Source organism: Bombus huntii, chromosome 14, assembly GCF_024542735.1.
Source record: "Bombus huntii isolate Logan2020A chromosome 14, iyBomHunt1.1, whole genome shotgun sequence".
NCBI lineage: Eukaryota > Metazoa > Arthropoda > Insecta > Hymenoptera > Apidae > Bombus > Bombus huntii.
Genome location: NC_066251.1, coordinates 7,788,457 through 8,628,478, shown reverse-complemented (window position 1 = coordinate 8,628,478; position 840,022 = coordinate 7,788,457). Strand labels below are relative to the sequence as shown.

General features: G+C 37.2%; 20 protein-coding genes and 4 long non-coding RNA genes across 52 annotated transcripts; 15 read left to right on the top strand and 9 right to left on the bottom strand.

The window, feature by feature from the left end:
• Window positions 1-45,168: 45,168 nt before the first annotated feature.
• Window positions 45,169-207,599, bottom strand: LOC126873302 (uncharacterized). Its single transcript, XM_050634028.1, has 7 exons — window positions 207,327-207,599; window positions 198,642-199,151; window positions 146,838-146,952; window positions 90,211-90,335; window positions 48,494-48,735; window positions 48,173-48,305; window positions 45,169-48,078 (listed from the first exon to the last, which is right to left on the bottom strand). Exons 2-7 carry the CDS (start codon window positions 198,877-198,879, stop codon window positions 47,303-47,305), a joined length of 1,629 nt encoding a protein of 542 aa, XP_050489985.1. The 5' UTR covers window positions 198,880-199,151; window positions 207,327-207,599; the 3' UTR covers window positions 45,169-47,302.
• A 25,763-nt stretch (window positions 207,600-233,362) lies between these two features.
• Window positions 233,363-479,260, top strand: LOC126873313 (uncharacterized). The gene is made up of 5 exons (XR_007692365.1): window positions 233,363-233,430; window positions 233,763-233,844; window positions 234,033-234,168; window positions 403,561-403,639; window positions 479,127-479,260. It is a non-coding gene; the product is annotated as an uncharacterized LOC126873313 (long non-coding RNA).
• LOC126873299 (uncharacterized) lies at window positions 251,271-414,747 on the bottom strand. Its single transcript, XM_050634021.1, has 14 exons — window positions 414,482-414,747; window positions 397,988-398,208; window positions 346,548-346,623; window positions 308,714-308,806; window positions 275,739-275,800; window positions 264,972-265,043; window positions 264,691-264,894; window positions 264,273-264,464; window positions 263,833-264,067; window positions 262,457-262,660; window positions 261,849-261,951; window positions 260,517-260,766; window positions 259,604-259,782; window positions 251,271-258,453 (listed from the first exon to the last, which is right to left on the bottom strand). Exons 2-14 carry the CDS (start codon window positions 398,030-398,032, stop codon window positions 256,257-256,259), a joined length of 3,912 nt encoding a protein of 1,303 aa, XP_050489978.1. The 5' UTR covers window positions 398,033-398,208; window positions 414,482-414,747; the 3' UTR covers window positions 251,271-256,256.
• Window positions 414,854-425,870, top strand: LOC126873314 (uncharacterized). The gene is made up of 3 exons (XR_007692366.1): window positions 414,854-414,968; window positions 416,510-416,799; window positions 418,052-425,870. It is a non-coding gene; the product is annotated as an uncharacterized LOC126873314 (long non-coding RNA).
• On the bottom strand, window positions 436,821-732,409 carry LOC126873298 (inactive rhomboid protein 1). Of its 4 annotated transcripts, none has more exons than XM_050634017.1 (17): window positions 730,861-732,409; window positions 729,914-730,215; window positions 702,669-702,905; window positions 612,831-615,701; window positions 479,069-479,404; window positions 477,950-478,136; window positions 476,116-476,205; window positions 455,019-455,329; window positions 454,467-454,553; window positions 454,061-454,240; window positions 448,922-449,105; window positions 448,408-448,644; window positions 448,260-448,286; window positions 447,712-447,902; window positions 447,206-447,502; window positions 446,951-447,104; window positions 436,821-445,149 (listed from the first exon to the last, which is right to left on the bottom strand). In XM_050634017.1, exons 4-17 carry the CDS (start codon window positions 615,668-615,670, stop codon window positions 444,718-444,720), a joined length of 5,553 nt encoding a protein of 1,850 aa, XP_050489974.1. In that variant the 5' UTR covers window positions 615,671-615,701; window positions 702,669-702,905; window positions 729,914-730,215; window positions 730,861-732,409; the 3' UTR covers window positions 436,821-444,717. The 4 variants fall into 4 exon arrangements, with proteins under 4 accessions (XP_050489974.1, XP_050489975.1, XP_050489976.1 ...); XM_050634018.1 differs by having other exon boundaries at window positions 447,206-447,499; XM_050634019.1 differs by having other exon boundaries at window positions 454,061-454,222.
• Window positions 507,712-510,166, bottom strand: LOC126873312 (uncharacterized). 2 transcript variants are annotated; one of them, XR_007692364.1, is made up of 6 exons: window positions 509,192-509,295; window positions 508,429-508,510; window positions 508,162-508,366; window positions 508,018-508,099; window positions 507,874-507,955; window positions 507,712-507,811 (listed from the first exon to the last, which is right to left on the bottom strand). It is a non-coding gene; the product is annotated as an uncharacterized LOC126873312 (long non-coding RNA). The 2 variants fall into 2 exon arrangements; XR_007692363.1 differs by lacking the exons at window positions 507,712-507,811; window positions 509,192-509,295 and adding an exon at window positions 510,075-510,166 and having other exon boundaries at window positions 507,821-507,955.
• A 446-nt stretch (window positions 732,410-732,855) lies between the features above and the next one.
• LOC126873418 (DPY30 domain-containing protein 1-like) lies at window positions 732,856-733,514 on the bottom strand. Its single transcript, XM_050634257.1, has 2 exons — window positions 733,251-733,514; window positions 732,856-732,960 (listed from the first exon to the last, which is right to left on the bottom strand). The coding sequence occupies exons 1-2, from the start codon at window positions 733,512-733,514 to the stop codon at window positions 732,856-732,858; spliced, it is 369 nt and encodes a 122-aa protein (XP_050490214.1).
• Window positions 733,515-734,155: 641 nt separating this feature from the next.
• On the top strand, window positions 734,156-738,126 carry LOC126873306 (facilitated trehalose transporter Tret1-like). Its single transcript, XM_050634036.1, has 5 exons — window positions 734,156-735,151; window positions 735,416-735,595; window positions 736,180-736,376; window positions 736,631-736,937; window positions 737,325-738,126. The coding sequence occupies exons 1-5, from the start codon at window positions 735,076-735,078 to the stop codon at window positions 737,948-737,950; spliced, it is 1,386 nt and encodes a 461-aa protein (XP_050489993.1). The 5' UTR covers window positions 734,156-735,075; the 3' UTR covers window positions 737,951-738,126.
• Window positions 738,127-738,319: 193 nt separating this feature from the next.
• Window positions 738,320-739,714, top strand: LOC126873310 (uncharacterized). Its single transcript, XM_050634048.1, has 3 exons — window positions 738,320-738,891; window positions 738,972-739,278; window positions 739,444-739,714. The coding sequence occupies exons 1-3, from the start codon at window positions 738,675-738,677 to the stop codon at window positions 739,706-739,708; spliced, it is 789 nt and encodes a 262-aa protein (XP_050490005.1). The 5' UTR covers window positions 738,320-738,674; the 3' UTR covers window positions 739,709-739,714.
• A 96-nt stretch (window positions 739,715-739,810) lies between these two features.
• LOC126873311 (putative odorant receptor 92a) lies at window positions 739,811-741,707 on the top strand. Its single transcript, XM_050634049.1, has 2 exons — window positions 739,811-740,198; window positions 740,346-741,707. Exons 1-2 carry the CDS (start codon window positions 739,815-739,817, stop codon window positions 740,400-740,402), a joined length of 441 nt encoding a protein of 146 aa, XP_050490006.1. The 5' UTR covers window positions 739,811-739,814; the 3' UTR covers window positions 740,403-741,707.
• On the top strand, window positions 741,258-745,007 carry LOC126873416 (putative odorant receptor 92a). The gene is made up of 5 exons (XM_050634256.1): window positions 741,258-741,477; window positions 741,574-741,880; window positions 742,066-742,326; window positions 742,411-742,831; window positions 742,957-745,007. Exons 1-5 carry the CDS (start codon window positions 741,258-741,260, stop codon window positions 743,011-743,013), a joined length of 1,266 nt encoding a protein of 421 aa, XP_050490213.1. The 3' UTR covers window positions 743,014-745,007.
• A 1,949-nt stretch (window positions 745,008-746,956) lies between these two features.
• LOC126873308 (putative 3-methyladenine DNA glycosylase) lies at window positions 746,957-750,073 on the top strand. 6 transcript variants are annotated; one of them, XM_050634042.1, is made up of 6 exons: window positions 746,957-747,115; window positions 747,871-748,028; window positions 748,208-748,358; window positions 748,428-748,637; window positions 748,730-748,939; window positions 749,016-749,607. In XM_050634042.1, the coding sequence occupies exons 2-6, from the start codon at window positions 747,936-747,938 to the stop codon at window positions 749,408-749,410; spliced, it is 1,059 nt and encodes a 352-aa protein (XP_050489999.1). In that variant the 5' UTR covers window positions 746,957-747,115; window positions 747,871-747,935; the 3' UTR covers window positions 749,411-749,607. The 6 variants fall into 6 exon arrangements, with proteins under 6 accessions (XP_050489999.1, XP_050490000.1, XP_050489998.1 ...); XM_050634043.1 differs by lacking the exon at window positions 746,957-747,115 and adding an exon at window positions 747,130-747,242; XM_050634041.1 differs by lacking the exon at window positions 746,957-747,115 and adding an exon at window positions 747,426-747,540 and having other exon boundaries at window positions 749,471-750,073.
• On the bottom strand, window positions 749,873-755,520 carry LOC126873300 (vacuolar protein sorting-associated protein 18 homolog). Of its 4 annotated transcripts, none has more exons than XM_050634024.1 (19): window positions 755,360-755,520; window positions 754,881-754,993; window positions 754,583-754,766; window positions 754,355-754,518; window positions 754,053-754,229; window positions 753,898-753,945; window positions 753,465-753,654; window positions 753,286-753,407; window positions 752,950-753,165; window positions 752,746-752,862; window positions 752,453-752,677; window positions 752,200-752,382; window positions 751,808-752,125; window positions 751,600-751,735; window positions 751,300-751,521; window positions 751,084-751,235; window positions 750,728-750,825; window positions 750,339-750,650; window positions 749,873-750,248 (listed from the first exon to the last, which is right to left on the bottom strand). In XM_050634024.1, the coding sequence occupies exons 2-19, from the start codon at window positions 754,959-754,961 to the stop codon at window positions 750,185-750,187; spliced, it is 3,009 nt and encodes a 1,002-aa protein (XP_050489981.1). In that variant the 5' UTR covers window positions 754,962-754,993; window positions 755,360-755,520; the 3' UTR covers window positions 749,873-750,184. The 4 variants fall into 4 exon arrangements, with proteins under 4 accessions (XP_050489981.1, XP_050489982.1, XP_050489979.1 ...); XM_050634025.1 differs by lacking the exon at window positions 755,360-755,520 and adding an exon at window positions 755,095-755,353; XM_050634022.1 differs by lacking the exon at window positions 755,360-755,520 and adding an exon at window positions 755,130-755,353.
• Window positions 755,521-755,804: 284 nt separating this feature from the next.
• Window positions 755,805-759,700, top strand: LOC126873303 (DNA-directed RNA polymerase III subunit RPC5). 3 transcript variants are annotated; one of them, XM_050634030.1, is made up of 9 exons: window positions 755,805-756,000; window positions 756,338-756,594; window positions 756,675-756,868; window positions 756,952-757,124; window positions 757,200-757,398; window positions 757,471-757,673; window positions 757,750-757,913; window positions 757,994-758,198; window positions 759,355-759,700. In XM_050634030.1, exons 1-9 carry the CDS (start codon window positions 755,950-755,952, stop codon window positions 759,361-759,363), a joined length of 1,455 nt encoding a protein of 484 aa, XP_050489987.1. In that variant the 5' UTR covers window positions 755,805-755,949; the 3' UTR covers window positions 759,364-759,700. The 3 variants fall into 3 exon arrangements, with proteins under 3 accessions (XP_050489987.1, XP_050489988.1, XP_050489986.1); XM_050634031.1 differs by having other exon boundaries at window positions 759,343-759,700; XM_050634029.1 differs by lacking the exon at window positions 759,355-759,700 and having other exon boundaries at window positions 757,994-759,227.
• Window positions 759,701-760,089: 389 nt separating this feature from the next.
• On the top strand, window positions 760,090-769,621 carry LOC126873309 (uncharacterized). The gene is made up of 6 exons (XM_050634047.1): window positions 760,090-763,093; window positions 766,366-766,594; window positions 767,264-767,368; window positions 767,834-768,025; window positions 768,500-768,736; window positions 768,813-769,621. The coding sequence occupies exons 1-6, from the start codon at window positions 762,939-762,941 to the stop codon at window positions 769,023-769,025; spliced, it is 1,131 nt and encodes a 376-aa protein (XP_050490004.1). The 5' UTR covers window positions 760,090-762,938; the 3' UTR covers window positions 769,026-769,621.
• Window positions 769,622-770,933: 1,312 nt separating this feature from the next.
• Window positions 770,934-775,864, top strand: LOC126873326 (luc7-like protein 3). Of its 5 annotated transcripts, none has more exons than XM_050634074.1 (8): window positions 770,934-771,503; window positions 771,608-771,856; window positions 771,937-772,143; window positions 772,217-772,378; window positions 772,463-772,644; window positions 772,724-772,812; window positions 772,873-772,959; window positions 775,057-775,864. In XM_050634074.1, exons 1-7 carry the CDS (start codon window positions 771,399-771,401, stop codon window positions 772,944-772,946), a joined length of 1,068 nt encoding a protein of 355 aa, XP_050490031.1. In that variant the 5' UTR covers window positions 770,934-771,398; the 3' UTR covers window positions 772,947-772,959; window positions 775,057-775,864. The 5 variants fall into 5 exon arrangements, 4 of the variants coding, with proteins under 4 accessions (XP_050490031.1, XP_050490030.1, XP_050490029.1 ...); XM_050634073.1 differs by having other exon boundaries at window positions 773,029-775,864; XM_050634072.1 differs by having other exon boundaries at window positions 770,935-771,503; window positions 772,873-772,983.
• LOC126873329 (40S ribosomal protein S9) lies at window positions 774,979-781,538 on the top strand. The gene is made up of 6 exons (XM_050634079.1): window positions 774,979-775,127; window positions 777,754-777,883; window positions 779,743-779,882; window positions 780,170-780,408; window positions 780,599-780,785; window positions 781,311-781,538. Exons 4-6 carry the CDS (start codon window positions 780,186-780,188, stop codon window positions 781,480-781,482), a joined length of 582 nt encoding a protein of 193 aa, XP_050490036.1. The 5' UTR covers window positions 774,979-775,127; window positions 777,754-777,883; window positions 779,743-779,882; window positions 780,170-780,185; the 3' UTR covers window positions 781,483-781,538.
• On the bottom strand, window positions 775,518-779,299 carry LOC126873327 (mitochondrial glycine transporter-like). The gene is made up of 7 exons (XM_050634076.1): window positions 778,473-779,299; window positions 777,008-777,126; window positions 776,845-776,929; window positions 776,597-776,776; window positions 776,246-776,417; window positions 775,910-776,169; window positions 775,518-775,833 (listed from the first exon to the last, which is right to left on the bottom strand). The coding sequence occupies exons 1-7, from the start codon at window positions 778,524-778,526 to the stop codon at window positions 775,807-775,809; spliced, it is 897 nt and encodes a 298-aa protein (XP_050490033.1). The 5' UTR covers window positions 778,527-779,299; the 3' UTR covers window positions 775,518-775,806.
• Window positions 781,539-781,978: 440 nt separating the features above from the next.
• LOC126873323 (zinc transporter foi-like) lies at window positions 781,979-791,296 on the top strand. Of its 4 annotated transcripts, none has more exons than XM_050634063.1 (12): window positions 781,979-783,994; window positions 784,079-784,800; window positions 785,642-785,706; window positions 785,820-786,057; window positions 786,139-786,308; window positions 786,397-786,585; window positions 786,694-786,820; window positions 786,925-787,194; window positions 787,266-787,442; window positions 787,534-787,721; window positions 787,787-787,966; window positions 788,106-791,296. In XM_050634063.1, exons 2-11 carry the CDS (start codon window positions 784,089-784,091, stop codon window positions 787,931-787,933), a joined length of 2,283 nt encoding a protein of 760 aa, XP_050490020.1. In that variant the 5' UTR covers window positions 781,979-783,994; window positions 784,079-784,088; the 3' UTR covers window positions 787,934-787,966; window positions 788,106-791,296. The 4 variants fall into 4 exon arrangements, with proteins under 4 accessions (XP_050490020.1, XP_050490019.1, XP_050490018.1 ...); XM_050634062.1 differs by having other exon boundaries at window positions 781,980-782,431; window positions 782,658-783,994; window positions 787,787-791,296; XM_050634061.1 differs by having other exon boundaries at window positions 781,980-782,431; window positions 787,787-791,296.
• Window positions 790,620-795,176, bottom strand: LOC126873324 (KAT8 regulatory NSL complex subunit 2). Of its 4 annotated transcripts, none has more exons than XM_050634066.1 (8): window positions 795,034-795,176; window positions 794,273-794,524; window positions 794,001-794,182; window positions 793,742-793,910; window positions 793,233-793,548; window positions 793,021-793,143; window positions 792,797-792,937; window positions 790,620-792,717 (listed from the first exon to the last, which is right to left on the bottom strand). In XM_050634066.1, the coding sequence occupies exons 2-8, from the start codon at window positions 794,515-794,517 to the stop codon at window positions 792,469-792,471; spliced, it is 1,425 nt and encodes a 474-aa protein (XP_050490023.1). In that variant the 5' UTR covers window positions 794,518-794,524; window positions 795,034-795,176; the 3' UTR covers window positions 790,620-792,468. The 4 variants fall into 4 exon arrangements, with proteins under 4 accessions (XP_050490023.1, XP_050490021.1, XP_050490024.1 ...); XM_050634064.1 differs by having other exon boundaries at window positions 795,021-795,169; XM_050634067.1 differs by having other exon boundaries at window positions 793,233-793,533; window positions 795,021-795,169.
• A 1,404-nt stretch (window positions 795,177-796,580) lies between these two features.
• LOC126873322 (cyclin-T-like) lies at window positions 796,581-815,847 on the top strand. Of its 2 annotated transcripts, XM_050634059.1 has the most exons (8): window positions 796,581-796,734; window positions 798,736-798,946; window positions 799,031-799,154; window positions 799,340-799,385; window positions 800,787-800,877; window positions 800,964-801,161; window positions 801,291-804,221; window positions 811,739-815,847. In XM_050634059.1, exons 1-8 carry the CDS (start codon window positions 796,589-796,591, stop codon window positions 811,808-811,810), a joined length of 3,819 nt encoding a protein of 1,272 aa, XP_050490016.1. In that variant the 5' UTR covers window positions 796,581-796,588; the 3' UTR covers window positions 811,811-815,847. The 2 variants fall into 2 exon arrangements, with proteins under 2 accessions (XP_050490016.1, XP_050490015.1); XM_050634058.1 differs by having other exon boundaries at window positions 801,291-815,847.
• LOC126873330 (uncharacterized) lies at window positions 811,533-822,889 on the bottom strand. Of its 2 annotated transcripts, XR_007692378.1 has the most exons (3): window positions 820,552-822,889; window positions 815,631-816,858; window positions 811,533-815,592 (listed from the first exon to the last, which is right to left on the bottom strand). It is a non-coding gene; the product is annotated as an uncharacterized LOC126873330 (long non-coding RNA). The 2 variants fall into 2 exon arrangements; XR_007692377.1 differs by having other exon boundaries at window positions 811,533-816,858.
• Window positions 822,890-823,853: 964 nt separating this feature from the next.
• LOC126873325 (sulfide:quinone oxidoreductase, mitochondrial) lies at window positions 823,854-826,467 on the top strand. Of its 2 annotated transcripts, none has more exons than XM_050634069.1 (9): window positions 823,854-824,086; window positions 824,328-824,433; window positions 824,528-824,630; window positions 824,743-824,967; window positions 825,042-825,242; window positions 825,308-825,517; window positions 825,599-825,785; window positions 825,848-826,094; window positions 826,178-826,467. In XM_050634069.1, exons 2-9 carry the CDS (start codon window positions 824,330-824,332, stop codon window positions 826,251-826,253), a joined length of 1,353 nt encoding a protein of 450 aa, XP_050490026.1. In that variant the 5' UTR covers window positions 823,854-824,086; window positions 824,328-824,329; the 3' UTR covers window positions 826,254-826,467. The 2 variants fall into 2 exon arrangements, with proteins under 2 accessions (XP_050490026.1, XP_050490027.1); XM_050634070.1 differs by lacking the exon at window positions 823,854-824,086 and adding an exon at window positions 824,108-824,264.
• Window positions 826,468-826,563: 96 nt separating this feature from the next.
• On the top strand, window positions 826,564-828,164 carry LOC126873328 (coatomer subunit zeta-1). Of its 2 annotated transcripts, XM_050634077.1 has the most exons (6): window positions 826,618-826,729; window positions 826,815-826,924; window positions 827,155-827,400; window positions 827,480-827,613; window positions 827,683-827,773; window positions 828,006-828,164. In XM_050634077.1, exons 2-6 carry the CDS (start codon window positions 826,838-826,840, stop codon window positions 828,051-828,053), a joined length of 606 nt encoding a protein of 201 aa, XP_050490034.1. In that variant the 5' UTR covers window positions 826,618-826,729; window positions 826,815-826,837; the 3' UTR covers window positions 828,054-828,164. The 2 variants fall into 2 exon arrangements, with proteins under 2 accessions (XP_050490035.1, XP_050490034.1); XM_050634078.1 differs by lacking the exon at window positions 826,815-826,924 and having other exon boundaries at window positions 826,564-826,729.
• The last annotated feature ends 11,858 nt before the right edge of the window (window positions 828,165-840,022 follow it).

The window sequence follows — 840,022 nt, the reverse complement described above, 5'->3', positions numbered from 1 at the left end:
TGATAGTTTCTAATTATTCTATAGTCCTTAAACAGAAATACGTAAATATATTTCTGTTAAGGAAATTCGAGGATTTGGAAATACAAATAATTGACTATATTTCACACACAACAGCTATACATCTATATTACACTCTGAAGAACGTCTTGCACGCACGCTTGTCGCCAACCGACTATCCAGAATCTTCTAACGGCAGTCTTTTGTCTCAACTAAGACCTGGACGCCCTCTGACCCTTACACACACACTCTCATGTACAATGTAAATGTATCACTTCCCTAACAATTTCATTTAGGAAATTACTGAGAATTACACTCTTTGTTCCATCAGCATTATGCTGGGAAAGTTAACAACACCTTTCTCGTAATTCCTTTTTTACTTTTTATTTTGGAGATACATATACATTAAGTAATTTTTTAGGGTGTTTGAAGAATAGATTTTGAAAAGAATATATTATCGTAGTGGAAGATAATGTTGTAGTATTATTAAGCATTATTCTCGTAATATTTTTAATTGCGTATAGCCTAAAGAAAATGACAAAAAAATTAAATCGAAATTGAAGAATAAAGTTTCTGCTGAATATCCTTAAAATGTCCATTAACAATACAACGATGTAATCTTCGCCTGCATAGTTCTCTTCAAAACTTAACTCTTCAAAATTTCTATAATCATCAAAATAGGAAATAATTCTCATATTAATTCTATTCTAGTTATATTCTACACACACGCAATCAATCAACTATTTTAATCAATAAATCATTTAGCTTTTTCTAATCTAATCAAATCTCTTTCAAACATCGTCACGCGCACCAACATCTATTTTCATCGGGTTAAAAGGCACTTCATAAATGCACAGGCTTCTCTCTATCCGCTGAAACTCTCGTAAAGCCATAATAATCGTAGCGATGATAATAATAATAATCCACACGTGACGTACAAGTGCCTCATTGTCTGACTCCTACGTTTCCATTCTACTTCCGCTATTTATTTGTCATTTCAATGAAAGAATGTCTCGCGGGGATAAAATTGCCACGGCTCGAGCGCGGAATCAAGGGAAGTTATAATTTATTCGCGATCAGAGTACGGTTCACTGTCTTCGTCGAGATGATAACGTTTCAAAAAGAGAGAATCGGCTTTTCTTTCTCTTCCTTGTTGTGCATTGTGCGGCGTCGATGAAACAAGCTTACCCTTGATATCTCCGCCGTTTGATGATGATAATAGTATCATTGTAATTCATGAAATCCCTGACAAACAAAGTTGATAGGCGGCGAACGCGAAACAATTAGCGAAATGATTGTTCCTAGCGTGGAGTTGATTGGCAGAAGTCTGTGACGTGATCGTGCAACTTTCAGAGGAAGTTACACTCATGTTGGCTCTACAGAATAATTAGTGGAGGATTATGAGTTAGAGAATGGAAGTTGACCACGCTGGTGATTGTGTCGTGAAACTTTCGATTAACCTGTGTGGGACGATACGTGGTTTGGATCACTGCAATTCGTCCAGATGTGGTTTCAGTAATACGTAATTAGGGAAAATAGCGTTGCTTCGTTAACAGAGAATTCTATGGTTTTGGTAAATTTTGGTAGATTTGCGAATTCGACTGAAATTCGATTGAAAATTAAGAAATAAATGGACGTAACGATGGATCGTGTGAAATGTATAACATATATATAACATAGTAAATATATAACACTAATATAAATACACGATCTTACTATGTCTAATTTGAATTATTTTTAGTAGCATCGGAAAAAGTGGAAACGAGGGAAAATTCTTAGCGATCTGAAATGGGGTAACTTAAACACGAACAGTGCTAAATAATAAATGTAACGAGTAAGAATAATTATATGTAATTTAACTAAATATTATCAAAATGTGAGCATGGTGGCATAAAATTTAGAATGGAAATTAACGCAAGTACTTTAGAATAGCTCCTAATCCAGAAATATCAAGATCGTCAATTTTTCACGCAGCTCGATTGTAAAGAAAAGTTCGCGATATTTTCTCTGCCTGGCGATAAATCATGAAAGTATGAAGGTAGGAAAATAAAACGGGGCGGTTTAAACGCGATACGTAGCGAGTTTCGTGGAAGCGTGGACACTTGTTGAAGGCAGGATTCATTCTTCGTTAAAATTGCAGGCGAAAGAGTGGTAGAATAATAATGATATAGTCTTGACTCACGCGCTGTCGTCGTCGCGTGGCGAACAATGACTGGCATATAAATCATAGACGAGGTCCGCGATTGCGTGTGTTGTTATTATCGTTCGCGAACAATTTGTATACAACGGTGTGGTGCACCGTTCGCTGGAAAAATCTCCTCGTTGAAGGCTCGCTTCGTACCGTGAGAATTAATAGGGGCTCATTAATTTTACTCGCGCAAGGGTGAAGTCATAGACAGCGAGAAAATGTTCCGAGTACTCGTCTCAGTTGCTAAATTCAAAGTAAGAAAGGCGAAGGGTTGAAAAATCGGACTGGAATTAATTTTTTGGTCAGGTGTATTGATTATATCTCAGAGGCAGAGTAATTTGTTAGTTGACGCTGAAACCGAAACAAGGTTCAATTTATCATGCTAGAGATTTAATTTTCAGGTTCGATTTTGGAAGCGATAGGATTTAATATAATATTAAAGCATAGAGATATTCGTCGGACCTTCTTCGTAATGTATTTTTATCATATTCGTCTTAGTGTTATATCTAAACCGTCACGATGTGATAAATAACAAGAATTTATGTAAGATTTTGTTATTTATTTTGCACATATTTATATAAATCTCCATGTTTTGATTTCTTTTTTTATCCAAAAGTACAGTGTTCTATTCTTTTCCTATTTTCACTGCTTTCTATACCATAACAAATACTTTTTCTTTTGATTCGAAATTCTGAGAAAAAGCGCTTGTTTTATCACTAAGTTAGAATCTTTCCACTCTCCGCGAAAAGTTTTTCAAAGTAAGGAGGCAGAAATCAAGAGTCTTGTGATCTTTCCTTAGTTCCGGACGCTTGTACCTTGCCTTCTCAGTAACTATCTTTTATTCATTAAGTCTGTTCCTATTAACGTAGTGTACGAGCATAGTCATTTAGAACTGTTCTCTTCCATGTACCGACCGTGTAATTACAAGTATGTTTCGGTTTGATATTATTAATTTATGCGTGTTATCTTACATGAAGGCGTACGCAACGTATACGTACACTTCCAATCATTGTTGCGTATACTAGGTTAGATATCTACCCATTTTCAATTAAACCGTTTCATATTCAGTCCTTTGCCTAATTGTATGAGAATGGGCCAAAATAAAGAAAAATATATTACTTCACTGAATTACTTTATTATATAAGTAAATCTATAAAATTATATTAAAAGAGTGGAGTTAGTATGGCTTTCTTCCACGATTAAAAAAAACATAAATTTAGAATACATGTTCTTAAAATTTGTTTAAATAAATTACTCAAAAAGACTCATGTTCACTAATGTCTTCATAAATTAAAAAAAACTATAGAATATCTTTAAGATATTTATTAGAGCCAGAGCTTAAGTCCCACTGAATAAAATATGCAGATGTATTTCTAAGAATTGAAGTAAACTTTAAAATGAACGAACAGTCGGAAAACACTGGTTGAAATTATAATAGAATGCATAAAGCAAAAAGTGTAGGTTGGCTGGGTGCCTTGGCTCTCGTTGATTAAGCGATGCACACGCTTCTATTGCTTTCTTTTCATAAATATTCACCGATTCAAGGTTTCTCGAGCACGCGTAATTTCACGTGGCGTTTCAGTGAAGTTCCAGCTGGCACTTCACTCAGAAGCCAGCAATTTCAGTATTTAATGGGACGTTCAAGCGCGATTTCTTAATTAGCCCCCGTGCACAGTACCTTTTAGGTTGATATTCCGAAAGAAACAAAAGAGAAAGACGAAAAAGGGGGCTCCTTCGGCGTTAAAGAGATAACTCCTCTCGGTAATTACTTAGGAATATCATAAATATGGATAGTCTTTAATGGTCGTAGATCGTGGAATACGAAACACTTAGGAATTGTTGCAACTTGTAACGCATACCTAAAAGGGCCATCGTGTTAACTAATTACTAGTTAATCGTACACTGAATATCTTTTCTTTCTGCGTTCTGCCAGGTTATTGTCTACGGTTACGAATATAATTAACCATTCTTTCGAACCCTGTACTGCGGACGTTCTCAAATTTCACGTCTCTCTGAGTTCTGTATGGGACGTTAAACAGAACAGACTGCTGACTTGGTTCGTGGCATGCAAAGTGATTATCATTTCCTGAATTAAGCGATATTATCCGCGAGAGTGGCGTTTGTGGATGCTTTTAAAACAAGGTTTAAATCGGCGGAGGAGGAGTTCTAAGAAATTAAACGACGAATCGCGTTAAAATGTCATTGAATAAAAAAAAATAGAATTATTATTTCCACAAAAATAGTAATCGAAAGATTTGGAAAACTTATAGACTTCTAATGCCAGACATGTTTCCATATCTTGATTAATTACACTACACTGTCTAGTTAAATAATCACGAAGTACCAATTACAACTCTGAATCTTTGTATCGAGAGTATTACAGTATCTAATATATCTAACCTAATTCCATGTACTCTAAGAATTTAGCCCATCATTCATCAAACATGGCTAATCCACGAGCCATACATTTATGAATAAATATTCTTCGTACACAGGTATTCAACTCTTACTATCTTTTCACCGATCTAACATAAATCGTGCACAACATGAAATCTCATTCAACACAAGGAATTATTTAAGAAATGTCGGTGAAGATATATCTACTTTCTTTAAGCGTACTCGTCGAACACCTTTGGCAAAAATAAAACGATTCGTTAAAGAAAACACGAAACTATTCGATTTGATTGTCTAGAGAAGCAAATTAAAAGTCACCAATCGTATCAAAGTTATATTCAAACTAATCGACGTATTAGGTTAAAAAGAACAATTAGTAGATCAAAAAGCGAAACGAGTCGTGGCTTTTCGGAAGCAAGAGCAGAACGACTGCGGTTAATAATACCGATATGGTTTATGCTATTGAAATAATGACGAGGCGAGCGGCGCGATCCGATCGACAATGAAGGCGTCTTTCCTAACGAAGCGATCGAGGATCCCATAAATCCTCGGATTATTAATACCTGGCAGTCTCGGTGCGTGAATCCGGCAGGTGGTTGGCTGGCCTCTAATCGTGATCCAGGAATAATTTACACTCGTACCGCTCGGAAGCCATCGGAATCCTTAACGACTATTGCCTTGCTTTCGTGCAGTTTCCTTCGACGAGATGAGAGAACACCAGGTGACGGAGAGTGGCCAACGATACCACAGTACCGTCGATACATCGATACAATCTGTGATTTTTAATTAGAATGGCTCAATATTACGTGGTGCTCTCGATCAGACGAGATATCGCCGCTTTTTGGTCGAATACATCTTTTCGAAGATCGTTAGACTGGTGAAAGGATAGCAAGGTAGTTGAGGACCGATGATCGATAACTTAAGATGGGATGAGGAGCTACAGTTTCGTCCTTTATATGTACATGTATTTATGTGAGGTCTAGAGAATTGCGCGAGCTGTTTCGTCTTATAAAATATTGCAAGCTTCGATTAGGAATGTTAAATTAATTATATTTTTCATCCAAAGTTTCAAAACTCTTCAGCGTTTTTTTAATGATAAAGAAACTTCGATAAATCTTTCTGAATTACATTTTACTCTGATACTCTTACATATAGTCGTACATACTCGTATATCTACTAAGAAACTCCAACTTCAGAGATACTCCACTCCATAAATTCTTCTTAAGCAAACCATACAAACAACACCCTTCGAAAACAACATCCTTCTCCAAGATTTAGCGGTACTAGATCGCACTATTTAAATATCCAATAAAATATTACTGACACCTCTTTTACATTCATCTTAAAAATATAGAAAAAGAAAAACAAGAAGTGCCAAGGAAACAGACAGAAAGCAACAACTCTATTAATTCCACGATCGCTTAAAATATAGAAACCGATCGATCTCACGTATTCAGCTTTCGAACGTCCAATTGCTTGGACTCTGTCAGACACACCGGTGTTGCAGCCAGATTAATGAGTCTGATTAGTCACAATCAACAAGCACTTCCGCCTGTGCGGAACATTATAAATACTCCGATACATTTCGTCGTCCAAAATATAGAGAGGCCGATGTTTAAGCACCGGCCAAACAGAGAAACCGATAATCTGATTCTCCCCGGTCAGGAACGACGACGTTATAATTCAATCTTCGCGACAGTCTAATCCTCGTTCGGGCTCGTTCCGCCGCGCGATTCCAGACGCGAGATCGTTGATTCTAAATGACGATGAAAAAGAGAGGGAAGGAAGAAAGGATCGACCACACCGAATCTTCTATCGAGGTTCTTACGTTCAGCCTTCTCTTTCCTCGTTATCTCGCGTGGTAACCGCGAGCGGAATGGCCGAAGCTGAAAAGAACACGGATGAACGTTCGCGGACAAGGTGTAAGTCGATCGAGTTCGATCCAATAGATCAGGCGGCAGATTCCTTGCCAGTTATTACAAGAGGTCAAAGGTCGATCGCTCGCATAAACCATTTAGCCTCGATCGACTATCGATACCGATATTTCCCAGAGGTATCGGCTATCTCTTTGCTCGATCTTCCTCCGACAAGGCCCAGCTTTCTTTTCCCTCTCCCCTGTTTTAACGTCCCTTCGTTGTTTCCTGTCCCTTTCTCCTGTGAGCTCGAAAGAACGACCCCACCCACGACACAGACCAGATTAAATGCCTGGGCCTGGCCTTCTTCTTTTCTCTGGTTACGATGCCTGCTTCGACTGTGCTTTTAGTATCGATGCTTGTCGTAATGATGCGGTGGTCGTGGCAATTTGGAATTAATTGGCGGAGATGCTGGTGTGGGTTTTATAGGGTGGCCCTGAAAGAGGCTCGTTCGCGGGATCAAAGTTCGTGCGAGGATTCGAGTATCATGGAAGCATTGCATGAGTCATTCACAACCCCATAAATAGAAATATAAAGAAAGACGATGATTACAAACATTATTTTTTCCAATTTGTTATTATTTGTGCTGCGTGTTTGTGATAAACTTTACGAATGATAAGTTATTTCTTTTTTAACATGAATATTAATTACGCGCTTGGCTAATGAAATTTAAACCTTCATGAAACCTGAAGTTGATCGGAGACTCGTATAAGGATGAGATGTGAATCGGAGATATCGTAACAATTTTTATTAGCCGCTTACAATAAAATTAATGAACACGGAAGATAAAGGAATCGCCTGACAGTTAGGAATTCAAACAGAGGATCGTGCACTACATTCGATGATGAAGATGAAAGCTATATCAGACTCGAATGCAATTTGGGAAAACAATCGCACGTTTAGTACGATAAAATCAGGAGTAGCCTTAACGCAGTCGCGAAACTGCACACGCGAAAGATATCCAGCGATATGATCATCTCATGTACATACACTCGTACGATCGAGAATCGATTTGGCAGAAAAGTGAATTCAAACGAGCCGCCTGTGGGGTCCCGATTTCCTTCGTTCCCTGAATCGCTGATCTATATACGTATACACATGAACAAGGTAAAGAAAGAAGAAGAAGAAAGACAGAGAAAGAAAAGAGAATCGACGTCGAAGAGTTCCGTCCGCTGGCACGGATATCTGGCATCTTGGCCGAAAGTTTCCTAATAAAATTTGTTCCCGCCAGTTAAGCCCGTTGCCAAAAGCGCCTATTAATTTTTTATCTGGGATCTTCGCTTCCACCGGGTCCAGGATATCTCGTAGCGTCGTTGTAGCTTTTCAATATGGTTGACGGTGGCCATAAAACGTCGCGGTCCAGGTTGGCTCGGGATGACGACGCTTCTCCCTTTTTTCTTCTCTTTCCTTCTACATTCTGCATGTATACATGCGTAAATCGATACACAAGCCGTGTATCGAGTGAGTGGAGGGAAGCGTTTGCTTGAGAAACCTTGTATTAAATCGTTGTTCGCGCAACGCCAGATAAGTTCTCATTGTGTTTCGATTTTCGACCCCAATCGTAGTTCCACGAACCCTCGAGTCGAGGATCCTGTCCGTCTGTTGGCTGTTGTCTGGGCCAATTTCATCCGACACCTGCTAATTCTTAAGTGTTTCGCTTTCGTGGAATAGCTACCGGTCGAAGGATCGCGCTAATGGCTCGAGAACTAAATGATGTGCTTCCGCTGATACGTTGAGCATCACGGATTGTTAATAATCCTCGGCAGGAAGTATGAGTTTGGTGATATTTCGGGGAACAGAGCTCGTGGTAAGGTAAAGGGTGATAGCAAGATTTCTTGGTAGAAATGGCTTCTATGGTTGGTAAAAATTTGTTTCGTGGAATTGAAGAGAAATGTAGGAAAGAAAATACTAGTAAATGAGCTTGAATTCATGCGTGAACTTATGAACCGGGCTTAATTGATTGTTAGTCATATATTTTATACAGATGCACCTTTCCACAATAGTTAGCCTAACAGACTGTTTTAATTTCACTAGTATTTGTGTGTAAGTCAATCAAATGCAAGGAATACATTTCATCGCTTTAAAATTTTGTAATAAAATCTGAGAATTGCTTCACCTTCTTTAATTTAAATGTTGCAATAATATAATCAAGTTGCTGACAATCCTTATTTCAAGTAGCCTTCTTGCTCATGTCAGTTCACGAACCGAATATGATAAATTTGAAAGGAATAAATTGCAGTTAATTTCGAAGAATTTATTTATGACGCAGTTTGAATGATATTTAATATGACCGGGCTGAAAAGCAGATGCAGGAAAACCGGCCAGTGTCAATGGATGCAACCAAATATCTGGTTTACCCACACAGGTCATCGACGTCGGTCGATGAATTAATTTTTCTGCGAAAACCGATACTTGTTTGCCGGTTCTTGTACCAATCGACGATACGGATCTGTTGCTGATAGTCACGCACATCTTGTTTTGGGTACGACAGCAACTAATTTATTTTTTCGAGCCCGTTTCGAAGGCAACGCGGCTCGTGACGAAGTCGGCAATAACTTAAAAGATTTAGAGACCTAAATGAACAACGATGGATCGATTCTTATTTCTATTCTCAAAATGAACGTTTAAAGAGAAGATTCGTATCTTGCACGCCTAATTCACAATATCGATACTTACAAACCATAATCGAATGCGAGTGTAATTAGAACCTATTGGTCGAAAACTTTTATTACCAAATACCCCGCACAAATCTATGACGTAAAAAATAAAACATTGCCATTGGCAAGGCAATTGGGTAAATTTCTACTTGTTGATTGAAGTGACATCTAATTCATTAAACAAAAGCGATTGATTTGAATAAAGTGGGCAACTCACACACGTGTGATAGAAAAGGAAGGGAAGATTGGAGAATCGTTCAAAGGGTAGAGGAACCAGCTCGCGGGTTCTTCTGGGCTCCGATTCTTTCTCTCTCGGTCAACGTTCTTAAACAATCGGCTCTGTTCGCGGCAATATCGTCGATAAGTATCTCAAGACGGCTCTCTCGGAGCCATGAGCTACGATCTACGTAGTGGTATGTGGTACTTTGATGGCGGCCAGCCAGAAGTAAATCTAAGGTTTACGAGGCAGTACCGCCTCTTACTAGCACCTCCTCGAGCACTCCCCAAAGTTTCCATGGGGTGTAGTATGTATCTGCGCGCGAGAGAGAAAGAAAGAAACGAAAGAAAGGAAGAAAGGTGAGTTGCACTCGTTGCACGGCCGCTCATAATTCTCATAATAAATCGCCTGGAACAACTGACGCCCGCTCCATATACAAAAGGAATCACCGACCTTAGAGGAGGATCGAGGCAAAACGGATCGACCAACAATAGATCGCCGTTGATCGCGAAACAATCGTTGTTGAGAAACGTTGTAATAACTCGCCTCCTCGTCGCTTTGAATCAACCGCAGAAACCAGCCCTCGATCCAAAGCTTCATTAATTTCTTCGATTATACGCTTGATAGTCGATGGCTCGAGCTACGCCATGCCGCTCGTCAAGGGTGAAAGACTGAATTTGCTTTTCTCTAGACGATTGCCTCAATTGATTCCTACATTGCGTTTAGCTGGTTTATTGTTTTAATCCTTGCCTATTATAGTTGACTGGAAATATTGTTGCGTATTCGAATCTTCCTGAAGTCTCATCGGCTATAAAGTATGGGCTACAAATTTTTTATTGCCACGACGTTAGCCCTTAATCGGTTGATACTAAATCACACCACAGAACGACAATTTTTCACTGAAAAAAATTCGCTTTCGAAAAGGACAGCCCGAAAGAGTGGTTTTATTGCGTACGAAATTCGGGAAAGAATTTAATCAGTCGACCGGTTTTTTCAAATTTTCGAGGTATCGTGATAAATTGCTCGCATTAAGGGGAGAAGAGTGGACTTGTCGGGATCTCAATGTAGGTCGCGAATGTTTCCCTCAAATTATACCCCAATATTTCTGCTCGATACACATTGTAACACCCTTCTCCGGCGATCTTTTTTAACCTAAAGCCAGCTCCCATAAAGCGAGCACGGCGAACTGCGAGGAGGACCGTGTATAGTGGTGAAGCGCGTGGTCATAGGGTTCGATAATATAGTTATTACCGACAGGGGCCCCCTCTGGCCAGAAGAAAGCGACGAACCCCGCATTAAAAACCAATTTTTGGTCCCGAAAAAAGCTGCGCCGTTGCTCGTAATAACAGGCCTGGTAATCTATAGTAGGTTTTCTGTCCCGGCCTGAGGACCGACCCGCCAGGTCCACCTTCCTTCCCCCCTTCAACCTACAACGCAACCCCCTTTTTCTCCCTCCCATCTTTTCGTCCTCGTTCATCTTCGAGAAGTCTGGCTCTTGGGATAATCGAACAAATTGGAGCTCCAGCCTCCGCCAGGACGACTTTTTTTCAATTAAAAAGGGCCTCGATGCGTCCAACAGCTGTCGGCTGTGTTCCATCCTGTGTATATCTCTCTCCCTCTTTCGTTTTCGTGAGAAATTGGACCTCGTTGAATTTTTCTCCTACCACCGGAGTATACAATGTTTTGCGAAGGTTAGCTTACTTCCGTCGTGCTCGGAGACGGAGCATTTTTTCAGAAGTTTCTCGATTACGCCCGGATATGCTCGCCGTTTGGATGCAATAAGAGAGGATAATTCGGTTTTGGTAAGTGGTTCGATGTATTAATTTCGTGTATCACGTTTCGTAGATATCTGATTCTATAATGATGAAATTTTTGGAGATTTGTATAAGTCTATTTAAATTTAGAAGAGTTTTGATAAAAAGCATTTTTTCTTTTCTTTGGAAAGAGATTATAGAGTCTATTATTTGGGAAGAGGGAAGGTATATTTCGTCTATTTATTTTTTCCCCCTTTTTTTTTGGTGAATAGAGTTGTAACATCTGCGCCTTCCTCTGACGTTTTGACGAATTCGCCACCGCGTGCTACTAAATCAAAAACTAGTCGGAACCGCCAAAAGGAAGATAGGTTTAATAGATTTCGGCCAATTATCTTGCACAGGTACCCCGTTAGCTGTTTCTATTAGCCGTATTATTATAAGTATTTCATGGAAAGATGGCCAATTACGTTCGGCTTCACTGTAAGAGATAGTGCCAGCCCCTTTGTTAAAGTAGCTACCAAATATCTTCTAATTTTCGTTGAAAATCAGAGTCATTCGTTCAAATTAACAGAAATACAGAACTAATGAGCTGCTATGCTGTTAATTTCGTCCCAAATGTTTTTCAAAAATTATTCGCTTATACAAGAGAGATTAGGTAAGTTTTATTCGTAAGTAGAATATGACTGCGTTGGTCGGACATCTATTATTGCAATAGCTACTTTCAATCTGTCAAATTGCGAAGGTAGGCGCGTTATTTATGAACAAATTACACGCGAAAGATAAACTATTATGTCCGTCTAATCGTATCACATTTGTATTGATCAAAGATAATTTTCAATCTATTCTTTGCTTATAAGTTGTATCAAACTGCATATCGTAACTATACACATAATGAGATAGAATTAAACTAAAATGACAAAAATGTAAATTACGTTGATGTAATTCTCAATAAAATTCTCGCACATCTACTAGATTGATTGAAGTGCCTGAATATTTAGGAGCAAACGATGGATATTTATGCAAAACGTATGCAATGTTTTTTGAGACATAACTGAAGAAATGGAATCCAATTAGTGATTTTATTCAGTAAATACCATAATGACTACTCTATCCGTAATATTCGTATATATTTTTGCATGTTATATGAGGTCTACAATTTTATATATGCAAATTCGTATCTTTCTAAACGCGACCGAAGAAATGAAACTCAAACATAAATATATTTCATCTAATAGACATTGCGACAAATGCTCTTACTAGCAATATTTTATATATATTTGCATATTATGCGTATTCCACAATCTTTTCTCTCACATAAATTCCTATTTATAAATGCCAATAAATATATACATATATCTATTCCTAGAATATCCAATTAAACGACATAAGAAACTAGGAGTGACAAGAAAGATTGGGGATCGACCGATCGTTCGATCGAGTCGCGGAAGGAGCGGCGCGGGTCGCAAATAAAACGCATACATAGAGATGGTTGCGTCATTGGTTGTGTCGGAGCAGGACGCGGTCGATCGGCCACCAGTAAATTTCTATTAACGGCGCGGCGTTCGAAACAATTGGCCATTAAATCGAACGGTCCCGCGGCAGATAATAACTGGCAATAATCGGGCCGTGGCCACCGGTTAGCGTTGTGGACGCTGCTGGGACCCCTCGGCTCACAGTTTGCCATAGCGAAACAAGCCGAGCATCGGTAATGAGAGGCCAATTAGAACACCCCGCCGATGGAATTATCCCCCGACGCTTCGAAATTCAAACTGGTTGCCGTGAGCGTTCCTCCTAATGCCCTCGAGACACGCGAGACAGCCAAGGAAGATAGACAGAGAGAAAACCGCAAAGCCTAGGAAGGTAACGGACTTCTTTTCTTCAGTCTCTTTTCTTCGCTGCGTTCCACCAAAGATCGCATAGCTGATGTTTATATGGGAAGAAAGTGGTGGTTCGTTTGATAAGTGAAATCGTTTAGTTGTGTATTGTTGGAAAAATCCAGTTGTCTGAACCTTTTGTGGACAAGGAGTTAATATAACAAGAATTCATGAAGTGAACGTTCACTGGTTCTTTACATTAACCACGATTTTCTGTTCAAATGATAGGAGAAGATAAGGTGTCGTGATGTGTGAATTTAATCGACAACTGTTTATTTAATCAGGTTACGACTAAAATTTCGTTGCAATGAGTGGCATTTAAAGAAGTAGAATTCTACTCTGGTTGAAGGTTTACAAGAAGAAATATCCTTTTCATTCAATCATATCGTTTTCAAAGTGATCCGGCAAAATATCAATAGGAGTGTGTATTCACATATGAAGACAACATGAGAAGAACATAATATCCAAGTCCATGATTGTTGATTTTCTAACTTTTATGCCACTTAGTGGGCAAATAATGTGCTTTAATAGGAAATAGTTGAAGAAGAGTCTGAATCGATTAGTCAAAGCAAAATTTACATGCCTGTATTATAAGTTTTCAATTTGATTGGTCAGTTTGGGCGAATGTATAATGGAAGTGGCGATTTTGAGAAGAAGTATTAGCCACGTTTATTTCACTCGGCTGGAAGACTAAATTGTTCAAGCAGGTGTGTTGATGTCTGAAATTAGACGATCGTTTTGAGCAAATTGCCCAGGATATTACCGCGTCGTCGGGTTGATATCTCTTTTCGTAGAAGAAATACAGAAGTTGGAATAATTATCTACCATAGTTCTTCATTAGGGAATTACTCGTTCGGTATAGTAATCACGTTTAGGTTTAATAATCACGATGATGTGTCTAATAATCGAGTCCAGATAAAATCCTATTTTCTTAACCTCAGTTAAATATTCTAACTACCTAACTTGATTAAAGATTCATATCTAAAACTATTAAATATTTATGGAAAAATGATTAAAATACCGATTAAAACGATTAATGCGGTAGTTCCATTACTGAAAACTATAATTTACGGCATGGAACTATAAAACATTAATTAAAAATCCTGAAGTTTTGAAAAGAGACATTTGCGTAAAATTTTATATTTTTAGTATATTAACAAAGAATAGGTAATATAAATTCCATCACCAATAAACGTGATGAATCACCCAATATATTCTTAACAAATAAATCTCGTTCTCTCAAAAATGGAATCACCACGAGTTTAGAATGTTACACATATAGAAATACGCATGTAGAATGTTCCCTTTTAAATAAGTCAATTTTCACGAAAACAGGAGCAAAAAGGCATCGAGCTTCTGGTTATGAAAATTACGGTAGAAAATTCACGGTGAAACGATAGTATCGCACGAAGAGGCCAAAGTCCATATATCTGTCAAACGATAGAAGCAACGAAGTCGATATTGTTCAATGATACAGAGACAGGATCGGTAGCGTGAAGAAGGAGATACCGAAGGCCGTCGGTAAAGGAAAAGAGAGGCCAGTTAACTGCGGTTCGCTCAATTTACAGCCGTGTATAATTAACCGGGGCATGAAAAACGGCCAGCCACGTGCTATCTCGCGCGTTGGGATACCGGAGATTTATAGTTATTAATTTTATAATAGACTCATCAAGTGGCGTTTGTGTGACGTTGTCGCTATCGCTCTTGACTCGGCGAATGCGTTCAATGAAAACGTAACGAATCTGCAATTCTCTTCGGTTACTCCTCAAAATGCTCCTTCAAGAGTTTTAATTCCTACCACGTCCTTTTTTGTGGCACATATACTTATTTTGTTGCAACAAAGTTATCCTTTTTTATCTTGTAGAGGGCAATCTTTATCTTAGTAATTTACAATTAATAGTTCAAATAACTAAGTCGGTTGAAAAACTAAAAGTATACAAACTAGGCTTAGTGTGTTATACTTAATAATTTCTAATATTTCGAATATTTTCAAATATATTTCCTTTTTTACTTCTCTATCGGATTAAATAAGAATAATATATTAAATATGGAAAATGATAAGTTCAAAAATGAAGTTTAAACGAAGGACGTGGAAGGAAATGCTAATTAATTTGTAGTTTACGGCATCTATACTTCACGTGCGTGCGTAATATATCAGTGTAAGTTATAACAGGTGAGGATGAATGTCATCGTAAAAACAGATTTTGCTAATATTTCGAGTAGGAATAATTTTTTTATTACATTCCTCCGCGTGTATATTCATGAAATCATTTTCCTCCGGAAAGCCGCGGATTTTACGTGGGGCAATAATTGAGGATACACGTTAAATTTATAATGTATGCGTTAAATTACAAAGTTAAGTGGCTTTTATAAATTTTGTTGCTTCTGATTGGTTCGGATGGCCGATGGTACCGGGACTCGTGTAAGCGGAAATTTAAATCGATCGACGGCCGATTCTCGATTCCATTAAAACACAGTTAAGTCATTCCCCGTATTAATTGATCAAATTTTCCAGATAGACTACTTGAAAAACGCGATTAATACCGACAATTTGTATTCATAACTCAGCAACGATGTTTGATCTTCGTTTCTCCCAAGCATCTTAATAACTTGCGTTCAACAACATGCACGAGGATAATTTGTTAATAATTTTCATTAAAAGGATAACAGCAGTGGAATATAAATGAGAGGAGTACGTTTGAGAAGTATATTTGTTTTTTATTAGGATTAAGCCGTTTTACTCGTTGACGTCTGCAATATATTTTTATGCTAACCTTATTTCCGTTTCAATGAATTTTAGAATATATTTTGTGTTAACAATTATAATTGGTTTGCTAGAATTCATATTCGAAAGAAGGACAAGCAATTAAGGTTAAAAAATGATCATGTTCAATGTTTCTTAATCAAGAATCTTTATTACCAAAAGCTTCATTGCTTTTATTATTTTCCTCTTGGAACAAAACATCTTCAAAAATATAAATTTTAAGTTCAATCATCGATTTGACGTTTGTCTTGTTATCTTTGTGCATCGTTTATTGATGAAGTTTTGTAGGCGTGTCTATCACGTAACCATTGTTCCATCTTGAATTCCCAATAACTGAAACTACCGCCTGTCTTTTATAAATCCAGCGAAATTTCACCACAGTAATCAGTCATCGATCATCTGTCTTTCGTAAAAGTATACAACGTCTTTCAAATTATACATATATATATATTTAATAATGTGTCAAAAGCATAAAGTCTCCTTTAGAAAATTACTTTCAGAAATAATGCACAGCTATTGTATTCTAATTAACCACACTTCGAAATAATGATTTGATGGTTTTCAAATCGAAATTAATATATGTGGTTGAAAATTTTCATACGTTTAATTTGTCCACGCTTTTTTTATGTTATTATATAGCGATAGTTCGCAGTGCTTAGTAGAAACGTGATTATATAGCGATTCTTTGTAATCACGTTTCTACTAAGCACTGCGAACTTGGCGAAATTAATAATCAAAGCATCTAGTTGTTAATTGCTACTATAATTAGCGTTTAATGGCGGATTTATAACGAGAGCCATAATTTGATCCATGTTGGTCTCAATTAATTGAAAATGTAATTCGTAATTTAATATGAAATTAATTGCGAAAGTAATTACATCGTCTACATCTATTGAACGTCGCCAACGTATAAACGTAATAATTTCTATCAAATAGAAATTGATGATTTAATATTTTTTTTTTACTAAAGTTAATTTCCATTAAATTAATTTCCAAGAAGCAAACGTGTCAACTAGATAAATAAGAACATAGTTTCCTTCTCCTACCATAAATTTCATAAATAGACAATTATCTCCCAAGTATCTTAATTCGATTGTTACTTTTAATGAATAAACATCAGATCATTAATGTAAGAGACGATCATCTCTGCATTTTGAGAGGGAAAAAAATATTATTTTTACATTTTTCTCGTTGTCTAGAGATCCAAAAAATGGTATGATACTTACATATGTATGTGTTATGACATTATGAGAAAAACTCATTTGTTATGCGCTATACCATCTTTTACCTCAATTAAAGGATTTTTTAATAAAATTCATAAAACAATATGTTTATGTTTATTCATCATAGGTACTGTTAATTATATGTGTGAGTTGAGTAAATACACATTTAATGACAACGGGGAGATTATACCTTCTTGGTGAACGATTGGATGTCTGACAAGGAGTTTGAATAGCAGCTAATTAACGATATAAGAAAGTGGCACCAAATTAGAATTTCACAAAGAGATTGGACAAATATTACTTGAAAGAAGGACAAAGGATTAGAAGAAAGGATCATTGTGATATTATTCAGCAGTTTCTCACTCAAATCAAGGAGAAGATGCAAGACTTTCAGAAATGAATTAGTACATATTACGCGCGTTCTATTGAATAAGTATTATGCACATATGTGGAAGCCTTAAGATATATTACTAGCATTATACTATTGTATTAAATAAGAATTTAGAGAATAAATTAGAATTTATATCAATAATTTGTAACGATTACTTTATAAGGACATTGTGGGACTAGCGGTATTAGTTATATAAATTAATTATAAGGTATATTGTAAAATTTAGGTTTAAAAAAATCATACTTCTTATAACATTAGATGATAGCTAAGAAAATAAGTAGTAAGCTAGATTACAAATTATTGCAATATTTCAACACTTGTGTAACTTGATCATTATTAATTAAACTTAATCAACTGCCTAATCATTTAAGGAGCTGTACAGATCTCCTAAAATGACAAATCCCGATCCTTCAATGAGAAGTATCGAACTATGAGAAGTAAAAAACTTTAATACAAAGTTTCAAAGCGAGAATCTCGAAAAAACTAACTAAACTAAAAACTAAAAAACTAAATTAGTTTTAAGTTCGAAGAATTCGTGAAAAATCGTCGTCTCGTTTCCCAGAATTTTGACGATTCCTGGAAGATAACGTCATTTCCAAGAATTGCAAGCTTTTGTATCAGGAAATACTGATAACATAGGAAGTGGCACGAGTTCACCAATTTTCGGGTTCTCATCAAGATTTTCCCTTTGTTTACGAAAGTCCGTTTGTTTGTTTGGATTTCAATGCTATGTATACTTTCAATTTGTTTATTTATATTTGGTTTTATTTGTTTATATGAAAAATGTAAACACATGTTTGTTTATGACAAGTTTTGAAATTCTATGAATCGAAACTACCATGTCATGCTTCAAGTTTGTCAAATAAAAGGGAAAAGGTTCGCAGGATTCATCTTTCATCCTACTCTTCAAATTTAATCCCTATTGAAGGGGAATTATGAGCTTCTACTTGATAAAGGATACAATCCCTTAGAAGTCACTTGTTCCTTCATCTTCAAGGATATTATATCATTCTAGAAGTATCGCGTCTTTTTTCTTATTATGTGCAGAGGTAGAATTATTTATTGTAATTAATCAATGATGTATTAAAGTTACTACTAGCTTCCTGCCAAGCCTTTTTTAAATTAAGGCTAGGTTAAGTTAAGTTAAAATAGCATGGAAACATGCGTTGTTTTGGATTCAATTGGATTATAAAATATGCAAGTGCCTAATAATATCTATAGTACATAACCCATCGCTTCTAACAGTTCTTAAATTTATGTATATATATCATATATCACAGTAATTTTTATCTGTAAAAAAATATAAAACGATAAATTTATGTCCCTGAATCAATGATTAATATCGATATCCTACGCGAAAGTTAATAAGAAAGAATAAGGTTGCGATTAGTGCGGCAACGTCTAAAATATTCGCAATCTTCGTTCTTATTTGGTTGTTGATTCGATCAGAAGAGAAAAGTGTGGCAGCCAAATGGTACACATAATCGTTTCACTGGTTACTGAGGTAATGAAATCTTGTCTAACCTTTTAATGAAATCAGTGATCGCGGCAATACGTAATCAGACGTAATAATACGGCTGAAAACAAGCTACGTGTTCGTATTATGCATAAATGGACAACACTCTGCTTACACGATTACAAAACATCCCATTAAATTTATTACGTATGTCTGCGTATGTCTGCGAGACATGACTAAAGCGATCTTATTAAGTCATTGATTGCCTTAATAAGATTCTGGTTAAGTCCGCGTAACCGTAGTAAAAATGAGTGATTGACAAAACAACCAAGTATTATACAATCATCCGTACTCTTCTGATTGCCACAAGAGAAAGTATGTAAATTTCTGAGCTCACATTTATTTTTCTGATTAAAAATATTACTGTTGTCATTCTGGGATTCTGAGTTCATAGTTATATTTATGGTTAATAGTTATATAGAATAGGATTTTCGATGGAAATAAAGAAATTGAACAAAAGTGAAGAGATTTTATATTACAGATTTGAGAGATTCTATATTATACCATAATGTTACTTCTAATATTCTAATATATGTATATTACGATCAAACTGCGAAATTTGTGCATTTATGAAAGATTTTAAAAGCGCAAAAATGCATAGAATGTACATAACATGATAAAATACATATAGTACGTTTATTATAGTATTTAAAAACTGAAACGAACCACTGCCTAAGTCTTGCTTCTTTCAATTGCATTTAAAGAAATACGAATTTACATAAATATTGACAATCTAATTAGAATATTCTGTTATATAGTTAACAGTCAAAAAAGATATCGTGGCCACAAAAAAGTTAGAAAAGAAATTAGGAATTGATGCAGAGTAGTGATAAGTAGATATACTTTCGCGGTGGTTTTATTGATAGTAAAATATATTTACCATGAATCTAGTAACTGTAAACCAACCATCTTATGTAGGTAATAGGTCAATTTATAACGTGACGATAATTATCTGACGCGACGCTTCAGTTTCAGCGGTATCGACTGTGACTAATGGGAAGTCGATGAACTATCACACTCGTAATGAATGCAATGGAATCTACTGTAAACATAAATTATTTTACAAAGACGAACGAACTATAATTCATCGATACTTTTTATTTTGAGGGCAAATGCATCCTAGGCAAAGCGGTTTTCACTCAAGTCGGTAATCATCAAGCAATTACTCGTCAGTTATGTTTCACACAAATCACGGTTAGGCTGGCGACAACAGCGACTTCTCCTTAATAAACATGAATCCTTCATAAATTGTTAGGAATAATTAGACTCACTATCGTATATGTAAATAACGATGAAGAAAACGTGGCAGAATATATATTTTCCAAGTTATTGTCGAAATTATTTGAGCGAAGATAATTTTTGCAATTCTTTAAATATATAATAACATGTCAATAAGTTGTCTTAATTGAAATTAAACTTAGCTAAAGTTTATAACGTTTAAAAAAGACGTCTATATTTTTTCGGCTCCTTGATATATTAAAGTTTATCGGATAATTTCCTAATGAATATTACAAAATTTCATTAATCCCATGAATATTAACTATTTTGTTTTATCTCAAGATAAATTATTTCCATTATTGACCGAGGATGATGCCAGTTTCTAATAATAAATTCTCACTAAAGAATTCTAAAATAAAATCCACCTTGCAACATCACTTCTTCTTGAGGATATTATCTTTGGGCTATCTATCTTAATATTTAACCCTTGAAAGGGTTAAACAGTTGTCCAACCTACTTTCCATCACTTTCGATCGTTCTCAAGGCAAAATCGATTCGAAGGGACCAAAAGCTTGCAACATGGACCTAACGAGTGGCCAGGCTCGGCCAAGACAAATGATAAGGGCGAGTTCGATCGAATTTATCAAAGAAATAATAAAGAGGAGTATCCTTGGCGCTGACCATTCCGGACAAGCACACGGAAAAGGTGTGAACTGTTTAAGCCGAGGTGTCGGCTCGTCAGCAGTCAGGAAGGTGTTGGGCCACGATCATTTATTATCCCGAGATTGAATTTCTCCTCGGCTCGACCAGCGCCTCGGTTTAATTAAAATATCGTTATGGGTAGGCGTGGATTCGTGCCGCCGTAGAACGTTTCTGCCTCGTCTGCCTCTCTTTTCGAAAGCCGTCCGCGGTTAAACGAGCAACACACTGAGAAACCAAGGAACAGGAGACGATGGAAAGCACGGGGCTTCCGTTCCCTATCGTTCAGTTTCGGAGAAAATCGGAACACGGCTGAAATATCGATCTCGGCTTCGGAGATTAGGAAAGTAGAAATCGAGGCTGTTACGTTTTCTAAGTTGTCAGCTGATAACTTCTATTACGAAATATTTATTTAAAGTCCGAATTTCACAATGTCAGTATTAAATTTTGTCCTATCGTCTGTTATTATCAAAGTTATTATCACGTCAAAGAAAAAGAAATTTATTATAAAGGACGTGTATTAAATGACAAGAAGATTTATAAGTAATGCAAATTTAGAACCTCGTTATTCATTGTGATTAATAATGAATTTATAAGAGCAGATTTTATAAAAATTGTTTTAGGAGGACGAAAAAATGTCTTTCATTTAGTGTGGTGGATATTTTAGTTCGTTTACTAATTTTTGTTACTGGTTGTATGTTCTTTTAAGAAGTATGAAGTAGTACTATTAATATTTTCTTCCACTTTGTTTCGCTGTACTATACCTGATCTATTGAATCTTTTGAATAATAATATGTCTTTATGTCAGAGAAAAGGAGAAAAAAATCGTAAAGGTAAAAATCTTACCGTATCAAGGATTCTAAATGAATCTTACTAAATTTAAAGTAGTCTTAAAATTCTTTTCTGCAATAAATAACTTGCATAGAATTACGAAAATTTAAAAACCATTTATCATAAGGGATATTGACATCCACAGAAATCTTTAAAATATTCTTAGAATCTGTTCAAGATAAAATATTCGACTTGTATAACAGCATTCCCTCTAATAACCTCTATTTAGAGCAATTACTTTCACGTTGGAATCGAGAGCATTTTCTTACGATATAATATGATTCTATATCGTAGGTGGTCGATTTCGTGGAACACCGCGCACGAATCGTGTCGTGATCGTTCCCAGAAGGATTCGTAATTAAACGAAGAGATCGCATTCCGATACACGGGGCCGTTTCTCTTGGTGCACATACAATCAGCATAAGCAATCGTCTGCGTGCGAATTCGGACTGAGAATATCGGTGCGTCTGTCCGGAGAAAAATATTGTTATAAGGCGAGCATCCCTCGTAAATATCGTACCGTTAAACTTATCCCAGCAGTTCAAGGGGGAGGAGGGCTGTTTCATCCCCTTAAATTTAAGACTAGCTATGCGCAAAGGAGCACGTCTCTCTTAAATTTTCACGTCGAGTAAAATATTTTGAAGGAAGTGACGTGGAATCGGAAGAAGATAATATCTTGATTGGTGATAAATTTTATTCAAACGTTGGTACTCTGGCATTTATTGTATCTTTTCGTTATTTTTCACTTATCTCGTGAAACTTATGACTCGAATTGAAAATTCCAAATTTCAGAAAATGTTATTACCTTCTATGATTAGAATTCGAGAGAGCATTCAAATAAATAAGAAAGCCAGAAAATATTCGGAACGTTTCAAGTTCTTTCGATTACGAGGAATTTATACACACGGTTATTACGCCGAACGAATTAATATAATAAGAAAGGCGTTTCTTCTAGATCGATAGAAACTCTTCGGAGTTTTCTCGAAAGTACACACATTTCAACAAATCACCCCCAAAAACGCCCACCACACTGCTATCCCAATTATCCCAGTGCTACAAGAAATCTAAAAATCTTCGAAATCCTTAAAACCCCTCTAAATCTCTCAGCTACCATATCAACCGGCAAAATCAATCCTTTCACCAAAAATTAGGACCTGCACAGATCCACCACACCCACCGAGCTGTTCGTCTGTGATACCAGGTCCACGGAGCCATTAAGTCCAGACCAACGAGGGCGAAAGATCGAAGCTGGTTACCGGGACTTATATAAAATGCTCGGTGGTCAGAAATCTGGAGCATCATCTATTCCCGGAGCGGATTCCCATTAAAGGGAAGCAGGGCTCTGGATTCGGGTCGGCGCGTTTGTCGAAAAGTATTTCGCGCCTACCTCGGCACGGCTGGTCCCGCGCTGCGGGTTTAATTAAAAATTAATCGGCGCAAATTAATTTAAATGCAAAAAGTGGGGCCCCGTCGGTGGTTGGAGCCCGAGGGGGTGGAGCAGCGTTCGGTTGGGAGGCGGGGCCACTGAGTTAGGCGATCGTTACGGTGCACGGCCGGCGATAATCGAAAAGCTCCGGCGATCCGAAACAAAAGAGTTGAAGATCGCGGGGCCTCGATGGGTGCCCTCAGTGTGGTGGGGAGTGAAACGGGGCCCGGTGCGTTCGAGGATAGCCGGCACAGCCTCCTCTTGGAAACTGGTTCAGAACACCAGAGATCGTTAATACCTCGTTATCGCTTGGGTCAGGGATCGAGGTATATCGATCACTTTTCGATCAGCAGACTCGATAATGCGGATCGACTCGCTTCGAAATACCGTGTCGATTATCTGTCAACCCATCGTTTAACGGAATTACAAAATCCAAGAGACAGTGGTAGCTACATCTTTTATTAAGGGGCAAGGTGGGAGCCTGGCTATTTGTCGGTGTTCCACTGAATGATGGGATCAATTGTTTCTTGTTTGGGGGAGTGGACGGATTGCTGGAAGATTGGTGGGTAAACAGCAGGTAGATTTTCGTGGCTCGCCCGTTTCTTCTGACTCCAGAGGTGATAGTTAATTTAGTTTTCTATTTGTGGATGTAAGATGAGATTTTTTAGTTGGCTGAGCCGACACAGTTTAAATCAGAACACTGAATAGACTGGGATAGACCGTGAATTGTTTATGCAATTTTATATTTTTGTGAACATGACTGAAGAAATACATTCTACTTGGAAATTTCTTTCATTTACTAAATGTTATAATAAGCGATACTGTTTGAATATTTTATATCCTTAAATTTCTCAAAAATGTACAAACATCTGCAGTCTAGTCAAGAACATTTACAAACGAGACTAAAGCTCTAGAATTATAAAAGAAGATTGCATAAACTGGTAATCAGTCCTGCTATATCCATGGTATGTTACACTACTTAAATTTGTCGAGTGAAATATCTGTATCTTTGTTGATCTTCTATCTCTGTTGTGCTCTATATCTACTTTTTTCTTTTATCGGTCTAAGAGCACAGTTCTACCCAATTGCATAAAATATTCTGTATAGGTATGTTATATCAAATAGAAAGCACAAAAATTTCATTAATAACTGTGAAGCCATTCAGAGACACTTTAAAATACACGAACCGAATTCTGGGCATTCATTTACGACACCTTCCTGCTTGCTGTTGGAAGAAATGCAACGCAATCGATCGCAGCAAACGGTCGATCAGGTGCAAAGGATCGCTCTGAACTACGTGCTACTGGTGCACGCAATTTATCACGTAGTTATTAAACATTATACACATCCTGAATCGAAGATCTATCTCGGAGAAAGGGAGAGAGAAAAGCACATAAAATACAATCCTAAGCGGTCGGAATTAACTTAATCACACGTCGACTGGAACACGGGCAATCATGGGATCGGAAACGAGAACAACTTCATCGAAGTTGGCTGGTGCGCCTTCGGTAAATACGAGGCCGTTTCTGTCTCGCTCTTTCGCGATCGTTCCTCTCCACGATATTGAATCTTAATCCGTTCTGGAAACGATGCAAATCGGCCGTGGATCATGATCGACGCGAGATCTTGTCAGATTAAATTCCAGGGGGATAACGAGAGCCTAATTACGAGGACGACTTCCGACAGGCTGTAGTTTGGACCCGTTCCCCGCAGCCGGCTCTTGTAATTTCCGCTCGATAATTTTACGATGCCACGTTTATCACGGAGTCATCAAAGTTAACGCGACGACCGATAGCAGAGGTGGATTTCACAGACCAGACCTGAAAGCCATAGTAATCAACTCTTGAGATGCGAGAGATGGCCGAGGCAGAGGAAACTTAGAGAGCCCGTCTTCGCGCAATCGTAAATCTCGCGTATGATTCCAGCTCGCAGATAAAAACCATCGTGCGTTGTTATTAATTCGACGAAAATATTGCAACGATGCGACATGTAACGGTCTTTCGGCTGTTAAAGAGCGAGATGTGATTGATGGTGGATAGACTTGTTGGTTATGTTGTGTGCACTCTGAGAAAATTATGGTTTTTAGAAGAAGTTTGGTAAGAAAGACGAATAGAGGGATAAGGGGAGGTAGCTTTTATAGGAGCGTGGTGGAATTTAGAAACTCCGAGGTATTCTTCGGAAGTTGATAAAACGAACGTGGATGAAACGTTATTCGTGTAAGAAAATTGCGAGAATATCGACTAGATAAATTCTTTATATATTTAATAGAACTTGCTCATAATCGGAGTACTATCAAGATTGCAGTTGAAAATTATAGGGGAAGACGATAATGCGGTAAGTTATATTTTTCGAGAGAATGATTATAAAATTCAGCGCGTTATTGTACACGTTATCGAAACTGTCTTTATTTTCTGGAGCTGAACGTATATTGTTCCACTATCTTCATTATTTTAAGGATATTGTCTAACGTAATATTAAAATATTTAAGGTATTAAAATGTTTCCTGTTTTAAACGATTCTTTAGTTTTTATGAAACTTCGTCAACTTATTAGCTAGTTTTAAGATGTTCGTATCTTTCGACCTAGCAATTTATTTTCATTTTCAACTATGTCGGACTAGAATATCATTCTTCAGTAACAGAATGACATTAAAAACAGAAACTTGATAAGAATGTACTTACCACGTTTTCTCCTGTGACCTTCAATTCGAAAACAAAGCTTCCCCCGAAAAGTATCAATTACTCGACGAAAGAAACTTCCTAGACCGGTCCGAATTCGAGATTCCATCGCATAAATTTACTTCTAAATCAATCTGCGGGACTATTAAAACACAAGCAGCGAAACAGGGGCTCCGGAAATGTTCTGCTATCCCGTTGGATTCGTGGTTCGCGAAGATGGAGAAGAAGAAGACGAAGAAAAAGAGGAAGAAGAAGATGAAGAAGAAGCAGAAGAAGAAACAGAAAAAGAAGAAGAAGAAGAAGAGGGTCTAAGACGAGAAAGGACACGGGAGGCGTGGTTGTTGGATGATTTAACATCGAGGGTCCGTGTCTCTATTCGGCTGAACCGCAAAAGAAGAAGGCGATGCCACAGCAACAGCAACAACAGAGGGCTAAACAACGGTCCTCGCTCGCGCGCGTTTTCGGGGCGGCAGCTTTACAGCCGTTTAGTGTTTTACGGCCGTTTTATGAACGCCGTACTCTCCTTGCTTCTATCGTGCGAGAAGAGGAAGAGAAGAACAGCTCGCTCTCTCTAACTTTTAGACACCTCGCGCACCTTTTACCAGACGATATCCGGGAATCATGCATATCAGACAATATACCTCTGTACAAGCTCTGTTCTGCAATTCTTTCGACACGCAAAAAACGACTCGGGCGGACGAAACTCACTTCATAGCTTTTATAATTTTCAGCTGGAACTCGCGGTATTGTTCCGTAAAGAGTGAAAGTAAGGTGGGTTAGAAATGCTTCCAAGTGGATTCTGATCCGATTGATTATTTCTCGGGTTATGTTAGACTTAGATACGATTGTCCTTCAAGTATTTTAAGTTAGATAAAGAATAATTTAGATTAGAAAAATTTGTAATAGATTTAGGTGGATTTAGCGATTGAACCTCTCGGAAACTAAGCCGATTACTCCACTTTTTGTTAACTCCTTAATCCATAATTAAGCGTACTCATCATCCACAGCGGAGACTTTCAAAAAATTTAATGACCATTCAAAGTATGTTAATACTCGCCTCTCAAAATGATCAAAGCTTCATCAATAACGTAGCGGAGAATTCATCTGAAAAAATTCCATTCAACTTTACGTCAAATTTAGAATAATTAATCTCGAAGAAACACGAAAAAGTCCATCATAAGGCAGCAAGTTCTTCCGCAGCAACTCGAAGATCCGCGGCGTGCGCGCGAGTCCGTTGCTTTCCAAGCTTCACCCAAGGAATTTAGAGACTAGTCTCCGGGCCGACAACCAATCATCCCGACAAGGGCGAGAGGGAGGCGAAGCAGACCAGGAACGTAATCTTACGTATCAATTAGCTTCACGGTCCGAGGGGCTTACCCCCCGCGGGCCTTTGACCGTGCGCCGCTTCGTCTTTCGAGGTGTGAGAACCGAGACACGGAGCGTACAGTCGTTTTACAACGTCTTCATCGTCCTCTATCCTCTGCTCTTTCTTTCACATTATCCATCCTCCTCTTCTTGGCAGCGTGGAACGGAGAACGCATCTGGACAGGTAAAAGAGAGCCCCTGGGTTCGCGTTGCATCGAAACCGATGGCCCAATACTTGACAAGTCATTCTCACCAGTGGGTGGAAGTTTTGGTAGCTAATGGCCTGGTGTAATTTAGCTCGTTGATTGGAATTCACTCGGCGTTTGTTCCTAGATCCCGTTCAACCGGTTGTTATTAGCGTTTCTGCGCAGCCAAGTTTCGGACAGTGTCCGTTAACGAGCATCATGGATATGTTTGGCCTTTCGACGATGAATTTAATGGGATTACTCTGGGGGTTGTGAGAAGTGTTGTTTCTTTGGGAATAGGATGATGTTTCATCCTCTTACTTGGCACGGGTTGTACGTGGACTATTACTTAGATTTGAAAGATAAAGAGTTAATGGATAGTTTCAATTAATTTCTGGACTAATTGCTTAGGCAAAATGTTACAATTCTAAGCAGTAATTGTTTTTCAGTATACGTCTGTTACTGATATGTGTTTGCTAAGATTGGAAGAAATCTTAATTTCTATCAAGAATTAGAAGATCAAATTTGAGAACTACTCCCACATTTAGGTGAATATTCAATATGTAATAATTGAAGAGAAGTAACTGAAGTTGGTGTACACTAAATGGCTAGAAGTAGTCGTAGAAATATATCCATCGTTAGACGGATTCTAAAGATTCTATTAGACAACGTGAAGACACAAACGGATAATCCTGGGATTCGATTTCGTGACTGAATAAGATGTTTGTCCGGTGGCTGACCACGGTGTTTCCGAGAGTGTTAACAAGTCCTGATCGTTTTCGCCGGGTCGAAAGGATGAGAGCTTTATGCGGCCGTGCGGACGCAGTGCCAGGTGTTGGCCGCATAATGTATTACTTAACACCCACCAAAAAGGACCCACGTGTAGCCACGGGGGGCCTAATCCATCCGGCTGAATCGTCTTCCAACTCGTATTCTTTCTTTCCTACTTTTTCTACCAAAAAGAAACTGCCCCAAAGAAGAAGAAGAAGAAGAAGAAGAATCATGGAACCAAATTCCAAACATTACGAAGCAACTTTATAAATTCAGCTAAGTTTATGGAACTTTTTAATAGAATTTTCTATGTTTATAGATTACATTAGAATGTTTTGTTATATTATATTATATTATAATCTTTGATTATTATTAAATTATATTATATTCTATGTTTATATATTAAATTATGAATGTTATTGCAAATTCAGATTTTTACCAATATGATTGAAAAAATGAAAAGTAAATGGAGATTTGTCTCGTTCTATAAATATTCTAACGATACTTATTTATAAGTACTTTATATCTTAACGATACCTTATTTCACTTCATATATTTTTATATTCTTGCGTACTATGTGAATTCAGAATTCATGCCTGGAAACTTGTCTAGTAGAAGGAATGCAGATCTGATTAATTTATAGTATAGTAGGACCACTTTCCGTGATGCAACCTTAAAAGTAGAGATACAACACGTACTCTGGTTATCGGCTATAACGAGCACATCTACAAACCCACAGATACATAAACATCTACTATGTGCATTCGATATCGGACTTTGATCGACAGGATGCAATACCGGTCAATCTAAACGCGTGATAAAAGGAATCTGGATCTGACGATGGAATTTGCATCGCGAGAATCGAACACCTGATGTAAATACGCCCCTTAGATTAGCTGTGCGTTTGCCGGAGCAAACCGACGACCCGTTTCACCGAAACCAGTAATTTCGAGACTTGGCAGACTCGGTGAGCCCAGTTGGACGCGTGTGACTAGGTATTATTCCGTGCCCGAAGCGGTACGTGCCACGTCCATTACTTTTTCGTGATACAACGTTCAATTTCCAAATGGAAATGGAACGAAGATTATCGAGTCCATTTCAATAAAACGTTCTACTTTGTTCATCGCTGTCAATTTCAACAGCAACTTCATGAGCAGAAAGGATTCTTTAAACCTCTGACCACGATTGATCGATTATTATTATATTGCGTCTCGATTCTTCGACGATGATGAAGCGTATGGTTGTATATTAATGAGATATCTTTCCTTTCTTTCCTATTCCATGAAAATTTTATAGATCCTGTTGCAATGTTCAGCCGTTTTAACGTGATTATCAAACTCATTTTTATTTTGAAAATATTTATTTGGAATAAAAACATGATGGACATTTCTATCGTATCATTACAGTGTATTATACATACAGCGAGGGATGGAAGTATTCGTACAGTTGGAGTGTAGAAATAAAAGTATCAATATCATTTTTATTATCCAATATATTCAAATATATATAATGGTTTATTACAATAGGCGTTTACATAAATAATGCAATTGCGTAATAGAACATACTTACAATATAAGAATCCATTTACTCATACGTGTTCACTGTTTTCCAACATTCGTTCATCCGACTATTCTTTCCTACTTAAGCGACATCGGTGAAGACCGACCACCCTTTTAATTTTCTGTCACCTACTCGTTGACTTCGACATTACGCAGTGTCAAATATATGTACTCACAACAGCATTTTTGCATAGATGGTCAACGTACCGAAGAACCACTACGATCAGTTAACCCCTACGCACATACGCACAAAGAATCCAGCTTATTCCGGGGCTACAAGGCTCGGTTAACGAATTCAGATGGGGCACGTTCACACCTCCGGCTGATTAGGCCGAGCATAATTTTCTGTGTCGAAGCCGCGGCCGTAGTCGGACAGGGCCGTAGGTCGTTGGATGCGGACCCCGTGAGCCCTCTCGCCTCTCTCGATCCACCTCTCGATCCCATATCCCCATAGGTAGGGGAATGGCTTTTGCCAGGCACAGAAGTGGGGGAAAGGGTGGAGCGGTGGGGACTGGATGGAAGGGGAGAATAGTGGCGTAGAAGGTGTCGGGCAATACTTTCCAGGTCGTCCGTCGCCGCTTGACGTCTTAATGCACGTCGAGAATAATCTCACCGCCAATTTATTACACTCTTTCTCATTTCTTCCCGGCCTCTCCCCTCCGTGTTGGACGTGCCAGGCTGCCACCCCTTCTTGGCCAGCCTCACGGCGCACCTACCGGACCCTTCTCTCCTTTTGTACCCTCGGCCACGAGTAGTAGAGCGGCTCGTTTCCTCCTTGTTTCGCCGATTGAACCGGCCGCCACTCGATCCCCGTCCCCTCGTTTGCCCTTTTTCTCGCTCCTCCAACGACCGTCCGCCGACCGTGGCCTACCCTTCTTCTCTCTACCCTTCCACTTTTTCTCTCTCACGCTCGTTTCTCTTGCGTTGCAGCCCGCGGCCAGCCTCGCACCTAATAGAATACGTAATTTGAATTTTTGAATTACGCCGCCGCGACCGAGACTCCGAGGGGGCGGACGACCCACAAAAATAGCGAACGCGCAGTGCTAAACCTCGACGACAGCACCGCGATGCCGCGCGATAAATTTATCAAGTTTACGGCGATTTTTTAGTTTTGCGTCTTTTGACTTTTTCTTGTTCTTCTTTTGTTTCTTCCCTTTGGCCTCTTTTTTTCGTTTTTGCAAAAGAGATAAAGAGGAACCCTCCCTGGTGTTGGAGGACGGAGCATCGGTTGAGTGGAATCCGGGGAAATCCGGCCACCGGGAATAATCGATGCAGAGGCATCGGTCGTGCTGCGGAGATTAATCGAGTTTCAATTTTGCCGGAACGAGGGATCTTGTTTTTCTTGGCAGGTTTTTTAGGTTGGTTACTCTGGGCGGGGTTGGGCTTGATCGGTGAAGAATTTGATTAATGCGATAAACAGGTTTTTTCGTAGTAATGGGAGTTGGCTACGTTTGTTATTGTCGATAGGTGGGTTTATAAAATTGGTAGAGATGTGGCTAGGTTGTTGTACGCGGAACGAGCGATTTTACAAACGTAGAAAGTGGATTTAGTGGACGAACATGCCCGTTAAATTGCGTTTATTACGCATCGATCTAATGCCTGGACCAGTCGAATACAATATCACCATTGGTTTGTCAATTGTTTTATTCTAAAATGGTTAAAATATATCGAATCCGACCGATAGTACGACGGACTATTTACGAAGTTCGGTATTTTTAATAAGACTAGAAATTTCATTTTAGACGCTGAAAGCTCTATGAAGAACTCAGCCATTTTATTTGGCAAAGTTGTTTCGCTTCTCATAATTTTAAACCGTCCGAGAGTATTTCTGCAATATTTCAGAAGAAATTAAAGGGCCATTAACTGTTCTAACACTTTCGAAAGAGGTGTCCAAATGTAGCTGAGAAAGTGTTCGATGTGTCAGTGATAATTACAATTCCGATAAATAATTTCAGTGAAGAGAATTTATATTTTCAGAGTATCGTCCGCTTCTAGCTGGCATAACTTGTATTAAACATGGGTCTAATTTACATAATTTCATCGTAAATCCTACTCCAAGTTCTGTGTCCGTTTTCGTAAGTTCTAATGCCGCTAACTTTTTCATTAATATTCTCGGCACAACGTGTTTTTGTGGAACTTTGCTCACGAAGTCGAATATCGATTTAAAGAAATTTTAATATGTTAGCTATCAGAAAACAGAATTATATTAACTGTAATTTGTACGATGAAATATTTCCTCGATAATCTATGATTTTACGATATTTCACTATTTTTGAAAATTAATTTCGTGCTACTGAAGAGTCTTAAACATTTCCCTGTTTCTCGGTAGAATAATAAATGTTCCCCTTTTGATTTACTGAGCTTGAAAAAACCAAGGGAAGACTAGGAAATTATATAAACATTTCTTAATATTCTTAAGATATTAATACTGAAGCTATGAAATTATATTTCCATTTTTCGATAATAAAATAAATATTTAAATCGACGAGGTGCTTAATGAAACTATGAAATTATATTTTCGTTTTCAAACAACAAGATGAATATCGAAATATTTATTAAAATCCACGGCATGTCTGTTGAAATTATGAAATTATATTTTCGTGCGAACGATAAAGTAAACACCAAAATATCTATTACAATCGACGGTGCGCCAGGTGAATTATTGTTTCCTAAAGAGCGGGCCAGGCAGAGGATGTAAGTCGGTCCAATTTCGCTCCACCTGGTTTCTCTAATGAAGCATGGAGAAAAAGATGAGCCAGGCCCGTTGATCCTGGGATGACGAAAATGCTCGTAAATCTCGCGCTCGTATAATAATTTAATAACGGATTCGTATAGGTATGCGAGACCGACACCTTATTTAGGCGACGGTTAAGCTCTGCGGCTGTCTTCTTACGTCCATAAATAATCATTCCCGGATTAAAAAGAAGCGGCACTCATGGAATCCGTGTATTAGCACCAAGCATCCGGAAATTTGGCTTTCGGCCGCTACTTTGAGGATTTTACGCGTAATAGACTCTTAATTTCGACTTGGCCGACCGATTGATACGCGATTTGGGAAGCGAAGTATGGCTTCCTCTCGAGTACCGCTTATGAAACTCGTCAGCCACCATTATGCTTTATTTTTTGTTGTTCGGATTTTCGATACGCAGTGGAACGTTCAAAAATTCTTTTGAGGACAGAGATAGTAAAATCAGAATTTTTTAATAATCCGATGCAAGAATCATGATGCAACGAAAACCATAAATCGTCACACAAACCTTTGATCTTTCCAAAACCCGAAACCAGCTCGCGAGGTAATTCTTAAAAAAAAAAAAAAGAAAACAGCACCTTTCAACAAGTATCCACTAAATCCCCCTGGTTCGGCGATTACCTTAACATTTTCATCACTTAAACGTTTTCCAAAAGTCGCCACTGGAACACTGTTGAAATTAACACGCAACCGATCAACCAGCGGCTACTAGTCTTCCAACAAAGTGGACATCTTTTCGGGGTTACAAGTATCATCCTCCTGAAAGACTCTCGAGTCTCATTGGAGTGGCGTGTCGGCTCATATAGGACGAGGCTATAAAAGAACCCAAACAAGAAAGGAACGCACCGCGCGCATGCAAAGAACGAAGCAAGATGGAGACTGCGAAGGATGAGAAACGAGATTAAGGGAAGAGAAAGACTCAGAAGGAGAAGAAGATAACGAAAGAGGACAAAGAGGAAGAAGGAAAGAAGGAAGAGGACGCGGCAGCTGTTGGCCAAATTAAGTGATCATCTCGTCATCATCAGTGAAGCCGCCACGAAAGGGGACCGAGGCTCGTAGGCCTCGCTACGAGTTCCACGTTGATGCCACGTTGCCGCCGCACTGCCGCCACGTTGCTGCTGAAGCGATACAGCCCCGTAAAATTAGCATCGGCGGATCGTAAAGGATGCCTGGAAGAGGAAAAAGATAACACGTACCAACCACGGATTGGACGTTGTCAGTAGGAGCAAGAGAAAGGCCTGAGAACACATGGATGATAGTCCCGTGGAAGGGAGAGGGCTGTATCGTGCAGACGAAGAGGAAGAAGAAGGAGAAGAAAAGGTAGGGAGGTTGGGTCAAGATGAGACTTTGGTAGATGCTCTTGAAAGACTTGATCCCGGAGCCGGACGAGAGATGTCCCTGGACGACGACGGATTTAATAAGCGCAACCGATAATCGGGGTATTTACGAGCAGGCCCCAGAAGTCCCTGACTCGAAATTAAATTATTGTCATAATATAGATGGCGGCCGTGAGACGAAGGAGGGGAGCCAGCCTGGCACTTTGTAGAGAACCGGCCTTCGTCCACCATGAACTGGGGGCTGTGTTTTCGTGGGTTAATGCGCAGGCTTTCGAGGCATGAGATTTTACATTGGATTTCTGGTTACGGGGAATTACGAAATTTTAGTATAGAAAGCATCGATATGCATCATGAGTATTATTAGCGAAATTTCGCATGTCACGGGTTGCAACATATCAGTGATAATAAATTACTTGTACGACAGTAATAAGTAAACTGCGGATATTCATGCAAATTCGTATTCTTCTAAATATAATTTACAAAATCGAACTTAGGTAGAAAAATGTTTTATCTATTAAATATCTTAAAGGGCAACTGTACTCTGAATATTTTATATGTTTTTCCATTCTATGCAATTTTGTATCTTCGAGTTCCCTATAAACGCATGAAAGTTCGCGCTCTAGTAATAAATCTGATAATGCACCAAATAAAGGTCTAAACATGAGATTGGATTTTTCAAACGTAAAGGTTAAAGATTTTTCACGTTTAATTTTTTGCGTACGAAAAATTGTGAAATTCTGATGTAGAAAGTATTAAGCGACCCTTTTACGCGATTAATATTATTAGCGATATTTGGTAAGTCGCGGATTATAAGTTACCGGTGCTCACAAATTCTTTGAAATGCCAGTAGTGAGTCTGATAAAACAAGAGAACTTCTGCAAGAGAATTCTTCAAATCGCGAACCGGCTATTCGATGTAAAATTGTTGATTCAAGTTTTTAAAAGATTAGTCGACGAGGCATAAAGCTTCGTTAGTAATCGGCGTCAGTTGAAAACAGTGTTATGTTTTTGCAGTTCGCGTACTGTTTGAACCATTGCGTTATCAATCACTGTGAATGATTAGTACTTGCGCTTGGATAGAGCTCGACTATTGAACCATGACCAGTTTCTGGATATTTATACACCTATCGTCAGCCCATTAATTATTGCGGTCGAGCAGGCCATCGCCAAAGTTGTATTTTAACGTAACTTGCAATAAATATCCTCCATGATAGGTGGGAATTCACTGAAGCGAACAGCGATTAGTTGACACTAAGTAATGTCCCGGCATTTCTTTGGAACACACTGCAGACAGTGCAAACTGGAGACTACGAATTAATCAGAAGACTCCAATATATTGCCAATACTCGCGAAAAATATAAAGGATCACGTATTAGCTATGATTAAAAGTTTAATCACATCTTGCTACCAGTTTTTAACATTTTCCATCTCTAGGGCAAGTTGATCTTGATTTGATTCGTAAATGTAACAGAAAATCGTAAACAAGCCTTGTAAAATACAGCCTCTGACCATGGGAATCAGGATTATTTTTTTATCAAGCAAAATTTACAGTGAAATTGGAAAATTTAGCCTTGTCCTAACTCTACGACCAGAGACTATGCATAAAACATCAGTTACAAGTATAGTCGATGAAAAATTGAGCATAAGCTTGCCTCTGGTCGATTTTCTTGCGCATAATATCCGTGAAACGTCGAAACGAGCGGGAACTGAGGCGGATGGAGCGTTTCCTCGCGCTTCAAAGCAGCGGTACGCAAAGTGCCATTTATCTGGTCGATCCGCAACGTTCAAGTACCGCAATTCCATTTACAGCGTATAACCCGACCCGTGCACCGGGATAAACCGTACAATTTATCCATCGTTTAGAAGGTCTTCTTTCGCCTCCTAGACCGCTCGCTGTCTTCGTTCGTCTCTCGTTCACTCTGTTCTCCCTATTCAGCGTTTATCCCACCCATAAGTCCTGCTATTACAACTGGCGTCGCTTTCCGCGAGATTCGAAAGAACCGAGCTTGAATTCCATCCAGGTAGATGAAGAAATCAAGCGTTAGATCGGACTCGCCTCCACTGGATTATAGTCATAAATATCGTTTATGCCTGGTAAAAGAGCCGCCGAACGAGGCGGTGACAAAACCGAACCGAATCTAATTGCCATTATTCGCGAAACGATTAATAGCAGTGTTTACTATAAGTCGGATACAAAATGAAAGGAAAGTGAAAGCGCCACTGAACCGTTTTGAGGATCGTTCACGGATTATCAATGAAAACGCGTATGTGGAATGCGTGCAAAGAGGAAACGAAGTTTGGGCAGCTTACAGTGGAGTAAAGTGAGTTTTAAGAAAGGTATTTGACGATATAGATTAAAAAAAGTTTGGAAAGGCGTAGTCGTTCCGGATATTCCGGATGTAAATTGAAATGGATATAAAGAGTTCTTTTTTCTCCACGATCACCGATAAACTAACTAGCCTGCGTGTACTTACTTTATCTGTACAATAGATATTCCTTTATACGAGGTCCTTCTATTTGAACGAAATTATATTTACTGTCTGGACAAATGAGCTCCTGTCAACTGAATCTACTTAGCTGTACATGAGCTATTATATACACAAAAGATTATAGGTAGTGGAGACAATCACTGAACTCCTACAGTATTCTATGAGCTTCGTATCTCTTAGCAGATTCGTATAAACAAAGTTCTATTATGTTATAGTAATAATATGTTGACAAACTATGATATGTGTTACGAAAATAATAATAAAATTGACTCTTCCAAAGCCCAGAACTAAAACCGACGGAATTAAATCACCAGAAAATTCAAAGGACTCACTATGCTCACGATTACAAATACACTGGCCTTGTAGTATGGATCGAGAGGGTGAAAGATCGGCTACGACGAGAACATGGAAGATGGACTCCGAAAAAATCTCACTCTTTGTCCTGCAAATGGAGACGTTTTCACGCCATTCTCTCGTCCGCCGGGCAATCTTTCCACCGAGGGAAGAGAGACCTTATTTTTTCTCCACCCTCGTGTCTTGAACCGGCTTTTGACCTCTGGTCTCGCGACGCTTCCAACCCTCGTCGGGAGTTACACACTTTCGACGAGTTTATCAGGCTCTCGCGAAAGCCTCCTGTCTATTCTCTGATTCTGATTCCTTCAGGAACAAATCCGCGAGAGCTGACCGCGTTTTCCGGGAATCGAAGGGACACCAAATCGAATTACGTGGATTTACGCCTCGTCCATGGGGACAGTAAGCATCCCTTAAGTCCTTGGCTTCTTTCGTTCGCGCTGAGAAATTTCGTTGACGACGAAGGGTGGTGATTTCGAGAGATAGGTATCTTTGGGATTTCTTGGGATTCGTGTGAAGGTTTCGGGCACGATTCATCTGGTACAAATCACCCGTGGGAGGCGATTTTACCTTTCTTTATTTCAAATTTAGAGTCAGAATTTTATTTTATCTTTTATTACGAGTTTGTAACATTTAATCTTCAATTTCGTTCCTCTGTAATCGTAAAAGTAACTTTGTAACCCCAAAGTTTCTACGTTGAAAGACCTAAAAAAATGAAACTATAGTTAGAGGTGAAATTATAAGTACTTTATTAATACGGTTATGTAAGGAAATAGGATTTAAATAAATATTATATTTCAGCTTACAATATTTCAATACCTTGATTATTACGCCCATACATATCGTCATATCCAGCGAAGAAAGAAACTGTCACGTCATAATCATAAGTAGTTTTGTACTTCCGAAGTTCTTACACTGAAATACCTGAGAAAAAGCAGAGCTAGAGTTAGAAGTGAAATTACAGGCACTTTATTAATACGGCTAAATAAGGCAGCCGGCTTTATATTGCAGCTTCTAGATATTCTAACAAGTAATTTATTTTCAATATTTCGTTTATTGCCACTTTGCTTTCAGAAAGATTTCGTATCCTCAAATTCAGCAGAGAATGAACTCGTTAAGTCATAATGATAAGTACTTTTCGTAGTTCCGAAGCCTCTACGTTGAAACACCTGAAAAATGAAGGTAGAGTTAGTATTGCAATTCTACTGTGTTATACTTTTAACGGAGATTTTAATTTCAACCTGAAAACAGTGGAACAGATGATTTACTTTCAATATTTCGTACATCACGTGCATTCTATACATGGTCGCACGTTTAAGTTTCCCACAAATGCGTGATCATTTGCAATTTAATAACCATGACGAAGTTCCGCGTTAAAATTACACACGTTAGAAAATATCACTCTTTGCGCCACTTTCTACAATTTCCAAGTCTACGTATAGCCACGATATCCAAGATTCCACGAGTCTACGTAAGAGACGCGAAATTTCAAAGGAAAATAAGGCGAGCGGTAGACGGAACGTACGATCATCGATAGATCAAAGTAAGCGTGGTGAGGTCGATTGCGGAGGACGCGATGTTCCAGAGCTCATGTATGGAGAACAAGTTGGAGAGATTGGCGGTGGCTGCAGTTGCTATGGCGACAGGACCGTCTAAATCCGCGAAGCACCCTTCCGCCGTGACTGGTCGAGGGGAGGGTGCTGGCACACAGGGGTGACAATGGGGGTGCTAAGCCTGGAGATTTGCAGGGACCACGCCGGTTGGTCGGTTCATTGTTTCAACGCCAGCTCAGTCGGGAAACGTATCACCAGGAGAGCCAAGCTCTCTCCTTCTCTCTTTCCTTCTCTAATTTTTCTTCGCTGTCCCTCTGCCTCCCTTGCTTGGCGCAGCTGAGAAAAAAGTCGTGAAACTTGGGCAGAGACGAACGAGCGACGGTCACGTTGAATATAAATCGCGTCGCTTCAGCTTCTGCTCCGTGGAAACCACTTTCAGCTGAGAAAAATGCCGTTGAATTAAATCGGCCGCTATTAATTTAATGGCCACTTCATTAGAGGCTGCGATAGGAGTATCGGTTTCTCGCGAGCTCGACTTTTTATTCGTTTCTTTCCCCTTTTTTTCTCTGTGTCGCCTCTTTCTTTTTTTTCTCCGTTTTCACTCTCTTCCGATACTTCTTTTTGCGCCGTTTTCCTTTTTCGTTCGTCGGGTATATACGTCTACTTACTTTGTTGCGTGCTCGCGTACGTACATGCACACATTTGCGCGGCGAGAGCGGCGAGAGTATCGATTAACCCGATCCTCCTCGAGCTTGGACTTCTCGTTCGTGATAATTAATGCGGTGATTATTGATTGTGATTTATGCGTACACGCTAACTTTCAATGTTGCCTGGTATGGTACGTGCTTGGCAAATTAATCCTTTTAATGCGATCTGATCCTTTTTTCTGATCCGTATGTAATTTCCTAAAGATTTGGTATCAAAGCAAGTTTCTCGCGAAGAATGTTGTATCACGATACGAACAATTCATCGCCTTTTCCTTGAAATATGACCTTCAAATACGTTACTTCCTTAAAATTGATTTTATTCCATTGTAATTTCTTAAGGGATGCTTCTCGAGGAAAACGTAATTTCACAACATAAAATTTATTTTACATCGATTCACGGAAGACTAGTTCGAAGCGGAGGACGGCATGGCGAAACGCGATTCCTTAATGATCGTGAATCGTCGCAAGAGGGTGGCTTGGTAAACGATTCGACGATAAGGGGCGGCGGTGGCGGGCAGAATACCACGATAGTGAAAACAAAACGAGAGAAGACGATAAAAATGTTTCATAGATAGAAAGAGCCCGCGGCTAGAGGCAAGTCGAGCAGTTCGTTCGGTGGAGATTGGCCCAAATGAAATTACCCCTGAAAGGCCGGCACAGACGATCTCCGGACAGAAATAAAAGCCGCGTGCTTTAACCTTTTAATACGTGCAGTTTCGTATGATAAAGATAAGCTTCTTCCGTGTATATTTACGATCGCCATTGATATAATTGCGATGGAGTTACGATCGAGGCCATTTTACGAACATGTAGCAACCGGTAAATTGATTTCCCGTGAAACTGGCGATTCTACTTCTATTTACTGCATAAAGTAATTCAAAGTCGGGAGAATCTGTTTCAAATCATTATTTTATTCATTATTATTAATGCAAAGTAGAACGTTTAGGGCTAGCAAGTAGACAAAGTTTTAATCTTGTATTTAGACAAAAATACCCCACAATTAATTAGATCCGAATTCCTTAAACGACTAAGGAATAGGATATGCTGCAACGCAAGTTAATCAAAAAGAAAAAGCAACAATTTTAAGAACAGCATTCTTACAAAAGATTTTCCATGCCCACAAGATCGCATTAAATCGTAATTAAAAAGTCACTATTAGAAGAAAATATCTGTCTACGAAGCTCACGAACCTCTACGTACAGCACTCGCAAACCATTCTCTCTCCAATTAAACGAATCCGCGATTCCTCCGGTTTTATCGAAAAAGAAAAAAAAAAAAGAAAAAAACAGTGTATCTCCCATTCACGAGACCCAATATAAACTCGTTTTCTGAACGGTTCCACCGGCCAGCCACGAACCATGCGCAAGAAGAGCCGAGAGAATTGCGTATCTTGGCAAAAAAAATTAGCCGTAAGATAGAAGAAGGGGTGAAAGAGGAAAGAAAGAGGGAAAATCGGAAGGCAGACAGCCTGCGGCCAAAATGGACCATGGTCCGCGTTAGCCAGGAGCCGCTGCCAAATGAAATTATCCCTCGAAAGCACCGACGATCTCGGGGGTTAATTTCACGAAGGGGATGTGTGTTTGTTACAGGCCAACGTCGTGGTATCACTGCTGCCTTGGGCTGACCATAATTTAATACCAGCCGCTAATACATCCCTACCAGCGTCGCTCGTCCCACCGTTAGATAAGAGTTTCACCCCCTCTTTCCTCTCTACCCTCATCAGCAAACGGGAAAAAGGGTGGAACTGCAGTGGCAGCCAGAATTTCGGGTGAAAAGATGCGAGCTGCTTTTTAGGGGGTGCGCTTTAGGTGACAAATGAAGCTTGCGAAATGAAGAGATTACTGTACAGCTGGATTTAAATGGTGGGCGAGGGTAGTTTGGAAAATAAGCTTTCTGAGGACTAGGTGGCACGTTTGGTCGCGAATTTAAGTAGCGTTATAATTTGACGAGTCTTGGCAGAAATTTTGAGTCGCGGATGGTCAGAATGGCTTGCATTAGGATTACGATTATATTTTTAAATCTACTATGTAAAATACGGAATATGAAAAAAAAACAAAGTACGTAATTTTAAATTAGCTAACAAACTTTTGTGTATTAATCGTACACAACTTGATGGTACAATTAAGAGTTGAACAGGATGTAATAAGTCTACCTTTTCGAACATTCTGTCTTCTGTTCGTCGATGTTCGTTAAAGGCTATTTAATAGCACTATTTTCTTTCGTAATCTTTATATAAATAACAATTTTTATTAATCGAAAACATTTTTAACACCAGTAACACCAGAGACTCTCTCTCGATATTCCTTTCAAGTATAATATTCTTACATACCGTGGCAGCTATCTTTTTCTAACGTTAGAACCAATATCAACTGGCGAAACAGAGAGCAAAAGTAAAAAATTGGTAGTTCCATCGAAAACCGTGTTCGTAGATTTTTCGTGGTGAGCGCGAGACTCCGCCAAGGATTTATCGTTTTAATTTCTGACGGGTCGGAAGCAAGAGAAGAAGAAACGAGGATATCTTGGGACCCTGGGGATCCTTGTGGCTCGCGCAGGACCAACTGGAAGCGAGGCAGCCTGAGGTACATTCATCACGAGTTATTAAACAAGCCAACAAAAGGCTTGGGTGACTGGAGGGCGCGCGAAAAAAAGCTGGAAGATAGAATCGGCTAACCAGTACGGTCCGCGATGATAGATGACCGCGAGGATTAAGGCATCCTTGCCGCTCGCTTCCTTCCTGCAGAATTTCTTACCGCTACGATAGCAAGAACGAGGAACAGAGACGATAAGAGTTGCCACACGGCTGCGAGATAACGCGAGGAAAAATTAGTAGAAAATAATTTGGCCGTCGCGTTAACGTTCCTTGATTAAGACGGCCGTCTCTTCCATTCTTTCAAAAGAAAAATAAATTAAAATGATGCGCGTACTTACTGAGATATACAATGAAAAAATCCAAAATTTAATAAATAATCTAGGTCGTTTTGTTGTATAGAAAAACTAACTATGAAATTAAGATTTTAAATAGTTTTGCGTATTTTTGTGAATTTGAGATATTATTTATGAAGGATATTAGTTTGCTTAATGCTTCTCATTCTTTTATACTTCTTTCATAATGAGTGCTATATCTCAACATGTGTGTACATATGTGATACAAGGAACTATTTATGTTTTATATAATATTGTGCAATGGGATAAAAATTGGTAAATATTGTGCATAATGGGATAAAAATGGAAGATTCTACCTATTGTGTTGTGTATAATTAAAAGGATGAAATAATAAAATGATAATTGCAGACGATGGAAATATATTTTGTTTGAACATTGATATTGCTCCTGGTTTATGTTTTTCACGTTCTCGTGCGTGGACATATTAGAAGGGAGAAAAATCGTTTTTAAAAGCGCACAGTAATATCTATATTGAAAACCAGATCATTATAAATTAGAAATTAATAGAGCAGATCGAGACAGGATTGCTTCCAGCTAATAGTTTCCTTCTTTATTGAAACTGAAATTACCCTGTTATTAATAATAATTAAGCTTGTTGCCTACACTGTAAGAGTAATTAAATTTACTGTTGCTAAATGATTCGCTAATTACTCCGTTAATCAATTTCGAATCAATCAGCACTTCGCTAAAATTTATGCGTCCCTTTTTCCGAAAAATGTTTCTAATACAACATTACATCCTGTAAAACACGATCTTCACTCTAGGGAATGCAATGAAGAGCTTTAAATCTTCTATAACCGCAATCGTTATTTATTCAAAAGAAATATTATCTCAAAAATCTTCTTAATCATCTCAGATTCTGTACATCCATCCTATCTGTGAATTTCACTCCCATCGTGTGTACAACATTAATTAGTAAACTCATAGTTTGCCCTCTAAAAAATATAAATCTGCGAACTTCAAATTTCCTATAATCGCAATTACGTTCCATCTAAACGATTCTATCATCCCCCAAATCTCGCACATATATCCACTTCAACCGTGAATTTTCACCATGTGTACAACATTAATCAGTAAGCTCACAGATTGCGTTTCAGAAGCTATACACCTAAAATCCACAAATTTTCTATAATCTAAGTAGAGAATTCTATCATTACCAAAATTCTCTGAGCCGTCTCAGATCTTCTATATGCACGTCAACCATGAATTTCCACCGTGAGCACGACGTTAATCAGTAAACTCACAGTGCCGTTTCGCGTTCCAGTGTCTGCTCCCGCGCGTAAACACGCTGCTCTTGGCTGATGGTTAACACGATTCCACGCGACACGTTGAAGAGGAGAGGATTCGTGTTGGCGAAAGTTGGCTTGCAACGTGGCTCGCTGACAGACCGTCATCCAGCCTCAACCACACTCCATTCTCGATCCGTTTTACACGGGCAAATCACCCCCTTGCCCTACGAGGCCAGCCCTTTCTACATCCTCCGATCCTCCGCAACAGCAGCCAGCGCCACCCTCTCGTACCTGTAACATCAATTAAAATTCCCGCGGTCGATGAGCCGCTGTTTCGTGCGATCGCCCGCCGTTTTTAATTGGATTAGAGCGAGACGGCTACACGCAGCATCGGGGTCGCGAGGGTGGGTCGAGCGTGTCGAGGGTAGCAGGTTTGTTGCAGGAACGGGGTTGCCTGGAATATTCGGACGTGGCAGGCGAAGGGGTAAGGGACGATTTGGGAAGGTGCAGGTAAATGACAGAGACAATCTACCCACGCGCACCGCCACCCTCCTCGCGTTCCATGGTATTCGTATATGGGGGAGGGGAGAATATCGATTTGCGCGGTTTTGTTAGAAAGGAAAAGCACGGGGAAATTGGAAGACTCGATGCTGTTTGGCTGATCGTTTTCTTTGAATTCAAAAGAACAGAAGGGGTGGAGAACGGTAGATTGTTTTGGAAACGTGTAGGAGGAGGCGAGAGGCGTGAATATCTTTGAACGTTTAACAATGCAATAAGTTTAATTGATTTGTTGTTGAAAGTAAAATAAAATTGCGACAGCTTGGTAAAAATGGAAAACGAAGTTTTAAGTTGTTTTACTGATTATCTTTGGGTTCGGAAGGATGAAAGGGACGTTGAGAAGTTTTCTTTCAAAAAATAACATTGGATTGTTTATCGCAGCTTGCTAATTATTTGAGGTGAAATAGAGATAAGAACAACGAACTCGATTAGCCGCGAACTTGCAATTACATAAATGCATACTGCTGTCAGTCGCGAGAACATGTCAACTAGAACGAGAAATGAACATTAAAAAAACGATTTGATCATCGGTCACGCAGGCCTCAATTTCATCCAACAGCGGTCGTAAATTACTCAATTGCCATCTACTTTTCTCGAAAGAAACGTGGTCGACCTCGGGCGACGTAAATCATATTTATCCAATACAAAACAGAAGAAACATGCTGAATCCATTAGTTATTCAATGTTTTCAAATCCCAGACCACTTAATATTCGTATATGGATTAATATACAAAATATTCCGTACTAAAGTAGCGGAGAGAAAAAAGAATGATATTTATTCATTATTTCCGTCAAATATAATTCTCATTCATAAAATTATGACTTTTTCTTTTTTTTTTAAATAGCTACGCTCAATTTAGAAATTTTCCATCCTCCATCACTACAGATTAACGACTTATTTCATTTTCTGCTATCACTTGAGCCTTCCTATATACGTATATTCGAGTTTTGAGTATCAGAACAGACGAATGCCTGGTCAGGATTGTTTGGATGTCGGTCGCCTTCCGCGAGCTACGCTCTCGGGAACGATTAACTATTTTCATGGGGTTTTTTCGGGGCGAACTTTCGGAGGACTGTCGGAATAAATCATCGGGAGAGCGTGCAAAGTGCCGGGGGCGGCTCGTGCATCGTATCTGCATTCGCGCCACGCGGCATTAATTATGTATTCAATAAATTTTAAACGCATCGAAATGAATTCAAATTGCAGATTAATATTAAACGGTGTTGGCTAATTGGCCGGGCAATTATGCGGCGTTAATTAAACATTAGGAGAGAAAGTCTCGCGACATAAGCACGGCCTCCGCCATCTATCGAGAAGCTCACCGACGATGCTTCGCACGGAAGTTTCTTGCGGACAGTGCCATCTGAAAGGGTGCCTCGATAATTGTGAACCAGAGATTCCAGACAACTTTTGGAATGTCTACTTTATCGTTGGACAGTCATCGTTTTTTACTACGTCAGTTTCGTCGGAATTCGTGGATTGTAATTTTTTATTTATTTGTTTGTTTGGAAGGGTAATTTGGAAAGCAGACGGTAGATTATGAGATTTGATGAGTTGGACGTGCAATTTTTTATAGAGATTTATAGTGACATGCGAAACACGAATGCGAATAGTATCAGTATGAGATACTAAAGAGTGTAATTGGGAAAATTTAATAGTTTCAGTTGATACATTTTTTCGTACAAATTTGTGTTTTATGTCACATAATTCTTATCGTTTAAAAAGGTATTGAAAACGCTAGGATTTAGTTCATAAACATTTTCATGATCGATAGTAAAATGGTAATCCGCTTGGTTAAAACGTTTGTGATGATTTTAGTACAGAGATAATTTGATATATAATATTCAACACGTATAACAAGTAGGAAAATATTGCAAACGATAATAAAATGATATAAAAGAGATACGGAAATCTAACAGCTTAGAGAAATGTACGAGTAGCAGGAAATACAATATTACGTATACATACACATTATAAATACACATACAGATAAAATTCATAGCTGTTGCTAGTCAAAAGATTTCCAAAGTGAAGTGACTGAATAATTCAACAATGCAGAAACGGTTTTTATTACGAATAATCTTGAATAAATCACAACGTCAAGATTACGTACAATTTTATTCGAATGGGTTGGGTAAGGAAAGAACGCGTTTAGAAAAAAAAAAACGTTTTATTACACTTACCTACGATCTGTATACGTGAATATACGCAAGTCACGACGTTACATACACAACAACGTACGATCCTGCTCGAGGGTGAAATTTTTAACGGGATCTTTGAGATGTTCAAAATATTCTCAACCCTTGCGTAGAGCACCCCGCGAGGAAATAGGAAGGAAGTTTAAATCACGATTTCGTGTCGGATTGGATTAAAAACATTTCTTCGTGTTCTTGATATGTCCAAGATTGGCGAACGCAATGAAAGACTTTGCCATAGATGAATAACGATCAAGGGAAACGATTATTTAAATAATAGACAGCTAAGCGAACGATGGTACATCGTATGATGTAGTAGTAAGAAAATGTTTTGTACTCTAATCCATTTATTCCTTTTTCCCCGTATAATAATATTTATTGTGCTTCATGTCGATGATCCGTTCCTATGGTAAAATCTTTTCCACGATTCGTCAAACGATCGTTTTCTCGAATTATCGCTCGTAACTCACGGCATTCCCTCTTTTCCCGAAAATAGCCAAGCGAGTTTACGCCCGATTGAGTATTCGTGACCATATCACGATCACCGAGTTATATGTTACAGCATATCGACTACATTAATATTCTTCTTCGACTTATAGCTCCATTCCATTGGTTATGCAGCTTGAGAACGCGATTACGTGATTAGTTGAGGATAAATTTAACGGCGAGTTGCGAGTTCCCATGTCTCTTGATCTACTTTCCATGCGAATCATGGTCGACACTATCGGTTGCTTCACTTATAAAACGATAACTGGAGGAAAGGTTTATGCACCGATGGAATTTGCGATAATAAATGCGTTGAAACTATCTCTCACTCCAGAGTAAAATTATTAAGCGGATCAAACGACTGGCAACCCTGTACCTCTGTCATTCCTCCTGCATCGACACGCAAAGTACGATCGACTAGATTTTATAGTGGCAAAGAGATCACGGCCCAAGTAGAAGGCATAAATTACCCAGTAAAATCGAGCCTATACATTAATCCTTTTAAAGATACGTTGCTTATGCCACTTAACGCTACGCTTAGTTTATGCACGCTACCACAAATCTTGTTTTCTCTTTATTTTATCGATTAACATGTCGGCTGTTATAATGACTATGTGACACGTCGCTTGAGTAGTTACGAAACGTTAGAAAAATTCGTTTCGAGTTATTCTTTCGCAGAAAAGGAGCTCAATGTCAACCTTATTATTGATATTATATATACAAGTTCTTTTCTCATTAGTCTGCATCTAATCTCTTAAGTAGTTTGCACCTTATTCACAAAAGAATCTTCAGCTTCCAGTTTATCATTCGACGACGAATCACAGGGAACTATACGATCAGCTGTGGATACTATTCACTCACATGATAACCATATTTTTGTCAATATCCACTTTATCAACTATAGATACGACCAAGATCTGTGCATATCCCTCGATAATACAGGTTTCTTTCACGAGAGTTGTCAAAGTAATTCCTCCGACGAAATAGGTTGCACGCCACTGATTCCTCTTCAGTTTGTAATATAGAGGCTTAAAGTGGCGTTTCCTCCTCTTGCAGTTACCTGGGCGTCGGAGGAGGTGGTGGTGGTCATACGGCGCTACCTGTGTAGAAACCTGTTTTACCAGCCATGCCAGGTCCTCGTTTCCTCTTCTCACACTCCATCGTGCTAAATGTATTTTGGGCGATCTGCGACTTTCTCTTCGGGTTCTGCAGCGTCATACTTCTCTGACTCGAATTCGAACTAGAACTAGTTCCTGGCTCGGATACCCTTAAAATCCCAGAATGTATCGTGCCAAAATTCTGATAAATATATTGGGACTGAATAGCCGAGACAGACGTGTTCTGATTTTTTAGAGTGATGGGCACTGTCTGCCCTGCTAAACTATTGTATCGCGTATCGTACCCGAACGGAGTGTCCAACAACGATTCGTTTTTCTCTCCATACCCACTGAGTCTGGAATCGAGGAGACCTTCCTTTTCGGTAAAGCCACTCAATCTCGAGTCCACCACGTTTTGTTCAGTGGTTTTAGGAGAAAATTCGGAATATCGTGGCTCTTGGCCAACAGAATGTTCTTTATTCTCTGTGAAAGCTATCATATTCTGTCGCGAATCAGACAGAATTCTAGAATCGATTAAACCTTCTTTATCGGCAAAACCGCTTAATCGTGAATCGATAACGCTAGCTTCTGACTTATCCCCGAAGGTATATCGGGGATCGCTACTTTTTGCATCCGGATACGCTGGTAAGACGTGAGATAGATCTGCCTTATCGACATAGCTGATAGCTTGCGGGTTCGAAGCACAGATATCCGGGGCTGTTTTGCATAACAGAGATGTTCCTTCCTCGGGAGCTCTCTGGGATGCTGAAAATGTGATAAATTATCAATTTTTATTAATAATTTGTCCATTAATTTACTTTAAGCTAGATAAAGTACGTAATAGAATAAGTAGAAGTACTTTTCGAGGGCTGCCCAAATCCTCGAGCCTGTGGAGGTCCAGGCGATTTCTGGTGAGCTCTGACTAAGTACTCTGAACTTAGTCCTCTCTGTTCCCGTAATTTTCTCTCAGCACCAGGTACCATGACTCTCACCTTGAAAAATCAAAATAATAATAAGGTCCAACCAGAATTCAAAATGTAATTAGTTACAACACTCGATATATCAGAATGTTTATTTATATTCAAATCGAAAACAATTCTTTCTTTTTTCAAACAATTTCTGTATCAACTATATTTTATCCTTGTATGATATCCATAAAAAGCGATTATTACGACCGTACCATTTCTTCCACTGTGGAGAAACGAGCCATATACCCGGACATAGTTAACACAGCGGCAACTTCCGCGAGAATCAAAGCCAGCCCTGACAACTGAAGGCACCAACCATACTGATACTGTGGCAGACCGTTGTCATCAGCTTGCATGGTGGATGTAGAGGGCAGACTGTACTTTCCCGGTAATTCCAATGATGCATCTGATAAAGCAGATGCTAGGACTATCAGGCCACCACCTAACGAGAGTCCTGGAACACAAATGAAATTATTACTTGGCTTACATCCTAATGTCTTGAATATTTATGGTTTTCCGGCGGAATCGGTTCGACATTCGTGATTTACCATCGAAACTATGCTCGGTGTACTGTTCACCGGAATCGAGCCAACTTGATAAACTCCGTTGGATAATATGTAAACTTTCGTAACAGCCAGATCTTTATCATGGTCTGGATGTTTTTGAATTCATTACCGCTCTGTGGAAGATTTGAAACTTCAATATTTATGAAGGGTTACTGTCTTCAAATGTTTTATACTTTCTATTTTCTACTATTCTTTCGCCAACCTAACAAACTTTCTACGATAGTTTCTGGAAATTTCACATTTCTAATCTTATATTCAAATTTTCTAAGATGTATTGTTTAACTATCGATGACTACAGTGTGTATTTTGTACCAGAGAAACGAAACTAAGAAGCGTGTAAAAAGAAATACAAATTTGTATCTATATATATATATTTATAAATAAATCTCTGAAAGCTCTAAAAATGTAGCGACGCAAGTTCTATGGAATGTATCAGAAATCTTCATTTTAACATAGATAGCCATAGCTAAAATATTAAGCCGAGAAAAGTAAGTAAGACGGAGTTTATTAATAACGCAGAAGGGGTTGTCGTGGATTAAGGCAGGTGAAAAGTTGAGAAACTGATCCAAGTTGCCGGCAGACCAAGTTCCTAGGCTTCAATCTTCCCTTTTATTATCGTTCGATCGCTCGTATCTCTTTAAGCCCGGCCAACAGCGTTATTGCATTCTCGTAAATACGCTAGCATTACAGTGGTAATGCGAGACGAATGGAGCCATTAAAATTGATCGTTCCATAAAGCTTGTCGCGTTTTCTGCGTCCTTAACTGTGCCTTTCGGCTGAATAAACGGCCCCACTAACAGTAATTGAGGTCTAACATTGCTCTGCACTCTTCCTGACCAACAATTAGATTCAACGTTTCAATGAAAAGAAAAACACAACAATCCGTGAAACCATTCGCTCCAAATACATAATCTTACTTTTTGAAGCTAAGTAATTGAATAAACGAATTCTAACAACGTGCTGACCTATTCTGTAAAAAAAGTTAAATTGATCGGTCGCAATTAAAAGAAGAAAATATTTTTCGTCGCGCACTCTTCGTTCGAAACGAAAATTTTCTCTTCGTCAAAAACGAGTACCCTTATCCTTCCGAAGCTCCCTCTGTCCTTCTTTGAACATATCAAAAAGGCCGTGTTGGCCGCGTTTACTTTTTATCTACAGCGTATCTTACCACGCGTAAAGCGCGCCGCATAAAAATTTGCATACGCGTAAAACGAACGAGGCAAGCTTGGTGCCATTTCCTCGACAGTCGATTCAATTCCAGTCGCACCCAGCCACCGTCAACGGGACATTGTTATGACGGGATAAGCCCTGCCGTTATTGCATTCTTAACGACAGATAGTCGGCCCGCGTCACGGCGACCTGGATTATCTCTGAAACGCGCGAGCTACGTTCTCTGAGTCTTCTTTTCAGATCGTTTTTGAGAGACTTCATCTGCTTGTCGTGTCCATTTTGCTTCTATTTCACGAGGATACGGTGTTGTTAAGTCATTCCATAAAAAAGTTCCCTCTTTATTTTATCTCCTTTAAGTTTGTTCTTGGAAACCTTATCATATATATGCTTATTACCTTTCTGTTTTACAGAGTTACAGACCTCCGATTTAATGCTACTAATATCGTTGAGGAAATTGTTCTACATTATTGTCAGAATTATTCCGTTGAACTAGATTATTTATTGTTCGTGAATATAGTTGGCGTGAAATATGCACCTTTTATTCAGAAATGTTAACCAAATACATATATATAGAGCACAGCAAAGTTATATTAACACCTAAATGGGAAACTGCACGTTATTTAGCAAATTGAATAACTTTAGCTAATATAAATCGTCATTTTCGACGGGGAAGGTAAACGCATCTCTGTGGAATATCTTCGATAATTCATTAACGTGATTTATATCTGCATTCAAAATATTACACAATTAATACGACTCATGTGTGATGTGACGTATGAAATTCAGGAGAATTCAAATGAACATGACAAAGTTCGAAAATCATCCGAGATTTCTTAAGATTCTCGGTCTTTTTGCTTCCTTGCTACAAAAGAGCAATAATCGGTGCACAAGGCAGTCATAGATTTCAAACTCGCTTGGAGATTAATTTCAATAATTGATTACTGCTTCAGCTTGTTAAATTGCAATGGGCATAAAAAGCATGCATATTTCATTTGCGCGTCTCAGTTGAACGCTGAAAATGTGTCTGGATGAATTTAAATTTCAATTAACGCTGCCATACGTTTTACAATCGGACGTACGTCGTTTTGGGGGCAAAGTTTATGCTCCGTTTCGATTCGGGGCACGTATCCGCGTCCTCTCTGAACATGAACACGCGGAACGCACGCACGCCTTGTCACAAAGGTGATTTAAAATTTGAAAATAGATAGCGATCGGAATCAGCTAATCCCATTGGTTATTTATTACCTTAAATCAATAACATCTACATTGAAATATGTATTCAGAGGGACAAACATCGAATTTGTAATTTATCTGGCAGTAAAGCTTACTTTTTCTAAATTTTTGCACTCTGAAATATACTATGAGTAATTTTAGCTGAGAAGGATTTCGCTTTTATAAAAGTTATTGAAATGTTAACGCTAACGAGAACTATCACACTCGTTAAAATGGATTCTTCGTTTTTAATCTCTAAGCTTTCTTTTTTATTATATTTTGTCTATTTATTTATTTTCATCGTTAAAAAAATTTTAAAGTAACAACACTAAACGCTGGAACTACCAAACCCGTCGAAATGATCGTTTTCAGATTATTTTTTACGATTACTACAAAGATGCTGATATTTTTGCCCAAATTAATATTGAATTTCATTTATATAGACAGATAATTCGATATTAATATATTTTAATTAATATCATTTGAATTACGCTTACTGATTTATATGTGGAATATCTAGATACATATTATACGTCGACAGTTCTAGTGTTAAATGAAAGAACCTTGCATTTCTTTATTTTTTAAAAGATTCTTAATTATTCGAAGGGAAGAATCTAGGTGAATAGGTTTTTTTCTAGATCATCCGAACGTAGCTGAATCGCCCCAGAGAATCCACACGTGATCCAGCATTTCACACGTATTTTACCCTGGCACGTACAAAAACCTGTTCCCCCGTATCGACGAATCGAATTTCTATACGCAGAGGGGTTTAATTAGCGCGCTGCTTGTCAGCCGCTACGTTCCCTCATTCACCGATTTCATTTGCAAGTATGCCAGGCTAGACGCTGTTTATCAATTAGCCCTAGTTAGCAGGCACGACCCAATTTCACGCGTCTTCAGAAACAAGCTCCGACAGATGTGAAATAATTATGCGAGGAAAGGCCGTGGTACAAGTTTAAGGTTCGTTAAGGGCTGTGAAAGGGATCTTTGTTGAATTTGGGTTAATCCTAATTTGCCTGACTAATTACACTTGGATTTGATTCCTTTAGATTTCCGAAATTGAATTTCTTGAAATAGCACCATAACATTTGCAACAGATAGTGGCTACGTCCAACAAAGTAATTCTGTCGTTTTGTCGATCAACTTTGTTAAAGGTATAAAGCTACACACACTTTATTCTCGTTATACGATATTCCTCTTATACGATGTGATTGATAACAATTCCAAAAGATGAAATCAATATTAGTAAAAATTTACATTTATCAGTCACGAACGAATACGCTTGACGTATTCATCCAGATTCCTCTGAAATTTCCTCGGGAAAAAAAGGAAGTTTGCAATTGTAATTGACACAGACAGATGACGAAGATTGTATCAGTATGGGAGTAGTATCGCGGAAATAAATCGGGGCTCGTGAATCATATCAGCAAACGAAAGTTCGCGGACAGTCGTCATCAGAACGTCGACGAGTTTGGAATATTCAATCGAGAGTCGTCTTCAATTTCCCCGTTGACTCGATTCCGCTACGCTTTGTTCCCGGACGACTCAACCCATTGCTCAATTAATTAGCAGTAATTGCAATTTAGTCGTGAAACGTTGGATTCGACGAAGTGAACTCGACGTTTCCATTGACGCAATATGAACGTGGCATTCGGACTCTGTTCAAAAGTAAACGTACAGGATCCTCGTGCTTATCAGAGTTAATCCTGGGCGAATGTTGAATGGAAATTAAGCAGAATTAGAGGTTACCCACTAATCCTTTGGACCTCCCGCTTTAGAAAATTTCGCAGAAGTCGTGTAAGCCTTAATTATATAATTTATCAACATGTATTATGTATTATGTATTTTGTAGAAATACCAAATTAGAGATGAGACTTTCAATGTACGAGTCTCAAATAAAATAGTCAAAGCTATACGTAATACATTTCGTGATTAAATGGTACTTCTCTCTCTCTCTCAATTTGCGATTGATTGAATCCTTAACTAATCCAACTGTAAGATTAGGTTCCAACGATTGGGACACTTTGTTATTCGAGAACTTTTTATTTTTCCTATAAATCTTAGGATTCTTACCTGTTTCCATTCAGAAACTTCTGCGATGGCATCCTCCGTTCAAATAATCTCAATCATTCGAAATACTCTTCCTTTATACTCCTGGATTCTAAACCAAGTACACATCATTCGCACGTCTATCGATCTGTTTCTAAACATTCTTCACTCGCTGAACAAAATTCCATCACTCTCACACTTCGAGGAAATTTAAGAATCGTGTTTCTTAGTAGATTCTCTTCCCTTGGTATACCAACCGTTTGCACGTTCCGTGAATTTCCGAAGGATAGAAATTTTAACCGATTTACAAGTCGCAGGATGGAATAATCGTGTGAAAATATTCTGCAGAGCCATCAAGTTTTGAACGGGTAACTGTACAATTCTGACAGTCAATGAACGTCAGTAAAAGCATGAACGACGCTCAATCGACAGACACGTCTGCTCTCGTTTATTGTCTATTATCTCCTGTGTCGTGGAATATCTTTTATCCTGCAAAGGAATTGGAGAACAAGTTGGTCTGACATATTTCCACAAACGTACGTATCTGCGTTTGATACTATTCATGAAGAAAATAAAAAGAAACATATTTTAATAATCTTTCATATGAATTTTATGCCGTACACGCAGGTATATCACATATTTTTAATAATATGTTATATTCTGGACGTTATCTGCTACTATATAAATATTTTTCACGAAGTGGTTCAACTGCAGCATTCAAGTTCAGCTGAGTATGATCATCCCAGGAAAGATTTATACATCATGGTTATCGTTATTGCCATCGGCTGGAAAATAAACAAAATACTTAACGCCGAGAGCGTTTCAGCGATGGCGAATCGCAGAGAATCGGGCGCAGTAGTAGCGGACTGCACGAGTCAGCCATAAGAATTCCGAAGACCAGCGCTCTGTTAGATACGAGCTCCGAATATAAGCTCTTCCTCTCTATCTGTAAGTTTGTAGATAACAGATAGAGAATATTAACCACTAAACATGCCTGTATTCACCAGAGAGTTTCCTCTGAAAATTTCGAAGAAAATAAGAAAAAGCGTAAGAGGAAACAATACAATGTGCCTAATATTATGAAGTAAAACTATGGTTTCCTTTATATAAATTGATGAATATGTCGACGAGAAGGATTCTGTCTAAGAACTATCTGAAGTTCTAGTAAAGACTATTGCGTAGTTATGCGATGGATTTTTGTGAGCGTGTTATTGAAAAGTTCGTTGGAGAAGTCGTAGAGAATGATTTCACTATTAGTAATGTCTCCGAAACTTGTTGCTGTCACAGAAGTTGCTCGAGTAACGAGCGACCATTTTTCCTTTGACTTTCCTTCTTTATTTTCTCTAGTGTTTGGCGTCTAAGAAACTTCCAGATAAGCTCGAAATTCATCGAGGTAAATGTAAGATATCGGTCGTACTCTTAGAAAGTTCAAATCGATTGAAATTAAGGAAAATGACGTGTAAAAATAGTAGTGATAATTATATCAATTTTTCTGTTATCACGCATTTTGCAGTTGTGGGTACGAGAAGTTATCGTAATTTGATCGTTTAATGCGTTATGTGACATATCGATTTCCAAAGGTTTCATCCAACGTAGGTTAATCCTGTCTAGGATCATTCAGCTGGTAACGAGCATTCAGTGAAAAATTTATCATTCTGCCAATACAGAAGTTTCGTGTTTCAATTTTTACAATGGCATTTTTTAAAACATCATTTATTTATCGTAAATTACAAAAACATTAGATCGTTCTTGTTCGACGTTAATTTTGCAATAGCTTCTATTTCAATACAAAAATTACTATTTTATTCATTTCGCCCATAGAGATTATATATACTATCCTAAAATTAATCTATTCCGAAGTTTTTTAATTTTCTGCATCCACGGTATTAAAGTAACATTTTCAAACACTTTAGCCTTTGTACAATGCAAATACTCTCTTTATGAATACATTTTTGATGCGAAGTGACGACAGAGCCAGAGATAATCTTGTAAGACGCTGGCTGGAACAGGGAAACAGGAACAGAAATTTCCTTCTAAGACAAAATGCAGCTGCTGGCACCTCCTGTCTACCTTCTCGTATCCACTCCAGGTGGAACGTAACATGCATGTACCTTGTGTTCACCAGCGTGAAGCATCGCCGGTCCCTGGAAAGTAGCTTGCATCAAAGTTGACAAACTTGATTCACGGAACTTGAGGAAAAGCTTCAACAGTCTCTGCTTCAGCTCGCGTAATTTAAACTAGTCAAACTGTGTTCTTGCTAATTTAAAAGATAATATAGATTAAACCGGAATTCGGTAGGAAGTAATCACGTACTTTCATGTTTGATCAAAGAAAGAAACTCCCCACGTGTTTTTAAAGAGTACAGTTTTAAAAATGTATACGCGGCTATATTATAGACTGTGTATTAAAATTAATGGAAATCTTTTTTTATTTTTATAATCCGCGAATGGTAGGAAATGTACCATGCCAATATATGTAAATACCATTATTTTCCTATTGCAGATCTTTTCTTCCATTTTTTGAACCGCTATAGCCAAAGTCACATTAATTAAGAGTCTTTTGGTTTTTTTTATTTCGGATAAAGAGTACGCTAGGAAGAAGAAAGATATAAGAAACATATGGTTCGAACAAATTATAGAGCTACGTATAGAAGAGTTGTCGTAACAGACAACCAATTCGAGAGCACTTACAAGAGAAACAAACGTAGTTAGATATTACTTTAGAAGGAGAACTCGGTCTCTTGAGTCATTTCTTCTCAAACACCGCCGCTGTCGCGCAATAGAACAGGGAAATAAGATTCGAGAGGTAAGAAATCCTCTAAGGACTTGCGAACTTTTGATTACGTCGGATCTTGTTTCCACAAGATCAAATGATTTTCTTGAAAACGTCATTAAAAATACTGCTCCCTCTGTATCCAATTTTCCAGTATCTAAACCTCGTATCATATCAGACAACTGTTCTGGAATAATCAAATTCGCGAAAATAATTAAGCTAAATTTGTTACTCTAAAAATGTTTATCAAAGACTACGATTAATTTCTCTAAAAATATTATTGCAATTTTTAATAATTTTCTCAGTCGTACTAAAGTATGCCATGATATTATACATTACGTTTAATAATAAATGTAACTGCAACATTAAGAATATTTCTCTTTATTCGATTAGAGTAAATTCGTCTCGTAAGAGTCTTCAAAAAAGAAATTATACCAGAAAATTCAGCATTTCCTGTCGCTATTTCCGTCTCCGATCAAAGAAAGTTTACTAAAAACACACATAGCACTTGTCAAGAATTTCAGCATCCAACCGGAATCCTCGACGAGCTCCCCAACTGCACATGTTGAAAAAGATCGGCTCTGCAAAAATTCCCCTCTGACAATCGTTCACGTGTAGGGAAATGTAGAAAACGACGGGGTTTAATCCGTGGAGATTATAAGAGTCACTTCGGCAACGATTTTGTAGATCCCGAGGGAATCGCGAATTTCTTGGACGGCCAGGAGTATTTCGGCCAACTATTCACTCCGTTGAGTATTCCAGCACGGTTCCAGCGCATAAATTTCAAGCGTGCCTGCGATGCTTTATGCCGGCAGGATTAAATAACTTGACCCAGTCGTAACATATCACGCCTAGGAAGCATCTCACCTGCCCCCTTCCAATTGTCGTTCTCGCACATTCTTTTCTAACATGGTTCACCCTTTTCCCACGTTCCTCCACTATAAAACCCTTTCTTAAAACTTGTGTTTGACTTCAGTATGCATAAATGTGCGTTAAAAATGTTTAATATAGTTATTTAAATGTAGCACGATTTGGATGTTGATTGGACGAATGTACATTAGGTTTTATAGTCGTTAAAATAGTCTTAAAAGTAGAATAAAATACGTAATCGTTAGATACCCTTGGCAACAATTTTCTGCCATAAAATTCATCGTCAAACTGAAAGCATGTGTGGCAGTTCTCTCTGAATAACTTTCTCTTCTCAATCCTCAGTAAACACGCGTTTTCTTTTCCTCATAAAATTTTCCTTCACTGTTTGTAACAAACTGTAATCGATTACAATTTCTTCTTGCTCTATACCAAATTTCTAACATCAGTCCAGGCGATGACTGATCAATCCCTCCTACCAAATTATGATCAGTTGCAATTCATTCTTTCTGTATATCAAACCTCAAACATCAACCCGGAAAAAATTTTTAAATTATTTACGAACACGATTTTCGTTTGCAAAAGCCCCGTAACCAGCGAAATATTTAAGTTGTACCCTAACCAGTTCTGAATAACTTCTATCACTGAACCTTTAACGAACACACTTTTCCTCTTCTCAAGCTGCCTTCTGGACCTTCTCCTTTCATCTATCCGTCTAGAAACCCATCCAAAAGGATCCCCAAACCTGTTCTCAGTTGGCTTCCTTTCACCAGCCACTCTTTGCTCATGAGGGGGTGAGTCTGGTAAAGTCTCGCGTGGCATTTCTCCGAGATGCAGCGAGTCTAAAACACGGGGACTTTCTCCATTGTAGTTGTAGTCAATGTTCCGCTGGTCGTCGTCGTGATCGTCGTGGAAATTGGATCGACCATTCGATATCGCGGCCGGTATTCTCGAAATTCAAGCGGGCTTGCTTGCTACGCAACGGCCGCTCCTCTCCGCTGCTCGTATTAATATTAAATTCCGGTTGCTGGTGGCTGAGCCACGGGTAGATGGCTCCGGCATGGCCGTGCCTCTGGATGCCGACTCGCAGACAAGAATTATATGAGCGAATGCCTCGCGTCCCTCCTGTCCGACGCACGATGGATCGCGGCTAGTTTTCACGAAAACGCTCGCCAGGGAAATGAATTCGGTTTCGCCTGGTTTGGGTGTTAATTTGCTGCACGCGGACTAGTCGGAAAATTGGCGTGGGAAACGTGGAAGTGTTGGCTGAGATTTGTTTTGTTCTATTTTTGTTTGTTTTTTTTTTTTTGTTTGGTTTCTAATCGATTTTAAGCGTAATTCGCTGCGTGAAAATATCACGTGGCAAGGTGTTTTTTGTTTTCACCGTTCCGTAATGAAAGAGATTATATGGATGTATAATAAAGGGTTTTCATAAGTATCTGAGCATTGCTTCTGCAGTAGATTATAGATTATAGGCACGAAAATATTGAGAGAAGCTCGTATTATGATATTTACTTGACTGATTACTTTAAATATTATTTTACATATGATTTGTAACGTGAAAATATTTTACAATATGCAATAACGTATTGTAAAGATTTTATAAGGAACGAGAACAGCGAAATTCAATGTTCAGAGCATCAAAATTTCATACGCACTAACCTAATATCATCCTTTTATGTAGTGAGATCTAATCATTCAAATTTTCTCGAAGAAAATTCGTGTAACGATTCAAGATCAGCTATCATTGGGAAGAAACGAGCGACGTTGCTTAAGAGTCGACGATAATTCGTGATCAAGCGATTCATCCTCTTCCGCGGATGGACCGCGTATTTGTCATGATTAACACGCGTCATAAAACGAGCCAGCTTCACCGTAGAACAATGCCGTGCGAATTAATGAGGACACGAGAACGAAGGCTGTCATTCACTGACGCGGAACTATGATCTCCGATTGGCAAGGGAGAACTCGGTTGCGACATGTTTGTTCAATGGGATCCCCCCCCCCTCCGAACACGGCTCATTTCACGGATCCCATTGATAATCGAATACTTAACACGCGATGAATTACGATTGTCATTCTGGCGAAATTATAATACGTATAGAGAATGTGAAAAGTATACAAAGTTTCAGGTGTTCATTTTGTATAATCTGACATGAAGAATTTTCTAGCAGAATGTCGATTAGAAAAACTATGTCGATAGTATGTCAAAATAAAATGTCTAAATGTTCATGAATTCCCTTTTTGTAAGAATCTAGGTCTTTCCTCTTCAACGGCTGACTGTTCTTGCGAGTCAAGGGGTGTAACGTTGAGTGTGTCGTCAAGAAGTACGAAGAAGTACATTTGACGTTATAATAACGACGTCGTTAGGCGAAACTTTCCTCTCTTACGTGGCTTCACTGCGGTTCAAGTAGTCAGTTTTTCGCCAAGCATTCGCGATATCAATAACCTCATGATCTCTATTTTTCCTTTCGTGACTGCCGCCACGGAAAACAATTCTTAATTCCAATTAAAACTTCAAAGATAGAAAATACTACACTGTAAATCCCGTAATAAATATAACGGCAGAAACTTTCTAAAAATATAAAAATTCTCAAATAACGTGCCAATAAATTGTTCCTAGGAATAAATCTTCGTTCCCTACAAAACATTTACGAACTGCTTCACAACAAGTAGCCAACAATTCTCGAGTCATAAATACCCTATCAAAAATCCTTTCGTGTCAAGAGAGAAGTGATATCTTCAACAAGAAGAAATTACGATATTAACTAGGGAACGGAACGATATTGAAAAAAAGAAAAAGTCGGAAATGCAATTCACTCTGTAGAGGTTGCTATCTCGAAGGGAGCATATCGCACGGAACGAAAGAAATCGATTGGTCACCCGTGAAAGCTCGCAGGAGGCAACATGATTTATCCGACACCTCGAGCGTGTCCCAATTTATCAGAGGCTCGCAGGAATTAATTCGAGATAGGATCACGGTATCGACGGGTAGATTTGTATGACGGCCGGATGGCCAGTGCATTGCCACGTTACTCGGCGCAATTTGTATTCAGGCGGTGGCCAACGCTGACGATAGTAGTAATGGCAATGGAGCCCACGGCTTCCTCAAGATAACGTCCCAATCCCTCGGCTGTCGTTTTACCGCTACGATTAGCGCAATCTGGATGTCGCATCGAAGCTTTTTATTCCTCTACAGCTCCTTGATCTAATAAGAGATTCTTCCTCTCGCAAATCGAATATCTTCTAGGGAATCGGTATAACGCGCGAAATAACGCGATGGATAAAGAGTATTATAAGAAGTTATCCGTTGGGTATCTTTTTCCTGACTTATTCGTTTCTACGACGCTATTATAATTAGAAGACTTTCAAATTGAAATTCGGTAATTGAGAATCGAAAACATTTTCATATTTTACTACTAAATCTATTTTACAATTTTAATTAACATGGTTTAATTAACATTTAATTATGGTTCCGATCTTCGCGCTACATGCTAACGAGAAGTGTTCATATAATACCTGTCTTAATATTGTGAAATTTTACGTATGCGTTTAATATGAATTATTATGAAGTACTTTCACGTAATTTCAGGGTTTTCAGCTCACGTGCCCTATTCAAGTACATACGTATGTGTTGACTCGTGCGTACGTCACACGTAATGAACATGTTTAGTGCATCGTGTGTTTACGATCGATGGAGAACTATGTGCTTTCAGTTTCTTGGAATTGACTAGAACTTGAAGCTAGTGATCTTCAAATATACGTGGAATAAGAATAATGTTCGAATAGAAATTTCGAATTACGCTGGTCATACGCTGATAGAATTAATAAGAACAGGGAACAACAGGGTGATTGGATTTGCGTTAATCGCGGCCGCAATTGGAAGCCGAATTGGGAATTAAAGTTAAAGTGGGAATCGTCTAGGGGTGGGGGTGGTTGAAACGTCTGGAATCGGCGGTGTTCTGGTAACCGGAGAAGTGGAACAGCGAGAATTGTTTCCGATCCAGTTAAGAGTGCATCTCTGATTTATGAAAATTATACCAGGGCCGGTTGTGCTCAAGTTTCCGAATTAATATGTAACTGCGCTAATGAAGTGCAAATTTAATGTGCCTGCGGGACAAACAGCTACGTGCTCTCTAATTAACGCTAATAATTAACGCCGAAGAATTATCGCGTGAATTCGCTTGACGCGAAACAAAATTTTCTCGTGGAACTGTGCTGGAAATTGGAGAAACCGTGACGGGTTTGCGATTGATTGGGTTTATAGAGATTCAATTGCCTATACCTTATTTGCTTAAGAAATAATTCTTCGCGTATGAGTTCACGTTTATTTCTTACTTTAGCAAAATTTTCTAACCGAGATTGCAGATACAAAGGCAAATAGCGAATCTCCATCCTTTAATTTTTTAGATAAGAAGAATATCCCTTTTACTGAAAAGTAAATTTTTCTTTTATTTGATACTCCTAATTAAAAGCACGACACTCATGAATTAATTTTATCTCCGTAGCAGATTCAAATCTATTCACGTATCAACCTCCACTTTGTTTCTTATCTTTTCTTCGTGCATTTTTTTAAATCGCCAGCTTAATTCTCTTTATTACATCGTGTCAATCCAACCACGTGTTTGTATTTTGCCGAGAATTACTTTTTCTCCTCTTAAACTGTTGTTACATTTGGCAAAACTAGATTAAAGAATAATTAACCAATTTGGTGTAGTCACGATACCAGCTGCTGACTACTTTCCCCGATGATATGGAATTAAAAATAACATTTTGTAACTATGTTGGTAACATCGTCCAGAGTAGGTGTTACTTTAATTAACAGAAGTGAATTGTAAATGAAATTGCTTGAAAGTTTGTATAACACGATTCATTTGGTATATCTACAGTAGAAACAAAACCAATTCGTCGTATTTATATTTTGCGAACAAAATTATGAAAAATGAAAAGAGGCTTGTAAAATTTTTGAATATCTAGGTACATCAGAAGCTTCTACATTACATTTGCTTAAAATTTCGGCAGAAGGAGGTCGTAGATTTGTCAAATATTTTAAATTTTGCTCACTGCCGAAAGAAATTAGAATGTAACTATATGGTAATTCCAATGGAAATTCAGAAATTATTCGAAAGGTGAGGCGGAATATATTCTTTTGTTCTGTAGGAATTTAGTTGGTTCAGGTTACATGCAAAATTCGCTGTTGAATTTCTCAGCAAAGTGTTCAACGTCTTTCTCCTGTTTTTCTTATTTTTACCGCTGTAGAGAGATCGGTCTTCTGTTTTTATCTCTCTTTTCGTAGCTACATATTCTCTGCTCTTTTATTCTTTTTAACGGGAAGTTGTTTGCGCGTCAGGCTGAGAAATTAATTCGAATCTCTTTCTTTTGTTAGGTCACGCCACTGGGTGCAAGTTAACTTTCGTTCTGTCTTTAAATCGTGTTCTCAAGTAGTTCTTTCGTCGCCAGTCACAATCATAAACCAAGATTTTTCAAGAATAGCGTGCAGGAGAAATTTCTAGATTTCTGTCTTTTCTCCTCAGTTGAAACGTAAGTTATGTAAATTTAATGAGGGGACAGAGGAAGAATGGCACAAATAATAAAATTTCTGACTTTGAGTGTGAAGTTAAATTGAAATAGAAAACTCTAAAATAATATTAATTATGTTTAATTGGCCAAATATTTGGATATCCTTAAAAATTTATAACAGAATCTAAATGGATGTAGGAATAAATATGGAGCGATGGTTAATTTTCAAATGTCCAAGTTTTAATTAACGAAGAAGCCAACCACTTGTATTAACGTAAATTGAAAAGTTCTTACAAAATGATATCAAAGAAGCAATACGTATCGTAAAGTGCATAATTAACGAACGAGATAGGGCAAAAAAGAGGTGTCAAGAGTAGGTGGAAGGTGACAGTTGGAAAAGAGAAAAAATAGGGCAAAAGGAATGAGAAGCTTGAATGAAAATTAAAGAGCAAGAAAACGGGGTGGAGGGGTACGTGATGCGTGGGAAAGGGTGCTGAAACAAGAACAAACTTCTCGCTCGAGCGAATTCCGGCATTTTCATACAGCGTACAGCTAATGAATGTAGTTACTATCCGGAAAAGTAATTTTAATATGCCGTATCGATAATTTTCATCGCCGCCGGGCATCGTAAACTGCGCTAATAGTTTCCAGTTGTCGACCAGGCGGTAATAGATACATCCGGTTAATTAATTTTCATCTCGATTCCCCTCTAAACAATTCTCGATTTTATTTCCATGGATCGCGTGATCCCTGACCTATGAAAAATTATTTTTCACAATGCTAGAGAGTATATTAACCTCCACGGAATCTTTCGGTATAAAAAATATTTATTTGCGAAACATTTTGGTCTCATGAAAATTTATCTAGAACTTATCTTTTAATAATCAGATGATTAATGGTCAATATTAAAAGGGCGATTGCGAAATATTAAATCTGTTATTCTCTTGTTAAACTCAAATCTATAGAAAAACGTACAAAAAAAGAAAAAAAATGAAAGAGTGATCTAGAAAATTTCCTCACCGTTCTTCTCTGTGATTGATGAAACGAACAGAAAGATTCCATTTTCCCCGGCTTTCCGGTCTGTCAACCGGGTGCGTACCAAAATAAATCATAGTCGAGTATGTAGCAAATGTTTACAAAAGCCGGGTCGATTATAACCCGAGTCGAAGAGGGCGGGACATTCTGTACCTTCCAAAAAAAGCTTCCGAATCTAGCGTTGACACTTGAAACGAACCATAAGAAGAATAAAAAGGAAGAAAAAGAAAAAAACGGGCGAGAAAAATGGACGAAAGTGGACGAAATATTAATCGAATTCAAGTAGGGAAACTTTCGAAGCTATTCGGTATTATTTCATCCCCTCTCGATTTTACCCTCTCTTCCTCTTTCATCGTTTACGCGAACGAGGCAACGATCCGATTGAATACAGCCGGCGCCAGGTTTTTCAGGGACGTCACAATGAATCCTGTCAAACGAGTGAATCGCAAGCTTTATTTCGACCGCGTCAATATTTGACGAAGGTTTCGATATTTCATTACATTGGCCGTCCGCCCCACTGTTTTCACCGACGTTATTTCGTAAACGAAATATCCGGCCGCGGCTCTAGCTCGCGAGAAATCTCCCAGTGCGATTTGCTCTCCTTTTAACGCGACCGCACCTGTTCGAATTATCGATCATTTTATTCTATTTCCACCGGTGGAAATTGTGTAAATTTGAGGGAAATACTGGTTATACTCGCAACACCGGGCGGTTTATCGTGTTTAACTCTCCGCATCGCGTCCAAGTGTTTGTGCCCTCTATGCCTAACAATCGCTGAATAATATCGGCGAAAATATTTGTTTAATCCTGTGTAACGTTACTTTTCCGACGTTTTATACGGCGGAAATGATGTATTTCAGATATCATTTATTCTATGTTTACGGTTGAGAATATTACACATATATTATTTTCTTTGGAATAAGATCATAATATTTATGTAAAAATCATTTTACCCAATTTTTAAGTTTTCAATCATGATAACACGACATTCTGACATTTTGACTGTCGCTGGACGCTTTGCTATTTGTCGTCGGTCGTCGTCACGTTTCCATGACTTCAGTTTTTGTTTTAATTTAGCCGGCGTTTAAGCGCGAGACGAGCGTTTCCTGTATTTAATGGTGTTCTATTGAAGTGAAACGATCTACAAATGCACTAAAAAATTGCGGTAATTTGTGAGTTTAACGACCCAGTGAAAGAAAATGGTCAGCAAATGATTATAATCCCGATTTCTGTAACTATATAGGACAATCAGGACATAAATAAATAAATTCATGCAATGCATGAATGTAGAAAGTAAATTGAGATAATATCATAGAGATCCAATAATGATGATGGATTCAATGTAATTTTCTCAAAAAGTGTATGATAATTATACAATAACAGACTGAATGATAAGTGCCGGCTGTTGTGAGAAAGATCTACATCGAAATGTACGGTCACCGAGACGTTGATGAAAATGATTTAGAGACTTAAAAGTAGAAATCGAGTGATTGATATATTTATGAATATTTATACTTGGAGTTTGTCTTTCGTACCATCCTTTATAATTTGAAAAAAATCATTAAAACTCAATCTCAATATACAATAAAAATGATCGATATTTATTATACAGATATCAAGTTGTTATTAAATCGGAGACGTAAGAAATGAAAATAGTGGAAATACCAGAAGAAGCAGGAGTCACAAACAGCGTTTGTGCGAAACGATCGAGGCGCGAGCGATGTAACGATCGAGGCCAGGAATTTTTGGAAATTACTCAAAACGAGCTGAGCAATTTCAATTAAAATTCTGCGCGCGAACGCAATATTGGTTCCGGAGATCGTGATTATGAAAGTAATCGTGTCATGGAGACACGGTCGAAATTGCTGGAGGAGCACATTCGACGTAGCCACCGACCAATCGCGTTCGTTAAAGCCTGACGTTCATTAAACCACCATAGATGTTTGGTTAATTCGCAGCCGCACGTTTCCGCTGCAAATTACCCAATCCGACTGAATCCTGCGCACCGATTACATTTAATCCCCCTTCCTCGAATTTTCCGCAATTCATTATACACCGTTTTCAGAATCGTTGGTTTTGTCTGAGATAAATTTTGATTAAGGAGTTAAACAGTGTATATGTAGTGCGTAATATATGTAAATATGTATGAAAGCGTTGTATAAGCATGCAGAAGGTGATCTTATGCAAAATACAACGTAATTTAATATTTTGCTTCATATTATCGAGTCACGTCCGTGATTTAGCAAAGACGAGTTGAATGTGTAAGAAAATTTAGTTTTAATCCTAGTTCAAGCTTAATTTTCCCGTGAAAAATATTAAATATGAATAGCATATGATGTTTAAATATTTTCTATCCGACAAGGTACTAGAACAGTTAATTAAAAATGATGATAAAAATAAATTAGGAATAATCCTCTCCTGTTGACAACGTGTGCTTCGATATTAATAATGAAAAAACTTGAAATACAGCTAGTATGGCTGTTCTACATTGTTAATAACCTTACCAACGGAGTTATTAAGCACTCTTTTGCTTATATTTTCTACAAAATATTTTAAAAACTTTGGACGCAACCACTTCGTTTCTCTTTCTGAATAAACGTAAATAAAAATAGAGGAATTATCGTGAAAAGAAGCGACAATCGATTAAAAACGATAACCTTTCGTTATGGAAATTCTTTTTTAAAGTACTACAGGTGACGAAAACGTGGCTGGTATTCGCCACGTGACGGTCGGAACGAGTCGAACGAGGACCAAGGTCGACCAGAGATTCATGAGGCGAAACTAACGCCCTGGCGATGTTCAGTTTGCTGGAAATTCGTCTGCAAGACGAGCCACTCGATCGGAGCGGCCAAGAAATTCACGTGGAAGTTGGCAGTGTCGCAAAGGAGCCACTCTATCGAAGTTCGACCGCATCAGAGCAAGCTTCGTCACACTTGAACCCCGAAAAGTGCAGTAAACGTGTCCTGCGGCGATTCTCGCGCTTCTACGAAGGATACACTGGCCCCGAAGTTGGATCGATCGACGATCATCATTTGAAACTATGTTGAGAAGTTGACTAGGGTAAATAAAGACCGATTTCACCTCCGGATCGCTCAGTCAACAATGCTGCGTCCACTTTCATTGAAGAGAGACTGATCTTCGATGAACTCATTCTCCTTTCTATTTTGGCTAGTCATTTTACGATGATCCTTGATCTTATAAATAAACTTATAAATAAGATAGAGTGACTGCAGTGATTAGAGTGGGAAATGCGATGGTAGAGAATCAAGAAGAGGAAAAAGGGTAGCTAAAGGGAGGAAAAAGCTCTTATCCGAGGGATTAAAACTTAGAAAATTGAATTTAACAGCCAGTAGAAGGAGGTATAGCGATAATTTATGAATAAATAAGGATGTTTGTTTGGCAGACTTAAAAATTGTGGATTAAAGGATAGAACATAGGTTCTACAGTGACATCGATGACTGAAGAAGAGTAGAAAGTCGATTGGTAAAAGAATACGAAAGGAATAAACAGCGAAATTTAAGTAAAATGTCAAAAATTAGAAAAACGGATTTGACGATTAATAAAAAAAGGCGCAATAATTCTTTGTGAATAAATAAGAGAGTTTTGAGCAGAAGTAAATGTAGAGGAGACACAATGAAGAAACGCACTATTAGAGCGATAAAGGAATCAAATATCCTTCCACTTTGTTACAAACTTCAGAAGCAAATCTACTGTAGAAGCGTAAGAAAGGATCCTTTAAAGCCCATCTTCGTAACGAGGGCCGAAAGGGCCCTTCGAATGATTACGCGGCCATTAGAAAGTTCGGTGGCGAGCGAAACTAACGAAATGAAGACAGTCGAGCCCCGAAGGAACGGAGTAGTTTCTACGAAAACCGCGTGGAAGGAGGTCCGGTCCATCGCGATTCCCCGAGAAACTCGGGACAAAGGGGTAAAAGAGAAGGGCAGAGAAACGAGAGAGAAAAAGGGCAATACGAAGGTGGCCGCATTTGAATAAAGTTGAAAGACGTGGCGACGCTCCTCGGCCTGAGGCGTCTTATCTCTAGAGGAAGATCGGAGGGGGGTAGTTTATTCAAATTGAACGTGACAGAGGCAGAATGTCTGGAGCCACCGCGTGCCCGCGGCTTGTCAACTTTCCATTTTTATTTGCTTGACGTATTGAGTCGAGTGAACTTACCCTCCGCCCTACTGAATTTCCGGGAGTGGAAAACTTGGAAAGTGGAGAGAAGTTTTATTCTGTTGATAATGGCATAGAATTTTTTGAAATTGGCTATTGGATACCAGAGGGGAAAGAAGCATTGGTTTATTAACCCACTTGTTTATTAGAAATAAGTTTAGAAATTCGTGCGATTTCAACGATATAATCGGACTTGCGAATAAAAATTAATGGTTGGAAGAATCATTAGAATTTACAGAAAGGAGATTTGGTGTTCTTAATAGATTCTTTAAAGAAATCCAGTGAGTAACATCGATAAAAATATTTCCACAAAGTCTGTTATCGAACAAACCGGTACAAAGCTATTTTCACTTAAATGGGAACAATGTTAATTCAGTAACGTAAAATCTAATTTTAAACATTATAGCAAAGTTAAACAACGTAAAATAATTTCATAGCGAAGAGAGAGGCTTGCCTTTGTAATGATATTTTCAAAAATATTTGAGTACATTTAACGTGCGTCTTTTTACAATTTTTACATGGAAATTGTTAACAGCCGAGAGAGAAAGAGAGAGAAAGAGAGTGAGATCAGTTCCTTTTGGTTGCTTGTTAGTATTAATCTTTAAAGAAAACGAGGAATGTTATTTAATACAGGAAGTGATTTCCACCATGATGAGTAATCACAAGTTGACGCAACAAAACTTTGGATTTCCTTCAAGCGGTAATTTGACCTCATATTTCTCAATCTTCTTATTTCACTTGGTGGAAACTTCCTGCGAAAGTTTCACGATCTGTCCGTGGTCGGTGCAACGCAATATGGAGGAACGAAGACAGATAAATAGATCATTTATAAGACTGTCAGGATTGAAGCAGAAGCAGAAAGCGTTGACAAAAGGAGAAAATTGAAAAAACACGGAGCTTGTAGACGATTTTTCAGTGTTTTCAATTAATCACGGTAAATTAAACTTGCTACTCCTTCGATTACCATTGTCCACTTGGACTTCAGCATAGCTGCTGTTGCAAAAATATAAAATATATCATACACTTCGATCCTCGATTGATATCCTTGGGTCATAAATAACTATAGTAATTTCGTTGTTTAACTTTAGAACATTTAGTTTCAATTTTTCTATATTGATCACTAAATAAAACGTAGAATATAAAATAAAGTAAATACTTCACAACGTAATAATTTAATCCTTCTTCATTGCTATGATCATGTACCCAATGACAACAATTGAAGATTAAATATTTTAAAATAATTATTATAAAAAACATCCTTGTGCAATGTTAATAGAAGTTCAGATTCAATATCTATCACGTTATAAGAAAGTTCTTTATGCTACGTGCAGATATATAGAATTATATGTAAATAATTAATTTCTAATTTTATAATGTAATATTAAAAACTAAAAGAATAAATATTAACGGTAGCAACGGTGAAACAGAAGGTACTTTCTCGACTGGAAAGGGCAACAGGATTTGATTTAGGACAAAGGAAAAATCGTACCCGATGTCGAAGTCACGGTTGGATACAAGTGTCGAGATATTGTGATTTAGGGTTGCGGCCTCGGTTCGATCGAAGATGAGGGGTACTACTGAAACAGTATATTCAGGCAACTATGAAATAGTCGGGGGAGACTGTAGATATCCAGCACCTAGCGTGTTTGATATTCAAAGCCACCCCTCGATGTCGAGTAATACGCGTAAATTTTTCCATCCCTTGTCAGACATTTATAGATCTCGCGTGGTACAGGGTATTTTTTGCTCAGACGTTTAAGATGTACCTAAAGGTCTTCATGTACGTAAAAAGAGTTAAATGTATGAATGTAAAGGAAGCTAAATTACATCAGAATATGATTTTGTTACAATCCAAAAACATTATTTTATTTATTTAAAACTTTGACTTTTCAGTACTAAATTTCTCACATTTTTTTAGAAAAATTCATTCCTGTAAAAGGTTTAAAACTTTTAATTCTTGTATTGACTAACGAAAGAGGTCAATATTTTCTGACAATTTGTTTCGAACTTCACGAACTCAAATGTTTATACGTCTCTAATTAATTAAATGTTAAAAGTCTTCGTAGACAGCAAACCTTCTGCTCATAATTTACTTGCTATCAAATTTGCAACGAAGTTGCTCTGTAAATGCATCATTAGCAAAAGCCGCAATACCACAACAAAATTCTTCCAGTTTTGCTATAAAATCATATTTTTAATCTTTAAAGTTTTTACACCGATAATATTTTCCTCAATACGCAAATACATCGTTCATTTCTTGTGGACGATAAAAGAAATTGAAAAATACAAACTGCGTTCGTAGAAGTAATCGCGTTACTTATTACGCGAACAGTAATTTCGCTTGTTGTTGAGCAAGCAACCAAGAAACGCTGAATCTCCCTTACACCGGCCGACCTCTCTTGTTACTCGTGAAAACCGGAGTTTCGTGTTATTAGAGAAGTTCGTGCTCTTGAATATTTTACTAACACGGTGAAAAAATGTTTTCGTCCATTTCTGTTCGAACCTATGAAAGTGGGTAGTCCCTGGGCACGATGTAAAATATAACGCGCCTTAACAATGTAAAATATATGAAAGCTAATTGGCTACTGGCTAATATTTCTTTCATATTACGAAAACAAAATCAAGAACCGAAAGATAATTTTGAATGAAGCAAATTTAAATTCTTAATTGGCGAGTTGAATACAAAACACTCCTAAACGTTTTGTCCTTAAAAAAGTGCAGACAAAAAATGAAAGAAGGATGCAAAGGAGAATAAGAACGACTAGGGATGTGTCAAACATGGCGAATGGAAACAAAGAGATGTAGAATGTAACAGGACGAGACAAGTTGTTCAAGTTGGCAGAAGCGGCGACGTCGGTCTCGTTATTAGTTACTGCCACTCGGGGAACTCTTTTTGAAAGTGCGTCCCGGCACGTAGGAGTTGTGATTAACTCGGGAACTTTCGGTCTAATAACCTGCGACACAGGACTCACGATTTACGAGCGCGGTTGCGGTTTCGCGGTTGAAGCTTCCTAGAAAACTAATTCCGTTCGGCATAAATTCCATTGCGTTTCATCTGCAAGTTCGCTGAGGGTATCTTGGAACGGAAATTTCGGAAACTTGCCCGACAATTCCGCTTCGATGCACCCCTTAACCGGGAAAAATCATTCTCGTCCGGTTAATAATATCCGCTGGTCGAGAAATTCTGCTATTCGTCGATTTTCGAGCTTCCAACGTCAGAATTTTATTAGTTTCCACCAGCTTTTAACAGTGAAATCGGTTATAAGATGCTGAAAATGATATGGCATATATATAAAAAAAAATGTCTTAAAATGCTATTTTAAAATAAAAAGTTACAAGCAAATTACCTTAGAATAACATTTCAAAGATTTTGCCATTCCAAAAATTTAATGCTAGTAAGACTAATCGAATTATTCTGATTTTTTTAAGGGTCAATAAAAATTATTATATATTTAAATTCTAATACATGTTTTTTTTATTTCTTAAAGACACAAACAACATGAAACTTAAAAAATCAGTTTCCTAATATTGCTTCGTCCACTATACAGCGGAAATGAAGCGCAATTATTTCAATCTTCTTCCATTTCATCGAACGCTTCCAGACATATCGCGCAGACGGAAGGATGCACGTTTCGGACAAAGGAAATAAGAAAATGTCGCGGAGTTTTAAAAATGACAGGGACTCAAGCGATCGTGGTACCGGTAGATTTTTCGCGGTCTTTTATTCTTGATTCTCATCTAGAACATCACGTTCACGAAGACGCTGTCAAGCCCAATTCCTTTTCCGGCGTATCATCTTCCGCGCGTAAAAAAGATGTCGTCGGACGATCACGGCGACCGGACGTGGAAAATGGAACGCGTTCTGCTTCACGAAGGCAACATCCCCCGGGATCCTTTTTACCAAGAGCGTGAAAGTCTTGTCGGACAGTGCCTGCCAGGACGTTGTAGGACACAACTGATCGAGCAGCGCGGCGTGTCGATAAATCAAAATCATCGACACGAATGCCTAGAAAAAGATTGACCATCGTCGGTGACCATTTGTGGAAATAGTTTTGCAGCTCTGATGAAAGTCAAAGCATCGTGTTCATGCTCGATGCACGTTTCTAGCGTGTTAATTTAAACGGGATGGTGCGTAGGGAATGGATTTTAACTTTTCGGAATTTTTCTATTGAAATTTTTTCCTCCAAATTTTTAATGGGATTTAAAGATAGTTGTAATTGTATCGAAACAAAGAATACGAATTAATGAAAACTCGTAAAACTACAATAATAGTAATAGAGAAGGATTATATCTGATATAATCTTTATTAATAAAATAGCCAGAGATATTTTTGACTGTCCAGATATCATGTAATTGGTCTTCCTCAATCTACCATTATGAAATTTAATAAGTTACCTATTGTTTCATACAAAACATCGCACATTATATAGTTACTATAATTGCATAAATCGTATGCTCAATCATGTAAATCTTTGTTACACGAGTACAGATATCTCCGACCAATCTATAGTATTTTTAAAACATTCTCTTGAGCGTTTTCTATAGCAACGTTATATTGTAACTTTCCTTTACACTTTTATACTGTATCTCTGTTTCATTGCTTCTTATACATCTTATGTATGTCAATTCTTATCCTTTTTTTTCGTAAATGTATATCTCTTGCACCATTTTATTTCTTTTCTTTATTTTTTCTTTCCTTTTTTTATTTCTCCTTTATATTTCTTTTTCTATATTTTTATTATATCAAAAGGTTTATCCCACAAATAAATAAATAAATAAATGTTTCTATGCCTGACATTAATTATCCAACATTTACATATCCAATTACATATTACTATCACAATCGAATAGAATATTACTGAAAGCGTAGCAATCTTTATTTACATCGAAAATTTGACATGGCGAGCATTTCCGCGAATGATCATTCATAATACCTGGAATAAGCGATTTTCCGAATCGTTGGTGCCGAAACTGCAGGAAAATCTTTGTATACGCAAATTCATAATAATCCGGTGGGAATCGCCGACGCAGGTTGGCCAAATTAACCCGAAATCCGCGGCAGTGTTCGGTGCATTAAATAAATCCGAAAACAAAAGATCGGGTATTAGCGAAATTTTGGTAATTCCCGTGGAACAATGGCCGTCGCGTCGGTTGACAGAGAAGAGAGATCTCTATACTAAACATCGTCCTCAAATCGGGTATCGATTACGCCAGGAGTGTGGTTTTTCCATCAGATTTCCGGTGGACGCAGCATGAAAACTAGCGCGGACAACTGAAAAACCGTCGGTCGGTTTCTTTTGGCACTTTGTCAAGCAGCGCCTTCTGATGCGGGCTTCCCTAAAAAGTTATGGTTTAATATGCACGTCTTTATTAATCATTCGTGAGTAATAATAGCGATGAAGAACGAGTCCAAATACCTGCCACAGTAGAAAAAAAGGAATCCGGAGGGAAAGGGAGAAAGGTAAAAGAAGAGGGAAGATGTAAAAGGTTCTATACAGATTCCAGGACCAGCTTGGAAGACTAATAAAATGTTATTAAGCTCGAACGGTGGACTTTAATATTCGTCGGTGGCCCGTTAATTTATCGTTCAGCGAGCCGCTGATTTATTGTCGAGCGATTAGAATATTGGATTAGCGTATTAAAACGGCGAGGAGAAGGTAATGAACGCGACCTGAAGTTTTCGGAATCCCCCGGTAATTTAATCCTTGGTTAATTAAAAGGAATAAAATACGAGCATCCGGGCAGAAACGTTGCATTACGAGACGGATATTAATTTAGACAGGTTCGCCGTGATTACGGACTATAGCATCTTTGATCCGTGACGATTTCCACGATCGCTGTTTCGTGGCTGAGACGTGGGAGAAACTGGGATCTCTAATTGAATGCTTTTGGACGAATTCCGAGTAACACCTTCAATGAGTATAAGATACGATACGTATTAGTTAATTAAACGTAATATCTGTTTTTTCACATGCAGAGTCGAAAAATACCACGACTTTTGAAAACTCTGCTTGCCCTAAAAGGCTTCAATACCACAACCACCTCGAAATTGAAACCAATTTAATTATGTTAATTAAAATCTTCCTCACCGCGCGGCCAAACAAATGCGACCTCCATCCACGAAACGAACGTTTCGTTTCTTCTCGAAAAAGAAAAAGGGAAAAGAATGAAAGAGATCCACGTGACCATGAAAAACACCGGCAAGTTTAGTCGACCTTCGACGAGGAAATTGCTCAGATGGCGTAACTATGATCGTGATCAAGGTTGGGTACCTGGTGCGGCCGACCATCAGTTCAAGCCTGGAAAGTTCAAAGTCGTCTAGTGGCGACAAAACCGCGGGTGGCTTTTATTAAAATGTTGAATCCAGACGTTCTCCCTCTCTCTTACTGGTCGCTAGCCTCTCTCCTGACTTACGTACCACTCCCCGGTTACGAGGAGAAATCAATTTGGCCTCCCTAGACGCGATATTACCGCGTCACCCTTCTCACTTTCTCCCTTTCGCACCCTTGTTCAGGTGCTCGCTCTCCCCTCCCCCCCTTTTCTCAACGTTGAATTTCGATTTCGTTCGATCCATACTATGCGTCTATATATAATCTATACACATATAGAGGTACGTGTCGACTTGCACTGTGGATTATCGAGGAACGAAAGCGAAAAGGGAGGTCGACGGTAAGGAGAAGGTAGGAAACACGGGTGCAGGTCGAATCGTAAAAAGAGCGGAAAGAGACGTGGCGAGCAAATGGAAAGATATCGTGCTCGACGGTGTGGTGTGTGCTCGAGAATCGAGCTTGAAGCGGTAATCCAGCGCGATCCTTGCGTGGCCGGAGCCTTGCCACGGGAACACGCCCGCCCTTTATTCCCGCACCTCTCCTTCTCTGCCTATTTCTTGAGATGTATTCGTAAATTGACTTCCATTCTGCCGGGTTTTACACTTCACGCCGTATTGCGAGCCGATATCCCGCCGATGGGAATCGGCGAACCAAGACCCAGACAAGCTCCCTTTTCATACGCTGCCTAGGAACCACGCGAGCGCAGAGAAGATGGCTACAATGACTTTATCTCGCCAATTTTATTTTTCCACTTTAAATGGTTTTAATTGAACGGATATTTATTAAGTCGGGAAATAGCGAGCAATGATTTTGTGTTTGGTGTTTCGTTTTTGAAGAAATCCGAATAGGGAGGAATCATTTAGCGAAAGTAATCAACGTTCGTCGCTCCCCAAAGATAATGTACATATAACGATATTACCAAGTAAGTTTACCTGATAAGTAATATAAATCGATATGAAGTAAGCCAAAAGAACATACTCCAATTAGAATAGGCCACGTACAAACACTCAAATACCATGAAAATGTAATATCGACGTTCCAAGTCTTGCCGGCGATATGTCTTGCTAAGGCTACGTTCCACGAAATAACAACATTATGCGAGACTCGGTCGACAAATCTTATCGAACGCAAATTATTTCAATCTTCTGAAACCCACCCCCGTCTACACGCGAATTGCACCACCCTTAACGAGGCCGTTCAAGTAAGACGTAATTTCCGGCTGGGAACGCGTAACAACAAACGTAGAAGCAACAACTCGGAACCGTGCGTTGTGATTTACAACACTTGCCGTGGGATATTAATTCAAATTCACCGCACAGGATACTCGGCCCCCTGGAACTCAGCCTGCTGCAAGCGTGGGTCCTCGATATGCGGAAGTCTCGCGAGCGCCGTTGCATAACCGAACATTCTTTCCTCGAAATGAAAGGAGTTTCCTTTTTGTTGGCAGAGGGAGGAAGAGAGAAAAGATCAGGATGTGGATAGTACGAGATCGCTCAGTCGCGATGGAATTCTCAGACGGATTTTCCGTACGAATTTCTCCTTCTCTTGTCTCGTCGAGTTTCTCCCCCTTTCCTGTTATCCTCCTTCCGGCTAGTCCGGAGTCCGACGACTTCGGACGGAGATTTTTGAAAAACTGCCAAACGAGCGACGAATGGGGTGAAATGTCTTGCGGGTAGACTTGAAGGGTAAAAAAAGGGTAGAAAGAAGAAGATATTTTTAATCGTTTTGGAAGAGGAGAAGTTTGGCATGACGGAAAGAAGGAAGGGAAACTTTGGGCTTTCTCAAGAAGAGTTTTGCGAGACAGTTAGATATTAGACTTGAAATTTGTAGATTATGGGATATGTAAACTTAGCATTAACTGCTTTGGAATTTAATATATCGAAATTATTAATAGAATAAATTTCCGCTGACTTCTAAATTCTAAAGGGAAATTTATTGAAATAAAATCGAAATACTCAATCTCATTAGCCACTTAAACCCTGGCGGGTTCCTAGACGGGTTAAATCCCTGGCGAAGCGTAAAATTATCCAGAGATCGGTTATGAAACACAGGACTCGTCTAATCGTCACGGGCCTGGGTTCCCCTCGGGAACGGTACGGTACTCCTCTGGAAAAAATTCCACAATCTTGGTCTCGACGAGGACAGAAACCAAGGAAACGCATGGAGGACTAAAGAAACGTGAAACGAAAGCGGATGTCGCCCATCGCGGCCACCGCGACGCGAAGTGGAGGAAGGCGGGGGTTGAAATCGCTAAAAGGAATGCGCAGTCGAGCGAAAGAGGCTCGAGGGGGCGGTAAAAGGAAGATAAAATAATGTAGGAAGAGGTTTAAAAAGCCCAGGCCGAAACGACTGGAGAACTCGAGGGGCCACGTTTCCCTATTTTTTACTTCCTTCCATCGTTGCTTGCTTTGGCACGTTATCGATCGCCGTGAAAGGGGGTGGGGCGCCCAGGCACCGACGCCGGGAAGCGGTGACGATTCTGTTTCTTTCGCCGATTTACATTCGCTGCTTGAAAATCGCCGCTGATTCTACTGAATGCATTATGCATGGCGAAAGTTTTGTCTTCTGGTGAGCTGTCACGGCTCTGTCGAGGGATATTCTGTTGCTGAGACTTTGTTCAACTTTGGATGGTGTAGCATCGCTTGAAACATAGTACACGTGTTCTTTCGTTTCACTGGAAACAGCGTTTTTGAGAATCTCAACCGCGGGATGGTTTCTCGAGCGGTTGATGGACTATTAATATTGGATTATTTAAGAGATGTAATTGGTAGAAAAAGATACTTCGTAAATCGATCGAATGTGTTCGCAGCTATAGTTTCGATGACCTGGGTTTACTTGATGAACAGGTTCGTTGTCATTTAGCCTATCATCCCAATGTAATGTCACATGTGTTAACGCCACAGGAGATTGAGTAATACACGTCGTCGGCGATATAATCATTAGTTCGAAAAATGTCTGATAGTAAAATACAGCTCATATAATTAGTTATTAAATGAAATCGACGAAAACGTGAACAAATCTCAGGGAGGATTTTTATAAAATTTCAAAGTTTGCTCGAATTATTTCTTAATCTTGTACACTTAGTATGAGATTAAATATATTCTAGTACGCGACATCTTTTGTTAGTCAAAAGGTAATAAATGTCAATAAACGTTCGACGGTGTGCTAATGGAATGCATGCTTTGGTCGAAGCTTTAGCGTTTTCTTACTCGAACAGAGTCGAGGATCACGCGTCGTTTGCTCGTTCTTTCTTGCCTCTGGGAATCGGCAGCTGTTTGACTTGTTGGAAAAGCTTCGTCGAGTATTAGAGAGTGTTTAATCTGGAATTTACATCGCTTCCCGCCGAATGGTAAATTGTCGAAACGCTGGGAAAGCATATGTAAGCAGCAACTTGTTGCGCGTTGTTCATTTCGAATTTTGGTGGCTTCACTCGGGGTTTTTGTAAGTTTTCACAGCTTGCGTAGAAATCACATGAATATTCTACAAATAGTTCATGAAAATACAGGAGAATTTTCAGGACAAGTTTCCTTTATCAATAGTGATTCAGAGATACCACGTAACGTAAAATGAGAAGTACTCATTCTGAATAATGAATTTGTCTTTTTGAAAAATCTTTAGTAACTGTCAATTCTTCTAAAAGACACAAGGAACCATGTTATTTGATTCGTAAAACTTGCTTATACTCTGCATGCTCGTTTCGTTTGGAAATAAAATTTTATAATTTATAAGTGATTGAAACGTTCGCCATAGGTGATCCCGTAGGTGATCGACTTGTGTACGGTGATTCTTGATTGTTTATTAGTCGCATAAAAGAAAGATCTCACTCGTAGCCGTTGAGCCACTAGTATCGACCGCTCGAAGTCTTAAGTAGGGTTTGAAGGCGTTCTCGAGAGGCTGGTCTTTGGTTTATTAAGGCCGTCTTGGATCTCCAAGAGGTCGAAGCTCGCTTATTACCTTGGCCACCGCTTCTCCAGGATGTGTGAAACCGCAACACCGTTCTCAAGCCTTAATTGAAACATTGTCTGAAGCGTGCATGAAGATTCCACACGTCTTTGAAGATGGGACGGTTTATCGATTTTCCAAGCACTGCTTGTACTTACGCTAATAGTTTGTTAAGTTACTGAAATGTTAAGTTACTGTCATTAAAGACAATTTTATAATAATATTCACATTAATATCCTTCTGAATTTTTGTGAATATATTTACTAATTGTTCATAATAATTATGTCATTACTGAATATAGTTATTCAGAGTTTCAAACTTAATAAATAACCTGGAGTTACGTTAAAATAATCAAAATAATTGATACACTAATGTTAGAGGTTGCATCAATTTTCAGTTTCCATTAAACTATGCCGTTTAGAACTATCAATAAATCAAGGAACTTCGCAGAACATTAAACTGTTAATCATTATATGTATGTAACATTCTGTAACAATAACAAAGTTATTATATTATATCGCTAATGCTACTTTAGTAATTGCCCTCTGCATTATCCAAGCAAATCACTACAAATATTTATCATGCTATTAATGAAACAAATAGAATTATCACACAGCAGAGAAACAATTTAATTATCTTCCTCGTTTATAGAGATATTTCATAGTATTTTAATAAAATCTCTAGCTACATGCTATTACAAAAACGAAATTACTCTACTAGAAAATAACCAAATTTCCAATAAATGAACAATTAACGTAAATTGTCAGATTCTCGAACTTCTCAAACTTTATAAAATTAACAAGCTCGCACAATTCATACTGTATTTAATCCCGTATTCCACCTTCCCAACAACATAGTCAAATAAATTTCTGGCGACGCTCAAGCCATTTAAAACCGCATTAACCGGAATTCTTATCAATGCATTGGCCCCATTTACAATTCCATTACACCATTACCTCGGCTGTTGTCCCACCATCGATCCTATCCGAATGGCCCCGATTAATCTCGTTGCGAGGAAAGCGAACAGACCGTGCAATTGCGGAGGTCGGAATCGTTCTTTCCAACTGCTTCGGTAAAGCGTCGTTAAATCGTGTCCAGCGTAACAGGGGCGTGAGGTAGGGAACGAAAAAGCAGCGTGAATTTCTGACGAAACGAGGGGAGAACTCGTCAGAGGGTTTAGTGCCCGAAGCGGCGGACGAAAAGAAAAGCCGTCTCGTTAAGGTGACTGTTTCAACCCTTGAAAATTCTGCCAACGAAACAGGCGGAAGTGAAGGAGGGTCTGGACGTTGACGAGAAGAAGGAACACGCCGCGAGCTTCGACGCGTTCGTTCTCGCGCGAAACGCCCGCCGTATTTATTTTAAAGCAAACTCTGGCATTCGTTAATCGTCGCAGACAGGGTCTTCGACAACGGGAAAGTCTCTTTTAGCCGGTCGCAAAGTTTAATTAGGTTAATAAGGCGTTAATCAGGAGGAAAGTTCGGGTGCGATTCGAGAAGAGTGACAACAACGTTCCGCTTATACTTAACATTCATCCGGACATTCAGTCTTCTAAGGTGTGAAATATATAGTTATATTTAAACTGTAAAACCCTGTGTCAGATTCTATCTAAATGTCCCCATCATCGTAATCGAAGTAGGGGATCGGCTGATTCGTGGTGCCGATACTAATCGAAACGAGAATTTACGACTCTCGTTGACGAGTCGCACCGCAGACGCGTCTCTCCGCGAACACAGTTGAACAGATATCCTAAATTATGAGAACATCCTTTCGCACAATTTATGATGATTACAAAATAGGAGTTAAAATACCCCAAAAAGTTAAATTTTGAGATTCGCGAAAAGTAAAAGAATTGGATATTATTCGCTTAATATTCTGCTTTACGCGAATGATAGACATTTTAGTGTCGTTTAGTTAATCTCACGGAAGTCGTTAGAAATTTCTTATTTTTCCGTGCTCTGTACTTCCAGCGAGCTCGCGACTTTCATCGCGGTTTTTCGCTGTTTTAGCCGCTCACTCGTTTCTTGGTACATTAATTTCGCTCGTCAGAGATGCACGTTAATTTTTACGAACTTTCGAATAATAACATGCACACGAAAGTTTGGCAAGGTTGGTCTAATTAACGAGCAACTGACTTTTCGGCAATTTTCGGTACCTCAGCAATTCGTTTTTCCACGCAAAAATGTTGAAACATTTCCAGTTTTTAATAGAACTTTTGCTTTGGTGCACTTTTGCTGTGAAAAATAATAAAGCTTACCTGTTTATTATTGCTAATTGATACTAATTCTTAATTTTTATTTCTATGATCTAATTCCAATTATCTACAAGCAAAGAATAATTTTCAAAGGGAATAATAAAGAAATAGTGTGTTGTTAGAGCAGGAAAATTTCAGACCGGAACTGTTATTGTTCGTGAAGTCTGGTTAGTGTATGGAAGACCGTGCGCGTTATAACATTTGCATGGAATATTTAGGGAACCGTCGCGTCAGAATCAACGTTTCAGTGTTTTCATAAAGAGCAGCCGAGGGAAATTACAATCATACAATTTTTTCCTCGGACGAGTTTAATATGAAATGTTGCTGTAATATTTAGGAGAGCACGCACTAAACCGCAATAATTGATATTAGAGATTTACGTATACTTCGTGGACTAATATAATTCTCTAGATATCCGATATCTCTGCTATTTATCGTCAAAATCTGAAACAAGCTCGCGGTTCAGATTAATCAAATTTCAATCTCCATCACCAATTGTAATTTAATTATCATCTATTAACGTTCACAAAATCGACGTATCCGATTGACTGTTCGAATGTTAGAATAAAACGTAACTCGTCAACCCTTGAAATAGCAACAATATATAGTAGAAACGGCAAGTTATAATAATAAATAATAGAAAGAATTATCTATTAATTCTAAAGTCTATAAAATCATAGAAATTTGTAACTGAAGGATTTCAAAAATATCATGTTAAAAAGAAAAAATGTTTATATAATAACCTTCCTTCCTTTTCCATTTTTGATCGACGAAAACAATGGAAGAAACAATTTTTACATTATCAATGTCGCTATGGCAATGCTAGCGAAGAACAAAGGGATAATTCTCGTACTAGCCTCTCGAATATCGGGCAGACAAAGAACGCAGACAGGAAATAGCTTTTTTTCTCGATCGATCTCGAGGAAGGAAGTTTCGTTCTTTGCTTCGTGTAATAGTAAGTAACCGGTGGTTTTGCCGTTCTCGTTCTTTACAGTTCTCTCATGGTAAGCATAGCCGGTAATGCGCTTCTTGGTACATTAACCTCGACTTGCACACAAGTTCGAAGCAGGCACACGTACACGGGTGAACAATAAAGGGTTGCGTTTAACTCAGCCCTGTGGGTTTCAAGTTGAACCGCCACGGAAACGAAACATCTTCCTCGTCGATGCACGTGTTAATTGAAATTATTAGGCTTTTCGTGAACATGGAATTAATTTTAGATTTTACTTTTTGGTTTAAGAACTTGATCTCATGGAACTTTAAAACTCACATTTGAATAGTATTAAACTGCGAGACTTATTGTTGATTTAATAAAAGTAGATTGGTTGAATCTGCATGTAACTATAGTTATACAGTATGTTAGAAAAGAGAGCCTAAGATTTTTTGAAATTGTAATATTTTTTCGTGACTGTGTACTGTATACTTATATGTTGAAAGTGAATCATGGAAAAATTGTAAATAACAGTAAAACTGACGAAGTTGTACCAGTCATTCAAAAATAGTAATCCCAGAAAAACGGAAAATAAAAAGAACAAAAAGACATGCTATGTAACTAAATAAAAGCGAAGATAAAGGACGTCAAACCCGTAAAACTTTTCTGAACGATCAAAAGAGTGACAGGTATATTTCCAAGGGAATGGCCAACTCATCGATTTCCGTCAACATTTTCACGAGATTTAATGTTTAACAACGTTTACGTGGAATATTTGCTTTCACGGAGAATTCATGGCTTTCCTGGCTGCCTGTTCCCAACCTATAATTTCTCGTGTCGACTGACTAAGCATTTCCAGCCGACCATGGACATCCAACGTAGTCGACGAAGCGTTCTCGGACACTGCCAGACCACTTAACCGACTGTTCCGTTTCGTTCGCCGACAATCTGCTTCCGATTATCGTTAGAATCCTCGATCTCGTTGCATCCGATTTTCCGTTCGCGCCTTTCGCTTTCCATGTTTGTATAATTCGCTTCATTTCCTTGCCTTCGTTAAACGGTTCGTATCAAATCGGTCGAATTTGAGAATAATTTGAATATTCGTGTGATTTTCTTATACAAGCTTAAATTTGAGAAAATTTGCTGCCACGAAAGTTGCTGGACAGCTAACTTTAATATCTGCGAAAGATTTAAGATACCCTCTACTTTATTTGGACAACTTTTTAATGCATAAATTATTTTGGAAGAAATTTCCAAGGAAGAAACTCTAACAGTTCCACTACAAGAATCTTTGATTTGTAAAACTCATAAACCTTAAGAATCTAGGACGATGAAACTAGTTCATCATTAGGAAAATGCATTAAAAATGCAGAATACTTGTTTCGTGTTCCGTTCGTCTTATTCATTTATCACTCACCATCATCAATACTTGTAATTCTAAAGATTTGAGAAAGAATTCATATCTAAATTCAATCATCGACAAATTAAGAATTTTTCAAACTTCATCGCACTAGGGTTCAAAACACAGAGAATAAAGTTCAGTTGATAGACAGTTGCGGTTCTACGGTCGTTTGTGCGCGTTCACAGTGACAAAATAGCAGATAAAATGTGGCCAGCCGGCGCATTTCAGCCATCCCAGTAGAAAGGAAACAATTACAAGTATTCGCCAACAATTTATAATTCTGTAGCGCATAGCAGTTTCGTCGCCGTTCGCTCACAGGTGCTCGTAGGTACTTTTGAACGTTATTATTAAATCGTCGCAGATAATTTCCCCCGTTTATTCGTTATGGGATTTAGAGTTCTTCTATGAGTAGACTGGTTGACGAATTCGCGCCACCGAGAAACACGGCTGGGGATGAATATAATTCGCTTTTAATTCCTGACAGCGTGATCCGACTGATGGAATCACGAGACGAACGGGAAGCTTCCGTGTTGCTAGAGAAAGGGGTAAAGAATAGAGAAGGACAGAGAATATCATAATAGCGAGAGTGAGGAAAATTCGAAGGTGCTATGCTTGATAAGTGTATGATAAATTTGCTAGAGATATTATATGAGAATTATGAAAGGTTAATGGGAGTAATCAGTGACTGTAGTATGTTAATGAAAGTAATTTGAGAGATATTAGTAATGTCAATGAGGAAAGAATGGAAAAGAAAAAGCGAGAAAAATTTATGTACTGATAAGATGTAACAGTAATAGAGTAGATAGAATAGGTTAAATTTAAGGCATTAGAAAAATAACAAAAAATGTGGAGATATAACGAAAATAAGAAAACCTGAGTTAATGGCAGCGCTGTTCATTAATTTATTGCCCTTTCCATTTATTACGCCACGAGGTTTACTATAGGCCGTATTTCTAAGGTCCTGCAGTGTCGCAGACGGATCATCTGATCTGCCCGACGGAAAATATACAATGTATCGACGAGCGCATAATTATCACCAAGCAGCGGGTTCTAGAAACGTCGATTTCGGTCCGTTATTTTTTCCACACAAATAAGGCGGCATACGTGATTATAGGCGCGAACGGTGGCGTGACCCGAGCGTAGTGGGGGTCGACTCCCAGAGAAGACAAAGAAATGATCGAATGGTAATTAGTGCCTTCTGAAAAGTCGAACGCATACATCGAGAGATATAATAAAGTCGGGTCAAATCCTGTATAAACTAATTATAATTGTTGAACAATTTGTGGCGTGTTCGTTATATTATTTTTAAATATTGTCAAATATACAATTTTATGTTAACCCTGTTAATTCAGTGTTAAATTCATTGAACTACCTCTGTTATCTTAATCGAAACAGGGGAACGATTACTTCGCGGCGTCGATTAGTACAATCGTAGCGAGAACGGTCGTAACACCTTTAAAAGATTATTTACTTTATCAAGATTTATTTATGTTTCATGGAAATTTAAATATTTTGCAAGAGTGAAAATAATTTCTCGTTAAATGGTTCAACAAACGTCAATACAAATGACAAACGAAAATAAATAAATAAAGAGTCTGATTAAGTAGAATTCATTTTCATATATAAAATGTGATGTCGCAATTAATTTCAATTTTGCCTTTAATTTTGTACATGGACAATCAGTTAACGTTCCGTAACAAAAACTTAATTTACCATGAAAACTTCAGTACATTTTTCATATGCAATTATCTCATTGTGCCGTGCAATGGTAATAATTACACATCACCCAGAAAATAGCACATAATTGTTATATTCGTGGTAAACGCTGTTAAAATATTTCTCATTTTATTTTCCTATTTTCAGAGCTAATTATGCACCAGAGACGTTTTTCTTTTATGGAAATAATAATTTATCTTTCTTACATGAAATTACTAAAAGGATAAATCAATATTAAAGAATATGTCTCTACCAGTTTCCTGACTTTTATTATTTTTCTTCCAGTTTCTATTTTATTTCGTTTTCGACTCTTAACATCCTAAAATCATTGCTTTAAATTTCTTTTATTTCACTAACCTCCTGCCAATTTTTATTAAATCTCCACACCTTTCTTATAAATTTCTATTATCTCTCCATTACTTCATTTCGACTTTTATCCTTTTTATTATCTTCCCCTTTTCAATTTGTACATTTCCTATCCTTCATTCTAAGTTTCAATGGTTATATTTTAATTTTTGTCGTTAGATGTCTTTCTACCGACCTCTGACTTACTCTTTCACGACTTCCTTTGAGTTCCGTAATTTTCCTTTCTTCCCTTTGATTCCCATTATTATATTCTATCTCCTTTCTTCCTATTTCTGGCGTCATTTTGTTACTTCTCGCTCAACTTCTACCATTTTTCAACGAAATGAAGCGATGAAAGTAGAATTTATTCGCAAATGAAACGTTCCTTCGACGTTACGTTGTACGATTCTATTCCTCTCTTCTCGCGTCCAACTTCTTGATCGTTTAATTTTGTTTGTCTTTTACTGTAGACATAATCGTTTTGAAGTTTCAGGAGAAGAGTTCAAGGAACTTGGAACAAGTTCAAGCGGATTAAGAAAGAAAGCGGAAAAGACGTCTTATCGATAAGTATTAAGTAGTTATCGCGTAGTTCGAAGTCGTAGGTAACTCCGCGGTTCTTGCCACTCGTCATCGTTACCTTATCTTTTGCAGATTATCAAGTAATCGACAGTCATTTAGTTTCACTTGTTCTGTTCGTTAGAATAATTTCCACTTCGTTATATTTACTTACAATTATTTCCTCTTTACCTACCGCTAGCAACTCTATCAAGAATATGGAAATATGGAATTTAATCAATCTTTCAACTCCAAATTACAAAACGTTAGAAACGATAATTTTAGCGCGCCAATCTTTATTGCAAGGAGTAAATCTTTGTTAACAAAAGTATTAGAATGTATCGAGAGGAAGTTAAAGGAATTCCAGGAAAAGTTATACACGTTCTTAAGCAATAAAGGTAACGGAACTCGGTCGCTAAGACCGGCCAAATTGCGGGAAGCGGGCAACAAATAAATTCTTTGTTGGTGACACGGTTCACGCGATATATCGCGGCGCACAGAAACCGATTGCTTCGTGCTTCGTATTATTGAGGTCGAGAAAATCGAGCTCGTATTGCTTTCCAGCAACCGCTGCTCCCTTCCCTCCCCCTCTCTTTCACTCTTTCTCTGTTTCAGCTTCGCCTTTGATGTACGCGGAGAAGAACTTTTTCGGCACGGCAGAGCGTAAGGGAGTTTCGCGATATTGTATCGCTATCGATTCCGCCAATAAAACGTCACGTCTACTCGGCTACGCGCTCGGAACACGGACAAAAGCCACGTCGCTCCGGGTATCTGTTTTCATTTCGCAAAGTCAATCCCCAACTCGGACGAGATGGCGACCCAACACCTGTCTGTTCGATATTATCGCATTGCAAATTGCTTTTGGCAATTTATCGCTGTGCTTCGTAGGGTAGAGGGAGGATCGGAGTAATGGGAGGCATAAGAAAGTTAGACGGACAGAGGAGTAGGAGAAGAGAGTGCAAAAAAGATAGGTGGAATGGAAAGACTCGTAAGAACGGTAGAAATAGAAACATGTATAAATGCAGAAGAGGCGGAAAAATAAGAATGAATGTAAATTTAAAAGGAATATAGAGAGGGTAGTAGGTAGAGATAAATATAAATTTCAGGAAAGTAAAGGGGAGTAGAGAATTTGAAAAGGTTGGAGGAAAATGGAAAGAAGGCAAAGGACAGGAATAATAGAAAATAGAGAACAGTTAGTATAGTTTTCGAGGATAGGGAGAAAATAGACAGAATAGAAGTAGAGTAACTCAAGAATCAACGCGTTCAAGCTGTTCAAAATAAAATTCAAGTAATAAACCCAGGCCCGAGGCCTCTCAAAAAGATATGAATCACAACTCCATGCGCGAAATAAAAGACATCGATCAAGCGGAGAATTCCCAAGGATTTCAAAGAAATTTCTGATCCAGATTCCAGGAGCTGCCACAGAATTGCGCGCAGCCTCGAAAACCGAGAGACGAGATCGAGGCCCAGTAGTAAAGCTCGATATAAATCAGGCCGATCCTTCGCTTTCGAGTTTCGACCGCGGTCTAGTCTCTTTTTCTCTCCTCTATGATCCGGCTATCTCTCGTGTCCATCTTTTTCTTCCCTCTGCGATGGCCGACCTGTTCTCCGACACGTAATTACAAGTCTTCGTAGAAGAACTTCCAGCTTCCACCGCTTTTAGCCTCGAGCATGATTACCCGACGATCTACGAGGAAAGGAACGCACAAAATGAAAACGGAACCTTCGATAGCGAGCTATCGCGTCTTTGTAAACTGTCAGAGCTTTGTCTTCCACGAATAAGTGATAATAAAATAGGGAATGATACCACGATTACGATGTTAATCGTTATTTCGTTTGATACAGTGGTTAAACGAGGTTCGAAGTTTTCGTGAGACGAAAAAGAGTAATTCGTATTTTAATTGATTTTGTTGTTCGTGTCTAAGGAATGAACATGTTTAAGATAGAACTTATCACGCAGTTTAGAAAAACAAGTGTATGGATTGGATCGTGGCAGAAGAAATTTCTTTGATAAAAATTTCTAGATAGGGAAAATGTTTGATGTTTGTGACTTTTAAACGCTGTTAGAATTGATAAAATTTGTATTTGAAGAATGTTGAAAGGGCAGGAACTCATATATTCGCCTTCCCAAATGATTAATTTCTTTAATGGGAAAACCAAAGAACATGGAAACATCATCATACCGACAAGAATTAAACATTCACAGGTCGGGGAAAAGCGTTTTTCACACGAACATGGAATGCTTTTGCATTTCGATCAAAATTTCGTTGAGGACAAATAATGCAGGATTTCAGCGCAAAATTGATATACACGCACGTCTGTATACATATATTTCGCTGAATGTTCCTGGTATAAAATTGGCGAGCTTTTTCGCGTGCTTATATCTTCGAATTCACGACGCGAAACGTACCGGCTTTTCGCGAAATCCGGCTGGCGCGCGGCTTGAAAATAAGAGAAAGAACCGGCGGGAAAATGGAGGAAATGGATCCACTGGTGTGTTCTGCATGACTTCATCATCGCAGCCGTGTGTCTCCGTATGGTTGGAAACAAACGGAAAAATGTTTCGCCGCCGATACGCCACCGACAAATTCACACAGCCCTGACAACAATATAAGATCGTTCAATTTCTGACGTTTTCTGCTCTCGTCGACCTTTCAGCAACGTATTATTCTTTATTTCCAGCGTCTATACGCTGCTTTCAACATTTCTCTTCGATTTCGACCTATTAGCTCTTGTTTTATCGACTTCAGTCTGTTTCTTTTGAGGGAAAAAGTTTTATTCATGAATGGAGTGCATCGATATTGCAGTTTTTGCGCACAGACGGATATTTTATGGTAATTATAATTTATCTTTGATCTCTCAAATCAATTTTTAATCTATTCAAAATCTGTTTTTCGCTATTGTCGGTCATTGACGATGTAATAAACATGCAGAGATTTAAAGGCAGATTAAATTATAGAAACAAAGTAACGGAAGAAATTTAATTAAATTTTCTCTTGGACGAACTTTGTGATTTATTTGCAAGCATCTGTGCAATTAAATGAAATAATATAACTTAATCTGAATTTGTGAAAGACTCTTGTACGAACGATGCCTCGTATATCTTGCATAGTCTGAACATTTTCAGATTTTATATACATTTTAACAAATTGAACATAAAACAGCAACTATTCTGTCTGACAAACTCCAATTACTGATTATTGAAAGATCCAATATATTATTATTATTAGTATATAATAAATAATAATATTATGATATTCAACCCTTAAAAAGTAAAAAGCAATAAAAGACTGCTGATTTTCAGGTAGCAAGCGGAAGCGAAGCTTTTTCTTGAAAAAAGTCGGTAAACTGGTCGCTAATTACAGCCTGGCAGACGATTGTCGAATTATTTGATCGGAAGTCGAAGGCAGAGGGACGTCGCGTTTTATACTTTCGGTCGAGCGACGATCCCACCCGAGCGATTTTTAATCGAACTACTCCATCCTCTTCCAACTCATCCGCCGTGCATCCAGGAGCATTAGACTTTCCCAGGATATATACTTTTGCTCGATTTTCATTCGCCATTTCCGTTTTACGTTCACGCACTCGATTTTGCTCAAGTGGAAAACTCCCCCGATACAGGTTCATGACCCTCGTTGTTTTTTTATTACCTTCTTAATGATTAATTGTTTATTGCTGATCATGCGAGTGTAAAATTGTGAGTTAAAATTTTACCCATTTACGTGAATATCATAGATGATCGATGCTTGAATTTTTTTACTCTCAATCTTTCTTAATCGATACTTGAAAGTATAGAGAAAAGAAACATTGATAAAATTTGATAATTTATCGAAATATAGATTCCTTGCCAGTAGAAGATTATTACTTCGCAAATGGCAAGCTTGTACATTATCCTGTACATTTATCGTCCTTCCTTTTATTGGAGCTCCAGACACTTTTATGAATTCCATCACTCAAATAAACTCAATTTACATTTACTCATATAATCTCCCAAAAACCACAAAGGGAGACGACAGGATCCGAATAACCAAGTGATTCACTTTCGTCGCAAAAACCGTGCGAGCCCAGCCGGCATGTAAACGTTTTATTTAATAAAGCGATTTACCTCCGACGAAAACAGCGTCGAATATTAAGAAGCCACTGGCAGGAGTACAAACTTTCCCATGAGAACAAGGAAACAACGTTCGTGATCTATGAATTGTTCACGCGTGAAACTCATGTAGCCAGAGAGTTTAAAACAGCAAGGATCACATTGTTAGCTTTTCAACAGGGAACAGGGAGAAAGTGCGGTTGATACACCGCCAAGTAGTTCTCTGAGATCGTGAAGGAAAAAGAAAGGAAGAGCTTGTAGGAAAGACGGTAGAAGAGGAAAGGAGAGAAAGAGAAGCTACGAACTCCATACGTGACCAGCGAACAAACGACTCGTCAGTTCTCAAAAATCGCCCCCACTCTTTTTCCGCCTCTTTATCGTTTCTTTCCGGTCGCGGTGGTCGCTCTGAAAGCGTCCACCGTGTTAATCACCGCGTTTCCACGGCGGTCTTGTCTCCAACCGACGATTTTTTGCCGGATCATCGCTGATTAGAAGCGACTGCTGTACCACCGAGCACTTTTTATGAGACTTTATGGTCCTCGGCCATGCTGACATTCCTCTTTATAAACCTCGGATCGTGTTAAGTGTGAAATGTACTTTTTGGCTCAAACAGATTGCGCCGGCCTTTCGCCGCTTACTTTCTGATTTCGTGCGGTTCTAACTTGTTTCATTTAGGGTAAATTTTTCTGCCCTTTTTGAAACCTGATTATCGAATAGAGATAGAACTCTTAGTGAAGTTAAACGTGAAACGCACCTTTTCGATGGAGTAGTTTGCACGATTCTATCAAACAGATTGCTGTGTGTTCCTTAATTTCAAAAAATACTAACTTCCTCTTTATAGTAAATTTTATCGCTAGATTTTTTCGATTGCGGAAATTAAAAAATTTTCATTACTACTGATTTCTACATTCCATCTGGTATAGATTTGAAATAAAAATACATTATAAGGTATCCAGCAACTGACTAATTTTATTTTTCAACTACGATTTGACATGAATACTTACCACTAAGAAGAAATAATCCACAGGCAACCAGGGTTCTGTGATCTGAATAACAATGTCCAATTAAAGCTGAAATTGTGGCGGCCAGGACAAGAGCTACAGCAGCTACTTGAAACGGTGCTGAGATCCTAAAATAAATTCGAATAACGTTAGTCAATTACAGTTATCCAAAGTTATGAAAATAAATAAAATTACATTTAATTCACTTCTAGTATTAAACACCTGTGTGTGAGTGCCACTATTATATTTTTTCAATCGTTCGTTATTTTCAAGTTTTTCATTTAATAACTAGGGAATAAAACAATATTTTTCAAAAAAAAGAGCAGTAACCGATTTATTAAACTACTGCAAAAACTGCATTTCTCGTTCACGTGAATTTAATTTCCTGTTTCAGAGATAAAGTGTTTCAATCAAAATATTTGATCAAAAAACAATGTCAGGAATTATTGTGTAAAAAACAACATCACTGTTTTTTTACGATATTCCATGGGAAAACAAATTTCCACCAATGGCTGTACTCTTATGTAACGGACGATATTGATCTTTGAAGCAAAACACAGTAGAATTTTTACTTCAAGATCTGGTTACTGACTTCGAACAATTCCTCTTTAAATAGCCTGATGTACAATGGATATTGAAATGTCGTACAAAACAAGTAACTACGTACAATAGATGCCTTGGTGAACGTGTGATTGGTCGACAACGGCACATGTCGTTGAAACCTTGAACGGCTATTGTCAACGTGTTCACATATTTCACAAAGTTTGCGCCGGGAAGTGAAACCGGACATAGTTGTCGACGATTTATTTATTATAGACGATCGTGTAAGAATAACGAGAGCATTTCCATGTATCCAACTATGACCGATGAAAATTTTTGCGTAAAACGCGATAACAACCCTCGATCGTTGTACGAACGTCATTGATATAACGAAACGCTCGCAGTATTTTTCTTTCATTTTTTATTCAAATAGATTTGATGTTCATTCATTGATGATTACTTTTCTCTTTTCAATATAACGAAATTTAATTTCCAAATCTCTCACTGGGATGCCATTAAATAAATTAAATACGATTTAATTACAAACCATGAGTAATTTAAACATACATCATATAATTGAATAAGACAAATCTTTTTTCATATATATAGCAATGTTACTTTACATTCGAATATAATAATATTCACATAAATAAGTCAAAATACGAATTGAATACAAATTTTCTTAAATCGAAGAAAAAGATTATTGACATGCGTAACAAGTAATAAAGTAATAGTTCTACATTCATACTGAATTCGAGTTAGAATAATTGCGAACAGAAATTTTTTACAGAGTAAATATATTACTTTCGATTTAAATAAAAATGAAAACAAGCTCTTTATAATACTTTTTATGTGAGATCAACATCTCAATTGATTCCCAAGTTACAATATTTGAACACTGGCATTCAGAAAACATTTCTGTACCATACATGTACACAGACGATGTCCAATCGCTGTGACCTACATATATTTGTTTCAGGAACTCTATAAATCAAGTAGTAACTGTGAAAAAAACGCTGACTGAGCATCTGTCACTGACCAACGCACGCTGATGAAGCTTGGCGTAGGTCAGTGAGGATGTATGAGCGAGAAGTCCGAGCGTACGACAAGGACAAAAAGTAAATATTTAAAAAATTACACTTCTCTTCTAAATAATAATTTTTCAATAATGGAGATCCGGATCGATATGAAACAAAATGCATTTTAAAATGAATGACATTCTGCTTTTTATGACATCGAACCTATTTAGTCAAATTTATAAAAAGCGCACGTAGCTCTGAAATAGCAACCGTGCATGATTTGAATATTTTAGTAAATGTTATTCGTGTATTTTGTAGAATTTCTTTCGGATTTTATTGTGATATACGCAGGATTTCAGTTTAATATACATGATAATAAATGCAGTAAGCATTTTAAAAATGTAAATAATGGTAAAGTTGATCAGTTTTATAATTTTTTTAGTTAAGGAAGAGTAAAACTGATGAAAATTTTAATATATATGGTGATGAATTATTATCGTGTATTTAATATAACTGACGTATAAATGTAGATATTGGATATATAATTCAGAGAAATTGATTCATTTATGTACGGGACAAATTTATTATACTGGCTATAAATAAATAAAATATATCGGATACTGAAATTTCTTTGCGTCTTAAATCCTAATAAAAGGAATCTCATTTCATTTTATTGGGAGTCTATATCACTTTTTATAAAATATTACCGCATTAAAGCTTCTTTGCGTTTTTTTTTAAACGATCGAAAGTTACGATCGCTGCCGATATTAAAAGAAACTTATAAAACGTTTCCAATTACATAAAGTTCGTCTGTAAAACATTTTAGGACTCGAACAGTATAAATTTCCATCGAAATCCATACCTTAGCAACTAAATTTCTATTAAATGGGCTATTGAACCCACGCTAAATAATTTATAGTAAAGCGAAATGTGCGCGATATTCCACTATTACAATTTAAGTGAAATTACCAGATATATAATGCGCACAATACTATATCATTACTACAACATCTACTACGATAACTTCAATTTCTATCTATCAGGCACTTCTGCGCAATATCGTTAATATCAAATTTCTCTTGTCAACAGCTTTGTAGACCTTAACATGATTCTAGTCACCATTAAGGATTAAATATTACCCCTAAAGCGCCTCTCCCTCGAATTTAACATGTGACATTCAACAACTATGCGGACGATCGTCTTCGTGAACAAGACGTACGTCATTGGGGGATGAAAATTGATGTTATGCTCCACCGTCACAGCACTTCGGGACTCTGGAACTTCCCAAAGACGAAGACGAAGGAGGTTAATCAAGATTTGCAGTGAAGCTGTAATGCTTCACAACCCGAATATATACCCTAAATTTTGATCGATCCCCTGACCAACTTCTTTTGAATTCTACCTTCGTTGCCGTGTCGAGGAAATCGCTTCAATTTATTACTCTTTCACATAGCACGTACACGATGACACGTAGTCGCATGATTTTGTACACACTAAGTTGTTGCCTGCGGTTAATTGAGAAAAACTGATGGGAGATATATGTTTTCTTGGGCAAGTTTTAAATTCGTAAGGTGGTTATTGCAAAATATATCGTGGACTGACAAAAAGAAATTCTACTATTCATGCCTGACATATCTAAAAATTAAACTGCAAATTGACTAAAGATATTGGTTTTTATAAATTTTAAAGACTACGACATTTTCAATACGAATATTCTACAGATATTATAATCTTTTGAAGCCTATAGTTAATTAAATTTTTGCACATGAAATCGTCGGGAAATTACGAAAGCGCATTCCACTTTTCTATAGCGAATTAGCCGTTTAAAATGCGGCTTTAAAAAAAAGAAAAAATAAAAGGCAGAATGTTTTTCGCAATGAAAAAGGTCAATATTTATCAAGACGACTCACCAATCCCAGTGAAATTCGGTACAATTCTTTAAATGCGATCCTATTAAGTGACGAACGCTCAAGCGAGCATTAAAGACTGAAATCGCATTTGCATTATTAAGCGATCAATTCAACCCTACTCGAATCTGTACGCCATACACCTGGCGTTTTCTTTTCGCTGTCAATACCATCCCAATGGCTGTTTATGGACAGTGAACGAAAACGGATCAGGAAACGGCGATAAACTCCTCTTTCCAATTTTAAATTCTTAATTGGCTTACTTCATGTGCTCGTAACTCACTTTGTAATTCCTAACTTCATCCTCTCTTCATCTTCTCATCATGCATATTGCATACGAACTGTTCTATTTGAGATTCGATTATTTACCACAAGCACCTGCTGTTGTTCTTCCTCTGTGAAGTCGCATTGTATTATACAATAGATTATTAGGAATATATCATATGGTTTTTAATTGTTACATATATTTACACTCGTACGTCTTAATCGTTGAGCGGTCGAGGCAAGACTGAGGAATAAAAGGATTTTAACGACTCTCGGCGGTTATGGCGCAATACGTAACAATGACTCGTCTATGTCAACAATAAGTTGCGATTACACCAATTTTGTGTTTAACACGTCGAAATATTCTGTACTTAATATAATTAATATACTTAATAATTCTTAAGTAATATACTTAAGAATTGCATGGAAATATGTTACGAAAATTATATACATATTTGTTCCTCAAATTATAAATTTGCAATGCCCTATTTATATAATCTAAAATACAGGAATTAAATAATAGATGATTTTTCTTCGGGAACTCACGATATCCTTCATTCGGTTAAAGAAGAATTTCCAGGAACTTAATAAACGCATGAATTCACTCCGCACAGTTTAACCACGGTCAACTAAGCCTATTTGGGAAAAAAGCTCAACTTCACTCGCTTCTATAAATACTCGGCTCTACCAAATATCGCCAGGAGCACCTTCGAATTCTCTGCTAACCGTTGCTTTTTGAACAGAGTACCCTGCCAAAAACAGCAATACATGACAGATAAAATAAAGGTTCGAAAATTTCGTACAAATATACGATAGAAGCAATATCGATCAAAGATTTGTAAAGTATGTTCGTCGTTGATCGACGAAACGACGTTGAAAATTTATCACGGAAATTTTATAGCGAAAAATATAGTGACAGGCGCTCGTATGCGCTCTTCGATCTGGTTGAAATTTCCACGAAATTTTCCCCGCGAAACATCAGATCGTTTTGTCGCGGATGGTTGTCGTTTCAGATAAAATGGCTGCTGCAAAGGGGTGGCGGGGGGACAGTGTGTCACGGGGGACGGGGAATTTCGATACCACGGGTGTAATACACGTATTCGTAGCTATCGGGGTAAATGGAGCATGCTGGGTAACGGCGCGTCTCGCTCTAAGGGGTGCTGCTTGCTGGGATCCGCAATCAACCCTCCAGACGCTCGAGTTTTGAACCTACGGTCGTTTCAAACGGACCACGTCAATCACGATTTTCATGATTGCCGGAGACTCCACTGTTGTGCTCAAAATAGATTTTGAGAGATGGAGTGTCTGGAATTTGAAGAATTTGAAAGATTTGAAACATTCATAGTATTTACACAAATAAAAGAATTCTTACGTTGATATGTAATTATTCGGATAATCGTCAATCTGTTCGTCGTTTGAAAATTATTGGCTACATTATTGAGATAAGAAAGATTTTTTAAATTATTTGTAATTTGTAATGATTTAGAGAGAAAAGATAATGTAATGGTTAATGGTTAATTGTATCTCGAAACTTGTTGGCTAAATATCTCTCTATATATCTACTCATTAATTACGTATGTATTTTATACAGTCTAATAAATTTATTAAATAAATTACGCATACACGTTTTCCAGCAAATGCGAAACTCTTGTTGGTATTTATGTGGACAATATTACTTCCCGCTCAATCACGCGAGAACGTGATTACGCGTTAATCAAGCCCGTGTCTCATAAACGTCGTTTATAATGCCTCATTCTTCGTCATTCACAATAGCTGCCACAGATCTGTATAATGACATTGACGACGTGATAGCACATGCGTTTCATAGTCGGTGCGTTCATCGAAAAGCTTGCATTTATTCCACTTAATATGTAATTGCTGCTAATAATTGTCGGCATTCAGCTTCGAATCATCCTCTCATTAATCTTTTCACTTGTAATTTCCTTCATAATGTTTCAATATCAGAAAATTATTAATCTAATAAATCAGGTAAATCATATCCTATTGATGATATTAAAATGCTTGAGATCTCTTCTTGTATGTAGTCAATAAAGGATGAATCGCCGTTCGAACATTTCGAATTCGAAAACGACTCTTTTAATCTGCGGAGCGTGACGACGAACGTATCGCTGGAAATGTCTGGCGCAAGACTAAAAAGAAAGCCAGTGGCAGCTGGGTAATGGAGCGTTTCTTTAAGCGCTTGTACATACGTAGTATTTCCAACCACCTAAAAATCATCTCCCTACCGTACACCGTTCTACAAAATTCTGTGGCGTGTGTCGCGAACGTTATGAGAACTGCGTTAGCTGCGCGTAAACTTTATAAACGCGACGCTGTGCTGTGGACGTTTCTCATATTCCCCCGGTTGTTTGACGAAACGACCTTTTGTCAGCAACCTGTCGCGGAAGTATACTCACCCGTGCGCCTTTTATTCACAACTTTTTCAAAAAAATCGGACAGGGTAAAAGTGCGACTAGAAACGAGCTGGTTAAAGTTCTAGTAATTGGTCGACGTGCATAGTGGTAAGTTTGGACGTCGATTGCGCGAAATTTCGCGGAGCCACATGGGAATATTAAGCCGCAGAATTAATAACTAGTTTTTGCTACTTCTCAAAGGAGACAAAATCGTGGCCAGAGATAATAGGAAATTATATTTAAATGTTTAATCTGATTTTGTAGCAATAGAAAGTTGGGATGTGGCAAGGGAAAAGTTGGAACGTTCATTCAGTATTTTGTTATACGATGTTAATAATCTCAAATGGCAGCGAAATCAAAATATGCGTAAAAGAATATCTCTTTATAAAGCTCCTTCTAGAAGATTTTAAATTCAACTGGAAAACCCAAGAGACTTCTCTCTGTTCCAATTAAAGGGCAAGAAAAACATTCCAAATACCTCCGTATAAGATATTACAAGTTGATTAAAAAATACAGAAAGACGAAGCCATTAATATTCTTCATATACATTTTATCGATAAAGTACTTGTAAAACGAACCTACGTTTCAGGGTATTTTCTTCATAAACTCGGTATTGTGACGAACGAAAGTATGGTTTAAGAGATTCTCTTACACAGAAAATTTTCCAATATTCCACATCTTAATTCAATTACGTTCCCCGATATCGTCTCAGGTTGGAGAAATTGCGCCTGAAGAAATACCGCCAGGAATAATATCCACTCAGACGTAATTAATAAACAGTTTTTCCTGAAATCTCTTATTCGCTGTATTTCCCGATTCCCAGTTGGGTTGTCCCGGACAAGCATGAAAAACGATGTAAAACTTGATTAAAACTTGAGAACGGCGATCGATCAATGAAGGTTTTCATAAATTTACGCCTGTTAGGGAATTATTATTCGGTTTCGTTGTGATCATACGACATCAACTAACCCGTTCGCTAATTACTGTCCGGTTTTAATGTTGTATTATGTTTTAACTGCGACACACAGTCGATACGTAAAATCCAAAGAGAGAAGAGAGAAAGGATGACAGTATGTGCATGCATAAAGGTACACGTTTTAACGAACAACGCTACCGGCTGGCTTTTAATTAACAACGCGTGAAATGATCCCGTCTCGACGAGGTTATTACGTCGTCGTTTTTCACATCGCGCTCATTGTGAAGTTTGTTTCCGACTTATTACGATTGAAATGCTTTTCGCAGATTGGATGCGACTGATTTATGGTCGCCTTGGTGCATACATTGCTGTGAAATACTGAAATTAAATGGACGAATTAAATTCTTTCATTAGTATGATTAAAGAACAGGTATTCGATCTAAACTGAGGTAAGTTTCTGATAATTATTTTTGGTTTTTCAGTTGTACTCGTATATAAATATTAAGAAAGACGCGTAATAATTTTGGAAAATATATCGAGAAGTTTGCATTGTTTGAATATGTTTAATTCTTTTCCAATTAGGATATATTACCTTTAAAAAGAATTTTTATATAACATAAATGAAATAATGTTAATGTTGTAAATATAATTAAATTGAACGATAAAACGTTGATTTGAATAACGAGACAATATAATTATTCGAAACTCTTATTTGTGTTGGCCTAAATGAGAGAACTTACATGGTACTAAACGATTCAGTTGTTTATGTGCTATGCTGCTGAAATTATCTTACCAACGTAATTTCGTTACGCATGAAGTGATGCATTTTCCTACATACAATTCAAAACGTGCACACTAAACTATTGAATTCTTTAAGGACTATTTTTCACCACCCATTGTCTAGCACCCTACAATTTTTAAATGTTCCGCTAAAACCTCTCATTTTTCCACGAAGATAATTCATCAATCACCACAGCAGCAGGGAACGCTTCAAAAACACTCGAAGCCTTCGGTCGATATCTCTCTCCTGAAATTAGTTGGGCCAACGCGATCCAAACGCAGTATATATACCCTCTAACAAGCACCGACATCAGCGCACACGATTTTACAAAGGCAAAGCCATGCCACTCATCCCTCTAAAAAACCAGAGGAATCAAAAACGATGCTAGGTATCGAAGGAACTATTACATTATTCAACCACAGCGTCATTTTCACCCGCACGCTGCATAATGACGGATAATTGTCTGCTGACAAGTGGAACGAAGCATAGGCTTGGTTAAACAACGATTTGCATCACGCATCAAGGCCAAAGGGAGCAACGATGGATCAAAGTTAGCCAAGTAGTCGGAACAGGAGAATCAACAATTCGGTCAGTGTCCAGGACTGCGTGCTTGCTCTCGTTAATAACGGGCCGTTGTCACAGTAAATAACAATAAAACTCTATTAATGTGGTGGTACGACTAGTAACCAGGTCTGGCAGTCAGCCAGAAACATACCGGCACGGCTATTCACCCCATGGTGAGGCTAACCCGAGTTAGCCTCGAATCCAGCTGCTGTTGTTGCAACTAGTTCTCTCGCATACCTCACAGGCCGTATGTAATGCAGCATGGTTATATAGTATTACGCACTGGAATGGCCCAGCTCTGTTGGGAGTCGACCAGTAGCTAGATGCACAAGATGCTCGTGAAATTGTGGAAATCGATTTGAATGGCTTTTCCAAATCGAAGATCGTTCACAGTGTTAAGAGAGCTCCTTTCTCGCAATCAGTGAGCTCTTTGATAGCTGTGTCGCGATAAAGATGTTATGGCAGGGTGGGAAGTGGATCTTGAGACTAATTCTCGAGGTAAGTTCGCATTATGAGAGAGCTGTACTTGATGAAGATAATGTTCGTTCCTTGATATTAGACAATGGACTGGCTTTTGACGTTTGAAGAAATATTCCTGAGAAATATTAGTTGATAATATGCCTTCGTCGTTCAATTAGACATATTTTTAATTCACAGCAGTTTCGGTTGTTCGTCATCTACGATCCAATGATACGAGCTTGATGGTAATATTTTCAGTATTTTTTTCTTTTAGTACTTTTAAAGCAATGTTTCGATGCTAATTAGGCGTTATCTAAATAGTGGAACATCAAGATTTCCGTTTGAACGAAGAATTTCCATGCGTTTGAACGTAACCGAGTTTCATTCTAAATTCTACCAACTATCGCGATATATCGGTGCGAAATAGAAGCTTCATCATTTAATCGGATAATCGATATTTACGGAATAATAAATACGGTTTGATTACGAAATAATAAATACCACTTGAAGTAGTAATAATGAATCAGTTTTACAGACAGAGGCTCCGGTAACTACATACATATGTAATGTATTGATTACAAATTTATCAGTTTAAGAGTCGTTTACGAACAAGTGCTTTATTTATCGCGTTCCGATATCCTGTTATTTGTAAAACCATATAAATCTGCCATTATCTCGATATAGGATTTATTGTTTATTTGACTCTGTTGTGTGTTTTTTTTCTTTACGAAGTTGTTTCACAGTACAGAATTCAAAATTACCAACCAGTTTGTCTGACCACACTACGTTACTAATGCTTTCAGTGCATCAATCTGTCCTGCAATCAGTCGGATGCAACTGAGACTTGGCTTTGAGTTCAAAGAAACCAATATGCAAAATCAGGCGTATTAATTACCCTTGGCCTTCTGCGTTTAAGAATTCTGTTTGCTTTTGAAGATAGAGGTTGCTCCAGCTAGGAAACGAATTAATCTATGCTAGTTGGCGCGCCGTGTAATATTGAAGAAATTTCTCTTCCTTTATTCCCAAACAGATCTACTTTCTTCTAGAATATACTACCAAAAATTTGAACGAATCTGCCAAAAAAGAAATTCTATATTTTCCTCCGATCTCCCAAATGTCTTCTTATCTTCTTGTATAATATTTTCTGTACTAAAATTAAAAAAAAATAAATTTACCAATAAAATCTTTAATTTCATTAATAGACCTGACACGCCACCTGACATCAATCTTTGCGAATAAGAATCCTCATTAATTCCGCAATCTTCATTTCCATAAACTTTTATCAAATGTAAAGGCAACCACCGTGGAAAGTAATAATTTCCAGCGGGTTCAAATTTTTCCATCGTAAAAAGAACCGCAAAGAACGAGCGTCAGCTCGAGCCGCAAAAACACTGTAGCCCGAAGCAGCGAAGCGCAAAAGTCGGCGAAGAAACGAAGGAGGAAGGAGGAAAGACACAGAGCTGAGTAATCCGTCGTCGGACCAAACCCAAGTCCAACGGCTGCTCGAGCAGGCGTTTGTTTTCTCTCGATTGCTATCGGATCGAGGTGGAAACGGTATTTGTCGCCGGCACCACCCACCAGAAAAGAAACTTTTTCCCCTTTACGTCCGTTCTCACGAATTCTCTTGATCTTCAGCCTTCCGTTTCGATGGACTAAGATAAAAATCGAGAAAGAATAAAGAGCCGCGTCGTAACGGTAACCACAACTTGCTGTTTCGTTTCGCGAAATCGCATAAAACGTTCCTTCGTTGCGAAGTAACAGCGACCGCGATAAATTGCGAGCCGATGCAAGAAAAAGTAGATGTAGTGGGAAGGAAACCTGGATGGTCTAGCCTTAGTTTTATGTACAGATCGTAGAAGGTAACCGTCTGCGATTGTACTTTTATTTGATGGCTATTACAATTAGATTTTACTTGCTGGCTACTTTGAAGGGTCAATGTCGTTCAATAAAGAGGTTTATTTTTAAAGACATATGAAATTTTCGGCTTGAACAAGAAATTCGCATGTTCAGAATTTATAGATTCAGGATTTATGATTTTGAATTTATCGTTCAATGACAGTAAAAATAGAATTTCCTCTCGAAAAATGCGATTAGTCTTCTTAATTCGTCTATGGACAGTTATTTACGAAAATTTTGAGACATAGAAACCAAAGACGATCATGCTTATTAAATACAGGATCTTTGATACGTGTGGAAAATTAGAAAAATCTACTAATCAGATATCATCGTGTTCTACTTAATAAGATTTCGAAGTATGGAAAATTCAAATTCTTCGCAAACCGCCAGTTTGTCAAACGACCGTTTCTAATTTTTCAGAAGCAAGAGAAGGATCGAAGCCGCTTACGTATTTTACGATTTTCCTATATTGAATAAGACCAAAGTCAAAGGCTGCGTACAGAGGAAAATGAAAACTGCTGCGTTCGCTGGACAGCACTTGAAAAGATTTCCCTCCTCTTGTAAAAGGATAAACGTCGCTGAATGTGTGCATTCTTGAAACGCAGACTTTTGAGTGCACTATGCCATTGTTCGTACCAAAATAGGAGCACGTTTAAGTATAACGTATTTTAAGAAAAGCCTTGGTTTTTAAGCTGCTTAAAATTGAAGCTTTTCGTGCGCTGTTACTTCGTTCTTTTCACAACCGTGGAAAAAATGTCTGTATAAGGTTTAATGAAAATTTCTGCGACCCTGGATGTAATAAAACATTTTCCATTCATTGAATTCCCCATTTTTTTTAGTACGTTGTCCCTATATTAAAGTAGTATTATTCGAGTAAATATTCCGAACAGTAGAAAATCTTTGACAGCCATTCCATTATTAAATACACCTCACATCCTTCAATTTAACGTTTTACGGATAAAAATCTATCTTTAAAGTAACATTTTTATAAAAACTGATAAAATTACAAATAAATTACAAGAAAATATATTTCACTATCACGACATCAATATTTTTATCTTATGAAAAGAATCACTCGCCTACAAAAAAAAAAAAAAGAAAAAAGAAAAGTGAATAATATGATTTACCGTATTCTTTCTCTGTAACCTTCAATTATTATATTAATCTTCAAGAAACTGATCACTGATAATTTTCTCAATGAATCATAAGAACACTGGAGAACCCTTTCAAATAAACATAAAATACCTAAATCTCTTTCTCGTGAAGGATGTGCACGTTGTTCTCCGAGCGATAGCGAACATTCTTTCGCGTACGACGAAAGAACGGTGGGCCATTACGAGAATGTTGCGGTCGTTACGCGTGTTTCTCAATATTACATTATACATCAAGCGGCTTTTACACGATTCGACTTCTGAAACTGCGGGTAGTTTGGCGGGGGTTGAGGGCATCAGACACGAAGATCAATGGCTCAATCCTAGTCGGGGGCCGTGAAAGTGCTTGCATTTTTAAACTTCGAGTAATCCCGTTGCTGTTACGGTGGATGGGCTGCGGGGGCGGGCAAGCGAGCGGAAAGAAACAGGACGAGCAAGAAGACGAAGGGTAATTGATACAGCTTTGGTCATGAGATTAAATCGAGCGTAACGCGTGACCGGGCCGTTGAGTTTCCCTGGCGAATAGGAGGTCCTCCAGATTAATTTCCCGTTACCAAGGCGCTGGAATTTCTTTCGTCGAGAGGGAGGAAGACAAGATGAAAGGAACGACAGCAAACGGTTTCGCGCTTCTGTTTGAGGAGGACACGATAGAAATTGCGATCCTACCTACCGAAAGGTTTTGCCATCTTCGGTTGAAAAAATTCTGTCGTATACGAGGGGCATGATATTTCTAGTGGCTTTTGCTTGCTGATAAATAGGTTGTTTTGGTCTCGTATCGAACGCCAAAATATTGATTCTATCGAGATGAATGTGTACTTTCTAAATTGAACTTTTTACGGCTGAATAAAAAAAAAAATACTCCAAATGTTTGAAAAATTTGCGCTGTGCTTCGATCTGTTGTAAAATTTTCAATTTAGAGATTCACACGATGAGTTAGAGATGTATCGAAAATCCAGAATCGAAATAATCCGCGACACAAACAGGATAAAGAACATTTACGATCACAGTTGATTACATTTGGAACAACGCTCCGAGAGATCTATCTCTATCAAACATCGACAAAAATGTTCTTCGAATGTTCGACGTGTCTTCACATTCGACGATCCATTCTCGATTCGATAAAAAGCCATTTTATTAACGCGCCGCGGAATATGCGGAGGAAATGTTTGCAACGAGTCCCCAGGTACGTCGATGCAAATGGAAATTCGCCGTCTCTCCGGCAGCCTTCGAAATGTACCCTCATCATCGCGCGCCCCTTCGACCCGCGGCTTTATTTCACGGTGCGCTGCACACGCGCAGCTTTTTCTCGGCGAGTGCATTAATGGCCCTGGATGCAGGTTACACCAGCCACGTAAAGTACTCGTTCGTGCGCCGTTTCGAAGTGTTTATCGCCGGATTAGCAATTCTATTGCCGGCATCCTTCTCGTGTACGCGCGCGGAAAGAAGCTGGCCGTGCAACTTAATGGAAAAGCTTGTCTTTCGGCCCGGATAAGACGGAACTCCGACTTCGTGCCAAGCGATTCTATTCACCATGTTTTGTTCCTTTCTGCATCTTCGTTTTTTAGATCGAATATTTAGATCAGCTTGGATGGGGCAGTTTTTCGTCAAGTTTATATGAGATACGAGAGCCTTCGGATCTTTATTCGATCTGATTGCAAGATTATTTGAGAGTCAAATAGGAGATTTGTAATAAATAAAATTTAAAAGTGACCAAAAGGATTTTAATCAAAATGTATCCGTTGAGCTTATGCTAATTTTAAGCGTTCAGTTAATGAATTATGTACGGTAATGGTAGGAAAACATAATGCAGGGTTGCTGGAATTTAATTAAAATGAAAAACATTAGTTTGAAGGGCGGTTTTTTTAGGAAGGAAAATGCTTGAATTACAAAAGGATGAAGCATTTACATTTGATCCTTTTAATTTAATTTAAACTAGCAAATTTCACGTTTTTCTCTTTTCAAGTAACAGTGGAATTTTTTTGACAAAGGAATAAATTCTACTCCAAATTTAATTGAGAAAATAAAACTCCTCCTCTAGGCAGAACATTTGAAAAAGCTTTAAATAAGATAAAAACGTCGTGAAAGGGAATATTTATTCATCTTCAAACCAGGGAAATTTTCGACAAAATTTCTTTTTCAGCCTCTCCACCTCTTATGAAAATAAGAAAGAAAATTCCAATATGTACCGATAAACTTTAAATTCATAAATTTTTATCTCAACCAGAGATATAATTCTTCCATTTATTATACTGACATAAAAAATTTAAATTTATCATCAATATCGATTCCCACGGCTCGATAATAAAGATATTCTCGATAAACCATAAACCAAGAGTCTACTTGTCACCTCTCCTATAAAATATCTCTAGAAACAAGCTTGTGGGTTGGAAACCGATGGAAATGGCCATCAGGAAGGTTGGTGAAACTTCTTGAAGATAAGCTCGCCTCTCGTCTATCTATAATCTGAATGTACATAAAATTCAGTGCTTGTCGTTGCCAAGATCCTAGTCGACGTTGTCGGCCGGCAGCAATGCGCTTTATTACTACTAAACAAGCCGCACTAGGCAGTATATTACTAGTGGACGGGTCTGATATATTACTAGGCAGGTCTGCCAACCCACTGGCCAATATCCATACCGAGGTCCCATCGGCGGCTAGCTCGTTGCCCCTTCCTCGCCTCTCAAAGCGACGCCTTTCCTTCCAAGCCAAAACTATTAATTTTGGTTTCTCCTCCGTTCTGTTCAGCGGCTAATTTAATTTGCGGCCTGGTCGCCATGGATCTCTGGATTATATAGAATCTGTCGTCGCTTCAGCTTAATTTTCGATTACTTGAAAAAATATTTTCAGTTGCGAAGTGCTGAAATTGTTCATTCGCAAAGCTTTCGTTAATGAAAAGCGAAAGAGGTGAAGATTAGAAAATGCAATTTGAAAATGATACATTAAAGTGCATGATATAGCGGAGTATAAGTTTACACGTCTAAGGTGTTCGAGGGAAAGATTAATAAAAATCTGAGAAGATGAAGAAAACCTTCATTAGATTCCCAAGAACTATACCTTAGCCTTATTACAAAGGTAGAATGATACACGAGGATCCCAGTGCCATCAATCGATGTCGCTACATGATATCTTCAATTAGAACCTCCCTACATCGTGTAGATCGCTATATCTTCTGCTATGTAGGTTAGGTTACTAGGTATTAAATAGTTTATTCGTGTATAATCATGTTTACACAGGACAGAATTGCAAATTACGTAAAGTGGGATGGTTACGAGTAATAATTACAGAAGTAACTAACGGTGTAACTTGTGCATAACGATCAAAGTCGTAGCTAAGGATATTTTGTAACGTTTATTGACCATTAACTTCTATAAATCCATGCATCTAAACTTCATAATTTGTATTCAGTAATTCTTCATCTACGGAAATAAAATAGAGTTAAGCAAATAGAACTTTCCTTCGTTGAAATCATCGTGCAAAGAGTAGAATATCACTTGATATGGTCAGACAACATGTTGGATTCTTTCTATTCAAGACATAAAGTCTAAAATATTATTCGTTGAATGATACATAAAACTAAAAGCAGTTTCATAACTAGAATTTTTCATACTTTCGAAACGAAGCATCAAACCAGCAACATACGATTATTCGAGCAATGAATGCAACGTCCAGTTGAGCAAAGCACGAATTCGCAGGATACGAATTTATCTGAATTTTGTAATTGAAGGTCTTGAGGAGTTTTATTGAGAAAACGTCTTTTCATCCATTTACATTCTCAATTATTCCACGATGAGGAATTCTCGAGTGCACGGCGTCTTAATTACCGACAAGTGGGCACCGTATAATTTAAACGCTTCAAAATTAGACTACGTTCTCTGGCCTGCACCGCGGCGGGATTTTTTCTTGTTGCCTCGGTTTCCAAGCGATTCTACTCATTCTGGCCGCGCAACTGCAACAGAACTTTAGCTCCACGAAAAACACGTTTAAACGTTTTCAAAACGCGATGAATGCATTCGCACCAGTCCGCTTTACGAAATTAAGAAAACATTTGCCTGAAACGCTTCCTTAAAACGCTTTAGAAATTGGACAATGAGAATTTCACGCCAAAGATGAATATTTCAATGAAACAGTGATCATGTATCTTAGTACTGGAATGAAAACATTCTCAAAAAATGCAGTTAACTGTAAGATGTGATAATATAGATGAGAAAAAAATATTTAAAAACAAAGAAAAAAGAATAAAAATTTCTATCGTGCAAAATCCTATTATACCTTAAATTGCTTAAAGCAGATTAAAATCGACCTTTTCTTTGGAAATAAGGTATCGTGTAATACATAATTTGTGGTTTAACCGATAATTAATAACACTATCTCAATATTCCAAATATTGAATCGAATACATTCGACGCCAGCTTGGAACAAACGAAATGCTGGAATAATACAATGGATTCCACGAGCCACATATCGGTCTGACTACCACAACGAATTCTATTCTATTTATTTAAAATCATGAATTACCCAGTGGATATAGTCGGAGCTTGCCCGTTACAAACTGTTTTGCACTAATTACTCGCGGCTAATCCAGTTTATTCGGCCCGATTACAGGAGTCAGACGAAATTACCGCGGAAACTTTTATGCAACGCCACCGCATGATAAACGCGGTTCATTTTTCTCTCGAATAAATTGCATGTGATATCACGTGTCTCTGATGAACGAGTAACACATTGTTGCGCGGGTTCAAAGTTGAAATTCTGGCAGGTAGCGCGACGAAGAAATTTCATTTTTAATACGACTCTACACTCGCTCATTTGCATATACGAATTCTTTCCCCTCGGATCAGGATAATTTTTGGAACGAACGTATGTATACCGAATTTTATATTTAAAACGCATGAATTGTAGCTGAAATTTATATAATCAGAGTAATCTCTACTCTTTCTGAAAAAATGTAAAAATATTCCGGTAAAATGTATCGTCTAACGAACTGCACGAAATTATTTTTAATTGGAGTTTCTACATATACATATGTCAGAATTTTATACGGAGCAAATAAAAGTCAAACAACAATGTACATCCTATAAAAATTGTGTTTTTAATGGAAAATGTTTTATACCGCGTTAAATTAGAAAGGATAAACTCCGTCGTATTCATTTGAAGAGTAACCAGGCTTTATAAAAAGAGAGGAGTATAATACACCAAAGTTTGTCTAATTTAAAATTTATCCAACTAGGCGAAAGCTTGGAAAACTTGTTCGTTTTCAAAAAGCTTCAAACGAACTGTTATTTAGCATTCTATTCTTTCAGTATCAAAGCATGTTGCTAAATTAGAAAAGCTAAATTATAAAGGAAGATGCTTCTTTTTGGTACGATCTTTTCTTTTTTTAGTGAAATCTGATCCCCTGCTTTCGCCTAGACGACGTTGCATCTTCCAAATTTCATGGAATTTTTATCGTTGGCTCGTGACACGTAAAGCGAAATATAAGATACGCTCGCGAAGGTTCATGGAGAAGTTACGTTTTCTGCAACTGCTCGAACTCGCTTGTTATTCTGGTTTGTAGGTAATCTGAGCGCCGCCATGCATTTCCATTGGCTACTTGCTGCGAAACGTTCATCTTCCGCGAACCTACTGAAAATGCATGGAGCCCCGCACGAGCTTTATTTTCGATTAAACAGAACGTTGCTTCGGGATGCAACTTTTCACTGTGCACCATATCACGTTGCCGATACGCTTCAAAGTACATTTCACGGTGTACTGGAAACACCCTTTTTGTGAAAAAGATTGCTACTTTAATATTTATGACTTCGTTACTTCGATATTCCAGTTAATTAGAGAAAAATCAATAGAAGAAAATCTATAACAAAATAGTAATGCAAAAAAATAATTTACGATTTACAAAACTTGTAATATAGGTAACTGTACTAATATGATATAGATAATATGATATAGACAATTCATTAATATAGGTAATATTAATTGTAATGATATAATATGGATAAATTATATTGTGATATAAATAGTTCCGGATTTTTTTACTAAATACTATATTTAATTGATAAGATCATATTTTATTCTTTTTGAAACGTCTCTCTTTTCTCTACAAAATTCCATGAACATATAAGATACCGATTTTGAAAAATCCAATGGAATGTGTGTAGGACATAACATCTGACAGAGAATCTTTCTTTTTTGTAGATATATGATGTAACGTGTAGCAGAACTCAAAGCACCAAATCAAATGTTATTAATGATAAGTTTCGAATCTGTGATTTATTCCATGCCACTAATTCTTCCAGCAGAATCCATGATAAATCATAGGAATGTTATACCGCGGCTAAATTTATACGATTTATTCTGTCCTACGACTATTTCTAATATCTGGCAGGGAAATGAATTTACAAAGACAAATGTTCCAGCTGTGGCGAATTTGTGTGCCTGCAACGAATGCGGCTTTTTCACCCTGCAGCTTGCTGTCTCTATTTCGCGGACTGCAAAGCAGCCGCGTGTACCAATGACATGCTGGTGGATGATACTTAAACGCACGAACCTTGACATGCCTCAATTTTCTCGGAAAATGGAACTTTTGGAACGTTTATGGCATTTCGGACAGTTCGACGACAAACTATCCATGCGATAATAATAGTTACAACCTTCAGGGGAGGCCATTAGCGGCCGCAGAAAGGGGACATCAAATAATTTACGCATTTTGTTAAGAGCTAAAGCTGTCGTTAAAAAGTGGCGAAAAAGGGGGAAAGAGAGAAATAGGAACCGAGATGCTGCTCTTAAATTAAGTAATCAGTACCCTGCGGATGTTTATAAACTTGTGAGAAATTCAGATATGTAGACTATTTTCTGCAGGCTTTTGCGAGTCTACAGGACGTGCAAAATATTAAAAATTATACAGTATATGTGTATAGTTTGTAAATTATAAATCGTGAAGTAACGCTACTATTCAAAAAATTCTCGAATAGTTTTATTCATCGAATTATTTTTTTATAAAATATTCACCAATTCCATACGCTATAAAATCTCTAAAAATGGATATTTCCACTTTTTCTCTTTCATTATTTCACGTGAGTATTATTTCCGTTATAATTACATTTCTCTAAATATTATTTTCTCCCTTAAATTCATTAGTGGTAAATTAGTAAATTAACACCTTTAATGGCTCTTTACCTAAACTGTTAAGTGATACAAACGGCGCTTTAATAAATATCAAGTTGGTGGGAAAGTTCTGTGGCTTTTTATCGTAAAAAATGGACGAAACTTTGGTCAAACCGAGTTCGCATTAACGCTCCAGCCCATCAAGCCGGGAAAGGGAAAGTATTTTAATTATCCTCGCGGCTTTATGGCCGGATACATCAGATAGGAAGAAATTCAATGTTGTTGAAGTGTGCTTTTATAGAGGCAGGATTTTAACCCGGTCGCTGGCTTGTTTTAGACATACCGCCATTTCGAGTAATGTTAAAATTCGATGGAATGTTTCAGTTGCCTACGTGTTTTGCTGCTATTCTGCAACCGATTCTCCGAAAATTTCGAAAATATTCACGAATAAATGAACAATTCTTTAGTTCTTTCAATCTGTAATTCTATAATTTTTCTACATTATATGATTTCATATAATTCAAATAGAATGTCTGATACAATATAGATCAATTATATAATATTATATAATTTAGTATTTATATGAATATAAAATAATTGTTATGGTTTAGCAAAGTTTCTTCCGTTCAATTTCAATTTTTCTACGTATCGAGTTTATTTGGTATGTTAGTTTATTTTCCAGTAAAATGTTTATCCTACCCAAAGCAAACAAAAATCGATACACCTCGCAGAGTACACTCCATAGAAAAATAAGAGGCAATACCGGAACTTGTACAAATTCACTAGAGCACCGAAATGTACTCGAACAAGTTTCTCCGCGCGTCCTTTGTAAACATTACCGTGTCGACGTCCCTCGGCATACTAATTCATCTTTCTTGAATAACAATAGTTTTAGACTAAACCACTCGACTATCTATATACCCAACACAATAAATCAATTAGAATATCCGTCATATCTCTGGGCCTTTTTCATATACTATAAATAATTGCAAATCTTTATGCATTATGCTCGAATATTATTATACTGATATAAGAAACGTTTACCTATGTACATCCATAATTCTTACAAAATTACTTTCTTTACCCTGTTCACTATTTTCCAACGAAAGTATAAGAAAGCTGAGAATAAAAATGTTGATCGTGTAATTTAAGGAAAATTGAATAAAATGTTTTAGAAAGCTGCAATCGGATTACACGAAAATTTACGTTCGCAATTAACTCGAGGAACATGGAGGTTCGTTACGCGATACGAAATGTAATAAGTAATACGATTAAAATCAGTTTGTTCTATAACGGTTCTGATATCCTCTTTCGGCATCGACTAGAACGTGAGAACGAGTGAAAACGAGTGACAGGCAGATTTTCGAGCATCAAAGATTCACGTTAATGAGAGTCGGTCGCGTCGACGCAGGTAAAGTTGAGACGTGTCCATAAAATGCAATTATAATTTTCCCGTTAACGGACCGACTTGGGAAATCATTACTTCTTTGATTCATTATGGCGTCTATTGGAAATCCGGAATTTCATATTACGCGACATAATACAGAAGATCTGTGCGATACACTATAAATGTTTTAAATCTATTGGTAGATATACCCTTTTAGTACGGGATGTTTCTCATGCAGCATAAACAAATGTAATAGATTAGATCCTACAATTTCATGGAGATTACAACGATGTTGTAATAGTGGTCTAATAATGGTCTTTTTGAAGATCGTGGAAAATACTTCCGTAGCTCTGAGTCATATAATGGCATTCTCCAAATTATTCGTTACTCTAATATATCTTTTATATTTTTTGAGATAATAGTATACATATTGATTATTTTGTACAGACTTTTCGGTACACTACGTTAATGAAACTTTGGCTTATTATTTCACAGCTCGGTCTTTAACAGACTAACATCTTCTTCACCCCTGCCATCGTGAGGAAAATCGACGAAGCAGATTTCGTTACATTTTCTTACGCTAAACAGACCGCAGGGGAGCACGACGTTCCAAACTTAATAATGACGTTTCGCGGCGCAAGTTGGAGGCGAAAGCACAAGAGTTAATGAAAACACGGAGTTCCGGCCCCCGTTTTTCGCGGATTCCTCGTTAATTCCTACGTAAACCCTGACTTACTCCGTCCGGATTGCACCGGGACTCGTTGATCAACGAGCAAAAACGGCGAGCTGCAACGATTCGTGCAGAACCACCAGATCCTCTTTCGCTCTCTCTTCTCCCCTCACTCACTCACTCTCTCTCTCTCTCTCTCTCTCTCTCTCTCTCTCTCTTCGTGATCCTCGTAAACAAATAAAACCAGCCAGTGGCTTCAATGCCGTCAGACCGGTTCTCGTGGAGGGTGGAAAATGCTTTAATTTTCCGTTCGCGATTTCAGCGTCGGGCTACGTTTTCCATTCCCTCGCGTCATCAACGTGAGACCGCACAGCTCCATGTGTCGCTGAAAATTTCGCGCGTCGAGACTACGCCTGTATTCAAAAACCGACGCGTGAATTTCGGGGGAACATCTGTCTGGATGCCCTTTGCTCGTCGTTCCATTCACACGAGAAACGAGAGAAGAACGTTCTTCTGTCTGGGACACCTATAGGGGGAGAGAAAGAGAGAGAGAGAAAGTGAAAGAGAGAACCGTTTTGGTTGGCGAAACTGTGATAAAAAAGCGATAAGTCTGTAAATTGCATCGTAAATTGACGCTCCACTATTCCGTTAAAATTTCGAGTAGTTTCAATGATCGAGTTCGCTTTTTATTAGAAAAAAAGGAAAAAAGAGTAAAAAAGAGAAAAATTGTACGTATGTGCTTTGATTTAAATCGTTGGATTAACAGTTTGCCGTTAGCTCTTCGAGTCGATATAACATTCGTTTGATAACTTGCCGCTTGTAATTATCTTTCAAAGTGTGGGTGGTCGTGTAGCTTGTTATATGATACTGTAGAGTACCAGAGTTTTAGTTTTCGTTGCGCCAAAGTTTGTCATTATGAAATAATGTAATGGATGGGTAGAATATTGGAGAGCTATTTAGGAATATCATCTGGGGAATTATTGGTAATTATCTTTGAAAATATTAGTTGTGGAGTGTACCACTTTATAGAATACTGTAAATTGGTAAAAAGTTTTACTAATCGCTATAGCAGTTTTTACATTTTTTAAATGGAAAAATACCGAAATGTTTGACACGGAAGTATCCCGTGGTAGATCGACGATTTTTAATTTTGTAATCCGGATTCAGTAAGTATAAAATACTGATTAACAGAGCATGATGTAAAAAAACTAGATTTTTCAATTAAGGTTGATAGTAACCGAATCGGTACTCCAAAATTTGAGCTCGCTACAAGGACACTTTTTATTCTCCTTGAATTGTTCCCTGAATGTTCTGGGAGGTTTCATTTTCCGTTTCCAATTCTTTCTGTCGGCGGGTGATAAAATCTGACATCTCCGGCGAAAGCCTTGTCAACCTCGTGTCGTATTCGAGAAAGAAGATAGGGTTACTCAGATCCAAATTTGATATTCTATCGCACCCTTTTCCTATTATCCCCTTGGAACGTTTTCTTTCTATCTTCTCTTTCCTATTCTCCACCAGAAAATCCGAGAAATATTGCATTTATCACGTTTGACTTCTGTATTTCTATTTCTGTAGAAACGTACTATTCGTAAAATGTAAAGTAGTAAGACAACAAATTCACGAATGCACTTACGCTACAAAAATAATTTATAAGATAACGGGATCAGCTGTTTTCATATGTTTTAATTTCTATGTCTAAAAGTTTGCTTTCGTTAAAGTTCAATGCAAAATTTTTTCATAAAGTTCATTTTAAACTTCTGTATCGCTTTCAAGATAGACATTTGATTACCGACAAAGAATCACACAATTGGCGAAAAATATTTAAGCGTTGCCAATAATTCAAAACCATTGTGAGATATATGTTGCCAATGTTAGAAGATTGGTTCTTGAATAACACCAGACAGAATCGTAGCCTGTGACCAAAAATTTGAAAGAACCTTCGCTCGACACGGCTCGACATTAACCAAAGTCGACACTACACGAAATCGGAGCTGTAGTCTCTCGTGACATAACAACGAAAATGGTACCCCTTTTCTGAAATTCCATGCTAAGGGCAGAAGGAGTTACGATGTGAATGTTATAAGCTGATACTCTGCAAAAATATCCTGAAAGATGTATATAACTGTCCACCTTCCTGAAATAGATCCTTGTTCTTGGACTAATTATTTCCATTAATTCAATCCATCTTATTAACAAATTCATACACGAAATTCTACCAACTTATAATACTATTCATCTGATCAATTATCGCTTCCATTCTGAATTCGTTGCCTTGATTCTTATGCATTTAGAATTTCTAATGAAACGTTAAAATAATTCAATCTACTATACAATTCAAGCATTCGGTGGTTGAATGAAATTTTCAGCTCACGGAACAACCATCCTGCTAATGTAATTAATCGTTTACGAATCGATAACTTTGCTAACTAAGTCAATAACACGCAATTTGTCTTCATAATTTACCGGCCAGTAACAGGCGTATTTCATAATTCACTAGCTCTGATAGCAACGCCAATGATTAAGTTAATAGTAATTAGGTTGCCACAACAGTGTAGGCAAAAGCTTCCTAATAGTGATAATTGCATCTACACGAATTTAATCGATATAATATTCAGGATTATCAAGATATCGCATTGTAACTTCCTGTTGGGTTCTGCAAATTCATCGTAACGAGCGGTACAGCAGTTGCGTCTACCTTTCTGCATTCAGAACCAGCGTCTTAGCACAGCCGCTCTCGAAATGCACGAGTAAATTGCGCTCAGCAAGTTAAATGTTTCGGAATTCGCATTTATCATTTACGAAGAATGCGACGTTCTACTGCATCCATGAATCTAAATGTAACTATCCGAGGAGGAAACATTCGTCAAAGCTTCCAAATGGATGCTGCCTTTCACGTTAGTGCAGTAGAGAAATGTTATTAATATTTCTGCACTGATAGATGTAAAATAGCGAATTCATGCAAATATGTACGTAATTATTGCCAGTGCGAAACGCAGTATCTTGCAATAGTTTCCATAAGCGCAAATTAAGCTTATACCAGTAATAAAGTACAAATCCGGTAGCTTCAAACATTATTTGTTAATGTTAACGTCGAGTTTCCTAACTCTGTAGCCAAAAAGTAAATTGAATTAAAAAAGATCTGGAATGTGGATTAGTAAAAATTTTAGTTATTCTGCTATTTTTCAGAGAGAATCTAGGATTTGTACTTTTTCCTCGCTTTGAATATCCCTAATTGCTAATAAATTTCATTCTCATAATGGCACTGCAAAATTTCAATCTCTCCACTGAAAACCAGACAAAATTTTCATTTTGCCTCTTTAGAAATTCATTCAATTTCCCAGGAGAACGGAGTGGCAGAGAATTTTCGCGGCGGAATTTCATCAAGAACAACGCAAGAAAGGCGAAAACGAAGTTCGCCTATCCCCAAACTGCGAATTTCACAAACATTTCGCACGTGATATATAATGCTCGCATTGTTGCACCAATGTTACAGCAATGCTCGCTGAATACACTACCTCAAAAGGCAAACCACGGAAGCTGAAGATATCCTTTATCGACCGGAAGAAGTCAGAAGGCTTAGGCGTAAGAGCGTGTTAGTAACTATCCCGGCCCGCCATTGTGCCAGTCTCGAAAACCAGAGAAATTCGCTTGGACTAGCTTTTCCGTTTATGCTAAAGATGCAAACGTTGATCTTCGCGAACGAACGCGCCGTTTTCTCGTATTAATTCGTGCCAATTCGATTACAAAGTCCGTGGGAGTCTCGAGTTGCAAACGATCTGCACGTTTTCATTGGTAGAATCTTTAAATTATGAACGTTGCAATTTTTGTGACGATGAGAAGGAAAAACTCTCTGACAGTATAAGATTCCTAAAGAATGATTTACATTTCTTTATAAATCTCCAATAAATAAATTCTCTAACTAAACTTCATTTTTGCCACAACTATGCTCTCATACGTACTGTAATCTTGCTTTTCTATCTAGCTCGTAACAAATACGTTCTTTTAAATCAAATCTATTCAAACACCGAATCACAAAAATTTTCTCGGAGATCGTTCCTCACATATCGTGAGACATTAGTCACCAAAGTGACAACTCAATTATCAACCTACAGAACCGTTCGCTTCGAATCTCCAACAATCTCCCAAACGATCGTCGATGCAGTCCAACTAAGTCTGCAATTCTGCAACAAAGGACTCAGTCCTATCTAACGATAGTGTGCCATCAATGATCAGCATCGCCCATCCACGATCAAACACCATCGCGGTGAAAGGCATTCTGACTACCGACAGACAAGACCAGGGAACGCGGCAAAAGTCTGGGAACAGCTGTCCAGTTTGGCCAGACCTTTTCGCCATTCTTCCAGATAGCTATTCAGCTACATGTTAAATGGTGGCGGGGTGTACACCTGCGTCGTTCGAAGGGTAGGATGGCTCGTCATTTGTCGCGTTCCAGGCATCGTATCCTCTTTTCAGCAGGCTTGGGTAGGTTGGCAGTGCCTACAGCCATCTTTCCATCCCCGCAGGCCATTGTTGGCCAGCCTTCATTGTCTCCGCGGCGTTATCGTTCTCGGAGACTGGAGGCTCGCTGAGAGAGCTTGAAAACCGTGTCTCTGACCTAGTGGCGCGAGCACGCCGCGAGCTGGTTGCGCCAACGCGCGCGTTCATTCCTTTTCCTGGACGGTTCATTCAGCCGTGGAATGAATGGGGAAAGAAAGGTGCCACATTGCCGTTGGTCGAGAATAACGGAGATTGGACGAGGGACGACGTAGCCTGCAGTTCGAATGGGCCGTCGATTGAAAAAGCACAGAATGCCTTGCTGCTAATGGACGCAGTCAAGGCGATGGAAAGTGACGACAGTAATTTGCTGGACGCGACGACGCGACGTCTCCTGTAGACTAAGAACACCTACCTACCGATAAATGTACCGATGACCTCGGGACTCTTTCGAAAAATTCATGTTTTCAACCTTGTTTGAACGATCGATGGTTTGCTATATATATATGAATATAGCACTGTTGTAAAAAATATGACACGAATTTTAATAGAACTGTGCCATTATATAGCGATGGCAAAAATTCGCTGCATTAACGGCTCGTTCTTTCGTTATTAATCAAAGTACTATAATTTATCATAGAATTATAGTGTCAAAGAAGTATCAAATTTTTACGGCAATGTCAATTTTCTTTAACAACTTGATTTGCTTTTAAGAACTAGAAAGCGTTTTTTCATCCCTACAGATTTATGATTATGTTTTAGAAGCTTAATAAGAGCACCTACAAATCTGTAATATGTTGGCAAAACCTATTTATCGGTCGGAAACAATGATTGACAACATCGAAATTACATAATGTCAATGTAGCCGTGAAATGAAATATATAACTGTTACGTTCGATCAAACATGCATCAAGATAATAATCAATTATCATTATTTCGTACACGAAGGTAGGGAAAATCTTTAAGTTGTTTCGCCTTGGTTAAAATCATTAACTTTTAAGATAATTTTCTGAAAAATTAAGTTAAATTTTTTAAAAAGAAAAAGAAATTACTTAGAAACAGTCGCAAATGCATGGAACACAATCTGCGTTCGAGTTGCGACAACTGGAAGAATACGTACTACGAAAGAATTTTTACACACATTGCGTTGAAAATTTCATCGACAGTGCAATATTTCTGCTTGCGTAAGAAATGCATAACCATCGTAACTGTCGACTTTTCATTTCTCTGGATATCGTAAAACTTTTCCGGAAGACATTGAATACAAAGTGGAGTTCGCGATACGGATAAATCTAGAAGTTGCATGGTAAAAATATCGATAAAGAATTCCAATTCTTTCCAATATAAAATTTCCATATTTATATACAAAGAACCTACAAAATAACAATCTTAAAAATGTAAAAACTTAAAAAAGTCAATTGTATGAAAAACAAAGACTATACAGTGTGTCCGGTTTATGTCGAGCCGCTCAAATATCTCGAAGGTGAATGATACGAAAAAATGTTTCAAACAAAAATTGTATGAAATGGGGGGGGGGGATATATTATAGTCTTGCGTATTTAATCTTATATTATTATTATTATTATTATTATTATTATTATTATTAATATGTAATGTAAAATGAAGGTATCCGTTAAAAAATTTTAACATGTCCTTGACAATAGGTTTCAAGGTCACCGTAAGATAGAATACACAAGAATATATCCCTTTTGATATCGTGCAATTTTTGTCTTAAACGTCTTTTTATATCATTCATGTCTTTGAAAATAAATATCTAAAGTGGACACCCTGTATATACATAAATGTCGCAGATACTCGTGAAAAATATCGGTCAATTTCCTAATTAACGAACCAATGAATCTTTTACCAATTAATTATTTGCGGTTTGCGAAATCTTTTGGGAGACAACTCTGTGTCCGAAGGCAATAATCAAATAGACCGCAGTTGGAGGGTACATAATAATTCGCACGAAAATATACATGGCGCATCAGCCAGCTAACAATGAACTGTAGAGTTTGCAGTAGTTGCTAATTAAAGGTGCAGGCTGGGGACTGCAATATTCGACTGACTGCGGAATTATTGAATGGCTGGATTCTTCCAATGCCGCGATCATTTGCACCACCAACTAGATATTTTGGCTTTCGACACTGTAGCCTTGCTTACCTTCCAATCGATTTGCCATAACAAGCATAGCCTTTCATCTATCATATTTCTCTTATTTGTACTTGAAAACTATAGACCGGCAAACTAGAGAAAGCTGTACGTATTTACTGACTCGATTGCTTTCGATTTACAATTGGTAATATTGTTTTGAAATTCTTTGAACAGGGATCTATTCGAGTTATTTTCGTAACGTGGACGTCATTTTCACGATTTTTTGCGTCTCGATGCAGTCTTCTTATTTCGCCGTATCGATTTTCAATGACGCTTCGCGCCAACACCCCTGTTCACTCGGCTATAATTCGTTAGTTTGAAAATCGTCACGAGCTAGGCCAAATCGTTCCTGCCCGTAAACATTTGCGCTACCATAATCAATTTTCCTCTCAGCGTTGAGTGACAATTTGAGTGGAGTGCGCGCGTGCACTCGTTACACTGTAAACAATTTAACCGCGACTCATCTGAAATTTCGTCCCTACCAGTGAAATGTTCGGCGTCTCTTCTGCGGACAGCCGAAAATTCATCGTGGCGTACGTTGATTGTTCAGAAGACGCACGAAACGAGTGGAAACTGGATGCAAACACCGGTAAGGTCTGTTGTGAATAAGCACACACTTTATTGCATGCTAATAAAAAGAAAGAAAAGATAAGTGTAAATCCTTCGTCGTTAAGCTGTTTGTAAATCTTTTCCCGTTTGTAGATCTTTCTCTTAAATCTCTAAATAATTTGCATGTAGAAATGTGGATTATATCTTTAATTATCGTTGATATTGTGCTTTTATTTATTTTCCGTTATTACGTTATTTAAAACCGATGCATCTTTTGACGAAGTGAAAATATCGTAAAATAAAAATACCGAAATTATAACAGTCGATAATATGAAACAAAACTTAAAAAAATATGCTTCGTCAAAGTCGAATATTGAACATCTATAATTTCAGTTTTGGTTTATACATAGTACCATGAAATTTCAAACATCGAGGCAATATATACGCAGAGATTGGTCAGCCTCAAAGCCAGCGAAATAAACCGAATTTTCATGCAGGTAAACTGTTATACATGGTGAAATGATTACCCAAGTTTTGATTATGCAATACGGAATATCAAGCACATATACACAAGAAGTACGTTGAAAAGACAAATCAATATATAGATTGTAACGTGTAGGAGACGTAGAATAACGTAACATTATGAATTTCAAATTTTTTACGCTACTTCATTAATCCTCTTTATCAGCATCATTTACATATCATCTTAACATTTGGACATTCCGATAGAATTTTATCTCACACTCGTTAAATTTCCCAAGATTCGTCGTAGACTTCCTTCAAAAATAAAAGAAATCACATTTTACAGAAGCTTCAATATTTTCACTGTTCTAGGTTATCAAAGACCCTGAAAATTTCTGCAAGTTAAATTAAACATTTGACATTTTTCTATGGAAGTACACATCTTTTGCGAAGAAAATTGCAGGCTAAAATTTGGTTTAGAGAATGAAAAATACGGAGTAAATAGTGTACCAAAGATAAAATACAAAAATTCACCGTGCCATGAGTATAATAGTGAAGGTTATGCAACGTTGTCCGGCAACGACACCCCAAAACTTCGTGTCGTCGCAAAACGACATATCAGAAACGTACACGATGGACGGTGACACGTGCACAGTCCGGAAGTTCGCGGTCTGATTCAAAACGAGTTTTCAGCGTGGTTAGTGGTACAAATAAATGGCCAGGGTGTCAGAGGCGTGCCAGGAGAAGACTGAAAACAGATCGACGAAAGCGATCGATACCGCACTTTCATAGACGACAATACAGTCGTGAACTATGGAAATTATTTCTTGATTTTCACGACAATATTCTTTTCGTTACCGAAACGAGATTATTTTGATATATTAAGAATTGTTTAAAATTCGCTTAAAATCGTTTAAAACCGTCGACAGTCGCTCTTTTCATTTGACGAGGAGCATCGAGTGTTTTCTTGCGTTTCGGTTAATGAGAAGCAGCAATTTTTTTCCTCGTAGAATTTATTGGTCGCAGGATAATCCGATAGCGGCCAATTGCGGGGATATTTTGTCAGCGATTAGATGGCGATTCAGGACGGTAAATTTTTCCCTGGGACGCGGTGCTACCGATTAAAATGGAAATTTCGGCGGAGCTGCATTTGCATAAATAACGGAGAAGTGGCAAGCGAGCGCGTTGAATGAAACTGAGAACCGTTCGTCGGAATTTATGTTTTCAATTGTTTCCTTTTTTTACCATCGATCGCTATCGGTGCGCGATTTCAAAACGTATCGTTGCCTTGAAACGCGTACCACAATCATATTCCATTAATTCTTCCGCCATGGCGATGCTGGCCCGAAGTTTTCGTTGCTAGGTACCGGCAATTGTACGTTGAATTGCAAATACGATAACTTAATTGAATTTCGACGAAGCTGATCCGTCAGACAGGCGGGATTTTAAGCTCGCGGATTAGCTTTCTCGCTTCGTGTTATTTTAATGCACGAAAATAAAGGCCTCCGGCGGTTTCGGGTCAGCTACTTATGATCTCTCTACAATTTCCTTCGTTTGATCAGTTAATACGATTTTGCGAGAATCATGCACGGGATTTTGTATTCTCCGAATTTACTATCACGGACCGCTAGCAATCATCGCAAGATCGATAACAAGTTTTCGGATCGGTACGATCTTTAGTCACGAAAAGATACAAAGAAGAAAATTTCAGCAAAATATTCCTGCTAAAATTCTAGCAGCAGCTATTACGTCTACATGGAGAGTTTCGCCTCGAGCAAAGTTTTTCTTGTTCAACTTTATCTTATCACACGAGCTTTTTTTATTACGTTCTATTTTCGCGTTCAGAATTTTTCTACAATAGTTACCTTCGGGATTTGTTTTCAAGCGGAATTTTCATGCTTCTGAACATGATCGAAACTTCACCGTTCCTTACAGTACAGTACAATCGCTAATTAGATATCAATCACAAAAGCTTTTACAAGCTTTACACGAGATTCCCGTAGACGGGATTCTTTGTGCAAAGAGCGTGGAAAAATCGAGTTCGCTAGTTGAAAAACAAAAGAGAGCGAGCAACGAACAAACACGTCGGTTTCTATCGTTATCGTTAACGGATAATCCGATCCATGCTGATCTTAATTAAAATACTAGATGACCGAAGGGGGAGAAGCGGAGGCGAGGGGCATGGCCAAAATTCACAACCGTTGAAAATCGAACGCGACGCCGTTGGGGGGTGGTTCGTAAACGGGGTAGACTCGCGGCTAATTCGAGTCTACCCTTTAATTATGATTCTGCGGGCCACAGGCGCATCGCCAGGACCCAGCCTAATTAGATCAAACGCTCACGACAATTTCATTTGCTCGTGATTCGCCAATTAACGTGGTACGCTCGCGATCGTACTCTACGTGTTCGTGTCGACCAGTCAACCTACCTCTCCCCACCCTTTACCCTTCGATCTCCGGTCACCTTCGCGAGCCCTTTGAGATGACCGAGGATCGTTCATCTCGATTTTCCTGTCCCTTTCGGACTGCTGCTCGCATGGAAAATTGAGTGCTCGGTTTTGCGAGCATCGATAAGTGCCGGGAACCTGTTTGACGCAATTAGAGAGGGTTTGAAAGCTTTTCGGGACGACTGCCGGTGTTGATGCCAGAAAGATGGAAGCGAGGGTGCTTACCGAACGTGTTTGCCGTGATTAATTATTCAAATGGAGGTCGATTAAGGTGATAATTTGATGAAAAAGTTGGTCTCTTGTCGAATCGAAGGTAACAGAATTATAGACAGTTCTTTAAAAAGAGAAGAAAAATTAAATTGCAAGTAAAAGGTCTTTACATTTCGTAGCCTTCTACTGTGCCTAGTACTCAGTCATCTATTTATGTTATAATAAATGAAACAGAGAAGATTTAATGACGTAACTTAGTGTAAGCAAATTGTTACCTCAGAGTCAGACAAATTTCAATCATCGCAGCCGAAAAATTGAAGCAAAACAAAAGAACGCGGCGCAGTGTATATTCGAGATGCAAATAGAAGGGAAGATAGCGAAGTGAGCTTCGAAAAACCGTCGATTCAATTCGTCCGGCTTTCTATCCGCTGGTTCTGGTTTATTTAGCGGAACGTGCTTTTCTCTGGCGAAATTGAACGATAATCTTCGCCACAACCACCGGTAAAACAAAAAACACGACTCGCGACGGACGCACAGAACAAACAGCAGCCCGCACAAAAAGCTCAGTTACGTTGGACTTTTGATTGCTACCAGAATTCTCTTGGGTTCAGTTTTCCATTAGCTGTAAACCGCATTGTTCCATTGCCTGGATGCTTGTGTTAAACGCAATAGAAACTTAATGGTGCCCGCAGGTATTAAAATGCAATCCAGCCAATTGAAAGCCCCACTTTAGATCGATCCCCTGATTTAGTGCAGCGCAGGTCGTTCTGCTATCTCTGATCTGTCATTTAGTGTTATTTTGATTGGGCAATAGAAGGGTATTGCTAGCTAAGAGGAAACGCAATAACGAAATACGCTATCCACCAAAAATTTACGAACCCCTTGGTCCAATATTAATTCGAAATTGATTCCACAAACATATCGATATTAATTTTCTTTGTCTATATATACGGTGTCTTGGCTAAATGAGATCAGGGTAAATGAGATTAGGGTAAAGGTGGAAAGAACATTTTCTCAAGTTCATTTTTTTAGAAGATTTCAAATTCATTGGTATTTTCCTAACTGGACCTCTTTTTTGCACCAGTGGATGTTGTTGAGAATTGTGGATCTTTGAGGCCGAAATAATGTTATAGGAACACTAAATTTACACTGAGGATTAATAATAAAATAATAATGTATTTATTTCACGGACGATTCCTTATATATTCATCGATACACATTTGCACGCGTCTCAGCACTTTCTTCTATACCGGACTGTAAACCGACTCTTCGACGACCCTTAACCGACTGTGGAGTTTACATTCATCTGTTTTCGAGACGCTTCGGACACACATACTTCCACACACTGATATTCACATACAAGTATCTCTACTACGCACTTAACCTAGTCCAGCACAGAAAATTATACATATCTCAACACACCTCCTTAATTTTTTGTGCTGCATATTCAATTCCTTTTATAAGTCAATCAAACTATTCTTAAAAATAATCTAAAATTTTCAAATTTGTTCCTTTGGTGTAAAATATAGTTTACTATTTTCTATATTATATTACCTTGCTAATGACTCTATATAACTACTCTGATCCAATTTCATCTCACACTTCTTATTATCGTACTCAATATTTATTCCTAAGTAAGTCTTTACTTCACCTAAGTCCTTCATCGCAAATTGGTTTGACAATTTGTTTTTAATCTCATCGATTTTTCTTTTGTTTTTTCCACATATTAATAAGTCGTCTACGAATAGAATTAAATATATAACATCATCGCTCTCATACTTCATATACAGACAATAATCACTCTTACTACTTTGAAATCCTAATTTTTTCATATACTCGTCGAAACATTCATACCAGGCTCTTGAACTTTCACGCAATCCATATAACGCTTTTGATAATTTACATACTCTCCCGCTTTTATCGTCGTAACCTATAGGTTGTTTTACAAATACTTCCGATTTTATAGTTCCGTTTAGGAATGCTCTTTCTACATCCATTTGCATAATCGTTAAACCATGCTGACAACAATAAGATAGTAATAACTTCAACGTTTGCATTTTTGCCACTGGCGAGTACAAATCTTCCAGTACTTCCTTTTGTTGGAAGCCTCGAACAACTAATCGCGCTTTCTTACGATTATCAGATTTATTCGTATATATCCATTTCAAGTCTAATAACCCTTTTGTCTTTTGGTTTCTCTACTAACTGCCAGGTCTTATTTTTAATTAAACTATTCATTTCTCGATCCATTCTTTCCATGAAAGGCTGTCCTCTCCACTTAAAGCTTCTTCATAGGTTTGAGGACTGTCTGCGCTAACTACATTCACATAAATGAAATATGAGCTCGCTTGGCCATATCTTTGAGGTTTCTTTCTTTCCCGTTCTGACCTTCTCAAATTATTTTCTGTGTTCTCAAGTTTACTTTCTGGTTCGTTACTTAAATTTTTCTCCTCTTTTATTGTGACCTGCTCAACCTTTTCGTTTAAATCCTTTTCTGTTTCATCGTTTGATCCATCTTCTCCTTGAAATCCTACTAAATTATCATCATCACCTATAAATTCTACGTGTCTTGCAATTATAATTTTATTATTAACTAGGATCCTATATCCATTGTTTTCATAACCTACAAGTATCCCAGTATCTGCTTTTTTGTCCCATTTCGAATTTCTTTTAATTTCAGGTATTTATACGAAAACTCTACTTCCGTACAATCTTAAATTATTTATATTCGGTTTCCTTTTAAAAAATATTTCAAACGGTGTTTTATTTTCATACGTGTTCGTAATGGTTCTATTTTTTAATTGTGCTGTAGCTCTAATTATTTCCGGCCAATATTTAATATTCAGCTTTGAATCATATAATAAGCATCTAGCGGAATTCATAATTGTTCTATTGTAGCGCTCAGTTGTTCCATTTAATTCGTGAACATAAGGTGGGCATGGTTCTACGACAATTCCCTTTGCCCTAGTTAGATTGTACATGTTTTTGTTCATATATTCTTTTCCATTATCGCATCTTAATCTCTTTATCTTCTTATCAGTAAGATTTTCAACTTTGTTTATATAATCAAGAAAACAATTGTAAATTTCATCTTTTGATCTCAAAGTATAAATCAATGCACACTTACTGTAGTCATCTATAAATGTTAAGAAATATTTGGATCCATCAAACCCGGTATTTTTATGAGGTCCATTTAAATCAGTATGTACTAATTCTAAAATCTCCCGTGCTCTACTACGGTTGTTTTGGAAGGGTAAATTGTGCATTTTATTTTGGATACATGTACCACATTTTAATTTTACTTGTTCAAAATTTTCTGGCATTCCCTCAACTATTTTTTTCTTACACATTGTATCTAAATAATTAAAGTTTAAATGCCCTAATATCCTGTGAAATTTTTCTTTATTTGTCATTTTTCCCACAATTTTAGCGTGAGATTCCTGCCTTTCAATGTAACTACTTATTTTACATAAACCATTATCTTTGAATGCGATTCCTATCAACTTTCTGTATTTGTTATATATCTTTGAAATATTTCCTGCTGAGACTATCTTATTTTCATTCGTTACTCTCGCATAACTAATCAAGTTATTATTCATTTCTTTCACATAAAATACATTAGACATTATAGTTTTAATCCTCCTTTTGTTTACTTCAAAGTAAGTTAAAATTTTTCCGACTTTTGTTCCTTTTAGAATTCTACCGGCTTCTAACTTTACATTTATCGGGTTTTCCAAATTTTTGTATTCAAAGAAATAAGAGTCATCATTTACAATGTGATCTGAACATCTACTATCCAATATCCAATCTATTTTTCGCGTATCGCTAGTACATACCATAATTTCACTCTTACTATTTTCGCGCTCTACTCTCGTTAGGAAAGATTCAATTTTTTGGTCATCGTAGTCCTCGTTGTAGCGTTGTTGCCTGCCTCTGCTTCGTCCTCGTTGGCCAAATCTTCGTTGGCCAAATCCTCGTCCTCTTTGGCCGAAACCTCGTCCGCCGCGACCCCTATTCTGCTGCGGCTGATACGCACCTCCTTGCCGTTGCGCTCCTCCGTTGTTTCCGCCATTGTTTCCACCTCTGCACGTGTTTGTGCAATTTCTTGCCATGTGGCCATACTTTCCACAGCCATAGCACTTTATGTCCTTTTTTTCAACTGTGAATGCATTTGATCTTGTCCTATCACTTTCCTTCTTGCTACGCGTTTCCCACATTGTGATTTTATTTTTTAAGAATTCACATGTTTGATCACTTTCTTTCACTGAGTCGATTAAGTCCCCAATATAGCTCAATGATTCTGGTAGTGCTTTCAGCATGTAGTCAAGTTTTTCACGTTCACTTACGTTTGCACCAGCACTCTTTAATTCATTTATTGTTTTTTCAAATTCCGTGAAAAATGAATTTGATTCTTCAAAGTCATTCAGTCTCATCATGTCTAGTCTGCTTCTTATACAAACTTGCAATGCTGTTGATTTCCTCATATACATCTCATCAAATTTCTGCATTATTTTTAAAGCAGTGTCTTGATCACCAACAAATTCTAATTGCTCATTAGTTATACTGCTATAGATGTAGTTCATCGCCCATTGATTCTTTTCATCCCACTTATCTTGCTCTTCCTTGTCCATTTTCTCTCGTGTAGCCGGTTCATAACATTTTTTACACTTTAAATACATTAATATTCTCTTCTTCCACATTTTGTAATCACGTCCATCGAATATTTGAACCTTAATTTCGTCATCCCTTGGCATCTTGATTCGTTTTTTTTTATTTTCACCCTCTTTTTTCATTTTCAAAAATAATCCTCTTTATTATTCAGATTCCTTTTATTTGTTCTGGCAACAGCCCTTCTATCTCTTAGAAGTTATTTCCAATTTTTTATCTTTTCTAAATCGATTTTTATACATTCACTCCCGGTTACACGTGGTTCCTTAACATTGAATTTCAGCAACCACGCTCTGCTACCATGTTGAGAATTGTGGATCTTTGAGGCCGAAATAATGCTATAGGAACACTAAATTTACACTGAGGATTAATAATAAAATAATAATGTATTTATTTCACGGACGATTCCTTATATATTCATCGATACACATTTGCACGCATCTCAGCACTTTCTTCTATGCCCGACTGTAAACCGACTCTTCGACGACCCTTAACCGACTGTGGAATTTACATTCATCTGTTTTCGAAACGCTTCGGACACACATACTTCCACACACTGATATTCACATACAAGTATCTCTACTACGCACTTAACCTAGTCAAGCACAGAAAATTATACATATCTCAACAGATGTGACTTTTTATCCTCTACACAAAAGTATTAAGGAACTTATGTCGGAAAATGCATAATTTAGATGATTTTTCAATTTTAATTTTATCAAATGTAGCGTATGAAGCACAAGAGAAACAAATACGAGAGTATCATCGCGTCTTTCATTGTTTTTCGTACACAAAGTTTTGCGAAATTAAGGTTAAAATAAGCATTTCCCAACACACTTTTGTATATAGAATAAAAATTCGCATGCATTGATGTCAAAAAAGAAATAGAGTTTTATTTGAAAAAGACACCGACAATTGAAATCTTGTGAAAAAATTCTTTCCATCGTTGTACGAGTCCCTTAAAATAGCTCAACTTTATCCTGAGAAATTTTTCATACGATCGTAAATAAGGCAGATATTTAGATGATTTCATTTTTTAACCAAGATACTCTGTATATTTTTTAATCGAAGAATTTCCCAAAGAAATAGAATTCCAGGTTGAATGTTTTCTCAAATCCATGACTTCTATAAAATATATAGAAGATATAGATAGAATATATAGAATATATTAAAAGTACTTGTGAAAAAATTATAAAGAGACTTTATGCAAGCACACGAAGAAACATTATGTAAGAGGAAAGAAATTGTAAAATATAGAGGGAACTGCAAATACGATGTCGAAAAGGTTATTTTTGTACTGCATAAATTGGAAGAGGGGCTCGGGATATCAATTTTTGCACTGTTTCGCTTTATGGTAACACCGAACGTAAAATGTAACGTGATCATGAAGGAGATTATATTATACGATGTGTAATAAATAGTTGCGTTTTCATTCTCTATTATGGTTTGATGTTACATAACGAGGTTACATGTTTCGCGTTACCAAAGCCCGCTGCAAGTGAGTTGGTGGATTTAAGTTTCTCGGAAACTTTACCTGGAAGTTTCCTTTAATAATTATTTTCAGTCGTAGGCTGTTCGACGATATGAAACTTCGGTTCGAAAGTTTTCCTAATGGTTATGTTCGACTCTTGGCGTGTTTGAACTGAACGTCAGTTCGCGATTGCTTTTACTTCTCCCGTTGCTACGAAAATTTCCTGAAATTTTTTTTATATTCCTCCTTTTGCTCCTTCAACGCTTACTACAGCATTTCTTACCCGACTCGAATTTGTATAACATATCGAATCGGATAATAGTGTGCATTTTGGTGGCACAGCAATTATCATTGACTGCTGAAGTATATTTTCTTTTGCAAATGTTGTCAAACTATTAAATTAATTCTTAGATTCTCTTACATTGTTATTTTCGTTAATTGCAGATTCCTGAAAGTCGCAAAGTTGTAATATTTGAGACTCTTAAGTTACCTCTTTACTGAAAATTTCCTCGACAATGTGATATAATATCAACGTGGTCATATATCACGATGTATACCGCTGAAAAGAGGAAACACACGGTATCCAGCGATCTGATCCTCGTTCAGCGGAGTTCAGATATCGAGTAACTATACGTCTGTGGTATTGAGCCATCGTGGATTCGTGCTAAATGAGATAGAAAGTTAGACGAGCCTGCAGAAGTTAGGAAACTGTCTAGAAATTCAAGTTCAAAGGACTCTCTCACGATTATTACCGGGAGGAGCTTAGGTGAATCGATTCTAGATGTTCAATCTCTCTCTTTCTCTCTCTTATTATATTGCTTTATGGCTGTAGTAAATACGTCGATAACAAATAATTCGATACACGAACACTGTCTGAAGAATGCTATACAGCGAACATTATATCATAAAACTACTTTAATAGAAATATAACTTCGCGTATGAAGTACAATTGAACAAATATTATTTCTTTAGATACTGCATAATTCTCTGCGTATTATTTTATAAACTCGTCTAAAAAGAAATAAACCAAGAGTGTGAGGTTTAATCAACATTATTAAGTTTCCTGCAACTTCGATAAACACCTCTATCATCCCCACCCCTAGGCGATACGAGATTCGCCCTAATACCACCCTATCCTTCATCACAGTCTCCATTTCCATGTTATGTCTGCGCTAATTGAAACGAATCGTAAGCGAAAACTCCGATACAGCAACCACTCGGACGGAACTTGCCGAAAAAGCGAAAACGTGGAAAGTCGAGGAACGAATCATTTTATAACGCGGCAGAATGGACGGTGCAACGTCGACCATCGTCAACGCCATAATTAGTCTGGCCTATAGAACTCATCGGAACCTACACAAGTTCTCGATTACTCTCGGCTAACTAACAGCTTTTAACTTCGCTGTCTAAAACTCGCATCTGGAGAAATCGAGTAACAAACTTTGATGAAGCTGTGAAAGCACCGGGGAAACAGGCGGTTTCGCAGCTTGTATTCAACCAACTTTCTCTGGCAAGAAGTTGCTAGGATAACTCTTGGTTCTTGGTAACTTATGCCACTAACCGCTCTATACGAAGACCTTGATGTTTCAATTGTGGCTAGTTAATCTGGGCATTTAATGGACAATGACTTGTTCCCCTTCTATGATCGGTAGATTTGAAGAAACTGTTTTTGCTTTGATACAAAATAGTAAATTAATAAAGAAGAATTAATTTTAATTTAGATCACTCGTATCCCTCAAAAAGATTAGTTATTGAGGTTCTTAATTTTTGCGATGGTGTAATAGTATCGCAGACTAAAGACTTTTCAAGACGGTTTCAGTACAATAAATGTACCCTTAAGCATTATTATTTTAAGAGTACGAAAAGTTTGAGACGTTTTAAACGTTTTGAAGCATTGCAGGAATTAAATTGTAACTTTCTGTGGCGAGCTATTAAAGTATTAATTATTATTATCGTCCTCCATCGCATACTTTCGCAGCAGCATAATCATTTTACGCGGCATTAAGATCCTCTGGGACGTTCAGTGACTAAGTTTCGCTATCCTCGAAACTTTCGAGACATTCTTCCTTCGTTTTGGAGGACTTTAAACATATTTTAACACTTCGGATAACAGATAATTTTAAACAATTTTCAAGCTATTTAAATAACTTTTTTTCGCCAGTTGATGATTTAATAAATAGCATGGTAACGAAGGATCTCGTGTAGTAAAAAGAAGGAAAAAATACGAGAATGATGTAAAGATAAATAGTGAAAGATAAATACCTCTCAGATATTTATATAACAAGCGTCCGCCGATAAATTAAAATAAAAGGTAGCAAATTGGGTAGCGTTAACTTATACTACCTTCCTTCCTTTCTCTTTTTTTTTGAAATCCTTTCTGTACGCCTTTCACAGAAAATACGCTTCCCCGTAAAATCCACAAACTCTGCCGCCCCGTTTTACATAACAAATTTACCGCAGCTGTAACAGAACGCGTAGTACAAAAAAAAAGCTTCAATAAAACTTCTGTCGCAGCGTTAATGCAGCAAAGCTGCACCTCTGCGCCAGTACCATTTCCCAAATACTGTCACACGAAGATAAATATAATAAACGCTGTTACAGTTCCACTATAACGATTAAAAAGTTTTAGCAACGATATTTAATCGACAAAATTGCCATTGCAATACTTAGCTAGAACAAAGGGAAAGTACCCCGTCTACTTGCAATTTAATCGCTATTTCTTTGTAACCTGATACCATTATCGATGAAAAGTTTTATAGAAAGTACGTTATCAACTTTCACTTTTAAAGTGATAATTTCGAATGGAAAGTATTCAAAAGAACGTCCAAATTCTATAACAAAATCGAATCATTTCGTATGATAAATTTTTTGCAGCAAGAAACGCAGAGATTATTTCTCACTTTTGTCCAGAAATTGAACGGTGAAGGATTTTATGTATGGGACGTACCGATCTAAGAGCGTTGTCCCTTTTCGACTTCACGTCTTCATAATTTCCTGCTGTTGATGATTATATTATTGTTATAAATCACGTAAAAGTGAGGAAAATCAGGATGACGGGGTTGACAAGGGTGATTTTGGTAGGCACGCGAAAGGACTGCAAGAGATGAGGGCATGTTAAATCGTGTATCACTAATGTTGAATAAATGTAGTGTAAGCAGAACAAGAGCGACACAACGAACGTCAACTTGTCTCGATGGCTGGAATTACTTGGTTGCGAGATATCGTCATTAATCTTGATCAACCGATAGCCTGTACTGGTCTCTGTGCACCAGTTCGACATTGACAGAAAACTTTGTTCATAAATCTATGTCCCGTACTCCATCAAATATTTTTACTGTGCCTTTATTACAGCTACTCGATGAACGTATTTAAACGAAGAACGTGTCATTGTTAAAGAATAAGAGATCGAGAACATTGTGGAACATGTCTGATTTCCAATCAATAAGAATGAATGAAGAAATATTTTATTTAAAAATGAGTAATTGAGCAGTTTTTAAACAAGAGATATGTATGAGAAGAAGATTATAGAAAAATAGGAATTGTTGAAGCTGAGCGATTGATGATTAGGCTGCGAACGTTTATGTTTTTAAAAGAAATTCAATGATGTAAAAATATTTAAAAGATCCAAAGTACTAGTAATTTAATATTCGTTATGATATCTAGCGAGTAAAACAAATCTCAGCGTAGATTCCATTTCTCTAACTGTGTTCATAAAAATATAAAATTGTATAAACACCCGCAGTTTAATGATTATAATTAAATATAGTTTCGAATAGTTTATAGGAAGAATCATTTTCTAGTTTACTAGGTAAAGAGAAGGGGAAACGCACGAAGAGCAAATGTTCCTCGGTGGCTGTCTGACCGAAGTTGGAAGTTTCTACTTATACCCGCTGGAGGACTGTTTCAGCTAAAAACAAATACGTGTGGGGAATAGTGAAGTGCGAATAAGTTAATCTTCCTGTTAACTTTCCCTATTTATTACAACATTACAACATTTTGATGGAACAAGCTATTCGGTTTATGTTAACAATCTTGTTATAAACTTTTCAAACTTGTATTTCTTTGTGCATAATACTCTGATTACTTCAACACGTGAATAAACTGTTTCGTGTAGAAATGCGGTAAATGAGAATAGTTATGGTTATCACAGTTTTTGGCGTCTGTGATAACCTGGTGAATCGATAACTCGTCACGTGAGGCAATTACCGGGGAAACCTTTCGACACTCCACAGTTGTCAGCTGCAATTTCAACCCTGCCCTACGCTTCCCTATAGGTAGCTTTCTCTGGCTAGTGGTTGGATAAACTTTATCAAAGCCATGCACAACTCTGACATCACCTATTCGAACGTAACCTTTGATAGAAACGTCAACCAAATTCTAAACTGTTCTAAACGACATGCAACTTTTGAACGACCGTTGGAGAACTATCGATTTCTCGATCAGCCAAGGGAAAGGTAATATTACGAATATTTTCTTTGGATACTTGATAAAACAGGACAGAATTTCTTATTAAATTACTCAGATTTCATAAAGGTTAACATGGCCAAATTTTCTTGGTTAGAATATACAGGATTATCCACTTAATTCAGAATCCGTGCTCGCGAGAACATTGAAAATGACAACAGTGTAACACGTACCTCTACTACTACAATCAAATGTTGCGAGCTATCTAATACTGAGCTGTCGAATACTGCTGTTACATCTGTCGCTCAGAGACACGTTCGGTTTCTTATGAGTGTAACATAGAGAACTTCGTTTACGGACTAGTCAGACACTGCACTACGAGGGTTAAATTCACTTCTACCTTTTAAACTGATTATGGCTTAATATAACTTCTGTAAAGTGTCCTGTTGTCTTAAGATTCCAATTGCTTTCCATGTTCCTTATTCTTACATTCGATAGCAGAGCGATCCAAAATTTCGTAATAACGGTTAATTCGTAGAAAGCGAGCATTAACAAATTTTAAAAATAGAAATTATCGAACGAAATAGAAAAGGAGGCTCGATGTTTGTAAGAATACGAATAATTTCATTGTAATCCGTTAATAGCGGTGGCGATCAAATGCGATTTTAAATAAACAAAAATTACATTGTAATTATATTTTAAATAAGCATAATCCAAGATGTAAGTTATAAAAAAATGTGGGAAGAAATTCTGGCGCGTTTGTTTGCTTCGAAGCATAGGGACATGAAAATTCGTTGCACTCAGCGAAAATGTGTAACTCGTTTTCTCATTGATCGTCTTTTCCTTATTGTGACATCAAATGTGAAGTTCTTCGGTGACAATCACACCATTCTGTTTTCTCACCATTGTACTTCTAGCAACAGCTTAGAAATCGTTCGCAATATTTGATTGTAGTAGTAAGAGTATATGATACATTGTGCAGTTCTCAATGTTCTCGCAAGCGTGGGTTCCGTGTTAAGCGGATAACCCCGTATATTAATCCTTCAATGTACATGACACTTGTGAAACTTGTATCCACATAGGAGATAGCTATGAGAATCTGTTGTGCTAAGAAGAATTTCTAGCGAAGTAAACGACATGTTTAGTTCCCCAAATGTATCGGTGAAATGTTCGAAGTGCTTGTTCCCAGGATCATTTCGCAGTTCGTAAAATGCCGTAAACGACAGAAACGTTCGACTGGCAATTTATAGCAGTTCCAAGTGTTCTAAACGACAATCACATTAGTATACTGCGGTTGATTTTCCGACCTACTGGATTTCTGAGATCTGACAGTTAAACGAGATGTTCGAGTCCAGCTCGTGGCTAAGTTTTCAAGAAGGAAGTTCGTCAGATCTAATTGAACTCGAAAATCAAAGTTCGTTTAATGCTTCTACTTCGCTAAAATCTTTTCTTCGAATCCAAATGTTAAGTGAAGGAAAAATCCTCAGAGGGTTATAGAAGGATTATTGCAGAAAAATTCAATTTAAGTATAAAATTTCTTATACTTCGATAGAATTAGTATCTATATTACGCGGATTATAGCTTGTTAATTCTGAATAATTAAATCGTTCCAGTTTCACGAGAAAACCCAACACGTCTGTACAGTTCCGCTTATAGATGAACTGGCAATTAAGTAATAACCTTTCCAGTAAGTAGATTTCCACATTGAACCAATGAAAACAAAGAGCCACTGGAACCCTTCGTATATAATGAAGGAAAATGGCTAGAGAAGTAAGATCTGCATATGATAAAGACTGTATCGATTAACTAGATTATAACGCGTCGAATTTCCTCCATTACTTAACGTTGTTTCTGCTAAGTACCCGATCATCGAGTAAAATCCAATTTGATCGTTGAAAGAATCGATAAATTATTTATCTTCTCCCTCTTCTTGTTAGCTTTCTCGCGGAATAGTTTCCTTGAGAAGCTTTTCATTTTCAAATTCTTTAATACCTGAATTACAAGTTGAATCGTAAATTAAATTAATATAACATCGACAAAGGTTTCTTCCGAATACTAGTTCGTGACTAATTGTATAGACTTTGTTCAAATTGAAATATTGTTATCACAAATCAACCAAAGCGTCTGGACACTTGTGAATGTATTTTCGAACAATTCCTCGCTGAAGAGAGTGGAATAAGTTACTTGCAGAAAAGATACATGGAAAGCGGCTCTTGCCAAGGAGAAATTTGGTCCACGGGACGACATGGAACTCTGTAGGACTCTCCGCCCAATAACTGAGTTATCACCATGCTGCTGGACGATACACGAATAGGGCGGTTGCGCGTATACAGTCGGCTACACGTCATATGGTGGATCCCTTTGTATCAGCCCATTCAGGAGAACATCGGCAATACCAGCGTCGCGTACATTCTCTGAGCGTACAACGAGCTGGCTTGCGCGTAATTCGTGATGCCTCGGTGGTGTGCGTCAAAACGTGAGCCCTAACGATGCGGAACGTTGGAATAAACCATGTCTCTGCGTCTGGCAGTTCGTCCCCTCTTCCATTTCTCTCTCCTTTTGTTTTATCTGCTATTCCACCCTTCGAAACAACCACCGTCTCTCGCTACGTACCTTTTCGTTTCCTCGTACTTTTTCTTTCATTCCGTTGATAACTTTTATTCCATTCTGGAAATGTGAATAGTAGGATGACAGTGGAACAAAAGACATATTCAGCACGGTTTTTCCCTAACCCATAGATGCAGATGAATAATTTCTAATACAACGTCTGAAACATTTCGCTGCATTTGGTAAGAGCGCGTATTATACGCGTGGGAGTACGCGTGATTAAGAAACGAGAATCATGCGGAATTTCAGAGGAACAGAAAGTTTAGAGAATTGAGTCTTGAAAGCTACATATCCGAATCCTAGAGCCAGAATGTTTTAAATCATACTTTTCAAACTCCAGAGGAAAGCGAATTAAAGTTACGTAAACTTTATAACGAGACCTAATATCGTTACTACTATCAAGTATATTAAAAACTAAACGACTTCGACCGAAAAAATTTTAACCGTCGGGAAGGGTGGAAAACTTGAAAAGGAAAACATGTAAAATACCATGTTTTTAAAAAGTGGATTTCTGTGATCCAAACATATATTTTAGAATTAAATTGCTATTTCACTATTTCTGTTTTATATTAAATGAACAGAAAGCTTCTCCTGTTTGTCAAGAATCGGAATATTTTCTATGTTCTACTCCTAACTCCTTATAACTCAATTGCAGAAAAAGTCATTATCGACGGTTTCTCGTGGCCAAGAAGCGATCAGGTTGAGTTCCATTTTCCGTGGAATTGGGTTAAGCTGGAACGAGTAGTCGAGAATCGCTCTTCCCGAAACATGCCAATGGCCCAGTCGGAGACACGAGTGCTGTAGTTTGTTTCTACGGTTCTGTAGGATTTGTCGTTTTTCGTTTCGAGGAGTTTCAAGTTGACTGACGTTGGTCGAGAGATGGCAACCTCTTTTTATTACTCAAGTACCAACGAGACAAGTTAGGGACCCATGGAACTTCTTCTGGTAGAATTTCCTTGCTAGAAGTTGAAGATGTATTGCTAGCTTTAGCTTCTAGCTTTCGATAGATTCTCCTATTCTCTACTTTTTTTTTTTTAATTGAAACGTCACTGCTTCGATTGGAAATTATTGCTAGTCGGTGCGAAATCGTAATTATTTAAGGTGAATCGCGCTTGGAGGATAATAGAGAACGACAAAAGTTTTCCAATTTCCATTAAAGCTGCAGGTAAAATCTTCCAATGAGACATTTAAAGTATCGCAACAACCGAGATTCGTCGATGAACCAATTTCCTTCCTGAATGTTCTCTGGATGCAGAAAAGTTCGCGGCGATACTAACTGCTATACAATCTCACATCGATTTCTGCCTATAAGAAGAACCACTCTGATACGAAGAACTCGGAGGAAAAATGGTGCCGCGATTTTACACGGTGGATTTTTATTTGACCAAAACCGTAAATAAATATATGCATATCCGAAAACACACGTTTCTTTTCAAATGTCTAATGTGAAATAGTAATATTAACATATGCAGGTACCAAGCTTAAATTTTCCTCTGTCCACCACTCTGCCTTATTTCTAAAACGAAATAAAACTCGCTCTGAGCCCCTCATGTATTATTCCCGCACTCTTATTCTAGGAAATTTCGCAATAAAAAACTGTAAAAAGAGCAACGAAACATATTCCGTGCAAACAACATCTGTCAAGATATCGACAAAACGGTCATCATAACGTTTCAGTATACTCCAGGCATATATTGACGGATCAAACATCATCAAACATCGACGTGCCCAAAATCGCGGTTGGTACCGCGTGTTCGTAGCTTTATCGTCGTTCAATTTAGGGGGATGTTTACCATGGAGCGGTTGGCTCGATCAGTTGTCTTCTTGCAAATTGCAAATTGGGTTTTTGCAAATTTTATATCGAGAGCTACGCCACGAACGAATTACTGACTGGCCGCAAAGAAACGGGACAACGGAGAATATTCTGCCTGATCTAATTTCGAAGGAAGCCACTTAATTTAAATGTCTGTCCTGCCGTGCACCTCCACTGCTGTTTCTCCCTTGCCCTTTATCGTTCCTTCGAGGACGGAATTAATTGCTTCTTAAAGAACTGGAATTATGTTTTCAGGAGCCATGCCTTGCTCTTGTGAAATTGTCCCTTTCCCTCGACACCATCCCCTTTTGTTTTAGATGCGGAGAACACTGGCTTCCTATTTTGCGCAAAACGAACGTCAAATAAGCCTGCTGAAGCCCGTTCTCTGTGAAGAATAATTAGCTGTAAATAGCATCGCTATTAAATAAATGCGAGTGGTACTATTGACAAAACATCTGCTTCTTCATTCGGAACGGAATTATATAGAGGAGAAATAAAATTCGCCAGAAGAGATACGCTTATATTGTGGAAGTAAAAACAGCCTTTACGATTCGTGCAAGCCATTACGAAATATTACTTTCAATGTGATGTCCGTAAAATAGAATTTCGGTTAAACTTAGATACGTAAATTCAGAATTCGCGTGATAATAAATGACACAATGCACTATATGTAAAATAAAACTTTTCGAATTTCTATCTCGATTACTAGAAATTTGTGGCTTTGTATTTTATTACGATTAAAATCACCAATTACTAACTTGTTAATAACATCCTTTTCATTTTTACCTTCATCGCTTCGCGAAGACCATTTCGTCCATCTGGTCTTTGATTAAATTCCTTCACCTATTAGCGAGAATATCGTGGCCATTCATCAGTCGCGTTTTCCGCGATCATCGAGGGAGGAAAAGCAGCAAGGAAACAGTGGTTGAACGCTTCGAGGTTGAAATGTATTCCCTGTTGAAAGGGCGAAAGCTATTCGGAAAGAATCGAGGAAGGGATCAGAGACGCGCGAAAAGTGTGACTAAAAACGGGAGTTTCGCATGGGAATTGCAAATGCAATCACTGGAATAAAAATTGGCTGTCATCTGATGTGAAACGAAAAGGGGCAAGGTGGAGGCGAGCACGGGCATGAACAGAGTCGGTGGAAACAGTGGGAGAACTAGAAGGAGACAGAGGGGAAAAAATGTACGTAACCGTTAGATGAATTGGTCGGAAATCGATTTCGGCTAGCGTGACGCTTCGACTGGATTGCAAATACGAAATTGCATATGTGTATCGCGTGAACGAAGTTTATCGGATTCCTGCCCGACCAACATTTCATTCCTTTCGTAATTCACGTTGAGCGGATACTTTGAATGAAATCGGCGCGAAATTTATTCGAATAAGTGTTGCTTGAAATTATTTTGTCAGAGGAAGTCTTGCAAATTATAGAAGATTATGACAAGTAATTTACGAAATATAAATAATGGAACATTGAGTAATTAAGAAATAATGGAACATTGAGTGGAACTAAAAAGGGTAAGAAAAATACATGAATTTAGATATTTAAAAGTCTTCCCACAAATAATACGATGTTGTTCCTGCATTATTTAGAACAATAGTATCTAACCACACTAACCACAGATGGAAAGGGGTGAATGAGAACTTGGTGCGAATGTTTATAACGAGTGATTGAATTTTGAGTGTGGCATCTAGTTCGACCTAAATTCAGGGTGGACGTGATCGAATGTGTCCTGGGAATATCTGCGTAATTTGTCTGGAATGGGTGAAAGAGAGTATAAAATAGAGGAAGGGGGAATGTACGAGTGTTAGTAAGTGCTGTGTGGAAGGTACGTGCGTGAGTAGTCGAATAGAATCGAGGCCAAATTCTCTGACTGAAATACCCAAATTGTCTATTTTCTGTGATAAAGTGAAAGGGGATTTGTTATCACCGGGAGCTTGTAAAATTTGATCAGTAATATTAGTTTAACTATTCTATTATATATAATTTTAAAATTATTTTTTCAACCAATTTCAACAAACATTTTCCACGCATTCGCCTAACATCGAGATACACCTTTTGGGCTAGTGTCGAACCAAACAACCCTTTATTTAACTTGGAATCCTAGAATTCCCCGTGTGTGGTTACGTTTCTGGTATCCAGGCGAAACAAATGTAGAGGAAATGGATCGTAGAAACAGAACGATGGCCCGCAGGATTCGAAGCTAGCCGAAATCCGACGTCTGATAAATTGTTCTGGCGGAAGAGAGAGCTACGAGCACACTTACATCGTGGAGTCTTGCACGTGCGAGACACACGCGGCCGATTTTTTTCTCCCGTGCTCCACGCCGATGAATCTTCAGAGTTTCCTCGAAAACCGATAAGGTCCCGACTGCGCCAGCGAAAATGAGTACGTTAAAGCACCGGGCGTACCAGCCAGCCTCGCCCCGATAAATTTCGGGAAAATCTTATCTTCCGAGGCATGGACGATGCGGCGAACGAGCGACTTGTAAAATAGATGAACAGTGAGATCTCTCGCGTGTATGCTTACGTTCAATAAACTTCGGCGAACTTCGTCGAACCGAGAGATCCGTAATAAAGAATCGTTGAATCGAAAGAATCGTTGTTCGAAAGTTGTTAAGTGGAAATTTCACGGCGTATAGAACGCAAGACAACGGTATATAGCGTAAAAAGATGTTCCCACGTGAAAAGATTCGAGAAGATGGTTTTAAAACGGTACAAAATTCGAGAGGAATATTTGAAGAGGAATATCGTTATCGAGGATTAAACGTGATTGCGTGAAATCGATTACGAATTTGTTGACTGATTTACAACAAACTTTTACGAACGCTGTTTCGTCGTAAACGAAAAGAATTATATTTCGATAAACAGAAATAAATTCTACTTCGATAAATTAAATATGGTAATTGACAGACAATAAAATTACAATTACCAAAGCTCGATAGATTTACTCAAGCAACTAATCAAATAAATCGACGTAAGAGCTATATCGGAGCTAACTCTCCGTCGATTGTATATCCACTAGCCGTAAAGCCATAATTGCGTGTTAGACATTACGATCTCCTAACTTTACGATCGCACTTCAGTGGTTGTAAACGAATCGTTGTAAAATTTTTCAGCCTGGAAATATCGTTCCTGACGAAGTTTACAGCTGGAAGATCACACGCTTTCGAATGGTTGTCTTAAACGTCTGACTTACAGCGTCCTATTTTACTCACACTACAACGAGTTTGCGAGTTCAGTCGTAAACTATTTACAAACTTAAAACTCTAAGATATTACATACGTAAAAAAATTGATATCAGCGTTATTTAAAAAATTCCTAAATTAATTTCATTCGTCGTAGAATCAAATCACAAGTTTTCTGATGTTTCAATGCAGAATTGTCGTAATTCAGTTTGTTTAAGAATTGACTTCTCATCTCTGGTAAGAGGAGAAATATGCCGAAGAGTCTCATATTTTATGCGATCCAATCATTTTTCACAGGGTGATGCGAGTCAAGTGCATCGGTTTAAACGTTCTTGACTGTTTGCATTTTAATATCGTATCCGAAGAGATGCATCGCATCAGTGCAACAGGTGACACGATTCAAAATTGTCAACATTTCGTTTGACGATAAAATCGGATCGAGGTTCACACGTAACGCCTTCTGCTACAAGGATCTCAGACAATTTCTCAAACCCTTGCGCGACAATCAGTCGCGTTCCAACACTGACACGCGTTACCGTAATGCATTTGCATATCGCGCTGACGTACGAATAACGTTTCTTTCTGGTGCGAGGGATTCAAGAGGAACTGTGCTTTGTAGATATCGATACACGAACTTTACAACTGTTCTGAAATATCAAATCACGAAGCTTTCTTTGCAGAATCACGCTACTATTTTAAAGTTTACAGTGAAGTATGCGTTTGGAAAATGTGAGAAATATTCTAGCGAAGAATATTCAATTCAATACACGATGAGAAGATCAACAGAATTAAAACATTTAAATAAACATATAAAGTCATGGAACTACTACGGACCGTAAGATGAATACTTAAAGGAAAACAAAGAGACATTTTGTAAAACTTTGAAACGCGCGTACCTACTTATTTGTACATGTAGGTCGTGTAGAGTGGTTAAAAGGAGAGAGGAAAAACAGGGTGAAAGTGGGGAGTTCTGTGAAAGGGTAAATGAAACTGACTCTGAAATATATGCCTTCTCCATTACGAAAACGTATACTCTGACAAGGAACCTAGCTTTAACTTTTCAACGATTTGTAATCGTGTTAGAAGCATTTAAGGTCAAACGTTCATCTGTACGTTGTAGTCGGAAGACAAGAGGCCATTCTCATTCGATGTTTCTTTTCTTTTAATTGTTCTATATCCTTCTAAGATTTCGGAAATTTATTCAGTGGCAATGCGATCGAGATGGCGAAAAAGATGCTTTCCGGTCCTGTAACTTACATAAAATTAAATAAATAATACTTTAAAGATAAGTACGCGGTATACTTTCAGAACCGATTTTCTGAAGAGTGAAGTCTTCACGTTATTTTCTAGTTTCAACTCATTTTTTCGTGCAGATGAAATAAGTTCGAAAGATACGTGGTATAAAAAAAGTTGCTTCTATTTGTTCAAATAAATAAATGTCAAAAACACGATACATCCTAAATTCACATTGCACCATATTATACCTCGCGCAACTTTCACGGGAGGATTTATAAAAATTCGCGATGAAAATTTCCATCTCGACGTAATATTTTCAGTGGGGTTTTTGGTAAATTAAATATTTTTCTGCTGTAACATACAGGTCTTTCCCGTCTATGTGAAAGGATTTTCGGTGGGTGCAGGCCTGCGATGAATTATTGACGGGTCTGCGGTCGACTTCGTCTCGTTGGAAAAGTAATTTATAGCCCGACACAAACCCTTAGCGAGGCTTGTAATAACAAGCGCCGCGACGATCGAATATTCTTGTGTAAAATGTCATCGACAGTAGAAAAATATCACGAATCTCCGACAACAAATCGCAGCCGGTCAATTACGTGGGGGGGAAAAATCTTTGAGCGGGAGAAAGCGCGTGGAATAAGTGTCGGTTCAAGAAAGGAAAACGTCAGCGTGGAAATTTTCCTTCGCGTTTTTCAGATGTCTCCGAGCAAAGTGGAAATATATGAAATATGCGTACTTTACATTATTTATAAGATATTTAAAAAATGTGTCGAATAATATTTTTGACCAAAAATGTTAGAATCACGTATCTCATATTTTAATGAACAATTTGTATCTTAATAAAATTTGTGAAGAAAATTGTAAAAGAAAAAGCTCGGTCGGTCCTCTATAATATCCAATATGAAGATTATTCGATGCATTAAAAATAAAAAAAGAAACGACTATTGTTGCATTCTGCAGGGAAGAAAGATTATAACAGCGAACAGTAAAGGAATAATGATCGATCAGAATGCTATTCTTCTTATAAAAGACCCAAACACCGATAAAGTTTGTTAAAATATGGGAGGAAGCTCCAATGCGGGACGTAAACAGCCGCTATTACCTTTCCTCGATAATTGAGATCATATTCCATCGTAAGAATAGGAATTTAAAAAATAGAAAGAAATAACTAAGGATTTGTAAAGTTCATAGTCATTCAAGAATCGTTTTTCTACCTTTTTTTATAACAATCATTACTCAATTCCTATATATCCACTTTCATCATTCTCCAATAATATTCAACTTTTATCTATCGATATTAATTCTACAATTCTATCTTTCTTTTTTTCTCTCCTCTCCAGATAGCTGACACTCAATCAGAAGACTGTACCATTGATATCATCGACGAGCTACCATTCACCATGAATTCCAGATAGATTCAGGGAGCTTCTGCTCTGTTAAATCCGTTCAGATTTCCATCGAGCGGGCGCCACGTCCGAAAAGAAATATTCTCGGCAAGAAAAGTATCTTCAGTTTGGTCGAGGTAATATCCGGTGTTCCCTCGATCCAGAATTTCCGAAGTTGCAGGAAAAAAGGCGCAGCCTGGGCGCAAGGAGAACAAGTCACCTTGTTCCAGGGTTTCGTGCACAATAGCCGTTTCAGGGGCGAGACTATCCGAAGGTTGAAATAACGGCTACTGCGATTTCCAATCTCTGTAGCCGAAAATCGTGCTTGATCCCTGTGCGGGCAAAGAAGTGTAGAGCTCATAGAGCCTCGAAAACTTTTCGGCTTTCGAACGCGATAAGGGAAAAAAGGAGTCGGGGGTGACCCACTTGGATTACAGGCAAAATACGCCACAACGAAATCCTTTCATCCCTTAATACCGATTTCCCTCGCCGACTGACTGGCGTGTCGTCTCACCTTGACACGACAGAGTGAACCGGTAACACGAATCTAAGATTTGATTTTTGTGATGCGAAGCTCCCGGAAGAATAAGAATGTCGAAGTACGACCGACCCTGACTGGATACTTAATACACTTAGGATAAGCGTTAAAGTTATTAAAGTTAGTGCTTTTTCATAGCTTCGTTAGAAGTCTACCTTCGTAAGAAGTTTATCTGAAATTGGCGAATTCTCAATGATTTATGAATGGCAACGTTTGATGTTTGATGCAAAAGTCGATGGAACTTCCGCAGCTTTTCGTAGGATTTTGTTAGAATTATTAAAGTTCAAAAGCTGAAAACTTGGACATAATAATCCATCCAAAGAAGCTTGTGGTTTAATTAACGTACGGTTTAATTAGTAAAAATTCATTCGAAATTGAGATAATCTCTCATGAAAACTAATACGACGGATGATTAATCAACTATTTTTTCTACATGTGCATTTTCACAAATCTTCTATTTTCTCTCCAAGTAATATTGATAAATTTTCCAATTTAATCGACTACGCTCCCAAAGAATTTCTGAATTTTGGTATTTATTTGTTCAATAAGTCAAGCGATTAACTTCGACGCAGTTGATCGTTCTATCACCTCCGGCTGGAATAACGTTTAATTACCCATATCGTACATTGAATTATACACAATTATCTCCCATTGAATTATCAACTGCACAATTTATTAAACGATTAATGTTGATTAAATAAACAAGTAAAACAACGGTACGTGTCCTTGCGATCTTAAAAGTTATACCGTCGGTAAGCGGAACGTAACCGCTGTTTTGCTTGCTACTGCTTCTCTGGTTTTAACCTAACAAGAATAAACCTCCCTCGAGAGGATAAAGACACGGTGGTTCAGCTGCGCGGGCGAAGAAGTCGGAAAGTGAACAGGATGAAGCAACGAGAGGAAACGAGAGAGAAAAAGGAGATAGTGGTGCAGAAATGCAGCAGAGAAATAGATTATGGCCTGCGGGCGAGAGAGGAACTCCGTTATTCCTCGAGGAAAAGAGATTACAAGATGTATCATCGCTGAGGCTTGCCAAGACTTTATGGAGCTGTAACCGTTACGATGATCGGGTCGTTAATGCCATGTAATAGCATCGATCCGGATAAACTTAACTCGATCATTTGGAAGGACATCAAACATTGGTAAAATCAGATTCTCGTTTTTGAATACTTCTCTTCTCATTAATTAAAAAAAAATAAAAATAAAAAAAATGATAGCAAACTGTTTCAACTCTTAATTTCCAAGTATACAGAAATTAGACTTGTCCGATGATCTAATATAAATTGCAGCTGCAAAAAATTAAATTGCAAGAGGAAGTTAAGCTTGAAAAAAGGTCAACGTAGGATTTAGGGTAGATTACTAACTACACAACCTCTGTAAATGGGAACATATTTTATAAGAAGATTGTCCGTAGTCCTCTCTTTAAAAGAAAACTTAGAAATTCCAAATCCTCCTATTTCCTCGATGACTGACTACCATTTTTCTATCCACAATTACATTATCGAGAAACTTTCACATTCTACAAGCATCGGTCGCTGTCTGAAAATGAAAATTACTATTTGTTTCAGCTTCCACGAAAACTGAAACGCGTATATCTAATACTGTTTCGCAATTTTGTTTCGGCCAGCAGTGGTGCTTGACGTCCAACACGATCCGAGAAAATAGGATTTTCAGGAGGATTCCATTTTTGCTACGGGCGAACAACATAGAAGGACAATGTGCCGACGATTCAAAAAGCTGATTGTGTTTTCTGATAATGATTTACGATATGTAATATTCGGACTTCGTTCCGTTGGTTTTGCAACTCGGTTGGTCGAATGTTACCGAAATTGGTTCAACTGGTTCGCCCTGTTCCTTTCCCCGTGAATTTTTTTTACGGTGCCGTGTATCTTTTTAGTAACGTCTAAAGTAAATATCTACAGCAAATACTGGAGGTGGATTTTGGCAGACGCAATGGTAACACGGTCGATCCTTAAAAATCTAAATGAAAAAGCTGATACTCGAGAGATATTTATTTTCCTTTACGTAAAATGTACAACTGCGTTTTTCATATACACCGTATTTTTGATGAGATGATTTGTAGGTCTTTTTTTTACAAAAAAGTATCGATAGGATGGTAATGATGCTTAAAATATAGCGAGTATCGATTAAAAATTAAAGATATTTTATCTTTACGGAAACGGAGGATTCAACTTGACTTGAAAATTGAATTTTGAAATTTTTTGTTAAAAAAAGAGAGATTCGATGAAAAACAACTGCTCGCCTCAAACAAAAGGAATCTCAATTTCTGTTTCTCGATATATCCTAATTCAATTTTACCAAACCCAAGCTTATTCTATAGAGACGTACGAGTATTTTCCCAAACAATAAAAAAAAAGACCCTCGGCCGAAAAAATCCCCCGGTCTCCCGTCTTACCCTATCGATTCTACTTACACCTTCCCCAAATCTAAAAAGACATCAAAAGAAACGGTTCAATCGTTCACGGTTGCGATAGAACGCCCGAAAAAGACCTCGAGGCCATCTTCCACCCTCGCGTAAACCATTAACCCCCTCCTCCTCGACATCAGATCCATTCAGCGTCGCAAACAAAAGGCGAAGTAAAGTTGGCAGCTGGTTTCATTGCCAGCAGAGAGTGACTTTTAATAACCGACTGGCTTCGCGACTCGGTTAAGACTTACTTAAATAGCCGAAGAAGGGAAAAGAAGCGCGAAAGGAGGAAGACGCGACCCCTCGGAGGTTGTTGCCAGTGCGTATCGAGAGAGCTGGTTGCTAGCTGTGCAAGTGGAAACGAGAGGTTGCCGTGCTAGACAGAGACCCAGGAGCGAATCCTTTTGTTCTTGGCGGGCGTTTTGTTTGAGGATTACGAGCTTATGAAGTATTCGCGTTTATCTGCAGCAACTACACGACCAAGGGTAGAAACGAGCGACGACGAGGTTGCAGACGCAAACTAAAGCGAGACAACTAAAACCGGGGCTTGGATGTCTGTTAATCTGCGAGCGGTTCTGCTGATTTCGAATTAATTATCGCGTTAAACTGCTGTTCGCATTTAATTTCTATTCGTGCTGTTGCTAGCTCCGCCGTAAATAATCGTCCGGTACTCCGTTGATTTTTATCGCTTCCCCGCCGCTTTTTCTCTACGGTTCATCGCTCAAAATATTTCGGAAATTTCTAATTCTACGATGTAAGCGAATTTGTCAAGGCAAGAAATTTGGCGACGATGATTCAGTACTGATTGAGTCGTTGCGAACGCTATTAACGAAATCGACGAAGATTTTTTGGCGAATCGAATATCCTAATATATTTACATAGATATCGATCGTATGAATTTATTTAATCTGTTGTAAATAATTACATTGTAATAATTACGATTTCCTGCTTTACTTTTGTTGAAATAGAGAGTATTTGAAAAAGAGAAGTCTATGCTGATAAATGATAATTTATTGGCTCGATTGAACTCAAATACTTCAGCGTTGATTATATCAGCTTATTAAATACTAAATTAACGATACGCTTTGTAATTTGTCAGTAGCGTAAGTGAATATTCCGACATTCAAATTTCGAATTTAATACTTACACTTAGTTCCGCTACGCTCTCATTCATCTCGTAATTGCAATTTTTTCTATATTACTATCTCTGATTTATTGCGGCAAGAAGAAAGCACTATTATTAGAATTCTGATACATGTATATAAAATGTAGGATGATTGTTTTCCAATAAATTTCATCCGCAAACAATCTTCTCTTTCAAAAAACATTTTCCATCATGCGTGCTCCGACGACATCGTTACTATTTAAAGAGAGTGTATATATAAATCAATAAGAGCGAAAGGGTTGATTTAACGTCGATAAAAATGAAGCGTCGGCGTAAAAAGGTTTATAATAGGCCTGTTTATGATAACCTAATAACACATGCATGTCGCAGGTTAATCAACTCTTACCTCATTTTCGATACGACGGTAGGGGTGAACTCCAGTTGAGTGAATCCTAAATCCTGTGACAGTATATCCTCCAGGCTATTGTATTTTACATACGAACAGGGCGGTGTAGAAATAGCTGAAAGAATTATTCGGTTTTATTGAAAATCGATACACACAATCATTCATTTCAGGCTTTAAATTTAATTTTAAATTATCTACAATAAACATTCGAAGCGATATCGACGGAAGATAATTGAAATTTAATATTTGTCAGGATATAACTCAGTTCTATTGTACAACAATGGAAATTTCTTTCGATTTATTTCAAAATATTTTACATTTTGATCTTTTTCATCGCATTTTCCGCTGCAAACTTTCAATCTGGTTTTATCCGACGGGTTGCGACGATACGTTCAGAAACACGTAGCCTGTCTGCTAAGAAACCGGTGTTTATTTATTTATTTCTTCCGACATGCAATAATTTTTCCCGTACAGCTCGCGCCTCTGTTAATTTAATATTTAAATCATGCTCCGCGAAATTGAACATCGTGCCGTTTTGGACTTGTGCCGGCTATGCCAGGCTCACTTTGTTGGGCCATGGAACCGCGTGAAAGGCTGAAAGGGTGGCGCTCGAATAACGAGCCGACGGCGTTAAGGTCGAAAAATCAATAGGGTCGCGTACATTCCTCATAAATAAATATGAATATCGCGTATCCTAGCCCTGCGCGGACGAGTATCGAGCGTAAATTTATTATAACGACGGGTGCATGGCACCGCGTCGATCCTCGATTCGCCGTTAAACCGGAACCAGCGCGGATCGATTCGATTCTCGATAGCGGATCAATGCGGTACCGCGTTTGTATTTGCGTTTCGCGGGCTGCTGCGTTTTACGCTTTGATAAAAAGTGAAAGCAGCAACCGGGAAATTTAATTGGTGTTTTCGGAATTTAACGGTGATCGGCTGTTATAGAATTTTCTTTAATTCGGATATCGACGTCCTGTTGTTTTATCACGAGACATCGAAGGTAATCGTTCAAGCCGGTACGGTGTTTTATAACAAAATGTGTAATTCTATGGATTGAATGAGATAAAAGTCCCACGAGCATCAAGAAGACCGCGAACAGTACGATATTCACCTTGTAGAAATCTGAAATCCAGAAACAAGCGAGCGTATCAAAGGACGCGGAAAGAGAGGGAGGTTTCTTGCGCGAAGGCTCTTGTTCTTAAATTCCCGAAGGGAATAGGGATTCAAGCAACTGCAGCGCAAAGAGCTACTGACAAGGGAAGAAGATAGAATGCCGTATTGTAAAAGAAGCGATGAAGGCTTTCTTCGTCTATGATAAATTTTCATCAAGGCACAATACTTCTTCCTTTCTTGAATAGTAAAATTAAACAATTTTTTCGCTTTTAATATATCTCCTACAATACCTTTCCTTTTTTTGAAATGTCTCTAATCCAAAGAGTTACTAAGGCCAACGTCGTAAAGCGAGGTATAAATTTTCTCTTTATTAATGACATATACACAATACGCCTTCATCAAGGCGTAATCCTTTTTCCATTAATAATAAAAGAAGATTTTTGTTTCAAATTTGATTTGCTCTTTCCGATCCTTTACGTGACAAACAGAAAGGTAATGTCTCAGATTCCGATTCCAAAACGGTGTGCTGCTAAATCCAGTACTACATAGAAACTACGAACAGTGGAAACCACTTCTACTTCAACAAATACCGACTGAAACAACAAGAAGTACGAGAAGAACGAAAACTTAACGGAATAATGCAGCTACACTGTAGTTGGTAATTTCGCGTAGTGCTTAAGTTTCGCGTTGTTATTAAAGGATTAGTGTTACACATACATGTAATTCCAGAAAAGATGCTTATTATGACAGGGTAGAATAAATTCAGGATTCAGAAATGAATGTAAATTCCAACGGAGCGGAAGAAAGCCGCGAAGAGACAATAAGCAGCTGTATTTGCTTAAGCCGTCACACACGATAACGATGAAAAAAATATCAATCGACCAATCTGATTGAATGGCAATTCACTGATCGTTCCAATCACTGTAATGAAACCACAAGAGAGCGCGGACAGGTACAAAACATAACACCAATCTGCAAAAAGGTTGGTCCATAAATTCCCGGAAAAGTGAATTATAACAGGCTCTCGCAGCCGGCGAACATAAATCCATCTCTACCAAACCATTATCTCAAATTGTTCGCCGCTTTTAAAAAAATTCCCTCGACGGGAGCGACTCGGCGTGGAGGCGAGGAAAGACGGTAAAAGAAGGGGGGCCGGGCGAAGAAAACGCAAACTTCCGAATCCCATGGGCATAGGGGATGGGGTCACGATTGTTGGCGCGCGCGCGCGTACACTCGCCCTCAAATGGGGGTGCAACTTCTAGTCGGCGAGTTTCGAAGGCGCCTCGAGCACCTCTGAGCTCTGGAGTTTATACTTACTGCAGACAGCTCGCTTTACAGCGGGAAATAGCTTTCTCAACCCCCTCCCCCGGCCTCTGGTTACCAGGTTCCGGGCCAAGGGTTGAGAGAATTTGTCGTGTTTTAAGCCGAGCTGAGGAAAAAACCGAGAGCAATTCGCGGCCCCGTGACGTTCGACGACTTCGGAAGAAATGAGGAAACGTCAGGTACCCTAAGGAACTTGACTCGCGCCAAGCGCGAAAGAACCTCATCGATTTTACAATCTCCGCGCCTCCTGCTCTCCTCCCTTCACAGGCTATTACCTCTTCCACGTCCCCACCTGATAACTCCATGTCCCGAAATTTCCTCCACTCTTTCCTCCTGTCGTGTCCTCTTTTTCTACTCCTGTCTCTCCTTTCTATCTCACGCTTGTCCCGCCTTCTTCTTTTTCCAACCATCACCCATCCTCATCCTTCCTCTGTCGCTCTATCTACCTTGGACGCTTTTTTTCAGGCGGTATTATGTTCTGCTGATTCGCAGTTAATGAGGCGAGATCAGACCCATGAGGCTATCCTGTATAAATCGAGGGTGCTTGCAAATTATGAAAAAAAATTCCTCTCTCTTCATAGATGCATGGAAAATTCTGACAACAGAGGTACGTTTCGTAGCAAGAGATCGAAGCGAGCACCGTGATATTATCTTATGGCTTTCAAGATACATCTATCGTTTATATTTAATGATAGCAATGGGAAAAGTCATGTTTTTGAAAATTGAGTTCCCTTTGTTCCAATTACGTTTCAAGTTAACTGGCAAAAATACACGGTCGGTAATTAGTACTCTTCTAGAAATTATAACAATTTTCTTCTCATACGCTGGAAATATTACATTTCGAGGAAGAGAGTAGAGTTTCCCTCTTGAGTTTCACATTTATGCAGGCGCACGACGAAACGTTGATATTCATTTCCTGGTTCCGTTCCCATTAATCCCCGCATAAAAATGAAGTAGAATTGAAAACGCAACGCACGAGCGCATGGGTTTATTTTAAGTGAAATAAATTTCGTTAAGTAAATTAATATTTTCGCGTCGTGTGTAAAAACGCGCAAGTGACCGTCAAAATTATATTCCTGTATTTTGTGGGGACTGTGTGATGTAATAAAACTTTATACGTGGCCCGACGTTGAATAAACGACTATGAAAACTACACACATCTGACGCACGAGAGGCAATTTAAAATTGTTTGAGCTGTAAACGCGTCAGACATGCGGACGCCTATTTCGTGACAGGAAGTTAAGAATGTGGATAAGTTTCAGAAAACAATGTGAAATTCAATTCTATGCCGTTTGCCAAAGCCTCGTTGAAATTTGACAGACCATGGCTTCTTCTCTGTTGATTCAGAAATCCTACATCTGCTATATGTATGTTTGTACATGCACCTATCTATTTATTCGTCAATCTACGTACGCCGGTCTCTTTACGTGTTTACTCCTCGTTAATGTTTCACACTCACACTCGCTTACTTGGCTGTTCGAGCTTGTCTTTTAACTCGAATCCTTCGAAATCACCGTATCACTTGACAACGTGCTCGAATGAAATGTTAAAACGTAAAATTACGGAATATAGGTCCTGCCGTTATGCTTCTTATCTGAAGAAACGGTAACGGGCGACAGTGAATCGAGACGTCCCAACAAAAATTTCACCCCCTTTTCAACTAACTTCATTCATTACCGAGAAAGATTCTCCGAGAGCATTTCCACGTGAAAACATCAAGCCAGAAGACTTACCGCCTTTCAGAGCCAGGTGACGCGTTTTATTAATTACAAACTAAATCGCCAGCTCGTGGCTGCGTTAAACAAATCAACGAACTCGTACGAATTATTCTAATTTTTTATTATTTTCAAGCTTTTCCTAAGTTGAATCGAAAATCTGTTTCGCCAACTTTTCTAAAATCATTCGAACATCTCCTTTTCCTTATGATTTACGAGAATTCATTGAATCTGAACATTTCGCAGAACGTTCTGTGGAAGCACGTGCTTTTAAAGGGTTCCATTAATACTCGCACAAGTAACTGAAATGCACTTCATTTCTACAGAAGCTCCGCGCGATCGTGAATCATGTTAACAATTAATTGAATGCGTTGCACCCGCGAGACGTGGCCGTACATACCGGACGAGGTTTCCTCGCCAACATTTCGGCCGTGTAACGCGTCACACGTGTGTTACAGCGTGACGCCTGGACGAGGGTAGATTTTCATGAAGCTTTTGAAAATCCAAATTAGCTAGACCGGTGACAGGTGTGTCATCCGGCGTAATTTAAAACGTGGACCGTCCAGTTCCATGAAATAGCTGGTAATCCCATGAAACTGATAAATCTCGCAGGAATCCAACAAAGTTACATAATGAGAACAAAATGATACTTCGTACTAGCAGGCGATCCCAGATTTTTCCACAGTAATATAAATCTTCCTTGATTATATTCGTCGACGGACCATTTGCTTCGATAATCCACGAAACGCACTCTGTCTTTGATCAATTTTCCGTATCGAAAGCCGCAAAAAAGATTGCTCAGTACGATCGTCAATTCAAAACTTTCATCGTTCACAATCGATATTCGAAAGCATTGAAAAATGGACAGGTACGAAGGATTTTGAAGCAACAAATAACCAACGCGAACAGCCATATCGTGGTAGCAATGGTATCATCGAAGAGGGAAACGTCAAAATCCCGATATTCTCGATATCCAACATTAACCGGAAAGCGGCCTCTTTAAGCCAAGTTCCGGCGATCTGGCATCAAAGGGCCGACGGTTCTTTCAAGAGCAACGTTTGGAAAAGGCGCAACATACCACCGAAAAGGGTGGTGCACGAACGATCCCCTTGAAGGCCGATTCTAGCCAGCGCACAGCAGGCCAGCCAATTTTTGTGAGTGCACCTTGAAATAATCATAGCTTTTCAAGCTAAGTGGAGTCCCTGGTACATACGTAGAAACGTGGGTACAGGCGGCTGTAGCCGAGAAAGCGGCAGCCACCCCGTGTCGAGACACACGTATACTCGTCTCTCGATGTGCCAACCTCTACTGATACACGGACCTCCGCGACGATACGACCGTCTAAGATGGCTGTAAAGACGCGAGTATCTGGCAGATGCTGGTCGTGTGGATGCTATATAATATTCATGCAGCGATATTGCATCTTGAGTGGTGCCATTAGAGCGGAGCGTCAGCCATCGCGGTCTCGTGGCGGTTTGTTGTTCTCCTGGCGCCTTACTCGCTATTCAACCACACACACTCCTGACGACCGTCTCTTTCCTCTCCAACCCGTCGTCATCAGACTTCCTCCGGTCTTTGCTATTCGCCAGTTACGTAAAGGCGTCGCTGGAGTGAAACTTATTTCTTAAAGGACGAAGTTTCTCCTTGTTGCGCGTATTTTAGCCGAAAATGACACCTTCCGCAGCAATTTGTATGCTTAATCGTATGCTTTGATCGCTTAAACCGAGCAAAATTTCTTTCTTTCTATGCGAGAAACTTTATAGAAGCGATAAAAATTCATACACAGGAATCGGGGATGCATGATCACGCATAGAAATTTTGCAGCGGATGAAAAGAATCTGTGTTGAGCATGTAGAGACCTTCCCAGGTGTACTGTGACTGATAGAACGCATTAAAAAAGATTGTGAATGCGAACCTAAATCTTAAATCCTTCCTCTCGCATTAAAGTTTCGAATGGCATTAAATCCACGTGGCAGCAACAATATCGGAACTATTACTCAACGTTTCATTAAAGTTTCGTCGTTACGAAGCCGGGCATTAGCATGGTACGTGACAGAATGGTATCCGCAAGTTAATGACGAAAAATGGTTTCTTATTTTTCGCGTTGACAGGAAAAGGACGGTTCCAGGGATCAAAAGCGTTTCACCACGCAGTTCTTCAGGGATACCGAAGAGGACGTTAAGTATTCATCGGGCGTTTTCGCGTCTTCATGCCTTCTCGTCACTCTGCACGGCGTGTCTTCGAAAGTGGGATCGCTGAGTCTCTCCGCCCTCACCCTCCATAACCGCCATTATCGCTCGCTTCTCACCCTCGATTCTGCTCCTCACCCTTCGACTTAATGCCTCGTCCGTTCTCAGCGTTGCGTCGACTCGAAATTACTTATAAACGAGGCTCAAACATATTAATCCCGAATACTTTCTACGTACGTGTCGACAGAAATATTCTTATTATAAAATCTTTTCCGAAAATTCCCTATGCTCCTTCGTTTCTTACAAGGCTACGCTATACTCAAGATAAAAATGCAAATACCGAATACTATCAAACAACGAAATATTTTAGCTGTGAGTAATATATATTATATATTACAAAGGAATTGAATAAAACAATATTGAATGGAAACGAGAAAATCGTCTATGTTTTTTAGGAACATTTTTCAGGGAAATTCTAAAGCAAGTCGCAAAGGTCCCATTCGTTTTATTAGATTTACGACACGTCGACGTTTGTTTCATCACTGCTATTACAATTTTACCGGGGCGTGGTGAAACTTTTTCGCCTCGAGTTACCATGGATGGGTATCGCAGCAAATAATTTTGTTTCGCCCGATTGCAGGACCCTCTTAAATTGTCAAGGTCCATTTATAGTCCGGCAAGTACGTCGGATTGTAACAGATGCCGACATGCTAAGAGCTTTTCATTCTACCGCCTACTCTTTCGAGCTTTATAGGATTTCGTGGCTTTTTATGCCGCAGGTACAGCAAGGAAGAAAGGGACTGGAAAGCTTCTACAAGGAAATGGATTGCGGGGACGAAATCGTAAGCCTGCCAAGTAGCGTCAGAAAGAGGCTCGTCTGTCAAGTACAAATACTCTTCTACCTCGAGTAACGCGCTCTCTGGCGTCCGACGTTCTTCGAAATTCTGAGAACTCCAAATAAGAGTTTCGTTGAAGATCTACTGAAAATTGATTATATCTTGCAAGCAAGTGTTCTATGTTCATGATAATAGAAAAGGAAATTACAACTCGCGGTTCGTTCACGATTTAAATGTAGCTCTGAAAACGTTGCGAAACGTTTTGCATGGTTGGCAAATACATAGTACGTACTTAGCATTAACGAAGTAGCTTGATCATTAAGCGCGATGTATAATAAACGCAATTGCTTTCGAAGCATCGAGCCAAAATTGCCACCGACGAGAACAAATAGATTACTTTCAGGTAAAAGCAACGAAGCCCCACGAGGACTGGATTATTCGAAGCAGAGCGCGGTAAAAATAATCGTCGACGCAGCGAGAGAACGCTCACCGAGTTCAGTCATTCTCTTCCCCTGAAGCGGCAAGATGGCCGGCCAAAACAAAGAGCTGGGAATGACGTTGTTTACGAGGCTCGATTGTTTTAAAAAGAGACGAAGGTCGAGCATCGCTGCCGGTGTTCCCACGGGAGTAACGAAGAAGAACTGAAAGAACAGGAAGAGCCGCGGAAGAGCGAAAGAGCGAAAGAGAGGAGGGTTTGGGAAGCGCACAAAGAGGGCTGGAACTGCAACGAGCAGAGGGATAAAGAGGGACATCGAGGAGGGTGAGGATTTCTCTGTGACCTCATCGACTTGAAGACGCGGCAGTCGCAGAATAGACGGGAAGTGAAAGAAAGAAGAGGAGATAGAGAGGAAGAAAGAGAAGAGTCAAGAAGACTCGGAACGCTCGATTGTTTTATTGGGTCGGATTAAAAAGCATACTCGGGACCGATTGTTTGTAATTCTGATGAAAAAGCCTGGCGATAAAAGAATCGTTGCCCGAACACTGCACCTGCTGGAAACTTGCATCGAGTGTTCTCTATAGCGTGTCCGGGAATAAGGCGCGCGGATTTAAAGCCAATCTATCGGGACCTGCAGCTCTTCCGCTGGATTGAAAAGACGTGACGCTACCATCGAAGAAGAGATTTCTTGAAAAATTTCCAAAGCCTTAGTATGGACTGAACAATTGTTTAATTTTTCGATTTTATTTTACGATGACAAAGGTGTAAAATTTTGTATCTGATCATTAGCTACAGGTGTAATATTATTCCTCCATTGCCTGTCCATTCTCTTGATTGGTTTTACGTATTACATGTAATTACAATTTTAGATCACGTCTCTTTAACCTTCGATTCGAAAACAACGTCGAGGTCGACGCTCTGCGAAACATTTAGCGCTGCAGTAAAGGATCGTTCAGAATTATTATGCGCCAGGCTGCATTCATATACAATCCTTAATCACCTTTGTGCAGCACTTCTAACGTTATTCGTTCTAGACAGTGCGGTGACCATTAAGAAACGGACGTCGTATAATTTTCATGATGTAGAACAGTAATTCGAAAATACAAATTTTCCAAGGTTACTATCATTTCTAACTATGAACACTTGTCTCTAGTGAAAATCAAGGTCCACTTGATGTATGAGCTGCTATTAAGCAGATCATAATATATAGAAAATATTATTAAAAATTGATGGGATTCGTAAATCTGCAAAGTTTTGTCGAAACGGATACTTGACAACCTACACGATCCGCTTATCGACGAAAGTTCAGATGATTTAGCTACCGTTCTCAAGAGTAATGAAAAATTTTGCACTCAGGAAAATGAAAACAATACCGTTCGAGTGTGCTAAGCACTCGTTGCCTCGTACCTGGGAAATTATATCACACTGGGTAATTTACGGGAATGTTTAAATGCCCCCTATTAATCTGTAAGTTTCACGATTCGTTCGCAACAACCTTATGAATACAGGTGCAACCACTGTGTGGTGCAGCAGGTGAATTTTTATGCCGCATTTAAATGTCGTGGCTCACTACCGTCCCATTAATTTCCAGGATCGTTCCGCTTCGAGCCGCGTAAAAAAGAAACGGCAAAAAGACGCAACGTCGGAATTAAAAACGTTGAAATATCTGTTATGAAACTCGCAACGAAATGACACACGGTATACATTCGATGGATCAATTTGCTCGCTACAGAATTCGAATCTATCTGATCTGAGATCATCATATTTCATCTTATTACAGTTAGATATAAAAAATTGGAAAAATGTTTTGACAATTAATGTCTATTGATTAATATATCACTAGATTTTTTCTCTAATATCATACGTTTAACAAATTACAAAAAAGTTCTCGAAATACTCTAATATCACTCTTGGTGCACCGTTTTATCACCACAAATATCTTACATTGGTGAAACGAATTTCGTAATTATAACTATGAAAAATAAAGCAGTCCGACTGTTGAAGTTTCTTCGAAATTCGTAAAGTTATCTGAATTCGAGCAACTCCACTAATAAAACTCCAAACGAGAAACCATGAAAATACTCTACGATCAAACGCGTCCCTGAAACCTCGAAATGGATGCAAACTATTTACGAAGACGAGCAAGGGAGTGTCCGCGTGGACCATAAACTTGCAGTACATTTAACACGGGCGTCGACTAGTGAATTTGCAGATTCCTTCGAATGAAATCCGGTAGGTACGATTGCGTCCGATAACGACATTAAAATCGAGGCTCGGGCGCGAGGAGGCTATCCGCTGGCAGAGATTTCAGCAAAGCGTGAAATTTCCAGTAATTTCGCCCGGACAATGAATAATAATTCAGGAGTCATCCACTTGTCGAACAATTCAGGACGACCGTATGGCGCCAGCGTCCCGCTAATACATCGAGGCTTTTGATAAAAAGCACCGGCTCCCTCTCTCTACGTGTATTTGCAACGGCATACTATTCCGCAATCACGCACACGTGGAATTAAGCTCCCATTGAACGGCCAGTCATTATTCACTGTGCCACGACTCTGTTTCCGCTCGCCATTAAAGATAGAAAATTCACCGAACCTGGAACACACTTTTTTTCTGGCCTCGATGCACTTTCGAAACAAGAGTTATTCGCAAGCTGGCCGGCCAGAGCGAAACGCGACGATCGATCAGCCGGAAAGCATTAATTAAATCTTGTTAACTGGTCAATCGATGCAGTAACCTGAAATTACCGGTGTGTCTAAACCTGGTCATTACCTTGTACTCGTTTATCGGTCGATGATTTTAATTAGCAATGTTTCCTGTAAAATACTTCTAACTTGAACTCGTGCGAGTTTTTATTTTATTTATTTTATTTACGCTGTTGATCCTTATAATTAATCTAGTTCTCGCGTGTTATTTTCAGCACCGACCTTATATTGGAAATGCTAGCAAATGCTGACAAAGAAGGATTAAAATATCTTTGATAAAAAGGAATAATGACTTCGTGTCAATACCCTTATTATCAACGGTGTATTAATATAACTTGCCACGTCATGAACTGCTGACCCCCTTTACATACGACACCGTAATTATAGATAGCTGGAATTAAGCTTCCAGCGGTCATTATCCATCGTTCCTTACACTTACGTTCACATTCTTTAGTTTTACAAAGAATTCTAAAAATGGATATCGAAAAATTAACGTAGAATTTTCGTAAATCAATATTTTCTCCTATCTCTGTACCCTTTCAAAAATCCAAGGGATCGTCACACGAACCACCGATTTCGCTTCCTCTTTACAGAAAATTCAGACGAGCTACGCATGCAACTAGGTTAAAATATTATACTGAAAAACAAACTAACGCCTCAGAACGCGACATGATGAGTATGATGCCGCGTTTGAATTAAACCGCGAGCGCAGTTAGTCCGTGGTTTTTTTTAAGGGCAAGTTGTTGGCATCGAATAATTTATGACGGTGCAGGGAACGTCCTCCGATCTAAAAAGCTCTAACCGCCCGGTTTCTAATTCATCGACGTTTGTTCTCAAAAGGATGCGGTTGAATGCGTGCGCGATATCGATGCACTTTTTGATTCTATCCTTGACACAGGTGACCCGATTCAGGAAAGTCAATAATTCAATAACCGGACAGGGCCTGGCAAACAAGTAGTGGATCGATGTGTTTGTTCGTCATCCGCGTGATTGATGATGACCAACGTGGAACGGTGGAGACACCGAATCTGGTTGGTCACACGTGACAGACCGATAAATTTCAGTCTTTCGCTAATTCGATCTTTTCCCGAACAGTTCCACATGAAATTGGCTAACTTTTGACGCGTTGATCCGTCACGGATACATTCTCTGATTCTTTGACATTGCGGTGAAAGATTACGTTTCGTTTGTTTTTCTACTTCTTCCTTTTCTTTTCCTTTTTTTTTTTTTTTTTTTTTTCGAACGAAGGGGAGTAGAGTGGATCAATGATTCATTGTGACACGGGGTTGACATAATCTCTTGCTTGATTTAGGAATATGCGAGAATAAAAAGTTTGCATTAGAGTACTAGTTGTTATCGGAATTAAAAAATGTTAACGTCCGCCACAGTCTCACGGCAGTATTTGAACATTTACCACTGAAAACTTTTATGAGTAATGCGTCTCTGCGAAATATATGCTTACATTAAATATTTTATAGCTCCTCTCTACATTTTTAAATTTGTTTCAAACTTTGTTAACATGATCATTATCTCATTACATCGCATCTCGTTACAGCGGTCTTGAGATCCCGGAATGTTTCGTATACGACAAAGCACATATTTGTAAAATGCGTCTTCAAATGATTTTCATTCTTCGGTAATTCAATTTCTCAAATGCAATAAAATTTAAGAAGAAAATCCGGAGCATCCAGTGATAAATTCCTCATTCATAGTTCAACAAGGACTGTTCCGGAATTGGGTTAAGCGTCAACGAATATCGGAATTGCCACTTAATCGAAGTAGAACTGTCATCGGACTATAAATCCCTCATGGAACGTTCTATGGTATGTACGGCAGGAGTGGTCATCGGAGGACATTCAAGGATGTGATCCAATCAGAAACCACGCGTGTCCTGGGGCCACCGTGGACATCGGATTATGTCAGGTAGCATCTTGGTAACACTCGTAAAAGTCGTCGTTCAAGGTGGCAGTAAATTCAAACTACGCGTCTACCAGAGAAAGATTGCTGAATTGACTGAATCGGAAGGGAATCGGCTGGATTCAGCGATCGGAGACTAGAAGGGGATTACTCGCCTACTTTCGGACTGCCTCTAGCCTGACATTACGCGTTTGGTTAATCCGACGCTGACACTGATTCGTTTTGGATTAACTCTTCTTTAGACGATGTCAGAGTTCGGGCTGTCGTTCCTGCGTCAGCTTACATAACGTCGATTGGGATGGCATGTCAGTCACGTGCTCCGAATAAACCAATTTTAGTGTAACAGTAACTAAAAGATCAGTTGCAAAATGAGAACAAGAGGGTAAAGCATGTTGAAGATATTTCTTCGGAATTCTCAAAGTTCAACTAATTTGTTAACTGAAAATGAAAGCTTTTACATACATAGATATATGTCGGAGATGAAAGGACATCGGGGCCTCCCTTTTGGAATGTTGGAGAAAACCCCAATACCCTAGTCCAGACTTTTACTATAGCTACACTTAAGTAATAAAACTAAGAAATAGTTGTAATGTTCTAATCTGATTATGGGTGCTCAAAGTTTATGACGATGGGCTTGGGCTCGAAGTGACATAACGGGTCACTGAACGTAGCCACAGTCACGGGAGGGACGTGTACCCAACAGAGGTATGGAATAATTATATAGCTGTCCTTAAAAACGAAGATTGACCCGAGAGATGGGGAGAGGACTATATAAGGGCAGTTCCACTTGGACTGTGATTGAGTCTATCGAGAGCAGTACTATAATACTTGCACGTTGAGTGACACCAGGATCATGTATCACATCCCATTCGTCGTCCCGTTGGCCGTGAATTCGTTATCGAACCTGAGGCCACCGTCATTCGTCTCTAATCACCGCGGTTACTCGATAACTTTGTAATACTTACGATTGTGATAATAAACATTACCGCTATTGTATAACAACCATGGCTAATCCTAGCGAAAGTTCGTTAAACGCCCCTAACCCTATTCTTGACGTGAACCCGATATATATACATATAAATATATTCCTAGTATTGTTTGTGGGAGGATACACGATGAATGTTTGACAAGATATAAATTGTAAGTGGGATTATTGATTTTAAACGTACTGATAAAGCGCAAGCTTGGTGAAAACGGTCCATCATGTGAGATTGCGTAACATGGCTGGAATCTCCGAGATTCATTGGTAAATAAACCATGGACCGGAAGGTAAGTTCTCCGGTAATCATCAATTATATACGTCGGGGAGAAAAATCGATACTGTACCGTGGCCTACAGTACGCTGGACATCTAAAACCCTTCACTTACTCCATTTCGTACAGTATTCTGTTTCTCAAACATTATCTTTTATCGATACAAGTTGCAATATAAATCTAACATATTGTAAAAATACTAATTATCTACTTGTGCAAAGAAGATTCAGTTACTATGGACGTATCTACTCAAAGAAAATGAACTTATCTTTAAAACGATTATAACATGATGCTACCGTAATATTCAGGTTAGGAAGTCACATTTTTGCCACGAGAAAATGATGAAAAAGATTTCGTGAAACGCACGCAACACACTGCCAGAGCAATGATTTGTACCAGATTTTAATTTCGAATTGTACGTCTCCTAGGTGTAATCAATACGATTAACAAATAAAAGATTCTCACGAAAGGTGTTTCTAAAGGTAACAGGGAAAAAAATACGCGACGCTAATCTCTTGTACGATAGTATGTTAAATCGGCAAATATTCTGTTAACAAACGCGAGGCTCTTGAAGGGAAAGCGGATTAAAGTAAAACACACAAATACTGGAGGAATCAGGGAGTTACACGAGGATTGTACGAAGCGATGAGTCGTGAAGGTAACCGACCGGAAGCGTTGGATGAGCGCCAAAGATCGAACACGAGTGTCTCGGCTGGGTTGTTGATACCTCCTGATGCCCGACAAAGGGATTACAAGCGAGTTATCCGAAAAAAAGAAGCATGGGAACGATATTTGCAATTTATTCCCTGAAATTCGTGCCACAGTCTCCCGGCGATGCATACAGATGGTCGTTCGATCGCGGAATCGAATCCCGTGGATTTGCCAGATTTTATGCAGATTTAGCAGATAAATAGAGCGCCGACCGATCCCGCTCGATTGTTCATGCGTGTTACATGCAACTCCAATCCTTCATGCGTATCTGAATAATTAAAATGTTGCTGCAGCTATTACGAGAAATGTACTTCGCTATTATACAGACTGTGTAGAAAAGAGATGTGAGTTACTTCTTCTAAATATTTCCTTTTAGATATAGGGATAGTATAGATTAGCTTGCAAAAATATTTGGTAAGTCATTACGTACTTAATATAGAAAACTTTTATGTCCATATTTTATGTCTATAAAACAGTTTGAAATTTCATTAACTCCGTAATGAGACACGACTGTCATGATTTGGCATTGATGATCAAATTTAAAACCAATCTAAAAATATACAATATATTTGTAACAGGCATGCACATGTATTTGGATACTTTCGTGAACCTATGCATATGAAATTATGGACAACATTATACATTTGAGGGCAAAATGTCGTGAACTGTGTGCAGTTTCAGGCTCATCTGGATATACGACGAAAGGAATTTCTCTGGACTAATATTTGTCCCCCATCGATCGATCATCCGATGAAAGTCGTAACGCATTACGGGGTTTTGTCATCCGATTTTGGCCAAAATGAATTGACAGTCCCATATAGCTCTTGATGGATATCGCCATTAAGCTTCCGTAAAGAAAGAAGAAAAATAATACACATGAAACTGTGGCATTCTTTGATCCTTTCTATAGCGCAGCAGCATACATTGCTAACGATGCTTTGAAGAGAATGTCCCGCATATTTTAAAATACAAAGAGACTTCAGAGCCGTCTTTCACCCTGAAAGGATTTACGTTTTTATGGGGTCCGGCTTATTCAGTACGAATTTGTCCTGTTAATTTGCGGGACTAAAGGATATCCAGTGCAGTTCCTTCTTTAACAACAAGCATTTTTGACACACGAAATTACCGTTTCCCTATTTTCCATTCACGAGGCCATGTTACACAATTCAGAACCTCGAATGTCTTCGCGTCAAACGCTTGTCCATCGAAAAGCGAAATACCGTTAATCATACAATTAATTATACAGGTTTCTTCTAATATTTTCCACTATCTACGATTTCCAAAAAGATATTTTGCTCTCTTATGCAAAGGCTCTCGTGTAAATTCGTCGCATTCGAAATGTAAACATCGAAAGAGATGACGGATCAACACGGTGAATTCTAAATCGGCTGATCGGTGAATCCAGTATCAGAAAGTGACGCGAGGCGACGAGAGACGAGCGTGGAAACTTGCCGTCGAAGTTTCCAACGTTAGTCTAAACTACCGGAAACGGAAGGAGACGGCGACGACGCGGATAATGATCAGAAGGTTCATTAAGAGTAGATCGATGGATAGGCAAGCAGACATTAGCCACCGGGCACGGGATATTGCACTGAGAACACACCAGCATCCCTGGCTTCATCGATTTCCGGATTTGCCAACGATAACGACTCAAAGCTCACCGTCCGCCATTGCTTTCCGAGAGCCGCTCATAAATTCTTGCACAGGAGGATGGTTCGTTCATCGTCGAAGGACACACTCCAACACCAGTATTAAGACCTGTATCACAATGATCAAAGGATATCGCGGCTGAAGGAGGATGCGTGTACACACTGTGAACAACAGCCAGAGTCTCGTTATACTCGCCATTACGCATTATGAACCATATTTACGGAACAAAAGGCTGGCCAAGATAATTGGCTACGTCAAGTGTACGAGCAATAAAGTTGCAAAACCGGTGGCCGGTTCCCGTTGATGGCTGGATAAGCGAGACTTGTGCGGTATTCGCTGTATGGCGGATATTTAGATGGAAATGAAGTAACTTCCTATGGACACTGACTACGTTAGTTATGTTATTACGTTGTTACATACGATTTTTCACAGATGCTTGTATGATATTGATTTTACGTGATCCAGATACGCGGTCTGATAAGACTGTGATTTAATTGGAAGTTGCTGAATGGAACTCGAATGAATTAGCTATTCGAGTTGGATACTGGATGTTGAAGAGATGAGGATTTGCTGGCCGTAGCATCGTGGAATGGCTGCGGAAAATGGTTGCATGGTACGTGGAAGAGAAAAGTTATAAACGGACTACCGAAAAAGTGTCCAAATTACACAAAAGCTCCGGTGCACGTTCTATTTTTATATTGTCGTGGAAATAAAAAAGTCCTTTAACTGCCGGCGGAAAATACGGGCAGCAATCGTCAAAGGCGGATGCAACGAGCAAAAATATTCCCTTTCCCTGGTCTATCCATTATTTCGACACAGAATGTAGCTATCCATTAGTCTGAAAATGGATTTCATAAAATGCTTTTATGTCATCAACTCGGTGATATTAACAAAATGGACGTCTAGGCCCGGGCATAGCGTAATGGAGATTCGAATCTAACTGAACTAGTATTGCACTTTCTAAAATTCCTATAACTCTCGGCTTACGATCTGTGAGGCATATGATTTGTTTGAAAATGATCGAAAATTGAAGAAAAATATTCGACGAAGTTTGTACCAATCTGATGATTTACCAAACGATCCTATGATTTAAAAAAGCTGTGGAGTATTAATCGACGATACTAAACTGTCTACACATTCAATGCACATCTGAAAATCAAAGGACACATTCAAAGCAGACACGTCCCTTTCGCCGAAGGCACTAACACTGATGAGACTTGTTAATTGGACGAAAGGCATGACAAGATCCTTGCCAATGTCTTTGTGTTTGTGTTAAACTGGACCATCCTTTGAGCTAATGTTACCTTTCAACGGTGGTCAATAGGCCATTCTGATGCCTCTATATTCAAGGGCAAATGTTCATTTAAATAACTTCCTCAGACATTTAAATTCTTGTTAGACTATTTTAATCCTATCTGTCATCAAAAAAATAAAATTGTATATTTTCAAACTTTTAATTAACAAACGAGGTGTATTAAAATTATCAATTCGCGTACTCTCGAATATATCGATATATATAACGAATATATATAACGATGTCGATTCAGGATTTGACTCCAAAGGCACGAAGATGATAATGCAGTAAAGGCATCCTGATCAAAGGAAATCTTCTTAAAAGGGATAAAATCGACTCGTGGTTAGGGGAAATGCTATATCATAAAGGATTTAATCCGGTTAGACATTCCGTGTTAATGCTACTAATTTTGGCATTCGACTCGGAAATCTCGCTTAATGTAATCTCTGTACATATTAGCTACCAATCCCCTATTTTACCCCTCTCAGTCCTCAATCCTTGACTACGTACGTCAGAGTACAGCCCTTGGTAGATCTTACTTCAATTTTCCTATTGTAACTATTAATATTGTTAAAATAGTTAAACGATATCAAATATTACCATTTCTTTAATTTTATCTACGTTAAATTTATTTAAAACGAAATACCAAAGAATTTGTATCGCGGTCGAGTTATTTTCTATTTAAGAAATTGAAGTTCCGATAGTAATTCAAAAACGTGTACTGTTCCTAAACTCCTATTTTACGATTTTTATTTTTCCGTAAAATTTTACGTGACTCTACCACGAATTTAAAATTACATCGTTTTATATTCTAGATTTCGCAGCGCAAACTAAAATGCGAGGACAAAAGTTGCAAAAATATCGATCCCAGTAATTCAACTCGACTGTTGCCTTGTATGCATTTCCGGCTAAGCATACGCTTTGGGAGAAATTTGTGATTTCTCGTGTGAGCCACCAGCATGCTTCGTATAAATTACTTTGAAGCACCGGTAAAAAAGAAAGAAAAAGGAAGAAACTAAAATATTTCTAATCGCGTGGAAATGCTTGGCTACGCGGACCACGTATTCGTCGACCTGTAAAGTTCGATAAGACCAGGCAAGTGATAAAGTCGACCTTAAGGACAGTAGACTCGTACGGTGGTTTATAGCCTTGAACTTAAATCGCAGCCGCTGCACCTGCGCGCAAATTGTGTTCATCGAGAACGCATTTCCTCCAAAAGCTTCCTCAAAGTATTTCCTCAAAAACTTCTTATCGTTAATTAATATAGATAAAATCGTAAATACATGGGCAATACAGATTCTTAATACCAAGTCCTTTTCTTTTACACAAATTTTATACGAGATCATACTATTCCTTTCGTCCAGAAACTAATTATATTCTCTGACAAAATTGTTGTACGAAATAAGTTGCAATTTCGTGCAATTTCCAGCGCGCTGTCGTAACTCTTGGCATCAATATCTCTTCAGGAAAACGTGATAGGAGCACAGCGGGTGGAAAAATTTCGCTACTGTTCGGTTTACAACGAACGAGAAACGGTTCGACGATTAATAACTTCCAACAGGCAACGACCGGTGTCGCAACACCAGAAAATAAATCGATTAAGGGAAAAAAGAAAAATGTAGGAAAAGAGGGTGAGGCGGCAGGTTTCGAACCGGTGTATGTGTTTTATGGTCGATAACTGGTTTACTCGGCGCAGCTGGTCGCGTTGCATTTATCACGAAAATTCGGAACTTTTCGCTAACTTCTGCTGTTTTGCGGGTCCTGCGCTCGCAAGGTAGCCCTAGCTAGGCTATGAAATGCGGCCGCTGGTTTGTTGCTGCAAAATCAATATCACCAAGCCCATCCCTTCTTGATTCCCTCTTTCTCTCTATCACCTTCCTTGTTATTCACTCTACTCCGTGGCATGTCGCCTTGTCGCCGCTGTCTTCTACTTCTTTCCAGGACGCTCTTATCAAAATAGCGGGTATGCGCGATGCAATTAAACCCTAACGAGACCGTGCCATAGAAAATGAAAGAGGCCTTGAAATTAATGTAATAAGAAATGGGAAGCACCATCCATTTTCTTTATCCCCTTTTTGCAATTTTCTCTTTACTTCTTTCTCTTTTTTTTTATAATTCTATTTGGAGCATGCGTATTAGAGACTCGTTGATGTAAATTCTTGCGACTCGGGGTTAATCTCACTATAGCGGGATAGAAAAAATATGATGAACTTTTAATTACGTATATACCGTAAATTGAACTGAACGAAGAAACGCGATGTGTTACGGTAATGCCGTTAGGAGCGACTGTCTAGAAATGTACTTAAATTAATTATCAAGACGCAGGAATTTAATTTAATGGCGCATCTTCCTTGATTAAAATATTTGATAAAAGCAGCATTACCCGTGAGACTCGCATCTGAGTCCATGCAGGCGAATGCTCGTGCACTTCGTTTTCAGTTCCGTAAACGCAGTATTCATCTATACGGCGATTAAACCTATAATTAAACCGAAGCTTTGTAAAGAAACGTCAGCTACCTTCTGGGACAATTATACGTAACAAGGTGCATAGAAAGGAGATGTTGATTGTAACGTCCTGGTATATTCTTTTCCCTATTTTTATTTCTTCTCCTAGAACAATACAGACGAACTTAGATAGGGCACGTTGTTGAGAGTATATGTTATACTATCAATTACTTTTTTCCTACGTCCTCCTGTCCTCTACATTTTATTATACACGAAACAAATCATAGATACTCATCACTGCCGGTTTCCTCGGCGGTTCTGAATCCTTAAGAGCTTCATTTTTTATTCCCCTATCTGATTCTTTGCGCTATTCCTGCTGTCATTTATCAAGAGGAAAAAGTCAGCGAGAAGAAAATATCTTGTACGCGCTTTCGTATACAGGAAGAGCTTTTGATGTTTAAACGTTTGCATACTTGGCGTTCAATTTATTTCTTCAATCTATTTCCCTCTTGCATCCTCTCAAGCCCTTTTACTTTTTTCCCCAATGCCAATTTGTCTGCTTTCATTATTTATCACGATGCAAAACATTCTCGCATTGCATTTTCTTTTTTGTAGCTCGCACTAGTCAAATCCGCTACTTTATCGGCGATGGGACCCTCCTTCTGCGAGTTCGTGCTTCAAAGATTTCGTATTTTCATTATAACATCCAGTTTCATCAGATATAACATTCCCGTATATCTGTAGAAAATTACATTTCAAGATTTCCTCAACTAAAGATATTTGATTTTATGGTCTATCAAATCATCGACTTGACATTTCAATCTAAATTCGAAGCTACCGAAATCTGTTCCAGTTTGTGAATACGCGCAGCTGCCAGGAATTTCGAAAAGTTCCACGAAAAATTCCGGTTCCAGGCAATCCCAAGTCCAGTTTGCGTAAACAACGAGGCCAAGAATCCGTGAAATCGGCCAACCGTCCTGAAAAAGACGCCGATCTCGTCTGTAAACTTCGATGTGCAGCTCCAACCCGCAGACAAGTTCGGCAACTGTCGCGGAATATGGGTCCCGAAGTTTTCACGGTTTTCTACCATCTGTATTCGTCGATAAAGGAAAGAAAAAATTGAACGCAACCATCGGTTCTTCGTTGACAAGAAAACTGCATTAGTAGAAGTCCAACTGGCTGGTATCAGTCTCGGTAAAAAGTTTCGGTTAGACAAAGATTCTCGTGCACGAGAGAAACCGTCTTTGACCATAGCCGTACGGCCAATTCGACGTAGTTGTTCGTCATCCTCTTCATCTTGTCTTTCTTTTCTTTTTTTTTTTTTTCGTATGACCGGCTTGGTGCGCTTCCTATCCTTCGCCGACCGTGCACCCAATTGGATTTCACGGATAAAACGAATTACTAATAAACTTTCGACGGTCGAGTCTATCGGCCACTGGTCACTCGATCTATACGTCATTCGGATAAATCCGGTGCACGGCCGAAGGAAGATCGCGTTTCCGCTCTACACTTGGAATTCGTTTCTCTTTCCCTCCATTTTTCTGTTACACAGTCGCCCGGTTTCTCTTCCCAAAATACCATTGCGGGGCTATTCTTTATTCTCTGTCCATTTTCTTCTTTGATCTGTATTAAATCGAACTAGATATCGCAGGAATTCGATAGTCACTGATGATAACACTTTTAAATATCGTTGCATTGTCAATAAACTGGATTCGATGAAAAATGAATGGAAATTTTTCATTTTTTAATATTTCGTTGATGAAACTAGCTTAACACGAATAATTAAGAATTCGCTGTCCTGGTCTATCGAAAAGACAAACATAAAGTACCGATGCGAGAACTTGTATATAACTGACGAGGATGCGAACGTATTGAAAATATGATCCGTTTTTCGGTAGCCACAGAAGATCTTTTTACAGCTTCGTCGGAGTGGTTTTTTGCCTTGACTATGTTGGGCCGCTGATGCTTTTCCATTTCAGCGTTGGCCGGTTTTGGCAGCGAGTTCGTTAACCCGTTTACTGAAATCCCACGGAATGAGAGACGGTCGATCGGGATATTTTAAATGGAACTGGAAACGACAGTGGGATTAGCATCGGATCGTCGGAACTTTAGCAAAAAACTGCCGGCGAAGAAACTTCAACCGATATAATTAACGTTCATCGGGAAATCGAACAATTTTTTTCATAAAATTATAACAAGATAATCTAAAGCGATTGAAGCAGTTCGTAATGAAGCTGATAATCCTCCATGTCAATTGGAACTATAAAAGTACGTGAAACTGCGGATTTCATGTACAACGCGCAAACAACTCGTAACTTACAATTGTTGTGCAAACAAACATAATCCAGTTCAATGAAATATTTATTAAATAACGGCAAATCGAAATGGAAGCCTCGACGATAACCAATCTCGACTACTCGTATAATTTATCACGTATTTCACTTTTCACATGCGAGGAACGAATCGATCGGAGTCTGCCTTGAAAGGAGATGTCAGAGGGTACCAAACGATGTTCGATTATATCAAACGCCAGGCGCATCATTTCTCATAGTCACCAGCCAACCGATAAAGCTTCAAGAGAGGATGCAAGTGTAAAACAGGCGAACGGTTTCATTCTCGAGTCGAACAGCTTTTAGCGATTTTCACCGATCGATCCGGTATAAAGAAGCGCCGGCAATTTGCAAAACAAATTTAACAGCTGACAAAAGGTTCATTGTCAGTCACGCAGCGATACTCGAGTCTACTTATTCAGTCAGGATCACTTAACCCACTTCTTCCTTCAGCAGACATTACCTCTTAACCCCGTGCCCGGCATCTGGTGCCTCAAAGAAACTCACAAGCACGGAACGCATTGAATTGCAGAATCACGCGGTGGTTGCTACTCGACTTGATAAAATTTTGCAGCAAATTCCCACTCCTGCTGCCCGATTGAAATAACGCGTGTAGAGCACATCGTTAATTAGTTGTCCCGCAATTCCAACGCTTTATTATTCGTTTCACGAACGAGAGTCGCGAGTCGAACCGTCTCTAATAACGCGAGTCGCGTTTTCATTTACGTTGATACCTATTCATTCGCAGCTCGTGCGCTTTTTAATTATCGCGATCGAATTTAATTCGTTTGCACGGCCGTCGTTTAACCGTGCAACTGACGCTGCTAACGAGTCGATTAAAATGAGTTGCGTTTCTCCAGTTCGCAATGCGACCAAGGAAGCTTTTAATATTGAGTTTAAAGAATTGCGCGTGACGTTGTCAAAAAAAAAAAAAGGGAAGAGGGAACTCTTTATTTGATTTTCACTAGAACGGGAACTGCAGATCATTCAACATTGATCAATTAAACCTTACACGATCTAGGATTTAAGTGAACGCAATCTGCGGGAATGTAATTCATCAACGCTACCACATCTAAAGGATCCAGACAAGGAAAGCATCTAAGATGTAAGTGGAGCAACCGTGATCTCCAAAGGTATGTTCTTGGATAATTACTATCTCAGTGTGGCATGGAGATAGAAAGATTCATGAATTCTAATCAACTATTAAATCTATTAATAAAGAATATAATTCTAAAAACATATAATTCTGCTAAAAATGAAATGTCGAGTATTATTTTTCAAACCGATGTATCATCAAAGAAAAATAACAGATTACTAGAGAACTTCAGAAATAAAGTTAAACAACGTGAATATTTTTTACACTCGCGTTATTCGTCCCACTTGACTTCATTTCAAGCCAGAGAATTTCGTCCTAGCCAATAAGATACGATACCCCGCCGACCTCTGGCACATTTAAAATTAAGTTTGCAATCGTGCCATCGCAACTTCAAAGATTCTTTTGACTTTCTCAAAGATCCACTGGCTGACACGAAAGCATAACACGACGACTACCTGATCGAAATCTACCTCGATCCCGAGGGAGATTTTCTCGTTTCCTGTATCCCGGAACGCCTTACTCTTCGCTATTTGCTGAACTTTCCAACAGCGATGTAGAAGGCGAAAGTAAAATCGAATCGTTCCGATGCCAATCGACGGGGAAAAAATGTCACCAGTAAATGGAATAGAATAGCAGGACGAACGTGGTACGTGTTATATGTAAAAATGTAAAAATGTAAGAAACAAATATTCGCAAATAAAAAAACGTGTTAATCTATGTTGAATTAATTAACACGCCTTCCTGCATTTAAATTCCCCTCGATAACAATCTTTAGAACCAAGCCGTGATACATTTACAGTTTTTGATTTGATACATTTTACAGTTATGTTACTTTGCCATTTTTCTAATTTTATAACGAATACAGTGGTGAGTAAAAGAAAGTTTAAAATTCATACCTATATATAATAAGAATATCTAGCTACACATGTCAAAAATAATCATCCATATTATATTCATTTATAACGTAATCATCCTTGTCGATTACAACTCTTTCTTTCACAATTGTGGTGCCTTTTTTCTCTACTACTCCATTAACCTTTCTTCTGTTCTCCATTATATATGTACATATAATATCTTCCGACAGTTTAATAATAATCGCAATTACTGTTTGAAATAAGATTACAGGGAAGGCTGCAACAAATCCTTTGATCCTGAAACACGAGAAGAGGGATGCACATCTCCAAAATTTCTTTACACCATAACACTAAGCATTTCGTGTACACGATATTAATTTAAATCGAACAGTTTCAAGCACGTTTCCGTAGAGTGCCACGAAATAGTCAGCCACAACTTGCAGCTAACTTAACGAGTATAATACGAGTCAAAGTTCTCTCAAAACGGTCGCACCTGCAACACCGTCCTCCTATACGAGAGCACGGCATTTGAGCACGCTCCAACTCGGCTTCAACTTACCTTTAACTTGTCGGCAAAGTGCGTGATCTAAAGATAATTCTAAGCTGCACAAAGAAACCAGACTATTCACGTCTTACCCTTCTTTCTAAGCGCGCTCACTCTTTAACTCTTTAAGGCATACGATTTTAAAGGAAATAAAAACCCAAGATGCACAGAACGAGATGGGATGGGCGGGGTACATACAATCCCATTCGGCTTCAAAATTAGTATAAAACATCCAATAATACGTTTTTTTATTGTAAAATTATTTATTTACTCCTAATAAATTTTAAGAAAAGAAACAACATATACCGTTATGAAAAACAAAAATTCACTGCACCACACAATTCCCCAACCTTAATCACGACAGTGTCAACTACTTACGAATCTGTTTGGACTTGTACAAATTTTTATTTTTACTTATTTCACGCATTTACCGTTGGTTCATAGCATTGCCAACTGAATGAATAACTTTAAATAAAATATTAAACTGTATGGCTATGAGTAACTTCAATTTTTCCAGGTTGAAATATATCCTACTATGCATAAAAAACTAAGCAAAAGGTAGAACAGTTTTTAACCCATATAATCCAAAAGAGTTAAGACGCTGCCAGTTAAGGTGCCAGATTTCTCGCATCTTATAAACTTCTGGATAATTTCAGACTCGCGATACGATAAATTAATGGAACTTAATTTTTTTTTAATTATTTTCTAATCTTTTTTTAGGAAGAATTTTCTCAAAAGAGAAATCGTATTTATTTAAAGCCGTATGGTGTCCATTACAAATATATTTATAACTATTAAACGAAGCCTCAAAGCACGAATATTTCATTCATTTTGTGAAACTTTATATAAACTGAAATAATAAATCTGTTTTTTTGGCATGTACTTATTTCAAAATTGAATATACAATTACCAAGTTATATTTATTTTATATAACAAGAAAACTAAAATAGTTGGTCCACTTGACGATATTGCTCGATATCCGAAGAGGACAGTCTATTATATTTCAAGACCACATAACGAGAGAAAAAGAAATCTTGACAAACAAGGTTATACTCGAAATAACAAGAGAAATTGAAAAAGGTCCGGCTAATACTATTTGTAGTAGAGTTCCATATTACGAGGAAAGCAATGATTAAAATGACAATATATATAAAACTACAAACACAAGAATTTTTTTCTACACCTGCCAATCGCCAATAACATCTTAATCCGATTCGAAGAAGAAAACTAGTCAAGTGAGTAATTTTAATGAAATCAGTTCGAACTGTGGAATCAGAATAAAGAGTAACGACAGCAATTTCATAGAAACCTCTTAAATTTGAGTCAACATTCTTCCACGTGGAAGGATATACGTCTGTAAAGATACGTTTACGGCGAAGGCAGAGCGAAAGAAACGAAACGAAGGAATGAAAGAGTACAATCAGTACAGTTGGAAGAAGTTCTTGGAAATGTAACGTATCGATGTTGTGCAGAGAAACGATGAAAATGTTTACAGAGGTACTTCTCAATAGCGTGGCTCGCTGAATTTTATGGTAATGCATCGCAAAGAAACCTTTCGGCCAGATGAGTGAATACGAGTCTTGGCATTTTCTAGCATCGCCAGTTAATCCATGGCCTTCTCCATAAGTCTCGAAGGCTGGTCGACGCTCGATTTATCGTTGGCACAATACGTCGTTGTAGTTGCGAGCTCCGTGAGTGCTCGCATTCCTATAGGGGACTGAGAAGATCGATTGCCAAGGCGGACCAGTGAAATTTGTTGGCATAATTCAGCCTACGAGGCCTGCCTTCTCAGGCAAATGCACGAGATTTTGCGGATCGTGTGCTGTGATGCTGTGATTACGAAACTTCTCTATCATCACGATTAAACGCACTATTCAAATGGGAATTAGTATCACGTCAAAGTGATTGATCCATCGTTTGTCCAACTAAATCAATTGATTGCCAAAGTTGACATTGGATCTATCAATTTCTATATTTCCAACTGGTCGAATCGTGATGGATTTCAACTTCGCCAGGTCGGGCGAATGTTAGAAGCAAATCGTTAAATTTACGGATAGTATACGAATGTGTTTACGTGTTTTTCCTGACGACGTTTCTCGTTTTTCGATTTAACATAAAGGAGAAGAAGAGAAAAATTCAAGCACATACACTAAGTCTGTTTCACATTCACAGTCAAAGTCAGGAGAGATTTTCTCTTGTCCATACAGAAACCTCTCGAGTGAAAATAATCTATGAAAGAAATGCTAAGCGGTCTCGCATTTAGACATCATTCCACTACGACTAGCACCACCCCCGCCCACGCGGGAAGTTTTCTTCCGGTGAAAACGTCGATGTACGTAACTCTCGTGTCCATGCACGTAAGTTTCAAAGTGTCGTTACGAAAGAGGGACGAGCTGTCTCTCTAACGTCTATTTTTCACCTCCTTTGGTACACTTGTAAGCGCGAAAAGGGTACAGAAGTCGATGACCAATTTCTCGAAAACGTTCGAGAAAGAAACTTCGAAAACACCGTTTTCACTGTTCCACCACAATAAAAAGAGCAAAGAGAAAGAACAAAAAATCGACGTTCAACATCTGCTCGAAGTGATTGGAAAAGTGTAAAAGGGTAGAATAAGAGCGTAAAATGAAGTTGATTCCCCAAGTTTCCACGTATTTTCACTTTTTTTCTAATTTATACCAGAAACTCGAATACTCGGACACGAGTTGAATTTTCCACCGACGGGAAACGGTACGAACATGATTCTCCTTTCTCTACCTCTCTCGGTTTCTGCCTCGGTTATGATCTGTCTACGTTCCTCTCGATAGTTCTATCTTCTTTCCAACATTGTTCAGTGTCGGACGCTGTGTATCTAGTTGCTAAAGGGTTTCGAAGCTTCGATAACACCTCAATTTACGATGTATCCCCTTCCAGTTTCTACCTGGCCTTGCATTTTATCCCGTAGCGAGTTATTCGGCGCCTTTTATACTTCTCTTTCTTTCGGTTGTTACACCAGGAAGAACGTGTCTGCCAGAATCATCGAAAGCTTTCGAATGTTTTTTTGTCAGACATGCTTGTGTTGATTCATTGTGAACGGTCACTTTTAATGATTTTCACGGTACTTTAAGCTTACTAAAATTTTAACTTCGACTTTCGATATAATGTTACAAATCTTCTAGAAAAAGATAATGAAAATTGAAGTTCTTAGCAGAGTAGAATTATGCTTACAAAATTGCAAACGCCTTCTATCACTCAACCGTGATTCAGATTATATGAAACTTCGTTTAAGACTTTAAAAAACTCATTTAAATTATCAATTGCATAAAATGTCGGGAGAATACCAATCAAAGAATCAAAAACAAATTTAAAAGCGAAGAAGTTTGTTCAACTTCTCGAATCCATTTCCCACAAGACGCGTCTCGTAAATATTTTTTCAAGCCATTCATAATGCATCCTCATCTTCCTATGCGATAATATTTTGCGGCAACTATGCGAAACCGCGGTTCGAAGGCGAAATTTATTCATAACTCTGAAAACGTGTTTCGCCATGAAAACGTGTTTTCAAAGGAGGAACATTTCCAAACTCGGTCAGTGTACCGACAGAAAATGTTTTGTTCACCGGTGAAGTAATAAGCGCGTATTATACGAGGTGCATCGGAAACGCGTCGAATATGTCAACCGATTACAGTTCCAGCTCGTGTGTATTTATATTTGCGATGTGTGCCACTATCAATAGGCAATCACTGTCCGATGCGTCGGTGTCGTCCGACCGGAGACATCGTCTTACTACTAGATAGCAGCGACGTAGTTAGTAGTCCATCATCTATGATCTGGCATGACATATAGGTATTTAGCGAGGGTTAACCGCAGTTCTGTTTGCCTCTACTGTCTGCAGTACTCTGTCAGCTTTTACTTTGTGTACATTCCTGATTCCGTACTGGACATGGCTGACCTACAACCCGTGGACCGCATACAAACTTCCGGAATATGTAATGTAGATTCCATGCGATTTTCGTCGGTGAAAAACCCGGGCAACAGCCAGAGCACGAAACGAGGATCTACCGGGAAAATGGAAAAGTTTGTGTACTGAACGTTCCATGGTCAGAAAGAAAATGTGTATCCAGCTTCTTCCACGTTGGAGGACTCGTTAGTTTTATCCGACTGCTGTGTGGCGCCGACGCAATAATTCGTCGCTTTATTCGCAGAATTTGAAAAGTTCCATAAATAAGGTTCCGAAAATAGGGCAAAAGGAATAAAAGAAGAAAATTAGAAAGAAACGAGAAGGAAAAAGAAAGAGACAAAACTACTTTTCAAATATTACAACCGTGATGTCGCAGCTGCCACATACCTAAATCGTTAACGAAAATTCTCTATTTCGATTTCAAATTGTATCGTAGAAATTTAGAATAGCATCACTACAATCGATGCAGTACACGATAGTCGTAGGATAAAGACGTATTTTTACGAGACGTACTTTAACATAAACATCAATTGATCAAGATGTGCGATCACACCATGAATACTCGTTCTTTCCATTTGCTTCTTACATCTTTCACATTCTCGTCATGCGACGTGTGGAACTTTCACGGATTCACGCTCGTAAAGCTGAATTTGCCAGCAGGCAGGGATAAAAAGTGGCGCGCGAAAAGGCGAGAAGGTGAGCAAAGAAAAAGAACACGAATGAAAGTCGACTTGGTAGGGGAACAAAAGTTTCCCTCGTCCTTCTCGTAGCTATGAAAGTAGCGGTTAGAGTCTATGGCCAAGAAGGTAAAGGACGAACGAGTCGTCGAAGGAGGAACCGAGAAAATCCTAGCAACGGAGAAGGAGGGGAGAAAGTAGAAAATTTTCCTCTTAGATTCGCGGTGAGTAGCGATCCATGTCGGTAACATTAGGACAGCCAGGAACCAAGCTTTGGATAATCGGTCTTTTTCTCCTGCTGGAACATTTCCAGATCAGCGGTTCCAAGTTGGCAAACCAATGCACGAATATATTAATATTTGTCTTTTTTCTATTTTTTTTAAATATCCAGATACCATTTCAAATTCCTCCTAGAAACATTCCTTCAAGAAATATTTCCCTTGGCTTTCGAAGGAATTTAACTTCCTCGTCTTCGTGATAGTCGTGTGGAGACATACAGTGTTTCGGATTCTATAACAAAGTATTACCCTCGGTAACAGTTAATTAATCTTATTTACTCTATTGTAGCTTCATCGTGAAGCAGCAAATTTCGAGGACAAACGAAATACGATCGACAAAAATGCCCGACACGTACATACATCCGCATAACTAAAGACCTTTCAACGCAGAGCGGCGCTTAATTAAACGCTTGCTCCATTATACGCGTTTTCTGTACATCGCGACAGCCTATTAGTGCGTGAATTTCCGACAGCATACAAGTGTTGCATAGAATTAAGCAACGATTTAAATGAGTAACGAGAAATTCCAACGCACGATCCACGTAAGCTTAATTCCCAATTTTTTCTCCTGCATAAAAGAGCAAAAAAAAAAAAGAAGACGAAAACGGCCTGACTGACCGTTCGAACTTATTCCACTAACCAGAATTTCTCCGGCTACCGAATAAAGTCCAATTTACGGGAATAATCTCGGGAAAGAGGTAGATTACGGAAAGATCTCGCCATAGAGTCTTAACGGAATTCAAGAACGAGAAACTTTCCTCCAAAGTTTTGCGCGATCAATGTGAAATCACAATCGATTCTTTTTAAGTTGTAAGAAAATCGATCGATCGCCGAAGAGTCACATAGTGGATTCGTTACAAAACGCAAATAGCTCGGCACACACAGTGGCAAATCTAAGTTTGATGAAATTCAATTGTCTCGTTGAAATCCGTGGCGCAGGTGAACACAGACGTTCATCCAGCCGCGAATCAATCGGCGAACGTTTTCCGGCGAGCACGCGGCCCTGCGTAAGCCGTTCGTTCCAGCTTAATTGCTGTGAAACATAAATTCTTACCGTGGTCAGTTTCTGTTGCGGCGTTCTGCAGCCAAAGCCATATTAATTCGGATCAGTTATGGCGCTACGCTGGTTAAACGTGCATAGTCGCGTGCACCGTTTGCTAATAGCACGGATCCGGACGGGCTATTGTTATCGCCGCAAAAAACTACCCTCTCGTTGCGATTAAAAGGCTCGCTAAGTGGATTAAGAGCTGCCATCCTGACGAAACAAAAATACCTCGACACACATTCCATTACGATTATCATTCTTTGTACTTTCGAATCTTCATTTTTACCTATCGAAGAGTTTATGGTGAATTTACGAATATGGAACCACTTAATTTGAAGTACGATACAATCGCTTGTTCATTTGAAAGGATTGCATAGAATATACCTACGATTAATACTCAAATCATCGAACTCAGATTTTTGTTTGTGTAATTACTATTATAGTAGCACACAGATACTTATAAAATTATATTAGAACATTGCCATAGAAAACGTTTACGTCTTCATATCGTATGTGCTATATCAATTTTGAAATCTCATTAGCATAATAAGACACAAGAATCTTATAATATGATAAGACTATTATGATCATAGCGATCAAATTTGAAAGAAATCTGAAAATGTATCTGCAAATGTACAAATTTGTAAATGTACAATCTGGAAATATCAAAATTACAAGATGTTTAGTGCAAAGTAACTCGTTGCCTTTCCACAAGCTTTCCATTAAATTCGTATAAAACGTGTCTTTCGAAATAATTCATTGCTCTTCCATATTTGCTGTATTAAAAAATTCAAAGTAGACCGAATACTTCCTTTTTGATGTTTGTAACAAATTTACGTTACGCTGCTAGCGCGATTGAATAACTTCTATTAAAAATGCAATATAGCACAAATTCCCCGTAAGGCGGAACAGGATGCTTAAAAGTTTTTTATGAGCAATTTTAACGTTGCATAGTTATCATCGTCAAAGGTAAATGCACGTTATTAAACAGTTTCCATTATATGCATCTCGAAGATACTCTTTCAAAAGAAACATCGACCTGTTTTGCCACTCGCCGAGTAAAAATGTAAGAAGCGTGAAGTTTCAAAGTAGTTTCGTGGAACTGAAGTCCCTTATTACATACAAAGTGACTTTAGATGAACAGTAACAGGACTGATGGCGATTTTTCTTCGAGCAATTTATGAAAGTTTGTGATTCAAAATCTTCTTGTAACAAGATTTCTTGGTTCCATGGGAATTGTGAAATAATTTCACGAGAAGAACACGTGTCGATATGAATTTTATACGTTCGCCGCTTTAAAATATTATTAAACTTTACGATCATTAAGTTTAATTCAACTTTGAATCAAATATAAAATCTTTTAAACACTGCATCCGTATATTATTATTGAAAAACCAAATCATTAAACTTTGATGTATTTGTTGCTTCTAAATGTACGGATAATTTTAAGCTTCTTTCTGATAATCTGCCAACATAAAATTTCTCCTGGAACATATAAAATATGCAAAAATCATATGTGAAACGTTTAAAAATATGAACATCGTAATTTCCAACGTGACATTTTTAAAGAGTCTCCTATCGGATTCAGCGGAAGCGCGAAGCACTCAACATTTGGAAATTTGAAAAAAAGTCTCTCGAGTACCGTGTCTGGCGCTGAATATTTCCCCTCGGTGATATTTTTTCTCGTTAAAACGTTCCGACTAAATGTACATCATTTTAGTGTTCGCTTCCTTGGGAAACTTAAATTCACGTTAATCATTTAAGGATGTTAGAATATGAAGCAAGATTCAATTAATTCGACCATATTTCTTCAGAATGGCCGATCCAAAGTTCTTAATAATCACGCCGTTAATTACATCGAGTTTCATTCGGGACACTTAAACTTTCGCTACATTTTTATTTCGCGTTCAAATTTTAAATGAAATTTTAACAACCATTAAATAGATTTGACGACATCTCGTTGAATTTGAGAACATTATAAATATAGACGCGATTTATCGAGACACGGCGTCTTCTCTCGCTTTAAAATTCAACTCATAGAAAAGCCACTCCATCCGGCGACCATGTCACCATCTCTCTATCTCCACATCTACAACTTGGTTGGCTAAAGCTAACATGTACCCACCTGTTTCCCGTTTTCTCGAGTAACAGGAAATGTCTTTCGCGATGATATAACCGGGGCGCATTCCAGCCGCGTATCTCGAATCGAAGTCGGCCCGAGGCATCGGGTCTGCTTTTCAATGAGGTTAACTAACCGGAAATGACGCGTAGATAGACGCGTTGAATGCCACACGAATCAAATCGAGAAAGAGAGAAACGCGGCCGCTCCCTTCGATCTTTCGATCCGGCACGTGGCCAGACGGAAATGACGCAACGGCTGCTTTAATCGGATGTGAGAAGCCTTTCAGAAAGGACTCCGATACCTGTCAACGCTATTGACCCTTTTAACGCGGATCGCATGCTCCAGAGCTCGCAAATTGAGGAAATAGAACGAGAATTTCGCGTCGTCACGGCTGTCGATTCGAATTCAGGGCTCCGTGATTCAACTGGAAACGTTCTGCCTATTATCAAGGTACAAGTGATAACAAACGAGCGATAAACTCTTGTCGATGAGCGATCGAACAGAACTGGTGCACGAAGAATGTGTTAATTCTTACGTATTTTACCGTGTCGGGGTCAGGTCTTTCAGATCCCATCGTAAATCACGGCGTATTTGAAAGAATAATATTCTTTTAGTTTTAAAAATCTAGAATCTAGGAACAAAATACTTATTAATTAAAATTATTAATTAAATAATTAATAATAATAATTATTATTAATTAACATACTTATTAATTAAATATTATACAAAAGTAGTTCAGCAGTGAACTCTAGTTCTTATATACAGTACGATATATACATATGCGAAAATTATGATTTAATCATTTTATCAACATTCCCTGCACCGGCGACTCCTTTGGACAAGGTCCAAAGATTTCACATCTTCAACAAGAAAATCGGTAGAGAACATTGTATGTACGAGATCATGTAAATTAGGAAGAGGTGGAGCGTTGCCAAACCAAAGTGAAAAGCGAACCCATGCGACGAAGAAACAAATAGAGCAAACATTATGAGCACATAACTGCTGATTTCGGTTCATAATTCAATCTCTTCGAGCAAACGTAAAAAACGCGAGTCCTGTTAGGGATAATAATTGAGTTAGCGAAAGCTAACAAAATCTTTTTGCTTCGATCTCGTTAATTTTCTTCCGAACTTTTTCCCCTCGTCGAGTTAACCGTGTCTCGGATCTTGGATCGGCCACTGGTTTATAAAATCTTGCCACAAATTTCCAGGTCTGGCACCGATCTCCTTAATTGAAGTCGAAACTGCTACAAATCGACCCGCCCCTGGGGCAAATTAACGACAGACGTTACCTGTGACAAATCGTACAGATGACCAGCAAACCAACAAGAAACTCCAGAAATCAATTTTCCCGTTCGCCACGACGGAAACGTGAAAAATTATCGTGTGTCACACGGAACAGTTAAGGAGGAAGAAATAGAGGATGTAGACACGAGACTCTGTTTGCAACTCGAGCTACCAGAAGGTAAAACTAGCAGCATGGTGTCGCGTTAGCTACAAGTAGCGATGGGATCAACTAAGTACAAATTTGAATTCATCTGAAAAATTTTAAGTAAACAGAAATGCACGTACTTTTTTATCTTTCAAGATTGAAGTATTAAGTTTTACGAGATTCGATGTTTTCGAATGACAAAATAGTTACCAGTACTCGTTCGAAACTATCTCGTTTAACTCAAGTGCTTGTACAATAAATACAGAAAATTGAATACAAGTTTTTGTAAGTAACAATGAAAACGAAACTAAACTTTGGTATTGGAATTGACTCAATTTCATGAATATGATTCGAGCTTGATCCCATCACTAGCTATAAGGTGGTAAGAACGAGCAAGCGAAATTAATTGTCCTTGGTGGCGGTTCGTAGAGCGAAAGTTTTGCAGCCATACGTCATCTTAATTGGCTTAATGCCGACAAGTTACAGCGCTACACATAACCATGGTCATTGTGGCGTCTCTCTTCATTTCCTTCTTCCTCTCCGTTTCTCTATTTCCTCTCTGCTCGCGTCATAGTAGCCAAGATGTGACTGCTGGTCTCCACTGACCCACGTTGCTCTCTGTTGTTCCGTAAGCATCCCATGGGAAAATGGAATCATCTGGAAGTTTTCACGGCGACGTATACGTGCCGCATCGCCTCTGGCAATTTTTACGTCGTCGTCCACGCTCTCTACGAGCAACCTTCAGCACAACGAAAACGATCTCTTGTCGCGCGTATAAACGCTTGCTCCCTCGCCTGGCATTTGTACGAGTGTCAGAGGTAGAAACTCGAAGTCGGTCGAACCTGCACACGTGTCTCGTGAACATATTCTGTTTATGACCGCCCTTTTCCTCGGTAAAACTACCAGGATATAGGTCACTTTTAAGCATGCGCGTTTTATCTCGTACACGTTGCGACTTTATACACCACGAGTTATTAACATGTCACGCGTTGTTTCGAAATTTTTTTACATTTTCTCGTTAACTACTCTGGCCACTCTCTCGCACTGCTCGTTAAAGGGATGTATTTACGTACGAAATAAAATTTCTCAAGAATCTTTGTCCGGGATTCTTCTTTTGGAAATACAGCCGGTGTATCATCTACTATCTGTCTTAATATCTAGAACTTAAAGGACCATTAGAACATTCTGAATGAAAAGAAATTCTTACTTTTCTTACTTATCTTCTTTTATTTATCATTTTATTTATCGTTACTTCTCTTCGTTATTTATCGTATCCACTCCTTAATTCCAACGCCGCAAATAAGTAGATACGTATTGACATTACAGTTAATTACTATGATTTCCAAACTAACATTACAATTCCACGCTACCTTCTTCGCTACAATCATTAATGTCTTGTAAATTGATCCATAGCGTTGAGTAAGATTAGAGTCTCGACTAACCAAACATCTCTACTCCAATCTTTCCACACTCTATTTCGACAAGCAGTCGTATGTTTCACCGAAGCCTAATGAACATCTGCGAATCGTTTCCCTTACAAATATAATACAACCAGCGACACGTGTACGCGTGTGCGTGCCAACATGGCAGTCATCCACTGATAGGAGACGACTCTGTGAGTAAATTACATGGTTCCTTTGATCTTCATCCCACGAACTTCTGCTCAGACGACTTGGCCCAGACCGAAGCTTCAGATACCTTTTTCTATCCCTGCTCCCCTGTCCTCTTCTCCATCGGCTAGACTTTCGCGCGTCAAAGAGCAGCTCGACCTTCCCTTTTTCCGGAGGACGTGGATACCCATTACAAGAGGACAGAGGGTGGTTTTATTGATAGGCGTACTGTTAAAAAGAGCGAGACGACGAAAGAGAACTCCACTCTTTCGGTTAATTGTTGACTTTGAAAGGTCAATGTTACCTGCATATTTAACCCCAGCTCGTAAACATTAATCGATATTTCTCTAATACGAATGTTTGTGAAATTTATGTATTTAAGTTTGTCCAGGTTTCTTTCGGTTTTACAAATTTTTGCTAGATCTTTATCTTTATGATACAACGTTGCACATTAAACATATTTAAACCCAACTCGCAAATGTGAGTCGATGATATTTCTCTGATATGAACGTTTCTGAATTTTACAACTTTCTCTAGACATCTATAGATTTCACAAATTTTTATTTTCACGATACGATATTGTACGTTTTATCTTTGGTTAATGACTGGAGGGCATGCCATTTGGATAATAATCGACGATCAAAGATATTATTTGCAAGAAATGAAAGCTTTGTACGTAGGGAAATTATGAACGTTTGTGTTTTAGTGTTAAAGAAAGAAACTCGAATACAGATAAGTTAAAGTTGAAGAAAGAAAATTGAATGAGAGAATTATTGTCGGAATATAAAATAATAGAAAATTGTTCCGATTGATCTAAAATTTTAGAATGAAACAAAGGAAATATGGGAGTAAAAGTTGTTCAGTAATAGATTCACCAGCGGAAGAGATTGATCTTTAATAAACGAAAAAATGTATGTTCAACCGGCAGAAGACTGAATTTCAGTTTCTCTAAAATAGCGATCGATTGTGTTGGAAGAGAAAAATTGAAAAGCGTGAAAGCTAAAATATGAACATAAGTCTGCAAGAACTTAACCAACAATATTATATTGCATTTTTTATTAACGATGTATTCTTCTCGTTTCAACGTAATAATATAAAATTTATACAATAACCTAACAGCAATTACTTTTCGAATATATTGACAAAGCATTTTTTAGATATTTTATTACATTTTTTGTACACGAGTAAACTTTTACTCACACCAGCACCACAAAAAGTAAAATATTCAATGAAATATGAACAAATTTTAGAGTAAACATAGTATAAAAATAATGCTGTAATATAATAATCTTTTCTTTTTTTTGTAGATTATCGGTAGCAACATAAATCGACATACGGGAACCGGTATACTTGAGTGGCTGTTGAGGCAATAACTTTTACCCAAGAGAAATTCTCCTTCAGGAGAAGATATAAATCCCCGAAATATATTACGTTTTTCCCAACACTTCCCCTTACTTCCTTTTCATTATTAACTCTCAAAGCACGATTATAGATTTTTCAACCCAACAATCGACGAAGCTAAACGTTTTCTTCGTAACGTTGTTGGATATTATATGAAAATATTTTCTACAGAAATTTACAAATAAGGGGGGAAAAAGAGATACAGAAGATATTCGTGAAATGCAATGCATTTGTACAACTATTTTAACATAAGCATAATATTAATTATGCAACAACAATTCATGGAAATTTGCGTCGACGCGGTATTTCGTCGTTCCATTGTTTGCTATGTACACGATGCTGCTGATTATAATAGCAGATCTCGATTCTGAGAAATTAATTATGCATGCATCCAATCAGTAGTGTCATTATGGACTGTTGGCATGCTGAGAAATATGAAAAAGGTAAACTACTTGATCGATTAAAATGTACCGATGGCTAATTACGTTATTATCAAAATTAAACACAGTTGTAATATAAAACCAATTTTCTCAAGTCCTATATAAATATCAATTCCTCCATCAAACTATACACTTCATATTGCTCCTTAATTAATAAAAATATAATGGTGACTAGTTTTATTATTGTATCTAGTTGTATTATTGTATTGGGAAATTTATTATTGTATCGACGAATACTTAATTTCTATTTTGCAATATGTATGCACCAAGTTTACAAAAATTTCAAATCAGAAGTTACATACAGCTCTGAAAAGTAAGCTAGAAATTGCTAATTATTGAAGTCTTTTTAAAAATCTTCCTAGAAAATTCTAATGCACTGATTCGATATCATCTTGAGGCTAAAAAGAGACGTAGGATCAGATTATTGTTATCGAAACGCGGTTCTCGTCCAGAGGGACTTCGATGGAGAATTACGGTTGACGAGCTCATTATGGCGCTAACGAAGCCGGAAAATTAATTTATCGGCCGAGTGGAATCACGGATTGCGTTGTTTAATAGCCGCAGCGCGCAAGGGAAACTAGCAAGCCGGAAGCGTACCGCGACCGGAAGGTTGAAACTTGATTACCGCTTCGAGCAAAGATATCGTTTCTGATAACGAACCTGCTTTATCGCTTTCCAGTTGAATGCATCTGCAGATCGATGGAAAAAGGAATTTTGTTGGATGACACCAACTATCAGACTGCGATCTCGTTAAAAGGGAAATGAGAATGTTTTCTGGTTGCCCACTGAATTCGATTCCGTCCTTAGCGGTATTATTAGACAGAGTCGATTTTCATTTACATTAATCAATTTTTAATTTTTGGTTTCCCGTATTTTACACACTGATCGTAAAAATTGAAACACGATACTCGTTAAATAAAAAGTATTCGTCGAATGAAAAATATTTATTTTGTTTCAGAGCAATGCGACAGTTTCGAGAGAATTTAAGGTGAAAAAAAAGTAATAAAAGAAATGAATATAACTCATAAAATGGCTTGTGAACTAATACACTTACAATGACTTGTAAAATAATGAGAATATTAACGAAATTGCTTTGAAGTTATTTCTTCAGAGAAATGTACAATATCCACAGAATTTAATTCCGCCAAATTAATCGCAGGCAATTAGTTACGCTCTTTAATTGTTGAACTTTAGAAAAAATCAAATATTCGTTATTCTATTTAGAGACAAGAGAATTCCGTGAAAAATTACAAAATGAGATTTCTTCTGTCGTTAAATTTACTTTATCTCGTTCCACTTGACGTGACGCGCAAATCTGATAACTGATCCACACAAACGCTGCGTTTCGGTATGCAAAAGATGATAATATCTATTACAATACCCATGCACGATCATAAAACAACTTAAAGCTTAAAGTTCTCGAAACAACATAATTTCGGCCAAAAAAGACATCGATTTCTAGCTTCAAAACAAAGTTCTTTCCCACTCTACGATTCGTTCACGAATTTTTAAGTTGAAGGAATGGTACTAAGACAAAGTCCGAAAATTGGTAGAATGGCTAATGAAACTATTAATTCAAAGCGATGAATTGTATTTCGTTATTTCCCCAAGCGAATCGTTTTCTAACACAATGATCGATAAAAAGAAATTTGGCAACCTAGCATATTCTATGTATCGTAAAATATTGTTTAACGATGGATAAATACAAAAGTTCGTAACAGAGTTAACTCGGCTATCTCGAAAACTGCTGTTCGCAAAACTTAATTTTCAAAACATCGATTTTTTTACACCAATTTAAAAAGTAGCAAAGGGTCGATAGAGAAGGTTTCGGAAAAACAAGCCAGATCGTGTTTACGATACACGATACAGAGTTAGAGTAATTTTTCCAACAAGCGTTTCCTCTTTTTATCGCCAACGAAATAAACATCGTATCTCCGTGAAATAAAAGTCCATAATCTTCGTAACTGAGTATCGAGATTTCTGAAACGATTCGGCCAGGACTATAAAAGGAAAACGGTCCTTTTTCCGGAACCCTCTCAAAACAAATAACTGTCGAGAGTGCCGATGGGCGACTGTCGAACGGTCAAAGTGCAATAAACGCTCGAAACTTTGGCATTCGATAGGTTCGTACCCGCGAAACGATGCGAGCCGTTTCGACAAGAAACACGGTTGTGTTTGTGATCGTTCGCGTACACGTATGCGCACAGGCCCCCACATATTTCTGCGTATAACGAGGGTGGGTCGGAAAATCGAGCGATAAAGATTGAATTCCGATATCCGAGTCGCTTGATTGGCAAACGAAATATTGACGGATCCAACTAAAGATTCGCTTTAATGAAATTCCCGTCTTACCCCCTCCCCCAATTAACACCCTTTTCTTTGTAAACATCTGTAACTTAATTTAATTTTTAATTAAAATCTTCTAAAGGAATTACAAAATTCATGCACAACTAAAGCATAACTGTAATTTAGAAGCAATCCTCTTTTTAATAATGTTTGACATAAAAACGAGTAACCAGAGTTTAGTGGAACTGAACCGTAAATAAGGATTAAAGCACGACATTTACAGATGGTCCTAGCTCATAAGTTAAACAGTCATCCTATAAATTTAATCTCGTTTCAAGACTACCAAGTGCAGGGTTATCCTCGTTCAGGGATACATTAAAATAAACCGAACACAGTCAGCAAAGTACACGCTGCAAATGAATGTTTACCAACGGTCTGTACTACGACTAAAGCACACGTTTCGTGTCTATTCTGATGAATCTAATGTACGTATCTTGATGGCAGGACGACAAATTTTCTTTGTTCGATCTTTCACAAGTGTAAACGATCGAATAACCGAAAATAATGAGGAGATATTTCTAGACAATTTTAACGAGGCATTTTCGGGGCTGTTAACTACACGTTCATATAATTTTCATTTATCTGTATCATCGCGTAATCTCGCAGTCGTAACTTCCACTTCAATAAATCTAGCAAAATTATCTCGCAACTAGACAATCCTATTTATGAATGAATGAAAGCTTATGATTCTCGTGTGCAGTCTCTACGCGAACACTGATTCGACGTGCCAATATTTGAACGAAAAACGTATAGTTCCATCGAAATTTTGTGCCGACTATTTCAACTTCATAGATAGTCATATCGCGAATATCCGGACGTACGAACTGCATTCGCTTTTCAAACAGTAATCAGAAAGCGCTTACGGGAAATCTATAGCACGTCTAATCCTCCATCTTTTTCAACAAACTTGTATAATATAACCCAGTTCTAAGGTACACGACAACCAAATAAAATGTCTGCAAAATTTGTTCACGGTCGATTATAAAAAGGTTTCGCAAACAAAAGATAGGAGGAACATTTTTTTGCAAAAAGCTCACTGCCATTTCACGAACGTGTGTTTTTGAATCTAGCGTGGCTATCGATTTTTACATATCGCGCATTGTGTAAAGGATTTGAGACCGACAAAATACGAATTTTCTTTTTAAAACGCCAATTCTATACCGCGAATTACAGATATTTCTTGCAATATCATATCGACGAACGATATGAAAGAACAGAACTTTCCAAACAGCGAATTAATGAGAAAACTCCTAGTCCGCGATAATCGTGTTAACAATGAATGAGTAAGGTGATTTATGTCGATTGTATCTTTTAGCCAAAACTTGCGCGATTCCCACGTAATGCTTTACAACGGTTCGCACTTGGCCCCAACATTTTACATCCACTTCGAACTTCAAGTTTCACCGTTCCGTGAGAAAATCACCAGAAAGTCTTTCGTTCCCGACTAATGAAATTTGAAAATCAATATTGAAACTTCAATGAAATGAAGACGACATTCATATATTGTAATAAGAAGTATCGTATACGCTAACAATAATACAAGCGGCTTTCATTCAACTTCTATAATAGTACTCCCGTTTTAATTATCAATTAAAACCGTGATTCAGAAAACGATATAAAACGATATTATAATTTTCTAATGATATTTAGTATTTATAATTATGATATAAAGTATTTTCTAATGATTAACGAACGTATTTTTGAAATAAAGTAACCGGACCAACGTAGTGAAATTTTAATAGAGGAGCAGAAGCTGCTTGAAATCTACCCCAATGACGCCATTAGACTAAAAGCTCTCCGAAATTGTAAATCAAGTAAAAATAGATGGGATCAGGTGGTAAGTCGAAAAAAGTTTTCCCGTGTCGAGTGCTTGTCGATTCCACAATCTACGGCACTGAGAACCACACCGAACATCTGGTACATGGCACCGTCCCATCAGGTAGTCGATCCAAGTTTCTTGCTGCTTACCACACCCTCTCGCCGCCCTTTTGCTACCCTTATGCGCACGACATTCTTTCCCTTTTTATCCCGCTGTCTGTGGCAATGCCGCAAGAAAATCCAGCAGATTTTCTTAGATTTCTCGAAACCACGAACCGAAAGGACTGGAATTGCAACCACGTCGATCGTCAGGTGTCAAGTGTGTTAAGCACAATTAGGAATTATCCCCATTGACTATCGTTCGATCCAATTACCCTGATTTCACTCTTCCATTCCAACATATCGTGCCGTTTATTTAAATTTCACCGATTTTCTACGAAATTACTATACTTATAGAGCCGAAGCAAATGGCCAAAAGGGCTTGAATTGGATCTTTTATTGTGTAAAAATTAGTAATTGTAATTAGAGTAACTTTATTGATTTAATTGTTTCAAACGCTTTGGTTTCTAGTGGAGATTACCTGTCAGTGGCAAACGTAAACGTGTTGGAAATGAAATAAAGTTCTTCGCCGGAGCGGTCAAATAACGGTGTTTGTCCCCGTGAATATGTCAATATTAAAGTGTTTCAACGTTAACCGTGGAAAAGGGGACGCGCAGACGCACCTTCAGAAACAATATTTAATGAAACCGAAGAAAGCTTTTAAGATGGAGGTACCGGAAAGCTTTTAGTTGTATTACGACCAGAAAATTGCTTTAATCTATCCCAGTAGCACGTAATCCTATAAATGAAAAACACAATCAATGCTCGCAACGCAATTTCGTAAATTGTAGTTTCCCTTTTCATTTTAATTAACGACGTTTCAATCGATCATCTGACAATTCTGAAGCTAGCGTACATCGTTTCCTAAATTTATAATCGAATTCCCGAGGAACAAAAATAAAGAAACAAAATGTTGAATTAAATTAGTCTGCCCAAATATTCTCCATACATTCACGAAAAAAGGCAAAACAATTTAACGTATTTTGTTTCATGCATAAAATTCATTGGCATAAAAATGGCATGTTTTGTTTTACACATCGCAATAAAGAATTCAAAGCAACAACTAAAAAATTGGAAAGCAACGAAGATCAGACAGTCAAATTTTTGACGTCCACGTGTATCTGCAACGCAGCAGGGCGTAAACGCACACATGTAAACCTAAAGTCGCGATGAAATTGTGCATGCACACTTTTATTCAACATTTTATATGAAACAGGAAAACAGTCACATTTTTTACACTAAAGCTATGTTTGCCGCCTGAAATCTCGTTTTTTTTACCTTTCTCTCGATATTACCACACAGTTTTCAACAAAATACGGAAACTCGTAACTTTACAGAAGGCAGAATATTTTTCAAGTCGACATGATACCAAAAACTGAAAAATTTCCATAGATCTCCCTCTAAAATATTTCAATGTTCTCATAATTTTCGTAAAGCTTCTTTTCCAAACGCTTTCAAAGTTTATAATAACGTTATTGCAGATTTGAACTAAAATACATGATGACATATATTTCCACGTCGTCGTTAATTCAGATAGTGATGAATCTAATTCTGTTATATCTCGAAGCTCTCGAGAATTCTTTGATTGACACCCCGTAGCTTTACCGGTCGTACGTTGCCAGTAATTGAATAATCCCGACAACAGCAATCACGTAATTGCGTGACTAACAGCGACGGCAGCTTGCACTCGCACCAGCCACGATCAACATCAAATTTCATTGGGTGGCATTTAACGAGGCTTACCGGCAAGATTATTCAAATTTCCGTTTGTCCAGAGGAGTAACTACCGGGGAGCTTCGCCGCAAGCTCGAGTACAAATAAAAGAAAAGCCATGGCTGGTGAGACCGATAGGACGAAACAAGAGGGAACGGACTCTGATTAAATTGCTTTGGTGCAAGGCCGAGGGCGAGAAAGAGAATTTCGCGACAGAGAAACCGGTAGACGAAACGAGAGATCGAAATAACGAGAAACAACGAAAGGGAAAAGCAAAATAAAATAAAAACTGGGAAAAGAAAAAGAGGAACAATGGAGATGGGAAACAAGGGCGGAGGGAAGACTATTTTCTCGATTTAAGGAAAAGTTCAAGAGGGAATCGTTTCATTGGGGGAAAGCTTGGTGAATGGAGAAACAAAATTGTAAGCTAGCAAAGCTGAGGACTTTTCAGGAAGTTTAGCATCTGTAGACCAGTTTAATTTTGCGTGCAACAAGAAAACTTTGTTTAAGTTACCATCGTTCCTTTGCTAGATTACAAAGGAAGAAACTCGGCGAAACTTCACTGCTCGTTTCCTCCAACATTGTACGTTTTACTTTAAGCTTTCGTAAAATGATGCGATTCGTTAAAATAATTTTTATATCGAATTATCGTCGCGACGAGGTAAAAACAAACGCTCGTTAATATTTCGCGATTCAAAGCATCGTGAAGTCTTACACACTGTAAAATTTCCAGATTATTTCGGTCATAATTTACTGTCTGCAGTACTTATTATACGAAGGACCGGCGTGTTTTGCATTCTAAGAGAACAACGACTAAGTTTACATTTTAGTAAATGCGCGATCATATTTCGGATTTCAGAGGAAGTAGCTGACGAATTGCTTTTTTATTAGAATTTTCAGTTGAAATATCTGGATGAATAGTTTTGACGTAATTGTCATTTTTTTAAATACTCTCCCAATTTTATGGTGCTGAAAATTTCCACCAAAATTTATGATCAAATATATTATACTTCAACGTAATCGTCTTTAACGACGGACCGGTAATGTACAAACAAATTGCTAAACTATTATCCGGCTTGACAAATTTCACACAGCGAGAAGCTTAATCGATCAATGGGTTTTGTTTCAATCAAGTTAAATTGTAACAACAGGATAAAAATCAATGAGTATAAAGCAGATTAATGTCATTTCTTTGCTTAATTATTAACAATAAACCTAGTGGATCCACAGAGTAATCTGCTATGAAAAAAAGGATACCTAATCTTTAATCAGACATTGGCTAATTGTTTGCCAGTAATTATTTTAATTAAGTTCTAGTGAATATCAGATTACTCAAAACGAGCTGCAAACTAATTTAACAAACATAATGTGGGTCACATGTCAACCAAATACGTTACATAATATTACAATTTTACAGCAATTAATGCCAATTATTACCGTGTATTAAATATCGCATATTCACAAACATTATTATCATCATAACCTTACATTGCAATTACTACAGCAACTAATACAAATAAATTTGCATTCGTTAAAGCAAAAATTAATAAATGCATATTATTTCATTAATGAATGCAAAGTTTCCACATCAAAGAGAATAATAAATTTGATTTATCAAAGAGGAGAAATCAATAATTATCATCATGCTATATTACCTCACGAATTTTCATCCAACATAACAAACAAAAATTTGACGACTTAGAGAATGAACATCTGTGAAGAATTATCTTCGCGGTCAAATAGCTACCAACAAAGAAAGGAATCTCGGATTAAGGTAAAATTTTATCCGAATCTGCGAATTTCCAACTGCTCGGCGATTTAATTTAGAGTATTCAGAGCACTCGTTAGAAGTTAATACGACTCCGTTAGTCGCGTTTTGCCCGTTTATTTTCAATTTTCTTCCCTTAAGCTCCCTCCGCTATTTCTCTCTCTCTCTCTCTCTCTCTCTCTCTCTTCTCGCTCTCTGTCTCTTGGCTTCTTTCTCCAGTTGGCAACGAAAGCTTTCTTCCGCAACAGTTCTACCTCGTCCAGAAAGAGTCGTCTCGGATGGGCGCGTTTTCTCTCCTCCCCTCCCCCCAGAGAAAGCGGACAGCACTCCGCGAGCGGAATTTTAAACGAGTGGATCCAGGAAATTAGGAAGATTTGATCAGTCGGTGCTGGAATTACAAATAATCTCATTATTGTGGCGAGGGTGCACTCCGCGTTGAGACAGTTGCGATTTATATTGTCGAATTTCCTCCTTCTTATCCATCGCTAAAAACGCGTACACGTGGCCAGTAAACTGAAGAGAAAGAAGTCATTAGACGATATAAATTGGCGATCGACGATTCTCGAGCAATCCTTTCAAGAAGTCTTCTTTTTCTTAATTAAGAGAAAGATTTAATAGTAACGGGAAACTAACATTGGAGCAAACATTTTTTATGGAATAAACGAGAAGAATCACGTAAGTTTGATAATTGTGAAAAATGGTTTTGTACGCTGAGAAATAGAGGAATCTCTTAGGAGTATGTACTAATAAAATGATATATATCAACTGGAAGAAATTCAGGTTTCTGTAGCAACATTCTGCAAACATTCTACATGATTTTCTCTTGAGGAAAATTGTTGGTAACATTTTTGCATCAATAGCTTTAATTTTTGATTAGGTGTGAATGGAGTAATTGTACTTGTATGCAAACATTAATATACTGAATGAAACTCGGTGGTCTTTAGGGAACGGCATTGCACGCTCTTTGCCCATACCACCACTCTGAATGGATCTACTAAATAAATTAAGGCAACCTCCTTGGTTACTTGGATACCCTACATTGCGAACTTTCTCCAACGTGGATTTAAAATTGTTCGTGAATGAATCGCAAAACGGCTTTTAGTTTTAGGTAAAATTTCATAATTTAAGAAAGTATCAAAGATCCATTTGTTATTCTGCGAAAGCACGATCGAAGCAGCTTAAACTCGAAGGGAATTGTTGTTAAATTCCCATCTCTACTATCGTATCTAAATAATTAACAACTTCGTTAATATTTGTTTAAAACTTTAAACTCGAAGTAGGTAGTCACCGTCTCATTGAAATTTCTCTTTTCAACTCCTATTTATAATTTCTCAAATCTAGCAACGAGTCGATGAAACCATCAGCTTCAAATCAGAAATTCATAATGAACGTAACACCACTGTTTAGTTATTTATATTTATGTTTATCATTCATCAAATGTGTATTTCGATATTGGAGAAAAGTAAAGCTCGTTACGTTCCCGATAATTAATTACCTTTGATAAAACTGTGGAACGTCAACGATTTGTCTCCATTGAGAAGGCGACTTATCAGGTTGTACGGCTTACGATACGCGCCAAGAAGAAGAGTCAGCCGATGGAAGAAGAAGCGGCGGGCGAAAATGAAAATAAAAGACAAAAGGGTGAATTGCGACGACGGGCTAAAAGAAATACACACACCACTTTGTCGTCATCCTTTGGCTATCGAGCCATTCATCAATTGTTTTATAATATCGTTACGTCGTTTGTCAATGTTTTTGCTTCTGCTCCTTGAAAAATGAATTCGAAAGCCGTTTACGGTTCGACTCTGGAAACAGCTGCCGAGGAAACCACAGGTCTTTTCGCAACTAATCGTTAACCGTCCACATGGAAAATGGCCGGATTCCTTTTTCGACCGAGATTCTAAGCTCTACGTGCGATCGTGCTTCGGTGGCAAATTGAAAGAAATTTCTCCTGTTTCTTTATTGCGAGAGTAATAGGATTTCGTCGAGTATATGAAGAGTGTTTGGGAACTGATAAAAATTCGACTTACGAATACGTATCTGGTTTAGAGTGTCTGAACCATTTGCTTGAAATCATATGAATAAAATTGGACGGACGTATCTGAATGCCTTTCAAGGATGACTGTATCCAGTAGAGAAAGCAGAAAATTGTACGAAGGGAAAAAATACGTGTGCAAGCTTAAAAAATGAGATCTGCCGAAAATGATATATTTTAAGTAGCGTTTAACGCCTCGTGTTAAGCAATAAAACGAATAGCGAAACTCCAAATTCCCCGGGATATAACCGGAATGTGGTCACTGTATGATTCGCGCATTGATATACAGTTTAGTTACTTGTTCGTGACGTAATTTGATTACTTTAAAGACTACCATCATGTTAGTTAGCACGAAATTGCGGTAATCGGTCAATTAGCGTGGTTTAATCATTTGCAGATCTGCCAATCAGTACACCCTTGTACTCGATTGAGATCAATACGCGACATAGAATTGGGCTTAACGTTACAGTCAACATATAATGCTGATCATTAATGCGAATAGCACTATATAATCCTGTCAAAGCACTCTGTACCGTTCGATTTTAACAAGACATTATACCTTCCCATCGATACGTCGAAAATTCGCGAAACACGAATCCCTAATTTAAAAAGGTACGAAAATACAATATTAATTTTCCAAATAACATACGAATATCTATCAATATTAGCCACTAGCAATATTAAATTACATAATTACCGATCTGCCGACCATTAAATCACGTTAACCTGTATTTTCCCCTATCGTGTTCGCAATCATGTTGTCCTAGTTTCAACGAGTAGGAGATCAGTAGTAACAGTATGAGCATAGTCAGACGGAAAAGTGGTAATGTCTCGCAACGTAGCACCCGCTCGTCGCTATTTCGGAACGATGCCGAGCATTTTATTTAATGTCTATCATTAATCAACGATCCATTGGAAATCAGCGTGCTCGTCGCGATTCTTACGAGGATTCGTCGGCAGCGGAACGAAAACCGACCGATGACGAAGATAATAAGGACTCGTTAGCAACCCTGGTAGATTTTGCGGAAGACCGAGCTCGCTTCCCAGGCCAAATTCTACCAACTTTTTCCGGCCCGATTGCGCCCGCTTCCGCACGCTCTGCGAGATCAGCTTTTTAAAATGCCGGTAATTTCCATTTTTAACGAGCCAGGATGGAATCCCCAGGCGTTACGTCAGATTTATCTTCCCCGCTCTAACGGGTCTGATCGCATAAGGGAAATTAATCGTGTGAAACTGCAGGGAAAACCTCCGCTGGGCTTTTCTAAGGAAAGAAAAGGAAATGGACTTTTGTTGGCAAGTGAAGAAAACGACGTATCATCGACCACGAAGATAAACTCGAGAAGCCTCTTCTAAGTTGCGATATGTTACATTAACGTTCCTTTTAGAAATGACGAGACGATAATTTGAGAAGTAACGACGACCAGAATCATTATATAATATTATGTTATATCGTATTAACAAGAATTTGTCTTTAGTTAGAGATTTAGTTTAGGTCGATAAATCTTTTCTTTCCTCGTCTCTATTTCTAAATAGAGATCAATTTTCGTAATTCTCTAGAGATTGTCATTTGAAAACAACTAAATCGCTATATGGTTTCTTAAACATTCCTGGAAACTTTGCACACGAGTTTGATTTCCCGGTAGGTGGATTTCTCTTACGGTTGCTTCAAGAATCCCATCCGTGCTGGTATGTCAGATCGTGGAGACGAAGAAAAAAGAGAAAGACAACAATGCCGAACAGCACAAGACTCTGATCCCAGGGGGATACAGGAGGAAGAGCATCCGATGTCTCACTTGCAACTTGGGCTGACCCTCTCCGTGTGTTTTCCTTCCATTCATCGAAACTGGATCTCAGTTCTGAACATCGTCAAGAAAACAACGGGAGAGAGTGAAATACAGAACTTCGGTCTCCGAGTTGAAAGATTAACCCAAGTTTTGAGATCATTGTGAAAGACTGTGGCCATATGGACGAAAGAGATAAAACGTGGCTCGAAGTACTGTTCTTTTATAATTGAAAAGCAATGTCTTGATCATTCCATTCAGCTTCTAAAGGTATAAGAAAATAAGCCTGTCCTATCCGAAAAATCGAAGAATCGCACACACCCACTTACATCGTTAATCAGTAGATAGTAGCTAGGCTACAAAAAACTAAAACTACAAACTAAACTACAAAAAGGAACAGAAAACGTAGCGATAAACTGATGTGTAACGTCGGCACGCCCATACAAGGATACACGTACGACGTACATAGAGCGGATGGCAGGAAAAAAAATCTTGGACCACGGCAAGGAAAGTAAGAAAAAGGGAAGCAGACGAGGAAGACACGGGCGCCGAGAACGTAGGAGAGCCAAGAAAAGAAATAAAAGTGAAAAGCTCCTGGTCGAGCGAGCGAGACGAGACAGCAAGGGAAATAAAAAGAAATTGTCATCGTCCGGGTGGTTGCAACCACCCTTGTAACCGTGCCCCTTTCTCTCGAGCTTTCCTCGACCCCGCTTTACAGCCACTGTCATTTGTTTTTACGTTCGCTCGACGCCGTTCCTGAAAATCCTTCGCCTGTCGCAAACGCTATTCACCCCTCCTTGTCCTGCGAGATTTCGTCCTAGAGTTGAGAGACAACGTGGGCCCGCTCGTCGAGAAAAGTTCAAACGCGGTGGCAATCTCCGGGATCCCCTCTCTTTTCTTCTTACGGAGTAAGAAGAACGCGCAAAGCTGACAGAAAATTTCGAAGTCTCTAGATAAAGGTGTCCCACCCTCCCCTGCCGCCTCTTCTGTTGAAGTTGCCACGAGTGGGCACGCTTTCTCAGAAGCGCGGAACGCGCGCGAGAACTTTCAGCGATGTTTTCTATATTTGTCGGTGTTGAACTTACGAGGAAAGTTTTCGGATGAAATTCTGTTCAACTGCAAGATCAACCAAGGATCTCGGCCAGGATTAACTCAGCTGGGATATTGACTTTGTGAAAATGTCTGATAGACATCTGTAACGTTCAGACTTTCTAGGAAACTATTCCCCTAGATGATTTACCTGAGATCGTCATGTTTTTCCTCGAAACGTTCTTTAAAAAGTTTGACATTTCATTTTAGATTTCCTCGGTCGAGGATAGAATTTTTGGAAACCTTACAAAGTATTTCCTCGATCGAGGAAAGAATTTTTTGGAACGTTGAAAAGCCACAATGACATTGAAAAGATGTGTAATTCAGTTTTTTAAATTGGGCGACAATTTTATCGAAGAGCGAAAGGTTTTATAAAAGAATGAGGCTGATGGGAGATCTTGAAGATCTTTTGAATAGAGGTTTCCTGCTTGAACTTCGCGAAAAGTTTCATGAGAAAATAGAGAAAAAGGTTGAGGTTTGGCGAACGCTTGCCAGAAAGATAGAAGTTGAAGACAAAGGGTATCGCGTATTAATTCTGTCAGACTATTTAATTAGCAAGGCCTAAGTATGGAAGATAAGAGTTTAATGAATACAGATAGCCTTGTAATCCTAACAGTTTTCCTCTTCCACCTTATCTGCTTCTTCGTTCGTTGTTAAAAGAACAATGGGACGAAGTGAGAATCTCCCAGCAAGAATAAAATTGTTACTTGCTACCGAATTTCTCTCACCTCTTTTAGTTTTTAGCTATCCAGATTTTATCAAAAAGCTTCACTAAATAATACAGAATAATTTCATCACGTTGTCAAATATTACTTTCCAGAATATTATTTCTCTTGTAGTATCGTGGATAGATTGCCTAAGAAATATCGGGTGAACCATAAAGAATGTTGCGAGAAAGCCTAAGTGCCGACAGGCCAAAAAGGTCTGGAAACTTCAATGGGCCGAGCGGCCCATCAATGTGTCGTCAGTCCTTCAATCGAATAGTTACGCGGAAGAAGGCCTATGTGACCATGACCGTGGACAGTTACGGAACACGTACGTGGTGGGGTTATGAGAAGAGACAAAAGGATGCTTACAGGAGAAGGACGAATTAACAGGCAGTCGTTAACTGAGAGTCGAGTTGCGAGGAGTGGAGGGTTGAGTTGCCAACTTGTTATGAGTCGTTAATTGAGAGTCGAATTGTGAGGACTGGAGAGTTGAGTTGTCGAGTTGTTATGAGTTGTTAACTAAGAGTCGAGGTGTGAGGAGTGAAGAGTTGAGTTGCCGAGTTGTTATGAGTTGTAAACTATTAGTTGTGAGTTGTGAATTATCCATTTAGTTGTCTTAATTATAGCACATTACTGCAATTAGTTCACGTTAAATAACTATCGTTTCCTGTTTAATCCATTGTAAATAGATCCATCTATCAATAAACTTATCATATAGGATAGAAATCATTGGAAACCCTAATTTCTAATATTTCTGAATAGATAAATCCTATACCCTAATTCGAAAATTATATAATACATAATTCGAAAATTATGAAATCTAAGATCTCTGCTTCGTCGTATTTTCAAAGCTTACTTAACACGTTTGAAAATAGCAAGTTCTTATAGTTAAAACAAACATGTGTATCTGAAGAGGTTGCAAATATATTAGAGTCACTGATAGATGTTCTACCTACTCATGTTTCACTCGCGGTGTTAATACAAAAATTACTACTTTATATTATATTTCGCCATATCACTTATCAACTAGATCATAACAGAGCTCCAAATTAATCCTGCAAAAATTACATCGGTAAAAGGAAAAGCTACTCACTCAATGTTACGTTGGGAGGTGCCACGATCTTCGGACAGACCAAGAAGAGCCCCAAGTTGAATCGCACACTCACGACATTGGCAAAGTTACGTGGTTGAAAAGGACTATTCAATTTTTCCTCGGTGTGAAGCCAAGCAGGACCGACGAGCGCTGTGCTGAGAGCAGCGAGCGCCGCGATTCCACAAACCACGCCACATCTGGTCAATCTGATGCCACCAGGGCCACCCGAGCAGCACATCTTCGTCTATGGGATTCCGCACTCTCTTCAGGAAAACATTCTACATAATCTATGGAATCATCTCACCGATTTCAACCATCCTCTCCTTTCTTTTCGGCTAGAAACTTCTCGCGAACTTCGACACATTCTTATACGATTTGTTCTCAAGTTCAATACACTGTCTTTCTTCCTGCGTCACTTTTATACTTAAAGTTTCACGTATTCATCATAGTGTGCCCTTGAATATAAAACGACGCTCCTGGAATGGTGTCTTATTGTTTCCGTTAAGCATCCTAGAAAGAACAAAATGAAAAACAAAGTTAGTACTTCATTGAAATCATGACAAATAAATTTATATATACATTTATTTATATTTATATAGGTAAATATTTCTCAGTGATTTCTCCTTGCAAAATTTTTGATATTATAAAAAAATAATATTACATATTACATATCATGATTGTTAAAGAAGATGAATATGAATATGATAAAGGCTCTCGATTTTCACAGCGAGTCTAAACGTAGGATGTTTCAAGCCGGTGGCCATTTATCGCTCAGCTAACGATACTGTCGTTCTCGTTCGACGAAAGCGAATAATCCGACCACGATAAGCGAGTTATCGAGGTACCATCGAGTTTGACTTTATCGTACGCCTCTTGGGAACCGTTCTCGTGACCGTCGCGTGCCACCGCCGTTTAATTCGCAATGAGAATTCTCGCGGTTGGTGCTCAACACTGATTCCCACGTTGAAACGAAAGTTGTAGTCGCGAGCAAATAATTGATTGAGGAACGTTTGCAATCAAATTGAAAGTTTTCCCTGTCAAACGCTGTCAGCACGTCAACATCAAATAATTTTTTTCTTTCGTGCAAAGCAAACTAAAAAGCGTTGACGTTATTGCAACGGTATAGAGTTACTTGATACTCGTTTAACTTTGCTTTTTCATCCAAATCCCATCTGTGTGGATTAAATAAAAACAGTGGAAATAAAATGAAAAACAAAACGAAATACCTCTAAAATAAATATTTGTTATCATTTCCTAATATCTGATAGCGTTTCGTTTCGACCAATCACTCTTACAGAAAACGAAATGCAACGTAAAACTGATCGATGCTACAGTTCTGACGGGACGGCCGTTCATCGTTTTCGAAACTGGCATTCGGTTGAACAAAGAATAGCGCAGCCGGTTGTTTACCGGATCAGAAATGTCACTGAGCTAGTTTTATCGATGCTGGTGTCGGAACAGCGGATGTTCCGACACGGACGCGTACGGAATTCGTTGACTGTGAAACAGATCAGACTGACAACGGTCCGGATAGATGAAAAAGGGGGATGGAAAAAAACCACCGCGTGAATTTGTTTTAAATGGCGAGCAACGCTAACTACTGCGTCCAACCGCTTCATGAATGACAGACATATGCCTGGATTCCATTTGATCCTTAATATTCTCGAAGAAACCTGATCCAATCTAAATTTTTATTCCACTCGTTATGGATAAAATCTGGATTTATCCTGTTCACGGTTCAATTCCCTCTGGTACGAAGCTTGTTCAAAGCGAGAAAAGATAATGAAATTCTTGTTAGAATTGGGGATTTGTACGATAAATTAACACCGTTACTGATATTCCAGAGAATCAATTTTAATACTAGACGATTGTCGAATTTTTCACCTTTTGGTCCACTTTGTGCGGATATTATCATAAGATTCTAAGAATTTCTACTACTCCTCCTTTCACAAGTCCTTTATTTGATAAAATATATGAAATTAACGAACACGTCAATAAAATTGGTATCAGCAACTTTGCAACTATTGCAACTTTGTTTATATTTCGCCGATAATCATTATTTTATGTGTATTATTTTAGTAGATAACATACCAAGCGGGCCAATATTCCCGAACTTTCTCCAAACACGTCTTTCATTGAATGGCAAACATAAATTATACCATAAAACCATCTGTACCTCGACACGGTTGAAACAGCATCGAGGAATGCCGTTTCGATTTTAAGTAGAAGCGTTTGATACCTGTCGGCTCGTATTTTTCACACTTGGCGTAATTTTACGATACAATGAAACCGCAGCTTATAACCGGTGACCTGATGTTTAAGCGACGCGCATGCAGCGGAATAAAGCTTTTTCGAAACGGCACCGGGTGGCATCGTAAACGGGAATTTACTTCCGCGAGAATATTTCCGTCTTCGTAAATATAGCCCCGGCGACTTCCTGTCGTCGCGCAAATTTCCGTCGAGAAGTTTACACCGTTCGCTCGTTCTAAGCAGCTGTGCCACCAGCACTCATTGAAATCCACGGATTTTCGGAAGTTACGCCTCGCAAATTGCCCCGCTCTCTTTTCTAACCGTCGTCGTCCACATCCTCGCTGTCGATTCAACTTTTCGATCGCGTTAACCCACTTTCTCTTTTTTGTTTATAATTTCGGCGAACCTTCTGAAGAATTACGGAAGCTTCATTAGCAAGAGGCAACGTCGATTTATCGACGAGTATTTTAATGAGCTCCTTTTAAAGGGCAATTTTATTCCTCTAACTGGGTCACCAGGAAGGGAACGAAACGAAACGAAAGAGACAATGACAATGAAAGATTCCTTATTTCTTCGAAGCACTAACAGCCGGGGAAATATCAGAGATTCCAGATATTAAAGACTTAGAAGCAGAAAATGGTGATCCTATCGATCGAAAGATAACATAAAGCACATAAAATTACCGAGTCGTGGAGCAAAGAGATGGCTCGGTAAAAGGTGTCGTCACGCTCGTGCTCATTTTCCAATCGGACGTTTATTATTTTTGTCCCGATATAAAAATGAATATTTATGGTCCGTTATAAAAATAATTATCCGATAATAAGAATGAGTTTATGGAACATCATCGCAAAGTCGGTACTTCAACTCGAGAAATAAAAGCTTGGTAGAAAAATGGATAGTCGCGAGTATGATGATTTACTTTCCTTACGAACAATTAATTCATTTCACAGGCTAATGAAAATATAAAATATGGTATTGCCATTATTGTTTCGTTTTTTCTGGTTTTCTCGCTCATAGACGATATCGAGGAGTACTAACAAGAATCCAATTAAATCGAACACATATCGCAGACTTTGGAATATAAGAATCTTATTGCTCGTACTGTTCTCTATTATTCGGTTATTCCATACTCGTACACGAGAACGTGAAGTAATACGAAAAAAGAACTCAAGTTTCCTCTGAGGCCCGACCGAACCACCCACGATGTGGGAAATGTGGTGGCGATAATGGTATCCCTCCTAGCATCCACATACCGCGATCACTAGCTGGGAGGTAGGCAGCTTTTTCAACCACCGCGATAACGGCAATTGGAATTAATTTCTTCGAGAGCGGGCAAACGTTTTAATGGTTTCTCTGCATAACTAAAAAACCATTAACGGTCTGCACCTATCATTTTCCCCAGACCGCACTGTTCCATCCAAGAATGGCGCGTTTTTCAACTCTCTCCAAAACGATTTCTGCTTCTCGTCGAAATTCGCGGCTTCTTCCATTCTAGCTCGACAAATATTCAATTTTATCGTGTTACTTTCTCATTTACAATATACCTCTTGCTTCTACAATGAAAAAATTATATGTTGAATGCAATTTAAGACAAAGAAGATAGCTCAGCTCAGTGAAAGATTTCAACGATATATTATTTTGAAACAAATTCTTTGTTTTATGTTTGTTTTCTTCTCCTTTTCTATAGAAAGAAAGACAATGTATTTGCTTTAACGTTAATTAATTTAACACGTGTAAAAAATCTGTAGGTATAGATAAAGTAGTATTTTCATTAAAATGGTCATGTGATGAATATACTGTATACATTTGGCCCTGCTCAAAGGAAATAAAGTAACCTAAAAATCATGGTTAAAAGACGTAATTAAATCCTCACCATATTTCATGCAGCTTTCATCTCTTTCAGTCGAAATTCATTGGTAACTAGCGAGGGAGAAGTTTTCGTTCAAAAGCGTAAGACAGTTTTTCCAGGTCCCGGTGAAGAGCATTCCAAGAAAGCGAGAGAACATTAAAGAACGTTAGAACAACCGTCGGCATTCGCTCAGAAACCACTGTGGGATTTTTCAACTTTTCTCATCGGAACGTCGAACCTGTCGTGACAGCCGCAAACTTTTTCAACAAAAAAAAACCGATCAGAAAAAGGGAAACAAGGGTGTAAAAAGAAAGGAAGTCGAGGGGCCGCGTGTCACTCGTGAAAGGTGAACGAAGAAGGCGAGAGCAAGCTTGGCACTGATCTTTCCAGGCGTGAATCGTAGTGGGTTCGAACTTTTAATTACCTGATACTTAAGAAACGGTCTACGAAAAGAGAGAAGAAAACGAGAACGGCGGAGAAAAGGAAGAGGAAAGTTGGAATAAAAAGAAGCGAATAAAATGGCCCGCGAAACGTGCAAGCCTAGGAGCGGCTTGCGTTTGCGGAACAGACTTAAATAACCACTCGAAACTGCTTCCTAACAAGAACGAAAATCTTTCGAGTATCCTTCTCGGACGAGGCAGCAATTTGAACTTCGAACGCTGCAACGCTCAGTTTTTTCAATTAATTAAACCAAAAGTATTGAGAAGCCCCGGTCGATTCGTATAAATTGCAGCATGAGAAATGATCCTGTAATTGGAAACTATTTTTTACATCGGTCGTGGGGGAAAAAATATGAAAACTGTTGATTCGCAAAAAGCAAACACGTTATTGGAAAAATTCCAATACGAAGATGGGAAAGATGAATTGAAAGATATATTCTCCGAATGTTTCATTCTTTGTCGTATATGATTTTTCTTCTCGTTAGTTGAATTTTATAACATGCGCTCGATTTCGTCGACATGAAATTCTGATTTCACTGAAAAGATCGAACAAGCAGCTGCGGATATTATATTTCTTGCTGTATTGCTTTCAATCGCAAAATGATTTCTTCCTACGTTAGATTAATGCGAGAAAGCATTTCTTGTTATTTCTTCAAAATATCCTGAACAATTTTGTACGCCATGCAAGATTTTATCTGGTTTTGCTAGAACTGTAACTCGCAACTCTCGTGAGTAATGGAATGGCAATTCATTCTTGGACAAATTCAATAAGAGTCGGTGATCAATCATGGAGTAATGCTCATCGTGAAATCATTTGTATCGTTTTATCATTAAAGATAATCTATTACGAAGAATGTAATCCGCTTTACAATGCAAGATTAATCTTCCAGCGTGAACAAGAATAAGCTGACCGCGTAACTGGGCAATTATTCTTCTATACTCCTTTTGCATTATGCATAAAAAGAAACACGAATATCGAATGAAGTATTGCAACAATAATAAATATTTCTGACATTTCTACGAAATAATCTCTAAACTTTACAAACAAGAGATCATGGAAAGAAATTAATCATTTCAGACGCAAATGCTTCCAATCTATACTGTCCCCAAAATATATTACGTGTCGTTAATGCAACGCGTTGCCGATTCCAAAATTATCAAACAGAATGAAATAGAATTAAATTTAATGCACGCAATCAGATCAGGAAATTGCTTTCATTTCATAATATCAAGTTAAAACGATCGAACACGGCTTCTTTAAAATTCGCGATCAACGAACAAACGCGAATCTCGCGGTTGATTTTTCGTCACCCCTCTCCACGCGTCGACTCTGTATTTCCCAGTAGACGAGTCTCGGTATATTTAATTGAAAAACATGTAATTCGTAATTTCCCAGGAGAGACGTCCGCGCGACTCCTCTTGATCGTTAAGCTTCGCGACGAGAAATCCATAGAACAATTTCGGAATAACGTTGAGCGTTCTCCTCCTCGTTTCTCTGTTTCTTTTACATTCCTTCGCTCGTATAGATTCCAACTTAAATAAATTAACGCGCACCCGAGCCGCTTCTCTTTCCGTTTACTCGTACTTATTCCTGTTAAAACGTCGATCTTCATGCTAAGTTTACTTAGGATCGTCCGATTTAAATCTCCGACTCCAGCATTCATTAAATTGGTCGACTTAAAGGAGATGAATAAAACTTCTAATACAATGAAGTTATGATTTCTTTTGAGTCCTGGCACTTATCCGTTTTAATAGCACGAAATAACCGGAAAAGTTTTATGGATAAAGGTACGTAAGGACATTTTTCGAAATTTACGTAAAGAGGATCATGATTCGCCATGTATATTTTTCATTTAAAATGTAATTTTTATACTTTGAAATTTGTTATTTTGCAAGAAGAGCTAGGCAAATGAACATAGTGGAAACCGAATAACTTTGTTCTAACGACTCGGTGACATATGAAAAGAGATTTAAACGCGACCTAGTTTTCAAAAACTGCGGAGTTTCAACGTTTTTAACATTTTTTATAACCCATGGTAACAAAAACGTTCATTAGCACCATAAAACAAAGATTATAGCTGAAACTACCGTGTATTGACGTTTGTAAATTACACATGAAATGTTCAAACACGAATAGAAATGGGTGCGAACTAAAAAAACGTAGTTGTAAAAATTAAAAAACATTTTCGCAGAAGGTTTAAAAAAATTCAACAAAAGAATTCTCCTTTATTAAAAAAATGTTTGAAGGAAAACATTATCGTTCGATTTAACAAGACTTAAACAAAAATGTCTAAAATCTTAACATCCACTAAAGATATTTCTATACTAATCACATGAAATTTTGTTTGCGTTTACGTTTGTTGCATTGACTTAAATTTTCCAATAAATATAATCCTTAAATTTCATGACAATTAACGTGTATGATCGTTGGCATAACGTTTTCTCGTAAGATTTTTATACTAGCGTGTTATCATATATTTCAACGCTATCATTTATCCTCTTCGCCACCATACTGACAGGTTCACAGTAAATAGTAACAGCGTAGCTCAGTTTCCGGAAATAAAAGACGTAAACAATTTGCGGGGAAAATGCGGCGTGCCTCGGCTTGCGAATACACAAGGGAATATTGAGCCGTTTATTTCCCTGTCCTGTGAATCATCTACACGGAGATAATAATTCGCCGACCACGAATTACAATTTATCTGAAAATGTTCTTTCACAGTTACAAAATTGAAAGTCACGTCTAATTAACCCGTAATTATTCAGTTCTCTATTCCCTTACTTCCTTCTGCAAAATTTATTTAAAACAGCTTAGTTTTGGTACAACTGGTAATCTTTGTTTGAAAACTTTCATTATTTCTGTTCCTAGATTGCTGCTTAATTAAAAATTTAAATGTAAAAATTGTACAAACTATGTCATAATATATGTTAGAAGATACATTAATTGAGCTTAATTAATTTGACTACTTTCTAAGTTCAATTAATCAGAAGGTAATTAAATATCCATCAAATTCCATGAATGATTAATCTTATACAAAAGAGCCCTAAGACTCATTAATTACGAAAGTATTAATTTGAATAATCTGTATATGAATATGAATATTATTTAGTTAGAGATAATTCTTCAAAATAAAAGGAATTCCTTTATATATATGTATATTTACATTTAATGGTTGATAAAATGACGAGATCCTCGAAATGAACGAAATAATATGTTTTCAACATGTAAACAGAGTCCCGAATTTGTATTTCTTACAAAAAATTGTAAACACGCATGTTTACGAGATACGCGTTGCAACCTACTAAACCACGTTGTTATCAAAATTATACGCGATGGGAAAACCTTTTCTATGATGTGGTCTACATTAATTAATTAATCTCTCTTTAGCTTGCTACTTTTATTTAAAATCTACAATGGTAATAATTCATTTCATTATCTAATGAATAATCCGTAGACCGGAGTCGGACTTTCGAGAGAATACCATGGTACAGAATCGTACAGAAAATATCAGAATAATATATTCATAATCCCCTGCTACACACAAAGATAAAAGTATCACTCGTTACTGTATTTCTGGTATGCACAGTATCTTCTGTTCAACTACGTAGAAAGGGAGGAATATTGCGTTCCAGCGTTGTTAAATTAATGATTCAATCAAATCAACTCTCACGTTTCGATGCATATTGTAAAAGTTCCGAAATAAATATGAAAAAGAATTCAACTATTGATTCTTGTTAAATTCGCGAAATTATTGAATTATTTCTGGTTTACTTTGATTTTCAAATAAATGTTATGAACTCCGTTTTTCATTAGTACGAAATCAAATCTTTCATTAGCATGTTACAAGCTATGGATAAAAATATACTCCAAATTTCTTGTAATCGTTATAGTCATTATTTCATACACTCAAATACGTTAACCAATCACCGAGATTCTATTAATTCCAAAAGTTATTATAGAACACTGACACCAGTTTTATCATAACAATCGATCTTTCATTCGAGCGATACAATTTTTTAATATCAATAAACCCACATAAAATGCCATAGAATCCTATATTATCGACAGAGTCTGGCGTTAAAACGTCAAAAATCTTGCATGAAAACTACTTAATTCTAAGATATCCAATTATGTGTAAAACATACCTGTACTTGAAGTAAAGTCGCCAAAATCCAGATGTGCAACGTGTATGTAGAAGTTCCAGCATTCGATCACTATCCGTCAGGAATAGTCACGTTGAACGATGCATAAATGACGTGAGTGTCTGCATACTGGGTGGAGGTAGCCGGTAGCACATTTGGACACTGAACTGTCACGAGAATATAACACACAGCTGTAACAGAGGTTCGCGTTGCTCGAGAAACGTCGTATCAATCCGTTCGTACTCGACGGCGGCCGGAGGCGAACTGCCCTTCGTAACACGCGCGCCACCACCTAAAGCGTGCCAGCGATTCTATCCGAGTGATACAAGGACAGGCGAACTTGCACGAGCTTTTTGCAACGGGCTTTCTTCGGTATAAACGTGTGTGAAATCATATCACAGTATGCTTTCTCAGATTTACAACGTCTACGATTGATTAGTAAAGCTATCCTGGCAATTCTAGTTAACCGCTATTCAATTTCAATTCCATAATCTTAAATTAACAATGCGAATATTAAGACAATCAATATACAACAAGACAATATATATATATAATACAATAACAGACAATAACAATAAGTCGAAGTATGAAACATGACGCATAACAAGCTATTGGCATCATATTTAATTTTTCGAACGATTACCATTGATCACCTTTTCATAATCACTTTCTCGTGATCACGTACTCGTACAAAAAATTAAACACGATGCCAATGGCTTGTTACGTGTCATGTTTCATACTTTGATTTATGTTTCGAAAGAGAATATTCGAATGGACTTTCGATGAGGTGTGATAGTTTTAATATTTGTATGATGCGAGATGATATTATTCATTTGAGGTTATGAATTTGAAATTGTAATCTAATTGCGGTTTACTAGTATTTGAATTATCATGGGTGACTTGATATAGGAACTGAAGCATGTAAACGACGCCAAGAACATTCTACTTTTGCAATGATTACACACATGTCGAAAATTTGACACAAATGATATATGTAGACTTAAAATCTCCAAATACCTTAATTGTTTCCATCTCTGAAACCGAGTTGAGCAGTACTAACGATATCTGGCACTGTTAATTACGCTAATCACTTAAATAATGTACAAAAACTGCAGAACGCGACGTATGCTTGTGAATCTCAAATTGGCGGGAAGCGTAATGGCGGAAATCGAAGAATTCAATCTCAATCGACATTAATTCGGCGCACCACCGATAGATAGTGGTAGTATCGATCTAACATCCGCTAGTGCAGCCGCGAAATACGAACTAAATATTTTATATATTTATTAATAATTTACGAGCTATTGCGTTTAATATACTGCAAGAACTATTTCGTTACAATTAACAAATGAATTTCCGAGTATCCGGTGAAGGCATCAAACGTAAAATATATTAACGCTTAAATAATTTATTGACATATAACGAATTGAACAATGCCTAACAACGTACTAACAGGAACTTTAGTTTCCAAGCGATTAAACTTTCACGATGAAGTAATTAACTGCATATATTATATCTCGGTGTTATTAAAGTTGCAGAAATTCCTCGTACAGTTATGTAGCAGTCTATTGTTTTACACTGACTTGCTAACTATTACGAAATGATTATACTAGTATCGGAAAGCATCCTTAATAACATGCTTAGAGCATGCAATCTGAAACTACTCTTAATAAGATGTCTACCATCAAACACATATCATAATAATAATTACTATCTTGTTCTTTTGCATTTTTGCAAGCGATGTTTACGATATTCAATAAACTTAATTTCATTCTCTTCACACTTTTATATCATTCTTACGTAGGTATTTTTAATATTGTGCTTTTCTAAAAATTGAATTATCCAATTAGCAGAATATCCTATTCTTTTTTCTAGAAATGCCATATTATTTAAACTGTAATTTATATATGATACTTTCCGTAAAATTATATTAAAATTTATAAAAGAAAGGGAACAGAGTACACTTTAGAATTTCAAAATTCAATATCAAATTTTATATCTCATATCTGGAATACAGGTCATATCTGGAATACATAGTTAGCACACAAATTCGTACCTGTTTCCAATGAATTACTATTTTAGATTATGCTACATTAAAATCTATCCAATAGACGTTCAATGAAGTTTGGCAAGAAAGGGAATAATGAGAGAATTTATGTCGGGACCTATGAGCTCAAGCAATTCACTTTGCATTCTAGCGTACGGATGCAGTCTGCTGCACGAATTCGCAATACGCATACACGCCTCCGCGCGAAGCGTTGTATATAATTGTGTTATAATAGCTATCGCAGGTGTCGGCTCGTTAAATTGTTAATACATTGCTGCACGAGCCTCGCAGAAATTCCACCGATTAATGTTGTACCATCGTACAGATATTACCTTCCGTATGACACTTTCATTTTCGTAGCGACCGGAAACAACGTTGAGCGAATTCGAATAATGGACATTGCAATCTCATGGAAAATTAATCAATTAAACTACCAAATGAAATCGATACTTCCTGTTCCAATTGACAAGAGTGATCTTCTTTTATCAAATTCTGTCGTGACTATTCCGGGAATCGTATCGCACAAAAGTTTTAAATTGCAATAGTTGTTTATTACAGCATTAATCTTATTTAAAAAAATTATCGTGCTTTATTTAATAATTTTATTTAATATGAATGTTAATTCCTTTTTCATAATATATGAAATAGTAAAGATAGTAATTGCGAGATTCAGATCCGGTCAATAACATTACAGCCATTCTAACGCCAGACGTGAACGTCTAATGATAATTAATTGCCGAGAAATGTTGAGAATAATTAATCGTTGGGAAATAATTAATCGTACCGGATGATAAAATAAACATGATTCGACCGTAATTTATAATGTGCACGTGGTGGACGGCAAAATCCCCAATAAGCCCTGAAAAAATTTGCTTCTCCATAAAGTTATTAAGCACTCTTTTCCAGCAAACTGCTGCAGCATTAACGAAATTTGTGTACTCTCTAATTCTTAAATACTAAATTCTTAAATAAAGAATACTAATAAATAGTATCTTTAAGTCCTTAAATATTAAAGAAGTCAAATGAAAAATATTAAAAAACACACGTATAGTTGCAAAAATTTTATCTGACCAGAATATTTAAAGCCTACAAACTTCATAATCTACAATATTCGATACGGTTACCTCACATACATGTACCTTCAACACTTTTGATAACCTGTTCGATATTCCAGGCATAACTGCCGAAATTCAAGAAACGATACACGTAGCAGAAAAACGACAGCCGCGGGAGCGAAACTAACACCAGCGACAGAAATACCTGCCAGACGAAACTCGCTCCCTGTGCAAGACCGATCGATCAATCCTGAGGAAGCAATAGAGATTCGCGTCCCGCATTATCATTTTCCTCAACGTCGTGTGTAAAAACTCATTATAAAACGTGCACGCGCATAAAAATTTCTTGTGATTTATAGGAGCAACATATAGTGAGAAACTAGTTCAGGAATAAAGATATCAAAGGATAGCGAACGTTAAATAAAGTTACGTATTGTTATCGAATGAATATAACTTCGATAAGTTATGTACAATAAATTGTTTGCAAAATCAGCAGAGATTTGGAAGGCAAAAAGGAGTGAAGAAGAGTTGAATCATTTGGAGAATGAGGTTTTCAGAGGACACGATCTATCCTGAGGTCATATACCAGGGTCGAATGCCACGACAGATACGGATATAGCACTGCAGGTGAAGATATACGCGTCAGAGACATCCACGCTGGGATCAAGGAAACCGCTAAACTCCGATAACAGATCTCTCCTAGTATGTCTCTTAGGTCCGTTAGCTAAATTGCCTGTTAAGTAACATCATGGTAGTAACCATTAAAGACGAATGTTTAATTATGTTTTAATTAAGCATTACAAATTGGGAAACAAACTTTGTGATATTCCGATAATTTACGTAGCGTAGTCTATGTGATTAGGAACAAGTGATAAATTTGAAGTCTGATTATCATGGGTTTGAGTGAACTGAAATTTAAAAATGTATAAGTATTTTATGTAGTAAGTCATTGTATTGGCTGTTTACGTCTGCATGAATGTTGTGGATACCCTTTACAATTACTGCCCCTTACAATTTGTGTGTCGGTTTGATTTGGCTTGATTCGGTTTGATTTCGGTTCACCCTAATTCGATGTAGTTACCGGCGCAGCCAGCATAACGATTTGCGGTCGCCTACAATTTACCTTGGTGTTTGTCTTTTAAATTTTAGCTGCGGTTCACGAACAATTTAATTTTGTTAACATTGCGAAACCACAAAAAAAAAAAAAAAAAATATAGGACATGTGTCCTGTTCTTTCCGTGATCCATCACCGCTTGAAATTTGCGACACTGTAGTTCGTTTTAATAGAGATCAGATTTCAAGGAAGGACACATATTTGATGGAAATTGATAAAACCTAGTTCTTTGCTGCAAAATGAAATGTTCATGTTAATTTGACTCTAGTAAACGAAATAAATCTCATTTCTCAAGCCTTGTTAACTAACCCATCGTTTGAATAGTACGATCGGAATCAAATGGCTTGAAAATTATATACGAGGCGGGAATAACGTCGATGAACTGCTTTAATGTTCAAAGGAATTTAATAGATTTATGCTATTGGACAAAATCGATATTGGACCGTACGGAAACGTTTCCCTACGATACTAAAACTTGCTCAAATAATCTATTCAAGTATCCACATAACGTACCAAACATAATGTATCAAAATTCTCTCTGTACATCATTCCACGTAGTATATTCTTTTCGTTTAACGATCGTTTCTCCAGTGAGAATAAATATCCTTTGAAAGGAATCCTATTTACAAGCATGAAATATTTCGGTCGATACTTCGCCGAAAGAACATATCAGATCCAGCATCGGCTACGAAACAATTCGACAACGTCATGAATTTCAAAAAGTATAATTCTAAAGGGAGATAGATCCATCCCTCGAGATAACCATAAATCATAAGATAAGAAACACTCCCATCGAATATAATCACATTTAATGGACTTCTTCGAGAGATTGTGTCTGATCTCCATTGGGAACAGAATTCGAACTCAAAGAGGGCGGAAAGATGCGCGTGATGCCGACACGTGGCGTCGAACAGTCAAACAATGGCCACAGCAAATGACGTGTTAAGTGACCAAAGACAAAAGTATGGGTGCGGAAAATCAGGTTCCATTGTATGTTCCTTGTAAACTTCGCTCTTCATACCAAATAGGTCGAAGTACGACATGAATGAAGGGCAGAGAGAAGCAACAGAGGAGTGGCAGAGGGAGAGGATAGAGGAAACTCGAGAGCTGTTTCTAGCCCATCAATCATGGTATTTACGTGCGCAGGCTAACCTCCACGTGCTAGCCGGCACAATGCTGAAAGCTCGTCGAAAGGAAAGCCCTGAGTTTACCGAGAGAGCTTCAGAAACCCCATTCGCAAAGCTCGCTCTTTCTATAGCGTCGACTATTCTTCGCATAATAATATCTAACAAGTAACGGAGCTTCTGAAGTGTGAACGATATGAATTAACGCGAAAGAAAGTGAGGACCTGATCATATAGGAATATTTATATAAAGCAAGAAATTTTACGCTACAGCTATTAGTCTTCAATATCTATCATGATATATTATACAAGTATATTGAAGTGATATAATCAAAATAAATGTCAAGTACATGGCGCAAAAAAAATGAGTACCTTTATACCATAATATCATTTAATGATGATAAGTTTGCCAAAAGCCTCTGCATATATCTAATAAATGAAAGAACAAAGTTGTTATTACGTCAATAATTTTAGTAAACCTTCAATATTGCAGCTTTGTATCGTAATTTAATATCTGGACATTAAAAATTCTGGTAAATGAACCGTTTAGTATCGGTGTAATGCAGCATTCATAAATTATAGTATCGCAGCAATATTCAGATAAAATAAGATTTAAAAATGTAGGCATGTAGATATGTAGACGACACTGTATTTAGACGGTTACATGGTAGGGAATTTACATAAATGTATAATGCAATCTTTTATCTCGACGTTTGCTTAAATATTCGTCCTACTCTAATAAATATATGTAATATAAAGTGTCGTATATGTATTTTGAAAATAGAGTCGAAGTGTAATATTTTTGTATTCCACCAGCGATCTTCCTTCTTATCTCGAATTCCAGTACAGTCGTACTGGGTCCAGGTAACCCGCAGGTCTGCAATTTTCTTCCCAAACTGTTATCAGCTTCTCTAGAATCCCCTACTTCTCTGTCTTAACCTGCTTTCTTATTCATTCGTTTTATCTTATTACGCTTTCCCAGAAACGATTTCGATATAGTACAGTAATCTTTAGTTCTTTACGCTTGGGAATAGCATGGAAACAGCATGGAAATCTCTCTTCTGAGACGAGAGTGCAACAGGACGAAAAGTACAAGTACACGTTCGTAGATTCACACAAAGATACTTTGCCGTATATGAGTGCCCTCAGTTTTAAATATGCTACGAAATATTACATCCGAAAATTAACATAAACTCGTCGAAAGTTTCCTGAGCTATTTCCTGGCAACACGGGAGCTACACTACATTCGAAGGTCAAAGAATTTTAATAAATCGCAACACTGCTTCTTCTATCTAAAATATAAACGCTTGCCACAATTCTTGTTAATATTATTCAATTAACGATAGTATTTTCTTTTTTAAAATAAAACTCATTAATTCCACGAGGGAATGAAACGTCTCATAAATTCGCGGAAATTCACGGAGTAAAAAGTAAAAATGTTTATTCTCTAAAGTAGTAATCCCAACGACATTTCCATAGTGGAAAGCCGTTTTGCGTGCAGCTTGTGTGTCATCAGGATCTACGATGATATTATGATAAGGTAGCAAAACTCCACGGTCTGTGTAGATGCTTTTTAGTAGAGGACAAAAGCGTGTCCGACAGAGCGAGCGGAGCAGTAGCTAATTGCTCGCCGACTGCATTACAGGTGCATCAACTGTAAAACCAGGTACACGCAACTCGCACAGTACCCCAGTCTAATTGAGCAGACTGAGAGACTTCCAAGCAGACTGTCGCGACTGATGCACTTTTACAAAACATCCGTCCTCGTTTCAACGAAATAGAGCTTAACAAAAATTGTCGAGGGAACTGTCAGGAATAAATCCATGTATTTCAATATGCGCGCCCAATAAAGATGCGTTGGTACGAATACACTCGAGCAACAATTCGATGAATGAAATTGCTGGCGCCCGTGTGTCGAGAAAGTAATTCGTGGTAAAACGAGTCCTTTCAACTTAAAGCACGATCGAGTGTACGTGGTGATTCAGAATGCAAAATACACTGTTCTATGTCAGCTCCAAATTCTATGAAAGCTTTCACGATTTTCATGGTGAGTAGAAACTCTTGCAGATACCAGCGAAACGTGCTGAGAAATATTTATTCGTTGGTTATTCAATTAAAGAGATGTGGAAGTGAGAAGCGAACGTTCGTTTGTCTAATGTTCTTTCGTATTTTATTTTCCTACAGACTGTAAAAGTCTATGACGTAAACTTACCACTCCTATTGGATCTCTAATATCACCAGTCGGCGAACTATCGTGCAATACGTCACGTGAAGTGACATATGTGTTTAATGCATTAAAATTTTTTCTCTAGTTTTCCAATGATATCATAAATCGTATCCAAGTATATAAAACGACCCTCTCGATTTACCCCCTCCCCCGCGCTTCTGACCGTTTCTTTTTGAACCGAAGCCAGAACAAAATCTATCGCTGGAAAAGATCAAAGGTCAGCAATTGAGAGGCTGCACCTGTCGGTGACGACGCCTGTGATGCCATTACAGCGCGGAATTCTGCGTGGAAAGCGTCCAGACGCTCCTAAATAGGGAACTTTTATTCAAAGAGTGTCTCTGAACGTGAGATCAAATTAGTTCGAGGTGTCAGATAAAAATAAACTCCGTCTTTCTTCAGCTGCATCGCGAGAAAAGTAGGAAGGAAAGATGGAGGGCGGGGGGCGAGAAAAAAAGAAAGAAGAAGAAGAAGAAGAGAAAGGGAACATTCACGCTCTTTTCATCCCTTCTGCCAGCGTTCCTCCATTTTATTTCGCCGTGGCTGCATGGAAGAGCAAGGTTCGAACCAGGATGAGCAAAGAAAAGGAGCTCGAACGGGGTGAGGTCACAATGCGGATATAGCGAAGGAATTGCACGTGACGCGGAAATTCGTTTACACGGTGTCTGTACCTCTGCCCTCCTGTAATGCGTACTGATGTCCCGCGTTCCATTCTACTCCAATGACACGGATCCTGAAACTTTATTTCCTAAGTACTCTTAAGATACATTTTTATGAACGAACGCGAAGAATTGCGCGACAACATGTTGTCGCGAAGAAATTGTTCAGAACGGAGGGGGACAATTTCTTCGCTTCTAGCGGAAAACCGGAAACTGTGTCTCTTTTAGGTAACCAACTGTATTTTTTATTTGAAGTAAAGATTTTGACAATTTTTCGTGATCCGCGCCGTTCACGTTCAGGCCATATTTCACTTGCGTTGTAAGATTTAAAATCAGAGGAAGAATCAACGAATGTTTCTCGAATATTTCTTCAGACACAAAAGTCGCCGTATTCTTAACATTTCTGAACAATGTTCGATTCGAAGCATACTTTATCTTTCTTAGATCAAATTCCAGCAATTTTCTCAAGGCGACTTCCTTCGAATCCTCGGATAACGTGTTCTAAAATTGACGTTGGAAGGGCAATTTCGAAAATTACTCGTTGTGGTGTACAGGCAGACGCGAAAGGGGGCTGAATTGCCCCCTTCCATGCCTTTGGAGGGCTGAATTACCAACCCTACATCCTGTGAGTGACGTTATCACGGTGCATTTGGTGCATTTGATGCATCCGGTAGGTTCGTGCCTAGGTGTCTGTCTGTCCAGAACAGCCAAGTCACTGCATTCGATATTCCATATTGCGGAACGTTTCTGCTTACCAACAGGTACAACCTGCTCAGCTGTTATTTGCATTTACCTTTGCCCTAATAGCAAACAATGCATGCCTCTCAAATACGATGAATCTGCATATTACTCTACTATTCAACTACAAACTCCACTAAATCTTTTATTATGTATCGTCAGGAGAGATATTAGTTATGAAAATACAATTGCCAGTCTAACTTTAACACGATGATGATCAGCTATTTCATGTAAAAGCCAACGTGTGCCATCGGCTGCGTCCGTAATTAGATAAAGAATTGTAATGATTTTCAATAACGAATTAATTGTACAATTATACAATTCTTACGATTATGCAATTTCTTCCATTTCCATTAACTTTTTTAAGGTAAAAATCAGAAACTTTGTAATATAGCAGAAGCTTCGTTCAAAAGGAAGTACATTTTTCGATATGACTTACAATACTCTCATTCTCTGTCATTCTAATTAAGTATTCCGTACCCACTTAGCGCAACACTCGCGTCCGTGCACAAAGTTCGCCGGTCAATCGAAAGTTTCGTCGAAGTTAGCGGGGGAACTTAATTGAAGTAAATATTCCGTACACTGACGAAATACGTGCATGCACAACCACCATCCTTTCGAAGACGATCGCTTGTCTTGTATTTGTACACTTGGAAGATACAGGCTTGTTCCCGCGGTTTCTGCATTCTCCAGAATCCAACGACTAATTCCCTGCAGTCCTGCCCTCGAGTAGAAACGTGAGACACGGAGGTGTAGTATCATGGAGGTCGTGTGTCGTAATGGCGATAACCTTTATGGCTTCTGCACCAGAGATACCAACTATGTATGTCGCTACGTAGCTACGTCTCAAAACTGTATTCACTATAACACTGCGGATGTTACGTGATTTCATCCACTTTGTACGTTTCTGGGACGCGATTGTTCCAAGTATCAGATACTCTCATTGCTTGTGAACATCGACGTTTTCGCCACTTGTTTCGATCCTTCCTTTGTTAATAATATCTGATGCCTGCAATACGATATGTCGAAACCAGCGAACTTTCAGTTCAATGTACGTAGCTTTTGACAAGGGGTGGTATTATTCAAGAGTTTGTTAATTATCATTATATAAATTCTGAATTTATTTGGAACGGAAGCACGTGGTCTTTTGTGTCGTGAGAAATTATCGATGCAGCGTGTTGAATGTTACCTAGGAACAACGTGCCGCAGAAAATATTCATTGTATGCGGTGCTAAATCGACGAATAAATACATAAAAATCGACGCTGCATGTGTGGCACGTTACATAAAATAAAATCTCAGCTTGGGAACGTTGAGTTATATCCTGATAGGTATACGCTTCTTAAGATGATGTTTTTATTATATCCTACATGTGAATATATTACTTCCATAAATCTTTCACTGGACAGTTTTTCAAGTTAATGAAATTTTAAGTTGATTATTTTTTAAATTCTTGGATTCTATCTGCTTTTTTTTTCTTTTTCTTGGAGATGTAGAGAATCTGGGAACAAAGAGAATGTATATACATAATTTGGTGTAGTGAATCGATCGAATCTCAATTTAGATGGACCCGTCATACAAGACGAATATTTCGCTTCGTCGAGCAACCTCTCCAGCAATAGACATTTCAGATACGCGGAGATAAGAGCGGTTGGGTGTTAGGTTGCACTCCTGGGTTTGCATCATCCCTCAACCCTGACCCTGCATCCCTTGCCATACATACATCTCCGTAACCTTATGGTTAGCTACTCTATGCAGTGCAACAAATATTCACTACCATACTAAATTTTTCTGACACTGGATGGATAAAATATTTCCAATCTTCTATTTTAGCTTTGAAATCGCATTCGAATAAAATATAAAAATGACAAAAATGTACGATAGTCATGAAAAATATTATCCAAAATGTGACAAGTTTTAACGGCTGCAATAGAGAAACACAAATATTGTTACGCCGGGCGACTCTCTGCCTGGCCCAGGTCACACACCGCGGGCCAGACGGACACCAGATGTCCGCTCTTCCGTACCCTCAATAGCCTTAAGCACCCGTCATAAACCCGAGTCACTTGCCTGCTAAGGTCTTTCAGACCCAACAAATGTCTTTTCTAAATCAGTTTCCAAAGACTATTGTTTACTACGGCTTGACACGGGAAAGTTAGTTTTTCTCGCGTACGATGCTTCCTACTAGCAACTTTCTATCGAGGGCGGTTAAGACCCTTCCTAGTCCACCAACCTTCGTTTGTCCAATCCGAGGCAATGTATACTGCCCTCACTTCCTGACCTAAAATGGCATGAACAAATCCGATGATCCCGTGCGCTAGACACACCCATCACTAGCTTTCCTCCAACACAGCATCGTCACTCAACTTCTTCTTCTACATCGTTGGAAAAGTCAACTACTAAGTCTAACGCTAATGCCTATCGGGGCAGTCTAAGCATAACGCGAGAGTCGGTCTCGGTATTGTCGAGCATACATTTCCTCTCCTAAATATCTTATAGTGCTACGTCCACTAATACATTAAATCCAATTATAAGAGCCCTGCTCTAACGTACATATCTATCTTATCTTCGTGCGATAAGTGATTATCTATCTATCTATGCTCATCAGTGTAATCTAAGTGTTGGAAATATATAATTTATAATTCTGTGAATCACAGTGTTATACAAACTCAATCACCCCTATTATCTCAACAGAAATCAGGGGATCAATCAAGTCGTGGTGTCGATTGTTATAATCGTAACGGGAATTTACGACTCCCGTTGACGTCTCTCCTAGCGACTACGTCTCCCCGCGATTGGTCGAACAAACAAATATGGTCAGACATTCTAAGCGCGAAAGGCAATAGAAGGTTCTCTGAAATTAAATAATTATCCAAGATTTCATGTTGATTTTAATTGTACCAGAATGAAGGAAAGAAACGAACGCAGTAAGCGTTCTGCCAGCAAATAACCAAAGTTTCCGATTCAAAACTGTAACGAAGAAAGGATAAAGTTGGAAAAAGTTCCCCCTAACCACTATAATATTTGCATAATCGTACGTAACAATTATCATTCATCGGACTAGGGGAACTAGATCCAACTGAGTTTTTCCTATCCTCAATTTGCATATGCAAATTTACATATACACGACAAATCTTCAATGAGTTTCAAAGAATAGCTACCCGTTGAAGAATTCTAAATCCTCGACCTATTTAATGAAAATCTTAAACAGCATCGGCTGCTGTTCCTACCAACGAATTTTTCCTCAAATCGAGCAGTATTTTCGAAGAAATAAGGAAAAAAAGAAGACCCAAGAAGCAGACGAATAATGCAGGAGGGTGAAAGATATCGTTGATGGTGAAAGAGGGATGCTAGCGGCACAGATCGAGCAGCGGAGGCTGTAAAAAGTAGTAATTCGCGTGGGGTCCATAAAAATGTTTATCACCGTCAATAAAAAGACTCTCTGGTCCTGGCGGGTTTCTAGCTCTTTGCCGCTCCACCGGTACGATGCTTAACGTAAAGCTGAAAAGGAAGCCAAAAATGGACGGCGAAGGAGGCCAAGGGTGTAGCTTTAACCTTAACGACGAACCAACCGATAAAATCTACCGACCGCGGCTGTTTACTCGTTGTTTTTTGTTTTAGAAAGAATTATTAATCGCGAGACTGTGTTCTGTTCAGAAATTGTATCTGAATACCTGCATACTCAGGTTCAGGTTTACGAGCAGGAAATATTGGAGGAAACGTTGTGAAGGTACGCGATTGAATAAAAAAAATGACAAACGAGTTCTGGCAGTCGGGTGTTGCATGGAATCGTTTTCATTTAAAACATTCGCCATGGTTCCCTCGAAAGGTCCAACCAACACTCGACATCTCGTTGAGGTTCGGCCGGAAAGAGATGCCTTCGAGATGCATGTAAAATGAAAACAAAACATTTCTGATTGTGTAAAAATATTTTTTGAGTTATATGGTCGATAAGATTCCTTGGTGTTGTTTTAAATAATCACAAACAAATTAAACCTGTTTATAACTCGACGAGACTGAATTCAATGGTATATTAGATACAATAATTTTTATTTCGGGAAACATACAGAGTTTTAATTTTGAGATAACATTTCTTATTTCCAATTATTTATCTCTTGTCTCTAAATAAATTACACTTCGAACTACAACAGAATACAAATCGGAGATACAACATTGTAATACAGCTATGTCTCGTTGTGAGAAAGAAAACGTCATTCCAACGCTAATAAATAATGTCATTATCTTCACGATAGCTTGTGTTTTCGCGCAGTACGCTGCCTACTATACGAGTCGTGCAATAGCAATTTCGCCTTGTCTCTGCATAAACTTTTATAGAGGCATTGAAAGTCTCGGGTAGTAGACGTTGCAAACACTAGTGAAGTTAAGACACCATTGTCGAGCGAAGCTAGTTCAAATTACAGTGTACCGTGTTAGAGTTAAAATTTCTAGTAACAAATTCTCCACCAGTTATATAAGAATATTCAGTATCCAATAAGCGGTAGTGTCCTATCTCCTTTAATATATCCATTTTATCATCAGTCAATATTTTATTGCTATTGCGTCAGGAAGGTCGTCAAAATCTCTCTCAGGATTTACCGGAACGCTTGGCACGTGAGTGGAAAATAGAGCAGATGGTTGATACATGGGCAGGTTAATATAATACAAGGGATTTATCTGGCTTACCAAGCGCAAACGTTAATGAGAAAATAGATTTTGGTTTATTCCGGCTAATTGCAGCAAATTGTGACAGAGATTTAGCAATTAAGATAAATGAGACATAAGATATGTAAATTGATTTGTTTTATTATCGAAAAAACTGTCATTAATTTCTTACTAATTCAATAAAATTGTTAAAATTGTACACCATATAACGTACAATTTGTCTCTTGTCAATCTATTATAATTAGTTAGTAAATTATTATGCATTGTGGAAATCTCGTTCCAAAATTTGTTAAACTTTGTAAAAAACATATTCCATCGTAAAGGGCCTCCTATGTTACGAACACTTATTAAATAGCCAATAGCCAAACATTCTAGTTAGTTTCTAGTTTATCGCTCGTATTGAAACTCTGATGGTATTAAATTTCTAGCACAGAATTATTCCAAACATCCGTAAAGTTTTATCGAAGCCAGAATTTCGAACGTTTAGGAAACTCTCTTGTTGCAGCTGCTGCTCCTAATTTTCGGAACTACGATTTCTGCAACAACGAACTTCATGCAGCGTCGAACACCTGTTGAAAATTAAAATCAAATCCAAAATTCACCAATTTTAATCCTACTTTGCAGACACGAAAATCTGTGGAAAATACAGCACGAAGTAACTGGAACGCTCTTGTCTTGCAATTTGCTCGTGACTTTGGGAAAGAAATATAGAAATATATTTTAATACGACAGTAACGTTGAATTTATCGTATAAATTCGTCATATTACAAAGGTAATTCGAATACAGCTTTCGTTGTTCGATTATTATTATACAAAAGCGAATAAAGAGAATACAGGACAATATTATAACAATTGTTTTACTCCGTATGAAATGTTTTCTATAATTGCAACACAATTCGCAACGTAGTTTACAGAGTGTCTCTCGTTAATATAACACCGATGCGTAGTATTCTACAAACGCCCGAACTAACCACTCATCCAAAGCACATCTCATTAGTATACATGGGTTTCACGATGAACGTTTGCATTCAAGTAACAGTCGATACCCATTAGACGACTGGGCAATATTACAATAACTGGAACCAACGTGTAATTTAATAGTAATTAACGTTAGTGGATAGTGTATTGACATCGACGCAACGTCCGGAAGCATCAAAATATAATTCTCCGAAGATAGCGCTACTATGCGCACGTTAATTTTATCTTTGATGGACAAATTTAATTCTATATTTTTTATTTATTTCAAACTTCCGACGAAAACAGAAATATTTCATTGGATAGACCGCCCATCAATGACCATTCATAATTTCGAAGTTATTTATTAAAATATTATTTCCAGATTCATAATTCGCTGTAAAATTGCACGTTCGAACGTAACCCGAATATGATGAAATATTGATTACAAACATTTTACATATTCAATTTTTGACAAAACAAATTTTAATGCGAAACTAAATAAATGCGTTGATATAAATTCATGAATATTGCTGTTTCTATTAAAGCAAGCATCGACAAAACGGATACTCTCGTTGACAAGATTTGAAATTCTTTCACGTGACGAGCAGTGTCCTACAAGCGAGGCGGTGAATTTCCATCAGGAGAAGCGATAAGCATGGTAACTTTTATCTCAGTACACCTCCCCAGTCCATCCCCTTCCGTCTAGACGCAACCCTCGTATCCATGCGACTCGCTTTTTAACATAATTTCACGTTTCATTGTCTCCGGGAGTTCCAAGTTCCTACAGGGGACCTGTGAGAAGTCCTGAATTTTAATACGTTCGTATAGCGACTGCATCGCCTTTTCCAGTCGGGACTGGATAAATTTGCGTACAAATGCGAGCGCAATCTTCATACGCAAAAAGAAAGAAATTTCGCTGTACAGTTGCGCTCTTTGCGTCTTGCGAATCTGACGAATCTGGAAAATTGACAACGTCGCCGATACGTTTCATGATTCCATATCCCGCGAAGTGAAAATAAAATTAATATCAAACAGAAAGGAAATGAAATTAATATCTTGCATTATCTATTTCAAGCAATTATGATGAACCTAAGTAAAAGTAATTCATCTCTTATGCGAGACTTGTAAGTTACGTTATTCTTTAGCTTCATAAAGTTTCGGAACTTCTGCTTGTGCAGCAGTATGCTTGCATTAGTTTTCAATTGAGTGGAACATTTTCAATGTTCCCAGATCTCAGAATGACTAATGCCAAAAGCTGAAACCAACAGAAATGCATCGTAAACTGAAGCTGTTCGTGTTCCTGGTAGCTACACGAAGTTAAAGAGGTTCATCCTGATGTTCATTCGTTCCAACATTCGTAGTTTAACTTAAATGGCAACCAGAGACTTGCTGTGTTCGATATAATTTCATATTTCATTGTCTCCTGGGTTCCAAGTTACTGTACAAAGTTTGCGGAAAATCCTGAATTTTAATATACCCGTGTAGGAAGTTTCTATCGTCCTTTCTATTCTGCTCTTGCAGGTTTCTTGCTCGTTTCCCTGCGGCAAACTTATTTTCTGTTAACATTATTGCAACTATTAGTCACATCATCTGCACTCTTACTTGAGATACTCATAAACAGATTTACGATTCATATTCTTGTTCTGAGATTATAAAAATTTCCAATTTCAGTAAGTATTATTTCATGCAAAGGCTGGTATAACGAATAATTTACAATTTGCAACGTGACACGTTTGACTCTTATTCTAAGCATTTTTAAATGATCATTTCGCGAGACTGCAAACTCAGAGAATCAACAGAGTCGAGGATGAGAGGGTGAGAAAACAGCGAACTGAACGCCTCATTATTCCTAAAGCTTGACTTCCCGTAAGTCTGGTTGCGAGCTTTGCGGCACGTTCTACCCACAAACAACCCTTCTTGCCCGGGAGGCAGAAACTCCGCAATAATATCCACGAGGATCGATCACGATTCACGAAATATACCATCGGCAACGAGCAATACTCACTATAGCTAGTTGATCACATAATTCCTGAACTATTCGAAAAATAAAACGTACGATATATGGTTTCGTTCTCGATTTTCGAACGATTTATACTCTGATTTCTTAAATGTGTTGAGCACTAAAATCAATTTTCCCCTTTCAACGTCTCCATGTACATCTGAATCCTACGAGAATGGAAAACGATTGTTTCTGAGGTATTCTGATCTTTGCGGAACGAGATCATTCCTCGGCCAATTTATCGGCAATTTTTCTCGTGAATCGGAGAACAACGGTTTCCTAGCGAGAATCACGCTACCCTTGACAAGTTCGACGAACGACCAGCGGCCAGTCGTGGTAAAAGCCTGTGAATGAGGGGTCGAGAACAAACGAGCGCATTTTTCTGAGGGCTAAAACAAGAAAGAGAAGCCAATGGAGAGCCTTTATCACTCCGGGACGATTGCTCGTGTGTAAATACGTATTTCTTTTGTTTTCGGTCGGACCCTCATCAAATTTCCTGTCGCAGAGAAGCACCGGCTGCTTGACGGGGAACGACCTATTCCGAAAGGTTTGCTCGCGTTTCGACATGCGAGACCATTCGAAACTAACGTTACATGCAAAAATTTTATAATTAATGCACGCGTATATTCATTTAAGTTAGTTACAAGATAACTTCGAGCACTCGATCTATCATCGTTTATAAAATTTCTATCCTGGGAGTTGCTTATTGTGTAATTTCTTAAGAGGCAACATCAACCACAGGTTGATACATGGGTAATGGAAAGTAAGTTATTCATGGCTCTGAGCTAATAGTCACATAATGGATAACTTTGGTAGCTTTAAAGGCACCAGATGTATCCATAATCCCTCAGACACCGAGAGCTTCCATGGGTGCTGAAGTTATTAATAGTCTCAGAAGTCTCTAAGGATTCCACGAAAGTTGAGATATCGAATATTTCAGTATCCAAAGTATCTAGAGATTTGGTGGACACTATACAGCTAGAGGTCTACGAGATCCGTGACACTCTTCATGTATTAGGCATCTAGAATCTAGACAATAGAACCAAGGGTAGCTTGGGAATTGGACCAGGGACAGATCGAGAATTTGAAAGTAAGGAACTTTAAATGTTCTTCTATATAGCACAAGTCCAGCGTTCGTGAAAATTCCAAGAGTCAAGGATAATACAGGATAATACAATTCTTTTGGCAAAATGATACGATTTTTCTGCTAAAATTGCTAATTGCTGTAGGCTTTGCAGATAAATGTGTGTTGTCAAATATAAGCCAAAACTGCAAACTTCGGTTGCGTACGTGTGACTCCTCTTGGTAAACAGGAAGGAAACGAGATGCTTTACGATCGACTCTTTTGCCGGTGGCGGGCTTCCGGATTTCTTCCGCGAAATCTCTCCGCATTGCCTCTGCCTGAAGATTTAAAGCCTTTCAGAGGATGGAAAACACGCTGTTATGAAAAAAGTCGTTTTACTCCGATTGTAGAATGTAGCTGAGTAATACGGCACCAATAGGTATTGAAATATTTTATAGCACGAGTATCCATTGCTCGTGACGTCAGCAACCAGATCGATCGGCTATAAAAAAAAGTGGAGTTACGAATATTATATAACCAAGTGCTCCTTTTCATATTTCCTAAAAGGCAATAATATTTGATACGAAAAATATAGCTGAACAAATTCCCTAAATTCCCACTCTTCGAAACCTTTCAAAACACGGGATAGGGCATGTCTATATAGGTTTCACACAAATTCCATACATTTTAAAGATACAGCTAGAGCAATGAAATCTAAATAGAGGTTTGTTCACGCTTGAAATAGAAAAAAGAGAACTTAAAATTTTCCATAAATGCGTAAACATTCAATCATTAAAACAGACACTCACAAACTACACCTTAGTTTCCCTTCAACCTCAAATTGAATAGTAAATTGATGTGAAAGTCTTCTCTTCACTTTCAGGCCTTGCCAAAATCGAGTTCTACATGTTTAATAGCTATTGTAATTGATCTAAACAGAGAACGGAATTGCCTGTGGAAAATAATGGAAATGAGAGAAGGACGGACCCGAGTGATCCAAGTTTCCTTCGTTGAGATGCAAGGATAACAATTTGAAAGGGTTGGTCGATGCTCCAGGAGATCAGTTTGTCGTGTAGCAGTCTGAAAATCGATGTTCTATGTCTATGACATTACCGAAGCGACGCGATGATCGTTTCACAGAAATTCTAGTAAAATTTGTATAAAAACTTGGTACTAAAAATAAAGCAGTTCTTTTTCCGGTAGAAATTGTATCAAGAAATAACAAAAATTCTAAAATCGTTGAAAAAATTATCTCAGGATAGGACATTTTAATTATTTAATTCGTATTGAGAAGATATACAAGCATCTGAAATTTATAAGTCATAGCCAGCGCGCTATTTTCATGAAGCGGTTTTAAAATATTAAAATCAGCAATTTGGTATAAACGTTTTCGAGCGTAGTAGTTAGCGAAATTCTATTTTTAAAGTTTCAACCAGTTTAAAATTCAGTTTCATCTTCTGCCTCATTTTTTATTCAGTATAGTTGATTCAAATAGAAGAGGTAGCGAATAAATTTTCATGAAATTCGTTCACACGAATATTCGCAGGCATCCGTATTAACGTATACAAAATTATTAAATCTGGTGTATCAATGTAACTTAATTAATGCGAAACATGTAATTAGTTCAGTATCGGTATAGTATTGATTGAAAAACAAAACAACCTTTATATTTTCCCCTCCGACTGTAAATTTTAAACACTTTCAATGGCAAGAAATCCAAATTAGTCCTAAAACTAGAGTAGTCAAAATGTCCAATTTGTAATTTCTCATAGAACTTTGATAGAGTTATAACCGTAAATGTTGGAAAATCTGAATAATTCTTTCTAAAATATATAGATTGCTAGACAGATAAAAGTTTTGGCATAAGTTTGATACTTCCGTCATTGGAGATTTCAGTATCCAACTATTCACTATCCAACATCTACGCAAGAGCTCGGTGAATGGAACTCGAGGCTTCGTTGCTTTTTTTCGCCTTTATTTCTCGAGGATGTTTGTTTTTCTTATATTACACGACGCACGCGTATTGCCGGAATATTATATATTGTATATTACAGAACGCGCCAGAAGGAGAAATGCGAGTGTCAAAATCCACCAAATAAATCATAACAAAGTAGGTGGCTACTAAATTGCATTTCAGAGAAGTTTCTCGATTTGCAAGTGGACGAAACGCTAGTTCCAAAGGGTGTTGGCTTAAGGCTCAGTCAAGAGGAAATCGATCGCCTATAGAGTTCCCAGGATGGAGGACACCCTTAGGATCCTCGAGGTTAGCACCCAGCTCTGTAATAGCGCTTAACAATGAAATATCATTGTCTAAAACGCCCTGACTAGTCTCGACATCAGAAACGGGACTAAATGGATGTTAGACCCGTATTTGAACGATCTGCGTCCGACAATAATTTAACGTCTTTCTAGAAGCTCGTCGGCGATGTCTATATCGTGACGTCAGTGACACTACGATTTTGATAATCGTTCGAAAGAGAAGAGGGATAATTAATCGTTGTTTGGACTGGTTGTCGGAGGGAGATTAATGAATGGCGAGAGCTTGTTTCGGTGGAAATAAATGAATTTGTAGGTTGATCAAAGTTTCGAATGAAATGCTAAATTGACTGAAATTAAGAAGTGTAATTTCTTGCGGAAATGGAAATTTTCTTCAGATTTTATTACGAAAATGATGAATATTACAAGAATCATTTGTCTTTAATGCATCGAGGAAATCCTCTATTGGATGGAGCTAATTTTTTCATAAAAATCAGAGTTTTGTATATATACATACAACCTCTCTTTGTTCCTGTGTATCACAAATATTTGTAACACCTTACCAATCGATTGAGTCAATAGATACTTTACCAAGTAATTCTAAAATTGAATCGTGATCACGGCATATCTTGGCAGTCTGAAAGACGCTAGACAGTGCAAAGATCGATATACCTATATCCCATCAGGTTTCGAAAGGAATTCTGCGATCGTATCGAGGCTGAGTTGAGCACAGAGCTCCTTCGTAATAGTTGCAGGGGTCGAAACATTCCCAAAGGAGTCCTAACGCAGTATATTCATAGGAACGTATATCAGGCCCATACGTATGCCGACGCGCAAACGCGTATATACCTGGACAGCTGCAAACCGATGCATCCAGACACATAATCCGTAAGGATATCTCAAATGTACAATGTAGAGATGGTTTCTATGAAAGTTGATATAAATTCCGATCTATTTTTCCTTATTTTAGTATTGTTTTTCACCCCATGTATTCGAAAGGCGGGAATAAACGAAAGTGACATGGTTTTAATAAATTGGGAAGAAGAGAAATTTATACATTGGTGTGTACGTTAGAAAATTTTTGGAAGGAAGTAGCGAAAGGTGTAAACAGATGGATATATCAGATGGTTGTGTAAACAGGCAGTTGAGAAAAGAGTGCTGAACACATAAAGACACGAAGAAAGAAAAGCACAGGTGCATAAATTAGTACGTAGATCCGACTGAAGTGGATAAACGAATGAGAAATGAAATGGGTAGACTGCATCGCAACATATGTATATGTGAACCTATGACAAGGATAATGGATATAGAGCCTAGTACAGTTGAAGAATGTAGATAAATGAACGTAGTAAAAAGTTTAGATATAGAATGATGAAAAACAGTCTGTAATTTAGGTCAACTTTTAGAGGACACTTGCATAGGAGCTATTTATTGAGAAGTAGAGGATATCTTGGAACTGACGTAACTGTGTTACTGTTATTTTTGTACTATAATACACTGAAAAAAAAATAGATTTTTGTGATAGCGCAACAGTATAATTTTACGCATGCTGTAATATTTAAATTCATTCTTTTTTCCAGAACACCATATTTGCATCACGCGGTACAGGTAACCTCCAGAGAAGGTGGTATTCAGCCTATAGGTACGTCGTACATGGCTACTTGCATAATTCACCAGACGACACGTAAAAGATATCGAGCTTGGGTCTCAGGTTGGCCAGAAACGAGAGTTGCTCAAGAATCCTGGGCATTTTTATGGGGCTTCTTTTCCAGAGGGACTAAAGAGAATACACATGGGATGTGTACCTTGAAAGGATAAAAAAAGAAAAATGTAATAGATGCCGAAAACTTTTTTAGAGTTTTGTTTTTGACGTAGCTACTTCTTTTTCGATTATTACTTCTTACGTGTAGATCAATGATCGCTGTAAGTTTCATTAAAGTTTGATCAAATGCGTAGAACATTGATTTACAGGAATGAATTTTCATAACATGGAAATTGTACAACTTTTAGAAGAATTATATTTTCTTATGGCAAATGAAAATTACCTAAAAATAGCAAAATATCGAAATCGATACGATTCGACGGTTAAAAATCCACGACTGAACCTTTTAACAGGAAATTCTCACAATTTTTACAAAAACTTCCATGATTCTGGCCGATAGATAACAAGCCGGAAGCTACGTCTGCTCCTTACAGCGCTGTCTACAGCTCCCAGACAATTTTACGTATTCCACGAGATTTATTCAATAGACCAGGTACGCTCGATGTACCAGGTGAAAGCGTGAATATGAAAAGTAAGAGCAGGAAAAGAGACTGCTTTTAAATAAGGATAGGTAGCTTCCCTTATGGATATCCTTGGACCCCATTGTACTGGCCAGCTTTGACCACTGAAGACGGTTTCCATATTATTTTCTCGCGTCTCACCTTTCTCCATGGCTTTACCCCTGCGTCTGCAAACTTTCTGAAGTCATTTTCACGTTTGTTCGAACCTGCTTTGGATAAAGATAGAACTTTGTGCGAAAAGTTTCACTATAAAAATTTTCCATGTTGACCATCGTTAAAACGTTTATAACACACTTTAATTCAGTGAAAAAATAAACGAGAGCACTGTTATTAATAATTCGAGATATAATGCGTGAACGGATAGTCCATTTTTGTTAAGAAGATAAAGAAACAATATCTATTACGCAATGGATATAAATTTTTACGAGAATAAGAAATTATCGTTGCTATTAATTAATAACGCAGCTGCCGTTACAAAATCTTAACGTAACAAAATTCCAAATCGATGGATATTGTTCTAAAAAATTGATGGAAAAAAGAAGCTTCGCGAGTAATATCTTTACAAGTGTTGAAATCTTTATAAGGCCGCCTCCGGACATTCGAAATGGTTCTCCGATATCTGCTGTCAAGCGGGCGTGTGCGAACTCAAATTCATCCCCGGGGATTTTCGCCACTCCACCATGAAGTAATTTTCACGAGACTATTCTTCGGCCGCGGGTAAATTCGAAGACGATGTGCCGGCATTAAAAAAAAAGAACAGGAAAGCGGAAGAAAAAAGGAACATGCGAAAAGCAAGAGAGAAGTTCACCGGTGATTTAGGAGAGACGAGAACACGACTGACCTCTCACGTCGAAAGAAAAAGAATAGACGAATGAACGTCTTTCTTGTTCAAATGGCAGTGGCTGAATAGCAATAAAAGTCAGTGAGTCTGGATAATCGAGAAATTTAACCTCGCGATCAGATGTCGCGTCCCACTGCCTCTTTGATATAGTATCACTCGCATTTCGGGTGTTTCTGTTGTTTCGTAAATCGAGAAACAATCGACTGAATCGACCAGTTTTACTTTGCTGCTTTTACTTTTGTCTATGCTTGTATTTTCCATACCTTTTCCGATATAGTGTACGATGGCTATGTATATATTTCTGTTCCATTGCATCCGTTTCTAGAAAGTTGAGGCAGGAAGAGTAACAAGAATAACAGGTAGGATGGAAATGAAATTTTTCTCGAAATTCATCGGTACATTCATCTTATTTTATATGGATTCATATCACAATTTGTATTGTAAATATCTATTGTAAAGTCGATTAGACATATTTGCAGAGAACCATCTCTCTGACAAAATGTTTCATTAGAGCGTTAATAAAATATTAATTTAATAAGAGTAATAAAGATAATATTGAAAAATATTGATATTTTATGAAGATTATAACTCCACTCCATGTATTTGATACATATTAGCACGATAAATTTTTATTATAATATAAATCACGTTACCTTTGTAAAACAGTATTTTCCTGAAATTCGTTCTCATATTTTTACAAATGTTGAAAAAGATATAGAGGATACTAGATTGAACTTTCAGCGAAGCCCGTAAATCCATTTCATCACATTTTCTACGTTGATCGAAGGTTAATTGAGGTTGAATTTTTACTACAAAATGAAATCGATTTACATATCCACAAGAGAATTTCAACTATCTGATAGAATTCGTCTTCATATTTTTACAAACGCCAAGAGTGATAAAGAGCATTAAACAAACTTTTAATGAAACTCGTAAATCCAATCTCTTTTTCTACGATCGTCGGTTATAATTGTCGTTAAACTTTTATCGCGCACAAAACCGATAAATTTCTACGTAAAATCTTATAGATGGATATCGAGATTTATCAGTTTATCGGAATACGAATTTTTATGTAGTATTATATTCAATGGTATCTTTTCAATTTCGTCGTCCGTGGGGAGAAAAAGGAAACCTTTCGCGGTTTTGTCCGGGTGTAATTAGAGTGAACGCACTATTTCTTTGGTGAAATGTCACTGGCCAGGCGAATTAACACGCGAAACAGTTCCACGTATTCACCAATTTAACCGTGAAAGAGATTCAACGTGTAGGTGCGCGAAGCAAAACGTTATACACTGCCCTGGGAGCATTGTTGACGTATAATATCTTCCTTCCTAGGTCGTTCGTACTCACCCAAGGGAGTCCTGCATCCTGCAGGATAATAAATAATTTAGTCCAGGAAATGTTGCAAGTTATTACGGTCCGTACTGGCAACGTATCCACTTACTTGGCTGACAGAAAAAAAGGTCGTATCACATCAGATTTATTTAAGACGCGTCCCTTCTTCCATCTCGATCCATTTCTTTTCATCTTTTGCTTTTTCGTTCCCTCTACTTTCACGCTGGGAAGCATCCAAGGGAATTATGCTTTAAAGTTTTTCTATATTTCATATATTTCCTTGCGAGATCTTGGGTATATGTGGTTAGAAGTTAAGGTTTGTTAATATAGATTATATTTGGACAATAGGATACGTATATCATCTCGTAATCTTGATTTGCATAGATAAGCAAGAGGCTACTACAATCGTGGAGTTTGTGGTCTAAATGGATGTACTCCAAGAAACCGATTATTTCTAATACATGAACTCGATGGCGTTGTTTGGTAATGTAGTTTCTTTTGTTCAATGTTAAGATTTATCGTATACCATCGTATGTATTGTAATATATATTTTTATTATATATTTATATAATTATATGTATAAATCGTTTAAAAATTGAGATATAAAAATCACGGTGGAAATTCAATGATAATAAAATAAATCCGTCCCGAAGGATAAAATATAAGTTATGTAATGAAAAGCTCGTAAACCAGGCAAATATGAATCTCTGCCAGAGAAATAATTCAATTTTCAGAGGATATAAAAATTATTCTGTCGACGAAATGAAGGGAACGTGTAGGAATGTTCTGTCGAAGATTACTCGATGCAGGGGCATGTAATAGAGGCATCGCGACGCATTCTTGGCGAGGAAATTATCGCGATGCACGACAGATGCGTGTTGAAACATATCCTGCATCTGGTACAGAGGAATGCATGCAATAAATCATACGTGTTGCAACTAGGATTTTCACTTATCGTTAGAATGCAGTGATAATCTTCGTGCATTATATGGAGGATATTCCCACGAGGATGTTTACTTCCAAGCAAATTCATTTATATTGTTAGAAATAAGAATCGTGATTAGAATGTGTATTTTTATGCAAATTCATATTTTTAATAATATAATTAAAAAAGGTAGTCTCGGTAGAAAATCGTTTTACCTGTAAATATTATGGAAAGCACAATACTTTGAATATTTTATGTATTTTTTCATATTACATGTATTCTGTGCAATTATACTTTCAAATTCATATAAATGCTTATAACATACTTAATGAAATATAAATTAATTTTGTCTCCATAACATTCTTTTCAATGTCTAACATTCTTATCGATAGTTATTATAAATTAAATTATACAATGCGAATGATTAGATACACTGAAATAATCATATTTAACAATAATGTTAATAATAAAAGTAATACGTAACAATAATTTCTAACACAGCGTACACATATTAAAAATTAATTATAGCGAATAAGAATACATATTATATAATATATTTACATATTATTATATATTATATATAATAATATATTATATAAGAAAAAATGTTAATGAAATACATTAATTATATTAATATAATTAATGAAAACGAAAACAAACTAATTGCAAAGGGCAAGGGCAATAGTATTCGTGTTCGTTCGATTTGCTTCCCGCGGTTTCCCCACTACATTGCTTATTTCGTGACCGATTTGTGACGCAGTTTAGTGTCGAAAGTCGTACGGCGAGACGTGTTACTTTACTAGACGTGTGTAACCTATATATTATACGTATGTAATCTATATAATTCTTAAATATTCACTTTTGCTGTTATTCTGTTACCGTTCGTACACTGTTGTTAGCTTCGTTTGTTTAATATACGTTTCGTATTTCATAATTTAGTAATTGTTATAATCTGTGATGTTTTGTGGGCAATTTAATTTATTCGTATCTCTCGACTCGTTCATTTGGTTAATTACCGGTAGTTTACGCGTATTATGAGGTTACAAAACAAAATTTGAGCTGGGTTGCTGCTTCGTTTTAACATAATTGGTTCCGCATATATATTTATCTCGTAGTTTTGATTTCCTTTGGTTGGTTAATTGCGCGAATGTTTTAAAAGAACTCTACGCCGACGCCATGTTGGTTAACGAATTCTACGATGGCCTACCATGGATTTTCGATTTATTGCAATGAAAGCAATGGTATGTATACGTTTGTATCGTCTTTTTATTGAATAATTGATAATATTTAGTTATTATACCATTGATATATAGTCGATAATAATATACGTTCATATATATTGCTGTATGCAGTATATATGTAACGTTCTTAAAGATTTTGTAATTGCGTTATTTTTGCCTTAATTGTAATATTCTATGTTTTCTTCAAGATTGTTCACAACTCCTATTCTCTCTTCCTACACGGAGTCCGATTGATTGTTCACGATAACAATCTTCGTGGCATCGTCTTCAGTGATTTCTTCTGGCCTACTCCAGTATCGATGACAACGTTCTTCGCATATAATGGTGAGTCACGTCGTTTCTGTTCCTCCGATCACTCAATCATGTCATAGGATGAAAGGTCCAAATCGACACGGATGACTGGTTGTGTTACGTAGAATTGTTGGCGAACATAATGACCACGAGTCTTTATCATACTCGTGAGTGGTAACGTTCCTCTTTTTGTGTTTTAATTGTCAATTTAGGATAGTTCGTCGCGTTTTTTTTTTTCATTTGTAATATGATATCAACGATTAATATCAGTATAATATTGATCATAATATTACTAATTAGCATTGGTAAATAATTTAAATAACTATGATTGAGAATGTATTCACTACAGTTATTTATAGAATCAGATACAGTTATTTGTTCAAATTAAATATTCGTATGAATAAACAAGTATGAATAAATAACATATACATATTCAAATAATTAAGTAATGTTAGAATGCGTTTATTTGAATATTTCGACTTCATTGTTGTAAAAATTTTAATTATTACAGAGCAATAGTAATTACCGTAACGCTGTAATAATAATTAACTTTTCATCCTACTTTCTGCTTTATGAAATTCATATTTAGCATTTTCATATCTGGTATAATCTCAGTAGAATTTAAAATTTGAAATATGAAGGTATTAAAACTGAATGTTATTCGCCAGAACGAAATGTATCAGATTTCATATGCAAGAGATATGTCGCCATCAGCAGGTTTCAGAATCAACACAAATTTTCGATGTTGTTGTTTTCACAGCTTTGTTTTGATAAAGAAATCATCTAGGACTATTAATACAGTCAATTATTACATACACTGAGTTTTAGTCTGTCTTTCAATAAGCGTGCTCTTTCTCGGTAATTTATGAAGTTATTAAAGTAGAGTATCGAGCCATTTCTTGAAATAAAATCTGTAAGTACAAAATGGAAAAGCTTCAAAGTAAAAAAGTTTAGTCTATTTGATACAAGATATATAAGTATATTAATCATTTTTTTAATAAGTAATATTTTTTAAATTTTTGTTCATACACGAATTTCTGTCGGATTCATATTAAGACTTAGTGTTGCGATATTCTGTCATGGTTTCTAAAATTATTTTGTCAGTTAGTGTCACAATATACTAAGTATTCTTCCACTAGAATTGTGGAAGTATGTTGCTCTTTTTCAGATCATTTGAGATAGATAAAAGAGGTGCATAAAGAAGATTCTATGCCATTAGAATGACGAAGAGAAGGTTAGGAAGATGAAAGGTTGGAAAGAAAGGGGAAGAAAGGGAAGAAAAGTGTAGAGGAAGTAAGAAAGGTAGGAGTCGGAAGAGAAATAAAGGAAAGGTAAAGGACATACGTAATTAATTCAGTCCAATTATGTATTTCAGAAACTGTTACGACCGTTCGCGGAGAGACGCGGCCGCTAGGAGATCGCGTCAACGAGAGTTCCCGTTACGATTATGTTAATCGACGCCGCGAAATAGTCGTTCCCCTGTTTCGGTTAGGATAACAGAGGTGGTTTAATGAATGTAACACTGTATTAACAGGTTAACATAGTACAATATATTTTACAATAATATGATGAAGATGTTACAGAAATTTGACTCGACTTTGATCTCTAGATAAATTCGTTGGCTATTGGTCTGATATGTCGAAGTGTCGCGTTTGACTCGTCAGAAGGAACTGCCCGCCCTTCGATTATTTTCATCTTTTCTGGAAGGCGACCCCCACTACGTTCGGATCACGCCACATTCTTTTACGCGAGGTAAAATAACGGCCACGAGTCGACGTTTCTGGAGATCGCCCTGCTTAATGAACCGTGCGCTTGCCACTACAATGTTTGTTTGCCGGGCAGCCGCGACGATCCGTCTGCGACGTTGTAGGACCGCGAGCGACGGTTAGAAAATACAGCCCGTGGTAAGCCTCGTGGCGTAACAGAAACCATAGTAAGATGAATGAAAGAGTATTCGAATTTTGTATAATATTCTATACAATATCCTATTACTTTGTCGTGATTACGAATTTATACAAGTAAGTTTTGAAAATCATTCAATCTTTAATAGGTAGGTTAAATTACATTTATACATTTAGATGGAATTTTTTAAACTCAAGTTTAATTTACAGTTAGACATATGCTTTTGAGGTAAATTAGATTTATAATTAGGTTAATAGGAAAACACAATAGCGCTTAAATATGTATATATATCAGTATTTAAGAAAAATATATAATGGTTAATATATTTTACTTAAATGTATACATAATGTAGAATATAAATACACATACATGTATATATAATATTTATATAAATAAAGTAGGCGTAATTCTTTGTGGAATGCTTTTCACCTTTATTTTTTACATTATCAATTATTTTACTCTTTCATGGCAGTTAAAGTATACATTATTGATACATGTACCAAATAGCTTCATTTAGAATTACAAAGTTAGTATAAGATTTACTAATTGTATTGCTAAATTTAGTTCTCAGTGTTGGTCTTTTTCTTTAAGTTCCTTTTGTTGTTTGTTGTTTGTTTCTTTTTTGTACAATGATCAAAGCTTGAAGTTTTGTTACAAAGATAATTTATTTAAAAATTAATTAATTTTTGCCTAAAGAGACAGAGGCCATCTAGATGGAACGTGGTTAGGAAAGGACTTTGTTTTTCTACCGTAAATCGATAATGTTAGAAGTGACACTAAAATGATATTGGTTAGCGCTGGAATCTGTTGGGTAAAAAATGTATTGGATGATAGATGTGTTCACTAAATATCATGTATACCAAAAATCTTCTGTAGATATCTAAGGAAGTTATTCTTGTGAGGTATAAATAGGTAAGATTCTTCTAACCTACTATTGGTAATGATACTTTCTACATGACTCATATCTTGTTTTGTTGCATTTAAGCATTTCATTCAAGTTTTATCTTTTTTCAAAAAGGAACAGTTATTACAATTATTAATTTTTCTTATAGTTATGTTTTATTTATTTAGGAAATTTGTTTGACCATTAACAAATTACCCTCCTATGGAAATATCACTAAGTTCCATGTTCACAGTGTAAATCAATAAATTTCCTTATCGGTAAGACGTGTTTGAATGTACCATCAAAAATTTCCTTGGTTCACTGCTATTGCATTTTATCTACATATTTATGATAATAGTATAAAGCAAGTATAAAGCTAATTATTATTTTGTAATAAATAACGAAACTATGAAATATTACGTTTTATTCGTATTTCTTAATCTTCGCAACAATTTCCAATTCGTATCCAATTTTCTTTCTTCCAGAAAACTTTTATGCTCCGTGAACCTATTCTGAACAATTTCTAGAATTATCCAAAACTTCCATATCTACATACATTTTCTTATCGTAAATCTCACTTCATCTACCCTCAACTTTGCTTATTTCCTTTATATTGTATAATTTTTATTTGTACCCACATTGGTGATAGCTATGAAGCAAACTAATAAAAATTGAAGGTTCTTTCAAACATCGTTGTTAGTAGAATTACAGTTAAGAAAAGGTAAAGAACAGGAATTGAAAAAGATATAAGGCGATGTAAAGTAAGCTATATATCCTAACTAGTTTCTGAAAATCCTAATAAATATTTAAACTCAAGTATCTCGAAACCAGTAGATTCTCCAGCAAGTCTGGCATTTTACCGTGAATTTTAACCCTTGTTTTCTATCGATGGACTACACTTGCGTACACGTTCCCTTCACGTACGTTGGTCGGTAACACAGATAGCATTGTAATGTCCTATTTTAACCAACCACCGGCTGCTGGAGAATTCGAACGTTTCCGGAATAATCCACGATTCGGATGCCAAGCAATTCTTCGTCGAGTGTCTCTTTCGTCTTCTAACTTTCATTCGATTATCCTTGTCTTCGAGCACACGTGCATGTATATATTTTTTTGCTAGTGGGCACGTCCACGGAGCGCTCAAGCCGTGGAGCACATGGCTTGAAGAATCACGTTCCGCAATCGGGTGAAGGGTTGAAATTTTCAAGGAATGGGAATAAAAAGTGAAAGTCGCGATTTAGATGCAACCTCACGCGTGAGTCCATGCGAAGCCTGCTGATTATGGCGTTATATCGAGATAGGTTCTATAAAATTTTAAATCCATCGTAAAGGAAGATAGTTAGGCTGTTAGTATTTTAAGCAGAGAATGTTGGGATTAAAGATAATTCATTTAACATATCTATACAATTTATTCGTCCCTTTGTTTGTGCATTTAAAAATTGTAATTGATAATTCTTCTTGAAATACATCGATCCCCGAAAGTTATAAACTTTTGCTCCTAGTTGATTTTACGAGTACGTTATTTCAAGCAGTTATAATACCTCTGATTCATTCCACATAAATGTTACGATTCGCACAATGATTTAGATGTCGATTTCCGAAATCATTTGGCAAAGTATGGGTAAAGCACCATCATAAAAGCAAAGTTATTCGTTTCAAATGGAACAGAACATGCACACCCCGATTGCACAGCAGCCTTGCGACCATTCGTTCCTTTTAAAATAAACGCGAATGATGCAAACACTGTTGGATCCCTCTATTAATCGCCCATCAATGGCAAAAACTGCTGCCCCTTACGATCGCGTCAATGCACGCCTCAATTTACAATTAATCAATCTGCGGCGGCTAAACAACCCTCGATGCGTGACTTCAAAGACTGCTGACACCGTGCGCGATAAATCATCACCGGTTGCCGATTTCGGGTTCGAAAATGTTTTACGATCGAACAGATGCCGAAATATCGCTGTGGCATAATAACATGCCCCGCGTTTATTTGCTGCCGTCGAATAAACACACCGTCACAGATCCGTGATCGTTTTCACCATTGCCCCAACTTAATTGTCGGCATTACATTTATTCCAGTGAAAATATTTCACTGGTTTGGCATCGGTTCGTCGTGATTCGGGAATACCTATATATTTGGTAGTCACAGCGTATGTTTTCGTCACGCGGATCTGCGCGGCCATTAACCACCCCCGAACGCTCATCTAAATGCCGTCAGTTAACCCCCTCGTTTAACGATACTTACATTAACCGAACCGTGTTTATAACGCCGGACGTGCTGGAATGCCTGTGCCGTTTTTGACGTAGGGCACGTGCGCGTGATTAATTAACGCAGTTGCTTTAAATGACGAGTTTCGCCTTCGTTTCGAGCTGTGACATCCCGATGATCGATGGATGCTCTTTAAGCTCGAATCTTAAGGGCACTTTTAATTCTTATACGTTAGGTTTGTGAAGCTTCTCGCTAGATTTTTTTCTAAAAGAGTTTGAAACAGGTGTTGCGTCCTCGATGCTGATAAAATTCCCGTCAGCGTGCGGTAAGCTTGGCTAAGGTCGTAAATCATCTTTTAAATTGTCGAGTCTACCTTATCCTTTAGTGGAATACATCGTTTATCAATAGTATCTAAAGTGTATAAAATTTTTGAACTCGGTGTCAAAATCGTGGTTTCACGTGACTTTTGGAGTGAATAATAATATTAAAAATATCTGCTTCAAAATTGATATAGAAATCGACAAATTCTACATACGAACAAAGATTAATTTGATATTTATTTTAATTCCGACGCTATTTATATAGGAACATCTATATGCCGTTATCTGTTATTAATTTACTTATATGTATAATTGATTATCAAAAGTAATTAAATTCCGTAATCGAGGGATGTGAAATTCGGCGTACTGATGTGCAATTTTCGCAACACGTTAATCAGACAGTAAAAACAGAATAATTTGAGTGTATAAAGAAAGCTGTTATTAAATAAATTTGCAATACTTTAATACGTCTTTCTCTAAAATATTATATCAGGTAAAATACAGGATATTTCATTACGAAAATGGGATAACGAGCTCGCAAGGTCGAATATTATATATATACATATATTAAAGTAGATATTAACTATAAACTGTGAAGTATAGAATACGTCAATTAGTGCAATTAATTATTCGTAGTTCGAAACTTCCAGATAGCGGTGCAGTAGCTAGTGTAGTAGTAAATTAGCAGAAGTGAATAGCAATTCAATCTCTAAATTATAACTAAACGGAGTTAACTCGATTACATTTGTTAGTCAAGAGATAATTAGTTTCTGTTTGATGTATTAGCCTGTCAAATAGCCTACACGTAAATAAATAAGGAGGGAACGTTCAATAGCATATTAATCTGCATTCATATCGCGGTAACTTTACAAATCCACTCTTCATCAAACAATGATTATTTCACAATTGCCATTGTGTCGTTTAATACGAAATTATTCCAGGACCATTCAGTATCCAATTTCAGAATTAATTTTTATATTTCAATCATAATTCGATCCTTATTTAATCGATTTTCAGCTACAAGAAAAATATAACCAACAGCAAGACCTTGGAAATTTTAATACCTTTTCCTTATAGAATTCAAATTATAAATTGAATAAATAGGCAAAGTTTTGAGGTGGTAGGACGTGCAAGGTGCCAAAGAAATACTCGGCGTTTTATTTAATAGTGTGTTTATTAATTCGACTAATGACTTCGTTACAAGTCCCGACTCGCGATTCGTGGGGACGACAATTTATTCGATTCTTCGCTTACGACGCTCGTTTACGATTCTCTATCACGACTGATCTCTTAATCCCTTTCTTTTCTTTTTGTCACCTCTCGATATCCCCACTACGCACGCGTTCGTTGTACTTCTTCAGAGTATTTGGTGGAAGGACAGTAGGGATATCGATGGCTCATTAGGCCTGTAGGCACTTACGCTTTATCGCGGTTTTGCTTATGTTTCGTCGGTCTTTCGTAAACAGTCTGTCAACAGTGGCACGTACCGACGAACCGTTGGAAAAAGAGTTAATCTTTGCTGTCGAGTACCGCTACAGTTCCAAGCTTTTACAATAATTGATAACGTTAATTTCCTCGATGTCCAAAGAATGTTTAGTAAATGGACATCTCAACGAACGATCTTCGGGAAAGTTTCATCCTTCTTCTGCAATTTTTCTTTTCTTATTCTCTACTTCTAAGAAGATTCCACTATGGCTATGGTCAAAGGTAGTAGGAAGAAATAAGAACTCTGGGCGTTCAAGAATTATTTGATATTTATGTCATTATTTCTCATTCGCGTTTAGTCGTTTACTATCAGTGCATTGAATGCAAATTACGCGTCCTCGAGTAACACAGGTTGCCACTTACCTGTGGAAAATTAATCGAACTATTCGCAACTACATCGGTTTTCAATTAATTTTCCCGCGCTATCGGCGTCGATTGCTACAAAGGCGACAACCGGGACGGGATGCATGCATTTGACAGGATGTCGGCTAATCGCTTTCCTCAAATCTCGCCTTTAGTCTGCCACGCCACTCACCTGTCTCTTCCGCGATCCTGCGTGTTTCACGCGTGTACAAGCTTTCAGCCCCTTCTCTGGGACAAGAGGGTAACCCTGGCAGTCAAAACGCCCAGGGTAATAGGAATCCTAGTTAGACACTTTGATTTCCTATCAACACGTTAGTTTCGCGTACGCAACTGTGATATTTCCAATACGTTCTCTTACGTGATATTTCAAAAAAATATTTCCAATATTTCAAAGAGTTGCTCTGTGCAGTTTAGCGCTTGAAATTTAAAATTCTCTGAATTTTCTTCGCGCTAGTCACTCAGACTTATTTTTTCCTTTCCCATACAGAGATTTCTAATTGTTCTTTTTGCATTTGAAACAAATAAATGGAAATGAACGTTGCTCTTATACGCTTAACAGTCGAAGCAGTGCAAGTTTGTACAAAGGAGTGGAGGGCAAAAAGACGCAAGCATGCAAGGTAGAATTCGAAGAAACTGAGGTGTTGGTGGGATTCCACGGATGAAGGAAAAGGGACCGATTGTGCTGCTAGTAACAATTGATTAAACATGCTCCCAGTTCGAGCGAATTCAGCCCCGCCGATCGAATTTCCTATTCGACATCGAATGGAAAATAGCCCTCGCGGTGACGTTCACCTCTGGCACGCTGGTACAATCGTGTCTCAACGGATCTGGTTAGCTGGAATCGGATGGTCCAGATAGTCCGATCGCTACTGGAATTCGGACTACGGGGGTGAGCCAAAACGCACAGTCGAAATTCAATACCCTTAATGGAAGGGTCAGGTATCGTCGAGGGCGATTCCGGGGGTACGAAGTATGTATCCGCGAAAAGTATTTCCGCACAGATTGAATTAATTGAACTAATGAAGAGGAGTCTACTATCTGCCTCTATTCTACAAATGGGATACGAATTGTGCAAATGGATACTGACGACGCGAACCTTGCCTGTCGCGATTCGACTCCAGGATTTTCTGATTATCTGGATTTTCGTATTCGCGACTGAATGAAAATTTGAACGTATCCTATAGCGTTCGTTCAGGGACAAATTCAAATGAAATTGAAAAATGTAATCGGTACTTGGAAACTTCATTGGTATCAAACTTGATTCCAAAATTCTCGTGCTTTGACGATGATTCGAGGGCATTTTTGCGAATCGATGTGTCTTTAAATCCGAATTTATATTCAGAGTCTCAGGTAAGATCGTATTATCTTTAATGGTGGTAAATAGAATAGCCAGAGAAAGTCAGTTTCTTGATTATTTTTTCAAGTTTAAGCGCGAACATTTGTTAAACACGCTGGTAAATGTTTGAACATTATAAATTGTAAGTATATCTTTTGGAACGATCCACGTTTTCAGCGTCGTTGTGCCACTTAGTCACGAACTATATTACGCATTAGACGCTATTAGTTCTCGCGATTTTTCTTCAACAAGCAAGCTGTCGGTTGAAAAGAGAAACTCTCGAGGCAGAGCGAGTATTCTCGGTAGAGAACTCTAGAACCAGAGTGAGTTTCTCTTTTCAACCGATAGCTTGCTTGCTCACGCTTTGCCTAATTATCTCGCTCGAAGAGAGAATGTTTCGTTTTAGTGCGTTCACGTAGGCCGTGCTTCACGAATAGAGGCAGGCATTACGCGTCTGAGCTCCTTAAGTTGCAACGAGCATCCCTGTCATAAGTCGAGAGAAACGAGATTTTCGCGCGAAACCTGTCGGCTTGGAACGGTTTTAATTCTGTTTTACGCTTCCTAACGAGCACACTGTTAAACGACCATTGGATTATTTTAAGCCACACGAGAAATTTGATTCCTCTTACACGATCCTTCTTTAACGCCAGAAGGCGACAGATGAATTCCCTCAAGTTTCTGTCTGCTCTTGTTCGAGGAACGAAAGGATAAGTTAGGTTTCTTGAATAGTAATCCGAAACAGCTAACATTCGCAACATTTTCGTCACTGAAACCTCCCATTAACCTGGTAATTTCCCTCACAAAGCGAGGGAAATCTTGAGCGCGGAATGAAAAACGCACGAGGGAACCGAGCAGACAAAAATTTTAATTAAATTTCGAGGAAAACGCAGTTGTGAAAATTTCTCGTCCCGTGGTCCGGTTGGAATTTCATTATCATCTCGGTCTCCGAATTTATATCCTCCTGTTATGAAAAACAGCTCCCATACCAATATACAATTTTTTAATCCTAATGCACTAGTATTTTTGTGATTTTATGCTTTTTTCTTCGCGATTCGCACATTTTCATTCGAATATTGCCAGAATTATTATGAACGACACGCATACTCGAAATGCATTAAACGAGCCAATATTACGCGTTACGAAATGATACAAAATCGCGACGAACTTTTCGGTTTACGATGAATTCAATACTGCATCGATATCAAGTTTGTATCGATAATCGACGTTTCGAAACGAAATTACACCTGCAGCGTTTACATCAGGTTTCACATTTTAATTACAACTTTTTAATAAAACGTCTATGAACTTTTTATTGTACTATGTTTGCTCTTACGATCCCCTATAGAATATGCCAGCAGAGCTTTAACTGAAACTTGCGACAAAAATAAAATAAACCATAAACGCCGCGTTTTAACTCGACAACAATAGTTAATGATGAGCTTGTCACTAGCAGTGGAGGAATATTAACAGGTCTTTGGTGCTTCCTCGCGTTCTCGAATATTTCATCTAGGATTTCGCTATTACGCGGATAAAGGAGCAAAACGAGATTTAACGAAGGGTGTTGCCTCTCTTTTGCGACCATAATTAGCTACAGGGCATCCCTAGAAAAACTACTGGCCAGTAGCCCACTTAATATTTCACTGTATTAGCCGGCATCCGCAGATTACTCATGGGGCCTTTCATGGCAGTGTACGGAGAATGCCAGGTCTCGCCTCGAGAGTGGCAATCGTCGATAAAACGGAATTACCGGCGTTAATAATCGAGACAAACCCGCACGTTTACTCGCGGGACGCTACCGGTTGTCCAACTACGCGCGCTCCTAAATTATACACGAAACGATGCCACTTTAAATCCTCTGCAAAACTTCTCGGTGACAATTTCGTTCTGTCCGTTTGATCTCAAAACTAATCGGCTAAGAAGTTTCTCCGTAATTAAACAAGTGTTGTTCCGTTGAAGGTTCACTTGTATTTTTTTTTTTTTTTAATATCCGCATATTACCGTAATGCCTCAAGTTGTATCATTTTAAAAGTATCCTAAGTTAAACTTGCCTTTTTGCCTTTCCTCCATACACGTAAGTTGTTCCAGAAATTCATCAAATATGAATATGGCACGCGCCACAATATATGATTAAATTATCAGTGGATATATTTTTGTTAATTCTTCCCTAGGTTTCGTTCCTGTTAATCCTTCCTTTCTTCTTCCTATCTTTTTTCTTAAAATATACCTCTTAAAACCTCGTGAGAAAATAACGAACGTATCCTCACGAACTATATATCCACATACATTTACGAAAACGAAGCACTGATACTACGAGAAATATTAAAACCGATGAAACTTTAACACGATTATCCTCGAATGTCACAAAGATAACTTATCCTCCTACACATACATTTCCTAAGAGAACGATCCATTAGCGCGTAAATTGAACAATAGGACGTGATAAAGCCGCACAATTGAAAAAGAAATAGCATCCAGTGGGTACGCGGAATGCACGGAATCGTCACCGAGTTTAGTTTCCCAACTCCGAGGCCATTTCGCCAAGGAACTTGGCCTCGCAAAAACTTGAAAGAGAACCATTACTCGGTAATTATCAGGGATGGGTTCCGGCTCGTGCTGGGGATTATCATAAAAATGGCGGCGTATTATCGTGCCAGAGCGTTTCGTTCGTGTCGAGGAATTATTGCCACGGCCGCGATAAGCTTTAACGAGCCAGTGTGAAATTTTTATTTTCAATGATAGGGTGTGCGCGCGGATGTCGCGGTCCTCGTGACCGCGAAACGCGCAATATCTGCCGCCGCCGTCACGTTTCAGGGATTTATCAGCCGACGGTTGACAGGCAAAATAATGAAGTTGCCGCGGTGTGCGAAAGCTGGATACCCCCCGTTTGTCAGTTTTCTGGCCGTGGCGGAGAAGTGACCGTTTTCCCTGATCACTGGCTGTATCTGCATATTTAAATCGGCCGCGTATCGACGCCCGGTGCAATTCGCTTTTTCGAAAACGTCCATTACGCGACGTTACACGGCATCGACAGTATACGTGCATAAATTTTCTTCGAGGGACTAACCGGAGAGAGACGAGTCGCAATAGGGTGACTATGGATCGTTTTTGATTGTTTTGAATGACCGGCGCTTTTTGGAACAGACAGAGTTGATCCGGTCAAATGATGTTCCCTTGTTTACAAGTGAGCACGAAACGACAGCTGGCAAATTGTTTTTACAACTACCTCTCTGCTTTTCAACGAATTACCGCGCGCTTTGTAATTTTCGAAAGTTTATTAGGACGGAAAAATGTTGCGCGAAATTTGTCATTTTTCTCCATTCCGGGAAAATACCGGTGGACGTTATAACTGCGCGAGAATTATTTCACACATTGAATAACTCGTAAATAGTATTCGATGGCCGAACAGGTTCCCAGTTTCTGCCAAAGTGTAGATAATTTATAAAACAGTTCGATGAGCAGTGGCGTAATTAGTTGTGATGGCATGATAAACACGATTCAAATTTCGCCAACGTCGAAATATAATTTATAAGCACGTAACGCTATACTTTGTTCCGTGTGAATATTGTACGCGAAATTTAGCGGACACAATCCTGTTAGCATCAGGTGGCGAGATAGACAAACTTTTACTAAAAGTCGTTACTCGTTCGCGTGTTTAATCTTGTCGTGAATTTATCGAGGTTACGAAATTTTTCGACCGAGCGCTAAAGCATTCACTGTAAAATATGGAATGCAAAGAAACGTTCTTTTATATCTCTTCTCCTTCATTTTGGAAAATTCGTACATTTGTCAAATTTATTTTGTTTGCCATGTCTGCGCTAACATTAACATGGAATTATCCAGCCAGAATTCATCGCCGTGTAAATCAGACTGCAGAAAACATAAATTTAATTTTATAGACCGTGGCCGGAGCTAACACTCCTTTTATTAAATGTAGAGCAACTTCCGTGAAGCAAATTTTGTACTGCCACACACGGAGGTTGCAACGTTCTATTTCATTTGAAGGAAGTTTTTCACATTTGCCTCAACAACGGCTGCGCGATTCACGTACATTTTCAGCTAACGTTACACGTTCTGTTTGCATTAGTTACAGTCGCGTAAAGTGATTTCATTTCGAGGAAGTAGAGACTCTCTGAAGCAGATCGCACGAAAGGAAACGAAGGAAATCTGTAAACGAGCCAGTCTTCGCGCACGTGATTAATGTTCATCCGTTAACAAGTGCAAAGACATAAAAAAAAGCGTCGGGTGGGCTAAAAAGTGTGCTTACACGAAGATTATGCGAGTTACAGGAAGGGTTTTAGATTTATTGTATAGTGTGATCTCGTTGCGTTAACACGTTCGTTCCTGATTTTCACGATTCAATGTAATTTAAGGTACATATTTTATGTTCCGTGTTTTGTATTATGCTCGCAAATTAATCGTAAATTAAATCGTAAAATAAAGATGATAGTTAAATTTAGAATATATTGATTAATGAGCATCTCCGTATCTATTTTGTTATTAATCGGGTAATTTGGAATTTCAGAAAACATATTCTCTTGTATATTTCTCCAATGTTAGAAAAGGTTCAAATTATAAGAACATAGGTATTTTGAAGTATCTTTTAATTCAATTAGAATAGAAGATTTCGATGTAAAAGGTAATTCGTACAAGATCTATTTCTATGCAAATGTTTATTTCAAAATCTCATTCATGTTTATTTTTTACACTTGTATCAGCATTGCATGTACATCGTAAAACTACGTATCGATTCGGATCCTAGAATACAATGAACGGTGGTAAAGCTGTGCATTCAAAAAATAGTAGTAAATTGTAAGAAGTTTCATTGCTTTCGTATCTTCACGGTAACACGAAAGGGAACAAGTTTTACGACACGATATATCTAGAGTCGATACTCCGGAACACGTGTCACGGTATTTTCATTTTACCGGTAGCGTGTCGTAAAAAAGGATAAAGTTACAGGTAATCCTTTTCGCGATTGAATATAAAAAAAACATGTAGGATTTCCTTCTATTCTGTCGGTTGCTTCCTTGTTGCACGTATCACTTTTACGGTTTCTATATTACAAGCGGAAACTCCGTGAACCTTTTTTGTTTACAGATTCCAGACAACTTTCCGTAGCGCTGTTTGTTTAAGCGTGCGTTATCTCAGGACGCCACGTGTACATTTTGCAACCCCACTTGCGGCGAAAAAAGCGAAACTCCCGGTTCCTCACGCCTGTGTATACCACCTACCTGCCTAGACCAATAAAACGCATCTAGGGTAGCTTTTTTACGAGGCTTTGGAGGGCGACACATGCGTCGAGCAACGAGATTTTTCTTCCCCTTCGCGTGCCCATCCTATTCGTGTCCACCTTTTTAAGGGCATCGCGATAAATCGCAATATCGAATATGTTAGCGAGAATATCGTCTATGATGCAATTTTATATTTTTTCCCCCTTTTTTTACGCTCTTCGCAAGGGCCATTTTATATTGGCTTTTACTCGGAATTTTAGTGCGAATTTCGGCGCCCTTCTCCTTTTTTTTTTTTTTTTTTTTTTTAACAGAAGTTCCGTTTTTATGTCATTAATAGTAGATTATTGCGTGTAAAAATTTATTCCTCGTCTCCTTCGTATAGTGTTTTTTCTCGTTTCATTCGCCTCGTAGTGCAGGAATATTGGGAAAATGTACTTGGATAGCGTATGGATGGTAAGTAGGCATGAATGTTAGAAGAAGCCCGGACTCTTTTTAATCCATTCCGTCTCAGTCATTTTTTGAACGACAGGACGTGTTCCAGAATTTTAGTTGCAAAAAAAAAAAAAGAGGACGAACAGCGAAATTGGTTTTAGCTTCGACATATCCAGCCTTTCGGGTTAGCATATTCATAACTGACTCTGCCAGGTACATTGCCATTAAACACGCTATATATCAAAAGTTTGCGTTGCTGTCGAAACACTTTCCGAACGCGAGCACCATTTAGGCATTTGTATCAATCTGTGTTATTAATACATCTGTAATGATATACCGCTAAGACTGTTATATTCTTTCAATTGATCCTAAAGTTTCTTACGAATGACACTTTGCTTTTTCAATTCTTCGGAAGTTTCGTTTCGCTTTCAATCATTATATCTGTTAAAAATGAATTTGACGCTAAGATCACTTACAATCAAAGTAGAAAACTTGTACCGAAGGGATCGAGAAAGATACTCAATGATCCGTTTACTTTACAAAGATCATTCAAGTGGCCAGAATTGAAAAAATCGCTATAAAGCTTACCTTTCTCAAAATTGCCATTCGTCCGAATCGCGATAAACAATGGAGCCGACGTTAATCGGATTTCAATACCTCTGGTAATTGCCAGGCGAGTCCCCGCCTCCGATTTCTACGAAAATCAAATCTCTCACGGTATAACACAATTTTCATCGATCGATTCGCAGATCCGTGACTCTATTTTCTCTAACGATGCTTCCTCCGGAACGAGTCTTGTTTTGAAAAATCGGCGAGCTAATTAAATGCTCTGTAATAATGATAGGGATGTCTCGTCGACTACACTGGTCGCCACGTCGATCCGGAACACATCCACCGGTGGCCGTAAATAAAAGGGACAGGGCTATGCGAATGATAATTAACTACTTGACAAATACGCTCGGCTTTGGTGCATTCCATACGCCAAAAACCTGGATACAGAATTTGATGGTTCAAAGTAAAGCAAATAGCGGCGTGCAACAGCGGTAAGGCAATTCGACGTGTACCACACGTAATGAACACGTTATAGGCCTGCTGGATATCACGGTTACGAAACTGCGTCGATTAATACGACAGCGCTAATCACCGATTTTCACTCATCCGTCAATATCCGTGATTTTGTTGGTTCATTCTTGCCGTTTGGGTCTTTCGTTTTTAGTCACTCTTCACAGCGAAAGGGATCAAACGTCGTTACACGAGCGTACCTGTCGTTTACAGCGTGCAAAACTCGAGGGATTTAATCATGCTGCGAATTTTTGCTCATTTTCGCTCGTATCGTGTTAGTCCAGCGTCAAAAAATTTATGTCTGAGAAAAATGTTAAAACATCGCGAGTACGCTGGATCTTTCTTGTTTCGGGTAGTCTTAATTAAAAATTCAAAGGGCTCGTAGCAGGTGATTTTAATAGAAATTTCCGTCTTATAATAAAATATAATCCGTATAATATGATCATTCAGTTCATCGACAATTTGTTACGTTCCGATAATTAATCTCCCGTTCGTTCATTCGAATAATCGATTCGTTTCACCTTTCAGGAATACCGTGGAAAATACACGAAAGTTTTGATGGATCGACGAACAAAAAAGTTTCTCAGGTTGACACCTGTTTTTAGAAACTCAGGTGTATTCCATTTTACAACGTGGTTTGTAGTCTAGTACGACGGAGAAAATTTTTCCCGTGGTAGCTGGAATCAATCAGCCGATCGGTTGGCGGAGTACAATTTCGCGTATTTGCCTATTCCTCCAGGCGAAAGTGAAACAAATGTATTCCCCGTGTTTAATCATCTGGCCCGTTGTCTCCCTCTTCCCGACGTCAGCACCCATTGAGTTACCGGCTTAATCGTTACAATTCCCCGGAGGTCGAAAAAAAAAGTAAATTAGGCTACTTTTGCAGCCAGATTTACGCTTGATTCACCAGACTGAATGCAATGTTTGTGAATAGTTCGTGAAACGGTACACACGTGTTTAACCCTTTCGCTCTATGGAGAATTGTTTGCCAGCGAGTGACGGAAAATCGATAACCCTTATCTAGAAACAATCGTGCGGGAATGGGGAATTTGATATGAATGTGAGTAGCGAATGATCGTATGTTAGAGATGCTAGGTTGGACTAATTATTTCAGATTAGGATCCGAGAGAATGTTGACTGAATATTAACTGAATATTAACCTGTAAAACATATTATCTTTTAATTAGGTGCTTTTATGATCACGGAATTAAAAGTTGATAACGATATATCGTTGCCTATTGAGTCTGTATTGATGTACAGGTGGTCAAATACTTTCGTGAAGTTGGTGTTTTGTCTGTAAGTATTCATATACTTTCATAAGCCATCATATTTGTATATACATATGTATAGGAATTATTATGTCCAGGAGATTTTCTCTCCGATTTTTAGATATACATTTTCCTTTTTACTTTCGTGAAAATAAATTACGTCTAACAGTCTTAACTGTACGATATTGCGGTACAAAGATACCTACCTGCTGATCTCACCTATGAGATTATTGCGTCGAAACGATAAGCTTCCTTCTTCGTGATTGGAAAGCAGGATACGTTTCGTTGAACAATATTGCTGACGTGTCGCAAACTAACCACGTAAAATCGTTAAATGAAAAAGAATGTGCACCCCGATAAGGAAAATAGATCGCGAATTCATATCGTCGAATCAAATTTTTATTGTTAAAATAAAATCGTAATTCAAAGATACCTACCGTGCGAAACACTGATAAAAAATATGCACATATTAGTCGTTTTCCAAACGAATCGTTTGCAATCGCCATGAGTTACTCCTTGACATTAAAAAATGAATCGAATACGATAGTTTATTGAATACTAGGAATATTTTGTCGTGACACTCCAAAAATAATGTAAAATAGTGGCAGGGTTGCATTGAAATAAATAATCGTACACAATGGTTGCACAAAAAACGTTAATATAATAACAATAATATATATATATATATAACGTATATGCATGTATACATGGTTCTTATTAACAATTTCATCATTTTGTTTTCCCTAGACTACCCAAAAATGTCACCGAAGGTGACCAGTCGAACCCGTCTCGTTCCTCCGTTTGGAAATCATCCCTCGAACTCGTAGTTTTTTTCGCGAAACGAGCCGGCTTCGTGAAATTTCCCCTAACCATCCGGCACTTTCGCCGGTATATGCGTATTTATAATATATTAACATCTTCTTTCTCTTCTTGGACTCGCACGTTTATCGCATAGCTTATCTAACGCAATTACAAAAAAAGTTTCCCTAAACCTTTTATTCCTTCTTATATTCGTATCTCCATCGGAAACTATATAATTTACATCAGAGATCCCGAAATCGATGTAGGACACGCGCATCCCATCCTAGTGGAATCGCGAAAGGTTCTTCTAACAACGTTTTCTACGATTCAGGGAATAGTTATAGCCTTAGAATTTGATTATTATCGTTCAAAGTGCATTTCACCAGGTTCGATTAATTGATGATGGTGGGGAGAGAGAGACGGTGCAAACATTTAGATAAAACGGGCTGCGTTTCGAAGGACCAATCTCGAGATCCCTGTTCTAAGATTATTACGTCTTTTCTTCTCTCTGTCCACGCGACAGAGAGTGACAATATTTTGTCAAAGTGGAAGAACGATAATACGTATGCATGTCCGTGGATGTGTGATATAGTATGTACAATTACGTGTGACGAAAATCAGGGCACCTAGGAATGACCGTGTTCTATTCGTTATCACTTAAGTTTCCCATTGCTGGAATGTAGAAAGATTCGAAGTGTTCTTATAGGGGTTGATCGATGCTTTACGACTGTCGTATCTTGTTTGATGAACTCGAAAGCTTTTCGACTCCCTGGAAACTCTTCGGAAATGGGAAAACATCAGAATGCCTGGCAGTGTACGGCGATAAAATTCGCAGTAAAAGTTTTCTATCGATACGGGACGATCTTTCGATTTCTGCTCTCCACGACAATGGTGTCTTTTGGGTATCTCTATTTGCTAGATATTTTCGTGTCTTTTCCCTGTTTTCTCGTTTCAAAACGGTCCAAAATTATCGCGCGATCTACTCCGTTGCAATAATATAAAACGTATCGGCTCGAACGCAACTACGTATACTTATCACAAGTTTAACTTGCTAATTCAAAAACGAATATATTTACAGATTATTATATATCGGTGAATAAAGGTCAATACCTAAAGTTTAACCACAGAAAATATCGTGGGAAATCTATCAGAATAAAATTTCTAGAACTTTAAGAATCGAAATCATGCGTATATGTCTAAGTAGAAATACTTGTATAGTTTAATATAGATAGGCAGTTAGAATAGCTGTTTTACGTAAGTACAAACGAACGACGATATATCCTTTGAAGAAACAATTTCATATACACTCTGTTCAAAATAAACGAATAATAGTATTTACGACTGCAATAATGGCTAAATAACAGAGCTGCTTGCAAAATTCTACAACTACGAAACTCCAAGTGTCTTTTGAGCCTTTCAGCTTAAAAATTCGTACCTCACGTCGCCAAGTATATTTCCTCGGACAAACCTATCGTACTATATTAATCGAAGTAATCATACGTCATAATATCTGTCGGATAAATGTTTGTATCGGAATGGAACGACTGTATACGACGGTAAGCATCGTTGTTCTCGATGGTTGGGACTCGTGGAACAAACACGAGAGCCGAGAGAACGGAAATAAGAAAGGAAGGGTACAGAATGGGGCTCGGGACGCGGAAGCGGACGATGAGCTAACAAAAGTCGAAACTCGAAAGCACGCTTCCTCTTCTCAACGACACACGATCTCACGCACGCAACGGCAATAGGAAGAAGCAGAGCTTGTGCTCGGTTCTCTTTCGTCGGGGTTTATTTTCACAGGCAAGCAAGGTTGAAGAAGCGGCGACAGTCACCGCAGGAGAAAAAGCTTCGCGACGCGGAAGCGCGCGAGCCGCGATGGACAAGAGTCGAGGGCGTGAGAAGGAAAGGGGAATGGAGGAAAAAAAATGAGGAGTGAAATTTTACGAGCCTTAACCCGTGCGGGCATGAACGTAAAGCAGCTTTACGACGTCTAGAATGAAAGTTTCATTCCGTGACGGCGCGACGGAGTCGTCGAAGTAGAGGAAGCGGCATCGGGGATTAACTTGCCCGGAAACAAACTGCCGTTACTGGCGCGAGTGTATCGAGGGCCCGATAAAAATAACGAATAGTTGCGTACGAATCGATTTTCGACCGAGGTTGGGGAAGGACTGGTAACAAGCCGGGACGCGCGAAATACGGGTTGTAGGTAAAGAATATAGGACAGAAAAAATACACATAAGGAATGTAAATAACTTTTAAAACGCAACTACCTTACAAAAGTAATTAATATTTCTCGAAACGAATGGCGGAAATATTTGTTGAAGATAAAATACAGAAGATAAATGACGATCGTCTTACCTGGATGAAGTTGACATTTTTATGGTCCTTTTTAGTCGGAGGACTATTCTTCAATCCTCTATGATGCGTAAAAAATGCTCATATTTATGAAAGAATGCTCTTAAAGCTTGATATATAAAAAATTTATCGTTCTTGATCGCATAATGGTCCCTAATCATCCTATGATCATCAGTCCGTGTTATAAGCATTCGATAAATTGACAGATCGAATTGCAGTGAAAAATCTCTGAATGTATGTCACGAGCTGAAGAATTTTCAGAAAAAAGCTGACTGAACGAATTTCAATCGTACGAAGCGAAGGAATCGCTTCGTGAATTTATCTCTTCGCTCTTCGAAAGGATAGTCATAGAGGATTAAAGTCAGACGTGTTCGTTGGACGGACATCCACGCCGCGAAAAAAAGAATCTACGAAGCAGTCGCTTCAGAAGTTTTTTCATGAAAGGAACTGTTGTCCCTCGAACAGAGGGGCACCGCCTTTGTCGGTACATCTAACATCATACGAGGAAAGTAATCTAGATGAAGAGTTTATCTCATGACAACGCTGGCGCCGAGCGATCGTTCGTCTTCGTTTTGCGTAGTTTTACCGTTGCAAATATGTTTGTCCTGGAAGAATCGAATAATCAAAGGAAATTTTATCAGTCGCATTGTTCGCGCTGTTGTTCGATCGTTAAAAGTTTGATCGATAAAATGGTACAATATATAATCCAAACAGTTCTTGAATGAAAATTTAAGAATTTCTAGCAGAAGTAGGAAGTTAAATAAATTCTTTTTTAAGCTAGAAAGATCGAACTGTCTGGGACTTTGGAAGCGTACTGTGAAATCACTTTCACAACGCGCTTCCAAGCGATTGCTTCACAAATTTAACAGTGCTATTTTCGTTATTTTATACGGCAATCAGAAGGAGAAACTGTAGAAAACATTCGAAAAATCTGCAGATTGCTGGCGATAAACTTGTATCACGGTATTATGGAAAAACAAAGAGCAACGTACAGCGATATTGTCCATACATTGACACGATATTTCATGCGAAGCGCAAACACAAAACTAAATGTGAACATTCTTTGGTGTATCGCACGAACAACACACCTTTTAGCATACAAATTTCATCAATTGGTAACGGCGAGGTGCGATGAAAGAAGATACGAGGTGCACAAACGAATTCTTCGAGCTACGAAAAAATGAACGAAACACACACGTTGAAATATTTTTACGAAGATTCTTAAAATTGCGAGAAAAAGTTTGGATGCGTTGATATACGACCACACCAGACTGTGACATAACTTTTGTTAAAAATACGTAAAACAGCGGACGTAGTAAACATCTTTCACGATATATCAAAATGAAACACCGTGGGAATGAAATTGAATTCAATTGAATGTTGCAACAGCGTACCGCATGTCAAATCGTTTCAACGGGAACCAGAAACTAATTTACACGGGTAATGAACGAATACGTGGACATAAAGTTTCAAACTCGAATCGTCATGTTATTAATGCAGAAACTAGTTTACACAGTCATTTTTAAGCTCAGCGTGGCAACGGGCAATTATTTATGCGTTCGTTGGTCATTGACAGGAACGATTTATGGAAACTGACAGATTAATTCCGATCGTTCGAACGTATTATACATTTTTAAAACTTCTTTACTCGTGTTTCAGCTAAAGAATTACCAGAGCGTGAATGAACATATAGATTCTTTTAAAAATTCTTTGATTCTGGATTTGCTACTTATATTTTTTGTGAACTCGGCGTGAAACTTATCCGACATGTATATCAAATTATTTCGAGACTTTAATAATTTATGAGACTCTACAGGAATTTACAAGAGTAAAATATCATCGAATCATTGTAGTTTTCTGTAACGATGGATCCAACAAGAGTTACGATTGAAACATCATCCGTAACATTGTTTTCTCCATCGCGGTCACAGACTGCTTGTCAAACGCGTGTAAAATCGTTGGTCGCATTTCGATTTACTTTATGCGCTCGCTTAACGTCAACACGTTGATTTCATCATAAACAAGCGTCGACGAAAGCAGAATAAAACAGTATAACTATGTTTGCAAACATAAAAACAGGCTTCAACGTTTCAAGAAGCAATGGGAATAGCGCTACGTGGAAGACTTGCGAACGGTCATTCGTGGTGCAAATCGGGTATACGAGGGTGGAGATGATAATAAAATTGGAATGCGATGACAAACTTAAAAACGAGCGATCTTTTAAGGACGAAATTATTAAACGAATCGTATCTTAACTATCTCCTCCACAACTGGCTCGTCCAATTCGAAATCGGTTTCGTTTCTCTCGGGTCTTGAAATGGTGCAAAGACTTGATTCGTTTTCAGAACTTTGTTGAACGGTATAACGTTAATAAATTTTCAAACGTGATGAACTCTTTCATGGAGACCGCTAGGGACTCAAACAATGATACCGATTCGGAGGATCCGAACGAAGAAGAGAGTTTAATAGATTTATTGCTGTTTCTTCTTCTTCTTCTTGTTGACGGAGGCGTCCACTCCCCAAAGATCGTACCACGGTCCACAAGTATTTTTATCTCTTTCTCGATCGGAATCCCTACGGAGTTTAGTCCTGGGAAGAAGAGTCTTCTCCGCCACTGTTTGATCCTTTACTACGATGCAACTGTACGTGGACTCTTCGTCGGACGCCTCTGTTTCGCTGAAGTTCTGCGTCAATCCATCTTCGTCGTCCGTGTACTTTTTCCTCCTTTCGTTCCTCTTGGCCTCGTTATTTTCCTTCAATTCGGCCACGATCATGTTACGCTTAGCTTCCAGGCTACGTTTTCGCTCCTTCTCGATTATGGCTTTTCGCGAGACGTTCCCCATAAAGTAAGACCTCTCCTCTTGATGCATTCGATACTCGGACCTCTCGACAGTCTTTGGTCTTTCCGCCGGCGTAGGAAAATCTTCAAAGTAATCGGATTTTTCGGGCACGTGAATTCTTTCCGCAGGTTTTGGTTCTTCGTGCTGCGAATCGTTGGTAATGGTCACGTCGCTGTTCCTTTTTTCCAAACTTTGCCGAGAGTTGGGGCTGTCACTTGGATTCTGCTTGCTGGTGTCGTCTGAATTCGCGTCATCTTTCGCTTCTTTCTTAATCATTTTCGGAATATCGACCAATGATCTGTGCTGCCAGAGTGCCATACCCTCAAGAACGTCGGAATCTCTCCTGAACCTCCAGAAGGACTTTGTTCTCTTCACGAGTTTCGGACTCTTGGAGTCGACGTCGAAAGCTCTACCTGTCTGTATCAAGTGCCCAACAGCGGTCGTCTGTCTTGGGAGCAGCGGTTTGCGATTATCGTCCTTCAACGTGTTATTATTCGTATCGTTCTTCTCCAAGATTTGTTGCCCGTTCCTCTGGAACTTCTGAAGATTACTCTGACCAAGATTCTGATAGCCGTGCCTCTCGATCACCTTCGTCCTTTCCAGCTTCGTCTCAAAGTTCGACTCGTATCCGCGCTCTTTATCTACTGACACGTTTTCTCTGACGTATCTGGTCTCGCCATAGATCGCCTCCTCTTTGTCGGAAAATCTACGCTCTCGATAAAGGTTACGGGGGTCCGTTGGCCTCTCAGGAGCTTCTTCGGAAGGCGGTCTCGGTCTCTCGAAGCGGCGACTCGACGCCCGCTCGATATTCCTATTTCTATCGGGATTCTTCTCGAAAGTCCTTTCTCTTTCGTAAGTAGAGGTCTTCTGGGCCGCACTGGGCGACTTATCCAAGTATCGTTCCCTTTCTCGCTCGAACCTCTGCGGCCCGCGACTCCTATCGCAGTCGTTATACCTCTCGTACGGCGGTGGAGGTTGCTTCTCCTCTCTACGCTCTAAACTTCTATAATCGTTCCTTCGCTCTATAAACTTTGGTGGGCTATGCTCCCGAGCATACTTTTGCGCGGTTTGCTCTAGTTTCTGCGCGATATGTTCCACCTTCCTGCCAGTCTCCGGGATCGTGATAGTACTCTCGTCGTCGGTGCCCGAGGACGAGGCCGACGATGTCTTCTCGTTTTCGTATTTTGATTCTTCCTGAGCAACCGGATGATATCCGCGACGAGAGCTGCGCTCCTGACCATCAGTTCTGTCCCCGTAATACTTCTTACCGTCGTACTTCTGGTAATCGATCCTGCCAACGTAGGTATCGTCCTCCTCCTCCTCCAGTTCGATCTCGTCCTCCTCCGTCTCATCGTGTTCCTTCACTCTTTTCGATTCTCGACGATCCTGTTCCATTTGCTCGTTATTCCTTCTTGTGGACTTTCTCGATGGTTCTTCGTTGCTCATAACCTTGCTTTTGTGATTGGAATTACCGCGACCGCGATTATCGTACTCGTTTTTCTGCGATCTTTCTTGGCTCTTCTTTCCTGATTTTCTTGTCGGCCCATTCTCCATCGCACCACGGTCAGAGAAGTCCCTTCCATTTTTGCGCTCCTGAGTGTCGTAATGACGATTCTGGTACCTTGTCTCGCCGTTCTCGTTGCCTTGATTCGCGTTCGCCTCCGCCCAAATGTCCATCGCGGTTCTGTAAAGATGCCAACTCTTCTCGTCCCTAGGTATCGTCTTCCAGGAATCGTTTTCCCAGTCCTTGTTGTTGGGCTTGTCGTCCTTCTGGTGTTGCTTCACCGCTTCGGTTATTCTATCGGCACGCGGCTTTCTTCGTCGTTGTCTGCGTTTTCGTGCGGGCTCGGGATGAGTAAAAAAAAAAGAAGAGAAGGGAAGAGAGAAAGAGAGAAAGAGAGAAAGAGAGAAAGATAGAAAGAAAAAAGAAGAGATGATACAGAGAATAGAGAAGAAAGACGAAGAAGAAAGAAAAGAGAGCGGAATAGTGCAGCATATGGAGAAAGAACCAAGAGCCAAGTACGTGGGTAGGATTAGTTATGCGGTTGTTGAGCTGTGTGGTCGCGGATATTGCGATATGCGAGGATGGGGAATATGGCTGCTGGCATCGTAGGAGCCCGGAGAGGTGAATGAGCCACCACCACGCCGTATTTTATTTCCATCGACCACGATAACGCATGCGGAATCTACAAATCAGGAGAGAAAACAACATCGTGACTCTGAAAACAAGCCTACAGGTTCGGTATCGAATGGATATTGGGTGTGATCACGTCTTTTTATTACTTTCTTTCTTTTTCTTTTCTGGAGAAGAGGTGTAAAATGATGAACGATACAATTGCTGATAAGAAATCTACGTCTCCTTTTTGTCGATTTTTCAAGTTTTAGTCATCTTTTTTCCAATGTTACGCGAATCTTTTGAACTCGAAGTACAGATCTGCTTTTAAATCGTTCATTCCTTTCGCAATGGTACGCATCCGTATCTACGTATATAATAAAAATAGTAGGAATAACTAATGACGAAAAAATGAGAATTTATTTGTAAAGATCGTGAACGTAATTCAGGAGCAAAGGACTAGGCATATCTTTAGATGAGGAATATGTAAAACTGGGAAAGTCTATGAACTATATACGCATGCACGCAATATAATATACATGTATTATCGAATTTTTATGGAAATGTCGAGAGATGAATAAGAAATATTTAATGGAAGGGGGACGTTAGATTTCGTAAACAAAAGCTACGTTTCTACAATGTAATTCTATCTTTGTACATTTCGTTAGAGAAAAGATACCGGGAAGACCAAAATAATAAAATTGATATTAAAATGAGAGCGGGAATAAAATACAAAGCTCCGAAGTTGACGAATCACAGGCAGAAGCGTTTCTACAGGTTTGCCAAACAATCATTAACTACTTTCGACGAGATTCGATTAGAGTTTCCAAAGTATCTTCGATGAGATTTCGTGATGATCGCTTACCTCATAGCCTCGTCGTCGCTGTAGTCGATATCAGGCTGAGCCGGTGGCTCGTTTGAGAAACCGCTGTCGTTGCTGCTGTGAAGAGACGTGACGACTTGAGGAGGTGGCACGGGCGGAGCAGGTGGCTGTATCCTACGGCCACCAGCCAAAACAGTGGGCAAAGTGCCCGATGGACGGATCTAAAGAAGATCCGGCATGAAAGTTTATGAGATTTACATTTCGCCTTTTCGGTTAAACAAGGGAACATTCGTTCCCTCGAAAGGTACCCACATCTCAGAATGCATTTCGGCTTATTCCATCTCGGTTCGTATACTTTGTTCGCGAACTTTGCGATCTTTCTGTTTGAGAATCTTTAAATTCGTTACTATTTTACAAGTTCCCGGAGTTTGCAAATTTTATGGAACAAAGCGAGAATGAATTTGAAAATTCCTTTCAACTTCACCTCATCCGTCCCTCATTTCCCTAATTTAATTGTTTCTTTCATGTCAAATTGATACAAGAAAGTAAGAAGTCAATATAATGAAAAGATAAATGACTGGTGCTTGTAAACTTTTTTATTTATAACGAAAGAATCAAATTTTTGTACAATCAAAATTGCGCATTATCATTCACTTTTCTTTATAAGTGACTAACATTTCTTCAAGAGACGGATGAGCGTTAAAAAATATGTATACAGCTCTCTTTCGTATCCATAGAATCCAAAGATTCTAATGTTAAATATAGAATTACAAATCGAATTAGCAATAAAACGTATAATATGATAATAATATAATAATAATATAATAATAATGTAATAATTCTAATATTAAATATAGAATTACAAATCGAATTAGCAATAAAACGTATAATATGATAATAATATAATAATAATATAATAATAATGTAATAATATATAGTGGAATGAAATCCTCACCGGTTTTGTTTGACGTGCAGTAGGTGTCGCTAAATTGTGAGAACTGTTGCTATTCGGTACATTTGTAGGAGTGCCGGTACTGCTGTTATTGTTGTTACTGTTGTTGACGTTGTTGTTTCCTACTCCATGGAATCCACTCGACACTTCATCGATGCTCGGTGTCACTGGTGGTCGAGAGGGTGGTGGCTTACAGGGTGGAACTGCTTGCGGCTCCAATACGCGACCATTGTTTGTTCCATGACTCGGCGATCTTCACATATTATCGTACGTTTGATTTTAGTGATAATGCTAACGATTCCGGCTAAATCGGAATAATTGAAAATATCAGGAGGAAAAGCATGGTTTGTTAGAGAGCATATTCTATATACTATGAAATATTAATCATAATAAGATGTATTTCTCAACGAACTACGTATTTAACATGCAGGGCAAATCATACGTTTTGTCGTTGCGCGATCATTATTTATTACTGTTCAAAATTGTTACATCATTCCAATTATCTCCGATTGCACGACTCGTAACAATTTTCTAATTTTTGTTTGCTGTGAAAAGTTTGTGTGACTCTGTCAGTCAAAAATTGCATTTAGTCTTCCACTGCCCCATATTTTACAATCGTGTGTGTATACATGATTGTAAATATGAAACGTCAATGCATAAAATGTTATTCATTAAATTTTCACGGTTCTAGTTTCAACAAAACCGTAACACATGGCTCGGTAATTGTTGCTGAATTGTGTTTATTTTACTTTTAGAAATTGTGCTTGTTATTTTGATGGAACTTGTTTTGAAGTTATTAGCGATTTCCATTAAAATGTATGAAGAATCTACTGTGTGTATTTTACTGTAAATATTTCTCTAGATGTTTCTTTATGAACTTTCCCACTGAAATGAAAAATTCAAAGCTTCAACGGACGGAGTGTAAAAGAAGAGAAAAAAGACCGAGAAAAAATTCATCTTGTTATATGATTGGCTATTTAAGAGGATCGTTTAAAAGATTAAGGAGAAAATTAACATTTTTATATTGTGGAAATTTCTGGCAAACGATAGGGGCGATAAATCACATATAAAAGCTTTTGACAAAATTTCCACTGCCATATCGTAAATCGAGCATCGGAATAATGGGATTTAGGAGAGTAGATGCAACAATAACACCAAGACGAGTACGTTTAATGGGAATAGCTGCATCGATATCAGCCGTTGCCCGTTATCGTTCTAGATTAGCGTAATTGCGTTCGACCCGTGCAATTGTTAGCAACGAACATCGTAACAAGATCTGTTCAGATATCGTTCGGGCTACCAAAAGCACAGACTTTCCTGCCTCTGTTAACTTACCCTAGACTATCGTCGATAATAATTTCTGTGTATGCCAGTGGGAACCATCCGGAACTCTGTGTGCGGAGATTCTCCCCAAATTGCCAGCCTTTCTGACGATCTCCTAATAAGGTAGTTTCGTGAAATAGAAATAACCATTTATGCTCCTTATTTGCTAGAAAAAGGAGGGAATATCGTGGCCGATAAGGGGTCAGGATTTCAAAGCACTGATTTATCTTTGCTATCTCTTATACAATCGAGAAGGTTACGCAAAGAAATAATATCATTTTCGTATAAAACGGAAATCTTTGTTATCGAGCAATTTTTATCAAGGCTGCCTCTTATTTGCTTGGAAATTTTTCAGGCATAGACGAGAAAGATTATTTATTAAGATGAGATTAGAGTACTTCGCGTGTTTCTCTATTTTCTGAATCTCGTGGTTCGTATTCAAATGGCGTTTGATAATGGCGAGAGCATCGTTATTAGGATTTATTGTGTAAACGAATTCCAAACACATCCGACTAATCTGACGGGAAACTGTGTTGTGGTCAGACGGGGAATATAATTTCATGAGGAAACACGCGTATCTGGAAAGCGGCAATGTAAGCGTTCAGACATCCAGCACTCACCCATCAACGCAATGAGATCGCCCTCCAGGAAGCTCAGCTGATTTTCCCCGGAGCTCAAATAGGCGAAGAGAGCCCTCGCGAGGGGTGCATCTCCCCAGCCACCGGAGCTCACCCCTGTGCCACTACCACCCCCACCTCCACTGCCGCTGTTGCGTGATGCCGGAGGCGCCATGGACCTCGGCCTTGGTGGAGTTTCTGGAACCTCTGCGAAATTTTGAGGAGGGGAACGATTAACCCGGTTCATTTCTGTCGTAACTTGCACAAACCGTGAAGGGATTAGAACTCTGCACGCTTTCGAGTGGAAGGATTTTGGTCAATTAGTGTTTCGAACCTCTTCGCTTCTGTTTACGAGCACGCAGTTCACTACCATCAGGAAAAATTATCGAGATTAACCGCGAATATGAATTCGCTACTGGTCCACTTGGAACAGAATACACGAAATCGATAAAATTTCATATCGAGAGACGCGCTTCACGAGTTTGCCATGATTTTATTTTACCGCGTTCTCTTCTGGATAGAAGAATGGCGGTTGGCCAAAAACCATTACGTTCGAAATGAAATACTTATTTGAACGTTCTTATGATATTCTTGTCCTTTTTTCCTTTATCTCCCTCTCTCTCTCCGTCTCTTTCTATAACACAATCAATTTTGCTCTCGCATCATTGCCAACGAATTTATGCGGTTGGCTTACGCGCAAGAGCCTTGCTTTGGAAAACTTGTACGACACAGAAAACGAAAAGTTTTACTTTATTTAAGAACTTGTTCAGTTTAAGGGGATCGAATTATATCTTCAGATGTGTTCGAGAAATTAACGAATCGATTAAATCGTTAAATTAATGTAGAAAATATTCGACGAATTTTATTCGAAGATATTTTGCTTCTCGAGTCTCAAGATTTTTTCTCGTTCAACGATACATATATAGTAACAGGATTTTTTCCTCGAGAAGGATAATGGGGAAAGTCGGAAAATTCGCCAGCGTACGGAACGGTGGACAAATGGAATTCGATATTCGATACAGCGAACTGTCTCGACTCTCTCCAACTGTTTTGCGAGCACTTCTCCACCCGATCGTGTTGCACTCGTTTGTTATGTGTTCAACCCCGACTCGTTCGAAACGCACTCGACCATTGGCTTTGGCTAAAATAAAACGGACTGTGGTGCCGTGTTTTCGCATTCTCCATCACTACGTAACATCTACGCGTTAGCATCACTCTGAATACGTGATCCGAAAAAAATTTCGATTTTTCTTTAGCGTCTACATCTATGTCAGCATTTTTTATATTCATGAGTATTTAAATTTCGTTGTTGAAACTTTTCACCTTGTTTTCTCTTGAAAATCTCGGGTGAAAAATTCTGTAAAAAACAAGAGACTAACCTGGATCCAGAGATAATGTCGAAGCGTGCAGATTGGCCTCTGACCTTGCTCTAGACAGTACAGATGAAAGATGAGAAGTTGGACCTTGATAAGTGGCACTTGGCACATTTCCGGACGGCGGTCCAGGTCGAAGTTCCAAGCAAGAGCTATCCATGCTTCTGGTCTTTCTCAATTGCGAGCTCATGGTTAACTCCGAGCCGCCGTTTTCCTCGTCCTCGGGCCAAAATGAAACTTGCTACAGTTAAAAAAGATGTTACTATTATTAATCGACGAAGAGGGAAACTTGCTAATAATTACTAAAAATTAGAAATGCGTTAAAACAAATATAGCGGTCGTTGTACGATCTTTACAAATCTCTCGTATCTTCTAAAGATGCATTTTATACAATAAATTTCGAGAAAAGAATATGATAGCAGAGGAATATTCCAAGTATCACTCACTCTAAGCCTAGAAGCGAACATGTCTTCCACGGATTGTGGTAAATATTCCCTAGTAGCAGCTACCTCGCGCCACTTATCAACCGAGGGATGAAGAGCAGCTAACGCGACCTCGTGAAAACTCGCATAATGTTTCGCCAAGGAGCATTGTCGCTCGAGAACAAAGCCGTACCTTCTTCGTTCCTGAGTCATAGCCTGAAAAAGAGGAGAGCACTCGATACTTTCTCATGTCCGTCCATCATCCTTTTTTCTTCGTGTCTGATCCAATTGATCTATTTACATCAACGTCAAAACTGACACAAATTCATTCCCTTCAATTAATTATCGTCTGTCAATATCAGCGAACGGGAATTCTAAAAAAGTGTCTAGATGCTCTGTATCCCGGTTTTTTATTTTAAGACCTCGTCCATTGCATACTTACATTCTTCAAACTCTGTTCACAAAAGGCGTCTAGCTTAGACTTCTCTTCCTCTAGAATCTGCATATTCTTGAGCTCTTTGTCCATGGCCAGTCCACTCTTGCTCGCGCCCCTTGACTTCTTCCTCTGCTTCTTCATCGTTGCCGCCGCTTTGCTGTAAGTTTCGGACCTGGTTTTGTGCTGCTGCAGAAACTTCTTCTGTTCGCTCTGAATAAAAAGTATTATTGCATTATTCAGAAATCCGGCGGTCGCTTGATATCCTGACGCCGGTGGAGAACACTCACCTGGACGACCTTGGTGTCTTTCTCTAGGTTCGTCTCGAGGGGAACCAGTAGGTCGACGTAGAACGCTTTCAACTGAAAGCAAGCAAACGGCCGAGCTAGTAGAGTTCAAGAAAGTGGAAAATTTTAAAGCACGGAAGCCAGCAGAAGTGAATTCGAAACGAGCTTAGGTAATGAGGGACTTTTAACGTTTCCGTGCAAGTGCAAAGGAGCCACCCGTTTCTTTCGTCAGCGATGTTGCCGACAAGTTTACGAGCGGCTGCTTGACCCGTTTTTCAGCCGGTTTCGACGTTACGACGAACGCTATTAGCAGTTGAATACGATCTCGTAAAATTGTAGATAACCTTGATGCATTGTCACTTTTGCGGTTCTATCTTTATGGTTTAGGAACGTTTTAGAGACCCTTACACGTGATTTACCATCCTACGTTTTATACAGTTTTAAGTAAAATGTTATGGAATATTTAGAGGTTATGAACACGTTTACGAAGAGTGTGCAGTGGAAATGAAACAAGTTTTTAAACTGAAATTATATGTACTTAAAAATATCATATATATACTATGATACTAATAATCATATTATAATATGGTACTAATAATATATATATCATAATACTAACAATACTATATATATACTGAAATATCAGAAATTTAATTTACAAGTTAATATGATGATAATGAAGTAACAGGAGTTGTTTAGTTTTTATTGGTTATTAGTAACAAGGGTCGTATTATCTAAATTTCAGTCAATATTTAATAGCGTCGGTAAAGAATTTACTCGTCTGTAACTAGTATACCAAACTTCAGCAAATATAGAAGAATGTAAGTTGCCCGGAGCAAAAACCAAAATTGCACATATACGTTCCTGTGCGGTGGACAAGGCAATCTGTCGGGCACAACGAAATAAAAATCAGAAAATCCATCCGTTGGAACCCACGCCGAAACGAAAACTGCGGAGGTGGCAATAGTCATGGACGAGCAACGTGGACACGAGTCGGTTGGAATTTTTTTTTCTTTTTTTCCACGGCTTAATGGACATTGATTAGAGACAGCATTTCGATCAGAAATACATTTCCACGAATAAGCAACCTCCTATCGGTGGGCGATCGCTGTCCGTGAAAAGCGATCGTCGAAAGGGACGAGAAATGCGGGTTGAAGTGGCGCTGTTGATGTGTTGAAAAGATCTCGATGCAACCCCGACGTACTTTACGATCATTTCCCACCAAAGATCTATTGGCTTTGAGTAACGCGATTTTTTGTTTAATTTTGCACGCTCGTATATTCTACTTGGAAAGAGTCGAGAACATTTCTTCAAATTTACGTTCGATAAAATTAAAAACATTCTTCCAAAATTAAGAGCAACCTAGGGTCAAATCGAGTTCCAACTATTGCGCTCATCTGTGCATCGATAATATTATTTGAGGATTACAACGAGATCTATAAAAATAGGAAATATAATTCTAGCCACGTAGTAAGTAAGAGTATCGATTTGAAAAAAAATTTATACCGAATTGGAATTTATTTTTCTAAAAGAAATATATCTGCTCCCTTTCATGCAGGATCGACGTCCAAATAAATTTGTAAAATTCAGATTCGGGCGAAAGGTTTAACAGGGAAAGAATAGGGGAAAAAACTAGTAGAAAGATCAAGGGAGTATCGCCGGCGCGGCGTATAAAATATTGTAAAGCAACGTTATTTTTGCATTGCTTGTCAAACAAATCACACGGACTTTTTTCACGTGTTTCGTGACTCTCGAATCCGATGCAACTCTTCTTGAAGCGACGTAACACACGCACGATTGATTTTATTTAAGCGTTTGACAGTTTTACGTTCGGCTTTCTCGTCGCTACGTAGAAGTACGTAGAGTTATTTATTTGCCCGAGCTTTTCTTTTTTCCTCGCTTCACCCCCGTGTATTTTTAACTATCCGATCACAAGCAAATTTCTCGGAAAATTTTTACACTGAGATACGAGTTTTTCGGGCAATATGCTCCAAGCGAAATATTGTTCCCACGAACATGTTTTGATTTACAAAGTCTCGGATTTAATTAAGCCGTTTGGAAACGAGACTCAGCTGCGAAACAGTACAGTGCATTTTTAATGCCGCGTACGAAACTTTTACAGTTGACTTTACGATACATTTCTGGATTGCGTGTTGGGTTGCTTATTTCATTGTTTCGCCTCCCTTTCCACTGTTGTGTAGTATTTCTCTTTTGTTCTTTGCGATCGTGTGTCAGCACGTACCTCGTACGCAACAAAGGTAAAAATCGGAAGACCGTTGCGTGAATTTTCAATTATTTTCGATGGAACACGCTGCGGAAAAGATTCCTGCAACTAGCTTTCGCGGCTTTGAAAAACACGTAAAATATATTTATGTATAAAAATACACGATACCTGCAGCCATCTACGGCGAATAAAATTTACAATATCATCCAGACGAAGCGTACTTTCAAAAAACAAGATATTTTTTTACAAACAAATCTGTTAGAAACGATACAAATTTTCTCCAAAATAATAAATAAAAAATTCGGTTGCGTAAAACAAAAGCACACATGAAATTAAATCGCGTTTCAACTAATAAATTTACAGCATCCAGATTTTTAGAAAGCCACTCTTTAACAAAGAAAAACAGCTTTTGCATCAAACGCACGACTCTTTACGTTTTCCACTATTTCATACGAAGATTTTTTGAGTAAAGAAGGCCCGAGCCTCGATTTCTCTCTCATCCTTCTTTCTTCTTCTTTCTCGCGAAACGCGGGCCGGAGGATGTAACCGGGGAAGCGGGCTTTTCAAGACGGATGTGGAAATCCAGTATAAAAAGCCGGCGAAGTCACGGACCTTCCGAGTCGACGGAGAAGCTGGCGCAAACATCCCTGTCTCTTTCTCATTCTCTGATCCTCACCCTCTGTGTGCAAATTTGAACGGCTGGGAACTCGCGTCAGCGCCCTCTGCAGCGCGGTCTCTTCCCAACCTCCCACTCGACGTCTAGCTGGTTGAACCGGATGGTTCGCTTTCATCGAGCCGAATCCTGGGCACTTCCGGGTGCTATGCGTCAATGGAACGTCTAACGTTGCGGGAGTGCGAGTTTTACGTGGGCGTTTCAATATTCATTAGAGGGTTCCAGGGGAATTTTACCCCGCGTTTTCACCACCGCTTCTTTTTCGTTAGAGCAGACAAGATGATACGTTATAGCAGTCGCTTGCAAGCCCCGTTCAATTCTCGACTCGCAATCGGGAAAGCGGATTACGGAATGTGATCGGTTTTTAGTTTATTTTAAAGAAAACGGAACGTCTGAGTTTTAGGTGTGGGTAGATACGGAGAATAATTCGGTGCTTTATCGAGCAAAATTCAAATTTTATTCAAAGGTAACGCACCCTTTTGTCATGAGCTATATAAAATTTTGCTATGCAATTTATTTCTATCATGGCTGGGAGAATTTGCGAATTAGAGAACTAAAATTATGGCTGGAATTGTAATAGAAAACTAGAAGAACAAGGGAAGTAGAATTAACAAGAATTATAGGATAAACCTTCCACTTTAATTCCTGTAGCAAATCTAACATAATGCAGCTTGTATTATACGAACGAAACGGCTAACCGTGTAATGAGAAATTTCATACGCCTCCGTATTCACAAATGTATAACTATTCAAGAGATATTCAACAGAACGGAAGATTCATCGTGCTTTTTGTTCCAATTTTCATGCTGAAACGTCTATGGAAACTAAAATTAATAGCACAAGTTATTAGGAAGTTGGATTTTACTTCGATGATTTTACCGTAGAAAATTCGGATGAAAGGTAGCACTGCTTTGGAAGACTCAATGGGGAAGTTAAAACAGGTAAGAGTTGAAAAAGTAGTTGAAATTAAGAGTTGGTTGCATCTCTACGATAGCATCTTTACGGAAATGTATCCGTCATTCGATACTCGTGCGCGATATACAATTTATTTTATGTCGTTTCCATGTATGTTGAGGAAAGTTTTCAAGAGCGACGTCTCCGTCAACACTTTCGACTCGATTGCCATATCTTAGAACGCTCTTACCATTCGCGACAAAAAGGGAAAACAAGACTTGTCGATTGGCTTCTTTCCAGCTAGGGACATTCTTCGGCAACCAGAACGAACAAAAAGCTTGCCGTATCGTACCTTTTACTTGGCAAAAACTCGAGACCCGTTAATATATCGGCGCGGTCTTTGTTGCTGATTCATCGCTTCGAGAAGATCCTTCCGTTGGAAAAACGATTAACGAGATACCATGAAAATTCGTTCAAGTTACTCGACTATTCATGTTCAAGGAAAATCCTGTAACAGCGATCGTAGTAGCAGACTCTCGACAAAGGTGCGATGTTTATAATGAAGTCTCAGCTCGAGAACTTTTACTTTTCAACGTTCACAGACTCGCGAAACTTTCCAGCGTACGAAACAGCCTTGAAGAGTCTTTGAGATCTTTTAGAATCGTGATCATTAAATTCGTAACTTGTTGCTGTTGAATGGACCGGTCGCGCGCGATGCGCTTTTCATTTCGTGTTTCAATTACGTTATTTATCGAACCGAAACTGTACACCTTTTATTATCAACTTTGTTGTCAGTATGTATATTGTATAAGAATGTGATAAAATTATATAATCCGGGGCGTTATAAAAGCTATGAAATTATAATTAGGCGAAAGTTGTATTAAAACTTTTCACAATTCTCGAAGTCATCGCACGTTTATTCCGTGACAGGAAATTCTACGAACGTTAAAACGTGGAACTTATTGTTACCCCGTGTGTATTTCGTGTACTTTCAGAAAGTTTGCTCCCCTGACATGACGTAGCGACTCTTTAACCAGTCCAGTTGCGAAGATATATTTTTAATATTCAGCAAACAGGCATTGAGGAGTATTTTCAACTTCGATAATGGTTCGATTGAAAAATTTGCAAGGGGTCGCATTGAATAACCATCGTTGAACACCATAGAAGACCCTCTGAGTTGTGACCTTTCACCATAGCCCATTGGATTCTCCGCTAATCTGCGCGAAAGGGTCCATCGGCCCTTCCCCCTCTTTTGCAGACGATCGTTTCACCGGCACGCAATAGCTTCAAAAGGTTCAAAAGGTAATGCAGGCTGCTCGAATTTGAGCCAGACCACTCGAAGGATTCATCTTCGCTTGCTCCCTCTTTCGCCATTCCACGAAACTCTTTCTCTCACCCCTTTGCCAATCCACTTAAGAACGTAAGGCTGGATGATGTTTTCTTTCTCGTTATCCTGGCTTCTAGAATCGGAAACAGCAGCCTGAAAAGTTTTCGCGTTTGATGGATTGAAATTTTTAGGCTAGGTCATTAATCTTTCGATGCGCTCTTGGAGCTTTCGTTTGTTTCTTTCATTTATATCTTCCGCTTTCTACGTTCATAAGAAGACAATGGAAAAATTATGCCATTCACGTTGCATTTAGCCGTAACAGAATCCTTGGAATAATCCACTATCATTTCTGCTCGTTTCATGAGAAAACTATATCGACAAGCGAAGCTGAAAAAAACCTTTAGCGTAGACGGGTGAGAGTTTTCATCACGAGGCGACTTTTCCCTAGGGAAGTCGCTTGTCCGTCCTGACAGTAACTACATATCGAGTCGGGTTTCCGCGTTTTTTCTTCTTTTTTCTTTTTTTCCCCACGATGCTTCACCAGCGATCGCAGCTACGAATTACACGTCACGAGAACCATATCTCAAAAGTTTCTCTTTCGCTCCCCGGAGAAACAAACGGAGCCATTCGAGCCAGCAACGCGCGATCAATCGATGACGTGTACTCTTTTGTAACAATGAAGGCATACCAGACGAGGAGAAAAGGACAGAGAATTTTCATCCATTTTTCCCCCCTTTTTAGCTAGAGAATCGGAATCAATTCTGAATAGGAATCATAATAGAAATTCGTGAAATCCAAGAGTCTTTTGTTTGTCGTTAATTCATTTTTTTGTGTTAGAGATAGCGACAAAGCTGAAATTTATACGTAGGAAAATTTTTGATTCGTTCTGGATCTGATTTACAATCGAGTTTTGACATTACTTTGTTACATTTTTAATTAGGTTCTTTGGAACAATAAACTTCTCATTTGTTCTGATAATACGGTCTATTCGATGACAGCATCGGGTTTCTGTCAATTATTTTTCCATAAACCAAGAACGTTCTAGGTATTAATAGGTGAAAATAATAAGCTTTTAAATCCGAAACTTCATTTGTTCTTCCTTATTTCTCCGTCCCTTTTATGCTTTTGCGCCGTCAGATATTCGAGATATGTCATCCATGGAAATGTTTTACTGCATATTTAATTAAAGCCTGATATCAGTACAAAGCGTATACTATCATTTCGTTGAAAATTAATACACTTTGACTCGGATACCAAAACGAATATTAAATATCCTCAATACAGTTTTCCTTCTACGATATATGAAAGATTTTGTGATATGTTTCTAATAACGAAATTCCGTCGCGCGTATGTAACCAAAGAAATTATTTTCTTCCGATTTATCAATGATTGGTTAACCAATCGTGGATAAATATATAACCAATCGTCGAATGATAAGAGAAAAAGGTGAAGTCGCGGGGACGAGGAAATGATCTTTAAATTTTGCCAAAGACACTCGAGCGAAAAGTTATCGAGAGAGTACACAAAAGGATATTTCGCCGTAAAATATATAGAAGAATCTATCCTGGTAATAGCTAGAATATCTACCCATTCACGGCCTTGAAGATTGAAAGGCAATTTGACCTCCTTCCATTTTCTGTCATCCCTGTCCTCATTTTAGTCTTCGTTCATTCGGTCGTCGAACATCGTAGTCGATTTTCAGTCTCGGAGAAAAATGCGATAATGCCTCTGACACTTCCCAGGTATTACCCTTCCAAATTGAATTAGTCTCTTCGACCAAGAGGAAGAAATCGGCGTCGTTTATCTTGTTAAGAAGATGCCCGAGTGCACCGAGGAATGATATTGATGATAAGAGAAACCATAAACGTCGAAGGTTTACAGCCAACCGAACAAAATTCTATGCAATCCATATATTTCACATCGGAGTTGTTACACGGAATCAAACTTTCATATTCGAAACTTTTCTCGCGAGATTTTGGAGCAGTTAAATTAGCATAATACCGTCCGAATCGGTGGAAGAAAGGGCGTGATATGTATTACGAATGGATTTGTTCGTGAATATTGAAATAACAGTATATTTAAAACGTTTTTTGCACCGATTGCATTTTTCAAATGTTTTTTCCCTCGACAGATTATATTGCAACAATTTGCTGATTCGAAGCTATTTGACCGAGAAAAATGCAATAAAAAAGATATATTCAAGGTTCGATAAAATTTTGGGTTAAAAAATTCAATAATATCCGCGTAGTCTCATTGGGGGAGAAAAAAAAGATGGAAAGAAATTTCTATTAAAAATCGTTTCGGTTATTCGATCTGAGGAACGCTGCAACGGCCAGCTATTTCGAGATAAATAAATTCGAAGATAACTCGATGAGACTGGTTCCAATCCATAAAACACATGTATCTTGTATTTTATTTGATTCCGCGAAACGGAAGGTTGCGAATTTTATGGGTCGCATCGGTACTGAGATAACTCCGCGTCGACCGCAACTCTAATCTCGTTACTTTAAACGGTTTCTCAACGTTCGTCTTTAAACCCATAAAACTGATTCAACGGCCGGACCAAATTGTTCTTCCACTGTATATTTCCGCGCGATTAGGCTTGGCAACGGAGCTCGAAAGAGGTGCGAGACACCGGGGTGGAAGCTGCGCGAAAGGACATCCTCGCGAATGTTGCCAGACGAGGCTGAGGTCTGACGTAATCTGCGGGAATGGAAGTCGAGGGAGAAATGCCGCTGCGAAGAAAGCATGAAAACGAGGATGGAGAAATGCTGTGTGCGCGTTGGCCTGAGACAACGACCTTTCGTGCGTGAATGGCTTCGGATATGCGTTTCCTATAATATTGTAGTGCAGTGGCGTGGTAGAAACGGTCCCGAGGTCGAGGGCCCGCTGAGAATTCACGGAAAACGAAATACAGGCAGACGAGACATATGTACGGAACGCGGGATGAAAATATTAAGCGTGGGAAAGTACGCGTGAAATGTGCACGAACATCGAAAAATCGAACCTTGTCTACGAAAAAAAAGATTAGCTATCGGCGATCTGTGTTTTTTGAAATTGCAAAGAGATTTAACACTTTGATCCATTGCGCGTGTATTGCTGCAGTAGACAGGTTCGTCGGATGTTGCGTCGAAAAAATAATGAAATCGAAGGTAATTTTGAAAATCCCTCCCCTCCCTTCAAAGAAAGAATCGTGCAAAAAAAGGAAAGTGTACTGTAACAATTTTTAAAGCCCTTGTTAGGTTCTCTAATAATAAAGCAATCTAACATAGTCTCGCGAGATCCTTGTGCAATTTTTACTTTCGCGCATCCAACCAAAATTAGTTGAACGACCAAAGCTAACAAGACCATATCGACAAAACGTGACGGCTCTACCGAAAGTACTAAATCGAATTCGACGTAGAACCCGAGACGCGAAGTCTATTTTAAGTTGCTGGTCGAATTTATAGTTCGAAGCGTACAAGCTCGAATACATACTCATCCCCATATCGAAAGAGACAGAGTCGGGAAGTTTCTTTGAAAACGCGCAATATCTCCGCAATCCTTATCCGCTGAGAATCGACGATTATTCTACAAATCTCTTTTTCTCGCGAGAAGAAACAAGCACTGAATCATTCAATATCGGTCGGTCTCGATAACGCTGGCTCTTGGGTGCTATAAAGAACCGCGTCTGGAAACTAGTAAAGGAAACAATTACTTTCTGGCCAGCGGTAGCCGCAAGTTATGGACTACGGTCACGTAAGAAACAATTAGTTGCGATGAATTCTGGAACGTGGTGACTGTCTGTGCACGGAGTTGTGCGGTTTTCACGTCTGCGGATGGTCCGAACGAGTTGGGTGGGATGACGGCGGTCGCAATTCCGCGGAAATCTCTCGCGCAATAACGGCTTTTCGTTATTGCCGGAAACATTGTTCTTCGTTCGCTTCGAAAGGCGCGCTGCTGCAAACTGGGAGCTGCGAGGGATCAAAGGGGCTCAATCTTCGGAGACTTTAACGTTCGGTGGAAAACGATTCCAGCACCGGCTGCTACGGAGGATCGTTTATAATGGCCAGGGATCATTGTTGGGAATATTCTCCATAAAAGAGAACAGTATCGTGCGACGGGAATATATTTTGCCAGAAACGAGGAAAGGGGTTGCATGGATTTTAAACACCGCGACGAAGCGAGCAGTTTAGAAGGCGACAATCTTTATGGCGTATTGTCATTGAAATGAAAATGGGACTTTCTGATACCTCGACAATGGTGCTTCTGGAGGAGAATGCGAAATATAAAAATACAGGATAAGAGAAATGTGTTGAAGACTTATTACTGAGTTTGATGCATAGCATTCATCGAGAGGAGCAAGAGACGTCTAATCAACGTACATCCTTGTTCGTAAGCATTGAGACGCTTACAGAAAGTGAGGTAAATCGTAAGAATGATTAGACTTTTTGTACTTCAAAATGTTAGGCAAATTACCCTAAGATGTTTTCGTCTATTTCATGCAAAACTCTATCTGGAAGAGAGTTTAAACGAATTGTCACGTTTTACATGAAACCAGGAAGCGTCCAAAAACTATTTGTCGTCTTGACAATCTGCGCAAGTAAATAGCCTAAGATCTCTCGGTCGATCGTGGTCACACGTTCTATCCTTTTAAATATCACCGCGATCTAACCCCGGGAACTCCTCGGCAGATGTTTCCTCGTGGGATGCCATTTTGAAAACACAGCGGCCCGTATCACTGTCCGCGGGGCGAAATCGTAATAACATGTCGTTACGGCCGGAACGAATTTTCACCCTCAAAAGAGACGTCTGCAGGTGTGTAATCTCACCCCGGAGGCAGCCTAGGGTCGTGCAAGGATCAAAGAGATTTCCATGTGTTTCTGAATGGGCGGATAGAAAAAGAGACGAAAAATAGAAAGGGGTGGTGGATGAGCGTGGTATTCGTCGAAACGAGAAAGAAATATAGCAACGAAACGGGATGGAGATAAAGGGAGGACAAAGTTGGTGATTAGGGGGAAGGGGCGAGAGCCAGAGATGGGCTAAATGACCAAAACTCTCTTTTAACTTTCCAATTAATATTCCAGCGGGGTTGGAAGTTCGTCCCCGTGCATTTCGGTTTCTCGCGCGTCCCGCATAAATCTTCTCTACTTTTAATTGCGTCAGCCGTGGTCGTTTATTTAAATAATTCGAACGCGAACAGGCCGTGCCCGCACCGACTGCCAGACATCATTTATTCGCTGCCTTTTCTTCGTATTCTCCTTGGGAGCCGGGATACTAAGCTCGTTACGAATGCCTACCCTACTGTGGATCGTTCTTATGAAGTATTCAAGGTTTGATTTTAGACGGTGGCTCGGGATACTCTATGCAATTTATCGGGGTAGATGTGCACAGGGGTGTGAAAACACTCTTTACAGGGTCGAAGATTTATCGCACTCCCTGCAGATTGTGCACGTTGTCTTGAATAATTGATAGCATTGTTATATCGTGCTTTTAAACGTTTCAAATTACTCAAAGATACATAGAGAACGAATATTACCTTAGCGTTAAATCGTTGATAAGAAATCAAGAACTCAACATTTTTGCTGTATTCTCGATTTCAGTGAAAATTACATCCGTTTTCGGAAAAAAATGCGATCAATTTTGTGCGATAAAGAGAAACGGAATTACTCACGATATTCATTTCCTGTTCCTGGATCTCCTTGTAGACTTCGACGATCCTCATCAGCGCGAATCCTGCAACAGAAAGTGAATTTCGATCGTTTTTGAAAGGCTGTCTCCGAACGACAGATCGGTGGCGGAACTCGCGTCGAACCATGAAGAGCTTTCGCCTCGCTTGCGGTTAAAACTTTTGATCCTGAATTATTCAGGCGCGGTTGGTGTCGTCGATACTTTAATCCGTGGCTAAGGGTGAGCGAGGCCGCCGCCGGGAGAAAGAAGGGAGCGAGAAACCGGAACGACCGCCAGAGTTCCTAGAGACACGTTCCGGCGGTTGCCGCTGATTTTCGAGTGACTTTGCTTGGAAAGCACCCGAAAGCTTCGAAAAAGCTTGTGACAAAAGTGAAAGGAAAAAAGGAGAAATAGGAAAGAAGGAGATCGCGATCGCGACGCTTTGAGTAAGTCACTGCATTGATGTTCGAACGAAAACTTTCGGCTGGGCCAGCTTCATCGAACCGCACTGTGGAAAGTTTCCCTTCGTCTGTCTCCCTCTTTCTTCCTTTTCTCTTTCCCCCTCTTCTCTCTATCTTTCTCATTTCCTGTCCATTCCTTTCTGCGATAGTCGCTCCCGGAAGTCCCTCTGGAAGAAATATTCCGACGCCACACGGTGTTTGGTGTGTTACGTATGCATGCGTTGCGTTGGGGGAACACGATTAGGAGTTTCGGAGTGGGAATAAATTTTAGAAAAGCTTTTCAGCGAGTAAAGAAAAGAGAGGATGTTACAGAGCCGGAAGTAGCTTAGCCGAGCGAATTCGAGTCAGTCGAGTGGATAGTAAAAGACATAATCAACTTATTTTAGAGTTATGTTTTATGCTCGAAATTAAGAAAGTTTTTTGGTAGTTTAACCGAACAAGGGAATCCCGTTAAAAAATCTCTGCGCGTATATACACGTCGATAGAATTTTTCTATTTTCTCTGATAATGTTTAACCGAAAAATTGCTCTTGTGTTAAGAGAAGAAGGAAAGAAATGGAAAGTAATGGGATATTCTTAAGTTTGATTGACTAATTAAAGTTTTAATTAAGTTGTATGAACGTCAATCAACTCTAAGTTTAAATTAGATTATTAAGGTATCTGTAATAAAATTGGCCCAGCCGAAGTTTTCTGTCCAGCTATGAACTAGCCTTTGGTTCATCGAAACTTCCACCGTGTGCAAACTTATCGTAATCGAAGCTGTTAAACGTGTACACGAAAATTTGTTCGCGAATTTTCGCCAGACAATAGAGAGATAAACGGTATAATCGAGGCGTATTACGTTTTTCTTAAAAATATCACAGAATAGAATTTCCATAGAGACTCGCCAGTTACCGTAAGATCTAAATCTACGTGAAAATATTAACTTTGTTATTCATCGTCGAGTCTAAGCGTTTAATTAACGCGGCCAGCGTTAAATTTCCATGTTTCCCCTGCGTCTCGTTTCGGAGAATGCACCCTCGCGCTAATGTCACGTCCACCGAATCCTTTTATAACCATTCATTCCTTTTGCCCGTACATCAACGTCAACTTTAATGTACAGTCGAGATATACATTCTCTACATTTTTTTTCTCCCGTATAAATACTTTACCGTGACTCGACTAAATCCATAAAGAGGCTAATGTTTTAGATGCTTCATTGAAACGTGGTTCCGTTGTTTTTTAGTGCACCGTATCTACATTAAATACGCCCTCATTGTCATAAAATCGTTGTTTAGGTTTATATAAATTTGACGACAGATATCCGCAAGATAACCGCGCGATGGTGTTAAAAAATTCTCCGATAAAGGGCCTCGTATTCTTTTACGAGTCGATATTGTTATACGTTTTCTACACCCCGGAGTAAAAGCAGAGTTTCTTCCTCGAGGAAATAAGGTCGACGCGAATAAAAAATATTGATTTAATTTTTCAATATTCTTCGTGTTATCGTTTATACGTAATCCGATAAGATAATATTAAAGTACACAGTAAGGAAAGATAAAATAATATTTCTCATTTGGATCTTTGTAAATCGTAAACAGGATAGAAAGCGACAGAAATGAATTGCGCGGGCCGGAGTCATGAAAGTCAAGTGGAAAGGATTACGAAGATCAAAATCTTGTCGAGAACTTGTCTGGTCGGTCCCCTTCAATTCTTGAGTTAATATATGTGGATCGAGGGTAACGTGCTGGGACTTCTCGACATATGAGATTTCCTTTCCTCGTCACACTTAACCCCGCACGAATTGCAAAGGGCTTCCTACGTGTAACGAACGTGCACGGTTAACGTTTCCGAAACCTTTCAGCCAAGAGGTTTCCCCCTAATAATCGACGACCATTCTGTCACATCGTTTACGTTCTTACTTTAATTAAATTAGAGAATATAAGTAATACTATTCCTTGGGAAATAAAAATTTGTATAAATACGATCACTGATATAAGAATTTGTTCGTTCACAATCCCCAGAATTAAACCTAGTTCGTTTAATTAATAGTTTCCCGTGAACTATGTAAATCGACAAAGCAATTTAGCATATCAGTGGTAGCTAGGCTCGGGAATTGCCGTGTCTTGAAGTTTGAAAATGACGAGCATGTTGCAAAGCCGCAAGATCTTTACGCTTTCGTATTATCATACGCGTCGACTCGACGACAGATACTTACCATTCCTGTTTTCGTCGAGCCTCTGCCCGCCCCTCGCCCGCCTTCTCCTACTGAATTACGCGTCGTGTATTAACTCCCAGCCCGAAAATCGAGTCAAGGGAATGTTGGAGGATGGATACGGAGTTGCGGCTTGCTAAGTCGAAGGTGAGAAGAAGAGTTAAGCGGCGGATGTGCCATCGTGCGGAAAGGTGTACCGAAATCGAGAGGGTTGGAAGAAAGGATAGGTCTAGGAGGGTTCGTAATGGTACAAAGGGGGGAGGAATCACGTGGATAAAGGGAAGGCAAACTATCTAAGCACCCCACCATCGTATCTCAGCCGTACAATATCGTGATCCCTTGGCATATGTAAAGCCGCGCACATGTTGGGTCTCGTTTACATGTACATCTGTATGTATATTCACGTGAACGAGTACGCGTATCCGGCTGCGCACGTAAATTTGTGAGACGATGCATGTGTATCGTACGGTTACTTGACATACCAAGGTTTCATTCAAGAAGCTACTTTCGATGCGCATGTTTTGAAATCCCTTTAGAATATGCGGTTTAGGGGATACTATTCCTTGGAAAAATTTTTAGTATGTATGAAAGAAATACCATATCATAAATTTATATTCCGTATATCAGCCTACTGAGTGCTTGTTACTAATAATCGACGTTCGTAAATATCACATTTTTCCAAGTTTACCGTACGATTTACCCATTAAAGACCAGGCAACATAATAATTACCACGATAGTTATGAATACATTAGTTTCTTTAATCAAGGTGGCGGAGATAGTAACGAAGGAAATATTAAGCGAATCCTTGAAATTCCATTTCATAGCCACAAACGTTGAGAAATAGAGTTCGACGATGTAAATTGATCGATTGGATAGTGCGAAAAATCGCAAATGAAATGTTGCTTTAACGCAACGTTGATCCTCAATGGATTCACCAACACGATAGACACGATAAAATAAAATCCAGTAAGAGCGGCATGAAGGATTAGAATTAATGGGGCGTCCGATCAAGAGTCGTAGACTAAAAAGTCCGGCCATTCGGTGTGGTCCCCAAAGGGTCAATTTACGTCGCTACTTTCGACGGGAAATGAGTGCCTAGCACGAATACGATACGGATTAATTTCCAGGGGAGGCTCGAACGCACATAGGTGTCAGTAATTTCGACAGTCAAGAGGGAGGGAGGGGAATGTAACGCGGCGTAACGATGCTTATGGGGCTTTGAATCCCGATGTGTGGCTTCGATGGGGCTGGTTTAATGCTAGGCGCAAGGGGCTTAACTCGTAACGTAAACACCAACGGCGGATCTATGGAAGCCGATCAGATAGCCGACTGTGCTTGCGAAAAGTTGCCGGTAGACCGCACTTCCGATCTCGTACCATCGGTCCAAAGAAGACTCGCGTATCGCTTTGAGACACTTGCCCCAAAATACGACGTGGTTTTCGTTGGAACACGATTCATTGGAGTAGGCGGAACGCGTAGCTGTTATTCCAACCGTCACGTTACGTCGGCGTGTTCAGCTTACTTTGTGACATCGCCTCCCATGTGTGCTCCGCATCGCTAAAGTTGCGTAATATTGTAGCTTTACACGGTTCACGATTTCTTTCCGTCAGAGTTGAGAATTATCGGTAGACTTTGCATATTTGCGCATTTATGGATTTATATATCGAAAATATGCGGAAATATACGAAATATCGAATGCGAAGAGTGAAATATATTTTTATTTAGGTTTATGTTACCGCTTTGGTTAATCAATGGTCAAAAACATGGTCCGGTTGTTCAGTAAACGACCGTGGTATGATTTTCACTGGAAGAGTAATTCATAACGATAATTAAAAGTGAAACACACCAGTCAACTGTTGTCACTGTTTCTTTTTTTTTTCTGCGAAGCGTTTTAAACTGTAATTTTACCTCAAATGCAGGATACACATTTCAGTCTCGAACGCAGCCAGTGAAAACCGTTCTAACGCTTAATTACTCCAGTGAATTTTCGAATTCAAGCACCGAGCGACAAACCGTCTGAAAAATTCGCCATCGCTAGCCAGCCGTTCCATCCTGTTTTCCGAATGACACCCCCTCCACAAAAGTCCGTGTCCAACTCGAGAGAATAAATATGAAAGAACAACGAGAGAGCGAAGGGTAAGCAGCTTCGTGTTTCGTTGGTCCCTTGTTCGAGGGACGCTCCCTCCTCTGTTGGGCTTTCGGTGCTCTCCGCGAGCCAAGATCATAAACATATTCATTCAGAAGCCAACGTTTAAGCCCTCATGACCATTCGTTGCGACTCACGGAACGACCACGTAAAAAATAGCGTTGCACGTGACTTGGCGTTTCGTAAAAAATGTGCAAGAGGAATTTAAGACGTCGTAAATGGTGGAACGGGCACCGGCCTATAAAAGGGAGGAGCGAAGCTGAATATTTGATGTCCCAAGAGCATCCGCGTCGATCTTGGACAGTCGAACGTTCTCGGCCAGCCTGTTCGAACTTCCGTCATGAAGAATTCCCAAAGAAAGTTTACAAGACGCGCCAAGCTTTCCACTTTCCGCGGTTCAACCTTTCTTATCTCGGTCTCGCGAGAACTTTTATGTGTGTTTATGGCGGGTTGCATTATTTATACAGAACCGTGGAACAGTGCGGTATATTTTGTAAGCAATGATGGCTGACAATTTTACGAGCTTCGTCGACTCAGATATCTTAACTCGTCCGCTTTTTACCAATTTAATTCGCTTGATTTAGCGTCATAGATTTGCAAATATTTTTGTACAGAATAAAAAAGTGAAATTCCTGTTTTTCGAAGAATAAATGTAAGATCGAATATTTTAGGGAAATATCGCATTTGACTTCGTCGTGGAATTTTTAGGAATCGACGAATCGGAAACGAAAGAATCGGAAACAAATTCCGTTTATCCACAGTGGTTCAATATTGGTCGATCGCAACCACCTTCGGCTTTGTCCCCTTTCTGCTGTTCTCCTTGATCCGAAAATCGTCCATTCCGTTTGAGCTCGAGTCTCTTCCATTCCGCCATTTCTACCGTATTTGTCATTTTGTTACAAATCGAACGTCTGTGTGTTCTCTCGTGGAAAAGGTCTTGGGATGCATTCAAAATTGGATCTCCTTGGACCTGTTTATGTCTACATGTGCACTTGTTTCGTTCAATTTGTGTACGATGGCAATACATACATTCTTTTTCTTTCTATTCGTTAAAATTGGTTTCCCTTATATACGAAGGAACAAGTCCAAAAATATAACCTTTTTCTATTTCATGTTTATAATCCAATTAGAAAAGACTTTGTTCGCTAAAAATTATTTCTTCAATATCCGACGTCCGGATACAAATTTCTGACGTGGAAATCTCATAGAAATAGGAATTGTGTATTATACAACAGTGTAATACCTGGCACGGCTATTTATGTTACGTCCAGGTACAGTATTCAATGGTTGACTGCGCGCAATGCAGGAATTATTTAAGAGGATTAGTCATTAATCTTGAAAGGAGACTTCCTTTGGTATCCTCTTAGCATCTTCGAATTTAATTAATATAATCCTAAGTAAATTAGATCGTAGATAAGTGGAACGGAACTATCGCTCGACTTTAAAGCCTATCAGAAATGCTGCAAGTCGTCGGTGCCTGGAAAACTATACGACACAACTCCAGACAAAGTATTAAATCTCTCAAGGCTGTCCACTTGTACCGCTAACGAATTGCTCGAGGGAGAAAGAGAACTGTTGTATCTTGCGGTGATTCGTGCACGTCCCACGAGAGGCAAGCAATCGAAAAAAGTGTCTCTCGAACTGCAAGTCAAACAGTTTTTCCCCCGATAGGGTAATTTCATTTCCCTTCCTTTTGATGTGATCTCTAATGCTACTAATTAAGATCGAATTCGTGGGGGGCCTTCGCAAAAACTGAAGACGAAGACAAACAAAATTACGCGGCTGTCTGATGACTGGGGAAGATGGGGCAAGCGAAATACAGGAACGATACGCAAGGGGTCCCGAGCAGCGACGTAAACACGAAACGTCCCGGGAACACTTAATTAATGAATCAAGCAGAATGTATACCTTCGCTATAGCGCGCGCCTGCAAAGTGGCGATAGTTTTAATTGACTCCAAAGAAGATGGAAGGAGTCGATGCGGAACTTGAGACTTCCGCTGACATACGCTACGTGCCACCGAAGAACGCGAGTCAGAGATAGTATTTGTCATATGATGTATTTCTCAGAAAATGGATGGTATAAGTGACAATTAATTTGAGAAAATCGAATAGAGTTAAGCTATAGCAGTTCGGAAGTCATTCACAAAAGGTTGAAAGTAACAAGAATTTTTTAAATAAATACACATTTCGTTTTTAGAAAAAAGTGCACTCGCACCATATTTCACATATTCAATTAAGTACAAAAAATATTAGGATGAAGAATTTTATAGTTTTATAGCAGAATGTGACAATCATTTGAAAATGTGCCTCTAAAAGTTGGTTTGATTCGGCACAATTAGCATTCAGCTTACCGACTGGCATGAAAATGGATAGAATTTGGGGTAGTTTTTAACGAGGCCTTCGAAACAAATCCGCTCGGTATAAAAACTTTTTCAAACAATAAATAATGAGCAGCGCGTACAAAAGAGATATTTTAATTCGTAACAATTATCCGTCGAATAAACACGATCATTATTACTTGTAACGGCGATCCGAGGTAAGTTTTAAAGTGTGTTTAACAACCCAAACTACACGCTTATCAGAACGATGCATTGAGCAAGGGTATTTGAGCTAGGAAGACGGGTGTTCACAGTCTATGGAGGAGAGGATTCAGTGATAAACTTAGATGAGTGAAATTTAGTACCGGTTACCGAAGTAACGTAATTCGATAAGCTTGTTGCAGAAGTTATTACTATCATAACTTCTATGCTTGACAGGAATAACAAGCGGAACATCGTCTTTAAATTACCTATCAAAAAGTTAATCGAAGGAAAGTAACATTTATTACCACAAAATCACTTTGCTCTTAAGTCAGAGATTTTTATTTCTAGTTTATTCCCAGAACACACGCAACTAAAATTCGATGAATAGGTATTATCATTCAATGATAGATGTACTCCTTTCTTTAATCTATATCGACCAATTGACAGAGGTAACGCAATTAAAACAAGATAAATTCGATCGTTGAAAGGTCTATTCGAAACGCTTCACCCCTAATTGATTTGTGCTGAAATCAGATTAACGTATCGACTGATCTATGAAAATCGCAGGAATTTCCAGATTCTACTGTAACGCCATTAAGGAATGGAATGGCCACTTCTCTATCAGTCGAACGTAACTGATCATCGAGATTAAAACTCAATCAACCAATCAGGCTTGGAATATTTATCCAATTTCCGAAAACAATTTATTCAAGCACACCGTTGAAGAAACTACCCTCCAAATCCGATTATCAAACATGTCCAAGCATCAATCATCTGGTCTAACCAAGAAGCGACATCAATCTACCCTGCAGCTATTTGATTCCTGCTCAAATCACCGTGATATCCCTGTTCATCCCTCGATTAGAAAGGGATAGACGCAACCCTTGCTGCCGAGCAGAAACGAGGGAAAATGACCGGTACTTGGGTACGAGGACCCAAAAGTTGCCTTTCCGGGAGGACGTGGGTAGTTTTACGCATCTGTGGCGACGATCTACGTTGGCTACGGTGACGTCCCATCGACGTTAACCGACTCTCTGTCCAAAAAGTCGGGACGTGAGAAAAAAAGAAAAAAAGGAAAAAAAAAGAAAGGGGAGGAAAAGCGGAAAGGCTGGCCAGATGGAAAGAGGATGAAACAACAATCACGGTGCGAGTTATCCCCGTAGGCTAACTAGTTGTACGCGCAGGAAGAGGAGTAAGGCAAACAGTTTTCAGCCAGCTCGACCATCTCGAACTAATTAACGTGGGACACCGGCACCCAGTCGCACGTGCTCGAATAAAAGCTGCGCCGCGAAAACTGAGGGATCACCGCTCCCTGGTGAACAGACTTTCTCCGATCGTCTGGGGGAAACCAAACCCATGGAATCGAACGAGTGGATGATGTAATCTCGATAATGGAATTGGCTGATAAGAACGTTCGCGCTGTATCCTACACGATTCCTTGATACTTGCTATTATGCTTGGAATATGAATATATGTAGGTATGTTCGGTGACAAAGTTTTGACAGTCTGCACTTTGGCAGATTGACAAACTTCGGAAGGTTTACGTTCGCGAACCTGTGATAGAAAGTTGATCCTGAACTTACACGTCGAGTTTATTGTCACAACTCCTGCTTTGCTCTGTGCTTCTTTTAAAGAAGCCACCGCATCGTGAGTTGTTTTAAAGAAGGACCAACTTCGTAAGTAAAAGAAAGCATCAACTTCGTAAGTAGAAGAAAGCATCGACAGATTTTTCTGTCCGCAGTTCTATCAAAACTAGCGACAGAGCCCCTCCGGTTCGCTTTGGATTTAATACGCCATTCAATTGCGAACAGCGTCGCAAGACTTGGAAAGCATGGACGAATGTTTCACCCCAACCCTTGGTGTATTTTCAACGAAACCTCTCGGTGGCATCGCTCTAATCACCTACGCAACCATGAAGGGCTCCCTAGAAAACTGTCTCGTCTCCTGAACGCGTCCGAGTTGGCCCGTCCCCTGGATGGTAAAGCGTTTCATTACATTGAATTGCATTTCCTCTGTTGCAACCATGGAGAACGAACGAACGAATGGGAAAGAGCGACACAGAGAAAAGGGTGCCTATCGGGAGAACCGAGATGTTACTGCTTCGCTTACTCTCCCTTGGCTCGCACAAGTAAATAGTAACACGAGTGGGTGTTCCGTCGCTGTTCCTCGTATCAGCGCATTTGAAATGGAAATGCACCCTAAGATTCGAGCGACGTCGCCTTCTGTACCTCGGCGGCGCGGCAGGCCTGCTCCTACCAGCGCGACTCGCGCCACCCTTTTGTTTCATAACTCGCTGCGACACGTCTCGATGGCGCCATCTTGGGTTTCACGTTCTCTCCTCCTTACCCCGTTCTCCTCGTGCCAGCCTGCGGAACACGTACACGTCCTCTCGGCTCTCCTTTGTTACGGAATCCCCGTGAAGGAGCCGACTTCTCGGACGCCGAAAGCATCGCATTACCTCTGGCAGCGTGTCAAGGAAAACGAAAATGGAAAAAGGGGAGAAATCATAGCGGAAGGAAGAAACTAGCGAGGATGCAGGTAGCCGGATATGTCCCATTACCGCGAATAATTGACCCGAAAGCCTGTCGGGGGGTCGATACTTCATCGAGTGTCCACAGAGTGGATTTAGTCGAGGGTTACTTGAACTACATCCGAAGTGCTGCTTGAAACTGAAACTCGAATTGGTTCGATGAAAGGGGCGAGGCGGTGGTTTTCGTCCTCGGATAGTGAACCTCTTAGATTGTTTATGGATTATTTGCTGATAACCTTGGAAATATTATAGCTTGCGAAATGTGCGTCTTGGTGTATCTATAAATGAAAATATGCGGATATAAATAGCATGAACAATCGGTAAATTTTATGGTTAACAATTAAGAATTTTGGATTCTATGGTATGCATTTTAATTTTGCTCATTTCGTGTTCATTTGCAACGTCGATCGAGGATTAAGAAGCATCTTGTTGTACGGGTTTATTCTGTGAAGACGGAAAGATACTGCGATAAACTACACCGCGATCTTAGGAAAAGCAATTTTACAGAACACAGTTACGCTGAATTTCTTATCTTATTAACGGATCAGTGGAAAGGGGCCTCGATTCAAAACGACCGTACCTCGCCATTTTATTGCGTGCAGATAAGATTCCAACGATAAACGAGCGTCGCTGGGAAGGTTACCTTTCCTAATTGGCGAATGCCTCCGAGCGAAGACGTTCCAAGGATAAAATAACCTGACGATTACACCTAGAGTCAAGCTGCGTTCCATTCTCTCTTCCAAGTCGGTTTTTGATAAGCTCGAGTCGTGGAAGATAACGCCGTGGACTTGTCTGTGTTTCGTGGAAAATTGAAATTCCCTCTCCCCAATTCTTCGAGCGCGAATCCAAACAGACCAAGCAAACAAGGTTAAAGTTAAAAATATTCCCTGACTTCGAAGCTGAAGCATTTCTTATATTTCATCACTCTGAACTTTGCTTCTCCGCCACTATTTATCTTTTATCCTTTTGCACGCAGCTTATCGACTTTACCCGATTCAGATGTGTCCAAAGCCTTAGACGATCATGCGCCTTGTGTTTCAGTTATCTGATTCAAATATCTTTCTTCGCGTCTTTAGTACCGTAAACTAACATAAGTACTCATCATTCACGCGTCTTTTGCTCTAATCCACTCGACAAAGATCCTGCTGCTTCACCAGTATAAACGAAAACATCGAATAACATTCCGCAAATTACCTCTGACCAGAATTGCGCGGCTATGGAAAATTGAACAACGTCAACTATCGTCCGGTGTTTCGGCAATATCGTTCATGATATAAATCTCTGTGGTTCATATTTCAAGCGCGAATTCTCCGCACGCACGATCCACCGAACCCGGCGGAATAAATCCGCGGAACACCGAGGTTACGGCTCATTACACTTTCATCTCCCCTCGCGTATGTGCAGGCTCAAAGATTCGACGAGGCTCGATTCTTCTTCGTGATATAGACGCAGTGCTGGCAAGATCCTCGAACAAACTACTTCGAAATTCTCGGCCCCGCGAAAGATTTCGGTATTCCGTGGAAGCAATGGTTCATAAGGGTAGAAGGTCGGAGGATGCGTCCCCGTGGAAGGTAGATTCGCCGGATAAACGCGAGATAGAGCTGTCAGGAAGAGGGATGGAGCACGCACGTGCCGCTTCCCTTGCGTGTTTCGTTATTCAGCGCTGTGTAACGCGTTCACCGGTCCTCTCTTTGTCCGTACATTCATACTAAAATTTGCGAGTGGCTACGCTTGCGTCTTCGCGACGCATATTTCCACTACTTACACGCGCGTGTCGACGCATACGCCGTTTTCCGTATGACTACACATTTCTCGTTGATTTCCTCTCTCCTCTTTTTTATGCGAATATTTCGGACGGTCATATTTTTGTTTTTCGTTTGCTAGTATTACAAAACAAAAAGAAAGAAAAATATGCAGAAACGATAAACGAGTGCGTCGACCAGGTGAGGGTAACCAGAGGCCGCGTTTCCTCGTCACGTCGTGAGGGTAGGTTTGTTTAATTTAAAAACATATCGATTCGTATCGCGTTTCCGTGCAATTTACAGATTTGATTTTTGGCTCTGTTAAACGAATTGCCCGGCCGTTCTGTTATCCATCCGTGTGTTTGTACGCGGGCAAGAATGAGCATAATTTGTATGTATGAAGCTCATGATTACGGAACAAGTATCGTTGGCGTTGAAATTTTGCCGATTATTATGAAATTCGTAGGGATGTTCGTAATATACAATTTCATTTTAATAACGAGGGGAATGTTTGAGAGTACCGTGGTATCGGCGAATGCAACCGTGGAAAGCTCGAGTTTTCAGCGCTTTTTCGAAATCAGCTTATTTCACTGTGTGAAATTTTCTTGGAAGTCGCGCCATCACGCGAAACGAGCGTGACAACATTCGCTTAAGTGCATCCCTTGTAAGTTGCATCGGTGTACAGTCGCAAATACCAGCGGACGGATATCCGTGCTCGTACCGGCTGGATATTATACAGAGAAAGTACCATTCCGAGCACGCAAAAAGGTATAAAGCGAAATAAGATAAAGTGTAAGCGAGCTATTCCCGGGGGGGAGTGCGATTCTACTTTAGATTAAATTCCGAAGCAACCTCCAGCCACCCCTTCGTGTATATCCTCCACTGGCCCCTATCTCGTTTCGGAAAGTAAGGTTTTCTCGCTTCCTGGACGATTTTCCGGCACGAGCAACGTTCTTGTCCGTGGAGCATACGGTTTTGCTGCAATTATCGGTGCACCAGCCGAATCGTCTGCTTTTCGGCTGACCAAGATTTTTCTGCGATAGCATCTCGCTTGGAGAGTGTCCTCGAGAGACCCGCCGATAAAGTAACGGGCATTAGAGTAGAGGATCATCATTAATCGAACTGATCGTTTAGTGCGAGATATTCGCCAATTACGAAACGAATGTATGTAAAAGGGGAAAACGGTAAATGAGTTTAACCCAATTTCGATTCATAGTATTCTTATGCATAGTATTCTAAAAGCATAGAATTCTTCCCTGTACGTAATAATAATAATTGTACGATTTATAACAGTGAAGCGGAAATTTTATGTAATATCTTCATGTTCTATTTTTGTTCTGCTTTATATTAGGTCGTCCGAAAAGTTTCTTCCGTTTTATAAGGAAATAACGGATACACAACATTTTCTGTTTTACATTATTTTATCGGATTACGTATGATCCATTTTGTGTTTTCAACATAAATATCACAACGTTCGACAGATTAGGTTTCATGTTTGTATAAAGATGCGTCGTTGTAAAAGACGCATCTGTAAAAGAAAGACGCTTTTCGGACAGCTTAATACTTTTTATTTGCCAGAGAAGGCATTGCAGTCTTATAAATTTTATATCGCGGAATAACTTCATTTCACGGAACGCAACCAAATTGGTCGTAAAACAATACCGCCTATTTAAATTGGTCCCGCTCGTTGAGCAGCATCAGTTTGCACGAATCAGTCGCAACACGTTAAAATACACGGGCGAATCGAATCACGCGTGGATTAATCCACAAATTTTTATCACGGTTCAACTCAGACCGTACTACACAGATTTTTGACTAAATGAAATTACCGGGGAGTCCGGCCGACGATGATTAATTCCTCGATATAACAGTGTCATTAAACAAATTAAAACGTACACCTCACGCGCGGATTGGCATACACTGTTGCGCGTCACAGAACCAGATGTTCCAGCGGATGATTATACGATTAAATGAAATATACATATATTCGGCCGAACGAAGTTCTGTTAAGTGTTTGCCACAACGGGTATACGCGACTCACGATGTTTCACTGTCTCGAATGGTTTCATTGTTTCGAGTAGCCAAAAATACATGGAAGAAGATACAAATACTATTCGTGATAATTCCCATTAAACGTGGTGAAATATGAGAGTGTACCCGAATTTGCAGTATATTCTATACAAATGTAACAATACATATTCACCACGCAGATCGATAGAAACATCGCTGAAGCTGTTGATTTGTTCAACCGTTAATGACAGAATCACAATATATACGTATAGAAATATGTAACAGACCTTACCTACAGAAGTTTTTCATGGGAGATATTCATTTTGGAAAAAGATTTTAATCACCAACAGATCTATTGATATGAATGGAGGATATCAGGATGATTGAACTGGTTTCAATCTTTCAAAATGAATATCGCGTATCAACGTAGAACTTTGTTCTATACCTAACATTCGCAAAAATCTCTTTTCCTTCACTATCCAACCATACATTTGAATCATCAATGAACATACACCGTCTCTCTGTCCTTTTCATCCACTGTTAATCGGCATCCAACGCAGTAACGTATCAAGCTTTTATCATTATTCTGTTAAAAATAAAAAATTATTCAGTTCGCTACGGGTGTACTGTTTCTGTGAAAAACTACAATTTTTTCATTTGGATCGCTCTGGTTGTCGCGAGTACATCGAAAATTCGTGAAAGGAGCGTATCTCTTCGACAGCTCAGTCATTATCTGCTTGAAAAATAAAAAGAGAAGCAAAGACCGTTCGAACGCTAGCGGCCAACTTTGCCACATCTACCACGTCCATTTTCGATTTCCAGACAAATTAACTCGCCTCTCTCGTTATATTCGGCCGCGTACACGAAAAACAAAAGGACAAAGGGGGCACACGCGAAGACGAGCCACCTCGTCTCAAAGAGAGGAAACTTTCGTGTGCTTGGAAGTACGTTTACAGTGTCCCGAGTCGCGCATAATTAATTCGGAATAATTTCTTTCTGTGCTGCGCTTCCCTTTTCCATCGCGGCCGCGCCTTTGATCCCGCCACGCTGGATGGGCACCGTCGTTTTGGTTTGTTCGAGGGGTTGTTGCCGAGAACAACGCTACGAAATTCCATGGAACAGGCCTGGATACCGCATTCATGCCTGCCGTCGGTGCGTAAAGATTCCATTTCAAGTTTTCGTTTACGCGTACGTAGTTGGAAATGTCGAGACGTTTATCGCAACCGCATAAATCCTCAGGGTGAAAAGGTACTCGTGTCTAGGCTCTCTTATTCGCTTCCTTCGACAGAGTCTACGCCATTGTTACCGCACTGTGATTTTTATCGTCGTCGTATCTCGCGAAAAATTTATACCCTCAGAGAAATATGGAGGAAGTGAGGACCGTCGTGAAGATGCATCTTGATAAAAGTGCTTTGCGAGGGTCCTTGTTTCGTGTGAAATTGGGGTGTAATCGTTAGATATTTGTCTGGGGATACCGTGTGAATATTATGGCCATTTTAATAGCAGTTTTATCGTTTTATGTCTTCGAACTTTTACAAAATTCTGTAGATTTATCTCCCTCGAATCTTCTTTACGAAGAAAGTCGTAATGCTCCATTCAGAGTAAAGATCATAAAACCGATAGGAACAAATTTACGTTTACCACGTGTAGAAGCATTCGTATAGAAGTAACAGAGTTGTTCGTTGGTAATAAGGACAAACGTTAATACGTATCGCTGAATTGGTTCTCGGGACCACTTCGATGCTAATCAACGCGCCTCTGAAACAAGGTTAAAACAATTTTCGAGACAGCGAGCCGTGCTTGCTTCGATTTTATAATTAAATAAACTGAACGTAACAATACACAGGTTGCCCGGCTCGCGAGCGTTATGCTTCTTTCTCCCCTCTGAATAACTCCGATATACAGTTTTACGTCATAACTCGATTGTATCGGCGCGCGGACAAATGTCGTGTGCAATAATTCCGAATCAATTACGCTTCTGGCTGAACGGTTCCGCCGCGCCCAGCGACGAGTTGTGTACTGAATGACATTCCACGTGCATTCCATGGCAATAGTATCGGGGACAGAGCATAGCGCGTTCGTTTTCTCTCTCTTTCTTATTCAACGACAAATATCGCGTCGTATCAGCCGTTCAATGAAAATAAAAAGGAAAATTTTATGAAATAATGAAGATCGAATCTCGAACTTCAAAGCGGATGAAACGATTTAATTTTTCCTGTCTGGTTTGCGATTAAAACACTGTCTTTTAGAGAAATGCTTTGGGTGGAAAAGGTCGTCTCGAGCTTCGGCTATTCGAATTTGACGAATACCGCACATATTTTTAGAGGAATACGTTCGAATAATATAATCTTCGTCTCTGACGATTTCAATAATTCCACTTTAGCGAAGTACCTAGTACGTGTGTGTCGTTTATAACATAGTCATATTCTATTAGCCTCACCATTAAACGCTTGCTAATCCGCGTTTCATGCTTCCTGCGATGTAGCGGTTTGCACACAAACACCTAATTTGTGATAACGAAGATGAGTGGAGCCTGTTGAATCGGACACTAGCGAAATAAAAATAAAAAAATTGCAGATGATCTTCTGAAAATAACTTTTGCTGTAAACAGATTTTGTAAATTGCGTTTCAAGTTTATAATTTAGATTAAATTAATGGAACCTAGATTTAAGTTACAGTAGAAGATAGAATAATACAAATTGTAAAGCTTGATAATTCTGTTGGAATTTTATACCTTTCATACGCGAATAAAGCTCTATCTTTAATATTTTGATATTTACGTAATTTTATGAAAAAAATTCTTCGGGAATCATGTTTCGATACGCATTTCAAAGCGTCCCTTTGATCAAATGTCATAAAAATCCTATTATTATCGACCGATGGGACTCGCGTAAACGAGCGATGGCGTATATAACAAATACAAACACCAACAAATTTTTGCGACATTTGATCAAAGGGACGACGATTGCTGCTGCGAGGGGCATTTGCAACGTGAATGAGAACTGAGGGGATTACAATACAGGACCACCAACTTTTCGAAGCGTCCATCAATTGCGACAAAATAATCCTTTGTCGACTGCGAATTTAGAAATCGAAGCATGGACGTTTCAACGAGAGATTAAACCCGAAAGTAATAAAAGCTTACTATCCAATTGATTTTGTATAAATAAATACGGGAGTAAAAATGGAAAATTTTCTGCTTTTATTATTTCATATCGACATTCTATTATCTCAGTGCAGCGTTTCATAAAATTCTTCGTATTAAATATTTCACCAATGTCGTATTTTATAGAATAAAATTCATGTTAAACAGATAATACGGTATTTTAAGTTCTGACAAAATTCATATATATCATGAATAGGCTCTGCAGATGTTTCAGATATAAATACGCAAAACAGGGAAGAATGAGTGCAGAAATATCTGCAATATTAAACATAAAATATTACGTTTAAAATTATTTCAAGTAAAAGTTATACTTTTGTATACATTGTTGTATATTTGTACTTTTATTGAAATTTCACTTCTGTGTCAGTTTCTCTGAAGATATAAATTTACACAGATATCTCTAGTTTAATCACGAAGATAACAAAAAGGGATGGTTTCGGAATCGTTGAAATATGTTACCGTGATCTATACGTTGCGATGGAATTGCAAAGCAAATATTTATTACGCGTGTCCAGAAATGTGTATACAAGATGTTTGAAATTTTGGAGCGGCCTTACCGCGAAGACAAACACCTGAATCTGTCAAGCTGACTTGGCAGTAAACCATCTCACGGTTCCTCCATTCGTTCGCAACGCACGGCAAGCAAATTACTCGAGGATAGCAATTAATAAAGCTCGTAATAGCGTCCGCGGCGGTATCGTTGTACCGGTGTTCTCTCGCTCGTTAATCACCTTAACGAGTGCTTTTGTTAAAACCACGCCGACGTGGCCCCTAGGTAACCCTAACTTTCGAAACCACCCAAAGAATCGGGAATAAAGATCCTGCGAACTTGCCTCCAGATATTTGCTACCCTCTCTGATCTTCTAATGTTCGGTCTCAACATTCGAGCAACGTTCACAACACCCTGTTTGCCTTCTTGATTCGTGGAAAGGATGTCTAAGATCCTAGTCAAGTCAAGCGAAGTTGTGTTTCGCGCGTCGAGTGTTTCGAGATCGCGTTTCTTTGAATTTTCCTTTTATATCGGCATGAAATTACGATTTTCTCTAGTACTCCGCGCTTTATGGGTATAAAATTAAAGTCAGGTTCTTACACATAATTATTTATAGTACAACGTTATTGGACGTTTCATAATTTGTTGTTTTCGTATCTAGCCAATTGTTTCGTAAGAAGAAAGACAGACGAAGGAAAAATTGTCAAATCAATTTAGCTATCAATTGGAGGAATGTTGGGTGTATGTTTGTCGCGGTGTATGAACAGAAACGTTCTTTTTTCATGGAATGCACATGAATGAACACAGAAGCGCTAAATCGAGGCTTTAAACAACGTTCACGGCAGTGGGATAGGCCAGTCATTTACGTGGATTAAAAGCGGTCGTGAGGGAGGCGTCCAGCACCCCGAGGGATGCGGGAGAGAGATGGTTTTGGGGCTTTGGCCACAATCCGGTCACACGCCTGACCAATTCCTACGCCCTCTCCTCCCATCAACGTGTTGTTCGCAGAAAACTAGAGTGTTAAACCATACCCATTGTTCATTCCTTTAAACCGCTGTGTAATCTGTCGAGCACGAGTCAGACAATATGTAAAACATCGGAGCGGTGGCGTTTCTTTCTTCCGATATTCGAACATGTCTTGTTATTTCTTTTCTCCAATCGATATAAAAAATATCACAAAATCTTGGTATTCATGAAAACATGTTAAACGAAGATTATTGGGAGCAGTGCAGACTATGGATATTTAAAAGCTTCGTTCGACACACAATGACATTATTTTTGCAAGAGAGAAGATTCCTTAATCTTCAGTTCCTGGCACATTTTTGCGTCGACTCTCGTAACGACAGAAAATAAGTTTTGACGAAACGTGGATTAAAGTAGAACTTCGAAGCGAATTATTATGCAGTGTAAAATTTAAAACAGATATGGAAGCTCTAGATCTAGAACACTAGATCACCTCGGACGATTTGCAACAACGGCGGTAAAGTGGACAACTTTGGAACAAACGAACTAAGTAACGAAGGAACGAACCGACTCTCATCCCTTCTGGACGGCTGGCCATTCTGGCAGCCTTATCTACCAAGGCAGTCAACCATCCCCCGCATGCTTGCCCCATTATACGTGCAATACCGGCCAGACGCAATTAAGTGGGCCTCGCACTACCACCAGATAACATTCTCATCGTATTCCACGAAAGGATCCGCTGCTGCTCTGCTGGAGGAACGTGCCAGGCGCAAGGACACGACCGATATCCTTTACGGTCTGTCTACGTTCCTCCTGCCTCTACTGCGCGCACGGAGGCCAAGCTTCTCTGTTCCTGACGTGTGAAGAGAATCCTACTGTCTTGCCGAATGCGGCTACTAGGACCGTCGTTTATCCCTGGCTGGTCAACGGTTTGGCCAATCCAGTGCCACTGTAAATTCCTTGATTAGTTTGTACAAGCTCTGCATCGGCCGCCCTGTTTACTCCGTACAAGCAATGAATACGGTGTTCGGAATAAGATGTTGCCACAGAGTTTCAGACTCGAGGAGATTGACAAATGGGGTGACTCGTGAAGGATGATTCGTCGATACACTTAGCTTACGTGGCAATTTTATTTGAAAAACGATGGGGTAAATTTCGTATACTTTTACAGAACGCACATCTTAACAAAAAATTATATTTTGCATATTAAATTCTTTATCCTTGGCGATGGTAAACATTTTCATGCAGGTCGTTTAGTTTTTAATATAATAGTATAAAACTATAGTATATGTGTAATATACAATATCACACATGTTGTTTCGAGATTTTTACAACTTTGATCTGCTCTCTTTGAAAGTTCTAGTAGTGTGGCTTAATGCACTCTAAACGTGGGACCCATCGATGTATCTTTTGATTTGGAAAGTTTGTACTTCTTACAAATTGGCATTTGTTTCTCCTCGATGTTTGCTATTATTCAGAGTTTTCGGTCAATTTAAGCTTAATTGGGTCTCGTTATCGTGGAGACTCTCCCAAACCAACACAGAACTCGGCGATATGTGTTTCTACGCGTAACGAACGCGTTCCTTTCGTTAAATCATTGGAATTTTTTTCTAACAGGACGCTAATCTTTTAGATATTTAAATTACATAATTTCGTATGTAAAAGGAGGAATTATATAGCTTGTTATCGAGTTTCGTAGCACGAATCGTTGGAAAGAGCGTTGATTGCCATTGTTTAACGCGTTTGGTATACGCTGCTTTGCTGGCTGGCTACGTACAGGTCTATACTACTTAAGCCCTCAGCCAAAACACTAAACTATTCCAAGTGGTCGTTCTAGGACATAGTAATTGCTTCCTGTTCAGGGATTTCAAGATGGTTAAGATCTCAATTTTGGAACGAAAAATTGTCTAGCTTTGTTATATGAAATCAACCGCTTTCAGGATTTTTTTCATGAACGAACACAAGGTTCAATTTAAATTTCCATTTCTCGCTGCGAAAAGGGAAAAGTTTGGGAGACGGGCAGTGGTAGAAACTTTATAGAAATTGATTCAACGCTCAAAAATATTTTCACTGACCACAGGGGCAGGTTCAGACATTTTACGGAAATTCAACGCTCTCGGTAATGAAATACCTCGAAAACTAAAGCTGGATTATCATGTGAAATATCAATTATCGGTTATCAAGTATAACGACCAAGGTTGATATAATATTCCTACATGCAGATAGATTGCGTTGGCTATTACTGCCAATATCGTAACGCCGTACATATTAAATTTGCAGCTATGACGGATTACGGTACAATAATATTCCTACAAATACATAGCTGAGGCATATTAGTAGGCTTAGATTAGTAAACCGTTTTGCTGTTTGAATGTTTGATGCTTAACCGTATTAAGTAGTCATTTCACGAACCATATTCACGATCATTTATATTAAAGATCATAAACTCTATAAAAAGTCCGCCTTTAAAGGACTTTAAATCATTTTCCTCATAAGAGGCTTCGGAGTCGATTCCTTTGAAATGCTGTTATTATTATGAAGTTTATGAACCGGCTTCGTGAAGCGATGCAAATAAATGCAGCGGAGATTAATTTTCCAGCAGGCAAGTATGTTTCTTCAATTTTTGCTCGTATTGCACTCTGTAATATTTGTTCGTTTAAGAAAAATACAAATAATGATATTTAAAATCCGATCCGGACAAGCAAGCTAATAATTCTCTGATACTTTTCTTGTATCAGGTTCAACTTGCTTCATATAACTACGAGAGGGATTTGAATCTGAGAAATGGAAAGAAAAATTCCAAAATGATAAAATCGTCAACGATCATAAAACTTATTCTACTGTTGTATGTTTTTTAATGTAACCGATGCATGAATACATTCGTACATAGAGTGCACTCGTACTTCAGGTTGCCGCGCCGGGCTACTCGACTCGACAGTAATTTCACACGCTTCGACAGACAGCAATGGAATTGTTAGAATCGTCTCTCGTTATCAACGTTCTAAGCAAAAGCACCTTGTGACGATCAGTGTCTGCTTTATAATATTACGCGAAAGAAGAGCCATCGATTCTCCTTTATACAAGAGCATAGCAAAGTATTCTACGCGGTTTATAAAAATCGTTCGATCGCGTGTGATAATAGGAGAAACGTTTAAGAATAACTCATGCGGCTGCATATTTGAGTGCAATTTAGTTGGCTGTTTATAAATGGAAATTTAATTGTTTATCCCGTTGTTTGTACAGAAAAATCGAGAACAGGTATTTGAAAGTAACACCGATACTGGAACAACGTTTAAAGACATCCTTTAATATTAAAGTTTGTAAGGTTTGCTCACGCGGCAGAATACACGTCGGATAAATAGGAGAAAAAGGAAAATCGATTTTGGGAAATTCCTATTGGTAAACAACGCATCATCTATGCGGCACTCGTATTGACTATGAAATGGGAAGAACGGAATTGGCGGACTAACAACGGCGGATCCGGTGCAACGTGCAACTGCACATCGATTTCGCTGCCTGGAAGCCAATATTCAGCCGAAGTGCAGGTATCCTGCCGCGTTCGATAAACATTGCCGTGTCTGCAGCCTACGCTACAGTCAGCGATCCTTTCATCGGCTCAGATCACCGCTACAATTGAGACGGCGCGTATAATGCGGGGGTTGCAACATCAAAGTGGTGAATACGAGTTAATTGCGGCGTGACTATTCAGCTCTGCGTGAAAGCTAAGCAATATCACTGAGAATACAACCGATGTCCTCCATCGAATCGGCGGGGAACTTTATTCCGTTCGGCCACGTGGTCGGTCTGCGTTCAGCTTTGATTTTAAATGCTGGGCATTAGTTCAGTGCTGCCGCTCGATCGATCAGACTCGCGATAAAGGATGCAATGCACGGTGTACGTGGTCGCGGCGAACGTGCGCAGCGATCCATTGATCGCGGATAATGATTTCCACCAAATGAAAAGCCGGCTCTGGTTTCGTGCGATTTGTACGCGTTGACAGACTAATGTGGATTTTGCGGCGACCCTTCGCTTTCTTCGCGCCAATTGAAATTATTATTAAGTTTGTCGACGGAAGTTCTCTCGCAAAAGTTCACTCGAGTGTTTTCAATATTTAAAGACTTTCATCTATATGTATATTTAGTTTAATCACCAACGGGCTACGGAAGTTATAAAAATTGGATATGAGCTGGAAAGATTATTTGCTGTTTCTCGTATTTTTTCTTGAATCTAGTAAAGTGAAACAATCGTAGAAAGTACAGCTATTCGAGTGTGATTCATAGTTAAAAATTGAACGAAGAATAATTTACAAAAATCGAAAATTCACTCACGACTGAGATAACGGTAAAGTTAGTACGGATTCTTTCATACGACGCAATTCCGCAATTACATTACGTCGCTAAATTACATCGTGTCGAAGACATGCAAATATCTCGATATTTCCGAGTTGGTAGTATATTTACGTGCTTAACTGTTCAAATAGAATTCGGCGTTTGTACGTGCGAACGAAGGACTTCATAGAATGCGCCCAACTAACAAATGAAATTCCACGTTCTCGTAAACAGAGCTCAACGGCGAAATAAACGAACGAAACAGGAGAATAAACGATACACCGCCCATCCGATACGAAACTGAAAACGTTTTCGGTTAATCTTGGTATTTTCTAATCGACGTGCGTACATTTCCTAAATTCAAAGTACGATTTGATAAATCGGAACAGTTTACGTGATTAGAAAATACACGGCGATAAACAGAAGCTGAAACTTTGTTCTGTCTGTCATTTGATAAAATTTGTAACACGCCAACTCTTTGTACGTAGCCTGTTACCGACGAATTTGTAAAAATCTGTATGGCTACATCGTAAGGAACACATCGAAGCGAGTGACAAATATCGACTCGAATACAAATACAAATTTCGAAGTTCGAGTCAGTTCGAAGAATTCTACGCGACTACTTCGTAATAAATTTCCCGCAAAAACTTCCTCCGGACTTGGTCGGACAGAAATCTTGCTCGCCGAAAAGATATCCAGTAGGAGGTGGTCTCGGCAGATGTCATCGATGTTCCTCGATCGGAAGAAGAGAACAAACAAATTCGCGAAGTAGCGAAGGGGAGGGCGAAACTGCAGACACAGGCCCAAAACGGAAATTTCGCTCTCGGCGACTTTTAATCTCCCTTTTGGGGTGCAGGGTCGAAGATAACAGGAGGATAGGAAACCCGTCGGTTCCCGCGCTTGTCGGGATATTAAAATTCCACGAGGCGCTCGCGCCAACGGCCGTGTAAATGCGCTTTAATAATAATGTAAACGCGTAACGAATGGGAGTTAACGCGCGGTCACTTTACCGTGAAACGAGGCGACGCGGCATTTCCAGCGTCGAGGGCGAAGTTGTTGGCCGTCAGGGGCGCGGGGCACGGGACACGGGGGTAGTTGTGAGCGTGGGTGTGGATTGTGAGCCGCAGAGGGTCGCGAGGACACGTGGACACCGAAATCCGCCCCCTGAATTCCAGCTGCGCTTCGACCCTTTCCGCGTCTGCCCGCGTACAAACGTACAAACCTGCGTACCCGTGGTAATACGCATAATTGCATAAAATTACGGGGGCCAAATTATCGGCCGGTGCTTTAAACGAGCACCGATTACGCCGCAACCTTCCTCACCTCGCTGCGACTCTCTACGAATAATTCTCAGTCGTTCGTCCTGCAAACGTGTCCCGGGTTTTCTTGTTTGCCGGGCACGTATCTCCTGTCACGAATTTCTTCCGCTATCCGAAACGGTTGATGGAAGTTTTTGGCACGTGGAGGGACGCCGGATTTTCATTGGAGTGGTTTAACTTGTACAAATTTTCTCAGTTATTTTTTATTGCCTTTTATTGACTTTGGCTGTTCCTAGGCGATTCCAAGTAATTCTAGGTGCAGCTATAGCCATCAGTGTCGCTGTTAAAAATGTTCTTTTATGATCTTGCTATATTCATTTGTGCTACGTGGTTGTACCACGATATTTGAATAATTCATTAACACTTAGAAAATATAACGAGCGAATTACTAGACTAGAGTGCTTATTTAATATAGTTTTAACACGATTTGGTTCGGTTCAATGCTTCATAAAGGAGAGAGACGTTCGACTGGGTGGTAAGCTTATTAACGAAGTAGGAAGTCGACATCAATTATTTGTCTACGTAACGCCAGACCGTGCAAACCTGTATTGTAGCAATCTCAAATGCACGTCTCAAATCCTATTTCTCCGTACAGAAAGGGGTTCGATCGGATTGTCGCGGCTATGCTTCAATTTACCCTATTAAGACCATCCGTGTATGCTGTTGATTCTGTCAGGGTATCGATACACAATGTTTGCTGATTCCTTCCAATATGATTAAGGTTGTCTGCATTCGTAGCGAATTTGTTTTAAAGCTGATTTAATAGTATTATCTCCGCTACCTTTTTATACACTGACAGTCATTTAAATAGTTGTCCCAAATAAGAATTAATTTCTCAGTGTGTAATTAGTATCGTGAAATATATTAGAAGGTTCACTGTGTTATATAATATATAAATATAACGTATAAATTATAAATCATTGTGTTATATTTCAAAAAGGAAACGGTGAAAGTTTTAAATTGTGATAGTTGTTTTTCATTTTGACGATCATTTTCTGGCAACTTGTCTAAGTAAATATTTAAGATTTGAAATTGGTTCTATCAAATATTATGGCATATTTTCAATTGCTGAAATATTATTCGATATTAATTAGCATTCAGTTTTAATATCATTGGTGATATCTTCAACATGTATGTTGCAACGGATGGTAGATTTTAGCGAAATTCCAGAAGCTCGTTAAGCGTATCGCAGTGGACGAATTTACAATAATTTGCTATTAATGAAATTACTCAGCGTGCTTCGATTGTTTGTCCCCTTGTTACGCAGCAATCCGCGTTTCCACTAATTGTAGAGAAAAGCAAGCAAACGAGACCAACGCGAACTTTCAAATGACCGTCGAACGTTCGCCGCATGAGCATTCTGTTTGTTGCGAATAAACATTATCGATAAATCCATAAAAGAATGTCGTTGTTCAAAATGAATAAGAACTCTGTCTTGCTCGAAATAACATTCGTCATTTATTAAAAAGTGACATGATATTCAAAATATTCTAAATATAACGTATCAGTTGTGTATTTCGACGATCTTTTTCGTAACGGTCTGAATTATGCAATGAAACATTCGCAAATGGTATGAAATTATAACGTCTCAAATACCGAAGTTTCACCTTGAAGAAATACGATTAAATAACAACCGCCATCCGATGACAGTGAATTTCCACAGTGCTACGAATTAATATCAAATCTTTGATACAATCCGAAGAATCTCGTTATGGCGTGCTAGGATGGCGGACGTATTTCAACGAAAAGGAAATTCGCTACCGTTGATAAAGGGGCGGGAAACGCGATCGATTTTAAGGAAGAGAGAGAAATGGGAGGGAAAAGTCGCGATATTGCCAATTTCGCTATCACGCTTTCATTTCGGCACCACCCTGCACTAACATCGTGAGCATCGAATTTTCGCTTCACGCCTCGCGCCGAGCCGTAAGGGAAGGGAAAACGAATTTTCTTCACTATCGCCGATTCTGCTTGCTATACGCGTTCGCAAATGTGTTATGTTATGGTAATCGCGTGTAAGACGTTTCCGCCTGGATTTATTGCGCCGACGTATGTTCGATGTTCGCGAGAATTATAGAAAAATCCTGACCTGTTTGACAAAGAGGTCTCGCCGTGTCTAAGAAAACGGCGATAGCTCTGGAAGCGAGTTTGTGCTTTGATAACAAATGGATGATGGAGTTAGCAAAATCTATGAAAGAAAGTTGGTGCAAATAAGATAAACCGAGTTTGTTTCTATCATTATTTCGGTAATAATTAAAAGTCGATAATAATGAGAATATAACGATACTAATAATAATAACGGATAATATGGATATTTATATGTTTATTTCACGAAATGATTTATCACAAAGAATTAATTGATGAATACGGTTTCATTGCGATAAAATTACGGTTGAGAATAAAGCATCGCAACCTCGGCCGAACAGTGTAGCACGTTGTATGCAAATAATGAGCGGTATAATAAATATTTACGCAACAAATAATTCGTGGCAGACTGACTATAATTAAGTAAAATTGGGACAAATGCAACAAACAGTGTATTTTGCAAGCAAATGAACAAACAGGAATATCCCAAATAAACGCAGATGCATAATTTATAACATAAATACGCGAATGTAAATTCGGAAATTGGAGGTGCATTTGTGTAAATCTTAATGTTATATCGTAAATAAACGCGGTCGACAATTTCCTCCAATATAACTACGTTTGCCTCGAGTACGATGAGAATATAAATTAAAATCCAAATCGTTCCACGACAATCTTTGCTTTTAACACAGTTTAGAACGCGAATAGAGTTAAATAAATTTTTCATTTTCCAACTCTCCACCTTTTATATATCTTAGTCTCCAAATTTTTAAGTATTCAAACTTACTAATTTTTTCATTTAAATTCAAAGTCGTTCGATCTACTTTCGCTTTACTTTAAATATCACTTAACCGTGGTAACTAATCTTTAAAGGAATAAAACCGCGTCGACGAGGCGACCGCGATAATCGAGGTCAACAGTGGGGTATTCAAACATGGGGTAAGCTATCGATCGACGACTCTTCGATCAATCTGTCGAACACGACTTTCCAATTTCCTTGACGCACAGAGGTTGCGGGCCACCCATAGAGGTTGAGTGAAACCTCTAAAGAGACCGCTGCCAGGAAATTCAAGCGCTGACTCCGGGTTAGAATTAGAAAGGATTATCAGATCAAACGATGGATGCTGACTGCAGCCCGTATCAAGAAATCACGCTGATGAAGATCGTTCGATAGTGACGTGCTGATTAAATCGAATGACCAACTAAGGGAAAACATTAATCCGTCAACAAAATTGTTTCCATCAGGTCGGCGTTTTCTGCATCAATTGACACGTGAATGTCATTGCCACTTCCAATTGCTTTTGCCGTATGAAACGCTCTCGATAAGCGTATTTCACAGTGAAAACGGACAAAATTGTACGTATTATCATTCAATTCTATCTATATCATCGGTGTCGATAGAAAAGGGTATTTCACGATTTACAGATATTAGAAAATTGTTGGATACTTTAAATGGAGGAAGTGACAAATTACATTAGATATCATCTTGCATCGTCACGCAAATGTATGAGCTGCAGTGTAAGTAAAGATAAGGATATTTTCGTGATCAAAATATGCCTAGTTCAGGAACTTCCTTCTGAACGAGCATTGTCAGCTAAATTACCGATTCAAGTGATCGATACTAACTACAAGCCACAGTGGAGGCTCGGATGCTCGAGTTCCAAGTCTCTCGAAATCGAATTCTACCTATTATACCAACTTGAATTGTCGAAAACCTCGGTTCTAGCTTCCGCTCCGTATTTAACGTTTTATTGCGAGGCTCTTGGCGAACGAAGTCAAGAAACGGCACCTGAATTCCGTGGTATTTGGATTCGTCGATTTACTTATGGAAATTGCGGCCTCCGGTGCGAAAGGTTTTCGAAAATATTATAATTCAACCGCCAGTGCAATGACAGCGTAAAATCGTGTAAACGCAATGCGAATACTTTTGAAATTCTACTTGTTTGCAAAATGGACAAAATGTTTCTTTAAAAGATTTATTTGGAGAGAAACACTTCGAGCAAACCTCGAACATCTCTTTATGATTTGATATTCAACTGAAAACGATATTTATCCAAATTCAGCGTTTCACCTTATCTCGCGAGTTCATAGTAAATAATTCTCCTTCGGTTTCATCAGATACATAGCAACATTTAATTATCGATTTCCAGAAACTCTACGAACTTCCCAACAAGTCAATATAAGCTTTCAATATCCAATTCCTTTTGCACTAGTAAATGCGTCTAACCTAAGATCCGCTTACTGATCGTAAGTACCTTGACATCGCATCGATGTTCTATTCATACACACTCCCGTTCCATTCACGAGGAACAATTTGAAGAAAAGAAAACGAAAGCAACGAGAATTTACGTGTCGCGTAATGAAAATGGAAAGAGTAACAGCTTGTTCTTTTCTCGATTCTGTTCGAATAATTAAAAGTTTAATTTAGTTTGGACGATGCTGGAAACGAGAGAATCGCATGTCTAAATTGAACGAGTTTGTCTCTCTACCGGCGTGTGTCGTTTCGCAGTTGACAAAAGTCCGTCGATTTAAACTTGAGTCGCCGGATTCCTCGGTGAGCAAGTTGGAAAGGTTCGTCGCAGCGGCAAAGGAAATCCCTGCCCTATTCAGGAAATGTTTCTCGACGGGTAAACTGTCGATGCAACCTGAAACGATCTCTTTGAGAATGTTTCGCAATAACAGCGAAAGCCAACTCCCAACGTTCGACTAATCAATTTTCCAAGCCAGTCGATAAACTATCTATTATTTCGAGCGATTTCCTCCTCGCTGTTTAAAACTCGATAGAATTTTTGCAATTCCTTTAGGTTACTGCGGTTGAGATTGAAACACGCGCATCCAAATCTTTTCTATCGCTTCGAGAATCGTACTTTATCTGTTGTTTCACACTTTCGCTTCTCGATTATTTTCACGATATCCCAAGCAAATTTTTAGTATAATGTAGTTTGGAAGTCGAACTAGTGGATGCAAAAAAAATATTGGAAAAGAACTATTTTTGCGTTGGTACAGAAAATTCGAAAAAATATTGTACACGGTTTTAATAACTAACGGATGCAAAAAATACTGGAAAAGAAATATTTTCCCATCGGTATGGAAAATTCAGAGAAAGGTTCGTGTACGTTCTATCGGAATTGATTTCTAGAATTTGTATGTCCCACTAGTAATAGATACAAATTCTGACAAAAATTTGTCGGCGGCTATTCTAACAACTTAGGGATGGCGACCACGCGAACGTTTCTGAAATTGAATATCGAAAAATGCTTACAGAGACAATAAGATATGTTATTGTTTCTCAATCCGCTTCTGGTGAACTATGTTACGACGATTCGAAACTTTGTTTTCGATCGAAACAAGTGCATCCGCGGGTCGTTGGTATTCCAACACATTTTTTATTTCGAATAAGAAACAGGCCGATTAGACCATCAAAAAATTTCCGTATAACAATCGAAGAATCGAGACACAAATTAAACACAGGTTGATACACTGGACAATGATTTATTAGTAAATGTAGACGCGTTTCTTATTTTGCGTCGAAATGAAGTGGGAACGTCGGTGAAGCAAGACGAATGCTATATCATTCGTCACAGCAGAATTTAATAAGAAACGCTAGGCCGGGAATAAAGCATGCAGTATCCTGTCATAAAGTTAGGCGCGTCGAATGAAAATTGAGTTCTGCAAAGGAGAGAACGTTTAGTCAACATTGCCTGTGCGGAAAGTTTCAAAGGCATCTCTTTAACGAGTGCAAATTGGCGTAACACTGGAAAACTGCCAGACAGCCAAATGGAGGTAATAAGATATTCCAGTCCGCTACCCATCGATTGTTGTAAGAAACTCCAAGTGTCTTCCGAGCGCGACACTTCTCTGATAACGGTCAATTTTCCAGGAATTTCCCACGACTCCTTATCCTTTACTTTCGAATATTTCATCTTCATTACGTAGTTTAATCGAATCGTGTAGATTGTTCTTAGAATTAGTTATCGAAGATTAAAGTTACGATCCGAAAATGCTATTGGGAAGAAATAATGGAAAAAAGGAAAGATACGAGTAGAATTTAAATTAAACTACATTGAATTAGAAGAAGAGTATTTTCGTCGTGTAAAATTGGAATGAAACCTGATAGAACGACAATTCATCTGTTTTAGTCTTATTCGTGAGCACTTGGAACGACAAATAATAATACGGTAACCCTATTTCGTGGTAGCACATACAAGGCAGAGTTTAAATTGGAAGGTGCCCGAGGGCGTCGCGTATGCAGTTAACAGGGGTTATCCAAGGCTCGGATATTCTAGCCAACCACTGATTGCAGTTAACTTTAGCCAGTATCCACTAGGATGATACAATGTAGGCGTGTTCGTTTTGTATTATCTTTCAAAACAGTATTGCGTCCGTGAAATCCTTATTAGTTTAATTGCCGCATTATATTTGGATATAAATGACCATATAATACAGAGAACATTTCTAGTAAACACGAATATAAGAAATATATTATTCCTTATTTTATTCAAAAATATGAATAAAAATAATACATCTGCGGATGCAGCCTTGTTAGTAGAAAATGCAAATGTTTAAAATTGGTTTTTCTTCGATGTCGATATGAATATTTGATGATTCTCTAGTGATGTCGTTTAAGACTCGGGGGGATATAAGCAATATTACTCGAACACGAGGTCTATCATCCTGATGCTAAAGTTTGCCTCGTTAGAAGTTAGTTAGTATCGATAGTTAATTGATACGCGCTCTATAATTATTACACGATACACTTATACTCGTATCGTTAATTAGTCTGATAGAAATATGATACAAGCTTCTAAGATCCGTAACCAATCTTTAAATTACATTTATATTACAGATGGTTGTTTTCTAAAGTAACGTTAATAATAGAAATGTAAATTTCAAATTTCCATCAACGTATTCCAAGGAAAAAATTATACTGCATCCGCAGAAGTATCTCTTACTAAAGATTCCAAAGGCGAAAACGCGATCGGTGCGCGGAAAATATCAAGCGGACACCAAACGGGCAATTCGTTTCGAATCGAATGGGATTTCTCTTTCCGGTTGAAAAACAAATAAAACTTGGGTCGCACTTGGACAGCTTCTTAAGGCTGTTGCCTCGGTCTCGCGCGTTCGTTTCTTATTTCGAATCTCACCAGTCCGGCCACGAAGGTTATCGACCCAGCCCTTAATACGTACACTTATCACGCTGCAATGATCCTGTTAGCAACTTTTTTCCACCCTCTTCCACCGTTCTCCCTTCGCCTCCCTGTCTATAAGACAGACAGGGTGAGACAGACGGTTAAACGGGTGAAACTTTATTGGCTTTGGAAACCACGGGAGTGCTGGTCCGGCGTATCTCGCGCCGACGCGACAGGCCAAACTTTGTTGAAAGCGAACGAGAAAAAGCGCGAGTCGCGCTCATTCCGCGAAAAGGTCGCCCTTTGAAATAGACCAACTCGTCGCCAGTGTTAATTTATGTTAGAAACATAGGAACAAGGAAGTCTCGTCATCTACGTGCCTATAAATTTACTAAATCAACCTTTTGGCTTGTAATATCAAGCGACACCTGTAACAAAACATTCTGATTATAATTTAACAAAGCACCATTTTATCTGCAATGATGTGTAGTTTCAATCTTTAGATTTAATTACAAACTTTTGGAGTGAAAATTTATTAATTTTAAACACGAATTACGTATTATGTTACAACATTCTGCATCTGACAGTGGTAGAGCGTAGTTACCAGAAAGCACGTTTAAACAGATGGTCAGTGTATAATATTTGGTTATCGTAAAATTATACATATTTTGGAGGGAAATTCGACGCACAGTATTGACAGTTGCAGGAAATTTGATGCCTCCCTCGAAGCGCTTTTGGAGGATTAGCGATAGTTTCACGGATATTATTGCTCGTGAATTTTAATACAGGTGTTTGTAAAATTATTAGCCTGATCCGTGTAACGATATCGGAACATCCGCGTGAATAATTATTCTATTATTATGCGATTACTTTGCAACTATGTTACAACATATTCCTTGTTGTATTACTACACGTTAATTTTAACGCGGCTACATAGTGTGGATTAGCCCATCAATCGCGGCAGAATTATCGCATTGGAAGTATTAATACGTTGTCAGGGAATACATTTCGCGTTTCTGTACCGCAAGGACTCAATGCCTTTGTGCGTCCACGTGCATTCCGCAATATGTATGTATGTCCCGTAGGGAGCGACTTTTTGGTTTGCCCTTAATAATTAACACTCGAGTGGAGAAGTTCGTAACGACAACGAACGAAACAAATCGATTCGAATTAAAATTCTTATTAACTGGGAATCGTGCGCGCGAGTCAGGCGGGAGTGTTTGCTGGCCATTAAAATCACTGAAAAACAATTAAAAACGCGGCGGATGTATATCAATCGGCGAACGGCCGATTTTAATTGCGACCGACCCTCTATTAGTTTGCTATAAATATCCCTGGCTGCGTCGGCGTAATTGAAATAATTATCATGGAACGCGGGCAATCTGGTAATTAAGAGGCGCATCGAAACGAAGACAAAGTCGATGGTGTGAGGATTGGATCGCTGGGACAAATAAAACTCCGGTTTTAAATTTAACGTATCTGGCAAAGCGTTGGAACAAAACGTAACGATCGAGACAAACAAATTTTCCGCCAACAGCTGCGCCGCGATACAACGATTTATTTGCCCGTCTAATGATGCGTGGAACACTAATTAATTAACCTTCGTCGACGCAGCTGTTGTTTAAGGATCGACCAGAGCTCCCGTTCATTCGTCGATAATTACGTGACAAATTTTAATTAATTCGCCGTAATTACGGTGAACGACGAACCTCCGTGTGTTTCGTGGACACGCGTGCACACACACACACACACACGCGCCTTATATGCGTGATTGTCGTTTTTTGCGAATCTCACGTTTTCCTATCTCCATTGGGACACGTTGCCGACGAGAAACTGGCGAGAAACCGGCGAGAACAAGTTTCGGCACGACGATAATAAGAAGATTGCGAAACTTACCGACATCCTTGGAACCGCCCCATGTACCCAGTTGCGCTTGGCGTGCTAATCGAGACAATGCGTCCACGTAGACACGGGATGCGGCTGCGGCTCCTGGAAAATAACGAAACACACAGGGTAAATATAGCCGGCTGAACAGCAGGTGTATCGCGATTTCCTATCTTTTCTTTGTTTCCCCTCACCGCGATAACTCAACGGCTCGGTACTTTCTCTTTAATTAAAAGGGTCCGCGTGGCGAGATATATCGAGTCTTAATCGTATGGAAGTTTTATCGATTCGCTCGGGAAGGCAGCGTTTTAATTTCTCCTGTGAATTATTTAACAATCGCCACATGTTTTTTCTTCCGTCGACTTTCGATTATATTTTAATTTCTTTCTCTTTGCGCGTGCATTAATATCAATGTTCTCTAGACAACTACATATATGAAATTAAAATAGATCACTGTTTAACCTTCTACGTTTTATTTGCACTAGTCGATCGATAACACGTTTGCTTCCTTTAATTATTAAACTTCATAATAATTATACCTGTGAAGCATTGTTTGATAATCCTACGAGTGTTATTACCGCTTTCCATTCAAGCAAAAAATAATGCATCGACTGAGGTTACAATATTAAGAGATCGTAAAAACTTCGTTAACGTTCCCCTCCGTGATATATGCCAGTATCCTTTCAAGCCAGTAACAAAAAGGCCGAACGGAAGTCCAGCTCGTAGAGGAGCCGGTCAAAAGGGTGGGCGAATAAAAACCCTGTTAGAGATACTCGGGTTATCAATAAAGTACGATCATTTCCCACGAAAACTCCTCGTTAAAACCTATGGAGCAGAAAAATTTGGGCTGTGCTGCGAAGAACACAGCACGGCAGGACTGGTATGAGTAGTTGGAGAGTAGATCGGTGGAAATTGGCCGGTGTGTACCCTGCTTTCTCCGTTGGAGGATCCCTCATAAATACGAGGGTTGTTTGGTTCGTAACTGACTGCCGCGGCGCGGAAAAAAGGACAAGAAAGAGGGAAGAAAAGCTTGAACAAGAGGCAGCAAGGATAGGAACGCGGTGTATAACAGTGTTATGGTTGTTTTATGGCTACTGTAGAGGGGATCGTCTCCTTTTGTTCTCTCAAGATCAGGTTGTGTCTCTGCGACACAAAAGTGGACACTCCGGATTTAATTGTAATGACATGAACGTCCGAAGAGCTGGAATAAAATGTTCTCAACGCTTTGCTTCAACAGGAAAATGGGTCAGGGTGCATGTACCCTATCAAACGTAAGCTCTTTCAAATCTTATCGATCGAGAACGATATACTCTTTATACTCTTTTGGGAAATTGTTGAATTGTTTCGTTACGAAACATAGGAAATAACAAGTATTTAGAGTTATACCTTCGCCTTCTTTGTCGTACTACTATCCTAAATTTTCTATCGATAGCGTGTAAAGTCTTCAAGACGAGAAGATTTTCTAAATCCTCAGAAAAAATGTCTCTCTTACTGGCATTAACAAATTGCTTTCGGAAAGATTTCTACTATAAAAATTGTGGATAAGATCTTTGTAACTTTCACTTAAATCCGTTTGGCCCAGATTTCGGAATGCGATGCAATGGGCAATCATCCTACATCTCGTTTTATCTTTCCGTACTAGTGAAACTCTTTGGTGCAGGACTTTCCGCTAAAATGGAGAGTAGAAAAAAAGAAGAAAGAAGGAGAAAAGACTGATCCGGCCTCACGTTACGTCCTCCTTGAGGAAAATGGCTTGCCCTCTCCATTCACCCCTGTTGAGACAAAAGCGAGGTATTAGACGGGCACTGCAGCCGAATACCAATGCGTTAAGCAACCGAGAAAGCTCCAGTCTTAAGTCGCACCCTCCACTTTAATCCTTTCCGCTTTGCTCCAGGAATCGTAATAATTGCGAACGCGCCGCGAATCCGATTTAAACTTGTTAAAGTTGTCCAAAAATCTTGGACCGTTTTCGCTTTTATCGGTTTACTCTTCTATCTTAAGACTCGAAAGTGTTATTTTAGATGAATGCAAGATAGACATTTTTTATCTTAAGACTCGAAAGTGTTATTTTAGATGAATGCAAGATAGACATTTTTACAATATCATTTTTGTAAATTTATTTTGTAATTTAAACTACACGGTAATCTCAGTTTTATTTTATTTTAGAAACGAAACATTTTATTTCGCTATCTCTCGTATATCATCGACCTACTTTATCAGAAAATTATGGAAATATTTTATAGAAGCACCTCTCGCGCTAGTAGAAATAGGTGAAACTAATTAATTTCCTTTCGGAACTCGCAGCCCAGCCTGTGTACCGTATGGAAATTCAAACGACCTTGGAGCTTATAACCTCCATCAGAAACTGGAGTTCCATTCTGTTTCCTGGTCCTTGTCCGAATAGCTTTGCTTGACGGGGGGAGGCTACCCTCACTCGTTACGGTGTTAATTGTTATTCTCGGTCGTTCTCCGTAATTACACAGCGGTTCACAAGCAAAGGCCCCACTCGACATCGAGTATATAACTCCAAGGTTTCTCTGCCACGCTAACATCTCTCGTTGCAATTGGAATAAGAATTCAGCGGTATGAAATTAATTATTGAATATTTTTACCCAACTTCCTACCGAGCACTTTGTACGCCAGGTAATTTTATTTCAAACCGTTCTCCTTTGAAATCAGAAGCAGATTAAAATCCGTACTTTGGAAGATCGAGATTACCCTGTTTGCTTCTTTTCTGTTTGCCACCAATTATTCCAGGAAACTTATTTCGAAGAGCTATTTCTCAATCTTTCATCATTCGTTCCACTGTAACCATTTGAAAGAAAAATTTGTATCTCGAGGGGTTGATTTCGTTCTCGAAGATGGAGGCCAGAAATTTACGTACATTAGCTCACGAAAGTATTTGAACACCTACTTAGAAAATTTTTAATAAAATTGCCAACTGTGTTATTTGTTGATGCAGACAATACATTTCTCACATCTTTTATTTCTTCCGCGCGTAAAATAATCTCTTGCTGATTGTCCCCCTCCAGTTAATAACTACTTAGTAAGTTACATATGTTAAACAAATTTTTAAAATTCGACTGATTCTTTTTCCGTAGAATTGTCTCTACCTCGTCTGAACTATCAATGCTACGAAACTTTTTATATTCATAGAAGGTTTCTAGGAGTGTTAAAGTATTTTCGTGAGCCACTGTAATTATCAAGAAAATAAAAAGAACGTCTGATGAGTGTTCTTCTCCAGATGAAATTCACCGGCAATTTGCACGGCTAGAGATCGATCTCCGTGAAGAGGGATCGTTTAAGCGAAATCATTGGGAATCCCATTCGGAAAGGCGAAGATCCCGAACGGCACGAGGAAAGAAATTCTCAAGCGACGACGCGGTCCCTGCTCGGAAATGAATCGGAAGAGAGACGCATGTAATCAAGCGGATGTCGACACGGAATTTCGAAGAGGTCTCCCCCCGATACCGGGAGATTTCGAATATGACGCGAGGGTGCAGATTTCCAGAGTATTAGCAACCCCTGCGGTAACCACCGACAGCTCCACACGCGTCTTTTATCACGGAGCGTGGATTCTGACCTCACGACGACGCAGTCGCGTGAATACTTCAGACTAGGGGGTTCCACGACCTTTTTTCTTTCTATACTTTCTCCCTCTGGCCTCTTCCTTTCAGTTTGGTTTCCCTTCTCGCGCTTTTCCACCGTGAAAACGAGTCTGGCTACCGCGATAATCAGATTCCGTGATAATTGAGCGCTTTATCAATCTGTTCCAAATAGAATAGGTTTCGTGATTTGGAAAATTGCTTGTTATATGATTTTTCATTAGGAAATCATTAGAATTCTTTTTCTACCAAACTGAAGATCGAAAGTAGGAAGGTATTTCGGAGAAGAAATTGATGAGATTGATAAAGGATTTTCAGATAGCATAGGCGTCGTGAGTTGAACAATTTGCTTGTCATATAGCACTTTTTTATTCGACAAATATCGTTAGAACGATGATATTTTTGTGGAACTGGAGCTGGTGAGTGGACAGAAGATGAAATTGACGAGATTGATAAGGGATAAGGGGTTGGTGAAAATTATATTATCGATGGATGTAAAATCTGATTCGTTCGGAATATCATAATTTCACCCCTTCGTTCAGAAATCGGCGGGTAATTGAAGATTGAGCCTCGAGACAAACTTTTGGGAGAATAAAGTTGATTGATCAGCCTTCGAAATTCATTTCAGCGAACGCAAATACGATATTTCTGCATTAAACTTCGCTCTTTCCTCTTGAGAGGATCGATCAGACCACTTACATTGAAACATCGTGCAAATTGTTTCCTTAAATCGAGACCCGATTTAATTTTTCCTTCGCTGTTATAATGAAGTGGTCGCTATATATTTCACGCGTAATTGAACTCAGTCATATGGAATAATATTATCAATAGTATTAATATTAATAATGTAAATATTAATATTAATAATGAGATATTTACTGTCATTAATGTTAATACGTATCCAAATTTATACAGAATCTAAAAATTAGCATAAATTTACGCGACCGAGTTCAAAGCCTGGAATAACACATTCATAAACTTTCTGTCAAGTTTGACAATCATGAAACGCCAGTTTTATTAGTATATATTGCTTTTCAAAAATCAGTTTAATCGTATTATAAAATTCTATGCTATCTAGGTGATGATTATAAATAATAAAATCAATGCAGTGCCATTTATTCGTACGTTTATGATTAAAATGCTGATTAAAATAATTTTAAACGACGGTGTATCATACATTCGATATATCGACCTATCATGATTTTCTATCCATCAAACGAAGGAAGAACAAACATTGAGGCTGCTTTACCGCGTAGCACAAAGAATTTATTTCGCAGCGGTGTCGGCGCCGGTAATTAGAGAAACAGGCCTTCAATGGTTCAAAGAACACGGCGCGCAATCGAAACGTTTCCTGATAGGGACGCGGCATTAAATCACGCGCTCGATGGCAGGCTAATTAAGCATAGTCCCGTAGCGTGTAATGCGTTCGTCTCGGCGCCAAGCGAATTAACTCAAACTCTCGATGGCTTAACAAAAACTCTCTACCCATTCTCATCGTTTCCACCCTGTTTCCACCCTGTTCCCAGCCCATCGCTACCACCCCCATTCGTCTGTGTCCGCGAACACCGTAACGAGATGTGGGTCTGAAAAACGCAAGCTTCGTCGTTGCCATAAGGACGGAACAGGGGATGGTGGTGTTGGAGGGGTAAACAGGACGAGAAAGGGTCTGAAAGGATGCGACTGAATCGGATTCGTCGTCAACTAATTCGTTTCAAAAACCGGAGGCGACGGAGCCAGTCAATTAGTGCCTTCCGCTCGCTATTCTGCCGGGGCGACGCGAACAGGAACTCGTTCGTTCCTCTTGTGTATCCTGGGGAAACCTGCCTCGGAAATATGGGATTTTCCATCCGAGCTATTTAAGAGCGATGACGACGACGACTATCGTTGATTACCTGCTTGGATTCCAACCGTGGAATCGCGAATGCCATGGAAGCTTGTGAAAACGCTCTTGATCGAGGCATTTCATTGAGAAAACGAATGTTCCCCCGCTATTTAAAATTGCCGGGAATAATTTCCACTGAGAGTTTATCCATAGGTGTACGTACGCGATCGATTTCGAACGTAAATCCAGCAGTATCTACGAACCAAAACAGACAAACGTCCCGTTAAAGATTTCTTTTAGCGAGATCAGCGTCGTTGAAATGTAATCTTCGGAAGCACTTTCCTTTCATCTTGATCTCAATGGTTACTCTTAACACCTCGAAACACGGAATTCTAGGTCGCGAAATAAGCCACGAAAAACGATTGCAGCGAACAGTTACACGTCCCGGCGACGTATTCCGAAAGAGGAAATCCACGTGTAGTAGCTTTTGTACTGCACGCGTGTTAATTCAATACAAAGCGTGAAATACGCCGGAGGACAGGAGCGGTGAGCCATTCGCGCGAACGCCTTTCACAAGCGTTACCAATTCACAGCCGGCTCGTTTGTCTATTAAACAGTCTAACAGGATGCTTTGAAGCGAGTGTTTGAGATAGACTTAAAGTAGACACCGGCGAGAAGGAGGACAGGGACGAGCCAGAAAGGAAAGAGGTCTCACTCGCGAAAATTGCCGCGAGCTCCGCTCTTCTCTCTTTCGCGCCAAACTAGAGAACCGGATGGATGAGAATGAAAGTTCATCGGCGAGAACGAAAAAATGACGAAGGACAGGTGAACGAAGATGACAGGGACGCGCGCTTGCCGGGTCCAAGGGGAACACGCCGGTTTTTTAAAATGAAATTTCTTGCGGCATAGCCTGACCTGAAACAATAAATAAAAGACACCTCTCTAACCCGTACCGACAACAGGCTCTCGCAACGAGAAACGACTGGTTGAGGTTGAAGTATAGAAGGTCGGAGTGCGGGTGAGCTCGCGTTCAAGAGTACCATAATTTACGCTCCACTCGTTTTCTCCTCGTGTATACCTAACGTGTACGAATGAAGCATAAATTCAGCCGCGCCTTCCCTCTTTTCTGTCTCTTTTTCTTTGCCCACCCCGAGCTACTACCCCCTTCCCCACGGGTTCTCACAGCCTGAACAGGAAACTTAACGTTTAGCAGCGCGAAAAGCCATGGATGAGAAACAAGAGAAGGAGAAACCGAGGCGGACGAGGGTGAAAGAAGAGTTAAGCGGTTGCAGGGTGGAATAGGGACGATGAATAGAGAAATGAAATGAAGGAAACGCGGCTGTGTTGCTCGTCGTCTTCGGTTCGGTATTTTCACGGTTTGTTTGCAGACAAGTTACAACTGTGCGTGAATGGCGACTTGCGCTGGGTTACGATGGATGTATGAATTCTGGCGTGAAATTGTGATCAGTGTAATTTATTTCTCCTATTTATTTGTCAGAGAAATGAAGGTGCAGACGTGAAATATATAATAAAAAGTCATGGGTTAACTTGTCTTCTTTTTTATTTTATTAGGACTGAAGTATAGAAAGTTTATCGTTATTTACGAGTTTTCTTTCGGTCGTTTTCAGCACCTGAAGCTGAAACTACTGTTAGTACAGTTTTCTAGCACACTCTAGGATGTGTTATTTATCGGCTAGAAGAGAACGAAAAGCGGAGTACGATGAAAATAAAGAACGTAAGAAACGCGACCATTATATTTTTCATGAGGTTAGCCTGGATAATCATCGAGGTATGAGAGAACGAAACTCGGGTACATTATATCATACTCGAGCCGCCATTTTATTTTGGACAATCGCATTTTCCAAATAAAGGCGAGAACGTCTTAAAATTTCACGAGAATAGTCTGATATATCGGTACCGAATCTCCGGCGTTGAATCTTTTTTGAAATTTATCTGCGCTTTAAGCTGGCCACAGCCCTTGCTGTTTCTCAAGAGTTTATCTTCCCTTTGTTCATATGGAAATCAAGGCAAGGAGAAAAAAGGCACGTAACATCGCAACCACCATGAATACAGATTACCTTGCTTCATTTTATTAAACTCGCTTATAATACTCCAAAATTTAAAGTATCAAGCGTACAAAGCCCTCGAACGTGGACTTGTTGGTCCTCTTTGTCCAAGGGTCAAGCTCGGGTAAAATGTTGCTCTTTCAGAAAAATGTTGTACGCTAAATTCTCCGCGAGAGAACATGCTTTTTCGCACTTCGCAAGCGAACTGGGTCGTTGGTGTCCACGTCTAACCTGATTACTAGGTTCTAGCTTTTCGAAAAGTTTGAAAATATTCTACGATGCTTATCTTAACTCCCTTGAGTCGTATAATTGTTCAAGTCAACTCAAAACGTTTGAAACTTTTTTCAATAAAAATGAAAATTTATTTCGAAGAAATTTAGAGGCGAAATTTCCCCAGGATATATTAACGAAACATCTATTCAGACATTCGATAGAAGCAGAATTTCGAGGAAAACTATAAAATTCTACAAATTTACGAATCTACAAAACTAACACAACTTCGATAACATCGTAAGCTGGTTGCATTCGTTCGACTTTCTTTGCAGCAAAAGTCGGGCTAGTGTTGCGGAAAACTTTAGACGATTCAGATAACCGAAAGAGAAGCAGAGAGCAGGAATATAAAATCGAATAAAGAGGAGACTGATAGAATGGAAGAAACAAAGCTGCCCTGTGTCACGCTTGGATTTCGTGAGTTTCCACAACACGGAGCCTGGGTATTAACCTGGATAACAATAAACGTTAAGGTCCGCTGCCAGGGACGGTGGCTGCATTTCCGGTATACTTACACCAGCGGAATAATCCGCAGACGTACGCTAAAACGCACTAATCTAACGCGAAAATAGCTTGGAGCGCGCCACAACTGTTTCAAATTGTTTGTGACCCGAATCGTCCCGCTGTGTCTTTGTAACTTCGTTCTTTCCCCTGTAAAGGGGGCGCATTTCTATCGCGTTTTGAACAACAGGAGCATCGCTTCGAACAATGGGACAATCGAACGAATTTCAATCGGTGTTCCGACAGAAAAGATGGAAGGCTATTTTTCTTCCGTATATTCGCTTATAAACTGAACGGTGACGAAGCACGAAGAGCACTTACAGTGAAAGTTACATGTATGAGTTTCGTTATTAATTACCTGACACGATGTCGAGAAATCTGTTCTTCGTATCTGGGGCGATAGAGAAACTGCATGACACGGCGAAAATAAGGTGGATTTAATGGACTACCGAATAAAGGGAATAATCGATAAAAGAGTACGTATTTTATCTTCGTGTTAACTCTCAAGAACATCGATGCTACTTAAAATACAGAAAACAAGGAAAAGAAGAAGGGGGAAGAGAGTACAAGAATTAAAATGTAAAAATGTCGTTCCACTCTCGGACACCTCGTAGACCAATATATACTCCCCCGCGAAGTGACAATAAAGAAACACCCTCGCTTACAAACTCATCAGGTTCGTACATCCCCTTGGCAATTGCGAAAACGCTCGATACCTATGATGTCATAAAGAATCCAACGAATCGTGGCTTCGATCGAATTCCAGGATCAGCAAGATCCCCGGTGCTCCACGAACGGCAATGAAGTTCTCGACCTCGAGGAATGTGGAAGCATCTGGTTTCCAGCGTTGCGGCTGATCGCGAGAGAGTGAGATACACAGATACAGGGACGAGAGAGGGATGGTTAAAGAAGAGTACGGAGAACGAGCGAGGGGAGAGTGGTGAACTGAAATGGTCCAGCGGGGTAGAAACGCTGAGCAACCCCGAAATTGCCCACCTCCTTGTTTGCGGGCAGCCTAGCGAAGGGTTGGTTCCACCAAGCGTGGAGAGAGAGAATCAGGCCTGATGGTTGCGTCTCGTCGCGTCGTTGACCAAGCAAAGGCATCAGGAATTGGAATCGGTCCGAATGTGAGCGATTCCTCCCTTGCCCCTTTTCTGCGCTAAGGGATCTGTATATGTGTCCATGGACAGTGTCTTCGAACTGTCTCCAAGTTACTCCCAAAGCCAACCACCAATCATCCTTCGTCTTCGTTCATCTGTCTTCTCAACTATCGGCAAACTTTCGCCCGTTGGAATGAACGTGTCTTAGCCTGATGGATCAACCTCCAATCGCGATCAACTACAAGAGACATTTCGATATTGAGACGTGGAATCTGTGGCGGTCATTCGCGCCACTCGTAAACGGTATGCGACGAGTTTGTCAGAAAGGTCTAGATCTTTCTGGTCGAGCAGCGGTTGAGATAATTCCTGATGGTTCCAAGAGGAAAGTTGTTTCGTATATGGAAACACCGTTGACGTGCCGCAGAACGATCGAAAAGCGTTTCTTTTTTTTTTCGATTTGGAGACTATCGTTTTCTTAGAAAAATTGTATTACAAGTTCGATACTGAAATTTTAATTGATTGTCGTATAGGAAAGATAGGTATGCATTTATTACAAATCTTTAAAAACCAAAAATTTATCGTTTGGAAGAAAATTACTTGTTTCTCGTGTATAAGCTACGAAAGTAGAGATTCTAGAAATAATTCTTATGAGAAAGTGCTCAGCTTCTCGACGTCCCATCGTTCTTTCTGCAATTCCAATACACGGAAGTTGCAACATATTGAAAAGGATATGGCCGTTACGTGAACAATTCCGTCACACCCCTGCGATATCTCATGCACGCAATATCCTTCGCTCACTTTGGTATTCTCCTCTGTTCACACCAATTTGTCACTGCCACAGGGTTGTCCCCCATTGACGGATCAATTTGATACGATGCATTTATAAGTCTGAGGTATCTGTTACCTCGCAGACATCCACCGTTTCCCTTGATTAGCGTCCTTTTCTCACAATTACAGCGTACACTTAGTCATCAATGTGCTTTAACTTCAATTATATGTTCATATATTTATATGCAATATGTTCAAGTTATGCTCTTGAAAACTCTTGGTAACAATCTTGCATCTTTCATATTTCAATAGGACATTCCATACTATTTTCGGATTTTTTTTTAACGTATAAGTATCAATTCTTTGATTTTAGCGTTCAAAAACAAGAGACGGTGGACAATATTTATCAATTTCTTTCAAACAATTTTTACACTGGAAAGGCATTAAGTTTGTATAATTTTACGAAGAATCTTAACTATCAATCGAGTAATTACCTCGATGCAGAAAGATTTCCTTTCGCCCGAAAATCAGCTGCTGTCGGTTCATGAACGATACCCCGACACGCGTCTTAAGCAATCGATTGTACGACAGGTAAGGGAAAGCTGATACGTACGCTGGCAACAGATTTTTCTGTCGTTCCGATCGAGGCACGCAGTTATAGCGGCGCAATTTCACGGCTGAACGCTCGGCCGCGAAATAAAAAGCCGCGAGGACCGACGAAGGGTACAATTGAAAACGTTGACGTGTTCGGTGGCTGCATAACGAGAGTCATTCCTCAAGCACGAAACTTTCGCAGGAATAAATGGCGTCGATGTTTTTTCACCTTTTTATTTGAATCCGTCTCCTCGCGATTCGTCAGCGCCCGTTTCCCATTCTCGAGTTCGTCGAAAACTCTCTATCGTTCCGCCGATCGAGATATCGATTTCAAGCAACGATTTCGAACGCCATTGCCCGACGACAAACAATGGTACGAACTTGCACGGGGAATTCAGAGGAGAAAAATGCCTCTGACAATATATTTCGGTCTTTGTTTCTCATTCGATTCTGCGAATTTTACTAAAATCCAAGTATTTCGTTAGTAATTGATCGATTATTAGGTATTCGTATATTCTCTAAGAACTCAAGTATTTTTGTTGTTTTTACTATTAGAAATGCTATATATGTAGCTGCATTGTTCAACTTCTTAATAATTCTGAATAAATCTAACGTAGCGACGAATTACGCTATGCGACACGGATGGCGAGCGCTTAATCAGAAAATTTTCATTTTATTGTCGAAACACAACTGTAAAGGTCTCGGTTTAATTTTCGGTACAATGATACACTCCAATTGCGGACGACTTACTCGAAATTCGGAGTATATTTTGGCATTCACTGCGACTTTTTATATCCAGCGTATTACTATATCTCTCTCACCATTTTTTAAAATTGGTTTGGAATTAATCGGATCGATGAGCAGTTTCTACTATTTCTTTTTTAAATTGCTAGAACGAATGCTACCGCAGCATTGACTTTTCAAAGAAAGGGAAATTTTTTAAATTAGTAGCCGAAAATGTACAATTGTAATTCGAAATGTAAAAATATCGAAGAGAAAGAAATTTCCCTTTTCACGCGATTTTGTAATCCATCACCGATCTTCTGCACAATTGTCCAAACCGAATTTTATATCGTGGCCGAATCATCGATCGTTATAGCGCGATTCTCATAAATCTTTCCGCTACCATAGAGACTACAGATTAACGACGCTTTAAACGCGGCAGCCCCTCGAATTTTGCAGCCCCTGTTTGCAAGCGCAGTACGCAAGTCACGCGGCAAGGCGATATTGTTTTTCGCGTAATACACTCGATGTGCGTTTCTCATAAATCACCATGAGCCTCCGTGAACAGAAGAACGAGCAAGTCGCTCGAGAGCGTGCTGTCGATATGCTCGGATCAAAAAATCCATTTTTCACGATTTAATACAAGAATCTTGGGGCGCACGCCGACCCACAGGAGGCAGGTAACAGCTGCCAACGGCAAGTCTCAACGTCGTTCTGGCATCCTAGAATCGTAAAATTCGGATATGAAAACTGTGCGCGATACGTGTATACACACTGCTCCAAGATAGGAGATAAACTTGCATAGGATGTTATCCTGTAAACAAATATAAGTTGGAAAAGAAGTATAAGATTTTTTCCTTTGGATCTCGTTTTCTCTTAGAAAGTTGAGTTCAAAATAGGTCGTGTTTAACGCGTTTCATAGGGAATTATATAACTACATGTACGTGTATCCGACAAATTTTCAAATTACATTTTCTCACAAAACGCGGATGCAAATGAAGAAGCTTCATTCTTCCTGATTTTCGATTTCTAATCTCGAATTTATTTTTGTCTGTGGAGTAAATATCTGATTGGGCGTAGCACTCATTGTGGAACACCCTGTATACATTATTTGAGAAGAATCTCATGGGAAGCTTCTTGGATAGGTGGTGACGAACTGGTGGTGCGAGTCACGCGGCAACGGAACCCCATAAAATTTACTTGGCGTTGAAAAATAATAAACGACGGGAAAGAAGCCCGTAAAGCACGCGGCCATACCGGCTTCAGGCGCGAAATAAAGCTCAAACGGAGAAAAAAGGAAAAGGGATTGTTCTTTTAGCGAGAAGTTTCTTAAAAGGAGGGAAACGGATTTGTGTGGTATTTCGCACTTCGCTTCGAAAACACTCGGAGAATGGTGGAAACTTAGTTTTCCGCTTGGCAGCTCGTAAAAATTTTAATACGAACGCTCCAGCAAAGGAAGTTTTCCCACTCGGTCCTACGGAAATTCTAATAATAATGAAAATACCTGAGCTAGTTAAAAAAGTTGGAACGCTCGGTCTTCTGTTCCCGGAAGTCCGTGGAATATCGGTGAGCCAGAGGCTCAAGTTATTTCTGCTTCTGAACCGTGGTCCTGGTGGAATAAAAAATTATCGTAACTAAATGATACGATGCTTTTTCTATCGTCCAATTAAAACTTCATTTCTCGCTATTACACGTTCAATTTTTTACATGGACATCGCGAACGATGGTTCTTGGTACTTGGGAACTTTGCAATAATCGTTCTTACGTTCTTGGGCAAGCATTCATTACCGAACGTCCAAGTGACTTCTTTTCAATGTAATATCTTGAACGAGTTAATTACGGAGATTCGATTCCGTGGAAGAATTTGTAAAAAAATTAAAACATAAAATTGAATGCTTATAAAAAAAAATCTATGCCTACGTAGAAACTCGTCACAGATCGAGGGTGACGAATATACATACAAATCGACATCGCGCGAGAGTAAATGATATCGAAAGAATTTTGAATTTGATGGAAACATAAAAACTATCGGTGCGCGAATGCTTCTATTGCAAAGTGATGTCATGATTGGTACGGCAGTGCTTTTATGACTCGAGCCAGCAGGGTCGTCGTCCTAAAATAAATTTTTCAACTTCGTATAGCTATCATCGAGGTTTCACGATTTTCGACGCGGAAAGCTGGAATACGTAGCTTCTCCAGCGGGCATCGTTTATCATCACGCGATGTTTGTTCCGTGTTGATTAGAAAGCGAGAATAACGAACGAGCTATAACATCCCTCAGGATCTTCTAAATTACTTGTTAGTGTTGTTAGTGTGTTTATCGTAGCCTACCAGGAGTCGTTCATAGAACGAACGAAACATTGGTTAGTGGTGCTCGCAAGATTAATGCAGATTAATGGAAATCTTCGATACTGAAAAGTTTTCCTATTACTTGGCTAATTGTCTCTAGTTTCTCCTGGTAACATCCAACTTCTCGCGTCCCGAGTATCTCTTGGATCATTAAGTCTATCTACTTCCGCAATAAAAAGTGATCGATAGCGTTTTAGTCGTGGTATATTTATAAATAGTCATATTATGGTGGATTTTAAATATTACAATTTAGTACATGAAAGGTGGAGATGTATTCTTGCACTTAAAATCTATCCACCAAACAAATGCTTTTCACTCACATCAGAGGCCCTACCATGTTCCGGTTATTTTGCAATATTTACAGTTTTTCTGCCTAGACAAAGAGCTTCCGTTTCAAGAAAAAACACTACACTACGAAGAACACGAAGAAAACGAAGAACACTAGCGTATGAACAAGATATCAAACAGGAAGAGTAAACAAGAAGAGGAGAGCTTTTTCTGCTTTTTAGCTAACGTTAGTTTACGGTTAGTTATCGTGAAACGCACTAGTCTTGCCGAGAATATCGTGCCTCGTATTAATTATTAAAAGAATATGCAACTCCGAAGACCTACGAAATAAGATAAATCTAACATTTTTTTTTTTTTTTGTCACCTGCAAGTATTTGGTAAAGAATCAAAATTGTTACAGGGAATTTTAAACAACATCTTAGCTCTGTATTCATATGTTTTTATTACATAAAATTACAAAATTACAAAATTACAAAATGGCTGATAAGATATTATCTAACTTCATATCCGATGCAACTTTGTTTGCTTGCAACCAGCGGCAAACGTGGTTGGATTGTAAAAAGTAAAACATGTTTATATTTAAGAGACTTATACAAAAATAGATCATCTTCAACGCAAGGTAAGGTTTTTACATAATTTTGAAACATAAGAGAATGGCGATTTGTTAAGGGCAAAATTTTATTTTTCACTGAAAAAAATCAACTTTAAATACTTAGGAAAATTCAGCGGGTTGAGATATAAAAAGAAATCATACGCGATGTTGTGATAGTCTTACGCAGAATAATGTGCAACAATTTCAAGTTAATCGGATGAAGGGCTTCGGAGATCTACCGGATGCAAGGTCGAAAAACATAGTTTCAAGAAAAACGCGTTAAATGTTTTAAGTTAATCTGTCTGTAAGATAAAAGAATCCACTAGTGTTCAGTTTTATAGCTGCACCGTACTTTAGAATTTCAAAATATCCTTTATCACAGTATCCTACACGTGTTAAGCTTTGAAAAAATGCAGCACAAGATTTGGTTTTTTTGAAGTCGACATGGTTGTATACCCCCTTAATTTACTTATCGTAGAAGGAAACGATAAATTCACAATATCATACTTTCTACATATTTCAAATATTTCGTGTTCTATGCAACTTGTAACGAGTCTCGCTTAACAGTGAAACGCAATTTGCTAGGTGGTAACGAGCTGAACTAAACTAATTACATTTCAACTGTAATTCTATATCAAGAATACGAGAGAATTTAATCAAATTCGTTCCGTTAATGATAAGGTTAGTTACACTACCGTCAAATGTTTTTTCCACCGTTATTCCATCAGGTTAATTAAAAGAGCACCAATTTTTCCCAGGTAGCCAGGTCTAACTTTACCAACCTCCTGTCACAATTCCAGCCTTATACACAACTCTTCTCCGAGTCTATTACTTTTCCAAGAGTCTACGTAAAAATTTTCGACCGATACGCTACGTCTTTCAGAAACGTGTACGATCTTAAGTAATTTCCATCGCTTCGACGAAACCAGACAGAGGAGTCCTCTGTCCTCTGACTGACATTAAATTTAAACCGATTTCTCTCGCAGGCCGGAATATTCTACAATATTTACAGTCTCGTGCACCGCCCCAAAGGAAGATACTTCAAATAACAGCAGTAAAAATGAACGAGCTTGTGCGAAGAAAACGCTGGAGGAAGCTTTCTGTCCGCGAGAGACGGAGAGAAAATATCGGAACCCTTACGAGGATGCATGAGTCAGTTATTCGCGCGTAGTCGTGACTCGAACACGCCGGATGGTGCAACTCGCTCGGATGGGGCGGCTGCCTTTAATATAAGGGTCGCGATGCCACGGCGCGAGGGCAACGACGACGAAGGCAACGACGACGAGGACGAAGACCTCGATGTCGATGGTAGGGGATGGATGCCGCCACGTCGGGAAATGCTACGAGGCATTGAGGGGAGAGGCCGAGTAACCTACGAATTCCAGCTACCCTCCTTCCGGCTGACGATAAGCCACGCCACTCGCTTAAGCGTATCATGTGCAATAACACACACGACAGCACCTTTTCTTCGTTTCCGTTTCTTGGAACCCGATATTACCGTAAAATCAGCGTCCATTTTTGCTGCAATTGGTTTAATGGCTCGGATGCTCGGAGGGTTGCTCTCCATTTGAATCCTCGAAACGCGCATGTCGAATACGAGACGAGGTTGACAATTTTGTTCTTTAACATTCTCTCGCTATATTATTAGACTATCGCAAGGAGAAATATACGATGGGGGTATATTCTCGTTGATTTTCTGACATTAATATCGCTTCACGGATTAGCGGGAAGAAATAATCGAAAATGAGAACAACCTGGTAGATCCAAAGATGCAAATCCATTGTGAAAGTAGCTGGCAATAGACGAAGTTTTATGGGAGCTAAGGATATAATTATAATTGTTGAATTCTACCATCGTGCTCTTCGTTTGTTATACGAATGAATCTGTTGAGATAAATACATGGAACGCAGACGTAGAAAATTATTTTTGAACCAGGGAATTAATTTCGACGCCGAATATAAAGTAGATTAGTCGTAGGGAAACTGTTTTCCTAGGAGGCTGACGAATCTCAAGAGGTGTCGGTTAATTGACATCCTCGCCGAGTGCCTCTGTCATTTATTCTTCTTCGGTAAAACATCGTCTACCCTTTGTCGCGGCGTGATTGTCTCCGGTGATTACGGTTTCGGGGGTTGTTTGCATTTAGGAAGCCATCAACGCTTAATCGCATTCCTTCTCGCCTCGGGAGATTGGAACTTTCGGGGAGAGCCACTCTCGTAACTTGCTGCATTTACATCGTATCCACGTACAAGCTAAATAGGCTTTTCTATGGAAAAAGGCCTGCCGCTGCGCTATAAAAATCGCGCCACTGAGAGGCTCGGATAAAAGCTCGCTGAGTGGTGAAGCAAACCATGAAAAGCAACGATCGATTTTACATACCATTAAATCACTCTGCGCGAGAGAGATCGCAATTTGGATTTTAAAAATGAAGATTAGCCGACCGTTGGAAAATTCGATGCGACGCTGAGAGAAAGTCAAGATCAAAGCTGTTACGGGAAAGGAACTTCTCTCGCCTTTCGTAATCAATGGATTGCAAGGAAGAAAATCGTTCGTTGATCAATGGTATGCGAAGTTAATCAGGAATTTCGAAGGGAAACCGAACGTTAATTGAAACGTGTCTGGCGCGAGCAGAGCCGCGATCCGGCACTCGAAACTTTTCACGGAAGAAGAGAAAATTCGATAAACCACAATGGCAAAACTCGTCAAGGGACCATTTTCGTTCCGCGCCACGTAACTTCCTTTAAAGCCTGCCGTGTACTCTTGCATCAACCGAGGGTCCATAAAAGAAGGAGAAAGGGGTGAAAGAAAGAGGTGGTTGGGGCGTCGCGAAAAACTTTGGTCGTGTTAAAACGAGCCCTCCGCCGCGCATAATTAAGACCAATTAATATTCGGCTCTCGTGCTCTCTCCGCCCTGTCGCCACTTCCGGGAGTTGCATACCGGCAGAGAACGTTACTTGTACTCTTCGTCGATGCCACAATGACTCGAAATCGGATATGAATAAATTACGCTAAGTACGACCGACGACCAGCATTCTTTCGATTCGGAACTTTTACAACAAAGGAGACGAGGAAAACGCCAGGGATCGGTTTAATAACGTCCTCGTCTTTTGTTAAACCATTCGCTTCTATCGAATGGAATTACGTTTTAATAACGATCGAAGCAGATTTGGTTATCGTCGCTTTAAACTGAATACGCGAATTTAATTCTTTTAAAAATGGGATGAGAGGCATCACAGGATGTCTGGATTCTCACGAGACAAAATCCGAAGCGTAGTATCGGAAAATCCTAAATCATCCCCTATTTCGATCCAGTTTCCCTTCGTATCTCCCTTTCTGATTCTTATTTGTCTGTTCGACGATATCGTGGTGGTACGTTTAGCCAGCGATAGGACGATATTATATCGTTTACAAGAAACCAGTTTCCCGACTCATCTTCTCCGAAATATTTCTGATATTTCAAAGGTAAACTTGTTTCGTTCTATCCGAACTCGACTATCCACTTTGTCTTATCGTGTTGGCCGCGTTATCCAATGCCACAAGGAGCAATTTGTCCCGCGCATTTGATCCCGTGGGACAAATATTCCATATTAAGCATCGAAGGAAGACGTTTCAGCTGGATTTCGCAGAAGCTTGGAAAATGAATGGAAAGGTAAATTGACTCCCGCCAGATGTGCAAGAAAATAACGGGAACCCGTGTGCTCCGATGGAAAATAGAGATAGTCGTTGCATAAGAAATTGAAAATTTTCCATTGGCAGCTTCGTCAGAATTGAATTCGTAGCCTGAAGTGCCATTCAACGATAGGAGTAGCGTTCTATGCGTGTTTCGTGCAAATTGACAAGTTCTCCATTCTGATAGCGGTTCGTTCTAGTGCATCTCGAGTTTTAATAGGAAAGTATTGAATCCAACTAAAAATCGATATTGCTTCAATTTCTATTTTACTATCGTGAAACACGAAGGTAAAAAATAAAAGCACGAGATGGGTTTTTCAGTTAGTTACATCACGGCTATCACCGAACTAGGCAGTTCCAATAATATTTTTCGTTAATTCTATAATTATTTAACTACATTTCGTCAAAGTAACGTTAAACGAAGAAAGCGAAAGCAAAGAAAACGACCACATTGAAAGTACCATTAAGCAATCTCCATCCATTCGAGCGAAATAGAAGATACACGATGTCAAGTACGAGATCAATTCTTTCTTTTGATTCATGCAAACTCCCCTCTGCTCGTATCGTAGTTGCCAAAGCCGTAGGAAAAAGCCTTGTCTAACGCCATCAGTATCACGCTTACACCGTTGCCCTGAAATGTCTGCCATTCTTTCTCCATTTCGAATCACTTTGCGCCCCCTGACCTTCCGTCACAGCGTCGAGTGTCTAGCGTCGAAGATATACGACGAAATCGTACTTTTCCACCCTCGTGCTCGCTTTCTATAGGCCCCCGTGAGCACACGCGCCGCCAGACGAACATTTTCCCCTATTATTTGCGCGTCTACTCATTGGACCCCAAGAGCCTGACAATACCGCAATTGTGCAGCTCGTAGTAATATCGTTACATTCGCATTTGCTTGCGTGCAGACTGTCGCGTAATTTCGATGAGTCATCCTCAGTGCGCTCGTTTCCTTCTTTTTATCTTGTCTGTCCTAACGAGCTCGGAATTCGACCGTAGCTTCAGCTTGTTTGACGATATATATGTAGTCACTGCTGTCGGCTGAGATTCCAGTTCAAGCTTTGATAGGGAAACACAGGGAAATATAATAGAACAGAATTGCGTAGGGATAGAGTGGAATCAAAAATACAGATACAATAAAATTTCGGGGAAAAAAGAGGAAGATATTGGTTACATAAGAATTTAGAACTGAGAAGAAATAGGGATGAATTTCTCATAATTTAGGAACGGTTATTCCACGGAAATGTTATGAATATTATTATAGAAAAATTATTATTAAATAGTTAAAATCAAATAACTTAGAATTTATTACAGTAAATATTACACGTGTAAAAGCGAGTGTGGTAAGATATGAAACAACAAGCATAGAACTCTTGCGTGTATCAAATGTCACAAATTACTCGAGCCAAGTGTATCCAAAAAAGCCCAAGATACGCCAGAAACAAGAAAAACAGTGTGCTCATTTAGCGAAGCCTGGAAATTCCTAGCCAGTCGTGGCAGATTTGCGCGGCAACCGCGGGATTTCATAATTCACCGTGCAAATCCAATAGTTCGCCGGCAAAGCTGCATTTCCGCTTGCAGAGACACGGCCCGTCGGATTTCACGGAGCTAAAACCACACCAGGAAAAACACAGGTCCTTGTTTGAAAGCGACGCGCCGTCATCGAGGAGGCGCGCGTGCGGCATCTTGTCGGTTCGCCGAGGAATTTCGCTGCTTGTGACTTGCCTCTCATCTGCTTTAAAGTCGTGCCATTCCTTTATTATTCCCGCGAAACGACATTCCCGCGAGAGTATCGCGGGTTCGCGCCGCTACTCGGCGAAAAGAAAGGGAACCGGCCGCGATGAGAAGAAAATGGAGACAGAGAGGCGGAGTGGAGAGCGAGGGAGGTCGGAAACATCGCCGTGGAAAATGGAAATATGAGAAGGGAAAAGAGTTTCGAGAGTCGTCATAGTCTGAAACAGGCCGTTTCGAGAGAGTTGACACGGAAGAAAGGGAAGAAGTGTGACGAAAGGGTGGGCCAGAAGAGGGCGAATCGTAAACTTTATCCTGGACAATGCGGACTGTTCCCGTGTGCTATTCTATTATTTTCGCTCGCTCGGCGAGGCTGTCAGGCTTGAAGCTTGCTTGTAGCCACGGGCGACCCTCGCCTAGCTGCGACACGGCAGACGCTTTTAATTTCGTTATTCCCTTGCCGAGGCCTTCGTCTTTTTGTCGGGGCCGCAATTTGTTCGTTTTGCGGCTCGACGCCGGCTGTCCCGACACGTCTCGAAGGCAATCGCGATCGACAAATCAGTTTAATCGATTCGACAAATTACGCGCCGCCTTCTTGGTGTACGCGTCAAGGCCCGGATGGAATCTCCTTCCTTGCAAGGGATTTCTTTGTCGTTGGAATTGGGAATTCGTGATTTTTTAGGAATCTTCAAAGGCAAAGAAGAAAAAGATTGAAGTAAGATGATTAAAAATCGTTTCGTTTTATTCGAGGTTTAATCGATAATGTTAAAAGTAATCTTACGCAAAGTCTACGTTAATACAACGCCACGGATACGATCAGCCAATATATGGATAGATTTCTGGAGATCTGTTATCGGAATTGCCTTGAGTACGCTCGCCAGGCCTGCTTGTACGATTGGAATCTCTCCATATCAAGCGATTCCCTTTCACTGGAATTTTGAATCTTAGAAATGAGAAGTAATTAGCGAGCGAAATTAGGTGGTTGGGCTGGCACCAATACTTGTTTTTTCACCAAAATTCAGTTGACATGTTGTCACGTGTGAAAAAAACGTAATAAATGAAGTGAAAAGAATCGAAAGTGTCCCTTCTGACGGATATTTTTAGGTCCGAAGTGTGTGTCTTATATGTAGCACACTTTTGTTTAACCTCGTGTTAAGTCAAAGGGCTTTTATGAGAAGAAAGGAGGGGGAGAGGAGTAGATGTGCTCGAGTAAAAAGAGCGAGAGCAAACATTTTGCGAAAGATCGGTCGAGAGCTGACCGTAGGGGCAGAAACTTGTTCTAGGCGTTTAAAGAATCCTAAAATATTCCAAGATGCTAACTGCTGCCCGGAGATTGCGAAAGTTGACTTGCCATTATAAATACGCTTCACGAACTTCGCGTTATTTTTGTAACCTGATTAGTAAATTGGAGGCGTCAAGTTCGTTAAACCTAATGCATTTTAAAGAATAATCGGAAAAACGTATAGAAAGCACGAGGAGAATATTCTGGAGTCTGTGAATTAGTCAGGAAATATCATGAGGACGTTGAAAAATACCTGGTGGAACTCGAACGTCTTCAATTTGCTCGGATTCGACTTTGCTGCTGCAAATTCATCGGCTCGCATAATCGTGTCTGCGAAGGGAAGCAGCCCGTGAAGCTGACTGCCATTGAAAGTCGCTTTAAATTCACTAAGAGGACGAAGAATCAAAATCGTTTTCCCGTCAAATTCCCTCGCGATATTCGACGTTAAACCACTCGATTCCTCCGGCGAGCGTTTCTTAATCGCTCAAGGGTCTGCGTGGCAGTGGAATAAAAACAGGGATAAAAAGAAAAAAAAGATCGACGCGTCTAGAACCAACGGGAAAATCGAAAGAGAAACGGCTAAGATCTCGAAATCGCCAGGCATAATATTTAAGGATTATTCCGTCTCGAATAATTCTCGAGGAACGAGCTGGTATTGTTCCGTTCCATTAATATCATTCGACCAGCAAATTGGATTATAGGAGATCCCTTTAAAGGGACGTCGCACCACCCTCTGTCGCGATATTTTTCATGCTTTCGATGGACACCCACGGAATACTAAGGAATTCTCATGATAAACGATCGTTGAGAGAATATTCATTAATCGATATTATTGATTGAACGTTTACAATACGATAATATGTAATCTTCTCGATTTTTTGCATCAAAGTCTTATGATTTACCGATACAAATATTTCCGAGATTTTAATTTCGTGCCCTGGCACTTTGTCAAAAGGGTAAATTACGATGAAAGTTGACGAGGAAGGGACACGGAAGGATACGCGTCTGACAGGTTAATAACTTCTTTGTGAAAAGACACGGTTCATGATACTAGCAGTGACTCAAAGAAGACTTTAATACTCAATCTTGTAAAGAGTGAAGTAATACTGGAACAAAGGGAGGGAAAGGTGGAAGAAATGTTAAATAACGGGAGTACGTTTTAATTATTATTTTTCATGGGATAATTAATCGAAGGATAATTTTCATCCAGTGGAGATTGCATTTCTTTGAAACCTATGAAACACCGATGAATGTTTACACGAAAATATAATTGCAGCCTGCTAAGCGACCCTCAAGCGCAACGTTCAATTTACTTAACATCATTTAGCCAGTACGTGACAAAGGGCATCACGGCGACAGAACAGACTTAATAAGAGAGACACGGGTGACGAGAGGAGAACGACAATTACTCGAGTTAAACAAATTTTCATGTCATTGAATGAACAAAGGACCGGAGATACCTTCCGTCGCTTTATCATAATGCAGTCGAGCACTCGAGGCACCCTCCGCTCACAGAAAAACAACGTAAAGCGTTGCTAAAAAGAACCGACGCGTTTAATAAATATGCGGGTAGAAGAAATTGTTGCTCGCGATGAATGAACAAAGGATCTTGTCGCAAGTTTCCGTGTCGTTCGAGCGAGCCATTGTCGCGGGGCGGCTTGTTTCCTTCGTGTTTCTGATAAATCGGAATAATAAAAATGAAAGTGCTATTGCGCCGCGTTGAAGCCACGCTCGGTTTAATTTCAAGACATAAAAGGAGACTGTAGCGTTCGTCGATTGTTATTCGATCACATGGTAAGCTATGTATTTTCATGTACATGATAATGTGGTGGAAGTGCGGCATAATGACGGAAAGAATGAAACGAGAAACCAGTTTAATTGCTTCCGTTATTCGCCAGCGAGCGCTTAAATGAATAACTAATTAACATCTAATTGCGCGTCACACCTTTTTCTCGGTCAAGATGTAGAAAAAGTTTCAAGGGAAAGAGCAGTGAAATACCTGAATCCTGTAATTAAATGTTAATTTGCCGGGCGTTCGTTGCTCCTTCGTTCAATTAAACGTACCCGGTATCCTCAATGTATCAATTAACAGGAACCGGGGGCCCGGCGACGTACTGCAAATAGACGCAAACGAAATCGATCTACATTGACAGAGGCTGCGCAAATGAAAATAGCATTTCTTTCTTCTTGCCTCTGCAATCCGAATAGGGAAGCAACGTGGTGCTCGTTTAACGATCCAGTTCACAAAGGAAGCAATTTCAAAGTGAAACTTAAAATTGTTCCAATAATTAACCATCTATTGCCAGGAAAAAGGAGCACGAAATCTGACGGATTTTTTATCGGCAAGGGCCAGCATCTTTGAAAAAAATTTTTAATTAAAAGCTGTCGATATCCAGAAGCCTCGAGATACAATTAAATCGCATGTAATTTCGTACGCAACTCATAGATAATTTTAATCGATAATTTTAATTAACTGGTGCAATTTGATCTCGAGAGGAAATCGAGAACATCCCCGGTCATTCTTCGTGACAATGGAACACCGCCGCGCCGCACCGGTAAGAAATAATACACCCACGGCTAAAATAGCTCTTTATATCGAGAGAGAACTGTCAAACGGGATGAAAAGGTGGAAGTCCTTTCTTCGGTGACCGTGGATGAAACCCTGATATCATACGAATCTCTCTCCTATCCCAGCGATGAAAAAGGCTACTTCGAAGTGTTCACCAACCGAAAATAATTGAATCTTCGCTACTTATTGGTTACTCGGAAACCTTTTGTGGGGACGTGCTTCCGTCTCTCCATTTCTACCGCCGTGTATTCGATTCCGTCAGACAGCGGACAAACACTCGAACGAGTAGAACGGATAAGCGTTGAGTATTGCCGCATGAAAGCGACAGAAAGGGAATCTTCACTGTTAAACGAACCAAAATTATTCTTTTACCGAACACCAGTCGTTCAATAAGCCGGGTTATTCGTTGAAAGAACTAAGTTTACAGCGAATTCGATTCGTAATATATTTACCCCGGGTTATTGGTAGAAAAAAAAAGAAAAAAGGAAACGATAAAAATAAAAGCTTTCACACGCATTAGGTTTTAGAACGAAGCTGTTGAAAACGGAAAGTACGATTGGGGTTGAGTAAAAAAAAAAGAAAGAAAGAAAAATGGGAGGGAAAAAAGGGATAATGGAAGAAGGTACTAAACATTTTCCTCACCTACATGACCGAAAAGGTGGAATTATTCAGGCTCTTTAACTCTCTTCAGAACCGTGCATAATAGAATCTATAATGACGCATCTCGGCATCCCTTTGGACGTTTTTGAATCTTTTAAAGCGACTGATTGCTTTTACATTTCACCCTCGTACGTTCGCCCTACCATTCGGATAAATACTTCGTCGAAAGCGGTAGCTGACACTTCCCTTTCTCTCTCTTTTTTTTCTCGTAGAGGGCGGGGAGATGTCATGAGGAAATCGAAGAAAATTCAGACCTTCGACGGGATTCGGAAAAGGATAAAAGTGTTTTTAGGAAATCCTTCGCTCACTGTCGAGATTTTGCCAGCTTTCCGATATTTTATGCTCTTTATTCCATCTTAAGAAAAAAGGAAATCACTAGTATACGATAAATATAAGAAATAAAAAATCCAAACGAACCAGCTTCAAGTTCTCGCTTTCTTCTTGCTTGAAGAATATTTTGCCAAAAATTTTGAATAGCGAATCCTTTTGCAAACTACTAATATCACTAATGAATATCAGATATTTAAATGATTTTATCAAGTTCATAATTTTTGAATTCCTAATTGAACCACTATTCCTTTTACTTTAGACGCGCTGCTCTCTTGTTTCTGTTCACCATCCCGCAGTTTCTACAAGCCTTGGGCAAATACTTCTACAGGGACAATAGTCGATATCTCATTCTCTTCTGGGATGTAAAGTGACACGAGAAGGCAGTTCGTTACCAGAAGAAAATCGCTCCTAATTATATTTACTCTATCTAGCCATTTCCTCGGGTGCGGCGAGTAAACGTGCCAGATGAAAGGAAAACGGCATTAATTCATTCGCTCAGTTTTGGAATAAAATAAAATCAAATAAGACGATTAGATGCGTTAAATGTAGTAACAATGGGCATTGGGTTTATTATGTATCTTAAAATGCCAATTTTAAAAGGAGATATAGTAACAGACTCTGTTCTAGTCGTTTTGATTATGCTGCATCGTTCAATAGAAAGAAATGTAATAATAATTAGTTTCATTTGAGTTAGGTAAATTTAATAATAATAAGTATTGTGTAACGTGAGTAATTACACGCCCTCACACGTAATGTTTATTTAATAGATCTTTTTCAAGCTAACTGTAATGCATCGTATTTATGATGACTTTGAATAACAGAATGCAAGTGTAACGATCTTTTCATTTCCTTGAAGGAAATAATGCAACAGGTTGACGCTTTGTTTCTTGCGTTCTGTATCTTGCAACGATAATTTTTGCCGTCTTTATTTTTCTTACCACGTTATCGCCAATTAGCATCCAATTTAATAACTTGTTTGAAATTTCTTTGGTTAAATATACATGATAAGAGGATAGATCGGGAGATAGTAAATTTATTCATACAAACGTACACTTCGCTTTTCCTACGCCATGAAAAATATAATTCAACTTTATGAAACACTGTTTGATTTAAGTCTACGCTGCGCTTCGTTGAAGAATTTTGCTTCTTAGGAGCTCTAATTAAAATCCGATCGAATAATCTTCCTTCGAGCCTTAAGGAGTTCTTAATGTGAATTGCAAACAAGAACGATGAGGAGAGAGTTCAAATATTCTTTTAATTTATCATCTTACGGTAATTTTCTGAACTTTTACCAGGCTACATACCCGTTATTTTTATCTTAAAGTAAAACATCTAAAAATTCCGAATAATCGTCAGGATAACATGTACAGGAACTTTCACCGATCTCTACTTTCCTTACTCGATTTATCAGCGTTAAATTACTACTTTGGAGGAATGACAAGAAAGGGTATTAACCTATTCACACGAGCAACCATTTAAAAGCCAATTGAGAGTAATAAGATGAGCACAGTTTAGAACGCTTTCAAACTGTTTTGTAAGGTTTCCCTCGTTAAGAATACTTTGCTATTAATTCAATTTTACAAGAAATTTTGTTCAAAGTTGCAACACTAGCTTAGTTTTTACATAGAAAAAAACGATATCCGCTGTATATCAAACCACTTTGAATCTTCGTGAAAGATTATTTTCCGTGACGAAACAAAGTAAAAATTATAGATACATCGTTTTCTTAAGTCGTTAGTTTAGAATTTCTCAAAAATGAATAAACGAAGTCACGATCCTATAATCTACCTCAACATAGAGCAACTACTAGCAGTGAAAGTGACAGAGATTTTGGGGTAAAAAGTTGTACCAATTCCCACTAGAATTGCCCATTTATCGCCAGGAAGGGTCAATTTCTATAATTGGGGAGTTACGATTGGCAAATGTACCTTTCATGCAACACCATCAAAGAGTCAATGTAGCACAACGGTTTAGGAATCTGCCTCAATTTCAGTTAATCGCGAATACCTTACATATTCGTATCCACATACATCATCCCCATCGCGCATACCGGGTGTGCTAATGGAACTATTACGGAAACCGATTCCACGCACGTCCGTACATCGATCACATCCAACTAATCACGATATCTCGGCCTGGTGACGATTCTAATTAACTCTGTGAAAGCTGTAGACTTCTGCAATGTTGTGCTTTATACCAGTTATCGAATATCTTCGATATTTGCAAGATTTTGTTCCATTCGTTTTCGACAATTCGGAACATTCAGAACTACATTTTATTCCAGCGGAAATGTAGATATGAATGCGGTTTCGCTCAAGTGTGCGAAAGTTAGCTAATAGCTTTTAGAAACTCACGTTTCGTCCAGGTTTTCTGGAATAATATTATCTCAAGACATGCGCATTTTAAAAATCAACAGTATTCTAATGGTCAAGTTCTATCAAGCGGTGTTTTCTATGCAAATAACGTATTTGGTAAGCTGATGTATCGACTGACGAAGAAGCACGACGTTGAAGGACAATTTCGAGAATATGCGAATTTTGTAATTTGTTTGAATGAAAATATTCTTCCACAAAGCGTTTCTGCACGGTTTGCGATGTATATAAAATTATCGTTTCGGTTACATAATTATTGAAATATCTTTTCGATAAAGAGTTGTCGAGCTTTTCAAATTTCTCGTTACATGTAACTAACATCTTGTAATTCTTTAACATTGTTCTATCGCTTGCAGGAAATTGAACACCGACTATACACATGTATAAATTGTTCTATTTCAAAGTAATTTCGCTGTGCTATTTTTAAAACGTCTGTCCCATTTAAGAGAAAAAGAGTAAAACCGAACGATAAAACCATTCCATCAGCAAAACTGGGGCACGTTCGTGGAATAACGTATACTTGTATTTCCACCGATTTCTAGGAAATGAACGCCACTGAACCGCGAACCATAGAACGTGAAAAGCATTCGAACGTAGATGATGATGACCTCGAACAAGGTATCTCGATAAGTGATTACCAGCGATCATCTTTTCTTCCGACTCATTCTCTCGTTCTGCTCTCGACGAATTTTTTCCACCGATTCTTTTCAATGAAACTCTCGAAAACACTTATCAGACTCGGCGTCTGTGGGATTTCCCTTATTACGCCCTCGTACCGCAGAACAAATGAGATTTATCATAAGCAGCTGACCTCGTGGATAAATCCTAGCCAACCCCCTGTGAAGCGGAAAGGAAGAATAAAGATAGAAGGGGTGGGTATAAAGAAAGTACAAGGTATAACAACGAGGAAGACGGGCGAAAGGGGGAAAAAAGTCGACCAGAGGAAGACAGTTGGATGGGTATGGCAGCCGTAGAATGTAATTTGAAAAGTTTTCTCGTTAAATTGCGCAAAACGCACGCGGTACGCGGCCACGGGACAGCGGGTCGTCCAGGAACAGGGACAAAGTGGACGACCAGCGTCGGGGACAATGACGAGCGCGCCAACTGATTTTAATTATGGAATCTGCGTAGGTAAAACGCTCAATTTTCCCATCATTCCGCTGCCTTTGGCCCTCTTTTTCGGTTCCACCTGGTCCTGCAATTTCAATCGAACCCACTCACACCGGCTCGCGTCCCTCTGCCACCCTGCTGCAGTCGCCACCCTCCCTCCTCGTTCTATCTCTGTCTCTTTCACCCTGCGCGATCGATTTCCACTCGACTCCAGGAAAATATCGACGAATGTCGAATTACGATTCGTCCGTGTTCGTCGAATAACAAATAAAACGCCCGTGTACTTTTTCCGATCTTCCGTAACGTAACAGCAGGAGGGTAAAAATGGCCAATGGTTGTCGAGATGTCGGCATGATCGGTATTATGTCTTTCAATATCACCGTTGAAATTACATTATTATTGCATTATACGTGTTTCGATGAGTGAGAAATGCAATTTTCAAGCCGAACGCACTGTCAGCGGAGTTTTTCGATTTTCATTCGTGGAGCGTACAGGAACGAGATTCGAAAATTCACTGAACGATGGATAAAAATCGAAGAAAGCAATAAATGTATATTAACACCTGCGAAACTGCATCTTGTCCTTCAAAAGAACTTCCTTGCTGGTGTAGTATATTTTTCTAAAAAAGAACCTACCAAACTCTGTTTCCCTTTATTCCTGCCTTGTCCACCGTTAATTATCCGTCTAACCAGACAATTTCTGGGAGCCTTTCGCTAAAAGGCGAGAGAAAACAGACCGTCGTCCTCCAATTATCAGAAGCACGAGCCGATCTTCTTTCAGTGAGGTGAAAAGAACGAAAGAATACACTTATCGCCGCAATTGGTCTACCAGCGAAAGTGTGAAAGCATTTAGTTTGGCGAATGAATCCAAAGTAACAGCACGGCGGCCGCCATCCCAAATTGCTAGCCTACGTTTTCTCCCTTCCTATGCACGGCGGAGGCCAACGACAAAAAAGCACGTGCAACGCGTAAAACGGCCAGCCGGAAAATCGGAACGCAGGGGAGAAACGGTAGACCGCGTAGAGCAGAGGAAGCGTCCGTGCTGGACAAAGGTGAATGGGCAAAGAAAGAGATCGCGCCTAGGGCAGCAAGAAAGATAGAAAGGTCGGTTTCGCTGTTTTACGGGTCGTAGTAATTACGGTTTCGGTGTTTTCCGGTGTTAACAGTTGTATCTGGCCCTGACATCTACCTGGTCCCTCCATTTTCCACCCGCCTTGCGGCTGGCCTCGCAGCCGACGCAATTTTCCAATTCGGGAATAACGCTCACCAGCCGGGTCCTCCCTGCTTATTGTCTTCGTTTTTCTCTACCCTCGTGTCCGCCAGTTTTTCACCGGATAAATACGTCCCAACCACGAACCTTGCGTTCCAAATTCCAGGGCCGGAATTTCGCTCTCGATGATGCGTACGCGTAATATCTCTAAGTCCATCGGGAACGTTGCTTCGTTCTCACACGTTGGTTACTATTTGCGAGAATACGTAATGTTGAAAGTTGAGTCAGGCAATGAGATAACGATGATAACAACAGATGGGGAGTTCAAATGACTGGAGAGAGTTCGGTTTTGTAAATTTAAAGACGAAGGTCTGAAGGTAGTGCGAAGATAGTGCGAGTGTAGATTAGAAATTTGAGACTTTCAGGGCCCAGTATCTCGCAGTTTTAAAGAAAATACCCCAATACTTTGCAAGGGTTTTAGCGAGCTTCATCAAGGGTCAAATATCACTCTGATACGTGCTTTTCAAAGTATCCCATCGTTTCGCAGGCATCGCAGCTACCTTCGTCAGGGATCGAATGACACTGCGGTACTCATTGTTACACGTTGTTACACATTGGTACACATCGCTGATGCTCAGGCCAGTTCCTTTTTTTAAAGGAATATCCAAAGCATCGTACCTAACTTTATCAGAGATTGAACGATGTACTAATACCGAATATCAATGATACTAGTTTCGATTATCAATTTATTATTCTGTACGCGTCACACTTAAATACGCCAAGTATGTAGTGGATGATATCGTTTATATTCGGACGACGTCATAATTGCGATGATATCGTCTTCATGGTGGGTTTTCAATTTTGTGTGGACTACGCGAGAATATCGCGTATCGAACGATGAAATATCTCGACTCAAACATCCACGGCGGAGAGAGCGTTTCACCCTCCGCGAGGAAAGTCTTTCACGCTTTCGATGCAAGAGTGTTAAGGGTCGCACGAGTACATCGTTATAACGTTAATTGCCATTCGGCGTGCACACCGGTATTGTGCGACGGTGTTTCAGACTTTTAACAGCGTTCTTTCTCGTTACGATAATGGCAGTGTAAGTAAGAAGAAGGGTACAGGTTTAGAGTGTTTTTGTGGAAATTCACGGTGCCATTTGCCTTCGTGTAGAAGCCGGAGTTAAAACAGTACGACGCGCTGTAACTTACATTCAACGAAATTCTTTTATCGCCTTGACTAATGAAACATGCCATTCTTTTTATACATTAGCCCAGTAAAAAATTTCAGATATATTCAATTTCAACCGGCGCGAAAGCTGCGAGTTCTCATCTCACCTGCAAATTTAAGAATAATAAGGCGAGAAAAATAAAAAAAAGAAGGAGGATAAAAATATGTAGCGAATTAATTTGTAAATCTGCTTGCAACTAACTAACGACCCTCGTCGTCAACGTGTTCCTCGTAACGTTAAAAAAATTTGTGAAATTTGTCGAGCACGAGACGGATCTTCGAAAAACGTTCCATCCGCAGACAGATCATTCAAAGAATTTAATTACCTCGTTAAACGCATATCATCCGCGCGTATACCCATGACCGAATTATAGCGACGTGTAACTGCAGGCGGAAAAAATTTCGCAATAAGTGGCGTCGTTGCGAATAGACTTGCTAGCAGGATCAGAGGATCATCCAAGTTAGGTGAGTGGATTCGAGGGCCAATAGCAGGAGGGCCCTCAAAGTAGCTCAACGACTCGTTATAAATTGTCGTCGATTGCTCCACCTTGAATTCTACAGAAACGACGACGTAATGGCGTGGAGGAGAAGATCGTCGGGAGGATGGGGATGCCTCTATCGGGAAGTTCCTTCCGACTGGTAAAGGAAGGAACGGAACGAATTAATTCCGTAAGGACGAAAACTCGAGAACAAAGACGAGATGCAGGATTCAAAGGACGCAATTGGATTCGAAATCCCGATTCGAGCAAGGGACGCGCTTACACAGGGCTATCTCTTTACTACACTGCTGATACAGTGGCCAACTTGTCCTACCCTGCGTCGCCATCCTTTTTTTTTGTTACTTGCTTCTGTCCGGGACAGGCGCGAGAGTGTGCGAAAATTACAGCGAAAGCTGGCGAAATCGATAAGCTTTTTCTGCACGTGCAAGTGATTTTCTTGCGTGGCAAATTTGTCTGTGAATTCACGCATTTTAGGAATTTATTGAACCGAGTGAAAAAACTTTAACTGCTACGTTATACACGGTGTGTCTGTATAACATGTACAAACGGACACGAGCTAATTCCTTGTGAAAAAATAAGAACGAGACATAGAATAAAATTTGTTCATTTAAGGTTTAATTTTCGAGAAAATCGAATTTGAGAATTTATCCAACATACTTAAACATGGTTAAAAGTACGGACTAGACAGGACTAAATAATTGACAGGAGGTTATTTTTTTTTCTAATTATTATATATTATTCCATATTCCATATTATTCCATAATTTTATTCCATATTCTACTTTTATTTTTCATACAGAATCACCGCATGCCCACTTGTACGCATTACTCGGCCGCACCCTGTATATTTATAAAATCGATATAATAGGTTTTCGCTCTTTTCTTTAAAGAAATTGGCTTATTTTAACGCGATAGATTTCGATCAAGAACAGCGTCATTGACTTTTTATAGCCTTTCGATTCTTCATTATTCGTACGATTAGAACGATCTACGTCAAGCGAGTAAAAGAAACCCTTCGTGTTAATCAACTGACTTTCCGAACAATTACTATCGAATTAATGTAACAGCACTTTGTAGCGACATCCCATTGAGAATACACAACTTTTCCATCCAATCCAATATAAACTTGCAAATTCCTGAATCATTATTATACAATGTTTCCGGTGCATCGTAGAATACGATGATTCACGGCGAACTGTTTAAAATTTATCGAAAGGCTTTTCTTGCGCTGTTTAAATAGCAGGAAGGCAAACAATTTGTCAATCGTTTCTTGCGAGTCTGCGAGGAACGAGGCCTGCGTAGACCGCCTTCGACAAAGTGCTCTCTAATTACTGTTCTCCGCTGAAATATCACCGATCGCAAGAAGTACCTAATGATTTCCACGACTGCAAGGCCACAGGAAAGAAGGGCAGATCGAATTCACTGCGAGGGAAAAAAAGAAAAAAAAAAAGAAAATCGCCACGAATCAAAGAACTTAATTGGATTTGCGAGGAATCGACTGTGTTTGAACGAACGAAACGAATCCCGCTTCTCAAAGCGTTCGCTCGCGATGGGCGTACGTCCGCGCGGTATTTCGCCCGTCTGAAGAATTTCGGGAATCGCGATTAAGAATTTGCGAAACGAGGTTGGAAACTGCGAAGCGGTTGCTCCATATTTTGCATAATTTGTCGCAATCTCGCGTAGTGCGTTTCAAATAAGAAACCGAGTTAGGAAACTGTGAAAGGGAGACGCGACGAAAATTCTTCTAGCGAGTTGCAACAAACTCTTCCTGCATCAATGATGTATACTTACGCACCTGATTATTTTTGTAATATATTTACACTCGCCCGCGAAAATATTTGTATGTTCATATACACATTTTATGAATATGTCATGTATGTGAGACTTCCACATCTTTGAACTGCATTAGCACTGTTATGTACATGAGCGACACGATTAAGAAAACTATCTTTTTAAGTTTAAGATAGAAAATTCTTAATATTTCTGCCACTTATCGACGACAAAATTTTTCCCTTTTACAACTTACGTAATAGTAAATTTCGAAGCTCTTTCGAATTTCCGATAAAAATTTTATTGAAACGAAGGAAAGGATTTGATTTTTTTTCTAATCCGACTGGTTTTCTAATTTGTCTGGTTGAAATGTCAAATTGCTTTTTACAAAAAGTTTCGAAAATGTCAACTGAAAGTCGCCTGGGTTTTCTTATTCCCCACGAATTACGCGGTTCGAGAGAATTTCGTGAATTGCGATTAATAGTTTGCGAAACAAGGTTACGAGCTGCCAACTACCTAACGTACGCTTTGCATAATTCATTGCGTTTTCGCAATGTCGTGTTCACGAGGCCGATTAACCGGAGACGTAATTTATGTCAGAATCGCCTTTTCATTCGCTTCTACATTCTTAACAGTCGTTTGTATTCCGGAGTTTCCGTGAATTAAACTTCACTCGCTAAATTCCTGAATTTTATCGTGGGATAATCTAGACAAAACTCAATTTTTCTTTCTTATTTTTATTTTGGTATCCCAGACAATAGAAAAATTATAGACGAAAATTTGACTCTTTTTCATTGGTAGAACATTATACATATATCCTAGATGTAGGTGGCATAAATTTTAGAAAAAGAGAAATTCCACGGTAGAATGTGTATTTGCAGAGGCATGACGACTGCAACGAGAATTTATTAGGTATGTTTACAGAGCAAATACGCGAGGAAAGGAAGCATTTGAGGAAGATATTTACGAGCGTACTAAGAAAGATAGAAGGTGTCGCGGATTAGTTCTAGAACCCAGAAATACGGGAGTCTGCACTTTATTGTTATGAATATACATTTGCGAATTAAAATGTAGCTTTAGAAAACCTTTTCAAAACGTGTGTGTCTCGTCTATCAAAAACCTTGCTTTCGAGCCACACAACTTTTTAAAATTCTCAGCTCCCTAAAAAATTTAATTCGTCAAAATGATGACGCAACCTTGCAGTTCATGTATTACTATAGCGCGTTAGTATTACGAATCGTAGAAATACACGTATATGTTTTATTCAGATCCACATGCGACCCTCGCTCGACAAAAATTTCACAATCTACCTTTCGATGGTCACCATAAATTTACAGGAATAAATACGCCGATATTTCTAGCTGATGCCAGCTGAATCTTGAATTCCAATCTTTCCTTTCTATCTTTTCTCTCATTGCGCCCTCCTACCTATATCTTTTTATTCTTCTTTCCTCACACTCTCTACTCTTCCTGTTCCCGTCTAATCCATATTCCGGCATTAGCGTCTCCCCTTTCATTCATTTTCTTTCTTTTGTCTCATCAACACCACGTTTTAAACTCTTTCCCTTTGGTTATTCGTTCGTTTCCCTTTTCCTTCGTATTCCATTCATCGTGTCGTATTTCTCTTTCCTTTAATCTCATAGATCCGGTGGAATTCACTGCGACTATTTTTTCGCCCTTGTTCCGATCTTTTTCTTCCCGGTAGCTTCCATTTTCCTAACTTTCGTGTTTCTCTTGTTCCAACGACGCCCCTTATCCTCCGTTGACATTTTCATAGCGCATATTTCGCATTTTATTCAGCTTCCCGACGATTCTCCAGTTTTTCCTTTGAAAAGCACCCGAGAGCACCATAAACACCACATAAATGTTCCTTTATCGTTTCCTGTTTTCCTCCCATATTATCTCCTTACTTTTAATTTCCTGCCATTTTTCAAGCACTTCCTCCACCCACGTTCAGATTTCCCTTTCCCATACCGTCATCGGTTCTAATTTTCTACACCGCTTCCTCGTTTACTCTACCAACGTATTTCTTTTGCCACCGTTCAATAGCGCCGTATATACTCTTCTTCGTTCATTCTTTCAACGCTATTTCCCCGGACCCCCTTCAATTCCTCTTTGTCTTCCTTTCTCCCCTCATCTAATTGTCTTCGTTTTGACCCTCATTACAGACCATTTTTCTCGCCTCTGGTCGCCTGCCGTTCTCGTACGACAATGACTCACCGCTGTCTTTATTTTTTCCTTACCCATCCTCCATCTATCGTCAATCGACCGTTTTCCACCTATCGTCGATTCCTTCCAGACTCGTATCTCTTCATCCACGTCTCCGCGTTGACCTGCTCCACGCGTCTTGCTCCGACGTTTCTCCAACGTTGCCCCTATCTCTATTCAAATCCATTCCCATCCCATCATTCTCCGCCAATCTTCCTCGCACCCCGTCTGTCTGCGTTTCCCTTTGCTACTTGCATGCCCACACCCTCCTCCTCGTCCCGTCCTTCGTTCAACCTTTCGCTTTCTCCCTCTTTGACCTCCCTCTCCCCGGAGGATCGTCCACCCCTTCACAGGCCAGAGTGCAAGCATCACCTCCGACGGGCGCGTGATTCCACGTGTGCGCTTCCCCGTGACAAAGCCAGATTTAAGCTCCGCTTACGAGTCGGAGCTTTCCAGCTGGCTCGAACCTCGCCGGGTGCTCTCTACTGCTACACGCTGCCGCTGTATAACGATTTTCCTCCTCCTCCTCCTCCTCCTCCCTCCCCCTGACATTTCGTTATCAGCCATAATAGACTGCGTTTCGCGGGAGCAGAGCGAACACGCCGAGATTTAGAGAGACGCTCTCGGGATGTCCCCGCGAACATCGAATGACAAAAAAAAATGGATAAAAAAGAGAGAGAAAAACGAGAAAGGATAGAAACGAGGGAAAAACCACGGGAACACAATGGCCGCCCTTTGTGTCGCGTAATGTGCCCGGGACTGTATCGCCTGCTTGCCAAATATTTCCCTGTTGGATCGCTCGCGTTCGCCCAGCATCCGTCTCCTGTGACTGCGGTCTTTGAAGACATTTTGTCTTCCAATGTAACAGAACTACATTTTTAACAGGTGATGTATCGCTTTTATGGTTTCGCGTGGAATAGTTCTGTTTGAAAAAAAATACAGTTGACCTTCAAATCTGTTCGAAGCGCTTCTTGAACACACTTGAAACCGTTCAGTCTGTTTAAAGAAATCTTGTCCATATTGTACGTTCGATTCTTGAATTGAAATAATTCTTAAAAATCTACCGCAATTCTTGTTAACAGTTTTAGGGACTATGAAAATTTATTCGTTGAAAAGATTAATGTCGGCTTGAATAACGCACTCGTGCATCAAGAAATGTCGAATAAAATTCGCCATGATTAAAATATTTTTTCTCCCATAAAAATCGACCATTATATTACAACACGAAATTTGTTAATAGTAAGAATTTTATACAATCCCAGAGATACAACTATGTTTGTTCCTTGATAACAGAAATAAAGTACTCGTACTTTGTACAAAGGCTTTGACGATTAAATCGACGAGGCAATGAAAGAGGAGATCGTAGGTTTACGTTGCTGGTAAACGACAGAAATAGAGTGAAAAACGCGGTACTATTATCAGACTGAATTAACGAGCGAGAGTGAACACTTTGCGCCGTGTGCCGCTCTCAAAAGGCAACAAATCCCGTTATGTTCTCGTGTATATTCCGACTACTTCTACGGCCAGGATCAATCTTATCCGCGATAATGCGAAAATCGAGTTTACACGATGGGCGACACACATTTTTCTCCCTCTTTGTCACCTAAAAGGGGGATTTCTTTCAAGGCCAGTGGGTTAACTCCTGAAAACGATCGATCATATCATATAATACACACGATACGATAAAACATACAAAAATAATTTCGTCGTAAGCCACGTTATTGGAGGCAACGTTGATTGCAAACAGCCATTAATCCTTGGATATAAAGAAGGGCAGTTTCTCCTCAGGAATTCGAATAAATAACATGTAAATTCATGCGTTGAAAATCGATTGCGTGTATAATACTACAAGAAGTACTATTCGAGTGATCATTAACGAGTGTTAAGGAATCAAAAACAGATACGAAATAAATGTGCGTTCACGCGTAATAAATCTCATTCCTGATCGAGAGAAGTACTTTCCATGTAATAGATTTTCCTTTGAAACTTATCAAAATCCTTAATTTCTTTAATTTTCAAGTTAACCAATCGCGAGAGGATTTTTGATAAAAATACTTTTCTCTGAAATGGCAAAGACAATTCAAACGGAGCCAGGGTATTAATTGAATGAATTGTCAGGGGAAGGTCCAGATGAACCCTGTTTACACATCCCACGACGAGAGCCAGAGTTTGACAGAGGAGGAAAAAGGATCGATCGATCGCCGATAGGGAAGTCAAAGGGGGGAAAAATAAGGCACATCGAATGACAGAAACACGGGGGACAAGGGAGAAAGAATGAAATAGAAGCTTGACACCCCTCCAGTGTGCAATTCTGACGAGTTGGTGATTCGATCCTGAAACAGGACTCAGGAGACAGCATAAAGCTCGCTCTACGCTCGTTTGTCCTTTCTTTCTTCATTTTAACCTTACCCATCCTCTCTAACCTGGACACTTTACGATCGTCCGTCTGTCACTATTTGTCTCGCGAACTTCTCCGCCTTTTTGTTCCGGCATCCCGATCTCTTCCCCTTAAAGATTCAATTTAATTCACTCACCATGAAGAGCCTTCAAATATGCCTTGCCGGCATTGATCAGCTGCCTCGCCCCCGGGTTGAACTTGTCCAGGATGTTCTACAATCAGAAATGTAAAAGGTGTTTGGTAATTTCCAGTTACATTTTAAGTCTCGACGTGGTTAAAAAGAATAATTTATCGAGAATCGAGAGTAAATTGGCAGAGCGGATTGTTTTCGACGTTAAATACATTCGACGCGATCTCTTTAGGGTAATAATTAAAAATGATTATCGCCAACTGGCAGTTATCATGGAAACGTGTTTTAACAATTTTCTGTATGAATGTATTGTATAGATGCGGGTAGAGAAACAAATGAAACAAATGCGAAATGAATTGGTTATTAAAAATTGGTTATGAAAAGATTGGAAGATGTAATTTAGCATAGAAATACAGTCGTTAATTGATTTATTATTCAACGGCGTTACAATGGCTAACAAATTACAGATCAATGGTCACTTTTAATCCGGATTCAATCAATTTATTTTCGCCTGCATTTTGCGTCTGCGTTATCGTCGAAATTCTTAATTGGATAAAATGATAGATCACGGGATGCAATAAAGAATGCATTCAACAACGTTTGATTTCATTGCGACGGTTTTTCCTAGTATAAATAGATATCTACGCAATGATAACTGCGTTTAAATGCAGAACCATCAGGCACACGTCTTCATCAGACCTTGATCGATAGCTGACCATATTGGGGAGTGTTAACGAGTGTGAGTTAATCGGATTACGTCACTATGACGAATTAGTTTCTCAAGCAAAAGTCACGCTTCAGGGTCTTGGAATGCGGTCTACTTCGCCGTGATTGCACTCCTTAGGTGAGGAATTTACATTCTCCGAGGCTACTACTTTTAAATATTCTCAGTGCTCTGTGCCCGACTGTATTTAACGATAATCCGTAGTAAATCGATAATTTTGCGAAGGAGATAATTCTGCTACTATCATCGAAACTACGATTTTTGCTTAAGCTTTAACAAACATATTCTTTGAGAATAACTATATTCCGCGGTTCCTTTCCAAAAAAAAAAAAAAAAAAATAAAAATAGCAAATTACTGTCATCGAAGTGACACGTTCGCAATTTTACGTTACTCAAGTTTCATCAAACTCCATCAAGCTCCATGAAGGATATTCTTCGAAATCAAAATTTCTATTTTGTACCATCCACGACCACCATTTTCGACGTTAGATCCACCTTATACCAAGCTGGGAAATACAGAAAGGTTTACTCGTTGTCTCATCATTGCCTCGTTGGCAAGATCACGAAACGATCACGTTCCCGGTGGACAAAGCTCGGTGCAAGCAAACGGAGCAGAAAAGTAAACCGAAACAATGTCGACGGAACTTGGCGGTCAGTTGATGGGGCTGACAGATGCTCCAACAAACAGGATCCTCGAGGACACGCTATGCCGCGTCTGTGGACGAATAACGAGAGCCACTGGCGTGGTTGCATGCTATCAGGGTGAACGTATACGAACGCCTGCGGCATTCCAGCTTTGAGGACGAGCGTCCGCCGTCTTCCTGCGTCTATCTCTTCCTGCAACCTTCTCTCATCTCCCTCTCTTTCTTCCTAGAGCTCCTTTCACTCGACGGCATTCAAGGCGGCGCCTTTTACTAGCTCACTCGCAGCCTTTGCTTTACGTCTCTCCTACAGACTCACAGCCTACTACTGTCTCGCCGACTTACGGAACAACGGAACCGGAGTGTTTTGCCAAGGGTTGAGAGGCAGCAGGGAGCGCGATTAACGCCAAAAACACCGAAACTCTAGCGATACCGGCTAATAAGGGGCTGCACAATTCGCCACGGTGACGTTGATCCTCCGTAACGCCCTTTTCCTGCGCTAGAACCTGCAAGAATGGAACAAATTGCTTCGCGGGAGGGGGGGGGGGATGATAATAACGGCCTACCTCTGTTCCAAGTGTAATGATCCGTGTACTTCGAAAAGTGGAACAATTCGAGAGCTTGCGGAGCAAGCAGATTCGCAGAATTTTGAAGTTTCGTGGGAACACGACCTGCATTGGAGAATGATTGCTAATAATTTTGCGGATTCATACTTGGAGGCGTCAGTGTTTTGCAGTTGGGAAAGAGATAAAATAGGATTTGGAAGTTCAGGAGATGTCACGCGGTTTGTATATTGTTGTTGGTTATCCGATTTCGCGTGTAAATTGTGTATATGCGGAGGAGTGAATACGCGTTGAAGATAAACAGAATCACGGTCGAATAAATTTTCATACGCCGCGGGTAGAAATACGCTTAGGAACAAACAGTGTTTCAAACTGGTGTTAGAATCTTACGTAAGTTTCGCAGTGGCTGGGAAACAGTGCTGGGCAAAATTTTATTTACCTAGTAATATATAACATGTAATAAATATACATATATATATATATATATATATATATATATATATATATAATAATATAGATGTATAAATACTTAATAAATAGTAAATAACAAATTAAAGTGATATTTCACTTGTGAATAAGAATTAATTATCTTATTTAGGTAAAAGTTATTTTAAAACGATGCGAAAAATGATTTATTTCTTATCTATTATTCGCAAATGAAATTTTATCTGCAGTTTTAACTGAAAAACAAATGATAATATATGGATAAGTAGTTTTTGGTTTCGTCTTATCCGTTTCATTCTGTACAATGAAAAAATCGTGGGATCGATACGGTTATTTTTCAATAGATACATCACAGTCCACGTTTGCTTTTAAAATTACTCGCTTCTCGAACAAGCTGTCTGAAAGTCAATTCAATTTTGGCGTATTCGTAGCTAACGAACGTTATTAAAAATTACAAATTATAATTTACAGAAATGTTATATTTGCGTAAAAATTAATTTGCTTAATAATCGATAAATAATAAATGAAAATAAGTAAAGATGATAAATAAAAAATGAAATTATATTTGTAAATAACAATTAGTCTCATTATTTTAAATAATGTATTTAGACTTCTCGAAATAACAAATAATTTATTTCTGTTTTTATATTTTTATTTATAAATAACAAATGACTCTCCGTTGAAATAATTATTTAAATAAAAATTTATTCAATGATGCCCGACATCTCTGCGAAGACGCATGAATTTGGTTCGATATAATACATTCGAAGAAATTGTCGCAGTTCTGCAAATTATATCTATGTAACGGAATTACATAGGTTTTTGATTACATTTTTTGATCACGGAACGTGCTACAAAAACCTGTGGAACATTCTGTACAGAAATAGTAATTCCACGCTATTCTGCGTGGAACAGCTCTATTCCACGATCGAATAATCATCAACCGTCACCATAGTGACTCGATAAATTGAGCCACGTTTCAGTCAGACATTTATCCGAATATCAAACGGAAAATTTTGAATGAAAGAGTATGGTTGAACCATAAACGAAATGGCAAAGCTGACAGTTATCGTAAAGACAAGCAACAGGAATTGGAGATGGTAGAAAGTTGAAATCAGATCTCGGAACTGAAGGAATTGCGGGACAGACTTCGAAGAATGACACGAATGTGACTCGCTCGTGAGTTAGATAATACCGCCTGTCCTCCGGCTGAATAACGAATTAGAGTGTAGGACAGGAAATGTCTTTGCTTATCACCATTATGTAATTTGACTGGAAACGTGGTAACGCGACCGGTAGAGCGGTCAAAGGGCTAACTATTCTCCCAAGGTTAGTCCCACTGGTGCATCGTTGCTGACTCGAATTCGAAATTCCAGTCCTGCAGAGATGATCACAGCGGATATACATACTGTCCACCGCACTATGCCGCCATAATCCGTGGAGGATTCCGCTTCTTAGATTCGAACAGGATTTTGGTAATTAGCTGCATTTAGTAAAAGCCACACATATTATCATAAGATACAGCGTGTATTATGTTGAAACGTTTGTACGTTGCTAAATTGAGAGATCTATCTGCTACTTTCAAATTAAGTGTATAGTTAAATAAGCTTAGCGATACAATTGAAATTTGTATTTAATTATTCATATCGTTAGTTTATTTTAAAGTACCGATATTTACAACGTTTCTTTTGTACAAGAAGGTATTTTTTGCGATAATCTAGCTGTGATTCAACTTTTGTCCAACGCATTCTTCGATAAAATTCGAGACAAGTCTACGTGAAATGGTCTGAAGCAATACTTGCGTGGAAGAACGAATTTGTATAAAAATTCCCAAGTATTTACAATATTTTCATCCGCGTGCGATCAGTGTTTCATAACGTAGCTATTAATTCTTTCTGCAATTACGAAATCTAATTCCCCATAGAAATTTAATCGAAAGAAACATCGAACGAAACGTTTTCTACGACACACGGGAACTCGTTTGAATCATGGAGCTTGGCTAAATCGTTGGAACGCTGGGCGCGATTTCGCGGGCACACGGTCGTTAAAGCTTGGAGAATTTCGTTGAACGTCGCGTCGGGGCGAGCGTTTAATCCGAGCGATTGCCATTCGAGGGGATCGACGGTGTCACGAGACAATCGTTTCGCAGTGACCTGCACAACTGTGAAACGGTTCGTTCGGACGGCCGAATCGGCCCGAGGCCAAGCGGTGTCAGCTTGGAACGTGCACGAGGTGAACGAACGATGGAAATTCAAGTGGTCTTCCGCTATTCAAGAAACGACTTGTTTGCTCGCCCGATATTACGCCCCATTAGGCAATATTCCGCAGACGAGACGCGACATTTCGCAAACGTCCAGCGGCCCAATTTTTCGCCGGGAACGTCGTCCTTGCTGTGTGCACTATACATGTATTCTCGACTTCGCGACGTAACTCTTACAATTCGGTAAGCGTAGTTAGTTTGAAAAGTCGCGTATGTTCAATATCGATTTATATTGCATATACACTGGCTCGCGAATATATTCCCAGACTTGTCCACATCTCTTATGAACATATTATATGTGTTTTACATATGTGTAATGTTACGCGTAACGTGTAAAATGTGTATATGTATACATATTGTGAGTAATAACATCTCTCTATCATGGTTATATTGGTAGAATTTGGAACATTTCTGAAAATATATACAGGAGTTCCAAGATATTTAATAGAAGTAGGTATATATTTTGCAGAGGTTACAAAAGTATTTAAACGGGCATCATCTACGATATTAGTAGATCTCAGTAGTCGATTGGATCATTATTAACACTTATTATATACTTTGAGTGTTTATTATATACGTTTATGAGTGTTCATAAACATTCGTGATCTATATTATACATGAAAATTATATTTGCTATTAAAAATACAAAAGTGAAGACTTTTCATTGATAATACTTATAAACTTTCGGAACTGTTCAATAAACGTTTAACATCTATCTGCAAAAAATATTTACGAGAAATTCACGATTCGAATCTATCAAATCTGCCCCAAAATTAATGTTTCTCCTTTTTTTTTTTGTAAATCCTTACACGTAGTTTAAATCTACTCGATCGGTGTTCGAACGTACTTGCACTGTAGGTATTTACACGTAACACTACTCACGCCGATACGATTGGCGCAGTTGAAAAGAGATTTAAAGCAAACGTTCCGTTCGCGGTGGATCGAAACAAACGAATACGCTTAATGGAATTATCGGACAATCTAATGGAATCACCGACTCGATGACTTGCGAACGGTTTCAGACTACGTTAGTCGGTGAAGTACCAATTGCCACGCGAGTCGGCAAATTTACCCGTAATCCTTTCAGAGAACCGGTTTCCTCGTAAAGCACATCATCCTTGACCTGGCCGCGTCGTGAAAAAAATATCTCGAAGTACCGTACGTCAACGTTAACCACCATGATACGTTTGGAAACACTAATTTACAGCGCCTTTCTGTCCTCGACGGACATCTACGAAAAAAAAAAAAAAAAATTAATATATGGTTGTCTATGATGTTTAAAAGTTGGAAATCTGGCATCTTTTATCGTTCGATTTAGGAGGATACAAGTAAGTGGATGGTGTATAGTAAATTCCACGTGAATCGAAACCTTGTCGTCTACAGTTGTCCTAAAGAGTATTCAACCATATGAAATACTTCATACATCTTTAATATCCATTTCTAAGAAATATTTCTTATTTTATTCAAAAATGTCGGTGTAATCGTTCGAACATGAAATATAAGGTATAAAATGGGGAATTATATTTTACGAAACAACTATGAGATATTCATGCATGTGGATACTTTTTTCACCAATTGTATTTAGAGAATATTCTCCAGGCGTTAGCTTTGTTTTTTGTTTGGAAATTTTATCTCAAATGGACGTAAACAAAAGCATTTGAAGGCTAATATATGTCCCATGACAAAAATACATTTTAAGCGTGATACTTCGATCTTCCAGCTTTTCATATTCCACGTGAACGTATAAATTTTATTTTCGAATATACTATGAATACTGTCATTTCATAGGGGTGCATGGGTAAACTTATTTTATGTCATATTACCTCGCATTCCTGTAATAAACGCCAGAGCGTAATAATGGCGCAATATCTCACTGGCTAGTCGGAACGTCGAGTTATTTTTCCACGGGACGGACATTAGACAAAAATTGTTGGTACAATAGAGGGAACGACAAATTGCACGTTGCGCGCAGCTGACGCGCTGGAAGATTTTCATTTAACCAAATATTAGATCCATCGTGCATTATAAAATAAATTACCTATACTCTGTACTTCTTCAAGTAAGATTCTTACAAGATAGAATTTCAATAAAACATCGTGTAAAATATTGTAGTAGTCGTGTTTTCAGTCGAGAAAAATTCAGCGTGACAATTCGTCGAATTTCGAGAGCAGAGTCGTCAATCGTCGTTTCAACTTGCAACGTCCGAATAAAAGATGGATCATCGTGAAACGAAGCGGAATAGAAGCGAACAGTATACTTCGATTTCAAGCAATACCGTTACAAGTACGACTGTTATACCGCAGTCACAATGGTCTCTCCATTGAGAACGTTTTATTCGCGATAGAAGTGCCTGTTCCTTTTGTCCCTCGTCTTTTTCGATTCGCGGTAAACAGATCACGTATAACCGCGTAGAAATTCAGCCTAACAAACAAAAGAACATTTTATAAAGATGCATCATGGCCGTATCGACGCCATTAAAACGTCGAGCCAGGATACAGAGGCGACAGTTAGAAGATAGATGAACGGAATTCATTAAACATTTCCACATTTTACATTACGATGTAGTTTATATCTTGTTTCTTCAAAATTTTATATTTATCTTGGGTGGTGAAATAACATGTTCTGTCTCATGAATATTTTAAGACGAAATGTGCCTATCAAGGTATTCGTCATCCTCGATCACTGTCGCGATTTCGCATGCTTCAAGGATCAACCGGCGGCAGTCGATGATTGAATATAGTCAGCCGATCATTTTGCATCGAATTACCATGTCGAAGGAAGCAATATCGTATACGACAATATTAAATAAGCCATATTCGCTTAAGTCGATTCAGCCGATCCGACCCATGTTTAATTTGAATTAATCCGATCGCGACGATCGACAACTTACGGTTTTATATTTCGATCGGATTCACTATCGAAAGAGTGTCAGGGATCAGTGCGATTAATTTTGCGTGCAAACTGTACTCGGCTTTGTACATGTACCGTATATAAATTAATTTGATTAAAATACGAAATTACACGGTAGTATTAAATTTCTAAATGCTTTGACAATTCTCGAAGGCAGAAGAACTTCAAACACTAATACGATTAAAGCTTTGGAATAATTTATTAATTGTACAGGATTCTTGTGTCAATGGAACGGATAAGTTGATATTTTATGAAAGATATAATTATATGCTACGATAAATTCTTTTTCATTGAAAAATAAATATAACGCGGAATACGTGCGAAGTACAGAAATTTCACAAAACAAATTAGACCAATAATTTATGCATCGAGTGAAATAATATTCTTCCTTGTATCCTATTAAAAATTATCAGATTACGGTAAACTCTTGATTAAAGAATAAATACCATTGAATAAATACCATAAAAATACCATTTGATCATCTGACCTATATCATATATTTATTATGAGCTATCGTGCAAGAAATCGAAGGTGTAAAGGAATGTCGATTGGCAAGGCTAAAGACGACGTTCAGTCTCCTGAATTCTGTCCGGTTAAAAATCCCACGACCGTTCAAGGATGGCAGAAAGGGTGCAGAACGGGAAACAAGGTCAATACCGGGCGCAGCAAGGTTAAATTTAACCCGGTACCGATTCCGTTATAGTCCACATAACTGGCCAGGCTGGCTAACCGGCGCTCGACAAGAAAATGGAAGCAACACGAGCATCAAGAAGGTTTCTCTTATTGGCAACCAGTTGGTCTCTGCAGGAATAAAAAGAGTGACCGAAGAGGGAGCGAGAAGAAGCCAGCCAGAGGACGAAGACGAGCGTGAAGCAAGAAGGAAAAGGAGACGTTTCGAAGAAGGTAGGGAAGAGAGAAAACGAAACAGAAAACCAGGCTGAAAGGCGGAGATGAAGAAGAAGCCAATGAATGTCGACTAACGGTACGCGATGCATGAATTTCGTGTGCACCGATGTATCGGTGTGCGCTCTTGTAAATGCCATTCGACACGTGTAAAAGTATATCCAGGGCCGGGCCAACGACACCCGAAACCCCACGATACTTTCCAAGTCGAGTAGCGAGCTTTTCACGACCCGATCCCGTTATCACGGGCGCGAGAATCTACAGTGAATGGCAATGTGTCGTAGAACAACTTGAAGAATTTTTGTGTTCTTTTGTTAAAAAATTTGAGAAAGGTGTTGTAACAACAGGATTATATTTTTCATTTGGTTTCGACGTTAAGTACGTATTTTGAATATTTTTATAATTTCGATTTTTATTTGTTGTTGTTTCTTTCACGGCTATTCTTGCAAGCTTGTTACATTCGATATGGCTTGATTTGAGTAGCACGTGAAAGATTTTCAACGATCTTACACGAACAGCGAATCACCAGGTCGATCGGAACGACAGTTTCGAAACTTGGTAACGTTTCAATGAGCAGTCGATGGTTTCACGGTATTAGAAGGGTGCTTTGCTTTCACGCGAGATAGCCTGGCAACCGTTCTCTACCAAATACAATTTTACTACAACTGCGAGACGCTACGTTAAAATGGAATTTAAGATTTGTGAAATTTGCAGTAATCGCGTATACATTTCAACGGAGAAAGTTGAAACATTCCTGGAACAGAAATTTCTACAGAATCGTTCAGGCTTCCTTCGCAAGAAGATACGTATCAATTTTACAAATCCATGTAACATATACTTCCCATTTTATTTATCTTTTTCCCATTCATGTTTGTTCAAATTCTGTGCTTTCCCTTTACAACTTTTCAGCTTCAAGGGAAGCAAAATATCGTTAAACCGACCCTGAGCATACGAATCGCTGATACATCTACCCGTCTCCCTCTCAACGTATTCAACCTTTCCGCCCCCCGCTCTCTCTCTCTCTCTCTTTCTCTGTTTCCCCGCCAGCTCTTCGATTCTCTGTTTGTCTATCCGTGAATTCATCCTGACTATCTGGGAACGCCATCGACTGATCTGAATTTCAGATTTCCCGTGCCGCGCTCTGGTAAGTAATGCTCGAGCCCGGAACGTATGATCTGTCAGCACAGGAGTTGTAACGAATGTAATTTTTGGCGTGTGTGCGTCCGCCACCGGCTCCACTGGTATAATAGCGATGATAGATGCGAGTTGGCCGCACACCTTTGTAACTTCAGGATTTCTCAATAAACCGGGAATGAGTTACATCCTGTTAAAGGGACTTTTCGGGATTAACTCCGCCTGTGATCGACAGGATCGCGGATTTAATCCTGTGACCGCTCAGCCATTAATATCGTTCCATTCAACGGCTACCTGCAAAGCATTACAAACGTTTGCCTTATTCGCGGTAAAAATTACGCTTTTTGTATAACGTCTCTTAGCTGATTCCACTCTTTGTCTCTCTTTGTCTCGTTTTGTGCGTAACTTTTTAGATGGTCGCAGTTCTTCCGATTTTTCACGTCAATCTAATTTTGTAGATGTTTAAAAATGATCAAAGAATAATCTGTCTGATGTTTCGTTTATTAATAGGACGCCTCGGAAGTGACTAACCAGTTTGGAAGGTTATGCAAATTGAAAGCTACTTACCTTATCGAATATTATCGCTTTTACGCAGCTAACGAGTTGAGCGTGATTTACAACGTGGTATAAAGTTGTTTACGTTGAAATATTCGCTTCGATTTGTTACGTAACTTCGTATTTCTACGGCTTATTAAGAAACTTTCCAATTAAACAGAACAGTAATAAAAAGATGTTTCTAACATATATATTTATGTCATCGAAGGGAAAGAAGGTAGAACTTTGATAAACGATTTTACCGTAACGTCAATTCCATATAGCAAAGTTTTTAAATACTTTTGATTTCTTTTTTGCGTTACTGAAGAAAGTGAAACGCAACTACCAAAAATGTATTACGTCAACTATTTCGTTCGAATCTAAATCGACAAGAGCTATTTGCGAGAATATAAGTCGAGTTGGGAGAAAGGAGAAATACGGATTAGAGCCTAGACGAACGAATTTCAATTACGTTTTAAATCAGAGATGTGCAGGAGAAATCTGTCGAGTCTCGATGCTCGATGCTCGATTTGCCGCGACGCCGCGTCGAATAAATTTCTCGATATAACTTCATTCTTCCGTCGTAAACTCCGTTTAACAGAGGGATTTCGCTCGTCCACATACAGGTCGTAATCGCAAGTGCGCTAGAAACTTGGGTGGAATACATTTGCTTGCGGCAAATATCAACCTGCAGTCTCCTAAGCAGAGAAATGCTCGTGCTACAGATTATTTTCATGACTTTTATGATACTAGGTGTCGATATATGTATTTTCGTGTGAACTGCGTAAGCGCGTATCCAACTTTCCTCCTATTTTTCGTTGTAGAATATTTTTAAAAAATTGGAAACTGTCGTAAAATTGCGATAGACGCAGTTGTTGTTCTAATTAATTGCGTCGGGATACTAGGCACTACAGTGAAAATAAACGTTTAACCGATCATTTTCACGACTTCAAAAAAATGAGTCATTAATTATGATAAGGAGCAGGTTAGTTTCCGACGAGCACGATGCGATTTTAAGCTCCGCCGAGTGTAAATTATTTTCTGATTAAAAGCGATTCGAATAATGAAAGCCGATGAAGAGCGAAATTTGAAAGCGAACAAACACGTGCATGCGGGTTCAATTTCTTGGTTTTCTTCTACTTCCAGCGGCCAGATAATAAAGTTTCACGTTACAACAATTTTATTTCTGTGAAAAGCGCGAAAGCTTTCAACCGTAGTGAAGCACCAAAGAATAGACAGCAGCGAAAGGAAAAATCTTACAAGACGCCCCTCATTTACAGCTACAATGCGAGAAAAAAGAAGAGGGAGAAGAAACCTTGCTACGTTCATAAATATCAGAATAAGGAAACTCATAAGAAAAAATGCATGTCGCTGTGATTTCTATTTACGCCTCAGATAAGTCAAAAGAAAGGGAGTAGCAAGAGAAAAATAGAGGGAAAGATGTAATCCATATCCAACTGGCGCGAACCGTCTAAATTATGCACATTTAAATCAGCCCGGCTTGCACAAAGTTGCAATAAACGGCGTTACAACTTCGTAGTGGCAATTTCAGTGGAGGATTTGCATTTTCCAAAATGGAAATTGCATTTATAAATATGTTGAGCTTGCTTTAAGCGTTCGTAGAACTTATTGAAGGGAAATAAAAAGTATTTAATCAACTTGTTCAACAGAATAATTTATTGCATGATATTGATATATATTATCTACGTTGAAGCTTTTTGAGCGTATAACAAAGTTTTAATCAAAGAGAAAACGGGAAATTGACATATTTGTCGCGTGATTACGCAAATTAAGCGAGCAAATTAAGTCATTCGCACTGAATACGTGAAAAATTATTTTCTATTAATTTAAAGAGTATCGAAAGCTATCTCTATAACTATATTTAATAAATTTCCAATATCAAATTCGCTAAAACGAAGCTTCGCGTGAAAAATGTGTATCGTATATTGCCAATTTATTTTTTCATGGAAAATGATTAAACTTGCCGGACGGTATTGTTAATTCGATGTTTCTATGTAAATGTAAGCAGGTGGCAACGTTTTTCCTGGATTTTTCCACGACGGTTTCGATTGCCGAGTGGAAAACAAATTCCAGCAGAACTGGCTGCAATTCAGCGGGATCAAACGAAAGAGCTTTAAGCGTCTAATTATCCTCTTCAATTTCATCGATCCGCGGCTGGTCCGACATGAAACAGCGCCGGTTTTCGGTGAACGAGTGTTCATGAAATTTCTCATCGTCCAGCCAGAAGCTCGACTCTGCCCGGCAAACTCCAATCGAGGATTAAATTAAATAATGACAAGGACGCGACTGTGCGGGCCCCCGACGTATATACTACTTTGAACGGATCGCCAAAAAGGACAGGAAACGACGGGATTTTAAATGACACATCGACCCTAGCCGCGTGTAATTTTGCTTGGAAAAAGGACACCGATGAAGGGAAATTAGCGGACCACCGTTAGATGGAACGATTCAAAGGCATTTTTAAACTGGATGAAATACGAGATTATATGCACCTCTTCTTTCTTATTATGGGAGGCTTGACTTTGATTAACGAACAAATTTATCATTTATTTTCGAAATAAGATGGAAGTAACATTACGAATACGGAAAGATGACGAGTGCAGAACAAATGTGATAAAATCTTACGACCGTAGTTTCTCCACGTTTCTGTACACAAATTTTATCTAAATCAATTTCAAATTCCTTACTAGTAAATTAAAATTCTAAGCTAATGAAGTTAAGTTCTTCACACAAAGTCTATGGTTAAAAATAATTCGGAAGTGTGATACGATCGAAGGTGCCAACAAATTTTGCTCAATTAATTTCGTTAAATATTATGATAAATTTCTCGATGATTCGTTCTGGTACAAACTTACAATTTGCATTATCAGCCATCTAAATTTTTTACGTCGCATTTCCCTCTTTTCCTCCAATTCCTTGAATCGCATAGTCCACTGTTGGGAACATAACATTCCACTTAAGAGCCATTGTCGTCAAATTTTGCACTCGATCGCATCGAATATTTGATAAGCTTCCGGCGCAACATCTTACAGCTGTCCGTAAGGGACGAGATAATCCAAATAGATCTCTGAAAGCATCGAAGAACTGGAAATCGAACGAGCCAGAGGATAAGGTAAAGTGAAATGCAAGGAGACAGCGAAAGAAGGAGGCAAGAAAACCGGTAAAGAGGCGAAGAGAGAAATGTGGGTCTCTTGGGCACGACCTCCTGACCCATGCGAGTTAAGACGCGATTGTCATGCTCATCTTCTACGAGAAATAAATCCTCCAAGGCTCTGTTGGCCAATAATTTAATAGCTTCGGGTCACAAAGGCTAGTGAACCGGCGGCGTCTTAAAATAGTGCGAGCTATCATTCCCGGAAATTTATGGAGTTTCTACTTAGCGGAGATGTCAAACGATGCAAGAAGTTGGATTATCAAAGCAGAGCGAAGAAAGTAACATTTCTCGTTAAATAATTCTTTCTTTCAATCCGATGAAAAATTAGTGTATTCAAAAAGCCTTCAGGTTGTACGTCCACCGAAGACATGGCAGTTTGATGGACGCATTTTAGGATGAGTTTGGCACTTGTTCCGCCAGATGCAATTGAGAAAATCAATGCAGCTTCTTTACTTCGAGTCAGAGAACCCGACAAATTAGTCGTACTCGCAGCTTTAATGAGTTTTGTTCGTAATTAAGGGGCCATTCGCCAATGTCGATACGTAAAGTTAGACGAACAGTCCGTGTGAAAATTGAATAATAAGCGAGCAACAGCGGACGAAATAATCCTTTAACCAGGCTCTCGATCTCGAGTAATAAAGTATAATTACTATTAATTGATAGACGGGCAAGAATTACTTGATGAATGATGGTACGTTTGCAGACGGTTGAAGAAGGCGCCGTAATAAAACGGGGATTAACACTTCGTTCAAGACTGATCACCATTCGCAGAGAGAATCCGCCGCATTCTTGCATCTCCGCTTCATCTCCCATACTTTCATTTCGATCCTTCGTTTTATTTAATCTCAATAGCCGGAAGTCATCAGTCACCAGACACAACGTGAAATTGCTGAACCAAAGGATCCAGACGTAAATTGAATAATTTTTTTTTTAATTAAGCGGAATAAAATTAGAGGAAGGATAATTTTTCTCGGTAAAAACGTCAGAGATACTTCGTTTACAAACCTGTCAAACGAGTTTTAAGACAAATAAATGTATTTGTGAAGCAAAGGATTTTAAGAGGGACGCTAGATTAATTTGCAAAATTAAAAGTTTTTTTTTTAAAGAAATACGTGTACTCGTAAGTCATGGATTGAAAAGACATTTATTCAAAACGAAGGTAAATTATTTTATTTTACAAAGTAGAAATGACGAAGCGAGGCTCGAGAAACGATCATGTTACTCATTAGGGGATATCGATCGTTTTCAGTGATTATTTGGAAGAATTGATTTGGTATTCCATGGAGATACAATCATTCCTGTTACGGAAATAATTCCCCAAGGACCAACAAATTTCGGCGTTAGATTCGAGTCAATTATATGTTAACATTTAACTCGTCTCAATACCGTTCCTCGTGCTTTGGTTCCAGTAAAATGGAGTTTAACTGGCAGCTCAGCCAATCGGTTTCGGTTGCTTTGTCGGTTAAACTTCGTTCAACGCCGAGGACTTCACGGCTAAAGTCTGTCTAACGCTCGAACTAAGCTGTAGGACTTAGTTCTTGGGGAAACATACACAATCATACATCCCGATCCTGTTTAGATCTTGAAACATCTGCCTGGAATCCACGCGAACTTAAATAAACTTCCCTCTGCTCTTCCATAAAATTAGTTATTACATCAACTGTTTAATGCAAACACATTCCACGATGGCCAATGCATACACCGGTACTCGACTTTGGTATTGCTTGGATATTCGTTTAAAATAACATTCTACTACGACAACTATTCGAAGCATATTGTTGCATGCTTCCTTTTCTCAATTATTATCTTTAAATTTCGTCGTGTTTTATAAATAGTACAGATACTATTTATACGAGAAAGGAAATCAAAATAGAAGGTATGTGGGAAAATATACGTGTATGTACCTACCGCAACGAGAAAGGCAAGCTTTTGTCCATATATTTTATGAGATATCGTTTCACCAGGGTCTGTACAATTTCTATGAAAAATTTAGTTTGCCAGAAATGCAACGTTGTAAATCTGCACAATTTATCTGAGAAATTCTGGCAGTTTTGGCATTAGAGTAATGAACTGTTCCGATGATTGAGAGCAGGAATTAAGCAGATATTTCCTAAGTACGTTGGCAATTATTGTTTTCAAATAAGTGTTAAAAAGAGGAACGGTGATGAAAGAAGCCGATTGCATCGAGTAGAAGGAAGTACATACATGCTACATTTTCCCGTGTACTCGGTTGGAACGATTGGTAGAGGAAGAAAAAAGAAGTGATAGCAGCCGATATACCGTTAGTATGGAGGAAAGGCTGCGAGTTAAACCGGTGGAATTTTTGGGAGAGCAGGCTGCAGCGATTGAACTCATCAATAAATTAGTACGTGTATAATATGTAGTAGCAACGGGATGACAGGTGTGGTTTATAATTTCTTGTCGCGCCTGCATTCCTTCGAACAGCTCCATATTAGTTCTGACACTTAAACGAAAAGGAAATTATAGATTACTAATACGATCTGAGATAATAGTTAATTAAAATTATATAAACCAGAAGAAATTTCTTGTTAACGCCACAGAAAAGAAACTAACTGCTGGCTTTTCACGCATGTTAATTCGTAAATGCGCTTAGCGTGCATTGCTACGAAGATTTTGCCATAAATACCAACAACGTCAGCATTATACACCGTTATCTAATTAGAATTACAGACTTCTCGAAGCAAAACTATTTTTAGCCTATGTGGTGATTGTTCTACGATGTGGCTTACGAATAATTATACAATAGTAAATTTAACATCGAGTAAAAGATCGTTTCATCTTTTTGAGAATTTTTAATACATTTAATCACAAAAGGCCAAAGCCAATATAAAAATTTCCTATGAATGAGATAAATTTGTAATGTATCTGATAAGATGTTGCTTTACTATGATCGATTGTTCGTCAAAAAATTTGGTCATCGTGTTGAGAAATATTCATTAATAACTGATAAGCTGCTGATATTCATGGGAAACGGATTGAATTCGAAGAACGAGCATAAAATTTCTAGTTGAGCAACTCCAGCTCCCGGCTTAATTAGACAGAGGTACTGGGCCGACAAATTTGCCCATTAATTATTGATAAAGCCATAAACGATGGATTACACCTTTAATATCCAATAATCAAACAGCGCCTATCTATTGTTCCGGCAGCTGACATTTTAATCCTTATCCCGAAGCATAATTTTTTAACGCTATAGCCTACAATGCGTATTTCAATTAATCATCCTTATCAAATCCGACGAAATCACGAGCTAGAGCTATGAAAATTTATGGACATTGTAATAAATGGAAATATAACATAAAAGAAGTCGTCATAGATATTAAGGGGCTGTAAAATGAACTATTTCTACGGTTCTTCGGCTGAAAATAATTATGCAGTCGAAAAACGATAGGAAGCTTTTCCTGCAATTATTTCCCAAAACATTCCACGGGATTCAAATCTGAGTAACATCTGAGTAACAATCTTAACTACATTAAAACCTTGATATTTTTTTGATGTAGCCACTGTTTTATTTGTCTCGATGTGCGAACCACAAATGAATGTTGTTGCGTTGATAAATAAAATTATCATCTTCCTAATTATTTTTCCGAATGGTGTTAAAACCTACATCTATGTTTCTTTTTCAGTTTTCCTAAAATGGTATAATACACAAACTTGTTACTAGATTGGAATGGTTATTAGATTTTACCAACAAATATAATTGCTTTACGGGAATTTCGGGCACTACAATATATCTTGAAAATTCTAACGCAACGTAATAAATGGAAAGGCTATTGGTAATGGATGCCAAAAAGGCGGAAAACCAATTGTTTGTGGGATCTCTGAACCGAAAACTAATTATGCAATCGAGAAACGAAGGAACCCTAAGTTCACCCAACGATCGCTTCCCCAATTTACATGACATGAATATATACGCAAGCTGCGTGGAATTATTTGTCGGACCTCACGTCTCGACGACAAGTGATTGTCCCATGTCGGTTGATGGTTAGCCGCCGAACAACCGAGACATTTCTATCGGATTAGACGGCTCCACGGCGGATTCGCGAATCCAGCCCCAACTTTTAATTAAATTCAGTTAACAGGAAGAAGATGCCGCTCCATTTCTATTTCAGTCGACGTGACGAGCTGCGTCACACCGAAGATCGTTCATATTTATGAAGTTTACTTTAGACTCTGTTCGTGCGCTGCAGGTTGCGTGACTGCGATCTTAACTCCCCGCGAAACCGCTTTTGCCGCGTGCATTTGATTTAATAACGCGTGACCGATCGAAATTAGGGGAACAAAGGATGGAGAAGTTCGTTCGCGGAACGTGCGATTAATTGTTGCCTGAGAATTTTCTTGGGTGTACGCAAGTTAATGACGAGATAATGAAGAATTTCAAAGAACTTCGTAAAACGAAAGCTGCTTGATTTGAAATTATTTGAAGGCAGACAGAAGGGGCGGTCTGTAAAATTAATAAAAGTAAGTTGGAATAAAGGAAGAGTTGCATCGAACGCGTGGATTAATATATTTTACTGTACTGCTAAGCAAAAGAAGTATGACTCGCGATTCCTCTATCTGATTATACGGTAGAACTTCTTTGATGGAAGTAGCTAGGAATTCTGTGAATTTATTCGTGCAAAAAGCTTTGTGTTTCCAGCTTTATAAAATTTCTCGTTCATGTGATAAAAGATATGTCAAACAGATATCTTTCAAAATCGGGAAGCATTCAAAGCTACGATTCGATGAATCTTATTAAAAAGATTAATGAAATATCATGCAAGTATTAAAGAAATATCTAGCTTTTCCGAAATAATACGTTATAAAAGGAAGAATAATACGTTGAAAAGGAAGGGCTTTGCGAGAAAGTTCCCGTTACATCTGCTTCCCGCTTCGCCTCGAACTGTAAAACAAGCGTATTTCAAACAATCCTGCAGGTTTGCATAAAATGTGATTCGCGTGACGGGAAGACCGACAGGAAACGGAGAGGAATAGCAAAACTGTTGTTGAAAATATTTTACGTAAACGCCCGTTTTCCGGACCCAGCGTGGAAAAACGAAGAAGAAGAACAAAGTGAAAGGAGAAAATACAAAATGTGCAGTACATACGTACGTTGTACGCGGTCCTTTCCACGCGGTTTCTTCTGTTTTATCTCGTGTCTCGAACGAGGGATTGAGAGCTATTGAAAGCTACGAAAGGGGATATATGCGTTTATAGAAGAGTGGAAGGGAAATACGAAAAAACGACTCGCAAATGGAAGAAATCTCGCCGTAGTCTCACATCCTTGGAGAGAGAAGGGATTGTTATTTCTACGTGTCTATCTGTTGCATCCTTCTTCGTCCAGTCGTTTGCTTCGCCCGTACCGCTCTCTACAAAGACGCGGGAAAAAGCTCTGAAAGCACCATGTGTCTCGGCCAGCTGAACTTTTTGCGATATCCCTTTCGTTACTCTTTATTCAAAGGAAGACCGTAATGTACCATCATCCTTGCTTTCCAACATTGATGAGACCATATGTCTCATATGTCGTATAACCTTGCTCGAAGAAATCCTCTTTCTTCTTCCTTTTTAAATTCGATCGATTGTTAAGGATCGCTGCAATTTTTTTCAAAGACTGTAACATGGATGTGCTGGATAAAGGAAATAATTATGATGGTTCAAAGAGAGGTTCAAAGCCTTTGATGTTCTTCTCCTCATAGGGAAACTAGAACGTTGCCTACTACTGTTGCTTGGAAAAGAATTATCTTTTTGGAAAATCAGTTTCGTTTTTTAGATGCCGTACGATGGTGGATAAAGCGAATGATCACGACGTTCTAAAGAATTTTCTCTTTGTCGCAGAGAAAACTATTTAGAAGCTATTATTTTTGCAAGGAAATATGTAGGGACACGTGTAAGATCACGTGCGCTTTATCACGCATCGCACGTGAAATCTAATGTTTCAGAGTCCTGTATTTCGCTCGGCCACTCAATATGAATCTGGCAAATCGCCAGAATGCCAGAGAAAGCTGTACATATGTTTTCCATGTATGCACCGTGCACAGCCACGAACATTACAATCGCGGTAACAAATTCTTTCATGCAATGGTAACGACAGACATTTGCATTAAATTTTCTGCGCGTGCAGATCAACCGCTTAAAAGTATGTCTTTAGTTTCTTTTTTTCCTTCACATTCTTCTCTTACGAAACTATAGAAATATTGCGTCGAAACGAAGATTTCACTCGCGAAATATTAAATGCTACAGTCACAAGTGTATGTAACATTGAAATATTCTTTTACAGTAACGATAGAACTCGATCTTGCCTCTTTTTCTTCCTCAATTTACCATTCTTAAATCTGAACTTTTAGCTGACTCATTTATCTAAATTGTTGAAATAAAAAATTGCTTTCTACGAAAAACATACGAGGGGAATTAGGGGAAGGGAGCATGATTAATCGAATCAGTGCTTATTCACTTTTCTTAATTCGTTGATTCGTGTCGAAAGTACGTGGCAGGCGTTGGCTTTATGCTTTCGGAAGTTGGTGACGTTGCGAAAGTTCGTTAACAGAGTAGCAACTTGGTAATTAATATCATAAACGAATGAAGGAACGTCAGAGGGGTTGCTACACCCCTTAACATTGAGTTAGGCTGCGTTTACATGAACAGACGTTACGTGACACGAGAAAAATCTTGCGATAAACGGATAACAGCTGTTATACAAGTTTCAGAATGACTGGTAGTCGACAGTAATGGTAAAATGCAATCTAATTTGAGATCTATGGGATTACAATGTCTGAACGCTCGAAATTCTATTAAAGAGATACGTCAGTAAGATTTTAGCAACAACAGGTTTCAGTTCCATTTTTTTAATTATTATGTTTACTCGAATATGAATGTCCTTTAACAACCACGTTTTGTTCATTACTAAAGAAAATCCCACCGGTTATTAAAAGGGAAAAGTATTAAATGAAATTGTATCTAAGTACATCCAGTGTAGAAATAATTTCAAGATATTTTCTTGAGAATGTAACGCAGGGGATAATACTGGATATAGCATGAAACAGGATATTTTTCATCTGCCAAAGGAAAAAAAGATTCCAGCTTGCTCGCATTTTATGCCCTGAGGAAACCATACTTTTAAGCTTGCGAGCTTTTATTGCCAGCGAAAAATATGCTACGTTTTTCACAATTTTCCTCTGTTTAATGGCGTTCTCTGGTGAAAATTTCGAGCAAAAGGGATGGAATGGCGTTAAATAAGACGCTACCACGGGCAAAGTAGCGCTTCCAGTTGGTCAGGTGATATAAATTGTCGCTAACAGAGTGAGGGGTTATACGAAAAAGCAGATGTTTCGTTGCATGGCCTTCGAGGAATTACATTTCCACGCGAAGAACAAATGCAAAATACATGACAGTTTTAAGTCGTTGAGATAAATTGCGGCGAGACCACGGTTCTTGAGAAACGTTGCTCCAAGCTTCAGCCAGTTACTTTGTTTTCGTGTAAGAACTTCCACGTAGGATCCTGGGAACATTTCATGAAGTAAAATAAGGTGTCTCCACGTACTAGAATCTCTTCTCGCAAATGGAAGAGTTAATAGTTCCAAAAATGAGATTGCCATTCAAGAAATACGATTCCATTAATGGCAGAGAAGCTGGAGAGTTTATATTTCGAAAAATGAAATAGGAATTCAAGAGAAACGATTCCATTAGTACCAGAAAATAAGTGTTACCATTCCGTAACTCACGTTTACTCTAAGAGCATAATTTCAGCATAGTTGAATGCATTTCAACATTCATTACAAGACTCAGTGGAAGAAAAATATTACTAAAATATAAATATAAATATCACTAAAAACAGGAAGGATACGTATTCAGACATTTATTTATTTTTCTTGTAATTTTATGTATTTACGATATAAACAAAGAGAAATGAAGCTACGATGTAAATGCGCGCAAAAATAGAGAAAGAAGAAAGAAACTGCGCTGTAGTAACTAATTAAGAGTTAAATGATTGTAAAACTGATAGTCCGAGCTTGTAGAAAGAACCGTTTCACTGAATTTTATATATTCTCTATTCCAAGTCTTGATTAAAGCGCAATTAAAGCTTCGTTTGTATTTCCTTGAATTTCGAAACAGTCCACAAACTTTCACAGCGATCATCAGCTCCTGAAACTCGATTTCGCGCGCCCTCGTCGTATCGATGAACCCTGTCATCCAGCAGACGTTTAATATGAGGTACAACGTTGCAATAAGCAGATTAACGAATGCTCGATTGGGAAACATCGTGAGGCCGAGCTGTATGCAGAGTTTCGCACTTGAATTCGCTCGCTGACCGCGCAAATTTCAAACTGCCCGCTAATTATCGCGAAGTTCTTTCGGGACGTGGAGCTGGTCGGTTAATTAGTCCGAGTGGGCATCAAAACGAGCACGAAATCAGGTGGTGGGGTCCTTCGGCGGCCTCGTGTTCCTCCGCCCTAACTTTCACCCTCGTTCACGGTCTCTGCGGAAGGGTCGATCCGCGGAAGGAAACAAGAAGGAGGAATCGTGCTGGTGTAATTATCAGTGGCGCGTGAACAGGCGCAGGAATTGACGTGGGAACGCCGTCGAGTGAGAAATTTGGCAAGAAAATGCGCCCAGGCTCGCATAAAGAACCTTGTGCTTACGTGACTTCTAAGATATAATTAATATCCGATAACAGGGGTAGTTAACCCCTTACAATTTGATTATTTCTTTCAGATATTTTCTTACGTATAGTTACATATAAAAGAGTTTAAGGATTCTTAGAGTACTTGGTAAATTCGTAAATTTGACAACACATGGGACCTTCAAGTTAATAATTCCAAGTTGATTTCCACTGCCATATCACAAAGAAATTTTAGGGCGTGGTAGTATTTTAAATGTTGAACATGACTTTGGCAACGATCGTGCTAAGTAAGTTTTGTAATCAAATTTCGTTTTAATTTGTATTCCAGCAAAAATCAGTAAGTGTCCAAATCCCAGATAGGTTTTAGCGATAGTGTACGTAGGAATCTAACCGTACAAGGAAATCCCTCAGGCTTAGAGTCGACTTGATTTCACAACGTCCTATATCTTGGAGTCTCACTCCTAGGATTCTCACAATTCTAGACGCGTTCTTAGTCCCAAAATCCCCTTACGACCTGGCTTCTCTTGGTTCAAGGCTTCCTTTAGCTCTAGACGTCTCTTATTCTTCAAGTTTTCTCGGTCCCCAAATTTTGTGAGATCCAAGACTTTCCTTGGTCTCAAGTCCTCCTTGGTCCCAGTCTAGTTTTGATCTTCTAGTAATCTCAGACTTGGAATATTTCCGAGCGCAAGATAATCCGAAGACCAGGATCCTGAGAATTTTCTTGAATTTCTTGGGATCGGGAATACGTGGAATTTTCAGAATTCTTGGCGTAATGGTTAACTATATTGTCACACATAGCGGACACGAAAAATACAATATTCGATCCAATGAAAAACACGAAAATAAAAGGTATTAAATGGTAACAAGGGACTATTCAATCGGACGAGGGTTACCCTTTTTTTTTTTGTACAAACCTCTGTACACTGATATGGATTCCGGTTGGAAAAATAAATATCGCTTTGGATTCCCGCGTTCATTCGCATTTGGAGCGTACTACACCGTGTGTAATTCAAAAGAGAACATCATGATGGTTTCTGTGCAGCTCGATTTTCAAATTTTACAGATTTTTTTTCCGTTTGAAAGAATTCACGGTTTTTTTAAAAGCCCTGTACTATGGATAAATTAATTATTTCGTTTCACTATTTACGTTTATTGGAAACAGACCATCGAATACATTCAAGGCCACAATGTCCACGTGTTTATCTATATACAAGTGAGAAATAAAAGTTCCGTCTTTTTATGAAGTTGCTTCAGCTAACTTGTCGAAATAGTTATATCATAAAAGTAGTTGTATAATCCTTTCCAGTAAAAATACAGCTGCTCGGCTGTAGGTAATCAATTATGACAATATTACAACATAGCATCAACAATCCTAAAGTTTTCACGTTCTCATAAATTTATAATGTCTACTAAAATTGCTTAAATGCAGCCGAAAGAAAGTTGCACAAATATTTGCATAGCATAAAAAGTAAAACTATATGTGTGTGTGTAATGCAAAAGTATGCGGGCATTCAGACGTGAAATATCGGACTTTAGAATTTGCTTTTAAGTAGAGGAAACAAAGATGTAACTGATGTACCCAAATTTTTTATAAGCAGAGTATTTGCAGCAGAAAAGTTTTTCACGTTCCCTATCCACTTTTATTGACTCCGGCTGAGCCAGGTACTTTAAACAGCGGGATCTTCAAAAGGCCCGGGGGACAAAGCGAATAACCGGTGTCTATCGTGTTTGCCAATCGGTCAGTCGTGATCCGGATAGTCAGACAGATTGCTAACAGTGGACCAGTGGAATGCTCTGGCAGAATTACGCAACCAACTAAGTGCCCTGGAGCAACTAGACTTTACTATCGCTCGAGAAAGGGATATACCCTTCTCTTTCGAGTCCTCTCTCTCTCTCTCTCTTCTTGTCAGTTTGCCTCCTTCTCTCATACCGTACACAGTCACTTCTCTATCTTCCACCTCTCGCTCTCTCGATTCGATAGCAGTTTGTATAACAGTTGTTGCCAGCCGGTTACAATAGTTTTGATTCATTCTAATATATCTCCGAAAATATTCCACGACGATAATTTATGGTGACGTAACAGGCGTCATGTAAAGTGTCGATGTCAGAAGAATCATCGTGCGATAAATCGAAGCTCTTTTTATGTATAAAAGATGCTGTAGGAGTTTGATTCGCCGTGAGAGAAACATCAGCGAGGCAGGATGCGTCTTGAAGAACCATCGAATGGCCTAGAATTCGCGCAGTAATCGTTGTTCTGTAAGACTCCAGTTACAAATGACGCGGCATGGAAAGCTGATCTATTAGCGTCTGCTGGCAGTTTCTGCTTAAAGAGGTCGTGTTCTATCGACGCGACACTGGCAAGTGAAAAGAGAAATTGTTCAACGACTGCTCTATGCAGCTTTGATCGAACTTCTATTTTCTAAGCGCTGCGAGTATCATCTCATGAAGCGCAGTGGTTCGCAAGAATCTCATTTGGCGAAATTAACTTTGTATCGCTGCAAGGTAAACTAAATTCCTATGACACGTCGATTTGAATATTATTTTAATGAGAAATCATAAATAACGAGGAGCGATTATATGGAATGTTTCGTAACAATTATAGCTTGCTCTAAACTAAAGATTATTAAAATAAAATCTCTACGATACATGTATATCGTTTATGTAACGTACACCCGATATACGTTTACGTAAACGTAGAGGTGATCCATCTTTAATGTAAATCAGTTTTTGATATATTAATGGGTAAGCCATGGATCGCTTTATACAACTGCTCTAACCATCGTCCCTACTCCTCTCCTCCGATTTCATTCAACCTTTACCTTTATCTCTCGATATAGTATCGCGCAGGATACAATGGTACAATGGCGTGATAATATCAGGAGTAAAAGTCCGGCATTGTTCGAACGATTACGCCCGGCCGCGTAATCCTTAATTGCATTCGCCCGCCCTCAGTGTGGGGCCACAATCTATACGATCCTTTGGATTCACCGTGTTCCCTGGCCGAACTACGACATTGTCCGAGAGTCTGTCACGCCGTAGATACATTCGCGGTTCTATGCAACCTCTCGTCCAACATTGTCCACGCTGTAAACGCAAATAACACCTTCTACGCTCTATTGGAATTTTATACTCGTTCGCAGTGAGCTCTCTGGCAAAAGGATCCATGGTAGAAAAATTGTAAACCGAGTAAATTACATTTGAAGCTCTTGCTTTCTAGTAACATAAAGCTACGTTTAAATTTATAATTAATTTCGCTGCTACTGAGATATTTCTACCACTTCGCTACATTTTTCTGTACGGATATGGCACATGACTGTATCTCCTTAGAATATTTTATTTAATTAATTTCCATCCGCATAAACTTGTTTATTTGTATAAATTACGAATATCTTCGTGTAAGTCTTGTTTCACGGAATGAAGCTCACTGTTTCGTTAAATGTTCCATAGCGTAAATTCGTTGGAATTAAAACCACCGCTGTATAAGTCAATGTACTGCAACACGAGCCTCGATAGTAGTCAATCTATAGATCAATTATTCATGAACCTCAATTGATAGCGTATCGAAGGAAAATTTAAAGAGAAGATTTCTGTACACATTTCGGTTAATTAAATACAATCTTGCAGCTGTCTTTTCCACGAAATTCCTCCATCAAAACGAGAATTATGATCGTCGTTATTTACTTGGCGAGTTCATTCCGGGTTTATGAATTCAGGCCGAGCTTAGAAGCTGCTATTAATACAAAGCGAAGTGACGAAACGAATGGTCGTCGATAAATAAACCTCCTAATACATATTCAGACTCGCCAGTTTCTCGTAACTTAACGTAATTGGTTAACGGAGCAAGTATCGACGCACTTAATTGGACAGTATAGCCCTTTCGCGTCTGCTTTATGTCTAGTCATTTATAAAAGAAGCTTACCGCGAAGCGATGCGATCTGCGCGAACCGGTTTCCACATCGACGAGACGTCGCTTGATCTCATAAGATCGTGCCTCGTGCCGAGCGAATCGTTTTGAAATTTCTGTCGATCGATACTCGATGTGTATCTAACTTTCAAGAAACATTGCCGTGGAAATGCGTTCGAAGTGTTGGAAAATAAGGTTCTAAGACTTTAAGAGCTTGTGGTGCATACTGAGAAGGGTAAAGAACTCGCTTAGTTAGTTGAGAGGTCGTTCAATTTTAGAAAAACGTGCGACGAACAAAATTTAAATTATAGGAGGTTCAGCTGTATGCAACATTTTGCATCCTATGCGCGCAACAATTTATTCGACGTGCCTATTTTTCATATTTTTGCTTCGTTCCATATTGTCTTGTATATTCATTGTTACAATTTATAACTACGTATATCAGTTATTTATTGAGCAACATAGAGATTAAATGGTTCTTTTTCATGCTTCGTGATAAGCTTGGAAATCTTTGAGGTATTATAGATCCGTCTAACACGTGTACACCTGTACACGTAAGGTGGAACTGTGCGGGACACAGGTATAGATCTTACTTCGCGCTTGGCTTCTCTCGAATACTAATACATCAATCTACTTGAATTCTAACCTATTGGATTTGATCTATTCCGATGCAGTGAATAACCAGACAATGGCTCTTAGTTATATCGGAACTAGCAATATCTATTATTAAAACAAAGTTTTAATATTCAACTAAGTTCACTTCTTGAATTCGTTGTTCGTATTTTTAATATTTAGAAATATGATGTTGCGTATGAGTACATTAAAATTCCCAGCGGTATTTTAATTTCGAATTGTTCGCACATTGAAAGAAGCAACTATCGTTTTGTCACGGTGAAAACGCAGTAACGTTACTCTGGTGGAAATCACCGTGCTAGAAACTCGTCAGTCGACTATACAGCCTAAAGCACCTTCGACCTTTCTGCGGCAGTTTGCAATTGCACAACCTTAATCGACAACCGTGATCCGGAAAACTATCATTGTCTGTTCCACTTCTATCGGCAAAGCACACATTCACACATACACACGCGCGCTCAGTGAAAGTGCAAAAGAACACCGTTCAACACAGGAAACTTTTTAGTGGAATACAGTGGCGGATAAAAGGAAATTAAAAATTTAGGTACTATGAATTTTAGTAAGTTTCGTGATTAAAACTTTGTTACCATGTTGGTAACAATTATCTATTCTACGGTATATCTTTTACTTATTAATACAAATTCTTGTCTTTATACTCCTTATTTTCTAAACATCTTTTGTCCGCCACCATATGTTTTTCTAGATTATTCTTGCATGATAAACCTCCATTTTGATATTATAAATGATGCACAGTTTAAGCAACTTTTAATCGCGTTAGTCAGAATTAGCATGTCATAAAGGGCAGAGAAATCCCTGGACGAACGTTGATTAAAATTCATCGTAAACCTTTAGAAAGGGTTACACACACGCGTTAACCACTCAAGTAAAAAACGAATGCAAATTGTATGTGAGGGCGTCTTTTCCGGAAGACATTCTCACGTATCGTCCAATGGCAAACGGAGGACTTTCCTCGTTACTTTCAGGAGATCATTGGTCACGATGGAAACCTGTTGGGCGACTAACCTACCTGAGAGCACCTACGACCTTCTAGCAACGCAGTGGTGCACCTCCGGTTGCACAACCGCATCGCCGCGACGTATGTAAAGAGTTACGATCGAACGGACCAACCCGTTCTATTTATTACGTTGTATCAGCATCACCGAGCTCGAATGTTCTAATAGCATCGAGTCGATTGTAAGGATATCGAAACTTATGCAGGACAATTTGCAATTACAAGTAGCGACAATTCTTTAGAACAACGATTTTTAACGAGTGCGCAGCGAAAATTTTTCGAACATGCAGCACTAACTGCTTGTCAACTAAGTAGTCGTTAAAATACAATACGATACGAAATAAATACAAGTGTATTTGGTATTCGTTCAGTGGCACTGACCTTTTCTTCCGTTAGATTATCAAATTAAAAAATTACTATGTGCAAAACAACACGATAGACCTGAGTGTCCCGTCTTCAATCAAATATAATACATTTTTCGTGTGAGTTATGTCAGTTTATGTGTGCCGTGAGATGGAAAAAGTTGAAAATCGCTACCATAGAGGAAAAAAAAAGAAGAAGATTTCTTCAGTGTGGAAAGAAAAATTACGCTTGTTCATGTAGGATTTTACGCTTTTAATTTTATTGGGAAATAATCCTTCGTCTTCAATTTACTTCAGATATTACTTGGCGCTCCTTATCGTCGTGGATTTATTTCAGACATCAAATTAACGTAACGGGTCGATTAATGCAGTTTGCACGATGAGAACTGCGATAGAAAACGACGAAGTCAAGTGAATAGTAAGAACCTCAGTAAGTTTGTTCGCTGGAAATACATTACCGTACAAAAGTAACAGGACACTTGCTTATCTTCGACAGGATGTCATTTAACCGCTAAATGATAAATAAAACGACGAACTGAATAATTTTATTCTTTAGTATTATCGCGCTTATACGATATCGTAAAAAAATATGATGTATTAAAATTAAAATTGATTTTTCATATAAATAAATTAACGGAATTGGCATCCATAAACGTTCGATGTTATGAAACAGTATTGTCGTTTAAAAAATTCATCAGAATTTTCATCGGATCCAATTTTCATCGAATCCAACCTTTATTAAAAAATCCATCCAACCTATAGATCAGATAATGAAGTATCCATTCAATTTCATGCTAAGTTATAAAATTTCGCGTGTAATCTTTGTACCAATTATTGCGAAAGTATATTTTTTTTATTCATTTACCATCGTTGTCTAAAAGAAACGTAGGTAATATGCGCAATGGACGTGAGATTAATCGAAGCAATGACATTTAAAATCTTGATGAATTCATCGACGATTCTCGTATTCTAATGTGTTGATAAGCATTCATGTAAATAATAGAAATTTATAATCGTACTTTATTCTATAAGAAAATGACAGGTATTGCCTTTAATCTCCCGTTAAATTCTCTATTTCCATAATGTTTATTTATCGTTGCGACAAGTCGATCGATGTTTCCAGGTACTTGTAGATGGTAGCATACACTGTACGTACGTGTTCGTCGAATGGAAAATCGCGTAGGATTGTCGTTCGCGGAGGAACTCGTGAAACGAAAGATCACGCGGTACGGCGAGAAAGTTGCTTTCGCTCGGCTCTTCGAGAGGAGATCGGCCACTTCTCGAAGGCATTAAAGGCACACACACAAATGCATACTGTAAGTCCAGGGCCGTAATCAAACCAAGATTTATTCGTATAATCTTCCATATCTTCTTTGCATCTCTACAAACTGGCCTCATTCACAAAGTTTCTTCCATTCGAAACGGTACAATTTTCTAAAATTCCCATTTCTTTTTGAAACTCCTATGCTCCCGTTCGAAAATGAATATTTCTGTTATTTAAATTTCAACTATCGTTGATTATTACTAAGTTTAAATCAATATTTCTATCCCATTGCAATTTCCATGAAGTAGCTTTTATGAGGATTAGGTGGTACAAAGTGGAGTTTATTGAAAATTGAGTGCATCGAACTATAAAGTGTTAGACAAACAAACATCAAAGGGAAGCGATTGGAATGTGCCAAACAATTTTACAAAGAAATTTTGAGTTCGACGACAGAGTGAATCTCTTGGTTGAAAAACTTGTAACCCTTTGACAACAGGCTTCGTATCTCGATTGAACGATGCGTTTTTCGCACGCTGATATTCGTAACAGGAGCTACGTAACAGCTATCTTACTCTATCGCGTCGTTCATGCAAATGAACGTTTTATTTCCAGTAAGCACGTTTAATAAAACGAAGAAAGCGACAGAAATGATATATGAAATTATGCAAACGAATGTATTTACAAGAGTAAATAGTATGATTATTCTTGAGTGTAATACAGAAGAAAATATTGATCGACTCTGTTTTATGAAACAGCTAATTTTACAATTTCGTAATAATAAACGTAACATTAATCAATGACGAGCTGTATCATCCCGGTAACTAGTAGAGTAACTTTTTATTATGAAATATCTGATTTATCGAAGTTTCATCTATGATTAAATTATCGTTGATTCCTGTCAATTGGAATTTTCTTCTAAAGAGGCAGAAGTCAACGTGTAATGTACAAATTATACGAAGCAAGAGAAAAGCTAGATATTGTTACGAAGATTCTGTTGATGGGCTATGTGAATGAATATACTTTGAAACTTATTATACGCGCGATGGATTTGTGCAACGCGTTTCTAATTTAATAACAAACATCATTGTACATACAATTTTATTCAACTTTATATATTTATACACACAAATAATTAATAATCACCATAAATTAAATTGGTAAAAATCCATCTATTAAGTCGGTCGAGCCATTGTTCGAAAACTAACCCCGACGCGACACGCGTCGTCAACGTGCTAAAAATTCTTTTCATTCGGTTTCCGATTGTCTCTCATAAATCTCGCGAAACGCCACTAAATCTTATCGAGACAGTGATTAACTTCGAAACACTCGGTCGTTGTACACGTGGAGGCTCGAAATCGTGTTGTTCGAGGTCGTAAAACATCTCGTTGGACTTTAACGTCGATATACGCAACATAGGTGTGTAAAGATCATCGATGTGTACGGCCCTGGTACTCGTATCTCTGCTCGAAGTGCAGATGGCTGGAAGTGCTCCGCACGACCATGTTCCTTATTATTTCCCATTAAGGCTGGGTGTTCCTCTTGCCCTCGAAAGAGTTCCTCGTCCTCGAGACCAACAAGCATTTAAAAGCAGACGCTTGGTAGAAAATTTCACGGGATTCGGGACAACTTGTGATAAGTCCTAACAATTCGCCTTTCCCTCTGTGTTCTCTGTTCTCTCTCTCTTTCTTTCTCTCTGCGCACGATCCAACCGAGAACGCAAGAATTGCAAACGAACGGCCAGGAAACGAGTCGTCTCATTCCTGGATAACCAACCTGGGAAAACGCTCGCCTAACCTCCTTTTATCCCCGAATTTACGTAACTTTTATCGCCCCAATGCTGAATTATACCTCGATTTGCCCGATATTACGGGGCCATTAACGCCACAATTTTTCTGGAATCCGTGTATTACTCTTCTCTTTTATTCCTATCCTGTTCTTTGCACACCGGTTTCCTTTGTTAGTTACTGCAACGAAATAGGATGAATAGAAACACTTTTGTGCGAAAAACGTTTTATACTAATCGAGTACCTCTTTCTACCTCTTTTGAAGCTTTTTCACAGTTCATGTATCGCTCCTGGAAAGTTTTGGTTTCAAGAGCTTTCTCAATAAAAATTTTCTGTAATTCATTAATCAATAGGTCGCAGGTTTTTACGCATTCATAAGAAATTTCAGAGCGCAAAATTGCACACGATATGAAAAGATATATGAAATATTCGAGGTACAGTATTCCTGTAATAGTTGGTAGGTAAAGAAAATTCTCTAGCTAGCTTCTATCTTTTCAATCATATTTCCTAAAAATATGAATTTGTATAAAAATCCACAGTCTTCTAAAATCGATCATACACGACAGTTTCCTCAAATTAAAAATTCGATTACGTCGTGTGGCATCACTTTCCACTAAAGTTTTATTCCTCCGACTTTCGAAAACTACAACGAGCTCATCCGAAACGGCATACCAGCTACACAGTGGAAAATTCAGAACAAATTCAGGGCAGGAAAGTTTCGATAAACAAGCTATCGATGGTATTCGTTCAGGAGCGAGAATCAGCTCGCAACTTTTACCAAGCGGTAGGTACTGTTACAAAACGGGAAACTCGAAACGGCAGAACAAGTAACAACCGCGCCGGCATGTAAACTTCGAATGCGTTTTATTTGGTATCCAGAAGCTAGTCGCGATAAGCATATTGGAAGAAAGTTCGCCTCATTTGCAGTTTGAACAACTGTAGATGGTTGCGGAGCTTCGTGGGGTTGGTGCGGAGATAATGTGCAAAGAAATTTTCCGAAAAACGTTATAAGAACGTACGTAAATGTGTCGCTGATTTGTGGACAAGAACGTTCTGTTGCTTCGTTGTTGCATATTTCTCTTGTTTAGGCGGACGGTTACGTAAAAATTTTCGAAAGCCTAGAAAGTATGTAATTAAACGTACGTATTTAGTGTACGTAAAATTTACTTTCACGTTGGAATATTTTTATGACCATCCTGAATATGCTTTCGCGATAAATTTTTACTGCCAGTTACACTCTCCGCTATTATGAGAATTTATAATTGTCTGAAGGAAAATTTCGTTGCGAAAATGGAGATAAAGGAAGTTGAATAAATACCACGATAATAAAATATTTATTGATGTTATTAATATTTTACTACTAGTGCCTTTATACTCTATGATCTTGTTTGAAAATTATTTTTACATATCTAGGAAATTTCGTTCGATGTTATTGGGTTGTTTGAAAAATTCCATAGCGAAATTCGGGAAAATATGAAAGCGGACATGTTTAGAATAATTCTTACAATCCCACAAAGTTCAAGATTCATTGTCCAATAGCGCCTGAAGCTCCTCGATAGTTTCAACAAATAAATCAGTTTCTTTACATATTGGACATAGATTCGAGAGTTTCTATCGTCAGGAAAAGCGTAAAATCTCTATTGCATTGCGACAAGCGATAGCTGAGTTCGATCGGTCAGATCGAACTTGGAAAACAGTTGTTAGTCGAGGCGAATTTACACTGACGTGAATTACCGAGAATTTTGGAAGGTTTCCGTCTGTGAGAATGGAATTAGGGCAATCAGGTTTCAAGCCACGACCTGAGAGAGAATCTGGTGTTCCGAAATTTTCAGAATTCGCCTTTCCCCGAAGGAAATGAGATGGAATGAACATTTTCCGGCAGAACGAACATCTAGTTTTGGGTTGAATAAGAAGTAGACTTCTCAAAGCATGGTGAACTAGGCCAAAATACTGGTTCTACGAAAACCGAGTGTACCTTGCGACGTGAGAATTTTCTCGAATCGTCATAGATTCGGTAGAGCACATTTTTGGAGGTTTAAACGATTGTTTCTAAAATATACATAAATAGTTAAAAGATCACTTCTTCATTTTACACCTTAGTCGGTAGTTTCGATGTTAACAGAAATAGAAATAAATTTCTCACGGGGTCCTTTCTTCGAGTTTGTCTTCTGCCGTAAAAATGTGTAGAAAATGGCGAAAAATAATAGAGAGAAAGGCGAAGAAAAGATCTCTGGTACGTTGGTCGGAGAAAACCTTTCGGTATGTTCGTTGAAAATATGAGAACGATTCTTTAAGAGAAAGACGGATGAGACAGGTATTTTTCATCGAACTTCTCGCGGTCTAAAAACTGCATCCATACTACCATTTCCGTTGAAATCGAACCGAATCGTGAAGAGGCACGGCAAAAAGACACGACTAAAAAAATTGGATCGATATCTGGAAATAAGTTTCAGAAAGCAGGCTGCGACAAAAGGAGGAGTGCAGGAAAGTTTTTCCACGCCGGAAACAAGGCCCTAATGCTTCAGTTCCGAACTGCCCCTCGAGCGGTTCATATCAGTTCTAGATATGACTCACAAACAGATTTCGTATCCGGGAAAGGAAATTGCATTATTTGCTGTGCTAACTAATAAAACTGATTATTTCATCTGGAAATTTGTGAAGCATTCTATCGTACACATCTTCTATTGTAATAATTTATCATTGCGTAAAAGGCCAGCAGAGATGGAACAGTTCATATTGTAGTATATTGTTGAAGTGGAGTATTTACACAGAATACTTGCATAATGAACTCGCTGTAATTACGTCGCTTTAATGTTAGATTCGATATTAATATCTGAGCTCTTTTGCGTAATTCAATTAATATCGTTAGCGGATATTTACAAGTCACCAATCACTAAACGCTTTTGCATAATAGAAACAAATTTCATAATAAAACGGATAAAATTCCAGACTTATGATACATATTACAAACCACCTGACTGTTTTACTTGACACGAAATCGTTAATTCAGTTGTAGTGAATCTACAAAATTTCCACCAAAATGAAACCCTCCTGTATTAAACTTTTTATTATAAAATTTTTTTTAGATTTATTTTTGCAAGGGATGATAATGATATTCGCGCGTCACTTCCTAAATTTGAGGAAACAACAGATTGAAAATTCACTGTTGCATTGGTCTACCATATAAACAAGAATGTGGTGTAGAACAGTTGTAGTCTACTGGAAAGTGTATAAAGAGAAGATTTCATCTCTTTCGCTAAACCTTGTTTCAAGGGATCCCAGGCGAGACGTAAAAAGTGCAAGTCGAAGGACAGGGTAAAGCGTTTGAAAACACTTAAATTTCTCGGTTGCACATTTGCGAACTACAGCATTGGACTCACGTATCACAATTGTTTTGCTACGTAAAACTGCATTTATTGACTTTGAAGAAATTCAAGTAGTCGAAGTAGTATTCACGTGTAGAATAGAAAGAATGTTTCTACGTTTGCACACGGAGAAATCAAACGAGCAGAATAAAAGAAAACGGCATGTTAGAAGAGAGAACGAACGCGTTCGGTTAAACCCGAACGAAAGAGGAACGAATTAGGTATCTCGTAAAATCGTAAACGGAGTGCCGCGACGATAAAGAAAAGATAAAATTGTTCGAAGAAATCGTGACACCACTAGCTTCGTTCTACTTAATTACAGTCGTATCCGTTACCTCTGAGCGTAAAAATCGATGAAATTAAATGTGTAAACGATTCAGTTGACGGTCCTTTTAACTTTGAAGAAAGCCTGGTAGCTGCGAAAATTCTTCAAACTGCAGAAGAACTGACGGGTCTGGGCGATGCAATTTTTGCACAAAATTTGCCAAAACTTTGTCACGCGTTGGAAATTAAAATTCAATGCAAATTCGCTGATTTGCATATTTGCACGGTCATTATCAATGCGATGGCCACAGGATACCTAAGCTCACTTAACGTTTCATCGCTAATTGGATAACCTTACAGAACAGTGACTTCTCATACACGCGCGGTAAACTTCTGCGGTTTGTTTTAAACTATCGATATCGTAAACTGCATCAAGACTATTAATTCTCGAACTATTCCATTCTTTTTTCTTCTTTATGTTTTTTCTTCTTTTTTTTTTTTTTTTTTTTAATAAACTTCTAAACGGAATATTAATCCGGGATTACAAATACTTGGTATCGCCACGCAAACACGGTAACGATAATTACCGGAGGTCCAATGGCATGGAAAAACACCTGAAGGATCGATTGGTTCAGTTTTTTAATTTACCGGAGAGGAGATGAAGCGAGGTTGACAAAAAAGACTCATAAGCCGCTGCAAGGCAAAAGGAAAAAGTTTTAGATGAAGCGGATTCGAAGCTCTCGAACCATTCTACCGTTAATTCCATCTCCCCAGAACGACCGCCACGATCTCGGCTTTAACGATGTTTATAGAAGCGAAACTATGATTTTATAACGATTATGGAGTAGCATGAGGATACAGCGAGGCAGCGATGGTATAAGATGGGAAATGGATAGACGAATGGCTAGACGAAAGCCGAGGATGGGATTCAAAACGACAAGGCGGAAAGAAGAGGGAATGTATCGAGCAGGAAAGAATACGAGAAAAAGATGGAAACGAGAAAGAGAGGGAGGAAAACAGAGATTCCATCCACCGCGCCCAGGTCGAGATGGTCGCTCATAAATATTCATACGGAATTCCTGAAGCCAGGAAAACATCCATTCCTGTAGGAGCGCACGTGTGCCCCTGTGCATTCGGCAATTTCGTGAACGACAAATGAAAAAAGAGCACCGGAGATCTGCGCCGGCATGATTCCAACCGGCGAAGAGAAACGAGGGAAATTACCATAGGCCAATTTCTGATCGGTTGCTACGTCGCCGGACCGAAAATGTGCCTGCCGGGTTACGTTTAACCGAGATTTAAGAGGAAACGCGCCACGCAAACGACCGATACTGCCACGAAGATAAGAGTTAACGGTTCGAAGGTGACGAAATCATGCCGGTTTCCATCAATAATGGTTTCTAACGTAATTCCCAAGTTAGGATTAATTAATAGACATGTTGTCGATTCGTGCTCGTAGGAAATTTCCGTGACTTCGAATTTTGAAGACTAACAATAAAATCCGTTGATCTTTAGTTTGCGTCTTAGATGAATTATCGTGATCATATCTATGAGTCTCAACTTTGTTATCCGAACTCTATTAACGTTACATGATATGAGACGAAAGTCTCGAATCTCACGATTGAGGTGTTCGGTGCAATAAACTGAGAAATTTCACATTTTGAAAATTCCTTCGACGTATGTTTTTTCGACGTTGACACTGTGATAGGTGATGAATTTCTTTAATTACTTTTTACTTTCATCTTATCAAAAATAAGAACTGACGATCAACGGATTTAGGCGTCAACCAAACGTACGAAATCGAAATTGCTAAAACTAAGTTTCTCCACTGAAAGTTCCATCTACCTCCAAGAACGTTTCAACTCGAACCAGACAATAGAATCATTTTATAACGTTTCCTTGTGTGAGCCTTGCACTCAATAGAACAGATCAAGCGGAACTATCGAACGAATTGCGTCAATCATAATCGATCTTTCCTTTTCACTTTAACTATTCGCACAAACGCATAGGGAGCAGAATGTAAGCCACGTGCAACGCTTCGCAAGATAGCATTAAAGAATATACCTACGCAATAATCACCGTTCAATCATAACTGTTTCACACATTTATTACTGGAAGATGTACACATTTCAATCTTATTGACGCTCTATCAAGAATTATTCAGGATATTTTTATTCGCAGCGGCGATAACGCTGTCTAGCATTAAGCTTCCGAGAAGCGAAACCCGTGTGCAAGGCTATAAAGAGATTCAAGTTACGACAATCGAGCGGCATTCTTTTTATTTGGCAAACAACACGCGCAATGACGTGTCGTAAAATTTATCTTGCCATTTTAATGCCGAAGGAAGCCCCCGTTCGGGGAGGCCCGTGACAAATCGCGCATATACCGTTCTTTTCCAACTGTATTTCCACGAAAGAAAAATTCGCGCGCTCGGTGACCTGTAAAAATATACCGTGTTCTCTCGTGTTTGATTCCGCTCTTCTTGCCACTCTTCTTTTTCCCCGCCGTATAGACCGGAACTCTGTGCAACTATTTGCAAAAAGTAGAAAATCGATATCGAGGAAAATTTATCTTTTTTCAAAAGCATCATTTTCAGCGATCCGATATGAAAGTTTCGATTCCAAATACATTCTCCGACATTTCATTTCGCGGAATCTTTATCTCCTTTTTTCTCTTCTTTCGTCCAAACCGCTATCAATCTCTGCGTTTCGATCGCCATCCGCTGACGTACGCGGAATCACGACAGGGAAAATCGAGTATAGCGGTGCAGAAAGTAAACTAAACATTATATCTTTCGTATTTGCACACTAACGCGGAGTATATCGCGTTCTTTTGTTTGCAGTGCGCGAGAATTTCGATTCGGAATTTCTAGAAGAACTTCCCTATATCGCGAATCATACAAGGTGGTGGAAAAAGATCGGTCTGACACTTCCAGTCTGCCTCTTATCTTATTAAGTGTTTACGTGTAAAGCATCTTTTTAGATGCGTGAAAACATAAATCGTATTTGACTTGACGATTGTCTTTACATATCGAGGATATTCTTGCTCAGATTTCTCTTCAATTTATACTTTCTGAAAGTTGTTACCAACTATATAATTTACATTTCCAGAGTTACTCTACATTTTGTGTTCTTAACAAGGCTGAGAATTTCTATGTAAATTCATATTTCTATGAATACAACTATGGCACCTAGTAGATTTGTTTTACTCTCCAAATACAACACTATGATAAAAAGTTCACTATGGAGATTTTACATATTTTTGTATATTATCTATATTAAATTTGTCACAATGGGGGCAATGCTATTTGATCGTCGCTATAACAACGTGGAAAATATACTTTTCCTCCATTAAACATCTTTCCTATTATCTGTGGAAATTAGAAACCCTTAAACTCTGGTCTTTTTTTCGCGCTGTATATCCAATCTCGAGCGAGGATCGATCGGGGAGAGATTCACGATTTAGCCTGAGGAAGGAAGTCACGAGAAGAAGAAGAAAAAGCAGTAAAAACGATATTCAAATTGGTTGGTCGAAACAAATCTCCGAGATACATATATATTCAATAAGTTTCGCGTAACGAGTCATCCTCTTCTCGCTCATTTCGCCGCTATCGCGACTCGCTTCGATTTTTCCCCAAGTGTACCACGGACAACAATTTCTCCACCGGTGGGAATGTTAGCTTGGCATTGCGTTGAGAAATTTGCATGAAGAGACGCGCACGCCAGGCTACCTTTTGCATAAAGGGAAATTTATAATTGGCTGCGGGCCAACGTCTGCGACGCTTCGTTCGATCGCGTAACGCCGTTCCGAATTTTTATTTCAATCGACGTATTCCAACGCGACTCTTCCATTCGCAGGAGGATTCCACCGATTCGAAAAACCGTAACCGTGCGATCGTGCGGAAAATTTCGCGCCTCTCTCGTTAACGATTCTACGTTTACCGTCTATGATACCGAATTCAACCTCGAACCAGTCTACTCGTTATAGACAGTGAGGTTCAAGATAAACTCGCCGATGTGACTGGATTATGATAAGATACGGATTTAAGCCGACTTACTAAGAGTTTAATGAGAGAAACGTGTCAGGGTAACGTCGATAAGAATCTCCGAATTTTAATGAAGCAATATGAAATTGCTATATTCGTACATTGAGATATTTACCTTCGACGTTGCTCGATATTATCAAAGTATGTGCTTTCTAACAGGATATCAAGTGATATGTTTCATTTTTATGGAAGTTCGGATACCACGGTTCTAACATGTTGAGTACAGTTCTTCAGAAACAGTTACAAATGACGGAAGATACGATATTTCGTTCCGAAAGGCTTAGCATGATGGATGTAATGGGAATTCATATTTCAATTCAGGTAATTTAGCTGCTGTGACTTGTGATGTCTAGCATGATCATGTACAAACGTAGGTTCATAACTATGATTAAGGAACGTCGCGTTTACATAGTATAAGCAAAGACACACGTAAATCATAGTATGCAAGGCGTGGCCGAATAACATGTCAAGCGGGTGGGAGATGTGGGAAAGAAATGTAGAGTAACATCTTTTCGTCCGACACTTAGTTTTCGAGAAAACTATGTTTGGAAATTTGTTTGGTACGCATGATATACACGGTATTAGTAGCTAGCATTTTTCTCTTAAACGATAAGTATGAAGAAAAAATGAAAGAAGAAAAAGACGAATGGTTCAAAGTGAACTATAAACTAACTCAAATTTCTTTTTACGGAAATAAAGCGCCTTATGAGAAAACTTCATTTCCGACTTACTTTCACATGTAAAATAACATCCTATTGATTATTATCTCATGGAATTAGCCGTGTTTAGGTACATATACGCGATAAATTTTCAAACTCGATTTTCTCGAAAACTAAGCCTCTGGTGAAAAAATGTTATCCTATATTTTCTTCTTGTTCTTTCACAGGAAATCGCCTCCCACCCGTTTGACATGTTATTCGGCTGCATCCTGTATATAAAGCTAAACAATCATGTCTAATTGTCAGATATTATATTAATTTCACGTAAAACAACTGAGTACTATAGGTGTTAAAAAAAAAAAAAACAAAAACTCGCTAGTTGTGCCGTGTTTGAAATTTCACACTGAAATTTTTCACACTGAACAGGAACGAAGCTTTCTTGTACTTTTTCGCTGGATGTTTGCCTCTCGGTGGAGAAACGCGAATCCCGCACGGTTATACGTCAGTTACAAGTCTGCTCTCAACACAAACACATGACTTGGAGAGGTCGACTGCTTTGACAATTAATAGCCAGGCAAGCCCGAAACACCTGGATCGTGCTAGTATATAAGTATCATAAATGTTGCCAACTCAGAAGCAAGCTTTCTGTATATCATGCGTTGTGGGAATGTTTTCACCGACCGCGTTATTTCAACAAGTTTATACTGTCGCGTGGAAACACGGCGAAGTTCGTGTCGTAACAAGGGAGTTACCAAGTATGACTTTAATAAAACAAAAGAAACTTCCACGTCGGTTGATTAACATTATTTGAGGACCATGGAGAAAATGCCGCGTTGAGTCCAGAAATTTTGTTGATTCTCCGGTTTTTGTGTCACTTTAATACAACGATGTTGTACGGGGTATAATTTAGCTTCACATCTGCTCAAACTTTGAAAAGGACGCGATGTATTTATCATCTCTCGTAAAATTTATCATCTCTCTCGACGAGTATTATACGAGAAAATTAAAGAACAGATCGTAATCCAAAACTTGTGAATAAATACGAATTACTTATTAAAGATCTTCACGTGTTCTATTTTAATAGGACAAAAAATGTGACACTGTTTCCCTGTAATCCTCGTTAAAAAAGAATCTCCATTATAGGTCGACGCATTGATGATGTGGAACAGAAATTTGTATAGAATATCGGTATCGCTTTCTAAAAATTCCAACACGCTACTACCACCAGATGGATCTGTCGATTAACAGAATTCGAAGCTTCCAAATAACCCGTTGGTAGCCACTGGCAATTCCTCGAAGGCTTATTTACAAGCATTCTCGGTATAATTGACAATAAAAATGGTCGAAACTATACCATCGTCGAAGAATTCGTCGGTAGGCCAGTTGTATCTAATCGACGAGGCATGCAGTCACAGAACCTGGTATCCTCGCCCTTAATTGGCCGTTTCTAGTTCCTTTCTCTATCTATATCCTTCTCGAATGACGACAATGTGCCTCGGTACGATAACGCGCGGCATGCACATCGATTTCCAGCGGCTCCTTCTCTGTCACCCATGAAACAAGCATTACCTGTGGAATATCACGTTTCGGATTGCGATCCAGTCGAGTCGCGCTAGAGATTCGCGCAATTCGCAGATTTTACAGAAGAATTTCCAACTTATGTTCAAGGATCTTCCGCGCGAATATTTCTCCTCGGCGTACATGGGACGAAGACACAACGAAGAAAGAAATTTTTCTAGAAATCGTATGGTAAAAATGAGACCTTTACATTCCCGTGTTGCTTACGTTTTTTCAGTGTAACGTGTTCGTGGAATATGTAACGACTTTTCGCAGGGTGAAGGAATTTTGTCATCGGAAGATTCAATTGGAAATTAACCTGATTGTCCAGGGACGTTTTGTATTTTTAGTAGCATATCCGTTAATCCACAAAGGATTTATACAGGTTTCGTTATTGGTACATTATTAAAGCCATTATTCAATGAACGTCGCTGTCTAGCAACGTGAATGAATTTTCATGATGCCGCCTGCATTTATTTCGACCGGGGTGAAATTATAATTTCAATTTAATAATTCAGATACGAAACGTTCATAGATGTTAATAATATAATTAATTGCACGCTACTGAAACAACGGTGTTGTATCGATTGATTTTATCAGCTGAGGAACTTGAAGCTAAAATCTATGTCCGCAATAGGAGAACACTTTTTTTCAATCAATGATGATTCGGAAGGGGATAATATTTGTATAAAAATGATATTTTTCCAACTGAAGTAGAACAAAAGTTTCAAAGCTAATTGTTAAGAAATGGAAAACTTTTCGTAGTTATATTCAAAATATAAATTGTAGAGAATAAATAATATTCGCGTGATTTTACCAATGTGTTTAATTTGGAATTAATCGATCGATTCTTATTCGAATGTTCCTTCCACAAATATATCCTGAACGCATTCAGGTTTTTGCACATTCAACATGCTCGGAGAATCCTAACAGATGACGAGACACAGAGAATCGAAGGGCGCCAGGAAATCTGGATAAGTGCCACAGGAAAAAGGAGAGGGAATGAAAAAGAAAGTGAAGAAAAAAGAAAGTTGTTCATTCCTCACTCATTCACGCGATACTCTCGACAGAACCAAGCCGGTTCATTACTATTTCTGTCTCATTAACGACGCAAGCTATCGAGACAGGGAGGCGCGTCTCAGTGTCTACTCCTTTCGAAAATACGCGACTCATTAATTGCACCAGCTAACAACCGCCGCCACGCTCGTGGCCAGATAACGAAAAAATTGATCCACGTTATTAACTATCGGTTAAAAAATGGCGCAATTTCCTCCGAAGCCGACCTGCCTGCCGGCGCAAGAACGATATTTTATCGCAATTGCATCTAGATGTGATCATTAACCGTTTCCCAGTCGGAAACGAGCGAGCCCCCATACTCTTCTATCAAGATTTTACGATACGTGCTTTGTTTTTCCGATAGATCGTGATATTCATTTTTCACCCACCGTAGGCCACCATTTTTATTCGTCCATCTCGTATGAGTTCGATCGCCGTACTCTTACGTTTCTCTTCCTGTTCTGTTCTTCCTATTCGGCAAACCAAATTTAAATCGCGAAATATTCAAAGTAGAACAAAGAAAATTGTATCTATACATAGCGTAAAATAATGTTCCCGGGAAGCGTCTGTATGTTGGAGCTAACCTCAAGAACCGTTGTTCGGATTTTGACGCGATTTTCCCCATTTTTAAAGGGCGTTTCCCGAGCGGAGTTTAGTAGGCGCGTGAAAGATTAACCTATGACAAGAGGAAGGAAGAAAGTATGAAGCAGAGACAGTTTATGGATATTTGTAACGCAACAGCGATCTTCTTCGCTGTGATCGTGTTTTGTTTAGAATCGTCGCCACGATATAGTGAGGCAATATGAATCGCCCACTATGTCAGAAACTTCGTGACATCGCTGTCTGACGATCGGTGTTGTGCCACGGACTACAGAACATCTACCAGTAGAAGTTCACAAAATCGTATTATTAAAACCCTTTGTGGATTACTGCCGCATATACTCGTTCTGCGTTAACCATCAATCTGGCCGATGAACTCATATATGCGTTCGGCGAAAACAACTGATAAAGCAGAAAGGCTCATATGTGCGTATGAGTCGTATCTGATATCGTATATACGCGTATCTGGCGCAACTCGGCCCCACGGTATACAAAGAGTTAAAAAAGATTGTAAAAGATTCCGAGCAAACACCGTGTATATCAGCTAATTAAATATAATAATCACACAGCAGTTGAAAATTCTTGCTTTCTGATTTCTAAAATTTCATATTTGTCATAAAAAATTGTGTTACAAACCAAAGTATTAATGCGAAAGGAATTCCCCTACGATCTCTTGCGTAAAAAATCGTGTTTTAATCAATGTACCCCCTGAGAGATTTATAACTTGCGAAGTTTCTGCAGCTTAGTTCAGAAAGACAAACACCCTAATCAGAAGATTTCTTATCACTGACAGGACCAGGGGACAGTTAAATCCAGGAGTTGCTTTATTAAAAAGGGAAGAAGGGTGACTCGATACGAAGTCATCCTCAGGGAATTACGTCGTTCTCTTTTATTGTATCCCGAAACGTTCTTCCCTGAACGTGCTGCCATGTTGCGGCCATGATAATTAATTTTTTTTCTTCCGTGGAAAATCTCTCGAAGAATTGCATGTAAAAACGTGCGAATATCACATTTCTATATAGAATGCCAAATTGTATAATTTTTTGTACTAAGGGAAAAGTGAAGATCGCAGTTGACATAGAATAAATTGAAAAAGTAATTATAAATCAGAGAGTTAATTGATCTGGAGATTGAAACATTGACAGGTGTGCAACGAACGTCGCAGCAAGATTTCTTGTCGCATGGTGTATTAAAAACTGGAAGCCGCCCCTGGAAAAACTGGAAGTTTAGGGATGATGTGCCGTGGACGACAAATGGTCATAATGAACGTCCTAATGAATATGCACAATGAACAGACCCTCGTTAGGACACGTGCAGTACTTACTTGGTCAACTAAAGCGCGTTAGTTGTGGCTTTTGCCAGACCCGCTACGGTCTGTTCACCTTTTTAAAGATTATTAATGGTGTTGTAGCAGCAGGCTTTGGGAACCTTTACACTGGAGTCTGGCTAATCACAGCGGCTTTTTAATTGAGAGGGTGTGGTGCACCATGGAGCGACTAACGCGTTACTGAATGTTAACTTTGCCCCCGACGAGTGTCGTTTGATATTGTTACGATGATAAAGTGATCCGCGAGTTAACCGCGTGTGCGGAACTTTGAATGAAAAATGATGGAATACGAACACGAACCTAAAGCTTTGATGGTACAATGGAACTTCGATCGCCAGGACATCGGTCGATAGAATGATTGATTATCTGAATATCGATTAACGGACAACTTAAAGGTGGTCCCTTGTAAGATAAACCGGGAAACAATAGAAATTGAAAGAAATTATAATTTTCAATAAGACGACGATTAACTACGTACACAGGCTGATGGAGATATACGAATACTTATCATAGAATACGAACACAGTTCTAACGTCTTGGTAGTAAATATGTCGCACTGGACGCGCCGCAATTTACTCTTATCGCGAGCGCGATCTTTATTCTACGTTTAGAACTACCGTATAACGAATAATCGACCAATCGGAATTAATAATAACAACCTACGGAGGATCGCATTCTCGTTCCATAATTTTCAACGTATCTGCGAAATAAAGGAATTCGCTTAATAAATTCCATAAACCATACAACGCAACATCGTCCATGCGCTGGTATCGAGGCGATAAGACGGAATAAGCGTGGCCAACTAGTAGCCAGTCTTTCTCTCTCTCCTCGAGCGCTAGTAAATTTCCGCGGGAATCGCCGTGATAAATCAAGCCGGAGTAAATCACACGAAAGATTCCAGAAGGAAAGAAAGCACGGTAGGAAGAAGAGGTGCTCTCTCGTCTCGTTACAATCTCGATTTTCTCGAGACGGTGGCCGTTAGAAAATAACGAGGTAACTACAGGTTAACGGTGTTATCGCATGACGAGGTTTATGGGGTCCCATCGCCGACAAGAGAGCCCCATGGCGCGAGTATATCACGGTCCGTGCAGTTATGTTTCAACGGGGGTATATTCCGGTGGCTCGCCATAGGGAGGGACAGAGTGGAGGATGCCAGTGGATATTAATTGGCTTCCGATCTACATCGAGACCACCATCGAGAGGCACCCCTCGAAACAGGTGCCCGCGAGGCGTCACAACCCACGCGATGCATACATTAGTGTGAGTTTAGGTGAGTCTCTCGGTCTGGCCAAGTACGCCAGCAATTTATCGCGGAAACGTAATAATCCGATCGAGTACGAGCGAACAAACTCCCTTCGGGCATCGATTAATCAAGAATCTTCGAGACAATCGGGGCGTCGATATATCCGCTATCGATAGGTGCCGATTTTCGATCACCCTCTTCGGTTAGCGGAACTTGCAATTTTCTTTGCAATACACTCGGGTGTTTCTTGATTGTTTTTGACAGCATGTAATCGAACCTTATGCGTAATATAGAATGTTGTTTTTAAATTACAGGGATTTGTAGTGACTACAAATCCACATGTTCGATTTACAAATTGACATTTTCTACAGACGTAATGGTAAAACATTACAACGTGATAGCAGTGTGTACCATATAATATTTATAAAAGTTGTTAACAAGAAAGCTCAAAACCGTACAAAAGGCGACACTCACAAATACTCGCACATTAATATTCATGTACGTCACTCGTTTAATCGCGACAATGATTAAACATGATGGAATTAAAAGCAACACAATGAAACGATCAACGAGCGGGCACTGGGTGAAACACGAAAAATGGTAGAAAAATCAGGAGCCGATTATCGGTCGCGTTAACGCAAATCCTATGACGTGCCTCGTAATCTCCGATACCCTGATGTTTATTAACGAAACTTATTTATTATGATCGTGTAACGGCATTCTTGACGAGCCGCATAAACGATATCCAAACCAATCGATGCGCGGAAAAACGGATCGCAAGTAGTACCGTAAATTTCAGCGTGCGTGAGAAGCGGATACGTGTAAAAGAAGAGACAAACTCTATCACGTTCAACGAATCGATACTCAACATGCACCGCTCGCGCTTCTCGATACACGATCTGTAGCGATCTGTATGTATCGATACGTGAACGCCGTATACGCGTGCCAACCATCCAAACAGGTTCGCGTATGATTAATATATGCGTCAGCAGGTACAAATAGCAGTCTTTACGTGCTACCGTGTGCAAGTTTGAAGCCGTGCAAGCGCCGCGTGGCTTGTATGCAGGAGAATGTAAAATGGAATCCGCAAAAATTAAAGGATTATCCGGGATTACGCGCGACAACAGCGTCGCAACCACACCGGCCCCGCCGATCATTGGCCCGTTGCAGTTTAATTTCAACGCGTCCCAAGCTCCGGAAAACCGATTTGTGTCCTTTATTTTCTGCTGAGCCACGAACGAACGTTAGATCGATTACCAGGGTGTGCGAAAAGGGAAGCACCACCACGCCGCGTCACGAGCTACCCCCTTAAGCTTTTCACTGGTAATTACGTTAATAACTTCAACGGCCGCAAAATTTATGGACGCGGTCGAAGGATAGATCTATCTCTCTCTCTCTCTCTCTCTCTCTCTCTCCTTCGTGTTTTACTGTTCCTCGCGAGAAAGTGAAAAGATCGAGGGTGGGTGGTACTAATTCGAGCAGGACGGTGTCTTAACGAAGCCATTCGCGGTGATATTAATTCGTTCGGCCATATTTAATTGGACGGTCTGCGCGAATTCCTCCAATTTGTCACGATTTATTAACGATTTTCCAATTCGCCCGGGGAAAATAAAACGATTCCAGTTCAGAGCTCGTCTGAGTTACTCGGATGTTGTAATTGTTGTTTCCGCTCTCGTTCCTTTCGAACGTTTTAATAGATCCCCGGTTTATAATCCTTTAGCCTAACTCTCGTTCTACGGAATATTAATGATAGACACACCACTTTGAAACCTTAGCCGAGAAACTTTGCTAAGGTGGACAATAATTACTGTAAACAATTATATTCCTCTCGTATTAAATACCTTGGGAGAATTATTTACAAGCACAGGAAAAGGCTTTCTTCGAATCTGAGTTTGTATCTGCTGTCGTCTGACAAACCGCAACTGCTTATTATGTTAGAGAATATAATAAGCTGCATACAAATCTCGTTTCTGGCAAGACTTTGAAAGATCTCAATGTTATTTTACTCGATCCTCTCTCTTTCTCTGTCTTTTCGTTCCTCTACGCGACGCTGGACCAAGACAGTTAAGGTTTATACTGTCTTCGAAGGCGGGATTATTTTATTCTATGCTGATTACATTCTGCCGTTTGATTGTGATTTTATGAAGAAAACGAGCAATCGACCGTGTTATTTGTTCCCTGGCTTTTCCCTGGATATTCTTTCTTACGAAAGAAACGATTGTGTCTAGGAGTTGAATAACTCTGGGTAAAGTTGCTATGTCCGATATCATTGGATAATAAAAACGCCTTGGGCAAGTTGCCGTGAAAAGTAATACGGTGACAAATAAGATACGTAGAAGCGGAAAACTCATTGTACATTTACGAACGTAAGGTGCCGAAGAAATTGTCAAAGAGGAGAATAAACCAATGATTGGCCGAGATATTAAATAGAGGATGATTTTTTGTTGAGAAACTTCGCAGACTGTTAGAGTATTGATGTAATTTTGTTACGTAATTTGTGCATGTAACTTTTGTATAAAGTATGAACGAGCACTTTCGTTTCTATTCTCGATATTTTCCATCGATCCACTGATATGTTGTTAACAGTTTCCAACAGCGTAACTGGACCGAAATATCGCTCATCTTTAAGTGTGTTTTAATATTTAAATACCTGGTTTTAATCACGATACTCGACTCCCTTAGCGATCGATATTTCGTTCGAAAAAGATTCCATTCAGAATTCATGATTACTGCTCTATGTGTGGGATAAAAATGTCTCTCAAGCTCTCGAATTAAACACGTTTTTATTTCAAGGCTTCTAGATACGGATAATACGAAGATAAAACGTAGAGCCTGTTAACTGTTAAATACAATAAAAACATAATTAATACCGTTGTTTACATAGAATAAAGAATCATAGTTCTCGAAAATGTCTCTATGTACACTAAATAAAACAAACAAAAATATTATATATCTTTGACAAATTTGTGAAGTACATACGTATTTAAATGTGATTTTTCTACGACATAAAGACAGTGGAGAACTGTCTGTTGCACGTAGAAACTCAAATTTCTCAAAAAGTGGAGATACGATATTCCCGGAGTAAGCCTATATCTTTCCTGATGGATATAACAGCAGCGGATGGTAAGAAACGAGAGATGTATCTAAGCCATGGTAAGTCGTTGACTATCGCGATTTTGGTATTTTCCACGAAGCATCCGTCGTTAGTACGCAGAACGGTGGCTCGTCTATGAGGATAATGGGGGAAGCGAAGTTCCACGGTGCGAAGGATCGCGACAAAGATGAAGGGCGTTGGGGTTTAAAGGAAAGCTTGACTGCCGAACGACTAATAAGATTACCTTCCGCCTAATCATTCTCGCTACCGTGAACGCCATCCAACGTTCTCACTCTCTCTCTCTCTCTTTCTCTCTCTGTATCTTCCTATTCCTCCACCTCCGCCGCCATGCTTGTATTCACGACGGATAATTTTCCGAGGCGACACCTAATTATCGGGGAATTCTGTGGCAACCGTGTCTACAGGCTTCCGCGTAAACGCACGTTTTGGAGACAGACAGACGGATAAGTGGAAGGATAAACGGACGGATTAACTGCAAGCTCGTGCCACGATGGAAACTTTTGTACAGTCAGCTAAGTAGATGGAGCTTTCCACCGCGAACACAAGTTCCGCGGCAACGTACGAGGATGATGGTTATGGTTCACGGGTAGAGAAAGTAGACGGTGTTGCGTCGGGGATCAATTTTCCGTGAAATTCCTTTTCCTTGGAAGCGAATCGTTTACACTGGAAGTTTCGACGTTTCAAAATACCTTATCTTTCGATCACGATCTTATTATTTCTTTGCTTTCGTTTATTTAGCAGATACGTGTTACAGGCGAAATTTTGATTCCAATTAGAACAACTTTGTGTAGCATGTAAATCAACAGTTTGTTCAAACTACACCTTTAAAAATAATCAAGATTTTATTAGTTTTTGTCTGTAGCTGGCTTTCCTATTAGTTTCCTATTAGGCTATTCCTATTAGAAATATTACATATAAATAGTTATACCTAGTAGAAAAGTTTTGCTCGGAAAAAAGGTTCAGGCTTCTGAAGTTTTGAATTAATTCCACCAAAACGGCAATTTCCTTTTTGCTCGAAGCGAATGTATTCTACGTTCGCGGTATTTTTTGAACTTGGTATAAAAATTTAACGATGTATCAAAGAAAATTTGATTATTATTTATATTCAATTTATAACGAAGTCTATAGTTAGATGTAAGTATTACGCCTATATTGTACTGTTATACCACTATAAAGAAAATTAGAAAAATCTTGAAAACTGTTCAAAACGATTACAGACGTATATGCATACAGTTACTCAAATGATCCGTAACTTACTATTAGAAGAGAAGAATTTACTACTTTCAGATTTCGAGCTCTACTCACAGCACATATACATGTACCTCATTAGTAGTCTGTGGAGGATATTTGACCGTTAGCAATTCTTAAAAACTGTATGTATAGGAAACATGCATATGTACCGTTAGTGGCGAAAGGGTTATACGACCTGGCTATTCATCCATCGTTACACACACGAATTCCATAGACATTCACGTTGCTGCGTTCGCTATAACTATTCTTATTAAATTCCGACATTGAGACGAGTTTTACGGTATCTTATCTATAGATGATAGTTTTCTACAGCTGTTCATAGTATAATAGATAAATCTGTTTGTCATCCTGGAAAGTTTCAAAAGATCGAAAATCTCCGTCAGCTATTTATAACACACACTGTATTCCACGTTAAGTACTACGATGATTGGATTTGAACGAAGAATACTTTGTCTCTATAAAGAAATTTGGCTAATAAATACGCCGAGTAGACTGTCAATTTTCTTAATTAAGATAGCATTGCTTAACTTCTAAAATTTGTAAGAATTTTTATATAACAGAATTAATTTTTTGGCGAGGAACAGAATTTATAGTACGGCTATGTGCAAACTCTTTGTACGCTGTGTTATGAAATTTTAAAGCTATATCTACCCTATATTACGAAACTTTGAATTAATTGAACGCAGGAAGCGGTAACTTTAGTTTTGCACGAAATATAGTAGAAAAGTATATTCGGTAGTTTTTATATAATAGAAAAATTATGTTTCCAGTAACAGGACTTCGAGCTTCTGTATAATGAAATTTTGAATTAATTGAACAATAAGGAACGGCAGTCCCGTTTTTGTTTGAAGCAAGAAAAATATACTCTACGTTCGTAACATTCTTCAAAGTTGAGATATTCAGGAAGAAGCCTTTGGGAAATTGATGAAAGTGATTTCCAGGAGCATAGGTCGATATCCATTTCCTTTGGCAGAGGAGAGGGAGAGATAAAGTAGAAGGACATAAAAAACCAGCATCTTAGTCGGGAAGCAAAGACACGATGGTAGAGAAGCAGAGAAATAGCAGGCCGTTAGGGTAACGATAAGTAATATCCCCGAAAAAAGTTCCAGACGGCAGAGTAGAATTTCTAAATTCGATATCCACGATCAACTTTCATCTTTGACAGTTTTATCAAACGCGAATTTTATTAAATCGTTCGCTGGCCAACGAGAGAGAGGAAGAGAGAGAAAGAGAGAGAGAAAGAGCAGCCAATCACGTTGCATGACGTATACACTGAAGAAGAACTTGCTAAACCGTTAAGAAGAGGAAGATTGTGGCGCAAATTTTATATACGGCCAGATTCCCGTATATTCGAGAGCGTACTTGTGTCTACTCGAGGGCACACTCACACGTGGAAATCCATTTTTCATTACCCCATGTGTATCGTGTGACACATGATCAAGGTCCTTGGCGTTCACACGCCATGCGACGAGATTCGTTGGAAAATTCGTTGACTGTAAGCGAGAAAATCGTGATAATATCTATAAACGGGGTAAAGCGTGTATGAAGGCAATTTACAGTTCTCTTACGCTGTAGATTGGAGTTTAAAAACAGAAAACGTCTAACTGCGAGTTTCATATCTTCGTGTAGCGCATTTAACCATTAAATTGCGCAAGATTTTAGAGTATCTGTAAAATCTATTAAAAAGCAGAATATATCCGACTGCTTATACTTTTGTATATACAAAAAAATGGATATTTTTGGCAATAAATTGAATTACATTAAATTAAATAAAATAGAAATTGGCTGTTTCACGTGCAACAACTCGATATAGTAATTCGAATTATCGTGTCATTGGTAAAACTCGCCTTGCGCTACTGAGCGTTACCATTTCTTTCGAGTGAAAAGCGTTAATCGACGCGACGCTGTCGCCTAATTGCGCAATTAATCAAACACGACTTCACTCGATCAATTTTATCGAAAGTGTAACAGAACTTTCCCGTTTTCCTATAGCTGGTTTCTATCGTACGTTACAATGAGGAGAAACCAAGCTGAGTGTTGTGAGCCAACCTGGCGAGACCAGTGCACGATCTTCAGATCGATACTCGATTGGACGCTTACCTTGTAGATCTCATCTACGAGTCTAGTGAGTTCTTCGGTTTCCATGTTATACCCCTTCGATGTCTGAAAGCTGCACTTTAAACCGACTTCACGAGATGCTCATATTTTTCCGTCCTTCCGAAACCGGATCTCACGTAGCCGCTCCACTTTCGCGCAGTCGATCGTTCGGGATCGGAAATCGATAAATTTCCTCCTAATTCGTCTCTGTTCGTTGGCCGGACCTGCAACCAAAAAAAAAGAAAAAAGAGAGGGTGAGGTTCGTTTAACGATGCATACTGCCTTGGGCGTTTATTGGCTATCCCACCTAGTTGAAACTCGACAACGACGCACTTTGCTCGAACGATAAGAGCTTTTAATTCGTTGTTACTCGAGTTACGCTTTTGTAATCGATAAGAGCGATAGTTTCGCGCTAGTTTCCATATTGAATTCTAATATAGTAGAACCTTCGTTACACGGACACTAGCCAAACGATTTAGTATTCATACAATGTCCTGCTATGTAAACGTTCTATTGTTAGAAGAGTCTATTTACTTCCTTAGCCTGGAATGAATTTGAAATTACGTGTGTAACGGGTTTAAGCCAGTTATATTAGAGAAGCTGCACAATGTTCTCTCCGATAAACAAACGTATGGAAGTAAATTATTTGTTTCTTGAGAATCGAGTAATGATAGTACACCAGTAGAACGAAATTGATAAATTGACAAAAATTGGAACCATTCGTTTTCATTTCCGAGAGGCTGGTGTCTTCTAATTTCGTAAGACGAGATGTTAAACAGTTATTTCCGCGATTACGTGGCGTCATTATGACAGCCGAAACAATGCGACCGAGCGTTGTAAAATTTGAATAACTCCGTACAGGTCCGTGCATTATGCAAATTTGTAAAATCTGTAAATTATAACGTAGAAAGAGGAGACGGTGGCGATTCGAGGAGATACTTTGTATTCAAATTAATATAAGGAGGCTTAACAAAGTCGAAACAGTTGCCAAGCATGCTAATGTATCATGCTGATACAGCGCTAAGTGAATTTAACTGCTATTCGTCGGGGGAGGTTCGTACGGGCAACGAAATTGCACGAATTATCTCTGGAACGGTACAGTCAGGCCTGGTGCAATAATTCACAAGTAACCGGCGCATTTAGAATAACAATTTACAAAATCTTGAGTGGCAAATTCAACGATACTTTTATGTTAATGTTCACGCATTAAAATTCCTATCGCGCGATCCGAAGGACTTACAGCATCTCGTCCTGCGTGCTTAATGAAACAGAATGCCAAGAACGCTTATTCTCTGGCAAATTCTTTTTTTCTTATCGAAACAAACTACGCTCAACTTCGCTTCTTAATAGAAAACTCCTTTCTTTCCTTTAACGATTGTGTTTACCGTGAAGTGTTTAGGTAGGTAATTAACGTCGTTGCTCGATGTTTTCACACGTTGCTTTGGTTCTTTTAATACTAGAAGAAAAAATATTCGTCTATGATTATTTTTCAATACTTGGTAACAGGGTTTTCTTACAAAGATAATTTATCAACTAATTGTAGATTTGTGATACAAAAATAGTATAATTATATACTATTGTATACTTGTATAATTTTATAAGTTACAAGTCAAGTGAGTAGTATCATTAATGTATCTTACCATTGTGACTGGTTGCTGTGATAAATTTTGCAGGATAATAAATTTTGAAATTTGATTTTCAAATTAAATTGGAAACTTTACCAATTTACTTTATCAATGTATTTATCACTACTAATTTGTGGCTCGTCTTGTATCGCATATCGTAACCTGAAACTCATGACTTCTAAAACTTCGCCAATAACATTAATTCAATTACGCGATAGGGTGCAAGAATTCATATCTCAAAGTTGAAATAAAACTATCTCTTTGCACTCAGTTCTCAAATGGAACACCTCTAACGAGCAATTAACTACCAAGACGTCGCGAGCAAATTTCTCCATGCGAACTGCTACACATTAACGCGATTCTCATGGAAAAAAGACTACGCGGTTCTAGTAACTAGATTGCGAATATTCAGGCATTTATGGGATATTTAAAGATGCAAAAATGCGCAGAATCCACGCAATATGCAGAAATGTATAAGATATCAAAATTATAATACTTGTTATAACATTTAGCAGATGAAACAAATTTTTATTTAGATTCTATTTCTATCATTGCACTCATAAAGATATGAATTTACATACAGACTGGCAGTTTACCTGTTGGAGTAATTACTTCTAGGAAAACTCTACGTCTTTTTCTTTTGTATAGCCGTAACCTGGACACCGCCGTTGCGAAAAACATAGAATTTAGTGAAGCAAAAAAATTAAGAAAAGAAGAGGTTCATATTATTGTGTACTCGAATATAAATGTTGTTTTGGGTAACAAGGTCTACAAACAAAATAGCTACAAGTAGATTTTTATTGATGTTTCCTGTAACTTTCAGCTAGAGTTACACACCAAGGTTGATTTTTTGGTAATGTCCTTTACTATAAATCTATCATATTCTATTGGAATATAACACTGCTACAGTGAGGCTCTGGATCAGGTATACCTGTACTTATACTTGCTTCAATATATATTTCTATTACAAATTCATCTACGCGTTCCTCTATCAGATAACCTCGACGCAACCAATAACTAGACTACGAACGTTTATTCGTTTCTTTGAAAATTAAAGTTCAAAAGTCAACAGAATATACATAACATGCCTAAATGCATAAAATATCTAAAGTAGAGTACTTGTTATAATATTTAGTAGATGAAATAAATTTTCATTTTGATTTTACTTCTTCAGTTATGTCCATAAAAGTTTGAATTTGCGTAAATGTCCACAGTCTACTAATAATCGTTCCGCGTAACTAAGGACTGACACTTGCACTTGAATCGCGCGAGCCAGTGGCCGCAGAAATCTGGAAACTTTTCCATTCAAGATAGCAGGGAAGGGAACATGGGTGCGCATGCACAGTTGTACATGGACTCCTCGATCCATCAGCAGTTCGCATTACTCATAGGTGGAAGGAGAGGTCACGTTTTCCAGGGTACTTTCATTCCGCAAGGACACCCAGTATATACATGTGTGTTTGCCGTAAACGCGTAGAGGGAGAGCAGGCCGGAAAAAGCGGCATAACTTGGCCGTTTTATTTCTCGAACGTGTGCTTAGCGTGTGTCCACATAGCCACGCTTAAGGTGTCACGGATCGACGATCGAGAGTTTTCTCGCTTGGTTTTCAACCTGATTCGAGAGCAGTTCCACATCGAGAAATCGTGAAAGCACACGGCCCCAATTGTACGGCAATGATGATGAAAATTTATCGATCTCTTCCCCATTTTTCTTTATCTTCTCCTTTCTTTCGCCAATCGTGTGTTTGCTTTTCTCCAGCAAGCGAACTTGAATAGGATTTTCTTCTTACATTTTGACTGCACCAAAAATTCTAACGAATAGGCTGCAACTTTGTATCTTTATAAATATAATTGAAGAATAATTTCAGTATAAGATCGATGATCGTGATGATCTAGATCGAAGCGTTAAAAATATGTACGAAAATAGCTCGATTTTGGATCTTTCGTAACTATTTCGATTCTAAGACAAGAGACCTCCTTTCTCTTTTATTCTATAATAATCTTTCGACATTTTACGCCGCAGTAAAGAAGTTAACCGCCCTATTGCAATATATTGGAGAAGTATTCTCCGAAAGCAACTATGCCACGGTTCATTTTTCACGTCAACGTCGCGATACTGATAAGGAATGGTTCGATTAGTTAAAAAGCTCGGCTTAGTAGGACACGAAAGTCTGAAGGAAATATATCGTAGTCAGCTGTTGCTAGTCGCAGCATTATAGATTTGAGGTTGTTAGATTAATCTCTCCTGGGATTAAGATATTAAAAGCCAATCCTTCTTAGTACTTTTTTTCTCGACATTGTTTCTTCGTTATGTCGCGTTAACCCCTTTATCTAGTTTTTCTTTATCACGGAATATAATCGAGTTAATTTATTTAATGTAATTAACTTGAATCGACGGCTGAAGTATAGAAATTATATTAAACAATCCAAAATGAAAGTTATATGAAAGCCCACACGATATAGAAAAACAAGACTTTGTCCATTTTCCTTTGTAAAATAAATTCCCAAAAATCCACCATAGGAAATCTATAAAATTTCTGTGACAAATTATAAATTGGTCGATTTGATGACTCTGCTTGGTTTTGTTCTATAAAAGAGCTTATACTATAAAACAGAATGGAAAGAAGCATCGGTATTAATGTTTGTACATGTGTTTCTGTAAAATCTCATTGTTCTTCAAAAAAGAGGAACGAAGGATCACTGTTACTACCTGATTACGATCGCAACAGGCAAACTCAATCGTCCTGTTTGAAAATATCGCAATTGCACGACTGCCATGGTCACAAAGTGAATTTTGCAGTAACTTTCCAAACGTAGCGATACCCTCTAAAAGCTTTCAAGTGAATTAAATTCTCTCGAAACGTTTACGATAAAATGTTTCCCTTTAATCTCTCTAATCACATGTGCTAGGCTGGTTCCACGCATGCTACAAAACTTTGGGAATTTCATTCGATACACTCGTTGCCCTGGTGTTTTTCTCATACCAGACACTCGGTAAACTTGATATATTTCATTCAACACGCTTGTTCCTCCAAAAAGGAAACTCCCTTCTCTGTTGTAACTTCTGTATTACTATCAAAAAAGCGAAACATGCCTTTACAACTTCATTATAATAACTCATTATAATAATTATGTTTACTGTTTGTATATCATACCTATTGTTCGTATATTAAACAGAGTCATAAGACTGATAAAATAATACAACATAATTTGGTAGTTATATAAGACAGCTCTCTAGATTTCGTTGCTATCAAGGAAGGAAAGAAAGACAAACTGTAAAGATTTACTATCCAGCAATGAATCTCTCCTGTTTTATAGTCAGCCCGTGCCATAAATCCACCAGCATTGTTCTCCACATTTAAATGTAGATCCGTACGGAACGGAAATTGAAGATATAAGCGGATACAGAATAGAATCGAAGAAATTGAAGAAGTTTTCAAGCGAGGGAGACGAGTTTGCTTATCGATTAACCAAGATACAAGAAAGTCACGCGCCACGGGAAGAAAATCGAACGAGTAGATATCCTCTTGGAAACCACTCTAACAGTCAAAGATTTTCAGTCAAACTTTACCGCAACTTTTTTACTCAGATGCACGTGCTTGCTATACTGTGTTATAGATAAGTGTATCTTTTCCAAACCTAACTGTCGAATAATATAACGCATGAATTGTACTAAGATTCGCATGAAATTAATATTTTTCCACCATCTTTTGTTTTAAAATATATGGTGCAGACTGTTTATTTATGTATTGGCCTGTAGTATCGAATAACACGATTTTCAGTTACATGGAGCACATGAATTGTACGAATTTTAGCTCGCATAGCATGGTTTTGTATAACACGGAACTAGTTAATCCAATTATTCGAGGGTCGCTTGTATGTGTCTATAAGTCACTCTTCTATTTGCAAGTTGTCTATTTTGTTATTGTATATTTTTAAGTTTCTGTTCCAGATTTATCAAATTTGTTTTTGGGGAATTTTTAATGGAACAATTTACAATGGAGCAGAACTAGTAGAGATTCTAAAAAAAGGTAAGACTAGAAGATTTAGCGTGTTGGTAGTATTCAAGTAAATTTAACAGATGATCTTTAACATTTTGGAGCTTGTTCATGCTGCAAAATTATTGCATGAATCTTTAGTAATCCATTACACTATAATACTTTAAATTTAAAACTAGAATATTTTAAATACGAGATTCCTTTTACACAATTTTTGCCACAGTAAATCCTTAAAAAAAATATATTTTCCAGGCATTCGATTCAAACGAACGCATCGAATGCTCATTTACATATTTACTTCGCTACAAAAGTTCACTAGCGAATACACGTGTGTCGGAGTTTTAAACGATCAAGCTTCTCCAGTTTATTCTGCGAATAGAAAAAAGAAAAACATGTTCTATAAACATAGGTGTGCAAACGCTTTACAAAAAAGTTACACAAGAAATATGAAAACCAATCAATTCTAGTTAGGTCTTTATGTTTCCGTTTCAAAACGTTGTTGACCGTTTCGAATACGCGCTTGATATCTTTGGGAGATTGAGTTTGACACTGCTGCTTATTTCTGCTGCTTCAGATCACCGAATGCATCACGAATCATCCTTTGTATCAATTCTTGTGCGATACACTATCGCTTTAATTGTTCCCCGTAGATAAAAGTCTAACAATGTAAGATCTGGTGATCTCGCAAACCAAACAATGCCCGACCAATTCATCACTCGTGATAATATTCGTTTATTGCCTTTAGGTTTCATATTTTGATACTTTCATAACTCTTTTATGAAGCGTTTACAGATCTACGTTTACATAACGTTATTTCCTTGTTTCTACTCGTAGAATAAACAGACGAAGTTTGATCGTTTAAAACTGAAACACCCTGCATATTCGTTTCTGTATACCCATTAGTTGGATCACTCTCATTAATTTGTTACACTACGATACCGAATAAATCTAAATGTTAAATTCCTCTCATTCGATATTTATCACCCGTACAACGAACTGCCTAAAAATAATGTCCCTCGAGCATTCAACCCACGCGAAAACATTCAGACAGAATATCATCGCGCACTTTCTTCGTTACGAACTACATCACATCGTTACGTCACGAATCAGAAGTCCACGAATGAATATACGATATATTTATTAGAGCGGTCGACAACCCATATCTTCTCAAATCAACGGCCTGCTCTCACTTTTCCAGAAGCGTTCCCCGGCTGCATGAATTTCTCTTCTCGCTTCTCGTTTCGTAATGTTAAATAACCAATATCTTTCTCCTCGCCGGTGCCTACTCGCGCATAGGCGGCCGCAAGAATGCAGTCGCGAGAGGAAAGCGCGTTCGAACGCAATATACCTCGGCTAACGTAGCCTTCTGTCTCTAGCCGATCGTTCCAAACAGCTGCTCAATACGAATTAACTATACGCGCAACCAACAACGTGCTCCGGCCATGCATATTTTTATGGAAATGAATGAATCAAACGTCTGTCCTTTTACTGGCTCGTTTCTGTCATTTTTCTTTGGCTATCTAAATAAGCTGGCCGTGACGGAAATGCATACTTTCATGGCTTAGTGATCGTTGAGAATTATTCCACGTTGCATTGACTTTGTAACTTGTACGTTCGACAACCTGTAATTATTGAAATTTCCACGAATTGATTTACGGTAGCGAACGTCGGTGTTTAGATGGAATTACATTACATATTAATGAATTCTAATTGCAAGACGCTACAATGATCTAATTAACAGAATGACGGTTACAATGGGATAGAAAATCTATTGCCTGCATCACGACGGAAAGAAATCTTCGTAGCTTGGTTTCTAACTGAAATACAGGGAATTCGCGAGTTTTATGACTTAATTGCGACGAGTGAAAGGAATTATGCAATTGCAGTGGTTTCCGTAGGCAAACAGCTCCAGGGATCGTAGAGACAATGCGACAGAGAATTTCTACGCATCGCGGGGTCCAAATGACATCAACCGCATCTGTATCCTTTACATTCCATGGGCTTGTAATTCCTGCGGCATTTATAGAATGTAAAACCTGTTGGTCGGGCGGCGTGCACTTGTGTGCCCCTACACGTTTTCCAACACGCTACCGTTTAAAAGTGTTCGTACGCTTTTGACCGATCTGCAGTAAGAATACAAGAACGTCGATAAAGTGGGTAAATTAATATTAATTGCAACTAACCTCGCTGTCCTCGAAATTCTTTTTATTTCCTGTCTCATTTAAGCTTCAACCGAGAGAAAGATTTTTAATGTTTTAGAGAAATCATTTGTTGTACGATTGAAACGAAGAATCATTAATAAGAATCCTTTCGTATTTGCCACAAATACGAGAAATTTTCTAACAACAGAGAAACACTTACAATTCGGTGAAAAATGACCCAAGGTATTATTTATCTCCCACATACATCGTGGGGAACTAATTATAAGTTGAAAAAAGAATCAGGTTATTAAAAAGATTGAGATTTCCGCGCGTGAGTTAAACGAAGAAAAGGATCGTACAGGGTGTGTAAAACGAATTGAATGGCGTGACGAAAAAAACTTGAGCGGAAATTAGCGGAATCGGTCGGGAAACGTTCTCGGAAACTGGCGGGATTGTTCGCATGAATTTTTCGACAGTTCCACGCGGAGCGTTATAAACGCGGCAAATTAACGGACGGAAGAGAAACTGTTTCCCGTTGATTGAAAGATGCAAATAAAACCTGTAAAATCCAGCGACCGGGCTAAACACCGAAGGGAAGTCAAGCCACGAGGAATCCGGTTACGCTCGAAATTAATTATAGCGAAGCGCGAATTCGACGAAAATCTGCCGCGAATGCGAAAGTTCACCGTTGAATTTGCCCATGCGTGAAACAAGAAAAACTGGGATACCGTGAAAAAGCCGAGCGTTCCCGAATTAAATATTCCCGCGTAGGAATTCCCGGGAATTTTCGGCTCTGTCCGCAAGAGGAATGGTCGCCATTAATAAATACCAATACCAATTTGCCTAAGGCAGAGAAGAGAATCGGGGAGCGCAAGAAGAGGAACGTCCAATAAATTTTGTAGCAGGGAAAACCGATTTCCGTATCAGTAGTGGCGCGCTTCTAGGTGATACTTTGTGCGAGAAGCCAGATAAAACGCACTTCTTTTTCCGTGAGAAAGGCATAGCTGCTGGAATTCGGGACAAATTCCTGGCCTGGCTGGTGCTTTTGCCAGGCCGCTGCTTCTTTCGCGATATAGAAAATGGATAGATGGTCGAGGCAGAAGTATGGGACGAAATAAAATAAAATTAGAGAAAGACGCGATGACCGGCTGACTTTTTATCGGACTTTAGCCACTGCAGAAAAAGGGAGGAAAAAGAAAATATCGAGGGCGGAGGTGAAAAAATGCGAAAGGTGCGCCCGTCGGAGAATTATCGAGATTTGTTCGTGAGGTCGCATTCAAATCGAGCCGACGTTGGAATGTCGTCCTGCCTCTTCTGTCGTAACAGTTATAAAACGGTCCTGATATCCTGCAGGCAGTAACGCACGTTGCGTGTATACGGTTTCACCGACGAGTATGCACCTGCGACCGGTCGCGTGTGGGCGTACCGTTCGAAGTTCAACGAGTTCACGTGGAACCTTCCGATAACATCGATTGTCGATTATACTGCAGTTCGAGATTTGAAAGTAGTGCACTTCTCAAGTTTTGTGTAATGTCTGCTGTATATATGTTGTCCAATATTGCGTGGATATTAATTATACGAATATCTGGGAGCCATGAAAAGAAACGTAACGGAATTACATGTACAGTGGCTCGTGAAAGTATTTGAACATTTGTAAATATCTATGGTAAAAGATCGATAGACCGCAGATTTTTATGCGAATTTATATTTTCACGGATACGATTGGAAGAATAGACAGAAGTTTGATTCATTTGTCAAGTATTATAACGAGTATATTTTATATGTCTTTGCATGTTATTTGCATTGTATGCATTTTTTCATCGCGAAATTTCTCGTAATCGTAGGCAGTAGCTTTACAGTAGTAAATGCATTTTTCATCAACAATGACAGTCTTGGAGAGATAAATCGTACTTCAAAAACTATTAGAAAATTATCCAAACATCCAAGAATTTCCATTTCGTTTGAAATCATAGACTATTAACAGCACCGTTTAAAAATAAACGCGAGATTTATTAGAAACGTTCAACGATTACAAGTTTGGAAAAAGTATCTACACAGTGCAATCTGAAAGTTCAAGTGAAAGTTTCCCTTGTCAACTGTGCCGTAGACAAAGGAAAAGAATAAAAAAAAGAGCCTAACTCGCCGCGTGTAATAAATTACAAAGTTTGGGAACGTCGATGCGCGAGAAAGGAAGGAAACGGTTTCACAAGAGAAAAGTTGAGTGATACGCGGCACAAAAGAATGTTGTCGACCGCAATCAGTGCCATGTCTCCGTACTCGAAAGAGGAATCGATAACGTGGTTTCATTTAAAGGGTACATTATCATTCGCTCTGGAGGACGCGAAAGCGTCACGAATATTGTCACGGAGGAAAGATCAGAAGAAATGAGAGAGAAAACGAAGAATCGATGGAAAATAGAGTCGCGGGGATGGAAACAGCGACAGGGAGGCAAAAAGTAAACTGCAACAGAGAGTTTCTGTTAAAACAATCAAGTTACGCGATTCTTGCCAGAGCTTCGTCGTTTATTGCTTGCTTGTTATATTTCAACAAAAAGAAAGGGAAAGAATGAGAAGGGGCGAGCAAGGTATTGTAGCGATATTCGTAGAGATACACGATCGTGAAACGTTTGCAATCGCGATTCACACGCACGTACGTAATACGCAAAAATATATGATACGTGACAATTACGTGTGACTACGAATTATCGTCTACATACAAAATGAAACCGGATAGGATAGCGCCCGAAAATTTCTGATCGAAGTAAACTGTTTTTCGTGACGATATATTTTACGATTGTCGATACCTTGACGCTATTTCATTGGCCATCATGTTTTTTATAAGCATTTCTATTAAATACTCTTTCCTTTAAATAAATTTATTACAATCTTTATCGTGAGTTTCATTTATTATGAGGTAATATTAAACTATAAAGAAATAATGCGTTCGGGTGGTTGAAGAGGAAATTTATTTTAGCGAAATATACTACTCTTTTCATATATATTTGTGTTATTTAGAAGTGTTAAATTTTTCAATCCGACGTGAGTATCTGTTAGGCTGTTCCGAAAGTTTCTTTCGTTTTATAAGAAATTAATAGACGCACGATATTTTTTATTTCATATTATTTCATCAAATTATATTTCAGTATAATTATTTTCTTATAAAACGAAAGAAACTATTTCGAAAGAAGACACAAAACTTGGGCAAGCTTTCACAGTGTTTGAAATTCATAGAACAATCGTGGATGTTATTCAGAGGCGAAGTTTTCGTTGGAAACCACGTGCAATTTTCTTGGGCGCGAATTCCTTTTTTGTACACCATCAGGTCCAACACGCTTTGCACCAGCCGCAAACTGTATGCATTTCTCTGGCATCGTGCCGTAATGAAATGAAGAAACTAACAGTAAGTGGCGAGCGCTGTAAAGTTCCGCGAAAGCTTTTAATTAGGATTACACATTATCTCAAACTCGCGTTGCGCGCACGTACTCGTACCAAGCAGCTATTTCAATTACACCACCGAACAACTCCGTGGAAATGAAACTCTTTCGAGTTAATTTCAGATACGAACGCAATTACGATCAGAATTGTTCGTATTTTTCGTTCGAACGTTACACGTGTCGTTCTTTCACTCTCTATACTCGTTTCATTCGAAAAATAATGGAACAAGTTTCGGGAACGTATTCGCTTTTTATAAAATTCGATTAATTTTTCCGACTAAAATTGAGACATTGCTGAAACTTTCAACCCATATCCGTGGCACTCGATCGATGAGAATTTTTCATCGGCTTACCAGCTGTATAAATTTTTGTTTTCAGTACGGATGCAACATTTTCCAACGACGCGATATCGTATCTAGGTAGAAACGGCGATTTTAACGCGAGCATAACGGTAAACGCAGTATGATTTATGCCCGCCAACGTGTGACATAAATTCACAACTGATCCGTGCTCAAGTGCGACTCGTCCAGTCAATATCGGCTTAAAAAAGGAAAATATTTTCGATTACTGCTCCTTTGAATTCTTCCATTCTGTCCGAGTCTCGTCCCTGTCGATGCTCATTTGAACTCATTGAAACGAGTCACGTGCCAAAATAAACGTCATCGAGGACCATCCGACCGAAGAATCGAACAAATTTGACTACGTTCTACTTTAAATTCATTCGATATACATAACAATGCACCTGTCGCTTGGAACGTTAATGAATTCTTCATTGAACGTAATTTTCCATCAAGTTTTACAAAAAAAGAAAAATGACTAAAACTCAAACGTGTAAATTAATTTTTGTCTATCTTCTTGGAATATCATCAAAATTTTATAGGTTCTATTGGCCTATTTCGAATTGCAAATATCTCTAAAATTATGCGTCAAACTTTTCTTCTAACCGATGAAATTGTAAGACAATGAAACGGAGGCGACCAGAAGGAAAACGAGACGCAAGTAGAAAAACGTGAAATCGATCAATTTGCCTCCTTGTTATTCGTCGATTAGAAAGAAAGCGGTATTAAGGCGGAGAAATTACAATCGCAAAGCGATAAAACAGGCCGCGCAATGAGAACGAATATTCGCTCTGATTAAGGAAGGAAATTACGATCGCGGGAAGATAAAATGGGTGGAGATGAGAACGAATGCGACTTGGAATGGGAGGAAATTGTTCTTTAGCTCTTTGAGATACAAAGCTCGACGCGGGTCTGATATGAAAACTACCGATAGCCTTGTTTATCCGGCAGAAAAATTGCGTTCGATCATTTACTTTCAATATGCTATCGATCAAATTAACACGGAATAACAAGATTGTTTCCCCTACTCTCTTTTAAATGTATTTCACAGATAAGGCCGTTTCATAGATGATTACGAAAGCAGATTTAAACGAAGAATATTATTGCCATTGTCGAAATGACGGTGAGCGTAACGTAACACAGTTTTCTCGTTCACATTCAACAACTTTTCCAACGGAATAATCTTATCTCGGATCTACATAAATTTCCTCAAGTATAGTTAAGTACGTAAATTACTCTCTTTTCTTTTTTCTCTGTCTCTCGAATGGAAGTGTAGATGTACACTGTGTATTCTTCTTCTCCTTTTCCGGATATATTAACCGTGAATCGCAAACAGAATGCTAATTATAAGACAAGGGATAAAATGGTTCCTTGATCGGTCATTCGAGACGCGAACGCTCGTTTCAGCGACGTAAGCATGGTACTTTAAACAAAAGCCACCCGTTTGCTATCGTATTATCGGCCTCTGGCTCTTCACTTTTTTTCCACTAATTGAAACTTCCCTAATTGCCGGCGAGATTCCGTGGAAGTATCGTTCGCTCGATCTTCTCGGTCGTGTTTGTTATCTATCGAAAAGGAATTGACCTTTGTTGGCGATCAACCGCGATCTTCGCTACAAAAAAAGCTCCTTTCAACGAAAAATTTTTCCAAGATAAATTTGAGTTCGAAAGACGGCTTGGACGAAGTTTAAATTTATAATAGGAGTCAAGTTAAACACGATATTTTCCGCGGTTAAAGAGAGAAGGAATACGTGAATAATTTAATTTTGACGTACTTCATTCGCTGATGGAACCGAGAACAAGTTTCCGGTTTTAGCGAAACTTCACTCGACCATAAGTTTTCATTCCATATAGCGGTGCGCGAATCGTCGGCTTTTTTTAAGTTTCACAGGGATGAAAATTTATTTGCCAACTTCCTTATGCTCGAACGCGGAATAAGGCTGCTCTGTCGCGTTAATTTTTGCAAACGCGAGTGAACCGCGTATAATCATTAAACACATAATGTATAAGGTATTTTAAAAATGTAGATATAACTTCTTATGTCAAAATAAGAAAGATTTATACAAACATATCCAATGTACTAAAATTATCTAGCTAAAAATGATTTCTTTGTTTTAATAGCCTCACTATTTATATCGCAATCTTCTTTTTTAACACATAAAAGTTGCACTAAAACTTTTTTCCAATGCTTTTGAAACATCTGGTAGCCTCGTTGGGAATAAACTAGGAAAAATTTGGTTTCCGGTGGTTCGTTTGGCGGCGAGATTCATAAATTACTGTGGAACCTTTGACCGGAATAAAAAGTGTAAGCGGTAGGTTACATGTGAAATCCCGAAACGGAAGTTTAACTAAGGCCGACAAGAGGTGCAGGTGTATGGTTTTAAGTTGAAAGTGATCGCTTCAAAGGGAATCTTCCACCGTCTATGTGATAATTTTCCCGTTAGGACGTCGTGAGTTAAAACGATTCTACTTATAGTAGAACGTAATATTCGCGTAACGGTTTATTTGCATAATCGAAAAAAGAAAGCAACGAGGGGAAGTCTTCAAAAGACGCTTCTAAATAGGGAACGCAATCTTCTGTCGGTTGCTTCGAATGCTACGTTATTAACGCGCCATCTTATGGCTGGCTACAACACATTCTTAAGATTGAGAAAATACCAGGCGTCCTACCTTTGTAGCTGCACTTCGAATTTCTACTTACAATTCAAGATCATTCGCGGAATAAGCTTTAATTAAATCGCGTTTCTCTCTTTCTGCGCGAAATTAGAAGCTTGTCCTCTGTTTATTAAGAGAAGATCGTGTTCGTATGGTCACTGTTTAAGCTGAACGAGGATATCACACAGATTCTTAGGAAATAAGAATTTGCCATTTTAGAGCTAGAACGGAATGGTTTCGTTTAGAAAATAACTAACTTTTTTACATTTCATTTCATTTTTTCTATTTTTATTTTCGTGCAGGAGCATTTCAACTGAATTTAATTTGTTTATAGTTTAAACTTTATTTTTTATTTTATTTTTTTCTAATTTATACCCTGTACAATATTGCCGCAATAAATTTCGTCAGAAATCGATGAGAGCTTCTCACGCGCGTTAACGGATCATTAAGGTCCACAATTTGGGTTTCATATCGAATCGATGAAAATGAGTAGGTAATATTTTAAGCGACAGCCTGCAGTAAGCTATAACTATTTATCGACTATTAAGTATTTAATATTCATAATTAATTCTACCTCTGCTCTACCAATATCCGTTTGCTTTATTTTCTTGCATCTGAACGTCTAATTCTTTAAATAATTCTCCATGAATTTTTCGAAATTTTTCTAACCTCATAATCCTATTTTATCGTATTTTCTATTCGATAAAATCAGTGCTTTTAAACTAGATACGATGATTATTGCAAGAAAATAATCGTATCTCGAGTTCAACACTTTGATTCAACTGAAATCGAATTTCGACTACTGCGCCTTTCGATAAGAGCTACTTTTCGATTAGTAGGAAACACGAAAAGTTCGCGCGGAAATCCACTCGGTTGTTTCATTTTATCCCCTGTTATCGATCATTCCCGCTAAACTTACGTATGTCGTGTGTTTCCTCTTTGGACACGAAGAAAGATGAAAACTAAACATTTACTTTCGGAACACGAAAGGTAGATCCAACTTCTCCAACATCTAAACGCGAGATTTATGAACTTATCGTTGTCAGTTTGTATTCGTAAAAATCTTCATTCATTACTCGGATTCGAGATAATCTCGCTTGCCCAGTATTGATTAAAAGTTTTAATCACAATACCAAGATAAAAGTAATTATAAAAAGAGGATAACATACAAACATATGGAGAATTTTGAACTTTAATTTAAAGAGATATAGAAAAATAATCTCTTAGGACTTTTGATTATCAAATATTTTTATTCACTTACGAATCTATTAATTGGAATTCTTTGTTTTAAACAGAGAGACAATGTCTGAGTGATTTATTAAATTTTCCACTCCTCTTTATTTCGAAATTCAACATCAATATTTTTTTTTAAATCGTAAGCAACAACCTCGTGTCACACTGGAAACCTGCGCCTGTCGGTGAACTCACAAAAAGGTCTGTTCCATTTTTTTCCCCCGAAAACACGTTGCATAGCCCCAAATTATTGGAGCGACGAGAAAACTAACTGACCGAACGCATATTGAACGCTACCAAACGTCAGCTCCAAAACAGAATTTATGTTCCTACAAAATGACAAATAATTCACGGCCAGCCCGGTCACATTGTGAAAAACCAGGCTCGTATTGAGACCATAATATAGGGTTTAATGTGAAAGAAAAATATATCTGTTTGTAAAACGGCACATTGCGATCGAAAATGATGCTATTTTTCGTTCCAGTGGGACGGGAAATTGTACTGTCACTTAGAACGAAATTAGGATTTCTTTCACGTTCTTATGGAGATTCGAAACTCACATAGAGACACCTGTTCGTATTAAACGACGTCAAGTATCACGCTCAAGACAGTCTTACCTATCTTACAAAATATTTCAATCATATTTTAATAATGAAATTTTCTATTTATTACTCTACATTCATATTAATTACGATAAAGTGTTTTCATCGTTGCAAAACGACAACGTTTCGCAAATCCGGAATTCAAAATTAGTCAAACCGATAACAAGAACCCAGAATTTTATTTCTTGATCCGTCACTAGATAAATCCATCGCTAAAAATATACAATGTATTATGAACTCGTGAATCACCTAGTATCATCATTTTCAAAGATACCATTTAATCAACGATCACTCTTTCCAATCAGATACGACGATTTCTAAAATTAATCACAAATGTGGTGTCACAGAGACGATTGATATTTAAAAAATTCAGAAAACAACGATTTGTCTCAAAACACTTCAACTATATTAAAGTAAAAAGGAGAAGCTTATATCAGAGGGAGAAAGATAAAAACACGCACTACTGGTACTCACCTCAGCCGATGGGCCGAGCCGGGAACTTTCAAACGGAACTGGGAAAATTCGGCGAAACAAGCACCAGTGATTGGAGAAAAAAAGAAACACGTTCGTTTTCAACTGATCGCGACTGTCACGTAAAAAAACCCGAGTTTGATCTAGGATCGACACACGAAACTAAGGCGGGAGCTTCTCGCGATTCAACCAGTTGGAGCAGTGAACAGATACAACACATACGGCACGAGGCGCGCGAAGCGACTGAGCCTCTTCCGAGCGGCGGAGTCGCTGCAGACCAGCCGACCTCTGCCGAATCGGACGAATAGGTATCGTTCGTGCGAGATCGTAAGGATTCAGCGCGTCCACGTTGCAAAACCACGCTACTTTACGCGCCCGCGAAATAATCGTGCCACCGACGTTGAGTAGTCAACATGGTTCCACGCGTCCACGCGCGACTTCTGTCAAACGATGCGGTCGCTCGGCCTGAGTATTGTTAGCGACGTGCGACGTAAGTATCACCGTGCACCAAGAAAGATCAGATACCGAGGCGAGCCAAGCCTTGGCGCGTCCGGTGTCGCTGATAAGTCGCTGGATTAAATCTACGTATCGCGAGAGTGTTTAATAAATTTTAGGCGATTCTCTCGTAACACGAAAAGGATACTTAGGAATGCTGAGTAGAAACTTGGTAAAATTTGATTTCGCAGGATTTAATTGAAAGATTTTTGACATTTTCGGTGATTCGTAAGATGCAAAGGATATTTAGAAATGCTGAGCAGCAAAATACTTTGGCTGATGGAAAAATCTGATTTCATAGGATTGAGTTAAAAGGTTTGTGAGCTTCTGGCTGATTTTTAAGGACGAATGGATATTTAGGGAAAAGTGTTGAGACGCTTGATAACATTTGTTTCTATGGGACTGACTACGAGTTGAAGTTTCCGACGAGAAAATTCGAGATTCTTTTCAAAATTGGTATTGCCAAGGTGTCTGAGTAAGGTGTTGAATTTTAGATAAATCTAGGGTTTTGAGTAGGACATTGGAAAAGTTCATGTTTTAAACATTAAGTTGATACAATAAGACAACTTGATAAAAGGATTCAGAGTATCTATACGTAAAAAGCTACTAACAGAAAGAACTCGAACCAATTGATAACCTATGACTGGTAAAACGCGCCAATTTTCGACTTGGGATTCTAATAATTTGAGATTTTAGGCAGTATATTATTATATACTATTATATATTGTTATATAGTGCCATATTATTATACCATAAATCTTAACAGTACGCTTTATCTTCTTCTTTTATCGAAGATGATATTTAAAAAACCTGAATAGAGCTTTGTCTGTAATCGAAAGAAGTAAAGTATTCAATAATATAGCAACGAGGTAATTAATTTGATAAGAGGATTTGAGACATCTATACATAGAGATCTGAAATGAGTGAGACAACTAATAATTCTAATCCGTGCTGTTAAGATCCGTATATATTTAGATAGATAAGATCGTTGTGATAGTTAGTAATGTTAAATATTACTTTGATAAAGTTTGCTTTCGAGAAATCGTGTCGTGATTATAACGAGGTACATAAATTAGGAAGTAACGGTACGCGAAATGTTGTCGATATGACAAATTTAAGCTACTTTTAGGTATGTATGTAGGTATGATAATGCAAATAAAGCTGGACTTTGTTAAATTACTGTTATTTGATTAAAATATGTTTGTACAATTAATTGCACCGTATTTTGTGGACGAAGTTACGATTATTAATTTATAACGACAAGTAGAAATTAATACAATAAACAAACACGTTCGCAAGAGATAACAGTTTCAGAATGAAATATCTGTTTCAACATACGTATCGCCTCGATAACGGTAACTGGCACTCGTTTTTCAATTTGCCTTGAATTTATATTTTAAAAATTGCCTTCTCCGTGCTCGCGCCAACACACGTGCGCTAAATATCGATTATTCTCATATGAATATTTTCCCTGGCGATTCACAAGTGTCATCAGCATACACAACCGTGGAAATGAATACATTATTATTTATACAGGTCTCGTCCGTTGAAAAGAAAGTTTTCATGGGAAATCACTGGAAGTTTTAAAGTCTGTCACGACTGTACTGGTTCTTCGGCGAAGGTTTACCAGCCACTTTTCTAATTACACAGCCAGCCCTCAATGACCACAGATGTCTTCAAGTTTATGGGGTCATGTCGAAAGGAGGACTCGATGGAATTCATCGGCTCTCATTGGAATGTGGTAAAGGCCGGAATGAAGGTCGAATAAGTCTCTCAACCGGTTGTCGCAATCTCCAGCTGGTCATGTTTCCAGTCTAATGGAGTTAGTAAGTGCATGCAAATCTTCGAATTGTGTTTTAAAGTGACGACAAATTTGAATAAAATCGCGTGACAAATACCTTAGAAAATGGATTAGCTAAATGGAACGTTTAAATGCTCTCTTTTCTTACTTTGAAACAGAAACGATCGCACTAATTGCAAAGTAAATTATCCTATTCATCAGGGAGTATTATACAAACCTTCTGATTTCAAAATTTGAAAATTTACTTGTTAAATTAGAAGTGCAGAGATAGCGACGAAATTTCCAGTTTGAGAAAACTGTACATGAAGCTAAACTTCAATATACTATATAAGTAGCCATATCTTTTTAAATTAACGAGGATGAATGTTTGATGAAATTTTAATGATAAAACTCGGGAAACTTCTTATTTTCTCGAGGAGTTGTTAGTTTACTTATTATAAAATTATTAATTGGTGATACTAAGCAGATCGTTTTTTCCTGTTTTAAAACTCCTCAAAGGAGATTCCTTCGGACAATTATCGATTTCCCTTCGGGAACTTGTCAGTGTCTTTAACGTTAAAACTTCCTTATTTTATTGAGACGACGTCGAGAATACGCGATTATAAGTTTTAAACGGAAGTTTCACCGTGACTCCTGTCGAAATGCAGAAATCGGGGGCAATCTACGCCGGCGTCGACCCACTTGCACCTAAAATTTATTACTCGCATCTGAACCCTATCATCCTCGATCTGTGAAATAGCTTTTCTTCTTTCTTGCGATCCTTATCTCCGTCTGTACCGGCTACGTCAGCATTTTCTGTCTGACAATCTTATTTATCTCAACACTACGGTTACACTTTGTCGCCGCAGTAACAATACCGCAACGATTAATACGTATAATATCTTAAATTCAGTAAATATATAGCCTCCTCAGTCGAAACAATTCTTTGCACTCTTTGAAAAACTGTCGCTTTCAGAGTAAGAGAAGAAAGCTGTGCTACATTTATTAAATTAATATAGTTTTATTTTACTTGTTGCGATAACGAACATATACTGATAAATATGAGGAAAATATAACAATTATATTTAACAGACTAACATTTTTAAAGTAAAAAGAAAACAAATTACCAATCTAAAAATATCAGGTGATATTCCAGTTACATATTGTTAGGATATTAGATATAGATCACATTTTACGTAGAAATTAAAAAGGATAAAAAATTAATATTCTTAGCGGTAACAAATTACATAAATTAGAGAGGAATTTTTACTGAGCATTTCTTAAAAAACTTGTTTCAGCCGGTTTGTTATGCAAACGAGCAGGGGTTTTGTATAGTCGGCTCGTATTGGAAGCTCCCTTGCGAATTAGTCTGAAAACACTTGCTCGAACAGAACGAACTGTCAAGCGAAGCACGTATGTCCCCTAATTACACGCACGGGACGCGTGCATACGCCATTTCGAACAAGTCCGAGGCTCTGGTACATCGGTTCGTTACGCACCGGATCGAGCTACAATTTACGTAGTCGTTTACCATGTTCCAGCACGCATGTACGCGTTAATCGTGACTTATTCCAATTCTTCAATTGTCCTCGTGTCAACGCTGCAAATCTGTTTCGTTTCGATCTATTCTTTTACCGCCATTCTACCGAAAAAGAGAAATCAAAAATCAAATTCGAAGCTAAAATATAATACGTAGAAATTACTTGCGGAATTAAGATTTATTTTCAATGATCGTATTAAGTTTCCAATTAAATCTATATACATTTTCCAACGGTTATGTAAATTCATTCTTCCGAATTTGTAAATACCGTTATCTCTAGTTCTTGTTCGGTGTGCTTCTTTAGTGATTCTGTAGTCTTCTCGTTAGATTTCAATTTTCAAAGTCAATATTAATTTGTACTAATATTTGCGTGAGATATAAATTCCTAATTTATTATAATTCCTTTGTTATTTTAATCGCTATTTTAGACACAGACAATGTGGTATTTCTAACATTTACTTTCCATTCACGATATCCACCTACCAATTTAAAATCATGAAGAAGCATTCCGGATGCATCAATCCAGTGACTGATTTTTCGTATAATTTTTCGATGACGTAGATTCCAATTAAAAATCAGTTCGCTGTACGTATATTTAACGGGAGGAAAGTGAGATCGGATAAAAGAAAGTTTGTTACGCATAAGCGTGATATCCAGTGTATCGCCTGTTGTTCTTTTCACCGTGACCACTTTCTTCTGTTTAATTTGAGTGTCACGCCTTTGAGCACCGCGTCAGTCGATGTAATAACTCGAACACCGGGAAGATGTGCTTACCTCGCGTAATTATTAGAAGTTGTTAACAGAAGCGTCTACTACCGCGTATAAATGATTCCTGTAATGTTTCGAAGTTCACACGTATGACTGAACATGGTTGGTTTACGAGACATTTTGGGCAATTGCGTGTCACATTAAATTAGGGGAATTTGCACAGTCATTCAATGCGATGGATCGAATTGATGTTTGGAGCAGTGATGTGAGTTAATCGTGATTTCATCTAATCAGGCTTGGATAAACTTGCTTATATTTGCTTCTGCTTAACGATGCTTGTTCATGATAAATTGGCCGCGTACCGTCTAAACTTTACACGCTTCCGAGGAGCATTGATCGTAATTTATCGCAACGTTGAACGATTGGCTTCCGCCTGTATAAGTTATTAAGAAATATCCGAGACTTCGAAGCCTCGTAGTGGTCACTGAGTGGAGTAGAAAATTTTGTTTAATCAACATAGTATTTGGAATGGTATAGTATTTCGTGATGGTCGAGAAAATTATGTTTATTAAACATTTCTTCTCGAAGATACTATATTTTACAATAAAAATAGGTATTGATTTTGATTGAATATTTTTTACGATTTTTATATCGATTAACCTTTTTATATTTGTCACGAAGAATACTAAAAACTTTTACAATTTCACGCCATCAATTTTTAACACTTAATGTTATCAATATATATATATAATTTGAAAATTTACTTTATTTATTTGTTGTCCGTACACTATCTTATTTCATTTCTATATGATTGTACCGATCAAGTAGCTCAATTATGTTAATCATGATTTTTTAATTTTCAAATAAACGTAAGGAATTCTGATCTGATTTCAGTAAGCTTTTTTTTTCAAGAGCAAAGAAGACTGCGATGTATGAAAAATTAATTATATATTTGACTTACCGTATGCATACCTAGCTATTATGTACTCGTTAATTATAAAAATATCTGCTCAAGCTGTACTAAGATTGCAATTACGAAGTCGTTTCTTGTGCTTGAACGAGTTAACGCTGCAGGCGACGACTCGAGCTTCTCGTGGCACGGTCTGATTAGGCTTGCTTATGCTTCATTAAATTTAGCAATCGCAGCTCGAAGGCAAATTACGTTAGTCTATATACGGCTTTCAGAGGCTGCGAAATTTTCTCTTTCATCGGTGTTCACCTATTTCCATGTGCGTCGCTTAATCAACCGTTTAATCGTGGCAACCAGTTTCATATTCGCCATTCACCTTCTATTGAGCTGTCCGGAAAGCTACTAACGAAATTTAAGAGCAATTTAAATTAAGATCTACTTTTATAGAGTTGAATAACATATGGCCAGAACTAATTATATTTCCGATATTAAATATCAATTTAAATAATTAAAAATTCTTAATTAAAATTAAATTAAATTAGCAAGTACTTGAGTTTTTAAATAATTATTTCAATTTCGGCAAATATCGAAACTGCAGCGCTAAAGCACTTAAATTCAGCAACAGCAATATTAACCACGTCGGTATTTGAATATTTCAAGATAGCATAAGCTACTTTTCAAGCAAATTACAAGAACAAACGCGGTAATATGCAAGCATGAATGATCTATATCACGTAAAACATTCATTAAGGTTTGGTGGTTGACGTTACATCCATGCATGCAGGCAAAACAACTCTATACGGTATGATTCATTATGCTGCAAATGTTTGTCTGTTGCCTAATTCCACCGCAATTTGATTACTATTCGCGAACTTGAGTTTCCTTCGCTTCAGCATGAATGTGCAAAGCCGTTTGCTCTCCTTCTATTTGCCAGACACTGAAAATCAAGCTTTCTCATTTTTAAACCGCCAGATAAATGAGTTTAGTAAACATAAATGAAGATCACGGGGTAAAAACACGATAAATCACATTTTTTATTTTTTACAGAGGAACAATTTAAAAATTCGATATGTCAACCAATTTTATACAACAAGAGCTATTCTTTTATTTGATATTAGGATGAAATATATGCTTTTGTTATCCATATATCGATCGTCATTGAATAGCATGCATTAGCATGAATTGACATTGAATAGCAATTTTTTTACAAAATTTCGTGGATTTGTAAAGATGGCAAATTATTTTACTTATATTAATTACTTTCCAAAATTTAGGCTTTAAATTCTGGTTATGGAAGATTAAAGTTTCTCCCCGTTTAGTCGCGAAGTCACCTTTGGGCCATCCTTACATATAATTAGATATGAGTTTGACGAAAAAATCAAAGACGCGTGATATTCAAGTTTGAGATAAATTTGTCGCAAATATCCTAACTGAAGCGAAATGTTGGCATAGTTGTTAATCAAACACGCTGTAATTGACACCAGTAATTTGCAGCATCTTGAGAAGCATGCGACGCTTCTCGTCACACGGAAAGCTATGGCCGCGAGCGTCTGTTCAAGTTGTCGTAACTTCGTCGTCGTTATTAACTCGCGTTAAGGTAGACATACATGACGATATTATCGTAACATGTTCAACACTTAGTGGTTTGTTAGAAAAATAATTTTTAATTGCTTCAAGATGAACACAAAAGTGAAAGGAAATTTTTACGAAATAGGAGACATTGTATTCAACGATTAAGTTTCACTAACGATTATACCTCGTTCCAGTTGAAATTTTCCAAAAACCTTGGCTTTTTTACATGGCACTATCATGGCGTTATGAAGCGTAAGAGGTAAACCTATGAAACTTACCCTTTTCTCACAATCTTGGGATCTTCTCCTCTACTATTACCATAAAACTATCAATTTTATGAAATTTTTACGCGCCATCGTCGCGGTGTTATAAAGCAAACTTAGTAAACTCACAAAAGTCCCTCTTTTTCTGAAAATCTTGGGATTCTTCTCGTTACAATTTTCATAAAATTAACAATTTTTAAAATTTTATACACGTCGTCGTCATGGTGTCATAAAGTAAAAGAACTGAACACACAAAACTCTGTCCTCTCATTAATCCCGCACCTTCGACGAAACTCTAAAAGATCTTGGGTTATTTTCCCAAACATGTTGATCATATCCGCGGCCAGAGAGTACTGGGACCATTGACGAAAATTTGTTCGAAGGAGAACAGCAGTGATAACAACGCAAATCCTAATATGTTTACGCACGTATGAGGAACCATCAGGTGCGTGGCCAGATAACGCTTAGGTGCATTCCCATGGAGGAACAATACGGATCCACGGGTTGCGGAAGCAGTGTGGAGGGGGTTGCGAAGGTGTGGGGGAGGATAAGTGAGAAGGGGCGCACGCACACACAGCGTGTAACCGGCCTTTGTGCCAACTGAGATCCTGTAGATGGAACATTGAGCCGACAATACGTCTGCTAAACCTTACGTAACGCGATCTCCTTGTCCCTATCTGTGTTTACGCATGTGCGCGTGGAGAACGGAAGTTAAGCTCTCGCACGGTGTTACGCGAGCTTTTCCTCCCCTCGCGTATCGCCAGCTATACGTGCGGATAAATTAATCGATGTACATTCGACGTGGAATAGCCGGATTATGGAATGGCTGCGATGGGAATTGTAGCGGTGAACGTGCCGGAGGAAGAGCGAAATTTGAAATGGATATTGGTTACGACTTTTTGAAGGCGCGTTTGCCGAATGATATGGGGATGATTTACTGTAGTGCAGATCGCAAACTGGAGTACCGGATGTTTAGTTAACGTTACATGTGGAATAATTGAATTATGAAACTGAATTACGACAAGGAGAATGTGTAGTTTAAAAGAAACATTGGTTACGATTTTTTAATATTCTTGCAGTTCGGCTTTGTAATGTAATTTGGGGATGATTTAATGTTATCATTGTTACAATATTTAGTGTTATTAGATACGTTTCTCTTGATTCGTTTATAATGAAATGTAGTAATTTATTCATTATAAAAACTAGCTTGCATATCTACAACATATGTTGCAAAAATTTCTCATCCCCTTTCGATGTTATATTTTTTCATATTAAAATTAAATTGGTGGAGAAGACGGAACGGAATATTACGGTAATCGCGCCTGTGGTAAATTTTCGACCTCTTCTTTTGGTAATTTTTTTTTTTTTCACACAACGATTGCAAGAAACACCAGCCGAAATTGAATTCGTAACAGCAACATACATTCGTGAAATAGCGTTCACAATGAGAATTGATAGAATTCATTAAAATGTAGGATTGGAACAGGCTTGCCCAGGAGCTAAGCACGAGAGCCCTTAAATTTTCAAACCAATTTACCGTGCTATCCTACAGCGAAACCAGCCCACCGTTTCCGACATTTCACGAGGATTTATTATACCAAACATAGTTTAACTTAGGCGATTTCAATAGTTCACCAGGATTTCAGCCGTCGGGACGTAGGTAGACAAACCTTTATGATCTTCTTCTACTTTTGCGGAACATATCATCTTTCTGAATCCTGGTAATCCCTAAATTTCAAGAGAATTTGTTCTATCAGAAGGGGGAAAACATGCCCTCGTATCCCTCACGCTAATCAAAATTCCTTTCATTAATCATATAACCATCGTAAAATTATCGTAAAATCTATCAGATACATTTTTGATCTCCTTGTTCTTGTAGTATTCTTGAATGTACAGTAAGGGACAAAAATAGGCGGGCAGATAGCGAAAGTAGATAGCGAAAGTAGATGTCGATGCGGTGTAATCGAACTAGTACCAGTGTAATATATTGAAGTTTCATTTATTACCGTGGGTAGGAAAAATATTTGTACGTATCTTTATTTTCCAGCAAAGCCATTTTATTAGCAGTCCTTACATTTCATGTTCATAGTATCAATTTTTTGTAATCATATAAAAGTACTACTAGGTGAGACGAAATTTAATATATTTGAACCTCATTTATTGGTATATAAGTGCTAGGATAAATACAGTGGTGGATAAATATTATTTGCAGCCACTATACATATACATATATCTGCATAATACATAGATAATTTAGTAAATAATTGAAATTGATATTTATATTATATTGCATTGACATTGATATTTACAATTTCTTTGTAAACGAGGTATATTTAATCAATCTCCATTGATACCTATTTCCATTACCTACCCACTTATTTTTGTCTCCGGCTGTACGTATAGAGCAATTGACGGGTCGATATGGTTCGCTACTTGCAGCTATTTGCAACAAATATTTATAAAGTTTATTTGTAAATTTTGTTAGCGTCAGAAGTCGACATTTTTAATGGAAACGTAATAGACTTGAAACGGATAAATCATAAAAGCATTCTAAATTTTCTAAACAATTTTTGGTAATTTTCGAACATCGAGTATATCGATGCTCTTCGAATGTATAAAAAATCAAGCAGAAGTTAGAATTTAACGTTTGGACGTTTAAAGCTTGGTTATTATTACGACAAATAAAAGAAAGAAACTTCTGCCGGAGTCTGAAGTGACGGTCCTTTTTGTACGTTAACAACAGAAATGAAGTTTCGAAGAAAATTCATTTAACTGGGCAAACTACGTTCGAACGAAACCAAAGGGAAAAGGAAAGGGCATTTTCAAGGAACTGTGGTTTTACAAAGAGTACGAGACTAATGAAAAGGAAGACACAGTGTGCCAGATATTCCGCGAACTTTCCCCATTATCTCGCGGGGATATCCCTGTGCTTAAAGCAAAGTAGGTGGCGGATAAAGTGACAGCAATGTGCAGTACGTGCACGCTACGCTAAAGACACTTGAGTGCACGCATTCGAAGCACTAGACTTCCTATGTGCTGTTACTAAGGCTTCTCTGTCTGATATTTGTCTCTTCGAACTCTAACGTATTCACCCTAACGTATGATAATCCCATAAAGGGGATCTGACGTCTTAGAAATACGACTGTACGTCGTTAATTACCATCGTACTTCCGTGGTTCTATTAGTTACGGTTCCATTATTTTCTAATCTTTTTAGTTGAACTGAATCCTATATTATTCCTTTGTAGCTAAAATTTCTGTTTCAAACATTATTTATTTACATCCATTTGTGCAAGAAGTCCTCATACATACATGTACATCATAATCATTTCTTTGTATATAAGGGAATGAGATTGTTATAGGTGTGAATATAATATGATATAAAGTATTAATAACTGTGCAATAAAATTGTGTAGTATTGTACCTGGATAACAATGGTCTTTTTATATTAATATTTTCTATGTTTGAAACGAATATGTGTGTATGAAAATTGCTACTCTTAATGATTGAAAGCAATTAATGCCCTGAAAGTGAGATTATAATATCAATGAATCGAATACTGTCGTAAAAAGGCCACTGAAAAATAATGTGTCAGTAATATTCAATGTGGATAATGAAGGAAGTTGCTCGGTTGTCTAGCGCGTCCACAACCGAAACAAGTATTCGTTGAAATGCACATTAGAGACACCTGAATCAGGCTATTACACGCGAAATGTCGCCATTGTCACTTCCGCGTTTTAACATTCGCGTTTATTCTCTTCGTAAGTCTCCGCGGTGTTGTGTTTACACGGCGCAAAGAGCGTAATTCCCTCGTGTTCACTCCATTTTCGGGTAATATTGGAATTTTATGTGGTAAATAAATATTCGTTAAGAAGGCCTCCTGTTCGTTATGATAACACGCAAGTTTATCATACGTATTTGCATCGTAAATTCGTATGGGTCATTAAATTTGCAAATATTAGCATCTATCGAGCATGAATCCGAGACAATAAAATGTGATACACAGTTTTGAGAATTTTATTTAAGAACATTAAATTTTTATTAGAATTGAAAATTTCATTAACTTAAAATTAATCGTCAGTTAAAATTTCTTTGGAAATAATAACGTAGCGATTTCAAACTAAAGTTTTTCAATTTATAATTAATTTTCATAATTAAAGTTTCTACATTTCTAGAAACTAATCTATTGATCCCTATGTCAATCACAAATTACTTTCCTCAGGAATAAAAATTTCTTAACGGTAAATTAACTGACAATTAAAATTTTTTCGCGAACCAAACTCTATTAATTCTAGATTAAATGACAAGCTAGAAAAATATTAAAAAGATACAAAATTCAAATAATACAAAAAAAAAAAAAAAAAGAAAAGGGAAAGGCGAGGCATATGAAGATATCGAAGAGAAATACCTGAATCGATAATCGTGAATCCGCCAACGAATGAAACAAAAGATTCGATCATCGTTGAACAACTCGTGGAATCCGGTTGTCCTTCTAATTCTACGATTCTTGCTCAATCACGTTCCAACGTGTCGATTTACCTTCTAAACGGCCGCGACACATCAAGACGGTACCTCCAAATTCCGTTCACGATCCCTTGGCAAGACAAAGATGAACGAGCTAGATCAACGAGCAAACCAGAAAGGCACCACCCCTCCATCATGCATTATGTAAAATAACGTATTAATAACACACAGTTTCCGAGCGGATTTTAAAGCATATGCTAATCAAGCAAGACGTTCTTCTGGCGTCTCAATGTTTTATGCGTAATACATTATAAGGTATCGTAGAATATACAGTGATTTCTTGGAAACAACGTGAATTCTGCCATCTTTGTCATTTGTGGAAATTTTGAAGAAATCTTGTAGTTTTTTTTTTTCTAATATAAATTCTGTATATGTGTATATCATTTTTTCATTTTTCTTTGTGGAAGATATTTGGATTTTATTAATCGACTATCTCCCGAAACATTTTCGTCACGAGGAATCTTCAGGTTTAGAGTCGAGTCTCGAGTATTCAAATCGCTGTCGCGATGCGTTTTATTGTCCCTGTAAAACGAGACACCCACAACTGAGAGATTGCGATGTTTCTAATGGAGACCGTAAAGCAGAGATATTTAATGGAGCAAGGGAAAAAATGGAAGGGGGTAGAAACGAAAATCTCGTATGGAGATTTTAGCGAGGGACGAGATATTAGACTTTCCGACGGGTATTTTTATTGTCCCGAATCTCCTGACGTTTCGAAAATGTACGCAGGGAGATCAAATTAATAAAATAATAAATAATAAAATAATGAGTATCTATGTGAAAAAGTTCTTCGTATTTTAATATCATTACATTCCAAGTATTATTTCAGCTACCCTATTGTCTCAATGTCCAACATGACGAACACTAATAAAAAATCCAATCGTTGGAAAAATCACAATTTTTATTACCTAAACTCGTAAAAAATTAGAACATGATAACGAGAAGAAGACGAAATGATAGCGATTATCACAATTTCCTAAACGGATTTAAACAAATCTCTTGGAGGTTTAATCCCCTTTACGTTGTAAGCTTTCATGGATCCTCAGTTTGCTTTATCTATCACTGATATGACAAACTGTTTATTTAAATAATTCGGAAGAATGTTCGATGGAGAAATTTTAATCTTACACTTTTAATGTCCGTCTAATTGCGGCTGTTACCGCAGGATGTGCATCAACGTGAAAAAGCTTTCGATCCGATTACCTCGACCGTCTCTTGTCTCGCGTTTCTCTTCTCGCGTCGTATGGAAGCTTATGTTCTCCCTTCGAGGAGACAGACATGTAAACGCATACATAAACATATGTATGTATACGTGCTACTTGGATTTTTCGACAACGACGACGAGGTGTAAGATCGATTCAACACATTCCCATGTCTTGTGTTTCTTTATCTTTAAACTTCTGCTCGCTCCATTAGCACGGATATTTTCAATATTTGTGGAAAGACGTTTTTAATTTGGGAAGATTGACAGGATGACTGGAAAATCGAGGTTTTTGATATGGACGGAAAGAAAATATAGAGGAAAGAAAAAAGAAAGAAAATTGGATTAATAATATTTTTCTGTAATTTAATTACAATTCAGCTGATTTTTTTCTCTACGTAAAATTGTCAGATCATAAAAATTATTTCTCTAAAAACTCCATAATAGTATTATTAAGAACGGTTTACTGTGAAAGTGGTGTGAGTCCACTTTCCTTTGTTTTGAAATATTAAAATGTTTGGTTCGTCCATGTTTCTCCGTGTTTAAGTAAACGTAAATTCATTATGCAAATAGGTTTTTTAAGAATTAAGTAAATCAATATCTTTCTTTAAGGTCATGAATGGATCTACACAACTTTCAAAATTAGTGAATCGTATAATTAATTAAATTTTAAGTATGCAAAATTTATTCTTTATGCTTTAATCCAGCTTTGTTTATAGATAAAAAGAGGGAAAACAAAGTACTGTTATTCCATTTTAATATAATTTACGTATTTATTGTAACAGCATACTCGCGAGATTAATATTAGGTACATTCTACATATCTTGAAAGTGGAAGTGTATTGAAATGTTCATAATGTACGGAAAGTGGGAAAGACGATAACTGCATCATATTCTTACATTTTATCACACTGTACACATATATTTCAATTATTATAATTTATTATCAACGTAATTCTTTCTCTAAATAATCAATTGGTAAAGTTTAGATCTTCGTTAAAGTGTCAAGTAAATAAGTTAAGTTTCTCGATATAAAACGAAGTTTTTATTGTATTGGAAGTGTTATTGAGTTATTCGAAATAAGTGTCAATATAACACTCTCTTCAATCTTAAGTTTGCACTTCGATAACAACCCGATATAAACGTAAAACTACTATTAATTTAATGATACTTTAAACGTAATAATTTACTAGTTTATTACTGAATTGCATTTAAACAACTTGTTTACATCCTCACATGCAATGTTATGCGGGATAGAATTACATTCGCTATCATTTGTTTTTCATTATTGGTGTTTCGATCATTTGGACAAGCTACAGATTACAGGAAATGAATTTACACCGTTTCCAAAATAAATCACTACGCAATTCTATTTAATAATGAAATTTCAATTGATTAATACAGACAAATATTTCAATATTTAAATTATGAATTGTTTATAAATAAATCGATCACACTAAGGTATACATAAATTTAGCGTTTTCTCAACTTTTACAAAAAATGCACTTTTATCGCTTTCAAAATAAACGGGTCTAATTCTTCAATTATCGTAGAACAGTGTAGTCAAAATTCGTATAAAAATTCAAAGCAGCAAAAGACAAAATAAACTATAAACTATATTATCATAAAGGTATCACTGTTCGCAATAGCAGCGCTTCGAAAGTCACAGAACTACCCGTTAGATAACCAGTAACCCTTGTTTCACCGAATGATTCTCCATCCGGTTGGTCGTAAGGAAGACGATGAAACGCATTCTTATGCGTTTCTGTACGTTTCGAGGAACACGGGGGAAACACGGGTGCGCCTTTTGTTCATGAGATCGAGAGGAAGGTTTCAATAACGTTAGCCTAGGGGCCCGTCTCCGTTCAGACGCGAATAAATTTCATCGGCCAACTACTGTATCCATTACTTTCCTCTTATCGACGTGGGTTTCTTCGCGTCGTGAAAGAGCACGGCACGTGACCGTTCACATGGGCCTCTGACGTCGCCGAAAAGTAAATAAGCCGTAAAATATCGTGGAGCGAAGCTTGCACCGCCTAGAAACTACCCTTGGAACTGTACACCGGAGTGGAGGTATACAGCGCGTGGAAAGGGATGGCATCTGGCTGGATTTCGTTCGTGAGGGTCGAGCTTTCGCTTTCGACGAGGCGATTTTCACGGTATCTATCACGCAACCTGTCAAACCCACGTGGAATAAATGTAGATCGTAAGACTCGAGCGTCTTGATGCCTGCTGGGAGTGCTAACACTACGATACTGTTCTCACGAGTCGTGCTAACGACGTGTGAGTATAATTTTTCAGAGGAGAAATTTGATTTTAAAGACGTTTCATAGCACCATACAAAAATTTACGACCAGAAGAAATTTCTAACTTTATATTCGAGAAGCGATATATCCAACGGAACTTTAAATAAAGCTGGGTATAGGAGCGCAATAAGTGGAAGAAAATAATGTAATACACGAACATTATATAGTTGTATAATATTGATATTTGGAATATAAAATGAAAAATCTACCTGCCTGGAAATTTTTACCACTATGTATATGTATATATGATATCGTGCAGCGTTTGAATGTTCTAAGCTTCCAATTCTTTTTTAAATTTTATATTTGAATTTCGATCCTTCGAACTTGATTTTGCAGACATTCTGATTCAATTTTTGGCTACATTGTGTGATGGTTTAATGTCGTAAGATTTTGATTCTTTCTTAAATTTTAAATTTATGTTTCCGATTCTTTATTTAACATTATATGTCGGAACTTTTCGTTTAAGATTGGATTTTGATGTAACGAATGATTAACGCAGGGAATTTGTAACGAATGAATTGATGAATGTGTTAATAGTAGATGACGAATGTTGCTAATTTAATTCCAAGTAATAAAAACTTTATGTTTGAATATGAATGACTAATTAGAAACGTGTTAAGCTATTAGCCAAAAATGAAATGTGCGATTTGTAATAAATGAATATCAAACAACATGTGTATTCTAGGGTTAAGGAAATTATATGTTTTAAGCAACAAACTTTGTTTCTTATTAATCTAAGAGTTTCGCACGATATCGTAGATCGATATCTTAAGAAAAACCATTATTTCAATGATAAAGTAAAGAGAGGCGATAAGATACACGCGATATAGCGCGACGATAAGATAGAAACTATATTATTTGCGATCGATAACGGATATATTTCACGGACTGTAAATGCATATAATATATCGAAGTCCCATTTGCATTTTATATGCATCACTTGTTTCGCTGGATGCCAATCTGAAAGTTAAAGTGGCGTACGAGTATGCTTTTTTGTATTGTTTGTTTAATCCTTATACAATAAACCTTTGATAATGGAATATTTGATATAACCCCGGGATTTCCCGATGGGGCCGTTATACGTGAAGTTTTTCTATAAATGGAAAATATTTGAAAGCATCAATCTTGTTTAATTGTACAGGGAGATACTTTATGTTCTTTCTATAAATAACCAAAAAAAGGGATAAAGAGAGAAAGAGCAGATGAATTTATTAAAACGTATTCAACACTCGCAAAAATGAGATTTCCTTGAAAAATAATATTTCATTAAATTGCTGTATATCCCGGCGCCTCTGCTAACTGAAATCCAACTCGCGATATTATTTAGTTTATTAATAAATAGCTAATAACTCGAATACGTAAAACCGTTTCGTTATGCCGGAGTATTCTTTAATTAATACAGGTAACGTGCACGCGAGTTTCTCGTTTTGTAAATTTAATTACGCCGGCATTCGCGGCCATAAATTAAAATTCTTCCCCTGGCTGAAAATTCATTCCCTTGACTCTTCCCGATTAATATATTACTATGTTGAAAAATATACATAAGACATCGCAACCGCTCTTATCAGCATGCTCGTTTTAATTAAGAAATACAATTCCCCTAGCCCGCCGTGTATAATTCCTCCCTTCCTTCGATAAATAGTATCACGCGATGTGTCAGTGACTGTACACGCCGATGATGAAATCTTGAACGTTTATAGACGTCTACTTATCAGGCTGTTGAGAGAAAAACGATCACAAGGTAGGTGCAATGTGATTCCCCCGAGTAACAGAGTCTTTATTGCCGCGTAAAATATCAAGACCATGTTGTCTAGAACTGACAATTCGGCCGCGAAGTATTTAGCACGACCACGGGGAACTCAAGCTGTGTGTCTTATTGCTTGAGTTAGTTCATGGTACGTCTGGGGTCTTAAGTGCCCTCGTGTTTCTTGGTTACATGGCAGCATGTTGAATCACAGGTAGCACAGGATACAACGTCTCTTAACAAGCGTCCGCACCTTTCTCTTCGCCCTTTGCAATTTGACCTATCTCTATGAAACATGTTCCTGCGAATTCACCGGGCTAAATTATCAAATACAGCGGAAATGGGACAGCAACGCACGAAAGCTTCGCGCTTTCGCTTTGTATTGTACTGCTAAAGAATTTTGTGACACTTCAAGTAGAATTTTCCTTTCTTTAACACTAACACTGCCAATGACTAAAGAAAATGGAACTTGTAAGAAATAAGTAAAAATGAAAAACACGTGAGAAATGTATGGCAAATGAAAAAAAGATTTTATCCATATATTTTACAAAAGTTAATTGTATCATCGTAACCAGTTGTATAATTTTCATAAAAATTGCAAATCCATCTCGAAATATCGAATACTTTAAATTTCATAATCCAAAATATGTTTCGCGTTGAATAAATTGTTTTAAATACTGTGTGAAATTGCATACAGTAGATGAAGTATATTTTTTGGTAACAAATTGGTACATAGTCTATGATGGAATTTTGCCAAAGCGATGGAGGTCCGTATATACATGCGTCTATGTAACTTAAAGGGTTAAACTTCTTCCTAAGTGCAGTTTATACCCTGAGATAAATTATACATCGCAATTTACCGAATTAGCTTGATCCCAAACTTTGGAACTTGTACTTGACTTCTATAATTACACACGTCGCTCACGTTGGAATTTCGCGAAATTGTAGAAGATAAACCTTGTCGCGTACAGATTCTTCCAAATGTTCTACTCAATGAACTGGTTTCATTTGTCTTCGTTACAAGTGAGATACATTGTGTTCCATAAAAGAACAAAGTAAAAAAATTTCATACAAAATACATGCAATACACGTGATGAAAGGTTTCTTTTTTCAACAAAATCCATTCAACTTTCACAAACGGATATCGACCTCATTTGTCATACTATCAGATTGTAAATCGGGAAAAAATTTTTTTCTAGTGGTATAACTTTCGCAACGATGTTCCACATTAAGCGTGCCCAGCAAACAATCGCCGCCTCCGCAACTCGTACCAGGGAAAAAATAGAAATGTCAAGTGGAACGCTCGATCCTTACAAATCCGCGTATCGTAACCAACGATAATAAAATACGACTTTGTACGAGCGTGTATAGTGTACACTTGTAACTAGCTGAACAAACTGTCATGTTCTCTTTCGAGTGCATGACGATGAAAACTCAAAGAGAAGAACTCGATAAGCTGATATCGAACTCGACCGGCATGTGGATATGTAACAGTTGTACTTGCAATTTTTACTCATTTCGACACGAGTACAGTTCATCGGCACTTTTAGTTTGAATGAAACGCGTTTGTAAAATTGACACAATTCTGTAAATTCTGCAGACGTGTAGATTGATGTTTGTGAAATTGACATGTAATTATATATAGATATAGTATAAAAGTTACGATATTAAAAAACGATGGTAGTAATAATAATAGTAGTAACTGGCTCCCTGTGAGTTTGGAGCAGAATAGACCCAACGTATTCCCTGCGTGTCGTACAAAGCGACTAAAAGGGGAAATCAGTAAAAGCAGGGAAAATGATAACTCAGCCGAAAAAAGAGCACTCGCCAAAATTCAACAGGGCAATATAAAAATAAAAATGCATAATAGTTAATTGTAGGAAGTACTAATAACGTAATTTGTGAAGGATTATAGAAAGGCTTTCTACAATTGATATAATTTCTGCAAGCTTAAAGGCTTAAAGCTTTTTAGAAAAATTTTCAAGAAAAGTTACATTTTTCTTGGTTATAGTTTTGCAATAAAACTCTTACAGATATTGATTGCCCTTTATCTAGGCTTTATTTTTATTTTTCATTTTTTTTATTTTTGGAACATGAAATTCGTGAAGGGATGAAGAGGATTATAAAATCGGTTTAGAGTTGATATATTTGTTATTGGGAAATATAGATCTTTTTGAGAGCTTGTCAAAAATTCTCGAAAAAGTATATTTTTTTTTGTTGGAAAATTGTGAAAATATTTTTAAAGTATTACTGTTTCTTGAATTTGTCTAATTTGATTTTTGTGCCCCTTTTCTCTTATATGTGCAATTTATGAGGAGAAGAGAAGAGGATCAGAAAAGTGGTAGGGTTCGTAAATTCATTATTAAAAGGAAATATTTTGTAGGTTCTTTTCGTTTTTGTAAGAGCATGAACAAATTTTTTAGAATATTGCTTTCCCTTGGCTGCATTGGTGTTTTGTCCTTTTAATCTACTTCCTATGTATATGCATGTATATACTTTGTGGCAAGATGAAGATTTGAACGAGTCGAACGACGAAGAAGGTTGTAAAAGTGCTCCAAAGTTAATGGAATTTTCGTTGGGCAAAGAGTCGAAGAGTTTTTTGAAGATTTTAAGGAAAAGTTACATAATTTTGTGGTGGACTTGAAAGACACGCTTAAGAGTTCTATTAAAAGAAAACTAATAAATAATGTCGTTTTATATTTTACGAAGATCGCAGATAATAATATTGCTAGTGATATTTATTTTTTAAATCACTACTTACGAACAGATTCGTATGTTTAATTTATGCAAAGGATTTAAAAAATTATCAAACTTTCCATTCTGTTTTTTTTCTATTACTTTTTATCTGTATTATGAAACCTTTTAACGATAAGGCTATAAATCCAACAATAATTGGAACATATTTAAATAAATTTTGACAAAAATTTTCAATGTCAAATCGATCTAAGACGTGGCCAAATGAATATTTTCACTCAATAAATTAACAAATTACAGTACATTGTCGAAAAATAAAATGTTACACGTGCAGATGAATGTTACCTTTCGTAGAGATAGGTCAGTTTTGGCTTTCATATATTCATTAACGCTCCTTTGTTCGATATTTAAACTAGTCTGCATTGCAGATGATTGTACGATTAAAAGAAAAAGAAAGAAAAGAACAGGCAAATTATCACGCTTGTCATTTGGCTTGTTCGTAAATTGACCGACAACAAAATGAGTCTGGAATAAAACGAAGTAAATTCTCATGCCGGCTCTACGAGCTTTCGGAGTAAAAAAAGAAAGAACAAGTAACCATACATTTTCGGGGTAGGTCAGTGAAATTATGACTATAGCTTGACGGACGAACAACGCTCCATAAATTAGCCAATGCTAGTGCCGTTTATGTATATTTTAATTTTATTCACAATCATTACACAGTTAATTGGTTCAAAAGTATTATCATCCTTAGCTACATCTTCTTTAATATTTCTCGTCTGTTCATACGCTTCTGTCTTTATTTGTAAGACGTGATTTGTAATTATATTATATCTTTTTAACTATTCAAAATAATATTTAATATTTGTTTTGTACGAAATATTTTAACTTGAAGATGTTTTGTTAGCTTCTGCGTTTCAGTTGTTTTCTTGGCGAGAAATTGGTTGAGCATTTTCGTTCGCTCATCTTTAATACATGATTCTCGTAATTAAAACCGTGTCAACAAGCATGCTCCATTTGCAAAAGAAGAACAAGGTGGTTGAATTATCCTACGCATGAAAAAGTATCTCTCGTTTGTGCTCACGCTTGTTTTCTAATTTAGTAAAAGCACGAACAGGAAATAAATGTATTTGATAATAATCTCTGAATCAACTTGAAGGACAGAGCATAAAATCTTTCGACTTCAACATCATGTTCATATATTTTAATGAAGACTAAAAGGTTTCAATAAAAATATCCAGATACAAGGCTGACGTCAAATGATATATTATGCGGAAGCATTTTAGTAGAATGAAGATCGTGTCTCTCGTTTTCCAAAGCATAAAAAGACACTATATCTTAATTTTTCTTTTCTTATCTTCCTGTAATATAATACTCTGCATTGCTCCATTAATATTTTCAATATACTAGGTGCAATTGCACCTCGTTGTGATGTAGATGAAACGATATTGAGGAACAGCATAAACGAAGATTTATTATAACCAAGGGGAGAGAAATACGATGATGGATTAAATGAAACGATATTGCGATTACGTACATTTGTATTTTACGCGAAAATCTTGGTATTAGTCCATGTATACGTACGTAGTAAGTACTTTAATTATAAATGCAGCTAGAAAATATCTGTGTTGACTATGAAAATTTAGATCTGAACTTGAAAATGTAAATTATCATAAAAGATTATAGACTTAAATAACGTTTACCATGCTTATATCGTCTTAAATTTTATTTCCGAAATTTCCATTGTATTAATGCACATAAAATAGAAATAAAATTAAGGAACGAAATTAGCAGTAGTGATACTTTCATGTATCCGTATGTTTAAGTACTTTTAGAACAATAAATGGTAATAAATCATTGATAAAATGTACTCAGCTTATGCCTATCTACTGTACCGATCGTCAATCTTGCTACAGTTTGTGTCTTACGTTTTAAGATACCGATTTCGGAAAAAACAGTGTTTCATATGCCACCTGTTATTTGTTACGGTGAATATAGAAATTACATTCAACTCAATTATTGTGGAAGCGACAGAAACCTTATTATCTTACGGGATCTTACGGGACATCGCGTTACATGTTCTGCAATACCGACTATTCAACGATTTTATTACGCCCTCTACAATTTATAACACCGCGTCGTCCGTAATTAGCCCGTTTGAAAGTGTACCGTTTATTTAAATGAAATTTTAGTTAATACTCGATTAAATAGACTTCTGGTGATTGAATTCATTTATTGGAACGCGAACTACTATTATATGAACGAGAAATCGTAAATACTAAGGAGACTCTGTGTAAACTCTTACTACGCGAAGTTCTGATGTACGAACCCACTTGTCCCGCCAATTCACTCCATGGTTCTCTTTCTTTCTTAACCTCATATTTCCTTACCTCCAATGAGTACTTCACAGTCCCGCTTTCACTTACTCCTCGGTAATAAAAAATAAATTGAAGTATATACAATTATTGCGTCTTTTCGAACATCAAGACGGTAAATTAAAAAGTATTAAAAAAAAAAAAAAAAAAAAACAAACGCGTGTCTTCATAATAGCAAATGGGTATTTCAAACGTTAAGAACGTAAGAGGTAGACATAAAACGCATCCAGGAGATGAGTTTCACGTTTTTCTTTATTGTTATTAAATTAATGTGTTGTTCAAGGACTTATACACATATACATATGTGCACAGGCGTGTAAATGACGCGCGCGTGTGCGCACGCGTGCACATATTGTATACGTCTATATACGCACGTATGTATGTATTGTATATAACAGCGACAATTACAATGCATCGTTTATGATCAGTAATAATAATCGTAATCGAAAACCTTACCGATTACTAGATGAAACCGAAAAAATACCTGGCGAAGTAATTCATAAGTAATTAATCGTTTAATTAGTACAGTCGTTATTACTCGTAATCCTTAGTCCATCGTGGTTTCATTATCTTCTTTTTTTTTTCTTTTGTTTCTTTTGTCTTTAACGCTTATATCACTCGTTATAGATACAGGGATACAGAAAAATAATACCGCGCGGCTGTGGTGGAATCTTCTTAAAGTATATTATGTATATATATATTTATATTTATGTATATATATAAAAGGGGAACGAGGACTGTCATTAGAATAAATTTGCTCTCGCACGGATTCGCTCTGTCTCCGGTATCGAGTTTTCAGTCACGATCCAGGATCTAGCGTGCAACGATCCAATCGCGAACAAACGATTTTCCATTTGGATAAAATATCTAATATTCTTTTTCTTCGTGAAAAGTGTCCTCCCTCTTTGCTGTAAAATATCTTCGTATTCGTCACGAGAACGGTTGAACATTTAAAACATTATCTTCCGTTTGAGAAATTAATTAAATCTAATTTTCATTGTAGGATATCGTTTTTCTTCGGATTCGTTCTGAAATATTCATAGAGTTTTATAATTTTGTAATTTCATCGATCGACAAATCAGGGAGGACTTCAATTATTCCATTACATATTTCTACTATTGCCACTTTGACGAAAGATACAACAACATATCGAAGCTTTCGTATCGAAATGCATCTATCGTTTGGAAATATATATTTCTAATATTGAGGCAACGAGCTAGCTATTGTGAGAATTTCATTTGAATATCTGAAGTATCGTAAAAACCTTTTAACAAACCTTTGCATCCTCCTAACTCTCCTTGCGATATTTTTAACGATACACAGACCTTTTATGCCGAGAATAAGAAAGTTAAAAAAGCTGAAAATTCCTAGACAGCAATATAAATCCACAAGATAACAAATCTATAATAATCGAATTAGAACTTTAAAAGACGATGGAATTTACAATGTACAATTTACAATGATACTGCTTATAATTATATATCAAAATTCTAAACGACACACGCGCGCACACAGTACACATCACGCACATACACACAATGAAGTTTGCAATTTATCGAAACTCAAATCTTTTGCCTTGTTAACCGAACGAAGATCAAGTTTGCACGAAATTATCTGTTCTTTCCAAGGAGTAAGAAACACGAAATATCCGCGACAGGATCGATGCACAGGAAATTCCAGACCGTAATGTCGCGATGTTTCCCACATCGCTTTTTAAACAACGTTAGGATAAATTGTAGCTTTACTTAACGATCCTACCAGCCGAGCTCGTCTACGTGATTAGCGAGATCGGGATATCAATTTTACACGAGCTGCACTATTTAGGTCCTTGGTCCATTTTCGACGCATACGTTTTATTTACAAGACATTATTACTCTTTTTTTTCTCTTTTATTTCTCTTTGGTGCGTGCCTTACCACGTTACTCTCTTACTCTCTTTCTCTCCCCCTCTTTCTCCCCGTTTTTTTTTCATTTATTTTACTTTATTTGGTTTGTATGCATAAATTAATTCTCTTCATGGCGGATCGAGAGCGAATCGTCGAGAGGACCTCCGTGTATATAAATCGTTTTCACACGTCGACAAGTAGATCGGGAAACTCGCGTATCTTTTTGTCCATCTTTCTTTTTATTAATGTTATTATTATTTATATTTTTTTTTTTGTTTTTCATCGAGGGACATATTAGTCGAAGTAGCTCAAACGAATACAATCTCTACGTCGGATGGTTCTTCGTCGAATTAAACGTTGTCAAGCACTTTTTGAGACGATGCCACGCCTACGGAGACAGATAGGTTCGGGCTACGAGAGTCTTGATTTTTATTAATCGAATCGCTCTGGCAAAGAACTTGTATTTAGTGAAATTTTGAAAAGAAGCTGAACATCTCGTAGTCTGAGAAAGTACCGTTTCATCGCTTGAGGATAGAAGAATTGTCAGAGACAGTGGAACTATTATTTTTTAAATCATCGCAATTCTAGCGAAATGCAGGTATCGTATTTTTCCTTACTGTTATATACAGCTTCATTTTTCATAAGCAATTAAAAGTCATTTAATAAATTGCACGATGATCGAAAAGATTACTTCATTATTTTTATGCCACCGTTCTTTGCTTCATCCATCGCTCTCGTAACGTTTTATTTCTCTCCGTAAGATAGGGAAATGTAACACAGTCGACTCCGATCGTCCCCACAGGCGAAAGACGATATTCCACCTCGCCGTGATCGATATGGAAATATCGAAGGTATTTCTCAGATTTCTTTCACTCGATTTTCTTTCCCCCCGTCTCAATTTCACTGCTTCATGTACTTCTTTCCCTCCCTCACTCTCATTCACCCACTCACACATTCTCTCTTTTGTATGACATGCTATTACCTGTATATGACACATTTACAATAATAACAATATGTTACTCGTCGACAATCGCCACCTCGGTCCACCTCGGTCCTTAATTCGTACTTTTTTTTCTTCTTTATGTATACGTGTTATATTCATATACTCATATTTATATATTTATATATTTATATAATCCGAAAAAGTTCAGTGCGTGTGTATTTATCGGTAGTGTCTATGTGTATGTATTTTCCGTGTATGTATTTCTGAGTGTTCAAAGGTCCTGGACCCCCTCCATCATTTCATTCATCATCATCCCCACCTTTCCATCCCTTTCGTCTTTTTCTCGCCTTTTGCTCGATCGTTTATCACAAAGTTTCTCGAATGCGTCATCAAACATCCGAATTATCACGCTTTTTGCATCCTTGCTGTTTATAATTCTCTCACGAAATCGTCAATCAAATTCTCTTGCTCTCGTCGAGTAACAATTACGATTCGTTGCGATCCGATTAATGGCTGTTTCGTTCGTGACAATGGCCTCGCGCGATGCAGATCGGCTTTAACTTGTTTCGCGTTGCACATGGGAAAATAAAACGATACACTGATGAAATTATCGCTGTATTCCATCCGAATTTAATTTCTTAAAATATAACGACGAACGTGCTGAGCTTCAAGCGGTCTCTCTTCCTTTAGTGAAAGTTTAAATAAAGTTGAAATGCATCGTTCTTTGCTTTGATTATTTCCGTAATTACGTATGATTTATACGACGTTTATAATTATTACAGCTTTTTACTTGAGCTTAGAATCTAGAAACTGATGAGTTAAAAATTTGAGTCCTCGGCTTTAGAAAATCGTATCATCTTCCTTGGAGGAATGGAATATTGGAAACGTGCATTGAAATCTTCGCTGTGATTTCCTATTGATTAAAAAAATTGATATTGTGCTTCTTCCAAAGAGAGAAGACATGCCATGCGATATAAATGTCACCGCACGAAAACCAAGGAATACAGTAATATTTTCCACCATAGAACGACGTATCATTTTTCTTTCCTCTCACACAACACAACGTCAATGTATCGTTTCGATTCAGTGTAATTTGTTAATGCGTGTTTAGTGTACGAATCGGGGAGGTTAAAATTCCGAGCCAGGACTCGCTGTTGCGTAATTTGAATCGTTTAATTGCCTGCGTCCATTGGAAATGAGATATTTCAATCTAATTCGTTTTAATGATTCGTCCCGTTCTAATGATTTTATTTTACATTTACCGGCGTATGTTCGTTACGCGGATGAAATGAATCTACACGAAAGCCTGGACACGATTTTCCAACCTTCCCTCGGTACGAGGAGAAAAATCAATTCAGTGCACGGTTCGGTTAGCAAAGTTTCATTTTGCGTTTGTCTATGGGAAATTAACGGCGGAGTAGAAAATGATTAGAGCTTCTTGCACGTGGTAACATGCGTGTACGTGTCATTGATGCGTATGCGGACAACTGTCTCGTTGGATGCGATTCACGCGTGATCGATGCAAATTACAAATATCGTGTGCGTGGTCGAATAAATTGTTTCTATCCCCATCGTTACTCGTAGAAATTTGTATTATTTTTTATTATATTTGCAGGCAGTTAAAAATCTCCCTCTCGTAAAAATTTGGCAAGAAATAATTTATGCTTGTATATTACGATTTAAGCGGATTCCATTCAAATTTTGTTGCATTCTTTCAATTTCATGTACCTCGATATTTTTCGTATTTCACAGATTCTTCGTAAAAATTTCTTTAAAAAGGATTCCCTATACCAAGGGTATTCCTTTAAAACGGAATTCATCCTAAAAAGACGATCGCTTGAAAAGAGAATTTCTCTTAAAAAAGGTACTCCTCTGAGAACAAAGAATTTTCTGCAGAAAGGTATTCTCTTTGAAAGTGAATTAAAAAAGAATTCCTGGTAAAAAGAAATTTCTACAAACTGAAAAAATTCCTCCAACTAATTACCTCACGTGTGGCCACTCGCTACGGCCACTCAAACTCAGATATTCCGAAAAGAAATAAAACTGAACGTATTACACGCGTTAGGGACAAGTTCGGTTGATCGACTTTCGGATATTTCTTGCCGAACGTAATCGAGCTTCAGGAGCTCGTTTCAAGATAACGATAATTTTTACGAAAGAGAAAAACCAGTGTTCTTACCACCGCCGCGAGAACAAGCGGGCTGGCCTTTCATTAACTCTCGCTTAATCGTTTTATAATGTTGATTCCTTCACATAGAAACAGGTGAATTCGTGCCGACCGGTCGTTAATGTGGCTTTGTGTGGCGGAAACTTGTGCGTAGCCTGGTCGGGCAAACGGTAAAAAACAGTCGACAAGGAAGCATGAAGGTATACGCGAAATTTTCAATTGATAATACGTCGAGATTTGGTTAAGATATCACGACGAATAAACTTCCCTTTCCTCTTCATCGAGCATGGTTTTCGATTATCGTAATTGTCGCATTTGCCATAATTCACAGAGGAGGTTGCACTCTGACTTTATTATATTCAAAGAAATTGAGTAAATTAAAGTAAAAATGAATCACCGATACTGCGGCTTTTATTGTACTTTCAAACATTCTTCTTGCTTAAGGGTTCCTTTACGTTTATACCTTTTATCCGAGTATATCCAAGCCAGAAGGTAAAGTGTCTTTAAACTAACGTTGATTCCCCTTCATCTCTCCCTAAGCATTGCCGATAAAAAATTAAAGAAAATGTTTATTTTCGCTATAAATTTTGAGACTCTTCAAGCGCTAGCGATACATTATACGCAGGGAAATGTATAAAAATCGTTTGTCGGTTATATGAAGAATAATTAAATCGTTACATGCTGTTTAATATATCATCGTAGAGTCGCGTTCGTTTCTTTTTTTCTTCTTTTTTTTTCGTTTTTCTCATTCTTTTTCCTTTAAAAAAGTGCGTTTTATATCTTGGGATAATGTTCGCGTTACTCCAATTAACATTACACTTATTCACGAGCGATTACGAATATATTTACTCATTCCGACGATTACAGCTATCGTGTACGGATCACTGGTTTTCTCGTGGCATGCTCAACACATACGAGGATAGAAAACCATGCCTTTGCGAAATTCGAAAAAAGGAACGCTAAGAATCCATAATCAACATGGTATAACTTGTTACGTTCTTAAAAATTGTACGAAGGAATTGTTGTTGAGAGAAGGAAACGATGCTTCTGATTCACTCCTCTGTTTCATTAAAATATTTAAACGATATTGTACTCTACTTTCTTTAATAAATAGAAATAAGTGCTTCAATGTTTCGTGACGATTATTCTTAATCCAAAACTAATTGACTGATATTCACTGAGTGTATATAAAAAAATGAATCAATGAGACTTTTTGATATGTATTATGAAAAAAGCAATATCACATTTATCATCAAATGAAGTAATTTCTATCAATTTTATAACGTACAAACGATAATTTCAGATTAAGTTCTGAAGACGAAGAAATAATAGGAGATATAGCTGTGTTTCAAAACCTCGACATTTGAAATTGTCAAATTCAACTTCCTCTGAACACATGTGCAAATACGAAGCAGAAAGCACACTTTCCTTCTACGGCATGTTTCTATGATTCCCGTGAAAACCGATCGACGTAGCTGCGTCGACGAAACCTAATCGACTTCCTCGTCGAGCATGCTACGTTAGAATGAATGAGAGATCACGAATGGTTGAACGCGCGACACGACATTATAGAAGAAACGCGTTTCTTTTCCTCTTACTCCTCTTTTTATCTTCTCTACCTCGAATCACTTTCACATTTATTTTTGCGACGATCTCCACGTTGTGGCACATCACGTTCGCTATTGCTATTTTTTCCTCGTGTGTACATACTCAATCATCGTTTACACGCGACAAGACGCAGACAAGAACAGATTCATTCTTCCACTTCTCTCAGACAATCTTTCTTCGTTTCTTACATTTACATACCCGTTATAATAAAATACACATTCGCGAATGTCACAGTGCTGCTTTGTTTCATCTTTATTCTCTCTCTTTCTCCCGCTATCTCTCTTTCTTTCTCTCTGCTTGTTTTACCTTAGCGCAATTTAATCGCTCTTCTGCATATCTCGTCCATCCTTCTCTCCTTCATTCCTCAACCCCTACCTCGTTTCTATCTCCAGCCGACTCTTCTCGCATCTATAATTATGTACAAGGTGGAAATTGATTAAGTGTTCACTGATAAGCGCTCCCTTGCTCACTTTCTCCCGCTCTCGCACGCCATTTATAAAAAATTGATTCGTTTTTACTCTTTTCTCCCTCTTTTCTTTTTTTGAAGATTAAAATCTTCACCGGATATATACTTATCGTTAACACTTTCTTCTCGAACGTCGCTCCAATCCGTTTTCATTATTAATTGTACCTCCTTCACCAGCCTGACCTTTCAGAGAGTTAAGTTCATTCGATTCACGTTCGTAACCAGCATAAGATCTCCTTCCAAGATGTTGCACCGCTTGACGTATTATGAAAAATATTCTCAAAGACAATCGTGTTCGCCCATCACAGATATAGTTCCAACGTCAGAGGTACGGGCTGCTACACTTTCAACGTTCCCTTGCCCCCTTCATCTCTACCCCTCTTTTTCTTTCTCTAAAATTAAATTTATTAAGGTCGTTCTTACACTTGTATGTATATGTATATGTAACAAGAGTCTTCGTTCTATGTACACGTGTTCATTTCCTTTCTTTCTTTGTTAAACGTTCGAAGAGAGGGTGAGAAGACTTTCCCACTCTCCAACGATCTCGTCGTCGTTTCGTCGTAAAACACTCTTGCAAATCGTCCACAAATATTCTATCTCGTTCTATCACGAACGTTTCACTTTCATCTTCGCTTGGGATCAATGCATCCACCCTCGAAGCACGATCGTCGAGAACGATGGTCGCGTTACGTTAAAGGCGCGTTGTTTTATTTTTTTTTCTCTCTTCTCTAATATTTACATCCCACCAAGGAGCGTGCAGGGTCCATTGGCTAAAAGAGACCTCGAGGATCCCAGGTGGAGTTATTTTACTTTAAGGCAGTGTCGTTCGTCTGGGATGAGTATCTCTGGATTCCTTGATACAGTAACACACATCAAGTCATCCAAGTCTCGTGCTGATCTCGTGGTCTCGCGTACTTCTTCAATCGTGATGATCGTTTCTGCACCGGTTTGAACTCCACACTAGAGCCAGCATGATCAAACGAGCGAAGGGCATCGTCGTTTGATTCCGGATTACGTGGAATGATGGTTCGAACTCGACTTCGAAACACGGCCCCGTGTGTCATACGGGTTCCTCCCGTTTAAAGTTGATGTTCTGCGAGGCGCAAAAGTCACGTGTGAACGGGATGCAGTTGAACAGCTTGCACACCTCGCACTCGTACACTGGCACGTTATAGAACAGGGCTAGAAGAAGGGTAAACAGGACGACGATGAGGATCAGGCAGATCCAAATTAGCCAAATCTTGCGGCGACGGTCGTAGTGGCCGAACGAGATGAAAGGCATCAGCGCGTATGCCGCCAGGAAACCGAAGATGAAACCGAACAGATGAGCGTAGTTGTCCACCCATGGAAGCATGCCGAGGATTAGCAGGCCTAGAAGAACGAAGATCAGCTTCGACAGGACTCGGCGAGGATGCTTTAGCATCGGCCAACAGTGCAGCACCTCGACGATCAACGTGGCGAGAAGGGCGAAATGCGCCCCTGCTGGCCCCACCTGTAAACAATGAGAGTTGAATGGTTTTAAATCGCGTTTGAAGCGAAATACTTGATTTACTTCAATGCTAATTTCTATTTTAATTTAGTTCCCTAGGCGATCGTTAATTTTTTGAAATACTCGCGTTGGTTATGGGATGATTTGTATCTTTATTTACATGCTAATTTTTGGATTTCTCTCCTAATTAATTTGCTAGGCCATCGTTGATATTTCGAAGTATTCACATTAGTTATATGGGAAGTTGGTCGTTATTTTGCTTGTGACAATGGATCGCTATTTCGATGTTAATTTTGTGTTTCTCTTTCAAAAAGTCGACTATTCAGCATGTTTACTAATTGCAGATATTGGTATGAAATCTTCCTTTATTATGGTCAATTCTTTTAAACGCTTATTAATTTGGAATACTCGTATGAAACGTTCCATTGTAGGACTCATTTCCAATCGTATCGCCGTGTTTCCGCAATTCCATTCGTATCCATTCAAAGTACGCAATATCAGTCGAAAAGAATCGTACATAAATTTCCATTTACAGAAAATAATATCCTTCCACTCTACACCATTTCTATTACACAGAAACCTCTTACAACAAACTATCGCTGAACGATACGAATTATCGATAACCCACGCAGGAGAAATCGCGTTAACATACTCGACCAGCTTTCTCCAAGCAGTCAGGCTGAAACAATAATTAACACTATGCCGCGTAAAGAGAAAGGGCGAAAGAGAGAGAGAGAGAGAGAGAGAGAAAGAGAGGGAGAGAGAAATAGAGAGATAGAGACAAAGTTTCCCAGGGCGGAAGGTACATTTAACCAAACTAATTAGAACAAATTGGACGGTATTAGTTCTCGAGGAACGGTGCTTTCTGTCCGCCCCTTTATTCTCCCGTCTTCTCTGAGAACTGGTGGCTGCCTTAATTCACGAGTGTACGCTCTCTGATAGAGGAAAACAGTCGGAATAGAGAGACTAGAGGGAATAGAATTGACGTATAACTCCAAGTTCACCGACGTGTTAAGGGGGTAAACTGTCGAGCGATAAGACGGCCGAGGGTGAGAAACACCGTAAAGGAAACGATCGTAATGCTGTTAACCCTTTTCATGGGTATGAGTCACGGTGCAAACCTGGTCTCTGAGCAATTACTTCGCCCGAACGGGGCCAAAGCGTCGATTAAATCGACGATACACAATGAAATGCGCCTGTTAAACGTCCCGTGAGGTTATTCAATTAAAACTGCTACGTGGCATCTAATAAAACCATCGCAGCTCGATAATTAGCCTCTCGCTTGCCTGGCAATTTCTGCAGAAAGAAGAAAGTTCTTTCTGTTCTTATTCGTGAAGATATGGTTAAGTTGTGTTGCGTTGAAACGCAATTGAGTGGCGTTGTGTCTTGGTCTGTTGATTTTCTAAATAAAAGCATAAGTTTTAATTTCCTCTTTAATAAAAATTTGAGTTGCATTAAAACGTTTGTGTGTGTGGGTTAAGAAATAATTTAATTTTTGTGGTATTCCTCTTCAACGTGTAGTCTTTCTATATTTTAAGGACAATTAGATATGTTGTGGTGTTAAATATTATCTTTGTTCCAACAATATCTACAATGTCTGCATTAAAGAATTTGTAAGGGAGCATCCAATTAGTCTTATTTATTGCTCTCATCTTTATGTGCTCTTTGAATATTTCGAAACCCCTTAAAGAACATATACACTCGCGTGACAGTAATCTCACCTATTTTTCTGGGCTATATGATCGTAATCCAGGGTACGTTTGTTTCGTCTCGACATTTCTTTGAGAAATTAAAATATGCGTACCTCTGCTCTGTAAGGAACGAATATCGCACTGGCCAAGTTTCCAGCTAATGCGCCGATAAAATAAATCAAAGCGATACGCAGCGAGCCAGTTAACTTCTCCAAGTCCCGCATCAAGAAATACTGAACCATTAGCGTGATCGACAGATGAAGAACTCTATAAGTCAAACATAATACCACATGATAATTTAATATAATTCTCTACTGAAAAAATATTCTGCGTAATTATTTCGAAATAAATTCTGTTCAGAAACGTACCCAGCGTGAAGAAACATGGTGGTGAAGAGTCTATAGAACTGATCTGGCCACTCGGGATGAAGAAATGGTATCATACCGCAGACATCGTGCAAACACTCGACCTGGGAACAGAGCGACGCCTCCTCGTGGAAGTAGCCATGTACGAAATCACAATATTCCTTAGTGGTGATGCGACACATCCCGTGGATACCGATGCAACAGGGATGACCGATCACCTCACAAACCATATGCTCTGCCATCTTGTCCTTGTATCGACTTACTGGGAAATTTCCATTGCTCCGTTGACTCCCGTTTCTACTGTTGAGCAAGACAAAACGGGTTCCTCGATATTATTCAGGAAAAATATTGGAAAATTCAGGAAAATATCTTTGAAATTTTATCACCTTTGGTGCTTGAAGATTTTTGGTAACATGATAGAATTTTAAAGTTTTCGTCATTGCTAGATACGTGGATAAATGCTACATAACAAATATAGAAGAGATTGGATTTTTAGATGACGAATTTACCTAAACCGTTGATTAAACGGATTAGTTTTTCGACAGATAGGCCACTTGGTGATGTCATCAGGCCATTCGTAAGGTGCTATACTAGCTGGAGCGTCGCAGAACTTTGGATCCAACCCGCAAACCGATCCGCTTATGCGTCCTCCCGGTCCACTGTCCCCAGGTCCCCATTTTTTCCATGTGGATATCGTGTTCTATAGTTTTTGAAAGCACCATTAAACACTTTAATCAATCTACCTTCAAAAGATACAATCGATAAATGATGCAAATAATTAAAATTAAAAGTACTTCAGGATTCCTATAGCGTGCAAAATTAATTGGAATATCAGGTTCTGGAAATTAACAGTTTTACAAGAAATGTAGGCAACGTATAAAATACAGTATAAAAAATTGTTCAAATATAAGTAATTAAGGATTCTTCTATATACACGCATGCAAAACTAATTCCAATATAAATTTCTAGAAGCAAGAACTACCGATGTGTTCGTAATTCATGTAATATATAAAATATAAATAATCGACAACAAGATAGAAATTCCACAGAAATTTACCGTGGCAGTCGATCTCAATCCCCGGACCAGTTGGTTCGTAAAAGAGGAAATTATATTATAAACACGATACGAGGGGATATTCTGCAAAAGAATATCTAATTTCCTTTATATTTAATATTTTCCAGCTGGAAACGAAATAACAACTCACAGAGCAATCCGCTTTGCTGGATTGCACGCAGCCAGAGTCGTCGTTTCTGATGCAGCATGCGGTGTCCCGTTCTCTTTCCCGCCAGACGTCGATCTCCTTCAAAATTTTAATATCGCGACGCATACACGGTGCAAACTTCGCGCCCAGATGAATCAAATCCGCGGCCCTCGGACCAAACCAGAAATTCGCTGGTTCCTGGTAGTCCACTTGTTGCAACGACAGACTGGTCACCAGAACCTACCGCACAATTTTCACGATATTCTTTCTACGCCGAATTGCTTTACTTTCTGTGACTGTAGGAATTTTCTCAGTAATTACAATAGCATAGGATAGGAATTTTTAGAGTAATTTATAGTAACTGGGAAGAGTTTGAATTTTCTGATTATCTTTTCTATGAACTATACAATGTGATTTTGTTGAGAATATTATAAGAAAAGTAGGTCTAATGGATGACTAAGGATTGGAAAAGATTAAAGTTCGTAAGAAAATTGATAATTGGAAGTCTTGGACTCACCAAGCCCGATCTGTGACTAAGATCCATGCCCACAGGTCCAAAACCGTAACACGCTAACGAGATTATCAAAATAAGAACTTGAACGGTGGTAATCCAATACGTAAAATACGGACGATGGTCTTCGAAGTCGTCCAGCTGCCTTCTGACGTCTGGTTTCTGAGACACGCTCTTTCGAAAAGATCTCCTGCAAGCATAAAACAATATTTTTCATATCTTTCTTTTATACTCTTCTATTCCTCTCACTTTCCACTCTAAATGCAAATAATTTCAAAGCTTAACATTATCAGTAAGAATTTATATACTTAAATTATTATTATTTCCTTTTAACATGCTCACTGCGTATGTTATACGTTATCAAATAGTTTTCATTCAGTATATAGTTTCATTCGTATTATATTGTAAAACCGCTTCTACATTTGCATATATTTGCATGTGTGCTGCTATCAATAAATAATGAACACCTCATGGAAAATGGAGAAAGAAAGAGGTTTCGTAGCCGCAAAGGTTGTATCGTATGATCGATAACTATATCCCCCTTGGCATTTTTTAAATATCACGCCGTCCTGGCAAGACGCTTTGCGTCACGCTTTTTTCCCTCTCATTTCTGACGTTTGCCGCTTATGCGCGTTTGTTATTTGTGTTCCGCGTATATCTTAAACTGGGTCGTACCTACATGATAAAACCTTCGCGCGATCGTTAAAGCGGAATGAAGGAGAGCCGCTGAGAAAGTTGTTTCAATAAAGCTGGGTTATCATCTCATCTGCGGGGCAATGCTAACTTACGGAATAAAATAAACGTAGGAAAGACAAATTTCCATTCTGCATTTCCAGTTTCTGCTGTCTTTCCTCTCCTTCGTTTCTTTTATTCCTCTGAAACATTTTTAAGAACCGAAAAGTCGTAATTTTGATGTTTATCGGAAATAACTAAAAAATCTCTGGATTATTTCAGTCGGCAGATATATCTTCTAAAATTGAAAATTTTGACAATTTTGAACATAGACAATATATGACAAAATTTTGAATATAGACAATATATGTAGAATTTTTAATCTTCCCCTACTGGTTACTCCATTTGGTAGACGTGTTTTTCACAGTTCGAAAACGCAGGAAATTTTGAAACGCAAATTGTGCAATATTTGAAAAGTTAATTAAAAATAACACGTAGAACAAAGTTTTTTTTTCCTGTATTTTATATTTTAAAAAATATTCTTATATATACATGTCGGAGTCAGGTTTGAATTTTGGGGGGCGTTCGATAAACCTTTATTCAAATTTACCATCGCAGATATAGCCGATGTTTTACCGGTACAAATGTGGGTATTACAAGAGGCTACACGTAATAGCGGTGATAATGTCACGTAAACTTAAGGGTTGGTTGATGAAATAAAAATAGCTGAGTCGTAACACAACTATTGTCTTTATTTTCTAGCACAGCACAGGTTTACACGGATCGAAGAGATGTTCACTGTTCGATGGTTTTGTCTATTCCTCCCTAGGTGTTCTCGTCTCATTACGGAGGAAAGCTCGGTGTGGGTATGCCGTTTTTAATTAACAACGCGGATTCGCTGTTCGCACCTTCCGTTAGGAAAAGTGAGGATAACGATCCACGATGCCAATTGGTTATAGGTCATGTTAATAAATGAAGATAGGAGGAGAAAGCCTCCTACCAACGCGGCTAGTAGATAATTTTGTTTATGGGAAAACACCTGTCAGTGGTCTTACTTGGACAAAATTTACGGAACATTTTCTCTTGCGTTATGGTGGCACGGAGACGGCAACCTCAGCGCTAATTAGGATGCTCAACGAACCACCACTGAAGGACGAAACCACGGGGGCGTTTGGTAATCGTCTTCACTCCCTTCCGTCGGTGAAATGGGAAAATCTGACCAGCATCGAAATAATCAACGCCGCCGTCCTTCTACGACTGATTTTGCATGACCAGCGTGTCGAAAGTATAGCACTCACGGAAGATATTCGGACCCGGGATCAATTCCTTAAGGAAATGCGAGTTCTCTCTCACGCGAGGAAGAGGCCAATACCTTCGTCAAATAATCCATCGGCGGAACCTGAAGTCAAACGACGCAACCTATCGGCCCACTAGCCGAGGTGCCTTTACTGCAGTAACGACGGACATAAAATAAAGGAGTGCCGCAGTAGGATGCGTAGCGAACAGTGGAAGAGTACACAACGCCAGGAAGGAAGCCGACCAGCCACATCGTCCCAGGTGGTTTGCTTCAAGTGTCATGCCGAGGGCCACATCGCATCTGATTGTCCGCTACGACAGAACAGAAAACCCGGCCCCTAACGAACGTCGAGTCTACTCCTGCGTGGTGGAGTCTCCAGCTGGTAGTTTAAGTCATTTGGTTACACACGAGGACGTGTGATAGTCAGGATGGCCGTGTCGGAGATGAAAGAACACCGGAGGACGGAAACTCATTCTCTCTTGCGATCTCATCGACGAAAAGAGTAACGCCGTACGATCAGCGAATATTACGCATTTTATTAACAAAGAGTCAGACTTAGAATTTGTGAGCACGTACATCTATCATCCCGTTGATCGCGGATTCGTTATCGAACCGAAGGCCATTGTCACTAGTGTCGCGAGCGCCTAATCACCGTGATTGGTTGTCAAATCTGTGGTATCCATACTTGTGTTAATAAACCGTACCTTTGTTATACCGCAACGATGGTTAATTTCAATGAAGATTCATCAAACACCCACAATCCTATCCACAACGTCTGCCCGACATATATATAGCAATTAAATTTTCCTAATTTATATTCTGTTTAATTTTAGTTTGCTTTCTGCATCTCATTCAATTCCTTTTGTTTCCGCATTCGACGTTACAGTCGTAATAAATTGTCATCGGACGTGAATTTTTATCAGGTTTGTCGAAAATATCGGCCAATGAAGTTATTCGTATGGAAATTCATTTATTGACCGTTTCAAAATCAATCTCTTCGTCGATGTGGAATAACAACCGCATCAACATACAACGGCAGGCCGATATCTGATAAACGTATAGACACAAAACAGCAAACTAATACGAAACGCGTGGTTTACTATTCATTGTATTTTTTGCTAACTCTATTTTTAGCTGAGTGATGTTAATACGCCGTCCATATTGCGAATAAATACAATAAAACACTACCACACACCAAATTATCAAATTTAACGAGGAAATATCGGTACGTAATCTGTATGATGAAATATTTTCATAAGTTTACGCAGGTTTAATGTTCAACGAAACATTTGCCGAGTAATTATACGACGTATTATTTACAAGCTACAAAATATTTCCAATAGACATGTTTCTTTGTGTAAATTTTAATTTAAAAATCGACAAAGCTTGTCCAGCAAAGTTATAATTATTTATTAATTATAAATTATTAACAGTACTGCGTTGTTTTAATAAAATCACGGATCTAACAAATTACACATACATTTAATTAATTATTATAATCAATACCTTCGCATTAATCAAATTTCCTCCTTAACCATACATAAAGGTTGTATTAAAATTATCACAAGTTTATTTTATTATTATTACGAAATTAATGATATTTATTTAATCAATTTGAAGTCGTTAAAGAGGGCGAATCTTCCCTTTGAAAGTACTTCTTGTGTCATTAGGATCGGACGTGTCCTTGCTGAGATATCGTCGTACAAAGACGATCGTAATTTTTTTACTCAATCGCCTCACTCGCACACTCGGAACTCTTCTTCGCGCGTACGCGTTAACCTGCTGCAAGCTCGCAACACTTGCGGTGGTCAGTGACAGACGCTGACTCATCGTCTTCTTACTATTACTACGCATTTCCAGTAAAAAGTGTAGGTCACGGCGACACTAGCCCCATTCATACATAACCTTCGCACCTATATACGTTAAAGTCTAAATGGTTGCACTTTGTGAAGTCTCATATCTTAGGAATGGAATGAAATATCAATTTGAAACAAAGTGCGTTATCTAATGCACGCTTTCTGTGTATTTCATCTAAATTTTGGATTTTTTCTAGTCTTATTCCGGTGTTTTATTTGAATTTTATTTTATTTCAAAGTTAGTAGCGTATATTGATATATCATGAAGTAGGATTGTTCGGAATTTTAGTTGGCCGTCCGTTTGTGGCACGGACAGGCCCATTTCCCTCATTAGGAAATTCTGAATTACCGGTCCTCCCAGGGCAACAAACGTAATGACTCGAGGCCGGGTAAAACCTAGGTAAGGACCAGCCGGAAGGGCACTGGGAAACGGAGTTCAGCTTCAACCATCGGACAGTACAGACATAGGACGACAGAGTCCCAACTTAGTTCAACTACAAGCAACGAAGACTACACACCCAGAATGACAGAGTCCCAACTCAGTTAAACTACAAGCAACGAAGACTACAGACCCAGGACGACAAAGTCCCAACTTAGTTCGGTTAAGTGCTACAACTAATACAAATAAAGTGCCGTCTAAATCTAACACTCGAATTATTTCATCTCCTCCACCTTGAACGTTAAGTCATTCGAGGTACGCGATATCGACCGATCGGTTTGACCTGACCGGTTGCTCTTTAGTCGATAATACGCAACAAGGATGAATATTTTTCTATAAATAGTGGCTTATAAACACTAGAGAGCAGTGTTGTTTAATCTCTGAAAATTTAGGTCGTCTAGTTATTGTGTCCACATTCCAATCTATCTTTGCATTAAAAACAAGTTTTGTATTTTTCTATTCTCCTAAACAGAATTCAGATTGAGTCTCTCCTATATTTTAAAGGATAAATGGAGATAGTAATTTTGTTCCGAACAATAAGGAATTGTAAAAATAGAACTTTTATTTATTAATCACTGATCTTATAAAAGCAGTGTTTTATCAGTTTTCAGCCATCGGCATTTTTGCACGGACAACGAAACAATCGTTTAATAAAAAGCTTGTAAATTTATTTTGCTTCAAGTAATTTCATGCTACATTTGCAAATGCGAAGAGGAGTTTCGTTACATTTGATTAATTTTCATATCATCCTGTTGTATTTTCGTACGGGAATTAAAATAATTATTTAATAATACAAACAAAACTCGTGTGTTTTACCAAATACAGGTATATTTGTTTCCAAGGTGTTAAATTTATAGGACAACGGATATTTGGAAACTTACCCTAAAAATCTTCCAACGATACCCATGCCATACTGTCGTCTGTTACTGTTGTCGAATATTCGGTCGATGGTACTCGGTGAAATTCTCGTAGCACCGGTCAAATCCCTTCTAAGCGTCACTCCCTCGTCCGGCGGTATCATCGAACTCAAACCCAACCTCGACCTGCCCCAACTCGTTTTTCTGTAATCTCTTTCTTGTTGTAGATCATGACAGTTTACACTCGACGTTGGATATTTTTATCCCTTATCCAAAGTCGAGGATCAAACACGAACTTCCCGATCGATCTTTCTTTTTGTTATAAATTTTATATAAATTTCATTCGTCACGATACACGTCGAAGTATGTATGAGAATGTCAAAAATCTTTCAGTTTTTCTAATGTACCGTAAAACGAAGATTTTCCTTACCTTGAAATGTAATGGTCCCTCGAAATGTGGCGAGCTCTTCTGACCTGTCCATCCACCGACGTCCTGTCATCCTTCTGCGAGGCAAACCTACGAAATCGTCATAAAATTTTTATCAATTTCCATTTGTATCCACCATTTATTTAAAACCGTAAAATAGTTTAAATCTTTTAAAATTGAATAATTTCATTTTCATTATCAATTCCCACTGGCAATCATCGTGTGTTTAAAATACCTTAAGAGCCTAAATTTCTCAAAATGAAGTAATTTAATTTTTATTAACAATTCCCACTTGTAATCACTATGTATTTAAAACAGTAAAACAGTAAAAGTAAAATTAAGTAACTTGACCCTTATTATTAATTCCCATTCACAAATACCATCTATTAGAACAGTAAAAAGTCTAACTTTCCCAAAATTAAGTGACTTAACTTTAATCTGATCTAATCCATATTGTGGTCACGTATAGAAAGCATACTTGAGAGAAATATCAGAAGAAGCAACTTATAGCTTTCGTAGTTGTAACGTTAAAAGTATTTTAAAAGGTATGCTCACCTAACCAATTCCTCGGATGTTTCTCTGTCGCCCGCAGATTCAAGTAGATCGGCGACTTTTGCACTGTCTTCGTCGTCTTTCACCAAACCACCGAGCCCCTGTTCGATTTGAGACTGCGATTGTTGCGAAGGCGGTGGCGGAGGCGGCGGCGGGGGTGGCGGTGGCCTGTCGAAGAAGGACTCCTCTTCATCCTGGCCGCTTTCCGGGGACGTCGCCGCCTCTGACCTCGACATGTAGTCAATTACGCTCGGTGGGAAGCTTCGTGACTCGGGTCTGACTTGCGATCCTTCTCGCCGTTGTCTTCTCAACGACTACAACAAAACGTCGATCTCTCGATGATATTTCTGTTTAACTTCCCGCCTCCCTTAAGTATATCTCAAACGATATTTTTATATCTAAAATTCAATTCTTATCATTGGGAATTTAAAATGGGAAATGATGTTGCATCGTTTAGCATTGGAGCTTTTAATATTTGCTATCTGTATGAAAGAGAGGAAATATATGAAAAATCTATTTAGCATGGAATTTCCGTCTCCGCAATAAACCAAAATTCAAATTTTTCACGAACTTGCAAATTTGTTTAACAAGGTTTAAGTATGAAAGACAACACCTAATTGTCCTAATTGTGTGAACATGAAAATGCCTTTCATAAATCTTTCCTGCCTGTTTAACATAGAAACGTTATCTCGCATAAACACAATACTCTAACCAATTAATCGTTTGCCTGCTAATTTGGGTCAATTATCGCCTTTAATACGATCCCATCAGGTGTTCTAATTCTTATGAATGAGTTTACATACATTAAATTATCCATCTTCGAAATACCAATCCTTCGAAAACCGATGTAGTAATACGCAAATATGTAATTACCATCGATAGACTATCGTAGATAACGTTTCACCACACATTACACTATCGCCTTTACTTAGTGTTCTGTAACCAGGTAGAAACTCACGATTTCGCAGTGAGCAGACCACGAGATACGAACACCGAGTTTTCCCAGCCATCCGTTAGAAACCTATTCCGTGTATCTATGATACCGTTACGGGGATAGAGGCGGTCTGCTAATTTCGAGGAGCGTAACGTCATTCATTAATATTAAACTGGAGGTTGTGGCGCGTCCGTTAACAATGCTACAATACCGTTCCAATTGATTGGGGTCGGTTTAATGCTATTTTACGGCGACCGATAACGATCCAGGGAATTATTTTATGTAATTAATCGTGCAATTATTCATATCAGAAAACACGTCGCACGTCGTACGTTAATCCGACGAACCGCAATGCCTAATAGCTACCACACGTTGGTTACGTTTCCTCGTGAAATCTCTTTGGTTCGCGCATTTTCCATTTCTTTCTTCTCGCTGCCATTGTATCTCTTCACTCCTAGCATCTAGGATTTTAATTGCTTCTCACGGAGCATTTCGCGATGTTTTATCAAAGTTAACGATCTGTCGTGACGGTGTGTCGTTTCTTTCACGCGTTCGGCTCGATCGACCGTGGCGGTTTCAACCCCCTCCCGCTACTTTCGGCTAACACTTTAGCTATCTGCACGTGCTTCCACTCTCTCTAGTTACACCTTCTGGACCACTCCACGTTGATTTTTCTGATGATGGATGTTTTTATGAAACGACGGAAGTCGGAGTGTTTGGTTTCGCGGAATTTCCTGTCGAATGTTTGGTCAGGTAACAACGTACAAAATGAATTTGGTAACTTTATATTCATTTAGTTATTAATTTAACAGTAGAATTATCAGAGTGGCCAAGATAACCAATTCTTATAGCTTTTCATAGAGATTTTATAGATTTACGAGGGTGGCTTTTTAGAAGTTCCTAAAATACACGAATAAAAGCTTGTATTATTTACTGCGTTATAAAACTTCGTCTTATTCCTTGTACCTTAATTTGTCTCATCCGAGTTACGCTCTAGTCGTCGCTGGTTTATAATATTCCATATTTTGCCAACATTTTGGACTTTTTAAAGCATCGGTTATAACATTTATAAAATACAGCGTAAATCATCAAGTCAGATCGTACAACATTTCCAGAGTCAAAATCGCAATTAACAATAATTCCAAGCTTCAGATTGAATCAATCTCACACCTGTCTAAAAAGCGCATTTTCTCATAATTTAGAGATTCGAGGGTTTAACGAACCGCCAAAACAAATGATATTTGGAAAAGAACATCGGGTATACTGTGCAAATGGTTAGCCGTTTTTCTATCCCGCGTTCTCCTAGTAAAACAAGCATTTCCGAGCATTTCTATAGCATTATGTAGATCTGTGTTTAATTACGTGATCGTGGAACAACGGACGCTTCTAGTGAATACTCATTAAGCGTGTCGCGTGCGGAACAAGGGTGATCGATATTAATGACGAATCAATGGTGTAATCCAATATCATCAGTTCGGCAGGCCGACCAACGGACCTCTGGTTATTAAGGTCCAGGAATTAATATGAATTACTGCCGAGCGAGCGGCGTTATTCCAATTAAAATCCAGCCTGCCACGACCTCAAAAATGAAATTCCCCACAGCATGAAACACACTCGGTATAATTGATAGTCCTTTGTTTCTTTCACACCATCCGTTTATTTTCCCTTTTTCCAATTCTATTTTCCTAGTTGACGCTCGATTACCCGCATAGTTACACTCGCAGATGAGATACAGGATACCAGGTTATCATCTACTTTTCATGTACGTGCAGTTTTTGTCCCACATTTAGAGGAACCTAGAGCAAACTTTGATAATTAGTTATACAGCGACCATTGTTTCCCATGGCTCATTAACAACTAAGTTTTTATTCTCATTGAACACTTAGCGACCAACAGCTCAAATAGAAAATATGAGGAAATTCAATAGTGTCAGACGAAAGCGGTTAATATTTAATTTATTTCTCAGCAGTTACGAAATTGTAATTGATATACAGGGTGGTTGGTAACTGGTGGTACAAGCGGAAAGGGGGTGATTCTACGCGAAAAAAGAAGTCGAAAATATAGAATAAAAATTTTTTTTATTTTTTTTTTTTAATTTTTCGTTATAACGTGCCGCACGCGTACCGAGTGAAAATTCAAAGTCGATTTTCTCGAAAACAAAGCTTCAAACGAAAAATTTTTATTCTATATTTTCGACTTCTTTTTTTCGCATAGAATCACCCCCTTTCCGCTTGTACCACCAGTTACCAACCACCCTGTATATTTAATATCACAGAATAGAGAAAGGTTCGGAGTTAGTATTAAATTAATGGTTGTAGAATGGTTGTGTATAATAATACTAATATGCTGGCATTATATTAAAAATATGCAAATACTATATTATATGATACTACGTTATATTAAAAATATATAAAGACATAAAAACTAGTACAAGGTGAAAGACAATGTCTGCGACACTTGCGGCATACTATGCTCTATCGAACATATCTTAATCACCCGAATGTAATATTATCTAAATGCAATATTAAAAGGCATGATTTAACTTTAATCTGCTCAACTAATCAATGCCACAGAAAGAAGACTACGGCAAATGATTTTCTGACAGATAGTCGTTTACACAACCTATTATAGATACGTTCTATCTCGCCAAAGACTCTTATCGTGGTCACTAATTACCTTAAAACGTTTATGGGATTTTAAACACACAGTAGAAAAAAGCTATTAAAATAAGTAATTTACCAACAAAGCCATTAATTACTAACTAGATTTCCATGAAACCTGCAACTTTTTAATCTCCTGCAGTTCCACTTCCAGATTAAAAAAAAAAAACAAAAAAACAAAAAAGGAAACGCAAAAGCGTCGTTCACGAGTGAATTGGAATTTAACATTAACAGACAACTGGAGTTCAACTTCGTAATCAGGAATTCGTCCTGGTCGTGAAATTCCAGTTGGGACGAGGAGAAGACCGAACACATCGGCAGAGTAATCAACAAACTTAAACGACAAACAAACACTGCAACGTGAACAAGCTAATACGAGTGAGTGGGTGGATGGACGGGAAGGAAAAATACAAGGGACGGAGTGACGAACGAAAGAAGCCAGAATTTACGTAACATCGACAAACATGGGAGAACGGTGGAATCTGATCGAATGGAAAAGGCTGTAAAATCGAATGGAATTTAATTTCGTGCCCGACATGCCGAAATTAACATTCTCCATGTTTATCGCACCGTATCGAGCCCATCTGATGGGATTTTATATTGTCGTGATCGCGGCTGTCCCCGGACCGTTAATTGCCCTACCGGTCGGTTCTTGCTCGCAATTAAGCAGATGCCGTATATCCAAAGGACACGCACCCCTCGCGAAAAAAGCCAGAGCTTTCGTTTATTAGTCCGTTTCGTTGGCTGAAATAAATATCCGATCGGTGTGTATTTCATTTCTGCTCTCTTCTTTATTTGGTTTTGTTTTATTAACTTTTTACTCTAAAGCGAAATAACGAGTGGTAGAGATCGTAGTTTCAATTTGATGAATGTAGATTCTGGTCGTTATAAAATTTACGTTGGGTTTCAATTGAACCCCTCTGTCGTCGAATTGATCCGCTTTTCATTGATTTTTTGACTTTTGGAAAACTTAACAGTGAACCTATTTTGTTAACGATATAATAGAAAGGAGACGCTTTTCAAGCATAACCAGCAACGTGCGTAAAAATTATTTTGGAATATGTTGTTTCAAAAGGGTCGTAGAATTTCACATCAAAAAGATTTGACAGCTGAAACGAGACTGTACTTTTTCTCGTTAAAATCTACAATAGCTATGGAATTTATAATCTAAAAAGTAAACCGAAGTCAGTATGACGTTTTGTATTTGTAACGTTGTCGAATAAATTTCAGCTGCAGTAAGTTCTCTGGAATTTGTCGTGGATGAAACGATTGTATTGCGATGCAAATCCTTGTTTATGGAGACGTATTATTGCATCGCTTCAGTTGTAAATTCGAAGCTTCAGCGTGACCTCACAAATAGTGAACCTTGTGTTTTCTTCATTTCATTATTTTTAACTGTCTATTCTTCATTTATTATCGGATAATAAAAAAAGTGTTGCCTTTAATACTATCCTAACTCATCAAAGAACGACAAATATCATTTATCTTGCTGCTTTATTTTATCAAATCAACGAGTAGAATGTGAAATGTCTGGTTTTTCAATCAGCAAATTATCGAAGATACCTTTCTTTAATTTTAATTATAAATCTGCTTCTTCGGTATCTAATTTATTTCTCAGAGGGTGTCAAATTACAATTATATTTAATATAGTAGAACAGTAACAGGTTTGAAGCTAATATTAAATTAATATTAGATTAATGTTAAATTAATATTAAATTGCTATTATAGAATAGTTCATTCGCTATTTAATAATATATATATGCTGATATTACATTATATTAGGAATATGCAAATAATAAATTGTTGTATAATTTCCAATCGTAAAACATTTGACAAATTGAGTTCAATGGAAAATTACAGAGGCAATAGAATAAATAGAGAAAACGATGCATACGTTTGTATTTAAAGAATTTTGTTACGAGTTTTCAAAGATTGTATGGCATATGGTAACATTGTACGTTTTGTTTTGATGTTTGAAAGCATACGGATATTTCTGTAAGAGACCAATTTTACTCACAAATTTGTCAAATTAATTAATGTTATCCGGTTTGAAACAACAATTAAAGCAACAACATTGTACAATCTAGCACAATCTAACACAGGAAATGGTATTACTCCGGACAAAAACACGAATTTTAAAAAGTTCGAATTTAAATGAGCAGCCAGATAATAAATTGCTTACTGGTGGAATGAAAAGGCCGGACGACGTCCACTGAAACACGTAGCCAGCAGACTTTTTAATAAATGGTTAAACAAGCCTCTAAGCTGTAACACACCTATATACACTCGCCAGTAGTCGTCGATTGTTGTACGAACGCGTTCATATTAACTTCTACGGTCTGTGAAAAGTTAATAGGGAACATCGTTCTGCTGAATCAGCAACTTTTTAAAAATTCCACCTACTTTAGTGTTTTCTCTGGGCGAAACGCTCAAGCATAATAAAATTTTCATAATGGCGCATCCTTCGTGCCTTTCGCTGTACAAACGTGTCATATTTGTTTAAGAATAACTTATTTTTTTGTCATTAGAGAAAAAGAGAAAAAAACACACAGATAAAAGCTAACTGAACTTTAAAGATCACAAATATCCGGTCGTTTTTCGTTATATATTTTTAATTAAGTATTGTTCCCTAATTGTAAAAATTACATTGGCGTTTTATTGATCTGTCTATCTTCTTAACTAATATTCTATTTGTGACAGCTGAGAATTTCAAGAAAATGGCTTTCGAGTTTGAGAAAAGGAAATTTCTACCAAAATACTTTTAACGAAATTCTAAATACAAAATAAGTTAGTAACAAAGCTAAAACGACTTACGACAGAGAATTGCTATTTACAAAATTCGAATTCTAAAAAATAAATAAGATTATCGAAAATCACGGTCGTTAACATGATTTTTATAAACGCTCGAGTAACAAGCAAGCGTTTTAGAAATTCCAAAATGTTGTGTAAGCTAGCCGTAATACAGCACACAGCTAATTATTCATTTCGCAGTTTAATTACTCTATTGATCGTTCGGCCGTGTTTGCTTTCAATTATACAATACCGCTTCGGAAAGCGTTCTGTAGGCTAGCTAGATCTATTGTTAAACTCTGTATAATCTACGTGTTCCGTATATCTACATCGGGAAACGTTTGTTTTATAACTATATACGTACTACGACGTTATACTTTGCTCGTGTCTCCCAAAAACTCGTTAGATTGGAACTTTGTTTGACCATACTTTTCCAGTGTAAACGAAAGTGGCACGAAACACCATAATATTCGAAAAATTGTATTTGAATAAAATGACATGTCGAATAACAAAGCAATATACTGTTTGTTCTTTTTAAATTAATTACGTCTTTAACAACGTGCCAAAAGCTTGCCGTACATCTCTATTTTCACTCTATCTATTTCCACAATAGGTGAAATTAAATGCGTTATCATCGAAATTCCCAGACAAATTGCTTCAAGTTACTGCCGACTGATTAATAACGAGATAATAATAGTGCTGATAATAATTGATATCGTTCGATATTCCACTATGTATCTTTCCATTTCTACCTCGAGGGAATAAAGGTATAGAACGCTAGTGCACCAATATAATTTTATTTCCGGAACACGTTCCTTTCCAGTATCGCTTGGCGACGATTTAACGATGGTATAAGTTTCGCGACGAAACTCGAACGATCGGGAATTTGGGAAAACAATGGAGTTTTCGTGAAACTACGGTATACCCTCGCGATTATTGACATTTTAGAGCACCTTTTCTTGGATATTTGCCGAGTCTAATGGCCTGATCTATCTCGTGCCCCTGATACTGATCGTTTCATGGCGAAGAAATATGCAGTTTCGCCGAAACCAATAATTTATAAATTCAAATTCACCAGGTCAGGGTGAACCAGAGTGTTTTCTAAAAATTCTACGGTGCGCAAATTTTGAATACATCTTCAGTGCATGTGTCGATATCAGACTCACGTACTTCTACCAGAATTAATTCAAAACCTTTATCTTCTTTTATCCTTTTAATCCGTGAAAGGTTCGAGAAAGACGAAAAACGTGATGGTGCAATTTCAAAGAGACGCCCTTTCCCGATTAGTGATCTTTTTCTGCGATTCTCTTATCTTTGATAGTCAAATGTATTCCAGTTAGGAATCTTCGGCCAAAATCGACTTTACATTCGACGCTTTACACCACAGCCTATTTCGAATAAATTCTCTTTAAAGAAGTTCGTCAACATTATTAAAGCACAGATGAATACGCATAGGAAATATCAATGGTGAAAAGTTCTATAGATTCTTCGTAAAAACGATTTGCAACAAAGATTTTATGACAGATTATTCACTTTAAAAGATCCACGCGTAATTTGGCTATTATAAAGGAGATTAGCGGTTTCAAAGCGCTGCGATAACTCACAGGACATACTATGAAATTGCTGGAGATCAATGAGCAGAGTTCGTAACGACGAATTTCGAGTTAAACGAACTGTTAGATATAAAACAAAACCAGTCGCGAGGCAAAGGATAGAGGAGGAAAAAAAGGAAAACGATGTCCTTCCTTTTTTCCTGCTCTTTTTGAGAAGTTTGGAATAAAGTTCAGCCGAAGCAGGGCGCGCCCTACTGCACCCAGTGGTGCCTTAAATTTATTTCTTAAGCCGACATCCTTCACAACTTCCGCGGGAATAAATCCGCGGCATTCAACCAATGGGGAATAGGACGAAAAATTAGCGTGGCCCAAATATAACTGCGCCGTGAGAAATTTATGACGGGACACAGCTTTTAGTTTCGTTTGTTCGCTCCTTTGAGACACGACCTTTCCCCAGTTCGACGATTTGTTGCTTTGAAAATGCACCTTTTCACGCGACATGATCAATGCAATGAATTTGCTTGTTAATTGAGTGTATTCGGTTTATATTGTCTTTGCACTGTACGCTATACAAGTTTGAATATTCTCCTCTCTCGTCTTTGATAGTTTACGATAAATATTTTAGCATCCACTTATTAGGAATAAATTTTTCCGTGTTATATTACATTAATTTTGATATTTGTTAAAGATTTTTGATAAATTAATGTTTGCTGTTGCACGTTATACAAGTTCAAATACTCTTCTTTCACACGTTTAACAGTTCAGGATAAGTATTGTAGAAACAATTTATTAAGCCTATATATTAATTTTTTTTATTGTAATAGCTTAATTTTGATATTTTTACAGGCATTGATAAAGACTTTTGATAGCCTAATGTCCAAAATATATCTTTCAAATAGAAATTTTAATAAGATTGTGTTGATATTGATCCACCAAATCAAACAATTTTCGTATGTTTTATACCAGATAAATGACAACATACGCTTAAGCACTGTTATTTTATATACTGTTTAAGTGTATGCGTAAGTATATGCCGTTCTATGTACAACAATCATATTTACTATATATCCTTCTTAATACCTGTATCAAAATATTAATTAATATAAAACACATAGGAATGCACGAAAGACGATCAACCATCTTTTTCGTTTTCTACCATCTTCTCTGACAGCTGTTAATAACACTTTAATAACTCTAAGAATTAACCAAAAAGAACTCAGACTTAACTTCCTTCATTCACTTTTATCCACAAAATAAAACCTTCGGTAAAGTGTTACAATTGTCTGCCTATGATTCTCCAATAATCACAACCTCGTTCGCAGGAAATACGTGAAACTCCGTTACGCAACGTCTCATAAATGTCATCTCTGCGCTCAATTCCAATCAGTGGTGCAACAAAAACACGTTTTCATAATAAGGGTTGACCGTTTTCTCTGCATCTGACAGGAACGGTTCAATTAAGAGTCTTAAATCTGCAAGCGGATTATCCAGGTAACCAAAACGCGGACCTGCTCTTTATGCGTTTCCTGAAGGCAAACGAATTAATTGCACTCTACGTATCGCAATGTGCGCCAGCTCATGTTGCACGGCTTATGCGTGTACATGCGCGAGAATTTGTGTGTATTGCATGCACTGGTATGCAAACATACGGACACAAAGAAGGATATAGTAGCTGGATATAACGCGCGTTTTTATTAAAATTTATATCGCGCACCCGGGTTCGCAGCGATGTAATAAGGAGACCACGGGACCATTTATTAGCGAGAACCTAATAAACCCGTTATTAACTAACATTGGCGTTACCTTAATCACAAGCCAACGTTATGAGCGCTGCTTGGTCCCCCTACTTGCTTCGAATGCGATTTTCTTGGAAATATCCGGGATAAATGTATCACGATTTTGCATGGATAATATTGATTTATCGTCGCCCTTATCGAGAGGCAACGATTCTTCCAAGTTTTACTCGGATCGACGTTCGATCGAGGGATCCATGGTGGTTCCAGGATATTTGTAATTCTGTTGCTCGTGGTCGGAGTTTGGCAAAAAAAAAAAAAACGCTCGGAAGCTCGCGTCACTTCCGTTCAGGATCGATGGGATTTTTGCTGAAAATGTTCGTCGATGCATATCAAAATGTGCGTGTGCTTTTTGTTTTCAAAATTTGAGATTTGCACGTGAATGCGCACAAGGAAACTACCGTATATAAATTTTTATAGAAATGTTGTAGATGTACGAACGAATATTGCTAGAAACTTCGAAATGTTGTATTATGTATTTTTTCATAATTTGCATTCTCAAATTGTTTTGGTCAAATGTTAAACTTTAATCGCAAGTGGTTTTAATATTAAGTTACTATTAAATAGATAATTTGTAACAACGTGTCTTGTAAAATTTCGTTCATTATTAGTAGTTTGTATAATAGACAGGTGAATGCTATTGCATTGGCCATTTTACAATTGTGCGTTATTTAAAAAAGATATAGCGAACAGCATATTGTAAAATTTTTCAAAGAACGTCTGTATTCCATCGGAATTGATGATAATCAGTTTTTGTATAAATCAGCGACGAAAATCATCGACGAGAGTAGAATAAAATCACGTAGGAATTATTTGAATCAGAAATATACGTTCTCGAGTATTTTTTTAAACATTTACTGTAAAAAAACGATACGTTTTATATGCAGGAACTAAAATAAATTCATCCATTTCGAAAAGTTTGGAAACGCATGCGGAATATTTCCAGATTTTTCAAAAATCATAGGCGCGGATGGAGAGCAAAAGTCGTGAAGATTTCGGGTTCGGCTTAGTGAGAAACCTTTGGTTACTCGACAAACCAACATGATTTTTGTTCTTAAAAATACGTTGAAAAATTGTAGTATTCACAGCACTATGATAATCTATGTATATATTTTTATTTTCTTCTGATACCAGAGATCTTTTTCTATCAAAGATAGATACATATATCTTCTAATATAGTAAATTGTTTTTACTTTGACAAAACAATACAGAAGTTACATTGATCAATTGTATAAATTCAAAAATATAATCATAAGTATTATACCACAAAAGAAATATCGTTTTTATAAATCTTATTCTATATCTAGTCTACTACTACTTATATCATCTTCCTGGGATAAGAAAACTTATAGAAGTAAGTCATCTGTTTCTCGAATGTTAAACGTTAATCGTGTACCTATGCGATGAAATTAAAAAGTTCACAAAGAGCCAAGACGATCAGTTCTGATTCATTTCTGAGATCAGTTCTGATTGATGATTCATTCCTGAGAAAGCCACAAATCATTCAGATTTACTATTCATCAGTAAGCCCGGATTTTCACAAATCTTCCACGTGTTATTTCATCGCTTAGCGCTTAATCACACAATCCGATAACTAAACTGCGCATTTCCTTTCCGAAACTGCCCCCAAAAAGTAGAAGCCAGCATCCAATCCAATTATTAAAACCAATATTCATCGACATAGCGCAAATTACACGGAAAAATCGAAGCGGAAGCGTTGTTCCATCGGATGTTTCACGCGGTGTAAAATATTTCAATATTTTGCCAGGCAGTTTCTCCCTGCCGAAACGTGGGTAAGATCCGAACGATCCGCTCTCGTATTCCGCTTCCCGCCCCGATACTATAATTTCGGCAATTTAAATGCATGTGCATGCGACTCGATAGACACGGCCCGATATCTCCGGCTCCGCGTCTACGCATTTACGTGCGTGGCATCGAGCGTAACCGGGATCAACGTGAGATATCGTAATGAATTGTATCGATTCGACGTTGGGGCTACGCCACAGCGTTTCGCCTCTGTCTGAATATTTATACTTTCATTATTGCGAAACACACGGAGAATTGGCCGAGCGTTCATAACGAGTGCACGCGTCGGCGACGCTCAACCAGGGAAATCGAACTGTCTGACCGGATCGATTTGATCGCAGTTATCTCTCTTTGTTGCGCTCGCTGTCTGACCCGCGAGTATTATATTCTCTCGCGATACATCGGGAAACGTCAGCGTGACGTGGCTGGTAATCGTGTCACGGAAAATTGAATAGGATATTTGTGTGCCCTGCTTCCATCTAGTCGCTTTTTTGGTTCGATTCCAAGGCATTTTCTTCTTCATTATAAATTTTCTTCTAAACCGTGTGATTTATCTGCAGCTAAAATCGACGAATTATTTGGATGTAGTAATTGCTTATAATTAGAACATTTTCAGGCACTTTTTATGTATACGAAACATAATGAAGTTTCGTTAGCACTGTAACAAGACGGTACTCGTGAATCTATCAGACAAAATTGAAACGGATCTGAAAATGTATATAAAGGTTGTAAAATATTTATTGGAAGCATACACTTCGAAAAGATCGTCATAGTATTTGAACAGTCAATTATTCGTTATATTAATAAGCTACGATATTTAATGAAATAGCAATGAGAGACTAATTTAAGGCATAATGTCTTATAACTTCTGTATACATTTTCGAATTCGTTTCAAATTTTATCATTATAATTAGGGTAGTTGCGTCTCATTACAATGCTAACGAAACTTCAAACCGTTTCGTATAATGTACGTAAATTTATCCATAAAGAATTCTGTGTAATTTCGAATAATTTCGTGAGCCGCTATAAATGTGCACGATAGAGTAACTCTGATTGGGGTTAGGAATGAAACGTAATGGTTTTCTGTTGTCGACTTGTATTCTTATATTGTTCTATACATAAAAAACACTTTAATATAGTCAAATTCTACTCCTCTTAAATGCGCATAGTACTTACTATAAAGCACCACAAGAAATGTCAATTTTTTTGACTGTACACTACCTAAGACTGTACCTACCATAAGAAAATCCCGTTACGTTTCAATTCTATTAACTATACGTTCAACCTACTATAGAAACACCCCATGAAATTTCAATTCTGTTAACTATACATTGTACCTACTACAGAAACACCCCATGAAATTTCAATTCTCTTAACTATACATTCAACTTACTATAAAAGCGCCCTATGAAATTTCAATTTTATTAATTTCTATTAACTACATTCTAACTGTTATTAAAAAAACCATGAAAATTCAATTCTACTAACTTGTAGTAACCGTACATGGTAACTACTACAAAAAATTTCATGAATTTTCAGTTGCACGAATTAGCGACCATTCGACCCTTTCGAAACTTCACGTTACACCCTTTTCTATGACATATTCATTAACTGACCACCACTTTCCCACTTCCTACTGATTCTAACTTTCGCCGTGTCTTTGGTGTTTAGCAGAAAATTCAAATATTAGCGTGAGAACAACAGGCTAGGCGACTTAGGTTTCTTCGTGGCAAACAGAGAAAACGCGTTGCGCATACGAACCCGTTTCCGTGTGGGAAACATTGTCCACCGGAAGTTTGGTCTACTAAAGTTATACAGAAACTGCCGTCAATCGTATTTCAAAACTTGCCACTTAGTTCTAGACTACTGCCTGGAACAAACTGGACAACGACTGCCGCGTCTTTCTCTCTCTCTCTCTCTCTCTCTCGCCGGGGCTGTTCAAGCCGAGAAAAGTGTGCCGTTTGTATACGCAAAGGTCCATTAGAATATTTTACGCGTGACCTAGAAAAGAGTAACGCTCCAAACTACCTATTCCCTGTTGTCTCAAGAATCGCCTCCATTCCGCTTCCGCTTTTTTTTTCAATCTGTGAAACACGAATCGATTGTTGTACACGCGAATTATTTCCGATACACTCGTCAAACTTTGCTTTTTCGACTGGTCATTCGTTTGAAGTTTTCTTCTTTTGGGGGTTGCATGATTTTTTGCGCTTGAAAATCATTGGTAAAAATAAAACACACTGGTCGTATATTCGTTTCCGATTTTGATTGTTAGCCAGCAACTGGAAAGATTAGTTTCGTTTCCATGGATTTTTATTTTGCAGCTTTCGCCTCATTTCGTTTCTACAATTTTTAAAACCTTACGTTACTTTTAAACTGCTTCGTTTGCTTATTTTACATTCGCAAGGATATTTATAATCAAAAGATCAAAGAAAGATTATACTTTCCTTTTTACCGACTGAAAGAAAAAGAAAATACAGATTTCTATATTCAATACTAAATGAAAATAATATTCTGTTTGAACAACAATTTGAAACGAATGTTTTTAATGCACAGCGTTAGGATTGCATTTTTATTTTAAAAATAAGATTCCATTACCAGAAGAAGCAAATGTTAATGAATTTCAGCTTCATAAGCGGGATCATTCTCTCCTTTATCTTGGAACAATTTCCCTATTTTCTTTTACCTCTGACTTTCTCGTGCCTGACTCTTGATAAATATTTACTGCCGTTCTCTCGGAATTGCTTATTCAGATGAATTATTGTTCAGACTGATCGACAAACGAAGTACTGTTTCTCGACAAAATGGCTCCGTAAAACCGCATTTTTTATCCTGTTATTCCTTTTGATTCATTTTCATCTTCATTTTCCTATTCATTTTCTCTACTTAGACATTTACAATAGCAAATTCAGTGACTTTTAATAAGTTACTGAACATATCGAGTAGACGAATTCAAGAAATTGTATCTACATTTAGAGGCAAAAATCCTGCAAAATTTTTAACCCATCGCGTAACCTTTCTCCCGGAGGCTTTAATTTTTATCTAAAAAGACAGGTACTCAATTTACTTAGCATTAGCAGAATTCTCAGTCAATCTTGCGTTAAAATTACCTCAATGGTTAAGAAGAGGACAAAATTCACGAAATGCTTGAAATGAAACTGAAATGTACATTCTTATAATTCTATTTGTAGTCCTACATTCTTCCCGTAAAAATCTTTTCGCCAAACATAGTAGAAATACTTTCCTCGAGAAAACCACTTTCGCTATCGGAAAATCGGAATTCCGACGAAATTAGGAATCGTACGCAAAGTTCCAGCGTTTATTGCGCCCCGAGCTAAAATCCTCCATTTTTTTTGTTTTGTTTTGTCTTCATAAAACATTTGCGTTAGGGTTCGGCGTTCGAGCATTATGAGAGGGGAAGCGGCAAGAACAAAGAACAGGTAATAAAGAGCGACATTGGGAGGTACGTGATCGAAGGGAACAGACAGAACGTCGCTACAATGGGCGCATTCAAATGCAGGAACAATAGCTGAATTCTGTCTGGAATCAATTTCCTCTCTAGTCGAAATTACAACGGCGAATCTACATTTATTTAGGCCGCTGCAACAGGATGGCCCCGGACAAACAATAATCTCGTAATTATGCAAGATTTCTACATACGTGGACTCGATTGTATCGCGCAATTTCCCCGTTTGCATTCTTCTCAATTAGCAAAAATGGGGCGCGCCCAGCATTTTATTTTAGTTTTTATCTGTTCGTACCTTTTTAATTTGAGTCCCATTGCTTCTTTTAATAGACATATTCAGTGCTTGTTGAAAAGTGACAACAGCAATATGATATTTCTTTGTCGAGTAAGTTCGTAATGTATTACAAGATGAAAGTTCATACGACAACAATTAAGCCATCAGCGTGTAATAAAGTCGTCTGTAACTTCCATGAGTCGTCGACGAGCTATTATATCTTCCATTAAATCGTCACTCTCGCGTCTGGTTCGAAAGACGAAGAGAAGGGTGTCACATCGAACGAATCTCACTTTTAACGAAGGCAAAAAAAAAAAAGATTCTGTCCAGCGTAAAATGCACTTTTTTCTTTCCCAGGATGAATTGAAAACATCGTCGATTACACATACTCTTTGCGACATTTATGCAATCCGGATTATAATTCGTGATATTTTAACTGTAACGAAATAATTGCTCTTCTTTGTAAGTATTCATTTAGAATAATACTATAAACATATAAAAATCATGCAAGTGAAAGTGGAAGGAAATTTTGAAAGGAATATATTCTCTAAAACGCTACGATAAACTTACAAAAATTTCCGAAAGAAGAAAATACAAATTAGTTAAAGAATTGATCAAGTAAACTTAATTACGTTCGATTTTTTTTTGCGAATATTTGTCCAAAAGAGTTTTATAACAAATGCTCTCTATGACATCTGTACGAACCTTCTTATAATTTATATCATTTTAATTCCGCTGAAATGTTTCCTATTCTTTGAAGATATATTTGCAAAATAATACTAACTAGGGAAACTGAAACTAGGGAAGAAGTATTGGAAAGAGTCGATTGAAGGAAGAAGAGACACGAGTCTGTCGAAAGGGATCCTCTGAATACGTTTGGAATCGGAACACATCCGAGAAATGAATAATGAAATTCTATTTTTAATAAACTTTTCTTTTAATGATATACTCGTTTGTTTTATGTCGACGGTTCAAGTCACGACGCAGCGGCGCTGTTCTATAACCAGAAATTCGGTTTTGTTCCCGTTTAATAGGATTTTTCTTTTGTACGGCAAATTAATAGCCGACCCTCGACGATTTTACTTAGGAAAAATGTATTTTAAGTTCATTAGAATCTACAATTCTATCCGAGATTCAGGATAAAAAATTCTTTTCTTTGGACCATTAACATTTTCGATATTAAAATTCTCTAAAACTTCGTTCAGATGTTTTTTGCATCGTTAAATTTTATTAATAATATACGTGAGAGATTAATATCTTGTAATATCTTGTAATTGTGGAGATTTTCAGACCTTTCGTCTAACCATATTTTCCCAAAATAATACTATATATACTTGGAAAAATCGTAGAAAAGGATATAAAAGGGAATTTTGGGAGAAATATATTTTCTAAAATGCTATTACAAACTTATCATTAATTGTAATTAAAAGTCTCGAAAGAAAAGAGAAATAATTTGTTGAAGAATTGATCAAGGAAACTTAATCGCATTGAATTCTCCTCATAAATATCTTTGTGGAATAGCATTATTTCTCTACAATAACGTTTATTAAAAATACTTATTTTATTTGACACTATATGACACTAAAATGTTAGAAGATCGTAGAAATTATATTTCCATTGAATTATTTTATTCGATTGTATTTTCACTAAAATGTACAAAGTATGTGAACTTTATTGGAGAATCTTTTTGTTAGTGATATAGTAATATTCGTTTCCATAGAAAATGTTTTCGTTATCCTACCACCCCAATTTTCACGTCTTTTTTTCTTTTTTATTTTTACCCTGATAGAACAACGTAGACGACAGCTCGGGGCAACTATAGCGTGGATCCCTCATGTTTAACCGCAAATCTCGCGAAAATTGGAATTATAATTGGATAGGGCGGAACAATAATTTCAGCTCGTGCCGCCATTTATTCGTTCGATTTCTCGTTCTCGGTCGTATGAGTCGCTGGTCCATGTTCATATAAATTACGTATGTTTGTGGAACATGTGCCTTCGAAGAACGATAGCTGGCCGAGTAATTATCATTATCGACCGGTGCAGGAGTGTGGACAAGTTAATACCTCAGACCTAGGGATTCTGTTTTATTTCAATTATAATTCAGAAATTGAAACGACAATAGAAACCTAAGAATCGATGATGTTCTACATAAGGTGGTAGCGTTCGAATAGTTTGATCGTGAAGTTGAAAGAGGATGAAGATAAAGATGGAATTAAATCTTGTTAGGATTGCGAAAAGATAATTAATTTTTTTCTAGCAACTCCATGTATACCATATATCAAGAGACCTTTTACAGAAAACTTTTGAAGTTTCGTTAGTATTGCATACGAGATCATAATTGTACGAGTAAAGTTTGAAACCGATCTGAAAACGTCGTAGCGAATCACGTACGTAAAAGCTACAAGATTTGTATTGCAAACGAAAAGAAATATTTTACTTTCGGTCAATTCTGCTTTTATATTATTTTAATTAATAACTCTATAGTAATTTAATGTAAGAATTATATACATAAAATTATCACAAGAATTATTAACTGACTTGAAGTAATGGGACATTTTGTGCGGATATGGTTTTCCTCGATAACCAATAATAATATTTTCGCCGGCTGCCGGATAATTTTTAAATAAACTAATTTCACGTTTCCTATCATACAGTTTCTAAATATTTCAGAAAGCTGATTTATATTATATATTTGACACCCTTTTCTCGTTCATTCTCAACGATTCTATACGTGCTCCGTAATATTTAGGTCAGGGCTCTGTTTATCGTTGCATTTCCAAAACATTTGCAAGCCAGAGAAAATAATAAATGAATAGCAGAATGACGATAGAACTGGAGAATTTTAAATAAAATCCTAAAACACAATGGTCCTCTATAAATAAAAAGTCGAAAGTTCAAGTGTGTCTCGTAATTAAACATTTCCTAAAGATATATTTACTTAATGATTAAAAGACCAGCGACGTATATCGTTTGAAACCTTCGCACAGCCTTGCTCACACAAAAGGAAGGTAATTTTTCATTAATTAAAACGCTGCAAGGAACTTGCTGCCCGGATTATCGCCAAGACAAACGAAACTTTGCGGAGCTTCTTTCTTTGCAACAGTTTTTAGTGATAACATTTTCTGTTTATTCCTGAAAATTCTGTGAAATTCTTAGTGGGCAAAAGTGAAGTTTTCTTTCTTTGTTCAAACACGGAGAACATCCATTTTATAGGTAACGAGAAATATCTATTCGTTTGTATCGTCTATACAGACGATTACATAGCGTTTCAATCGTAAGTTTCGAGAAGATACGAAAGAGAAAAAACGTGGATGGTACCGAGGAAGTAAAGTGTCAAAGAGGATTTTACATGCTGTCGTTGCCTCTAGTTTAAATCTACTTTCTTTGGCCGCTCATTCTTGACAAACTTCTCCGTGGGGTTTGTACACAGAAGCTTATGCTCACAGCACGGTGTAAAGCGACATAAGTGCCATTCTCCCTTGCAAGTCAGACATGAGATCTGCTTGCTAGACAGCAAATTTAAAAGCCGATGAGAGAGGAAAAGAATAGCGGAGGTAGCTATCTCCGAGTTTCAAAGACACTGTACCCTGTTTTCTTCCGATTAACGTTAAAATTGCTGAAGATTCCTTCTGGAATCGTTAAGGATTAAATTTATTATGATAAGAACTATTAAGGAGATTAATTGATATTGCTGACGATTAGCGTTAGTATTGCTAATGATTAACGTTCGAACTTCTGGCGATTAACGTTAATCTTGATAAAAACAGATATTGCAGTTGCTAATGATTAATATTAGAATTTCTAATAATTAAAGTTAAAAGTGGTAATAATTGATATTAGATTTCCTAAGGGAACTTTCACGAAAATATCACAGATTAAAGTAATTATTCGAAAATAATTTACAAACTGTTCGCTTCATCGGTAATTTTCATACGAAACACTCGACTGGAAGTTGAACATTTCTCTCCAAATTTTCGTTCCACAGAACTCTATCAAGTTACGATTGTATCAAAACGATAGAGTTATCACAGAAACTCGAATTAAAGTTATTAACCGTGACATTTTACTATTTCTTAGATTGGAGTTAGGCAGATTGTTTTGCAATTCCATTTCCCTAATACATTTGCGACACTAGGCACTGCTGTTAATTCAAAATGTCGCACAGTTGCATTTTTTATTCGACTCGAAGAAAAGCACGCCGTTTCATATCTTCGCGAAAGCATCACAAGTGGGATTCGAAACAAAGTCAAAAAACTAATTAAGCAAGAAGATATGGAATAAGTTGGCAGCCGGTACCCGACGATGAGAATTCAAGCGGCAACTTATGGGAAACGAGATTGTTCTACTCAATAGAAACTTGTTGTGTACTTTTAGCGAAACTCCTGATGAAAAGATGATCGTTCCAGCCGAACGAAAAGTCTCGGCGAAATTAAACGTTACCTCCTGAAAGTAAAACCTTGTGATCGTTGACTTTTTCGGCCTTAATTTCGCGTCGACCGATCAACGGAGGTAGGAAAATCATCGTGGTCCAATTTTTTACTAATTAAAAAACTTGAAATTGTAACGAACGCTTATCAAACATTCAACTTTATAATTTAATCACGCCGGCTAAACTTTCGCCCTATCGCAATCTCGTCCAACTTTCAAGAATACAAAAATTTCAATACAAACACTTCCGATCGAATTCCATCGATAAAAATCCCTTTTTGAATTGGAAAACTCGCAATCTCTTTTCAACGAGATTCCACGGGAAAATTCTACGATGCTTCCATCCATATCAAAAATTTCACTGCTCTGCGAGTTAGAGAGAGAAAAGAGAGAGGGAGAGAAAAAGACTAAAATGAATAGTAAAAATGTGAAACATCGCGTTAAATGAAATTTCACGCGGAAGTAAACGAGATTTCTTGAATGAAAAGTAGATCGACGATCGGTAATTAACGCACCTTCGAAATTAGCAACTGACTGGTGCAAATTCGCCAGATATCAAAGTCAATCCAACGCGTTAGAAGATGTTCGAGAACCGGCATAATCGGAAGAGGGTTACCGTTAGCTCGTTAGCTTAATGATCGCGCAGACTTCCGTTGAAACACACAACCTGCCTCGAAGGAAACTTGGTCCTGTTTCGCGGCCGAACAGTGCGTCGGTTGATGATAACGAAACGCTGAATTAACTGGTTTACTCGTTTGCCATGATTCCCATTGGTAATAACAGGAAATGAAATACGCGAACGATTCGATATGTCGTTTCCTATTGGAGAAAGCTCTCCCGACGCTGTGCGTCGCGACGTTTCTCTTTTCTCGACGGAGGCTCCTCTTTTCCTATTAACGCGTAACCATGATTTATATGCATGGTTTTTCCAAAGATTTATAAAAGATTTATAAGCAAAAATATATAAGAATATACGAAGACACAGAAGATAATATTAGAAACTCGCTTCATTTCTTTCGGCATTTTTTTTTTTTTTTTTTTGTTCTATTTAGACAAGGTTGATTAGTTGTCTATATTACACGGTGACCACACGAATCACCCGTGTTATTGATTTTCTTGCAAAAATTTCGTTGATGCATAATTTAAGCTAAAATATAGATTTTTAAATTAAGGCAGCATATTTATAGTCGTTCCTAAAAAACACCGTGCAAAGCAGAAATTCGAAATCCTCGCTGAAAGAAATTTGTATTGCTATTTAGAAATGTCATTTATTACGAATGAAACTTGGAAGGATGGAGGGAGTTTCAAAATTTTAGCCCGTTTCGAACTGGAATATTCTCGCATGTGTTTGTCATTGCTGATGGAAAATGTAATGAAGAAAATGAAAAAGAACTCACCTCGACGACGTAATGAAGCCCCGAAAGTGTCATTCTGGCCACAGAATCTTTTCGTCTGACTGGTTGCTGCCATCTCCTCAATGTAACACCCTAAATAAGAGCACTTATTATTTCCACGGGAAATGTTATCCGCTAAAGAGTTACACGAGTGGTTTTAACAGGACCAGCCAAGGATAAAGGTTTGAGGAAGCGTGTTAATTAAAATTCTGCGAGCAAGTAAAGAGAAACTCCGCTTTTCATTAAGGAAATTAAATACAATTAAACGAATTCATTAATGAAAATCGGCGGAACGGAAGAGCAAAGTGGTTCCTTTGAGGGAACGCGATCGATACCATATCCCTTCGTACGTTCGATAAAGAGAATTCGCGACGCTCTGTATTTTTATCTGGTGTCGAGGAAAAAATATGCTCGATATATTTCGGTTGACACAGTTTCGCGAGGACCGTGAACGAAACTTTCTTATCTTCGCAGAACACCAGAAATTGTATGTCGCAAAAAGTGAACAGAGTTTCCTTTTAGATTACACGACTTGACCAAGTACGTCGTGCCTTCGTCGCGAAAAACTTTTAATGGAAATAATTTTATACCGATAAACGCGCCTACGACGAATTAACCATCGTTGAGTTTTATGTATATGAGTATCGGATATACCACGAAACGCTTATAAGTCCTTTGATGAATTTTATCGACAGTTGCAGTAGAAATAATATAAATTAAGATAGTTCTTTGTCCTTTGGTCAATTTTCCTCGAATATGCGCTTTGATAAATTTCAATTGCATTAAAGATATTATGCATTAACGTAGTTCTAAAGATTGGCATTTCTTTTCTTTAATATAAACGAAGCATAATTTCAAGAAGAAGAATTAAGGAACGTACGAAAAAGGAATTACAAGGAAAGGAAAGAATATGAATAGTAATTTTATTAAAATCTGCATCTCCGGATTTGTTACGTTCATTTGGGTCGCAAATTTATAAACCTTTGTATATAACAACAAAAATCACAGAAAGATAAATACTGTAAATCAAATAGATACAGCATGTTAGAAAAAGGAGACTAGAATTTTAAGAGCTCGTGGCATTTATCGAAAAATGTCACATAGAGTAAACGTGAAAATTGATTAATCGCGACACCTGTCGTCGTTACTGGCGTGTTATTATGTATTGCGCCATAACCGCCGGGCACCGGAATGGCTTTCGTTCTTCTTCTTTTGACAGCCAAGCGATACACAAGTGAGACGCGTTGTGCGAAATACGTATATGGATCGAATATAAACGAAATATAGACAAAAATGTGGGAAAAATGAAGTTCGGGTAATATTGACTTACTACGTACTTTATATCTTTTCAATCACTTTTCGATTATTATTGCGATACACAGTAGCGGCTATGAAAAGTAATCTGTACATATTCTTGTTTTCCAATGGAGAACTTTTTTATCAGGTTCCACATTCAATTTTTATAGCATTGAATTTTCGTACTTGTACGAAAGTATTACAAAATGATATCAAGCTTGACATACTTAAACTTAATCAATATAAGTATACAAATGCTGTGATATATTAACGATGTACAAATACCTTTCCTAGTCACGGTATGTGTAGGAGGTTTTGAACAAACCTTGTGTCTTCAAGGTGCACATTTGCTTTTCACTCACATCGTATTACTTCTTCTTGTTAAATGACAAGGAGTAGAATAAAAATACTTAATCGATATTGGGAGTTTTTCATTTTCATTCCAGGTATACTATTTTTCTACTATTTTTCTTTGTACATGCCTGACGTAACTTCTGTAAAGTTTTTTCAACTTTCACGTATTAATAACCTGCTGACTTACTTCTGGCACCTCGGTAGTATCTGGCACGTCCCTGGTAATATCAGGATCCGGCGGTCTGTGTTCCGGAACAAGGGCACCGTATTTCCTCGATGCCATTCTTCGTCTTCGATCCAACCATCTTTGTCTCTCCACAGCCTCGGACTCCTCGTCCACGCCGAAGAATTGTGCTGTTTCGCGTCTGATGTAGCTGAAACAGAAAATAAAGCACCGTTCGAGTTATTCGTTCAACAAAATGTATTTACACCGCGCGTTCCATCCACGTTCTTCTACCACGTAATAAAAAGGAGAACAACGAACGTTACACACGAATTCGATTAATGTAGTAAGAATGTCTGTGAACTACTACGTGGATGGTACATTGGATGTATTAGATCACTTGGAATTCTGATAGAATTTACGTCGAAGTAATGGTCGATCGAGAATTGAATTCAATCTTAAATAATTGGTATGTTTGCTACCATAGCGAATTTGATAGAATATATTTCGTAATATAATATATATTGTTATAACATATTAAAAATGTATATATCTGATACAGAATCTTTGCAAAAGAAAGCAATCTTTTTTGAAAATTATAAAACTCAATTTATAACTTCAGCGTCGATTATAATGTATATAGTATTATAATGATTAAAGCGATTATAGGCGATATATTAAGAAAAAGATAGTAACTACTTGCGATTTATATTACTTTAATCAAAATGAATTGAGCATGAGGTGCGTTGATGAACTCCATAAATTGAACAGAACAGTGTTATGTTAAACCCTTAGAAGTCTTCTTTTTATCATCCTCTTGCACTAAACGAACTTACGCAAGTTCCGATTAGTTCTTAATTTCATTACATAAGTACACAATTAATATTCAATTTTCAAAAAACAAACGATTATAATCATCTCATACCATTTTCATGCAATAAACGAACTTCCATGTTCCACTTGCCAAGTTCCAAGAAACTGAATATTAATTGTGTACTTATGTAATGAAATTAAGAAATTAATGGAAAGCACGGTTAATCGGATCGGCATAAAATTAAATCTAAATTAATTTGAGAACGCCTCTCACACGTGTGAAGCTGATAGCGAATATATTGAGAAATATGTTAAATAAATTAAACTGACTTCCTGATAGCCTCGGTGCGACTCATAGTCCTCCTCAATCTGTGTTTCTGTGTGCCAGGATTGCTGGAAGTGCTGGCCAGCTGAACGACTGGTCTGGGTGCAGTGGGTGCTGATACGCTTCTTGTGATGCTTGGCCCAGGTTCTTGGGTCCTGGGTCCAGGGGTGGTCAAGGATATCGTTGCTGTGGTTGTGATTGGTGCAGCAGTTGTTGGGTTCGTTGATGTTGGACCCACGCTTCCCACTGGGTACAAGCTGATGCTCTGGCCATTTTCTCCATCGGGGGCACTCGAAGAAACCGTGGATGTGCCGGTTGTGCCGGACCCTGGCGATGGTTGCCTGTAGACATTAATTTAGAACGTTGCTAAGTTAAGAAGCATTTTAATTCATGGTATTATTAAAACAGAGAATTTTTCGAATGAATATAGATAAATAAAAAGCTTAACGCGGATACGTGATTTTGTATAATAATGAAAAGCCTTTGATATAGGCAGAAGAAGAAATAACTTTCGTATTTCATCGAATGATTGTAGCTTACGATTGTAGATCAAAATTGTTCAAAGAAGTACGACATGGTCATTCGAATTTTTTTCAATATCTCGCCGTACCGATAAAATTTATTAACAACTTTCTAAGGACACTGGAAAACATATTATGTATTTCACTAAATGTTTGTAGATTATTGCTGTAGATTAAAATTGTCCAGGAAAATACACCATGACCATTCAAATTTATTCATCACACTATAAAGCAGAAACTTATAAAATTTTTTTAAGAACACTAGAGAAAGATCGTACGAGATCATCGAGCGAGATAATCTTTATATCATTATATTACATTATTACGGACATTATTATTTATCAATATTAAATGAGCGAGACTGTAGATGACAACTATAGATTAAAATTGTTCAGCAAAGTACATCATGGCCATTCAAATCTATTCGTCACACCCTATAAAGCAGAAATTCATGAAAAATTTGTTAAGGACGCTACAAAACGATAAAAAGAAATCATTGAGAATACAAGAAATACCACTGAATACCTTCCTCATAATAAAATTTCAATTCTAACACATTCAACGCTTTCGCTAACCAAATTCAAACAGAGTCTCTTTCCATAAAACACGATGCCTTGGAAGACTGCCGCTTTAAAATCGACCCACAGGTGAAGACCGAATTTTAGCGCAGCCAGATTCCCGGTGGTAGCGGTATCTCGTTTCTTTCAGGAAGGATCGCGTGGAAATGATTAAAATTGGATGGGGTGAGGCGGCTGCGAGAGCGGCTAAAGAGCCTCTTTCTCCACGGGTGCAGATCGGAAATCGCGGTGAGGACGGTGAAACGTTTCCGTGGTTGAATGTGCACCGGTTATGAACTCGGCGACGTAATCCCGCAGCGGCAAAGAAGAAGAGAAACTATAAGCCCTGTCCAGCCGGCTACAAGTAGCCGAAAGTGGCGACTCCTGGCCACAAGCTTGTGTACAGGATCCCTATGGAAACGTGGCAAACTTTTCAATTTTATCTGCTTCTCATCTATTCATGACTCGTCGGTTTCGTGTCCCGGCATTCTTTTACGGGATTCCCCGGTTACGTGGGCGCTGGCCAGCTTCCACAACAATCGACCACGCCGGCTACGACAGTCCAATAACCGGGACTGTGTGCTGAGTAGGTTTAGAAAGTGATAGGATACTTCGAGAGTAGCTTGGAATCAATTACAAGTCACGTGGAGAGGCTGACTATTTTTTAGGCGATTCTTCTTGAGGATTATTGAAGGTATTTATTTATTTTCTAAACCTAAATCTTATATCTTGTTCCTTTTCTTTTTTTGTTTTAGAAGCGTGGGTTCTTACTAAGGGATTGTGAGATTTCTTTTTTACTTCTGGAGGATGTTTTGAGAATTGTTAACAAGACATGTTTTATTTTCCTCTTCTTTCTATCTCCTCCTTTACATTTTTTGAAGCATAAATGTGTAATATTACGAATGACCTAGTTTCGAAAGAACTATCAGATTCTTGTTTTTGCTTTTGAATGATATTAATCTTTTTCGATATGGATTGAAGAATTTCGTCTGGTGTCATTGAAGGTTTTAAATGAAAGATGCTGTACTGAAGTTTGTGAAGATCTCAATACAAGAGGTAGCGCGATGAATTTGTTTTATAATGTCAATGAAGAATTTTATATGACTATATATATATATACAGAGAGAAAAATATAATAGAGAATAATTTTCACAATATTTTGTGGACTATAATTCTAACGATATTCCATAGAGAATAATTCTAACAATTTCTTTCTCATACCTTTTGTTATATCTGTCACGATCAAAGGTTTTGCTGTATAGCGTGCATTTTAATTTTGAGTTGAAACATATCGTGCACGTTCGTGTCTTTAAATCCTCGTTGTAATTCAACGGAACTTTACTTGGGCTAAAATTTAACGACATTCGAGGTTACGATATAATCATCGGTTTTACGCGATCGAATTACTTTGACTTCCTTCAGATATGTATCCAGCAAAATTACGCTCCTTCGATTCCGCTCGTTAATACGTCCAACATTTGTTCACAATTTGTAGGAACTTCTGTGCGACTTCTGTCTCGCGCCTATACATACGCCACAATCTATGCATGCGACTTAAGCCAGGTATCAAACACTGAAAGCTTTACAACGCAATTACGTTAGACTACTGAGCTCTATCAGACACGAGAATCATTTAATACCTTTGAATCGTTTCGAACCATTTTCGAATAATGGGCGAGTTGTATCAATTGTTACAAGTATTTTCCACGTTCAAATATTCAGTACAAAATTACACTATTTTAAAGGCACAACAAAAAAGAAAGGACACGAAGGTACATTAGTTCACGAGGGAAATATGGAAAACCTTTTCTCGAGGTATTTTCTTTTTTTTTTATTAAATTTTAAGATTTTATGGCCATAAAGTTTCAAGATGATAAAATTTTGTTTTGGTTAAAATGTATTATTAAAATTCCTATTAATAAATAAAATTCCAACAATAAGATATCTTCTAAATTAGATCTTACGCTTTTATATTTAGCCAGGATAAAAAGCGAAAGGTAATATAGCAGAGAAGAAAATTGCGTTAGAAAAAGTGTACGATTCAGCGGCGGAACTTTTTTAGTATGATAACTCACAGAGGAAGATTTAAAATCGCGGCCTTGCGTTCGCTACAGTTTCATTAAAAAATCATGATGTTTAATTACCACGGCAACAGATTGCATAAGATTGACCCTCTAACGTGCAGCACGAAGAGGAACGCGTGCAATGGTTGAGCCTCAGGATAAACTGCTGGAAAGCATGTCGAGGGAAAAGAAAAAGGGAGACGCCAGCCAGCACCTGCTACCTCGAAGACCCAGAGAAATGGCCTGTCGTCTTCGTACGTGCACTTTTCTTTGAATATTCACCTCGTTTCGATGAACAAAAGGTTCTATTAATAAATTAGGAAAGATACATCTCTCTACCTGAGCACTTATTCTATCTGAATTTCACTAATTTTGTTTCAAGATCTAGAAAGAAACACAAGGATGATTTTAATTTTAATCGTTTTCATTTTAATTATATATAGGATATTATAAATTCGTGGAATTTTAATATTTATATCGGTGCAATGAAGATAGAGAGATGAAATTTCTTGAATAAACTAAGCGCTAATGAGAACCATATCGTTATGTTTCTGTTCCTGTTAAGTTAATTAAAGGGACTCTCATTTAGCCGACTTTAATTCTCGGAGGTTTAATGTTTTGAATTTTTCTATACGAATATTCCTGCACTTCTTGTGCAATAATTTTGAAGTAAGTTCAATAATTTTGAACAACTTCGAGAAAATTCTATTCCTGCTGTTACATAAAATCTATGATGGGCGTTGGAATAATTAGTCAGTATGCCATTACAGTAAATACATTAATAGATGAATCGCTTATTTTGAAAGTGGTGTAAGTTCGTTTTCAACAATTTCCTCCCTCATTCTGCGCTTCCTGATTACAAGGAGCCATTTTCAAAATCTACAAAAAAAAGGGAATTATTCTTTTTCTTTCTTCTTGTAAAATAGTGGCACGAATATGTCAAAAAAATTATATTAGAACATAATTCTTATTAAGAAAGAAGCTGAATTTATCTGAAAAGTTATCGAATCTTTGAAGTTAACGTCACTTACAATTTGTGATTTTAGCGACTGACAAAGATGAATTCCGCTCGTAAAGAAGAGAAAAGAGAATGATAGACAGAGGAGACATAATTGTGTCCCGTGACAATAAAACTCTAATATCCGGCCGTGGAAACGAGGTGTGAGCAATGCGAAGCTGACTTTTTCCAGCGAGAATGTGGGAGAATTGGGAACAGGGAGCAGAAAGCGGAAGGAAATTGGCGGTCAGTCATCGAGTTTCCCGGTAAATTCTCTGCTTTGTAGTCGAAAAACGCGTTACACAATTCCCTTGCACTTAGAATTATGTCCATCGTCCATTTTTTTCAGGAAGATCACGTCATCACGAAGTTTTTCGATAATCCATGATATTTCAGTCAGTTTCTCGATCCACCGACAGTGTTACAAAATGTTAAAAAAATTGTTTTGCGAATAATACATACAGATTATATAGTTAAAAATGGATAATAAAAATAAAATGACGTACAAGTGCTAACGAAAGTATTCGAATGGCTCTGAATATATTATTTTTCTATAATGGCATAATATAATTAACATAAGCGATAATCAACTGGTCAAATATTTCCATGCATCAAACTGTAGACTAATGATAATTTTCATGAAACATTTCATTTAGCATGAATATTACAAATCTGATGCAAGTTCTTTTTGTTAATTACTCCATTCTACGATCCATTACGATTTTATCTGGATGCAATTTTAGACGAAATTCATTAACACTCCGAGTAAATAGCCGATAAATTAATAACGACATGTGGTAATTAATTACAAAACCGAATGCACGGAAAATCAAGGGAAATTATTATCGGATAACTGAGAATATTTCCACTCGGCGACCGATCCATACCAACGTAGCAAAATATTTTCCATTTCCCTAACCATCATTTCCTTTCTCTATTTTCGTGCATTAAAATGCAAAATATTCGAGGGAACAAAGAGAAACTACGTGTGGATTTTTGTTTCTCTCGTACCAGTTCTTTCAACAGAGAGAATAATCGCGCGATTTTCATGGCTTTTCTCTGTACACGCGAAATATAAATTATCCTATCGAAACGTAACCCGTGCGGGTTTCGATAAATTTTCGATTTTAATTTAATCGTCCATTAATCGGAAAGAAGAGCTGTGGTTTATGAGAAAGCAACGGAACGTTGCCTTGGCAATATTTCACGGGTTCTCTTCGTTCGAGAGTCGTGCATCGACCTCGAAAACATTCGATCGATGCTTTCCAAGCGGATTAAACCGATACAGCATTACTTTTAACTAAAGAAACACCGACTTTATTCCGCGTGATGTAGTTAGACTGATTGCCAATTTCCTTAACAATTCTTTTTTACTTAGGCATCTCCCGCTTTTTTCTCATCGTTACCTTCTTGTCAATTATGTGTTTAACAACTATAGTATACGATAAAATTGTAAAAGTTGATCGTGTGATAAAAATTCATAACTCACTTCGTATCACTTGTAAATTTGATAAAATTATCGGAACACTTTTCTGTAATAATTTGCCAGCTAACGATATCAACGAATTTACAAGTTACAGGTTAGTGTAGGTTTCCTCTTTTCTAATTTTACAATTTTACATTGAATAGAACAATCAAATAATTCGTTGTTTACGAAGCGACTTAACAAGTATTTCGCGATATTGTTCCTTCCTAATATTTGGAAACATCACAGAGTTTGAAATAGAAGGTTCGACGAACCACGAAAACGCGTTGAAAAGAACGATCATCGCGAAAAAAGATTTTACAGTCGTTCGCAGTAGCTTGGGAATTTCAGCTCGTATCAATTATATTTACATAGATTGTTCAAGTTTTAAAAATCCAGTGAATCCATGATAGTGGAAACTCTCTGCGTGTACTATTCCACACGGTACGAGCTTTTTTCTGGGGGAATTTTATATTAAAACAGCAGCCACGGAGTTCCCTTTCGAATTTGCATACATATTGGCGTTGGATGTTCGTATACTGAGAATTTATTGCGAGAATGTTATAATTTTTAGTGTTCCTTGCATTTCCCCCTCCGGTTTTAATTTGTCTAATCCCGGCTACACAGTAGTAGAAAATTAACACCAGATTATTCTACACGCGAAAATAAGTCGAAAACGTAGAGTAAGGACTTTTCGCTTAAGACCCCGTTTTGGAAAAAATAGGAAAAAGTAGAAAAAATAGCGCTCAGTGTACACGTACTTTATACATTTTCAAGTTTGACCTTCTGAAAAATTAAACCTCCAACGTAATTGTTATTCTGGTTATTCCTCGTTATTTCAACGTAATTCTCAACTTATTCTTCATTTTAATTCTACTTTCAGCCATGCAATCTGTCTGACTGCACTTGTACCACGAATTAACAACAACAGTGTATATTTGCAACTCGACAGAGACCAAGACATACAGTTAGGGAAAAAAATAAACAGACAAATAGTGGAAGTAGGTCTGAATGAAATTTAATCGAATTATTACTAGTATTACGTACTTCATTTAATTTATTATACAAGTTGCCGATAAGATCGGGACAAAACTTATGCTACGTGTTAAGGAAGTTAAGTGGAGTAACGAAGTCAGAGTAGTTCATACAAACTTGTGCCCGAAAGTGTTTCATTGAAGAGTTACAAGCGTCCAAAGATTTGTATTAACTGTTTCGCCAGTTATAACAAATGTTCGAAATTTCTGCCTTCTGCGAGAATGCAGATTTCCATTCATCGAATAATGGTTGTCTAATCCTTTCGAATATTCTTGACGTTGTAAAAATAATAGTAAATGCACGAATACTTTCCCATGAATTTTGGATATATTCCCAAAGCTGATCTCCTGTTTCTATCATATTTTCAGAAACCAAGAACAACTTCCCGAAAATCTTTGAACACATAACTCTTCGATCAAGCATCTTCGAACATAAGTTTATACGAATTTTTACCTGCTTGGCGTCATAAACATGTGTATAAGTTTTGTCCCGATCTTTTCGTACACTCGATATACCTTATGATACATAAAGATTACTTAATAAATAATTGAAATTATTATTTACGTTTCTGTAAACGAGCCATATTTATCGAAATTTTATTGAAACTTATTTCCACTATCTGGCCGCTTATTTTTGTCCTCAGTGACAGAGTATAGGTCAACGAATGAATTGTAGCACCAAACAAATTTCTGAAAAAATCGGGCTCTTTTCTATTCTTCGATATAGTCATCGACGATAACTATACTGTTTGATCGATGGAAAACATTTGTCAAAATTATCATTACATTATTATTATTATATTGTCAAATTATATTTGCAAACCGCCTCAAGACCTACTACGACTACTACGTCCGTGTATCAATATCGATAATCGGTACGCAACGTACACGTTCCGTTTCGTACTGTGCACCTAATTACGTCCCCACATAATATTAGCCTCGATTAGTCGTTCATTATAAGTAAACCGACCAATGCATTATTGACACACGGAATTATCCGTGTTAATTACGTAGGCATGAAGACGGAAGATCGATTACAGGGATATATGAGAAGCATCCGGTTTAACCGTGGAAAGGCACAACGACGAACTTTGGCTCGGTGCAACATACATAATTAGTCGTCTCTGATTGCCAGCGGCGTGTATATGTGTAATCACGGAGTACAATTTCTGACAAGGTCATCGCAGCACCGGAGTCAAATTATTGGAGAATTTGAATATGCTAATCTCTCGAAATTTCCACTCGCTGGGAAATTCAAGGTTTATTTAAGAGGACAGACAGAGAGATGATTTTTCAAGATACTACACGTTGGTTTTGAGATTAATGTACGATTTCTGAGATGAGGTTAAAATTCGAGTATAATTTTGGTCTAAATTTCAGGTTTAATTAGAGGCAATCAATATGACGGTTAGTTTGAATCATTGCAAATATTGAACATAAAATTAATTATAGATTTCTTTCTAAAAGATCTTAGGATATTCTCTATATTTAATAGAACTATAGATTCGATGTAGATTATTTGCTTTGGTGCAGATTGTTTGATGTTGTGAGAATTTTAAATCGTACAGAATATTTTTTATAGAATATCTTATTATATTAGTAGCATATTTTTACCGTACAAAGTATCAAGTTAAATATTTACTTACTTATTTCTCCCTAACAATGTATTTTTATTACGCAGGTAAATTTCGTTCAATTTAAGCAGTAAATATAGTAACCGTACAAACTCTTTTGATCAGGCGTGTGCATTGCAAAGTTGTACCGGTTTTTGCATATACCAAGAAAGCCATTGTAGTGGTGATCGAATATTTGTCAAACGAACCAAGAGTGAGGATTTATTAATGTATAGATGAATCTATGAATAAGAAATATTCATACTTAATTTGGAACGTCAGAGATTTAAAAGAAGATTCGCTATACCGCAATGATTGAAATTATATCCATTATGAAGGGAAAACGAACAATGAAATTAATGATGAATGAACTTTTGATGAATTTTAATCATTCGACTATGTCCGAGGAATTTTCATTTTATCATTTTCTCTTCATTAATATGGGTTCATATCAAATATCCAATCACCTTCCTCATGATCGATCACCGACGAAAGAATCACGTGCTTCGAATTAACCTGAAAACAAGCCATAGATTCTACACAGCCACGCCGGCAATAATAATCGACAGAACCGCACGAGCAATTCGACGTTTGAAATAGTTTCGTCGCGAGCAGTGGGAGTCGGTTGATAAACTAGCTGTTAACTGCGAAACTGGAAATGAGCATCGAGGTATCTGCATTTAATTTCCGGCTCGTACCACCACCGTAACGAAACGAGACACGCCGCTTCCAGAGTGCGTCGCGACACCTCCACGTATTTATGTTGAAACTTAAACGGATAGTCGTGGCTCGACCACGTGATTGAAAATGCTGTTACGTACAGTATCATGGTAAATCAGGAAAATCCAATTTTTGCTACAGTTAGTTATTCGATTAGTTAAATACGTGGCAACGAGTTTAAGTCATTCTTACCGTTACTTCGATCAATCAGAATCAATTCTGAATTCTAAGATAGAAATTGTAACAAGTTTTGTTCCATTTGTATACTATTGTATCGGGATTGTATATAATTGCGTAATTATTCAACATGTCTCTAATAATTGAATAGAGGAACACGGTGAATGTTTAAAACAAATATATCAGGTGTTTAAATCCCAAGCAGTTTTATATTCTTTTACAATATACCAAAAAATTGAATTTTCGACCATGATTTACAATTCTCTCTCTTTCTCTCTCTCAGAAACTATGCTGATTAAATCCATTTCATTGAGACGTAGCAGAAAATGATAATTACAAATATTATTCACCAAAAACTCACCTTGGAATTCGCAATTTTTTATATCATCTCTTTGCAACAAATAAATTCATGAAAATAAATCAATTGTCATTTAAGATGTCAAATTCTAAGTAAATCTGTTCGTCCTCTTAGAGACTCAATCTGATATTTTATAACCTTTTTTACAAGCATATTTTATATCCATTAATTAGGTACGTATCTTACAATTAAGTAGGTGTTGTTAGTGCTCGTGTTATAAAGAAGACTGACAAATGGAAAATAACAAAACTGCGCTTCTAATTCAAAATATCGTAGCTAACATTAGGTCCTAGAGAAGCTTACCCAAGCTAAGATCGCAAGTTCTTATCCCGATAAAAGTTCTTGAAGGTTCGCGCCTAAGCAAAAAGCGTTGAAGCGCGAATTAGCGCGAAAAACTGCGGCAACTTTGGTATTTTTGCCCAGTGCTTTTGATGCCAGTGTTTTATTGGCCAGAGTTTTGTGTCAGCCCGTGTTTCTTACACTGTCCTGGTTTTTGGCGGACAGTGGACCAGCTTGTGTCTGCTGCTAGTTGCGCTAAGATTTTTCACTGGTTCGTGTGACGGGAACGAATGAAAGAACAAAAGTTGCGTCGTCTGTAGCTATTAAGTTTCTTGTTTGTTAAGAGGGGATTTGTTAAGGGGAGATGATTTATAGATTAGTCGGTGCTGCTAAGTAAAAGTTATTCCGGATAATCATCGAATGCTTACATCGATAATGAAAAAGATGAAAAATCGCGCGATTCATGGAAATTTGTCCAGCGAGAGAAAATTATTTATAAGCAAAGCTGTAAATGTGTGAATGATGATTAGAGCGTTAGATATTCGAAGATCATAAGTGAGAAACATAATACGTAAGTTTTTGCCATTTTTTTGAACATGTAAAAAATGTTAAGACTATTAATTGTACAGATAGATATCAGTTAATTAAGTTGAACTAACGTAACAATTAAACTAATATTATTCGTTTCTTACAAAACTTTATATACGTGTTACAAGCTTTCAGAAGGCTTATATTTCCGAACCTATCAAATTTCTTCTCAATTCAAAATTATCTCATATTACAGTGTTTCTTTGAAGCCGTTAACTGACATCAAAGTCAGGAAATCAGCAAAAATAAACTTATCAGATTGTTTGACTTCTCTCTAGAGTATCAGAGATATGGGAAAATGGGAAGTATTTGGATCGATTTTAAACTGTCTACATTTTCATAAAAAATTCCCTATGAGAGTGGAAAGGTTATGTTTCGTCGAATACACAGTAAACTTTTTTAAACCGCGAACGAAACTCGCAGTTTCTCAGAGTTTCTCAGAAACTGGCAAACTGGCCCCCTTTTAGGTCTACATTTTTATGATTATTTCAACTCGTATAATCATGCCGTTTAAATTACAGCAGTTTAAACATATTTCATATTACTTACAACGTGAATTAACTTCGTTCCTCTACTACTCTTACAATCTATTTTTCCTTGTATAATTACACCATCTACAGTTGAAGTTAAACAGAAACGAGCAGAAAATATTCTACCAACTTTCCAAAAATTTTGATCAAATAAAACTTGTATATCTTACTCCTGATATTTATAATTGAGCACTCTACATTCACAGTCGCTGACCAAATTATTATAATCGCTTATTTAAAGTTTAAACAACAATGAAATCAAAATTTACAAATACAAAATGAAGCATTTTCTGTTACATGAAATATGAATGATTAAACATTGCAAACCGCAGCAATTCGTAATTGCTGTCATCCGAGCAAATTATTTTAAACAATAAATCATTTCCAATAAAAGAAGATTCCAAGTTTAAATTTTTGTAAGTGTTAACTTACCTATTGCTTTTCTATTCAATTTTCTCTTCAAAAGTTACTTACTTTTATAAGTGATAATAGTACCATAGAAAAGAAATAGGTTGAATATTTTACTTGCTAGAATAATTTATTTTATTTATTTCACGGTCCTCATGAAAAATTCTACAAGAAATGAAATTAAAATTCTGCAAGTTGCAGGTTATCTACTAATATCAATAAATACTTCAGTAAGATGTGACCAATTTTACGAGTTAATTTTATACACCACGCATTATCCGATTATACCATAAAACAATAATTATGAAAATTAAAAAATTAAGAAAGAAGTCTGGAACTTGTAACTTGTCAATTTCCGAATACAGTTAGTAAACTGCGAATTTTTATGCAAATTCATGTTTTTGACAACATAGTTAAGAAAACAGAACCTCGGTAGGAAATTCTTCTATCTACCAAATATTACAAAAAGCACTAAGCTCTAGATACTTTACATTCGTATTCTATGCATTCTATGCAATTTTGCACATTCAAATTTCCTCTCTAAATGCGTAAAAACCTGTACTTCAATTATTAATTATTAAGTTGGAAAAGTAGATGTATAAACTGGAAGTGTCATCTTTAATTCAGTATTCTCAATACAAAACATCACCGCTGTTGTCACTCAAAACATCATTTATCATTCCGCCGTCTGAATTGCTTGAAGAGTCCCATGGAATCGCGGTACAAAAGGATGAGAAACAGGCTCGTAACCATCTCTCGTCGCGATTTAACGTGCGATTCCGCGTATAACGTGGAAAACTCGTCCCAAAGCGACTTTGCACCGTTAGTGCGAGTCGTTAGTGTTCCACGATCGAATGAAAAGCCGGTGGAAATTTTTTCACGTGCATGGCCAAGCGACTCCCGGGTTCTTCCTCTGTTCGTGTGTCAATCGCGAGCGCGAGCACACGCTTGCTGCCGGTTAAAAAATAAATAAAAAGAAAAAAAAATGCGACAAGTGGGTCAAGTTGGCGCGCGGGCCTTGACGCAAAGTGCAGTCATTGTTACACGAAGAGGCGGCCCAAAGCTCACGAAATAAGTGTCTTTAGAATTTCTGCCAGTCGGAACCGTGGAAAAAACCGAACTGGAACTGGAACGAGCAGAGGGTTACAGGCAAAAGGGTGGGGAAACATTCGAGGAATTACGCGCCAAGCGTTTCCCATTTTCGAGGGTGCGATCATTAAGGCCAATTAAGAAAAGCTCGCGGCTCTTGAATGCCAGTTAGCACCGGGTTCCACAGGGATGGGTGTCTTTGCAGGGCAACTCCCGTAATCTTTGAAACCACGTCTTCGAATGCTTGGAAATGATTCGCGACTTTTGTCCTATTTTGAGGAATTCCTTATTGGGTTAACGATTGTGATTGACGTTCAAGCCTAATTTTTTTCGAACGATAGAGAGGATCTTGGACTCTGAAAAATAACGGAATTTGGCTCTTTCTCTTTTGAATAATTTAGGATGCGTAATTTTATAGTGAAAGTAGAATTTTTGGACATTTATAAGGGTTTAAGAATAGACTAAATTCAACTTGTAAATTGCTACAAATTGTTTGAGAACCTAAGTGGATTTAAAGATGAATGATCTTAAAAATATTAATAACCGAACTGTTTGTGTAATTTGGTAATCCCTTTAAAAACAATAAAAACGAACAGACTGGCAACATCGATATTTTTCTTTACTTGATAGAATATAAAATATTCCACTTTGGAAGATATTATTAATGAATCTAGAAACGATTCATCTATTTATTCTCGGATTAATAGGAAAATCCTGTCACTAGTTTACTCCTGCATATTCATGACTTTATTTAGAAACTTCCATAAATCCTATGTAGCCAGAAATGTATGCAGCTTTCCACCGCGGAGATATGAATTACAATAAGATAGTATAATCTTGAAAAAGAATTTGAGAAAGGAATTTGGTCAGCAAATATGGCTGGTAACGAACTACCGCGAGTATCTGATGGAAAGATCTGCAACAAAGGTGGATGAAAATTTGTTGTCGTGTTTTCAAACCCAAAGCAGTGGCACAGAGTGGAAAATTACTATCACAAATTTCGACCAAAGGATTTTAATCTTGACGATGAAACACGCGAAGGGCCAACAATAGATGATATTTCCCGAGTTAAATTGCAAGAACTATATTTAACTATACTTTTATCTGGAATACATATAAACGAATACGACTACACTGAAATTGAAATGTAAATGAAAATTATTTCATCAGAAATATTTGAATTAACATTCAACATTTTTCTCCTATATTTCATTATTTATAATCGCGTTAACAATTCGCGGCAATTATTAACGGCACGAGAGAATGAAGAAAGAAATTACACAAGCTCACAAATTGTCCCATAATTTGATATACTCTAAGTAATTTGAAAACTATTGTTTTGTTTTCTTGTCTTGCAAATTGCCTTTTATGCTCAGTTTCGCTTTGAATCATCGTCTGTAGGAAAATTATTTCTTGCATTGTATTATGATGTACTCCACCACGGTAGTAATCGTTATAAATTAAAATCCGTAGAGAATAGAGGATCAACTTGGTTGAAAAGAATTAATGAACCAATGGCGTGCCACTTTTGTCTATCTTCCCCTAATAATAATAAAGTTACAAACTCGATGGTATCTTCCTTTCGCCATTTGTCATGTATTTTCCATAAATCGTCGACGTTAAAACAAACAACCGTCCCTCGTCCCGAAAAGCACCCATAAAATTTGCATTCTGCGTAAGGCAAGCTCGAAAGTGCTTACGATAAATCATCGAAATCGCCGAAATTTTGCAATCTATCCCCTCTCTGCCCTAATATAGCCGACATATATATAGCCAACAGCCCGGGGATGCGGAATAATATGGTTACAGTTTTTTCCCGGTTTCGCGACGGTAAAGCGAAAATGAGAAATATTATTCGAGACTCGCGGAGGAATCTAGTCACGATAGGGAGAGCTCTGTGCAGCGTAAGACTGGCCATTATTACCCCACTTTTTCAGCGAGCATTTGCTCGTGAAACCGGCATTTTTCAGCGGATGACCCTTCAAACCACCCTTCGGCCCGTTATCGATGCGGTAAGTGGTAAATCTGGAGTCCGCTCGCGCGCGCAACCACTTACGAAAATCCTTCTAATTATTGTAACCGGTTCGATGAACTCGGCCCGACCTGTTTCGAAGCCACCCCTCCTCTCTCTCTCTCTCTCTCCCTCTTGCTCTCGTTCATTCGTTTCCTAATTAGAAATTTCATGCTCATACTTTCGCCCGTCACATTACGCTGGATAAACGCTGCAACCTGCTAGCGAAAGCTGCCACGACTAATAAGCTGGAAATGCGTTGTGGCCACCCAATTCTGACCTCGAAACGATCTAACCTGTTTGTGAAGATACTCCACTTGGAAATTCGATGCGCAGCGATATACAGAGACAAAAGTGTTCGTATATAGTTTGGCAATGTAGAAATAAAAAGAGAAATATTTTTTTTATGTTGTTCAATGTATTGAAATATATGTAGAAGTATATACAGTTGATAGATATTCACAGTAATATGTGTAATCGACTTTCTTTCATTTATGTATATTTATTACCATAAATGTCTGGAATACATTCAATAACTGTTTCCTAAAGCAATGCTTTTTTAATTTCCATATTTTACCTTGTATTTCCAACATATTCCAACTCTTATTGTAAATAACTATACACGTACGCTTTTTGATTCCTTTTTTATCACTTGATGTTACGATGTGATGGATAGACTGCTGATATTTGTGCAAATTTGTATCTTTATCAACACGATTGAACGAATAATACTTGGGAAAGACATTATGACAAACTGTATCGTTTTACAAGAGAAGAAAGACCTGGAAAAATTATTGAAAATACCTAATGGTCCTCCGGGAAAGCATCTTTCTATAACTTTTAAATTCCATTCTTGTTAACTTATCGCAGCGCCATTGTGTTTTATCTCTACGCTATTCCATTGGTCTTATGACTTTTTAGTTTCTATATAAAAGTGAAAAATCATAACCAATCATATTTTCCCCGGCATAAAAATCGGATAAGGATAAGGTCGTTAATGTTAAAACGTGTTAAATACGGAATACTTGGTCTCGTTTCGAATGGAACATTTCTCAAAAAGTAAACCAACTAAACTTTCCAAACGTGACGAGAAACGAAATACGACATGATTCAACCATAACCCCGAATTCTAGTTTTTATCGTTTCACGTACGAGTAACGAAAACTCGCGAGGCTGTCCGATTTCTCGTTCCACTTAATTCCATCTGTAAAATTTTATAGGACGCGCGCGTATGCACGGCGAAAGTGCGTTAGAAAAAAGAAAAGGAATATCAAACTAGGGCGTTCGCGACTCGTTTTTCACGAAGACACGCCGCATATCTGTTTTTATTACGAGAAATCGTTTGAGAGACGAGATTTCCCGCGGCCCGCGGAAATATATTTTCACGTATCAACGCCGTGCTAAAGGTGAGTAAAAATGAATTTTTATGCGACCATCGTGCCCGGACGTAATATGCAGTTACAACGAGTGTATCGTTTTTCCAGCCGGCGATAGACCAACGAAGCTCGTTCGCTGTAATCGTTTGATCAAGAATGACGAGTCATTGGAGAATTCTTTTGCAGCGCGCACGACGAGTTAACTCGTCAAGGAACTTTAAGGACTACATACAGAAAGCGAGCGCAGATGCGCTTCTGGTAAGTGAACTCTCCAGTTAAAAGTTTAACACATTGACTCGCGAATTCTATATAGTAATTTGCCTTAGGAACTGGCATACATTATACATAGGGGAGTGGTGCTATGACAGGACAGGTTTTGAAGGGGACAAATCATATTAGCAAAATTCTAAGCGCATTATACGTGCGAAATGTTTTCCTGTTTATGGCAACATTAATGCCCAGTCATTTTGTGTAACTTTACTGCAGTATCTTTCGCAACAAGATGCTAATCCTTGATTGATGTTTTTCGGATGTGAACGGAAAATTTTCCTTGGTTTTCTATGTCGTTTTACGAGATACAGTTATGTACTACAAGTTGAAGTATAATATTAAGGTCGTCTATATTCGACTGAAGCGAGAATATTTAACAGGTAGGCTTGGTTGATTATTTTCTTTATTTTGATGTTACTTTACAATATCCTCATTTATAGTCTTGAATGGGACAACGTTACAAGTGTTAAATACAACTATAGGAAACTATTTTATTACTTAAATGTTTTGTAGATTTCCTATATACGTACTTACATTTATCATTCGTAGACGTTCCTATACTGAATTATTCTTATTAACGGGTTTTTTTCACGACGTTTAATGTCCCACTCAAAACCGCCTCCTAGTCGTGAGAGAAACATTTTCTACGTATTTAGAAATCTAAAATTTCATTATTTTCTGTTGCTATCGATGGGTTTACAGCATATTTATTATTAAATGCCACTAAATGTATTTTCTACCAATAAACCTATGTTTTAAATGATGTTATAAAAAATTTAAATGCGTACTAAATTATGTAATATTTAATTTTTGCAAAATATTATATTGTATTTGCGCATTTTCTTCTGGCAATCTGATCCAACATGGAGCCAGGCTATTTCACGTAGAAGTTGAAAGTACCTAAGGGAAAGCAACACTACACTAGAACAGCTAACTAGTAATAAAGTCTTAAAAGACAAACACCTAACAAGAACAATAGTAGGAGAAGAATGGAATAACTTTTGCCAAACCACAACACCTTCATACATAAATCAGGAGGAAACATGCACGAAGAAAGACCGGCTATGACATTGATTAGAAAAGAACAGACACAAATAACTAGACTCGGGATAGGTTACTCCAACATTATACATTCGTACTTTATCAAAACACAGACTGCTGAATCCTATGAATATTACGACACTAACAACGCCATCGAGTATCTACTTTTTTACTACACTAACTTCGAGGATACAAGATGAAAATAAAAAATATTCAACAATATGCAATTGCTTTTAACTAATAGAATACAATGTAAAAAAGCTCCAAGTTTTCTAAGGGAAATATACCTATTTCTTAGAGATTCCTAAGGGAAGTGTACAAAACTGTATTATTTTACTGATTAATTATTTACTAATTAACAGCACCAACTAAGGTAACTGTATGAAATTAAGCGTATAAATACTATTTAAATATTTATATATTTATAGAATAATGTAATTGCAGTATTTAATCAGATGTGGAGATAATCAATAAATAAAAAAGAAAACTTATCGAAGTCATTCATATTATTAACAATTTTTTTAGTTCCCGAAATCTATCTTATTTTGTTAATCATTCGCAAAAGCCTTAGTAACGTGAGTTATCGATTACCACCGTGGTAATTAACGCGTTGAACAGGCTGGAGTCACTTTAATCAATCGAGTGATTCAATTGCACGAGGGACAAGATATTCATTCAACCTTCGCTTTTATTAATAAAAACCAATAGGGTAAATCATCAAAGTGTAAACTGTACAAAGAAATCGACATTTTTCTAGAAACTACATGTTTTCAAAAATAGGTTTCTTCGTAATACATTCTGAAAGAAACTTCCAACTCTCATGTAACACCACTCATGTAACAATTTTCATCTATTCATTTTCCCTTGACTTATTGCAACGAACGATTCTTTCGCGCGAATCATGCATTATTCGAAAAGTCGGTTCTTTCAAAGTTCTATGCTCGACGTCGCTCACGTTTCTTGACAACGTTTCCGGCATTAATGACGATATTAAAAGTCCAGTACAATTACAATGGATTTAACGCGTGTGAGACGTTTTTTTCCCCTTCACTGGTTCGGTGTAACGGCGCATTTACATCATGCGATTGCAGTAACGTTGTACGCAATGCGGCTATTACTGCAGATACTCCCTGTATTATTTTAATGCCTGTACACGTAGACACGAATTTTGACTATCTTTCGCCACCGTGAAATCCTACGTCTCACGCTTGCAGCTAATCGGAAAAATTTTATACAATGGGACACGAAAGTATTTGGACACTTACAGAATACATATGGGCCGTGCCGCCGCGCAGTATATAACATAGTAAAGAATAGACATCGAAAGTTTCGAGACGATCAAGACTTTCAAAACGAACACGAATTTCACGACAATCAAGGATTAAAACGATCAAGACGTTCAATATATTATGTGCATAATAGTATATTAATATATCACTATACTAGTATGATAGCATATTAGTATATCACAATATATTTAGTTATTTTAATAGCGTTTAATAATAACAATATATTTAGTAATTTTTATTGAAATATTTAAAAAATAATCTTTCATTTCAAAGTAAACTTTGCCAAAATATTTAAAAAATAATCTTTCATTTCAAAGTAAACTTTCCCAAAATAAAATCATCCGTTAACAAAATACCAAAATTCAATTCCTATCACAATTCCTCTTGCACCCTAACATTTTCAGCGAATATTGTGTCGAATAATTTGCACAGCAAGCGTAAACCGGTCGTTTGGCTAAAAGCAATGCTTGTTTTAGCCGACGTGCCTTTCGTTCGGTATTTTACACGGTTTCCCGTGGCGATTTAACCGCGGCGGGTTAAACGGGTTCGCAAAGTGGTGCTGATTAAGTGGCACCGTTAGTGGGTGGTACTTGAATAACGAACATAATCATTAGTAACGGAAGCAGTTTCCGGTACTCGTGCTAATAACCGGCTCACACGCGATCGTAATTATTATTTGCGGCTTCTGGACGACCGTGTTAAGGTTCGCCGCAGGCAGCCGTGCTATCAATCGCGTCGGTGATAACGAGGAAACGATAGGTAAACGACCATCGAAACGCGACTACGTCTCGAAAAATTCGTTTGGTTGCTCGACCTGCGCTGCTCAGCCAACCACGGCTCCAATCGCCCTATTCTGTTTAATCGATTGCTCCGTTTGCATCGTTATGAAAGCGTTCCAACGTTTTTCTTTCTTTTTTTTTTTTTTTTATTTTTAGGAAAAAGGGAGGCAGAAAAAGTTTCTGTGTATTTTAGGATCGTTAAATATCATAGAGCTTCAATAGGTTCTGTATTTTTGAGTGGGATTTGTAGAAATGTGTAATATGAATAAGAGGATTGAACAATTCTTCCATAGGATTCACGAGTATGGTAGTAACATTTCTATTCGTTATTTGTTTATTTACTATATGAAGACAAGAGGAAGGCAGATGCAGTGGTTAACAAGCAGAGAAGTAAAAAAGCTCAGTATAGAAAATATACCTAAAAACATCAGCAATGAGCCGCATTGACAATCTTAAATCACTGCAATTAATTATACTCAGAACAGTTGTCGATGCGCCGTGTTATATCAGGAACGAAGATCTACGGAAACTAAGAGAAATGTAATGGAACGATAAGAACAGGACACACACGCTAATCAATTAGCCATGTAAATATACGAAGTCTAGATCAAACGAAAGTTAGAAAGTATCTTGTTGACTTGTTGAACAATTTATTTCTCGCGAGATAAAGCAAGATGACATCCTACTGGGGATAGTTATCCACATAATAATTTACAATTACAAGAATTTATCGAAAGTTTAAAGAAATAACTAAAATAAAAAAGACATTTCTATTTGTCTATTTATTAAGCGGATATTTGCCCTTTGGCATCGGTTACACGAGCACATAAACTCAAGTATAAAAGTGTGAGCACTAATTTGAGGTTGCGATTTTTACAATTGTACGAGAGTTAATATGGATGCTTTAAATTAAAGATTACGAATCCGCGGAAAAAGTCGACGATTTCGTTAACGCTGTTTGCAAGTGACCAAAGTATTTTGATGCAATCGAAGCTACTTAAGTTAGTTCGATACAAAGCGACACGAAGAAGTTTCCTCCTTCTAACTTGGTATCCTAGCAGCATATAATTTAAAAGGTTCAAGAATTTCTGAATGATTGACGAACTGCTTGAGAATTTTAAAAACTAAGATGAGGTCCACTATGATTCTACGCTGTTCAGCAGTGAGCATATTCAAAATACTAAGAATATCCTCGTAGTTATGGCTAGTTTAAATAGTTTTATATTTATGGTAAATTTTGTTGATAATATAGCAAGCATATAGAAAGCATTAACGAATTAAAAATGTCTTATTTGATATCTTTTTATTTTTCAAGATACAGTATAAAGCTTAGTAATAAATTTATTCGCCCTTTACAATGTTATAACAATCGTTTAAATTGTTTATGAAATGTAAAAGTACATGTACTTGAATTTTTGGATGAAAGATAGAAAATAAAGAAATAGGATGAATAAGGCAGATGTTATGTGAAACATTTAATGTACTCACCTTTCTTGGTTAAAAATATCTTATCTAATATTTTTACATTTTTCCAGATACAATATACAATTGAATAATAAGTTGATAATAAAGTTCATAATAAATAAGTTAAGTAATAGTGTTATAAATATTCTTTGCATCGTTTAAAGGACGTAGAGATACACGTTTCTGAATGTTTGAGCTTGGAAAGATGTAAAATAAAGAAGTAGGATAAATAAAATAATTCTTGATCAGGCAAATTTTACACTTAATGTAATCTCTTTAAAAACCCCAAACTTATTACTCAACCTAATACATTGAAATATTTTGGAAGCACTTTGCGTTTCTTAGACTTTAAATAAAATTATGTTATGCAGATTATATTATAGAATATCGTCAACACGTCGAAAAATGAAACGATGGTAAAGAATGACCATTTAAAATCTTAATCGATGAAACAAGGAATATACCGTTTGATCGTTATAGACGATCGATGTTTTAACTTCGTCATGGAAAAATGACAAACACCGAGGAAGGAGATAGAAGATTAAACGCGATAACATTGTCAAAGTGTCCAGCAACCAGGAACTCAGTTAAGCTCAATATGTTGGACGATAAAGCTCGCTTCCCGAAAATATCGGATACCCGATAAGTGTTGCAGAGAGAACAAAGGATAATATCTTAGAGCTTGTATCGGATACGATACAATATTGCTGATGTCTTCGAAATAGAAAATACGAGTGGAACCGAATGCTATCCCGCTTTCATCTCTTCGTTCGAGTTTCTTATACGTCGTTTCGCTCACTTTTCATTTATTTAGCGGATATCCTCCGTATTCCACGAAATATCGTAGGAATATTATAAAATGAAATTCAAAAGGCTTTCATATAAATTTTTCGTTGAATATGCGACGAGAAAAAGAGAATCGTTGTTACGATCAACGCGATCTCCTTTTTGTTTCGTTTTCCGTTTGATATTTAAGGAACAAAGTTTATCCAGAGACGGATTTTCATGGAAATACGGGCGAAGTTTAACGAACGAGTTGCATTTTCGATTTTTTAACGCATTAATAGTAATTAATACGGCGGCTGACAGTTTTACAAATATGAAGAAATATAGGAAATTTAATCGCTTTGTTAATCTCGAAAACATTTCGATTCGTCCAGAGAGAAAGCGAGCGAGAGAGAGAGAGAGAGAGAAAGAGAGAGAGAGAGAAACAGTCAGCTCGAGTGTTTTCGAGCCCATAAATTGTTTCTCTGTTAACTTAACCCATATCCGTTTATTAACTGAAGCTTCCGTTTGACGAATTTCATTGGAACGTTGAAAAATTGGTACAAAATCTCTTCTGTAATATCACACAAAATACGAATCTCCATTTTGTGATTTGTAATATGAGATAATCGTTCATAAAAGAAGGCAAGTAAAACTTTTCTTTTTAGAATCACGAATCTATTGTTTCGAGTGTAATAAGAGGAAAAACTTAATGGTTCGTAGAAAAGACTTGAAAACAAGATATAAGGGGAGATCTTGTCGGTCTCACGACCATTTTTCATTAACTCGACCATTAATATTCACGATGACAAGGTTCATTAATATTCCACAACAGAATTCTCGATTTAAAGGGAAAAAAAAGAGAAGTTCGTTTTAACCGTCTAGCACACAAATCATAAGTTCGTTGCGTAAATTTAAAGGAACGAACGACCCAATCAAATCTCTTCCTGAAAAGCTGTTCGAAAATAAACTGCAACTTTTGTCGAGTTAAAGCTACAAAAATCCAAACAATCGAATCTTCGTGAAAAATTACCAGAACCAAAATTGGATTCTCTGTACTTTTGAAATAAAAGGTGCTGCAGAAACTTCATTCTGCTACGGTCTCCTTTTTCGACAGAAAGATTGTACAATTGAAGCAGTATTATTGCTAAAACTTTACAGTTTACAAGTTACAAGTTTAAAAAAAAAACGAGTCACGCTCATTAACTTTCATTTAATATGACGAACGCGACCGAAGTCTCGGATCTGGCCTTTTGACGTTTGTTCGGCGACTATCTAAAACCGACCATCAACGGAAAAAAATTTTCAGATCAGAAACTATTTGATATAATTGTTCAATGAAAAATTATAAAATCATAAAAGAACTGAGCGAATACTTTATAATTCGTAGTTTGTTCATTTATTAATATTATATGTATATAATATATTACATTATATTTTTAAAAAATCCACATTGTGCTCTCACGGAGTTCCCAAAGGAATCTAAGGAATTTATTGATCAAAAACCCTTTAATCAAAAAGAAAAATTCCGTACAACTTTGGAAATATTAACTTTTCCATCCCTGTTTACTAAATCCATTTCCCTGTGTTTAACGAATGTTATCTACCCTTAATGTCTCCAATCTTCTCTTTCTACAATCTTCTATATGATAATATAGCCGGTACTATATAGGCACAGAAAATTCTCATTCTCACATTTCTCTAATTACAGCGGAAGATATCTCAACAAAAGACATTTTCATCGTGGCAGAGAGAAATCGTTCTGGGCAGTCTAAGGAGAAATCCTTCGAGCAGGCGACACTTGGACCATCGTACATCATAATTCCAAGTTTAATTCAGATAATATCAGCGGACCGATACTTTCGCCAGGGTGGCGGCCGTTAAGTAAAACGACAATGTTATGGGGGATGGGAACAGGGTCCCGCAAACACGAAAGAAATGCAATTCCGGATGAATTACGAGCGCTACTTTGTCATCGGGGCCCGGAGGCTGGGGCTGCAAGAAAGCAACATAATGCATTGGTCTGGCTTGAAAATTGAAACCGAAAATTAACGGTGCCGCGGCACCCTAGGAGAAAGTTCCACCCTCGTTTTCTGATCTAATCTCGTTTAATCTGCTTCCTTGGATACGAGGGAAAGAAAGAAGTGGAAGGAAAAAAAAGACGTTCGACCAGCGGGGAATTCTTGCTGAATCGAGGAAACTTCCGTTGGAAGAATTAGTAAGACTGACAGCGGAGGAAGGAGGGAACCATGTCTAGAAGGGAAAACTCGTTTCACGAAAACGATCGCCGGGAAATTATAATTTGAATCCTGCCTCCGGTTGTCAGGCGGGTAACTATGATAAAAGGGATGTGGAAAAAGTGTCGTACGTTTAGAAGCAGTCAGACGTAGGTAGATAGACACTGGGTAGTTGGCGAGCACTGGAAGTAAAAGTTTCCTTGGTGGAATAAATATCTTGTTTTAGTTAGGGTAAATAAAGTAATGAGAATATCGAAGCATGAACGAGAAAAAGGAAAGGAGAAATGGAAAAATGAGAAACAGACAAGGAATAAGAAGAGAATACTTGATAAATTTATTTTTGATGAAGGAGAATAGCTTTGAGTGTGAGAGAAGCGAAGATCAGTATACTCGGTGTAATGAAAATATTGAGAAAATGAAAACAACAGAGAATTGGATGGGATGTATTGATTTTTAATATTGCTTGCACACAAGTTGTATGAAATTGCCAAGCAAAGACTTCAAATTAAAAATGAAGGACGAATACTCGGTTAAATAAATAGAAACGTAGAAATGTTCTATCTTCAAATAAGTATATCTGGTTTTTTGTTAAGTCTGTACAATCTGTATACCGTTGTTCAATAGATCTTATTATATACAACAATTGAAACATATATTTGTTTATCAGAAAAATACTCTAATTTCTGTCTATATTATGACAGTAGATTCATTTAATATACCATTCTATAAGCAAACCATTTTATATTTTCTCCACTTAATCAAAGTAGAACTCCGTCATTTCCCAACTTCATTATAAAATATCTCTTTATACTTGCATGAAAGAAACTCATAAATATTCAATACCAATCGAACTTCATTATCAGAATTCCTTCATTTAACACGGAGTTTTTCATTCTCCTACAAAAAGATTCTTTTCAATTTCATCCCTTCGAGAGAACTTCTTTCCACTGCATATCCTTTACATTCAATATGTATCCAGTAAAAATAGAGTGAAATTTCCTTGGACCGATATTTGAGGATCCTCCCTTTGGGGTTCGTAGCCTGTACAAGTTACGGATTGGCAAAAAGGCAGGCGCGAGTATCAAGAGGAATTTGGAATGCATCGACCAACGTCGGTGAAAAGGAGTTGAAGCTCGTCAAACGGCATTAGAAATTTCTGTCACGCGTGAGTCCTTTTCGTGAGCCGTGATCTGTCTTTATTATCGGGCTGATGGAAAGTCAGGGGACCTCTTCCTGGCTAGCAAACCGACTAGGATTCGACACGGTCGCTGCGACGCGATACGTGTCGTGATTCGATTCTCCTAACCCCCTTTTCCTATCCGCCGTACCATCATCGGCAAACTGTTCGGAACACGGGAAAACTGCGCGAACTTCCTCGTGAAAATTTCACCCACCGGCCACGGAAAATCCGTTGTTTTATATTTTAAGCGAGCAAGAAGGATCGTGTTCCTTGGAAATTTAGTTTGTTACGCCTCGGTTGGTCAAAAGCCATGCTGGCCAAGTCTTGGCGTATAAAAGTAGAGAATAGCGGTACATATGTAATACACATACGATAGCACATAATTCGTTCCTTTTGTGCTAAGTTGTCGCTTTTTCATTAAATAAAAACGGATTGAACATCAGTTCCTTGTTTCTAGTTTTATGCATGGACTACAAAGATCGTGAAAAACATTACTATGTTTCTGTACTTGCTATGTAAAAATTTTAAACAAACAATATATGCATTGCTGTGTATACTGTAGCTTTGTAACAATTTGTTGCAATTCTGTATTACTTTAAACTTGACATAAACACACATAATATATAAAAATCTTCATAAACATAATCAGCATAAACATCTAGCCCTAGTATAAACAAAAATAATTGGTAGGTGTTCGTGCAAATTTGTATTTTTATAAACACAGTTAAAATTCGATTCGATTCGCTTTTCCTATTAAACATGAAAAATATATACTTAATAAAATTATGATATAATTGTAAAATTATAATTAGAATATCCCACTTTAGGAATACTATATATTTCTGTATGTCATGTATATTCTGTGCATTTTTGCATCGTCAGAGTCAGAATAAGCGCATAAAAATCCGCGATTTAGCAATTAAACTTTTAAATTACATTCTCTAATCGAATCTGTCGCGTGATCTCGAGACAGACTTCCCTACGGCGAAGAAAATTCATCAAGAACAGCACGAGGAGGGTCGAAACGTTATCAGAAAGATAGATAGAGCTCTGCTAGCCCTATCTGTACGTTATATATCGAATCAGCGCGTAGCAAGCATGTTTACACGGATGCTACTCTGATAAAGTGGCACCAGATGGAAGAGATCATGCAAGATGGAGCTTAGTGGTTCATAAATCATTGACGGTATCATTTGAGGAAGTGGATCAGCCCATAAGACATTGTCAAGGAAGCGGCCGTTCCATTCTGTCGCGATAGTTCATTTCCGCCGAGATATTAATCACGATATGCACCTCCGGCTGGAATTTCGATTTGTCTGATAGATATCGTTACCTGTCGTTCACGGATGAAAATATGACCTTATTTTGAACGAGAGGACCTCCATCTTGAATTAGGCGGACATACTTGTCCGAATTATCGGATCGAATCGGTTGAAATTTTCATTGGCGACTAAGATTGGAAAAATAAGAGAATGGTAAAATTATTCATAAATTAATTGATAGAATGAATTGAAATTAGAAACACGACTCTCTTTTTTTATATCTTGGCACCTCTTTTTGAGTATACTCTTCTTCTACCTTAAAAACAAAACACGGAAACTTAGTAATGTTTTTTGTTGTCACAAATGTGTGACAAATCATAAACTCGAGGAGCATTATTGATTGAAACCAATATATTGGAGGGATATAACTAGTAAATTTAATCGAATTAATAGTTAGTATGCCAATTAACGTAGATACATAGTGCTGGAATATCTTTTTCATGATGCTTTTTAAAGATAATATTTCTTTTACACGTAGAATTACAATTTTTCATTGTCTCCTGTTTACCATTTCCTATTGATATTTCATTTTAATTAATGAATCTTAACTAACTATACACGAGAATGATGTTAAATGCGATCAGTTCTGCAACAATCACAAAGTAGTTACAAAAAAGATCTGCCAATGATTCTTTCGGATGAAGTCGGCAGTGACGAATCCCAGAATCGTATAATACGATTGTTTCAACGTGATCGTGTAGATTTGAATTCTGTCTGAGCAATGAGCGAGCGACAACTACAAAACGGAAAATAAATAACGCGAACAATTCGCTGGTCGGTATCATTGGTTTAAATAAAATGGAATTTCGCGTGAGGCGATCGGTTCACGGGCAGAAATAATTTGCAAATCAATGAAAGTTTAATCGATCAAGTATCCTCTGGCTGTTGTTCATCGCGGCGTATCAATCTCGTTAATAAGTTTTCCAATATTTGCTCGGTAATGTCCAACCAGTCGACAGATTTTCGGACTGATCCAGAAGTAATAAAATTAAAGGGCAGCTGCGAGGAATTTAAATGTTCATGAACTTTAATATTTCGCCCGTGGCAAATCGTTAAACGATCCGCGAAACATTTCGGTTGCCTGTTAATTACAGGGCCGGGCTTATCGCGGAGCCGTATGAATTCCAGCTCGGAACCCATGTACGTACATCTTTATCGTTGGTGACATCTATAAAAAAAGAAAGAAGAGAAAAGGAAAGTGCAGAAGAATAAAGTAACTGCGACTGACAAATTTATTTCACGATATTCCCGCAAATTTATTATCATTATTATTTATTGTATTTATAGAGATTGCAATTGATATTTTTATTTCACGGCGCTTTTAGTAATATATTTTCAGTGATTATTATTTACTATAGTTATATCATTGTAAGTTTAATTGACCAAGTTATATCGTTAGCACTGCACTATTATATTGTCATTGTATCGGCAATTGCGAAAGAATTGTAAAACTTGCATACTTTTGTAATTTGTGCTTATTAAAATAATTCAATAAACGCGCGGTTAAACTTTAATTTAATCGTTTAATCATTTACCGACCTGCCCCACGCTCTTGAGATGACCAAGCCCTTTTCTTTAACGAGAATGATAGCTAATGAACTTTGCACTTTTTACAAAGTTCTAAAGCGAGAATCTCAAAAAATAGAACCTGTTTACGATTAAATTAGTTCTAAGTTCGAAAAATTGGATGAAAATCGCTCGCTTCGTTTGCCAGAATTTCGGCAATTCTGCCAAGAACAGCAAGTTTTTGTATCAGCAGAATATCGTAGCTTAAGAGCTGGCACAATTTCGCCAAAATCTTGGAAATGACGTCACGTTCTAAAAATTATTCCAAGTTGAAAGAGAACATATAGTATAGGAGGTGGCAAGCGAAATTTTCGAGATTTCATCCAAAAATCAGGATAGGTTTTGTGGATTTGTATTAGAAAAACACGATAACACAAAAGGTGGCATGATTTTCACGATTTTTGGAAATGGATGTCATATGGCAAGAATCGCAAAAATTACCAGAAGTGACGTTTAGTTCTTGAGCTTTCCGTTTTGTTTATAAACATCGATATGTTTATTGATACTTCTAATGTATATTTACATGTGAAATGTAAACAAACAAATGTTTTCTAAAGATTTCTGACAGCTCAGATGATTCTTCGCTCTGTTTACAAACTACCTGATGATATACAATGTTTATTTACATTTCCGTCTGCTTATTTACATTTTCGTTTTGTTTATTTACTGCTTATTTACATTTCCGCTAAGTTTATTTACATTTTCCGTTTGTTTATTTGTATCTCCGCTTTGTTTATTTACATCTTAGTGTGTTCATTTACATCTCCGCTTTGTTTATTTACTGTTTCGTGTGTTTACTTACATTTCTGCTTTGTTTATTTACATTTTAGCGTGTTTATTTACATCTTCGCTTTGTTTATTTACACCTTAGCGTGTTTATTTACATCTCCGCTTTGTTTATTTACCTTTTCGTGTGCTTATTTATATTTCTGCGTTGTTTATTTACATCTTTGCTTTGTTTATTTACATCTTAACGTGTTTATTTACATCTCCGCTTTGTTTATTTACATCTTAACGTGTTTATTTACATCTCCGCTTTGTTTATTTACCTTTTCGTGTGCTTATTTATATTTCTGCTTTGTTTATTTACATCTTTGCTTTGTTTATTTACATCTTAACGTGTTTATTTACATCTCCGCTTTGTTTATTTACATCTTAACGTGTTTATTTACATCTCCGCTTTGTTTATTTACCTTTTCGTGTGCATATTTATATTTCTGCTTTGTTTATTTACATCTTTGCTTTGTTTATTTACATCTTAACGTGTTTATTTACATCTCCGCTTTGTTTATTTACATCTTAACGTGTTTATTTACATCTCCGCTTTGTTTATTTACCTTTTCGTGTGCATATTTATATTTCTGCTTTGTTTATTTACATCTTTGCTTTGTTTATTTACATCTTAACGTGTTTATTTACATCTCCGCTTTGTTTATTTACATCTTAACGTGTTTATTTACATCTCCGCTTTGTTTATTTACATATTCGTGTGTTTATTTACATCTCCGCTTTGTTTATTTACATCTTAGCGTGTTTATTTACATCTCCGCTTTGTTTATTTACATCTTAGCGTGTTTATTTACATCTCCGCTTTGTTTATTTACCTTTTCGTGTGCTTATTTATATTTCTGCGTTGTTTATTTACATCTTTGCTTTGTTTATTTACATCTTAACGTGTTTATTTACATCTCCGCTTTGTTTATTTACATCTTAACGTGTTTATTTACATCTCCGCTTTGTTTATTTACCTTTTCGTGTGCATATTTATATTTCTGCTTTGTTTATTTACATCTTTGCTTTGTTTATTTACATCTTAACGTGTTTATTTACATCTCCGCTTTGTTTATTTACATCTTAGTGCGTTTATATTTACATCTCCGCTTTGTTTATTTACTGTTTCGTGTGTTTACTTACATTTCTGCTTTGTTTATTTACATCTTAGCGTGTTTATTTACATCTTCGCTTTGTTTATTTACATATTCGTGTGTTTATTTACATCTCCGCTTTGTTTATTTACATCTTAGCGTGTTTATTTACATCTCCGCTTTGTTTATTTACATCTTAGTGCATTTATATTTACATCTCCGCTTTGTTTATTTACCTTTTCGTGAGCTTATTTATATTTCTGCTTTGTTTATTTACATCTTTGCTTTGTTTATTTACACCTTAGCGTGTTTATTTACATCTTAGCGTGTTTATTTACATCGCCGCTTTGTTTATTTACCTTTTCGTGAGCTTATTTATATTTCTGCTTTGTTTATTTACATGTTTGCTTTGTTTATTTACATCTTAGCGTGTTTATTTACATCTTAGCGTGTTTATTTACATCTTAACGTGTTTATTTACATCTCCGCTTTGTTTATTTACCTTTTCGTGAGCTTATTTATATTTCTGCTTTGTTTATTTACATCTTTGCTTTGTTTATTTACATCTTAGCGTGTTTATTTACATCTTAGCGTGTTTATTTACATCTCCGCTTTGTTTATTTACTTTTTCGTGAGCTTATTTATATTTCTGCTTTGTTTATTTACATCTTTGCTTTGCTTATTTACTTCTTAGCGTGTTTATTTACATCTCCGCTTTGTTTATTTACATCTTAGCGTGTTTATTTACATCTTCGCTTTGTTTATATACTTTCTGTGTGCTTATTTATATTTCTGCTTTGTTTATTTACACCTCTGCTTTGTTTATTTACATATTAACGTGTTTATTTACATCTTCGCTTTGTTTATTCACATCTTCGCTTTGCTTATTTACATCTTAACGTGTTTATTTACATCTCCGCTTTGTTTATTTACATCTTAGCGTGTTTATTTACATCTTCGCTTTGTTTATATACTTTTTCGTGTGCTTATTTATATTTCTGCTTTGTTTATTTACACCTCTGCTTTGTTTATTTACATATTAACGTGTTTATTTACATCTTCGCTTTGTTTATTCACATCTTCGCTTAGCTTATTTACATCTTAACGTGTTTATTTACATCTCCGCTTTGTTTATTTACATCTTAGCGTGTTTATTTACATCTTCGCTTTGTTTATATACTTTTTCGTGTGCTTATTTATATTTCTGCTTTGTTTATTTACACCTCTGCTTCGTTTATTTACATCTTAACGTGTTTATTTACATCTTCGCTTCGTTTATTTACATCTTAACGTGTTTATTTACATCTTCGCTTTGTTTATTTACATCTTAGCGTGTTTATTTACATCTTCGCTTTGTTTATTCACATCTTCGCGTGTTTATTTACATCTTCGCTTGGTTTATTTACATCTTATCGTGTTTATTTACATCTTCGCTTTGTTTATTTACATCTTAGCGTGTTTATTTACATCTCCGCTTTGTTTATTTACATCTTAGCGTGTTTATTTACATCTTAGCGTGTTTATTTACATCTCCGCTTTTATTTACATCTTAGCGTGTTTATTTACATCTTCGCTTTGTTTATATACTTTTTCGTGTGCTTATTTATATTTCTGCATTGTTTATTTACTCCTCTGCTTTGTTTATTTACATCTTAACGTGTTTATTTACATCTGCGCTTTGTTTATATACTTTTTCGTGTGCTTATTTATATTTCTGCTTTGTTTATTTACACCTCTGCTTTGTTTATTTACATCTTAACGTGTTTATTTACATCTTTGCTTTGTTTATTTACATCTTAGCGTGTTTATTTACATGTCCGCTTTGTTTATTTACATCTTAGCGTGTTTGTTTACATCTCCTCTTTGTTTCTTTACTGTTTCGTGTGTTTATTTGTAGTTCTGCTTTGTTTATTTCTGTCTTCGTTTTGTTTATTTATACTTTCGTTTGTTTATTTACTATTTATTTACATTTCCGTTTGTTCATTTACATCTGAGATGTAAATAAAAGTCGATACCCGAAAATTGTCTGAATTTTCTATAGCTCACTTGGCGCAATTCCTGATATCGTCACAGAAGGGGAATTGGACGTGTGTAAAGTGAAGGATGATTGTTACAACTGTTGTATTCCATTTAAAATACATTTAATTATTGAATAAATTTAGAAAAATGTACATTATTTTATACCTAACTTAACCCTATAATATACTATAAATTCGTTTCCCACAAGATCCACAAGTATTTGAAATTTCTCACAAGAAAACGAATATTGTTTTCTGTGAAACAAATCTCATTTTGTGGAATAATGAATTTCGTTTATGGGAAGTTACGATCAATTGTAGGTTTTGTGGGAAATTTCTGGGCCGCATTTTACGTTCTGTGGGAAAAATATTTTCTTCTCGCATTTTTCTGAACTGTATTTTATATAATTTATTTGAAGATAAGTGTGCTGTGGGAATTAGAATGAAAGATATGGGCTAGAGATACTAGATATGGGATACGAGAGAGGAGATAGGGAATGTGAAATATTATATGTGGGATATATACATGCGTGTGCTACAATAACAAGGACAAAAGATATTTTCTAAGATAGCGAATGCGGTATATCGAATATGATAAAGGTAATCTGAGATATGGTACATGAAATAAGTAAGGTGAAAGGTGTGGGTTAGGAATACTAGTTAGGGGATATAGAATATGTTTATATGAAGTTTATACAAAATATGGAATGTGGGATGTAAGTGTGAGCTTAAGATAATGGATATAGCATAGTGGATATTAGATGTTCGATATAGGATATACAATATATGAATGATGTTGCGCACAGAACATCCAGTATGTGAATAATAAATAGGATAGAGATCGTGGGGTTTAATATGCAACTTTTGCGGTATTAGATGTGGAAAATGGAGTATTAGTCGTAGGATACGTGATACAGGATGTGGGATGTGAGATGTAGGACGCGCAAGATGGGATAGCATACAGCGTTTGAGGTGCGTAACATAATATAATATTGAAACTGTACTTATTTTAACTTAATCTTGAAACAAGAATTTCATTCCGCAGAGGCTGTGATAAAAGTTTAGGAAGTTCTCTGGTTGTTCCAAAAAGTTTCTGTCAAGTATGAATATCGATTTTCACCACTACAAAGACGTTGTCTTTATAAGGACGATGACCATATTCATCGAATTACTGGAAACTTATCGTTATCACCACTTGAGTTTCTCGAATCCAAGGAAACTAGCTGGATCACACATTTTCGTGACCCCTGATGTAATTTATTACCTCAGGAATCGCTATAAGGAGATTTCAATTGTTACAGTTTCCGCTTAAATCCGTGATATCACGCAATTAAACGCTACTTTTTTAATAACTGCTTATTTTTACCGTTGGGGAATATTCAACCGACTTGTAACTTGGACATTGTACTTACCGAACTTTCTTTAGCTCGCCAAACTTTTCAGTATCGCACGAGAAAATATATTCATATTGGCAACTTGTAATTATTGAGATATGTATAATTTTGTGTGCTAGACTAGATTAACCGCGTAGTAGTAGTAGTGACACACGTATGTAAGTATGAGTGTATGGAAGTATGTGTGTACACAGCGTCTCGAAAAACAGATGAATGCTACTGTTCCGTTAGTAGTGTGTTATAGAAGATGGTGAGACAAAAAGAGTACTGAGACGCATGCAAATGTATATCGACGAAGATCCTACAAATCGTTTATTAAATAAATCTAAAAATATTTTAATATAAATTCTAAGTGTAATCTTAGTGTTCCTTTACTTTTATTTCGGCGATTAAGAGCCACAATTCTCAACAGTAACCCGGAATTTATACAACTTCAATCGTTCAGGAAAATTCAAGTACTGCTTTCTCTTTATATTCTCCATCACTAGCAATTTTTTTGTCGATCAAACAATTATTTCACGTTGGGAAAATAAAGTGAATGATTGAAACGATAATGGTAAAGAATCGCATTCTATTAAATATACAGTCGTGCAAAAATTTTCGGTCAAAATAAATGTTTAGATACGAAGAGCGATATCTAAAAGAATTTCAAATAATATTGGATTTAAGAGTATAATAAATAAAAAAAAAATATATAATACATAATACAAATACATATAATAAATTTTATATATGCCAACTACCAATCTGTAATCTATCAAATTTCACAAACAATATCGCTTGCAAAAAAGCTCAAATATTACTCATCGCCCCTATTTCCGTATTTATCAATACCAAAACTCTCCCATCCATAAAAAATGTATTTTCCGTTGAACAGAAAGATTTATACACTAGTACTTTCGTAACAACAATCTGTATAATCTAACTTCGTCGCATATTGAAATTACCGGAAATGAAAAAGCCCGAGCAAGGAGCAGCAGAGTCAAACTACGGTGCAAGTCTAGATGCATATACAAGACTACACCTTGAGGATTTAATTAATTACACGACAAAAAGGATCAACGATAAACTGGGAATTAGAGTGGGATAACATGAAGCATGTCTCTAGCAGCTTCTTCCAAGCACTCAAAGGCTCGAGGAAACTATGAAGGGTAGAACAGGTGGTTACATCTAGGCTCAAAATTGACTGCATTACAATCGCTCCTTCGTACATACTATCCAAAAATTCAGAACCTATTCACAACGAATCTGGCCAGACGATTGTAAGAGTGGTGCATTTACTCTTATACTGGTTGAGATACAAAAACCATCGTATTCGTCTCGAAATCTGTTCCCCGTTTAAAGGACAACTTCAACAAATACAAAATAGAGGAACTCATCAGATTCCTAAAAGGAACACGTCTATTGACAAAAGTGATATAATAGTTAGGATAGTTGTTCATAACCAAAGTAGTTAACAGGCAATTAAAGAAAAAAGAAAATATGTGACATCAAATTTCGCTAATAATATTATCTGTATGTTGCAACAGAGTACGAGGGATTATTCTTATTTATTATTATTATAGGGATTATTATAGGGATTATTTCCCATCGTTAACAAAAATTTCGCCATCGATATAAGTAATTTCCCGCTGCGTTAGTTACGATTCTGCATCCTCTCTCTCTCTCTCTCTCTCTCTCTCTCTCTCTGACGTTACCATTTTTCCTGGTGTCGAAAGGAGGAAAAAAAATTAAATACGCTCACTGCGATAGTTCAGCAGAAACAGTTGGTGCCGCCTTTCGCGCAGATCGATACCTGGATATCGTTTCAAAGCTGGCATCGCTGTATCGAGTTACAATTACAGACTATCTGGGCATGTTCATTCGTCATTATTATCAGTTTCCATGCGATGCGCATCTTTGTCGTCCGATCGAACAAACGCCAGGTTATCCCGACCGGTGGAATAGTTTGCTAGCCTGCGTCTACCGATCCTTATCCACTATCATACCGTTATAAAATACGATCGTGATAAACTGTGCCTCGCATACGTGTTACGTTGCTGGGAAAATTGTAACACCCGGTGATACGTACGTGAAAACGTATTTCGTTCAAGAGAGAACGAAGTCCTGCACGGTTTAGCTTCGAATCGTTTCACTGACTTTCGATGCATGTAGGTATTTCGAAAACAGCAATTAACCTCTCGCATCCCGACAGTTGTCGATATTTTGCTGTAACTGGTTCCAGCTATTTTCCAAAAATGTTCGGAATTTCAATGTTTCTTCATGCTATTCTTGTAATGAAAGTACAGTATTCCTGTAATGAAATGTAACATACAGTGGTTCACGAAAGTATTCGAGTACTTGCAACAGCAGATTTTCATGAATATATTTACGTGTGTTAGCGTTTTCAGATTTCATTAGCACTGTAATGAAACAGGACTATTGCGATTATATGAGCCAAATCTAAAAACAATCCGAAAATGTACGTTGGAGTTACGAGACACTTATTGCTAGCATACATACTTCTAGTAGAATATTAGTATAAAATATGTGAGAATAGTGGTTTTGTACACGTAATTAGTCAATCCATCTTTATATGGTCTCACTAAATATGGCTTATATAATTTATATTCTATAAATAAAATTATATTATGCAATGTATTAATAATAATATATTGTATATAATATAAATATAATATATTAATATAATATATATTATATAATAATTAAATAAATAAATTATACAATAATATATACTATTCTATATTATATAGTTAATAGTTGACTGTGCAAATATGCTTATGAATAATTTTTGCGGTCATTGGATTTCTCATTCTTTTTTCGCAGCACGACTAAAACATCGTGAAAATAGCCAGCTGCACACGGGGAGAATAGGATATGAATCGAATTATTTAGACGCTTAAATCTGATACGATAAATGATAAAATACGTGTTACATGAATTTTGATTTATATTTTTGACGAGGAATCGAGAAACAGGAAACGAAAGCAAACAAATGCTGACAGTCTTTCCTGCGAGAATATTTAAATAAAATTTCTCCTTTTATTACCGCAACAATAACGAGGATTGAAATCTTTATTAATTCAGTGGTTTAAATTCCTTTAGATATTAACTACCATTAGCGCCACGTTGAATAAATCCAAAGGATGTTCTTGATCCTTCGAAATCCGTATTCCAAACGCAATATTCATTTTCAGCCTAATCCTGCAATACACCTGAATCAATTTCAAGCCTAACGTATGTTCCGTTTCGTATTGACAAATACATTTTGATTCATTGAAAGTACTTGAATATTTACCATAAAAAGCCTTTACGAATATACTGTACGTGTTATAAAAGTTTGAAACATTTTGAAGTCTTATTGGTACTCTGATGTCTGACTGTCATGATTATATCAGTAAAATGTGAAAGCAATCTGAAACTGTGTGTACAAGTTACAAGATATTTACGGCAACTTATGTATTGAATAAGGTGAGAAATATAATAATATAAAAATATAATAAGCGTTAAAGATGGTCTCACTGAATACCGATGACATAGTTACACAAAATATTTCATAGCTCGTACGTACATTTCCAGATTTGTTTCAAGCATTACGTATGAAAGCATAATATTAGTGTTAATGAAATTTCAAAATGTTTCGTATAACACATATGTAAAATTCGTAAAATGCTTCTACGATCATTTGAATATTTTTGTAAGTTACTTCCAATCATTAGGAGACACGATTATCCAGAAAAGAAAAAAGGAAGAAAAAGTGCACGTTCTTGGTTAAAAAAAAGTTAATCGTTTTAAGCAGTGTGTACATTTACAAAAGCCAACTCTAGACAAAAAGTAGAACATGTATTAGATTTGGAAATATTGTCGAATACACGATTGGGCGAACCCATGTTGGATCCGCGTCGGTCGACAGTGGAATAAGCGTTTACTGGCGCGTCCGATGAAATATCGAGCGACTCTACTTGCACGAGAGCGAGGAAGGGGGTCGAACAACCGCGGACGTGCTCGAACCTGGCCGATTTTACCCGATCTCAGCTAACTCCGACCGAGGCAACTCTGGGTCAGGTCAGCCAGGTCAATCGCCCCGGCTGTTCGTGTCGCGAGAGACCTCGACTCTGGTCCCTTCAATCGTTTCAGACGTGGTTGCACAAGGAACGAGTCTGTCGCAGCCTGGGCCCTTGGAGACAGTCGTTTAACGTCTGCAGAAGAGACTAAGCTATCCTGCTTATTATACATTATCGGAGATCAAATCCACAAATCTATCCTAACCCGAGGAATTAAATCTCTACGAATTAAATTAAATCTATTGCTCGTGTTATTTTACGGCCTTCACTCACGAGCAGACTGCATATTTTCAGATGGCATTTGCATTTATAGAAAATTGGAAAATGTAAACTTGCACGGAATGCACGTGTTATATAAATGTGATTTTCTATCGAGAGTTCTACATTTTTAAATTATATTCTCAAAAATATGTATAGTCTACTTATTAGAGTGCAGATATTTATGCATTTATGGGAAATTTGAAAATGGAGAAATGTAAATAATGCGCTTGTTAGTCCAAAGTTAATAAATAAATATTAGTTATATGCATATGTAAGTATTGGTTTGAAATATATCATAAATATTAATGATTACAGGAAATAAGAAAAAATTTGCAAATCTTCACGAACTTATTAAATTGAAGTACCTGGAATTATTAATTCGTTTAGAATTTTATGATATAAAGAATCTACGTACATATATTAGTGATTAACATTTCTGAATCGTTATCTTGCACGAATATATAATTTTGTGAAACATTGAGAGTATAACACTCATGACGTCTGATGGGTGAAACAAATCTCTATTTAAATTTCATTCTTTTCAGTTGCGTTTATAAAAATATAAGTTTGCAAGAACATGCACAATCTATGTATTATCGAAGATCACAAAGAAGATAAAAAATTTGGCATTGCCAAAGAAATAAACGAAAGTGAATACTTCGAGATAGAAAATTAAATCGTAGAGGTTTCCCAGGAATGAAAAGCAATCGTCGAGATTCTGCAGGAAGTGCAGAGAAATTTTCTGAATAAAAACTTTTACTTCGTCATAGCTCTAAAAAAAAGAGAGGATAATTTGCAAAAGTTCGGAGATAGAAACTAATTCGCGAATCTCAAATTCGTTGAAAATAAGTTCCAACTTCATCAAAGACAAAAGAGAATCGACGAAATTTGGCAAAAGACAGGGCACAATTTTCCGAAAGAAACTTTTGCTTTACCATGCTTCCCAAAAAGGGAATATAACTTGCAAAAGTTTCGAGGCAGAGAACTAATTCGTAAAATCCTCCGAGTTGATCCGGGATAACTTCGAAATTTATGAGAGATAAAAGAGAAGCAATGAAATTTTATAAAAGATGCACCACGATTTTCAAAGTCAAACTCTTATGTTCTTATTCCATGAAAATATTTAAAATCATAGGTGGCAGAGAATTTGTGAAATTTTCCAAAAAGTGTATTATAATATTTTAAAGGGAATATTTCATTTAACGAGAAGAAAATAATTTTCAGAAAGGGAATGACGCGCAAAGATTTCAAAATGGCGAACTAATTCGTGAAACCCTATAAAATTCTAAATTTATCAAAGAAAGAGAATGAACGAAATTGGATAAAAAATATCTGCCACGATATTTCAAACGAAAGCTGTCGTTTTGTATTTCTGAAAAAGAGAATCTGCGACGCAAAAAGATTTCGGGATAGAAAACTAATTCGCGAGAGTCTCTGTTTCGTATTATCATCGAAAACGATGTACCATTAACGTGGCATTAAAGCTGAATTCCCGCGAGTTCGAAAATTTCATATTCTATGCACGTACAAAAGTTAACCACGCCGAGGGATTAACTTCGCTCACAACCCAATTTTCTAACTTTGTATATTTCATGCCGCGTTACTGTTACAACCGTTCTCCTCGCGACTACGTCAGTTTGTCATATTTTCCACGAGTTTTTGCCCGGTTGCCATTATTACTGTCGGTTTCTCTTTTCATATTGCTTCGACCGCGATTTATCGTATCTTTTTACTACTATCCATCCACCGAAACACGTATCAAGAAATAGAAACATTTGCGACAATGATATTGCGTCGAAAGAACGTACGAAATATTTAAATTTTGAACTTGGATTAATTTAATTTCAATTAATTTTCAACGAATGTTGAATATTTGACAATTTCAAATTTATACATTTTCTTTTCAGTAAATATTTCGTAGTTCTTTAAACAATTTTATTTTGAAGCAATTAAATACTTCTTCGATTTATAATAAATATTAATGTTTGTGAATACTGAACATTTAACTATCTGGAATTTATAAATTTATTTAAAAGATGTTTCATAATCCTATAGAATTTTATTTTACTTTGAGATAGTTAAATAGTATATGGAATCTATAATAGAAATTAACTGTTGATGTGAGTATGATTGTATTAATGTAACGGGTATCTCATGTATTTTTGAAGACTTTAAACGTTGAATAAGTCTGGATAGCTTAGAAATGGGTTAACTACATATAGTCATTGTGTGAAACGTGATTTATAATTTACTGGCGTCCTGGAATCGGTTCAGATTTTGTGATTAATTAGCATTGTTATCGATCACTATCGGGTCTATAATTACTACGTGTTCTAGGGGAATCAATGATTCGGCGGTAGCCCAATAAAACACTTCGCTAAATAATTAAAAAGTGATTAGGTCAATCCTCTCATATTATACAATGATATTGATTTATCTGTCGTTTTTTAAAGATATATATGTATAATATAACATAATATATATATATATATACATATGCAATAAATGTGTAATTGTGATGTGGCAAATACATCGAAATTAAATATACCGAATATGAAGGAAAATATAAAATACCTTCAAAAGCATCGAGCATCGTGGAAGTAAAAGTTCTAAAAACAAGCAGAGATCAGGAGAACTATAATAAGAGAACATAATAAATCAAAGAAAACGGAAACGTCATCGACAGGCACGACGCGGTTAACGCAAGTATGAGAAAATCTCGAACGCGAACGAATTCCTCTCCATGGAAATTTTTCGGTGGAAAAAGCATCCCGGAAAATCGAAGTTTCCTCGAGGGGAAGAATAACGAGTGATCGTTAGTATCGTCAGAAAGTTGCATGCAACGTCCAGGCGCGAGATCGCGAAAGAAAAATCCCTCGGTCATTTTTGTTCTAAACAGAAGTTTCCATTTACCGATAAAAACGCGCGCTCTTAGTCCTGTTATCTGAATCCGCGTTATCAATTTTCTGGGAGAAGAGAAAAGAAAGTGTACATAACGCGCTTTTATTACGATCAACCAGAGTTTTCATGAGAAACCGAGTTTCTGCGGGAATACGGCGGGGAATGTGTTTATCATGAAAAGAAGCTTTCAGCTCGACCGCGAGAAGACAGATTTTATTTGATAATTTTGAAACGTCGGCGGGGTAAAGTGGCGGCAAGACCCGGTTCTCTTCCAGTTTACTTCCCTGGACGCTTTACTTATCGCGAAATGTAAGTATCACGTGGAATCTGAAATTTTTCTGGCAGAATGAAAAGTGATTTCTATTTCAGTAACGAGAGAAAAAAGGAATCGAGTTAACGTTCGCACACCAGTTGATAAAATAATGATCTGAATGATCGTTTCGGGATATTTTTAGATCCATAGATTGTGGGCAAAATATTTATTATCTGTTAGAAAATATTTACTCTACATTTTACAAAAATTTTACTCTGTAATTCTTTATTTATCACTTTTGTAGTTATATTTATTTATTATTCTTTAGAAAATACATTTTAGAAAATGTTTAATCTGTATTCTAGGAAATATCGTTATACACGTATATCCTAATCTTTTGCTAAATATTTTTAAATCTCATTAAAAGGCTAATATTTACCAACTTTCATCTTTCTACGATATTCTCCTTTTCTATCACAGATTACTTTCAAGATCTGTCACTTCGCTCCAACTTAGAGTTAACCAGTAACATGTCACTTTCAAAAAATGGGAGTAGTTGAAGGCAATCTTTGAAAAATCTCAAATAAAATCTGTTCTCTCGTTCTCGGTTATTTTATACGTCGGATATTTTATTAAAATACGTAATTGCTTAAGTCGCATAATATCGGAACATTTCGAAAATATATGCGGAATGAGATATTTCCAAGATTTAATATTTCTGATTTATTCAAAGAGAGTTCTACATATCGGTATTCTGAATTCAAGCGTCTCTCGACATAATCACGAACAATCGCAAATACAAATTTACTATAGGAATTGGGTTATCGGTCTGTAATTCAAGTGTGTTCATACATTCTATGTATATATGATTCCACTCGAAGTTTCAATGCTTAATATTGATAATAATATCCTGAAGAATATTAGATTAAAATACCTTTCAAACGCTTCTTCCAATAAAAAAAAAGACAAAAGGACCTTTTACTTCCTAGTTGCAGTTGCAGCAGAAAAATTTCACGCTAAAAGATTAACTCTCTTGTACGATTTAATTTAAAACAGATATTACATTGATATCTTGATTGCATTTCTGACAAAAAATAGCTTGTAACAATTTATATAACTATTATATAAACTATTAAATAGCTTGTAACAAATAAAAAAAAGTAAGAATTTTTAATATTTAACTTTGAAATTAATCTATCATTATTGAGACAAATTATTTTCGAATATTCCACCGTCGCCTTTCCTCAAAACAACCAAACTACAGCAGTTTCGGGTATGAAAATTCTTTCGCGAGATGCCACAAAGAATTTCCATCGAAGCAAAGGATATATATTCGCTTCCCCCCTTTCTCCGCTCTGCTGTGTCTATTTTTCTGCGTTATAGCCGAATTTTCGTGCTTTTATTTAGCCAAAGAGAGGAAAGAGAAACAAGTGCGACGCACGTCGATGGAAAGTTTGGAGAAGGTAGCGGTAAGATGCAGCGTGCCAGGGTAACTTATCCGTGTTAATTATTCAACTACGACAGGCACGAGACTGGTCCAGAACTCAAAATCGCGGACAAACCATGCTCCATGAATAATGCAGTGTTTGTATCAGAAGTTACCACTCGAAGCGGACGCGCTAAAGATATTCCATAAGAAAACTCGAGGACGTTATGATAGTTTCCAGCTTTGTATTTCTTCTAATACAAAATGCACCATGCACTGTGATAATAGTAAACTGCAGACGTTTATAAAAATTTATATTTTTAAGAATATAATCGAGAAGATATAACCTAGATAGAAAATGGTTTTGTTTATTAAGTATTATTGACAATTTGGATATATTTTATATTTCTAAATATCATGTTCATTTTGTGCATTTTTACGACTTCTCCACAAATGCATAAAAGTCCGGAATTTAGATATTCGTTATCAGATTTGTCAAAAATATTATTGTCGAAATAAATTGATTTCGAAAGTATCGGAATCGACACACTTTTGTAGAATGGGATGATTTTAACTTGTGAACATTCAATTAACAACAATTTACAAGAATGAAAGAATAAAAATCTTTGTTATTTACACCCCTTTATATCCAATTAAAACTAACGTTGAAAGTGTATGATTCGATGTAGGGTTTACAAAGAGGAATTTTTAAATAAATTCTGGACGTATGATTAAACGTAAAAATTGTCGAAGCTTCGACAAAGGTATATTTAAAAGATTTATTACATTACATCGCTGGTACAATGTACTTTGACCTGCTATTAGATTGCACGAAAGATTCGAGATCATCGAGCGAAAAAAAAATGTATTCGCACGCCCTAATTTTAGATTATTAAAAGGGAGAGAGGAAATCATTTACGAGTCAAAATTTCTGATACCGAAAAAATGCGAAAATCCGATTTAAATAGCTGGCTGGTGATCAAAGTGGTGTAGAAATTTGCAAGTACTTTCAACACGCGACCTAGTCGTTTAGTATTAAGTTCGAACACCGATCACCGACACCATCTCTCGCGCTGAAAAACGCTACTTAAAAAGTTAACCAAGATTTCCTAACAGATATCAGAACCCGTTCAATGACAAATTTTTGCAAGATAAGATACCATCACTGTGTGAGCAATGTCTCGTTCATTTTTTTGTCATTGCACCCGATAAAAATATATACGTTTAACGAGCAATATTCGTGACAAAAGTATTATCAATCCTTTTCGCTGGTAGCCTGCAGGCGACAAAGTAATCTAAAAAGATATATACGCGGATTTCCATGTATTTAGGAATTAATAGCGTGTGCACAGTTTTATTTCACAGCGTTATGTTCTATTAAATATTGTCAGCACTATTTATAGCACGAGAAAAATAATAGCTGTGTTAACAGCCGACACGAAACTACTGAATTGTAATTTAGCTAGATGGACTGATAGTAGAGTATTAATCCACTAATTACTTCTTTCGTTCAATTAATCTAATGCATTTCAAAATTTTATATCTATTCTGACTTTATCCTTGACTAATTACACGCTCCACTTTCTTTTCAAAATTTTATTTCACATCAACATAATAATTTATAAAGTTAATTAGCCGATGAATAATTCTTACCGTTTAATCGACCATTTCTTTTTCATTTCAAACGTTATTCTACTATAATACATATGATAGTATCATGAGTATCAATTATAGCTCGTCGAACAGCACCAAAACCATTGTGCAGCTGAAGGTGGACGCTTTTGTTCGTGATCACTCGCAACTGCACTTTATTGCACAAGTCTATTGCAGTAGCTCCTCGACTGCGTGGGTTATTCGTGCAATTTTGCATAAATCACGCGCTATCGAGGGGTAGGGCCAGCATAATAGAACGCAGCCCTCTTATTTCACGATTTATTCCCGCAACGTAATGGCTGATATTAAAGGACCGTAGAATGCGCGTCCTAGATTAAAATCTTTCCTCTGCCAAACTCCTATAAACCCGCGAAATAACCCTCTTCTTATCAATGAACCGCTCGTTCCTCTCTGAAATCGGTAGCTAAATATATTTAGACAGTGGAACAGAATATCCGAGATTTATTATTAAATGAATGGACAAATGTTTCGTTTGTAATAAATCCTTTTAGAACGAAGGGTACATCCTATCTTAATCTGTCGTCGTTCGAGGAAATAATTCTGACCGAGGGTCGACAAGTTGTTGCATAGTTGCGAAGGAACACAGCAGAGAATGATACATAGTGTTCTTGATAACACAGCACGATCGACTAGGAGGTGATTTTGCGTTTAAAAATAAGTCGAGAATGTGGGATAAAATTGTTTCGCGCGGGGCTTGGTTCTTGAGAAAATCGAGATTGAAAATTCGTGCGATATGTGTGTACTGAATCGCCTGTTGATTTCACATATGTCGATATTCCAGATTTCAAAGGACCCGAGTATGAAAAGAATTCTTCCTTTTAAGTGCCATATACATTGAATTAAATGCCACATACTGAGATATGTGAAGAAGCACGTGCTGAAGCAACACTGATATCTGTTCGACATATCGAGCAAATCTTCGAAGCTGATTCTTCCGGAAACTGAACTTTGAAGGAAAAAATCCTATTCTACATATTCGACTTATCTTTACACGTGGAATCAACCTACAGACGGTGATATCACGTTATGCAGGGTGCTATGTATATCAGCAACTGTACAGGTTGCATTTAAATGAATGCTTTTAAAAGAAGCTCTGGAAATAGTCTACTAAAAGCCCTACCTTGTAAGAATAAATAACGTGAGAATGGAAATGAAGTTTATCTTATCTATTCAACCTGTTAACTGGGTCATCCCTCACTACGAAACTTCTTTAGTCACGGAATTAAAGATTGATCACTGCGAATTAGTTTTATTTAGGTTGATTTTAACTCTCCGAATATAAATATGATACCATCAGACATCATAACCGTTATGAGACAAATTTTTAAAGTTATGGTATAAGAGCTAATATCTTTAATTAAATTGTTTTTGTTACGGATAGCTATTGCAAGTGATTAAAAATTGTTTGATTATCGATAATCATTATCTATGACGCGGATTTTAGTTCGGTTACGAATAACCATTATAGATGACGGAAATTTAATTTTGGTTACCAGTAACCATTATCGGGGACCTGAATTTTATTTTAGTTACCGATAACCATTATCCACGAGAACAATATTTTCTGGTTATATTCGGTTATTGTTAATTGTTACTACCGTTATTAGTACACATGTATTGACAGCATAAAAATATAAATTATGAAATTTATACACATCTTATTAGCGAAAAGAAACGGTATGAAAATACATAAAACAAGGAATAGGATAAAAGGTATTATAGTACAGTATTTTTATTAACACTTGTATTAATATACTAATTAACAGAAATGTTAATAACAATTGACAATAGTCGAATGTAACCAGAATAATTTGTCGTCGATGTTGGTTAGCGGTAATTAAATTTTTCGCCATCGATAATGGGTACCGGTAACGAAAATAAAATTCGGGCCATCGGTAATTTTTGGCAACCAAAATATGGCAACCAAAAACAATTTCAATCATCAATATTAATTACTGGTAGCCAAAATTAAATTTTCGCCATCGGTAATAGGTACTTAAGTAGTCAAAGAAAATGTTAGTCATTCATAATGGTTATTCGTAATCAGCACGATTAGAAATTAATATTTTTTAATCATTTTATTTCGTAAGAAATTTCCTTTAGATTTATTGAAAACTTTTTCCATTTAAATAAAAATTAATTTCTGCTGAATGACATTTTTGAACAAAAATGTTTTGAAGTAATTTTAATTTTAGATCTCTGGATACGATGCGTTCCGAGTACAAAAGCAGCGATGCATCAAAATTAAGAGATCCCTGGGTAAGTGTCTTGTTCTTTTTATACTTATATTCTATCATTCTTGCATTCATCATTCCGTTCTTTCATTATATTATTATATTCGCTACTTTTCCTGCACTCTGTTTCGTGCAATTTGATGTACAAAATGGGCCACCTGGCTCCTTTGTCAATAACAATAATAATCACATTAAACATTTCCAGTAAGTTAGAAAAATAATCACAGAAAACGACAAAAGAGAGAATAGAAAAGGAAATTTGAGACAAAAATTATTCTATTAAAATCCAAATAATTGATGCCATTCTTTTCACAGAATTCAATACGATCGCAACGTGTTCTAGAGTTACCTTTCATACGTTTCAAACTATGTAACGAATTTTCTCAGTCAATTCCACAGTTCCCAGACAATATCAATTTTCCATCGAGCAGAAACGGCCCTCCCTCGATTCGAGCGCTAAAACTCCAAGTCAGGGTAGTTCGCAAAGACACACCGTATTCGCGAAACCGTGCCGTTTAATGGGTTAAGACGCCGGATGGAGGAAGTTGGTTGACGTGGATCGCGTTAGGTTACGCTCCACGACTAACCGAAGATAACTGAATGCAGAAACTTCCCGAGAGACCCTTGTTTACGAACTAAAAATCTCGCACTCCTTTAAAAGCGACCTCGATGGAAACGAACCTCGACTTACACGAGCACACAGCGCCTTTCGTTACGAAACTTTATATTGGCTCTTGGATACACAAGCCGGCTAATCCCGCTGTAATAAAGAGAGGGAAAAGAACCATAGAGAAAATACAAAAGAGAGGAAGAAATGAAATAGGAGAATTCGATAAAATTTATAAGCTTTCCGCGTCGTTTTATTCGCGTTTCGCGCGATTTCGTAGCAGAAACCCGTCAATTAAACTCCGCTCACGCCAACCACGTAATCCGAGGACGGAAAGCTTTTATTGACTTGGAAGTTAACGCAATTTCCCCGGGTTACATGTTTGCCAGACTCGATTCCGCTGAATTTTTCTTCTTCCTTTTGTTCCGCCGAGTGGACCAAGAGGCGGACCAACCATTTTCTTTCCCTTTCCTCCTTCTCTTCCCTCCGATCTCTTTTTCCTTTACCTCACTCGTCGTCGTCGTCTTGGGAATTACGCTTGATTTAAAGCGCCGTTCGTTGTTTCTCGATACGATGTTTACGAGCGCTGTCCATGAATTCGCCCCATCGTGAAATAACGCGGTTTGCGTGAAAGAAATAAAGTAACAGAAAGCGTTCCTTCAAGCAGCGAATGGATTTTTACGTATCCTAATTCTCCAAATTACGGGGCAATATCGCTTGAAAGCTGGGTTTCCAATTTGAGGGCTGCAAGCCTCAGGAACGTTGCAATGTGTTTTATAGAAAGTTATTTTTAGTTGCAATTATTTTTTATAGGAAATTTGATTAAAAGTGAAGATTGGATCTTATCGAGATAAATAGCAATTGATTGTTATTAATTTTAATTATTAGTTGCATCATTGAGTTTTCACAGGATTTATTACAGTATACTTAAAAAATAGTAAAAAATAGTACAAGATATTTTAAGTCGTAAACTTAAAACGTACGTGAATCTTGTAAATTTGATGTCTTTCGAAATGTTCTTTGTTTCATTAAATTTGACTTTTTACGAAACTACAGAAGAGAAATTCGAGGATGATATATAGATGAAAAAAAGGGTTAATATCGACGAGAAGTAAAACCAAGAGATTTAGAGGAGAATGTAGTACAGGCTGTTGTCGAGAACATGGTTTAGCTTCTATGATTTCCCTCAGGTACACGTCGGAAATGTCATTTTGCTTGGCGAAACATAAATCGTACAATGTGTCGCTAAACTAGCAGCGTTAGATTCGATCAATCATCCTTCCCATTCATCTTCTCGATATTTGATACGTTTTAATAGAATCAAATAGACGATTCAAATGAATTGTCACTAAATAAACAATATCGGTAAACGTTCAGAAAAATACTCCGTCATTGTATAACAAATTTCATGATTGCAGGAAGAAAGATTACTTTAATCAATTTTTTATCGAGTATGCGTTGCGGACAAAACGATGAATTTAATCAAGTTGTGTTTTTGCCAATTCAAACTGAAGTTTCTAAATACTTTTAAAAAATATCTAGTTCGTATTAATTTTTATTAGGTTCTGGATTACAAGTGGATAAAACATATTGTATCAAAGCAATATTGAGCGGAACAAGTATTCTAAAATTGAGTAAGCTGTTAATATAATATTTATCAAACAAAAATATCGATATTTTCGTATTTTCCAATGAACCATTTGTTTCACAAAACAATATCTCCTCGTTCTTTCGTTAATATATTATAGTCTCGTAATGTATATGACAGCTGTCTCGTAATATACATGATATATGACATTAGAGACATCTAATGATGTTCCATGGTATACGACACTTTATGATTCCTTTATGCAAAGTTCCAGATCGAATCTCAAGATGTTATAGCCTAGCTGACTCAAAAAATACTACCTTAATATATTTTATTTCGTGTGTTATCCACAGCACATACACGTGAAACTCTGGCCCTAATTTTTCTTACATTTCCGCTCTTCAATCAAATAGTCGATTACGAATCGCAATGGAAAAGCAATTCGTTTAGATAATCGAGCGTTTTCCGGAAGAAAGCGGCGCGACTAAAACAACAAACCGAGATAACGACACACGCGAGTGTACCTATCCCGCTGTTGAACGATTGTAACCGGAACTGGAAGGGTTGCTTCCTCGTGACTATGCCTATCAACCTGTACACCTGAATTTACGACTCGAGAATACCTTCACTCCATAAATCCAACACGACACCGTCGGCCCTGAAAGCATGCTTATCTGGATATCCGACTATCCGGTTATCGGGACTTCTACTCCTTCTCTTTCCGTCGAGTTACCTCTAATTGGCTGGTAAACGAAATCCAACCCCATTCGCACGAAATGTGATTATTCTATGTCCAATCAACGCGAGAAAACGCGCCTCCGACATAACTGCGAGCTGGAAGAAAAATAAGCGGAAGCAGCTGGAATTCTAGGTTCGATGCTTTCTTTATGAGATCTCGTTAAAATTAATTACTAGCTACTCGAGTGGCTATAGAGATTTAAGTGAATAATTAAACGTTAGCAAATAATAGACTGATACAGCATCAGAGATAAACTGCGGGAGCTTATGCAAGTTTACGCATTGAAAATAGTAGAGTATGTTTTAGTACTTATTAGTCTAAAGTAATTTTTAGTATATTTTTATGTATTTTATATATTTTTGTACGTTTAAATTTTTCTCAAATGCAAAAATAGTCTGATAATAAAAAATGATTAAAAGCGATGAATTGATTTAAGCGAAATTTTCCCTTCAAATTTATTTCCGTCGTATTCGTATTTTGATTGAAAAAAGTGTTAAATATTTGACTTATCGACGGGTTGAACGATGTGGTAGAGATTGGTAGATATTTTTACATCCTTTCAGATTTTTTAAAAAGCTACGATTGTAACAAAATTATGCTAGGAAAAACTCGTTTTCAAAGGATAAAAGTGGCAAAACCGATGGCTGTAAATTTTTCGTGATTAAAAGTGCAGCTTCTCGTCAGAACTGAAAATCATTCGCTAATCCTGATTTTATAGAGACACTTTGATCTTTTGCGAAGATACTCCAATCGCAAGACTCGTATCCATTTTCAAATAATCGAGTTCTAATTATCAGCACCAAAAGCTCTCTGTTGCTATCCCTAAACATCCCTAAAACGGAAATAAAATATAAACTCAGCCTTGGAATATTATTCTCCGTCGCATAAACTAATCCAGCACAACAGAATCACTTCAAACAAACTAAAAAAAAAAGAAAGAAAAAATAAAAGTTCGAAACAAAGCACGTATCATTCAGCGAAGATCCTCCATCAACTCTAATGAACGTTCGGTCAGCTTCAAGGAGTAATCCCTGACTGGCGTGAGATTGGAACAGAATGGAGAAGGGTGTTTATACCAGAGGATGGATCGAAAAGGGGTAGTAGGGTGTCGGATAAAATGGAATGCACTTTGAGAGTTTCTTTGTGCATTACGCGGTAAGACGTGTCGAGGCGCTGATTATCGCGTTTCCAGAAGGCTGGTTAACCACCTAGGGGATAAATCGATCGTCGGATGATCGAGTCAAGGAGAATGGACGAGGTTTGGGACATCGTCCCGCTCGTTTCATCCTTGGGTACTGCGGGGGATGAAAGAATCGAAGCAAGGGACGCAGAGCTATGAAGGAGAGAAAGAGAGACAGATAGAGAGGGAGCGAGAGAGAAAGAGAGGGATGGTTACACAGGGAAGAAAAAGCTCGTAGCAACGTCGATAGGCGAGATAGATAGCCGGTAGGATAAGCTCTTTATACCCAGGGATAAATTTAGCGACAAAACTGTTGGATTAAGGATGCTTCCGACTTCCAATGGAATATTTATGTCCCCGGGGAAAATCGAACGTCGAATGGCTTGCCACCAAGACGAATCGTGCAAAGTGGCGAGAAGAGACACGAACACGTAAACTTTGCGGAAAGCAACGAGCAAACAAGCAGCACAAGTTTATGATACCCGAGGACCAATCGAAAGATTTAATGTCGCGACTACGGCAACGTTACGACGATTGCTGAAAAACTTAGAATTTCGGCGAATTTTAAGCGGATCGTTGCAATTTTGAGAAAGTTGCGGGTGAATTTTAAGGTTTGAGGTTTTGAGAGCCCGATAACCGAATTTCAAGGGTCCATTGGATAATTAATCGCTACGGTGCTGGTTTGAAAAGTTCAAATTTCGACAAATTTTAAACGAATCGGTTCTGGTGAATTTCAGGTGAATTTTAGCACTCGAGATTTTAAGAAAGTGATAGTTGAATTTTAAGGATTGTCTGATAATTGAGGGACTGAGAATTGCGGCGATGTGATTCGTGATCTGACAAATTTGAATAACCATTTCACTGTTGAATATGCACGTACAGTTGTAGACGAAAGAAAGATTATAAAAAAAGGAGTAGAACAAGACACCATAAGTTTACAAAATGAATTTATATTTAATAAGAGCAATGAATAAATATGATATATACCACAAAATATAGAACTGTCACGAATGTGGTAAAACATTGTTGGTACAAGAGTTACTAAAATTTAGAGTATTTGAATCTTAAACTTTCTTCCATCCGATACTGTACATTCCTGTGGCAAGACATTCTGCACCGAATAAATTTGTCAATCATTAGTTGTATTTAATTTATTATAATTCTTATCTTAGATGATGTGCGAAGATCGAACAATATCCAAGTGTTTTGGACATCACATTTTTCGCACAAAATCAATTAGAACAGGCGTTAAATGATAAGATAAGATCGATTGATTATACGCTACGCGGAATAAATTTAGGGATTCAGCATGGCGGATATATATTTTACAGAACGTATTATTACAATTTCAAGACTGGAAAGATTAACGATACTTTCGAACGTTCACTCCGCGTGTTCGTGTTAATGAGGAATGATTCAATGTTTCTTACCATGTTTATGAGTAATAGGTAATTCGATATTCAACATGTAGCACAAATCAACATTTTATAAAGAATAACAACGGACAGACTTGCGCCATTACGATTCTTAGTCTATATATACATTGAGAATAAAGAAATGAACTTAATGAAAATGGAAATTTAAAAAGGCAATGTGATTATTAAGTTAACTGTTGCGTCAGGGGAGCAAGTCTTCGTAAAGTAGAAAGTGGATGCAATTTAATTATGTAAATTGGCCTGCACGCAAAGTTCGGACCAGTGTAGTTTTCCAAGGTTCTCAAACGAAAAACAACTTTATTCTTGACCGGTAGCATCGTAGGAAGCATGAGGCGATTTCGAAACTACCTCGAGATAATTTAATCGAAGTATAGAAAAACAATCAACGATCTGGTGTGGTATTGGAAAACTTTCTCGACGGCCAAAAATGAACAATCACTAATCTTGGAAACAACGGAATTTCGAAACTAGTATCTTTATTCCACAAAACTAATCAACACTTTAACACACAGATAAAGCTTTCTGTTTTTCTTCTTTTCTTTTGTGAAAAGCATTAGATACATTTGCAGAAGAATTGGATCGTCGAATTATCTAGTCAGTTTCAAATTGATTAGTAAACAGCTGGGCTAAAAAATGTTCATCGCCTGATCCTTCTTGCACAATAATTTACTAGCCATTAATATCAGAAAATAGGTAAGTTACAAATTGCAGATTATAATCTTTCCTTTCATGAATTTTGTAGTTTCATATTATACATAAGATCACCGGAGGATCTGCAGATTATAATATTTATTTGTAGAAATTTGTGACTTGTAATATTTCACTAACAATGTATTTCCTAACATCAATAGTGGCATTAATATTATTTCAACTGTGCAAGAAAACTCTAGAAGAATCTAGCATTACAAGGATCTCAAAGATAACTAATGGAAAATACCAGGATTCTGACAGGAAAAATAAATATATACTACATTTGTTAGTCGTGTAACCTGCACTATTCACAAAATTAAAATACAAAAATTAGAATACTCCGCTCTAAAACCTCTTCGCATCACCGGGAACTGTCGTCGAAATATCCGCCACTTCAACCAGAGAAACATCTTCAATTTCAGTTTCCCGGAAAGATCGCGTCATAATTTAAAATCCAATCGGGCAGATATCACTCAAACCGGCGATAAAGCGAGTTTAACGGCGGATTTGCCGTGCCATAACGATTAACAGCAATCGCCGTGGAGCAGCCAGTGCAACTGGTATACGCGAATCGACGTATCTGGGAACCGTAAAGAGAGAACCTTAGCCCTCTCGGTCAGCTAGCTAGCAATTTATTGGCCTCGGTTTGCATAATATCGATTTCGTCGTTCAAACACCCGAGATTAAGATTTTCCGGAGATTAACGAGCCACGCTTTTGTACATAACAAACTCTCTCGCCGACCTCTACACGTTCGCTTCTCTGTTCAACCTTTGACAAAAGCTGTAGATCTGACGAGATCCAAACGACGTCGATTCAATGGAAGGCGCACGTATCCGACAGCATGACAGATTTGTGCGTGGGCGGCCGATAATGTGCAACGGGATCTGATAACGCGTCGCGTAATTAATCGCTACCTTGTATCTTCAGTCTCTGAATGGTTCCATCGGGAACAATTTCTGTCGAGGATTTCACTTTGGACGAGCTTCCGATCTCTCGACAGGTCCGATCGGAGATCGTTCCCGATATCGTTGATCCGGGAGCGTCTGATCGACGTACAGAAAATTACCAGTGACAGCTTATACAGTATGTGGTATTAGATATTCGTTTTTTTTTTTTCTTGTGGGTAAGGAGATTTAGATGGTTATAACAAGGAAAGTGTTTGGCATTGAGCATATAGGGGAAAAGATAGTACACTAGAGCTTCGTTTATCCGCACCTCGTTCATCCCAACAAGTTAATGCTGAGCCTCTGTTATCCGAACTACGATCGAGTGTAATTTCATAATACAGTAGAAGTTCATTTATACAAACCAGTCTTTGTTTATCGTCGTATAACTATACAAACTCGTAACTGAGCCTCTCATTATTCGAATCACGCTCGAGCGCACTTTCAATTGTACGAACGCGTATTCCGAAGTCGTACGCGTCTTTGTGTTGTGTCTAAGTTGACATATAATTTAACATAATTTAACATAATTTATGTCGAAATTGTTGTCCAACCTCAGTTATCCGAACGTCAACATCTATTATGAAAATTCACAGCAACGGCTGATGAGGGTAGCCAGTGAGCTCCTATTATCCAAACTTATCGATTATCAGAAATATTTTGTCCCCCGACTGGTCCGGATAAACGAAGTTTTATTGTACGTACAAGCACTTATTTTTGGAACGAATATACGCGTGAACGTCTACAGCAGGAACTACTCGATGATCCGAACCATTTTGCCCTCCGATCTGTTTAAAAAACAAATGTAATTTTTAAAGGGATACAAATTTACTAGGTTTTATTTATTAGGTTATTTAATTAAGATTTGTATTTTATATGTTTATGCATCTTACAAAATCCTCGTGTATTAGCACAGAAAGAATATCGAAAAAAGATACATTTCTTGAATCAGAGATTCTAAATATCAATTCCATTAACATGCCGATAGAATTACGTTTACTTCGAGCAATTTTAATTATCTCGACATTTTAACCAGTATTCAAAGCAGGTCAAACCATCAATGTTTAGTATTGAGAGTATCTTTGACTGTCAAAATGCGGAGTAAAAACTGGTCGAGGACTTTGAGACAACTTTCAAAGACATCGATGTTATCGAAAGCTTTACGACGAATTAAAATCGTGTTCTAAAGATCGACGAAGCCTTTCAGATTTTCAATTCCCAAAAAGACGAAGACTTATATAGATAAACCTCTTTACTTTGTTCGATTCGATTGATTTTTTTCGAATACTTCAAAGGACAGTCATCGATGCTATCTTTTCCACAGCTAGCGGAATCAATTTCACTATTTTATCATGATGCACTTGAACGCGAGCTTTCCTTTGACCTGAAACACACATTTTTGTCTCAATGTGCACAAAGTTGCCGTTGGTAGAAAAAGAGATGTCGGATAAAAGAAACCGCAAGTGGTGCTCTTCGTAATTAAAACGCGTTTATTGTGCCGCCCTTTATTTTCCGCGAAACAAAGCGTCTCTCGCTACCACCGGCGTTTTCGATTTTTCAATAGATGGACGAACGTGCTCGTCGCGACAATGAATGAGATTGATTAGGACAAGTCAACGAATCTGTTTGAACTTGTAAATGTTTCGTGACCAATCGATCCAAACGGTGTTAATCAGTGGTCGAAAGAATGATTAACCAACTTAGTAGCCTCGTTCATTCAAATGCGTTTTCAACTATGCAATTCCCCAGTCAGCGAAAAATTTTGTAACAAAATGATCAAATCGAGGACATTTATTTAAAAACCCGTATTTTTATAAATATAATTAAAAAGATAAAACTTAGATAACAAGACTGTCTTATCCATTGAGCAACGCAAAGAATACTTTGAATATTTTATATACTTTTGCATATGATGTACAATCTCTGCATTTCTGCATTATCAAATTTCAATGTATTTCTCAATATTGCTATTTTGAACATTTTGAATATACCCGATGTCCCATCAACGAATGAAATAAATGTACAAGCCTATTTCCTCGAGCAACCCTCAGCATTCGTTTTGTCCACACTTTCGCGCTACAAAATTAATCTCGATTTCCTCCAGGAACATCTAGAAACTGGTGGTTGTAGAAAAATTTACCCGACATCGGCGAATATGTGTATACACGTATCGCAGAATGGATTTCTGTTCGACTAACAAAGGCTACGGTTACAGTTTTGTGCCGCATCCCTATCGAATTTTTACCCGCAGAGGCACGGGGTGCGGCAACTTTTAACGAGCTAAGAGAAACTCGGAAACACGAGATCCATCAGACAGTGGTTGTAATCTCCATGGCAGTTTGTGCAATCGACGAAACGCAGGAAAACAGAATCTGTCGAATGACTGGCCTCTGGCCGACGGCCAACAGATTATACACGCTGTATCGAGCGGAAGTCGCTTTTAGGGATTGTTCGACGGGACTGACTTCACGGTCTTGCGAGCACGGCATCGCGTGGAACTTCGATAAGAGGAAGGAAAATTAATTCAGAAACCCTGACGTTTCCCACTGTCTTACGTAACTATTCGACTGACAGGGAGTGGCTGCGTGATTGTAATTTAACTTCCCTTTTTAGTGGATTAGCTCTTCCCTTTACGATTTTAATTCTTTTCTTAGTGTCGATTGTACTGATTCTTTATCACTGGAATTCCATTTTTAGTATTTTTGTGATACTTTTTCTGCATATTGCTGAAATCCCTTTTTTTAGGACATATGCACACATACACATATACATGTACACCATTTCATTGTTAAATTTCTTTTTAGTGTAGCTGTATTGTATTTCTATATATGTATGCTGGAATTCCTCCGTTATTGTTTTTGTATTATTTGTTTCTGTCGATTGCTGAAATTCTTTGAATTGACTTCTCCATTACAGAAATTCATTCCTTTATCAACCTCCTATTTCTATTGCTATAATTTGTTTCACTTTATCTTTTTGTTGCTGAAATTCCTTTTTAGCGGAGTTGTATTGTATTTTTATATATATATGCCTGAATTCCTTTTTTATTTTTCTTGTACTATTCGTTTCTGTAAATTGCCGAAATTCCTTGAATTGACTTCCCTATTGCCAAAATTCCTGCCTTTAGTATCTTTCTACTTCTCCTATTGTTAAGATTTGTTTCATATCATCTTTCTATCGCTGAAATTCCTTTTTAGTGCATGTGTTTTTGCTTTAGTATTGCTCTTTCTTTCCATTGTAACTTTGCGTTCTTTCGTTGTTTCCCTTTTTATTATTGGAATTTCTTTTTTATCATTCTTACATTTCTGTTGCTGGGATACGAGAATAAGAAAAATACCTAAGATTAGAATTATGAATATTGTATTCGAATTTTAGAACAGGAATCACAATTTTCTCGTCTTACGCTTCCATTGCTCCATTTTCTTGAAATGTGACTGTCACGTAAGTGAAACATCAACTAGTTTCTGCACGAAGAAATCAATAAATCCAGACCAGCAGGTTCCACAAAAGAATATAACTAACGAGTGAAGTTTCATTCGTCCAAAATGTCAACCATGTCTGTGTACCCAATTCGATCAGATCAATAATAAGAGATTAATGACTAGATAAATCTAAAGAGAAAGGTACGTGTTGAGAGAAGATAAGGTACTACGTCCCCTAATTTTTTGCGGCTCCAAGTTGCTTTGGGTCTCTGCTCGCATTACAATACCCTAATCTGAAGCATAATTAATCAATGCCAGAAAATAAAAGGCTCACGGTCATCTTAAAGCGATCAAGATCGAATATTCTATGAGCAAACGTGTTTAATGATATTTAAATAACAAATTGCTGCATCAACGAAACTCAGAACCGAATTTCCATCAGCGATTGAATCCATCAGAAAGCCATAGCGCTCCGGCTAAATTATTACAAATTTCCGTGAAGCGACTCGCGTGCATAATTAACGAGTTTGCGATGCAATTAACGCGGCACGGCGTGCTTCATCAATTTCCGTATCGGCGATAAGTTGGCCCACGGCGATGTATCGGCCCTCTCTTAATCGATAAACTAGCATATTTATTGCGCCTTTCATCCATCATTTTGCGCTTTATTTCAATAGTTGATCAGCTTGGCTTTTAAGAAGCTCCATTACTGAAGGATATTACGTATCTTCTTCTGTGATGTTCGCAAGATCTTCGAAAGACAAAAAATGAAACCTATCATATCTTTGCCCCGTGGTCTGTAATTTATAACATAGACAGTGATATGGTAAATATGTATACATAATTCGTGAGCCAAAAATTAAAACAATGTTGTATAGATGATGCATAGAGGAACGAGGGAGAAACGAAATAAATAGACAAATAAGACGATGATCCAGTACCGTACGTCAAATCCGCCTTATTTGAGCGATACTGTTGCCAAGAAAAAGGCCAATGCTCCGGAAAACTTATAAATGAAATGCGAATATTTGTACATTTTTATATTTTTGTTAACATAACGAAAGAAATGGACTTTGAATAGGAATTTTGTTCATTCACCAAACAGTACAATAAATACTCTATTTTGGATGCTTCATATGCTTTCACGTATTACGAGCTAATGCGTGGAACCAAGTCGAGTGCGAAAAGGTGCGAGGGAAGCAAATCTGATGGAACGTTCATCGCTGTATACTTGAACGTTTCTATTTAATTCTCCTACTGTCAAAGACCGAATTTTATATTAATACTATATATATATTTAAAATACTATTTCTGCGATAATAGCAAAACCATTCCATTTATAGAGATCAACTTATCCGGCAGTTCATCATCTTCGATACGCGAAACTCAGCGAAATTTCGCGTGAAACAACGTCAGGACTCGCACAATTACGCGGAGAACATCGTGTCCGTGATCGTTGTCGTTAATCCCGTGTTTCATCCGTCCAAATGCTAATCTCCAAGTTTCGTTTTCGAGGAATACGGTACGGTGGCGCGTTACGAGGAAAGTTTTCACGCCGGTCATAATGAGTACGCATTAACGAAGAGACAAGAAGCAGCCCAGGTTGCAGGTTCTGGCAGAGAGACAGGGAAAGGAAGTCGGATTTAAATTTACGATGAAGAATATCGAGCAACGAAGCGATATCGATCGAGGATTTGCAAGGAGGATAGGATCCCCGCGCTTGTATCGGATTTACGAAGAGGAATTTAAACTCCGGCCATTCTAACAGCCAGAGCACTTCCAGTTTCTCGAAAGTTTCACGGTATCTTCTCGCTAGATTCTTAAACAACCGGCTCGCTACGGCCAACCGATATTTCCGTAATTAAATTTAGACGCGACGGCGATGCGCCGCGCTTTCCAATCACGTCTTTCCAATCCAGAAACGGATTTCATCCCTTCAGACACATGATAACAGTTCGCGAAGAGCAGGGAACGAATTATGAAAAATCGTCGAGGGCTGTGAGTAAAGATAATCGAAGGTTACGGGGAAGAAAAATTACGAGCCGCGCGTGCAGCCTTTTATGAAAAAGCAACCTTAAAATTTGATACAGTAGTAGTTATATATACCAGGACAATTATCTTTATATTTTCTTTAGGATTTAGGTTTCCTCTATCTAGGGTATAATATTCCTTGAACGTTTCAAGAATTTTTAAACGAGGACAACGAAGGAATGTTCTCCGATAAGCAATGAAGATATACGACGTATTACTGTTCTGCTTGAGATTTTAGGTAGCCAAACTGCCTGTGATTTACCAATCCTTCGATATTTTCAGGATTTTTCAAATAGGAACGAAGCGTTTCCCAATAACCAATGAAAACGCTACACCAACGAAAATATGTCAATGAAAACATATTTTTCCCTTACCGTGTATTAATCTATCAATATTATTTCACATAAAGAAAAATAGACGAAAACCGTGGAACTATCGGAACACGAGGAGCTTCCACAACTTCCAGTGACTCAATGCAGACGTGTTATGCCGTTCTGCCAAAAAATAGAAGGGTCCATAGAAAATACAAGACTATAAAACACTGAGAAGACATTAAGAAGACATTAAGGCAGACTTCTAATTTACCTGGTCGCGAGTTCGCGTCTGGAAGAACAAAGAGGCCGGGAAAGTTGTCGTGACTTTCAATGAACAACTCCGCGATTTCACCGCGGTATTTTACGCGAGAAATATGCGCATACTTTCGGTAAAAGACGCGTGTTTCGTGCGAGGCCTGTTGCCACCCCTTCTAAAATAACGGACGGAGAAAGAAAAAGAAGGATTAAGGATGATGATATGCCACGCTTTCCCCTCTCCATGAAAAAAGGAATCCTACCGAAAGGAGGGATTATTCTTTTTCTCGCAGGGCTCGGCGAGAAGAACAGCGAGGAGAGGACGTGTGAAAAATATTGTTGTTTTCCTTGGAAAGTTTCGACGGAACAAAGGGAGGACTTGAAAACTCATTTGACCATTTTTCTCACACAACTTTCCCCGTCAACGCTGCGGGCGTCGTTAATAAACTGTCAATTGAAGAAAGGGGTTTCTACACCGAGGGAAGTTTCATTTTCGTTATTACCCGAAACCACCCATCGTTTCTAATTACCACGATTCTTCCTCGCCGAGAGGACTACTGGTCTTCAGTGGCTTAGAAGTTATCAATTTTCGCGCTGATTTTACTGCCCGTTTCAATTCCTCGCTTTGTATTTGCGTTCCTTAACGCTGAAACTATCGTTAAAACGACCAATTGGTAATATTTCATTAAAAGTGTCTCTGCCACACAACGTATGTATACAGTGGCTCAGGAAAGTATTCGGACACTTCTAGAAATTTTTCGTGAATTATACGAAACATTTTGAAGTTTGGTTAGCAGTGTAACGAGACACGATTATTGCGATTATATTAGTAAAATTTGAAATGGATTTGACAATGTATGTGAAAGTTACAAGGTATTTATTGAAAGCATACATTTCGTAGAGATCATCAAAAGTATCTGTACAGCCAATTGTTAACTGTATTAATCCATCACAATATGTAGTGAGCCTTCATAAATTAATCCCTAGCTTTTACTATTTGAAGGCAAATCAAGAGCTGAACTGTAAAAGAACAAACCACGATAACCACGATAAGATCAAGACATATTCAACTGACATATATGGATATAGTGGAAAATAGTCCTCCCGTTAAATGTGACACCTGTAATGTGAGACTATCAATCACCATGTAATTACGTTGTCACATGATTACCATACAGTACGTCGTACAGTGTCCTATATACAATGAGGAAAGGAAAAAGCTTCACATCGACAATAATCTCAGGAATATCCTCACATCGATCCAGTTCCAACAAATGTTTATCACATTCTATAAAGAAATTAAGATATTGAATGAAATTGAATAAATCACCGAATATAAAAATAATCGCTAATAGCTAGACTGCGGATTTTTATGCAAATTCGTATTTTTGAGAATATAATTGAAAGGATAGAAACTCGATAGAAAATGGTTTTATCTATAAAATATTATAGGAAGCGCTATATCTTCGATATTTTAACATATTTTTTTATATCACGTGCATACTGTGCAATTTTGCACCTTCAGATATTCTATAAATCATAAAAATCCGCAGTCTACCGATGACCGTGGTAGTCGATGCGACATAAAATAAAACACGTAACAATAATAATAATATGTAGCGGGCCATATTTTTATCAGCGTTATCACTAATTGTACATTTCAGACAACTATTCATGTTGTATACTAATTTTTCATTAAGTGTATGCTTGTAATAAATGTCTCTTTTATACGCATTTTCGGACTGCTTACAAACTTTACTATTTACAATCACGACAATCGTGTTTCATTACAGACATTTCGAAATTGCTAACGAAATTTCAAAAAATTTCGTATAATACAGATAATATATTCATTCAAAAAATCCCGTGGCAAACGTTCGATGTTCACTCTGCGTACACTGCCACAACAAACAAATATCGAAATTCGATTTAGCTGGCTGCCCTTTCAATCCCTGTTGCTGATGGAGTCGATTAATGTACACGTAATTTTTTCGTAATTCGTTTACGAGTCTTTCCGCGAATATCAAATTTCGCTGGTGGAAATAACTGTATTAAAAAAGAAGAGGGGAAAAATAAATAAAGAAGCACTCGCGGCTCGAACCCTTTTCCTGTTTCATTCTACTTGACGAAATTAACTTGACCGAGGTCTTTGTATCTGCATTGAATGAAATTGTCACGGGCGATGCATTTTCTGGAAATCGGATCAGATTAAAATGACGCCTGTTCGAGCAACGATTACGCGTTTCCAGCGAATCATTGTATCTGTTGCCACGATTAATATTTATTCACTTTCGATAAGCTACTGTTCATGATCACTTTAAATTAATTATCCATTATTTCGAATGACGAACATTTCCAAACATTTGTACAAATTTCACATTATAATTTTAAACTAGAATAATCAAAATAATTAAAAAATGGGTAGGTTAAAAACTAATAAAAATAACTTTATAAAGAGATAACATGATAATTTGCAATTTTTGTATTTTCTGTAGAGACAATCAATTTTATACTGACGAAATTGTTTTTTTATTCGATTTTGCGATTAAATGTGTGCCTTTTGGATATTAACAAGTAGCAGCAAAATTGGAAAATAAAAGAAAATTCAAACAAAAATGGGAACATTCTACTATTCTCATATGGTCTTCGTATGTTCGTGAGTTTTCTTCGATATTTTAATTATGCAATATCGCGGTTAGTTGATCTTCGTCATACAACATCTGTGCATGAGATCAACACGAGTGTACACGCGTGTACGAGACAAGCAAATAGGGCAGACCCTCAGAAATGCATAATTCGACTATACAGTGTAATGCACTCTTGGTGCTCCATTATCTGATCACGCTGTCTAACCTAAACCGTGTGTTCTATTGTTATGGGGACGAACATGTGCTTCCTCTCTAGGGAGACGTATGATCACTTCACAACTTCACCGAATCCAATGGACCGAGCTAACTTCCACAATCCTCTATAATTATGTTCGTGAAATATTTCTTAGCAAAAGACCATTTATATGGAACTAGAAGAAAAGTTCGTACCATTGAAAGAGAAATTCTGGATATTAAGGATCTTCTGGCACTAGATCTCTGAGCGAAGTTTTATTTAAATAGTAAAGTGATTAAAATATCCGCAGCCTCAAATAATGAGATTTCAAATTATTAATAATTTTGTTCCATACAAAATAGATTATTGGAAGACTGAAATGCTGAATTTCGAAGATCGGTCTTTCTGACCTTCATATTCTAATAGCATTTAAAATTTCAGTAGTTTCTCTTAAATAAAATATCTTATTGGAGAATCAACCTATCGAATCTTGAAAATCATCCTTTCGTTTTGCTCAAATTTTAACAGAATGTGGAATTTCAATAACTTTATGTAGATCAAATTTTTATCCTTCAGTCATTGAACGACAGAAGGATGCTGTTTGACATCATTTTTGATTGTAAGATATCCAATGGTGTTATATGTACCTTGTCCTGACATTATTCAGATATTCTCTCTAAACGCTTCTTCCAGAAATTCAAGGAATTTCAATTCGCTTCATCATTCTGAACAACAACTTACGACATGTAGCCATTTTAATAGCGCGATTCGCATAGCTATCTATACTAACGTTGTAGATTCAAGAATTGATTTATTTGATCAGTCCCTTGATGCATTAAAACAATTTTTAATATGCTTGCTACAGGTACACGTGCCTAAATTTTCTATAATATAATTTTATATATAAATCAAAAATATCCAATTGAAGAATTAAATTATTAAATCTCGAAGACCATTCTTCTTTTCACAGGACGATCTCTCTCTCAAACTTTTATAAAACTTGAAATTTCCATAATTTTTCTTGAATATCCCATTGCAGAAGGAAGACGCTGAATCTTGAAAAAAGATATTAATTTACACACTAGAAAATGCAGAAAACTATCCTTAACAGTATTATCGCGATATTTTGCCCCGCGAGCATTAAAATCTAATTTCCTTGTAATTTACTCACGGAATAGAATCAATTGTCGAGGCTGCGAGCCTAAATAATTCGTTTTCCGATTCGCGCGTACCCCTATTTGTTCAACGGTGATTTTAGACGCAAGAATGCAACACATGCACGCGTGTTCTCGATTCGAAAGCTCGGTTAACGTGTGCCTGATAGATTTGTAGGGGGTTGTTGAAGCAACTCTACAGGGAAATTCAACACGTGGTTTGTCCCGTGCTTGGCCACTGCAAACAGTCAATTATCGATGCTTACAAAAGGTGTATACCGATGTGTAACGCCAGTCTAAAGTCATAATGAAATCAACATTGGGCAACGATAAAACCTCTTAATACGATATTCGTTGGAATCACAAGCAATTAGATTAACGTTTAAAAATATATACGTATAAGCAAATGGAAGACGAATTATTCCAAATAACGTATCGTAGATAAAAATAATCTCGACGTGCAGTTGACGATGGACTATACTGACAGATTAAAATTATTAAAATTCATTAAAGCCGTGCTAACGTTACGATAAATAAAATATTGTAACGAATAAAGCAGGCATCGTTTGTCGACGCTGTCGAACAATATAATTGCGTTAAATTACGCTCGGACAAAGTGATATTTTTTTGATGAACATGAATATTGTAAAATATCGCTCATCCACCGTGAAAAATACGTTCCTGTAGGAATTGTCAAATATATAAATACGGAACGAGCGCAATTCGAATCCGAACGCTATTGGCGTTCTGAAATTTTCATGATACATATTCGCGCGGGTTGAGTGTTATTGCAAAGTGCATGATGATCTCGCGCAATTTATTTTATTCGCAGTTATAAATTAAGATTTATCCGTACTCACTCGCGTAGTTTAATTAAAACCGAAGCTCGTCCGGCTGCGATACTCACCTGAAACACAAAACATATCACGTTATATATTGTGTACATATATATGTGTGTGTTATAGGATGGGTAACACTAGAAATCGGAGAGCAAACGAATCATCGTTTCTAATTTCTCGCGGAGAAACTGAACAAATGTCGCCGGTTCGATATATTGTGTGTCTTTCAACGTTTGTACGACTATTCAAACGTACGAGTTTGAGTTACGAAGATTACACAGGATGTGAATAATTTTTGGAACAAGCCGGTTGTGGTGCAACGAAAAGTTCAAATAAAATTTGTTGATTTCAGGTCGTGTTTTCGAAACTGTTTAATTTGTAAATTCGTCAAGTTCGTGTATATCGAATTAATTGGTCAAATCCAATTTCCACGGAAGCTATAAGCGAAAAATTGTATCGTATAATGCTTACTTATTTCTTCTTACCTTTAATCGTATTTTTAATTGCAATTTATTAAACAGATTACAAAAATGATAAAAGATTTCGGTACTTACAAACTTTTTAATTAACTCTAATATGAATATTTATAATATTTTGCACGAACGTGTTCGTTCGATGCATAATAAACTTCGCGACATAATTCCCATCTATACGTGAATCGATACATAAATTATCCACGACTGCATTTCTTTTAATCAAATCAATACGAAATCGCGAAATACTTTCGAACATTTTTCCTGCGGATAATAAAGCAACTTCGCGATACCGTTCCCAGGTCTGCTTAAATTGATAACATAACTTTCTCACGGATAAATTCTTTTTAATAAAACCAATACGAAGATGTAAAATTTTTTCTACAGGACAACAAAACAACAAACTTGTTGATGCAATTTCACTAGAGGGCGTCAATTCTTCACAATTATAAGTATTAATAAAATGTGTATCGGTGTGAAAACATAGAATAGATTGTATTCTATTCGTTGTAAAATTATTCCAGCTTCTGGGCAACATAAAATTATATATATTGGTAATTAATAGACTGAGGAATTTTATGCAAATTCATGTTTATGGAAATATATGGTTGAAAAAATAGAACCGCGGTAAAAAATTAATTTACCTATCACGTATTATAGAAAGTACTATACTTTATATATTTTACACGTTTTCTCATATGATGTGCATTCTGTGGAATTCTGCATTTTCAAATTTCCTGTAGATGTCTACTTATGTATCTTAGTACTTATGAAATTATTCGAATTTCTCGCCGATATAAAATTATTTAATATTGACACTAACTCGAATATTATCGGTTAATATAATTTAATATAAAATTATTACAATTTCCATCGTCGTTATTCTCTTCTAAACTTCTAAACACGAATTGTTGAGATATGTGTAATTTTCTGTGCTGGACTGAGTTAAGTGCGTAGTAGAAATACTTATATGTATATATCAGTGTGTGAAAGTATGTGTGTGTGCGCAGCGTCTCGAAACAAAGGAATGTCAGTCGGTTAAGAGTCGTCGATGAAGAGTCGGGTGTAGAAGGTGCTGAGACGCATGCAAGTGTGTATCGATAAATATATAAAGAATCGTCCATATAATAAATATATCATTATTTTAGTAATAACTGTCAATATAAATTTAATGTTCCTATAACATTCTTTCGGCTTCAAAGATCCACAATTCTCAACATGGTAGCAGAGCGTGGTTGCCGAGATTTAAGGTTAAGGAACCACGTGTAACCAGGAGTGAATGTATAAAAGTCGATTTATAAAAAGGAATAAAAAATTAGAAATAAGTTCTGAAGAGATAAAAAGGCTATTGGTAGAACAAATAAAAAGATTTTGGATAATAAAGAGAATTATTTTTTGAAAAAAAAAAGGGTGTGAATATAGAAAACGAATCAAGATGCCAAGGGACGACGAAATTAAGGTTCAAATATTCGATGGACGCGATTACAGAATGTGGAAGAAAAGAATATTAATGCATTTAAAGTGTAAAAAATGTTATGAACCGGCTACACGAGAGAAAATGGACAAGGAAGAGCAAGATAAGTGGGATGAAAAGAATTAATGAGCGATGAACTACATCTATAGTAGTATAACGAATGAGCAATTAGAATTTGTTGGTGATCAAGACACTGCTTTAAAAATAATGCAAAAGTTTGATGAGATGTATATGAAGGAATCAACAGCAGTGCAAATTTGTATAAGAAGTAGACTAGACATGATGAGGTTGAAAGACTTTGAAGAATCAAATTCATTTTTCACGGAATTTGAAAAAACGATCAGTGAATTAAAGAGTGCTGGTGCAAATGTAAGCGAACGTGAAAAACTCAACTACATGCTGAAAGCACTACCAGAATCATTGAGCTATGTTGGTGACTTAATCGACTCAGTGAAAGAAAGTGATCGGACTTGTAAATTTTTGAAAAATAAAATTATAATGTGGGAAACGCGTAGCAAGAAAGAAAGTGATAGAACAAAGTCAAATGTATTTACAGCCGAAAAAAAGGACATAAAGTGCTGTGGAAAGTACGGTCACATGGCAAAAAATTGCACAAACACATATAGAGGCGGAAACAATGGCGGAAACAATGGAAGAACGCAACAGCAAGGAGGTGCGTATCAGCCGCAACAGAATAGGGGTCGCGGCGGACGAAGTTTTGGCCAAAGAAGACGAGGATACGCCCAACGAGGATTTGGCCAACGAGGACAAAGCAGAGGCCGGCAACAACGCTACTACGAGGCAAGTCAACACGACGCAAATTATTCACACAACGAGGGCTACGACGACCAAGAAATTGGATCTTTCCTAACAAGAGTAGAGCGCGAAAATAATAAAAATGAAATTACGGTATGTACTAGCGATACGCGAAAAATAGATTGGATATTGGATAGTGGATGTTCAGATCACATTATAAATAATGACTCTTATTTTGTTGAGTACGAAAATTTAAAAAACCCGATAAATATAAAGTTAGGAGACGGTAAAATTCTAAAAGGAACAAAAGTCGGAAAAATTTTAACTTACTTTGAAGTAAACAAAAGGAGAATTAAAATTACAATGTCTAATGTACTTTACGTGAAAGAAATGGATTATAACTTAATTAGCTATGCGAAAGTAACGAATGAAAATAAGATAGTCTCAGCAGGTAATACTTTAAAGATATATAACAAATACAGAAAGTTGATAGGGATAGCATTCAAAGATCATGGTTTATATAAGATAAGTAGTTACATTGAAAGAGCAGAAAATGCGATTTTCCAAAAAGCTATAAATGCCATTAGACCTATCGAAATTAAAAAGATAAGTGAAAGTAGAAAAGTACTATATCAGAATCCAGAGCCTAAAGTACTTGAAGTTGAACCTAATAGAGAAGCAAGGAAGAGCGTGAACGTTACTATAAATGTAGGAAGAAACGAAAGAATCGTCCATGTAATAAATATATCATTATTTTAGTAATAACTGTCAATATAAATTTAATGTTCCTATAACATTATTTCGGCTTCAAAGATCCACAATTCTCAACAAGAATGAAACTAAAAAGAAACTATCCTAAGCTTAACCCGAGAAACCTGCAAATAAATTAACAAGGAGAAAGGTTAAGAGAAGTATATATGCTCGAACGATAGAAATAATTGAAAAAGTAATCAGGTGGGGGCGAAAGCAATTTTCTTGCCGCCTTGCGGAAGAAAGGAGGCTTTATCGGTACAATCATAGTCGATGCGCATTCGTTGGAGCTTATTTCCAATCCAGCGCGGTTCAAGACGAGTTAGAAGCGTTAGATGAGGGGGAAGTTGCTCGTGCAGCCTCTTTATCGCAAGAATATCAGGAGATTGACATACGGCTCCTAGATCTCTTTAACCTAATACCAGCAACAACCCCCTCGACAACAAGCAGAGACGAAATCGACAGGAGTACATCCATCGTATCGTGCACACCGAACTCAGAGCTAGGGTACCAGGAGATTGCTATACCAAAAATGCAGCTACTGACCTTTTCGGGAGCGTACGAAGATTGGCCCGGATTCGCGGATCAATTCCGGTACACAATACACGAAAATGCCCGTCTTGATGACTGTACGCGACTCATGTATCTACAATCGTGTTTAACGCAGGAAGCTGCCGACTCGATAGCATCCTTAGCAAACACCGCCAGTAATTATTCAGTGGCATGGGCACTGTTGGAAACACGGTACAATCAACCAACAAAAATCGTGGACAATCATTTGAAGGCGTTATTCAACACTGCCCCCCCCCTGCAGCGGCCAACGTATCAAGATATACGATCGTATTTAAACCAAACTGAAGCCCATTATAAGGCTTTGCAAGCCCCCAAGCAAACCACCGTGGATACTGTGTTGCTATACCTGCTCACCTCCAAATTAGACCCCGAGACAAGATTCAGATGGGAGGAAAGGATCGAACATACACCTTTCCCAAGTGTCGAAGACCTGTTCAACTTCCTACACGGTCACTGTAAAGTGTTAGAAGCCATCAAACCAACCTACCAAAACTCAACACGCCCTACAACATATGCGGATAGGGCGCGGGTTCAACAACCAAGATCTTCACCAGAACAAACCATTCGGGCCCGTCAACGCGCGCCACGAAAACATGTATTCACAGCGACACAGGTTGCTCCGGCATGCCCCACCTGCCAAGGACAACACCCCGTCTGGAGATGCGATTCATTCAAGGCCAAAACCGTAAGTGAACGCTTGAAGGACGCTACAAGGGCGTCTTTATGCTTGAATTGCCTGAAGAAGGAGTACACAGCACGTGATTGTCACGCCAGCTCATGTCGGGTGTGCGGAGGACGACACCACACGATGTTACACCAAGGAAAGCAGCCGTCGAGGTCGAATTCCTCCACCTCGAGCCGAAGTTCCTCCTCGTCAAGCAGGGGAACAGCATCACCCCCGTCACCGATAAGTAAGTGGAAAACCTCGAGAAAGCACAAGTCGGGGACAACACGGACGAACTCGCCCCCTAGTCCACCCGACAGTCCGAGACGAACACATACTCACAAGCAAGGACGTCAAAAGTCCAGAACTCCGACAAAGACCGAAAACATCAGACCATCAGTTTCCGAGGTATTGTGCAATAATATAGTGATTACAGCCCAAGTTCACATGCTAACCAACAAACAGTAACCGATCCAGTGCCGTGCGCTCCTCGGCACCGGATCCAGCATGAATTTCATCACAGAAAGGCTTGCAAATACGCTCGGAATAAGGCAACAGAAGTGTTCGGTCCCAATTGGAGCCCTCGATACATTGACGACGAGATCAAGGCGATTCATAAGGGCGATGATTACCTCCATTGACGGCAAGTACGAACACACGTTGACGTTTCTCATCATTCCAGCCATAACGCACCGGATCCCAAGCCAACCCATAGATCGCTCGGCGTTTCACATATCCAGGAATATCAAGCTAGCCGATCCCCGATTTCATGTACCTTCCCCGATCGATGTCTTATTAAGCTCGGGTGCAACTCTCTCGTCGATGTGTGTCGGACAAATCAATCTGACGGGACCGGACGAACCGGACCTGTGCTTGCAAAAGACACGATTCGGCTGGGTAATCGGGGGAGTTCAACTTCGTCAACCGCGACAAGCACCTTTCACGTATCCACGACGGCTCTGCAAGCAGACCTTGCGCGGTTCTGGGAAATCGACGAAGGACCCCCGATCAAACACATTTCAGAAGCAGAGCGACGATGCGAAGATCATTTCAGAGCTCACACCCGACACACCAGCGAAGGACGATACATCGTCGCTCTCCCGTTCAACGAACGGCTCCCGTCGCTAGGATCATCCAAGGCACTGGCGATGAAACGACTCGCATCACTCAACCGCCGATTCCAGCGCGACAGACGTTTTGAAGCCGATTATCAAGCGGTAATGCAAGATTATCTAGATCGGAGACACATGTCAAAAATCAGTCCCGACAACGCCGACGAAGGCGGGTATTATCTACCACACCACGCCGTGATCAAGGCATCGAGCGAAACAACGAAACTCCGCGTCGTGTTCGACGGATCCGCAGCGAGCAGCGGCGTCGATTAGTCAATCGTAACGGGAATTTACGACCCCCGTTGGCGCGCTTCTTCGAGATCGCGTCTCCCCACGAACGTGCGAATTTACACCCATCCAACCACGTCACTCATTCGTGTGTTTTTCACGCGATCGTTCCTTTTCCATCGTTCCATTGTTCTTATATCCAAAACAAACCGATGTTTCCCGCCTCTCGACATCGACTTCCGTTTTCCTATTTGAAAGGAGAATGCACGTTGACGGACCTTGCGATTAAACTTCATCGTATAAGGCGAGCAGTTGTTATGAGACTGAATAATTGAAACGTCTAAATGAAACTACTGGATAAAACGAAGAAAATATGAGATGTTGGAAATGAAATTTCTAGACCGATTACCTAGACCTTTTATTTCACCTAGTTCCTATTTATTTTTGGAGAAATCCTGTTGATTGCAGATCTCGAGAAATACGCGTTAACGTTTAGACGTAATGGTTTTGCGAATTCTGTAAACTCGAGCGTCGTGGTAATGAAAAGCGGTGTATTTATTTTCTATTGATTTTTAGAAACTCTGTTAATTACAGATTTCAAAAAATAGCGACGATAAACAGAAATCAATGGCGTTTGTTAAATACTTCGTGACTCAAATTTTCTCAATTAATTCTATCTAATAATTTATAGTTACGATCGAAGAGTTTAAAATTGATGTCATAATGAAAATCTGTGCTTAGTTCATATCGTGATTTTTCAAAGGTCTTTCACAAAATTTATTTCATTTCGAGAATCAACACCAGCTGATCAAACGTAATACCATTTTATCTGTCATAGAGTGAGTAACGCAGTCGTTAGTTAAAGAATAAATAGATCAGTCAAAGGGAACGAGCGAAAATAGATTTGCCAAGTGTAGTCAAACAGGAATTGTCAGTGAATCCATTTCTAGCCATTACTTCTTCAATCGCCCGTCCTAACCTATCCCAAACCACTAAACGATGGTTAAATTAAAGAATATCAACCGTCATGAATAATTCACAAGCGATTCGATATTTCTTCCATGCAATTAGATTCTCGCAGTCCCTTCGTATTACTAAATACTCTCTGTCCTTTATCAAAATAAAAATATTCACTCGAATCACAGCACGTTTACTGCCATAAAAATTACTTTTATTGCTCCATATCTATAATTTGTATATACTCAGTTCCAATAAAAAAGCTTCTTTATCGCTTCGTATCGATAAATTTTATATATTTAACAGGAGAAAAAAATTCGCTATAGCCATATCAATAATTTTTACATACCTAATCCACCTCCCCATAAAAAAACTTTTTATTGCATCATATAGATGATTTTTATGAATTTAGCCCAGTAGAAAATTTACTACGGCTTCGTATAAATAATTTGTATATACCTAATACCTTTAAATAATTTTTTATCGTTTCATATCGGCAGTTTTCATATATTTAGCTCCATAAAGAAGAGCGTTATATCTTCGAATCGATAATTTCCATATATCGAATACCCCCGACAAGATTTATTATTATTCTGATAATTTTTATGTACTTAGTTTTAGCAAAGATTTTGTATCCCTTAGTTGCCGATAATTTCCATATATTTCGCACGAGGAAGAATTTGTTACTGCTCGGTATCGGTCATTTTTCATTTAGAGTGACGTGACACTTCGAAAATTATATCGCAATATCGCGGCGAGAATTCAATAAGCTATAATTTGTTACAACTTTCTCCGAAGTTAACTCCAGTTGAAACAGTAGTGTTTTCACTGAAATCGAATTGCCGTGTACTTTTCCGGGAAATCCAATGGAATAAAGTGCCACTGACGGATATTGAGTAACGCAATAAAATTTCGTACAGCAGCCAGCAAAAAAAAAAAGAAAGAAAAAAACGAAGAGGTTGAATCTAGGGCAAAAATTTCCCCACGATGAGTTGTAACTGTAACGTTCCGCCGAGATTCGTCTTAATCCCGAAAGAAAAATTTTCGCTGGAAAATTTGCAACTACATAGCTAAGGAGAGAACAACTTCGCGGATATTTCGAACTGTGCCAAACTCTAGCGAGAATTCCTGCGGAATATCATTCCTGTTGACTGGATATCCACAAAGCGGCCAAGTATTTGGCGAGTAACCAAAAAATATCGATCAACTCAACAGAATTTCTCTTGACTATTTCAAGTTCCGTAGTTTCTGTACCTGTGGTCGAGAATCGCTCATTTCTTCTTCTTTACGATCCCCATTCTCAACCCCACTCCTTCGTCCTTACAGTTTTATCAGCTTCTGCTTCGTCCTCTCTTTCGTTATTTTCCTTCCTTTTTCATTTCTTATTTTTCTTCCTTACGACTTATTCTCTTCAGACGCGAATTTATTACATTCTTTATACACAAATGAAGAATCCATTTAATAAATTCGTGGAATAATACAGGCGATATCGTTGATATTCGTTGATATCGTTGTCACGTATATTTCAATAATAATCACGAAAAACATTGTTCGATATTATTTTATCTTGCAAAAATATTTAACTTTCTAGATGATGAGATGATGAGTATATTGTATATACTGTAGCTTTCTTACTAATTTGATTTGATTTATGATTTAAGGGTCTGTGAATGTTTGATCGTGAAAATATAATATTCCGTTAAAAAAGCTAGTGATAGACTACCCGTTGTTAAACAATATTTAGCGAACGTAGGAAACTGTAAAACTTTACTTTCGAAATTTATTAGAAATTATTTATTTAACAGTTACTGGCTTCTTCTGTACTAAAGTTTGCCCCATATTTCATTCGACAAAGAACTACCAGGAATACGGCTTCTATTATTCGTTATAAAACTATAGTTGCCCTGCCGAAGTAAAATACATAGAAAATTGATTTCACGTAAACCAAAGGTTGGCGTAAAAAACAAACATTTCACCTCACTCGTCCATCATTTGCCTTTGCGCAAGAGATCGCTTCGCCCTGTGGTTGTTTCATTGTTTCTAACACGCCAAAACCAGGTGGTCGATGTCGAAAGGCTGCAAATCCAATTAAACAAGAACAATTCAAACCTAAAAAAAAAAATCAGCTCGATAGAACGTAGCTCCGCAATAACTAAACGTCTCGATTTCGGTCGATTCGTTGCAAATAAAAAGCAAGTTTAAAAAATGAGAAACGAGAGAAATACGCAAGAAGGACTCGGAAACCATGAATTTCTATGCTTTCAATCAAATTTATTCTTCTCCCTATACGAGAAAAGAAAGAAACATTAACAATCGAGCGTTTCCATTTCGTCCGATTCGTGCCAAATAGCAGAGAAAATGAAAGAGATTAAGAAAGAAAAGAAGGAAAGAAGGAACTCGAAATCGTGAATTTCTATGCTCCAAATTGGATTTGTTCTTTTCGCTGTGCGAGGAAGAACAACGAGGGATTAAACATTTCGATTTCGAACAATCTGTTTTGAACAAAGGACAAGATAAAACGAGGAAGAAGGTAAAGAAGAAACGAAGGAGAAGCTGGAATTATGAATTTCTCCATGCTCCGAATCAGACTTATCCCTTTCTTTATACGAGAAAGAACAGATAGAATCGAAAGATGATAAAAGAATCTCGAAGTGAAGCAGCGTGGAAGAAGATAATTTCGGTAGACGTCGTAAAAATCGTGGTTTCTACATTTGGGAAGAACGGCCGGGTTTCTGGAGCGTGCAGGCACGAGAAGCACGACGCTCCGATGGCAGTAGGCTAATTACTAAATACCATCGTCGAAAACTATGCCAGCCATTCGTGGAATCCTGGGATAGGGCCGCAGTCTCGCCACCAAAACCATATTCTCGCGAGATTGTGGCTTGGATTAGAGATTAGAACCGATCGATTTGGTTTCCCTGCTTCGTCAGCTATTATTTGACTATCGACGACCATCGGTTAGACGTTATTGGCTATTTGAATCGTTTCGCGCATACGTCACATAGAATAGGGATAAAGCTGTACGGTCGGATCGTTATTCAAAGCTCGGCTCGCTTCGTATCCCGTAATCATTTTACGTTTATGAAGAATCACGTCGGTCATTATTTTGTTGAACTATGAAATCGTCGTTGTTCCCTTAAAGAAGCATTGCGAAGTACAGAGGAGAGTAAATAATATTATCTCATTTTACTCGTTTCACTCAATTTCAGTGCGAGGGATGAAAAAAAGAAATAAACTATATTATGAACGAAACGGTATCTCGAATGTACGGTATACTGTAAAATAATCTCTTCATTGATATCCAAGTTACTTCGATAAAAAGAAAGAGAAAGAAAAAAGAATGTGAGATATTGTTTCATTCATACCAGTATAGAAATAATTTTTCAATCTTCTGCCAACTGTAAAAATGACTGCCACGAAACTTGACTCTATATGAAGTGTTCATCTCACAATAGCCAATAACAAAAAAAAAAAAAAATTAATGAAATCTGCACGATATACATGGATATATAAATCTTTGAAATATCTTAATTTAACTTCTATCTCTCTTCTCCTTTCATCTTTCATTTTTCTTACTTTATTATTCCTATACGTGGGAAAAATTCTGCATCTCCTTTTGTTACAAAGTTAATCTTCCATTTTATATTACTTACGTAATCTCGATTAAGGTAAGTCTGCCGTTATAAGAGAAAATTAAGAGAATACAAAAGGCAAGGATGTATGTGTGTATGTATGTGTGTGGAAGATAAGCAGGAGAAGTTTTTTGATTCGCAGCTTAGAAGACGGGATCACGTTTGCAGATTTATCGCGGCACGGAAACGCGGAGAAATCGTCGAGAGATGAGATTCAATCTAGCAGAGAGGAACCGAGTGACGTTTATTCGGAACATCTAGGAAAGTTGATCCGACGGAATTTGGAATTTAACCTGGCTTATTTTGGCTATTCTTCAGGATAGAAATGGAATTCTATTGCAACGTTCTACTTCGAATCTTTCGTTCGAACATGCAACCCTGCACGAACGTCTTGGGACAGTTATTGTAGAGGATGCTTCCAAAATGTTGGCATAAATCGAAATAGATTTAATCCATACGAGAGAATAAATCGAATGTATAAACAACCATTTTCTTGGTATCGTTTATTATTAGCAAATTCATATTTAGTATTCAGTATCTTCAATTGTAAAATATACTGTGATGTTAAATTAATTTTTAATAAATAAAATTCCCTCAAGTAATCCGGTTATTACTAAAAATTACTTACTAGAGATTAGTACTCTGTAACAATGGTAAAAATACAAATGTCTGAAATTAAAAATAGGAAGAGTAAAAATAAAAATAAATAAAATTCAAAACAAAAGTGAAAATAAAAAGGACACGGAGAAAGTAAACTTAAGAAGAAAAATTGCTTGTGCAGCGGAATATAAGATGAATTTTTAAAAAGATACAGATGTATGGAGGATTAAACAGGTTCGAATTTTCACGTTTTACAAGGCGAAAGATAAAGAACGATAAACAAAAAAAGAGACCCGATTGAAAATTTTATAGCAGAACGAAATAATCAGGATGAAGTAGTAAAAGGGAACATAAAAATCGTAACATATACCTTACTCGCCTCGGAGACTATAGATTAAAAAATGTATCAACCATCTCTAATTCAACGGGCTTCTACTCGATCTCAGATCACGTTTACTGCTGCGTGTTGGAAACAAGCATTGTAGAATCTACTAGAGAACAGCGGGGCAAAACAAAAACTCGATAAAAGCTGGTTTCAAATATACGACGATAAAAAGGAAAAACTCGGAGAATTTCGTAAATTACTCCTACGTTTTACACTCGTGTACCTACCTCCGAAACAAATAAACTTATTTGTAAGCAATATTCTGTATCTGTGTTTTCAAACTGCTCTTGGAGAAATAAAATCACAAATTAGTTTTTCTGAATTTCTATTATTGAAATAAAACAAAGCTATACGTATTGTACCTTTTTGTAAATTTATACATTTGTTTTTATTCAATATCTATTAATTCAATATTTTTAATAACGAATAATTTTTAGTTTTTTTCAGAAAGGAATTCAATGATTACTAATATTCCAGTGGCTATACTTCAAAATCACAATTTTCATATTTCGAATGCTTTAGAAATGAATATTTCTTATTAACAAATTTCCTTCTCTTCATAGTTACGTCACATTTTCCTCTCATCTAATACTAAAATTTTCCTATCTGTATTCGCAAGACGTTCACTGTCTATCATTGCTTAAATTGTTAAATTTCTACGCCGCTGCGAGGACATTCAGAAATGTTGATACATTTTTACCACGTAGCTTCACTTTTAAATTTAGTAACTCTGTCTCCGCCCATAGAATGTGTCCAATTGTAAACGATTTTTTTTCCGTACCGAAAGCTTTCCCTGTCTCTTTTGGCGTGTCTAAGAATTCTTTGTTTAAACTTTTGTAACGCATACTTTGCAATACATTACGATCCAGTGGGTTTCTACCGTTTCATTGAAATTAAATTGAAAACTGTCTTGTCGTCGATACTGTAAGTTCCTCGCTTCAACCTTTCGATCACAGCATTCTCAAGCTTATTCCCTTCTTATGGAAAATTCTCTTCTTATGAACGTCTAAACTGCATACAATAAGCAACGTAAAAACCCACGTTTTTCCTCGCATTTAACATCGATATCGTCATGGTATGTAAAGATTCCTTTGATCTATTGTAGGGTCAGCAAGATGAGACTCTTCCCACCCTGTTTACCTTTCTCCTTATACACCTTCTTCCTTTGGACGTTGACCGTGTCAATTGCAAGAGACGCAAAAGGATTTGAAGTAGAAATTTATCGTAAAATAAACTACGCGGAGGAACAAAACGATCTTTTTGAAACGGATGACGATTGGTCGAAGGGGGAGACCGGAATAATTTCATGGTACGTTTCATGAACGAATTATCGTGATATCGATATTTCCCTGTTGACGTGCATTACCATCAAAAGGAGACCAGAATCCCGAAGAATTTATCTTCCCCAGATATTCGTCGGGCGCATTTGCATTGAGAAAACTTACGTGACTTCATTACTAACCCTTCCCCCTTCTAGCTGGTAGAACCACGCTGGAATAATAAGCGTTTCTAACACGAAAGATGAATTTATCGGTGTCAAAAGAGCGAACTTTAATCTACTAACGAGTAATTCATGGATATAAACGCAATTTCCGTTATGAATGTGGCAAATTTCCTTGGTTCGTAATATCCATAGAAATTTTTGCTTCTCCACAGCGAGTAGTGTACAGGATGATACTTTAAAATTTAATGCTCGTAGGATCTCTTTTAATTTTGTTAAAATGTGTGAAATGTTACGATCTTGTCCTTTTTTTAACAAAAAAGGAGAATAAAGATCGTTAACGCCTTAAGAGGGGAATAGAAGAATTTGGGATGAACGATTCAGGCAATAATTAATTTTTGTCATCATGATCACATAGTTTATTCCTTGTAGGCTATTAACCGTTACGTTGATAGGTCTATTTTTGTTGATTTTCTAATGTTTAGGCTATTTGATGATTAAAGAGAAATACTCCAATGTTAAAAATGTTCCGATACTTTAATCTACAAATACAGGCTTTGTGATGCTAATATAAAACTTGTCATAGATAGGAGCTTCTCTCCTGTCGTTTTTCTGTTATATATACACAAAGAGAATGTGAAATTTATAATACAAAATAGTATACAAGTATAGAATTGCAATTTGTTAATCGCACCTGCGTTCTTCGAAACGTAAAAACACGCATATGTAATTATCGAAAATCACTGGGATATTTGGAAATTCAAGAGAATTTCAGATATTCCGAAACATCGAATTTATCCATCCACATGAAATATCCGAGTTACACGCATTTTCCCGTGTAACCACGAAACCGCGAGCGTGTTACCAACGCGGAAAAGGAAACGAGATGCGGGAGTACTGTTTGGAAGAATGTTGGTAAAATTCACAATAAACAAACCACGAAATATTCTTGTTATCTGCGCTACTTATTCACGGCGAATACAGTTTATTAGTCAAACAACGCAATAGCATTCATTGTCCGGTTTCACGGACTTATCTTAGTTAAAAAATATGGCGAGCAATTTTTGTTACTTGCGCTTTTGTTAAGAAGCTATTCTGAAACAACACGTTGCGGCTAACGAGAGAAAGAAAGAGCAAAGAGAGAAAATATCGCGAAATGGAAAATCTGACGAAGAGAGTCGCATTTCTATTATTAGAGAGAACGATAGCCTGATTTAATTGATCACAGGCAAAACTTTGATATATAACGTTATAGCTGGTAAGAAAGAATGACTTGCTTCGCATTCAGTCGAATAAATTTCCTTGCGCCGCTAATGGGGAAGAAGAATAAAGTTTCAAAAAAGTTGTTCTCCTTGCTTCAATTGTTACTAATTCAACATAGAGAACAAGGGTATAAGCCGCGTGAATTCATTCGAACGAATAAAACTAATGTCTCTTCTTTTTTTCTTTTTGATATTTTATCAACTCTGCTTTCTGGCGAAATTTCATTAGGATCGTATTGTATAAGTCGGACTCATTGTTCTCGCATCTTTGGTTCTTTCTCGCAGATTCTTTCAAAAAGTGTTTCATGCGTAATTTCTAATTTCGTGTTTCGTTCAATTTTCCATGTCATAAATTCGTGTAGACACGTTCCGTAAAATATCTATTATTCTAATCCGTTTTTTGCATCTTAAGGAACCTCCAATACAACTTCAGACAAAGGATAAATGAAATCACACGAGTTCCAATCTAGACAATTTCTCGATATAATTTAAAAAATAAGGACAGAATTTATACTGTTCACATGAACGTCTCGTATGTGAAGACCTAGCAGATTCGAAGCTTGTTATTCGCATCCAATTCCAGCAATAGACAACAAAAAGCAACCCCTACGATAAATCTGGTTTGATTTCGTATCGTCCATCAATTTCATTCGATCCCAATCGGAATCGCGATATTTCTCAAATTTCTGTTTCGTATTTCGAGTGAAACGAGATTGGGACGGCGTACATTTTCCGCGAGGCAGGCAAAAATATCTAATCCGACCGTAGGAGCGTTGCCGAGTACGAAGGCAAGTTCGCTCTAGCCAACTAATTTGTCAGACGTGTGTCTATCCATTTGCAGATTTCGTCGTGTAATTACCCGACGTCACGCCATCCACTCTTACCAGGTCGTATCCCTCGTTCCAGCAGCTTGTTCGCTTGTTCTTCCCTTATTCTTGTCCTCCTTTTAACCCTTGCACACGGCGCGCCACCCTAGCGCCCCGTGTCGCTGACTTTCATCCTGCGACCCAACTTTTTCCGCGCTCTCCTCTTTGCGCACGGCTGTCGGCCGATTTTTCTTTCTCCCATTTGTCACGAGTGTCTTATCGTGTCCCAGGCTACATTATCGAACCGACCTACCCTTCGAATCCTTCCACTTTTCGCGGACATTTTTAAAAATCACGTCCCCCTTTATCTCTTTCTCTTTACTTATCGCCGCCTTTTGGCAGGGGTTGAACGTTCCTACGGGTACTCTGATTCGGGATCATGGTAATTCGAGGAGAATTCTATGAGTATGTGACTAGGTCTCTGTCGGTAATAAATCAAAGATGCTGGATGTTTTAAGATATCTCTATGTTTGTTAAATACTAAGTTTGCGGTTGATATCGAGGATAATTCAAATGTTTAAGGAACTTGAATGATACCTTTAAAAATCGTGTCGGTTTAGTCTTCTGTGTACTTATCGCGAACTTCAAAACGGGAGAAGTTAAAATTTTCCAATGGTACTTGGGATCGGAATTACGACAACCACAGGAAAATTCTACGAGTGTGCAGGTTAGATTGCTAGATATTTGTTAGTACTAAGTCAAAGGCGATGAATTTCTTATGGTACCCTTATCAAACTTTAATAGACATTAGATTCGGAATTAATATTAAAGTTAATCAATAGCGACGAAATTTTTATCGTCTAAGTTATTTAACTTCCAAATTTTAAAGAATGTGAACGATATTTTGAAAAATCATATTGGTTTAATATCTTCGTTACTTATTACGGAAAGGTTGGCAATTTTTCAAATTGGTTTCTACAGGTACTTTGACTGGAGATTATGGCAATCCAAATAGAATCTATCATTGATGTAACTAGATCTCCTTGATATTAAGTCAACCGAAAAGTTAAGGCGATGGATCATTCAAAGAATAGTAATATTTTATAAAAACCTGGTTACCAAGTTCATCACAAGTAATATTTTAAAAGTCTAAATACCTATTTAAAATTCTAACGATTCTGCAGATTATTAATTTCAAGAAAAATTCATCTTGATGAATGCGATAATAACAGTGAGAGAAAATTTATTTAAAAAATAGAATTAAGGTCAAAGAGCAGGTTACAAATTACCTAGGAGACTGAAGAGTGAACTAGGTTTTGTACTCGTTCGTCATTGCTCGTTGAATCTACGAAACTAACATCTCCAACGTCTGACTCGATTTACAAGAACTAAAGGTAGAATATTCCACCACCTGGAAACAAATTATCCTCCAGCCATCGTTCAAGATCACTTGTCTCGAGTTCATCGGCCGTGAACACAAAAATTTTGTCTCGAGCAGTAGAATCTGATATCTTAACAAATGCCACGACTGCTGTCTTAAAATTCACCCGCATAAACACCATTACGCAAGCAATTCGGGTTTCCGCGTTACTGATACACCTTTTGATAAACTTCAATGGGCCTCACAAAGCCGGGTAAATGACTAGAACGTTAATATTCATTGCGTCATCGTAGTGATCCAATTAGCGCGAAACGGCAAGACTCTGGCCAACGCCGGAAGCCGAGAATTAATTGGGTTACCGGTTCAGCCCTTTGCCTAATGGTTCACGAAACAACCCTGTTCGTGCACGTACTCGAAATAACACAGAAAATATTCCCGTGTAAACTCTCGATAGCGTGCTTTCCTTTCCCGATATGAAAGCACGTATCCGAATAAAACATTTCCCAGCGAGATAGTCCGCTGTTCGCCTGGTTCGCTAGAAAAGAGGATCACCAGAGTTCCATATTTCTGCAGCAAAAAACACGAAATCAAGGAGATTTTTATAATAACATTCAAGGCGCTTTGGCAAAAACGTTCGCACGGGGGTTTGCTTATCGATTTCCCGGGAAAACGTTATGGAAATATGGCTACAAACGACAATTTAATAATGATAGCACACGAAAGTTGAGAAAAAATTAGGTCTCTAATACGTTAGGTTTGTAAAGATCAAAAACACATACATATGTCGTTTTTCAAACGAACGTTCCGGCATCCGCAAAGTAAAATTAATCCAGGTTTTCCAAGCGAAGAAACGGGCGAAGAAGGAACGCAATTATTCCAAAAATGCTGGAAATAAAGAAGTAAACCGAGAGAAACTGTAACTATAAGAATTTTGCTGCCGCCAACCGAAAGTTAATTAGACTATGTCCACCTGCGTTTGCTGCCAACGTTCTCTTTCTCGCTGTCGGCGATGGTTAAATAGAAAACTGTGCGTCTTGACCCGATAAACAATTTTCGTAAGTGGACGCATAAACAGCGGTTGCGGGGCAAACGTTTCGTATTTCCCCAGATGGGAGAGCGTATATCGCTGTAACGTATGGCGGTGTAATACGGACGCGTGCGTAAATAACGCAGCAAGCTTTCGCGAATAAACGAGGGTGAAGAAGATTTAATCAAGGGATCCGGCAGGAGGCGAGCCCGGCATCAAACTTTCACGCGAACGAAGGCCGCCCGCGATACCGAAACTTTACGATTCGCCAAATTTTCGACAAAAACGACGGGAACTAGCCAACGTCCAAACTACCAAAACGTGACAAACGTATCGTCTCGGACAAAAAAAAAGCAGAGCCACGTAAAAACCGTGGCCAACCAGAAACACGGAAATTCACCTTTCCTAATTGCGTAACACCATCCTTCTGGAAAAATGTTTTCACCGTGCGCGGTCGTTGCAAACTTTTTGGGAAAAAAATATCCCCAAAAAGAAAGAAAGCTCCCTCTTGGAAAATAAAATGAAAATGGGAGAAGAATGAAAAAGAACAGGTTGAAAGTCAGAGATGTAAAGAAAGCTTGTATCATGCGTCATGCGTAATGGTATCCTAGGAATTCAGGATAACGAGCACTTCGAAAATTGTTACTTTTATCCGTTACTAGAAGAAGAAATTTGATGGTGTGAAGAGTATAATTTAGTCCTTATAATGAACTAATCTATGAAAGTTATACCTATAGCGGTATGGGTGTATATGATGGACAAAACAAAGTTTAAAATTGCTACTCTAGATTGACTTCTCAATTGATGTCTAACGTAATTCCACAAATGTACAATGAGGTTCAAGCCAGAAAACTGACTTGGCCATTTAATTGTATTAACTTTTTCTTCCAGAAAAAATGTCTTGATTAATTTAGAAAAGTGTTTCGGGTTATTGTTGTGCTGAAATGACCACTCAGTCGGTATTTTCTCGTTTTCAACTGGCAATTTGTGAGTATATACACTTACTGTATGTCCATGTACGAACTGTTATCTCTCTATACTATTTTCAATTCCAACCAATGTACCTCAGCAGTTAAGGAATATACGATAATTTTCAAACGATCATTATGTTTTTTAATCTTTGTTGGTAAGTGTATGTATAATTATAATAACATCCACAATATTTACACAAGGCAATGAATACCGCATAAAAAAACTAAAACTTATAAAAAAGAATGTTCAATCATGTATAATCCTCGTAAAAAATTACCACTTACCTGTCATTATCAAAAGGGACATTTTTCTTTAAATAAAGAATCAGAATGGCACGTGTTGCAAACGGGAAAGTCAGTAAAGGCCGAAAATTCTCCGTCTAGATTTACGGTCGGTGGATGAAGTCTATCTAAGCCAGTGTATCTCCGTGGCAAAAAGCAAAAGTGGTCTCCGCGTTGTTGATGCACGATATGGTATGTAAAATATAGGCGTGCAAGCGAGGCAAAGAGGGGCAGGACGCGACCCAGTAGATGCACCGTATCTATGTACGCTCGTAAATGTTCCCTCTAAAAGCGCGCTGTCTGGTTATTACCGACCACTACCACTTCCGGTTATAAACTACGACCACCATAGGTCGGTTTTTCCAGGGCGTTGTGCCGTGTTAAAGCAAATTCCCTCTTCTTCTGTTCCTGTAATTTCTTCGCCGGCAAGAGGCCGGCCCTGCGAGTGTCTCGAGGCGAATAGAAAGCTGAAAGCGCATCGATTCCCGGTCAACGAGCCAATGAATTATTGTCCATCCCGTTCTATACGCCTTGGATAGCCTCGTCACTATTTTTAAATGACTTTTACTTCGAGAAAGGCTGAGCCTCGGTCTCATCCAAGGATAGAATACGGGTTTATTAAGAGTAAAATATCTACTGACTTTTAGAATTTGAAGACAGCAGAATGCTATCGGTTCAAATAAATGTTGGATAAGCAATTAGGCTGTGTCTAAATTGCGGATTTTACAAATTTTAATTCGTACGAATATTATTGAAGAAATGAAACCTATATGTAGAGATCTTTTTTCAGCAAATTTCCTGCAAATATTTTAACTAGATTTTTATGTGTTTGCAATAAATTTAAAAGTGGAAACGTCCATAGAACGCATGTAATGTACAAAAATATATAAAATATTCTGAGGCGGCTGCTCTATAATTTCTAGCGGGTAAAACGAATTTTTACGTGGCTTGCAATTCTCTGGTTCTGTTCGTAGTAGTATGAAATTGCATAAAAATCCGCAGTCTAATTATGACGAGTACTTTACTTTGGATATTTCGTATATTCTTCCATATTATGTGTATCCTGTACATTTTTGTACATTTACATTTTCCATAAATGCATAGATGTTCACAGACTAATAACAATATTTGTATGGCTATATATATGTAAACCAATTACGTATACAGCAGTGCTATCTACATAGAACAAATGGAACAGGAGGGTTAAACCAATACTAATGCTGAGTGTACTGACTTACACGCTGTCGGCGGATATATTCACGTACAAGGTCTACGGATGTTCATGGACCATCCAAAGTTCTGCGAGATGTATGATACACATAATGTATGTATGTGTTACGCTATGTATAATATAACACACGACATACATTATCCGCGAGCTGTATCAACTTTGTCTATAGACAATGTTTGGTGGACTTTCCAACTGGAACACAGTCGCGTTTTCTTTAACTTTGGACAATCGCGTACCGACAAAGAAATATTAACTTATATCGGTGTGTGCGAATCCGCGTTTAAATATCGTAAATTTCAAATTCCATCAAGGAGACTAGATCTCAATTTTTCTCTCTGCCGTCTTTACAGAGAAAAAAAATACATTCAAAGTTCGATAAATGAAATGGTTTCTGAATGAAAATATATTAGACTAGCAGTGACCCGAAGTACCACTGAAACTGTTCAAGTAATCCTCGGGAGGAAGCTTCATCGATACTTCCAAGAAGAGGAAACTAACACGCGCTGAGGATACCGTGGCCATAAATATCGTGCCTCCGGCGTTTTCGCGCATAAATCAAACATTTTCCAAGGACCATTGTACGAACTGCATTAAAGTAAGTAATACAATTCAGCTGAAAAGGGAACGAACGTTTTCGATCGATTCCGAGATATTTCCAGGGCTGTGAATCTTGGTTCGAGAAAAATGACAAGCCAACAAATAATTACCAAGAACCGTTTTAGAAAAAGAAGGTATCGTCGCGGATGGCGATTCGCTCATTTCGTTTGACACGTTTGAGAAATGGCCTCGAAGTCGTGTTTTATCTGCCTTCTTTCCCTTCGTTTGCTTTTTTTCTTTCTTTTTTCGTCCAGCTATAGCTTCTTTTATATGGCCGAGCAAACATTTTGTCGCACCACCGAAGGCGTAGCATGGTTAATATTCCCTTGGAAATGGATCGCCACACTCGCCACGATCCCATGTGCACCCGTTCCCCATTTATTTGCTTCTTTTCGACCCCACATCGTGGGGACATTAGCATCGACGATAAGTCAGGAATAGTCATTTGCGTGCTGGTTAAACTTATCGAGTCCGATGAGTAATGTCGTTATAGATTAACGTCCTATTCTGGAAAGGATACGCCGTGTCTCGGAAGCAAGTAAGAAATAATTCTCGAATGTAACCGATGCAGCCTTTGAGTGGAAGAGATTAACGATTCACCAGATTTCCCATTTAATTTAAGAATCTTTGGGCCTGTAGATTTCGAATATAGAACTTTATATCAGAGCTCCTTTCTAAATGGGAAGTTTTTAATCTCCCCCGTGTCGAATTTCACGCGCCAGTATTAAGAAGTATACTATACTTTCGATTGCAGTAGTCAATACAATCTTTCACCTCCTAAGAGTGGAGGTACTAACCTATATTTCCCTCAAGGCACAAACACGGAAGCTAGAGATTCTCCGAATTCTTTTCTCGATCCAAGAAAACCAGCTCTCAGAAATACCACAAAGATTCTGCGGGCTATCAAATCCCATTTCATTTGACGAAGCAACAGAGCGAAAGGATGGTAAAAAGAAAAGTGGCTAATACCTTAAATGCTAATACAACCGTATTCGATCCTTTTCACGGTTTCTCGCTGAAAAACGATGCTCGAGGAGAAGGTGGAGTTGGTCTCGACTTACTTCAACCCTTCGCTCCCTAAAATTTAAAGTACCTATTTATATTTCCTACAAGATAGAATCACAGAAGCTCAAGATTCTCCTCTTTCTCTCCTGAATTCAAGGAAATCAAGAGATACCATGAAGATTCCGGGCAGCGCCAAATCCCATTTCACGAAGCAATAGACTAAAAGGACGGTGAAAGACAAGTATCTAACATCCTAAATGCTAATATTCCCGTACTCGGTCCTTTTCACGGTTCTTCCACCAAAACGATACTCCTGAAGAACATGGAGCTCTGTGAAGGGCAGAAAACGCGGTTTGGCCGTCTCATCGCAACTGAAACCGCACTTAACCTTTATGCAGCGCGCGCGACGAGTCCTCACACGCGCGTTATTCAAACTCTCTTTTAAGCCGAGGCGAAAGCTTTCCATTTCGCGTAGGTTGGCCGGAGAATCCGGCGAGGATGCGAATTGGAGAGGAAAAGGGACACAGAGGGAAGAATAAGGAAGAGAGAGAGAGAGAGAGAGAAGCGTAACGATGGCGTTGGTGAGTGTGAATTATGAAGTTCAGAACTCCAACGACGGACAAAGGAAGAGCTTTGTGAGGCAGAGTCCTATGGGGTCCCAAAGAGGGATTTGCTAAGATGGTTTCTACCCGGTAAGGCTGTCTCGAGGGTCTTCTCTGGCTTGGATCGAGCTTAAATATAGCAGGAACGATGAATCTTTAAGAACCGTCTGCCTTCCACGACTCCTTTCCATCCAGTCTCACCGCAAGACCCTCTCCACTGTACACCTTGCTCCCATATTATTGAAATCGCTTTCCAGATTTCGGCTGGGAGGTATAAAGAGAAATAGAGGAGGGAAACTCCTCTTTTTCCGTCGCGATTAAGTCTACTCTTGCCGCTTGGATGTCCCTCGATGAAACCGACCGTGTCTTAGCTAGCATCTTCGATGTGAAAGTTGCGGAATATGGAAGGTGGTAGATTGAGTTTCGATGGCTTTGCCGCAGAGTTGTCGGGGCCCTTGAGGGATTCTTCGGAGTTTCTTTAATTTATACATGACTCTGAAGCACACTGGAGTAAAATTCTTTCAGAAATAGATCATTTTAACGCTTGATGGTTATTTATGAACGAGCGCCACAGATTAATTTACTATCGAATATTTGAAATTGAAAAAGTTGGCAAATTTCAAGGATGCAATAGCATAAAGAATATATAGCAGAGAAATATCTTGAAGCAGTTATATTCTATAGCTTCCTCAGTTCTCGAAAGCTCTTTGTTCTCCATCGCTTTACCGCACTTTCAACTTTATTATACAGATATCTTTTTACTACCTTCCAAACCGCATCAACATCCATTTCCTTTTTATCACTGTTTCGGAAGTCAATTTGCAACCAACTTCTGCTACGATTCATTTTACACGCTATTAAAGAATTTTACACCATTCTGTCTTATCCAAACCTTGCTATCAGAAGTTCATCTCTTCTCGAAATTCTATTTCTGTTCCAAAATTTACTTATCAAGCATCCTTCTGTATTCTTACGTGAAACATTTCTCACATAAAACGTTTCATTCAAATTCGTACAAAATTTCTTATCAATCCTTTTCTTTCGCGTAAAACTCTTGAAAAATTATACACCATCGCATCTTACCCAAATCTTTATCCTCGCAAAGCGTATCATCTTATCTCAAAATTCTATTTTTATTTCAGAGTTCGTCTACCAAAAAGCGCTTCTTACGTGGATGACTTCTCGACGAGCAAAACGTCTCGCTAATTTGTTCCACAAATTTTGATCGATTCGACCCGCACAAGATCCGATTGTGTCTCGGCACAAAGCATTAATTCGTATTCATAGCGACACGGAAAAAGGGATGGCTGCCGTTTGATCGGTCGAATATACGACTCGTCGGAGTGTCGTCAGGTGCAGCTGGAACGCCGCAAATATCCCCCCATGATGCTTCATCCCGTAGTTTCACGGGAGTTTTACATTCGCCTTTTACGTGACCAAGACAGAGACATTTTTGGGAACAGCGACGGCTAGCATCCGGAAAGGACATAAACGGAAACACGGAAACGAAACGCAGATGCTTTCATGCGGTGCGGCTTCTTTGCTCGTGTTGTCGACCGTGTTTTCGCGTGCCGGTATTTCCGTCTGAAGCCATACTACTCGTGGACATTTCCACTGGAAACAAACGTGTTTTTGAAGCTGGAATCCTGATACCGCGGAATGTGTTTCTATATGTGGACTATTTTGGCGAAATTGCTAGTCTGTTCCGAGCTTTGAAAGATAATTTGATGGAAAAGATGGTAAATTGGTTCGTATCTTAAGCACCGATATGTAAAATAGGACTTTGAAGGGAAGCTTCTAGATTTTGGTAAAATAATATTTAATAAACGAAGAAACGAGGTTACTTGAAATATAGGAGAACGCGAGAAATTGATATTTTCAAAATAATAAACAACTTTTATTTTTGCTTAAAATCCTGTTTCCCGTAAATTCTGTGTTATTTAATTTAATAATAATATTAATAACTTACCAATAATAACATTAGGAATTTAATAAGATACGAACTGTAGATGAGGAATCTACCTCTACAATTTCACTATGTTGAATCAAACTGGATGATTAAATGATTAATGTATCACTCATAAAATTTACAATTACAATTTCATTTGTTTCCTTGTCAAACTTGTCGCTTTGAAACTTGTTATCTTGAAATACAAGAGGGTCCATTGAAGCTAACTAACCTGCAACTTACGACTTGTAAAATTTGACTAACTAATTAGTATTAGTTAAAGAGGATCCTGATTTTCATTGATTCTCCTCTTCCACGCATTTACCGTCACTCGGATTTAGGAACAAAGATTGGACATTGAATCATTATAACCGAGCGAGAAGATCTTTAGCAATAAATGCAAATGAATTTGGTTTCTTTTCATGACGTTCTTCCGCGATATTATATGCCAGAATACGATGAATTTTGCGACTCATTGTTCCAGGGAAATTGTATCCGTCCCTCTTAAAGCTCCGTTAATTTTCACGGCACAATTTTCCCCAATTTATACACTCAATGATTGCGCAGGCAATTCAGCAACAAACGTGCTTAAGGAAATTCCAAGATAAAATACGGGCGCAATAAACAGAAGAAGATTGTACTCGAAATGGCATCGTTACACGGTGCAGTGTGCTTTAAACACGGACAGAGCTTAACAACACTCGCCTGCATGCAAAGAAACTTGCTACTGGCCGAAATTCAGAATTATTATACCGGCTCTGCATTTCGGCTTGGATACTCGAAATCCGTGGCATTTTCATCCCGAAATATCCCTTATTCGAACGTTTACACGTAGACGTTTAAACATCAACCGTGGATTTATTCTCATCGTTGCAACATGGTCGACAAATTCCCATTTACGAACGAAGATAAATATCCCAAAGCAACAAAGTTTCGGAATTCCTTCAACAATTATCCATTTAGCGTGCGAGAAGAAAATACGAGTAACGGGGTTTGGAAACCTTAATCGATGACACAGCAGAGATTAAACGTAATGTATTCCAACTATTCCCAAAGGGGATGCACGCAAAATCCTATCTCTCCTTTTCTGTTTACGTACGACCGCGTGACGTATGCGCACGTTATTTGCATGAACACAAAGTAGCTTTGCACACACGATTTTCTAAGTTGATGTCCTACTTGTGTTCGAGAGATAGCATAAATCTTGCTTCTAATATCGTACGCTGTGGAACAAAAAGAAATTAATCGCCACAGTGTTTGCAGATTCTTGTACATATTTCAGTAATAAAATACTTCCGTGAAAAGGAATTTGAAACATACTTGCTCCTGAAGTATCAAGCGGTTAAAGTATACTTATATAAAATATATAAAAGCTCGAAACACCCGATATATCTCTATTTAAAGAAGAAAATAAAGCTATCTTCTTATTTTTCTTTTTAGAAAAACACTAAACGAAACTATCAATCATAAAGTACTATTTTCAGGGAAAAAAGGTCCATCTTCCCTTCTCGTCAAAACGATCGATCTTTTTCCAAACTTTTCTCCAAGTATACTTTCTGTAAATATTCAAACTGAAAAAACACGTGGCATATTCCATGATTTCAAAATGCAAACTAAAATATTCGCTCGATTTATTTTTACGATAAAATGAAAATAAATAGCAGGTTTACAGGCATCGAAGTGGTGGATTTTATCTTGTGGCAGGTTGAGGATTCGTTGGCGTTTCCAGCCAATACGTTTCGGCCATATCCGTAACGCAAACGAACGAACGGCGTGGCGCAAGCCTGATCGCCATGGTCACGTAATCCCCCGTTTAAAATAAACAAACGTTCACGAGGCAACGGGCCGAAATTTCCAGCGTCAGGAACACCGGCCGGTGACGTTTATCCCGGAAGAAAATGGATCCTCGAACCGGATTTCCGCGACAGAGTCCGTACACCCATTTCGGCACGGAAGGAACCACCAAGTCGGGAGGATCGATGGTATCGACAGCCTGTCCACGACCATCTCTCCCGATACAATCCCTACCGGACGTTCGCTCTGAAAACCCGATACCTGCTGATCCGGCCTTCCATCGAATCGAACCCACACGATCTGCACCCTGCTGCACCCTGCATGCAGATCCTCCGTCATTCGTTCTTCTTCCAACCGTAACACGCAATCTTCTCATTATTTAGAACTTGCGTTTAGTTACTTTGCAGTATTCAATACGAACCTTTTTATTTGCAGGTAAATTCCATAGGATCTATGTCACATCCATTACGGATAAGAAATGATCATGATTTTTGTACTGAGAGGTAATAATTAGGTTTTTATGGGTATTTATGGGAAATCTGAGAATTACTGGAAAATATGTGAAGATTATGTAGAAAAGACCTAATAAGATTATTTCTCTGTTTTTATATTACGTGGTTGTTAAAAAGAAATCAGTTAATTGTGGTACAATCAGACAAAGAATTTGTTAAGTTCAAAAATATAATCATTGTAACAATAGACAATACATAGTGCACAAGTCCACTTTGGTTATTTATTTTAGCAGAATTGTCCATTTTACCAGAAATTAGATATACATTCTTGCATCTTATTAAATGTTTCGAATTTCGAACCGCGCTGAAACTAAAATGTGCAGACAGACTGAAAATGTCAATATCAGTTGTCTGACAACTGAGATTCGTGTAATTCGTGGATTGAATTTTATCGTCCAAGATTTGTCTGATAAGGGTTAGAAAGAGCAACGATAGATATCACCAAATTCAAGAGAAAATTGGTTTTCCTTCAAGAGAATGGTTTCCTGAAGTGAAGAGGTAGAAATGCGAATCGATTTCTATTTTAAACGCATATATTCCGGCGACATTTAAATTTCAACAGTGAAGGGACCGCAGTGCTTAGAAAATAGGTCACGCATCGAATCCAGAACACGTCATCAATATCGAGTGACAGGGCAAATGATCCGACATCATTTCACCAGTCATAGCTGATCGAGATTCTCATGAAAGGATTCATATGGAAGCACGGAAGAATCAATTTCTTTCAACGAATTCTTACAGCGCAACGTCTGACCTGTTTAACTCATTCTACTGACGCACACGTTGCGTCTCTTCAATAATCTGCTTGTAGCTAAGTCAAATGCAATTCCGTTCGTGGATTTACGAAAATCATCGACAAAATCATTTAGAAAAACAAGAAAGACAATGTTTAGAGTGTTGAACAAATTATTATTATTATTTGTTAACCAATTCACGAAGAAGTATGAAAATTAATCAGTTAGCCGATTTTTTTGGTTGACACGTAAATTTCAGCGATATTTGTAAATTAGCAACAAACTGGTCGCCAAAAACAATATTTATTATCCAACAATTTTAATCCTTGCATCATGTTCGTACAAAATGTCAATAAGAATTGTACCTAATAAGAGAGTTTCATTGAGAAACTTAATATTCGATCGTTACCAACACGCGCCACCAACATTTCTAGAAGAACTTCTTGCTACAAAATTAAATATTGAACATTGAATTATGCTCACGGTTTCATTATTTCCGTGGTTTTTATAGGACGATCGACATCTATATATGTAAAAAGTTGAATGGTATATCGAGCACATCTCGATCATCGAGATAGGTCGCGGTGCATTTCGACGATTCGGCGAATGCAGCCGACAGACACATAAAACTCCGGAATTTGTGGCTCGCTGGAAAGAATGAGAGTCGAAGAAGGCCGGAAATAGAGAGAACTCGACGGAAAACAACCCCTTTGGCGCAACGTAAAACCAGCCACGCCGATCCATTAAGGTCTGCAAGATAGGGCAAGATACAAAAGATTGCTCGTAGGGAAGGATTAACCTTCTCCCGTGAGGATCTTTGCGATCCTCTATCACATCTTCTGTTTCTTTTCTCTATCGCATCTTCTGTTTCTTTCATTCAGCCTTTACGTTTCTTTCCTCCCTCGTAATGGGAGCGAATAATAAATTACAAAATAGAAGCTGCTATCGCAAGATAACATTACTTTAACTTGCAAATTTACAAATTATTATGCATTTGTAAAACGACACTAAAGAATTACGACGATCGAGTAAATTTCGAATCAAGGATCGCAAATTTATAAAATTATCGGATCTTCCAAATTTATAAAATTATTGTATCTTGCAAATATACAAATTATTGCGCATTTCTGAAATAAATGTAAAGATTAACTAAGATAAAAGTAAGATTGACTAAGCTTCGAATGAAGGATTACAAAGATTAACTAAGATAAAAGTAAGATTGACTAAACTTCGAATCAAGGATTGCAAATTTATAAAATTATTAAATTTTGCAAATTTGTAAAATTATTGTAACTTACAAACTTATAAATTATTGCGCATTTGTGGAATAAAAATATTGCATTCATGATGATGGACTGTGTTTCGAATTGGGGATCACCAGTTCATAAAATTATTGTAATTTACGAATTTTCAAATAATCGTGCATTTGTGATGTAAAAGTAAAATATAGATTATGGTATTTATACTGATCGAGTTTCGAATTGAAGATCAATGCTTAGACGTCACTATCTAGAATCTTCTCCTTTTAGGATTCTATATATACATTAAACTTTAACAATTTTGAGAATCGTCTCCAAGGAACTTTCCACTCACACGATGCGAAGCTCGTGGTTTTCGAATTCGAAGGCAGCTGCGTGTATGGCAGCGATTCCCCGAAGGAAGTGTTTGATGTAATTTACAACGACACATCCAGGATGACTCTCGGTCGTGTTACAAGCGACGCAAACTTTGGACACCACGGAACTCAGTTCACAGCTACTAGCCGTCACGAATATTTGAAAAGTTCCCTCCTCCTGCGCAATTTTATATAAATTTAATTTATCTAATAATTGTTTCTCTTTTTAAGCAATCGAAAATAATTACATTCCGTCCAATCATCAAACAAAAATCAATTTCGTTGTCAATGCAAAAAGTTCGAGTTACTTTACAAAAAGAACAGCAAGATCTGGTTTTTTGAGACACGTTCTCGTGTTCTAAAAAGGGTCAATTAAGCGTGAAATCGAGTAGTTTTTATGATAAAAAGGTCGAGCGATTCCAAATCGAAAGTTTCGAGGGAAGTGAAATTACAGGAAGCTGAACGAGAGCTTTAGCGTCGTTTATTTGTACTCTCAAAGGGCGTGAGGGCATTAATTTTCCCGTGTACCGTTAATGAGCGGGATGTATTAATTAGTTCTCTTTATAAATTGGTGCCAATCCTCCTTGCTCACGGGGTGTACCCCGTTAATTAATCCACGGGGAAAGTTCCAGGTGTATTCGCGATGCAAAGATCACGTCGCTCGGCCTAATTGATCGGATTGTTCAATTAAGGCCCGGTCACTGAGCAAACAAGAACTGGGCGGCCCTTTCAACGCTTATGCAAATTGGGTAAAATCTATAAAAAAAATAGCAAACTCGCGGAAAATGCATCCATTAACTCTCTACCGGAATCCCCAGACAATTCCATTCGACCTTTCGTTCGAGAAAATGCCCCTGCCGGGCACATTCTCTTTTTCTACCGCTGTTTCGCGCAGAGTTCACATTCTCCATGATGAATTGAAATCGCGCGTATAATTAGGAAGACATGCAGGTGGAGGTGCAAAGATAATTTTACTAAAAGGATACAGAAATTTCTCGTGGTTTTGAATATTTAGAAATTGAGAATTTGGTAACCGAGTTGTGAAATTTCTTATGTTTCGTATTTCCAAATCTTCTATGCTTTAAGCTCTTAAATCCCTGCAATTTTTGAAATTTCTGAGGCTCTACACTTCCAAATCTTTTAATTTTTCAGGTTTCAGACTCTCAAATCTATGAATTTTCGAAGCGCCAAGTTCCCGAACTCCCAAAGCACCAAGCTCTCAAATTTTCCAACATTCAATTTTTCAAAGTACTAAACTTTCGGAGTTCGCGAATTCAGAAAAATAAATCTTCAAAGTATTATATCCAGTTTTCTAAACTTGCCAAATTTTCATTTCCAAATTTCCAAGCTTTTCCATGTTTCAATGGTTTAAGTTTTCAAATTTTCAAGCTTAACCTCTTCGAACCTTTTTGTTATCAAATTTTCACGCTTTCGTATTGAAATTTTTCCATGCCTATTGACTACTAACTACCGACAAAATTCTCTTTTTGTATTTTCCATTTTCCAGGGTTAACGTATTAAACTAGCATTGTTGGCCGACAAACTCATGTATGAAATTTCGCAACTGACAGTTCTGTTCTCCATGGCGTACCGAATGTAAACGGAAACGATTGCTCCATTTCAGAATCCAATGTCTCGTTTTTCCGTATGAATTTCACTGGTTCGATTTTCCATGTAGCTACGCAGAAAAAGTTTATCATCGTTGGACCAACTATAGTTTCCCTCCCTTCCAGACAATTCATTGGGATAGATTTCGAAGGGAGGAAAGCGTGAGTACGAACAAAAAGAAAGAAAGAAAGAAAGAAAGAAAGAAAGAAAGAAAGAAAGAAAGAAAGAAAGAAAGGAGGGCCAGAAAAAAAGGGACAGAAGAAAGAGCATGAAAGGAACATTCTTAGCCAAGATTCTGCTGATCGGTATAGCTTGCAAGTATAGTACCGAGATTTTCGAAGGAACAGAGAGTAATGGTCTGTAATACCGTTCTCCTGTCTATACATTATCGACTACGAAATTGAAATCATCCATTTCTCTTTTGTGCCGAAAGGAAATTGCTTCCAGCAGTGCCAACGAACGTGGAAACGCAATCGTAATTTATGCACTGCGAAATTTCGTTTCTTTTCGTCGCAAGTGGTTGTAATTTATTTAAAAAGCCCAGTAATACACTTGTAACTATTTTACTCTGGGATATAATTAATCTACTAGAAGCCAGTGCTATGTTAATACAATATTTTGCACGCAATTCTTTTTCAGTAAATTTACGCTATTGAACACTATTTTTTTAATATTGTAACTACGGAACGAAATTTCAAAGATTCGTCTAATTTACTGTTACTGTTTCATGGTTCGCGTAGATGGTATAGTCTGTCAAAGTTTGAAGAAACTGAAACTTTGCGCATAGCATTACCATAAATTTTCTTTAAATTGTCTCTGTTCCCTGAATAAATAAAATACAAGTTTTACAATACCATATCGATATTACGTTTTCAGACGAAGAATCTCTCAAACAACGGTTTCGCGATTAAACTCAGCCACTCGAACATCGTACGACCAAAATTTCAACCCTTCGGTCGCGAGCAATAATTCTTCTTGGTTGCGAAGGTCGGTCTAACAGTTCATAAAAATTCTAGGACTTCGGAAATAAGGAGATCGCCGGTGATATTTTCATACAGGTCTGCTAACGTTCCACGAAAGTTCGCGACAAAAGGAAATAACGCCACAGGGAGAAAGGTCGCTAGGAAAATCTTGGAAGAGAGGAAAAAAAAGTGAAACTACAAATCGAGAATCGGACCAGACGAGACGTTTCCCATTCTCGATCGTCAAAGCACCAAACCATTCGTAGACGCGTGATGTTGGCCGAAATCACCGTAATAAAATCTCGTCCCAACGATTCTGAGGAAACCAAGCGAGAAGAGAAAAAAAAAAGAAAAAAGAAAAAAACATCATTTTTACGAGTCCATATGTCGTTTGGGTGGGAAGAAAGCGTTCGACAGCGATGAAGGATACCAATGAAAGCGTAATGGTGCTCGACACCCTCTTTCTATTTTGCTCGTAAAGCGCGGCTAAAACACCGACTCGAGCTGCGGATCGTGGTAAAAAGCCGCGTGAAGTTAGTCGAAATGTCTTTAAAGAATGCCTATAGCTTGGCACGAAACGTGCCACGGCTGATAAAAGTCCGACCATGATCCGTAGAAAGACTACAGCTACGTGGTCCAAATGCAATTTAAGAATGCTAGTGAACGTTCTGCCAGGAATTTCCTTTTTATGATCGCTTGGGAATTTTAATGCATTGACATAAGGGTAGTCTTTATGGAAGTACGATTATGATCGTGTTGTATAGTAACATTTTAAGCGTTAATAATTCGGAAATTCTACGCGTGGAATTATTCACTCAGTGAATCAATTTCAGATGCGAGGTTTTAAGAGGTAAATTGTAAGGAGAGCAAAAACAGAAATTTTCAAGTGTGATGTAGATTCAGGTGCTGGTCCAAAATTAAAAATCATAAAATTTTGAAGATAACTCTTGTACTGATTCATGTAAAGAGAATATGTATGGAAAATTCTATAACACAGGAAATACATTTATATGAAGAGATTATCTAGCGTTTTATAATTAAAAAAAAAATAGTGTACATCAAGAACCTTTTCTTATCCAATCTTTATAGTCCTCCAATTCTATTCATTACTCACATATATTTCACCTACTGTATAATTTCACTAGTAGACGCAAAATCCCGCCACCGCTCAGTACCACGTATCAAACACACATTCGATTACAAAGAACCAGCAACCATCAACACGCAAATATTTCCTAAATTATATGTCCGAACGGGAAGAAAGTCGTCGAAAGGATCTAAACATCGATAATCAACTGTCTACGATAACCTGTACTTATATCATACCTACTACATCATTTGTCAAACACAACTTTTCAAGCCCTTCGCGTGGCTGGTAATTTCGTCGAACGGCTTGCACGTTCACTTTCGCGAAACGGGCATACGCGAACGAGGGTGGCATTTTCACGGATATTCGAGTACAACCTCATTACGTTACGCGGTCGATCGACCGTCGCGTCGGGAAAGAGAAGTCCTAAACAGATTGTCCAATTCAGCGAAAAATTAGAGGTTCGGTAGATCGGCGTGCAGGCGATATGCTCTCGTTTCGAAGCCATTAACTTTTTCTCTGGTCTCGCGGATTCCCAGAGAATATATACGTGTACATATATATATAAAAGTGGTTGGATGTTACTCGCGTGACACACTTGCTAGTCCAACCACCATCCGCACCGGCTATTATTTCGTAATCCAACGTGAAAGTCGAGAGCCGAACCTCCGTAGAACCCACGAAAAGTTCGAGTGCTGGCAAAACTGTGCGCGAGTGTCTCCCGTCGTCGATGAAATTTTAATCCAATTAGAGCTCATCGTCGTTTTCCGCTCTCGTTCCTCCTCTCGAGCTATCGCCAGCCCCCGCGCCTCTCTTCTTCAACCTTTCCTCTCCGTCTCTTTCATTTCAGGTCCCTCCGTCTCTTTCTTTTTAGGTCTTCTCGTCTCTCTAGCTTTGGTAATGTGGGTGCACTCTAAAAGCTAAAATCAATAAGCGTTGACTACGAGAACGAGCACTTAAGATAGCCCCAAGATAATGACGCACCGCCGCATGAATAATAGAGGCGGCGCTTCTTTTAACCCCGCCGAATTTGCGAGGCAAAATCGCGCAGAGGCTAATCGATACGCGAACACCATCGTCCTCTCTCCACGCTTTTTCTCTTACAGTTTCGTCGTCTTGTTGGTTAGGTTAGAAAGCAACGAGTGCCTCGAATATATTTGCACACCTGAAGTTCTCTTTGGGAAATAAGGAACGAAGTTGGGAATGGTTTTAAATTAAAATACGAGAAGCTGCTGAAAGCAACGATGCTGTAACGAGTGGTTTCTCTCGATAAAACTCAGTTCCGTGTGTTTTAGATTGCTTACGTTACTTTGACTATTTTTATATTATACACCTACTGGATGGGGTAAGTTTGTTTGGAACTATGATTTTTAAAATAGTATCATTTGATATCTTAGAATTTTTCACTGCGCTTTCGATTCAATGAACAATTTTTTATTCTGGCAAATGACAGAACGGACTAAAATGATCTTTAAAAAAGTGACGTTTTTTTAATAGTATGTTAGAATAATGGAAGTTCTACGTATAATCTACTGAAAGATCCGTCTTTGTCAATGGACAATTCTCCAGAAATTTTGGTTACATTTGTGCTGGTAATTATGAAAGTGGCGTAAGTCGAGAAATCAAAAATATCGAGATTTTCATTTGTCTTACGTTCCATCGACTTATCACTTTTTGCTAAACAGCTGTAAAATGAGCAACGCTGTGAACATGTCACTTTCATATTTATCTATGGAGATTCATATTTGTTTCGGCAGTAGTGTAAATCAGGTATTTTTTCTGCGTAAGCTGTGAGATATTTATGAGAAAAATATAATTAGATATTTTCGTTGTATGATGATACAACGTATAAAATATTTTATGAAACATCAATAGATCCTGAAACGGAATTTCATATTTTAGAATCATCATCGAAAAGAAGAGGACCAATATTATATTATAACTTACAGGTACCTTCATTATATGCAAGTGAGAGACTAATGACAAAAAAAGCAAATAAATATATAATGGATCTACTAACTTACATTCCACCGATTCGTCATGAATACTTTAAAGCCCTTAATATGCTTGAAAATTTTGTTGTCGAAGCAAAAGACGATTAATAATTATTTATGCAAAATTACAATATATGTATAATATATAAATAAATAAATCCGTTTGTTTTTAGGTTGCTTTCTTAATAAAATTCATTATTATCTATTATCATAAATCTCTAACTAGGATATAATATGAATTTTGAAAATGGTGTAAGTCATTTAAGTATCTAAAAAACATTTTCGAATAAGTTGCCCATAAAGTTGTACAATGATATACAAATCTCTCTCTCTCTCTCTCTCTCTCTCTCTTTCTCTCTTAGAGGATCGCATATTTTACGAAACATTTTATTCTACAATGGAAATTCTACTATTTTTTAATACGCTCGAACGCGAAAGTCTAAATATCTGGAAACAAAATATATATAACTTACAATAGTTTCATAATCACTGGTGTATTTAAACACAAATCGCCACAGGTGAGTTATAAAAATCAAAATTTGGAAGATTTATCCAGCATCACATCGTATATGGTTTACAAATATCTCACACTATCTACATAACAGGAGAGTAACAAATAAATAATCAAAATAACAAATACCACATATCAGTTTTTCAAAAAAAAAAAAAAAAAGATAGGGGAGACCTCTCTTTCGAGATGCTCAATGACAAATGCATTTTCTAAATGATTAATAACACCACGACCAGACTAAACAAATAACACACGGCTGTCGTGGCGAATAGCGTTTCTGATATATCGCGTGTCATTAATGGACCGATACGATTAAAAATTGAAGTTTCTGCGTATTCCAGTTGATCAAAAATACGAAAAACAACCAGCGTGTGTCATTCGCCAATCCTCATCGCCCAATTTTCTGTCGATATTCTAAAACAAAGTGGCCGAAGGGTCTCGAACGTGCAGGTTGCCTGGCCACCGGAAAGCTTCGCAGTAAATAATTCAGCAGCGAGACAATACAACGTATCGATCGAGCCACAATCACGAAACTCTTCGTTGGACGTGTGACGATGCATTCAGCATCCGTGTTTCGTTGTTTCGTTTGAAATGGAATCTTCCATTGAGTCGAACGAAAAAGAATTGAGCAGTTCAAGTGATGCAACGATGCGAGTAAAAAGAGTTTTCTTTTTTTTTTTTGTAGTGAGAAAAGATGTAAATTTTATGTAGAATGTAGCGATAAAACAATGTTTTAGTTACTAGAATTATTGCAAGAGATAGAAATAAAATTATAAGCCTCGATATCGCTGCAATTGAAAAAGATAAAAACACAGCGTCTGTAATTTATCTGGATGTATACAGGATGTCTCACAAAAAATTACTACAAGCAGTTTTCTCTGAAATCATCTTAGATATCGGCTTGAATTTTTTTATAAACCAAATGGTTCAAAGGGACTTGGAGTACAACAAATTTGAGAGGATGGGTCTCCAGGCAGTAGAAAGGGTGCAACCTTGAATTTCCTTAGTGGAACGATATATTAACATTTGTTATTCAAATAGCTGCTAAAAGAAACCCATCCGTTCAAGTAATAAATGATGCACGAAGTTCAAAATTAACAAACATACACTTTTTATTAAAAAATTCTCATATCTGACACTTACAACATCTATCATTACAAGTCGTCAACTAATAGCAAGAAAAAGTGAAGAAAAATTCATTTAGCATTTCGATTGATCAATTAAACGAGAGAAATTAAGGAAGCAAGAATAAAAAAGAAGCTGTGAAAAAAGGAATAAATGAGTAGAGTGAAGCGGAAAATAGCCAATTTCAAAAATAACAGATTAGACATTGACAAAAACCTCTCAGTCTCTTTTCCTTTCATACTTCCTCGCTTTATCTGTCTCCTTCCATCGCTCGAATCCTTTGAGACGCAACGAAGAGAAGTCAAAGAAGCCTATGAAAAGGTTGGCCGCCTTGTTCGCCCGCCTGTTCCAACCCTCTTCCCCTTCCTTTTTTTCGTTTTAATACTTCAGCAACCATTCTCCGCGAAGAATGTTTCCAACGTCTATGGAATCCGAGGATACGGTGCTTACGGTGCCTTTCGAAAAGCCAGGAGCAACGGCAGCATGGTGGAAAGTGACTGAGAAACTGGGAGAATGGATGCAGGTATGCGAAGAGCCGGGCACACGTCGACGCTGCATTATCGATTTACTACAACCACGCCGTGCACCGTCGCCGCGACATTTCCTACGCGACAGAACGCTCCTCGGCTCTCTCCTTGCCTGGTCTATCCACGTTTGCCTACGCGGAGGAATTCGAAAATGTGATGGATTCGACGCGATTTAACGAAAGACCGCGCCTCTTACGAATCACCGGTGGAAGCTCTCTGATGCCAGGCACGTGGAATAGAATCAGAAATCGAATGGATGGAGAAAATTCTCGGGATTCGTGGTATTCGGGAACGATGAAAGTAACACAAAGAACTCGAACGCGATAAGGTGATTCCTTGGTTGCAAATTGTGGGAATAATAGGTCACTGGAACAACAGAAAATTCGGTGCATTTAGGTTTACAAGGGAAATGATGGAGAATTTATCCTCGATAAGGTGATTCGTAGTTGTAAATTATTGCAACGGGAAGATTTGTGTGAAGTGTTTGGGAGAGAAAATTCGGAGAATTTGTAGTTTCAAAAAAGATTAAGAAAGATTACACGAAAAGTCAAAAGCGTTTAGAACGGAAAGGAATAAAAATTTCTAAGAATTTTTCATCTTAAAGAAACACAAGGAATTATATATAAAGAGAAATCTGGTTATAGAGAGTCAACCAAAGAACTTATCCTTAGAGTAAACTTTTTGACAGGGCTCGAAAAGCTTCTTTAAATCCCCTATGCCTTTCTCCTAATGGGTATAGAAACCTTTTCTGAGCATCAGATTAGCAAAATCGCTCTTGTCAGAAGTTCGCCAAGTTACAAAGAGTTGAAGCTCGACTTGAAATTCTGCCATTCAAAAAGAAACGAACGCGGAATCAGTCAGATACGGAAGAAGGTTGCTCGGTTCTCCAACACGCAGACGATAGTCAGACGAAATACTCGTGTCGAATTTCCATTTCATCCGATCGCGATTCCCCTTTCACCGAACAGTAGAAAACGTTTAGGTGCAGAACCGCCCTATTTCTTTCTCTAACTCTGTATGTGCGCTTCGATCGCGGTGCACGAGTAATTACATGCGTCAGCTGGTCTCTGCAGTGGCGCACACAACAAAAGCAGCCGGATTTTTTCGTTCGCCAAGAAATCCCAGACTCATTCCATCCGAGATTACCGTCAGACACGTTCATTGTCTCGTGCCAGTTCACATTTATCCGCCGGGGTCACCGTCGCAATTCCGCCATTTATCCCGCTACTCCGGCTCTTCCGTTGCTTATGGGGGTTTACCACGTTTACCCGCGAATCGTATTTTTCAGCCGCGCAACGAAGGGACATCAGGCCCCACTGTCGCGTGAAGCGATAATTAATTAACGCTACGAAACGTGGAAAAGCTCCACTTCCCGGATGACCGTGCAATTTGTTTTGCCGTGTGCGTCGTGGCGTACAAAGGTGATTTTTCTGGATTAACCCTTCAGATATAGTCGCCGCCGATAGCTGAAACGGACATTTAAAATGTGAAACACGACTGCGCTTACAATTTGTCAGAAGCTGATCAAGCTGTAAAGAGTTAAAACAAAGGATCAACGTTGCGTTAACGCAACATTTGACTTTTCTCAGTCAATTTACATAATTAACTTCCGTTTTTTTAACATTCTGACGGCAAAAGGAAACTTCAAAGGAGCAATGTTTTATGTAAACTTTTAATTTCCTCGCGGAACGAATATAGCCAAAGAATTATGCGATGTTACCGTTGACAGGCTGTCTTTTTTTTTTTTTTTTTACCCGTCTGTGCATTTCTTCCCGTCATGAAACACGAAGTTTACTCATCATCCGGGGAAAACGTTCCCCAGCTCCCACAGGTGGCTTTAGAAGCCGTGTATCAAGCGTGTTTGCTCGAGGAATGTTTGTGCGGTCTGTCGTGAACATGCAAACATATCTTAATTTCCATGCATAGAGGCTTCTCTGCCCATGGCATCAATATTTCCAACGTTTCAATGAGAGGTTCTTCGGAAAGAAGCCATATTCCGTGTAGAATAAGCGAATAGCACAGAATTGTTGTAGGCTTCAATCAAGATTTCACCATAGACGTTGTATCATACCATACAGAAGATGGAAAACTGAAGATAATTGAAAAATAGCAAAGCTTTTCTTTGAATTTGCAAAGTTTCGTTTTATAATTTTATTATATTTTATAATAAAATATAATAATTTACACATTATTTCGTAAATGTTCTTCAATTCTTCAGTTTCCTTGTTTATAGAATCTTGTAAAAAATTAGTGATGACCGATATTTTTCTATTTCTTGAGATAAATATTTCTATCTCAGAGTTAACTTCTTCAAAAAAATCTCAATCATTGCAACACATTCGAATTTTCTTCAAACTCACGAAATTTCCGGATAGAAAGATCTTGCAACTCGGTCTACAGTCACTCGTTCGATAGAGAATTTCATCAGCATCGCTACTAGACGAAATATTAATCCACTACACCAAGATTATCTCTTTTCCCATCCCAATTTTCCGACCCTCCTATCACATCGGGCTTTTCTCTTTACAAACGACACCGTAGCACGCGCAAAACATCGCTGCACCATACTTCATCGCCATCCAGCCAACACAGCGTCGTTTCAACCGAAATAAAACCTTGGCTACGTTATCCGCCAGGAATCGAACTCTTCAATTACGCGAGGTAACGATCACAACCGAGTCAGGCTACAAAGCAACAAACAACCTGTACACACGCATACATGTATATCGTGAAAAAACGGCAGCAAAGTATCGAGATTTTATTTCCATCAGCGTGTTCTCATGACGTATTTCTCAAAGCGTCGCGAGACCCCGGTTTCCAAGAATTTATCTGAAATTCGATTTAGTGCGCGACGCGACGCATCGACATCGAGTCGTGATTTGCATGCCCTCTCGAAAACAAGACTGTCTATGGGTTGAAACGCGGAACCGGCCCGTCCCACCTTCGATTCACTCTAACGAAAGGGGTGAACTCGTACAGGGTTCCATGAATATTTCATACGTATCTCGCGGTGTATCGGCAACTCTTCCCACCCCCAATTCTCTCTCTCTTTCTCCCTTTCTCCATCATCTTTTTTCTGTTCGAGCTCACGCTTTGTAAAACAGGCTGGCGCGAATGAAAAAGCTTGCTGCGTATGCGTCGTATAATTTCGAGGTTGATTCTCGACGCGACAACCCTCGCAATATCCCTTAACATTCTCCTTAGAAGCGGCACAGGAATGGTTCTTTAAACCGGTAGCTACGTTTCCTTTCTTTCGTTCTTTATTTCCTTTTCTTCTCCCTTTTTGTATTCCTTTTCTTTTCACTGTGTTTCGTTTTCCCTCGCATTTTCACCCCACCATCATAATCAGAACCGACAGAGCCACAACGTTCTCTGGCCTCCCGTGAATACTCGCCGTCCTTTTTTACGATGGAAATTAACGGGGTATAATGTAAATCCTCTTTCAACCTCCCACCCCCAACCCCTTTCGTGTATCCTTTATGCGTCGTAATGCGGATCTCGTCTCCGCGGCGTACTGTGTAATTAGCGTGGTAAATATGTATAAAACGTAGCCGGGCTTTCAGCGATAACAATCTTCCGCGGCGAACGACGCGATGTCGGGAATTTTTCTTGAATAATTCTGTTTTAAAACGAGCGGATGGCGCAGCGTGGAAAATCGAGACGAGTCGGTGTTTCGTTGCCGCTACGAGGAGAGAGGACACGGGGAAAATGAAATTTTCCACGGTTTCTCGACTCTCAACGTCATGGTTGTCCTTTTAGAATCACGCTTATCTCTATCTCCTAGCTAAGTTGATTTTTTGTCAATCGTGTTTTTCTATCGTCAAAAGGTTGCCTAAGTTTGCAAAAAAGATATGCAAGAATCTTAACACACTGGCTCGCGAAAGTATTTGAACATCGACCATAGAATATTTTATGCGAATATTGCGCGTCTTATGTGAAACATTTTAAAATTTCATTAGCGATGAAACGTAATCATATTAACCAAAGAAACCAATCCGGGAATACATATATAAATTATAGAATATTTATTTCGAACATATATTTAGTAGAAGTTAATATGCCGCACGAATAATTAATTGTTATCTCTGATAATAGAGAATAAAATGATAATTATTTTTATCTATAACTTTATGGTCAAATTATATCTCGCAAAAAATAAACAAATATCTAAATACCTTGGAGTAGTGGTGTATAGAAATATGTTTTACGGATCTCCATTAAATCTCAATCTTTATGGAGATTGATGGAGACTTAATGAACATGTATGAAAAATCATATCGTTATCTTTAATAACAAAGAATAAAATAATAACGACTACTCTTATCTGTTATCCTTTTATGATCAAGTTATATCTCGCCAAAAATAAACAAGTATCTAAATACTTTCGAATGGTAGTGTATAAAAATATGTTTTATGGATGTCCATTAAATCTCAATCTTTATGGAGATTGATGGAGACTTAATGAACACTATTCTCTTTAATAGACCGATCTTTTGTCCCGTTTTATTTCTCTTCTTAATCCTAACTGCTTTTAATAAAATAAGACATAATTGGCCAAGAAATGAAACAACTTTCTTGAAAGTTTCGCTCGTAAAGCTAAAGTTGGAGCGAAGAAGTAAAACGTTTTAATTTCCATCATACCGGAATTTTATGTATATCCTTCGAAACTTTATCGCTAAGCCTTATTTTTATTTTCCTCAAGTTGCTTCAGATCCCATCTACATTTACAAGTTACAAGAAACCCGCTATCGATGCATGCGATTTTAATTCAGAATTCCATCGGCGACCTCCAACGACTACGTCGAGCTCGCGGTATGTACAGACAAATCGTGGAATCGATAACGACAAAGTTTCGAATTCTACAACGAGTATTACGCGAAAGTATCAGCGTACAGGTCGAGTAAGTCCGACCACGACATTATACAGTCGACGCTAAAGTTATACCAAGCGTTTGCGAGGGCGGCATGGAAACATCTCCGGTAGCTTCATTCAAATCAGAAGAATAAATAACGAAGAGGCGACCGTGTCAATACGTCAGCATCGATCGTTTGCTAAAACTTGCCTCGTTAAGGAGTCATCAGCCAGAGGAAAAAGCCATCTAGATGTGCCGCGACAAGAAAAATTCAAGCCCAAGAGTATTTCGATACGTTCCGAACTCATTTGCAATGTTGAGAAGAAACGAGAATTCGATATTTTAATTTCACTGGTACGATACATGGAAGTATTTTTTTATAACCACTGTGAATACGCGATTATCAAATCACAGTGTGTCTTATCTGGGTTATTTCAAAAGTTAAGTTGTTATATTTGTAAGTTCAGTTATATGTATTGCTCCTATGATCACTATATGTATGGTTTAGGGTCAGAAATTTAACGATCTTCAATTTGACTCACGAAGGAACATCCATCGAACAACGAAACAGAAATAATAATATAACAATGCAATATAAAGAACAATACGATTCAATCTGGAATAGACCTAAGTAGTCGCCGTCAGAAGTTACAAGCTAAAATAATCTCTACTGAATAATCTACTTTAATACAAAGTAATATACCGTTAAATGCCCAAGAGCGTAGTTTGAAATAATATTATTATTCCAACAATTTCCCACGATTGCCAAGAAACGGGAGTCCTCGAAGAGAGACGAAGAAAATCCCGCGTTCGGAGCGCGACGTATTAAAAAACAATGAACGCTTCAAGTTACCAGTGACGGCAACTACAAATACTCTCGTCGAAGTTAACAACAGCCACTTTGAAAGGATGCAGCTGCAGCTATACGCCTAATTCCCAGGCCAGTCGTTCACACCGCAGTCGCTTTTCCGCTATGCGTTCGAGAAACGCAACTTTACCAACGACCTTTCCTGCCGTACGTTTAATTCCGAAATCAGTTTCACCGTGCAGTTGAAATAACTTGCCCGGAGTTCGCCGCCAGAGAATATCTCAGCTTCCTCAGCTCAGGCTACTATTTCTTTCTCTTTCTCTCTCTCACTCTCTCTCTCTCTCTGTCTCTCTCTCTCTCTCTCTCTGTCTCCTGACGAGAGTCATGAGACGGAGAAAACTGCCAGAAGGAGAAAGGGGTAAGCATGACAAACTGGCGTGCTTAAAATTAACGAAACGTTATGTACACTTTCGTCAAAAACAGCAAGGAAATTTATTGGTGTTGATAACTATGTAGTAACTTGCGACTTGCAAAATTTCATTAGTAATATTAGTTGAATCGTACAAAAAGATTTTGATTAGTTTCGTTTTATTGAGTGAAACTTTAGTTGCACAGGTGAATTCGTCTAATCAAAACCACCATCTGCTTGGATAATGGGATGCAACATTTGATTGAAAAATAGAAGAAAATTAGAGATAATAATGGAATCTGCTTTAGTCGTTATGATTACAGCGTATGATTTATAAATCAAATTTGTCCGTCGTTTGTAATGTATCAATTTCGAATTAGTTATTTCACGTTATTTATATCAGTTACAAAATATATAAAGCAGCAACTTTTCTTCACACGCAATACAGTTTGAGTAAAATTAATACTGGGTGTAGGAATATACTCAGAACTAAGCTATTTCCTTTTCTTAATAAGTCCTACGAAGATTGCACGAGCCATAGTGTAATTGCACCGAACGCTACGACACACTGCTTTAATCTACCACCAATTAACCCTCGAACTGACAGAAGGCTATTAAACGTACCACCAATTTCAAGCGTCTAAAAATTACTCGGCAAATTACTTGTCTCAGTTCAGTTTTCACCGTATGCAATTGGCGAATATCAAGAGCGTTCCAGCTTCAGTTAACCAATCTTAAGAAAACTGATCTTCCACACATCCTATCTACATCTTTATGAATAACTAAATAGTTTACGAATAGCAACATTTGTAAACACGTTCTATGAATATATTATTTGTGTGATATGAAACATTTCGAAACTTCATTAGCGCTGTAACGACAACCAACTATCCTATTATATTGGTAAATTTTGAAAGTAATCTAAAAATGTATATAGAAATTATTATATATATTTAAAGAAAAAGAGAAACCAGCAGCATGTAATAGAATTTTTTCACATGAAGCTTTGGTTTTTAGCAAAATAACTCTATCCCTCTGCACAATATTTTATCCCTTTGACAATATTTTATATACAATAGTTGACCAACGACTTCGGAACATTTTTGAAATGGAAGTTTTTGAAGCGAAAATTACCTGCTACCCTATGAAAAGAATGATTGAAAGGTAATTTTATAGCCAATATCCTCCGACATAAATAGCCATTTTTTGCAAATTGCTTGACAACAATAAATTATATCTATTATCCTATCGAAAGGATGTGTTACGCCACGAGGCTTACCACAGGCTGTATTTTCTAACCGTCGCTCGCGGTCCTACAGTGTCGCAGGCAGATCGTCTTATCTGCCCGCCGGATCATATACAATGGTCTGACGAGCAAAATCAAATAGTCTAACGAATTCATTTAGAGATATCGTAAAGTTGTGTCAACTTTCTGTAATATATTCATCATTTTATTATCAAATATATGATTTTATGTTAACCTATTAATGCAGTGTTACATTCATTGAACCACTTCTGTTATCTTAATCGAAACAGGGGAATGACTATTTCGCGGCGTCGATTAACAGAATCGTATCGAGAATTTACGCCTCTCGCTAACGCGTTTTCCTAGCGACCGCGTCTCTCCGCGAACGGTCGTAACAGGATGATTAGACGATAACTTATAATTTTTTTATTCATGCAACCTAATTATCTACTAAAACGAATGGCTATTTCGCGGAAACAAGTTAACAACGAAACATACTTTGATTGACGCGTTCAATTTAAACCTTGAATAAAGAGAAAATACATATATACTGTTCTGAAATTATGGCGGAAAAATTCAAGATATATAGATTAAGAAACAAATGTGTAATACCTAACAAACTCTTCGATGATCAGGTAAATCTGTGGATGAAGCGATCCGATTGTATATGGCAAATAACGTGATTTAACAGAGGCGTGACGTGCCACAAATCGTGCAACAGCGTGAGTGGAATTTGGATAGCCGGAGAGGAACGCGACACGAGGAGCACGAGGCGATGCAAGGAAGCAGCCCAACACGACCTGACATGATTTAACAGAATTCTACGGAGCACCTATGGAACTACGAGAAACACACAGAGAGAAAGAGAGAGAGAGAGAGAGAGAGAGAGGCAGAGCGATTCGACGAGAGAACGTGTGCGAGGACGAGAGTAAATCAAGCACACGTGACTCGCGGCGGCGTTAACCGCTCTCACAAGCGGATATGGGATCAACACCTGCATGTATCATCGTCGTCGACGGTGTGTATTGCCGTCAGATGTACTGGACGATCGCAGATGCTCGCACGATGCTCGCTTCGTACGACAGTTGCTCGATGTTGTATAAGCATCCGGGACTCGGCCACTGAATGGGTTTGTCAAGCTTTTAGAGACGAAGTATCGAGTGGCAAGATTTACTGTACATACTGAGAGATTCGCGATTAACATGCTTGCCGAGGATGACGACATATGGTGGTTCCGATTGCTTAAGGCATGGTGACATGACGTCGTCGCGATTTAGCACCGATAACGTTACGCGATTCAACAAAATGCACATACTGCTCGATATTATTAGAGGATAGTTGCTGTGAACGATTCTATTATATTAACCGAATATATAGAATCGAAGAAATTCTATAGGTTTAATGGATTGAGTATGGTATTATTTCCATGATACTAAATACAGATTGATTTTAAGATAATTGCACAACAAGCTGTACAGGTATAAGAATTGGATATAAAAGTTAAAGTGACATAGAGAAATCCCCTAATTGATTTGAGCAACGATAGTAAATGCTTAATGTGAATATATCTTTCTAATGACGAATAACATCTAACGAAAGGATGACTTCAATGTCTTTTGTTACTTTTGCTCAGAATGTATTTATATATTAAATATTTGAAGATTCTTCGTTTTGTGTACATATCCGTTCTGTTTCGGCTTTAAGATAATTACAGCGCGTTTAACTTAAGATATTCTACATCTTAATCTTCGAATATTTGAAGGATTATTGTAAGATTAGAAATAACTATTAGAGAGATCTATAACTTTCATTTTAAAAGCAAAGAGGATATAATGTGATGAGAATTAAGAATTATATCGCAGATATTTCACATAAAACGCAATACTTTTCAATAGTTACGCAATCTAGTACGACATAATAAAGTTGCAATGATATTATCTGGCGTGTTCTACTCACATTTTGTTGACGAAGCGAGCAAGAGGAAATTAGAAACACATCATCGAGCGGAGTGAAGGTAATCGTCGAGAACTCGTTTCGTGGAATACTCGCCACAATTTCACTTCCATTTCACCGTGTTCTCGTAACGAATTGCGTTCCTTGAGATCTACGTTATAAATTTTCCTTTAATTTTACTTCTCTTGAAAAAACTAGTTCAATATTTCAAACAAATATTTTTGCAATGATTAATAATGATAATAATTAATTAAATTGATCGTAATATACACATACACCGTTCTTTGCAATAATTTAATTCTTTTCTAATTTAGACTGACAGAAAATGATATAAAAATGAAATATTTCTGTACCTGTGATATATTGATATTCTGAGATGTGAATCGTACGACGTACAACTGTAAACTATTCATTGATATTGGCGATAATATACAATACATGCGTGCATCTACGGTTGTGTTATTATTATTGCTTTCATGAAAGTCTCGGAACAGATAAATATATTCTGCGCCTTAAAATAATAATTTGAGACTTCCCTTATATCAATGGAACTTCTATGTGGAATTATAATCTTAAATAATTGAAAACATGTTTGTAATTTAAAATGTTTCAAATGTTATCTTTTAAAATATAGAATTGTGTTTAATATCAAATAAATTTTTTGCAAAATAACCTTAGTATTACCCAAATATAGAAATAAACTCATCATATCGGGTGACTGCATAGGGCGGATTTAAATCTGAGTCACGATTATCTCAAATAAGGAATTACACGTACTAATCATATGAACACAGTATCTCTTTTATCGTCTTATCTTCTGATATAACTCACAAGTACATTTTTGCAAGATAAGAAAGCGAAAAATGTCCACAAGACTTTATTATATTATGCTGTTTACTATATTGTAACATAATAGTCTAATTTTTATTTCAATCCATAATACAAGTACAAGTAAGTAAGTAAAGTAGTACAAGAAGTAAATAAATTCATTCATTAAAGCTACATTTCATACAATGTACATATATGAATATTTATAGACACTAAAATATAGAAAAACTCGAAATGAATAAAGGAAATGTTTGTCTCTTTTCATTCATTCACAAAATACCGGTCTACCAGTCAGCCATTGTTCCCCTTCTTTTTTTACCAAACACTACATTCAATTTTATTCATCAAAATTAACATGTATTCAGAATAAAATTGAAATACATAATAACAAATATAAGAGTTTCAAAACGATGTATGTAATTATTACAATTATTTCCGCATATCGAATAAATAACGTTCTAAATCAAAATTTTTTAAAATATAGAGACGCTTTACGTGCTTACCTGCGCTGTTTTGACTCAAGTTGTTAGGCTCTTCTTTCGCTTGACACCTTAAACGCTCGTCGTGACTCTCTATTTTCCTGTCTAAGGTGCTACTATTAATAGAAATTACATATACCGAGGAAATAACGTGTCCTTTGCACTTTGTCTGTGAAACTACGTAACACGGTACACTGATTACGCGCAACATTCATTGAAATAATTAGAAAAATTTACTTTGCGATCGACAAGCTGTGCCACTGACCATGGTCTCTGGTAAACTGCGCGAGTAGGATGCGCAGTAGGCCAGCACACGTGTTCTTTGCGGCATTATGCTTGATACTGGCGACAGCTGTGGACCAGCCTTCCAAGACATAACCTTTTCCAACAATACGTACTATCATTGGCGAAATAGGGTCAATGCTCCCGTCAATCTAAATTACGCGGTTAAATTCTTGACCTTGTCTTTCCAGTCTGTTAAAATCTTCGCCTTTCTTATCGAATTTTTAACAAAACTGTTTGGCGATACAATTATTTCAATTTTATATTATCGGGATGTTGGATGAATTCGTAAAGAAATCTGTAAAAAAGTTTAAAGAGAAATTTTTTAAGTTTGATCTACATTTCATAAAATTAGAACTTTATTAAATAACTTGCGTTTTTATATGGTAACTTTTGTAACTTTATGGTAATTTCATGATTTCGTTTGTGAAGAATTTTAGGTCTTTTTCGTATACAATGTCCAACTAGTAACATTCATTCGAATTAAACATTTCGTTATTTCTTAAATGTTTACAGTTTTGGAAACGCAACGATCTTTCTGAATAATTCAATACGTTATCTTATACACGCATCTTAATTAATTATTATGAAAGAAATATTTTGTTACATATTTATTTTCTTTTCAGTATATTCAGTATACGCAATAATTACAGTAGAAGTAAAGAAAAAAGAACTGTATAAGATCATAATGGAGTTACGAAGGTAAATACGTTTTACAATTTTAACTTTTTCAAAGAAGAACATTGTACTGTAACTTTACTATAGTAGTGGCATTGACGGCATAAAAGAATCCAGAAAAAGAAAAGTATCGTGGACAATGACAGCAGCCACGATTGCTGGCGCAACAAGGATACTTCGCATCTAAATTCAACGATCGCAACGAGGAGGAACGTTGGTCAGAAGAAGAGAGGCGAACCTTGCGCAATCAATTTCCAGGTGAAAGGTTCCAACGTGTGCATGGGAATTTACTTACAAAGGCCGTCATTTTACTGTAACATTTTCTCAATTTCTTTATTTAAGTTTTGTAAAAGGTGGAAAATGAAAAATTTGCATTTAAAAGAGGTAGAATACTTTCGTCCCTTATATCATATTTATTAATTATAAAAGGAAGAAAATATTGAATATAAATATTAAATAACATAATATTACAAAATTGACATAAAGAGCTGTTAAAACAATGTAAGTAAAAATTAGAAAAAGCGCTTTGGGAATGGGAAGTCTACACTTGTAAATCCACAGCATAATTAGGTGGAGAAGGGAACGCGAAATTGTTAAACGCATTAACGTCGAATTTCAGAGGCGACGCACGCAACCTAATTTAATTGTGCCTAGCTGATCGAAGCTGCGGACAATTAATTAGCGATGTGCCGGACATTTCGCGAGGAAATCCGACAGGTGGACACGACCATCTGCTAAGTTCTGATTACTGATTAGGCCTCCTGAACGCGACAGGTGGTCGAAATTTGTCCTCGTTCCCTTATGAAAAAGTCACGAAAATCTATCCGCGCTTCCGAATCTGTCGTCATATTGCATTAACTATGAACTATATGCTTTTCCATGGACATGAACTTTTGCGCGAATATAGTACGGAGAAATTTAATATGATGATGTCAGAAATTGAATTACCTGATTAAATTATTTCTTGTAGCGTTCTCTGTCGTAGAAGGTGCATTTGTTAAAAATTTTCAAAGAAAGAAGCAACGTGAAAAAGTGATCGTGTCTGGTGCAGTCTCGATGAAAATTTAAATTTTAAAACTGTCTTTAGCTACTCGTAGCTTGAGTATTTCCATTGTGTGCATTCGAAATAGCGCACTCTCCGGAAGGAAATTCACACAGCAACTCTCGAAACGTCGTATATGCATAAAACGCAAGGTTTCGGCTTCTTCAAGAATTCCTTCGTATATAGTATGAAATGATACACGCGCATACATCTTGTTACCTGAATTCTCCGTCGAATATCGCTATAAAATCCACAATCTACAAAGGGGATAAGAAATGAAAGCGAATTTCTTGATCTTTGAATCCGATTCTTCAGGAATATTCTACGTGACAAGGCGAATAAATTCTCATAGCGTGGTATTTACGTAACAGAAACGAACGTTAGAATCGTGATAATTGAACGAAGATAGAGTATATCGTTTCCGTATGATAGTGCCATTAACCGAGCATGATAAACGTAAATCATAGGTACAGTTGTTTTGTGGACAATATTATTGTTCAGGTGGAAGCTGCCGCTGTTATCGGACGACTGATTTGCACGTTACGCTGCAATGGTAAATTCGAGCTATCCATATGGGCGCATTTAGGGCAACAACGCCCACACGCACGACTTATTTATACTGAATGCAAATTGATATGTGTACATCGTGCAACGGGGGTATGTACACATGCCTGACGCCGGTGATTGGCGTTCGATGCGTTCTCTTGCGAACGGTCCGGTTTAATCGGCCGTTCAAAATCCTGGACAATTATGAGCGCCGTGCAAATACCTTGACAATCGCGGAATATCGCAAAGTATTGCTCACGATCTAACGATAATCCCAATTAATTCACGATAAACGATAAAAACTGTAAGACTAGAAAGTCCACCAATCTACAAAACAATGTCTTAAAGCCTTTTGTTCCCTTTCCTTTTTCAATTAAAAAATTTATTTCAGAATGTAGAATTTCAGAATTGGAATTTGTAGAATAGTTTTAGGATTGGAGAATAATTCTTGACAAGTAATGTGAATTTGAATTTTTTTATCGATTTTGCAGCCGAAAATTCTGAAAAATTCACAGACGTGTACGCCACTGGGTAAAATATTCCTGATCTTTTTTCATAAATTTTCATTGAAAAGAACAAACGAAGGACAGTTTGAGTTGTAACTATCCTGATAATAATAGGGCTTAGCGGGTCGATACTCGGCAGAAAGAAGTTTTCTTCGAGAAGATTATCCAATGATATGCAAACCAAATCAATTTGGTTTGAGAGAATTCATAGGAATTCTTTCATATGTCCTAGCATCCAAGTATTTAAACATAAGAAGACCTCAATCGATGCATGGAACCGAACGAAATATGATTTATGTGCAGTTCATCGTGATGGATGGATAGCTTATCAAACTTTATTACCGAATACGTGGAAGCCAACGAGATTACGGGATATCGACATAAATTAGATAGGACGAGTAATTTGTTTCCAGTGTAATCACACGACAATGACCAAACTTTGTAAAATAATTATCTCCACTGGAAACAAATAGTAGAAATTTTGTACTCCATTTTCATTTCAATATATCCAATCTTTATATCTTTTCTGACAATTTCTCGTTAAATTTTCACGATATAAAATATCATGATAATTATATACATATATACACTATTATACATACAGACATCACACTGTATTAAAAAAATATGTTTTTAACAAATATTTATAATATATCCAGAATTTTTCCGGAACATCGAAAGCAAAATTAAAGCGTTCCTAGATACCTAGATGGTTCGAAATATTGATTCTCCGCTATTTGAATAATCTCCTCAGTCTTTCTTTTTTTTTTTTGCGTTACATCTGTTCGTTTTACGAGCGGATCGTTTTATACGCAAGGATTTATAGTTTGTGGAAATCCCAAGAGCAAATCCAGCATTCTAGTCTCACAGATAGCGGAGCACGAAATCGAAAAGGAAAATTAATCAGCCTGGGGAAAATAAAGAAATCGGAGGAAAGATAGACCAGCTTCACTTGTGATCGTAAACAAAATTTAAAGAGTAATCACGGAAGTTTTCAGGATCGTTATAACGTGAAATAATAAACGCGAAATGAAGCAGCTTTCAAATCTCACAATTTATACGTTTGTATAAAACGAAATATCTATTTAAATTGTCTTCGATTCAGCACTAAATTTCTATCGATTTTCAACATATATATTTTTAAAAAAATGTTATACGCATTTCATTGAAATGCTTCAAAGATCGAAAGATGCTCTCATAAAATAATTTTCTCTTGACTTCCAATACAGCGTACAGATCTTGTATTCTAATAAACTTCTTATCGAATAACTTTACCTAACAAACTTCTTATCCCTTTTTCAAAAACCGCAATTAAGGAAATTTGAAATTCAGATTTAAGATATAGTGCAAGCTTGAAAATTACAATATTGTTCACAGTAAAATCCTTCGTCGGAATACATTTTCTATCGCCGAATCTTGCAAACTATCCAAACGAGAGATGCAAGATCCGATACGCGAAATCACACTCGCTAAGGTAATCGTTTCGAAAATGGTTGCCAAATCAAGAGCTTTATGTCCAGACGATTCGCGAAATAGCAAATCACCCGTTCATGACGCCTATCTGATATGCAGTTACGCGATTACGGGATTCGCAACGATCCTTGAACTGCTGTCTCTATCCTTGCACGTTGAGATGCATGGAGGATAATACAAGGATCACCGCAGCCGGATCCTGCGGGTTTCCTCATAGTTATAACAGAATATTCGCGTTCACCGGGACGCAATCCTATTCCGTGGCATTTCCTCTTGACGATCCTGCCATTATACTGTCCATAAACGTGTCCAGGTCGATCGTTGCGGGTTTAGGATTCACCGAGAAACGGTGATGTAGTTACTTCCGTTCGTAGAAACTCTAATGACCGCGTATCCACGTTGTCACCTAGCTATAATCACTGACGGTTAATAACTTTTCAACAAGATCCCTAACAATCCTCCAACACTTATCTACCTGTCTCTGTATTCCTCTGTATGTGTATAATTTCCTGTGGTCTCCAGCGCGAAAAGATAATGATGATCCTATAGATTTTATTCTTCTTCTTTTTATTACTGGAACGTCATGGAGCTCTGTCGCTTTCTTCCTTTCCATCAACTTAATTAGTCCGAGTGAAATTTTAATTGATTCCTGATTAAAATAACACGAGGGTTCTCTTGCGCAACTGATATAATATTATTAGTGAATTAAATTATCTGATTATCCTATTCGACAAAAAGTTATGAAACTGTGAAAGAGGAGTTTATAACCTACAACTTGTTACCAATTTACTAGTATTATTTGTTAATAAGATATTAGACAAGACAAGAGAGGAACCTGCTGATTGTATCTACTTGTCTGAACGTGAACTCCTATTGTATAAACGAAAATGAGAAGGATCAGTACATTCCTATTATATAAACTCCAATTATTAAGCTACTTGTCCCCAAACAAGTTCGCATAAACGGAGCTCAACCATATTCTACTTATTCTTAACTCTTTTTCCGAAACTTCTATAGATAATAACTGTCATAACGCAACTTTTCATCTTTTTCATTCCAAATCAATCGATAGAAATATCTGGTAATTTGTATACAGAGTTTCAAGCAATAAACAAATTTTCACGCTCCTCCAGTTCCTAAATAATTATACAGAGAGGAAATTATTAGCCAAATTCTGAGTCAGAATATAAAGCGCAGGAATTTAATTATCTCAAAACCGGAATGATTAAGGTAATGGCTTAAACGGAGTCTCGAAAAGGTACAGATTGAAGGTAAAAAGAGGCAGCTAGAAATTTAATAAATTTCATAGGAAGGGGGTATGACACGCTTGGTTTTCTACGAAAAATGTCTCGGCGTTCCTGTGCTCCGTGGAGGCTTCTAAACGCATCGCCATCAAAGGATTTGATTCTTCAAGCGGATTAAGTTGAGCGACATTGCATGAATTCCAGGTTCCCGCTTTCTCCTCTCCCGCTCGCCAAAAGACACCATCGAATGCTAAATGCTAAACTATCTCTCGCACACGGAGCCAACGTGGACTCCAACCAATTACAATTACCTTGAAGCTAGAACAATCGTTGTTTTAAGTTTATACAAGTTACGTGTAGAAGACTTGGCATCGTACGATTGGAAACGCAAATGGGAGAGACCATGTTCAAAGACAGACGCAAAACGAGATGATACGAGTTCCTTAATAGAATCTGTCAAATATCATAAAGAACGTTTGTGCAGTTATCTGCGCTACGCAAAAGTCGAGATACCTTCGAGATAAATAATAAATATGCAGAAGACCATGAAGAAACGTAGAATATGTGAACAAAGGTATTGTCTTTGAAAGGAATCGTTTCTGATAACCAGCGAATGCTTAAATAAATATTTAACATTCAATGGTTGGTTCGATTTATTCCTCTTTGACTCTATAACTCCATGTGAGTTCAAAATTACATTTATCTATACTTCTTAATACTCAAATTGTCTTACTGTCCTGTTATACCATTCCTTTGACATCAAAGAGTTTATTCATAGCAATTAATAGCCCGTAACTCTTAAGTCATAATGAGGAATTATAACAAATTAGAATTCTCTTTCTGAATAGTTTGACTAATTTTGTAAACATAATAATTAATGAAATGAAATCTTGAGTTGGGATTTCTTGTACCTACTAACTATTACTAATTCGCTAAGTATCGCCTTTGAATTTGCCATAAATGGACAAACATTCGAATAAGACTTTATAGAAGGTTAAAACAGATTCTATAATTCTCATCTCTACAAGATTATCCTATAGAAGAAGATAAATAAAGCGTCAGCTTGTGTTCATCGATCGCGAGATCGGTTTAATTGGGTAATTCATTCAGTAGGACGATTCAGGTGTTCGATTAGGGCGATTTTTCTCAATCGTTAAGCCAAGGAGTTAGCCGAAAGGATGTTAAACCAGCGAGCGGAGCAATTTCAATTTATTCCTGTCATGCTACCGTCCCGCAGGAAGGAATTATATTGTCCGAGGGATCAGTAACTAATTAAAAGTTTCACCTCTTCCGGCATACCCTGCTCAATCAACGACAAACTAACAAGGGATGTCAGTCTCCTTTATCTAGACTTAGCTCGATGCAAGAGACGTATTAGTATTCATTATACGAGCGAATGGTTGACTCTGAACTGTACCAGGACACACGAAATCCCTTGGGAATGCCTTGAATTTCTAAACAATCCTCTCCCGTTGTTATTCAATAAGGGATCATTCCAAGAATATTTAACTCGATCGTTTGCTAATTGAAATTTATGATACAGTTTGTTCGACATAGATCGTTTCCTATACCACGTTTTAATTTCATCGGTATATTTCAATCTTTTGACATTTTATATTTTTCTTCTAACACATGAATGTACACGATGAACATAATATACACAAATCTGAAAAAAACTGCAGGTCAAGCACAATGTTTAAAATGGAAAATTCAGATGCCGGTAGATCTCGATGATACCAGAAAAATTACCGTATGTCGGTAGTTTTGTGAAAGAATCTGTGAATAAATAATGACAATGAATTAATTCTGAAAATAGGATTGTTCATTGGCATTTAGAAGAAGAGACTAAACGCTTAATTAGTGGTATATTTCACTAAATTAAAATATTCAGAGCCCAGAGGTAGCAAATATTCTCCTCTATATTACTAAGTACATTCAATTATTCTGAATAATATTCGCGTTTCATATATCAATCAAGAACTCCGCGAAGATCATTTAAATCTATAAATATTCAATCTCTCTTCGTCTGTAATATATAAATTACGCTGTGTTTCTCCTACCTTGATAAATTTTGCAATTTCCAATTTCCAGAGAGGAAGGAAAATTTCTGTATTTCTATGAACGCAAGGCGCACAACTTGCACCACGTGGATACCACGGGACAAAGAAATCTCCTAATAAGAAATTTACAGAGCACGGCTCATGAATTATTACACATGTAATAAATATCTGGTTGTACACACTGAATTCAGTAATGTCAGGAACACGACCGACCCAATGTCTTGCGATTTATGGAGTAGTAAAGCCACCCCCTGGTCAGAGTTTGTACTCCCAGAAACCACCCGCTTTAGTTTATGTAGTGACTACAGAGAAGCTAACACCGTTGCCATGACAATGGCTTGATGTTGCATGTAATTTCTGACGTTGCATTATGGCAGCCATAATGGCTTCGCTATAAGAATGATTGCATTATTACAAATCCCTTCTATCATTTTAAATAAATTATTGGTTGCCTCGATCTTTGCGTAATTCTTACGCTTCAATCATTATTCCCTTAATATATTAGGTCGTCCGAAAAGTTTCTTTCCTTTTATAAGGAAATAATGGATGCACAACATTTTCCGTTTCATATCATTTCGTCGAATTACGTATGATCCATTTTGTTCTATCAAGATAAAGATTACAACGTTCGACAGATTAGGTTTCATGTTTGTATAAAGATGCATCGTTGCAAAAGACATGTCTGTAAAAGAAAGACACTTTCCGGACAACCTAATACGTGACAACTGAATTAATATTATTCGTTTCTTACGAAACATCGTGGATTTAACTTCATCAATTGTCTCGCATTGAAGTATTTCTCTCTAGACACCAAATGACACAAAGGTCAGAAAATCAAGAAAAAATTGAAGTTATCATATTCTTTCGCGCGATCCTCGGTTAAACTTTTAAATTCTCTAGGAGATAAGAAGATAACTTTTTAATTGCAAATAAGAGAAAATAAAAGTAAAGTTTCTGGAGGTTCAACCACATTGCTTTTTTTATTCAAGAAACAAGGATCGATGGATTCTTTATATTTGGTCCCCAGGTTCTGAAAGTATTGTTGAGTATAACGAAATTTCAAAAGAAATTAACGTCTTGAAAGTTCGAAGATCGTCGATATTTGACAAGAACGTTAAAAATACGTCCGCCTGTTGAAGTTCCAGAGAATTCTAAATAATTCAAGCAATCATGTTCCCGACACTTCAATGGTGAAGTTCTATCTACTCAAACGGGAATCATGGAGCCACCAGGCAATCCCCTTACGTCGAAGGTGTCTCTCATTTATATTCCCTGATTTCCGGCTCGATGTCAGGAATAGCACCTCGAGTCACTGCAATCTGTTCCGTAGGTCCTTTGAGAAGGAGGTTAGGAAGGATCTACTCGATTATCGGGAGTAATTAAACTCACCGCCCGAATTGCTATCCAGAACGCATAATTAGGACCTCGGAATTCGAGTGACGATTAACTCGATTGCTCCTTTCGAACGATGGAATTTCTAGACTTACCCAAGGAATAAAGAAGAAAATGAGAAGCGTAAAACCTGATTCACTCTTTGGCATCAGACCTAGATATCGACTTTTGCTTGCTGACGAGTTTTTAGAATGTCGCTGTTCCGTTTAAAAACGTCTCTCGACCCAGTTCTTGCTCTTTTCGAATCTCTCTGCTCTTCCCGAGTATAATTCCCTTCTCAGTCGATTCGTCAATGTTAATCCTCGCAGATTAGAAAGAATAAACCACAGAACTCAATGATTGTTGCAATGAGGCTGAGAAACTGTTTGAAGATACCGAGTTAAAGGTCCGTATGGTACAAAGGGAAACTGAAGAAGGAGTTTAAAGGGGAAGACGGTATAATTTAGCAAAACAGAATTATATTTGAGTTTACAGATTAATACGTATAATAGAATTTACAGATTAATACGTATTAATAATGTATAACCATTGTAGTTTGGATTTGTTTCTAAAATATATTTAAAAGACCTTTATTTCCAAAACTATATTTCTGGAATTTCATTTGCTTCATTAATAAACTTGTCAGTGGTATGCAAAGGAGTTTACTAATACTAACAATTTACATCTTGTGTATTGTAAACGTCCACTAACGATATACCCAAGTTCTATCACGTAAAAAGATTCTTATAATTGCTTGAACTGAAATTGATAGAAGGCAAATCATTTAACAAACCTCTATCGAAAAACAATCTGCACGATCCAAGTAACACTAATTTCTATTTTTCTTCTATTTAGGTAGAAATAGTCTGACGTTGGCAACGTTCTTCGTTGGGACTCGAGCGAAAGTGGCAATATTCTCTACAACCAATTGAAGTAACTCATCATTAACAACACCTGTGGCGTCGTCGTCCAATTTCGTTAATCGAGTTTCGTACCGAGCAGAAAAACTTGCCCCTTCTGGTCGATGGAAAGGGTTGGTTCACGATTTTAATAACGCTCGTGAAGGTGCAGGCGGGTGGAGAAGAGCGAAGGGAGGACGGCCATTTAATAACCATAATCGTCCTGTTTTGAAAACACCGACCATTCGTAGGCGGTTCACGAGCATGCAATTTTAGAGGGTGCAGAATAAAAGGATTAATTGAAAGCAACGAGTATATATTATATATATGGGTTGGTTGGTGCTGTGATTTTCAAGGATGAAGCGAGAGAACGACCGGTGTCAGGTTGCAATTTCGTGTGACGGGGCTGGTTAGAGACGCGGACACGACATAATTACCCAAGTTGCCAACAGCACGTGGAACCTACTTGCCTCCGGAAGACAATGCCAGCCCTTGGTTTCCCTTATGACTTCCGCCTCGTTTCAACCACCAGCTTTCACTCCCTACGCTTAAACTACCCCTCGTATCATAGGACTGTTACAGTCGTCCGGATTAATTTAGAATTTATTTCGAGGGAGGCGCAGTTTCCTGATCTTTTAGAGGCGATAGCGTATTACGGTAAAAGTTAACCTTTACTGAATCTATTACAGAGTTGATAGTAATCGGAAGATTTAGTAAAGTTATCGATTATAAATACAGGAATATTAGTTCTTAATTCGCTATACTGCATGCTTAACAATGGATGTATGCTTCTATTAACTTGATTAAACTCAACTAACTTGATTAAAAATTCAGGTATTTGGAACGTAGACTCTATCTCGTGTTTTCTACAAGTAAAAGTAGCTGAATTTTATATATGAATGACTTTACTTGATACGTGTATTCTGCATACATCGACTAGGTTATATATATATTAAATACATTTACTGTAATAAAAAATGCATGCACAAAATAATACACGTATGCTTTTACCAAATCATAATTCAAGATTTTAATTCATTTCAGCTTTCCTCTAACAGATTTTATTTTATACTTTCTGAAAGTATTTCACAAACTTCATACAAGTATGAGTATTTTATATATGTATACATTGGGTAATAAGTACATACGTACATTGAATTAATACATTTTTATATACGTTGAGTTAATACATATAATTAACGCATTCACTGTGACAATAGAATTCGAATGGAGGAGCAACTAGCGGAACAGATAAAATGTTTATACTATGATATAGCGGTTCTGAGAATGCGTATGGAAATTGAGATGCATGGTGGTCACGTGGAGATTTAGTTGCACGATGGCACGTGCCCAGAATACATAGCATGCATGTGATCGAGAATCATACGAGAGTTCTTGCCGAAGGATCATGAGGGAATTGTAAAACGAGTAATAAAAATCAAAGCCAACAGGTGTGACTTTTTTTAAGAATACTAATTGATTAATATTATTTCTTATACCCATTGTCATACTAATAACTGTATTGATTACCATTATTCTATTCGTACGTTCGCTAACGAAACCTATTAACCTAGCGATTAAACATTGGTAGAATTTTGTCGAATAATTTGGAAAAAAGAATGTTGCATGTGGTTACCACTAATCGATACGGAAACGTTACGGCTTCACTCTCTCTCTCTCTCTTTCTCTCTCTCTCTCTCTCTCTCTCTCTCTCTCCCTCTTGCTGTGTGTGTGTGTGTTTCGAGAATGTTTGCGCTCGCATGGTTGTGCGGGTGCTTTGAACGTGCGGCAAGGCAACGAGGTGTTTAATTAAACGGAGTTGTGTTTGCCGTGCTCGTTGTATCTTGGACCGATCGATTGGTCTTCTTTCACGGAAGCCTTGTGGAAAATTGATTTGTTAATGAAATGATTTCCACTCGAATATACAAAATGCAACGCATTGTTTAGCGTATTTCATGTAATTCCTATGAAATATGTAGGCTCCGAATTGAACTCTCATTTGATATTAATTATCAATTAATTGTTTATGGTCGATAATTAAACTAATTGGAACCACGTAAATTAATGATCGTCATAAATAAATTGATAGCTTCGAATAAGAATTAAGGTATCATCGAATAGCACCGATATAGAAATGAAACTTTTTACGTAGATACGATCGACGGTTCAATGAACCACTTCTTAAATTCCAACAATAGCGTCGAATAATAAATTCGCAGCTGCATCCTGAGATTACACCGAGCAATTACGCGAGCAGAGATACTAAACTGTGCAGCACTTTAAACGTTGATAAATCATCCACACCTTGTAATATTCAAAGAGTTTCAGACCTCGGCTCCGTAGTCGCGTACGCATGCGTAATTTTCAATTCGCTTGTTCCGTCAAAAGTTTCGTTACGTATGCCAAGTGTTTCATTTTATGCGTGATGCAAATGCAACGAGTTTCGCTACGAAGAATTGACAAGTTATCTCTCCTTGCTATTTCTCTCGCGAACAAACCATCACCGATCGATTTTATTCCAGTGAAAATAAAAGGGAGACGTTTGTAAATGACAAAGGGAATGATTGCTATTGAAATGTTTGACATATTTACAAAATCCCCTCAAGAATACCTGAGAATTTGTAAAACCTGTTTATCGTCGAGCAAAGGAGGAAAACATAAACCAACAAAGTTACAAAGCGCGACGAACAATGATGTACGATTAAAATGATGAAATCACGGTTACACGTTGAACAGAGGCGAAAGAAACGTATAAATATTTGATCTGGAATTCCAGCGTTTGAACAACTCAATAATCCTCGAATGAAAAAAGTTCTCGTCGGGATGAAAGTTGCGAAGCAGCTCCCATTGGAAAATTACCCCTTTGGCTTCCTTTTTTCGTGCGAAACACTCTGCGTAAACAATGCTCGCTCTAATTCGCGGATTCTTGATCTACTTTTAATTTCACACGCGCTCGCCCGTTTTATACATTTCCGTCGTTCCAAAAGGAAACTTGTCAGTACACAACGAGCGAGATTATATCATTTAACTTTTCAAAGAGAAAAAGAAAGTCAAACGACACGTGACAGAAAGTTTCGTCTTTCATCTGGTTTTTCATCAACATTCCAATGCACGTTAAAATCCGCAGCTATTATGAACTTGGGTCGACAAAGTATCAAATTAAATAATCTTTAAGCTTTTTTCAGTTATGAAACAAATATAGTAACGGTCCTAACACTTTTAAGTGAAACTACATGTATAAAGAATATAACGTATAATTATATAATTATATAACATATATAATTCGACTCTTCGAATAGAAATGTACGCAACAAAAAATCGTCGTTAAAGATTCGTCTGGAAAGAGGAAAGGATAAGAAAAGTTTGGTGGTAAGCAGCAATTTTCTGAGGCACGCGTCGTTGAACTCGCGATTACGTGGACGTAATCCTAACTCCGCTAATTTCAGAAATACCTGGATCGTTTTAATCGCCTCGTTAATTCCGGTGTATCGCGGCCACGGATCGAACTTTCAACGTGTTAGTCTTTCACGTTGTTAACAGAGAGGGCGGAATTTGCCACGAAACTAGGCTGAAGCGAACGAAAATTCTCATGCATGAAAGATGAAACATAATAATGAAGTCCCTTGGAGTTTGTTCAAGCCTATTGCATAATCGATCGCCCGGTTAAAGCATGCCGGCCTTAACGTCCGTTTTTTTAGACGTCGCTGGGAAAATCCGAGACGTGAAATATGATCCTGAAACTTCGTTTTCTTAGCTTGTTTCTTGTAAGAAATCCTATTTACCGAAACTGTGGTGTGTAAGATGAAATTGTAGAAGGCCGAATCGATTGGTTGATAGTATAGCGCGAAGATTATTCGCTCTTACAGTACTAAATATTTTAGATGCGATTGGTTCTTATAGATCAGATGCAATTTGCTACGACTATCGCTACAATCACAACATCTTCTATACTTCTATTAAAAAATATGCGGAACGTGTTGAATTTTTTTCACCAGATTACTTGAAAGCAAAGTTCAGAGATTTACCAGTGTTTGGTTCAGAGATTAATTGAACGACTGATTTGTAAAATATTCAAGAATGTCAACTTTAAATTGATGTAATACTGACTTCTTAATATTGCTCAGTTAAAATGTTCTATCTAACATTTCGTTTTTATTTTTCAAAATATGTGGGAATATTTGAAACTATCATGTTTTTTATCTTCTAAGTTATACTGTATATGCTGATATTAAATAACGACTTTTACTAAAGAGAATGGAATATTAATTAGATGTTAAATGAATACTTACATTGATTTTTTACTAACTTAAAAGGTTAAAACGATACTTGATAACGTTGGAAACGCGGACGAATTTATTTTATTTCGTATACTCAGAGAGTCGAGGAACCGTAAGATCCAGCGGTTAGTCGAGAATCCACTGTGTGCTGCGGTTATGTTTGAAGGGGGCGGGAATCTGTTCGTGAAATTTACAATTCGCGGAAGCGGAAACTACCGGTAGTAGTGAAGAAATAGCTTTCATTTCGCGAAACACTTCAGCTCAGCGTACAGCGTGGCATGTAGTGGACAAAAATCGAAATAATCGTTGTTCGAGTTTGATCTTATCATTCGATGACATTATCAACTTGTAGATAATATAAATGTAGACAATAGATAGAGAATCTGCAAAAATCGTTTGTACATTGAAATCTAATCACTTGAGAATTAGCTCAGTCATTTATTACACCTTTTTGTTCGTCAATTCTTATTAAATGGCGTTTATTACACTTTAAATATGTAGAATTCGATATGTATAATTTTAATTTCCAATTTAAAAGCTTCTTCGTCTCTTTAAAGAGCAGTTCAAATCATCTTCTAATTTTGATTGCTCTATGTCCAGCAGCAAACTGCTGCATCAGGCGTTCTTATATTGTAAATTCGACCAATTGCGGGGAGACGTAATCGCGAGGAGAGACGTCAACGGGAGTCGTAAATCCCCGTTACGATTATAACAATCGACACCACGAATTGATCGATCCCCTGATTTCCGTTGAGATAATAGGGGTGATTGAGTTTGTATAACACTGTGATTCACAGAATTATAAATTATATATTTCCAACACTTAGATTACACTGACGTAGAGAAATAAATAGTTAACAACTTGTCGCACGAAGATGCGATAGATATGTACGCTAGAGCAGGGCTCTTATAATGGAAATTAATGTGTTACGACGCCTAAAACATCTGCCCGCCAGCCCGCGCGACCGGACAACCACCGACCTGCGTAACGGCACTTCGACCCTCAATAAACCTAAGACCCACCATAACTTTCACTTCCCTGCATTGTTTCGCCATATGTCTTCAATCCGATTGTCTTGAAGAATTGCTAAAACCTAAAAATATGCTCGAAACACAGTCGGTTTTAGAGGTGTCCTTGGGTTTATTAGTCGCCTTTAAAACACGGAGAAAGCGGGTATGCACCCATTAGGAAAACCCGAATAGCCCTGTAATAAAACAGGCTAGGTTTTCTCATACACACAGTCATTTACGCACCACGATGGTAGAAGACTCCCTACTCATCCCTTCGAGCAGTAGTGCAGCATGACCAATCGACACCGCGGTTCGTTACCCTCACTTTTCCTAACGAAAGTGGGACCAACGAATCCGCGTTCTTTAGGCACAGGGGCACACCCACACCGAACTTTCTTCCGTATTAAACAAAAGAGCGACAAGGGTCTACCACCTAACGCCTAACGCGACAGTCTTCCAACTAACGCCTAACGAAACAGTCTACCACCTAACGCCTAACGCGACGGTCTACCACCTAACGCCTAACGCGACGGTCTACCACCTAACGCCTAACGCGACAGTCTACCAGCTAACGCCTAACGAGACAGTCTACCAACTAACGCCTAACGCGACGGTCTACCAACTAACGCCTAACGAGACAATCTACACATAGCGCGAGAGTCGCATACTTCACGCAAATCCTTTTGTAACTAAGTGCTTGGAAATATATACTTTATAATACTGTGAATCCCAGTGTTATACCAAATCAATCACCCCTTATTATCCCACCGGAAATCAGGGGATCGATCAATTCGTGGTGTCGATTGTCATAATCGTAACGGGGATTTACGACCCCCGTTGACGACTCTCCTCGCGAGTACGTCTCCCCGCGATTGGTCGAAATTACATAATGTATTAATGGACTTAGCACTATAATATATTTAGGAGAGAAGCTGTATGTTCGACAACACCGAGAACCGACAAAAGATTTGCGTGAAGTATGCGACTCTCGCGCTATGTGTAGACTGCCGCGTTAGGCGTTAGTTTTTAGACTGACTGTCGCTCTTTTTCTAATACGGAAGAAAAGTTCGGTGTGGGTGTGCCCCTGTGCCTAAAGTACGCGGATTCGTTGATCCCACTTTCGTTAGGAAAAGTGAGGGTAACGAACCGCGGTGTCGATTGGTCATGACCTGCACTACTGCTCGAAGGGATGAGTAGGAAGTCTCCTACCATCGTGGTGGATAGATGACTGTGTGCGTGAGGAAAACCTAGCTTGTTTTATTAGAGGGCTATTCGGATTTTCCTAATGGGTGCATACCCGCTTTCTCCGTGTTTTAAGTGCGCCTAATAAACCCAAGGACCTCTCTAAAAACCGATTGTGTTTCGAGAATATTTTTAAGCTTTAGAAATTCTTCAAGACAAACGGATTGAAGACACATGGCGAAACAATACAGGGAAGTGAAAGTTATGGTGGGTCCTTAGGTTTATTGAGGGTCGAAGTGACGTTACGCAGGCCGGTTGTTGTCCGGTCGCGCGGGCTGGCGTGCAGATGTTTTAGGCGGCGTAACATATATTTTTTAGTCAAATCCATTGGTAATCGCGACTTGGTTGAAGAATGGATTTCTGACCACATTCGTTCCGAGAAAATTTTTAAAGTTACACGAAAACTCTGTTTTTAACTAAACGTCACAATATCTGACGAAATGGAAGGATAAATGATCTCTGTACGGCACTCACGAAAAAATGGAAAGATTATTTTCGGCATCTGCACTGTACACTGTACACTTGTCATGTCACGGACTGTGGTCGGACAAAAAATGAATATTCAAGATATTTCAACCGAGCTAGGGAGTAAGGAAAATACTAACAAATATTTGGCAAACAAACGTTTACGCACGTCGGCATCACCTATATCGAGTTTCAGGAAAATGTACACATTACATGCATTTTTTGATCTTCGCCCCAAATCCTAATTCAAATGCCACACTGTGAAACGTGCGAGCCTGGCCTGCGAACGCACGCACATCGCCTGCGAATTTTGGTTTTTGTCCCAAATTCTCGTTCAGATGCCGCACTGTGTAGCGCCAAGGAAACGCGACCAGATGTCGAAGTAAACAAGAAATAATTCACGAAAACGTCGCCGCGCATAAGCTGACATGTTTCTCGTGGAAGCAGCATACTAAACAGTGCACACAAGCCGCGAATACCTTTCTTTAAAACAAAGTTTATGATACAACGAAACTCGAAATCTCGAGGTATCGAAATCGAGAATTCTTTAAGAAAGTTTGAAATACAAATTCTTCCACTGCTTTGGTATTTTAAAGTAGAATATTTTTCAGAATATTTGTTAGAATCATAGCACTAGATCAAATTACTAAATATCATGACTGTCCTGGATAAAAGTTACTATATTATATTTCTGAAACTCCTCTGTACTTTCAATCCCTCTAATATAGCTATTGTAATAAGTATACTTTTTAGTTTGTCATATAAATGGATCCTCGAAAATTTTCGATTTGGTATATATATGCGATTAAACAGTCAGTGGAAATGAGAAAAAATTCCGTGAAATAATCTGAAGAATAATTTAACAATAATTAACCGATTGGCTTTTCTGTTGGTAATCATTTTCTTCGTTAATATTTTAACGATTTTGAGAGTCCTGCTGCTAGGGCTATTGTAATAGGGCAATTAATCATTCCTAAAAATTTCCCGGCGAAGAAATGGATATACACGTAATACTTTTAAAACTACTTCCACTACTATTCACATAAACATATAAATCATAAGATGAATGGTTATCAAAGGAATTCGCCGACAGAATACTTTCTTGCAACTTCTATGATCGTCGAAACTTCCTTGAAAGCATTGAAATCGCATAGATCCAACACCTACCGCAGTCAATACAATTTGCTCGAAGGAAAGTGAAAGAAAAACAGGAAGAAAGATTCCAAGTCCCCGAAGCGGCTGTATAACTGGATGTCTCTTTAAGTACACATGTAGGACGATACCGTAAGCGTCAGGGAAAAGGGTGAACGCGAATTCTTTCACGGATAGAGGCAGTCGCCAGACTTCTCTCTACTTCCATTCGAACTGACGAGCTCTCCCCTTTCGGGGGTTTGGGTGATGCGATGGGCGGAGGCACGTCACAATCGGCTTGACCAGCACAAAGCTTTCGGCAAACTCGCGCAGAGAATCCGCGAGGGTAAAGCCGATATCCCAAAGCAAACTGAACACTCAGCGGAACGAGCCTGCCGACGTAATCTCTTCCTACCCTTTCAGACCGAAAGGAATCGCCCTCCTCTGGCTCAGTTTTCAGGAAACTGCCTGTTCGACCATTGTACCCTCTCGACTTTCGGTATACTGCCAGAGGCCACCCCTGGCATCCTGTGTTTCCCGACACGAGAATTCGCTGACGTCTCACCAAGTCTAATTAAACACCACCGACTTAATAGGAAATTGTCGTTAACGAGCCGCCATTCTAATTGTATCTCGTTCAAGTGTCTTGGTCGTTGACAAAGCAGAATTACTCTGTCGTCTCCTCGAGGACAAGATACGCTATCGTTTAAGTAATTCGGTCATTGATAACTAGATTGTGAATATTTATGTAAATTCGTGCTTCTATGAATGCAATTTAAAAATGAAAATTGAACTTGGATAGCAACTTATTTTAGCCGTTATATGTTTTAAAGAGTACTATTTGTTGCGGAACAAGGCGAAATTTTTTTAAAATTAGCATATCCCTTTTCCTTTTCTTAAACTCAGCACACTTTGTTATTTTATTGCCTGCGGACCACTAGTCGGATGCTCGAACGTCGCTACGTTACGTGACCGGTATGTAAGGGCTGGAGTTTCTCCTTCTTCAAAACACGCATTCAACAAAAATGCTGAGTCAGGAAATTCGAGTATCCGTCCTCACAACTTGCCTAGCTTCATGCATTTTTTCTACCGTCATACCGAACCTTTCTTACGCTTCAAAGAAACTCGATTGCATTGAGTTGTACTTTGAGATAGCCCGACAGTGATAATCTTTTTTACTGCAACATTACTCTTTGAATGTTTTATATATCTTCGCGTATTATATGCATTTTTGTATCCCCAAGTTTTCTATAAACGCATAAAAATCCGCAGTCAATTGATAACGCAGTATTATTCTACGTTTGTTTGAGGATAAAATACGTATAGTGTTTTCTATGTATTTTTGCATTTTTGCCTATAAATGCATAAAAATCCGCCATCTACTAGCTGCTTCTATCACAAGTATAACCGTTCGCAAATTTTTTACATTGCAACGAAGACAAGTGTTTTCCTGTACTTTATTTATAAAATAACTATATAATTCTCCAATGATCATAGAAATATCAGAAAGTTCAGGAAACACACAAAATTTCGGTACATCCACTGTTAAATCCTACCGTATAAGCTGTGAAAGTAGCCTGGTTCAGAATACGCTTGCACGTGAAATCCTCTGTTCCTTTTTTAGGTTGAATATATTTCTTTGTTAAAACGCGGGCGTGCATGGTAGGAGACAATATGTGCTCCTAAAAAAAGGGATAAAAAAAGGTGGAGAGAAAAAAGAGAAGCAAAAAATCTCCAAGATTCCGGGGGTTGGCGGAGACGGGACGAAATCTTCGGATGGTAATGCATCATTGACTTTGAAACGCGGAAAAAAGGGAAGCAGGGAAGTTAGAGAGACGCGCGGAGCCGATGAAGATGAAAAAATAAAGTGGGCCACGATACTCCATTAACCTGATTACTGCCACGAAAGTAACGACCCTTTCTGTGCTCGCGGCTTCCGCGCGACTGCTAAACGTGGACACGGCCTACATTTCAGTTCATTTTTAGATAACGTTTTAAACAGGGATTATCAACCGTGAAACAAAGTCTCATCAGACGCCTCGCGAATTTCTCTGCTCTGTTGCTAAGCGCCTGATCTGATCTACATACACGATCCTTGACTCTGCTAACGATATCGATCGTTATCCATTTCTACGATATTAACTACTTCTTGCCCTGTAATAACTAATTACGCTCGTCGTTTGCAACTATGGTCTCGGTTTAATAAAGACAGGTTCTGTTTCTAACCGAGTTGAATTTCAAACTTGGTTTCGAGTCTTTAGATCGAAGACCGATAACGACGAATTATATATCATTTTCTGATATTCCAATATCAATAGTTTCCAAGATTAACTAGCTGAATATTCGTTCACTCTTGAAAAAAAAAAAAAAACACGCTATCTACCAAAAATTGCATATCAAACTCTTCCCATCCATAAAGTTCAATATCTATCGTAGTACAACAAGCAATTGATGAGAAACTGCCATTCAAAAATGAAACTACCGCCCAAAGCTACCAAATGAAAACCAAAATAAGTCGGATATTCTCTTATTCTTCAAAAAAAAAAAACACGTTCTACATCAAAAATAATAAATTCTTTTCTGCCTAAAAATTCGATATGGCACTAAAATGGGCAATTGATGAAAAAATATTGCCTCAAAAGCTGCGCTCCTTTCCAGAGGCTAATATGTTTCAATTTAGAGTCCCGCTGCGAATTTAATCAATTCTATCTGGGCTCCAATACGGCGCAAACTTCCACTCTAACGATCAAACATTTAGCACGTGGTCAGTATCGAAATATTAGGTGCACTATAAATTCACGCACAACATACTTGGCCATTCTAACCGAAAGTTAAACCACGTGTTACCGAACGCAATCTCGCCAAAAGATTTAATATCGAAGGGAACTAGAAATTGAGTCAGACTACACGAGCTTGCACCACAGTTGACTCGAAATATAGTTTCCTACGTGTTTATTATTAACAAGACGCACTGAAACTGTAAAACGACAGGAAAACCGCAGTAATTTTATCCTTTATAATCGTCATAACTACGTATAACAGTATGTTATGACCCGATCAAATTGACTTTTGAAAACCAATATGTAACAGCGAAATTGGCGGTTGCAATGTTCGAAACTTATAGAAATATTCTGTTACTCGACAAACTCTTCAAATTTTTTCATTTTATAATGAAACATTAGATTCAGCTAGAATCAAACAAACGATAAACACTTATTAAACACAACATAGAACCACGCCAGAATAATTTACTTATAATTCTCAATGAGAATTGATTATAAAATTCTTACAAATAAAAAAAAAAATTTTAGAATTAAAAATTAAATCTTTAAATTCTACTTTGTACTGTACTAATAAGAGAGACTTTCAAAATTGATATAACCAGTTATAAATAATAGTAAATGTATGTAGTACAATACATGATAAACATTAAACTACAATATTATTAACACTAGAGTTTGATGATTCCATAAAAATTCCATAATAAGTTTTTCTTCCAATCAGTAGTTCAAAATTAGAAAATTAATAAAAATTATTCATTAATTCTACAAGATTTGTTACTTTGGTAGAATTCATATACTGCCACTACAAATCGACCAGTTTTCACATAAATATAAATATGTAAGTATATGGCGTACAACAATGTACACTCGTGGAAACGTTACACATCGCGTAAAAGGGTTTCTACTTTCCCTTCGCTATAAATAACATTCATCTCGCAATTAAAGTTTTCCTATTCTAATTCGTGAGCTTTATTATAAAGGTGTATGATTACGGAGGGGACACCTATATTATCCGGATCCCCGTATTCCTTAATCCCCTGGCTACACAGCTCGACCTCCACGCCGCATGCAATTCCTTTTATCCGCACGCTGACTTCCATTTGTGCGGCAATTAATTTTTTCCACCGGTAAACTTCGCCCACGAGAATTAAACGTGAATCTCTTCGTAACTCTGACTTCGTTGGAAAAATCTATTCAAATTTAATACAAAAACTTCCGTCGTTAACGAAGATCTATCTCTTTCACGGTCTCTCGTTCTCTCTCCTCTTTTTTTTTCTCAATGTTTCAATGTGAACCGTGGCAATGGAAATTTGGTAAAAACGCTCGAGAAAGAATTGAACGCCCTCAGGACATTCACCTTATTAGCTTTTAATATTCTTCTCGAAAACGATAAATTTTGGGTATATTCGCAGGTATATTACACAGCAAACTAATATTCAACATCAGTGAAATATAAAAACGAAGGAATTTATCAAAAACTTTCACACGAGAGAACAAAAATTTCACGGCATGCACTTCTTCTATTAAATTACTTTGTATTGGCCTGTATTGTCTCTTTTGTAAAGCTTCAGCATCATATTGGACCCTGCAGTCCAATGATTTTTTTCTACCACGCTCATCCATATTTCTCTTCGCGGAGTGATATCTTTGCGTTAAAAATAAAAATTTATTACAAAATTCCTACAGCTACGGATAAATGCCTAGTGGCCAAATGTAAATTCCACAAATGTCGAAATGACTCACCAGGAAGATTGCGTGGGTATCGACGGCAACGCCCCCGGCGGCAGAGACCTTCTAATCGCCTGACAACAGGCTCTTCCATTTGCAGATACTTCGTTGCAACAAGATGGTGGGTTAGTACACACGTGACGACCAACAACTCCAGTAGACGATGTCGGGAACTCGACCGCAGAGGCACGGACCTTGGGTCTGAGCAGCGGGGACATTGAGAAGCCATCTCTCTGATTAGATGCCGAGCTACTCGAACTACTGGAACCCGGGCTACCACCGAGGCGACCTGGTGATGCGTACGCGAAACCGCGAAGTCGGAAATGAGACTGATGGTATGGGTAGCCGGCAGGCGGTGGTAGCCGATAATGATGATGGAATCCAAGATCTCGTCTCATGTATGGATCACCTGGATCGTTGGTGGGCACATAACGATCGGTAGGCGTGTGTGCAGAAGGTGGTACGTATCTGTCGACATATCTGTCCGGGTAGAGAACCTCCGGAGGTGGTTGAGGCACGTATCGTTCGACAGGCGTGTGCGCGGTTGGCGGAACGTAGCTTCCCGTTGCGCTAGTCGAGCCATAAGTTCGATCGGTCGACGTGGCAACCACCGAAGTACCACAAGACGAGATCGGTGTTATGCGACCGGTGTATCGATCCTTGGGTTTCGGCAAGGATAGATACTTGTCCGCGGCGCGTACAGGAGAGTATCGATCAGTGGCAGAATGAAAGCGATCAGGAGTACCGGACGAAGGTGTGAAGCGATCCGTGGTGCTGACAGGATTGGCGAATCTGTCGTAACGATCCTGGCTGAGCCTGTCGAACTGATCGCCTGGATTGGTATAACGATCGTTCCCGTAGCTCTGCACAGACTTTGACACCTGAAGATATTTGTCGACGCCGCTTTTTGTCGTACCCTGATATCCGGAACTCCCTGCGCCACCGGTTGTTCCAGTTCCTGTTGCTGACCGCAGATTGGTATTGGCTGTTTCAGGAGTGGGAGAGACGGAGGTGAAACGATCATTGGAAGTGGTGGACTGGGTGGCTGCCGTGTTCGTGTAGGAGGAGTGATACCGGGCGACCGTGTCGGTCGAAGAAGAGGACGAAGAGGATGTCCCGGAGAGCAGACGTTCCGTCGATGATCCCGAGACGACGTACCTGGTCGCATCGCTGTTAGCCAGTCTTCCATCGTGTCCTGGTGACGAACTGGCGAGATAACGATCGTTTGATACACAGAATCGATCGTTTGCTCGCGACTGACCGCAGCGCTGTATCGCGAGATCGTTGAAACGATCGTTGGTGCTGACATATCTGGACTGGGTGTTTCCAACCTCCTGGAATGTGGAGTATCTGTTGAAGTCGGTGGGCGCGGGGGATCCGCTGGACCTGTCTGTATACTTCTGACAAACCGTTTCGACGCCTCGATCGGTATACAGACGTCTCTGTTCGTTGCTGCTAGACGACACCTGCAGTGACCTCTCCGTCGACGTGTAACGCTGATGAGAGGCCTCGGGATTAGGTGAATTGGAGAGGAATCTTTCGGCGCTGGACGATATCGTCGAGTAACGATCGTGGTGAATGGCTGATGTCGCTTCCTGTCGATGATATCGTTCGTGTACAGGCGACTCGCCGAGATACCGATCGGTCGACTTGCTGGCGAACCTCTCTGGCACTGGGGCATGTATAGGTGACGATGAAAGTAATCGGTCCGTCGAAATGGCGCCGTATCTCGATCCGGTCGAATCCTTGCTCGTGGTATATATACCAACCCTGTCCCCTTGTAGACTGGCTTGTAGACTTCCAAGCACCGGCGACGATCCGGACAACAGGCGATCACTGGTTCCAGCGTATCGTTGCTGATCCTTGGGCTCGTGCATGGAACTCGACGACTGTTGATTGGCCAGTAGTCGTTCCGCCGAAGAGAATCGTTCTTTAGTTGGCATCGGTGAAGCTGGTGCCGTGCCGCTGCCATATCTGGTGCTTGGAGAACCTGGGGGCAGAATCCTATCAGCAGCAGGATAACCAGCCAGACTCTGGGTCGAGGCATATTTCTCGCTTGGGCTGGGTGACAGAGGCGGCGGTGGAACGAAACGGTCGTTCGCTGGTGCCGGTGATGGCGGTGAGGGGAACGTCTCTGATGAAAATGGACTGGTCGCGCAGCCCGATACCAAGATATTGGTATTCGCGTATTCGTTTCCGGTTGACACCAGCTCGTTAGGGGGATGATGGAATCGAAGCTCGGTGCTGGTGGCCGGTTGAAAGCGTTCGCTCGGGGCCAAGGACAATCTCTGCTCACCGTGTAGACCGGTGAGTTCGTTGAATCGTGAAAAACGGTCGGCCAGAACCACGTTTCCGGACAACGATTGTCCAGACGCAGTCGATCTCCCTGGGGTAAACTGGTGGTGGACTTGCAAAGAGGGCTGACCGAATCTCTCTTGATTCTGATAATGGCTGAATCGCTCGCAACTTGACTGTATCGAACGCGTTTCCGCGCAGGACTTTGGGAAATCGTCGATCGTTGGCTTGTCCGTTGATTTGTCATGCCTCTCGATGCCTGACATTCGTTCACGGCCTCCATAATCGACGTGCTCGTTCCCTTGAGAGGACTGATCGGACTGGTAACGATCTTGGCCAACGGTGACATTCGATCCATTCGTTCGCAGATCAGTTTGCTGTTGTTGCGCCGTTGGCTTATAACAATCCGAGGAGCTGGTGGAACCGATCTGGGAACCGACACTTCCGGACGTTCCGGCGTTCGATCCTGGAACCGGAGATGACGAGGACCCGTATTGAGGGATCGGATGTTGGTGCAGTAGGAGACGTTCTCTTCGGCCATAGTCGTCGTCTGTCGGCATCCTGGTGGCCCGGGGCCCGCTGTCAGGACATCTGAAATCATTATAGTTCGTTGTTAGTAAAGGTGGTTATTTCGAAAAATTTTAATGTAGGTAAACAGAATCTTCGATATAACATATAATGTAGATGAATAGATCAAAATAATGGATTTGTAGAATTAAAAAAATTCTTTTTTAATAGAAATTTTTCTGTCTATATGATACGTGTAGTGGACTTCTAAATTATCTATTATTCTAATGCATTCTTTATACTTTGATCGTTTCATTTCCTTATTAATTTCGCTTTTTCATATGATTTTGATCGTACACTAATTTTATACATTAATTTTAGCGACATTTCAAAACGACTTCTGCAGTCCATACCATTTAGTTTCATTGTCGATTCAAAAAAAGTAATTGTTTAATAAGCTTCATGAAATACATCATTTTTCCGACTCGTGCTCTGATTATTAAACTCAACTTTCTTTGTGTTCAGCATTTTAAATATCCATATCCTTCTTTAATATTTCGACAGTGAAATATAATGCACAAATACAGCTGGGAGGCACGTACGAATTGCTTGCTACGTGACGTTAAAACGCTAGTCATATAATCGATTGCAAATTAATTGGGGCCACGCTCGCTCGCGCTTCGCCCTGGTCTACGCGTGTTCGAACGAGTGACGCGTGCGGTCGTTCGTAACCACTGGCAAGCCTGCAGCGTATCGCTGCGAAATACAACGATTTCATCGATCATTGCTTAAATCCCCCAAAGAGTATTGAATACTATTCCGTGTCTGGCCCATCAAACTTTTACTACGCGTTGTGTGAACGTGAATGACACCTGAATTCACGACTGTGCTTCTCCATTTTACTAGCTTGGACCGTACAATGCTCGTTTATAGTAATTTAACAGGATAGCCCAAGATTTAGATGATACCGAGTCGTTTAAAATTTTAAAAATTTAGGGGCCAGGTATTCTTACAGTATAAGATTGGCATTCTAAAGATTTGAAAATGTTTGAAAATAAAATGAAGCAAAATAAGTCGTTTTAGATAGATTCCAAAATAGTACTTTAAGAAATAAATAACTCCAAATCATCTATTTACCACGTATTGAATTATTTCGAATTTTCGAGGTAAATAAATAAGGAAGTTAGACTTTTCCTTGATATTACATTAAACATCTCCAATAGGAAAGTATCGAAATACCAAGTACGGAAGAAATAACAAAAAAAGAAAAGATTATGAGCGCGATCGCTAGTTTCACTGTAAGTAGAAAATACCAGTGTCTAGACAGACACCCGGTGCTCGAATTCTTGGAGCGCGTGCTTGGCCCAATAGCTTATTTGCGCGTAAAGTGACAATTCCAACACTAAACCGGAACGTTTCTACCGATCTAATGAGAGCATCCTTACGCGTGAAGCACATACTATAATGTATTACATAACGAAATTTATGTAATACAGCTTCTGTAGCAGCGCGCCTTCCATTGAATAAATTAGAAGCGAACAGATCGGTTGAACGATGTTCAAACTTCCCGGTGTCATAATTATTCGAAGCTGTCTCCTTTGTAACGGACTATTTAAGCCACTTAATTACTCTTCCATTTAGCTAAGCACTCTTTCGAAACGAGGCTTAATTAAAAGATGATTACACAACTTGGTAATTACGAATTTATCGACGTTTTCCTTCTTTGCATACTGGTCGAACAGCAATTTTCTTTTAGACTATACAGAATTGTAACTGTCATGTTGGAAATGTCATATTACACGATCATTACTTCGATCATGTTTCAGTTCATAGGAGGTTGTAAGAAAAGAGAAAGCGTAATTGGCCGTATATTAAAGGAGAAGGTAGAACCTACAATCACTCGCGAGTAGAATGAACCTTGTAATTGATCGGACGTTTCTATGGAAGAAGATGATGGCTTGCCTGAATTATCGACCACCTCGTCCTGTTATTTGCAAACGTGTCGTTTAATCGCGAAACAGATCTCGCGTTTACACGTATCTCTTATGTATCGTCCCTATCTAATCGTTCCTTTGCTTTACATACAATGCTGCCTTTTCCCTAACAATCTGTAACTTTTCTACCTACGTGTTTGCTGTCGTTGTTTATTCCGGTATTAAGATGAAAGATAGTAATAGAAAATATTTAATGTTGAAATCTCGAATAATATTTTAAAGAATATAAAAATTGTTGAATGAATGTAAAAGTACACACAATTTTTTTTTTATGAAAGTCGTATATTTATAGAGAAATAGGATAAAATGCCGTAATATAAAAATACTACATTATTTATAGTTTCACTTCCTTATGTGGGAATCATAGGGAATCATTGCAAGATCTCTTTCCTTCCTTTATCCTTCCTTCATCCTCTCATTGAATAAAATCTTAACTGTATTCTGTATATTTCTACTTTTATTAGATATATAATATACAGGGTGGTTGGCAACTGGTGGTACAAGCGGAAAGGAGATGATTCTACGCGAAAAAAGAAGTCGAAAATATAGAATAAAAATTTTTCGTTTGAGGCTTTGTTTTCGAAAAAATCGACTTTGAATTTTCGCTCGGTATGCGTGCACTGTATCACGTCTCGTTATAACGGATCTCACTGTAGATCGTTGTCTCGATGGAAAAATTAAATAAAAAAAAAATTTAAAAAAAATTTTTTTATTCTATATTTTCGACTTCTTTTTTCGCGTAGAATCACCCCCTTTTTGCTTGTGCCACCAGTTACCAACCACCCTGTATAACATATAAAAATCTAAGTTTCGTTTTCATTGAGCAACTTTCAAACTACATTACTTTTCCCAATGATATACTAAAGTTACCGAAAACTCAACGATGATAGACTTATCGCATCTCTCCATCTAATCTTCATTTATAACGAGCGAAACAATAAATTCACGAATTGTACTGACCAAGAGCCATTAAGAATTCTCCTGACACCAAATATCTGTTGCGAAACACAGTGGAAAAAGCGAGCGCAGAAGGTGCATGTGCCATTTATCGCGGCACGATATCGCTAATACACGAAACAGAGACGTTTCAGCGTTCTGCAGTGCGTCTATCAGCAGTAGAAGTATAGAAAAACTTTGCGGAACGTGGAAATGGCACGACGTTACCGGTGTCGTCAAGATAAAACGCAGCTGGCGTTCCACAAAAGAGCGAACAATTCACCAACCATCTAATATATATATCCTTTTTTACATTTTCCACAGATCGTATAATATACCAGCCAACTGAACCAATTTACGTTCTCTTTAATTTCCTTCGAACGACAAAAAATGTATAAAAGAAAAATCATAACTACCGTGATAGGTCATATTTTCGATCTTTTATAGAAGAGGCATTTAAAAATTCGATACTGAGTTTTTTTATTCCAGATTGAACATATATTCTGGAATATTCCAAAAGAGTTGGTTGTTACCGTAATAGCCCAATTTTCTGTAGATCGAAACATTTCCTCCATGATTTCAACATTGAAAAATATCGAAAGTCGATTTTCCACTAAAAAGATTCTGTTGCTCCCCATCGAAAACATTGAAACTCGATTTTCCACGGGGAAACAACATTTCTGAATAATCCCGCAAAACACAAACTCGGACCATTGAATGATGAATTAAAGCGGAATGAATCTGCTGACACGCTCGCGCGTAAGAATGTGGAAAGTTTCCAGAAAGTTGACCGAATAGTCGTGTTTTACGCGTCCGCCGGTTTCCTTTTTCCCGCGGAGAGCTGAATCATCGAGTAGAACGCGGTGGACGACGATGCCTCGAGGCAGTTTTTGCAATTAGCGACGTTCAGCGTGTTCCTATCCTCGTTTCCGACCAACGGCCCGTTCCCGATCGGTTTCCAGGCCGATTCTCCCTCTGCTCCGGCAACAGGCACACGGTTGAAAACACTCGTAGCGGCCGTGTTCTCGAACCGAACATTATTACCAGATGGTTCTCGCGCTCGGTGTTTCCACCTTGTTACTACGCAGCTACGTGAAAACATCGCACCGAGAGGAACTTGCATAGCCGAGCGATTTTTTCCATCCGTTACAGCTGACACGACCGGTAAATTAAGCAGTCGCTTACGAAACAATCCAACGAACAAGGAGCTGGCCCGTGTTTCGATGCAGCTGCTAGGTGTACAGCGTAGGTATAGTCCTCTCGCCCTCTCGTTCTCTGTTCAGTCAGATTACTCTGGAATTTAGGTTCGAGATTGCACGAGACGGTTATTAACTCTATTCCGCTTTGTGCAGTTTTACCGAGCGTTACTTTAATCGTGCGACGATGGAAAACGCGCTGATAGGCAGGTTTTGTTGGTTCGTTTGAAAATTGGTAATTTTCACAGAGAAAGATATCTGGGTTGCAAGAGTTCTGGCTAGCTATTGAGTTTGATGAAAATTTGATATATGAAGATTACAGGTATATCAAGTTGACTGTCTAATTTTGGTGTTAATTGACAACTAGAAGGCAGTATTTCAACTCTTTAGCGGTTAGCGTCACATGTATTCGACGTCCGCGAATTCATCTTCTTACTTGTGGTTTATAATGCTCATATAGAGTTATTATAAGAGTGATTATTTATGGTATTACTGTACTTGATTCTATCGGTATGCTTCTCAACTTCCGCGTACTAGACAGATACCTAAGTAGCTTTTAGAACGAAAGAATTGTATTTTGTTGAACAATCAAATTGTCGAACACCCCAACGCGGTAATTAGCTGGTAATAATATTACATACAAGAAGGAAGTGAGCGCGATTCGCAATTACATGTCCGATCCGTATTTATTTCTAATTTCGATAAATGGTTTAGGTTTACCATTTGTAAGCGTAAAAATATGTTGAGGCAATATTGACGTGTAATATCGCCGAGAGGACTAATATAATCGAGAGTGAGGAACCTTTTAAAAGCAGTTGATAAAGCTACGAAGTTTTAGAGCAAACCAATGATACAGTTGTAATAATCAATATTTTTCAAATGTTCAAGAAATGAAGAAGATATATAAAATTATGCGATCTTATTGTTATACTTAAAAGAAGATATTGCGAGAAATATATGCATACAAACAAAAACGTACGTAAATGTATGTATCAATAAAAATCCATCTTTTCTCATTATGAAATATAATATTCGTTAATCGTTCGTTAAATATGCTACCATTCAGAGTTATCTTTTTATCGTTGAACTCGCTAATTATCGAAGGCGAAAAATTTACATCTCCGGCCAGAATCGCCACTAAGCAAATAGAAAAGTACGAAAATCGAAAGTTCTACGCCTATTCAAAGCTCAACTGTCAAACTTACCCGCTCGGCTCGAAACAAAGGCCACAGAATTGACTTTAGCTCGTAAAATTCTATCCAAGTTAATAACAAAGGGATGAAAATCGAATCACTAAAAATTGCACGCGGATTCAAAGCCGATTGGCAGGGTGGCAAAGTTATCGTTCAGCCGGCTATTTGCTGCAACGTTATTCGAGAAGAAATTGCCTTCGGATTGAATCTAGATCGATGTTCATTCAACCCGTAATCGGGTTGTCGACGCATTATTTCGCCGGACGAGAAACGTGCACGAAAGACTGTCAAATCGGCAACGCGATCAACCGTCTCTCCTCGTTCGCCGTCCGAAATTTCAGCATGGAGGGTGCGTCAAGCCGCACCATCCATTTCACCAACGTCGAGGAATGACATATTCTCAGGTTCCCATTGGGGGCCGGGGTCACACGAGGCGACACACGCGACACATGTCACGTGCACGTACGCGCGTCAACTGAGGCGTCAACTACCGGATAAAACCATTTGTCAAATCTCCTTCCACGGAGAATCGGCCCTGGGTATTCCACGATCGGCCTCACGATTTCCAAGAATTTCTTCGTAAAACCTGCGAAGTTATCTGTCGACGGCCAAGGGAAAACATTCTCCATGGATCTGTACGCTTTGTACATACGTTTGTCAAGCGTTCGAACCTGCCGGTATCGGTTCCTTCTACGATCGACTCACGATGGTTTATGTATTTTGAAAGGGAAATTTTATCAGAGATTGCCAACGAAAGTTTTATTAACAGCGAGAATTAAGAAATATCTAATCGTAGTTAGTCTTTTAGCTGGATACAATTTCACGAATCCTGTGTTGAAAAATTCGTTCGTCTATATTGATGATGAATTGCTTCGGATAGGTTTGCAGACTTACAGCGTGTCGTATGAAACGTAAGAAGTCTGACTGGGATAAATCGATATAATATAAGTAATTGATATGCTTCAAATAAATAAATACTTTTATTTATTTACTTCACTGTATAGGCAGATATTTCTTAGAAATTAAACAAATAGAAATCCACGAACACGATGCAAGAATTTAAAGTACAAATAGAAGAGAATATTGAGGAAGAGAATTAAACAAATACGAACCTATCTACATTATTTACAACGTGTAACTAACCGAACAACGAAGATTCCACCAGTGCCTCGTATATCATATTTCTAAAAAAAACTACGTCTTATCGCGATCGACAACAACCTCTTCTTAAAGGATTGCTTCAGATCAGGTAGATCAGCGAACCCGTAATTACAGGAGAACAGAAGAATTAGGATCCCAAGGTTGCTCTGGAAATACATGGAAAAGGTAGAAGCAAGCAACAAAAAGCATTTGTCTTCGGTAAAAAGAGAAGACAGGCGAATTTAAGGTTCGTCCGCGAAAGAAAACGACGTCATCTTGGTTGGTCCGTTGCAAACGACGAACGAACGAACGAACGTAGAGTACTGTTCGCGATAAGAGTAGCCAGGAAATTTGCCACCGTGCTATCTCTTCGCTACTTTCCCCGGCCAAGTCGTTCCTTCGACGATGAAAAGAACCGCGGCTCGAGGAAGGACGAGCAGAAAAAGATGCAAATTTTCCGGGTAACTGCGTCGACGAGAATAACGGGCAAACGAGCGGAGCTCGGTTTCATTTCGTGTTTTAGTCTCGCGAAATCATCGCTCCTCGCCGACCAAGAAACACGACGACGCTTGCCAACGATGCATCGTAACTTTCCACTCCGATCATTTTTACGATTCTACATCGTCTGTCTTGATGTTTGTTTAAGAACCAGGTTTATGGGTCTATTAAGCGCTTGGAGAATTTGGTTCTAAGGATAACTGTCGCTACACTAGGATACGACCTGTAAAGCGTGCTTGGAAATTTTTTAATTCTTTTACTACTTACTTAAGTACTTAATTAGTTACTTAATTAAATAGCTCCGCAACTAGAAATATTTTATTTGCAAAGACTAATCCCGTTACTTTCTGATTATATTTCTTCCAACTCGTGAACGCATTTTTAGAAAAGAACAAAGAACGGGGACGCAGAAAAACGGTAAGTCGCAAGTAGATTGCGTCCTAGATACGAAATTTGGTCCAATAATCAAAAGAGTAAAAGAGTAAATTACCGCGTTAAAAGATAGGTAAACAGCTGCTGATCATTATGTTCAGAGAAATACCTGTGGAAAATACACGAATTTCGTATTACGGAGAATCACGCCACGAGCGTGTTCACGTGCATTATCACGAACCTAGTCGTGAAACCTCGTGCGGTCGATTAAAGGATTTAGCGGCGATTCGAAATCAGCCGCCGTTTCTAATGGTACAAATCGCGTTTGTAATAGAACAATAGTGATTACGTCTACTTTTCAGCGCGAAGGTTTTAGAATGTAAAACCATTAAATGCTCCAACGACGCGACGATGGACAGATCGCGCGAAATTCGTGTTCGATCGTCGAGCAACAATTGACGACAGATTTGCCCTGGCAAACGTTTTCCGAGTATCTACAGCTTCCGATATTGGATAATACTTGAGTAAACACGTGTTTTTAATTAATTCGTAATCGAGCGTAAGTGACTCGAAACGATCATTTCGAGCGTTTAAAGATGAACGATAATTTTAATTAACCATATCGAAACGTAATCTGAAAAATACCTAAACAATTTTTCAATCGATTTTCGAGCATCTACTTATTTCTCCTCTTCACGTGATCTTTCCTACTCTCTATTGTCTCTCCATTGACCTGTTTTAGCAACAGCAGATTATCTGTTTGCTATAAGCGGGTGAGTCGAAGCAGAGTCTACGCGACTGTATTTTGTTGTACGTTTAACTATTTTCTTCCACGAGTATACCACTTTTGTCAACCAATAGAGCGACACGATATTTAAGAAAGAAAGAAAAATCGCTATCTTCTCAATCGTCGATTCCTGATTCCTAACTAATTTTCGACCAACTAATTCTTTACTCCGATCCATACATAAATTCATTCTAATCGTTTCAGTTTGTAGACAAACATTTTTTCTTTCTTTATTTTTCTATCTCTGTCACTTGATACAATTATATCGATACTTGTAACAATAATTATATTGATACAAATAATATATTACTTTGGACTAGTATATGTAAATTTTTGTGACTGATAAATTCTTAAAGTCTTAAAACCTTCATCTTTGACAGTTTATATAACGCACGAAACCAGGTATTTTAGGTACAAAAATACCAGAAACTGTAACTCTTTGATCGTTCTGCTTAAATATTTCTCATAGTAAAAATGAGTAAACTGCTGCTACAAATTTCGCAACAGAGGTGCCAATTTTCCTGAGAAAAATCAATCTTCCCGTACTTTGCGACGACGAACACTCTTTCACGAGGTTCGCAAGAACTTCCTTCGATTTTCCATCACGATCAAAGTTCCATCAAGAGACACCCGTCCCGCTGGAACTTAACTCTCGCAAACAACGCAAAAACCTATCTGCTAGAATAAAGAAACCGGGTAACAATGAACGAAGAACCTATCCACCAAGGACCAAGGAATCTTTAGAGGACAGGAAAAATGGAGTGGAGTCGGGTACCCTTATTTTCCATGGCTATATCAGGTTTTTAGGATGAAACAGGACCACCAGCAGGTGGATTCGAAAATAACGCCAGGCTCCGTGTCACGAGCAACGAAAGAAGCGAGCTTACACGTTGACGTGACGAAAGTAAATGGCTTCAGCTAACAATAAGCTGTCAACGACTCGTTGCCAGAAATGAGGGTCGACAGGGTTCGGTTTAGACACCTGGCCAGCATTCTTTCACGACAGTTTTGGATAAATAGGGCGTTTGACGTTTTAGCAAAATGTTATTAATATTTATGCAAATGCGGTCATTTATGGAAATTCATATTTGGACAAATATAACTGGAAAATTGGAACTCGAATAAAAAATTCTTTCATCTATTAAACGTTAGAATGGGAACTATATTGCGACCGTTTTATATACTTTTGCATATTACGTGCATTCTGTTCTATGTTTCAGTAGCTGTAAATTTCTCACGAATGCAAAAAAATCCACGGTCTGATTATTAGGAATAAATCGAACCGTTGAATAACAACATGAATCGAGCTGGTGTTTCCATTTTTACAGTAGCCAACCGATTCCTCCGAGTCAAAATTTGATTTAGTAGAAATATATAAGGAGAAAAATGGTGCTTCGGTAAAGATAGAAATTAACAAAATTTCCCATATCAAAGTCTGCGTTGCAGGAACTGATAGGATGAAAAATCTACAGTCTACGAATCGATGATTTCGTAAATTATTGTACGATAGAATAATCCCTTAAATAGCGAAAGATTAGCGTGTGTGTCACGTTTAGAAAGAATTTGAGAGCCGATTTACGATTGAATTGGCTTGTCAGAGGAACGGAAAGAAGCGATTCTCTATGTCGCGATGTCGTTTGAAAATAGAATTTCACTGGATACCCGGTGATTGGATATAATGCGAGGATTTACCTCGTAATAAAACGATCGTTCACCTCGACAATCAGTGGGAATGGTTTCGAAATAACGCGATCAGATACTCGCCAAAAGACAGAGAAATAACGTGGAATACACGAGCGAAGCAAGTTCAAATATTAGTGTTATAAATAAATCGTACAGATCGATGGGGCGGTCTCTCTTTCTCTCGCTCTCTTCGTGATCAGTTATTAATGCGTTTAATACAGCATTTCGATATGTCGTGAAGCTGAAATTCTACGTTATATTCAAAAATACGGGTGTCCCGTTTCAGATTTTCAACCTATCAATTGTTGACTTTAAAGTTGCATTACGGATTTTCCCGTTGTTATTGTTACGCAGGGAATAAAATCTCAAAGCACTCGTGAAGAATGTCAAAATATATAAATCTGTAGTCATAAACCGTTAAAACGTATAATCCTTAAAACATGAAAATCTTTAAGAATTATCGTTTCATTTAGGAATTCGTACATACTACAAGGAATATATATTCGCCTGTATCATGAAAATCTCATGAATTATGTGCACTAAAACCAAATTAGTTTTCTCGTTTATGATATTCGTGTTACTATTTTTTCTATAATTTCACGCAGAATGTGAGCGATTCCGCAAGCCAGATTTGTAAATCTCGCAATCTATTGGTCATTTAGTCTCGATCAGGCTTGTTTTTTATAATTATATATGCAAATAACGAAAAAGGTAGAACCTAAATATACGTTTGTTTCGTTCTCTAATTATTCCGCAACAGAATTAAAGGATAATTAATTATTGACTGAAAAATTGTCGATCTCTGAGCTGTTGTTACTTTGGAGAAGTAAAGGGATAAAAAGATCATCTTTAGTTTCCAGTCTCGTCTCTGAACGTGAAAGAATGTTCGAGGAAATTCAATTCAAGGATGAGAAAGTAGACTTCCTTTAAAACGAGCTTACACAAATCATTGCACGATCTTTTTTCACGAACTTACGATTCAAAGATCGACGATTTTGCAGCGAAAAAAGTTACAACTTTGCATCGTACAAATTTTAGATAATGTTCCCCTTTGGGTGTTTCACATATTTTTGCACATCACGTGCAACTCTACACATTTAAATTTCGCATAAATGCATATAAATCCACGATCTGGCAAATTACACCATAAAAGTCAGCGGAAACGAGCTGTAAAGTAGACGAAGATGTCTATTAAGAGCTCAAGAAACAATCTCTTTTCGTAAAATACGCACGTCGTGCATTAATAGCTTTTCACCAAGGGCTTTTAACGGCCGAAGGAGCTCATAAAATCGGGAATTAAAAGGCGGCAGAGGGCAAAAAGGTCAAGTATTTAAATGGATTCGATTTGGAATCAAGCCAGCACTCAGCTGGCGCGCCCGTGCCAACCGACCAAGAGGATAGACGCTCGTAAAGGATGCAACTCGGTTCGTTGAACGAATTAATAGCAATCTCGAAGGAATCGACCGGCTATTAGACTGCTCGAATACGATTTCCTTGATTGATCGCGAGATCCTGCTAGACCATGACGTCTCTCTGATCCTCCAACAGCTTTTGAACCTTCCCCAGTCAGCTGAATGGACATCGTTCAATCGATCCTCGCGATTTATTATTATCGCCATCGATGGCTGACAAGTATTCTATCTTACCGACTATAAAGGAAATTATTTCTCGTTTTATACGTTGACCCATAAGAATTGAACGTTATCGAAGAAGGATAATTTGAAGGAAGAGAAATGGATTCAATGGACAACAATTCTTAACAAAACGATTCTTGTCATCATATTTATGGAAAACAAAATTTCTAACGTGAATAGATACATTGGGTATGGGACACGGAACGACATTTAATATCCTGGAGATGAGAATTCGTGGAAAAGTAATTAATGGTATGAATTTTACGAAAAAGGTAAAACTGGGTGGTATTTATCTCTATTCGTATTTTCGTAAATGCAACTAAAGCAATAGAACCCAAGCAGAAATTTGTTTTAGTTTTTAGATATTACAATAGGTACTGAACTCTGTATATTCCCTATACTTTTGCATGTTATGCACACCTTTGCGCTTTTACATTTCCTCCAAATTCATAAAAATCCGCAACCTAATAACAAGCACTATGTTTCGAATACTTTCTACAGTTTCCACGTGTCACGTGCGTTCTCTGCATTCTTGTCTCCTCAAGTTTCCCATATAAAAATCCCGCGTATAAAAATCCACAGGCTGCTTATGAAACATCCACAAAATAAAGCAGCATTCGTGACCCTTCCGCGCAACTTCTCCTGCCGATAGGATCGGTTTCCGGCAGCCGGTTAATTTCCTCCAGAGGCTCTCGCTTAAATTACTTTTCCGGGCCGAATTTCGATCGCGAGAAATTAACTAACTGTTCGCCAACTAATTTCATCGGCAAACATCAGTTTCGAGCGTTGCAAGGGGACGTTGTACGGGCAGGCGAGGCATTGTGTATAACCGTATGCAAGGGTGTCGGCTCTATTCATCGCGTTATACTACTCGCTGGCGTAGGAAGCGTCGCGCCATTGTAACGTATCCAGCGCACGGAACACCGGAGAGAAAACATCGGTCCAATTTTCTGAAAATCTCCGCCGACAATATATATCCGTTTCGCCTCGGTGAGAGGCGAGTTAATGAGGCCGGAAATAAGAGACGGCAAATTACGGAGAGAGAGGGGGCGTCGTCGTTGTGGTTATTGGCACGTATCGATTGTGCGGCCGATACGTCCGAGGTCGCTTCCTTTTCCCTGGTTTTGTTGCACGGTTCACGGGGTTCCCACGCTCTGTGGGTAACGAGCTCGATGGGAAGATAAAAAGTAGACGTAGCTCTAACCCTTTCACAACGAACGCCCGTAATCCCCGTGTAACGAGATACCAACAGGGGACTTTCGTCAATCCCTCTTTTTTTTGCCTTTTATTTTTCTGTCACTGAGAATTTGAGAATTTTGTGTTGTGGCTGCATGGTTTGATTTTAATCGTCCAGTGTCGTCGTTTGTGTTTTACGTGAACTTTCTAATATTATATAATGAGATATAATTTCTTTGAGAGGCAGCACAGGGATAAAGTAGTAATACAAAAGTGCAGTTGATAGGTTTAATCTTTGCTTGTGAAGGGATTTAAACGTGCTACAATAAGCAAACACGCTCAAAGTAATCTACTTCTTAAATATCTAAAAGATGAAATAATAATATTTCTATTTCTGACAGATTCTACCTCTTCCATTAAATAGATTTACGAAAATCCTCAATCTGATCATTGGTATTATTCACAGCTTCGCAAAAGTCTTATGAACGGAAAGTTTAAAGGATCACCCAAAAATTTGTCGTGATAATAAACTGTTGAATAACGAATACGAGGCTACTTCGTTGAAAGTTAGAGCGTCGCGCCGTCGCGTCGTCGCGAACGTCGTCGTCAGTTCAGGGCAGGGTTGTTCCATCGGTGAAATTTACGAGATACTCCCGGATACCCCGTAGGTTTGCAACGACAGAGAGTTGAAGTGTCCTCGTAGTCCTCGTGGAAAGATTATCCCTGTGCCGTACGACGTTCCTTTGTTATGCATGGAACGAGGCCGCTCGGTGGACGACGCTAAAACGGCCCTATTTCTTGGCAATCGCCTCCCCTTCCTGTATTTCATCCGTAAGGTTGCCTTCTTCCTACTTCCAAGAGATCTTTTCCCTTCGTCCTATATTCTCGAGTCACTATTTCCGCATTCCTCCAGTTTTCCACTAGAAGAAAGAGAGAGAGAGAGAGAGAGAGAGAGAGCTGCAGCGATAAGAGACGCATACGTTTCAGTGGAGAGAGAGAGTGATGAATACGCGGCTGCTCCTTTAAAACTTGCTTTCTCGTTCGAATAAGTTTGAATTCTTCACCGCGGTGCTCTTTTTGGAAGCAGGTTAATAGCAGTCATGAACTGCCAGATTTACTTCGTTCTGGGTTAAATCGCCGTAATTGCTCGAGCAATGTTTCATCCATTCTGTTTTTCCTATCCTCGGGTCGAGGAACCTTCCAAACAGATAATTTTATTTCCGATGACATGGCCCTGTCAGCTTCTGACTTGTCGATTCTTTCTCCGGCGAAACCTCAATTTTCCGTGTGCATCCCACGTTGAGATTTATCGTAGATAGGTAGACGCCCGTATTCGATATCGTTTCGAATTTTGATAGGACAACTTGGAAACTTTAATGTAGAAAATCAATGTACTAGAAGCAGAACTATAATAGAAGCATCGATGACTCAAGTGTACAACTTATACCAAAGAAATCGAGATTAAAGATACACATGGAAATATGGAATGCAAGGGGTAAAACCTATTATAGAGATACATTATAGGCAATATCACGCTTTGAATATTTTATACATTCTGCATACGATGTATAATATATAGATATAATAATGTATATACACAGTCTAATTATAAATCTATAAAGCTTCCATAAAATATTATGAACTGTACATTGTAAGACTAAACAAATACCTTTCGACACTATTACACAATTCTCTGCTATAATTCACGATATGAGCCAATAATTTACGACGCAACAATACCTCCGTAAACACAATGAAAATACATAATAACAATAAACGGAGGACTATTTATCGTCATAAATAAACCTCTCTCTTTTTCGCCCTCGATCAATTAACCACGTCGCGGATCGATTAATCTTGGACGAGCGACAAGCGAGAAGCTGAAACTCCTCGGTGGAAATTAAAAAGTCAACAGGCTGAATCATTCAGGGTGCGGCCGATGGCCTAGCGAGCGTATCAAACTTTAACGGCGCGCAGATAAAATGAGAAATCGGATTTCGAACGTTGACGGAGGATGGTTTTCAGAGTGTGTAGCGTGCGATTCGATGGTGGCCAAGTGTTTCCGCGCGTCTCTCGCGCGATCGGAAACACGTTCGCCGGATTTATTGCCGGAAAGTCGTGTCAAATGGATTTTCTACTAGTCGTGGCCTTGAAGCCCCGACGGCAATCCTATGAGACCATGAAACGACGAACGAAAGGATGCCAATAGAACGAACTTTGTATCGGCAACATTCAAAAACCGTTGAATGGTTCTCACACAGGGAAAAGCTACGTCGCAACTAACTATCGACAAATCGACAACTCTCGATTGAAATATCTCACCAATGTGTACACTCAAACGATTAATACGTGACTAGGCTGCGGATATTTCTGTATGCAAATTCATATTTTTGTAAATGTAATTAGAAAGATGGAATCTAAGTAAAAGAAGTTTTTTCTACTAAACAAATATAATAAATAAATAAATAAATAATATAATATAATGCAAAACTCTGACTTTATTTGTATATCTTTGCATATTATGTACATTCTGTGGATCTTCACATTTTCCGTAGTCTATAGACGACGTCATTATTTTCACGTGAATACAAAAATTTGATAGTACAAAGATGATACGTACAGAACCTGATAAGAAAGCGCTTCTACTCGCTGCAAGTACCAAAGAAGCTTTCGCGGAGACACACATATTTTAATATTATATTCACGATAAAGAGAAAAATGAAACATAAAAGAATCTCTATTTTTCCGAACGAATAGAACGTTAAATAAAATGGTCAAAATGACAGGATTCAACAGGCCAGATGATCGAAGATGAATTTCAGCTTGAAACTTTCGTAATATATCCAGAATCGGCCGAATGCAGCACGTGTCTCCATTTTCCAGTGATTTTGCATTGCAAATATTCATACCACTGGCGTGTGGATGGCCTAAGAGAAATTTCAAAATCACGGAATGTAATTTTGCCATCGTCAACTGATCTACCACGAGCGAACACCTGGTGAAAAGGGGTGAAAAGGGGGATGAACGAACAGATTTCCTTCACGACAGGGACACTACGGCCACACAGTGTTGGAACGGCGGCACGATAAAACCGGAACGAGTTTTGTATTGGAAATCGCGTAAATTCCCTCGTAAAATTGCGGAACGCCGGTCGTGCAAGCAGGGCAAAGCAGAAGTAACGACGAATCCCAGGGATAGAAACGATAGGTAAAAGAGTGCGGGGACAGTTTTTACAAGAACAAACGTCGACACGCTATAAATTCCAAGTCGTATCTGGCTATCGACTATCCATGGGGTAACCTTAGCCCTGCTTCCACGACGATATCCTTTTCTCCTGTGGTTTGTTTTTTGTGTAAGGGAATATGAATGTCGTGGTTCTGTTAGATCGACGAATTCGACGAGGAATTGGAGATTGACCTTTTAAACATTGAATTAAAGCATATGCTTAACCAGAAGGCTCTTTTTCGATTCGCAAGGGATTTTAATTTTTACTTTCCTCCCTATTTAAAGAATAATACTGATGTGGCAATTTTGTGAAATAATAATCTGCAAACTAAAAGACTTTCTTTTCTAATTAGCAGGAAGTGTAAATTTCTACTTTCTTTCCTATTTAAAGAATAGTATCAATCTACTAATTTTACCAAATAGTAATCTCCAAACCTCCAAAGAGACTTTCTTATCCAATTCACAAGAAATCTAAATTTGTGCTTTCCTCCCTGCTCAAAGAATAGTATCAATTTACCAACTTCAGGAAATAACAATCTCCAAAGTAAAAGACTTTTTTTTCCAGTTCACAAGAAAACTAAATTTCTACTTTCCTCCCTCTTTAAAGGATAACACCAGTCTACCAATTCTATCAAATAAAAATCTCCAAATTATTGGGTCGCCTGGAAAGTTCGTTCTGATTTACATTTCGAATCGATGTACATTTACTGAATTACATAGATGCCATTTTGTTCCACAACCTTTCTTCATCTTTCACGCAACTTGAATATTCCATCCTTGAAAAATCTGTCAGGTTTTTCGGCGAAAATTCAATATGATCCTTCATGTCGACCAAATTGCTTAAAAATCGCAACAAAGTTTCCGGGCAACCCAATAAAAGACTCTGCCTTCCAATTCACGAGAAATCTAAACTTCTACTTTTCCACTTATTTAAAGAATATAGCACCACTCTACCAATTTTGCCAAATAAATATCTCACTCATTCTACTCAGAGTAAAAAACACTTTCACCCAATCCACAAGAAATCTAAATTTCTGTTTGTCCCTTTTAAAGAATAATACCAATCTACTATCTAACTATAAGTATCATTTAGCCATCTACGAATCTACTACCTAACAATAAGTAATATTTACCAATCTACCAATCTATCACTTCTATCTTCTCACAAATCAAAATCTCGCTGCAATCCAGCCGAGAAGATCGCCGAGGAACAAAACTTAAACTAACAAACTTTTCCCAACTCGCACAATACGGATTAGATGGTACCAAAATTTTTCATCCACAGACAAAACCATCTCAAAGTTACACACCGGGAAAGTTGCAACGTGTCTAAAGTTCTACTTGCAGGGAGAAAAGGAACTTCCTCGAAGAGAGTCGAAGCGTGTGTAACGGCGAACCGTTCTAACTTAGTTCGCGATTGCGAATGCGTACGCCAAAGACAGTTCCATAAAACGCGACTGTTCTCGTCTTCCAAGATATCGCTATACGGAGGTTGTCGCCATTAACTGCGGTTGCTCTTCGAAGCAAACCGATATGCAGAATGCATGCAGTGCATTTACGACGTACTGTTAGCGTGGAAACTACTCTCCTCTATCTTACCCTCGCCTCGTCCACATTTGCTTTATTTGCTCTATTTGCTCGTGCAATCAGTCGAGTAATGAAAAGACATTTCCACCGTTCTCTCCTCTCCTTATCAATCTTCTTCCTTCCGTCGTCCTTCTTTTTTCCCCTCCCATTTCGAAGCATTAGTTCGTTGTATTGTTTCGTTGCTCCTCTTAATTGTATTCTCTTCGATGAAGCATTCTTTGAGCTAGCGAGACGTTTACGTACAGAACAAAAGAGAAGCCAACTCTTTTTCTCGTCGCGTGACTCGGAGAAACTTTTTGTTGCGGGATTAAATTGCAGCAAGAGATCGAAAGGGAATTATCGAGAAAATGGATTTCCACCGATCGCCCCCTTTCTGGCCTTTTGTCAGCTACTTTTCACTTGCCCGTTCTATCTGCTGCTGCATTGTATATGCAGGAGGGCGCACGCTGAGTGTAACAAACCGAGTTCTTTGAAACTATCGCAGAAATATTGATTTACTAGCCTTTCTCTTTCCAACTCTTTGCATTCTGCAGAATTTTTATGATTAGCGTGCAGATCTTTATGCAAATTCATATTCTTCGCAATATGATTAAAAAAACATAGACTCGGTAGAAAATTGTTTTACCTGCCAAGTATCACGATACCACTATACTTTGGATATTTTATACGGTCGTCGAATATAAATGAACAGATAGTGGAAACAGATGGAATCGATGAGATTTCGTTAGATACGGCTTATTTGCGCAAAAATGTAATTATTACTTTCAATTATTTGCTAAAAAATAATCAACGTGTTATAAGAATATATAATAAATGAAACTTAAGTGTATGACACTGAAACGACTTGGATTAAATTTTATTGATACCGATTTCCACCATTCATCCATTTATTTGTGTCACCCAACTGTATATTTTCTCATATTGCGTGCGGTTCTCAGCAAATTTGTGCTTTCACGTTCTCCATAAATGCATAAAAGTCCGCAGTCTATTTATGATATTTCGTACGTGCTACTAAAGTTTCATCCGAGGAAACGACACACCGCATGCATCAACCTAATATCAAAGGCCACGTTCGAGCGATGACATAAGACATCGTCGACCGTCGTATTTCACCGCGCAGGAAAATACCAGCGAATACAAATTCGGACGAGGATAATTCCCGGCTGATAAATTTATTCCGCGCTTCCTCCGTGGCCGATGTGCACATAATAGCTGGCTCGTATTAAATCAATGCTCTAGGCACCATTTTATTCGCCAGCATCGCGAAATGACCCAAGTTGCGGAATAACCGATAGAACGTGCCGTCTGCCGGTTAAATAGCCGCCATTAGCAATGTACCGAGTTTCGAAGAAGAATCAGTCGATCAATTCGAGAAGAACAGTCGAATCTTCAAGAAACAAATTGCAAAAGATTGGAACGACGAGTGTACGAGTGGCGCGAAGACTTGTTTCTACGGTCATCATTTTGAAACGACGATGAATGGGATTCCCGATGGAACGATCGAATTTTCAGACCTCGATAGTCGATTTTCCACACTAAAAACAATGAAATAACAGCTCGTCTCTCTCTCTCTCTCTCTCTCTCTCTCTCTAGCTTGGGATTCAAAACTGGCTCGGGATTCGGCGAATACCGAACGTCCAACGAAGGATATTTCATTCGGCGTTCGATCGGAACTTCGCGCGTGAATTTTAACGTCGTTTCACGAATAAACGCTCATGGATACACAGGCTGGACTGAAGATTTCTATGTATGTTTTATCGAGCGTGTTTTTACGGTTAATAGTGACACGAAAGTGACTGCTCTTTATTGTCAGGATGTATTTTCGAAAGATCAGAAATGAAAGATTATCGAAGATGAATCGATTAGGAGGTGTTTAACATTTATCTAGATGAATTATTTCTACCATATGTCTTTTAAAATGGAAGTAATTCGTTACTTTATGCATCTTTCTAAAATAGAAAACTTTTCACTGCAAATTCACACGAATTGACACTTCATTTAGACGACCGAGTGTCTAAAAAGCATCAGCGGATTTCGATTAACGTCAAGTCTCGTCCCAAATCTTCTTCAATTTCTTAAATGCCTGCGATTTCGCGTATCAATTTTATACTACATCTTCCCTCATAATGTTAAAAATCTTTCTGTCCACTAAAAAAAAAAAATGAGCGATTGTAAAAATAAAGGCTCCTAGAACAGTTACGAATCCTGCAGACATTTCTCAGACAGATAAATTAGGAAGATCGCACAACTCCACTCGTTCGCAACTCCGAGAAAGCCCAACATCGAAAACCACAACTACAACCCTATTGTCTGAAAAATACTAAAATACAGGAGGATCCCAACGATATCATCGACCCATCGCATTCTTCGATGCCCTGCAAATAACATCATTATAATCGCGAAGCAGTTATCACGGGCGAAAGAGCTGGCTGAAAGCACGGGGTAATCATCGACCCGACTTCCTTTCGTGTTATCTCGACGTTTTGGTCGGGAGCGCGGCTAGAATCGGGTTCAAGAGGGACGATCAACGCTAATGGATTCCTGGCTTCATTCCGTAGGACGCGTCGCGTCGAGGATAAGCGTGTCCGAATTAATATGCCGATGAAAAATACCAAGCTAGGTGACGCTAATTCAAGACCGCCATAAATCTCATCCCGGTAGCAGCCACCATCGGAGTCCGTATTTATGAGAGTCGATAAATAATAAGAAAGTATAATAAGCGACACGCCCATGGCGAACATTCGCCTTTGCTAGCCGATTGCTTTCCCGATTCTCGTCTCCTCTGCACGGACCGCGATAAATTCACGTCGCTTCTACACGCAGGGGGACGGACGACATCGAATCGATTGGAACATCAGCCGATTTCGATACTTTGAATTTTATTCACTTTTAGCGATCATTTTAGTAATATATACCATCTATTCAGACTTTGCGTAAACGCATACAAATCCACTCTCTAATCGCTAGACTGTGGATTTTTATGCGAATTTGTATTTTTGAGAATATAATCGAAGGAGTAGAACCACGGTAGAAAATTGTTACGTACTTGAGTATTATAGTTTATCTATTTAAACATCATAGAGAACAATGTACTTTATACTTTCTCGTATTATGTACATTCTGTGCAATTTTACACGGAATGTTCAAATTTCTTATAAATGAATGTCTACTGATTATCATTGACGTTTCGAATTTTAAACTTTCACGATGATCGGATGATATAATCTGACAAACTTTTCAGGTCTGTTACGAAGAAGCGAACTAGAATGTTCACGAAATATTGGAATAAAACGTAACACAGATCTACTGATAAAAATACGATTGGAACCCGGAAGACCGCAAATGTGTTACCATTATCTTTTGTTTCTATTTTACTGTTAGATATGGTTTTATTCCTTCGTTTTATATTTCATCGCTTGATATTCCTTCGTCTTATATTTGGCGAGTCGGTAGATGATCCAAAACATTTGCACAGAACTGTACATCCTTCACCAGGAATTTTTCATGCGAACGATCAGAACATACCTATAGATGCGTAGATGAGGTAATATGGGGTCGAATAAAAATATCGATGGGGCATTGCTTCAACAGGAACGAAGTTTCTTCTTTAAGGAAGCTAGGGGTGAGATCGCACGCGAGGGTTGTTGGGGATTCTAAATTGATTGGAGGGACGTGGGATTCTTTTCAAAGGTAATGAACGTGACGAACGACTTCGAGTTTGTGAAATGGGGTTCTTTTAGATTTAGTGTGAGCCGCGAATGCTATATTTTATGGGATTCTTTTTATCATACTGATAAATTGAGCATGTAAATTTTAGCTAAGTAAAGTTGACTAATAATAAAAACACTATTCTCATTTTGTATGAATCCAAAAATGGCATTTATCAACGAAAGAAAGAAAAATACGTAAAAAGAAACTTCATCTAAAACTATTCCAAGATTATTAATATCTTTTGGAAATCAACGGATATTTTTTACAATGTAACGTTTTCCTCTCATGTCATTCATTTTCAAAATTAACCAACAGCCAGAGCATTCAAATAACTAAAACAAACAATTAAAATACTTAGAGCATACAATACAATCGCATATCGCTCAATTGGAAAATTAACCCGGCAGTTAACTGAAAAAATACGGATAACATCCAAAATTAACTCGACGATCGAAGTGCAAAATAAACTGTCTCAATAACAATTACGCTAAAAATCCAAAGACAAAGTTTATCGCAAAAATCAACAGGAACAAGAAGCAGTTCCCAATGAAGAGAACCCGTATAATTGGAGGTCGCCAGTTTAGGCTACCTTCTCTTAAACCTAGTTGATCGAGATTTCATGAAAAGGTAGGGGTCAGTCGAAAAGAATTAGAAGGTCGGTCGAGAAGAGAAGAATTAATGGACGCGATAAATAATATCGAACAATGGCGAACGACCCAGTTTATCGGATGGGGCGAGACCAGGACTGGGGAATACGCAATACCGGACGAACGCCTTAGTATAGACGTTACACGGCCAAAAAATAAAATGTTATGACCCTTTCGCGTCTCTGAACGACCTACTTTTCACCGTGGCAGTTATTACTCCTCGAACGGTGGCGGTGGGCCGAGTGTGTTCTCAAAAACACACTTCCCGCCTTCCTTCTCGTTTGCATGAAGCGGAAACGACCACCCCCGTATCTCATAAATATATCATTTTTCTTCTATCCGCGAACGCTTTTTACTACCCCCTGCGGTATACAGTTTCCTCGCGCGCTGTTAACTCCGGACATTAACAATTGTATGCAGGGAAAAGTGATTTTAGAAAACCGGCAAAACCTCCTTGATACTGATGAACGTTCCTTCTTAGTGTTCCGTAAGATTCCACTATGGAGTTTAAAGTGAATAAGTAACTAGAGAGATCCCCTAAGGTCGTGAAAACGCAAACCCTTAGGGAGGGTGTGGAGGCTTTCTTCGCGTGAGAAGATCTACACGTGTAAATAGCCAGGGGGAATTTTTCTGATAGTATATGCCACGGTTGTATGTTGCATAATATTGAAATAAACTTTGCATTGTTGTAGTCGGTGAGATGCTTGCAATTTTGTTTATCCCGAGCGTTTCGTGATTTTAATAAGGGAATATTACGTATCCGAGTCCCAGAGACAGAGTTATAAAATCTACTTTTTTTTTAAACATGATATTTAATATGTTTCTCGTATTACATTTTTTACCCTTTCAAACGGCAAAAATTTGTTCGTTCGGAGTCGTTTAGCTTTTGATGTAATAGCGCAAAAATGATATTTGACCTGTATATTTTGTTACCAGGTCTTTGCAACTTTGATTTGCTCTCCAGAGTTCGAAAAGTGTGCAATGACTCGATACACTCTGGCTCCGGAGTCCAGATATATGATTTTCTGAGCTCGACAACGAAATGTTGCTCGTACATCACGCGTCAGTTTCTCTTTGTACGCCTCGAATATAAGTTACACAATTTGCAGTCTGCTCACGTAATTTTCTTTCGTTCTTCAGCATCCTGAGTATTAAAAGGCAAAAGGAGGGGAAGAAAAGCAGGGGAAAAAGAAGGAAAGTCGCGAGTGAATGGGTGTGCTTAAATACTGGGTCACACGTTGGCCCCCGAGAATTGCACGTTTGGTCGTCTTTCTTTCGACGATAAAGATCGTGGTCGATCTATCAATGCCACGTTTAGTTTCGAGGCAACGCTGAGAAACGATATTAATAGTCGTCCTAAATAGAGAGTGTTTATCGAGGAATTAGCGGCTGCGCATTGAGAAATTCGAGATTTTAACGCGGGAATAAAATCCTGTTCCCACGAACTATCAATTCCCGGCGGAATTTCACTCGATAATTCCGATATCGAGATATTTCTATCGTGGTTTCCTCCATTCCCCACCTTTTTCCAGCTATGAATGACTGTTACATCATTCCAACTAAAGTATAAGACAAAGTAGAGAATCCTATTAACTTTCTCTATTAAGAACATTCAGCAAATTACACGTAATATTTTCACATCGCACGGTGTTACGCAGTGCAACAGAGCTGTGGGTCAAACAGATTTCCGACAGTTTGCCAACACTGCAGTTGGCTTCATCAGAGAAACGAAAGAGGCTACTCAAACGATGTTAAAGGTTGACAGTGTTAAATATAATACTTACATATAACATTGCGTAGTGTAAATATATTATATGTGATAATCCAGGCCGTGAAAACAACATCAAGACTGTCTTTAACCAAATTAAACACGTGCCTCTCGAAAGCACCACCAGAAACATATCTCGCGCTAGACTGTTGCTTCCGATGGTTCGCGACAGCCATGAAACCCTCGACGCGTTCCTGAAAAGCGGAATGAAAGCAAAGAGGAAGAGAAAACTCATCGAATAAAAAGGAGAAAAAGAGCGGCTGAAACACGCCGGGGATCCTAAATTTCCAGAACGACCACGGGAACAGGTTTGAACGGTGGCCGGTGCGAAACTAAAAACGACGTAAAATTTATACAGCCGCCATAAGCCTGGGCGGTACCTAGGAGGAGCAAGCCGTACACGTTGCGGTGGTATCTTCGTAAATCAAACGAACGATAAAAGAAAAAGATGGAAAAAATAATCGCGTAAGCTGCTTCCGTTTTAATTATCTTGGGAATTAATCGGCGCACACTCTCCCGAACTGTACACGCTCGGCTGGAGAAGCACACGCAAACGTATCTCTCTGTTGGAATACCTAGTGCTCCCTCTAATTACAAAACGGAAGCTGTATTCTGACGGTAAGATCGTGCTTCCTGTAGCCGCAGCAGCCTCGTTAGCCGTTTGCCACGTGATATTGTTTCCCATACTGGCGCAATCGGCCTCGTGCATGCACGCATGGAAAAGACGTGGCCCAACGTTGTGTATACGTTCACGAGCGCGCGTCTACGCTTCGTCAGACGGCCGACCAACCCTCTTATATACCCGGTCCCATACGTATACACGTTGTACACGTTGCAGGGTAATCAGCGGGGGTATATAGTTCGGCAGCAACTACGTTCAAAGTTACACCTTACCGTTACGAGCACGTTATCACGAAAGTTGGGAGCCGTGCACGGCCCACATCCCTCGCATTTGCATCACCCGCACGCCACACGTATCAATGCTGCCACGAGGCGGATGGATCATTCATCGGGCATCCAGCGTATTTCCATGGATGGAAACGCAGGGATTTTAAAGGTGGATTTTTAGCGGCCCGTTTGGATTTTATTCTTCGGAAAAAAAAGAAACAGACTGTTCAGCTCGATGAAAAGGGTTTATTAACGCTTCATTAGCCAGCATGCTGTGTTGTCGTGCATTGGCTAGAAACTCGTTTTCCTTTTTCTCCTTTTTTTCACGTTTGACGGTTCCTTCTATCTGCTTTTCTTCCTTCTCCCCTCTTTTCTCGGTTTATTGGGCTCGTCGTTACGACAGCATCTCGCGGAATGGAAATCCGTAAAATTGTGAATTTACGACAAGTTACGAACACGACGAGCTTCCCCTTCTCCATGACCAAGTTACGCCCGATTTTTTTATGATTTTGATCTTTATAGTTGCGAAACTTGTATCAGTTATTTTGGGGAATTTTAAGAATTCAAATGTCGCAATGCGAATGGAGCGTGGAATAACGTGCAAGGGTTGATAGGCGATAGCTGCTTTTTACGCAAGCGTTTCGCATACATCGAAAACGTTAATTAATGTTGGTTGAAAATGGACGACTGCGGCAGCAATGAATAACCTTCCGATGTCGCTGTGGTTTAGAATTATTTTGGAATGATACATTGTTCGATCGGTAATTAACTGGATGCTCGAAGTGATTGCGTTTCCATTTGTAGGGCGGCACCGCGCTTGCAATGGTTTGGGCACAGGATGGAGAACACAATAAAAACAGAGAGGAAAATTTAGCAAAGACAAACTGGATTGCTTTCACTAGTTCTTTTATATGGAACACGTTATATTCTCTCGAATTTTATACCTTATTAATGAAATACAATTTGAGAAGATCTATGTGTGTGTAGTTGTTACCAAAGATATCGTGGGTGCTTCTTGTGAACTTTAAACATAATGTGACACTTATCGTTAAGGAGATCTTGGATGGTTCTAAACTTCAAATGATTCGATAAAACGATATTGATAGAATGTGAACGTAATTATCAAAAGATATATGTCATTACTACTTTTAAAAAATGTTGATTAATCACGCAAAATTTTGAGAATAATCAAATATACCGTAATCATTACATTCAGGAAATATAAACGTGTATACGAAGACTCATAATTTCGACAAAGTATAGGATATCGGTATTGTTTAACGTATCTCAGATAGTTTATCTAGACTTTGAATGACCCAGTGTACAGCAGCTTATAACATAAATTTAATTTATAAAAGGATATATGTACATATAATATCAGAGATAATTATCTGAACGCAGTACTTTGTACTTTGTACATCGCGTTTCTTATAAAAGCTAAATAAAGATCTCTTGCTACTCCTAGCACACACGATTGTTTATTAGAACAATTAACACTGTTTTTATCGCGTAATTAATTGCAACCGTACGTATCTCAAATCTAAATTATTCAAGCAACGTTCACATCTACCTTTGTAGTTAACTACTTAATAAATCTTAGATAATCTTTGTAAATCTTAAACGATTCAACATATCGCACCAATCACATTCATAAAGTATAACGATATAAAAATATTTACTTAGATTTATGTAAGCCGTTAAAATAATTCTTATTATATGTATAGGAGAAAAATGTTCGAAACACGTGATATTTCGCTCGTTATATTCCCTCTGTCATAAAATGAAAATTTTCTACTAAAAAAAGAAAAATCGATCTTCAGGAAGTTGCAACGATTCGCTGTATTCCTTGCACAAAGATGATAAAGCCGTCCAGGAAACGAAAAAATATGCGGAAGGATGCTGACGCGCATCACGGTTCGTGACAGCAGACGATCACGATCAAATTGATATGCCCAATGCACGCGATCCAATATCATCTTGCCAAAATTGAACCGAAAATTGATTCTCTCCAGAAATTAATCGATCTGCCCCTATCAATTGTCTTCTCTATTCATCGAAAAATCGTCCATTCTTTCTCTTTGCAAAGCGTCAAATCAAAAGACTGACTGTTTTATTTTGTTAAACTCCAGCCTTCGCGTGATTTAATTGCGCGCGGTAAATTCTGGAAAATTTTTAGACCTCGAAGCAGCTAGAAATATTTAATATGAAAGTAAAGGCAAACTTTTATCTGGATATAATTCCGAAAACTTCAAACAACGACATATAATAAAAACAGAGATGCGATTTATGATAAAATATGATAAATCTCGGGGAATGAAATTTCTACGTTTCGTTTTTACAGAATAATTTAATGGCAAAAATGAAATATTTATTCTCGTAAAAAGCATCGTGACGGGAATTTATACGAGGAGGGCGGTCATCGTTTCGAAATTACAGTAAATACAATTTCGATACTGATTCCGTATTTGATTGTTTATTCGTCGTTGAACCGGAAACCTTCTCATCGTATCGAGCTTGATGGCGACCATCGACATTACTACAATAACAGCTACAACTATTATGTTTCGGCGGATTATAACCTGAACTTCGTTGTATCGTAGTTCTCGACGGCTGAAATTCCCTCAATTTCGTTTCTCTATTAAACTAACATCCGCCATTCGACTGGAATTTCAACGATTACGATCCAAGAATCCACGTTATCAACTAGTTGCGAAAAAAATGAGGAGAAACGGATACTTGTAAAATATGATTCCCATCGAATTTAAAACATGGTTTAATAAATGAAACCGAATATAGAGTGTTTACTGCCTTCATTAAATTCTGAAAGTCTACACATGTACCTCTACGATTAAGTAATGAAATTCGATGAATAATGCTTGAGATGATGAGATACATATATTGGAAAAGGTACAATGAGAGCTGGATGATTTTTCGGAAGCCTTTTACATATCAGATCCCTGGTCAAAGTTTAATTTTTAGTATCAATTTTTTCATTATCTATGCATGATGTTAATTAAATTTTTTATCATCGTTATCCGCGAATACGTGGATCAGATATTTTGGAGAACGAGCTTTTGAAGCAAAAAATATTTTTCATGAAACATGACTTTTATACCAGATAAAACATTACGATTTAATGGAATTATGCATGTATCGTGTAAAGGACAGTGACGTTGACTTTTGCATATTCTATATACCTTCGTTTACAAAAAAATCAAGCAAGATTTATCCAATGGCTGGTTACTCAGATGTTTTACTCTAAATGCATTATCCATCATCTAAATGAATATTAATAGTAGCTTTGTGTATTAAACTTCGTACAAATCAGATTTTCGAATTTCGTTGAGAACAACGGGAAAGAACATGAGAAATCACGTTTTCTACTTTGTATAAAAGAGCAGTTTTTAAACTCCGTTCGTGTTCAAGCAATCTCGTATTAACAAAATTCTTTCCCTACTTGGCTTTCACATCCTCCCCAAAAGTTCAAAAATATTCTTTCCAATGACGTAAAATAATTTCAAGATTACAATGTATTTTTACTCGACTCGTATGAAACGGGACTTTAAACGTCCGTTTAAGGCTTTGATTTATCGAAAGACCGTAGGCCTTCTACTTAGATGCCAATTGCACCGTCGACACAAAAGGACAGGTGATTTATGAGAAGCAGGGTGTGTAATCTTTAAGCATCGCGGCTGACTGTCAGCAAGTGCATGCATCAACTGATCGTTAAAAGCGATGACAAAGAGTGACACCGGCTTCCTGGTTGACGGGGCCACCCTTTGCTATCGGGAATGAAAACGCCAGTCACGCATACGTGGACAACAAATTTCTCAGTAACCATTTCCACGATATCTGCTTTTATCAATCGCTCCCCGGAACGTGTTTCGTGCAAACGAAGCGCTTTCATTTCCAGCTACGGAATCATCAATCTTGATGACTCATAGACGTTCGGTAATTTACACAGCAATTTACCACGAAGATACCAACTGTATTCTACATAATGTTCCAATTATTCCCCTGCGTAATTCACGTTCAAATGAGATAACCAACGCTTACACTTTCTGTATTCGAACTAGTAAATATTACAACGTACCAGATATTAATTCAGATGCGCTTGCCATTTTTATAAAAGGATAATTGCAAGCTAATTTTATTTTACTGGATTTACCAGCATAATTCACGTTATTCTTTCCTTTAGAAATAATAAATACCAATGCAAACATTTTATCAACATTGCGTCGTCGAAACGTAATATAATTTTTCAAAAACGTTAAATTTATCTTTAAACATAATAATAATACACTTTGTTCATCAAATTTACCAGCAAAAAGAGTAATATTTGTAAAATCGAAACGTGGTTCATTTCCTCAGTTTACAGACCCCGAAGAAACCTAAAAAATACGAAACTCGGGAAACGCGTTTGCCAAGTTACGCTGTAATACCTTTGCAACAATGGCACGATATAAATAACAAAAATTAATTAACAGGGCAATAAAGTTTCAAAGTTGCGACCGCAAGCCACGGCTATTCAAATTCACATAGGAATAACGGAGATACTTTACAATTTCGTTTGATAGAGCATTATTACCTTTTCCTCTGTCGCTGACAGATATAATTCACGATTATCCTCTCTCGTTAACGTCACGAAATTACCCCATACTAATTGACGTATTTACCAAGAATTACCGCGCAGCCGCAACGCGCGTTTTCGTAACGCAATTTATTCGCCGTGTGCACGAAGCAAATCCGTGAAAATCGAAAACACCGAAACTACCGACGAAGAATTCCACTGCAGGTTTCCCTATGCCGCGATACTACGAACTTATGAAATAACCATAGCAGCCAATTTGCACGGCGGTACCGAGTTTTTCTCCACGTGAAATTCACCCCCGTGTCTCGGTTCATTAAGAGCGGCGCTGTTCGCATCGACCGGGCTGCACCGACGAACAAATATAAAACTGTCGAACTAATTGCATTCACCGATTGCCACTAATTACTCCGCGTTAATTACGTTCACTTACGCGAGCTAACAATGCAACCAACGATTTAAAAAGACATTAACCTCTTCGCATCTGTGCACAAGCTATCTCGCCAGGCAATTTTGTTCGCCCTGTGGACGAGACGTGGCGCTGGAAAAAGAACGTTTGACTCTTATTCGTCCCTTGTGTCAATTCGACATGTTACGGGGCAAATGTAGAAAAATACTAACTGTGAATAGTGCAAAGAATCGTATGTCAGAACAGGAACTTTGTTGTTTTTATTTTCAATAGAAATACGATAGAACATCGATTATCCGAGGTGATGTGGACGGAGCTTATCTCCGATAGTCGAAAATTCGAATAATACGAAAAAATTGACGAGTGTCCATAAGTCGTATAATAAATCATAGAAAACATTTTGATAATGTAATGTACATTTATTTGAGCTTAATTAATTACTTAATCGTTTGAAAGTTTGATTAAATGCTTTCATAATATCTGATTATTTACGCTTTCGTACTGTCCATGTTTTTATTTGGAAAAGATAAAGTTACGGTAAAGTTCGAAGCACCTCGGATAATACGGTACTTCGATTAAACGGAACTCGGATAACCGTGACTTCGTCGTGTTTCTATTTGATACGAAGAAAGATTTGAAAGATGAGAAAATGAGGGATGAATGAGGATTGAAATTGATATAGCACGGTGTTAGTGTTGATGGGTTACAATAAAAATGATATAGTGTGCGTACGAGTATTAATATACTAACTTTTGAAATAGATATTTTTTACCATACGATGATAATAGTTATCTATTCTAGAATATATACGTTATAGATTATACACAGATACGTTATATCTATATTTATTGCTGCACCAGGGTTAGACGCGAGACCGTACATACCAGTGGTATCACAATATACACCCCCTTGATGTTCCTTCTATTTTTCTTTTTTACTTCGTTTCTAGGACCGCAAAATTTACGAGCACGTGCTTTTTGCGTATACCTCACGGCTGTACTATAAATCGCGAAAAGTCGCGATAACAACTCTCGCACGAGTCCATCCTCCGCCACCCTCTGTTCCCCACTGCCCTTCCTATACTATCAACTGTTACTAATGCGACGATTTTATCGAAATAATGTATGGGTCGAGGCGTTACCTGACGATATTGTTATACCTAATAACGTTGTATTCAGAAGAAATTTTTAACAAAGACATGAATATTGAAGGGTCGTTCAACCAGAGTTCGTGTTTCTTCTCCTCGTGAATTAAAGGCTCGGAGAAAATGCGACACGAGCAAGGAAATGTTTAATTTGAGAAAGTTAATACCACTAGTTAATACTTTGCAGTTTCAGAATTTTTTGATACGATCAAGCTCTAGCAACTTCGGCGCACTTTTGTAGCGGACGTTTTTAAGACCGAAAGTTTCGTTGCGAGAAAGTTTTGAAGAGATTAGAGATGTCTGCGAATTTATTTATAAGTATAATAATCTTGCCCCTGTTTCTTATTTCTCATCGGTAAAAATAAAGATAAATAATTTGAAATGAAACGACATTTACAGTATATTTAATAGAGTGCGAGAAGTTAGATTATAATAGAAAACTGCATGTATTTGCAACATCGAAACACGTTATCATGTTTCCTCGTAGAAAATGCAAATACGTTTTCTGCATTCGTGCACTTGTACCATTTTTCATTTCTCATATAATAGTAAGTTATACTCTTCCTAAGATATAATCAGATACTCTAGAAAAAATCTCGTCAAGTTTTAAAATGGCGAAACGTACATGTAGTACATTTGCATTTCCTTTTCACCGGCGTAATCTGACCACTTAGATACGATGAAACGCGTCTTACGTTACTTTTCCCAGAACTGAAAATTTTAATCCTACCGTAACCTTATGTGCACTTATTTAAGCAACGCGATCATTTGCAGCACGTACTTTGATAAAATCTTAATACAAATCATTCCGACGGTTCATTCGCTGCATATTCCTTCAAACTCTTTTTACACGTGTAATCGTACACATTGGAAATTTCATATATGCACAGGGGATTCACACGTTGCACATTGCTATTATTATTAATAAATTCTCTTGCATGACAGTAGCAAATTTTACAAATGCATTTTACAGATTATATACATAGATTACACAGAAAATCTCTGTAAATGCATCAATAAATCAATGTTGCAAATGATTGCTATTTGTAGCTTTAATATTTTTCAAAAGTTCACGAGCTTCACGAGCAAATGACATATTTTTTATTCATCAAATATTGAATGCCTTTCTATAACTTTGTTGAACTGGCAATCCAACCTTGTCGATTCGTTAATATTACCAATTAATAAATTATCTCGCAATCGAACTCAATTGATAAAATTAAAAAATACTAATGAAAAATATTGAAATATTTTCCGCTGCCAATAAAATATTTTAACAAAAATTGTACCAATAATTTCCAGAAGAACGCGAAAAGAGAAAAAGTAATTTCGCTGTTTTTCGATTCTCGCAATGATCAAAAAATTACCCCATTTCTTGATTATAGTCTAAAGTCTCCAACTTTCCATTAACCTTAACGCGTTTCCCGAGATTAATTCCAGCTGCAAAGTAGCCCGAAACGTGTGCACAAGAATAAGGGAAAGAGAGAAGACGATGGAGTTCGTTAAAAGTCCAGCGACCAGAGTTTTGTCTTCTCGCAGGTTAAAGGGTGATTCGCGTGACCGGGCTGGCAACCCCCAATTTCGACCATTTTTCTTCCACCGTTTCTCGTCTTATCCCACGTCTGTCTACGATCTCAACCGCGCAACCTTAGATATCAGCTCGTATAATCGTGCGCTTAAATCTCTTCCATTACGAATTTTCCACCGGCATCCACGATAGCCTCAGGTTCAAACCTCAATTACAATGATTTCTCGACAACGAGTAAGATAAATGGATCTCCAGGACGAATGCTAAGTGGCTGTAATTGTTTTACGCTTTCAATGACGATATACTCATCACAAATAGATTTTTATACATTTATAGGAAACTCGAAAGTGCAAAGTTGCACTTGAGAAGAGCATCCAATGTGAGAAATATATACAAAATATCCAAAGTATAGTACTTTCTATAATACTTGGTATTTTGCATAAAAATTCGCAGTCTAAATGTAAGCTAAAAAAATGTATCACTAGCTTTCTTTGTGTTTTTCAAATTCATCTATCTCCAAACTGAAGTAATCTCTTAGTGGATCTATAGATGGAGAAATTATGACGACAAGGTCTGAAAGGGATTGGAAAGCATAATGAAAGTATAGTGCGGCAGCTTATAGTACAGCAACTTAAGGGAAGCTTGTGAAAACGAGCGTACGAATCGACAAATGAAAGAAAGCCAACCCCATTGGGAATATCCATCGGCTGACCGTACTGGAACGTGAGAAAGGGACGGGGTGCATTCGTCGTTTGGAAAATAGGGTGATGGGGTGAAAAAGGCAAAGAAGGGCGTTTGTCATGAATATAAAGGGTGTGTTACGAACCACAGGTAGTTGTATTGAATATTGAGAGCCATTGGAGTGTATCGAGAGTTGTTAGGGTGGTGTGAATCAAGAGAACTGTCAGGATTGTTACTCGTATCTGGTCATGTTTTAGTTTATCGTAATTTTCATGCTCATGGTAAATTATATTATTAATAGCATCTATAATATTTTCATAGAAATATAAGAAATAGAAATGGTAAAGAATATTCGTCAGTTCGAGTATATGCGCGTTATACCGAAACAATGGTAGAATAAAGCAAAACCATTTGACACGTTTCTATTCGCAATGGAGTCGACTTTCCACGGAATGTAGTTTCTACGGAATGATAATTGGATACGACGCAAGTCGAAAAATGTCCTGTTGCATTTGCATGGCTAGGTGTTATTTTCAACGGCATACTGAACACAATTGCTTTCATAAGAATTCGTTTTAAACAGGACCTGCGAGACATTAAACGAAGCCACCAAATATAAAACTTAAACACTTTATCGATCGCTCGATAAATTGTATTTTTCTAAAAATAGAAAGAGAATGAATGCCTGCTTCTGTAAAATTGTTAAGATACCAATTCTCCGCGAGAACTCGATTATAGCGAAAAATTCGCTATGGTATACACACTGTATAAAAAGTAACCTACACAAAACAGTCGTGTAATATACCACTCAATAGATTACGCGCGCAACGAGAAAAAAATTATTTCCAAAATTTCATAAACTTTTATCAATTCCTAAAATATCAGGAAAATTCAATTACAGAGAAGAATTCGCACAAGTGAACTTACCGCGTAAAACTAACCTACAATATGAAGCTACTGCTGATTCTCAATTGGCCGTGGTGCAGCAGAAAATTTAATATACGCCAGAAACGAGAAAAAATTGCTGCACGCCTCTCTGCAATTTTACAATCTCCTGTTAATTCCGAAAATATCAGTATTCCTGAAAAATTTGATTACTGCAAAAAATTCAGAAAAATAAATTCACTGCGTAAGATCTAAACACAGTGCGTATATATATGTAGCGTATCTCAGCCCTCAATAATTCGTAAAATACATGTGACAAGGAGGGAAAAAATAATTTCGCGTGTTGTTAATATTTGCGAAATTTTTCACCAATTTCGAAAATGCCAGTGCTGCAAGAAACTTCGATTCCAACGGTGAATTCGCAGCAGGTACACCACTCGAGTGGCCAATTCATCCGCGTGACTCTTTAATTAAGAGATCTGTTCTAGCTCGTCGGAAGGTTGTTAGCTCCGAACTAATTTCACAGACGTACTACGATCCTCTTGGCAAATGCAGTCTTTTCTGGCAGGTTTAAGGGCTTTACATCCATCTCGAATCGTGTGGCTCGCTCGATATTCTGCTCGAGTCAAGATTCTTATCCGGCTAGGATCTAAAGCAGCGTTTTCACGTGCGTGCGTACATCTTTACGACATCTTCGTTGGCAACGTCTCCCTGATAATTGTCGAATTTCTCGGATAACGTGTACGTGACGACATAAAGAAAATGCGATAAAGTTTTACGTTCTCGGCCGTTTCTCGGCGAGCTCCAATTTTCTGCAGAATTTGGAATCAAACAAAGAATGGAGAATTTTAATGAAATCTACAATGTTTTTCTTAAATATTCGGCGATAGTTTTAAAATGTAACTATACTTCCAAGAAAACGATATTCACTCTTAATTGATACAGTAAAATAGAAATTTGTTCTCTTACTAATATTCTGCGCATTTTTCAACGCATAAACATTTATAACGTAATCTAACGACGATCATAATCTGTCGATATTCTCAACTTTTCACACGAATAATTCACGATATTTCTCTGTGAATGTACGTGCACCATAGAAAACCCAAATTTCGAGCAGATAAAATAAAAGTTAGGATGCGCTGTTGTCAGGCGGAATTCGAACTTGTTTTGCACGCGTGCGTCCCTGATACTTCGGCATAGCTCGGGGAAACTTCAGAAACGATTTACTGGTTATGCAAGGACGTTGTAATCCCGTTGGCGGTTCTACATTGCGAGAGGAAGTGCCTGCAGTCGGACACCGAGGCTCCTTAATTAATTAACGTTAATTAACAAACGTGCTCGAGTGCCGCGATGCTGCACCGTTGTTCCCGTCTCTCTTCCTATCTCCCTTGGCCACTATCACACTCTCGTCTCTCTCTTTCGTGCTGTTTAGAATTCTCAAGGGACAACAGTGCACAGTTTCCCCGAATCCACGTCCGGCTTCCCTTGTCACAGCCATCTTTCTCTTGTTCGTGCGTCCATACGTGTGCCAGCTTCGTATATGTATGCTCGTAGCAGAGAATTCCGAGATGTTTGTACGCGCAAACGGGTTGCTTTTGACTCTCCAATTGGCACAGCGTGTCAGTCTCCTCCAGCTAATATCGCCTGCTGTTCAATCGTTACGAAGAAATTAGATTCGCCTTTATCCTCCAAGTACGTCTTTCCAACAAAAGTTTTTGTTTCCTTCCGCTTCTTGAAACAGCTTAAATTATCTACTCGTCGAGCTTTCCTTTGGACGGTCTCTTTCCCCGCCTTTTACGCCTTCTGTCCTTCGCGGGTGACTGAGGTTCTTCTGGTAATTTGTTATTTTCTATACCTTTCTGAGGACAATCGCGTATTGAGAAACTGGCAAAAAACGGAGTTGATCAGCTTGGTTTTCGAAAGGCTCATGTACCACAGGTACGTTTTGACATCTCAGAGCAAGAAAGAAGAACCGGTATAAACTCAACGGACGAACAAGCCGAAGACTCACAGAACACAGAATCAACCTATGAACCTGGAAAGACAGAAAAATCTTGGAAATTCCGTTGGATTGAATGGACAACCTGAAGGGCAGGATAGGCCACGGTATCAGGAACTACAATACCCCAGTCGACGGCTCCACCCCTTGGTCTCTGGCACGTTTCTAAACTTTCCCATTGAACAGAGAGTCGAAACTTGGGGTTGGAGTCGAATCACATAAATTTCCCTCCAATCATCCAATATGTTCGAAGCAACAGAATCGAATTACTTTCGCCTTCGGTTCCCAATCATTCTACACCCTTGCGTTTCAACCAAAGAGCCTGATAACCAGCCCCTTCATTTCTGATCCAGGCCGAGATCGAATTTCGATTACTTCCATTCCAAGAGAAACGAAGGGGTTCAAGCAGAGTCTGCCTGAAATTTTCTCTAGACGGAAGAGGGACATCTAAAACCAGAAGAATCTACCTGGTCTGTCCTGGCGAGCTACGAGGAAAATGAATTTTCTTCGCCCAGGGCGAATAGAAGAGATGTCGTTGTCCTAGTCCGAACGAACAAAGCGGCGCGAAATTAAGCGTGCAAACAGAGAGGTCCGCACACGCCAATCCGAAAACCGGCTACACAGAGAAATCCGTGCCCTCTCAAGAACCCAACTAGAATCACTCGGGGAATTTCGGACCATCGGACACAATGGCGTCCGTTTTACCCAGGAAAATAAGTCCCTTCTGCCTGGCAATCCTGGATAACAATACATCAACCTGACACGCTTGATTATCATCGTCGTATATCGTTCGGCTTTGTTGAAACGAATCGTGTTAATAGCTTCCAAAGAGATCCTCATCACGCAAATTACAGAATTTGTACGTTTCATCGTTATTGTTAAATTTTTGGTACAAAGATATGATTTAACAGTCTTTTTTGTGATTAAGAGAATGCTAGTTTTTGGTAAAAGTTTGAGTATGAGTAGAAATATTGTATCAGGATATTGTAGTCAGGAGGACTGTTGGTGGAGGATTCTGTGATTTCTGAATTTCCTTGGATAGAATAGAAAAGATATTTTATCTATATAATATAGAATAGGTAGTTTTATTTGCGTAACGAAACTTCTATTTTTCTGCATATCGTATTGTACGATGCTTCTAAATTTATTTCAATCGCGGAACGCTTTCAATATTCGAATTAAAATCTAAAAAATGATGTACAAAATTATAAATTATTTAAAAATATTTATTGCTCACACATAAGTAACTCCTCGTATACGCCATTAAGTCCCTTCGTCTCTTACTTGATAACGATTCTCGTAATAGAAGAAGATGATGACGATCGTGAAAAATTAAAAGAGATATCTTCGAATGAGGCAATAAAAACGGAGTTGCAAGCTTCAAATGACACTCTAAAGACTTTACATCGCTGAAATTAACGTCGAACTCGTTTCAACCCCATGGAAAGCATCAACTCTAGTCCGAGCAATTTTATAACACCATCGTATCCCTCTGAGGCGAACTCTAGGTGGGAAGGCAGAAATGATAGAGACACGTTGTTTTCCCAGCCAGTAAAAACACAAAGCCGGATATAAATTACGAGAGGAACAGTTTGCACGCATGCGCGGTGTATGTGTCGTCGGGGATCCGACGCATCCTGACGCCGGAATATGGAAGCGATGTTTCTGCTTTATCTCCGGTAACATGCTAACAGCGGCGTAATAATTGCCGGGTATTAATAATTATTAATGTCGTGGAAACGACGAATGTTAGCCGGCCGCGATCCCTGCGTTTAATCTACGACCGCGGCCGCGGATAAGCGACCCAGTTTTCCAGGCTGTGCGCCTTGGAAACTGCGAAAGTATGGATTCGGATTTTGACGCGCACTCGCAATGCGCTTTTGATGCATCGCTGCTGGCGGACGTGCCCGTTAATTGACGAACCGTCTCTTGTTTCGGACACCGCTGCCACGCTTCCCTTTGTCACAGCGAAAATTCGTCCCAGCGAATGTTTCATCGCGAACGAACAGAGATTTAGCTGTTACAGAGACGCGGAAGACGGCTGTTTGAGATTTGATATTTTTCCGTGGATGTTATCGAATGTTTTTTAAAGAAAGATTGAACCAAATCACGCTCGGCTGACGTCAGAATTTTCTTTGATTTTACCATACGACAAATTTCATTCGAACGTTTGAATGTCAACGAAAATGTTACCTTTCTGCGTTACAGAGGTACGGAAGATGACTGTTTGAAATTTGAGATTTTTCGTGCGCCTGATTGAATGTCTTTTAGGGATAGGTTGAACCAAATCACGTTTGGTCGACGTCAGAATTTCGTTTGAATTTGTGACAGCGGAAATTTTATTCCTGTGAACGTTTGAATGTGAATGAAAATTTGTCTGGACGTTACATGGATGTGCAAGATGACTGTTTGAGATCTTTAAAGGCTGAGGTGTTAGGTGGATGTGGTTGAATGTTTTTTTTTTTTTTTTCTTTTAAAGATACGTCGAACCAAATTACGTTCGAAGAACATCAGGATCACATTTAATTTCATAAAGGAAGAAATTTCATTCTTGCGAATATTTGAACGCGAATGAAAGACGTTACAGAAACCTGATAGAAACCAGTGTCCAAGGTTTAGGATGTTTTTGGAGATATACACGGTCTGGTTGAACCAAGTGTCGTAGCAATTAATAAGAACGAGAAACTGTCCAAACGAGACTTGAAAACGAATTCATTTCGAGATACCTTTGCAAATGTTCTTTATATACTTTGTTAGGTGGAAAAACGAATCGAGGAACGTTTCTGTCGTGCGTTCTCAGAGAGACACGATAAAACATGAACGAAGGTTTGAAGAAATAGTTCATTAAGCACCGCCTTGGAAAGAGACGAGTCAACAGAATGTTTCATTTCGACCTTGTCCCGTAGCTGTATCTCTTTCTTTCGGGAGCCCTCCGGGGTACTTTCTAGGAACTTTGTATTTGCCAAACGTACGTAGATGCATCCAAGATATATGATCAAGTGGAAAAGTAGGCGAGCGTAGCTGACGCGTTTAAATTGAAAACAGGAATGTGTGTCGAGTGTCTTAAAATATTTCAAACTCTTCGAGAACCCGTTCCAATTATTTCAATTGGCTTCCGAGTAAACTCTAATGTCAAATCGATTATTGATACGAGCACGAATAACCTAACAACTCTCCGAATAGAATGAAAAATAACTGGAATTTGTACGAAGATATTCGAGGAATTGAAACGGTAAACATTCTATTGAAAATATTCGTTCTATCTTATTTTATCTTATTTTTTCTTATCTTAGAATTTATCATTTTTCACTGAAATCAGCATGAAACTTATTATAATTATTTCTTTATTTCTTTTTCTGCCGCCTACATCACTTGCTATTTGAGTTCCTCAATTTAAAAAAAAATATTTCTATTCGTTTGATACCAGAGTCAAATATTAGTTATCAATCTAAATAGTAATCAGTCTGTAAGAAAATATCTTTCTCACACTACGTGCACGACGAAAGAAAGCTTTCCATAAAATGCAACATATACATTCTGCTGTCGCTTCTTAGCGCTTGGAGCTATTGTGTTTGCAAGAGGTATGTTTGTAACAGGCCTGATATTTCCCTGTCAGAATCATTCCAAAACGTTTCCCACATTTCTATCAATTTTTGATGCTGTTGATAAATGGATAACCATGGCTACGTCGTGCGTAACATAAGGCGGCATAAAAGCTGGGCCGAGTAAAAGAAACGGAGAAAATTTCCCTTTCTTACGCAGACAAATTTTACGATGACTGCTCTTTTACCTGTAAGGGAGAGAAGGACAATTTTATACCAGGCAACTTTCCCCTTCCTCTGTGACTGGTGAAGCAGCATCGCGAACGTGAATGCACTCACGGATGCATAGAATTTTTCAGCGTACACAGAAGAAAGTATCCCATTTACTTTTCTGCATTCGCCCGGCGATGGCAGCTTGCATCGTGATGTTCTAGTTGCCCCTCTGGAATTACACAGATTACGACAGTATAAATTCCCCTGTCGCGGCCGTAATTGCGGCGAGTTCCAATTTCGTCCAATCTTTACGAAATATTTTAATTCCATTATATCGCAGAATATTGCTGAAGATTCGATTCTTTCATTTTGTTCCTCTTCTTTCCTTTTTTTTTCTTTTCTTTTCCTTTTTCTTTTTTTACGTATACCCAATATGTCTAGAATTCCATTGTATTTATTAGCCATGATTTGATTCATCGGTTTCTTTTTTCTTGAAGTAATCATAATGTCTCATAAGTATAAGTTTCATAAATATAAAGGCATTCGTTTGGAATTCGCAGTATCGATTCAAGTGCAGTCCGAATTGCGCGGAGAAATGAACGAAATCATCGAAACGATTTAAACAAAATTCATGCTGATGCTGCACCTCGAAATATCTCGCTGTTTGCATGATTTCGACGATATACAGGCGAAATAGGTTGGAACCGGGCAGCCACGGGAAAATCAGCAACAACGAGAGACATTCGAGCAAGTTAACGAAGCAACTTCTCCGCAAAACGTGTCTCGAACGATGGTTTGTTACCGCGGATCGCCATCCCGTACAAATGAAATGTGTGGCACACACGGCTGCGAATTCAGGATGGAACTCAGCGTGGAAATAAATTTCACGCCGTCGTTCCGCAAAAATATTGAAATGTCGCTGTAAAGAGATGTAGAGATGCATAAATATTTGCAAATACAGGAATATTTCTTCCAAGAGAACTTTCTACTCTCTCCTTATCGTGCTCTATTCATATTATCCAATAATATACTCGACTATCCAACATCCAAAGCTTAATATACAAAAATTGTAATATTCACGAATATTAGAAATATTCCTTCCAGGAAAACTTTCTCCTTCTTACGTTATTCTGTTCGAACGAATAATGTCCGATAACACACTCAACTGTGTATGTGTACTCTTTATCGTACTTTAGATCACATTTTAGTTTACTAAATTACTTATTCTTGATTACTATTATAATTTGTCTGTCGTACTTCTAAACGGTGTACTTCTTCTTATTTTCTTTGTCATCCTTAACTCACTTCAACTCGATTTTGCTTAAAATTACACTGATCACGAAATAGATTATTACAAATAATAAATAACCGATGATAAACTAGTAACAGAGCGAGATAAACTACTATAGAATAATAAATACTTATGTTGCATAAACAATATATTGCCCCAGTTTGCATTCGCTGGCAAGTTAGAGTTACACGTGGTCGTGAACAATGGCTAATATATTCCGACTATCCAATGTTCGAAATTTAATATGCTACAGATATTTTAATATTCATTTGGTAATGAAGAGTCGAAAATTGCATAACGGGGCAACAGGAGCTCTGATTTGCATGGGATTTCTTGGACGTGACGGAACTTCGATTACAACGTTCGCCGTCACGGAACGAAATTTTCGCGGATCCGGGAGCCGATCCCGAGTAATCCGGAAATTGCAGCTCCGCCGAGAGCGATACGTCAATTCTCCGGCAAGGCAATCTCTCTGCTCGATACGCAGCCGCGACACGCTCCGTTGCCAATTAATTTGCCGGCGATCGAATTGATTTCGATACTCGACACACCGAGTTACTCTCTCGCGCGCTATGTGTATCGGAATCACCAGTCCCGAAATCTCCCACTGACGTGCACGGGACAGTTGTCAATTAATCGGCGTGCCAGCCATTAGTTTCCCTCTGAGCTATAATGTTCCTGTATACCTAGGAGAATGCATATTCCTACGAGAATGCGCCCGTATCGCGACCACTATTCAGACCACTATGCAAATCCACTACGAGACAATCGCGGAAAGTATCTGGTTCACTCCAGGGACGTTCAGACGAAACCTGACTAATGCAACCGGCTAATGCGACGCACGGATAATACATTACCACGGATATACTTGCGAATATTTTTACCTTCTAAACTGTAACGTAACATTTCGTGGGTATACGCAGAGCTCGGTATGTGTAGACTGAAGAACTTTACGCAATCTCACATTTTCACGAACGTAATTAGAAGAATTTTTTTTTTTTTTTTTTTATTTATTTGTTGAAATTACAATCAATTCTCGCGTTGAGAATTTTCAGTAATTTTCCTGGCGTGGCGTAGTGACATGGCTGTTTATTTACAATAAGTTAATACTTATTATAGATAGGTATAATTTATAATCTATAAGTATTATAAGTAAGTGCATATGCTTAATTTGGATAATTAAATGAATCTAACGTTTAGGTCTAGCGGGTAGTGCCTCTTCAGCCTGCGAATCTGGTCCGTCGTATCGAGTAGTCCAGTGATTAGGGGATTTCGGTGTTTGTTGATTCTTTTGCTGTATCTGTCGCTAATTAGAAGAATGAAATCTAAACAGGGACTCGTTTCGCTCGCTAGATGTTATAATAAATGCTTTACTTTGGATATTTGATCTGTGTGAACATTTTTAGCGTGATTCATATCGATATATGTTACATACATTTCTTTTTATTTTATTTTATTGCCTTATTAGTATTTGCAACGATTATTGTCTTCCAAGTTTTTGAATAAATAAAAGACTGTAAATCGGATTGTAGCGTTCTCCTCTAACGTGTAAATAAAATTCGAGCTACAGAAAAACGAAATGTACCACAGATTTTGAAATGGATTTTGCATAATAGAATATAAGATTTTAATGTGGTATAGAGGACAAAACCATAGTAAATGACAAAATCTTCGATCTTTTTCTATTAGGTCTCTGTTGGCGTTATACATGCCCGTAATGGAAATTTAGAAACTTGTAGCGAAATTGTTTATTTATTTTCTGTACTCAATTCGTGTTTGGATAAAATTTGTACATTTTTTTACTACGCCCGTTAGTTATTTCAAATAGTCAATATAGTTTCCAAGCATCAAGTTAACCAACACATGTCGATAATATTCAATAACAGCAATAATCAATCGATAATAATTATTACAATGTGATCAGGAATTTATTGTTCTCATTGCATAAATAGTTTACCCTTTGATGTTTCTAATGACGTATCTGGCACATCATGCATTTCCTATGACCAAAATATGCAATTACGCCATTGGATATCAGAGAATTAAGTAACTTTTGCCATTAATGAAATATACATTTTAATTTTGAAATGATATCAATTTTTCTCTTTTATTCTGGTATACACGTGATTGAAATTGAATGGAAAATATCATTCATATGTAAAATTCCGTTTAATTTAATACAACGTTACGAGATTACTATCGTAATTTTATATTTAAAATATAACAATACAAAAAATCAATATCCCGATACTTTCAAATGCTACTGTGTATCAAAAAAAGAGAAAACCTATTTTACCCTTAAACTATATTAGCATTCTTGTGCTTCGTTAAAAATTTCATTTCAATGGCGCTTTCTTCAAACTTGTAAGAACTATGATTTTTCAATGCGCTCCGCTAGTAGCTCGAATAGACGTTCCTTAAATAAGAAACATATAGTTCCGAATCCGAATTAGACTATAAAGAATGCTAAATATTCATAGAGGAACTAGACTTCCGACTTCATGTTCCTTGATCCTCGACTATCTCAAATGCGAAAGAAAGTTCAGATTACCAAGACATCTAGCAGCTTCATCGCAATACATTCTAACACAAATCAGAGAAATAAAATAAAACAATAATTTGAAATTATTTCTAACATTCATTTTAATAATAAAAAAATTCTTCAAAGCTTTGTCCAGCTCTTTAAGTTAAATAGTTACGCACTTTCTAACTTATTTTGTATCTTTAAATCTTGAAATCCTTGAAAACAAAGTTTCAAATAGGAAAAAATGTTATTTTCTAATTTTGATACTCTTTCCCTGATCGTACTATGATTATTGGGCTACGCCGTATATCAGGCTTGAAACATCTGGCATAATTCATAAATACATGGTCATACGACTCGCAATACATTCGCTAAATTGCGTGATGCGGAATGGTTAATGTTGCAAACAATTTTGTAGGCATAATTGATTAGTCAATAATTTGTCAGCACCTAATTGTGAACCCTATCGTTGGCAAACATTGCGTGTTTATAGAACGCATTGCGTGTGTGACCACGCACGTAGATCGTAAATAAATGTGAGCAAACGTTCAAAAGGGGAACGTATCAAAATTTTCATATCAGCCATTAACACGTTCATTTGCCACGTTCCCAACTTAAATCTATCATTTTTCCTACGAAATTTATTTCCCATCTGTTACGAGATAAGCAGAAACAAATAGTTTAGCTATTAAAATCTTTAATCTTTGATTATTTTCATGGGAAGATAAGATTAAAAATATCCTTTGAATCTTTTAAATTTGAATTAAAAATACTCATATTTAAGAATATGTACTTATCCTCATAATATTTATGCCGGTAGTGCAATCTTCGGATAATTTTTAATTTCGAAAAAATTTAATTTAGATAATTTCGAAATAAGGAAATTGTAACAACGTGCCTGAAAAAGTTAGGATTATTTATCAGCGAAATTAGAAAGATTCTAGAAAGACAGAATTAAAAAACTCATGATACATTGAAAGAAAGTAACGAGAATTACATCGTTGTTTATCGTATCTAATAAAATAAAAAAACGCAAATTTTCTATTCAACTTAATAAGATCAACTCACATAAATAAACTCGGTACAATTTCCTCTAATTATAGACGATAGTGTCAGTCTGTTCGTCGAGCAGAATAGTGTTAACCTTTCATACAGCTTTATTAAGCAGTCTGGAAGCTTACGTTAAATATGCAGGGGAGTTTCCTAGGAACCAGCAGCAACCTCCAGAGATAAATACAATGACTATGTCAGCTTTGTATTGCGGAGATAAAATGATTTAAAATTTATCGAGCTGAACGGTACTTTTATCCTCTCTGCATGGAGGAAATCCTTAAATATTTTCCCTTGCTTTCCTAGCATCCGCCCTCCGGAGGAATACTTCAACGAATATGCCAAGAGAAATATCTTCCGATCTTTCACAAGGATCTTCCGAGTTTTCACAACCGATTTCCTAACAATATTCTAAAAACATCTCGCGATGAATTAGACAGCAGTTGCGAAAAGATTTGTTATCTCGATTAATATCAATTATTACAAATTCATATCAGGAATTTATTATTGGATCGGATTTGATATTCTTGAAAACATAAAGATACTATGAAACGGCGGAAAAAAGAGATGAATAACGAAGAAATTCATTAAAACCACGATATTGGTATTCCAAGGATTTTCTACAAGTACCTGAATTGAAGAAAGAAATTTTATTTAGATTAATTCGAACTATCATATCTGCATTACGAAGTCTATATATCCGTAGTAAATATACGAAAATACAGGAAAAACTATAGGAAATAGTGGAGCAAAAACATTATAGAATATAGACCAGAATATTGTAATTATAACTGTATAATGGTTAATAATTAATACAGGGTGGTTGGTAACTGGTGGTACAAGCGGAAAGGGGGTAATTCTACGCGAAAAAAGAAGTCGAAAATATAGAATAAACATTTTTCGTTTGAAGCTTTGTTTTCGAAAAAATCGACTTTGAATTTTCGCTCGGTACGCGTGCACTTTATCACGTCTCGTTATAACGGATCTCACTGTAGATTTTTAAAAAAATTTTCTCGAAAACAAAGCCTCAAACGAAAAATTTTTATTCTATATTTTCGACTTCTTTTTTCGCGTAGAATCACCCCCTTTCCGCTTGTACCACCAGTTACCAACCACCCTGTATATTGTCCTATAAACAGAGGCGAATACGAGATCTATGAAACTCTGATTCTTCCGATGACCAAGGAGATCCAACTTCGTTCAATTGATTCTCCCTTTGGGTTCTCCCTTTCAGTGAAGTTCGTTCGTGTCTATGAATCGTTTCGGTAAAGTTGCATTGCATATAATTGTGCACAACATCGCGTGCAAATAGAGGGTGGAAAGTTTCGAGTACAAGGAAAGTTAAATTCGATTGGATTTGTAGTTACTCCACTGTGTTTTCCATTCGTCCAGGGGCATAGATAAATTAATAGATAAATTAACGGCTAATCGATCCTATCACCCAATTTGTAACTATTAAATAACTACTATTTTTCGTTAGAATATATCTTTCACTACTGGCAAAATCATTCGATTTATAATTCAATCTTTCTCCTTTCTTTTCTTCTTTTTTTTTTTTTCTTGACAAAAATTGGAGACTACGTCTAAGACTTGATCTAAGCGAATAATTTCTAATTCTAAATCTTTAAGTTTAATAACATGATAAACTAAAAGAAGGAATCTTTCAGTCGGTGTTTGGTTTAAAATTTTCATTTCGAAATACGTTAATCATAGTTATTACAATCTTTACTACACAAAATTTTAATAAATAATTACTATCATTAATGAAGATTTATTTTTCCTCGTGAATAACAATAATCAAATAGTTTCCACTAATTATAGAATAACAACTTTCCGTAAATTTGCGATATAATTCAATTAGAAGATTCTGTGTGTTTTTACTAAAGTCCAAGATTAGTATGATTATATATAGAGAACACTGTACCTGGCAAACACCATCCAATAATGTACAATGGCCATTATTCGGTACAGTTTAAACTCAGGATATGCTGAACTATCATAGTCCGAATCTAACACAGTCCACATCCAACGCAATCTAGATCCAACGTATGCCAAAGTTTCGAGACCATGAGTATCACCCAGTCTACAACTGATGTGTCCTGAATTTCGCATACGCTAAATTTACCCGTCTGCTATAAAACGGAAGCTGTGTGCACTTTGCAATGCACTTAACTTGCAGCTTCTATGAATTCATAGCCCTCGTGAAGCTTGCGACGCGTTAATCCAAAAAGGCCATCGATTTTATGACTCAATTAACGATTAAGCAGTAAAAATTTTTAACATTATTGAAAACAATTAACGAGGTATATTCGCATATTGAACTAGAACGATAAATAAATTTAACTCAGGACAGCAGATACAAGAAAGTATTTCCTAAAAAATAAAATGTTGTTTTAAAAGAAATAATATTTTGATATTAAACTGCTTTGATTGCAAGTGACAGAGATCTTGCATCGAATATACTTCAGATACTTTTATAAGCTTTCACAAAATGACTTTCAACTGATAGCAATTCAATAGCTTTATCTTTCATAAGGGTTAACTTGATCATCATGGTCTGGAATCCCGAAACCTAATCTCCATTTACCATTAAGAATCTTGAAGCTGACCCTTCTCTGTTCTAGATCTTCCCAGACGATACCAAACACCCTTTAATGTTTAATACGGTCTCCGCTAATCAGATTTTCATTCGTTGCTTCTACTATATACCAATAATAATTTACTACATACTAATAGTAATTTTCATATGAAACCTACTTTCATATTGATTTTACATTATGCAGATCTTCAAGTTAAAAATTTTGTAATTTTTAATGTACACGATTTTATGATAATAATAATCTAATACATACTAATAATAATTCTCATATAAAATCAATTTCCATATTGATTTTACATTATGCAGATTTGCAACTTAAAAATTTCGTAATTTTTAATGTACACGATTTTATGCTAATAATAATCTGCTATGTACGAAAAATAATCTTCATATAAAATCCACTTGCATATTGATTTTACATTAGGCAGATCTTTAATTTAAAAATTTTGCAATTTCTAATTTACAAGAATATGCGTCGACTCGAATATCAAGCGAGTACGACGAATATGTTAATAAATAAATGTCTCTTCTCTTTACAATTTTTCCAAAATAAACTGGCTTTCTGGTGACACGAGTGGCACATGATGGTAGCAATAGCCACGATTTGATTGATTCGGCGTTGTAAACACGCTTTAAAAGCTCCCCAAAGACAGACTGCAGCGACACGAACAATGTATTTAATGGACCGCGAAAAAATGGTCGTTAAACGATCCTTTCATCCGCCAGGAGCCACGTTTCAGGACGTTCCCCGCCGATTTCTCATAGGACATTAAGGACAGGCTTGAAAAACGGCGGAAACGCAAGCGGAAAATAAATTGTACGTCCACAGGCACGATTCTTAAACACGAACGTAACCAGGAAATCGTTTCTGTTTCAAACTTTTCCTACATACAGCACGAACGATGACGAATCGCGTAATTTCTAGATTCAACCACGACCAAGGAACTTTGTTTTTCATTTATCGCGAAGGTCATTACGACTCGACCAACCCTTGGATCGTGTTTTTGGGGGTAATCGATATGACCAATGCGAAAATTGAAATTCCCTGAGATACTTAATGCTCTTCAATTAGCTCGATGAGAACAGAGAAGTATAGTTATTTGAGTCATCTAAGCTCCAATACCTCAGAAGTCAATCTTGAATTTTGCACAGAATATTGAAACTTGTCGTATTTTACGAGATACCATTAATCTTTGATATAATAACGAAGGAATGAGAAGATCCCTGCGTGTATCATATATTTGTTAAGGAAAAATGACAAGTGCGAGACTGAAAGGTTGTAGTAAATGAAGGTAAATGACGGAGAATCATCTAAAAATGGTTTCTGTCGCGATCCTCGCTTCTTAGTTTGGTCTGTAATTGTAGGTTCGGTGTGAAGCGCGTTAAAAGTCTTGCCAGGAGAATCGAAACTTTCCACTCCCGGCCTTGGAAACTTGCATTCGCGTTAAAACAGGGATGAAAGTCTCTTGATTAAGTTCCTTATGCATCGCCGCCCGAGGGCATACATTGACCGAGTGATGGAATTAAGGCTACACTGTGTCATCTCCTCCGTTGCTTTGAGAAATTTTGCATAATCACCATGTGCATTTATCAATATCGTGAAAAAAGTTGAAATGGGAGATATCTTGAGACGTATTTTGTTATCGGTTTTGTTATCGTTATCTTCGTTTGGGAACCGTGATTAGGGAAACAGGCGTACGATAATTTCATTTTTGTAACGATAATTTGAACATTTTGTAACGATAGTTTCTCAAAGCAATAAATTTCAGTGACTGAAATAAGGATGGACAAAAACGTAGTCTATAACAAAATAATAAGGAGAACTGTTTTCGCTTCACTGTGCATAATTTACTAATTTACACGTTGGTTTATTCGTCGAAGTTATAGATACGTAAGTAGATTAATGAAATGGAATTAGTTCGATCGCATTGAATTTGCCGTTGCATACGCGGAATTAATCGACCCTCCCAGAACCAAATGCTCCGAACTGCGATATGAAATTTCAGAGATTAGCTTCCACGGAATACACCTGCAACTACGTATTTTTATAAAAAGCCATCTGTTTATGGATAGACCGTAATGGCGATTAGCTTCGGATGCATTTCCTATTAGTATCTTCTGTTTTAAAAAGCCATCGTAGTCATCGTTATTAGTCTGCGAATATATATGTCGGGTTTACATTAGAATTAGGGTTAGGGGCGTGAAACGAATCTTCGTTTGTATTACACGTCGTCGTTATGCAATAGAGAAGACATTGGCTAGTGCAAATACGATTATCATAGAACCGGACAAGTAACCGTGGTAATTAGATACTCGAGAAACTAATGACAATGATCCTAGGTTCAATAACGAATCCGCGATCGACGGGATGATAGATGAACGTGCTCACAAAATCCAAGTCGGACGTGTAATATTCACTGGTCGTAAAGGGTTACTCTTTTCATCGATGAGATCGCGAGAGAGAATGCCTTTCCCGTCCCGATGATGCCACAGAGGAAAACTATAATGGGGTGTGTCTAAGGACACGAGATCATCGGATTCGTCGAGAAAAGCCTTCGTTCAGAAAGTAAGGGAAATTGGCGTTGCTGCTAATTGGTCAATCTCCATATCGGTGGTTAGAAAAAGAAGCTAGCCGCCCTCGAGGGAAAGTTGCTAGTGGGAGACGCCGCTCGTTGAAAAATAGGTCTCCCCTATTTTCCCGTAGTTGGGACAAAGACTGTTTGTCTGTTTGAAGGACTTTAGTTGGCTAAATCTTAAGATTTATAACGGGCCCTCGGGCTAGCTGAACATGTACTGCGGAGACGCATCGACATCTGACAATCATCTTACTCGAAGAATAGGGTCTGCGTGTGGCGAGCTACGGGACAGAGACCGTTGGAATGTTTACTGTCGAGTGTTACAACTATTTCCTTTTCAAGGAGAGCTATAGAATTATTCCATGCCTTTGTTAGACAAGGCGTTCATCCCGTGACCGCGGCTACGTTCGGCGACTGGCTGTCGCCTCGAGCCCAAGCTCATTATCACAACTCTCGAACGATTACAATCGGATTGAATAACTACAATTGTTTAATTACAGCTACTAGGTTACAATGTTGCGGGATTAACCAAAATTCCAAAGACTCCGGTGTTCTTTCATCTCCGACATATATATACAGGGTGGTTGGTAACTAGTGGTACAAGCGGAAAGGGGGTGATTCTACGCGAAAAAAGAAGTCGAAAATATAGAATAAAAATTTTTTTTTTTAATTTTTTTAAAAATCTACAGTGAGATCCGTTATAATGAGACGTGATAAAGTGCACGCGTACCGAGCGAAAATTCAAAGTCGATTTTTTCAAAAACAAAGCCTCAAACGAAAAATTTTTATTCTATATTTTCGACTCACTACAACGATTCCAATCGAAAACGCTAAGAGCCTTAATAGACGCACCTTGGTATGTTACCAACGAAACCATCCATCGCGACCTCAAGATACCTACAATCAAAGAGGAAATAGCAAAATATAGCGACAGATATAGCAAAAGAGTCAACAAACACCGAAACCCCCTAATCACTGGACTACTCGATACGACGGACCAGATTCGCAGGCTGAAGAGGCACTACCCGCTAGACCTAAACGTTAGATTCATTTAATTATCCGAATTAAGCATATGCACTTACTTATAATACTTATAAATTATACCTATCTATAAGAAGTATTAACTTATTGTAAATAAACAGCCATGTCACTGCGCCACGCCAGAAAAATTACTGAAAATTCTCAACGCGAGAATTGATTGTAATTTCAACAAATAAATAAAAAAAAAAAAATATTTTCGACTTCTTTTTTAACGTAGAATCACCCCCTTTCCGCTCGTTACCAACCACCCTGTATATATTATTGTAAAAATAAATCAAATATCTAAGACGAAGTACAGTTTATTATAATATTTGGTAGCTGAAACAAATCTTTTTTTTTTCCTTAATTAAACAAACATTTTTATTTCCTTAATTACATCAACAAGAATATGAATTTGCACAAAGAAATCCTTTCTAGCAATTACTTACGATCCAACGATATTCGAGCGTTAACAATCTTATCAAACTTCGTCTTCATTATTCCTTTCCGTGTCAATGATGCATAATAATCTATCTGATGATACGTGAAATACTATAAAATATGGGATCGTCCCTAACCGACGGGGAAACACAATATCGGTCCCAGGGACACGGTGACATTAAATTATTACCGTCGATTCCTTTGTTGGAATCCGATAAAGGCGAGCGGTGTACGTCATACCATGCGGAAGGAAATTGAAGCGATTCGTGCTATCTGTCGAATAAAGGTGGGTCCCGTGACTTCATGAATAAAGAGAAAAGGTCTGGAAGGGGTAGACGAGAGCGATACACCTCCATGAAAAACTCCAGACAATGCCACGTCGTAAAACCGTATCATCGTAATGCTATATTCCCTGGATAAGGAAATTTCAACTGTTCCGAGTTTAAACAGGAGCTGCGCGCGAGAATTGCTTGGGAAATCATCGGTTCACGATCTATACTCTACTTATCACAGAACCAAATACCATTTGCTACAGATAAATGGATTTATTTATTTGGAATTATTTGAAAATGTATAAGTCAACAGCGATATATTTATTTACGATTTCATTCGATCCGAGGATTTTCTAGCTTCTTTATATGCTATATATACATCATTCATATATCTGTGCGTATAATTTCTCCATATATCATCAAACTCAGGATGATTGGAAGTCAACAAATTCCAGTTTGTCGCTGGTTCTTTTCTCTTCACATCTGCATACCACCTTTTCTATTTTCTCGTCATATTTCACGGAAATAATTGTACGTCTTATGATTAATTTTAAACGATAAAGTTAACCTACCAGAAATATTCCAAAATCTTGGACCTCGGAGAATGATAGCCTGCGCTTAAATCATACTAAAATTAAAATCAAAAAAATTACCCATAAACAATGTTCTCAGCCGCAAAAGGAAAGATATAGTACGAACGCTATCAATCTACGGGACAACGCCGGAAAAGTCGGTGTTTTCAGAGAGGATAGGCGTGAAAAGAAACAGTCACGTTGATCGACGGAAACGGAGCAGCCTGTAGGTGCAGCCTGGAAAGCGGGAGAGAGAAAGAGCGAGGAAACTGGTGGAAAAGGGTGAGGCGAAACTGGAGGGAGAAGGTCGATCAATATCAAGCTAAGCGTTCTCCACCTACACACCTCTCCCACCCCCTATCTCCTCTCTTTCTCTTTCTCGCTCTCGATCTCTTCCCCTCTCTCTTTCTATATCGTCTCGGTCAAAACGACACATCTTAAACGAATGGATTCCAACAGAAGAAGTACCGCGGATAAGAGGTTCCCTCTAATTTCGTGTAATCAAGAAAAGTTGCCGGTAGAGGAACGTTTCAAGGGAAACGCAAGTTAGAAAAGTTTGATGAAAACTCGCGTCGACTCCTCCGGTCTCCCAATCGTCTTTATCTTTGTGCGTTCATACGGATAGAGGAGATGCGGGAAATTTCACCGTGTCATGCTCGGTACAGCATGAAGAGAGAGAAAGAGAATTCTCGTGGACGTAATGACTATTATGGTCTCCCTGGTGGACGTAGGGACGCGGTTTTTTGCGTCCAACAGAGGATTACTTTCCCGATGATGCCGTTCGTGTACTCGTCGTTGTGAACGCTTTTCACCAAACTTCCCGACCTTCTTACCCCGTTTATGAATATTCGAGGACCGTTCCGCTTCTGTTGCCTGCGAACTGGCAATTACGCTGATTATTGCGGTCCCGCGTTGATATTGCGGTTCGCCCCCTTCGAACGGAATTAGTTTCACGACGTGTCCCTTTAAACCGGCCGTTTTTCACGCCACTTACGCCTGTCGTTCCGTTTAATCAACGGCCATGTTCCACCGTGCGTTTAATTAGCTTCGAGATGTAATGCAACATTGATTATCTGGACTAATCGTGATAGGCATTTATGGATTTGTAGGAATTTTGAATGTGCAATAATGTATAGATTTCACAGCTATTATTATTATATGAAGACATGTGCTAACATTCATAAACATTAGGATTTCTGCCCGTCTGATAACGTGTCGATTAATCTAGATTATCAAGCAAACGATTAGTCATTCAGAACGTTGTATTCATATAAGATTACGATCTGATATTCGTAGGAAGAATGTGTTAAAACTGTTTGCAAGAGTTAAGGCATATAGTAAATTATATCTAATAATTGTACGAGTACGTTGACCTTCGCATATTTCTCAGCCAGAAACTACGCTTCGAATATCAACTTATTCAAAGACCATACATCCAAAAAGTTGTATTCCTCGTCATTACTTCATCTCCTAATGAATAGGGATATTTATGCCATGAAATTGTAGGAATGGAGGGTATAATATCGAATTACAGTGGTCTTTGGTTAAGGTGTAATTATGGAACAAAAGCCACAAATTGGTTATACCGTAAGGTAAACGATTCGTAAATCTCTCAAAGCGTCTGCTGGAAACGCAGGCGAAATTTTCCGTTGAAATCTATTAGCACGACAAATATTTGCTGCGTAGCTGAATTACGCGAGTAAATGAAAAAACGTATACGTCGAACAAACCCTGCTATGTTTGAGACTTTGAAAACTAATCAACACCGGTGAGAAGTTTATATACTGCGAGTGAATATAAAAATATTCGGCGAAACAGTTTTCAGAAGAGGCAACAATTTTTAATAACCGAGCGTCACTAGGATACCACAAAGATTATGGTCAATAGACGACCGATTGGTGAGCCAAGGTTGAAATATCGAACGTCATCGGCTCGATGTAAATCGTGTCTTTGACGTGAAGTGCACTAAAAGCATCTGCCATTTCGAAGTGAGCTAATTCGGCCGAGGGTGCTTCCAGTCGTACAATGGACGAGAGGCAACTTAACTTTCACAGCCTGATGTTTATTTGACAACTCGTCAAGTGATTGAAAACTGATTTTACAAAAATAAATAAGGAAAGTGAGAAGTTAAGTCGCCAATTAGATTAAACGAAAGCTTCAATCGTGCAATTTTTCACGTATGTTTACTGTTTATAAGTGCGCAACTGAAAGTATAGCCAATGAGCCTTTATACAAAAATAAATCACCATACTACGTATAATTCTTGTTCAAATAATAAGAATTAACATTGAAATAACTGAATTCAATCGTGGAAGGATAATCGTTTAATCGCGCAGTAACTAATATTTCATTGCAGTAAATGGAGGGCGGATAAATGGATTTCTACTGTAACAAAAATATTTAAAATTGGAAAAATTAAATTTCCAAATGAAAACGGATGTGTATGAAAAGCTGATAAAATGTCACATAAATGGAAGCAGTAAATATACAGGAAAAGTAAAGTGTATATTATGCAGGAGACGCGGTAAGTATAATAGGAGCGTATATGGTCAGACAACAAAGAGATCCGCACATGGTCCAGCAAGTAGAATAATTACGCGTATAATCGGACACTTGCATAGTGTAAACCGTACAACTATCGAGAAAATGCAGTATCTGTTAAATTATCAGTTTGTGGAATCAATTTATTATTGGCATTTTAACGGATTATTATCTTTTACTACGTTTTCGCATTAAATCAAAAAACAAAATATTCAGGACTAATCAACAATACGAAGAACCTCGTTCGATGCTTTTTCATAATTATATTGTATATTCAGTGTACGTATTGTATATTCATATCGTCCAGTGAAATGGAAACATTGCAAAATTGGATTTGTATAAAACATCCCATGAATAATGAACGCAAAATACAATTAATTCGAAGAATTGAGGAAACAAGAAGAATATATGTGGCGAAAAAATGAAATTTCTAAGAGACAAGTAATATTAACAGGTAGACCAAAATTAATGAAACCACGAACAGTATGTACGTTTACACGCTAGATCGAGTCGCAAGATGCGAAACACGCAGCAACCGCTAATCAAATCGCTATCGCGCGAATGAAATCAATTAGCAACGAAATCGAATCGTTGCGCATAAATCGAACGACGAAAGAAACGTGGTTCAATGGTGACTGGAACACGAACTGGAAACAATTTGTCTAAAACCGTCACGGTACCTATCCTAATTAATCGCGTGCATTCATTCGGCGACATTAATTATCCTTCTGATCTGGACAACAGAGTAGTTTACATTCGCCATTTTCATCGTAACGATGTCAATTCAAATAAATTTGAGGATAACAATACAACGGTAGGAGGAAGCAGCCATTCAACCAAAAATTCCTAGTTAAAAGACGAATAAGCGTCGATTGAAAACATAATAAAGACGAATATAAAGGTAAAGAGAAAATGATGTACAGGTCAGACGTTGTTGAAACGTCAATGCTTGAGTGGAGTTCTGTTCTTGAGGCCAGAGTAACTCAAGGTCATTCTTCTGGATCGTTTAAGAATTGTTATGAAAAGATTTTATACGCCACAAAATACACGAACCCAAATCACTAAATTGATCAACTCCGTTTTTTATTAATTTCCTAATTACATCGCATAAGTGCGTGATTAATATACAATTCTGTAGAAACAAATGACGTACTTTTATAAGTTCATTCATAGTCAGATGATATCACAAATAATAATAAATTACAAGAGATTATTATATAACGAAGAGATATACAGATAATTCTTACATTTAGAAAGTAGTGTTTGTAATGTCTAACATAATCGCGTTTCTGTTACTTTCAACTTATGGAGTTGATCAATGTAGCTTCTGAAGAGTTTAATTGATATTTCTAGAATTAGGAAAAATTTAGAGAAATTTGTAATAAGCTTAAATGTGAAATATAAACCATCTTATAGCATTCCCTCTTTAATAATCTTTTCAGTTTTGAAACATTGAATAAAAATTAAAGTATTCTAAACTACACAAATGAAGATAAAAATCGAATTTTTTAACTCTGTTTATCATAGAACGAAATTAATTTTACTTCAAGTTCCTTTTAACACTAGAACTACCGATTTTTAACATATATTTTAATAATATATAAAATATGTTAGTAATTATTAACAGATAATTATACGATAATAATAAATAAATTCTGTCTTAGTACGTTATAAAGTTTGGTAGTTCTAGTATTCATATTCAATAAAATCGATTCTTTCTACTCACATCCGGACGATATTTGAACAGTCGACGTCTCAGTGGAACATCAACACGTACCTGGAACAAAAACAAAATACAAAATTGATTCGACTTATTCTAACTGATTTTTGCTTTTAATGGAAAGGAACGAATTGTACGCTCTCATATCGCGTTTCATCGTACAAAGAAAGCTGTATCGCGATGAAAACGTTGAAAATAAAACAGCAACACACGGCCAGAGAAAATATACCGAGTTTAAACTTCTTTCTGTGTCCGTGGAAAAACGTATCTTAATGGGAAGTTTCACCGAGCGTGTATCGGTGTTGAGAATAGGAACAGACGTCGCGTCAAGTATAATAGAATGTAAACACCATGACATCGCTGAAATGGCATGTGAACGGCATATGCAAACCAGCAACTATGCACAATCTAGTTGGAATATGTACGAACGACTGGGAACGAAAAACTGAGAGCAAAGAGACGCTGGAAGATGGCTTTCCAATACCAAAGCGTCCTGTATTGATCTTGAGGAGAAAACTGACTGCCAAATACTAGAAAATTTATTTAAAATCGCGAGCTTCGTGCGCACTCACATAAAATAGCCCGACACGTTGTTGTACTCCTCTTTCGCTCTTCTTTCACGACACGCTTATCCTTCCCATAAAAATTTTTCAATGCCAATACATATCGCGATATCGCAAATCATTACTACTATGGATGGCTATGAAAGGTTGACACAATATTTTTTCACCGTTTCTCCCTGGCGCATTCTTCCCGCGAATTGTTAATTTTCTCGCTAATCATAACACGTATTCCTGGCAAAGTATAAACCGCCACCATCGAAGCATATCACATTCCAATCCGTGTATTCTATTTTTTATCGGCCGATAGAATTTTTAACGGCAGCTAACTCACGGTATTCGTCCTTCCTCGGTTTCATCGGTGAAAGAGAAAGACAAAAATAAGATCGGTGAAATACGGTGGCCGCCACGTAAAAATTTCTGTCGATAATGGTTTTCCAATGGAATGACAGGCATTATCGATAACATAATGACGTCCGCGATCGACAATTATAATGAGAGAGTCTGTACGACTTGGTAGTTCTGGCGTCACTGTTCTTCACGTAATTGAAAAATTCGTATTCATTTAACGTAATTAATTCGTAAAATAAAACACCATATTTCCAATAATAATACTATTACGATGAATTCTGAATTTGCATAAAATCGATTTCAAAATGCCCGCTAGATATAAATAGAATTCGATTCTACAAATGTGTCCGTTATAATCGTATTTCCTATTTTACTTTCAAAGTAACATACTGCCAGGGTAGTCGAATATATCCAGAGATAACATTTCCTTTGAAACGTAATCCAAACGGTGCGATATCTGGATACCGAAATGGTCCGACCTACGATTCTGGATATTTACGCATCCTATTAGCCGGATATTCAAACTTCAACTATCGAAGCCATAAAACAAATATTACCTATTAACACATTGCAGTCGAATGACAAAACATCTTACTTTTGCCAAGTCTACTCTTAACGATCATAGGTCAGTAACAAATGGCAATTTCAGATCGACTTGTTATATGGTAAATCAACGATATATTCGTCGGCAACTCGTCGCAAATTTTATGCTCGAAAGTAACGATGGAAATATGGATATCAATGGGAACAATTGTAACGCTCGATATTCAGACAAATATAAAAAATAACAGGAGCTTCAGATGGACGATTTTTCAAGTGGCATTGATGATAACTTCATGACAAAACCGATACCAGGTATTCGATCAAATTTGCGAAACCTCGAAGATAAAAAGCCATAGGAATTAATATGTGTCTTCAATGGTTGAAGCTGAAATCAGAAACGTATGTAGCTGTAAATATCGAACGCGCCAACGATTTCAAATAGCACCAACTACCACAAATAATTCCAACCAAAAGGATGTCTGGCCACTAGTCACGATTAGCAATAAAATATAAGATCCACAGCGTGTTAACACGAGCGAACTCTGGCACGAAGGTCTTCGATGTCCAAAGACCTCCGTTTTATCGTTGATAAAACGGGTCGAGAAACCGACAGATAAGGGGTGAAATAGATAGAAGCGGGGAAAGTTAGGAAAAAGCAAAATCCTCCAAATATACCATTATACCATTACATGTAGGCGTTTGGAGGGGGCAAGCACTGACTAAGGAAAGCAGATTTCCTTATGGAGTCTGGCAATAGTTAAATGGCAGCTATATCGTCGTGGATAAGATACGGATAGGAAAATTTACGATCGAAAAAGCTGGCGGGGGTTTCCTTCGTGTCGCAGACATACAGTTGGCACCGTTCGTCTTCCAGAACCGTGCCCGATTTCATGGAAAAGCCCCACGGCCATCCTGCTGAGAGGGAACTTTCGGAAGGGCAGAACCAGCTCGTAGATATTTTCGGGTCACCGTGTATGTATTTCGTCGGTGATTGGTGAAACGCGTTTTCGTAGACAGAGAAACGAGGTTGGAAGGGGAGGGAATGGAAGCATTCGTCGATGCCAGCTCTTTGTCCGAGCCACCCTTCGATCCCTGCCATCGATGCAACCCCTCTTTTAAACGACCAACGTCTTTGTTCCTTCCCAGTCTACGTCCAGCCTCCTCTCTTTCATACTCGTTTATCATTATTTATTTCCATTTCTATTTCATCGACAAATCTCCGACTTGCGTTCAACTCTTTTTCCTTTTGTTCTTGAATTCATTGGCTTTGGCTTGCCTAAGAAATTTTTCGAATTGGGAATTTTAGCTGTTCTTTTCGACGGAGATATTGTAAAGTGGTGTTTTTTCTTTAAAATATGTATGTTTGCAAAAAACATGATTTTAATATAGTTGCTACAGTTGCTAAATTATTACATAATTTTACGAACACGACTGAAAAAGTAGGAGTTAGTCGAGGATTTGCTACATTTGCTGAATATCATAACAGGTACTATACTTTGAATATTTCATGTAGTTCTGCGTGTTACGCGCATTCTGTGAATTTTTCCAGCCTCAGATTTCTCATAAATGCATTAGGACTCGCAGTGTACCGACGAATAACCTGCTACGGTCATTTTCGACACAATTGTATTTTTCTGGCGTTAAGAAATATCTGTAAAAATGAGAAGATAGGAAGAAAATAAAGTTGAAAATAAACAGAAATTTACACGAGTGTTGCGTAAGGCAAAGTAATTTAAGACTAACTCTGGTGAAAATGCGGAGGTCTCCACCGTTGAAATTATGTACACCGTTATTTCTTGTCGAAAGGCTGCAGCCACCCTATATGGCCGAGGATTGTGTCGCAGAAAGGTATAACTTGCTTTTAGCGTGGCAACCGAGGGATCAGGTAACGCATCAGGAGAACGAGAAGCGGAGAAGCGTCCAATTTCCAGCATCGCTGTACAACATCCACCACTATGATTGAATGAACCACGATTATGGTTGCGTTTCAGAAAATACAAAGCAACCTTATTAGTTCACCTTATAAGATAGAGCGTCTTGTTACAAACATAGTATATGTAACATTATGTCAAGAATTCTGTAAATATACTTTTTTTCAATTAAATCCTGTTACTATTACTATAGCCTTGTTTGATTTTCTATGGAGCAAGACTTTACTTTGATTTCACTTAGTATGACACTATATCTAATTTTATTATTACGATCAAGATTATCGTTATTGTGACTTTATATACAAAGTTTAATTCTAATTCAAATTAATATAGACTTATGTTCAGTGTCTAAGTTCAGTTTAATATTCGAGACAAAATTGTTGTAATTACTATAATTTTTTATGTAAAGATCGTTGTGTAAATTCACACATATGCATCCAGATCCAATTTCTCCATTATTATAATAAAAATCATTATTATTGTTATTTCTTATGTAAAATATCTTCCTCTTTTTGAAATTACTGTGAACCCATTTTCCTCTTTTTTCTTAATAGAAAATAACTGCTGGAAAATATTACAGAAGGAAGCGCCTGTGAAGTGATGGATTATTTCCTAACGTTAATCTTGGATGGACACTGTCCACGAAGGGTAGTTGGAACCGGAATGAACCTACCAGAAATCACCGCAGTGGTCAGATGGTCGGAACCATTTCGTAGAAATCAAATGGATATATAAGGACCATAATGTGGATGTCTATGCCAGATAGTTGTTTAAAGTGTACTAAAATAAGCGTACTTGCATTGCCACGGTTTCTTTTATATCGTTATGCTACTTTTTTTTTACTGCGTTTCCTCTTTTTTATTATTAATATTCCTTGTCTTGGCATCCATACACTGCTTCCTATTGCTGAAATTCCTCATTTTATTTTCTTGCATTTCCTTCTTTTTTAGTATTGGATCTCCTTTTATGAAGTTCTTACGCTTCAAGTATTCGACTGTTTTTAATAAAATATTTCAAGACGAATACCTATTAATAGAATTTTGATTGATGTCAGGCCTCGATTCGCGTACTAATTTCCTAACGTTAATAAATAAAACGTTCACATAAGACGAATCAGATTTCAAAAATTATCCAAAATAATACGTCATATTTTTCACAAATTGATTTTAGCATACAGAGATAAAAATAAACCAGGATAATTAATATAACATTGAAACGTCAAAGTCTACATCTTCAAATCTGTCGATCAGCAAATCGACAGAAACCTAAAGAAACGAGGGTCTTCGATTAAGGTGATACAAAGTACCTTATACCTTGTTTCAGTTACGTTTAGAAAGGACAAACTGGCTGCATTTAACTTTTGGTGTCGCTACATCAATGGCTTGGACTTGGAACCAGTTATAAAAGTCTTCAAGCAATCATCGACAAGAGTTTAATAGAAAAAGAAAGTGCACTTCGTGTTCCTGGTGTTCCATAGTCGCAATTTGGATTTTGCAAAATTACATCTGTTTGTAACGGTATTCTTCGTCCATAGCGCATCATTACTTACATATATTTGAAACGTGACGCATTTCGTGTAAAATCTTCCAATACACGAGCTCGCTTACATTTACAAAAGCTCACATAGCAAAGTTAACCAGCGTACTCAGACGAAGTTCTACTTCTGGACAAAAGGTGAAGTTTTAGTCAAGGTAACGTAATGACGTCTTACATCTGCTGCGAGAACCTTGCCCTTAAAAGCTTTGCTTTCAACATGAACGTGAGAGGAAAGCGGTAGACATTTCGAAGTATTGTTAATAATATCTCGTTTTCTACTCGATACGATTTTCCTTTCCTCTGTATTTAGAACTTTTCCTTCTTTCAACTTACGCTTAATAAACTTCAACCCATTGGGAAGCGCGTTGCGTTAATTCAATATTTAGATTTGTAATTTTCATTATTAATTTATTTGTCGTCAATTCGCGTCATCAAGAATCTTATAGAATTCACATCGTTTCAGAAGAATGGTAAAAGTTTTATTTATGAGACGAACAATTTTTCAACTAGATAGACCTAGTTTAGAAACCTAGAAGAGAAGCGTTTTAAATAGGCATTAAAAAATTCAAAATTGTACAAAAGCGTAAAGAGAAATGTAATTGATATAGCCCCGCAACGGTACAAGCATTCTCATCTTGCGCTACTTCCGCCAGAAGGCCACGACGCAATGCACATTTATGAAACACTTTCATCCAAGACCTTCTGGCTGGCCTTTTGTCTTGCGTTTGTTTCCGGTATTATTCTGGTTGGGACCGGAAGCGTAACGCGTGCGCAACACAATGGGGTTGTCGCTGTCTCTGTCAAATTCCTGTTCAATTTAAAGCAACCTTTCCTGGCATAATAACGCAATATTTCATAACAAATGGTCATGATTATTCCATCTCTTCCGTATAATTATTTTCTCGTTTCTTGGTAGAGACAAAAGGACCAGTTAATTCGGCTAATAAAAACAGGTTACAAAGTAATTCAGTCGATTCCCGTGCCATTTATGACCCACTCGCCTTCCGGGTTACGTATTTACGTCATTATTTTTTATTGGATTTTACACGTTATTTTATTCCGCAGAATAACTCTGTTATTAAATAAGAATAGGAAGTTGTACAATAGTTACAACATTTGTTCATTTACCATCGAACAAAAGCTACTAAACTCTAGAAAACTCTACAATTATAAAGTTATGCGAAACCATGACGAAGAGATTAATAAAATTCTCGACGTTGCAGAAGTACTAAAGATATATCGAGTGGCAAAGAAAAAACAAATTTTATTGCTAGTACATCTTTTTTCTTTCTCTTTTAGATCTTAGATTTTGAACGACACTCTTAGATATAATCTGTCCCTTTCTAATGGTCTGAATAACAAAACTACAAATATTTAGATCAAAGCTTACAAAACAACGTGTATATATCGATTTTGCTAGACATATTTTAACAAAAAAATAAAAAATATGAGGCAGAAAGTTAGAGATACGCGCAGCACATAGCGACAGACAGGGAATTTGACATTTTGATGGATAGGAGTAATCCACGGCAAATCACTGCTGTGCCTCGATTTTCCCTAACCATTCGTGTATCTGCCGCGACAAACCACTATTTAAAAGCCAGGTTCGATTCGATGTTTCATCGCGAGCGTAAACCACGCCCTGGCAGGCCGACCAAGAACACGGACGTTGCGTCTGGTTGCATTTGATGCGCCATAGTCACGTGTCACACGGACGCAGAAAAAGAGAAATGCTTTTAACGCAACATCGAAACGAGCCTTACGTACACATGCACGTGCGTATACACATACACACGCAAATTTATAGATATTTCCATTCTCGACTATAAACGCGATCACGGCTGTAAAATCGTCGCGTTTGCCGAATTTGCTCGCTCTATCGATCGATCGGCCCCAAAGGCACGATAAAAAATCATCGCCGCGAGTAACAAAAGCAGAATTTAAAAAGTGGGAAAAAAGAAATGGAGATAGATAAAAAAAAGGAACGAAAAGAGTCATTGCAGTTTAACAATAATTTCCGCGTCTCGTAACGTCGCGCTCCGCACGAATTAAAACCCGATAATTGAACGCTTGAACTCGACACGGGTCGACTGGACCATTCGTTCCTCCTCGCTCTCTTTTCTGAATTTTTCAAGCAATATCAACGACCTGGTCCTCGTCACGGTTCGTGCTACGAATCAACGATATTTTCGTCGCAATTTCCGACACAGAACGACCGATTTTGGCGATAAATCGCTGCGAAATTCTCCGTGTCGAAAAGAAAGAAAAAAGAAAAAAGAAAGGAAAGAACGGGAGGGAGAAAAGAGAAAGAGAGAGAGAGAGAGAAATGGATGGAAAAAAGAGAGAGGAGTCGGGCGACTATTATGTTGTCAAAACGAGAAATTCCTGTTGGTTGTCGAGGGAGGACGAAGACCCGGCGCTCGTAATAACGCCGTAAAATAAGGATCCTCATAGGCGACATACCTGACGAGAGAATGCAATTAAATGCAACGTCCAAACCGGGAAATGCAAAAGGCACTTCCTGCCGGCTGGCACGATATAACGGGTGGCTCCCGCGAAATATAACGCGACCCGTTCGCAGTAATAAATAATATCGCGGAAAAGGGTGGGCGGATGGTGAACGGTGGCGGGCGATGTTTCTCGCTCGTGCATTGAACGCGAATACGTGACGGCTGTCGCTCGCATTAATTCTCATGGATTAATTGCACTCATTAATGCTATCGCAGCCGACGTTGCGGCTACCGACGATATAATAGAACGATCGGGATAATCAATTTGAACATCCTGTCGTGGCTGTTAAAGAATTCTTTCGCTAATAAAACCAAAAACAAAAACATTTCTTTCTGTTAGAAGACTGGATATAGACGAAGGGTCGGTCTATTCGTAGCAATGCGTTTGTTATTTGGATATACTACCTTAATCAGTCATGTCGGCTAAAACAGGAATATTTTAACGTCGTTACAATTCAGGAATTTCTATATTTCAATCTTGTAATCAGCGTAGCGAACAAAAAGAATTTGAAACGTTTTAAGAAGGTATTTAATGTAGGTTTGTAACGAGAGATTATGCATATCAGTAAGGCTCTTTGCATATCTTGTCCAAGCTGGAGAACATTTTTGAATTAGTTAGAATTAATTATAATTAATTATAATTAATTAAAATAATTAGTTACAGTTAGTTAGAAAAAATATAATTGGGTTGAACATGATGGACGGATCGTGGTAGTATTAAGTTGTATTTTCTTAACGTTTCTACTATCATTCCTACAATCCTTATTTTCTCACTGGAATTAGCTGATAGATAAAATTAAACGAAAATATGCTTTTGATGTGCAATTGGCTAATAACACGTTGAAGTTTGAAATTGCTCTAATAGGAGATAGTAAATGTGATTTATTATGTTTATCATTTGTGTTCATTGTATGTAATTGTTAATACGATTGCAGAAGAAATCGTAACAATATCGTGCAACAGAAAGCCACGTTTCTGAATGATAATCTCCTAAGTGTCTTATAATACGTGCCTGAACTAATTTGATTAACAACAAGCTCAGAGTTTACGCGTATACAAGTTTGATCACAGCACGAATTCTAAAATACGGTGGATTCGAAAGTCCAGTACAGAGGAACTGATAACCTGCCGAAGTAGCGAGACTTGAAACTTCGATATGAGCTGACCTCAAAACTCGGCAACTTGACGAACTGGAAATAATGGAACGGAAACGATTCGAAACAGGAAGATCTTCTAGTGAGTGAAAGAGAGGGAGAGAGAGAGAGAGAGAGAGAGGCAGACAAACAGAGAGACAGAAACAAAAAGGGAAAGAGATCAAAAAGCAATGCAGATAGATAGAATATGAAAATCGTAGGAGAAGAATATGATAAGCATTTATGTTGTTTTTCTTGTTCTGATAAAGCCTTTGAAAAATAACTGATAAATCGACGAAATCTTCTGTGAGAGCCAGAAATATAATTACTGTATTAAGGCAAACAATAGTTTAATATTTTTGATATCGTATAATATTACGACAAGCAATACTTTGAAAATTTTCGAAGGGATGAAAAATCACGGGTTTAATTTTTGTTACGTCTGGCGACACTCTACCTAGTTAAAAAATTCTACCAAATGTCCAAATTGGACAAATTGTGGATGAAAAGAATTAAATAAAAAAAAATAAAAAATAAAAAGAAAGAAACTCTACCTAGACCAGGCCATACATCGCGGGCAAGATGGCAAGTAGATGTCCGCACATCCTTACTACGTACCCTTAATAGCCTTAAGGACCTACCATAACTCTCAGGAATTTTCTAGTTAATGTCCTTCAGACCGAACAAACATCTCTTTACTAAATCGTTTTCTAAAAGTTTATTGTTTACTACGGGAAAGTTAGTTTTCTCACGTATGATGCTTTCCACTAGCTACTCTCTCTCTCGGGGGCGATTAACACCCTTCCTCACCCACCAACCTAGAAAATTAGCCAATCGACAGCGAAGTCTTTCCCTCACTCTCCCAACGAAAACTTGTCCTTAACAAATCAGCTATCTTCGTGTCATTAGACCCACCCATCGCAAGCTTTCCTCTGCAGCATCATTTTCACTGAAAGTGAGTTTTTATGCAGTTTTTGAACCGTCATCATCTAACGTCGCGTACTACACACTGTAACTTTGGCTATCAATCGAAACTCAATTATATCTTATCAATTTATATCTCACAGCAAGTAACTCCAACATCGAAATACTCCAACGCTTTCAATCGAAAACGCTAAGATCCCTAATTGACGCACCTTGGTATGTAACCAATGAAACAATACACCGCGACCTCAAGATACCCACCGTCAAAGAGGAAATAGCAAAATATAGCGACAGATACAGCAAAAGAATCAACAAACACCGAAACCCCCTAATCACTGGACTACTCGATACGACGGACCAGATTCACAGGCTGAAGAGGCACTACCCGCTAGACCTAAACGTTAGATTCATTTAATTATCCAAATCAAGCATATGCACTTACTTATAATACTTATAGATTATAAATTATATCTATCTATAATAAGTATTAACTTATTGTAAATAAACAGCCATGTCACTGCGCCACGCCAGAAAAATTACTGAAAATTCTCAACGCGAGAATTGATTGTAATTTCAACAAATAAATAAAAAAAAAAAAAATTTATATCTTCTTTGCAAAGTTGTTGGAATAAACATTAATTTATACCTGTTAATTCAGTGTAAACTCAATTGAACCACCCCCTATTATCCTAACAGAAATAAGGGGATCGATCATTTCGTGGCGTCGATTATCTAATCGTAACGGGAATTTACGACTCCCGTTGACGTGCTTCTCGCGATTGCGTCTCTCCGCGAATGGTCGAATAAACAGTTCTAAACCTAAAAACAATTTTGATAATATAAAACAGATTGACAACGCGCTGATTTTTAAAACTGTTTCCCTGTGAGAGATAGAAGTTGTAACTTATCCTCGTATATTAATGAAAAATTCCAAGGAAGAAGCTCTTCGCGAGATCCAAAATGCCACGCTTTTGTTCTGGCAAATATTAAAACGTTATTTCCAGTAAAATTATTCGTTGATGAAATTTTTAATGAATGAACGACACGTTCGTATAGAAACACGCCCTGTGGGCGAGGATTTCATACGTTGATTAACGTTTGTTGCGATTGTTTGTGTCATCCGATCAAAAATATAGAATCGCCAATGGAATTCGCGAAACAATTTTAAGCATTATTGCAACTTACGGATATATTTTACATCGCTTTTGGCTTGAATTTTGTGCAAGTATACGCGTTCCAATTTCCTGCAACACCGCATTGTTGATAATTGATTTAACGATAATTTAGTGGCTGGTCTGAAAGCTTAACTAAAGTATACGTAGTACTCGATACTCGTATTCGATAAAATAAAAATACCCGTAGTATCGTAAAAGCGTTTTATTATTTATGTTGTTTCAAGAGATTATTATAGAAAGGGGATTATACGAGGACGAGTAAGGGTTGGTAGGGGTGGAAAGCAGGAATCATCGATGTATTAATTATATTAGGGTCTGAACGATATAGGAAGAAATGTTATTTTAGCATTTTATTAAGATTATCGAAGTTAAAATTGTTTTTATTATTTTATTAAAAGTCAAAAATTTAAATCTTCCTCGTTAAGGATAAAAACGGAATTTTCAACAATCCTGTTTGTCTACGAAGGATTAAACAATTAATCGTTACATGTACTAAATATTAAAACAAATAATTTTCATTCAATGTTAAAGCGACACAATTTCATTAAAAACTACCGAGACTTAATTTTGATCTCATTTTAGTCGTTACGGTCTCATAATCGAAGAAATGAAAGTTACGTTCGCCGACTTTTAATGAAAGTAAAAAAGACTGACTTGGAAGTCGAACCTGTATAAACGTACTAAACAATCTGCAGGATCCCCTCATGATCACAGCGAAAAAGAAAATAAAAAGAAGGGGAAAAAGAAAGAAGTAGGCGTTCCGGAATTGCGACCCATAAAAACTTTCTTCGAAACTAATAGAACAACCAGCTTGGAAGAAACTTTAGAAGAAAAAATGGTTGCACGTCAAGGCCTATAATGTATCGAGCCTCTCGATATCTGGATATTCCAACTTTACGACATCCAATTAGTCTCGCTGTAACTTCCGTATCGATCTTCCGGTTTGCACTTCGAAAATGACGCCTCGATTCCTACATGCAAAGAGAGAGTGTAATTCGTAAGTCACGATCATTACCTTTCAAGTTCTATTACATCATTTTATAACTAATATAAGTCCGCTTTTTTCAGAGATTGAAGATAAGAATCTGAACTTTTTATTTACTTTTATAATTTCTACTTTCAATAATTTAGTAATTTTCAAATTTTTGTCTTGAGAGATTACTGAGATTTTGACGCAAGAGGTTCGACTATTTTTAAGACTTTTACCGTGTTAGGTATTCATCTTCCAAGGCATTTTGATAATTGAAGCGAAGAGAAATCCGCTGAAACAATTTCCAGTTACGTATTCATTAGTGTTAATGCCATTTGTAATATTTTTAGTTGCTAGAAATAGAATATTTAATTGCTAGAAAAAATATGAATAAAAGACAATATTCGTTATAAAATAGCCTGTTAAAATCAAAATAGAATATCGGATATTAATTTCGAAAATCAATGGTTCGTATGTTGAACTTCAACTTTTATAACTCTGTGTGTTTATAATGTACAGTTAGAAGGTCTGCTGTTGGCGACCCGTAAATTATTTTATAGAAATTCAATACACCATGTGTGAGCTGTATCTCGAGATCGAATCACAAGTGATATCAAATAATTTATAGTGACACTTAATAAATAAACCGAACGAGTGGTTATAAATCTTAATCCTAAGCAAATTAGGACACTAAGCCCCATTTCGTGTTCCGCTAGAATTCGTTACCAAAAGCAAGAAAAGGCACTCTACCTTCTTCATGCGCTTTTTATTACAATTAAAAGCACATTCCCGGTATCAAAAAGCATCGCTTCGCTGAAACCATGCTTCTTCGAACCCACTAATCTACTTTGAAGGTGATTCGATCCTTTTCTTTCTTGGCTGAGTTGAAAGTGTTTGGATCAGGACAATAGACGCGTCAATGAAATGTAGTTCGTGTACAAGGTGTCCCATATTTTTAGGATAATTCCCGATGGAAATTTAATTAAATTTTCATAAATGTTGATATATTAATTTAGTATATTATAACTTCTATGTGTTTCTATTTCCATCCGAAAATCTTTATAATTAATATCTTCCTATTTAACATCAGGCATATCAATTCTATCTACGTCTCAAACCTGTCATTTATCTAAATAGGATTTGAAAAAAATATTCAATATCTCAAGCCACATTCTACGAGTGAAAGCCCTCTGAAACTAATAATTGTAATTTTATATTTTATACATCAACTCTCATATCGAACATCCAGTCAAACAAGGTCTTTATAAGATCTCCAATCTTTCAAACTACATTCCCCGAATAAAAATCCCTCGGCGACTAATGCATCCACGAGAGATCAAAATTAATTCCACCCTCCTTCCCCCTAACCTTCCATCTATCCATCCAGAATATCCCAGTCCGGTCACGTACACTTTCCACCGACTCTCTCGCCCGATTTTTACCTTCACCCCATCGTACAATTACCCTGGCCTACTAATACACTCACCCGCCCTCCTCACATGCCTTCTCCAATCCTCCTACACGTCTATATTCTCATCTACATATATTCATACGTCAAACCCTTCAAATTCACTCGAATAAGAATGGTAAACAATTGAAGAGATTGCAACAATAAGTGGATAGCTCCAATATTTAAATCGCATTTATTGGAAGAGAAAGAAAGGTACAGATTTCACTCTGAAAAATGGAAAAATTTATTGAAGTAATATTGAAATATGAAATTCCGCTATTTTTAGTTGACTATTATTAGTAGTATTAATATTGGTAAATTAGTATTAGTATATCGTTATCTACTATTATTATTGGTTAACTATTCATAGCACGCTTGAAAAAAGTACCTGACTGTCAACTAATTTTTCTCGGTTTACTCAAACTACTGAAAGGTAAACAGATGGGCTGGCGGAAACTTATCGATCGGTCCCTCGCATCGAATTCTCAAACACGAGGAAGACAATCTCGATACGATAGCGCTCCGTTTCGCGGAAGCTCGTTAATTACAGAAAATAATTGGCCAACGGACTAAATTAGACGGTAGAGGGTTGTCTGGTAGCAAGATAAGGATTCGAGACAATTGGCAAAGAGGTAGAAGGGAGAAGTTCCATCCGTGGGCGGCTCCAGGGAATGAGAAGCGTCCAGGAAGCGAGTTTTTCTTAAGTCTGTCACGGGGAGATGATCGGATGAGATGGGAGAGAAATTCATTTCCCTAATGGAGGAAGGAATATCGCGTCTAACAACGACGGCGACTAAACAACCCTCGTCCACCCTCCGAAGGGCTCGCCTATCCACGTTTCTTACCCCTCTGCACGATGGAGATCGACTTTTAGGCAGGCAATTTCCAGCATGCTTGAGAATTTGTTGAAAACCGTCGAGCATAACTGATAACGAGCGAAAAGGTGATTCGAAGGGGTTAACGGTGGAAGTCGCGAATATTCTTGAATCTTAATGAACGTCGTAAATATTCGAAAATGTTTCTGACAAGCTGGTGGAAGGAGTTTCAGAAATGAGGACTTTCAACTCGTCGGGGAAGTAGCGGGAGAAGCGCGTCTGTTTCTTGATAAATTAAAATCACGACTGAAAAGTCAAGATGGTTAACGGAGGTATCTGAATCGGCTGTTTGTAACGTATTCAACGCGTTCACATTAAGATGTTGAAACTTAATCAAGAGTATATTGACATAAATGTTTTGTAAAATTGGAAAGAGGTAATCGTCGAAATTAGCAAACCTACAAAATTTCTATGAAAAGCTACGGAATAGCAACACGAATGTCGACCATTCTGGTAGCTACAGTGTACGAGTAACGAGTATTTTGTGAATATTTAAAGCAATGTCATTGAATGGTCATTCTGCTTGTATAAACGCGAATGTAAAAGGCATTTTATCTTTCCGTGTTTTAACGAAATATTCGTAAACAAAAGGAGAGAATAATAAAAGGTTGGAAAACGCGATTTAGAACAATGCAGCCAAAGTATTACGTCGGATGTGCGGATGACCACCATTTCCTGGAGAATGAAACTGAACGGCGGAGCCGTATCGTCCTAAGGGTGGAAAATATGAAACGGTGAAAAGCAGTTATCTCTGAAGAAGAAATCGCTCAGGGTTTTATCGTGCGGTTGCTATTGGTATAGATTAGTCATTTCATCTCTTCTAGGCCATATGAATCATTCTTTTCGAGATGGAATCAACGAGGTTAATCAAAGTTAATAAAAGTCAAAATAATTGCTAAATAAGCGCCACTGATCTATCTTTATACGATGAACGTGAGAACGTGGCCCGTGAATTTTGATATAAAAAGCGTTAACATATGTCCTTATTTTTCAACGAAGAATTGTTTATCAGATTCCACATATATATTCGTTTTCATATTATCAAATTTTTCTTGACATATATATTTTCACTTAATTAATTGGTATCTAATAAATATAGTGATATGCTGATATTTTTCGCAGCCGTACGTTGTGAGTATTAAAATATAAACAAAATAAATTCGTAAAAGAAAGACGAGTGGAAGCTTTAATGTTTTGTCCCCCTTTTTATTTTTCTGATATTCGATCGTTTTGCCAACAAAGAAACAGCTCAAACTTCAATTTTAATAAAACTTTTAGGATCTGCAATATAAATCAACCAAATATAGGCCAAGAGTAAAGCTTTAAATTATTTGTTTTTGAAGTATTTCGCTTTTGAATCTCGGCTTGGATATTAATTTCACTCGGCCATTTCTCAATTTTTTTTTTCCTTGCCCTTTTTACTTTCCTGCATTTATTGCTTATAAGAAATTCTTTCATATTCTGGACACGAGACAATGAAACAAAAATATCGTTGAAAGGGACATATTTGAACTCTGAGTTTCATGGTAGAAACCATGGAAGTTTCTCCGACGCTACAACACGAAAGGTCGTCATATGAAAAGTTTCTAAGTGAAATAACTCAAAAACTTTCGTGTACCTTTTCTTATATGCGAGTGATATGTAAAGACAAAGAAGTTTACTTCATCAGGGTTTGGACATGTTAAAACACCTAGTGAAGATAAACAGAACGATAGAGTGGATTGGTAGTTAAAGAACCAAGGCAGAAGGAAAAGGAAGGAATGTCGAAGAAGGGAATAAAATAAATGATATTAGTCCATTTCCAGCTTACTTCTACTTCATAGAAACCGAAGAACCATTAGTCATAAATATTTAAACACCTTGTTTACATTTAACAATATATCGTTCAATCATAAAATTACGAATAAATCGAATTACAATGATTTTCCAAATATTAATCTGTCGTTAATTTATAAAATTTCGTAAGATTCACGCGCTATTATGACAAGTTCAAAATATTCAGATTCTTATGAACAGTAGCGTATAACGTAAAAGTTTCGTTAAAATCGGTTAAGTCCAGGAAATTAAAACTCTGCTTGTACGAACGAAGAACAATTGTTTAAAAAAATTTCCACGAGTATGGATAAACCGTATAAGGATCAGTATGGCCAGTACCGTCAAATTCGATGAAAACAGCCCGTGACCCCGACGAAACGGTCCTCGGGAACGGCGGCTTGCTCGATCTCAACACTTCGACGAGTTTTTCAAGTCGTTGGTGAACAACCAGCTGATCCAATTTCCAGAAACTTTTCGATTCTCGTTCCTAAAGAGGAGAATAGTTCTTCGAGGAAGAGGAACAAAAATGTTTCTTTGCGTCTAATCGGTTTGAAGCACCGGAAGATGAAAAAGTTTCGCCGGCTGTTGTCTCGACGAGAACCTCGAGCATCGAAATTTTTTAATAAATTCGTTTCTGGTGCCTTTGAAGTGGCGATGCTTCTATTTATCGAGAGCAAGGATTTCGTTTTCATCCAGATTCATTTGAGGCGATTATATTATACGTGTTGGTTGATTTATTAAACAGACGAGTGATAAAATTGTAATAGTCCATTATATTAAAATCATTTTACAAGTACAGAGAAAGTATATGCCGGTCGCAATCGTCGCTCGCTCAATGATACCATTCAACTCTATGCTCGCTGTTCGACTGTATGACTCGCTACAATGACTGTCCTAGAGAGCACGTTCGTCTATTTATATCCGATGATGATGAAACCGATGATATTACAAAAAGTTCAAATGTAACTCCTGTTAACAATTACAAATAACGACGATAATATTTTGTCTGGAGTTCGTTTACCTTTGAACCTAGCAAACCAAAACAACGTTGGTATTCCAAGGCACAATAATATGAGTCTCCCCCCATTCAAATCTTCCATTGACTCGTGTGCCGCTACACATTTAAGGTTAATTCCTATACAGTGGAACAAACTAACTTCGAACAAATGCCTATGGATGCTTCTCGACAATAAAATGAGAGCGTTATAGAGAAATAAAGCGAACGTAATGTTTAATCACCACTTATGATTAGACTGCAAATTTTTATGCATTTATGCGAAAATTACAAATACAAAAATGCACAGAATTCGTGCAATATACAAAACTGTATAAAATATGCACAGTAAATTATTCGTTATCATTTTTAATAGGTAAAACGAATCTCTATTTGGAATCTGTTTCTATAATTGTGTTTAAAATATAAAAGATATAAATTTGTATAAAAATCCGCTATCTACTTATGGTCTGAGAAGACACAAAAGTGAGAAAGAAACGAGAACAGCAGAGATAAAAATACTTCGAACCACGTTCCCAATATAAAACTTTCTATTCCTATCCTTGGTTTATATCATTTGCGACAGATGTTATTTAAGAAATTACTGGTTAAATATGGCAATGGGATCGTGAATACGGTCGAACGAAAGAATCGCGTACTTTCTCGATCGATATCCGATACGAAACTTCAATAGCAATTAAGGGTTGGAAAGATAAGTGAACTGGGTATCGGATCGCGAAAAATTCCTCGTACCTCGCAACGGGGAAACGAAGACGACGAAAGAGTAAAGAAAAAGGAGAAACAAGAAAAGTTTCGTTTTGTTCATTTGAAAGAGCGAACTGAATCGATAAGAATCGCTGTTAAATCGACTGGCTCCAGATAACAGGAAGCTTAGCACCGACAATTCGCATTCACTTGATCTGTATTGTAGGAGGGCAAGATGGAGGATAATAAATAAGAACGAAGGTAAAATTTGGAGGCACTCTTCCGCGAAATAGCTTGTATCCCAGATACTCTAACGGCGAAAACTTTTCAAGAGAATCTTAAACGGTTATATATTTCGCTCATACGTAGAAATCTGTGTATGATTCATAATATCAGTGATTTTACTTTGATAATATTATTTAATGATATTTATAATATTTGAGTCACACAGAAATCAAAAAACTACATTTTATAAATTTCTAAATTTTTATTTCAAAGCACATGATTATTATTTGATTAATATTACATGATTTACATTATAATTTACATGACTACTATTTAGACAATTTCTCAGAAATTATACGATTGAAACTATCTTGATTCTTGATGAGGTTGATCACTGGCTTCTGAGTGGATCATTTTACAATCAATATTCTTGATATACAATAAATTAAGTTAGAATTCCTTTATATGGTAAAAGAGAAGGTTCAGAGTTTTACAAGCAGATAGAACTTAGTAAATGGAGGAAAGAGATAAACACAGCTCAAAAGATGAACATTTTATGAGAAAGATCGTTTACTCCTCAAAATATTCGTAAATCTTTCATCTAAATAGAAATTTTTCGTAGAATATCGAAAAATATTGGCAACACTATTGATCGTGTCCTAATCTCACCGATTGAGAAGAAACGGTATCGAGCATAAAATAAACGATTCGGTAAAAGCATCTACTGCTGTTGATAATGGTCCAAAAAACGACGAGTGCTAGCATTCTACGCTTCTCATCGCAAATGCATTATATTTTTCATTAATGACGCTGTGATTTTGGGTTTTAGAGGACGTGCAGAAATATTCGTCCTTCGTGAAGAATATCGTTATGTTTGATAATCACGAGGCGATGCATATCATGAATTTTAATCGACGTACGTCAGTGAAAAGCTAGAAAAATCCTTGCATTTTGTACGTGTACTTACAACGTATGTATACTCGATGAAAGTATTGAGGCTATAAAATCGGTCAGACGTTAAGAATTTACGAGCTCACAGGCCAGAAACTGCAATTGTGAACTGAAAAAGCTTTATCTATAGTTTATGTGTTGAAATTATCCCACAGATTTTACTCTCCTTGCCTTTTGTTCTAGCAAAGTCCCTCAACATCCTATCCGTATCTTTCATGAGTCATATTGGCCAATCGATTACATTGTATTATTAATCAATTATCAGATAGCAATTAGCAGAAATCATACTACGAGAACCAATTATAAAATAAGATACGTAAAAACATAATATATGTCGCACAATATTATCATCGGTTTTCGTCAGAAAAAAATCTTCTGATTCTCGTAATTTTTATTACAGCCACAAGAACATAGCCATATTTTAATAACCATCTCGTAACAATATGTCAAATCACGAACGACGCAATACACCTCCTTATTTCAGTCCTACTAACCATAATCATGCAGCTCCCTCCTCCTCCTAAAAACGCCCTAAATAACAGCTCCTACGATAAATTATAACTCGATCAGAATTTTTCTCGTAGCCGAAATAATTCACTAAATAATCACCCTCTGCCGTCCTATTCTCCGGAAGTTTTCCGAGAAGCTTACACCTATAGGTCGGCAAGAACCTCCTTTCCTTCGCGTGTCGCAGCAATCGATCCCTTCTCGCAATATTTCTAGGCGTAAAAAGGGCAGAGGCATCGACGACGTGGAAATTTATTAAGACGGCCGGCACAAAGCAACGACAATAGGCTGCTCGTTAAGCCAAGGCTCACACGTGGCGTCTCGACAATAGACACATTCTATCCAGAGTATTGTTCGAGAGATTCGTCCCAACTCCTGCCCGATAAGCGGAACTTCGTTGGTCCGAAAAGGGTGAGATCAGGCAAGGGTTGATCGTGTAGCACGTGCGGCTAGCCACCGGCTGACAAATGGCTCTGTTTACAATGGGTCTAACCGAGCTGCGAGCATCAGCGATTGTGCAGCCACGGTTAGAAACGTACATAATGGAAGAAAATCCCCTTCGACCGGAGATAAGGCTCAGTGGCCTTCGGTACCGACGTCTTCGATACTCGAAAACGACATCCCGTTTCCGCCCTATGCCAGGCGCAAACATCCGGCAGCCCTCCACGAGAAAATCTCGAGAGGCTATCCACACGCCACGGGAAAAACTTTTCCTCTCTTCGCGTATCTACCCGGTCATAAGCATACTCGTGTATGCGCATATCTACATCGAGGGCCAATGTTTGTCCGGTTATAACCGTCGATATACACGTTTCGCGATTGTAAAGGCTGAGATGTCAGTGCTTTTTCCATTTAACACGATGGGTACTGGGAAAACAGTCGTTTCGTTGCTAGCTTGCTGCTGTCAAGCTTGCTGATGTAACATTATGCGGTTGGCTAATGGTGAAAGTGAGTAGTAGGTGAGAGTGTGATGGGAGGTTGGAATTCTTGAGCCACTGGTGTTTTATAGGTAATTAACTCTGTGTCGTGAGATTTCATCTTGTGGCCATGTAATGTGGTTAGACTATTAGTTCTCAGCGTGTTTCTTGTGAATGCGAGGCTTATGAGATGAGATAGAAGAGTAAAGTATTGTTTATATTCGTTACAGTGGACTGAAAAAATCCTGTTAATTTGTTATGGTCATTATTATGCTTTTTATTATGGTTGTTATGCAGTAATGAAACTATGAATATTTTTAAATAGATAGCTATAATTTTTATTTGCTATATGGAACGCTGGTTCTTATTAAAATTGATTGCAGTGAAAATTATTTTAGTAATTTAGTATAATTTAATATAAATTCCTAGGAAATTATTATTTGATATCTGAAAACATAGGTATATACCTTCCTACCTAGTATGTACTGTATCTTCTTTGTAGATAGATCAAAAGATTAAAATGCGCGAAGAAGACTTTTAAATCACTGAAATACCAATGCAGATTCTTGCTTCCAAAAGCTAACGAAGCTAAAGCTAAACGAACACGCGTAGTTCAAGTTAGCTATTCAAAACGCGTGTGACGAGTTCGTTGCTCGAAACCCGGCCAGGATCTGCTGAAACATGAAAATGTCACGAATTGTAGGTTCGAGGAAGATCGAATGGCCCATGCAGAATGTTCGTGCAATTTACCACCGGCGTTGTAATTCCACCACGGATTTCAGACAATTTAAATTGTCTTCTGCGAATGAAAGAACATTATGGCCAAGTCGGGACGCAGAGACCTACTTTCTCAGTAAATTACTATCGTGAATCGCGGACTCCACCTTTAGGATGCAATTTAACAGGAATATAAGTCTTCGTGGGTATCGACGTGTAACGCTCCGCCATCCTGAAGGAATACCATTCGATCCATCTCGAATCTCGAACTGTATGGACCGCTTTAACACCCTTTCTGTGCACTCGTTCGATCAACAGTTCGATTTACTTTTAGATATTTAGCTAAAGTATGAGAGCCTGATGGCGAAACGATTGTCCTCGCTCGGTTTAAAAGTTCTCAATGATGATTCGATAACGTTCTATCTTACTTATCTCAAGCTGCGACAACGATGTTGCTTTGTACGATTGTTTTATCTCGGTGATTGTTCCTTTTTTGTAATAAAAATTACTTTAATGGGCTAGCAATTCATAACAAGAGACAAATTTTAATCGGTTACAATTATATTAGTTATTGTGAAGATTTTTTTGCAGAACTTCGTGAGTTTTAATTCATCATTTACACATGTGTTAAACGTGTCGATAAATTAGACATTAACGAGCGACCTTCATAAAGATTATTTGCTTTTCATGCGTATGCTTTTCGTAACGATAATAAGTTCTATCGTGTGAAACATATAATACAGAATATGAATTATTAAATTACAAAATAAAATTACAAATAACTCAACCTAAACTGTCGTGCTCACCAATGATTCAACGAAACCAGTGGACGACTAATTCGATTGATTAATTCGCTTTACATTTCGTAATTTCTGTTCTCTTCTCGATAAAGAAAATTATATACCGTTTATCTGGAAGGAAATTCACAGAAATAAATTCTATGTCACGAAGGATATCCCACTTAAGACCGTGAAATCCCAGCTAACGTGAAATAAAAATGTAAATTCTCGTATCAACGGCGATAAACGGTGCCGCGACGAATAAGTCGGTCGAAGTTGAGAAACGGAATCGTACAACTCCCCTTTCTTCAGCGACGTAATGTAATTTCTAACGTAGGATCGGGCCGCTTCACTCACGGGGCTTTCACTATGCAATTTACCAGAGTTATAAGGCGACTCCGTATCGAGTATCGACGTATCTATAATGCGCTTTGACCCGAAAAATACGATTCAATCGAACCGATTCCGACAACACGAGTTGCTATTAAATTTCTCTGATCGATCATTTCATCTACACAAGACCGATCGCATTTAATCAATGAACTTGGCCCTTATAAAATGTAGTTTAGGATATAGCTCTCGATATTCAGTCATTCTGATTCTTTCTGCGGTTTATATATCTCTCTTTAATCCTAATAAATTATTTGAAATATTATGCAAATATCGTTTAACACATCGCGTTCGTTATAATCTGTATTATAAAAACAAGTCTTTTTATGTAAAAAAAAGTCCCTTTAATTTAAAATCCTTCTAAACGAGAATTTAAAAAATTTGAAATTATACATTTTTTAAAACGTTAAGATTTAATTTGTCGTTTTTTTCTACATTTAAGATTAAAACGCTTCGATCTAACAAATATTGTTAATTATTATTTAGCACTTTTCAAGGTTCGATCGTAAAAGAATGAAAAAGGAATAGGAAACAAAAGCGCAAATATTGTACAAACAAAAGCAGAAATTCGACAACTGCGTGAAACTAGAACTGGAAACGAATCACGATTTGTGCAACTAATGAGAAAACTTCGAAAACAAATCAATCATATGAGATCTAACGTGTACAGTTATTTAACTATCACTTCTCATTTGTTTATTCGTAACAAAGTAATCTCTTGTGCTACGCGTTGGCAGAATGAAATAAAGGTTTTCTTGCAATTTATCGAGATTGCATCTATCGAAGCTCTACCGTAGATATTGAAGTTCCACCTCATCCCCCCCCCCCTATCTTCCTGATTTATATCCATCCATTTTTCACTGTATCTGCTCACTTGACAATTTCTTTACGCAAAAAGGATTTAGGAAACGAGAGAATATCGAAAAACTTTTCAGCAGTTTCTTTCCATTAGATGGTTGGATTAATCCTCTTATAGAATATTGTGAACATTATTTTAAATATTTCAATGAAACTGTATTGTTTTAGAATGTATGGCTTAAAACTGTGCAAACTTTCATAATGATTTAATATCTCGTCAGTTTTTATTAGTTATTAAATTATCCTGAACAAATTTACGGGAACATCGCTGCCAGTTCCAATTACTGGAAGAGCTAATTTAAATATTTTAGTAATCATATCGAGACACGTACAAGTTGATAAATGTTCGAAGAAGACTGCATAATTGACCAGAAATTCCGACAATTAAAATGAACTTCCCCGTTGCTGAAGCAACCCCTTTTATCCATCGACAGAAGCTAACCATCGAAACTTTGCCTCTAGAAAGTATTCCAACTTTCTCGGGCATTCATTCTGTCTGAAACCTTCCATCCGAGCCCTCTTTTTCACCGAGGGTTAAACATTCACGCACCGGCTAAAAGAATTTCAAGGCTAACATTTCGAATACTTCCCATTCCCACATTGAATTGTTTCGACTCGTACTCGTATCCATCAAAAAATTATATTCCTTTTCCCTTTCGTAATATATACAAACTTTCTCTACGATTCCATGATAATTATTTCATTTCCATGGCTTGCATTAAAATGAAAAATTCCAATATTTTAAGATCCACTAAGGAACGTGTGTTTTTCGTTTGAATTTATTCTACAAAACAGAAATATCCTTGCCGTAATAAAATGGAGTATTTTATTTTTATATCGAATGCGCAATATTGAAAGGAGCTGATGTTCGATTAAAATTATATCGGCGACCTGCTCGCTCGGTATATTTATAGGCGTGTAAACTAAAAACGAGAGCCGAAGCGTAAGCACGCATTTTAACAGATAATAAAATCCTCCTTCGTATCAGCTCCCCGTGTTCTTTATCCTCTTTCAAGCCTCTCCTTTCATACTTTCCGGCGAGGGTTGATCCCTTTACAAATTATGTAAAATCTCCTGCCTGCGAGGGAGTTTAAATGCACACGATAGTCGACGTTTAACCTCGTTTTAGCTTTCAACGAATTAAGTCTCCCTACTTGTTATCTATTAATCGCGGACGATATCAAGCGCTTTCTTCAAACATTCGTGTATACTACTTCGAATTTAAAAAAGCGGAAGGTTTAAATCCACCATTTATAACTCGTAAATACCTAATATCTCATTCTCATTGCCTAAAGCGCTATTATATGGTAATTAGAACTTTTATGATGTGCTTTTATAGAAAATTCAAATGTGCAAAAATATTCAAAATACGTTAAAATACGCTAAAATATCATATATAATATCTAGAGGATTGTGCTGAATACAATGTTTGTTGTGTAAAATAAATTTTTCTCTACGTTCTATTTTTCTTTTTTTCCTTTTTTTTTTTTTTTTAGTTCAAAAATATAAATTTGCATTAAAAAGCTGCTGTCTAGTGATAGCAAATAATATTGATACGAAGTCCAGCACGGAATGTGTACCATTCTAATTTTGCTTGACATTTTCGGTGCTACCGATGCATACGTTGCGTCCCATTAATTGTAATGTGATTGTGATGCAATTCGATAATATCACGTTTTTGTTTTCGTCGAGTGTTCATCGCTGTCGTCATCAGGTTTAAAAGTAGAATATTGTGTAGCCGTGATAATTATTTGGTATTGTTACTCGTTGTTTTTTGACAATTGATGAACGCAAGCGGAGATAGCGCGAGTGGAAATAACGAAGCTTCAAAACTTTAATTGTGGATCCGAATAGTAATTGTTTTGAAAATATTCCTCTATTTTTTTTTTTTTCTGATTTTCACTGGCCCGGCTTTCTCTTTATTTTGTATGAAACGCTCTAGAAACTAATCTCAGAGGAAAAAGGAAAACCCTTTGTCTTTCCCTTTCTTTGACCCCAGGCATGGTTTCCTCAGAGAAAAGGAAATAGGAATATTTTATCCTTTAAAATGCAATTGACGCCACGGTGAAATTCTACAAGAGCTCATTTCTGAAAAATAATATTTACGACATTTTGAAAGGCTCCGATCTATACTCTGTTATTCTATCCACGGCGAGTGTCCCTAATCGTGTTTAGACACTCCACCCTCTGAACCCGTACATATAATTTCTCACTTCATCTCGCAAGATTTCGGAACTGAACATTTATTCAGGATTTTAAATTACGATAAAAAATGATCTCGATTAGAATGACAAAATTTTCACTACGAAAACAAACAACATTATCGACAACGTATTATAATTTATTACAAACACAGGAACGTTATTTCTCGTTTCACCGAACAGAAATTGGAAACTGAGGCTTAATTGTGAAATTTGAACTAAAATGAAAAATATCTCGATTCGAATAACTAAAATCTCATCCTGAAAACAAACAACATTACCATCTGTATATTGTAATTTATTATACCAGTGTTCGTTATCAAACCACTTGAAACCCAGCGATGTAAACCGACTAACAGAAACAAAACTCCCTATTTACACGCGAAACCCTCTAATTACAATGAGGAAGTAGAAAACTCGTGTACGAACGAAACTCATTTAGCCAGCAGTATTATACCGGTGCTCAATAGCGAGGTAGCGTTACCATCTCGCCTAATGTGCAAAAATTCACCGTGAATCCTGACGAGGGGATCTCTAAAGAGAAAAACAGGAAGAAATAAATGTCCTCGAAAACTGGCGCGGTTCGTTTTTCCAAAGATCTTTAACAACGAGACGGGAGGATAAAAGAGAGAGAGGAGCTGAAGGAATCAATTTCCACGAGAGCTGCAAGTCTGCGCAATTAACCATCGAATGCGAATTTTACGGCTCGTTCGTGGACTAGCAACTAGCAGAAATCGAGATTTTTTTTCCATTGCTGGTATTCCAACCGAGCTACAATATCGAACGACGATAGAAAAGCGCGGAGAGAGAGAGAAAGAGAGAGAGTGGTGGAGGAGGAAGAAGAAAGCATAAAAAGAGAAAAAAAGAGGGTGAGAGAGAGGGTGAAATGCGCTTGCCGAAGCGCAGTTCATTTTAAGCGCACTGATTGATGAGCGAACCTGCAACCAATGGCTTCCAACCCCTGGACACGTCTGTCTGACAAAGCTCGCTTCTCTAAATTACTCGGCTACCGAACCTCTTTGAAACCTCCATCCCTCGAGATTTGTGTTCTTTCGACGATAGAGTTGCTGTAAAACCCGGCTGTAAGATTATTTTATTCCTTGCGAATCGTTCGTAAAACACGGTACTTCACGAAAAGTTTTCGTATAAGAGTAGTTTTATTATGTTTTTGAGAAAAAGAACTTTGGCAACGGAAGTTTACTGCATGAGAGTTACAAGTATTTCAGAATCTGTGTCTTATGATACCCTCTACTCTCTCATAGAAGAATTTTAGTAGCGTGTAAGCGAAGTTGGGAATTCTTTTCAACGCCAGAACTATAAATAGTTAATATATGTAGATGTAAATATGTTTAAAGTTAATGCAGTGATACGATCGCAATAAAAGTCAACATGAATATTAAGAAAAAGATTGCTCGCTTTTAGTAGCAGCAGAAATAAAACGACCTGACACTGGGCAATTTGAGAAACTCGGTAGTTCCAGTTTTAAAAAGATACATTCTCGTTTCTCATCTTATCTAGTAAAATTTCACGAAAGCCTAAAGAAATTATTCCGATACTTCTCAAATGATCCCATCGTTCCTACAGATATTTCTATGGTATTCAACTTTGATTTTAAATATTCAAATAACTGTAGCATGAGATGTAAGAAACATTTTCTAAGTCTAGATAAATTCTTCTACGAATTACTGTTTCAGAGTTGAGAACATCAAGGTTCAAACTAATTTCGTTGGAATGTTGAGAAAACATCAGAAGAACAGAGTGAAAGGATGAATCCGTTCTGACTTTGAATTCGAATCATTTTGGCTCACTGGGCGCGGTTCATTTTCCGTATTGATTAATGGAAAGACTTGCAACTCACGAGAACCCCAGCGAATTTTCTTCTCCTGGCTGACATGCCACGTAGTTTCGACCCTTCGATCGAAGAAACGACTAAACCGGAAGTACTTTCATTTTCACTGTTATTCGAAGCGGAAATGAAACAAACGCCTCTTCGTTTATTTTTTCCTTCCACTCGATCTACGAACTTTTCGATTCTCGCGAAGTTCTCGAGTCAATTATTACGACAAATGAGAAACTTCTCTTCACAGAGACTTTTACTTAAGGGATAATCCGATTGACAGATTACGAAATTGGAAATAAACTTCTCGAAGCAAGTTACACGATTCATCATTGTCCCTGACACACCCGTTTTTCAAAAAGCCCCTAAATTATTCCCCAAAAATTACTTCAAAAAATTTCCAATTAAAAACACGGAACCTCGATGAAACGCGAAAGAATTGCAACGCGCGATCTCAAATTTTAAATTGTATATAATCACGGTTTTAGATGAAACCACACGCACGTTGAGTGCACTAATTTCATTTAAGGGAAATTATAAGAACCGACGCATTTTCCAGCAACAAAAACTCGGCGATGTAATTTGAATGGGTGTGCTTATTGTCACCCATTCGCCTAACACCCTCACCAGCCCCTCGTATTCTTCGAGTGGCTGCAGGAAGCCGGCGGACATTAATGCGACGACCATGCAATCAAAAGAGATTTATTTCTCCATCCCCCTCCTATTCGTTGTCGGGCAACAAAGGATCATGGGTAGATGGTTTTAATAAAATCCTAGCTTAAACCAGACCTGTGGGACCTATTGTCGGCTCGAACGAAAGAAAACTGGGGTTGAGAACAGGGGCGAACCTAAATACATACTTCTCTTCTGTCGAACCTTTTAATTCGGCTTAAAAGTTTCCAGGTAATCGACGACGATAATCCAAGAAGCGTGTATTAAATACCACGGTTGAATAAATTATCGATGGAATTTTACTAAGGCCGAAGGTTGCCAGTTCGTTTATTTTCGTACTATATTAAAGAATCGATTACGTTACCTGATTGGCATTTCGTTGTTATCAACCTGTTCCTACGACCAATTTTTATGTAAGTAAAACTCGTCGTAAAAATTGATAAGTAACATTCTCGTTGCCATAAAATTCTTCGATTAATTCTTTAGGAAAAAGGAAACAACGTGCGTAATATTCGAAAATAAATAATGAAGCCTTCGTAATAGATTCCGGCAGTTAATTTTCTATTACGTTCTCTCATAAACTGTGAGAGAAAGATGCTACGACATTCGTGAGCAAATTACGCTAATTATGAATGACATTATTCGTAAGCTCTTTTATTCATTAGCTCAATTCAAAAAGTTGACGAACCTTAATATGATGAATATTTAATCCTCCGAGATTAATCCTATGTCACGTGAAAAGAAAAAGCCTCAGCTCTGAAGCAACAAACTCGACCCTCTCTTTCATCTTCAGGTTACTGTTCATCTATCATATTTTAACTTCCTTAGGCGATAAACTCGAGTGCTAACTCATTTGAAACGTAAACCGCGATGTGAAGGGTTTCCAGTTGCATAAAAAAAGCATCTGCTGAGAAGTTTCAGATATTAAGTATAATATACTGAATATTTCTCAAAGGGTATTTTCGCTTGCATCGCAGTGAGATAAGAAACGCTGCGGTGTTGCAACTTTTCTTTTAACGCCTTTATCTACAGAGCTACGATATAAGAAAAAATTTATTTCGATGAAATAGATTTATGACAATTTCACGTGACTTTTCGAAAATTTACGAGACACACCCCTAAATCGATGGTTTGAAATTATTCGAAGATTATTTTTAACAAAAGCTGCAAAATTGTATCAAAAGAGATTTGCCTTTCAGATGCCTAATATTCTTTCCCGAATTTTAATAAGATATCAAATTTAATGCAAAGAGGTATATAAATACGTGAATTATGTTATGTAAGGAAAATTCCAAATCTAATCGTTGTATATTGTAGAATTATAGAAAATTATAGGTTTCTCAAATAGTTCCGTTTCGTTGCAAATTAGAAAAAATTGTATATTCATATAAGGGCTGATCTTATAGCTATGGAGCAAATTACTCATATGTAACGACCAATTACGACTACCCATTATGTTGTTCTATTTATTATGTAATGTTTATCGCTCTCCAGAGCACAATCCGTACCGTGCACATTATAAATGTAAATGAATCGCCTACATTGTTCCCCGAATATACGTATAATATCGTACACATACAACGAGATCGAATTTTGTTATAATAGCATATTACAACTCTAAAAAAAATTTCAGATTCATGTTTTATCTATATTCATAAAACACAGCTTTTTAAAATAATCTGCTTCGAGACCTACGCTATTAATGAAAAATTATCATTAAAATACAGAAACTAATACGGAATAATATTATTCTACATATAATAAAAATTATATCATTAGATTTTCACTACTATCGCAAATTTTTCGTTATTGAATAAATGTTTCAGAATAAGCAGAGAATAATATCTTTAGAGCTTTTTGAAGACCATAAAATCATCGTAAAATTGTTCAATTAATTCCTCGTGCTTATATCCAATCTCTATCCACTAAAAATTCTTAAAAAGGAGAAGTTTTCCTGTTTCAAATAACCACTCATTTTTAGTTGTCCTACACAGCTGCATCGATAGTTTGGCAAGAAAGAAAATTTAATTTGCTTTCATTCACATTCTCTGGCTCCACTACTACGTTACAAATGGAACTCCATCATGGTCGCGTTATCGATCGATATACACTACTGAGACACACTCGCGTGTTCGCTAATAATTTAGCATTCTTTAAATACAAAACTTTGCCAAAGTATTTCGCAATCGTGATTTAACGAGGAATCAAAACAACATGAGAACGCGCCCTAGCAAACGAACGAACTTTAGATTAGCCTTGAACCGCGATTACCCTTGTATGGACAGCCCCAGTTCGGTCGCACTTTCCACGAAAACTTCTGTTTTTGCTGCACGTGGCCGTGACGAACACGTAAATCTTTTCAGTCACTTCGAAGTTGTTCGTTATATAATAAATTTTTTGCATTATTTATCGTTACACATATTATTTACTATATCATCTACGGAACTTGCCAAACTACAATGTTGCAACATACAGGATGAAAGATGCCTACGAGATATTTTCTAATTTGGGAGAAAGGATGAATGGAAAAACTCTATAATATGTGAAAAAGAATTTGTTATGCATATCATTGCAAATTCGTGCGATTTCTGAAAAAAATTCTCTGCTCACTATAGCCTAATCTTGGCTATAAAAAGAAAACGTAACAAAGAAATCGAGAGAGACGTCTATTCTCTGAAATTTCATTTTACATTATCCCCATTCGCGGATTTTAACCAAAGCATTCGTTCTCTTGTGCTTTCCCTCGGTATTATCCTTCGATTTGCGAAAACTCGTTAAGCAGCCGCGTGTTTTTCCTTCCCTCGACTCCGGGATTCCTTATTACCGCGTAGATAACGTGGCTTTTACCAAAGGTGTTAGGGCGACAGAGCCGCAATTGCGGTTACCACGTCACCAAACGTTCCATGGCGGTATGTCAGGTCGACATACTAAACCACGAAGTTCACTCTCTAAACCGCGATCCCCGTACTTGACGATTTACCATCGCCATGGTGTTCTCGATTCGCCATCATTTTTTAACCCTAACAAATGTTTAACTACACGTCTCGTATTGCGCAAAAGAAGCAACACAAAAAGTTTAATATTCTTAAAACTTGCAGGTGAAATGATACAAATGGTAAAAATTAGCAGTGCCAGATTTAGTATTGAATTATGTAAGAAACGTAAATCACTAAGAAGTTATAGAAATCTATAAGAATTATTGTTTCGTTTGCAACTTTATCAAATTATATCAAAGAATTATTCAAACACAACACAAGCTACTATTTAATTCATCACTCTTAAAAAATAGTACGATTTAATTTCGTACTATGTGGTAACTCGTCAAATGAACAACGTAAAAAAAAGGGTAGACAAAACTGAACTAAAAGTTTAAAAGCTCATCGTCCAGACACGCGGATCGGGCGTTTCATCGGATTTCGTTTGTCTACGAAAGACCGATACAACGGTCGAGGGAGGAAATTCTTTTGAGCGAATAGGAAACTACATCCCTACCTGTTCTGTTGTTCGTCGACAGTGACAGACGGGAGGGTTGTTAGACGTTGGCCGAGGCAACGGGGTTGCTCGCCCCGTCGCGATGCTCACCGGCTCTCGAACCGCTCGAGAGCGGCCAGACCCTCTTTCGCGTCCTTTGATCTCCCAGCAACCCCCAAAACGAGCACTACGCCATGCTCCTCGGTCCTGTTCAATTCTCCCCCTGCTTCCTCCTTCGGCCTACGCATGCCAAGAATTCTGAAACCAACACAGACATACCTAAATACCTGAAACCAATGAATTTCTCCGAAAATGCGACAAATTTGTTACAGGCGAATCGTAGATAACATGAATAGCGTTCTTTTAAGTGAAAATGAATTCTTTGGACTAGGATTCTGTTTTTCTCAGATTATTTGACCTTCTGTCTCTATAGACGTTACATTGTCAATTAATCCCTTAAGAGCTGGCTACATTTTACGAAAATATGTCAAAACGAAGCTCTAAATTCCATTTTTTTTCTTGAACTAAGGTATGAGGAATTATTAATTATTAATTAATATTTCCTGTTAAAATTTTGTTTCCGTAGATTTTGTTCACTTATCTTTTTATCCAGTTATCATTTCCTTCAGTACTCGTAATACGTAAGTGTTTGTTTAATTGTATTAAGTTTGAAGGGCGTGGAAAATTTCTGCCTTTCTATTTATGATAAAAGAATAAATGTATAAAACCCAGCTTCGCAATATTGCAGTGGTGTAATCTCAAATTAATACGTGATACACGCGATAATATAAAAGTAGATTTTATAGTATCAATAATAATTCGAAACTTAGATGGAATAATGATTTTAACATGGAATTGTATAATGATATATAGAATTTAAAAATCGCTCTTCTATAAAAAAAGGGAGGAGACGTGACTTATTGTCACCTGTGATCCTCGTATTAAAATTCAATTTCCTCGATTCTCATTTTCTTGATATATCAAAGGAGCTTAATATTGCACGAGACGATTGAACAGTCGACGTTCGATGAATTAATCGTATCAAAAGTATCAACGTATTTGTAAGACCGCCATCGTTATTGCTCTTATCTATGATACGTCCACAAGAAACTTGTCACATAATAACAATTATTAACCCCTCCTTTGTGGCCCATTTCATCATCCCGTTAATGTCCTTCTCGTTAATATCCACAAATTCCACGTGGCTCTACCATACGAAGCATCGGCACAGGGCCGTAATAACTGTCAGGTGCGGGAACGTAATTACCAGCAGCCTGTGAAAGCAACACCGGTCGCCAGTTTCGAGAGGAAGATTTGTTTTGTCACCGCGTCGGGAATCGTGACGCCTGAAACGGCGAGGATTCCGTGTGCTGGAACACCATACGGAATCTTGAAACGCCCGGAAACGGCCGCAGAATTTCAAATATCGTAACGTGAAACTATACTTCCATCGTAACAAAACAAATAAACGAAAGTTATTTGGCGATTGCAATGGAAGCTGAAGATTTGAATTATTTCTCCAATACTTTCTTGTTTAGAGAGTGGAAACTGTTGGACACCGACGCCCATAGCGTTTCAAATGTCAAAGCACAAGAATGACTAACTTATTATTCTACTTTTATTCGGACGAGAGGAGTGAACAGGAAGGATTTATTTGATGATTGCAATGAAAGTTAAAGCGTTGAATTATTTTCTAATTTGTTTGCATGGGCGTGGAAGCTTCTTTGTACCGACGCTCACAGATCTTTAAATGTCAAAGCGTTGGAAGTCTCCTTAGTTATTCTGCTTTTATTGAGACGAACGAAGCAGTTATTCGATGACCGTAACGGAAGCTGGAGGCGTAGATCATTTTTCTAATTTATTGGTCTAAGAGGCAAAAAAAAGACCCTTTGGAAATATTAACATACACCAGCATCAAAAACCACAAAGTAGATACGACTTCTCAACTATTAACTACTTCCATCGAATAAAAGAAAATTATTTGATTGTATGGATCCGTTCATTCTGAAATCATCTACCTATTTTAACTATCGCGCGAATAGTGGTAAATAATACGATCCTATACTAAAAGGAAAAACGTATTCTGCCAAAATAAAAATTCCTGACTGTTCCAACAATGCAATATTTGAAATATTTTTATCTTCTCGCAAAGTGTTACACTTCGCACGAGAATATATGAACCATTACGATATTTCACGATGCTAAAATATGCGTGTATACAACCTTCTTTACACCATAGCCACGAATGTAAATCATGGGAAAAGCCGAATGTTTAATCGATTTTATCATCGTACAAGCAGTTTCATTAGTCTAGCAGCCATGTTGCCTAACCACACACCCCGTTAAAGCTACATTTTAGAAAGGGGTTGATACACTGGTAGATTAATATTTCGGTAAAATCATGGTTCACCGACGGTCTTAAGTATCAGGGACAGGGGATCGGGATTAACATAAATTCACGTAAAAAACCTGGGCTCGCATGTTGCTCAGGTATCACGCGATACCATGTTTCTTATTAGCTTCCACTATGTTCCTCACACGAATCACGATTCTCTACCTTTCCCAAAAGCGTGTAATCTAATCTGGCAAAAAATTAATAACTGTATCATTACGGTTGTATGTAAAGACTGTCCTTGTTCTATGATTTCCTTCTTTCAAGAGTAATTATGACACCTTAAATTATTTTACCGGGAAGAGGGGATTTCAAGCGTACCGTGCATCGGCGCAGGAATCCATTAGAGTTCATTTAATCCAAATGATATCCTATTATAAATCAATCCAAATCTAACATCAATTGCCGAATCTGCGATATTAACCTAAATCTAATCCAAACTGGATCTAGATCAGTTTTTTTAAGATTTACAGGAAATTCATAATTACACTTGCAAGAGCCTTCGTATCGAAGAATCACGATAACTAGAATAAAATATCGAATAAATTATTTAAAAAAGCTTTTACCACGTAAAATACAAAATACAAGATACGATCAAATACATTAACATTAAATAATCTAAACTAAATCTTATCGAAATTTGACCCAAACTACTAAATATCCTACTTATGAGCCAACAACACCAATTAAAACTTAACTTACGATATCTTTGCGCCAACCAAAATTAACCCAACATAAGCAAACATTTCAGGGAACGTCCGAAGCGTATCTAAATAGCGAATGATCGTCAAGAACATTCACCTCTATCAGAAATCTTAACACAGCGGTTGGCGTTCTTATCGTCCAACGTCCTGACATAACTTCCCATTACGTTTAAATCCCCTTGCATCCCCTAAGTTGGTACAAAACCGCAGGGTACGATATAAAAATTTATCTGGTTGGCAGCAGATATCCAAAGTGTAAAAAGGAGAAAGAAACAGAATGAAAGAAAACCCTATCTGTCTCAATTTCTGCGCGCCGATGCGGCGAAGCAGAGCCAAATTGTTGTTTGGCTGAAAACGAACCCAACTACCTCATCCTCAGGCACACGAGCCTCTCGCAGAAAGCTAAGAACGTGTTCGTTAAACGATGTAACTTTTATCGGCGAGCATCTCGACTTTGCAAACTGAGTTGTTACGAGGAGGACAGGCGCGTCGCCTGATGGGCGCGAGAGGTTGAAAGAGGTTCGAAGTCGTTTAAACTTCAACGAGGGTTTGACGCCCGGGCACCACTTACGCCCCAATTGCCCGAAGCACCGTCGCCGGCAAAAATAAAGCGACATCGCTAGGAGGGTTTGGGATACATTCATCGCATCAGCGCCACGTTTACACACCTTCAAGCGCCAAAGCAAATAGGGGCGGGTATAATCCGAGACAAATGTCTCGGCCATCCCTCGCTGCAATTGCCCTTTTAAGAATAACTGAAGGTGTCATAGTGAATCTTGGCACAGTGTGTTTAAAGCACACAAGGTGGATTTAAAAGGTGCGGAGATTCGAAGAAATTAATGATTACGGACTATGAATATGTAAATGATGATGAGCGACGATTATGTAAATTGATCAATTAGAATCCAGTAGTTAAAGTCCTGTTAGACCTGAACATTTGAAGAAACCATGATTGCTAATTCGTCAATTAGGATTATGTATCTCAGGCTCTATTAAATCTGAACGTTTAAAAAAGCCATTGATTGAATTGAGCGACTAAAATTGCAAAAGTTTGACGTATAAAAGGATTGAGAAACTAGTTCTACTTAACCAAAGATTAATAGACTTCACTATACACGAATGCAAAGTCACATATTTAGTCCAGCACAAAGTCAAAGATATCCATCTTGGCTCTAAAGGGCTTGTCTGACAAGGTTATTAATCCATACTTAATCTACTTGAAGATTCCAATAACTGATTCTACATCAAAGTTTTGGCAAAAAAGCGACAAATTTATGAAACTATCTGATATATTAACCTAATATAGAAATATTGAATTTCTATTGTTTTAATCAGACTCCAATTTATTTTATTCTCCTCTTTTTATTCAAGATATTCGACGACACACATCCGACAGTTCTTAATTTGATAATTGCTAATGTTATACGGAGAATAACGAGATGCTAGTGAAATATCAGCACGAATACACGCTCGAATCTATCTTTTGCTATGATAAAATTCAGCTGACGGAAATATCAATGGGAAGCGGTGGATCGTAAAGTCGCGCACTTCCAGTGATCGAGCACATCCGTGATTCGAATTGGAAATAGGATCAGGTTGGCCGTAAGCCTCACGTTCTACATTGCCATTAATATGCAATTTGTCGCTGCTAATCGTTCTTCTCTAGTACGTGAAAAGATAGTAACCAATATCCATAGGATTGATATGGTGATCGATATCGAGCGCAACGAGTTATCTGGGTTTAATCAACGAATCCATATGACCAATGTTACAATGTGATTCAATCAAATTTCGCTGGATATTTCAATATTGGTCGATTGAATTTTCTAGGGGAAATTCATGGACGCGTAGATCGCGATCACGTACGCAGTCTCCTCTTAAAAACTCATATCGTTACTCTCGACCAATGCAAGTTTTCTACGAGTTTCAGGTTGGAAAACGACGGAACAATGGCTGGCTTCGCTATGAAATTTCATTGCCCTGGATTATCAAATATCTCGCGCGATCATTCAGTTATTAACAACAGCACTTCTAGAACGTCTTTACGATTTTCCAGGCCGATATTTCACGGTATACGATAATTATCAGGACCAAAGCATCAAATAGATTATTCGATCGTTATTCAACCTCCAAAGAGCCTTTATAAAGAATAAGATAAAACTTGACAAACCTTTAGGAAATTATTAAGCCTGATTTGAAACTGAGCACGAAACGGTGTGCCAGAAACGTAACCGGATGACGAAAATATTTCTTCGGCTTAATTCAACTGACTGTGTTCGCGGAGTGAAATTCCTAATGGCATTAAGGTCTTACAGGCACGTCCTAGACCTGTCTAGAGATATTTCACGCAGGCCAGGATAATTCATGACCACATCCTGCAGAACCGGTAATATTCCTGGTTTTCCCGTGACACCTTCCACGATGTAAATCACTCCCCTCTTTCCACCTTGTCCCTCCTCCCCCGATCCCTCTTCTCCTCTTTAAACCAGTAAGGCAAGTAAAGTGGATGGAAAACTCCGGATGTCATTTTTCGAAAAATAATTCCCAAACCGTGCGTTCCACACGGCTGTGGCGTCTTTTCCATTAAAAAGTTTGATACCGTGGATTCGGTATTTCCAATCGATGGAAACGGGAAGTTTGTCATTCCCATCCCGAATACGGGGATGAGCAGATACCAACGAGGTTGGAATGTTAGATGAAGGGGAGAAGCCACGGCTGACGGACTGTAAAGCATAGTCGACGCAGCCGTTTCAAAGCTTCCGTTCTGCCTGCTAATAATTCATCATCCCTTTTCTCCTGGCTTTTATTCGGATTACGGCTACGCCGTGACAGGTATTTGCCCCATTTGTTCCCATGTGCAAATTGGTAGACGAGCCTTCCTATGTTTCGCTGGGATTGAGAAGTATATATGGAGAGATACCGTTCGATGAAATTTTCGTGTTCATCCAAGGAATCGTTAAAGTAATATTGATTACGCTAGCCATAGAACATTCGGAAGTAGACAGATTGAGATATAAATCTAATATTTTTTGTGCCGGTGGTGAATGGGTTTCGTGTGATATATGATTAAAGTAAGAAAATATCGATGGAATTTGGAAGCGGTGATTATCGTTGTTTTAAGCACCGCTATTAAGGATACATATATAATCTGTAAATCGACTAAGAAGGTTTTAGCAATATGGGCCTACATCGATAGCAATGTATAGAATCTTTAAATCGCTTTCGTATAAATGACAGCCGTAGTGGCTTATCATATTCTTCCTCAGTTGTCTTCGCATATTAAAATTAAAACAAGAAAGAACACTCGTCACACATCTTCCAATATAACGCACCCTAGCGCCATTAAGTAGTCCGGAGCGTATCGGAAATTTGCGACGCGAGTTATCAAGTTACTGCTTCCATTTGTCGCAACAACGCCGATGCTCCATCGATACAATTGCGTAATAACTTGAACGATTATTTTAATACAAAATTCAGGAGCTTAACAGAATCCCTTCCGATGTTGTTCGCGAAACGAACATCGAATATCTTTTAAAATATTCTTCGATATAATCTGTAGAAAGTATAAACTTGTTGTTATAATCTTCGTATGCATAGCTTCTCCTCAGCTCGAAGAAGAAAGGGGACGAACGTAAATTGTTCGAGGGAACGTTCTTACGAAGCAGGCAATTTCGAATAATTAAAAGTTTGACGCTGAGGAACAATTTCACTTGAAGAAAAAAAAATACAGAAGTTTTGAAGGTTGGTAATATTGTCAGGAGAAAAAGTCGGAAGTTGAGAAGAGAAATGATAGGAGGCGGTAAAGCGAAATGGCACGCCACCGTTGAAAAGGTAAAGCATCCCCTCCATCTTTCTTAGCATACAGACCCCATAGAGCACCTGTGTAAAATACACGTGTGCCGCGGTACGTGTATCAATTTCGTGAGAAAGGGGGCAGTGATGCCACTTTGCAGCGCGCATCAAATCCATTCTCCCTTCGAGCATTCTCATACATACTTACATAACATTGATGAAACGTGCATACGTGGGAAGAAACCACTCTACCGAAAGACTAGACGGAAACCAAAACGAGATCGATTCTCGTCCGATCTCTCAAACTTGAAAATTAAAAAAATATATCTTCAAGTGAAACTACCATCGACATTGGGAAGACGCGCAAGGAAACGTTTTTATTTGTTCTGAAACTGAAATATAAGCGTCTCCTATCCTGCTGAATATTTTTAAAATATCAATTGTCGTAACATCAGTCAAGCCCTTAATTTCTTACAAAACGTTGTGGATTTATCGCCTAATATCGAAGTATTTTTTATCTTTATTTTGTTTGCTGACTCCTTATATCCGTATTTCTCTGTACACTTAATATCGTCTAATTTAGTAATTTTGATAATTAATATTATTTCCGTTTAGTATGAAAATAACTAACGCGTATATAATTACAAGGTGAACATCTTCCTCGATTACCGTACGAGTAACATAAAGTTTGCTAAAATTTAATTAAATCTGCTTTGGCTGGCGCATTCGACGGCGTAAAATTTCACGCTTTAAACTTCCAAAATACTGGTTTATATTAAAGGAATTTATCGTCGAGCTTACACTCGCATTATTACCAGCCGAATGTAACCTGTAATTACACGTAAAAATTGTTTAGACGAAAGCCATAAGGAAATTCATTAGCGACGAACCCACTGAACATTTTATAAAAAAAAAAAAAAACAAAAAAAAGGAGAAGAGTCGTAATTTCCGTCGGAATATTCAATTAAATCCCCCTGGGAAACGTAAACGCGACAAACAATGGCAATGCTCGTGTCACGAAAACCACCGTTGCTGCATTGTTACGAACTAACCTACCACAACTTGCTCGACCGTGGTTAAAATCTTTTCTTTGCTTTAATTAACCGATTCGGTAGAAGCTGGAATTCTACCTTCGTCGAAGATCCTTCGTGCAAGTGAAAGTATTTCGAACTGACAAGTTAGAATAGCAGACAATATAAACGGCAAAACGCAAAAGAAATGCTTTACAATTTTTCGATCAATTTCACGCTTCAAAGAAAGGTGCTTAATCAAGTGAATTTTTAATTAATACATGCATAGTAAGCGCAATAATACACGCTATAATATATACGCGAATAAAAAAAGAAATTGCGCGAGATATTTCATAATTCCAATGCGAATTATATGCGAGATTTGAAAGTATAAAAATGTTCGGAATGCACATAGTGTGCAAAAATATATGAAATTCTTCTGTCGATTATCGATCTTTGGCAAAGAGGAAAAGTAACGAGGAAGAAAAGCACGATACTTTGCCATGCCCGGCGGAGAAACTAGGAGAGAAAAGATTTCTCGTACGTCGAGAAATAGAGCATCGAAAAGTTTCGCTTTGCTGTGCAATTCCTTATTTTTCAGATTTATTCGGGCGAACCACAGAGTGAAAAAGTATTCTCATAAGGAAATAGCATAAATTCGTGGTCGCCACTAAATCAGCCAAAATAAAGACCGTCTGTTTGTCGAGCACTCAGCATCTGCGAGAAAGTTTCCTGGTAACCATTAAAACGGCCTATCTCATCGACCGACAAATATCTCACTTGCCATCGAGCTTTCACCATGGACTAGCTCGTCTGTGCTCTCACGTAGAAAGCTCGTTCTTACGTCTTAAATAGAGAGGTGACCATTGAAAAGCAATTTTAAGAATTTTAATCTGCCAATACCGCCTTTTTTTACTTAAACTTGAAGTAGAGCATGTGCATTTGCTATCTTCTTAGTATATCTAAAAGCTTGGAAAATTTTTCAACCACTCTTATACAATATATTTAAACCCATGTGAAAGAAACATTCAAGCTTTCACAATCAAGAAGTCAACAAAAATGTATAGTATTCGCGCATGATATTAAATCGTGAATTTACAAAAAATATCAACTTCCCCTAGTTAAACGAAAAATTATTAAAGAAACACTTAATCATTTACAATCGACAAAATCTAGCAATAAGTTTCTCTAACGCAGTATTCAAATGCAAATTTATAAAAATTCATTCTCGTTCCTTGCACGATTACTGCAATAATAATTTAAGATTATCAAAGAAACGCTCAATTCTTCACAACACAATATTCTCTGAAATTAATAACGCTTACATAACAGGCCTCGATTAATCACAGCAACAAAGATATCTTCCCAAAGGCTAAATATCAGAAGATCAATATCAGACACTTTTTTTCCAACCACCAGTTTTTTTGATCCTAAATCACCGACTCTCACGCGATGTTCGAACCTCAACAAAGCCCCCCTAACGTATAATGTGTTTGCGAAAGGTAAAATACTCATCAGAACAAATCTCTTAATAAACGGGGATCTAAATGTCGTTAATACAAATGTCGTTAATACAAATGTCGTTAATACAAATAAAGAGATAGAACTCAAAAAATAAATATATATCTAGAAAATAGAGATTTGTTTCACTTATTGAAAATTGTAACGAATACGCCTATTGCACACTGTAACGATCGTAGATACTCTACTTTGCATATTTTACGTACTATTATACATCATGTGCATTTCCTGCATCTTGAAATCTCTCATGCTTCTAAAATTTACCACCGACTTTCTACAATATCCTTTATAGTATTACGAAGAATGAAATAAACGAATTTCGAGAAACTTGCAAGATACTACCGGCTTGCACTCGCAAATTATTAACAGTTCACGAAACGCCCAGCATCTGTATCCAAGAACCACCGAACATGGTCGTTCTATTGAAGACAGAGTTGGTCGGTTTGCTCACGGTATCTCGGCAACATGCAGCTATTACGTGCTAGCGAGATGAATTATTGGAACGACCGCTATGAGGGAAGGTCGCATAGATGGAACGGCCACGTTGTTCGATTTGCCGTTGAATAACGGGTGTGCAGCTCGTTCGTTCGCAATATCCTAATGTCCTATAGAGTTCTACCAGCCCTTCGATAAAACCTACTGGCCAACAGGATCCATGGATCGTGTGAATGCTAACTCTGCTCTCCCCGAACTATGCGTCCTACATCCGTTTGCTGCTTTCATATATGAATGCTTATGAATGACGTCATTTTAAGGCGTGATACCGGCATTGCCAGGTAATTTTCGTGGCAACCGTGTCAGCAAAAGATCATGCTAAAGATATCCCGGCTCTACGATCTATTAATTAAAAGGCAATGAATATTTTACCTTCAATTAGCCATGTTGCGGTTCACGGATTATTATAGTTGAATCTTGCTCTCATTTTGCTACAGAGACTTTTAATATTCCAAAAGAAGTATTTATTATTAACGATATTCCAATATTCCAAAAAAGCGTCAGGTTGAAACAAGATATGCTTCTATATATATATCGAAATATTTCGACGGTAGTCATCCGCGACAAAAGGAACAAATTATCTCACGTTACGGAACAAGATATTGCACTGCAAGTACGGCGCGTAATTAAAATATCACGTTGCAGGTCTGAAGAAAAAAAAGGGGAACTAACGTGTAATTACAGGGGAGGAGATAGCTAAGAAATAACCATAGCCAATGAAAAACAGGGCGCACTAATTTGCCAGACGATAGCGGTGATCAAAGTTTATCTTCTCGCAGTTACACCATCTGACTAGCCTGCTGAAACATAAAAGTTGCAAGAAAAGTGGTGTTGACTGAAGGAAGGAACCGTTACGCGAGTTTCGAGATCAAGAAGCTTCGGTTTCTTCGCTCATGTTCGAAGACGAGCTTCATAATTCGCCAACGCTCGAAGTTGCGAAAAAAAGGGAGGGAAAAAGAAGAGAGATCGCGAGATTCTCAGAAATTGGTAATAAACAGAGGAAACAGTCCCTTACGAGAAAGTTTTCTAATTATGGTTAAATCTTGCAGCCAGCCCGAATCGGCTTAGTTTGCAACGAGGCTTTCACCGAGTTATAACCAAATTTTCAAGTTAACTGCGAACGAAACTTCACTCCACCCCCGTGCTATCTGACGCGATTTCTATGTATATTTGCAGATGCAGTTAAGCTGCTGTTTAAAACTGCGGCTGACGACAAATAGTTTAAGAAACGTGTCTCGATTAATTACGCTAATTATACAAATTCACCGCGATATTTTGTGGAATGCGGGGAGAAGTGAAAGGAAAGTGATTCGTCAAGAAGAATTTGTCAAATTATTAGTTTCATCGTAGTTTTGGGGGAGTTTCAATATTCATTGGAGCAAACATGAACTTTTGACCTGGATCACTGAAGTAACTCGTTCTAAATCCTCAAATATATATATATATATATATATATATATATATATATATATATATATATATATATATATATATACCTAAGAACGTAAATCGAGCGTTTACCGCGAACGATTTATTGAAACAGTGAGTCGTGTTACTCTCAGGTGGTGAGGGAACGAATATTTGTGTACTCGAGGGCCAGTCTATCTTTTAAGTCTGTATTTTTCTTAATTACTGTTCTTCCTTAATTTCGATGATGAACGAAACGAATAATTTATTCTTCTTCAAAAATGGCATGATCGTATTCGTTTCATTTTAAATCTAAATATCTTATTTTATGTGAAATATATTAATGCAATGAAGATCATTAAACCTTTTGACTCGAAATAGTTTTAGTACTCGATAGAATATTCTTCGCGCTTTTTATGAATAAAGTATTCCGAAATAAGAGATATTTGAAATGATACAACCTCGAAGAAGATACGAAGAGGTTAATGATGTCGATCACGTGAAACAGAGAATACAAATAAAATTAAAGAATATAATCCAATCCAATCCTGACTCAAACTATTATTGATACTAATAATCCAACGATAACATTAAAAGCAGATAATATTAACGGAATAATATCAAAGGCTAAAGCTCCTATTAATTTAGCAGCAACACAGAAATAATCGTTTACAGGAAAGTTCTTCTGAATGCATCGCGATAATCCGGTTTTGTTGTCAAATTATCAATTATCTGGCGATAATGATGCATACGCTAATGCCAGACTAACTGTGGGTTACAGTCGGTCTGCAATCTGGACGAACATGATTACATAAAGCTAACGAGACCGAGACACGCTCGAGGGAGAAACGACACTCAATGCGGAATATCGCCGATGCAACGATGCGTTAGGTTCGGTCGATAATACTATTCGAACCATACAATATTCCGTACTCGACGTGTGTCAATCAACTCGTGGATCAGGCGCAGGCAAATGTTTGAATTGGAAATGATCCAAGTAGACGTAGTCGTTGGGGTTATTAACCCTTTCGAAAATTCTGTTGCTAAATTTTACCACAACTTTTATTATTCGAAATCTCATATAATAGTTGTTGCTTCAATCCTTTCAAACATTTGTAGTTTCTTACTGCGACTATTATTTTTTAGCAATGTTTTTTAGGAAATTGTAAATGAAATATCGAGATTCATCGATAACGATTCGACAGAAACCAAAATTCGCAGACCAAACAAGCGATAAAATTTCATACCGCGATAAATCAAGGAATACTCTGTTCTCTGTTATATTTCGATTAATTCGCCTTTGGAAACCACTTTGTGTAACCAGTCTTTCAATCTTTGTTTTACAAAACACGTTCGATAAATCTAAATATTAAAACCATCAAAATCCGCCAAGAGCCGGGCCAAAAAACCGTGATAAAATACAGTACAACGATGTGAAAGCATTCTGTAAAAGAAAAATTCTGAAACAAAATCCGTGAAACGTTTCCAATATTACGAGATAAAAACAAGAAGAGATCGACTTGAAAATTACATTTCATCCGAAAACTTTCCATATTTTTATTTGAAACTGGATTTCGCGTAAACAACGCTTTCCAGTTGGATTGAATGATCCTGGTATATCGCGAGTCTGTTTTCAATTTGGAAAAAGGAAAGAAAAGACATTCAATTGGTGCTTGAAAAGAAAGTTCGACTCGAGTTAGGAACGAATTTAAAAGCGCAAGATGATACGAGACACGGTATACTCGTACCACGATGTTGAAGAAACCACTCGAGCCCGCGATAACTGTGCAAAATAGTTTCATGCAGCTAGCTCCAACGCCACGAGCATTCTTCGTACCACTGTTAAACTGCCGGTGGTACAAGCAGGTCAAGGAAACGCTTCAAGAATCTAATAACGGTGCTATTCGAGATACATATTTGGACCAGAGTCTCTTAACGATTTTTTCAAGTATTCGCTGTGTAAAACTTACATTTTCCTTCTGGCGATAATCGTTCCGATGCTCTAACTTACGTTAGTTACCAAAAGTATCTTTACATACTCTTATCTTCCAACGAAGCATTTTTTCATTAATGTTTCATTTCTATAATTCTTTCCTCATCCGAAAGCAATAAAGAGTTCTCGAAAGCTGATTTTCTACATCCAAAAACAACGAAAAAAAGCTCAGATAAACGTATGTTCTATATGTCTTCGTTTAGAAGATATGTATATATAAAGAATTTTCTGTCACCTAATTATTTTCGCAGATGCTCGAAATGGTTACCTTGCACTTCAAGACAAGACTGTCTCGGCATACATCCCCTTACATTCTGAATGTTTCCTAGTGTTTACCCAATTTGTTGACAAGCTCGTTGTATTCAGAACTTTAGTACATCAATGTTTTCAAGTGGTGTTGTGTACATAATAGATTCGTTATATCTGATAAACGAAGACAGATAGAACATATGTTTATATGAACTGCTTTCACTGTATTTAGGTACACAATAAGCTTCCAAAGTGAATCCCACATATTCTGTCACAGCCGGTACATTATGGAATTTATAGATTTAGCAAGTACTATACAAAATGATGAAAAGAGTAATCGAGTGATCCAGAATTGTAAGTTGATTAACACTCGCCACATAGGAGAAGATTATTTTAATAAGTATTCGTGAATTTATGCAGCCTCTTTTGATGGTTTCGCTTTAAAATAAAATTGTGAACGCCACTAAAACATAGCTAAATATATATACAAAATGATCATAGAAATAGTTCTATAGTTCCTTTATAAAAAATATAAAACGGAATTTACAGAATGCATCTTACAATAGAATACAATCTTAACGCGGCAACATAAAATGTTCACGAAACAAGACAAGGAAATTTCCTACGAAAGCAACTTTGCAATAGGAATTTCTCAAATAACACAAAGTCGAAGAAAGTCGAGGGAAGAGAAAGATTTAGTTGGAAATAACCAGTTTGGATGAAATATTAGGAAAAGAATAGATATGTAAGCAAAAGAGAGCGTTGTTTAGAACTCTAGAGAGAGTCCTCTACGTGTATTCTGTAATAAAGTAAAATACGGCCCTTTCCATTTGGCATCACTTTCCTAAGTTCCATTCGTCGGGACTTCCACTATAATTTGAGAGCATCTACGAAAGCTCGAGAGACTTTCTTTCGGACGTACTTTATTCCTCACTGAAATTTCCCAACTTGTTCATTAAAATTCCGCGTGTTTTACGACGCTAGCCAACTTCCTTGGCCAACTACCGACGAACTTGTTTCATTACTCCTCTTTACGGCGAGAGATTATTTTCGAAATTGGATAACGCGTTTCTGCCCCACTCAATTTACCATTATGCCGACTTACGACGGAATTCTAGGATAATATGGGCTCGTAGTTCTGATATTTTCCATTCAGGAAGTCTGGATCCTCGTTCTCTGCTGAATGTTACCAGACACGATTTTCTGGAAGATCTAAAAAGTATGGAAAGAACGTTTCGACCGACTAGAAATATACTTTTGAAGTTGCTAGAGGTAAAAACATACTACATGTATTTTTATCTTTATCCATCTTGCAGAGTGTAGCTGCGTTCTGTTTCTAGATGGAAAAGTATAATTTTCGTCTATTAGAATAAAGTACTTTCAGGTAGAGGATGCACTAAAACATTAAATGTGATATGTAATATTTCATTCTGCAGTCTGGACGAGTTTATAAGTAAAGTAGCTTCTTTTTGAATCTTCAACAATACTTGAAGATATGCAGAAATCTTACAGATACGCAGAATACTTGAAGACGATACATATCTATACCTACTCTTTCGAGATGATCTTTCTGTCTCTATAAAAGAATCAAGATAACGAAAGGTTAGTTACCACACGAATTCTCATATAACGAATACTTGTTTCCTGAAATGAAAACTTGAACAGTGCCTTAAGGTGAACCAATCGATTCAAACATGTATAACATATTCGCTATGAAACGAAGCAAATCATCCATTCCAACAAAGAAAACATTAATATTTAATAACCAGAACGAATCATAAAACATTCCGCTTCTCCCTTGTCTCGCTAATTTCATTCCTGATCCGCGATCTATATCCCTCGTGAATTAAAAACGAGATTTGCATTCAACCAAACACACTGCTATATTTCCATTGAAGCGATTCTCTGCTTTCGAAGCAGAAGCAGGATTTCGGTACTATACATCCAGCTATCAATGAAATCTCCAAAGCTTTTCAGTATTGTCTTTTTTGTATCCTGAATAAGATAAATGTATCGAAAACAATAGGTGGAGTGAAAAAACGAAATGGTATGAAATATTCATTGGAATAGCAGGAAGTACAGAGGGACAATCCATTTCGCCCGCTGCATATCGGTATATTTACAATCGGTAAACATTTTAATGCAACTCCAACAAAGACTCCGCCAGGAAACGGGGATTATTAATCTCTGGACAAACGTTACTAACGAAAGACGGGCCGGGTTATGTACATAAATGTACGAAACAAGTAAAGTCGCGACAGTCTTGTTAAATAATCGATATCGTAGAATCGACACGTGTTACCACACTATTTTTGAAATGTACAAAATTTCTAGCAATCTAAGATAATGAATACTTCACAGTAATGCGCTGTTATAGTTCAAATCAAAGTGATCGTGAATTGTTTCTAGACGTTTTTAGCACGAAAAGCTTCAAAATTAAGCCTTCAATTGCCACGACATGCACATTTAGAAAATACAAAGAGGAATTTGTAGAAATTTCATGGCATCGATTCTGATCCTCAAATAAATGAAACATGTAAATGAGATATAATAGAGAAATAAATTCGCTTGTTCTCTCTAGTTTTCAAGTTTATCTCGCTTGCTAGAATATCCTAATATTTATAAATAAGAACGTAGATCTTTCGAATTCAAATTGGAGAAGCAAGTTCATTCCATTACCACAAAAGAAACACGTTATCATAGGTTGTGAAGTCGACCAGCTTGAATCAAGATTATGCAAAGATTTCGAGGAAAATCGAGAAGAATCAAGAAAATACATAAATATAGTAAATAAGATTCACCTAAGTGAAAAAGATGGTTACTCTTCAGACAGGTTTCGTTTGTTTCGTTCTAGACCACTTTTATGAAATCTCATGACGCGGTAAGAGGAACGCAAAGAAAGGCCGAGTATCTTTGTCGTATTTAATTTTAATACGGAACAGAGTGATGCTATTTTCAAGCATAGAGAATTAAGTTCCAAGCAAATGGAATTGTCGTTTAAAAATTGGAGAAAGCTTTCTGCTATGTTCTCTTCGTTATTCCTATTGTCGTTTCGCCTTTTCCTCCAAACCCATTCTTGGACAATCATACTAGCTTCCAAGATTTTATTATGGTATCATTACAATAATAGAAATTCACTAATTGTATATATAAAGTTTATCAAAATCTATATAAAACTATACTAAACATCGGATACAAAAATATTCGAAATAAAAATAAATGTGATACATTTCTGACTCGACAAGATTTCTTGTACTAATAAATGCAGAATACTATTTCATGAAAAATAGTAGTTACACTATTATGGTTTTCAACCAGCCAAATGTAACTAAGTATATACATATTTCCAACATCAAATCGTAATAACCAAATTCTGTATCGTCAACTTAAAGTGGTTATGAGTACGAAAAATTCTAGCCAATCTGGGTCACCAATATCGCATTTTATACAAAGCTATAGCAAATTTCCTAATACTTGTGAGCTAGTGTTGTATATCCAAGCTGCTACTGACAGTTTCCAACTTTAATATTAAATTCTCGGGAATAGATTGACGACTATACATTATAACGTCGCCTATCTACAGCAAAAAATAAAGCAGTTTGAAAGTTATAAACAAAGAGCTCGAAATTGTATTTAAACAGAAATAGAATTATTAAAGGAACACGTAAAGTCCATGAGACGGCTGTTCAGATTTGCAGGCTCAATTAAAAAGAAAGGGCCGGGGCTTCGTAGAAAATGAAAGAACGAAAAGACGAGAAGTGCTTGCGTTACGAAAGACCAGGAAGAAAAGAAAGGAAATGAAGAAGAACGGGAGAGGAAAGAGAAAGAGTAGAGGAGAGCATTCAATTTGCTGCAATCGTATTCGTACTTCCACACGAGTGTGGAAACGAACAAAAACGAAGGCTACCGAAAAAAACATGAAAAAGGGCCGGCTATTTGTTAATTAAATTCACTGAGATTATATGAAATTGAAATCCAACTACCGTTTTTCCCCTTTCTTTTTTCATAATTGAACAGAATGTGAACATTATTCGTCAGGAAATTGAGAGATTTTATGTTTGACGTTGAAGCATGTTTATTATAATTTAGATTTATGTAGTTACGAGATCATGAAGGCTTTAGTGTTTATAGTCTTTCACTCTGATGGATATATTAAGTTCGATTGTGTTGGAAGGAAAAATATGGTGTGATTGAAAAGAAATTATTTTCGTTACGTTATTTGATGATAATAGTTCTAAAAAAATTGCCTCAAAATCTACTTAAATTTCGGTACGAATGTTTCGAACGAACCAATACTCTCAGAATCAGAAGCGCAACAAAGTCTGGTACGTACTAGACAATCGATACAATTATAAGGAATACAATATCTCAAATAAAATATGGAGCTAACCGATTCAACTTTGAGTTACTTTGAAATCCATGCCTTCGGGAACCGAAGTGCCTCTCGTTCATCGACTGACTGAATTGACTCATCTATAACTCTCTCCAAAGTTCGTCACTTCAAAAGCCGGGGTCAAACGCTTCTGGCTGTATCGGCACGACATTTAATAATCTGTTGTCACATCCCCTGAACAGAATTTACCAATCAGAACGATTGAGAGGCTTCAATAGAGAAATGATATGTTTTTTCAAATATACCACGAATATATTCAAAAGAATTCGACGGGGTTCAAAAGAAAATTCAGAAGTTCAAGAAGAGAAAGTTCGCTTGGTATGGCTGATGATTCTTGATAACTGGTGAACTTCATCTTTGGCTATTATTTTTGTCATAAACTGACATTTAATATAAATTAACACAGTTCAAATATACCGTTAATATAAAACATTTATACTACTAATTTAAAAGAATTCTTTTGTTAATTTATAAATCCATATCACTAATTTCATACAATTATACTATTAATTTATGACAGTACTCCATTATTCTAAAATGATTACACTATTAATTTTAAACAATTCTACCACTAATTTATAATAATTATACCATTACTTTAAAATAATTATGCGCTTAATCTATAATAATTATCCCGTTAATTGAAAACAATTGTACTACTAATTTAATATATGTTTAATATATTATATATTAACTAAATCTTTGAAATCTTTCAAGCGAAGTGTTATTTCTATTTAATTTCATATTTTAATTTTAAATATAGTACTTAAATTTTCATTTCACTAGATAAAATAAAATCGGTGCCAATGTAAACTGGAGCTATTAGGTGACTATGAATGGATTTTAATTCCTCACGTCCCTTCAAAGTCAAGAAATTGCAGCATGTTCTTACATTCAAAGAAGCAAATGGACTCAAATCAAAGGCAACGAGAGCTCGTCATTCAATCATATGTGCTACTATTGGTAAGTTGCATGATTTGGTTCCTTTGGTGATGAATCCAATGTTCAAACATGATTATTTGAGTTCACATGCGAACCTAACTCTTACAAGTTTTATCACACTCGTGCATACTTCAATAAATAACAATTTTTAATATTTTTATTGGATGATATTTGAAAGATCTCTATCCTGGCGTATAAACGTGGCAGAGTCATTTAAAAATTTCATTTTTGTCTGAATGAGTTTCAATTTATTGTCATAAGCTATAGTATTCTGTCCTTTTGAAAACATAATTAATAACATTATTTGACAATCAAATATAACGCTGATAAGTATGTTTGATAGTTTTCCAAACAGTGTACCCTGTTCCCTTTAACAAATTGGATATTTAATTATGATTAATAACGAAATATATCATTACGTACGAAGAATACATATACAAATAATACCAACAAAGATAGTAACTATCGTATACGATAATATTAATTTACACATTTTATTTTGATAGTAATCTTTACTCTCGCATCCATATAGATAAAATCATATTAAAATCGTATGTATTGCAAACCTTCTCAATATCTGCAGATGGTAATTAAGAAATTTCAGTGTTCATTGTTCATTCATTATCAAATAGTCTTCTGCTCCTGATAACATAAATAACAATTACTCACGAACCAAATATGATACAAGCACGTATAAGAATCTTTTACGCGATCTATCCAATTCCCTGTTCACAATTTTAACATTATTTTAAATTAGTTATATTATCATTAGCATTAAATCAAATGAAACAAAATTTACTATAACGTAGGATAGATATTTTATCGAATAAACAGAATTACTAATTTATGATATATGATGGGACCGTAGTTACTTCCCTATGATGCATACCGGCAATTGGTATCGTTTTCCAAATATTAATATCTCTGAACACTATTGTAAATAATAGAGAACTAATATAAGTAATATTAATTTTAATACGAGAAATATATTGCTATTTGTGTGCGTACGATACGCATATTAATATTTCCAAGTACTACTATTTGAAAAATGATATCAAACCAAGAACTACTTCTATACAATCCAGTCTAAATCATCCAAAATTCTTTTCGAGATCTCGATAATCTAAACTGGACTAACGCTCCCCCTCGCCCTCGCGGGCAACTCCATTGGCACCATGGGACACCGTGGGACATCGCAGGATGTATACAATTTAGCTTATTTAATCATAACATACGTACACAAATATTACAAACGCGTTCCGTACAATGATACGCTTATCAAACTTGAAACATAAAAATCTCTTCTCTCTTTCCCTTCTTTACCATATAAAACAAATTCCTCTCGCGGCTCATTGGCTCGCGTTCGCTCAATTCTTCCTAACTATAACATAACGTCCGCAGATATTTTGAATTCGATGACTCCTGTTATTCGTAAGTAGCTCCAAGAATACCTTTGTCTTGATGACTGCTCGCCGTTTGTGTGGAGTCGCGAGAATTGTCATCACGCCAATGATGCTTGCGGAGTCCAGCCGGAGATCTGAGGCCCTGCCCGATTGGCACTTCGGTGCTCGGACTGGGTTAGGATCTGTAATTCGATGTCCTTCGTAATCCTGTTCAGTGGGTTCCTCCCATCGGGAATGGACCCCGCTAGTTCCCTTGAGACATGCCTTTGTAATCCTGATCAGTAGTTCCTCCCACCGGAAGCCCCACTTGCTTAGTTGAAGTGTGTCAGATTACAGACCCGCGTGCTCGATCCTTAGCTGGGCCACCGCGAGATCATCGGTCGATAGCTCCGACCGTAGCTCGTGTAAGTTTCGAACGGCGAGACTTGCCATTTTCAAGGGGAGTTTAAATAAAAGTCTTGCTTGAGTGATCAAAAAATTTGTCAGTGTCTCAAAGGATATTAGTATCGCGAATGTAGAATATCGGAATCTTCCTTTACGAGACACGAAATAACGAATAAATTACCAAGTAGCTTCGTTTTCTTTCTTTCCTTCCAAGTTAAACAAACGTATCTTTGATACCGAATGCTGCCAGCAGAATTATAGGCCCAATTATTGTGAAGATGTTTGTAAAGATCTATGCGATTGTTGTGCGGGAGGTAGATGTGTGACGTATGCTTCTTTTCTCAACTTTGTAAAGATTCATATAAACATTGTATGGAAGATATATGTACGTTGCGTACTATGTACTTTCTGGTAAGCTTGTGATGGTGCGTGCTGTATGCTTTACTTGAAGCTTATAAAGATTCGTGTAAGCGCTAGGTGGGAGATGAATGCTTCACAGCATGTTCTACGAAATATCTATCTCTCTTTATACAGGTCCATGGAGTAGAGTCAGAACTAGACATTCTTGTTAACAGCTTGAATGCCGAGATTTATGTGTAATGTTGAGTGGCTCGTGGGCGGAGCTCATGTGTAGTTACCTCTTCGTGATGAAGTCTGGTAATTGGCATCGTTTTCCAAAGTTCCAATCTTTACATTATTTTTATATCAATCGATCAGTTTTTGAAAAACGATATCACACCAGGAACTACGCAATCTACAGTACGGTCCAGATCATCAAAAGTTCTTTTTGGAGTCTTTTGGTGACCTAGATTGGACCAATAACTCGTCGTGGAACGCCGTGGAAGGCGTAAATTTTACTTTTAATTAATTATAAAGTGGATAAACGTATGCCATAACTGAGAATTTATTGTATAATCTTTGTAAAGATCTATGTAATCGTCCCGTAGGACATAGATATTGCATGATGCATGCTTACTTTTAAGTTTCAAGTTTCAGGTCTTAGTTTTAACTCTCAGCTAGGCAGCCAACTTGGGATGCATGTGTGTTATTGTTAGTTTTAATTAATCAGAAGACAGATAAGCACTCGTTGTGGCAATGCCGTGAGATATCGCGGATCATCGTGGGATTTTAGTTTTAATTAATTTTAAAGTGCATATATCCAGGCTAAATCTATTGTACACGTCTTTTGTACAAAGATACATCGTTTAACCTAGGGCGAAAAGTTGAAATCCTTCCTTTATCTTATTATGTTTTTAAATATTAAATTATTATATAAAACAGTTCATTTAACAAAGTGTTTATAATTTTAGCTCTTTTTTAATTTCGCTCAAATTTAAAATTTCTGATACGAGAGACTGAAAATGGGGCTGCGATCTATGTAGTATCTACGTTTAGTTTAACTTTACCTTTAAGTAGCTTTTAGTTTCTAGATCTAGATTAAGTTAATTTTAAGCCTCATTGTTAGACGGCGAGAGCCAACGAACGAGGGACTTATTCTTTGTTTTAAGTCTTGCTTTTAAACCTGAAGCTTAAGCCTTGATTTTATACCACGTCCTTAATCTTGTGCATTAGTTTTACTATAGCTGTGAAAATCAATGTAATAGATCGATATATTTATCTATAGAAGCAAGTTTTTAGACTATTTATCCTTTTATTTAATTATTTATTAATTTGGGCGTAAATTTGGCTTCTTGAGTTATTTGTAAATTGCGTTGTGAGTTTCCAAGGCAAAAGTATATGGAAAACTAAACTTCTATGCTTCGTTTACGGTTGCAGAATATCTTGTTCCATATTTTATTTGCAATTTCATAGAAAATCTTAGTTTTTATTTAAACCGCTACTATATCGAATCGATAATGTCGCATGTGACATAAAAAGTTATAAGGGGGTCAGGTGACACCCAAAACGTGGGACACAGAAAAGCATCGCATGTTTATGCTGTTCTTAGTGAATGCTAACGCTATTAAACTAACTAAATGCTCAACAACCGGTAAAAAGGCGCGATCACTTTATCGACTGGTTTTTTCACGTCACGCGAGAACTCACGAGCAATTGTTCTTGGAAAAATACTTTCTTCCTTCGCTATTTATCCTGGTCTGTCTTTCATCATTGATAAATCGTGGTCGACCATAATATTCGATGGTTGAGAAGAACCACACGTGGGTGGACGATTCGTCGTCAGTTGATCGACGATGGTATCGATGAGAAACGCGTAACGAAAAGACAAATTGTTATCAAAATTGGAATATTCGACCTCTTGTTTCACGATTGAAAAAAAGAAGAAACTACTCTCAAAGAGAGAACTATATTATCTGAGTTATAAAGCTAAACGGAATGGAAGATTTTCTGAAAGAAAATTAGGCAAATCTAGCTAAAACTTTCCTGTATAGCTGCAGCCATATACCATTATTTTTTCCATCACCAAAATTTTTTACTTATTAATATAGCTAAATTATAATAATTTATTTGCTTATGGTTATTCTTATTCTCGGTTATACTTAAGTAGAAGATGAGCAGATATATTCAGACCAAACCTTGGATGACAATGCATCCATCGTTCATTGGCATAGTTTCAAATACTCGCTTCAAATGCTGGTTTTTCGGCATCCTAGACCAAATACTAATTATTTACCGCTGTTTTAATTTATTTAAAAAACCTTACCACTGTTATATTAATCGCGAAGAATGATCTCTACGTTTCTTTATTGGTTCATAGCCCCCTGAACCTGGATGTCGATCCAGGAAATATATTAAAAGTAATTTTATTACTTTCCTTGTTTACATTCTTGATGCACGTGAAAGTTAACTGCAAAATGCAACTATACAGTAAAGAATTTAGATACCGAAGAATTATTATTATCCGCGATAGAGCAATGTTAAGTTATTCAGTATGGTGAACGCTCAATATACACGCGAGTAACGTACCGCTGCTGTGTCCTCATTGATTTTTAAATTGTTACTATATGCGGCGAAGTACATTGACAACCGCTAATTTCCCTGTCGTTGCAGATTATAATAAACTGCACCGGTTAATGAAACGTGCTACTGAAGAAGAAAATGTAAAGTATGATATGAGATTTATGTAAAAAGCGCTATTATTTCCCTCGATGTTACATTTTTCTTCTTTAACGCGATTTCTTTCCGTGGGATTGTGAAAACAGGAAGGGAACGTTTGATATTTCGAGTGAAATTTTAGTATGCATTTTCCTGGCAATAAAGATAAGGCCACTGCGAGAAAGATGTCAAGTCTCAAAGGTACGATCACGAAGATGTCAGGTCTCATCGCTCTCACAATGCAGATATTTCTCAATTTTTTAATAAAGAGCTACGTAGCTCGACAATGAAATCACTAAATAAATTAAAAAGCTATCAAAAAGTCATAGAAGATACCATCAATGTTGGATTACACGCTACAGGATTTAAAGAAAAAACATACAGAACATGAAGAATAAATATAAAATGATAAACGTGTTTTGATACGAATAAAGGATTAATCAATCAAAAAATCATCGAAAAACTAATAAATCAACGATCTCGAATTAGTCTCGTTCTGGTATGTACACGTGTGAATCACGTGGAAAAAAACACGAACAAAAGCTCTGATAAAAATTTATCACTATGTACAGGGCGTTTTAATCATTCAATCTGCGGTCATTAATAATCGAATCGAAAATCCACCGTCAACTACGAACGAGCAGCGCTGTAAATGATAAAGTAGCTTACACTAAAATGGGTCAGCCAATCGGGTTAAAAGATTTTTCTGCTAATAAATACTTCAAAAAGGAAATTAAACAATGTTATGGAACGTAATTATATCTGAATGTAGACATGAATTACCCTCTTTCTACAAAGGCTACTCGTGAAAAAGATTCACAAAGACGCGATGAATCCAACGAAATGATGCTAATATATATCTCACACTGGAATTATTGAAATCTAAAGACTTTGTAAATTGGACGTAATTATTTCCTGCGATTAACTCCATTGTTAATCAAAGAAACGTTCGTCCTAGAAAAATGTTCTGACGAGAAGAAAGGATGTAAGATACTAGCAAAAGGTGCAGTCATGTGAATAAGTTCCTTTAAACAAATACAATAGAGAAATAAATATAACAAATGAAATTATCTACGAGTTTACGGAGTCTACACACTTTAGTGTATTTTTCTAGCAAATTTACGTACAATGTACATCTATCCATTCCTTATGTATGAATCAGAAACGCCAATAATTTGTTTCAAAGCTTCTATCGCTAAAAAGTGATGCAAATCTGTCGCAAACTTCTATACACGATACTTCTTAAGCTTAATACTTTTTGGATAATAGTAATTTAACAATCTTAAGCGAATTTCTCAAAGGACTTTTGCTTTGTCAAAAGATCTTTTAGCATAGATGTAAATTTCGTTATACGCTGCTCTTTCCTCTGATAATTACTCTTTGAAAGCAACGATCCTGAATTTTTCATTGTGAATAGTAACAAACTCAAGTAACTAGGTAAAGCTACTTACAATGATTCAATGGACTTCTACAAGAGGAAATAACTTTCCAACTTCTCTTACATTCTAATGGAAAATTTTACTTTTCCTTCTATTTCCTCCAACATGTACTTGATTATTGTTTTATCTGTATATTGGTTGTATATCTACCATACAGCATATCGTCATTTTCTAAGAAAACGAAACAATGAAATATTTCTACAATTCGATCGTATCTCTCTCCAAATTTCAATATTGTATAAAATAATTTCTTAAACTTAAATAAAACTTTCCGTTTATATAATTAGTCTAAACATGTTTTGCGTTAATCTTCCCCTGACTAAGTAATAGAAAATTTCTAATATCGAGGTACTCTTCACTAATAATAATAATACTAATAATGATACCAATATTACACAGAATAATTTTTTATATTAATATAATTAGTTTAAAAAAGTTCTCACGCTGATCTTTCCCTGAACAAAGAATTCCTGTTACTACCTGAAAACATGCTTCATATTTCAATATCGTAGAAAATAACTTCAGTATTATAACTGATGTAAGAAACTTTCCACACCAATCTTTTCGCCTGACCAATACCGTACGCTGTAACTCGCAGATTCTCAGCCCCTAAATAATATTGACTTTCAATTTACATTTCCAATAATTCAGTTCCATGTGCAGTTGTGCAGCAACCTATGCCCGCAACGTATGTCACGTACACAGCTGAACACGTGTTACGTGAACTGGTACTGTATAAAGGGTTGTAGGAGAACGGATTTCAGAGACGGCAGGAGAAACTGGAATACCGCCAACTTTCCATGTTCGATGATTTCACATTAAACTTTCAATGTACAACCGCGTCGCCGGATGTCGCGGGTAACGACAAACGAAGGTTTAGCAAAGCGATAAACGGCGCATTTTATTAAACACCCATTCTACGAGAACATTTCCATCGTTACATTATGAAGAAGACACTACGCGGAAGTTGTTCAATAAAAGCTATTCGCGTTTATAAAGAAGTAACAACTGCCTCAACTCCAGCCACAGAGAAACATTTTATGAAGAGCTCCAACAGGCGCTGTTTCCACACGGACAATCTCCTATGAACTTTTTTGTTGTGCATATTTCAATGTTTGGCGATCGAGGATTGAAGATAATGGCGAAAAAGCCTTACGAACAACCTTTTTATTCTACTGAATATTTCAAAACACGAACACCGATGAAACGATTGTTAAATGTTTACTATTTTAATTAACAGTTTGTACATCTTTTACGAAGGATAATGTAAAAGTTGTTATTTTCGTCTTATTTTCATCCATAAGAGAAATATAGTTATAAGGACGTAGAAAATAGAGACATAGTACTACGAAAGAAGATATCCAGAGAAAACGACAGAACTTTCCGCAGGACCTAATACTTCACGGTTTGTCTGATCTAGACAGAGCGTTTCCCCTTGAGATCTTATATCTCCTTTCTCTCGTACACTTCAACTTGGATAAGTCAATCACATCCAGCAATGCTTTATTATAGTTTCCATTATAGTATTTGTAGTATTATAATATTACATTTTCATTAAACTTTATATTAATATGAATTAAGTTACTAAGCTTTCAGAGTTACTTTATGGTACTTTCACGTTAATAAAAATCATCAGTAAAATTTGTCACGAAAAGCACAGAATACGAATAAAACAAAGTAACCTAACTCAAATCTAACCTCGATTGTTATAGACGCGTATAATTCGATAATACAAACTGAAGATTGAAAAATGAAATGGATAGATATAAATTAAAAGAAACGCCTGATACGAAGCAATCCGATATAAAAATACATTGCTCGAAACAATCAGAGGATCACATTCTCAAACAAATGCAAAGTATTAACCAATACCAGGAAAAAGCAAAATATAAACGTGACTTAGTTGTATTTGCGTTCTTACTCATTTTTGCGTGATGTTTGATTCGCATACGACACGTGTTATATCTTTGTCAAGTGGTAAAAGTATTTAAATAACTAATTCGCTAATTATATTTAGCAACGAGTTTCCGTTAAGAAAGCGTGTTATCAATAGATGGAGACAAAAAAAATTCTGATAAGGTTACTCACATGTCTCTGATGTGCCGATGTAACGTGCGTAGCACACGTAATCCTCGTCAAAACGTTGACAAAAACCTGCACACACTCGGAGCACTGATCGCAGAGCACACCAAAAACCAGTTCACTTCAGTCGAATAATCGCACGATACATCTAGAAACTACGCCCTACGATCCCATCCAGGAGATCGAGAGAATATTACAGTCACTTGGTCTCCATCGTGTCGTTTCGTCTCGTCCGCGGCAGCTTTATAACAAGTTCATCCTCTCCTTCTTTTCTCTTCACCATTCCCTCCGCCACTGTTTATCTCTGCCTACAAAACAATATTTCATGTATAGTAGTCAACATAGCGATCACATATGTTCATTATAGGTATATTAATATTATAAGCATTAAAAAGAAAGGGAAAGAAAAATAGTGAAAAGAGAGTATAATGCGCCGTCGCGACGCACACGTCTTTTTTATAGCGTCTGCAATAATTATACGCGCGAAAGAACGACCAACGCCAATGTCCTCGTCGTTTCCCGCATGTAATACAGAGAACCATACATTTTCTCATTACAATATTATCAAAATTTCAAAATGTTTTGTATAATACGTTCATGAAAAGTTTCTGTGAATGTTGATATACTTTCGTGAACCATTCGTACATTCGTACGAATACAAGTAAAAAAATTTGTCAACAACGATACGACAGCAACGACACGTATCACTTATCGTCTACAATAATAATACGCACGAAAACATAACAATAACATAATAATATATTTCAAAACAAAACACTTACTACACGAGTACATATCTATGCATTGAATCATTACAAGCGAACATTGGAACGAAAAATATTGGGAAAATTCATCAACAAAAATGCGACAACTGACGACAACACACGCGTCCTTCGTTTATGATATATTCGAAGATGGAGAATGTTTCCCGCGTATCAACACAAGGGACTTACTATGTAGATCGTGTCCGAACGCCACGATTCCTGTACTCGCCCCACCGCAGGTTCCTGGTCGTTAATCGCGCCGCCCATCTCCCATCACGTTAAAACGCGCACCTCGAGAACGTAAGTCCAGAGAAAAATCGCGAAACGAGAATCGTTCCGCCGCGAGGTGGCCACGAAACGAGGTTAATAGCACTCGAGATCCTTCACACAGGCTGACTCCCTCAGACACGTCGTTCCTGATCAGCTGCACTAAAATTATCTACGCGAATTCGTCAGTATTCACGCGATAAGCAGCAGAGGGTAAACGAGTGTGTAAAATGAAGAATTACGAGGCACAGGATATCCCCGTGAACGTCAATTTTCACCAACAGCAGGGACGGCACTTATAGTAACCCACTTTCCAGCGACATCGTTCTATTCCACTATGATTTACTTCAGAGATTCACGATATTCTTCGAAACATTTCTTACTTCCCGTACGATCATTCGTAACACATACAAGATGGCACAGAGGTCGAATTCCACGTCCACGAATTTTCTCGATTTTTATCACCGTCACACTTCTAGATGACCAGCTGACAGCATCGAGGATTAACAGAAAAACAGCCCTCGCCTTGCTCCATTTAACATCAACTTTTAAGAGATCATCTTCCAGGAATTATCTCTTCGTACACTGTTTACGATCGTCTCTCGATTCGAACGACAATTCGATTAACATCATGAACGATACAATTGGATGCGAAATACGAAAACAGGGAACGTGTAATGAGAATGGTGCACACATCGAATAACCTCGCGCAGCCAAAATGGTGGACGACACTCCCGTGTTCTGCTTTAACTCGGTCGCCTGCCGCGTCCTCTTCTTGCGACTAATAATCGTCGATCGTTTAAACACAGCTCTTAGATAGAACCTAGTAACACAGGATGTCAGATAGAATCACACTATCGAACAGCGAGATGGAACGATGAGATATGATCAAAGTATAGAGTGCACTGGAACCGCCTTCTGGTGCACAACACAACACAGCACCTCCGTACATGTAAAGTGGACCACCCGGCTGGCGCCTTCTCGTATCCGTTTCCGCGATTACACGTCCGCTCACGAATGTCCGTTAGTGGTTAGGAAACGAGTCGTAAGGTCCAAAAAGGGCCTTGGCCCAGTCACCTGATCGTGGCGTGGAAAAAAGCTCCACGAAAGACGGCAGCGTCGACAGGCTCCTCGCTGAGGGCATTCCAGCGCAGGCAGGGTGGACCGAAACGAACGCCGCGCCATCTGCCGACTAAGACGTTCACCCGACGACTGGCATGGCCGCGCAACCAACCCTCGCGTCAATAACAATCCAATTGAACATGACGCGTGTTTTTGTCCCACCGTTCGCATCGTGGCATACCAATGCGATCCTTTTTTCTGCTGGCTCTTATCATATCTAAAACGACAACGAACCAACAAGATCGAAATGTTTTCACCGCATCTGAAACTCCGCGTATTTTCGTGCGTTTTCGATTAACCGCGCACCAAACTGTAGGGGGCAGCTGCGCGATTTGGACTGAGCGCAACTTCGCATGGGAACCGCGACCCCACGGCGGAAATGCACGAGACCGTACGAAGCGCGGCTTCCTGAATAGTCTTGCCGAACGTCGAGACACCTGCGGGTGATATTGTGAAATTCAAACAGACTCTGCCGTCGATCGAAGGGGTGGACACTATCATATGGTCAGACAGTGACCTGTTAGTATAGAATGAAATAAATGGCATTCATTCACTATTATAGAATAAATATTAGAGTAAATAAAAATTTAATTTTCAACGAGTATTTTAATTTCCCAGCAGTTTTTCGTTTAATTGCAATTAATATCTTAGTATTTATTTAGTAACTGCGTTATTGAGTTCGGTACCCGTTATGAGAATTTACTTTTATGTGCACAATTCGATCAAGTGAGTAAATATATATGTATAGTTTATAAATAATAAATAGAGAAAGAGACCTGTTTAGCAAATCTATTACTATTCATGCATAGTCTCGTAACGTTTAAAATTCCAGTCACGCATTCCTTCTTCTTCTTCTTCTTCTTCTCTGATGGATACCGAAAATTCCTCTTCTTTAGATACCTGAAACATTCGTTTAAGATCTTTTCCTTGTTCAAAAACGAAAAATATTTTTGTTTATCATTATTGAAAAGAGAAGAATAGTAATTAGAGAACAGATATTTATAATTAAATATATGCGTTCTGTATATTTTTGAACCACAAATGCATAAAAATCCGTAATCCAATAAATGTAATGTTTCTTTAATTTATTACACGTCAGAATTTTGTTATCATTTAAATATGACATATGAAGAAAAAAATAATAAAATATTAAATCCGATGAGGCATAAAATTCTACTAATAACACATACTGGTTCTTCGATCATAGACCGGAGATAGTTTAACTCGTTATCCTTCTCCAATTGCCACTGCCTACGCTCTTGACATCTTCTATAATTCAATAACCAAAATCCAAGATAAGTGACAGGGTCGCAAGGTTTTCTTGCTACAATTTCCTTAATTCCCATCTTCAGTGGCAACTTAAAATACTTTCTTAACCATTTACCATCAAAAGATAGTTCTACTTCATCTGTTAAACTTATAGAACATAGTGTTTCACTTTCTTCTTCTAGCATTTTTTCTTCAGTATCATCTTATAATATAATGTAATCATATAATATAATTATCTCATCATAATATTAAGTGTTATCTATTTTTCCAATATTTCATGATATACTAATAGTGAAATTAATCATCGTAAATGTACCTGAACGTATGATATTTAACTTATTACAGACTTTTGTAAGAGTTTCATCAACTTTTTTATCATTATCGTCGTAATCTTTAGAAGTTTTCTTAATTTCATTATTCATTTCGTCACATCTTCCTGAGATTGTAGTTAGAGGTAAACAACCTAATTGACTAGTTGAATGCAGTATTGTCAACATCTCTTTTGCCGTTACTCTACTGGTGACAGTATAATACACAGCTAAATTGTACTTTTTATGATAAAATGAAAATAAAATATGCCATTTCCTCCAGTGTACGTTAATATAATTAATTGTAAGGAATTAAACCACTATCTGTCCACGCTAAAATTATCCAAATTGAGTTCATTTTACCTTTTGTTCCCATGAATGTAAACTTTCTGTTCAATATTCTTCGCAAAAGAGTTTAAAGGATCTGGAATACTTGTATCGCTTGACAGAGACTGGCCTTTTTTCATTTTGGCCGATCTTTATTCTGAAATGTATAAAATATTCTAAATATCAATCAAATAAGAAAAGATTTAATATAATTAATTATCGAATTTAATTAGGACTATGAATATTATTTACATGTATATACATTGAATTTGCAGTGAAACAAGGTTGAATCGCAATTTTCGCTTAACCAATTTAATACCAATCTCATTTAACAAATATATAAGGTGAACTTAATATAAAAGTGTTATAATTAGTTTTCTCAAGAATTACCATAAATATTCTTTTTATAAGAGAATTCTACTCATTTGATAAAGAAATTAATTAGAAGTGGAGAGACTCTTGTTACTTCCACTGTTATCTTCTCTGATTCTTAAGAGTACATCTCATAACATCTTGCATAATGTCTACAATTGATAAACTGACTTGAAACGCGCCCGTACGTCAATTTTTGCATATCAAATGATTGTAATCGTACTACAGTGTTCTCAAATTATACACTGTATCCACGACGATACCAGCTTCACACATCAGTCTTCCATGCGTCTGCAATAAATTTCGGAACAATAGTTCTTAATGTTGTTATTAGCTATTTGTGACGTGATGTTGCGATAACGGTGCAGAACTGCCAATCACTGCTAATGAATGTTTACGTGATCTGATGTTTTTCAGAAATTTCATACCGTATTCCGATTCTAACCAGATGAGTATAATCAAAGATAAGAAAAATATAACCACAGAAATTTCCAAGATAAGAGCTTTTTCATGTGCCCACGCTGAAAAGACAAACACATGTGGCATACATAAGAATCAAACTTTTACACACGGGGCATAAATATATCAAGGATCTTATCGGGATGCAAATCTTACGATCTCGACTGGTGTCTTCCTGCTATAAGTTCCATGAATTATATGAGTCAGTTCGGATAATTTCATCCAACCTAGCAACGCAACCATTACATCCTACACATCTCGTCTGATACCAAGAATCAAGATGTCTATTGAAAATCCAAAGAAAGATGCGGATAAAAAAATCACGATCTGGCCACAATGGCTAGCCACGTGTACACGTAAGTATTACTAAATAAATTTCTAGTCGATGCTTAAACTTGAGAAGAACCTGGCATTTAGAAAGCGAAAATCGTTGTCTGAAAGTTCACGAACGCGATGTTTGCATTAAATTTGATCAAGACGATTTAATACAATCTCTGGTGTACATCAAAATACGCCGTATACCGTACATCAAGGTGCCTATATAAGCTATGTCTATGAATGAGCTAATGAAATTACTCTCGCATCCGTTGACACAACTGTTTCATGGCCGTTTGTGACAGTCAGCTTAGCTGTTATCGGAAGTGGTCTCGCGAATGGTTGGGCATCGCCGTACTTGGCTCAACTGACATCAACGGAAGCGAACACACCTTTGAAACTGACAGATACCGAAGCGTCCTGGGTAGCCTCCCTTTTAAATCTTGGTCGCCTGGCTGGGGCTTTGCTCAGTGCACTGTGTCAAGGTAAGATCGTTTCTTCATTATCAGAAAGAAGATTCGTCTGGCCAGATCTACTAATTTATCCTCTCCAGTCACATCACAAAGACATAAATGACCTTGAAAATTGTGTCTAATATATTCTTGCGAATTTAATACTAAATACTTGTTTCATTTAGATTGTTCAGTATACCAGAAATGTCCGATAACTTTGATAAACACATATGTAGTTAGTAGTTGACCCGATCGATACTCTCTTGCAGCACACGTCCAAGTGGCCAAGCAAGGCAAACAATGGTGATCAACATTGTTAATCGAGAATTGAATAAGAACAAGGCAGCCACGACTCAGCACTCGTAGAAAAACATGATACGAAATTGTGGTACGTAAAAAAGTAAACGCAGGAGAATAATTGTAATATCGATAGAGAATCGTTGATAGAGAATCATTGAGAAATGCATTTCCGATCTTTAATCAAAGATTTAGAGGAGATGTAAAACAACTCGATTAAAAATCTCCACTATATATATGACTGAGTGATATGTGACTGAGTTGTGGTGATCTTGTTCTCAGGTAAATGTAGCTTTAACATATCACAACATCATCTTCAGAGTATATTGGACGAAAAAAGGTACTTCTGCTTGGTGGGGTACCATTGACCGCAAGCTGGATATTCAGCATTTGTGCTACATCAGTCATGTGGCTCTACATCTCTAGATTCTGCTCGGGAATCGGATCGGGAATGATGTGGGCTGCATTGTCCTTGTATCTAAGCGAAATCGCCAATCCGAAAATTCGTGGGTCACTGGTAAATTCTTATTAACTCTTATATCTTACAATACACAAGCGAAATGAATGAAAAATACTTTATGTTATCGAGACAACTGTTCATAATTTTTATCAAGGAGTATTGTCTAAACTTCTATATCGTATATCAATTAAATTAATTAAAGCGGTCTAAAGTATCTTAAAGTATCTTAAAATAACCTTCTTTTTATCTATATGAATATTTTGAATAAGATTTCTTATCCGATAAAGCTATAACTGTGGTCACGTCTTCAGATATCCATGAACGTGAATGCATCTTCCGTTGGTATGTTCTTGGGTAATGCAATGGGTCCTTATCTGTCCATGGAGATGTTCGGGTACGTGAGCCTCGTTCCGAGTATCCTCTTCATGATCCTCTTCAGTTTGATACCCGAATCACCCTACCATTACCTCCTGCACGGAAATATCGACAAGGCTGAGGCATCCTTGAAGTGGTTTAGGCGAGAATCTGACGTCAAAGCGGAGATGCGAGATCTTCAAGAATTCGTCGACGGAGCTGAAACTAATATTTTCCTAAAGTTGAAGGAGTTCCTCATGCCAAGTACTCGACGATTTTCTTTTTTACTTCAAATATTCCCAGAAAAGTTAACGACGGAAGAATTCATCGTTTACAAGAGAACAAGTTTAATTTGTTCCAGAAATTCCGTGTTTCGTTACTAACACTTCGTCCCGATATAGTTATTAAATATTTGAGATTGTTTCCGCGAAAATTAATATCGTCAAGTTATACGTTCGTCAAACCTATTAAACATGGTATTTCTGATAGTTTAGTTTCCTCTTACGATTTTCTCCAAACTAATCTCGAACAACTTTAGTAAGCTTCGTGCCCCTTTCTGTTCTCTTCGTAATGAAAATTTTAAGTACCCAACTTAAGGAACTAATAACGAACGAAACGATCAATCCCGAATTTTTCTCTATTTTATTTCAGGTAATTTAAAGAAACCTCTCGTCATAATTGGTGTCTACGTGTTCTCCTACGTGAGTGGACACAGTGCACTGAGCTCTTACGCCGAAATAATCCTGATAAAAAGCAGAATTGCCGTAAAACCAAGCTTAGTAGTGACGATCCTTGGATTCTCTACAATCGTAGCTGGCTTGGCATCTATGTTTCTAGTTGACAAATTTGGTAGAAAATGTTTCTTGATAATGTCTGGTATAGGAACATCGATGTCCTTGGCACTTTTAGGGTTGCATTTTCATCTCCTTTCGTTAGAATACGATCCTAACAGCTTGACGTGGTTACCAATAGTCGCGTTATTAACTTTTAATCTCTCCATGTCTTGTGGATTGCAACCGATTCCAAGCACACTTTTAGGTGAAATGTTCACTGCAAATATGAAAAACATGGCCTCCTTATTCGTGAGCTCCAGTAACGCTTTGCTTTCTTTCGCGAGTGCAAAATCTTATCAACCTTTCCTAGATTTAGTCGGTGACAAATTTGTGTATTGGACTTATAGTATTTGTGTGTTATTTTCGGCGCCGTATGTCTATTTTTTAATCCCGGAAACGTCGGGAAAGAGTCTCATAGAAATCCAACGATCGATAAAAAAGTGATAGCGCATTAAACTCTTCTTTCAATTTCACAACAGCTTTACCTTGCCTAAAAAAGATAGATCATTGTAAGATGAACAAAAATCATAAGACTATAACTACTTGTACTATTTATAAAATGCAAGTTAATTGTAAGCTATTGTATAGTTATTTTAAGACACATTCATCCTTTGTAATTTTTCATTCTATTATTTCATCATATATTTCGACAATATATATATATATAAACAATACCTATAAATGAACTAAATTTGTTCAAATATGTTATGTATTATTGAGTCTTAACTATTGTACCTTTCATACTTCCATAATACAAAACTTTATTGTTTACGATAACGATACCAAGAGGACGCGCAAATACAGACTAACTTCTTCATACAGACTCTCCTAACAATCTATTTCTATAAGACGTATGCTACTCATGGTTAGAGTTTCAACGTTAGAAGAATATTGTAGCAGTTTATATCTCGTTCCTACTACTTACAGCATCAATTATTAATCAGATGATAAATCGAAAACAAACGAAATAAAAAAGAATACGTACAAAATGATGACATCAATATTGAAAATACTTCGATTGAAGAGGCAAAACGAATAAAACCGTATATTTAAGTATCTACTCTATAATATCGTTATAAAGAATTCCCTGCCGCAAAACTTTGTTAAGACATATACGAGGAAGAGTTTTACTCGCGGACACGCACCCAATTTCACATGAGGGGAGAAGATGAAAGAGCTATCTACTACATTCGATTACTACATACTACCGAATAAGATCTTCTGCAGCATAGTTGGAATATGGCCTATCGGAGAAAGAAGTTCGACATGTAGTAAAATATTTGCGTATTTCCGCTTAATAGTATCATTAATTGCAATCAGTAATTTCTTCGTGCCCGAGATTATGGCCGTAGCGTTCTATTGGGGCGATGTGGAAACCGTAATAGGTAAGTTTTAATAGAATTGAGTCAAATTTGTCATTTTATTTTCTGGCAGCGTAACCAATCAATATATCTTCTTGAATTAGGGATAGGAAGCAATTTAATGTCAGCCACGCAGTTATTCTTTAAAATGATCTATTTAGTAGCGAGAAGAGAAAGAATATACAGACTTTACAACGAGATACGAATTCTATGGGATTCTACCGATGATCCTAACGAAAGGAAATCTTACGAACAAATCGCTTATCGGGCACGGATTGTTACGATCACTTTTTCTTCATGCTTCCTATGCAATCTAACCACCTTCTCGATTGCTACGATTGCCGATTATTTTAGATTTGCATACAACGGCAACAACACTAACGACAATCGACATTTACCTTTTCTTGTCTGGTAAAGATCATCCTTCTCCACTTAAACTTCTCTCGTTGTTAACCACAAAAAAGACGGAAAAAGATATTACAATATTTAAATAAAATATTATTGTTAATCTAGATATAAAGAAGGACTTAATTACAGTTGTTTTTCTTAACTTATTATACCTAATGTCACTATTAGGTACGGCACAGACATCTCGGCATCTCCCAAATTCGAAATCGCTTTTGTTGGTCAAGTCATGACAGCTATGATTGGACTTTCAGCAATCACTGCCATAGACTGCACGTTTATGACTATGATCCTACACGTGTCTGGACAATTTATACTTATCAAGACCTGGATTAATAAAATTGGATTTGAAATGAATCGTAAATCTATTGACATGGACAAGTTTGAGGAGGACCTATTTAAATGCATTCGTCATCACCAACGAATGATACAGTAAACATTTTTCTACTTCCAATCTCTTTCTTCTCGCAATTGCATTAATCAACTTTTCTCCTCGCCGATTAATATATTTCTTTAAATTCTTTTCATTTGTGCTTCTGACGATGCTACTACTTTTATACAGCGTGGTAAATGATGTGAATAATTTGTTAACACCCATCATTTTCATGCAACTTCTTACGAGCGGACTAGAAATTTGTTTAAGTGGATACGCAATGCTCGATAACGGGACAAAAATTACCGACATACTGAAATTTACATCTTATTTTATTTCCGTGACGGTACAACTACTTTTATGGTGCTGGCCCGGTGAAATTCTTGTCCAAGAAAGTCAAGAAGTTGGACAGGTGGTTTATTTCAGCGTACCATGGTACAATTTACCTCCCATTTATCGAAACCACGTTTGCCTTATGATAATTAGGGCACAACAATATTGCAGCATCACAGCATTAACTTTCAAAGTGTTATCTATTCAAACATTAACGGCTGTAAGTAATCATTTGCTTATTCTAAAAATGAGATATGCAACAGGCCAGAAATAGCCAAAATATAAAAATCTATGTTAATATCAAGAAAAATCAATTTCTGCAAAACCAAAAAAAAATATGAAGATTAAAATATAAATTTGATTTCAGGTATTCAACACAGCTATCTCGTATTTTACTGTGTTACAACAAATGCAACAAAACTAAATTCCAACGAAAACAGTCAAATGTTCATTTATAGCGTAGTACCCTCGTACGACAGTGCAAAAAGTAGTCTAAAAGAAAATGTAAATTTCTAAGTCATATTGTATCTGATATTCTAGAATCGAATGTAGATATTGCTCATAGATTGTTATCCTTTGGAATTTTACAGATGCATTTCCATCTTCTTTCATTGAAATAATTATAAACTTTTAATTCATTCATATTCTTCTCCTGAACGTTGGCGATCCCAAGCACATTTTTGGATAAAATTTTCACTAATTTCAAAAATCTCATTCACATAATCCTTCTGCTCGAGAATTCTAACAACACTTGCATTATTTTTATTACGTTATATCTCATTTTATTAGCGAAATTGAATTAAAAATAGACTAAAATAATTTAAATATGTTATTATTGCTAAGAACTGTTCGTTATTGTTTCTTTGAAGATAATATCAAAAAGAACTAGAAACAAAGACAAATTCTTCTATACTGTTTCTTTCAACAGTCTTCTATACTGTACTTCGACTTGGTATATACTAAACATAATTGAAGATTCAACTATGTTACATAAGAAACCATTATATCCATTTAGGTAATGCCCCCTCTACTTACAATATAGACTATTCATCAAACTACAAATTAGAAATAAGGGGGGCAAAATAAAGGGAGACATATTGCAGAATAACGTTAATATTGAATATACGTCGAGTGAAGGGGAAACGGAAATAAATCCTTATATTTTAACATCTGGTCTATAATATTGTCATAAAGAATTCTCTACCGGAAAACTTTGTCAGGACATACGAGACACGGTTTCATTCGTAGACACGCATCCAATTTCGCATCAAGGGAAAACATGAAAGAACTACCTAACACATCGATCGATTATTACATACTACCGAATAGGATCTTCTGTAGTATGGTTGGAATGTGGCCTATCGAAGAGAAAAGTTCGACGTGTAGCAAAATATTCGCATATATCCGCTTGATATTGGCACTAATAGCAATCAATAGCGTTTTTGTGCCCGAAATTATGATGATAGTATCGAGTTGGGGTGATATAACGATCCTAGCAGGTAAGCCTCAGTAAAATTGACTTATATCTCACATTTCTTCGAACAAACTACTATGATATCTTGTGGCAGCGTGTTAAATTAAATTCCTCGAATTAGGAGTAGGATGTGTTTTAACCACGGTCGGACAACTGTTGTTCAAAATGATTTACCTAATAGTGAGAAGAGAAAGATCATATAGACTTTACTATGAAATACGAAGTTTATGGAACATTGCTAGCGATTCGAAGGAAATGCAGTCTTACGTAGAACTTGTTTATTGGGCACGAATTTGTACGATAGTTTTTTATTCGTCCTGCATGTGCAATGTGATCACTTTCTCCATTGCTGGAGTTGTTGATTATTTTAGATTCGAATACAACGCAAGCAGTACAGATAACAGCCGACATTTACCCTTTGTTGTCTGGTAAACATCATCCTTTTCTACTTATATTTCCTTTGTCGTTGATCACAAAGTAAAATGAATAGAAATATATTATATTATGCAATATTTATATCATAAAATTTTTGTTATCGATAAGGATTATCTTATTTTATTTAGGTATAAAATTTATTATTTCTACTTTTTATTATACTTAATCTCATTATTAGGTATGGTACAGATATTTCAGAATCTCCTAAATTCGAAATTGCTTTCATTTGTCAAATTCTATCATCCATGGTTTGCGCTACTACGATCTCTGGCTTGGATGCTTCTTTTATGACCACGATTTTGCACGTGTCTGCTCAATTTAGACTAATCAATACCTGGATCAGTAATATGGGAATTGAAATAAATTGTAACCCAAATTACACGCGAAAGATAAAGATGGAACTAATGAGATGCATTCGCCATCATCAACGAATGATACAGTAAATATTTTCCTACTTCTAATCCCGTTATATTTGCAATTTTATTAATCAATTTTTTTCTATTAATATTTTTTATTACCGTTAAATCATACCGATTCCTGTCCAATTTGTGTCTTTGACAATACTACTACTTTTATGCAGTGTGGTGAACGAAGTGAATAATTTGTTAACACCCATCATTTTCATGCAAATTCTTACGAGCGGGATAGAAATTTGTTTGAGTGGATATGCAATGCTAGATAGCGGGACAGCAAAAGCCGATCTAGTGAAATTTATATCTTATTTCATTTCCATGGGGATACAGCTCTTATTGTGGTGTTGGCCTGGTGAAGTTCTCGTTCGAGAAAGTCAAGACATAGGGCATGTAGTTTATCTCAATGTACCGTGGTACGATTTACCGCCAATTTATCAGCAACATCTTTGCCTTATGATTGTTAGGGCACAACAATATTGCAGTATTTCAGCATTAACTTTCCAAACATTGTCTATCCATACATTGACAGCTGTGAGTAATTTAATCGAAATATTGAACTGTGTTGAATTTAAAAAATAATATTTTTACGTCGACAAAAATTAATTCTTACGAGATTAACAGGCAGAAAAGTGAAGATTTAAAAAATTTGATTTCAGGTATTCAACACAGCTGCCTCGTATTTTACTTTATTACGACAAATACAAGAAAAGTAAACTTCAAAGAGATGAGGAAGGCAATCTATGATTTTGCTCATATTAAAAACAATTCCCTTATAAAACAGTTGGATGTACATCCATAAATGCGTAGGATCTTCGTACAATTAGCTTGTAATTAACAAAAAGAGTAAATTTTCATTTCTTAGCGTACCTGATATTATTTTTCAATCGAATGTAGAATTTCTTTTATCCAAGCAATTCAGTCTCTATCGAAATTATTTACGTTATTCACATTACATGAAGTTTACGTAAAACTTCGACATAATATCCATTTTATTGATTTAAATCGATAGATTACAGCTTTCCAAGATACTACGGATTCTATCTTCTATATTTCGATGCTCAAAATGAAGATACATTTCGCTTAACATCAGAGTTAAGGGTGGCATGCCGTGTGTTAGGACAATTGCTGCTGCTGTTGGGTCTTATAGCACGACACAATTACCCAGAAAACTAAGGAGTTGGGTAAAATTTAGCGGATATCTGTGCCGATTACTGTCAAATGGGGCTTTAACTAGTTCCAGCATTTCTGTGATTTTAGCTGTCTTCAAGATACTGATTTTCTTCCTTTGGTTACTTCCATATTTTCTTTTCTTTTGAAACGGTTTAGGTTCCTTGAAAATGACTAGATTCTGTATGGCTGAATCATTGTTGTCTACGGGAGCGTTATTTATTCCGGTATCACTGTTATCCGTAAGAACTTATAATTTGATTGAAGCTTCCGTAGTTGTAGACTGTGCTCTTGTTTGGTATGATTTGTCACTTGAGATAAGGAAAATTCCTCTATTATCTGGGATGGCTGGGGAACACTGCTATTCTGTGACGAAACGTTAGTCTTATTTTTTTCTTCAGTCCTGGTAGACCCTGGAATGTTATCAATTGCATACTCTCCCTTCGGGAATCGCTTGGCTATATGTCCTTCGTTACAGCTGAAGGAGATCAGTTTGTCTGTAAATGCGAATATTCTGTAGGGATTCCATAGTATGTGATAGAATCTTTGTGATGTCTCCTGGGTTGACGTATAATTGTCTTCTGATACTCAAAATGTGTGAGAAATCCGATTCGTGAAGTTCGGCTCGCAGTAAGGATATTTCGAAAGTGATTCAAATATTATTTCTCTGAGAGGCATTCACTAGACTATTCTAATTGGGAATTGTCGGAGATACATCTGAAAAAATGACTCGTTAAGATAAAGAGATAAGTGATTTTAGTTCGATATTGGTGCTGTTTATACTCGTACTTTTATATTTGGTCGCTAATTCAATGGCTAACTTTGCAGAATCTAAGTAGAGACATGTCCTTGCATTTGAGATGAGTAAGATGAACCTAACTGCGTTTTGGATCCTATTATATTGACAATAACATTTGCATAGGCTTTGACCGACATACCTCCTGTTGCTGTCAATATTATGGCCCGCTCAGGGCAAAGCAATATTGTAGTATCACAGCATTACCTTTTAAAGTGTTATCTATTCAAACATTAACGGCAGTGAGTAATCATTTACTTATTTTAAGAATGAGATATGCAACAGGCCAGAAATGGCCAAAATATAAAACTCTATGTTAATATCAAGAAAAATCAATTTCTGCAAAACCAAAAAAAAATATGAAGATTAAAATATAAATTTGATTTCAGGTATTCAACACAGCTATCTCGTATTTTACTGTGTTACAACAAATGCAACAAAACTAAATTCCAACAAAAACAGTCAAATGTGCATCTATAGCGTAGTACCCTCGTACGACAGTTCAAAAAGTAGTCTGTAACAGAAAGTGTAAATCTCTAACACATACTGTATCTGATATTCTATAATCAAATGTGGATATTGCCCATAGATTGTTATCCTTTCCAATTTCACAGTTACATTTTTATCTTTTTTCATTGAAATACTTATTAACCTGTAATTTATCCATGCTTTCTAAATGTCGATACCAAGCGCCCTTTTAGATGAAATTTTCACTACAAATATCATGAACATGATTCTCCTACACGTGAATTCTAACAACACTTGCATTATTTTTATTACGTTATATCTCATTTTATTAGCGAAATTGAATTAAAAATAGACTAAAATAATTTAAATATATTATTATTACTAATAACTGTTCCTTATTCTGTCTTTGAAGATATCAAAAAGAAGTAGAAACAAAGACAAATTCTTCTATACTGTTTCTTTCAATAGCCTTCTATACTGTATTTTGACTTTGTATATACTAAACATGACTGAACATTCAATTACGTCGCATAAGAAACCATTATATCAATTTAGATAATATCCCTTCTACTTACAACATAGACTATTCATCAAACTACAAATTAGAAATAAGGGGGGCAAAATAAAGGGGGACATATTGCAGAATAACATTAATATTGAATATCGAGCGAAGGGAAAACGGAAATAAAACCTTGTATTTTAACGTCTGGTCTATAATATTGTCATAAAGAATTCTCTACCGGAAAACTTTGTCAGGATATACGAGACACGGTTTCATTCGTAAACACGCATCCAATTTCGCATCAAGGGAAAACATGAAAGAACTACCTAACACATCGATCGATTATTACATACTACCGAATAGGATCTTCTGTAGTATGGTTGGAATGTGGCCTATCGAAGAGAAAAGTTCGACGTGTAGCAAAATATTCGCATATATCCGCTTGATATTGGCACTAATAGCAATCAATAGCATCTTTGTGCCCGAAATTATGATGATAGCATCGAGTTGGGGTGACATAACGATCCTAGCAGGTAAGCCTCAGTAAAATTGACTTATATCTCACATTTCTTCGAACAAACTACTATGATATCTTGTGGCAGCGTGTTAAATTAAATTCCTCCTCGAATTAGGAGTAGGATGCGTTTTAACCACGATCGGACAATTATTGTTCAAAATGATCTACCTAATAGTGAGAAGAGAAAGATCATACAGACTTTATTATGAAATACGAAGTTTATGGGACACTGCTAACGATTCGAAAGAAATGCAGCCTTATATACGACTCGCTTATTGGGCACGAATTTGTACGATAGCTTTTTATTTATCGTGCATGTGCAACGTGATCACTTTCTCCATTGCTGGAGTTGTTGATTATTTTAGGTTCGAATACAACGCAAGCAGTACAGATAACAGCCGACATTTACCCTTTGTTGTCTGGTAAACATCATCCTTTTCTATTTATATTTCCTTCGTCGTTGATCACAAAGTAAAATAAATAGAAATATATCTGCTGCAATACTAAAATCATAAGATATTTGTTATCGATATGGCTTATTTACTTTATTCAGACATAAAATTCAGTATTATTAATTTATCATACCTAAACACGTTATTAGGTATGGCACAGATATTTCGGCATCTCCCAAATTCGAAATCGCTTTCATCTGTCAAATTCTATCATCCATGGTTTGCGCTACTACAATCTGTGGTTTGGATGCCTCATTTATGACCACGATTTTGCACGTGTCTGCTCAATTTAAACTAATCAATACCTGGATTAGTAATATAGGAACTGAAATAAATTGTAACCCAAATTATACGCGAAAGATAAAGATGGAACTAATGAGATGCATTCGCCATCATCAACGAATGATACAGTAAATATTTTCCTACTTCTGATCCCGTTGTATTTGCAATTTTATTAATCAATTTTTTTCTATTAATATTTTTTATTACCGTTAAATCATACCGCGTCCTATCCAATTTGTCTTTGACAATACTACTACTTTTACACAGCGTGGTAAATGATGTGAATAATTTGCTCACACCCATCATTTTCATGCAACTTCTTACGAGCGGACTAGAAATTTGTTTGAGTGGATATGCAATGCTCGATAACGAAGCAGAAATTACTGATATACTGAAATGCACATCGTATTTTATTTCCGTGACGGTACAACTACTTTTATGGTGCTGGCCCGGTGAAATTCTTATCCAAGAAAATCAAGAAGTTGGGCAGGTTGCTTATTTCAACATACCGTGGTACAATCTACCGTCAATGTATCAGCGACACCTGTGCCTTATGATTGTTAGGGCACAACAATATTGCAGTATTTCAGCATTAACTTTCCGAACGTTGTCTATCCATACATTAACGACTGTGAGTACTTTAATCGAAATATCGAACTGTGTTGTATATAAAAAGGAATATTTTTATCCGGGAGGAAACATCAATTCTTACAAGATTAGAAAATAAAGAAGTGAAAATTCAAAAAGTTTGATTTTAGGTATTCAACACAGGTGCCTCGTATTTTACTTTATTACGACAAATACAAGAAAAGTAAACTTCAAAGAAATAAGAAGCAATCTATGATTTCACTCGAATTAAAAACAATTCCTATCAAAAACAATCGAATGTGTATCCATAATAATATCCGTAGCATCTTCGTACAATTAGCCTGTAATTAATTAAAAGAGTAAATTTTAATTTCTTATCGTACCTGGCATTATTCTTCAATCGAATGTAGATGTTGCCTGTAATATCCAATCTAAAAACCCTCGTCAATCGTGGAATACTAAACAATCGTATGTATTAATTAATTCGTTATAAAGAGCACATATTCTCATGCAGAAATGTAAAAAAATTCATCGTACCTCTTTTCAAAAGGAAAAAGTAGTGCTTCTTTTTTAACACGTTTCAAAGAATAAACCCAATACATAGCACGAATAAAAATGATCTCACTATATTTTTATAGTGGCAACATTGATATTTGACGTTTATATTTTGCGGGAAAACTTCATTGCATTTGAATTTTAAATTTTAACAGTTTTCATCAACCGGTCAAACCTAACCCCAACTCCAATCTAATCTGGTAATGTTAAGAAACATGTTGTAATTTATGTTATTTTTCGTAGAGACTATTAGTCGACAAACGTTTAACAGTTTTATAGCTGTTCATTTCACGACTTGTATTACACTAATGAAGAGAACACGATCAACTTTAAAGACACATTCTGTCGAAGAAAAAAACATTGATGATATCGACACAGATGAAATGAAAACCAAATCAAAGGTTTACTATTAATATTTAATTTTTAAAAAATATTATAATTACTTTTTTTAAACAAATTGCTGATTTTTTTCTTCTATATGTATTTATAACTGCTTTTATTAAGAACAATATAAATTCTATAACAATAATGTAACTTTCTTTTGTAACATTCTCATATGTAAAATGAACATTTTTATTAGGGTGTGGAAGAGAATTCAATGGTGCAAAATAAAAATTTTAAAGATAAAGAACTATCTAACACAGCAGAAACATTGAAACCACCAGTAGAAAATGTTCAGAATCTGGAACAGAAACAAACAAATAAACTCAACTTTAAAAGTTTGAGAGATAGTAGGTGTCTTTAAAACAATAGCTACATATTATATTTAATGTATACTTTTACATGATGTATACATCTAGGGAATAAAGGGATTGACGAAGAACTTCAACCAAATATACCTCCTCCAAAAAGTAAACCTAGAGCAGTGGTAGACCTTAAAATGATGAAAGAAGAATTAAAACAATTGGAAGATCCACCATTGACTGCATGGGAAAAAGAAATATGTTCAAATAGATTGCCATATTCATTTTTCAATTGTCCTTGTGAAGAATTAGCACAAAATTTATTAGGTAATATTGCAAATTATCTAGTTCTCTTAACTATTCAGCTTATACAATATACATTACAAGTATGCAGTATTAATGTATGTTTATATATTCAGGGAAAATACTAGTTCGCTGCCTAGAAAATGGTACTATTTTAAAAGGTAGAATTGTTGAAACAGAAGGATATTTAGGAGTAATTGATAAAGCATCACATACTTATCAAAATAAAGTTACTCCTCGTAATATACCAATGTATATGCCACCTGGTACTATATATATATATATGACATATGGAATGTATCATTGTTTCAACATATCTAGTCAAGGTGAGTGAAAAATAAAAAAGTATTAAAAGTAAAAGAATTAGATACAGAATGTAGTATTTTACAAAAAAATATTTAGAGTCAGGAGCGCATGTATTAATAAAAGCAGTAGAACCTATGCTTGGCCTTGATTATATGGAATTATTAAGAAATATGCAGACAAAAGAAAATAAAAAAGAAAAGGAAATAGTAAAAAATGTTCAAAATTTTAAAAAGTATGAACTTTGTAACAATCCAACCAAAATTTGTACAGCTTTTGTTATTGATGAAGATATCTTCAACCAGAAAAAGATTTATGAATGTAGTGATTTGTGGATAGAATATGATCCTTATATAAAATCAACTACTATTGTAGCAGCAAATTCTGATGATTCAAACAATAATAAAGAGAAAGTGTGGAGATATTATGTATTAGGAAGTTCTAGTGTTAGTCATAGAGATATTAAATCTGAAGAACATGCATATACTATTTAACACTTTCCATCTTTTGTATTTCATATTCTTCAATAAAGAAATATCCTGGTAAGATTTTAGGTGAAGGGTGTGCTGTTTTAATAAGGGCAGTCGAACCCTTAGAAGGTATTGGGTATATGACTAATCAACGAACTTCAAAGAGATCATCGAGTGCATCTAAAAAGTTATTAAAAGATTTAAAGGAACATGAATTATGTAATGGTCCATCAAAGTTATGTATGGCGTTCCAGCTGCATAAAAATCATAGTAAATATTCCTTGTGTTCTTGGAAAGGTTTATGGATCGAAAATGCTGAAATAGAGAAATTCAATATTGTTAAATGTCGTAGAATAGGAATAGATAACTATGGAGAAGAATGGACAAATAAACCATTACGGTATTATATTTACGGGAATAGAGCCGTGAGTAAACGAAATAAGGAAGCAGAAAAGTATTTAGAACTGAATTAAATTACAGCTAATATAATATATACCGAATATATTTAAAATTAGTATTTTTCAATATAGTTTAACACATTACAGATATTTATATTTCTGTATACATATAAGCTGATGCATACAAAATCGTGAAATACATAATCTATATTATTTTAAGATTATATTCGAGCTTTAGATTACAATTTTTAATGCATTTATAAAATAAATAATTTTCACAATTAATAAAGTATAATACATAATCTATTTATCACAAATGATCATCTTGATATATAAATGTAATATAAAACATATGTATGCATTTAAAAATATTTTCAAAATCAGCAATATTTCATATAACTCATATCCATTCTTTCATCACTCTCTCATAGTCCTCTTCTTCAATAAATGGTTTATCTATAGACCTGTAACATAAGTTTCATTATTTTAGTTTACCGTTTTTTAAAATAGTTACATATATATATATCGACATAAACTAAAAAAATATAACTCACTCTATCATTAGTTCTCCACAATATAAACATTCAGATGCTATTAAGTCATCAATGTCAGCCTTGATTTGATCTTTTGTAGATAAAGATACAGATCTGACTGATCTAGTATCTTCAGGTCTATTTGAAAGAGCAGTGAGTTGTCTTTGAAGATCAGCTAGCTTCGTTCTCTGATCCATTGACAACATAGGTGTTAATGCAGCTACAAGGCAATCACTATGAAATCTGTGTCCACATGGAAATACATAAAAAGGTCGTAGTAATAATTGAACACCACAAGTATTACATGTATCTTTTGTATTTATAAATGTGCACCTAAAAAAATGTAATAATGTCATAATGATATAATGATATCACATCATTAAATAATCTATTATTATTTATCGATTTACCTCGTTCTGAACTCTTGTATATCTTTCCTAATAAGTTCTGCTGCTTTTGTTGCTTCTTGCATTTCTTCTTTTAAATCTTGAATATGTTGGTTATATTCCTGTCAAATACAATTAAAATAAACACTATTTGATCGATATTTGTAATGTCGTGTTAGCTACGTTAAATCTTCGGCGACAAGTTACGTATTTCGTCTCACTTAGTTCATTGACATTCAGTGGGAAAGAAAGACACTCGAAATTTTGTAAAACTCTACTACTCTACTACTCTTAGCTTGTTAAATATACTTATTATTAGTCAGCTAACATCAATGGATGTAATGACACTATTGTACATGCTATCTGAAAAATTATTTTACCTGCAATGAATTGCAAATCGCATCCTTAAAGTGATCTATAGTAACAAAATCTGAAAAGAAAGGTAATATATCTTCTATTCTGACTATATCGCAATGCTGCAAAAATTCCATTGCTTGCTGTATGTCATCTTTCTCTCGAACTACGTGTTCAGCTAGAATCACAGTATGTTAGAATTGGAATAAAGTATAAAATTAAAAATTTATATTTCTGATTACCAATTTTCAACCATAACTTTTTCCTTAATTCATCATCATGATCGGAGGGCATAGCAGCTATTTGTTTAGCAAGATCAACATTAATTGTTAAAGCTAAATCAACTGCTGTTGTCCACAACCCAAGCAAAGCAGACAACTGTACACAAGCTTCTGTTAAGCCAACCTCTTGGCACAATCGTAATGCATAATGCACATCATAATGTACCATATTTATATCTTGACCTAAAGTAAATTTATAAACATCCCATTAAATATATTATTAAATTACAATTTTAATGAAAGTATAGTCTGAAAAATTACCTTGCGAGCTAATATAACGCATTACTTCATCTCGTTTATAACGAGCATATAAAGATAATAGAAAATTGTGAATTGCCTGTTCTTGACAACTTTGTTTATAAACGCAAAATTCTAAGTATCTGATTACTTCTTTTGCCTATAATAACAAACATTAGTTAATTGTTATAAACACTAAAATCCAGATGTAATAAAAGAATAAATATCTTACATGTTTTTCATCACTATTACAAGATACTAAAGCTGGTAGAAGCTTAGATGGCTTTAATAAAGATCCCTGTGATATTAGAGCAGTCATTGCAGGACGTGGTAATTCTTGTAAAAGAATACCAGCAAACTGATAAAATAGCTCTTTATTATTTTGGCTTTTCAGAACTTCAAGAGCATCTAAATAATTATTTTTATATAAATGCTGACGTATCACTTCTTCATAGTTGCAATGCATTATAGTTAAACGAATAAGATTGTCTTTATCACCATGACTTGCCATTAAATCATATATAGTGCTACGATTTCTTTTTATACATTCCTGAAATTAAAATAAACTTTTCTATGCCAAACTTTTTTGGATAATACCATACTTGTTAATGATATTATTAATACCTCAACTTTTGGTATTGCAAGAAAGCTATCAAATTGTTTTTGTAATTCTAGATATTGTGGATCATGTAAATATGATGTATTGTTACTCCGTAATACACCCATTTGATTCATAAATAGTTCAATTACCCATACAACAATCATGGTTATTTGCGTTTTATCTTGTGTTTTTAATCCTTCAAGTTTCTAGGTACATATAAGATTAAATTATTTCAAGTATTTAAATTTAGAAAACTTAAAGTAACAAATATAATACCTTTTTAAGAAATGTCTTTAAAGCGTCTATTTGCCATTCCTGTAGAAATTTTAAGGAAATTACTTCAAATGACGAATGAGTATCTGCATAGATGAGAGCACTTTTTTCATATTCCTTATTCTTAAAAAGCATTTCTGCTTGCTTTACAAGCACTTGATCTATATGTGCTGGATTATCTTTACAATATTGTTTCGCAAGTTCAAATTCACCTTTATCAACGTAGATCTATTTAAAAATAATATATGTATCTATTAATGTATACCATTAATTGATACTAAATATAGTAGTTTTACCTGCCAAACATTTCTATCTTCTTTATTAACTTTATATTTAAATACTGCTCTTTCACTATAAGCCCATATAGAACGTGTTGCATAATCTTTAGTAATATTAAGTAATCCTCCCACTGCCTAAAAATTGAAATTTTCTTCCTAATGATACTATTCAAACATAATAATTACAGATCTTGTTATAATCGTAATTCATTCTCCACATACATCATTATAAATGTCTTCGAATATCAAATCCTGATTCAAAAGCGACATGCCTTTCACACGGTCTGTATAAAGTAATAAGGCATGAAATTCTGTTAAAACAAAAGATAATGGTGGAGTACTTGTTTGTGAGGTATTGATCCCCATTAGACTTGCCTCAGGACAAATTAACATTTGTTGATTTGTTAACACACTTTTTGGATCTATTTTTGGATCAATCTAAATAAATGGAAGTTATAAAAGAAGTTTTACAGGAAAATATATATTAAATTACAGGAAAATAATAGGAATAATTTAAAAATTACAAGAAAATATAGTAAATAACAATGAAATTATTACCTGAGCATAAAATATACCAGGTTCGGTTAACCAACCAAACGATTTTGGTAATATACCAAGTGAAGGATAATAAAATTGAATTTTAGAATAAGGCAAATTATTTATTACTTCATTGAAGCTCTCTGTAAAAATATTGGTTTGATTATAATCGTAAAATAACTTAATGAAGTAAAATTTACCTTGTACATTTAAATATTTGTTAAAAATTTGTTGTAATAAAGGTTTTTCTTCTGGATTTTGTACTGCTCCAATATATTGATAAATTCGCATAAGAGTAGTAACAATAATCACATATTTGTCAGTATTTGGTATTTTATGAAACTCCAAACCAGTAATTGGTGGTTTACTATCTTTCCCTATATCAAATACCTAAAATAAGTAATTAAATATTGATTATATATCAATATAATGCAATACGATGGTATATCATGATAAAGTATGATTATGATATGAAAATAGCAGAAATAATAAGCACAGATTAAAATGATTAAGAGACCGTAATTTTGTATAAATATAATGCTCCATTACATTATTTTCAGGAGCTCAAAAATATCTTTGTGTTTTTAGCATACAGTTGTTTTGCACATGCAGAAAATATAATTTCTAACTCACCAATCCTTCTACCTCTTTAGCACCATAAAGAGGTAAATAGTTAGGAAGCTTTGGACACAATGAATAATGATATAAGGGTAACACTTTTATTATTATGAAATGATAATGTTTATTGGCAATGACATTAAAATTTCATTTATGTATTTTATTTATACCTGACGCCAATATTGTTCCAGGCTTGTATTAAATATTTTATCACCATCTAAACCAATTTCTGTTTCAAAAATGAGGCCTTTTGAAGTTCCTAAGAGAATTGGACCTGTAGTAGTTTCGGAAGAATTTGAAAAGTTCCATCCAATGGCAGTAATCTCATGTCCTTTGAATTTACCTGCCTTAAATAAACAAATCTTGAAAGCTATATTTTTTTATAACAATATTTATATTTCTATAAATTAATATAAGTTATATCACGTATATTTAATTAATTATATTAGTTATATTTATTCATCGTATTTACCTGTTTTAATTTTGTTGTTTTTCTGTGTAAATAAAATAATTCAGGGGGAGGGTTAGGAGGATCTTGAGATTTTGGAACTAGAGATATCAACAAGTGATTACCTAAAGGATCAAGGAACATTCTTGACATTTCCATATTCATTGCATATTTAGATATATCAATCTCTGGAAAAAAAACATGTTGCGTATATCTTATGTTTTATATTATGATTCATTAAGGAAGAAGTACCTTCAGGTGAATCTGGATGTTTCATGTCAATACGTAAGAGGAGATTATTAGCCATGGCAATAACAATGATATTATTGTTAACAACAAGATGTAAAATTTTGTCCGGTGGTAAAAAGTTAACTTTTTGTTTAATAAAAATTGGGCCATCATCTAGAAATTTCATTTGGATAAATCCAGCAGTACTCTAAAAGCATAAAGAAAGAAATATTAAATGAAAATTTTAAAAGTATTTGTATATATATATATAATATATATGTTATATATATGTTTAAAAAGTTTATATTACATATAAACTTACTATATCTGGACGAATTGGTGGTGTATATACTTGTTTTGATCTTTGAGATGCTTGTTCATACTGATCAAACATTGATGTCATTTTTATCAGTCTATGTAAAACTGTTCACTTTACTACAATTAAATACACATTATAATTATGCTTCACAATTTGAAGCCTAATCCATAATATAATAAAACATAATGTATTATGTTACACATTAAAATATAAGTACTTTAATTATGTTATTGATGTGAATCTCTAATGTACCTTTACAATGATAGCTTCAACAAAAGTTTCATTCAACTTTAAATTAGTCGTTTTATAATTTACTGCATATTTTGTTATAATTCATTTTTAAATTAAATACATATATCGTTACAAATCAAATTAAACTTAAATTTACAAATATTAAATTTACAATGTTTTTCAACAGAGACTAGTATCTGACAGCAACTTGACAAATTCAGCTGCATTGGTAACAATGATAAAATACAAACCTGTATAGATAGAAAACTTAGATAAAAATATATATAAAGCTTAGGTGATTTGATATTATACATTATTTACTATGCATAAATATAATTTTATGCGACAGTAAGTTATGGCAGAAAATTCATGTAAATTTTGCATTTTATTATATCGTTTTCTAGTATCAGGGTTAGTATCTAACAAGTACTGTTGGTAAGGAAGGATATAGTGAGTAGTAAGTGGTAAAGTAATTTGCAAACATCTATTAAGCATATAATCTAGAAAACAAATTTCAGAAATACACTTCGCTATTTTTCACACAGTGTACATTTTTACATATATTGGTTTGAAAGAATTTGTCATATCAATTCATAAATCATTTTTGCATTCTAAGAATCAACGTGCTTCTAACGCATTGTGTACGACGCAACTTCATTATATCTTTTTCACCAGATATACATCTACAGATTCATCTACATATATTTTATCTCAATTATCTACTTCAAAGACGTAACAGAATAACAGAAATCAAGTGTTTGTATTAGAGGTCGTTTAGGTGATATCCAAGTATTTTCTCTCTGGTAGTATTAAGGAATAAGTTCCAAATAATCGTGTTTAAATGTGTAGTACTAGTAAGATGGAAAATGAGAATGACCCAGTGGTTAAAGAGGTTTGTAAGCGAATTTTTATTTTCTTTCCAGTTATTTAATTTTTAGGTTATGTTTAGGTTATGTTCCTTGCTTAAATTGTTATGATATTTATTTTATATAAACTAATTTTATAACTTAATAGTGTGATTTTACAATGATAATGTTTATATTTTAATTACATTGAAGTAAATTTGTGTTACACACTCGTAAATATTTTATTGCTGCATGAAAAATTTTTATTTTAAATAAATCCTTAAAAATAATGCATGAATAATAATTACATTTTTTAAATTAAGTAATCATACGAAGTAAAAGAAAAATTGAAGATGAAATACAACATTTTTGGATTCCTTCCAGATTCCAGTGTTTCTTTCAAAAACACTCGCAGATAAATTATTTATTTTTCAATATCCCGTCCGTCCTTCTGGGGAAGGTTATGACAATACCACTTTCTTAAAAACTTCAATAAAGCCAGAGAATCAAGAAGTGCTCATAGAAGTAGCAATAGATACACATAGTGTCAATTATGATCAAAGTAAAGGCGAACAAATTGCAATAAATGCTGACGGGGATACAAGTATTGATCAAGAAGATGATGAAAAGGCATTTGACAGGTATTTTAAAGAATCCAGATATATAAATAAATAATTTATCTACCTTAGATGTATTATATATTATAAATTTTATATTACAGTAATCTTATGGATAAAACAATATTACAGTCTTCTCGTGCATTACCAAACTGTTCTAATTATGGAATTGGTATTTTCCAAGATGGAGAATTACATATAACACCATTAAAAGGGATAATTCAGTTGCGCCCAGAGTTTAACTATCTAGATAAAAGTGATAAACGTATAAGAGATGATGCCAAAAATATGGGTGAAGGTGACATCTGATTAAGATTCTATCGGTTTAATTTAATTTGATTGAAATATTTTCTTAATAATGGTAATCTTTAATATATATAGATTGTGAAGAGGAAGACGAAGGTCCAAAACAAGTCAATGTAACCTTTGCTAGACAAAAGCCTGAGTTTATGAAAAAAATACAAGAGCAATCTTTTCAGCATTATACCAAAAAAAGTTTAGAAGAAAGATGGATTCGTACAAATTATGTTCCAGTAAATGGCGCTCAGGCAGAGGTTAATATTTTATCTTTAGTTGAATTTATTACTGAAATATTATATTAGACATTTATTAAAGATATATATTTTCAGCTTACACGTTTAGAAATGTTTTGTTCTGCTACTGATGAAACTGTAAATACATTGAATATATCAACTGAACAATATTTAGATCTGTTAGCACCACGAATAAAAGATGAATCGAAATCAGATATTGCTAATCCAACTACATCTCTCAATTATATTAGAACTTTACCTCTTCTTGATCAAGTTAAAATACTCATGAAAGATGGTTAGTATCTTCAAGATCTATCTGTATTTATTTTAGGTTACTATGTAGTAATGATAAAAATTTATTTTATAGCCAAAGTAATATCCTTTGCACAGTTGAAGTTAATTTTATCACCAGATCAGGAAACAACAGCTGTTTTAAAATATTTGCAACAGGTAGCAGTTTTAGTACAGGGAAATTGGGTCGTAAGTAGTGAACTTGTGTATCCAAAGGATAGTATATCATCACACAATGGTATTCCTGCTGAACTTATGTGTAGAGCTAGGGATTATGTCGTAAGTGTTATGTTTATTAAATAATTTATGAAAACGGCTTATATAGAATATTATACTAGCAACTGCGCAATTTCAGTTATTGTCATTTACGGAACACGAATTCCTAGACCGAAAAACAATTTCATCTGTTATTAAATTGCCTGCTGATGAAATTAAAGAAATATTTACAAATTTAGCAGTACACGAACCTAAGAAAGGATGGCATTTAGTCATTCCACCTACTAAAGAATTTATTGAAAGGTATTAAGATAATCCTTATCTTAGAAGTAAGAAATATCAAATTTTTTTACTTTATTTGCTGAATCTAATTTATTCGATAGGTATCCTGAAATTGCACAAAGACAAGAAATGTTTTGGGAAGCAAAACGAAAACATCTCCGTGAAGCTATGGAAGTTCACAATCAAATTCCACAACGTCAAAGACGGAAATCAAACAGAGAATCTATTGGATCTGAAAATGAAGAAAGGAACGTGGGACGCGGACGGAAAACGTTAAGAGATTCTTCAATATCCGATAATGATAGTGTAATGGAACCAGTAAAACATAAAAAAGCTATTCGATCCCGCAAAGCATCTGAAACCACGTGACCAAAGTTGATGCGTGATTAACATTAACTAACATATTCCTATACATTGTTGATATATTGAAAGTTGTGAAAAATTCATCTGGATTATGTTATTACATCATACTTATTTAGATTCACTGCCAAAATTTTACGATATATTTGTATTTGTAAATACAAATATAGTCTCAGTTGACTGGTCTAACAAACGATAATACAGAGTCCAAAAATTAATCATGTATGTAGAGAAATTTTACACCTTATTGCCATATCTGTTTATTTAAAATGTATGTCTTTGGTTTCTGTATGTCGTGCATAACATAACATTTAATTCAGTTTAACTGTTTATTAAAAGATATGGACAAACAACAAATATTTGCATGGTGATCATGGAAAATTTGTTGGCAAATGTTACACTATCGACAATGAATGAATAGCGTAATATAACAAAATTGTAGAAAATATTCACTTATTGTTTCCAATAGTTCCAGTACGTCGTTGATCGATGAGGCATTGAAAGCATTGACTGAAAAATGACTGATTTTTATTTTATTAAAAATATTTTTTACGATAATATGAAATCATAAATAATATTAAGTAGGAACCTTTGTATAAAATATTAAAATATGAAATAAAATATGTACGTTATTTATTACTGCAATGTTCGATGTGTACATACTTGTAGTTGAAAAAGCATTATTATGAATTCCTTGCGTCTTCCATCTATTCTAGTTTATTGTTTAGATTGTTTATTGTATAAACTACTAATTTTTACTTCGTTCCAATTTCTATATTTAAATATTTGTACAGATAACCAGTAGATACTGAAGAAAAACAGTGTTATATGATTTTATATTGCTATTATATTTTAAAAGTTATTCTTCAATTACGTAAAAAGTAGTACTTGTGTAAAAACAGGAAACACTAATAAAAGTTAATGCAACTATGTAAACATCTAATTACAGCACATAAACATTATGTAATCTTTCTATTTTTATCTCTTTTTGTATCCTTCTTTCTATGTAGCATATTTATCATAAAACATTATTTCATTTTTTCGAAGAAAATTATATTTAAAAGAGTTTTTGATTTATTTACATGTTCAGTTTTGATTTCAGGTGTTTTAGCTACATTTCAAGTCTTACTCACTCCTGGAGTCTTTATAAAGATTATGCTTTTCGAAATCAATGACAAAAAAAAGAAAAGAAATTTAGACATATCTCTTCAAGAATAAATTTCAAAATTAACAAGGTAGCGCGCTATGGACTTTGATTCCTTGTATTTGCATATCGCAGAACGTTAACATAAGTTATTCTCGTGAATGGAAAGAATGCCGTCTATGCATAAAGGTGACGGTCATTCACCTGAACTACTAGCAATTATTGCAATGTAAGATATCTAAAGAAGAAACTGACAGAACCAAACAGAACGAATAAATGTCTGCAGTTGGCAGACTAAAGTTCACCTTCCGCCTAATTACGATTTTCATCTTGTTCTCCTCGTTTTCCTCATTTTCCCCTTTAATGGTCCATTTGCGTACTACAGGGGCGGAACGGAGGGCGAACACACTTTCTCCTGCAGGTCTGACAGCTGGTGAAAGTATTTCTTACGCTTTTATACGGCCGGAGCACCCAAATATCTGTTACTCTATCAGTACCACGCCTCCCTATAAATGATAAATTCGTTTTTGCTATTCATTGAAAGATTATGATATAATACAATCGTCATAAACGATATTATATTTACTCATTGAAACCACATTAATCAGAATATTTCAATCAAGATTTAATAAGAAATTTTTACATTACGTATTAATTGTTTAATTATTAATTAATGTTATTTATGTCGATACTCCTTCGATATTTCTGTCATGAAAAAGTGTAGTTAAACTGACAGCAACGTGAAAGTTGAAGATTTGAGATCAAATGTTCGATGATGTACAATGAAAAGGCTAAAGGAGGGATTCATCGAGAACAATGAGGAGTTAATACATTGTTTAGCTATAACGGTGTGCGGTACATTCATATACGGAAAACATTTTATTCTTTAACTTGGCGATCTAAATTCAGTTGCAGTTAGTAGAAACCGGTTTGATATCTGAAAAAAGTCAATTCTCTTTGACGAGGTCAATTTTCTAAGGAACGAACGCACCATGGTTTGAAGTATACATATATGTAACTGGAAATGAACAGAATTCACTGTTCGATATGTTATCCATGAAGAACATAGTAGGTACGAAACGTGTAGGTGAAACTTGTTTCGGCCGAAGAGCAGTTTCAAACACTATACTAATTGCTCGATCGAACGAATTATTGCGACACATTTGAACTAGAATTTAAGCAAGAAAAATATCAAAACCTTCGTTAACATGTATACTTTGATGAATTGTGACAAAAATAATGTTCGGATCAAGTCTATGAACGTGAAATGTGCCAAGTATACACATGCAAGTATACAAGTATAGCTATACCAAAAACTATACACTTCGTTGACGAGAAAAGGAAAAGTTACAGTATGAAGAACAAGGAGAGGCAAAGAAAGTGAATGACGGCCGAATCTTGGAGGGATCTCGTCGATCGCATCAATCGAAAGGAATCACTCCTCGATTTCCGTCAAGTGAAAACAATGACCTTCGATAGGCGTCTCTGCAAGAAAGAAAGTCCACGCGATCTGTTTCCATACGATTTCAATAAATTACATGCTAAGCAGCGCGTTGAATTCAAGGGGGAGAAGCGATTCACGCTGCCGAGGAGTCAAGAAATCGAAGAAAAGAGATCGAAAGTTTCTCAGTGGGCGTGAATTTTGATTTTGTTCTCCCTCCTCTTCGGTTCAGCCAGGTGCTTACCGATTGATTGACGTACAATTCAACGATCATGTCAAAATCACTGGCTCCATTTACAAAATCCATATAATTATATAACGTTAACTTTTTAGAACCGTTAAGTTAAAAATTGGTATCTTAGAATGTAATGTACCCGAGAAATTAAACTGAGAAAATAATTGAAAAGCGAATAAGTGCATAAGAAGAAAGGAAAGAATACAAGAACTTTTTATGGATGTAATCAAGATATGGATTCTGCGTGAAAGGCAATTAAATTAAGTACGAATAAACCAACCTACTTTCGACATTTCAGTAACACAGTGCGCAGCTTACGATTTAGGTGAAAAGCAATTAAAGTGTGTATTTGTATGTCATGCATACGAAAAGATACAAAGATGCACGCAAATAGGCCAGTGATACGCAAAAAAGCAACTTTAGCTCATCATTATTTATCGCAAGTTCTTGTCTCAAATTCTTATACCATTTGCTACTTTTAGATTTTTAAATGACAATAGAAACTTAATAAATGAATATAGAATAGCCTGTCGATGTGCTCCAACAGTTTATAAAATCATAATAAACAGTTCATTAATGCATATAAAGATTAAAGTCACGTTTATTGAATGCAAATAAAGTTTTAGCAACGGCGTAAAATTTGAGTCATCGAAATACGGCGACCTACTATCGGAAGAAAATTTTCATGTGGTGCGTGGTAGAAAGCCACTTCACCTGATTTCGTTGGGACCCCATTGCTATTGAAAATACTTTGCGGAAACGACCGGATGTGAATTCTCGTGTCTATAAAAATAAGAAGTATTAAAAGGCCGTAGCTATCGGTGACGTAAGAATTGCATCCAACCGTGCAATCAACCGCTTTTTCTTCAGGTGCTTCGTTAAAATCTCATTAACCATGAAAACACATCCATTGGTATACAAATATTGCCAATAATTATGTTCACCTTTATCTATTCTTTCTTAATTCCAATAGCTTTCGACATTCGTGTGAAAAAAACGTAAGGAATTTCACTTAAGAATTTCTGATTTGACGCAGCTCTGTTTCACTTTCTTGAATTGCCAGATAGGTATCGTGCTTTAACTGCAATCGATTACATATCATAGTACAATACCTGCTTCGTTACGTATATACATATAAATTCCACGTTTAATGTAATTAGCTTTCTATTATTTCCGATTCGATTTTTACGATCTATATCCTATATATCATGTAATACAATTTGACATAGTAGAGCACGTTTGTAAAGCTTTTCGATGATGAAACATGATCCAAAATTCTACTTCGTATCCTACTTCATTAATTAAGATCTCTATATGTCTCATCCATTTTATAAGATTCATTTTGGGAATGCGTGGGCGAAAGGAACGAATGGATAAAAGAAACTATTTAGCGTTCCGCGAATAAAGCCACGCGAAACAACTTATTAATGCTTGAAATGAAAATGGAAAGTCAGAGAGAAAAGATTTCAGCTTCAAAGTAAGCCAAAGAAATTATTTTACCGTTCGCAGCACATGAAAACTTTTTCACTGTAAACATCCACGCCTTCTTCTATTAATCACAATTTCAGAAGACTACGTTTAATTTAGTTCCAAATCATCTAAATCCAAGGTAAATTGCATTTGCCTATAAATGTCCCATGCTGAACATTACACTTAATTAAATCATTAGGACTGCTTCACTGCATCATCCGATATAATCCGATAAAATAAAATTAGAATAATTCACAGTTATACTTTTATACCATTACATCAAATTCATCTTGCTCATTGTATTGATATGACATTGATCATTTTTCGCTGTTTAAGATCACCGTTTGTGGGCCAAAAATTTTGGAGAACACATCGATTTACAATGTACATCGACCAATGTCTCCCACTACCCCAAAGCGAACCCAGATATTACTTGGTGGAGGTAACTTTCAGCGAGACACGCTATATAAGAGAATGAAGAACCGGCCGGCCAAGATAAAGCTCGTGTGTTGTCAATCGTGCTGTTACTCCTCTACCTCCGTCGTTGACAGGTAAGTGGGGTAAAAAGTACGTTTCGAAAAATTTGAGAAGGGGAAGAAGTAAAAAATGTGGGATTAGTGACAAATAATAATAGAACAGTGCAAGTGTTTTCCATTGGAAATCCATTGATCATTTCTCCACTTTTCATCTGTGTATCATTGATGTTCTTCTTTTTTGAACGTGCGAATAATCATTTGGAACGATTAACGATGAATAAATAATCCGGATGATATTTAACAATATTGAACGTAGTAAATTCGAATACCAATGTGTATTGCAGTAGGTAGGTCTATGGAAATATTATGAAAAATTTTGCGAAATTATCGTCGTTATGCATGGCGGAGCAAAGATTATGGCACGTGCCCTGGAAACGGGAAAGGAAACCGGTTGTGCGAGGGCGATCAGGAACTGCAAGTTAGGAATTTATGAAAGATTTTAGTCGCATTAGTTGATCGATGTGTTATTACATCGAACTATTTTATCAATTATCCTTAATTCGTAGAATCTAGAGTAGGATAGTTCATTTTAAACATTTTTAAGCTTATATAATATCATTTTATTACATTATATAATATTTATTAAAAATAAAACTATTCAAGACTTCTTATAATCTTAAAATTCTGGAGCATAGAATACGAGAATAAAAAGTTGGCACTCTGAAGACCGCAGTTTTGATCTACTTTGGATCAAAAAAAAATGTCGCCAAAAAAATAAAGTCTGCTCCAGATTTCCGTGAGAACACGTCCAAGTCTGACAATTGGCCGACCAGTTACGTATGCCCTCTACTGATTATATTATACCGTCGCGTTCCTCTCGTTTGTAGCTGTCCAACAACTATCTCTTTTTTCATTATGCAATTGCTTTCTTTGATATGGTTCGAGAACCCCCCGTGGATCAGCTTCCAGTCTCAAGCATAACTTCGTTGAAATACAAGAAATACTTCTTTTAAAAAATCCTAAAATTAATTTCGACAATAACTTAGATTATTCCCATTTTCTCACATTTATTGCAAATTAGTCACACTTATAAAAGTAAATCAATCTCAATTAATATCTATTAAAAATCATATGATCCATCATGCTGAATCTACATTTTTAATTCAAAGCAGTCAACCTTGAGAAAGTTCAGCGATTTATTACAGGAGATTTCATTGAATGAAACTAATCGTTGCCATAAATACATCCAAGTAAAAAAGAAACTAAATTCGCACAATTACGTTCCAAGTAATCTCTGAAAATTGCTCTAATTATTAAGATATGTTAATTACGTTTGATCATGTACCAGCATGTAGAGAAAGTTTCTATGATATTTCTTGATCAACGATATCGGAGAAACTGAAATAGAAACGCAACATGAAAAATTAGTGGTGGCGATCGAATTCCTGACATCAAGTTCTATCGAATCCTCGATCGGTGTCCTTTCCAGTTGCATACCTTGAACGATATTGTTTCGCGATCTGCATACATACTCTTACACCATAATATAATTTGCAACGCTCTAGACAGATACGTTCCCATTTTTCTCCGGATAGTACCATTTTTACACGCAAACCCTCTCACTTTCACTCGGGGCTACCGATCGAACCAAGTTTGCGACTGACTCTTTAACGATCGGCCGGTTCGCGGACTTACGCCTAGTAAAGACAAGATTCTCATTAAGAGCGACATTTTTTCCGTTCCCCGTAGTTGCTACTTATTGACCACTTTGTTTCTTTAAATGGACTGGTCAATCAAGTAAATCACCGCAACGGAATTACGCGATGACCCGGGATCCCATACGAGAAACGGGTTGCGTAAAAGTTGTATTAAGCGAGGAAAAAGCAGGTTACGTTTGATCTTTGTAACAGGCTCAGGAAACCTTTTCCAATACTCGTTTCATTCGGGTTTACCTTCTCAAAAAAGTGATCACCAGTGATCTATGCAAGTAACTATTTCGCTGATATTATAAAATTTGAAATCACTTATCCGGTTGTATCTGTACTGGATTGCGTTTTTAATTCAAGAGTAATGAGTATGAAACACATAGCGGTTCGAAACTTTGGTATTGTAAATGCTTTCCTGTAAAATAGCCTATTTTATAAGAAATAGGGTATTTGTAAGAAGTAAGAGTAGAGGGATATTTATTACAATTTTTGTTTCTCAATTACAATTTATTTGATATGTTAAATATAAAGATCGCTTTGATTTCTCAATTTATCAATCTCCGTGATATCTTTTCGCATCTATCACATCTGTACAAGAGATTTCTCTTAACAACTGACAGATTATTACCACTGAGATGTCGGAAGATTCACTCTCGTAAGTCGAGCCTTTCAAATTTATCGAAAGCCCCGGATCTCTCGCGATACATCGTCATCACCGTTACGAATGAGATGTTTCCAACGAATCGTGAAACCACTATCCGTGTTTTACGCACTTAGAAAGTAAGGTGCTTTCCACGACCATTATCGGTAGAAGTGTAAACGGATGTATTTCTTTCAAGACAAACAATAGGCTGTCATCAAAAAATCGATAAGTTTAATGAACTCTTCCTACGTTTGATAAATACGATAAATATTGATAATTTCGTTAAAGTATATTTATGTAGAAAGTAACTAGCTTCGTTTCCTTTGAACAAGTATACTTATACGTTTATATGTATGTAAGTAAGTGTATTTATCGATTAGGTTATTTTACTACATTTCTCGCGAATATTTTAGGTCATCGACATGCATGATTTCAGTACATTTACAGACGGTCAGCTGCGAATGAATCTGCTAAAAAGTTAACAGATATGTACCACTTTTCTAACCAATGATTTATGTTCCTATCTCTCCTTCAACCATTTTTCATTTCTAATACATCCATACCTGCGGGTGAAATTGTAATGATATATTTGATTATTAAACACTGGAAGATCGCCGCTACTAATGTCGTTATTAATCAATTCAAACGTAAAAAGAATTACGTAAAAGATGTTGAAAAATAATCAGTCGCACGCGATGCGATTACAAGGTAATAAATGAGATCGATTAATTTATAGATGATGATAATAATTTCGTGCGAGATGAACATCAGCTTTACGTAAATCTAATGAAATATCGCTGCTTTTCACTTCGGCTCGGCTATGACGCTTTATGGAGGGCATCAAGAACCAAGGTCGCTTTCCCTTGCATATGTTCGCAGCAAATGGGATAAATTTTCTCTCTGTACTACATATCGAAAAATATATCACACGCGTCATCCTGAAGAGTGAAAAACTGACGTGGATCACTTAACGGAACTCTCACGATTTCCATTTGTAGAATGTATTGGCTGTGTCTAGCGGCATTAGCTGCAACTGCAGCAGCGCAGGGATCTTACGATCTAGAACCAAGAGTGCCTTATCCCGGCAAATCATCCAGTTTAGGGCCACTCTATTCGTCTGGCCTTAGTGCTGGTCAAGGTTTCCGCGATAACAGCTACGAGGATAACATTGTAACACCTACTCCTTCTCCGACGCCTGCTTTCAGAAATCCCAGCAGTCAACCACCTGTAAGCAATAAAATTATAATTTATTCACGATACATTAGGTTTTGTACATATGAAAATTACAAGAGAAAAATATTACAAGTACAAATTAGCTCTTATAAGAAATATGACTTGTCGTGTCTTTCCCCTTCATATCTTCTATAATCTTCATAATGAATCTTCATATGAAACGAGGACATGTAGAAATTTGAGAATTTTGTTATGAATTGTCAAACTTTTAAAGATACCAATCCTGAAGATAAAGAACTGCGATGACTATTCCGAAATAATAATATTTTTTTCTTTTTTTTTTTTTAGGAGAGAAACTAGATATTTCTGATGTTATGACAACGATTGTTACTTTTATTTAATTATAAATATGACAATGATTAGTTACTTTTATCTAATTATAAACATGTATAAAATTAAAATTATTACTTGCAACGAAAACAGTTACGTCATATAATATTGCGCCTGTCGCTACATGTTACGTAACAACTTACGTAAAAATAAGTTACTTTCAATTGCTTTAACGTATTGACTCGCGTACCTTTATATATTACCATGCATAACCGTGTACAAAGAACGCATACTTTCATGAATGATCCAAGAAGCACAAGATGAGTTTGATTGCTCTTCATTCATGAATATAAATACAGGTACTTTTCATTTGTGAGCATTATTCTTTTATAGCTATACCGTAAACCATCGGGCCCACCTCTCGATCAGGCAGCTATCAGAGTGAGTGGACCACCACGTAGTGGTATTCTTCGTGGTGGACAACCACAAAATGCTCGGGTAATTATATTTCTTTAATATCCATTCAAAGCAAATTATACAGTTGTCATTTAAAAAATTTTGGGGAATATCAATGTACAGGTGAAACTGTTACGCTTTTGTATCTCACAATAAGTGAAAGTAGTCTAAGAAATTCTTGCATCCATTGTTTGCAGTTCCACTGAATAAGCTTATGTAATAGTCAGTCATTAAGATGAAAAGAAAGAAATGTTCTTGAAGAAGTAAAGCATTTTTGTTTTGTCTGTGATTTCCAATAATTACGTATTTCGTTGCCATCCCAGAACGACTATTGAAATTAAATAATAATTTTGTAGTAAATCGTTGAGCTAATTTTAAGAAAGATCTTAGCTACTATCTTTCAAAGAATACAACAGAGAAATGAAACGTCTTACATAAATGGTTTAGTAGCTACTTTGTTCGCATTAAAACATGTATAATGCTTCAAATTGTATTCTAAACTTAAAGGAAGCTGAAGAATTGGAAGAGAAAGAAGAGCCCGATCGTTTGACTCTTCTTTTACCACAAAGTAAATTCGATTGTGTGAACAAGCAAACGGGCTATTATGCCGATGAAGATCTTAATTGCGAAGTCTTCCACTATTGTCAAGACAACGCGAAACACTCTTGGATCTGCCCCGAAGGATTTACATTCCATCAGGTAATTTTCAGCAGATACAATCTTTAAATAGATCTACTCTCCGTATTCAACGCAAGAATGCGAGACACTTTCCACACCTGTTATATTCCGTAATTACACGAATAGTGACCTTTTATGCGTAATCTGAGCTGCTGCAAGTGAAAACGTTGACGAATATAAAATTCCCGTGATCGTGCAAACAGCCAGGTTTGAATATCACTGATAAGCAAATTTCACTTCTCTCATGCTTTGGCGCGCGTTTTCACCATACCTCTTCCGGTTTTCTGTACCCGGACAAGCAGGTGGGTAAGGCCAATCATAAATCGCACGTTCAATCGCCCGATACCAGTGCGCCGTTATGCGTTTCCGGGATAATCTACTCGCGCTCCTTCTCTCGATAGCAGAGATGCAAATAAAAATGTACACGGCATTAACTATCCCACGAAACTCCTTTCTCTCCTTAAACCTCGAGATAGTTACAGATCTCTGTTACAGGTTCATCTAATTTGCATGCCTCCGAGTGGAGACATCAATTGCAAAAAGAGTTCGCAGTACCATTTCGTCAACGAGTACCTTTACAAACCATTGAACTTGGCTGAAGCTGAGAACAAACCTAACGTAACCTTGAGATACAGCGAAAGATACTTCCCGACAGACATTCACCCGGACGAGCGCGAGGCTGGTGACTATCAGATTACTCCTTCTGCACCTATTCGCCGCCCTACTCCACCTGTAAGATTTTATTTACATGCTACTACCTTGAAATGTAAAGTAAAAGGAGATAAAAATGTGAGATATGTATCTATAGGTGTATGCGAGTCCCCAACCTACGTTGAACAGTATTCCACCGTCAGCACGTCCACAACCAACGGGTCTTCCTCAATTTCGTTTACCCGTGAACCAAGTTTTCCGCAGTCCCGAGGAAGTGAACATTCCTCTTCAACATAGACGCCCGCAACCTCAACACCAGCCTGTGAGAAGATTCCCTCAAGTACGACCCGATGACGAAGAGTACGAATAAATTCAATCGGCATTCCTTTGATAATTATCATCCATCGTCGCAATCATCGTCACATTTCTGTCGTTAATTATATCACATCTGGTGTCATCATACATCTTTCGTTGAAATTACAAAGAAAAGATAAAAGCACACTCTGGAGTAATTATTATATTTATTCGAATAAAGTATAGTTATAGTTCTATGAATTAATTGTATAATATATAAATCGTTTCTAGCATTTCGTACTCTTACTCTGTAGAAATCTGACAATTATTTTTAGATTGAGAACGATTGATAACCGGATTTATAATTGGTATACTGAATTAGATATGAAATTATATTTATGGATATTGCAAACATGCTAATATATGTATATTCAACATTAGTTTAACAGTGATAACCAATAAATTGTTATTACGTTATCTTTAATAACACTTGTTACTTTAGAATGCTGCTATTATGAATATTTTTGAAATGCGTGCTGAGAATCCCAAAAACAAGAAAGCAAAATTTATATAAGACGCGCTTAAGGTTATGTGCGCGGAGAAATATCTGTTTAAACGAGTTATGTATGGTATAAAATATATAGAAAAATTAAGTCATGCATATGTATCAGATATAATTGAATAATGAAATTATATATATATATATATATATATGTCGGGGTGGCGTTGAGGATCAGGTTGGGGGCGTTCGGCGAGTTGCCCTGAGGGGCAGCCATCGTTGCGATATCACAAGAACACCGTTTATTAACACAAGTATGGAGAGTACAGAACCGGCGATCAACCCGGCGATTAGATGCTCGCGGCACTGGTGACGATGGTCTCGAGTTCGGTAACGAATACGCGGCCGACGAGGTGATAGATATGCTTAGTAGAACTCAAACGTGCACTGCTCCTGATCGTAAGGCGCTCCGTGCTTCGTCGATCAGATCTCCAGGAAGAATGAATGCTCGTCCCGAGGATGCCGTCCGGCCAAGGACGTGCGGGGGAGGGGTGTCTGAGGATACCAGACCCTCGTGTCCGTCGACACCGCTCCCGATCGGTCGCTTTTGGGGCCAAGCTGCCTGTCCGTTAGGAAAATCTTAATTACCGGAAGTAACCCAGGTTTTATGGCGGGTCCTCGGGCTAGCGGTACTCGTGCTGTGCAAGTACCTTGGGTATTCATTGTCTGAGGGACCCGTTGGAATGTTTTACTGCCCGGTACCTCTATGGGTACTTCTTGTAATGGGGGTCATACTATCGCTCTATACCTTTGCTAGACAAAGCGCCCGTCCCGTCGACCCCGGCTACGTTGGGCGACGGGCCGTCGCCCCGAGCCAAAGCTCACCATCACCAGTCTCGAACGAATACAATCGGATTAGCTAACTGCCATCTTTAGATTACGGCTATAGTAGACCCTGGAGTACACTGTTGCCGGACTATCCCAAGTTCTAGGTGTTCCGGTGTTCTTCCCTCTCCGACATATATATATATATATATATATGTATTATTATATGTATATATTATGTATTATTATTATATATATATATTACATTATATATATATACAGGGTGATTGGTAACTGGTGGTACGAGCAGAAAGGGGGTGATTCTACGTTAAAAAAGAAGTCGAAAATATAGAATAAAAATTTTTCGTTTGAGGCTTTGTTTTCGAGAAAATTGACTTTGAATTTTCGCTCGGTACACGTGCGGTACGTTATAACGGATCTCATTGTAGATCGTTGTCTCGATGGAAAAATTTAAAAAAACAAATTTAAAAAAGAAATTTTTATTCTATATTTTCAACTTCTTTTTTCGCGTAGAATCACCCCCTTTCCGCTTGTACCACCAGTTACCAACCACCCTGTATATATATTATACTGTTAAAAAGAGACATTGATGTTTCATATTATATCAAGTAGTAATAAAGATTGTCAGAACGTCATAGCGCAACTCATGTTGCGCTTTACTGTATAGAGTTTCTTTTTTAATTTTTCAGGATACTTGCAATAAATAAATAAAGAACAAACAGCTGAAAGAAATATAAAACAAGTTAGGATTTGTTTAATATACGTTGTTTATTGAATTGAACGAGTGGAAATTTGGATTTTCTCTTGTTCGCTTTCACATATGTATATACTTTCTATAAGTTTCGCCATATTGTTTGCTACACTACCGCCTTCTAAAGTAAAAAGGAGTTCGGGGTTAGAATCAAAGTATTAACACTTCGTTTGATTCACTTAATGTCCCTGTGTGTTTTTCTTATTCGAGTGACTTTACACAGTTCCATCATTTATTAAATCCTACTCCTAAAGCGCGAACAAACTACGTAGGTTTCATAGTGTTTACATAAAAATTATCGGTGCATTTTCGTATACCATTAATAACCGACATTCAATCAAGAATTTTGGAACATGGCTGCTGCTGCTGCTGCTGCTCTGCTCGACGAGCTTATGGGAAGGAATAGAAATGTTCTTCCCAATGAAAAACCCAAAGAACTTAATTGGGAAGATCCTGAGGTAAGTACTCGAAAATGTTGATATTCCGACATAGTTATTTGAAAAGTTGGAGTTTTGAAGTATTGATATTTCGACATAATTTTCATTCTTATTTTTCATTACAGTTTTGTAAATTATATTTAGTTAAATTTTGCCCTCATGATTTATTCGTTAATACGAGAGCTGATTTGGGTGCGTGTTCTCGAGTGCATGATGACGAAGCTAGAGAGTTATTCGAAAAAGCTCCTTACTCGTATCGAAAACAACAATACGAGGATGAATTTATTAGATTTTGTCAAAGCATGTTGAATGAAGTTGAAAGAAAAATAATAAAGGGAAAACAACGATTAGCCCTTATTGGAAGAACAGAAGCGGTAAATTAATTTTAAAGATTCATTTTGTAGAGTGCCCTATGTTTGTAATGATAAAAATCTATAAATTATTATTTATTTAGCCTACCTTGACACCAGCACAAACTCAAAGAAATGAAGAACAAATTGCACTTTTAACTGAAAAAATCAATAAACTAGTAGAAGAAGCAGAGCAAAGCGGAATACAAGGCAATGTAGAACAGGCTCAAGGTCTAATGAGACTATGCGATCAATTAAAAGAAGAACGAGAAACGTTAAGAAAGTCTAATGATAATAGTCATTACAATCAGGTAAATATTATAATACATTGTATAAAGTATCATAATAAAGAACAGTAAAAGCTAAAAATTTCGTTTATCTTAGACTGCTGAATTAGCTGCTGCACAAGAAAAACAGATGGAGGTATGTGATGTATGTGGTGCATTTCTTATTGTTGGTGATGCTCAACAACGAATTGATGATCACCTAATGGGTAAACAACATGTTGGCTATGCTAGGTTAAAGAGCGCTCTTCAAGAAATTATGGTAACTCATAACTTTTAAGAAATATATTTTGTATACATTCTCTGATAGCTTGAAATGATAATTACTATAAAAATAACTTTGTAGAGTAAACGTGAAAAAGCCAGAGATGAAAAGGAGCAAAGGAGGGAAGAGGATAGAAAACAAAGAGCACGTGCAAATGAAGAACTTGATAGGCGAAGAAGAGATGATAGGGATAGGGATAGAGAAAGAGATAAACGTCGTAGGCGTGATGATGATAAAGGCAGACATGACTCAAGCAGTCACAGGTATCATAGCTACTCACATGTTAATTTATTACATTAAATTATTAAGGTATGATAATTTCATATTGCTAATTATGTGCAGAAATTCAGGACACAGAAGTAGAAGCAGATCAAGAGACAAACATGACAGACATCGAGATGATGATCACCGACGTCATGCTCGAGATAAAGGTAAATAAATAATGCACCATAGCAAAATTTGAACTATTCAAAAATCCATTTAACTTTCAGGAAGTCGTGATCATCGAAGCTCGAGTCATCACAACCGGCGTCGCCATCGATCTAGAAGTCGAAGTCACAAGTAACTACTCTTGATTGGTTAGTGAGTGAGAAGTAAGCCAGGTATGCACTAAACAATATATCATACTCGTCTCAATTACTGTACAGGTTCTTTACCAGGTGAGTTTCATTAGATGCACATAATATATACATGATAATTATCTGTAATTTTGAAGAATGGCATAGTCACAGCGAGCCAGTCTCTGGTCCTGCCTATTAATCGGAGAAACACTTGTACTAAATTTCATATGGACCTGTTTGTACAGCGTTTAATTTTCAAAGTGACGAGCTCGCTCTATGTAACGTATTACTGAAAAACGGTGCATCGAGGTAATGTCGAGCAAGGAATAGTAAAAGTTGTTCCCATATGAAAGGTATTTTTATCATGTAGTACTATAGATATTGTCTACAGAGCAAGATAGGAGAAGGTATACCTATGCTTGCTTTGATCGGTATAATGTCTTCATAGGGTAAATCAATTATATAACTTCAACGACTGCATAGCTTTTTTGTCGAAAAGAAATTAGTGGTTTAGTGGAGGAAACAGTGCCTACTTCCGTAGACCTGCCACAACAGTGCCCTGTGTGACTGTGACTATACAATCCTAGCTTCTACTACGCATTTCTGAGGTATTTATATCGGAATGATAATACCAAACATGTCCTTTTATTAGGAAAATTAGACGTTTTCAAAATGGTGATCTTTATTTTGGAGCAATATTTGAGTGCTTAAAGTTATGATAACAAACTCCTGCTCTTACTTTCCTTATTCCCTGATTGTAATTTATTGGAGCATATTCAATTTGAAATCAAACAATTATTAATTAGTCAGGGAAAATTTCTGCTATGTACCCAAAGGAACAAGTTTAATCATTATGTTTAAGATAATAAAGCCATAATTTTTTGAAATAATAAAAGATTCATATGTATAGTCCAAAAATATAAAATACGCATATTTAACAGCCATGTGGCTATAATTGATTAATCGATAAATAAGTCCAGATTATAACTTGGTATATAGTTGTATCGTCGTCTTTTGAACTCTACTTGTAAAAGTTCGAGAAACATGTATCATATATGATGCATATTCTTCCCTTTGCATGCATTTTTTTCTCCATTATTTTTAGTTCTGAGAGACAGGACATGGCGAAGCTCAGTCAAATTTTCTTAGCAGAAAGTCGTAATTGTTATAGTATCACGGTACAGCGATTTGAAGGTTGATGACAGGTCATGTGGAATGTATCTTATGGTGCTCCGAGGACATCCCCTTTAATCATATCTTGTCTTATTCTTTTATCGTGTCCTTCATTTCGGCTTATAGAAAACTCATACTTTGTGCGCGTACTACATTTGTGTAATTCATATGTAATTCATATTGACTCATGATAAATCATTCACACATTTAATAATATACTTCCTGGACCACATAGATTAAAAAAAAAATAGAAAGAAAGAAAGAGAAATGGAAGAAACAAAGTATTAAAATAATGGCTCTAAATAAAGGATCGTCTTGTATTGTTACATTGGGATGAAAGGAGTCTTACATGATAAAAGATCCCAATTGTTTCTAATTAAAATTTGTTATCCATCATGATAGGTTTTCATTCCACTCTCATTTCATTTTTATACTGTCATACATCTAATAAATAATTTTATATTGAAGGAAAATTACTAAAAATAAATTTATTAAAACATTATTTCAGCACAGACCTACTCACATGAAAAAGGAGTGAATTTATTAAATAGTATTAAATTTTTATATTAATAAGTATCTTCTAAAAAGGTTAATAATATTTGTTATATAACTTTTGTAATGATAATTAATGTCACTTTTTCGTCTATAAGTTTATTAATACATCAATTATTTTTATTTAAATTTTGTATAATGTATTTAAAAACTTATTCTGTTTATTTCCAATGTCACAAGCAAAGATGATCAGTTTTAATTATGTAATCTGCTTCCTCACACATGTAGCCGACAGAAGTATGATAATTTTTTAAATGTCATGTATTAGGACAAGGTTAACAAATAATATATAAATACGTTATCCTGTGCTATTTGGTAACGACCAAAATTAATATGAGAGAAAAAGATAATAGGATCATAATTTCTAAAAGCTGTGTTGTCTATTTTCAGACAGGAGACATGCCATGGGAATATAACCATTACAACAGGCTCACTTGCACACTGCTTAATATAATATTAAGGTAAAGATTTTGCATAATCTAAAAATTCCAATCATGAATTTTATACACTTGCGTTTAAGTTGATATTTGTCGTGTCGCATACTCTTCAAGCTAATTACGAAAAATCAAAATTCTAAAAATTTAGTATCTAATTACTATTGTCAACATTATAATTTAAAAATTAAAAGCAGATTTATTAGTAATCTATTCGTATCTGATACAAATGTTACTTTAGGCTACATATAAAAAAAGATATGAAGGTAAATTGTCTATAATTTAAATTGTAATACCTTTAAGATTGTTAATTAAATTTAATAAAACAGTACTACAATGAAAGTATCAGGTTATTTTGGAAAACATGCAAACATTAAAATAGGCAGGAATATAAGCAAAGTAACAGATACTGTACAATTTTTAACATTAAATTATAAAATTTATTAAATAAAAATATATACAGGAATAACACATTATTGAGCGATAGGATATTCTACCTGAATACTGTACATAGTAGTGATATTTGCTATAATACAATTGTCCGCTAGAATCAAATTATCTTTATACAAAACTAAAATACTGTATATCAAGTGTAAATATTTACATTGGCTGAATGACTTTGGTTCCATCATGCGTAAATTATTGACTTTCTTTAAATTTGATGTTAACAAACACCAACAAATTATATTATTAAATAGAAACAATTTTATTTAAGCCCTATAAATTTTGTAACCTAAAAATAATATATTATTTAATTCATATGATTTGTCTTGATAATAAAAAAGTGAAAGATTTACAAATTTTGCTACCTCTTCGTATACGGTCCAAGCCATTGCAGTCACTAATGTCCTTCTCAACATTCGTGGAACAATGCCTTTAAAATATCCTAATACACCATATCTTTTATAAATCCTAAAAGCTGCATTACGAACGTCTTTAAATTCATTGGGATATAATTGCATTTTTGTCTTGATTACATCAGCAGGTTGTGTTACAATGGAAGCAAATATTCCTGCTAGTATTCCACAACTAAAATGAATCGGAGCTGACGACTTGGCGTAGGGCAAATCTAAAAAGAAATATTAAAAAGATATAATCATATCGTGGATAAATTAGTTTCTAATTTTATTTTGATAAAAATTTACCTGCTTCCGTAAAAATATTTTTTAATTGAGTATAAAGCGTGAGATAAATGCCACTATAAGGAGCATCTCTTAATAACGTTGGTATTAACCCTCTTGAAAGACCTCTTACTCCTTCCTGCTTGTAAATTAATCTTAATGCTTCTGCTATGCTATTATATTTATAAACTTCACTCTATGAAAACAATATCAATATTAAATTTTATGATTTCATGTAACTGGTATTAACTGGAATATTCTAGATTATTAATATCAATATTTTTATGTCTAATCATTAAATTTTACTTTCTGCATATTTTTCTTTCTATAGTGTATATATTAAAATATAAATATATTTGTAATAATTACACCTACTTCAAAACGTGTTTTTACTACTGTCATTGGAATTAATAAAACTCCAGACATAGACCTTGCAGTAATACCTAATAGCAAAGCTTCTGTAGATGTGAGTGGATCTTCTAGATGCAATGTGTGCTTTAACCAATGTAATGTTGAAAAATACAATCCAACACCAGGTACAACCCTAGTAATGGTCTGAAAATTTTGTTTAATCAGTAACATTTCTTAAGTTTGTTAAATCTAATAATTGCAAAAATTCTTACTGGAGTCATACCCTTCCAGAGTCCAAACACATTTTCATTTTTGATTATATGAATTGCTATGCCTAAAGTACCACTTTTTGGAGTACTAGTACAAGAATAAGCAAATTAAATAATTTTGTATAAATTAATTAAAAAATGAAACATTATATTATTTTACACTTACTCAAGATGCATATTTACTTTGCTTTGGAGTCTGGTTTTAACAAGATCCAATGGTTGAAATAAAATAGTTGAAAATGTACCAGATAGTGATCCCACAAGAAAAGACTTCAAAACAGGATACTAAAAGAGATATATATAAAAATTTTAATTTTGAAAATGCATTGGAATAAATGATATATTTCTAATTAAATATTTGAGATACTGTGCAAATCTATCTCTATTTATATAATTTAGAAAAATTATATTGAAGATGCGATACAATAGAGTAGTAGATATTAATACATCTCATATGATAACTGTGATTGTAATACACATATGACCTATTATCTTGCATGAGTTTACTCACGTGAGTTATAAACTTCTTTTAAAAGGTCAATATAATTATTATCTATACATACATTACAAGATGATCTCTTTTCACTCTTTTTTTTAATATTTCTTAATTATTTTTTTTAATTGTAAACTATATCTAAAAATAATATGCTGCAGTCTAGATCTATAGACTATGAAAAGATACTTCCTATAAAAAGAATTTATAATATTCAATTCACACAATGTTTGGTACAGATATAACATTTCTAAATGATGATTAATACATGGCCTGCTTTTATGTCTTACTAAATATTAAAATTTTATTTTGAATATCTTTGAATATTATCAAAATTATAAATCTACTTTTTATAATTGTATAACAGTTACATTTTTATGATAGTCGTAGAATAGATAATTTTTTATTTTCTTTTTCAGCTTATACTTGTATATTTGGGACATCAAACTCGCAAATTCATAATGCAAATGAACACATGAGATACTAAATGGTGGATACTGCTCCACATAAATCATCTCCCATCCAGTACACCTCTTTTTCTAATTAGAGGTATTTTTTATTCAAATATATTAGTACTTTCTTTTTTTATTCAATGTATAGAATAATCTTTATCAAAAAAGGTATAATATATAATATAATATATTTAATAATTAAATAAATAAATTTTATTTAATATATATTTAAACACTAATCATTCCAATATTCTTTTATATTTACATAATATTAAGCATAAAATATTTTATCCAATTTTATTAAAAGATAACTGTTCATATATATACAAACAAAGAAGATACTAAATAAAATTTTTTGAACCCAACAGTAGCTTCAAGTATAACAACGTTTTTCCTTATCAATTTTTGGGATTTTTGTCACTACAGTCAATAAAAATTTTATTAATTAAATTTCTTAGAAATTATTTAAGAACAAGTTATTGTAAAATGATAAGATTCCAATACTTACAGTTCCAAAAGCTTCCATGATATAAAATCTATTAGAAGTTTAAAAATGAAAAGATTTTAAATTGCAATAAAGTGAACTAGTTCTTGATATAAGACAAAACTGAACAAAAATGTTTTCTTAATGCTTCCTTTACTGTTACAAAGATACTGAGCATGTTGAAAACGTGACTCTTACTTACATCTTCTTTTATCTTTGTCTCACCATGTTCTGGGTCAATAGAATAACCCTGCATATCGACGCATGCTCCAGTAAAAAAATCCAAGAATATCAAACTAAAACGTGATTTAAACGTGACTTAGTATGAAACGTGACTTATTTCACTATGTATTTAATCTGAAGATATAAGAATTACAAAATATGTTATTTTTTATATACATTGATTTTAATATCATATGATTTCACACTCTTTACATAAAAAAAACTAAAAATTTCAAAATAATTTAAAAAAAAATAATGATAAAAAGATAAAAAGAATGATTTAAAAATATATACTCTAGTGCAATGACTTTACAAAATTAAGATGACTATCTATTTTAAATAATTTATTGTTCATGTACCATAATATTTCATGATAAAAATAGTGACATATGTATGTATTTGTAGCTGATTAAAGAATTTATAAGTATTAAGTAAAGATTTAGGCATAAAAAAAGAATTTGTTTAGGTTAGAATTAAAAAATTTAAAGATGAAATTCTGATATTTTATAAAATTAAATAGAGCACTTAATTATTCATTTTAAAAATATACCGTACATTTATCGTTACTATATACTGTAAATATAATTATATCATTACTACTGAATGTACTTCGTAATAACTGCACATTTGAAAATAGATAGGTCAGCAGTAATGTAGAATATAAAGTTCTATAAAATTATCGCGAAACCGATAAAAAATTCGTCCTTATCAAAGAAGTTATTATTTTGAAATAAATTTGTTTGCGATATTGTCGTGGATTTGTTCGTAATTGCATGTGGTCAATGACGTATGTATTGTTTGTTTTAAACCTACATTTCACAACTAAAAAATAACGAAAACAGTTCATTGATAAATATTTTGTAAGATGTATGTTTCAGATTTACAAGATATATTTCTCGATATAATAGCGTACAAAAAAATACATGGGATACATGTTTATCATGTTAAACATTGAGACAAGTTATACAAATATAATTAATATATCAAATTTATTATATGAAAAAAACTATCAAATTATAATTAAAAATATTTAAAAATATTCAGCATTAAAGTGTATTTTTTATTAATACTTTTATTTAAATAAAAATTAATCTTTCTAAAATGAACAAAGTATTTTTTATTCTAAATATGACAATATGAATAATATAGGCTGGTGTATTATTATTAGAATTATAAATTCTTTTAATTTATATTAAATCTTAATAGTACATACAATATTATTATGTATTGTATAATAAAATATTTCTTAGAAAGCCCGCTACTTGAAACGAACTGGATTTCCTGTTTGTGCGCTGTGTTCGCTTCAGAATTATAATTTGCAGTAGGATGTCGGCCATTTCTACTTCGTATACAGCGTGGTGTGGTCGTTATTCTTACGCAGTCGAGTAAGGTATGCTATTTACTTAGAAGTCATTTAAAATTTAATTTCTTTCAGTAATAATAACAATTTCTAATATTATCAATATCTAATGTATTTTAAACTATATTAGGTTGAGTTTAAATATCTCTTCGAATTGATTGTTTCTTAACGTTCTTTACACACGTGGTTCGAATAAATTTTATTTTCGTTATCTTATATAGAAGCATAATTTTACAATATTACAATAAATTTATTCATTTAAATATTACATATATTTATGAAATAAAAGAAAATATTTTTTATTAAATATATATTAGGTAACGACTATACAAAATGGTTAACGGACGGATACCCTCAGTTTTTTCAAAAACTTATGTTACTCCAAGGAGACCTTATGAGAAGGCTCGTTTAGATCAAGAATTACGAATTATTGGTGAATATGGTCTTCGTAACAAGCGTGAAGTATGGAGAGTTAAATACACACTAGCAAATATTCGAAAAGCTGCTCGTGAGCTTCTTACTTTGGAAGAAAAGGATCCTAAACGTTTGTTCGAAGGTACTACATAAATTTTTACTAATATCTTTCATTCAATAAACTTTTTACTAGATTTATATGATGAATTACTTTCTGACACCTCTTGTCTGATCATTTTGATGTTATTTCTTTATTTCTACTGATGAAATCATGCATTTAATGTTTTCTTTGTATACTTTAATTTTTATTTATTAAAGTACGTAATTATCAGGAAATGCTCTTTTGCGTCGCTTGGTAAGAATTGGAGTACTAGATGAAAGCCGTATGAAACTTGATTATGTTCTTGGCTTGAAAATCGAAGATTTCTTAGAAAGACGACTTCAAACTCAAGTATTCAAATTGGGACTTGCTAAATCTATTCATCATGCCCGTGTGCTTATTCGTCAACGTCATATTAGGTAAATTTCATTAAATAGAATACTTCATATGCCTTAAAAAATGGGCAAGAAATATCTGATTATACACAGATTCTTTCTAATCTTTAAGGCAATAGTAAATTCCAGATTAATCACCAAATAAGGAGTAAATACTTGTTTGGTTTCATAGCTGGAGACAATTTTTAGTTTCTTCTAAGAATGAAACGTGAGAGTAATAGTCTTTTGGCTACTGCAGGTATTCAAACATTCCTGATTGTCCAATGAAAACAATAGAAAAAATGTGATTTTAAATATTGGCTGGGTAGCTATGATACTCCAGAACATGCAGCACTGTGTATTAATATTTTCTTTCAGGCAGGCCACTTGAGTGTTAGGAAACTGGCACTTAACGTCTGTCGCGTACTTACGGATACGTATTCGCGTTAAAAATATATAATTGGTATATTCTTTATATGTTAAATAGAGTCAAATTAATATCTTAAATTATTAAAGATACAAATTATTGGGAAGTAGAAATACGAAACATAACATGTATTTCTATTCCAGAGTGCGCAAACAAGTGGTGAACATTCCATCTTTCATTGTGAGATTGGATTCACAGAAGCACATTGACTTCTCACTAAAATCTCCATTTGGTGGTGGTAGACCTGGTCGTGTCAAGAGGAAGAACTTGCGTAAGGGAAGCGGAGGAGCTGCTCCAGAGGAAGAAGAAGATTAAATCATTTGTTTTGTAATACTTCTATTTAATAAAAGTATTCCTTAAATGTTCAATAATTTCTTAAGTTCTGATTTTTATTTAAGTTCCTACTTCTTTGAGTAATATAAGCTTAGTGTTTAAAAGAACAATATTATCGGCAGAAAATTGTAAGATATTAATAGGAAAATACAGAATTAGTGGGGAAATTATTAAATTCCTACATAATAAGGATGAAGAAATAAATAACTTTATGTATTAATATCGTCTAATATATCATTTCAACAATGAAAATCAGTTAAATATTCATGTTTGGTTAATAATTTACAATTAGTACAATTCTATAATTTTATTAATGAACTAAACCATGTACATGTATAATTCTTATCCTATGATTACAGAAATGAATAATCTTATATCAAGTTTAATTGAAGGAAAAATATTTCATTTATTTTCATTTAAACTCATTTTTAAATAAACATATTGAAATAAAACAATCCTGTAAAAAATGTTAGTTTTCAATGTATGCTGCGAGGAAAAAATAAGTTGAATCTGAAATAAGAAGTCCTTGATCAAGAATTTTTATTAGAATAGGTTGGAGGATAGCGCCGCATAGGAACAGTGCTGGCAATATGACCCGTTGAAATTTGAAACCAGTTGAAACGTACGAAGTCGCGACAGTACCACCTTGAACCAATGATAGCGTAATATCGAAGAATTTTTCGAAGTTTGTCGGTCCTGGCTCGAAGTTCGCCAGTCTACTATGTTCAGAGTATACTTGTTGCACGCGGTGGAGTTGGATCGGTGGTTGGTCGAGGAGGGAAGAAAGGGGACAGAGACAAGAGTAGAAGTAGAAGATTCTTCTTACGTTAACGTGGGACTTCGCGAGCTTTCCGCAAGCTGGTGAGCGCGTCTCGATCAATTAGCATATGCCACTTCCTAGCGGGAATTTTGTTTCACTGATTGAATAAAGGTAATTAGATGACAGTGTGCTATTATAGTGTAATCCAGCGACCGTTCATCTGATATCGTATACTGACAAAAAACAGTCGGGTCTCGAGCCAAAACTTGACACTTCTTTTTTTTTGTATTAAAGCGGGAGACCGCCTTTCTAACCTAAATTCTAAATTCTGTCATGGACAGAATGCGGGGTAGGGTAAGGAGGGCGATAACCATGAATCTCCTTCTCTTTTTGACAGCTAAAAATACGGTTTTTTGAAGGAACGACCGCAACATCGAACACCTTGACTATTTCGGATACGATACGTCGCGCACGCATCCTGACTCGTTCACGTAGTTTTGTCTCATAAAATGCGCGCTTTTTCATCTTTTACTGTATTATGTGTTTTTCTACTCTACAAACTGCGATTAGTTATATTTGTATTGGTTGGTTAACATTTCCATATCGAGTGGGAGCTATCGAGTTGTTGTGCATTCGTAATTTTTTTACTTAACATTTAAATGAAAGTGTGTAATTTACGATGGATTAATACACGACTTATAAATGAAAATTGTGTGCTTTGAATTTGTCATTCACTATATACCGCCGTCGATAGAATCAGTTGACAAGATAGCTAAATTATATGTTTTGTGCGCGATTAAAATCTTTTTCTTTCTTATTTACAATTTTAATTTATGTGATAAAAATTATAATTATGTATTTGTAATTTTCATGTGTAGCAAAAAAGTAGATGTATAACGATAATTAAGTAAAATACTCGTTTTTTATTTGATATATTGTAATAATTATTAAAATTTCATTGAGGAGATGATATTAAAGCTTAATTTTAGTCTTTGTTATATCTATTGTTATGAAAATATATTCATTCTTTAGAATGAAATTAATCACTACTTAAGCTTAGATCAATTGCTATTATTGTAGAGCATATTCATTTTGTCAATCTTATCTACAGTATTGATATCTGTAATATACAGAATAATGTGCTGATCAAAATTTAATCTGTATTTTTTATAAATAGAAATAATAATATATTTGTAGTATTCACTTTTGGAAGTTGTAATGCAAGGAACATTGAAAAAGCACTAAATTATTATTGTAACATTTGCAAATTACATTTCAGTGTAAAAAATATATAATTTATATCTATGATTTCATAAGGCAATGATGAATTTGTTTTATTAAATATTAGTACTATAAAAAAGTGTAAATTATATTTATCATTTGCATATAGAAAAATTAAATATTAAATAATTATTTTTATTGTTATTCACAATGTTGTTATTTATTCTTCATAATAAAATCTATTAACTTAACTAATCAACTAGTTACATTTTATAATATATTCTGAATTTATAAATGTAATGTATGATTTTCTTCTTTAAACAAATATATGATATATAATCAGTAACATTGTTAGCTGTAATTGGATTCATTATCACTGTGATTGTTGCATAGATAGCTACTTCCTATTTGATGTAATATCTTATTGCCTATACTGTGATGTAATGATTTTTTGAATAGACCATAATGCTGTATAATAGTTTGAATATACTTTAACATTATTTGCTAATAAAGGTTGGTAAATATAAGGTTTCACATATGTACATATACATATAAATTAACTATATTTAAATCAAAATCTTTTATTTCATTTTACAGAATATACAACATGTCACATCATTTTGTCACAGTTTGTGTAGTTTGTGTTTTATGTGCTGCACACACTCCATGTTCAGCACATACTGAATTCTCAACAGCGGGACAAACAACTCATAATTTTGTTAACTCTGAGAAGCAATTAGGACCTAATGAACAATTACAACCATCTTGGTTATTAATAAAATCCAAAGATACACAGCAGAGGGATGTGAGAAAATTAAATTTAAATAATCTAGGTGCTTATAACAATGGTGCTGTTGAATTTTCGAATGTGTTAGATAACAATAGCAGAAGCAAAACTATATTATTGGTACCAATTGCCACAAATGAAATCTATACTAAAAACAAAAACACAGAAATTGTAGAAGTTAACGAAAATGTTGAAATCCCAATAATAGGGGAAGATCCAAACAGCTTAGAAGATATAGAAATATTAGAAAGGCTAGGCCAAATTGAAATTATGCACAATGATGAATTAAATGCAGCACAATTTAACGGAGATCAAAATCCTCTTAACAGGATTAGGGCAAAAAGAAATGTAGATATTATAGATGAAAAATATTTCATTGAAAAGATTTTTGAAGCTTATGGAGATGGTACAAGCATAACAATGGAAGGCTTTGAAAAATTGTTAAAAAAGTTAGGACTATTGAGATTATTAACAGATATATCAAGCGTAGAAAATCATAATACTATTACTAGTCAAAATGAAAATCCACTGGGTAAGTTATTTAATTTATTGATTAAATCATTATTAGAAACATATCTCTTTAATGAATTGAAGAACTTAAATTAATTTAATAATAATTAAAAAAGAATTTATATTTAAGAATTTATTTGAAGATCAGTCTATATTATACATACATGGTATACTACTTTTAATTACCAATTACCAACCTATCAATCATAATAAGAAATAAAGCTACATCTGCTCTTATGTATATATAAGCTGATAATATTTTATCTTTATTCAATATGAGAATCATCTTGATCATAATAATTTAGCTTAACTTAAGAGTTCAAACTCCTTTTCAATTGACCTTGATTCATTAATTCATAGAGTTATTTATTGATTTCATTGGATGCTTATTTACAATTATATTAAAATGTATTCATGATATCTTATGAAATAAATGTATTTAATGCATAATATAAAGCTAGAAAAACATAGTTAAATATTAAAAAGAATCTGTAACATTCATTCTACAGTTATGAATGAATAAACAAAATTTGATAATACTTCTATTGTCTGTACAAGATATCAGTGGTTAAATAATCATATCATGTGTAATGATATCCTCTATGTAGATAACTGACATTTTTCTATTATCAGTCACATACTATTATAAAAATGTTGTTATTATGAAGACATATATTATAATATTTTTATTATATTTTGTATTATATTATATTGTATTATAATATTTTTCCAATCTGTCTTTTTTGAACACATTTATTATATGAATTATTCATGTTTTTAGATTAAATAATATTATGCAAAACTTTCCAGTATAAGTTTTTTTTCGGTACTATGAATAAATATATAATTTTTTCTTTGTGTAGACAAGTCAAAGAATTTACAAAATAATGGCCTACCAGAATATGAAAATGGAGCTAAAAAGGAACGGGTGAGATAAATTATAACAATTAAGATTACAATCTATCATACAGAAATCAAATAAATTAATATTTTTCTTAAGTAATTAAATATTTCTCATAAATGACAATCTCGCTATTTCAGTGCTTAAGTAGTAAAGAATTATTAAGTACTGTTGCAAGAGATATGCCATACAATTTGATCACTAATAATAATTCAACATTACCAAGTTGGCTTTTTGAACGCGTGTGTCCAGCTCTTGTTTACCAACTAGCAGGTGAATCAAGCTCAGAGAGAAATGGATGTATTCGTGTACCAGAGAATTATAAGCCAATAATTAATAAATATCACGGAGAAGACGTTACTCGAAATATGGTTCAAGGTATATAATCAATATAATATCAATTAGAATTTGATATTTTTAAGTATTATAGAATTCTAAATACATGACTTTCTTATTTAGTGTGGGCCTATTCAACAATCAGTATTCTAATAATCAGTCTCTGTGGTTTACTTGGTGTAGCTGTTATACCTTTCATGGGTAAAATTTATTATCATCAATTATTGCAATTTTTAGTTGCACTTGCTGTAGGAACATTGTGTGGTGATGCTCTTATTCATCTTTTACCACATGTAAGATGTTATATAATATAAGTATAATATTTTAACATAAAGAAAATAAATTATATTACTACATAAGAAAGAATTATTCTTCTCTTAGGCAATGATGTCACATCATAATCACGAACATATTCATAATGACCATGCTGAATTAGATTCTAAAGAAGAACACAACATGAATATGTGGAAAGGGCTAGTTGCAATGATGGGTCTTGCATTATTCTTTTTTACGGAGAAAGCTTTAACGATGTTAGCAGAATGGAGGAAACTTCGACAACGTCGCAATAAGGTAAATATTAAGTCTAAAAAGATATTAGGATAAATAAAAATATATAAATTTTTCTAATATATGTATAAAATACATAAACTTTTAAATAAAAACTGTTTGTAATTTTAGCTTCCATCACGTGTTCGAGTAATGAGAGAAACTGATGGACCAAACAGCAATGTTGTTGGAGAGAAACTTTGCAAACACAAATATTCGTCGTATCCATATTGTTATGGTGAAATTAGCACGGATCAAGGTATAATGCCACGATTTAGTCAAGGTTTTAATGAAATATTTAATGCTTTTAATTCTATGTTTTAAAGAATGTTATTTATGGTAAAGAGGATATTTATTATTCAGATAATCATCATAACCGCCAACATAATAACCATGAGAGACCTCCTGTGATTGAGGAGGAAAAACCATTGACGTCTAACTGCAATTCAGTTTCAAAAATTATGACGAATGATGTAGAGAAGAAACCAACTGAAGATTGGAGATTAGATGATTCAATTGTAAATACTAAGAAAAATACGGATGGTGCAGATATACCTTTAAATGAATCAGAAAGTTATACTGTTATTATACGCGAACATGAAATGAAACATCATGGTCATACTCATTCACATGGTACTATTAAATATATTATCTTATGTCTGATATAATATTTGTTAAACGATATAATTTAAAAATTTGTTTAGGCCACGTTCATTCTGCACCTGAATCTATGTCTAGTGTTGCTTGGATGGTAGTAATGGGTGATGGTTTGCATAATTTCACAGATGGTATGGCTATAGGCGCTGCTTTTTCAGCAAATATAGCGGGTGGCTTCTCCACAGCAATAGCTGTATTTTGTCACGAATTACCTCATGAAATAGGTACATTATACAAACATAACTTATAGTAGTAAATAACTTATTAAATCTTATAAAATATTCAGAATTTTTATCCTTTATTCCTTTATAACAGGAGATTTTGCAGTTTTGTTAAAAGCTGGTATGAGTGCTAAACAGGCTGTTTTTTATAATGTGTTATCTTCCGTACTTTGTTTGTTTGGTATGATATTTGGAGTATTATTAGGGAGCACTCCTGCTATAAGTAGTTGGATATTTGCAGCTGCTGCAGGAATGTTTATATATATAGCATTAGTAGATATGGTGAGTATAATTTTAATTCATTTAATTAATCGTAATTATAATTAAGCATCAAATGTTTTATATAGATTCCAGAATTATCTTCAAGTCACTCTGTGGAGCGTAGTTCTCAATGGCAATGTATTTTACAAGCGTTAGGGCTATCGTGTGGCCTTGGAATAATGTTAATTATAGCGCTCTATGAACACGATCTTAAAAATATATTCAGTGATTAAATTTACAAAGACTGACAAGTTTTTTGAACAATGGTAAGCTTGCAGTACTTTCTAGAACTATATTTACAGTCACCAATTAAGTCAATAAAGCTTTGACTGCCCATTCTTACCGAAACAATATTTACTGTTACTATAATATAAACAATTTACTTTTTCTCCTTCTCACATTTAGCATAAGATTTCTTATTGATAGCAACATAGTTTGTTATTAAAAACTTAAGAAGGTACTATAATGGAATAAATGTTTTACAATATTAAGAGTATTCGGTGCACAAGAACAAATGAGCTAAACAACTTGAAGAAAGTTAGGTAATTCAAATGCAACGACAATATTTGAAGTATGCTTATTAAAAATTATATTTGAGATATTGCGTTCTTTGAAAACAGTAAAAACAGTGAGGATTCAAGCTAAAAGTTGAACATTTTGCAATTTATTTGATAAATTATTATAAAGATAGGTAATTGTAATCAATTTTTAACAGATAATTTTTTATATTTTATTACTAAAATCACATAAATTTATGAAAATGCCATGCAGTTCTTTATTTTAAGTCTATTAATTGTAAATGATGATTGGCTTACATCGTAAAAAATGAGAGATGTAATGTTCTAGTTAATATAAAAAAAATTGTGTACAAAAATTGAATAGCTATTACTTCATTGACATTTATTTTAATTAAAATATTTTTAGTTTAATGTACCCGATTCTCTATAAACAATATGAACATTTTCATTCTATATTTAGGTGAGATATGTGTCAGTATGTATATGTATTGACTGTTGTAACAATTATAATTAAAATCTATATTATTTCCTTAGTTATCAGACACCTAGCATTTACATGATATGTATGTGTTTTACAATTATCATTGTATCAGTACCCAAGTTTAATTGTGATATATTTAATAATTGCATTCTTTATTTTGATATAATAATTTAGATAAATACAGCTTCAGATAAATACTTTGTAATTGAATCAATGTTATACGTAATTCTATCATGAATGTATTATTATAAAAGTTAACAAAGTGCTCTATATGCTTTACGATAATTTTAAGCTGAAATAGATATATATTAGTTGAATTATAAGATCAGAAAAAAAAGCAGTGTTATCAAGTCATTTATTATTAAGTTATGGAAAATTAGACACCTTGATCATAAATGCATTTTAAACTAGTATGAAAATGTTTATTTTTTGAATCTTTGGTGCTTATTTCTTTCAAATTGTTTTGTAGTAATTATTCTGCATTTGCACAAAGTTCTAAATATCATACAATACTATCAAGAAAGTGCATATACAGGATGGTTGGTAACTGGTCGTACAAGCGAAAAGGGGGTGATTCTACGCGAAAAAAGAAGTCGAAAATATAGAATAAAAATCTTTTTATTTTTTTTAATTTTTCCATTGAGACAACGATCTACATTGAGATCCGTTATAACGTACCGCACGCGTACCGAGCGAAAATTCAAAGTCGATTTTCTCGAAAACAAAGCCTCAAGCGAAAAATTTTTATTCTATATTTTCGACTTCTTTTTTCGCGTAGAATCATCTCCTTTCCGCTTGTACCACCAGTTACCAACCACCCTGTATATAAGTTTGTGTTTTAGTAACTAACTACCAAATAAGATGATTATTGATAATGTCACAGAGTACATATTCTAGTTTTATGTAACTATAGATACACTTATACACAAAGTAAATTCATCAAGTATGGACACAGATAAACTGAGGCGGTAAATCACTATTCATAATTGGGTATATTAAAAATTTTAAATACTCATACTGCCACAGTAATTATCAATTGTTGAATTGGTAATTACAATTATATGTACATATCTGCATGTCTTAAGATAATACACAATTAAAATTTCTGAGCTAAATATTTTTAGCTGTACTTACATAAGAAAATACAACCATTATTTACGATTGTAAAAAAAACTGAAACATCTTCAATTTTCTAAAACTGCGTTTTAAACAAAATTTGTTTGCAATTATTTCTATACAGTGCATTTATTGTCGTAATGAAGTGGAACATTCATTTTCAAAACATATATTGTGCACTTTTTTATTACTTAAAAAATTTACTATTTAAACAACCAAATTAGGGTAAAACCTCATCTACTTATTGTAAGTTACATTTATTTTGTTTGTATGTTAATGATTAATACCATGATCAATAACTATGTATTTTTTTACAGAAAATGTAAAAATTGAAAAAAAGTGTTATATTCTTGTAAGCAAAATACTTTCTTACATTATATCTTATATTAATACTAATGTATTTAACTAAATGATTTGCGCTTTTTGTAAAAATTTAAATGGAAAGCATAAACGTTAGTTTTTGGAAAAATGTTCATATATTACTCTATCCTATGGAAGATTTTAATTTCTCTTACATATAAGTGGAAATAGTAAATTTGTTGCTTTGTACTAAAAAAAGAATATTTCATTGTTTTGAGCTCATTGTTTTTTTAAGCAAATTTGTTCTTATTTACTGTAATACATTTTGATAACTACTTTATTAATAGTTATTCTAAGATGCTATACTTAATCCTTTATTTGTAGTGATCATTATATTCTTCTCAATTAACTTTAGTATCAAATGAAACACAATATCAAAAAATAAATAATATTGAAATAATAATTTATTGGAAAAATGTCATAATAGAGGAAATAAAATAATCATTTAAGAAGGTGCATTTGTATTTTATTTTTAAAGTTGTACAATGAAAAGGTGACAGTGGCTGTCACAATATTTACAAATGAAAATGATTGTTAGTAACTGCACATGTACACAAATACATGAACAAATAAATTATATTAATACATATGAGTAGTTTAGAATAATAATAGTGTAACGTCCATTATTGATTTTTCAAGAAAAACAAGCTTTTGTGAAATGTTCTTGGATCAATCAAATATTAGGTCATCCCATAAGTTCGTGCCGTTTTTCGAGCGGTTATATATGTTAAGATTGTTTACATACCCTTAAGTTTCATGAAAAAATGTAATCCCCCTCTTGTTGTACAACTTCTTCCCATTTTTCTGGTAGGGCGTCTCAATAAAAGTTCTCTTGTTTTCCTTTAAAATAATTTTCTAAGCTATTTTTGAGAATGTCAATATTTTCAAATTTTTTACCTACTAAAAAGTGTTGTAATGCTCTGAACAGGTGGTAATCAGATGGGGCAATGTCTGGGGAGTATGGGGGATGTGGTAAAATTTCCCAATTAAATTCAGACAATTTTTTTGTAACGCTTTTCGCGACATGCGATCTAACGTTGTCGTGATGGAAGATATCGTTGTTCCTATTCACTAAACCTGGTCGTTTTTCAGCTAGTGCTTCCCTTAATTTTTCTAACTGACTGCAATATTTGTCTGAATTAATGGTATCACCACTAGATAAAAGTTCAAAATAGAGTATTCCTTTATAATCCCACTATACACACAAAAGAATTTTACGTGGATGTAACCCTGGTTTTGCACAGCGTTGAGGTGGCTGATTTCGTTGGGACCAGCTACGTTTCCGTTCAGGGTTTTCGTAAAGTATCCACTTTTCATCACCAGTTACCAGGCGTTTAAGGAATGGCTCATGTTTATTACGCGCAAGTAATGACATGCACGCTGTTGTTCGTTCAAGACGGTTCCGTTCCATAAGTTCATGGGACACCCAAACGTTCAACTTTGACACCATCCCCATTTTTTTTAAATACCTATGAATCGTTGTCTTAGGTATTTTCAGAACATTTGACATCTCTTGAACTGTCAAACTTCGTGATTTTTCAACACGATCCCAAATTTTATCTTCGTCTGTCTGAGGAGAACGCCTGGAGCGTTCCTTGTCTTCTAAACAGAAATTCCCAGCTCTAAAACGTTGGAACCACTTCCTACAGGTGCGAGATGAAAGCGCATTTTCTCCGTAAACAGTACATATGTTTTTCGTGGCAATTATTATAGAACTTCCTTTCCGAAATTCATATAACATGAGATGTCGAAAATGGATACGCATTTCACTCATGATTTTTTACTGTTAGAAGTCACTGTGTTCACTATATTACGATCTTATCCCACGAAAATCTGCTCTAGCCTGTTTTCGATCAGCTAAGCTCAAGTGCATTGGTCCCTTATCGCCGTATGTTTATAAATCGACACATGAAATGTATACACAAAAGTCGACACGAACTTATGGGATGACTTAAAACAAGTAACGAAATGTTATCAATATTTTAATATGGTAAATGTAGTACATATGGAGGAACTTCATTGTTATACTAATACTTAAAATTGTCTTGAACATGTATGTGGTATAGTTTTGTTTGTAATAAAATTGGAGATACACCACTATTATTCTCAATGATACACATCCTTTGTTGTCACACAATATTCATGTTTGAGTTCATATCACTTTTAATTTTAGGCACTTAATATACAGGTAAGAATATAGTTAAGTTGAATAAAATTCATAAATAAAATTTGCATAATTATGTAACAACAAACATTAATATTCTATGATTTGAAGTCATAGAAAAAGAGCTTGTCACACAGAAACAAGATCATCTCTATCACTCATCTGTGCTGATAAACTAAAAGCTGTATCTGTGCTAGCTTCACTATTTAAACTTTCATTAAATACTGGTTTCATATGTGCAGCATCACTCATCTCTCTCATTAATCCCGCCATATCATCGTCTGGATCAATTTCTTGAATTTCTCCTACTACATCAATTTCCACAGATTGATTATCTGTTGCTGACATTTCCTGTGCTTCAGGTTTTGATTCTTTAAACTGAATATTGTGTAATAATAATTAAAATTAATATTGTTATATCACATTTATCAATGAAAATATCTGTTTAAATATTTACCTTCATAGTTTCTAATTTACATTCAGATGGTAAGTTCATGTGAAACACGCAATTTGTATCAAAAATTACAGGTACTGGTTCATGACACTCTATATCTGCTCGAATTGCTCCACATGCTTTGAATAAAACTTGATGTTGATCCTATTAACATAATAAAATTTGTTAATTATTTTATACATTTTTTATGTTGGTTGTGATTATGTAATTAAATAAAATTATTTTACTTTAAGGATATGTTTGCGACAATGTTTTGCAGCAGGAAGAGTTCTCTCTCCACATTTTACTCCACCTTCTGTAAAAATACATTTTGATATACTTGGTATTTTTTGAGTGGGTCCTTCAGTTGCCTATAATGAATACATAATTATAATTTTTATTATTATCGTATATTATATTAACACTATATATTATACAAAATAATAAAATTGCATTTAACCTGTGCTCTACGTTCTAAAGATTTTCTATATAATATAGCTTCAGCTCCACTTCGTCTATGATAACGATTTAAGGCTTTTAATTTTTCATAAATTTTCTTTTCTTTTGCAGTTTCTTTTGGTTGGTCATGTATACTACATAATGTTTCCTTTTCCTTTTTAAGGGCATGTAGATACTTTCGTCTTTTCTCTCTTAATATGTACTGTAATCTTCTATACTGATCTATGTAAAGTGATTGCAGTCTAATTAGTTTTTCTCGCGCAATGTAGATCACCTCCTCAGCAGTAAAAATTCCAGCATGCCTTAAAAAATTAATACTAATGATTCCATAGAAATTACTGTTTAATTTTTGCAAAAAGCAACTACGAAAGGAAAGTAAGTAAAGATAAAGATAATTGATATAATCCCATTTTTAAGATTTGCTCAAGCCAAAGCAAGCTAGCTGTTGTTCTACAGAACAGAATAAAATAATAAATTAGTATAAGTAATTATATATAAGTATATTCTTACTTTAAAGGATCTTCTTGTGCACTGTATAAACTTTCATTATCACTATCATCAAGATAACTTCCTTTTAAAGTATCAGTCACTGTTGTAGGTTCAATATCGCTATCAGAGGAACTTGCATAATCCAAAATATCACTTCCACTTGCATTTACTCTGTATGCATCAACTTCAGCTAAAAAACGATTTTAATATGATATTCCCATTTAATTTAAAATCAGCTTTAATTTTTCCTTTATTAACAGACTACTAGATCAAAGCTTACTAAAAGGGTCTAATGCTTTGATTTTTCCTTCTTCATCTTCGGTATCTTCAGTACTTGAATCTGTTTTCTTAACATAGTGACTTAAATTAAGTAAGAGCATTTCAGGTGTCTGTGGTAAAGAATGTTTTGCTGTAGATTTTATACGTGCTATTTGGGCTTTTCTAGCATGCTCATTACAATATCTGTATATATATATTAAAGATAGATTTTTCATATGTAATTTAAAATACATAATAAACAAAATATTCATTAAATTTACATTTGATACATACAAAATATCTCTTCTATCCAATTTTGGTGCAGGATTTTGACATTTTCTGCCATTACTATTATATACAAAACCACATTGCTTGAAAGGTGCATTTGGATCCTCAAGAATATGCTTGGCGCAATAAGTATATCCATCAAGACAAGGTTGTGAGCATTCATAAGATGAATATAAGCACGTTTGCATTTGTTTGGGCTTTTTTGTGGCTACAATAGTCACAGGCATTGTTGTTTTTGGGATACGAAACATAACTTACCTATGAAATAAATAAAAATTATACAATTTTATTATAAGCTCCTCATAACGCATAAGAAAAAATCGCAAGATAACTGCATTTTATGAATTATTTCTGAAAATAAAATTCAAAACAGTGTGATTTTCTCATATTCTAATTTCAAATTTGGCGCGAGAATTTACAGCGGAAAACAAAACAATTTTATTAATTTCATTCGTTGAAATTAATTTCGATAACAAACGATATTTTAAATATAAAAAATTATAGTATACATAACTTATTACAAATGTTCGAATTTATATCATTTTATAAAATAAAATTGTAATATAAAATGTATATGTAACAAGTGGTAGTCGCCGCCATTTTATACGTGAGATGTTGAATGAAGTCTCATTGATGTATGTACGGATTTCGAAAGAATGAGACGGCATGTGATTGGTTTTTGTGAAAATTCGAATAAAACGAAACTGAGCGGGACTTAAAAAAGCCGCGAAGAATTATTCTATTAGAAACTTACTGTGATCTCTTACATCAAATCTTCCGTGAAGGAAAGTCAGTGCCAATTGAATCACGCTTATCACCGTCAGCGTATTTCTGGATATATCAAGAGAATGAAAAAAAGATTAAGATATCGTGAAATGTAAATTATTGGCGATTGTGCAGCAAGTCTGAAGTTATATACAAATAAATGACAAACAACTCGAAAGACACACTGGATCCTTCAATAGGACAAAGATAACGGGACGCTATTACAGGGGTAACATTGGCTGCAAACACATACTACTAGCTCAACGACCACTGCGTCACTTCCGGAAGTTTAAAGTTCTAAAACTTCTAATTGATAAACTACGTGATTCATACCTATCGTAGACTGAGAAAAAGTTCAGGTAGGTTATGACGTTGGTCATAAAATATTAGCCAAGTTGAATTTACGATACACACCTGTGTTTACAGTTAACCAATGCAACGTGTTTGCTACGTAGAATTATATTGATATTTAGTTTAAATTAATTCAAGTGTACATTTATTACATTCGTCGATGTCCAGAAGATATTACAATTTGTTGTGCAACACATCGACAAGAGTAACGTTTTACAATTTTTATTTTTAATGAAGTGGGATAAATTTTATAAGTGCACAAATGTTGTGACAAGGTTAAGTAACCTTAGTACCTCAAGCAAGATAAGATATTACAGAATTTTTATTTTTGTTATTGCAATTAAAACTATTCGAAAGAGTAATAGTATTATTTCCATAACCAACCTCATGGCCTGCCAAAAATTAATAAATCAAGTTTTTTAATGTGGTGTACGATAATATAAAAATAGAAACTTCGAAAGATATTTCCGTACAGTAAATAATGTCGTATATAATTGATTATCCTGAATGTTTGACGTATATCGAGCTCTAAACTTTACCTTAATTATAAATAACAAATCTACGGAACTTTACGTAAAAATGCAGCAGTTTTTATGACGAATCTTAAAAAATAAATCTCGTTATTGTGATGCATTATCGAAACATTGATTCTACTAATTTATTACGACTATTATACGGAAAAGAGGCTAATTTTGTAAACTATTAAACAAATAAAACGTCCATAAACTAATTTTAACAATATCTTCAAGTTTCGTATTAACCTCTAAACTACGGCAGTCTCATGTCATAAAATGGATAAAATATAACAAATGCCTACAAAAGAATTTCTCAAGTTGGTTTTTCATTTGCTGCACGATTCTAAAGCAGTGCCGTGAAAAACAGAAGACGTCATTTCCGGAATTCAAAATGGAACCTTTTTAATATGAAGTGCATATTGTATAAAATAAATGAGAAAAATAATAGAGAAGGCAATTTGAAGTATTTATAAAAAAAATAGTTTCATATTACAAAGAGAGATATTTATTCGATGTGCGGTTATGTTTCGCTGTGACAAAGTTGAACAAGTATGAGCTTGGGTATGGGTTTTGATTAGCGTAGTGACGTGAAGTTTTCAACGTTTGCTGTTTGTGCATTGTGTGCTCGCCGCCAGTCGAGCTGACCACTGTGAAGTGCGCATCGTTAGTACCTAGTTGTGTGTACATATAAATGGCGGCTGACGAAAAATGGTACTTCACGAAAGAACAGCTAATAAATACGCCGAGCAGAAGATGCGGCATCGACGCAGATAAGGAACTGAGCTACAGGCAGCAGGCAGCAAATTTTATTCAGGATATGGGACAGCGGCTTGTGGTGTATCCTTTTAACGAATGCATGTTTAGTTGCGTGTTTCTCAACTTCCCTTTCCCCCTATCCCCATTGTCGTTTTACGTTTCCTTTATTCTTTCTATCAATTCAAAATCACCCCCAAACTATCATATACGATTATGTGAATGGATCCTCTTTACACATTTATCTTTTAATACTTGAAATTTCGGTATTCACGTAAAATTCCTATCTTGTTGTAAACATGAGTGACGTGCGAAAGAAGAGGTCACGCGTCATGATTACGATTCTCCATATTGAACTTTACTACGTTACCTTTGGTGTACACTGAATTTCGAAATATTTGTGCTATTCGGTATATTCATATTGATAATAGAATAATGCTAGTCAATAAACGTGCTTATTAGAATCTTAGTATTCAAAAGGAGGGCAGAGAATAGGGTCATGGAAAGGTAGCATTGTTTGCCAAGCTATGTTTGACAGTAGTACCAACCAGAATTACAATTTCTGCTTATATTTTTTACGCAGGTATATTATTTATTATATTTTTCATTTATATATGTATGTACATATATGTATATAAATGCATACATGTATATATATATGTGTGTGTGCTTAAGATCGGATCGGGACTGGAGGTGGTTCATCAATGCTACACTATAATGCATTGTCGATGTTTCATTATATCAGTACAAAAAGTAATAGAAGTAATTGACAAAGGTTACAAAGAGAGGACAATAAAAATTTTGTACAAGTAGTATTCTCTATTCTCAAAATCATGCTGTACGAAAACAATTAACCGTGAACATTGCAAACAGATCAGACGATGTTTTGCTTGCATAAAAAGTAATATAGTAAATTTAACATGTACTAACTTATTAACTAGCTATGAAATTTATACTAGTTTTGCATTAAACTTGTACTAATAATACTAGATATTTAATAATATCCTCTATTTCAGGAATATTTTAGCTATATTTTCCCAATGTAGTATGTAGAAATTCTATTTCTATTTCCTATAATATTTTTATGTTTCAGATTTATATTTATAAAGATCATAAACATATTAATTATCTTTCCAATTGTGAGAACTTCAGCATAGTCTTCATATTATTTGAAATTAGAGGTTTACAAATGTGGAACTCTTTTAAAGACAGTCATATTAGTAAATTGTAGTTTTACTTTTATGTAGTGCATGTATAATAATACTTATTGCAGGCAAAATACATTAATGATGTCTAATATATAGTGTAATACTTGTTTTTCATATTATTCTATATTTTTTGTATTGTAACTTGTTCTGAATTCTTCATTTGTATATTTTCCTTTTAGTAAAATAACAAATAATTAAGATATGAAAATTAATAATATGATAGAAAGCATAAATGAAGAAGATCTTAACATAAGTAAAATACAGATGAAAATCAAGAATATGCATCAAAATTATGTGATTTATTTGACCAAGTTTTTCATATTAATGTAATATAGAGATTAAATAAAATTTTTTACGTATAATCTGTTGTGCCCCCCATTTTTTAATCTTACCATATAATTTAATAATTTAAAAATAATCATTAAGAACTGTGTTTCGATTATGTTTATTGTTTTAGTAATTTTTATTTATATTTATTATTATGGGAAGTTGATATTTTTTAGATATTAAAAAATTATATAAATATGTGGCTAGTATTCCAATGAAAAATATTTAATGTAATATATTATTTTTTATTATTTTATTTGTTTACATATTCCTAAATAATTTAAATATTATTTTTGTAATTACTTGAAATAATTATATAACAATATCTTTATAATAAGATACAAAAGAAGTCAGAAAATATTTTTTTTATAATGGATTGTAATAACAAAGGTTGTTGTCCATGATTTATATTGTATAGCACAAATATTTCTGAAATTTGTACAATATATATATAATTTTAGTAAATTTAATAAATAATTGATTATAAATATTATGTACATGTTAATAATACATTATTTATTTAATATTTTCCTTAATTAGATAAATATAGGTCACAATTATGTATCAACACAGCGATAGTGTATATGCACAGATTTTATGTATTTCACTCGCTGTCACATTTCCACAGGAATGCAATTGCAGCAGCAGCACTATTTTTAGCAGCAAAAGTAGAAGAACAACCGCGCAAGTTAGAACATGTTATCAAAATGGCACACATGTGTCTCCACAGAGATCAGCCCCCACCTGACGTCAGATCTGAGGTAAAATAAAAGAGATTAATATCAATAGTAACATGTATGTAGTTAATGATGAATTTAATCATTGCAACGTATTTTGATTTATAGCAATACCTTGAGCAAGCTCAAGATCTGGTGTTCAACGAAAATGTTCTACTACAAACATTGGGGTTTGATGTCGCCATTGATCATCCCCACACACATGTTGTTAGATGTTGTCAACTGGTTAAAGGTACGTATGTTATGTTTAAAAAGGATTGTATAATATTAATTTACTACATTTACATTTTTCCTATATTTTTTGTGAAGATATTGATTCTGTAATGATAAACTATAACGATAAACTATGAAATCTTACAACTTTAGATATTGTTTATAAAATATTTTAGTTAAATGTTTGCATTCTTTTTTTTGCAGCGAGCAAGGACTTAGCCCAGACTTCGTACTTCATGGCATCTAACAGGTGGCTACACATTATTTCCTAGTATCACTTACTCTTAGCAGTCTTCTGGTCAAATAGATGCCAGCTGGAGTATATTTCCAAGCTATATTGTCAGGCAATAGCCACTGGCGCAACATTCTGACCTATATCTTTCTTAGAAAGCAAAGTAAACGTGGAATAAAATTGTGTAAATATCTTTGATAAATAATACAATTCTTTGCTTCAAAAGGAACGTTTTTGAATGAATGAATTTGAAATATTGCATCAAAGCATGAAAATGAAACAGAAATTTAGTATAGAAAAGTTTACTTTGATTTCATTTACTTTTTTCTTCAGTTCTAATGTGAATGTTTAAATGTCAACAGTAACTTTTGGGGAGGAATGTTGCGTTGCAGTCGCGGTAATGTCTGATTCTAAAGAGAACGTATGCCAAAGCGAAACGAAGTTTATTTCGTAAACTAAGTTCACGATGAGGATTGCTTAATTGAAGGTAAATGAAATATTCTTAAGGACTGATCGTTTTCTCTTACATTACGGTATATACTGTCCAGCTTTTATTTTTATATTTACATACACTTATTTTTAAGCAGTAGATGCACAAAATAAATTAAGCGTGAGTGAAATGAATGTGGAATTAATGTAATGACGAGTGAATGTCCAAAAACATTTAATGATAAAAGAAGGATAATTAGCTATACCGATAAATTATATTTTACAATAGTAATCAAATAGTAAAATTATGGTACGGGCATAGTCACTATAATCAATTCAAATATTATTTAATCAATAATATTTGAACAGATTGTAATTACGACTAAATAATCAATGTAAATTAAGCCTTAATCTATCTCTGTTGTTACAAAGAAATCATTTTTGAAGATTTATACATTTTTCTTTACTAAGAAATAATTTTTAGCGCAAGTTTATAAGATATTTTATTTCCTGAAATAATGCATTCTCAAACAAAAAAATATATAGCTTAACATATCTCTCTATCATGGGATTATGTTGGGGCAAACTTCGGTAAATTTGTTACGATACAACAGAGTGTTGTAGGGCTTATGTTTATTATTACTATGTAGAAAAATATCGCATATTGCTTTAGCTAATAACATTTGTGCGTAAATTTTTGTGTAGCTCATCGCGAAAAAGTATCACATTCACATATGCTGTTTTTTTAACTGTTTTGGAAACGTACTCTTTGGAATTAAATTCCGTTTACGGAAAATATAATTGGAAATATTGTTAATTATTTTCAACGAATCGTAAAAATTCGTCTTGGTTTTATCCCGATATTACCCATGTTTAGTGGAACTAGTACTTTGATTTTATAGTACAGTTCTTTTTATGCCGTGGGTTATATTTCGTCTTCACTGTTCATTGTTCATAAGAGAAATTTATAAGATAATCTTTTCTTTCCAGTTTGCATTTAACAACCATGTGTCTGCAGTACAAGCCAACGGTGGTTGCCTGCTTTTGCATTCATCTTGCATGTAAATGGTCTAATTGGGAGGTAAGCATTATTACTATGATTTAGGTAAAGTATTTGGCTGTAAATACTTGGCTATAAATTATAACATAATGATTATTTGCTTACAGATACCACAAAGTACGGAAGGGAAGCACTGGTTCTGGTACGTCGACAGAAGTGTGACATCCGAACTATTACAAGAGCTTACAGCAGAATTCCTCCATATATTTGATAAGTGCCCATCAAGATTGAAAAGAAAAATAATGAGCATATCCGCTAATCAAAGTCCAAGCATTAATCATCCCAGTTTACCGAACTCACCCTTTGTAAGCATTTTTATTAAATATATCATATCATAATATCATATTAAATACTACAAAAGAATTGTTATCCTACATTAAAGTTAATATAATAACTTCAATTTATTAGATAATTTTACTCAATGTTTTGTGTAGGATGCGGAACCACGCAAGGTACAATCTCCTGCGACGACGGCCGATGGTGGACCTACATTCCACACAAATCGACCTCATCAAGCGGAGAAACAAGAAGAAAAGAAACAGAACGCTCCCGCACCTGCGAGACCTCCTGTAGATTATCGGGAATATCGAGAAAAGAAAGAACGCGAGCGTTTGGAAAGAGAAAAGGCATCAGTTCCAGCATCAGTTGCGCCAAGTCATGCATCGGATATTAATAAGCACCATTCTCATCACCACAAACCTGTATCTAGTACAAATGTGCTGAACAAACATCCGTTGCCTCTTGGACAGAAGACACTCCATCATAATCATCATCATAGACCAGATATAAAAGTTGGACAACCGGTGCCCCAGAGGCATTCGAGTAGTACTCAAGCTAGGGAACCAAATCGTGATCCCAATAGACAGAGGTTACAAAGAGAATACAGTTCGAACACTGGTATAAGTAGCAGTAGTTGTAGTAGTGGTAGTGCTCTCCATTCTCACAGTCATGTCGTATCAAAGGAACAAACTTTGGATAATTCTATAACCGATTCCGTTACTCACAGATCGGATGTTGGATCATTACAAGAGCCAACGCCTCATGGGAATATACAGGAGAAACTTAGTAATAATAATCATAGTCTGCACAGATTAAGTGGAGTAGAAAGTAAACATCAGGGTCATGATAAAAGAATGTATGATCCAAGGCATAAACCAGTAGAGCATAGGAAAGATAGTGAACAAAAGCCATATAAATATCCAGATCCAAGTAGAATCGATCGACAAAGAAAGTCTGATACGTTGGAGCAAAGGTGTGAAGAGGTTAGAAAGCTCATTGAGAAGTCAATACCTCCACCTAAACCGACGCTTGACGTACCATATAGTTCAAATACACAAAAGCCGTCGTCACACCATATAAAATACAATCAGTCAGAAAAGTTACAAGGTAGTTCTGGTGCAGTGCCGACCGATGTGAAACTTAGTACTAGCCAGAGTTCATTTTCACAAGAAAAGTCTCCGAGTAACTCCGTTTCATTGCTTAGTCAAAAATCATTATCTTCGAAGACAATATCCAGTCAACATACAGCTCATGGTGTATCACAAATATTAAAGGACACGATTAAAAATAGTAATTCTCAGTCGTCGAGTTTATCCTCGTTGAATAATCTTGACGACCCAAAAACTGAAAAACGACCGCGGCATGATGACACAGACAAAAGTTCGTCCGATATCCAACAGAATGTGTTACAAACCCCTCCTGGTAAGCCAAAATCGCTATTCAGTCCAGAGAAAGTACCAACGCCTCGGGAATCTCATTCACAGAGGCTTAAGACTAAACAAAAGACGCCGCCTTCGGCTGCAAAAGTTCCTAAACAAGAACGCGTACCAGACACATCGATAGGCTTTAATTTAGTATCACCTTTCGCAAGCCCACCAGGTTTGCAACAGCAAGAAACGCAATCGGTTAAACGATCGGCTAACGATGTTTCTGCAACGTCCCATAAAAGGCATCGCACGTGTAGTACTAGCGAAAGTGGACAGCAAGTGAAAGTAAAAATGGATGATACGACGTCCAGTTTCGAGGCAGTTAAGATGCTCGGTAGAGTACCGGAACTGATACAACCTATTAGAGATAATCCATCGGCGAATGGTAGAGCCACTCAAATTGCGAATGATATGAAACCACCGGAGCTCATTAAACCTTTTGATTCAGAGCCAACGATATCACGTTTTAGCACAATACCTACACAGCCACAGATATCATCAAATCAACAGGGTTTGACGAATGGACTGGATACTAATTTAGTGAAGCAAGAGCCTCAAGAATTCCAAATTAAAAAGGAAACCTATAAAACAGATATACCAATAAAGGCTGAACATCAGATTAAAGGAGAATATTTATCTCCAATGAAATCTGCTCAAAGTATAAGTGCTCTGCTTCAGGAACCTTTAGCACCCATGCCATCGTTATTACAAAATATGCAACAATTTAGTCAAATACCACCACAACAGCAAGTTCATCAGGAACAATTTCAACAACAGCAGTTGCAACAGCAGCAACAGCAACTTCAACATGAACAACCACCACAACCTCAACATCAACCATCGATATCTCATTCGATGTTGCTCGCACAGCAGGAACCCGTTCAAAGTCAGTGTCTGCCTCTATCATCGGTTACCGAACCAATGATAGCTTCGACCGTAGATATAAGTGCTCTGTCTGGCCCCGTACAAACAAATACAGAATCCATTCTCTCTGTACCAACATCGACGACCATAACCGTCGCACCCCCTGTAGAAGAGAAGAGATCGGAGCATCACAAGAGTGAAAAGAAGAAAAAGAAGGAGAAGCATAAACACAAAGATAAGGAGAAGAGTAAAGAAAAGCACAAACACAAGCATAAAGACAAGGATAAAGAAAAGCATCGAGACAAGGACAAAGAAAAAGGAGAAGAAACTGTGCCTGCAGTACCTATCAAAATCACAATTCCTAAAGACAAATTGAATCTGAGCACAGAATCGACAGGAAGCACCGGTGCGAATACAGTGCCAACTGACAAAAACAAGTCGCCTCAGAATACTAGTATCAAAATTATTATTCCTAAGGAACGACTGAAGAGTACGGACAATGTATCTAGTTCACCGGGTCAGTCCGTAGTTCAGGCTCCGCTGAAGATTAAAATCCGAACGGATGGAATCTCGAGGAGTTCCGGCGCGCCCTCAACGACGGGCAGTTCGAGCAGCATCGTTCCAGAGTTCACGAACGAAAGTCGGAAGCGCGATCGTTCTGAAATGAAGGAGAGTCCAACGACTAGTGTTCCGCCAACGAAGAAGCAATCGCAGGTGTCCTCGGTGGGTTACGGGCAACACCGACTAGGCGAACGGCAGAACGGCAGACACTATAGTTCAGGCAACAATAACAAGGTACGTGGAGGCGGTAGAGGCGGCCGCCAGTATATCGGGCGTGGTCCACCACCAGCAGGATCGGCGGGCCATTACAGTGCTCCCGGCCAGCGCGACGGCTACTATCAGCAAGACACCTACAATAGTAACAATGCCCGTAATCCACACCATCCTCATCCATCCTCAGCTCGTGGTGATCCAGGTTACTCGAGGGCTGGCCACGTAAATCAGACCCAACCAGATTCTTATTTTTTTGCTAATTACCCGCCACCCTCGATGTTCAACCCTGCCGGGTACATTTACGATCCTGTCATGTACTATTCACAATATCAGCAACAGTACCCGATGTATCCGGCGGGTAATGTCATTATAACACCAGACGGTGCTATCGATACGTCTGTACCGCCACCATCCTTACCACCGAATATGCGACAAAATCAAAGCATGATCCCAGTTCCGTCTACTCGGCAGGAACCCAAGACACCACCACCGTTACCGAGCGGACCACCCCCCAGTTCCTCACCACCACCACCTCCACCACCGGAATAACATTCGTACAGAAATCCTGTCTTGTAGTGGACTTAAGAGGTAGCTTCCAAAGTAGCGGTAGTAACTGCAGCCACTTCTTGCTCTATTTTCTTTTATATCAAATGATTGACGGACTGGGAATCGTGGTAGTATAAGTTCAAATTTTGAAAATTTAGATTTAGTCATAGGCGCTTCAACTCCGAAAAGCATTATCCTATCACGCATCATAAAAATTCCATAATTCATTAAGTCTTTTTATATTAATAAACACAGAACGATATTTTATGAAAAATACTAGTGGACTGATTTATATCACTACGATTCTCAGTCCTCCAATTGTCTTCTTTCTATTCATTATGTTAGTTAGTTGATTTTTTAAATACGTTTAATTTGATATACTCAACATTCATTGAATATTCCATTGATTGTGTATCATCATTGAATATCTTTGTGTAAGTGACATAGAATATCAATTGAAGTATCTTTGTATGAAAGATAGAATAATATCGTAAGTCATAAAAAGGTTTTGAAAGAAAAAATAATGAATGTTATTTGTTTTATAAGAGAAGGCAGTTTGGAGTTTTAGGGGCTGAATAATAGGATGGAAAACGAGAAAAAGAAGTGGCTGGAGATTCCCGTAGAATGAATTTTCGATCTTGAAGGAATACACTTTCACCTTGCCTCTATCCTCTCTGCTCCCTTCCAGTTTGTGAATGGTAGAAGTAGCAGCATGTCAAACGATCTCTATTCCTCTAGTGTTAAAATTTATCATTTCGATCTTTCAACCTTTGTACCTGTAGCGCAGCTCCTTAGAGTAGTTAAATGAGTGTAAGCCTTCATTGAAGAGTAAAAACGAAAAGTTAAAAGTCTTGTGAGGTCCATGCGACCTAGGGAGGATGAAGTAACTGCATCAAGAAGACGACGATGTTGCGAATTGACGTGTTATATGTAAAAAGGAAGTGAAAATATCGGGTCATTTTATTTTACTCAAGAACACTGAAGAAGTTCTTCAATTACTTTTTTGTCAAATCAATTAAGAATTATTTGATTATAAGATATTTTCAAGGTAGGTCCTTGAATCTAAGAAAAAAGGATAACATTTCACGACAATCATTTTTTTTATTGTATATATTCTAAATTATATATAGTAATTATATATGGAAGATGCAATTCTCAGAACTATTAGTAATTTTTTGTTTCACGTTAAAATGTCTTCTTTGTCGAAAAAAGAAGTTAGAGACATGGGGAAAAAGAAAACGTAGGTGCACTATAGTATTTAGGTCAGCAACCTAGTTGCTAGTATGATACACATAGTTGAAGAGCTTACGAGTAGAGTAGTTCAATATTGTCGAAAAGATTGTCGTGAATATTAATGTACGAAACACTGCCAGATCAGAATTTAGAAAATAACTATATTTTGCGCTAATGGTCAAATGTCGATAGATAGAGAATGCTCAAAAAAATCTAGAAAAAGGGAGAGTAACTTCTTTCAGCCTTATTTATTTTTCTTATCATATTAACTATAATCAATTAGTACATTTTTTGCGAAGCTACTCGATCGAATAAACTTCGAGGTGGTTGAAAAAAACAATTCCTTTCTAGCAAAGAATTTCGGAGAAAGGGTGGTGTGCAGAGTGTTGCGTTCATATAAAATCAAACTTTTGCATAAACGGGTAATATGGCTAGAACAACTTACGAGGTTACTTAAAAACTATAAAGAATTTAATAAATTACGAATAAAAATAAAAAAAAATTACAAAGAAGAAATACGAAAAGGAAAAAAGAATTAATGTATAATCGTATGCAGTGAAGTGATTGAGAGTGATTAGAAAAACATAAATGTATTATTAATACGAATTTAAAAGTGTATGTATTTGTTAAGGTACATATAATTTTGTTGAAACTAACATGTGTATTACATCGTCGTTGTTTTTATACGCGGATAAAATAATATTAACAAAGATTCTTTCCGACTAACCCTTTGCAGTCCGATTTATCTTTTTGTCGTTTCGTGTCAGCCGAAGCTAATATTTGCTAAGCTTTCTGTGCGATACTTTCAATACTATCCCTTTCTTATTCTAGCATTGAACTCTCCATCGAACATTTTATATGTATATGATTTAAAACATATCTAGAAGAACGAATACAATGCTCCACGATATTGTAATTATTATAGCACATTTATTGTTGGATTATCGTAGGATTCGAAAGGAACGCAAAGGGTTATTATCGCGTTGTTCTGCGTGCAATAGGAAGTTGCATTTCTATTAGTATGAAAAGAAAAATAATTCTATAATTACGAAAGTTGGAACACAGCTCAAAAAAGATGCAACTTCTGTATATGACTGTCGTTTGTTAATGTGCGGCATAGAGTGTTGAGCAATTGTGAAATATAATTACGATTATAATAGATGCGATATGAAGTAATGGACTTCGTAGAATTTGCTCTCATTGTTAGTACAGGATAATTATAGATTTGTTAATATCGCGATTTTTTTTTTTTTTCATTTATCTCTCGTATACGAATTAGAATACGCGGCCATCATTGAAGTCTGGTCAGAAAATCGCGATTGACAATTTGGTTAAGGTTTGATTTAGACGAGTTGTGCATTATTATTGATATTTTGCTGAGAAGGGCTGCTATTCGACAACTTTTATATTGTTGATGATGGAGTGTTGATTAGATCGTAATATTGCTATTTGAAATGTCATTTCTAAAGCTAGAAAGTTTTCTCACAATTTTTAAACAAATTCGGACGCTATATTGTCTATGTTCTTTAGAATCATTTCTTAATCTATATTTATCTTTGATGCAGATTGTAGAATCAGTTTTTTGTAGATTACAGAAAATTAAATTCTGCTCGAGGAATTTTACAATTTCTATATCTTTGACTCATTTTTGCATATAGGACGACTTCTTAATTTTGATCATGTTACATGTTACCTATTCTGTCGAATTGCTCAGCGTTACTGACACAAAATCACAATTCATCTATATCGAACCTTAAAAAATCAGAACAACGATGTAACGATGATTCTTTAACCGCGCGTAGTTTCCTATTAAAAATCGATGAGCACATCCTCACATCGCATCAATGGTATTTTCAATCAGATATTCACGAATGTATAAAGAGAGCCTTTTTATTAACGTTTATAGAGTTGAGAGGATGGCATGCTTATGAGGGTTAACGAGATGGAAACATGCGACGGGATAAAGATATTATTTAGCTTTTCAGTTTTTTAGATGTCGATGAAGAGACGATCAGATTTGTTCATATTAAGTTCTCTGAATCTGAAGAGAGAATTCTTTCTTCAGCGTTTAAGCATAACAAAATAGTCCATCTATTTGTGTGACTACTTAAGAACTTTCCTACCTAAGATTTTATTTTTTACATTCTCTTGTACAATGATTTCAGTTTTGATCACTGAGCGTCTTTAAGTGTATATGTAGATTGTTTTTATATTTATTTGTAATAATCGTGGGCGCGCGTAGACTTTTTTTCTCATTTTTTCTCTCCCACTCAATTCTTAACGATATATCGCATGTTGGACAATATATATGTATATTATATGTATATATAATATATATATTATATATGTATATTATATATGTGTATAATGTATATCATATATGTATATTACATATATGTATAGAATAAAGAATATATATATATTATATATGTATATATGTAAGCAACAAATTAAATATAGAATGGATATTATCTCAGGAACGTATAAGAAAAGAACGAGAGATAGCGTGATTAATATATTTAAAAATGATATATATATTATCTATTAAGAATGCGTTTGTATTTACATAAAATATGCACACGCGACACACGTGTTTCGTGCAGCCATTGTGACAAACAAAAATTTATAGGCCCGCTAAGCGTTGTGGCACCAATCGATGCCTTTGTTGTTATTGTTATAATTATTGTCACAATTAGGACCTAGTATTTTGAATTTAGATCATTATATGTGTACTGTGTGATTGCTATGATCGTTGCCTCTTTCTGGACTTCTCAGTGCAAAATTCTGTAGTTTGTTTTATATCTTACTTCTTTAGCGAGACCAGAATGCCTTATATTTAAAAAACAAAAGAAAAAGAATGTTTAGTTGTAGTTTATAAGAGACGAAAATAATTAAAAAAAAAAAGAAACCGTGAAGTTTTTTTCTTAGCGAGTAAATATTCCGCGTGTAAATCGAATGACTTGTGTATAAAGAGATGAAGACAGTGTATAGAAATTTGCACAAGAGAAGAAATTATTTTTCAAAGGCACGTGTATACTTTTAAATTTTGTCGTGGGTCTTTCGTAGAATATGTTACGAACAAATATCGCGAATGAATTGATCGAATCAGTACGAATCACTGAATTTTGTTAGGTCGTGTTGTAATACGATATATATATAATTTAATTTAGGGGGAAAAATATAAATAAAGAAGAAAAAGAAAAAAGAAGACAAGAAACATTCAGGAAGAATGTGCGCGAAGTTTTCGATTTTATTATACTTTAAATACTGATATTATATGTAAATGTTTTATTTTCCAAAATTTTCTCCTTCAATTATTATTAATCGTAATTAACGCATGAATTTCACCGTGCAATTTAGTGCTTTATCGGTAACGACTATGATTGTACGAATATTAAATATATTTCTACTTTGATTATGAAAAATTAGTGTCTTATTTGAACAATCACATCGATGCTTTGTTCTTCCTGAATATGTTTTAAAGCATCAAATGGAAAGAACAAGAACCTCTTAGACCTAGCCTTTAATCCAACGATAATAAATGTAATCCAAAACAACACAAAAAAAGGAAAAAAAAGAGTGTGGCGCAGAATTCGCAGGATCTATATGTGTTGTCTACACAAAAGAACTGAAAGAATCGAAAAAGAAAAAATAGATCACTAGTGAGAAACTGCGAGAAAATCAAAGGGATCGGCCTACGTAAAAAATTGTGCAATTGTACGAGCCGTATAAAGACAAAATAATTGCTAAGGTAAATTATATAGGTTTTGTACTCTCCGATAGTAAGAAGTTGAAAGAGAATTATCTATATATATATTAATATAATAGTAATAACGATATATGAGCCCACGTATGTGATCAGCGATCGACACGTGTGATATAAAATTTATGAACTATTCAACTCATAGAAGAGGAACACCAGATGTGTAAAATTTTGCGAACACTGCATCGATACTGTACACAATGTATATCTTTATCACTTGTCGCGTACGTTTCCTGCCATATTCTTATTATAACAGAATTGGATGTATATTTTAATATAGAATCTTGCGATACTACATTTTTAATTATACGCTTAAAAATTTTGGGGACTTCATTCATTAAAAATTACACATACCCACGTTATTATTTTTGTAAAATATACCACTCATTCGATGTTACCTGCCTACATATTTATATATATACATACATGTGGATATTCACGAGTAGAATTGAAATTTCCGTATTTGGATTGTCCATAGCTATCGATTTGTCAAAAAGAAACACGCAGGTTCTTATACACACGTATATATAACATTTTAATTTTATAGAAAAAGAAGGATAATATTATATATAATTTTATAAAATTAGACTGTTCAAGCCCACACGTCGCGGATAATTACGTATTATTACGACAGGAATCGTACGTGTCATGTGTTCGACCAAGAAAAGAAATAATCATCGAAAATAAACGTTCTGTGGAAACGAAAAGTACCTTAGTGATTATTTTGTCTCTTTCTTAACACACCATATAAAAAAAAGATATTAATATATGTACACATATACTGTGATACATGATGCTGTGCATGTATATACGTGCATATATGAATATATCTTGGATATAATAATTGCACACCATATATCGCCGCATCTTCTTTGTGTACTAACATTACATCACAGCTATCAGTATGTAATACGATTATTATCATGCGTAAAAGTTCATTTTTGTACGCTATCATACGTGGAAATTAATAGTATTTCTAGTATATAAGAGACACGGCAAAAATATCTCGATACACAAAACATGTTATTTGATTTTTATCTCGCTTGGTGGAGGGTACTTGTAATGTTTGCCTACACATTATCCTCGAAACGTCGATGCTATTGTTATCGTTGTTTATATTTAAGTGTATTGTGTGTGCGTGTAATTTTGCATGAGCATGCACGCGATAGCTAGCTTTTTGTGCTGTACGCATGTATTCAGTTCTTCTTTTCTTTTCTTTCGAGAATTATGCTTTAATTTACATTTCATTTAATTCTCACAGATAGCAAGTTAAATTTGGGAGGGGGGGAATGATAAAATTAGGTGCCATCTATTAGCAATACTATGACGTTTACTTGACTTTATTCCACTTCTTTATTTGGTCTTTTTGAATATACATAATATTCATCCGCATTCCGTATAGAAGCTTTAATATCATTCGTTCATGAAGTCACTTGATGTTTCTCGATTTAATTCTCAGTTAGTCGCGTCCATAAAATTGGAATTCATTTGCGTCTTTTTTTAAAAACAGTAATTATGATTCATAATTATTTTAACTGAATACCTGTAACTCATTCATATAGCTATACGAACACTTATCACGTGTCTGAAACATGCATCGAGGAATACGTGTTTATTCACTAATTCCTAAATTATGCGTCGCAACGAAAAATGGAATTGCAATCGATACCGTTTAATCGGCATATCTTATTAATATTAATTTCTTTTAATTCAATTTCTATAATAGGCTGATGCTAATTAGCGTATTCCTCATCTGTTTCTTTTATAATCGACAAGAAAAGAAGGAAAGATAACGGAAAGAAATTTCAGCGTTTAATGATCAAATAAGGAGTAAACCAACAACATCAAATAATTCTGAAACATTCTACCAAGGAAATAGAGAATTTACTTGATTTTATTTCGACGAAACTGGATAAATATCGATCAATTTATTATTAGTTTTTTAAAACAATTTCTTTTGAGGATTGGAGTACCACAGTTCTCTTTGTATTTTCAGGAGAAACACACGTCTAGCCATCACAAAAGTTCCAGCAAGCTGTCACAGTCTCAGCAGTCTCACACGTCGTAGTATCCGGACATCAGTAGAAGAGGATGTCGGTAAAAGTCTCTTCAGGAAGTGCTCCGAAGTAACCTGATTGATATCCATCCTGAAAGGGGAAAATTCACCTCGTTTTGCTTCTTCGTCCTTGAAACTGCGTTGAGATTCCAAAGCAATGCAGCTTTCATCGTCGTCCTCGTTTCTCACAGTCGTCCCAGATGATCAAGAGGAGAATAGATGTTCGTTAGCTGTCTGCTTCATCCGTTGCAGCATTCTATCCAAAGTTTACGATAAGAAGGGAATAATTCTTATAACAGTTCTTCATATATGGCTGCATCGAAGATGAGAATTCACAAAAAGACGCAAGCTTGACGCCTTAACGTTAACCAAAGTTTAACGTAAATCGATCAGCGATTTATGCTTTCGACTAGAGAAAAGAACGAAAAACGCAAAAGAAAGGAAAATAATTAATCTTACTCAGGTCAAATTAAATACGCAGTAAGTTAAGGAGAAAGGGAATTTCACTTCGTCCTTGATCATTGGATTACGCGATTTTCATTTTACTTGCGATCTGTACAACATCGCTTTTTATTCTTTCCTTTTCCCCCCTCCCCCCCTTCTTTTTTATACTATCTTGTAGAAATATAAGACGAATTCTTTTAATTTTCTATGTGCAAATAATCGAAAGAATACGTCTTATGGTAACATAGCCCTCAGGATCGATCTCAGATTTCCGATTTTTTATAACAAATATCGTACCGATATTTTGCATCTATCTTACGAAAACGAGTAATATATCGTTCACGATATTTAAATTTAATCGTCTTCATTTTTTCATGCATATATCGTTCATTGGAACTAATGAATAATACATTTTGAATCATGAGCCTATACAATGTAAGTCGAACTTGTGATTTCGTTTCGAGGGCTAAATAATACCTTTTTCCAACTTTCCATTTGTTATTCCATTCAACTGCCATGTTTTTATTTGCATCGAAGAACGCGAGACAATGCATCGTAAATTTCACAATTATCAAATTAATCGTCGATCGATTCGTTAGACAGGGAGAGACGTGATTAAACAGATTTGAAGCTCGAATGAGTCGGATATAGAATGATCTTTGTACGTTTTACATTTTAGGTAACAAGTTTTTCTTTGCTGTTCAGTGAATTCCGGATCACGAATGCTTTGTGCGACGTTCTTATCGATGTTGCGAAAGAACTTTATTATTCAATAGTACACTTTCATTGTCATTGTTTCAGTTGATCATTTCAGTTTTGTTACGTTCACGATGCATTTAACAAAGTTTCGTTTCTTACCGCATCTTCATACTATTTTTTTCTTTCTTTTCCTTGAATCAATCAAGATCTTAGAGTAAATGTTCCGTTTCAATGATCAAAACGTAGAACGCCGTAGTTCCATAGATGTTAATGGTACAAATTGTACATACTTTTAGTATCCCACCTCCATCGATTGTTCTTCAAAGATGAATTTTCTACAGGTTCGAATGTCCCTAAGAAACGAATCGTTTGTGCGAAGCGGTGAGCATGCACACTGAAAGAAAAACTTGGTCCATGTCCAATGATATTTATTCGTGCCGTTTTGTTATGTACATAGCCGAAAAAACCGCATAATATAGTAAGTAATTCGAATTATACTATCGCCACTTAGCATAAAGGACTATAGATAAACGATTAATATTATTGTCAGACTGTAAATAAAATTATTTTGTATGCCAAAATAAACCAAATGAATGACTCGACACACTACGGTTATACAATCGCGTTACACCACACAATGTAAGAAATATTAAAATGAAAAAAATACAGAGTAATGGTACAAGTTGCAGTACGCGCAATGGTAATACACGAAAGATTCCATTAATTATCTTCACTCGTTCAAAAGATAAAGGAACCATGCGTATATTTAGCGAACACACAGTTAATACTCGACTCTATTCTCTGTAGGTATTATTTTTTAAGAGAAACCGATAATAGAATTATATTATCAAATATATTTGCGAACGGCCGTGCGTACTGTATCGATTTAAAAAAAAAAGAAAAATGTTATCACTGATTTTCACGCGTATTTCATACCCGAGCATTTGTTGCGTTATCTTAAAAACGAGCAGCTATAGTAATAATAATATTAATATCAATTAACATTTAAATAATGGTAATTATAATAATACGACACATTGATAATTGTAAACAATAAGAACGCAAAACGGTGATCCACCTCTGTCGTTTGTGAATTTTTGAAACAATTCACGCATAGCCATTTCTTCATCGTTCTTCTTTTATTGTGCATATCGAAGATTGCACTCCGAGTTCGAAAACGTGTACGGAGAAAAACATGTATTTATTGACTATAAATGATAAGCCGATCAGATGTAAACTTAGATTCGTGAATCGTATTTCAACTATTGTCAAATATGCCTTTGACACGTTTGTTCAACGAAACAAAAGAGAGAGAGAAAAAAAACAAAATTGTATGTTAGCAATAAATGTTCCAAGACGATTTTCGGCGCGATAAAATATCATCCGCTTCGTCGTTCGTCGAATAATATTGTAAGAATATTTTTCATTCTTATTACACGATAGGTAAGAATGACGAGCCTATTTTATCGTGTCGACTTTAATCCATAGCCGAGAGTAATTCAAAGTTCTACTTATAGAGTATTACAATTATACACAGTTTAAGTATATGTTATTGCCTCACAAAGAGAGCGTTCGCACCGAGAGCATTTTCTTCTCATTTGTAGCATGTTTCTCCTTCTAATCCTTAAGAGAAGAATAGATGAAATTTTTAGTATTCTCTTGGCTATGTGGTACAAAGACGACGTTTATTGCTAATTGTTTCCAGTTCAGCGAATAACGCGTAATAATTGTAACGCAACTGTTTCGCTATTTACCAAGATTGAATTACAGAGCGAAACAGAGAACGAGTGAGAAAGAAAAAGAAAACAATTGATCATGTAGAATTTCGAATGAAATAACGTCGGAACGCACGGCATTGTTTTATCGACTAAATAATTTGTTTGTCGATCGAATTTTTTCGGAGAGCGAAACGGGCTCGTTTGAAAATTATTAGACTAAATTTAGCTATAAATCCTCGATTAGGACGAAAACTACTATGTTTCTTTAGAGAACAGGTTACTTCCGTTTCTTTCTTCGAAGAAGAAAAGTAAATAAAATGGAAAGGAACATATTATACGAGTTCGATCGACGTAAAAGATGGAGAATTTTTTTAAAAGGACGAACGGGAGATAACCGAAGAATAAAATACCGTGTCCGCGATGTAAATAAATTTATTCTTAAGGACTTGAACAGAAGCGACGATTCGTGGAGAGTGTATACTTATTATTATTATTATTATTATTATCATCGTTTGCAAGACGTGCATTTGTATTTCACGCGCATGCCGAGGAGCTTGCGTATCGTGGATACACGCTCGATCCGAGAGTCTTTAGTCGTGAGAAAGTTCCTTCTTAAAATTATAAATAATTTCACATTTAAAAAAGGAGCCAAAAAAAGAAAACCGAATTAGAGAATTATAAACAGCTGATTTCATAATAGGACACATATTAACATTATTTGATATACCTTCCTTTTCAAATGAATTCACCCTTTCATTATGGTGGGTGTTTATATTTTTTCAAATTACGAGTGCAATTATTATTTCATACTAAGAAGTACTCATATATGTTGGACAAATATATATATGTGTGCATATATTACACACACACACTCAATCACACACCATATATATATATATATAAATATATATATAAATATAAATATATATTTATCTATATTTATATATATATATATTTATATATATGTTTACATATATTTATATATATTTATATATATATATATATATATGTGTATATTTCTTTATTTTTTTTTAGGAACAATGCTTTCAAAGAAAAATAAGAAAAATCATTATTTTCTCTCTCATGACTGATGATTTTCGCGACCTGAGGTAAGCTTGCCTAGTTTCAGGCGGCGTTAAAAAGTTATCCTTAATAAAGAGAGAAGCAAAAGAATGATTAAAACAACTATCTTCGTAGTTTTTATTATTTCTCCTTTTATGTGTGACCAATGAAAATTGAAACTTCCATATTTCATTCAGAATCAATTTCCATATGTACATACAGTTCATGAAATGTATGTATTAATATATGTCGGGTTAAAATCGGAATTTTGGGCGCGTGACAACTCTTCGCGTGGACTAGCCATCGTTTCATAAAGCCGAGATCATATGTACACGTATATACAAGACTATCACAAAGCTTAACAAATAATAAGTCTAATGAATAATAAATTTGATGAACAATGAAGTTAGTGAATAATAAATTGTACGAATAATTAAGTTTAGCAGATAATAAGTCTAATGAATAATGAGCTTAACGAATAGTAGGATTAATGAATAATATGATTTACGAATAATGAATTTAATGAACACTATTAACAATGTTTTTGTTGGGTTCAAACGAATTCACGGCCAACGAAGTAACTCTTTACTAAGCGTAAAAAACAATCTTAGGCGAAAATACGATTGACGAAAATGCTCGATGTGTCACTCTCCAAGGCAATCGCACGAATGCCTGCCTCGTGGAGATTTTTCTCGCCGTACGATTGCCTTTGGTTTTTGTATACTCGTTTGGAAGCATTGAGAAGGTTCCAAACGCCCATTGTTAGGCAGCCTCTGCCTGGAATTTGATTATTGATACAATGTATGTCCCATTGTATCGGCACCTCCGTGGCAACCTCACACGTGGCTAGGCCCGCTCTCGAGACCGCATGCCGCCACAATCACACTTCTCGAAAAACCTATACAAGCACTCCAGACCTCCGTTAGGCAAAGCGTTCATCTCGTGACGGTGGCTGCGTTCGGCGACCAATTGTCACCTCGAATCCAATCTCGCTATCACAAATTTTAAACAATTACGGCTATGATAAAATCTAGGCTAAAGTACTAGAGGATGTTCAAAAAATTTCCAAGGAAAGGCTTCGGCTTTCCTTTCATCCCCGACACGGCCGTCCTGACTGTCACACGTCCTCGGGTGTACCTTCGACAACAAAACAGAAGGAAACAAGATTAGTATCATTATGATTTGCATTCAAAGTGCCAGTTGCATCCTGTGGGCTATCACAATGATAGTCTCATCCTTCGAATCGCACATTCACTCAAAGTTCGTTCCATAACCAGCTTCGTGACATTGTCGCTGTCGGTACTGGACCAGCTCCAGCTTCGTGACATTGTCGCTGTCGGTACTGGACCAGCTCCAGCTTCGTGACATTGTCGCTGTCGGTACTGGACCAGCTCCAGCTTCGTGACATTGTCGCTGTCGGTACTGGACCAGCTCCAGCTTCGTGACATTGTCGCTGTCGGTACTGGACCAGCTCCAGCTTCGTGACATTGTCGCTGTCGGTACTGGACCAGCTCCAGCTTCGTGACATTGTCGCTGTCGGTACTGGACCAGCTCCAGCTTCGTGACATTGTCGCTGTCGGTACTGGACCAGCTCCAGCTTCGTGACATTGTCGCTGTCGGTACTGGACCAGCTCCAGCTTCGTGACATTGTCGCTGTCGGTACTGGACCAGCTCCAGCTTTGTGACATTGTCACTTCCAGTGCTTGACCACACTGAACTCCACCCCATGGCCGCACCCAGCCTCATATAATCCTACGATCCTCTGAGATCGGGGTACTCACATCGCCATGGCCACTGTTCTCGTCATCACCATCGACATCCAACTCAACAGGAATACAACTATCCGGCATTTTTCTTAACCTATCATGACTGTACTTGTATGACCTTTTCCCATTCAGTGTTTTCAAAGTATATCGGTCTCCTTCCAGAACCTCCGATATCGCAAATGGACCCCTGAATTTTGGATCCAGTTTTGTCTGGTTCCTTTCTTCATTTTGGCGTAGTATCAAATCACCGAGATTAAACCTAACCACTTTAGCTTTGGTTTTGTCGAATCTCTCTTTGTCGTACCTAGCATTAGTTTCCATTTCTTTTATTGCCTGTTGCCTTACACTGGAGATGTCTATTTCTTTTTCCTCGATATTATCAGGTAGTAATAAGTCATATGGTCTTGCTGTTCTACCGATCAATAACTCTAAAGGGCTCGATTTGGTCGCACGGTTGGTGGTACAGTTCAAAGCCAATTGTATCTCTGCGATCGCGTCTTGCCATGAACGCCCGGTCGTTTCTACCGTGGTAAACATACTTTTTAGTACGCTCATAACACGTTTTACCTGTCCATTGGCCCTACTTGCACCGGTCGCAATCAAATGAACTTTAATTTGTTTGCTTTTACGGAACTCTTGAAATTCCCGGCCCGTAAAACATCTTCCCTGATCTGCTATTATCCGACAGGGACTACCGAACAAAAATATAGCGGACTTAAGTGCTTTGATAACGCTAAGCGAATCCAACTAGCGAGTATGATGTAGGTACACGAATTTCGTGAAGGCATCGACCAAGACGATGACATACTCTTTCGAATCATTTTTGCCACTTAGCTTGCCCGTGATGTCCATGTGCACTGTATGCCGGTCTTAGGTATGGGATGTAGTTCAGCTTGTATTTTATCTGAACTAGCCTTCGAAACTTGACAAGCATGGCAGTTCTCGACGAGTTTACGAACATACTTCGCCATTCCTTCGAACCAGTAATACTCGTAGAGTTTCTCGAGCGTTTTATCCCAACCTAAGTGCATAATTGACTGATGCACATGGTTAATGACGGACCATCTAAAGCCTCTTGGAACGATAGGTAAGCAGAGGGTGCTGCCTTTTCGTTGTACCTTACGGTAAAGGGTACCGGATCGTAACTCGTAGGTGTTCGCGATATCGTCCGCAAGCTCATCGTTCTGTATTTTATTAACGATTTCTACAATTTGTGGATCGCGACGTTGTTTCGCTAATAGCCAGTCTTCGGAGATCTCGGCTAGATTAATCTTCTCTGCGATTTTGTTGATCATACGGTGGTTCGAGTCTACGGGGTTTCGCGAAAAGAAATCTACGTTGGCCATTCGTTTACCCTCTCGATATATGATGTCGAAATCAAATGTTTGCAAATAAGCCCACCACCTATAAACCCGGTCGTTTAAATTTACTTTATTGCAGGAGGCTTTCAAAGAATTACAATCGGTAACAACTAGGAATTTCTGCCCATGTAAATAGTGTCGGAAATGCTTGACGGCGCTTACTACTGCTAATGTCTCCAGTTCGTACGAATGATATCTGGATTCCGCGGGACTGGTCCTTTTACTATAGTATTCAATGACTCTGTTTTTCCCCTCGATCTTATGCATTAAAACCCCATACCCCCCTCCCGAACTAGCGTAGGTATGCAGTTCTATGGGATGATTGGGGTCAAATATCATTAACACCGGCGCGTCGGTCAGGACGGAAAACACCTTTTATCTTATCTTTTCGTGCTTATCCGTCCAAGTTATGTGTTTGCTACTAGAAGTGAGTGCATACAAGGGTTTCATTACTTGTGAAAATTTAGGAATAAATTTTCGGAAGTAAGAGGCCAAACCTATGAACTGCCTAAGCTGTGTGACGGTCGACGGTGTAGGAAAAAAATTCAAAGCTTGTATTTTTCCCGGATTTGGACGAACTTCTCCGTTATAAATTACATATCCCAAATAAAGTACCGACGTCTTCAGAAAGGAACATTTAGCCAAATTAAAAGAAAATCCGGCGTTTACGAGGGTGTTTAGTATAACGTGCAACCTTTCTAGAGCTTGGTCTATTGAGTCGGCAATTATTAGAACGTCGTCCAAATAAACAACGACATACGAATAAGCGAGGTCGCCTAAGGCTTTGAAAATGACTCTCTGGAAAACGGCTGGTGCATTTTTCAATCCAAACGGCATCGTTACGTATTCGTATCGACCGTCAGGGGTAACGAACGCTGTATATTTCGTCGAGTTAGGATGAATGGGAATCTGGTGAAATCCGCTGGCCATGTCCAGGCTAATGAAGTATCTCGCACTCTGTAATCTCGCGATTTGATCAGCAATAAGAGGTAAGGGATACCGATTCGCGACCGTATTTTTATTTAGCGCTCGAAAGTCTACACACAATCTGTCTGAGCCATCCTTCTTCTTCACGAGTATCATGGGGCTCGCGAACGGCGAATTACTAGGCCTTACAATTTTTGCTCTAATTAATTCGTCTATTCTTTCGCGTACTATTCTTCGCTCTGCCTCGCTAAGCCTGTAAGGGCTTCTTTGCACGGTGACGTTGGGATCAATTAGCCGTATTTCTAACTGGCCCGTACTGACGCGAGTACGCGGGAAACCCGTAATGAATGATTCCTTAAATTTTTCGAGAACAGAGATTAATCGATCTTTATCGTTACCGATCGCATCAGTGTCAACCACGTTAATGTCGACCGCATCTTCCGCGACTTTACCACAGGCGTTAATGATCTTTGTTTTACAAATAACGAGGCTATCTTGCGTGAACTTTACGTCGAATCCTTGGCTTAAAATCTCGCGACCAATCATGATATCGTATTTTAAATAATCATCAGCAAGGACATGAAAAACTATCTCCAATGTAAGACCATTAATACAAACAGTGGAGAAAATCTGAAGTGTACACTTAATACAAGTATTCCCGATTCCCCGCATCACTACTATATCGGTTATTCTTTTACCCAAAAATTTCGAGGCTAAGGACTCTTTAATTAACGAACATTCGGCCCCAGAATCAAAGTAAAATGGATACAACTCACTCAGATGGCTTAATCTACCAGCCGGAGCTTCCACTACACAGGAGTCGATCCGGTGTTCGTCAATGGAATTGTGACATCAATCACATCTCAACTTACATCAGTGATAAGACATCGACCGCCGACCTTCGGACACTTTTGGACACATCACCACCTTAACACCATAGCATACACCAAGACTGTGACGCACCTTAGTCCACATCAGAGATAGGATATGGACCCCCGATCTTCAGACACTTTTCCACATCATAACCTACACCTAGCCCCTTAACATCCTAAAACCAAAACGTATATAAACCGAGACTTCACCCAGCTCGGGCAGTTCCTGTTCTTCTTCTAGTTGCTGTATTCATACAACCCCTTTTCTCCGGTTCGGTGTTATTTTGTAAGTGTTAACATTTATAATAAAGTTTTATAAAGGAAAATTAGTAGTTGGGTTACGACTCAGCCTTCTTACTACAACCCAAGTACCAACTTTACGTGACAGAATCGTGGCTTCTTTTCCGCAATGATGGACAATTAGACGCGATATGTCCCTCCTCATGGCATTTGAAGCAAGTCACCTTCGACGATGCGGCTGGTCGTTTTTCCTTTGGATTTCGTATATCCTGCTCCTTCCTAGTTTGGGGTTTTCGCGTGACACTCCGTTCTCCTATGTCCGGAAGCACCACAGCGGTAGCGCTTGTGGCGGATGAAAAGAGAGTTGTGCGTTTCGTCCCGGGACTACCGGTGGACTCGTCAGTAAGGCTATGCCCGGTAGTCCCTGCCTTAGACGTAGAGGGAGTCTCGCTAGGTGCGGTATTTGTATCAATCGCTCGTATATTCGACCGCTAGCGAGTTAGACAGACTCGTTGGCGTCGTAACCCTCTAGTGTTGGCGGTTGGTACCAGCGGATCGCCCGGGAGGTGTTGCGCCGCGTTGATGCCTCGACCTGTCTGCGTCCTATTGATACCGATCCGCCACAGACTTAATCCGAAAAACTGACGGCCTGTGCTTCGTTTAGCTTCTGGTTCTGCCGGTGGATTATTTGACGAAGGTACCGGTCTCTTCCTCGCGTAAGAGAGAGCTCTCATTTCCTTATAGAATTGATCCTAAGTCTGGATATCATTCGTAAGTGCTATCCGTTCGACACGCTGGTCATGCGAAATCAGTCGTAGGAGGACGACAGCGTTGATTAATTCGGCGTGGATTGGATCTCCCCATTTCGCCGACAGAAGGGAGCGAAGACGATTACCAAAAGTCCCCGTGGTTTCGTCCTTCAGTGGTTGTTCGTTGAATATCCTCATTAGCAATGAGGTTGCCGTCTCCGTGCCACCATAACGCGCAAGAAAATGTTCCGTGTCCAAGTAAGACCACTGACCGGAACTTGCGTAAACCACTGTACTGCTGTACCCTCTAGAGCACGACTTATAGCGAGATATAACTCGTCGTCTTGTAGAGGCCTTTTTTCCATAATCACACTAACGATCGCGCACTACGCAGCCGAGTCGGCGCCCGCGGCTTCGGGGTTAAAACGTGGTAACGCTAGACTCACAGGTTCCGCACTCGGCACTTGCTCCGTCGGCTTTTGCACTAGCGTTTGAATTAACTCGCGCATAAAGGCCATCTGTTCTTGTATCACTTTAAGCGGTTCTGATCCCACTTCTGATGTCGGGTTAAAATCGGAATTTTGGGCGCGTGACAACTCTTCGCGTGGACTAGCCATCGTTTCACAAAGCCGAGATCATATGTACACGTATATACAAGACTATCACAAAGCTTAACAAATAATAAGTCTAATGAATAATAAATTTGATGAACAATGAAGTTAGTGAATAATAAATTGTACGAATAATTAAGTTTAACAGATAATAAGTCTAATGAATAATGAGCTTAACGAATAGTAGGATTAATGAATAATATGATTTACGAATAATGAATTTAATGAACACTATTAACAATGTTTTTGTTGGGTTCAAACGAATTCACGGCCAACGAAGCCGTTTCTACTAAGCGTAAAAAATAATCTTACGCGCAAAATACGATTGACGAAAATGTTCGATGTGTCACTCTCCAAGGCAATCGCACGAATGCCAGCCTTGTCTGCAATTCGATACGCACTCGTTAGAAGTATCGAGAAGTTCCGAACGCTGTTGCTAGGCAGTTTCTACCTGGAGTTTGGTTATGATACAATGTATGTCCCATTGTATCGACACCTCCGAGGCAACCTCACACGTAGCTAGGCCCGCTCTCCAGGCCGCATGCCGCCACAATCACACTTCTCGGAAAACCCATACAACCACTCCAGACCTCCATTAGGCAAAACGTTTATCTCGTGACCGTGGCTACGTTCGGCGACCAATTGTCACCTCGAGCCCAATCTCGCTATCACAAATTTTAAACAATTACAGCTATGATAAAATCTAGGCTAAAGTACTAGAGGATGTTCCCAAAATTTCCAAGGGAAAGCTTCGGCTTTCGTTCCCCGCATGGCTTCGGAAAGACAACGGGATTTCCCGTCCGGAAGTTGGGGAAAAACCCTAATACACTAGTCCAGACTTTTACTATAGCCATCCTTAAGTAATAAAAATAAGAAATAGTCTTAATGTTCCAAACTTTATAACGATGAGTTTGGGCTCGAAGTGACATGGCAGGTTACCGGACGTAGCTACGGTCACGGAAGGGACATGTACCTGATAGAGGTATGAAACGATTATATGGCTCTCCTTAAAAACAAAGATTAACCCGAGAAGCAGGGACAGGAGTATGTAAGGGCAGCCTCTTTTGGATTAAGGGAGTTAGAGTTAGAGTGTTAGAGTCGTTGGACGAATTGCCGATTGAGTTATCCGAATCGAGTAGTACGTTGATACTTGTCCTCCCGTGGATCGTAGATTCGTTATCGAACCTGAATTTGTTGTCACCATCATCTCGACCATCCCATTACTATGACTCATAGCCTCTTGTAGTGTCCACATTCGTACTGATAAATATTGGCTACATTCGCGACGGTAAAATAAGTAAAGGTTCATCGAACGCCCCAAAATGCCAACCTGACTCCGACATATAATATATATTTTAAAGGACCGAAAAAAAATAAAAGTATTTTTGTTCAATATTAAATGAAGCTTTTCAATTATATATTAATTATTTAGTAATATTAAATAGTAAGTTTTAAATCGTTACTCAAATTTCCGTAAAAGTATTTCTTTTTGAAATGAGATCTATATTCGTACGAAGAAATCGATTGTTTTTAGTACGAGATCCATATCGATACGAAGAGATCGATTTCTGATATTTCGATACAATTCGATATACGATTAAAACTCGTACAGCGGTGTTAATAAATATCGATGTCGTATTAATGCAATATCAGTATCAGTCTGTCATGATTACTGTTATGTATTTTCACTTTATAAATCTCTGACTTTAAAAAGTAGATTTTGTCTGTGTATTATTCATTTATGGTTGAAAAAGTATATATAATTCAAACTACAGTTACTCTACAAATTTCAACGAGAATATATCACCTTTAATTGACGTTTCTGTTATAAAGACACAGGTATGTTGTCCCAATATTCAAAAATATATCTTTTACGTTCTTCAACGTAATAGAGATTATGATCATTTTTTATGATTTACTATAGAAGTCTTTTGTATTATTATCTGCATTATTACTCTGATCAATTAATTAAGATGATACAGTGATTTATAATTTACAAGTTTACATCTCTTTCATAGTTAAGTATATTCATTTTATATATATTTTCATAATTTAATCAAACCATCTTTGTTGAATTTAGGAATGAGTCATATTAAGAACCTACGTCATACTATGTCTTGTTTAAATATTTGGAGATTGAAAAGACAGATAGTAATCAAGAATGGATATAGAGATATTCATCATTCGTAAGTATTCTTATTTATGAAAGCAGGATCTAGATTAGATATGTTAAAAATCTCACAATCATGTCAATATTAATGTTAATGAAAAATGCTTTAGGTGTAAAGTATTAGTAGTGGGTGGTGGTACTGGAGGTTGTAGCATGGCTGCAAAATTCGCTGATACATTTAAAGACCAAGTTGCTATAATAGAACCAAATGAAGTAAAACATCTTTTGTCAAATTTTTATTTGAATAATAAAAATATTGAATATTTTTATAATTAAATAAAGTATTTTATGGTATATAAATAATGCAGAGTAATATTTTTTATAGATACATTATTATCAGCCAATGTTTACTTTGATCGGCGGTGGCATAAGATCTTTTGAACATTCAAAAAAGTTAATGAAAGATACTTTACCAAAGAATGCTAAGTGGTTTCAAGAAAATGTAATGAGTTTTGAACCACCACATAATCAAGTGACTATGAGCAATGGAGATACTGTTCAATATGAAATCATGATCATTGCAATGGGTTTGCAATTACATTGGGAAAAAGTGAGGTTGGACAAAATATTTTATACCTTTTAACTAATAAATAAAAAAATTAATTTTTTGTTTTATACATATAGATACCAGGTTTAATAGAAAGTCTTAAAGATAATATGTCAGGTGTTTGCTCGATTTATGGACCTGAGACTGTTATAAATGTGTTTCCAAAAATTACAAGAACCAAGGATGGTACTGCAATATTTACTTTTCCAAACAGTCCTGTTAAGTGTCCTGGAGCACCTCAAAAGATTGCATATATTGCAGAAGAGTATTTTCGAAATGTAAATAATTATAATATCTCTTAAATCTCAGTATGCATATGTTCATATTTATTTTTTCTCCAAAGCAAAAAGTACGCGATAATATAAAGGTTGTGTATAACACTGCTTTACCAGTTATATTTGGAGTTAAAAAATATGCTGATGCTCTTTGGGATGTTTGCAAAAGAAGGAATATTACTGTAAATGTTCAAACTAATCTGATAAAGATAGATCCAGCTACAGAAGAAGCTGTATTTCAAAAATTAGATGGATCAAATGAAACATTTGTTGAAAAAGTATATCTTTATTTTTTATATAAAGAGAGCTTATATATGTGTGTAATATATAATTACAATTTACAATATCTTTCCATTTAGTATTCACTACTTCATGTATGTCCACCAATGGGCCCACCTGATATTTTGAAAAAACATTCTTCATTAACAAACGAAGTAGGATTTTTGTCAGTTGATCCTAAAACTCTACGTCACACAAAGTACTCGAACATATACGGAATCGGAGATTGTATTAGCACACCAAACTCTAAAACTATGGCAGCAATAGGTACTGTATCATTCTTTAATAATTGTTGAACTATAGTTTATTTCAGATTTTTCTTTTCACAGCTGCTCAGGGAAAAGTATTGTATAAAAATATTATGGATGACTTGGCTGGTAAACCAATGATTATGGCCTACAATGGTTATTCATCCTGTCCTTTAGTTACTGGTTATAGCAAGTGTATTTTGGCAGAATTTGATTATAATTTGCAACCATTGGAAACATTCCCCATAAATCAAGGTCGAGAATATTATTTCACGTTTATACTAAAAGCCTACGTATTCCCGCTTTTATATTGGACCTTAATGATTCGGTAAATTTGTTGTAAATTAGGAATAAGTTTGCGATTTTCGCATGGAAAAAGTATAGACCTTCATAAATTATTATAATTTACAGCGGAAAATGGGATGGACCTGAATTTTTCAGGAAATATTCAAATGTGATAAAAAAGAAGGAAGTAGCTAAAATTTAAATAGTATTTCGACTGAATATTTAAATCTTAATGTATAATAGTTGAAAATATCTATACATAATAATAAATTATAATATATATAATGAAGATGTATCATATATTTTTGCAACATAATCATTTTATAAAATTATGTAAAATTGTAAATAATGAATTTACATATATGTGTGATTTAATTGGTTAATTTTGATTTTCATATAAATGAAATTTTTTTTTATATCTACTAAGTTATTTACAACCAATTCCTTTATTAGTTTGCAACCAGATTATAAGCAAATGCGATGTAAGTATAGGAACTAAAATTAAAGAGTTGCAACATGTAGTAAAGATACTTCTTTAGAAATGACAAATTTTACAATTAGTTTAACCTATTCGGCGATTGAATTAATTGGCTGGAAAACAGCATGATTTACGTAGTGTAGTAGCAGTGTAGGCAGTGACACGTCAAGCTTGACATAAACATGGATGGTCAGCTATCGGTAGGTTTCTTAATGCGTATGCTACATTTTTTTATATAGATTTGGTAGCAAAGTGCACTTATTGTTAATATATTCTTGATATAAGTATCGTCTCGTGCAATCGTAATCATGAATCGTGCTGGATCATCGAAAGTTGTACAGCATAACCTCTCTCCAATGCTTCGGAGTGACCAGGATCGCGAATTTCAGCAACGCGTATGATTTCTACTGATTTTAAGTTTGCTTTCCGTATTTGTCCCCATTTATTAAAGATGATTAAATGAGAGTGTTTTCTAACCTCTTTCAATGCAGTGTAACACTGCGTAACATGTGTAATTATTAAACGAAATCATATTTGAGTCTTATATGGGTGCATACATGAGAAAGATTTTTTAATAAATTATGATTTAGCAAGATATTTTTACACATATATTGTATATTTATAGGAACCAACACTTTATACCGTCAAGGGTATGGTCATTTTGGACAATGATGGTAACAGAATATTAGCTAAATATTATGACAAACTCATATTTCTTACATCGAAGGAACAGAAAACGTTTGAAAAAAATCTTTTCAACAAAACGCACAGAGCAAATGCAGAAATTATAATGCTGGATGGTTTAACATGTGTTTATAGAAGTAACGTAGATTTATTCTTTTATGTTATGGGAAGTTCTCATGAAAATGAGGTATGCGCAAACCCTAAATATTCAGTTATATTAGTAATAGAAGATATTGTTATATTTTAATTCTTGAATTTTATTTTAGCTGATCTTAATGAGTGTATTAAATTGTTTATATGATTCAGTGAGTCAAATTTTAAGAAAAAATGTTGAAAGAAAAGCTGTTTTAGACAGCTTAGACATAGTCATGTTAGCAATGGATGAAATTTGTGATGGAGGGTAAATAAAAGTGTTTAAACAATATGCTAACATTAATAAAAAGAGAAATAAAAATTTGAAACTTTTCAGAATTATTCTTGATGCTGATGCCTCGAGCGTGGTTCAAAGGGTGGCATTAAGAACAGATGATATCCCACTTGGGGAACAAACAGTCGCACAGGTAATATTTAATATTAGGTATAAAATATTTAATTGATTTAATGGCATAACAAAGTTTATGTCCATTTACCACATAGAAACATTTTCGATTTTTTTATTTTGTGTTCATGCATCATTCTACATTCTTCGCATAGTCTCTGATTGTAAGTTTTTGTGATTCTGAAATGCAGAACTATCAACAATCTTTCATAGGATTTTCATTTGTGTCATTAAATATTTTGTTTTTGTTCTAGGTTTTACAATCTGCGAAAGAACAACTCAAGTGGTCTTTACTAAAATAAGATTTATATACAGGAAATTATATTAAATACCTAAAGTTATTACTTTAAGATATAAAAATTGTATGAACCTGTAATGTTTAAATATTAAAGAACAAGAAATTCTTTATTAGATATTTTGTAAATTCCGTATTTAAGTTATATTCCCATTTGGTTAGAGAAACAATTAAATGTTTTGTATTAAATTCATAAATTATAGTAATTATTTATAAGATTTATAATGGAAACTATGTATTAATATCAATATGTTCAGTATTATCATTATATTCTTTATTTAGTACTTATTTTGTATGTTGCATCCAGATGCATATTAAAGAAAAAAATAGTTTTTAAATTACTGTTTCTTAAGAGTTCTTTTACACACATCGCACATGAGCGTAATATTGGAAGCCTTCTTCATTCTACACTCCCTATAACTCGTTTAATTTTGTTCTGGAATAAACGAATGCTGACATACAGTTTCATTAGTAGTTGCAATAGAAACAACGATTTACGACATATATAAAATAATTACTTTTGTAAATCATGTAAGTAACGTTTAATAATGTTCAATCAGCAGATGGCGAAGATTAAAAATTTAAATCTCTCAGCTCATAAGCGAAGTTTTTTAACATTTAAGAGCTTAAAGGATAACCTAGGACCTAAGGAATAATTCGAGATTAATGTAATATGTAATTAGAATAATTTGTCTAACAATTCTTCCTGGCCTTAGTCATATATAATTGGTTATAAGTGTTTCCGTCGATTAACTACAATTTGTAAATCTTTATACACACACTTCGTACGTTAAAAGGAATGTAAAAAGAAAGTTAAGGAGCTAATTCAAAATACGCAATCATAAAAGTTCGCAAATTAATCCTTTTAATTAGTGTATTTTACTAATGAAAATTTGTTCAATTTGTGAATAGTTTCCTAGCAGGGACTCAGTCCGATACCTGGGCATGACCCTGGACAGGAGACTAACGTGGAAAAAACACATCTCAGATAAAACGAAGCAACTAAAGGACAAACTAAAAAAATTCTATTGGCTCACGGGCCAACGCTCCAAACTAAACATACAGAATAAAACTACCCTCTACAAGACCGTAATAAAACCTGTCTGGACCTACGGAATCCAATTATGGGGAACAGCAAGTACCTCCAACATTGAAATACTTCAACGCTTCCAATCGAAAACGCTAAGATCCTTAATAATAAAAACAATCCATCGCGACCTCAAGATACCCACAGTCAAAGAGGAAATAGCAAAATATAGCGACAGATATAGCAAAAGAGTCAACAAACACCGAAACCCCCTAATCACTGGACTACTTGATACGACGGACCAGATTCGCAGGCTGAAGAGGCACTATCCGCTAGACCTAAACGCTAGATTCATTTAGTTATCCAAATTAAGCATATTCACTTACTTATAATACTTATAAATTATACTTATCTATAATAAATATTAACTTATTATAAATAAACAGCCATGTCACTGCGCCACACCAGAAAAATTACTGAAAATTCTCAACGCGAGAATTGATTGTAATTTCAACAAATAAATAAATAAAAAAAAAAAAATTTGTGAATAGTAAAATACTATCACAATGCAGTGGTGAAAAGTGGAATTAATAGCTATTGTTATCTTCCTAACACACTATTGCTCTCTTCGTTTAATACTAAACATGTCTTTTTCGCACACTATCGCCCCTCTTCGTCTACGGACAAGTCATATGCTGTCATCTATCGTTACATACTCTAAGTTGCAGTTCCTCCAATATCGGATAGATGATAGCTGCACACGGCTCGTCCGATATTCGTTCCAGGGCAAGACATATTTCTAGCGTTAAACAAGGAGAGCAATAGTTTGTGACAAAGATATCCATAACGATTAGTTCAATTTTTCATAGCTACGTGGTGATAGTGTTTCATTGCCTACAAATCGAACAAATTGTCATTAACAAAAGAAGCTAATAAAGAGGATTAATTTGCGAAGTTTCATGCTTGCATTTTTCAAATTTGATTCTCAAGTTTCTTTCTATGTTTCCTTTAACTTATGAAATATATATTTACAAGTTCTATTCAATAGAGGGAAGCATTGACTGAAACAATATTGAATTCGTCGTAAACCAAGCCTGAAACTTGAGGCTAGGTCGTACTTGGGCCTAAGTCTAAAATATAATAATTTGGAAATACATGCGTTGGTATGCAACGCAATTTCGATGTTTTTGAAGAAGTTATCAAGATGACTTTTACCAGACTCCTCTTCTTTCTTTTTTTATTACCGCCATCTTGAGATCGTTTGAATTATAATTTTTCCCAAACCTAACCCTTCACAGTGGCGAAAATAATTTATACGTTAGAGTTAAAATCAATGCATTTACATGTAATATGTATGTTCGCATATGTATATAAATACACAGTATATATAGACACGTACATATAGTTATTAGACATGAACCTCCTTGTTAATTTTATGATCCTAATACGAAATCGCGATTTAAGTTAAAAAAATGAGTGACAGCGGATCTTATTGTCCGTATACCTATACCAGTTACGCAAACGCGTCAATTCCTATGAATCTTTCGAATCGCATGCAACCAATCAGAAATAAAAAAAAAAAAAAAATACGGTTATAGAAATCGAATGAAACAAATGTCCAGTCAATTTAAAAGAAATATCATTTTTCTTATAATCAGAAAAATCAATTTTTCTGATAATTCCAAAGTTTAGGGGTTTGCGCGTTGTTTTAACTCATTTGAAGGGTAAAAGGGGTGCGATAGTTCTTCCTTTCTTTTTTTCTGTCTTTTTCCAGCCCCAGGGGAAATCTGAGGTTGAGTCGTAGCGGAAGGAAGGCTAAAGGTGTGCAGATAACTACACGTAGACAGCGTAGGACAGTGGTCGCTTATTCGAAGTCGAGTGACAAGCTCGTAGCCCGATTCGATTGTGTTCGTTGGTTACTCTTTCATCGGGTTCCTCCGCGTTGGGAATTTTAGATTTGATTACAAAACGCGTCGTACTATCCTCCTACCATCGACATCGTCTCCTCCACCTCCCCTACAATCGTGCTTTTACCCTTGCCGCTAGCGATGGGATCAACACGTCCGCGTGTTGAGCTTTTACTTTTTACTTTTTACTCGTTCCTCCACCTTGCTATATTTTATGAAATGAAAGTATCACGTCGCTTTATAAAAGGACGATGTAATCGGATAGTATTTATATAAAATAAGACAGTAGTTACATACGTCTCCTGATCTTAGTAATTAAATTCAATTAAGATTACACGATCGTTCCCTCAACCATTCGATTTAATATTGAGTGATTTACATTTCGATTCGATATACGTTCATTGAATTACGCTGGTGCTATTTTCTTCCACAACCTTCCTCCATCTTTCACACAACTTGAACATTTCATCCTTCCAGAATCTCTCAGGTCTTTCGACGAAAAACTTTTCAATATGATCTTTCATGTCGACCAAATTCCTTAAAAAATATATAAAAAAAATATATATATTGTAAGTATTTAAAGAATATTAATCGTAAAGGAAAATTGTTGCAGATTTGCAAACGGAGCTTATTGTGAAGAATTATTACAGGTTCTTTTAGATTCGAAATGGACCAGACCTATCATTGGTGTTTACATTAACTTGTACTAAGGCTATACACTTTTTTGTGTGACAATTACAATTACAATTACTAGATGTATGTAGAAAATAGCATAAAGCTAGAATAAGAAGATCATTTCATTAACTTTATTCCTCCGTTTGCAGAATTATACTAACATTATTCATGAAATTGTACAAGTCAAGTTACAGAATTATATATGGGACTCCTATATATAATAATAATCCTGTATAATCTTGTATAATGTATAATTTGTAATTTGTCAATTTACTAATATTATTAGTTGACTAGTAGTTAAAAGAATGTAGTAAAATCGAACAAAGAACGAACAGAGTCGGCCCTATCGCTACTTTTAGCCGCGTCTGCCACCCCATTCTGCCTGCACCGATGAAAAACTCTTGTTGCTCGATCGCGACGGAATTATTGGCCGACCGTGCTTATTTATGGCGTTCATTTTCCTGGAGATTGCAGGAGAAAACAGCTACGATCTCTCTTGCACTGGAACGATTTTTTTGCGGCAACACGTCGATCCACGATTTACGATATGTCAGCTGAGAAGTGAGCGGGACGTTGATAACGACGACACTTTGACGTGGAGGATCGTCGTGCACTGGTCTCGCGGCTAAATTAATTCCACGACTTTTGGATTTGTTCTCGAGCAAGAAAATATTCATTCAAGCCTCTGGTGATTGACGTTGCCTCTTTGATTCGATGATAGCGGTAGTCTTCTTTGGTTGAAGCAATAACAGGACCAGTGGATTTAGAATAATGCGTTCGGATCTCGTTTCAGTAAGAATTTTTAGACATATTATTATTACTTTTAGATGTCATAATTAGTAGATTATGGATGTGTTCATGGGAAATTTGAAGGTACAGAAATGTACAGAATGCATATTACACGCAAAAGTATATAAAATATATAAAATAGCATAATAGGTTCCACTTTTCTAATCGCGTTATAAAAATGTCAACTTGTATAAACATCCGCAACTTGTATAAACATAAACAAGTACCGTATGTCTTGGGTCTTGGGGATCCAATAAAATGAATAACTATACGATTATTTCCTTTTTAAAATATGGTAGGTGAAGTTGAAATAAACAATAGTATTCTTCTAGTGCGTGAATAAAAGTCGTTATGGGTAATAAAACTCAGGTCATGGATGGAAACTAGGGCCATGGTCAACGATTTCATGGTGCATTAATTTCATTAACAAGACTGAACCCTATTTACACCCTTATCTTTCGGACAACAGCAGGTACGGATTACCCTTTCGACAAGTGCAGTGAACCTCCGTAAAATAATAAACAGGATCGTTACCATATGGTAAAGAGGCACGTTCCCCTAGTAGTAACTTAAGTCGATCGGTTTGATGTCTATCTGTTAGCATCTACCGCTCAGATATTTAAAGGAAGAAATAAATACAAATATTAAATAAAACAGGAAAATATTATTTTACTATGATATAAAATGAACTAATATTTTTCTATTTTATTTCATAGTTTTATTTGGATACTTTATGACAGTGTATAGACATTTGTTGGCACTAGTATTATGGTATAATATATCATTAGAAGGTAGCATATGTCAGTAAATTCTGCAAGTCCCCATCTAATCCTATTTAAAACGATGATCATGTATAATGCAGTGACTTCGTCTGTTGCGACACAGAGTCATCGACACATGATTAATAACTTTTATGTTTCTCTCCACTGTCGCTACATACCCCCGTAAGAGAATTATTCTCTTGATTTATTGCCTATGGTGTTTATAGAAATTTTTGTTTCTTGTAGAAAATCGTTCCAATGAAACAAAATTTGCAGGAAGCCTGTGCCACTTGTAATGTCGAGTATTACCAAATATTAAAAACTAAATTAAAGTATTCCAAGTATCTGAATGTACGATTGCTTATACAATCACCATGTCGCGGTTAATACTTACAACAAGTTAGAAAAAAAAATAAAGATGACGTTCATCCAATAAAAGTAACTGATTCCTCAAGATTGATATTTGGTTTCCCAAGTTGAACGAACCATTGGATCAATTTGTAACAGCAATAATTGTAGCAATAATTGAAAACTATAAATAAATAAATAAATAAATATATACAGCGCACTGGTAGTTAACGCTCGTACGGCACAAGTATTAAGGAGCAAGTATAGAAAATACAGATAAAAGCTGTATACAGACCAAAATCGTAATCGTGGAATCGTGTCTTTATTACAGTGAAGCCACTAGGATGGGGACTTTTATTTGAAAACGCAAATCGTAAAGCATCGTTGACGAGGCTGGCGATAAAATGAAAGGGTGTGATATAGAAGATGGAACGAAGGGAATTACACTGTCGAAGAGGCAAGTGGATCCATGAAGGGATTACCAGGCAAATATTTATGTAGCTAGCCCCAACGGGGTGGTGGATCATCAAATTCCAATGACAAAACGGACATAGCCACCGATGGTGACAACAACCCCTACGAAGCATCGTGGGGTGTTATATCCACATATGTTACACCATTCGTGAGCTTTATGCGTGCCAGGGATCCCAAATTGCCGTCGCCCATAGGTGACAAGTAGAAACGGCGTGACTGTAAGTGAAACGCGATTAAATCCGATCGAAATCATCGTTCGTCCATGGGATTTAATCATTTCGCGAACGCTTCGATATGTTCTCGTTGCTCGGTTTCGGTGATCGTCCAAACGAACGATATTGGAGCTCTCGTTGCTACAATTTTGGTATACTGATGAAATTTTTGGTACACTGCATGATTTTTACAGATGAGAGTAGTTTGGAATTTTTTTGATAGTTTTCGTAAATGTTAATGAAGCAATCGACGAGTAAGAGATTTGATTTAAAAATAGTCGTATTTCTTAAATCTTCTAATTTTAGAGATTCGTAACTGGCTATGAGCAAAAATTTGTAATTAAAGTTAAACTTTTCCGATATTCTTTGTAAGTACTAACGAATGATAATATCACCGAGTAAATAGATTTGACTTAAAAATAGTCATGTTTCTTTCATCGTTCAAGTAAGTGTTAAGAAGTAAATATTTGTATTTAGTAATTGTTGAACATAATAGAATAATTGAAGAGTACCAACTTGAGCATTTTTTCTTAATCGAGCGGGGATTATTTTCTGGACAAGAAAAATCGAAAGGTGTCACGATATCGATTCGATGTTGATGGATGACGATTATTTTCTCGTGTCTGCAGGATGGAGCACCGTTCAGCCCACATCATTAGTTTCTGAAGGAGAGGATAAAAGAGTCATCTCGTAAAACCATCAATTTTATAGACAGGAACAGCTGAATGGGGCTCCCCATAAAAAAATCTAATTTATATTGGGAATGTAATATAAAACAATATACTTTACGACCAGTAATTCAAATGCGTAAAAAGCAAGGTAATTCAAGACGCAATCTTTTCTCTTTTTCTCTTTCAATAAATACAATTTAAATATTGCAGCTACATCTTGATTGCTATAAATCAATTTGCTATATCATTTTGCTTGATTGCTATAAATTTGATAATAATAAAAAAAAAAAAAAAAAACGGAATAGTTAACGATTCCGCAAAGAATTTTCTAAAGGGTTCCTTTTCCAAAAATTGTTAAAGCTGACACGCGTCAGTTATTCCTAAGGAATTCACTGGAGACTGGGAAGCATTTTTCTGATAAACAGGCTACTACACCTTATGAATGCTTGATGATGGTGTTTCACGAGTCGTCTCATCCCCCTTGCATCTCAAGGGCGAATGATTGTCCTTGTCACTCCTTCGTCGTCGTCTCTTTTCGCTCCTTGAAGGCACCCCGCAACATTTTCTACCGCTTTCGTTTCCGCGCTACCTTCTCTATCTCCATCCTCCGGGATCTGCCAGAACCAATCGTCGTCGAGGACTGAAACGAGGTGTGGTAAATCGTTCTCCTCTCCCTTTGCTTTGCCAAGCTTAACCGAGAAAAGATAAATCACGATTATTGAAATTAAATTTAATATCCGCCGACATGCAATAGTATTGTTTCCTTTGTTAATTCTAATTATTTTTCATTGTTTAAACAGAACAACAAGTTATATGACAAGTCTTCTGTAGAAGAAGCATATCAAATGAAGGTAATTCACTAAATTTTCTGTGAGATGTTTCATCAAAGTCAAGCCGTCAGTCGACATACTTATATTGAGCTCTTTCAAATTGTTATTAAACTGTGTATTTTTCAAAATTTGAAATCGATCTGTTAGAAGCTTCCTTTTCTTCGAAGCAGTTAAGGATTGACGGAATTGACCGAATCAAGATTCAAGGTAATAAAATTTGAACGTTTTCATACTATAAACCAACTGTAAATTGATAATATATTTGTATCTTTTAGATTGTTAATAAAGCAACCCTTCGTTAGATTGCCTGAATCAAGATATTTTACATTCAGCAAAAATCTCAACCAAACAACGATTGGTCGACTCGATCGAGACATCTTACCTTACAATATCTTACAATAAACACACTGCAAGTTAATAACACATATCTTTCATATTCTTAATAGAACAATCCTTTGTTAGATAGTCTAAACCAAGATTCCAACTTTAATAGAAAAATAAATCGAATAAGGGTTGATTGAATTGGGACTAGAAGTGAATCTTGTTTCCATCGTAAACCTATACATCACACAATAATTATGAAGCACCAATTAACTGCTATTAAAGTCTACTCAAGATTCCACATAATTTCATCCAAGACCAGGATAATGTTAAAGAAACGACTATGTTGAAAACGTTGATGTTCGACGAATGATATATTCTTGTATTATTTAGCAGTTTATCGAATGTAAACGTAAGCGTGGTAGTGTGGATGGTTGGGTAAAGTTGTTTCGTACAATCAAATATCTATCTGTTGTTTCCACCCCTGTAGAACTAGCATCCCGCCTCCTGCCACCACCAATCGTCGGCGAGCAGAGAAACGAGGGGTGGCGAAGCGATCCCCTCTTTGCTCGTGGAAACCCTCCCGAGAAGTATTGACCCGGGATATCTCTCTCTCTGGCCCCGCAGATAAGCGAGAAAGGTCAGAGCCATCATGGCCCCCGGCGGCTCTTCCTTTTTACCTGACGCTCCTTTCAAGATTTTACGCCTTGGAAATCATTCTGCGAAAATAACCTGTCTTCGTCGACTATCCTTTTCGCTCCTGTCAGAGATTATTAATTATTGATTTACAAATTATCTTACAAATTTCTATGCTTAATACGTTTCAAATACTTATTTGGGAGTTGTACGATCTTTCATTCCAATTTTTCTGTATCTTCTTACGAATTTTTCACATCTAACGTTGCCTCTTCTTGAGTCCGTTTCTCTTTCGAATGGATGTAATTCAGTTAGTTGCAATATCGTGAATCTTTCAACATATTCTCCGTTTCTGTAATAATTTCACGTACGTAGAATTTTTATATCTTCCATCTCTGTGATCGTTTAAAATATTCCGTATATTTTGCCGATTAGTCATTCGTTTATGACCTTTTCTCAACGTTGATTGACTACCATTATGCTTCAAAGGATTTAGAAAGCTTTTAAAAGTATACTTTTAGAATTATGTACATACTTTCTGTATGTTTCTAAAGTTAGTCTAAATATTAAAGTCTTCTTCCTCTTCTTGTAATTTTTTATGTATTTTAGTATCAATATTAACCTTTTGAGTGCTGAATATTCTCGGTGGAAGCAATCTGCGCCTAGCGGTTGCGATCGTTAGGTACAGAATACTTGTTTCAATAAAAAGTAATATAATGATTCATATACGGCACTACTATAATATCCTTTTGCACTTTGAGCGCCCCGATAATCTACCAGGAACTCCTAATTATTTTTACATGGACTACTAGTTACTCCGAGATTATTTACAATCGTATTTATAATGCAGCCACAGTGGTGATAATGGAGTTGTTAGTTTCGCTTAGAATGTCGCCACAGCGGCTACAATGGAACTGTTAGATCCACCTACAATGTCGCCAAACGGCGACAACGGAGTACAAAAGTATATTATTCGTACTATTCTGGCGGTGTAACAAGAATTACAACTCTCCGCGATGCATACAGAGGATAAACGGACTTTCATTTTTATGTTTATTGTCGTTGTTAAGAAATGCACACGCATCATCTCATACGATAAATGAAAGAATTTTCTATTATATCATGCTATATTTTATCATTTTAAAATGAAGATGTAAGATAAAGATTAGGTGGGTACAGTATATTCTGTAGATGGAGAAGCATAGTATTTAGAGCTTAGTAACCGATATAATGATCTGGGTTGTGCGAGCTAGTTAATTAGTAAGCATTTTGGCAATTAGGACCAGGGTTGCGCGATAGTTTCGTCCGCCGCGTATATAATTAAATTCAGAATCTGCATAAACGCAGTTTACATAAACCGTGTTTCCGCCTCAAACACTATAACAATATCTTATGCATCTCTTAACGCTTATTCCATTTCAAGAACTATCCACTCCGAAACTTTTTAATTCGTATGGAATATGCACGAACTAAAAGTAATTTCTCTCGAAAAGTATCACTTCTATTTCATTTTTATTTTTGTCCATTCGATGCTTAAATAGAATATTAAATTTCCAGCCATAAATTTGCAAATTGCAAATTTGAAATAACCTTGTTGCAAAAATATTACTTCAATTTGTTCGAACAGAAAATTAATATTTCGGTCAGAAATGTATAAATTACGAATATAATTTAACCATGTACCTTCTAAATTTTCTTCTATTGCTTACTTATTACCCTAATATATTTTTTTATTCTATTTCAACTTGTTATTTTTATATTTCAACTTCAAGAAAATAAATAGAAAGTTATGTTCGAAACTAGTAAATTAATCATTCTGACATTTACTTAAGTATTAACCTTAAGTATTACTCCCTAAACTTGTAAATTATAAATTTAACTTAATTATTTATCAAAGTTCCGTTGTTACTATTTTAAAAGTACTATTTTAAAGTACAATATATAAATAATTTATATATACAAATAATACATGGAAAATTTTAGAGAATTTCGGACTATCTTAAGGTTCGAGTAAATAAATAAAGGGCTATATTTCCGAGAATAAATTAATAATATCGACATTTGCTTTCATCTAACTTTCAAGATAATACAAGAAGAAGAAGAAGAAGAAGAGGAGGAAGAAAGATGGTATATATGTATACATAGCGTATTTCATCAAAGTGTTAAAGTATTAAGATAGAGAGTGAGTGAGTCGGATGAAACGCGTGGCAAGTGTTTCGTATAATTTTCAAGGTGGAAGTACACGAAGCTGTTCCCTCATACATGACATCACTAGATCAGGGGTCGTAACAGCGCGGTGCCCAGCACCTTATTGCTACCTACCACCTTGCTACCCTCTCATTCCCCTCAACCCCCTTGAATCTCTCACTGCGCCATCGACCTTTCACCAACGATACCCCTGTGTACGTACTGTGTGCACACCTGTCTATTTACTTCTTCATGTAAACTTCCACTAACACAAGCGAGACGCTGCAGTAACGAGACTCAACCCCATCTTACCCCCTGGTGGTCGTGAACGTGCGAGGGAAAGGGAGATTGAGAAAGAAACGGAGGAAAAGGAAATACTATAGAGAAAGGAAATAACGATGGAAGCAAGACGAAATGTCACGTTTTTCTTTTTACATATTTTAGTCGTTAAAGGGCGAGTTGCGTTAATTGTTGCAACGTTTCTTTTACATTTTCTCTCGCAGATAATTTAGATATTGCAATTTAATAGATAACGATTTAGAGATTCTAGTTCATCCAAGTTTATACAGTTTACAGAGATAATGCAATGGATAGATGATTGGAATATAATTTAATTAAATTTTTTTAGTTTTACAAAGTTTCAAAAAATTCATCCGACTATCGTAAATTATTTTTCCTTTAAAATATTTTTGGATGCTTCGATTCGTGTAGCGAGCTTCTATAAAATATCTTTTAGTAACGTAATTGTCTTCTATTCTTACGTATTATGTATTGTATATTTGGTTGTTAAATGAGATAACCGCATCAAGTGAAACACAGCCTACGATTTTCTTTCGAATTTCGCTTAATTTGACGAGGAAAGCAATACGTCAAATTCATACACGTTAATATATTATGAGCAAACCGCGAGAATTTTGCAAATTAGTGCTTTTATCATCATAACCAAAGAAATGAAGCTTAAATATAGATTCGTTTCATCCACCAAATATTTATTTTGAATATTTTATATATTTCGCACATTATGTAGATTTCGCACATATTTGCACCTTTAAATTTCTTATATACGCGCGGTTCAATTATAACACTCGAATTGAAGAGACTTGAGTAATCTGAACGAGACTTAACATAGAAATGAATA

Bases quoted from the DNA above. Each gene is read 5' to 3' on its own strand.
- LOC126873329 (XM_050634079.1), top strand. From the start codon at position 780,186: ATGGTTAACGGACGGATACCCTCAGTTTTTTCAAAAACTTATGTTACT. The intron at 780,409-780,598 runs GTACTACATAAA...CGTAATTATCAG, and splicing joins TCCTAAACGTTTGTTCGAAG to GAAATGCTCTTTTGCGTCGC. The intron at 780,786-781,310 runs GTAAATTTCATT...TTTCTATTCCAG, and splicing joins ATTCGTCAACGTCATATTAG to AGTGCGCAAACAAGTGGTGA.
- LOC126873298 (XM_050634017.1), bottom strand. From the start codon at position 615,670: ATGCCGACAGACGACGACTATGGCCGAAGAGAACGTCTCCTACTGCAC. The intron at 454,554-455,018 runs GTGAGCATACCT...ACGATTTCGTAG, and splicing joins ACATCCGAGGAATTGGTTAG to GTTTGCCTCGCAGAAGGATG. The intron at 448,645-448,921 runs GTGAGTCCAAGA...ATTGTGCGGTAG, and splicing joins TTAGTCACAGATCGGGCTTG to GTTCTGGTGACCAGTCTGTC.
- LOC126873324 (XM_050634066.1), bottom strand. From the start codon at position 794,517: ATGTTTCGTATCCCAAAAACAACAATGCCTGTGACTATTGTAGCCACA. The intron at 793,911-794,000 runs GTAAGCTTTGAT...ATCGTTTTTTAG, and splicing joins CAAAGCATTAGACCCTTTTA to CTGAAGTTGATGCATACAGA. The intron at 793,549-793,741 runs GTAAGAATATAC...TGGAATCATTAG, and splicing joins GCACAAGAAGATCCTTTAAA to TATTAATTTTTTAAGGCATG.
- LOC126873328 (XM_050634077.1), top strand. From the start codon at position 826,838: ATGAATCGTGCTGGATCATCGAAAGTTGTACAGCATAACCTCTCTCCA. The intron at 827,401-827,479 runs GTATGCGCAAAC...ATTTTATTTTAG, and splicing joins GAAGTTCTCATGAAAATGAG to CTGATCTTAATGAGTGTATT. The intron at 827,614-827,682 runs GTAAATAAAAGT...GAAACTTTTCAG, and splicing joins GATGAAATTTGTGATGGAGG to AATTATTCTTGATGCTGATG.
- LOC126873323 (XM_050634063.1), top strand. From the start codon at position 784,089: ATGTCACATCATTTTGTCACAGTTTGTGTAGTTTGTGTTTTATGTGCT. The intron at 784,801-785,641 runs GTAAGTTATTTA...TTCTTTGTGTAG, and splicing joins TCAAAATGAAAATCCACTGG to ACAAGTCAAAGAATTTACAA. The intron at 786,821-786,924 runs GTATAATGCCAC...TTTATTATTCAG, and splicing joins TGAAATTAGCACGGATCAAG to ATAATCATCATAACCGCCAA.
- LOC126873306 (XM_050634036.1), top strand. From the start codon at position 735,076: ATGTCTATTGAAAATCCAAAGAAAGATGCGGATAAAAAAATCACGATC. The intron at 735,152-735,415 runs GTAAGTATTACT...CGTTTGTGACAG, and splicing joins ATGGCTAGCCACGTGTACAC to TCAGCTTAGCTGTTATCGGA. The intron at 736,938-737,324 runs GTACTCGACGAT...ATTTTATTTCAG, and splicing joins GAAGGAGTTCCTCATGCCAA to GTAATTTAAAGAAACCTCTC.
- LOC126873326 (XM_050634074.1), top strand. From the start codon at position 771,399: ATGGCTGCTGCTGCTGCTGCTGCTCTGCTCGACGAGCTTATGGGAAGG. The intron at 771,857-771,936 runs GTAAATTAATTT...TTATTTATTTAG, and splicing joins TTATTGGAAGAACAGAAGCG to CCTACCTTGACACCAGCACA. The intron at 772,144-772,216 runs GTAAATATTATA...CGTTTATCTTAG, and splicing joins ATAATAGTCATTACAATCAG to ACTGCTGAATTAGCTGCTGC.
- LOC126873310 (XM_050634048.1), top strand. From the start codon at position 738,675: ATGAAAGAGCTATCTACTACATTCGATTACTACATACTACCGAATAAG. The intron at 738,892-738,971 runs GTAAGTTTTAAT...TTCTTGAATTAG, and splicing joins CGATGTGGAAACCGTAATAG to GGATAGGAAGCAATTTAATG. The intron at 739,279-739,443 runs GTAAAGATCATC...TGTCACTATTAG, and splicing joins CATTTACCTTTTCTTGTCTG to GTACGGCACAGACATCTCGG.
- LOC126873308 (XM_050634040.1), top strand. From the start codon at position 747,483: ATGTTGCCTGTAATATCCAATCTAAAAACCCTCGTCAATCGTGGAATA. The intron at 747,541-747,870 runs GTATGTATTAAT...TATTTTTCGTAG, and splicing joins TCGTGGAATACTAAACAATC to AGACTATTAGTCGACAAACG. The intron at 748,029-748,207 runs GTTTACTATTAA...CATTTTTATTAG, and splicing joins AAATGAAAACCAAATCAAAG to GGTGTGGAAGAGAATTCAAT.
- LOC126873302 (XM_050634028.1), bottom strand. From the start codon at position 198,879: ATGTGCTGCTCGGGTGGCCCTGGTGGCATCAGATTGACCAGATGTGGC. The intron at 90,336-146,837 runs GTAAGAGTTGAT...AATTTATTTTAG, and splicing joins ACCGTCGTATCGAAAATGAG to GATCTCAGCACCGTTTCAAG. The intron at 48,736-90,210 runs GTAAGTATTCAT...TTTGTGTTCCAG, and splicing joins TGGATTATTTCTTCTTAGTG to GACTCTCGTTAGGTGGTGGC.
- LOC126873325 (XM_050634069.1), top strand. From the start codon at position 824,330: ATGAGTCATATTAAGAACCTACGTCATACTATGTCTTGTTTAAATATT. The intron at 824,631-824,742 runs GTAAAACATCTT...TATTTTTTATAG, and splicing joins CTATAATAGAACCAAATGAA to ATACATTATTATCAGCCAAT. The intron at 825,243-825,307 runs GTAAATAATTAT...TTTTCTCCAAAG, and splicing joins CAGAAGAGTATTTTCGAAAT to CAAAAAGTACGCGATAATAT.
- LOC126873311 (XM_050634049.1), top strand. From the start codon at position 739,815: ATGCTACTACTTTTATACAGCGTGGTAAATGATGTGAATAATTTGTTA. The intron at 740,199-740,345 runs GTAAGTAATCAT...ATTTGATTTCAG, and splicing joins CTATTCAAACATTAACGGCT to GTATTCAACACAGCTATCTC.
- LOC126873322 (XM_050634058.1), top strand. From the start codon at position 796,589: ATGGCGGCTGACGAAAAATGGTACTTCACGAAAGAACAGCTAATAAAT. The intron at 796,735-798,735 runs GTATCCTTTTAA...AGATAAATATAG, and splicing joins ATGGGACAGCGGCTTGTGGT to GTCACAATTATGTATCAACA. The intron at 801,162-801,290 runs GTAAGCATTTTT...TGTTTTGTGTAG, and splicing joins GTTTACCGAACTCACCCTTT to GATGCGGAACCACGCAAGGT.
- LOC126873299 (XM_050634021.1), bottom strand. From the start codon at position 398,032: ATGGAAACCGAAGAACTCACTAGACTCGTAGATGAGATCTACAAG. The intron at 346,624-397,987 runs GTAAGCGTCCAA...TTCTGATTGTAG, and splicing joins TCGTAGATGAGATCTACAAG to AACATCCTGGACAAGTTCAA. The intron at 264,895-264,971 runs GTGAGTGTTCTC...CTTTTTATTCAG, and splicing joins AAGACACCAAGGTCGTCCAG to AGCGAACAGAAGAAGTTTCT.
- LOC126873309 (XM_050634047.1), top strand. From the start codon at position 762,939: ATGTCTCCCACTACCCCAAAGCGAACCCAGATATTACTTGGTGGAGGT. The intron at 766,595-767,263 runs GTAAGCAATAAA...ATTCTTTTATAG, and splicing joins ATCCCAGCAGTCAACCACCT to CTATACCGTAAACCATCGGG. The intron at 768,026-768,499 runs GTAATTTTCAGC...TCTCTGTTACAG, and splicing joins AAGGATTTACATTCCATCAG to GTTCATCTAATTTGCATGCC.
- LOC126873327 (XM_050634076.1), bottom strand. From the start codon at position 778,526: ATGCAGGGTTATTCTATTGACCCAGAACATGGTGAGACAAAGATAAAA. The intron at 776,930-777,007 runs GTAAGTGTAAAA...TTCTTGTACTAG, and splicing joins AAAGTAAATATGCATCTTGA to TACTCCAAAAAGTGGTACTT. The intron at 776,170-776,245 runs GTAAATTTTTAT...ATTTCTTTTTAG, and splicing joins AAATATTTTTACGGAAGCAG to ATTTGCCCTACGCCAAGTCG.
- LOC126873418 (XM_050634257.1), bottom strand. From the start codon at position 733,514: ATGCTAGAAGAAGAAAGTGAAACACTATGTTCTATAAGTTTAACAGAT. The intron at 732,961-733,250 runs GTATGTGTTATT...CGAATGTTTCAG, and splicing joins GGTCTATGATCGAAGAACCA to GTATCTAAAGAAGAGGAATT.
- LOC126873416 (XM_050634256.1), top strand. From the start codon at position 741,258: ATGAAAGAACTACCTAACACATCGATCGATTATTACATACTACCGAAT. The intron at 741,478-741,573 runs GTAAGCCTCAGT...TCCTCGAATTAG, and splicing joins TGATATAACGATCCTAGCAG to GAGTAGGATGTGTTTTAACC. The intron at 742,327-742,410 runs GTAAATATTTTC...TTATTACCGTTA, and splicing joins CATCATCAACGAATGATACA to AATCATACCGATTCCTGTCC.
- LOC126873300 (XM_050634024.1), bottom strand. From the start codon at position 754,961: ATGACATCAATGTTTGATCAGTATGAACAAGCATCTCAAAGATCAAAA. The intron at 751,522-751,599 runs GTAATTTTTCAG...AATTTACTTTAG, and splicing joins GCGTTATATTAGCTCGCAAG to GTCAAGATATAAATATGGTA. The intron at 750,826-751,083 runs GTAAAATAATTT...TGTATTTGACAG, and splicing joins CGATTTGCAATTCATTGCAG to GAATATAACCAACATATTCA.
- LOC126873303 (XM_050634029.1), top strand. From the start codon at position 755,950: ATGTGTAGTACTAGTAAGATGGAAAATGAGAATGACCCAGTGGTTAAA. The intron at 757,674-757,749 runs GTAAGTGTTATG...GCGCAATTTCAG, and splicing joins GTAGAGCTAGGGATTATGTC to TTATTGTCATTTACGGAACA. The intron at 757,914-757,993 runs GTATTAAGATAA...TTTATTCGATAG, and splicing joins ACTAAAGAATTTATTGAAAG to GTATCCTGAAATTGCACAAA.